Source organism: Lithobates pipiens, unplaced genomic scaffold (assembly GCF_037356315.1).
Source record: "Lithobates pipiens isolate NorthernLeopardFrog02 unplaced genomic scaffold, aLitPip1_a1.2 Scaffold_22, whole genome shotgun sequence".
Taxonomy (NCBI): Eukaryota; Metazoa; Chordata; class Amphibia; order Anura; family Ranidae; genus Lithobates; species Lithobates pipiens.
Genome location: NW_027507784.1, coordinates 20,198,426 through 21,312,155, shown reverse-complemented (window position 1 = coordinate 21,312,155; position 1,113,730 = coordinate 20,198,426). Strand labels below are relative to the sequence as shown.

Genomic DNA, 1,113,730 nt, shown 5'->3' with positions numbered 1-1,113,730 from the left:
AATAGTGGACTGAGATTTGTGGTAGAAACTTGAGAATGTTAGACTTTCTCTTAAGGATCAGAACAGAGTCCTTGTACGAGCATTTATTGGACTGAGCTGTTCAGGACACCGCACGCAATGTCCCCTTTGAACAAAATTGACTCTAGTACATTTATTTTTAGAAAAACGTTATAAGCTCCTGATGAAGCGTTGTAGAGAACGCGTAACATGTAGAGCATCTCTGAGCTGAGTCATCTATGATACACTGTTTTTGTAAATTGTATTTTCTGTATTGATGGTTCCTTTTTTTAATGTCCCCATGTTGTATGCATATGGGAATATATGTAAAATGTGATGTACCTATATTATACTAGACAATGTAACTACTATGCTCTGAGACATTGAACATTTGTTTGTTTTTAGAAATAAAATATTGTTTAAAATTATTCTTTTTTATCTATATTTATGCCTAAAAAGTCCATCACTATCAACATTAGCTGTTGTGTTTTCTAGTAAATATAAATATCGGGACGTGGCATGTTTATTTTGCAATGTATCCTCAGGACCACCCTGTGGTAGATACACATCAGATCTAAAAGTCAGCAGCTACAGTATTTGATTTATATATATATATATATATATATATATATATATATATATATATGTTGGCCGCTATTTGCATCTTTATGGATTCATTTGATAAAGGTTGCTGGCTTAGACATACTATTTTTTTCTGCTTATTTTAGCAGTGTGACTACTGTGGTTGAGCAAAGTTCCGGTCCGTGATTAGCCCCCTTGGTTTTGTTTTCTTTTGGGGCTTCAGCTGGTTGGAATGCAGTTAATTTCTGCCATTAGATTGACGTCCCGCCTATATAATGCACTTTAATGCACATCTAGCCACGCCCCTGAAACAATAAAAATTTGAAAAGTATTCAAAAACAATTTGAATTTCATCCGATTTTTTTTCTTTTCATTATTTCGAATCTGGATCATGTGAGTGCAATATTCTCATGTTTTACTAATAAAGCTATAATAAGGATTACTGCACCATGAGGTTTATTCCTTTATATTCCACGTGATGATTACTTACGGTGTAATTGCTGGGATGGAATGTGGAGACCAGGATACCTGTATCCATCCTGCTGTACCTGATTGATCATGGTTGATCAAGAGCAAGGGGTCGCATCTTATTCAATGCTCATTTGACCCCCTGTGATAAGGGGCTAAAAAGGAGGGTAAGAGGCAGTGTGTTTGGGTGCCGGTGGTGGTTTTCATCTCCTATTCACTCATCAAACATACCCCATGAACTGTGCGGTCTTTATTAACCCTTGAGGACCGAAAGGCCTTTGGACATTTATTCTGAGAGCTGCACCTATCCTTTGTACAGTATTTGTAGCTGCTGACTTTTAACCACTTGTGGATCTCCCACCGTAGATATACTGCGACAGGGCAGCCGCTCTGCACTAGACATGTGCAGAACGAAAAAATTTGTTTCCATTCGTTATTTACATAAAACTAATTTAACGAAAAACAAATTTATTGTTTAATTTGTTTTCGGAAGTCATTTTGTTCATTTTCGAATCAAATTCAAAAAGTTTTAAAGCTTGAATAGTTTTCCAATTTCCAAAAAGAATAAAATAGAAAATATTGGAATAGAATATAACATTTTTTGTTTTATTTTTTCTATTCTATTCCTTTATTTTCTATTCTATTTTCAAAAAGATTTCAAATTTGAAAACTATTCATATTCAAAAACGATCTGAATTTGAATTTCGTCCGAATTTTTTTTTTTTCCGTTATTTTGGATTTTTTTAAATGTGGTACTTTTAATTTGGAACGAAATGAACCGCACATGTCTACTCTGCATCAGATCATGTACCTAGTACCCGCTCCGGGGTAGGGGACACGTGTGTATCTATGGCCCAGCAGTGGTTTAATTCAATCTAGCACCGATCAGTCTTCAGGTCCAGGCCAATGATTTTTGGCCTGGATCTGCTGATCAGTTCTGATTCTATTTTCAAATTTGAAAATCAAAATTTCAAATTTTGAAATCTTTTCGGAAATAGAATAAAACATTTTTTGTTTTATTTTTTTCTATTCTATTCCTTTATTTTCTATTCTATTTTCGAAAAGTTTTCAAAAAACTATTCGTATTCAAAAACGATCTGAATTTGAATTTCGTCCAAATTTTTTTTCCCGTTATTTTGCATTTGTTTAAATGTGGTACTTTTAATTCGGAACAAAATGAACCGCATATGTCTACTCTGCATCAGATCATGTACCTAGTACGTGAGCCACGCTCCGGGGTAGGGGACACGTGTGTATACATGGCCCAGCGGTGGTTTGATTCGATCTAGCACCGATCAGTCTTCAGGTCCAGGCCAATGATTTTTGGCCTGGATCTGCTGATCAGTTCTGATGAATCACAGAGCAGCATGTGCCTGTGTTTACAGAACACAGTCACAGGAAATGATGAGCTCTTCTCTGGTGGAGCCCTTTTCGGGTTTCAGAGAGAGAAGAGACAACAGCTACTGTGAGTAAAAGCACTACACTGGCACAAGATCACACAGTTAGGCACATTTAACCCCCTGATCGCCCCCAAGTAACCCTTTTACTCCCTGTCACAGTGCCATTAGTACAATATACAGATTATTTTTTTGATCACTGTATAAGTGTCACTGGTGATGCCAGATAGTGTTATTGTCAATTCCAGTTAGTGTAAGTTTGCCCACCACATATTCCTTAATAAATTGTAACCCCCTGATTGCCCCCCCAGTTAACCCTTTCACTGCCCTGTCATGATGTCATTAGGTACTAGTATAGTACCGATATCTATCTTTGATCAATTTAGAAGTATATTAGCATCCCCAACAGTATATTGTTTCCAAAAATGCAGCGTTAGCATATCAGCCCCAGCACCTGTGTTTAGCCCCCCCCCCCCCCCCCCAAAAAAAAGTGCAGTGTCAATAGATCACTGTCACTTCCTATACACAGTATACAAAACCGCAGAATTCACAGAGTCAGGCCTGTAGCGGTTCAAACAGTCCCTGACAGCTAGATGCTTTTTTGCTTGAGTCGCACTAGGTACCTGTAAATTTAGTGGCTAAAATGTCCAAAGAAAGGTATACCAGTGAAGAGACCTACACGTTACTGAGCATGACAGATGAGAGCGCAGGGGAAGCCACACTTTTCTTTTGTTATTTAATACATACAATTACACAACCTTAAAGTGGTTGTAAACCCTTACAAACCACTTTGACCTACAGGTAAGCCTAGATTAAGGCTTACCTGTAGGTCCAAGCAATATCTCCTAAACCTATATGGTTTAGGAGATATTTGCCCGAAAACGGGCACCGCTGTCTACGGCGCATGCGCCGCAGACAGCGGTGCGCAGGCGCACTGAGCGCGGTATTCTCCGTGACAGAGCTGCCGCGCGTGTCGGCTCCCGTGCGCATGCGCGGGAGTGACGTCATCGCGGCTTCGCCGAATGACAGCGGCGGAGCTGCGATGACCCCACCAACAAGATGGATGCGGCGGACTACAGGGGACAGCGGCGACTTCGCTGGCTCCTGTGTCAGGTAAGTGACACATAATGGGCTACGATGCGATGCGATGCATAGTAGTCCATTATGCTTTGCAGGGAATGAAAGAGGAAGTAAACTCATCCAGGTTTACTTCCTCTTTAAGTTACTTCCCTTTTCTTTCTTGACCACAATTCCTTTGGCATAGCGCCTGAAATACATTCCCTTTTCTTTTTCTTTTTTTTAAATTTATAATATTCTTAACCAGTTGCCGACCGCCGCACGACGATGTACGTCGACAGCATGGCACGGGCAGGCATATGGGCGTACATGTACGTCCCTGCCTTCCCCCGGGTCGGGGGCCCGATCGGGCCCCCGCCCGGTGCCTGCGGCGGTCGGTATTCGTTCGGGACCGATCCGGGATGAGGAGGCGGCCATTCATTCATGGCCACCCCCTCGCGATCGCTCCCGACGAATGAAAAGGCAGAGTGAAATCACTTCCTCTCCTGTAATGTAAACACAGGAGAGGAAATTATGTAATCTCTCCTCGTGTCGGTCTTTTTCGTTCCGGCACGGAGGAGAGAAGATCGGTGAGTTGCACCAACACACTACACTAACAGTAGAACACGCCAGGCACACTTTTCACCCCCCAATCACCCCTGCCCCCCCCAGTCACAGTGACACCAAGTGCATTTTTATTTTTTTTTTTGCATTGGTGTCATTTGTGACTGTAATAACTGTTAGGGCAGTTAGGGTTAGCCCCCTTTAGCTCTAGGGTGCCCCCCTAACCCCCCCAATAAAGGTTTAACCCCGTGATCACCCCCCGTCGCCAGTGTCACTAATAAGCGATTTTTTTCTGATCGCTGTATTAGTGTCACAGGTGACGCTAGTTAGGCAGGTAAGTATTTGGGTTCGCCGCAGCTTTTTATAGCGTCAGGGACCCCCATATACTACCGCATAGCCCCCTGATTGCCCCCCAGTTAACCCTTTCACCAGTGATCACCATATAACTGTTACAGGTGACGCTGGTTGGTTAGTTATTTTTTTTTTTGTTTCAGGGCACCTGCCATTTATTACCTAATAAAGGTTTAACCCCCTGATCACCCGGCGGGTGATATAAGTTTGAGGGTCAGATAAGGTCTGCGTCGCCCCAGCGTCAGGTTAGTGCCAGTACCGCTAACACCAACGCGCAAAGCATACACCTCCCTTAGTAATATAGTATCTGATCAGATATATATTAGCGTTGCCTGCATTTTAGCTTTCCCAAAACACATTGTTAGCGGGATCAGCCCAGATACCTGCTAGCACCTGCGTTTAGCCCCTCCGCCAAGCCCAGCCCAGCCCACCCAAATGCAGTATCGATCGATCACTGTCACTTACAAAACACAACACACATAACTGCAGCGTTCGCAGAGTCAGGCTTGATCCCTGCGATCGCTAACAGTTTTTTTTGTAGCGTTTTGAAACAGTCGCTGACAGGCTAGGTGCTTTTTTACCTGTGAGTCTCACTAGTGTACCCCTAAATTTAGAGCCCAAAATGGCAAAGCGAAGGTACACTAGTGAAGAGGCCTACACGTTTCTGAGCATGACAGATAGTGAAGAGGACGTCACTCATCTGTCAGATTCAGGCTCAGAATACGATCCTGTAGAGGACAGCGGCTCCATGACAGATAGCTCTGACGACGGAGATGAGGCCGCTGCTAAGAACAGGTGTGCCCAATCCCGTATGTATTCTGTTGTTGAGGTGCAGGAACCGCAGGTCACTCGTATGGAGCAGAGACGTACTAGAGCCGCTCATCCTTCTGGTGAACTGGCAAGCACCAGCGGCCTAGTACACCCTGGACCTACATCCAGCACTGCAGTAACACGTGGTGACGTGGCGAGTCCCATAAGTGCAGTTCAAGCTGGCGAGGTGGCAAGCACAAGTAGTGTCCCGCTGCCACCAAGAAGAAGACAAAGACAGGCCCGTCGTACCCATAGTGCCCTTCCTGCAGAATTCGCCAATCCTATTTGGGTGCCCACCACTTCTGCAGAACCCGTACTTCCCCCATTCACTGGCCAACCTGGCATTAACGTGGAAACAGTTGATTTTACGACACTTGACTTTTACTCACTGTTTTTCACCGAAGATCTCTTTAGATCTATTGTGGACCAAACCAATTTGGACGCTGGTCAACACATCGCCACTATTCCCCAGTCCGCCCTTGCCAGACAATGGAAACCAGTTACGGTTTCCGAATTTAAAATCTTTCTGGGCCTCTCCCTCAACATGGGCATAACCAAAAAGAGTGAGTTGCGGTCATATTGGTCCACTGACCCAATTCACCATATGCGCGTGTTCTCTGCTTCCATGTCCAGGGCACGATACGAGATGATTTTGCGGTTCATGCACTTCAGCGACAATGAACTCTGTCGTCCTCGTGGAGACCCTGAATACGATTGGCTCTACAAAATTCGGCCCCTCATAAACCACTTCAACCAACGTTTTGCAGCCTTGTTTACTCCCGATCAAGTTGTCTGCGTTGATGAGTCCCTGATTAAATTTTCTGGTCGCTTGTCATTCAAACAATACGTCCCCAACAAGCGTTCCAGATACGGGGTCAAGATGTATAAGCTCTGTGACAGGGCCACAGGCTATACATGTAGTTTCATGGTTTATGAGGGTAAAGATAGTCACGTAGAGCCGGAGAACTGCCCTGACTACATAGGAAGCGCTGGCAAGATAGTGTGGGACTTGGTGTCACCCTTATTCGGAAAGGGGTACCACTTGTACGTGGATAATTATTACACAAGCGTGCCACTGTTTAGTCACTTGTTTGATCAGCAGATTGGAGCATGTGGCACCGTGCGACCTAATCGCCGGGGCTTTCCCCAGCGGCTTGTAGAGTCCCGTCTTAGGCTGGGGGAGAGAGCCTGCTTGCGCAGTAATAATTTGCTCGCTATGAAGTGGAGGGATAATAAGAATGTTTTCGTTCTTACCTCCCTTCATGCAGACACGACGGTCCAAATTCCTACGGCGACTGGTGTTGTGGAGAAACCCCTCTGTGTCCACAAATATAACCTTAACATGGGAGGGGTGGACCTCAATGACCAGTTGTTGGTGCCGTATCTAGTTGCCCGTAAGTCCAGACGCTGGTACAAAAAAGTGTCTGTTTATTTATTCCAATTGGCTATACTGAATGCTTATGTACTACACAAAGCTTCAGGACGGACTGGATCCTTCCTCAAATTCCAGGAGGATATCGTCAGAGCCCTTCTGTATCCAGGCGGTGCTCCACCTCACCTTCCCCTACCAGATGCAGTAAGCCGGCTGCATGAGAGGCATTATTCTTATGTCATCCCGAGTACCCCTACCCAACGAGCCCCCCAAAGAAAATGTCGTGTCTGCAGAAAGCGTGGATTTAGGCGTGACACCCGTTCTTATTGTCCCCGCTGTCCTGACAATCCTGGTCTTTGTCAGGGTGAGTGTTTTGAACGCTACCATTCACTAGTTGAGTATTAGCGCAGGGTACAGCATTGCACAGGCTAGGCACACGTTCACAGGGTCTCCCAAGATGCCATCGCATTTTGAGAGACCGCTGGAACCGTTACAACAGAAAAAGTGTTAAAAAAAAAAAAAAAAAAGTAAAAAAAAAAAAAAAAAAAAATATATAAAATAAAAAAAAAAAAAATAGTTGTCGTTTTATTGTTCTCTCTCTCTCTCTCTATTCTCTCTCTATTGTTCTGCTCCTTTGTACTGTATTCTATTCTGCAATGTTTTATTGTTAACCATTTTTTGTTTTCAGGTACGCCATTCAGCTGTAGCGTGGATTTATTTATCTTGACAGCAACAGCGTTTGCTCTCACGATATGTAAAGCCACGACTCCAGCGCTGTCGGAGGTGATTTCACCACCACAGTTAAAAAAGAGCATATATGCCAAAGCATGGGGGCATAAGGGGTGGAGGATCGATTTTGCTCCTAATGCCGCGTACATACAGTCAAAATTCCGACGGAGGACTTGCCCGTGGAAAAGTTTGAATGTATGTACGCGGCATAACTTTTTTGCGGGAGGATGCCCCCATGCTTCGGCATATATATATTTTAGGCACAGATTGTGTTAAATGTGTTATTTTTTGCGATTTTTTTTTTGTATTTGCTTTGCAGGTATGGTAAGTCCTACTGTTATACTGTAATGTTACTTTGTTTTATTGTTAACCATCATTTGCTTAGCAGGTACGCCATTCTGCTGCAGAGCGGATTTATTTATCTTGACAGCAACAGCGTTTGCTCCCACGATACGTAAAGCCGTGATTTCACCACCACAGTTAAAAAAGAGCATATATGCCAAAGCATGGGGGCATACGGGGTGGAGGAGCGATCTGCTCCTACCTTTTGCGGGAGGATGCCCCCATGCTTCGGCATATATAAATGGTGCATGTATGCCCACCATTAGAAAGTGGGTAGATGAAGGGTGGTATCTAATGGTGGGCATACCCACCGATCAATATTTTTTTTTTGTTCAGCCCACAGGCTGCATGAAAAAAAAAAATACAATATATGCCCAACCAGTTCCAGCAACATACTGGTATGTTGCGGGACTTTGAGTGCTTATACCAGAATGATGCCTGCAGGTTTAGGTATCATCTTGGTATCATTCTTTTCAGCCAGCGGTCGGCTTTTATGTAAAAGCAATCCTAGCGGCTAATTAGCCTCTAGACTACTTTTACAAGCAGTGGGAGGGAATGTCCCCCCCCCCCCCCGCACCATCTTCCATGGTTTTATCAGGCTCTCCTGTCCCAACAGGGAACCTGAGAATGCAGCCGGTGGTTCCGCCAGCTGACCATAGAGCTGATCAGAGACCAGAATGGCTCCAATCATCTCTATGGCCTAAGACACCGGAAGCTACGAGCATTTCATGACTTAGATTTTGCGGGATGTAAACAGCGCCATTGGGAAATTGGGAAAGCATTTTATCACACCGATCTTGGTGTGGTCAGATGCTTTGAGGACAGAGGAGAGATCTAGGGTCTGATAGACCCTAATTTTTTTTAAAAAGAGTACCTGTCACTACCTATTGCAATCATAGGGGATATTTACATTCCCTGAGATAACAATAAAAATCATAAAAAAATATATATAAATGAAAGGAACAGTTTAAAAAAAAAATAAAAAAGCAAAATAAATAATAAAAAAAAATAAAATAAAAAAAAACACCCCTGTCCCCCCCTGCTAAGGCGCAACGCGGAACGCAAGCGTTGGTCTGGTGGCATATGTAAACAGCAATTGCACCATGCATGTGAGGTATCACCACGAAGGTCAGATCGAGGGTACTAATTTTAGCAGTAGACCTCCTCCGTAAATCTAAAGTGGTCACCTGTAAAGGCATTTAAAGGCTTTTAAAAATGTACGTAGTTTGTCGCCACTGCACGTTTCTGCGCAATTTTAAAGCATGTCGTGTTTGGTATCCATGTACTCGGCCTAAGATCATATTTTTTATTTCATCAAACATTTGGGCAATATAGTGATTTTTAGTGCATTAAAATAAAAAAAAGTGTGTTTTTTCCACCAAAAAATGCGTTTGAAAAATCGCTGCGCAAATACCGTGTGAAAAAAAAAATGAAACACCCACCATTTTAATCGGTAGGGCTTTTACTTTAAAAAAACACTTCATGTTTGGGGGTTCAAAGTAATTTTCTTGCAAAAAAAAATATTTTTTCATGTAAACAAAAAGTGTCAGAAAGGGCTTTTTCTTCAAGTGGTTAGAAGAGTGGGTGATGTGTGACATAAGCTTCTAAATGTTGTGCATAAAATGCCAGGACAGTTCAAAACCCCCCCAAATGACCCCATTTTAGAAAGTAGACACCCCAAGCTATTTGCTGAGAGGCAGGTCGAGTCCATGGAATATTTTATATTTTGACAAAAGTTGTGGAAAAAATACATTATTATTATTTTTTTTTTTTTTTTGCACAAAGTTGTCATTAAATGATATATTGCTCAAACATGCCATGGTTATATGTAAAATTACACCCCAAAATACATTCTGTTGCTTCTCCTGAGTACGGGGATACCACAAGTGTGAGACCTTTTGGGAGCCTAACCGCGTACGGTACCCCAAAATCCAAGCACCACCTTCAGGATTTCTAAGGGTGTAAATTTTAGATTTCATTCCTCACTGCCTATCACAGTTTCGGAGGCCATGGAATGCCCAGATAGCACAAAATCCCCCCAAGTGACCCCATTTTGGAAAGGAGACACCCCAAGCTATTTGCCGAGAGGTATGGTTAGTATTTTGCAGACCTTCATTTTTGTCACAAAGTTTTGAAAATTGAAAAAAAGAAAAAAAATATACATTATTTTTTTTTTTCTTCATTTTCAAAAACAAATGAGAGCTGCAAAATACTCACCATGCCTCTCGGCAAATAGCTTGGGGTGTCTACTTTCCAAAATGGGGTAATTTTGGGGGGTTTTGTGCTATTTTGGCATTTTATGGCCTTCAAAACTGTGATAGGTAGTGAGGTGTAAAATCAAAAATTTACACCCTTAGAAATCCTGAAGGCGGTTCTTGGTTTTCGGGGCCCCGTACGCGACTAGGCTCCCAAAAAGTCCCACACATGTGGTATCCCCGTACTCAGGAGAAGCAGCAGAATTTATTTTGGGGTGTCATTTCACATATACCCCTGGCATGTGTGAGCAATATATCATTTAGTGACAACTTTGTGAAAAAAATAAATAAATAAATAAAAGTTTGTAATTTTCCCGCAACTTGTGGCAAAATATAAAATATTCCATGGACTCAACATGCCTCTCAGCAAATAGCTTGGGGTGTCTACTTTCTAAAATGGGGTCATTTGTGGGGGTTTTGTGCCATCTTGGCATTTTATGGCCTTCAAAACTGTAATAGGTAGTGAGGGGTGAAATCAAAAATGTACGCCCTTAGAAAGCCTGAAGGCGGTTCTTGGCTTTCGGGGCCCCGTACGCACCTAGGCTCCCAAAAAATCCCACACATGTGGTATCCCCGTACTCAGGAGAAGCAGCAGAATTTATTTTGGGGTGTCATTTTACATATTCCTACGGCGACTGGTGTTGTGGAGAAACCCCTCTGTGTCCACAAATATAACCTTAACAGGGGAGGGGTGGACCTCAATGACCAGTTGTTGGCGCCGTATCTAGTTGCCCGTAAGTCCAGACGCTGGTACAAAAAAGTGTCTGTTTATTTATTCCAATTGGCTATACTGAATGCTTATGTACTACACAAAGCTTCAGGACGGACTGGATCCTTCCTCAAATTCCAGGAGGATATCGTCAGAGCCCTTCTGTATCCAGGCGGTGCTCCACCTCACCTTCCCCTACCAGATGCAGTAAGCCGGCTGCATGAGAGGCATTATTCTTATGTCATCCCGAGTACCCCTACCCAACGAGCCCCCCAAAGAAAATGTCGTGTCTGCAGAAAGCGTGGATTTAGGCGTGACACCCGTTCTTATTGTCCCCGCTGTCCTGACCAGCCTGGTCTTTGTCAGGGTGAGTGTTTTGAACGCTACCATTCACTAGTTGAGTATTAGCGCAGGGTACAGCATTGCACAGGCTAGGCACACGTTCACAGGGTCTCCCAAGATGCCATCGCATTTTGAGAGACCCAAACCGCTGGAACCGTTACAACAGAAAAAGTGTTAAAAAAAAAAAAAAAGTAAAAAAAAAAAAAAAAAAATATAAAATAAAAAAACCAAAAATAGTTGTCGTTTTATTGTTCTCTCTCTCTCTCTCTCTCTATTCTCTCTCTATTGTTCTGCTCCTTTGTACTGTATTCTATTCTGCAATGTTTTATTGTTAACCATTTTTTGTTTTCAGGTACGCCATTCAGCTGTAGCGTGGATTTATTTATCTTGACAGCAACAGCGTTTGCTCTCACGATATGTAAAGCCACGACTCCAGCGCTGTCGGAGGTGATTTCACCACCACAGTTAAAAAAGAGCATATATGCCGAAGCATGGGGGCATAAGGGGTGGAGGAGCGATTTTGCTCCTAATGCCGCGTACATACAGTCAAAATTCCGACGGAGGGCTTGCCCGTGGAAAAGTTTGAATGTATGTACGCGGCATAACTTTTTTGCGGGAGGATGCCCCCATGCTTCGGCATATATATATTTTAGGCACAGATTGTGTTAAATGTGTTATTTTTTGCGATTTTTTTTGTATTTGCTTTGCAGGTATGGTAAGTCCTACTGTTATACTGTAATGTTACTTTGTTTTATTGTTAACCATCATTTGCTTAGCAGGTACGCCATTCTGCTGCAGAGCGGATTTATTTATCTTGACAGCAACAGCGTTTGCTCCCACGATACGTAAAGCCGTGATTTCACCACCACAGTTAAAAAAGAGCATATATGCCAAAGCATGGGGGCATACGGGGTGGAGGAGCGATCTGCTCCTACCTTTTGCGGGAGGATGCCCCCATGCTTCGGCATATATAAATGGTGCATGTATGCCCACCATTAGAAAGTGGGTGGATGAAGGGTGGTATCTAATGGTGGGCATACCCACCGATCAATATTTTTTTTTCGTTCAGCCCACAGGCTGCATGAAAAAAAAAATACAATATATGCCCAACCAGTTCCAGCAACATACTGGTATGTTGCGGGACTTTGAGTGCTTATACCAGAATGATGCCTGCAGGTTTAGGTATCATCTTGGTATCATTCTTTTCAGCCAGCGGTCGGCTTTTATGTAAAAGCAATCCTAGCGGCTAATTAGCCTCTAGACTACTTTTACAAGCAGTGGGAGGGAATGTCCCCCCCCCCCCCGCACCATCTTCCATGGGTTTCTCAGGCTCTCCTGTCCCAACAGGGAACCTGAGAATGCAGCCGGTGGTTCCGCCAGCTGACCATAGAGCTGATCAGAGACCAGAATGGCTCCAATCATCTCTATGGCCTAAGACACCGGAAGCTACGAGCATTTCATGACTTAGATTTTGCGGGATGTAAACAGCGCCATTGGGAAAGCATTTTATCACACCGATCTTGGTGTGGTCAGATGCTTTGAGGACAGAGGAGAGATCTAGGGTCTGATAGACCCTAATTTTTTTTAAAAAGAGTACCTGTCACTACCTATTGCAATCATAGGGGATATTTACATTCCCTGAGATAACAATAAAAATCATAAAAAAATATATATAAATGAAAGGAACAGTTTAAAAAATAAATAAAAAAGCAAAATAAATAATAAAAAAAAATAAAATAAAAAAAAACACCCCTGTCCCCCCCTGCTAAGGCGCAACGCAGAAAGCAAGCGTTGGTCTGGTGGCATATGTAAACAGCAATTGCACCATGCATGTGAGGTATCACCACGAAGGTCAGATCGAGGGTACTAATTTTAGCAGTAGACCTCCTCCGTAAATCTAAAGTGGTCACCTGTAAAGGCATTTAAAGGCTTTTAAAAATGTACGTAGTTTGTCGCCACTGCACGTTTCTGCGCAATTTTAAAGCATGTCGTGTTTGGTATCCATGTACTCGGCCTAAGATCATATTTTTTATTTCATCAAACATTTGGGCAATATAGTGATTTTTAGTGCATTAAAATAAAAAAAAGTGTGTTTTTTCCACCAAAAAATGCGTTTGAAAAATCGCTGCGCAAATACTGTGTGAAAAAAAAAATGAAACACCCACCATTTTAATCGGTAGGGCTTTTACTTTAAAAAAACACTTCATGTTTGGGGGTTCAAAGTAATTTTCTTGCAAAAAAAAATATTTTTTCATGTAAACAAAAAGTGTCAGAAAGGGCTTTTTCTTCAAGTGGTTAGAAGAGTGGGTGATGTGTGACATAAGCTTCTAAATGTTGTGCATAAAATGCCAGGACAGTTCAAAACCCCCCCAAATGACCCCATTTTAGAAAGTAGACACCCCAAGCTATTTGCTGAGAGGCATGTCGAGTCCATGGAATATTTTATATTTTGACAAAAGTTGTGGAAAAAATACATTATTATTATTTTTTTTTTTTTTTTTTTTGCACAAAGTTGTCATTAAATGATATATTGCTCAAACATGCCATGGTTATATGTAAAATTACACCCTAAAATACATTCTGTTGCTTCTCCTGAGTACGGGGATACCACAAGTGTGAGACCTTTTGGGAGCCTAACCGCGTACGGTACCCCAAAATCCAAGCACCACCTTCAGGATTTCTAAGGGTGTAAATTTTAGATTTCATTCCTCACTGCCTATCACAGTTTCGGAGGCCATGGAATGCCCAGATAGCACAAAATCCCCCCAAGTGACCCCATTTTGGAAAGGAGACACCCCAAGCTATTTGCCGAGAGGTATGGTTAGTATTTTGCAGACCTTCATTTTTGTCACAAAGTTTTAAAAATTGAAAAAAAGAAAAAAAATATACATTATTTTTTTTTTCTTCATTTTCAAAAACAAATGAGAGCTGCAAAATACTCACCATGCCTCTCGGCAAATAGCTTGGGGTGTCTACTTTCCAAAATGGGGTAATTTTGGGGGGTTTTGTGCTATTTTGGCATTTTATGGCCTTCAAAACTGTGATAGGTAGTGAGGTGTAAAATCAAACATTTACACCCTTAGAAATCCTGAAGGCGGTTCTTGGTTTTCGGGGCCCCGTACGTGACTAGGCTCCCAAAAAGTCCCACACATGTGGTATCCCCATACTCAGGAGAAGCAGCAGAATTTATTTTGGGGTGTCATTTCACATATGTCCCTGGCATGTGTGAGCAATATATCATTTAGTGACAACTTTGTGAAAAAAAAAAATAAAAAAAATAAAAGTTTGTAATTTTCCCGCAACTTGTGGCAAAATATAAAATATTCCATGGACTCAACATGCCTCTCAGCAAATAGCTTGGGGTGTCTACTTTCTAAAATGGGGTCATTTGTGGGGGTTTTGTGCCATCTTGGCATTTTATGGCCTTCAAAACTGTAATAGGTAGTGAGGCGTGAAATCAAAAATGTACGCCCTTAGAAAGCCTGAAGGCGGTTCTTGGCTTTCGGGGCCCCGTACGCGGCTAGGCTCCCAAAAAGTCCCACATATGTGGTATCCCCGTACTCAGGAGAAGCAGCAGGTGGCTAAAAAAAGAAAAAAAATTTTTTGTCATTATTCAATCGCTTGCGGCAAAAAAATAAAATATTCAATGGGCTCAACATGCCTCTTATCAATTTCCTTAGGGTGTCTACTTTCCAAAATGGGGTCATTTGGGGGGGTTTTGTACTGCCCTGCCATTTTAGCACCTCAAGAAATGTCGTAAACTAAAAGCTGCGTAAATTCCAGAAAATGTACCTTAGTTTGTAGATGTGACAACTTTTGCGCAAACCAATAAATATACAGTTAGACTTTTTTTTTACCAAAGACATGTGGCTGAATACATTTTGGCCTAAATGTATGACTAAAATTGAGTTTATTGGATTTTTCTAAGAACAAAAAGTAGAAAATATCATTTTTTTTCAAAATTTGCGGTCTTTTTACGTTTATATCGCAAAAAATAAAAATCGCAGAGTCAGTCAAATACCTTTAAAAGAAAGCTCTATTTGTGGGAAGAAAAGGACGCAAATTTCGTTTGGGTACAACATTGCATGAATGCGCAATTACCAGTTAAAGCAGCACAGTGCCAAAGTGTAAAAAGACCTCTGGTCATTTACCAGCAAAATGGTCCGGTCTGAAAGTGGTTAAACTTGTGTTAACCAAAAAGGTAAAAATCTAAAATTTTAAAATCTCCAAGCATTGTTAAACAGCTTAAACACAATTAAAAACCATTTGCATGAATAACCATCCCCTTGTTTTGTAACGGGTACTTGTGCAATGCCAAGTTCCCATTTGTTTAATTTCAATATCAACAATTGGGCTCATCGGAACAATTACTTATACATTACATATAACTCCACCATAGGCTCTTCTACAAAATCTACAATGCAATTTTTTTAACACTTCATGTCAATTACATCAATCCGAAATATAGTACACATGTTGATATTGAAAAATACCTTCCAAACATTCAACAATGTAAGGATAGGCAATGGCACAATTAAAAACATTCCTTAACCACTTCCCGACCAGCGCACGACGTTGTACGTCGACAGAATGGCACGGGCAGGCATATTGGCGTACATGTACGTCCAATCTTCAATGCCGTCCTGCCATCTGGAGCGTGCCGCGGCGGCGCGCTCCCGCGCTGGTCGGGACACCCGTGAGTCCGGTCGCGGGACCCGCGGACTCGATCGCCGTGAGCATACCCACGATCGTCTCACGGGATGGCTGAATGGAGGAAATGCCATGTAAGCAGCATTTCTCCATTCTGCCTAGCAACTAGTGACGCTGATCTCTGCTCCATGTGATTGGAGCAGAGATCAGTGTTCACTAAATGAAAGCCCAACCCCCCCACAGTTAGTAACACACCCCTAGGAACACTTAACCCCTACACTGCCACCCACTGGTTAACCCCTTCACTGCCAGTGTCATTTACACAGGAATCAGTGCATTTATATAGCAGTGATTACTGTAGAAATGACAATGGTCCCAAAAATTTGTCAAAAATGTCCGATGGGTCCCCCACAATGTCGCAGTCACAATAAAAATCGCTGATCGCCGTCATTACTAGTAAAAAAAAAATAATAAAAAATTATTAATAAAAATGCTATAAAACTATCCCTATTTTGTAAACGCTATAACTTTTGCGCAAACCAATCAAAAATCGCTTATTGCGATTTTTTTTTACCAAAAATATGTAGAAGAATACGTATCGGCCTAAACTGAGGGAAAAAAATTTTTTTTAAAATATTTTTGGGGGATATTTATTATAACAAAAAGTAAAAAATAATGCGTTTTTTTCAAAATTGTCGCTCTATTTTTGTTTATAGCGCAAAAAATTAAAACCGCAGGGGTGATCAAATACCACCAAAAGAAAGCTCTATTTGTGGGGAAAAAAGGACGTCAATTTTGTTTGGGAGCCACGTCGCACGACCGCGCAATTGTCAGTTAAAGCGACGCAATGCCGAATCGCAAAAAGTGGTCTGGTCTTTGACCAGCAAAATGGTACGGTCTGCAAATGGTTAAAGTGATTTAAAGGATGAAGTGAAGCCAACCAAACAAAATGATACCACATCCCAAGTATTCAATATAAACAAGGAAAGCAGGGGGAGAGGTGACTAGCCTCAACGGGACTTTTAACGGTATCAAACATTACATATGAAAAAAATCGCATAGCAATCAAAAATTTTAAAAACGAATTTTCTTAGAAATTTATTATACAAAAACATAACAGATTTTGCTAAAACAGCACCATAAATACAGATATACATCCATACAATACGTAGAGATCTGGAAGAATCATTTGTGAATGTGAACTCAGTCAATGTAGTATGATGCTCGACATGTTTCACTCGTAAGCGAGTTTCTTCAGGAGCTTAGAGTATCATTGACAAGAATAGTACTGCATGGATAAACACATAGACAAACAAAGATTAAATAGTGAAAATTCCATTATTCACAATGAGCTTTAAAGAAAAGCAAAACAAATCAATATGATTGCTACATACAGCCTTGCCATAAACAAAATTCAAATAAATGGGTATTTAGGGAACAAAACATTTGGGTCATTCAGAATCATGGGGGCTGAAAGATCAGATACTTACCAAATATATATTTACACAATAGATCAAAATAATCCCGTATTGCAAAAAATGGAGAGGCTCAGTGAAAGATAAAGGGATGGGGAAACCATCCGGACCATATATGCTTGCAGGGAGGTGCTTCAAAATAGCAGTTTAAATATATGCTATAAAAAGAGGAAAACAAAAATCCCGCTTTGATTAAAAGGCCATAATATTGCTCTCCTGAATCGCATCAAATTATGCGACTCTGGAGAGAAATTTATATTTACTGCATAGATTTTTAACTTGGATACTCTCTCTGGATGGATTTCACCTCAAAAATTATTCCCGTCGGGAGGATGGACCATTTCATTCTGTTTTATGTCGATTTTACACAATGGCCCAACTTTTTTGCAATTGGGGTTGGACTTGGCTGTAGCAGGAGACAGTTTGTTGGTGAAGGGCAGTAGAGCCGTACAATAAGAGCCGGTTCACACAGGGGCGACTCAGATCCGATTCCAGGTCGCCCCTAGTCGCCTCAGGTCAGACATGTAAAAATCAATGTAAGTGAATGAGAGCCGTCTTAATGCACGCTACTGAAGTCGCTCCGACTTCAGAAAAGGTTCCTGTACTACTTCAATCCGACTTGTAGGCGACTGGTACCCGTTGATTTCAATGGAGGTTGCCTCCAAGTCAGATCTCAGTCTATACAGAGGCGACTCGGACTGAATTATCAGCTCTCAAGAGGGAACTCCACGCCAAATTTATGAAAAAAATTTGGCGTGGGTTCCACCTCTGAGAGCATACCAGGCCCTTAGGTCTGGTATGGATTCTAAGGGGAACCCCGTACGCCGAAAAAATGGTGTGGGGGTCCCCCCCAGATCCATACCAGACCCTTATCCGAGCACGCTACCCGGCCGGCCAGGAAAGGGGGTGGGGACGAACGAGCGCTCCCCCCCCCTCCTGAGCCGTACCAGGCCGCGTGCCATCAACATGGGGGGTGCCGCACGCCCCCCCCACCCCAAAGCACCTTGTCCCCATGTTGATGAGGACAAGGGCCTCTTCCCGACAACCCTGGCCGTTGGTTGTCGGGGTCTGCAGGCGGGGAGCTTATCGGAATCTGGGAGCCCCCTTTAATAAGGGGGCCCCCGGATACCAGCCCCCCACCCTATGTGAATGAGTATGGGGTACAATGTACCCCTACCCATTCACCTGTAAAAAAAAGTGAAAAAAAACCACAACACACAAGGGTTAAAATAGTTTATTGCACAGCTCCGGGGGTCTTCTGTCCATCTTCGGGGGTCTTCTCGCCGGACTCCTCCACTATGTTCTGCTAGCTCTTTTGCTAGCGGAGGAGCCCGGCTTTCCTTTTCGCCGCCGCCCTCTTCTTCCGACTTCGGGGGTCTTGTCCCCCTCTTCGGTTCTTCTTGCTGGGCCACCGCGCCTTCTTCTAGCTCTTTTACAGGCACTGTCTTCTGTCGCCACCATCGCCGCTGTCTTCTGTTCTTCTCTTCAGATGTTGCCTCGTCGCTGCCTGTCCCTATATAAGTCGCCGCGCGCCGTGTCCCGGCCATTGTGAGCGGAGGCAGCGACGAGGCAACATCCGAAGAGAAGAAGAGAAGAACAGAAGACAGCGGCGACAGAAGACCGGGCCACCGCCTGTAAAAGAGCTAGAAGAAGGAGCGGAGGCCCGGCAATACAAAAGGTAGAGGAGGGTCCGGCTCGTAGAGCTTACATTCTAAAGGGAGGGGGTGGTGGTACAAAAGGTAATAGCTGCAGAGAATGATTTGTTGGGGTTTATTTTACACCCACAACATGCTACTCTGTGTGAGAACTGCATAGCGGATTTCTCTATTTTTTTATAGGACAAAAAAAAAATAACATGCATTTTCTTTTCTTCAGGTAAATATGGAAATACAAATGTGTATTTTTTATTGTCATTTTTATCCTGCAGGTGGCGATCTTATACTGTTGTGTACAAAGCTCAGTAATCAGAAATTAGCGCACAAATAAATGAGTAAATGAGTCAGAATAATGACTGTTAATAAAAAATGTTATTACATTTCTGTAAAAAAGAAATGTATTACCATTAGACATTTGTTTAGTTCCAAATTAGTTTTTTTTTTTTTTTTTTAAGAATTTCAACAAATTTGTTAATTCGGAAATATTCCAATTAACGAAAACCTTTTTAACACATTTTGAATTTGAATATTTTAAAATACGTCAATTCAAAAATTCGGTCATTTGGAAATTTGGAAATTCTAAAACCTGAAAATTCAAAAAAATAACTAACTAATAATAACTTAACTATTACTAACTAATAAATTATAGGTATTGAAATTTCTTTTCAAATTTGGCTTTTAGTGAAGGTAAAGTTAAGAATTATCAAAAATAACAAATACCATATCTAAACGAATGGAACTTAAGGGATGAATAATAATAAATAACAATAATAATAATAATGTTTTATTATTATTTTTATTTATTATTAATTAGTTCCATTCCATTCATTTAGATGCGGCATTCGTTATTTCAGATAATTTGTAAATTCGGATAAATTCATATTTGTTACTACAATTACTGCCTGAAAACAGGACCATAGCTGCTGCTCTATGCTGTTTTTTTATTATGTATTTATGTATTTGTTTTATTTAAAAATTGTATGTGACACTCCAAATTCTGCAGAAGATGTTTCAGAGATGCAAATACTGTTTAGTTTTGTTTAGAAGGGTCCTTCCCGTACACTGAAGAATTTTATCATTGGACTTACAGTATTGGGGAACTACTAACACCCAAAACCCAATTATTTGCAGCTGTCTGGCAGGAAATACAGTCAATGCTTGTTAAAGCAGGGACCCTTCTGTCCTCAAAAAATAAAAACCGCAGAGGTGATCGAATACCACCAAAAGAAAGCTCTATTTATGGGAATATAACATACTAAGAGTATCGCCTCTGATCTATATCATTATAATACCATACAGAGTACCATCATCCAGAAGTTGTAATTTTAAAGGAGGAAGCTTGAATGGAAATACCGGGTAGGCGCTCACACCAACCCCATACGTAGTTCCATTCAGCCATATAATGAATTGGACTATACCGGTACTTGGTAATGGACAAAAACGAAAGAAATTTAAAATCAATATAATTTTAATAAAGATATAAAACAAAACAATAATAGAATATCACTTGAAAAGTACAATAATATGCACATCACAGTTAGAGTATTCCTGACGGATTCTCCACAGGAAACATTCAAACATAAAGGTGCACAAAATTTCCTCGACTAGTTTCGCAGGAACAGGCCCGCTTCTTCAGGAGGATATCTATATAAAAATATCGTAAACATTAAACAATACATACATAAAGAAACAACTGAGCAAATTAATTATCATAAAATTATTAGTTTCACATAAATAAATTCCTTATGTATTTAGAAAGGAGATCAGCTCACCCCAATTCAAGGAACAGGCTGCAGGCAGGGAGATCAATAAAGTCCCCCCACGGCGAACATGGGGGATTGGTAAAAGCCAGGCTCTAGTAGATAAGGTTATACTAAATTACAAAATTAAATAATGAGTTTACCTTTATATAAAGGAAAAAAAAGGGGGAACATTTTTTTTTACCAATACCCCATGTTCACCGTGGGGGGACTTTGTGGATCTCCCTGCCTGCAGCCTGTTCCTTGAATTGGGGTGAGCTGATCTCCTTTCTAAATACATAAGGAATTTATTTATGTGAAACGAATAATTTTATGATAATTAATTTGCTCAGTTGTTTCTTTATGTATGTATTATTTAATGTTTACGATATTTTTATATAGGTATCCTCCTGAAGAAGCGGGCCTGTTCCCCGCGAAACTAGTCGAGGAAATTTTGTGCACCTTTTATGTTTGAATGTTTCCTTTGGAGAATCCGTCAGGAATACTCTAACTGTGATGTGCATATTATTGTACTTTTCAAGTGATATTCTATTATTGTTTTGTTTTATATCTTTATTAAAATTATATTGATTTTAAATTTCATTCGTTTTTGTCCATTATCAAGTACCGGTATAGTCCAATTCATTATATGGCTGAATGGAACTACGTATGGGGTCGGGGTGGGCGACTACCCGGTATTTCCATTCAAGCTTCCTCCTTTAAAATTCTATTTATGGGAAAAAAAAGGACATCGATTTTATTTGGGTAAAGCGTCGCATGACAGTTAAAATGGCACAAAAAATGGCCTGGTCATGAAGGGGGTAAAACCTTCGGGAGCACAAGTGGTTAACAAGCAAACTCAGACAACAAGAAAAACCAAAAGTTTACAAAGTGGTATCTGTGGTAAGGGAGCCGTTATCGCTTTTTATCCTGTGAATGGAGGCCAAGATTAGATATGAAAACCTTAAAACAAATAGAATTCAGCTCTATAAGAATAATAAGCGTATTACATTCAAATTATAATTTGTCTTCGGAATAAAACTAAATAAAATAATCTAAAAATGTATCTAAAATTTATCTAAACTCAATCAGCAAAATCTCATATAGTCTAAAACAAAGTAATGGCATTTCAAATGTCATTTAAAAAAAAAAGATTTTTTAACCCTGCAGCTTTCATTAAAATAAAACAAGGAAAGGAAATAGATATGGCGCTATACCGATAATACCAATTACGAACCTCTGTGTGAGGACTCTATTGTATGTAATTCTCAGTATGCTGGCAAATTAGGTATTGACATAAATGTGCTATCATACACCCTATGCTTTGTTAGTGAGCATCACATAGGTGGGAACACATGTAATTCTCAGCGTGCTGGTTAATTTAGCACAAAAACACGTATTACATATATTTCTCAGCGTGCTGGTTAATAAAACCCAAAAACACAAAAAAATCACAAAATAAAAATCAAAAAATCAAAACCACAAAACCTTGTGACCATAATATAGAATACTTATCTCTATATCATAACAGTGTATGGTTATTAATAAGGTGCAAGTGCAAATAAATCCATATGTGCCTTAAAGGTAAAAATATACTATAAGATAATGAAAATAAAAAGAAAAATAAGGAAAAGAAGAAAATGGACTGGATATAATAACTGGTGAAAATAACCGTGAATGTGATATTAATATTTTAAAATTGGTGCTCAAAAGTAATGTTAAAAAGTGAATGTCACAGTGGTAGCACAATCTAATAGTTAATCCAATTGTAATACAATAGTGCTATATAAGATGAAAGAATTTTTTTTTACAGTAAACATGGAAATACCATAAAACTTAAATACAATAAAATACCATAAAAATTGAATAAAAATTGGAAAAAATAAGAAAAAATAAAATAAAATAAAAATAAAAAATGTGCAAAAATGCAGGTGAATTGTGGACACTAAACGTAGTGAAACAAGTCTCTAGTAAGTGACGGAATCTTCCATAAGTGAAGGGGGGAGGTGATGGTTTCCAGTTGTGTTCCTCGCGTTCGGTGGCTACTTATATGTTATATTATTATGCTCTCACCGGAAAAAAGACCCCATCCAGGGTGGATCAACCTTCACAATATCAGCTATTGTGTCGCTCTCTGGCTTCCTTCAGATGTGAAAATTAGGGATCCCTCGTTCCTCCGTGAGTGCAGTGTGCCACGTTATATAAGGTAAAGAAGAGGCACATCCATAGTGTGATACCATTTAAAACATTGCTTTTATTCCAAGAAATAGATTAAAACTACTTACAAACAAAATGTTTAAAATTGCGGTAGTGCATGTAGCTTTAAAAGTCCCGCTTTTTTATCTCCGCCTGAGCTCGAGGTGTACGTTGCCTGGCCACGCCCTACGTGTTTCGTCACACGGACGTCATCTGGAGCGGCCATTTTCGTACACCTTTCGTGCTTTATAGGGTGTATTGTGTCTATCGCGCATGCGCGGTCAATCGGCGCCATTTTAAGTGAGGGAATGCCCTCATAATCTTATACTGCGTGACAGACAACACACAATAAAGAATTGGGACTGCGCAGTAGAACTTTTATCTAGCATAATTTAACAAGGAGAATAAAATGCTGGTAAACAAATGTGAAATTCCTAGCGAGTGTGAGGGCGTCTATACTGAAATACTTAGTGAGGAGGTTGATTGTATTAAAATGAATGTGGGTGCTGGCTACTTGAACATTAACTCTCTTTTGTCTTGCAGGGACATGGAAGACGTTATATATAAAATGTATATTACGCTGATTCATTACTAGAATGAGTGAGGAATAGTAAATTTAAATATTAGAATTAAGAAAAGATTAAATTTAAAATAAAAATAAAAATACAAATGAAAATTGGATAATGATAGAATGAGACCGAGGCAGGAAGGGATTATAAAAATGTATAAGATATAGGATATGCAAGGTATAAAAATATGTAAAAACTATATATAGAAATATATATAAAAAAATATATAGAAATATATATATATAAAATGGGAGAAAATAGGACCCTATCCAGTGATCAATATGTGGGGGAGTATATGGTAATGTGGGAGAATATAAAAAATGACAATGTGAGAGAATATAAAAAAACACAATTAGGTATATACATGTATGTATATATATACATGTATATGTGAAGAATCTTCTTATGATATATGCAAACAAAACCTATAATGAATGAGTTTCCGTTTCTATCCTAAAAATTGCCTCCGAGGGGTTTATTTTTATTTATATTTAAATAACGTTCGACCCTATTCTTTACAATAAATAACGTTCGACCCTATTCTCAAACTTCTGACTCAACTATTAGTTGGAGTGGGGTTCACAATTAATGTCATCTTAGCAGTATTATATGATATTAGCTTTCGTTTTTATTCCCATGGGGGAGAGATATATAATTATTACATGATAAAAGTATAAAAATATAAAAATATAGAAAAATAGTTATTTGTACAAAAAATAGTTATTTGTACAAAAAATGTAGAGGATCATGTGGTTACTCTAATGGCTATCTCTGTAAACATCAGTGTGACAGGTGGAGAAGTCAGAACGTCAGAGTATCAAAAAATCGATGTAAAATCGATTTAAAACTTTAAAACTTTATGCCTATGAATGTCGGTAAGGAGATAAGGGTAGGGAGAATGGTTATCATGTCTGTGTTGGGTGGCATAAACTTAATTGTATAAATGTATGATTTTTTGATTAATTGAATGTATTACATTCGACCTGGATTGTGCTAAAATTAAAAATCTGTTTAAATATGTTAATAGCAGTTAAAAATTAGTTAAAAAGCAATTGAGGTCCAGGTCTATGTTCATTCCTGCAGGATGTAACGTTTCAAGGTTAAAAATCCACTTCGTTTCATTCTGTGAAATTTTAATAGTCATATCTTCTCCTCGCCAATGTCCTTTAATTTTGTCGATGGCATAAAAAGTCATTAGTTTAGGGTCTTGGTTATGAAAGTCTCTGAAATGTCGCGAGACACTGTTTGTCATATCCTTTTTTAATATTTTTAATATGTTACCTAATCCTCTCATGTAGTTCTCGTGTCGTCCTTCCTACATACTGTTTGTGACAGGGGCACTCTATGACATATGTCACATGAGTGCTTTTGCAGGAAATTAGCTCTTTTATCGAGAATTCTCTTCCGTTAGTGGTGGAGGTAAATTTAGTGGTTTTCCTGTGGGTCTGTTTGCTTCTGCGGCAAGGAAGGCATTGACTGCATTTAAAGAACCCTTTTAGATGTTTACTGATCTTGATGTTACGTGGAGGATCGATTGTATTTTTGACAAGTTTACTTCTCAGGTTGGGGGCTCTTTTATAAATGAAAGCTGGGTTATTAGGTAGAATTTGTTTTAGCACGTCATCAGTTTTTAAAATGGGCCAATGTTTCTTTATGATCCTTTCTATTTCTTTATGCTGTCTGTTGAAGCCCGTGAGGAAGGCAGTCTCTACGTTTTTGTTTTTCTTAGCAGTTGTTTTATTTTCTATTAGTTTTTTCCTCTCCATTTTATTAACGGTTTCTTTGAGGGCCCTAAGATAGGACTCTTTGTACCCCTTATGTATGAATCCTCTGATGATAATTTCAGCTTGTATGTCAAAATCCTCTTTCCTGATACAATTTCTGTATACTCTTAGGAGTTGTCCCTTGGGTATGTTGCCGATCCATCTAGGGTGGTGGCAACTGGAAGTGGGTATGTAGCCATTTCGGTCTGTGGCTTTGAAAAAGGTTCTTGTGCCCAGGTGTCCTTCCGTTTTAAAAATTTGTAGATCTAAGTAGTCTATGCTATGGTCGTCCCATTTGCCTGTAAACGTAATCCCATAAATATTGTGATTTATTTCTTCTAAAAAGGACTTTAATTCCGTCTGGGATCCTCCCCAAATGATTAAAATGTCATCTATGTATCTTTTATACATTTTGAGATTCCTTCTAGATGTTCCGTAAATCTGTTCTTCCTCCCAGTGGTCCAAGAAAAGGTTTGCCACGCTGGGTGCATATTTTGCACCCATAGCTACTCCCTTTGTTTGTACATAGTATTTCCCTTTGTACCAGAAGTGGTTATGGCTCATCGCCAGATCCAGTCCCTCCAATATATAGTCTATTTGCTCTTGTTTTAATTCTGATTTGTTATGGAGGGCCCACTCCACTGCATTTAGGCCGTCTTTCTGTCTGATGTTAGTGTATAGAGAGTTAACATCGATTGTGACTAATAAATCCTGGTCTTCTACTTTGACATTTTCCAATTCTTTTAGTAGTTGCCTGCTGTCCCTTAAGTAGGATTTCCCTTTTGTTACTAACGGTTGTAAGTATCCGTCTACATAGGCTCCCAATCTTGAAAATACGGAATCTATTCCGCTTACTATGGGTCTTCCTGGGGGTTGTGTTTGGCTCTTGTGGATTTTTTTGTGGAACGTAATAGATGACTGGAGTTTTTGGTGCGTTAGGTGTTAGATACCTTGCCTCCTTTTTGTTAAGGATCCCTTTGGATAGGCCCTTTTGGGTGTATTTATTGAGTTTTTTATTATACTCTTCTTTTGGATTCTTCTTTAGTTGTTTATAGGTGTCAGGGATGTTGAGGAGGTTGGCCATCTCCTGTTCGTAATCTGTCTTGTTGAGTATGACTAGTCCGCCTCCCTTGTCCGCCGGTCTAATGACTATGTCTTTATTCTTCTCTAATTGTTTGATGTGCTTCCAGATCCCCTTCTTCTTGGAAGGTTTAATTGTCAATGCCCTGATGTCTCTTTCCACCATTTTTTTAAAAACCTTAATACCTTCATTCTGTGGTTGATTCGGATTAAAAATAGAATTATTTCTCAGTTCTGAATGCTTAAAACTTGATTCTTCCTCTATCTTCCCTGCGTTTTTAGTATTGGCAAAGAATTTTTTAATGTTTAATTTTCTGACAAATTTTTGTACATCAATAAAAGTTTCAAATTTGTCCAGATCTTTGTCTGGAGCAAATTTTAAACCTAGGTCCAGTATTTTAGTTCCTCCTCATTGAAGGTTACCCTACTCAAGTTGTAAATACCTTCTCCTAGTATTCTCGCCTTCTTTTTCTTGACGCCTCCTCTCTTTCCCCTCTTGCGTTTTCTTCTGCCCATCTTGGGGGCCTGTACTCCCTCCTTTGGTTCTCTTGGTAATCCTGGTATTCTATGTGTTCCCCTCTCGTGTTCCCTGGGCCTGACCACCTGGGGTTCCATCCGTTTCTTCTGAATTGACCTTGATGTTGACTTCTCGTTGGGTACCGAAACGGTCTCCATCCTCCTCTTGGTCCAAATGGAGGGTTCCCTGGAGGCCTGTATCCTTGACCTCTGTATAAAAAATCCCTTTGGTACCTGCCGTGGGATGGGGTGGTTTGGGGGTATCTTCTAAGGGGGGAGTACCTATTCTGATGTCTTGGGATACTGTGTGGGTCCGGTTCTCGTTGTAGTGGTCCCCTAGGGGTGTCCCATTCTCTTCTGTTCTGGTATCTGCTGTTACTTATTTCCGGCCTTCTATGGTTCGGTGTGTGTGGTGCCATAATTCTTTCTGTCCTGTTAGGTGTAGGAGTGGGTTGTTGCCATATTTCTTCTGTTCCGTTTGGTTGGTCTTCCTCTGAATCATCACCCATGGATATGTTATTATCCTCTTCTATATAGGTGGTGTCCATTTGCCACTTGTAGATTTGTTGATTTTTATAGTCTAGTACATCCCTCCGAAACTTCTTCTGTTTTTTTTTTGTTGGATATCTCTGTCATACTTTCTAATCATTTCTTGTAGGTTTTTTTCTTTCTCTTTATATTACATAGTTACATAGTTAGTCAGGTCGAAAAAAGACACAAGTCCATCTAGTTCAACCTTAAAAACAAATAAATAAAATAAAAAATAATCGTACAATCCAGATACCCAATTTTATGCCCACAATTGATCCAGAGGAAGGCGAAAAAAAAACCCAGCAGAGCATGCTCCAATTTGCTACAGCAGGGGAAAAACAATTCCTTCCTGATCCCCCAATAGGCGATCGGATTTTCCCTGGATCAATTTTACCTATGTTAGTACCTAGTTATATTATGTACCATCAGGAAAGTATCCAAGCCTTTCTTAAAGCAATCTACTGAACTGGCCAGAACCACCTCTGGCGGGAGTCTATTCCACATTTTCACTGCTCTAACTGTGAAGAAACCTTTCCGTACTTGAAGCTGAAATCTCTTTTCCTCTAGACGTAAAGAGTGCCCCCGTGTCCTCTGGGTTGACCGTACAGAGAACAACTCAACACCAAGTTCACTATATGGACCCCTAATATATTTGAACATGTTAATCATATCCCCCTTAATCTCCTCTTCTCAAGAGTGAATAAATTTAGTTCCTCTAATCTCTCCTCATAGCTGAGTTCCTCCATGCCTCTTATCAGTTTGGTTGCCCTTCTCTGCACTTTCTCCAGTTCCCGATATCCTTTTTGAGAACTGGTGCCCAAAACTGAACGGCATATTCCAGATGAGGTCTTACTAATGATTTGAACAGGGGCAAAATTATATCTCTTTCTCTGGAGTCCTTACCTCTCTTAATACAAGAAAGGACTTTGCTCGCTTTGCAAACAGCAGCTTGGCATTGCATGTTGTTATTGAGCTTATGATCTACCAAAACCCCCAGATCCTTCTCCACTATGGATTCCCCCAGTTGTACTCCCCCTAGCATGTATGATGCATGCATATTCTTAGGCCCCAAGTGCATAACTTTACATTTATCAACATTAAACCTCATCTGCCACATAGTCGCCCAATTAGACAGTGTATTGAGGTCGGCTTGTAAATTGGAGACATCCTGTAAGGACGTTATTCCACTGCATATCTTGGTGTCATCTGCAAAGACAGAAATATTACTTTTGATGCCAGACCCAATATCATTCATAAAGATGTTAAAAAGTAAGGGTCCCAACACTGAACCTTGGGGTACACCACTGATAACCTTAGACCATTCAGAGTAAGAGTCATTAACCACGACTCTTTGAATTCTGTCTTCTAGCCAATTTTCTATCCATTTACAAACTGATATTTCCAAACCTGTAGACTTTACCTTACACATGAGCCGTGTGTGCGGAACTGTATCGAATGCTTTTGCAAAATCCAAATATACCACGTCCACCGCCACCCCTCTGTCCAAGGTTTTACTTACCTCCTCATAAAAAGAAATCAGATTTGTCTGACAACTTCTGTCTTTCATGAATCCATGCTGTCTGTTGCTTAAAGTGTTTTTGTTCAGCAAGAACTCGTCAATGTGGTCTTTTATTAAACGCTCCAGTATCTTCCCAGCTATAGAAGTTAAGCTAACAGGTCTATAGTTACTTGGTAAAGACTTTGATCCCTTTTTAAATATAGGCACCACGTTCGCCCTGCGCCAATCCAGTGGGACTATTCCCGTCATTAATGAGTCCCTAAAAATTAGATACAATGGCTCTGAAATTACAGAGCTCAATTCTTTTAGGATCCGTGGGTGGATGCCATCAGGGCCAGGTGCTTTATCCACCTTTATTCTATTTATTCTAGGTGCTTTATTCACCTTTAAGTATTTCTGGACCATATCACTTTTGAGCCATTGTGGATCATTTGGGGCTGTGTCACTATCACCCCCATTATGGACATGCGCTCCCCCATGCTCCTTTGTGTACACAGAGCTGAAGAAAGTGTTTAATAAATTAGCCTTCTCTTTGTCCCCAGTCACCAACTCTAGATTGTTTTGTAAAGGGCCTACATGCTCAGACTTGACCTTTTTACTATTAATATATTTGAAGAATTTTTTGGGGTTTGTCCTACTATCTTTTGCAATCTGTCGTTCGTTTTGAATTTTTGCATCCTTGATTTCCTTTTTACATATTCTGTTAATTTCTTTGTAACATTTAAATGACACTAGTGATCCTTCATTTTTATATTTTTTAAAAGCTCTTCTCTTACAGTTTATAGCTTTTTTAACTTTGGCCGTGAGCCACATAGGTTTTGTTTTTAGCCTTTTAAACTTATTGCCCATGGGAATATACTTTGCAGTGAGGTCCCAAACAGTCTTTTTGAAGAATTCCCATTTCTGTTCTGTGCCCATTGAAGCGAATATTCTCTCCCAGTCTAAGTCCTGGAGAGCAGCCCTCATCCTTGGAAAATTTGCTCTCTTGAAGTTAAGTGTTTTTATCTTTCCTGTATGTATTTCTTGTTTAGCGCTAACATCAAAGGAAATGATGTTATGATCACTGCTACCCAGGTGTTCCTTTATCTGGACATTAGTAATAAGCTCTGCATGGTTTGAGATTACCAGGTCCAACAGAGCTTCATTCCTAGTTGGGGCCTCAATAAACTGGACCATAAAATTGTCCTGTAATAGGTTTATCATTTTTTGCCCTTTAACTGTCCCAGCAGTGCCATTACTCCAGTCAATTTCTGGGTAGTTAAAATCCCCCATTATTATCACTGTCCCAGCCCTTGCAGCCCTTTCCATCTGTGCAAGGAGCTGAGTCTCCACCTCCTCATTCACATTGGGTGGTCTATAACAAACTCCAATGATTAACTTTGAACTACACCCATCTAAATGCAGTTCCACCCATAATGCTTCGGACTCATCACACTCTCCATCCACCAGGTCCTCTTTCACACTTGCTTTGAGATCACTTCTCACATAGAGACAGACCCCGCCACCTTTCCTTTTTACCCTGTCTCTCCGAAAGAGTGCATAGCCAGGAATATTAATAGCCCAGTCATGTGAGGATTGAAGCCAAGTTTCAGCAATACCGATTACATCATAGCTCTCCTCATGCACCACAGCTTCCAACTCACCTATTTTGCTTGGCAGACTTCTGGCATTGGTGTACAAACACTTTAATGCATTATTACATTTTGCTCTGGTGTTTTTCATATTATTTATAGTAGTACAAATTGCACTATAGTTTTCAATGGCTGTTTGCAACATGGGAAATTTCTTGTCACCTGCCATATCCCACCCCCCATCTATCCCCATTCCATCCTCCATTAATGTCTGACCCCTAACTGACCTGTCTGCCCAATGTACTTCTTGTTCACCCTCCCCCCTCAAACCCAGTTTAAATACTCCTCCAGCCTTCCCATAAACCTCTTCCCCAGCACAGCAGACCCCCTTCCATTCAAGTGCAAACCATCATTAGCATATAGGTTGCACCCCAATGAAAAGTCAGCCCAGTGCTCTAGAAACCCAAATCCCTCCTCCCTACACCAGGTCTTTAGCCATGCATTCAGCTCTCTAATCACCCCCTGCCTTTCCTGTGTTGCGCATGGCACAGGCAATATTTCAGAGAATATCACCTTGGAGGTCCTTCCCTTCAACTTGCAGCCTAGTTCTCTAAATTGATTCTTAAGGAGCCTCCACCTTCCATGTATACGGTCATTGGTTCCAACGTGGACCAAGACTGCTGGGTCATACCCAGCCCCTCCCAGTAATTTATCCACCCGGTCCACCACATGCCGAACCCTAGCACCAGGGAGACAGCAAACTATTCGGTTGAGGCGATCCTGGCGACAAATTATTCTATCAGTCCTTCTGATTATAGAATCCCCTATAACCACCAACTGTCTAGGCCTATCTGCACTCCCCTCACCTCCTCTACTAGATGGGCTGCTCTCCCGGCTGTTAGGGGGAGCAGTGACATCTAGGGCTGCCATCTCTGTGTTTGCCACCTCCACATTTTCACCCAACTCTGCAAATTTGTTTTGATGCACAAACACAGGACTGGCCTTCCTTTTCTGCGAGCCCCTTCCACTCCCTCTAACTACATTAACCCATCTTCCTATGTGATAATCCTGACTTGCCCCTCCACCCTCCACATCAACCCTACTGACCACCTGCTCAGCGAGCAGAGGACCCCTTTCAAGGTTGTCCTTTCCGCCCAGTGTTGCAACTTGCTCCTCCAGATCTCTAATGCGAGCTTCCAGAAGGGCAACCTGCTCACATCTGTCAGAGCGGTATGCATCCTGGAGCTCTTGCACCAGTTTTGCATACATGTGGCACACTGTGCACTGAGCAAAATCTTCAACCCTGCTAGCACTCATTTCCCAGTTACAATACAATTACTTAAATAAGTTTAAGATGTTACTTACAGGTTAGAGACTCCTGTCTTAACTCCTGTTTTCAACTCCTGGTTATTAACTCTCCACTTTAGTTCAAAATTCCACTTGAGATCACAAAATCCACATGCAAACCACCAACGGTTGTGTGTAGTGGTGAGACAAACTGCCCTGGTTTAAGTTCCAGCAAGGTTTGGTGAACCTAAAAGAAGTAGGGATGTGGTATCCAAACCACATTGAAGTTCATAGGAGCCAATTCTATCAAATGAATATGACCATTTTCTGGGATAAAAGGCAAGGGGGAGCAATGACTTTTTAAAGCACTGACATGCAAATGAAAAAAAGAGTTTTAAATTGTTGGCAAATGACATCTCTCTCCTGGCTTCTTTTTCTAAAATAAATAACAACGCACAGACCCCAAACATCCCCCACAACAAATAGAGCACCTTGAAGGGTCTGTTATGTATTTTTGGGGACCTTTGGAGGGATCTGTGTGCTGTGTTTTTTTTTTTTTAAGCCAAGAATAAAGTTTTATTTACTGACTTTTTTTGCTGACAAGAATAGAAAACAAATTGTGCAGACTTCCCCCCTAAAATGCATGTGTGAGGTCCCCATAAATTTCCATATAAGAACCCATAATCTGAACATGCAGTCTGGCAGGCCAGTAAATGGGGGATGATCATGTGCCCCCCCTCTCTTAACCCTACAAGGCCACAGGCTCTCAACTTTTGGGGGTTGCCTTGTCAGGAGGGGACCTACCCTGGCAAAGAGAGTTGTTCCCATGTTGATGAGAACATGGGCCTCTGCCCTAAACAAACCTAAGTGGTGGTTGTGGGCAGGCCCAGACTGGGAGAAAAAAAACAGGTCTGGGCATTTCAGACCAAGCATCCATTACCTCCAGGGACTGGGGGGCGGAAACTAGACACCCACAGAGCCGGTCCCCTGCACTGAAACACAAACCCCACCAACTGTTGCTCCCCCCAAATAAAACATTGGCAGACCCCCCTATTGCTCTCCCCCCACCCCAACTACCACCCCCTCCCACCATTGACAGAACCCCACCCCCAACCACTGCCCCCGCTTACAAACCTTCACCACTAAACTACCAACCCCAAACCTCCACTGACAGATCCCCAAGCCTCCCAAATACCACCCTCTCCCTCCAATGACAGACCCCCAAACCCCCCCCACCCAATCTTCATGCTATAGCCACTGTTAATAATGATGACTCGTGCCTGTGTCCCCATTTGGATGTTAAGGTGCCTGAGCTTGTGTCATGCCTGTGTCCCTGCCAACAATTTAACATGTAAAGAGTTAACTGAGTTTAGTTACCTCTTAGGGTGCTGCTCTGTGCTTGGCATGTTTTGCCATAATCCGGGGCATACGCAGTTGCTGCAGAGGCTACAGATGGAGGAGACACAGGCATGGCTTCACAGCTTGAGGCAAGCAGAGACTGCAGCCCGCATCAGCCCCGTCCAGACCGCAGCCACCACCCACCTCCGGCCCTGCTCACCAACAGGCTGTTCCTGCCAGGACATTCAGCCCCAGCTCACCGGTCAAATGCCCAGTGTGGCCTATGGCCAGTCCGGGCTTTTATACCACATTGGTGCTCGGGAGAGTGTGGGTAGGTGCAGTGTGATGCGGCGTGCAGAAAACATCAGTTTTTCAGATGCAAAAATAGAAATGTATTGTAACAAAAGTACAACACACAACAGGTCATGCGGGGAGGCAACCTGACTGGGAACAGTGGTGTGACAGAATATGGTAATCTCAGGAAAGCCCACAGTATCTGTCTCAAGGAGCAGAATTCAGGGCCTGGCCAATGAAGGAAGGATGTCATGTTCCTGCATCTTTCTCAGATGCTAAACGCTGTCTCTGACAGATGGGTATCTTGTCCCTATAATACCACATGCAAAATGCATTCCAAACCCTGGAGATAGGCTCTGCCTGACCCAAGATGGCCACCAAAGTCACATGGGGTGCCAGCATTGAATTGACTGTTGTCCCTTATTGATCAAGGAAACCTTAGAGAAACTAGGTTCCTCTTGACTTCCTCCTCCACATGCATGGTCGCTGCGGATGAGCGCCACCTACAGTGGAGAAAATAAACTGCACCTGCCTTCAAACAAGATGTAAGGGGCAATGGTTATAGACCCTACTAGACAAAAACCTGGTACTGAGGAGGGGTATATATATATATATAGAGTAGGAAATGGTGATATTTTCTCTATAGTACACCACTTTGCCCACTGGGCATTCTGTTGGGGGCATCTTGCATTGACTCTTTCCTAGTTGCCTATATAATGTTTCCTCCATCCTAATATGGTTTCATGTCCCTCACAGGTGTGTCACTTTATTGTAGGGACTCTGTAGGTCTCACCTTTTCTTTGTTCTCTATCCTTTGTAGTTAGATGACCTTGCTGATGGTGTACTGATGGCAAACAATGAGATGTAGCTCTGTCACAATGTCACAATGGTGTGAAGTAAAGACTGTGAGTATTACAGAATATCTGGAGCCTATTTGGTTGTCTATCCCTCCTCCTGGGTCATACTTTTCATTCTACAGGGCTTGCCATGTATTTTGAGGAAATGGATTAAAATGTGAGGAAAATAATCCAGGCTATTTATGTTGGTTACCTTTGTAAATGTTTCTGCTTCTTGCAGGGAGCCAAGGTGAGAAATATTGTTTAAAAACTTAAATTCTTTGCAGAATTTTTTACTAGAATATGTTGCATGTGTCTTAGAAGAACTTCTCTGAATATTTCCATGTGAACGTGTTCGCCTCAGACATTTCAGCACTCAGTGGTTTCCTGTTTATAGATGAACCCTTCCTCTTTGAGGTTGCTGCTGATCATCAGGTACAAAACACATGAAAACTAATTGTCTTACTTATCTGTAGCTTATAATTGGAAAGCCAATGTAAGTCTCAGAACAAACACATTGAGATGGATTTACATAAAGGAGCAGAGACTGAGATAAAGTAATGTTGACTTTTAGGCTGAGTGCACACATGCTGCAGGCCCGGGCTCACAGCAGGGGGTTCAACGTGTCCCTATTCACAAATTCAGGTGCGAATCAGTTCCAAATGTCTGCCTGAATTAACACCTGGATTGGAACAAAAGACACACAGGACCCTTTCCAAATGGACTGCACACTGGTGGCAGCCAAAAGTGATGCATTAAGAAAATCCAAAAACATCAACGGAAATAAATGGCTCTGCTGCATCTGTGTTCGTGAATCAAGAGAACCATTCATTGCTATTACATGCAGAGGTTATAGTTGAGCAGCACACTTTCCAAAACATTTTGGAAGCATTCAAAAAATGGTGGCACATTGGTTGGGAGAACAGGGTGGAACTGGCAGACAGAGAAGGAAGGGTTTTAGGGACTTTCAGGAAATCATGGCCTGATAAGGTCACACATTTCCATCCCTAGGGATTTTAAATTAAATAATGGCCTAGTAAGGTCATATATTTCCATCCCAATCTAAGTAATGGGGAGGGATTTTCATCCCAAAAGGGGTGGGACTTTCCTTGAAGCACGTGGCAGCAAAAGAGCAATTGGGTGATTATAAGGGAATTTTAGTCACATGATACAATAGCATACAAGTTATAACCACAAAATATGTGTAATCATACATAAGATACACAAGTGGGTAATAAAATCTATACATTGTATATGCAAATATATGTACATAAATATATACATTGTATACAATATACATTGTAATGTTAATATCAATAGTGAAATGATAAACAAGGTAGTAACAAAAAAATAGAACAACGGTCTCTCAAGATGAGACCTCAATAAAAATTCCATAGTTCACCACAATCAGAGTTGGATACAAACATAATTGAATGATATTGCCTGCAGGACCTAAGGCCTCACTAAGCCTGTAAAGATGAATAATTGGTAATATTGTAAGAGATCTGAATCAGGAGAATATACGAACACGGCAAATGGTGGCTCTACACGTTTCATGGCTTCCATGCCACTCGTCAGGAGCGAGCACGTGTGGTATCTGTATCTTGAAGGACATAAATATAGGCAAAGACAAGATGGGCAAGGACGGATATAACTAGGGGTAGGGTCTAGAAATCCCCACAGCTAATATATATACTCTCTAGGGTTCTATATAATGATGGTGTGGTGGCGGGACACCTCAAGCCATCCAGGGTACCCCCAACCGGGAGCCCCACAGAGACAAGATGGGCACCAAACGAGGCAGGCACGGGAGCTGAGGCATATCTGTGGGAGAAGTGGAACGTGAATCATCCGGATGTAATTGCAGTGCGGGGAAAGTGAAAGTGAAGGGCTGAAAGCCGGTGCTATTGAATGGATGAGTGAAAGACGAGGCATCAAAACAAGTTGCCACTAGTGGGAGGTGAAGAGTGAAGAAAAAGCAGTAACCCCACAAAGAGTAAGTGGGGTACTGGGGAGTGAGAGTAAGGCCCATGCAGAAAGGGCCAATAGGAGGGAGTGAGCGGACAACACATGAGGTTGCCAATGGTGACAAGTGAAGGGGAAACAAGAACCACTTAAAACTATGGAAAAGAACAAAAATCAAAAAGGCAGTGAAAAGGGTGAAGAGTATTACCTGACAAAATTTAAATTCCAAAGGGAAGGAAAGAAATGAGACCCCGAGTGCTATGGTGTCCAGTATGTGAAAGGCCTCGAGTGCCCAGGCCACCCAGAGAGACGCTCATATAACGCCAATGCGGGACTGCCCACCAACGTCACGCCGTGTGGCGAGGGGGAGGAGCGTTGCAAGTATGGCCGGAGATATACGACCAAACAGCACACTGTTGCCTCCCCCCCAGCCCATGAGCATGGAAACAAACACCAGTGCGTAACGCCGCCATCAAGGAGACACCACACACATAGCGTAGGTGCGTGACATCGACGTGCAATAGCGGGAAGGAGGTGGGAGGAGACCTGCAAGGCGCATCATAGCTCCCGGATGGGGAGAAAAGTGCCAGATGGCAAAGCAGCCCCACCAATTAATCTCCACCAACAACAGAACAGCCAATTAAGTAAATCTACTTCAAATGATAATTGATGTATAAAAAGTGATAAAATAAATAGGGAGATATTAAATAATGGATAATAATCAAACAAATATACTAATAAAAAAATAAATAAAAACAGGGGAGGTTACACAATAGGTCATAGGAGCAGGAGAAATAATCAAATTAAGCTAATAGAGCAACGACACGTGCCACCATCCCTAATGTCAGCTAGTTGCAGTGCTGAAACCCTTGAAAGCTGTGACCGAACAGATATGCCAGGAGACCTCCATCATATCTGAAATCAATGCATTTTTGTCATATAAGGTGCCACTGCCTGGTGGATATTTGCGTGAAATTATGTAACTTCAAAAGAGGTGTAAGGAAGAACTAAGCAGGCGGCTAAAAGACCTAACTGACTCTTGCCCAGAGGTAGTGCTTGCTACCCTGTGTGATCCCAGAATAAAGGGCAAGATGGCGCTCAGATCCAATTCACTGACATTCTGGCGAGATCAATTACTTGACAAGGTGAGAGAAAAAAACAACAAAATGAGGAAGCTTTTGCAAAGAAAAGAGGATGATGAAGAAGTTTGAGGGTTCCACATCAGTGTCACAATACAAAAGTAGGAGCAGTGAGAATATCAGCACACCTCAGTCCACTATAGGAGCTTCTTGTTGGGCAGAGGCAATGGACTGCTTAGTGGGTCCCAGCAGCCAACCCCCACCCAAGAAAATCAGTGGTGTGCTTGAAATAGTTAGGTGTGTGTAGTGGTGAGACAAACTGCCCTGGGTTCAGTTCCAGCAAGGTTTAGTGAACCTAAAAGAAGTAGGGATGTGCACTGTGGGTTTTTTTTAAGCTAACAATAACGTTTTATTTGCTGACTTTTTTTTCTACAAGAATGGAAAAAAAATTGACTTCCCCAAAAATGCATGTGTGAGGTCCCTGTAAAATTCCATATCAGAACCCATAATCTGAGCATGCAGTCTGGCAGGCCAGTAATGCCGCATACACACGATCAGACTATCCGGCGGACTTAGTACGGTGGACCTAGTTCGGCGGAACACCCGCCAGGCTTTGCAGCCGAGGTCCGCCGGACTTTCCGAACGACGGACCTGCCCACACATGACCGGACTTTTCCGGCGGACAAACTAGCGGTGGCCCGGTCTTCTGTCACCGTTGCCTTCTCTTCTTCTCTTCTTCTTCCTTGAGATGTTGACTCAACGCTCTCTCCGACCGCAATGACAGGGACGTTTTGTGCGGCGACTTATATAGGGGAAAGGGGCGGGGTCACCGGGTGATGTCCCCACCTCTTTTGATGTCACAGTCCCAGCAGCCTCCAGGGCTGTGACATCATAACGGGCGGGGACATCACCAGGTGACCCCACCCCTTGTCCCTATATAAACCCCCCTCACCCGATCTTCATGCTACAGCCACTGTTAAGAATGATGACTCATGACTGTGTCCCCACTCGGATGCCAAGGTGCCTGAGCTTGTGTCATGCCTGTGTCCCTGCCGACCATTTAGCATGTAAGGAGTTAACTGAGTTCAGTTACCTCTTTGGGTGCAGCTCCGTGCTTGACTTGTTTTGTCTGAATCCGGCATACACAGTTGCTGCAGAGGATACAGATGGAGGAGACACAGGCATGGCTTCACAGCTTGAGGCAGCCCGATCAGCCCCATCCAGACTGCAGCCGCCACCTACCTCTGGTCACGTGGCCTGCTCACCAACAGACTGCTCCTGCCAGGACATTCAGCCCCAGCTTACCGGTCAAATGTCCAGTGTGCCCTATGGCCAGTCAGGGCCCCATGGCTTTTATGCCACGTTGGTGCTCGGAAGAGTGTGAGTTCGTGCAACGTGGTGCGGCGGGCAGAAAACATCAGTTTTTCAGATGCAAGTCCAGATGCAAAAACAGGAAATGTATTGTAACAAGAGTTCCGCAATACACAACAGGTCATGCGGGGAGGCAACCCAACTGGGAACATTCACAAAATGTAACAGCGGTGTGACAGAATATGGTAATCTCAGGGAAGCAGTCAGCATCTGTCTCAAGGAGTAGAATTCAGGGCCTGGCCAATGAAGGAAGGATGTCATGTTCCTGCATCTTTCTCAGATGCTAAACGCTGTCTCTGACAGATGGGTATCTTGTCCCCATAATACCACATGCAAAATGCATTCCAAACCCTGGATATAGGCTCTGCCTGACCCAAGATGGCCACCAAAGTCACATGGGGTGCCAGCATTGAATTGACTGTTGTCCCTTATTGATCAAGGAAACCTTAGAGAAACTAGGTTCCTCTTGACTTCCTCCTCCACATGCATGGTCGCTGCGGATGAGCGCCACCTACAGTGGAGAAAATAAACTGCACCTGCCTTCAAACAAGATGTAAGGGGCAATGGTTATAGACCCTACTAGACAAAAACCTGGTACTGAGGAGGGGTATATATATATAGAGAGTAGGAAATGGTGATATTTTCTCTATAGTACACCACTTTGCCCACTGGGCATTCTGTTGGGGGCATCTTGCATTGACTCTTTCCTAGTTGCCTATATAATGTTTCCTCCATCCTAATATGGTTTCATGTCCCTCACAGGTGTGTCACTTTATTGTAGGGACTCTGTAGGTCTCACCTTTTCTTTGTTCTCTATCCTTTGTAGTTAGATGACCTTGCTGATGGTGTACTGATGGCAAACAATGAGATGTAGCTCTGTCACAATGGTGTGAAGTAAAGACTGTGAGTATTACAGAATATCTGGAGCCTATTTGGTTGTCTATCCCTCCTCCTGGGTCATACTTTTCATTCTACAGGGCTTGCCATGTATTTTGAGGAAATGGATTAAAATGTGAGGAAAATAATCCAGGCTGTTTATGTTGGTTACCTTTGTAAATGTTTCTGCTTCTTGCAGGGAGCCAAGGTGAGAAATATTGTTTAAAAACTTAAATTCGGGGGCGTGGCTTGCCGCGAGCGAAGATGGCAGCATAACTCCTGAGCTCCTTTACACCACAGCTCACCATCAGCCCTGAGAGAACGAAATACCCCTTCACTACCACTTCGGATGATGGGTACTGCATCCAGGGGCTCTTCTACCTCCAGATCGAGATCCCCGAGGGAGCATTCCAGCCGAGGAACGTGGAATATCGCTGATCTGTTTAGATCACAGAGAACAAACATGGCGACGAGCACCTCAGCTCCCTCACGAGATGGGATATTACTGACCCCCAACCCTTCTCCTCCCTCAACTGCTGCAGCCCAGCCGGACTCTTTGCAATCTCCAAGTCTGCTAGACCTACGCACGGTAGCAGCTGATATTAAGGACACGCTTTTTGCTGCCATAACGGATCTTAATCATGAGATACAAGCCATTGCGGGAAGGGTGCAGGAAGTGGAGAAAACTACCGCCGTCCATCAAGCGGCAATCTCCACGATGCACCGCTCCATAGATACCCATACCGCCCAACTGCGGGACGTCCAGCGGCACGTCGAGGACCTGGACAACAGGGGTCGGAGGCACAATCTTCGGGTGAGAGGCCTCCCCGAAAGTGTGGACATCGATCACCTCACCCCAGTGGTTACTGCCCTCTTTAACGAGCTCCTTGATCAACCCAGCCATTCATCCATAGCGATGGAGCGCATCCATCGTGCTCTCCGACCCCGCGGCCGCGACACAGACCCACCCAGAGACGTAGTTTGCTGTCTCTGTGACTTTAAAACCAAAGAAATGATCCTGAAGCAGGCCAGACTGAAGCAAACTCTACAATATGAGGGTCAACGCATCTCTATCTACCAAGACCTCTCAGCCATTACACTTCGTAATAGGAGAGACTTGCGCCCCCTCTTAGAGGTGTTAAAAAATAATGGCATCCCCTAACGTTGGCGATTCCCATTTGGGCTTTCGGCCACCCATCAAGGACGATCGGCCATCCTGAGGGTTCCCGAGGAGCTGAAAGCCTTCTGCCGCACTTTGGACATACCCCTGGTGTCACTCCCCGACTGGTACGTGGAATTCAAAGGATCTTCGTCCCGCTCCGATTACAGATCTGCCGACCGGATGGACACCCAGCCGTCGCCGTACCGGAGACGTTGCTCTCCATCGATCCGACGAATCTCTCTGGAATCATACGATCTCCATCATCTGCGCAGTCCCACTGCTGCGCCAACATCCCGCAGAGCACGCCGTGACCGTTGAAGAAATGGCACTGTTGAAACCACCGGCCGGATCCTCCCTGTAATTGGAATTCAGCTTACATCTCAGTAATTCTTTCCTTTCCCCCTTATCCTCACCACTTGCCCGGCCTTATCCCTAGTGCCTTCTTCAGAACTTTCTATGGCAACCATTTAGTTTCCTAGTAGACCACCAGTTTAAGTTACCCTTCACTGCTTACTCTGTTGAGGAACTCCCAATCGTTTAAGCGGATGGACTCAGCATTTATCAGCAGCGGTGACTCACCGACCCCGCAGTTTCATACCACTAGGCAACGTCTTTCACCCAGTGTCATAATGTTCCAGGTATGTTCCACAACCTAATAGCTCAATACCTATTGTCTTCTCCCTAACCTACCCCTCTTCTAGTCTGAGCCTCCCTATTTTAGCATGATCTCTGGGACAATGCCTCCCTCACCTGCTGCACACAAAGTTTTCCTCACTGACTCACAAGCAACGATGCAGTGTGTTCAAGAAGCTTAACCGTGCCACACAGCACGACTTCAATAAGCATACTTAGATTACGTGCTCTCTTTCTCATTAGTTTGTTTACTTATTTTATTGTTTTAACCTCGTTAATGAGATATCATATAATTGTTAGAACGCTCATCACGCCAGACCTGTCGACGTTTGTTCCTTTTATTATGTTAAGGGCGAGGGGATGTGATCTCTCACATCGATCTGACAAAACCATACCCAAACCTATGGCCTAGCCTAGATATCAACATCAATAATTCTCTTGGCCCTCTCACCAGCACTTACTGGAGAGAGCCTTTCTATTTAACATGAGCCGTCATGGCTTCGATGAGAAAATCCCATCCTCCTCTCGCCCTCGGTTATCTCTCAACATGATATGTTTCTCTGTTATTAATTTAGCTTACTGGTCTGTTCCTCCTGTTCATGATTTACAAAGTAATGCTTGTAGACATCTATGTTACGCAAATGTTACCTGAAAGCGCCTACCCTATAAGGTCTCTTCGCCCTTACACATTTTATACAGGGAAATCACGTACACTATCAGTACTACAGATAGGCACCTCCCCCAACGATAGTGTATAAACACTTCTGCCCACGATCTTTTACATGCGAACTGTAAAATGGTGAACCATTGGTAATACATCGGCAAACTCTCTATAGTCACAATTTAAAGCTGTTGGTGTGATGGTTTTCACACTTTGAATCTTTGTCTTTCGACAATCACCTCCTCACTAGTGGCTTGTAGGACTGTCCGGTGCTTTCGTGCGGGACATACACTACAGGCCTCTACCACACTCCGGCCTACACCCCCTTATTACTGACGCAGGTGAGCGGGCTCTTACCTGCTGCCGGATTACCGTTTACTCATCCCCTTTTTTTTTGTTGCTTACTTTCTCTCTTCCCCTTATCCCCGGACATATCTACATTCACATTCTAATCTCGACATCATGACCACCACTGGGGATGCAACCAATCTAGTCCATCTCAAAATCATATCCTTGAACGCTAAGGGTTTAAATATCCCGGAAAAACGTTCACAACTCTTATTAGCCATGCAAAAAAGTGGAGCAGACATACTATTCTTACAAGAACAGGGGCGGATCCAGAGTCTAATCTCGGGAGGGGCACTGCTATAAAATATGTTTTTTGGGGGGCAATTTATATGGGAAATGGCTGGTATTGGCGCTTCAATCATTACGGCACCATGGTTGTTATGGTGTCAGGATGATTGAAGCGCATTATTTCTATTAATACATTGTAATATAAAATTAAATGGTTCAACTCACCATAATGCAGAATCAGTGGGAGCCCTGAGGATGTCACTTGCCATGTCGCCTGCCACCAAATGTGGATTGTCACTTGTCACCAAATGCGGATTGTTACTTGCCACGTCACCTGCCACACATTGCGGATTGTCACTTGCCACGTAGCCTGCCACACATTGCAGATTGCCACTTGCCACGTCACCTGCCACACATTGCGGATTGTGACTTGCCACGTCACCTGCCACACATTGCGGATTGTCACTTGCCACGTCGCCTGCCACCAGATGCGGATTGCCACGTAGCCTGCCACACATTGCGGATTGCCACTTGCCACGTCACCTGCCACACATTGGGGATTGTCACTTGCCACGTCACCTGCCACACATTGCGGATTGTCACTTGCCACGTTGCCTGCCACACATTGCGGATTGCCACTTGCCACGTCACCTGCCACACATTGCGGATTGTCACTTGCCACGTTGCCTGCCACACATTGCGGATTGCCACTTGCCACGTAGCCTGCCACACATTGCGGATTGTCACTTGCCACGTCACCTACCACACATTGCGGATTGCCACTTGCCACGTAGTCTGCCACACATTGTGGATTGCCACTTGCCACGTAGTCTGCCACACATTGCGGATTGTCACTTGCCACGTCACCTGCCACACATTGCGGATTGTCACTTGCCACGTCACCTGCCACACATTGCGGATTGTCACTTGCCACGTCACCTGCCACACATTGCGGATTGTCACTTGCCACGTCACCTGCCACACATTGCGGATTGCCACTTGCCACGTAGTCTGCCACACATTGCGGATTGCCACTTGCCACGTAGCCTGCCACACATTGCGGATTGTCACCTACTGGTGGTCTTTTGTTGGGTCCCAGAGTGAAGATAGGCAGCAGAGAGATGATGCAATCTCTCTGCTGCCCACAGCTTCCTACACAGTGAGGGCGGAACTGGAGGGATGCAGGGCAGTGAGAGATGATGTCATCTCCCTGCTCCCCTGCCTGCTGGCTTCCTGATTGGCCAGCAGCCCTCCTAAGCCGCCCAGCTGCCCCCCCCCCTCACCCGTCCACTCAGCGCGGGGAACCCGCGGAACCGGCCGCAGGTACCCGCGGAACCGGCCGCGATTGGACCCGCGGAACCGGCCCGCGGGTACCCGCGGAACCGGCCGCGATTGGACCCGCGGAACCGGCCCGCGATTGGACCCGCGGAACCGGCCCGCGGGTACCTATGCTGCCCTTCGATCGATAAAAACTCAGATGCAAACTCTGCTTTTACATGATGCTTGGAGAACCCTCTACCCAGACACAAAGGACTTTACCTTCTACTCGGCACCACATGGAAAATATTCCAGAATTGATTTCCTCTTTATCTCCCAAGAAGCTTTACCTTATCTTACCCACGCATCCATCAACCCTATGTTTCTTTCTGACCACAATCCGGTTTCAATCACACTATCCATCCCATCTTCCACCCCGCGCGCCCACTCCTGGAAACTAGATCAATCCTTGTTAACTGACCCGATTATAGCTGCAGAAGTGGAGCAAACATTGAAACATTACTTCTTAGATAACAAAGCCACAGATACCTCCCCCCTCATTCACTGGGACGCACACAAATGTGTAGTAAGAGGAACCCTCATAGCAGCGGCAGCAAAAAAGAGAAAAGAGTATAAAAAACACTTGAATGATTTGGCCACTAAAATTAGACGTCTAGAACGTGCACATAGTCTAAAGAGCACCACTACACTGCTTGCCACCCTTATCCAATCCAGGAAAGAAATGTTAGAATTACTGGGAAAACAGACCAAGCGCAAATATATACTCTCTCAGAAAACGTTTTATGAATATGGTAATAAATCTGGAAGAATACTAGCAAAAGCCCTTCAATCCAAGAAAGCATCAATAACTATTCACAATATCTCTGATCCAACAGGCAAAAAATTATCAACAACACCCGATATCGCCACACAATTTGTACAATATTATTCAAATTTATACAACCTTACCTCATCATCTGATACACCGACAATCCCTAACCAGCGGCGGGAACAACTTATATCCGACTTTCTAAATAAATATAGCCCAACCCCTATCTCCACTTCCGCATGCCAGATGCTCGACACTCCACTGACCTCAGAAGAAGCTCGAATGGCTCTTAAAGCCATGCACGCAGGTAAAAGTCCGGGCCCTGATGGACTGCCCGTCGGATACTATAGAACGTATGAACAAATTTTATTACCCCACTTTCTATCCTCCTTTAACACATGTGCATCCCCGTGCTCTGCCCCGCGAGATATGTTATCCGCACATATAGCCGTAATCCCAAAACCAAACAAAGATGCCACACAGGTTACCAACTATAGACCTATCTCGCTCCTAAATGTTGACCTTAAATGGTACGCTAAAATTTTATCTAACAGACTTTTGCCTCTGCTCCCTGACCTTATACATCCTGATCAGGTGGGCTTCACACCTGGCAGGGAGGCGAGAGACAACACTCTCAAAGCTCTTAATATCCACCATTGGCTATCTTCCCAAAAACAAGCTGGATTCTTTCTTTCCCTGGACGCGGAGAAGGCATTCGACAGGGTGGCCTGGGATTATATGTCAGCGACTTTAAAAGCTCTTGGTCTGCCTAATAGAATGCTGAATTATATCCATTTGCTATACTCAGGACCAACGGCGAGAGTGAAAGTCAATGGCCACCTGTCAAATGCCTTCTCTATCTCCAATGGCACACGTCAAGGGTGCCCGTTATCCCCGATAATTTTTATCCTTACTCTTGAGCCATTATTAAGACAAATTAGAGAAAACCCAGACATTAAAGGTGTGGATATAGGCAAAAGAACGTTTAAAACAGCTGCATTTGCGGACAACATTCTTTTATTCCTGACAGAACCCCTAACATCTATCCCTAACTTACTCAAATTATTCAACCAATTCCATATCATATCTAACCTACAAATTAACTTTAAAAAATCCCTTGCACTAAATATCTCGCTGACCGAAAAAGTGTGCGCCCAATGCCAAGCGAACTTCCCCTTCAAATGGAGTCCTTAGTTTACCCTACTTAGGTATCCAACTCCCAAGATCCCTAGCTAATTTATATGATCTCAACTTCCTACCGTTACTACGCACCATGTCCACTGACCTTCAGAGGTGGTCAAAAGGCATATTCTTCTGGTTTGGCAGAGCAGCCATCATAAAAATGAATATTTAACCACAAATTTTATATCTCCTCCAAACTATACCTATCTCACTTCCCCAATCTTTCTTTGCTTCCTTCCGAAAACTCTGCTCGACTTTTGTCTGGGGTTCCAAGAGACCCAGACTGAGTTATTCAAGACTTGTTGCACCAAAATCACAGGGAGGTATTGGTTTGCCAGACATCCATAGGTACTACTTAGCGTGTCACCTTGCCAGAATAATCGATTGGAACGTCCACTTCAACACGAAAGATTGGGTTCAACTTGAATCATCCCTTGATCAGATCCCGGTGGCTCAAACACCATGGTTACTCCCCATACATGTCCCTCGTAGCTATTCTTCCCACCCGTTGATTGCCACGTCACTCAATGCATTTCGATACGCTTGCAAAATCAGATCTCCTCAGTTACGGGCCCACTAACACCACTAAAACTCAACCCAGCTTTCCCACCGGGTTTGCACCCCTCTTTTCTCAAGGGATTGTGGCCTCATCCCAGAGTCCTGTCTAAAGACTTCTATGACCATAATCATCTTCTATCCTATACAAACCTGTCGAGAAAAATGCTCAAAAGTGGGTTTTCCCCATGGACATACAATCAGATACAACATTTTCTGACCTCCAAGCTCTAGCTGGAGTTCGAACCTTAACCTCCTTTGAACAAACATGTACACTGGTCGAACCACAAAGACACCTCATCTCCTTTTCGTATAATCTACTATTTCCACAACAGACCAGTAATGAATACTGGTCTACCAAAGCCTGGAATAGAGACCTGCCATCACCCTTAAATCCCAAGGATTGGGAAGGTTCTTATTCTGTCATACATAAAGGCTCCCGAAATGTCTGTGTTCAGGAGAACGCATTTAAATTGCTCTCCAGGTGGTACAATACACCTCTAAAATTGCATCATATCTTCCCGTCTGTCTCCCCGCAATGTTGGAGATGTCAAGCCAGTCTTGGCACTCTAGAACACATTTGGTGGTCATGCCCCATCGTCCAGCCATTTTGGCAAGAAGTCCATAGAATCACCCAAAAATTTTCCACCCGCCCACTACAGTTTTCCCCTGCTCAACTTCTTTTTCATGTCTCCACTCAATCTAAAAAAGCCTACATGGGATCCCTAACCATGCATATGCTCATGGCAGCGAATATGTGTATCCCAGCCAATTGGAAATCCAAACATCCCCCTTCATTACTGGAATGGTTCAACCGTATTAACAAAACAGCTGAGATGGAGAACCTGATACATCAGGCCAATGACACCCCTTCTACCTTCACATGCATATGGTCGAGTTGGTTGCTTTTCAGTACATCCCCAGACTATCTTTCACTGATCCCCTAAATCGCTAAATATGTCTGTGATCTGCGAAAATGACTGGCTGGACCAGTTCCCTTTCCTTTAACAAATATCCCTTAGTGCATTACGCACTAGTTCTTTACACTGGAGATTATCACTTCATGTACATCTCTGAACTTACATACGCATAACATTACCACACCAACATACTATCGACAAAAACTGCATTTACCTACTAAGAGGTAATGACTCTGTATTTGATTTCGCTCTTTTCAAATGAGCACAGTGCCTGTTCTGATCACTTAACATCTTCTAAATCGCAGTAGGGCACTGTACTTACGACTATACCAATATACCTGTCAGATAACCTCACCTTATACCATTATACGCTTACAAATGTTTACTTTTCAGTTCTTCTCATGTTAACTGTTGCATTTACTTTTCGAGACATTGTAACGTTTCTTTGCTCTGTACCCGAACGATTGACTTTAATGTTTATGTTATGCACAAAACTTCAATACAATGTCTTTAAACTTAAAAACTTAAATTCTTTGCAGAATTTTTTACTAGAATATGTTGCATGTGTCTTAGAAGAACTGCTCTGAATATTTCCATGTGAACGTGTTCACCTCAGACATTTCAGCACTCAGTGGTTTCCTGTTTATAGATGAACCCTTCCTCTTTGAGGTTGCTGCTGATCATCAGGTACAAAACACATGAAAACGAATTGTCTTACTTATCTGTAGCTTATAATTGGAAAGCCAATGTAAGTCTCAGAACAAACACATTGAGATGGATTTACATAAGGGAGCAGAGACTGAGATAAAGTAATGTTGACTTTTAGGCTGAGTGCACACATGCTGCAGGCCCGGGCTCACAGCAGGGGGTTCAACGTGTCCCTATTCACAAATTCAGGTGCGAATCAGTTCCAAATGTCTGCCTGAATTAACACCTGGATTGGAACAAAAGACACACAGGACCCTTTCCAAATGGACTGCACACTGGTGGCAGCCAAAAGTGATGCATTAAGAAAATCCAAAAACATCAACGGAAATAAATGGCTCTGCTGCATCTGTGTTCGTGAATCAAGAGAACCATTCATTGCTATTATATGCAGAGGTTATAGTTGAGCAGCACACTTTCCAAAACATTTTGGAAGCATTCAAAAAATGGTGGCACATTGGTTGGGAGAACAGGGTGGAACTGGCAGACAGAGAAGGAAGGGTTTTAGGGACTTTCAGGAAATCATGGCCTGATAAGGTCACACATTTCCATCCCTAGCGATTTTAAATTAAATAATGGCCTAGTAAGGTCATATATTTCCATCCCAATCTAAGTAATGGGGAGGGATTTTCATCCCAAAAGGGGTGGGACTTTACATGAAGCACGTGGCAGCAAAAGAGCAATTGGGTGATCATAAGGGAATTTTAGTCACATGGTACAATAGCATACAAGTTATAACCACAAAATATGTGTAATCATACATAAGATACACAAGTGGGTAATAAAATCTATACATTGTATATGCAAATATATGTACATAAATATATACATTGTATACAATATACATTGTAATGTTAATATCAATAGTGAAATGATAAACAAGGTAGTAACAAAAAAATAGAACAACGGTCTCTCAAGATGAGACCTCAATAAAAATTCCATAGTTCACCACAATCAGAGTTGGATACAAACATAATTGAATGATATTGCCTGCAGGACCTAAGGCCTCACTAAGCCTGTAAAGATGAATAATTGGTAATATTGTAAGAGATCTGAATCAGGAGAATATATGAACAAATGGTGGCTCTACACGTTTCATGGCTTCCATGCCACTCGTCAGGAGCGAGCACGTGTGGTATCTGTATCTTGAAGGACATAAATATAGGCAAAGACAAGATGGGCAAGGACGGATATAACTAGGGGTAGGGTCTAGAAATCCCCACAGCTAATATATATACTCTCTAGGGTTCTATATAATGATGGTGTGGTGGCGGGACACCTCAAGCCATCCAGGGTACCCCCAACCGGGAGCCCCACAGAGACAAGATGGGCACCAAACGAGGCAGGCACGGGAGCTGAGGCGTATCTGTGGGAGAAGTGGAACGTGAATCATCCGGATGCAATTGCAGTGCGGGGAAAGTGAAAGTGAAGGGCTGAAAGCCGGTGCTATTGAATGGATGAGTGAAAGACGAGGCATCAAAACAAGTTGCCACTAGTGGGAGGTGAAGAGTGAAGAAAAAGCAGTAACCCCACAAAGAGTAAGTGGGGTACTGGGGAGTGAGAGTAAGGGACATGGAGCCCATGCAGAAAGGGCCAATAGGAGGGAGTGAGCGGACAACACATGAGGTTGCCAATGGTGACAAGTGAAGGGGAAACAAGAACCACTTAAAACTATGGAAAAGAACAAAAATCAAAAAGGCAGTGAAAAGGGTGAAGAGTATTACCTGACAAAATTTTAATTCCAAAGGGAAGGAAAGAAATGAGATCCCGAGTGCTATGGTGTCCAGTATGTGAAAGGCCTCGAGTGCCCAGGCCACCCAGAGAGACGCTCATATAACGCCAATGCGGGACTGCCCACCAACGTCACGCCGTGTGGCGAGGGGGAGGAGCGTTGCAAGTATGGCCGGAGATATACGACCAAACAGCACACTGTTGCCTCCCCCCCAGCCCATGAGCATGGAAACAAACACCAGTGCGTAACGCCGCCATCAAGGAGACACCACACACATAGCGTAGGTGCGTGACATCGACGTGCAATAGCGGGAAGGAGGTGGGAGGAGACCTGCAAGGCGCATCACAGCTCCCGGATGGGGAGAAAAGTGCCAGATGGCAAAGCAGCCCCACCAATTAATCTCCACCAACAACAGAACAGCCAATTAAGTAAATCTACTTCAAATGATAATTGATGTATAAAAAGTGATAAAATAAATAGGGAGATATTAAATAATGGATAATAATCAAACAAATATACTAATAAAAAAATAAATAAAAACAGGGGAGGTTACACAATAGGTCATAGGAGCAGGAGAAATAATCAAATTAAGCTAATAGAGCAACGACACGTGCCACCATCCCTAATGTCAGCTAGTTGCAGTGCTGAAACCCTTGAAAGCTGTGACCGAACAGATATGCCAGGAGACCTCCATCATATCTGAAATCAATGCATTTTTGTCATATAAGGTGCCACTGCCTGGTGGATATTTTCGTGAAATTATGTAACTTCAAAAGAGGTGTAAGGAAGAACTAAGCAGGCGGCTAAAAGACCTAACTGACTCTTGCCCAGAGGTAGTGCTGGCTACCCTGTGCGATCCCAGAATAAAGGGCAAGATGGCGCTCAGATCCAATTCACTGACATTCTGGCGAGATCAATTATTTGACAAGGTGAGAGAAAAAAACAACAAAATGAGGAAGCTTTTGCAAAGAAAAGAGGATGATGAAGAAGTTTGAGGGTTCCACATCAGTGTCACAATACAAAAGTAGGAGCAGTGAGAATATCAGCACACCTCAGTCCACTATAGGAGCTTCTTGTTGGGCAGAGGCTATGGACTGCTTAGTGGGTCCCAGCAGCCAACCCCCACCCAAGAAAATCAGTGGTGTGCTTGAAATAGTTAGGTGTGTGTAGTGGTGAGACAAACTGCCCTGGGTTCAGTTCCAGCAAGGTTTAGTGAACCTAAAAGAAGTAGGGATGTGCGCTGTGGGTTTTTTTTAAGCTAACAATAACGTTTTTTTTTTTTTAAAGAAAATTTTATTAAAGTTTATATCAATACATGTGAAAAACGATAAATACAAACAGATTTCTTCTGCGTTAAACAAAATATCAAGTATTGATAATACAGCGAAGCTAGAACTTCAATCAAGGAAGTTAAACGAACATATAGACCACATAAGTTCAAATTATTATATCATCGCCAGCAAAAGCAAGAGTAAAATGTACATCTCGGACCCGATGAAATTAGGTGGGCCCGAAAGTCAGGCTTTAATCCCAGGGCTATCTCCTATCGGAATAGTAGATTTTGTGTATATACCATTTTCTATATAGAATGCGGATTCAAGGAGAAAACAATCATACAAATTCTCAGATACCAATCAGAAGACCCTTGAATCCTGTGTCTATTAAGTTAAGGGGAAAGTGTTATCTGTGTCACATATAGAAACATAAGACAGAAGTCGCCCAGTTTAGATTGAGTTGGGTCTTACGTTGCAACGAAAATCAACAAGAGATTCGGGGTCTTACCAAGGAAGCTGGCTGGGGAGGATCATGAACGTGCATAAAGAGGGAATCATATGTTCAGAAGAGTGGGATCAGAAGGAGGAGAGTGGGGAGAATAGGAAAGGATAGTTAGGGAATGTAGAGAGAGTGGGGAAAAAATAGCATATATAGAAGAAATAAAGGCAAAGTTAGAGGGTTTGCCTCCCGGGATTGCTTCAATTCGCCAATTGCTCCTAAGAGGGGAGTTGTGTTTCTAACGATTTCAAAAGAAGGTAGAGCAGCCTTCGTGTCTATTGTACTTGCAGTTATCAAGGACGACTAGTCAAGAGAGTAGTGTAGGCTGGTGTGGTTTTAAAGTGGATCCAACAGGCCCATTTCGAACTGAATTTTGAAGGAGTATCACGCGCAATGTGGATCAATTCTTCCATCCTTGCCGAGTGATCAAGTCTGCAAAACCATTCTTTGATGGTGGGTACCTGGGTGGATTTCCATTTGGTCGGGATACATTGTTTGGCTGCATTTATCATAAACATTTATGGTAAGTGTTATGAGATCCGGAAGAGACATGCAATAAACACTGAGCTGGGGAAGGTTCGATGTTGTATGTAGTGACCTGGGTAGTTATGTCGCAAACTTCTTTCCAGAAAGGGACCAACAAGGGGCATGACCACCAAATATGGAGAAATGTGCCCGTGTCTGAGAGACATCTCCAGCATCTATTGTGTGAATTCGGGAATAATTTGTTTAGTTTCGCTGTTGTATGATACCACCTAGTTTGGACTTTGTAATTATTCTCTTGTGAACTAACGTTTAATGTGCCCTTATGTGTGGTTAAGAAAATGTTCCTCCATTGTTCGTCAGTCAAGGAGAGGTTTAGGTCCTCTTCCCAACGGTTGTAAGCGACGTAATCCCTAAGGCTTAAATGGTCAAAGAGCAGTGCATGCGTCAGAGCTATCAGGTGTCTTTGTGGGGACTGTTGGGAACATAATTTTTCAAAGGGGGTTTGTGTACGGGAACAGTCACGATTTTTATTCAGTGAGCGGAGGAAATGGGAGATTTGGATATACGGCCATTGGGGGATGGGGGGCATCTCCAATTTATCTGTAATATCTGATATAGATAGTAGTTCATCTCCGGAAAAAAAGTTGCCTGCTCTAGTTTGGGTTGGTGTCCAGTCTGGGCTCAGAAAGTGGGTGGATAAATCTGGGGGAAAGTCTGGGTTTAGTTTGAATGTCGTTAACGGGCCGGGAATAGATGAAATCTGCGATCGCTTGCAAATTAGTTGAAAATAATGTAGAGTCGGGCCTATTAACGGATGACCCTTCATAGTCAATGGGATTTTGTTCGGGTTGAACCATGGAGTGGAGCCTAGGGGTGCATGTGAGAAGGATGATTCTATGGAGACCCAATTTTTTGAGGTAGCATGTATATTCCAATCAGCAATTCGGGACATGTGAACCGCGTAGCAGTAGTTAAGTATGTCAGGTAGGCCTATGCCACCTAGAGCTTTTGGGCGTGTTAGAAATTTGAAGCTAATCCTAGGTCTTCGGTCATTCCAGAGAAATCTGGAGCAAACAGATTTATATGTTTTGAAAAATGTTGAAGGGAGTCGAATAGGAACTGCCTGTAAGATATAAAGAAGTCTCGGAAGAGCGTTCATCTTGAGAATGGCCGCCCTGCCGAACCAGGAAAAAACCGGCCTATTCCATCGTTGAAGGTCCAGGATTAGCTTGTTCAATAAGGGTAAATGGTTCTTGGAATATAAATCCACTAGCTTGTGGGGAATTTGAATACCAAGGTATGTTATGTGGTCGGTTCTCCATTTGAAAGGAAAGTTACTCTCGCATTGTTGTACCGTGTCCTGCGTTAAGGAAATGTTGAGTGCGTACGACTTCGTGAAATTAATTTTGAGATTAGATATAGATTGGAATGACTGGAACTCGGCTAGGAGATTCGGGAGGGTAGTTATAGGTTCAGATAAAAAAAGTAGGATATCGTCCGCGAAGGCGGCATACTTAAATTCTTTAAAGCTGGTGTTTATCCCTTTGATGTTTGGGTTGTTTTTTAGCTGTTCAAGAAAAGGTTCTAGAGTTAATATAAAAAGGACGGGGGACAGCGGGCATCCTTGTCGCGTGCCGTTGCGTATGTGAAAGGCGTCTGACAGAGTGCCATTAACTTTTACTCTAGCTGTTGGGTTAGAGTATAATGCTAGGATAAAATTCAACATGTTAGGGCCCATACCCAATGCGCGGAGCACAGCTTCCATGTATTCCCATGACACTCTGTCAAACGCCTTTTCTGCATCTAGGGACAGGAAAAACCCCTTTTGGCCCGAATGAGTGATGAGGTGATGTAGATTAAGGGCCTTGAGTGTATTGTCTCTAGCTTCGTGTCCCGGGACGAAACCCACTTGGTCGTTTGAGATGAGATCTGGGATCAGGGGGAGCAATCTATTCGCCAAAATCTTTGAGAAAATCTTTAGGTCCACGTTCAGTAACGAGATTGGCCTATAGTTCCCTGTATTAGTGGGGTCCTTGTCTGGTTTCGGGATTACTGCAATGTGGGCTTCCAGAAGCCCAGTGGGGAGTGATCCAGTGGAAGCAATCGAATTAAAAGCTTTAAGAAAAGGATTTTGTAGGCTGTCCGTAAATGTTTTATAATAGGCCGCCGTGAGGCCGTCCGGGCCTGGGCTTTTTGCAGGCTTTAGTTGTTTCACCGCTTGTTTCCATTCCGAAATGGCGATAGGGGCGTCTAAAGTGTCTACGATAGTTGGGCAAATCTTTTTTAGAGACGGATTGTCAAGGAGAGAACGCAATTTATCGGTTATCAGTCGGGAGGGGAGGTTGTCAGGTTTGGTACTGTCAAGGTTGTATAAAGATTTGTAGTAATTTTCAAATTCTCGTGCAATTTCTTGATTTTTCGTAATAGGTTTACCCTTCGGGGAGTGAAGTAAGTGAATTGTGTGTTTTGCTTTCCTTGTGTGGAGGGCCTGGGCTAAGAGATGTCCCGATTTATTTCCGAATTCATAAAAAAGTTTTTTCGTGAGAATAAACTTTCGTTTCATTCTGAGCTCTAAGTCTTCCCTGATGAGAGAGCGCACCTCCAAAAGTTCTGAGAGCGTATTTTGCGCTAGAGTGCGTTTGTGTGTGGCTTCTAAAGATTTAAGTCTGAAGAATAGGGTCGCTAGATTAGCTGCTTTCCTCTTCCTAATTGCTGAAGCTATAGCGATAATCTTCCCCCTAACCACACTTTTGTGAGCTTCCCATTGTGTTAAATGGGAAACATCAGGCGTGTCATTTTCTCTAAAATAATTCGTCAGGCATTCCCTAATGTCTGATGTGTTAATCTGTTCAGACAAAATGCTTGCGTCTAGTCTCCAGATATATTTGCCGGATCTCTCGTCAGGGAAAACAAGCGTTGCTGAGACCGGATGGTGGTCAGAGCAGGTCATAGGTTCAATTGTGGCTGAGTATAAGAAGTCCAGAGTTTCTTGTTGAACAAAGATACCATCTATGCGCGAATACTTATTGTGCGGTGCAGAGTAAAAAGTATAGTCTCTTTCTTGGGGGAAAAGCGTCCTCCAGGTGTCATGAAGTAAGAGAGTTTGGAGACTTTTTCTTATCTGTTTAATGGCCCTGTAAGGGAGATGGGAAGTACCTGAGGAGGTATCTAGGATTGGTTCCAGAGGCACGTTTAGATCACCACCAAAAATTAAAAGACCTTCATGAAAGGAGGATAATCGATTGATTGTCTCCCGAAAGAATTTGACTTGAGACGTGTTTGGGCTATAAACGTTTGCTAGGGTTATGGATTTACCATTGATGGTCCCTTTCAGGAAGAGGAATCTACCTTCTGTGTCTGCGATAGTGTCCACAATTTGGATCGTTATATTTTTAGAGAACAGAATGGAAACCCCTTTAGTCTTGGAGGAGGGTGAGGTTGCGTGGAAGCAATGGGGATATGCCTGGTTTTGTAATTTGGGTATGGAATCCTGTCGGAAGTGCGTTTCCTGTAAAAAAATAATATCAGCCTTCATAGCTTTCATGTTCGTCAGTACTTGGGAACGTTTTTCTGGGGAGTTCAGGCCTTTTGTATTCATTGAAATTATTTTAAGGGAGCTATTTTTGTTAGGAGAGTGCGGAGAGGGCATGATGATCGGGGTGATTAGACTGGTGATAAAGTAAAGCAGATACCGCTATATAAGGGAGTCTAGGGAATCCCGGGAGGCAAAGTGTACTAAAGAGAGGCTGTAAGTGTGAGGAGGGGGGGGGGGGAAGAGAAAGAGGAAGTAAAAGAGGAGAAAAAGAAACAAAGAAAAGAAGAGGAAAGAAGAAAAAGAAGAAAATAAATAAAAGGGGGAAAAGGGGGGGTTATTAGAAAAAAAATGAAATGTTGTGAGGACTAGTAACCTAAGAGAGGAAGGGGGTATGGGTGATACCGGTTATGGGGGCGAACCAGTCGTCCCTATGAGACAATGTGCTATATACCGGGATAGTCGATCGTGACTACCTGCGTCGATCTTGTGGGGGTGGTGTGCAAAGTACCAAAATGTATTTGCTCTGGTGTCCAGTAATGGCCAAAATGCAAAGTGGATCAACTTGTGTCGGTCAAGTGACAGGAGGCGTGTGTATAAGTGAACCCTGTGCGACTATAAGCCATAGGGTTCTAGATGAGCTTTTGACGGGAAATGCATAAACATGTTAAACAAGATAGCGAACAAATCAGTAAACATAAATATGGGTCTCGTGGAATCTTGGATAACTAGGACTCCCTGTGGAATCCGGTGAAAAGTTACACACAAATTGAGAGATCCCAATAACCAAAAAAGATAAGAAAGAAACAGACCCATCTGGTGGAAACATATATGTAATCCATACGAGGACTAAAGAGGAGAAGACATTAGTGTATGCGGTAGAACAGAACATGAAATGTGATAAACAAAACATTTGGGACCTCACAGGCCAAAACAGCATTCGGCAACCCGTAGGTAAAGTAAATAAGCAACCGAAAAGTGAGTACCTGTATAATTGGATCGAAAGGACCTCATAAAACATTTTAACAATGACAGGTGTAAACCGTTATGGCTCTACTCCTTTCACCCATAACCGCTACTGACGTTAACCTATCAGAGGAAGAAGAGAAAAGCTTCTCAATGATTGTATATTAACATAGCATTACTCGATAGAAACTTCAGATATCCTATTCCCCCATTGCACTCCCCCCTGCAGGCGTATATATACCTAATATGGCAGTGGGAGGTAGTATCCGTGCCAACAGATGTATGAATCCCAGCAAATTGGGTCTAGATTTAGTTTGAAGGACTGGAGTCCTTTCGTGAGAAGCTTTCCTCTTATTAAGCTTAAAGTGTTAAATTCGAAGGAGTAGAACTGCAAACTGAGAGGTAAGGTGCGATTCATACAGCCACAAAAAAAAAAAAAAAAAAAGAAGAAAAAAAAAAAGGGGGGGGAAAGGGGGGGGGGAGGGGAGCATCGTCTTTCCCACGATTTTTAATGAGGTTCTGATAGATCAGTATTTCTAGGAGAGTGGGGACCTTCGTTTTCGGTTCCGTTTCTTTCCTGCTGGCTGAAGAGAAAAACTCAGTTCCGGCTCAACATAGTGTTCTTGTCTCCCCTTCCGTCGAGGAGGATCATAGGGGAAAAGCGATCGTCTAAACGAATTGTAAGACATGCACCTGAAGGTGTGGGATACAAGACTTCATACCTGGATTATACGAACGATCACCAGCTTACATAAACACTGTTTTGATCGTAGAAACGTTCACTTTCAACGAGTGGGAGGAAACTGTCTAAGCGTTCGGAACAAAGATTGATACCTCTGATAATAGGGAGCCGATCCGTACGCATAGGGATATAATGGCTTCGTTGTGTCATCTTCAGGGACAAATCCTCGGTTGTCGTAGGGGGAGGAAGGATAAATCAAGGAACCTTCGAGTATCCATAGAACTGCATAGTGGCTATAGTTACAACTGACAGGAGACTAAGTCAGAGCCATGTGCACAGTTATAGTAACTAAACGAAGATTAAGACTAAAACGGACTGTGAGGTCAACAACATTTTGGAGCAAAAATAATTCGTGCAAGCTTACTTATCCTGCGCTCAATTAATCCGAGCTCTACGATGGGCCGGGGAAGCTGAAGGGCTGCCGTTCCTGGGTATATCTCCTTCCCTCAAGTGTGGTTGTCGGAAAGAGGGTGCTTGAACTGGCCTGCGGCGTCTTCCAAGGCTGAAATTTCCTGCTTCCTCTAAGCCTTCCATTGAGGTGGATCTGACGGGTGCTGGAAGTCTGAAGTCGCTGTACCAGTCTGGTAAGCTTACCACTGGAATATCAATGGTGGCGCAGAAGTGCTCAATGTCTTCCGGTACCCTCAAATTCGCCGTACGGCCTTGGTGACTTACCGATAGGCAGAAGGGGAACTTCCATCTGTATTGTATCGCTCTGGCTCGTAGGACATCCAGCAGCGGCCTGAGTTCTCTTCTGCGCTGCAGCGTGATGTTGGATAAGTCCTGAAATACCTTTATCTGCACTCCTTCAAACATTACTTGGTTTCTTGATCTGGCCTTACGGAGTATCTCCTCTTTAATCGGGAACTCCACGAGGCAGCACACGATGTCACGTGGAGGGTCTGTCTCTCTGTTTCTAGGCCGCAGGGCTCTGTGCAATCTCTCAAAGATAATCGGTGTTTCTGCAGGCCTTTCCAGAATGTCATTAAAAATTGTGGTTACCGTTTGGGCAAGGTTGGCGGGTTCAACGGACTCCGGGATACCCCTCACCCTCAAATTCCGACGTCTCCCCCTGTTATCCAGGTCCTCCATAATGCGGTTGATCTCCCGCAGGTGGATGGCGTGGGATTCCGTTAATTGCTGGACCTGGCAGAGGGAGGCATCATGGCGGGCTTGTGTGATCTCCATGTCTTCCACTCTCTCAGCAATGGAATGTAGGTCATCCCTGAGGTCCGCTATTGCCGCAGCTAGGGTGGATTTAATGTCTGCCGCCACCGACCGGAGATCCTCTATGCTGATGGCTGATTGTGCGCGAGGCGTCGGATCTCCTCTATCCCTGTGCGGGCTTCTGCTGTGGGAGCGGTGTGCACGCGACGGCGCTTCCGTGGAGGCCTGAAAGTTGCCTCTAGGCCGTGTTTTAAATATCTCAGGAATTTGCCAGGCCGAGCGCGATTCCGGTTCCGCCGGTGATTGTGATCGTGCCCCCGCTGTTTTGTCCTCCTGTCTCTCCATAATTCCGCCGGTAATCACTGGTTTACAAGCTGATAGCTGAATTTGCAGGGTCAACTGGACGGGAGCTAAGGGTTCACACGTCCATCTTGGTGCGGTACCGAGCCACGCCCCCAACAATAACGTTTTATTTGCTGGCTTTTTTTTCTACAAGAATGGAAAAAAAATTGACTTCCCCAAAAATGCATGTGTGAGGTCCCTGTAAAATTCCATATCAGAACCCATAATCTGAGCATGCAGTCTGGCAGGCCAGTAATGCCACATACACACGATCAGACTATCCGGCGGACTTAGTACGGTGGACCTAGTTCGGCGGAACACCCGCCAGGCTTTGCAGCCGAGGTCCGCCGGACTTTCCGAACGACGGACCTGCCCATACATGACCGGACTTTTCCGGCGGACAAACTAGCGGTGGCCCGGTCTTCTGTCACCGTTGCCTTCTCTTCTTCTTCCTTGAGATGTTGACTCAACGCTCTCTCCGACCGCAATGACAGGGACGTTTTGTGCGGCGACTTATATAGGGGAAAGGGGCGGGGTCACCGGGTGATGTCCCCACCTCTTTTGATGTCACAGTCCCAGCAGCCTCCAGGGCTGTGACATCATAATGGGCGGGGACATCACCAGGTGACCCCACCCCTTGTCCCTATATAAACCCCCCTCACCCGATCTTCATGCTACAGCCACTGTTAAGAATGATGACTCATGACTGTGTCCCCACTCGGATGCCAAGGTGCCTGAGCTTGTGTCATGCCTGTGTCCCTGCCGACCATTTAGCATGTAAGGAGTTAACTGAGTTCAGTTACCTCTTTGGGTGCAGCTCCGTGCTTGACTTGTTTTGTCTGAATCCGGCATACACAGTTGCTGCAGAGGATACAGATGGAGAAGACACAGGCATGGCTTCACAGCTTGAGGCAGCCCGATCAGCCCCATCCAGACTGCAGCCGCCACCTACCTCTGGTCACGTGGCCTGCTCACCAACAGACTGCTCTGCATTTTGCATGTGGTATTATAGGGACAAGATACCCATCTGTCAGAGACAGCGTGTTTTTGAAAATGCACAACATTCAGCCCCAGCTTACCGGTCAAATGTCCAGTGTGCCCTATGGCCAGTCAGGGCCCCATGGCTTTTATGCCACGTTGGTGCTCGGAAGAGTGTGAGTTCGTGCAACGTGGTGCGGCGGGCAGAAAACATCAGTTTTTCAGATGCAAGTCCAGATGCAAAAACAGGAAATGTATTGTAACAAGAGTTCCGCAATACACAACAGGTCATGCGGGGAGGCAACCCAACTGGGAACATTCACAAAATGTAACAGCGGTGTGACAGAATATGGTAATCTCAGGGAGGCAGTCAGCATCTGTCTCAAGGAGTAGAATTCAGGGCCTGGCCAATGAAGGAAGGATGTCATGTTCCTGCATCTTTCTCAGATGCTAAACGCTGTCTCTGACAGATGGGTATCTTGTCCCTATAATACCACATGCAAAATGCATTCCAAACCCTGGAGATAGGCTCTGCCTGACCCAAGATGGCCACCAAAGTCACATGGGGTGCCAGCATTGAATTGACTGTTGTCCCTTATTGATCAAGGAAACCTTAGAGAAACTAGGTTCCTCTTGACTTCCTCCTCCACATGCATGGTCGCTGCGGATGAGCGCCACCTACAGTGGAGAAAATAAACTGCACCTGTCTTCAAACAAGATGTAAGGGGCAATGGTTATAGACCCTACTAGACAAAAACCTGGTACTGAGGAGGGGTATATATATAGAGAGAGTAGGAAATGGTGATATTTTCTCTATAGTACACCACTTTGCCCACTGGGCATTCTGTTGGGGGCATCTTGCATTGACTCTTTCCTAGTTGCCTATATAATGTTTCCTCCATCCTAATATGGTTTCATGTCCCTCACAGGTGTGTCACTTTATTGTAGGGACTCTGTAGGTCTCACCTTTTCTTTGTTCTCTATCCTTTGTAGTTAGATGACCTTGCTGATGGTGTACTGATGGCAAACAATGAGATGTAGCTCTGTCACAATGGTGTGAAGTAAAGACTGTGAGTATTACAGAATATCTGGAGCCTATTTGGTTGTCTATCCCTCCTCCTGGGTCATACTTTTCATTCTACAGGGCTTGCCATGTATTTTGAGGAAATGGATTAAAATGTGAGGAAAATAATCCAGGCTATTTATGTTGGTTACCTTTGTAAATGTTTCTGCTTCTTGCAGGGAGCCAAGGTGAGAAATATTGTTTAAAAACTTAAATTCGGGGGCGTGGCTTGCCGCGAGCGAAGATGGCAGCATAACTCCTGAGCTCCTTCACACCACAGCTCACCATCAGCCCTGAGAGAACGAAATACCCCTTCACTACCACTTCGGATGATGGGTACTGCATCCAGGGGCTCTTCTACCTCCAGATCGAGATCCCCGAGGGAGCATTCCAGCCGAGGAACGCGGAATATCGCTGATCTGTTTAGATCACAGAGAACAAACATGGCGACGAGCACCTCAGCTCCCTTACGAGATGGGATATTACTGACCCCCAACCCTTCTCCTCCCTCAACTGCTGCAGCCCAGCCGGACTCTTTGCAATCTCCAAGTCTGCTAGACCTACGCACGGTAGCAGCTGATATTAAGGACACGCTTTTTGCTGCCATAACGGATCTTAAACATGAGATACAAGCCATTGCGGGAAGGGTGCAGGAAGTGGAGAAAACTACCGCCGTCCATCAAGCGGCAATCTCCACGATGCACCGCTCCATAGATACCCATACCGCCCAACTGCGGGACGTCCAGCGGCATGTCGAGGACCTGGACAACAGGGGTCGGAGGCACAATCTTCGGGTGAGAGGCCTCCCCGAAAGTGTGGACATCGATCACCTCACCCCAGTGGTTACTGCCCTCTTTAACGAGCTCCTTGATCAACCCAGCCATTCATCCATAGCGATGGAGCGCATCCATCGTGCTCTCCGACCCCGTGGCCGCGACACAGACCCACCCAGAGACGTAGTTTGCTGTCTCTGTGACTTTCAAACCAAAGAAATGATCCTGAAGCAGGCCAGACTGAAGCAAACTCTACAATATGAGGGTCAACGCATCTCTATCTACCAAGACCTCTCAGCCATTACACTTCGTAATAGGAGAGACTTGCGCCCCCTCTTAGAGGTGTTAAAAAATAATGGCATCCCCTACCGTTGGCGATTCCCATTTGGGCTTTCGGCCACCCATCAAGGACGATCGGCCATCCTGAGGGTTCCTGAGGAGCTGAAAGCCTTCTGCCGCACTTTGGACATACCCCTGGTGTCACTCCCCGACTGGTACGCGGAATTCAAAGGATCTTCGTCCCGCTCCGATTACAGATCTGCCGACCGGATGGACACCCAGCCGTCGCCGTACCGGAGACGTCGCTCTCCATCGATCCGACGAATCTCTCCGGAATCCTACGATCTCCATCATCTGCGCAGTCCCACTGCTGCGCCAACATCCCGCAGAGCACGCCGTGACCGTTGAAGAAATGGCACTGTTGAAACCACCGGCCGGATCCTCCCTGTAATTGGAATTCAGCTTACATCTCAGTAATTCTTTCCTTTCCCCCTTATCCTCACCACTTGCCCGGCCTTATCCCTAGTGCCTTCTTCAGAACTTTCTATGGCAACCATTTAGTTTCCTAGTAGACCACCAGTTTAAGTTACCCTTCACTGCTTACTCTGTTGAGGAACTCCCCATCGTTTAAGCGGATGGACTCAGCATTTATCAGCAGCGGTGACTCACCGACCCCGCAGTTTCATACCACTAGGCAACGTCTTTCACCCAGTGTCATAATGTTCCAGGTATGTTCCACAACCTAATAGCTCAATACCTATTGTCTTCTCCCTAACCTACCCCTCTTCTAGTCTGAGCCTCCCTATTTTAGCATGATCTCTGGGACAATGCCTCCCTCACCTGCTGCACACAAAGTTTTCCTCACTGACTCACAAGCAACGATGCAGTGTGTTCAAGAAGCTGAACCGTGCCACACAGCACGACTTCAATAAGCATACTTAGATTACGTGCTCTCTTTCTCATTAGTTTGTTTACTTATTTTATTGTTTTAACCTCGTTAATGAGATATCATATAATTGTTAGAACGCTCATCACGCCAGACCTGTCGACGTTTGTTCCTTTTATTATGTTAAGGGCGAGGGGATGTGATCTCTCACATCGATCTGACAAAACCATACCCAAACCTATGGCCTAGCCTAGATATCAACATCAATAATTCGCTTGGCCCTCTCACCAGCACTTACTGGAGAGAGCCTTTCTATTTAACATGAGCCGTCACGGCTTCGATGAGAAAATCCCATCCTCCTCTCGCCCTCGGTTATCTCTCAACATGATATGTTTCTCTGTTATTAATTTAGCTTACTGGTCTGTTCCTCCTGTTCATGATTTACAAAGTAATGCTTGTAGACATCTATGTTACGCAAATGTTACCTGAAAGCGCCTACCCTATAAGGTCTCTTCGCCCTTACACATTTTATACAGGGAAATCACGTACACTATCAGTACTACAGATAGGCACCTCCCCCAACGATAGTGTATAAACACTTCTGCCCACGATCTTTTACATGCGAACTGTAAAATGGTGAACCATTGGTAATACATCGGCAAACTCTCTATAGTCACAATTTAAAGCTGTTGGTGTGATGGTTTTCACACTTTGAATCTTTGTCTTTCGACAATCACCTCCTCACTAGTGGCTTGTAGGACTGTCCAGTGCTTTCGTGCGGGACATACACTACAGGCCTCTACCACACTCCGGCCCCCCCTTATTACTGACGCAGGTGAGCGGGCTCTTACCTGCTGCCGGATTACCGTTTACTCATCCCCTTTTTTTTTTTTTTTGTTGCTTTCTCTCTTCCCCTTATCCCCTGACATATCTACATTCACATTCTAATCTCGACATCATGACCACCACTGGGGATGCAACCAATCTAGTCCATCTCAAAATCATATCCTTGAACGCTAAGGGTTTAAATATCCCGGAAAAACGCTCACAACTCTTATTAGCCATGCAAAAAAGTGGAGCAGACATACTATTCTTACAAGAAACACATTTCCGATCAGACAACATACCGAAACTCCAGTGCAAATACTACCCCACGGCATATCATTCCACCACCACACTAGCGAAAAAGAAAGGTGTTTCCATCCTACTAGCCCAACATTGCCCCCTCCAGATCACTGACACTCTAGCTGATGATGATGGCAGGTTTCTATTCCTTAAAGGACTCCTCCAAAACAAACCATTTACACTTGCAAACATATACGCGCCCAACACACTCCAAGTACCGTTCTTCAAGGGAATTGTGTCCAAATTGATCACGTTTCAAGAAGGCACACTTATTCTGGGAGGGGACTTTAATGTTCCTTTGAACCCTGTAATCGATACCTCTAATGGACACTCCTCCCTTACCTATGCTGCCCTTCGATCGATAAAAACTCAGATGCAAACTCTGCTTTTACATGATGCTTGGAGAACCCTCTACCCAGACACAAAGGACTTTACCTTCTACTCGGCACCACATGGAAAATATTCCAGAATTGATTTCCTCTTTATCTCCCAAGAAGCTTTACCTTATCTTACACACGCATCCATCAACCCTATGTTTCTTTCTGACCACAATCCGGTTTCAATCACACTATCCATCCCATCTTCCACCCCACGCGCCCACTCCTGGAAACTAGATCAATCCTTGTTAACTGACCCGATTATAGCTGCAGAAGTGGAGCAAACATTGAAACATTACTTCTTAGATAACAAAGCCACAGATACCTCCCCCCCTCATTCACTGGGACGCACACAAATGTGTAGTAAGAGGAACCCTCATAGCAGCGGCAGCAAAAAAGAGAAAAGAGTATAAAAAACACTTCAATGATTTGGCCACTAAAATTAGACGTCTAGAACGTGCACATAGTCTAAAGAGCACCACTACACTGCTTGCCACCCTTATCCAATCCAGGAAAGAAATGTTAGAATTACTGGGAAAACAGACCAAGCGCAAATATATACTCTCTCAGAAAACGTTTTATGAATATGGTAATAAATCTGGAAGAATACTAGCAAAAGCCCTTCAATCCAAGAAAGCATCAATAACTATTCACAATATCACTGATCCAACAGGCAAAAAATTATCAACAACACCCGATATCGCCACACAATTTGTACAATATTATTCAAATTTATACAACCTTACCTCATCATCTGATACACCGACAATCCCTAACCAGCGGTGGGAACAACTTATATCCGACTTTCTAAATAAATATAGCCCAACCCCTATCTCCACTTCTGCATGCCAGATGCTCGACACTCCACTGACCTCAGAAGAAGCCATGCACGCAGGTAAAAGTCCGGGCCCTGATGGACTGCCCGTCGGATACTATAGAACGTATGAACAAATTTTATTACCCCACTTTCTATCCTCCTTTAACACATGTGCATCCCTGTGCTCTGCCCCGCGAGATATGTTATCCGCACATATAGCCGTAATCCCAAAACCAAACAAAGATGCCACACAGGTTACCAACTACAGGCCTATCTCGCTCCTAAATGTTGTCCTTAAATGGTACGCTAAAATTTTATCTAACAGACTTTTGCCTCTGCTCCCTGACCTTATACATCCTGATCAGGTGGGCTTCACACCTGGCAGGGAGGCGAGAGACAACACTCTCAAAGCTCTTAATATCCACCATTGGCTATCTTCCCAAAAACAAGCTGGATTCTTTCTTTCCCTGGACGCGGAGAAGGCATTCGACAGGGTGGCCTGGGATTATATGTCAGCGACTTTAAAAGCTCTTGGTCTGCCTAATAGAATGCTCAATTATATCCATTTGCTATACTCAGGACCAACGGCGAGAGTGAAAGTCAATGGCCACCTGTCGAATGCCTTCTCTATCTCCAATGGCACACGTCAAGGGTGCCCGTTATCCCCGATAATTTTTATCCTTACTCTTGAGCCATTATTAAGACAAATTAGAGAAAACCCAGACATTAAAGGTGTGGATATAGGCAAAAGAACGTTTAAAACCGCTGCATTTGCGGACAACATTCTTTTATTCCTGACAGAACCCCTAACATCTATCCCTAACTTACTCAAATTATTCGACCAATTCCATATCATATCTAACCTACAAATTAACTTTAAAAAATCCCTTGCACTAAATATCTCGCTGACTGAAAAAGTGTGCGCCCAATGCCAAGCGAACTTCCCCTTCAAATGGAGTCCCGACAGTTTACCCTACTTAGGTATCCAACTCCCAAGATCCCTAGCTAATTTATATGATCTCAACTTCCTACCGTTACTACGCACCATGTCCACTGACCTTCAGAGGTGGTCAAAAGGCATATTCTCCTGGTTTGGCAGAGCAGCCATCATAAAAATGAATATTTTACCACGAATTTTATATCTCCTCCAAACTATACCTATCTCACTTCCCCAAACTTTCTTTGCTTCCTTCCGAAAACTCTGCTCGACTTTTGTCTGGGGTTCCAAGAGACCCAGACTGAGTTATTCAAGACTTGTTGCACCAAAATCACAGGGAGGTATTGGTTTGCCAGACATCCATAGGTACTACTTAGCGTATCACCTTGCCAGAATAATCGATTGGAACGTCCACTTCAACACGAAAGATTGGGTTCAACTTGAATCATCCCTTGATCAGATCCCGGTGGCTCAAACACCATGGTTACTCCCCATACATGTCCCTCATAGCTATTCTTCCCACCCGTTGATTGCCACGTCACTCAATGCATTTCGATACGCTTGCAAAACCTATCAGATCTCCTCAGTTACGGGCCCACTAACACCACTAAAACTCAACCCAGCTTTCCCACCGGGTTTGCACCCCTCTTTTCTCAAGGGATTGTGGCCTCATCCCAGAGTCCTGTCTAAAGACTTCTATGACCGTAATCATCTTCTATCCTATACAAACCTGTCGAGAAAAATGCTCAAAAGTGGGTTTTCCCCATGGACATACAATCAGATACAACATTTTCTGACCTCCAAGCCCTACACCCTAGCTGGAGTTCGAACCTTAACCTCCTTTGAACAAACATGTACACTGGTCGAACCACAAAGACACCTCATCTCCTTTTCGTATAATCTACTATTTCCACAACAGACCAGTAATGAATACTGGTCTACCAAAGCCTGGAATAGAGACCTGCCATCACCCTTAAATCCCAAGGATTGGGAAGGTTCTTATTCTGTCATACATAAAGGCTCCCGAAATGTCTGTGTTCAGGAGAACGCATTTAAATTGCTCTCCAGGTGGTACAATACACCTCTAAAATTGCATCATATCTTCCCGTCTGTCTCCCCGCAATGTTGGAGATGTCAGGCCAGTCTTGGCACTCTAGAACACATTTGGTGGTCATGCCCCATCGTCCAGCCATTTTGGCAAGAAGTCCATAGAATCACCCAAAAATTTTCCACCCGCCCACTACAGTTTTCCCCTGCTCAACTTCTTTTTCATGTCTCCACTCAATCTAAAAAAGCCTACATGGGATCCCTAACCATGCATATGCTCATGGCAGCGAATATGTGTATCCCAGCCAATTGGAAATCCAAACATCCCCCTTCATTACTGGAATGGTTCAACCGTATTAACAAAACAGCTGAGATGGAGAACCTGATACATCAGGCCAATGACACCCCTTCTACCTTCACATGCATATGGTCGAGTTGGTTGCTTTTCAGTACATCCCCAGACTATCTTTCACTGATCCCCTAAATCGCTAAATATGTCTGTGATCTGCGAAAATGACTGGCTGGACCAGTTCCCTTTCCTTTAACAAATATCCCTTAGTGCATTACGCACTAGTTCTTTACACTGGAGATTATCACTTCATGTACATCTCTGAACTTACATACGCATAACATTACCACACCAACATACTATCGACAAAAACTGCATTTACCTACTAAGAGGTAATGACTCTGTATTTGATTTCACTCTTTTCAAATGAGCACAGTGCCTGTTCTGATCACTTAACATCTTCTAAATCGCAGTAGGGCACTGTACTTACGACTATACCAATATACCTGTCAGATAACCTCACCTTATACCATTATACGCTTACAAATGTTTACTTTTCAGTTCTTCTCATGTTAACTGTTGCATTTACTTTTCGAGACATTGTAACGTTTCTTTGCTCTGTACCCTAACGATTGACTTTAATGTTTATGTTATGCACAAAACTTCAATACAATGTCTTTAAACTTAAAAACTTAAATTCTTTGCAGAATTTTTTACTAGAATATGTTGCATGTGTCTTAGAAGAACTGCTCTGAATATTTCCATGTGAACGTGTTCACCTCAGACATTTCAGCACTCAGTGGTTTCCTGTTTATAGATGAACCCTTCCTCTTTGAGGTTGCTGCTGATCATCAGGTACAAAACACATGAAAACTAATTGTCTTACTTATCTGTAGCTTATAATTGGAAAGCCAATGTAAGTCTCAGAACAAACACATTGAGATGGATTTACATAAAGGAGCAGAGACTGAGATAAAGTAATGTTGACTTTTAGGCTGAGTGCACACATGCTGCAGGCCCGGGCTCACAGCAGGGGGTTCAACGTGTCCCTATTCACAAATTCAGGTGCGAATCAGTTCCAAATGTCTGCCTGAATTAACACCTGGATTGGAACAAAAGACACACAGGACCCTTTCCAAATGGACTGCACACTGGTGGCAGCCAAAAGTGATGCATTAAGAAAATCCAAAAACATCAACGGAAATAAATGGCTCTGCTGCATCTGTGTTCGTGAATCAAGAGAACCATTCATTGCTATTATATGCAGAGGTTATAGTTGAGCAGCACACTTTCCAAAACATTTTGGAAGCATTCAAAAAATGGTGGCACATTGGTTGGGAGAACAGGGTGGAACTGGCAGACAGAGAAGGAAGGGTTTTAGGGACTTTCAGGAAATCATGGCCTGATAAGGTCACACATTTCCATCCCTAGCGATTTTAAATTAAATAATGGCCTAGTAAGGTCATATATTTCCATCCCAATCTAAGTAATGGGGAGGGATTTTCATCCCAAAAGGGGTGGGACTTTACATGAAGCACGTGGCAGCAAAAGAGCAATTGGGTGATCATAAGGGAATTTTAGTCACATGATACAATAGCATACAAGTTATAACCACAAAATATGTGTAATCATACATAAGATACACAAGTGGGTAATAAAATCTATACATTGTATATGCAAATATATGTACATAAATATATACATTGTATACAATATACATTGTAATGTTAATATCAATAGTGAAATGATAAACAAGGTAGTAACAAAAAAATAGAACAACGGTCTCTCAAGATGAGACCTCAATAAAAATTCCATAGTTCACCACAATCAGAGTTGGATACAAACATAATTGAATGATATTGCCTGCAGGACCTAAGGCCTCACTAAGCCTGTAAAGATGAATAATTGGTAATATTGTAAGAGATCTGAATCAGGAGAATATACGAACACGGCAAATGGTGGCTCTACACGTTTCATGGCTTCCATGCCACTCGTCAGGAGCGAGCACGTGTGGTATCTGTATCTTGAAGGACATAAATATAGGCAAAGACAAGATGGGCAAGGACGGATATAACTAGGGGTAGGGTCTAGAAATCCCCACAGCTAATATATATACTCTCTAGGGTTCTATATAATGATGGTGTGGTGGCGGGACACCTCAAGCCATCCAGGGTACCCCCAACCGGGAGACCCACAGAGACAAGATGGGCACCAAACGAGGCAGGCACGGGAGCTGAGGCGTATCTGTGGGAGAAGTGGAACGTGAATCATCCGGATGTAATTGCAGTGCGGGGAAAGTGAAAGTGAAGGGCTGAAAGCCGGTGCTATTGAATGGATGAGTGAAAGACGAGGCATCAAAACAAGTTGCCACTAGTGGGAGGTGAAGAGTGAAGAAAAAGCAGTAACCCCACAAAAAGTAAGTGGGGTACTGGGGAGTGAGAGTAAGGGACATGGAGCCCATGCAGAAAGGGCCAATAGGAGGGAGTGAGCGGACAACACATGAGGTTGCCAATGGTGACAAGTGAAGGGGAAACAAGAACCACTTAAAACTATGGAAAAGAACAAAAATCAAAAAGGCAGTGAAAAGGGTGAAGAGTATTACTTGACAAAATTTTAATTCCAAAGGGAAGGAAAGAAATGAGATCCCGAGTGCTATGGTGTCCAGTATGTGAAAGGCCTCGAGTGCCCAGGCCACCCAGAGAGACGCTCATATAACGCCAATGCGGGACTGCCCACCAACGTCACGCCGTGTGGCGAGGGGGAGGAGCGTTGCAAGTATGGCCGGAGATATACGACCAAACAGCACACTGTTGCCTCCCCCCCAGCCCATGAGCATGGAAACAAACACCAGTGCGTAACGCCGCCATCAAGGAGACACCACACACATAGCGTAGGTGCGTGACATCGACGTGCAATAGCGGGAAGGAGGTGGGAGGAGACCTGCAAGGCGCATCACAGCTCCCGGATGGGGAGAAAAGTGCCAGATGGCAAAGCAGCCCCACCAATTAATCTCCACCAACAACAGAACAGCCAATTAAGTAAATCTACTTCAAATGATAATTGATGTATAAAAAGTGATAAAATAAATAGGGAGATATTAAATAATGGATAATAATCAAACAAATATACTAATAAAAAAATAAATAAAAACAGGGGAGGTTACACAATAGGTCATAGGAGCAGGAGAAATAATCAAATTAAGCTAATAGAGCAACGACACGTGCCACCATCCCTAATGTCAGCTAGTTGCAGTGCTGAAACCCTTGAAAGCTGTGACCAAACAGATATGCCAGGAGACCTCCATCATATCTGAAATCAATGCATTTTTGTTATATAAGGTGCCACTGCCTGGTGGATATTTTCGTGAAATTATGTAACTTCAAAAGAGGTGTAAGGAAGAACTAAGCAGGCGGCTAAAAGACCTAACTGACTCTTGCCCAGAGGTAGTGCTGGCTACCCTGTGTGATCCCAGAATAAAGGGCAAGATGGCGCTCAGATCCAATTCACTGACATTCTGGCGAGATCAATTATTTGACAAGGTGAGAGAAAAAAACAACAAAATGAGGAAGCTTTTGCAAAGAAAAGAGGATGATGAAGAAGTTTGAGGGTTCCACATCAGTGTCACAATACAAAAGTAGGAGCAGTGAGAATATCAGCACACCTCAGTCCACTATAGGAGCTTCTTGTTGGGCAGAGGCAATGGACTGCTTAGTGGGTCCCAGCAGCCAACCCCCACCCAAGAAAATCAGTGGTGTGCTTGAAATAGTTAGGTGTGTGTAGTGGTGAGACAAACTGCCCTGGGTTCAGTTCCAGCAAGGTTTAGTGAACCTAAAAGAAGTAGGGATGTGCGCTGTGGGTTTTTTTTAAGCTAACAATAACGTTTTATTTGCTGACTTTTTTTTCTACAAGAATGGAAAAAAAATTGACTTCCCCAAAAATGCATGTGTGAGGTCCCTGTAAAATTCCATATCAGAACCCATAATCTGAGCATGCAGTCTGGCAGGCCAGTAATGCCACATACACACGATCAGACTATCCGGCGGACTTAGTACGGTGGACCTAGTTCGGCGGAACACCCGCCAGGCTTTGCAGCCGAGGTCCGCCGGACTTTCCGAACGACGGACCTGCCCACACATGACCGGACTTTTCCGGCGGACAAACTAGCGGTGGCCCGGTCTTCTGTCACCGTTGCCTTCTCTTCTTCTCTTCTTCTTCCTTGAGATGTTGACTCAACGCTCTCTCTGACCGCAATGACAGGGACATTTTGTGCGGCGACTTATATAGGGGAAAGGGGCGGGGTCACCGGGTGATGTCCCCACCTCTTATGATGTCACAGTCCCAGCAGCCTCCAGGGCTGTGACATCATAACGGGCGGGGACATCACCAGGTGACCCCACCCCTTGTCCCTATATAAACCCCCCTCACCCGATCTTCATGCTACAGCCACTGTTAAGAATGATGACTCATGACTGTGTCCCCACTCGGATGCCAAGGTGCCTGAGCTTGTGTCATGCCTGTGTCCCTGCCGACCATTTAGCATGTAAGGAGTTAACTGAGTTCAGTTACCTCTTTGGGTGCAGCTCCGTGCTTGACTTGTTTTGTCTGAATCCGGCATACACAGTTGCAGCAGAGGATACAGATGGAGGAGACACAGGCATGGCTTCACAGCTTGAGGCAGCCCGATCAGCCCCATCCAGACTGCAGCCGCCACCTACCTCTGGTCACGTGGCCTGCTCACCAACAGACTGCTCCTGCCAGGACATTCAGCCCCTTCTTACCGGTCAAATGTCCAGTGTGCCCTATGGCCAGTCAGGGCCCCATGGCTTTTATGCCACGTTGGTGCTCGGAAGAGTGTGAGTTCGTGCAGCGTGGTGCGGCGGGCAGAAAACATCAGGTTTTCAGATGCAAGTCCAGATGCAAAAACAGGAAATGTATTGTAACAAGAGTTCCGCAATACACAACAGGTCATGCGGGGAGGCAACCCAACTGGGAACATTCACAAAATGTAACAGCGGTGTGACAGAATATGGTAATCTCAGGGAAGCAGTCAGCATCTGTCTCAAGGAGTAGAATTCAGGGCCTGGCCAATGAAGGAAGGATGTCATGTTCCTGCATCTTTCTCAGATGCTAAACGCTGTCTCTGACAGATGGGTATCTTGTCCCTATAATACCACATGCAAAATGCATTCCAAACCCTGGAGATAGGCTCTGCCTGACCCAAGATGGCCACCAAAGTCACATGGGGTGCCAGAATTGAATTGACTGTTGTCCCTTATTGATCAAGGAAACCTTAGAGAAACTAGGTTCCTCTTGACTTCCTCCTCCACATGCATGGTCGCTGTGGATGAGCGCCACCTACAGTGGAGAAAATAAACTGCACCTGCCTTCAAACAAGATGTAAGCGGCAATGGTTATAGACCCTACTAGACAAAAACCTGGTACTGAGGAGGGGTATATATATATATATATAGAGTAGGAAATGGTGATATTTTCTCTATAGTACACCACTTTGCCCACTGGGCATTCTGTTGGGGGCATCTTGCATTGACTCTTTCCTAGTTGCCTATATAATGTTTCCTCCATCCTAATATGGTTTCATGTCCCTCACAGGTGTGTCACTTTATTGTAGGGACTCTGTAGGTCTCACCTTTTCTTTGTTCTCTATCCTTTGTAGTTAGATGACCTTGCTGATGGTGTACTGATGGCAAACAATGAGATGTAGCTCTGTCACAATGTCACAATGGTGTGAAGTAAAGACTGTGAGTATTACAGAATATCTGGAGCCTATTTGGTTGTCTATCCCTCCTCCTGGGTCATACTTTTCATTCTACAGGGCTTGCCATGTATTTTGAGGAAATGGATTAAAATGTGAGGAAAATAATCCAGGCTATTTATGTTGGTTACCTTTGTAAATGTTTCTGCTTCTTGCAGGGAGCCAAGGTGAGAAATATTGTTTAAAAACTTAAATTCTTTGCAGAATTTTTTACTAGAATATGTTGCATGTGTCTTAGAAGAACTGCTCTGAATATTTCCATGTGAACGTGTTCACCTCAGACATTTCAGCACTCAGTGGTTTCCTGTTTATAGATGAACCCTTCCTCTTTGAGGTTGCTGCTGATCATCAGGTACAAAACACATGAAAACTAATTGTCTTACTTATCTGTAGCTTATAATTGGAAAGCCAATGTAAGTCTCAGAACAAACACATTGAGATGGATTTACATAAAGGAGCAGAGACTGAGATAAAGTAATGTTGACTTTTAGGCTGAGTGCACACATGCTGCAGGCCCGGGCTCACAGCAGGGGGTTCAACGTGTCCCTATTCACAAATTCAGGTGCGAATCAGTTCCAAATGTCTGCCTGAATTAACACCTGGATTGGAACAAAAGACACACAGGACCCTTTCCAAATGGACTGCACACTGGTGGCAGCCAAAAGTGATGCATTAAGAAAATCCAAAAACATCAACGGAAATAAATGGCTCTGCTGCATCTGTGTTCGTGAATCAAGAGAACCATTCATTGCTATTACATGCAGAGGTTATAGTTGAGCAGCACACTTTCCAAAACATTTTGGAAGCATTCAAAAAATGGTGGCACATTGGTTGGGAGAACAGGGTGGAACTGGCAGACAGAGAAGGAAGGGTTTTAGGGACTTTCAGGAAATCATGGCCTGATAAGGTCACACATTTCCATCCCTAGGGATTTTAAATTAAATAATGGCCTAGTAAGGTCATATATTTCCATCCCAATCTAAGTAATGGGGAGGGATTTTCATCCCAAAAGGGGTGGGACTTTACATGAAGCACGTGGCAGCAAAAGAGCAATTGGGTGATCATAAGGGAATTTTAGTCACATGATACAATAGCATACAAGTTATAACCACAAAATATGTGTAATCATACATAAGATACACAAGTGGGTAATAAAATCTATACATTGTATATGCAAATATATGTACATAAATATATACATTGTATACAATATACATTGTAATGTTAATATCAATAGTGAAATGATAAACAAGGTAGTAACAAAAAAATAGAACAACGGTCTCTCAAGATGAGACCTCAATAAAAATTCCATAGTTCACCACAATCAGAGTTGGATACAAACATAATTGAATGATATTGCCTGCAGGACCTAAGGCCTCACTAAGCCTGTAAAGATGAATAATTGGTAATATTGTAAGAGATCTGAATCAGGAGAATATACGAACACGGCAAATGGTGGCTCTACACGTTTCATGGCTTCCATGCCACTCGTCAGGAGCGAGCACGTGTGGTATCTGTATCTTGAAGGACATAAATATAGGCAAAGACAAGATGGGCAAGGACGGATATAACTAGGGGTAGGGTCTAGAAATCCCCACAGCTAATATATATACTCTCTAGGGTTCTATATAATGATGGTGTGGTGGCGGGACACCTCAAGCCATCCAGGGTACCCCCAACCGGGAGCCCCACAGAGACAAGATGGGCACCAAACGAGGCAGGCACGGGAGCTGAGGCGTATCTGTGGGAGAAGTGGAACGTGAATCATCCGGATGTAATTGCAGTGCGGGGAAAGTGAAAGTGAAGGGCTGAAAGCCGGTGCTATTGAATGGATGAGTGAAAGACGAGGCATCAAAACAAGTTGCCACTAGTGGGAGGTGAAGAGTGAAGAAAAAGCAGTAACCCCACAAAGAGTAAGTGGGGTACTGGGGAGTGAGAGTAAGGGACATGGAGCCCATGCAGAAAGGGCCAATAGGAGGGAGTGAGCGGACAACACATGAGGTTGCCAATGGTGACAAGTGAAGGGGAAACAAGAACCACTTAAAACTATGGAAAAGAACAAAAATCAAAAAGGCAGTGAAAAGGGTGAAGAGTATTACCTGACAAAATTTTAATTCCAAAGGGAAGGAAAGAAATGAGATCCCGAGTGCTATGGTGTCCAGTATGTGAAAGGCCTCGAGTGCCCAGGCCACCCAGAGAGACGCTCATATAACGCCAATGCGGGACTGCCCACCAACGTCACGCCGTGTGGCGAGGGGGAGGAGCGTTGCAAGTATGGCCGGAGATATACGACCAAACAGCACACTGTTGCCTCCCCCCCAGCCCATGAGCATGGAAACAAACACCAGTGCGTAACGCCGCCATCAAGGAGACACCACAAACATAGCGTAGGTGCGTGACATCGACGTGCAATAGCGGGAAGGAGGTGGGAGGAGACCTGCAAGGCGCATCACAGCTCCCGGATGGGGAGAAAAGTGCCAGATGGCAAAGCAGCCCCACCAATTAATCTCCACCAACAACAGAACAGCCAATTAAGTAAATCTACTTCAAATGATAATTGATGTATAAAAAGTGATAAAATAAATAGGGAGATATTAAATAATGGATAATAATCAAACAAATATACTAATAAAAAAATAAATAAAAACAGGGGAGGTTACACAATAGGTCATAGGAGCAGGAGAAATAATCAAATTAAGCTAATAGAGCAACGACACGTGCCACCATCCCTAATGTCAGCTAGTTGCAATGCTGAAACCCTTGAAAGCTGTGACCGAACAGATATGCCAGGAGACCTCCATCATATCTGAAATCAATGCATTTTTGTCATATAAGGTGCCACTGCCTGGTGGATATTTTCGTGAAATTATGTAACTTCAAAAGAGGTGTAAGGAAGAACTAAGCAGGCGGCTAAAAGACCTAACTGACTCTTGCCCAGAGGTAGTGCTTGCTACCCTGTGTGATCCCAGAATAAAGGGCAAGATGGCGCTCAGATCCAATTCACTGACATTCTGGCGAGATCAATTACTTGACAAGGTGAGAGAAAAAAACAACAAAATGAGGAAGCTTTTGCAAAGAAAAGAGGATGATGAAGAAGTTTGAGGGTTCCACATCAGTGTCACAATACAAAAGTAGGAGCAGTGAGAATATCAGCACACCTCAGTCCACTATAGGAGCTTCTTGTTGGGCAGAGGCAATGGACTGCCTAGTGGGTCCCAGCAGCCAACCCCCACCCAAGAAAATCAGTGGTGTGCTTGAAATAGTTAGGTGTGTGTAGTGGTGAGACAAACTGCCCTGGGTTCAGTTCCAGCAAGGTTTAGTGAACCTAAAAGAAGTAGGGATGTGCACTGTGGGTTTTTTTTAAGCTAACAATAACGTTTTATTTGCTGACTTTTTTTTCTACAAGAATGGAAAAAAAATTGACTTCCCCAAAAATGCATGTGTGAGGTCCCTGTAAAATTCCATATCAGAACCCATAATCTGAGCATGCAGTCTGGCAGGCCAGTAATGCCGCATACACACGATCAGACTATCCGGCGGACTTAGTACGGTGGACCTAGTTCGGCGGAACACCCGCCAGGCTTTGCAGCCGAGGTCCGCCGGACTTTCAGAACGACGGACCTGCCCACACATGACCGGACTTTTCCGGCGGACAAACTAGCGGTGGCCCGGTCTTCTGTCACCGTTGCCTTCTCTTCTTCTCTTCTTCTTCCTTGAGATGTTGACTCAACGCTCTCTCCGACCGCAATGACAGGGATGTTTTGTGCGGCGACTTATATAGGGGAAAGGGGCGGGGTCACCGGGTGATGTCCCCACCTCTTTTGATGTCACAGTCCCAGCAGCCTCCAGGGCTGTGACATCATAACGGGCAGGGACATCACCAGGTGACCCCACCCCTTGTCCCTATATAAACCCCCCTCACCCGATCTTCATGCTACAGCCACTGTTAAGAATGATGACTCATGACTGTGTCCCCACTCGGATGCCAAGGTGCCTGAGCTTGTGTCATGCCTGTGTCCCTGCCGACCATTTAGCATGTAAGGAGTTAACTGAGTTCAGTTACCTCTTTGGGTACAGCTCCGTGCTTGACTTGTTTTGTCTGAATCCGGCATACACAGTTGCAGCAGAGGATACAGATGGAGGAGACACAGGCATGGCTTCACAGCTTGAGGCAGCCCGATCAGCCCCATCCAGACTGCAGCCGCCACCTACCTCTGGTCACGTGGCCTGCTCACCAACAGACTGCTCCTGCCAGGACATTCAGCCCCAGCTTACCGGTCAAATGTCCAGTGTGCCCTATGGCCAGTCAGGGCCCCATGGCTTTTATGCCACGTTGGTGCTCGGAAGAGTGTGAGTTCGTGCAGCGTGGTGCGGCGGGCAGAAAACATCCGTTTTTCAGATGCAAGTCCAGATGCAAAAACAGGAAATGTATTGTAACAAGAGTTCCGCAATACACAACAGGTCATGCGGGGAGGCAACCCAACTGGGAACATTCAGAAAATGTAACAGCGGTGTCACAGAATATGGTAATCTCAGGGAAGCAGTCAGCATCTGTCTCAAGGAGTAGAATTCAGGGCCTGGCCAATGAATGAAGGATGTCATGTTCCTGCATCTTTCTCAGATGCTAAACGCTGTCTCTGACAGATGGGTATCTTGTCCCTATAATACCACATGCAAAATGCATTCCAAACCCTGGAGATAGGCTCTGCCTGACCCAAGATGGCCACCAAAGTCACATGGGGTGCCAGCATTGAATTGACTGTTGTCCCTTATTGATCAAGGAAACCTTAGAGAAACTAGGTTCCTCTTGACTTCCTCCTCCACATGCATGGTCGCTGCGGATGAGCGCCACCTACAGTGGAGAAAATAAACTGCACCTGCCTTCAAACAAGATGTAAGGGGCAATGGTTATAGACCCTACTAGACAAAAACCTGGTACTGAGGAGGGGTATATATATATATAGAGTAGGAAATGGTGATATTTTCTCTATAGTACACCACTTTGCCCACTGGGCATTCTGTTGGGGGCATCTTGCATTGACTCTTTCCTAGTTGCCTATATAATGTCTCCTCCATCCTAATATGGTTTCATGTCCCTCACAGGTGTGTCACTTTATTGTAGGGACTCTGTAGGTCTCACCTTTTCTTTGTTCTCTATCCTTTGTAGTTAGATGACCTTGCTGATGGTGTACTGATGGCAAACAATGAGATGTAGCTCTGTCACAATGGTGTGAAGTAAAGACTGTGAGTATTACAGAATATCTGGAGCCTATTTGGTTGTCTATCCCTCCTCCTGGGTCATACTTTTCATTCTACAGGGCTTGCCATGTATTTTGAGGAAATGGATTAAAATGTGAGGAAAATAATCCAGGCTATTTATGTTGGTTACCTTTGTAAATGTTTCTGCTTCTTGCAGGGAGCCAAGGTGAGAAATATTGTTTAAAAACTTAAATTCAGGGGCGTGGCTTGCCGCGAGCGAAGATGGCAGCATAACTCCTGAGCTCCTTCACACCACAGCTCACCATCAGCCCTGAGAGAACGAAATACCCCTTCACTACCACTTCGGATGATGGGTACTGCATCCAGGGGCTCTTCTACCTCCAGATCGAGATCCCCGAGGGAGCATTCCAGCCGAGGAACGCGGAATATCGCTGATCTGTTTAGATCACAGAGAACAAACATGGCGACGAGCACCTCAGCTCCCTTACGAGATGGGATATTACTGACCCCCAACCCTTCTCCTCCCTCAACTGCTGCAGCCCAGCCGGACTCTTTGCAATCTCCAAGTCTGCTAGACCTACGCACGGTAGCAGCTGATATTAAGGACACGCTTTTTGCTGCCATAACGGATCTTAAACATGAGATACAAGCCATTGCGGGAAGGGTGCAGGAAGTGGAGAAAACTACCGCCGTCCATCAAGCGGCAATCTCCACGATGCACAGCTCCATAGATACCCATACCGCCCAACTGCGGGACGTCCAGCGGCACGTCGAGGACCTGGACAACAGGGGTCGGAGGCACAATCTTCGGGTGAGAGGCCTCCCCGAAAGTGTGGACATCGATCACCTCACCCCAGTGGTTACTGCCCTCTTTAACGAGCTCCTTGATCAACCCAGCCATTCATCCATAGCGATGGAGCGCATCCATCGTGCTCTCCGACCCCGCGGCCGCGACACAGACCCACCCAGAGACGTAGTTTGCTGTCTCTGTGACTTTCAAACCAAAGAAATGATCCTGAAGCAGGCCAGACTGAAGCAAACTCTACAATATGAGGGTCAACGCATCTCTATCTACCAAGACCTCTCAGCCATTACACTTCGTAATAGGAGAGACTTGCACCCCCTCTTAGAGGTGTTAAAAAATAATGGCATCCCCTACCGTTGGCGATTCCCATTTGGGCTTTCGGCCACCCATCAAGGACGATCGGCCATCCTGAGGGTTCCTGAGGAGCTGAAAGCCTTCTGCCGCACTTTGGACATACCCCTGGTGTCACTCCCCGACTGGTATGCGGAATTCAAAGGATCTTCGTCCCGCTCCGATTACAGATCTGCCGACCGGATGGACACCCAGCCGTCGCCGTACCGGAGACGTCGCTCTCCATCGATCCGACAAATCTCTCCGGAATCCTACGATCTCCATCATCTGCGCAGTCCAACTGCTGCGCCAACATCCCGCAGAGCACGCCGTGACCATTGAAGAAATGGCACTGTTGAAACCACCGGCCGGATCCTCCCTGTAATTGGAATTCAGCTTACATCTCAGTAATTCTTTCCTTTCCCCCTTATCCTCACCACTTGCCCGGCCTTATCCCTAGTGCCTTCTTCAGAACTTTCTATGGCAACCATTTAGTTTCCTAGTAGACCACCAGTTTAAGTTACCCTTCACTGCTTACTCTGTTGAGGAACTCCCCATCGTTTAAGCGGATGGACTCAGCATTTATCAGCAGCGGTGACTCACCGACCCCGCAGTTTCATACCACTAGGCAACGTCTTTCACCCAGTGTCATAATGTTCCAGGTATGTTCCACAACCTAATAGCTCAATACCTATTGTCTTCTCCCTAACCTACCCCTCTTCTAGTCTGAGCCTCCCTATTTTAGCATGATCTCTGGGACAATGCCTCCCTCACCTGCTGCACACAAAGTTTTCCTCACTGACTCACAAGCAACGATGCAGTGTGTTCAAGAAGCTGAACCGTGCCACACAGCACGACTTCAATAAGCATACTTAGATTACGTGCTCTCTTTCTCATTAGTTTGTTTACTTATTTTATTGTTTTAACCTCGTTAATGAGATATCATATAATTGTTAGAACGCTCATCACGCCAGACCTGTCGACGTTTGTTCCTTTTATTATGTTAAGGGCGAGGGGATGTGATCTCTCACATCGATCTGACAAAACCATACCCAAACCTATGGCCTAGCCTAGATATCAACATCAATAATTCGCTTGGCCCTCTCACCAGCACTTACTGGAGAGAGCCTTTCTATTTAACATGAGCCGTCACGGCTTCGATGAGAAAATCCCATCCTCCTCTCGCCCTCGGTTATCTCTCAACATGATATGTTTTTCTGTTATTAATTTAGCTTACTGGTCTGTTCCTCCTGTTCATGATTTACAAAGTAATGCTTGTAGACATCTATGTTACGCAAATGTTACCTGAAAGCGCCTACCCTATAAGGTCTCTTCGCCCTTACACATTTTATACAGGGAAATCACGTACACTATCAGTACTACAGATAGGCACCTCCCCCAACGATAGTGTATAAACACTTCTGCCCACGATCTTTTACATGCGAACTGTAAAATGGTGAACCATTGGTAATACATCGGCAAACTCTCTATAGTCACAATTTAAAGCTGTTGGTGTGATGGTTTTCACACTTTGAATCTTTGTCTTTCGACAATCACCTCCTCACTAGTGGCTTGTAGGACTGTCCGGTGCTTTCGTGCGGGACATACACTACAGGCCTCTACCACACTCTGGCCTACACCCCCTTATTACTGACGCAGGTGAGCGGGCTCTTACCTGCTGCCGGATTACCGTTTACTCATCCCCTTTTTTTTTTTTTTTTTTTGTTGCTTACTTTCTCTCTTCCCCTTATCCCCGGACATATCTACATTCACATTCTAATCTCGACATCATGACCACCACTGGGGATGCAACCAATCTAGTCCATCTCAAAATCATATCTTTGAACGCTAAGGGTTTAAATATCCCGGAAAAACGCTCACAACTCTTATTAGCCATGCAAAAAAGTGGAGCAGACATACTATTCTTACAAGAAACACATTTCCGATCAGACAACATACCGAAACTCCAGTGCAAATTCTACCCCACGGCATATCATTCCACCACCACACTAGCGAAAAAGAAAGGTGTTTCCATCCTACTAGCCCGACATTGCCCCCTCCAGATCACTGACACTCTAGCTGATGATGATGGCAGGTTTCTATTCCTTAAAGGACTCCTCCAAAACAAACCATTTACACTTGCAAACATATACGCGCCCAACACACTCCAAGTACCGTTCTTCAAGGGAATTGTGTCCAAATTGATCACGTTTCAAGAAGTCACACTTATTCTGGGAGGGGACTTCAATGTTCCTTTGAACCCTGTAATCGATACCTCTAATGGACACTCCTCCCTTACCTATGCTGCCCTTCGATCGATAAAAACTCAGATGCAAACTCTGCTTTTACATGATGCTTGGAGAACCCTCTACCCAGATACAAAAGACTTTACCTTCTACTCGGCACCACATGGAAAATATTCCAGAATTGATTTCCTCTTTATCTCCCAAGAAGCTTTACCTTATCCTACACACGCATCCATCAACCCTATGTTTCTTTCTGACCACAATCCGGTTTCAATCACACTATCCATCCCATCTTCCACCCCGCGCGCCCACTCCTGGAAACTAGATCAATCCTTGTTAACTGACCCGATTATAGCTGCAGAAGTGGAGCAAACATTGAAACATTACTTCTTAGATAACAAAGCCACAGATACCTCCCCCCTCATTCACTGGGACGCACACAAATGTGTAGTAAGAGGAACCCTCATAGCAGCGGCAGCAAAAAAGAGAAAAGAGTATAAAAAACACTTCAATGATTTGGCCATTAAAATTAGACGTCTAGAACGTGCACATAGTCTAAAGAGCACCACTACACTGCTTGCCACCCTTATCCAATCCAGGAAAGAAATGTTAGAATTACTGGGAAAACAGACCAAGCGCAAATATATACTCTCTCAGAAAACGTTTTATTAATATGGTAATAAATCTGGAAGAATACTAGCAAAAGCCCTTCAATCCAAGAAAGCATCAATAACTATTCACAATATCACTGATCCAACAGGCAAAAAATTATCAACAACACCCGATATCGCCACACAATTTGTACAATATTATTCAAATTTATACAACCTTACCTCATCATCTGATACACCGACAATCCCTAATCAGCGGCGGGAACAACTTATATCCGACTTTCTAAATAAATATAGCCCAACCCCTATCTCCACTTCTGCATGCCAGATGCTCGACACTCCACTGACCTCAGAAGAAGCTCGAATGGCTCTTAAAGCCATGCACGCAGGTAAAAGTCCGGGCCCTGATGGACTGCCCGTCGGATACTATAGAACGTATGAACAAATTTTATTACCCCACTTTCTATCCTCCTTTAACACATGTGCATCCCCGTGCTCTGCCCCGCGAGATATGTTATCCGCACATATAGCCGTAATCCCAAAACCAAACAAAGATGCCACACAGGTTACCAACTACAGGCCTATCTCGCTCCTAAATGTTGACCTTAAATGGTACGCTAAAATTTTATCTAACAGACTTTTGCTCTGCTCCCTGACCTTATACATCCTGATCAGGTGGGCTTCACACCTGGCAGGGAGGCGAGAGACAACACTCTCAAAGCTCTTAATATCCACCATTGGCTATCTTCCCAAAAACAAGCTGGATTCTTTCTTTCCCTGGACGCGGAGAAGGCATTCGACAGGGTGGCCTGGGATTATATGTCAGCGACTTTAAAAGCTCTTGGTCTGCCTAATAGAATGCTCAATTATATCCATTTGCTATATTCAGGACCAACGGCGAGAGTGAAAGTCAATGGCCACCTGTCGAATGCCTTCTCTATCTCCAATGGCACACGTCAAGGGTGCCCGTTATCCCCGATAATTTTTATCCTTACTCTTGAGCCATTATTAAGACAAATTAGAGAAAACCCAGACATTAAAGGTGTGGATATAGGCAAAAGAACGTTTAAAACAGCTGCATTTGCGGACGACATTCTTTTATTCCTGACAGAACCCCTAACATCTATCCCTAACTTACTCAAATTATTCGACCAATTCCATATCATATCTAACCTACAAATTAACTTTAAAAAATCCCTTGCACTAAATATCTCGCTGACCGAAAAAGTGTGCGCCCAATGCCAAGCGAACTTCCCCTTCAAATGGAGTCCCGACAGTTTACCCTACTTAGGTATCCAACTCCCAAGATCCCTAGCTAATTTATATGATCTCAACTTCCTACCGTTACTATGCACCATGTCCACTGACCTTCAGAGGTGGTCAAAAGGCATATTCTCCTGGTTTGGCAGAGCAGCCATCATAAAAATGAATATTTTACCACAAATTTTATATCTCCTCCAAACTATACCTATCTCACTTCCCCAAACTTTCTTTGCTTCCTTCCGAAAACTCTGCTCGACTTTTGTCTGGGGTTCCAAGAGACCCAGACTGAGTTATTCAAGACTTGCTGCACCAAAATCACAGGGAGGTATTGGTTTGCCAGACATCCATAGGTACTACTTAGCGTGTTACCTTGCCAGAAAAATCGATTGGAACGTCCACTTCAACACGAAAGATTGGGTTCAACTTGAATCATCCCTTGATCAGATCCCGGTGGCTCAAACACCATGGTTACTCCCCATACATGTCCCTCGTAGCTATTCTTCCCACCCGTTGATCGCCACGTCACTCAATGCATTTCGATACGCTTGCAAAACCTATCAGATCTCCTCAGTTACGGGCCCACTAACACCACTAAAACTCAACCCAGCTTTCCCACCGGGTTTGCACCCCTCTTTTCTCAAGGGATTGTGGCCTCATCCCAGAGTCCTGTCTAAAGACTTCTATGACCGTAATCATCTTCTATCCTATACAAACCTGTCGAGAAAAATGCTCAAAAGTGGGTTTTCCCCATGGACATACAATCAGATACAACATTTTCTGACCTCCAAGCCCTACACCCTAGCTGGAGTTCGAACCTTAACCTCCTTTGAACAAACATGTACACTGGTCGAACCACAAAGACACCTCATCTCCTTTTCGTATAATCTACTATTTCCACAACAGACCAGTAATGATAACTGGTCTACCAAAGCCTGGAATAGAGACCTGCCATCACCCTTAAATCCCAAGGATTGGGAAGGTTCTTATTCTGTCATACATAAAGGCTCCCGAAATGTCTGTGTTCAGGAGAACGCATTTAAATTGCTCTCCAGGTGGTACAATACACCTCTAAAATTGCATCATATCTTCCCGTCTGTCTCCCCGCAATGTTGGAGATGTCAGGCCAGTCTTGGCACTCTAGAACACATTTGGTGGTCATGCCCCATCGTCCAGCCATTTTGGCAAGAAGTCCATAGAATCACCCAAAAATTTTCCACCCGCCCACTACAGTTTTCCCCTGCTCAACTTCTTTTTCATGTCTCCACTCAATCTAAAAAAGCCTACATGGGATCCCTAACCATGCATATGCTCATGGCAGCGAATATGTGTATCCCAGCCAATTGGAAATCCAAACATCCCCCTTCATTACTGGAATGGTTCAACCGTATTAACAAAACAGCTGAGATGGAGAACCTGATACATCAGGCCAATGACACCCCTTCTACCTTCACATGCATATGGTCGAGTTGGTTGCTTTTCAGTACATCCCCAGACTATCTTTCACTGATCCCCTAAATCGCTAAATATGTCTGTGATCTGCGAAAATGACTGGCTGGACCAGTTCCCTTTCCTTTAAAAAATATCCCTTAGTGCATTACGCACTAGTTCTTTACACTGGAGATTATCACTTCATGTACATCTCTGAACTTACATACGCATAACATTATCACACCAACATACTATCGACAAAAACTGCATTTACCTACTAAGAGGTAATGACTCTGTATTTGATTTCGCTCTTTTCAAATGAGCACAGTGCCTGTTCTGATCACTTAACATCTTCTAAATCGCAGTAGGGCACTGTACTTACGACTATACCAATATACCTGTCAGATAACCTCACCTTATACCATTATACACTTACAAATGTTTACTTTTCAGTTCTTCTCATGTTAACTGTTGCATTTACTTTTCGAGACATTGTAACGTTTCTTTGCTCTGTACCCAAACGATTGACTTTAATGTTTATGTTATGCACAAAACTTCAATACAATGTCTTTAAACTTAAAAACTTAAATTCTTTGCAGAATTTTTTACTAGAATATGTTGCATGTGTCTTAGAAGAACTGCTCTGAATATTTCCATGTGAACGTGTTCACCTCAGACATTTCAGCACTCAGTGGTTTCCTGTTTATAGATGAACCCTTCCTCTTTGAGGTTGCTGCTGATCATCAGGTACAAAACACATGAAAACGAATTGTCTTACTTATCTGTAGCTTATAATTGGAAAGCCAATGTAAGTCTCAGAACAAACACATTGAGATGGATTTACATAAAGGAGCATAGACTGAGATAAAGTAATGTTGACTTTTAGGCTGAGTGCACACATGCTGCAGGCCCGGGCTCACAGCAGGGGGTTCAACGTGTCCCTATTCACAAATTCAGGTGCGAATCAGTTCCAAATGTCTGCCTGAATTAACACCTGGATTGGAACAAAAGACACACAGGACCCTTTCCAAATGGACTGCACACTGGTGGCAGCCAAAAGTGATGCATTAAGAAAATCCAAAAACATCAACGGAAATAAATGGCTCTGCTGCATCTGTGTTCGTGAATCAAGAGAACCATTCATTGCTATTACATGCAGAGGTTATAGTTGAGCAGCACACTTTCCAAAACATTTTGGAAGCATTCAAAAAATGGTGGCACATTGGTTGGGAGAACAGGGTGGAACTGGCAGACAGAGAAGGAAGGGTTTTAGGGACTTTCAGGAAATCATGGCCTGATAAGGTCACACATTTCCATCCCTAGCAATTTTAAATTAAATAATGGCCTAGTAAGGTCATATATTTCCATCCCAATCTAAGTAATGGGGAGGGATTTTCATCCCAAAAGGGGTGGGACTTTACATGAAGCACGTGGCAGCAAAAGAGCAATTGGGTGATCATAAGGGAATTTTAGTCACATGATACAATAGCATACAAGTTATAACCACAAAATATGTGTAATCATACATAAGATACACAAGTGGGTAATAAAATCTATACATTGTATATGCAAATATATGTACATAAATATATACATTGTATACAATATACATTGTAATGTTAATATCAATAGTGAAATGATAAACAAGGTAGTAACAAAAAAATAGAACAACGGTCTCTCAAGATGAGACCTCAATAAAAATTCCATAGTTCACCACAATCAGAGTTGGATACAAACATAATTGAATGATATTGCCTGCAGGACCTAAGGCCTCACTAAGCCTGTAAAGATGAATAATTGGTAATATTGTAAGAGATCTGAATCAGGAGAATATACGAACACGGCAAATGGTGGCTCTACACGTTTCATGGCTTCCATGTCACTCGTCAGGAGCGAGCACGTGTGGTATCTGTATCTTGAAGGACATAAATATAGGCAAAGACAAGATGGGCAAGGACGGATATAACTAGGGGTAGGGTCTAGAAATCCCCACAGCTAATATATATACTCTCTAGGGTTCTATATAATGATGGTGTGGTGGCGGGACACCTCAAGCCATCCAGGGTACCCCCAACCGGGAGCCCCACAGAGACAAGATGGGCACCAAACGAGGCAGGCACGGGAGCTGAGGCGTATCTGTGGGAGAAGTGGAACGTGAATCATCCGGATGTAATTGCAGTGCGGGGAAAGTGAAAGTGAAGGGCTGAAAGCCGGTGCTATTGAATGGATGAGTGAAAGACGAGGCATCAAAACAAGTTGCCACTAGTGGGAGGTGAAGAGTGAAGAAAAAGCAGTAACCCCACAAAGAGTAAGTGGGGTACTGGGGAGTGAGAGTAAGGGACATGGAGCCCATGCAGAAAGGGCCAATAGGAGGGAGTGAGCGGACAACACATGAGGTTGCCAATGGTGACAAGTGAAGGGGAAACAAGAACCACTTAAAACTATGGAAAAGAACAAAAATCAAAAAGGCAGTGAAAAGGGTGAAGAGTATTACCTGACAAAATTTTAATTCCAAAGGGAAGGAAAGAAATGAGATCCCGAGTGCTATGGTGTCCAGTATGTGAAAGGCCTCGAGTGCCCAGGCCACCCAGAGAGACGCTCATATAACGCCAATGCGGGACTGCCCACCAACGTCACGCCGTGTGGCGAGGGGGAGGAGCGTTGCAAGTATGGCCGGAGATATACGACCAAACAGCACACTGTTGCCTCCCCCCCAGCCCATGAGCATGGAAACAAACACCAGTGCGTAACGCCGCCATCAAGGAGACACCACACACATAGCGTAGGTGCGTGACATCGACGTGCAATAGCGGGAAGGAGGTGGGAGGAGACCTGCAAGGCGCATCACAGCTCCCGGATGGGGAGAAAAGTGCCAGATGGCAAAGCAGCCCCACCAATTAATCTCCACCAACAACAGAACAGCCAATTAAGTAAATCTACTTCAAATGATAATTGATGTATAAAAAGTGATAAAATAAATAGGGAGATATTAAATAATGGATAATAATCAAACAAATATACTAATAAAAAAATAAATAAAAACAGGGGAGGTTACACAATAGGTCATAGGAGCAGGAGAAATAATCAAATTAAGCTAATAGAGCAACGACACGTGCCACCATCCCTAATGTCAGCTAGTTGCAGTGCTGAAACCCTTGAAAGCTGTGACCGAACAGATATGCCAGGAGACCTCCATCATATCTGAAATCAATGCATTTTTGTCATATAAGGTGCCACTGCCTGGTGGATATTTTCGTGAAATTATGTAACTTCAAAAGAGGTGTAAGGAAGAACTAAGCAGGCGGCTAAAAGACCTAACTGACTCTTGCCCAGAGGTAGTGCTGGCTACCCTGTGTGATCCCAGAATAAAGGGCAAGATGGCGCTCAGATCCAATTCACTGACATTCTGGCGAGATCAATTATTTGACAAGGTGAGAGAAAAAAACAACAAAATGAGGAAGCTTTTGCAAAGAAAAGAGGATGATGAAGAAGTTTGAGGGTTCCACATCAGTGTCACAGTACAAAAGTAGGAGCAGTGAGAATATCAGCACACCTCAGTCCACTATAGGAGCTTCTTGTTGGGCAGAGGCAATGGACTGCTTAGTGGGTCCCAGCAGCCAACCCCCATCCAAGAAAATCAGTGGTGTGCTTGAAATAGTTAGGTGTGTGTAGTGGTGAGACAAACTGCCCTGGGTTCAGTTCCAGCAAGGTTTAGTGAACCTAAAAGAAGTAGGGATGTGTGCTGTGGGTTTTTTTTTAAGCTAACAATAACGTTTTATTTGCTGACTTTTTTTTCTACAAGAATGGAAAAAAAATTGACTTCCCCAAAAATGCATGTGTGAGGTCCCTGTAAAATTCCATATCAGAACCCATAATCTGAGCATGCAGTCTGGCAGGCCAGTAATGCCGCATACACACGATCAGACTATCCGGCGGACTTAGTACGGTGGACCTAGTTCGGCGGAACACCCGCCAGGCTTTGCAGCCGAGGTCCGCCGGACTTTCCGAACGACGGACCTGCCCACACATGACCGGACTTTTCCGGCGGACAAACTAGCGGTGGCCCGGTCTTCTGTCACCGTTGCCTTCTCTTCTTCTCTTCTTCTTCCTTGAGATGTTGACTCAACGCTCTCTCCGACCGCAATGACAGGGACGTTTTGTGCGGCGACTTATATAGGGGAAAGGGGCGGGGTCACCGGGTGATGTCCCCACCTCTTATGATGTCACAGTCCCAGCAGCCTCCAGGGCTGTGACATCATAACGGGCGGGGACATCACCAGGTGACCCCACCCCTTGTCCCTATATAAACCCCCCTCACCCGATCTTCATGCTACAGCCACTGTTAAGAATGATGACTCATGACTGTGTCCCCACTCGGATGCCAAGGTGCCTGAGCTTGTGTCATGCCTGTGTCCCTGCCGACCATTTAGCATGTAAGGAGTTAACTGAGTTCAGTTACCTCTTTGGGTGCAGCTCCGTGCTTGACTTGTTTTGTCTGAATCCGGCATACACAGTTGCTGCAGAGGATACAGATGGAGGAGACACAGGCATGGCTTCACAGCTTGAGGCAGCCCGATCAGCCCCATCCAGACTGCAGCCGCCACCTACCTCTGGTCACGTGGCCTGCTCACCAACAGACTGCTCCTGCCAGGACATTCAGCCCCAGCTTACCGGTCAAATGTCCAGTGTGCCCTATGGCCAGTCAGGGCCCCATGGCTTTTATGCCACGTTGGTGCTCGGAAGAGTGTGAGTTTGTGCAGCGTGGTGCGGCGGGCAGAAAACATCAGTTTTTCAGATGCAAGTCCAGATGCAAAAACAGGAAATGTATTGTAACAAGAGTTCCGCAATACACAACAGGTCATGCGGGGAGGCAACCCAACTGGGAACATTCACAAAATGTAACAGCGGTGTGACAGAATATGGTAATCTCAGGGAAGCAGTCAGCATCTGTCTCAAGGAGTAGAATTCAGGGCCTGGCCAATGAAGGAAGGATGTCATGTTCCTGCATCTTTCTCAGATGCTAAACGCTGTCTCTGACAGATGGGTATCTTGTCCCTATAATACCACATGCAAAATGCATTCCAAACCCTGGAGATAGGCTCTGCCTGACCCAAGATGGCCACCAAAGTCACATGGGGTGCCAGCATTGAATTGACTGTTGTCCCTTATTGATCAAGGAAACCTTAGAGAAACTAGGTTCCTCTTGACTTCCTCCTCCACATGCATGGTCGCTGCGGATGAGCGCCACCTACAGTGGAGAAAATAAACTGCACCTGCCTTCAAACAAGATGTAAGGGGCAATGGTTATAGACCCTACTAGACAAAAACCTGGTACTGAGGAGGGGTATATATATATATATATAGAGTAGGAAATGGTGATTTCTTGATCATACATCACGGGACACAGGAGCTTCATTACATAGTGGGTTATATAGGCACCTCTGGTGATTGGACACTGGTTGACCCTAATTAAAGAGAATTCCTCCCCTATATAACCCCTCCCATCTGGGAGGCACCTCAGTTTTTTCGCCAGTGTCTGGTCGATGGTCACGTAAAACTTAGCTCTATGCTGGTCCCGGTGAGGGCCGAAGGGCTACAACAAAACCGGATCCATACCTCGGGCCGATATTTGACTCCCATGATGGTATGGTACCCGGGCTTCGTCTGCCGAAGAAACGAGGTTTTGCCTGTAAGTCCTCTCCATTGGAAGACTGGGCTCTGGGACAACCAGACTTGGGGTACTGTTGACTCAGGGCACCTGTCACGTACCTGGTGGTAGGAGCCCGGAGTGCAGGGAGCGGCCTCTCGTAAGCCTCTGGCTCGAGACCCCCTGGGAGTGAGAACAGGGGTTCTGGAGGGCAGAGGGCACAAGTGCCAAGTCCGTGTAGGTGGGCCTTGGCCAGGAGCTGGCGTAGACAGCGAAGGACGAAGTCAGGTGACTCAGGAACGGCAGGAAGTCAGCAGCTGGGAGCAAGCAGGTGGGCACCAACACGAGGTGGAACGGCAGGCAGAAGCGGAGTGGTCACAAGCCGGGTCGTCAACAGGCTGGCAGCAGAGGTACCGAAGGATAAGGCAGAAGAGTAGTCAGGAGGTCCGAAGGTCAGGGCAGGCAGCAGGCAGGATAATCAGGAAAAAGCCGAAGTAGAACGGAGACAGGAACAATCAGGCAAACAGAGCAACTCTCAGGAACGCTGTAGACAGGACAGCAACGAGCCCCTAGAATGAATCACTTAAGAAGCCTTCTGGGCGCCAAAGACGGTCGCACGGCACGTCTGTTCGTGCCCACGTCAAACCGTGCAACCGACCGTGGCCCCGCGCACCCGCGTGCGCACGTCTGCAACTCTGCGCACCCGCGTGCGCCCGATCGTACCAGCTCGCACCCGCGTGCGTACGTCTGCAACTCTGCGCACCCGCGTGCGCCCGATCGTACCAGCTCGCACCCGCGTGCGTCCGTTCGCGCCAACGCGCGCCCGGGAAGACCCATCAGCGCTCAACGGACCGACATTGTGGGTAAGTCTTCCACGGGCTGCTGGGACTCGGGACCGACCATGACAGCACCCGTAAGTTTCTGGCAGAGCTTTTTACATGGCCCAGGTAGGAGGATCTTTTCGTAAGAACCCCAGATACGCCTGAAGGTTGGCTAACAATACCCGCCGTGATGGGTGAAGGCTGGAATTGGTCTGAGATCAGCAATTCCTGCGGCGGGGAACAGGTAAGGGAAGTCATCCTATATATTTTAAATATATGAATGGATTTCTTCATTGTGAGTAGTTGTATGTCTTACCTGGTTTCCACCACTAGAGGGAGTAAGAGCAGCCTGATGCATACTTACATGCCTTTCAATACAACACGCTCAGTGAAAGCCAGCTACTCACGTCTCCCTTACAGTTCCTGCCACAGTTAAGGTAAAGAGGGGTCCCATGCAGGTCCAGGGGTCCCACGTTGCTCCCTTTGGGTTCTCCTCCCCCCCCCGGATTCCACGGTCCTCGTGCACGCGCGCGGGCGCGTGCACGCGCGCCGGGCGCGCTCCCGGCCTAATGGAGGAGGGGGGGGGTGTGGTTGCCAGCTGTGCACGATTAGTGTGCGCAACGCTGTAGTGCAGGCGCCAAGCGGCAGTTTTAAAAAGCCCAGAGCGTCAGGGGACTGTAACTGGAGACACAGGAGCTGTGGGCTGTAAGCATCCGTGGGGATTGGATCCAGGCAAACCTTAAGACACCTACTCAGCATCAGGTTGTGCAGTTTAAGCATATATTGATTTATTGTGAGACTTTAAGCGCAACAGTGATTGCATTTGTACTAGTACCTCTGCTTTGTAGCTTAGTACTATGTCTCCTCGTAAGAGGGTGTCAGGGGCAGGTAATAAAAGCACTGGCAAGTCACCGCCTAGGTCCAGGGGTTCCAACAGTGCATGCAAATTACCATCCCCCTCTGCAAGACTGGAGCCTGCTTCTCAAGACGAGTCAGTGCCCCTTTCAGGCTTTGCAGCCTCTCCTAATGTCGCAGCCCCGGTCTATGTCACTGAGGACTCCCTTGGGGCTACATTGGAGGGTTTTGAAGGGAGGATCATGAATTTTATTTCTGCTTCCCTAAAAGATAGCAGGAAAAGGGGTAGATCCCCTCCCTCTGCTGAAATCCCTCTCTCAGACAGTTGTTCTGAAAATGAGGAGGGATCTCTATCTTTGGATAGGGATCATGAGCAGTCGGATGAGTCAGAGGAAGAGGAGTTAGTCCCCTCCTCCCAGGCACTCAGAAAGCAGGTGCAGTATTATACTGGATTGGTGCGTACCACGTTCAGAATGCCGGCTGCTGAAGTCGCTACATCCTCTGTCTCTTCCCTGGGAGTCAGAAAAGCCCCACAGACTGCTTGTTCCTTCCCAATTCATCCTTTAATGGGTGACTTGATGTATGAGGACTGGGGACATCCCGATAAACTGTTTACTCCTCCCAAGAGGTTTTCTATGCATTATCCTATGGAGGAAAGTTTCACCAAGAAATGGGGGGTCCCATCTGTCGATGCGGCTGTTTCTTGTGTGAATAAAAACCTAACTTGTCCTTTGGATAATGCGCAGGTATTTAAGGATCCAGTTGACAAAAGGCTGGAAACCTTGTTAAAAGCCTCCTTTTCCATGGCTGGCACTGTGGTGCAACCTACAGTCACAGCCGTGGGGTTGTGTCAGTTCCTTAAGGAACAGGTTAAACAAATGTTTGGACTCCTCCCCAGTGAGGAAGTAGAGAAATATGCAGAGATGCCTCATATCTTGTGTTTCATAATTGATGCGATTTTGGATTCTGTCCAACAAGCATCACGTTTATCCCTCATGTTGGTACACATGCGTAGGGCTCTATGGCTAAAGAATTGGGCTGCTGAGATGTCATGCAAGAAGCATTTGACTGGGTTCCTGTTTAAAGGGGAGCGTTTGTTTGGGGAAGAATTAGATAAATTCGTCCAAAATATTTCGGGAGGTAAGTCTACTCTCCTTCCAGTCAAAAAGAGTAAACGTCCTTCATTCAGGCGTACTCTTTCCCCCGAAGCATCAAGCTCTAAACAGTGGCGACGGCCTTCCCAGCCCTCCGCTGCTAGAAAGCCTCAGGGCCGAGCCCAGGGACAGAAAAAGACTTGGGGGCGAAAGCCTGCCAAGCAGACCCCCAAGACCTCCTTGTGAAGGGGCGCCCCCGCTCGGCCGAGTGGGGGGAAGGCTCCTGCAGTTTGCAGGCGCCTGGCGGGAGGAGATTCAGGACAAATGGGTGATCTCTTCAGTATCTCTGGGCTACAGGCTAGAGTTTCAGAAGATTCCACCTTCTCGTTTTCTAAGGTCAAGGATCCCCAAGGATCCGATAAAGCAGAAACCGCTATTTCTGGCCTTAGATCAGTTACTATCCCAGGGTGTGATAGCAGAGGTGAGCCCGAAAGATCAGGGTTCAGGTTTTTATTCGAATCTCTTCACCGTTCCAAAACCAAACGGAAGTGTCAGACCTATCTTGGATCTGAGAGACTTAAACAGGTTTCTACACATCCAGACCTTCCGGATGCAGTCAATACGCACTGTGGTCTCCTCCCTGCAAGGAGGAGAATTCATGGCATCAATAGATATCAAGGATGCATATCTCCATGTGCCAATATTTCCCGCACACCAGAAGTTTCTAAGGTTCGCGGTAGAGCAGCGCCATTTTCAATTTGTGGCCCTGCCGTTCGGCCTAGCTACGGCCCCCCGAGTCTTCACGAAGATTCTGGACCCTCTCTTAGCAATCCTAAGAGTTCAGGGCATAGCCGTCATGGCTTACCTAGACGACTTGCTTCTTGTAGAGAGAACTACAACGTGTCTAAGTCGCAGCGTCACCAGAACGCTAGAACATCTAGAGCGCCTAGGTTGGATTATAAACCTAGAAAAGTCGTCCTTGCAACCGACCACCAGGTTGGATTACCTGGGTCTGATTATCGACACCGCTCAGGGCAGGGTGTTCCTTCCAGGGCCAAAGGCCTTGGCCATTGGAGATCTGGTGCGCCTGATTCTGGGCAGAAGATCTTCCTCCATTCGATTATGTATGAGACTATTGGGAAAAATGGTCGCCTCATTCGAGGCCGTCCCATTCGCCCAGTTCCACTCAAGGCCTCTGCAAAGATGCATCCTTGCGATTTGGAACAGGAAGCCCCAATCCTTGGATCTTCCTATGCGTTTATCCCCTCGGGCACGCAAAAGTCTTGTCTGGTGGTTACAAACCAGGAATTTGCTGAAAGGCAAAACTTTTCTTCCCCTCTCATGGAAGATTGTCACAACGGATGCCAGCCTGACAGGCTGGGGAGCCGTATTCGAGGGAACATGCTCGCAGGGAAAATGGTCTGCGACCGAAAGTCTGCTGCCCATAAATATCTTGGAGATTCGGGCAGTTTACAGGGCACTCATAGAGTGGTGTCACAGACTGCGAGGTTTCCCAGTTCGGATTCAGTCCGACAATGCCACCGCAGTGGCTTACATCAATCACCAGGGCGGTACCAGAAGTCTGGTGGCCCAAAAGGAGGTGAATCGCATACTTGTCTGGGCAGAGGAGCATGTTCCGTGCCTCTCTGCAGTCTTCATCCCAGGAGTGGAGAATTGGCAGGCGGATTTTCTCAGCCGCCAGCAGTTGTGCCCAGGAGAATGGGCTCTGCACCCCGATGTGTTTCGAAACATATGTTACAAGTGGGGCACTCCAGACGTGGATCTGTTTGCGTCCAGATTCAACAGGAAACTGGACAACTTTGTGTCAAGGACAAGAGATGCACTTGCTCAGGGGTCAGATGCTCTGACGATTCCCTGGGATCAGTACAATCTGATCTATGCCTTCCCCCCGAGCCCGCTGCTATCGCGGTTCCTGGGAAGGGTCAAGAGGGAGTCGAAATCGGTCCTTTTAGTGGCCTCAGCTTGGCCCAGGCGACCATGGTTTGCAGAAATCATGAAGTTGGCAGTGGGCAGGCCATGGACCCTCCCAGATCTGCTCTCACAGGGTCCAATCTACCATCCTGCTTTACGCAGTCTGAATTTGACGGTCTGACTGCTGAGACCCACATTCTGAGAGACCGTGGCCTTTCGGGGCCAGTCCTTTCCACTCTGGTCAATGCCAGAAAGCCGGCCTCCAGGCGTATCTATTACAAGATCTGGAGGACATATGTTTCCTGGTGTGAACCCAGGAGATGGCATCCTAGAAGGTATGTCATTAGCAGAATCCTGGCCTTTCTCCAGTCAGGCCTAGAAATGAATTTGGCCATAAGCACCATCAAGGTGCAGATTTCGGCCCTATCGGTCTTTTTTCAAAGACCTCTTGCATCACACTCCCTAGTACGGGCTTTTATCCAAGGGGCTATGCGGATAAAACCGCCAGTCAAACCTCCGGTATGCCCATGGGATCTGAATTTGGTTCTCTCGGCCTTAGAGGCCCAACCATTTGAACCTCTGCATCTGGCTTCTTTAGCTCTCTTGACAAAGAAGCTGGTCTTCCTAGTAGCCATATCCACGGCTAGAAGGGTATCAGAATTGGCAGCTCTTTCCTGTAAAGAGCCCTATTTAATTATCCATAAGGACCGGGTGGTTATGCGTCCCAACGAGTCCTTTCTACCTAAGGTGGTTTCAGGTTTCCATCTGAATCAGGATATAATCCTACCATCCTTTTTTCCAAATCCTCAGTCCATAGAGGAAGAGTCCTTACACACTTTAGATGTGGTTAGAGCAATCAGTCTTTATCTTCGAGCAACTGCTCAGATAAGAAAAACTGACTGTTTATTTATTCTGCCAGAAGGCCCTAGAAGGGGTCAGGCAGCGTCAAAGTCCACTCTCTCAAGGTGGATCAGACAGGTTATCTCTTAGGCCTATAGCTTAAAGGGGAAGATTCCTCCTTTTCTGGTGAAAGCGCACTCTACTAATGCTGTCAGTGCTTCTTGGGCAGTGCATCACCAGGCCTCCCTGGCTCAGATCTGTAAGGCTGCGACTTGGTCATCAGTCCACACATTCACCAGATTCTATCAGGTGGATGTGAGAGGGCAAGACGATATCGCCTTCGGGCGCAGTGTACTGCAGGCTGCAGTTTAGGTCGTCAGGTCCCTGGCGGTCTATATTTATGATCTGTGTCTCCCTCCCCTCAACCTGAGCATTGCTATGGGACATCCCACTATGTAATGAAGCTCCTGTGTCCCGTGATGTATGATCAAGAAAATGGGATTTTTATATACAGCTTACCTGTAAAATCCTTTTCTTGAGAGTACATCACGGGACACAGGGCTCCCGCCCCTCTTGGGTTTTACGTGGTTCTTATTGCTTTGCTACAAAACTGAGGTGCCTCCCAGGTGGGAGGGGTTATATAGGGGAGGAATTCTCTTTAATTAGGGTCAACCAGTGTCCAATCACCAGAGGTGCCTATATAACCCACTATGTAATGAAGCTCCTGTGTCCCGTGATGTACTCTCAAGAAAAAGATTTTACAGGTAAGCTGTATATAAAAATCCCATTATTTTCTCTATAGTACACCACTTTGCCCACTGGGCATTCTGTTGGGGGCATCTTGCATTGACTCTTTCCTAGTTGCCTATATAATGTTTCCTCCATCCTAATATGGTTTCATGTCCCTCACAGGTGTGTCACTTTATTGTAGGGACTCTGTAGGTCTCACCTTTTCTTTGTTCTCTATCCTTTGTAGTTAGATGACCTTGCTGATGGTGTACTGATGGCAAACAATGAGATGTAGCTCTGTCACAATGTCACAATGGTGTGAAGTAAAGACTGTGAGTATTACAGAATATCTGGAGCCTATTTGGTTGTCTATCCCTCCTCCTGGGTCATACTTTTCATTCTACAGGGCTTGCCATGTATTTTGAGGAAATGGATTAAAATGTGAGGAAAATAATCCAGGCTATTTATGTTGGTTACCTTTGTAAATGTTTCTGCTTCTTGCAGGGAGCCAAGGTGAGAAATATTGTTTAAAAACTTAAATTCTTTGCAGAATTTTTTACTAGAATATGTTGCATGTGTCTTAGAAGAACTGCTCTGAATATTTCCATGTGAACGTGTTCACCTCAGACATTTCAGCACTCAGTGGTTTCCTGTTTATAGATGAACCCTTCCTCTTTGAGGTTGCTGCTGATCATCAGGTACAAAACACATGAAAACGAATTGTCTTACTTATCTGTAGCTTATAATTGGAAAGCCAATGTAAGTCTCAGAACAAACACATTGAGATGGATTTACATAAAGGAGCATAGACTGAGATAAAGTAATGTTGACTTTTAGGCTGAGTGCACACATGCTGCAGGCCCGGGCTCACAGCAGGGGGTTCAACGTGTCCCTATTCACAAATTCAGGTGCGAATCAGTTCCAAATGTCTGCCTGAATTAACACCTGGATTGGAACAAAAGACACACAGGACCCTTTCCAAATGGACTGCACACTGGTGGCAGCCAAAAGTGATGCATTAAGAAAATCCAAAAACATCAACGGAAATAAATGGCTCTGCTGCATCTGTGTTCGTGAATCAAGAGAACCATTCATTGCTATTACATGCAGAGGTTATAGTTGAGCAGCACACTTTCCAAAACATTTTGGAAGCATTCAAAAAATGGTGGCACATTGGTTGGGAGAACAGGGTGGAACTGGCAGACAGAGAAGGAAGGGTTTTAGGGACTTTCAGGAAATCATGGCCTGATAAGGTCACACATTTCCATCCCTAGCAATTTTAAATTAAATAATGGCCTAGTAAGGTCATATATTTCCATCCCAATCTAAGTAATGGGGAGGGATTTTCATCCCAAAAGGGGTGGGACTTTACATGAAGCACGTGGCAGCAAAAGAGCAATTGGGTGATCATAAGGGAATTTTAGTCACATGATACAATAGCATACAAGTTATAACCACAAAATATGTGTAATCATACATAAGATACACAAGTGGGTAATAAAATCTATACATTGTATATGCAAATATATGTACATAAATATATACATTGTATACAATATACATTGTAATGTTAATATCAATAGTGAAATGATAAACAAGGTAGTAACAAAAAAATAGAACAACGGTCTCTCAAGATGAGACCTCAATAAAAATTCCATAGTTCACCACAATCAGAGTTGGATACAAACATAATTGAATGATATTGCCTGCAGGACCTAAGGCCTCACTAAGCCTGTAAAGATGAATAATTGGTAATATTGTAAGAGATCTGAATCAGGAGAATATACGAACACGGCAAATGGTGGCTCTACACGTTTCATGGCTTCCATGTCACTCGTCAGGAGCGAGCACGTGTGGTATCTGTATCTTGAAGGACATAAATATAGGCAAAGACAAGATGGGCAAGGACGGATATAACTAGGGGTAGGGTCTAGAAATCCCCACAGCTAATATATATACTCTCTAGGGTTCTATATAATGATGGTGTGGTGGCGGGACACCTCAAGCCATCCAGGGTACCCCCAACCGGGAGCCCCACAGAGACAAGATGGGCACCAAACGAGGCAGGCACGGGAGCTGAGGCGTATCTGTGGGAGAAGTGGAACGTGAATCATCCGGATGTAATTGCAGTGCGGGGAAAGTGAAAGTGAAGGGCTGAAAGCCGGTGCTATTGAATGGATGAGTGAAAGACGAGGCATCAAAACAAGTTGCCACTAGTGGGAGGTGAAGAGTGAAGAAAAAGCAGTAACCCCACAAAGAGTAAGTGGGGTACTGGGGAGTGAGAGTAAGGGACATGGAGCCCATGCAGAAAGGGCCAATAGGAGGGAGTGAGCGGACAACACATGAGGTTGCCAATGGTGACAAGTGAAGGGGAAACAAGAACCACTTAAAACTATGGAAAAGAACAAAAATCAAAAAGGCAGTGAAAAGGGTGAAGAGTATTACCTGACAAAATTTTAATTCCAAAGGGAAGGAAAGAAATGAGATCCCGAGTGCTATGGTGTCCAGTATGTGAAAGGCCTCGAGTGCCCAGGCCACCCAGAGAGATGCTCATATAACGCCAATGCGGGACTGCCCACCAACGTCACGCCGTGTGGCGAGGGGGAGGAGCGTTGCAAGTATGGCCGGAGATATACGACCAAACAGCACACTGTTGCCTCCCCCCCAGCCCATGAGCATGGAAACAAACACCAGTGCATAACGCCGCCATCAAGGAGACACCACACACATAGCGTAGGTGCGTGACATCGACGTGCAATAGCGGGAAGGAGGTGGGAGGAGACCTGCAAGGCGCATCACAGCTCCTGGATGGGGAGAAAAGTGTCAGATGGCAAAGCAGCCCCACCAATTAATCTCCACCAACAACAGAACAGCCAATTAAGTAAATCTACTTCAAATGATAATTGATGTATAAAAAGTGATAAAATAAATAGGGAGATATTAAATAATGGATAATAATCAAACAAATATACTAATAAAAAAATAAATAAAAACAGGGGAGGTTACACAATAGGTCATAGGAGCAGGAGAAATAATCAAATTAAGCTAATAGAGCAACGACACGTGCCACCATCCCTAATGTCAGCTAGTTGCAGTGCTGAAACCCTTGAAAGCTGTGACCGAACAGATATGCCAGGAGACCTCCATCATATCTGAAATCAATGCATTTTTGTCATATAAGGTGCCTCTGCCTGGTGGATATTTTCGTGAAATTATGTAACTTCAAAAGAGGTGTAAGGAAGAACTAAGCAGGCGGCTAAAAGACCTAACTGACTCTTGCCCAGAGGTAGTGCTGGCTACCCTGTGTGATCCCAGAATAAAGGGCAAGATGGCGCTCAGATCCAATTCACTGACATTCTGGCGAGATCAATTATTTGACAAGGTGAGAGAAAAAAACAACAAAATGAGGAAGCTTTTGCAAAGAAAAGAGGATGATGAAGAAGTTTGAGGGTTCCACATCAGTGTCACAGTACAAAAGTAGGAGCAGTGAGAATATCAGCACACCTCAGTCCACTATAGGAGCTTCTTGTTAGGCAGAGGCAATGGACTGCTTAAGCCCCGTACACACGAGCGGACTTTTCGACATCCAAAGTCTGACGGACTGAGTCCGTCAGACTATTCGATCGTGTGTGGGCTGCAACGGACTTTAGCTTCGCTAAAATCTGACGGACTTTAGAAATGAAGCATGCTTCAAATTTTCCTGACGGAACTCCGCCGGACCGGTCCCTTCGAAAAATTCGCTCGTGTGTGTGCTACTCCGACGGACTAAAACCGACGCTAGGGCAGCTATTGGCTACTGTCTATGAACTTCCTACGTCGAATCCAGTCGTACGTCATCACGTTCGACTCCGTCGGAGTTTGGTGTGATGGTGTGTGGTCAAGTCCGTTCGGTCGAAAAGTCCGCCAGAACTCCGTCGGAACTCCGTCGGAACTCCGTCGGAACTCCGTCGGAACTCCGGCGGAACTCCGGCGGAACTCCTTTGGAGGTCTGTCAGACTTAATCCCTCTCGTGTGTACGGGGCATTAGTGGGTCCCAGCAGCCAACCCCCACCCAAGAAAATCAGTGGTGTGCTTGAAATAGTTAGGTGTGTGTAGTTGTGAGACAAACTGCCCTGGGTTCAGTTCCAGCAAGGTTTAGTGAACCTAAAAGAAGTAGGGATGTGCGCTGTGGGTTTTTTTTTAAGCTAACAATAACGTTTTATTTGCTGACTTTTTTTTCTACAAGAATGGAAAAAAAATTGACTTCCCCAAAAACGCATGTGTGAGGTCCCTGTAAAATTCCATATCAGAACCCATAATCTGAGCATGCAGTCTGGCAGGCCAGTAATGCCGCATACACACGATCAGACTATCCGGCGGACTTAGTACGGTGGACCTAGTTCGGCGGAACACCCGCCAGGCTTTGCAGCCGAGGTCCGCCGGACTTTCCGAACGACGGACCTGCCCACACATGACCGGACTTTTCCGGCGGACAAACTAGCGGTGGCCCGGTCTTCTGTCACCGTTGCCTTCTCTTCTTCTCTTCTTCTTCCTTGAGATGTTGATTCAACGCTCTCTCCGACCGCAATGACAGGGACGTTTTGTGCGGCGACTTATATAGGGGAAAGGGGCGGGGTCACCGGGTGATGTCCCCACCTCTTATGATGTCACAGTCCCAGCAGCCTCCAGGGCTGTGACATCATAACGGGCGGGGACATCACCAGGTGACCCCACCCCTTGTCCCTATATAAACCCCCCTCACCCGATCTTCATGCTACAGCCACTGTTAAGAATGATGACTCATGACTGTGTCCCCACTCGGATGCCAAGGTGCCTGAGCTTGTGTCATGCCTGTGTCCCTGCCGACCATTTAGCATGTAAGAGGTTAACTGAGTTCAGTTACCTCTTTGGGTGCAGCTCCGTGCTTTACTTGTTCTGTCTGAATCCGGCATACACAGTTGCTGCAGAGGATACAGATGGAGGAGACACAGGCATGGCTTCACAGCTTGAGGCAGCCCGATCAGCCCCATCCAGACTGCAGCCGCCATCTACCTCTGGTCACGTGGCCTGCTCACCAACAGACTGCTCCTGCCAGGACATTCAGCCCCAGCTTACCGGTCAAATGTCCAGTGTGCCCTATGGCCAGTCAGGGCCCCATGGCTTTTATGCCACGTTGGTGCTCGGAAGAGTGTGAGTTTGTGCAGCGTGGTGCGGCGGGCAGAAAACATCAGTTTTTCAGATGCAAGTCCAGATGCAAAAACAGGAAATGTATTGTAACAAGAGTTCCGCAATACACAACAGGTCATGCGGGGAGGCAACCCAACTGGGAACATTCACAAAATGTAACAGCGGTGTGACAGAATATGGTAATCTCAGGGAAGCAGTCAGCATCTGTCTCAAGGAGTAGAATTCAGGGCCTGGCCAATGAAGGAAGGATGTCATGTTCCTGCATCTTTCTCAGATGCTAAACACTGTCTCTGACAGATGGGTATCTTGTCCCTATAATACCACATGCAAAATGCATTCCAAACCCTGGAGATAGGCTCTGCCTGACCCAAGATGGCCACCAAAGTCACATGGGGTGCCAGCATTGAATTGACTGTTGTCCCTTATTGATCAAGGAAACCTTAGAGAAACTAGGTTCCTCTTGACTTCCTCCTCCACATGCATGGTCGCTGCGGATGAGCGCCACCTACAGTGGAGAAAATAAACTGCACCTGCCTTCAAACAAGATGTAAGGGGCAATGGTTATAGACCCTACTAGACAAAAACCTGGTACTGAGGAGGGGTATATATATATATATAGAGTAGGAAATGGTGATATTTTCTCTATAGTACACCACTTTGCCCACTGGGCATTCTGTTGGGGGCATCTTGCATTGACTCTTTCCTAGTTGCCTATATAATGTTTCCTCCATCCTAATATGGTTTCATGTCCCTCACAGGTGTGTCACTTTATTGTAGGGACTCTGTAGGTCTCACCTTTTCTTTGTTCTCTATCCTTTGTAGTTAGATGACCTTGCTGATGGTGTACTGATGGCAAACAATGAGATGTAGCTCTGTCACAATGGTGTGAAGTAAAGACTGTGAGTATTACAGAATATCTGGAGCCTATTTGGTTGTCTATCCCTCCTCCTGGGTCATACTTTTCATTCTACAGGGCTTGCCATGTATTTTGAGGAAATGGATTAAAATGTGAGGAAAATAATCCAGGCTATTTATGTTGGTTACCTTTGTAAATGTTTCTGCTTCTTGCAGGGAGCCAAGGTGAGAAATATTGTTTAAAAACTTAAATTCTTTGCAGAATTTTTTACTAGAATATGTTGCATGTGTCTTAGAAGAACTGCTCTGAATATTTCCATGTGAACGTGTTCACCTCAGACATTTCAGCACTCAGTGGTTTCCTGTTTATAGATGAACCCTTCCTCTTTGAGGTTGCTGCTGATCATCAGGTACAAAACACATGAAAACTAATTGTCTTACTTATCTGTAGCTTATAATTGGAAAGCCAATGTAAGTCTCAGAACAAACACATTGAGATGGATTTACATAAAGGAGCAGAGACTGAGATAAAGTAATGTTGACTTTTAGGCTGAGTGCACACATGCTGCAGGCCCGGGCTCACAGCAGGGGGTTCAACGTGTCCCTATTCACAAATTCAGGTGCGAATCAGTTCCAAATGTCTGCCTGAATTAACACCTGGATTGGAACAAAAGACACACAGGACCCTTTCCAAATGGACTGCACACTGGTGGCAGCCAAAAGTGATGCATTAAGAAAATCCAAAAACATCAACGGAAATAAATGGCTCTGCTGCATCTGTGTTCGTGAATCAAGAGAACCATTCATTGCTATTATATGCAGAGGTTATAGTCGAGCAGCACACTTTCCAAAACATTTTGGAAGCATTCAAAAAATGGTGGCACATTGGTTGGGAGAACAGGGTGGAACTGGCAGACAGAGAAGGAAGGGTTTTAGGGACTTTCAGGAAATCATGGCCTGAAAGTCATGGCCTGATAAGCAGCTCCGTGCTTGACTTGTTTTGTCTGAATCCGGCATACACAGTTGCTGCAGAGGATACAGATGGAGGAGACACAGGCATGGCTTCACAGCTTGAGGCAGCCCGATCAGCCCCATCCAGACTGCAGCCGCCACCTACCTCTGGTCACGTGGCCTGCTCACCAACAGCCTGCTCCTGCCAGGACATTCAGCCCCAGCTTACCGGTCAAATGTCCAGTGTGCCCTATGGCCAGTCAGGGCCCCATGGCTTTTATGCCACGTTGGTGCTCGGAAGAGTGTGAGTTTGTGCAGCGTGGTGCGGCGGGCAGAAAACATCAGTTTTTCAGATGCAAGTCCAGATGCAAAAACAGGAAATGTATTGTAACAAGAGTTCCGCAATACACAACAGGTCATGCGGGGAGGCAACCCAACTGGGAACATTCACAAAATTTAACAGCGGTGTGACAGAATATGGTAATCCCAGGGAAGCAGTCAGCATCTGTCTCAAGGAGTAGAATTCAGGGCCTGGCCAATGAAGGAAGGATGTCATGTTCCTGCATCTTTCTCAGATGCTAAACACTGTCTCTGACAGATGGGTATCTTGTCCCTATAATACCACATGCAAAATGCATTCCAAACCCTGGAGATAGGCCCAAGATGTCCACCAAAGACACATTGGGTGCCAGTATTGAATTGGCTGTTGTCCCTTATTGATCAAGGAAACCATAGAGAAACTAGGTTCCTCTTGTGGTGGCGATTTTGAAATATAATATTTATATTAAAGAGCTTAAAAGAAAGCCATTGTGAGGACCAATTAACTTACTATGCCCTGTTTTGGATATATATATATATGTGTAACATGTATACTAGAATATTTACTGTTCTTGGTATCTCAAACACACAAACCTTTTGGTCTGCTGTTTGTATAGTATCTACAGTGGTGTGAAAAAGTGTTTGCCCCCTTCCTCATTTCCTGTTCCTTTGCATGTTTGTCACACTTAAGTGTTTCGGAACATCAAACCAATTTAAACAATAGTCAAGGACAACACAAGTAAACACAAAATGCAATTTGTAAATGAAGGTGTTTATTATTAAAGGTGAAAAAAAATCCAAACCATCATGGCCCTGTGTGAAAAAGTGATTGCCCCCTAAACCTAATAACTGGTTGGGCCACCCTTAGCAGCAACAACTGCAACCAAGCGTTTGCGATAACGTGCAATGAGGCTTTTACAGCGTCCTGGAGGAATTTTGGCCCACTCATCTTTGCAGAATTGTCCTAATTCAGTTACATTAGAGGGTTTTCGAGCATGAACGGCCTTTTTAAGGTCATACCACAACATCTCAATAGGATTCAGGTCAGGACTTTGGCTAGGCCACTCCAAAGTCTTCATTTTGTTTTTCTTCAGCCATTCGGTGGTGGACTTGCTGGTGTGTTTAGGATCATTGTCCTGCTGCAGAACCCAAGTTCGTTTCAGCTTGAGTACACGAACAGATGGTCGGATATTCTCCTTCAGGATCTCTTGGTAGACAGCAGAATTCATAGTTCCTTTTATCACGGCAAGTCTTCCAGGTCCTGAAGCAGCAAAACAGCCCCAGACCATCACACTACAACCACCATATTTTACTGTTGGTATAATGTTCTTTTTATGAAATGCAGTGTTCCTTCTACGCCAGATATACTTGGACACACACCTTCCAAAGAGTTCCACTTTTGTCTCATCGGTCCACAACATGTTGTCCCAAAAGTCTTGGGGATCATCAAGATGTGTTGTGGAGAAATTGAGACGAGCTTTGATGTTCTTTTTGCTCAGCAGTGGTTTTCTCCTTGGAACTCTGCCATGCAGGCCATTTTTGCCCAGTCTTTTCCTGATGGTGGAGGCATGAACGCTGACCTTAACTGAGGCAAGTGAGGCCTGCAGTTCCTTGGACGTTGTTGTGGGGTCTTTTGTGACCTCTTGGATGAGTCGACGCTGCGCTCTTGGGGTAATTTTGGGCGGCCGGCCACTCCTGGGAAGGTTCACCACTGTTCCATGTCTTCGCCATTTGTGGATAATGGCTCTCACTGTGGTTCGCTGGATTCCCAAAGCTTTGGAAATGGCTTTATAACCCTTTCCAGACTGATAGATCTCAATTACTTTCTTTCTCAATTGTTCCTGAATTTCTTTGGGTCTCGGCATGATGTGTAGCTTTTAACCACTTCAATACAGGGCACTTTCGCCCCCTTCCTTCCCAGCCCAATTTTCAGCTTTCAGCGCTCTAGCGCTTTCAGTGACAATTGCGCAGTCATGCTACACTGTACCCAAATGAAGTTTTTATCATTTTGTTTGCACAAATAGAGCTTTATTTTGGTGGTATTTATTCACGACTCCGTTTTTTATTTTTTGCGATATAAGCGCAAAAAAGCGGAAATTTGGAAAAAAAACAATATTTTCTTTTTTCTATTTTAAAAGAAATCCAATAAAATCAAATTTTGTCATAAATTTAAGCAAAAATGTATTCTGCTACATGTTTTTGGTAAAAAAAATTCCGTTAAGTGTATAATAATTGGTTTGTGTGATCACGGACATATGTACGCAAATGATCATGTACATATGTGTGCAGGTGATCATGTACATATGTGTGCAGATAATCATTGGAACATGTGATTTTAGTGGGACATATGTGGGGGACATCTTTTTATTATTAGGGACATGTGTTTTTATTATTTGGGGACATGTATGTTTTGGGGACATGTGTGGGGACATTGTGTTTATACTGTGTAGTGTGTTTACTGTGTGGTGATTTGTGTGTACACTAGACTAGTGATCAGTGAGTAAAAAGCTGTAAAAAACAGCTCATACTCACTGATCATCAGCCGGCTGCAGCGATCTGCTCTCCTCTCCTCAGCGATGACTTCTGTGTGAGGAGAGGAGGAGCCGATTGCCTAGCAACCGGTTGTTTGTTTACATCACATGACGGCCGTGATTTGACACGGCCATCATGTGATCAGGAGGGCCAATCACAGAGCCCTCCTGCCGATCTGAGATGCGCCGTGTCCGGGTGACACGGGCGCATCGGGATCGCGCCGCTGTGAGGGCATGCGCGCGCGATCCCGCTACTTCTGAAGGACGTTCCTGAACGTCCTATCAGCTGTAGACGGCTCCCACCCGGCCGTATATGTGCATTGGCCGGGTGGGAAGTGGTTAAGGATCTTCTGGTGGACCTTACTGTGTCAAGCAGCTCCTATTTAAGTGATGCCTTGATTGTGAACAGGTGTGGCAATAATCAGGCCTGGGTGTGGCTAGAGAAATTGAACTCAGGTGTGGACAACCACAGTTATAGTATGTTTTAACAAGGGGGGCAATCACTTTTTCACACAGGGCCATGATGGTTTGGATTTTTTTTCACCTTTAATAATAAACACCTTCATTTACAAATTGCATTTTGTGTTTACTTGTGTTGTCCTTGACTATTGTTTAAATTGGTTTGATGTTCCGAAACACTTAAGTGTGACAAACATGCAAAGGAACAGGAAATGAGGAAGGGGGCAAACACTTTTTCACACCACTGTAGCATCTGAACAGTGTGCAATACAATACAAATCGACAATAAGACAACACAAATAACACTGATGCTCTCATTAGTAGACATGTACATTAGTTTTCGTCCGAATGCATTTTCGTCCGAATTTCAGCTATTTTCGTTTTCGTTTTGACAAACGATAACGAAAGCACAGAATCCGAAAAACGAAAGATCCGACATAAATAAATGCTTTATTTTCGTTTTCATTGTTACAACAGTTTGATATAGAATAGGAGATTCGATGTGACTCTGACAATAACAATCTGTGTCTATAGAACCTGTGGTCGAATGTGCCTAACCTTACCTCTATTAGTCCAAGATTATATAGAGAAAATATTCGACAGAGAAAAAAGATTTGACAGAGAGAAAAGATTCTGCAAGTTACTGTCCTAAAAAGTGTTTGGGGACCCGGGTCCTGCCCCAGGGGACATGTATCAATGCAAAAAAAAGTTTTAAAAACGGCCGTTTTTTCGGGAGCAGTGATTTTAATAATGAATAAAGTGAAACAATAAAAGGGTAATATTCTTTTAAATTTCGTAGGGGGGGGGGGGGGGGGTGTATTGTATGCCTGTGAAGGGGCTCATGTTTCTGGTGCTTAGAACTGTTCCTGCACGAAGTGTCATTTATGCAGGAAAAAAAGTCCTTTAAAATCACTCGCAGCTATTATGAATTGTCGGCTCTGTAATACAGAGAACACTCATTGAAAGTCATTGATAAAAATAAATAAATAAATAAAAAGAAAAGCTTGGGGGTCCCCCAAATTCAATTACCAGGCCCTTCAGGTCTGGTATGGATATTATGGGGAACCCTGCGTCAAATTTTAAAAAAAATTGACGTGGGGGTCCCCCTAAATATCCATACCAGACCCTTTATCCGAGCACGCAACCTGGCAGGCCGCAGGAAAAGAGGAGGGGAGAGAGAGAGGCCCCTCTCCCTCCTGAACCGCACCAGGCCACATGCCCTCAACATTGGGAGGATGCTTTGGGGGTCTGTGACCCCTCAAAGCACCTTGTCCCCATGTTGATGAGGACAAGGGCCTCATCCTCACAACCCTGGCCGGTGGTTGTGAGGGTCTGCGGGCGGGGGGCTTATCAGAATCTGGAAGCCCCCTTTAACAAGGGGACCCCCAGATCCCACCCCCCCTGTTTGAAATGGTAAGGGGGTACAAAAGTGTAAAAAATAGTTAAATAAGACAAACACACTTTTGATAAATTCCTTTATTAAAAAAAATAAAAATAAAAATAAAAAGATTCCAGCGGTGGTAATCCACTCTTGCTATCCAGCGGCGGACGATCATCTTTCTGGGTTCCAGCGACGCTGATCTCATCCAGCGCAGCGAATCCATCCATCTTCTGTCTCCGCTGAGGAGACACTGCAGGGATACAAAGACCGGTGTCAATCAAAGATTAAGAGACCACCCCTCTGTTGGCAATAGATAAGGCTAGAAGAATTAGTCTATGGACTGAGAAAACATAAACAGCCCCATCAGCCCTCCATAGAATAAAAATAATAATGAGAATGAAAGTGCATAAACTTAATCCCGCCCCCCCCCCCCATACAGAGAGATGTAAAGTGACTTGAAAGCCAGACCCTACCATATATAAGGGCCCATAAATATACACATCCTCCAGATGAAATATATATATATATATATATATATATATATATATATATATATATATATATATATATATATATATAATATATATATTGTGGCAGCAGGCAGGTAAAATCACCTGGTTGTATCCAGGATGGAAAATATGTATGCCCTAGATTCAGGCTTTATGCGGACTTGTACAACTAGAGGGGAGTGCTGGGAGTCCTATAGGGGAAGAGTTAATGAGCCCAGCTGAAGTAAGTGGGCTCATTAAGGCCTCTACAAAAACCCCAGCATGCTTAGGGAGATGCTCCATCCTGGAACCAGTTTTGTGTTTGTATAGACTGGGGAGTGTGACACCTGTTCTGTGCGGTGAGTTAACGCCTGTGTGGCAAACCTCTACAACAGAGACAGAGACAGGGACTGGTGCAGCACAAGGCTGTTAGACAGGGAATCTATGTGTGTAATTAGAGGTCAAGCTGACCAGGATTTATTTTCATGTTTTTTTTTGTTTGGCTATTATATTTTTTACTACATGTAGCATAAATAAACTGCACCTTTTGTTTTTTCCACCTACAACGCTGTCTGCTGTGCCTGATTTTGTGTTGTGAACCCATCCAGGGGGTCACACACACCCGCTGCCGAGCCAAACCCTCACAGTTGGTGGAGAATGCGGGCAGTTTTTTTTAAGGCCAGCATGGAGGAGATACTGAGACAGCTGGCTCTAGCAAATGCAAATCAGCAGCAAACAAATGCGGGTTTACAAAAGAGCCTTGCAGCCCAGCAGCAGACAAATGCAACTTTGCAGCAGAGTCTGGAAGCTCAGCAACAAGCCCAGCAGCAATTTGAAGCCCGCTTCATAGACCTGTTGCAGAAGCAAGAGCAGAGTTTTCAACAGCAAATAGAGACATTAATACAGCAACGTCCGCAGACCAATGAGGCAAGTGGTTACACTAATACCGCATCCTTTGGTGTGAGCTGTTTACTGACAAAAATGACTGGAGAGGATGATCCGGAGGTGTTTTTGACCACATTTGAAAGGACTGCTGAAAGGGAAAAGTGGCCTAAGGAGCAGTGGGACTGGTGGCCCCTCTGTTAACTGGGGAATCGCAGAAAGCTTATTATGACCTAGAGCCTGACCAAGCAAAAGACTATGTGGTGCTAAAAACAGAAATATTGGCACGGCTGGGTGTCACCCTGGCCGTCCGGGCACAGCGTGTGCATAATTGGACTTTTCAGGTTGGAAAACCGCCCCAGGTCTCAAATGTATGATCTCATTCACCTGAGCAGGAAGTGGCTGCAGCCAGAGACTTTGACTGCACCAAACATTGTGGAACATGTTGTTATGGATCGTTTCCTGAGAGCTCTTCCTACTGCCATCCAAAAATGGGTAAGCCATGGAGACCCAGAAAATGCAGATAAACTTGTGGATCTGGTTGAGAGGTACTTGGCTACAGAGAACCTGACCACCTCTTCCAGGGACTCACGGACTTTCCACCCTAAGACCAGATCATCCCCAGTGGCAGGTAAGATGACTCCAAGGGGTGAGGGTGGAGAGAGTGAGAGGGTGGGAGTTCTACCTAAGGTCTGGCAGAAGCAGCCCGGGAAGCCCAGGCTGCAAGAGGCAGCGAAAAAGATTATTTGCTACCGCTGCCGGCAAGAGGGACATATTGCTGCCAATTGCCCAGTTGTGGATGAGCCTATGCAATGTGACTTTATAAGGGAGAGACGTCAGTCGCTGTTTGCGACAGTTGCATGCCCTGCCATTCTGGAACCTAAGAAACATTTATGTAAAATGTGTATTAATGGTAGCAATGTTGATGTGTTGCTGGATTCAGGTAGCCTGGTAACATTGATAAAATCTGAATTAGTTACTACAGAGGTCTCTGGGAAGAACAAGGTGGCTGTTATTTGTGTGCATGGGGACACCTGAGAGTATCCTGTAACTTCAGTGTTTTTTGAGACCCCCAAAGGTAACCTCTCTCATCAGGTGGGGTTAGTGTCTCACTTACCACATTATGCTATTGTGGGAAGGGATTTTCCAAAGTTCTGGGAACTCTGGGATTGTCCTGAGCCCCCCACTGGTGCCCCTATAGACCAGGAAGATGACCAGAATTCCTCTGGGAGTGGTGAGGACTCTCCTGAAATTCCCTTGCCGGTATTGGCGGGGGAAACTCGAGAAACTGGGGAGGAGCCAACATCCTCAGTTGAAAACATGCCGTCTGTGGAGTTTTCGGATCTTGAGGTTTACAGGGAAAATTTTGCCACAGAACAGTTAAAAGACCCCACCCTAATAAAGGCACGGGAAAATGTGGTGAAAATAGATGGCGAGTTAGTGAACCCAGATAAGACTTGCACTTACCCGTACTTCACTATGGAAAGGGACCTGCTGTATCGAGTGGCTCAAAGGGCAGAAGAAACCATTGAGCAACTTGTGGTGCCCAAACCTTACAGGAAGTTGGTGTTAGAATTTGCCCATGGGCACATTCTGGGAGGTCATCTGGGGACCGAGAAAACCAGAGAGAGGGTATTGCAGAGATTCTATTGGCCTGGGGTCATGAAGGAAACAGAAAATTATTGTTCCTCCTGCCCTGTGTGTCAGAAGTCGGCACCTATGCCACATTTCCATAACCCGCTGGTACCTCTTCCTATCATTGAAGTCGCCTTTGAGAGGATCGCAATGGATTTGGTAGGTCCGATAATGAAGTCCGCTAGGGGGCATCAGTACATTTTGGTTATATTGGACTGTGCCACCCGTTATCCGGAAGCAATTCCTCTTCGAAATACCTCGGCCAAAACCATAGCCAAAGAGCTATCTCTTGTTTTTAGCCGCGTGGGTATTTGTAAGGAACTGCTTATGGACCAAGGTACACCCTTTATGTACCGGGTTATGAAAGAACTATGCAAGTTGTTCAAAGTGACACAATTGCGTACATCTGTGTATCACCCCCAAACTGATGGGCTGGTTGAAAGATTCAACAAAACCCTAAAACAAATGTTAAAGAAGGTGGTGGATAGAGATGGAAAGAATTGGGACTGTCTAATACCCTATCTGATGTTTGCCATTAGGGAGGTACCCCAATCCTCTACGGGTTTCTCCCCCTTCGAGTTGCTCTATGGGAGACACCCAAGAGGGCTGCTGGATATCGCCAAGGAAACTTGGGAAAATGAGAGTTCTCCTCACAGGAGTGTGATTGAGCATGTCGCCCTGATGCAAGATAGAATTGCACAGGTAATGCCAATCGTAAAGGAACATTTGACCCAAGCGCAGTTAGCACAGCAGAAAGTGTACAACCGTGGGGCCAAGACCCATACTTTTTCCCTGGGGGATAGGGTCTTGGTGCTAGGTGCTACGGTTGAAAGCAAATTTCTGGCCAAATGGCAAGGTCCATACGAAGTAATTGAAAAAATTAGTGAGGTGAACTAAAGGGTTAAACAGCCAGGAAGGCGAAAGCCGGAACAGATCTATCACGTCAATCTGCTGAAAGCCTGGAGGGATAGGGAATCCCTAGTCGCAGAGACTTTGTCACAAGCCCGGGCTGATTGCTTAGTTCCTGAGGTTGGAATAGCAGTCACCTTATCGAAACCCCAACAACAGGAGGTTAAAGAGTTTGTACTTCGTAACAAAGAGATTTTCTCTGAGCTGCCAGGACAAACATCTGGCGTAGAGCATGACATTAACACCCCGCCAGGAGAAAGGGTAAAACTAAAACCTTATAGAATACCAGAGGCCCGATGGGAGGCAATACGTGGGGAGGTTCAAAGGATGCTGGAATTGGGTGTGATAGAGGAGTCCCAGAGTGACTGGTCCAGTCCAATCGTACTAGTGCCCAAACCTGATGGGAGCTGGCGGTTTTGTAACGATTTTCGACAATTGAATAAAGTTAAAAAATTTGACACCTACCCCATGCCGCGTATAGATGAGTTGATTGACCGGCTGGGAACAGCCCAATATATGACAACTCTTGATCTCACCAAAGGGTACTGGCAAATTCCCCTGGCCGAGTCGGCCAAGGAGAAAACTGTGTTTGTAACCCCAGATGGGGCATTCCAATATAAGAGAATGCCGTTTGGGTTACAGAATGTACCGGCAACATTCCAGCGGAAAATGGATAAGATTCTGAGGCCCCATCAGAAATATGCTGCAGCTTACCTGGATGATGTGATTATCCATAGCACAGACTGGGTCTCACATTTGCCAAAAGTACAAGCAGTCCTAGACTCTATCCGGGAAGCTGGGTTTACGGCCAATCCAAAGAAGTGTACCATTGGACAGGAGGAGGCCAAATATCTTGGGTACACTATTGGGAGGGGGGTGATAAAACCCCAAGTCAATAAAGTCGAGGCCATACAGAGTTGGCCACGTCCCAACAGCAAGAAACAGGTACGAGCCTTTCTGGGAATCGCTGCCTATTATCGACAATTCATTCCCCATTTTGCTTCTCAGGCTGTGCCCCTCACCAACCTGACAAAAGGGAAAGAGTCTGTCATGGTTCAATGGTCCCCAGAGGCTGAAGAAGCATTTCAGTCCTTAAAACAGCCTTATGTAGCCAGCCAGTGTTGTACTCACCAGACTTCTCTAAGGACTTTGTTGTACAAACTGATGCATCAGACGTTGGGTTAGGGCAGTGTTTCTCAAATCCAGTCCTCAGGCCCCCCCAACAGGTCATGTTTTCAGGATTTCCCTCAGATGAAACGGCTGTGGTAATTGCTAAGGCAGTGAAACTGATCAAATCACCTGTGAAAAATAATGAAAAACCTGAAAACATGACCTGTTGGGGGGGCCTGAGGACTGGATTTGAGAAACACTGGGTTAGGGGCAGTGTTATCCCAGGTCTGGAACGGGGAAGAGCACTCAGTCATTTACCTCAGCAGGAAGTTGAAGTCCCATGAGGTAAATTACGCCACGATTGAGAAAGAATGTTTAGCAGTGAAGTGGGCTCTAGATTCCCTTCGGTATTATCTGCTAGGTAGGCAGTTTGACCTGGTGACTGATCACGCTCCTTTAAAGTGGATGGCTCAAAACAAGGAGGCCAATAGAAGGGTAAATAGGTGGTTCCTGGCCTTACAGGAATTTAACTTTACAGTTAAGCATCGCCCTGGTGTTAAAATGGGGAATGTGGATGCTTTGTCTCGGATACATGCATGTCTGACTGCTTGGGTTACAACCCCAAGGTTGAAACAGGGGGGGGGGGGGGGGGGGTAAGTGGCAGCACGCAGGTAAAATCACCTGGTTGTATCCAGGATGGAAAATATGTATGCCCTAGATTCAGGCTTTATGCGGACTTGTACAACTAGAGGGGAGTGCTGGGAGTCCTATAGGGGAAGAGTTAATGAGCCCAGCTGAAGTAAGTGGGCTCATTAGGACCTCTACAAAAAACCTCAGCATGCTTAGGGAGACGCTCCATCCACGGAACCAGTTTTGTGTTTGTATAGACTGGGGAGTGTGACACTTGTTCTGTGCGGTGAGTTAACGCCTGTGTGGCAAACCTCTACAACAGAGACAGGGACTGGTGCAGCACAAGGCTGCACTCATGTGCATTCGTTTTCGTCCGAATGCATTTTCGTCCGAATTTCAGCTATTTTCGTTTTCGTTTTGACAAACGATAACGAAAGCACAAAATCCGAAAAACGAAAGATCCGACATAAATAAATGCTTTATTTTCGTTTTCATTGTTACAACAGTTCGATATAGAATAGGAGATTCGACATGACTCTGACAACAATCTGTGTCTATAGAACCTGTGGTCGAATGTGCCTAACCTTACCTCTATTAGTCCAAGATTATATAGAGAAAATATTCGACAGAGAAAAAAGATTCTGCAAGTTACTGTCCTAAAAAGTGTTTGGGGACCCGGGTCCTGCCCCAGGGGACATGTATCAATGCAAAAAAAAGTTTTAAAAATGGCCGTTTTTTCGGGAGCAGTGATTTTAATAATGATTAAAGTGAAACAATAAAAGTGTAATATTCCTTTAAATTTCGTAGGGGGGGGGGTTGTCTATAGTATGCCTGTAAGGGGGCGCATGTTTCCCGTGCTTAGAACTGTCCCTGCACAAAGTGTCATTTATGCAGGAAAAAAAGTCCTTTAAAATCACTCGCAGCTATTATGAATTGTTGGCTCCGTAATACAGAGAACACTCATTGAAAGTCATTGATAAAAAAAAATAAAAATAAAAACAAAAGCGTGGGGGTCCCCCAAATTCAATTACCAGGCCCTTCAGGTCTGGTATGGATATTAAGGGGAACCCTGCCTCAAATTTAAGAAAAAAATTGACGTGGGGTTCCCCCTAAATATCCATAACCAGACCCTTCAGTTCTGGTATGGATATTAAGGGGAACCCCGCGTCAAATAAAAAAAAAAAATTGACGTGGGGTTCCCCCTAAAAATCCATACCAGACCCTTTATCCGAGCACGCAACCTGACAGGCCGCAGGAAAAGAGGGGGGGGGACGAGAGAGCGGCCCCCCTCCCTCCTGAACCGTACCAGGCCACATGCCCTCAACATTGGGAGGATGCTTTGGGGGTCTGTGACCCCTCAAAGCACCTTGTCCCCATGTTGATGAGGACAAGGGCCTCATCCCCACAACCCTGGCCGGTGGTTGTGGAGGTCTGCGGGCGGGGGGCTTATAAGAATCTGGAAGCCCCCTTTAACAAGGGGACCCCCAGATCCAGGCCCCCCCCTGTTTGAAATGGTAAGGGGGTACAAAAGTACCCCTACCATTTCACAAAGAAAGTGTAAAAAATGGTTAAATAAAACAAACACACTTTTGAAAAATTCCTTTATTAAAAATAAAAAAATAAAAAAAAGATTCCAGCGGCGGTAATCCACTCTTGCTATCCAGCGACAGGACGGTCATCTCTCCCGCGATGTCTCATCTCATCCAGCGCAGCGAATCCTCCATCCTTCTTCTGTCTCCGTGGAGGAGACACTTCAGGCATTCTGGCGGCTGACGTTTCTTATATACTGAGGGCGGGGCCACCCGTCACCTGACCCCGCCCCCCTCTGACGCAAGGGGAAACCCGGGGTTCCCTGTGACGTATGGGTGACCCCGCACCCCTCTGATGTAACACAGGCAGGTTTCCGTTACATCAGAGGGGGGCGGGGTCACCCATACGTCATGGGGAACCCCGGGTTTCCCCTTGCGTCAGAGGGGGGCGGGGTCAGGTGACGGGTGACCCCGCCCTCCGTATATAAGAAACGTCAGCCGCCGGAATGCCTGCAGTGTCTCCTCCACGGAGACAGAAGAAGGATGGATCGCTGCGCTGGATGAGATGAGCCATCGCTGGAGAGATGACCGTCCGTCGCTGGATGGATTTTTTTTTTTTTTTTTTAATAAAGAAATTTTTCAAAAGTGTGTTTGTTTTATTTAACCATTTTTTACACTTTCTTTGTGAAATGGTAGGGGTACTTTTGTACCCCCTTACCATTTCAAACAGGGGAGGGCGGGATCTGGGGGTCCCCTTGTTAAAGGGGGCTTCCAGATTCTGATAAGCCCCCCGCCCGCAGACCTCCACAACCACCGGCCAGGGTTGTGGGGATGAGGCCCTTGTCCTCATCAACATGGGGACAAGGTGCTTTGAGGGGTCACATTTTTTCTTAAATTTGAGGCAGGGTTCCCCTTAATATCCATACCAGACCTGAAGGGCCTGGAAATTGAATTTGGGGGATCCCCACGCTTTTTTTTTATTTTTTTATTTTTTTTTTATCAATGACTTTCAATGAGTGTTCTCTGTATTACGGAGCCGACAATTCATAATAGCTGCGAGTGATTTTAAAGGACTTTTTTTCCTGCATAAATGACACTTTGTGTAGGGACAGTTCTAAGCACGGGAAACATGCGCCCCTTCACAGGCATACTATAGACAACCCCCCCCCTACGAAATTTAAAGGAATATTACACTTTTATTGTTTCACTTTAATCATTATTTAAATCACTGCTCCCGAAAAAACGGCAGTTTTTAAAACTTTTTTTTGCATTGATACATGTCCCCTGGGGCAGGACCCGGGTCCCCAAACACTTTTTAGGACAGTAACTTGCAAATTAGCCTTTAAAATTAGCACTTTAGATTTTCAACGTTGGAGTTCCATAGACTTTAATAGGGTTCTAAAGTATGCTATATACTAGCTCCGTCAAATCTTCTTTATACATTCGACATACACCATAAGCCTTCAAAGACAGATTCGATCGTAATTCATGTGGATTTTCGGACGAATGCAATTTTTGAACGAAAAACGAAATAAATAAAAACGAATTTCGGGAGTAACTAAATAAATTTTTCGGACGAAAACGAAATTCCGAAACGAAATATTTTACTCTGCACATGTCTAGTTGTTAGACAGTGAATCTATGTGTGTAATTAGAGGACAAGCTGACCAGGATTTATTTTCATGTTTTTTTTTGTTTGGCTGATATATTTTTTACTGCACGTAGCATAAATAAACCGCACCTTTTGTTTTTTCCACCTACAACGCTGTCTGCTGTGCCTGATTTTGTGTTGTGAACCCATTCAGGGGGTCACACACACCCGCTGCCGAGCCAAACCCTCACAATATATATATATATATATATATATATATATATATATATATATATATATATTTGGGCAGCACAGTGGTGTATTGGTTAGTTATCTCACCTAGCAGTAAAGAGGGTCGCTGGTTTTAATCCCAACCATGACAACTACCTGCCTGGAGTTTGCATGCTCTCTCTGTGCTTGCATGGGTTTCCTCCGGGTACTCCGGTTTCCTCCCACACTCCAAAGACATGCAGGTAAATTAATTGGCTTCTGTCCAAAATTGGCCCTAGTATATGAATGGGGACCTTGGATTGTGGGCTCCTTGAGGGTAGGGATGGATGTGAGTGTGCAATGTGTAGGGATAGGGACAATTGCAGAATTGGGTTGCACTGGATGGACTGGTGTCTTTATTCAACCTTACTAACTATGAAACTATGTAACTATATATATCAACAAGTGTGGATGGTCAGTGCACTTACCACTATATTGATGTGGGGGTGTTTACTGGCAGTCTCTTCCCTTGAAAATCCCTGGGTGTGCTGATGTACTCGCTCTCTCCTCCTTGCTCCCACCGCTCTCAGGCGAGACTTCTAGACAAACCATGATGCTGTAAGGGTCTTCCTAAGCCAGCCCAAGCCCAGACTGGAGGTAAAGACCACCCAGACCTTTTCTGTTTGCATCCAGACCAAGGGGATCCCTGATAGGCCACCAACAGTCTCCTCAGCTCTCCATCTTCCACTTGACTCCCCTGCTAGTATGACTCATCCCATATTTAAGGACTGGCCAAGCCACCCTCCCGGGGCAGTAGGCCTGGGGTTTGGCCAGGTTCTCCTAAGCATGCAGATCAACCCTACTGGCCTAATAACCAATACAGTGTTGCGCTAAACAATGATGAAAATCAATGACTGTGTATAATACCATATAAATACAATATAACCGCCCCCGTTAACCCCTTCACTCCCTGTCACTGTGTCACCAATTGCAGTTCCCATATTTTTCCCTGATCACTGCATTGGTGTCATTTGTGACTGTAATCAGTGTTAGGGCAATTAGTAGTAAGCCCAGGTAGGTCTAGGGTACCCGTCTAAACCCCCCTAATAAAGGTTTACCCCCCTTTCACCCCCTGTCCCCAATGTCACTAGTAGATCTTTTTTCTGATCATCATATTAGTGTCACAGGTGACGCTAGTTAGCCAGTTAGTTGATAAGTTTCACCGTCAGGTTTTTATAGCTCCAGGTACCCCCATATATTACCTAACAAAGGTTTTAACCCCCTGATTGGCCCCTAGTTAATACTTTTACACCCCCCCATTACCAGTGATCACCAGCAGGTGACATCAGTTAGGTATTAGCATCAGTTAGAGTCGGTTCACACAGGGGTGACACGACTTCCAGGACGACTTTGTGAGGCAACTTGGAGATGACTTGAACACGACTTAGCACGACCGTGGCCAATCATAGAATGAGCTCTAAAGGGAGAACTTCACGCCAAATTTATGAAAAAATTTGGCGTGTGTTCCCCCTCTGAGAGCATACCAGGCCCTTAGATCTGGTATGGATTCTAAGGGGAACCCGCACGCCGAAAAAACGGTGTGGGGGTCCCCCCCAGATCCATACCAGACCCTTATCCGAGCACGCTACCCGGCCAGCCAGGAAAGGGGGTGGGGACGATCGAGCACCCCCTGAGCCATACCAGGCCGCGTGCCCTCAACATGGGGGGTGCCTTGGGGAGGGGGGCGCATGGCCCCCCCATCCCAAAGCACCTTGTTCCCATGTTGATGAGGACAAGGGCCTCTTAACGACAACCCTGGCCATTGGTTGTCGGGGTCTGCGGGCGGGGAGCTTTAATAAGGGGGCCCCGGATACCGGCCCCTCACCCTATGTGAATGAGTATGGGGTACAATGTACCCCTACCCATTCACCTGTAAAAAAAAGTAAAAAAAAACCACAACACACAAGGGTTAAAATAGTTTATTGCACAGCTCCGGGGGTCTTCTGTCCGTCTTCGGGGGTCTTCTCACTGGACTCCTCCGCTATCTTCTGCTAGCTCTGCTAGCGGAGGAGCCGGCTTTCATCTTCGCCGCCGCCCTCTTCTTCCGACTTCGGGGGTCTTGTCCCCCTCTTCCGTTCTTCTTGCCGGGCCACCGTGCCTTCTTCTAGCTCTTTTACAGGCAGTGGTCCGGTCTCCTGTCGCTGCTGTCACCATCTTCTGTTCTTCTGTTCTTCTCTTCAGATGTTGCCTCGTCGCTGCCTCCGCTCACAGTGGCAAGGTCGCGGCGCGCGGCGACTTATATAGGGACATCACCGGATGATGTCCCCGCCCATTATGATGTCACAGTCCCAGAGGATGCTGGCAATTTTTTTTTTACAGGTGAATGGGTAGGGGTACATTGTACCCCATACTCATTCACATAGGGTGGGGGGGCGGTATTCCGGGGGCCCCCTTATTAAAGGGGGCTCCCGGATTCCGATAAGCCCACCGCCTGCAGACCCCGACAACCAACGGCCAGGGTTGTCAGGAAGGGGCCCTTGTCCTCATCAACATGGGGACAAGGTGCTCCCCAAGGCACCCCCATGTTGAGGGCACGCGGCCTGGTATGGCTCAGGAGGGGGGCACTCGCTTGTCCCCACCCCCTTTCCTGGCCGTCCGGTAGCGTGCTCGGATAAGGGTCTGGTATGGATCTGGGGGGGACCCCCATGCCGTTTTTTTCGGAAATTTGGCGTGGAGTTCCCCCTTCAGAGCTGATAATTCAGTGAGAGTCGCCTCCGTATAGACGGAGATCCGACTTGTAGGCAACCTCCATTGAAATCAACGGGTACCAGTCACCTACAAGTCGGATTGAAGTAGTACAGGAACCTTTTCTGAAGTCGGAGCGACTTCAGTAGTGTGCATTAAGACGGCTCTCATTCACTTACATTGATTTTTACATGTTGTCCGACCTGAGGCGACTAGGGGTGACCTGAAGTCGGATCTGAGTTGCCCCTGTGTGAACCGGCTCTAAGGGTTTGTGTCAGCCCCAGGCAGCTTCAAATTAGTGCCAGTAGCGCTAAAACCCATGCACCATACAACTTCCTTAGTAGTATATATGGATGAGATATACACCCCGGTTTGGTTTGCGGCAGAAACTGCAAACATCCTTAAAGTCTACGGGACCCGAACGTGAAAAATTAAAAGTGCAAATTTTAAAGGCTAATATGCAAGTTATTGTCCTAAAAAGTGTTTGGGCACCCGAGTCCTGCCCCAGGGGACATGGATCAATGCAAAAAAAAGTTATAAAAACAGAAGTTTTTTCGAAAACACTGATTTTCATAATGCTTGCAGTGAAAAAATAAAAGTGAAATATTCCTTTAAATATCATACTGGGGGGGGGGGGGGAGTTGACTATAGTATGCATGTAAAGTGGCACATATTTCCCGTGTTTAGAGCAGTCCCTGCACAAAATTAAATTTCGAAAGGAATTTTTTTTTTCAATCAATAGTTTTTATTAAAGTTAGAATTTTTATCAAGACAAATGACAGAAATTATGACTAAATAACAGATCAGTTACAGTAGTTAGATACATAGATAATAGTATCCAAAAATAATAAAAAATATAATATAAAGAAAACCATATTAATTTTCTCAATTATAACCGGGATAATAAAGATAACAATCGGGAGGTTATTAATACATCCATTGTGGAGACAATACACAAAAGTAATATCAATATTATCTTCATATATTTATATACTGCCAATTTAAGTAATTCAAAGATGATGAACCTAAATATAATCCTGAACACCCCTATGGGTGTTAAACTGTGTTCGGGACAGTAATAGTAACCTGTCATTCAAAAGATACAAAACAAAGATTAAAATATTAGAGTGGGGTAAGTAATTTTTTAATTCAAGTTATCTAGGATCAAAGAACTCATGCAATGTTTTGGGGACTAGCCCATTTTAACCATGGCTGCCATATTTTATGAGTATGTATCTTTTTTGTGAGGCCGAAGAGCTAGAATTAATTCATAAATGTAATGAGTTTGAGTCGATTCTATCACTTCTTTTATGGAAGGAGGATCAGGATTTTTCCAGTTCCTCGTTATACTGATCCTGGCTGACAGCAAAATATGTGTAAACACATTTCTAAACTGGATAGGATATTGATCAAGATCAATGGATAATAGAGCCAGTGAGGGATTTGGAGGAATGACTGTTTTGGTAATTTCAGACATAACTTGAAAGATTTGTTCCCAATACTTCCCAAGTTTAGGGCATGTCCAAAATGTATGTAACATATCACCTTTTTTGCCGCACAATCTCCAACATTTGTCGTCAAATGTGCCGTTGAATTTAGATATTTTCACAGGAGTACGATACCAGCGTTGAGTCAATTTAATGGATACTTCCCATAATGTAGAGCAGCATGTGGCTTTATATGTGGTTTTACAAGCTTTTTCCCATTGGTCAACTGTATAGGTGTATCCTAAGTCTTCTTCCCATCTAATTAAAGGGATAGTCTTTGTAAACACATTTTTTTATTGAAGAAGATTATAGAAAAGAGAGATCCCCTTTTTTTGATGTATGGGGATCTTAAGGAAGGACCAAGCCAATTGGGGAACATTATAGGTCCATGATGGAAGGTTGGAAATGCAATTCTTAGTTCGGATGTAGAGGAATAAATCTGAATTTGGCAATTGAAATTTCTTTTGAAGTGTATGAAATGGTTTGATCACCCCATTATCAAGTAGATCAGATAGATATTTAATTCCCTTCTCTATCCATGGTGTAAATGAGGTTGTCTTCATGAAATTATGTAGAGTATTTAGCGGAATTCGGACTTTGGTAGGAAGAGGGTGTGAGGAAGTTAGATGCAGAAATCGAACCCAGGATTTAAGTGTTGCTAATATTGTTGGGGAGATGCGAGAAGGTATCTTGGCTCCAAGTGCCATGGAAGGAATCCATATTGATAGATTATTTCCTGGGATCTTATCAGTTTCCATCTTCCCCCAAATTGTAGATGGAAGAGATAGAAACCATTCCTTAGACTGTGTAAGAACCGAGGCTAAATAATAATCTTGGAAATCCACATACCCTGTTCCCCCAGCTTGACATTTCTTCACTAGAGGCGATTCAGTTCGCATTGTGCGCTATACAAGTATTTCATTCATTCATTCACTAAGTTTGAATGAGCACATCTAGATTTTTTACCCTGCCAGATGAATCTAGAAAACAGAGTCTGAAGGGATTGGAAATATTTTAACGGAATTGGAATCGGGAGAGTTCTAAAAAAGTATAAAATTTGTGGAAGGTGAAGCATTTTAAATGCTGCCAAACGTCCCATCCATGAAAATTCATGGGATGCTAGTTTAGTGAGATTTTCTTGTAATGCATTACGAAATGGAATATAATTATATTGGAACAGTGTTTTACATGAATTTGATAATTGAATACCCAAATATTTAATTGTACTTTCAGCCCATGTAAAAGGGAATTTTAATTTAAGATGTTTAGTAGTATTTTCATCTATCCCCAAGTTCAATTTACAAGATTTATTCGCATTAAGCCTGTAATAAGAAACTTTGCTGAACATATTTAGTGTTTCCTGAATTTCCCGGTAAGGATTTCACAGGATCAGTAATCATAAGAGCAACATCATCTGCAAAAAGGTTGATTTTATGTTCTTGTTCAGCAATGGTAACTCCTAGAATTTTTTTGTTGGACCTTATACTCTCAGATAGGGGTTCAATAACAAGGTTAAAAATTAGGGGGGATAAGGGGCATCCTTGTCGTGTACCATTTGTTATTGGGAATGGAGGTGATAAAGAATCCGTAGTATACACTAGAGCCGAGGGGACAGAGTACAGGGCTAATATTGCTTTGTTGATTTGACCTGTTAAGCCAAATTTAGTCAGAACTGATGACAGGTATCCCCAATGAACTCTTCAAACGCTTTTTCAGCGTCAAGCGACAGAAACAGGGATGGCGATTTGGTGAGTTCTACATGGTGTATTATATTTATCATTCTTCTAGTAGCATCCGATGCTTGTCTTCCTTTGGTGAAACCCGATTGATCTCTATGGATAAGAGAGGGTAACAAACTATCTAGTCTTTTGGCTATAAGTTTCGCATACATTTTAACATTTAAATCGAGTAAGGAAATTGGTCTAAAATTTTTAGGTGAAGATGGTTCCTTATCTGGTTTTGGAAGAGTTACAACAAGAGCATTCAGCATTTCATTGGGAAATGATGAAAAATTGGCCGCTAAATTATAAATGTCACATAATATAGGTGCTAGAGTACTTTGAAATTTTTTTAAAATATTCCCCTGTAAAGCCATCTGGACCAGGTGATTTTAAATTAGGAAGAATACAGATAGTTTGTAGAATTTCAGGGATAGTAAAGGGACAATTGAGAAATTCTAATTGTTGTGGAGAAATAGATGGAAGTTTGACACTCTCCAAAAAGGTGTCAATCTCCTCCTGAGAAGGTTGATGGGTATCGCCATCGTTCTTAATGTTATATAAATCATTATAATATGAGCTAAATGCTTCAGCTATTGAAGAAGGCTTAAGAAATTTTTCATTAGTGTGAGGATGGTAGAGGAATGGAATTTTAGTCTTAGATTGATAACCTTTAATGCGTAATGCCATTGTTTTCCCTGCTTTGTTCCCTGTTGCATAAGTGGTAGCTCTGAATTTTTTATAGGATTTCTCATGTGTCTCTAGAAGTAGGGTTCTTAATTCATTACGTAACTGGAAAATTTGTGTTTTAATGAAAGGAGAAGGATCATTTTTATTGTGTTCCTCAGCATTGACTATCTCCTTAGTAAGTTCATCCATTCTCTGAGTTCTCTTTCTTTTAACTTTGGAACCTAATTGCATAAACACCCCTCTCATAACAGCTTTATGAGCATTCTATAATATCATTGGGTCAGATATAGACGTCAAATTAATTTAAAAGAATTCAGTAAGGTGTTGTCGGAGTGTTGTGAAGTAATTTTCATTTTGGAGAATATAGTTATTAGCTCTCCATATATATGAATTTGGTTGTGATGATGTGGTTGTTATAGACATGCTAATGGGAGCATGATCTGACCACGTGGCCGTATGTATATGGGAGGATGAAATCTTGTCAAGCAGCCATTTATCTGTCAAGAATAAGTCAATTCTGGAGTAGGTATTGTGCCATGGTGACAAATATGTGTAATCACTTTCATTAGCATGTCCACATCTCCACACATCAAATAAGTCGTTCGAAGTTATGAACTTATCAAGGGGAGAAAGCATAGCGTTTGGACTTAGCAGAAGAATCCATATCATTGTTTGGAATCAAATTGAAATCTCCACATATCAGGAGGTGTCCTTTTTGAACTTTCTTCGCCTCCTCTATAGTTTTCTTTATGAAATGCATTTGCCTCATATTCGGAGCATAAATAGATACAAGGGTGTATTGAATATTTGACACGTGCAGAGTAAAATATTTCGTTTCGGAATTTTGTTTTCGTCCGAAATTCGTTTTTATTTGTTTTGTTTTTTGTTCAAAAATTGCATTCGTCCGAAAATCCACATGAATTAAGGTCGAATCTGTCTTTGAAGGCTTATGGTGTCTGTCGAATGTATAAAGAAGAGCTAGTATATAGCATACTTTAGAACCCCTGTTAAAGTCTATGTTAAAGTCTATGGGACTCCAACGTTCAAAATCTAAAGTGCTAATTTTAAAGACTAATTTGCAAGTTACTGTCCTAAAAAGTGTTTGGGGACCTGGGTCCTGTCCCAGGGGACAAGCATCAATGCAAAAAAAAGTTTTAAAAACGGACGTTTTTTCGGGAGCAGTGATTTTAATAATGATTAAAGTGAAACAATAAAAGTGTAATATTTCTTTAAATTTCGTAGGGGGGGTGTCTATAGTATGCCTGTGAAGGGGCTCATGTTTCTAGTGCTTAGAACTGTCCCTGCACAAAGTGTCATTTATGCAGGAAAAAAAGTCCTTTAAAATCACTCGCAGCTATTATGAATTGTCGGCTCCGTAATACAGAGAACACTCATTGAAAGTCATTGATAAAAAATAAATAAATAAATAAATAAATAAAAAAAGCGTGGGGGTCCCCCAAATTCAATTACCAGGCCCTTCAGGTCTGGTATGGATATTAAGGGGAACTCTGCCTCAAATTTAAGAAAAAATTTGAGCCATCGCTGGAGAGATGACCGTCCGTCGCTGGATAGCAAGAGTGGATTACCACTGCTGGAATCTTTTTTTATTTTTTTAAATTTTTTAATAAAGGAATTTTTCAAAAGTGTGTTTGTCTTATTTAACTATTTTTTACACTTTCTTTGTGAAATGGTAGGGGTACTTTTGTACCCCCTTACCATTTCAAACAGGGGGGGCGGGATCTGGGGGTCCCCTTGTTAAAGGGGGCTTCCAGATTCTGATAAGCACCCCGCCCGCAGACCTCCACAACCACCGGCCACGGTTGTGGGATTGAGGCCCTTGTCCTCATCAACATGGGGACAAGGTGCTTTGAGGGGTCACAGACCCCCAAAGCATTCTCCTAATGTTGAGGACATGTGGCCTGGTACGGTTCAGGAGGGAGGGGGGGACCTGAAGGGTCTGGTTATGGATATTTAGGGGGAACCCCACGTCAAATTTTTTCTTAAATTTGAGGCAGGGTTCCCCTTAATATCCATACCAGACCTGAAGGGCCTGGTAATTGAATTTGGGGGACCCCCACGCTTTTTTATTTATTTATTTATTTATTTTTTTTATCAATGACTTTCAATGAGTGTTCTCTGTATTACGGAGCCAACAATTCATTATAGCTGCGAGTGATTTTAAAGGACTTTTTTTCCTGCATAAATGACACTTTGTGCAGGGACAGTTCTAAGCACCAGAAACATGCGCCCCTTCACAGGCATACTCTAGACACCCCCCCCCCTACGAAATTTAAAGGAATATTACACTTTTATTGTTTCACTTTAATCATTAAAATCACTGCTCCCGAAAAAACGGCCGTTTTTAAAACTTTTTTTTGCATTGATACATGTCCCCTGGGGCAGGACCCGGGTCCCCAAACACTTTTTAGGACAGTAACTTGCAGAATCTTTTCTCTCTGTCAAATCTTTTTTCTCTGTCGAATATTTTCTCTATATAATCTTGGACTAATAGAGGTAAGGTTAGGCACATTCGACCTCAGGTTCTATAGACAGATTGTTATTGTCAGAGTCATGTCGAATCTCCTATTCTATATCAAACTGTTGTAACAATGAAAATGAAAATAAAGCATTTATTTATGTCGGATCTTTAGTTTTTCGGATTCTGTGCTTTCGTTATCGTTTGTCAAAACGAAAACGAAAATAGCTGAAATTCGGACAAAAACGAATGCACATGTCTATTGAATATTGTTAATGGTACAAATCAAAAAAATATAGCGACCTACAGGGTCAGTGATACAATTATCTCATTGAAATGTAATAGTATCTCTAATAACTATTAACACCCCTCTTTGTTTTTTGGAGAATTTTGTTTGAAAAATATGAGGAAAATGTTTATGTTGACATTTGGGAGATGCATCTTTAGCAAAATGTGTCTCTTGAACACATAATATGTCACAATTAAAGGATAAGGCAAACCTCCACATAGAGGTTCTTTTCGCTGGGTGATTCAGTCCCCTTGCATTTAGGGACAATATTTTGAAAGACATATTAACCACTTCAGCTCCGGACCAATAAACACCTTAAGGACCAGAGGTCTTTTTGCAATTTCGCACTGCGCTGCTTTAACTGGTAATTGCGCGGTCATGCAATATTGCACCCAAACGAAATTTGCGTCCTTTTCTTCCCACAAATAGAGCTTTCTTTTGATGGTATTTGATTGCCTCTGCGATTTTTTATTTTTGCGATATAAATGGAAAAAGAGCGAAAATTTTGAAAAAAAAAGATATTTTCTTCTTTTTGTTACAAGGAAAAATCGAATAAACTAAATTTTAGTCATACATTGAGGGCAAAATTTATTCAGTCACATGTCTTTAGTAAAAAAAATGTCAATAAGCGTATATTTTTTGGTTTGCGCAAAAGTTATAGCGTCTACAAACTAGAGTACATTTTCTGGAATTTACACAGCTTTTAATTTATGACTGCCGTTCTCATTTCTTGAGGTGCTAAAATGGCAGGGCAGTACAAATCCCCCCAAATGACCCCATTTTGGAAAGTAGACACCCCAAGGAAATTGCTGATGGGTATGTTGAGCCCATTGAATATTTATTTTTTTTGTCCTAAGGGATTGAATAATGACAAAAAAAAAAATGTTTTACAAAAAGTTGTCACTAAATGATATATTGCTCACACATGCCATGGTTATATGTGGAATTGCACCCCAAAATATATTCCGCTACTTCTCCCGAGTATGGGGATACCACATGTGTGGGACTTTTTGGGAGTCTAGTCGCGCACGGCACCCTGAAAACCAATCACCACCTTCAGGATTTCTAAGGGTGCAAATTTTTGATTTAACTCCTCACTACCTATCACAGTTTCGAAGGCCATAAAATGCCAAAATAGCACAAAACCCCCCAAAATGACCCTATTTTGGAAAGTAGACACCCCAAGCTATTTACTGAGAGGCATGTTGAGTCCATGGAATATTTTATATTTTGCCACAAGTTGCGGGAATATTACAAACTTTTTTTTTTTTGCACCAAGTTGTCACTAAATGATATATTGCTCACACATGCTATGGGCATATGTGAAATGACACCCCAAAATACATTCTGCTGCTTCTCCTGAGTACGGGGATACCACATGTGTGGGACTTTTTGGGAGTCTAGTCGCGCACGGCACCCCGAAAACCAATCACCACCTTCAGGATTTCTAAGGGTGCAAATTTTTGATTTAACTCCTCACTACCTATCACAGTTTCGAAGGCCATAAAATGCCAAAATAGCACAAAACCCCCCCAAATGACCCCATTTTGGAAAGTAGACACCCCAAGCTATTTACTGAGAGGCATGTTGAGTCCATGGAATATTTTATATTTTGCCAAAAGTTGCGGGAATATTACAAACTTTTTTTTTTTTTGCACAAAGTTGTCACTAAATGATATATTGCTCACACATGCTATGGGCACAAGTCAAATTACACCCCAAAATAAATTCTGCTGCTTCTCCCGAGTACGGGGATACCACATGTGGGGGACTTTTTGGGAGCCTAGCCACGTACGGGACCCCGAAAACCAAGCACTGCCTTCCGGATTTGAATATAAAATGCTACCAAAAAACCTGTTAGCGATGGCAGGGATCAGGCCTGACTCTGCGATCGCTGCAGTTATGTGTTTAGTGTTTTGTAAGTGACAGTGATCGATCGATACTGCACTTGGGTGGGCTGGGCAGAGGGGCAAAACGCAGGTGCCAGCAGGTATCTGGGCTGATCCCGCTAACAATGCGTTTTTTTGGAACCCTAAACTGCTGGGGACGCTAGTATAGATCTGATCAGATCAGATATTGATCTTTTCAGATTCTATACCACTACGGGAGGTGTATGCTTTGCGTGTGGGTGTTAGCGGTACTGGCACTAACCTAGCGCTGCCTGGGGCGACGCAGACCCTGACCCTAAAACCTAATTGATATCACCCGCCGGGTGATCAGGGGGTTAAACCTTTATTGGGTAATAAATGGTGGGTGCCCTGATGCTATAAAAAACAAACTAACCAGAGTCACCCGTAACACTTATACGGTGATCAGTGGTGAAAGGGTTAACTAGGGGCAATCAGGGGGTTCAAATTTTTATTAGGTAGTATATGGGGGTCCCTGGCGCTATATAAAAACCTGACGGGGAACCTAAATAACTAACTGGCTAACCAGCGTCACCAGTGACACTTATACTGTGATCGCTGGTGAAAGGGGGTGAAAGGGTTAACTAGCAGCAATCAGGGGGTTAAAACCATTATTGGGTAGTATATCGGGGTACCTAGCGCTATAAAAACCTGGCGGTGAACCTAAAAAAATAACTAGCTACCTAGCGACACTAGCGACACTGATGCAGCGATCAGAAAAACGATCGCTTAGTGACACTGGCAAAAGGGGGTGAAAGGGTTAACTAGCGGCAATCAGGGGGTTAAAACCATTATTGGGTAGTATATCGGGGTACCTAGCGATATAAAAACCTGGCGGTGAACTTAAAAAAATAACTAGCTACCTAGCGACACATGCAGCGATCAGAAAAATGATCGCTTAGTGACACTGGCAAAAGGGGGTGAAAGGGTTAACTCTAGGGGCAATCAGGGGGTTAAATCTTTATTGGGGGGTGATAGGGGGCTACCCTGGACCTAACACTAACTGTCCTGACAGTTTTTACTGTCACAACTGACACTGAATGCATTGATCAGTAAAGAAATGATCAATGCAATCAGTGACACTGTGACTGGGGGGGAGGGGGGGCGGGGGGGGATCGGGGGGCGATCGGGGGGGGATCGGGGGGGGTTTGTGTGCCTGTGTGTACCTACATGTCAGTGTAGTGTTGGTGCACACTTACTATTAGTCTTCTCCTCGTAGTCCGGTCAAAAAGACCGCCCCGAGGAGAATGACATCACTTCCTCCTTCCTGTGTAAACAATACACAGGGGAGGAAGCTTCTCATTGGCCAGGAGCGATCCAGAGGGGGTGGCCGAAAACCAACGGCCATCCCCTCATCACGGAGCGCTCCTGGAGCGAACCGGACCGCCGTAACCAGCGGGAGGGGGTCCGATCGGACCCCCCACCCGCTGGAAGGCAATCACGTAAATCTACGTGATTGTGCCTGCCTGTGCCATTGTGTTGACGTACAATGGCAATACGGCGGTCCTGAAGTGGTTAATATATATCAAAATTAGATGTTACTATAATTCTATATATTCCTAAAAGAATATTCTCTAGTTTCTATAACACTTAAACTAAATATCTAAGTATTTGTTATATGATCAGTTCACAGTTACTATTAAATCATGCACACAACAATGTAGATTTTTTTTTTAAACCTATGAAAAAACAAGTTATTACTCTATTAGTAGTTATTTGGCAATATATATTGCAAGAGGAAAAAAATAAATAAATAAATAATATTAATTAATTTAAAAAAAAAAAAAGGAGAGAAGAAAAAAAATAAAAATAAAAGAGTAAAGAAAAAATATTTTCCAAGAGTCAGCAGTAATCCACTCAAAGGAATGCTGACCAAGATAGGGGGTGAAGTTCAAGTAGTAAGGTATTGAGCATCAAACCAGACTGTATATGTCAGTAATGCATTTAACAGGCAGGAGTAGTTCATTTGTATTTCATTCTATTTTGTTCATGTTTTTGTCCAAAATGGAACAAATTAGGTTTTTCCTTCAAGGCAGGGGTGTTATGTGGAAGATCAACTATAATACCCCATGTTTGGAGTAATTGCATGCAATCTTCAATGGTAGATATAGCAAAATGTTTCCCGTGGTAAGTGGTCAAGATAGTGGCTGGATGTCTCCATTTGTATGTGATCTTATGATTAGATAATGCCTTTGTTACAGTTTTGAGCTGTCTTCTCATTTGTAGTGTAAATTGCAAGAGATCGGCGAATAATTGTATATCTGAGTATGGTGGTGGCAGAGTAGTTAGCTCCCTCGCTTTGGAGAGAATTTGCTCTTTAGCTTGATAAAAATGAATTTGCAGAATAACATCTCTGGGAATTAATTCTTCTAGATGTTTTGGTTTGGGAATTCTTTGAATACGATCGATTGTAAGTTCAATCGGCGATAATCCGTATTTGTAGAAAATAGTGTATTTGCATAGTTACGTAAGTCCATAGGTAGAACTGACTCTGGTATTCCTCTCATTTTAATGTTTTTTCGACGTGATTGGTCCTCGAGATCTGCCAATTTCATCTTGGCCCACATGGAATCATTTTTTTGTTCTGTACATGCATCCACTATCTCATTCACTGTTTCAGTGCATTCCTCCATTTTGTTTTCAATGTATTGCAGTCTACCATCCATATGTTTCATATCAAGAGAGAATTTATGAATCATGGAGGATAGATTGGATACAATAGATGATTGTAATGACACAAGCATTTCTTTCATTGTGGTAACTAGTACTGGCTGACCTGATGTTGGGAAAGCAGCTATAGATGTCTGTAATGAGGACATAACATTATCACTATGCAGAGCTGTGTTCACAGTATCAGCTGCCTGACAAGATGAATCCAGCTTCATCCGGGATTTTGTGGGTCCCTGGGATGTTGGGGATAGATGAGAGGAACCGTTAGAATATGAGGATGATAATTCCTCATCCATTTCAGGTGGATGGCTATCAGAAAGGTTTGTGTGAGTTTTATTATTTTTCCTCACAGCTCGGGCGGCGCCATCTTGGATTTTAGTCAGCTCACCGCTCTGTTTAAATGTAAATGATGACAGCTTTTTTGGTCCCCTTTCTTGTCCTCTTTTGCGAGACATTATTGCCCCTACTGTCCCAGGAGTACTGCAGAGTATTTAGGTATGTTTTTAGAGGAAAATACCTGCCTGTTTTTTGCTGTTAAACGGCTGGCTGTGGAGAGCTCTAGGCTTAAGCAGTCATCTTCTTCAGCGCGCAAGCCACGCCCCCTATACCTACCTTTTTGATGCTCACATTTATGGATGAGTTCATCTAAGCATGTAGTGCAACGGCCTGCCTCAATACTTTCAAATGCTATCATTTTTTTAAATTTTTTGTCCTATTATTATCTTGATATGTAATAGCAGAATGTCAAAATGTGCTTCCATTTTGTTTTATTTTTGGTATTATGACACTTATTACCTGTCCGGTGGGCTGCCAATAGTGTAAGTAAGAAGGGGCTTCCCAAAGTATCACACATTATTTAGGCATTCAGCTCTCAATCAAGGGGAGAGGGTTACCTGTCCAAAACATCCCCCCCTCATTTTTTAGCAAGGGCCCATCAGATGGGGGGGATGGGGGGTGGGGGAGGGATGGGGGGTGTGATGACTCTGATAAGGGGACCTTATACTTTAGGCTTTAAATACTCAGTTCCCAAAAGGTTATAGTAATCTTGGCCATAAATGGTGGTGTCTAATCTGCTTGCAATGTTGATTTGTCAAATTACAAATTTTTAGTCTTGTTTCACTCCACAGTTTCCTTCAATGCCACAGGAATGGCTGTGGCCTCCCACTTTGCCAGTCGTTGGGACTTTCCCAATTGTGGAGATGCAATTGATGGGAAACATGTCCGCATCGTCCCACCCAACAACTCGGGGTCCTACTATTTTAACTACAAGGGGTTTAATAGTATCGTGATGTTGGCGGTGGTGTCAGCGACCTATGAGTTTTTGTATGTGGACCTAGGGCAAAATGGACGGATGTCGGATGGTGGAGTGTTCTCACGGAGGGAGTTCTACTGGCATCTCCAGAGTGGCAGTCTGGGCTTGCCACCTCCAGAGGAGAATCAGGAAGGACTCCCGTTCGTCTTCGTCGTGGATGAGGCGTTTGCCCTGGCGAACCATCTGATGCAGCCTTTCCTGATGAGGACCCTCACCCCGGACCAAAGTATTTTGTAATTTCCGCCTGTCCAGAGCCCGAAGAGTGGTGAAGAACACCTTTAGTATACTGGCTAGCCGGTTCCACCTTTTTTTAACACCTATCCACATGGCGGAATACAAACTCGATCACATTGTGCTGGCCTGCTGTGTTCTTCACAATTTTCTAAAAAGACATTCTGAAAACTATGCAGTCTCAGTTGCCCAAGAAGCAGACTTGATGGAAAATGATAACCTCATGGGCCTTGAAGCTACTCGTCCTGACTTGGCCCCCCAAAGCGCCCGTGAGGTTAGAGCCCAATACATGGACTACTTTGTGGGTAGGGGGGCCATTGATATGCCAGACAATGTCTGAGCGGCATTTTAGCAATACATTTTTCTTTGAAACTACAATATTTGTTTGCATTTACTGCTTGGCTTGGTTTTAGGTGTCTCCTAGGTAAATGTATGTTTTTTCTTGTTGTGCCTTTTTCACCAACAGTGCAAACCCAAGTTCTGAGCGAGATGAGGTGACAGTCTCTTCTTCAGATAAGCTTATTATGTTGTGGGTCTGCTACACACACACACCTTGTTTTTGGTAACTAATGTATGAAGTGCATTACTGACCAAAATCTTGCTAATTTTCAGCACCATGGCAGGAAAATGGCATGATTGTCAAAATTAACACATCACTCTGGGTGCTTTTTACTAAAGGCACTTCCACTATGCACTACAAGTGCACTGCAAAAGTACACCTGAAACTGCACTTGGAGTGCAAAGTGGAGTTACCTTTAGTAAATAACACCCATTCTCGAAGAAAACAACAATTTTACTCCAAATACATCTTTTGCACAATGAAAAAGTAAGCCACACATTGTTGACATCTTCCAAATTTGGATTTTCCAGGGGTGACACCCCATGTGTCACCCCATGTGCTATCTCCCATCATGGGGATCAATGTACATGTTTTGGGGCTGCAACCCCTTCATCTCAGCCACTTTCCACAAAACATGTACATTGATCCCCCATGATGGGAGATAGCGCATGTTTACACACTCTGTGCATCTTCCAAATTTGGATTTTCAAAAATGACAAAAGTTGTGGTTTAAAATCCAAAAAATAAAACCCTAGCTAGTCTGGGCTGTTTCACACTCTCCCCAAAACATCAATGATGTTCTTCATTTTATTTTGAACAACATTGATGTTTTGCTGTATATTTTCTAAATCCGATTGCACCCCATTATCTCCCCAATCAGGATCTGGGCACTTTCACTGGTAAAATGTGATTCTTCTTCCACATCACCTACAAAACAAAGCGAAAAAACACACCATGTATTATAAATATAGTGACATACATTGATGAGTAGTGATGGACGAACTTCCGACGGGACGTTTCGCGAACGCGGACCGCGAACGCGGCCGATAGTTCGCGAACCGGAACGTTCGCGGCGGGCCCCATTGACTTCAATGGGAGGTGAACTTCACAAACCTATAGGTCAAATTTGCAGCCACAAAATAATTATTAGCTGTGCAAACATAGTCCCACCACATGGCCAATGACATAACACATGTATGAGGTGGATCTGGGATCGACAACTACAAGCATTCTATTTTTATATGGAAAATTGTTGCGTCAATTAAGGACGGTGGAGCGCATGAAGGCAATGGAGGAGAGGGAAGGTCAGGGACCAGGGTAGGCAAAGAAGAGGGTGCAGGAGATGATCACCAGCAGCGTCACTGTCACGTACCTAGTAGTTGAGCCTGGAATGCAGGGATCGGCCCCTCGTATCCCCCTGGCTAATGAACCCCTGGAGATGAGGACAGGTATTCAAAAGTTCAGGGGGCACAAGTGCCTGGCAGATGGAGACTGGTCCAGATGAACAGCTGGGCACCGACAGCGGGTAGGTAGAGCTGGTAGGACTGATCTGTAGCAGGCAGGCACCAGTGGATGGACTGCTGGGCAGGTGGTCGTCAGGAGGCACCAGGAACCCAATGGGTAAGCAGGAACAGAAGTATCGGGTACAGGCCGGGTCAGCAGGAATCGGTCAGCAAGGTACAAGGGACGAGGCAAAGACGTGGTCAAACAAGCAGAGGTCGTAGGCAGGCAGCAACGGATCGGAGTCAAGGAACAAGCCGGATGTCAGGAACCAGGGCAACGGGTACAGATTCAGATAGCAAGATCACGGACACGCTGTAGACTGGACAGCACGGGTGGAAGGGAGCCAGTGACTAAAGAAGGCCTTAGGGCGCCAAACGGACGTACGACGGGTCAGCGCGCCCTCGCACGGAAGCGTGCTCCCGTTCGTGACCCACGTGCGCGTGCGCGCTCGTTCATGTTGACGCGAGTGCGAACGTTGGCTTTAGCGCGCGTCAAAGGAAAACGACGGGCTCTCCACGACAGGTTTCCATGGGTAAGTCTTTTGTATACGATCGGGGTGCCCGAGTGATCGTGACATTGCCCCCCCCAAGGGGCAGCCTCCGGATGCCTAACCGAGCCCACTTGTTCGGATAGGACTTCTTGAAGGCACGGATGAGTCTCTTGGCGTGGATGTTGGCTTCTGGCTCCCAGGAGTTCTCCTCAGGTCCGTACCCCTTCCACTTGACCAAGAATTGAACCTGGTTCTGTCTCTTTCTACAATCCAGAATGGCCTCCATCTCGAACTCAATCTCCCCATTGACCAACACGGGTTCCGGAGGGCTGGAGATTCTGTCAGTAAAGGGATCCATGACTGTGGGTTTGAGGAGTGACACATGGAAAACTGGATGGATTCGGAAGGATTCAGGAAGTTTGAGTTCAAACGCTACGTCGTTTAGTTTCCTCTTGATCGGAAAAGGACCTATGAACTTCGGACCCAACTTCTTAGAAGGGCAGGAGAGTTTAAGGTTCAGGGTAGACAGCCAGACCCGATCCCCAACCTTAAGATCCAGCTCCCCTCTCCTCTTTCGGTCGAAGATTTCTTTACTGTGCTCCTGTGATCTGGCCAGAGTTTCCTGTAGGAGCTTGTTGTTTTCTTCAAAGAAATTCAGGTTCTTTTGAACCGCTGGCACCGAGCACTCAGGAAGATCGCCAGACAGGAACAACGGGTGGAACCCAAAGTTTGCATAGAAAGGGGATTGCTTGGTGGCCGAGTGGATAGTATTATTGTACGCAAACTCCGCCATTGGTAAAAGAGAGGCCCAGTCGTCTTGAGAGAAGGACGAAAAACAGCGAAGGTATTGCTCCAGTGTCTGATTCGTCCTTTCGGTCTGGCCGTTGGTCTGCGGGTGGTAGGCTGAGGATAGGCAAAGGTCAATCTTCAATGTTCCGCAAAGCGCCCTCCAAAACCTTGAGGTGAACTGCACCCCCCTATCGGATGTGATGTTGGCAGGAATGCCATGAAGCCTCACAATTTCTTTCATAAAAATGTTAGCTGTCTCCGCGGCTGAAGGGGTGCCCTTCATGGGCAAGAAGTGTGCCATCTTGGTGAGTCGGTCGACTACGACGAAGATCGTGGAGTGGTTTTCGGAAGGGGGAAGTTCAACGATGAAATCCATGGAGATCATCCTCCATGGTCTGTCGGGAACGGGTAGTGGTCTTAGTAGACCCCAGGCTTTTAACTTGTCGCCCTTACTTCGGATGCAAGTGGTGCAAGCTTGTACGTAATTCTTGCAGTCGTCCTTCATCCGAGGCCACCAGAAGGTACGCCTGAGTAAGTCCAGGGTCTTGAATATCCCAAAGTGGCCAGCCAAGGGGTGGTCATGACAGGAGGCCAGAACCAGAGTCTGAGCTGTCTGGGGGACGAAAATCCTGTTCTCATACCACAGAAGGCCATCACTGGAAGATAACGGGGTACCGGATGGAGGCATAGCGCCTATGGACGCCTGTTTAAGCTGAGACATCACATCTCCCTGGAGAAGAAGGAAGTTTCCAGCAGAGAGGATGGTATCAATAGGTGGCAAGTTCTCCGGCTGGCTGAACATGCGGGATAAAGCGTCCGGTTTAGTATTTTTGGATCCGGGACGGTAGGTAATATGGAATACAAATCTTGAGAAGAAGAGTGCCCACCTGGCCTGACGAGGCTTTAGTCTCCTAGCTGTCTTCAGGTACTCCAGATTTTTGTGGTCAGTATAGACCAAGATTGGGTGGGTAGCCCCTTCCAGCAAGTAGCGCCACTCTTCAAGTGCGGACTTAATGGCTAGTAACTCACGGTCTCCGACGTCATAATTTCTTTTGGCCTCTGATAGCTTGCGAGAGAAGAAGGCGACCAGATGGAGTAAGGACTTGGGTCCCTGCCTCTGGGACAGTATTGCTCCAACTGCTATTTCTGAAGCGTCAACTTCAAGGGTATATGGTAGAGCAGGATCGGGATGTTTCAGGACCGAGGCTGAGACAAATAGATTCTTCAGGGCCTGGAAGGCCTCTTGTGCTTCAGGAGTCCAATGAAACCTGCGGTTCTGTTTGGTCAGCTCGGTAATGGGAGCGATAATAGCAGAAAACCCCTTTATGAACTTGCGGTAGAAGTTAGCAAAGCCCACAAACCGCTGGACTCCCTTTCTATCTGAAGGAGCAGGCCAATCTTGGATTGCTGAGATCTTCTGTGGATCCATCTCTACTCCCCTTACCGAGATGACCAAGCCGAGGAACTGGATGCTCTGCTGTTCAAAAATACACTTTTCGGGTTTGGCGTACAAACCGTGGAGACGGAGACGGGTCAGTACCTTCTTCACGTGTTCCCGATGAATGGCTAGGGTGGAAGAGAAAATTAAAATATCATCCAGGTAAATAATTACAAACAAATCTAGATAGTCCCTAAAAATGACGTTAACAAAGTGCTGGAAAGTGGCCGGGGCATTACACAATCCAAATGGCATCACTAAGTATTCGTAATGCCCGAAGCGGGTGCGGAAGGCAGTTTTCCACTCGTCACCTCTCCTGATACGTACGAGGTTATAGGCGCCCCGAAGATCCAACTTTGAGAAGAACTTAGCGGACCCCAGTCTTTGAAAAAGTTCAGGTACCAGCGGCGGGGGGTAACGATTTTTAATGGTGATTTTATTCAGGGCCCGATAGTCCACACATGGGCGTAGGGAGTGGTCTTTTTTTTCTACAAAGAAAATTCCAGCGCCGGGGAGGTGGAGGGCCGAATAAATCCCTTTTCTAGACTGTCATCTAGATATGACTTCAGGGCACCGAGTTCAGACTCGGAAAGAGGGAAGATCCTTCCAAAGGGAATTTCTGCCCCCGGGAGCAGTTCTATTGGGCAGTCATATGGCCTATGGGGAGGAAGGGTCTCTGCTCCCTTTTTGCTGAAGACATCTAGGAAAGCGTGATACTCCTTGGGTACTGCTTGTCGGGTTTCGTCATCGGATTCTGAACAGAGAAGAACCGAGGAGTCCCTGTCGGGGTTCCGGCAGCAATGCTGGAGGCAGTAATCCGAAGGAAATTCGATGGTTCCGGTGACCCAGTCAATCCGTGGGTTGTGTGCCTTCAACCAAGGCATACCAAGGATGATTGGAAACAGGGGAGACTGAATGACGTCCAGGCACAAGAGTTCTCGGTGAGTTCCGGCGATGACAGCGGGTAGGGGGCTAGTCTCCTGAGTCACTGGTCCTGATCCCAAGGTAGACCCGTCAGCTAGGTATACCGAGAGCCCCTTCTCTCTTGGTCTGAGGGGAATCCTATTTCTTCGGGCGAAGGACGAGTCGACGAAGCCACTGCAAGCCCCGGAATCAATAACCGCGTGGGTTTGGATAGTCCTTCCTGGGAGCTGCAAAAGGACAGGGACAGCCAGATGAGAAGGGTTGTCAGTCAACACAGATGAGGGGACAGGTGGAACAAGGAGGCACTTACGTATCTTAGCTGGGCAGGAACGAACAAAGTGCCCTGGCTCTCCGCAATACAGACAAAGGTTGTTGACCCGGCGACGTTGGCGTTCTTCTGGAGTCAGAGACGGGCGAAGTAGCCCCAGCTGCATGGGTTCCGGGGTGTCCAATGTGGATGCGGGTGGAGCAGGAGGAGTTGGGTGACTAGGCACCCGTGGTAACATCCAGATTGGACGAGTAGCTGCGGAGGAACGTTCCTGGCGGCGTTCCCTCAAGCGCCTGTCGATTTGGATGGAGGTGTCTATCAGGGCTTCTAATGTTTCGGGGATGCCCACACGAGCCAACTCATCTTTCAGGGCCTCGGAGAGCCCCAAGCGGAACTGATAACGCAGGGCCGCGTTGTTCCATTCTGTGTCCGCGCTCCATCGCCGGAATTCTGAGACATAGTCCTCCACAGGTCTACGACCTTGTTGCAGGGCACGTAGGGCTGCTTCTGCGGTTGCAGCGAGTTGGGGGTCCTCGTAGAGTCTGGACATTGCCTGAAAGAAGGTATCCACAGAGTCTAGAGATGGGTCTTTCCGCTCCAACAGACGGTGTGCCCAGGCCTGAGGTTCATCTGTCAACAAAGAGATGATGAATCCCACCTTCGTTGTTTCAAGAGAGAAGGTCCGGGGTTGCAAAGCAAAATAAAGTTCGCATGAGTTGCGGAAGGCCCTGAACTTGTTTCGGTCCCCCGTGAATCGTTCCGGGGTTGGAACCCTAGGTTCAGGTGGCAACATGACTACTGCAGGTGGGGCATGGGCCCCTGGAGCGGCTGGTGCTGAAGCAGATAGTGCCTGGACTTGTTCCTCCAGTCTTCCGTAGCCCTCCTGCAAACTCTTAACGGCTTGGGTAAGGCCGGCCAGATGATGACAGAGCTCGTCCATGGGGGAGGCTCCCTGCGCAGGCTCGGACATGGCTGTCCAGTACTGTCACGTACCTAGTAGTTGAGCCTGGAATGCAGGGATCGGCCCCTCGTATCCCCCTGGCTAATGAACCCCTGGAGATGAGGACAGGTATTCAAAAGTTCAGGGGGCACAAGTGCCTGGCAGATGGAGACTGGTCCAGATGAACAGCTGGGCACCGACAGCGGGTAGGTAGAGCTGGTAGGACTGATCTGTAGCAGGCAGACACCAGTGGATGGACTGCTGGGCAGGTGGTCGTCAGGAGGCACCAGGAACCCAATGGGTAAGCAGGAACAGAAGTATCGGGTACAGGCCGGGTCAGCAGGAATCGGTCAGCAAGGTACAAGGGACGAGGCAAAGACGTGGTCAAACAAGCAGAGGTCGTAGGCAGGCAGCAACGGATCGGAGTCAAGGAACAAGCCGGATGTCAGGAACCAGGGCAACGGGTACAGATTCAGATAGCAAGATCACGGACACGCTGTAGACTGGACAGCACGGGTGGAAGGGAGCCAGTGACTAAAGAAGGCCTTAGGGCGCCAAACGGACGTACGACGGGTCAGCGCGCCCTCGCACGGAAGCGTGCTCCCGTTCGTGACCCACGTGCGCGTGCGCGCTCGTTCGTGTTGACGCGAGTGCGAACAATGGCTTTAGCGCGCGTCAAAGGAAAACGACGGGCTCTCCACGACGGGTTTCCATGGGTAAGTCTTTTGTATATGATCGGGGTGCCCGAGTGATCATGACAGTCACATACAGCAATGACACCTGCACCGTGATAGAGTCATCTGACAACAGCACCGTGATAGAGAGCACTGACATCAGCAGCGTGACATAAAGCACTCACACCAGCACCGTGATATACAGCACTGACAGCAGCACCGTGATAGAGAGCACTGACAGCAGCAGCGTGACATAAAGCACTCACACCAGCACCGTGATATACAGCACTGACAGCAGCACCGTGATAGAGAGCACTGACATCAGCAGCGTGACATAAAGCACTCACACCAGCACCATGATATACAGCACTGACAGCAGCACTGTGACAGAGAGCACTGACATCAGCACCGTGATATACAGCACTGACACCTGCACCGTAAGCAGCCCCAGGAGGAAGTCAGCATAGCACAGGGATGGTGGGAGCCCCTCATAATGAGCATAGCACAGGGATGGTGGGAGCACCTCAAAATATGCACAGCAGAGGTACAGCTCCAGGAGGAAGTCAGCACAGCACAGGGATGGTGGGAGCCCCTCATAATGAGCATAGCACAGGGATGGTGGGAGCACCTCAAAATATGCACAGCAGAGGTACAGCCCCAGGAGGATGTCAGCACAGCACAGGGATGGTGGGAGCCCCTCATAATAAGCAGCCCCAGTAGAAATATGACACCACTCAACCTCTTCAAAGAGGAGGGTACGGGCATATATTACGGTGTGCTTTTTTTGGACAAGGAAGTGAGCCAAATTAAGAAAGAAGGTCTGTGTGCTCGTTTAAAAAAATTGTTTATAGACATATACATGGTCTACTGGTCACATGTGTTGAATTCCTCTGAGATCCATGCCTCATTCATTTTTAGAAATGTGAGGTAGTTAACACTGTCGTGAGCTAGGCGAGTACGCTTATCGGTCACGATCCCCCCTGCTGCGCTGAACGTCCTTTCAGACAGGACACTGGATGAGGGGCAAGCCAACAGTTCCATTGCAAATTGGGCAAGCTCTGGCCAGAGGTCAAGCCTGCCCACCCAGTAGTTAACCCAGTAGTTATCGGCCATTAACCCGATGTAGTCGGACACCTGACGGTCTAGGCGTTCCCTGATGCTGGATCCGGATGACACCTGTCGATGGGTTGGCTGAAAGAATGACCTCATATCCGAAGTCACCAACACATCTTCAAACCGGCCTCTTCTTGCAGGCGCTGTTGGATTGGTACCCGCAACTCCTTCTCTGGGAGCGGGAATTGCTCCTCTGCCAGCGCACGCAAAAGCAGAATGCAGCATTTCTCGAAGCAAGGCCTGGAAGTGCTGCATTCTGACAGCCCTCTGCGACGGCGGTAACATTTCCGCCATTTTGTGTTTGTACCGGGGGTCTAAGTATGTTGCCACCCAGTACTGGTCCTTGACCCTTATGCTTTTTATACGGGGGTCCCTATTGAAACAGCATGAAGGCCCCCATTTGCACTAAAGTGGAAGCGGTGTGGTGGCCTGGCTCCTGCTCATCATCCAGGATAATGTTGTCCTCTTCATTCTCCTCTCCCCATCCACGCACAACAGGGATCCCAGAAAGGTTTGAAGAATGCTCTTCTTGCTCCTCCTCATCCGCCCCGGCACCATCCTCCTCTGACTCCTCTTCAGACTCCTGTTGTTGACTTGTCTCCGATAGAGTAGCCCCCCCTGGGAATTCATCCAGCATTGCGACTTCCTCATCTTCCCGCTCCTGCTCCTACACAGCTTGATCAATGACACGACGCAATCCACGCTCCATAAAGAAAGCATAAGGTACCATGTCACTGATGGCGCCATGGCTGCGACTGACCAGTTTGGTGATCTCCTCAAATGGGCGCAGAAGTCTGCATGCGTTGCGCATGAGCAGCCACTGGCGCGGTGAAAAAAAACCCAGCTCCCCAGAACCGGTTCTGCCGCAGAGTTCATACAGGTAGACGTTAACTGCACGTTTCTGCTGGAGCAGCCTATCAAGCATATAGAAGGTTGAGTTCCATCGCGTCGGGCAATCGCAAATAAGACGTCTGACCGGCAGATTGTGTCCCTGATGAATGTCAGCAAGGCGAGCCATGGCCGTGTAAGATCTTCTGAAATTGCCCAAGATTTTCCTTGCCTGCCGTAAGATGTCCTGAACCCTGTTATATTCTTAATATCTAAATTTTAATTGGCTTTATTATACTTTATTCAGGATAATAATATTCCCATACTCCCATACTGTGTGAAAGAAGAGCTTTGAGTCAATTAATTCTGTGTTATGGCTTGCATAGCTGGAAAAGTAAATATTTAAAATCTGTCAGGATTTTGAGGAATATTGTATATTTTATATAAGTTTTTCTTAAGTGTAAATGAAAGCTTGCCTAGAATCTGAAATTCCCCCTTCCCCCTTACATCCTGTCATTAGAATGTGGAGCTGTGTTTTCCTTAGCCCCCACCTTTGGGAAGGAGGGTCTGTCTTTTTGGCGCGAAATTAGAAGCCTGGTTAATATAATGAGAAGTGCTGGGAGGAGGGGATCCGGTTGTTTTCCTGCCCTTGCCACGAGGCAGATGTACTCTTGAAAGACCAAGCAGGCAAGCTAATACATTTTCTCTTACACAGCAGACAAAGAGTTATTCCACACATGCAATAACTTTATACAAATGATTATCATTGTACTATTTTTGTAAGCATCCTTTTGTATTTAAATGTGTACAAATAAATACACATTTTTTTGAATTACGCTGACTCAGATCTAATTAAGGAAATTCGTCGCACAAGAATTGATTGATTTCAACATATACTTAAGACTTTGAAATATCGTATTATTTCATATATTACAATTGGCGAGCTACAACCAGTCAATCATAAGTCGGAAGTTTTTTTTTTTAACTTCCATCCTTTGATCAGAGGGGAAAGAATTGATGAACAGAGATTAAACTTCGCAAAGATTGAAAAAGAACATAGAAGAAAAATCGATCGATTGATTGTGAAAGACCGGAGAATTTCAGATATACAGAAGTCTTGACAGACGTGAATTTCGAGGACAGCGGAAAATTGATATTTGGTGAGTAGAAACGTAATATGGAATTTGTAGATGTTTTAGCTGATGAAAGTACATTAGAATTTAAAGGTTTATCGAAACAGGTCTCTGATGCTGTTTTATGGAAATTAATGTATGATCAATGCTTTCAGGCAAATGCTGACATTGAGAAGGATAGATTCTCATTAGTTAAAACAAAGAAAAAAGTACGTAATGTAATGAAACTTGTTAAAAGTTATAATACTATGGTGTTTGATATGCCAGGAAAACAAAGTCAAAGGGTAACTGAAAATGTATTTTTTGAACCTAGATGTTCAAGTTGTGAGATTTTTTGTACATATATTGAACATTTAGAGAATACAATATAAATTGCAGCAGAGCAGGAGAGGAAATATACTGAACAATTATTGACTGAAAAAATTGAATTGGAACATAGAATTGATGCATTATTGCAATCTCTGAAAGAAAATGAAAATCAAATAGGTTTTTTGGAAAGCTGTGTGCATGGAAATGTTTTAAATTTGCTTAAAACCCAATTACTGCAAACTGAGAGTCCTGCACATGCTCAGTGCTCAAGGATGGAGGATGGTGAACATATGACGAAGGCAGCCGTCAACGTCATATCCTGTAATGAGTCAAATGTTAATATTTCCTCAGACAATGAGAGTGGGAAGTCAGTTGACTTAAATAATACAGATAGTAGGCAGAAATGTAGATTTTCATCGCCATATGCTCAGAGGAAAGTCTATAAAAAGTTGAATAATAATAATACACAAAAGAGGTTGTATTATCCGAAAATTTTGCCCATGCGTCAAGAAGTTTATTCTGTACGTTGGCACAGTAATCTGAGGTATAGAGGTCATAATAAGCAAATTCATTTTTCTCCTAAGACCCAAAGATTGCAAACTGAAAATAGTCCATTAAGACAGGAAAGGTTTAATTATGTAGCATATAACACTCTGAAAACAGTCAGCAGTCCTTAAATTAACTGCAGATATGGTAAGAATTTTCTGGTTTATGTTTAATGGCTATGAATAAGGATTGATTTGAGTTTAAAAAGATTTGGTTTTGACGTTTGGAATATTATTGAGGACTTTGATATAATTTTAATATTTTCAAGGATAATCTATTGGATTATTATTTTTTATCAATGTGTCATTGTCATGAGTATTAAGTTTTTATTTTTGTTTTGTTCAAGCTGAACATTGAAAGGTTTGTATTCAGTCAGCATGGTACTCAATTAGCAATTGAATGAATAGACAACAAAGAGAGACAGAGAAATTGATGAGTTTGTATTTGTTGATGAAAACTGCATTGAGTATTGACAAGGAAGAGAAGAAAGGTTCACTAGTGATTTATAGTGATAGTTCATATGTTGTACGTTATCTATGTAGAGGTTTTGTGGATTCATCCAATAAGACTCTTGTGCAGAAAGAGACATTAGAAGTAGTTTTTGACCTTGCAGAGAGTAATTCTTTTGCATATGATATTGTAAAAATTCCAACACATAAAAAAGTGAGTTATCTGTAGGTAACAGAACAGCAGATTTATTGGCAAAGGAAGCAGCTTTTGCATGGAGAGTTAGTAGTCCAACCTGATATGGTATCAATTAATGTTGTGAAGAAAGTGGACACACATATTCCTTTAATTTCAGAGGAAAAAAAGATTACAACACTTTTTTTATTCTTCATAGGTTGCCACAAAGTTATTATTTGGGTCATTAGACCATAAGTTTGTGTCATGACGAAAAAGGATTATTGTGTATTTATAGTTCACAGCACCTACAGGTGGGATTCACTAATGATGATGCTTTAACTATTGTTTAGAGGTTGAATAATCATGTTTTTCTAGTTTGGGATATATCAGCAAACCTCAGTAGTGACAGAGAATGTGTAATATCAGGGAATAGAATAGAGATTTCATGTGTGGTAACATTCACAGTTTGTAGGTATTATTGTGAGGATGTATCGGATAATTAAATCTAGGATTGATAAATGTTGTTGGACAAAGGAAATATTTGGGTTGATGTTGTTCCAGTTATTTTTAATGGATGTAAGAAGCACAATTTCTGATGCTACAAAGTATTCTCCTTTTGAGTCTAATGGAGAAAGGAAAATGGCGTTTGAATTGCCTTGTGGAGTCAAAATTGGTTGAAGAAAAGATACAAAATGGTTTCTCTATAAATTTTCAGTAGAGAAAGGAAAATGGAGTTTGTGTTGCCTCGTGGAGTCATAATTGGTTAAAGAAGGTATACAAAATGGTTCCTCCTCATATTTCTAAGTTTGAAAAAGAAAATTAATTCATGATAAAAAGTGTCTTTGTTAGTTAAAAATATAAGTTTTTATATTACAATGTTTCTTGATTAAGAGATTAAGAAATAATTTGTATATATATTGATAAGGTAAAAAGGTTTGTGTATGTTTAAAATGGTTTTATACAAAGGGTTATTCATAGCAGCCCTTAGGAATTTAGAATGAGACACCCATTGTTTTAGAAAGGTGGGAGGGAAAATACTCATTCTGTAGAACTGGCATGCTCAGATGAATCTTTAGAAGTAAAATAAAGTGGGGGCTCTGGTTTTTTGTTTTAGGAGTGGACACAGACAATAATGGAGTACACACATTCCAGTGGAAGTTTCATTCCAGTACACATAAGACATATATTTATATATATCATGAAGGATTGTTATTAAATCCACGCACATATCGGATTTAATCTTCATTGTAAGAATAATCCATTTTTTGATATTTTACAATTGATATTGTTTTTTGTAACATTTTGTTATTTTGTTGTTAAACCAAAAATTATCTTTTGTATAAGATAAGCGGTCTATTAAGTAGACCAGGAAAAGAAAGGTTTATTTAAGATAAAATTAGATATTGTTGACACAAGTCTAAGACAGAAAAGATAAAAGATGATTAAATAATTGTTACATGTGAGGCCACACCCAGAGATGGTGACACGTCACAGAGTTTCAGGAGTTGAAACATGGAAAAGTAATTGGGAAAGTCCATGGACATTTTGGGATGTTCAAGGGGTACAAATACTTTCTCAGTTCAGTGAAACAAGTATGTAGAAAGAAAAATGTGGGTATAACAAATTTTATATTCCAAGATAATGATGCTGCCTTTATTTTTTCAGGAATTAAAAATAAAAATCGAACCTGAAGAAAGTGCGTATTCCAAAAGAAAAAGATGTCAGCACAACAAATTAAAAGTTTTAAAGAGAGAAAGTGTATCATCACTACAGGATGCATCTTTTCCCTAGTGACAATTTTATTTGTGATAAGATATATCAAGAACTGCTCAAGTTATGCAAAGACTAACAGGAATGAAGAATTACACAACAAAGATCATATGTTATTCAGAAATAAGAGAGATGTAGACATTGATATCAATGCAGATGAACTGAAAAATAAGAACATTGATATCATTACAAAGGACAAAAATGATAGAGTTATTGATATTAGTGCATATGATAAAAATCATAATTTTAGAGATGTTGATATTAATACAGCAGAAGATTTGTATGGATTTTTATGTATTGGAGATGGATATCTTTGTTGTTTACAATTGTATTTCATTCACAGCAATGATATTGACATCAAAGTTAAAATAGAATCCAAAACAAAGTTTGTTAAAATGCAGGGATCTTATAGACTAAATAACAAAATCGGAACTTTTGATTGTAACATATTGTTGAGGAGTTTCTGGTCTATATTTTTAAAGGGTAATGAGTCAACAATTTGGTTTGGAGATGTTACTAATAGTATGACAAGATCTGGGAAAATACTTTATCCATTAGATCAATATTTTTATCTTTTTCAAAGTTTTGTAAAAATATTAGATCCAGAACATTTAGACATCATTGGAGATGAAAAAGGAGACGTTGTAAGAACATGGGATTTTAAAGTTATAAGAAAATTTACTGAAATAAGGGTCAAAATCGATATCTTTATAGTTGATAAGATTGTGCCAGAAATTAATATTTTCCCACAATCTTTGAAAATTATGGAAGATAAAGATAATTTGCATTTGATATGTGATACAAAAATATCTTTACCTCAAAATTCATTGTTGACTTGGAAAAGGAATGATGAGTTTTTGGGTAGTTTTCTTTATAGTTCTACTGTCATAATTCATAAAGGAATTTTTGGTAGTGTGAATTGGATCAATGATACATTTGTTTATCAACAAATGAGAGTATCTTTGAATGATACTGGTATATATGAATGTTGCATATCAATAGAAAATTATCCGGTGAAATGTGCAAAGGCAAGTGTTGTTGTTATGTCTCCAAGGAAAACTCCATGTGTCAATAAGAAAAGTTTCTCTGCAAGCCCTTTTCAAATTAACCATTTCCAATCCAGAACTCTTTTGAGAGAAGGAAAGTTTGTCATTGTTTTGTGGAACTTTAATGTTTCAGAATGGAAAATTTCTACAAGGTTTCCACAATGTCAAGGACATCTGGTTAATATGGAATTGGGTATTGAGAGATGGTTTGGAATTAATAATAGAAATTATAACAGAAATAAGCGTGGTATTGTTGAAGGTATTTTAGGAGGGATTGGCACAATCGGGAGTATAACAAATAGTATGGATATTAATACTTTAAAGTCTGATCTAGAAACCGCTGGTTTAGTGGGAAGTAACGGTATTAAAATACAAAGACATTTAAATCAGATTTTAGAAAATATGGTAATTAAAACTGCTAATATAATGGGTCCATCTATTTTACATCTTCAAAATATTACTCTTGATTTGATGAGAAGTGAACAACATTCTCATATAGCCAGAGCATGCTTAGAGATTCAAACGGAATATTCCACTAATTTTAAAATAATTGTGCAAGCATTTCAGAGTGGAATAACTCCTCTTGGCATTTTACAGTATTTGCCCAAATAATATTTATATGCGATAAATCATACAGATTTATGGGTAAATAAATGGATAGGATGCAAGCAGGACATATGTTATAGTTCTTCTATGATTCCAATAGCCGGAAAAGAACAAATTTTGGTTCCAATCACTGTTTTGGGATTACCTGTCAGTAATACACAATTATTATACTATAAATTACAGTATACAGATTTTGTATTTAACAATGAAAATTCTGAATTAGAACAATTAGATTTGTCATCATGTTTACAATTCCAGTCTAAAATTATATGTTTACCTAATCAAGATAAAAGCATATTTCATTCCTGTTATCATAATCATACATTATGTTCAGCAAGAATTGAAAATAAAATTAATTCTGAATTAGTTACTCGTGTAGATAAAAAGAAGGTTTGTTTTCAAATTATGTCAGATACAGAAAGGGTTAAAACTTTTTTCTCTTCTTGTACAAATACAGAAAACCTAAATCAAGGGTTGTATTGTATAGAAGGAGATATTGTTGCAATAAGTATTAATGGGTTGAGAACAAATTTAACAAATATGTTTATAAAAAATATTAGCGCTCTACCTACACAGTATAATATTTCCCAAATAGATGAATTTCCATGGGAAAAATGGGCAAATATAATTCAAAAGGATCAAGGTTTATTAATAGCTTTGGCTAAGGAATTGCAGAATGCAGAAGTATTGTTTAAACATGAACAAGGTAATTTGCAAGAAATATCACATCAATGGTCAGAATTTTCAGGAAGTAATTGGTGGAAAAGATTTAGTAATAGTGTATCCATGTGGGGAAAAACTTCGATAACTTCAGCAGCAGGAAATATTTTATCACATCCTATTGTAATTATTTTTATTATTATCATGTTATTCCTTATATTCCAGTTATGTTTGGTGTTTAGAATGAAAAAATTATATAATCGAATTAGAAGTGATATTAAGAAAGGAGATGATTTGTTACAAAGTAAGTTAAAGAGGAAAATGCGTTTTGAAGGTATGAATCCAATTGTGCAGGACAAAGCATTTGGAGTTATTGAATCAAAGTTTGTTTGAATGTGACATGAATGATGATGGATGAATTTTTAATCTGAAAAATATGATTAGTATTCATATTTCAGAGGGGAATGTTATATTCTTAATATCTAAATTTTAATTGGCTTTATTATACTTTATTCAGGATAATAATATTCCCATACTCCCATACTGTGTGAAAGAAGAGCTTTGAGTCAATTAATTCTGTGTTATGGCGTGCATAGCTGGAAAAGTAAATATTTAAAATCTGTCAGGATTTTGAGGAATATTGTATATTTTATATAAGCTTTTCTTAAGTGTAAATGAAAGCTTGCCTAGAATCTGAAATTCACCCTTCCCCCTTACATCCTGTCATTAGAATGTGGAGCTGTGTTTTCCTTAGCCCCCACCTTTGGGAAGGAGGGTCTGTCTTTTTGGCGCGAAATTAGAAGCCTGGTTAATATAATGAGAAGTGCTGGGAGGAGGGGATCCGGTTGTTTTCCTGCCCTTGCCATGAGGCAGATGTACTCTTGAAAGACCAAGCAGGCAAGCTAATACATTTTCTCTTACACAGCAGACAAAGAGTTATTCCACACATGCAATAACTTTATACAAATGATTATCATTGTACTATTTTTGTAAGCATCCTTTTGTATTTAAATGTGTACAAATAAATACACATTTTTTTGAATTACGCTGACTCAGATCTAATTAAGGAAATTCGTCGCACAAGAATTGATTGATTTCAACATATACTTAAGACTTTGAAATATCGTATTATTTCATATATTACAAACCCCAGGGTATTTGACAAGGAATCGCTGCACGACCAAGTTTAAGACGTGTGCCATGCATGGCACGTGCGTGATTTTGCCCTGTTTCAATGCGCTAAGCAGATTGGCACCGTTGTCACACACCACTTTACCAACTGTCAAATTGAGCAGTGTTAGCCACTGATCTGCCTGTGAATGCAAATTTGAAAGGAGTGCCGGGCCAGTGTGGCTCTTGGCTTCCAGGCACAACAGACGCAGCACGGCATGGCAACGTCTCACCTGGCATGTTGAATAGGTTCTGGGGAGCTTGGGCGGCGCAGCGAAAGAGACGCTAGCAGCAGAAAAGGAGGAGTCAGCTGAGGAGGAGAGGGAGGAGGATGGAGTAGGAGGAGGAGGAGAAGAATAGTCAGGCCTGCATGCAATCCGTGGCAGTAAAACCAAATCTACACGGGTGCCACAGGTTACATGCTTGACGGCCGTCAGCAGGTTCACCCAGTGGGCAGTAAAAGTGATAAACCTTCCCTGCCCATGTTTGCTAGACCACGTGTCTGTGGTCAGATGTATCTTGGCTCCGACACTGTGTGCCAGAGATACATTCACTTGCCGCTGAACATGGCCATTTAGCTCTGGGATGCCCTTCTCTGAGAAATACTTCCTTCCTGGGACCTTCCATTGTGGTGTTCCAATGGCCACAAATTTGCGAAAGGCCTCCGAGTCCACCAGTTTATATGGCAGTAGTTGGCGGGCTATCGGTTCTGACAAGCCAGCCGTCAACCGTTGGGCAAGAGGGTTATCCGGCGTCATCATTTTTTTACGCTCGAACATTAGGCCCACGGAAGCCTGCCTTTTTGCAGAAAAACGTGAGCTTGGCGTGATGGAAGGTGGAGTGGAGGACAATTGTGAGGAGAGAGGAGAAGGAGAAGTAGAAGACGAGGCTTGACGGTGAGAGCCTGCAGTGTGGCTTTGTGTGTTCCGTTGCTCCCACTGGGCTCGGTGATGGCTGCCCATGTGCCTTCTTAAGGCGGTCGTCCCTAGGTGAGTGTTGGGTTTACCGCGACTAATGCGTTGACTGCAAAGATTGCAGATGGCAACGCTATTGTCAGCAGCGGACACGTTAAAAAAAGCCCACACTGCGGAGCCATGTGCCGGTGTCCTGGGAGCGCCAGATGTGACCGTACATGGTCGATGACTCGCTCCTGATACATTTGCAGTCTGCTTTGTCCCTCCTGTGCAATGTAAGTTATTGCTGCTTCTCCTCCCTATAGGCTGGTCCATATCTCCCTCTGAACTCCCCTCCTCTTCCTCTCTTGTGGGCACCCACGTGACATCACTAGACACGTCATCATCAACGTCACCTTCCCCACCGCTATAAGTTTGAGATCTCGGAGTAGGCAGCAACACCGGGGACCAACCTCCTCCTTGGGCTGATTTGGGTACTGTCGTCAGACTGCTGAGTAGCGGTTGTTGCTACCTCCTCTTCCTGATCCAATACCAAGAGTGGCTGCGCATCAGAAATGTCCTTTTGATATGGATCGGAAAATAATTCCTGTGACTCAAGCGGAAGGTATGTGGTGGTGGTGGTGGTGGTGTTGTTGGTGGTAGTGTCTTTGGGGGTGCACATAGCAGAGAGTAAAGAAGAGGGTGCAGATCGAGAGGATGAGGAGGGTGCAGAAGAGTAAGGCTGAGCGAGCCACTCAACCAAGTCTGGTGCATCCTTTAAAGTAATTGAACGCACCTTCTGCAACTTCCCACTTTGGCTCAAGCCTGTTGCTCCTGCCCTACTCCTACCACCCCTGCGGAAGGGCCTACCTCTTCCTCTGCCTGTCATTTTTTAAATGACCCTGTGACAAAACTCTCAGTTCCTATACCGATGAAGGACTGCTGCAGTATAGGGCAGCGGTCCGCAGTAGTGCACCTCAACCCTATGTATTGTGGACCTATACTAGTCCTTATAGAATAGCAGACTGTACCTCACTCAACCCTATGTACTATAGCACCCTACACCAGGTTATTACTAGTCCTTATAAGGACCTTTGTGGAACAATTAGGTTGTGTGTGAGTGATTAGCAGACTCACCCTAACCTCACTCAACCCTATGTACTGTAGCACCCTAGAAAGACCAAGTTACCAGTCCTGATAAAGAGCTTTGTGGAACAAGTGAGTTGTGAATGATTAGCAGGCTGCAGCAGAAGGGCAGCAGTCAAGTATAATATTCTTTCTATATTTGGAAGAAAGAATATTATACGTGTACAAGCATATTACCATACCAGTCCTGAAAAGAACCTTTGTGGAACTAATAGTGATAGCTACTGATTAAACTGACCCTCACTGCCTCACACACAGCTTCCTGCCTGTCCCTATATAAACTGACAAAACAGAGGCTACTGGAACAATAACTGGAATAGCACTTTTGTGGAGCTGATAGTAACAGCTAATGACTAAACTGCCTGTCCCTGCAGCACACACCGTCCTGTCCCTTTCTCTATACTGACAAAAGACACTCAGGCTGCTGCAACAATCACTAGCACAGCACTGCCTATCCTGAACTACACCTAACACCTATACCAGTCCTGAAAAGAACTTTTGTGTACCAAATAGCTAGCGATTTGGGTCACTGCAATCTCTCCCTGCTCCACACAGCAACCTCTCCCTATAGTGACAGAAGAAAGAATGTAAAATGGCTGCCGGATCGGGTCTATTTATAAGTTAGGGGGAATGTCCAAGTGTCCATGTGCTGTAATGTCTCAATTGGCTGTCCTGTACCCCATGATGGATGTGTCATCATAGGTCAAAGTTCTTTTACACAGTAAACACAGAAGTCCGCCGGGCAAACGGTGCCAATAGTCCGCCGAACGGGCGGACAGCGAACAGCCCAAATTCGCAGCGAAACGACCGCCCGGCGAACCGTTCGGCCATCACTAGACCTGGGTTTAGTCTGGTCTGACAGAAGATGCAGCCTGTTGTAGTACCACAGCCTGGGAACATAGATGTCATCTGCTCCTGTTCTGGGTTTCTTGGACTTCAGGACCAGACTTCTCTCCCTCAGACATGTACTCCTCAGGGCACCAAGTTTTGCATTAAAATAGTTGATGTGTGCCCTGGGGGCCAAAGGCTTCGCTAATCTCCCCAGTTTGTCCATCGCTGCATCCCTCTTTATTTGTTACTGACACCTAAATAAAGGTTTTTTTTGTTTGAAGAAATACTTGCGTATGTGTTTTACTTCAAAAAGGCCAGTTTATTTGTGAGCAGGCAGGTACATTTCAAAAATACAAAGTGAAATGAAAAACAACGGACACCAACACTAAACAACCTCCTGTAGATTAAAAAAGAAAATATCAAAAATATAATAATGTTGTTGTGGTAAGTTTACACACAAAACACACCCCAAATATGGAAAGATGAGCAAAATGACAAAAAAGGAGGTGTTTCTCAAAAAAAAAAAAAACACACAAAAAAACAAAAACGAAAAAATAAAATTGTGTAGATGTGACGAATTCCAAAATTGTATTGCTGAAGTGAGTAAAAAAGAGTCAGGAAATACGTTCGGGAGAAGTGTGTGTGACTATGAGCATCAAAAGAAGTTCGTTCTTGCAGCATTGTAAAGAACAAGAGAATGCGCTGCATGAAATAATTTTTAACACTGCAGCGTGATGAATGTGCTATATCGATTACGAGCAGTAGTTTTACCTGAACGAGCACTTCCGTGTCCGAATTTGATTGTGAGAATGCGTGGCACCTTGTCCGTCGGAGTAGGCTACACATGATCGGAGTATGTCCGATCGGAGCATTTTGTTGGAAAATATTTCCGGCAAGTTGGAAAATTTGGTCCGACGGATATTCCGACGGAAACAGTCCGATGCAGACCACACACAGTCGGAATATCCAACAAAACGCTCCGATAGGAAACATTCAGTCGGAATCTCAGATCGTGTGTACAAGGGCTTACACTTTTATTGTTTCACTTTAATCATTAAAATCACTGCTCCCGAAAAAACAGACATTTTTAAAACTTTTTTTGCATTGATCCATGTCCCCTGGGGCAGGACCCGGGTCCCCAAACATTTTTTAGGACAGTAACTTGCATATTAGCCTTTAAAATTAGCACTTTAGATTTCTCCCATAGACTTGTACAGGGTGTTCCGGCTTTTCGAATTTGCCACGAACAGCCCAAATTGTTCACTGTTCGCTGAACAGGCAATGTTCGAGTTGAACATGAGTTTGACTCGAACTCCAAGCTCATCCCTATTCAGGAGCAAAGAGAGGTTTTCACCCACCATTCGTGTATGTCTGGCTTTGCTCTTCAGGAGATTCCCTTAGATCCCTCCTGGTAGGGTGACAGCGGACAGCTCGCCTGTAATTGAAAAAAAAAAATCTTCACCAAAGAGGATAGTAGCTCCCTCTCAGTGGTGAAAGGCTTGTATAGTTAGAGTGTATAGTTAGGTTTTGACTTTGTTGTTTGTGTCTTCTTTTAGGAATGCCTGAGATGGCTGTCCATCTCCAGTGCCGGAACAGAGGAAGAGCTGTGTGAGTCAGAGTATTCCTCATGTGGGAGCAATGCTCTGGCTCCACTTGTATGAACCTAGCTGCAGGGACCTGTAGTTGGGGATCTATGCTCAAACAATGTGCAGTGTGTATATGTGACCAGAATGTACATATTATATTTTCGTACTTAATTTATTTGTGCATAGCCCTGTCCAAGTTTTCAGTCTTCCCTCATCCAACCTATTTTATGGAATGCCCTTTACTCCTGGGCCCAGGAAGTATTTTTTGAAAATTTGCATTTTTTTCCCAAGCTGAGGGCCAGCTGTAAATTGGTGGTGGTGGGTGTGGAGGGGGGGGGGGGGGGGGTGGATGTAGCACCCTCTACCATAGGCAGGTGCTAGAGGTGAAGATTTTTGTGATGGCTGTCAGGCAGGGGGCAGGCCTCCTTCTTAAGTTCAGGTTCAGCCCACTGGAAGGGAGTTTTCGGCTGGGAGACGCGAAGAATGGAGTGCTAGATTGCAGCAGGAGGCTCATCCCAATCTGGAGGGGTGCGCGCCTTGGCAGAGGAGCCCAGGAGCTGGGAGGGAGTCTCATCCGTACACGGTCATGGAAGAGGTGTCCTGGAACAGAGGGGCTGGAGAAGCAAACGCATGACCGGTTAAGTTCTTCACCATGGACCCAGGGCAGGAGAAGGTCGGTGAGTGAGCCACAGTGGATATCTGGAGGAGGCATGTCAGGGGAGCTGGGTGCAAGGCCAGAGGAGAGACTGTGGGGTTCTGTGTCAAGTGGATGTGGCCTGCAGGCATAGGATTTTTAAGTTGGGCTAGCTGGGATCAGTAGTCCACCAACTAATTTAAGCTTCTAATACCTAGGCCGCAAAGAAGGGATACTGCAGGCCCCTGGCCTATTATCAGTTCAGCAAGTCCCAGGGCCCATTTAGAATGATCCCTGGGGTAATGAGAAAATGATGGGGTGGAAAGACTAACATGTTACAGTGAAGTTTGTGCAGGAGGCGAGAAGTCCTCAGAGTAATAGTCTGCAGGAGTTGATAGCAGAGGAGGAGCAACGAGTCCATCAATTCTTCAAAAGCTCAATTCATTTAACCAATTCTTAACCATGATGGCAAAGTGTATCTGGCATCCCATATCCCCTTTCCCCAATCAAGTTATACCCCCCAATCCTCCTCTTATTTCTCTGCTGGCGCTCCTGGCTCCTCCCCTCGGCGGAGTGCCCCTATAGCAAGCTGCTTTACTCATGCCCCACCCCCCACTTCTTCCTCACTGGCTGTGGTTGACAGCAGTGGGAACCAATGGCTCCTGCTGCTGTATCTGAAAACCAATGAGAGAGAGCGAGAGAGCTGCTGCTCTCATGCACACCTCTGGATTGAGATATGGCTCAGCTAGATATTGCGGGGGGGGCTGCACACCAAGGCTTGACTCACATATATGCAAATTAGATGCATTTTGAAATTTTATCCGATTCGCATAAAATGTGAATCAGACCAGCTTTTAATGGAGCCAGTTCAAATATGTCTGGGGCGGCCGCGGCCCATTTCTAAAAAGTGTCCTGTGCAATTTGGGGTCCAGTTTAGGTGTGAATTCAAGTAAAAATTTGCACCTGAACCAGTGTACAGTTTTGTACACCGGACTCCAAACCGCAGCTGGACAAGTGTGAACCCAGCCTGAGGGGTTTTTTTTCTTGCATGCATAAAGGTAAAAAAACCTTCAGCCTTTAGAACCATTTTAATGAAGATAAAAAAAAGCACTAAAAACTCCTATGTGCTTAAACATTTTAAATCTGAACTCCAGAATACAAAGATGAATTACATATACAGGAGCTGATTTTCCTGCCAAAAGATTTGCATTTCTGTCACTCTGCTCTATCCTCTGGCGGTATCGCAGCGCTGCCCCATTTATTTCAATGGGGAGCAGCGGTGGAGGAGTTCACCACTCCAAAGAAGCTGCTGGCAGGACTTTTTCTGAAGTCCTGCCAGTGCACCGCTCCTGTGTGAAAGCCTGAGAGTGAATGGAGTAACTGTTTTAGGGAGTTTTGCAGGTGCTATTTTTAACGCTATAGCGCCTACAAAATGCTCCAGTGTGAAAGGGGTCTAAGGGCTTGGCAGCCCACTTTTATTAAAGAAAAGCAAAAGAAAGTTCAAACAATAATAATCTTCCCTTGCAGGGGGTTCCACCATCACTGTATAAACACAGACTTCAGCCCCCTGGCCTATTCACTTTCATTTAATCAAACTCCCTCCTGGAGCTTAAATGGTTAGCTCCTTGCTGCTCCGGTCGCGGGCCACATCTGCCACCTGCAGACATTCACGCTCAAACCGCCACCTGCAGACATGCACGCTCAGACCGCCTCCTGCAGACATTCACGCTCAAACCGCCACCTGCAGACATGCACGCTCAGACCGCCACCTGCAGACATGCACGCTCAGACCGCCTCCTGCAGACATGCACGCTCAGACCGCCACCTGCAGACATGCACGCTCAAACCGCCACCTGCAGACATGCACGCTCAGACCGCCACCTGCAGACATGCACGCTCAGACCGCCACCTGCAGACATGCACGCTCAGACCGCCACCTGCAGACATGCACGCTCAGACCGCCACCTGCAGATATGCACGCTCAGACCGCCTCCTGTAGACATGCACGCTCAGACCGCCTCCTGCAGACATTCACGTTCAGACCGCCACCTGCAGACATACACGCTCAGACCGCCACCTGCAGACATGCACGCTCAGACCGCCTCCTGCAGACATTCACGTTCAGACATGCACCTCATTACAAAAGAGGAAACTCCATAATTTTTGGTTCTATGGGTATAGAACGAACAATAATCGTGTAATGTGTACAGCAGTCATACGAGAAAACCTGTCAGCGGACGATTGTGCAAAATTGGAAGCTGCTAATGACCCCCGGTGAATATCAAATAAACAATACAGAATAATCACATGCATGGCGTGGCTAGAGAGGTCACACGTACATTACATCACCATGCTCCACCTTTGCTACATAAGCAGGGTGGTCGTTTGTCGTCGTACAAGCGGGGAAAATCATACGATCTATTGTACAATTTTTAGATCATGTGTACGGCCCATTATTCTGCGTACACACAATTGAATTGTCCTGTAGACTTGGTCCGGCAAACAATCCGCCAGACTTTCTAACGAACGGACTTGGCCACACACGGACACTCTGAAAGTCCATCGATTTCTAATGTGATGTCGTACAGCACGTACGACGGGACTAGAAAAAGGAAGTTCAATAGCCAGTAGCCAATAGCTTCCTTTTTGTACTTGCTTCAGAGCATGCATCATTCTTAGTCCGCCGGACTAGCATACTGACGAACTGCTGAAAGCCAAGTCCGGCGGACAAATTTTGAATCAAAACTACTTTCTAACTCCGCCGGACTTTTACGATGAAAAAGTCCGCTGAAGCCCACACACGATCGAATTGTATGGTGTACTGTGGTCCGGTGGACTTAGTCCGCCGGACAATTTGATTGTGTGTACACGGCATTAGATGCCTAGAGACCTCATGTCTCTCTCTTGTGGCGCCGTCTCCACCTGGGACCCTCCCCACCTCCTAGAGCAGCCTTTCTCAACCAGTGTACCGTCAGAGGTTCTCAGGTGTGCCGCAGGGTCAGGGGGGAGAAGGGCTGTCAGATGAGCCCGATCCTGCCAAACTATACATCGGCACTGTGAGAAGCTCCATTAGCTTTAAAAATGAAAGTAAGGTGCAGAGGAGTGTGCTGTGCTCTCTGCTTCCCCCTAGAATGCAGTACCCGGCTAAATGAGAAAACTGGAAAGGTACTGTGCTAGAAACTAATTTGTTTTAAAAAGGCTTTATACATGTGTCTGTGTGTGTGTGTGTATGTGTGTGTAAGCATGTGTCTGTGTGTGTGTGTGTATGTGCATGTGTATGTGTGTGTAAGCATGTGTCTGTGTGTGTGTTACTTTTAATCCTGACCGCCCCATTCCTGTACCATCAGAGCATTTTTGTAGGGCTTGTTTGATAGCAGCAAGGATTGCTGCTCCTTTGGAAAGCAATCCATGCAGATCACTTTTCAGAGACATTTGACAGGCGGTAAAGAGGCATTATGTCCTCCTCACCACCTGTTTTAAGCCGTAAATGCAGCATCACTACACCGCAACCATGCAATGCACACAGTTTCAGGGTAGTTGCAGTGCAGCCCCATTCACCCTCGGTATACCTCCAGTTGCAGTCACAGCATGTGTACACCCCCAGCTGCTGCCTCTGCAGATAAAGGTGGAGAAGTTGGGGGTGGTTCAAACAGCTCAACTATGTGCTTTTACTGCCCCTCTAACATGTGAACAAGCCCTTGGTTCACATCTGTGTGGCTACGTGCTCAGTGTAGGGCAGCCCATTCATTTCAATGGGTTTCTGTACCCACAAAAGTGCAGGGAAACACGCCCACAACCTCTTTTTTTTATTTTTTTATTGCATTGCAGCAAAAGCACCCCACGTTTTCCAATGTTAAAAATGAATGGTACCACTAAAGAGCAGAGCATTTGCCTGTGTGTCAGGAATGAGTGTGATTTTGTGGTGTTCTGCGACACACTATAACGTGAACTAAGCCTTGGACTGGGGTGCCTCAAGACTGAAAATACTTTTTAAGGGCACCCCGACTGGAAAAAGGTTGAGAAACACTGTCCTAGACCACACCTCCTGTCTGTAAGGCCCCTTTCACACTGGGGTGCTTTGCAGGTGCTACAGTGCTAAAAATAGCGCCTGAAAAGCGCCCTGAAAGAGCCGCTGCTGTGTCTCCATTGTGAAAGGACTTTCACACTGGAGCGGTGCGCTGGCAGGATGTTAAAAAAACTCCTGCAAGCAGCATCTTTGGAGTGGTGAAGGAGCGGTGTATACACCGCTCCCGCCCATTGAAATCAATATACCGCTGGAAAAGCTTTTCAGGCGCTTTTAACCCTTTTTCGGCCACTAGCGGGGGTTAAAACCGCCCCGCTGGTGACAAATTCTGTTTTACTGCCGACGTTGCTCCCACCCCAGTGTGAAAGGGGCCTAAGTTGGAGCTGTCTCCAAGTGTGAGCCCTGAGCTCTCTCCCTGGGATGCCTATAAACTGAGCCCACAGCTGTGCAATCAGCAAGCCTACCAAAATCAGGTGTGTATATAGCTAATCCACAGCATGACATGGGGGTCGCCTCTCCACATATCCTATCAGCATAGTCCTTCTCCTCTCCTGGTCTGCGCTATGCTGTACATGGGATTCCAAGAAGCTAATACCAAGCAAATGTAGACAAGTACAGCGGTTGCATTAATATACATTTAATATTTTTTTAATGAAATCTGAGCTGCATACATGTGTGTCATTTATGTCTGGGTTCAGCTTAAAGTGGATGTAAACCCGATTCATGGAATATGAGCTGGGTACAGATATCTGCAGTGTTTTCTTATCTCTCTTCAATGAGCCCAGTAGCTTTCTCCTGACCCGTTCCTCTGTTATCAGCCTGATAACTCCGGACAAATTCTCCGACACGTCAGATAAAAGCAGCCTGAAATCTGTGTCGGGGGAGGTTGCTATAAATTTGTAGCGCTCACCACCTTTAGGTGGGTGCTAAATAGTTTAGATAAGGTAAGTGTTAAATTTAACCAGGGCCATGCACTTTAAATGCACTTGCACTGCTGCAGAGATCACAGTGATACAGAAAAACCTTGGACTGAAAGTGCGCAGACGGGTTAGGGTGGGTTGTTCCATTGACTTTCAACACAGGGCAACAGCTTACGTGCCTAACTGGCTAGTTATGGACGCTGCTGGATGCTGTCCCTGTCAATTTCCTTTGTTTGTTCTGTTGTAAAAACGTTTTGGACTTGGAGCCAATCAGAAAGTAGTTTGGCTTGTGGACTCATGTGTAAAGGGACTGGCGTGTCTGCTATGGCTGTGTCCTGCAGGAGTCTTCCTGACTTCTTTTAAGGGGATGGCAGTCCTGACAGGATCACACATGCCGATAAAATGTTGATTTCCTAGATAGCATGTAGGATAAGATGTATGTCTTGTGTTTGTTTCAGGTACATTCGGATGGGACAGCTGTCTAATCTACACTGAAGATTACAGATGAAGACCTGGGGTAATTAAAGCATTCCTCCTCCGGGGGCAGTTTTTTTAGTTCTCCTTGTATTGGCTGTAGCTATAGGGACCTATAGTTAGGTCATTTGTATATAATGTACAGTACGGAAATTGTGATCTTGTGTAAATATTTCACTCTTGTTATTCTTTTTCGAGTTTGACTCGAACTTTGCCTGTTCACCGAACAGCAAACAATTTGGGGTGTTCGCGGTAAATTCAAAAAGCAGCGGAACACCCTATACAAGTCTATGGGAGAAATCTAAAGTGCTAATTTTAAAGGCTTGTTATGCAAGTTATTGACATAAAAAGTGTTTGGGGACCCGGATCCTGCCCCAGGGGACATGGATCAATGCAAAAAAAAACGTCAGTTTTTTCAGGAGCAGTGATTTTAATAATGCTTAAAGTGAAACAATAAAAGTGTAATATTCCTTTAAATTTCGTACCTGGGGGGTGTCTATAGTATGTCTGTGAAGGGGCGCATGTTTCCCATGCTTAGAACTGTCCCTGCACAAAGTGTCATTTCTGCAGGAAAAAAAGTCATTTAAAATCACTCGAGGCTATAATGAATTGTCAGCTCCCCGTAATACAGAGAACAATCATTGATAAAAAAAAAAAACGTGGGGTTCCCCCAAATTCAATTACCAGGCCCTTCAGGTCTGGTATGGATATTAAGGGGAACCCCGCTTCAAATAAAAAAAAAAAAAACATGAAGTGGGATTCCTCCCAAATATCCATATCAGATCCTTCAGGTCTGGTATAGATCTTAAGGGGAACTCCATGCCTAATTTTTAAAAAAAAATTGCGTGGAGTGCCCCCTAAAAATTCATACCAGACCCTTTATCTGAGCATGCAACCTGGCAGGCCGCAGGAAAAGAGGGGGGGGCACTCTCTCACCCCCTCCCCCTGAACTGTACCAGGCCACATGCCCTCAACATTGGGAGGATGCTTTGGGGGTCTGTGACATGTTGATGGGGACAAGGGCCTCATCTCCACAACCCTGGGCGGTGGTTGTGGGGGTCTGTGGGCGGGGGGCTTATCAGAATCTGGAAGCCCCCTTTAACAAGGGGACCCCCAGATCCCGCCCCCCGTTTGAAATGGTAAGGGGGCACCCCTACCATTTCACAAAGAAATTGTAAAAAATAGTTAAAAAAGACAAACACACCCTTGGGAAAAGTCCTTTATTAAAAATAAAAAAAAGATTCCTCCCCACAATAGATAACCCCCTCTGGGAAGCGCTCTCCCGAGGGGGGTTACCTTGCGGGCACGCTCCCGTGTCATACACTCTGCGTCCTTAGCCACCAAGTCTATGACTCTGCTCCGCCCCCCAGGTCATTGGATTTGATTGACAGGAGCGAAAGCCAATAGCTGCACTGCTATCAATCTATCCAATGAAGAGCCGAGAAGCCGTGTAGAGAGCGTCGCGGGGCGGGATCATGCCCACTGAAATCCGGGGCTCGGGTAAGCTAAACAGGGGGGCTGGGGGGGCCGGACACTGCAAGGTGTTTTTTCACCTTAATGCATAGGAGGCATTAAGGTGAAAAAATACGAGGGTTTACATCTCCTTTAAACAGGAAGAGAAAATTTCCTAACACAATCTGAACTTTCTAAACAGTATATAAATGTGAAGACAGCAGATATGGATGTAAAACTTATGTAGGGAGATTTGGTTCATCTCTGTGTATCATCTGAGGCTGTTCACTTCACTGGGTGTATGGAGGGATTACATCCACTTTAATGAAACTTTAATTGTTGTTTTCATTTTTTTTAATTACAGTTTTAATAAAATAATCCACACTGATCCTCCCATGAAGGACCTTATTCCTGTTATAGGGTTGTTTTGGACTGAACCAGAACCGCTCAGTACCTTTGTTTCTGTCCCCCTGGCCAAATTAATCTTCAATATAAAAGTGTGCACACTTGAAGTCAAACACTGACACAGACACAGTTCAGTATTCAGATACTTCTCTATTTTATTTCCTGAACTCCGGCTGATATACAATGAGCCGGATATCTTATTATCAAATCAAAAATCAAATAAAAGACAGCGTGTACAAACCACAAATTATACATAATCGTTATTGTGACGAAGTATAAGCTTTAGCTGGGTTATGTCTTAAAAAGGGGAAAAGCAGGCTATCTTAGCTAAATAGGGTCTTGTTTTCAGCCCCTTCTTCCTCCTGGGTGTTTTTAACTTTGCTCTTTTTAACCCTTGCAGTTTCATTCCACATGAAGGGAGAAGCTGGCAGACATCTTAAATGAGTATGATTAAGGCTGATAGCTGATAGTGAAAGATAAGCACTTATATCTATAAGAGTACAAGAAATAGGCATTTCACTTATAACACTCATGATCACATCCATTACAGGGCGACAACTTTGCCCAGTTTTGTTCCTGCACTGTCACCCGTACCCCTGGTGGTGACTTCAAGCAGTCATGCATTGTGCAATGATGAGCATCCAATGGAGAGTCAAGCGAGTCAAGCCTGGTACACACGATTGGATTTTTCTACGGACGAAGCGTAGGACTTTTGTTCGAAGTGCATTGGCCAGTGTATTACCTTAAGAAAGTTTTATTAACGCTGCTACTACGCTCACCATCTTACCAAACAGGCAAATAAGGAATCAAGTTAAAACATATGTTATTTATTATAAAGTTAATACGATACAGGTTATATCTTATACTTTAGAGTCAAAGCATTCATATGCACATCTCTTGATGTGCACGCGCTATGCGTTTTTTCTAAAATTAAAGTTGCCTAAACTGCAATTTGGTTTGGGTGTAATTATCTAAATTGGGCTTTACCATCAGTCTGACTGGACTGTGAGATGTTCAGCCTGGCCACAAGGGGCACAGTCTCTTCTGGCAGGCATGGAACTATGGTCTGGTTAGGTGCTTAAGTTACTCTCTCTTGGAGCCTGCCCAGTGAGAGGGGCGCTTTCACTGTGCTTTCTGGGAGAGGGTACTAAGATGCGGAGGTCACATGGTTCGGGGTTCCAGTCCAGTATGATGTGCTGACTACATGGTCCTGGTCCTCCTGACCAGCCCCCAGGAAGGCTATGGCCTGGGGTGCGGATCCACTTGACTTTAATGTCTTGGGGCTGACTAGCCCGAGGCAAGGAAACTAAAGGAGGATTCTGAGGTGGTTGGGTGCCGTCTCCGGTTCAGGAGAGACTCAGTGTACTTCAAACATTCCAGGGGAGGACTCTTCAGAAGAACACCACGTACGGGTTGGTTTTCTTAGCAAGAGCCTGGAAGGGCTGAAGTAACCGAGAGAATCCGGTCTTGTTGATATCGGCAAGCAGGGTGAAAGTTCCAGATCCAAGATCCTACAAATGCTCTACAGCTTAGTTTTCCTATGGGTTTTACAACAACGTCTGTGGCAGAGACATGATCTTGTACATTTCTACAACATCTGTGACAAAGACTTTGTTCCTGAGTAAGCACCAAGTTGGTTGCTAGGCCTTGTGAGAGGGACTGTCCAACCTGAGTGATCATCCAGCTGTGAATGGCTATTCTCTGGATGCAGTCAAAGTAAGCAAGTTCTTCAATTTGTTTATGACTTTGACACTAAGAAAAGTACCTGAATTTCCCTTTCCAACCCTCTGATCCCAAGTTGAAAGACTGTTCAATTGTCTGAGTTTTGCTAATAAAATCCATTCAAGTGGATCTATTGTCAGTCTCAAGTTACTGGGCTATTTACCACGGGACATCCCCTAGACGTGCAACAAGGAGAACGGAGGGTAACGGTAAGCCCAAAAATAACCAGCAGCTCCTTTGGGGGTTAGTGCTACATGTAAATCATTAAGAGTAAGCATCAATACATCACTGGATATTGTAGCGTCACTCTACATTTCGATTGGGGGATTTCCATCAATCACAAAGAGGAGCCAGGAGTTCACCGCAAGACCCTTCTGCCGCTTTTTAATTGAGCCCCAACTCCTCATGAAAATCCCTTTTCTTATATATCTAAAAAGTATCAAATTGTTCTTCTCACACATGCGCAGTGTATCCTGTTATAACACTATCATGCAGACGCATGCATAGTCAGATTCTGCACGTGGACACCTCGTGTGTTCATACACAATATGTTACTTGCAATGTATCAATATATGTTCTAGCTTATGATCATGAGTTGTCCTTCTAGTTTAAAGCGGTTGTATAGCTGCAGAAGTTTTTTTTTTTTCCTTCCTGACCTGCAAAGGAAAAGGCATAATGAGCTAGTATGCACCGCATACTAGCTCATTATGAAATACTTACCTTAGAACGAGGCCCCGACATCTGGCCTGATCCATGCCGAGGGAGCTGACATGTTCCCTCTGCGTTTCTTACGGGTATCGCGGCTCAGGCGATGTGAGTGGCCGGAGCCACGATATCGTCACTCCCGCGCATGCGCGTGGGAGATTTCTTCCCGGCAGGGTCCGGCGTCTGCCGGGCTTCCAGCCGAAAATCCCCTGTGCGCATGCGCAGCAGCATTCAGCGGCGCATTGCGAGGGTAATATCTCCTAAACCGTTCGGGTTTAGGAGATTTTTTTTTTTTACCTACAGGTAAGCCTTATTTTAGGCTTTCCTGTAGGTAAAAGTCTAAACATTTAATATACAAACACTTTAAACTATATTTCTCCACTTCTGCACAAACAAGTATGAACCTTAACCTCTATGTAACATTGAAAGACCAAAAGACTTAAAGAGGAGGGCCGGTTTTAAAAAAAAAAAATTGTAAAAGTCAGCAGCTGCAAACACTGTAGCTGCTGACTTTTAATAAGCACACTTACCTGGCAATGTCGGCCGCCCGAGGCTGACCCGTCCCTCGGTCTCGGGTCCCTGCGGCTTCACTTCCTGTTTCCTACTGCGCATGCGAGTCGCGCAGTGCTTTGTGAATGGGACGCTCTGTGTTCTGGGACACACAGTTTCCAGAACACAGCGCGACCCATTACCCAGAAGACGCCGCACGGAGGAGAGAAGAAAGAAGATCTCCGCGGAGGAGGAAGAGGCAGATTAGGATGATGTGCCTAGCAACAGGCATTTCTGGTAAGTTAAAAAAATATATAATTTTCATTTTTTTTAATGATTTTTCTCAAATTTTTAATGTATTTTTTTTTTTTTTTTGTCAGGGTGGCCCTCCACTTTAATTACCATAATACATTCATTCTATACAAACTTGTCACACTCGTATCACAGCCAGGAACTTTTTCTTGCACACAAAGAAAGAGTTGGTGTCCACCCTATATATACGAGGTGCCTTTGCAAACCCACATCCCTATAATAGTAGAAACAAAAAAAACACTCAAATATGAGTGTATAACCTTGAGCCGGTAAATGAAATCGCCATTTATTTATCAAACATTTCGTTATGATTATCAAAACATGTATTCTGAATAAGCAGATGTATTTGTTGCAAATGTTCAGGATGTATGTAACAACTGTCTTCATTGTGTCCAAATGCCATTCACACCTCCAGCTGTGAAAAGGCATTTTCCCAAAGAACCTGGAAGTGACGTCTTGGTGCGAAGTGACCATCTGTTTTTGAATGTAAATACAATTACAACTTGATTAGGCCTTCCAATGTTTTTAGGCACCCAGCCTCAGAGAGCAATTACTTCACCATGTGTACTGTATACGCTTGCTCCCCTGCCTATGGCTAAAACTATAGGCTTGAATATTAAATACATCTTTTTGAATGTGGGTCAGCAGTCAACATGTTATTGGAATCCCCTAAGTTCTGGGATTTCCCTATCAACCTCTATGGAAATTTAAATTGGGTTGCCAGCACTTATTAATAAATAAAAAAGATTTTATTTAGAATTGTATTTATTTAGCAAAAAGACACTAAAAACAAGTAACCTATGACATTAAAAAATTGGATGTATACTAGAATTATATGACATACAGGGCTCAAGTCCTGCGGGAACGTATGGGAACGGAGTTCCTGTACTTTTTCCACAACAGGAACTCAGTTTCTGTTAGCAACCGTGTCCTGCAAGACTTTGAAGTATGCGAGCTGTGTGGGAGGTGCTACACCAGCAGCTGCCAACACAGCTCCCAATAGTAAGTGCCGCACACCTGACCATTCAGGCATTGCCAGTAGGGGGCCCCATGACAGCTTCCGCTTCAATCTACCTGTCAATCACAGCTAGCTGATGGGTAGATCAGGTCTAGGTCTAGCTGACGGGTAGATCAGGTCGAGGTCTAGCTGACGGGTAGATCAGGTCTAGGTCTAGCTGACGGGTAGATCAGGTCGAGGTCTAGCTGATGGGTAGATCAGGTCTAGGTCTAGCTGACGGGTAGATCAGGTCGAGGTCTAGCTGATGGGTAGATCAGGTCTAGGTCTAGCTGACGGGTAGATCAGGTCTAGGTCTAGCTGACGGGTAGATCAGCTATTCTGCTCACAGGACATGCAGGGAGAGAGGTGAGCTGAGGGAGGAACATCAGTTTGGGGTGGTAAGCTGAACACAATACCTGGGAAATTTTAATGCCAGGAGGGAAGTTTATGTGGAAATATGTGAAGGGTTGGAATAGCAGCGAGTGTGTGTTGGAGCCCCTGCAGAGTTTGCAGCCCCCCCAAGCTAACATACATCTCCTAAGCAGGAACACATCACTATCTCCCCAACATTCTGTCCAGATAATGTGCAGTTCATTTATCACCTTTCCGTTTAACCCTGTGTTATCCAAACTCTGTTCAATGAAAAGTGTAAACTCACCACATAAACACTTTATATACAAAATAACATCCCCAATAAAGATCAGAACATGATGTTCACATTTGCATGGAAGCACAACTGAATGAATGCCGATTATTCAGAGAATTACCGTATTTATGTTTGTTGAGGATTGTTTTTTTTTTATGTACTAACAGTTAAGCTTCATACACACAATACAAAAATTGGATGAAAAATACCACTTTTGAAGCGTTCGTGCATATGAGCGTATCATTTTTATTTATTTTTTGTGGGGGAGGGGATCTTGGGTGGAAGTTCCCACACCTTTTTCCCCAGGACTTGACCTCTGATGACATATATACATGGAACAGTAGATGACCAGCTCTATTGTGAATAATCTGTACAATAAAGATAACCCAACGTTTCGAGGTATATATGAACAGTTGACCTCTTCTTCAGGGGTAATTTATGGTCAAATCATGTAGATCTGTAGTAAGAGAGAAAAAAAAAAGGCACATTCACCTGTCAGTCACATATATGAATATCTGCAAGTATAAAATAGTTTCAGTAAATGACCATGTGTACATTCCAATGTGATAGACTAACAATCATATTCCACACGGCAGCGAGTACATATGTATATAAACTACTAACCATATATATGAACAGTAAACTTCTTATATCATCCAGGGAGAAGATCGATCTGCCACAGCTCCACCGAGGTCAGAGGGCCGAAGAAATAAAAGGAAGTTCGAATATGTGGCCAAAAGCGGGTGGTTATTGGGGAGAAAAAAGTACACCCCGACCATAGACCCCACGTTCCCCTCAGTTGCTCCCCGGCCATCACATGGTATCACAAAGGGCACCACCACACGGACACGCCATGCTCCAATTGACCATCTTAGATAACTAAATTAAAAATACGTAGAAAAATATATCATATAATTGCCTCCCCAGTACAAGGGCATCTGCATCAGTATAAAGGTGATATCCAAAGAATATATAGTGACATTCAAACTGAAATGAAAAAACCTACCCTCACTGCTGATGCAAGATGTATCTGATCACAGGTCTGATCACCTTAATACTGATGCAGATGCCCTTGTACTGGGGAGGCAATTATATGATATATTTTTCTATGTATTTTTAGTTATCTAAGATGGTCAATTGGAGCATGGCGTGTCCGTGTGGTGGTGCCCTTTGTGATACCATGTGATGGCCGAGGGCCCCGGAGTAACTGAGGGGGACGTGGGGTCTATGGTTGGGGTGTATGTGGGGGGCCACATATTCGAACTTCCTTTTATTTCTTGGGCCCTCTGACCTCGGTGGAGCTGTGGCAGATCGATCTTCTCCCTGGATGTTATAAGAAGTTTACTGTTCATATATACGGTTAGTAGTTTATATACATACTGTATGTACTCGCTGGCGTGTGGAATATGATTATGTTAGTGTATCACATTGGAATGTACACATGGTCATTTACTGAAACTGTTTTATACTTACAGATATTCATATATGTGACTGACAGGTGAATGTGCCTTTTTTTTTTTCTCTTACTACAGATCTACATGATTTGACCATAAATTACCCCTGAAGAAGAGGTCAACTGTTCATATATACCTATACTATGTACAGATTATTCACAATAGAGCTGGTCATCTACTGTTCCATGTATATATGTCATATACTTCTAGTAAACATCCAATTTTTTATGTGTAATGTCATAGGTTACTTGTTTTTAGTGTCTTTTTGCTAAATAAATACAATTCTAAATAAAATCTTTTTTATTCATTAATAAGTGGTGGCAACCCAATTTAAATTCCCATAGAGGTTATACACTCATATTTCAGTGTTTTTTGTTTCTACTGTCTTGCATGCAAACGGCACACAATTGTCGGCCAACAAACACGAAACTACGTGTTGTTTCAGCTCTTTAGCACCACCCTTTGGGCAACTTCTGCTAATGTTGCGTTATGGTGATCATTGCTTCCGAGCATGCGTGTTTGTACTTTGGACTTGTGTACACACGCTCGGAAAATCCCACAACATACCGTTGTTGGTGGGAAATTTTAAAGCCTGTTATCCCACGGATAACAGACGGACGGATTTTCCACCAACAGCCTGTCATCACACAATTCCCATCGGAAAATCCGATCGTGTGTACAAGGCTTCAATGTAGACAGAAAGTGGCTGAAAGAGGACGGAGGAGATCATCAGCACAGAGATAAGAAGGAAGAGTGAAAACAAGAGCAAAAACAGGATTGTATTGAAAAAAAGGCAATTGTTTATAACATATGCAGCAAAAAGCTAATTAAATGTCATGGAGTGTCCGGGTTTACATCTACTTAAATCACTTGTGTACTGAAGCTCAAATCGGATCTGTAATATTTTTTTCATCTCTATGATGCAGTTCCGTGCGTTTTTTTTCTGCACTAAAAAATGCATGCACAGTGTTTTCCAATGGCTCTAGTTCACACCAATGCAGTCAGCCCCAGTCAGTTTCTGGACTGCACTGGTGTGAACTAGAGCCATTGGAATACATGGAAAACACTGCTCATGCATTTTTGCGGCCAGTTCACACCACAAAAATGCACTCCGGATACGTTCCGGATCAGTTTTTGCTTACAGTTCACACAACACGTAGTTCCAGCTCAGTTGCGTTTTTGATACAATTTGCTATGTTCCAGTACAATTCTGTGCAGAAAATAATGCAGCGAGCTCTACTTTTTTTTTTCTGCACCAGAAACTGACTGCACTGGTGTGAACTAGAGCCATTGGAATACATGGAGATCATTGTGCATGCATTTCTACTGCAGAAAAAAAGCGCACAAAGCTGCATCTGGTGTGATCTAGCACTGGGGAAAAAAACAAGATTACAGATAAGATTACATTTTAACTTAATGTACAATTACCGGTTTCTCTAGCCCTTTCTCTCTCTCTTTCCCTTTCTAGCTCTATAGCCCCCGCCTCCCTGATTCTCTCTATCTCTCTTTTTATTATAAATCTATGAAGAATTTTCTTTCTTGCAGTCTTCTCCTCTTTGGGGTCTCTTATGTCTTCCATGCGGAACTCCACATCCTTGACAATCTCACAGAGACATTTCAATATTGTTTCGTGTTTGTTTTGAGTCTTACGCATATTTTTTTCACTGTAATTCTCTAGTGTGAAAATGTTCTGTGTTCCCATCCTCCTGAACTTCTCCTTAATCTCTGGAAGAAGTTCACTGGTCTCATGAGTGAGGATCACCGTGGGGAAGAGGCCTGAGATAAAGAAGAGACAAGACAATTGTGAGAATGCGGTAATGATGGACAATAGACCTAGAAATAACATGATCGCCTCTATATTATCAGACAATGGGGGACATTTACAAAAGTCAAATCCACTGTGCAAACTACAAGTAAAGTCGCTGTAGATCCGAGGGGGACATGCGAGGAAAATAAAAAGCAGCATTTTACTTGCACAGCTTGCACATGATTGGATGATAAAATCAGCAGAGCTTCCCCTCATTTCAGATCTACCCCTCAGATTTACACCGACTGCACTTCCCCAAGTGCAATTTCAAGTGGACATTGCATTTGTAGTTTGCACTTGTAGTGCAAAGTGGATTTGCCTTTCGTAAATAACCCCCAATGTATGCCTACAATATCTGAGTTCCTTCAGGAGACCCTGTCACCAGACAAGACCTCTGTCATTTGTTTCGTTAATGCAAATTTTGTCTGAATTTTGTTTCTTATTTGTAGACTTGGATGTATTCCAATCTCCATATCACAATAGTAACACATCTCAATGAATCTGAAATAAATTATAATGGAAACACATTCCTTCGTATTCATTTGTTTCATTCAAATGACATCATGTGATAGTTTGGGCCTTTTGTTAATGTAACAACATAACAAATGATCCGAATTGATTTGGATCCATTCGTTTTTATTAGTGGCAGGGCCGGTGCAAGGATTTTTGACACCCTAGACGAAACCTAATTTTGCCGCCCCCCTCTGGCTCCGCCCCTGACTCCACTGACTTTGCCAGGTTAAATGGTTTAATTCAACCCTCTAACTGCTACATCTGCAAGACAGCTCGTTCATTTGAAAAACAACAGACTTACTAGCAGGATCACCAGGTGAATATAAAAAGAGAAAACCTAAAAACAAAACTAATGCAGCCACCCATCTAAGAATTGGTAAGCTGCAGTATAATACATATTTTGCTTTACTTTAATACCACTTTAACTGGAAAAAGTTAATCAAGTAATTCTGTTATACATCAATGTATAGGCAGATGATGGGAAGGAAGGAGTTAAAACAGGAGATAAACAGACTGGAGTAAAGCTACTTCCAGTGCTGGCAAGGAGAGTTAGTGAGGGGGGTCAGGGGAGAGAGAGAGAGAGAGGTCAGGGAGAGAGAGACAGGGAGTAAAAGAGAGAGGTCAGTGAGAGAGGGAGAGAAAGAGGGAGGGTCAGAGAGAGAGAGAGAAAGAGGTCAGGGAGAGAGACAGGGTCGACAGAGGTCAGGGAGAGAGAGAGAGAGAAAGGGGGGGTCAGAGAGGGAGAGAGGTTAGGGAGAGAGAGAGAGAAAGAGAAGGGGGTGTCAGAGAGAGAGAGAAGGGGGTGTCAGAGAGAGAAGGGGGTGTCAGAGAGAGAGAGAAAAAGGGGGGTCAGAGAGAGAGAGGTCAGAGAGAGAGAGAGGTCAGAGAGAGAGGGGTCAGAGAGAGGGGTCAAAGAGAGAGAGGTCAGAGAGAGAGGGGTCAGAGAGAGAGGGGTAAGAGAGAGAGAGAGAGGGTCAGGGAGAGAGACGGGGAGAGAGAGAGGGAGGTCAGAGAGAGAAGGGGGTCAGAGAGAGAGGTCAGGGAGAGAGAGACATGGGGTGACAGAGATAACAGGGAGATGGAGAAAGAGAAAAGGGGGGTCAGAGAGAGGTCAGCGAGAGAGACAGGGGGTGACAGAGGTCAGAGAGATAGAGAAAGGGGGGTCAGAGAGAGAGGGGGCATCGGAGAGAGAGAGAGAGAGAGAGGGGGCATTGGAGAGAGAGAGAGGGGGCATCGGAGAGAGAGAGAGGGCATCGGAGAGAGAGAGAGAGAGAGCTGTGTTAAACAGAAAGAGAGGGGGGTCAGAGTGAGAGGGGGTAAGAGAGAAGGGGGTGTCATAGAGAGAGAGAAAAAGGAGGGTCAGAGAGAAAAAGGGGGGTCAGAGAGAGAGAAAAAGGGGGGTCAGAGAGAGAGAGAGGTCAGAGAGAGAGAGGGGGGGTCAGAGAGAGAGAGAGGGGGGTCAGAGAGAGAGGGGGGTCAGAGAGAGAGGCAGGGGGTGACAGAGAGAGGTCAGGGAGAGAGAGACATGGGGTGACAGAGAGAACAGGGAGATAGAGAAAAGGGGGGTCAGAGAGAGAGAGAGAGAGAGAGGGGGGCATCAGAGAGAGAGAGGGGTGTTAGACAGAAAGAGAGGGGGGTCAGAGAGAGAGGGGGTAAGAGAGAAGGGGGTGTCATAGAGAGAGAGAAAAAGGGGGTCAGAGAGAGAGAGAGGGGTCAGAGAGAGAGAGAGAGAGAGAGAGAGAGAGAGGGGTGTTAGACAGAAAGAGAGGGGGGTCAGAGAGAGAGGGGGTAAGAGAGAAGGGGGTGTCAGAGAGAGAGAAAAAGGGGGGTCAGAGAGAGAGACAGAGAGAGGGGTCAGAGAGAGAGAGGGGTCAGAGAGAGAGGTCAGAGAGAGAGAGAGAGGGGGGGTCAGAGAGAGAGAGAGGGGTCAGAGAGAGAGTGGGGTCAGAGAGAGAGAGGGGTCAGAGAGAGGGGTCAGAGAGAGACATCAGAGAGAGAGAGAGAGGGGTCAGAGAGAGAGAGGGGGTCAGAGCGAGAGAGAGAGAGGGGTCAGAGAGAGAGAGAGGGGTCAGAGAGAGAGAGAGGGGTCAGAGAGAGAGAGGGGTCAGAGAGAGAGAGAGAGAGAGAGGGGGTGACAGAGAGAGGTCAGGGAGAGAGAGACATGGGGTGACAGAGATAACAGGGAGATAGAGAAAGAGAAAAGGGGGGTCAGAGAGAGGGGTCAGAGAGAGAGAGAGAGAGAGGGGTCAGAGAGAGAGAGAGAGAGAGAGGGGTCAGAGAGAGAGAGAGGGGTCAGAGAGAGAGTGGGGTCAGAGAGAGAGAGGGGTCAGAGAGAGGGGTCAGAGAGAGAGGGGTCAGAGAGAGAGAGGGGTCAGAGAGAGAGAGGGGGTCAGAGCGAGAGAGAGAGAGGGGTCAGAGAGAGAGAGAGGGGTCAGAGAGAGAGAGGGGTCAGAGAGAGAGAGGGGTCAGAGAGAGAGAGAGAGAGAGAGGGGGTGACAGAGAGAGGTCAGGGAGAGAGAGACATGGGGTGACAGAGATAACAGGGAGATAGAGAAAGAGAAAAGGGGGGTCAGAGAGAGAGGTCAGAGAGAGAGGTCAGAGAGAGAGAGAGGGGTCAGAGAGAGAGAGAGAGAGAGGGGTCAGAGAGAGAGAGAGAGAGAGAGGGGTCAGAGAGAGAGAGAGGGGTCAGAGAGAGAGAGAGGGGTCAGAGAGGGAGGGGGGTCAGAGAGGGAGACCGGGGGTGACAGAGAGAGGTCAGGGAGAGAGAGACAGGGGGTGACAGAGAGAGGTCAGGGAGAGAGAGACATGGGGTGACAGAGATAACAGGGAGATAGAGAAAGAGAAAAGGGGGGTCAGAGAGAGGTCAGGGAGAGAAACGGGGTGACAAAGGTCAGAGAGATAGAGAAAGGGGGGTCAGAGGTGTTTGTTGGACACAATGTCAGAGTGGAGAGCTGCGTGGGGGGAGGCGGGGGTTGGTGCTGCTGCTTGACACATATCAGAGTGGCTGCCTGGTGGATACTTGCAAGCTCTGTGGAAAGTGTAGGAGAGGAATAGACTAACCAGCGGCCGGGCGCCCTAGGCGATTGCCTAGTCCACCTAGTGGTAGCACCGGCCCTGATTAGTGGTGCACCGAAATGAAAATACTGGACCGAGACAGAAATCGACAGTTTTTACAAATATATTTTTTACATATATAAAATTGTATTACCGGTAGTTATAAAATTATGTGTTAAAGGACCCAGGCGCTACCTATAATAGATGAAGAGAATTTTCTATATATATATATCCTAGAAGACTGGGAAGCTCCAACTAAATATTTTAACAGGGAAGTCACTAGTGCCCTTAGCAACCACTGGTAGTAGGAGAAAAAAGGGGATAAGCAGGACAAAATACAGGCAAACCGTATAATTATAGGCTAAAGGTAAGTAGTTGTCAAAAGGTACCACTTAGCAACATTAATCCCATACTAACTAGTAATCGATTATAGCCCACTAGAATACGCTAGGTCAGCCACATAGAAGTTCTACAATACAGTGCAGGAAAAAATTCTTGGATAGTGGTACAAGCAACGTGTCTACAATGCTAACTATAGTGCACTAGAAAGGATTCAGGTGCAACCGAGATTTAAATGTGTACAAAAATGCCATAAAATTGTGGGAAGTACATATATATATCACTATATCTCACCAATATTAGCATATAGACAATATGAACAAGCTAATATGCATGTGCAAAACCACAAACCAAAAAATGGTATAAATAAATAAAAAAAAAGGTAAAAAGGTAAATGAATTATGGTTGAAAGTGCAAAAATCCAAAAATCAAGAAATGTGCAAAAAAGTGCAAAACAACATTAATCTCCAGATCCACAGATAATCACAGAGAAAGAGAATATAAAAAATAGTACCAAAATACCAATACATGTTGTACAGGACGCCGCGGCTGGGTCCTGGAAGGACGCGATATTTCCCCTCTATTTGGTTTGTGGTCTCTTTAAGGGAATAAAATTGATTAACCCACCTGTTAAGGAAGTGTCTTTAAAAACAAGACAGGAAGTGGTAGATGGGTGTGGAGGAGTGGAGAAGACATGGTGGATGGTGGATGGTGGATGGTGGATGGTGTTTGTTTTGGGTTGTTGCAGCAACAGACGTGGACAGCAGTGTCCTGTTTGGAAGGCTCCTGGCAGGGGAAGCTACCTGCCATGAAGATCAAGCTCTGTTGTGATAAAGACAGCTATTCTGGACTTTGCAAGTCGGTGAGACTACAAACCTTTTCCTTTTGTTTTTGGCTGCTGTAAAGCTATTTAAGTTTAATAAACCCTTTGTTGTGTGAAAAGCCTGTGTCCTGCGATCTACCTGGTCCCCCGAACATTACAAGTGGAGGAGAATGCGGGCAGGACAAAGTAACAGGCGTTTTTCTTGCTATTTTTATTTTTTTTGCATTGGATTTGAACTGACATTTAAAGGGACAGTACAGTGAATTTATGTCCTGGGTTAAAGCTGCACAAATGTTGAAAGCTGAAACAATGGAGGAGCTAATTAAACAGCTGTCCTTAGCTAATATACAAGCGCAGACTCGCCATGAGGAAGCTAATCAGCGCTTAGCAACCCAGCTGGAGGTACAAAAAACGCACCACAATGAGTTGGTAGCCCAGTTAGCAGCCCAGCTAGCGACCCAACAAGGGGTTATGCAGGCTCAGATGGCGGCCTTAAAAGAAGCAGTGCAGCAGCTTTCTCAGGGCCGTGAACAAGTGGCCGTTGCCCCTGGAAACCAGGTGACCATAAGGGCAAGCCATTTTCTGCAGAAATTGTCCCTGAGTGATGATGTAGAGGCGTTTCTGGCTACATTTGAGAGAACGGCAGAGAGAGAAGGGTGGCCCCAGGACCAGTGGGCCGGCTTAATTGCTCCTTTCCTAACCGGAGATCCTCAAAAAGCCTATTTTGACCTTCCACCAGAAGACGCTAAAGATTATCAAAAATTAAAGGCAGAAATACTGGCTCGGTTGGGGTGACTACGGCTGTCCGGGCCCAACGAGTGCACCAATGGAAGTATCGTCCAGATCGGCCACCGCGGTCTCAAATGCATGACCTGGTTCAACTAGTAAAAAAATGGCTGCAGCCCGAAGTGTTGTCTGGTCCCCAAATTGTGGAGCGGGTCGTGCTGGACCGATACTTAAGGTCACTGCCAGACGGCCTTCAACGGTGGGTCAGCCATGGAGACCCCAAAACGGTGAACCTCCTTGTCGAGATGGTGGAACGATATACAGTGGTGGAGGATCTGCTTGGCCCTACCAAGCGTCAAGGGCCCAGTCTGCCACGGCCTTTCCGACCAACTGCCGCCCGTCAAAAGGATGTCCCCAGGAGCCCTGGAACCAACACCCCGGAAGGCCAAGAGTCACACCAGTTACCCCCTCAGCGACCTGTTCCTGTTCGGAGAGGAGGGGATGTTCAATGTTGGCGATGTCATGCCTGGGGCCATACCCAGGCCCACTGCCCATTACAGGAAGAGCCCATGGAATGCGGGGTTCTTCGGAGGGGGTCTTTTTATGCCCATAAAGCATGTACAACGCATCTTGACCTTGTGAAGTCTAAGTGAACCACCACCCTGCACGGGCTTTGCTGGACTCTGGAAGCATGGTAACCCTGATTCACCCTAGAGTAATTGGGAAGATCGGTCCGGTAAGAAAAATTTTACGGGTTGTGTGCATTCATGGGGACACTAGAGAGTACCCTCTCATCTCAGTGTCCATCTCTACAGCATGTGGCACTGGTACTCAAGAGGTGGGGGTGGTAAAGAACTTGGTACATGACGTTATCATAGGACGAGACTGTCCGTTATTTGCAAAACTGTGGGGACAAGCAAAACTATCCGAAAGGTCCAGAGACTGGGAAGAAACTAGTCCCTCTGTTCCTGTTGTTGAGGGTAATAACCCTGAGATGCCGCATGTTCGTAATACGGACCCAGTTGATAAAAATGCTAAGGATTTGGTTAATGGTGATGAAAGTAGTGCTGACACTGTTAAGGATGTAAAAATGTGGGGTTCACAGACCTACCTGAATACTGAGGGGGGGAACCTTCCCCGCTTCAGGTAATGCTGGGGGAAGAGGATGAGGAAGTGGCCTCTACCCCTGCCTTGCCAGATTTGGGTGTTCCCCAGGGGGCATTTGGTACTGCCCAGATGCAGGACCTCACTTTGGCCAGGGCACGGGAACAGGTTGTAGTAATAAATGGGGAGCCCCAAGAGCCAGGTGCTAATGAGCGGTGGCCACATTTTTCAATAAGTAATGAATTGCTTTATCGGGTTACTAAAGTGAGAGAAAATCAGGGCACCCCGTTTATGTCGAAGGTTATGGCTGATGTATGCAAATGATTTTAGGAAGCGGGTCGCCTCATCAGGGTCATGAAACGAGAGTTGCTCGCCGTTAGGCGCTTTGATCCGCAGAATCGCCGGGAATGCCAGGGTGAATTTCATTTGACGTTGGTGGAGTTCCGTGCAGATATGCTGGAAAGCCTTTCGTTTCTTGGAGACGTCCACCGAGTAGTCAGCAAAGATTAAGATTTTGGTCCCATCAAGCTGAAGAGATCTGGATTGTCGGTACTGCTGCAAAATAGAGGTCTTGTCTGAGTAATTGAGATATTTGGCTATAATCGGGCGCGGGGATTTGCGTTCGGTGTTGAAAGCTCCCACGCGGTGTGCTCGTTCCACGGTGAACAGCCCCCCGAGACCCAGAGCCTCAGGGATGCGGCGCGAGCAAAGGTCCGACAAAGTAGATTGGGGCAGCGATTCAGGAATGCCCACAAATCGCAGGTTGCTTCTCCTGGATCTATTTTCGAGGTCGCCAAGCTTTTCCAGGATATATTTATTGGTTCTGTCCTGGGCTTGTTCCAGGGACTGCGTCTGATAGAGTTCTTCCTCCAAATTGGTGATGCGATTTTCAGCCTCATTTAACCTAGAAGCGTGTTCCCCTAGTTGGGCTTGAAATTTCTGCATGCCTGTGCTGATGGCTTTTTCCACTGAGGCGGCTATCATAGGAGAGAGGAGAGCAGCCACAGCCTGTGCCAATAGTTCAGTATTACAGTCCTGTAATGGCGGAGGTGGCAGGGATTGCTGCGTGTGAAGAGGTGCAACATGGCCAGCCAGGCATGGATGAGCAGGAGCCTGTGGGGATGATATGTCTCTTGGTGCTGTCTGGCCTGCTGTGTGATCGCCTACCTCCATACGCTGTGCTGTGTCCTCCGGTTGGGCCGCGCAGGCCGGAGCTGAGTAGGCCGAAGCCGGGGCCTCGATTTGCGGCGAGGCCTGCCGCGCGGTGGCGGCCGCATACGATCGTGGCCCGGATTTTTCCATGAACCGGTCCATCGTGGAGCCGGTGTGATGGGGGAGGCTGCCTGAAGGTTTTCAGGCGAAATCGCCGCTGTAAAGGCTGATTTTAGAGGCCGGTGTGCGGGAGCTGTGAGAGGGGACAGCTACTCCATGCGGCGCCGGAACCGGAAGTGGTAGAACGTTTTAATAAGACCCTTAAGTCTATGCTCAAGAGAGTGGTACAAAGGGATGGGAAAGACTGGGACTGCCTGTTACCAGCTCTCCTATTTGCTATCCGAGAAGTGCCCCAGGCTTCCACTGGGTTTTTGCCCTTTGAATTGGTATATGGGCGGAGACCTCGTGGATTACTGGACTTTGTTAAAGAAGAATGGGAAAGTGAACCAATTCAGCATAAGAGTGTTCTTGAATATGTCGCTCAAATGCAGGAGAGGATCCGAACTGTGATGCCGCTAGTTAAGGAACATTTACAAAAAGCCCAGGAGGCTCAACGACGGGTCTATAATAGGGCAGCCAAAATTAGGAACTTCCAAGTGGGGGATCGAGTAGCAGTGTTGATTCCCACTGTGGAAAGTAAATTCTTGGCCAGATGGCAAGGCCCTTTCGAGGTTGTAGAAAAAGTGGGAGAGGTAAATTATAGAGTCCACCAGCCAGGCAAGAGGAAACCCTTCCAGATATATCATGTAAACTTGTTAAAGCCCTGGACAGACAGGGAACCAGTGATCTCCCTGGCTAGTACAAAACTTGAGCCTCGGGTTGGGGTGGAGAGTGTCCAAGTAGCAAATACCCTGTCTAAAACCCAAAGTCAGCAGGCAAAGGAGTTCTTGCAGAGAAATAAAGAAAAATTTTCAGACTTGCCAGGGCTCACTAGTGTCATAGAGCATGATATTGTCACAGAACCAGGAGTCAAAGTTTTTGTCCGGCCCTACCGCATCCCAGAGGCTCAAAGGAAGGCCGTTTCAGAGGAAGTAAAAAAGATGTTAGACCTGGGGATTATTGAGGAATCGCAGAGTGAGTGGTCGAGCCCGATTGTGTTGGTACCGAAGCCCAACGAGACTCTGCGATTCTGCAATGATTTCCGGAAACTTAATGAAGTTTCCCGGTTTGATGCCTACCCCATGCCCTGGGTAGATGAGCTTATCGAGAGACTAGGTCCAGCCAGGTATATCACTACGTTAGACCTTACCAAAGGGTATTGGAAAATACCGTTGACTAAGGCTGCTAGAGAGAACTGCTTTTTCTACCCCAGAGGGGAGTTTTCAGTACAAAAGGATGCCTTTTGGATTGCAAACTGCTCCAGCCACGTTCCAGAGAGCAATGGATAGGATTTTACGACCTCACCGGAAGTATGCCTCAGTATACTTGGACGATATAGTCATTTTTAGCAAAGACTGGGAATCACATTTGCCCAAAGTTCAGGCAGTGCTGGACTCTCTTTGGAAGGAGGGGTTTACAATAAACCCTGAAAAATGTGCTTTAGGAATGGAGGAGGTGAAATACCTGGGTTATATCGTGGGTAGAGGGGTAGTGAAACCGCAGGTCAACAAGATAGAGGCTATACAGAATTTGCCCCGCCCCCTCACAAAAAAGCAGGTACGTGCATTCCTGGGCATGGTGGGATACTACAGGAGGTTTGCACCCAACTTTGCCACGTTGGTGGCTCTGTTGACCGATCTGACTAAGGGTCGGAAATCGGTCATGGTGGAGTGGAATGCAGACACTGAGAAGGCTTTTTTAGAGCTCAAGTCGGCGCTGTGCCAACACCCTGTCCTGGTAGCACCTAATTTTTCAAAAGAGTTTGTTGTTCAGACTGATGCTTCCGATGTAGGATTGGGAGCGGTGTTGTCACAGGTTATTCATGGCGAGGAACACCCGATAGTCTTCCTCAGCAGGAAGTTAACACCAGCAGAGAAAAACTACGCCATAATTGAACGACAGTGTCTGGCCATTAAGTGGGCTCTGGAATCCCTCAGATATTACCTTTTGGGGAGGAAGTTTAGGTTGATTTCTGACCATGCCCCTTTAACATGGCTGAGACAGGGAAAAGGGACTAATGCCAGGGTTGCCCGGTGGTTCCTGGCACTCCAGGAATTTAAATTTGTAATGGAGCATAGGCCCGGGAGACTGCATCAAGATGCAGATGCCCTCTCCCGAGTCCATTGCTTGAGCTCCACTGTTGCCTCCACCTCCTTGGCGTTGGGGCACAGGGGGGGATATGTACAGGACGCCGTGGCTGGGTCCTGGAAGGACGCTATATTTCCCCTCTATTTGGTTTGTGGTCTCCTTAAGGGAATAAAATTGATTAACCCACCTGTTAAGGAAGTGTCTTTAAAAACAAGACAGGAAGTGGTAGATGGGTGTGGAGGAGTGGAGAAGACATGGTGGATGGTGTTTATTTTGGGTTGCAGCAACTGAAGTGGACAGCAGTGTCCTGTTTGGAAGGCTCCTGGCAGGGGAAGCTACCTGCCATCAAGATCAAGCTCTGTTTTGATAAAGACAGCTATTCTGGACTTTGCAAGTCGGTGAGACTACAAACCTTTTCCTTTTGTTTTTGGCTGCTGTAAAGCTATTTAAGTTTAATAAACACTTTGTTGTGTGAAAAGCCTCTGTCCTGCGATCTACCTGGTCCCCCGAACATTACAATGTGCAAATTTTTTACCTTATCCCCATTTTCATTCATTTTTTATTATTTTATTATTTATTTTTTATCCTCTATCTATATATATATATTTTTGTGTGTACATTTTTTCAGATATAATATTATTTTTTTTTTTATTATTATAAACCCTCTGTGTTGTAATATTACCCTGGGACTGTATCTGTGATACATTTTTATGATATATACTACTCCCCATGTGGGTTTATGTTTATTCTGACTTTCTGGTCTGCTAACTAATAAAGTTCATATTTTTTAACTCAATTTTTGCGACCTGGAATTACTACACTATGAGACCTTTTCTATCTCTCTGAGGATATACTGACTTATAACCACCAGCCCATTGGAACTTCTTTGTGCACCGAGGAAGGAGAAAAGGGTGGATGTTCCCCTCTGGATATTTCTCTTTGGACTAACCAGTTTCCCTGTGGACTAACCAGTTCCTGCATCTTGAGACATACAGGCTTGCTTGCCCTTCGTGGGCATAGGGATCCGGTGAGTGGGGAGCCGAGGGGGTGAGCACAGAAGTCACCTGAACTATATGTCTGAGCATCAGTCACTTTAAAATATACCTGTCTGAAGATTTAGAGTATACACTACTACCCTGCTATATCAACTGATGTGGACTTCACTTATTATTATTTTGTAAGGACGTTTAATTTAATTTTTTTTTTTGAACGTTTACATTAAGTCATAGCACATGTATTGGTATTTTGGTACTATTTTTTTATATTCTCTTTCTCTGTGATTATCTGTGGATCTGGAGATTAATGTTTTGCACTTTTTTGCATTTTTTGCACATTTGCTGTTTTTTTGTACTTTTGTATTTTTGCACTTTCAACCATAATTCATTTACCTTTTTTTTATTTATTTATACCATTTTTTGGTTTGTGGTTTTGCACATGCATATTAGCTTGTTCATATTGTCTATATGCTAATATTGGTGAGATATAGTGATATATATATGTACTTCCCACGATTTTATGGCATTTTTGTACACATTTAAATCTCGGCTGCACCTGAATCCTTTCTAGTGCACTATAGTTAGCATTGTAGACACGTTGCTTGTACCACTATCCAAGAATTTTTTTCCTGCACTGTATTGTAGAACTTCTATGTGGCTGACCTAGCGTATTCTAGTGGGCTATAATCGATTACTAGTTAGTATGGGATTAATGTTGCTAAGTGGTACCTTTTGACAACTACTTACCTTTAGCCTATAATTATACGGTTTGCCTGTATTTTGTCCTGCTTATCCCCTTTTTTCTCCTACTACCAGTGGTTGCTAAGGGCACTAGTGACTTCCCGGTAAAATATTTAGTTGGAGCTTCCCAGTCTTCTAGGATATATATATCTAGAAAATTCTCTTCATCTATTATAGGTAGCGCCTGGGTCCTTTAACACATAATTTTATAACTGCTACAGCTCACGACCTCCTGTGTGGGATTGTGAGGTATAGGGCCAGCGGCACCTGTTTTGTTGCTTGTTTTTTGTTTGTTTTTAGTGTTTTCACGTATACTACTATAGTGCGGTTTGGTCCTCTGATCTTTTTCTAATTTCTATAAAATTGTATTATATTCAACTTTTTAATTAACTGTTTTTGAAGCACGTTTGTGTTAAAAAAAAAAAACACAGGAAAAGCTCAACAAAAATACATCCCATCACGTTCGACGTACGTCTTCACACTGGTCCTTCTGTGGCAGTGTAACGCACCTCCCCATTGAAAACATGGTAAAAATGCATCAATAAAAACGCACCCATGTTTTTCAGTGGCCATTATTGGCACCTTTTTTTTTCTATCAGCAAAACACTGATAACCCCATTTTCGGCAGATCATTTTCAGCAGCCGATATATCGGAGCACCCCTAGTTTTTATACTAGTGAGTGTAGTGTGAATATTCTAATAAGATTATTTTTTTATTGGGGGTTGAACTTGGGAGACCATTTGATTAATTTGTATATGTGTGTAGCCCAACAAAGACAGTTGAGAATATAGAAATGAATTAAACTTATTAATATAACAAATTAATAGTTATGTTTCGGATGAGAGCGGAGCAGTATTCTTTGACTCTTTTTGTATTAACTTTTATTATATAAAAAAGCACTACATATGAAATGGAAACACTGCAATAAAAACAGTAAGCCCTTGTACACACGGTCGGACATTCCGAAGGAAAATGTTCGATCGGACCGTGTTGTCAGATAATCCGACTGTGTGTGGGCTCCATCGGACTGTTTCCATGGGAATATCCGATGGACAAAGTTTTTAGAGCTGGGCTATAAATCTTTCCGACAACATGATCCGATCGGACTTTGTCCGATTATGCATAGAAAATTCAGATCGTACAAAGTGCCACGCATGCTCAGATCAAATTCCTAGACCAAAGCTATTGGCTACTAGCCTGAATGTAGTCCTGTTGCAACTAAATAACGTCATCACGTTACGTATGATCGGAATTTTCGTCAACTTTGTCTGACCGTGTGCATGCAACAAAAGTTTCGAACAAAATCCGAAGGATTTTGTTGTCGGAATGTCCGACCGTGTGTACAAGGGCTTAGGAATAAAAGTGAGATAATGGAAAATGTATATACTTACCTGACGGTGATTTTCCTTTCCTGACGCTAAAGCATGACAGCATATATGTGTGGGCAGGCTCCGCCCTCCTGCCCAATTCCCAGACCGGTTATACTATATAAATAAGTCACCTCCCACTAGGCAGCATTCTCGTAACTTATCACTGTGAAGCCCCTAGGGAGGGACCTATATGCTGTTATGCTTTAGCGTCAGGAAAGGAAAATTACCATCAGGTAAGTATATACATTTTCCTGACACCAGCATGACAGCATATATATATATGTGGGATGTAACAAGCAGCAAAAGAAACAAGGGAGGGTAATGCTGAAGGGTTTAAATCGATACTTAGGTCTATCCAACACTGAATGACCAAAATGTATTGTAGCAAAGGCCGCTGGGTCCACTTTAAAATGGGCCCAGATTGTGTTGAATGTAGACCAGGTCTCAGTTTCCATCTGATACTCTCGAGTTCTGTCCATGGACGCACAGTCCATCTGGTAAGGAGATCGATGCACTCAATTGATGGATTTGTCCTATCCATCTAAGCCTTTTGAACTACCTTGATCAGCAACAGTGCAACTGTCTTAACCCCCCTGGTGGTATTCCCGAGTCTTGCTCGGGGTGAAAACTCAGAACCAAAAGCAGTAACCCCAAGCCAGACTCCGGATCGCATCGCTGGATCCATGAAGAGCTTACTTACCTTGTCCCCTGGATCCAGCAATGTCTCCCCGCACTGTGAGCGGCTCGTCCTCCGCTCGATTCATCACATCACCGGGCTCCGTTCCCTGCGAGCGTTGTGACACACGGGGACAGAGAACGGCGCCAAATTCGAAAAGTAAAACACACAGTATACATACAGTATAATGTAATCTTACAGATTACATTGCTGTATGTAATTATTTCACATCCACTTTGTCCCTAGTGGTCTGCCCAGTGTCCTGCATGTAGTTTTATATTATAAAAACTGTTCTTTATGCCTGGAAACTGGAGATTGTCCATAGCAACCAAAACTGTCCCTTTACATCAAAAATGGTTTTAGACCAGCTAGAAAACAGCGATAATAAATTAGAATCACTCGCAGAATTGAGCGATAGTGATATGTGGGGAGGTCCGTCATCAAATACTGAAAAGTAATGACAGTGACAATTCTGCAACTGGATGTCTAATGGACTCTGGTTTGGACAGATTTAAGTGAGTTATTCCTAAGAATTGCAGGATTACAATATAAAATGTCAAATTTCCATGCAAAATAATGGTACCACTTTCAGCACCTAAAATCTGAAATAATTCCGCCAGGGAGGTTAATGGACTGTGAGCGTTTCCCTCTGATGCCACTAGGCCTAAAGAGCTAATCTTTTGACCTTTGAAGAGCCACTTTCATGAACTTCAACATCCAGTCTAGTTCCAATGTTTGTGATAATTTAGACATCCCAGTCTGGACATGCTGGAGAATGATGTCCTAACCCAGATGCAAAGATGCAGACCTTTGTAGAGTGCTGAAGGAAAGACTAGAGCTAGTCTGCCTGATAATGGTAGCAAGAAGATAGTTTATAGCTTGATGCTTTGATATCCGAGATCCTTTTTCTAGACCTATAAGGGATACGAAATACTGCTTCAGTGTTACCGGCCTTATTAAGGGAGGCCTCTCCAGATGAATGGAGACGACGTGTGAAAGGTTATGCTAAGCATCCATCTTGTTTCTGTCAGCCATCTTAATATTCACAAACTTCCATTTCACAATATGTACAGTTTGAACACCCCTTTAACTTCTCAGATAACTGTCTCAACATGAGATTCTTCTAACCCGTGTGTTCTCACACACTTATCTATAACCTTCACACTGTTTCTCAGCATCTTTTTGCTACAAAAGAAATTATGTATCTTTTCTTATATTAATTCAGCTAGCTTAGAACAAAGAACAATAGCGATTTGTCTTGACCAGCTGTAATCGTCTTGATGTCTACTGCGCATGTCTTATTCTGTATGACGTAAAATACCCTATATCATTTGCTTTGTAAAATCTCAATACAATTAGTTCTCGAAGGACGCCATGGTGTGTGTGTGAATTTATTTGTCCTTTGAGAATTGATTCCAGAGTACTCTGAATTTATACAATACATTGGATCTAAGGTCTGAGAGGTTGAAAGGATCACCCTAGACACAGGATTAACCCTAACAGAAGTGGGGGCTCGTCTCGGGATGGATGTTTATTAACCCTTAAAGGACTTGGAAAGCTACTAACGGCTCGGTAAGTGAATTCTATTCTTATTGAGTGAAATTGACTTGCCGCAGTCCAGGTGTCAGGTGTGTGACTTGGCTTCCATCCCACAGAGATTGCTGTTGGGTTATAGAACCTCTCATAAGTATACATAAGTTGACCGGTCATGACCTTGGAGGTCATATAGTGTTTTGGGGACACTTGTAAAGGTTTTGGTGACCTTAAAAGAAAAGGTTTTGGTGACCTTAAAAGAAAAGGTTTTGGTGACCTTAAAAGAATAGGTTTTGGGGACCTAGGAAAATTTACAGAGTACTCTAGAGTTTTCGTTCTGTTCGGGACAGAACTGGTGACCTATGATCAATGTATTGTGTAAACTTTGTGTATGATTGTATAACTGCTTTGCTTTAAATGTATCACGCTGATTGAATTGCGCTGAGTGTGTATATGTGAACTGCTATTTTGTTTCCAGAACCAAAAGGCATACTTGGTGAGTAGTATTCCTGGAGGTTAAAAAGTTACAATTTGGGTAAAGCTATTTTGTGAAAGGTAAACAGATTAATCTACATTGCAAAGTGAAATTCATCTGTGGTTTAAATTTGTCTGAAACAAAACAGCAGCTCCATGAGCAAGATTGTGTGTTTATTGTATGTCTGAAATACTCTTGAACTTGTTCCAAATTTATTTTGTTACAGTCTTGAAGTGATTGTAGCTGTATTAGTACAAAAAAGTATCACGGACAGTACTGATTTCTTTTTGGTAAAGGAATCTAGGTTGAGGTATTGTCTAATTGTCTGATTCACACCGTTGTCTGATTGTCTGCACCGCTAGGTGGCAGTCAAGCAAGTAAATTGTTTGGTTTTCATAGGAACACTAAATGTACGGAGCGATACCCAGTTAACCCTTCGGTGGTTCATATGGCAGGATGGACAGAAAGCCGGTTTGGGTGTTGTGCCAACTATGGATCCATTATTGATCCAGACTTTCCTGGGTAATCTCAAACCCCATTTAGTGGTCCCAGTCAAACAAATGATTACTGAATGGTCAACACTTTCTAGAACTAACTTTGGTGAAGCGCTTTCACAGAAAGATGCAGCAGGCTGTTTTGAAATACCAAAGCCGTCTCCTGCCTCACAAAATTTCCAAGGGAATAAGGGGAACTTTAGAGGCAGAGGAAATTTTAGAGGCAGATTTAGAGGCAGAAATGGAAGAGGGATGAGTCGCTCTAGAAACAATGGATGTTTCAATTGCGGTGCTGAGGATCACTGGGTAAGTCAGTGTCCTCACCCCACCCCTTCTCAGACTCCCGATTCCAGTTCTGTCCCTAACCAGACACAACAACCACAGGCATCCATCCAACAAGGTCCAACATTTCCAATCAAATGGGGAAATCAACAACAATGATGTTGCCCGGAGGGTAGTGTCCCAGCTTTTCCTTTTGTCTCAGATGATTTCACTGACAGTCCAATGGTTGCTATTTCAATAAATGGGAGACTCCTCCCCTATCTTGTTGATAGCGGGGCCACTAGGAGTACTGTTTGTGAAGATCATTTCAGAGGCAAATGGGAACCAGTGGAACCCTCTTTGGGAATTAATGGGATACTGACAAAAACATATAGGACTCCACCCCTACCAATAGAAGATGATGAAGGGTATACCATATGCACACATTCTTTCAGGATAATACCAAGGTGTCCTGTAAATTTGTTGGGAAGAGACTTGTTTGGGCCACTAGGAATCACAATTAGAACCAACTCAGAAGGAGGTCTAGACATTTCCTCAGATAAAATCACTATAGTAGCATGCAAACCAGGTTCATTGATGCTGTCACAACAAAATAGTGAAGAAGATTTTGAGGATATAGACCCCCAGGTCTGGTCTACATCAGATCTGGATGTAGGACTTATTTCATGCACACCATACAAGGCCACTCTCAAAGAAGGTGCATTTCCTATCTATCACAAACAGTATCCACTCTCTAAAGAAAAGATGGATGGCATAGTGCCAATGGTGAAAAAGTTTCTGCAGGATGGAATCCTGGAGGAAATTATTTCTCCATACAACACACCTGTTAACCCTGTAAAGAAGCCGGATGGCTCCTTCAGATTTGTACAGGACTTGAGGGCCATAAATGACCTCATAGTCCCAATAGCACCCATTGTACCTGATGTTCCATCTCTGCTGTCCTCCATTCCAGCAACAGCCAAATGTTTTACTGTGATTGATTTAAAGAATGCTTTTTTCTCTGTCCTTGTAGACAAGGAGACAAGGCCGCTCTTTGCTTTTACTGTGTCGATTGACCAACACAATCGCCAGTTTACCTGGTGTAGAATGCCCCAGGGATGTATAGACTCACCTGTGGTCTATTCTATAGTACTCCAAGCCACCCTCAGGCCTTGGACTGCCCCTCATGGTTCTGTACTGTTGCAATATGTTGATGATCTTTTGATTTGTAGTTCTTCAGAGGAGGACTGCCGAGCTGATAGCCTATCCTTATTGAAATGGTTACATACGTGTGGTCACAAAGTGTCTAAGAAAAAATTACAATGGTGTAAACAGGAGGTTGAGTACCTAGGGTTTGTGCTGTCTCCGGGAGTTAGGAAAGTCAGTCACAAAAGAATTGTTGCTATAGTGGGTCTGCCCCGCCCACTTACCAAGAAAGACCTGCTAACCTTTCTTGGAATGATTGGTTACTGCCGCCAATGGATACCTGACTGCTCTTTCTATGACAATATATTGAGACAAGCAACCCTCTCTGAAATGTCTGATATTGTAAAATGGTCTGATGAAATGTTAAATGCTTTTACCATGTTGAAAAGTGCAATGGTTACCAGCCCGAGCCTCGGCCTCCCTGATTTTAGCAAAATGTTTCACTTGTTTGCTAGGGAAAATTGCAGAACCATGGCGGGAGTACTGGCCCAGGAACATGGTGGGAGACTGCGCCCTGTAGCTTTTTTTTCAAAGGTGGTTCCAGTACAGGTGCAAGGCATGCCTGCTTGCCTCAGAGCGTTGGCTTCTTGTTCTATGGTCGCAGAGTTGGCAGCACCATTTACTTTGGGCCATAACACTACTTTATACACCTCACACAGCGTTACCACACTCCTCAAAACTTTACATACTCAGCATATGTCAGCACAAAGATTGAGTGGGTATGAAGTCATCCTCCTGTCCAATCCAAACCTGAAAATAAAAAGTTCAAACATAAACTCTGGCCCAGCTCCAATTTTGAATGCCTTATTAGGTCTTAAAGGAGAACAGGATGACTTACCACCACCTCATGACTGTACACAATCAATACATCAGGACACTTCACCTAGAGCAGATATGCTTTCAGTACCAATTCCTACTGCACAAACAGTTTTTGTTGATGGCTCTTGCAGCAGACCGAGTGATAATGTCTATCATGCAGGATATGCTGTTGTCCAACTGCCTGATACTGTCCTCGAGGCCAATCCAATACCCTATCAGTCTGCACAAGCTGCTGAATTGATAGCATTAACCCGTGCATGCCAGCTGTTTGCAGGAAAAGAGGTAAACATTTACACTGATTCCAGGTATGCTCATGGTGTGGTTTGGGACCATGGTGTGATATGGCTTCGCAGAGGATATGTGGCAGCAGATGGAAAGAGTATCTCACACTCTGACCTAGTCACAGCATTACTAGATGCAATTCAGTTGCCTTCAAAACTAGCTATCATGCACTGTAAGGCACATACAGGCCAAATGACTGATATAGCCAAAGGTAATGCACTAGCTGACAGAATAGCTAAAGAAGCTGCATCTACACAAAAGGCAAACATTCAAATGCCCATGCTGACACCTCAGCCATGTTCCCTGAAAGAGACACATTGGCTCACGGAACTACAGGCTTTTGCCACCCCTGATGATATTGCGCAATGGAACTGTGATGGGATGATACAAAAGGATCCTAAAACAGGATTAATCTTCAAAGAGGGGAAGCCGTGTATTCCTGTTGCTAGCGCCCCCCTGTTCATTGCACAATACCATGGACTGGGTCACAAGGGATGGCATGCCACATGTGAACTTCTAGATGCAGATTTTTTCATTGCAGGATTACCTAATCTAGTCAAAGCTTTTGTAAGGAGATGTGTCACTTGCATTAGGAACAATCCAACAAACCCAAAGAAATCAAAGCATGAACATCTTGAATACCCAACAACACCGTTTACCCATTTACAGATAGACTTTACACATATGCCCAAAGAAGGAAAGAAACAACAATATCTTTTGGTTATCGTGGACATAATGTCACGCTGGCCCGAAATTTTTGTCACCAACAATGAAAACGCACAAACTGTAGTGAAGATCCTCACACAGGAAATTATTCCTAGATGGGGGTGTCCATTGCAAATAAATTCAGACAATGGCCCAGCTTTCACAGCTAAAATATGCCAAGATCTTGTAAAAGTACTAAAAATAGACTGGAAATTTCACCTCCCCTACCATCCACAGAGTTCAGGAATTGTAGAAAGAATGAATAGAACAATTAAAGACAGGATAAGGAAAGCTACGGGTGGAAATTTTGGCAAGTGGAAAAAAGTTCTCCCAGCTGTATTAGCTGAAATCAGAATGACCCCTCACAGTGTGACGGGTTATTCCCCCTTTGAGGTACTCATGGGTAGGCCATTCCCCACACCGTGGGCTAATCATCCCTTGATGGTAGAGAAAGGTGATTTGGAACAAATACAGGAGGAATATGTAAAAAAACTGATTGAAACTCTTGATATTGTCGAAAGAAGAGTTGCTCGCACCTCTCCTTCTTCTTCACAGATACCAACCCACCCGTTCCAGGTCGGTGATCAAGTTGTGGTCCAAAGGCTTCAGAAAGGTCGAAAGCCGCAAGAGGTTCCATTCGGACCAGTGACCAAAGTGGTAGCCGTCACCAGGACTGCCATCCTTACAGAGGAAAGTCCTACTTGGATCTATGCCAGCAGAGTAAAGAAGGTTGATCTAAGCCCAGGAATTCAAGAAAGGCTGAAAAGAGGTGAAGCAGGTGTTTTAAGTCCTCAAAAGACAAGCACAGACATAAAGGACAGTGATGTCACTCATTTCACCACAGACTTCTGGGAAGGCCTTTTGCCTTCTGGTGATGTTTCTACTTCTGATCTTTGTCCCAGTGTGGATAATAACTAACTGTATTTTTCATCCTGAAGACTTAGGTGCCTTGAAACTCATATGTGGTAAAAGCGAAATACACACCAACCATACTGACTTTCACCTCAGAAATCGCAGTAAAAGAGATGTCTCTAATGAATTGATCAAAGAAACAAGTTTTTCTGGAAAAATGTTACTGTTAAAATTTAAATATGCTTACGCTAGAAAGTCAGGATATGAAAAATGCTGGATTTGTAGTAAGTTGCACCCAGAAACTGCTAAAATCCCACTCTTAGCTGTCCCTCTGAACCTCAAGTCATTATTGGAAAATACTCTAGTCTTAAGTATTAAGAATGTCTCGGAAGGGTACCGCAATCAGAGTATTATGTTTTACACTTTAGGAAAGACACATGAACCTGAGTGGTGTGTTCAGTTAGGCAATACATCCAACGGAATAGGTATGTGTTCCAAGTCTGTATTTAACATTTCAAAGGGTATTCCCTTCCACACCAGTAACATTATCATAGGTCATATGTGTAGTTACAAAAATCAATCCCTTAACAACACCATTAGTGAACTTACTACATACAGGAACACAACCTCTGGGATACTTGTGAGTAAACTTGTTAGTGCTGCATTTGAGGCTGGAACTGAGCCCCAACGTAGTTCTCTAAGAAGTTTTTCATTGGGAAACAATACATATGTATGCTGTGCTAAAATTTGCTACCCATGGATCCCCGCAGGAGTGAAAGGATGGTGTTATTTAGCACAGTTGGTACCAGTCATGTCAGCCCTAGGCCAGAATCAGGAACATCACATACAAGTTGCTTCAAGTCCAGTACATAGGTTAATTTATAAATACAAGAGAGAAGCCCCACCTATGTTTTCTACTTCAGATAAGTCATGGACATGGTTTCCATCCTGGACAGGATGGGGCATAACCATGATGGACAAATTAAATAACTACACTAGTTTAATAAATGATGTTATGGAAAAAAACTCCCAAGATATAGGACTACTCAATGTCGAGCTCAAAGCAATTAGAAGACAACTAGAGTTACACGAATTAGCTATTGAAAGCATGAGTGCAGCTCTGACAGGTTTATGCGAAATGACCCAAGATTATGAATGTTGTCCATGGTTTCACAATACCAGCCTGGAAATCCCAGACTACTATGATGTTATTAATCAACACCGAACACAGGTAAATGAATTAATGAAACAAGCAAGGGACATAGGTAATTATGGATGGAATTCCTTTTCTAGTTTGGGTTTAGGTGGAATGTTTTCATGGTTAAAGGACATAGTGATTATGATTATCATAGTACTATTGTTAGGATTGATAGGCTACCTGATTTTCAAGCTTATTCTACTTTGTATTAGCAAGTGTACTACACCAGACCAACCTTCTCACGCATATACACAATATCTGCAGCTTTATGTAAAAGAATATAACAAACGTAGCAAGAACCGTAGATTTCAGGAGGCTGCGGATCTGTAGAAGTCATTTCATGACTTAAAGAGGGGGTTGAAAGGTTATGCTAAGCATCCATCTTGTTTCTGTCAGCCATCTTAATATTCACAAACTTCCATTTCACAATATGTACAGTTTGAACACCCCTTTAACTTCTCAGATAACTGTCTCAACATGAGATTCTTCTAACCCGTGTGTTCTCACACACTTATCTATAACCTTCACACTGTTTCTCAGCATCTTTTTGCTACAAAAGAAATTATGTATCTTTTCTTATATTAATTCAGCTAGCTTAGAACAAAGAACAATAGCGATTTGTCTTGACCAGCTGTAATCGTCTTGATGTCTACTGCGCATGTCTTATTCTGTATGACGTAAAATACCCTATATCATTTGCTTTGTAAAATCTCAATACAATTAGTTCTCGAAGGACGCCATGGTGTGTGTGTGAATTTATTTGTCCTTTGAGAATTGATTCCAGAGTACTCTGAATTTATACAATACATTGGATCTAAGGTCTGAGAGGTTGAAAGGATCACCCTAGACACAGGATTAACCCTAACAGGGATTAACCCTAACAACGTGTCCCTCACTATTTGGAAGTTCCATGGGGAAAGAACAATCTTGACAGGGTTAACAGAATTGGTTTAACAAGGTATGTGACAGTTACTGGGTCCCTGAGTGTGAGGACTAGGGATGAGCTGAACACCCCCCGGTTCGGTTTGCACCAGAACCTGCAAACGAACCGAAAATTTGCACGAACTTTAGAACCCCATTAAAGTCTATGGGACTTGAACATTTGAAATCAAAAGTGCTAATTTTAAAGGCTAATATGCAAGTTATTGTCCTAAAAAGGGTTTGAGGACCCGGCTCCTGCCCCAGCGGACATGTATCAATGCAAAAAAAGTTTTAAAAACGGCAGTTTTTACAGGAGCACTAATTTTAATGACGCTTAAAGTGAAAAAAAAAAAAGTGAAAATCATAGTTAGACTTACTGGTAACGTTATTTCTACGAGTCTTTCAGGACAGCACCTGGAGATAACGTAGCTCCACCCACTTTCCCAGGAAACACTGCAGTCCATTTTCTTTATAGACACTTCCACCATGGCCTCAGTTGTTTTAGAGTACCTCCAGCCATGCTGAAATTTGATAAGTAGAACATAGCAATAACACCACATTCCATAATACTTTAGGGCGAGTCATCGATGCTGTCCTGAAAACCTCGTAGAAATACCGTTACCGGTAAGTCTAACTAAGGTTTTCTCACCTCGTCTTTCAGGACAGCACCTGGAGATGATAGAAGAGTACTTACTCTAGGGTGGGACCACCGGCTGTAGGACTTTTCTGCCAAAGGACTGCTCTGATGCAGAGAGCAAATCCAATCTATAATGGCGGGTGAAAGTGGAGAAGCTTGTCCATGTAGCCGTCTTGCAAATCCATCCCGGAGAAGCCCCTGCCCGCTCTGCCCAGTATGCTGCTACTGCCCTGGCTGAATGGGCCCTTACTCCTGCGGGAGGATCTACCCCTGAAGTTTTGTAGGCTTCACAGATGGCCATCCACAGCCACCTACTTATGGTGTTTTTGGAAGCCCCGTATCCCCTTCGTGGGCCAGAGAATAGTATAAACAGTGACCTTTGATTTTCTAAATTCACTTGTGATCTTTAGATAATGTAGTATGCATCTCCTTAAATCCAGGCTGTGAAAGTCCCTTTCCCTCCTGCCGGATGGAGAAGGGCAGAAGGTCAGGAGAACTATCTCCTGTGACCTGTGGAATACTGTTGAAACCTTAGGAAAAAAACCTGGGTCAGTTCTCAGCACTAACCGGTCCGGAAATATAGAACAGAAAGGCTCAATAATGGATAGGGCCTGCAAGTCACTTACCCTTCTGGCTGAAGTGACTGCTACTAAGAGTGCTAGTTTAAGCGACCAGAATTTAACTGCTGCTTCCTCTAGAGCAGTGATGGCGACCCTTGGCACTCCAGATGTTTTGAAACTACATTTCCCATGATGCTAATGCACTCTTCAGTATAGATGAGCATCATGGGAAATGTAGTTCCAAAACATCTTAAGCAACACTTAAGCAACTTGGTAACCAGTCGCGGGCCACAATGAGCGGAGCGGGCGGATGACAGATCCGTGTACACTCCGCATATGCGGAGCGGACACGGACATATCCCACTCTACTTTGTGGGCCCTCCAATCTGCCCATATGGAAGGGAACAGATCCCATTCAGTTTTTTTTTTTCCTTTTTAGGAATCGGATTGAAGGTATGCAGGTGTAAACGGACACAAGTCTGTTTATATTTGCCGCTCCATAGAGGTGAATGGAGGGTCGGATTGGTCAGACAGATCGTGTGAAAGGGGCCTAAGGCTGCTTTCACACTGATGTGCTGTGATCTACCCAGAGCAGTGCACCTCTGGCTTTTCTGTGGGTTAGCTGCACTTTGCCATAGGATTCTATTATATCCTGCAGGTGTTTGTGCACTTTCTGGAAGCGCATCAAACCCGTAGGTAATAACAGTGGTCTATGGCTCAGTGCAGTTTGAAAGCAGCCTGGTAACCATTGCAGAACAGATATGCCCATATATACACTGTGATTATTGTATTAAACATACCTTTAATAACAGTCTTCAATTCGAGTATTGCCAGTTGTTGCTGTTCCAGGCAGAGTGCATTTGGTATCACTCCGCCTGTGACAGGAGGTGGCGCTATACAGGAAGCATCGGCTTATGTGGCTCAGCTATGCAACCGATTGCTCTCTACCGCCGGCTTCATTCTCAACACTGATGCTCTGGGATACTGGGTCGGGAACCCTTGATCTGGGCTTGCCAACCAGTCATCCCAGAGCAGGTCGAGGGCCACATCAGAGGGCTCCGTGGGCCACATGTGGCCCCCGGGCCACTGGTTGGGCACCCCTGCTTTAGGTGTACTGCCATCAGTGATGCAGGATTGGATTCTGCCCAGGACATAATCTGAAGGGCTGAGGTAAGCAACGCTTTGCTCCTCGTGCCCCCCTGTCATGTTACATAGGCCACTGCCGTGGCATTGTCTGACAACACCTGAATGTGGTGACCCAGAACTTGGTCTCTGAAAGCCCATAGTCCCAGGAGAATGGCCCTCAACTCCCTCCAATTGGAGGATCTCATGGCCTCCCTGGTTGTCCATGCTCCCTGGGCCATCTGCCCGTCCAGATGGGCACTCCAACCCCAGAAGCTTGTGTCTGTTGTCAGTCTTTGTTCTATGGGAAAAGTCCAAAGTAGGCCCCTGTCCAAATTTGACCGATTCCTCCACCACCATAGTTTCCTCTGAACTTTAGGGGGGATCCTGATCAATTTCTCTAGAGGTTCTCTGTAGGACCAATTCCTGAGAATTGTCTGCTGGAGGTCCCTTGCATGGGAACGTGCCCACTTCAGCGCTGGAATTGAGGACGTGAGAAGGCCTAGAACTGACATGGTCTGATGAAGAAGCTGTAGCTTCGAAATGCATTACCATTCCTTGCCACTGTGAATAATCACACTTCCTGTTCCTGTGAAGTCACGACCAGCTGCTTCTTGTTTCCTAGAATACTAGAACTGAGGAAACAACTGAAGTTGTGAAACGCGTCTTCTGATTGGCCCACGCGTCACTTCCGGATCCCAGAGCTTGCGTTCCACGCTGGAACGCACTTCCGGTTCCGGCCATCCGACCATCCGGACGCTTAACAAAGCTGGAAACCGATGAAAACTATTAGAAATACAGAGGTGCTGCTCCAAATCAGCTTTTGGAACACAGAGGCAAGCCTATTGTCGTCCCCCCTGTCTGCTTTTATACTCCATCAGCTCTGCAAACCCCGTGGACCGGATTGAGACATGGATACATCCCTATCTAATTTACATGCCTAAATCACTCTGACCTTTGTGAGTAGCCATTTGGCCGTATGTTTTTTATTTTAATAAATACTTTATCGTTTATACTGCACTTAGTCTGGCGCACCTTCTCCCTGTTTTTTGTGCTTCTTGTTTCCTGCCTCCTGGTTCCCAGCATTCTCTGGATCCCTGTAAGATCACACCAGTGCCCCCAGGCTGCAAAGGGAAGACTTTTATGAGACTCCCGGACTGACGATTTTCACCACATACTGAACTCATCTAATTTAACCTGTGAGTTACTACTTGTTTTCATTAAATATATGATTTATACTGCACTCAGTCTGGCACCCCTCTGTTCCCATTTCTACACAGAGCTCATCGCTTCACTCTAAGGGAGCTGCCTCCAGGTGCTAATCATACAAGATCTCGGATCATTTATGGACATTATGTTTTAAACAAATGTTTTAATATCATGTGTGCTTATTCACACACATTTTATGTATACCTATATTCCAGTTGCTATATAATTTTATGTTATCACCATATCTAGCGCCACTGTTCACCCCTGTTTTGACATGGCTGCCCTGACTGAGATTGGCAGATTTGTCCCTTTTACTGCCTTTTGTACCTTTCCTATCTTTTCTTCTGAGAGAAAAATTCTTTCCCGAATGGAACCGATGGTATACCAGCAAGAGGTCATCCAGGTATGGAACTATGGATATCCCCCTTAATCTGAGGGGTGCCAGGGCCTCTGCTATAATTTTTGTAAATATCCATGGTGAGGATGACAGGCCGAAAGGGAGGGCTCTGAATTGTAGATGTGTGATCGACTCTCCCATCTTTACCGCTAATCGGAGGTATTTCTGTGATGTCGGGGCTATGGGTACATGCAGGTACGCATACCTCAGGTCTATCAAGGCCAAAAAACAGCCTGGGGTCAAAAGGTTTTTTACTGAAAAAATGGTGTCCATCCTGAATCTTTTGTATCTGATTTGTTCAGAACTTTCAGGTTTAAAATTAAACAAAACTTCCCTGATGTCTTCCTTACCAGGAAGATGTGAGAATAGCCCCTTTGCTCTCCGGGGGGAACGGATACAATCACCCTCTGCTGGATGAGCTCCTGAAGTAGGGCTGACCTCCCTAGAGATTTTTCTATGTCCCGGGGAGCCTGGGTTACATAAAAACGACTTGGAGGGGATTGCGAAAACTCCAGTCTGTAGCCCTCTGCAATTATTTTGAGAATGAATGGACTGGAGGTCGCAGTCTTCCACTGTGGAAAAAAGGTATGTAGCCTTCCTCCCACAGCCGGAAGACTATCACTGGTTCTTTGCGGTTTGGCCAGGAGATTGGAATAACACTCCTGACTTCCCCCTTCCCCTTTGGGACCTCCAGGGTCTTCTATATCCTGTCTGCTTCTTTTCCTCGGTCTGTCGAAAATTCTTCTTGGTTTGTGGCATTACCTTCTTTTTTATTGGAAAAAAAATTCTTGTCTGCCGTTCTCTCAAGCACAGCTTCCAAGTCAGGCCCAAAAACTAAGTTCCCTTCAAAAGATAACCCACATAATTTAGCTTTTGAAGCCGTATTTCCTGCCCATGTCTTGACCCATAAGGCTCTGCGGGCTGAGTTCACCAGGGCCGCAGACCTTGCTGACATTTTAACAGATTCGGCAGAGGCATCTGCCATGTACCTTACGGCTTTCTGCAGCATAGGCAGTGTGTCTAACAGATCCTTGCGAGACGTTCCTGCTTCAATGTGCGTTTTTAATTGCTCGAGCCAATGTTCCAGATTCCTAGCCACCACAGTTGATGCCATCGCTGGTTTTAAATTAGAGTAGAATCCCATGCCTTTTTTAAAAGGGAGTCTGCTCTCTTGTCCATGGGGTCTTTCATGACACCCATGTCCTCGAAGGCCAAGTCCTGGACACCTGTGAAAAAGCTGCATCAAGCTTTGGCTTTTTATTCTAGACCTGATCAGTGTCATCCTCGAAAGGGAATCTTCTCTTAAGAGATTTAGAGAAAAAAGGGGCCCTCTCTGGGTCCTTCCATTCTCTTTTAACCATTTCAGATATAAACTTATGAACAGGGAATACCCGGTGTTTTACTTCCTCCATGCCCTGAAACATCCTGTCATGCAAGGACAGTTGAGCCTTGTCCTCCTTGATGTTTAAGGTTGTATGTATTGTCTTTAACAGATCATCTACATCTTCCAAAGACAATCTATAGCATGAATAAGAAACTTCTTTTTCTTCTTCTTCCTCTTCCTCAGAACCTGGGGAAACACTTTTCTCCTCGTCCTCTAAATCACTGTCACTTCTCGGTGCAGAGATATGTGGATGAGAACAGGATGGTGAATTGCCACCGCTGTATGATTGTGCTGCCGGATGTTTATCCAAGAAAGAATGGAAAGACTCAAATGTATCTGCTAATTCTTTCTGGAAGGAACTTACCAGTTCTCCTGATTGGGTAGCAGGTGTAGCGGGGGAGGTTTCTTTCCTAACTAGGTCTGCTATACATGTCTTGCATAACGCTTTGGCCCATGACTCTCTAAGCATATTTTTGCAAGACGGGCATTTCCTCTTAGGAGGAGGGGATGAATGTTTGATCTTTTCCTTGACTTTAGCCTGAAATACACCAGCACAAACCCCTATTAACCACTTTCAGACCGGACCATTTTGCTGGTAAATGACCAGAGGTCTTTTTACACTTTGGCACTGCGCTGCTTTAACTGGTAATTGCGCGGTCATGCAATGTTGTACCCAAACAAAATTTGCGTCCTTTTCTTCCCACAAATAGAGCTTTCTTTTGATGGTATTTGATTGCCTCTGCGATTTTTATTTTTTGCGATATAAACGTAAAAAGACCGCAAATTTTGAAAAAAAATGATATTTTCTACTTTTTGTTATTAGAAAAATCCAATAAACTCAATTTTAGTCATACATTTAGGCCAAAATGTATTCAGCCACATGTCTTTGGTAAAAAAAAAGTCAATAATTGTATATTTATTGGTTTGCGCAAAAGTTGTCACATCTACAAACTAAGGTACGTTTTCTGGAATTTACGCAGCTTTTAGTTTACGACTGCCTATCTCATTTCTTGAGGTGCTAAAATGGCAGGGCAGTACAAAACCCCCCCAAATGACCCCATTTTGGAAAGTAGACCCCCTAAGGAAATTGATAAGAGGCATGTTGAGCCCATTGAATATTTTATTTTTTTGCCTCAAGCGATTGAATAATGACAAAAAAAAAAATTTTTTTTTTTTTTACACAAAGTTGTCACTAAATGATATATTGCTCACACATGCTATGGGCGTATGTTAAATGACACCCCAAAATAAACTCTGCTGCTTCTCCTGAGTACGGGGATACCACATATGTGGGACTTTTTGGGAGCTTAGCCGCGTACGGGGCCCCGAAAACCAAGCACCGCCTTCAGGCTTTCTAAGGGCGTAAATTTTTGAGTTCACTTCTCACTACCTATTACAGTTTTGAAGGCCATAAAATGCCAAGATGGCACAAAACCCCCACAAATGACCCCATTTTAGAAAGTAGACACCCCAAGCTATTTGCTGAGAGGCATGTTGAGTTCATGGAATATTTTATATTTTGCCACAAGTTGCGGGAAAATTACAAACTTTTTTTTTTTTTTTTTTCACAAAGTTGTCACTAAATGATATATTGCTCATGCATGCCATGGGCATATGTGAAATGACACCCCAAAATAAATTCTGCTGCTTCTCCTGAGTACGAGGATACCACAAATGTGGGACTTTTTGGGAGCCTAGCCGCGTACGGGGCCCCGAAAACCAAGCACCGCCTTCAGGCTTTCTAAGGGCGTTACAGTTTTGAAGGCCATAAAATGCCAAGATGGCACAAACCCCCCCCCCCAAATGACCCCATTTTGGAAAGTAGACACCCCTAAATTTAGGGGTACACTAGTGAGACTAGGTAATAAATGGCGGGTGCCCTGAAACTATAAAAAAATAACTAACCAACCAGCGTCACCTGTAACAGTTATATGGTGATCACTGGTGAAAGGGTTAACTAGGGGGCAATCAGGGGGCTTTATGCGGTAGTATATGGGGGTCCCTGGCGCTATAAAAAGCTGCGGCGAACCTAAATACCTACCTGCCTAACTAGCGTCACCTGTGACACTAATACAGCGATCAGAAAAACGATCGCTTATTAGGCTGGGTTCACACTGGAGCGATGCGGGAACGCCACGAATCCGCAGCGGGTTCCCGCATCGCATGCCTCCCGGCGGCAGTTCACACTGCCCTATGCGAACTGCTGGGAGTGTCAGTGAAATGTTAATGACACCCCCAGATCAGTTCGCATATCGCAGTGCGATCTGCAAACTTGGATCGCATGGTGTGAACACCCATGCGATCCGATTCTGCTGCGGACCAAAAAAAGGGTCCCGTGCGAGTTTGCGGCGGGTGCGACACGAATTCAGCCATACTATCTGTACAGCTGAACTCGAATCGCACAGAGATCGGATGTGATTTGCACTGCAGTGCGGTGCGAATCACATCCGTTCTCATAAACCGCTGCAATGTGAACCCAGCCTTAGTGACACTGGCGACGGGGGGTGATCACGGGGTTAAACCTTTATTGGGGGGGTTAGGGGGGTACCTTAGAACTAAAGGGGGCTAACCCTAACTGCCCTAACAGTTATTAGTCACAAATGACACCCGCCGGGTGATCAGGGGGTTAAACCTTTATTAGGTAATAAATGGCGGGTGCCCTGAAACTATAAAAAAATAACTAACCAACCAGCGTCACCTGTAACAGTTATATGGTGATCACTGGTGAAAGGGTTAACTAGGGGGCAATCAGGGGGCTTTATGCGGTAGTATATGGGGGTCCCTGGCGCTATAAAAAGCTGCGGCGAACCTAAATACCTACCTGCCTAACTAGCGTCACCTGTGACACTAATACGGCGATCAGAAAAATGATCGCTTATTAGGCTGGGTTCACACTGGAGCGATGCGGAAACGCCGCGAATCCGCGGCGGGTTCCCGCATCGCATGCCTCCCGGCGGCAGTTCACACTGCCCTATGCGAACTGCTGGGAGTGTCAGTGAAATGTTACTGACACCCCCAGATCAGTTCGCATATCGCAGTGCGATCTGCAAACTCGGATCGCATGGTGTGAACACCCATGCGATCCGATTCTGCTGCGGGCCAAAAAAAGGGTCCCGTGCGAATTTGCGGCGGGTGCGGCGGGTGCGGCGAATGGCTGAACTCGAATCGCACAGAGATCGGATGTGATTTGCACTGCAGTGCGGTGCGAATCACATTCGTTCTCATAAACCGCTGCAATGTGAACCCAGCCTTAGTGACACTGGCGACGGGGGGTGATCACGGGGTTAAACCTTTATTGGGGGGGTTAGGGGGGTACATTAGAACTAAAGGGGGCTAACCCTAACAGTTATTACAGTCACAAATGACACCAATGCAAAAAAAAATAAAAAATGACATTGGTGTCACTGTGACTGGGGGGCAGGGGTAATTGGGGGGGTGATCGGGGGGGGTGTGAGTGTGCCTGGCATGTTCTACTGTGTGTGTAGAGTGTTGGTGCAACTCACCGATCCGCTCTCCTCCGTGTCGGAACGAAAAATACCGACACGGAGGAGAGAATACATCACTTCCTCTCCTGTGTTTACATTACAGGAGAGGAAGTGATGTCACGGGGGATTTCTATTCGTCGGGAGCGATCGCGAGGGGGTGGCCATGAATGAATGGCCGCCCCCTCGTCCCGGATCGCTCCCGGACGAAAACTGGACGAAAACCGATCGGGCCCCCGACCCGCGGGAGGCAAGGGACGTACATGTAAGCCCTTATGCCTGCCCGTGCCATTCTGCCGACGTACATCGGCGTGCGGCGGTCGGCAACTGGTTAAAGTGGTTGTATAGCCATTTTTATAACTTTTACCTAGAGGAATGCCTATGATAAGGCTTACCTGAAGGTAAACAAAAAATCTCCTAAACCTGTACAGTTTAGGAGATATTCCCCTCGCAATGCGCCACTGACTGCGGGAGTGATGATAACGCTGCTCCGGCCACTCACAGCGATGGAGCCGCTATACCCGGAAGACACGCCGAGGGAACATGTCAGCTCGCTCGGCGTGGATTGGGCCAGATGTCGGGGCCTCATTCTAAGGTAAGTATTTCATAATGAGCTAGTATGCTGTGCATACTAGCTCATTATGCCTTTTCCTTTGCAGGTCAAAAAATTCACCGGGTTTACTAACGCTTTAAATCATCACATAATAAATGATTAACAGCATTACCTAAGAGAAAAACAATAATAAGCTGCCAAGGAAAACAGAGCTAACCCTTTAGCCCCCATGCTTGTTACTGCAGCTTAACCTCAGTGACTCTTCCCCATAAGTCACCTATAAGCATATAATACACACTCTCCTTAGAACATTTTAAAGAAACTAAGAAGGAGTGGCGCAGGCTCCCTTGCTTCCCCCAGGGAAAAAATGGAGGGAGAAAACAAGACCCATAGATAAGTTACAGGGACCGTTGCCCTGCTTACCTGAGTCTGGCTGGTGTTAGTGGCTCCTGCTCCTGCCACCGCCGTCTGTTCCTCCATAGTGCCGAGGCTGTAGCAGCATCAGGCTGCTTTTATTTAGAATTTCCCGGTCCTTTCACCGCTGCGAGGACTGAAAATATAACACAGCTCGAGGCCGCCTCCTCCCCCTGCGTTCCAGCGGCTGGAACCGGAAGCCGCGTCGCGGCGCCGGAAGTCCCGCCCCCGGCTGGAGTGATGCACTTGCCACCCGGGACCCGGAAAAAAGCATGCAGGCCAGTACACAGAGGAGGTGCTGCCTACACCACTGTGCAGCATGCCATCCTCTACCAGCCCACAGCACCGGTCTAATGAGAGCGGGACCCCCTGAAGCCTGAACCCTCGCCGGGTATGAAGGGGAGCAGACACCAAGGATCCCCCACACGTCAGGGAAGATGCTGGGCTGGCCTGAGGGATCAAAGAAAAAACAGGTATGCCCCATACTGTCTCCAACTGGAGAGAGCGTAGCACACCCCTGGTTCCCTGCAGCACTTCCACCATGGTCGGAGGAAACACTACAACTGAGGCCATGGTGGAAGTGTCCGGTCTATAAAGAAAACTGACTGCAGTGTTTACTGGGAAAGTGGGTGGAGATAAGCTCTCTCCAGGTGCTGTCCTGAAAAACAAGGTGAGAAATATTCCTTTAAATATCGTGCCTGGAGGGTGTCTATAGTATGCCTGTGAAGTGACACGTGTTTCCCATGTTTTGAACAGTCCCTGCACAAAATAACACTTCTAACGGAAAAAAAGGAATTTAAAACTGCTTGCAGTTTTAATGTAATGTCTGGTTCCGGCAATATGGATGAAAATCTGTGAGAAAAATGGCATAGGTAGCCCCCCCTGCCCATTACCAGCCCCTTTGGGTCTTGTACGGATATTAAGGGGAACCCTGTACCCAAATTAAAAAAGGAAAGGTATGGGGCCTGCAGGCCATATATACTCAGAACAGCAGTATACAAACGGTGCAAACAAGACAGGGACTGTGTAGGTTTGTTGTGTTAAGAAGGGATGGCCTCGCGGTTCGTCCGGCGGTCGGTTCCGGGCGAATTTTGCATGTTCGTGATTCGCCAAACCGGCGGACTATTGGCGCTGTTCGCCTGGCAGACATATGCGTTTACAGTGTGAAAGAACTTTGACCCAGGGTGACACATCCATCATGGGGTACAGGACAGCCAATTAGACATTTCAGCACATGGACAATTGGATATTCCCCCTACCTTATAAATAGACCTGATCTGGTGGCCATTTTACATTCTGTCTTATGTCAGTGTAGGGACAGGACGCTGTGTGGAGCAGGGAGAGACTGTAGTAACACAAATCACTAGCTATTAGGTCCACAAAGGTCCTTTTAAGGACTGGTATAGGTGTACTACAGTATATAAGGTTCAGTGCACTGCTGTGCTGGTTATTGCAGCTGTCTTTTGTCAGTGTAGGGACAGGACGCTGTGTGGAGCAGGGACAGTCAGTTTAATCACTAGCTAGCAATTACTACTAGGTCCACAAAGGTCCTTTTAAGGACTGGTATAGGTGTACAGTATATAGGGTGCTGGTGCACTGCTGCTGACTGCTGCCCGATTCTGCAGCTGTCTTTTATCAGTGTATGGACTGAGGGACAGTCTGCAAATCACTAGCTACTAGGTCCACAACGGTCCTTTTAAGGATTGGTATAGGTGTACAATATATAGGGTTGTGGTGCACCGCTGTGCTGCAGATTACTGCTCGTTTCTGCAGCTGTCTTATCAGTATAGGGACTGCAGTAGTCAGTCGCAGCCATGGCGCCATTAGTGACATGGTACCTTATGCCTTCTTTATGGAGCGTGCATTGCGTTGTGTCATTGATCAAGCCGTGGAGGAGCAGGAGCAGGAAGATGAGGAAGTCGCAATGCTGGATGAATTCCCAGGGGGGTCTACTCTATCTGAGACAAGTCAACAACAGGAGTCTGAAGAGGAGTCAGAGGAGGATGGTGCCGGGGTGGATGAGGAGGAGCAAGAAGAGCATGCTTTAAACCTTTCTGGGATCCCTGTTGTGCGTGGATGCGGAGAGGAGAACGAGGAGGACGACATTATCCTGGATGATGATCAGGAGCCAGGCCACCACAACGCTTCCAGTTTAGTGAAAATGGGGGCCTTCATGCTCCAGTGTTTTAACAGGGACCCCCGCATAAAAAGCATAAGGGTCAAGGACCAGTACTGGGTGGCACCGTACTTACGTACAAACACAAAATGGTGGAAATGTTACCACTGTTACAGAGGGCTGTCAGAATGGAGCACTTCCAGGCCTTGCTTCGAGAAATGCTGCATTCTGCTTTTGCGTGCGCTGGCAGAGGAGGAATTCCCACTCCCGGAGAAAGAGTTGCGGGTACCAAACCAATAGCACCTGCAAGAAGAGGGCGGTTTGGAGATGTGTTGGTGACTTCTGATATGAGGTCATTCTTTCAGCCGACCCATCGACAAGTGTCATCCGGATCCAGCATCAGACTGAAAGGTGTTTGACTACATCGGGTTAACGGCCGATGTGGACACTCTGAGGAGTGATGAACCTCTAGACTACTGGGTGGGCAGGCTTGACCTCTGGCCAGAGCTTGCCCAATTTGCTATGGGACTGTTGGCTTGCCCCTCGTCCAGTGTCCTGTCCGAAAGGACGTTCAGCGCAGCAGGGGGGATTGTGACCGATAAGCGCACTCACCTAGCTCACGACAGTGTTGACTACCTCACATTTATAAAAATGAATGTGGCATGGATCTCAGAGGAATTCAACACATGTGACCAGTAGACAATGTATATGCATAACTCTATAAACGATTTATTTAATCGCGCACACTGAGCTTCTTTCTACCTTCCTTGTACAAAAAAAGCACACCGTACTAAATGCCTGTACCCTCCTGTTTGAAGAGGTTGAGTGGTGTCATATTTTTGGGTCCCGCAGCGAGTTGCTAGTATCAGTGCTGCTGTCAGTGCTCTCTATCTCGGTGCTGGTGTGGTGTCAGTGCTCTCTATCTCGGCGCTGGTGTCAGTGCTCTCTATCTCGGTGCTGGTGTCAGTGCTCTCTATCTCGGTGCTGGTGTGGTGTCAGTGCTCTCTATCTCGGCGCTGGTGTCAGTGCTCTCTATCTCGGTGCTGGTGTCAGTGCTCTCTCTCTATCTTGGTGCTGGTGTGGCCTCAGTGCTCTCTATCATGGTGCTGGTGTGGTGTCAGTGCTCTCTATCACGGTGCTGGTGTGGTGTCAGTGCTCTCTATCACCGTGCTGGTGTCAGTGCTCTCTATCTTGGGGCTGGCGACAGTGCTCTCTATCTCGGTGCTGGTGTCAGTGCTCTCTCTCTCTATCTCGGTGCTGGTGTGGTCTCAGTGCTCTCTATCATGGTGCTGGTGTGGTGTTAGTGCTCTCTATCACGGTGCTGGTGTGGTGTCAGTGCTCTCTATCTCGGTGCTGGTGTCAGTGCTCTCTATCACAGTGCTGGTGTCAGTGCTCTCTATCACAGTGCTGGTGTCAGTGCTCTCTATCTCGGTGCTGGTGTCAGTGCTCTTGTCAGGAACAGTGTTATTGCTTGGATCGCCTGCTGGTGTCACTCTTTCTTTCGCCATCAAAGGTTGCAGCTCTGGTGGTCACCAGCGGGTGTCTCCCAGCAAATGGACATTCTAGTGATCTAGCTGCACCTGACGTAGAATTGCTTGGAAGTATATAAGCTCGCCCTTCACTGAGGCTCATTGCTTCAGAATTCCTTCCTGCAAGCCTTGTCCCTGCCTGATCTGATCCGTTGCCAGAAACCTGTTCCTGATTTGCTTCCTGCCCTGTCCTGGACTCTGTTTCCTGTACCTGGTTCCTGAGACTTGTCCCCTGATTCCTGCCTTGGCTCCCCTTGCTTCTGCTTCCTCCACCTGGCCTCCTGTTCCCCTTGTCTCTCATCCCTGCCTTGTTATATATGTGTTCCCTTTCCATGTGTGTGTATATATAGTTAATTAGGTAGTTAGGTTAGGGTTTTTGGGTTGCTGTGTATTATTTGCATTCTTGCTTGTTCATGGTTTGCTGTGTTTGGTTTGCACGTGTCTTTATCCTTAATAAATATATATATTTTCACTTACCTTTTGAGCCGGATTCCTTTAATGCAGCCCATTGATCTGTTTACTCTGTGCTGGATGCCTCTGTTAGGCATCCCTCCCATGACAGCTCTCTATCTCGGTGCTGGTGTCGGTGCTCTCTCTCTATTTCGGTGCTGGTGCTGGTGTCAGTGCTCTCTATCTCGGTGCTGGTGTCAGTGCTCTCTATCTCGGTGCTGGTGTCAGTGCTCTCTATCACGGTGCTGGTGTCAGTGCTCTCTATCACGGTGCTGGTGTCAGTGCTCTCTATCACGGTGCTGGTGTCACTGCTCTCTATCACGGTGCTGGTGTCACTGCTCTCTATCACGGTGCTGGTGTCACTGCTCTCTATCACGGTGCTGGTGATCATCTCCTGCACCCTCTTCATAGCCTACCCTGACCTTTCCTCTCCTTCATGCGCTCTTGAGTCCTGAATTGTCAAAATTTCACAGATTAAAAAAAAAATGCTTGTAGTTGTCGATCCCAGATTCACTTCATACTTTTGTTATGTCAGTGTCCACGTGGTGGGACTATGTGTGCACAGCTAGTAATTATTTTGTGGCTGGAAATATGACCAGTAGGTTTTTAAGGTTCACCTGCCACTGAAGTCAATGAGGCCCGCCGCAAACTTTGTGGTTCGCAAACTTTTGGCCACGTTCGCGTTCACGAAATGTCCCGTTGGAAGTTCGTCCATCTCTAGTGTTAAGTAGAATCTGTTTGTAATAATTGTTTGTAAATCTGATAGACTCCCTGGCCCACTGTTTCTGAGGTAGAGGTATCCTTTAACCACTACAATACAGGGCACTTTCGCCCCCTTCCTTCCCAGCCCAATTTTCAGCTTTCATCGCTCTCACAATTTCAATGACAATTGCGCGGTCATGCTACGCTGTATCCAAATTAATTTGTTATTTTGTTTGCACAAATAGAGCTTTATTTTGGTGTTATTTATTAACGACTCTGTTTTTTATTTTTTGTGATACAAGCGAAAAAAGAGCGGAAATTTGGAAAAAAAACAATATTTTCTTCTTTCTATTTTAAAAGAAATCCAATAAAATCTAATTTTGTCATAAATTTAAGCCAAAATGTATTCTGCTACATGTCTTTGGTAAAAAAAATGTGGTATAATAATTGGTTTGTGTGATCACGGACATATGTACGCAAATGATCATGTACATATGTGTGCAGGTGATCACGGACATATGTGTACAGATAATCATTGGGACATGTGATTTTAGTGGGACATATGTGGGGGACATGTTTTTATTATTTGCGGACATGTGTGTTTTGGGGACATATGTGGGAACATTGTGTTTATACTGTGTGGTGTGTTGTGTGTTTACACTAGGCTGGTGATCAGTGAGTAAAAAGCTGTAAAAAACAGCTCATACTCACTGATCATCAGTCGGCTGCAGCGATCTGCTCTCCTCTCCTCAGCGATGACTTCTGTGTGAGGAGAGGAGGAGCCGATTGCCTAGCAACCGGCTGTTTGTTTACATCACATGACGGTCGTGATTGGACACGGCCGTCATGTGATCAGGAGGGCCAATCACAGAGCCCTCCTGCCGATCCGAGATGCGCCGTGTCCGGGTGACACGAGCGCATCGGGATTGCGCCGCTGCGCGGGCACGCGCGCGATCCCCCTCCTTCTGAAGGACGTTCAGGAACGTCCTCTCAGAAGTAGAGAGCTCCCACCCGGCCGTATATGTACATTGGCCGGGTGGGAAGTGGTTAAACACACTTGATTGATTAGTTTAGTACCTGAGTATTAGCAATGAGCTAAAAGTCTTGGGACACAATACCTGGAAGTAAGCATGAGCTCAGGTGTATTCGCATGGAACATGTGCAGAGCCCGCCAGGAAGTCGGTGCAGCACTGCGCTAATCACAGGCAGTGAGGCATTTCCCAATCTCTGCAGCATCGGGGCAATGTCTCACTGCCTGTGATTAGTGCAGCGATGCACTGACTTCATGGCGGGCTCTGCACGTGTTTCATGTGAACACATCTGAGCTCATCCCTACCTGGGAGTATTTGCTAAAAATGCCAATAGTAATCCACTTCAAGCATCAAACCACACATCTATGCAGTTTACTACAAGTAGAACACCACACATTCCTCTGCAGACCATTGCAGGGTAAGACCGCCATTCACAACTGCGAAAGACACCATTTACAACCAACCACCTAGCTAGCCACAGTGTTCATGGAGTTCAGGTCGACTAGCAGCAAACAGATCCTCTTGCATGTGTGAGTAAGGTCTAAGGCTAGGGTGCCCACTTGTCCCGAATTGCCCGGGACTGCCCCACAATTGCCATCTCTGTCCCTGGTCCTGGGCACCTTCATTTCGGGACAATAACGTGTCCCGGAATGAAATTGAGGTCACAGCCACCAGATACTAACTAGTAATTCAATTTCCCTACACTTCCGGAACTGGTTACTAGGGGCTGGCCCACCTGTCGTCTAGCAACCAGTGACATCACAAACTCTCAATCTCTCAGCGAGGCCAGGAGTGAGGCCCACACTTAGTGCTGCACTGCTGTCTCCACCTACATCAGCACCTCCTCCTTTTTCCGGCACCCAGCAGCAAGCAGCAGGGACTGGCATTATATTCACTCTCCAGGCAGTGTCTCCTCTCCACCCACCTCCTTCCTCTGCACCCATCCCCCGGCGGCATGCAGAGGGAGTGACAGCAGCAAGGACTGGTCATCTGGTGTCTGTTCTGTGTGCTGCTGCTGGATAAGATTAATGAGTGCCCAACTTCTCCTGCATCTGGTGGCAAGCTATGGGTGGCAAGTGGCACACTACATCTGGTGGCAGGCTATGGGTGGCAAGTGGCACACTGCATCTGGTAGCAGGTTATGGGTGGCAATTGGCACACTGTATCTGGTGGTAGGCTATTAGTGGCAAGTGGGCACATTTCATCTGGTGGCAGACTATGGGTCGCAAGTGGTACACTACATCTGGGGGCAAATTATGGGTGGCAAGTGGCACACTGCATATGGTGGCAGGCTACAGGTGGAAAGTGGCACACTGCATCTGGTGGCAGGCAACAGTGGCAAGTCACGCGCTGCATCTGGTGGCAGGTGGCAAGTAACAAGCTGCATCTGGGGGCAGGCGACGGTGGCCACGCTACATCTGGTGTCAAGTGACAAGCTCAGGGTTCCCACTGATTCTGCATTATGGTGAGTTGAACTATTTCATGATATTTTACAATGACCATCCTGACACCATATCTAGAATGGTGTTGGGATGCCAGCCATTCACCCGAAAAATCATTCCGCCATGGAATTCCGCGTCAACCCTGAGAATACATTGCCTCCCCTCATCTTTTTTTGAGAAGGGGGGTGTCCCTGAAGGGCAGTTTTGAAATGTGGTAACCCAATCTAAGGCCCTTCAGGCAGAAGCAATTACAGATTGATAATGACCAGGTAGGGACTAAGACCCCTTACACCACACCGCCCATAGCGTGGGTGGTAAAACGCCGCTATTTTTAGCGGTGGTTTACCGCCAGATATGCAGTGAATTTCGGCCGCTAGCGTGGTGCTTTTACCCCCCGCTAGCGGGGCAAGAAAGGGTTAAAACCTTCGGCAATACGCCGCAATATCAGCGTTTTGCCGACGGTGTTACAGCGCTGCCCCATTGATTTCAATGGGGAGCAGCAGTGGAGGAGCGGTAAACACACCGCTCCTTCACCGCTCCAAAGAAGCTGCTGGCAGGACTTTTCCCTGATGTCCTGCCAGCGCACCACTGTAGTGTGAAAGTGCTCGGGCTTTCACACTACAGACAATGGTGCAGCTTTTTTTGGGCGGATTGCAGGCGCTATTTCTAATGCTATAGCGCCTGCAAAATGCCCTGGTCTTAAAGGGGTCTTAGGAATGTCACTAAGCAGATCACTGAGCTTCACTCAGGCCACAGACTCACCTAAAAAAGGAAAGCAGTTAATAAAACGTATAGCAGTCATTAATACTGATGTGTCAGCATAATCACAGGCAAGCAGTCAGGGGTTAATAGACACCAATTAGCACTAGCATGTTAACCTACCTCAGACACCTGTACTGCAAAGGTTAATACCACAAACCAAGCATTAAGACATTAACACAAGCCTGCAGAGCCAGGGCTTGCTGAGTTAACAGGAAAGTGAGGCCCGGAATGGAAAAGGGAGAAAAGAAAAAGTAGTGCAGGGCCGGGCATGACCGTGTGTTTAGGGGAGACAATGCATGGGTTAATATGAAGAGATAAGAGGGGAGGGGACAGTGAGTAAAGTCCAAGGGGGAGTGGTAATATATGAGGAGGCGGGGCTGGGCTGGGAAACAGAAAGTTGTGGAGAAAGAAAGGAGGAGGCAGTTTTTTGCTCTGCTCCTCCAACATGGCTGAGATGTCACTCGGATGAGGGCCTTTATGGATGACCAGGTGAGCTGATCGAAGCTGGGAGGTGAGGGTTGCTGTGCATGCAGAGTTTGCGGCCTCTGGCACTCTGTTTTCACCAGGGCCCTCATCTGGGACCATGCGCCAGGCGAGGAGCCCTCTGGGGGGAACAATCAGGTCCCCCAGCAAAGAATAGCCAGCCGTCTGCCTGAGCAGGGTCTGGGAGGACTCCACGCTGCCAGCCCAGCTCGGTGGGCGGGGCTGTTATGGTGCCACTTCCCTGCCCATGAATCGCAGGACTACTACCTCCTCTGCCTGCATCGCTGTGCGGGGAGGAAGGCTCGGCGAGGGAGACCTATTAGTATGGCCGTTAGGCTGCTTATACAAAAAAAAGGTTTCTTTAAGGGGCGGAGCTCCGCGGGTGGGCGTGGCCTATACAGGCGGCGCAAGATGGCACAAGATGGCGGTGGAAGGACAAGGTTGACCTTCCAGGTCACAGTATGTGAGGGCATGTGTGGAACCGTAGCAGGGGGCGGAGTTTCGGCGGTGAGACGGGCACTACAAAAGAGGGACTCCACGGCCCCCAGGACCTCTTTGCCTGGGGGGCTGATGACACCACCAGTCCTGGTCTAGGACGACAGGTCGGAAGGCGAGCTGACAGTGTGCGAGGAGGAGCAGCCGCAGGAATGCGAGCCAGCGATGGAGGCAAGCAAGGTGGCTGTTGGGGTTCCAGTCAGCCTGGTAAGTCAAATAATGTCTAAATGTTTTTTTTTAAGTTGCATTGCAGGATTTGTAGGGGGGTTGGAAAGGGGGGTGCAATGTCGGCGGCAGTTGCTCCTCCTTGAACAGAGGTGGTGGATGCTGGCCCACAAGTGGCGGGCGGTGCACCTGCCAGTTTAGGGACAGTGGTGCAGTGGTAGGGTTGTCAGGTAATGGTAGGATGGAGATGGTAAGGATTGCAGGTGCAAAAAAAAAAAATAATAATAAAAATAATAATAAAAATAATAAAAATAAAAATAATAATAATAATAATAATGTGAGATGTACGGGTGCTTTGAGGGTCCCCTGGGAACACAATTAAATAGGGGGTCCGGGATACGATTTGAAAAGGCAAGTGTGTGGAGATCTTCTCGCTATGGCCCCCTTTAAAAAAAAAAAAATAAAAAAAAAAAAAGGGGGGGAATTTACATTTTAATTCAATCTTATTTTATTGAAATATGAGAACATGTTAGAGAAACAAGAGGGAAAAAAAAGTACATAATAATCCAACATATTTGTTTCACCGTGATACATAACCAGAAAAACAGAAAAGTCAAACTCTGCTACAATGGGGTCAGACCATCTCTATGGCAATAGAAGTTCTTGGGGATCGGTTTGTGTAGTATGATGTAAGAGCTTGTAAGCCCACAGTGTCTATTACAATGTAAAGTAAATATGAGCGCACCACTATCCTCTCACTGAGTGATGCCCACTCATTACAATTAAACTAGGGCTGTTGTTCCCATTCTGTCCACGTCTCTTCTTGGGGGGAGCACTGTATGTGCCCCCATCCAGGTCTAATGAACTGGAGGTCTTGAATTAATTAATCAGGTGTTGTTGTCCCATGTATAAGGGAGGGAAGAAAGGGGGAAGAGAGTAAAGGAAGAAGGGTCAGGACAGTAAAGAGTGTTAGGGTTAAAGAAATAGGTATTCCACCCTGGTCACACAGGTGTATTGGTAGAATCCTCTGTGGCCCATGAAATAAATTCTGAGGAATATCGAAACATAGACCACGAGGTCCAGGTCTTGGAAAATTGCTCCTCCCTACCCATTTCCTGCGACAACATTCGTTCCAAACTATTAATTCGGTCCACTTCAAGTGCCCAATCCCCCAGGGAAGGCATGTCCATCGACCGCCAATGTCTGGGCAAGACCGTTCTAGCGACTGCCAAAAAGTGGCGCAGAACGTCCTGTTTGATTGACTTAAATGGTCCCGGGAGCAGAGATAGCAGAACTAGCTCAGGAGAGGGTGTAATTGAGGTTGCCATGAGTCTGCAATACAAGTCTAAAATCTTTTGCCAGAACTTCCTCACAGGGGGGCATTCCCACCAAATGTGAAGTAAGGTTCCCCTAGATGACAAGCAACGCCAGCAAGTATCCGGAAGCGCCGAGTTCATCCGGTGCAAAGTCGAAGGGCACCTGTACCAGCGGGTCAACAGTTTAAACCCCTTTTCTTGAGAGTTGGAGGCTAGAGACATTTTATGAGTCAGTATGAAGCACTTCTGCCAGTCTATAGGTGAGATGGAGTGGCCCAGGTCTTCCTTCCATGCCTGTGTGTAAGGGGGAAGGTCAGGGTTGTAAGCCGTATGCAAAAGAGAATACATTTGAGAGACTACATGTGCAGGAGGGGTGTCCTGAAGCAGCATGTTCTCCAAGTCCATTAGGTCAGTGAGTAAATCGGGTAAAGATGGGAAGGTGCGAATGAAGGATATCACCTGTTGCCTCTGCAACCAATGCCTCGAGGTACTAGCAGATGAGTCGGAGGGAATGTCTTGAGTCAGAGAAGGGTCTGAGCGTAGGACTTGAGCAAGTCGCCTATGGTCCTCCTTACACCAAGGTCCAAAATTCACTCCCCTTAGGGCCGGTGGAAAATCCGGATTCCCAAACAAAGGAGTCATGGGTCCCTTCAGGGAAGATAGGGTCTTGGAGGAATTCATTCGGGTCCATACTTGTATGGTTTGTCGGGTGAGGTCGCTCAGGGTTTCCTCTCCTTTCAGGAATTCAGTGGGCGTCCACGGCAATGCACAAAGATCTATTGGGTTAATATGGCTCTCTATCTGCACCCACAATTTGGAGGAGGAATGATGAAACCAGTTAAGTATACGCGTGAGCACAGCTGCTCTATAGTATATGGAGGCGTCTGGAGCTCCTGCTCTGCCACGAGACTTGGGGAGCGATAAAGTCTCATAGCGTATCCGGGGACGAGCCCCTCCCCAGATGAAGGAGGAGAATAGTTGGCGGAGCTTCTTAAAAAACCAGGAGGGTATGGAAATGGGAATTGTTTGGAACAGATAGAGAAACCAAGGGAGAACGTCCATTTTTAGGGCATTCACTCTTCCTAGCCACGATAGGCATTTTTTTGCGTAATTCAAGAGATCAGTCTTGGTTCTAAGCATGAAGGGTGCATAATTCAGAGAAAATAATTGGGATCTCTCCCTGGGTATTTGGATTCCGAGGTAGCGGATGGAGGTAGCTCCAGTTTTAAATGGATACCTATCGGATACCTGGTGGAGGACCTCCTGGGACAGGGAGATGTTCAGGATTTCTGATTTAGTATGGTTCACTTTAAAATTGCTCAACTTGCCAAACCTCGTGAATTCCTGCATTATATGTGGTAATGATATGTGGGGTTGGGTTACAAACAATAGCAGGTCATCCGTGAAGAGTGCCAGTTTAGAATGAGTGGGACCTGTCGATACACCGGAGATGTTGGGGTTATTGCGTAAGGCTATTGCTAGGTGTTCCATGACAAGGACATAGAGAAGGGGGGATAGAGGACATCCCTGTGTCCCATTATGGATGGCAAATGTAGGAGACAGTGAACCATTGACCCGAATTCTGGCGGAGGGTAAGGAGTAAAGGGACATAATTCGGGAAAGCATTTTAGGACCCAGACCTATCTGTTGCAAGGACATCTGAAGCAATTTCCAATTGACCCGGTCAAATGCTTTCTCGGCATAGACCGTCAAAAGGCACAGAGGAATTTCATGGGTGCGGGCATAGTCGGTAAGAAGCAGTGTTTTCAGGGTGTTATCTCTTGCCTCGCGCCCACTAACAAAACCCACCTGGTCTAGATGTATAAGGCGGGGGAGTAGCGGTTGAATTCTAGTAGCTAATATTTTGGCATATATTTTCAGGTCCACTCCAATTAACGATGTGGGCCTATAATTTGAACACAAGGTAGGGTCTTTGTCTGGTTTTGGGATAATGGTAATGTGGGCTTCAAGCGTTTGTGGAGGAAACGCTGAGCCTTCCGATAGGGAGTTATACACCTTAGTCATAAAGGGGGTCAGTAGAGGAGCAACAGTCTTGTAGAATTTAGGGGTGAAACCGTCGGGTCCTGGGCTTTTACCGGAAGGGGTGGCAGCTATCGCCCCCATTACATTGTCTGCTGTGATTACTTGCTCTAGGTCTTCTATAGTATCACCATCTAATCTAGGGAGCTCGGTCTCCTTGCTATAGGACTGTCCGTCAGGTGCAGGGGTGCAGGATGGGCTAGAGGTGATGTTGGATGGTAGGTTGTATAGTGTTTGGTAGAAATCTCTGAATGCTTGCGAGATCATGGAGGGCTCGTTAAGCATTTCTCCAGAAGGGGCCCGAATATGGGGTATAAAAGTGGGAAGACGTGTTTGGGTGAAGGGTGCGGGCCAATGGTCTACCGCATTTGTCTCGGAATCGGTACTGATGTAGGGCCAGTCTGTCCGTATAAGTACGAGCTGAGGCCTCATACAGGTCCTTGAGTTGGGACCGGGTCAACGAGACCTCCGTCATAGTCACCTGTGTAGGGGCTATTTTATGTTGGGTCTCAAGGTCCCGAAGCTTTTGTGTTGCTGCGGTTATTGCAGCTGAACGAGTCTTTTTCAAGCGGGTCCCCTCCTGGTTGAAGATTCCTCGCAGGACAGCTTTAAGTGTCTCCCATTGTAAAGGTGGCGAGGTGGTGTCCGTGGAATGATCCGATAAGAAATTAGAGATGGTTTCTGAGACCTTGTGGGAACACTCAGGGTTTGCGAGAAGGGAATCATTCAGCCTCCATGTCCATTCCCTCACTGGTGTGGAAGGGATAGACAGTGTCAGATAAATAGGCGAGTGGTCAGACCAGACCCTGGAGTCTATTTCACATTCAGGTGACCAATCTAAGCAGCTGTGGTCAAGGAGAAAGTAGTCGATATGACTATAGGAGTGATGAACCTGCGAGAAGTGGGTATAATTACGAGTCGTAGGAAACAGTACCCGCCAGACGTCGATTAGACGGAGGTCGTACATAGCCCGTTTAAAAGCCCTCAACTTAGTAAAGGATATGGATGAGCGAGAGGTGGATGAGTCTAGGAGAGGGTCCAGAGGGGCGTTTAAATCCCCACCCATGATTAGTTTACCCTCTGCGAATTCTGACAAGATCTTCATGTATCGTAGAGCAGTCGAGATTTGGTTAGTGTTTGGTAGGTATAGGTTGGGTATAGTAAATTTGGTGCCCCATAAGGAGATCTTTACGAACACATAACTTCCCTGAGGGTCCGACAGCTGGTCTATCAGGGCAATCGGGAGCGTTTTGTGGAAAGCAATAGAAACGCCTTTAGTTTTCTGAGAGGGGTTCGTACTGTGGAACCATCTGTTAAAGTACCTATTGGAGCAGGAAGGGGTGGAGTCTGTGTGGAAATGTGTTTCCTGTAACAGTAATACGTTGACCTGTTGTTTATGCATGTGGTACAAGATTTGTCCTCTTTTGGATGCAATATTGAGGCCATTTACGTTGTACGAGCAACACTTCAGGCGAGGACGAGATAGTACTATGTGAGCCATAGTGGAATGAGGATACGAAACTCAGGGCATAGACTGAGGGGTGGGGGAGGGGGGAGGAGAATTAAAGGGAGGGATTGAAAAGGTAGCAGAAAGTATGTTAGTACAGAATCAAAGAGAAAAGAAAAAAAAAAAAAACCTAACGAAGGAGGGCACCTAGAGAAAGGAGCCTGGCAAATCTAAAGGGTCCATGAGAACGGGACACCAAGTGAAAATTCACGAAAACAGGCACTATTCGTGCCCGGCCTATTGAGGGTGAGGGGTCGAAGCGGAGAATCTGAGCCGTGGGCCCAGTAGCACGACAGGCATGTAAAACTTCACTGAGGCACATGAATAGAACAAAACATTAATACAGAGCACGCAACAGGTCCTCCATGAGGGGGGGGGGGCACCAGACCGCACGGGCAAATAGCTCCACGCCGGCCCAGTCCCCCCCCCACAGAGGAGACATCAGTCCATGAGACACCTCACGAGAAGGGAGCAAACATTTTTAACATATAGCAACCACTTACCCCAACAGAGGGCCCGGAATCTAATCGGGTAATACTTCTGAGAGCGTGGTAGGGTAAAACAATCCGGTGTACAAGAAACCGCGACTAGATACCTGCGGAAGCCCACGTGGATATTGGCATGAGACCGTGAACCCAGTCGGCCCATCTGTCGCCTCTCCCTCCATATCCAGATGGGCCTCGACCACTAAACATTCGGTAAGTAGCCCTGTACAGTGAAGTATACTAGAAACACAACCTTGACATATCGAAACAAACATTAGCAACCTGCCGTTCTATTGCCTCTCCCGAACCCCAGTCAGATCCAATACACTAACAAAGGGCAGGGAGAAGGTCCATCTCTTCAGTGTACCAGATAATTTGAGGCATTAATGTATGCAAACGACCAGCCCATCTCCCATCGTGGCATATCTAACAGGTTATATGTAGGGACAAGTAAGATGAGAGGAGGGGAGAAACGGCAAAAAAAAGGAAAACTGTCCCAAAAAGGAAAAATGCAGCCTCTCCAGGAGACAAGGGGTAGGCATGAAATCAAGATGGTGCTAATCACAGTATGGGCATGGAGATAAGTCTAAAAGGTTCCATGGGATTACTTTAGTCTTCCGGAGAGGTAGGGTGACGTGGTCCAGAATCGACAAAGTGCGATGCATACCTCGGAAGTCTTGCGGAAGAGGGTCACGTGCTTGTACCCTAGTGCGGTCGTCTGGCGGGTCAAGCCAGTTAGGTACATCAGTTGGATCTTGCTCCAAAAAATTTAAAGGCTGGAAGTTGATCCGGGTCAGAAAGGACAAACTTATGCTCGGCCCTGGTCACCTTGATACTGAAGGGGTGTCCCCAGGTGTGGGTTGCTCCAGCTTGACGTATCAGATCTAGCAGTGGGCGGACCATTCGGCGCATGTGGAGGGTGTTGCGAGAAAGGTCTGGGTATAGATGGATAGCTGAACCGTCAAAGTCCACAGGGCCCAGACGCCATGCTTTGCGCATAATTTCTTCTTTCAGGGTGAAATAGTGAACCCTGCATAGGACGTCGCGTGGGCGGTCACTGTGTTCCCTCCTGGGCCCCCCCACTCTGTGCACCCGGTCTATCTCAATAGGGGACAAGGCTTCTCTGCCCAAGACTAGGTTGAGGATGGCAGTGACAGATGGCTTCAAGTCTGTACCCGCCGTGGCCTCCGGTATGCCTTGTAGTCGTATATTATTCCTGTGGCTCCTATTCTCCCCATCTTCTATGTGCAGTTGATGTTGACGAATACGGTGCAGGTGGTCCTTGGAGGCCCGCTCAAGGGACGTAATGCGGGCTGCATGATCAGATTGAGTATCAGTTAGGGCAGAGATTGCTGTCTGATTAGTGGAGACCTGCTGTTGGATGGCCTGAAGGTCCTTGTGAAGCGAGGACTCCATTTTGACCGCCCAGGACTCAAACTCTGCTCGGAAGGCCGCTAGAAGAGTCGAGGCTTCGGATCTAGGTAAGTCTCCTGTCGTTGGAGGGGCCAAAGCTCCAGGGCCTGCAGCTGGAAGCGGGACAGTAGAAGTGCCAGATCTGGACGCTACTCTGGAAGGGTCCAAATGCTGGGTCGGGGGGTCATCGGATTCCTCGCCGCTGTCCATTGTCGGCTGAGTAGGAGGAGGAAGTTTGCTCTTCCCTGGGTTTCGTGCAGGTGCTATCTTGTCTCTGGGAGTGCGGGGATCCGACTGAGACGTGCGGAGCAGGTATCGCTGTATTGTGCCCTGTTGTAGGTCTGCTGACTCAGTAGATCGAGAGCTATGCGTGGACATGCTTTTCATGGACGTGCAATGGCTGAGGTATAGCCTGTCTGCTATGGGCGGTCACGGGCTCAGCAGGACATTTCTCAGTTAGACATAATCAATCCGTTTTTCTGTGGAGAGGAATGGGTGGAGACTCCAGATGGCCACTTATCTGTTCGGGCTGCCTTCTTATTTGGGTACCGCCGCCTGGGTGAAGCAAGATGGCCTCCTTTCTTGAGTTCTGGGGCCGTAACAGCAGCTCGTGCATTAACGGGGGGGGGGGGGCAGAACCATGAGGGTATCCCCAGCTATGGTAACAGACCGCTAGGCTAGAAATTTCAGGAGGTGAGGAAGTCCAGGGTGGGGCCCAGAAGAGATGGAGGTGTAGCAAGATGGCCGCCTCTCAGAGTCTCAGTAACCAGGGACCCGGCAGCAAATACTGTGCTACACAAGCAATGCCCCCTTAACAGACCCTGGGGGTGTCCCCAGCGATAAGGCCAGGATGTTCTTGAGGGTGGATGGGGGCGGATTGAGCCCCAGGAGGATAAAGAGGTTTCCGGGTGCATCAAGATGGCCGCTGTCACTTACCAGGACCCTTCTGGGTGAACTGCGGGCGGCTCCAGTGGACATCAGGGCCCCGGGTGTGTGCTCTAGTAGCCGGAGCTCACCCCAGGCACGTCCACCCGGGTCTCCGCTCGGCCACGCCCCCCCGGGAATTTACATTTTAAGTGTATAGGGTCAAGCAGGAAGATTAAGGGAAAAAGGATGAAGGTAAGAGGAGGTACCGATCGCTTTTGCTGAAGGCAGTCGCAATTGTCATGGGGGGGAAGAACCCGAACATGGTTCGGCATTGTTCTGTTATATGTAGGCCATTGGTAGGTGCACATGTTAAAAAGGGGGATCTGATTGGCTACGGGATGATGAGCAGTTTAGACCGTGCAGGTCGGTATGGCCGTTTCTTAATGGGGATCAAAGGATAGCGGCTTCTGTATGCGGTTTCTGTAGTAGTAGAGGCCCCCGAAGCAGTTCCTTTTGGGGGGGATATACCCCCCTCTGAACGGTCGGCTGAAAAGAAAGAGGGGTGGGTTGGCAGTGCAATGTGAGCTCCTGTCAGTTCGGTGGTTTTTGACGTTAAACACGAGTGTAAGGGGGTGGGGGACCCATCCATTGTATTGTGGCTTCATGTGAGGACAATGTACAGGTGAGCCTAGTCACACAAGGGATGACTTTTGGAAGGGGGTGAAAAGGTTGCTGCCTTTCATAAGTAGATACGGAAATGGCGAGGCTGCTTGCCTCCGGGGTTTTTAATGGGGTCTACAGTGGGGGTGGTGCCTGAGAAGGAACCAAACAAGTTTCGCCTCGTTTCCCCACTTATCTGTCAAAAAAAAAGTTCTGTCATAATCCGACGCGGTGCACTGTGTCCGATACTTCACGTACACAGCTATAAGGTGGGTTAGGTGTGACGGAAAAGGGGCGCCTATGGCAAACTAGGAATCGGTGTTCCACTTGCTTCCAGTTTATTCGGAGAGCTTTGGCAGCTGGATAGATGCTGGCAAGAGGAGTTATTTACTTGGAACGATGCCTGCCCAGGGGTTGCTCAATTTAGTGGGCCATGGTTAGATGTTTAGTTCTTTACCGGAGTGGGGTAGAGACGTGTCGGTCCCTGATTCAATCATACATGGCTTGGACATTATTTTGTGTTGGGCCGCCTTCCTCCGATGTGTGTGCGATTATACATTGCAGGTAGGTTCATTAGTGCCATTGGCTGCAAAACACAGGGGGCGACGAGGGATATTGTACTATTTTTTGTTCTGGCATTGTGATTGTTTCAGGGGTTACGGAGGGTCATCTGCCGGTGACCAAGTTGGAGGTACTATAGAAAGGGGTGTGTGAGGCCCAGGGTGGGCGTGAGGTACAGTTGAGGACTTTGCATTCGTTGCTGGGTAAGTTCAATTTCACCTGCCGGTTTTATTCCGATGAGTGGGTTTTGGCCGATGGCTGCCGTCTGCTACAGTGGGGGTTTCAGGCCCTGGCTAATTTAAACGGTTAAATGCAGAACATAGGGAGGGTTAGAAGATTTGGTACAAGTTCTTGGCCACATATAACGGAAGATAGGTGGATGCCAGGTCGATGGGAAAAGCGGTCACGAACACGGCGGGGTAAACAGGTTTGGGGGAAATTTCTCTTTCAGGGGCAATAGAGTGAGGAAATTTGGCCCCAATTTTGTTGGGTGGAAGTGGGGTGTTCATTTGAAAACGTGTGCTATTGGAATTTTTCCAGTGGTTCCGGCTATGGAGCTGGGGTAAGGGTCATGCAGGAACCTGACACGGAGTTGAATTGTGATTAGGTGGGTGTGGTTTACGTGGTCAACCACATGTCCGCATTGTCACAACTGGTCATACGGCGGCTACGCCATTTTGTGTTGCGTTAGGTGCAGTTGAACATTTTCTATATGCTATTCATCTTGCAGGCTTCGGAAACCCGGGGGGCTTACTCGTGCATCTATTTTCAGTGGGATAGGTTCAGAGAGTTAGCCGGACACAGAGGGGGGGGGGGGGTTCCCTACTCGGGCTGGATAGGGGAGATGGCATTGGAGTCACCACGGGAGGTAACGGCGGTCAGCCAGTGAGTCCACATGGGTGGCTTATGTGAAGGTATGAAAAGAAGGGTGGGTTGTTCGGTGCAGGTCAAACATGGCTGTGTGGGGGGTAAGGTTGTTGGTGGTACTGTGGTTCCAGGAACTTGGTAAACGGGGTTGGTATCTGCCATCGAGCGGAAACTGATAAAGGATAAAAAAATGATCAAAGGGTTAGAGGGGTGGAAGTGCTGCTGTTTGTATTACCAGGATTCAGGGTAATAAAAAATGAATTAAAAAAAAAAAGGATAAAATGGTTAGGGAGTTTCTAGGGTTTGGCACAGATGGCATGGGGGGCAGTTCATGTGGCACAAGGCTGGGAAGTATTGGTCGAGGTTCTAGTTCGGGTGGATGTTCTGAAAATGCCACTGGGACGCAAGGTTGGATGGTGCAGAATACGCTTCACACTCCTTCCGCATTGGGGTGGCTGTAGAAGCTGCCAGATGTGGGTTGGATGAGGCGGCGGTAAGGAGGAATGCTAGGTGGGAAGCAAAGCGATTACACACTTACCTATGCCTTCATGTGGTGGTGGCATAAATAATAATAAAAAATAAAAAAAACACAAGTGGGGGAGTAGTCTGTACATACAAGCTGTGTTGTTTGTGGTATGGGGTACATTGGTTTACTTTAAAGTTGGTGCTGCCTTTGTTTGGCATTTCTTTTCATCCAGATGGAGGACTTATACGCCTTGTCTGGATTTTCTTTGTTATCTGTATGTTTGTTGGGGGGCCAGGAGAGCAGATGCGAGATCGGTTGGCAGACAGTTGGGTAGTTAGAGGAGGGAGGCATGTGTTCACTGGCTAGGTGTATGGAGGTTGAGGTGCAGCAAGGTTATATGAGAAGTGCAACGTTAGGCGTGGCGGGATAAACCGCCGGCCGTTTGGGTTATGCATGCAAGGGGTAATGCTTTTGGGTTCGAATGATCAGGGAGCTGATCTCGGACGTTAAGTCAGATATTTTACGACTTCGTACAGTTGTCTAACACTCAGGTGGTGGGGAGGTTGTGGCACAGAATGAAAGAAAGTAGAAATTAATGTGGGCCTGTAACCGAGGGTGTTAAAATACACCTCTAGGTAGAGTGGGGATTGTTTTCTGGGCTCTGGGGCTGCAAGATGGGATCCAGCGGGCCCTGGGGGTGTGGGGGAGCCCTTAAGGGTTATGCCGCGTACACACGACCGGACTTAGGTCCGACAGACTTTCTGAATGAACGGACTTGGCCACACACAATCACACCAAAGTCCGCCGGATTCGAACGTGATGACGTACGACTGGACTAGAATAAGGAAGTTCATAGCCAGTAGCAAATAGCTGCCCTCGTGTCGGTTTTTGTCCATCGGACTAGCATACACACGAGGGGATTTCTCAGTAGGAACTGGGTCCGGCGGAGTTCTGTCGGAAAAATTTGAAACATGTTCCATTTCTAAAGTCTGTCAGACTTTTGCAAATCAAAAGTCCGCTGCAGCCCACACACGATCGAATGGTCTGCCGGAATCATTCCGTCGGACTTTTGATGTTGAAAAGTCTGGTCGTGTGTACGTGGCATAAGGTGTCATCCTTGCGGGCTGTGGCGGTGCTTTGTTGGTCTTTGACGGTGGCAGTAAACATATGTGATGGAAAGGGGTGGGGGGCTCATCTGTAGCGTGTGCCCCTCTGGTGTATTCCAGCGAAAGGTTAGCTGGAATACTGTAATGGTTGCACTGCGGGAAGGGGGTTGTCTCCGAGCTGATTATCCGCTGGAGGCTTATCATGTGGAAAAAGTCCCGCAGTGTATTGGTGGAATATGTGTTGGAGTTCGGGGGTGCCGTCAAAGACCAACAGACTGGAGTTGAACAAGTTGTTACGGAGGTGATATTTTGGTATATATTTGATATTGGAGTTATTTATATGGTGTGAATAATAAATAGGCTGCTATGGCCATTTGTACTCCAAAATTAAGGTGTGGTCTCATCGTTTTAGAAGAGTAAAAAATGGGGATGTTGGAGTACAAGTGGTATAGCAGTAAGAGGCAGGTTGGGTACCTCTGAACTACACTGGTCAAGGCTTCAGCTCGGCTCAGCACACCTACTTTATCAGTCTAAAGCCCCGTACACACTATAAGATTGTCTGCCGAGTTTTTCCTTCAGATTTACCAAAACCATGTAGTAGAAGGGCCTGCCTGATTGCATACACATTGAAACTCCTAAGGTTTGACCTCATATTATATGGTTTTGGTAAATCTGAAGGAAAAACTCAGCAGACAATCTGATAGTGTGTACAGGGCTTAAGCATGGCAGTACTGCAGACACAAATCATGAAAAAGTAACCCCTATGTATACTGTCTTAGGCTCGATTCACATCTATGCATGTTGCTTTTGAGCGTTTTTGTAGTGCTTTTTGCGGTGCTTGTTGCGTTTTTGGACACGCATTTTACCGCGATTTTGCCGCGTTTTGCGTTTTTTTTTCTTTTTTTTACACTGTGGTTGCTTAGCAATCAGCTATATACAGTGTAAAAAAAAAAAAAAAACGCAAATCGTGGAAAAATCGTGGTAGAAACGCAGTACTTGCGTTTTTGATGCGGGTCCATTGACTTCTATTACATGCAAAACGCTGCATTTTGCATGGAAAAAAAGTCCCAGACCCTTTCCAAAAACGCAGAGGCATTTAACAATATAAACCAAAACAAAGCATTGTTGGTCATCCATCCTTGGAGGCACTAAGTATCCAACTCTTTATATCTGCTTAACCATTTTACAGTCCCTGTCGCTTTGCATCCAATTTGGGGATGAACCACCTTCAGCAGATAACCATAAACTCCCAGTTAGTCATGTAACTGGCATTCACCGGGGACCCATACCTCAGATGTGTCCCAAAACTTTAATTCCATAATTTTACTTCCAAATGCCCACAGCGCAGAGTGTGAAGCCTCACACCTTTGTGTCCCGCCAACAACGAACTGCTTGCTGTATTCCCTCCTGTAAACCTAAGGACCACAGGTCCGTACCCACCTCATTAAGGTGAACTCCATCCCCACGCAGATATCTCCATGTCTCAAACTCAAGCTCTTTATGCCTGACCACAAGACCCTCATTCCTGGCGATGAACCTCCCAACCTCTCTATTGGCCTTAACTCGGGCCCTATTAATGTTAGCCACCGACCGGCAAGATGCCAGGTGGTGCGGGCCCCCATCTCCAACCATACCACTATCATGTGTGGGAAAGCCGATTGTAGCCGCAGCACATCAAATTTTATGTCCCTTATAAGGTGCCTAGTGGATCTACCCCCTGCATGTATGACCAATAGATCCGGGGCCTATCCCATATGGATATCCCGTTCACCTCTGGCACAACCCTGCTCCATAACATCCCTGGAATTACAATCCACCGGACGCTGACTTCTGCTCGTGGGAAAACCCAATTGTTGGCCATTAGACCTGACAACAGTCCTTCTTGCTCCCCAATGAACAAAAGATTGGCCCTGGATGCAAACGAGGCAAGTATGATCTGAAAGAAAAAAGTGAAACATAGCACACACCCCGATCACCATCTTATCACCACTACTACTCAACAGATCATGGAAATAAACAAAACAAAAAAAAGGGGACACCTAACCCCCACCTTCTCTTTTTTCCGTTTAATTATTTATTCATTTTTTTATTTTTAAAACCAACCAACTCCTATTAAATCAAATGGGGGAGAATGTAAATTTTGAATCTGCCAGATTTCCACCTACCAATACGCTTAACTACCACGCTGTCCAGACCCCACCGGGCAGCCTCAGTGGCTGCCCCAATCCTAAACGAATGTGATGAAAAATTACTGGCCTCGACACAGACAGCCAAAAGGCAGCACCGCAGTATCAAAATAAACTGAAACTTCGATAAAGCCAAACCATCAGAATTGATTAGAAAAGATCCAGCTACTGCCGGGCGAAGCCGTAAGTAAGCCATGACCGTCTGTACAGGGCATGTGAAAGAACCCTGTATTTGGCAAAGCTCAATGTGAGCCCTTCTGCCAGCTTGATCCGTATTTAAACAGCGGATCAAAAGTCTGACCACCCAGTGGTCGCAGCCAGACATCGTCTGCTGAAAAAGCCCCCATGTGCCACCTTGGAAGGGCTGACCATTTCCCCCACCCTGATGGGGGGAAAATAAAATGCCAATGCAAATGCCGCCCGGAATAGTAACGTTTCAAACTCCGATGAACAAACTGTAGCTTTCTGTAGAAACAAAGCATGCAAAATATCAAAAGCGATAGGGTTGTGGCAGTCCGGCCGCCGAGAGCCCCTTCTATAACCTCTCAATCCCTGTTTTACCAAAAAGTCCTTGGTAAAATTTAGGCATGCCCCGCATTTTGAACCAGAAAGCCATGCCAGACGATTTTTTTTGCATGGCTGAAATGGATATCCCTTCTGCATAAACACTTACATATAAAGTATATAAGTAACTGGCTCATCACCCCACTATCACCCCCACAGCCTGACTGCCGAGTTTAAGCCTCCCAGTCCTTCCAGACCTTAGAATAGAATGGCCATGTTGACTCACTCAAGGAGTTTCACGAAGACTGGAGGAGATTCCAATGCAACTTGCCAACCTGCCATAGATAAGGAGGACAAGGGGTTCCGTGCTGCTCTGCACCCGGTGCCAACTCCCGGAACCTGTCCAACTGATAACGGGGAAGAGCGTCAGCCACCGTATTCTCCACTCTAGGAATATGCATAGCATATAAGAAAACTTTTTGCTGTAAGCAAACCACACCTGACGAGACCCCTCCTTGATGCTGAAGGGACACGTTCCCCCAGGACCCTCCCACCTCTGGTCCCGGTCACAGGGAGAGGAGAAGACTGAAAAGAAGCATCAACATTAGGCATGGACTTACCGGGCCGACCAGGACGTGGTCCCACAGCCGTCAATCCAGAATCCACCGCAGCCAACCTCTTCCTCGCTGGACAGCTCACCTTCCGAGTAGGATGACTCTTGCAGACCGCCTGGAGATTGCACTGGCGAGGAATTGCTGGCCCTGGCAACCTGTATTCTGCATCTTTGGCCCATGGGACTGCTGTACCTGGCCGCGGCGGCATGTGGCCTCCCCCCCCCCGGAGGTGGGAGGGGCCTTGCTTCTCCTGCCTTCCACTGTGACCCTCAGATCCCGGCTGGATCCGGGTGCGTGGGTGACACCAGCTGCCCTGGTAGATGGTGCCCGGTCCCGCGTGACTCCTTCCCCGCTGAGCCACAATTGCTGGTGAAACATCCACCAGGGATGATGCCATACGCCCCCTTGTTTGTGCACAGATGGAAGCCGGGGGTAGGGATGTGCTGGCCCCACCCTCCCGAGGCATCCACCCAGCACCGTCCCAGTCTCCTGCCAATGGCGGCAGAGCCGGCGGTGTCTTAAGGTGATAGCCCAAGCCCCAGAGCCACGATGAACTGAGGGGACCCGGATGGGCTGTAGCGATCTGGCGGGCATGCCCGCCAAGCATGCTGCATCTGCGACCCGCTGGGGACCTCACTGGCCATCCCCTGCATGGCTGTTAGCTGGCTCTGCAGCCATGCCATGCCCATAGTCTCTGCCATTACCCTGAGTTGCTCAGCCATCCTGCAGGCTTCAGCCGTCATTCCACAGAGGAGAGCAGGAGCAGACACACTAGCTTTTGATATCCGAGTGTGCTGACAGGAAGTCTGTACCTCTGACCTCCTCTCTGCACTGCCTCCCACTCCCACTGCTCTGACCAATAACCTGTGAGCTCAAGTTAACTTCAGGAAATTATTTAACCCTCACTAGCCCAGCCTACAGGGTCCCATTTTCATGTAGCCCTGTGCTTTTCTTCTTATTTTTGCTACAGGCTTTTCTCCACCTGTGATTTTTTAACAAGACTGACTGAAACAATGGGAGAGCCGTGAGTTTCACATGTGTGATATCTGCTTTTAGTGGCGCAAGTTAATAGCATATACCTGCAGAGAACTTCTAAACCCATCTAACTGAACACTGTAGACTTGTGTACCATGTGGTGCCTTACCACAGCACGCCTCATGGCCACAGGAAATCCAATGATTGGTCATCTATGGAGTCACGATGAAGGAGCAATCCCTTAGAGACCAGACACCTGCAACCCCAATATCTGGAATTATATCATTTGGGGGGACGCCTCCCCCATAAACGTGTTTTACAGCCTGTAAAGCAGGGAGCTTCGACACAGAGTCTTGAACCTATGCAGGGCTTGGCCAGATGCATCCGGCAAGGCGAGGGGAAGAAAAAAGTCTTGCTTGTAATAGTAGAGTAACTGGCTGAGCAGTGAGAAAAAAAAGGAGCATGCTGCCTAGTGGGTGGAAACTCATTTATATTATTATTATAACCGGTTCTGGAATTGGACAGGAGGGCGGAGCCTGCCCACACATACATGCTGTAATGCTGGTGTCTGGAAAAGATGATTCCTACGTATTGTGTTTGGGTTGGATGGAGGGGGATCCATCAGAATCTCTGAATCATAACATAACAAATTAATCCAAAATTAATTTTGTTCAATTTGTTACTTTCAGATGCACGCAACTCAAGTCAGTATCATCCAATCAGCTCAATCCATTTCTCTTTGTGGGCTGGGCTAGCAAGGATGACTCAGAATGCATAACTAATCTTGCAAAAATACAAATTGATTCAGAACAATGAATATACAAAACTAATCTGAGTATATGGAATGAATTTTTGAAAAATCAATCATTCTAACATAACAAAAATGACAAAACCAAATGATTTACCTAAAGTGGTTGTTAAGCCACTATATCCTTTTCATACAGTCCTCTGTGTTTCCTAATGCTGTGTACCCCTGTCTCTGTTTTTTTTTTCTAAGCAAAATGCTGTCTATACCTGATTTTAGAGGCCATCTCTCTCCCCTCTCCATCTGACAGCTGCAGCAAGAGGGACCAATAAAACCATGAGCCTATACTCAATAGTGCTTGCATTTAGGAGAACAGCATCTACAACATCAGTCGGGAGGTGAGAGGCAGCTGGGCATGTGAGCGCCGAGTGGTGCTCTGAAATCAGGTATCGACGGCATTTTTTTAATAAAGCATATACACTGGGGCACACAGGATTATGGAAACAGAGAAGATTGTATAAAAACGTAAATGTTATTTTAGCTGCAGGAGGGGGGGCGGGCACTGTCACTAGCTGACAGGCAGGGAGGGAAGGGGGAAGAGCAGAGAGGAGAGCTGTGTATGACGGGACACATAAAGTGATCACGGTATCAGGGCTCAGCAGCCATGATAAACTGTGGTCAGTATACAGAGGGGAGGGTAGAACCAGGTAGGATCAGCCAGGTATTTCAGGGGATACAGGGGCCAAATGAAACTGCACAAGCACTGTGCTGTATAACATGTTTTAACCACTTAAAGACTGAAAGGATTTACCCCCTTCCTGACCAGGCCATTTTGTGCAATATGGCACCTGCGTTACTTTATCTGACAATTGTGCGGTCGTGCGACACTGTACACCATAAAATGTATGTTGTTTTTTTCCCTAACAGAGCTTTCTTTTGGCGCTATTTGATCACCTCTTTTTTTTTTTTATTCGCTATAAAACAAGAAAAGAGAAAATTAAAAAACAAAACAAATAAACAATCTATTTTTATTTGGAATTGTAAGTTCCTCAGTTGTTTTTAGAAAGTGTATAGTATCTTTAATGACAAGGGTAAGGAAAACATATAAGTATGAGTCAATGACTCCTCCATTACCGGAGACAATTGGTCTTCCAGTCGGATCAGTGGGATTTTTGTGGATCTTGGGCAGACTGTACAGTGTCGGTACTTTTGGATATTTAGTCCTGATGTATTCAAGAAGCTGTTTACTAATGACATTGTTATTAAAAGGCAAAATCTACCATCTCATAAAATTCTTGATTATATTTGTTTATTAATCTAGTTGGAATTGCTCGGTGCCAGCTCCTGTTGTCCAAGATCTTTTTGCCCCTCCCCCAACCCTCTTTCCCTAGTCCTACAAAGGGATGACTTCCCTTTGTAGGTGGGGCTTCTTCCCTGGAGGTGGGGCTTCTTCCCTGGAGGACAGGAGAGCAATGTGAGGATACCCCGGGATCATCAAGGCTTGGTGTGCTTTTTAGATGAACAGCAAATCGTCCGGCTATGGAATGCAACTCTCTCGTCAGGAAGTGGTAAACACACCCAGCTTTATTATAACAGAACAGAATGATTACACAAAATAATGTATTTATAGACAATATAATCCATAAATCTTTTTCACATAGAACAAATTACAGTGAAGAAGAACTTTAACCAAAAATGTTGAAACGTGTAGGGATATCATGTGAAATCTGCTTTTTCCATTGATTTATAATTTGAGTTCATGTGTAATTTTCCAATTGCTGATGAGTTATGTTTTTTATGTCATGGCCAGAATTGCTTTTTACAACCCCTATGTATCCATGCCTATACATTTTCTTGATATTGTGATGCAATAAATAAATATGACATTTTATGGAAATTAATTGTTACTCGTTCCTAATACAATCTTGCCGCTAAAAAAAACCCTTGAGGGATCTTCCATTCAATTTAACTAATCGTGGTGTGCAGCACCAACAACTCACATATGCGTTATCCAGTCTATATATATTTTTATTTGCTGCCCAATAAAAAAAAAAAATCGAATTTCTTCATCATGTTAAACCAATATATATTCTGCTACATATTTTTGGTTAAAAAAAATTGCAATAAGCTTATATTGATTGGTTTGCACAAAAGTTATAGCGTCTACAATATAGGGGATAGATTTATGACATTTTTATTATTATTTTTTACTAGTAATGGCGGTGATCAGTGATTTTTAGCGTGACTGAGACATTGCGGTGGACAAATCGGATACCTAACTGACATTTTTGACACTTTTTTTGGGAACCAGTGACATTACAGTGATCAGTGCTAAAAATATGCACGGTCACTGTACTAATGACACTGGCAGGGAAGGGTTTAACATTAGGGGCGATCAAAGGGTTAAATGTGTTCCCTGGGAGTGTTTACTAACTGTATGGGGGATGGGCTGCCCGGGATAACACACAGATCCGTCTTCCTGCTTAGCAGAAGGACAAGATCTCTGTGATCTCCCCTGTCAGAACGGAGATCTGCCTTTTTTACTTCGGCAGACACCCATTCTGTCTCTGCGGGGAACAATCATAGGTGGACGGCGGACAATTGCGCCCACAGAAGGCCGTGCATAGATCGACATACAGCTATGGCGATTCATGCAGCCGAGCCAGCTTATATAACTGTGGTGGCTGGTCGGCAAACGGTTAAAGGAACAGGAGCCTTTTTTTTTTTTTTTTTTAGGGTAACAAACGCTTAAACTAATCTGAAACAAAACAATTTTTTTTCCGATGTGCACATTTCTACACCACACCATTAATTTCCACAACAATCTTTCCATAAGATTATATATGCTTTGTATAAATGTTATTTACCTGTAAAAACCTCTCTTGTGTAGGTACCCAAAAGAGTGCCGCCATCTTGGATGTGATGTCAATAGCCCCAGAAGACTCAGAGCTGTCACTCAAGAAACCCCCTATAGTATTCTCCTTCACTCCTCCCCCTGTAGCTACCTAAAAGGTTATATAGGGAGGTGAAGGAAAGGGTGGAGGAGCTGGGCCAGCACAGAGAATAATTAGATGCTCCCAAAAGAGGAAGGTGCTATGGCAAAAAAGGAGGGGGTTGTGCTAGAGAATTGACTCTTTCAGGAGTGTCAATTCCTTAACAAGTTCAGAGGCACATTTGTAGAAAAAAAAAGAAAAAAAAGAAAAAATTGTTTATAGAAAGAAAAATAATGCTGCAAGCAAGCAATACTTGATTTTGAGCTTTCCCTTGCAAATATTTTTGTCATTGAAAGGGTCTTTTTCAACAATGAGGACATTTTTATACTTGCATAACGGCAATTTTCCTTTCCTGATGCAAGCATTTTCCTCATCCCTGACACAGCATGACAGCATATACGTATGGGATGTACCAACTCACCAGACGACAAGGGTGGGTACTGCTGAATTGTTTAAGTTGAGGATTAGATCTATCCCAACGACTGAGATGTATTGTAGTTAAGGCTGCTGGGTCCACAAGAATGTACCCCCAGCGTGGTTAATGTAGACCAGGTCGTACTTTACATATTAACTCTGGAGGCACTCCTTTGGAGTTCCGCCCATGGATGCCCTTATGTGATAGATTTGTAATAGCCATCTGAGCCCTTTGACTGACTTAATCCGCACCCCTACGATTGTCTTCATTGGACAGTGCTTGTCTTCTGATGGCATTAGGCCTGACGAGAATATAGTTTTGCTTCTTGAAGAAGGGCCAATTCTATGTCTCTTCTGTGACTTGATACTTGGATGTCTGAGATCCTTCTAGATCTATTTGCCCTACAGGATACCTATTCCATGTTACTGGCAATATTGAGGATGTCTTATCCTTCTGAATAGAGTGAGACAATTTGTCTCACACTATTTGGAAGACCCCATGGGGGAAAGAATAATCTACCCAGGTCTTTCGGAATTGGTTGCCAAGAAATGCAACCGTTACTGGATCCCAGAGAGTGAGGACTCGACTAAATTTCATGTATCCTTTAATGCCGTCTCTAGGCATACTTGTATACAATTCAATCCTTACAGCAAGGAACAGAGAATTTCATCCTTTAAATTCTGTAGGTTTTTCTTGTATTTAATGTACTTAAAGTCTGGAGTAGGCACTCACACTAAAAGGTGAGACCTCCACTTCTGGGTGTAGCCACCAGTGGCTAAGGCCCAATTTTTCAGCCCCTGTTTAACAGGGGCATGTAATTACAATTGTTTATGCAATACTTTGCAACAGGGCTCATTCCTGCACTCCAACTAGAATATCTGTGAGGGATTGCAGTGTCGTGACACCAGCACCAGTGCCTGAGGCCCAATTTTTCAGCCCCTGTTTAACGGGGCATGTAATTACAATTTTTGATGCAATACTTTTGTAGCGCCGGCTCCTGAAGAGCATGCGCTATGTGTTTTTGAAATTGAATGGTGCCCTCAAACCGCAGTTTGGTTTGGGTTTAATTAGTCTAAATTTTGACCTCAGTATCAGTCTGACTAGACTACAGGGTGTTCTGCCTGGTCATAGGGGGTGCTGTCACTTCTGGCAGGCATGAAAACACAGTCTGGTTGGGTGTTTTAAGGTTACTTTCTCTCGGAACCGGCCCAGTGGGAGTGTCACTCTTGCTGTTCTTTCTGGGAGAGGGTACTTAAGATGCGGATGTCACGTGGTTAGGGGGTTTCGGTCCAGAAGTATGTTCTGACTATATGGTCCTGGTCCTCCTGACCAGCCCCCAGGACTTCCATGGCCTGGGGTGCGGATCCACCCGACTTTACGCCTAGGGGCTGGTTGGCCCGAGGCGAGGAAACAAAAAAAAAGGATTCGGAGGTGGTCCGGTGCCGTCTCGGGTTGTGGAGAGGCCCAGCAACCTCTAAGTTATCCAGGGGAGGACTCTTTGGGAGAAGGCCACGCAAGGGTTGGGTTCTCAACAAGAGCCTGGTAAATCTGAAGGACCTAAGCAAATCCAATCTCGTGCGATACCGCCGGACTGCCTGCAAGATACTGGTACCACACGAGTGTCCTACAAGTTTTCAAGTTTCCTTGTTCGTGTTCCATAACAAAGTCTGTGGCAGAGACTTGTTCCTGACTCAAACACCTGTTGGCTGCTAGGCCTGATGAGAGAAGGACTATCAAACTAGGGTGAGGATCCAGCTGTGAATGGCTAGTCTCTGGATTTATTCAAAGTAAGAGTTATTTTCATACTGACTTTGACACTAAGAGTACCTGGACTTTTCACCTAAACCCTTTGATCCTATACTGAGAGACTGTTTGTTAACTACGTTTTTGCAAATAAAAATCCCTTCAAGCGGATCTGTCGTCAATCTCTATAGTTCTTGGGCCATCTACCACGGGAAACCCCTAGATGCAAATCGAGGTAAATAAGGTAACGGTAACCCCAATAAATTCAGCAGCTCCTACGGGGATCAGTGCTACACTTTGCAGCAGGGCTCATTCCTGCACTCCAACTAGAGTATCTGGGAGAGGTTGCAGTGTTGTGGCACCAGCACAAGTGCCTAAGGCCCAATTTTTCAGCCCCTGTTTAACAGGGACATGTAATTAAAATTCTTGATATATTATTTCACAGCAGGGCCCATTCCAGCGCCCACTGAGAGTAACTGTGAGGACTTACAGTGTTGTGGCACCAGCACCACCACAACCACAAAAGGCCCAATTTTTCTACCACTGTTCAACAATGGCATGTAATTATAATTCTTGATATAATAGTTCACAGCAGGGCGCTCCAGCTCCCACCAAGAGTCACTTTGAGGGCTTACAGTGTTGTGGCAACACTAAAACACATTTCTGCAAAGCATATAGGGCAGGCCCCTACTTTCAAACATCCAACTTACAAATGTCTCCTACTTGCAAACGGAAGGAGACAACAGGAAGTGAGATGAAAAAAGACGGACGACAAAACAAATTATACAGGGGTGATAACCCTTCCCTATGTTTTCCAAATAACTTAAAAATACATTTTTTGACTGGAGCTACACTTTAAAAACGTACCATTTCAAAATGGAAAAAAGATTCTACTTAACACAACAAACCTACACAGTCTCTGTCTTGTGAAAAAAAGTCAGTTTAAAAAAAAAAATTCCATTGACCCATGTCCCCTGGGGCAGGAGCTGAATCCCCAAACCCTTTTTGGGACAATAACTTGCATATTAGCCTTTTAAAATTAGCACTTTTGATTTCTAACATTCGAGTCCCATAGACTTTAATGGGGTTCTAAAGTTCGTACGAATTTTCAGCCCGTTCGAAGGTTCTGGTGCGAACCGGGTGGGGGGGGGGGGGGGGGTGTTCGGCTCATCCCTACCCACAACCAAGCTCTGAGGTAGAGTTTGCCTTTAAATAAACACAACTGTTTGATTAGGCTTGGTATGGAACCATTAGTGACTGTAGGCTGTCTCTGCCTCTGACCTGCAACTTTGTTTTGCATTTTGGCCGACACACCAGTTACCACCAGACCACTATGATTACTGTAGAAATCTCCTACTTCAATATTTCTTTATTGATTTTCAGTGCTTTAGTGCTTTAAACAAGATAAACAATTGTAAAAGCATATCGGATGTTCCGACTAGAGCAAACAGAGGCAGAGCATACAAAGTAGAGTAAAGTAATGCAAAACCAGTCCACAATGCAGACTAACTAAAAGTGAATTGGGGTTAGCTATTAGAACAATAACATAGTAATGCAATATCTCCAGTCGGGGGGGGGGGGGGGGAAGGGTATGGATAGGAGAGCACCAGTTAGAAAATATAATGGTTACACCAGAGGGGATGGTTACAAAGGAGAATACATCGGTCGCACAATAACAATAGTAAAGAATAACAAGCAGGAAATAATATTATGCAGTTACCGTACATTTCGGGTGCGTAAGCCAAATACGCCATTCAGATAGAAACTTTTTCATACTTAAGTGTTTCCGAGCTACTAGTCTTTTCATCTCGCATTGAAAGTTTAAGTCAGAAATCGTGTGTGTGAGAGAAGGAGAAGTAGTGGCTTTCCAAAGTTTAGTAATGTTCAATTTCGCTGCAAGAGGTAGGTGGATGATCACTACTCGTGTGTTTGGCGGAAATTTGTCAACGCCAAGGTGTAAAAGAGCCAATGAAGGGTCGGGAGATGTTGGGATCTGTGATTTGGTGGATATCAAAGCAAAAATTTGTTTCCAGAAGGAGCTCAAAGATTTGCAGAACCATAAGATGTGCGCTATGGTACTGGTACTTCCAAAGGACCTCCAACAGGTAGAAGGATGGTCTGGGAAAAATTTAGAGAGACGATAAGGTGTGAGATACCATCTATGGAGTGTTTTTTGATAAGACTCCCAGTGATTAGAGCAGTGGGAGGCTGTGTAAGTGAGTCTAATGCCGCGTACACACGAGCGGACTGTATGGCGTACTTAGTCCGTCGAAACACATTTCAGCGGACAATCCGCTCGTGTGTGGGCTTCAGCGGACTTTTTCAGCATGCAGTCCGCAGTACTAAGTATTTCGGTTTTTTCAAAATTTTGTCCGTCGTACTTTGGTTTCAGCGGACAATACGGTCGTCAGTATGCTAGTTCGACGGACTAAGAATGGCGCATGCCCAGAAAGGATTTACACGGCGGAAGGGTGCTTTGCTGTGTATTGGACTTGCTATTTCTAGTCCCGTTGTACGTGCTGTACACGTCATCGCGCAAGCTTTCGACGGACTGTTTGTGTATCCGTGTGTGGTCAAGTCCGTTCAGTGGAAAGTAGGACGGACTGTCCGTCGGATTGTATGACGGACTAAGTACGCCATACAGTCCGCTCGTGTGTACGCGGCATAAAGGCACGTGTCCACATGTCAGGTGTGATCGTAGTGTTTAGTTCGTCCGTCCATCTGGAGAGAGACGGTATTTGCGAATAAGGCCGATTGTCGTTCAGGATAGGGTACATTAACGAAATACCATGTTTCGGATATGTCGAGTTGGTATAAAAGTTGTGAAATTTCTCAGGAATAGTTGTTACCGTAGAAAGTTTAGCTTGGCGGAGAAGGTGTGAGATCCTAACATATGTGAAGGTTTCGGTATGGGGAAGGCCAAATTCGTTTTGGAGAGTAGTAAAGGTTTTCAGGTTGTGGTTAGCGTGGTAAAGTAGATAATTTCCGTTTCAACCAATTTCTTAAATTTAGGTTAGGTATTTGTGACATTGACGATCTGAGTGTAATTTGTAGTGTATGATACGATTGATCCAAGATTTTCATCTGGGTGACTTTCTTCCAGACTGTTAAAGAAGCCATTATGGACTGGGATTTATGTATTGAAGGAAGAGGGAAGCCTGCTGAAGTAGCGAGAAGTAATTCACGTAGGGTTTTTGGATGGAATGAGGAGGATTCTAAGATAGACCAAGCCTTATTAGGGTTTGGATGCCACCAATAGAATAGTTGGTCTAGAATGGAGGCGTAGTAATAGTTCTGAATATGAGGGAGGCTGGTCCCTCCTTTTTTATGTTGCCTGGTTAAGATCTATTGAGCACATCTAGGTGGTTTAGTGTCCCATACAAATCTGGAGAGTTGTTTTTGAATGGAGGTGAAGGAGTGGGGTATTGGTAATATTACAATCCAAAAAAGATAAAGTAGCTTGGGAAGAATTAGCATTTTAAAGGATGCGATGCGACCTAGTTTGGAGAGACCTGTTGTGCGCAGCTAATTTAATAGTTGGGGTAGCCGTCTTTGGAAGGCATGATAATTGAGGTCATAAAGTTGGGATAGGGATGGGGCTAAGTTTATTCCTAGATATGGAAGGGAGTTGTTAGACCAGGAGTAGGGGAGAGTACTCTCTAGGAGGGATTGTTGTCTATGCGGAAGATTAAGTGGAAGGATTAGGGATTTAGAGGTGTTAAGTTTGTAAAAGGAGGCAGAGCTAAATTGGCTAATGATGTTTTGGATTGCGGGCATGGAGAGTCGGGTTTGTGACCATTAAAATGACATCATCAGCAAAGAGGCTGATTTTATATTCCATGTCATTATGTATAATTCCTGAGATGTGCTTGTCCCCTCTGACCTTAGCCGCAAGGGGTTCCATTATCAGGGCAAAAATGAGAGGGGAGAGCGGACATCCTTGGCGAGTGCCATTAGAAATCATAAAGGGTTTAAAAAGAGTACCATTAGTCAGTACTCTGGCTGAAGGATTTGAGTACAGTGAGAGTATGGCCATTTGGAACCATCCTGTGATGCTGAATTTGGATAGTAACTCTCTCAGGAATCCCCAATGTACCCTGTCGAATGCCTTCTCTGCGTCTAGCGACAATAGCAGAGAAGGCGTTCGAGTTTGGGTGACTTGGTGAATCAGGTTAAGGACTCTTCTAGTGGCGTCTGGGGCTTGCCTGTCTGGCATAAAGCCAACTTGATCAGGGTGTACAAGGTCGGGAAGATAGTCTAAAAGTCTGGAAGCAATAATTTTGGCAAACAATTTTATATCTGTGTTGAGGAGAGAGATAGGTCTGTAATTAGTTGTGGAGGTGTGGTCCTTTTCTGGTTTGGGAATAGTGGTGATGGTGGAACGCAGCATATCTACCGGTAGAGAACCAGAGGTGGCAGCAGAGTTGAAGAGGTCGGTGAGATGGGGGGCAATAATGGAGGCAAATGATTTATAGAATTCATTAGTGTATCCATCTTCACCTGGAGATTTGTGAAGCGGAAGAGAGTTGATGGCTTTTAAGGTTTCATCTATGGAGAATGCACCCAATTGGAGGAACTCTCTCGACCAATTTATAGCTGGAAGATTAATAGAGGATAGGAAATTGTGGATAATTTGGTCGGTTGGGGGGAATTGGCATCATTGGACAGGTTGTAGAGAGAAGAATAATAGTCGCTAAAGGCGTTAGCGATGTCCTGAGGATTTGTCAGGAGTTTGTCGGAGGCGGGGTCCCGAAGGGAAACTATCTTACTTTTAAGGCGTTGGGCTTTGACCTGTCTGGCCAGTAGTGCTCCAGCTTTATTGCCTAAGGCGTAGTATTTGGCTTTGGTCAGTTTGAGATTGTTCTCAAATTTAGAGAGTAAAAGGGATCAGAGTTTCTGTCTCTGTTCTAGAAGCTTAGTAGCTAGTTTTTGGGAGGGGTTCTTTTTATTTTGATGTTCCAGGAGAGTAATTTGGCGGAGGACCTCGTCAACTTGCTTAGACCTCTGGTATTTAACATTACTATGTAGCTTAATTAGAATGCCACGCATGTAAGCTTTGTAGGCTGACCAAAGTATAAACTTATCAGTATCCGGTTGGTCATTGATTTGGAAATACATTTGGTTTTCAGTAGCGAGAAGCTGAATAACATTGGGGTCCGAGAGGAGAGAAGAGTCAAGTCTCCACAACCGATTAGTGTTAAGTCTGCAGTTTCCCACAGTAAGGGAGACAGGGGCGTGGTCCAACCACGTGATATTGCCAATTTCAGATTTTGTCACATCTTGCAGGGTGAGTTTATCAACAACAAAGAAGTCAATTCTGGAATAGGAAAGTTGGGATGAGGAGAAGTATGAGAAGTCTCGTTCGTTGCTGTGATGGCATCTCCAAGGGTCGTAAAGGTCATTTGTATGAAAAAAGGGGACAAGAACGGAACGTTGAGTTTTGGGCGTAGAGGTAGTGTCTAAAGTAGTTTCCCCAACAATGTCCTCCACCCATGAGGAGCCTCCCCCTTCGAATTTTGCGTGATTTTTTATTTGGACCGTATACATTTACCAGGGTGTAGGTAATTTGGTCAATATCACAGATGATAATCAGAAATCGGCCTTGTGGATCGACAATTGATTGATGTAGAGTAAATTGTATAGTGTTTCGTATGGCAGTGAGGACACCATTTTTCTTCTTCGGCCCTGAGGCTAAGAAAACCTGGTCGTAATTTTTTAGCATGAGTTTAGGAGATTTTGCAGCAGCGAAATGAGTCTCTTGCTTTAAGAGAATGTCAGCTTTTTGGTTGGTAACCTCTTTGATGAGTGCAGATCTTTTCTGAGGGGAGTTTAAGCCCCTAGCATTGATAGAGACTAGTTTGAAAGCCATTCTCAGGATTGGAGAGTAGCGTGGACGTCCGTATATAAAGATGAGTGGTAAGATATGCTGGGCTATTTACTAGTCCGGCTATACGGGTAAGGTCGATGTAAGTTGTAGTGTAAAGCTCCTGGTGCATGGTATGGATGAGGGGCAGGGATTAAAAAATGAGAGCCCAGTAATAAAAAGGGTCTGAGCTCAATGTGCAGACACTACTGCAAAAAGAAAGCGGGGTAAAGAGATCTTACGTCCACAACGTGGGACAGGGATCTCTGAACAGGCAGCCAAGTGCTGGATAGGAATGCTGCAGTTAGCTAGCCATAATGCGTTTGTAGAGAAGGGTGAAGATTACACTGGATGTCCAGCAGATGGATCTGGTGCATGGTATGGATGAGGGGTAGGGATTAAAAAATGAGAGCCCAGTAATAAAAGGGTCTGAGCTCAATGTGCAGACACTACTGCAAAAAGAAAGCGGGGTAAAGAGATCTTACGTCCACAACGTGGGACAGGGATCTCTGAACAGGCAGGCAAGTGCTGGATAGGAATGCTGCAGTTAGCTAGCCATAATGCGTTTGTAGAGAAGGGTGAAGATTACACTGGATGTCCAGCAGATGGATCTCTTCCGGTTTCCATGAGAGTTGGCATTTGGGCAGTAGGGTTCGGTGTGTCTTCTGGGATGATGTGCCATTGCCTCAGGAGAGAGAGCCCCATAGGGAGGGTGTGCACTGCATGGGTCTTGTTTTGATGTGTGATAAGAAGCTTAGTAGGGAAGCCCCATTTATAGGGTATATTATGATTCCGAAGCGCTTTAGTTATTGTCGCCAGCTGTCTGCGATTGTCCATCGTTGCTTTGGAGAGATCTGCATACAGCGCAATGTTAGTGAAAGGGTCTGGGAGATTTGTTGCTCGTTTGGCTGCGTTCAGGACTCTTTCTTTGACAGAAAAAAACTGGATGCGAGCCAATACATCCCTGGGAGTAGAGTCAGGGAGGTGGGAAGGCTTGGGGAGTCTGTGTGCTCTGTCAATTTCCAGGTCTCGGGTAGTCAGGTCAGGTAGAAGAGCCTGCATCAATGCTTGTATAAATTGTATGAGCTCAGATTGTTGAATCGATTCTGGGACATTGCGAAATTTAATATTGTTCCTTCTGGAACGATCTTCCAAATCTGTGATTTTTAGGTTGATTAATTGGAGTTCATCTTCATGGTCCGCGAAGCCATCAACCAATTCATTATGTGCAGTAAGCACGTCTCCCAATTTAGCCTCTATATGTGTGATAGCATTGTCATGTTGATTCACTACAATGGAGAGGGATGAGACTGCTGAAGATATGTCAGTATATAGTGTTTGCCTCAGTGAGAGCAGCATACTCTTCATGGTGTTTTCAGACAGTGGCTGGTATGAGGCAGGAAAGGCCTCTAACACAGAGGCTTTTTGCGGTGGGGGGAGGGAGAACAAGCTGGGAGCTGAGGGAGGCTGTAATGGTTCTTCCGTCCTGAGCCTGGACTTAGCAGGGCTGGAGGTGGTGGGAGAATTAGGAGGAGAACACTCACCCTGTGTGGTGGGCAGACGCTGGGGTCCAGAGGACAGCAGGGAACTCTGAACCTGTGAGGAAGAGGACCGCGCTGAGGATTCTCGGCCGCCGCCGCCATTTTGGCCGCTCAGCACATCAGGTGAGGGGAAATAGTCCGTCAATTTTCTGGGCAGAGATGATCCCTTTCGCCTCTTGAGCATGGCCGCTCACTGTGTGGGGACCTTCGGATGATCTGGGGATAGTTTTCCCTTCTCTATAGCCGCTCTAGAAGTCGCTGTGGCTGGGTTTCTGCAGAGCTGGAGAATCAGTCAGCCATCCGCACGAGCCAGCAAGCCACGCCCCTACTGTAGAAATCTCTTGATCTACCAGTTAACTACATAGTGGTTCAGGGCTGAAGAAGATCTGTCCCTTGTTGCAAAAGCAGGTTGACTGGTGTTGAGGGCTGGAGAGCCCACCAGGAAGTCGGTGTAGCGCTGTGGTAATCACAGGCAGTGAAACATTGCCCCGATGTGTGGCTGCAGAGATCGGGCAATGTCTCACTGCCTGTGATTAGCGCTGCGCCAACTTCCTGGCGGCTCTGCACGTGGACCATGCAAACACGCCTGAGCTCATCCCTATCTGTTACTAATGTTTTACAGGTTGAAGTCTGTGTCTGCAGTATTGCTAATGCCTGGACTGATAACAGGTGATACTGATCCCTTTCCTAATAACGCAGGGCCTGGCCCTGCAGACTGGGCTCACTGTGTATTGATGCTTGGTTGTGGTATTATCCTTGGCGGTACATGTGTCTAACGTAGGTTTAACCTGCTAGTGCTAATTTCAGATGACTACTGCTTGTTATTTTTGGGGTTAACTTTAACCTCCGTTCTCCTTGTTGCACGTCTAGGGGATGTCCCGTGGTAAATAGCCCAGTAACTTGAGACGCAATAGATCCACTTGAATGGATTTTATTTGCAAACTCAGACAATTGAACAGTCTTTCAACTTGGGATCAGAGGGTTGGAAAAGGAAGTTCAGGTACTCTTAATGTCAAAGTCCATAAACGTTAAAGAACTTGCTTACTTTGACTGCATCCAGAGAATAGCCATTCGCAGCTGGATGATCACGCAGGTTGGACAGTCCTTCTCTCACAAGGCCTAGCAGCCAACAAGGTGATTACTCAGGAACAAAGTCTTTGTCACAGACGTTTTTGCGGAACATGTAGGGAAACCAAGCTGTAGAACACTTGTAGGATACCTGGATCTTTCAGGCCGCTTGGCGATATCTGCAAGACCAGATTGCCTCGGTTACTTCAGCCCTTCCAGGCTCTTGTTAAAAAAACCAACCCGTACTTGGTCTTCTTCTAAAGAGTCCTCCCCTGGAATGCTCGAAGTACAAAGGGTCTCTCCCGAACCAGAGACGGCACCCAACCACCTCAGAATCCTCCTTTAGTTTCCCTGCCTTGGACTAGCCAGCCCAGAGGCATCAAAGTCAGGTGGATCTGCACCCAGGCCATAGCCTTCCAGGGGGCTGGTCAGGAGGACCAGGACCATGAAATCAGCACATCATACTGGATCGGAACCCCAAACCACGTGACATCCGCATCTTAAATACCCTCTCCCAGAGGGCACAGCGAGAGGGTTACTCCCACTGACCTGGCTCCGAAAGAGTAACTTAAGCACCTGACCAGACCATAGTTCCACACCTGCCACAAGACAGTGCCCCCTATGGCCAGGCTGAACATCTCACAGTCCAGTCAGACTGATACAGAAGTCAAAATAAACCAAAGCAGTTTAGGCAAAGTTTAATTTTGAAAAACGCATAGCGTGTGCTCTTCAGGAGCAGCCGCTACATATGCTTTTTGGAAATGCAAACTAAAAGCATACCTGCAGAAAATAAGTCAAGACTGTAGGGACAGGTTTGTTCAGTTAATATGAAGGGCTTCGGCCCAGCACAGCACATCTGCTATCAGCATTAGCAGTTTTGCAGACACAACCACAACCCTTCAGAAATGCAAGCTTAACCAAATACCTGCAGCAGTAACTGAATAATATGGATTTGTGCACCATGTGGTGCCTTACCACTAAGGATGAGCTCTGGCGTGTTTGCATGGTCCACGTGCAGAGCCCGCCAGGAAATCGGTGCAGAGCTGCGCTAATAACAGGCAGTGAGACATTGCCCCAATGCACGGCTGCAGAGATCGGGCAATGTCTCACTGCCTGTGATTACCGCTGCGCCGACTTCCTGGCGGGCTCTGCACATGGAGCATGCAAACACGCCTGAGCTTATGCTTAATCAGCATTAAAAAAAAAAAGAGAATTCTGCAAGCAGGGAGGAGACCTACTCTTATAGTATAACCGGTCCTGAGATAGGGCAGGGGGCAGAGCCTACCCATATGAATATGCTGTCATGCTGTGTCAGGAAAGAAAGACTGCAAGTGTGAAGGACCTCCATAAAGAGAACCCAAGTCGTGGAAGCTGTACTCCTAAAATGCAAGCACTATTGAGTAAGGATGAGCTCCGGCATGTTCGCATACTCCATGTGCAGAGCCCGCCAGGTGGCGGGCAGCAGGCATTGGGCATTAGCAGCGGGCATCAGCTCGTGTGTCCTTTCCTCCACCACGGTGGCTGTGTTTCTCCTCCCCTCCTCCTAGGCATCCTGTTCTTTCAGCCAATCGGCAGATGGGTCTCAAGACCCACTTCCTGATTGGCCGGGGGGGAGGATCAGTTTTAAAATAGCAAACATTTCTTTGCTATTGTAACACACCTGGGTGGGCTCCGTTTATATACTCTTCGCCCCAAGCCCACCCTATTTTGAAGCCTATTATTGTCTCTGGCTCTAATCAAGTGCTTTAAAAAATAAAAACAACCCCCATTGGAATCCATGCATCTGGCATCCTAAAGGGGTCGGACGCATAGATAGGGGGGGGGGCGGCCATTAATAGGGGGGATGGTGCCCATGTGCCCTTAATGAACGGGCCATCCTTGGTCCCCACCCTGCTAATTCTATGACAGGACAGCTGCCCACCTTTTGTAAGAACCCTATGCTCACGACATACCTGGTCTAAGGCCTTAATATTTGAGAATAATTTTACTGTAACTTCTGTGACAAGTCACAGGGACATACTAGCAGAATCTTTGGCGCGTAATGCCACATTCAAGGGTAGACATTCTGTAGCTGTCATTTTAGTGTGGAGTGCACATATTTTGTGCCACCTTCCCTCTACACCTCAATTCCTCTCCTTGAGAGCACCATGGAGTGGGAACCACCACCCTACGTATACTAAGTCCACAGTATTGTCTTCCATCACCTTGTCACAGGTCCTGAGGGTTAAGGGGGTCAAGGTTTCTTCATTAGTATACCTAACTCTCTCATTGTCCCTTCTATAGAACTGCCAAGCTGGGCACGCTCTCAGATGGCACACTCCTTCCCAGACTTCCACTACTACTCACATTAGAGGACTCTGTCCAGACCTCCAAGGCCTTAAGCCCCCCACTGTAGGACCTGCAGAAGAAGGTAAGGGAAGATAGGGCGACTACAGCTATTCCTCACATGTTTTGTACAACCTCGCGTGGGACTTAATTCCTGCAAAGGGCCCGTTAGTTCAGATATGCAGAAGATTAAGACCCCTTTCACACTGAGGTGGTTTTCCAGGTGTTTTAGGGCTAGAAATAGCACCCGGAAAGCCTCCCATTCATTTCAATGTGACATTTCACACTGGGGCGGTGTGCTTGCGGGACGTTAGGAAAAGTTCTGCAAGAAGCATCTTTGTGGCGTTTGGAAGCGGTGTATACACTACTCCCAAAATGCCCTGCCCATTGGAGTGAATGGCCAGCGCTTCCAAAGTGCCTGGAAAGTGCTTCGGAAGTGGCACAACACTGGCACTTTCAACCCCTTCTTCACCCGCTAGCGGGGGTTAAAAACACCCCGCTACCGACCAAAAAGTGCCGCTAAAAACAGTGGTAAAGCGCTGCTAAAATGAGCGGTAATTTACCGCTAACGCACATCGGCCCCAGTGTGAAAGGGCTCTTAATCTTAGCAGTTCTGGGGTATCTTGCTCCCATTCCTCAAACTCCTTAGCCCCTCCCACAGCTGACCTTAATATGGGCAGTCCTCTCTTCAACTGGTAAATTGACCCTGTGCACCCTAGCACCCTAGTTAATTTCCACAACTAAAATATTTTTGATGTAATTAACACTATTTTAATTGACTAAAATATGACTAAAACTAGAACAGTTCAGGTGGCTAAAATATGACTGAAACAAAAATGGCATTTTAGTCAAAAGTCTATGAAATTTGATGTCCAAATGAACACTGCACTACCACATATGAATAAGTGGGAGGTATCTACTAAGCTGCTGAAAGAAAAAAAAGAAAAATAAGAAAAAGGCTTTTCTTATTTTATTTATTTTCTTAATATTTAATGTTGATAATATATTCAGGTAATATGTGCGATGCTTTTATGTTTTTTTTATATTTTAAAGTTGCACCTCTGTTTATGAAAAAGCAATATTTCTGTTTGTTTAGGAAACTTGGTTTTATTTATAAAGAGGTTATGTATCACAACAGCTAAATCTGTTCAAACCCTAATACTATGAATAATAACATCTTATTACATTTTTACTCCAGAAGTATATCATGAGATTGGCAAGTCTAGAGAAAAGCTTAATGTGGAGTTCCACCCAAAAGTGGAAATTCCGCCTATCTGTCTCCTCCCGCCTCTGGTGACATTTGCCACATTTTGGGGGGGGGGGGGGGGCGGGTACCTGTTTTTGACAGGTACTCTGTCCCCACTTCTGTCGGACTTACCCATGGCGAGGTCCGTCAGAGGCCCCGCCCCCCTCCTCCTCCTTCCCCTGCTGCCAGGTCAGTAAGAGAGTGCAGTGCACTTCACGCATGCGCTGTAGGGACCAGTTGTGAAGCCACAAGGCTGCACTGCCGTGTTCCCTTACCACCAATGCTGGCAATAGCACCCGACAGCCATTGGAAACATGGGCTGGACTCCAGGATAGGTAAGTGTCTTTATTTTAAAAATTTAGCTGCTCCAGTATGTGTAACTGCTGACTTTAAGTTTTTGGAGGGGGGGGGGGGCTGAACACCGCTTTAAATAAATGATAAATAAATAATATGTATTATGAGCATGGTTGAAAATGACTAAACCCAATTTCAAATGAATGCTGTACCTGTTATTTCATTGGCCTTCACAAGGATCTTTTTCAGTTCAGAGAATTCTTCGTCAGACATCCGGGTTTCAGAGCTAAACAGAATGCATATTGTATAAATCAGAAATGTACATTACAACATAAAGCTACATTGTAATTATTATTATTATTGTTATTATACAGGATTTCTATAGCGCCAGCAGTTTGTGTAGTGCTTTACATTATAAGGAGGGACAGTACAATTACAATACAAGAGGATTAAAGTGGTTGTAAACCCATGGGGGAAAAAAAAAAGCAACCTGCAAGGCAAAGGCATAATGAGCTAGTATGCATAGCTCATTGTAAATATAAATATTGTAAATATCTCCTAAACCGTATAGGTTTAGGAGATATTTCTTGGACCTACAGGTAAGCCTTAATCTAGGCTTACATGTAGGTCAAAGTGGTTTGTAAGGGTTTACAACCACTTTAAGCCTCATTCATACATGTGATGAGAATATCAGATGAATAATCGTTTGTTTTTTTGCATGCTAGTCTCTCATATCCAAAATGAAGAAGGTTTGAGAGGTTATGAAAGTTACTAAATTCTCGTACGACAGAATACAACTTTGGAAATTATGTAATTTGTTGTTTTGTAATGTATTCTTTGGTTTCCGAACATACGTGATCTTGGTCTTTTTGATTTTTTGTGAATGCTGTACTGAACTTGCTGTACTTAAACAAAAATCGTTTGTTTTGGTATCATACAATTTTTGTTTTCATGTTTGTTTCTTCGGATAAATTCGGATGAATTGTCGTGATCAGCTCTTGAAAGCTGTGTAATACCTATCAGATTATCATATGATTGCTTCAAAAGCAGTATTTTTCAGCCGATTTTCTGATTGTGTGTACTAGGCAGTAGGAGGTGCCCTGCTTGCAGGGCACAACTGGCCTATCGGGATACCGGGAAATTTACCGATAGGACACCTGCCCTGGGGCCACTTTGAGCTGTGGCTGACTGCAGCGCTCCTCTCCCTCGCTCTCTCTCTCCTATGTGTCACACAGCGGGCATCTCCCTCGGTGTGTATCATGGAGCTGGCTGGGTCTATGTTCAGCTGTGCTGAAGATCCCACCTCCCCTAGACCGGCTTGTGTGATAGGCGATTTAATCCAGTGTTCCATCTATCACAAGAGCCAGTCTAGGGGGGCGGGACTTTGCTACAGCACAGCCGAATACAGACCCAGCCAGCTCCATGACATACACCACGGGAGAAGCCCGCTGTGTGTGACACATAGGAGAGAGAGAGCGAGGGAGGGGAGCGATGTATGTGATCCAGACAATGCCATGGTGAGTATGTATTGATGGGGCACAGTGAGGCTGCATTCACGGGCACAGTGAGGCTGCATTCACGGGCACAGTGAGGCTGCATTCACGGGCACAGTGAGGCTGCATTCACGGGCACAGTAAAGCAGCATGTAATAGACAGTGAGGCTGCAATCATGGGCACGGTGAGGCTGCATTCACGGGCACAGTAATGCTACATTTGATGGACACTGAGGCTGCATTTGAGGGCACAGTGCAACTGCATTCATGAGCACAGTGAGGCTGCATTCATGGGCACAGCGAGGCTGCATTCTCGGGTACAGTAAAGCTGCATTGATGGACAGTGAGGCTGCATTCATGGGCACAGTGAGGCTACATTCAGGGACACAATGAGGATGAATTCATGGGCACTCACAGGCATAGTGAGGTGGCATTCATGGGCACAATGAGGCTGCATTCATGGGCACAGTGAGGCTGCATTCATGGGCACAGTGAGGCTGCATTCATGGGCACAGTGAGGCTGCATTCATGGGGGCAGTGAGACTGCATTAATGGGCAGTGAGACTGCATTAATGGGCAGTGAGGCTGCATTAATGGGTAGTGAGGCTGCATTAATGGGTAGTGAGGCTGCATTCATGGGCAGTGAGGCTGCATTAATGGGTAGTGAGGCTGCATTCATGGGCACAGTGAGGCTGCATTCATGGGCACAGTGAGGCTACACTCATGGGCACCGTAAAGCTGCATTTAATAGACACAGTGAGGCTGCATTGATTGGCACTTCTGAGGCTGCATTGATCTCTTGTACCATGTCTGTAGACTCTGACCATCTCCTGTATCATGTCTGCAGTCTCTGACCTTCTCCTGTATCATGTCTGCCTTCTCTGACCATCTCCTGTATACTGTCTGCAGTCTCTGACCATCTCTTGTATCATGTCTTTAGTCTCTGACCATCTCCTCTATCATTTCTGCAGTCTCTCAGCATCTCTTTTATCATGTCTGCATTCTCTAACCATCTCTTGTATCATGTCTACATTCTCTGACCATCTCTTGTATCATGTCTGCTTTGTGTGACCATCTCTTGTATCATGTCTGCCATCTCTGAGCATCTCTTGTATCATGTCTGCAGTCTCTAACCATCTCTTGAACCATGTCTGCAGTCTCTGTCCATCTCTTGTACCATGTCTGCATTCTCTAACCATGTCTTGTACCATGTCTGCAGTCTGACCATCTCTTGTACCATGTCTGCATTGTCGGACCATCTCCTGTATCATTTATGCAGTCTCTCAGCATCTCTTCTATCATGTCGGAATTCTCTGACCATCTCTTGTATCATCTCTGCATTGTTTGAGCATCTCTTGTATCATGTCTGCAGTCTCTAACCATCTCATGTACCATATCTGCAGTCTCTGACCAAATCTTGCACCATGTCTGCAGTCTCTAACCATCTCTTGTACCATATTTGCGGTCTCTGACCATCTCTTGTATCATGTCTGCAATCTCTGAGCATCTCTTGTATCATGTCTGCAGTCTCTAACCATCTCTTGAACCATGTTTGCAGTCTCTGTCCATCTCTTGTACCATATCTGCAGTCTCTGACCATCTCTTCTATCATGTCGGCATTCTCTGACCATCTCTTGTATCATCTCTGCATTGTCTGAGCATCTCTTGTATCGTGTCTGCAGTCTCTAACCATCTCATGTACCATATCTGCAGTCTCTGCCCACCTCTTGTACCATGTCTGCAGTCTCTGCCCATCTCTTGTACCATGTCTGCAGTCTCTGACCATGTCTTGTACCATGTCTGCATTCTCTAACCATGTCTTGTACCATGTCTGCAGTCTCTAACCATCTCTTGTACCATATCTGCAGTCTCTGACCAAATCTTGTACCATGTCCGCAGTCTCTGCCCATCTGTTGTACCATGTCTGCAGTCTCTGACCATCTACTATATCATGTCTGCATTCTCTAACCATGTCTTGTACCATGTCTGCAGTCTCTGACCATCTCTTGTACCATGTCTGCAGTCTCTGACCATCTCTTGTATCATGTCTGCAGTCTCTGACCATCTCTTGTATCATGTCTGCAGTCTCTGACCATCTCTTGTATCATGTCTACAGTCTCTGACCATCTCTTGTATCATGTCTACAGTCTCTGACCATCTCTTGTATCATGTCTACAGTCTCTGACCATCTCTTGTATCATGTCTGCAGTCTCTGACCATCTCTTGTATCATGTCTGCATTCTCTGACCATCTCCTGTATCATGTCTGCATTCTCTAACCATGTCTTGTACCATGTCTGCAGTCTCTGACCATCTCTTGTACCATGTCTGCATTGTCTGACCATCTCTTGTATCAGGTCTGCAGTCTCTGACCATCTCTTGTATCATGTCTGCAGTCTCTCAGCATCTCCTGTATCATTTCTGCAGTCTCTCAGCATCTGTTGTATCATGTCTGCAGTCTCTAACCATCTCATGTACCATATCTGCAGTCTCTGACCAAATCTTGTACCATATCTGCAGTCTCTGACCAAATCTTGTACCATGTCTGCAGTCTCTGACCATTTCTTGTACCATTTCTTGTACCATGTCTGCAGTCTCTGCCCATCTCTTGTACCATGTCTGCAGTCTCTGACCATCTCCTATATCATGCCTGCATTCTCTAGCCGTGTCTTGTACCATGTCTGCAGTCTCTGACCATCTCTTGTATCATGTCTGCAGTCTCTGACCATCTCTTGTATCATGTCTGCAGTCTCTGACCATCTCCTGTATCATGTCTGCAATCTCTTACCATCTTTTGTATCTTGTCTGCAATCTCTGACCATCTTTTGTATCTTGTCTGCAATCTCTGACCATCTTTTGTATCATGTCTGCAGTCTCTAACCATCTCTTGTCTTATATCATGTCTTCAGTCTGAAGGAGTCTGGAGAGGAGTCAAGAGAGGGAGCTCTGCCGGGATGGGGATCATAGGAGAAGTCAGATGTATGTGGACTGTGGAGAGGAGACTATAGGAAAACCAGAGCCACCAAGCTGGAGCCAATTGACTGATCCCTGCACGGTACACCCGAGAGGAGGTCAGTGACAGCACTGCCAGGACAGTCTGAGGGGGGAGTGACACTGATGTAAGGGGGAGTGAATACTCCCCCGCCCCCTCACCAGCGTCAGAGGGGCGGGGTCAGGTGACGGGTGGCCCCGCCCTCCTAATATAAGAAACGTCAGCGCTGGGATCCCCGCAGTGTCTCCGGAGTGGAGACAGAAGACGGATGTATGGACAGCGCTGGACTGAGAAATCCCCCGTCGCTGGATATGATCATCCATCGCTGGATAGCAAGAGTGGATTAGCACCGCTGGAATCTTCTTTTTGTTTTTAATGAAGGAATTTTTCAAAAGTGTGTTTGTCTCATTTAACCATTTTTACACTTTCTTTGTGAAATGATAGGGGTACTTTTGTACCCCCTTACCATTTCAAACAGGGGGGGGGGCGGGATCTGGGGGTCCCCTTGTTAAAGGGGGCTTCCAGATTCTGATAAGCCCCCCCGCCCGCAGACCCTCACAACCACCGGCCAGGGTTGTGAGGATGAGGCCCTTGTCCTCATCAACATGGGGACAAGGTGCTTTGAGGGGTCACAGACCCCCAAAGCATCCTCCCAATGTTGAGGGCATGTGGCCTGGTACGGTTCAGGAGGGAGGGGGGGCTGCCCTCTCGTCCCCCCTCTTTTCCTGCGGCCTGCCAGGTTGCGTGCTCGGATAAAGGGTCTGGTATGGATTTTTAGGGGGACCCCCACGTCAATTTTTTTTTAAATTTGATGCGGGCTTCCCCTTAATATCCATACCAGACCTGAAGGGCCTGGTAATTGAATTTAGGGGAACCCCCACGCTTTTTTTTTTTTTTTTTTTATCAATGAATGAATGAATGGTCGGCTAATACAGAGAACACTCATTGAGTGTTCTCTGTATTAAGGGGAGCCGACAATATAGTCGCAAGTGATTTTAAAAGACTTTTTCCTGCACAAATGACACTTTGTGCAGGGACAGTTCTAAGCACGGGAAACATGCGCCCCTTCACAGGCATACTATAGATACCCCCCAGAGTACGACATTTAAAGGAATATTACACTTTTATTGTTTCACTTTAATCATTATTAAAATCACTGCTCCTGAAAAAACTGCCGTTTTTAAAACTTTTTTTTGCATTGATCCATGTCCCCTGGGGCAGGACCCGGGTCCCCAAACACTTTTTAGGACAGTAACCTGCATATTACCCTTTGATGGAGCACCAGCACAGTAGGAGATTAGCTACACCATAGGGGATGGTATATAGGAGGATAAAGAGGAAACATAAAGAGAGAGAGCTGCAATATGGAGAGAACATCATGTGGTTATAGTACATTTTGGATGTGCGAGACAGATATGCCAGTCATATAAAAACTTTTCCATTCTTAAATTTTTCTGAACAATTAGTCTTTCCATTTCACATTGAAGGTTTAGGTCAGTATGCAATAGATGGGGAAACAGTGGTTTTCCAGAGTTTAGTGATGTTCATTTTTGCCGCAAGTAATAGATGGACTATCATTACTCGTGTTTTGGGCAGGAATTTTTCTACTCCAGGGTGTAGCAATGCCAATAAGGGATTAGGGGTTTTTGGGACCTGTGATATGGTGGAGATTAAGGCAAATATTTGTTTCCAGAATGAGCTTAGGGATCTTCAAAACCATAAAATGTGTGCTATTGTACCAGTACTTCCACAAGACCTCCAGCAAGTAGGAGGCTGTCCCGGGAAGAATTTAGAGAGACGGTAGGGTGTGAGCTAGCGTTGGTGAATTGTTTTTTGGTATGATTCCCAGTGATTAGAGCAATGGGAAGCTGTGAAGGTGTGTCTAAAGGCACGTGTCCACATGTCAGGGGTGACAGTAATGTTTAGTTCTTCCGTCTATATGGAGAGAGATGGTATTTGAGAGTAGGGCCGGTTGTGCATTAGAGATTTTAGATTGGTGAAGAAAGTGGGAGATCCTCGTGTATGTAAAGGCTTCCGTGTGGGGGAGGTCATATTCAGTTTGGAGATTGGTAAAGGTTTTTAGAGTATTGTTAGTGTGGTAGAGATCTGATATATTAGTTATCTTTTGAGAAGTCCAGTTTCGTAAGTTAAATTTTTTTTGTATTTGTGATAGTAATGTTCTGAGAGGGATTTGTAATGTATGAGACGGGTGGTCTGAGATTGTCGTCTGGGTGAGTTTCTTCCAGACTGTTAAGGAGGCCGTGATTGATGGGGGCTTAGGCATTGGATTAGGAGGGAGCCTGCTGATGTGGCAAGGAGTATATCATGTAGAGTATTTGGTTGGAAGGACGATGATTCTAGGATTGACCAAGCCTTATTGGGATTCGGGTGCCACCAGTAGTATAGCTGGTCTAGGATGGAAGTGTAATAGTAGCTTTGAATATGGGGAAGGCTTACCCTTTCTTTTTTGTGATGTCTGGTTAGAATTTATTGAGCGGTGGTTTCGTTTCCCATATATATCTGGAAAGTTGTTTTTGTATGGAGGCGAAAAAGGAGTGAGGTATAGGTAAGATTACTGTACGAAATAAGTAGAGTAGCTTGGGGAGGATTAGCATTTTAAAGGATGCAATTCGTTCTAGTTTAGAAAGGCCTGTTGTGCATAGTTGATTTAATAGTTGGGGCAGTAGTTTTTGGAAGGCATGATAGTTAAGATCATAGAGTTTAGGTAGGGAGGGGGCTACATTTATCCCTAGATACGGGAGAGATTTACTCGTCCAAGAATAAGGGAGAGTACTCTCTAGGAGGGACTGTTGTCTATGTGTTAGATTAAATGGGAGGATTAGGGATTTAGAGGAATTAAGTTTGTAAAAAGAGGCAGAGCTAAATTGGTTGATGATGTCTTGGATTGCGGGCATGGATATGGTCTGGTTTGTGATCATTAGTACGACATCATCAGCAAAGAGGCTCACTTTATGTTCTATGCCGTTATGTTTGATGCCTGATACGCGCTTGTCCCCTCTAATCTTTGCCGCAAGGGGTTCCATTATTAGAGCAAAAATGAGAGGGGAGAGGGGACATCCTTGGCGGGTGCCGTTGGAAATTTCAAACGGTTTAGATCATGTTCCGTCAGTTAATACTATAGCTGAGGGGTTTGAGTAAAGTGAGAGTATGGCCGTTTGGAACCATCCTGTGATGCCAAATTTGGAAAGTACCTCTCTCACGAATCCCCAATATACCCTGTCGAATGCCTTCTCTGCATCTAGGGATAATTGCAGAGAAGGCTTTCGTGTTTGGGTGACCCGGTGAATCAAATTTATGACTCTTCTAGTTGCGTCCGGAGCTTGCTGGTCTGGCATAAAGCCGTCTTTGGTCTGGTTGTACAAGAGAGGGAAGAAATTTTTAACAATCTAGAGGCAATGACTTTAGCAAATAATTTTACGTCCGTGTTGAGAAGAGAGATGGGTCTGTAGTTAGTTGTAGAGGTAGGATCTTTCTCTGGTTTGGGAATAGTGGTGATGATTGAATGCAGCATGTCAAGCGGTAGAGAACCAGAGGTGGCAGCAGAGTTGAGGAGGTTTGTGAGGTGGGGGGTGATGATTTTGGCGATGGGGCCCCTAATACAAACAATGGGGCAATTTTTCTCCCACTAATAATGATAGGGCATTCTTTACCCACATTGACGCTGGGGCATTTTCTACTCACACTGACCACAGTCTGGCCCCCTCAAAGCCTGAAGGACAGACAACTGGCCCTTTATTCAGGAAGTTTGGAGACCCCTGATCTAAACCATTCCATTGTAGCTCTGGCTGTATGTTTAGGGTCATTGTCCTGCTGGAAGGTGAACCTCCACTCCATTCTCAAGTCTTTGGCAGATTCTAATAGGTTTTCTACTAAGATTTCCCTGTATTTGGCCCCATCAACTCTGACCAGCTTCCCTGTCCCTGCTGAAGAAATGCATCCCCACAACATGATGCTGCCACCACCATGTTTCATTGTGGGGATGGTGTGTTCAGGGTGATGTGCAGTGTTAGTTTCCCACAACAAAAAGCATTTTGCTTTTAGGCCAAAAAAGTTTTTCTCCTCTGACCAGAGCACCTTCTTCCACATGTTTACTGTGTCCCCCACATGGCTTCTCACAAACTACAAACAGGGCTTATTATGACTTTCTTTCAACAATGTCTTTCTTCTTGCTACTCCTCCATAAAGGCTAGATTTGTGGAGAGCACGACTAATAGTTGTCCTTTGGACAGATTCTCATACCTGAGCTGTGGATCTCTGCAGCTCCTCTAGAGTTACCATGGACCTCTTGGTTACTTCTCTGATGAATGCTCTCCTTGCCCGACCTGTCGGTTTAGGTGGACGGCAATGTCTTGGTAGGTTTGTCGTTGTGCCATACTCTATTTCCGGATGATGAATTGAACAGCTCTCCATGAGATGTTCAAAGCTTGGGATATTTTTTTATAACCTAACCCTGCTTTAAACTTCTCCACAGCTTTATCCCTGGCCTGTCTGGTGTGTTCACTAAGGTTATCTAACAAACCTCTGATGGCTTCACAGAACAGCTGTATTTATAATGAGATTAAATTACACACAGGTTTACTCTATTTACTAATTAGGTGACTTCTGTGTTACAATATTCTTATTTATTAAGAAAAATAAAATAGAATACTTAAGCAAGGTTATATAGATATGTTGTATAGAATAACATCAATGAGGGGCGTGGCCTGATGCGAATGGCGGTGGACGCTTAGCTGAGAGCTCCTGACACCCACAGAGCTATCCATCGCCATCCACACACCAGCGCACACAATCCGCCCTCCTAATCCACCCCAACCGGATTGCATCGTCCCGCTGCAGTGTCCCGGGCGGTTATTACAAAGAAAAAAAGCACACAGATGCCCGAGATCCGGTGCATTGATCTCCTCCGGCCACCGCCATCTTCTTTCCCCAGGGCCTCGGAGCCTCGTCGCCTAGAGAAGTAAGGGGCTTCCATCGGCCCCCTCCCATCACTTACCCTCCTGCCCGGGACCCTTCTGGTGCTGTTCCGGGCCTCCGTGACGCTCGGAGAGGCCACGGCCAGCTCCAGCCTAGTGATCCCCGGTGTTTCCTGCGGCTGTGCCCGGGAACGTGCTGCACGGCCGTTCCAGCCTACCATTGCGGCCGAGGACTGAACTATTACACTGGCCTGGTCATCCTTCTACCACCCCTTTACAGAGGCTTGTGCTGCTGGACATTGCAATACAGTTTTAAGCCTGCATAGGACTGTTACCTCCAGCTCGCTCCCACTCACTACCCTGGCCTCCACATTACAGCCTACCCCTACAGTTTTATGAGCCCACTGCTCACTCTGTAAACACCAGCTCCTACTGTATACTTATTTGCCTTGTTGGAGCAGGGGCCTGACAATCCACATCAGCCCAGGTGGTTCTAGTCTCACCAGCGAGGCTCACACCAACTTTTTGAGTCACACCAATTATTCTCAACGCTGACAGTCCCTCTGGAAGATTTTTTAATCCCTGCCCTTCTACTTGAGCCCCCCCATCAGGTCAGTACTGCACCCCAATTTGGTGGTCATACCCATCTTTACCCTTGCAGAGAAGGACAGCTTCGTCCCATGCCACATAATCGCACTGACCAACCATCTCACTGTAACCTGCTCCAATACTGTAAAGGTCTTCCTCGCCATTCTACCTTCTATCCCACATTCAAATTATCCTATCCAAAATAGCCGTCTGGGCCAGCTGTTATTATCTGGATAATCCATCAGCAATCCCAGCTAATAAGTCAGTATACCCCCTGGCAGCTATCCGGTGGGGGTCTTAATCTATCCTGACACCTTGAATCCACTCACGGATGTGACTGCATGGCTACATCTTGCCATATGCAAGATCCACCAAAATGAACTAAACTTCAATTTCTAGCCATAAGGGGGCGCATACTGGGCAAGATGCAGATCAGCCACAATATGTAATTATTTCTCCGGTCCAGTGAATATTTTAAACACTCTGCAAGGGGTTCCACCACCGCTTTAATTGCCTCCCCTGCAGATCAACATAGTGCATGCCGTCGGGCAAGAAGGCGCCCGTCGCCACTCACAACAACACTCATTGACCTCATATCCCCTGCGCAACAAAGAGCAGAAGAAAATGGCTCATAAAGGAGCTGGCACCTCAAAGGATGAGCATTCTCCTGTGTCCATGAGACCCCCTCTACAGGAAAATGCTTCCACTCAAATCAACAGTGATAACCCGGCTCAGATCACAAAAGCCGATTTAGATGCCAGCTTAACTAAGATTTATGAAAGGCTTACAGATAAAATACAATTTGAGCTTCAAAAAACAAGTACACTTACACAAGAAATAGCCACCCTCGGTGGGCGTACAGATGTACTTGAAACCAAACATGGTGAGCTATCCCTGGCTCATAATGACCTCAGGAAAGACTTTGAGCTTTTAGCTGAAAACTATTCATATCTGCAATCACAAGTGGAAGATCTTGATAACCATAATCGTAGGAACAACCTCAGGATTCACAGTATTCCAGAATCAGTCTCAGAATTAATGCTGGCGGTATCCAAATTGTTCCACATTCTCCTACCAGAAGTCCCACCATCTTCTTTTGCTTGTGATAGAATCCATAGGGCCTTGCACCACAGACCACCACCAGATAAGCCCCCACGGGATATCATATTGTGCATGAAAGACTTCATCACAACAGAGAACATATTAAGAGCATCCAAGAACATGCACAATATTGAATTAGATGGCACCAAAATTCAAAAATTTCTTGACATTTCCCAGGCCACACTAGAAAGAAGACGCAAAATGAAGGAAATAACCACGGTACTACAGTCAGCTCACATAAGATATAGATGGGGATTTCCCTTCAAACTAACAGTGCCCCAAAATGGCACCACCTATACCGTCGTCAATGTCTCAGAAGGAAAAGACCTCCTGGTGAAGTTGGGACTTTTGGACGCGGCTGCGGATGCAAGACCTCCTACTCCCCATGCCTCACCCATCTGGGCTACCCCTGCAACACGTCGAGACCAAAGAAGATGGCGACAATCCTTTAGAAATCTGGAAGCTTGATTGAGATGTCTCTATCCCTCAGTTACCCTGTTTCCCTCCCTCCTTGGATGAAACTAAAATAAGAAAAGTCTCAAACGAATTCAATTATCTTAGTATTCTATTTCCTCTATCAGACTTAAATTAAGGGGGAAGGGGAAAAAAAGGGGGTATTATAATGCTGCTAGTGTGCAAGTTAAGTTATCAGCTTAAACCAAACAAATGTTACACCCCTCAGTGGGGTTACTTGTTGATAGTTTACATCTCCTGTTTATATGAGGTTATATATTTCTTTGTTTTTCATTTTTTCTATTTTTGACACATTGCACGTCCACACCTTTTCTGAATTATAGAATCTTCGCTGAGGCTGGTCTGTTCCGTCTCAGTTAGTTTGTCCCCCTACTCACTTTGGGTTCCCAAGTTATGGTCCAGTTCGCAACACTGTTTGCACACCTGATCATCATATCTTTTTTAGGTATTGATTGTGACCCCTTTGTGAGTTTTGGACATCTTTTGTCCACTCCAAAATGTTTTTTTGTCAGGTAGTGTTTTCCACCCTGACTCCCTATCCTACAATAATTGTTATCGCAAGTTTTCTCTTAAAAAAAGGTCAACTATGATTAACTTATTCCTAGGTTCAATGTACTTAATGATGTGGTATTCTAGTGACAGTTCACTCTATATCGTAAAGTGTAACAACTTGATCTTTCTCTTGGGTCTCACAGTAACCCTAGGGCCAACCGGAATGATGAGATTGGTAAACCATATATTTTTACAAATGTGGGTTGTGGTCTGGGTCTCGTGAGCCATTTCTTTCACCCTATTATTATCACAGAGCTTTCCCCAAATCACTAAATCGTGCTTTACATACACACCAGCTAGTATATACGTGGAGATCCCATAATGTGGGCATCAAGGCCTACACATTTTATTCTCACCCACATGATAGTTACACACGGCTTGATTATATTTTCTGTACCCCTATCTTACTAGCCAACTCCTCAAAAGCAGAGATCTACCCCTGTCCCTGGTCAGACCACCATATAGTTTCCTTCCATACCTCGCATATAGGCCTTACAACTACAACTCACAATTGGTGAATAAACGACTCCCTCCTGACTGACCCATCTATTACACATGAAATCCTTTTACACCTTGAGCAATACTTTGCACTTAACATAGCCCCAGACACGCTTCCCACAACTTTATGGATGGCACATAAGGCGGTCATAAGAGGCCACATGATAAAAATGGCCTCAACCAAAAATAAAACTAAACTCGCTGATATACGATCTATTACCAAAGATCTAGATCTCTTATATCATCGAAACAACCAAAACCCTTCCAGGGATCTTTTCAATCAAATCCAAGAAAAACGTACAGCATTAGACTTATTACTTACATCAGACACTGAAAAAGCCCTTAGATGGTCTAAAGCGAGTTTCCTACTTAATAGCAACTCCTATTCGACTATGTTCGCCAGGAAATTAAATCAATCCACAAAACCCCCTCACACCTATAAACTACGTAACCCTTCAGGCAACTTGGTATCCCATCCCAAAGAAGTTATGAACATATTTTTAGACTTCTATAAAAAGCTTCTCTCCACACCTCCATCCATATCTAAACAATCTTCTCTGAACTGGCTCAATGATATTTCTCTGCCCACTTTATCTAGTCGTCAAATAGAGATGCTTAACGCTCCCTGCACAGAATTAGAAGTAAATAGAATCATAAGCTCATTAAAAACCTCTACTGCTCCAGGCCCTGATGGATATTCCTCATCGTATTATAAAAAATTTGCCTCCACATTAACCCCACACCTAACAAAACTATATAATCACGTCCTACAAGGAAATCAATTCCCATCTGAAATGCTCTAAGCAAATATGTCCCTTCTTCCCAAACCAAACAGAGATCATTCCGTCCCACAAAACTATCGCCCCATCTCAGTTATAGACAATGATCTTAAAATATTTGGTCGTATGTTAGCTGATAGACTTGCTGCAGTCATCCCCCCTCTAATTAACCCAGACCAAACAGGATTTATTCCAAACAGACAGATAACGAACATTAGATTGACCACAAACATCATTCAAGACTCTAACCTAAACTCTACTTCCACACTTCTACTCAGTCTTGATATCCACAAAGCCTTTGACAGCGTCAGCTGGTCATATTTAGATATATTACTCCCTAGATACGGCATAAACAGAGAGTTTCTTCATGACTTTAAAGCTCTATACCATAACCCACAAACGCGCATCAAACTCCCAGGTTCCAATTCTGACTTTTTCCCTTTGAGCAAGGGTACTAGACAAGGATACCCACTTTCCCCACTCCTTTTTGCCCTTGCAATAGAGCCCCTTGCCTGTGCGATCAGAAATAACACAGATATCAAAGGATACACTAAAGGGTCCAGGGAGTTTAAACTAAGCCTCTATGCTGACGACATCCTTCTCTTTCTGATGGATCCCCTCATTTCCCTACCAAATCTGAACAAAACTCTGGACATCTTTCATGACCTGACTGGCCTAAGTGTTAATTTGTCTAAATGCTCTGCCCTTCCCATTAATATCCCTCCAACCATGATCACAAAACTTAAAGACAAATTTCCATTCAACTGGTGCTCAGACTCATTTAAATACCTAGGAATCCATACTACACCCTCTTAAAAAACACTATTTCACGCTAATTACCCTTCAATATTTAATAACATCAAAAATGTAATGTAATGCATGGTCTTCATATCAAATATCATTCTCTGGCAGAATAGTGGCCATAAAAATTTTTATACTACCTAAACTTCTATTCTTTTTTAGAGCCCTTCCCCTTTCAGTATCCAAAAACACATTAGATTCTCTCCAAAGAGAAATCAACAAATTCATTTGGAAAAACAAAAAAACAAGGTTACAGTTACTCCCTAATGTTTAGACCCCAAATAAAGGGAGGTCTGAATATCCCAAATTTATGGATATACTATCTGTCAGCCAGATTTAACCAATTAGCACAATGGTATGCCTCTTCCTCCCAAATTCCCTGGCTCCTGTTCGAAGAACAATCAGTCCTCCCTTACCATCTACAAGGACTACTTAGGTCCAAGTCTATTCTGCCACAAAAAATAAGATCATTGAATATTATCGTTACACACACATTACAATTGTGGAACAGACAAAACACCAAATTGAACATGTCCTCTGAAATCCCTCCCCTAGTTTCCTTTTTAGGAGAACCTCATTTCGCCTTAGATTATCACCAATACTCATTAACTATATGGAAACAACTCAACCTAACAAATTTAAAAGCATTTATTCATAACAAAACATTCTACTCCTTTTCTGATCTTCAAATAAAATACAAACCGGCTCCTACAGAACAAGAAACGTATTGTAAGATAAAACAATTCTACCAAAAATACTACTCCCTGACTCTACGCTCTCCCCCTTCACAATTTGAGCAGATTTATATTTCCACTCCACGAGATAAAGGACTAATCTCTAAAATCTATAAATACCTGAATGAATTCAATATGCCTGAAAAATCACACCCCATGCTCCAATGGGAATCAGACCTAAATGTTTAATTCTCCCCCGAACAATGGGATACTATATTTGAAAATTTACACAAATCTACCAAAACTACTACCATTAGAGAATCTGCCACTAAACTGCTCTGTAGATGGTATCTTACCCCCTCCAAACTCAACTCTTTCTACCTTTCAACATCCCCACTCCGTTTCTTGAAACATATTTTTATTAACATGCATCATAACAGTTACACAGCGTGGATCAATAGTTGGTGTGCAGGATTACATAACTTTTTGTGACAATGTATCAAGTACTTTGTATATACAACGGGTGTCAAGACCCAAACAGTAAAGCATAGTGGGCATGAAATGATACATTCAAAAATGCACAACAGATGTGAGAACTGGAAGAATATAAGGTAATAGACACTCAAGGACGAGGTAATGAACCTTCCTAAGTTTGTGGGTCAATCCCGGATAGGGATCGTCAGCTTGCGTGATAGACAATTTTCAGTGAGGGGGACATAACAGAGGTCGGGGAAGGAAGGAAAGAGGTGTGAAAAAGAGACAAGGAGGAACAGGGATGGGGAAGTGGAGAGAGGCAGGAGGAGTAGGGCCGGCCGGCGCGCCCGGGCACAGGGGCTCATAAAGAAAAAAAGTTTCGAGTAGTATTGAACATGCTATATCAGTAGTCTGATGTATCCAAATGGACATCCACGGGCAAAAAGTGATCGGCCCATGGCTGCCAGATTTTATTGTGTTTGGGGAGACGGTCTAAGAGTTTGGCTTCAGTCCTACTGTGAATCATGGCCTGTGTTACCCTATTTTTAACGGCAGCCAGGGGTAAAGTTGGGGATTTCCAGGCGTGCGCTATGGTTTGTTTCGCTGCAGTGGTAAGCTGGAGAAAAAGTTTCAGTTGATTGCGAGTGCAACATTCGGGTGATTTATTAAGTAAAGCGAAGACAGGGTCTGGCTGTAAAGTGAGTTTAAATAAAGTGGATGCCATGTGGAACACCGCTACCCAGAGTTGCTGGGCTACCGGGCACGTCCACCAAATGTGCAGGTGGGTGCCAACAGTGTTACAGCCCCTAAAGCATAATGCTGAGTATCCTGGAACGTATTTGGCGATTCTAGCTGGAACTAGGTACCAACGCATTAATACTTTAAAATTGTCCTCAGAGGCGACAACATTTTGAGATGCGTTCTTGGTATTAGTCCAAATCTCGCTCCAGGTGTCAATGTCTAGGTCTTTAGACAGATCAGTCGACCATCTTGTTGCGTATGGTGGGAGGGACGGGGGGGGGAGATTAAGGTAGGAGTATAGTTGCGAAATGATACCTGGGGCATGTGGGTCTGAGTCGCATATTTTTTCAAAGAGTGATATGTGGTGTTGGGTCGGACTGGGCTTAGGAAGGGATTGTAAGAAATGTAATACCTGAAGGTAACGGAAGTATTCCGCACGGGGGAGGTGATACTGTTCTTGGAGTTCGTGGAAAGTTTTTGGCACTCCGCCCCTCAAGAAGTCTAGGACTCTGGTCATGCCTGCTCCGAACCAGGTTGTAAAGAGGCCTGGTTCAGTGAGAGCCGGGGGGAAGAGCGGGTTGCCAAAAATAGATAATAGTGGGGTGTGCGAAGAAATGAGTGCGGAGGATTTGCGAGTGGCGTCCCAAATTTTCAGGGAGTGCGTAGTAACTGGGTTTGTAAGGGAGCCCCTCTTGGAATGGGGCAACCAGAGTAGGTTAGAAATGGCAATGGGGTGGACATCTACAGCTTCAAGGCTAACCCACAGGGGGATTTCCGACTTAGCATGGTAAAGAGCTAGTTGAGCCACCTGAGCAGCTCTATAATACAGTAAAAAATTGGGCACCCCTAGGCCGCCCTGTGTCTTGTGGCGGAAGAGAACCGATCTAGCAATTCTCGGTCTGGTCGGTTCCCAAATATATTTAAGTGTTTTATTTTGCATGATACGATGAAAGTATGGGGGAACCGTGATAGGGAGAACTCTATACAGATAGAGTAATTTAGGTAGAAGAGACATCTTGACCGCTGTAATTCTACCCAGCCACGAGACACAAAGCGGCTGCCACGAAGCCATGATGTTCGTAAATCTCTTGAGTAAGGGAAGGTAATTTGTACGGTAGAGGGAGGACGGGTCGTTCGTCAATTGGATGCCTAGGTAAGGGATGGATGATGTGGACCATAAGAAAGGGAAATTACTTTGTAGCTGTTTAAGGTCAGCTGTTGGCAGGGACACATTGAGGGCTTTGGACTTAGTTTGATTGACTTCTAGGCCTGATATAGCAGCAAAGCTATCTAAAAGTTTACAGAGGTTTGGTAAAGTAATGTGAGGGGTCGTGACGAAAAGTAGAGCGTCGTCGGCAAACAAGCATAACTTATGTGATGTTGAGGCTAGCTCGAGACCACGTATGTCGGGATGTGCTCTAATAAGAGCCGCCAGAGGTTCTATTGCTAACGCGAATAGGATGGGGGAGAGGGGGCATCCCTGTCTCGTCCCCCTTTGAATGGGAAAGGGCGATGAGCGTGAGCCGGCATATCTAACGTAGGCTTGGGGATAGGCATACAAAGCATTTATCCAACTTAGAAAATGAGGGCCGAAACCCCAACGTTGTAAAATATAGTGAAGGTATTGCCAGGATACTGTGTCGAATGCTTTGCGTATGTCAAGCGAAAGCAAATGCATTGGGATATTTCTTGATTTTGCTATATGCTGGATGAGAATCACACGACGGATATTGTCACTAGCTTGCCTCTGGGGGATGAATCCCACTTGGTCTTTATGTATCAATCTACCTATAAGCGGGTTCAGGCGTAGAGCCAAGACCTTGGCGAGGATCTTGACGTCCACATTGAGCAAAGAGATGGGCCTAAAGTTGGACCAAATTGAGTGGTCGGAATTGGGTTTGGGGATCATGGTAATGATAGCTGTCAATGAGTCCCTGCCCAGAGACTGACCCTGAAGGATAGAATTAAAGGAATTTGTAAGAATTGGGGCCAATGTGTCGGAGAATTTTTTGTAGTAGGCTGCAGGAAGGCCGTCGGGTCCAGGGCGCTTATGGGGTTTGAGAGACTTGATGGCCGCCAGTACCTCAGTCAAAGTGATGGGGGCTTCCATTATGTCGAGATTTGTAGGGGATAGCTGGGGTAGTTGTAGAGGATGAAACAGGGCATCAGCTTGAGAGGTAGAGAAAGATGTTTTGGCTGTGTATAGCTTCGACAATTGAGTGCTAAACTCAGTAAGAATTTTAGCAGGGTTACTAGTGGGACCTCTCTGTGGTAATCGAAGTCTGATGGGCTTATATGATTTCTCGGGGTTCCTCAAACGCATCGCTAAAAAGGTATCAGGTTTGTTAGCTTTGATGTAGGCAGTATGAAAGGATCTATGGATCTGTTTGTCGGCCTCTTCAGTTAAAAGTAGGTCCAGCTCTAGTTTTGATTTCTCAAACGCCAACCTATTAGAAATGGTAGGGTCAGATTGGAAAGAGAGATAGTGTCGGTGGAGAGTGGCCTCTAATTGGCAGGATCGCTCTTGCCTGATCTTCTGGAGATGTGAGGCGACAGAGATACACGTGCCCCTAATAACCGGTTTGTGAGCTTCCCAGAGGAGAGTGGGGGAGATACCTGGGGTGGTGTTATGGGTGAGGTATTCCGTGAGGGCAACTTGGATATCTAAACAATATGATGGATTGGAAAGGAGAGTTTCGTTCATGCTCCATTCTCTGCTAACGGGAGGAGGGATAATGGAGGAAACAGCCGTGATTGTAGCGCAGTGGTCTGACCAAGTGATGGGGTAAATGCGTGAGTGGAGGAGAGTGGGAGCAGAAGTTACGGGTATAAAGATATGGTCTATTCTAGAGAAAGACTTATGGGGATTAGAATAGAAGGTATAGTTTTTCTTAAGGGGGTTACATTCTCTCCAGGTGTCTACCAGTGCTGCTTTTTGGAATTGTTTACGAAGTTTCATAGAAGGAGCAAGTTGCTCTGGGGAGTAAGGTGACCTATCCAGGTGAGGGTAAAGTACTTGGTTGGAGTCACCGCACATGAATAGGGCTCCTACTTGGTGAGTTCGGATGACCTGGAGAAGGTGGGAGAAAAAAGGGTTGGGATTCGTGTTAGGAGCGTAATAAGAAACTATTGTAACAGCTGTGTCCTGAAGTAGACCTGTGAGTATAAGGTATTGACCCTCAGGGTCTTTAATTTCGGTTCTTGGGGTGAATAGGAGGGTGTGATGAAAGGCAAGAAGGACCCCTCTGTGTTTTGTGTCTGCAGAGGCTGTAAAGACTTGGGGGTATTTAGAGTGAAAGAATTTGGGAGTAGCGTGTGTAGAGAAATGGGTTTCCTGGAGGGCCACTACGCCTGCCTTCAAGGTAAGAAAAGTGCGAAATGCCTTGACCCGTTTTTGTGGTGAGTTGAGTCCTTTAACATTTAAGGACAAGATGTTTAGGGGGGCCATCGCGTGAGGGAAGGAGTATGTTCGAGGGACCCGTCAGGGCCCGAACGCGCCGACCAGCCAAGGAGGAAGAAAGGGAGGGGAGAGGTAAAGGAGAGGTAAAGAAAAGGAGAGAGCAGGAAGAGGTTGTACAGGGGAGACGGGAGACGTGTGAGGCGGTGTGAGCAAAGGCACACCGCCCAACAAATTGGTGTTGCGGTCCGCTTGGCCTGTGGCCAGGCAAGCGGAGTGTGCATCAACAAATGGGGGGAGCAGTGACGGCTCACTGCCGCATACCCGTTAAAGTAACATTAAACAGTACGGTTTAAGAAAACAAAACTTAATAATAACAAGCTCTACCAGGTAAATGTGGTATTTCAAGTATACGTAAAAAAGATTGTAAAGAGATTCCAGTCATAATAAAAAGTAAACCGTAAAGGAACAGTACGGGGGAGGGAAAAGAAAAAAAATAAAAAAAGGGGGGGGAGGGGGGGGTTATACAATTAGCTTTACGGTATGGCTTTGGAAAAGTTATTGTAAGAATCATATGAATGGTAGAGATGTCAATACTAAAACAAACAATAAAAAAGGGAGAAAAAGAAAAAAAAAAAAAAAAGGGAAAAAGAGATAAATGGAGTACCGTAAGAATATCAGGGTTTGCAAGTCCCAGTAACCGGCGGCTCAAAAAAAGAGAGGACGCCTAAGCAAAAAGTTGGGCAAAAAAGCTGGTAAGGGCGTTTTTCAGCGGGGGACAAAAACCTTCGGGCTAGGGAAGCCTACGCTGGAGGAATGCTTCGGAGTGTCCCGCTTAGCAGAAGAGGAGCTTGGGGTAGCTTGACGATTCCGTCTTGGTGTAGCTGCGTAGGAGTAGGGAGCAGGACGAGCTGGGGTGCGGGGGAGAGATGCATCTTGAGGATCAGGTGCCACGAGGTGGAGTGATTCCAATAGGTTCTGTAAGGCCTCAGGTGACGAGCAGGTATGTTGCTGACCTTGGAAGGAGAAGTGGAGCGCAAAAGGGAAGCGCCAAGCATATTTTATCTGATGTTGCATCAATATTTGAAGCTGCGGTTTCATGGCACGTCTCTTCGCAATCGTCGAGGGTGCAAGATCAGTGGGTTGATATGTGTGGCCTTGGAATAGCAGGTCTTGCTTGTTTCGTGCGGCCGAAATCAGTTGCTCTTTCGTTCGGAAGTAGTGGAGTTTCACTATTATATCTCGAGGAGGGCCTTCGGGTTGACGACGCGTAAGCGCCCTATGAATCCGATCGAATTCAAGACGTTCGATCGGAATCGACGGGGACAGTTCCTGAAAAAGAGCGGTCGTAAAAGACTGCAGGTCGTCCACTGTCTCGGGAATGCCACGAAGACGAAGATTTGATCGTCGTGAGCGGTTTTCTGCGTCCTCCAAACGAGATAAGAGGACTGCGTTGTCATCACGGAGACTAGTTTGGTCACGGACCAGTTCTTGTATAGTGAGTTCTGTGTCGTCCGCCCTCGTCTCGAGGTCTGCTGTGCGCTGGCCTAGGTCACGGATCTCGCGGGTTAGTCTATCTGTTATTTGTTCAGATGTGGCTTTGAGGGCCTTGTGGAGCATGGTCTCCATGTGTTTCAGAAAGTCTGCTTGAGACATACCTGTCTGTGGGGTAGATTGCGGTATGCTCGTGGGTTCTGTAGGGATATCCTCCTCATCGCTGCTCTCCTGGTGCTGCGGGTTGGTAGTGAGCTGAGCCGCCGCTGAGGCCTTCGCCGCCATCTTGGAGGAAGCACGCGCCAGTGCTTCTTTGATTGGTTTCGGCTTATTTTTGCCCCGGTGGCCGGTCAGAACCATTCCGGGAGAAGCACAGGGCGATCCGCAACGTGGGTCCTCAAGAATCGAGGTGATTACCGGCTGGGTATGCGGTGCTATTGCTCGGGATAGCGGCGGTGAGAGCGGAGCTCTAACGGGATGCGTCCGTCATGGTGAGCTTCGCGCATGCGCCCCATCCCCACTCCGTTTCAGAGGCTGCCCCACACATGGGACATTGCTACACATATTCTGGGACTGCCCCCTTCTTAATAACATTTGGCACAAAGCTACGCTGATGACTGAACGCATTTCAGGTAGAAAGATCCCACTAACCCCCCAATTGTGCCTTTTATTCTTCCCTATAAAAGATATTCCATTAGTAAGTTCCAGACTAATACATACTTTATTCAGCTCTATCCACTGGACCATCGCCTCTAATTGGCGATCACCCATCATTCCATGGCCTCAGGTTCTTATTCGTATGGCTAATATCAAGCTGTCAGAGAGAATACACCACACGTTATATGACACTATGCATATTTACCAAAATAAATGGACTCTATGGGAAAGTTCACTATTGATGTAATTTCTACCTTTGTTATCTTACTCAAGCACACCTACAGACCCTTTTCTGTCAACATCGTATTGATTTCAAGTCCACTGTGTGTACTTTGCTATTTGATCTGTCACTACCTAAGTTACTATGGATTACCAAACTGTATCTTTTACTTGTACAACTCATTCTACTGTCAACTATTTGTATTTTGATCTTTTCTATAATAAAAACCGTTTGTAAACAACAACAAAAAAAAAAGAAGATTAACATCAATGAATATACAATTACATATATTGAGAATAGTTAACAACAATAAAGAAAAAAAAATAAAATAATGAGAAAATAAAAAAGGAGAAAGTGAGGAAAAAAAGAGAAGAAATGAAGAAGAGTAGAAGAAAAGGTGGGTTAAGATATGTGGAAGGTGAACCTCCACTTCATGTTATACTCCATGCTGGTGTTAAATTATTGGTGGATGTAAATTTATAATTTTAAAGAGAAATCAAAGAATTATCAATATTAAGTGTGTTGGTAAAGTCAAGCCATGGAGACCAGTAAGTTGGAATGGTTATCAAGTAGGATAGATGTTAATTTCTCATGAACCATGGTGCCCATAATTCTTTGCTTTACTGCTCTAACATCCAGAGATGGAGATCTCCAGGGTTTAACAATAGTTTGTCTTGTGGCCAAAAAGATAAAAGAGATCAATTTCCTCTCTGGTTTTCTGAAGCTCAGATGTGGTTTATTTAGTAAGGCTTCCCATGGGTCTAGATTTATGGGTTTGTTAAAAATGTTGTTAATCATAAAGTTGTGTCCACAGTTTCTGGACAATAGGGCATTCCCACCAGATGTGCAATTAGGTGACTTCTGAAGGCAATTGGTTCCACAAGATTTGTTAGGAGTATCAGAGTAAAGGGGGCTGAATACAAATGTACAGTATGCCACACTTTTCAAATATTTATTTGTTTATTTGTTCCACTTCACAATTATGTGCCACTTTGTGTTGGTCTATCACATAATACTTTTTCAAGGCACTGAATGCATATCAGAGATCTGTAAACATAATTCCTGAAATTGAGTCAAGGTCACTTCTGTGATGATGCCACATGTTATGTCATGCATGCAGTAATCACCTTTGCCCTCAGCTTCTTTAGCAAGGCAGTGGTCATCTTGGAGGTGTGTTTGGGGTGGTTATCATGTTGGAATACTGCCCTGCAGCCTGCACTGACAGGCTGACCCCCCACCCCTTCAACCTCTGCAGCAACTCTGGCAGCACTTATCCATCTGTTTCCCAAAGACAACCTCTTAATATCATGCTGAACACGTGCACTCAACTTCTTTGGTGGACCATGGCGAGGCCTATTCTGAGTTTAATCTGTCCTGTTAAACCACTGTATGGTCTTGGCCACCGTGCTGCAGCTCAGTTTCAGGGTCTTGGTAATCTTCTTACAGCCTAGGACATCTTTATGTAGAGAAACAATTCTTTTTGTTCATATCCTCAGAGAGGTCTTTGCCATGAGGTGCCATGTTGAACTTCCAGTAACCAGTGACAGTGAGAGAGATCGATAACCCCAAATGTAACACACCTGAGACCTTGTAACACTAACAAGTCCCATATCACCGGGGAGGAAAAATGTCTAATTGGGCCAAATTTGGACATTTTCACTCAGAGGTGTACTCACTTTTGTTGCCAGTGGCTTGGACATTAATGGCTGTGTGTTGAGTTATTTTGAGGGGACAACAAATGTACACTGTTATACAAGCTGTACACTCACTACTTTACATTGTAGCAAAGTTTCATTTCGTCAGTGTCACATGAAAAGATAAAATAAAATATTTCAAAAATATGAGTGGTGTACTTATTTTTGTGAGATACTGTATACTATGGGCACCTGTCTGACAGCTTGTGGCTTCACAGCTGGGTGCCCACTGTGCATGTGCGAGCTGTGCTGTGCACTTTGAATGGTCCTGCAGTCTTCTCACCTGTCACGTGTCCCAGAAGACTGCAGCAGGGAGAGAGCGGAAGGAGAACTTCCGCTGCTGATCGCCCCTCCTCCTCAAAAGCTCCATTTCAGAAACAGGAATGGGGGAGAAGGCCTTAAAAACTGAAATTCTCTTTTTGAGTGGCATTCCCCTTTAAATCAGCAAATACTCCTACATATGGTTCTAAAGGTTGGTCGATATAACTTAATGCACTCCCTGTATTAAGGTAAAAAACACCCCATTAACTATTTCCCTCCCCTCTCTAAACACCTACCTGAGCCTGTCACGATCCAGCGCTGTGCCCTGCTGCAGGCTTTTCTCCCTCTCTTCCTTTTCTCACAAGGAATCAAGTAGCAGCAGAAGCCACTGGCTCCTGATGCTGTAAATGGTGCGAAGAGTGATCGTCGGGTAGGGCAAAGCAGTGTTTTCTGTGTCCATTAAGCAAGCCCGCACATGTGCCCACATAGAAAGTGGCTTGCCATGGAGGTACACATAGAAGAGGAGGAGCCAAGAGTGTCGGCGGTGGACCCCAGAAGAAGAGAATCAGGGATGCACTGTGCGAAACCATTGCACAGAGCAGGTAAGTATAACACGTTTGTAATTTTAATAAAACATTCAAGGCTTTACAATTACTTTAGCTAAGCACTCAATAGGAGTATGTTGGCTCCCATTGCTGACCTCTCCTTCACAAAAATATTAGTGGTTGCTCTGGCATGCTGATGCTTTGGGTTCCTTATTTTTGAAGTTACTGACCAAGAAAAAGTATCATGACAAGCAGTTTGAAACTTTTTTTGATGTTTATATACTATATGCTTGTTCCAGATATGTGGTTTAGAAGCAAATATGAGCAAACTGATTCACACAAATTCTTTCGCCTGAGACGGACCATGGTCCAAACTTCCAAAATCTACTGTTAAATGCCATCAGTGTGATCAATTGGCAATGGCTTAGGAAATTCATAATTTCAGTAAAAAATACACTAAAGTAAATTTTAGAGCAGATAAACAGAATAAATTACTTATTTTTTTAAATATGAAAACGAGGTTGCACCAAGTAAATAGATACCCAACATGTCCATACTTAAAATTGTGTGCACCTGTGAAATGGTAACAAACTTGAGTACCCTATAATTTCTATAGGCAACACTTTAAAAGCTCCTGCAGGTCACCAGTTTAGCGTTACCCATGAGCTCTGGTGCTAGAATTATTGCTCTTGTTCAGGCCTGTGTGGCTGCTAGGCTGTCTGAGGGCCTATCCAGAAGCAAGAGAGCAGTGTAGGGTTGGGACTGCGGCGGTTCTGCTTGCCGGAGAACCTGTGGTGGTCAGACGTAGAAGAGAAACTGTCACCACCAAGGGACCTTCCACCTTGTCACCCGGGACCACTGTGAGTAGCTAAAGCAAGTATCGGAGCAGTATTCTCACCAACCGGGGACGGTGAAGAATTGGGGAACTACAGCAGGTGCCAAGCCAGGGACCCATCCAGTGGAGGTGACGCTTGCAGAGCAGCCTTGTGTGCCAAGCCAGGGACCAAGCAAGCCAGCAGGATGACGCTTGAGGAGTATCTGTGAGTGCCAAGCTAGGGAAGAAGGTGACGCTTGAGGAAGATACTGAGTGAGAAGATTGGAAGAACTCAAGGGATCCAGTGGCAGTGGATCAGTAAGTCTAGTGAAAGACTGGGAGCTCAGTTGAGTGAAGATCTACAAGAAGAGATTGTAAAGGAATTAAAGGAGTTTGCTGCAGCTTGTGTCAGTAACTGTTACAAAATTGTTGCCATAGGAGATAGCGGTCTAATGCCCCGTACACACGAGCGGACTTTTCGACATCCAAACTCCGACGGACTGAGTCCGTCAGACTATCCGATCGTGTGTGGGCTGCAACGGACTTTAGCTTCGCTAAAGTCTGACGGACTTTAGAAATGAAGCATGCTTCAAATTTTCCCGACGGAACTCCGTCGGACCCGGTCCCCTTCGAAAAATTCGCTCGTGTGTGTGCTACTCCGACGGACTAAAACCGACGCTAGGGCAGCTATTGGCTACTGTCTATGAACTTCCTACGTCGAATCCAGTCGTACGTCATCACGTTCGACTCCGTCGGAGTTTGGTGTGATGGTGTGTGGTCAAGTCCGTTCGGTCGAAAAGTCCGCCAGAACTCCGTCGGAACTCCGGCGGAACTCCTTTGGAGGTCTGTCAGACTTAATCCCTCTCGTGTGTACGGGGCATTACTCATGTAGATGGGGTATCTTGCTGGATGCCTTTCCCTGCATGGCTGTCTACCTTTTAGAAGTCTCAAAGTCTCCCAATTAACATTGCAACTAATAAAGGGTTCCTGGCTCTAATCCGCTCTCCCACAGTTCTGTTCAAGGAAACAATAAATCTCTTTGCATTCAAGAAGTGTCTGGCACCCATTAATCTACCTTGCATTCCATCCACCATGCCTTGTAACCCACTATACACAGAAGGGTGTCAGGTATCCCTAACTCTGGAAGTCAACTTTAGGCCTGGAGAGGCCCGGGATTTGGCTACACGAGCAAGTGGGCCTCACCCTGACTTATGCTCTAGAGACTTCATTTCTGTATTTAATATACACATAGAGTTCTTCCTTAACTTCTTTGGCGCCACGCTATATCTGAATGGTGGCTACAGTGGAGTTGCACATTTCTGGCAGGGCATCTATTGACTTCCACCCAGAACAGGGAACACCCCTGGGGTGCGTTCTGTGATTGCTGTGTCCTTCAGACACAGCTCATCCCAGATCGGGGTAAAGAGCCAATCACAATGGCTGATCACATATAAACAAATGCCGGTTATCAGCATTCCTTTCCTCAGCATTGTCACTGTCTGAGGAAAGGAAAGCTGATAACTGGCTATCCTGTGACAAAGCACATTTACATTGATCACCGGAGACACCAATCAGTGCTCACCAGTAATGCCTCATTGCCGCACATCAGCGAATAAGAAAAATTACTTGTTTGCAAAATTTTATAACAGAAATGAAGAAAAAGGTTTATTTTTTTCTACGTTTGGTCATTTTTCGTTTGTTTAGAAAAAAAAAAAAAAAAAAAAAACTAGTGGTGATTAAATACCACCAAAAAGCTTATTAGGGGTTATTTATGAATGCTGAAGAGTGCAAAATCTGGTGCAATTCTGCATAGAAGCCAATCGGATTCCAGGTTTTATTGCCAAAGCTTAATTGAACAAGATGAAGTTATAAGCTGATTGGCTACTATGCACAGCTGCCCCAGATGCTGAGTGCTCCACTTTTAGTAAATCCCCCCTCCTCTGTCTCCAGTAAATGATACAAAATTGATTTGGGTACAGTTTTGCATGACAGCGCAATTGTTATTCAAAGTCCTACAGCACTGAAAGCTAAAAGTTCACCAGCTATGACCTTATTAGGCATAGCAATGTATTCTGTCTCAGCCAGTTGAAATCTGATCTAACCTTATCTCTTACCAGTACAAAATCTTTTGTCCAGCTAGGCAATAAATGAGAACAATTTCTGCAACCAACCGGTGTTGGATGCAGGTGTGGCTGCGCCTTTAAGGGCACCTTTGAAGAAGGAAGTCTTTCACTGCCTACAATATTATAATGTATTTCAATAGATTCACAGTATGTATGTGATATTCTGTTTGGGATTTTTTCTTACTTGTAGATAAACACCGGGACAATGAAATCAGCAGAGCGATCTTCACGTTCGGAATTCAAAATGTTTGTCAGTGTGTTCTCAAAGCCGGTGTCCCATGTAACCTCAGTGTCCAGCGGTAGAACATTTCCTAGAATAAGAAGAGAAAATTAGAGGAGAGATTATTACAACATCTGGTACTGCAATTAAATAAGGCTGATTATAAATGAGCAGATGAGTCACCAAGATGAACAACAGTGAAAACGGGCCCATGCACATCTACGTTTGTGGTCCAGCATGATCTGCTGAAAACTGATGAATAGAGATTTTCACACAGGGCCTGGTATGGAATTTGGGGGGACCCCCACACAATTTTTTTTTTCTTACATTTTGGTTCCCCTTAATATTCATATCAGACCCAAAGGGCCTGTTAATGGACTGGAGGGGAGTATTACCTATATTGCCGGGACCCGACAATTCATTACAGCCCCGATCAGTTTTAAATAACTTTTTTCCTTTTAGGTATTTCATTTTGTGCAGGGACTGTTCTAAACACAGGAAAACTGCACCACTTTACATGCATCCTATAGACACCCGCCCCGCCCCCCCCCCCCCCCCCCGGTATGAAATGTAAAGGAATATTTAATTGTTATTGCTTCACTTTAAGCATTATTAAAATCACTGCTCCCGAAAAACGTTAGTTTTTAAAGCTTTTTTTTTTGCATTGATACATGTCCCCTGGGGCAGGACCCGGGTCCCCAAACACTTTTTAGGACAATAACTTGCATATTAGCCTTTAAAATTAGCACTTTTCTTTTTTCATGTTCGTGTCCTATAGACTTTAATATTGTTCGGGGGCTTTAGAATTTGCCGCGAACATTGCATAATGTTTGCTGTTCGGCAAACAGACGAACACCCGATGTTCGAGTTGAATGTAGGGGCAGAGGAGACACTGTTGGGGGGGGAGGGATTGTGATGATAAATGGATAGAGGACACTGCTTTGGGGGATGGGGAGGCACAGGACACTGCTTTCAGGGGGCAGAGGCCACTTTGTAAGGGGGTGGTAAGAGGACACTGCTATGGGGAGGTAGCGGACACTACAGGGGGGGGTAATGTGAAGGGGTGCAGAGGAAACTGCCATGTGGGGTAAACTGCTGTGGGGGGAGGGGTACAGAGAACACTGCTATGGAGGGCAGAGGACACTACAGTGGGGGGGTGATGTGAAGGGTCAGAGGACACAACATTGGGGGGTACAGAACACTACATCTAAGTCTTTTTATTGGTAGCTTTTTTTTCTAGGGGGCGCCACCTAGAACCCCCCCCCCCACCCACCATTCTCCCCTCCCTGGGGATCTTTGCTTTACTCCATGTTGTCCAGATAGATCTCAACCTCTGAAAGGTTGCCTGCCCCCACTTATCTGTATTGTATTGCCTTAGGTCTGGTATGGATTTTAACGGGAACCCCCACGCCGAAAAAATGGCATGGGGGTCCCCCCAAAGTCTATGCCAGACCCTTATCTGAGCACACAGCCCGTTCGGTCAGGAAAGGGGATAGGGACGAGCGAGCGCCCCCCTCCTGAACCATACCAGGTCACATGCCCTAAACATGGGGGGTGGGTGCTATGGGGTGGGGGGCGCCCTGCGGCCCCCCACCCCAAAGAACCCTGGCCACTGGTTGTCAGGGTATGCGGGCGGGGGCTTATCAGAATCTGGGAGCCCCCTTTAATACGTTGTACCCCTACCCATTCACCTGAAAAAAAAGTGTCAATTAAAAAAAACACACTACACAGGTTTTCAAAGTAATTTATTAGGCAGCTCCGGGGGTCTCTTTCGACTTCGGGGGTCTCTTCTGACTTCTCTGCTCTCTCTGGCCTCTTCTTCGTGCTCTCCGATTCTTCTCCTGCTGTCCGGTGTCTTCTGCTGGGTCTGCTCTGCTATCTTCTGCTCCTTTGCCTGCTTCTTTGCTAGTTCTTGCCCGGTCTTCTCCGTTGTCTTCTTCCCTTTTCTCTTAAGGGGCGGGGTCACCGGATGACATCATCCGGTGACCCCGCCCCATGAGAATATAAGTCATTGCCCACCATGCACATGGCATTACAGAGGGAGAGAGCAACGTCAACATCGGAAGAAGAGCAGAGAGAAGAAGACGATGGAGAAGACAGGTCAAGAGCTAGCAAAAGAGCGAGCAAAAGAGCAGAAGAACAAGGGGGAGAGCCGGCAAAAGACACTGGACAGTGGGAGAAGTACCGGAGAGAGCAACGAAGAGGCCAGAGAGAGCAAAGAAGACAGAAGAGACCCCCGAAGTCAGAAGAGACCCCTGGAGCTGCCTAATAAATTACTTTAAAAACCTGTATAGTGTGTTTTTTTTTATTGACACTTTTTTTTTACAGGTGAATGGGTTAGGGGTACGACGTACCCCATACTCATTCACATTGGGTAGGGGGGCTGGGATCTGAGGTCTCCCTTATTAAAGGGGACTCCCAGATTCCAATAAGCCCCCCTGCCTGCAGACCCCGACAACCAATGGCCAGGGTTGTCAGAAAGAGGCCCTTATCCTCATCAACATGGGGACAGGGTGCTTTGGGGTGGGGGGGCAGCAGGGCGCCCCCCTGTCCCAAAGCTCCCATCCCCCATGTTGAGGGCATGTGGCCTGGTACAGTTCAGCATGGGGGGATGCTCGCTCCTCCCAACCCCATTTTGGAGCATTTTTCATACCAGTGTGAACCCGACCTAAGGGCAACATTTTTTTTTTTTTGGTTTTGGATAGAGTGGAGAGAGATTAGAACCCCTGTCAGGTCTTTATTGCTGTCTGTGCCTCTATTAGGGAGATTTCACCCTCTCTATTTGTTCTGTTTACCATTATTATTCCCCGATGATGTTAGTTATGACGAAACTAGTACATAAAGAAAACATAAAAGAACAATGTCACTCAGTAAACCAATATAAATCATATAATTAAATCAAACTGATGAGTAGATAAAATAAAATAAATATAATAGATATCAGTGGCATGAAAGTCTTCATAAAAATAATGTCCAAACGCAATTTTTTATATTAAATAAATAGAAATAAAAATACTTGAAAAATATGCAGTAAGTCCAATCACTGTATACACTTTCTTGGCCGATATATTGGCGATATTGTCATTATCTGGGACGGCACTTCATCCCAGGTGGGCGATTTACTTCAATACGAATAATACGGGTCTTTCTTTTTCTGCGGTCTGGAACAAGGAAAGCCTTGCTTTCCTTGATCTTGAACTTAACCATGAAGGCAATAACATCTTCGCTCGCAATTATACCAAACCAACTGCCGGCAATTCATATTTGCATTATGATAGCTGCCATCACCCCTTGTGGGTGAACAACAGGACAGTTCTGTAGGTTAAGACAGAACCGTACCAGGGACTGCGACTATATATATCACAGAGCGTACTTCTTAAAGAAAAGTTTATTGAGAACTAATGGCCTCAATGAGGAGATTGAAATACATACCATCCTTTGATTCTGTGATATTTCCTTATGATATTATAATATTGCCATTGGTGTGCTTCAGTGCATCATTTGGGTATAATTGCCTTTTTTGGTAGATAATAATAATGTTTTACTGGTATTTCATATGATGAATTTTTATAACATTTTTATACTCACTTTTTTATTAATAAATAATATTTAATATATATTTATTTTTTATTTTTTATTATGATTTATTTATTTTTATTTCTCCCGGGGAGGAAACCTAAAGTTGTCAAACCCCCGGAAGAACCTGTTGTACGTTTTATTACAGGATTCCATAGGCACTATAAAAAAATGGAAAATGTTCTTGGAAAACACTGGAATATCTTGAAGCAGGACCCCCATCTGAGTTCCACATTGTGTGATAGACCTAAAGTCACTTACAGGAGGGCCCCTACACTCAAGAACAAGATTGCACCCAGTAAATTAAAATGTAAACGTGATATGAATCCTTTTTGTCCGATTCCACTTACAGGGATGTATAGGTGCAACAAGCCTCTTTGCAAAACCTGCTATTTCATTAATCATGGCCAAAAAAATTTCACCCACAAAGGAAGTACTTATCATTTTAATCAATTTCATAATTGCTCCAGCAATTATGATGTTTACTTTTCATTCAAAAAATATTTTATTAAAGAAACAAAAGTCAGTTACATTAACAGAGATGTCATACATTTGTCCAAATAACATAAAATGTACATAAAGATAAATCCAAGCCAGTACATACTGTAGGAGAGTCACATCCATTTTCCATTAATTAGGACAAAAAGTTTCTCAAGCGAAAATTGGGAGGTATAGTAAAAGAGTAGGTGTTAGATATTCTGAACAAACCATATCAAGATAGACCCAAGGTAGGTATTTCCCAATGATAATGTGGCTGGGTCTCTGTCACGGAGCAGATGTCAATGGTAGTTCCTACCTAGCTGAGCATTTAGATAAGTATGTTATATAACAAATCTGCTTAAATATGCAATAGAGTAGACCCGGATGCCTTGTTTTGGGCATCCAGAAAGTAATCAGTGGATTGTGATAGATCTAGAGGACAGGAGGGGGTGTAGGGGGGGTTGGGTTAGTAGATTGGGGGGGGGTCAGGGGAGTGAAAGTAAGAAAGGGGGAATCTTAAAAGAGGTAGTGGGGACGAAGAAAGTCTCCTCGGTCTCCGCTCTGCGATATGTGGGATCGGCCTGTTATCGCATCTGAAAAGTGAGGGTAGGGAGAGAGCTCTTTGTAAAATCGTCTGGTGGAAGATTGGGAGCAACATGTGATCTCCCAAACCCATCCCTTAGGTAGGGATGGGAGCACCCCATCACCCAGAGAACAGGGGTGAATACCGGGTTCGTTCCTCCGACGAGCGCTCAGAAAGCGTCACGTGGAGTCGCATATTCGCGCATCAAATCCCGATACCTGTCAGTAGTTTGGAAGTATCTCCAGCAGGCCCAAGTCTTGTAAAATTTAACTGTGGAGTCTCGAGCTATTGCAATGAGTTCCTCCATTTCTGCTATTCTGTTGACTTGCTTGAGCCACTCTGAGATTGTTGGGGGGTGAGGCGAAGCCCAATGTCTGGGAATGCACATTTTGGCTGCATTAAGCAGGGGCAGGACCAGGGTCCCCCGGTAATGAAGAGTTGGCATGTCAGAAAGATGAAACAGGCAGTGGGCTGGAGTGTAGTTGATTGTATATGTTGATATCATTTCTGTGAGTTCTTTGACCTGCACCCAAAATGGTTGTAATACGGGGCAGTCCCATAATATGTGTAGCAAAGTTCCTGGGGCTTCCGCTCATCTCCAGCATGTGATAGGGTAGGAAGGGTTATATTTGTGTAAAATTATCGGGGTTCTGTACCACCGCGTCAGGGATTTATAATTGTTTTCTTGTATGGAAACCTTCAGGGAGCCCTTATGTGCAATTGTGTATATATGTTCCCATTGATCTGCTGTCATTTCTAACTGCATTTCTCTTTCCCATGCTTTAGGGGCCTTCCCATCTTTAGGAGACATATTTGCAAATAACATGGCATATATGCTGGAAATCAAGTGTTGTTGGGGGGTTGACTGAAAGCATAGGCTTTCAAATGGGGACAATTCTCTGGAGATCGTGGCGTTTCGATTCAATGTTTGTAGGAAACGACGAATTTGGAAATAGGTCCATAGTGGGATAGGATTTTCAGTGTGGTTGCGGACTAGAGCAAGACGGTCTAGTATTAGGTCATTGTGAAAAAAATGATGTGCTAGCATGTCAGGGAGTTTCCATTGCTGTGCTAAAAACTGTGTAGACATGCCAGGGGGGAAGGCTTGGTTCATTCTAATAGGGGTAAGAGGGCCTGGGATAGATGATATCTGTATTGATTTGCAGATCTCTCTAAAAGATCGAAGGGTCGAGTCGATAAGAAGGTGGTTCTTCCATAGGGGGGATGTGAGAGTTGGTTCTATCCATGGAGATGAATGTAGTGGAACGGGGGAATATCGAATTCTCCAGATTAACCCAGTCCTTGTATCGGCCGTGTATAGCCCAGTCCACAATTCTAGAAAGTTGGCAGGCCCAATAATATTTTCTACGGTCTGGGAGGCCAATGCCTCCTTTGGATTTCGGGCGAGTCAAAACCTCATAGGCAATTCTCCGACGTTTGTGACCCCATAGGAATTTTGTTGCAATTCTTTTATAGGATAGGAAGTAGGATGGGGGGAGTTTTATAGGGATGGTTTGTAAAATATAAAGAATGCGTGGGAGGATATTCATTTTGAGTATCACCGCGCAGCCAAACCACGAGAACTGTGGTTTATTCCACCTGGTCAGATCGTCTGATACGTTTTTAAGAATGGGTAGGTAGTTTCTACTGTAAAGCTGAGAAAGGTTCGTTGTGAGATTTATTCCCAGATACTTGATCATGTCACGGCGCCATTGGAAGGGAAAATTGTTTTCACATTGTCCAACTAAGTCTGGTGGTAGGGTGATATTAAGGGCCTGGGATTTAGAAAAATTAATTTTGAGATTAGAAAGGAGTTTGAAATCTTTTAAAAGGTTAGGGATCGAAATATGGGGCTCAGTAAGAAAAAGTAAAATGTCATCGACAAATGCCGCCAGCTTATAGGTCCGGTTCGCAATGGGTATTCCTTTGATGTTTGTATTGGCTCTAATACAATTCAGGAAGGGTTCTAGGGTTAGTATAAAAAGAATGGGGGAGAGAGGGCATCCCTGTCTGGTTCCATTGGTCAGGGAGAAGGCGTCCGACAGATAGCCATTAACCCGGACCCTTGCAGTTGGGGTAGTATAGAGGGACATTATCAGGTTATACAAGCGCTCTTGAATACCTATATGTCTCAAGACTGCTGCCATGTAGTCCCAGGCCAATCTGTCGAACGCCTTCTCCGCGTCCAAGGACAAGAAAAAAACCTTTAAATTTGTTGGTGGACATCCAATGATGAATATTGATGGCCTTAATTGTGTTGTCCCTTGCCTCCCTTCCTGGGACAAACCCTACTTGGTCTGTCTTTATCAGGGACGGCAGGAAGGGAAGCAAGCGATTGGCAATAATTTTGGCAAAAAGCTTTATATGATGTTTACTGTTTGACGTGCCCATGTAAAATGCTATATGTGGGCCGTACTATTTGTCCTCTTAGGCAACACTTTGGCAAGCATCGTCGGCTCACAGAACTGGGTTGCGGATAAACATAGTGTGCCACAACACTTTTTTATGATCAGTCCACGTTGGGCCTCCGGGTATGGGTGATTGAATCCATACCCGGCAGCATCTCTGAAGCAGAGCGTTTCTCAAAACTGTGTAAACGTGAAACATTCTGGATTTTTACTTTGGACACTCTTGCCCCTAATGGCCTCAATGAGGAGATTGAAATACATACCATCCTTTGATTCTGTGATATTTCCTTATGATATTATAATATTGCCATTGGTGTGCTTCAGCGCGTCATTGGCATTTGGGTATAATTGCCTTTTTTGGTAGATAATAATGTTTTACTGATATTTCATATGATGAATTTTTATAACATTTTTATACTCACTTTTTTATTAATAAATAATATTTAATATATATTTATTTTTTATTATTATGATTTATTTATTTTTTTTTATTTATTTTTTTCATAATTCATTTTTTCTCAATTTAATCTTATTATCAATTATTTTTTTTTATTTCTTGCTTAATAATTTCTTTAAATGTATTATTAGTAGCTCATTATAACTTATTGGCATACTAACACGGTTGGTTTTGTTAAATTCTTGTGTTGTTATGAGCATATTGTTAGTTACAATGTTTATTGTAATAGTGTGTACAACTTCTTATACTTCTTGTACTATTGGCACGGCACTTTTTACACTGTACTGCTAGTGTTGTTTATATCCCTGTGGTCCAATATGCACACCGTTAGATTGTCTAATGAGTTTAGGTATTTAAGAGCTGTCTCTTTGTTCTTCTCCTATCATTACACTTGAGAAAGGAGCACGCTGGTTCCTTACGGACCCCACGCATGCTCAGAAACGTGTTGTGTTCCCCTACATCTCTGACATCACATGCCGTCTCCTCGAGCCGCTCTGCAGTCTGCCAGGCGCTTGACATACTGTATCTGGGTTCTCCCCCCAGCTTTCTTTGCACTCACGGCTGGACTGGGACAAAAATTTGGCCCTTGACTTCATCAGGACCAGCCCACTTTAATTTTGCAAACAAGCACAAAAACAGTTTATAAAACTATACGCAATTGTGCAAAAAAAAAAAAAAATAAGTAGTATAACATAAGGAGTCCTCACTAACCTCTTATTATTTCACTTATTCTGTATTTTTCTCATATCACTGCGTGAAGTTGAAGGCGAGCCATGCAGCCATTACTTTGTCACTGAAACCGGCCCACCGGGAAACTCCCTGTAGTCCCAATGGCCAGTACATGCCTGTTTTCACTCATGGACACGTTGATGACTACTGTAGCTATTCCTGTTTACTTCCAGCTTCCTGCCTGTCATATGTAAGTCACACATATCTGTTTTATCATTGATTAAAGCACCTTTTACTGAGTGGCGCTCTTCTTTTTTTTTATTTTTCTTCTTATGACAAAACTCATAGGGTGTAGTCTATGATAATTCTCACCACGCTTGTTCCTATGTGATCTGCAGACCATTTTTTACCATGGAAATTATTTTATCCTGGTCTGTTTGTACTTTTGCTACCTCAATAAACCATCACAGTTTTATGCTGTGCTGGCGTTCTTCTTCTCCTTTCTTTTATTGTACTTGGGTGCAATAAACTGAGAGAGCAGCCATCTGTGTTGATAGTTCCATCATCCTGTTTATATCCAGAGGACGGATCGTATGTATTACACTCATCCACGCTTTACTAGGCTCCTATAACGTGGAGTCTAGTCATCTCATAAGGGCACAGCCTTTATCCTTATTTCAGGGTTGAAGGTACATTTTTGGTTTCAATTGTTTATAATCACTGAGACACAAATACTTAAGAACTTTTATTTGTGTTGGAACTCCTCACGGATTTAAACATTAATACTTTAGATGTTCTCATGGACACTGTTTGGTTAATTCGCATTTTGGTTTTATCACTTGCTATTTTAGTGCTGCAATTTTGGGTTATATACAGTGGAATCTTGGATTACGAGTATAATCCATTCCAGGAGAATGCTTGTAATCCAAAGCACTTGCATATCAAAGCGAGTTTCCTCATAGAAGTCAATGGGAACAAAGTTATTCATTCCACATTGACTTCTATTGCATGAATGCCACATGTGGGCAGAGGTGGGGTGGGGGGGGGGGGCACTGGAGAGCCCCGGAACCTCTCCTGACTGATTTAACTTGACAGATAGTAACCCACGTTTAAAACGTCCGTTTTGCCACGTGTACATGCTGTGTTTAGCAGAGTTTTGCTGCATTTGTGTTTTAGAAGCATTTAAAAAAACACATATATATTTTTTTTTAAATAGCTAATGTAGCGGTGGGCTCCTGAAGAGCATGCACTATGTGTTTTTCAAAATTTAACTTTATCCAAACTACCGTTTTGTTTGGGTCTATTTGCCCAAATTTGACTTCTGTGTCAGTATGACTGGGCTGTGAGATGTTCAGCCTGGCCACAGGGGGCGCTGTCTCTTGTGGCAGGCGTGGAACTATGGTCTCATTGGGCGTTTAATTTACTCTCTCTCGGAGTCAGGTCAGTAAGAGTGGCCCTCTCGCTGTGCCCTGTGGGAGAGGGTATTTAAGATGCCAACGTCATGTGGTTCGGGGGTTCCGGTCCAGTATGATGTACTAATTACATGGTCCTGGTCCTCCTGACCAGCCCCCCAGGAAGGCTATGGCCTGATGTGGGGATCTACCTGACTTTAATGCCTCGGGGCTGGCTAGCCCAAGGCAGGGAAACTAAAGGAGGATTCTGAGGTGGTTGGGTGCTGTCTCCGGTTCGGGAGAGACCCAGTGTACTTCAAACATTCCAGGGGAGGACTCTTTAGAAGAACACCACGTACGGGTTGGTTTTCTTAACAAGAGCCTGGAAGGGCTGAAGTAACCGAGAATAAGGTCTTGTGGATATCGCCAAGCAGGCTGAAAGATCCAGGTATCCTACAAGTGTTCTACAGCTTGGTTTCCCAAGTTCTTTAACGTTTATAGACTTTGACATTGAGACAACCTGAACTTCCTTTTCCAACCCTCTGATCACAAGTAAAAAGACTGTTCAATTGTCTCAGTTTTGCAAATAAAATCCATTCAAGTGGATCTATTGTCAGTCTCAAGTTACTGGGCCATCTACCACGGGACATCCCCTAGACGTGAAACAAGGAGAAAGGAAGGTAATATTAAGCCCAAAAATAACCAGTAGCTCCTTCGGGGGTTAGTGCTACACTAAAAATTAAAAACGCCTATAAATGAAACGTGGCGCAATGTGGGTTACCGCATTTAGCCGGGTTTAGCGGCTGAAACTTTGGCGTCTGAACTAATTCTTTTGTGTTCAAAGAAAGGCCTATAATCACAACTGCCTAAAAATGACAGTAAACAAACCTGCGTACACATAGGATGACATTGGATGAGTTCAGGGGCAGTTGAAAAAAGTGTCCAACTGCCTCTGAATGTGCGTTTAGCAGCAGCATTGTACATGGGGCTTTAATTTGTAGGGATTTCCTCTCATTTGTTTGGCTATGGGGACTCCGCAATGGGACACAGATGGCAAAAATAAACCTTGCAGGGGTTATAGCCCTCCCTTAATCTATCCAATATGGAAAAAAAAACACCTTGCAGGGGTTATAGCCCTCCCTTACTTATCCAATATGAAAAAAATATATATATATTTTGCCTATAATTCTACTTTAAGTTTATGTTTTTGTTGCACTTTGTCCAAATCATGAATTCATGTTAGCAGAGGAGGATGTGCAGTGATGCAAACCCTACAATCTACAAACACACATGATAGCTTAGGATCCTCATCGAATGTAGTGCTAAATGCAGGCAAAATACATGCAAAATGCATTCAAACACGCGTCAAGTGCACATCGAGCACGCATCAAATGCATGTAAACATGCAGTCAAAAACGCAGTTATGTGCAGTTTCTGGTATGAAAGGGACACTTAAGCCCAGTTATTTCCTTGTACCTATGCATGCGTTTGATGCATGTTTTACATGCATTTGACGCACTTTTTTTTAATCTGCATTTGTCCTGTGAGGTCCATTCCTTCGTCTTTCTTTCCTTGAGCTTCTATGTGCACTGGGATGCGTTTGCAGTGGGGAAAAATGGAGCATGCTGTACTTTTCTGCACTGTCCCGGTCTCTGTGTCCCCCCTCTGTCTTCTCCTCCCAGCCAATCGGGTCTTCGGACTCCCAGCCAATAGGGTCTCAGGAGCCATTCCCTGATTGGCTGGCAGGAGAAACAGGAAGACATTTGCGAATATTAATTTTCTATTGTCACACAGTCAGCCAATTAGGGCATCAGACTCTAATCACTGCTAAAAACAAAACAAAAAGAAACCATTAAAATCCATGCCTAAGGCACCCTGCATGGAGATTAGGGGGCCGGATGCATGACCGGGGGGGCAGTGCCCATGCGCCCTCTAGGGCCACTGATATAGCATATATATTATACTGATTGGATACAAGCAAAGGCTTTTTTGGGGGGGGGTTCTGTAAGTAATGACATTATATTCTGTACTCACCAAGCTGAGTGTATATCGCTCCAGTCTCAGCCTTACTGAGTTTGACACATCCCCGGTTATCGACCAGCGTGATGGTTCCGGTCAACGCATAAGAACTCCTTTTCATTGTCTCTGGCCTTTCCTCCGCTGGAGCAACCGCTGCATAGACCTTGTAAGGACGGTCATCTATCACATACTTACAGGAGTTGATGAAGGAGGATTTGCCATGACCACTTAAGCCAAACAGCTGTAGGAGGACCCGGTTGTAGCCCTGATTACCATGTTTACAATTATCAAGGCTGAAATTTTGGATATAGCTTCTCATCTCACTGTTACTCATAGCTGAGCCTTCAGAGAGACGCTCCCTGGGTCTGACTCTACTCGGCACTGAACAGAAAGTGAAGGAGAATGAAGATTCTCTATACTGTATATATAGCCGGAAAATGAAAGTAAAAGTGACTTTGGTGTTCATAAACATCACTCGTCTTCTCAAATGTCTTTATATATTGAGGAGAGACATCCAGTCCTATCATATTCATTAAAATCAGCAGAAATTCACACGCACTTTGAATGGTTTGGGCTCTATCCACAACACAAAGCATGGCTCCCAACTGTCCCTGATTTGGAGCAATATCCCTCTGTCCCTCATTTTGGTCTGATCTATAACCACTTGACATCCCAGCAATAGTCCTATGATGTCCGCAGGAGGGATCTCCCATTCTGGGCAGGCGTCATATGACATTCTGGTCTTCCCTGCAATCTAGGGAGCGCGCATGTGCCGCTGGCGCCACACGCACGCGTCCGACGTGTAAACACACAGATGCACGTCCTGTCAGGTGAGAGGAGACCGATGGTGTGTTCCCAGTACAGAGGAATACCAATTATAATCACTCCCTGGGATACACATTTAACCCCTTCCTCACCTCACACCTTCCTGGTGTTAACCATTTCCCTGCCAGTGACATTTAGGCCGGGTTCACACTGCTGCGATGCGGGAACGCCGCGAATCCGCAGCGTTTTCCCGCATCGCATGCCTCCCGCCGGCAGTTCACACTGCCCTATGCGAACGGCTGGGAGTGTCAATGAAATGTTAATGACACCCCCAGATCAGTTCGCATATCGCAGTGCGATCTGCACACTTGCACAGGAATCGGATCGCATGGTGTGAACACCCATGCGATCCGATTCTACTGCGGACCAAAAAAAGGGTCCTGTGCGAGTTTGCTGCGGGAGCGATGCGAATTCAGCCATACTATCTGTATGGCTGAACTCGCATCGCTACGGAGATCGGATGTGATTTGCACTGCAGTGCGGTGCGAATCACATCCGGATCTCCCCCCCGCAGCAGTGTGAACCCGGCCTCATACAGTAGTCAGGAGAGGTCAGCCTCCAAAAAAGTTAAAGTACAAATATTGGCACCATCATCCCAAATTGTAGACAATTAGGAGGGGGTGGGTAGATTTGCCAGGGCTACTCCAAAAAATATATTTAACCCTTAATCACCCATTGATTAAGATCGTGGGACTATAGCGGTACCAGATATCACAAAAAACATAAAAAGAATATATAGTTTATTGAGCGATATACAAAAGTTCATATATTACAACAAAGAATAAATCAAGACAATGGTTACAAATACAATTGTGTTCAAATTCCTGGGTAATACTCCCCATAGATAAGTGGGGATATAATTGATGTTGGTGTGGATGTGACCTCGACTAGTTTCGCGGCACTTGCCGCTTCCTCGGGAGGCGTCAACCCAAAATGTCTTAGCCCTTGTACACATGGTCGGATATTCCGACAAAAATCCGTCTGATTTTTTTCTGACGGATTTTGTCCGAAACTGGTTTTACATACACACAGTCGGACGAAGTTGTCAGAAAATCCAATCGTTCAGAATGTGATGACGTTCGTTCGTTACGGCGGGACTACGTGCAGGCTAGTAGTCAATAGCTTTGGTCTCGTAATTTGATCTGTGCATGCGTGGCACTTTGTCCGATCGGAATTCTCTACAAATGATCGGACAAAGTCTTATCGGATCATGTTGTTGGAAAATTCTATAGCCAAGCTCTCAAACTTTGTCCATCGGGTATTCCGACGTAAACAGTCTGATGGAGCCCACACACTGTCGGATTATCCGACAACACGGTCAGATCGGACATTTTTCATCTGAATTTTCGACCGTATGTACAAGGGCTAAGAGAAATGCAATACAAAAGTATGATAACAGCAAAGCAATGGTTATCCATCCCCTCCTAATTTATACAGTAATCGGTGCATTTTTATAGCACTGATCGCTGTATAAATGTGAATGGTCCCAAAATAGTATCAGAAGTGTCCGATTTGTCCGCCGCAATGTCACAGTCACAATAAAAATCTCAGATCGCCGCAATTACAAGTAAAAAATAAATAAAAATGCCATAAATATATCCCCTATTTTGTAGAGGCTATAACTTTTGTGCAAACCAATCAATATACGCTGTGGTTTTTTTTTTAAAACTTGTTACTCTTCTTTTGTTTTTAGCGCAAAAAATAAAAACCGCAGTGGTGATCAAATACCACCAAAAGAAAGCTCTATTTGTGGGGGGGGGGGGGGGGGAAATTGGCCTGGGCAGGATGGGGGTGAAAATGCCCGGTATTGAAGTGGGAAGTGGATATAGTTCTATATAAAATGCTCTTTTTATCTTCCAAAAAGTATTTCCCAGTGCTAAACCTTTCATCCAATTTTTGAAATGCTGCCTTTGTAAGACTGGCCATAGCCCCCCCCCCCCCCCCGGTGATATTGAGGCCACCATAGTGTGCCCCCCCCCCCCCCCAGCGGCGGCACTGTCACCTGTCCCCCCTAGGACTGTATCATCCTGGCTCCTGGAGGGAAGGGGACCATAGCCCAAGTCCCCCCTCACATTATCCTGCCTCCTAACGGTGGCACAGCAGTCCTGGACTGTCTGGTCAGCTGAGGCCTAGTGACGGCCACCATCTTGCCACCCCCATCCTCATGTATATGTACAGCCACACTTACCCTGGGGCCCTGGGACGCTAACAAACAGCCTCCTCCAGCTGCCTATCTCCCTGCAGGACAGAGGAGATTGAGGATTTCACTGTCCTGAGCCTGGCACTGCCTAGATCCTCCAGGGCCTGAAGACAGCGGCCATCTTGGTACTCCCAGGTCTCTCCTCAGTATAGCTTCTTTCACAGTGGGGCTGCCATATTGCTACCCCCAGTCACAGTGATAAAAGACCTCCTTGAACCTCCGCTGATGTGTTGTTTTTTGCATAGCAACCTGCCATTAAGTCTGGACAACTACTACTAGAGGCTATTGTTTTTAGAGGCAGCCTTCTGGGGGTACGGCCTGGATATGGAGGAGTGAGGATATGTATCTCCTAAACCCCCATCCGCTGCTACAGTACTAGCCACACAGGGGGGAGAGATCGCTACCAGGGGGCATGTCGCAGGGACGGAGAGCACTCTCGCAGCAACCAAAAGGGGAGGGATCCCGACAGGAACAGCTGGATACTTACTTTGGCCCATCCTGCGGACCGGGACAAGCGAGCTCCAAAATGGCACAGACGCCGAAATCGGCTAAGGCAGCAAAGGTGGCACAGAAAGCAGCAACCCAGCTAAAACGACAGCAGCAACAACAGGAATCACAGATCCCCTCTCCGCAGCTGGTGAGTGACACAGCCCCACCACCCTCCCCGGGATCCTCTGCCTTGCGCGATCAAGGCCCTGACATGACGGACTTCCTGGGAGAAGGGGACATTAAGCTCCATATCTGGTCCCTCCCCACCCGGGACGACCTTGAAAGATTTGCGACTAGAGTAGAGAAAGCCTTCAAAGAGGACATAGCCCAGCTCAAGGCTGATACCAACCAACTGGGAGCCAGGGTGGAGACGGTAGAACAGAGGCTGGACGAGGTATTACCTGCTATCTCTATGCTCCAGGAGAGGTGCAGCCACCAAGACCAGAAAATTGAAGCCTTATTGTGTCAGCTAGACGACTTTGAGAACCGCAGCAGGAGGGCGAATGTCCGCATGCGCGGTTTGTCAGAAGCTACAGCTCCTAAAGATATTGTGCCCACCCTGGAAGACGTCTTTTACGGATTTTAAAGGATTCCCCTTTTACCTTCACGCATCCAAAGCAGGTAAAACTGCTACACTGCGCACCAAGGATGACCTCCTGCATTTCTTGGATGTCCTGGGCCTCGGGCCAGTTGACTTCCCGGATTGGAGGGTCCCCTAGGACCTGGCTCCCGGCTAGGCGCAGGAGCCGCGGACATGGACGCAGGGGTCCCACTTCTGCCTCTCCCGCGGATCCTGGGTCACTGCGATGCTAAACATAGACTCCCTCCCTCTGACCTGCTCTCTGCACTTTAAGGAGGAACACTGTTGCCCTCGATCGCGGGAATACACTCTACACTTTACAGAGACTCATTGCCCAGTAACATAGATAGACGGCCTGGACTTGGACTGAACTTGGCTGCATGGTACGCTGCTGTGCACCCCTCTAAAAGGGCAACTTCTCCGGACAGCGAGACTGCTAAAGAACTCCTACTGACGTTCTGAGAGGACACTGGGAGGTTGCAGTTCCAGCCCCAAACCAATAGGCCTTAATTTTTGAATACCCTGTTCCCAGGTTTATTTTGCTCCCCCTCAAGTTTCGCACTATGTTCCCCAACTTTGGTTCCTAAGATCTCTCCCGCTTACCTGCCTACTGAATAAGAGTTAGTGCGGGCGGGGGTTGTCCCCTGCACTCCTCCCTCTCATGATGGCCCGCACTACGCGCATAGGCCATACCTATTTAGGTTTTTTTTTCTATTTTTTTCTATTTTTGGAAGTAGGGACGAGCCTCGAGACCCTCTCCCATGTAGGGGATGACTCGACGCTCGGCCCCCAGATACTCCGAATTGCGATATTGTTATTATTACTGTGCTCTACGTTGAATATGTGTTATGCTCTCTTTAACCATGTTTCCTTTTTTCCTCTCTTTCTATCTCCTTCTACTGCATGCCTTCCTACAGGAATTGCCTCCGGCTCTGCCTCCTGCTCTGTGCCCATAGTCATGCTGGGAGACCCTTCTACTCCTTGGCCCACACATGGCGTCACTTAAGGTAATCTCGTACAATGTATGCGGTCTCTGCTCCCCAGGTAAACATAGCAAATTATGGTGGGAACTTAAACGTTCAGGAGCTCAGGTGGTCCTCTTGCAGGAAACACATTTCACCCTTCAATCGCAACCCAAATTAGCCACCCACATATACAACCAATGGTTCTTAAGTAGCTCACCAGCAGCAAAACCTAGAGGCACAGCTATTGCCATACACAAATCCTGCCCTTTTCAAGTCATAGAGAGTAAGGTAGACCCTCAGGGTAGACACGTCTTCTTGAAGGGGACTATAGCGGGACAGAAACTCACAGTTGCCACAATCTATGCTCCAAACTCAAATCAACTCACCTTTTTAGATCCCACCCTCGATAGTCTGACGGAATTCAGGGAAGGACCTTTAATCCTAGGGGGCGACTTTAATATCAGCCCAGACCCACAACTGGACACCTCGCGCAAACGCCCCTCCCACTCAAATGCCTTTTTAAAACACTTCCACAGATCTCTACAAACCGCCTCTTGGATAGCTGGCGAGTTCTCCACCCTTCAGATAGAGATTATAGCTACTATTCCAAAGTACATGACGTCTATACCCGCATAGATCTGATCTGTGTAGACCACTTGGCCCTGGATCTGCTGCAGGCCTCGTCTATAGAGAACATTATGATTTCTGACCATGCCCTGGTAACGGCGACATTGGTTTTACCACATTCCACCCGAAGGGCCTGGTCATGGCGCTTAAACGAATCCCTGCTGGATGATGTAGCAGTGGTCTCCGGGGTCACAGAGGTACTGTCCCACTACTTTAAGGAAAATTGCACGGAGAGGATGAGCAGAGGGATTGTTTGGGAGGGCCACAAGGCAGTGGTGAGAGGCGAATTGATTTCACAGGGATCCAGACTTAAGAAAGCCTGACAAGCAGATTTTGATAGGGTACTCCAGGCACTCCAACTGGAGGAACTTAAGCACAAACAGGACAGCAGCCCTGAGGCTCTGAGAGAACTGACGGAGTTGAGAGAGTTATTCTCTCGATTGATGGGCAGGCAGGCACGCAGGCAATTGCGATACTTAACGCATAGATACTATGAGCATGGCAATAAATGCGGCCGAATGTTGGCTCGAGCTCTAAGGAAGAAACAGGCTCTCATGCACGTACACAAGCTACGCCTCTCCTCGGAGGTCTACACAGTCAGGTCCTCCCAAATAGCCGCTGGGTTCCGGGACTACTATAACACCCTCTATAACCTGAACTCCACACAAACCCGAGAGAACCAACATGCAAGACTGAAAGATATTCAAACCTATCTGACTGCATCCGGCCTGCCCCCACTAACAGACGAGCAGTGTTCCGCGCTGGAGGCCCCTGTCACCGCCACCGAGCTCATAACTATGGTGAACTCCTTGCTTAACGGGAAGAGCCCTGGTCCAGACGGGTTCACCAAGGCCTATTATAAACTCATTCTACCCTTACTTTCCGAGCCCATGTGTAACTACTTTAACTCCATTGTGAATGGCACCGCAATCCCTAGTGAAGCCCTGTTGGCCCATATATCTGTAATTCCCAAGGAAGGGAAAGACCCTACTATGCCCCAGAGCTATAGACCCATATCCCTTCTTAATGTGGACATAAAAATACTGGCCAAGATTCTCGCGACCAGACTGAAACACCTGATCCCACTAATTGTCCACCTGGACCAAACAGGGTTTGTAACAGGTAGAGAGGCTAGGGATAACTCTATCAGAGCAATCCACTTAATTCACTGGGTGCGTGCCTCCCTCGAATCTCCCCCCTACCCGATCCTGTCTACCGATGCAGAGAAAGCCTTTGATCGGGTGGACTGGACCTACCTACGTGCTGTGCTGGAAACGTTGGGCCTACGCACACACATGCTTACCTGGATTATGGCTCTGTACTCGGACCCGAATGCCCAAGTCAAAGTGAACGGCTTCCTTTCCCCCAGCTTCCCGATCAGAAATGGCATGAGACACGGGTGCCCACTCTCGCCACTATTGTTCGCCCTGGTGCTGGAACCGTTTCTACGTACAGTCCGGGCGAACTCGGATATCAAGGGACTTACGGTGGGGCGTATGGAACATAAGCTCTCGGCTTATGCCGATGACGTACTTTTCCACCTCATGGAACCCCTGATCTCCTTGCCTAACCTGAGGAGGGAACTCCAGCGCTTCGGGACACTTTCTAACTTTAAAATTAATTATACAAAATCAGAGATATTACCTATCCAATTGACGCCTTCCCTGACTGACAGGTTGCGTACTGCCTTTCCATTTACATAGGCCAAAGCGTCCATAAAATACTTATGTATACGGCTGACAGACAGGTTTGACACCCTATTCACTAACTTCCCCTCCCTACTAAAAGCTGTGAATAAAGACTTGGCCCTATGGACTAAGACAGCCTTCACTTGAATGGGCAGACTTAATATCATCAAAATGAACATTCTCCCACGTGTGCTGTTCTCTATGCAGATGCTACCTGTGGCCCTACCTAAGACCTTCTTTGCCCAGCTATCCAGTCTAATATCAAATTTTGTTGGGAACAATAAGAGGCAGAGAATCGCAATTAGATTGTTAAGTCGCCATAGAGACTCAGGAGGCCTGGGCCTCCCTGATTCCCAAAGATACTACAGGGCAATGGTCCTCCAGAGAATACTGAACTGGCGCTTCCATACTCAATCCAAATTATGGGTCTCTCTTGAAAAATATATGGCAGGGAGAAATTTGACCTATGTGCCGTGGCTAGCATGGGAACACAGGGGTCTGTCCACCTTTACTTCCCCGCTGATGATCCAGGCCCTGAGAATCTGGGACCGACTTAATGCCAATTTGACACTGGCGCCCCCTGTGTCCCCATTGGTCCCACTGGGGGGTTACTTATGGTTCCCCCCGGGGGAACAGACTGCTTTCTTCGGCCCCTGGGCAGATGATGGAGATGCTAGTTGTGGTAAATGAATGCAGAATGGCAAACTAATGTCCCTAGAAACTCTACGAGATCGGAGGGAACTTCCCTATGGACTTCTGGCGGTATAGGCAACTCCACCATTTTTTTAAAACACAGGGAGACTCCATACGGGATATCTCCTCCCTCACACCTTTCGAACGTCTCTTCATAGTGGAAGAACCAATACTACACATGGTCTCTGAACTCTATCAACTGCTTAACTTTGCACCCCCCCACAGTGAAGCCCGCTTACATCAGAGCCTGGGAAAGGGACTTGGAGATAACTTTCACCCCTGCCCAAATATCTTGCCTCTACCAACTTACCCGGTCCAGCTCGATTGATTCCAAGATGCAAGAAATGAACTACAAGCTATTGATGCGCTGGTACTGTGTGCCGGAAGATTTAGCAAGGATATACCCATCCACGTCAGATCAATGTTGGCGGGGCCTAGGCCACAGGGGCACTTTTCTGTAGGGATGAGCTTTGTGTTCGACTCGAACATACGTTCGACACGAACATCGGCTGTGTGCACGTTCAGCGAATACTGAATGTTATGGACCGTTTGCGCCAAATTCGTGTGGCGCTCACGGCCCACAATGCACTGCTGGCTCATGATTGGCCAAACATGCACTGTGACCCCGCATGCTTGGGCAATCAAAGCGCCGGCAGTAAGGAGAGCCATGATTGGCCACAGGCAGGATGCCTGTGGCCAATCATAGCTCAGGCTGCGTAGTACACGCCCCACACTATATAAGGCCGCCAGCGCGGCGGCCTTGTGTAGTGTGTTGGCGTCTGTAGGAGTTAGTGGGTGTTCTCTGTGTACCTTCAACACAGTATACACCGTTCGTTATCGTCCGATTTTGCATTCTTGCTCTTCTGTAATTGAGCTGTTAGCAATCTGCAGGAGTTTGTGGGTGTTGTCTGCGTGCCCTGACCGCACTATACACCGTTATATCCACCTATATAGCTAGCTATATTGCTCTTCTGTAATAGAGCTTGCAGTCAGTTGTAGGAGATTGTGCCTGTTGTCTGCTTGCCCTGACCGCAGTATACACCATTATATCCACCTATATAGCTAGCTATATTGCTCTTCTGTAATAGAGCTTGCAGTCAGTTGTAGGAGATTGTGCCTGTTGTCTGCGTGCCCTGACCGCACTATACACCATTATATCCACCTATATAGCTCTTCTCTAATTGAGCCATCTGCCATCTACAGGAGTTAGTGGGTGTTGTGTGCCTCCAGCACAATATACACTACCCAATTGCTGGTTTTCCCTTCAGGCCATTACCATGTCTGGAAGGCCAACAAGGAGAGTCAAACAGGCACGAGCCGATAAAAGAGGGCAAGCAGGCTCTGTGTCTAGAGACAACAGTGCTGGTCGTGGATGCGGTGCATCGTCATCATCAGCACGTGGCCATGGGAAACGCTTGTCCTTCTTTTCGGCAGCTGGACGTGTTGAGCTGCATCATGCCGAAGACTTGGTAGAGTGGATGACCAAGCCCTCTTCATCCTCCTCATCCTCTCTCACCCAGGCTCAGGGTACTAGCAAAGCAGCTGCCAAAGCATTGTCTTCCCTCCTCTCAATGTCATCATCAGTGACTCCTTCCCTAGACCCACCACGTCCTCCTGAGGAGTCTCCTGAACTCTTTGAGCACAGTGTTGGGTACATGCTCCAGGAGGATGCCCAGTGTTTTGTAGGCTCTGATGATGATACTCAGCTAGAGGAAGGCAGTAGCGCGAGCGCAGTGAGAGGGGGTGCTCAAGAAGGACAGAAATCTGGCAGTCATGTTCCACAAGCTGCAGCATACTGCCAGGTTTGCAACAGCGATGAAGAGGGAGGGGATGATGAGGGCACTGACTCCACATCGGTGCCTGGTAGGAGAGAGGAGGAGGAGGCACATGTCCAACAAGGCAGTATGCCCTCCGGGGGCCAGCTTAGGGACAGCACTCCGACTGAATAACACCGCAGAGTTCCGCCTGTGCAGGGCGCTGCCTCTGCATGTTATTCTAAAAGTTCTTTGGTGTGGGCCTTTTTTGAGACGAGTGCATCAGATCGCACCGCTGCCAATTGCAACATATGTCTCAAGCGTATCTCGTGTGGCCAAAACATCAGCCACTTGGGCACCACAAGCTTGACCAGACATATGTTGACCTGCCATGCAGCTCGTTGGCAAGCGTACCTCAAAGATCCACACCAAAGATCAAAGCGGACCTCTCCTTGCTCCTCATCAGCTGGGATCTCCAACCCCACTAGACCTTCAGTCCTCTCTGAAACCTGCTCTGACAGGAATGAAGGTGTAGAATTAGGTGTGTCACAGTCCGATTATAGCAGACAAATTTCCCTGCCCCAACTGCTTGACCGTCGAAAGAAGTTCACTCCCAGCCCCAGCCATCCACATGCCCAGCAGTTGAATGCTAGCTTGGCTAAATTGCTAGCACTTCAACTGTTGCCTTTTCAGTTGGTAGACTCGGCCCCCTATCCGTGAGTTTGTACAATGTGCAGTTCCTCAGTGGCAGGTCCCCAAACGCCACTTTTTCTCACGGAAGGCGATTCCGGCTCTCTACCGGCATGTGGAAGGCAATGTCCTTGCCTCGCTGGACAGGGCGGTCAGCGGTAAGGTGCATATTACCACTGACTCATGGTCCAGCAGGCATGGACAGGGATGTTACCTGTCTTTCACGGCCCATTGGGTCACTCTTCTGGCAGCTGGGAAGGATGCAGGACAAGGTGCAGTAGTGTTGGAGGTTGTTCTGCCACCACGCCTCCAAAATGCTACTACTGGTTGTGACACACCTCTCTCCTCCACCCCCTCCTCTTCTTCTTCCTCCATGGCATCTTCCAGTGCTCTGTCCTCGGAACCAGCGGTGCTCCGTAGGCGTTCCAGGGGCTACGCAAGTACGCAGGCAAAACGATGCCATGCTGTGCTTGCGCTGGTTTGTTTGGGGGACAGGAGCCACACTGGGGCAGATATTTTGTCAGCTCTGCAGGGGCAGGCCGAGAGGTGGTTGACGCCAAGCCAACTTAAGTCAGGAATGGTGGTTTGTGACAATGGCACCAACCTCCTCTCCGCCCTATGACAGGGACAACTGACCCATATGCCCTGTGTGGCTCACGTCCTTAATCTGGTGGTGCAGCCGTTCTTGGGCAGGTACCCGGGCTTACAGGATGTCTTGAAGCAGGCCAGGAAAGTCTGTGTGCATTTCCGATCATTTAATGCCTGTGCTCGGCTGGCTGAGCTCCAAAAGGAGTTGAACCTGCCCAAGAACCGCCTTATATGTGACATGCCCACCGAGTGGAACTCAATGTTGGCCATGCTGCAGCGGCTGCACACGCAGCAGAGGGCCATCAATGAGTACCTGTGTGACTATGGCACCAGGACAGGGTTAGGGGAGCTCGGTTTTTTCTCACCACGCCAGTGGGGCGTGATCAGGGATGCATGCATTGTCCTGTCACCATTTGAGGAGGATGGTGAGCAGTGACAGTGCATGCATCAGTGACACTGTAACTCTTGTCCACCTCTTGGAGCATACACTGCGTGGAATAATGGACAGGGCACTTGAGGCAGAACAGAGGGAGGAAGAGGAGGACTTCCTTGCCTCTCAAGGCCCCCTTTATTCAGACAGTGTTCCTGCTGTCCCACCCATCACACAGGAAGAGGACAAGGAGGAGGAGGATGATTGTGTCAGCATGGAGGTGGAGGCTGGCACTCAGCATCAGCAGCAGCAGTCTTGTAGGGATGATTTACAGTCCCAAGAAACCCATGGACTTGTACGTGGCTGGGAGGAGGTAGCTGCGGATCATGTTGTCCTTAGTGACCCAGAGGACTCCGGACCGATTGCCTCAGCTAACCTATGCTGCATGGCCTCCCTGATCCTGCAAAGCCTGCGGAAAGATCCTCGCATTCTTTGGATCAAGGAGAGGGACCATTACTGGCTGGCCACTCTCCTTGATCCACGGTACAAGGGTAAGGTTGCCGACCTTATCGTGCCGTCGCAGAGGGAGCAGAGGATGAGACATCTCCGGGAGGCCTTGCAGAAAGGTCTGTGCAACGCGTTCCCAGAGACTGGGAGGGTACAAATTCCTGGTCCTGGACAACGTGTTGCTGAGGCATCGGTCAGAAGGAGCGGTGGAGAAGGTGACCGTCTGACCGATGCGTTCAGACAATTTTTTAGTCCGCAGCCACAAGGTATGATCGGTTCCAGCAACCATCGCCAGCGTCTACATACACATGGTGCAGGAATACCTAGGGGCAAGGTCAGACTTGGACACCTTTGCCACCGAAAATCTTCTGGCTTACTGGGTCTTGAGGATGGATCACTGGCCAGAGCTTGCACAGTATGCAATTGAGCTACTGGCCTGTCCTGCATCCAGCGTTCTTTCGGAACGCACCTTCAGTGCTGCTGATGGCTTTGTTACCGATCACAGGGTGCGCCTGTCCACTGACTCAGTTGATCGACTGACCTTCATAAAGATGAATCAGTCTTGGATCACCCACAGCTACCAAGCACCTGAAGCTGATGTAACCGAATAATTTTTTGGGGAAATATCACATCCCTTCAAGACTGCCTATGCTGATGCTGAGTGACTGTCCTGTTATGTTGACTGTCTATCCTCTTCCTCCTACGCTGATATCTTGGAAGAACATTTTTGGTTCTGGGCGATGCCACCAGCCCAATTTTTCTGCCCCTGTTTAACAGGGGCGTTTAATTACAATTTTTGATGCAATGCTTTGCAGCAGGGCTCATTCCTGCACTACAACTAGAGTATATGGGAGAGGTTGCAGTGTCGTGGCACCAGCACCAGTGCCTAAGGCCCAATTTTTCAGCCCCTGTTTAACAGGGGCATGTAATTACAATTCTTGATATAATATTTCACAGCAGGCCCCGTTCCTGTGCCCATCGAGAGTAACTGTGAGGACTTAGTGTTGTGGCACCAGCACCACCACCACAACCACCAAAGGCCCAATTTTTCTACCACTGTTCAACAATGGCATGTAATTACAATTCTTGATATATTCGTTCACAGCAGGGCGCTCCAGCGCCCACCAAGTGTCACTTTGAGGGCTTACAATGTTGTGGCAACACCAACACCTTGTTCCGCCATTTCTGCAGAGCATATAGGGCAGGCCCCTACTTTCAAACATCCAACTTACAAATGTCTCCTACTTGCAAACGGAAGGAGACAACAGCAAGTGAGATGAAAAAAGACGGATGGCAAAACAAATTATACAGGGGTGATAACCCTTCCCTATGTTTTCCAAAAAGCTTGAAAATAGATTTTTTGACTGGAGCTACACTTTAAAAATGTACCAGTTGAAAATTACAAACAGATTCTACTTAACACAACAAACCTACACAGTCCCTGTCTTGTTTGCACCGCCTGTATACTGCTGTTCTGAGTATATAGGGCCTGGGGGCACCACACCTTTCATTTTTTTAGTATGGGTACGGGGTTCCCCTTAATATCCGTACAAGACCCAAAGGGGCTGGTAATGGGCAGGGGGGGCTACCCATGCCATTTTTCTCAATGATTTTCATCCATATTGCCGGAACCAGATAATACATTAAAACCGCAAGCAGTTTTAAATGACTTTTTTTCCGTTAGATGTCCTTTTGTGCAGGGACTGTTTTAAACACGGGAAACATGTGGCACTTCACAGGCATACTATAGACACCCCCCAAGCACGATATTTAAAGGAATATATATATATATATATATATATATATATATATTCAATTTTTTTTTTTTCACTTTAATCATCATTAAAATCAGTGCTCCCAAAAAAACGTCAGATTTTAAAAACATTTTAGGCATTGACCCATGTCCCCTGGGGCAGGATCCAGGTCCCCAAAACCTTTTTAGGACAACATCTTGCATATTAGCCATTAAAATTAGCACTTTTTATTTCGAACGTTCGAGTCCCATAGACTTCAATGGGGTTCTAAAGTTCGCACAAATTTGCGGTCAGTTCGAAAGTTCTGGTGCGAACCGAACCGGGGGGGGGGGGGGTGTTTGGCTCATCCCTAACCAGCATGATCCAAGATCCCTTAGCCCACCCAGTCACTTATCAAGGCATCAGTGTAGGGTGATAAGAAGCATAAGACTCAGGGTGGGGTACACTACATTTAGTGCCAGGAGTGTCAGGAAAACCTTTCCTGCAAACATCCGAGTGGTGTGAGGGTCGGAAGAATACCTGTGCGCAGGAAAACTAATAGCGCGTTCGGGCGGTGCGCGCGGACGTTTTGACGCCAATTGGCGCCAATGACGCTATTTAAAGGGGATCTTTGCCTTGCTGTCTTGCTGCCCGATCAACAGCGCTCCTGTGTACTCTGCTACCCTGTATCCAAATCTACCTGATCCGTATTGAACTTGGCCTGTTCCTGACTTCTCTGCTTGCTGCCTGCTCCCGACCTTGGCTTCTGAACCTGACTATTCTCTTGGATCTCGTTTTGGTACCTGATCTGCTCGCCTGTGTTTGACCCGGACTGTTTAGCTACTCTGCAACCTGCCAGTTACCTGCCTACCACGGCTGGACTACAGAACACCTCCCTGTTCTCCGCTGTATCCGGCCGGTGCCTTCTGCTGTGTCCTGCATCCTGCTGCTGGACTACAGGACTCCTTCCTGTTGTCCGCTGTATCCTGCTGACACCTGCATCCCGCTGCTGGACTACAGGACTCCTCCGTGTAGTCAGCTGCATTCTGCCCACGGTATGCATTCCACCACTGGGCTACAAGGCACATCCCCGCTGTCCGTTGCTTCTGGTTGGAACCGCCTGCTGCGTCCTGCTATCTGCATCCTGTGGCTGGACTACAGGACACCTCCCTACTACCAACAGTCTCCTGCCTTCTACACCGGCCATCCAGTCAGGCGCTTGTGCTCCTTTGTGCTCCCGAGCCCCTGTCATCTCTATCTGGGCCTCCCGAGTCAGAGGTTTACGAGAGGCCGCTCTCTGCACTCTGGGCTCTGCCTTAAGGTACGTGACAGTATCGGACAGCCATGTCTGAGCCCACGCAGGGAGCTTCTGCTATGGAGGACTTATGCCGTCATCTTGCTGGACTCACCCAGGCTGTTAAGTCCCTGCAAGAGGGTTTTTCCAGATTGGAAGAGCGTGTCCGGGCCTTATCTACCACGGGCCCTACCGTGCCGGGAACTTCTTCTGCACCTTCAGTGGTTATGATGCCTCCAGAGGCTAAGGGCCCTACTCCAGAAAGGTTATTGGGAAATCGCAGCAAATATAGGGCATTCCGTAACGCCTGTGAACTTTTTTTTGCACTACAACCCAGAACTTTTTCCCTTGAGTCCACCAAGGTGGGTTTTGTCATCTCCCTCTTACTGGATGAGCCCCATGCATGGGCCCACCGCCTCTTGGAGCAAAAGGACGCATGCCTTAACAGCCTGAGCACCTTCTTCCAAGCGATGGGTCTGCTCTACGAGGATCCACAACAAGCGGCTACCGCAGAAGCAGCATTATAGTCATTCCAGCAGGGCCGTAGTGTGGCTGAGGACTACGCGTCCGAATTCAGACGCTGGAGTTCCGACACAAACTGGAACGATGCCGCCCTACGTTATTAGTTTCGCAAGGGACTCTCTGAACCATTAAAGGATGAGTTGGCCCGAGTCCGTATTCCAGCAAAGCTTGAAGACCTTATCAACCTGTCCATCCAGATAGACAGACGCCTGAGAGAACGGAGAGCAGAACGTACGACCGGTCCTTCCCACCAGTTTGGATGTTACCTTGTGTACCTAACCCTCCTGCACATCCCACTGCTGACGCTCCTGAGCCCAAGCAGCTGGGCTTACTCCGACCATCCCTCACCACGGAAGAACGACAACGCCGGCGGGCCAACAACCTGTGTCTATATTGTGGGGAGTCCGGATACTATATGAAGACTTGTCCCGCCAAGCTCCGTAAGCACTCTTCTTTGTCTACTGCTGTCTTACCTGCTGTGCTTAATAATGTTTCTCATCTGGCTATTCCCATTTCTCTTCAGCTTCCAGGAGGGAATACTCAAATCACCGCAATAATTGACTCTGGAGCATGCAGTGGGTTCATGGACTTGTCTTTTGCCCATAAATTCCGAGTTCCTCTACGACCCAGGGCGAAGGGACTGTCAGTACATCTTGCCGACGGATCAGCTATTAAATCGGGGACTATAACACAAGAGACAGTTCCTTTGACTGCCACTATTTCCGGTAACCATTGGGAACTACTCTGCCTGGACATTATCGAATCTCCCCTTTTCCCCATTATACTGGGCATGCCCTTGCTCAGGGCACACAACCCGAAAATTGACTGGTCTACTGGAAGTATTAGCTTTCCTTCTCCCTATTGCCGTCAGCACTGCCTGCAGGAAGCAATTGATGTCTCTTGATCCTTAATGTGTCTGGAGACCGATATTAAAACTCTCCAGTCTGTTCCAGAGGTTTACCACAGTTTTTATGGACATGTTCAGCAAAAAGGGGGCAGAAATGCTTCAACCCCATAGACCCTATGACTGTCCGATTGAGCTCCTCCCCGGAGCCGAGATCCCTTTTGGGAGAATTTTCCCCTTAACGGAATTGGAACTAGAGACTCTCAAGACCTACATTGATGATAATCTGAGAAAAGGGTTTATACGCCCTTCTACCTCCCCAGCAGGAGCAGGAATTTTCTTTGTAGAGAAGAAAGACCATTCCCTACGCCCTTGTGTAGACTATCGGGACTTAAATAAAATTACAGTCAAAAACCGGTACCCACTGCCTTTGGTACCCAAATTATTTCAGTGACTTGGAACAGCTGTTATTTTCACCAAACTGGATCTTCGCAGAGCCTACAATTTGGTCCATATCCGCAGCGGAGATGAATGGAAGATTGCCTTCCGCACCCGATTCGGACACTTCGAGTATCTTGTAATGCCCTTCGGGCTATGCAATGCTCCTGCTACCTTCCAGCATTTTGTGAATGACATTTTCCGAGACTATCTTGACCTGTTTATCATAGTGTATTTGGATGATATCTTGATCTTCTCCCCCTCTCTGCCTATTCACAGGGAACACGTCAGAAAAGTTCTAACTCGGCTTCGTCAACACGGCCTGTACGCGAAACCTGAGAAGTGCAAGTTTGAACGTCGCAGTTTCTGGGTCTGATTATCTCAGTAGATGGAATCAAGATGGACCCACAGAAGGTTTCCGCCATCCTGGACTGGCCAGCTCCCACAGATAAGAAAGGAATTCAGAGTTTTGTGCGGTTTGCGAATTTCTATCGCAAATTTATCAAGGGCTTCTCTACCATCATCGCCCCATCACAAGATTGACCAGACAGGGCATCAAGTTCCAGTGGTCCCCGGAAGCTCAAGCTGCTTTCACCTTCAAACATAAAGTTAAATAAGTGAATGGTTAATTACTTACATTCTATATGAAAAACCAGAGAGAGCGAAAAGGCGTCTTTATAGAGTTAAAACAGTAGTATAGCCCATATATCATAAATCAGAGGGCATGGAGGAAAAACGGAGACTCCAAAAATATATATACAAAACAAGGGAAGGAAATTGTGAATGTCGTGATTTGTGCAATAGACAAAAATTTTTTTTTTATATATAAATAATTCTAAAACAATTTATATACAAAAATCTTTAATGTGATTGGTAAGCAAGAGTTTGGTGTCATTTATTCATATGTTAGGAGTTAAATTACATTATTATTTATTTATATATGTTATTATTATCACTTTAATTCACGACGCTTTGTGGCCGCATATTACTGTACTAGTTCCGCCTACAAAAAAATAAGAAATAAAAAATGTAAATTGAATGTTTTATAGTTATAATAATTATTTAAACCACTGGGAGCGGGGGGGGGGGGGGGTTGTTCGAGAAATACACCCCCCCCCCCCCAACAGCTAAAAGTTGAGAGTGGTTTCATTACCATGTAAACCAATACACATACACATATGCATCCCATAATACTTAGCTCCCAAGGCAGACAGAAACAATAGAACAATGGCATACAGCACTTAGCAAGCACATAAACTCCACTCCACAATGGTCTGAGACGAAAGGTGGAATTTATGTTCATATAGTTCTTGAGGGATGTTGTTCAGAAATATTATGTATTGAGTCCCGTGTGGTTGTACTGGGAGTCTTTTTAGTGTAGACCAGACTGGGTTTCTCGGTCACCCTGTGTCCCTAATAGACACAGGGTAGCTTACATGTAAGCCCTTGCACACACGGTCGGACATTCCGAAGGAAAATGTCAAATCGGATCGTGTTGTCGGATAATCCGACCGCGTGTGGGCTCCATCGGACTGTTTGCATCGGAATATCCGACCAACAAAGTTTTAGAGCAGGGCTGTAAAATTTTCCGACAACATGATCCGATCGGACTCTGTCCGATCGTGTGTAAAGAATTCCGATCGGACAAAGTGCCACGCATTCTCAGATCAAATTCTTAGACCAAAGCTATTGGCTACTAGCCTGAACGTAGTCCCATCGTAATGAAATAACGTCACCACATTCTGAACGATCGCATTTTCCGACAACTTTGTCCGACCGTGTGTATGCAACAGTTTCGGACAAAATCCGTTGAACAAAATCCAGCGGATTTGGTTGTCAGAATGTCAGAACTTGATTTCCTGGTGGTGGAGCGCAGGCAGAGCGATCTCTGTGCTCCGCTGACATCACTTCTGGTGTAGGCAGTGTCATTTATCATGACGTCATCAGTTGTCAAATCATGTTGGGTTTTGTCAGTGGAATGCAGACATGATATGCGATGCGTCCTGCTCCCTTTACCCCTGACAAACGTGTTTCCCCGGGGATTGGTCTCTCAGAGGGAGACGTTATTGGATGTTAGAATTTAAAGGCATGCCAGTGTCAAGTAGCCACGCCTCTGACAAAATCCAGTTGGATGAAACATGTCAGGCGGGCTGACACTAGCACGCTGAAAGCTACGGCCGTTTGAATATGGGATGCATCTATTTTTATACTGAAATAACCCTATGAAGTTTTAACAGAGTGGAAAGGTCTGATGTTTTACTGCAACCCTGATCTGAAGTTGTTCTGAAGCTGAGGAATGGAGTTGTCATTGTAGTTTATCTACTACTTGCTGGCTTGTTTAAGCTATCTGGTAAGCAGATTTGAACTTCCATGTAGTGCGGTGTGCCTTTCTTCATACACTGAAGCTGGTGATGGGCTCATCTACTCTTCCCTCTGGAAAAAAAATATTTTATTTTAAGTGCTGCATGTGGACTTTTATATGCTTTTATTTTTGATGATCAAACAAATTAGGCTGGCTGCTTAGAAACATTATTTGGATAGCGCAGATATTTGATTGCTATTTCTGGACAATTTTATAACACAAGACCTGGGAAAGGGCATCTTTTTTTCCACCAAATGCACACACCCAGGTCTATGCCTCCTTCCTACTCTGAATCCACATAATTTCTAAGCCAGATTGCTCTTGTAAACCTATCAGGGTCATTTTTATCAGTTTCCATTAGGCGGTACACTTCCTGGTACTCCTCTGTGAGGAGCGGTTGCACCAATTCAGCCCATCTTCTTCTGGGCCACTTTTTAAACAATGCCATGTTTTCTAATTTAGCCAGGCAGTCCTCAATGTGGTCGTCTGGTAGCATCAGCTGTAAAAAGTCTCACGCACAGATTCTACCTTTGTTACCACTCAGAGCAGCGCCAACCTTTATTACTATCTCATAGGGTTCCTGTCCCTCTGTGAGACACCTGCTCTCCACGGTAGGCTCAACCTCTAGCACTTAATCCCCAGGTTTAGACTCTCTGACCCTGGCAGACCGGTTGGCAACCCCCCTTTGGATCCCCGCTAATAGTTTATGCCACGTTTAAGCACTTTGCGATTTTTGGCTACCATGTAGCAGAGAGCATGATGCACAGCAACTCAGGAAGAGCACATATCTTCCGCAGGATGCTGTGGCTCACCACTCAACAATGTGACCTGTTCCCTGGCAGGGATCAAAGGGGAGTCCTTCCACTGAGCACCAAAGAAATCACTTCGGGAACCACCAAGATATGACAAGTCAGCTATGAAAGTGGGCATAATTACTGCGCTAACCCCAAAGAAACATGGGAAAAAAGCAGCTACATTAAAATGTGACAAGCATGAAAGGATCAAAAATAGTGAATGATAACCAGTGTACACAAATATCGTAATATATGTGGAATAATACATAAAGTAACAGTAATAATGGGACAACTCGAAGTCCATCTGTGAGCAATGGTGATTAATCAAAAGTGAACCTCTAAAACAGGATTATAACGTGAAAAAAAATATGTAATAATGTCCAACATAACCAGCAGTGTAAAACAAAAGCTGAAGCGTCCAACGCCAGATGATGGAAATTCAAGAAAAGTGGAATGGAAGTGAAACTGAAGAAACATCAATGGCAAATCATCAGCAACAAAGTAAGATGTGAATGCTCTTACTGGAACAGGTAGACTCCAATGTCAGCAACACAGAGTTATACAGGCAGTGTGCTGCAAACGGCAAATGTATGTAACTCAAGATGGTTCAGACTTCTAAGATGGGATCCAGGGGAACCAAGGTTAACCTCCAAGCCAACCTCCAATCCAAACACTGTCAAAGCTGGATCATGATGGTAGGTTCCAAAGGACAGCACACCCACTCACATCTGGATGGTATGTGGAAAAATAAATTGCTGCAGTCCCCTGAGAATCCAGATCCACTGTCACCATAAGGCAGCTCATGTGTGCACACAAGAAGAACCTGGGAACCTACACTGCCTGTATGACTTTGTGTCGCTGACATTGGAGTCCACCTGTTCCGGTAAGAGCATTCACATCTCACGTTGTTGCTGATGATTTGCCATTCTTGATGTTTCTTCAATGGACAGAGTTTCACTTCAATTCCACTTTTCTTGAATTTCCATCATCTGGTGTTGGACGTTTCAGTTTTTGTTTTACACTGCTGGTTATGTTGGACATTATTGCATATTTTTTTCACATTATTTATTTATTATTTAGTGTTAGAGGTTCACTTTTGGTTAACCACCATTGCTCACAGATGGACTTTTGAGTTGTCCCATTATTACTGTAACTTTATGTATTATTTCACTTATATCACGATATTTGTGTACACTTGTTAGCGCTACATCATTCAATATATATAAGTCAGGCTCAGAACCTCTCTGCCTCCAATCCTACAAACACCTCCAGGGGATCTAGGTCAGCTCCTGCAGGTTCACACAACTGACAGATTTCTTTACTGTTTACCTCCTGCAACACAGTATTTAACACTTCACATGGGGGTCACTCCTTTTTAGGGGAGGCCCTTGAACCTTTGAACTTATGTTCACACAAGTCCCAAAATAGGGGGCAGTCTCGCCCAATTAGCAAATCATGAGGTAACCCTGGGATCCCCCCAACTCTCAGTGTAGCTGTTCCTGTGGTTGTGGACAGGGTAACATGGGCCATTGGATAGTCCTTGACAACCCCATGTACAGAGACCACTCCAATCTTTTTCCTGGGTATCAGATTTCCCCGAAACCTGTCCGATCAGCCGATGCCACATTCCATTGGCTCTTCCCACCTTGGACACTGGGCCGCCATATGACCCATTTGTTGGCTGGACTAACGGCGAACCTCATGGGTTTCCCAGTCTCCCTGCTGACTCTCAGGTGGGTTTGACCTTAGGGTGCTCCTAGTGGGAGTGTCAGGCACCCGAGCAGACAGCATGCATTCGCCGGTGCCATCTTCACGCTGGGACGCACTTCCTTAGAATGGGCCAGCTTTCTGGTAATAGAGGGACTCTCCTGGACACTTTCTGCACAACTGTAGCGCTCGACCACAACAGCCATCTCATCCAAGGACTGAGGCTCAGACTGAGCCACCCTTCGGTGCAGCTCCTTAGCAAGACTCTGCAAAAAGTGATCCAGTGCAACTCACTCTACAATCTGAGTTGTGGTCTTCACTAGTGATGGATGAACTTCCGATGGGACATTTCACGAATGCGAACCACAAACGAGGCCAAAAGTTTGCGAACCGCAAAGTTTGTGGCGGACCCCATTGACTTTAATGGCAGGCGAAACTTAAAAACCTCCAGGTGACACCAGGACCGAGATAGAGAGCACTGACACCAGCACTGTGATAGAGAGCACTGACACCAGCACCATGATAGAGAGCACTGACACCACACCAGCACCAAGATAGAGAGCACTGACACCAGTACCATGATAGAGAGCACTGAGACCACACCAGCACCGTGATAGAGAGCACAGACACCAGCACCGTGATAGAGAGCACCGACACCAGCACCGAGATAGAGAGCACCGACACCAGCACCGAGATAGAGAGCACCGACACCAGCACCGAGATAGAGAGCACCGACACCAGCACCGAGATAGAGAGCACCGACACCAGCACCGAGATAGAGAGCACCGACACCAGCACCGAGATAGAGAGCACCGACACCAGCACCGAGATAGAGAGCACTGAGACCACCCCAGCAGCGAGATAGAGAGCACTAACACCACACCAGCACCGTGATAGAGAGCACTGACATCAGCACCGTGATAGAGAGCACTGACACCAGCACCATGATAAAGAGTACTGAGACCACACCAGCACCGAGATAGAGAGCACTGACACCAGCACTGAGATAGAGAGCACTGACACCACACCAGCACCAAGATAGAGAGCACTGACACAACACCAGCACCATGATAGAGAGCACTGACACCAGCACTGAGATAGAGAGCACTGACACCAGCACTGATACCAGCACCATGATAGAGAGCACTGAGACCACACCAGCACCGAGATAGAGAGCACTGAGACCACACCAGCACCGAGATAGAGAGCACTGACACCACCCCAGCACTGAGATAGAGAGAGAGCACTGAAACCAGCACCAAGATAGAGAGCACTGACAGCAGCACTGATACCAGCAACTCGCTGCGGGACCAAAAAATATGACACCGCTCAACCTCTTCAAACAGGAGGGTACGGGCATATAGTACGGTGTGCTTTTTTTGTACAAGGAAGTGAGCCAAAAAGGTAGAAAAAATGTCCGTGTGCTCGATTAAATAAATTGTTTATAGAGTTATGCATATACATGGTCTACTGGCCACATGTGTTGAATTCCTCCGAGATCCATGCCTCATTCATTTTTATAAATGTGAGGTAGTCAACACTCGTGAGCTAGGCGAGTGCGCTTATTGGTTACGATCCCCCCTGCTGCGCTGAACATCCTTTCGAACAGGACACTGGACGAGGGGTAAACCAACAGTTCCATTGCAAATTGGGTAAGCTCTGGCCAGAGGTCAAGCCTGCCCACCCAGTAGTCCAGGGGTTCATCACTCCCCAGAGCGTCCACAGCGGCCGTTAACCTGATGTAGTTGGACACCTGTCGGTCTAGGCGTTCCCTGATGCTGGATCCGGATGAGACCTGCCGATGGGTCAGCTGAAAGAATGATCTCATATCAGAAGTGACCAACCCATCTTCAAACCGCCCTCTTCTTGCAGGCGCTGTTGGATTGGTACCCGCAACTCTCTCTCTGGGAGTGGGAATTCCTCCTCTGCCAGCGCACGCAAAAGTGGAATGCAGCATTTCTCAAAGCAAGGCCTGGAAGTGTTCCATTCTGACAGCCCTCTGTGACGGTGGTAACATTTCCGCCATTTTGTGTTTGTACCGGGGGTCTAAGGACGTTGCCACCCAGTACTGGTCCTTGACCCTTATGCTTTTTATACGGAGGTCCCTGTTAAAACACTGGAGCATGAAGGCCCCCCATTTGCACTAAACTGGAAGCGGTGTGGTGGCCTGGCTCTTGCTCATCATCCAGGATAATGTCGTCCTCCTCGTTCGCCTCTCCCCATCCACGCACAACAACAGGGATCCCAGAAAGGTTTAAAGCATGCTCTTCTTGCTCCTCCTCATCCGCCCCGGCACCATCCTCCTCTGACTCCTCTTCAGACTCCTGTTGTTGACTTGTCTCAGATAGAGTAGCCCCCCCCAGGAATTCATTCAGCATTGCGACTTTCTCATCTTCCTGCTCCTGCTCCTCAATGGCTTGATCAATGACACAACGCAATGCACGCACCATAAAGAAGGCATAAGGTAACATGTCACTGATGGCGCCATGGCTGTGACTGACCAGTTTAGTGATCTCATCAAATGGCAACAGAAGTCTGCATGCGTCGCGCATGAGCAGCCACTGGCGCGGTGAAAAAAAACAAGCTCCCCAGAACCTGTTCTGCTGCAGAGTTCGTACAGGTAGTCGTTAACTGCACGTTTCTACTGGAGCAGCCTATCAAGCATATAGAAGGTTGAGTTCCATCGCGTCGGGCAATCGCAAGTAAGATGTCTGACCGGCAGGTTTGTGTCACCACTGAATGTCAGCAAGGCAAGCCATGGCCGTGTAAGATCTTCTGAAATGGGCGGAGATTTTCCTTGCCTGCCACAAGATGTCCTGGACCCCAGGGTATTTGACAACGAATCGCTGCACGACCAAGTTTAAGACGTGTGCCATGCGTGGCACATGTATCATTTTGCCCTGTTTCAGTGCGCTAAGCAGATTGGCACCGTTGTCACACACCACTTTACCAACTGTCAAATTGAGCCGTGTTAGCCACTGATCTGCCTGTGAACGCAAAGCTGAAAGGAGTGCAGGGCCAGTATGGCTCTTGGCTTCTAGGCACAACAGACACAGCACAGCATGGCAACGTCTCACCTAGCATGTCGAATAGGTTCTGGGGATCTTGGGCGGCGCAGCGGAAGAGGAGGAGTCAGCCGAGGAGGAGAGGGAGGAGGATGGAATAGGAGGAGGAGCAGAAGAAGAGGCAGGCCTGCATGCAATCCGTGGCGGTAAAACCAAATCTACACGGGTGCCACGGGTTACATGCTTGACGGCTGTCAGAATGTTCACCCAGTGGGCAGTAAAAGTTATATACCTTCCCTGCTTGTGTTTGCTAGACCACGTGTCTGTGGTCAGATGTATCTTGGCACTGACACTGTGTGCCAGAGATGCATTCACTTGCCGCTGAACATGGCCATATAGCTCTGGGATGCCCTTCTGTGAGAAAAACTTCCTTCCTGGGACCTTCCATTGTGGTGTTCCAATGGCCACAAATTTTTGAAAAGGCCTCCGAGTCCACCAGTTTATATGGCAGTAGTTGGCGGGCTATCAGTTCTGACAAGCCAGCCGTCAACCGTTGGGCAAGAGGGTTATCCGGCGTCATCATTTCTTTACGCTCGAACATTTGGCCCACTGAAGCCTGCCTTTTTGCAGAAAAATGTGAGGACGGCATGATGGAAGGTGGAGTGGAGGACAATTGTGAGGAGAGAGGAGAAGGAGAAGTAGAAGACGAGGCTGGACAGTGGGAGCCTGGAGTGTGACTTTGTGGGTTCCATTGCTCCCACTGGGCTCAGTGATGGCAGCTCATGTGCCTTCTTAAGTCAGTCGTCCCTAGGCGATTGTTGGGCTTACAGTGACTTATGCGTTGGCTGCAAAGATTGCAGATGGCAACACTATTGTCAGCAGCGGACAAGTTCAAAAACGCCCACACTGCGGAGCCATGTGCCGGCGTCCTGGGAGCGCCAGATGTGACCGTACATAGTTGATGCCTCACTCCTGATACATTAGCAGTCTGCTTTGTCCCGCCTGTGCAATGTAAGTTATTCCTGCTTCTCCTCCCTATCTGATGGTCCATATCTCCCTCTGAACTCCCCTCCTCTTCCTCTCTTGTGGGCACCCACGTGACATCACTAGACACGTCATCATCAACGTCACCTTCCCCACTACTATAATTAGAGATCTCGGAGTAGGCAGCAACACCGGGGACCAACCTCCTCCTTGGGCTGATCTGGGTACTGTCGTCAGACTGCTGAGTGGCGGTTGTTGCTACCTCCTCTTCCTGATCCAATGCCAAGAATGGCTGCACATCGGAAATGTCTTGTGATGGATGGGAAAATAATTCCTGTGACTCAAGCGGAAGGTATATGGTGGTGGTGGTGTTGGTGGTAGTGTCTTTGAGGGTGCATACAGCAGAGAGTGAAGAGGGTGCAGATCGAGAGGATGAGGAGGGTGCAGAAGAGTAAGGCTGAGTGAGCCAATCAACCAAGTCTGGTGCTTCCTTTGACATAATCGCACGCACCTTCTGCAATTTGCCACTTTGGCTCAAGCCGGTTGCTCCTGCCCTACCCCTCCCACCCCTGCAGAAGTGCCTGCCTCTTCCTCTGCCTGTCATTTTTAAAATGACCCTGTGACAAAAGTCTCTAGAGAAGTGCAGTATGTATGTGGAAGAAGGTATATAACTCCCCGCTTCAATCTGTCGTCTTTGGGGGCCACTGGTCTATCACACCAGTTATAATACTTTTTTTTAAATTGCGTTTGTCACTCTTTGTAGTATCGCTGCAGAACCGCTCAGCAGTCACAATGCTGCTGTTAGAGTCCAGATGTGGAGCCCGACTTGTAGGAGGAGACCTCTCTTACAGCGCTGGTTCAGGAGCCGCTGAAATGGGAACAGCGGTCTCGAGAGCACAGTGGGTAGGAGGGCCTGCTGGATAGAGCCGCTGGAGCTGGTAGAAGAGCGGAGATCCCTCTGAAGGCTGAGTGGACTGCGGGTTGCTGGAAGCTGAAAAATGCAGGCAGTAGCTTCAGAGACCGAAGGTTGGAACTGGCAGCAGGCTGGAGAAGAGTCAGACGGTCCGGGTCAGAAGGTAAGCAGACTGATGGTAACGGAAGGCAGAAGAGGTGTCGGTAAGCAGGCAGAGGTCGGCAACGGAATCACAAGCAGAAGAGGTTTCGAGGTCAGGCAGGCCGGGTCGGGATTGGAGAAGGCAGAGAAGTCAAGCAAGCCGGGTCGATAACGGTAGCAGGTAATCAGGTTCAGGATCAGGTATTTAAAGGTAACCGGGTTCAGGATCAAATGTTCAGACACACGGAAGCTGAGACGAAACAGCGCCGCACCGGCGCACTTGAGAGTCCTTTAAACGCTCAGTGGCGGGAAGGAGCGCACGCACGCCACGCACGACCACGTGGACGAGCGCGCGTACGAACGCCACTCGCGAACGTGCACACTAACGCGTAAACGAACGCGCACGCGAACGCGTACGCGAACGCGCAGAAGACACACGCCGACGCCTGTGTGCACGCAGCTGTACCTGTCTATTGCTGGTAAGTTCCTGACATTGCCCCCTCCCAAGGGGCAGCCTCCGGATGCCCAACAGGTTCCTCTTTTCTGGATGGGCAGACAAGTATGCGTGAATTAACCGCCTGGCATGGATATTGCTGTTTGGTTCCCAGGAATTGTTCTCTGGCCCAAATCCCTTCCATTTGATCAGAAATTGGATGCGTCCCTGTCTTCTTCTGCAATCGAGGATGGCCTCCACCTCGTACTCCTCGTTTCCATCCACTAAGATGGGTTCTGGAGGTCTAGTTCCTCTATCAGGAAAGGGATCAGGGGTGGCAGGTCTCAGCAGTGACACATGGAACACAGGATGAATCCTAAGCGACTCAGGCAGGGTTAGCTCGTAGGAAACTTCATTAATTTTCCTCTTAACCGGAAATGGTCCCATAAATTTAGGTGCAAGTTTCCTGGAGGGACAAGCCATTTTAATGTTATTGGTAGAAAGCCATACCTGGTCGCCAGGTTGTAGGATCAGTTCCCCTCTTCTTCTCCGGTCAAAGGCTCTCTTACTGTCTGCCTGGGCCTTGGCCACTGCTTCCTGCAACACCCGGTTATTGTGGCTGAGGAAATCCACTGTCTTCTGGACCGCTGGAACTGAGGTTTCTGGAAGAAAATCAGGCAAAAAGGTTAAATGAAAGCCATAATTGGCGAAAAAAGGGGACTGACCGGTGGCCGAATGACAAGCATTATTGTAGGCAAATTCTGCCAAAGGCAGCAGGGACACCCAATCATTCTGTACGAATGATGTGAAGCACCTAATGTACTGCTCAAGAGTCTGGTTGGTCCTTTCTGTCTGCCCATTAGTTTGGGGATGATAGGCCGAGGACAGTGCCAGCTCAATTTTCAGGATCTCGCACAGGGCCCTCCAGAAGCGTGAAGTGAACTGCACTCCTCTGTCGGAGACTATATTCGCTGGAATCCTGTGTAGCCTCACAATCTCCTTAATGAACACGTGGGCAGTCTCCACGGCAGATGGGGTGCCTTTTAAGGGTGAGAAGTGGGCCATTTTGGATAGCCGGTCTACAACCACAAAAATAGTTGAACATCCCTCAGAACATGGAAGCTCGACAATAAAGTCCATACTAATCATTCTCCAGGGTCTGTCGGGTACAGGTAGGGGTTTCAGCAGTCCCCAAGCCCGGTTCCTGGGTGTCTTGTTCTGGATACAGACGGGGCAAGAGCTGATGTACTTTTCGCAAAAGTCCTTCAAATTGGGCCACCAGAACGTGCGTTGTACCAGATCAAGGGTCTTACGGACCCCAAAGTGGCCTGCCAGTGGGTGGTCATGAAGAAGGGACAGCACCTTAACTCGGACATTCTCGGGGACAAAAATTTGACTTCCCCTCCAGAACAAGCCATCTCTGGACATTAAGGTGATTCCGGGGGGTCTTGAGGAGTCAGAGGATGCTTCTCTGATCAGAGAGAGGAGGTCAGGCTGTAAAAGTAAAAAATTCCCGGCAGGTAAAATGGTGTCAGGAACAGATGAGTCCTTAGGATTGTCATACATCCGTGACAGCGCATCCGGTTTCACGTTCTTCGATCCGGGTCGGTACGTGATGTGAAAGGAGAAACGTGAAAAGAACAGGGCCCAGCGGGCTTGTCGGGGTCTCAGTCGCTTGGCAGACCGTAGATATTCTAGGTTCTTGTGGTCTGTGTATATTAGTACCGGGTGAGCAGCGCCCTCCAATAGGTATCTCCACTCCTCCAAGGCGGCCTTGATGGCGAGCAACTCTCGGTCGCCTACGTCGTAATTCTTCTCCGCGGAAGAGAGTTTCCTGGAGAAGAACCCCACGGGATGCATTAGGTCCTTGTTGCCTTGACGTTGGGAGATGACCGCTCCTACGGCCACTTCAGAGGCGTCTACCTCGAGGATGAAGGGTAGAGACGGGTCCGGATGGCTGAGAATTGGGGCGGACGTGAAGAGTTTTTTAAGTCTTTCGAAAGCACTCTGGGCCTCCTGAGTCCAGCAGAAGCGGAAGTTTTGTCTGGTCAGTTGCGTGATGGGCGCAATTATAGCTGAAAAGTCTCTTATGAACTTTCTATAAAAGTTCGCAAAACCAATGAAGCGTTGTACACCCTTCTTATCCAGAGGCGCTGGCCAATCTAGTACAGCAGACACCTTTTGGGGATCCATCCTGATACCCGTTGGAGAGATCACTAGTCCCAGGAATCGGATGCTCTGTAACTCAAATTCGCATTTCTCAGCCTTTGCGTAGAGTCGGTGCTGGCGAAGGCGGTCCAGGACTTTACGGACGTGTTCTCGATGCTGATCAAGAGAGTTGGAAAATATTAAAATGTCGTCCAGGTAGACAATCACGAACACGTCGAGGAAATCCTTAAACACGTCATTGATTAGGTGTTGAAATGTGGCCGGGGCGTTGCAGAGCCCAAAGGGCATCACTAAATATTCATAATGACCGAATCGGGTCCGGAAGGCTGTTTTCCATTCATGCCCGGCCTGGATGCGAACTAGGTTATACGCCCCCCTTAGATCCAACTTGGTGAATATCTTAGCGGATCTCAGTCTCTGAAAGAGTTCGGGTATCAAGGGTAAGGGGTAGCGGTTCTTAACCGTAATCTTGTTTAAGTCTCTATAGTCCACACATGGACGGAGGGACTGATCTTTTTTAGTGACAAAAAAGATTCCAGCTCCTGCTGGGGAAGTTGAAGGACGGATGAACCCCTTCTCTAGGTTCTCGTCCAAGTAGGTCTTCAGTGCCCCCTGCTCCTTTTCTGATAAAGGGAATATGCGTCCGAAAGGAATCTCGGCCCCAGGGAGGAGTTCGATCGGACAATCATAGGGACGATGAGGAGGCAGAGTGTCTGCTCCCTTTTTACTGAACACATCAATAAAGTCATGATAGTGCTTGGGCACAGTCTGCAGTAGGTCTTGATCAGAGTCTATACATAAAAGGGTGGCGGAAGGCTTGGTGGAATCTGTTAGGCAGTGTTTCAAGCAATAGGAAGATGGGAATGTGACTTCTCTGGTAACCCAATTGATGTAGGGGTTGTGGGCCTGGAGCCAGGGTATGCCCAGAATGATTGGAAACATTGGAGAGGAGATGACATCCAACGTCAGGAATTCCTTGTGTTGAGAGGAGATAATGACAGGTAGAGGGAGAGTCTCTTGAGTTACCTTTCCAGAACTGATGCTAGACCCATCGGCCAGAAAAACTGAGAGTTCATGAGCCTTGCCTCGTAACGGGATGCCCTGTCGGCCCGCAAAGGTGGAGTCTATGAAGCAGCGGCATGCCCCGGAGTCAATGATAGCGTTGACTGTCACCGTCCTTCCTTGGAGCTGTAGTGAGAGAGGAACAGCAAGGTGGGTTGAATTGGCAGTCAATGCAGAGAGACTGGTAGAAGCAGAAGGTAGGCACTTACTTGTCTTGACAGGGCAATTAGAGACATAGTGACCCGAACCACCGCAGTAGAGGCAGAGATTCTGCTGCCGGCGACGTGCACGCTCTTCTGGAAGCAAAGCGGGGCGCAGTAGTCCTAATTGCATGGGCTCGGAGGTGTCAGGAGCCGTGCAGGGCGGAATAGGGCTGGACGGAGATACATAGCGAGAAGCAGGCATTGGGGCTCTCGCTGTCATCCAGACTGGACGGACTTGCTGAGCGGAGCGCTCTGATCTTCGCTCCCTGAGACGGCGATCAATCTGGATTGCCAAGGAGATCAGGGCCTCCAGGGTTTCTGGTATACCGACTCGAGCCAGTTCGTCCTTAAGTCCTTCAGATAACCCCATGCGAAATTGATGCCTTAAAGCCGCATCATTCCATTCCGTGTCTGCGCTCCAGCGTCGAAAGTCCGAGACATAATCCTCAGCCGGTCTGCGGCCCTGCTGGAGCGCAACCAGAGCAGATTCAGCCGTGGCAGTCTTTTGGGGGTCCTCGTAAAGCTGAGCCATGGCCTCAAAGAAGGATTGCAGAGAGAAGGTTGCGAGTGAATCTCCTTCAAGTAAACGGTGGGCCCAGGTCTGCGGTTCTCCTTGTAGGAGGGAGATTACAAATCCTACCTTCGTGGCTTCCAGGGAGAAAGTCCGTGGTTGTAGGGCAAAATAGAGTTGACAAGCGCTCCGAAAAGCCCGAAATTTGGTTCGATCCCCAGAAAACCTTTCCGGAATGGGTACCCTTGGTTCAGGTGGAAGCATGACAACGGATGGTGAGGCGACGGGCTGTGCCGATAAGGAGGCAGGAGCAGAGGCCATGTGACCAGTATCTGTAAGGTCCTGGACCTGTCCTTCAAGCCTGGCGTAGCTATCTTGAAGCGATTTTACCGCTTGGGTAAGGGCCGACAGGTGCGTGCAGATCTCCTTCATGGGAGAGGTCTCTCCTGCGGGCTCAGTCATGGCTGTTTCGTACTGTTAGAGTCCAGATGTGGAGCCCGACTTGTAGGAGGAGACCTCTCTTACAGCGCTGGTTCAGGAGCCGCTGAAATGGGAACAGCGGTCTCGAGAGCACAGTGGGTAGGAGGGCCTGCTGGATAGAGCCGCTGGAGCTGGTAGAAGAGCGGAGATCCCTCTGAAGGCTGAGTGGACTGCGGGTTGCTGGAAGCTGAAAAATGCAGGCAGTAGCTTCAGAGACCGAAGGTTGGAACTGGCAGCAGGCTGGAGAAGAGTCAGACGGTCCGGGTCAGAAGGTAAGCAGACTGATGGTAACGGAAGGCAGAAGAGGTGTCGGTAAGCAGGCAGAGGTCGGCAACGGAATCACAAGCAGAAGAGGTTTCGAGGTCAGGCAGGCCGGGTCGGGATTGGAGAAGGCAGAGAAGTCAAGCAAGCCGGGTCGATAACGGTAGCAGGTAATCAGGTTCAGGATCAGGTATTCAAAGGTAACCGGGTTCAGGATCAAATGTTCAGACACACGGAAGCTGAGACGAAACAGCGCCGCACCGGCGCACTTGAGAGTCCTTTAAACGCTCAGTGGCGGGAAGGAGCGCACGCACGCCACGCACGACCACGTGGACGAGCGCGCGTACGAACGCCACTCGCGAACGTGCACACTAACGCGTAAACGAACGCGCACGCGAACGCGCAGAAGACACACGCCGACGCCTGTGTGCACGCAGCTGTACCTGTCTATTGCTGGTAAGTTCCTGACAGCTGCACAGTGGAAATGCACTATACTATGCTTTCTATATGTGCAAGTAATTTATACGTGTATTACACCCCTATATACTACACACCAAATAGTAGACCTATACCAGTCCTTAAAAGGACCTTTGTGGACCTAATAGTAGCTAGCTAGTAGGTCCACAAAGGTCCCTGCTCCAAAAACAAACTGTCCCTCCCTACACTGAGAAACGACAACTGCAGAATCGGTCAGCAGCTCAGCAGTGCAGTGCACTATATATGCTTTCTATATTTGAAAGAAATTATATTATACGTGTACAACCCTATATATTGTACACCTATAAAAGGACCTTTGTGGACCTAGTAGCTAGTGATTTGCAGATTCTCCCTGCTCCAAACACCAAACTGTCCCTCAGTCCCTACCAGGGCCGGGGCAAGGGGTGGGCAGGAGGGGTGGCTGCCCCTGGTGCAATAGTTTATAGCAGGGGTAGGGGCCACACTGACCCTAACCCTAAGGTCAAGGGGGGTGTAATTTAGCTTCTTTTCCCTGGGCGCTGGATCACCTTGTCCCAGCACTGGTCCCTACACTGATAAAAGACAGCTGCAGAATCGGTCAGCACTCAGCTCAGCAGTCAAGTATAATATGCTTTCTATATTTGAAAGAAAGTATATTATACGTTTACAACCCTATATACTGTACACCTATACCAGTCCTTAAAAGGACCTTTGTGGACCTAATAGTAATAGCTAGTGATTAAACTGACTGTCCCTGCTCCACACAGCATCCTGTCCCTACACTGACAAAAGACAGCTGCAGAATCGGTCAGCAGTGCACTCAGCAATCAGCAACAGTGCACCAGAACCCTATATACTGTACACCTATACCAGTCCTTAAAAGGACCTTTGTGGACCTAGTAGCTAGTGATTTGCAGACTGTCCCTCAGTCCCTACACTGATAAAAGACAGCTGCAGAATCGGTCAGCACTCAGCTCAGCAGTCAAGTATAATAGGCTTTCTAAATTTGAAAGAAAGCATATTATACGTGTACAACCCTATATACTGTACACCTATACCAGTCCTTAAAAGGACCTTTGTGGACCTAGTTGCTAGTGATTTGCAGACTGTCCCTACACTAATAAAGGACAGCTGCAGAATCGGTCAGCACTCAGCTCAGCAGTCAAGTATAATAGGCTTTCTATATTTGAAAGAAAGTATATTATACGTGTACACCCCTATATACTGTACACCTATACCAGTCCTTTAAAGGACTTTTGTGGACCTAATAGTAATAGCTAGTGATTAAACTGACTGTCCCTGCTCCACACAGTGTCCTGTCCCTACACTGACAAAAGACAGAATGAAAAATGGCTGCCAGATCAGGTCTATTTATAAGGTAGGGGGAATGTCCAATTGTCCATGTGCTGAAATGTCTCAATTGGCTGTCCTGTATAGTGATGGCCGAACGGTTCGCCCGGCGGTCGTTTAGCGGCGAATTTCGGTCGTTCGCGGTCCGCTCGTTCGCACGCCTTTTGCCGTCGTTCGCCCCGGCGGACGTGTTTAATGTGTAAAAGAACTTTGACCTATGATGACACATCCATCATGGGGTACAGGACAGCCAATTGAGACATGACAGCACATGGACACTTGGACATTCCCCCTAACCTATAAATACACCCGATCCATTGGCCATTTTACATTCTTTCTTCTGTCACTATAGGGAAAGGTTGCTGTGTGGAGTAGGGAGAGATAAACCACTAGCTATTTGGTACACAAAAGTTCTTTTCAGGACTGGTATAGGTGTTAGGTGTATATAGGTTTGCTGTGCTACTGATTCTTGCAGCAGCCTGAGTGTCTTTTGTCAGTTTAGAGAAAGGGAAAGGACAGTGTGTGCTACAGGGCCAGCCAGATTAGTCGTCATCATCATCATCATCATCATCATTAGCTGTTACTATCAGGTCCACAAAAGAGCTATTCCAGTAACCACTAATCGTTCCAGTCTACTCTTTTTTGCCACTTTGTATAGGGACAGGAAGGAAGCAGTGTTGTCAGGCAGTGAGGGTCAGTTTAAACAGTAGCTGTTACTATTAGTTCCACAAAGGTTCTTTTCAGGACTGGTATCAGTGGTATGGTAATAGGCTTGTACACGTATAATATTCTTTCTTCCAAATATAGAAAGAATATTATACTTGACTGCTGCCCTTCTGCTGCAGTCTGCTAATCATTCTCAACTCACTTGTTCCACAAAGCTCTTTATCAGGACTGGTAACTTGGTCTGTCTAGGGTGCTACAGTACATAGGGTTGAGTACGGTACAGTCTGCTGTTCTGTAAGGACCGCTATCGGTTCACAATAGATAGGGTTGAGGTGCACTACTGCTGACTGCTGCCCTATACTGCAGCAGTCCTTCATTGGTATAGGGACTGAAGTACAGTCTGATAATCACTAACACACAACCTGCTTGGTCCACAAAGTTCCTATAAGGACTGGTAACTTGGTCTAGGGTGCTACAGTACATAGGGTTGAGTGCGGTACAGTCTGCTGTTCTGTAAGGACCGCTATCGGTCCACAATAGATAGGGTTGAGGTGCACCACTGCTGACCGCTGCCCTATACTGCAGCAGTCCTTCATTGGTATAGGGACTGAAGTACAGTCTGATAATCACTAACACACAACCTGCTTGGTCCACAAAGTTCCTATAAGGACTGGTAACTTGGTCTAGGGTGCTACAGTACATAGGGTTGAGTGCGGTACAGTATGCTGTTCTGTAAGGACCGCTATCGGTCCACAATAGATAGGGTTGAGGTGCACTACTGCTGACTGCTGCCCTATACTGCAGCAGTCCTTCATTGGTATAGGGACTGACGTACAGTCTGATAATCACTAACACACAACCTGCTTGGTCCACAAAGTTCCTATAAGGACTGGTAACTTGGTCTAGGGTGCTACAGTACATAGGGTTGAGTGCGGTACAGTCTGCTGTTCTGTAAGGACCGCTATCGGTCCACAATAGATAGGGTTGAGGTGCACCACTGCTGACCGCTGCCCTATACTGCAGCAGTCCTTCATTGGTATAGGGACTGAAGTACAGTCTGATAATCACTAACACACAACCTGCTTGGTCCACAAAGTTCCTATAAGGACTGGTAACTTGGTCTAGGGTGCTACAGTACATAGGGTTGAGTGCGGTACAGTCTGCTGTTCTGTAAGGACCGCTATCGGTCCACAATAGATAGGGTTGAGGTGCACTACTGCTGACTGCTGCCCTATACTGCAGCAGTCCTTCATTGGTATAGGGACTGACGTACAGTCTGATAATCACTAACACACAACCTGCTTGGTCCACAAAGTTCCTATAAGGACTGGTAACTTGGTCTAGGGTGCTACAGTACATAGGGTTGAGTGCGGTACAGTCTGCTGTTCTGTAAGGACCGCTATCGGTCCACAATAGATAGGGTTGAGGTGCACTACTGCTGACCGCTGCCCTATACTGCAGCAGTTGGCTCACTTCCTTGTCCCAAAAAAGCACACCGTACTATATGCCCCTACCCTCCTCTTTGAAGAGGTTGAGCGGTGTCATATTTCTACTGGGGCTGCTTATGAGGGGATCACACCATCCCTGTGCTGTGCTGATTTTCACCTGGGGGTTCTTATTATGAGGGGATCACACCATCCCTGTGCTGTGCTGACTTCCTCCTGGGGCTGCTTACGGTGCTGCTGTCAGTGCTGTATATCACGGTGCTGGTGTGAGTGCTTAATGTCACGCTTCTGATGTCAGTGCTCTCTGTCACAGTGCTGCTGTCAGTGCTGTAAATCACGGTGCTGATGTCAGTGCTGTATGTCACGCTTCTGATGTCAGTGCTGTATGTCACGCTTCTGATGTCAGTGCTGTATGTCACGGTGTTGCTGTCAGATGCCTCTATCACGGTGCATGTGTAATTGCTGTATGTCACGCTGCTGATGTCAGTGCTCTCTATCACGGTGCTGCTGTCAGATCACTCTATCACGTTGCAGGTGTCATTGCTGTATGTCACGCTGCTGGTGATCATCTCCTGCACCCTCTTCTCTGCCTACCCTGGTCCCTGACCTTCCCTCTCCTCCATTGCCTTCATGCGCTCCACAGTCCTGAATTGTCAGAACAATTTTCCATATAAAAAAAAGAATGCTTGTAGTTATTAATCCCAAATTCACTTCATACATGTATCATGTCATTGGCCATGTGGTGGGACTACGTTTGCCCAGCTAATAATTATCCCGTGGCTGCAAATTCGACCTGAAGGTTTGAAACGTTCGCCTCCCATTGAAGTCAATGGGGCCCGCCGCGAACATTCGGTTTTGCGAACGGTTGGCCCCGTTCGCGTTTGCGAAACGTCCCGTCGGAAGTTCGTCCATCACTAGTCCTGTATCCCATGATGGATGTGTCATCATGAGTCAAAGTTCATTCACAATGTAAACGCATATGTCCGCCGCGCGAACAGCGCCAGAAGTCCGCCGATTTGGCGAATCGTGAACAAGCAAAATTTGCCGTGAACCGCAAGGACATCCCTAGTCTTCACCTCTGGTTTCAGCCAATCCTGGAACAGGTGCATTAGATCATAGAGTTTCGCACGGGCAGGCTTAGTTCTATCATAGCGCCAGAAATAAACACGGTTTGCCCTTAAAGCCACAGTCACTCCCAGCCTGGCTAGGATTTCTGCCTTAAGCAGTTTATAGTCCCATGCAGATTCAGAGGCCAAATCACAATAGGCCTGTTGAGTAGGGATGAGCCGAACACCCCCCCCCCCCGGTTCGGTTCGCACCAGAACTTTCGAACTGACCCCAAATTCGAATGAACTTTAGAACCCCATTGAAGTCTATGGGACTCGAACGTTCGAAATTAAAAGTGCTAATTTTAACGGCTAATATGCAAGATACTGTCCTAAAAAGGGTTTGGGGACCTAGCTCCTGCCCCAGGGTACATGGGTCAACGCAAAAAAAAGGTTTAAAAACGGCCGTTTTGGCGGGAGCACTAATTTTAATGACGATTAAAGTGGAAAAAAAAAAGTGAAATATTCCTTTAAATAGGGTGCCTGGGGGGTGTCTGTAGTATGCCTGTGAAGTGCCACGTGTTTCCCGTGTTTAGAACAGTCCCTGCACAAAATGACATTAAACGGAAATAACATCATTTAAAACTGCTTGCGGTTTTAATGTTATATCTGGTTCCTGCAATATGGTTGAAAATCATTGAGAAAAATGGCATGGGTAGCCCTCCCTGCCCATTACCAGCCCCTTTGGGTCTTGTACGCATATTAAGGGGAACCCAGTACCCATATTAAAAAAAGGAAATGCGTGTGGCCCCCAGGCCCTATATACTCAGAACAGCAGTATACAGGCGGTGCAAACAAGACAGGGACTGTGTAGGTTTGTTGTGTTATGTTGAATCTGTTTGTAATTTTCAACTGGTACATTTTTAAAGTGTAGCTCCAGTCAAAAAAACAATTTTTAAGCTTTTTGGAAAACATAGGGAAGGGTTATCACCCTTGTATAATTTGTTTTGTCGTCCATCTTTTTTCATCTCACTTGCTGTTGTCTCCTTCCGTTTGCAAGTAGGAGATGTTTGTAAGTTGGATGTTTGAAAGTAGGGGCCTGCCCTATATGCTCTGCAGAAATGGCGGAACAAGGTGTTGGTTTTGCCACAACATTGTAAGCCCTCAAAGTGACTCTTGGTGGGCACTGGAGCGCCCTGCTGTGAACGATTATATCAAGAATTGTAATTACATGCCATTGTTGAACAGTGGTAGAAAAATTGACCTTTGGTGGTTGTGGTGCTGGTGCCACAACACTATAAGTCCTCACAGTTACTCTGGGTGGGCACAGGAAGGGGCCCTCCTGTGAAATATTATATCAAGAATTGTAATTACATGTCCCTGTTAAACAGGGGCAGAAAAATTGGGCCTTAGGCACTGGTGCTGGTGCCACGACTCTGCAACCTCTCCCATATACTGTAGTTTTATTGCAGGAATTAGCCCTGCTGCAAAGCATTGCATCAAAAATTGTAATTAAACGCCCCTGTTAAACAGGGGCAGAAAAATTGGGCTGATGGCATCACCCAGAACCAGAAATGTTCTTCCAACATATCATCAGAGGAGGAAGAGGATAGACAATCAACATAACAGGACAGTCACTCAGCATCAGCATAGGCAGTCTTGAAGGGATGTGATATTTCAAAAAAAAATTATTCGGTTACATCAGCTTCAGGTGCTTGGTAGCTGTGGGTGATCCAAGACTGATTCATCTTGATGAAGGTCAGTCGATCAACTGATTCGGTAGACAGCCGCACCCTGTGATCGGTAACAAAGCCACCAGCAGCACTGAAGGTGCGTTCCGAAAGAACGCTGGATGCAGGACAGGCCAGTAGCTCAATTGCAAACTGTGCAAGCTCTGGCCAGTGATCCATCCTCAAGACCCAGTAAGCCAGAGGATTTTCGGTGGGAAAGGTGTCCAAGTCTGACCTTGCCCCTAGGTATTCCTGCACCATGTAAATCAGACGCTGGCGATGGGTGCTGGAACCGATCATACCTTGGGGCTGCGGACTAAAAAATTGTCTGAAAGCATCAGTCAGACGGCCACCTTCTCCACCCCTCCTTCTAACCGATGCCTCAGCAACACGTTGTCCAGGACCAGGAGTTTGTAACCTCCCCGTCTCTGGGAACGCATTGCACAGACCTTTCTGCAAGGCCTCCCGGAGATGTCTCATCCTCTGCTCCCTCTGCGATGGCAAGATAAGGTCGGCAACCTTACCCTTGTACCGAGGATCAAGGAGAGTGGCCAGCCAGTAATGGTCCCTCTCCTTGATCCGAAGAATACGAGGATCCTTCCGCAGGCTTTGCAGGATCAGGGAGGCCATGCAGCATAGGTTAGCTGAGGCATTCGATCCGGAGTCCTCTGGGTCACTAAGGACAACATGATCCGCAGCTACCTCCTCCCAGCCACGTACAAGTCCACGTGTTTCTTGGGACTGTAAATCATCGCTACAAGACTGCTGCTGCTGCTGCTGATGCTGAGTGCCAGCCTCCACCTCCATGCTGACACAATCATCCTCCTCCTCCTCTTCCTCCTCCTCATCCTCTTCCTGTGTGATGGGTGGCACAGCAGGAACACTGTCTGGATAAAGGGGGCCTTGAGAGGCAAGGAAGTCCTCCTCTTCCTGCCTCTGTTCTGCCTCAAGTGCCCTGTCCATTATTCCACGCAGCGTATGCTCCAAGAGGTGGACAAGAGGTACAGTGTCACTGATGCATGCACTGTCACTGCTCACCATCCTTGTGGCCTCCTCAAACGGTGACAGGACAGTGCATGCATCCCTGATCATGCCCCACTGGCGTGGTGAGTAAAAACCGAGCTCCCCTGACCCTGTCCTGGTGCCGTAGTCGCACAGGTACTCATTGATGGCCCTCTGCTGCGTGTGCAGCCGCTGCAGCATGGCCAATGTTGAGTTCCACCTGGTGGGCATGTCACATATAAGGCGGTTCTTGGGCAGGTTCAACTCCTTTTGGAGCTCAGCCAGCCGAGCACAGGCATTAAATGATCGGCGGAAATGCACACAGACTTTCCTGGCCTGCTTCAGGACATCCTGTAAGCCGGGGTACCTGCCCAAGAACCGCTGCACCACCAGGTTAAGGACGTGAGCTACACAGGGCACATGGGTCAGTTGTCCCTGTCGGGGGACGGAGAGGAGGTTGGTGCCATTGCCGCAAACCACCATTCCTGGCTTAAGGTGGCGTGGCGTCAACCACCTCTTGGCCTGCCCCTGCAGAGCTGACAAAACATCCGCCCCAGTGTGGCTCCTGTCCCCCAAACAAACCAGCGCAAGCACGGCATGGCATGGCATCGTTTTGCCTGCGTACTTGCGTAGCCCCTGGAACGCCTACGGAGCACCGCTGGTTCTGAGGACAGGGCACTGGAAGAGGCCATGGAGGAAGAAGAAGAGGAGGGGGTGGAGGAGAGAGGTGTGTCACAACCAATAGTAGCATTTTGGAGGCGTGGTGGCGGAACAACCTCCAACACTACTGCACCTTGTCCTGCATCCTTCCCAGCTGCCAGAAGAGTGACCCAATGGGCCGTGAAAGACAGGTAACGTCCCTGTCCATGCCTGCTGGACCATGAGTCAGCGGTAATATGCACCTTACCGCTGACCGCCCTGTCCAGCGAGGCAAGGACATTGCCTTCCACATGCCGGTAGAGAGCCGGAATCGCCTTTCGTGAGAAAAAGTGGCGTTTGGGGACCTGCCACTGAGGAACCGCACATTGTACAAACTCACGGAAGGGGGCCCAGTCTACCAACTGAAAAGGCAGCAGTTGAAGTGCTAGCAATTTAGCCAAGCTAGCATTCAACCGCTGGGCATGTGGATGGCTGGGAGTGAACTTCTTTCGCCGGTCCAGCAGCTGGGGCAGGGACATTTGCCTGCTATAATCGGACATGGGTGTACTGCTAGCAGAGTGCGCAGAAACACTTGGCTGTGACACACCTAATTCTACACCTTCATTCCTCTCAGAGCAGGTTTCAGAGAGGACTGAAGGTCTAGTGGGGTTGGAGATGCCAGCTGATGAGGAGCAAGGAGAGGGCCGCTTTGTTCTTTGGTGTGGGTCTTTGAGGTACGCTTGCCAACGAGCTGCATGGCAGGTCAACATATGTCTGGTCAAGCATGTGGTGCCCAAGCGGCTGATGTTTTGGCCACGCGAGATACGCTTGAGACATATGTTGCAAATAGCAGCGGTGCGATCTGATGCACTCGTCTCAAAAAAGGCCCACACCAAAGAACTTTTAGAATAACGTGCAGAGGCAGCGCCCTGCACAGGCGGAGCTCTGCGGTGTGATTCAGTCGGTGTGCTGCCCCTAAGCTGGCCCCCGGAGGGCATCCTGCCTCGTTGGACATGTGCCTCCTCCTCCTCCTCCTCTCTCCTATCAGGCACCCACGTGGAGTCAGTGCCCTCATCATCCCCTCCTTCTTCATCGCTGTAGCAAACCTGGCAGTATGCTGCAGCTTGTGGAACATGACTGCCAGATTGCCGTCCTTCTTGAGCATCCCCTCTTTCTGCATTCACGCTACTGCCTTCCTCTAGCTGAGTGTCATCATCAGAGGCTACAAAACACTGGGCATCCTCCTGGAGCATGTACCCAACACTGTGCTCAAAGAGTTCAGGAGACTCCTCAGGAGGACGTGGTGGGTCTAGGGAAGGAGTCACTGATGATGACATTGAGAGGAGGGAAGACGATGCGTTGGCAGCTGCTTTGCTAGTACCCTGAGACTGGGTGAGAGAGAGGATGAGGAGGATGAAGAGGGCTTGCTCATCCACTCTACCAAGTCGTTGGCATGTTGCGGCTAAACATGTCCAGCTGCCGAAAAGAAGGACAAGCGTGTCCCATGGCCACGGGCTGATGACAATGCACCGCGTCCATGACCAGCACTGTTGTCTCTAGACACAGATCCTGCTTGCCCTCTTTTATCGGCTCGCACCTGTCTGCCTCTCCTTGCTGGCCTTCCAGACATGGTAATGGCCTGAAGGGAGTTGGGTAAAAAAGCAGTTGGGTAGTGTATATTGTGCTAGAGGCACACAACACCCACTAACTCCTGCAGGTGCCTTTATTATAGAACACCAGAGATAAAGGGGTATATACAGATGTATACTGTGCTGTGCTGGAGGCACACACAACTTCCAATAACTCCTGCAGATGGCAAGTGGGCTCAAATAGAGAAGTGCTATGTAGGTGGATATAGCGGTGTGTACTGGGTACAGAGCACGCAGACAGCACGCACAAGCTCCTAACACTACTGACTGCAAGCTCTATTATAAAAGATAGATCACTAGCTATATAGGTGAGGTGAATATAGCGGTGTATACTGCGGTCAGGGCACGCAGACAACAACCACTACATAACAGCAAGATCGAAAATTGGCCGAAAACGATCGGTGTGTACTGTGTTGAAGGTACACAGAACACCCACTGCTTCAGACGCCAACACACTACACAAGGCCGTTGCGCTGGCGGCCTTATATAGTGTGGGGCGTGCACTACACAGCCTGAGCTATGATTGGCCACAGGCATCCTGCCTGTGGCCAATCATGGCTCTCCTCGCTGCTGGCGCTGCGATTGGCCAAGCATGCGGGGTCACAGTGCATGCTTGGCCAATCATGAGCCAGCAATGCACTGCGCCATCGCAGTGCATTGTGGGCCGTGAGCGCCACGCGAATTTGGCGCGAACGGACCAAAACGTTCGGACTTCGCCTAACGGGCGAACAGCCGATGTTCGAGTCGAACGTATGTTCGACTCGAACACGAAGCTCATCCCTACGGTTGAGGATCTGAAGTCAGGAAAGGAGCCAGCACATCCACCCAGCCTTTCTCAGGGAGATCTTACCTTGTTGCAATCAGTTCATACATTGCCATATAAGCTTCCACATTACCTGTGGCTGTCATATTTTTCATAGTCCGCTGCACTGCCTTCTGGGGTCACTCTTTACAATGGGATTACCTTTTATCATTTCAGTCTGCTGGGTCAAAGCCTTTTGCAGTCCTGCTAGCTGTTTAACCAGTAATCGGTTTGTTTGCTGTTGCACAGCGACTGCCTGGATATTAGTCATTGCTAATTGTTTAATTAGCTCATCCTTGGCTTAATGTGAAGATTTCACAGCCTATGCAGCTTTCACCCAGGACATGGGATTGGCCTGTACCCCTCAAATTGCCTGCATTCTCCACCAATTTGTAAGGGATCAGGGGGTGACAAGCCGGCTCAGACAGTTCAGTCAACTTAAAAGGCTTTATTCAGCAAAGAGCAACAGAAAATTGACAAGATTTGCCTTTATAGGCAGTTCAAACAACACAAAAACTCTTCTTAGCAGTATAAGACTGGATAACTGGGGTAAAATGAAATGCTAAGTCCAGTGTAGTTGTTCTGGAAGTCTGGTTAGTGCAGACCAGACTGGACTTCTTGATCACTCTAATAGACACAGGGTAACTTACACATAAGAGAGGTCGACGGAGCTGAAAAATGGGTTTCCAGAGCTCTGTAAGGTAAGTTGGGTTCCACAAGCCCCCTGCCCAAAGTGACTCCCGTCACAGTGTCATACTCCTGGCCTGAGACCCAGTCACGACTTCACTGCCTTAGGCCTTAATATTTGAAAATAACTTTACTGTAACTTCTGTGACATATCACAGTGACATACCAGCAGAATCTGGTGTGCAATGACACATACAAGGGTCGACATTCTGTAGCTGTCATTTCAGTGCGGAGCACAAGTGCACATGTTTTAAGCCATCATCCCTCTACAACTCAATTCCTCTGCTTGGGAGCATCACAAAGTTTTGACCATCCTCCTATGTATACTAGGTCCACAGCATTAGCTTCCATCACCTTGTCACAGGACCCACACCTTAGGGTCAGGGGGATCAAGGTATCTTCATTAGTAAAATTATCTCTCTCTCTCATTGTCCCTTCTATAGAACTGCCTAGCCAGGCACACTCCCAGATAGCACACCCCTTCTCAGATTTCCCCTACTACTCACATTAGAGGATTCTGCCCAGACCTCCAAGGCCTTAAGCACCTCACTGCAGGACCTGCAGAAGAAGGTAAGGGAAGATAGGGCAACTACAGCTATCCCTACCATGTACTGTGCTTCCTTGTCTGAGACTTCATTCCTGCAAAGGTCCCTTTAGTTCAGATCTGCAGGACACTACATCTTAGCAACTTTGGGGTATCTTGCTCTCATGACCCATACTCCTTAGCCCCTCCCACTGCTGACCTTTATATGGGCACTCACTACACCCATGACATCACTAAAGGAGGGACTTTCCTCAAAGGGGAGCTAACACTCAATTATAACTTCCTCCTTCCCAAACTATAATGGAAATGGAGCCACCTAGTAGCAGGCAAACTAACTGCACCTGCCAATACACATCCACAAGCAAAATAAAGGGACATTCATCTTATTTGTGAGTAGGGCTACTTTGACTGATTTTCTTTTGCAGTCCTGCCTGCTGTATTTAAATCCAACCTTCTACTAAAAATATTTGTATTAATAATTATTTTTTAAATAAAGAAACGCGTCAGTCCCTGTGCACCCCAGCAGTGTTAATTTCATCAACGGAAATATTTTAACAAAATTAACACGACTAAAACTAAAACAATTCATATGACTAAAATTTGAAATTTTATGTAAAAATTAACACTGCGCTACCACATAAGAATAAGTAGAGGGCATCTACTAAGCTCCTGAAAGAAAGAAAAATTAAGAAAAAGTTTTTTTTTCTTTAATATTTGTTAATATAGTATATTCTTAATATGTGCAATGGCATTACAGCCAATAGAGGTTACAGGTTTTTTGTTATATTTAAAAGTTGTACTCGTGTCAAAAAGCTATTTTTTTTTTGTTTTATTACAAACTTACTTTAAGATGATATATATATATATTATATATATGTGCATGGTCAACACTTAAAACCAGAAATAATAACATTAGATTTTCACTCCAAAAGTATATAATGAGTTTGGAAATTCTACAGAAATTTTTAAATAATGCATTAAAATTTAACTAAACCCATTGGATTTTAGTCTACCAAAATATGACTAAAATTAAAAAGCAATTCTAAAGGCAAAAGATTATGACTGAAGCTAAATTTGATGTCAAAAATGACATGACTAAAATTAAAAAGCAATTTTAAGGCAAAAGATTATGACTGAAGCTAAATTTGATGTCAAAATTAATACTGTACCCCAGTGCACATCCTGAAGGCAAGGACAGAAAGAATAAGCTTCCTGACATTAACCCATAATGCACATGCATTTGCAACAGAAAGAAACATACAATGCAGCACGCCCTTTCCACCATAAAAGCATTTGTTAACCTAAAAAAAAAAAAAAAAAAAAATTGGATGTGGTTCCCTTCAAGCATGAATAACAGCACAGTACTTGTGCTGTGTCATTTGGCCCCTTATATCACCTAAAATACCTGCCTGATCCTGCCAGTTTCTCCCCTCTCCTATGTAAAGTGACCACGGTATATCAGGGCTTCTGAGTCCTCACACTGTGCCTCCATCATCCGCAGCCCTGCTCTGTCCTCTCTCCCCCTCCTCTCTGCTCTCCTCCCTCCCTACCTGTCAGCTCTGTCCACTCCATGATCCTCCCCTCCTGGTGATCTCATAATACAACCACCTTTGAACAATCCCCTCTGCTATATTAAACAATGCCCCCAGTATATTTGTTTTTTTTTTTAGGGAAAATAAAAACACTTTGTACCTTATCTCAGAGTGCTGATCGGCGCTCACATGACCCACCGCCTCTGTCCTCCTCTCCTCTCTCCTCCTGGAGCTGTCAGCCCGAGATAGGAGAGAGGCAGCAAGTCATGTGAGCGCTAATAAGTAACAAAGCGGCTTTTTTTCTAGAAAAAAAACAAATACACTGGGAGCATTGTTTAATATAGCAGAGGGGATTGTTCAAAGGTGGTTGCATGGATTAACAACCACTTTAAATTTCTTCAGGAAGCTCTGGTGAATTCATCTAAGGCCCCTTTCACATGGGGTGGATCAGTAATGATCCGCACCGTGATGATCCGCTCGCTCAGCGGGGATCGCTCCGTTGTCCCCGCTGACCCGGCGGCGGACAGGGCGGTCTCCGCACAATGTGCAGGGACCGCCCTGTCAGATCTCCGCTCTCCTCTATGGGGGATCGGATGAGCACGGACCGTCTGTCCGTGTTCATCCGATCCGCTCTGCAGACGGATAGAAAAATAGGATTTTCCTCTGGCTGCAAAATCGGACCATAGCGGAGGCGGACAATAGCGGGTGTCTGCGGATGTTCATCCGCAGACACCCGCTATCCCATAGGGATGCATGTATGTCCGTATTTCATCCGCAATCGGATGGATGAAATACGGACATACTGTCCGCATGTGTGAAAGGGGCCTAACAATGGAAGTAGGATGTAACACCTTATATCCACCAATTTGCTTTAATTTGTATTTTTGTCCCCGGTAAACATTCTCTTTAAAGATTGCTAAAGATGGTAAAAGATAAGGGTGCAGTTGAATGATGGGCAGAGCATAATGTGCCTCAAACTCATAGGTTTACAAGTTCAGTCCTAATAATAACAAGTTAAAGTGGTTTCAATGGCTGAAGGTTTTATTTTTTTACCTTACTGCATTTTATGCAGTAAGGTAAAAAAAAACTTCTGCATGCAGCTTCACCCACAGCCCCCCACAGCTTACCTGAGCCAATCTCAACCCAGCAATGTGCACAAGTGATGAATCTCTCTCTACTTTCTAGCCCCTCATTGGCTCAGGTACAGCAGCAGGAGACATTGGCTCCCACTGCTCTCAATTAGAGCCAGTGAGGAGGGAGTGCCTTATGGACAGACATAGGCAGCTCAGGAGTGAGCACAGATAAGTGCCCCATAGTAAGCGGCATGCTATGGTGGGCACTTGGCGGGGGGGGGGCAAGGAGTGATAGCGGGGACCCCAGAAGAGGAGGATTGGGGCTGCTCTGTGCAAAACCACTGCACAGAGCAGGTAAGTATAACATGAATACAACTTTGGAAGTTATGTAATGTGTTGCATTGTAATGTTCTCTTTCCTTTCAAAACATGCGTGATCTTGGTCTTCCGATTTTTTTTCAGAAGAATACTGTACTGATTAAACAAAAATCGTTTGCTTTGGTATTGTACAGGAAAAATTTTTGTGTTAGTCCTTTCGGATAATTTTAGATAACCTGTCATGATCGGCTGTTGAAAGCTGTGTACTAGCAACCAGATTAGGTAGAGGTAGAGGTATTTTTCACCGGATTTTCTAAACGTGTGTACTAGGCATTAGGAGGGGCCCTGCTTGTGGAGCTTACAATCTAAAAAGGGAGGGGTAAGCGGTATGCAAGGTAATAGCTACAAAAGAGGGGCTGATGGAGATGGTTAACGTATAGTTTTTAGGTGGGGGTGGGGTAGGCTTCCCTGAATAGATTTATTTTTCAGCGATCGCCTAAAGGCAGAAAGGGTAGGAGATAATTGCACATACTGGAGTAGAGGGTTCCAGAGGATGGGAGAGACTCTGGAGAAGTTCTTGAGGTGGGCATGGGAGAAGGAAACAAGGGAGCTAGAGAGAAGGAGGTCTTTGGAGTAGTGGAGAGGATGCTTTGAGTGGTATGTCAAGATGAGGTTGGTGATGTAGCTGGAGCAGAGTTGCGAATGGCTTTGTGCGTTGTGGTTAGTATTTAGAATTTTACATGTTGGGCTAGTGGAAGGCCGTGGAGGAATTGGCAGACAGGAGTGGCAGCCACAGATTGGTTAGTAAGGTGTAAGGCATTCATGATAGACTGAAGGGGGGATAGTCTGTGTAGGGCCAATAAGAAGAAAGCTACAGTAGTCAAAACAGGAGATAACCAGGAAGTGAATACATTGTGTTTGATTTACTAAAGGCAAATCCACTACAAGTGCACTTGGAAGTAAAGTCGCTGTAGATCTGAGGGGGGCATGCAAGGAAAATAAAAAAAAAACAGCATTTTTTCTTGCACATGATTGGATGATAAAATCAGCAGAGCTATCCCTCAGATCTACAGCGACTGCACCTTTTTAACTAACACAACAGAACAATGGGGTTGATTTACTAAAGGCAAATCCACTTTGCACTGCAAGTGCACTTGGAAGTGCAGTTTGCTGTAGATCTGGGGGGGAAGCTCTGCTGATTTTATCAACCAATCATGTGCAAGCAAAAATGCTGTTTTTTTTATTTTCCTTGCATGTGCCCGTCATATCTACAGCGACTGCACTTGCAGTGCAAAGTAGATTTGCCTTTAGTAAATCAACCCCATTGCTCTGTTGTGTTGTTAGTAAAAAAGTGGTGAATTTTGGAAATGTTACAGAGATTAAGGTGACAAGATCTAGCCAGTGACTGGATGTGACATCTGAAGGAGAGGTCCGAGTCTAGAATTCATACATATAGATGTTCAGCGCTAAACAATTTTAAAACTCAAATACAGCATTCAAAATAAAATAAAAAAACAGTCAAACCTAAAGTGCACAGATAGTTACCATGACAACAAAATGTAAGTGACAAGTGTCCAAACATATATGACAGTCCTTCAAAAGTCCATATATGTGTACCTGTGTTAAATTCAATGCTAAAGATTAGGGATGGCCTTGCAGTTCGCCCGGCGGTCGGTTCCCGGCGAACTGTGCTTGTTCGCGTTTCACCAAACCGGCGGACTTCTGGCGCTGTTCGCGCAGCGGACATATGCGTTTACATTGTGAAAGAACTTTGACCCATGACACATCCATCATGGGGTACAAGACAGCCAATTGAGACATTTCAGCACATGCACAATTGGACATTCCCCCTACCTCATAAATAGACCTGATCTGGCGGCCATTTTACATTCTGTCTTTTGCCAGTGTAGGGACAGGACGCTGTGTGGAGCAGGGACAGTCAGTTTAATCACTAGCTATTACTATTAGGTCCACAAAAGTCCTTTTAAAGGACTGGCATAGGTGTACAATATATAACGTTCTGGTGCACTGCTGCTGACTGCTGTGCTGCTGATTGCTGAGTGCACTGCTGTCCCATTCTGCAGCTGACTTTTGTCAGTGTAGAGACTGAGGAACAGTTTGGTGTTTGGAGCAGGGACAGTCTGCAAATCACTAGCTACTAGGTCCACAAAGGTCCTTTTAAGGACTGGTATAGGTGTACAGTATATAGGGTTGTACACGTATAATATACTTTCTTTCAGATATAGAAACCCTATTATACTTGACTGCTGAGCTGAGTGCTGACCGATTCTGCAGCTGTCTTTTATCAGTGTAGGGACTGAGGGACAGTCTGCAAATCACTAGCTACTAGGTCCACAAAGGTCCTTTTAAGGACTGGTATAGGTGTACTATTTGGTGTGCGGTATATAGGGGTGTAATACACGTATAAAATACTTGCACATATAGAAAGCATAGTATAGTGCATTTCCACTGTGCAGAATTGTGACTGCTGAGCGGTTCTGCAGCGATACTACAAAGAGTGACAAACGCAATAAAAAAAAAATATATATATTATAACTGGTGTGATAGACCAGTGGCCCCCAAAAACGACAGATTGAAGCGGTGTGTTATATACCGTCTTCCACATACATACTGCACTTCTCTAGAGACTTGTCACAGGGTCATTTAAAAAATGACAGGCAGAGGAAGAGGCAGGCCCTTCTGCAGGGGTGGTAGGTGTAGGGCAGGAGCAACAGACTTGAGCCAAAGTGGCAAATTGCAGAAGGTGCGTGCAATTATGTCAAAGGACGCACCAGACTTGGTTGAGTGGCTCACTCAGCCTTACTCTTCTGCACCCTCCTCATCCTCTCAATCTGCACCCACTTCACTCTGCTGTGTGCACCCCCAAAGACACTACCACCAACACCACCACCACCACCATATACCTTCCGCTTCAGTCATAGGAATTATTTTCTGATCCATCACAAGACATTTCCGATACACAGCCATTCTTGGCATTGGATCACGAAGAGGAGGTAGCAACAACCGCCACTCAGCAGTCTGACGACAGTACCCAGATCAGCCCAAGGAGGTTGGTCCCCGCTGTTGCTGCCTACTCCGAGATCTCTAATTATAGCGGTGGGGAAGGTGACAGATGATGATGTGTCTAGTGATGTCACGTGGGTGCCCACAAGAGAGGAAGAGGAGGGGAGTTCAGAGGGAGATATGAACCAGCAGATAGGGAGGAGAAGCAGGAATAACTTGCATTGCACAGGAGGGACAAAGCAGACTGCAAATGTATCAGGAGCAAGTCATCGACCATGTACGGTCACATCTGGCGCTCCCAGGACACCGGCACATGGCTCCGCAGTGTGGGCTTTTTTTAACGTGTCCGCTGCTGACAATAGCGTTGCCATCTGCAATTTTTGCAGTCAACGCATAAGTAGCGGTAAGCCCAACACTCACCTAGGGACGACCGCCTTAAGAAGGCACATGAGCAGCCATCACCAAGCCCAGTGGGAGAAATGGAACCCACAAAGCCACACTCCAGGCTCTCACCATCCAGCCTCGTCTTCTAATTCTTCTCCTCTCTCCTCACAATTGTCCTCCACTCCACCTTCCATCATGTTGTCCTCACGTTTTTCTGCAAAAAGGCAGGCTTCCGTGGGCCAAATGTTCGAGCATAAAAAAAATGATGACGCCGAATAACCCTCTTGCCGAACGATTGACGGCTGGCTTGTCAGAACTGATAGCCCGCCAACTACTGCCATGTAAACTGGTGGACTCGGAGGCCTTTCAAAAAATTTGTGGCCATTGGAACACCACAATGGAAGGTCCCAGGAAGGAAGTATTTGTCACAGAAAGGCATCCCAGAGCTATATGGCCATGTTCAGCGACAAGTGAATGTATCTCTGGCACACAGTGTCGGTGCCAAGATACATCTGACCACAGACACGTGGTCTAGCAAACATGGGCAGGGAATGTATATAACTTTTACTGCCCACTGGGTGAACCTTCTGACGGCCGTCAAGCATGTAACCCGTGGCACCCGTGTAGATTTGGTTTTACCGCCACGGGATGCATGCAGACCTGCCTCTTCTTCTCCTCCTCCTACTCCATCCCCCTCCCTCTCCTCCTCGGCTGACTCCTCCTTTTCCGCTGTTAGCGTCTCTGTGCCGCCCAAGATCCCCAGAACCTATTCGATATGCCATGTGAGACGTTGTCATGCCGTGCTGCGTCTGTTGTGCCTGGAAGCCAAGAGCCACACTGGCCCGGCACTCCTTTCAGCTTTGTGTTCACAGGCAGATCAGTGGCTAAGACTGCTCAATTTGACAGTTGGTAAAGTGGTGTGTGACAACGGTGCCAATCTGCTTAGCGCATTGAAACGGGGCAAAATGACACACGTGCCATGCATGGCACACGTCTTAAACTTGGTCATGCAGCGATTCATTGTCAAATACCCTGGGGTTCAGGACATCTTGTGGCAGGCAAGGAAAATCTCGGCCCATTTCAGAAGATCTTACATGGCTCGTCTTGCTGATACATTCAGCGGCGACACAATCTGCCGGTCAGACGTCTTATTTGCGATTGCCCAATGCGATGGAACTCAACCTTCTATATGCTTGATTAGGGATGAGCCGAACACCCCCCCTGTTCGGTTCGCACCAGAACCTGCGAACAGACCTAAACTTCGTGTGAACTTTAGAACCCTATTAAAGTCTATGGGACTCGAACGTTCACAATCTAAAGTGCTCATTTTAAAGGATAATATGAAAGTTACTGTCCTAAAAAGTGTTTGGGGACCCGGGTCCTGCCCCAGGGGACATGGATCAATGCAAAATAAAGTTTTAAAAACGGCCGTTTTTTCAGGAGCAGTGATTTTAATAATGATTAAAGTGAAACAATAAAAGTGTAATATTCCTTTAAATTTCGTAGCTGGGGGGGGGTATGTATAGTATGCCTGTGAAGGGGCGCATGTTTCTGGTGCTTAGAACTGTCGCTGCACAAAGTGTCATTTGTGCAGGAAAAAAAGTCTTTTAAAATCACTTGCGGCTAAATTGTCGGCTCCCCGTAATACAGAGAACACTCAATGAGTGTTCTCTGTATTAGCCGACAATTCATTCATTCATTCATTGATAAAAGAGAAAAAAAAAAAAAAAAAAGCATGGGGGTTCCCCTAAATTCAATTACCAGGCCCTTCAGGTCTGACATGGATATTAAGGGGAACCCCGTGTCAAATTTAAAAAAAAAATTGACGTGGAGGTCCCCCTAAAAATCCATACCAGACCCTTTATCTGAGCACGCAACCTGGCAGGCCGCAGGAGAAGAGGGGGGGGGACGAGAGAGCGGCCCCCCCTCCCTCCTGAATCGTACCAGGTCACATACCCTCAACATTGGGAGGATGCTTTGGGGGTCTGTGACCCCTCAAAGCACCTTGTCCCCATGTTGATGAGGACAAGGGCCTCATCCTCACAACCCTGGCCGGTGGTTGTGAGGGTCTGCGGGCGGGGGGCTTATCAGAATCTGGAAGCCCCCTTTAACAAGGGGACCCCCAGATCCCACCCCCCCCTGTTTGAAATGGTAAGGGGGTACAAAAGTACCCCTACCATTTCACAAAGAAAGTGTCAAAATGGTTAAATAAGACAAACACACTTTTGAAAAATTCCTTTATTAAAAAAAAAAAAAAAAAAAAAAAAAAAAAAAGATTCCAGCGGTGCTAATCCACTCTTGCTATCCAGCGACGAATCTCCGGGGTCCAGCGATGGATGATCATATCTAGCGACGGGGGATCTCTCAGTCCAGCGCTGTCCATACATCCTCCTTCTGTCTCCTTTGCGGAGACACTGCGGAGATCCCAGCGCTGACGTTTCTTATATTAGGAGGGTGGGGCCACTCGTCCCCTGACCCCGCCCCCTCTGACGCTGGTGAAGGGAGCCAGGGGTTCCCCAGTGACGTATGGGTGACCCCGCCCCCTCTGATGTAACGGAAACCTGCGTTACATCAGAGGGGGCAGGGTCACCCACACGTCACTGGGGAACCCCTGGCTTCCCTCTCCAGCGTCAGAGGGGGCGGGGTCAGGTGACGGGTGGCCCCGCCCTCCTAATATAAGAAACGTCAGCGATGGGATCTCCGCAGTCTCCGCAGTGGAGACAGAAGAAGGATGTATGGACAGCGCTGGACTGAGAGATCCCCCGACGCTGGAATGATCATCCATCGCTGGACCCCAGAGAGACGTCGCTGGATAGCAAGAGTGGATTAGCACCGCTGGAATCTTTTTTTTATTTTTAATAAAGGAATTTTTCAAAAGTGTGTTTGTCTTATTTAACCATTTTGACACTTTCTTTGTGAAATGGTAGGGGTACACCCTTACCATTTCAAACGGGGGGGCGGGATCTGGGGGTCCCCTTGTTAAACGGGGCTTCCAGATTCTGATAAGCCCCCCGCCCGCAGACCCTCACAACCACCAGCCAGGGTTGTGAGGCTGAGGCCCTTGTCCTCATCAACATGGGGACAAGGTGCTTTGAGGGGTCACAGACCCCCAAAGCATCCTCCCAATGTTGAGGGTATGTGGCCTGGTACGGTTCAGGAGGGAGGGGGGGCGCTCTCTCGTCCCCCCCTCTTTTCCTGCGGCCTGCCAGGTTGCGTGCTCGGATAAAGGGTCTGGTATGGATTTTTAGGGGGACCCCCACGTCAATTTTTTTTTTAATTTGATGCGAGGTTCCCCTTAATATCCATATCAGACCTGAAGGGCCTGGTAATTGAATTTAGGGGAACCCCCACGCTTTTTTTTTTTTTGTTAATCAATGAATTGTCGGCTAATACAGAGAACACTCATTGAGTGTTCTCTGTATTACGGGGAGCCGACAATTTAGCCGCTAAGTGATTTTAAAAGACTTTTTTTCCTGCACAAATGACACTTTGTGCAGGGACAGTTCTAAGCACCAGAAACATGTGCCCCTTCACAGGCATACTATAGATACCCCCCAGCTACGAAATTTAAAGGAATATTACACTTTTATTGTTTCACTTTAATCATTATTAAAATCACTGCTCCTGAAAAAACGGCCGTTTTTAAAACTTTTTTTTGCTTTGATCTATGTCCCCTGGGGCAGTACCCGGGTCCCCAAACAGTTTTTAGGACAGTAACCTGCATATTACCCTTTAAAATGAGCACTTTAGATTTCTCCCATAGACTTGTATAGGGTGTTCCGGCTTTTCAAATTTGCTGCGAACAGCCCAAATTGTTCACTGTTCGCTGAACAGGCGAACAGGCAATGTTCGAGTCGAACATGAGTTCGACTCGAACTCGAAGCTCATCCCTATGCTTGATAGGCTGCTCCAGCAGAAACGTGCAGTTAACGTCTACCTGTACGAAATCTGAGGCAGAACAGGTTCTGGGGAGCTTGTTTATTTTTCACCGTGCTAGTGGCTGCTCATGCACGACGCATGCAGACTTCTGCAGCCATTTGATGTGATCACCAAACTGGTCAGTTGCAGCCATGCCACCATTAGTGACATGGTACCTTATGCCTTCTTTATGGAGCGTGCATTGCGTTGTGTCATTGATCAAGCCGTGGAGGAGCAGGAGCAGGAAGATGAGAAAGTCGCAATGCTGGATGAATTCCCAGGGGGGGCTACTCTATCTGAGACAAGTCAACAACAGGAGTCTGAAGAGGAGTCAGAGGAGGGGGAGAGGGTAACGAGGAGGACGACATTATCCTGGATGATGAGCAGGAGCCAGGCCACCACACCTCTTCCAGTTTAGTGTAAATGGGGGCCTTCATGCTCCAGTGTTTTAACAGGGACCCCTGTATAAGAAGCATAAAGGTCAAGGACCAGTACTGGGTGGCAACGTACTTAGACCCCCGGTACAAACACAAAATGGCGGAAATGTTACCACCATTACAGAGGCCTGTCAGAATGGAGCACTTCCAGGCCTTGCTTAGGGAAATGCTGAATTCTGCTTTTCCGTGTGCTGGCAGAGGAATTCCTACTCCCATAGAAAGAGTTGCGTGTACCAATCCAACAGCGCCTGCAAGAAGAGGGCGGTTTGAAGATGGGTTGGTCACTTCTGATATGAGATCATTCTTTCAGCTGACCCATCGGCAGGTCTCATCCGGATCCAGCATCAGGGAACGCCTAGACCGACAGGTGTCCGACTACATCAGGTTAACGGCCCCGGTGGACGCTCTGGGGAGTGATGAACCCCTGGACTACTGGGTGGGCAGGCTTGACCTCTGGCCAGAGCTTACCCAATTTGCAATGGAACTGTTGGTTTACCCCTCGTCCAGTGTCCTGTCCGAAAGGATGTTCAGCGCAGCAGGGGGGATCGTAACCAATAAGCGCACTCGCCTAGCTCACGAGTGTTGACTACCTCACATTTATAAAAATGAATGAGGCATGGATCTCAGAGGAATTCAACACATGTGACCAGTAGACCATGTATATGCATAACTCTATAAACGATTTATATGATCTAGCACACGGACCTTTTTTCTACCTTTGGCTCACTTTCTTGTACAAAAAAAGCACACCGTACTATATCCCCGTACCGTCCTGCTTGAAGAGGTTGAGCGGTGTCATATTTTTGGGTCCCGCAGCGAGTTTCTGGTATCAGTGCTGGTGTCGGTGCTCTCTATCACGGTGCTGGTGTCGGTGCTCTCACGGTGCTGGTGTCAGTGCTCTCTATCATGGTGCTGGTGTCAGTGCTCCCTATCACCGTGCTGGTGTGCTGTCAGTGCTCTTTATCACCGTGCTGGTGTGCTGTCAGTGCTCTCTATCACCGTGCTGGTGTGCTGTCAGTGCTCTCTATCACCGTGCTGGTGTGCTGTCAGTGCTCTCTATCACCGTGCTGGTGTCAGTGCTCTCTCTCTCTATCTCGGTGCTGGTGTGGTCTCAGTGCTCTCTATCACGGTGCTGGTGTCAGTGCTCTCTATCACGAGGCTGGTGTCAGTGCTCTCTATCACGAGGCTGGTGTCAGTGCTCTCTATCACTAGGCTGGTGTCAGTGCTCTCTATCACTAGGCTGGTGTCAGTGCTCTCTATCACTAGGCTGGTGTCAGTGCTCTCTATCATGGTGCTGGTGTCAGTGCTCTCTATCACCATGCTGGTGTCAGTGTTCTCTATCACTGTGCTGGTGTCAGTGCTCTCTATCACCGTGCTGTGTGCTGTCAGTGCTCTCTATCACCGTGCTGGTGTGCTGTCAGTGCTCTCTATCACCGTGCTGGTGGCAATCTCGGTGCTGGTGTCAGTGCTCTCTCTATCTCGGTGCTGGTGTGGTCTCAGTGCTCTCTATCACGAGGCTGGTGTCAGTGCTCTCCATCACGAGGCTGGTGTCAGTGCTCTCCATCACGAGGCTGGTGTCAGTGCTCTCCATCACGAGGCTGGTGTCAGTGCTCTCCATCACGAGGCTGGTGTCAGTGCTCTCCATCACGAGGCTGGTGTCAGTGCTCTCCATCACGAGGCTGGTGTCAGTGCTCTCCATCACGGTGCTGGTGTCAGTGCTCTCCATCACGGTGCTGGTGTCAGTGCTCTCCATCACGGTGCTGGTGTCAGTGCTCTCCATCACGGTGCTGGTGTCAGTGCTCTCCATCACGGTGCTGGTGTCAGTGCTCTCCATCACGGTGCTGGTGTCAGTGCTCTCCATCACGGTGCTGGTGCCTGTGCTCAGTCTCTATCGCGGTGCTGGTTTCAGACAGTGAGGGAGATAGCAGCAGAGAAGCCAATCAGCAGGACAGTGCCAGCAACATGGCTGAGGATCAGCACTGGACTGGCACCTCCGGACCACCGCAGTGGAGCCCTGCATAGGTGGGGGTAAGGGCCGGGCAGAGGGAGGGGCTCAAGCACAGGTTGGCACACTGGCACAGGACTGCGCTGCCCTGACTGTGGCACTGATCATGTCCTGCACCCCCTTCTTAGCCTGGCCTGACCCTGCCTCTCCTCCATGGCCTTCATGCGCTCCTGAATTGTCAAAATTTCACAGATAAAAAAAAAAAAAAAAAAAAAGGAATGCTTGTCGTGGTTGATCCCAGATTCACTTAATACTTTTGTTATGTCGGTGTCCATGTGGTGGGACTATGTGTGCACAGCTAGTAAGTATTTTGTGGCTGAAAATATGACCTGGAGGTTTTTAAGGTTCGTCTGCCATTAAAGTCAATGGGGCCTGAACTTTTGGCCATGTTCGAGGTTCGCATTTGCAAAATGTCCCGTCGGAAGTTCGTCCATCACTAGCGATCAGTGCTATAAAAATGCACTTGTTACTGTATAAAATGACACTGGTAGGGAAATGGTTAACACTAGGGGGCGAGGAAGGCGTTAAATGTGTATCCTAGGGAGTGATTCTAACTGTAGTTGGAGGGGACTCACAAGGGGAGGAGACCGATCGGTGTTCCCCTGTACTGGGAACACACCATCGGTCTCCTTTCCTCTGACAGGACGTGGATCTGTGTGTTTACCAGTGTTGGTCATCTTACTTTAAAAAAGTAATTAGTTAAGTTACAAATTACTTCTCCCAAAAAGTAAATTGCGTTAGTAAGTCGGTTACTACATTGGAAAAGTAAGTAGTTACTCAGAAAAGTAACTGACTTTTTTTTAAATATTCTATAGACGGGACTAGTGAAGGAAGTCAATGTCTCCACCTCTATCGGCAAGATTGACACCTCGCGAGCCCAGTCGCCTGGTATAGATTTAAAGGGGAACCCCTATCTCAAAAAACCGACGTGGGGGTCCCCCTAAAGTTCATACCAGACCCTTATCCGAGCACGCAGCCTGTCCGGTCAGGAAAGGGGGTGGGGACAAGCGAGCGCCCCCCCCCCCTCCTGAACCATACCAGGCCACGTGCCCTCAACATAAGAGGTTCTTTGGGGAAGGGGGGGCCTGGGGAAGGGGGGCCCCACCCCAAAGCACCGTGTCCCCATGCCAAAGCACCTTGTCCCCATGTTGATGAGGACAAGGGCCTCTTCCCGACAACCCTGGGCATTGGTTGTCAGGGTCTGTGGGCAGGGGGCTTATCAGAATCCGGGAGCCCCCTTTAATAAGGGGACCCCCAGATTCGGGCCCCTTACCCTATGTGAATGAGTATGGGGTACGATGTACCCCTACCCATTCACCGGGGGAAAAATGTGCTGTCTAATAAAGTACTTTAAAAACCTTTGTAGTCTTTTTTTTTATTAACACTTTTTTCCCCCAGGTGAATGGGTAGGGCTGCATTGTACCCCATACTCATTCACTTAAGGTAGGGGGCCGGAATCTGGGGGCCCCCTTATTAAGGGATTCTGATAAGCCCTCTGCCTGCAGACCCCGACAACCAACAGCCAGGGTTGTCAGGAAGATGCCCTTGTACTCATCAACATGGGGACAAGGTGCTTTGGGGTGGGGGGGCGCAGGGCCCTCCTTCCCCAAAGCACCCCCCCCATGTTGAGGGCACACGGTCTGGTATGGTTCAGGAGGGGGGGGGGGGGCTTTCGCTCGTCCCCACCCCCTTTCCTGACCGGCCGGGCTGCGTGCTCAGATAAGTGTCTGGTATGGACTTTGGGGGGACCCCCCATGCAGTTTTTTTGGCATAGGGGTTCCCCTTTAAATCCATAGCAGGCGATGGGCTCGTGAGCTGTCAATCTCGCCGATGGAGGCAGCGACATTCACTTCCTTCGCTAGTCCCGTCTACCTGGAGTCACGTTCAAAATTAACGGAATTTACTCCGTGTGGGCAAGTCCGTTCTTTTCAAAAGTCCGGCGGACTAGCACACAGACGGGCGGATCGTCTGCCAGACTGCTGAGCTGACTTCATTTTTCAATGTCCGCCCCACCTCCCTACATTCTCTCTCTCTGGATAGGTGGGGCGAGATGGGGCAGTCCAGACAGAATGCAATTGCGGTAACGCCGCCCAAGTAATGGGAACGGCGTTACTATGTGGGGAAAAGTAATCAGTTAGATTACTCCTTACCCTCTAAAGTAACTGCCTTAAGTTATTTTAACTGAGTTACTTACATCGCTGGTGTTTACACACACAGATCCACGTCCTTGGCTGTGTTGCCAGAAATCGCGGTGACCTAGCAGAAATAAATCGTGGCTGCTGGGCACGTGCACTGGCTCCCGAGTGATGCGTTTGGTGCTGGAGGAATGCGCATGCCCCCTAGACGGCAGGGAAGCCCAGGATGTCATATGACGCCTGCCCAGAATGGGAGATCCCTCCTGCGGACGTCATAGGACTATTGCTGGGATGGTCAAGTGGTTATAGATCAGACCAAAATGAGGGACAGAGGGATATTGCTCCAAATCAGGGACAGTTGGGAGCCATGCTTTGTGTTGTGGATAAAGCCCAAACCATTCAAAGTGCGTGTGAATTTCTGCTGATTTTAATGAATATGATAGGACTGGATGTCTCTCCTCAATATATAAAGACAATTGAGAAGACGAGTGATGTTTATGAACACCAAAGTCACTTTTACTTTCATTTTCCGGCTATATATACAGTATAGAGAATCTTCATTCTCCTTCACTTTCTGTTCAGTGCCGAGTAGAGTCAGACCCAGGGAGCGTCTCTCTGAAGGCTCAGCTATGAGTAACAGTGAGATGAGAAGCTATATCCAAAATTTCAGCCTTGATGATTGTAAACATGGTAATCAGGGCTACAACAGAGTCCTCCTACAGCTGTTTGGCTTAAGTGGTCATGGCAAATCCTCCTTCATCAACTCCTGTAAGTATGTGATAGATGACCGTCCTTACAAGGTCTACGCAGCGGTTGCTCCAGCGGAGGAAAAGCCAGAGACAATGATAAGGAGTTCTTATGCGTTGACCGGAACCATCACGCTGGTCGATAACCGGGGATGTGTCAAACTCAGTAAGGCTGAGACTGGAGAGATATACACTCAGCTTGGTGAGTACAGAATATAATGTCATTACTTACAGAACCCCCCCCCCCCCCCCCAAAAAAAGCCTTTGCTTGTATCCAATCAGTATAATATATATGCTATATCAGTGGCCCTAGAGGGCGCATGGGCACTGCCCCCTCCCGGTCATGCGTCCGGCCCCCTAATCTCCATGCAGGGTGCCGTAGGCATGGATTTTAATGGTTTATTTTTGTTTTGTTTTTAGCAGTGATTAGAGTCTGATGCCCTAATTGGCTGACTGTATGACAATAGAAAATTAATATTCACAAATGTCTTCCTGTTTCTCCTCCCAGCCAATCAGGAAACGGCTCCTGAGACCCTTTTGGCTGGGAGTCTGAATACCCGATTGGCCGGGAGGAGAAGACAGAGGGGGGGACACAGAGACTGGGACAATGCAGAAAAGTACAGCATGCTCCATTTTTCCCCACTGCAAATGTGAAAAAACGCACTGCAACGCATCCCAGAAGCCCAAGGAAAGATAGACGAAGGAATGGACCTCACAGGACAAATGCAGATATAAAAAAAAAACAAAAAAAAAACAAAAAAAAAAACACGTGCGTCAACTGCATGTAAAACACGCATCAAACGCATGCATAGGTACAAGGAAAAAACGGGGCTTAAGGGCCCCTTTCATATCAGAAACTGCACATAACTTCATTTTTGACTACATGTTTACATGCATTTGATGCGTGCTCGATGTGCACTCGACGTGTGTTTGAATGCATTTTGCATGTATTTTGCCTGCATTTAATACTGCATTCGATGAGGATCCTACGCTATCATGTGTGTTTGTAGATTGTAGGGTTTGCATCACTGCACATCCTCCTCTGCTAACATGAATTCATGATTTGGACAAAGTGCAACAAAAAACATAAACTTAAAGAGGAAGTAAACCCTGATGAGTTTACTTCCTCTTTGTCTCCCTGCAAAGGCAAAGCATAATGGACTACTATGCATCGCATAGTAGTCCATTATGTGTCACTTACCTGACACAGGAGCCAGCGATGTCACCGCTGTCCCCTATAGTCCAGCGCATCCATCTTCTCGTGGGTCTCGTTGCTCCGCCGCTGTCATTCGGCGAAGCCGCAATGGCGTCACTCCCACGCATGCGCACGGGAGACGCCACTTGCGGCATATCTCTGTTGACAGTGGCGCGCACAGTGCGCCTGCGCGGCGCTGTCTATGACGCATGCGCCGTAGACAGTGGTGCCTATCTTTCGGCAAATATCTCCTAAACCGTGTAGGTTTAGGAGATATTTCTTGGACCTACAGGTGAGCCCTAATCTAGGCTTACGTGTAGGTCAAAGTTGGTTGTAAGGGTTTACAACCACTTTAAAGTAGAATTATAGGCAATTTTTTTTATATATATTGGATAGAGTAAGGGAGGGCTTTAAACCCTGCAAGGTGTGTTTTTTTTGTCATATTGGATAGATTAACCACTTCAGCCCTGGACCATTTTGCTGGCCAAAGACCAGACCACATTTTGCGATTCGGCACTGCGTCGCTTTAACTGACAATTGCGCGGTCATGCGACGTGGCTCCCAAACAAAATTTACGTCTTTTTTTTCCCACAGAGCTTTCTTTTGGTGGTATTTGATCACCCCTGCGTTTTTTATTTTTTGCGCTATAAACAAAAATAGAGCAACAATTTTGAAAAAAAAACGCATTATTTTTTACTTTTTGTTATAATAAATATCCCCCAACAATATATAAAAAAAACATTTTTTTCCCCTCAGTTTAGGCCGATACGTATTCTTCTACATATTTTTGAAAAAAAAAAATAAAATAAAATAAAAATCGCAATAAGCGATTGATTGGTTTGCGCAAAAGTTATAGCGTTTACAAAGTGGGGGATAGTTTTATGACATTTTTATTAATAATTATTTTTTTTTTTTTTACTAGTAATGGCGGCAATCAGCGATTTTTATTGTCACTGCGACATTATGGCGGACACATCAGACATTTTTGACACATTTTTGGGACCAGTCATTTATACAGCAATCACTGCTATATAAATGCAGCGATTCCTGTGTAAATGACACGCAGTGAAGGGGTTAACCAGTGGGTGGCAGTGTAGGGGTTAGGTGTTCCTAGGGGCGTGTTACTAACTGTTGGGGGCTGGGCTTTCATTTAGTGAACACTGATCTCTGCTCCAATCACTTGGAGCAGAGATCAGCGTCACTAGTTGCTAGGCAGAACGGGGAGATGCTATTTACAACGGCATCTCTCCGTTCAGCCGCCCCGTGAGACGATCACGGGTATGCCTGCGGCGATCGAGTCCATGGACCCGCGACCGGACTCACGGCGGTCCCGACCAGCACGTGATGGCAGGGCGGCATTAAAGATTGGACGTACCTGTACGCCAATATGCCTGCCCGTGCCATTCTGCCGACGTAAATCAGTGTGCGCTGTTCGGGAACTGGTTAAGGAAGGCTATAACCACTGCAAGGTTTATTTTTGCCATCTGTGTCCCATTGCGGAGTCCCCATAGCCAAACAAGCGAGAGGAAATCCCTGCAAATTAAAGCCCCATGTACAATGCTGCTGCTAAACGGACATTCAGAGGCAGTTGGACACAACTGCCCCTGAACTCATCCAATGTCATCTTATATGGACGCAGGTTTGTTTAGTCGTTTTTAGGCAGTTCCGATTATAGGCCTTTCTTTGAAGGCAAAAAAATTAGTTCAGACGCCAAAGTTTCAGCCGCTAAACGTGGCTAAATCTGGTAACTTGCATTTAGCCGCGTTTCGTTTATAGGCGTTTTTTCATTTTTAGTGTAGCACTAACCCCCGAAGGAGCTTCTGGTTATTTTTTGGCTTACCGCTACCTTCTGTTCTCCTTGTTGCACGGCTAGGGGATGTCCCATGGTAGATGGCCCAGTAACTTGAGACTGACAGTAGATCCACTTGAATGGATTTTAATTGCAACTTAAACCGTTGAACAGTCTTTAACTTGGGATCAGAGGGTTGGAAAGAAGTTCAGGTACTCTTAATGTCAAAGTCTATAAACGTTAGAGAACTTGCTTACTTTTACTGCATCCAGAGAATAGCCATTCACAGCTGGATGAGCACGCCGGTTGGATAGTCCCTCCCTCACAAGGCCTAGCAGCCAACAAGGTGTTTACTCAGGAACAAAGTCTTTATCACTGACGTTTTTGCAGAACATTTAGGAAAAATAAGCTGTAGAACCCTTTTGGGGAAAAATAAGCTGTAGAACCCTTTTGGGATACCTGGATCTTTCAGCCTGCTTGGTGATATCCACAAGACCGGATTCTCTCAGTTACTTCAGCCCTTCCAGGCTCTTGTTAAGAAAACAAACCCGTAAGTGGTGTTCTTCTAAAGAGTCCTCCCCTGGAATGCTTAAAGTACACTGGGTCTCTCCCAAACCGGAAACAGCACCCATCCAACTTGGAATCCTTCCTTAATTCCCTTGCCTTGGGCTAGCCAGCCCCGAGGCATTAAAGTCGAGTGGATCCGCACCCCAGGCCATAGCCTTCCTGGGGGCTGGTCAGGACGTGACGTCGGCATCTTAAATACCCTCTCCCAGAGGACACAGCGAGAGGGCCACTCCCACTGACCTGACTCCGAGTAAATTAAACGCCCAACCAGACCATAGTTCCATGCCTGCCACCAGAGATGTTAATGTTCAAATCCGTGAGGAGATCCAACACAAATAAAAGTTCTTAAGTATTTGTGTCTCAGTGATTATAAACAATTGAAACCAAAAATGTACCTTCAACCCTGAAATAAGGATAAAGGCTGTGCCCTTATGAGATGACTAGACTCCACGTTATAGGAGCCTAGTAAAGCGTGGATGTGTAATACATATGATCCGTCCTCTGGATATAAACAGGATGATGGAACTATAAACACAGATGGGTGCTCTCTCAGTTTATTACACCCAAGTACAATAAAAGAAAGGAGAAGAAGAACGCCAGCACAGCATAAAACTGTGATGGTTTATTGAGGTAGCAAAAGTACAAACAGACCAGGATAAAACAATTTCCATGGTAAAAAATGGTCTGCAGATCACATAGGAACAAGCGTGGTGAGAATTATCATAGACTACACCCTATTAGTTTTGTCATAAGAAGAAAAAAACAAATAGAACCCAGCAATGTGTAGCATCTGGCAGACTGCAGAGCGGCTCGAGGAGACGGCATGTGATGTCAGAGATGTAGGGGAACACAACACGATTCTGAGCATGCGCGGGGTCCGTAAGGAACCAGCATGCTTCTTTCTCAAGTGTAATGATAGGAGAAGAACAAAGAGACAGCTCTTAAATACCTAATCTCATTAGACAATCTAACGGTGTGCATATTGGACCACAGGGATATAAACAACACTAGCAGTACAGTGTAAAAAGTTACAACATTGCTGTGCCAATAGTAGATTATAAACATTGTAACAATATGCTCATAACAACACAGGGATTTAACATAACCAACCGTGTTAGTATGCCAATAAGTTATAATGAGCTACTAATAATACATTTAAAGAAATGAATTAAGAAAGAAATAAAAAATTGATAATAAGATTAAATTGATAAAAAATTTATTAGGAAAAAAAATAAATAAAAAAATATATATTAAATATTATTTATTAATAAAAAAGTGAGTATAAAAATGTTACAAAAATGAAATACCAGTAAAACATTATTATTATCTACCAAAAAAGGCAATTATACCCAAATGCCAATGACGCGCTGAAGCACACCAATGGCAATATTATAATATCATAAGGAAATATCACAGAATCAAAGAATAGTATGTATTTCAATCTCCTCATTGAGGCCATTAGGGGCAAAAGTGTCCAAAGTAAAAATCCAGAACGTTTTGCGTTCACAGTTTTGAGAAACACTCTGCTTCAGAGATGCCATCGGATATGGATTCAATCACCCATACCTGGAGGCAGTGGTGGCCTGTCCATAGGGGGCGCCTGGCCACTACCACCCACCGACACCCCCCCCCCGCCCGACAGTATATGAAAAAAAAAAGTTACAATTTTTTTTTTTTAATTTAACCACTTGCCGACCAGCGCACGACGATGTACGTCAACAGAATGGCACGGGCAGGCAAATGGGCGTACATGTAGGTCCCTTTAAATTTGCCGCCCTGCCTTCGGGAGCGCGCCGCCGGCGGCGTGCTCCCGCGCTGGTCGGGACCTCCGTGAGTCCGGTCGCGGGACCCGATCGCCGCGGGCATCCCCGCGATTGTCTCACGGGACGGCTGAATGGAGGAAATGCCGTGTAAACAGCATTTCTCCATTCTGCCTAGCAACTAGTGACGCTGATCTCTGCTCCATGTGATTGGAGCAGAGATCAGTGTTCACTAAATGAAAGCCCAACCCCCCCCACAGTTAGTAACACACCCCTAGGAACACTTAACCCCTACACTGCCACCCCCTGGTTAACCCTTTCACTGCCAGTGTCATTTACACAGGAATCAGTGCATTTATATAACAGTGATTCCTGTATAAATGACAATGGTCCCAAAATTGTGTCAAAAATGTCCGATGGGTCCCCCACAATGTCGCAGTCACAATAAAAATTGCTGATCGCCGCCATTACTAGTAAAAAATAATATAGCTATAAAACTATCCCTATTTTGTAAACGCTATAACTTTTGCGCAAACCAATCAATAATCGCTTATTGCGATTTTTTTTACCAAAAATACTGTATGTAGAAGAATACGTATCGGCCTAAACGGAGGGAAAATGTTTTTTTATATATTTTTGGGGGATATTTATTATAACAAAAAGTAAAAAATAATGCGTTTTTTTCAAAATTGTCGCTCTATTTTTGTTTATAGCGCAAAAAATAAAAACCGCAGGGGTGATCAAATACCACCAAAAGAAAGCTCTATTTGTGGGAAAAAAGGACGTCAATTTTGTTTGGGAGCCACGTCGCACGACCACGCAATTGTCAGTTAAAGCGACGCAGTACCGAATCACAAAAAGTGGTCTGGTCTTTGACCAGCAAAATGGTCCGGTCTGAAAGTGGTTAAACATGTCCCTTTAAAAAAAAACTGTAGGGCGCAGTGCAATATGGGAAGCACCACGTCGATGCAATCAGGAGATTGCAGACAAGGCGCTTCATTTGCCCAAAAAAAACTTGCTCTGTGGCACGGTCGAGCGGGCCACAGCTTCCGTCGCGATGGACTGGGCGGGTCGAGAGCACTGCATACACTACTGACGTCACTTAAGGAAGCTCACACAGATCACCCCCCCCCCCCGCTTCTCAACCCCCCTGGTGGTAGGACGGCACAGCACACCCCACCCCACACCCCCCGCTTATAAACATATCAACACCACTTTTTCACTAATCTTTAAATTTTCACTTTGTGTATTATTGATTGCTGCCCCTGCCCACCGCTGTATAGAGGATCAGCAAACTGAATGTCACATGCCAACAGGAAGAAATTCCCCCAGTTATCAAATTCATTCCTTTTTTTTTTGGAGGTTGGACAGCAGCACATTTCTCCCATCCCCCCCACACTTATCAAATTCATTCATTTTTTTGGGGTAGTTGGACGGCAGCACCCAAAAAAAAAAAAAAAGAGGACAGCAAGAGTGTATAATGTGCAGCCTGGTATATGATGTGCAAAGCACTGTGTATGATGTGCAGCCTGGTATATGATGTGCAGAGCACTGTGTATGATGTTCAACCTGGTATATGATGTGCAGAGCCCTTTGTATAATGTGCAGAGTCCGGTGTAGAGGGGACGTTTCGCGAACGTGGCCAAAAGTTCACGATCCGCAAAGATCGCGGTGGGCCCCATTGACTTCAATGGCAGGGGAATTTTAAAAACCTACAGGTCATATTTTCAGCCACAAAATACTTACTAGCTGTGCGCACAGTCCCACCACATGGCCACTGACATGTATGAAGTGAATCTGGGATCAACAACGACAAGCATTCTTTTTTTATCTGAAATTTTGACAATTTAGGACTCAGGAGCAAATGAAGGCAATGGAGGAGAGGAAAGGTCAGGGTAGGCTATGAAGAGGGTGCAGGAGATGATCACCAGCACTGAGATAGAGTGCACTGACCCCAGCACCGAGATAGAGAGCACCGACACCACACCAGCACTGAGATAGAGAGCACTGAAACCACACCAGCACCGAGATAGAGAGCACTGACAGCAGCACTGATACCAGCAACTCGCTGCTGGGCCCCTAAAATATGACACCGCTCAACCTCTTCAAACAGGAGGGTACGGGCATATAGTACAGTGTGCTTTTTTTTGTAAAAGGAAGTGAGCCAAAGGTAGAAAAAAGGTCAGTGTGCTAGATTATATAAATCGTTTATAGAATTATGCATATACATGGTCTACTGGTCACATGTGTTGAATTCCTCCTAGATCCATGCCTCATTAATTTTTATAAGTGTGAGGTAGTCAACACTGTCGTGAGCTAGGCGAGCTTATCGGTCACGATCCCCCCTGCTGCGCTGAACGTCCTTTCGGACCGGACACTGGACGAGGGGCAAGCCAACCGTTCCATTGCAAATTGGGCAAGCTATCAGGGAATTATTAGACCAGACTGTGTGGACTGCACAGAGGAAACCCAAAACGCATGTAGGTGAAATAACAAAAGTGTTTATTATAAATGACAAGAAAGTGAAAACAAACTACGCTACCAACCAAAAACAAGTAATATATACAATAAATGGCAAATACCAGAGTCGTCAACAAAAGCCAGGCCGAGGTCATACACCTGAGAATCAGTAGATGCCAGATGGGTAAAGAATGGGAACCAGCAGGAGAGGGAGAGGATGGATGGGCTGCAGAGCAGGGATCTTAGGTAACAGGAGACAAGAGGGACAGGTCCAGGATGGGCTCAGGATCAGGTCAGGTAGATACAGGCTCAAGGTCCAAGTTCAGGCAACAAGGTCAGGGCACATTGAGAGAGCGATACCAAGGCAAGCATGTGAGGGTTTGCCAGGTATTTATAAGACTACCAATGACTAGCCTCACGTAACAGCTGAGCGCAGAAGGTGCTGTCTGCTCCACACTGCTGGAGTACACCCGCTGGTGGACACCGGTACTACAGCCCAAGGATCCAACAGTGCCACCAGGAGGTAGGTCCTCTTATTACAGGCCCCGGGTGTTAGAAGACACCCGCTGGTGGACACTGGTACTGCAATCCAAGAGACCAACAGCGCCACCAACGGGTGGACCTATTCATGACAGTACGCCCCTCAAAGGAGCGGCCTCCGGACGCTCCAACTAGGTGTAATTGTCCAAAGTTAATGGCCTCAAACCGCACAACGGATGAGGGCACGTAAAGCTGGGTACCGGGTACTTCAAACCGGATAGCGGGCACATCAGGGCAGACAGCGGGCACATCAGGGCAGACAGCGGGCACATCAGGGCAGACAGCGGGCACATCAGGGCAGACAGCGGGCACATCAGGGCAGACAGCGGGCAGCAATCTCTGGGTCCTTAGGCCGAACAGCAAGTACTGTAAGGGCAATCTGGATCACAAGCACTGGCTCGGCAAGTCGAATAACGGGCCCTGGCTCAGCGAGCTGGACACCAGGCACTGGTCCAGCAAGTCGAATAACGGGCCCTGGCTCAGCGAGCTGGACACCAGGCACTGGTCCGGCAAGTCGAATAACGGGCCCTGGCTCAGCGAGCTGGACACCAGGCACTGGTCCGGCAAGTCGAATAACGGGCACCGACTCCGCAGACTGGGTAACGGGCACCGACTCCGCAGACTGGGTAACGGGCACCGACTCCGCAGACTGGGTAACGGGCACCGACTCCGCAGACTGGGTAACGGGCACCGACTCCGCAGACTGGGTAACGGGCACCGACTCCGCAGACTGGGTAACGGGCACCGACTCCGCAGACTGGGTAACGGGCACCGACTCCGCAGACTGGGTAACGGGCACCGACTCCGCAGACTGGGTAACGGGCACCGACTCCGCAGACTGGGTAACGGGCACCGAAACTTCAGGCTGAGACACGGGCACCGAAACTTCAGGCTGAGACACGGGCACTTCAGACTGAAACACCAATATCCAAACATCAGGCTGGGAAGCTGGCACATCACACTGGAAATCCGGCACATCAAACTGGGAGGCAGAGACATCGAACTGGAAGGCTGGCACATCAGACTGGGAAACAGAGACATCAGGCTGGCAAGCCGGCACGTCGGGCTGGGAAGCCGGCTCGTCGGGCTGGAAGGCAGGCAGCAGGACATCAGACTGGAAGGCTGGCACATTGAACTGGAAGGCAGGCAGCAGGACATCAGACTGGAAGGCTGGCACATTGGACTGGAAGGCAGGCAGCAGGACATCAGACTGGAAGGCAGGCAACAGGACATCAGACTGGAAGGCAGGCAACAGGACATCAGACTGGAAGGCAGGCAACAGGACATCAGACTGGAAGGCTGGCACGTTGGACTGGAAGGCAGGCAACAGGACATCAGACTGGAAGGCTGGCACGTTGGACTGGAAGGCAGGCAACAGGACATCAGACTGGAAGGCTGGCACGTTGGACTGGAAGGCAGGCAACAGGACATCAGACTGGAAGGCTGGCACGTTGGACTGGAAGGCAGGCAACAGGACATCAGACTGGAAGGTTGGCACTTTGGACTGGAGGGCAGGCACTGGGATGTCCAGCTGGGTAGCTGGAACTGGGACGTCCAGCTGGGTAGCTGATACTGGGACATCAGGCTTAGGTGGGCCACCGGGTACAACTGGCATGCATGCAGGCTGGACTGGGTTGGTGCGGGGTTGGGTTACTGGCAGGATTGTGCGGGTCGGAAAGAACTTTTGTTTCTTTTTTGACTTAGCCACTGCAGCTTTGTATGTAGGTGCAGGGCTGTAAGAAAAGAAAGTATCTGGGCAAAAGGAAGACCAAGGAACAGTGGCAGGAGGAGGGTTTTGTGGGATTGTTACAGGTGGCGAAGAAGAGGCAGGTAGATTGAAGGCAGGATAGGTGCTACACTTGGTGACAGGGTAGTAGCATTTGGTAGGAAGTGGAGTAAACTGTGCTGTAACTGAGGTTGCCATAGGCAATGAGGAGATAGATACTTGGGAAGGCATGTGATTACTGACAGGGCTGGAATGTTGTGGCTTGGCTAAATGCAGGAGATCTGACCATGCCTATAGCACAGGTTGAACAAACACTGATTCACACACAGCTTGACTAACTAGAGATTGCACTGAATGGATGCAATCAGACAGCAGCTGCTGTGGACAAGAGGAATAACATTCCATGAAATAGGCTGGATCATCCTCTAACAACCATACCAAAGATACAACTTGGCCAGAATTGAAGGAGGGAGAAAAATCACCACTTACTTTGGGATCACATGACAGGGCTGGCTTTGCACATAATTGGATTAAGGGCTGAACATCTTCAAATGACATGTAGCCCTGATCCACCAGGTAATGAGCTGATCTGATGGTTTCCATCAGCTGGTCACTAGACCACCTTTTTAGAAGCTGGCGACAATATTCACCATCCTCTTCTGCCAGCAGAGAATAATACGTGATTTCATTGAAATCCATATTGGCAGACTAACAGGTCAGGATGGTTCCTCAATGCAGCCACGTCTGGTCAGGGATGGCCTTGGTATACTATCAGGGAATTATTAGACCAGACTGTGTGGACTGCACAGAGGAAACCCAAAACGCATATAGGTGAAATAACAAAAGTGTTTATTATAAAATGACAAGAAAGTGAAAACAAACAGTGCACTACCAACCACAAACAACAAGCATTATATGCAATAAATGGTAAATACCAGAGTCGTCAACAAAAGCCAGGCCGAGGTCATACACTGGAGAATCAGTAGATAGGTAAGGAAGGGGAATCAGCAGGAGAAGGAGAAGGAGAGGACGGATGGGCTGCAGAGCAGGGATCTTAGGTAACAGGAGACAAGAGGGACAGGTCCAGGATGGGCTCAGGATCAGGTCAGGTCGATACAGGCTCAAGGTCCAAGTTCAGGCAACAAGATCAGGGCACATGGAGAGAGCGATACCAAGGCAAGCATGTGAGGGTTTGCTGGGTATTTATAAGACTACCAATGATTAGCCTCACGTAACAGCTGAGCGCAGAAGGTGCTGTCTGCTCCACACTGCTGGAGTACACCCGCTGGTGGGCACCGGTACTACAGCCCAAGGATCCAACAGTGCCACCAGGAGGTAGGTCCTCTTATTACAGGCCCTGGTTGTTAGAAGACACCCGCTGGTGGACACTAGTATTGCAATCCAAGAGACCAACAGCGCCACCAACGGGTGGACCTTTTCATGACACAAGCTCTGGCCAGAGGTCAAGCCTGCACACCCAGTAGTCCAGGGGTTCATCACTCCTCAGAGCGTCCACATCGGCTGTTAACCCGATGTAGTCGGACACCTGTCGGTCTAGGCATTCCCTGATGCTGGATCCAGATGAGACCTGTCGATGGGTCGGCTGAAAGAATGACTTCATATCAGAAGTAACCAACACATCTTCAAACCGCCCTCTTCTTGCAGGCGCTGTTGGATTGGTACCCGCAACTCTTTCTCTGGGAGTGGGAATCCCTCCTCTGCCAGCGCACGCAAAAGCAGAATGCAGCATTTCTAGAAGCAAGGCCTGGAACTGCTGCATTCTGACAGCTCTCTGTGACGGTGGTAACATTTCCGCCATTTTGTGTTTGTACCGGGGGTCTAAGTACATTGCCACCCAGTACTGGTCCTTGACCCTTATGCTTTTTATAAGGGGTCCCTGTTAAAACACTGGGGCATGAAGGCCCCCATTTGCACTGAACTGGAAGCGGTGAGGTGGCCTGGATCCTGCTCATCATCCAGGATAATGTCGTCCTCCTTGTTCTCCTCTCCCCATCCACACACAACAACAGGGATCCCAGAAAGGTTTAACAACTTCAGCCCCGGACCAATAAACACCCTAAGGACTAGAGGTCTTTTTACAATTTCGCATTGCGCTGCTTTAACTGGTAATTGCGCGGTCATGCAATGTTGTACCCAAACGAAATTTGCGTCCTTTTCTTCCCACAAATAGAGCTTTCTTTTGATGGTATTTGATTGCCTCTGCGATTTTTATTTTTTGCAATATAAATGGAAAAAGACCGAAAATTTTGAGGAAAAAATTATATTTTCTACTTTTTGTTATAAGAAAAATCGAATAAACTCAATTTTAGTCATACATTTAGGGCAAAATTTATTCAGCCACATGTCTTTAGTAAAAAAAAATGTCAATAAGCGTATATTTATTGACCCATGACCCATGAACCCATGTGACATCAACCGAAGACCCCGCGCCTTGTCCCCTTATAAGTCGCCGCGTGCCCGGTCCCCGTCATTGTGAGCGGAGGACTCCGCGAGGCAACATCTGAAGAAGAAGAAGAAGAAGAGAAGAAGAGACGAACGGAAGGCGGCGGCAGCGGCGGCTGCGGCGACAGAAGACCGGGCCACCGCCTGTAAAAGAGCTAGAAGAAGGCGCGTGGCCCGGCAGAAGAACCGAAGAGGGGGACAAGACCCCCGAAGTCGGAAGAAGAGGCCGGCGGCGAGGAAGAAGACCAGGCTCCTCCGCTAGCAAAAGAGCTACAAGAAGATAGGGGAGGAGTCCGGCGAGAAGACCCCCCCGAAGACGGAAGAATCACGGAGCTGTGCAATAAATTATTTTATCTTGTGTGTTGTGTTTTTTTTCTACTTTTATTTTACAGGTGAATGGGTAGGGGTACATTGTACCCCATACTCATTCACATAGGGTGGGGGGCCGGTATCCGGGGGCCCCCTTATTAAAGGGGGCTCCCGGATTCCGATAAGCCCCCCGCCCGCAGACCCCGACAACCAACGGCCAGGGTTGTCGGGAAGATGCCCTTGTCCTCATCAACATGGGGACAAGGTGCTTTGGGGTGGGGGGGCCGCGCAGCCCCCCCTTCCCCAAGGCACCCCCCATGTTGAGGGCACGCGGCCTGGTATGGCTCAGGAGGGGGGGCGCTCGCTCGCCCCTCCTTTCCTGGCCGGCCGGGTAGCATGCTCGGACAAGGGTCTGTTGTGGACTTTAGGGGGGCCCCCACGCCGATTTTTTTCGGCGTTGGGGTTCCCCTTTAAGTCCATACCAGGCGACGGGGCCAGCGACGTCTCCTTCGCGGGCCCCACCTACCTGGAGACCCGCTCGAAATGAGCGGGCTTTTCTCTGGGCGAGAAAAGTCTGTTCATTTCAAAAGTACGGCGGACTGGCATACAAACGGCCGGATTGTCCGCCGAAATGCGAGTCCGGCGGGAAGATTGGAGTGTAAAACTACATTCTAAGTACGCCGTACTTTCGGGTCAAAAAAGTATGCCGAAGGCTACACACGGGGGGATTGTTTGGCGGACTTGAGTTTGCCAGACTTTTCCACCCGCTTGTTTGATCGTGTGTACGCGGCATTAGGGTGCAAATTTTGGATTTCACTCCTCACTACCTATCACAGTTTCGAAGGCCATAAAATGCCAAAATAACACAAAACTCCCCCAAATGACCCCATTTTGGAAAGAAGACACCCCAAGAAAGTTGTGAAGAGGCATGTTGAGCCCATTGAATATTTTTTTTTTGTCCCAAGTGATTGAATAATGACACAAAAAAAAAAAAAAAAGTTTACAAAAAGTTGTCACTAAATGATATATTGCTCACACATGCCATAGTTATATGTGGAATTGCACCCCAAAATATATTCTGCTGCTTCTCCTGAATACGAGGATACCACATATGTGAGACTTTTTGGGAGTCTAGCTGCATACGGCACCCCGAAAACCAATCACTGCCTTCAGGATTTCTAAGGGTGAAAATTTTTGATTTCACTCCTCACTACCTATCACAGTTTCGAAGGCCATAAAATGCCAAAATAGCACAAAACCCCCCCAAATGACCCCATTTTTGAAAGTAGACACCCCAAGCTATTTGCTGAGAGGCATGTTGAGTCCATGGAATATTTTATATTTTGCCACAAGTTGCAGGAATTTTAATTTTTTTTTTTTTGCACAAAGTTGTCACTAAATGATATATTGCTCACACATGCTATGGGCACAAGTCAAATTACACCCCAAAATAAATTCTGCTACTTCTCCCGAGTACGGGGATACCACATGTGGGGGACTTTTTGGGAGCCTAGCCACGTACGGGACCCCGAAAACCAAGCACTGCCTTCCGGATTTAAACATAAAATGCTACCAAAAAAAACTTATGCCGCGTACACTCGAGCGGACTTTGAGGGATTAATTCCGACAGACTTCCGACGGAGTTCTGCCGGAGTTCCGCCAGAGTTCTGACGGACTTTTCGAATGAGCGGAATTGGCCACACACAATCACACCAAACTCCGATGGATTTGAACGTGATGACGTACGACTGGACTCGAATAAGGAAGTTCATAGCCAGTAGCCAATAGCTGCCCTAGCGTCGGTTTTAGTCCGTCGGAATAGCATACACACGAGCAAATTTCTTGGTAGGAACTGGGTCCGGCGGAGTTCCCTCGGAAAAATTTGAAGCATGTTCCATTTCTAAAGTCTGTCAGACTTTTGCGAATCAAAAGTCCGTTGCAGCCCACACACGATCGAATAGTCTGACGGAATCAGTCCGTCGGACTTTGGATGTTGAAAAGTCCGCTCGTGTGTACGGGGCTTTAGCGATCGCAGGGATCAGGCCTGACTCTGCGATCGCTGCAGTTATGTGTTTAGTGTTTTGTAAGTGACAGTGATCGATCGATACTGCACTTGGGTGGGCTGGGTGGAGGGGCAAAACACCGGTGCCAGCAGGTATCTGGACTGATCGCGCTAACAATGCGTTTTTTTGGAACCCTAAACTGCTGGGGATGCTAGTATAGATCTGATCAGATCAGATATTGATCTGTTCAGATTCTTTTTTTTTTCATTAAAGATAGAGTTTATTAGCAAAGTACAAAACATGTTAGAACAGAAATTGCACAGTACCACATATACAATACCGAGTAATGAAAGTACGAGAAATGTATACAAGATAAGAACATTGACTATAAAAAACATATCAATTTGTGGTCATATCAGAAGGTGTTTGGACCTAGCCGAGAAATTTAAGCTAAATCAAGCTATACAAATTCAAACACCGGCCTGACGGAGTTTCCCATTCATTGCGATCCATAGAAAAGGAGTTAAGGGCAGTTAGAGAGAAAGAAAGGAGTATGGAGAAAAAGAAAGAAAGAAAAAGGAGCAAGAGTGTAGGGGGAAGTACCACAGGGGCCTCCGCCCGCTGTAGCAAAATGACTCTAGGTATGAGATCGGGTAATCTGGCATATGGACCATCATGCGTCCAGGATAACGACCCTTCAAGCCCCCTAGTCCCCACAGGATACTCTGACCGGTCAAGTTTGTAGCTGCAACACAGTGTAAGCCTGAGAGAATCTGAACGCAAACCACGGAGACCAGGTGTTGTGATAGCGGGTCACCAGTTCGTTGGACTGTGCTGCCATGTCCTCCATTTCACAAATGTAGGACACTTTATTCAGCCAGTCCTTCAAAGTGGGAATAGTTTTAGATTTCCATAAAAGAGGAATGAGGGAATTGGCTGCATTTATCATGTGTCTTGAGAGCGAGTTTTTATACTTCCGAAAAGAAAAGTTTGAAATATGTAAAAGACAGCATGCAGCATCCAATCTGAGCCTAGTCTCCGTGATCTGTGCGATCGTCTCGATCACCTTGGACCAAAATGGTGCCAGCCTTTCACATTGCCACCAGATGTGGAGTAAAGTGCCCCTTTCAGTACCACATCTCCAGCATCTGTCAGACGTTTGTGGGTACCACTTATGAAGTTTCACTGGTGTTGCATACCAATGAGATAGTATCTTAAAAGCTGTTTCTTGCATTTGTGTGCTTAGGGAGCACCTGTGGGACAGGATACAGGATTTTTCCCACTGGTTGTCGGTGATCGCGACTCCCAGTTCCTCTGACCATCTCTCTCTGAGTCTATTGTCGTCTCGCGATCTCAAGTTTTGTATCCATGTGTAGGAGACCGAAGTAGTTCTCGGAACAGGATCACCCTTCCAGCAAACCGATTCTAGTTCCGTGAGATCTCTTGTAAAATGGACCCTGTGGTCTGCTGAATTGACAAAGCTACGTATCTGGAAATATGACCAAAGGGGCATGCGTGGAGTCCCATTGTCCGTTTTGAAAGGCATATAGTCTTTCATCTTCCCGTCAGCAAAGCAATGCATTGCCAGAAGTGGCTTCCCCAAGTCCTGTGGCCTCAAGGACTGGTTGCTAATCCCAGGCGGGAAGTCAGGATTATCAAGCAGAGGGCCTAAGGGGGTGGAAAATTTAGAATGTTTGGTAAGCTCGTGGAAAATTTTAAGTGTGGTGCCAATAAGCGGGTGTGCCATCACTTCCGTGGGATATTTAGATATGGGTATCCAGGGTGAGAAACGGAGGGGGATCACGCTCGCTTCGTTCTCAATGCTGACCCAGTCCTTAAAATGATGGTGACAGTGCCAGTCTATTATTCGAGCTACATGCGCGGCTTGATAGTAACCTTTGAAATCAGGGATACCCAGGCCTCCCCTGGCCTTAGGTCCCATCAAAAGAGTGGATTTCAGCCGTGGGGGTCTGTGCGCCCAGATGAATCTCATCTGTGAAGCATGTAGGGCTTTGAAAAAGCTTTGGGGTATTTTAATGGGTAAAGTGCGGAGTAGATATAGAACTTGCAGCAAGATTGTCATCTTGCAGATGGCTGCCCTGCCAGAACCAAGAAAAATGTTTGGTGTGCCAGTCCCGTAGCTCCCCTTCTATAGTTTTTAGGAGAGGGGGGAAGTTGCGATCAAAGATTGAAGATAAATGAGGTGTCAACCAAATTCCTAGGTATTTTATGGCAGAGTTAACCCACTTAAAGGGGCTGTTATTCTGGGTCTTAGTCAGGCAGTCCGGACTTAACGTGATATTCATGGCTTCAGATTTAGAATAATTTATTTTGAGGTTGGAAAGGAAACCATAAATGGACAATAGATCGTCGGCATATGCTGCTACTTTAAACACCCGTTGGTTGAGCTGGAAACCATGAGTAGAGTCATTCGACGTGATGTGTCTAATAAATGGCTCCAATGATATAATAAAAAGTAAGGGGGACAAGGGGCACCCTTGTCTCGTCCCGTTTCTTATGTGGACTGTGTCCAAGAACGTGCCATTTATCTTAAACTTTGCGGACGGGTTCTTGTAGAGGGCCGATATCCACGCCATCATATTGGGGCCTAGACCCGCATGTCTACACGTCTCCAACATATAGTCTCATGCTACTCGATCGAAGGCCTTCTCCGCGTCGGTCGATAGGAGAAGACCCTCGATCTTTCGCTGGCGGGCCAAATGAAGTAAGTTCAGAGATTTCGTCACATTGTCTTTGGCCTCCCTACCAGGCATAAACCCTGCCTGGTCGGGACCTATCAGGTCAGAAAGCAGGGGTCTCAGCCTGTTAGCCAAGATTTTGGCCATGATCTTCACGTCAATGTTGAGTAGGGAAATCGGCCTATAGCTTGAACAAACCAGGGGATCCCTGCCTTCTTTGGGTAACACCGTAATATACGCCGCCAGGAAATCGTCCGGGACATGATCCCGTCTGGAAGGTTCGCCCAAAGCATTTTGGAGAGGGGAGATTAATAGGTCCGTAAACGTCTTGTAGTAAATGGCCATAAGGCCGTCAGGGCCAGGGCTCTTACCAGGTTTCAAGTCTCTAATGGCCGATCGAAGCTCCGTCGCGTCTATAGGTCTTTCTAACAGGGCGATATCGTCGTCTCTAAGTGTAGGGAGATTGGCGGACTTCAGATACTCTTTTATGACTTGGGATCTGTTGGCCTGCACTTCTGACGGTTTATGTTGTGAAGGGAGGTTATAGAGATTTGTATAGTATTCATGAAAGTGTCGAGCTATGCTGGTTGCGTCCCTATCAATTCTACCTTCCCTGTTCTGGATGCCCTTGATGTTATATCGTGTCGAAAGGGTCCTCAAAGCTCTGGCCAGTATCTTACCCGTCTTGTCACCGTGTTCGTAATAAATCTTTTTTTTAAAGAAAAGAAATCTCCTAGCATTGGTGTCAAAAATTTGTTTAAGGGACTGTCTAGCTTCTAATAGGGCAGTTGCGGTGTCTATTGCAAGGGACTGTTTATGAAGGGATTCCAGAGAGCGAATTTTATCCGTTAGTCTTTTTATCTCATTATTTCTTTCCTTCTTTTTGTGTGTGCCTATTCGGATCAGTTCGCCCCTAATAAAGCACTTGTGAGCCTCCCAAATCATCATGGGGCTAACATCCGGAGCCGTATTGCGGTTAAAGAAGTCTGATAATGAAGATGTGAGATGGGAGAGCACCTCTGGGTCCATCAACAGGGAAGAGTTCAATCTCCACATATTTGTTTTGGGTGGGGGTGTAGATAAGTTCAGCGTAATGGAAATGGGAGAGTGATCCGAAATGGTTTATAACCCAATATTGGCTCCCGTTAATAGAGGAATGTCTCTGTGTTATGAAAATATAGTCTATTCTCGAGTGTCGGTTATGGGGGATGGAGAAAAAGGAATAATATATAACCCTCGGGGTGTACGTAATGACAGGTGTCAATCAGGTACAATGAGTGTAAGAGCTTCTTGAGTCTTTTAAGAACTCTATAGGTAACTATCGACTTCCCAGTAGAAGTATCTTCCGTCGGAATCAAGGGAACGTTAAAATCCCCCCCTAGGATCAAACAGCCCTTACTGAAACCCGTCAGCTTGTCAATCAATTTGTGACAAAATGTAAGCTGGGCAGTATTAGGGAAGTAAGCATTCGCTAGTGTCAGGGGAACCCCTCTACAAGACCCCTTGAGGAAAATAAACCTCCCATCCGGGTCCACCAGTTTGTCCGAGAGCTCGAAATCGGCCTCCTTGCTCACCAGGATCGAGACCCTCTTAGATTTAGAAGTCTCGTTCGTGGCGTGATGTGCTTCCACAAAAAAGGAGTCAATGAGCCTGGGCACCTTATTTGTCTGGAAGTGTGTCTCCTGAAGAAAGACAAAGCTTGGCCTACCTTTTCTGAGCTCTCACAATAGGGTAGATCGCTTCTCAGGAATGTTGAGACCTTTAACGTTGTGGGAAATGACAGTGGGCCTGCCGTCTAGATCGGTGTACGCCATTATAAAGACTCAGAGAGAGAGGGTCACCCGCACCTATAATCAAGCCTTATGTCAAACAGACCGTCATACAAATCAAATACAAATCAAATCTTAACACTCTATAGCCCCAAGTTGTGGACAGAGAAAAAAGAAAGAGAAATAAGTAGAAAAGTACGATAGAAAAAGAGTGGAGGGTATAAGTCACTCCCTCCTAGGATGGATAGTACGTCCTGGAGGATCAAAGTTAGTGTATACGGGTGGGCCCAACTGGATCCACCCGAGGCACTATTGTGGGGTCAATGTAGACACCCAACGAGAACAGCAGCACCTACTGTGCGCGACACACACAACAACCTGCACGTGTGCCCGCCCAGCCTGAGGAGGTTAAACAATCCTACAACTAAAACTGTAACAATCAAAAACGGAAAGTCAGGTCTTGGCCCAACAAAGCCTATGAGTGCTCAATTGTCCAAATTGCACTGCAGGGGAGAGAAAAGAAAAAAAAAGGAAGAAAAGAAAAGAAAAAAAAAAAAAGTAAGGAGGAACCCCATGCCCACTAGCCCTTCAGTGATCTTGGGGAGCTAAGGTGGTCTTCCATGCAGTTCCGTATAGCCGCCTAGGACAGTGAGATGCGACCTGTCACTACCCGGTAAGGGCTCCATTGCACTGTCAGGCCAGTATAGCATCAGTCAATCTTGCATAGTCCCTTATCAGCAGGAAACCCTTTGTGGGGTGGTGCTATGTACAGTAACACTGGTAGACCATTCAAAAAACACAAAACCCCAGAAATAAAAAGGGAGTAGTAAAATAAAATATGGGGGACAAAAGCGTAGGCTGAACTCAGACCAAAAAGAAAAAGAAAAAGAAAAAAGGGGTCATAAGAATCCTAAGTCATGCAGCACCAGCAAGTCAGATGGAATTCAGAAGAGAAACCATGAGCCGATGTGGGCATGCCAAGGCATGTGTTACTCAGGCCTGTCAGTCTTCCAGCAGATTCCTGGAGGAATGCGGACGGCCCCGGGGAGTGCCCGAACCCGGTGTCTCATGGCGGCCCTGTCTCATTTTCTTAGAGTGATGTTTCTCTGGAGAGGCCAGAGGCGAATGAGGCGGGCTCCGATCTTTGGGCGGTGGGTAGAATTCGTGGTACCAGTCCGGTAGATCCAGCGGTTCAAGTTGGAGCGCTCTGCAAAATTCTGGAATATCCTCAGGGGTACGCAGGATGTATTGTTTAGCCCCGTGCGTGACCGACAGGGCAAAGGGGAAGCGCCAAGCATAACGTAGCTCCTTCTCTCGCAGCTTTTCCAGGAATGGGCGCAAAGCCCTGCGAGCCGGCCATCTTTTCCTGTAGAACCAGAAAGCTGGTCTTCAGGTCCGTAATGGCGGCAGAGAATGAGGCTTTAATGTCCACCGCAAAGCCGGACATGTCCTCGTAGGTAAGGGGGTGATTAGTGCGGGTACCTCTCCTGCCAGCATCCTCCGTCGCCGACTGCGAGTCCTCGCTGAAGTCCTCCTCGGCATGCATCGGCGCCATCTTGTCTTCCTCCGCGGCCGTCAGGGCGGCCGCTTGATGTTTAAAGAGATCCGAGATGTTTCTCTCCTTGCCTGCTATCCCGGAGCGGCGGGAGCGTGTGTGCTGGGAATTCCGGTGCTGTTTGTTTATCTTTGGATGAAAAGCAGTGCAATTAGACGTGCTAGGGCCACGAATCCGACGGAGCTCCTCAGTTAGGCTGCCATCCCCGCCGCCACCAAGCCACGCCCCCTGTTCAGATTCTATACCACTACGGGAGGTGTATGCTTTGCGTGTGGGTGTTAGCGGTACTGGCACTAACCTAGCGCTGCCTGGGGCGACGCAGACCCTGACCCTAAAACCTAATTGATATCACTTGCCGGGTGATCAGGGGGTTAAACCTTTATTGGGTAATAAATGGTGGGTGCCCTGATGCTATAAAAAGCAAACTAACCAGAGTCACCCGTAACACTTATACGGTGATCACTGGTGAAAGGGTTAACTAGGGCCAATCAGGGGGTTCAAATTTTTATTAGGTAGTATATGGGGGTCCCTGGCGCTATATAAAAACCTGACGGGGAACCTAAATAACTAACTGGCTAACCAGCATCACCAGTGACACTTATACTGTGATCGCTGGTGAAAGGGTTAACTAGGGGCAATCAGGGGGTTAAAACCATTATTGGGTAGTATATGGGGGTACCTAGCGCTATAAAAACCTGGCGGTGAACCTAAAAAAATAACTAGCTACCTAGCGGCATTAGTGACACTAATGCAGTGATCAGAAAAATGGTTGCTTAGTGACACTGGCAAAAGGGGGTGAAAGGGTTAACTAGGGGCAATCAGGGGGGTAAAACCATTATTGGGTAGTATATCGGGGTACCTAGCGCTATAAAAACCTGGCGGTGAACCTAAAAAAAAAAAACTAGCTACCTAGCGACACTAGCGACACTAATGCAGCGATCAGAAAAATGATCGCTTAGTGACACTGGCAAAAGGGGGGGAAAGGGTTAACTAGGGGAAATCAGGGGGTTAAAACCATTATTGGGTAGTATATCGGGGTACCTAGCGCTATAAAAACCTGGCGGTGAACCTAAAAAAACAACTAGCTACCTAGCGACAATAGCGACACTAATGCAGCGATCAGAAAAATGATCGCTTAGTGACACTGGCAAAAGGGGGTGAAAGGGTCAACTCTAGGGGCAATCAGGGGGTTAAACCTTTATTAGGGGGTGATAGGGGGCTACCCTGGACCTAACACTAACTGCCCTGACAGTTTTTACTTTTACAACTGACACTGAATGCAGTGATCAGTAAATAAATGATCACTGCAATCAGTGACACTGTGACTGGGGGGGGGGGCGATCGGGGGGGGGGGGTTTGTGTACCTGTGTGTACCTACATGTCAGTGTAGTGTTGGTGCACACTTACTTTTTGTCTTCTCCTCGTAGTCCGGTCAAAAAGACCGCCCCGAGGAGAATGACATCACATCCTCCTTCCTGTGTATACAATACACAGTGGGAGGAAGCTTCTCATTGGCCAGGAGCAATCGAGAGGGGATGGCCAGAAACCAGCGCCATCCCCTCATCACGGATCGCTCCTGCAGCGAACCGGACCACCGTATCCAGTGGGAGGGGGTCTGATCGGACCCCCCACCCGCTGGAAGGCAGGCACGTACATGTGCCTGTGCTTGTGCCTGCCTGTGCCATTGTAATGACGTAAATTGGCAATACGGCGGTCCTTAAGTGGTTAAAGCATGCTCTTCTTGCTCCTCCTCATCCGCCCCGGCACCATCCTCCTCTGACTCCCGTCTTCAGACTCCTGTTGTTGTCTTGTCTCAGATAGAGTAGCCCCCCCCCCCCCCCGGGAATTCATCCAGCATTGCGAGTTCCTCATCTTCCTGCTCCTGCTCCTTTACGGCTTGATTAATGACACAACGCAATGCACGCTCCATAAAGAAGGCATAAGGTACCATGTCACTGATGGCGCCATGGCTGCGACTGACCAGTTTGATGATCTCATCAAACGGTCGCAGAAGTCTGCATGCGTCGTGCATGAGCAAGCCACTGGCACGGGGAAAAAAAAACAAGCTCTGCAGCAGAGTTCATACAGGTAGACGTTAACTGCAAGTTTCTGCTGGAGCAGACTATTAAGCATATAGAAGGTTGAGTTCCATCACGTCTGGCAATCGCAAATAAGACGTCTGACCGGCAGATTGTGTCGCCGCTGAATGTCAGCAAGCCATGGCCGTGTAAGATCTTCTGAAATGGGCCGAGATTTTCCTTGCCTGCCGCAAGATGTCCTGGACCCCTAGTGGAAGAGACGCTAGCAGCGGAAAAGGAGGAGTCAGCCGAGGAGGAGAGGGAGGAGGAGAAGAAGAGCCAGGGCTGCATGCAATCCATGCCGGTAAAACCAAATCTACACGGGTGCCACGGGTTACATGCCTGACGGCTGTCAGAAGTTTCACCCAGTGGGCAGTAAAAGTGATATACCTTCCCTGCCCGTGTTTGCTAGACCACGTGTCTGTGGTCAGATGTATCTTGGCACCGACACTGTGTGCCAGAGATACATTCACTTGCCGTTGAACATGGCCATATAGCTCTGGGATGCCCTTCTGTGAAAAATACTTCCTTCCTGGGACCTTCCATTGTGGTGTTCCAATGGCCACAAATTTTCGAAAGGCCTCCGAGTCCACCAGTTTATATGGCAGTAGTTGGCGGGCTATCAGTTCTGACAAGCCAGCCATCAACCGTTGGGCAAGAGGATTATCCGCCGTCATCATTTTTTTACGCTCGAACATTTGGCCCATGGAAGCCTGCCTTTTTCCAGAAAAACGTGAGGATGGCATGATGGAAGGTGGAGTGGAGGACAATTGTGAGGAGAAAGGAGAAGGAGAAGTAGAAGACGAAGCTGGACGGTGAGAGCCTGGAGTGTGGCTTTGTGTGTTCCATTACTCCCACTGGGCTCGGTGATGGCTGCTCATGTGCCTTCTTAAGGCAGTCGTCCCTAGGTGAGTGTTGGGCTTACCGCGACTTATGCGTTGACTGCAAAGATTTCAGATGGCAACACTATTGTCAGCAGCGGACACGTTAAAAAAAGCCCACACTGCGGAACCATGTGCCGGCATCCTGGGAGCACCAGATGTGACCGAACATGGTTGATGCCTCGCTCCTGATACATTTGCAGTCTGCTTTGTCCCTCCTGTTCAATGTAAGTTCTTCCTGCTTCTCCTCCCTATCTGCTGGTCCATATCTCCCTCTGAACTCCCCTCCTCTTCCTCTCTTGTGGGCACCCACGTGACATCACTAGACACGTCATCATCAACGTCACCTTCCCCACCGCTATAAGTAGAGATCTCGGAGTAGGCAGCAACACCGGGGACCAACCTCCTCCTTGGGCTGATCTGGGTACTGTCGTCAGACTGCTGAGTAGCGGTTGTTGCTACCTCCTCTTCCTGATCCAATACCAAGAGTGGCTGCGCATCAGAAATGTCTTGATATGGATCGAAAAATAATTCCTGTGACTCAAGCGGAATATATGTGGTGGTGGTGGTGGTGTTGTTGGTGGTAGTGTCTTTGGGGGTGCACATAGCAGAGAGTGAAGAAGAGGGTGACGATCGAGAGGATGAGGAGAGTGCAGAAGAGTAAGGCTGAGTGAGCCACTCAACCAAGTCTGGTGCGTCTTTTGATGTAATTGCACGCACCTTCTGCAATTTGCCACTTTGGCTCAAGCCTGTTGCTCCTGCCCTACACCTACTACCCCTGCAGAAGGGCCTGCCTCTTCCTCTGCCTGTCATTTTTTAAATAACCCTGTGAAAAAAGTCTCTAGAGAAGTGCAGTGTCAGGGAGTGATTAGACCAAACTGTGTGGACTGCACAGAGGAAACCCAAAACGCATGTGAGTGAAATAACAATGTGTTTATTATAAATAAAAGGAAAGTGAAAACAAACAGTGCACTAAAAACCACAACAACAAGTAATATATATATATATATATATATATATATATATATATATATATATATATATATATATATACAAACACAATAAATGGGAGCTACCAGAGACGTCAAAGAAAGCCAGGCCGAGGTCAAACCCCGGGGAATCAGTAGAAGGGTAAGGACGGATGGATGGGCTGCAGAACAGGGATCTAGGTAGCAGGAGACAAGAGGGACAGGTCCAGGATGGGCTCAGAATCAGGAAGGAACAGGTCAGGTAGATACAAAGTCCAGGTTCAGGTTCCGGTTCCGGTTCTGAGGTTCAGGGCACATGGAGAGAGTGATACCAAGACAAGCATGTTAGGGCTTGCCGGGTATTTATAAGACTACTGATTACCCTCACGTAACAGCTGATCGCAGCAGGTGCTGTCTGCTCCACACTGCCGGAGTACACCCGTTGGTGGGCGCTGGTACTACAGTCCAGGGATCCAATAGTGCCACCAGGAGGTAGGTCCTCTTATTACAGGCCCTGGGTGTTAGAAGACACCCGCTGGTGGACACTGGTACTGCAACCCAAGAGATCAACAGCGCCACCAACGGGTGGACCTTTTCATGACATGCAGTATGTATGTGTAAGAAGGTATATAACACCCCACTTCAATCTGTCGTTTTTGGGGGCCACTGGTCTATCACACCAGTTATAATACTTTTTTTTATTGCGTTTATCACTCTTTGTAGCATCGCTGCAGAACCGCTTAGCAGTCACAATGCTGCACATTGGAAATGCACTATATTATGCTTTCTATATGTGCAAATATTTTAAACGTGTATTACACACCTATATACTGCACACCAAATAGTACACCTATACCAGTCCTTAAAAGGACCTTTGTGGACCTAGTAGCTAGTGATTTGCAGACTGTCCCTCAGTCCCTACACTGATAAAAGACTGCTGCAGAATAGGGCAGTAATCTGCAGCACAGCCCTGCACCAGCACCCTATATATTGTACATCTATGCCAGTCCTTAAAAGGACCTTTATGGATCTAGTAGCTAGTGATTTGCAGACTGTCCCTCAGTCCCTACACTGATAAAAGACTGCTGCAGAATAGGGCAGTAATCTGCAGCACAGCCCTGCACCAGCACCCTATATATTGTACACCTATACCAGTCCTTAAAAGGACCTTTGTGGACCTAGTAGCTAGTGATTTGCAGCCTGTCCCTACACTGATAAAAGACTGCTGCAGAATAGGGCAGTAATCTGCAGCACAGCCCTGCACCAGCACCATATATATTGTACACCTATACCAGTCCTTAAAAGGACCTTTGTGGACCTAGTAGCTAGTGATTTGCAGACTGTCCCTCAGTCCCTACACTGATAAAAGACTGCTGCAGAATAGGGCAGAAATCTGCAGCACAGCCCTGCACCAGCACCCTATATATTGTACACCTATACCAGTCTTTAAAAGGACCTTTGTGGACCTAGTAGTAATAGCTAGCTAGTGATTAAACTGACTGTCCCTGCTCCACACAGTGTCCTGTCCCTACACTGACAAAAGACAGGCTGCTGCAATCACCAGCACAGCAGTGCTTAAAAGGACTTTTGTGGACCTAATAGCTAGTGATTTGTGTCACTACAGTCTCTCCCTGCTCGAAACAGTGTCTTGTCTAGTGATGGCCGAACAGTTCGCCCGGCGGTCGTTTCGCAGCGAATTTCAGCTGTTCACGGTACGCAAGTTCGGCGGACTATTGGCGCCGTTCGCCCGGCGGATTTCCGTGTTTTTACTGTGTAAAAGAACTTTGACCTGATGACACATCCATCATGGGGTACAGGACAGCCAATTGAGACATTACAGCACATGGACACTTGGACATTCCCCCTAACCTATAAATACACCCGATCCGGCGGCCATTTTACATTCTTTCTTCTGTCACTATAGGGAAAGGTTGCTGTGTGGAGCAGGGAGAGATAAATCGCTAGCTATTTGGTACACAAAAGTTCTTTTCAGGACTGGTATAGGTGTTAGGTGTATATAGGTTTGCTGTGCTACTGATTGTTGCAGCAGCCTGAGTGTCTTTTGTCAGTTTAGAGAAAGGGACAGGCCGGTGTGTGCTGCAGGGAAAGCCAGTTTAGTCATTAGCTGTTACTATCAGGTCCATAAAAGTGCTATTCCAGTAACCAGTTATTGTTCTAGCAGCCTCTGTTTTGTCAGTTTATATAGGGACAGGCAGGAAGCAGTGTGTCAGGCAGTGAGGGTCAGTTTAAACAGTAGCTGATACTATTAGTTCCACAAAGGTTCTTTTCAGGACTGGTATGGTAATAGGCTTGTACACGTATAATATTCTTTCTTCCAAATATAGAAAGAATATTATACTTGACTGCTGCCCTTCTGCTGCATTCTGCTAATCATTCACAACTCACTTGTTCCACAAAGCTCTTTATCAGGATTGGTAACTTGGTCTGTCTAGGGTGCTACAGTACATAGGGTTGAGTGAGGTATAGTCTGCTATTCTATAAGGACTGGTATCGGTCCACAATACATAGGGTTGAGGTGCACTACTGCTGACCGCTGCCCTATACTGCAGCAGTCCTTCATTGGTATAGGGACTGACGTACAGTCTGCTAATCACTCACACACAACCTACTTGGTCCACAAAAGTCCTTATAAGGACTGGTAACTTGGTCTAGGGTGCTACAGTACATAGGGTTGAGTGAGGTACAGTCTGCTATTCTATAAGGATTGTTATCGGTCCACAATACATAGGGTTGAGGTGCACTACTGCTGACCGCTGCCCTATACTGCAGCAGTCCTTCATTGGTATAGGGACTGAGAGCTTTGTCACAGGGTCATTTAAAAAATTACAGGCAGAGGAAGAGGCAGGCCCTTCCGCAGGGGTGGTAGGGGTAGGGCAGGAGCAACAGGCTTGAGCCAAAGTGGGAAGTTGCAGAAGGTGCGTTCAATTACTTTAAAGGACGCTCCAGACTTGGTTGAATGGCTCACTCAGCCTTACTCTTCTGCACCCTCCTCATCCTCTCGATCTGTACCCTCTTCTTCACTCTCTGCTATGTGCACCCTCAAAGACACTACCACCAACAACACCACCACCACCACCACATACCTTCCGCTTGAGTCACAGGAATTATTTTCCGATCCATATCAAGAGGACATTTCTGATGCGCAGCCACTCTTGGTATTGGATCAGGAAGAGGAGGTAGCAACAACCGCTACTCAGCAGTCTGACGACAGTACCCAGATCAGCCCAAGGAGGAGGTTGGTCCCCGGTGTTGCTGCCTACTCCGAGATCTCTACTTATAGCGGTGGGGAAGGTGACGTTGATGATGACGTGTCTAGTGATGTCACGTGGGTGCCCACAAGAGAGGAAGAGGAGGGGAGTTCAGAGGGAGATATGGACCAGCAGATAGGGAGGAGAAGCAGCAATAACTTACATTGCACAGGAGGGACAAAGCAGACTGCAAATGTATCAGGAGCGAGTCATCGACCATGTACGGTCACATCTGGCGCTCCCAGGACACCGGCACATGGCTCCGCAGTGTGGGCTTTTTTTAACGTGTCTGCTGCTGACAATAGCGTTGCCATCTGCAATCTTTGCAGTCAATGCATTCGTCGCGGTAAGCCCAACACTCACCTAGGGACGACCGCCTTAAGAAGGCACATGGGCAGCCATCACCGAGCCGAGTGGGAGCAATGGAACACACAAAGCCACACTGCAGGCTCTCACCATCCAGCCTCGTCTTCTACTTCTCCTTCTCCTCTCTCCTCACAATTGTCCTCCACTCCACCTTCCATCACGCCAAGCTCACATTTTTCTGCAAAAAGGCAGGCTTCCGTGGGCCTAATGTTCGAGCGTAAAAAAATGATGACGCCGGATAACCCTCTTGCCCAACGGTTGACGGCTGGCTTGTCAGAACTGATAGCCCGCCAACTACTGCCATATAAACTGGTGGACTCGGAGGCCTTTCGCAAATTTGTGGCCATTGGAACACCACAATGGAAAGTCCCAGGAAGGAAGTATTTCTCAGAGAAGGGCATCCCAGAGCTATATGGCCATGTTCAGCGGCAAGTGAATGTATCTCTGGCACACAGTGTCGGTGCCAAGATACATCTGACCACAGACACGTGGTCTAGCAAACACAGGCAGGGAAGGTATATCACTTTTACTGCCCACTGGGTGAACCTTCTGACGGCCGTCAAGCATGTAACCTGTGGCACCCGTGTAGATTGGGTTTTACCGCCACGGATTGCATGCAGACCTGACTCTTCTTCTCCTCCTCCTCCTACTCCATCCTCCTCCCTCTCCTCCTCAGCTGACTCCTCCTTTTCCGCTGCTAGCGTGTCTTCCGCTGCGCCGCCCAAGCTCCCCAGAACCTATTCGACATGCCAGGTGATACGTTACCATGCCGTGCTGCGTCTGTTGTGCCTGGAAGCCAAGAGACACACTGGCCCGGCACTCCTTTCAGCTTTGCGTTCACAGGCAGATCAGTGGCTAACACCGCTCAATTTGACAGTTGGAAAAGTGGTGTGTGACAACGGTGCCAATCTGCTTAGCGCATTGAAACAGGGCAAAATCACGCACGTGCCATGCATGGCACACGTCTTAAACTTGGTCGTGCAGCGATTCCTTGTCAAATACCCTGGGGTCCAGGACATCTTGCGGCAGGCAAGGAAAATCTCGGCCCATTTCAGAAGATCTTACACGGCCATGGCTCGTCTTGCTGAGATTAAGCGGCGACACAATCTGCCGGTCAGACGTCTTATTTGTGATTGCCCGACGCGATGGAACTCAACCTTCTATATGCTTGATAGGCTGCTCCAGCAGAAACATGCAGTTAACGTCTACCTCTATGAACTCTGCGGCAGAACCGGTTCTGGGGAGCTGGGGTTTTTTTCACGGCACCAGTGGCTGCTCATGCGCGACGCATGCAGACTTCTGCGCCCATTTGAGGAGATCACCAAACTGGTCAGTCGCAGCCATGGCGCCATCAGTGACATGTTACCTTTTGCCTTCTTTATGGAGCGTGCATTGCGTCGTGTCATTGATCAAGCTGTGGAGGAGCAGGAGCGGGAAGATGAGGAAGTCGCAATGCTGGATGAATTCCCAGGGGGGGCTACTCTATCTGAGACAAGTCAACAACAGGAGTCTGAAGAGGAGTCAGAGGAGGATGGTGCCGGGGCGGATGAGGAGGAGCAAGAAGAGCATGCTTTAAACCTTTCTGGGATCCCTGTTGTGCGTGGATAGGGAGAGGAGAATGAAGAGGACGACATTATCCTGGATGATGAGCAGGAGCCAGGCCACCACACCGCTTCCACTTTAGTGCAAATGGGGGACTTCATGCTCCAGTGTTTTAATAGGGACCCCCGTATAAAAAGCATAAGGTTCAAGGACCAGTACTGGGTGGCAACATACTTAGACCCCCGGTACAAACACAAAATGGCGGAAATGTTACCGCCGTCGCAGAGGGCTGTCAGAATGCAGCACTTCCAGGCCTTGCTTCTAGAAATGCTGCATTCTGCTTTTGCGTGCGCTGGCAGAGGAGCAATTCCCACTCCCAGAGAAGGAGTTGCGGGTACCAATCCAACAGCGCCTGCAAGAAGAGGCCGGTTTGAAGATGTGTTGGTGACTTCGGATATGAGGTCATTCTTTCAGCCGACCCATCGACAGGTGTCATCCGGATCCAGCATCAGGGAACGCCTAGACCGTCAGGTGTCCGACTACATCGGGTTAACGGCCGATGTGGACACTCTGAGGAGTGATGAACCCCTGGACTACTGGGTGGGCAGGCTTGACCTCTGGCCAGAGCTTGCCCAATTTGCAATGGAACTGTTGGCTTGCCCCTCATCCAGTGTCCTGTCCGAAAGGACGTTCAGCGCAGCAGGGGGGATCGTGACCGATAAGCGTACTCGCCTAGCTCACGACAGTGTTAACTACCTCACATTTCTAAAAATGAATGAGGCATGGATCTCGGAGGAATTCAACACATGTGACCAATAGACCATGTATATGTCTATAAACAATTTTTTTAAACGAGCACACAGACCTTCTTTCTTCATTTGGCTTACTTCCTTGTCCAAAAAAAGCACACCGTACTATATGCCCGTACCCTCCTCTTTGAAGAGGTTGAGCGGTGTCATATTTCTACTGGGGCTGCTTATTATGAGGGGCTCCCACCATCCCTGTGCTGTGCTGACATCCTCCTGGGGCTGTACCTCTGATGTGCATATTATGAGGGGCTCCCACCATCCCTGTGCTGTGCTGACTTCCTCCTGGGGCTGTACCTCTGCTGTGCATATTTTGAGGTGCTCCCACCATCCCTGTGCTATGCTCATTATGAGGGGCTCCCACTATCCCTGTGCTGTGCTGACTTCCTCCTGGGGCTGTACCTCTGCTGTGCATATTTTGAGGTGCTCCCGCCATCCCTGTGCTATGATCATTATGAGGAGCTCCCACCATCCCTGTGCTGTGCTGACTTCCTCCTGGGGCCGTACCTCTGCTGTGCATATTTTGAGGTGCTCCCACCATCCCTGTGCTATGCTCATTATGAGGGGCTCCCACCATCCCTGTGCTATGCTGACTTCCTCCTGGGGCTGCTTACGGTGCAGGTGTCAGTGCTGTATATCACGGTGCTGATGTCAGTGCTCTCTGTCACGGTGCTGCTGTCAGTGCTGTATATCACGTGCTGGTGTCAGTGCTTTATGTCACGGTGCTGATGTCAGTGCTCTCTATCACGGTGCTGCTGTCAGTGCTGTATATCACGGTGCTGGTGTGAGTGCTTTATGTCACGCTGCTGATGTCAGTGCTCTCTATCACGGTGCTGTTGTCAGATGACTCTATCACGGTGCAGGTGTCATTGCTGTATGTCACGCTGCTGATGTCAGTGCTCTCTATCACGGTGCTGCTGTCAGATGACTCTATCACGGTGCAGGTGTCATTGCTGTATGTGACGCTGCTGGTGATCATCTCCTGCACCCTCTTCTTTGCCTACCCTGGTCCCTGACCTTCCCTCTCCTCCATTGCCTTCATGCGCTCCACAGTCCTGAATTGTCAGAACAATTTCCCATATAAAAAAAGAATGCTTGTAGTTGTCGATCTCAGATTCACCTCATACATGTGTTATGTCATTGGCCATGTGGTGGGACTATGTTTGCACAGCTATTAATTATTTTGTGGCTGTAAATTTGACCTATAGGTTTGTGAAGTTCGCCTTCCATTGAAGTCAATGGGGCCCGCCGCGAACGTTCCGGTTCGCGAACTATCGGCCGCGCTCGCGGTCCGCGTTCGCGAAACGTCCCGTCGGAAGTTCGTCCATCACTAGTCTTGTCCCTACACTGACATAAGACAGAATGTAAAATGGCCGCCAGATCAGGTCTATTTATGAGGTAGGGGGAATGTGCAATCGTCCATGTGCTGAAATGTCTCAATTGGCTGTCCTGTACCCCATGATGGATGTGTCATCATGGGTCAAAGTTGTTTCACACTGTAAACACATATGTCTGCCGGGCGAACAGCGGAAATAGTCCGCTGGTTTGGCGAATCGTGAACACGCAAATTTCACTTTGAACCGGCCGCCAGGCGAACCGTTCGGCCATCTCTAGCCCTGTGTATATTGTGCAGCCTGTTATATGATGTTCAGAGACCTGTGTATGATGTGTAGAGCCCTGTGTATAATGTGCAGCCTGGTATATGATGTGCAGAGCCCTTTGTAAAATGTGCAGCCTGGTATATCATGTGGATTCTATAAGGGGTGTGGCTTATGAGAAGTGGGAGGGACCAAACGGGGAGGGGCGGGGTCTTGCGCCCCCCCATCCTAAAACGTAACCAGCCACCAATGCCCGGAGGCCCAACGTGGACTGATCATGAAACTCTAAATAGTGTCGTGGCACACTATGTTTATCGCAACCCAGTTCTGTGAGCCGACGATGCTTCCCAAAGCGTTGCCTAATGCCGCGTACACACAATCGGAATTCCGGGCAGAAAAAGACCGATGAGAGGTTTTCATCGGAAAATGCGACCGTGTGTATACTCCATCGGAATTTAGCTGTCCGAATTTCCGCCAGCCAAAAATTTATAGCATGTTCTAAATTTTCCAGACGGAAAAACTTTATATCGGTAATTCCGATCGTGTGTAAGCAATTCCGACACGCCAAAAATCACGCATGCTCAGATTCAATTACAAGACAGAAGCTATTGGCTCCTGGCTATTGAACTTCCTTTTTCTAGTCAAGTCATATGTGTTGTACGTCACCGCGTTATAAATGATCGGAATTTGATGTGACCGTGTGTAGGCAAGACAGCTTGAGCCGAATTCCATCAGAATTCCGTCGGGAAAACCATCAGAGCTTTATCCGACGAGAATTCCGATCGTGTGTACGTGGCATAAGAGGATAAATAGTACGGCCCACATATAGCATTTTACATGGGCACGTCAAACAGTAAACAACATAATCATGAAATTGATTAAAATGATAATTACTTCCTTTGTGGGTGAAAATTTTTTGGCCATGATTAATGAAATAGCAGGTTTTGCAAATGGGCTTGTTGCACCTATACATCCCTATAAGTGGAATCAGACACAAAGGGTTCATATCATGTTTACATTTTAATTTACTGGGTGCAATCTTGTTCTTGAGTGTAGGGGCCCTCCTGTAAGTGACTCTCCTGTAAGTGACTTTAGGTCTATCACACAATGTGGAACTCAGATGGAGGTCCTGCTTCAAGATATTCCAGTGTTTTCCAAGAACATTTTCCATTTTTTTATACTGCCTATGGAATCCTGTAATAAAACGTACAACTGGTTCTTCCGGGGGTTTGACAACTTTAGGTTTCCTCCCCGGGAGAAAGGTGTTATACGCCTGTTCTATTAGATGTGGGGGGTAACCTTTCTCAATAAACTTTTCTTTAAGAAGTACGCTCTGTGATATATATAGTCGCAGTCCCTGGTACGGTTCTATCTTAACCTACAGAACTGTCCTTTAGGGATGTTGTTCACCCACAATGGGTGATGGCAGCTATCATAATGCAAATATGAATTGCCGGCAGTTGGTTTGGTATAATTGCGAGTGAAGATGTTATTGCCTTCATGGTTAAGTTCAAGATCAAGGAAAGCAAGGCTTTCCTTGTTCCAGACCGCAGAAAAAGAAAGACCCGTATTATTCGTATTGAAGTAAATCGCCCACCTGGGATGAAGTGCCATCCCAGATAATGACGATATCGCCAATATATCGGCCAAGAAAGTGTATACAGTGATTGGACTTACTGCATATTTTTCAAGTATTTTTATTTCTATTTATTTAATATAAAAAATTGCGTTTGGACATTATTTTTATGAAGACTTTCATGCCACTGATATCTATTATATTTATTTTATTTTATCTACTCATCAGTTTGATTTAATTATATGATTTATATTGGTTTACTGAGTGACATTGTTCTTTTATGTTTTCTTTATGTACTAGTTTCGTCATAACTAACATCATCGGGGGAATGATAACGGTACACAGAACAAATAGAGAGGGTGAAATCTCCCTAATGCAGGCACAGACAGCAATAAAGACATGACAAGGGTTCTAATCTCTCTCCACTCTGTCCAAAACGGAAAAAAAAATGTTGCCATTAGGTCGGGTTCACACTGGTATGAAAAACCGCTCCGACATTGGGAGCTCATGTCGCATGACGTGTGAAAATCAATGTTACCTATGGGAGCCGCCTTAACTGGTCCGACACAAGTCGGTCTGACTTTGAAAATGCTCCCTGCACTACTTTGGTCTGACATTGATCCTACTTCAGCCCATTGAATATAACTGAAGTTGGATAAAAGTTGGAATGCCGCCTTGCATGATCCGACTTTGGCATGCGACTTGTGCTCTAATGATCTTGAGGGGGAACTCCACACCTAATTAAAAAAAAAAACGGCATGTGTTCCCCCATCAAGAGAGGGTCTGGCATGGATTTTAAGGGGATACCCCTAAGCCGAAAAAAAAGGGTGTGGGGTCTGTTGGAGAATAATCTGTATTCTCAGACCGTCTCTCGATTCAATTTAAGAGTTACATGTATGTTCAGGCTTCAAAAATCTATTTCTGCCTGTCATAGGATTACATGCTCCTTTTTATCACCCTTAAACCTTCCCCCTTCCTGCTTGTAATGTCTTGTATAATTGCAACCTTTATTTCAATGTGAAGCAGGAAGGAGGGAATGTCCGTTTTACAGGCAACACCCTGCCGCAGGATGTTCTATACACGAGATTCTAAACATTTCATTGTTGTGAGCTATGTTTTTCAATTTCTGCTACTGCAGCATTTTCATAGTTATATGATTATTCAGCATATTGAGGTATAATAGGGTTATATAAAACATATTTCTAAGCATTTTAAAAGTAATGAAGATAAAGCTATATTTCTATGCATATTCATAGCTGACATTTAAAGGTATAATACTTAATTTCTCTAACATCTCCCTCCTTTTATACTCATAATGTCAATAATTCAAATATCCAGGTTCTTTGTTTTACTAGGTATTATCATTTAGACAAATAAGTCTTTTGAAAGGTGTGTAAATTCATCTTCATCAGGTTCCGGGTATAGTTCAGTGTTCTGAAGTTAAAGATGTGTCAATCAGTCTTTGAAGAATTCCTCTAATACAGGGAATGCAGCAACATCCACACAGCGTAAGAACCGTGGCTGCCATGACAACAGAGATGAGCAAACTTTTTGCAAGATCACCCCACTTACCAAACCATTTTTCGAAGAGTCCTGTTAGGGGGTTCTCTACACCAGAGTTCTCAGTTAGTTCCTGGGATAACATTTGTAGGCCTTGCAAAGCCTTGATGATACTTCCATCAGGTGCAGTATTGTTTGGAATAAAAGTGCAGCAGAAGGTGCCGAACATTTTTCCCCATTCTGCCAGCAACATATCCAATGCTATACGGTTCTGCCACGCTGTCAAGGAAGTGGCATCCAATTGTGCTACTATGCCTTTGATAGCATCTCTGGTGTAATTCACAAACCTCTGCTGGTTGTAGTACATGTAGTTTATCCAGTTGACGTTCTTATTGGGCTGTACCCATAGGAAGAGTGAGGTGAGTCCTGCTGTTACTTGATTCTGCGCTTTAAATTCATCCGGAACTCCTCGTGGAACACGGTTGTCAAACGATCCTGGACACTTAAAGAGGGATTCCACCAAAAAAAAAAATATTAAAAGCCAGCAGCTATAAATACTACAGCTGCTGACTTTTAATAAATGGACACTCACCTGTCCCGCGTTCCAGCGATGCCGGCGGCCGAGGCCGATCGATCGCTCGGCTCTCGGCTGCTGCCGCCACCATTCTAGGTGAGGGAATCAGGAAGTGAAGCGAATCGGCTTCACTTCCCGGTTCCCTACTGCGCATGCGCCAGCCGCGCCGCGCAATAGGAAATCTCCGCGCTGTCTGCTGGGACCTGTGTGTGTCCCAGCAGACAGCGTGGCAGGGCAGGAAATGACAAAGACTCCCACGGGAGTCTATGCCCAGAAGTGGGTGTAAATACCTGTCTTTGACAGGTATCTCCACCCCCCTCCCCCCTGAAAGGTGTCAATTGTGACACCGGAGGGGGGGAGGGATCCGATCAGTGGAGGTTCCACTTTAGGGTGGAATCCCGCTTTAAGTCACTTAAAATAGTGTTTACCTGGTAGTCTCATCAATTTGTTAGACATAGGAACAATATAAAAGGGAAGCAACAAGCGGGTAAGGGCACAACTACCCTCCCATCTAGGTGGCAGTCTGGGTCTTAGTTGCTTGTCCCCACACAGCCACCAAACATCAGCCAGTTACCGTTTCTGTTCCTGAAGCCATTTTAGTTGGTACTTAATGTCTGTAGTTGATGTTGTAGTTACACAGTATTCAGGAGATAGAGTGCCAACCTTTGTACCATCCTTATCTTTGTTAGAGAAACAAGTAAAATTTTCTGGTAGTGCTTGTACTGAAGGGGGTACACTTTGCATTTTAGTCTTAGGGTTGCTCTTTTTCTCATTTACACATTCTGACCCAGTAATATTTTCTGAAAACAGTCTTATAATACAAGTCAAGTCTATTTCCTCTTCAGGGAGAGGAAAGGTGATTAGTTGTGGTCTTGGGTTTGTACAAAAATACAATCACTTAACCCCTTTGCTTGGGTTGTGTATCTGACCCATTCTATCCATTCATATTTGTCTCCAAATCCTGTTTCTATACTTAATTGTTCCTTGTAGGTAAAATCTGTTTTAAACAAGGAAGGACTACATTGAAACGGAGTTGGCTCTGGGGCTGGGGTGTTCTGACCAGGGGTTATAACCTAAATAGTGATTCTCCCTAGTAGGTCAGATATTGTACCATATATCTTTTTGTTGTACTGTTTAGTTTACAAAATGGGAGCCATTGTTACTGTAAATCAGAGAGGGGATTCCTTGACGTGGAATCACTTCTTTGATTAGTACTTTGACCTGTCAACAATAACCATGCAGTACTTATTCTCACATTTGTTCAATTCAATAAAATCCATGCAGATTGTGTGAAAGGGATGAGGGGGTTGTGGGAAATGACCCCTTAACAGTCTTAGGGCACCTTGTGCATGGTATCTGTTACAAATCTGACCTTTAGAGTAGTTTTGTAAACCCATATGTTGTGTACACCCTGTACCATCCCTCCTTTTGAGGTATGGGCCTGCCCATGACTCAATAACACAGCATACCTGAATAGTGATGTAGATAAGTTGGGTTTACCTTCTGTATATGTGTATATACCATTGACCAGTGTTGACCCTGTAGATAACCACTTTTGATTTTCCCCTGCCGGTGATGTTGTCTGCATTTCTGTTAACCATGTTACATCAATAGCATTTCCGTACCTAACCATTTACTTGGAGATCTGTATTGCATATGTGTTATTTTCTGTCCTTCGGCAGCTTTCTTTGCTGTCTTGTCTGCTAGTGCATCCCCTAGGGCAGTGATGGCGGACCTTGGCACTCCTGATGTTTTGGAACTACATTTCCCATGATGCTCATGCACTCTGCAGTGTAGTTGAGGATCATGGGAAATGTAGTTCCAAAACATCTGGAGTGCCAAGGTTCGCCATCACTGCCCTAGGGTAATTGTATCTGTTCCCTTTCTATGTGCTGCACATTTACAAATAGCCACTTGTGCTGGTTTTTGTACATGTTCTAGAAGGGTAAGAATGAGATCTCTATGTGTGATCGGTTTACCTGTGGATGTACTCATACCCCTATTTTTCCATTGCTTGGCAAATATGTGTATAGTAGAGAAAGCATATTGCCTGTCAATATAACTATTTTTTCCCCCTATAATTTCAGTTTGTTATGCAGAATAGGAACTGGGAAGGGGTCTAGCTTCAAAGACCTGGTCATGTGTTACTATAGCATAAGCCGTTTGATTTATCCCTCTATCGTTGTTTCTACAAGACCCATCAACAAAAAAGGAAATGTCAGCATCTAGAAAGGGAACATCAGTGAGATCCTTCCTAGGAATACCCGTTCATCGATTTGAGCTATACAATCATGTGGATCCCCATCATCAGTGTTGGCATTAGTGTAGCAGGATTCAATGTAGTACCCTTCTTGATTGTAATGTGTGGTTGTCCCAGAAGTGTAGTCATGCATGATAAATGCCTTAAGATTTTGTCTTATAGTAAGATCACTGAAATAACATGCGAGACCTTTAAGTACCAGGGGTGGAACAATACTATCAATGCAGATGACCGTATGGCCAATGAGGCTGCTACTACAGCTTGTACACAGTGGGGCAAATTAGTTAAGTAAAATGCAATTAGTTTGTGTTTGTTCCCATAAACCTGAGTGAGAACAGAAGTCATGTACCACTCTTTACAATCTACAGTCTGATAAAGGGTAATTGGGCAGGCTAAGCACAGTAGAACCCACAATGAGGTGCTTTACCTTTGTAAATACATCCTCAGCTTGCACATTCCACTGGATGGAACATATTGCAGACATTTGTGTACCATAGATGAGATCAGAAAGAGGCGCCACCTCCGTAGCATAATTAGCTACCCATGCACTACAAAAATTTACCATGCCAAGAAATGACATTTCTTTTTTTTCCCGTGGTTTGGGGGCTTGAAGGATGGCCACTTTTCGGATCTCATCCAGATGTCTGCCTTTTTGAGATATAATGTAACCCTGGTATTTCACCTTGTTTTTCAAAAGTTGTAGTTTAGTTTGCTAACCTTGTGACCTTGTTCTGTGAGGAAATGCATCAGAGCCAAGGTGTCAATTTTACATTGTCGCTCCAAAGGAGCCGCTACCAGAATATCATCCACATACAACAGAATTTGACTCCCACTGGGAAGTACAACTCGAGACAAATTATTGAACATTTCTTGTGAGAAGATAGTTGGATTTTCACAATATCTCTGGGGTAACCTGGTGTATGTGTACCCATTTTTGTTTTCCCTTGTACATAAGTAACCAGAACTGACTGTCTTAATTAGTCCTACGTCTGTCTTTCCTTTTGATCACAAGAAATTGGGGACGTCTTTTAAGGCATCCCCTTCCCCTTGGGTCAAAGGTGTCAGTCACTGTCTTTTGTCAAAACTTCAATCACACAAGTTCTGGTTGTACATTCAACAAACCCTGCTAATCTGTACCTCCGAATCCCTTGGAATTTTAGTTCTTCATCTGTTAGTTGGACCCAGTTTGTGACAAGTTCTCCTAGCTCATGCCATGATACCTCTGAGTTCTGGGTGACCAAAACATGAGGTACAGTATCCTGCCTCTATATTTGCAGAATAGGCTGTGGTAGGAGACAAGTAGCCACACTATGTCCTTCCTTATCACAGCACAGGTATCTTAAAAGCACTTCAGTATTAGTGAGACTCATTAACAGTTTCTCATAGGACTTATCGGGCCCAAAGGTCTTTTTGTAGTACACGGTGCAATAGAGGTTCGTCTGGACCTTGTACCCTTCCCTTACGGGCTCTTCAATTATTTCTGTCAGTGTTTTGGGCATCTTTAATCCCTCAGTTTGCAGTTTGCAAATCCAAGCTGTATCAGTATTGGGGCTCATTATCCAAGGCTGTGATTTGTTTTTCACACAGCCGACGGGGTTTGAGGCCCCCCTCCACTGGTACGACAGAAATATCAAGAGCATGCAACATGTCTCTACCCAACAAATTAACAGGACATTTAGTTGAAATTACAATTTTAGGGGGCGTGGCTTGACGCTGTTCCGAGATGGCTGCTTAATCCCTGAGCTCCCGTCCACGAGACCCTGCTACATTGGCAAAGGCAAGTGACAGTCTACCCTTTACCCCCAAATTGTGCCCCGTGTCCCTCCAACATGTCGGTGGCTAGACCCCGCTCACCCCCGGAGCCTGAAGCTCACCCGCACAGGCAAATTCCGGAGATCTTCCCGGCCGCGGCCTGCTAGCAGCTCCCGAGCCGCAGCCTCGCGTGAGTCACGCTCGCACAGCAGGAGCCCGCTGCGCACCAGACCTGATGCAAGCTCCCGGGAACAACCGGCGATAAGCCTAGAAGAATTGTGCAGTGTAGCAGCCGACATTAAACACACCTTATCCACTGCGATATCTGACCTGAGGGCTGACATTCATTCCATGTCGCTACGGGTGGACGAAATAGAAGCTGTGCAGACCCGCCACGATGCCTCCCTCTGCCAAGTACAACAGCTTAATGAATCCCACGCTATACACCTGAGGGACATCAACAGGCACCTGGAAGACCTCGACAACAGAGGGAGACGCCGAAACCTGAGGGTGAGAGGCATACCAGAGTCCTTAGACCCTAACCTGCTGTACCAAAGAGTTTCCCATATCTTCAATGACCTCCTGGAACGATCTCCAGATACCCCAGTGGCATTTGAGCGTATACACAGAGCCCTGCGCCCCAGAGGCCATGATACTGATCAGCCTAACTTCATAACGTTCTCAGGTGTTTGTTACATATCACACGGGTGTAGTTGTCATTGCATTACCTTCCTTGTTTGCCTTTTGTCTGTCCCACTTGTTCATGCATTATATTATGTTATTTTGATCCTTACCTACCGGAAGCTATATCTGCACACCTATATTGTACCCCACTCTAGCATTCCCCCCGAAACACAACTAGACAGGTCTACTCCATTCCACCCTTTCAACTGCCAATTTATGGTCAACCTTCCAGCACGTCCCCCTCGAGCCCTTGACCCTACCTTTTCGGGTTCCCTTGAACTATTGCTCCCATCTGCCATCCCCACCTACCTCCTCACTGGCCCCAGACCTCATGTCAGGAAAGGCTGGCTGGGGACAGTGGTCCGTCACCTGTCTGTGCGCGCCTGCGGGTTCCCGGTGCGCATGTTTGCGGTCGCCCGGTTGCGCGTGGTCGCGCGGGTGCGCGCACTTTCGCGCGCGCACGGTTACCGGCGCCAGGAGGGCTATTTAAACCCAGTTCTCCCTTCTGATCTTGCTGCTTGATCTACAGCGTTCCTGAGACTATTACCTGAATCTGATCTGTTTGTGTGTTGACCCGGCCTGACCTGCGACCTTCCCTGCCTTCTGCCTGCCTCTGACCTCCGGCTTGTCTACGACTCTGCACCTGTCTCATCCTCTGGTTCATCCGTGCTTATCCGTTATCGACCGGCTTGTTCCACGTTCCTGCCTCTGCCTGCTGCATCTGTTCCTGTACTGACTGTCTGGTTTGACCCGGCTTGCCTGACTCTTCTGTGTGCCTGCCCCTGAGTGATCTGCCTGTTCCTGTTGGTCGCCTGCTGTCTACTGGTTCCCGTCTGCTGTCACTGGGGCCTGCTTGTCCAGCTACAGTTCCTGAAGTCCGCCAGATCCATCCACCGGCTGTAGATCCTGCCAGGCACTCGTGCTACCTCTGACTCCCGTGCCTCCTGTCACCATCATCAGGGGCCGTGAGTCGGGGACGCAAGAGAGGTCTCCTTCTGCATTCTGGGCTCACCACTAGGCACGTGACACCTCATTCCTTGCCCCTAACCATCAGGTTTCGCTGACCAGCTATGGCACATTCAAATTCATTCGTCCTCTCTCTCCCCCATAGATCTTCCATCGTGGCTACTCTACTGATGATTCCTGGTCCCCCATTCATTCATTGCCTTGATCAACTGCCGATCTTCTGCTTCCTTAGGTCTCTTCGTGACGGAGATCTCCCACGTCTCGTGTGACCTCGCCCGCCACCCCCAAACAACGGACGCTGGTAGTCAGAGTTGACCCGACCGGTGCCTCTCTCGGTATTCCGAGGGGTTGACAGGTACAACCCTTCCACCGGTCCCACTCTCCTCCTAACACCCCCCCTCCCTCTCCTGTCCCCCCCTCCTCCCCTTTTTTTTCTTTTTTTTCTCTCTCTCTTTCTCTCTCTCCCCCTCCCCTAGGGCCCCCCTCCCGGAAGCTCTTTAGCTAATCTTACCTCTCTCACAATGTTACCGCCACTACAGAACTCGAAAAACTTGTCACTGCAGCTTGTCTCCCTCAATGCCAAAGGCCTAAACACTCCAGAGAAGCGCCACCAAACGCTGTCGCTAATGCGAAAACTTAAGGCGGATGTGGTCATCCTTCAAGAAACCCATTTCAGTGCTAAATCTACCCCCAAACTGTCCAACCATGCCTTCCCGGTAGAATTTCACGCTACATGTCCATCTGCTAAATGCAAAGGTGTTTCCATACTCCTCTCCAAGCACTTTGACCTTCAACTTTCGGGTACCCTAGCAGATGATGAAGGGAGATTCCTTTTCATCAAAGGAACATATAAAAGTAGAATGTTCACCTTCGCTAATATATATAGCCCCAATATTCCCAAGTACCTTTCTTCCGGAAAGTAGTGCACAAAATGCACTCTTTCATGGAAGGAATGCTGATCCTCGGTGGCGATTTTAACGCCCCCTTGGATCCCTTAATGGACACCTCCTCAGGGTCCTCCAGCCTGACATTCCGTGCCATCAAACAAATCAAGAAAAGTCTCCAGGAACTTCTACTCCACGACACATGGTGATCACTTTATCCCAAAGACAAAGATTTCACCTTTTTCTCCATCCCGCACAATAGGTATTCCCGCATTGACTACCTCATGGTTTCCCAACAGAACTTACACAACCTGACCAAGGCCTCAGTTGAACCTATGACGATCTCAGACCACCATCCCCATCACAGCCCTATTCACTTTCCCTGAAAAACTTGACCGGACCAACATCTGGAGGTTGGATGCAAGAATTCTTGCAGACGAACTCAGAGCAAACGAAATTAGGGACTGTTTAACCCGCTACTTCTTAGAAAATGATACACCAGATGTCTCCCCCCTCACTCAATGGGAGGCACATAAATGTGTTATAAGAGGAAAGATTATCTCCCTGACCGTTGCCCTCAAAAAAGAAAGAGCTGCCATGCTAACAGGACTATTTTCAAAGCTTAGGTCCCTTGAAACCCAACACAAGAGAACTCTTGCGTTGGATACTCATGATGAACTTACGAGCGTCCGCACCCAGATCCAAGATATCTTAGGATACCAGACGAGAAAGAGATTCGCCCTATCCCAAAAGCTCTTCTACAAGCATGGGAACAAGTCAGGCCACCTTCTGGCCCAAGCCCTGAGAACTAAAACAGCTAAACGAACAATTCATCGTATACACTCTCCCACGGGTTCGGTCCTTGAGACCAATACAGATATGGCCCAGGAATTTGAACGTTATTACACCTCCCTTTACAACCTCAACCTCTCGAACCCACAACCTCCAGACCCCCACAAACGACTTTGTGACATCCAGACGTATCTCTCTAAACTCCCTCTTAAGACTATCCCCTCGGACTCCCTCCAATCCCTGGAAGCCCCTATCTCTTCAGCGGAATGGTCACAAGCCGTAAAACAACTGAAACCTGGAAAGAGCCCTGGCCCCGATGGGCTAACCTCAGCATATTATAAATTATTCGCGGAGACGCTTCAAACACCCTTTCTGATGGCCTTCAATTCCACTCCCACCTTGAAATCCCTCCCCGGCGGTATTTTAGAAGCCCACATTACTGTTATACCCAAGCCAGATAAGGATCCCACACTCACTAGTAGCTATAGGCCGATCTCCCTAATAAATGTGGATGTGAAAATATTCGCAAAAATTCTCGCCAATAGATTCCTCCCGTTTCTCCCGACCCTTATATCCCCCGATCAGGTAGGTTTCGTCCCCGACGGGAGGCAAGGGATAACATCCTGAAATCCATCAATATTCACCATCTGATCACGCAATCTAAACAGAAAGGCTTCTTCCTGTCCCTGGATGCGGAGAAGGCGTTTGACAGAGTGGCCTGGGACTATATGGAAGCAGTTCTCACCACCCTAGGACTCGGCCCTCACATGACCAATATGATCATGTCCCTCTACTCCACACCGACAGCACGGGTACGAGTCAACGGCACTCTGTCAAACGCCTTCTCCATCTGAAATGGAACAAGGCAGGGATGCCCCCTCTCCCCGATCCTATTTATCCTTACGCTAGAACCTCTCCTCCAGACTCTTACCTTAAATAGTGACATCAAGGGCGTCCACACCCCACTAAAAGAGTTCAAATACGTGGCGTTTGCCGATGACATTTTAATGTATCTCACGGAACCCATCACCACCATCCCAATCGTCCTCTCAGAGTTCCAAAAATTTAAGGCTATTTCTAATCTTAAGATAAACTTCTCCAAGTCGTATGCCCTTAATATCTCCCTTCCAGAAACACTCCAGACACATTGTGAATCAAATTTCCAGATACGCTGGAAACCTGATTCTATTACTTACTTAGGCACCCAAATCCCGCGGAAGCTAAATGACCTATATATGAAAAATCATCTCCCCATCTTGCATAAATTGACGACGGACCTGGAGAGATGGAACAAACAGATTCTATCTTGGTTTGGCAGGATCGCGGTTCTCAAGATGAACATTCTACCCCGCTTATTATATATCCTCCAAACCTTACCCATACAAGTCCCCCAATCTTTTTTCGCAACCTATAACAGCATCTGCTCCAGGTTTGTATGGGGAAACCGGAAACCTAGAATCTCACTTAAGACCAAAACATCTGGGAGGCCTAGGCTTCCCAGATATACTTAACTACTACAGAGCGGTTCACCAGGATTGTGGACTGGAATGTCCAGGACCCCTGTAAAGAATGGGTTCCGTTGGAAGCATCTTTTTCATCTATACCACTCGCCTCACTACCCTGGATATGATCTGCCCACATCTCCGCTTCCGCCGCTCTACACCCCCTTCTACATCCCACTCTGAAATGCTTTCAACAAATTTGCTCCTGTACGAAAATCTCGTCGATCCCCGGGCCCCTAACTCCGATCAAGTGTAACCCAGACTTCCCACCCGGCTTGTCTCCCGACTTTTTATCGGCTCACTGGCCACAAGACAGTTTACACGCCTACCATATGTACAACAGAGGCAGACTCATCTCCGCCCCGACCCTTGCCAGCACCGTGGCTAGACCACCTATTCCCCCTTGGACTTACCTTTTAATTGCATATTATCTGCAATCTTTAAATAGAGACTCCCAATGCTCCAGATCACTATCTCCTTTTGAGAAGCTTTGCACCCAAGCTACCCCCCAGAGGCACGTAATAGCCCTCACCCACAACATGCTATGGGATGGAGAACACCCCGGATCCACTTTAGCTTGCAAACGCTGGGAAGAAGATCTCTCCCTGTCAATATCCGACGAACAATGGAGCTCCATTTTCCAGACTATCCACAGAGGCTCCTCCAATGTTAGCACTCAGGAGAATAATTATAAGGTCCAATCGAGGTGGTATCGCACCCCCTCACTTATACATAAATTCGCCCCTAATGCCACCGACATTTGCTGGAGGTGCCTCCTGGACAAGGGTATGCCACTGCATATTTGGTGGTCCTGTACCCTCCTTCAGGACTACTGGAGAGAAGTATGTAGAATCACCTCCCAAATTACCACCTATAACATTGAACCCTCACCGTCCCAATGCCTTCTCCACCTTTCGCCCTTATCTAGACTAGTCTACCATGGCTCCCTGGCGATGCATATGCTCAACGCGGCAAAACAGTGTATCCCAATTCACTGGGGGTCGCCCAGAGTCCCCTCCATTAAAGAATGGTTCATCAGAATTAACAAAACGGCCGAAATGGAAGAGCTGATTCATATTTCCAAGGACACCCTCTCGAAATTTAGCACGAAATGGGCCTGTTGGAAACACTTCCAGACCACCACAACCTACGCAGAGGCATTCAAATGAAGGCCTCAGATCCATAGATTTGCTGCTTTTACCCTACGAGGCCTAATCTACTTTCAAATTTAGATCTTTTCGTTACAAAAACCGAGAGAAGAGTAGGAACTTAAGATACATATCTACTGCTCTGCTTCGGGGGGGGTCATAGGAAAGGGGGACCCCTCCTCCCCCCTGACACGATCCCTTCATACCTCCCTCCCCCCCCTTTTTTTTTTTTCCCTTCCCCTCCCTGTTCCCTCCCCCCATCCTAGTCTGGTACCCGACCATCCCAAAACAGACGTTTCACACATGTTAGCTCTCGTAAATGCCACACTCCCCCAACAACACGTAGCCCTCCCCATCCTAGGTGGACCCCCACTGGGGTCTCCCCTGCAATGTCCCAATACACGCGCTAGCCCCTTGTTCTCACGAGGGTTGACCCACCATACTATATTATTAGCCCCTTGACCCTCCCTCCAACTGATCCTCTCGTAGACCTGGGGGTAATTTCTTTCAGAGTAATATGCTATGGACCACACCTGATAGCACGTAGTCTGCTTATCCACCGGAAGAGCACCTAGTCGGTTCCATTTCCCAAACAGACCTGGTCCTGTGAATTTCTATATGTTTCCATAAGATGTGCACTCTATTAACTTCACTGATTTTGTATTCAACCTGTTGTTGGCAATATCTGTTCGTCTGTATTTTTGAGCTTTTACCAGAATAAAATATATTTAAAAAAAAGAAATTACAATTTTACACTGAGCCTTTTTACCTGTCTGTGGATCTTCCACAGTAAGGCCTTCAGACACCGCCTCCTGGTGCATGAACCCATTTGCAGATTTTACATATACTACACCTTTTTTCTTTACTCCTGGGGGCATATCCAGCGGGTGTATCTGGGTCTTACAAGCCCAAGTATCACAAAGAAATGTTGCCCAACTACCCTTCACAACCAAGGTTATTTCTGGCATGCAAACAATTTTCAACATTACACACATCCAAAATTTCAGATTCTTTCTCATCCTTTCCTTCTGCTTCTCTCTCTGCAGACACACTTTTACCATACAGGAAATACTCCCCCCTCATAATCTTGAATGTGTTTCCCAATCTTCTGTTCTGATTCTCAACCACATACACATTATTACCTTCACCTATCATAAACACCTTCCCTTTCTTTACTTTCTTTTTTGATTGGAAGTGCCCCTCAGCATGCCTCACATACTCGATCAGTTCCTAGGGTCTGCAGATCCTATGGTTAATCATGTGTTTGGTAACAAAACTTGATACAGGTGCAAGCAGCCCCTTCAAGATTGCATTCTTTAGCTGTTGCTCATATGGGCTATCGTTCACTTGATTTTCTGGGACTTCTATTCCAGAGTGATTATTGAAAATCTCCCTCATCCTAACAATTAAATAATTCACTTTTTCCTCTTCTCCCGATATACACTGATTTATAAAGGACCAGTCAGCTTGACGTATCCATCTATTCTCTATCCTTGCTATAAGAGCATTTCTCATGTTTTTTTGAGTGCTACATCATCCTGAGGCAACACCCCTCCCTGGTTGTTTAGTCCACTCCAATCTCCAACTACATGATGCCAGTCAGGTTCCAAGACCTGTCTGGTGACCTGCTCTATTTCCCTCCCATTGAGATGATAGCTAGTGTCACGTATCTGATGTGACCAGAGCTGTGTGGACAGCAACAAAGGAACAAACGCAGATAAGGTGAAAATATATAATTTATTAAGATAAGTGAATAAATACAACCGCCTCCAATATACTATAATTTGCAACCAAACAACCACCAACAGAAACCCACAAATAGTAACAGACAAATATATACAAGTAAAGGGGAATACCAGAATCATAAACAGGGCCAGGCCAGGGTCGACAACAGGGGGTCAGCAGCTGGGGATGGAAGACAAACAGGACAAGGAGAGGATGGATGGGTCACAGGAGGGACGGATCAGGTACAAGGCTCAGGGTCCAGGGTTCAGGAAATGAACAGGTTCACAGGTTCAGGGTGCAAGGACGATGATACCAAGGCAAGGCATCAGTGTGTCTGCCGGGTACTTATACACACCTCCTGTAATTACTCAGGTGACGCCTAATTGCAGGAAATGATGTCGGCCCCACACTGCCATGAACCACCTGCTGGTGGACGCCAGTACTATTAACAGACGCCAATACTATTAACAGGGGAAGGCTCCCTAGGCAGTTCCAGACTGCCAGGAGACACCTGCTGGTGGACCACAGTACTGCACGCCAATTGTCAGACAGTGTCATCAGTGGGTGGAACCTTTCCTGACAGCTAGCAACCATTCCCATGATACCATCCCTGAATTGAGCTATGTTGACCTTGGTATTGACCTTGGCCGTAAGGGGTGTCAGTGGGGTGGCTTATCTCTGTCCCATATGGTGGTGGAGACTGCAGGTCTGCAATAGGGTATAGGGAATTGGGAGCGGGTGGTGAAGTCAGAGAGGGAGCAGCGACTGTCATAGGGGTTGGGGTGTCCTCTAAAGGGTGTGTAGGGCTGTCGGGTACATTTGGTTTGTTGCGTTTTTGTTTAGTCAATACTTGCTGAGGACGGTCATATTATTGTCCTCCTCTTTGTCTAAAAACATCTTATAATGATTTTAACCTACAATTAGCCTCCTCAAGCCATTTCTTTGCATGGGGAAGACCTCATTTCTTCTGTTTCCTTATTTTATTTTATATTTCTTTTTTTATATATATTATATATATATATATATATATATATATATATATATATATATATATATATATATATATACATACACACACACACATACATATACTGTACATACACATATATATAAATATATATAGACACACACACATACATACATATATACATAATATATATATATATACATACACACATACATACACACATACACACATGCATATGCCGGCACAATTTGTAAGCTTTCTACACTACAAAGTATTACACAACAATCCTTATTTAAAAATGCATCAAAATCATACTTTGTTTTCCATATCTTAAAGAGTTTCACATTCTCTTTGTCTGGGCTACACATATACTTTGCATTATCATTCAAACTATCAGATTTTCCATGGATCACACCCATTTTAACGTGTACACTGAGTTTTTTTGTAGGGTCTTCTCACACTGACACAATAGATGCACACAGTATCTTATCACTTTTGCAGCTGCTCACAAACTTTCTAGCTGTGACATATCACTTCTAGATTATTGATCTTGTGTCCTGCTAAAATACTGGTGTCTTCTCTTCTTACTTAATGTTTCATTCATTTGTAGGGAGCAGAACAGAATTACAAGCGAACTTATTTTCACCTGACTGTTCACTTCACTCCTTATCAAAACATTAACATTTCAGTAAACTGTAGGGAGCATGAACAGAATGACAAAAATAGGATTTTTATATACAGCTTACCTGTAAAATCCTTTTCTTGAAAGTACATTACGGGACACAGGAGCTTCATTACATAGTGGGTTATATAGGCACCTCTGGTGATTGGACACTGGTTAACTCCCAATTAAGGAGAATTCCTCCCCTATATAACTCCTCCCATATGGGAGGCACCTCAGTTGTGTAGCAAAGCAATAAGAAACCACGTAAAACCCAACGGGGCGGGAGCCCTGTGTCCCGTGATGTACTCTCAAGAAAAGGATTTTACAGGTAAGCTGTATATAAAAATCCTATTTTCTTGATCATACATCACGGGACACAGGAGCTTCATTACATAGTGAGATGTCCCAAAGCAATGCTCAGTTTGAGGGGAGGGAGACACAGATCAGAATTATAGACCGCCAAGGACCAGAGGACCCAAACTGCAACCTGCAGTACACTGCGCCCAAAGGCGATATCCTCTTGCCTCTGACATCCACCTGATAAAATCTGGTGAATGTGTGGACTGATGACCAAGTTGCAGCCTTACAGATCTGAGCCAGGGAGGCCTGGTGATGCACTGCCCAAGAAGCACTTAAAGCCCTCGTTGAGTGCGCTTTCACTTGAAAAGAAGGGATCTTCCCCCCACTATAGGCCTGAAAAATAACCTGCCTAATCCACCTTGAGAGAGTGGATTTCGATGCCGCCTGGCCCTTCCTAGGGCCTTCCGGCAAAATAAATAAGCAATCAGTTTTTCTTATCTGAGCAGTTGCCTGAAGATAGATACTGATTGCCCTTACCACATCTAAAGTGTGCAAAGATTCTTCTTCTGCGGACTGTGGGTCCGGAAAAAAGGATGGTAGGATTACATCTTGATTCAAATGGAATCCTGAAACCACCTTAGGCAGAAAGGACCTGTTGGGACGCATTACTACCCGGTCCTTATGAATAATTAGATAATGTTCCTTGCTGGAGAGAGCTGCTAGTTCTGACACTCTTCTAGCCGAGGATATGGCTATCAAGAAAACCAATTTTTTAGTCAAAAAAACTAGTGAAGCCTGATGCAAAGGTTCAAATGGTTGCCCCTGCAATGCCGAGAGAACCAAATTCAGATCCCATGGGCATACCGGAGGTCTGACTGGCGGCCTTAATCGCATAGCCCCCTGGATGAAAGCCCACATAAGGGAATGTGATGCAAGTGGCTTCTGGAAAAACACTGAGAAGGCTGAAATCTGCACCTTGATAGTGCTTACAGCCAAATTAATTTCTAGGCCTGACTGGAGGAAAGCCAAGATCCTGCTAGTGACATACTTTCTAGGATTCCATCCCATGGGTTCACACCAGGAAACATATGCCTTCCAGATTTTGTAGTAAATAAGCCTGGAGGCCGGCTTTCTGGCATTGACCAGAGTAGAAAGGACTGGCCCCGAAAGCCCACGATCTCTCAGAATGTGGGTCTCAGCAGCCAAACCGTTAAACTCAGACTGTGTAAAGCAGGATGGTAAATTGGACCCTTCAAGAGTAGATCTGGCCGGAGAGGGAGGATCCACGGCCTGCCTACTGCCAACTTCATGATCTCTGCGTACCAAGGATGCCTGGGCCAAGCCGGGGCTACCAAAAGAACCGACTTTGTTTCCCTCTTGACTCTTCCCTGGAACCGTGACAGAAGTGGGTACGGTGGGAAGGCATAAATTAGATTGTACTGATCCCAGGAAACTGTCAGAGCATCTGACCCCTGAGCAAGTGCATCTCTTGTCCTTGACACGAATTTGTCCAGCTTTCTGTTGAATCTGGACGCAAACAGATCTACGTCTGGAGTGCCCTACCTACGACATATGTTCTCAAATATGTCAGGGTGTAGAGCCCATTCTCCTGGGCACAACTGCTGGCGGCTCAGAAAGTCCGCCTGCCAATTTTCCACTCCTGGAATGAAGACTGCAGAAAGGCATGGAACATGCCTTTCTGCCCAAGCAAGTATGCGATTCACCTCTCTTTGTGCAACCAGACTCCTGGTGCCACCCTGGTGATTTATATAGGCCACTGCTGTGGCATTGTCGGACTGAACTCGAATAGGGAGACCCTGTAGTCTGTAAGACCAGTTTATGAGAGCCATATAAACTGCCCGGATCTCCAAAACATTTATGGGCAATAGCTTCTCGATCGCAGACCATTTCCCCTGCGAGCACGTCTCCTCCAACACTGCTCCCCAGCCTGTCAGGCTGGCATCTGTAGTTATAATCTTCCATGGAAGAGGAAGAAAAGTTTTGCCTTTCAGCAGATTCTTGGTCTGTAACCACCAAATGAGACTCTTGCGTGTCCCTGGGGATAGACACATAGGAAGGTCCAAGGCCTGGGGCTTCCTGTTCCAAGGATGCATCTTTGCAGAGGCCTTGAGTAAAACTGGGCGAATGGAACGGCCTCGAAGGAGGCGACCATTTTCCCTAACAGTCTCATACACAACCGAATGGGGGGAGATCTTCTGCCCAGAATTAGGCGCACCAGACCCCCTATAGCCATGGCTTTTGGCCTTGGTAAAAACACCCCGCCCTGAGCGGTGTCGATGACCATGCCCAGATACTCCAACCTGGTAGCAGGCTGTAGGGACGACTTTTCTAGGTTTATAATCCAACCTAGGCGTTTCAGGTGTTCTAGCGTTCTGGTAACACTGTGGTTCAAGAGCGCTACTGTTTACTCTATGAGAAGTAAATCGTCTAGATAAGCCATGACAGTTATACCCTGAGCTCTTAGGTTTGCCAAGAGAGGGTCTAGAATCTTTGTGAAGACTCGAGGAGCCTTAGGGAGACCAAACGGCAAGGCCACAAATTTAAAATGGCGCTGATCTACCGCGAACCTTAGATACTTTTGGTGTGCGGAAAAAATTGGCACATGAAGATATACATCCTTGATATCTATCGATGCCATAAACTCTCCCCCTTGCAGGGAGGAGACCACAGAGCGTATTGACTGCATTCGGAAAGACCGGATGCGCAAAAACAGGTTCAGATCCTTCAGATCCAGGATAGGTCTGACACCTCCATTGGCTTTGGAACGGTGAAGAGATTTGAGTAAAAGCCTGAACCCTGTTCTTTTGGGTCCACTTCCACTATCACCCCCTGGGATAGTAAGTGATCTAAGGCCAGAAATAGCTGTTTTTGCTTTACTGGAACCTTGGGGATCCTTGACCTTAGGAAGCGAGAAGGTGGAATCTCCTGAAACTCTAGCTTGTAGCCCAAAGATACCGAGGAGGTTACCCACTTGTCCCGGATCTCTTCCCGCCAGGCTTCTGCAAACTGCAGGAGCCTTCCCCCTATTCGGCCGAGTGGGGGCGCCTCTTCACAAGGAAGCTTTTGGGCTCTGCTTGCCAGGCTTTCGCCCCCAAGTCTTTTCTGCCCCTGGGCCCGGCCTTGAGCCTTTCCTGTAGAGGGAGGTTGGGAAGGTCATCGCCACTGCTTAGAGCTTGATGCTCCGGGAGAAAGAGAACGCCTAAATGATGGATGCTTGCTCTTTTTGATTGGAAGGAGAGTAGATTTACCCCCTGAAATTTTTTGGACGAATCTGTTTAATTCTTCTCCAAATAAGCGTTCCCCCTTAAACGGGAACCCAATCAAATACTTCTTACATAATAGCTCAGCTGCCCAATTTTTTAGCCATAGGGCCCTTTGCATGTGTACCAACAGGAGAGACAAACGAGATGCTTGTTGAATCCAAAATCGCATCAATCATAAAACACAGAATTTGAGGTATTTCTGCATAATTCCCCACTTCCTCACTGGGAAGGAGGTCAAGCATCTGCTTAACTTGTTCCTTGAGGAACTGACACAACCCCAGAGCTGCGACTGTAGGTTGCACTACAGCGCCAGCCATGGAAAAGGAGGCTTTCAATAGTGTTTCCAGCTTCTTATCAGTTGGATCCTTAAATACCTGAGCATTATCCAAAGGAAAGGTCAGGTTTCTATTCACACAAGAAACAGCCGCATCGACAGATGGGGCCCCCCATTTCTTGGTGAAACTTTCCTCCAGAGGATAAAGCATAGAAAACCTTTTAGGAGGAGCAAACAGTTTATCGGGATGTCCGCAATCCTCACACAACAATTTATCCATTAAGGGATGAATTGGAAAGGAAAAGGCAGTCTGTGGGGCTTTCCTGACTCCCAGGGAAGAAACAGAGGATGTGGCGACCTCAGCAGCGGGCATTCTGAATGTGGTACGCACCAACTCAGTATAATATTGAACTTGTTTTCTGAGTGCCTGGGATGAAGGGACTCTCTCCTCTTCCTCTGACTCATTCGACTGCTCTTGATCCCTGTCCCAAGATAGGGATCTCTCCTCATTGTCAGAGGTGTCATCTGAAAGAGGAATCTCAGCAGAGGGAGGGGATCTTCCCCTTTTTCTGCTATCTTTTAGGGAAGCTGAAATAAAATTCATGATTCTCCCTTCAAAACCTGTAGCCCTAAGGGAGTCCTCAGTGACATATACCGGGGCTGAGACAGTAGAAGAGGCTGCAAAACCTGACAGGGGCACTGACTCATCCTGTGAGGCTGGCTCCAGTCTTGCAGGGGGGATGGTAATCTACAGGCATTTTTAGAACCCCTAGACCTAGGCGCTGATTTACCAGTGCCCTTGTTACCTCCCCCTGAGACCCTCTTACGAGGAGACATAGTCCTAAGCTACAAAGCAGAGGTACTAGTACAAAAGTGCAATCACTGTTGTGCTCCAAGTCTCACAATAAATATATATGCTTAAACTGCACAACCGGATGCTGAGTAGGTGTCTTAGGTTTGCCTGGATCCAATCCCTTAGGATGTTTACTGCCCACAGCTCCTGTGTCTTCCACTTACAGCCCCCTGGCGCTCTGGGCTTTTTAAAATTGCCACTTGGCGCCTGCGCAGTAAAGCGCCGTGCACTCCGACGTGCACGGCTCGCAACCACACCCCCCTTCCATTAGCATGGGAGCACGCTCAGCGTGCTCGGGACCCCTAGACTACGTGGGACCCCTCCTTTTTACCTCTATTGTGGCAGAGTCTGCAGTGGAGACGTGAGTCATCTGGAAAAACCAGGCTTCACTGAGCGTGTGTATCTGAAAGGCATGTAAGTATGCATCAGGCTGCTCTTACTCCCTCTAGTGGTGGAAACTAGGTAAGACATACAACTACTCAATGAAGAAATCCATAATATATGTTTTATATAGGATTAACTTCTCTTACCTGTCCTCGCCGCAGGAATTGCTGAAAACAGACAGATTCCAGCCTTCACCCATTACGGCGGGCAGAGTTGTGCCAACCTTCAGGATTTTTTGGGTTCCTTCTCAGAGGAACCTCTTACCTGGACCTTGTAAAAGACTCTGCCAGAAACTTTCGTGCCACTATGTAAATAGTACACTAAGCCTCGTTTTCCCAGAGCCCAGTCTTCCAATAGGAGAGGACTTACAGGCAAAACCTCATTTCTTCGGATGACGAGGCCCGGGTACCATATCATCTTGGGAGTCAAAATATCGGCCCGAGATATGGATCCGGTTATCATAGCCCTTAGACCCCCTGCAGGGACCTGCACAGAGCTTTCTTCATAGCACATGTTTTACGTGACCAACCACCTTAGACACTGGCGAAAAAACTGAGGTGCCTCCCATATGGGAGGGGTTATATAGGGAAGGAATTCTCCTTAATTGGGGGTTAACCAGTGTCCAATCACCAGAGGTGCCTATATAACCCACTATGTAATGAAGCTCCTGTGTCCCGTGATGTATGATCAAGAAAGAGACTTTATTTCTCCCGACTGTTGTTCCCACACTTTATCAAAACATTAATATTTATTGATTCAAAAAGGAATTTTTATACCTTCTACAGGGTTTTACACAACATATGAGGCTGATTGAGCAGAAGGGCTCGTCAAATGTCCTCTATTTGTTACCTGGGAATCTATCAGGCCATACCTTTGTATCAACAGGGGTTCATTTTTTTGATATAGGAATATTTATGTGTCCCCCACGGGAATTTCTGCAGTTTACAAGGCTGTCAGGACCTAGGTCCTTTGTCGACAAATTTCCTTTATCTACACCCGGGTATTAGAATGGGACCATATTCCTATAACAAACGTAATTAAACTACGGACGTATCTACTTATTTTCCCTCAGCCTGGATAAAGCAAAATAGAATAGAAAGAGATAAGCATTCAATTAATCTTTATATTATATGTATGTATCAAATCCCTTAATTCATTAAATCTCTAATCACATTTAGGCCTAAAGGCATAATATAATATGTGAAAATATCTTACCTTGCCCCGAGAGGTAGTCTCTTGTGCTGGTCCGGTAAGTCGCTGCCTGGGAGGCACTAGTTCAGTGAGCCGGCCTCTGTTAACGTCAAATTTGAGACGGAGGACTTACAGTATTGCCGTATAGTCATCGGTTCACTGGGTTGTTGGCTAGTGCTTTCCAGGAATTTGGACTTCCGGCTCAAAGGACCAAAATGTTGGAGAATAATCTGTATTCTCAGACCATTTCTCGATTCAAGTTAAGACATTTATTGCATATGCAAGAGAAATGGTTACATGTACGTTCAGGCTTCAAAAATCTATTTCTGCCTGTCATAGGATTACATGCTCCTTTTTATCACCCTTAAACCTTCCCCCTTCCTGCTTGTAATGTCTTGTATAATTGCAACCTTTATTTCAATGTGAAGCAGGAAGGAGGGAATGTACGTTTTAGAGGCAACACCCTGACTCAGGATGTTCTGTACATGAGATTCTAAACATTTCATTGTTGTGAGCTATGTTTTTCAATTTCTGCTAATGTAGCATTTTCATAGTTATATGATTATTCAGCATATTGAGGTATAATAGGGTTATATAAAACATATTTCTAAGCATTTTAAACGTAATGAAGATCAAGCTATATTTCTATGTATATTCATAGCTGACATTTAAAGGTATAATACTTAATTTCTCTTAACAGGGTCCCCCCGACATCCATACCAGACCCTTATCCGAGTATGCAGCGCGGCCCGTCAGGAAATGGGGTTGGGACGAGCGAGCATCCCCCCATCCTGAACTGTATCAGGCCATATGCCCACAACATGGGGATGGGAGCTTTGGGACAGGGGGACGCCCTGCGGCCCCCCCACCCCAAAGCACTCTGTCCCCATGTTGATGAGAGCAAGGGCCTCTTCTTGACAACCCTGGTCGTTGGTTGTCGGGGTCTGCGGGCAGGGGGGCTTATCGGAATTTGGGAGCCCCCTTTAATAAGGGAGCCCTCAGATCCCAGCCCCCCCACCCTATGTGAATGAGTATGGGGTACATCATACCCCTAACCCATTCACCTGTAAAAAAGTGTCAATAAAAAAAACCACACTACATATTTTTTTTAAGTAATTTATTAGACAGCTCCGGGGGTCTCTTCTGACTTCGGGGGTCTCTTCCGGCTTCTTCGTTCTCTCCGGCCTCTTCTTCGCTCTCTCCGGTACTTCTCCCACTGTCCGGTGTCTTCTGCCGGCTCTCCTCCTTGTTCTTCTGCTCTTTTGCTCGCTCTTTTGCTAGCTCTTTAACGGTCTTCTCCGTCGTCTTCTTCTCTCTGCTCTTCTTCTGATGTTGACGACGCTCTCTCCCGCTATAATGCCAGGTGCACGGTGCGCAATTACTTATTTTCTCATGGGGCGGGGTCACCGGATGATGTCATCTGGTGACCCTGCCCCTTAAGAGAAGAGGGAAGAGGACAATGGAGAAAACCGGGCAAGAGCTAGCAAAGAAGCAATCAAAAGAGCAGAAGATAGCGGAGGAGACCCAGCAGAAGACACCGGACAGCAGGAGAAGAACCGGAGAGCGAGAAGAAGAGACCAGAGAGAGCAAAGAAGTCAGAAGAGACCCTCGAAGTCGGAAGAGACCCCCAGAGCTGCCTAATAAATTACTTTAAAAACCTGTGTAGTGTGTTTTTTTTAATTGACACTTTTTTTTCAGGTGAATGGGTAGGGGTACAATGTACCCCATACTCATTCACATAGGGTGGGGGCCGGGATCTGGGGGGCCCCTTATTAAAGGAGGCTCCCAGATTACGATAAGCCCCCTGCCCGCATACTCCGACAACCAGTGGCCAGGGTTCTTTGGGGTGGGGGGGCCACAGGATGCCCCCCGCCCCATAGCACCCACCCCCCATGTTTAGGGCATGTGACCTGGTATGTTTCAGGAGGGGGGGTGCTCGCTCGTCCCTACCCCCTTTCCTGACCGACCGGGCTGCCTGCTCAGATAAGGGTCTGGCATAGACTTTGGGGGGACCCCCACACGCCATTTTAAAATCCATACCAGACCTAAGGCAATACAATACAGATAAGTGGGGGTAGGCAACCTTTCAGAGGTTGAGATCTATCTGGACAACATGGAGTAAAGCAAAGATCCCCGGGGAGGGGAGAATGGTGGGTGGGGGGGGGTTATAGGTGGCACGCTTAAAAAAAAAAAGCTACCAATAAAAAGACTTAGATGTAGTGTTCTGTACCCCCCAATGTTATGTCCTCTGACCCTTCACATCACCCCCCCCCCCACTGTAGTGTCCTCTGCGCTCCATAGCAGTGTTCTCTGTACCCTAACCCCCACAGTAGTTTACCCCCCCAAGGCAGTGTCCTCTGCACCCCTTCACATCACCCCCCCTGTAGTGTCCGCTACCTCCCCATAGCAGTGTCCTCTTACCACCCCCTTACAAAGTGGCCTCTGCCCCCTGAAAGCAGTGTCCTCTGCCTCCCCATCCCCCAAAGCAGTGCCCTCTATCCATTTCTCATCACAATCCCTCCCCCCCTTCACTGTAGTGTCCTCTGCCCCCCCCCCCCCCAAGCAGTGTCTCCTCTGTCCCTACGTTCGACTCGAACATCGGGTGTTCGTCTGTTCGCCGAACAGCGAACATTATGTGATGTTCGTTGCAAATTCGAAAGCCCCCGAACATTGTTAAAGTCTATGGGACACGAACATGAAAAAACAAAAGTGCTAATTTTAAAGGCGTATATGCAAGTTATTGTCATAAAAAGTGTTTGGGGACCCGGGTCCTGCCCCAACGGACATGTATCGATGCAAAAAAAAAGTTTTAAAAACTAAAGTTTTTCGGGAGCAGTGATTTTAATAATGCTTAAAGTGAAACAATAACAATTAAATATTCCTTTACATTTCATACGGGGGGGGGGGGGCGGGGCAGGTGTCTATAGGATGCATGTAAAGTGGTGCAGTTTTCCTGTGTTTAGAACAGTCCCTGCACAAAATTAAATATCTAAAAGGAAAAAAGTTATTTAAAACTGATCGCAGCTGTAATGAATTGTAGGGTCCCGACAATATAGATAATACTCCCCTCCAGTCCATTACCAGGCCCTTTGGGTCTGATATGAATATTAAGGGGAACCAAAATGTAAAAAAAATAGTGTGGGGATCCCCCCAAATTCCATACCAGGCCCTGTGTGAAAATCTCTATTCATCAGTTTTCAGCAGATCATGCTGGACCACAAACGTAGATGTGCATGGGCCCGTTTTCACTGTTGTTCATCTTGGTGACTCATCTGCTCATTTATAATCAGCCTCATTTAATTGCAGTACCAGATGTTGTAATAATCTCTCCTCTAATTTTCTCTTTTTATTCTAGGAAATTTTCTACCACTGGACACTGAGGTTACATGGGACACCGGCTTTGAGAACACACTGACAAACATTTTGGAATCAGAGCATGAAGATCGCTCTGCTGATTTCATTGTCCCGGTGTTTATCTACAAGTAAGCAAAAATCCCAAACAGAATATCACATACATACTGTGAATCTATTGAAATACATTATAATATTGTAGGCAGTGGAAGACTTCCTTCTTCAAAGGTCCTCCATAACTGGGGCAGATTTCACTCAATGATTTACATTTTTTGAAGGGACTATACTTTAGGTGTATAATTGTTAAAGTCTGTCTGTTATATAAAAAAAAGGTGCCCTTAAAGGCGCAGCCACACCTGCATCCAACACCGGTTGGTTGCAGAAATTGTTCTCATTTATTGCATAGCTTGACAACAGATTTTGTACTGGTAAGAGATAAGGTTAGATCAGATTTCAACTGGCTGAGACAGAATACATTGCTATGCCTAATAAGGTCATAGCTGGTGAACTTTTAGCTTTCAATGCTGTTGCACTTTGAATAACAATTGCGCTGTCATGCAAAACTGTACCAAAATCAATTTTGTATCATTTACTGGAGACAGAGAAGGGGGGATTTACTAAAAGTGGAGCACTCAGCATCTGGGGCAGCTGTGCATAGTAGCCAATCAGCTTATAACTTCATCTTGTTCAATTAAGCTTTGGCAATAAAACCTGGAATCCGATTGGCTTCTATGCAGAATTGCACCAGATTTTGCACTCTTCAGCATTCATAAATAACCCCTAATAAGCTTTTTGGTGGTATTTAATCACCATTAGTTTTTTTTTTTTTTTTTTTGCTAAACAAACGAAAAAAGAGCAAACGTAGAAAAAAATAAACATTTTTCTTAATTTCTGTTATAAAATTTTGCAAACAAGTTATTTTTCTTATTCGCTGATATGCGGCAATGAGGCATTACTGGTGAGCACTGATTGGTGGCTCCGGTGATCAATGTAAATGTGCTTTGTCACAGGATAGCCAGTTATCAGCTTTCCTTTCCTCAGACAGTGACAACACTGAGGAAAGGAATGCTGATAACCGGCATTTGTTTATATGTGATCAGCCACTGTGATTGGCTCTTTACCCCGATCTGTGATGAGCTGTGTCTGAAGGACACAGTAATCACAGAACGCACCCCAGGGGCGTTCCCTGTTCTGGGTGGACGTCAATAGATGCCCTGCCAGAAATGTGCAACCACACTGTAGCCATCATTCAGATATAGCGTGGCCCCAAAGAAGTTAAGGATGTATATTAAATACAGAAATTGAGTCTTTAAAAGCATAAGACAGGGTGAGGCCCACTTGCTCGCATAGCCAAGTCCCGGGCCTCTCCAGGCCTAAAGGTGACCTCCAGAGTTAGGGACACCTGACACCCTTCTGTGTATAGTGGGTTACAAGGCATTGTGGGTGGAATGCAAGGTAGATTAATGGGTGCCAGACACTTCTTGAATGCAAAGAGATTTATTGTCTCTTGAACAGAACAGAACTGTGGGAGAGAGGATTAGGGCCAGGAACCCTTTATTACCGTATATACTCGAGTATAAGCCGAGAGTTTCAGCCTCTTTTTTCCCAGCAGTCAGTGTTCCGCCTATCACGGACATCCGCTCATCCTCGTACTACGGACGAGGATGAGAGGATGTCCGTGATAGGCGGAACACAGACTGCTGGGAAATTGAGTGTTCCGCCTATCACAGATGGAGGCGCGGCTTTTGAACAGAGGAATGGCCGAAGAGGCGCCGATGAATAGCGGCGATCCTGGAAGGACGGAGGCTCGGCTCGGCGCGGGACGGAGGAGGCACGGGACGGAGGAGGCACGGGACGGAGGAGGCACGAGACGGAGGAGGCACGAGACGACGGAGGCACGGGACGACGGAGGCACGGGACAGAGGCTCGGGACACAGGTAGGCTGGACACACAAGGCTGCACGAACACACACACAGGGATGGATGGACACACACACAGGGATGGATGGACACACACACAGGGATGGATGGATGGACACACACACAGGGATGGATGGATGGACACACACACAGGGATGGATGGATGGACACACACACAGGGATGGATGGATGGACACACACACACAGGGATGGATGGATGGATGGACACACACACACAGGGATGGATGGATGGACACACACACAGGGATGGATGGATGGACACACACACACAGGGATGGATGGACACACAGGGATGAACGGACACACAAGGATGGACGGACACACAGGGATGGACAGGCATGTCTCACCCTCGGCTTATACACGAGTCAATAAGTTTTCCAGTTTTTTTGGGGTAAATTGGGGGCCTCGGCTTATATTCGGGTCGGCCTATACTCGAGTATATACAGTAGTTACAATGTTAATTGGGAGACTCCGAAACTTCTAAAGGTAGACAGCCATTCAGGGAAAGGCATCCAGCAAGATACCACATCTACATGAGTAGGACCGCTATCTCCTATGGCAACAATTTTGTAACGGTTACTGACACAAGTTGCAGCAAACTCCTTTGATTCCTTTACAATCTCCTGTTGTAGATCTTCACTCAACTGAGCTCCCAGTCTTTCACTAGACTTACTGATCCACTGCCACTGGATCCCTTGAGTTCTTCCAAACTTCTCACTCAGTATCTTCCTCAAGCGTCACCCTCTTCCCTAGCTTGGCACTCACAGATACTCCTCAAGCGTCATCCTGCTGGCTTGCTTGGTCCCTGGTTTGGCACACAAGGCTGCTCTGCAAGCATCACCTCCACTGGATGGGTCCCTGGCTTGGCACCTGCTGTAGTTTCCCAATTCTTCACCGTCCCCGGTTGGTGAGAATACTGCTCCGGTACTTGCTTCAGCTACTCAGAGTGGTCCCGGGTGACAAGGTAGAAGGTCCCTTAGTGGCGACAGTTTCTCTTTTACCTGCAACCAAGACAGGTTCTCCGGCAAGCAGAACCGTCACTTCTGGTTGGACTGCAAGCCGCAGTCCCAACCCTACACTGCTCTCTTGCTTCTGGATAGGCCCTCAGACAGCCTAGCAGCCACACAGGTCCAAAAGAGAGCAATAATTCTAGCACCAGAGCTCATGGGTAACGCTAAACTGGTGACCTGCAGGAGCTTTTAAAGTGTTGCCTATAGAAATTATAGGGTACTCAAGTTTGTTACCATTTCACAGGTGCACACAATTTTAAGTATGGACATGTTGGGTATCTATTTACTTGGTGCAACCTCATTTTCATATTTAAAAAAAATAAGTAATTTATTCTGTTTATCTGCTCTAAAATTTACTTTAGTGTATTTTTTACTGAAATTATGAATTTCCTAAGCCATTGCCAATTGATCACACTGGTGGCATTTAACAGTAGATTTTGGAAGTTTGGACCATGGTCCGTCTCAGGCGAAAGAATTTGTGTGAATCAGTTTGCTCATATTTGCTTCTAAACCACATATCTGTAACAAGCATATAGTATATAAACATCAAAAAAAGTTTCAAACTGCTTATCATGATACTTTTTCTTGGTCAGTAACTTCAAAAATAAGGAACCCAAAGCATCAGCATGCCAGAGCAACCACTAATATTTTTGTGAAGGAGAGGTCAGCAATGGGAGCCAACATACTCCTATTGAGTGCTTAGCTAAAGTAATTGTAAAGCCTTGAATGTTTTATTAAAATTACAAACGTGTTATACTTACCTGCTCTGTGCAATGGTTTTGCACAGTGCATCCCTGATTCTCTTCTTCTGGGGTCCACCACCGACACTCTTGGCTCCTCCTCTTCTTTGTGTACCTCCATGGCAAGCCACTTGCTATGTGGGCACATGTGCGGGCTTGCTTAATGGACACAGAAAACACTGCTTTGCCCTACCCGACGATCACTCTTCGCACCATTTACAGCATCAGGAGCCAGTGGCTTCTGCTGCTACTTGATTCCTTGTGAGAAAAGGAAGAGGGGGAGAAAAGCCTGCAGCAGGGCACAGCGCCGGATCGTGACAGGCTCAGGTAGGTGTTTAGAGAGGGGAGGGAAAGTTAATGGGGTGTTTTTTACCTTAATACAGGGAGTGCATTAAGTTATATCGACCAACCTTTAGAACCAATTTAACATGTCCATATGCAGGAGTATTTGCTGATTTAAAGGGGAGTGCCACTCAAAAAGAGAATTTCAGTTTTTAAGGCCTTCTCCCCCATTCCTGTTTCTGAAATGGAGCTTTTGAGGAGGAGGGGCGATCAGCAGCGGAAGTTCTCCTTCCGCTCTCTCCCTGCTGCAGTCTTCTGGGACACGTGACAGGTCCCAGAAGACTGCAGGACCATTCAAAGTGCACAGCACAGCTCGCACATGCACAGTGGGCACCCAGCTGTGAAGCCACAAGCTGTCAGACAGGTGCCCATAGTATACAGTATCTCACAAAAATAAGTACACCACTCATATTTTTGAAATATTTTATTTTATCTTTTCATGTGACACAGACGAAATGAAACTTTGCTACAATGTAAAGTAGTGAGTGTACAGCTTGTATAACAGTGTACATTTGTTGTCCCCTCAAAATAACTCAACACACAGCCATTAATGTCCAAGCCACTGGCAACAAAAGTGAGTACACCTCTGAGTGAAAATGTCCAAATTTGGCCCAATTAGACATTTTTCCTCCCCGGTGATATGGGACTTGTTAGTGTTACAAGGTCTCAGGTGTGTTACATTTGGGGTTATCGATCTCTCTCACTGTCACTGGTTACTGGAAGTTCAACATGGCACCTCATGGCAAAGACCTCTCTGAGGATATGAACAAAAAGAATTGTTTCTCTACATAAAGATGTCCTAGGCTGTAAGAAGATTACCAAGACCCTGAAACTGAGCTGCAGCACGGTGGCCAAGACCATACAGTGGTTTAACAGGACAGGTTAAACTCAGAATAGGCCTCGCCATGGTCCACCAAAGAAGTTGAGTGCACGTGTTCAGCATGATATCCAGAGGTTGTCTTTGGGAAACAGATGGATAAGTGCTGCCAGAGTTGCTGCAGAGGTTGAAGGGGTGGGGGGTCAGCCTGTCAGTGCTCAGACCACACGCCGCACACTGCATCAAATTAGTCTACATAGCTATCATCTCAGAAGGAAGTCTCTATTAAATATGATGCACAAGAAAGCCCGCAAACAGTTTGCTGAAGACAAGCAAACTATCCTGTGGTCTGATGAGACCAAGATAAACTTATTTGGTTCAGATGGTGTCAAGCTAGTGTGGTGGCAACCAGGTGAGGAGGACAAAGACAAGTGTGTTTTGCCTACAGTCAAGCATGGTGGTGGGAGTGTCATGGTCTGGGGCTGCATGAGTGTTGCCGGCACTGGAGGGCTACAGATCATTGAGGGAACCATGAATGCCAACATGTATTGTGACATACTGAAGCAGAGCATGATCCCCTCCCTTCTGAGACTGGGCTGCAGGGCAGTATTCCAACATGATAATGACCCCAAACACACCTCCAAGATGACCACTGCCTTGCTAAAGAAGCTGAGGGCAAAGGTGATTACTGCATGCATGACATAACATGTGGCATCATCACAGAAGTGACCTTGACTCAATTTCAGGAATTGTGTTTACAGATCTCTGATATGCATTCAGTGCCTTGAAAAAGTATTATGTGATAGACCAACACAAAGTGACACATAATTGTGAAGTGGAACAAATAAACAAATAAATATTTGAAAAGTGTGGCATACTGTACATTTGTATTCAGCCCCCTTTACTCTGATACTCCTAACAAATCTTGTGGAACCAATTGCCTTCAGAAGTCACCTAATTGCACATCTGGTGGGAATGCCCTATTGTCCAGAAACTGTGGACACAACTTTATGATATGATTAACAACATTTTTAACAAACCCATAAATCTAGACCCATGGGAAGCCTTACTAAATAAACCACATCTGAGCTTCAGAAAACCGGAGAGGAAATTGATCTCTTTTATCTTTTTGGCCACAAGACAAACTATTGCTAAACCCTGGAGATCTCCATCTCTGGATGTTAGAGCAGTAAAGCAAAGAATTATGGGCACCATGGTTCATGAGAAATTAACATCTATCCTACTTGATAACCATTCCAACTTACTGGTCTCCATGGCTTGACTTTACCAACACACTTAATATTGATAATTCTTTGCTTTCTCTTTAAAATTATAAATTTACATCCACCAATAATATAACACCAGCATGGAGTATAACATGAAGTGGAGGTTCACCTTCCACATATCTTAACCCACCTTTTCTTCTACTCTTCTTCATTTCTTCTCTTTTTTCCTCACTTTCTCCTTTTTATTTTCTCATTATTTTTCTTTTTTTTCTTTATTGTTGTTAACTATTCTCAATATATGTAATTGTATATTCATTGATGTTATTCTTTTTTTTTGTTTGCACACGGTTTTTATTATAGAAAAGATCAAAATACAAATAGTTGACAGTAGAATGAGTTGTACAATAAAAGATACAGTTTGGTAATCCATAGTAACTTAGGTAGTGACAGATCAAATAGCAAAGTACACACAGTGGACTTGAAATAAATACGATGTTGACAGAAAAGGGTCTGTAGGTGTGCTTGAGTAAGATAAGAAAGGTAGAAATTACATCAATAGTGAACTTTCCCATAGAGTCCATTTATTTTGGTAAATATGCATAGTGTCATATAACGTGTGGTGTATTCTCTCTGACAGCTTGATATTAGCCATACGAATAAGAACCTGAGGCCATGGAACGATGGGTGATCGCCAATTAGAGGCGATGGTCCAGTGGATAGAGCTGAATAAAGTATGTATTAGTCTGGAACTTACTAATGGAATATCTTTTATAGGGAAGAATAAAAGGCACAATTGGGGGGTTAGTGGGATCTTTCTACCTGAAATGCGTTCAGTCATCAGCGTCGCCTTGTGCCAAATGTTATTAAGAAGGGGGCAGTCCCAGAATATGTGTAGCAATGTCCCATGTGTGGGGCAGCCTCTGAAACGGAGTGGGGATGTTGAAAGGTAGAAAGAGTTGAGTTTGGAGGGGGTAAGATACCATCTACAGAGCAGTTTAGTGGCAGATTCTCCAATGGTAGTAGTTTTGGTAGATTTGTGTAAATTTTCAAATATAGTATCCCATTGTTTGGGGGAGAATGAAACATTTAGGTCTGATTCCCATTGGAGCATGGGGTGTGATTTTTCAGGCATATTGAATTAATTCAGGTATTTATAGATTTTAGAGATTAGTCCTTTATCTCGTGGAGTGGAAATACAAATCTGCTCAAATTGTGAAGGGGGAGAGCGTAGAGTCAGGGAGTAGTATTTTTGGTAGAATTGTTTTATCTTACAATACGTTTCTTGTTCTGTAGGAGCCGGTTTGTATTTTATTTGAAGATCAGAAAAGGAGTAGAATGTTTTGTTATGAATAAATGCTTTTAAATTTGTTAGGTTGAGTTGTTTCCATATAGTTAATGAGTATTGGTGATAATCTAAGGCGAAATGAGGTTCTCCTAAAAAGGTAGGGGAGGGATTTCAGAGGACATGTTAAATGTGGTGTTTTGTCTGTTCCACAATTGTAATGTGTGTGTAACAATAATATTCAACGATCTTATTTTTTGTGGCAAAATAGACTTGGACCAAAGTAGTCCTTGTAGATGGTAAGGGAGGACTGATTGTTCTTCGAACAGGAGCCAGGGAATTTGGGAGGAAGAGGCATACCATTGTGCTAATTGGTTAAATCTGGCTGACAGATAGTAATAGTATATCCATAAATTTGGGATATTCAGACCTCCCTTTATTTGGGGTCTAAACATTAGGGAGTAACTGAACCTTGTTTTTTTGTTTTTCCAAATTAATTTGTTGATTTCTCTTTGGAGAGAATCTAATGTGTTTTTGGGTACTGAAAGGGGAAGGGCTCTAAAAAAGAATAGAAGTTTAGGTAGTATAAAAAATTTTATGGCCACTATTCTGCCAGAGAATGATATTTGATATGAAGACCATGTGTTCATTAAATTTTTGATGTTATTAAATATTGAAGGGTAATTAGCGTGAAATAGTGTTTTGTAAGAGGGTGTAATATGGATTCCTAGGTATTTAAATGAGTCTGAGCACCAGGTGAATGGAAATTTGTCTTTAAGTGTTGTTATCATGGTTGGAGGGTGTCAGGTACTCACCAAAGCCGAAGTGCTGAGAGCGGCTTCCCTTGCAGCTGGGTGCACAGTACCCCTGAGGGTGGAACAGTGGGTACAGGGCACGGAGAGGCACGGGTTGCCAGCAGGTGACTAGTATGCAGAAGGTCTTCTGAAGGAAGAGATGCCCGTGCAGATGATCTTGGAACTGGTAGAAGTAAATGCCTGCCAGGGGTTCTAACACCTGGAGTGAAGGCCGAGGGTCAAACACAGGTATCAGTCCGTGAGACAGAGGATATTCCAGAGGCAGGCCGATGGTCAAACACAGGTATCAGTCCGTGAGACAAAGGATATTCCAGAGGCAGGCCGAGGGTAAAACACAGGTATCAGTCCGTGAGACAAAGGATATTCCAGAGGCAGGCCGAGGGTCAAACACAGGTATCAGTCCGGGAGTCAGTAAGGCTACAAGCAGAAAGTCCGTTTAACAAGCCAGAGGTCAGATCAGGAGAGAATCAGTGTAGTCTTCAAGCAATCCGGGTCACAACAGGAAGTGGTCAAACGGGAACAGGAAACAGGAAACAGGAACACAGGTGAGCTGAGGAGACAAACCAGCAAAGACACAGAGCACATTGATGCCTTTTATAGGCGTGTCAGGCCAATCAGGTAAGGCCCATAGCCGTGTGCATAGGTGTGCACATGCGCGTACGACATTGTATCGTATCACGCATATGCGTGCGTCGTTGTGCAGCTCTTCCCCGCAGGCGCACGGGGAAGTGCCGATGTTGAAGTCTGGTGATTCTCTGACAGTGCCCCCCCCAAGGGGCAGCCTCCGGATGCCCAATCTGACTGGTAGCTTGGGGTGTCTCCGGTGAAAATCCCGTATCAGGCGAGGAGCGTGGATGTTACTGGAGGGTTCCCAAGAACTGTCTTCAGGGGGATACCCTTTCCATTTTACCAGGTATTGGGTCTGTCTTCCCCTTCTTCGACAGTCTGTTATGGCTTCCACCTCGAATTCTTCCTCACCTTCGACTTTGAGGGTGGAGGAGGTGCCACTTGTCTTCCGGTGAAAGAACTTGGAATTACTGGTTTTAATAGGGAAGCATGGAATACCGGGTGAATTTTGTACGAACCAGGTAGCGCCAGTTCAAAAGCTGCTGGGTTTACCACCCTTTTGATCTTGAAGGGGCCAATGAACTTGGGACCGAGCTTCCGTGACGGGTATGGCAATCTCAGGTTGGCAGAAGATAACCAAACCTTATCCCCGATCTTGAAACTTGGGCAACCCCTTCTTCCTCTATTGTAGTACACCTCATAGTCTCTTTGAGCCTTCTTCATGGCCTCCTGAATCTGTAGGAAATTGTCCTGAATTGACTTTACCCGTTCTTGGACTGCAGGAGCGGAGACTTCAGGGACGGAATCTGGCAGGAAAGAAGGGTGGTAGCCATAGTTCGCCCAAAATGGAGTTTGGTTGGTAGCGGAATGTACAGAGTTATTATAGGCAAATTCCGCGCAGGGCAGGAACGAAGACCAATCGTCTTGGGAGCAGGAGCAAAAGCAACGGAGGTATTGCTCTAACGTTTGATTCGTCCTTTCTGTTTGCCCGTTGCTTTGCGGGTGGTATGCGGAAGATAGAGAGGTCTTGATCTCCAGTGCCTTGCAGAGATTCTTCCAAAATTTGGAGGTGAACTGAATTCCCCTATCAGACACAATACTGGAGGGGACTTCCTTGATGAAAATACTTGCTGTAGCCGCAGCAGAGGGAGTGCCACACATGGGTAGGAATCGTGGTAAACTTGTCTGAAGATGGCAGATCCACAATAAAATCCATAGAGATCTCTCTCCAGGGACGTTCGGGAACAGGTAAGGATCTCAAAAGTCCCCATGCTTTGGTGTTAGCCCCCTTATTTCGTTGGCAGATAATACAAGACTGGACATAGTTCCTGCAATCCTTCCTCCAACCCGGCCACCAGAAGGAACGATAGATCAATTCAGCAGTCTTCTGGACCCCAAAATGTCCTGCCATCTTATGATCTGAAAGGTCTGCAAAATCCGGAGCCTTACAGAGGGAGGAATGAATATCTTGCTGTGTGCCCATAGTAAACCATGTTTCTTTTCTAGGGAGGATGCTGTAGTTTCGGAAATCTGATCAGTGGCTTGTTTAATGGCTGATTCTAGGTCTGGCTGGATGATTTGGAGGAAGTTGTGTGGAGACAGAATAGTTGCAGGTTCAGATGGTTCTTCTGCTTCTGGAAACATTCGGGAGAGTGCGTCCGCTTTTCCATTTTTGGAACCGGGGTGGTAGGTGATGTGGAAATTAAACCTGGAGAAAAAGAGGGCCCAGCGTGCTTGTCGGGGTCTGAGGCATTTGGCAGCTCTGAGGTACTCCATGTTCCTGTGGTCTGTGAAGATCATGATGGGTTGAGACGCACCCTCCAATAGATACCTCCACTCTTCCAGGGCGAATTTTATAGCGAGAAGTTCTCGGTCCCCGACATCATAATTCCTCTCTGGAGGACTGAGTTTCCGGGAGGCGAAGGCGACTGGGTGAAGGAGAGCCTTCGGGCCACTCCTTTGGGAAAGAATCGCCCCTGCTGCGGATTCGGAGGCGTCTACCTCCAATATATAAGAAAGACTTGGGTCGGGATGCCGGAGGATAGGTGCTGATGTGAAAAGTCTCTTTAGTTCATCAAAAGCTTCCTGGGCTTGCTGAGACCACTGGAATTTAACTTGCTGACGGGTTAGTTGAGTAATAGGTGAAATGATCGTGGAGAATCCCTGAATAAACCTGCGATAAAAGTTGGCAAAGCCAACAAATCGCTGAACAGATCTCTTGTCTGTGGGTGCTGGCCATTCTTGGATAGCTTTGACCTTTTGTGGGTCCATTGAGATTCCCCCTGTGGTGATGATGAACCCGAGGAATTGGATAGTGTCTCTTTCAAACTCACATTTCTCTCCTTTTAGGTAGAGCCCGTGCTCTCTGAGGATGAGGAGGACCTTCCTGACGTGTGTTCGGTGTGTTTCTAGTGAGTTGGAGAAAATCAAAATATCGTCAAGATACACAATTACAAAGTTGTCTAGATACTCACGGATAGGGATGAGCCAAACACCCCCCGGTTCGGTTCGCAACAGAACTTTCGAACGACCCCCGCGTTCGGTACGAACGTTAGAACCCCATTGAAGTCTATGGGACTCGAACGTTCGAAATGGAAAGTGCTAATTTTAACGGCTAATATGCAAGATAGTGTCCTAAAAAGGGTTTGGGGACCTGCCTCCTGCCTCAGGGGACATGGGTCACTGCAAAAAAAAGTTTTAAAAACTGCCGTTTTGGCGGGAGCACTGATTTTAATGACGATTAAAGTGAAAAAAAAAAAGTGAAATATTCCTTTAAATATGGTGCCTGGGGGGTGTCTGTAGTATGCCTGTGAAGTGCCACGTGTTTCCCGTGTTTAGAACAGTCCCTGCACAAAATGACATTAAACGGAAATAACACCATTTAAAACTGCTTGCGGTTTTAATGTTATATCTGGTTCCTGCAATATGGTTGAAAATCATTGAGAAACATGGCATGGGTAGCCCTCCCTGCCCATTACCAGCCTATTTGGGTCTTGTACGCATATTAAGGGGAACCCCGTACCCATATTAAAAAAAGGAAATGCGTGTGGCCCCCAGGCCCTATATACTCAGAACAGCAGTATACAGGCAGTGCAAACAAGACAGGGACTGTGTAGGTTTGTTGTGTTAAGTTGAATCTGTTTGTCATTTTCAACCGGTACATTTTTAAAGTGTAGCTCCAGTCAAAAAAACGATTTTTAAGCTTTTTGGAAAACATAGGGAAGGGTTATCACCCCTGTATAATTTGTTTTGTCGTCCATCTTTTTTCATCTCACTTGCTGCTGTCTCCTTGCGTTTGCAAGTAGGAGATGTTTGTAAGTTGGATGTTTGAAAGTAGGGGCCTGCCCTATATTATAGCGGTATGTACTGGGTACAGAGCACGCAGACAGCACGCACTATCTCCTAACACTACTGACTGCAAGCTCTATTATTAACCACTTGTTAGCCCAATGTTTACATAAAGTGAAAGATGAAGTTATGTTGAGTAAATAGATATCAAACATGTCACTCTTCAAAATTGCACATGCCCGTGGAATGGCGCCAAACGTCGCTACTTAAAAAATCCCCATAGGCGACGCTTTAAATTTTTTTTTACTGGTTACATGTTTTGAGTTGCAGAGGAGGTCTAGGACTAGAATTATTGCTCTCACTCTAACATTCTCGGCGATACCTCACATGTGTGGCACATGCGAGCACATGGGGACATGGGCGCTTTAATTTTTATTTTATTTTTTTATTGTTCATTTTACTTTATTTATTTTAGTTTGACATTTTTTTCCCCAAAAATATATTTTTGATCACTTTTATTCCTATTACAAGAAATGTAAACATCCCTTGTAATAGGAATATGGGGTGACAGGTCCTCTTTACAGTGAAATCTGGGGGGTCAATATGACCCCACATCTCACCTCTAGGCTGGGAAGCCTGAAATAAAAAATAAAAAAAAGATTCTGGCTTTGATCGTACTGGCGAGTTGGTAGAAGCACCAGAGGGCGATGAGGGGTGGGGGGCGTCTATGGCTGGGTATTTCAGGGTATCACCGAGTATGGCTGGGTATCTCTGAGTATGGCTGGCTATGGCAATTTATGGCAGGGTATTACAGAGTATTGGCGGGGTATTGGCTGGGTACTACAGAGTAATAGCAGGGTACTGCAGAGTATTGGGGGGTAATACAGAGTAATGGCAGGGTACTGCAGAGTAATGGCGTGTACTGCAGAGTAATGGCGGGTACTGCAGAGTATTGGGGGGTACTGCAGAGTAATGGGGGTTACTGCAGAGTAATGGGGGTTACTGCAGAGTAATGGGGGGTACTGCAGAGTAATGGCAGGGTACTGCAGAGTAATGGCAGGGTACTGCACTGCAGAGTAATGGCGGGGTACTGCAGAGTAATGGCGGTGTACTGCAGAGTAATGGCAGGGTACTGCAGAGTATGCACTGGTATTGCAGAGTATTGGCAGGGAATTGAGGGGTTAAATTCGGTGAGCAGTGATGTGGGCACTGCAGATGCAGCCCACATCGCTGCTGACACCGATCTCTTTCCCCTCCGCTGTACCGATCGGTACAGAGAGGGGAGGGAGGAACCGGCGTCATAACATGACGCCGGTTTGTTTCCAAGTGATCACTCCGTCATTTGACGGAGCAATCACGCGGTAAGCGGCCACTATGAGCGGCCGTTTACCGTGATCCGTGATGCGCCGGGTCCTGTGGACCCGGCGGTCACGGATGCTCTCGAGTGCGCGCACCTCGGGGCACGCGAGAGCAGAATTCTGGGAGGCCGTTAATTAACGGTCTCTCAGAGTTAAACAACCGCCCTGAAGCCGTTAATCGGCAATGGGCAGTTGTTAAGTGGTTAAATCTAGATCACTAGCTATATAGGTGAGGTGAATATAGTGGTGTATACTGCAGTCAGGGCACAGACAACAACCACTACACAGCAGCAAGATAGGAAATCAGCCAAAAACGATTGGTGTGTACTGTGTTGAAGGTACACAGAACACCCACTGCTTCAGATGCTAAGTAACACACTACACGAGGCCGCCTCAAAGGCGGCCTTATATAGTGTGGGGCGTGCACTACACAGCCTGAGCTATGATTGGCCACAGGCAGGATGCCTGTGGCCAATCATGGCTCTCCTCGCTGCCGGCGCTGCGATTGGCCAAGCATGCGGGGTCACAGTGCATGCTTGGCCAATCATGGGGCAGCAATGCACTGCGCCACCGCAGTGCATTGTGGTCCGCGCGCGCGTCACTCGAATTTTGACGCGAACGGCCCAAACGTTCGGAATTCGCCGAACGGACGAACAGCCAATGTTTGAGTCGAACGTACGTTCGACTCGAACACGAAGCTCATCCCTACTCACGGAATATATCGTTGACGAGGTGTTGGAATGTGGCCAGGGCATTGCAGAGCCCGAAGGGCATCACTAGGTATTCAAAGTGTCCGAATCTAGACCTGAAAGCCGTTTTCCACTCATCTCCATCGCGGATTCGGACTAAATTGTATGCTCCCCGCAGGTCTAGTTTAGTGAATACCTTAGCAGTTCTTAGGCGTTGGAAGAGTTCAGGGATGAGGGGAAGCGGATACCGGTTCTTAATAGTAATTTTATTAAGTTCCCTGTAGTCCACACAGGGCCTGAGTGAACCATCCTTTTTCTCAACGAAAAAGATGCCTGCGCTAGCTGGAGAAGAGGATGGTCGGATAAATCCTTTTTCTAGGTTTTCATCAATATAAGAGCGCAGAGCTTCCAATTCGGTTTCCGATAATGGAAAGATCCACCCGAATGGTATTTCGGAACCGGGTAGCAGATCAATCGGGCAGTCATAGGGCCGATGGGGCGGCAGAGTATCAGCTTTCTTCTTGTCAAAAATGTCCAAAAAGTCATGATAAGCTGAAGGGACATGCGGGAGATTGTCAGGACAAGTCTGTATTGTCAAGCAAGAGGTGGACTTGTGGGAGGTTGACAGGAGACAGTGCTGTGAACAGTAGGGAGAAGAAAAGCGTACTTCCTTCTTGTTCCATTTAATCAGTGGGTCGTGGGCTTGTAACCAAGGAAACCCGAGGATGATTGGAAACATCGGAGAATGGATAATGTTGAAGCGAAGAAATTTGCGATGGCCAGAATCAGTGGATGTCAAGATTGGTTCTGTTTCTTGGGTCACGGGACCAGAGCAGGGTAGGGAGCCATCAGCCAGGTGGATTTGAAGATGTTGTTTCTTAGTGCAGAGAGGGATGTGCAGTTTCCGAGCTAAAGTTAAGTCCATGAAACAACTGAAGGCTCCTGAGTCAATGATGGCTCCCAGCCGAACCTCCTCTTCTGCCACCTGTAATGAAATTGGGAGGACAAGGTGAGATTGGGTGAAACCCGAAATTTGAGAATTCACCGCAGCATGAGGTCGGCACTTACTGGGCCTTACAGGACAGCTGCGCAGGAAATGACCCGATTCACCACAGTACAGACAAAGATTGGCTTGACGCCGACGGAGTCTCTCATCAGGGGTGAGCGGAGCCCGGACTAGGCGCAGCTGCATGGGTTCACTGTCAGCAGAGGAGGAAGGGACTGGAGCAGGTATAGGCAAGGGGGGTACCCGGGGTAGCATCCACGTGGGTTTAGATGACTGAAAGCGCTCAGAGCGACGCTCCCGTAGACGTTGGTCAAGCTTGGTAGCCAACTGGACCAGGTCTTCTAAAGATGCAGGGGTATCTACACGGGCCAGTTCATCTTTTAGGGTCTCAGAGAGGCCCAGGTGAAATTGATATTTAAGGGCAGCCTCGTTCCAGTCAGTGTCCCCAGACCATTTGCAAAACTCTACAATATAGTCCTCTACTGGTCTTTTTCCCTGGGTTAGGGAGTGCAGGATGGCTTCGGCCGTAGTGGTGCGTTGAGGGTCATCATACAGTTGTGACAGGGCTACAAAAAAGGTCTCTACGGAATCTCGAAGGGAGCTCTTCTGCTCCAGGAGGTTATGGGCCCAGGACTGTGGTTCATCGGAAAGCAGGGAGATGATGAACCCCACCTTCACTGATTCAGAGTGGAAAGTCCGGGGGTGCAGGGCCAGGTACAGGAGGCATGTGTTTTTGAATGCCCTAAACTTCTTTCGGTTGCCCGAAAAACGCTCAGGAGTAGGGACCCTGGGTTCCGGAAGGGTCATGACTACTGCAGGTGTAGCACCGCCTTGAGTCTGCGAAGCGGAAGAGCTGCTGGCTGTAGAAGGTGAAGGATCCGATGGATTGGGAGAGATCGCCAGGTGATGTAGACGGCCTTCAATCTGAAAGTAGCCATCCTGGAGTCGCTGCACTGCCTGAGTTAGGGCTGCAACCTGCTGGCATAGAGCCTCAAGCGGTGAGCCAGCTCTGTCGGCTTCTGACATGGCTGGTTTGTACTGTCAGGTACTCACCAAAGCCGAAGTGCTGAGAGCGGCTTCCCTTGCAGCTGGGTGCACAGTACCCCTGAGGGTGGAACAGTGGGTACAGGGCACGGAGAGGCACGGGTTGCCAGCAGGTGACTAGTATGCAGAAGGTCTTCTGAAGGAAGAGATGCCCGTGCAGATGATCTTGGAACTGGTAGAAGTAAATGCCTGCCAGGGGTTCTAACACCTGGAGTGAAGGCCGAGGGTCAAACACAGGTATCAGTCCGTGAGACAGAGGATATTCCAGAGGCAGGCCGATGGTCAAACACAGGTATCAGTCCGTGAGACAAAGGATATTCCAGAGGCAGGCCGAGGGTTAAAACACAGGTATCAGTCCGGGAGTCAGCAAGGCTACAAGCAGAAAGTCCGTTTAACAAGCCAGGAGTCAGATCAGGAGAGAATCAGAGTGGTCTTCAAGCAATCTTTGTTTGGTTTGGGAAGAAGGGACATATTTGCTAAGAGCATTTCTGATGGGAATTGATTTCCTTGTAGGACGTGATTATATAGTTTTGTTAGGTGTGGGGTTAATGTGGAGGCAAATTTTTTATAATACGATGAGGAATATCCATCAGGGCCTGGAGCAGTAGAGGTTTTTAATGAGCTTATGATTCTATTTACTTCTAATTCTGTGCAGGGAGCGTTAGGGCCGGTTCACACTGCGAGCCGCGGCGAGGCGTCTCCGACTTCCTCGCCGCGACTTGCAGGGGGGGTCAGCGGCGACTTGCAGAGGACTTCTGCATAGAAGTCAATGCAAGTCGCCCCCGAAGTCGCCCCGAAGTAGTACAGGAACCTTTTTTCTGAGTCGGAGCGACTCGAGTCGCTCCTCTCAGAACGGTTCCATTGTACTCAATGGGGACGACTTGCGGGAGCGAGGCGAGGCGAGCCATGTCGCCTCGCCTCGCGCCGCAGTGTGAACCGGCCCTTAAGCATCTCTATTTGACGACTAGATAAAGTGGGCAGAGAAATATCATTGAGCCAGTTCAGAGAAGATTGTTTAGATATGGATGGAGGTGTGGAGAGAAGCTTTTTATAGAAGTCTAAAAATATGTTCATAACTTCTTTGGGATGGGATACCAAGTTGCCTGAAGGGTTACGTAGTTTATAGGTGTGAGGGGGTTTTGTGGATTGATTTAATTTCCTGGTGAACATAATTGAATAGGAGTTGCTATAAAGTAGGAATCTCGCTTTAGACCATCTAAGGGCTTTTTCAGTGTCTGATGTAAGTAATAAGTCTAATGCTGTGCGTTTTTCTTGGATTTGATTGAAAAGATCCCTGGAAGGGTTTTGGTTGTTTCGATGATATAAGAGATCTAGATCTTTGGTAATAGATCGTATATCAGCGAGTTTAGTTTTATTTTTGGTTGAGGCAATTTTTATCATGTGGCCTCTCATGACCGCCTTATGTGCCATCCATAAAGTTGTGGGAAGCGTGTCTGGGGCTATGTTAAGTGCACAGTATTGCTTAAGGTGTAAAAGGATTTCATGTGTAATAGATGGGTCAGTCAGGAGAAAGTCGTTTATTCGCCAATTGTGAGTTGTAGTTGTAAGGCCTATATGCGATGTGTGGAAGGAAACTATATGGTGGTCTGACCAGGGACAGGGGTAGATCTCTGCTTTTGAGGAGATGGCTTGTAAGATAGGGGTACAGAAAATATAATCAAGCTGTGTGTAACTATCATGTGGGTGAGAATAAAATGTGTAGGCCTTGATACCCACATTATGGGCTGTCCACGTATATACTAGCTGGTGTGTATGTAAAGCACGATTTAGTGATTTGGGGAAAGCTTTAGAAGATGGAACTACTGTACTTCTATCCAGAGCTGAGTGTGCAGCTAGGTTGAAATCGCCCCCTATTATTATATGTGTGGAGTGAAATCTATCCAAGGTCTCAAAGAATTTAATAAAAAAGCTTGATTTTGCATCATTAGGGGCGTACACTGAGGCTATAGTAATAACGCAGCCTTTTATTTAACCTCTCAGTATCAAATATCGGCTGTCCGGGTCTTTATAAACACTTTGGGTTTCAAAAACAACTGAGTTTTTTATAAAAATTACTACTCCTCTAGATTTAGTATTGTACGTTGAGCAATAGAATTGGCTGTAACTCTTGTCAAAAAATTTAGGATGTTTATCTGTGGCAAAATGGGTTTCCTGCAGCAGGATAATGTCAGCTCTTAATCTCTTATAGTGACGGAACGCCTTCCTCCTCTTGTGAGGAGAGTTAATGCCCTGGGCATTGCGAGATATCACCCTAAGCCCCATTGGAAAGACGGTAGGAGACTGTGATAATAATAATAGGGTGAAATAAATGGCTCACGAGACCCAGAGCACAACCCACATATGTAATGGTTACCAATCTCATCATCCCTGTTGGCCCTAGGGTTACTGTGGGACCCAAGAGAAAGATCAAGTTGTTACACTTTACGATATAGAGTGAACTGTCACTAGAATACCATATCATTAAGTACATTGAACCTAGGAATAAGTTAATCATAGTTTACCTTTTTTTAAGAGAAAACTTGCGATGACAATTATTGTAGGATAGGGAGTCAGGGTGGAAAACACTACCTGACAAAAAAAACATTTTGGAGTGGACAAAGTTGTCCAAAACTCACAAAGGGGTCCCAATCAATACCTAAAAAAGATATGATGATCAGTGTTGCGAACTGGACCATAACTTGGGCACCCAAAGTGAGTAGGGGGACAAACTAACTGAGACGGAACAGACCAGCCTCAGCGAAGATTCTATAATTCAGAAAAGGTGTGGACGTACAATGCGTCAAAAATAGAAAAAAGGAAAAACAAAGAAATATATAACCTCATATAAACAGGAGATGTAAACTATCAACAAGTAACCCCACTGAGGGGTGTAACATTTGTTTGGTTTAAGCTGATAACTTAACTTGCACACTAGCAGCATTATAATACCCTTTTTTTCCCCTTCCCCCTTTCTTTAAGTCTGATAGAGGAAATAGAATACTAAGATCATTGAATTCGTTTGAGACTTTTCTTATCTTAGTTTCATCCAAGGAGGGAGGGAAACAGGGTAACTGAGGGATAGAGACATCTCAATCAAGCTTCCAGATTTCTAAAGGATTGTCGCCATCTTCTTTGGTCTCGATGTGTTGCAGGGGTAGCCCAGATGGGTGAGGCATGGGGAGTAGGAGGTCTTGCATCGGCAGCCGTGTCCAAAAGTTCCAACTTCACCAGGAGGTCTTTTCCTTCTGAGACATTGACGACGGTATAGGTGGTGCCATTTTGGGGCACTGTTAGTTTGAAGGGAAATCCCCATCTATATCTTATGTGAGCTGACTGTAGTACCATGGTTATTTCCTTCATTTTGCGTCTTCTTTTTAGTGTGGCCTGGGAAATGTCAGGAAATATTTGAATTTTGGTGCCATCTAATTCAATATTGTGCATGTTCCTGGATGCTCTTAATATGTTCTCTTTTGTGATGAAGTCTTTAATGCACAATATGATATCCCGTGGGGGCTTATCTGGTGGTGGTCTGTGGTGCAAGGCCCTATGGATTCTATCACAAGCAAAAGAAGATGGTGGGACTTCTGGTAGGAGAATGTGGAACAATTTGGATACCGCCGGCATTAATTCTGAGGCTGATTCTGGAATACCGCGAATCCTGAGGTTGTTCCTACGATTACGGTTATCAAGATCTTCTACTTGTGATTGCAGATATGAACAGTTTTCAGCTAAAAGCTCAAAGTCTTTCCTGAGGTCATTATGAGCCAGGGATAGCTCGTCATGTTTGGTTTCAAATACATCTGTATGCCCACCGAGGGTGGCTATTTCTTGTGTAAGTGTACTTGTTGTTTTTTGAAGCTCAAATTGTATTTTATCTGCAAGCCTTTCATAAATCTTAGTTAAGCTGGCATCTAAATCGGCTTTTGTGATATGAGCCGGGTTATCACTGTTGATTTGAGTGGAAGCATTTTCCTGTAGAGGGGGTCTCGTGGACACAGGAGAATGCTCATCCTTTGAGGTGCCAGCTCTTTTATGAGCCATTTTCTTCTGCTCTTTGTTGCGCAGGGGATATGAGGTCAATGAGTGTTGTTGTGAGTGGCGACGGGGTGCCTTCTTGCCCGACGGCATGCACTATGTTGATCTGCAGGGGAGGCAATTAAAGCGGTGGTGGAACCCCTTGCAGAGTGTTTAAAATCTTCACTAGACCGGAGAAATAATCACATACTGTGGCTGATCTGCATCTTGCCCAGTATGCGCCCCCTTATGGCTAGAAATTGAAGTTTAGTTCATTTTGGTGGATCTTGCATATGGCAAGATGTAGCCATGCAGTCACATCTGTGAGTGGATTCAAGGTGTCAGGATAGATTAAGACCCCCACCGGATAGCTGCCAGGGGGTATACTGACTTATTAGCTGGGATTGCTGATGGATTATCCAGGTAATAACAGCTGGCCCAGACGGCTATTCTGGATAGGATAATTTGAATGTGGGATAGAAGGTAGAATGGCGAGGAAGACCTTTACAGTATTGGAGCAGGTTACAGTGAGATGGTTGGTCAGTGCGATTATGTGGCATGGGACGAAGCTGTCCTTCTCTGCACGGGTAAAGATGGGCATGACCACCAAATTGGGGTGCAGTATTGACCTGATGGGGGGCTCAAGTAGAAAGGCAGGGATTAAAAAATCCTCCAGAGGGACTGTCAGCGTTGAGAATAGTTGGTGCGACTCAAAAAGTTGGTGTGAGCCTTGCTGGTGAGACTAGAACCACCTGGGCAGATGTGGATTGTCAGGCCCCTGCTCCAACAAGGCAAATAAGTATACAGTAGGAGCTGGTGTTTACAGAGTGAGCAGTGGGCTCATAAAACTGTAGGGGTAGCCTGTAATGTGGAGGCCAGCGTAGTGAGCCAGTGGGAGCAAGCTGGAGGTAACAGTTCTATGCAGGCTTAAAACTGTATTGCAATGTCCAGCAGCACAAGCCTCTGTAAAGGGGTGGTAGAAGGATGGCCAGGCCGATGTAATAGTTCAGTCCTTGGCCGCAATGGTAGGCTGGAATTGCCATGGAGCGCGTTCCCGGGCACAGCCGCAGGAAACACCGGGGATCACTAGGCCGGAGCCGGCCGCGGCCGAGCATCATGGAGGCCCGGAACAGCACCAGAAGGGTCCCGGGCAGGAGGGTCCCGGGCAGGAGGGTAAGTGATGGGAGGGAACCGATGGAAGCCCCTTACCTGTCTAGGCAACAACGCTCCGGATTCTTCGGGAGGCCCTGGGAAAAGAAGATGGCGGCGGCTGGAGGAGATCAATGCGGTGGATCTCGGGCGTCTGTGTGCCTTTTTTCTTTGTAATAACCGCCTGGGACACTGCAGCGGGACGATGCAATCCAGTTGGGGTGGATTAGGAGGGCGGATTGTGTGCGCTGGTATGTGGATGGCGATGGATAGCTTCATGGGTGTCAGAAGCTCTCAGCTAAGTGTCCTCTGCAATTCGCGTCAGTCCACACCCCTCATTGATGTTATTCTATACAACATATCTATATAACCTTGCTTAAGTATTCTATTTTATTTTTCTTAATAAATAAGAATATTGTAACACAGAAGTCACCTAATTAGTAAATAGAGTAAACCTGTGTGTAATTTAATCTCATTATAAATACAGCTGTTCTGTGAAGCCATCAGAGGTTTGTTAGATAACCTTAGTGAACACACCAGACAGGCCAGGGATAAAGCTGTGGAGAAGTTTAAAGCAGGGTTAGGTTATAAAAAAAATATCCCAAGCTTTGAACATCTCATGGAGAGCTGTTCAATTCATCATCCGGAAATAGAGTATGGCACAACGACAAACCTACCAAGACATGGCCGTCCACCTAAACTGACAGGTCGGGCAAGGAGAGCATTCATCAGAAAAGTAACCAAGAGGTCCATGGTAACTCTAGAGGAGCTGCAGAGATCCACAGCTCAGGTATGAGAATCTGTCCAAAGGACAACTATTAGTCGTGCTCTCCACAAATCTAGCCTTTATGGAAGAGTAGCAAGAAAAAAGACATTGTTGAAAGAAAATTATAAGAAGCCCTGTTTGTAGTTTGTGAGAATTCATGTGGGGGACACAGCAAACATGTGGAAGAACATGTGGAAGAAGGTGCTCTGGTCAGATGAGAAAAACTTTTTTGGTCTAAAAGCAAAGTGCTTTGTGTTGCCGGAAACTAACACCGCACATCACCCTGAACACACCATCCCCACAATGAAACATGGTGGTGGCAGCATCATGTTGTGGGGATGCATTTCTTCAGCAGGGACAGGGAAGCTGGTCAGAGTTGATGGGGCCAAATACAGGGAAATCTTAGAAGAAAATCTATTAGAATCTGCCAAAGACTTGAGCATGGAGTGGAGGTTCACCTTCCAGCAGGACAATGACCCTAAACATACAGCCAGAGCTACAATGGAATGGTTTAGATCAGGGGTCTCCAAACTTCCTGAACAAAGGGCCAGTTGTCTGTCCTTCAGGCTTTGAGGGGGCCAGACTGTGGTCAGTGTGAGTAGAAAATACCCCAGCGTCAATGTGGGTAAAGAATGCCCTATCATTATTAGTGGGAGAAAAATTGCCCCATTGTTTGTATTAGGGGCCCCATCGCCAAAATCATCAACCCCCCACCTCACAGATCTCTTCAACTTTGCTGCCACCTCTGGTCCTCTACCGCTTGACATGCTGCATTCAATCATCACCGCTATTCCCAAACCAGAGAAAGATCCTACCTCTACAACTAACTACAGACTCATCCCTCTCCTCAACACAGACGTAAAATTATTTGCTAAAGTCATTGCCTCTAGATTGTTAAAAATTTCTTCCCTCTCTTGTAAAACCAGACCAAGATGGCTTTATGCCGGACCGGCAAGCTCCGGACGCAACTAGAAGAGTCATTAATTTGATTCACCAGGTCACCCAAACACGAAAGCCTTCTCTGCTATTATCCCTAGATGCAGAGAAGGCATTCGACAGGGTACATTGGGGATTCGTGAGAGAGGTACTTTCCAAATTTGGCATCACAGGATGGTTACAAACGGCCATACTCTCACTTTACTCAAACCCCTCAGCTATAGTATTAACTGACGGAACATGATCTAAACCGATTGAAATTTCCAACGGCACCCGCCAAGGATGTCCCCTCTCCCCTCTCATTTTTGCTCTAATAATGGAACCCCTTGCGGCAAAGATTAAAAGGGACAATATCAGGCATCAAACATAATGGCATAGAACATAAAATAAGCCTCTTTGGTGATGATGTCGTATTAATGATCACAAACCAGACCATATCCATGCCCGCAATCCAAGACATCATCAACCAATTTAGCTCTGCCTCTTTTTACAAACTTAATTCCTCTAAATCCCTAATCCTCCCATTTAATCTAACACATAGACAACAGTCCCTCCTAGAAAGTACTCTCCCTTATTCTTGGACGAGTAAATCTCTCCCGTATCTAGGGATAAACTTAGCCCCCTCCCTGCCTCAATTCTATGATCTTAACTATCGTGCCTTCCAAAAACTACTGCCCCAACTATTAAATCAACTATGCACAACAGGCCTTTCTAAACTAGGATGAATTGCATCCTTTAAAATGCTAATCCTCCCCAAGCTACTCTACTTATTTCGTACAGTAACCTTACCTATACCCCACTCCTTTTTCGCCCCCCTTACAAAAACAACTTTCCAGATATATATGGGAAACGAAACCACCGCTCAATAAATTCTAACCAGACATCACAAAAAAGGAAGGGTAAGCCTTCCCCATATTCAAAGCTACTATTACACTTCCATCCTAGACCAGCTATACTACTGGTGGCACCCGAATCCCGATAAGGCTTGGTCAATCCTAGAATCATCGTCCTTCCAACCAAATACTCTACATGATATACTCCTTGCCACATCAGCAGGCTCCCTCCTAATCCAATGCCTAAGCCCCCATCAATCACGGCCTCCTTAACAGTCTGGAAGAAACTCACCCAGACGACAATCTCAGACCACCCGTCTCACACATTACAAATCCCTCTCAGAACATTACTGTCACAAATACAAAACTTAAACTTACGAAACTGGACTTCTCAAAAGATAACTAATATATCAGATCTCTACCACACTAACAATACTCTAAAAACCTTTACCAATCTCCAAACTGAATATGACCTCCCCCACACAGAAGCCTTTACATACACGAGGATCTCCCACTTTCTTCACCAATCTAAAATCTCTAATGCACAACCGGCCCTACTCTCAAATACCATCTCTCTCCATATAGACGGAAGAACTAAACATTACTGTCACCCCTGACATGTGGACACGTGCCTTTAGACACACCTTCACAGCTTCCCATTGCTCTAATCACTGGGAATCATACCAAAAAACAATTCACCAACGCTAGCTCACACCCTACTGTCTCTCTAAATTCTTCCCGGGACAGCCTCCTACTTGCTGGAGGTCTTGTGGAAGTACTGGTACAATAGCACACATTTTATGGTTTTGAAGATCCCTAAGCTCATTCTGGAAACAAATATTTGCCTTAATCTCCACAATATCACAGGTCCCAAAAACCCCTAATCCCTTATTGGCATTGCTACACCTTGGAGTAGAAAAATTCCCGCCCAAAACACGAGTAATGATAGTCCATCTATTACTTGCGGCAAAAATGAACATCACTAAACTCTGGAAAACCACTGTTTTCCCATCTATTGCACACACGCTTACTGACCTAAACCTTCAATGTGAAATGGAAAGACTAATTATTCAGAAAAATTTAAGAATGGAAAAGTTTTTATATGACTGGCATATCTGGCTCGCACATCCAAAATGTACTATAACCACATGATGTTCTCTCCATATTGCAGCTCTCTCTCTTTATGTTTCCTCTTTATCCTCCTATATACCCATCCCCTATGGTGTAGCTAATCTCCTACTTTGCCTACTCCCCCCTACTCCCCCCCCCCCTCTGGAGCTATTGCATTGTTAAGTTACTATCAGGGGCGGACTGACAACTCATGGGGCCCCCGGGCAATAGGATATTATGGGGCCCCCAGGCAATTAGAGATTATGGGGCCACACAGTAGACACAAACACACACACAGTATACAATCACACAGTATACACAGACATGTTTCTCTTGGCTGAGTAGGTACTGGAGAGGTGGGGCAGCTATAATCTCAGGATTTTTAGACCAAAATGATGTCGGTAAGGGACATTTCAGAGACAGATGTAAAAAAGAAAGCACAAATTTTACATACTGTCCCTGGTTTTACTGAGGCTGGTAACCCTGATGGGGCCCCCTAGTGGCATGGGGCCCTCGGGCAGGACCCGAGTGGCCCAATGGTCAGTCCGCCCCTGGTTACTATGTTAAATAATTAAGCATGATCCACCACAAGTTAGTCCGGATTGTGGGACTATCTCTGCATTACTTAACTCTACTCTGTATGCTTTGCTCTCCCTTGCTCCAGTCGGAACATCCGGCATGCTGTTACAAATGTATATCTTGTTCACTTTACTGGAAATGAATAAAGAAATATTGAACATTAAAAAAAGAAAAATAGGGCCCCATCATTGGCATCATTGGGAGAAATAGTGCCCCTTGTTGGTATCAGGGCAAGGAATTGTGCCTCATCATTGGTGTCAATGGGAATAGGGCCCTGCAGTTGATGTCAGTGGTATGAATAATGCCCTATCATTGGTGTAGAAGAAATAGTGCCTTGTTTCAGTGGGGGGGGGGGGGGATAGGGTCTCAAGGGCCTAATAAAGGCAAGCAAAGGGCCACATCCAGCCCCCGGTCCGCAGTCCCCTGGTTTAGATAAAAGCATATTCATGTGTTAGAATGGCCCAGTCACAGTCCAGACCTAAATCCACTTCAGAATCTGTGACAAGACTTGAAAATTGCTGTTCACAGACGCTCTCCATCCAATCTGACAGAGCTTGAGATATTTTGCAAAGAAGAAGAATGGGCAGAAATGTCCTCTCTAGATGTGCAAAGCTGGTAGAGAAATCTTTAAAAAGACTTGTAATTGCAGTGAAAAGGCGGTTCTACAAAGTATTGACTCCGGGGGGCACCATACAAATGCCCCCCACACTTTTCCTATATTTATTTGTAAAACATTTTTAAAACCATTTATCATTTTTCTTCCACTTCACAATTATGTGCCACTTTGTGTTGGTCTATCACATAAAATCCCAATAAAATATATTTACATTTTTGGTTGTAACATGACAAAATGTGGAAAATGTCAAGGGGTATGAATACTTTTTCAAGGCACTGTATCTACTTTTACATGAGTGGGCTACTAATAAATTTGATGTTTTTAATTGCTGCACTATGAGGCTTTTTATTTCTATATTTCATCTGAGCTAAATATCTACCTGAGAACGGTGAAGCATTATTTATTTATTTAGGTTGCCTGGAGATTGTTTATACAGATTGCCATTTGACCACTCCTGGGAGTAAAGCCCCATGCACACGAGATGCCGGTGCAAACTCTGCTGAACACAATTTTAAAAGCTGAAACTGGCGTTTAGAAACACCCATTTTGCCGTGATTGCATGACATGTTTAGCGGCGGTTTACAGTGTTTTACCGCATTTGCGTCTAGAAGCGTTTAGTTAAGATAACATCATAAGACCCCCCCAGCTCAAAAATCAGTATTATTAACTATTTCAACCATTTTGTGAGACCAGAGTGAGTAGCAGCAGCTGTGAGAGCAGCAGTATATTTAGCGTGTCACTTGCCACGTCACCTTCCACAAGTTGGGGATTTTCCACTTGCCACATCACCTGCCACGTCACCTGCCATGTCACCTGCCACAAGTTGTGGATTTTCCACTTGCCACATCACCTGCCATGTCACCTGACACATCACTTGCCACGTCACCTGACACATCACTTGCCATGTCACCTGACACAAGTTGTGGATTGTCCACTTGCCACGTCACTTGCCACGTCACTTTCCATGTCACCTGCCACAAGTTGTGGATTGTCCATGTGTCATGTCACCTGCCACGTGACTTGCCACATCACCTGCCATGTCACTTGCCACAAGTTGTGGATTGTCCACTTGCAATGTCACCTGCCATGTCACTTTCCACAAGTTGTGGATTGTCCACCTGCCACGTCACTTGCCACGTCACCTGACACATCACTTGCCATGTCACCTGACACAAGTTGTGGATTGTCCACTTACCACGTCACTTGCCACGTCACTTGCCATGTCACCTGCCACAAGTTGTGGATTGTCCATGTGTCATGTCACCTGCCACGTGACTTGCCACATCACCTGCCATGTCACTTGCCACAAGTTGTGGATTGTCCACTTGCAATGTCACCTGCCATGTCACTTTCCACAAGTTGTGGATTGTCCACCTGCCACGTCACTTGCCACATCACCTGCCACGTCACTTGCCACATAACCTGCCACGTCACCTGCTTCAAGTTGTGGATTGTGCACTTGCCACGTCACTTGCCACCTGCCATGTCACTTGCCACGAGTTGTGGATTGTCCACTTGCAATTGCAATTGTTTTAAATATTTTTCATGGTTTTTCATCATTTGCCATCATTTTTGAGATTTCTAATGTAAAAAAATAGGGTATCTTTAAAAACGCTTATAAACTGGTACCACGTTTTTCCGTGTTTTGACATGTTTTGCGTCTGAAACGTGGAAAACGTTTGCGTCTGAACCCATTTTTTTGCTTCTGGAGAAACAAGATTAAAACACAACTGCATAGAAACAGCAAAAAACGAGACGGTGTACACGGACACATAGGATAACGTTGGATGAGTTCAGGGGCAGTTGAAAAAAGTGTCCAACTGCCTCTGAATGTGCGTTTAACAGCGTCTCGTGTGCATGAGGCCTTAAATCAATTTGGTAATAAGCTTGTGTGGCTTGTCCTTGGTTTATTGGTGAATTCTGGGTGATTTCCTCTTCCATGGAAGATTCTGTTTTATCCAAATTAATCTTTATAAGTTTTCATGTCTTTAGCACTGAATTTAACACAGATTCATACTGTATATAGAGACTTTTGAAGGACTGTTATATATGTTTTGCCACTTACATTTTGTGTTTTTTCATTTTATTTTAAATGCCATATTTGAGTTTAAAATGATTTAGCACTGCACTTCTATATGTATGAATCCAAGACTCTGACCTCTCCTTTGGATCTCACATCCAAACATTGGCTAAATCTTGCCACCTTAATCCCTGAAACATTCCCAGAACTCGCCCCTTTTTTACTAACGGCACAACAGAACAACTTATTCACTCTCTGGTTATCTCCTGTCTTTTTTCTTATTGGCCTTACACAGGCTATCCCCCCTTCAGTCTACATGAATGCCTGACACCTTACTAACCAATCTGTGGCTGCCACCCTTCTCTGCCAATTCCTCCACAGCCTTCCACTCGCCCAACAACTCTGCCCCAACTACAGCACCAACCTATCTTTATATACCACCCAAATCAACCTCTCAGCTACTTCAAAGACCTCCTGCTCTCTAGCTCTCTTGTCTCCTCCTCCCATGTCCACCTCCAGGACTTCTCCAGAGTCTCTCCTATCCTCTGGAACCCTCTACACCAGTATGTTCAGTTATCCCCCACCCTGCCTGCCTTTAGGATATCTCTGAGAACCAATCTGCTCAGAAAAGCCTGTCCCACATCCACCTAAAAACTGTACTTTGACCATCTCCATCAGCCCATCCCTCCCAGCTATTACCTTGCATACCACTTTCTCCTCCCTTTTAGATTGTAAGCTTCACAAGCAGGCAGGGCTGGACTGGGAATAAAAACCAACCTTGGAAAAAAATCATACCAGCCCCATAGCATTATTATACCAGCCCAACAGCATAATGTCATTATTTTCTTGTGCATGAAAGGGAAAACCATACATTTTAAAGTGCATTTGAAGAGTGTGTTATATATACAGAAGACAGATATGAAAGTACATAGGATTTATATATATAAAATCAGTACCCCCTTACATTGTTGTATTCACTCCCCCCTTACATCAGTGACCCCCCTCAGACTGTCCTGGCGGTGCTGTCACTGACGTCCTCTCAGGTGTACCGTGCAGGGATCAGTCAGTTGGCTCCAGCTTGGTGGCTCTTGTTTTCCTATAGTCTCCTCTCCACAGTCCACACACATCTGACTTCTCCTATGATGCCCATCCCGGCAGAGCTCCCTCTCTTGACTCCTCTCCAGACTCCCTCAGAGACTGAAGACATGATATAAGACAGGAGATGGTTAGAGACTGCAGACATGATACAAGAGATGGTCAGAGACTGCAGACATGATACAAAAGATGGTCAGAGATTGCAGACATGATACAAAAGATGGTCAGAGATTGCAGACATGATACAAAAGATGGTCAGAGATTACAGACATGATACAGGAGATGGTCAGAGAATGCAGACATGATACAAGAGATGTTAGAGAATGCAGAACATGATAAAAGAGATGGTTAAAGAATACAGACATGATACATGAGATGGTCAGAGACTGCAGACATGATACAAGAGATGGTTAGAGACTGCAGACATGGTACAAGACATGGTTAGAGAATGCAGACATGATACAGGAGATGATCAGAGACGGCAGACATGGTAAAAGAGATGGGCAGAGGCTGCAAACATGGTACAAGAGATGGTCAGAAACTGCAGACATGGTACAAGATTTGGTCAGAGACTGCAGATATGGTTAGAGACTGCAGACATGATACAAGAGATGCTAAGACAATGCAGAGATGATACAAGAGATGGTCAGAGAATGCCGACATGATAGAAGAGATGGTCAGAGACTGCAGACATGATACAAGAGATGCTGAGAGACTGCAGAAATGATACAGGAGATGGTCAGAGACTGCAGACATGATACAAGAGATGCTCAGAGACTGCAGACCTGATACAAGAGATGGTCAGACAATGCAGACATGGTACAAGAGTTGGTCAGAGACTGCAGACATAGTACAAGACATGGTTAGAGAATGCAGACATGGTACAAGACATGGTTAGAGAATGCAGACATGATACAGGAGATGGTCAGAGGCTGCAGACATGATACAAGAGATGGTCAGAGAATGCAGACATGGTACAAGACATGGTTAGAGAATGCAGACATGATACAGGAGATGGTCAGAGACTGCAGACATGGTACAAGAGATGGGCAGAGACTGCAGACATGGTACAAGAGATGGTCAGAGACTGCAGACATGGTACAAGATTTGGTCAGAGACTGCAGATATGGTACATGAGATGGTTAGAGACTGCAGACATGATACAAGAGATGCTCAGACAATGCAGAGATGATACAAGAGATGGTCAGAGAATGCCGACATGATAGAAGAGATGGTCAGAGACTGCAGACATGGTGCAAGAGATGGTCAGAGACTGCAGATATGGTACAAGAGATGGTTAGAGACTGCAGAGATGATACAAGAGATGGTCAGACAATGCAGACATGGTAAAAGAGATGGCCAGAGAATGCAGACATGATAGAAGAGATGTTCAGAGACTGCAGACATGATACAAGAGATGCGGAGAGACTGCAGAAAAGATACAGAAGATGGTCAGAGACTGCAGGCATGATACAAGAGATGCTCAGAGATGGCAGACATGATACAAGAGATGGTCAGACAATGCAGAAATGGTACAAGAGATGGTCAGAAACTGCAGACATGGTACAAGAGATGGTCAGAGACTGCAAATATGGTACAATGAATGCAACATCACTGTGCCCATGAATTCAACATCACTGTGCCCATGAATGCAGCCTCATTGTGCCCATGAATGCCACCTTACTATGCCTGTGAGTGCCCATGAATTCATCCTCATTGTGCCCCTGAATGTAGCCTCACTGTGCCCATGAATGCAGCCTCACTGTCCATCAATGCAGCTTTACTGTACCCGAGAATGCAGCCCACTGTGCTCATGAATGCAGTTGCACTGTGCCCTCAAATGCAGCCTCACTGTCCATCAAATGCAGCATTATTGTCCATCAAATGCAGCATTACTGTGCCCGTGAATGCAGCCTCACCGTGCCCATGATTGCAGCCTCACTGTCCATTACATGCTGCTTTACTGTGCCCATCAATGCAGCCTCACTGTGCCCATCAATGCAGCCTCACTGTGCCCATCAAATGCAGCTTTACTGTGCCCATGAATGCAGCCTCACTGTACCCATGAATGCAGCCTCACTGTGCCCCATCAATACATACTCACCATGGCATTGCCTGGATCACACACATCGCTCCCCTCCCTCGCTCTCTCTCGCCTATGTGTCACACACAGCGGGCTTCTCCCGTGGTGTATGTCATGGAGCTGGCTGGGTCTGTATTCGGCTGTGCTGTAGCAAAGTCTCGCCCCCCTAGACTGGCTCTTGTGATAGATGGAACACTGGATTAAATCGCCTATCACACTAGCCGGTCTCTGGGGGGTGGGACCTTACTAGAGCACAGCTGAACACAGACCCAGCCAGCTCCATGATACACACCGAGGGAGATGCCTGCTGTGTGACACATAGGAGAGAGAGAGCGAGGGAGAGGAGCACTGCAGTCAGCCACAGCTCAAAGTGGCCCCAGGGCAGGTGTCCTATCGGTAAGTTTCCCGGTAACCCAGTAGGCCAGTTGTGCTCTGCAAGCAGGGCACCTCCTAATGCCTAGTACACACAATCAGAAAATCGGCTGAAAAATACTGCTTTTGAAGCAATCATATGATAATCTGATAGTTATTACACAGCTTTCAAGAGCTGATCACGACAATTCATCCGAATTTATCCGAAGGAACAAACATGAAAACAAAAATTGTATGATACCAAAACAAACGATTTTTGTTTAAGTACAGCAAGTTCAGTACAGCATTCACAAAAAATCAAAAAGACCAAGATCACGTATGTTCAGAAACCAAAGAATACATTACAAAACAACAAATTGCATAATTTCCAAAGTTGTATTCTGTCGTACGAGAATTTTGTAACTTTCATAACCTCTCAAACCTTCTTCATTTTGGATATGAGAAGAGACTAGCATGCAAAAAAACAAACGATTATTCATCTGATATTCTCATCACAAGTATGAATGAGGCTTAAAGTGGTTGTAAACCCTTACAAACCACTTTGACCTACATGTAAGCCTAGATTAAGGCTTACCTGTAGGTCCAAGAAATATTTACAAAAAGACAGCCACCGCTGTCTACGGCGCATGCGCTGTAGACAGCGGTGCGCAGGCACACTGGGCAGCCCGCAGATCGTGGCGATATGCCGCGAGTGTTGGCTCCCGTGCGCATGCGTGGGAGTGACATCATCGCTGCTCTGGTGAATCACAGCGGCGGATCAGTGAGACACGGAAGTCACTCCGGGATCCATGGCAGCGGCAGACATGAAGACGGAGAACCGCTTTGGGGGCTTCGTTCTCGGGTAAGTTATTCATAATGAGCTAGTATGCTATGCATACTAGCTCATTATGCCTTTGCCTTGCAGGTTGCTTTTTTTTTTTTCCCCCATGGGTTTACAACCACTTTAATCCTCTTGTATTGTAATTGTACTGTTCCTCCTTATAATGTAAAGCACTACACAAACTGCTGGCGCTATAGAAATCCTGTATAATAACAATAATAATAATAATTACAATGTAGCTTTATGTTGTAATGTACATTTCTGATTTATACAATATGCATTCTGTTTAGCTCTGAAACCCGGATGTCTGACGAAGTATTCTCTGAACTGAAAGAGATCCTTGAGAAGGCCAATGAAATAACAGGTACAGCATTCATTTGAAAATGGGTTTAGTAATTTTTAACCATGCTCATAATACATATTATTTATTTATCATTTATTTAAAGCGGTGTTCAGCCCCCCCCCCCCACCCCTCCAAAAACTTAAAGTCAGCAGTTACACATACTGGAGCAGCTGAATTTTAATATTAAGACACTTACCTATCCTGGAGTCCAGCCCATTTTCCAATGGCTGTCGGGTGCTATTGCCGGAACTGGCGGTAAGGGAACACGGCAGTGCAGCCTTGTGGCTTCACAACTGGTCCCTACAGCGCATGCGTGAAGTGCACTGCACTCTCTTACTGACCTGGCAGCAGGGGAAGGAGGAGGAGGGGGGCGGGGCCTCTGACGGACCTCGCCATGGGTAAGTCCGACAGAAGTGGGGACAGAGTACCTGTCAAAAACAGGTACCCCCCCCCCCCCAATGTGGCAAATGTCACCAGAGGCGGGGGGAGACAGATAGGCGGAATTTCCACTTTTGGGTGGAACTCCACATTAAGCTTTTCTCTAGACTTGCCAATCTCATGATATACTTCTGGAGTAAAAATGTAATAAGATGTTATTATTTATAGTATTAGGGTTTGAACAGATTTAGCCGTTGTGATACATAACCTCTTTATAAATAAAACCAAGTTTCCTAAACAAACAGAAATATTGCTTTTTCATAAACAGAGGTGCAACTTTAAAATATAAAAAAAACATAAAAGCATCGCACATATTACCTGAATATATTATCAACATTAAATATTAAGAAAATAAATAAAATAAGAAAAGCCTTTTTTCTTTTTTTTCTTTCAGCAGCTTAGTAGATACCTCCCACTTATTCATATGTGGTAGTGCAGTGTTCATTTGGACATCAAATTTCATAGACTTTTGACTAAATGCCATTTTTGTTTCAGTCATATTTTAGCCATCTGAACTGTTCTAGTTTTAGTCATATTTTAGTCAACTAAAATAGTGTTAATTACATCAAAAATATTTTAGTTGTGGAAATTAACTAAGGTGCTAGGGTGCACAGGGTCAATTTACCAGTTGAAGAGAGGACTGCCCATATTAAGGTCAGCTGCGGGAGGGGCTAAGGAGTTTGAGGAATGGGAGCAAGATACCCCAGAACTGCTAAGATTAAGAGCCCTTTCACACTGGGGCCGATGTGCGTTAGCGGTAAATTACCGCTCATTTTAGCAGCGCTTTACCACTGTTTTTAGTGGCACTTTTTGGCCAGTAGCGGGGTGTTTTTAACCCCTGCTATCGGGCGAAGAAGGAGTTGAAAGTGCCAGTGTTGCGTCACTTCCGAAGCACTTTTCAGGCACTTTGGAAGCGCTGGCCATTCACTCCAATGGGCAGGGCATTTTGGGAGTAGTGTATACACCGCTCCCAAACGCCACAAAGATGCTTCTTGCAGAACTTTTCCTAACGTCCCGCAAGCACACCGCCCCAGTGTAAAATGTCACATTGAAATGAATGGGAGGCTTTCCGGGTGCTATTTCTAGCCCTAAAACACCTGGAAAACCACCTCAGTGTGAAAGGGGTCTTAATCTTCTGCATATCTGAACTAAAGGGCCCTTTGCAAGAATTAAGTCCCACGCGAGGTTGTACAAAACATGTGAGGAATAGCTGTAGTCGCCCTATCTTTCCTTACCTTCTTCTGTGGGCCCTACAGTGGGGGGCTTAAGGCTTTGGAGGTCTGGACAGAGTCCTCTAATGTGAGTAGTAGTGGAAGTCTGGGAAGGAGTGTGCCATCTGAGAGCGTGCCCAGCTTAGCAGTTCTATAGAAGGGACAATGAGAGAGTTAGGTATACTAATGAAGAAACCTTGACCCCCTTAACCCTCAGGTCCTGTGACAAGGTGATGGAAGACAATACTGTGGACTTAGTATACGTAGGGTGGTGGTTCCCACTCCATGGTGCTCTCAAGGAGAGGAATTGAGGTGTAGAGGGAAGGTGGCACAAAATATGTGCACTCCACACTAAAATGACAGCTACAGAATGTCTACCCTTGAATGTGGCATTACGCGCCAAAGATTCTGCTAGTATGTCCCTGTGATTTGTCACAGAAGTTACAGTAAAATTATTCTCAAATATTAAGGCCTTAGACCAGGTATGTCGTGAGCGTATCTCAGGCCAGGAGTATGACACAATATGGTGGAGGGTTCTTACAAAAGGTGGGCAGCTGTCCTGTCCTAGAAGAAGCAGGGTGGGGACCAGGGATGGCCCGTTCATTAAGGGCACATGGGCACCGTCCCCCCTATTCATGGCCGCCCCCCCCCCATCCATGCGCCTGGCCCCTTTAGGATGCCAGATGCATGGATTCCAATGGGGGTTGTTTTTATTTTTTGTAGCACTTGATTAGAGCCAGAGGCAATAATAGGCTTCAAAATAGGGTGGGCTTGGGGCGAAGAGTATATAAACGGAGCTCATCCTTACTCAATAGTGCTTTCATTTTAGGAGTACAGCTTCCACGACTTGGGTCCTCTTTATGAAGGTCCTTCACACTTGCAGTCTTTCTTTCCTGACACAGCATGACAGTATATACGTATAGGTAGGCTCTGCCCCCTGCCCTATCTCAGGACCGGTTATACTATAAGAGTAGGTCTCCTCCCTGCCTGCAGAATTCTGTTTTTTTTTCCTCACTGCTACAGCCGGTTATGCTACTGCTGAAAGCAGAATTTTTATTGTTCCCTCACTTTTGCCGGATGCTTCTGGCCAAACCACACAGGTTCAAGCTTCTCCTGTGTTGAAGCTCCCCACTGTACAGACAGACATGAATACCTATATGGGGGAGACCTCCCCCCCTCAGGATCCAGGAAGAAAAGGGGGTGAGGGCATCTGGTCTCTAGGGATTGATCCTTTATCATGATGCCATGGATGGACATTCATTGGACTTTCTGTTTGGACTTGAAGCATACAGGTGGTAAGGCACCACATGGTGCACAAATCCATATTATTCAGGTACTGCTGCAAGTATTTGGTTAAGCTTACATTCCTGATGCACTAATCACAAGCAGTGAGACATTGGCCGATCTCTGCAGCTGCGCATCGGGGCAATGTCTCACTGCCTGTTATTAGCTCAGCGTTGCGCCGATTTCCTGGCGGGCTCTGCACGTGGACCAATGCGAAAACAACACCAGAGCTCATCCTTAGTGGTAAGGCACCACATGGTGCACAAATTCATATTATTCAGTTACTGCTGCAGGTATTTGGTTAAGCTTGCATTTCTGAAAGGTTGTGTTTGTGTCTGCAAAACTGCTAATGCTGATAGCAAATGTGCTGTGCTGGGCCGAAGCCCTTCCTATTAAATGAACAAACCTGCCCCTACAGTCTTGACTTATTTTCTGCAGGTATGCTTTTAGTTTGCATGTCTAAAAAGCATATGTAGCGGCGGCTCCTGAAGAGCACGCACTATGTGTTTTTCAAAATTAAACTTTGCCTAAACTGCTTTGGTTTGGGTTTATTTGTCTAAATTTGACTTCTGTATCAGTCTGACTGGACTGTGAGATGTTCAGTCTGGCCATAGGGGGCACTGTCTCTTGTGGCAGGCATGGAACTATGGTCTGGTCAGGTGCTTAAGTTACTCTCTTTCAGAGGCAGGTCAGTGGGAGTGGCCCTCTCGCTGTGCCCTCTGGGAGAGGATATTTAAGATGCGGGCGTCACGTGGTTCGGGGTTCCGGTCCAGTATGATGTGCTGATTACATGGTCCTGGTCCTCCTGACCAGCCCCCAGGAAGGCTATGGCCTGGGGTGTGAATCCACCTGACTTTGATGCCTCGGGGCTGGCTAGCCCAAGGCAGAGAAACTAAAGGAGGATTCTGAGGTGGTTGGGTGCCGTCTCCGGTTCGGGAGAGACCCAGTGTACTTCAAGCATTCCAGGGCAAGTACGGGTTGGTTTTTTTAACAAGAGCCTGGAAGGGCTGAAGTAACCGAGAGAATCCGGTCTTGTGGATATCGCCAAGCAGGCTGAAAGATCCAGGTATCCTACAAGTGTTCTACAGCTTGGTTTCCCTACATGTTCCGCAACAACGACTGTGACAAAGACTTTGTTCCTGAGGAAGCACCTTGTTGGCTGCTAGGCCTTGTGAGAGAGGGACTGTCCAACCTGAGTGTTTATCCAGCTGTGATTGGCTGTTCTCTGGATGCAGTCAAAGCAAGCAAGTTCTTTAACGTTTATGGACTTTGACATTGAGAGTACCTGAACTTCCTTTTCCAACCGTTTGATCCCAAGCTGAAAGACTGTTCAATTGTCTGAGTTTGCAAATAAAATCCATTAAAGAGGATATATTGTCAGTCGCAAGTTACTGGGCCATCTACCACGGGACATCCCCTAGACGTGCAACAAGGAGAGCGGAAGGTAACGATAAGCTCAAAAATAACCAGCAGCTCCTTCGGGGGTTAGTGCTACACATATATCACACATGCAAATCTTACTGGCTGTCCTTAGTGCCACTCCTGTTACTAAGGATGAGCTCAGGCGTGTTCACATGGTCCACGGGCAGACCCCACCAGGAAGTCGACGCAGCGCTGTGCTAATCACAGGCAGTGAGACATTGCCCCGGTGTGCGGCTGACTGGTAGATCAAGAGATTTCTACAGTAATCATAGTGGTCTGGTGGTAACTGGTGTGTCGGCCAAAATGCAAAACAAAGTTGCAGGTCAGAGGCAGAGACAGCCTACAGTCACTAATGGTTCCATGCCAAGCCTAATCAAACAACTGTGTTTATTTAAAGGAAAACTTTACCTCAGAGCTTGGTTGGGGGTAGGGATGAGCCGAACACCCTCCGGTTCGGTTCGCACCAGAACCTTTGAAAAGACCGAAAATTTGTACGAACTTTACAACCCCATTAAAGTCTATGGGACTTGAACGTTGGAAATCAAAAGTGCTAATTTTAAAGGCTAATATGCAAGGTATTGTCCTAAAAAGGGTTTGGGGACTCGGCTCCTGCCCCAGGGGACATGGATCAATGGAAATGTTTTTTTTTTTAAACGGCCAATTTTTCGGGAGCACTGATTTTAATGATGCTTAAAGTGAAAAAAATTTAAATATTTCTTTAAATATGGTGCCTGGGGGGTGTCTATAGTATGTTTGTGAAGTGGCACGTGTTTCCCGTGTTTAGAACAGTCCCTGCACAAAATCAAATTTAACGGAAAAAAAGTCATTTAAAACTGCTTGCGGTTTTAATGAAATGTCTGGTTCCGGCAATATGGATGAAAATCATTGAGAAAAATGGCATGGGTAGCCCCCCCTGCCCGTTACCAGCCCCTTTGGGTCTTGTATGGATATTAAGGGGAGCCCCGTACCCAAATTAAAAAAAGGAAAGGTGTGGGGGCCCCAGGCCCTATATACTCAGAACAGCAGTATACAGGCGGTGCAAACAAGACAGGGACTGTGTAAGTTTGTTGTATTAAGTAGAATCTGTTTGTAATTTTGAACTGGTACATTTTCAAAGTGTAGCTCCAGTCAAAAAATATATTTTTAAGCTTTTTGGAAAACATAGGGAAGGGTTATCTACCCATATAATTTTTTTGGCCGTCCATCTTTTTTCATCTCACTTCCTGTTGTCTCCTTCCGTTTGCAAGTAGGAGATGTTTGCAAGTTGGATGTTTGAAAGTAAGGGCCTGCCCTATATGCTCTGCAGAAATGGGGGCCTAAGGTGTTGGTGTTGCCACAACACTGTAAGCCCTCAAAGTGACTCTTTGTGGGCGCTGGAGCACCCTGCTGTGAATTATTATATCAAGAATTATAATTACATGCCATTGTTGAACAGAGGTAGAAAAATTGGGCTTTTGGTGGTTGTGGTGGTGGTGCTGGTTGTCAGGGCTTCTCTCTCCACAGTTACCAGCTGTTCCCAATGATGCTCGTCTGACCTGCCTATTTAAATCCTTCCAGCTCACTTCTCCTCTGCCTTCGCGTTGGTCACATCACAAGGAACCATCTCCTGCAGTTTTTTTCAAGACTGGCTTGCTGACATCCCTCCTGGCTCCTTACCCTGCTTGCAGTTGCTCTCCTTGGATCCCTGACTTCAGGCCTGGCTGACTACCCGATCTGGTTAATGAACTTTGGACTGGCTGACTACACGATCTGGTTAATGAACTTTGGACTGGCTGGCTACCCGATCTGGTTACCGGATTCTGGCTATGCTTGACTACGCTTTTTCTATATACCTTTTTATTTTTATTAATAAACAAGTGTGATTTGATTGTACTTCTGTCTCAGTCTGATTCATGGTTTCTGACAGTACGCGAAGGCCATGAATTCAGAAGATACAGTCAATCCACTTGTTTTGTAATATTTTTTTCCAGATTGGATGAGCAAGATCACCGCATGGATCAGTTTGCCTTGGCGTTACAAACGCTCCTGAATTGCACGGCTCACCTTGAATCCCCCTCGGTGGCTGCTCCGGTACAACATGAGTTGCAGGCCGTCTCTGCTGCTGCGCCAGTCTCTGTGCAGGCACCCGCCTCAAGTATTACCTCTATAAGAGGTATGTCTGGTTCTGCTCTGCTTCCCCAGTGATTTGGGGGTGATCGAGTTCAATGCAGAGGGTTTCTCAATCAGGTTGAGATATACTTTGAAATGCTGCCCCAGGCGTTTCCCACGGACAGAAGCAAAGTAGGTTTCGTGATATCTTTGCTTTCTGAGAGAGCCTTAGCCTGGGCTAACCCTCAATGGGAGACGCAAAAACCTGTTGTCTTGAGTTACCCTCAGTTTGTGGCCACCTGTAAAGGGGTTTTTGACGTTTCCGCATGCTCCGCTTCTGCTGCCAAGTGCCTCATGTCCATCAAACAGAGTACGAGAACTGTTGCCGACTACATTATTGAATTCCGTACTCTGGCAGCAGAGGTTGCTTGGAACAATGAGACCCTCGTGGCTGCTTTTTCTCATGGTCTCTCGGATTCCATCAAGGATGAGATAGCAGCCCGAGATATACCCACTGAGCTGGAGAGATTGATCTCGTTTGCCATCCTCATTGACTCTAGACTCAGAGAAAAACTTTCTCTTAAGGAGCGCTTGTGGAAGCCTCCTGTACGTTTGCCTCCAAGCTTTGTAGTCCCACCCATGCCTCCCTCATCTCCAATGCCTCCTGGTACCGAGTTGGTCAGTGAAGTTGAACCCATGCACCTGGGCTTCACGCGTCTCTCTGCGGATGAGAGAGCCTTTAGGAGGAGGGAGAGATTGTGCCTTTATTGTGGCCAGGAAGGTCACTTTTTGAAGTCTTGTCCTACTGGCAATAGCCCAGGAATGTAACCTGTTCACAAAGGAACTCGCACTTCTCCAGTTTCTAATAGAGATTGCTCTCTCTTAGTTTCTGAAGCACACGACAGACATCTGTGTGGTGGCTCTCCAGGGACTTGGAAAATATGAGGATATCATCGAGATAAACCACCACACACAATTGCAACAAATCTTGGAGGACATCGTTAATAAATTCCTGGAAAACTGCCAGGGCGTTACAAAGGCCAAAAGGCATTACCAGGTATTCGTAATGGCCTGTTCTGGTATTAAATGCAGTTTTCCACTCGTCACCCTCCTTAATGCGCACAAGATTGTATGCCCCTCTCAAGTCAAGCTTTGTGAAAACCACTGTCATTGTCATTTCCACTGCTGGTTTTTCGATGGACCCAGATAAACTTTCGGCAGTCCTACAGTGGCCCCGACCCATGGGTTTACGTCCTCTTCAGTGTTTCCTGGGCTTTGCTAACTACTATCAGAAGTTTATACGTAACTTCTCGCCTCTGGTCAAGCCTCTGACTGATATGACCAGAAAGCACGGTGACCCACAGAGTTGGTCTCCGGAGTCCATTAAGGCCTTTGAGACTCTCAAGGCTGCCTTTGTTTCTGCTCCTGTGTTGGCACATCCTGATCCTATGTTGCCTTTTATCCTAGAAGTTGATGCTTCTGAGACTGGAATTGGCGCCCTTCTGTCTCAACGTCCTAACTCTGAGAGCACTATGCATCTGTGTGGCTACTTTTCCAAGAAATTGTCACCTGCTGAGTGCAATTATGAGATTGGTGACAGAGAGCTGTTGGTGATCATTTTAGCCCTGAAAGAATGGAGACATCTCCTTGAAGTTACCACTGTGCCGTTCTTATTCTTACTGACCATATAAGAATCTTACATTTTTGTCTGAGGCTAAGCAACTCTCTCCCAGAAGGGCACGATGGTCTCTTTTCTTGTAGAGCTTTAATTACATTGTCTCATTCTTAGTACTAAGAATGTAAGGGCTGATGCCTTGTTACGACAATTTTCCTCTACTTCCAAGTCGGAGTCCGTTCCGGTTCCTATGATTCCTCCTGATTGTATCTTGGCTACGGTGCGCACCAGTCTTACTTCTCCTTTGGGTGACAAAATTCTTGCTGCTCAGGTCCATGCTCCTCCTGATAAACCTTGTGACCGCTGCTTTGTCCCAGAGAGTCTCCGTACTGCAGTGCTCCAGACTTACCATTCTCCCAAGGCAGCTGGCCATCCTGGGAAGAATCAACTCATTTGGGCCATCTCCCAACAATTCTGGTGGCCTAGTCTATGGGCTGATGTTACTGCCTTCGTAGCTGCCTGTCCCCTGTGTGCTCAGAGTAAGACTCCACGACACCTTCCATTGGGCCTTCTACAACCCATACCCAATGAAGAGAGGTCCTGGACTCACCTGTCTATGGATTTCATTGTGGAATTGCCCAACTCCCAAGGCAACACTGTTATCCTTATGGTGGTTGACCAGTTCTCAAAGATGTGTCATTGTATTCCACTTAAGAAGTTGCCTACCTCTAAGGAACTGGCTTCCATTTTTGCTCGGGAGATCTTTCTCTTACATGGGCTACCCAAGGTGATTGTCTCGGACAGGGGCAGTCACTTTGTCTCCCGGTTCTGTGCACAGTTGGGAATCCAGCTTGCGTTCTCTTCTGCGTATCACCTGCAGTCTAATGGGGTCGCAGAACGAGCCAATCAGTCCTTGGAGCAATTCCTACATTGCTATATTTCTGACCATCATAACAACTGGTCTGACCTATTACCTTGGGCACAGTTTGCTCACAACAGTGCCTTGAATTCTGCCTCCCGATTGTCTCCATTTATGGCAAATTATGGTTTCCAACCTTCCATGTTGTCTGACTCGTTTGTTCCACAGAGTATTCCTGCATTCGAGGAGCATCTCCGTGGTCTTCGTTCCACTTGGGTACAAGTCCAGGAGGCTTTGTGTCATGCTAATGATAGGTACAGACTCCATGCTGACCACAGACGCCTGCCTGCGCCTTCCTACGAGGTTGGAGAAAGGGTCTGGCTGTCATCTCACAACCTCCGGCTTCGTGTTCCCTCACTGAAGTTTGCACCTCGGTTTATTGGGCCTTTCCGTATCCTTCGCAGGATTAACCCAGTAGCTTACGTGTTGGACCTTCCTCCCAAATGTGTTTCATGTCTTCTTATTGAAACCGTTGGTCTGTAACCGATTTACCACCTCGGTGCGACGTCCTCACCCTATTCAGCTTGAGAACCATGAGGAGTATGAGGTACAATCCATTGTTGACTCCCATAGGTTCCGTGGGCGCATACAGTACCTGGTGCATTGGAAGGGGTATGGTCCGGAGGAACACTCCTGGGTTTCATCCTCTGACGTACATGCCCCTGTCCTCCTCCACGAGTTATATAGACGGTTTCCCCTTAAGCCTGGTGGCCCTCCGAGGGAGAGGGGTCATTGAGGAGGGGGTACTGTCAGGGCTGGCTTAGCGCTTCCTCCTCTGGGCTGGCCGCTCAGCTGTCGGCTAATTGCCAGCTCTCTTCTCTCTCTACAGTTACCAGCTGTTCCCAATGATGCTCGTCTGACCTGCCTATTTAAAGCTTTCCAGCTCACTTCTCCTCTGCTTTCGCATTGTAGAATTGACACCTAAAAAGAAGCCATAATCTGCTGAATTGCTGAGATTTGTACTTTGTCAACTCCAGGGCTACCCGGCCCCTACTATAGAGTGTTATGGATTTTCCACCGATAAGGGATTACAGTGCTTGACACGTCTTTCCATGTGATGATGACGCTGTCTGAAGGAACACCAGCAAGAGCCTTGAGTCAATTTTACCAACCAGTCTTTCTCGTTTCACTTGAACAGATTGTGGACAAAGTTCATTTTATCTTGTTCTGATGCAGAAATAACCACTGTGTTACCTTTGAAGGCAAACAATGTGACAGAGATGGTGAAAAGACCTGGACTAAGTCAACATGGCAGCAACTTTCTCCATTTATTATGCTGTAACAAAGAGCAGAGGGGGTGGGCTTGGTCTTGGTAACCTATAACAATAGGCGCCAATGCATGCGTGTATAAATATTGAGTCATGTCATGTGAAAAAAAAAAATTAGAAATGTGCACATCGGAAAAAAAAATTGTTTTGTTTCAGATTAGTTTAAGCGTTTGTTACCCTAAAAAAAAAAAAAGGGCTCCTGTTCCTTTAACCGTTTTCCAACCAGCCGCCACAGTTATATAAGCTGGCTCGGCTGCATGAATCGCCATAGCTGTATGACGATCTATGCACGGCCTTCTGTGGGCGCAATTGTCCGCTGTCCACCCATGATTGTTCCCCGCAGAGACAGAATGGGTGTCTGCCGACGTAAATAAGGCAGATCTCCGTTCTGACAGGGGAGATCACAGAGATCTTGTCCTTCTGTTAAGCAGGAAGACAGATCTGTGTGTTATCCCAGGCAGCCCATCCCCCATACAGTTAGAAAACACTCCCAGGGAACACATTTATCCCTTTGATCGCCCCTAATGTTAAACCCTTCCCTGCCAGTGTCATTAGTACAGTGACCGTGAATATTTTTAGCACTGATCACTGTAATGTCACTGGTTCCCAAAAAAGTGTCAAAAATGTCAGTTAGGTATCCGATCTGTCCATTGCAATATCTCAGTCACGCTAAAAATCACTGATCACTGCGATTACTAGTAAAAAATAATAATAAAAATATATATAGACTGGATAACGCATATGTGAGTTGTTGGTGCTGCACACCACGATTAGTTAAATTGAATGGAAGATCCCTCAAGGGTTTTCTTTAGCAGCAAGATTGTATTAGGAACGAGTAACAATTAATTTCCATAAAATGTCATATTTATTTATTGTATCACAATATCAAGAAAATGTATAGGCATGGATACATAGGGGTTGTAAAAAGCAATTCTAGCCATGACATAAAAAACATAACTCATCAGCAATTGGAAAATTACACATGAACTCAAATTATAAATCAATGAAAAAAGCAGATTTCACATGATATCCCTACACGTTTCAACATTTTTGGTTAAAGTTCTTCTTCAGTGTAATTTGTTCTATGTGAAAAAGATTTATGGATTATATTGTCTATAAATACATAATTATTTTGTGTAATCATTCTGTTCTGTTATAATAAAGCTGGGTGTGTTTACCACTTCCTGACGAGAGAGTTGCATTCCACGAATTTCTGTTCATCTAAAAGCACACCAAGCCTTGATGATCCCGGGGTATCCTCACATTGCTCTCCTGTCCTCCAGGGAAGAAGCCCCACCTCCACACAACTTACAGGAAGTCATCCCTTTGTAGAACTAGGGAAAGAGGGTTGGGGGAGGGGCAAAAAGATCTTGGACAACAGGAGCTGGCACCGAGCAATTCTAACTAGATTAATAAATAAATATAATCAAGAATTTTACGAGATGGTAGATTTTGCCTTTTAATAACAACAATGTCATTAGTAAACAGCTTCTTAAATACATCAGGACTAAATATCCAAAAGTACCGACACTCTACAGTCTGCCCAAGATCCACAAAAATCCCACTGATCCGACTGGAAGACCAATTGTCTCTGGTAATGGAGGAGTCATTGACTCATACTTATATGTTTTCCTTACCCTTGTCATTAAAGATACTATACACTTTCTAAAAACAACTGAGCAACTTACAATTCCAAATAAAAATATATAGTTTTTTTTGTTTTTTTTTAAATAGTCTCTTTTCTTGTTTTATATCGCAAAAAAAAGAGGTGATCAAATAGCGCCAAAAGAAAGCTCTGTTAGGGAAAATACATTTTATGGTGTACATTGTCGCACCACCGCACAAATGTCAGATAAAGTAACGCAGGTGCCATATTTCACAAAATGGCCTGGTCAGGAAGGGGGTAAATCCTTTCAGTCATTAAGTAGTTAAAACATATTATACAGCACAGTGCTTGTGCTGTTTAATTTGGCCCCTGTATCCCCTGAAATACCTGGCTGATCCTACCTGGTTCTACCCTCCCCTCTGTAAACTGACCACAGTTTATCATGGCTGCTGAGCCCTGATACCGTGATCACTTTATGTGTCCCGTCATACACAGCTCTCCTCTCTGCTCTTCCCCCTTCCCTCCCTGCCTGTCAGCTAGTGACAGTGCCCGCCCCCCCTCCTGCAGCTAAAATAACATTTACGTTTTTATATAATCTTCTCATCATAATCCTGTGTGCCCCAGTGTATATGCTTTATTTTAAAAAATGCCATTGATACCTGATTTCAGAGCGCCGCTTGGCAATCACACGCCTCTCACCTCCCGACTGATGTTGTAGATGCTGTTCTTCTAAATGCAAGCAGTATTGAGTATAGGCTCATGGTTTTATTGGCCCCTCCTGCTACAGCTGTCAGATGGAGAGAGGAGAGATACGGCCGGTCATGTGAGCACCAAGCGGCACTCCAAAATCAGGTATAGACGGCATTTTGCTTAGAAAAAAACAGAGACAGGGGTACACAGCATTAGGAAACACAGAGGACTGTATGAAAAGGATATAGTGGCTTAACAACCACTTTAGGTAAATCATTTGGTTTTGTCATTTTTGTTATGTTAGAATGATTGATTTTTCAAAAATGCATTCCATATACTCAGATTTGTTTTGTATATTCATTGTTCTGAATCAACTCTTAGTTTTGCAATATTACTTATGCACTCTGAGTCATCCTTGCTAGCCCAGCCCACAAAGATAAATGGATTGAGCTGATTGGATGATACTGCCTGGAGTTGCGTGCATCTGAAAGTAACAAATTGAACAAAATAAATTTTGGATTAATTTGTTATGTTATGATTCAGAGATTCTGATGGATCCCCCTCTATTCAACCCAAACAAAATAAGTAGGAATCATCTTTTCCAGACACCAGCATTACAGCATGTATGTGTGGGCAGGCTCCGCCCTCCTGTCCAATTCCAGAACCGGTTATACTATATAAATGAGTTGCCACCCACTAGGCAGCATGCTCCTTTTTTTTTTCTCACTGCTCAGCCAGTTACTCTACTACTACAAGCAAGACTTTTTTCTTCCCCTCGCCTTGCCGGATACATCTGGCCAAGCCCTGCATAGGTTCAAGACTCTCCTGCGTCAAAGCTCCCCGCTTTACAGGCTGTAAAACATGTTTATGGGGGAAATGATATAATTCCAGATATTGGGGTTGCAGGTGTCTGGTCTCTAAGGGATTGCTCCTTCATCATGACTCCATAGATGAACAATCATTGGACTTCCTGTGGCCACGAGGCGTGCTGTGGTAAGGCACCACATGGTACACAAGTCTACAGTATTCAGTTAGATGGGTTTAGAAGTTCTCTGCAGGTATATGCTGTTAACTTGCACCACTAAAAGCAGATATCACACATGTGAAACTTACGGGCTTTCCCATTATTTCAGTCGGTCTTGTTAAAACATCACAGGTTGAGAAAAGCCCGTAGCAAAAAAAAGAAGAAATAAGCGCAGGGCTACATGAAATGGGACCCTGTAGGCTGGGCTAGTGAGGGTTAAATAATTTCCTGAAGTTAACTTGAGCTCACAGGTTATTGGTCAGAGCGGTGGGAGGGGGAGGCAGTGCAGAGAGGAGGTCAAAGGTACAGACTTCCTGTCAGCACACGCGGATTTTAAAAGCTAGTGTGTCTGCTCCTGCTCTCCTCTGTGGAACGATGGCTGAAGCCTGCAGGATGGCTGAGCAACTCAGGGTAATGGCAGAGACTATGGGCATGGCATGGCTTCAGAGCCAGCTCGCAGCCATGCAAGGGACGGCCGGTGCAGTCCCCAGCAGGTCGCAGACGCAGCGTGCTCGGCGGGCATGCCCGCCAGATTGCTACAGCCCATCCGGGTCCCCATCGTGGCTCGGGCTATCACCCTCAGACACCGCCGGCTCCGCGGGAGCCAGGGACATTGCGGTGTGGATGCCTCGGGAGGGTGGGGCCAGCACATCCCCACCCCCGGCTTCCATCTGTGCACAGACCAGGGGGCATGTGGCACCATCCCTGGTGGATGTTTCACCAGCAATGGTGGCTCAGCGGGAAAGGAGTCACGCGGGACCGGGCCCCATCTACCAGGGCAGCTGGTGTCACCCACGCACCCAGATCCAGCCAGGATACGAGGGCCACAGTGGAAGGCAGGAGAAGCAAGGCCCCTCCCACCTCCGGGGGGTGAAGAGGCCACATGCCGCCGTGGCCAGGTATAGCAGTCCCATGGGCCAAAGATGCAGAATACAGGCTGCCAGGGCCAGCAATTCCTCGCCAGTGCAATCTCCAGGCGGTCTGCAAGAGTCATGCTACTCGGAAGGTGAGCTGTCCAGCGAGGAGGAGGTCAGCTACTGTGGATTCTGGATTGACGGCTGTGGGACCAAGTCCATGCCTAATATTGATGCTTCTTTTTAGTCTTATCCTCTCCCTGTGACCGGGTCCAGAGGTGGGAGGGTCCTGGGGGAACGTGTCCCTTCAGCATCAGGGTGTGGGGTCTCGTCAGGTGTGGGGTCAGTCACCTCTCGGGAAGCCACAGCCATGCAGGACCTATTGGTGGTGCTATGGTCATTGGTGCAGCGTTTTGATGTAGGCCAGGCAGGGGCCCCATGAGTAATGGGTCAGGTACAGGGGACGGAGCAGGGGTTAGGAGCGATGGTGTCACGGGGGATTCGGTGGTTCAGGAGTCGAGCACCCCTTTCCCTGCAGTTCCTGCAAAGGAGGTTAATAAGAATTCTGAGGTGGTGCGGATGGCCGATTTGGCCAATTGTGAAGTGTAAGTCTGCTTTGAAGGCCCCCAGTTCATCTCAAAGCTGAGGTCAAGGGGGAGATCTGGAAAGGGGAGTATGTGGATATTTTCACATTGCTCCCCCTGAAAAAGTTTAACCTAGACAGGTTTAAGCTGGACAAATCAAAAAAGGAAGACAAGGAGAAGCGGCGGTAGCGGTTGATTCCGAGAACTTTTAGTAATTGGTTGTAGGCATTCGCCATTTTGGCTAGTGTCATTGGCAAAAAAGCACCGGAGAATTGCTCACCATTGTTTTACTATCTGGACTCAGTTGGCAAGGCCCAGAGGGTGTATGGGGGTATGGCTTGGCTGCGATATGACGAACAATTCCGTCAGCTTAAAGAAATACGCCCTTCCCTGAGGTGGGACCATAAGGACATCAGTTTGTGGATCAAACTTATGTCCTCTCTACAAACCACTACGCTGTTTTTTCAGGAGGGGGCCGGGAGTCCAAACACCCCTGGACATTCGGCCGCAAAAAAGTGGGGTCAGTGCTGGCAATTCAACGAGGGTTCTTGTAGTTCCGGTGCCAACTGCTGTTACAAACATAAATGCTCACACTGTGGAGGGGCTCACCCTTCGTTCCGCTGTTTTAAGGCTGGAAAATCCCATACCGGCGATACTGCAGGTAAGAGGCCACACACCGGTGAGGGCGTACAGGATGTCCCCCTTTGTAAATAAATATCCGGACCGGCAGGCGGCTCGGTTACTAAGGGAGGGTTTCGCGGAGGGTTTTGTTATTCCGTGCTCCCTTGCACAGATTCCCCCTGTAGAGGACAACCTGAGATCGGCTAAGGAACAAACAAGTGGTTTCTGAGAAGCTTGCTAACGAAGTGTCCTTGGGCCGCATGGGAGGCCCCTTTCCGCTTTCCCCTTTGGAAAATTTAGTGTTGTCACCGTTAGGTGTAGTTCCGAAGAAGGAGCCCAATAAGTTCCGTTTGATACACCACCTATCATTGTGCAGTATTGTATACTTCAATGCTGCTGTGTGTTGGGTTCGACGATACAGCAAGGGGGCCCTTATGGCCAAAATGGATATAGAAGCTGCCTTTTGCTTACTTCCTGTTCACCCACACAGTTATCATCTCCTGGGATGTAAATGGTTGGGGGCCTATTACATGTATTTCTGCCTGCATATGGGTTGTTCCATCTCCTGAATGAATGAAATACTTGTATAGCGCACAATGCGAACTGAATCGCCTCTAGGCGCTGTGGCGAGCTTTGATCATCTGCTAAAAGAGGAAGGTCTTGAGTTTTTTCCTAAAAGCCAGGTGATTTTCTTCCATGCGGATGTTGATTGGTAGAGCATTCCATAGCCTAGGCCCTTGGACAGCGAATCTCCGATCCCCCTTGGATTTATACCGGGCTTTGGGCACGAGGAGGAGGTTTTTGTTGGCTGATCGAAGACTGCGGTTTGGTGTGTAATGATTTATTTTCTCCATTAGGTATTGCGGAGCTTCTCTATGCACGCATTTGTGGGTGAGGCAAAGGGTCTTGAACGTAATCCGATTTTTTACGGTTAGCCAATGTAAGCTCCTCAGCGAAGGAGAGATTTATTCCCAGGGTTTTTTTCCTGTTATCAGCCTTGCCACCGTGTTTTGGATCAGTTGTAATCGCGCAAGTTGATATTGTGGTAATCCTATGTCCTGTGCATTCTTTGAGACTTTTGGTTCCTTTTTTGGAGTGGGTAGTATGGGATGTGGGGGTGTCAATTCTGTCATTCATTACCTGGATGACTTTCTCTGCATAGGCGCCCCATCTTCCAGGTTATGTGGAGTACTGCTGGCTATAGCGCAGCACATAGTGGAAAGCTTTGGTGTACCTCTTGCGGCTGGTAAGACGGAAGACCCCACAGAGGTGATCAAATTCCTGGGGATTGAGATTGATTCTAGGGCCATGGAATGTCGTCTGCCTGACAATAAGTTGCATGCCTTACAGGAAGAGGTTTGCTTAGTCGCAGGGAAATGCAAGATTCAACTGCGGGAACTGCAGTCTTTTTAGCTCAATTTTGCTTATGCCCATGGGCAGAGTTTTTTGTAAACGGCTGTCAGCCGCCACGGCTGGTGTCACTTCACCCAGGCATTTTATCAGACTGACTAGGGAACATAGGAATGACTTGCAGGTTTGGTGAGCATTTCTGGATGAGTTCAATGGGCGGTCCATCTTGATGGAAGGGTTGGTCAGCAACTATGATTTTGGAACTCTTTACAGATGTGGCTGGTTCTACCAGGTATGGGGCATTTTTGGGGGGTCGTTGAAGTGCGGATCGCTGGCCCAAAGAATGGAAGGAGGCAGGATACTTAAAGAATTTTGTGCTGCTGGAACTTTTTCCAGTTTTGGTTGCCTTTTGCGCTTTGGGGGAAGTCCTATGCAACAAGAAGGTACGGCTGCATTGTGACAATTTGGGGGTAGTGCAGGTTCTTAACTCGCTGTCAGGATTCTCCCCTCCATTTATACATTTGCTGCGGTACTTAGTTTTGTTTTGCTTACGGCAAAAAGTATCTATGGCAGGTTGGCAGGTTGCGTTGGAATCGCCTCTGGTCTTCGTGAAACTCCTTGAGTGAGTCAACATGGTCATTCTATTCTAAGGTCTGGAAGGACTGGGAGGCTTAAACTCGGCAGTCAGGCTGTGGGGGTGATAGTGGGGTGATGAGCCAGTTACTTATATACTTTATATGTAAGTGTTAATGCAGAAGGGATATCCATTTCAGCCATGCAAAGAAAATCGTCTGGCATGGCTTTCTGGTTCAAAATGCGGGGCATGCCTAATTTTACCAAGGACTTTTTGGTAAAACAGGGACTGAGAGGTTATAGAAGGGGCTCTCGGCGGCCGGACTGCCACAACCCTATCGCTTTTGATATTTTGCATGCTTTGTTTCTACAGACAGCTACAGTTTGTTCATCGGAGTTTGAGACGGTACTATTCTGGGCGGCATTTGTATTGGCATTTTATGGAGCCATCAGGGTGGGGGAAATGGTCAGCCCTTCCAAGGTGGCACATGGGGGCTTTTTCAGCAGACGATGTCTGGCTGCGACCACTGGGTGGTCAGACATTTGATCCGCTGTTTAAAGACGGATCAAGCTGGCAGAAGGGCTCACATTGAGTTTCGCCAAATACAGGGTTCACATGTCCTGTACAGACGGTCATGGCTGACTTACGGTTTCGCCCGGCAGTGGCTGGTTCTTTTCTGATCAATTCTGATGGTTTGGTTTTATCGAAGTTTCAGTTTATTTTGATACTGTGGCGCTGCCTTTTGGCTGTCGGTGTCGAGGCCAGTATTTTTTCATCACATTAGTTTAGGATTGGGGAAGCCACTGAGGCCACTGGGTCTGGATAGCGTGGTAGTTAAGCGTATTGGTAGGTGGAAATCTGACAGATTCAAAATTTACATTCTCCCCCATTTGATTTAATAGGAGTTGGTTGGTTTTAAAAAGAAAAAAAATTATAAATAATTAAACGGAAAAAAGAGAAGGTGGGGGTTAGGTGTAGTAGTGGTGGTAAGATGGTGATCTGTGTGTGTGTGCGCTATGTTTCACTTTTTTCTTTCAGATCATACTTGCCTCGTTTGCATCCTGGGCCATTCTTTAGTTCATTGGGGAGCAAGAAGGGCTGGTGTCAGGTCTAATGGCCAACAATTGGGTTTTCCACGAGCAGAAGTCAGCGTCCGGTGGATTGTAATTCCAGGGATGTTATGGAGCAGGGTTGTGCCAGAGGTGAACAGGATATCCATATGGGATAGGCCCCGGATCTATTGGTCATACATGCAAGGGGTAGATCCACTAGGCACCTTATAAGGGACATAAAATTTGATGTGCTGTGGCTACAATCGGCTTTCCCACACATGATAGTGGTATGGTTGGAGATGGGGGGCCGCACCACCTGGCGTCTTGCCGGTCGGTGGCTAAGATTAATAGGGCCCCAGTTAAGGCCAATAGAGAGGTTGGGAGGTTCATTGTCAGGACTGAGGGTGTGGTCAGGCATAAAGAGCTTGAGTTTGAGACATGGAGATATCTCAGTGTGGATGGAGTTCACCTTAATGAGGTGGGTACGGACCTGTGGTCCTTAGGTTTACAGGAGGGAATACAGCAAGCAGTTCGTTGTTGGCGGGACACAAAGGTGTGAGGCTTCACACTCTGCGCTGTGGGCATTTGGAAGTAAAATTATGGAATTAAAGTTTTGGGACACATCTGAGGTATGGGTCCCCGGTGAATGCCAGTTACATGATTAACTGGGAGTTTATGGTTATCTGCTGAAGGTGGTTCATCCCCAAATCAGATGCAAAGCGACAGGGACTGTAAAAGGGTTAAGCAGATATAAAGAGTTGGATACGTAGTGCCTCCAAGGATGGACAACCAACAAGTTTATGCTTTGTTTTTGTTTATATTGTTAAATGCCTCTGCGTTTTTGGAAAGGGTCGGGGCCTTTTTTCATGCAAAATGCAGCATTTTGCATTTAATAGAAGTCAATGGACCCGCATCAAAAACGCAAGTACTGCGTTTTTACCACGATTTTACCACGATTTGCATTTTGCAGTTTTTTTTTTCACTGTATATAGCTGATTGCTAAGCAACCACAGTGTAAAAAAAAGAAAAAAACGCAAAACGCGGCAAAATCACAGTAAAAACGCGTGTCCAAAAACGCGACAAGCACTACAGAAACGCTCAAAAGCAACATGCATAGATGTGAATCGAGCCTGAGACAGTATACATAGGGGTTACTTTTTCATGATTTGTGTCTGCACTGCAGTACTGCTATGCTCAGACTGACAGTAGGTGTGCTGAGCCGAGCTGAAGCCTTTCCTGTTAACTCAGCAAGCCCTGGCTCTGCAGGCTTGTATTAATGTCTTAATGCTTGGTTTGTGGTATTAACCTTTGCAGTACAGGTGTCTGAGGTAGGTTAACATGCTAGTGCTAATTGGTGTCTATTAACCCCTGACTGCTTGCCTGTGATTATGCTGACACATCAGTATTAATGACTGCTGTGCGTTTTATTAAATGCTATGCATTTTCAGGTGAGTCTGTGGCCTGAGTGAAGCTCAGTGATCTGCTTAGTGACATTCCTAAGTCCTTACCTGTTCATTATCAATCTGTAATTGCTTCTGCCTGAAAGGCCTTAGATTGGGTGACCACATTTCAAAACTGCCCTTCAGGGACACCCCCTTCTCAAAAAAAGATGAGGGGGGGCAATGTATTCTCAGGGTTAGCGCGGAATTCGATGGCGGAATGATTTTTCAGGTGAATGGCTGGCATCCCAACACCATTCTAGATATGGTGTCAGGATGGTCATTGTAAAATATCATGAAATAGTTCAACTCACTATAATGCAGAATTAGTGGGAACCCTGAGCTTGTCACTTGACACCAGATGTAGCGTGGCCACCGTCCCCTGCCCCCAGACGCAGCTTGTTACTTGCCACCTGCCACCAGATGCAGCGCGTGACTTGCCACTGTTGCCTGCCACCAGATGCAGTGTGCCACATTCCACCTATAGCCTGCCACCATATGCAGTGTGCCACTTGCCACCCATAATTTGCCACCAGATGTAGTGTACCACTTGCGACCCATAGCCTGCCACCAGATGCAATGTGCCCACTTACCACTAATAGCCTACCACCAGATACAGTGTGCCACTTGCCACCCATAACCTGCTACCAGATGCAGTGTGCCACTTGCCATCCATAGCCTGCCACCAGATGCAGTGTGCCACTTGCCACCCATAGCCTGCCACCAGATGTAGTGTGCCACTTGCCACCCATAGCCTGCCACCAGATGCAGTGTGCCACTTGCCACCCATAGCCTGCCACCAGATACAGTGTGGCACTTGCCACCCGTAGCTTGCCACCAGATGCAGTGTGCCACTTGCCACCTGTAGCTTGCCACCAGATGCAGTGTGCCACTTGCCACCCATAGCTTGCCACCAGATGCAGGAGAAGTTGGGCACTCATCAATCTTATCCAGCATCAGCACACAGAACAGACATCAGATGACCAGTCCTTGCTGCTGTCACTCCCTCTGCATGCCGCCGGGGGATGGGTGCCGAGGAAGGAGGTGGGTGGAGAGGAGACACTGCCTGGAGAGTGAATATAATGCCAGTCCCTGCTGCTTGCTGCTGGGTGCCGGAGAAGGAGGAGGTGCTGATGTGGGTGGAGACAGCAGTGCAGCACTAAGTGTGGGCCTCACTCCTGGCCTCACTGAGAGATTGAGAATCTGTGATGTCATTGGTTACTAGAAGACAGGCGGGCCAGCCCCTAGTAACCAGTTCCGGAAGTGTAGGGAAATTGAATTACTAGTTAGTAGCTGGTGGCTGTGACCTCAATTTCATTTCAGGACACTGTATTGTCCTGGAATGAAGGTGCCTGGGACCAGGGACAGAGATGGCAATTGCGGGACATTCCCGGGCAATCCGGGACACATGGGCACCCTAGCCTTAGACCTTACTCACACATGCAAGAGGGTCTGTTTGCTGCTAGTCGACCTGAACTCCTTGAACACTGTGGCTAGCTAGGTGGTTGGTTGTAAACGGTGCCTTTCACAGTTGTGAATGGCGGTCTTACCCTGCAATGGTCTGCAGAGGAATGTGTGGTGTACTACTTGTAGTAAACTGCATAGATGTGTGGTTTGCTGCTTGTAGTGGATTACTATAGGCATTTTTAGCAAATACTCCCAGGTAGGGATGAGCTCAGGTGTGTTCACATGAAACACGTGCAGAGCCCGCCATGAAGTCGGTGCATCGCTGCACTAATCACAGGCAGTGAGACATTGCCCTGACGCTGCAGAGATCGGGAAATGTCTCACTGCCTGTGATTAGTGCAGCGCTGCATCGACTTCCTGGCGGGTTCTGCACATGTTCCATGCGAATATGCCTGAGCTCATCCATACTTCCAGGTATTGTGTCCCAAGACTTTTAGCTCATCTGTGAGCCAGTAGCAATCAGCCTTTCTAGAGACCAGCCATGTTCACTAAGGTGAGGGCAGGTAAGTACATTTTTAACCTAAAAAGAGTGCACATTATGGGCATAAAGGATTGCAAATCTCTCCAGCCCTCAACACCAGCACCACTGCTCTAGAGGAGGAGAGGCAACCTGTTCCCTCAACAGGGACATGCCCTCTTTAGCCCTGAAAGAGCCTCTCTGCAATCAACTACCAGGAGGGGCAGGCTAAGGAAATCCCACTATAACAATTGTCCTGGTCTTGTGGTAGCTGGCTTGTCTGCCATATTGTGATGCCAAGCTACATGCCAGAGGCAAAAGGTGAGGCAGAGACTGCACAATGCTATAGTCGCTAATTGTCCCCATACTAAGCCTAATCAAGCAGCTGCATTTATTAAAAGGCAACATCTACCTCAGAAACAGTGGGCCAAGGATTCTCATCAAGACTATCCAGATGTGTCAGCCTTAGCTGATAGTAGCTTTCTGCTGGGAATTGGCTATGGCAAGTTTGCATATCAGAAGCGAGAAAGGGGATGTTTTACTTTGTTCAAACTGAATGTGTGGATCTCTACTCGCTAATACTCAGGTACTAAGCTAATCAATCAAGTGTGTTTAAAGGGTACCTCTACCTCAGAAACAGTGGGCCAGGGAGTCTTTATCAGATTTACAATTAATTATTACTAACAAAAAAATTACTTTTTTTTTTCATTAAAATTTTATTGATTTTTACATTTTAAAACAGGCAGGGAGATTAAACGGTAACAAGGTAACCAAAAAAAGGCAAAAACAAAACAAAAACATCTGTCCTATATAATAGAATTCATGACCATTTATCTTACTTTCGTCATACATCTTATCTTCTCTCCCCACCTCTGTCCCATATATACCCTAACCCCCCGCCCTACCTCCCCAGTAACTGTTGGTCCTTCCTCTCCTATTTATTCTACTAATGCCTGGATGTAGGTTTCAGTCTTTTTGAATGATCTCCATTTTTTCCATGTTGCCCAGTATCTGTTCATTTGGTTATTCTCCATTTTAATTAAATATTCCATGTTGTTGATATATTCAATTCTCTGTACCCATTCTCTGATAGTAGGTTTTTTAACTTTTAACCAGTTTAAAGGTATCAGAGCTTTTGCCGCATTAAGCAGAAAGGGTACCAGCGTGTTTGTTTTTGTTATAATTTTCATTTGTGGATTTCCACTTTTTTCTTCTACTCCATAGAACAAACATTTCCACGGGCAGCATGGTATTTTTTCCCCTGTTATTATTTCTATGTAGGCTAAGATCTTATGCCAATATTGCTTCATCTCTGGACATTCCCACCATATGTGGAATGCTGTTCCAGGTAATTTACACTCCCTCCAACACTGCATGGATCTATAAGGATCTATTCTATGCAGTCTATCCGGAGTCAGATGCCACCTCATCATACACTTGTAATTAACCTCCCTAGACTTTGTATCTGACACCTGCCTATATACTGTCTCCATCATCTGCCTCTCATCTATTTTAATACCCATATCCTGTTCCCATTTTACTATAGCTGGTATACTATCCCGTACCTCAGTTTCCGTGAGGAATTCATATACTCTTGACATACAATGCTTTACTTTTACTTTAGAATTAAACCGCTTTTCTATGGATGTTAAAGTATTCTCGTCTCTTATGGGTTTTGGAATTTAATTAACAAAATGTTGAATCTGTAAATACTCCAAATCTTTTAGATTTTGCCAACAGTGCTTCTTAATTATATCTTGTTTTGACATCAAGTCACCTCCACAAGTGATATCTTTTAAGTGTATATTTTTCAATTGTTTACCTAATTGTGTGCCCTTTCCTGGGATAAAAAAATCTGTGCCCTCTAGTGGAATTAATGGAGAATTGTATACCCATTTATTTCTCCGGTGTAGTGCGTCTCATATTTTTAGTGTCATTACCGTGATTTCATGAGCCTTATTACTACCTATTCTAAATTTTGACGGGATCCAGATAATTTTTTGTAATTGTGTGCCTATTAGTGATTCTTCCATTTTTACCCACCTCTTTTCAGTGTCTACATTTGCCCATTCCACCATTCTCGCCAACGTGATTGCACTATAGTATCTATAGATATCTGGCAATGCCATCCCTCCACTTTTTTTTTTCTAATTAATATATTAAAGTTTATCCTCGGTTTTTTATTTTTCCATATAAATTTTAGAAAAAGTGTTTTTATTATTTAAAAAAAACTCTTTGGAATATTAATTGGAAGCATTTGGTGTTTATAGGTGATTTTTGGTAAAACCACCATTTTCAACATGTTAATTCTGCCCATCCATGAGATTGATCCCTTTTTTATGTTCCTTAACACTGTTTTGATTTCATTTACTAATGGGATATAATTCGCTTGATATAGGTCTTGGGCCGTCTTTGTTATTTTTATACCTAGGTATGTTATTTCTTTTTTTCCCATGTAAAGGGGTACTCTTGTTGTAATAACATCTCTTCCTTGTTATCTAAACCTATGTTCAATATAACTGTTTTTATAGGGTTTATTTTAAAATTTGACAGAGCACCGTATTCTTTTATTTCTTTTATTAAGCTAGGTAAGGACAATCTCGGTTTGGTTATATATAGGAGTATGTCATCCCCGTAAACTGCCACTTTATGGTCTTCTCCCCCCATCTTAACCCCACTTATATTTATGTTATTTCGAATCTTTGCCCAGAGTGGTTCCAGGGCAATCACATATAGCAGGGGCGAAAGTGGGCAACCCTGCCTTGTCCCGTTTAGCATTTCGAAAGTGGATGACATACTCCCATTTACCCCCAATCTAGCTGTTGGTTGTGTATATAGATTATTTATCCATTTCAGCATCTTTGGGCCTAAGCCTATGTTCCCGGAGAGTTTCTATTATGAAACACCAATCTATTCTATCGAATGCCTTTTCGGCATCGATAGAGATTAATACTATTGGGGATTTATTTTCCCTATTGTTACCTATAAGAAGCAGAGTCCTCAGACTGTGGTCTCGTCCCTCCCTGCCTGGGATGAATCCTACCTGGTCCCTGTTAATTAATTCCGGCATCAGATTTTTTATTCTTGTTGCTAATACCTTCGCATATAGCTTTGTGCCGGTATTTAACAGAGCTATAGGCCGGTAATTGGAGCAGATGGATTTGTCCTTACCTGGTTTTGGTATTACTGTTATATTTGCCAATAGAGACTCTTTCCTCATAATCTCGTCTTCACCCAGACTGTTCCAATATTTACATAGATCAGGGGACCAATTGGTGTTTAAATTTCTTATAGTACCTAATTGTAAAGCCATCCGGGCCTGGACTTTTCCCATTCGGTGTTTCGTTTATTGCTTTATATATTTCTTCTGGCCTAATTGGTTCCTCTAAACTTTTAGCCATTTCTTCTGTTATTTTAGGTGAATCTGTTTCACTTAGGTATTCCTGAATTTTAGTTTTCCTAATCTCCTTTTGTGCCCCTGTCTCAGTGCTTCTTATTGAATATAAGGCTTTGTAGTATGTTTTAAAGGCCTTTGCTATCTCCGATGTTCTGAATTTCAATTCCCCATGCTCATCTTTGATCTTTTCGATATAATTTAAGGCTTTTTTTTCCGTGCTATTCTTGCCAAGTGTTTCCCCGTCTTGTTCGCCCACAGATATCTTTCTTTAGCTACGTTTTTATACACATTTCTTCATTTTTGTTCTGTCAAGTCATTTAATTGTGTAAGTATTTGGATGATCTCCTTATATATATTTTTGTCTAGATGTCTCTTATGTTTTTGTTCTAACTCATAAGTGCTTTTTTTAAGTTATCATATCTTACTTTGCTTTCTTTTTTTTTGCCGAGCCTATGCAAATTAATTTCCCTCGAATGAGGGCTTCATGAGCTTCCCATAAAGTAGCTTTAGAGACTTCTGTGGTGTCATTTATTTTAAAATATTATTCTGGGGGCGTGGCTTGGCTGCTGAGGAAGATGGTCGCTTGAGTCTCCCGCTCCCAAATACAGAGACAATTTTTCACTTTTACCGGAGGTAATTTTATCATTTTCTTAAAGGAAATATACAGGGTCATCTCCTGATACCTTATCCATCTCAAGTTTCCGATATTTTTTAATATCTACTTCCATATTTGATTGATCTTCTGCCTTTTTTTGTCCCGATCTCAATCGGTTGATATGGCTTCTTCCCAACACAGAAATTTAAGGCCGGGACATTTACAAATACGGGACAATTCGCCTATTTCACATTTGCCTCCTGCTGATAGTGATAATCCTATTTTACTTTCTCCTGATCAGCCACCAAGTCTAAATGATCTACGTTCTATTGCGACAGACATAAAAGACTCTTTATCTGCAAAAATGACAGCCGCCATATCTGACTTGCGCATTGATATTCAATCTATTGCGGGCAGGGTACATGATGTTGAGAAACTCAATGCTTCTCATTCCATTAAGATTGCAAAAGCTCAAAATGTACTTGATGCTCATTCTTTACATCTACGCGATTATAATAGACATTTAGAAGACCTTGACAATCATGGACGACGTCATAACTTGAGATTAAGAGGACTCCCTGAAACTGTGACGCAAGACCAATTGCGAGATGTCGTAACTGGTGTTTTCAACAAAATTTTGGAAAGGGAACTCTCAGAGCCGATTATTATGGACAGGATTCATCGTGCTCTTAGACCCAAAGGCAAAGACTCTGATCCACCGAGGGATGTAATATGTTACATTAATGATTATCAACTCAAGGAAAATATCTTAAGGAAAGCGAGAAACAAATCGTTACTTTCTCATGACGGTAACAGTCTACAATTATTTCAAGATCTATCTACTATTACCCTCCAACGCCGTAGAGAACTTAAACCTTTGTTGGATATCTTACGCCAGAGAGGTATTTCTTATAGATGGAAATTTCCTTTTTGTTTGTCTGCGTCATCGCAAGGCCGCACTGCGCTGCTGAAAGTACCTGAAGATCTTCCTCATTTTTGTGATGCACTTGATATTCCGCTTATTGCTGTGCCCAACTGGTATGCTGAATTTAAAATACCAAATCCTATGCCTGACGATTTTGAACCGATGGAAACACAAAATGTCCGCTTCAGGAGAAGAAGATCTCCTTCTGCTTCTTGCTCTCATACACCTGATGATACACATAAGGATTCAAGTCCTCAGATTGCACCTAGATCCAGAAGAGCTCGTAGAGATCATTGATACTGTGCACCCATTCTCAGCTCTGGTTTGTGTTGCTAATATTGTGCTAATGAGGATTTCTTCTATTTCAATACTTTGATACATTGACTCATTATATCTTTTGTCTCCCCTACTTATTCAACATTGTAACATTGTAGTTTTTAATTGAAACTGTTTTTCCTATTATTGGTTTTATATACACTAATCTTCCTCTTCATGTTCTGCTGTCGTAACGAATATTATTAACTCATTGTTTATTTATTTTTTGTTTTTGTTTCTTCTAGCTGCTTCTTAAATTTTTTACTGCTAAGGTTAAAATGAAACAATTGCTTTATTTGAAAGGATAAAAAGGTAGTCTGAGGGAGGAAAAGAGAGGAGTGCGGGGAGCGGAAAAGGAAAAAAAAAAAGAGAGAGAGAAGTATTTTAATATACGAATACTTATCTGTCTTGATTTAATTTGATTGAGATATTGGATCTCTCCCTAGAATTTTTTATTTTTTTTGCTGAAGTAATAGCTAATGTTCCATCTTCCTTACTGCAATGTGGACATTACTCAATTTCTTTTATCCTGATAATTTCATCAATTTGATTACTTTTTAAATATTTATTTATTTTTATTTATTTATAGGTACACGACTTAAATTACAATTGAATAACTTTATAGAATTGACAGAGGAAGGCTTTCAAACTTATATATTTAAAACTCTCTCCTTCTATATTTTTTAGTCTCTGTATAAAGGGTTACTGTGTATTGGTTTTTGAGACTTATTTGCTCAGTTTGATTATTGATATTATTTTTTATTTATCTTCTGCTTTTTCTTAATATCATTCCACTGCTGAATTCCGTTTACACCATTTTATTGGTGTGTTACATCTTCGAATTAGTAATTTTTTTTTTTTTTTTACTAATTAACGGTTTATCTTTTTTTATTTCTTTTATTTTTATTTTTTTTTATTTTTATTATTATTTATTTTTCATTTTTCTTATTTAATTCTTACTTTTTTATGGTTTTATTTATTTATTTATTTGTTTTACTCTTTATTTCTATGTACTATTTCATTTTAATTTCGTGGTGATAATTTATTATTGGTGATACTCTTTACCGCTGACGCATATCCACCTTCTTTTCATTGACAAACTATTTTCCTTTATAATGTCTTCTTCTTCTTCTAAGACAAAATTACCTTCTCTTAAACTCATTTCTTTAAATATAAAAAGACTTAATTTGCCAGAAAAATGTTCTCAATTACTTCATTCGATGCATAAAAGTAAAGATGATGTTATTTTTCTACAAGAAACTCATTTTAGAACAAATGCTATTCCTAAGCTTCATGATACACATTTTCCAACTTCTTTTCGTGCTACTAATAGTTTTTCAAAATCTAAAGGGGTATCTATTTTATTTGCTAAACACTGCTCTTTCCAAATCGATGATAAATGTATTGATGTTGATGGTCGTTATATATTTTTTTGAAAGGCACATTATATGGTAAACCGATTACTTTTCCAAATATATATGCTCCTAATTCTAACAAAGTATTATTCTATAAATCTACTCTTAAATTGCTTGCTGACTTTCAGAAGGGTATCCTTCTCTTAGGTGGAGACTTTAATGTTCCTCTTAATCCCTTACTTGACACGTCTACTGGAACCTCCTCAATGCCTTATGTTGCCTTGCGTGCCATTAAAATATTACTCCAAAAATTGACACTTCATGATTCCTGGCATACCCTTTATCCTACTGTTAAGGATTATACCTTTTATTCTGCTCCACATAATCGTTATTCTAGAATAGTGATGGCCGAACGGTTCGCCCGGCGGTCGTTTCGCGGCGAATTTCGGTCGTTCGCGGTCCGCACGTTCGCTCGCCTTTTCCCGTCGTTCGCCCCGGCGGACTTACGTGTTTAATGTGTAAAAGAACTTTGACCTATGATGACACGTCTGTCATGGGGTACAGGCCAGCCAATTGAGACATGACAGCACATGGACACTTGGACATTCCCCCTAACCTATAAATACACCCGATCCGGTGGCCATTTTACATTCTTTCTTCTGTCATTATAGGGAAAGGTTCCTGTGTGGAGTAGGGAGAGATAAACCACTAGCTATTTGGTACACAAAAGTTCTTTTCAGGACTGGTAGAGGTGTTAGGTGTATATAGGTTTGCTGTGCTACTGATTGTTGCAGCAGCCTGAGTGTCTTTTGTCAGTTTACAGAAAGGGAAAGGACGGTGTGTGCTACAGGGACAGCCAGATTAGTCTTTCATCATCATCATCATCATCATCATCATCATTAGCTGTTACTATCAGGTCCACAAAAGAGCTGTTCCAGTAACCACTAATCGTTCCAGTATATTCTTTTTTGCCACTTTGTATAGGGACAGAAAGGAAGCAGTGTTGTCAGGCAGTGAGGGTCAGATTAAAGACTTGCTGCTACTATTAGTTCCACAAAGGTTCTTTTCAGGACTGGTATCAGTGGTACGGTAATAGGCTTGTACACGTATAATATTCTTTCTTCCAAATATAGAAAGGATATTATACTTGACTGCTGCCCTTCTGCTGCAGTCTGCTAAACATTCACAACTCACTTGTTCCACAAAAGTTCTTATAAGGACTGGTAACTTGGTCTAGGGTGCTACAGTACATAGGGTTCAGTGCGCCAGTGCAGTACAGTCTGCTGTTCTGTAAGGACCGCTATCGGTCCACAATACATAGGTTTGAGGTGCACCACTGCTGACTGCTGCCCTATACTGCAGCAGTCCTTCATTGGTATAGGGACTGACGTACAGTCTGCTAATCACTAACACACAACCTGCTTGGTCCACAAAAGTTCTTATAAGGACTGGTAACTTGGTCTAGGGTGCTACAGTACATAGGGTTCAGTGCGCCAGTGCGGTACAGTCTGCTGTTCTGTAAGGACCGCTATCGGTCCACAATACATAGGGTTGAGGTGCACTACCTTCTTTCTTCATTTGGCTCACTTCCTTGTCCCAAAAAAGCACACCGTACTATATGCCCCTACCCTCCTCTTTGAAGAGGTTGAGCGGTGTCATATTTCTACTGGGGCTGCTTATGAGGGGATCACACCATCCCTGTGCTGTGCTGACTTCCTCCTGGGGCTGCTTACGGTGCTGCTGTCAGTGCTGCATATCACGGTGCTGGTGTGAGTGCTTAATGTCACGCTTCTGATGTCAGTGCTGTATGTCACGGTGCTGCTGTCAGTGCTGTATATCACGGTGCTGATGTCAGTGCTGTATGTCACGCTTCTGATGTCAGTGCCCTCTATCACGGTGCTGCTGTCAGTGCTGTATATCACGGTGCTGATGTCAGTGCTTAATGTCACGCTTCTGATGTCAGTACTCTCTATCACGGTGTTGCTGTCAGTGCTGTATGTCACGCTTCTGATGTCAGTGCTGTATGTCACGGTGCTGCTGTCAGTGCTGTATATCACGGTGCTGATGTCAGTACTTAATGTCACGCTTCTGATGTCAGTACTCTCTATCACAGTGTTGCTGTCAATGCTGTATGTCACGGTGCTGGTGTTAATGCTTTATGTCACGCTGCTGATGTCAGTGCCCTTTATCACGGTGCTGGTGTCAGATGACTCTATCACGGTGCAGGTGTCATTGCTGTATGTCACGCTGCTGGTGATCATCTCCTGCACCCTCTTCTTTGCCTACCCTGGTCCCTGACCTTCCCTCTCCTCCATTGCCTTCATGCGCTCCACAGTCCTGAATTGTCACAACAATTTCCCAAATAAAAAAAGAATGCTTGTAGTTATCGATCCCAAATTCACCTCATACATGTATTATGTCATTGGCCATGTGGTGGGACTATTATTTCCCTGCTAATAATTACCTAGTGGCCGCAAATTCGCCCTAAAGGTTTGAAACGTTCGCCTCCCATTGAAGTCAATGGAGCCTGCGGCGAACGTTCGGTTTCGCGAACGTTCAGCCCCGTTCGCGGTAAGCGTTCGCGAAACGTCCCGTCGGAAGTTCGTCCATCACTATTCTAGAATAGATTATATATTTATATCTCAACAAGATTTACCATTAGTAAATTCTGCATCTATAGATCCTATGTTCTTATCGGATCATCATCCAATCTCTATTTCTCTTACCTTTCCTGATATGCCAATGAGATCTAGTATTTGGGGCCTGGATCCCTCTCTTCTTACTGACAAGAAAGTCACCACTTATATTAATGAACAATTATCTAATTTTTTTTAACGATAATGCTTCCTCAGATGTGTCTGCTATGACACTGTGGGAGGCTCATAAATGTTTCATTAGGGGCTCATTAATAGCCGTTTCTATACGTCGTAAAAAAGAACGTATAGCTCTCATTAACCACTTCAGGACCGCCGTATTGCCAATGTACGTCAGCACAATGGCACAGGCAGGCACAATCACGTAGATGTACGTGATTGCCTTCCAGCGGGTGGGGGGTCCGATCGGACCCCCTCCCGTTGGATACGACGGTCCGGTTCGCTCCAGGAGCGCTCCGTGATGAGGGGATGGCCGTTGGTTTTCGGCCACCCCCTCTGGATCGCTCCTGGCCAATGAGAAGCTTCCTCCCACTGTGTATTGTTTACACAGGAAGGAGGAAGTGATGTCATTCTCCTCGGGGCGGTCTTTTTGACCGGACTACGAGGAGAAGACTAATAGTAAGTGTGCACCAACACTACACTGACATGTAGGTACACACAGGCACACAAACCTCCCCCCGATCCCCCCCCCGCCCCCCCTCCCCCCCCCAGTCACAGTGTCACTGATTGCATTGATCATTTCTTTACTGATCAATGCATTCAGTGTCAGTTGTGACAGTAAAAACTGTCAGGACAGTTAGTGTTAGGTCCAGGGTAGCCCCCTATCACCCCCCAATAAAAATTTAACCCCCTGATTGCCCCTAGAGTTAACCCTTTCACCCCCTTTTGCCAGTGTCACTAAGCGATCATTTTTCTGATCGCTGCATGTGTCGCTAGGTAGCTAGTTATTTTTTTAGGTTCACCGCCAGGTTTTTATATCGCTAGGTACCCCGATATACTACCCAATAATGTTTTTAACCCCCTGATTGCCGCTAGTTAACCCTTTCACCCCCTTTTGCCAGTGTCACTAAGCGATCATTTTTCTGATCGCTGCATGTGTCGCTAGGTAGCTAGTTATTTTTTTAGGTTCACCGCCAGGTTTTTATAGCGCTAGGTACCCCGATATACTACCCAATAATGGTTTTAACCCCCTGATTGCCGCTAGTTAACCCTTTCACCCCCTTTTGCCAGTGTCACTAAGCGATCATTTTTCTGATCGCTGCATGTGTCGCTAGGTAGCTAGTTATTTTTTTAGGTTCACTGCCAGGTTTTTATAGCGCTAGGTACCCCGATATACTACCCAATAATGGTTTTAACCCCCTGATTGCCGCTAGTTAACCCTTTCACCCCCTTTTGCCAGTGTCACTAAGCGATCATTTTTCTGATCGCTGCATCAGTGTCGCTAGTGTCGCTAGGTAGCTAGTTATTTTTTTAGGTTCACCGCCAGGTTTTTATAGCGCTAGGTACCCCAATATACTACCCAATAATGGTTTTAACCCCCTGATTGCCGCTAGTTAACCCTTTCACCCCCTTTTGCCAGTGTCACTAAGTGATCATTTTTCTGATCGCTGCATGTGTCGCTAGGTAGCTAGTTATTTTTTTAGGTTCACTGCCAGGTTTTTATAGCGCTAGGTACCCCGATATACTACCCAATAATGGTTTTAACCCCCTGATTGCCGCTAGTTAACCCTTTCACCCCCTTTTGCCAGTGTCACTAAGCGATCATTTTTCTGATCGCTGCATCAGTGTCGCTAGTGTCGCTAGGTAGCTAGTTATTTTTTTAGGTTCACCGCCAGGTTTTTATAGCGCTAGGTACCCCAATATACTACCCAATAATGGTTTTAACCCCCTGATTGCCGCTAGTTAACCCTTTCACCCCCTTTTGCCAGTGTCACTAAGCGATCATTTTTCTGATCGCTGCATGTGTCGCTAGGTAGCTAGTTATTTTTTTAGGTTCACTGCCAGGTTTTTATAGCGCTAGGTACCCCGATATACTACCCAATAATGGTTTTAACCCCCTGATTGCCGCTAGTTAACCCTTTCACCCCCTTTTGCCAGTGTCACTAAGCGATCATTTTTCTGATCGCTGCATCAGTGTCGCTAGTGTCGCTAGGTAGCTAGTTATTTTTTTAGGTTCACCGCCAGGTTTTTATAGCGCTAGGTACCCCAATATACTACCCAATAATGGTTTTAACCCCCTGATTGCCGCTAGTTAACCCTTTCACCCCCTTTTGCCAGTGTCACTAAGCGATCATTTTTCTGATCGCTGCATGTGTCGCTAGGTAGCTAGTTATTTTTTTAGGTTCACTGCCAGGTTTTTATAGCGCTAGGTACCCCGATATACTACCCAATAATGGTTTTAACCCCCTGATTGCCGCTAGTTAACCCTTTCACCCCCTTTTGCCAGTGTCACTAAGCGATCATTTTTCTGATCGCTGCATCAGTGTCGCTAGTGTCGCTAGGTAGCTAGTTATTTTTTTAGGTTCACCGCCAGGTTTTTATAGCGCTAGGTACCCCAATATACTACCCAATAATGGTTTTAACCCCCTGATTGCCGCTAGTTAACCCTTTCACCCCCTTTTGCCAGTGTCACTAAGCGATCATTTTTCTGATCGCTGCATGTGTCGCTAGGTAGCTAGTTATTTTTTTAGGTTCACTGCCAGGTTTTTATAGCGCTAGGTACCCCGATATACTACCCAATAATGGTTTTAACCCCCTGATTGCCGCTAGTTAACCCTTTCACCCCCTTTTGCCAGTGTCACTAAGCGATCATTTTTCTGATCGCTGCATCAGTGTCGCTAGTGTCGCTAGGTAGCTAGTTATTTTTTTAGGTTCACCGCCAGGTTTTTATAGCGCTAGGTACCCCGATATACTACCCAATAATGGTTTTAACCCCCTGATTGCTGCTAGTTAACCCTTTCACCCCCTTTCACCAGCGATCACAGTATAAGTGTCACTGGTGACGCTGGTTAGCCAGTTAGTTATTTAGGTTCCCCGTCAGGTTTTTATATAGCGCCAGGGACCCCCATATACTACCTAATAAAAATTTGAACCCCCTGATTGCCCCTAGTTAACCCTTTCACCACTAATCCCCGTATAAGTGTTACGGGTGACTCTGGTTAGTTTGTTTTTTATAGCATCAGGGAACCCACCATTTATTACCCAATAAAGGTTTAACCCCCTGATCACCCGGCGGGTGATATCAATTAGGTTTTAGGGTCAGGGTCTGCGTCGCCCCAGGCAGCGCTAGGTTAGTGCCAGTACCGCTAACACCCACAGGCAAAGCATACACCTCCCGTAGTGCTATAGAATCTGAACAGATCAATATCTGATCTGATCAGATCTATACTAGCGTCCCCAGCAGTTTAGGGTTCCAAAAAAACGCATTGTTAGCGGGATCAGCCCAGATACCTGCTAGCACCTGCGTTTTGCCCCTCTGCCCAGCCCACCCAAGTGCAGTATCGATCGATCACTGTCACTTACAAAACACTAAACACATAACTGCAGCGATCGCAGAGTCAAGCCTGATCCCTGCCATCGCTAACAGGTTTTTTGGTAGCATTTTATATTTAAATCCGGAAGGCAGTGCTTGGTTTTCGGGGTCCCGTACGTGGCTAGGCTCCCAAAAAGTCCCCCACATGTGGTATCCCCGTACTCGGGAGAAGCAGCAGAATTTATTTTGGGGTGTAATTTGACTTCTGCCCATAGCATGTGTGAGCAATATATCGTTTAGTGACAACTTTGTGCAAAAAAAAAAAAGTTTGTAATCTTCCTGCAACTTTTGGCAAAATATAAAATATTCCATGGACTCAACATGCCTCTCAGTAAATAGCTTTGGGTGTCTACTTTCCAAAATGGGGTCATTTGGGGGGGTTTTGTGCTATTTTGGCATTTTATGGCCTTCGAAACTGTGATAGGTAGTGAGGAGTTAAATCAAAAATTTGCACCCTTAGAAATCCTGAAGGTGGTGATTGGTTTTCGGGGTGCCGTGCGCGACTAGACTCCCAAAAAGTCCCACACATGTGGTATCCCCATACTCGGGAGAAGTAGCGGAATATATTTTGGGGTGCAATTCCACATATAACTATGGCATGTATGAGCAATATATCATTTAGTGACAACTTTTTGTAAAAATTTTTTTTTTTTTTTTTTTTTGTCATTATTCAATCCCTTAGGACAAAAAAAATAAATATTCAATGGGCTCAACATACCCATCAGCAATTTCCTTGGGGAGTCTACTTTCCAAAATGGGGTCATTTGGGGGGGATTTGTACTGCCCTGCCATTTTAGCACCTCAAGAAATGAGATCGGCAGTCATAAATTAAAAGCTGTGTAAATTCCAGAAAATGTACTCTAGTTTGTAGACGCTATAACTTTTGCGCAAACCAAAAAATATACGCTTATTGACATTTTTTTTACTAAAGACATGTGGCTGAATAAATTTTGCCCTCAATGTATGACTAAAATTTAGTTTATTCGATTTTTCTTATAACAAAAAGAAGAAAATATCTTTTTTTTTCAAAATTTTCGCTCTTTTTCCATTTATATCGCAAAAAAAAAAAATCGCAGGGGCAATCAAATACCATCAAAAGAAAGCTCTATTTGTGGGAAGAAAAGGACGCAAATTTCGTTTGGGTGCAATATTGCATGACCGCGCAATTACCAGTTAAAGCAGCGCAGTGCGAAATTGGAAAAAGACCTCTGGTCCTTAAGGTGTTTATTGGTCCGGGGCTGAAGTGGTTAATAAATTGACCTCTCGTTCACCTATTGGAAAAGACCCATAAGGCTACGCAAGCAATTTCTTCTTTAACTGAGTTAACCAAGGCAAGGGAAGATTTATTAATTGAATTACACAAACGCACCAAAAGGAACTATATTCTTTCAAATAAAATATTTTATGAATTTAGTAATAAATCTGGGAAATTGCTGGCTAATGCTCTGCGTACTAAAAGGTCCTCCACTTTAATTCATTCAATTACCACTCGTATGGGACGAAAATTAGTGACCAATGAAGATATTGCTTCTGAATTTGTTCAATATTATACTCACCTTTATAACTTGAAATCTACTGACGCTCCTATTACTGAGTCGACGCAAAATCAAATGATTTCGGACTTTCTTGAAAAATATACTTCTAATAAATTATCCACATATGAAACTGAAGCTCTAGACAAAAATATATCTTCTGATGAATTTGACTTAGCTCTTAAACAATTTAAACCTGGAAAAAGTCCTGGTCCTGATGGACTTACTACTGGATACTATAAAATATTTTGTGACACACTTCGACCATTTTTTTTACCTGCATTCAACTCTTTTGCATCTGACCATTCTCCACCTAGGGATCTTCTTAATGCACACATATCTGTGATTCCTAAACCTCATAAAGATCTTACTTTAGTTACTAAACTATAGACCAATTTCTCTTTTAACCATTTGCCGACCGCCGCACGCCGATGTACGTCGGCAGAATGGCACGGGCAGGCATAAGGACATACATGTACGTCCTTTGCCTCCCGCGGGTCGGGGGCCCGATCGGGCCCCCGCCCGGTGCCTGCGGCGGTCGGCTTTCGTTCGGGAGCGATCCCGGACGAGGGGACGGCCATTCATTCATGGCCACCCCCTCGCGATCGCTCCCGACGAATGGAAATCCCCGGTGACATCACTTCCTCTCCTGTAATGTAAACACAGGAGAGGAAGTGATGTATTCTCTCCTCCGTGTCGGTATTTTTCGTTCCGACACGGAGGAGAGCGGATCGGTGAGTTGCACCAACACACCCCACACACAGTAGAACATGCCAGGCACACTCACACCCCCCCTTTACCCCCCGATCACCCCCCCAATTACCCCTGCCCCCCCAGTCACAGTGACACCAATGTCATTTTTTTTTTTTTTTTGCATTGGTGTCATTTGTGACTGTAATAACTGTTAGGGCAGTTAGGGTTAGCCCCCTTTAGTTCTAATGTACCCCCCTAACCCCCCCAATAAAGGTTTAACCCCGTGATCACCCCCCGTCGCCAGTGTCACTAAGGCTGGGTTCACATTGCAGCGGTTTATGAGAACGAATGTGATTCGCACCGCACTGCAGTGCAAATCACATCCGATCTCTGTGCGATTCGAGTTCAGCCATTCGCCGCACCCGCCACACCCGCCGCACCCGCCGCAAATTCGCACGGGACCCTTTTTTTGGCCCGCAGCAGAATCGGATCGCATGGGTGTTCACACCATGCGATCCGAGTTTGCAGATCGCACTGCGATATGCGAACTGATCTGGGGGTGTCAGTAACATTTCACTGACACTCCCAGCAGTTCGCATAGGGCAGTGTGAACTGCCGCCGGGAGGCATGCGATGCGGGAACCCGCCGCGGATTTGCGGCGTTTCCGCATCGCTCCAGTGTGAACCCAGCCTAATAAGCGATCATTTTTCTGATCGCCGTATTAGTGTCACAGGTGACGCTAGTTAGGCAGGTAGGTATTTAGGTTCGCCGCAGCTTTTTATAGCGCTAGGGACCCCCATATACTACCGCATAAAGCCCCCTGATTGCCCCCTAGTTAACCCTTTCACCAGTGATCACCATATAACTGTTACAGGTGACGCTGGTTGGTTAGTTATTTTTTTATAGTTTCAGGGCACCCGCCATTTATTACCTAATAAAGGTTTAACCCCCTGATCACCCGGCGGGTGTCATTTGTGACTAATAACTGTTAGGGCAGTTAGGGTTAGCCCCCTTTAGTTCTAAGGTACCCCCCTAACCCCCCCAATAAAGGTTTAACCCCGTGATCACCCCCCGTCGCCAGTGTCACTAAGGCTGGGTTCACATTGCAGCGGTTTATGAGAACGGATGTGATTCGCACCGCACTGCAGTACAAATCACATCCGATCTCTGTGCGATTCGAGTTCAGCTATACAGATAGTATGGCTGAATTCGTGTCGCACCCGCCGCACCCGCCGCAAACTCGCACGGGACCCTTTTTTTGGTCCGCAGCAGAATCGGATCGCATGGGTGTTCACACCATGCGATCCAAGTTTGCAGATCGCACTGCGATATGCGAACTGATCTGGGGGTGTCATTAACATTTCACTGACACTCCCAGCAGTTCGCATAGGGCAGTGTGAACTGCCGCCGGGAGGCATGCGATGCGGGAACCCGCCGCGCATTCGTGGCGTTCCCGCATCGCTCCAGTGTGAACCCAGCCTAATAAGCGATCGTTTTTCTGATCGCTGTATTAGTGTCAAAGGTGACGCTAGTTAGGCAGGTAGGTATTTAGGTTCGCCGCAGCTTTTTATAGCGCCAGGGACCCCCATATACTACCGCATAAAGCCCCCTGATTGCCCCCTAGTTAACCCTTTCACCAGTGATCACCATATAACTGTTACAGGTGACGCTGGTTGGTTAGTTATTTTTTTATAGTTTCAGGGCACCCGCCATTTATTACCTAGTCTCACTAGTGTACCCCTAAATTTAGGGGTGTCTACTTTCTAAAATGGGGTCATTTGGGGGGGGGGGGGTTTGTGCCATCTTGGCATTTTATGGCCTTCAAAACTGTAACGCCCTTAGAAAGCCTGAAGGCGGTGCTTGGTTTTCGGGGCCCCGTACGCGGCTAGGCTCCCAAAAAGTCCCACATATGTGGTATCCCCGTACTCAGGAGAAGCAGCAGAATTTATTTTGGGGTGTCATTTCACATATGCCCATGGCATGCGTGAGCAATATATCATTTAGTGACAACTTTGTGAAAAAAAAAAAAAAAAGTTTGTAATTTTCCCGCAACTTGTGGCAAAATATAAAATATTCCATGGACTCAACATGCCTCTCAGCAAATAGCTTGGGGTGTCTACTTTCTAAAATGGGGTCATTTGTGGGGGTTTTGTGCCATCTTGGCATTTTATGGCCTTCAAAACTGTAATAGGTAGTGAGAAGTGAACTCAAAAAATTACGCCCTTAGAAAGCCTGAAGGCGGTGCTTGGTTTTCGGGGCCCCGTACGCGGCTAGGCTCCCAAAAAGTCCCACATATGTGGTATCCCCATACTCAGGAGAAGCAGCAGAATTTATTTTGGGGTGTCATTTCACATATGCCCATGGCATGCATGAGCAATATATCATTTAGTGACAACTTTGTGAAAAAAAAAAAAAAAAAAAAAAGTTTGTAATTTTCCCGCAACTTGTGGCAAAATATAAAATATTCCATGGACTCAACATGCCTCTCAGCAAATAGCTTGGGGTGTCTACTTTCTAAAATGGGGTCATTTGTGGGGGTTTTGTGCCATCTTGGCATTTTATGGCCTTCAAAACTGTAATAGGTAGTGAGGCGTGAAATCAAAAATTTACGCCCTTAGAAAGCCTGAAGGCGGTGCTTGGTTTTCGGGGCCCCATACGCGGCTAGGCTCCCAAAAAGTCCCACATATGTGGTATCCCCGTACTCAGGAGAAGCAGCAGAATTTATTTTGGGGTGTCATTTCACATACGCCCATAGCATGTGTGAGCAATATATCATTTAGTGACAACTTTGTGTAAAAAAAAAAAAAAAATTATTTTTTTGTCATTATTCAATCGCTTGAGGCAAAAAAATAAAATATTCAATGGGCTCAACATGCCTCTTATCAATTTCCTTAGGGGGTCTACTTTCCAAAATGGGGTCATTTGGGGGGGTTTTGTACTGCCCTGCCATTTTAGCACCTCAAGAAATGAGATAGGCAGTCGTAAACTAAAAGCTGCGTAAATTCCAGAAAACGTACCTTAGTTTGTAGATGTGACAACTTTTGCGCAAACCAATAAATATACAATTATTGACTTTTTTTTTACCAAAGACATGTGGCTGAATACATTTTGGCCTAAATGTATGACTAAAATTGAGTTTATTGGATTTTTCTAATAACAAAAAGTAGAAAATATCATTTTTTTTCAAAATTTGCGGTCTTTTTACGTTTATATCGCAAAAAATAAAAATCGCAGAGGCAATCAAATACCATCAAAAGAAAGCTCTATTTGTGGGAAGAAAAGGACGCAAATTTTGTTTGGGTACAACATTGCATGACCGCGCAATTACCAGTTAAAGCAGCGCAGTGCCAAAGTGTAAAAAGACCTCTGGTCATTTACCAGCAAAATGGTCCGGTCTGAAAGTGGTTAAATGTTGATCTTAAAATTTATGCTAAAATACTAGCCAATAGACTTCTACCCTTGCTTCATGATCTCATTCATTTAGATCAAGTGGGATTCATACCGGGCAGAGAAGCAAGGGATAATACAGTTAAGGCACTGAATATACACAATTGGATGACCTCTACAGATACTAATGTTTTTTTTTTATCCCTGGATGCGGAGAAGGCTTTCGATAGGGTGGCCTGGGATTTTATGACAGAAAGTCTTAGATTACTTGGCATCCCACGTCGTATATTGAACTTTATTCTTGCTTTATACTCCACTCCCACTTCCCAATTTAGGGTTAATGGTCACCTATCGAAAGCCTTCCCGATCTCTAATGGTACTCGTCAAGGTTGCCCTTTATCTCCTTTGATATTTATTCTTACTCTAGAACCTTTTTTAAACCGCATTAGGTCTAATCCCGATATTACAGGTGTCACTATTGATCAACATACTTATAAAATTGCAGCATTTGCTGATGATATTCTTTTATTTCTTACCAACCCTCACATTACTAGACATGTGCATTCGTTTTCGTCCGAATGCATTTTCGTCCGAATTTCAGCTATTTTCGTTTTCGCTTTGACAAACGATAACGAAAGCACAAAATCCGAAAAACGAAAGATCCGACATAAATAAATGCTTTATTTTCGTTTTCATTGTTACAACAGTTCGATATAGAATAGGAGATTCGACATGACTCTGACAACAATCTGTCTATAGAACCTGTGGTCGAATGTGCCTAACCTTACCTCTATTAGTCCAAGATTATATAAAGAAAATATTCGACAGAGAAAAAAGATTTGACAGAGAGAAAAGATTCTGCAAGTTACTGTCCTAAAAAGTGTTTGGGGACCCGGGTCTTGCCACCCGTCACCTGACCCCACCCCCCTCTGACGCAAGGGGAAACCCGGGGTTCCCCGTGACGTATGGGTGACCCCGCACCCCTCTGATGTAACACAGGCAGGTTTCCGTTACATCAGAGGGGGGCGGGGTCACCCATACGTCACGGGGAACCCCGGGTTTCCCCTTGCGTCAGAGGGGGGCGGGGTCAGGTGACGGGTGGCCCCGCCCACCGTATATAAGAAACGTCAGCCGCCGGAATGCCTGTAGTGTCTCCTTCACGGAGACAGAAGGATGTATATTCGCTGCGCTGGATGACATGAGACATCGCTGGAGAGATGACCGTCCGTCGCTGGATAGCAAGAGTGGATTACCGCCGCTGGAATCTTTTTTTTATTTTTTTATTTTTAATAAAGGAATTTTTCAAAAGTTTGTTTGTTTTATTTAACCATTTTTTACACTTTCTTTGTGAAATGGTAGGGGTACTTTTGTACCCCCTTACCATTTCAAACAGGGGGGGGCCGGGATCTGGGGGTCCCCTTGTTAAAGGGGGCTTCCAGATTCTGATAAGCCCCCCGCCCGCAGACCTCCACAACCACCGGCCACGGTTGTGGAGATGAGGCCCTTGTCCTCATCAACATGGGGACAAGGTGCTTTGAGGGGTCACAGACCCCCAAAGCATCCTCCCAATGTTGAGGGCATGTGGCCTGGTACGGTTCAGGAGGGAGGGGGGCCGCTCTCTCGTCCCCCCCTCTTTTCCTGCGGCCTGCCAGGTTGCGTGCTCGGATAAAGGGTCTGGTATGGATTTTTAGGGGGAACCCCACGTCAATTTTTTTTTAAATTCGACGCGGGTTTCCCCTTAATATCCATACCAGACCTGAAGGGTCTGGTTATGGATATTTAGGGGGAACCCCACGTCAAATTTTTTCTTACATTTGAGGCAGGGTTCCCCTTAATATCCATACCAGACCTGAAGGGCCTGGTAATTAAATTTGGGGGACCCCCACGCTTTTTTATTTATTTATTTTTTATCAATGACTTTCAATGAGTGTTCTCTGTATTTCGGAGCCGACAATTCATAATAGCTGCGAGTGATTTTAAAGGACTTTTTTTCCTGCATAAATGACACTTTGTGTAGGGACAGTTCTAAGCACGGGAAACATGCGCCCCTTCACAGGCATACTATAGACAACCCCCTCTACGAAATTTAAAGGAATATTACACTTTTATTGTTTCACTTTAATCATTATTAAAATCACTGCTCCCGAAAAAACGGCCGTTTTTAAAACTTTTTTTTGCATTGATACATGTCCCCTGGGGCAGGACCCGGGTCCCCAAACACTTTTTAGGACAGCAACTTGCATATTAGCCTTTAAAATTAGCACTTTAGATTTTGAACGTTGGAGTCCCATAGACTTTAATAGGGTTCTAAAGTATGCTATATATGCTAGCTCCGTCGAATCTTCTTTATACATTCGACAGACACCATAAGCCTTCAAAGACAGATTCGACCGTAATTCATGTGGATTTTCGGACGAATGCAATTTTTGAACGAAAAACGAAATAAATAAAAACGAATTTCGGGAGTAACTAAATAAATTAAGTTTTCGGACGAAAACGAAATTCCGAAACGAAATATTTTACTCTGCACATGTCTACACATTACCTTACCAAATATTCTCAAAGATTTTGAGTTGTTTAAGAAATTATCAAATCTCCAGATAAATTTTTCTAAATCAGAAGTGTTGAATATATCTTTAGATTCTAAATCGGTATCTCTATGTCAATCTAATTTTCCCTTTAAATGGAACTTCAATTCCATTACTTATTTAGGTATTCAATTACCTTCATTCCTCTCTGACTTATATTCTAAAAATTACATACCAATTTTACAAAATGTTCAAAAAGACTTGGTCTTCTGGACTTTTCTCTTGGTTTGGTAGAGCCTCCATAATTAAAATGAACATACTACCTAGATTATTGTATATTTTGCAGACCATACCTATCAAATTACCAGGAGCCTTTTTTACTTCCATCCATCGTACTTGTTCTGAATTTATCTGGGGCAAATCTAAACCTAGAATTAGCTTTGAGAGACTTAATTTACCTAAACTTAAAGGAGGCATTGGTCTTCCAAATTTCACTAAATATTACTGGGCTTGCCATTTGACGAGAATTATTGATTGGAATATTCATTTAGCTACTAAAGCTTGGGTTGTTATTGAACATGCATTCTCTAATGTGCCTCTTCGTCACTTGCCATGGACTTCTACGACTCATGTTTCATTGGAATGTAAAAACATCCTTTCATTCCTACCACCTTACAAATATTTCATAAATTGTGTGACACCTGTAATATATCTTCCGTTTCCGGTCCTCTTACGCCTATCTGTAGAAATCCTGATTTCCCTCCGGGAATGACAGTATCTTTTATGAAAGGATTTCGATCTAATGTTATTATCAGAGCTGATGAATTTTTTCGTGACAATTCTTTTATTTCCTATAAAGATCTTCATTTACTTTTTCCAGATCATTCTTTTCCATATTGGTCATATCTTCAAATTAGACATTTTTTGAATGATCCTCGCACTCGTACTTCTTATTCTAGAAAACGTACTCCCTTTGAACATTTTTGTACCAGATTGGAACCTCAAAAACATTTGATTTCTAATATGTATTCACTTTTTTTTTCCACTCACTCACCGAAATCCAATCTCGCATGTAAACATTGGGAAGATGATCTTAATATTGAATTGTCAGATGCAGAATGGGAAAATATTTATTCTTACATTCACAAAGGCTCACCAAATGTTTCTGCTCAAGAAAATAACTTCAATATTTTCTCCAGATGGTATCTTACTCCTATTTGGTTGCATAAAGTGTCTTCTTCTTTTCCTCCTAACTGTTGGAGATGTACCGATCTCAATGGTTCACTATTGCATTTATTTTGGTCTTGCCCCTTAATTCAACCTTTTTGGAAGGAGGTTCACCGTTTAATATCTTTAATTACATCATACCCTTTAGATTTTTCTCCTGCTCAAATGCTTTTACACCATTCTTCTATGCCAAAATCCACTTATCGAAAAATGTTAATCTTACATTTATTGAATGCTGCTAAAATGTGTGTCCCAAAATATTGGAAGTCTGCTGTTACTCCTTCAATTTCAGAATGGTTTCGACGTATTGATAATGTTGCTACCATGGAAGACCTCATTCATCAATCCAAGGACTCACCTGATAAATTTTTAAATATTTGGTCCTGTTGGCTAAATTTTAAGTCCTCTACTGAATATTCACGATTGTTTGTCTAACGATACTATATTTCTTGTTCTTTTCTAGACATGTGCATTCGTTTTCGTCCGAATTTCAGCTATTTTTGTTTTCGTTTTGACAAACGATAACGAAAGCACAAAATCCGAAAAACGAAAGATCCGACATAAATAAATGCTTTATTTTCGTTTTCATTGTTACAACAGTTCGATATAGAATAGGAGATTTGACATGACTCTGACAACAATCTGTGTCTATAGAACCTGTGGCCGAATGTGCCTAACCTTACCTCTAATAGTCCAAGATTATATAGAGAAAATATTCCACAGAGAAAAAAGATTTGACAGAGAGAAAAGATTCCGCAAGTTACTGTCCTAAAAAGTGTTTGGGGACCCGGGTCCTGCCCCAGGGGACATGTATCAATGCAAAAAAAAGTTTTAAAAACGTCCGTTTTTTCGGGAGCAGTGATTTTAATAATGATTAAAGTGAAACAATAAAAGTGTAATATTCCTTTAAATTTCGTAGGGGGGGTTGTCTATAGTATGCCTGTGAAGGGGCGCATGTTTCCCGTGCTTAGAACTGTCCCTGCACAAAGTGTCATTTATGCAGGAAAAAAAGTCCTTTAAAATCACTCGCAGCTATTATGAATTGTCGGCTCCCGTAATACAGAGAACACTTATTGAAAGTCATTGATAAATAAATAAATAAATAAATAAATAAAAAAGCGTGGGGGTCCCCCAAATTCAATTACCAGGCCCTTCAGGTCTGGTATGGATATTAAGGGGAACCCTGCCTCAAATTTAAGAAAAAATTTGACGTGGGGTTCCCCCTAAATATCCATAACCAGACCCTTCGGGTCTGGTATGGATATTAAGGGGAACCCCGTGTCAAATTTTAAAAAAAATTGACGTGGGGTTCCCCCTAAAAATCCATACCAGACCCTTTATCCGAGCACGCAACCTGGCAGGCCGCAGGAAAAGAGGGGGGGACGAGAGAGCGGCCCCCCTCCCTCCTGAACCGTACCAGGCCACATGCCCTCAACATTGGGAGGATGCTTTGGGGGTCGGTGACCCCTCAAAGCACCTTGTCCCCATGTTGATGAGGACAAGGGCCTCATCTCCACAACCGTGGCCGGTGGTTGTGGAGGTCTGCGGGCGGGGGGCTTATCAGAATCTGGAAGCCCCCTTTAACAAGGGGACCCCCAGATCCCGCCCCCCCCCTGTTTGAAATGGTAAGGGGGTACAAAAGTACCCCTACCATTTCACAAAGAAAGTGTAAAAAATGGTTAAATAAAACAAACAAACTTTTGAAAAATTCCTTTATTAAAAATAAAAAAATAAAAAAAAGATTCCAGCGACGGTAATCCACTCTTGCTATCCAGCGACGGACGGTCATCTCTCCAGCGATGTCTCATGTCATCCAGCGCAGCGAATATACATCCTTCTGTCTCCGTGAAGGAGACACTACAGGCATTCCGGCGGCTGACGTTTCTTATATACGGTGGGCGGGGCCACCCGTCACCTGACCCCGCCCCCCTCTGACGCAAGGGGAAACCCGGGGTTCCCCGTGACGTATGGGTGACCCCGCACCCCTCTGATGTAACACAGGCAGGTTTCCGTTACATCAGAGGGGGGCGGGGTCACCCATACGTCACGAGGAACCCCGGGTTTCCCCTTGCGTCAGAGGGGGCGGGGTCAGGTCACGGGTGGCCCCGCCCACCGTATATAAGAAACGTCAAGCCGCCGGAATGCCTGTAGTGTCTCCTTCACTGAGACAGAAGAATGATGTATATTCACTGCGCTGGATGACATGAGACATCGCTGGAGAGATGACCGTCCGTCGCTGGATAGCAAGAGTGGATTACCACCGCTGGAATCTTTTTTTTATTTTTTTATTTTTAATAAAGGAATTTTTCAAAAGTGTGTTTGTTTTATTTAACCATTTTTTACACTTTCTTTGTGAAATGGTAGGGGTACTTTTGTACCCCCTTACCATTTCAAACAGGGGGGGGGGCGGGATCTGGGGGTCCCCTTGTTAAAGGGGGCTTCCAGATTTTGATAAGCCCCCAGCCCGCAGACCTCCACAACCACCGGCCAGGGTTGTGGAGATGAGGCCCTTGTCCTCATCAACATGGGGACAAGGTGCTTTGAGGGGTCACAGACCCCCAAAGCATCCTCCCAATGTTGAGGGCATGTGGCCTGGTACGGTTCAGGAGGGAGGGGGGCCGCTCTCTCGTCCCCCCTCTTTTCCTGCGGCCTGCCAGGTTGCGTGCTCGGATAAAGGGTCTGGTATGGATTTTTAGGGGGAACCCCACGTCAATTTTTTTTTAAATTTGACGCGGGGTTCCCCTTAATATCCATACCAGACCTGAAGGGTCTGGTTATGGATATTTAGGGGGAACCCCACGTCAAATTTTTTCTTAAATTTGAGGCAGGGTTCCCCTTAATATCCATACCAGACCTGAAGGGCCTGGTAATTGAATTTGGGGGACCCCCACGCTTTTTTATTTATTTATTTATTTATTTTTTTATCAATGACTTTCAATGAGTGTTCTCTGTATTACGGAGCCGACAATTCATAATAGCTGCGAGTGATTTTAAAGGACTTTTTTTCCTGCATAAATGACACTTTGTGCAGGGACAGTTCTAAGCATGGGAAACATGCGCCCCTTCACAGGCATACTATAGACAACCCCCCCTACGAAATATAAAGGAATATTACACTTTTATTGTTTCACTTTAATCATTATTAAAATAACTGCTCCCGAAAAAACGGCCGTTTTTAAAACTTTTTTTTGCATTGACACATGTCCCCTGGGGCAGGACCCGGGTCCCCAAACACTTTTTAGGACAGTAACTTGCATATTAGCCTTTAAAATTAGCACTTTAGATTTTGAACGTTGGAGTCCCATAGACTTTAATAGGGTTCTAAAGTATGCTATATATACTAGCTCCGTCGAATCTTCTTTATACATTCGACAGACACCATAAGCCTTCAAAGACAGATTCGACCGTAATTCATGTGGATTTTCGGACGAATGCAATTTTTGAACGAAAAACGAAATAAATAAAAACGAATTTCGGGAGTAACTAAATAAATTAAGTTTTCGGACGAAAACGAAATTCCGAAACGAAATATTTTACTCTGCACATGTCTATTCTTTTCTGTCAGTGGTAAAGATGTTCCTTCTTTATTTTATATTCCCATGTTATTATTACTATTATTTTTGTTGTTTGTGATTCTATATAACTTTTAATTCACAATATATGAATTTGTATCTTCATTCCTTTCTTAAAATATTATTCTATCTCTATTTTTATATTTCTCTCAACTTCCTCATTCTCAATCAGCGCCTCGTTAAGTCGCCAGGTCCCCTTTCTAGGCTCTTTTTCACACTGCCTAATTTTAGCTATCACCGGGGCATGGTCCGATACAGTAATGTTACCTATTTGAACTTTTACTAGATTTTCCAGTGTTTTGTGATCTAGAATTATGTAGTCCAGTCTTGCATCTGTATTGTGAACCATAGAGTAATATGTATAATCCTTTTCTCCCAGATTACATGCTCTCCATGCATCCACAAGCTGTTGTGTGTGTAATTTACTTTTTAGTATTATGTGTTGTTTGATTTCTTGAGGGGGAACAACTGACGTACTGTCCATTTCGGGATTCATAGCAAAATTCAAATCCCCTGCTACAATCACATGGCCTTGTTTATGTTTCTCTATGGTATTCAGTATCCCATTTAGGTATTTTTTTGGGGCCCTTATTGGGGCAGTAGATGTTAACTAGTGTGTATTTTTGCCTTGATATATTACCATTTAGAAGTAATAACCTCCCCTCCGGATCCACCTTCATCGCTACTAATTTCCACCCAACATCATTTGCAATCCCAATAGCTACCCCCCTAGATCCCTTAATCGGGGAATCGGCGTAATACCAGGTTGCATATTTTCCTGTGTCTATCCGGATATTGGTGTCCAGGCTAGATGTGTCTCCTGTAAAAAGACAATATCCGCAAAATAGCCCTCCAACTCTTTAAAAATATTAAACCTTTTCCTTGGAGAATTCATTCCTCTCATATTATATGTTACTATCTTAAGCTCTGCCATCCGACACATCTATATTCTTTCCTATTTCCCTTACTGGACTCAGGCCAACACATTTTTCCTCCCTCCCTACTTTCCCTCCCCCCTCCCTGCCCCATCCTTTGATGTTATTTTGACCCCTTGGTCTGGGACAATTTTTCCGGAACCTCCTTGTTCCTTCTGTCCCTATGTCCTAGGGTGGAGCTCTGTTCGGCCATGTCACCATCCATCTCGCCTATTACTTGCGAGACGATTACCCAACATGCCCGGAGGATCTCGATCCCCCCCCCACTACCGCCCCATCCCCTCCCTGTCCTCTCCCCCCCTTTAAGGGGAGGAGGGAGAGAGAGGGGGAGGACGAGAGGGGAGACAGCCCAGGGGAGAAAAAAAAAAAGAAGAAAATGCACAATCCAGCCTACCGGCCACTATCACTTATCCCCCTCCTCTCTCTCATTACAGGAGAGGGGGGGGGGGGGCACCAGCATGTCATCCAGTAGGCAACGGCAGCGGAGGTGAGGGGCACAGTGAGAGAGCTCTGCGGATGGGCAGCGTAGGGAGAGCAGGGAGAGGCTACAGCGAGGACGCTGAAGCCACTATCAGGCCAGGCGTTGCGGCTGCATCACAGCCGTGTGGGGGGAACCGCTCCACATCCCTGTGTCTAGGTGTGGACACGCCCCCGAACTAGTCTCCTCCCCCTCATCAGGCTTAACAAAAGAATTACAAACAGATTCTACTTAACACTAGAGATGGACGAACTTCCGACGGGGCGATTCGCGAATGCGGCCAAAAGTTTGCGAACCGCAAAGTTTGCAGCGGAGCCCCATTGACTTTTAATGGCAGGCGAACCTTAAAAACCTACAGGTCATATTTTCAACCACAAAATACTTACTAGCTGTACACACATAGTCCCACCACATGGACACTGACATAACACATGTATGAAGTGAATCTGGGATCGACAACGACAAGCATTCTTTTTTATCTGTGAAATTTTGACAATTCAGGACTCAGGAGCGCATGAAGGCCATGGAGGAGAGGAAAGGTCAGGGTAGCCTATGAAGAGGGTGCAGGAGATATTCACCAGCACCGTGATAGAGAGCACTGACACCAGCACCGTGATAGAGAGCACTGACACCAGCACCGTGATAGAGAGCACTGACACCAGCACCGAGATAGAGAGAGAGCACTGACACCAGCACCAGCACAGAGATAGAGAGAGAGCACTGGCACCAGCACCATGATAGAGAGCACTGACACCAGCACCGAGATAGAGAGCACTGACACCAGCACCAGCACCGAGATAGAGAGCACTGACACCAGCACCGAGATAGAGAGAGAGCACTGACACCAGCACTGTGATAGAGAGCACTGACACCAGCACCGAGGTAGAGAGCACTGACACCAGCACCGAGATAGATAGCACTGACACCAGCACCGTGATAGAGAGCACTGACACCACACCAGCAACGTGATAGAGAGCACTGACACCACACCAGTACCATGATAGAGAGCACTGACAACACACCAGCGCCGAGATAGAGAGAGAGCACTGACACCAGCACCAAGATGGAGAGCACTGACACCAGCACCAAGATAGAGAGCACTGACACCAGCACCGAGATAGATAGAGAGCACTGACACCAGCACCGAGATAGAGAGCACTGACACCAGCACTGTGATAGAGAGCACTGACACCAGCACTGTGATAGAGAGCACTGACACCAGCACCGAGATAGAGAGGGAGCACTGACACCAGCACCGAGATAGAGAGAGAGAACTGACACCAGCACCATGATAGAGAGCACTGGCACCAGCACCGTGATAGAGAGCACTGACACCAGCACAGAGATAGAGAACACTGAGACCAGCACTGTGATAGAGAGCACTGACACCACACCAGAACCATGATACAGAGCACTAACACCACATCAGCACCGTGATGGAGAGCACTGAGACCACACCAGCACCGAGATAGAGAGCACTGACACCAGCACCGTGATAGAGAGCACTGAAACCACACCAGCACCGAGATAGAGAGCACTGACACCACACCAGCACCGAGATAGAGAGCACTGACACCACACCAGCACCGAGATAGAGAGCACTGACACCACACCAGCACCGAGATAGAGAGCACTGACACCACACCAGCACCGAGATAGAGAGCACTGACACCACACCAGCACCATGATAGAAAGCACTGACACCAGCACCGAAATAGAGAGCATTGACACCAGCACTGTGACAGAAAGCACTGACACTAGCACCAGCACCGAGATAGAGAGAGAGCACTGACACCAGCACCGAGATAGAGAGCACTGACACCAGCACCGAGATAGAGAGCACTGACACCAGCACTGTGATAGAGAGCACTGACACCAGCACTGTGATAGAGAGCACTGACACCAGCACTGTGATAGAGAGCACTGACACCACACCAGCACCATGATAGAGAGCACTGACACCACACCAGCACCATGATAGAGAGCACTAACACCACACCAGCACCGAGATAGAGAGCACTGACACCACACCAGCACCATGATAGAGAACACTGACACCACTCCAGCACCGAGATAGAGAGAGAGCACTGACACCACACCAGCAGCGTGGTAGAGAGCACTGAGACCACATCAGCACCGAGATAGAGAGAGAGCACTGACACCAGCACTGAGATAGAGAGCACTGACACCAGCACTGAGATAGAGAGCACTGACACCCGCACCGAGATATAGAGCACTTACACCACACCAGCACCATGATAGAGAGCACTGAGACCACACCAGCACTGAGATAGAGAGAGAGCACTGACACCAGCACCGAGATAGAGAGCACTGACACCAGCACCGAGATAGAGAGCACTGACACCCCACCAGCACTGTGATAGAGAGCACTGAGACCACACCAGCACCGAGATAGAGAGAGAGCACTGACACCAGCACCGAGATAGAGACCACTGACAGCAGCACTGATACCAGCAACTCTCTGCGGGACCCAAAAATATGACACCGCTCAACCTCTTCAAACAGGAGGGTACGGGCATTTAGTACGGTGTGCTTTTTTTGTACAAGGAAGTTAGGCAAAGGTAGAAAAAAGGTCAGTGTGCTCGATTAAACAAATCGTTTATAGAGTTATGCATATACATGGTCTACTGGTCACATGTGTTGAATTCCTCGGAGATCCATGCCTCATTCATTTTTATACATGTGAGGTAGTCAACACTGCCGTGAGCTGGGCGAGTGCGCTTATTGGTCACGATCCCCCCTGCTGCGCTGAACATCCTTTCGGACAGGACACTGGACGAGGGGCAAGCCAACAGTTCCATTGCAAATTGGGCAAGCTCTGGCCAGAGGTCAAGCCTGCCCACCCAGTAGTCCAGGGGTTCATCACTTCTCAGAGTGTCCATATCGGCCGTTAACCCGATGTAGTCAGACACCTTTCAGTCTAGGCGTTCCCTGATGCTGGATCCGGATGACACCTGTCGATGGGTCGGTTGAAAGAATGACCTCATATCAGAAGTCACCAACACATCTTCAAACCGCCCTCTTCTTGCAGGTGCTGTTGGATTGGTACTTGCAACTCTTTCTCTGGAAGTGGGAATTCCTCCTCTGCCAGCACACGCAAAAGCAGAATGCAGCATTTCTCGAAGCAAGGCCTGGAAGTGCTCCATTCTGACAGCCCTCTGTGACGGTAGTAACATTTCCGCCATTTTGTGTTTGTACCGGGGGTCTAAGTACGTTGCCACCCAGTACTGGTCCTTGACCCTTATGCTTTTTATACGGGGGTCCCTGTTAAAACACTGGAGCATGAAGACCCGCATTTGCACTGAACTGGAAGCAGTGTGGTGGCCTGGCTCCTGCTCATCATCCAGGATAATGTCGTCCTCCTCGTTCTCCTCTCCCAATCCACGCACAACAACAGGGATCCCAGAAAGGTTTAAGGCATGCTCTTCTTGCTCCTCCTTATCTGCCCCGGCACCATCCTCCTCTGACTCCTCTTCAGACTCCTGTTGTTGACTTGTCTCAGATGGAGTAGCCCCCCCCCAGGAATTCATCCAGCATTGCGACTTCCTCATCTTCCTGCTCCTCCGCGGCTTGATCAATGACACAACGCAATGCAAGCTCCATAAAGAAGGCATAAGGTACCATGTCACTGATGGCGCCATGGCTGCGACTGACCAGTTTGGTGATCTCATCAAATGGCCGCAGAAGTCTGCATGCCTCGCGCATGAGAAGCCACTGGCGCGGTGAAAAAAAAACAAGCTCCCAGAACCTGTTCTGCCACAGAGTTCGTACAGGTAGACGTTAACTGCACATTTCTGCTGGATTAGCCTATCAAGCATATAGAAGGTTGAGTTCCATCGCGTCGGGCAATCGCAAATAAGACATCTGACCGACAGATTGTGTCGCCGCTGAATGTCAGCAAGGCGAGCCATGGCCGTGTAAGATCTTCTGAAATGGGCCGAGATTTTCCTTGCCTGCCGCAAGATGTCCTGGACCCCAGGGTATTTGACAACGAATCGCTGCACGACCAAGTTTAAGATGTGTGCCATGCATGGCACGTGCATAATTTTGCCCTGTTTCAATGCGCTAAGCAGATTGGCACAGTTGTCACACACCACGTCACCAACTGTCAAATTGAGCGGTGTTAGCCACTGATCTGCCTGTGAACGCAAAGCTGAAAGGAGTGCCGGGCCAGTGTGGCTCTTGGCTTCCAGGCACAACAGACGCAGCACAGCATGGCAATGTCACCTGGCATGTCGAATAGGTTCTGGGGAGCTTGGGCGGCGCAGCAGAAGAGACTCTAGCAGCGGAAAAGGAGTCAGCCGAGGAGGAGAGGGAGGAGGATGGAGTAGGAGGAGGAGAAGAAGAGGCAGGCCTGCATGCAATCCGTGTTGGTAAAACCAAATCTACACGGGTGCCACGGGTTACATGCTTGACGGCCGTCAGAAGGTTCACCCAGTGGGCAGTAAAAGTGATATACCTTCCCTGCCCGTGTTTGCTAAACCATGTGTCTGTGGTCAGATGTATCTTGGCACCGACACTGTGTGCCAGAGATACATTCACTTGCCGGTGAACATGGCCATATAGCTCTGGGATGCCCTTCTGTGAGAAATACTTCCTGGGACCTTCCATTGTGGTGTTCCAATGGACACAAATTTTCGAAAGGCCTCCGAGTCCACCAGTTTATATGGCAGTAGTTGGCGGGCTATCAGTTCTGACAAGCCAGCCATCAACCGTTGGGTAAGAGGGTTATCCGGCGTCATAATTTTTTTTACGTCAAATATTTGGCCCACGGAAGCCTGCCTTTTTCCAGAAAAACGTGAGGACGGCATGATGGAAGGTGGAGTGGAGGACAATTGTGAGGAGAGAGGAGAAGTAGAAGACGAGGCTGGACAGTGAGAGCCTGGAGTGTGGCTTTGTGTGTTCCGTTGCTCCCACTGGGCTCGGTGATGGCAGCTCATGTGCCTTCTTAAAGCGGTCGTCCCGTAGTAGTGATGAGCCGAACACCCCCTGTTCGGTTCGCACCAGAACCTGTGAACAGACCTAAACTTTGTGTGAACTTTAGAACCCTATTAAAGTCTATGGGACTCGAACGTTCACCATCTAAAGTGCTAATTTTAAAGGCTAATATGCAAGTTACTGTCCTAAAAAGAGTTTGGGGACCTGGGTCCTGCCCCAGGGGACATGATCAATGCAAAAAAAAGTTTTAAAAACGTCCGTTTTTTCAGGAGCAGTGATTTTAATAATGATTAAAGTGAAACAATAAAAGTGTAATATTCCTTTAAATGTCATACCTGGGGGGTGTCTATAGTATGCCTGTGAAGGGGTGCATGTTTCCCGTGCTTAGATCAGATGATCATATCCAGCGACGGGGGATCTCTCAGTCCAGCGCTGTCCATACATCCATCTTCTGTCTCCACTGCGGAGACACTGCGGGGATCCCAGCGCTGACGTTTCTTATATTAGGAGGGCGGGGCCATCCATCACCTGACCCTGCCCCCTCTGACGCTGGTGAGGGAAGCAATGGGGTTCCCCAGTGACGTATGGGTGACCCCGCCCCCCTCTGATTTAACTCAGGTTTCCATTATATCAGAGGGGGCAGGGTCACCCATACGTCATTAGGGAATCCCTGGCTCCCCTCACCAGCGTCAGAGGGGGCGGGGTCAGGTGACGGGTGGCTCCGCCCTCCTAATATAAGAAATGTCAGCGCTGGGATCCCCGCAGTGTCTCTGCAGTGGAGACAGAAGACAGATGTATGGACAGCGCTGGACTGAGAGATACCCCGTCGCTGGATATGATCAGCCATCGCTGGACCCCGGAAATCCGTCGCTGGATAGCAAGAGTGGATTAGCACCGCTGGAAACTTTTTTTTATTTTTTTTATTTTTAATAAAGGAATTTTTCAAAAGTGTGTTTGTCTTATTTAACAATTTTTACACTTTCTTTGTGAAATGGTAGGGGTACTTTTTTACCCCCTTACCATTTCAAACAGGGGGGGGCAGCATCTGGGGGTCCCCTTGTTAAAGGGGGCTTCCAGATTCTGATAAGCCCCCCGCCCGCAGACCCCCACAACCACCGCTCAGGGTTGTGGGGGTGAGGCCTTTGTCCACATCAACATGGGGACAAGGTGCTTTGAGGGGTCACAGACCCCCAAAGCATCCTCCCAATGTTGAGGGCATGTGGCCTGGTACGGTTCAGGAGGGGGGGCGCTCTCTCGTCCCCCCCTCTTTTCCTGCGGCCTGCCAGGTTGCGTGCTCGGATAAAGGGTCTGGTATGGATTTTTAGGGGGACCCCACGTCATTTTTTTTTTTTTTATTTGATGTGGGGTTCCCCTTAATATCCATACCAGACCTGAAGGGCCTGGTAATTGAATTTAGGGGAACCCCAACGCTTTTTTTTTTTTTAATCAATGAATGAATGAATTGTCGGCTAATACAGAGAACACTCATTGAGTGTTCTCTGTATTACGGGAGTGACAATATAGCCGCAAGTGATTTTAAAAGACTTTTTTTCCTGCACAAATGACACTTTGTGCAGGGACAGTTCTAAGCACGGGAAACATGCGCCCCTTCACAGGCATACTATAGAAACCCCCCAGGTACGACATTTAAAGGAATATTACACTTTTATTGTTTCACTTTAATCATTATTAAAATCACTGCTCCTGAAAAAACTTTTTTTTTGCATTGATCCATGTCCCCTGGAGCAGGACCAGGGTCCCCAAACACTTTTTAGGACAGTAACTTGCATATTAGCCTTTAAAATGAGCAGTTTAGATTTCTCCCATAGACTTGTATAGGGTGTTCCAGCTTTTCGAATTTGCCGCCAACACCCCAAATTGTTCACTGTTCGCTGAACAGACGAACAGGCAATGTTCGAGTCGAACATGAGTTCGACTCGAACTCGAAGCTCATCCCTAGTCCCTAGGTGAGTGTTGGGCTTACCGCGACTTATGCGTTGACTGCAAAGATTGCAGATGGCAACACTATTGTTAGCAGCAGACACGTTAAAAAAAGCCCACACTGCGGAGCCATGTGCCGGTGTCCTGGGAGCGCCAGATGTGACCGTACATGGTTGATGCCTCGCTCCTGATACATTAGCAGTCTGCTTTGTCCCTCCTGTACAATGTAAGTTCTTCCTGCTTCTCCTCCCTATCTGCTGGTCCATATCTTCCTCTGAACTCCCCTCCTCTTCCTCTCTTGTGGGCACCCACGTGACATCACTAGACACGTCATCATCGACATCATCGACATCACCCTCCACACCGCTATAATTAGAGATCTCGGAATAGGCAGCAACACCGGGGACCAACCTCCTCCTTGATCTGGGTACTGTCATCAGTCTGCTGAGTGGAGGTTGTTGCTACCTCCTCTTCCTGATCCAATGCCAAGAGTGGCTGCGCATCGGCAATGTCTTGTGATGGATCGGAAAATAATTCCTGTGACTCAAGCGGAAGGTATATGGTGGTGGTGTTGTTGGTAGTGTCTTTGGCAGTGCACACAGCAGAGAGTGAAGAAGAGGGTGCAGATCGAGAGGATGAGGAGGGTGCAGAAGAGTAAGGCTGAGTGAGCCACTCAACCAAGTCTGGTGCTTCCTTTGACGTAATTGCACGCACCTTCTGCAATTTGCCACTTTGGCTCAAGCCGGTTGCTCCTGCCCTACCCCTACCACCCCTGCAGAAGGGCCTGCCTCTTCCTCTGCCTGTCATTTTTTAAATGACCCTGTGACAAAAGTCTCTAGAGAAGTGCAGTATGTATGTGGAAGAAGGTATATAACACCACGCTTCAATCTGTCGTTTTTGGGGGCCACTGGTCTATCACACCAGTTATAAAAAAATTTTTTATTGCTTTTGTCACTCGCCAGTATCGCTGCAGAACTGCTCAGCAGTCACAATGCTGCACAGTGGAAATGCACTATACTATGCTTTCTATATGTGCAAGTATTTTATATGTGTATTACACACCTATATACTGCACACCAAATAGTATACCTATACCAGTCCTTAAAAGGACCTTTGTGGACCTAGTAGCTAGTGATTTGCAGACTGTCCCTCAGTCCCTACACTGATAAAAGACAGCTTCAGAATTGGGCAGCAGTCAGCAGCAGTGCACCAGCACCCTATATACTGTACACCTATACCAGTCCTTCAAAAGACCTTTGTGGACCTAGTAGTAATAGCTAGCTAGTGATTAAACTGACTGTCCCTGCTCCACACAGTGTCCTGTCCCTACATTGACAAAAGACAGCTGCAATCACCAACACAGCAGTGCACTTAACCCTATATACTTTACTAACTGTACTACACCTATACCAGTCCTTAAAAGCACTTTTGTGGACCTAATAGCTAGTGATTTGTGTCACTACAGTCTCTCCCTGATCCACACAGCGTCCTGTCCCTACACTGACATAAGACAGAATGGAAAATGGCCGCCAGATCAGGTCTATTTATAAGGTAGGGGGGATGTCCAATTGTCCATGTGCTAAAATGTCTCAATTGGCTGTCCTGTACCCCATGATGGATGTGTCATCATGGGTCAAAGTTCTTTCACACTGTAAATGCATATGTCCGCCGGGCAAACAGTGCCAATAGTCCGCCGGTTTGGCAAATCGCGAACACGCAAAATTTGCCGCGAAGCGACCGCCGAGCGAACCACGAGGCCATCCCTGCTTAACACAACAAACCTATATAGTCCCTGTCTTGTTTGCACCGCTTGTATACTGCTGTTCTGAGTATATATGGCCAGCAGGCCCTCACGCCTTCCCTTTTTTAATTTGGGTATGGGGTTCCCCTTAACCACTTCAGCCCCGGACCAATAAACACCTTGAGGACCAGAGGTCTTTTTCCAATTTCGCACTGTGCTGATTTAACTGGTAATTGCGCGGTCATGCAATATTGCACCCAAACGAAATTCGCGTCCTTTTCTTCCCACAAATAGAGCTTTCATTTGATGGTATTTGATTGCCTCTGCAATTTTTATTTTTTGCGATATAAATGGGAAAAGAGCGAAAATTTTGAAAAAAAAAGATATTTTCTTCTTTTTGTTATAAGAAAAATCGGATAAACTAAATTTTAGTCATACATTGAGGGCAAAATGTATTCAGCCACATGTCTAGTAAAAAAAATGTTAATAAGCGTATATTTTTTCGTTTGCGCAAAATTTATAGCGTCTACAAACTAGAGTACATTTTCTGGAATTTACACAGCTTTTAATTTATGACTGCCTATCTCATTTCTTGAGGTGCTAAAATGGCAGGGCAGTACAAACTCCCCCCCCCCAAATGACCCCATTTTGGAAAGTAGACACCCCAAGGAAATTGCTGATGGGTATGTTGAGCCCATTGAATATTTATTTTTTTTGTCCTAAGGGATTGAATGACAAAAAAAAAAAAATTACAAAAAGTTGTCACTAAATGATATATTGCTCACACATGCCATGGTTATATGTGGAATTGCACCCCAAAATATATTCCGCTACTTCTCCCGAGTATGGGGATACCACATGTGTGGGACTTTTTGGGAGTCTAGCCGCGCACGGCACCCCGAAAACCAATCACCACCTTCAGGATTTCTAAGGGTGCAAATTTTTGATTTCACTCCTCACTACCTATCACAGATTGAAAGGCCATAAAATGCCAAAATAGCACAAAACCCCCCAAAATGACCCCATTTTGGAAAGTAAACACCCCAAGCTATTTACTGAGAGGCATGGTGAGTCCATGGAATATTTTATATTTTGCCACAAGTTGCGGGAATATTACAAACTTTTTTTTTTTGCACAAAGTTGTCACTAAATGATATATTGCTCACACATGCTATGGGCATATGTGAAATGACACCCCAAAATACATTCTGCTGCTTCTCCTGAGTACAGGGATACCACATGTGGGGGACTTTTTGGGAGCCTAGCCGCGTACGGGACCCCGTAATCCAAGCACCGCCTTCAGGATTTCTAAGGGCATAAATTTTATATTTTACTCCTCACTACCTATCACAGTTTTGAAGGCCATAAAATGCCAAGATGGCACAAACCCCCCCAAATGACCCCATTTTGGAAAGTTGACACCCCAAGCTATTTGCTGAGGGCCATGTTGAGACCATTGAATATTTTTTTTTTTGTCCCAAGGGATTGAATAATGACAAAAAATAAAAAAAAAATTTACTGAGAGGCATGTTGAGTCCATGGAATATTTTATATTTTGCCACAAGTTGCGGGAATATTACAAACTTTTTTTTTTGCACAAATTTGTCACTAAATGATATATTGCTCACACATGCTATGGGCATAAGTCAAATTACACCCCAAAATAAATTCTGCTGCTTCTCCCGAGTACGGGAGACTTTTTGGGAGCCTAGCCACGTACGGGACCCCGAAAACCAAGCACTGCCTTCCGGATTTAAATATAAAATGCTACCAAAAAAACTGTTAGCGATCGCAGGGATCAGGCCTGACTCTGCGATCGCTGCAGTTATGTGTTTAGTGTTTTGTAAGTGACAGTGATCGATCGAAACTGCACTTCGGTGGGCTGAGCAGAGGGGCAAAACGCAGGTGCTAGCAGGTATCTGGGCTGATGCGTTTTTTTGGAACCCTAAACTGCTGGGGACGCTAGTATAGATCTGATCAGATCAGATATTGATCTGTTCAGATTCTATACCACTACGGGAGGTTTATGCTTTGCATGTGGGTGTTAGCGGTACTGGCACTAACCTAGCTCTGCCTGGGGCGACGCAGACCCTGACCCTAAAACCTAATTGATATCACCCGCCAGGTGATCAGGGGGTTAAACCTTTATTGGGTAATAAATGGTGGGTGCCCTGATGCTATAAAAAGCAAACTAACCAGAGTCACCCGTAACACTTATACGGTGATCAGTGGTGAAAGGGTTAACTAGGGGCAATCAGGGGGTTCAAATTTTTATTAGGTAGTATATGGGGGTCCCTGGCGCTATATAAAAACCTGACGGGGAACCTAAATAACTAACTGGCTAACCAGCGTCACCAGTGACACTTATACTGTGATCGCTGGTGAAAGGGTTAACTAGGGGCAATCAGGGGGTTAAAACCATTATTGGGTAGTATATGGGGGTACCTAACGCTATAAAAACCTGGTGGTGAACCTAAAAAAATAACGAGCTACCTAACTACACTAGTGACACTAATGCAGCGATCAGAAAAACGATTGCTTAGTGACACTGGCAAAAGAGGGTGAAAGGGTTAACTAGGGGCAATCAGGGGGTAAAACCATTATTGGGTAGTATATCGGGGTACCTAGCGCTATAAAAACCTGGCGGTGAACCTAAAAAAAAAACTAGCTACCCAGCGACACTAGCGATACTAATGCAGCAATTAGAAAAATGATCGCTTAGTGACACTGGCAAAAGGGGGTGAAAGGGTTAACTAGGGACAATCAGGGAGTTAAAACCATTATTGGGTAGTATATCGGGGTACCTAGCGCTATAAAAACCTGGCGGTGAACCTAAAAAAATAACTAGCTACCTAGCGACACTAGCGACATTAATGCAGCGATCAGAAAAATGATCGCTTAGTGACACTGGCAAAAGGGGGTGAAAGGGTTAACTAGGTGCAATCAGGGGGTTAAAACCATTATTGGGTAGTATATCGGGGTACCTAGCGCTATAAAAACCTGGCGGTGAACCTAAACAAAAAATGAGCTACCTAGCGACACTAATGCAGCGATCAGAAAAATGATCGCTTAGTGACACTGGCAAAAGGGGGTGAAAGGGTAACTAGGGGCAATCAGGGGGTTAAAACCATTATTGGGTAGTATATCGGGGTACCTAGCGCTATAAAAACCAGGCGGTGAACCTAAAAAATTAACTAGCTACCTAGCGACACTAATGCAGCGATCAGAAAAATGATCGCTTAGTGACACTGGCAAAAAGGGGTGAAAGGGTTAACTAGGGGCAATCAGGGGGTTAAAACCATTATTGGATAGTATATCGGGGTACCTAGCGATATAAAAACCTGGCGGTGAACATAAAAAAATAACTAGCTACCTAGCGACACTAGCGACACTAATGCAGCGATCAGAAAAATTATCGCTTAGTGACACTGGCAAAAGCGGGTGAAAGGGTTAACTCTAGGGGCAATCAGGGGGTTAAACCTTTATTGGGGGGGTAGGGGGCTACCCTGGACCTAACACTAACTGCCCTGACAGTTTTTACTGTTACAACTGACACTGAATGCAGTGATCAGTAAATAAATGATCAATGCAATCAGTGACACTGTGACTGGGGGGGGGGGGATCGGGTGGCGATCGGGGGGGGGATCGGGGGGGGGGGGTTTGTGTACCTATGTGTACCTATGTGTCAGTGTAGTGTTTTGGTGCACTTACTTTTAGTCTTCTCCTCGTAGTCCGGTCAAAAAGACCGCCCCGAGGAGAATGACATCACTTCCTCCTTCCTGTGTATACAATACACAGTGGGAGGAAGCTTCTCATTGGCCAGGAGCGATCCAGAGGGGGTGGCCAGAAACCAACAGCCATCCCCTCTTTACGGATCGCTCCTGAAGCGAACCGGACCGCCGTATCCAGTGGGAGGGTGTCCGATCGGACCCCCCACCCGCTGGAAGGCTGGCACGTACATGTACGTGCTTGTGCCTGCCTGTGCCATTGCGATGACGTACAATGGCAATACGGCGGTCCTTAAGTGGTTAATATCCGTACAAGACCCAAAGGAGCTGGTAATGGGCAGGGGGGCTACCTATGCCATTTTTCTCACTGATTTTCATCCATATTGTCAGAACCAGACATTACATTAAAACTGCAAGCAGTTTTTAATTACTTTTTTTTCCGTTAGAAGTGTTATTTTGTGCAGGGACTGTTCTAAACACGGGAAACACGTGCCACTTCACAGGCATACTATAGACACCCTCCAGGCACGATATTTAAAGGAATATTTCTCACCTCTTTTTTCAGGACAGCACTTGGAGAGCTTATCTCCACCCACTTTCCCAGGAAACACTGCAGTCAGTTTTCTTTATAGACCGGACACTTCCACCATGGCCTCAGTTGTAGTGTTTCCTCCGACCATGGTGGAAGCGCTGCAGGGAACCAGAGGTGTGCTACGCTCTCTCCAGGTGGAGACAGTATGGGGCATACCTGTTGTTTTTTCTTTGATCCCTCAGGCCAGCCCAGCCTCTTCCCTGATGTGTGGGGGATCCTTGGTGTCTGCTCCCCTTTATACCCGGCGAGGGTTCAGGCTTCTGGCAGCACAACGCGGCTTCTGGTTCCAGCCGCTGGAACGCAGGGGGAGGAGGCGGCCTCGAGCTGTGTTATATTTTCGGTCCTCGCAGCGGTGAAAGGACTGGGAAATTCAAAATAAAAGCAGCTGGATGCTGCTACAGCCTCGGCACTATGGAGGAACAGACGGCGGTGGCAGGAGCAGGAGCCACTAACACCAGCCAGACTCAGGTAAGCAGGGGCAACGGTCCCTGTAACTTATCTATGGGTCTTGTTTTCTCCCTCCATTTTTTCCCTGGGGGAAGCAAGGGAGCCTGTGCCACTCTTCCTTAGTTTCTTTAAAATGTTCTAAGTAGAGTGTGTATTATATGCTTATATGGGATTTATGGGGAAGAGTCACTAAGGTTAAGCTGCAGTAACAAGCATGGGGGCTAAAGGGTTAGCTCTTTTTTCCTTGGCATCTTATTATTGTTTTTCTCTTAGGTAATGCTGTTAATCATTTATTATGTGATGATTTAAAGCGGTAGTAAACCCGGTGAATTTTTTTGACCTGCAAAGGAAAAGGCATAATGAGCTAGTATGCGGCTAGTATGTGGCCCGAGCAGCGATATTGTCACTCCCGCACATGCACATGGGAGATTTCTTTCCGGCAGGGTCCGGCGTCTGCCGGACTTTCAGCCGAGAATCCCCTGTGCAGTCAGCGGCGCATTGCGAGGGGAATATCTCCTAAACCGTACAGGTTTTGTTTTTACCTACAGGTAAGCCTTATTAGAGGTAAAAGTTATAAAAATGGCTATACAACCACTTTAATAGGGGTTTGTGCTGGTGTATTTCAGGCTAAAGTCAAGGAAAAGATCAAAAATTCCTCCCCCCCTCCTAAGAGGAAATGCCCGTCTTGCAAAAATATGCTTAGAGAGTCATGGGCCAAAGCGTTATGCAAGACATGTATAGCAGACCTAGTTAAGGAAGAAACCTCCCCCGCTACACCTGCTACCCAATCAGGAGAACTGTTAAGTTCCTTCCAGAAAGAATTAGTGGATACATTTGAGTCTTTCCATTCTTTCTTGGATAAACATCCGGCAGCACAGTCATAGGCCGCGTACACACGGGCGGACTGTTCGCCCAGCTTTGTCCGCTGAACAGTGTTTCAGTGGACAGTCCGCTCGTGTGTGGGCTTCAGCGGACAGTTTCAGCGGACTGTCTGACGAACAAAGTCTTACAGAATTTCCGTAAAACTGTTCGCTGAAACTTTGTTTCAGCGGACAGTCCGCCCGTGTGTGGGCCAGTCCGCTGTACTTTCGAAATGAGCAAACTGTTCCCGCCCGGAGAAAAGTCCGCTCATTTCGAGCGCGTGTACAGGTAGGCGGGGCCCGCGAAGGAGACGTCGCGGGCTCCGCCGCCTGGTATGAACTTAAAGGGAAAAGTCAACGCCGAAAAAAATCGGCGTGGGGGTTCCCCCAAAGTCCACAACAGACCCTTGTCCGAGCACGCTACCCGGCCGGCCAGGAAAGGGGGGCGAGCGAGCGCGCCCCCCTCCTGAGCCGTACCAGGCCGCCTGCCCTCAACATGGGGGGTGCCTTGGGGAAGGGGGGGGCGCGCGGCCCCCCCACCCCAAAGCACCTTGTCCCTATGTTGATGAGGACAAGGGCCTCTTCCCGACAACCCTGGCCGTTGGTTGTCGGGGTCTGCGGGCGGGGGGCTTATCGGAATCCTGGACCCCCCTTTAATAAGAGGGCCCCCGGATACCGGCCCCCCACCCTATGTGAATGAGTATGGGGTACAATGTACCCCTAACCATTCACCTGTAAAATAAAAGTACCCAAAAAAAAACACAACACACGAGATAAAATATTTTATTGCACAGCTCCGGGGGTCTTCCGTCTTCGGGGGTCTTCTCGCCGGACTCCTCCGCTATCTTCTTGTAGCTCTTTTGCTAGCGGAGGAGTCCGGCTTTCTTCCTCCCTGCCGCCGGCCTCTTCTCCCGACTTCTTCTGCCGGGCCACCGCGCCTTCTTATAGCTCTTTTACAGGCGGTGGCCCGGTCTTCTGTCGCCGCTGTTGCCGCCACCTTCCGTTCTTCTTCTTCTTCTTCTCCAGGAGATGTTGACACGACGCTCTCTCCGGCCGGAATGCCAGAGCCGGGCTGCGCTGCCACTTATATAGTGACAATGGGGCGGTGTCACATGGTATATGTCACATGGGTTGGTCACATGGGTTGATGTCACATGGGGACTATGACATCGTAAGGGGGCGGGGTCACCATGTGACCAACCCATGTGACATATACCATGTGACACCGCCCCATTGTCACTATATAAGTGGCAGCGCAGCCCGGCTCTGGCATTCCGGCCGGAGAGAGCATCGTGTCAACATCTCCTGGAGAAGAAGAAGAAGAAGAAGAAGAAGAACGGAAGGCGGCGGCGACAGCGGCGACAGAAGACCGGGCCACCGCCTGTAAAAGAGCTATAAGAAGGCGCGGTGGCCCGGCAGAAGAACCGAAGAGGGGGACAAGACCCCCGAAGTCGGGAGAAGAGGCCGGCGGCGGGGAGGAAGAAAGCCGGACTCCTCCGCTAGCAAAAGAGCTACAAGAAGATAGCGGAGGAGTCCGGCGAGAAGACCCCCGAAGACGGAAGACCCCCGGAGCTGTGCAATAAAATATTTTATCTCGTGTGTTGTGTTTTTTTTGGGGTACTTTTATTTTACAGGTGAATGGGTAGGGGTACATTGTACCCCATACTCATTCACATAGGGTGGGGGGCCGGTATCCGGGGGGCCCCCTTATTAAAGGGGGCTCCCGGATTCCGATAAGCCCCCCGCCCGCAGACCCCGACAACCAACGGCCAGGGTTGTCGGGAAGAGGCCCTTGTCCTCATCAACATGGGGACAAGGTGCTTTGGGGTGGGGGGGCCGCGCGGCCCCCCCTTCCCCAAGGCACCCCCCATGTTGAGGGCACGCGGCCTGGTACGGCTCAGGAGGGGGGGCGCGCTCGCTCGCCCCCCTTTCCTGGCCGGCCGGGTAGCGTGCTCGGACAAGGGTCTGTTGTGGACTTTGGGGGAACCCCCACGCCGATTTTTTTCGGCGTTGGGGTTCCCCTTTAAGTCCATTCCAGGCGGCGGAGCCCGCGACGTCTCCTTCGCGGGCCCCGCCTACCTTGACACGCGCTCGAAATGAGCGGACTGTCCTCCGCGTGTGTGGGCAAGTCCGTTCATTTCAAAAGTTGCGCGGACTTAGTACGACGAACTTAGTTTGCCATATTAGTCCGCTCAAAAAGTGCCGTGTGTGGGCAAGTTCGTTCATTCAAAAGTTTGAGCGAACTGTTTGACGAACTTAGTTTGGGCAGACAGTCCGCCCGTGTGTACGCCGCCATACAGCGGTGGCAATTCACCATCCTGTTCTCATCCACATATATGTTAGCTACGGCTTCGGCCTTGTAGACTCTGAGGAGTGACATAAGGACTTATTTCTTTCAGAGGGGCCCACTTCCACTATTTGGATTTATTCGTTAGTGACAGTGGATATGGTCATGTAACGGTATAATTAGTCTCATCCACATATCTCTGCACCGAGAAGTGACAGTGATTTAGAGGACGAGGAGAAAAGTGTTTCCCCAGGTTCTGAGGAAGAGGAAGAAGAAGAAAAATAAGTTTCTTATTCATGCTATAGATTGTCTTTGGAAGATGTAGATGATCTGTTAAAGACAATGCAGCTTTTTCACAGGTGTCCAGGACTTGGCCTTCGAGGACATGGGTGTCATGAAAGACCCCATGGACAAGAGAGCAGACTCCCTATTAAAAAAGGCATGGGATTCTACTCTAATTTAAAACCAGCGATGGCATCAACTGTGGTGGCTAGGAATCTGGAACATTGGCTCGAGCAATTAAAAACGCACATTGAAGCAGGAACGTCTCGCAAGGATCTGTTAGACACACTGCCTATGCTGCAGAAAGCCGTAAGGTACATGGCAGATGCCTCTGCCGAATCTGTTAAAATGTTAGCAAGGTCTGCGGCCCTGGTGAACTCAGCCCGCAGAGCCTTATGGGTCAAGACATGGGCAGGAAATACGGCTTCAAAAGCTAAATTATGTGGGTTATCTTTTGAAGAGAACTTCGTTTTTGGGCCTGACTTGGAAGCCGTGCTCGAGAGAAGACAAGAAAAAGGCATTTCCAATAAAAAAGAAGGTAATGCCACAAACCAAGAAGAATTTTCGTTCATTTTGACAGACCGAGGAAAAGAAGCAGACAGGATATAAAAGACCCTGGAGGTCCCAAAGAGGAAGGGGAAAGTCAGGAGTGTTATTCCAATCTCCTGGCCAAACCGCAAAGAACCAGTGATAGTCTTCCGGCTGTGGGAGTAAGGCTACAGACCTTTTTTCCACAGTGGAAGACTGCGACCTCCAGTCCATTCATCCTCAAAATAATTGCAGAGGGCTATACACTGGAGTTTTCGCAATCCCCTCCGAGTCGTTTTTATGTAACCCAGGCTCCCCGGGACATAGAAAAATCTCTAGGGAGGTCAGCCCTACTTCAGGAGCTCATCCAGCAGAGGGTAATTGTATCCGTTCCCCCTGGAGAGCAAGGGAAAGGGGCTATTCTCACATCTTCCTGGTAAGGAAGACATCAGGGAAGTTTTGTTTAATTTTAAACCTGAAAGTTCTGAACAAATCAGATACAAAAGATTCAGGATGGACACCATTTTTTCAGTAAAAAACCTTTTGACCCCAGGCTGTTTTTTGGCCTTGATAGACCTGAGGGATGTGTACCTGCATGTACCCATAGCCCCGACATCACAGAAATACCTCCGATTAGCGGTAAAGATGGGAGAGTCGATCACACATCTACAATTCAGAGCCCTCCCTTTTGGCCTGTCATCCTCACCATGGATATTTACAAAAATTATAGCAGAGGCCCTGGCACCCCTCAGATTAAGGGGGATATCCATAGTTCCATACCTGGATGACCTCTTGCTATTTGCCAGAACAAGGGAGCTACTGGAGAAAGATCTGGAAGTGACAAGGTCACATCTGGAGAAACTCGGTATACCATCAGTTACATTCGGGAAAGAATTTTTCTCTCAGAAGAAAAGATAGGAAAGGTGCAAAAGGCAGTAAAAGGAACTCAGACAAATCTGCCAATCTCAGTCAGGGCAGCCATGTCAGTTCTAGGCCTTCTCACGTCCTCAATTCCAGCACTGCAATGGGCACGTTCCCATGCAAGTGACCTACAGCAGACAATTCTTAGGAATCGGTCCTACAGAGAACCTCTAGAGAAATTGATGAGGATCCCCCCTCAAGTTCAGAGGAAACTATGGTGGTGGAGAAATCGGTCAAATTTGGACAGGAGTCTACTTTGGACTTTTCCCATAGAACAAAGACTGACAACAGACACAAGCTTCTGGGGTTGGAGTGCCCATCTGGACGGGCAGATGGCCCAGGGAGCATGGACAACCAGGGAGGCCAGGAGATCCTCCAATTGGAGGGAGCTGAGGGCCATTCTCCTGGGACTATGGGCTTTCAGATACCAAGTTCTGGGTCACCACATTCAGGTGTTGTCAGACAATGCCATGGCAGTGGACTATGTAACACGACAGGGGGGCACGAGGAGCCATTCAAATTATGTCCTGGGCAGAATCCAATCTTGCATCACTGATGGCAGTACACCTAAAGGGAGATCTAAATCAAATTGCAGATTTCCTAAGCAGGGAAAGGGTATTGGAATCAGAGTGGAGTCTGAATACAGAGGTATTCCAGAAGATAACAGAAAGATGGGCAACTCCCCAAATAGACCTGTTTGCATCCCATTCCAATACAAAGGTAGAGACTTACTTCTCCCTAAACAGATGAGACCAAGCGGAAGGACTAGATGCGCTAGCGCAACCATGGACCTTCCACTTGTGCTACGCCTTTCCCCCCTTCCAAATGATTCCATTAGTGCTAAAATAGCTGCAGGAAATCCAAGACCATGATCCTAGTAGCCCCATTTTGGCCCAAAAGGACATGGTTTTCAACTATACAAAAGATGGTGGTGGGACCCCATTGGTGTCTTCCTTTACTTTACAGAAAGACCTTCTAACCCAGGGGCCCCTTCAACATCCCAATATCGGGCACCTAAGTTTAGCTGCCTGGTTACTGAGGAGCAGATCCTAAAAAATAAAGGCCTGTCTAATAAGTTTGTTTGTACACTACTAGACAGCCGAAAGAAGGTCACTAGATCAATTTATTTTAAGACATGGAAATGTTTTAACTCCTGGTGTGTAAGTAAAGTTTTTTCACCAAGGGAAGTTTTTTCCGTGTTAGAGTTCCTACATGAGGGAATGGAAAAAGGGTTGGCAATTAGCACCCTAAAGGTGCAAGTAGCTGCCCTCTGTGTTCCCGGAGAGACAATTATCCCAGGACCCCCTTATTATTAGATTTTTTAAGGCACTGACCAGAGCTAGGCCAGTACCTCTTAAGTTTTTCCCAAAATGGGACTTATCTCTGGTATTGCAAGGTCTGACTAAAGGGCCCTTTGAGTCTCTAGAGCAGTGATGGCAAACCTTGGCACCCCAGATGTTTTGGAACTACATTTCCCATGATGCTCAACTATGCTGAAGAGTGCATTAGCATCATGGCAAATGTAGTTCCAAAACATCTGGAGTGCCAAGGGTCGCCATCACTGCTCTAGAGGAATCATCAGTTAAATTCTAGTCGCTTAAACTAGCACTCTTAGTAGCAGTCACTTCAGCCAGAAGGGTAAGTGACTTGCAGGCCCTATCCATTATTGAGCCTTTCTGTTCTATATTTCCGGACTGGGTAGTGCTGAGAACTGACCCAGGTTTTTTGCCTAAGGTTTCGACGGTATTCCACAGGTCACAGGAGATAGTTCTCCTGACCTTCTGCCCTTCTCCATCCGGCAGGAGGGAAAGGGACTTTCACAGCCTGGATGCAAGGAGATGCATACTACATTATCTAAAGATAACAAGTGAATTTAGAAAATCAAATTCACTGTTTATACTATTCTCTGGCCCACGAAGGGGATACGGGGCTTCCAAAAACACCATAAGTAGGTGGCTATGGATGGCCATCTGTGAAGCCTACAAAACTTCAGGGGTAGATCCTCCCACAGGAGTAAGGGCCCATTCAGCCAGGGCAGCAGCAGCATACTGGGCAGAGCGGGCAGGGGCTTCTCCGGGATGGATTTGCAAGGCGGCTATGTGGACAAGCTTCTCTACTTTCACCCGCCATTATAGATTGGATTTGCTCTCTGCATCAGAGCAGTCCTTTGGCAGAAAAGTCCTACAGGCGGTGGTCCCACCCTAGAGTAAGTACTCTTCTATCATCTCCAGGAGCTGTCCTGAAAGACGAGGTGAGGTAAAGTATTATGGAATGTGGTGTTATTGCTATGTTCTACTTATCTAATTTCAGCATGGCTGGAGGTACTCTAAAACAACTGAGGCCATGGTGGAAGTGTCCGGTCTATTAAGAAAACGGACTGCAGTGTTTCCTGGGAAAGTGGGTGGAGCTACGTTATCTCCAGGTGCTGTCCTGAAAGACTTGTAGAAATAACGTTACCAGTAAGTCTAACTATGGTTTTCACTTTTTTTTTTTTCACTTTAAGCGTCATTAAAATTAGTGCTCCCGAAAAAACTTCAGTTTTTAAAACTTTTTTTGCATTGATACATGTCCGCTGGGGCAGGAGCCGGGTCCTCAAACCCTTTTTAGGACAATAACTTGCATATTAGCCTTTAAAATTAGCACTTTTGATTTCAAACGTTCAAGTCCCATAGACTTTAATAGGGTTCTAAAGTTTGTGCAAATTTTCGGTTAGTTTGCAGGTTCTGGTGCAAACCGAACCGGGGGGTGTTCAGCTCATCCCTAGTCCTCACACTCGGGGACCCAGTAACTGTCACATACCTTGTTAAACCAATTCTGTTAACCCTGTCAAGATTGTTCTTTCCCCTTGGAACTTCCAAATAGTGAGGGACACGTCGTCTCCATTCATCTGGAGAGGCCTCCCTTAATAAGGCCGGTAACACTGAAGCAGTATTTCGTATCCCTTATAGGTCTAGAAAAAGGATCTCGGATATCAAAGCGTCAAGCTATAAACTATCTTCTTGCTACCATTATCAGGCAGACTAGCTCTAGTCTCTCCTTCAGCACTCTACAAAGGTCTGCATCTTTGCATCTGGGTTAGGACATCATTCTCCAGCATGTCCAGACTGGGATGTCTAAATTATCACAAACATTGAAACTAGACTGGATGTTGAAGAAGTTCATGGAAGTGGCTCTTCAAAGGTCAAAAGATTAGCTCTTTAGGCCTAGTGGCATCAGAGGGAAACGCTCACAGTCCATTAACCTCTCTGGCGGTACGATTATTTCAGATTTTAGGTGCTGAAAGCAGTACAATTATTTTGCATGGAAATTTGGCATTTTATATTGTAATCCTGTAATTCTTAGGAATAACTCACTTAAATCTGTCCAAACCAGAGTCTAGTAGACATCCCGGGTATGATAAAGTTTTAAAAATTAAATCATAAATTATAATATAATAAATAATTCTAAAATAATTATACCAAATAATAATATAATAATAATAAAATAATTCAATAATGTAATCAAATCAAAAACACTGAAATTTGCTCAGTTGCAGAATTGTCACTGTCATTACTTTTCAGTATTTGATGACGGACCTCCCCACATATCACTATCGCTCAATTCTGCGAGTGATTCTAATTTATTATCGCTGTTTTCTAGCTGGTCTAAAACCATTTTTGATGTAAAGGGACAGTTTTGGTTGCTATGGACAATCTCCAGTTTCCAGGCATGAAGAACAGTTTTTATAATATAAAACTGCATGCAGGACACTGTGCAGACCACTAGGGACAAAGGGGATGTGAAATAATTACATACAGCAATGTAATCTGTAAGATTACATTATACTGTATGTATACTGTGTGTTTTTCTTTTCGAATTTGGCGCCGATCTCCGTCCCCGTGTGTCACAACGCTCGCAGGGAACGGAGCCCGGCGATGTGATGAATCGAGTGGAGGACGAGCCGCTCACAGTGCGGGGAGACATTGCTGGATCCAGGGGACAAGGTAAGTAAGCTCTTCATGGATCCAGCGATGCGATCCGGAGTCTGGCTTGGGGTTACCACTTTTGGTTCTGAATTTTCACCGCGAGCCAGACTCGGGAATACCACCAGGGGGGTTAAGACAGTTGCACTGTTGCTGATCAAGGTAGTTCAAAAGGCTTAGATGGATAGGACAAATCCATCAATTGAGTGCATCGATCTCCTTACCAGATGGACTGTGCGTCCATGGACAGAACTCGAGAGTATCAGATGGAAACTGCGACCTGGTCTACATTCAACACAATCTGGGCCCATTTTAAAGTGGACCCAGCGGCCTTTGCTACAATACATTTTGGTCATTCAGTGTAGGATAGACCTAAGTATCGATTTAAACCCTTCAGCATTACCCTCCCTTGTTTCTTTTGCTGCTTGTTACATCCCACATATATATATATGCTGTCATGCTGGTGTCAGGAAAATGTATATACTTACCTGATGGTAATTTTCCTTTCCTGACGCTAAAGCATAACAGCATATAGGTCCCTCCCTAGGGGCTTCACAGTGATAAGTTACGAGAATGCTGCCTAGTGGGAGGTGACTTATTTATATAGTATAACCGGTCTGGGAATTGGGCAGGAGGGCGGAGCCTGCCCACACATATATGCTGTCATGCTTTAGCATCAGGAAAGGAAAATCACCGTCAGGTAAGTATATACATTTTCCATTATCTCACTTTTATTCCTAAGCCCTTGTAAACACGGTCGGACATTCCGACAACAAAATCCGTCGGATTTTGTCTGAAACTTTTGTTGCATGCACACGGTCGGACAAAGTTGACAAAAATTCCGATCGTACGTAATGTGATGACGTTATTTAGTTGCAACAGGACTACGTTCAGGCTAGTAGCCAATAGTTTTGGTGTAGGAATTTGATCGGAGCATGCGTGGCACTTTGTACGATCGGAATTTTCTATGCATAATCGGACAAAGTCCGATCAGATCATGTTGTCGGAAAGATTTATAGCCCAGCTCTAAAAACTTTGTCCATCAGATATTCCCATGGAAACAGTCCGATGGAGCCCACACACAGTCGGATTATCTGACAACATGGTCCGATCGAACATTTTCAGTCGGAACGTCGGACCGTGTGTACAAGGGCTTACTGTTTTTATTGCAGTGTTTCCATTTTATATATAGTGCTTTTTTATATAATAAAAGTTAATACAAAAAGAGTCAAAGAATACTGCTCCGCTCTCATCCAAAACATAACTATTAATTTGTTATACCACTTTCAGACCGGACCAATTTGCTGGTCAAAGACCAGACCACTTTTTGCGATTCGGCACTGCGTCGCTTTAACTGACAATTGCGCGGTCGTGCGACGTGGCTCCCAAACAAAATTGACGTCCTTTTTTTCCCACAAATAGAGCTTTCTTTTGGTGGTATTTGATCACCCCTGCGGTTTTTATTTTTTGCGCTATAAACAAAAATAGAGCGACAATTTTGAAAAAAACGCATTATTTTTTACTTTTTGTTATAATAAATATCCCCCAAAAATATATAAAAAAACATTTTTTTCCCTCAGTTTAGGCCGATACGTATTCTTCTACATATTTTTGGTAAAAAAAATCGCAATAAGCGATTATTGATTGGTTTGCGCAAAAGTTATAGCGTTTACAAAATAGGGATAGTTTTATAGCATTTTTATTAATAATTTTTTATTATTTTTTTTTTTACTAGTAATGGCGGCGATCAGCAATTTTTATTGTGACTGCGACATTGTGTGGGACCCATCGGACATTTTTGACACATTTTTGGGACCATTGTCATTTATACAGTAATCACTGCTATACAAATGCAGTGATTCCTGTGTAAATGACACTGGCAGTGAAGGGGTTAACCAGGGGGTGGCAGTGTAGGGGTTAAGTGTTCCTAGGGGTGTGTTACTAACTTTGGGGGGGTTGGGCTTTCATTTAGTGAACACTGATCTCTGCTCCAATCACATGGAGCAGAGATCAGCATCACTAGTTGCTAGGCAGAATGGAGAAATGTTGTTTACAACGGCATTTCTCCATTCGGCCGCTCCGTGAGACGATCGCGGGGATGCCCGCGGCGATCGAGTCCACAGGGCCCGCGACCGGACTCACGGGGGTCCTGACCAGCGCGGGAGCGCGCCGCCGGTGGCGCGCTTCCGATGGCAGGGCGGCAAATTTAAAGGGACGTACATGTACGCCCATTTGCCTGCCCGTGCCATTCTGTCGACGTACATCGTCGTGCGCTGGTCGGCAAGTGCTTAATAAGTTTAATTTATTTTTATATTCTCAACTGTCTTTGTTGGGCTACACACATATACAAATTAATCAAATGGTCTCCCAAGTTCAACCCCCAATACAAAAATAATCTTATTAGAATATTCACACTACACTTACTAGTATAAAAACTAGGGGTGCTCCGATATATCGGCTGCTGAAAATGATCTGCCGAAAATGGGGTTATCAGTGTTTTGCTGATAGAATAAAAGGTGCCAAAAATGGCCACTGAAAAACATGGGTGCGTTTTTATTGATGCATTTTTACCACGTTTTCAATGGGGAGGTGCGTTACACTGCCACAGAAGGACCAGTGTGAAGACGTACGTCGAACGTAATGGGATGTATTTTTGTTGAGCTTTTCCTGTGTTTTTTTTTTTTTTTTTTTTTTAACACAAACGTGCTTCAAAAACAGTTAATTAAAAAGTTGAATATAATACAATTTTATATATGTAAAAAATATATTTTTAAAAACTGCCTATTTCTGTCTCGGTCCAGTATTTTAATGTCGGTGCACCACTAATAAAAACGAATGGATCCAAATCAATTCGGATCATTTGTTATGTTGTTACATTAACAAAAGGCCCAAACTATCACATGATGTCATTTGAATGAAACAAATGAATACGAAGGAATGTGTTTCCATTATAATTTATTTCAGATTCATTGAGATGTGTTACTATTGTGATATGGAGATTGGAATACATCCAAGTCTACAAATAAGAAACAAAATTCAGACAAAATTTGCATTAACGAAACAAATGACACAGGTCTTGTCTGGTGACAGGGTCTCCTGAAGGAACTCAGATATTGTAGGCATACATAGGGGGTTATTTACGAAAGGCAAATCCACTTTGCACTACAAGTGCAAACTACAAATGCAATGTCCACTTGAAATTGCACTTGGGGAAGTGCAGTCGGTGTAAATCTGAGGGGTAGATCTGAAATGAGGGGAAGCTCTGCTGATTTTATCATTCAATCATGTGCAATCTAAAATGCTGCTTTTTATTTTCCTCCCATGTCCCCCTCGGATCTACAGCGACTTTACTTCCAAGTGCACTTGTAATAAGTTTACACAGTGGATTTGACTTTTGTAAATGTCCCCCATTGTCTGATAATATAGAGGCGATCATGTTATTTCTAGGTCTATTGTCCATCATTACCGCATTCTCACAATTGTCTTGTCTCTTCTTTATCTCAGGCATCTTCCCCACGGTGGTCCTCACTCATGAGACCAGTGAACATCTTCCAGAGATTCAGGAGAAGTTCAGGAGGATGGGAACACAGAACATTTTCACACTAGAGAATTACAGTGAACAAAATACGCATAAGATCCGCAAGAAACACGAAACAATATTGAAATGTCTCTGTGAGATTGTCAAGGATGTGGAGTTCCGCATGGAAGACATAAGAGACCCCAAAGAGGAGAAGACTGAAAGAAATACAATTCTTCATAGATTTATAATAGAGAGAGAGATGGAGAGAGAGACCGAGAAAGTCAGGGAGGCGCTGGCTAGAGAGAGAGAAAGGGCTAGAGAGAGAGAAAGGGAAAGAGAGAGAGAGAGAGAAAGGGCTAGAGAGAGAGAAAGGGAAAGAGAGAGAGAAAGGGCTAGAGAAAGGAATAATTGTACATTAAGTTAAAACGTAATCTTATCTGTAATCTTGTTTTTTTTCCCCAGTGCTAGATCACACCAGATGCAGCTTTATGCGCTTTTTTTCTGCACTAGAAATGCACACACAATGATCTCCATGTATTCCAATGGCTCTAGTTCACACCAGTGCAGTCAGTTTCCGGTGCAGAAAAAAAAAAAGTAGAGCTCGCTGCATTATTTTCTGCACAGAACTGTACTGAAACATAGCAAATTGTAGCAAAAACGCAACTGAGCTGGAACTGCGTGTTGTGTGAACTGTAAGCAAAAACTGATCCGGAACGTATCCGGAGTGCATTTTTGTGGTGTGAACTGGCCGCAAAAATGCATGCGCATTGTTTTCCATGTATTCCAATGGCTCTAGTTCACACCAGTGCAGTCCAGAAACTGACTGGGGCTGACTGCATTGGTGTGAACTAGAGCCATTGGAAAACACTGTGCATGCATTTTTTAGTGCAGAAAAAAAGCGCACGGAACTGCATCATAGAGATGAAAAAAATATTACAGATCCGATTTGAGCTTCAGTACACAAGTGATTTAAGTAGATATAAACTAGATGACATTTAATTAGCTTTTTGCTGCATATGTTATAAACAATTGCCTTTTTTTCAATACAATCCTGTTTTTGCTCTTGTTTTCACTCTTCCTTCTTATCTCTGTGCTGATGATCTCCTCCGTCCTCTTTCAGCCACTTTCTGTCTACATTGAAGCCTTGTACACACGATCGGATTTTCCGATGGGAATTGTGTGATGACAGGCTGTTGGTGGAAAATCCGTCCGTCTGTTATCCGTGGGATAACAGGCTTTAAAATTTCCCACCAACAACGGTATGTTGTGGGATTTTCCGAGCGTGTGTACACAAGTCCAAAGTACAAACACGCATGCTCGGAAGCAATGATCACCATAACGCAACATTAGCAGAAGTTGCCCAAAGGGTGGCGCTAAAGAGCTGAAACAACACGTAGTTTTGTGTTTGTTGGCCGACAATTGTGTGCCGTTTGTATGCAAGACAGTAGAAACAAAAAAACACTCAAATATGAGTGTATAACCTCTATGGGAATTTAAATTGGGTTGCCACCACTTATTAATGAATAAAAAAGATTTTATTTAGAATTGTATTTATTTAGCAAAAAGACACTAAAAACAAGTAACCTATGACATTACACATAAAAAATTGGATGTTTACTAGAAGTATATGACATATATACATGGAACAGTAGATGACCAGCTCTGTACAATAAAGATAACCCAACGTTTCGAGGTATATATGAACAGTTGACCTCTTCTTCAGGGGTAATTTATGGTCAAATCATGTAGATCTGTAGTAAGAGAAAAAAAAAGGCACATTCACCTGTCAGTCACATATATGAATATCTGTAAGTATAAAACAGTTTCAGTAAATGACCTCGGTGGAGCTGTGGCAGATCGATCTTCTCCCTGGATGTTATAAGAAGTTTAATGTTCATATATATGGTTAGTAGTTTATATACATATGTACTCGCTGCCGTGTGGAATATGGTTATGTTAGTGTATCACATTGGAATGTACACATGGTCATTTACTGAAACTGTTTTATACTTAAAGATATTCATATATGTGACCGACAGGTGAATTTTTGTGATTTTTTTTTCTCTTACTACAGATCTACATGATTTGACCATAAATTACCCCTGAAGAAGAGGTCAACTGTTCATATATACCTCGAAACGTTGGGTTATCTTTATTGTACAGATTATTCACAATAGAGCTGGTCATCTACTGTTCCATGTATATATGTCATCAGAGGTCAAGTCCTGGGGAAAAAAGTGTGGGAACTTCCACCCAAGATCCCCTCCCCCACAAAAAAACATAAAACGATACGCTCATATGCACGAATGCTTCAAAAGTGTTATTTTTCATCCAATTTTCGTATTGTGTGTATGAAGCTTAACTGTTAGTACATTAAAAAAAAAAACAATCCTCAATAAACATAAATACGGTAATTCTCTGAATAATCAGCATTCATTCTATTGTGCTTCCATGCAAATGTGACCATCATGTTCTGATCTTTATTGGGGAATGTTATTTTGTATATAGAGTGTTTATGTGGTGAGTTTACACTTTTCATTGAACAGAGTTTGGATAACACAGGGTTAAACGGAAAGGCGATAAACGAACTGCACATTATCTGGACAGAATTCTTTGGGAGATAGTGATGTGTTCCTGCTTAGGAGATGTATGTTAGCTTGGGGGGGGGCTGCAAACTCTGCAGGGGCTCCAACACACACTCGCTGCTATTCCAACCCTTCACATATTTCCACATAAACTTCCCTCCTGGCATTAAACTTTGCCAGGTATTGTGCCCAGCTTACCACCCCACACTGATGTTCCTCCCTCAGCTCACCTCTCTCCCTGCATGTCCTGTGAGCAGAATAGCTGATCTACCCATCAGCTAGACCTAGACCTGATCTACCCATCAGCTAGACCTAGACCTGATCTACCCATCAGCTAGACCTAGACCTGATCTACCCATCAGCTAGACCTAGACCTGATCTACCTGTCAGCTAGACCTAAACCTGATCTACCCATCAGCTAGACCTAGACCTGATCTACCCATCAGCTAGACCTAGACCTGATCTAGCTGTCAGCTAGACCTAGACCTAATCTACCTGTCAGCTAGCTGTGATTGATAGGCAGATCGAAGAGGAAGCGGTCATTGGGCCCCCTACTGGCAATGCCTGAATGGTCAGGTGTGCGGCACTTACTTTTGCGAGCTGTGTCGGCAACTGCTGGTGTAGCACCCGCCACACAGCTCACATACTTCAAAGTCTTGCAGGACACGGCTGCTAATGGGAACTGAGTTCCTATTGTGGAAAAAGTACAGGAACCCCATTCCCATGCGTTCCCGCAGGACTTGAGCCCTGTATGTCATATACTTCTAGTATACATGCAATTTTTTATGTGTAATGTCATAGGTTACTTGTTTTTAGTGTCTTTTTGCTAAATAAATACAATTCTAAATAAAATCTTTTTTTATTCATTAATAAGTGCTGGCAACCCAATTTAAAATCCCATTTGCAAAGGCACCTCATATATATAGGGTGGACACCAACTCTTTCTTTGTGTGCAAGACAAGTTCCTGGCTGTGATACGAGTGTGACAAGTTTGTATAGAATGAATGTATTATGGTAATTAAGTCTTTTGGTCTTTCAATGTTACATAGAGGTTATTAAGGTTCACACTTGTTTGTGCAGAAGTGGAGAAATATAGTTTAAACTCATGATCATAAGCTAGAACATATATTGATACATTGCAAGTAACATACTGTGCATGAGCACACGAGGTGTCCACGTGTAGAATCTGACTATGCATGCGTCTGCATGATAGTGTTATAACAGGATACACTGCGCATGTGTGAGAAGAACAAGTTGATACTTTTTATATATATATAAGAAAAGGGATTTTCATGAGGAGTTGGGGCTCAATTAAAAAGCGGCAGAAGGGTCTTGCGGTGAACTCCTGGCTCCTCTTCGTGATTGATGGAAGTCCCCCAATCGAAATGTAGAGTGATGCTACAATATCCGGAGATGTATTGAGGCTTACTCTTAATGATTTACATGTAGCACTAACCTCCGAAGGAGCTGCTGGTTATTTTTGGGCTTACCGTTACCCTCCGTTCTCCTTGTTGCACGTCTAGGGGATGTCCCGTGGTAGATGGCCCAGTAACTTGAGACTGACAATAGATCCACTTGAATGGATTTTATTAGCAAAACTCAGACAATTGAACAGTCTTTTTACTTGGGATCAGAGGGTTGGAAAGGGAAATTCAGGTGCTTTTCTTAGTGTCAAAGTCAAAAACACATTGAAGAACTTGCTTACTTTGACTGCATCCAGAGAATAACCATTCACAGCTGGATGATCACTCAGGTTGGACAGTCCCTCTCACAAGGCCTAGCAACCAACTTGGTGCTTACTCAGGAACAAAGTCTTTGTCACAGACGTTGTAGAAATTTACAAGATAATGTCTCTGCCACAGACGTTGTTGTAAAACCCATAGGAAAACTAAGCTGTAGAGCACTTGTAGGATACTTGGATCTTTCAGCCTGCTTGGCGATATCCACAAGACCGGATTCTCTCGGTTACTTCAGCCCTTCCAGGCTCTTGCTAACATAACCAACCCGTACGTGGTGTTCTTCTGAAGAGTCCTACCTTGGAATGTTTGAAGTACACTGAGTCTCTCCTGAACCGGAGACGGCACCTAACCACCTCAGAATCCTCCTTTAGTTTCCTTGCCTCGGGCTAGTCAGCCCCAAGACATTAAAGTCAAGTGGATCCGCACCCCAGGCCATAGCCTTCCTGGGGGGCTGGTCAGGAGGAACAGGACCATGTAGTCAGCACATCATACTGGACCGAAACCCAAAACCACATGACCTCCGCATCTTAAGTACCCTCTCCCAGAAAGCACAGCGAGAGGGCCACTCCCACTGGGCAGGCTCCAAGAGAGAGTAACTTAAGCACCTGACCAGACCATAGTTCCATGCCTGCCAGAAGAGACAGTGCCCCTTGTGGCCAGGCTGAACATCTCACAGTCCAGTCGGACTGATGCTGAAGCCCAATTTAGATAATTACACCCAAACCAAATTGCAGTTTAGGCAACTTTAATTTTAGAAAAACCGCATAGCGCGTGCACATCAAGAGATGTGCATATGAATGCTTTGACTCTAAAGTATAAGATATAACCTGTATCGTATTAACTTTATAATAAATAACATATGTTTTAACTTGAATCCTTATTTGCCTGTTTGGTAAGATAGTGCGCGTAGTAGCAGTGTTAATAACACTTTCTTAAGGTAATACACTGGCCAATGCCCTTTGGACAAAAGTCCTATGCTTCGTCCGCAGAAAAATCCGATCGTGTGTACCAGGCTTGACTCTCTCCCCATTGGATGCTCATCATTGCACAATGCATGACTGCTTGAAGTCACCACCAGGGGTACGGGTGACAGTGCAGGAACAAAACTGGGAAAAGTTGTCACCCTGTAATGGATGTGATCATGAATGTTATAAGTAAAATGCCTATTTCTTGTACTCTTATAGGTATAAGTGCTTATCTTTCACTATCAGCCTTAATCATTTAAGATGTCTGACAGCTTCTCCCTTCATGTGGAATGAAACTGCAAGGGTTAAAAAGAGCAAAGTTAAAAAGAAGATTGCGCCTGTTTTCGGAACCATGAGACTACACCCAGGAGGAAGAAGGGGCTGAAAACAAGACCCTATTTAGCTAGGATAGCCTGCTTTTCCCCTTTTTAAGACATAACCCAGCTAAAGCTTATACTTCGTCACAATAAGGAATATGTATAATTTGTGGTTTGTACGCGCTGTCTTTTATTTGATTTTTAGTTTGATAATAAGATATCCGGCTCATTGTATATCAGCCGGAGTTCAGGAAATAAAATAGAGAAGTATCTGAATACTGAACCGTGTCTGTGTCAGTGTTTGACTTCAAGTGTGCACACTTTTACATTGAAGATTAATTTGGCCAGGGGGACAGAAACAAAGGTACCGAGCGGTTCTGGTTCGGTCCAAAACAACCCTATAACAGGAATAAGGTCCTTCATGGGAGGATCAGTGTGGATTATTTTATTAAAACTGTAATTTAAAAAAATGAAAACAACAATTAAAGTTTCATTAAAGTGGATGTAATCCCTCCATACACCCAGTGAAGTGAACAGCCTCAGATGATACACAGAGATGAACCAAATCTCCCTACATAAGTTTTACGTATATCTGCTGTATTCACATTTATATACTGTTTAGAAAGTTCAGATTGTGTTAGGAAATTTTCTCTTCCTGTTTAAAGGAGATGTAAACCCTCGTGTTTTTTCACTTTAATGCCTCCTATGCATTAAGGTGAAAAAACACCTTGCAGTGTCCGGCCCCCCCAGCCCCCCTGTTTTACTTACCCGAGCCCCGGATTTCAGTGGGCATGATCCCGCCCCGTGACGCTCTCTACACGGCTTCTCAGCTCTTCATTGGATAGTTTGATAACAGTTCAGCTATTGGTTTCCGCTGCTGTCAATCAAATCCAATGACCCGGGGGGCGGAGTAGAGTCATAGACTTGGTGGCTAAGGACGCAGAGTGTATGACACGGGAGCGTGCCCGCAAGGTAACCCCCCTTCGGGAGAGCGCTTCCCAGAGGGGGTTATCTATTGTGGGGAGGAGCCGTGAGAGCCTCTGTGGGACCCCAGAAGAGAACGATCAGGGACACTGTGCAAGACAAACTGCACAGTGGAGGTAAGTATGACATGTTTATTAATTAAAAAACAAAAAAAACTGAACCTTTACAACCATTTTAACACAGGGAGTGATGTCTGGGCATGTAGCCAAGATAGCTAAAATTGCTGATTGGAGGAAAGGTGCACACCCCCCTCTCCTCATAGGCAGAGACTATCAGAGGTGTTTTGTAACAGGACCGGCTCCCTGCTAATCTATTTGTAGTGCACTACTCCCATTGGAGCTGCTGGGTGTGTTCATACCTTTCTGTTAACTGCATCCGTTCTTCCACCGCCGCACAAATGTCACAAACAGCAGACAGTCTATTAAACTTTGCAAACTTTTATTTCTTGCTTGGTGAATGTTACATTGCATTAGAGGATATGAATTGCCTCTAAATTCTGGTTCCCATTTCTGTTCCCATGTCTTTCCTATAATGAACTGACCAATGCCCCTCTGAAAGACACTGTGGTATATGGATGCTGGACGCCCCAAGCCTCACCTGCCTATCTTGACTCCTGCAATCCTCCCGGAGTCAGTTCAGGAAAAGGTTCTGACGGTTAAGCACTGCTGGGTTGGACCCCCTTTGCTTTCTCCCATCGACAGTCCATGATTACCACCAAAATTTGATCCCAGTTTACTGTGTCCTCTTAGTAGCTACTTCCCGTTCCGCATGGTCGGATACATCACAAGCTGAAATGCCCGGTCCACTCCTGCAGATTACATGATGGCGGTTATTCTGACTATCCGGCGCTGGGTTCTCGGAATCCCCAGGCCTTCAAGCCTGCTCCGTGTGGATTACATTTCTGCTGCAGACTCTTCCCATTTCTTCCAGGAGCATGTGACCCCCAGCTTATATGTGAGTCCTGCCCCTTCCAATACAATTTAATGTTTGGTCCAGGGCTCTCCATACAAACTGCCTGCACCCAAGTCCCCAGCCCACCTTCCTTCCAGAACATTTCCAATGGAAGGTAAGGGAGATCTTTCAGGGTCAGACTGCAGGTGGCCACACCCCCCCTCTACTCTGTCACTCCCCTCTCCCAAAACAGACAACCAGGCCTTAAAGTGCAAGGCCCTGGTTAAATTTACCTAACACTTACCTTATCTAAACTATTTAGCACCCACCTAAAGGTGGTGAGCGCTAAATACACCCCCTCCTGAAATCACAACTGTCCCCAGTTGTGGAAAAGGAATCCACAAGCCAGAGAACAGTCCTAACCTACCTCCTAAAACCGAGGCATCTCATATACCCTTTGTAGTGTGGTGTGTGTAGTGTAAAAGAATTAAGGATGAGCCGAACACACCCCGGTTCGCACCAGAACCTGCGAACAGACCTAAACTTCGTGTGAATTTTAGAACCCTATTAAACTTTATGGGACTCAAACGTTCAAAATCAAAAGTGCTAATTTTAAAGGCTAATATGCAAGTTTTTGTCCTAAAAAGTGTTTGGGGACCTGGGTCCTGCCCCAGGGGACATGTATCAATGCAAAAAAAAGTTTTAAAAACTGCCTTTTTTTCGGGAGCAGTGATTTTAATAATGCTTAAAGTGAAACAATAAAAGTGTAATATTTCTTTAAATGTGGTACCTGGGGGGTGTCTATAGTATGCTTGTGAAGGGGCGCATGTTTCCCGTGCTTAGAACTGTCCCTACACAAAGTGTCATTTCTGCAGGAAAAAAAAGTCATTTAAAATCACTTGTGGCTATGATGAATATTATACTTTTATTGTTTCACTTTAAGCATTATTAAAATCACTGCTCCTGAAAAAACGTCAGTTTTTAAAACTTTTTTTGCATTGATACATGTCCCCTGGGGCAGGACCCGGGTCCCCAAACACTTTTTATGACAATAACTTGCATATAAGCCTTTAAAATTAGCACTTTAGATTTCTCCCATAGACTTGTACAGGGTGTTCCGCGGCTTTTCGAATTTGCCGCGAACACCCCAAACTGTTCCCTGTTCGGTGAACAGACAATGTTCGAGTCGAACTCGAAGCTCATCCCTAATAACAAGAGTGAAATATTTACACAAGATCACAATTTCAGTACTGTACAATATATACAAATGACCTAACTATAGGTCCCTATAGCTACAGCCAATACAAGGAGAACTAAAAAACTGCCCCCGGAGGAGGAATGCTTTAATTACCCCAGGTCTTCATCTGTGATCTTCAGTGTAGATTAGACAGCCGTCCCATCCGAATGTACCTGAAACAAAACACAAGACATACATCCTATCCTACATGCTATCTAGGAAATCAACATTTTATCGGCATGTGTGATCCTGTCAGGACTGCCATCCCCTTAAAAGAAGTCAGGAAGACTCCTGCAGGACACAGCCATAGCAGACACGCAGGTCCCTTTACACATGAGTCCACAAGCCAAACTACTTTCTGATTGGCTCCAACGGGAGTCCAAAACTTTTTTACAACAGAACAAATAAAGGGAATTGACAGGGACAGCATGCAGAAGCATCCGTAACTAGCCAGTTAGGCACGTAAGCTGTTGCCCTGTGTTGAAAGTCAATGGAACAACCCACCCTAACCCGTCTGCGCACTTGCAGTCCAAGGTTTTCCTGTATCACTGTGATCTCTGCAGCAGTGCAAGTGCATTTAAAGTGTGTTATAAATGGAATATGTGAAATAAGAAATATTACGATATTTCAAAGTCTTAAGTATATGTTGAAATCAATCAATTCTTGTGAGACGAATTTCCTTAATTAGATCTGAGTCAGCGTAATTCAAAAATGTGTATTTATTTGTACACATTTAAATACAAAAGGATGCTTACAAAAATAGTACAATGTTAATCATTTGTATCTTAAAAAAGGTTCTTATAGAAGATATAAGGTTATTTCAAACCTAAAATGGCAGAATAGCCCTTTGTATGCTGGCAGCCTGTGTGCAAGACATGTGTCCTTCTGTGTGTAAAATTCAAGAGCAAGTCCTCCTCCCAACTTTACCATTATATTAACAGCTCTAATTTCGTGCCACAAAAGACAACTCCTCCTCTACAGAGGTGGGAGGGCTAAGGATAACACAGCTCCACATTCTAATGACAGGATGTAAGGGGGGAAGGGAATTTCAGATTCTATGCAAACCTCCATTTACACTTAAGAAAAGCTTATATAAAATATACACTATTCCTCAAAATCCTGACAGGTTTTAAATATTTACTTCTTCAATTATCGCAAGTCATAACATAGAAATTAATTGACTCAAAGATTCCTTTCACACATTATGAAAAATATTATATTCTGAATAAAGTATAATAAGCCAATTAAAATTTAGATATTAAGAATATAACATTCCCCTCTGAAATATGAATACCAATCATATTTTTCAGATTAAAAATTCATCCATCATCATTCATGTCACATTCAAACAAACTTTGATTCAATAACTCCAAATGTTTTGTCATGCAAAACTGAATTCATACCTTCAAAATCCATTTTCCTCTTCAATTTACTTTGTAACAAATCATCTCCTTTCTTAATATCACTTCTAATTCGATTATATAATTTTTTCATTCTAAACATTAAACATAACTGAAATATAAGGAATAACATGATAATAATAAAAATAATTACAATAGGATGTGATAAAATATTTCCTGTCGCTGAAGTTATCGAAGTTTTTCCCCACATGGATACACTATTACTAAATCTTTTCCACCAATTACTTCCTGAAAATTCTGACCATTGATGTGATATTTCTTGCAAATTACCTTGTTCATGTTTAAACAATACTTCTGCATTCTGCAATTCCTTAGCCAAAGCTATTAATAAACCTTGATCCTTTTGAATTATATTTGCCCATTTTTCCCATGGAAATTCATCTATTTGGGAAATATTATACTGTGTAGGTAGAGCACTAATATTTTCCATAAACATATTTGTTAAATTTGTTCTCAACCCATTAATACTTATTGCAACAATATCTCCTTCTATACAATACAACCCTTGATTTAGGTTTTCTGTATTTGTACAAGAAGAGAAAAAAGTTTTAACCCTTTCTGTATCTGACATAATTTGAAAACAAACCTTCTTTTTATCTACACGAGTAATTAATTCAGAATTTATTTTATTTTCAATTCTTGCTGAACATAATGTATGATTATGATAACAAGAATGAAATATGCTTTTATCTTGATTAGGTAAACATATAATTTTAGACTGAAATTGTAAACATGATGACAAATCTAATTGTTCCAATTCAGAATTTTCATTGTTAAATACAAAATCTGTATACTGTAATTTATAATATAATAATTGTGTATTACTGACAGGTAATCCCAAAACAGTGATTGGAACCAAAATTTGTTCTTTTCCGGCTATTGGAATCATAGAAGAACTATAACATATGTCCTGCTTGCATCCTATCCATTTATTTACCCATAAATCTGTATGATTTATCGCATATAAATATTCTTTGGGCAAATACTGTAAAATGCCAAGAGGAGTTATTCCACTCTGAAATGCTTGCGCAATTATTTTAAAATTAGTGGAATATTCCGTTTGAATCTCTAAACATGCTCTGGCTATATGAGAATGTTGTTCACTTCTCATCAAATCAAGAGTAATATTTTGAAGATGTAAAATAGATGGACCCATTATATTAGCAGTTTTAATTACCATATTTTCTAAAATCTGATTTAAAAGTCTTTGTATTTTAATACCATTACTTCCCACTAAACCAGCGGTTTCTAGATCAGACTTTAAAGTATTAATATCCATACTATTTGTTATACTCCCGATTGTGCCAATCCCTCCTAAAATACCTTCAATAATACCACGCTTATTTCTGTTATAATTTCTATTATTAATTCCAGACCATCTCTCAATACCCAATTCCATATTAACCAGATGTCCTTGACATTGTGGAAACCTTGTAGAAATTTTCCATTCTGAAACATTAAAGTTCCACAAAATAATGACAAATTTTCCCTCTCTCAAAAGAGTTCTGGATTGGAAATGGTTAATCTGAAAAGGGCTTGCAGAGAAACTTTTCTTATTGACACATGGAGTTTTCCTTGGAGACATAACAACAACACTTGCCTTTGCACATTTCACCGGATAATTTTCTATTGATATGCAACATTCATATATACCAGTATCATTCAAAGATACTCTCATTTGTTGATAAATAAATGTATTATTAATCCAATTCACACTACCAAAAATTCCTTTATGAATTATGATAGTAGAACTATAAAGAAAACTACCCAAAAACTCATCATTCCTTTTCCAAGTCAACAATGAATTTTGAGGTAAAGATATTTTTGTATCACATATCAAATGCAAATTATCTTTATCTTCCATAATTTTCAAAGATTGTGGGAAAATATTAATTTCTGGAACAATCTTATCAACTATAAAGATATCAATTTTGACCCTTATTTCAGTAAATTTTCTTGTAACTTTAAAAACCCATGTTCTTACAATGTCTCCTTTTTCATCTCCAATGATGTTTAAATATTTTGGATTTAATATCTTTACAAAACTTTGAAAAAGATAATAAAATTGATCAAAGGAATAAAGTATTTTCCCAGATCTTGTCATAATATTAGTAACATCTCCAGACCAAATTGTTGACTCATTACCCTTTAAAAATATAGACCAGAAACTCCTCAACAATATGTTACACTCAAAAGTTCCGGTTTTGTTATTTAGTCTATAAGATCCCTGCATTTTAACAAACTTTGTTTTGGATTCTATTTTAGCTTTGATGTCAATATCATTGCTGTGAATGAAATACAATTGTAAACAACAAAGATATCCATCACCAATACATAAAAATCCATACAAATCTTCTGTTGTATTAATATCAACATCTCTAAAATTATGATTTTTATCATATGCACTAATATCAATAACTCTATCATTTTTGTCCTTTGTAATGATATCAATGTTCTTATTTTTCAGTTCATCTGCATTGATATCCATGTCTACATCTCTCTTATTTCTGAACAACATATGATCTTTGTTGTGTAATTCTTCATTCCTGTTAGTCTTTGCATAACTTGAGCAGTTCTTGATATATCTTATCACAAATAAAATTGTCACTAGGGAAAAGATGCATCCTGTAGTGATGATACACTTTCTCTCTTTAAAACTTTTCTTTTGTTGTGCTGACATCTTCTTCTTTTGGAATACGCACTTTCTTCAGGTTCGATTTTTATTTTTAATTCCTGAAAAAATAAAGGCAGCATCATTATCTTGGAATATAAAATTTGTTATACCCACATTTTTCTTTCTACATACTTGTTTCACTGAACTAAGAAAGTATTTGTACCCCTTGAACATCCCAAAATGTCCATAGACTTTCCCAATTACTTTTCCATGTTTCAACTCCTGAAACTCTGTGACGTGTCACCATCTCTGGGTGTGTCCTCACATGTAACAATTCTTTAATCATCTTTTATCTTTTCTGTGTTAGACTTGTGTCAACAATATCTAATTTTATCTTAAATAAACCTTTCTGTTCCTGGTCTACTTAATAGACCACTTATCTTATACAAAAGATAATTTTGGTTTAACAACAAAATAACAAAATGTTACAAAAAACAATATCAATAGTAAAATATCAAAAAATAGATTATTCTGAAGATTAAATCCGATATGTGCATGGATTTAATAACAATCCTTCATGATATATATGTGTCTTGTGTGTGCTGGAGAAAAAATCTCCCTGGAATGTGTGTCCTCCAGTAATTGACTGTGTCTCCTCTCCTGTTACAAAATTCTACTCCTAAACACCAACTCCCACCTTTTTCCTTTTTAAGACTAGCTTAAAAGTTCTGCTGGGCTATATTGTTCCACAGAATGAGTATTTTCCCTCCCACCTTTCTAAAACAATGGGTGTCTCATTCTAAATTCCTAAGAGTTGCTATGAATAACCCTTTGTAAAAAAACATTTTAAATATACACAAACCTTTTTACCTTATCAATATATATATACAAATTATTTCTTATTCTCTTAATCAAGAAACATTGTAATATAAAAACTTATATTTTTAACTAACAAAAACACTTTTTATCATGAATTAACTTTCTTTTTCAAACTTAGAAATATGAGGAGGAACCATTTTGTATACATTTTCTTCAACCAATTATGACACGAGGCAATACAAACGCCATTTTACTTTTTCTTTTAAACTCAAAAGGAGAATACTTTGTAGCATCAGAAATTGTGCTTCTTACATCCATTAAAAATAACTGGAACAACATCAACCCAAATATTTCCTTTGTCCAACAACCTTTATCAATCCTAGATTTAATTATCCGATACATCCTCACAATAATACCTACAAACTGTGAATGTTATCGTACATGAAATCTCTGTTCTATTCCCTGATATTACACATCCTCTGTCACCTCTGTCACAACTGAAGTTTGCTGATATATTCCAAACTAGAAAAACGTGATTATTCAACCTCTAAACAATAATTAAAGCATCATCATTAGTGAATCCCACCTGTAGGTGTTGTGATTTATATAAAAACACGAAAATCCTTTTTTGTCATGACACAAACTTATGGTCTAATGACCCAAATAATAACTCTGTGGCACCCTATGAGGATAAAAAAGATTGTGACCTTTTTTTCCTCTGAAATTAAAGGAATCTGTGTGTCCATTTTTTCACAACATTAATAGATACCATTCCAGGTTGAATTACTAACTCTCCATGCAAAAGCTGCTTCCTTTGCCAATGAATTCTGCTGTTCTGTTACCTACAGATAACTCACTTTCATCTTTTTATGTGCTGGAATTTTTACAATAGCATATGCAAGAGGATTACTCTCTGCAAGGTCAAAAACTACTTCTAATGTCTCTTTCTGCACAAGAGTCTTATTGGATGAATCCACAAAACCTCTACATAGATAACGTACAACATATGAACTATCACTATAAATCACTAATGAACCTTTCTTCTCTTCCTTGTCAATACTATCTCAATATCTTTAAACAAACCTGTATCTATTTTGGTCTGACTCCAAAGACTTTTATGTTCTAACCGATTGTTCCAATTCGAGATTGGTTCCTGTGTGTGGCCAATTAAAATCTGAAGACATGTCAGCGACTGCTGTACAAATACTTCCAACGTTACTGTACTTTGAGGAATCTATTAACATAGATTTGGGACTAGATGAATCTTTCCATATAGTAGAATTACTTAAATCAATAATCCAATCTAATTTACTAATCACATCCATGCCTAAAATATTCTCTGTATTTTGGCAACACCATATGTCTATATTTGTTTTTAAAATTCCGGGAATTTCGAGAGTCACATCAGAAACTTTAACTGCAACTGTATTTTCTTTTCATTGAAATCAATTAAATTACATTTTGGAAAATCAATATTCACAGATAATTTGTTTTTAGTTAAACTGAGTTCAGATCCTAAATCTATTAACCATTTAGTATTCTTACCATTTCATAAACCATGTAACCATGGCCTTCCACTTTCATCTATTAAAAGTGAAGTCACATATTTTAATGTTGGAGGTGACTCAGAACCTTTTTTTCCTAAATCCTGATAACATTTCCTGTCTATTCTGAAGCTTTAGCTCCGCCTATGGCATGTATCTCATCATCTCTGTCTCTCTGAGTACCATGCTGACTGAATACAAAACTTTTCAATGTTCAGCTTGAACAAAACAAAAATAAAACTTAATACTCATGACAATGAAACATTGATAAAAAATAATAATCCAATAGATTATCCTTGAAAATATTAAAATTATATCAAAGTCCTTAATAATATTCCAAACGTCAAAACCAAATCTTTTTAAACTCAAATCAATCCTTATTCATAGCCATTAAACGTCAACCAGAAAATTCTTACCATATCTGCAGTTAATTTAAGGACTGCTGACTGTTTTCAGAGTATTATATGCTACATAATTAAACCTTTCCTGTCTCAATGGACTATTTTCAGTTTGCAATCTTTGTCTTTGGTTCTTAGAAGAAAAATGAATTTGCTTATTATGACCTCTATACCTCAGATTACTGTGCCAACGTACAGAATAAACCTCTTGACGCCTGGGCAAAATTTTCGGATAATACAACCTCTTTTGTGTATTATTATTATTCAACTTTTTATAGACTTTCCTCTGAGCATATGGCGATGAAAATCTACATTTCTGCTTACTATCAGTATTATTTAAGTCAACTGACTTCCCACTCTCATTGTCTGAGGAAATATTAACATTTGACTCATTACAGGATATGACGTTGACGGCTGCCTTCATCATATGTTCATCATCCTCAATCCTTGAGCACTGAACATGTGCAAAAACCTCAGCTTGCAGTAATTGGGTCTTAAGTATATTTAGAATATTTTCATGTTCAAATTTTTCCTGGGTCAAGAAAACAATTTGATTTTCATTTTCTTTCAGAGATTGCAATAATGCATCAATTCTATGTTCCAATTCAATTTTTTCAGTCAATAATTGTTCAGTATATTTCTTCTCCTGCTCTGCTGCAATTTCTATTGCATTCTCTAAATTTTCAATATATGTACAAAAAGTCTCACAACTTGAACAACTAGATTCAAAAAGTACATTTTCAGTTACACTTTGACTTTGTTTTCCTGGCATATCAAACACCATATCATTATAACTTTTAACAAGTTTCATTATATTACGTACTTTTTTCTTTGTTTTAACTAATGAGAATCTATCCTTCTCAATGTCAGCATTTGCCTGAAAGCATTGATCATACATTAATTTCCATAAAACAGCATCAGAGACCTGTTTCGATAAACCTTTAAATTCTAATGTACTTCCTTCAGCTAAAACAGCTACAAATTCCATAATTACGTTTCTACTCACCAAATAAAAACTCGTCAGTTTTTTTCCGCTGGAAATTCTCCGGTCTTTCACAATCAATCGATCGATTTTTCTTCTAGGTTCTTTTTCAATCTTTGCGAAGTTTAATCTCTGTTCATCACTTCCCCTCTGATCACAAGGATTGAAGTTGAAAAAAAAACTTCCGACTTATGATTGAACTGGTTGTAGCTCGCCAATTGTTATAAATGGAATATGTGAAATAAGAAATATTACGATATTTCAAAGTCTTAAGTATATGTTGAAATCAATCAATTCTTGTGAGACGAATTTCCTTAATTAGATCTGAGTCAGCGTAATTCAAAAATGTGTATTTATTTGTACACATTTAAATACAAAAGGATGCTTACAAAAATAGTACAATGTTAATCATTTGTATCTTAAAAAAGGTTCTTATAGAAGATATAAGGTTATTTCAAACCTAAAATGGCAGAATAGCCCTTTGTATGCTGGCAGCCTGTGTGCAAGACATGTGTCCTTCTGTGTGTAAAATTCAAGAGCAAGTCCTCCTCCCAACTTTACCATTATATTAACAGCTCTAATTTCGCGCCACAAAAGACAACTCCTCCTCTACAGAGGTGGGAGGGCTAAGGATAACACAGCTCCACATTCTAATGACAGGATGTAAGGGGGGAAGGGAATTTCAGATTCTATGCAAACCTCCATTTACACTTAAGAAAAGCTTATATAAAATATACACTATTCCTCAAAATCCTGACAGGTTTTAAATATTTACTTCTTCAATTATCGCAAGTCATAACATAGAAATTAATTGACTCAAAGATTCCTTTCACACATTATGAAAAATATTATATTCTGAATAAAGTATAATAAGCCAATTAAAATTTAGATATTAAGAATATAACAAAGTGCATGGCCCTGGTTAAATTTGCCTAACACTTGCTTATCTAAACTATTTAGCACCCACCTAAAGGTGGTGAGCGCTACAAATTTATAGCAACCTCCCCCGACACAGATTTCAGGCTGCTTTTATCTGACGTTTCGGAAAATTTGTCCGGCATTATCAGGAACGGGTCAGGAGAAAGCTCCGGGACTTGGCTCATTGAAGAGAGATAAGAAAAGACTGCAGATATCTGTGCCCAGCTCAAACTCCATGATGGGGTTTACATCCACTTTAAGCTGAACCCAGACATAAATGACACACATGTATGCAGCTCAGATTTCATTAAAAAAATATTAAATATATATTTGTGCAACCGCTGTACTTGTCTACATTTGCTTGGTATTAGCCTCTTGGAATCCCATGTACAGCATAGCGCAGACCAGGAGAGGAGAAGGACTATGCTGATAGGATATGTGGAGAGGCGACCCCCATCTCATGCTGTGGATTAGCTATATACACACCTGATTTTGGTAGGCTTGCTGATTGCACAGCTGTGGGCTCGGTTTATAGGCTCAGGGCTCACACTTGGAGACAGCTCCATCTTAGGCCTGATTCACACCTTTGGCAGTTTTGATGCTTTTTGCATTTTGCAGATTTGCACTACAGTCCATTCATGGTTTCCTATGGAACACGTTCTGTAGTGCAAATCTGCAAAATGCAAAAAGCACAAAAAATACATAGATGTGAATCCAGCCTTAGGCCCCTTTCACACTGGGGAGGGAGCGGCGTCGGCGGTAAAACCAAATTCGCAGGACTTCCGGTTCCGGCGCCACATGAGGAGGAGGTGATCACCCTCAGCTCCCGTGTCCCTCCTCGCAAATACTGCCCTAAATACCGCTACGGGCCTCGGGGAGAACCTATACCTTACCGGCAGTCGGGTGACCCCTCATGGATCGTTTCGTAGAGCGATCCTACGCTAAAGCAGCCTCGGCGGGGCTCCCTCCTGCAGGAGAGGCACACGCGGCCAACATGGCGTCCGCGCCGCACCTTCCTGACCAGGCCCCGCCGCCTTCGGACTCTCCGAATCCAGCGGCGCCGCCGCAGACAGACCCGGCGTCGCCTGAGGGCATAGCACATGCGGTTGTCCTCTTGCTGGGTCCCACACTCGCAGCCACCGTAGACGCGGCAGTCAACAGAGGGCTGGAGCAACTTCACCTGGAAGTACGGGCCCAGGCCCAGAGACTGCAACAGACAGAGGATCGTATCTCGGCCCTGGAAGACGAATCTGCAGGTGCGTCTGCTGCGCTAAATAGGGTCCTTCACACCCATAAAGAGATCTGGGAGAAACTGGACGATTTGGAGAATAGATCCAGGAGGAACAACCTCCGCATTATAGGTCTTCCGGAATCGGTTTCCTCGGCCCAACTCTCAGCTCTATGCGCCATAATGATTCCCGAACAACTGGGCCTCCGTACGCCGTGCACGATCGAATGATCGCATCGTATCGGTCAGCCGTCTGAAACACGCTCCAAGCCCCGGCACGTCATCGTTAAGTATCTAAACTACGCCGACAAGACGGCAATTATGCAAAAGTTTCGTAACTCACATTCGTTAGTGATCGACGGGGTCAAACTGCTCCTTTTTGCTGACTATTCCGTGGACGATATGCACAGACGCAAGGCCTTCTCCCCGGTGTGCACCGCCCTTTACAACCTTCGTGTCAAGTTCTCCTTGTCGTATCCGGCCACGCTACGCCTCCAAACTAACGAAGGGGATCAGCTCACCTTCACCACGCCGGGAGAAGCCGAACGATACGTTGAATCTCTGGGCTCTGCTATGGAACATTCAAACGAGCCTGACGCATCTTCTCCATACTCCGGGAGCAAATCGGCTGTGCCTTCTAAGTCTCACCACAGTCCCACTAACCCTCCGCACAAGCGCATCAGAGTCACACCCAAGGACGATCGTTCGGGTCACCGCTGACAAGTTCTCCGTTCCACTGACTCTGGGATGGCCATGTGGTGAGGTTTTACGTTCACTTGAGATCTCCCCCTCTTTCTATTCGATCCTTCTGGATGTCACCAACCTAGACTATGGACCCAAAGGGTTGCCGTCGGGATGCCCGGTATCCCAAAGGCAGCATTATGACGCCAGCCCTCCTTTGATTTTTGATTTTTGATTTTTTCTTTTGCTTCTAATTTTACTTTTGTTGTTTCCGCCTTTGCTTCTATAAGTAGAGGCTATGTCCACTACAGGTTGCCTTGTTGTTGCCACTTTTTACTGACACTGTTATTTGCTGAAAAGTTTTGCATATTGTATACGTGGGGATCGCAGCTTTCACCTCTGCTTCCTCACCCTCTACATATCCCCCACGAACATGGATCTTAGTTACTAGCATATATGACCTCCCTAGAGTGGGGGTCTCATGCTTCTCCCCCCAGTCTAACCCAGCCATGTACTCCTGTAGGGGTACTAGGATCTCCCGCTGCCCAGTGTATTTTTTTTTTTGTTTTAGCTTTTTATCATCTCTGTTTCCATTCATTCATGTCTCCCCTTATGGCCCCTTCACTGTCACCAGGGGAGGGGCGGGACGGGGCTGGTAGCCGAGTCTGAAAGTTGTGACTCATGTGGAAAAAAGGAAAGTTCATATATGTTAGGATGTTTCCACACACATTGTGTTTTTTATCTATGCTTAGTTATCTAGTTTTTACCATTGTACACCAGATACTGATACCTAATGTAGTTACAACACCCTTGGGGACTGAGGACTATGTATGGAGACATACGATCGCGGGGACGCTTGAGCACAGCAAGACTGTCCCAGCACTGACCACTAGCATTTCTGCCCAGCTAACTTTATTGTTACATCGACCGCTGGTGGATGTGATGTGAAAGTTATCTCGTGGAATGTCAAGGGGCTTCGATCTCCGTGTAAACGCATGGCTGTACTGAGGCACCTGAAACGCCTCCGAGCAGACATAGCCTTACTGCAGGAGACTCACCTCACGACGGAGGACTTGCAACGGCTACGTAAATTATGGGTTGGTGAGGTCTATGGCTCACCGGCTGCTGGACGCAAGGCTGGTGTTGCCATAGTAATACATAAACACCTTTCGCATGAAATAGTATCTGTTAGAGCTGACACTGAGGGACGTAAGGTGACAGTGCAGTTGCTACTTGACTCAACACCCATGGCCATCACCAATGTTTACGCCCCTAACTCACCGGGCACGCCCTTCTACCAGGAAGTAGTTCAATGGATTTTAGCCATCCCAGTAGCACATCATTTGGTTGGAGGAGACTTCAACTCAGTGATGTCCACCATAACTGACCGTTCCAAGACTGGTACCAGTAGGGGGACTCCGCTGACTTCCAATGCGCCCAAACCTACTCCATTAGCCCAAGCCCTGACATCCATATGCTACGCTGATATATGGCGACTACAACACCCGACTAGCCAAGAATATACCTTTTTCTCTCCACCGCACCAATCGTTTTCGCGCATAGATTATTTTTTTGCCTCACCCGCCTTGACGCCATCCATAAGGGATTCAGACATACTGGATGCCAGGATATCGGACCACAGTCCGGTGGTAGTGCAGTTATTGCTCACGGGAACCCTACGAGGGCCGAAGATGTGGAGGTTTCCCTCCTATCTGGCCGACAGCCCGGACTTTCAAGACATGCTTCGGACTGCGTGGACTGATTACTCGACCACCAATAGCGCACACGTCTCGGATCCTAATTTGTTTTGGGAAACGGGTAAAGCTTTCATGAGAGGCAGGATAATATCGTACACCACGCAACTGAAAAAACACAATAGAAGTCAGTATGAAGCCACTAGTAAAGTGCTTAATGCAGCTCACGAGCGCCTGGTTCTGCACCGCACGCCGGAGCATATTCAGAGCTGGACTCAAGCCAAAAGGGCATTTGACCTTTGGGCTGAGCAACAGGAGTTGTCTCAACTGGCTTACTCCAAACTGTACTTTCACAGATACGGGAACAAATCAGGCAAACTCCTTGCGAAATTATGTGTGGGACCCAGAAGACCCACTCGCATTCATTCCATGCGAGATGTAGACGGCACAGTGACCTTAGGCGCAGATAGGATCAATGCCATTATCACCGACTATTACTCTAATCTATACAAAGCTGACTCGACTAACGTGGACTTGGGACGCCTTTTTGTCCACCGTTAATTTACCGACGCTGCAAGACGAACACCTCACTGTCCTTAATGCCCCCATTACTCTTGAAGAGATCAAACATACTATCTCGTCCATGTCCACGGCCAAAGCGCCTGGTCCGGATGGCTACTCGGCGGAATTCTACAAATCCACAGTGGAATACCTACCGGATACCCTCCAGCATGTTTATGCGGGCATGTGGCAGGGTGGGCCTTATTTGCCCACGGGTTCACATGCTTACATAAAACTCATTTCAAAAAAAGGTAAAGATCCCACTATGCCTGGATCGTATCGCCCGATTTCACTCATTAATGTGGACGCAAAAATTTTATCCAAAATAATTGCCACTAGACTAGCCAAATTTCTCCCCTCACTGCTCCACCCGGCCCAATCAGGTTTTGTGTCTGGACGTTCCGCTACTCTTAATATTCGTAAAGTTCTACTGGCCCTTCACTATGCCAAAAACCACCCCACGCAAGACGTAGCAATAATTTCTTTAGACGCGGAAAAAGCTTTCGATAACGTTAGTCTACCTTGGTTGTTCAGGGTGCTGGAGCAATTTGGCTTTCAAGGCCAGTTTATGCAATTTATACAACGGATGTACTCGTCCCCCACAGCTCGACTGGTCACCCCTGATTTCATGTCAGATTCCATACCTTTATCCAAGGGAACCAGACAGGGGTGCCCACTGTCGCCACTATTGTTTAACCTAGCGATTGAACCTCTATCTAGATGGCTTAATTCGGGGGCTGGGATCAGTGGTCTACCGATAGGTCAGCACATGCTGCGATCCGCTCTTTTTGCGGACGATATCCTGTTGTTCACCACTGACCCCGCTTCCGACTTTGCCAAGCTACAAGGAATCCTTTCCACTTTTCAAGACTGCTCGGGATTTCGAGTTAATTTTGACAAGAGTGAAATATTGCCCCTGAACCCCAGAATGTCTCATAAATGAACACATCAATCCCCGTTCACTATAGCCAAACATCATATCACGTACCTAGGTATACACATAGGATGAGAACCGACCTCATTGTACGGGTTGAATTACCCCCCACTTATATCGAAAATTGTACAGGAATTAGATTTATGGACAGCCCTGCCTATTTCGCTCTTCGGGAGATGCCATTTGTTTAAAATGATATCATTTGCTAGACTGCTATATCCCATGCAGACTATACCCCTTCTGCTAAAGCACGCAGACGTCCAGAAAATATACAAGGCACTATCGGCCTTTCTGTGGTCTCGTAAGAGAGCACGTATAGCTCTACACAAACTATGCCTCCCGAAGACCGACGGCGGGGCTGGGGTGCCCAACCTTCGCTTTTATAACCTTGCATGCCTCTTGCGTCAGGGTCTGGACTGGTTATCGGGCAACTCTAGGTATTGCAATGTACGACTGGAAGGAGCTATGGCTTCCCCGTACTCATTAGCAGCAATTCTTCACTCCAAAATGCACGCATTGCCGCCTCATCTTAAATCGAACCTGCTGATCAGAGACACTGTCGTTGCCTGGAGGGAGACCCGCAAACTACTGGGCTTGCCAACCTCCATCTCGAGTCATCTTCCTATTCAGGGGAATCCCATGTTTCTACCGTCCACACTACATGCAATCTTTGAGCAGTGGAGAATAAGGGGTCTCACGTCTACCAAAGCTGTTTTTGAAACTGGTTCTCGCAAGTTTAAATCATTCACAGTCCTATCTCAGGAATTTTCGCTTCCACCGACCCATCTTTTTTACTACGGTCAGCTGATTGCTTACTTGAGCTCCCATTGCGGTCCGCAGACGGACCCTTTTCAGAAGTCTTTCATTGATACAGTAGTGGCCTCCGGGGAATATTCGATCACCAACCTTTACTCCTATCTCATCCAACATCAGACCGACAAATATCATCTCACCCCATTCCGGCAGTGGGCAACCCTTTTGCGAGATGACGATATTCCGGATAAAATATTAGATGGATACAGGCGAGTACGGAAACTTATCCTTTCTGAAACATGGCGCGAGACACAATTTAAGATGCTTCACAGAGCATATTACCCTGTATACTTAGATAAGGATAATGGTAACTTGAAAATATGTCCTTGGTGTTCTGAGCCTCACCCTACGTTGTTACATCGTCTGTGGGACTGTCCTACCATTGAAAACTACTGGACCGCAGTGACTACCTATGTTGGCTCTGTCTCTCACCAACGGATTCCGAGAGAGATCGCGCTTTGCCTTTTTGGCTATGTTCCTCAAACCGCTCTGTCGGGAGATCAGAGTTGGACCCCAGTTTCTCAATGGGCCCAACTGGCCCTCCTTGTTGCCCGCAGGACCATTATGCAAACCTGGATCTCCAAGACACCACCTTCACTACCCATGGTTCAAAAGGCCATTGAATCACTTTTCTACCTGGAGAGACTGGATACCATTACCAGGAATCCTAAACCTACCCGCCACTTTTTTGCGAGGTGGCGCAAATACATGGAGGCCACACTGCCACACTCTGACCTTCAGAGGGCCATGCAACCGTTTCGCTACACGGAATGGTATCTCCGACACAACCTAACTGGATCTCTGGGTAGACTTAAATTACTTTCATGTGGAGATCCGGCTAACTTCAAGCCTCCTTGACGACTTGGACCTTTAACTGTGCTGCTGTTTGTTTTATTTTGGTTATTTCCTACCATTCGTCTCACCCACTATAACTGATTGTCACCCAAGGGTTGCAAAGTCGAATTGCTGGAATGGTGTACTTGTATTGTTGGCTGCTTTATTATGCAGATTTATGTCTCTGTAAAGCTATCAGGCTATGTTATGTGATTTTTGTTTGTTTGTAAAACCGAATAAACATTTTTCAAAAAAAAAAAAAAAATTCGCCACCAGCAGGGCGGTTTTAACCCCCACTAGTGGCCGAAAAAGGGTTAAAAATGGCGCAAAGCTTTGCCCGTGGTATATTGATTTCAATGGGCGGGAGCGGTGTGTACACCGCTCCTTTACCCGTCCAAAGATGCTGCTTGCAGGAGTTTTTTAGCGTCCTGCCAGCGCACCGCTCCAGTGTGAAAGTCCTTTCACAATGGAGATACAGCAGCGGCTCTTTCAGGGCGCTTTTCAGGCGCTATTTTTAGCACTGTAGCGCCTGCAATGCACCCCAGTGTGAAAGGGGCCTTACAGACAGGAGGTGTGGTCTAGGACAGTGTTTCTCAACCTTTTTCCAGTCAGGGTGCCGTTAAAATGTATTTTCAGTCTTGAGGCACCCCAGTCCAAGGCTTAGTTCACATTATAATGTGTCACAGAACACGCGCAAAATCACACTCATTCCTGACACACAGGCAAATTCTCTGCTCTTTAGGGGTAACATTCATTTTTAACATTGGAATACGTGGAGTAGACATGTGCATTTAGTTTCGTCTCGAATCGAAATTCGGACAAATTTTCATTATTCGGACATTCGGATGCATCCGAATTACCGAATTACAATGTTAATAAATTCAAACGAAATTCGGATCAAATTCGAAAAATTACATTTTGCGACCCGAATTTGGGGCCACGTATCTCGGGGCCACTTGTAGATAGAGACCCCAAATTTGTTATGTAAACACAGTAGAACTAGCACTACAACATCGGAAAATTTGGGGTTTCTAGCTCCAAGTGACCCCGAGTTACGGGGCCCCAAAGTCGAGTCGCAAAATGTCAAGAACTTTTCTGCAGCAGGGAATGACATTTTACGACCCGACTTTGGGGCCACGTATCTCGGGGTCACTTATAGCTAGAAACCACAAATTTGGTATACAAACACAATAGAACTAGCACTACAAAATCACTAATTGGAGTTATTTCAACCAAATTCGAAAATATTTCTACCGGATTCAAAATGATTTCAACATGATTCGAAATTATTTCAACCGCATTTGAAAAATTTCAACCGGATTCGAAAATATTTAGCGACCCGACTTTAGGGCCATGTATCTCGGGGTCACTTAGAGCTAGAAACCCCAAATTTGGAGATATTGTAGTGCTCGGTCTACTGAGTTACGGGGCCCCAAAGTCGGGTCACAAAATGTCAAGCACTTTTCTGCAGCAGAGAATGACATTTTGCGACCCGACTTTGGGGCCACGTATCTCGGGGTCACTTATAGCTAGAAACACCAAATGCAAACACAATAGAACTAGCACTACAACATCCCCAAATTTGGGGTTTCTAGCACCAAGTGACCCCGAGATACATGGCCCTAACTTCGGGTCACTAAATATTTTCGAATCCGGTTGAAATAGTTTCAAATGCGGTTGAAATAATTTTGAATCGTGTTGAAATAATTTTGAATCCGGTAGAAACATTTTCGAATTTGGTTGGAATAACCCCAATTTGTGATTTTGTCATGCTAGTTCTACTGTGTTTGCATACAAAATTTGGGGTTCCTAGCTACAAGTGGCCCCGAGATACGTCGCTCTAAAGTCGGGTCGCAAAAGGTAATTCTCTTCTGCAGAAAAGTACTTGACATATTTTCCATATCTCGGGGTCACTTGGTGCTAGGAACCTCACAACTTGTGGCAGGTGACGTGGCAAGTGGACAATCCACAACTTGGTCATGTGGCAGGTCACGTGGCACTCGTGGAAGGTGTCATGGCAAGTAGACAATACACAACTTGTGGCAGGTGATGTAGCAAGTGGACAATACACAACTTGTGGCAGGTGACGTGGCAAGTGGACAATGACATACAGCATATGTACTTGCCTTGCGATCGACATCCGTGACTTCTTCAATCAGGCATGCTGACAAATTCATTGATGTGATAAATATAAATGAAATAAGATGTGTGTGTTTTGCACTGTACACTGCAAGTATGAGAAGTTGATGTGACAGATATATATAAGTAAGTAACCATCTTCCAAAATTTCTAATTCAAATAGAAAAGATTAGAAAAAAATATAATTTAATAGAATAAAATAGAAAGAATATACAACCATCTTCTGAAATTCAAATTTCAAATAGAATAAATTAGAATTTCGAATAGTATGAATTCAAATTTTTTAATTAATTAATTTTAAATTTGAATAGAAAAGATTATAATAAAATAGAAAATAGACTAGAAAAACAATAGAACAGAACAGAATGTATTATATTTTATTCTGTTCTGTTCTATTGTTTTTCTAGTCTATTCTTTTATATTCTATTAAAATCTTTTCTATTAAAATCAAAATCATTATATACTAAATTCGAATTTCGGAAGATGGTGGTTTTATAATATATATATATATTTCTTTCCGACATTCTAATATCGTATAGAATGAATTTGAATTTGAATAGAAAAGATTTGAATAGAAATAGAGAATAGACTAAAAAAAACAATAGAACAGAATAGAATAAAAATGCTATCTATTTCATTTTTAATTTCTTTTGCAGATTACTATTTGTTACTATTAGACTATTAGCATCTATTTCATTTTTTTGCAGATCTCCTGCAGACTATTGGTATCTATTTTGTTTTCTCACCAGATCTCCTGCAGACTATTAGCATCAGTTTCCTTTTTTAGCAGATCTCCTGTAGACTATTAACAGCCATTTCACTTCTTTTTTTTTTGCAGATCTCCTGCAGACTGTTAGAATCAATTTCATTTTTTTTGCAGATTACTATTTATTTCCATCAGATCTCCTGCAGTATATTAACATCTATTTAGTTTTTTTTTGCAGATCTCCTGCAGACTAGTAGCATCTATTTCATTTTTCTTTTCTTATTTTGCATTAGAGCAGCCATTTCCTTTATTTCAGCAGATCTCCTGCAGACTATTAGCATCTATTTCATTTATGAATGGAGGAACGGTATGAGGAAGAGACAACAAGAAAGACATCACCACTTATATCTCTATACACAGGGAAATGGCTGCTAATAGTCAGCAAAAAATAAATAGATGCTTATAGTCTGCAGATCTGATTAGAAAATTAAATAGATACTAATAGTTTGCAGGAGATCTGCAAAAAAATTATATAAATGCTAATAGTCTGCAGGAGATCTGATGGAAATAAATAGTAATCTGAAAACAAAAATGAAATAGATGCTAATAGTCTGCAGGAGATCTGCTAAACTAAGGGAAATGGCTGTTCTATTGCAAAAAATGTAAATGAAATAGATGTTAATATACTGCAGGAGATCTGATGGAAATAAATAGTGATCTGGTGAGAAAATTAAATGGCTGCTAATAGTTACACACATACACACATCTTCCGAAATTCAAATTCAGTATATAATGATTTCGATTTTAATAGAAAAGATTTTAATAGAATATAAAAGAATAGACTAGAAAAACAATAGAACAGAACCAAATATAATATATTCTATTCTGTTCTATCGTTTTTCTAGTCTATTTTCTATTTTATTATAATCTTTTCTATCCAAATTTAAAATTAATTAATTTAAAATTTTGAATTCATACTATTCGAAATTCAAATTTGTAAAGAAAGATTACCCTCGCGCCACAGTAATTATAGAAAAAGGGAAGTACACAAACAAACAAAAAAAAGATTATGGTTGCAGCAAAGCACCGACAGGGGTTCAAACCCTCCCCTGAGTGAGTAAAAAACAAATGTATGAAAGTGGTGTTGCGCTCCTTAATTAAGTATTAAGTGTATTGTGAAGTACACAATGTACAGAAATTTTTAAAAGTGAATATTCCTACAAACTATAAACACATGATTTAACATCCAAAAGGTGCATTAAATAAAGTGCATTCAAGTGCTCGGGTAGATATATAATATATCAAAAGTGCACAGATTGTAGTGATAGCAGGATCTGCAGCGTGATTAAAAAACACTTGATAATCTAATATCCAAAAGGTGCAACAAGGAAAAAAAAAAAAAAATATATATATATATATATAACAATAAAATTATAAGAAGATTAAATAAATTATGTAAAGTATATTCCACAGTCCGTATTGAATCATGCACTGAAAAAGAATAATCCACTCTGTGTGCAAATATCTGGTAATCCCGTGAATGAGAAAAATATATATAACAATAAAATTATAAAAAAATTAAATATATTATATAAAGTATATTCCACAGTCCGTATTGAATCATGCACTGAAAAGAGTCCACTCTGTGTGCAAATATCTGCTAATCCCGTGAGTGAATCGTTATTCCATAGGTGATAGCGTGCAAGGTGTCCACACACTGGTAGCAATGGCTACCTTACCTTACTGCTGTAAGGGAACAGCATATATCCTTTTGAGCAGGTGGTAGATGTAAACAACAATGGGTGCCCCCCTCTCTAGGTCCTCAGTCACAGGTAGCATATACATCCATAGGAGAAGAGAAAATGCCAATAGTGAAGTATGTAATGCAAATCCGAACTTTATTTTTTAAAAGGACACAGTCCAGGGTACTCACATTTTAGCATAAACCATAAATGCAAAAAAACTTTACACGAAGCGACAGCATCAAACGAACGAGCAGGTAGTGTGTACTACGAACGTCACTTCCGGTATCCTCCTAGTCCAATCCTACGCGTATCGTCACTTGGACATGTGACTTCATCAGGGAAATTTATTCTATTCAAATTCGAATTTCAGAAGATGGTTGTATATTCTTTCTATTTTATGCTATTAAATTATATTTTTTTCTATTCTGTTTTAATCTTTTCTATTTGAACTAGAAATTTTGGAAGATGGTTACTTACTTATATACATCTGTCACATCAACTTCTCATACTTATCATTGTCCACTTGCCACAAGTTGTGTATTGTATTTGTCCACTTGCCACGTCACCTGCCACAAGTTGTGTATTGTCCACTTGCCACGTCACCTGCCACAAGTTGTGTATTGTCCACTTGCAACGACACCTGCCACAAGTGCCACTTGACCTGCCACGAGTGCCACATGACCTGACACGAGTACCACATGGCCAAGTTGTGGATTGTCCACTTGCCACGTCACCTGCCACCAAGTGACCCCAGATATTGGCAATATGCCAAGTACTTTTCTGGGGTTTCTAGCTCAAAGTGACCCCGAGTTTTGGGGCCCCAAAGTCGGGTCGCAAAATGTCAAGCACTTTTCTGCAGCAGAGAATGACATTTTGCGACCCAACTTGGGGACACATATCTCGGGGTCACTTATAGCTAGAAACACCAAATTTGGTATGCAAACACAATAGAACTAGCACTATAACATCTCCAAATTTGGTTTAGTTTCTAGCACCAAGTGACCCCGAGATACATGGCCCTAAAGTCGGGTCGCTAAATATTTGAAATTGTTTCCAATGTGGTTAAAATAATTTCGAATCATGTTGAAATCATTTCGAATCCGGTAGAAATATTTTCAAATTTGGTTGAAATATTTTCGAATACGACTGGTTTTTCGAATTCCGAAAACGAATTTAACTAATTTAACGAATATAACTAAACAAAATTAATTAACCAGTTGCCGACCGCCGCACGACGATGTACCTCAACAGAATGGCACGGGCAGGCATATGGGCGTACATGTACGTCCCTGCCTTCCTGCGGGTGGGGGGCCCGATCGGGCCCCCCCCGGTGCCAGCGGTGGTCGGAATCCGTTCAGGAGCGATCCGGGATGAGGGAGCGGCCATTCATTCATGGCCACCCCCTCGCGATCGCTCCTGACGAATGGAATTGCAGCATGACATCACTTCCTCTCCTGTAATGTAAACACAGGCAGAGGAAGTGATGTAATCTCTCCTCTGTGTCGGTATTTTTCGTTCCGGCACCGGGGAGAGAGGATCGGTGAGTTGCACCAACACTACACTACACAGTAGAACATGCCAGGCATACTTTCACCCCCCTTCACCCCCCGATCACCCCCCAATCACCCCTGAACCCCCAGTCACAGTGACACCAATTGCATTCTTTTTTTATTATTATTGCATTGGTGTCATTTGTGACTGCAATAACTGTTAGGGCAGTTAGGGTTAGCCCCTTTAGCTCTAGGGTAGCCCCCTAACCCCCCCAATAAAGGTTTAACCCCGTGATCACCCCCCGTCGCCAGTGTCACTAAGGCTGGGTTCACATTGCAGCGGTTTATGAGAACGGATGTGATTTGCACCGCACTGCAGTGCAAATCACATCTGATCTCTGTGCGATGCGAGTTCAGCCATACAGATAGTATGGCTGAATTCGCATCGCACCCGCCGCAAGCTCACACGGGACCCTTTTTTTGGTCCGCAGCAGAATCGGATCGCATGGGTGTTCACACCATGCAATCCGATTCCTGTCCGAGTTTGCAGATCGCACTGCGATATGCGAACTGACCTAGGGGTGTCATTAACATTTCACTGACACTCCCAGCAGTCCGCATAGGGCAGTGTGAACTGCCGCCGGGAGGAATGCGATGCGGGAAAACGCCGCGGATTCGCGAATTTCCAGTGTGAACCCAGCCTAATAAGCGGTCGTTTTTTTGATCGCTGTATTAGTGTCACAGGTGACGCTAGTTAGGCAGGTAGGTATTTAGGTTCGCCGCAGCTTTTTATAGAGCCAGGGACCCCCATATACTACCGCATAAAGCCCCCTGATTGCCCCCTAGTTAACCCTTTCACCAGTGATTACCATATAACTGTTACAGGTGACACTGGTTGGTTAGTTATTTTTTATAGTTTCAGGGCACCCGCCATTTATTACCTAATAAAGGTTTAACCCCCTGATCACCCGGCGGGTGATATAAGTTTGAGGGTCAGATAAGGTCTGCGTCGCCCCAGGCAGCGTCAGGTTAGTGCGAGTACCGCTAACACCCACGTGCAAAGCATACACCTCCCTTAGTAATATAAATGCGTTTAGCCCCTCCGCCAATACCAGCCCAGCCCACCCAAGTGCAGTATCGATCGATCGATCACTGTCACTTACAAAACACAACACACATAACTGCAGCGTTCGCAGAGTCAGGCCTGATCCATGCGATCGCTAACAGTTTTTTTTTTGTAGCGTTTTGATACAGTCGCTAACAGCCTAGGTGCTTTTTTACCTGTGAGTTTCACTAGTGTACCCCTAAATTTAGGGGTGTCTACTTTCCAAAATGGGGTCATTTGGGGGGGGGGGGTTCTGCCATCTTGGCATTTTATGGCCTTCAAAACTGCGATAGGTAGTGAGGAGTGAAATCAAAAATTTACACCCTTAGAAATCCTGAAGGCGGTGCTTGGTTTTCGGGGCCCCGTAAGCGGCTCGGCTCCCAAAAAGTCCCACACATGTGGTATCCCCGTACTCAAGAGTAGCAGCAGAATTTATTTTGGGGTGTCATTTCACATATGCCCATGGCATGTGTGAGCAATATATCATTTAGTGACAACTTTGTAAAAAAAAAAAAAAGTTTGTAATATTCCTGCAACTTGTGGCAAATTATAAAATATTCCATGGACTCAACATGCCTCTCAGCAAATAGCTTGGGGTGTCTACTTTCTAAAATGGGGTCATTTGGGGGGGGGGGGGTTTGTGCCATCTTGGCATTTTATGGCCTTCAAAACTGTAATAGGTGGTGAGGAGTGAAATCAAAAATTTACGCCCTTAGAAAGCCTGAAGGCGGTTCTTGCCTTTCGGGGCCCCGTACCCGGCTAGGCTCCCAAAAAATCCCACACATGTGGTATCCCCGTACTCAGGAGAAGCAGAAGAATTTATTTTTGGGTGTCATTTCACATATGCCCATGGCATGTGTGAGCAATATATCATTTAGTGACAACTTGGTGAAAAAAAAAAAAAAAGTTCATAAAAGTTTGTAATTTTCCCGCAACTTGTGGCAAATTATAAAATATTCCATGGACTCCACATGCCTCTCAGCAAATAGCTTGGGGTGTCTACTTTCTAAAATGGGGTCATTTGTGGGAGTTTTGTGCCATCTTGGCATTTTATGGCCTTCAAAACTGTAATAGGTAGTGAGGAGTGAAATCAAAAATTTATGCCCTTAGAAAGCCTGAAGGCGGTGCTTGGTTTTCGGGGCCCCGTACGCGGCTAGACTCCCAAAAAGTCCCACACATGTGGTATCCCCGTACTCAGGAGAAGCAGCAGAATTTATTTTGGGGTGTAATTTCACATATGCCCAGAGCATTTGTGAGCAATATATCATTTAGTGACAACTTTGTGAAAAATAAATAAAGTTTGTAATTTTCCCGCAACTTGTGGCAAAATATAAAATATTCCATGGACTCAACATGCCTCTCAGCAAATAGCTTGGGGTGTCTACTTTCTAAAATGGGGTCATTTGTGGGAGTTTTGTGCCATCTTGGCATTTTATGGCCTTCAAAACTGTAATAGGTAGTGAGGAGTGAAATCAAAAATTTACGCCCTTAGAAAGCCTGAAGGCAGTGCTTGGTTTTCGGGGCCCCGTACGCGGCTAGACTCCCAAAAAGTCCCACACATGTGGTATCCCCGTACTCAGAAGAAGCAGCAGAATTTATTTTGGGGTGTAATTTCACATATGCCCAGAGCATTTGTGAGCAATATATCATTTAGTGACAACTTTGTGAAAAATAAATAAAGTTTGTAATTTTCCCGCAACTTGTGGCAAAATATAAAATATTCCATGGACTCAACATGCCTCTCAGCAAATAGCTTGGGGTGTCTACTTTCTAAAATGGGGTCATTTGGGGGTGTTTTGTGCCATCTTAGCATTTTATGGCCTTCAAAACTGTGATAGGTAGTGAGGAGTGAAATTACAATGTATGCCCTTAGAAATCCTGAAGGCGGTGCTTGGTTTTCGGGGCCCCGTACGCGGCTAGGCTTCCAAAAAGTCGACCACATGTGGTATCCCCGTACTCAGGAGAAGCAGCAGAATGTATTTTGGGGTGCAATTCCACATATAACCATGGCATGTGTGAGCAATATATCATTTAGTGACAACTTTGTGATTATTCAATCGCTTGAGGCAAAAAAATAAAATATTCAATGGGCTCAACATGTCTCTTATCAATTTCCTTAGGGTGTCTACTTTCCAAAATGGGGTAATTTGGGGGGGTTTTGTACTGCCCTGCCAATTTAGCACCTCAAGAAATGAGATAGGCAGTCGTAAACTAAAAGCTGCGTAAATTCCAGAAAACGTACCTTAGTTTGTAGATGTGACAACTTTTGCGCAAACCAATAAATATACAGTTGTCGACTTTATCGACTAAAATTGAGTTTATTGGATTTTTCTAATAACAGAAAGTAGAAAATATCATTTTTTTTCAAAATTTGCGGTCTTTTTACGTTTATATCGCAAAAAATAAAAATCACAGAGTCAGTCAAATACCTTTAAAAGAAAGCTCTATTTGTGGGAAGAAAAGGATGCAAATTTCGTTTGGGTACAACATTGCATGACCGTGCAATTACCAGTTAAAGCAGCGCAGTGCCAAATTATAAAAAGACCTCTGGTCATTGACCAGCAAAATGGTCCGGTCTGAAAGTGGTTAATTAACGAATTAAAACAAAACAAAACTAAACAATTTTTTTCCTTTTGCACATGTCTAACGTGGAGTGCTTCTGCTGCAGTGCAATAAAAAAAAAAAAAAAAAAAAGAAGAGGTTGGGGGCTTGTTTCCCTGCACTTTTGTGGGTACAGAAGCCCATTGAAATGAATGGGCTGCCCTACACGCAGCACGCAGCCACACAGAACCAAGAGCTTGTTCACATGTTAGAGGGGCGGTAAAACCACATAGTTGAGCTGTTTGAACCACCTCCAACTTCTCCACCTTTATCTGCAGAGGCAACAGCTGGGGGTGTACACATGCTGTGACTGCAACTGGAGGTATACTGAGGGTGAATGGGACTGCACTGCAACTACCCTGAAACTGTGTGCATTGCACAGTTGCGGTGTAGTGATGCTGCATTTACAAGCTTAAAACAGGTGGTGAGGAGGCATCCTAATGCCTCTTTACTGCCTGTCAAATGTCTCTGCAAAGAGATCTGCATGGATTGCTTTCCAAAGGAGCAGCAGTCCTTGCTGCTATTAAACAAGCCCTACAAAAACCATTCTGATGGTACAGGAATGGGGGGGGGTCAGGATTAAAAGTAACATACACATACAGACACATGCTTACACACACATACACATGCACATACAGACACATGCGCCTTTTTAAAACAAATCTAGCTTCTAGCACAGTACCTTTCCAGTTTCCTCATTTAGTCGGGTACTGCACTCTAGGGGGAAGCAGAGAGCACAGCACACTCCTTTGCACCTTACTTTCATTATTGAAGCCGATGGAGCTTCTCACAGTGCCGATGTATAGTTCGGCAAGAGATCGGGCTCATCTGACAGCCCTTCTCTCCCCTGACCCCGCGGCACACCTGAGAACCTCTGACGGCACACTGGTTGAGAAAAGCTGCTCTAGGAGGTGGGGAGGGTCCCAGGTGAAGACGGCGCCACAAGAGAGAGACATGAGAGTCTAGGCATCTAATGGGCCGTACACATGATCTGAAAATTGTACGACAGATCGTATGACTTTCCCCGCTTGCTGGTCGCATTGGGTAGGGAATAGTATGAAATACTCCCGAAAAAGCTTGTACGACGACAAACGACCGCCCTGCTTACGTAGCAAAGGTGGAGCATGGTGATGTAATGTACGTGTGACCTCTCTAGCCACGCCATGCATGTGATTATTCCATATTGTTTATTTGATATTCTTCCGGGGTCATTAGCAGCTTCCGATTTTGCACAATCGTCCACTGACAGGTTTTCTCGTATGACTGCTGTACACATTACACGATTATTGTTCGTTCTATACCCATAGAAAGAAAAATTATGGAGTTTCCTCTCTTGTAATTTTCCATTTGGGCGGTCAGAATCGGCTGTCGAAAGTAGTGTACACACGATCCGTAAATCGTACGATTCTTCCTCGGACAACAGTTTTCGTACGATATCCGGATCGTGTGTACGGGCCATAATGCTGCAGGTGGCCGTCTGAGCGTGCATGTCTGCAGGTGGCCGTCTGAGCGTGCATGTCTGCAGGTGGCCGTCTGAGCGTGCATGTCTGCAGGTGGCCGTCTGAGCGTGCATGTCTGCAGATGGCCATCTGAGCGTGCATGTCTGAAGATGGCCATCTGAGCGTGCATGTCTGCAGGTGGCAGATGTGGCCCGCGACCGGAGCAGCAAGGAGCTGACCATATCAGCTCCAGGAGGGAATTTGATTAAATGAAAGTGAATAGGCCAGGTGGCTGAAGTCTGTGTTTATACAGTGATGGTGGAACCCCCTGTGAGGGAAGATTATTATTGTTTAAACTTTCTTTTGCTTTTCTTTAATAAAAGTGGGCTGCCAAGCCCTTAGACCACTTTCACACTGGAGCATTTTGTAGGCGCTATAGCGTTTAAAAATAGCACCTGCAAAATGCCCCAAAACAGTTACTCCATTCACTCTCAGGCTTTCACACTGGAGCGGTGCACTGGCAGGACATCAGAAAAAGTCCTGCCAGCAGCTTCTTTGGAGTGGTGAACTCACCACTCCTCCACCGCTGCTCCCCATTGAAATCAATGGGGCAGCGCTGCGATACCGCCAGAGGACAGAGCAGCGTGACAGAAATACAAATCATTGGCAGGAAAATCAGCTCCTGTATATGTAATTCATCTTTGTATTCTGGAGTTCAGATTTAAAATGTTTAAGCACATAGGAGTTTTTAGTGCTTTTTTTATCTTCATTAAAATGGTTCTAAAGGCTGAAGGTTTTTTTTTACCTTTATGCATTCAAGGTAAAAAACCTTCAAGCTGGGTTCACACATGTCCAGCTGCGGTTTGGAGTCCGGTGTACAAAACTGTACACTGGTTCAGGTGCAAATTTTTACTTGAATTCACACCTAAACTGGACCCCAAATTGCACAGGACCCTTTTTAGAAATGGGCCGCGGCCGCCCCAGACATATTTGAACTGGCTCCATTAAAAGCTGGTCTGATTCACATTTTATGCGAATCGGATGCAATTAAAAATGCATCTAATTTGCATATATGTGAGCCAAGCCTTGGTGTGCAGCCCCCCCCCAATATCTAACTGAGCCCTATCTCAATCCAGCGGTGTGCATGAGAGCAGCAGCTCTCTCTCATTGGCTCAGATACAGCAGCAGGAGCCATTGGTTCCCACTGCTGTCAACCACAGCCAGTGAGGAAGAAGTGGGGGGTGGGGCACAAGTAAAGCAGCTTGCTATAGGGGCACTCCGCTGAGGGGAGGAGCCAGGAGCGCCAGCAGGGAAAAAAAGAGGAGGATTGGGGGGTATAACTTGGTTGGGGAAAGGGGATATGGGATGCCAGATACACTTTGCCATCATGGTTAAGAATTGGTTAAATGAATTGAGCTTTTGAAGAATTTATGGACTCGTTGCTCCTCCTCTGCTATCAACTCCTGCAGACTATTACTCTGAGGACTTCTCTCCTCCTGCACAACCTTCACTGTATCATGTTAGTCTTTCCACCCCATCATTTTCTCATTACCCCAGGGATCATTCTAAATGGTCCCTGGGACTTGCTGAACAGGCCAGGAGCCTGCAGTAACCCTTCTTGGCGGCCTAGGTATTAGAAGCTTAAATTAGTTGGTGGACTACTGATCCCAGCTAGCCCAACTTGAAAATCCTATGCCTGCAGGACACATCCACTTGACACAGAACCCCACAGTCTCTCCTTTGGCCTTGCACCCAGCTCCCCTGACATTCCTCCTCCAGATATCCACTGTGGCTCACTCACCGACCTTCTCCTGCCCTGGGTCCATGGTGAAGAACTTAACCGGACATGCGTTCACTTCTCCAGCCCCTCTGTTCCAGGACACCTCTTCCATGACCGTGTACAGATGAGACTCCCTCCCAACTCCCGGGCTCCTCTGCCAAGGCACGCACCCCTCCAGATTGGATGGGCCTCCTGCTGCGATCTAGCACTCCATTCTTCGCATCTCCCAGCGAAAACTCGGCTTTCAGTGGGCTGAACCTGAGCTTAAGAAGGAGGCCTGCCCTCTGCCTGAAAGCTATCACAAAAATCTTCACCCCTAGTACCTACCTATGGTAGAGGGTGCTACATCCACCCCCCCCCCCCCCCAACCACCACCACCAATTTACAGACAAATTTTCAAAAATACCTCCTGGGCCCAGGAGTAAAGGGCATTCCATAAAATAGGTTGGATGGGGGAGGAGAGAAAACTTGGACAGGGCTATGCACACAAAAAAAAAAAGTACAAAAATATAATATGTAAATTCTGGTCACATATACACACTGCACATTGTTTAAGCATAGATCCCTAACTACAGGTCCCTGCAGCTAGGTTCATACAAGTGGAGCCAGTGCATTGCTCCCACATGAGGAATACTCTGACTGACACAGCTCTTCATCTGTTCCGGCACTGGAGATGGACAGCTGCCCCATCTCAGGCGTTCCTAAAAGAAGACACAAACAACAAAGACAAAACCTAACTATACACTCTAACTATACAAGCCTTTCACCACTGAGAGGGGGCTACTATCCTCTCTTTGGTGAAGATTTTTCTCAAATTGCCTTTCAGGACAATCCCGGAGAGATCCACTTTCTTCTTAGGAAACACATGCCCACTTTAAAAACACCTCCTCCTCCCCCATGGCTTCAGTTATTGTGTTATTGTGTTTCCTCCATGGGGGAAGCATGTGCCTGGAACCAGGGGAAAGCTACACTCTCTTCAGGGGAGTAAAGGCTTACCTTAAGGTGGTTGTTATTTATTTGACCCCCAGCAGCATCTCCAGCGGGAGAGGTCTCCTGGAGCTTCTGGTCCCGCCATCTCACGGGAGCGAGGACCCTCAGAGTGCTGGCGTCGTGTGCCTGGTGTCCGCTGGACAAGCGCAGGGAGGGCTCTGTTGCTGGCGGAGGTCGCTGCGGGTCAGCGGCGTGGCTCCGTTTCCGGTGCCGTGTCCCGGGCGGGGGACAGCGTCGTTTACGGTGACGCGTGGGCGCTCTGAGGGGGTGTGGCGCCGTGGTTCAAGCGCCTGGACTGCAGGGACCATGGGGCGGGTCAGGTGACCGAGTGCTTCCGCTTCCGGCCAGCCCTGATGACGCGGCGGCCGGGAAAATTCAAATGGATGGCGGAACTGATTAAAAGAAGCTGTCTCACTCGGTGGAATGGAGGAGTGTAAGCCAGCTATGGCAAAGGCAGGCGCCCCTAGCACCAGTCCATTCCAGGTATGTAAGGTGCAGCGGCACCCTCTGATTTACTATTGGGCTATGCTTGTGGTTTGTCTGTTTCCCCCCTCTTGGGGGCCTGTCGCTGCAGGTCAGAGGTACCTTCGCTCTGACCCTTGCAGCTTAGTTCTGGGGTCTCATTAGTGGTCTGTTTGGTGATGGGTCTCTGCACTGGCTTGGTGTTAGCAATTGGTATTTAAAACATTTAGTGAGTTTAACCTGTATGTCGTTTCAGGAAAGGTCACTAGGGAAGGCTAAACCAAGCCAGAGAAAATGTCCTTCTTGCAAGAACCCCCTTAGAGACTCATGGCAGAAGACAATGTGCAGAGCTTGTATTAGGGAGTTGGTGGAAGAGGAAACATTCCAGCAGTATAAGGAGTTGTTTTCCTCGGTTAAAGAACTGACAAACTCCCCGAGTTCAGTCAGGTTCATCCTGGTACAAAACCCTTCCGGACAGACCGAGCCTCAGAACTTGCCACCTAGCCACAGGGCATCGTCATCCAGACAGGTGGAGACGAAGGGGGTAGTACTCTTATCTCCATCAGAGATTCTGAAGAGGAGGAAGAGGAAGAAGATAGCAGAGGCTCTCGATACAAGCTATCGCTAGAGGAGGTAGATGACATCCTTAGAGCAATCTACACAACTCTAGAAATTCAGGAGGAAAAGGTACAACTGTCAGTTCATGATAAAATGTACCAGGGGTTGGACGAAACAAAACGGAGAGTTTTTCCAGTCCACAGGGTCCTCTCAGATACGGTGAGAAAAGAGTGGAAGGACCCAGAAAAAGACCATTTTTCTCTAAGGCTCTCAAGAGAAGGTTTCCCTTTGAGGATAAAGACTCGGAGGTGTGGAACAAAAAATCCAGAGTCGATGCAGCTTTCTCGCAGGTATCTAGACGAACGGATCTAGCCTTTGAGGATATGGGGGTCCTAAAGGACCCAATGGACAAGAAAGCTGACTACATCCTCAAGAAGGCCTGGGATGCAGCGTCAGTCAGTCTGAAGCCGGCTATGGCTGCTACGGTAGTGGTCAGGAACCTGGAATGCTGGGTGGAGAAACTGAAGCGCCATATTGAAGCGGGGACGCCCCGCAAGGATCTCTTAGAGTCCTTCCCACTAATTTTGAATGCATCAAATATATGGCAGATGCATCAGCGGAGTCAAGCTGTCCGCCAGGTCTTCGGCTCTTGTGAATTCAGCCAGGAGGGCAGTTTGGCTGAAGACATGGTCTGGAGACACGGCCTCTAAGGTCAAATTGTGTGGTCTGCCCTTCTCAGGTGACTTGCTCTTCGGCCCCGATTTAGAAACAGTGCTGGATAGGACGGCTGATAAAAAGAAGGCCTTTCCAGCCAAGAAGAAGCAGGTTACCAAAAATAATTTTCGTGCTCTTCAACAGTCCCATAAAAAAGACCAGGATCACAAGAGCAGATGGGGTTCACAGAAGGGCAGAGGCAGGGGTGGATTCCTCTTTAGATCTCCCCGAGAGCAGACCTCCAAGAGCAAGTGCCAATCTCTCCCCAGTAGGGGGGGGGGACTGTCAGCTTTTTGCGAACAGTGGGACAGGCTGTCTCCAAACTTGTTTGTGAAAAGCGTAGTCGATCAGGGGTACAGGTTAGAGTTTTCAGAACCACCCCCGAGCAGGTTCTATGTGACAGCGTTGCCGAGGGATCAAGAGAAGGCCTCTGCAATGAAGCTTTTATTACAGGAGCTGATACAGCAAGAGGTTCTAATTCAAGGCCCAGTAAACCAGCGGGGCAGGGGTTTTTACTCCCATATCTTTCTGGTGAGGAAACCCTCAGGGAAGTACCGTCTAATCCTGAATTTGAAAGTTCTGAACGGGTCTATACGGTACAAGCATTTCAAGATGGATACAATTTTTTCCATCACAAAGCTGTTGACCCCAAACTGTTTCATGGCATCCCTGGATCTAAGGGATGCCTACCTTCATATGCACATTCATCAGGCGTCACAGAAGTTCCTGCGCCTGGCATTGAATTTGGGGAGTTCGGTGTGGCACCTCCAATTCAGGGCTCTGCCATTCAGACTCTCATCCTCTCCCAGAGTCTTTACAAAGATTATGGCAGAGGCTCTGGAGCCCCTGAAGTTAAAGGGGATCTCAGTTGTCCCTTATCTGGATGACCTTTTGTTTTTTGCGGATTCAAGGGAGCAGGTCTTAGTCAATCTCCAGATGTCCCAGTCTCACCTCGAGGGCCTGGGGTGGCTTCTAAATCTGATCCCCTCACAGGAGATGAAATTTCTGGGGTATACGATAAACTCGGTTCTCCAGAAAGTGTTCCTGCCGCTGGAGAAGCAGAGAAAGTTGCAGCTAGCGGTAAAGCAGATACAGAGCAACCAGGCAGTCTCGGTCAGGACAGCTATGACAGTTCTGGGTCTGCTTACGGCAGCAATCCCAGCTATTCAATGGGCCAGGTTCCATTCCAGACCCCTTCAGAGGGAGATTCTGTCAAGCTGGTCCTATCAGGATCCTCTGGAGAAGCAGTTAAGGATCTCGTCAAGGACGAAGAGGGCTCTATGGTGGTGGAGAGACCGAGCAAACCTCTCAAGGGGTCTGGTGTGGACTTTTCCCATGGACAAGCGACTGACAACAGATGCAAGTGCCTGGGGCTGGGGGGCCCACCTGGACGGTCAAACATCTCAGGGGGTCTGGTCCAAGTAGGAAGCCCAAAGATCGTCCAACTGGAGGAAGTTGAAGGTGATCTTTCTGGGTTTAGTGGCCTTTCAGCAGATTTTGAGAGGTCACCATGTCCAGGTGTTGTCAGACAACACAACAGCGGTTACCTACATAATGAAACAGAGGGGAACCAAGAGCAGGAGCTTGATGGAGTTGGCCAATTTGTTGTTAGCCTGGGCAGAGCAGAACATGGTCTCGCTATTGGCGGTGCATCTGAAGGGCTCTCAGAACTTGTTTGCGGATCTCCTAAGCAGACGGAAATTGTTAGAGGCAGAATGGAGCCTGAATCAGGAGGTGTTCCTGATGATTTCCAAGGCCTGGGGGGTTCCACAGATAGACCTTTTTGCCAGCCAGCAGAACTCAAAGGTGGACAGATTCTTTTCTCTTCACCGAGGAGATGCAGCAGTAGGGCTGGATGCGTTTGCTCACCCCTGGCACTACCAGATGTGCTATGCCTTTCCCCCTTTCCTCTAATTCCACTAGTTCTGAGGAAATTCAGAGAAGAAAGGACGGACTTAATATTAGTCACTCCTTTTTGGCCAAAAAGACCTTGGTTTGCGGAACTTTGAAACCTAGCCTTGAAGCCTCCATGGAGGTTACCACCCAGAAAAGATCTGTTATCCCAGGGGACAGTAAATCATCCAGAGGTGGAACTTCAAAAGCTAACCGTCTGGTTTCTGAGGAGGACCTCTTAAAAGTGAAAGGGCTCTCAGATAAAGTGGTAAAGACCCTGCTATCTAGCAGGAAAGCAGTCACCCAGGCAATTTACATGAAGGTCTGGAAGAAGTTCAACTCCTGGTGTAGTTCCAGAGAGCTCAAAGTCAAGAGCACGGTGTCCGTCTTGGAGTTTCTCCATGAAAGAATGGAGAAGGGTCTAGCAGCCAGCACCCTGAAGCCTTATCAGTTTTCTTTGAAAAGACTTTATCAAAAGAGACTTTAATTTCTAGATTTTTTAGGGCTCTCGCTCGAAGTAGACCGGTAGCCCTCAAAGACTTTCCCAGTTGGATTTGTCAACAGTTTTGCAGGGTCTCTCGGGAGCACCGTTTGAACCCTTACAAGAAGCCTCTTTACAGAAGGTAGTTTTGAAAACAATCTTTTTAGTGGCCATCACCTCGGCCAGGAAGATCAGTGAGCTGCAAGCCTTCGCTATTACGGAACCCTTCCTTTAGAGTCTATCTGGACAGAGTAGTGCTGAGGAAGGATCCAGCATTCCTACCGAAAGTATCCTCAGCTTTTCATCGATCGCAGGAAATAGTGTTACCTACATTCTCTACAAACCCAGCTAATGCAGGAGAGGACGTTTTCCACACATTGGATGTGAGAAGATGCTTACTGCAGTTTCTGAAGATAACTAAAGTCTTTAGAAGGTCAAACGCCCTTTTTGTGATATTTTCAGAGTCACGCAAGGGGGACAAAGCTTCTAAGAGTACGCTGGGTAGGTAGCTTAAGCTGGCTATAGCAGAAGCTTATAAAGCAAAAGGAGAAATACCTCCCTCAGGTATTGCCGCACACTCTACTAGATCCACGGCAGTTTCCTGGGCTGAAAGGGCCGGTGATACGCCTGAACAAATCTGCATGGCTGCCACTTGGTCCAGTTATTCGACATTTCTCCAGCACTACCGGTTAGATCTACTGTCTGCGGCAGATCAGGCCTTCGGCAGGAAGGTACTGCAGGCATTAGTCCCACCCTAGGGTAAGTTTCTCGGTTATACTCTCCGGGGTTGTCCAGAAAGGCAATTTGAGAAAAACTGAGTTAGACTTACCGGTGATGGTATTTCTAGGAGCCTTTCAGGACAACCGTTACTTCCCTCCCTAGATTATTCTTAGTAAATGTATTAAGTTCTACCATGGTGTTGTGCTTTCTGTGCTTTATTTTCCAGTGTCGGAAGGCCACAATAACTGAAGCCATGGGGGAAGAGGAGGTGTTTTTAAAGTTGGCATGTGTTTTCTGAGAAGAAGGTGGAGCTACACTCTCTCCGGGGTTGTCCTGAAAGGCTCTTAGAAATACCGTCACCAGTAAGTCTAACTCAGTTTTTTTTTTTTTTTCAGTTACAGATGAGATTTTTTTTTTTTTCAGTTACAGACGAGCTGTCCGCTGTCACCCTACCAGGAGGGATCTAAGGGAATCTCCTGAAGAGCACAGCCAGACATACACGAATGATTGGTGAAAACCTCTCTTTGCTCCTGAATGGAGGGGTCCTGAAGTGGCAGGCAGCAAGAGGTTTGGCAGGGACAGTACACCCTAGTATCCATGATAATTCTTCCTCCATCATGCACCCTGGGCTGCAGGCAAACACTGTCCTTGCAGAAAGTTTTCTCTTTGTAAAAACCCACACAGACCCTGCCCTGTCCTTGCAATCCTTGTGGATGCTCCTACCTGTGTGCTATACAACACAATAGTCCCTCTCACAGATAGAAAGATGGATCCGGCAAACTCCTCTGGCTATTCCCTTCTCCTTGGACAGAGACCAAGTGGCTCCTGGTAGGCCAACCCGCCTTTACAACCAGGACCTGGTCTTTGTAGATTGCATGCCCCAATTTCCATTACTCCTGAATGTCCTTGAACTGTGCCTGGCACCCTCAAAGGTTTTGGGACATGCAAATAATCACAAATCATGTCATCCTCCGAGTCTGCCCGTGAGTTCTCAATGACGTCCATGACTTGGGATGGGGTTTTCCCCTGCCAGGCAGAACACAAGCATCCTGGGCCTTCATTACCCACTGCTTGTAGGTGGGTGCTCTGGTCTGGGTAGTAGAGGGCTGACTTACGAAGGTTCTGCTGCTTGGGACTGGGAACCATACTGGGGACTGTGGCTCTTCCAGAATGAGTCTCTGTTGAGGGGAAATATCCTGTCTCCCACTCCTCCTCACTGGAGCCTTCTTCTGGTCGGAGGCCAAAGTGCTGAGAGGGCTTCACTTGTGACTAAGTGCAGAGCGCCCCCTGAAGGTGGTACAGGGAGTGTTATACTCAAAGAAGCAGGAGTTGCCAGCTGCGACAGGCTGAAATAATAAAGAGATGTCCGCTGGTAGGCAGCTGAGGAGCAGGGTAGACTGCTGGGCAGGAGTCCCTCAGGAGTGCCAGAAGGGAGAAGGGAGAAGGGAGCAGCAGGGAGAACCGGGAGCAGAGTCAGGAGGCAGGTCAGAAGTCATACACAGAGGATCAACCAGGGGTAAGCCGGGTTCATAAACAGATCAGCAGTCAGAAGCAGAGTCACTGGAACAAGCTAAGGGTCAAAGCCAGGTAATGGAGATAAGACTGGTCAAAGGCAAGCCGGGTCGGTAACGGGAAATCCAAAGATAACAGGAACAAGAACTCAGGAGTTCACAGGGAATCTGAAGATCATCCAGCAGTTAATAGTTGCTGCTGCAGGCTTTAAATAGGCCACTGGGCACCTAGAGTCTCTCACGTATTGCGTGTGCTTTGGCGTACACACATGCACACTGGAGAATATAACTTTCTGATCGTTCTTGCCCGTGTGCACATTAGCATTGGAGAATTTGTGTTTTTTAATCCGTGATTCTGCTGGCCATTGATAGAAATGCCAGTTTTTCTGCGGATTGTTCTCTGACAGTGCCCCCCCCCCCCATCCACCCAAGGGGCAGCCTCCGGATGCCCAGGCGTGCTTGCTTCTCTGGTAGTGATGGACGAACTTCCGACGGGACATTTTGCGAACGCGGACCGCGAACGCGGCCGATAGTTCGCGAACCGGAACGTTCGCGGCGGGCCCCATTGACTTCAATGGGAGGCGAACTTCGCAAACCTATAGGTCAAATTTGCAGCCACAAAATAATTATTAGCTGTGCAAACATAGTCCCACCACATGGCCAATGACATAACACATGTATGAGGTGAATCTGGGATTGACAACTACAAGCATTCTTTTTTATATGGGAAATTGTTGTGACAATTCAGGACTGTGGAGCGCATGAAGGCAATGGAGGAGAGGGAAGGTCAGGGACCAGGGTAGGCAAAGAAGAGGGTGCAGGAGATGATCACCAGCAGTGTGACATACAGCAATGACACCTGCACCGTGATAGAGTCATCTGACAGCAGCACCGTGATACAGAGCACTGACATCAGCAGCGTGATATACAGCAAAGACACCTGCACCATGATAGAGTCATCTGACAACAGCACCGTGATAGAGAGCACTGACATCAGCAGCGTGACATAAAGCACTCACACCAGCACCGTGATATACAGCACTGACAGCAGCACCGTGACAGAGAGCACTGACATCAGCACCGTGATATACAGCACTGACACCTGCACCGTAAGCAGCCCCAGGAGGAAGTCAGCATAGCACAGGGATGGTGGGAGCCCCTCATAATGAGCATAGCACAGGGATGGTGGGAGCCCCTCATAATATGTACAGCAGAGGTACAGCCCCAGGAGGAAGTCAGCACAGCACAGGGATGGTGGGACCCCCTCATAATAAGCAGCCCCAGGAGTAAGTCAGCACAGCACAGGGATGGTGGGAGCCCCTCATAATGAGCATAGCACAGGGATGGTGGGAGCACCTCAAAATATGCACAGCAGAGGTACAGCCCCAGGAGTAAGTCAGCACAGCACAGGGATGGTGGGAGCCCCTCATAATGAGCATAGCACAGGGATGGCGGGAGCACCTCAAAATATGCACAGCAGACGTACAGCCCCAGGAGGAAGTCAGCACAGCACAGGGATGGTGGGAGCCCCTCATAATAAGCAGCCCCAGTAGAAATATGACACCGCTCAACCTCTTCAAAGAGGAGGGTACAGGCATATAGTATGGTGTGCTTTTTTGGACAAGGAAATGAGCCAAATGAAGAAAGAAGGTCTGTGTGCTCGATGAAAAAAATTGTTTATAGACATATACATGGTCCACTGGTCACATGTGTTGAATTCCTCCGAGATCCATGCCTCATTCATTTTTAGAAATGTGAGGTAGTTAACACTGTCGTGAGCTAGGCGAGTACACTTATCGGTCACAATCCCCCCTGCTGCGCTGAACGCCCTTTCGGACAGGACACTGGATGAGGGACAAGCCAACAGTTCCATTGCAAATTGGGCAAGCTCTGGCCAGAGGTCAAGCCTGCCCACCCAGTAGTCCAGGGGTTCATCACTCCTCAGAGCATCCACATCGGCCGTTAACCCGATGTAGTTGGACACCTGACGGTCTAGGCGTTCCCTGATGCTGGATCCGGATGACACCTGTCGATGGGTCGGCTGAAAAAATGACCTCATATCCGAAGTCACCAACACATCTTCAAACCGGCCTCTTCTTGCAGGCGCTGTTGGATTGGTACCCGCAACTCCTTCTCTGGGAGTGTGAATTGCTCCTCTGCCAGCGCACGCAAAAGCAGAATGCAGCATTTCTCCAAGCAAGGCCCGGAAGTGCTGCATTCTGACAACCCTCTGCGACGGCGGTAACATTTCCGCCATTTTGTGTTTGTACCGGGGGTCTAAGTACGTTGCCACCCAGTACTGGTCCTTGACCCTTATGCTTTTTATACGGGGGTCCCTATTAAAACACTGGAGCATGAAGGCCCCCATTTGCACTAAAGTGGAAGCGGTGTAGTGGCCTGGCTCCTGCTCATCATCCAGGATAATGTCGACCTCTTCATTCTCCTCTCCCCATCCACGCACAACAGGGATCCCAGAAAGGTTTAAAGCATGCTCTTCTTGCACCTCCTCATCCGCCCCGGCACCATCCTCCTCTGACTCCTCTTCAGACTCCTGTTGTTGACTTGTATCAGATAGAGTAGCCCCCCCTGGGAATTCATCCAGCATTGCGACTTCCTCATCTTCCCGCTCCTGCTCCTCCACAGCTTGATCAATGACACGACGCAATGCACGCTCCATAAAGAAGGCATAAGGTACCATGTCACTGATGGCGCCATGGCTGCGACTGACCAGTTTGGTGATCTCCTCAAATGGCCACAGAAGTCTGCTTGCGTCGCGCATGAGCAGCCACTGGCGCGGTGAAAAAAAACCCAGCTCCCCAGAACCGTTTCTGCCGCAGAGTTCATACAGGTAGACGTTAACTGCACGTTTCTGCTGGAGCAGCCTATCAAGCATATAGAAGGTTGAGTTCCATCACGTCGGGCAATCGCAAATAAGACGTCTGACCGGCAGATTGTGTCGCCGCTGAATGCCAGCAAGGCGAGCCATGGCCGTGTAAGATCTTCTGAAATGGGCCGAGATTTTCCTTGCCTGCCGCAAGATGTCCTGGACCCCAGGGTATTTGACAACGAATCGCTGCACGACCAAGTTTAAGACGTGTGCCATGCATGGCACGTGCGTGATTTTGCCCTGTTTCAATGCGCTAAGCGGATTGGCACCGTTGTCACACAACACTTTACCAACTGTCAAATTGAGCGGTGTTAGCCACTGATCTGCCTGTGAACGCAAAGCTGAAAGGAGTGCCGGGCCAGTGTGGCTCTTGGCTTCCAGGCACAACAGACGCAGCACGGCATGGCAATGTCTCACCTGGCATGTGGAATAGGTTCTGGGGAGCTTGGGCGGTGCAGCGGAAGAGACGCTAGCAGCGGAAAAGGAGGAGTCAGCTGAGGAGGAGAGGGAGGAGGATGGAGTAGGAGGAGGAGAAGAAGAGTCAGGCCTGCATGCAATCCGTGGCGGTAAAACCAAATCTACACGGGTGCCACGGGTTACATGCATGACGGCCGTCAGAAGGTTCACCCAGTGGGCAGTAAAAGTGATATACCTTCCCTGCCCCTGTTTGCTAGACCACGTGTCTGTGGTCAGATGTATCTTGGCACCGACACTGTGTGCCAGAGATACATTCACTTGCCGCTGAACATGGCCATATAGCTCTGGGATGCCCTTCTCTGAGAAATACTTCCTTCCTGGGACCTTCCATTGTGGTGTTCCAATGGCCACAAATTAGCGATAGGCCTCCGAGTCCACCAGTTTATATGGCAGCAGTTGGCAGGCTATGAGTTCTGACAAGCCAGCCATCAACCATTGGGCAAGAGGGTTATCCGGCGTCATCATTTTTTTACGCTCGAACATTAGGCCCACGGAAGCCTGCCTTTTTGCAGAAAAACGTGAGCTTGGCGTGATGGAAGGTGGAGTGGAGGACAATTGTGAGGAGAGAGGAGAAGGAGAAGTAGAAGACGAGGCTGGACGGTGAGAGCCTGCAGTGTGGCTTTGTGTGTTCCGTTACTCCCACTCGGCTCGGTGATGGCAGCTCATATGCCTTCTTAAGGCGGTCGTCCCTAGGTGAGTGTTGGGCTTACCGCGACTAATGCGTTGACTGCAAAGATTGCAGATGAAAACGCTATTGTCAGCAGCGGACACGTTAAAAAAAGCCCACACTGCGGAGCCATTCCTGATCCAATACCAAGAGTGGCTGCGCATCAGAAATGTCCTCTTGATATGGATCGGAAAATAATTCCTGTGACTCAAGCGGAAGGTATGTGGTGGTGGTGGTGGTGGTGTTGTTGGTGGTAGTGTCTTTGGGGGTGCACATAGCAGAGAGTGAAGAAGAGGGTGCAGATCGAGAGGATGAGGAGGGTGCAGAAGAGTAAGGCTGAGAGAGCCATTCAACCAAGTCTGGTGCGTCCTTTAAAGTAATTGAACGCACCTTCTGCAACTTCCCACTTTGGCTCAAGCCTGTTGCTCCTGCCCTACCCCTACCACCCCTGTGGAAGGGCCTGCCTCTTCCTCTGCCTGTCATTTTTTAAATGACCCTGTGACAAAGCTCTCAGTCCCTATACCAATGAAGGACTGCTGCAGTATAGGGCAGCGGTCAGCAGTAGTGCACCTCAACCCTATGTATTGTGGACCGATACCAGTCCTTATAGAATAGCAGACTGTACCTCACTCAACCCTATGTACTGTAGCACCCTAGACCAAGTTACCAGTCCTTATAAGGACTTTTGTGGACCAAGTAGGTTGTGTGTGAGTGATTAGCAGACTGTACTGTAGCACCCTAGACAGACCAAGTTACCAGTCCTGATAAAGAGCTTTGTGGAACAAGTGAGTTGTGAATGATTAGCAGACTGCAGCAGAAGGGCAGCAGTCAAGTATAATATTCTTTCTATATTTGGAAGAAAGAATATTATACATGTACAAGCCTATTACCATACCACTGATACCAGTCCTGAAAAGAACCTTTGTGGAACTAATAGTAACAGCTACTGTTTAAACTGACCCTCACTGCCTGACACACTGCTTCCTGCCTGTCCCTATATAAACTGGCAAAACAGAAGCTGCTGGTGCTGGAACAATAACTGGTTACTGGAATAGCACTTTTGTGGACCTGATAGTAACAGCTAATGATGATGACTAATCTGGCTGTCCCTACAGCAGCACACAGCGTCCTGTCCCTTTCTCTAAACTGACAAAAGACACTCAGGCTGCTGCAACAATCAGTAGCACAGCAAACCTATATACACCTAACACCTATACCAGTCCTGAAAAGAACTTTTGTGTATCAAATAGCTAGCGATTTATCTCTCCCTGCTCCACACAGCAACCTTTCCCTATAGTGACAGAAGAAAGAATGTAAAATGGCCGCCGGATCAGGTGTATTTATAGGTTAGGGGGGAATATCCAAGTGTCCATGTGCTGTAATGTCTCAATTGGCTGTCCTGTACCCCATGATGGATGTGTCATCAGGTCAAAGTTCTTTTACACAGTAAAAACACGGAAGTCCGCCGGGCGAACGGCGCCAATAGTCCGCCGGACGGGCGGACCGCGAACAGCCGAAATTCACCGCGAAACGACCGCCAGGCGAACTGTTCGGCCATCACTATTCTCTGGATATTTTTTTAAGAATTTACACAGCAGTTTAGGGTCATGAACATCATTTGCAGGTTCCCAAGAGCCTTCCTCAGGTGAGTAACCCTTCCACTTTACTAGGTATTGGATTTGTCTAACTCTTTTTTTACAATCCAGGATGGCTTCCACCTCAAACTCTGTTTCTTCACCCACTGTGATTGGAGGTGGAGGTGGGTCTTCTCTTCCAGAAAAGCGGCCAGAAATGGCTGGCTTGAGCAGTGAAGTGTGGAAGACTGGGTGAATCTTCTAAGAGTTTGGCAGGGACAATTTGAAGGCCACAGTATTAATCTCTTTCTTGATTGCAAAGGGATCGATGAATCTTGGACCCAACTTCCTAGAGGGGCAAGACAGTTTTAGGTTCAATGTAGAGAGACATATTTTGTCCCCTACCTTCACAACTGGATTCCCTTTCTTCTTCCTATCATAATATTTTTGTAGTCCTCCTTTTGATTTCTGCATGGTTTCTTGAAGAATCTGTAAGTTTTCTTCAATAAAGTTTAATCTGTCCTGTATGGCAGGTACTGCTGCTTCCGGAATGGCATTAGGCAAGAAGGAGACTGATTGGTGGTAGCGTGTACAGATTTATTGTACGCAAATTCGGCACACGGGAGCAAGGCTACCCAGTTATCTTGGGAAAAGGTAGAGAAGCAACGGAGATACAGCTCTAGCGTCTGATTTGTCCTCTCTGTTTGGCTATTACTCTGCAGATGATAGGCAGACAACAAGCAGATTTCAATGTACAAAGCTTTGCAGAGAACCCTCCAGAACCTTGAAGTAAATTGCACTCCTCTGTCAAAGACAATTCTGTTTGGCAGGCCATGCAATCTTACAATCTCCTTGATAAAGGCGTGTACTAGATACACTCTCTGCCATGGATATAGCAGAGGCAGAAAGTGGGCCATCTTTGATCGACCACCACCAGGATAGTGGAAAAGCCTTTAGAGGGGGTTAACGCTACTATAAAATCCATGGATAACATCTTCCAAGGGCGGTCTAGGACAAGTAATGGTCTTAGCAGAAACCAAGTTTGGCCCCCTGGGGAACAAAGATCTTGTCCTTGTGCCACAGGAGTCCTTCCTGTTTCCTGAGTGCAGAATCCTCAGATTCAGAGTGTGACAGATCCAATCTCACCCTCCTATTGAGTGCTTCCGTCAGTATACCGCTTCCTAAGTCTGAATATAGATATCAGATATTCCAACCGCTCACAAGCACAAAACAAGATGACACTTGCTTAGCTGCTCAACATAGACTCCTCTATTAGAACCAAAATGCCAAGTATTTATAATACAGTAGAAGACTAAAACCTAACCTAATTAGCATGAGCTAATTATCTAATCATTAACCCAGACTAGTTATCTGTGAGATAAGACTTTTCAGGGTAAGACTTATTAGACCTAGCTCACTGACTGACTATTCAATACATATTACCATAAACATAAACACAGGGTTAATTAGCCCAACCAACAATGTGTGGAATATTCAGACTAGACTCATTTAAACAACAGACAGGTGGCTGGAGTTGATGACATTAGCATCTAACAGTTTGTGTCTCAACAGTGTGATTCAGTCTATTGCTAATATGGCAAACACATCCAGAGTCTGTGTGTCTTGGGGGGGACATGGATCTGAATCCAAGTAACACCACCTCAGGGGTCCCCAGGCATACAGCTCACAAAGAGCACCGTTCCCCCAAATGCGAGGGCCCATAATCGCAAGGCAAGAGGCTCGCATTCTGTCCCCTCCAACAGCCTCTGTCCTGGCTAGGTCTGTCACACAGAGCATTGAGCAGAGGCTTGTTCTAGAGTCAACCTTAGATCAGGCTGAATCAAAAGAAAATTCTGAGGGGACAAGATGGTGCTGGGTGAGATGAAAGTTAAATCTCAAAAAGAACAAGGCCCATCTGGCTTGCCATGGTTTTAGACATTTGGCGGATCTGAGATGCTTTAAGTTCTTATGATCTGTGAATATCGTTATGGGGTGAGCTGCGCCTTCAAGTAGATACTGCCATTTTTCTAGTGCAGCTTTTATTGCCAGAAGTTCCCGATCCCCCACATCATAATTTCTTTCCGGCTGGCTCAGCTTTCGGGAGAAAAAAGCTACTGGATGCAGTGATGCTTAAGGACCTTGGCATTGAGACAGGACAGCCCCTGTGGCGACTTCCGATTCATCGACCTCCAAAATATAGAGCAAAGCTGGATCTGGATGCTGCAGAATGGGAGCTGAGATGAACAAAGACTTTAGCTTATCGAAAGCTTCTTTGGCCTCCTGAGACCACTGGAAACGGTTATGTTGAGGGGTTGAGTAATTGGAGCAATAATGCTAGAAAAGCCTTTGATGAATCTTCGATATCTTCGATAAAAATTAGAAAAGCCCACGAACCTTTAGAAGCCTTTTTTGTCGGTAGTGGCTGACCACTCAAAAATAGCAGATACCTTCTGTGGGTCCATGGCTACCCCAGATGTGAAAATAATTAGGCCCAAGAATTGTATGGACGTCTTTTCAAATTCACACTTCTCTGCTTTTGCATAGAGTCTTGAAGGAGATATTAAATAATTAAATAACATCAAATCCTAGTTCATATAGTTAAATGTCAAACCATTGATAGTAAGTTACCGATTTGTCATTCAGACTGGATACCCCCAAAAAAGCACAGGACTGTCAATATGCAGAAGGTATGGGTAGTGGGACAAAGAGATGTCCCCGAAAGGCAATAGGAAGGGTATACACTATCAAACATTAGCTTTATTTGTATTACAAAATGTAAAAGATTGAATCCACTTGAGGTATCATAATGACCAATTTGTGGGCAAAGTTCATCCAGTGTACCCAACAAGAAAAAAAACATGCAAATATTTGTCACATAAAAGCTCCAGATACGGGGCCCCACACATACATACACATGACTCATTTCACTAAGGGAAGATAAAATTGGTGCTACTGATCAGAGTCTACACTCAGTATAGAGCACTATTCTGTATGCTCAATCAAAACAAAAAAATAACTACCATATTTATCGGCGTATAACACGCACTTTTTCCCCCTGAAATTGGGGGTGCGTGTTATGCGCCGATCCCCCGCTGTTTCTATACCCTTCTGCCGCTTTCTGCGGCTTCTTGGTATTTTTGCCTATCTTTGGCCGTTCTCAGCTATTTTCGCTCATTCTTGGCCGTTCTCGATGACTTTCGGAAAGCCATCGAGAATGGACTAGTGTGGCCGAAAATAGCAGAGAACGGCCAAAAATAGGTGAGAACGGGCGAAAATTGCCGAGAGCGGCCGATTGCGGCCGAAAATACCCTAAGGCCGCCGAGAACTGCCGAGAACTACCGAGCACCCCCGAGATAAACAGGACATCCGCACTGTATCTCGGCGGGGTTCTTTTTAAAAGGCAAACACACTAACGATGCTGCAAATGACTGGCAAGGCTGCAATAGAAGGCTGCAAATGACTGACAAGGCTGCAATGGAAGGCTGCAAATGACTGACAAGGCTGCAATGGAAGGCTGCAAATGACTGATAAGGCTGCAATGTAAGGCTGCAATTAACACTGACAAGGTTACATTCATGGGCATTTAAATGTAGTTTTTTTTCCTTAAACTTCCCTCCTAAAAGTTTTTTTTCTTTTAAATTCCCTCCTAAACTTGGGGTGCGTGTTATACGCCGATAAATACGGTACTATACTATACTATATTGCATGTCCATTGATAGAGCTTGTGCAGATATTGTGTAGAAGGATTGCGTAAACAGGTACAATTTGAACATTCAACACTATGGGTTTCAAACTGTTGCCTCAATCTGCCAGCTGATAAGTTTATTTAGAGCTGTCTGGATTCAATCTTTTACCTTTTGTAATACCAATAAAGCTAATGTTTGATAGTGTATACTGTGGGTGACCCTTCCTATTGCGAACCGCAAGGTTCGCGGCGGACCCCATTGATTTTAATGGCAGACGGGTCACGTGACTTTCCCTGATGAAGTCACGTGACCCGTGACGAACACGCGTTGGGAATACCGCTACCGGAAGTGACGCTGGTTGAGCTCAATGCTCGTTTTTACACTACTTGCCTTTTATCCTATGTTTGTGAGTACCTGATTTTACGTTTTATTTCCCAAATAAATATTGCACTAAAAATTACTACACTATGGGGCATCCTTCCTTTATGTTTTAATTCACCATATATGATACCCGGCACGAGACCACCTATGGTGAATACCCCAAAGTGACTCTTAAAGAGGCCATGTACCACATAGAGAACAAGAGAGGGACGCCAAACAGGAGTTACCGTAACAGGATCCATAAAGGGAAAAGGTCTCCAGGGATACCCAAAGATACATTCAATATATGCTGTAACCTTACAGCAGTAAGGTAAGGGGACACCCATAAAAAGATCATCTAGGACCACACGGAAAATAACGCCACCCCACTGAACTTCGTTGGATCACCTCAATTATCACTCATTACATTGATAAATACATTATTAATTGGGATAAATCCGTACTACTTCCCTTATGCCGCGTACACACGATCGAATTGTATGACGTACTTAGTCCGTTGAAACGCATTTCAACGGACAATCCGCTTGTGTGTGGGCTTCAGCGGACTTTTTCAGCGTGAAGTCCGGAGTACTAAGAAGGTCGGTTTGCACAACAATCTTTCCGTCGTACTTTGGTTTCAGCGGACAATACGTTCGTCAGTATGCTAGTCCGACGGACTAAGAATGGCGCATGCCTAGAAAGGATTTACAGGGCGGAAGCGCTCTGTCTTGTAAAACTAGTGTTCGTTTTGAAGCTAGCATATTCGTCATGCTGCTAATTTTGTGATCTTTTAATATAGCACATTCTTTTCTTCTTCATAATGCGAGAAAAGTGAAGTTGCTTTGCTGCTTATATTCACACGGAGTTATCACAAATGTCTTTATTCATCCTCATCTTATGATTAATATTCCAATTCGAGAATAAATAAAAAAATAAAAATAACAAACGAATTAAGCTGAAGTCTGAAAAGCGCGAATCGTCTCTAACCAAACTTCCACTAACGCAAAGTCAGCAGAAGGAGCCCAAAGGGTGCTTTGCTGTGTCTTGGACTTCCTATTTCTAGTCCCGTCGTACGTGCTGTACAACATCGCGCAAGCTTTCGTCTGACTGTTTGTGTATCCGTGTGTGGCCAAGTCCGTTCGGTAGAAAGTCCGCCAGATTGTCCGCCGGATTGTATGACGGACTAAGAAGTACGTCATACAATTCGATCGTGTGTACGCGGCATTAGACAATCCTAGTCTGTCCAGGTTAAAAGAGGCCCCTCAAGTTAAAATAGTGCCATCATTTAAATACTTGGGAATAATTATAAACTCTAGAATAGAAAGCTATTTAATGGATAACTTGTCACCTATTCTTAACAAATTCCAACTTGAGAGCATGGCGTGGACCAAATTGCCATTATCGGTAGTAGGCCGTGCAAATCTCATAAAAATGATCTGGACCCCTCAATTGTTATATATACTCCATAATTCACCGATCTGGATAACTTTAAAATGGTTCAAAAAAATAGAATCAATATTTCGTAGACTATTATGGAAAGGAAAAACCCAGAGAATTAAGTTATCAATTCTCCAGAGGGCAAGGGATTGGGGTGAATTAGCGGTACCACAGCCAAGACTCTACTTCATAGCCTCCCAGCTTCAGCATTTTGCAGGCTGGGGGGAAAGTAATTGGGAAGACCCCATACAGGTTTCACTGTTAAATAACAGTTTTCTATATAATCTTGTGGCTCAGTTGGAATCCGGAGCCCTGGGTAACACCTGTGGGGGTCTAACAACGACACTTATGAATAGAGTCTGGAAGGAAATGAGGAGTATAATGAAATTTGAAGGAGTTTCAAAATACTCCCCGCTTTGGGGGAATAAGCAATACAAAGAATTATATAAATTGGAGGGATTCGAAAGCTGGCTCTCTAAGGGGATTCAATATATAGAACAGATGTTTACACATAATGTTCTGCGCTCCTTTCAGGACCTGCAAGAATCCTTTCAACTGCCTTCTAGTCACTTCTATAAATATTTACAATTACGGCATGCGATTCAAACTCAGTTTAGAAGGGAAAAGATAGTGATAAAACCTACCCCACTTATAACATCATTAGCAAGGGGGGAGGAAAAAAAGGGCTTGATCTCGTCTTTATATGGTCAATTGATGAGACCATATCAGGATAAAGTTGTCAGCCCGGGTAGAACAGGCTTGGAGAGAGACATAGGGGACATCTCAGATGAAAACTGGCAAATTATCTTGAGAAGGGTACCCCTAGTATCATTATCACCGGCTCAATGCCTGACGCAACTATTTATAATATATAGGGTATATAGAACACCAGTTAAATTATTTAAGTGGGGCAGACGCGATTCTCCGGAGTGTCCTAGATGTCAAAAGTCTCCAGCTGATTTAATACACATGATGTGGAATTGTCCAAAAGGGGCTGGATATTGGCGAGAGGTGGTTAATACAATCAATACTACATGTAATACACATATTGACAGAACCCCTATGACATGTCTACTGGGATATTTTGACGAGGAAGGTTTCTTTCCCAGGGAGGTGATATTAGTTACCAGACTATTGTTTATTGCACGTAAGTTAATTGCTCTAAGGTGGATATCTTCGAATGCACCTTTAATTGAGGACTGGCGTCTTCAGGTAAATGAAAACATCTTGAAAGAACAACAAATTGGTTGCAATAGGGGAGAACACAATAACTGGAGTAAAATATGGAAACAATGGATATCGGATCCATGGGTAGCTCCACCCTCATTGGTAATGGGGGAATCTGTATTGAGTGGTTAGTATCGTTTTTTTTTCCTGTTTGAGTGGGACAGTAAAAGCGGTATTCAAAGGAAAATGGGGTAGAGAGTTATACAACGATAAAAGATGTGGGTAGAAACAATCTTCTCCTTTGTCAGCTTGTGATATATAACTCACTATGGAAACTACGCTATGGATTTATCGCCCGGAGAGTGCGTGTGTTTTATTTTTTTTTTTTTTTTGTGTTTATGTCTGTGTGTATGTTTGTAAATACTTGTGTCTAAAGGATGGTTAGGTAGTATATATGATAGTGGCAAGTAAGAATAAGAGAAAAATATAAAAAGTTGTTTTGCACGGATCAATTGAAATAAATAGGAAAACGAGAATATGATGTACTAGCGGTATAAGGAAACAAAACTGTAAAATATATACTGATACTGTAACTTGGTCTGTTATAACTTGTAATATGTCAAATAAAAAAATAAACAATAAAAAAAAAAAAAAAAAAAAAAAAAAAAAACATTGATAAACACCAGCACTTTATTTACACCTATAGTTTACTCAGACTCTATGCGATTTTTGGTTAGAAGTCCACTCAGTTTTTATGCGATTTTAGATATAATCGCTGTACGGCTTTTTTGCACCTTATGCGATTTTGTATAGTCATCACTCTATTTCACTTATTGTACTTTTACATGGACATTTGAAATGGATATCTATCCGTCTGCTTAGACAACTGTATAATTGTGTTTTCTTTACATGGACTTGTCCATAGCACTATTGCACCTTTGCCTATTTTAAACAAATTGTATCATTTTCCACCCGATATTATAGTTTTATTTTTATTTTTATTTTTTGCACGTATTTTTATCACCACAAAGTATCACTAATTTTTTTATTATTAATGTTTTATTATTATTTTATTTATGTTTATTGCTGTGTATGTCACTTTACTGACCCAAGAGACCATATGATAATTACATTATATTTTACTTTGTTATATATTTGATATATACAGATGTACTATTAGCTGCTATCTACTTACCTGCATACACACTTTTTGACTCTATATTCCATTTGCCTTGGCCACTTTTTGTTGGCTTTACTGTAATTGTATCTCTGCATGTCTAATATTACACAACTATTGTGAATCTATATATATTTTCGTACAGCGCACCTCTGTCCTTGTATCAATCTTTCTCCCCGGGTTCAGACATTTCCCCCCAGTGAGTGCAGCAGTACCCCATTCTATTAATACAATATCCTTTCCCATCTTGGCGCAGGAATACTTTCTGATTATTTCCGAGATAGAGAGAGAGCACTGACACCAGCACAGAGAGAGATAACACTGACACCAGCACTGTGATAGAGAGCACTGACACCACACCAGCACCATGATAGAGAGCACTGACACCACGCCAGCACAGAGATAGAGAGCACTGACACCAGCACTGATACCAGCAACTCGCTGCGGGACCCAAAAATATGACACCACTCAACCTCTTCAAACAGGAGGGTACGGGCATATAGTACGGTGTGCTTTTTTGTACAAGGAAGTGAGCCAAAGGTAGAAAAAAGGTCCGTGTACTAGATTATTTAAATCATTTATAGAGTTATGCATATACATGGTCTACTGGTCACATGTGTTGAATTCCTCCGAGATCCATGCCTCATTCATTTTTATAAATGTGAGGTAGTCAACACTGTCGTGAGCTAGGCGAGTACGCTTATCGGTCACGATCCCCCCTGCTGCGCTGAACGTCCTTTCGGACAGGACACTGGATGAGGGGCAAGCCAACAGTTCCTTTGCAAATTGGGCAAGCTCTGGCCAGAGGTCAAGCCTGCCCACCCAGTAGTCCAGGAGTTCATCACTCAGAGCATCCACATCGGCCGTTAACTCGATGTAGTCGGACACCTGTCGGTCTAGGCGTTCACTGATGCTGGATCAGGATGACACCTGTCGATGGGTTGGCTGAAAGAATGACCTCATATCCGAAGTCACCAACACATCTTCAAACTGGCCTCTTCTTGCAGGCACTGTTGGATTGGTACCCGCAACTCCTTCTCTGGGAGTGGGAATTCCTCTGCCAGCGCACGCAAAATCAGAATGCAGCATTTCTCTAAGCAAGGCCTGCAAGTGCTCCATTCTGACAGCCCTCTGTGATGGTGGTAACATTTCCACCATTTTGTGTTTGAACCGGGGGTCTAAGTACGTTGCCACCCAGTGCTGGTCCTTGACCTTTATGCTTTTTATACGGGGGTCCCTATTAAAACACTGGAGCATGAAGGCCCCCATTTGCACTAAACTGGAAGCGGTGTGGTGGCCTGGCTCCTGCTCATCATCCAGGATAATGTCGTCCTCTTCATTCTCCTCTCCCCATCCATGGACAACAACAGGGATCCCAGAAAGGTTTAAAGCATGCTCTTCTTGCTCCTCCTCATCTGCCCCGGCACCATCCTCCTCTGACTCCTCTTCAGACTCCTGTTGTTGTCTTGTCTCAGATAGAGTAGCCCCCCCTGGGAATTCATCCAACATATCCGCGTCTAGTGCGTTTCCCCAATTCGTCCATCAAAGAGGAGCGTGCGTATAAGAGGTCCTGCAGTGTGGATTGCGAAGTTGATTGCTTATGCGCTATTTCAAGTCTATTGATTGTGTTAATAAGTGACGCAATCAGTTCTTGGTGCTGTCTTTTTGCAATTGTGGTCATGGAGATAAGCTTCCCCCTTAAAACACATTTATGTGCCTCCCATAGTGAGATAGGTGAAATGTCTGGGGAAGCGTTTTCCTGAAAGTGTAGGTGGATTCTGGCATCTATTTGTTGTAAAGTTGCTGGGTTTTTTAGGAGGGACGGGCTCATCCTCCAAGTCTTGGTTATTTTTTTAGAATCGGGGAAAGTAAGGGTCATTGTGATAGGGTGATGGTCGGACAGGAACATTGGCTCTATCGTGGCTTATGAAAGGAGTGGGAGGTCGGTCTGGGAAAGGAATATGTAGTCTATTCTTGAGTATTTCTGGTGTGGATAAGAAAAGAAGGTGTAGTCTTTGTCTGTCGGGAATGTGGTGCACCATGTGTCATGGAGAGTCAAATTCTGTAGTTGAATTTTAATCTGTCTTAGTGCACGATAAGGAAGTGCTGAGGTACCCGTAGAGGAGTCCAGTAACGGGTTGAGTGGGACATTGAAGTCTCCCCCTAGAATTAGAATTCCTTCCCTAAATGAGGACAAGAGATCACATGTTTTTAAAAAAAGGGTTACTTGGTGTTTGTTCGGACAGTAGATATTGGCTACTGTGATTGGTTTGGTTGCATACGTGCCTTTGATTTGCTTGTATATGTGGTTTGTCAATTTGGGGATTACATCTGCGCGAAAGTGTGTTTCTTGAAACATTAAGAAGTGGGCTTTATGTTTAGACAAGGCCGAGAGAACTTGTGATCTTTTTTCTGGAAGGTTTAAGCCTTTCACATTGAGAAACAGGCATTTAAGTTTAAGCTGTTTCTGGGCGTTCAATTTTTTTCTGCATTATGCTTATCTGTAAGATCTTGGGAATGTGACCGTGTAGGAAGTTTGTTGTGCTATAAAGATTCTGTGTTCTCTAGCCGTTAGTTTTATGTACCGATAGTGGAGGAATAGGAAGAGGAGCAGCCCCGACTGTAGAGGTGGGGAAAAGGAGTGGGGGAGGGTGCGGAGGGGGGAGAAGAAGGGGGAGAAAAAGTAGGAAAGAGAGAAAGAGGGGAGGGGGGAAGGAAGGGGGGGGGGGAGTCTCAGAAACCCAACTGAATTTCTGATGTGGATTTGTACCGGAGGTGGCCTTACACATCCAACAATTTTATAGTCTGCACATGCAGCTTTTGTCTGACGAAAAAGTGAAATCGGCTGTCAAATGCACTGTACTAACGATCCGAAAATCCGCAGACAGCTCGTCTTACAAATTTTTTCTTCTGATTTTCGTATTGTGTGTACGAGGCCTTAGACTGGGATGCCATCAGTGGCGGCTGGTGCTCAAAATTTTTTTTGGGGGGGGGTGCAAACTGAAAAATGTAACTTTTAGTAATGCATCATTACTGCTAGGTAAAACTGTGCCCGTCAATTGCAGCCTCACTGTAGCCATTATGAGGGGTTCCCACCTTCCCTGCGCTGAGTTCCTGGGTCTGTGTACACCTGCTGTGCCCATTATGAGGGGTTCCCATCATCCCTGTGCGGAGTTCCTGGATCTGTACACCTGCTGTGCCCATTATGAGGCGTTCCCACCATCCCTGTGCTGAGTTATTCTTTACAAGTGTGATCTCAGATCTGGGCATTCCGCTCTAGGGGTCCAATCACTGACTGACACTCTCTCCATCCAACATTACTTTTTTCTCTTCCAAACTGTTCAGTAGCTCAGAACATTCTCTGCACTCATTTAAGGTGGCCATAGAATAGATGATTCCTTTTTAATTTCATTCCTATTACGGCCACCTTAAATGAGCAGAGAATGTATTGAGCTGCTGAACAGGTAAAAGAGATATAAAGTAATCTGGGAAGGAAAGGGTGGCAGTCAGTGATTGGAATGATCAGATCTGAGACCAGAGGCTGCAGGATGAAAGCAATGAAGATCTATGTGTAGCACAGGGGTTTGCCACCCAAGTTATCATGCTAAATAATGTGATGTTCTTTAAGTAAGAGTTTGGCTCCCTCTAGTGTACTTTTTTAATGCTCTTAAGACTTTTGTTTGGTTTCTGTAAAGCAACCTTCCAAAGCATTGTGGGAGATATAGTTTAATGAGGAAGTGACTCATGTGCTCTCTGGGAACTACTGACCCACAATGCCAAGTTCGCAGACCCACAAGGCCAAGTTATTATGCTGCATGCTGGGAGCAGTAATAAAAAGGACAGTGTGGACATTTTTCAGCCTCTTGGGATGCCATTCAATACCTGCCTGCAGTGAGGTCTGTGTGTGTTTGTCCGGGAGACTGCCGCCTGTAAGGCGCAGAGCAGAATCGACCGGCTTCTGTGGAGTTCCAGAGCACAGCCAGCTGGACCAGCGTGCAGATGGACCTGAGGACCCAATATTTATGGAGGTTTCCTGCATTCCAGCCATCATCTGACGGAGCGGTGCGGTGTGACGGTGCTGGTCTGCTGGTCCTGCAACCCGGCTGCTGGAGCCTGGGGTCTGGCTGCTGGAGCCAGGGGTCTGGCTGCTGGAGCCTGGGGTCTGGCTGCAGGAGCCTGGGGTCTGGCTGCTGGAGCTGGGCTGCTGGTCGTGGGGTCTGGCTGTTAGGGTCAAGGGTCTGGCTGCTAGGGTCTGGCTGCTGGAGCTGGGCTGCTTGTCCTGCGGGATGGCTGCTGCAGCTGGGCTGTTGGTTCTGGGGTCTGGCTGCTGGGGCCTGTGTTCTGGCTGCTGGGGCCAAGGGTCTGGCTGCTGGAGCTGGGCTGCTCATCCTGGGGTCTAGCTGCTAGGGTCTGGCTGCTGGAGCTGGGCTGCTGGTACTGGGGTCTGGCTCCTAGGGCCTGGGGTCCATCTGCTGGAGCTGGTCTGCTGGGCCTGGGTCTGGCTGCTGGAGCTGGGCTGCTGGTCCTAGGGTCTAGCTGCTAGGGTCTGGCTGCTGGAGCTGGGCTGCTGGAGCCTGGCATCTGGTTGCTGGAGCTGGTCTGCTGGAGCCTGGGGTCTGGCTGCTGGAGCCTGGGGTCTGGCTGCTGGGGCCAAGGGTCTGGCTGCTGGGGCCAAGGGTCTGGCTGCTGGAGCTGGGCTGCTGGTCCTGGGGCCAAGGGTCTGGCTGCTGGAGCTGGGCTGCTGGTACTGGGGTCTGGCTCCTAGGGCCTGGGGTCCATCTGCTGGAGCTGGGCTGCTGGGCCTGGGTCTGGCTGCTGGAGCTGGGCTGCTGGTCCTAGGGTCTAGCTGCTAGGGTCTGGCTGCTGGAGCTGGGCTGCTGGAGCCTGGCATCTGGCTGCTGGAGCTGGTCTGCTGGAGCCTGGGGTCTGGCTGCTGGAGCCTGGGGTCTGGCTGCTGGGGCCAAGGGTCTGGCTGCTGGGGCCAAGGGTCTGGCTGCTGGAGCTGGGCTGCTGATCCTGGGGCCAAGGGTCTGGCTGCTGGAGCTGGGCTACTGGAGACTGGGGTCTGGCTGCTGGAGCTGGGCTGCTGGTCCTGGGGTCTGGCTGCTGGAGCTGGGCTGCTGGTCCTAGGGTCTGCCTGCTGGAGCTGGGCTGCTGGTCCTGGGTTTTGGCTGCTGGAGCTGGGCTGCTGGTCCTGGAGTCTGGCTGCTGGTACTGGGCTGCTGGTCATGGGGTCTGGCTGCTGGAGCCAGGGGTCTGGCTGCTGGAGCTGGGCTGCTGGTCCTGGGATCAGCTGGGCTGCTGTTCCAGGGGTCTGGCTGCTGGAGCTGGGCTGCTGTTCCAGGGGTCTGGCTGCTAGAGCTGGGCTGCTGGTCCTGGGGTCTGGTTGCTGGAGCTGGGCTGCTGTTCCTGGGGTCTGGCTGCTAGAGCTGGGCGGATGGTCCTGGGGTCTGGCTGCTGGAGCTGGGCTGCTGGGGCCTGGGTTCCGGCTGCTGGGGCCCTGGTTCCAGCTGCTAGGGCCTGGGTTCCGGCCGCTGGGGCATGCATTCCGGCTTCTGGGGCCTGGGTTCTGGCTGCTGGGGCCTGGGTTCCGGCTGCTGGAGCTGGGCTGCTGGTCCTGGGATCTGGCTGCTAGAATCTGGCTGCTGGTCCTGGGGTCTGGCTACTGGAGCTGGGCTGCTGGTCCTGGGGTCTGGCTGCTGGAGCTGGACTGCTGGTCCTGGGGTCTTGCTGCTGGAGCCTGGGGTCTGGCTGCTGGAGCTGGTTTGCTGGTCCTGGGGTCTGGCTGCTGGAACCTGGGGTCTGGCTGCTGGAGCTGGTCTGCTGGTCCTGGGGTCTGGCTGCTGGGACCAAGGGTCTGGCTGCTGGGACCAAGGGTCTGGCTGCTGGTGCTGGGGTCCGGCTGCTGGGGCCAAGGGTCCGGCTGCTGGGGCCAAGGGTCCGGCTGCTGGTCCTGGGGTCTGGCTGCTGGTCCTGGGGTCTGGCTGCTGGGGCCTGGCTGCTAGAGCTGGGCTGCTGGTCCTGGGTTTCGGCTGCTAGGGTCTGGCTGCTGGAGCTGGGCTGCTGGTCCTGGGGTCTGGCTACTAGGGCCTGGGGTCCAGCTGCGGGGGTCCTGGAGTCTGGCTGCTGGGGTCTGGCTCATGGTCCTGAGGTCTGGCTGCTGGGGTTTGGCTGCTGGTCTGCTGTTCCTGCGGTCTGGCTGCTGGAGCCTGGGATCTGGCTGGTGGGGCCAAGAGTCTGGTTGCTGGAGCTGGGCTGATGGAGCCTGGGGTATGGCTGCTGGAGCCTGGGGTATGGCTGCTGGAGCCTGGGGTATGGCTGCTGGAGCCTGGGCAGGGCCGTCTTTAAGGCAGGGCAAAAGGGGCAGCTGCCCTGGGCCCTGTCATTGTTGTGGGGCCCAAAACAGCTGCATCATACTTGCCAACTATACAGGTTTAAATTCCCTTGTCCCTTGAAGTTTTATTCCTGTGCTGTGTGCTAATATCTGTGTGAAGTTCTGGTACTAATGCTGCCCAGCTCTGCCCTATTGTTGTGTGCAAGTGACTAACCTGCAGACCCTGTGTTTACATATAAATAACCAGCATTCATATGTAAATAACGGCAACAATACTAAGTAAATAGCTGCGGCTGGCGGCATTGATATGTAAATAAAGGTGGCATTCCTATGTATATCATGCTCCCCTGCTGTGAGAAGGGGATGTGCTGTAACCTCTAGTAACTAATCAGTGAGCCGTAATGTGTGCTGTAACCTCTAGCAGCTAGTCAGTAAGCAGTAATGGTATGCTGTAACTGCTGGCAATCAATTGCAATTGCTGCCTGATCTGATACAGAAAAGTGATTTTAGGTCTAGCTGCTATTTATTGTATGTCTCAGAGTAGGTGGAGAGGGAAATTGCATGGGGGGGGCCCAAGAACATTTATGCCCATGGCCCAATCTATATTAAAGACGGCCCTGAGCCTGGGGTATGGCTGATGGGGCCTGGGGTCTGGCTGATGGGGCCTGGGCTCTGGCTGATGGGGCCTGGGGTCTGGCTGATGGGGCCTGGGGTCTGGCTGATGGGGCCTGGGGTCTGGCTGCTGGGGTCTGGTGTCCGTAGGGTTGCCACCTTTTCTTCAAGCCAAACGCGAACACTTTAGCAGCACTGGCAAATATATATTTTTTGTAGTACATTAAATTTATTACCACTGTACATTCTAATGAACAGCATTTTTTTATGTTGTATACACTATACATATAGTTTTGTGATTAAATAACATTTCTGGAGGGGGCGATGGGTGCAGTATGTACAGGAGAGGAGTGTGGAGGGTATGATGGGTGCAGTATGTACAGGAGAGGAGTGTGGAGGGTATGATGGGGGCAGTATGTACAGGATAGGAGTGTGGAGGGTATGATGGGGGCAGTATGTACAGGATAGGAGTGTGGAGGGTATGATGGGTGCAGTATGTACAGGAGAGGAGTGTGGAGGGTATGATGGGTGCAGTATGTACAGGAGAGGAGTGTGGAGGGTATGATGGGGGCAGTATGTACAGGATAGGAGTGTGGAGGGTATGATGGGGGCAGTATGTACAGGATAGGAGTGTGGAGGGTATGATGGGTGCAGTATGTACAGGAGAGGAGTGTGGAGGGTATGATGGGTGCAGTTTGTACAGGAGAGGAGTGTAGAGGGTATGATGGGGGCAGTATGTACAGGAGATAAGTGTGGAGGGTATGATGGGTGCAATATGTACAGGAGAGGAGTGTGGAGCGTATGATGGGTGTAGTATATACAGGAGAGGAGTGTGGAGGGTATGATGGGTGCAAAATATACAGGAGAGGAGTGCTATGATGGGTGCAGTATGTACAGATGATGGGGAGGTAATGTATGATCATTCATATATCCTGTGTTATCCAGGCTCTGAGTCTGGACTATCAGGGGTGTAAACTCACCACATACACACAGGGTTAAGTGAATGGTCATAAATGACATCACATAATGTGGACAGAGGATGGGGGAGGTTTGTGTACATAGATAAGTGAGCTGCTTGGGAGATACTGTGATCGGACTGCAGACTCGGATTCTGCTTATCCTAAACCTTCATAAAGAAACGTTCCTGGAACTTTGCTTAGTAAAATAAAAAGTCGGCTCACCTCTTGGGCAGCCCGACAGCGGCTCCAGTGATCTCCTCCGCTTCAGATTCCCAACACACATACAAAAGCACAATGTGTGTATTTATTGAGACAAAATGATACTGCTGCTCTGACTGTCTCCACAGTGACATGTATGCTAATGAAGCTCCCCTCTGCCAGAATGGTCTGTCCGGGTTTCAGGCAGTCTGAAAACCGGGCAGATGATTCAGAACCCGGACTGTCTGGGTGAATCCCATACAGGTGGCAACCCTAGGTGTCCGGCTGCTGGGGCCAAGGGTCGGGCTGCTGGTCCTGGGGTCTGGATGCTGGGGCCAAGGGTCTGGCTGCTGGTCCTGGAGCCTGGGGACTGGCTGCAACGGAGCTGGTGAGGTATCCCAGTCATCGAATTCAGTACAGACCCCCCTCCCGCAGTATAGACCCCCCTAAGTGCAGACTCCCCACTCCATCAGCATAGACCCCCTCAGCATATACAGTGGTGTGAAAAAGTGTTTGCCCCCTTCCTCATTTCCTGTTCCTTTGCATGTTTGTCACACTTAAGTGTTTCGGAACATCAAACCAATTTAAACAATAGTCAAGGACAACACAAGTAAACACAAAATGCAATTTGTAAATGAAGGTGTTTATTATTAAAGGTGAAAAAAAATCCAAACCATCATGGCCCTGTGTGAAAAAGTGATTGCCCCCTTGTTAAAACATACTATAACTGTGGTTGTCCACACCTGAGTTCAATTTCTCTAGCCACACCCAGGCCTGATTATTGCCACACCTGTTCACAATCAAGGCATCACTTAAATAGGAGCTGCTTGACACAGTAAGGTCCACCAGAAGATCCTTAAAAGCTACACATCATGCCGAGACCCAAAGAAATTCAGGAACAATTGAGAAAGAAAGTAATTGAGATCTATCAGTCTGGAAAGGGTTATAAAGCCATTTCCAAAGCTTTGGGAATCCAGCGAACCACAGTGAGAGCCATTATCCACAAATGGCGAAGACATGGAACAGTGGTGAACCTTCCCAGGAGTGGCCGGCCGCCCAAAATTACCCCAAGAGCGCAGCGACGACTCATCCAAGAGGTCACAAAAGACCCCACAACAACGTCCAAGGAACTGCTGGCCTCACTTGCCTCAGTTAAGGTCAGCGTTCATGCCTCCACCATCAGGAAAAGACTGGGCAAAAATGGCCTGCATGGCAGAGTTCCAAGGAGAAAACCACTGCTGAGCAAAAAGAACATCAAAGCTCGTCTCAATTTCTCCACAACACATCTTGATGATCCCCGAGACTTTTGGGACAACATTCTGTGGACCGATGAGACAAAAGTGGAACTCTTTGGAAGGTGTGTGTCCAAGTATATCTGGCGTAGAAGGAACACTGCATTTCATAAAAAGAACATTATACCAACAGTAAAATATGGTGGTGGTAGTGTGATGGTCTGGGGCTGTTTTGCTGCTTCAGGACCTGGAAGACTTGCCGTGATAAAAGGAACTATGAATTCTGCTGTCTACCAAGAGATCCTGAAGGAGAATGTCCGACCATCTGTTCGTGTACTCAAGCTGAAACGAACTTGGGTTCTGCAGCAGGACAATGATCCTAAACACACCAGCAAGTCCACCACCGAATGGCTGAAGAAAAACAAAATGAAGACTTTGGAGTGGCCTAGCCAAAGTCCTAACCTGAATCCTATTGAGATGTTGTGGTATGACCTTAAAAAGGCCGTTCATGCTCGAAAACCCTCTAATGTAACTGAATTAGGACAATTCTGCAAAGATGAGTGGGCCAAAATTCCTCCAGGACGCTGTAAAAGCCTCATTGCATGTTATCGCAAACGCTTGGTTGCAGTTGTTGCTGCTAAGGGTGGCCCAACCAGTTATTAGGTTTAGGGGCAATCACTTTTTCACACAGGGCCATGATGGTTTGGATTTTTTTTCACCTTTAATAATAAACACCTTCATTTACAAATTGCATTTTGTGTTTACTTGTGTTGTCCTTGACTATTGTTTAAATTGGTTTGATGTTCCGAAACACTTAAGTGTGACAAACATGCAAAGGAACAGGAAATGAGGAAGGGGGCAAACACTTTTTCACACCACTGTACACCCCCTCGATCAGTACAGACCCCCATCCCGCAGTGCAGATCCCCCTCCCTCAGTATAGACCCCCCTAAGTGCAGACTCCCCCCCCATCAGCATAACCCCCCTCTGTGCAGACCCCCCTCTCCACTTGTGCTTATAGTCCTCCCTCCCATAGTGCCCCCAGCATTTGTCCATGTACAAATACAATACACTGTTCAGACTTCAGAACAGCGTGGGATATGCACAGCGGTGTATCCCTCCACGGACTCCCTCATCCATCCTGTGTACAGTAGTGTGGGAGGAGCTGCAGTGCAGAGGGATGGAGGGGGTGGGGAAACGTGACGGGGAGGGAGAGACACAGATCAGTGGGATGTGCGGATCGTGTGATGCCGCTGCCCACAGGTGTCACCCGGTTGCGGCCCGTACCGCTCGTCTCTTCATAACAATACCACTGCCTCCGCCCACTCCCTCCTTCCCGGCTGAATTGACCGGACGAAAAAAAAGTACCCGTACCCATGCAGCAGCCAAAGCAGACGGGGGACAGCAGTATGGGCTGTCCCCTCCCCCCCCCCCCCGCCTCAGCTCACAGCACCTTACATCCGCCTGTCCCTCAGCCACAGACAGAGCGGCTGTACTCCATTCGGCCATTCGGCCATTCGGGCTGCTCTGTCTGTGTGTGGCTGAGTGGCAGGCACAGCCGGGAGATCGCCCTGCACTCGCGGGTGTCCGGAAACCCGCAGCCAAATTCGGGAGGCTCCTGCGGCTCATGGGAGACTTGAGATGTCAGCTAATGCTAGAGGTTTTTTTTATATATATTTTTTTTTTTGAGAAATATTTTTAGTTTTTTAATAAGTAGCTTTGGGGGGTGGTGCCCCTGCACCCCTATTGACGGGCTGCCACTGGAAGCCATTAAAGTTTATATGCGTGTAAAAGCAGACGTCCCAATACTTTTGACAATATAGTGTATATTAAAATAAAAATCATGACATACTATGGAGGGGGGGAAGTGAGGGAGAGCCGGGGGAGGGGTTTAAAGCATAGCTCCCAACTGTCCCTGATTTGGAACAAAGTCCCTCTGTCCCTCTTTCCTCCTCATTTGTCCTCATTTTGGTCTGATCTATATAGTTGTATAGAAAATGCACTATTTATCTTTCAAAAAGTTTTTTTCCAGAACTAAACTTTTCATCTGATTTCTAAATTGCTACATTTGTAAAATCCAAAAAACAATATAAAGCAATAGTAGTGGTAAAAAAAAGCACTTCTACATTTAACTAATAATTTTTTTTTTTGCATAATTCTCCTTTACCAACTTTCAGACCGGATCATTTTGCTGGTAAATGACCAGAGGTCTTTTTACACTTTGGCACTGCGCTGCTTTAACTGGTAATTGCGCGGTCATGCAATGTTGTACCCAAACGAAATTTGCGTCCTTTTCTTCCCACAAATAGAGCTTTCTTTTAAAGGTATTTGACTGACTCTGCGATTTTTATTTTTTGCGATATAAACGTAAAAAGACCGCAAATTTTGAAAAAAAATGATATTTTCTACTTTTTGTTATTAGAAAAATCCAATAAACTCAATTTTAGTCATACATTTAGGCCAAAATGTATTCAGCCACATGTCTTTGGTAAAAAAAAAGTCAATAACTGTATATTTATTGGTTTGCACAAAAGTTGTCACATCTACAAACTAAGGTACGTTTTCTGGAATTTACGCAGCTTTTAGTTTACGACTGCCTATCTCATTTCTTGAGGTGCTAAAATGGCAGGGCAGTACAAAACCCCCCCCAAATGACCCCATTTTGGAAAGTAGACCCCCTAAGGAAATTGATAAGAGGCATGTTGAGCCCATTGAATATTTTATTTTTTTGCCTCAAGCGATTGAATAATGACAAAATTTTTTTTTTTTTTATTTTTTTTTTTTACCCAAAGTTGTCATTAAATGATATATTGCTCACACATGCTATGGGAATATGTGAAATGACACCCCAAAATAAATTCTGCTGCTTCTCCTGAGTACGGGGATACCACATATGTGGTACTTTTTGGGAGCCTAGCCGCGTACGGGGCCCCGAAAACCAAGCACCGCCTTCAGGCTTTCTAAGGGCGTAAATTTTTGATTTCACGCCTCACTACCTATTACAGTTTTGAAGGCCATAAAATGCCAAGATGGCACAAAACCCCCACAAATGACCCCATTTTAGAAAGTAGACACCCCAAGCTATTTGCTGAGAGGCATGTTGAGTCCATGGAATATTTTCTATTTTGCCACAAGTTGCGGGAAAATTACAAACTTTTTTTTTTTTTTTACACAAAGTTGTCACTAAATGATATATTGCTCACACATGCTATGGGCATATGTGAAATGTCACCCCAAAATAAATTCTGCTGCTTCTCCTGAGTACGGGGATACCACATATGTGGGACTTTTTGGGAGCCTAGCCGCGTACGGGGCCCCGAAAACCAAGCACCGCCATCAGGCTTTCTAAGGGCGTAAATTTTTGATTTCACTTCTCACTACCTATTACAGTTTTGAAGGCCATACAATGCCAAGATGGCACAAAACCCCCACAAATGACCCCATTTTAGAAAGTAGACACCCCAAGCTATTTGCTGAGAGGCATGTTGAGTCCATGGAATATTTTATATTTTGCCACAAGTTGCGGGAAAATTACAAACTTTTTTTTTTTTTACACAAAGTTGTCACTAAATGATATATTGCTCATGCATGCCATGGGCATATGTGAAATGACACCCCAAAATAAATTCTGCTGCTTCTCCTGAGTACGGGGATACCACATGTGTGGGACTTTTTGGGAGCCTAGCCGCGTACGGGGCCCCAAAAACCAAGCACCGCCTTCAGGCTTTCTAAGGGCGTTACAGTTTTGAAGGCCATAAAATGCCAAGATGGCACAAACCCCCCCCCCAAATGACCCCATTTTGGAAAGTAGACACCCCTAAATTTACACTAGTGAGACTAGGTAATAAATGGCGGGTGCCCTGAAACTATAAAAAAATAACTAACCAACCAGCGTCACCTGTAACAGTTATATGGTGATCACTGGTGAAAGGGTTAACTAGGGGGCAATCAGGGGGCTTTATGCGGTAGTATATGGGGGTCCCTGGCGCTATAAAAAGCTGCGGCGAACCTAAATACCTACCTGCCTAACTAGCGTCACCTGTGACACTAATACAGCGATCAGAAAAACGATCGCTTATTAGGCTGGGTTCACACTGGAGTGATGCGGGAACGCCACGAATCCGCGGCGGGTTCCCGCATCGCATGCCTCCCGGCGGCAGTTCACACTGCCCTATGCGAACTGCTAGGAGTGTCCGTGAAATGTTAATGACACCCCCAGATCAGTTGGCATATCGCAGTGCGATCTGCAAACTCGGATCGCATGGTGTGAACACCCATGCGATCCGATTCTGCTGCGGACCAAAAAAAGGGTCCCGTGCAAATTTGCGGCGGGTGCGGCGAATGGCTGAACTCGAATCGCAGAGATCGGATGTGATTTGCACTGCACTGCGGTGCGAATCACATCCGTTCTCATAAACCGCTGCAATGTGAACCCAGCCTTAGTGACACTGGCGACGGGGGGTGATCACGGGGTTAAACCTTTATTGGGGGGGTTAGGGGGGTACATTAGAACTAAAGGGGGCTAACCCTAACTGCCCTAACAGTTATTACAGTCACAAATGACACCAATGCAAAAAAAAAAAAATGCATTGGTGTCACTGTGACTGGGGGGGGCAGGGGTAATTGGGGGGGTGATAGGGGGGTAAAGGGGGGGTGTGAGTGTGCCTGGCATGTTCTACTGTGTAGTGTAGTGTTTGTGCAACTCACCGATGCTCTCTCCTCGGTGCCGGAACGAAAAATACCGACACGGAGGAGAGATTACATCACTTCCTCTCCTGTGTTTACATTACAGGAGAGGAAGTGATGCAATGCTTCACTCCCATTCGTCAGGAGCGATCGCGAGGGGGTGGCCATGAATAAATGGCCGCCCCCTCATCCCCGATCGCTCCTGCATGGATTCCGACCGCCGCTGGCACCGGGGGGGGGGGGGCCCGATCGGGAAGGCAGGGACGTACATGTACGCCCATATGCCTGCCCGTGCCATGCTGTCGACGTACATCGTCGTGCGGCGGTCGGGAAGTGGTTAAAGGGGGTGTGGCAGGGGGTGTGTCCTATGTTGCATATTTTTGGTAAAAGGTGTCTCTCATCCCCATCTCAGAATGTTGGAAGGAATGTTTGAAGTTATGGGCCACCATCAGGGGGGTACAGGCAGTACTCAAGTAAGGGGCCAGAGCGACCAAAGGGGCCTGGCTTGCCAGGGCCCACTCCCCATACAGCAGCACATGAAATAAATTGATCTGCACCGCCGCTAGTCTGCACGGTACGCGGCCACTATATAGCCTCCTTTCACTAGCACATCCCCCCCCCCCGCTGGTAGAGGAGTGGAGAGAAGCTTTACATGCAGCCCGAGACTCCAACCCCCCCAGCGGGTGATTGCGGCCAGCACTTGTTCCTCTTTCTGACCCTGCTGAGGAGGAGCCTGCTGGCTGCTGCTGGGTTGCTTTACAATGTGATTGGCTGGGACAAGGGGGCAGGGGGTGTGGTCAGCTCGTCAGCATCTATCTGCATGCACCCAGCCCTATCAGGTGCATGCAGATAAATACCAGAGAGCAGCCTGAAGGGTAAGTCACAAAAGTTTAGTGTGTGCTGCAGTGGCGGCTGGTGAAGTTTTAAGATGGGGGGCACAAGACCCTGTCCCTGCATGTTTGGCCCCTCCCACTTCTCATAAGCCACACCCCTTATATAGAATCCACATCATATATCAGGCTGCACATTATACACAGGGCTCTGTACATCATATACCAGGTTGTACATTATACACAGGGCTCTGCACATCATATACCAGGCTACACATTATACACAGGGCTCTGTACATCATATACCAGGCTACACATTATACACAGTGCTCTGCACATCATATACCAGGCTACACATTATACACAGGGCTCTGCACATCATATACCAGGCTGCAAATTATACACAGGGCTCTGCACATGCGCGCTAATGCTGTTGGGTGCACGCGGCTAATGCTGATGTGCGAGGCACCAATGGGCACACGCGGGTGAACGGTATTGTTAATATATGCACACGAGTATGTGCATGGGTGGGTGCGCGCGAACGCGCAGTATGACAAATCTTGGCACCAAAGGGGATATTTAAAGGGACCTGTCACCTTGCCTCCCTGCTGTCTGGTCTACAGAGTTCCTGAGAGACCACCCCCCCATTATTACCTTGTCTTTTACCTGATTCCTGTTACCCAACTTGCCTCTGACTACTGTCTGCTTGCTGCCTACCATCGACCCCGGTCTGGCCACAATGCATCCCCGCCCAGCACTATCCATCCATCCCTCTCCACAATGCATCCCCATCCTCGCCCAGCACCTTTCATCCATCCCTCTCCACAATGCTTCCCCATCCTCTCCCAGCACCATCCATCCATCCCTCTCCACAATGCATCCCCATCCTCGCCCAGCACCATCCATCCCTCTCCACAATGCATCCCCATCCTCGCCCAGCACCATCCATCCATCCCTCTCCACAATGCATCCCCATCCTCGCCCAGCACCATCCATCCCTCTCCACAATGCATCCCCATCCTCGCCCAGCACCATCCATCCATCCCTCTCCACAATGCATCCCCATCCTCGCCCAGCACCATCCATCCATCCATCCCTCTCCACAATGCATCCCCATCCTCGCCCAGCACCATCCATCCATCTCCAGAATGCATCCCTGCCCAGCACCACGTGTGAAAGGGGCCTAAGAGTTCAAGTAGCAAAGCAACATTTAATGGTTTACATAAGTGTTGCCTTATATAGAGCATGATTGGTTTTGCAGACAGCTTTTTCTTTCAAGGTGAAAGTGAAAGTATTTCAGATGGTTATGGCAGATGACTAGAGACAGGAACAGAACAGAGAAGGCTGCCAGGAAACTGAAACAACAGCTGAATTCTCCGAAAAATCACCTCCCAAGGATCCACAGTAGCAGCAAAATGGAGCCAGAGGAGTTAAGAAGCAACAATGCAAGACCTGCAAGAGCTGACATTGAAGCAAACTCTACAGATTATGTTACGGTAGAAGAGGGCGAGGGACTGGAGAACAAAAGGTGAGGAGATCACAGAACCTGGGGGGTGTACAACAAAACTGTGTACAATGTTGTTTGCAGATAACATAAATAATAACTATTTATTGATATAGGAGTAGTGGTGCGCTGTACAGAGAAATATGTAGATTCTCAATAGTGATGTGACTTAACAAAGTATGAAGTTAGATTCCAGCAAGGTCAGCAATGGTGGCCAAGAGAAATAGAATGTGTAGTAAAAATATGTGTGTAAAATAAGTTGATTTAGACTACTGGCACATCTATGTGGCAAGGTGAGTATGCTATGGTAATTATCATATGATCTCTTGCATCAATAAAACAGAAAACACTTTAACCACTTGCTTACTGGGCACTTAAACCCCCCTCAGTCCCAGACCAATTTTCAGCTTTCAGCGCTGATGCACTTTGAGTGACAATTACGCGGTCATACAACACTGTACCCAAATGAAATTTTTATCATTTTTTTCCCACAAATAGAGCTTTCTTTTGGTGGTATTTAGTTACAGCTCGGAGTTTTATTTTTTGCTAAACAAACAAAAAAAGATGCAAAAAAACAAAAAAACAAAAATCATGTTTTAATAGTTTGTTATAAAATTTTGCAAACGGGTCATTTTTCTCCTTCATTGAAGTGCGCTGATTAGGCGGCACTGATAGGCTGCATTGGTGGGCACTGATGGGCTGCATTGGTGGGCACTGATGGGCTGCATTGGTGGGCACTGATAGGCTGCACTGGTGGGCACTGATAGGCATAGTTAAGGCGGCACTAATAGGCACAGATAAGGCGGCACCGATGGGCACAGATAAGGCGGCACTGATGGGCAAAGATGGGCACAGATAAGATGGCACGGATGGGTGGCACGGATAAGTGGCATGGATGGGTGGCACGGATGGGCACTGATAGGTACCACAGATAGATGGGACTGATGGGCACTGATAGGTGGCACTGATAGGTGGCTCTGATAGGTGGCACTGCTGGGCACTGATGGGCGGCACTGCTGGGCACTGATGGGCGGCACTGCTGGGCACTGATGGGCGGCACTGGGGTGCAGCACCTTTGAGGCAGATTTTGGGTGGCACTGTGGGTGGCACTGCTGGGTGGCACTGTGGGTGGCACTGTGGGCACTGCTGGGTGGCACTGTGGGCACTGCTGGGTGGCACTGTGGGCACTGCTGGGTGGCACTGTGGGCACTATGGGCACTGCTGGGTGGCACTGACAGGGGGGCACTTACTTTATTTCAGGATGGCACTGCGGGTGGCAGGTGGGCACTGGCAGGGGGCAGGTGTCCGCTTGAATTGCTGGCCGTGATCGGGACTGATGTCCCGAACACGGCCGCCGGCGATCGGCTTTTTTTTTTTCTCCTCGCGCTGTCAGCGCGAGGAGGAATACTAGCCGATTACCGACTCCGTTTTATCACATGATCAGCTGTCATTGGCTGACAGCTGATCACGTGATAAGGGGTCGGGATCGACCCCTTACACGGATCGGTGATCAGGCGAGTCTCACGGACTCGCCGATCACAGAGCGCGCCGCGCGCGCCCCTCAGGGGGCGCGCAGGCCGCTCGTAACCGGGACGACGTCAATAGACGTAGTCCCGGAAATGTAGGTCCGCGCTAATGCCGTCATTTGGCAATAGCGCGGATCTGAAGTGGTTAAACAAAGAATAGAAAATAATAAAAAATAGCAGTATCATATGGTCATATATATATATATATATATATATATATATATATATATATATATATATATACGTGCAAAATGTAGCAATATCAGGTGAATAAAAATGCTAAATTATGTGACCGTAACGTAGTGCTATGAACCGAGTCTGGGTAAAAATATCAATTTTACATATCCATACAAACAATACGTCTAAAAAAACTCAGATAAATATAAATTTCAGATATAAATGTAGATCAGGGGAAGAGGTAACCAACCTCAGGGGACTTTTAAGGGTATCGATAATTACATAATATAGAAAGAACCCCATAGGGATCAGACACAATAGACCAAAGATAAAAAATCTCAGAAATGTATTACAAAGAAAACAGAAAATTGACAAAATTTGCTAAAAAACACCATGTGTAAAGACCCATCCAATGCACAATGATTTTGAAGAATCACTTTTGAGCTCAGTCAATATGATACGATGCTCGACATGTTTCACTCATAAACGAGTTTCATCAGGAGCTTTAAATATCTATGACAAATGTAATGTTGTATGGATAGACATATTAAAAAAAATTAGATACATAGTACATATAAAAGATATTACAATCAATATTTCCACGAAAAGAAAAACATATATGGGCATAGAATAAACAGGAAAGCAAACAAAATGTATATAATAATTAAGACATCTGGGTCATCAGAGATCAAAAGGATGGAAAATGTAGCTCTCACCTGCAATGGATTCAATAAAAAAATCAGACGATCAATGATAACCCAATAGGATAACACCCAAAAGGGGAAGCCTCAACAATAGATAAATGGGAAACTTCTGGAACTTAATTGCTTGCAGGGAGACTCTCTCAAGTATCAGTCTGAATTAAATAATAACTATAATGAGGAGAATAACATATTTGGAATAGTGCTGCTATAAAAATCGCAAATGTTGCGATTTCTAAGAATGTATAAACGTTAATCATAAAGAAATGTTAGAATTACCTGATAGAATCAATAATGTAGACCAAAAGGGGCAACCATGGCGAATCTATTCTTATATATTCTTTATGATTAATGTTTATACATTCTTAGAAATCGCAACATTTGCGATTTTTATAGCAGCACTATTCCAAATATGTTATTCTCCTCATTATAGTTATTATTTAATTCAGACTGATACTTGAGAGAGTCTCCCTGCAAGCAATTAAGGTCCGGACGTTTCCCATTTATCTATTGTTGAGGCTTCCCCTTTTGGGTGTTATTCTATTGGGTTATCATTGATCGTCTGATTTTTTGTTGAATCCATTGCAGGTTAGAGCTAAATTTTCCAGCCTTTTGATCTCTGACGACTCAGATGTCCCAATTATTATATACATTTTGTTTGCTTTCCTGTTTATTCTATGCCCATATATGTTTTTCTTTTCATGGACATATTGATTGTAATATCTTTTATATGTATTATGTATCTAATTTTTTTCATATGTCTATCAATACAACATTACATTTGTCATAGATATTTAAAGCTCCTGATGAAACTCATTCATGAGTGAAACATGTTGAGCATCGTATCATATTGACTGAGCTCAAAAGTGATTCTTCAAAATCATTGTGCATTGGATGAGTCTTTACACATGGTGTTTTTTAGCAAATTTTGTAAATTTTCTGTTTTCTTTGTAATACATTTCTGAGATTTTTTATCTTTGGTCTATTGTGTCTGATCCCTATGGGGTTCTTTCTATATTATGTAATTATCGATACCCTTAAAAGTCCCGTGAGGGGGGCGCATGCGTGGCATGGGATGGAGCAGCAGCTTCTGAAAAGAGCTCCTGCTCACAGAGAGCTGAAAGCCACAAAAGCCACAAAAACGGGGCTATTATCACCTGCAATCAGCTGTATTCATCTCACCCCCGATAAGTAATCACCTGTGCATGCCAAACGCCAAGAAAAAGGGAAGGAGGAGCAGCCCAAAGCAAGGAAATCTCACTCTTTACTGCCTGAGATCACAAGAGCGCATCAGGATGTCTAAAAATGGCGCTGGCACGCTGCCCTCCTCTTCATCGCCCTTCCCTGCTCAACCACAACCTCTGCCACAGCTTGAATCATCTGCCTCAGAAAACTGTGAGAACTCTCCTCTGACTAAAGCAGACTTGGATGTTAGTCTAGAAGCCATGTGCTCTAAGCTGCTAAATAAGTTTAAAAAGATTCAGAGATTCAGAAGTCCACTAACACATTATCACAGGAGATTGCAGCACTAGGGACAAGAACTGACCTGCTAGAAAACAAGCATGATGAACTGTCCATTGCTTTTAATGACTTATCTAGAGAGCATGAGTCACTTACATCTGCCTTCACACAGTTACAAGAGCATGTCGAAGATTTAGACAACAGGAATAGGAGATCCAACCTCAGGATCAGAGGGGTCCCGGAGTCCATTACAGACTTATCAGTATATGCTAACAAGCTCTTTCACTCCCTGCTGCCTGATCAAAATGTCCAAGCATTTCTGTGTGATCGCATTCACCGTGCCTTAAGAGCTAAACCCCCTAGAGACATTTTGCTTTGCATGAAAGATTTTCTGATTAAAGAGGAAATCATGAGGGTGGCCAGGGGTCTGAGAAACATAGTCCTGGACGGTGTACAACTACAGATTTACCCTGATATCGCACAAGCAACACTGGATAGACGAAGGAAAATGAAAGAAATCACCACAATGTTATCCACAGCAAGGATCAGATACCGATGGGGTTTCCCCTTTAAGCTGATCGTTCCCCACAATGGAACAACCTACATTGCTACCACTGTTCCTGAAGGTCAGGATATCCTGATTAAACTTGGGCTGATGGATGCAGGCAATCTCCCTCGCACCCCATCTTTTTCTCGCCCAGCTCCAATCTGGAACACCCCAGCAGCAAGATCAGACAGACGCAGGCTTAGACATGAAGCTGGAATCCTGAATTTCAATTAAAAACTAGACTGTCTGGATGTTCTGTTGATTCAATGATATCCTCATGCTTAATAGAGACTGACTCTTTTCTTTTTTTTTTTGCTCGGTTCAAACTTTAAGCTTATGGGGATTCCTATGGATCTCCATGTTTAGAAGGTTCCTCTACATTAAGTTTGCAGTTACCATTTCTGTTCACATATTTAGAAGGAAACAATGACATCTACAGACGAGAACTGGTATTACACCCTTTTTCCATTTTTTTTTTTTATTTCGGTCTTCATAATTTATTTTTATTTTTTTTATTTTTTATTTTTTTAATCCACTTATATATACTCTGATTACATCACACTTATCATCAGTCTCCTACAGATAGTATTGTGAAACTAATAATCCTAAATTTTATTTTTCTGAATTCTAAAAAGTCATGCTCCAGCAACTAACTATATAAGTTTAACCGTTGTATACAGAGTACCACCTGTCTTATTCTCACGTGATGAGAACGCCTTTAACCACTTCCCGACCGCCGCACGACGATGTACGTCGACAGAATGGCACGGGCAGGCATAAGAGCTTACATGTACGTCCTTGCCTGCCCGCGGGTCGGGGGCCCGATCGGGCCCCCGCCCGGTGCCTACGGCGGTGGGTATTCGTTCGGGAGCGATCCCGGACGAGGGGACGGCCATTCATTCATGGCCACCTCCTCGCGATCGCTCCCGACGAATGAAAATGCTCCGTGACATCATTTCCTCTCCTGTAATGTAAACACAGGAGAGGAAGTGATGTAATCTCTCCTCCGTGTCGGTATTTTTCGTTCCGGCACCGAGGAGAGAGCATCGGTGAGTTGCACAAGCACTACACTACACAGTAGAACATGCCAGGCACACTCACACCCCCCCTTTACCCCCCGATCACCCGCCCAATTACCCCTGCCCCCCCAGTCACAGTGACACCAATAAATTTTTTTTTTTTTTTGCATTGGTGTCATTTGTGACTGTAATAACTGTTAGGGCAGTTAGGGTTAGCCCCCTTTAGTTCTAATGTACCCCCCTAACCCCCCCAATAAAGGTTTAACCCCGTGATCACCCCCCGTCGCCAGTGTCACTAAGGCTGGGTTCACATTGCAGCGGTTTATGAGAACGGATGTGATTCGCACCGCAGTGCAGTGCAAATCACATCCGATCTCTGTGCGATTCGAGTTCAGCCATACAGATAGTATGGCTGAATTCGTATCGCACCCGCCGCACCCGCCGCAAATTCGCACGGGACCCTTTTTTTGGCCCACAGCAGAATCGGATCGCGATCCGAGTTTGCAGATCGCACTGCGATATGCGAACTGATCTGGGGGTGTCATTAACATTAGGGTCACAGGTGACGCTAGTTAGGCAGATAGGTATTTAGGTTTGCCGCAGCTTTTTATAGCGCCAGGGACCCCCATATACTACCGCATAAAGCCCCCTGATTGCCCCCTAGTTAACCCTTTCACCAGTGATCACCATATAACTGTTACAGGTGACGCTGGTTGGTTAGTTATTTTTTTATAGTTTCAGGGCACCCGCCATTTATTACCTAATAAAGGTTTAACCCCCTGATCACCCGGCAGGTGTCATTTGTGACTGTAATAACTGTTAGGGCAGTTAGGGTTAGCCCCCTTTAGTTCTAAGGTACCCCCCTAACCCCCCCAATAAAGGTTTAACCCCGTGATCACCCCCCGTCGCCAGTGTCACTAAGGCTGGGTTCACATTGCAGCGGTTTATGAGAACAGATGTGATTCGCACCGCACTGCAGTGCAAATCACATCCGATCTCTGTGCGATTCGAGTTCAGCCATACAGATAGTATGGCTGAATTCGTGTCGCACCCGCCGCAAACTCACACGGGACCCTTTTTTTGGTCCGCAGCAGAATCGGATCGCATGGGTGTTCACACCATGCGATCCGAGTTTGCAGATCGCACTGCGATATGCGAACTGATCTGGGGGTGTCATTAACATTTCACTGACACTCCCAGCAGTTCGCATAGGGCAGTGTGAACTGCCGCCGGGAGGCATGTGATGCGGGAACCCGCCGCGGATTCGTGACGTTCCCGCATCGCTCCAGTGTGAACCCAGCCTAATAAGCGATCGTTTTTCTGATCGCTGTATTAGTGTCACAGGTGACACTAGTTAGGCAGGTAGGTATTTAGGTTTGCCGCAGCTTTTTATAGCGCCAGGGACCCCCATATACTACCGCATAAAGCCCCCTGATTGCCCCCTAGTTAACCCTTTCACCAGTGATCACCATATAACTGTTACAGGTGACGCTGGTTGGTTAGTTATTTTTTTATAGTTTCAGGGCACCCGCCATTTATTACCTAGTCTCACTAGTGTACCCCTAAATTTAGGGGTGTCTACTTTCCAAAATGGGGTCATTTGGGGGGGGTTTGTGCCATCTTGGCATTTTATGGCCTTCAAAACTGTAACGCCCTTAGAAAGCCTGAAGGCGGTGCTTGGATTTCGGGGCCCCGTACGCGGCTAGGCTCCCAAAAAGTCCCACATATGTGGTATCCCCGTACTCAGGAGAAGCAGCAGAATTTATTTTGGGGTGTCATTTCACATATGCCCATGGCATGCGTGAGCAATATATCATTTAGTGACAACTTTGTGAAAAAAAATAAAAAAAAAATTAAAGTTTGTAATATTCCCGCAACTTGTGGCAAAATATAAAATATTCCATGGACTCAACATGCCTCTCAGCAAATAGCTTGGGGTGTCTACTTTCTAAAATGGGGTCATTTGTGGGGGTTTTGTGCCATCTTGGCATTTTATGGCCTTCAAAACTGTAATAGGTAGTGAGGAGTGAAATCAAAAATTTACGCCCTTAGAAAGCCTGAAGGCGGTGCTTGGTTTTCGGGGCCCCGTACGCGGCTAGGCTCCCAAAAAGTCCCACATATGTGGTATCCCCATACTCAGGAGAAGCAGCAGAATTTATTTTGGGGTGTCATTTCACATATGCCCATAGGATGTGTGAGCAATATATCATTTAGTGACAACTTTGTGTAAAAAAAAAAAAAAATTTTTTGTCATTATTCAATCGCTTGAGGCAAAAAAATAAAATATTCAATGGGCTCAACATGCCACTTATCAATTTCCTTAGGGTGTCTACTTTCCAAAATGGGGTCATTTGGGGGGGTTTTGTACTGCCCTGCCATTTTAGCACCTCAAGAAATGAGATAGGCAGTCGTAAACTAAAAGCTGCGTAAATTCCAGAAAACGTACCTTAGTTTGTAGATGTGACAACTTTTGCGCAAACCAATAAATATACAATTATTGACTTTTTTTTTACCAAAGACATGTGGCTGAATACATTTTGGCCTAAATGTATGACTAAAATTGAGTTTATTGGATTTTTCTAATAACAAAAAGTAGAAAATATCATTTTTTTTCAAAATTTGCGGTCTTTTTACGTTTATATCGCAAAAAATAAAAATCGCAGAGGCAATCAAATACCATCAAAAGAAAGCTCTATTTGTGGGAAGAAAAGGACGCAAATTTTGTTTGGGTACAACATTGCATGACCGCGCAATTACCAGTTAAAGCAGCGCAGTGCCAAATTGTAAAAAGACCTCTGGTCATTTACCAGCAAAATGGTCCGGTCTGAAAGTGGTTAAATTGCCCCTCCCTTTCTCTTTTTTTTTTCCCTAAGCCTCTATGAAGAATATTCACATGTTAGATTAAACATTGACCCTCTAGATATAACATGGGAATATTCTCATCCTCCCCATTTTTATTTACATACCACATAACTCTATGAGCTGAGAATTGATGCTCTCCCAGTTGGCTGATACATTGCTACAAACTATTCTGCTTTGCACAGGTTAAGTTTTTTTTTTTGATATAGAGAAACCAAAAAAAAAGAAAAGAAAAACATTCAATATATAAAGGGAAATAATAAAAAAAAAAAAAAAAAAAAAAAAAAAAAAAAAAAATAAAAGGTTTCATGTGGCTCTTCACCCTATGACGTCATGATTTTCCCCCACTCAGTTAGAGTGACCCCTCTCCATAGAGGGAGAACTGACTTACAACTGGGATACAAGCTTTTACACACTTTCAAATACTCAATTATATTATTATTGCAGATTATTCTGTGTCGCACTTGTAAGTCATCAAAACTGAGTTTTGGACCGTCCGGTTCTCTTTTTTTTCTCTGTCGGTTGGATCTATTTTTTTTTTCCAACCCCAAAGGTTCTTTTAACTTTCAGATAAGTTTTTTTTCATGTAAGTTATCTAATGTAAAATCATTTTATTATGGTACAATTTTTCGTTCGATTGACAATCTAGATACAACAAACACGAACTGGGCCTCACGGAAGGGTTCTTATTTCGTATACATTTTAAGCTGGCCTATAGCATATATAATCTTCCTCTATCCATACCTCAAATTTTCATATGTTACTTACTCTGTTGCTACCCCACTTTCTAATACCATCCTATGACGATCATAACAATTTCACATAATGTACAGGGATTCATTTCCCCCAATAAAAGAAAAAAAGCCTTTTTGCATTATAAAAGGTTGAATGCAAAAATTGTAATGCTGCAAGAGACACACTTTATGATTGACACTCATCCCACTTACTTCCATAAAGCATACAACCAATCCTTTTATACCACCTATAACTCAAAAACCAGAGGTGGTGCGATATTCTTTCATCATTCTTTCCCCTTAGAAGTCCATCAGGTCTATAAAGATCAGGTAAGTAGGTTTATTATTGTCAAAGGTTCGTTGGCTGGCAGAAATATTACAATTGCAAACTTATACGCTCCGAATGACGCACAAACCACTTTTTTCACACAATTTTTTAATATATTACAACAATATCACTCTCCTCACATTATTTTAGGAGGAGACTTTAATTCAGTTCCTCATCCACACCTTGACAGAAGTAAACAGAATCAACACTCCAGAACATTCTCTAAAACCACCACTTCCCATATTAATGACCTACAATTGATTGATTCTTGGAGAGCGTTGAATATAGGTGCAAGGGATTATACATTTTACTCACACCCACATGATTCATATTCCCGTTTAATTTTATTTTTTGCACCCCGATAATACTAGCCAACACACTGAATGCTGAAATACACCCATGCTCTTGGTCAGACCACCACATTATCTCCCTTAACACCAAATTTATAGGCCTTGCCCCTACTCCGTATTCATGGAGATTGAATGACTCCTTACTATCAGACCCAGCTCATCAACTAGACCTGGCTTCGGAAATGAGAGAATATTTCTCAGCCAATGTCACCCCGGATATCTCCCCCTCCACAACATGGTTAGCACATAAAGCTGTAATAAGAGGCCATTTTATTAAAAGAGCGGCACAATGTAATAGGGCTAGGTTAGAAAAAATTCACTCCCTCACCAAAGACCTTCATAATCTATATAAAGACCATAAACACACACACGTCCCTGATAATTTCAAACAAATTACAACTAAACGTAATGAATTGGACGCTCTGCTAACGTTCAAAGCAGAGAAAGCCCTCCGTTGGTCGAAAGCCAAATTCCTACTATCCAGTAATTCCTACTCTACAATGTTTGCCCGTAAACTCAATCAATCTATAAAACCTACCCATATATGCAAGCTTAAGAATAACACAAATCAGTTGGTCACACATCCTCAGGAGATACTCTCAATATTTAAAAATTTTTACTCTGATCTCCTCTCATCACCTAATCTCCCACTCCCTCCCTCCTCACTTTCCTGGCTGAATAATATCCCTCTCCCTCAATTGAACCAAAACCAAAAGGATACTCTGAATTCTCCATGTTCTGAAGAAGAGTTAATTCAAATTATTAAGTCTCTTAAAAAAAACTCAGCTCCAGGCCCTGACGGTTTTACATCGCTATATTACAAACAATATCAACAACTTCTAATTCCCCACCTCATGAAAGTATTCAATAAGATCCTAAAAGGGGAACAATTCCCAGAGGAAATGTTATTGGCCAATATGTCTCTCATCCCAAAACCTAATAAAGATCACACACTACCACAAAACTACAGACCAATCTCTGTTATAAACAACGATCTGAAGATTTTCAGTAGACTCCTGGCCAATAGACTTTCCTCAATTATCCCCACACTTATCTCCCCTTTTCAATCTGGCTTTATCCCGGGAAGACAAATTACTGATAACATCAGACTAGTCACTAACATTATACAGGATGCAAACTTACGCTCTAAACCCCTTTTAATGCTGAGCCTGGATATTAATAAGGCATTTGACAGTGTCTCCTGGAAATTTTCAGATCTTATCCTTCAAAGATATGGCTTCGATGGAGCATTTGTGCATGCTTTTCATGCACTTTATCACAACCCCTCCACGAGAATTAGAATTCCAGGTTGCAATTCAGATTTTTTCAAAATTAGTAGAGGAACACGGCAGGGATGTCCCCTTTCCCCACTATTATTCGCACTAGCGATTGAACCATTAGCTACATCTATCCTTCTTCATGACGGCATTAAGGGCTACTCCACAACACATAACTCATATAAATTAAGCATGTATGCAAACGATATGTTAATTTTCCTCTCTCAACCTCATGAAGCATTGCCCAACCTATTACAAACGCTTAATATTTTCTCATCTCTATCAGGCTTAACGGTAAACGTTTATAAATCGTTGGGTATGCCGATAAATATACCAACCTCAAACCTAGAATCCCTACGTACCTCTTTCAATTTTTCCTATTCTTTAGATTCTCTCCCCTACCTAGGTATTCACCTTACCCCTACTTTTCTGGATTTAGGGACTAAAAATTACATTCCATTGATACATAAGCTGAGAGCCACTTTAAAAATGTGGAAATCATATAACATTTCATTCCTGGGCAGGATAACAGCAATTAAAATGACACTACTCCCCAAAAGTCTATATTTATTTAGAGCGCTCCCTGTCAGACTTAATAAAGCATTGATTACGAAGTTTCAATCCGATATTAATAAATTTATTTGGTCAGACTCTCACCCGCGCCTTTCAAAATTAATTCTATATAGATCCCAAAAACAGGGAGGACTGGGCCTCCCTGATTTCTGGTTATATTACCTGTCAGCCAGATTAACCCAAATCGCCCAATGGCATATCCCGAACCCAAGGGTTCCATGGGTCGTATTCGAAAAAAAAATCAATTTTTCCATTCGCCCTTTCAAGTTTACTTTGGGGAAACAAAATTCCCAACCCAAAAATTGACTCTCTGAATCAAATTGTCTCTCAGTCTTACCAATTGTGGAAATTGTATAACCAAAAATATAATCTTATCTCCAAAACCCCACCACACGCCTCCTTTATAGGAGACCCAAAACTCCACCACTACCTTCAAGACCCTGCAGATCTTACTTGGTGGATTAATAATAACCTCACATTTCTTTATTGCTTCATTGAAGGCTCAAATTTCATTTCTTTCTCCTCCCTCAAGGCAAAACATCAAATCCCAGAAACTGAATTTAACAATTATCTTAAGATTAAACAATTTTTTATTAAACATTATCAAACCACGCATACTCAAGCTCCATCCTTCTATGAAAACCTCTGCCTTAAATCACCTACAAAACGTGGCTTTATCTCGGAAGTATACTTTAACCTTTCTAACACTACAAGCATAAATAAACTCCCATACATTATTAAATGGGAACAAGAATCAAATTTCTCGTACACTATGGTTAATTGGGATGTTTGTATTAATAATTTGCATAAATGTACAAAATCTATTGCCATTAAAGAAACGGCCTTAAAATTATTCACTAGATGGTAATGCACCCCAATTAAACTCCACTAGTGATGGACGAACTTCCGACGGGACGTTTCGCGAACGCGAAATGCGAACGGACCCAAACGTTCGCGAAACCGAACGTTCGCCGCGGGCCCCATTGACTTCAATGGGAGGCGAACTTTGCAAACCTTCATGTCGAATTTGCGGCCACGTGGTAATTATTAGGGGGTAAAACGTAGTCCCACCATCTGGACAATGACATAATACATGTATGAGGTGAATTTGGGATCGATAACTACAAGCATTTTTATTTTATTTGGGAAATTGTTCTAACAATTCAGGACTATGGAGCTAATGAAGGCAATGGAGGAGAGGGAAGGTCAGGGACCAGGGTAGGCAAAGAAGAGGGTGCAGGAGATGATCACCAGCAGCGTGACATACCGGAATGACACATGCACCGTGACATACAGCGCTCTGACAGCAGCACCGTGACATACAGCGCTCTGACAGCAGCACCGTGACATACAGCGCTGACAGCAGCACCGTGACATACAGCGCTGACAGCAGCACCGTGACATACAGCGCTGACAGCAGCACCGTGACATACAGCGCTGACAGCAGCACCGTGACATACAGCGCTGACAGCAGCACCGTGACATACAGCGCTGACAGCAGCACCGTGACATACAGCGCTGACAGCAGCACCGTGACATACAGCGCTGACAGCAGCACCGTGACATACAGCGCTGACAGCAGCACCGTGACATACAGCGCTGACAGCAGCACCGTGACATACAGCGCTGACAGCAGCACCGTGACATACAGCGCTGACAGCAGCACCGTGACATACAGCGCTGACAGCAGCACCGTGACATACAGCACTGACAGCAGCACCGTAAGCAGCCCCAGGAGGAAGTCAGCACAGCACAGGGATGGTGTGATCCCCTCATAATAAGAACCCCCAGGAGGAAGTCAGCACAGCACAGGGATAGTGTGATCCCTTCATAATAAGAACCCCCAGGAGGAAGTCAGCACAGCACAGGGATATCATAAGCAGCCCCAGTAGAAATATGACACCGCTCAACCTCTTCAAAGAGGAGGGTAGGGGCATATAGTACGGTGTGCTTTTTTGGGTCAAGGAAGTGAGCCAAATGAATTAAGAAGGTCTGTGTGCTTGATTAAAAAAATAGTTTATAGACATATACATGGTCTACTGGTCACATGTGTTGAATTCCTCCGAGATCCATGCCTCATTCATTTTTAGAAATGTGAGGTAGTTAACACTGTGGTGAGCTAGGCGAGTACGCTTATCGGTCACAATCCCCCCTGCTGCGCTGAACGTCCTTTCGGACAGGACACTGGATGAGGGGCAAGCCAACAGTTCGATTGCAAATTGGGCAAGCTCTGGCCAGAGGTCAAGCCTGCCCACCCAGTAGTCTAGGGGTTCATCACTCCTCAGAGCGTCCACATCGGCCGTTAACCCAATGTAGTCGGACACCTGACGGTCTAGGCGTTCCCTGATGCTGGATCCGGATGACACCTGTCGATGGGTCGGCTGAAAGAATGACCTCATATCCGAAGTCACCAACACATCTTCAAACCGGCCTCTTCTTGCAGGCGCTGTTGGATTGGTACCCGCAAATCCTTCTCTGGGAGTGGGAATTGCTCCTCTGCCAGCGCACGCAAAAGCAGAATGCAGCATTTCTCGAAGCAAGGCCTGGAAGTGCTGCATTCTGACAGCCCTCTGCGACGGCGGTAACATTTCCGCCATTTTGTGTTTGTACCGGGGGTCTAAGTACGTTGCCACCCAGTACTGGTCCTTGACCCTCATGCTTTTTATACGGGGGTCCCTATTAAAACACTGGAGCATGAAGGCCCCCATTTGCACTAAAGTGGAAGCGGTGTGGTGGCCTGGCTCCTGCTCATCATCCAGGATAATGTCGTCCTCTTCATTCTCCTCTCCCCATCCTCGCACAACAGGGATCCCAGAAAGGTTTAAAGCATGCTCTTCTTGCTCCTGCTCATCCGCCCCGGCACCATCCTCCTCTGACTCCTCATCAGACTCCTGTTGTTGACTTGTCTCAGATAGAGTAGCCCCCCCTGGGAATTCATCCAGCATTGCGACTTCCTCATCTTCCCGCTCCTGCTCCTCCACAGCCTGATCAATGACACGACGCAATGCACGCTCCAGAAAGAAGGCATAAGGTACCATGTCACTGATGGCGCCATGGCTGCGACTGACCAGTTTGGTGATCTCCTCAAATGGCCGAAGAAGTCTGCATGTGTCGCGCATGAGCAGCCACTGGCGCGGTGAAAAAAAACCCAGCTCCCCAGAACCGTTTCTTTCGCAGAGTTCATACAGGTAGACGTTAACTGCACGTTTCTGCTGGAGCAGCCTATCAAGCATATAGAAGGTTGAGTTCCATCGCGTCGGGCAATCGCAAATAAGACGTCTGACCGGCAGATGGTGTCGCCGCTGAATGTCAGCAAGGCGAGCCATGGCCGTGTAAGATCTTCTGAAATGGGCCGAGATTTTCCTTGCCTGCCGCAAGATGTCCTGGACCCCAGGGTATTTGACAAGGAATCGCTGCACGACCAAGTTTAAGACGTGTGCCATGCACGGCACGTGCGTGATTTTGCCCTGTTTCAATGCGCTAAGCAGATTGGCACCGTTGTCACACACCACTTTACCAACTGTCAAATTGAGCGGTGTTAGCCACTCATCTGCCTGTGAACGCAAAGCTGAAAGGAGTGCCGGGCCAGTGTGGCTCTTTGCTTCCAGGCACAACAGACGCAGCACGGCATGGCAACGTCTCACCTGGCATGTGGAATAGGTTCTGGGGAGCTTGGGCGGTGCAGTGGAAGAGACGCTAGCAGCGGAAAAGGAGGAGGCAGCTGAGGAGGAGAGGGAGGAGGATGGAGTAGGAGGAGGAGAAGAAGAGTCAGGCCTGCATGCAATCCGTGGCGGTAAAACCAAATCTACACGGGTGCCACGGGTTACATGCTTGACGGCCGTCAGAAGGTTCACCCAGTGGGCAGTAAAACTGATATACCTTCCCTGCCCGTGTTTGCTAGACCACGTGTCTGTGGTCAGATGTATCTTGGCACCGACACTGTGTGCCAGAGATACATTCACTTGCCGCTGAACATGGCCATATAGCTCTGGGATGCCCTTCTCTGAGAAATACTTCCTTCCTGGGACCTTCCATTGTGGTGTTCCAATGGCCACAAATTTGCGAAAGGCCTCCGAGTCCACCAGTTTATATGGCAGTAGTTGGCGGGCTATGAGTTCTGACAAGCCAGCCGCCAACCGTTGGGCAAGAGGGTTATCCGGCGTCATCATTTTTTTACGCTCAAACATTAGGCCCACGGAAGCCTGCCTTTTTGCAGAAAAATGTGAGCTTGGCGTGATGGAAGGTGGAGTGGAGGACAATTGTGAGGAGAGAGGAGAAGGAGAAGTAGAAGACGAGGCTGGACGGTGAGAGCCTGCAGTGTGGCTTTGTGTGTTCCGTTGCTCCCACTGGGCTCGGTGATGGCTGCTCATGTGCCTTCTTAAGGCGGTCGTCCCTAGGTGAGTATTGGGCTTACCGCGACTAACGCGTTGACTGCAAAGATTGCAGATGGCAACGCTATTGTCAGCAGCGGACACGTTAAAAAAAGCCCACACTGCGGAGCCATGTGCCGGTGTCCTGGGAGCGCCAGATGTGACCGTACATGGTCGATGACTCGCTCCTGATACATTTGCAGTCTGCTTTGTCCCTGCTGTGCAATGTAAGTCATTGCTGCTTCTCCTCCCTATCTGCTGGTCCATATCTCCCTCTGAACTCCCCTCCTCTTCCTCTCTTGTGGGCACCCACGTGACATCACTAGACACGTCATCATCAACGTCACCTTCCCCACCGCTATAAGTAGAGATCTCGGAGTAGGCAGCAACACCGGGGACCAACCTCCTCCTTGGGCTGATCTGGGTACTGGCGTCAGACTGCTGAGTAGCGCTTGTTGCTACCTCCTCTTCCTGATCCAATACCAAGAGTGGCTGCGCATCAGAAATGTCCTCTTGATATGGATCGGAAAATAATTCCAGTGACTCAAGCGGAAGGTATGTGGTGGTGGTGGTGGTGGTGGTGTTGTTGGTGGTAGTGTCTTTGGGGGTGCACATAGCAGAGAGTGAAGAAGAGGGTGCAGATCGAGAGGATGAGGAGGGTGCAGAAGAGTAAGGCTGAGCGAGCCACTCAACCAAGTCTGGTGCATCCTTTAAAGTAATTGAACGCACCTTCTGCAACTTCCCACTTTGGCTCAAGCCTGTTGCTCCTGCCCTACCCCTACCACCCCTGCGGAAGGGCCTGCCTCTTCCTCTGCCTGTCATTTTTTAAATGACCCTGTGACAAAACTCTTAGTCCCTATACCGCTGAAGGACTGCTGCAGTATAGGTGAGCGGTCAGCAGTGGTGCACGTCAACCCTATCTATTGTGGACCGATAGCGGTCCTTACAGAACAGCAGACTGTACCGCACTCAAGCCTATGTACCGTAGCACCCTATACCAAGTTACCAGTCCTTATAAGAACTTTTGTGGACCAAGCAGGTTGTGTATTAGTGTTTAGCAGACTGTACGTCAGTCCCTATACCGCTGAAGGACTGCTGCAGTATAGGGCAGCGGTCAGCAGTGGTGCACTTCAACCCTATCTATTGTGGACCGATAGCGGTCCTTACAGAACAGCAGACTGTACCGCACTCAAGCCTATGTACCGTAGCACCCTATACCAAGTTACCAGTCCTTATAAGAACTTTTGTGGAACAAGCAGGTTGTGTGTTAGTGATTAGCAGACTGTACGTCAGTCCCTATACCGCTGAAGGACTGCTGCAGTATAGGTGAGCGGTCAGCAGTGGTGCACGTCAACCCTATCTATTGTGGACCGATAGCGGTCCTTACAGAACAGCAGACTGTACCGCACTCAAGCCTATGTACCGTAGCACCCTATACCAAGTTACCAGTCCTTATAAGAACTTTTGTGGACCAAGCAGGTTGTGTATTAGTGTTTAGCAGACTGTACGTCAGTCCCTATACCGCTGAAGGACTGCTGCAGTATAGGGCAGCGGTCAGCAGTGGTGCACGTCAACCCTATCTATTGTGGACCGATAGCGGTCCTTACAGAACAGCAGACTGTACCGCACTCAAGCCTATGTACCGTAGCACCCTATACCAAGTTACCAGTCCTTATAAGAACTTTTGTGGAACAAGCAGGTTGTGTGTTAGTGATTAGCAGACTGTACGTCAGTCCCTATACCGCTGAAGGACTGCTGCAGTATAGGGCAGCGGTCAGCAGTGGTGCACGTCAACCCTATCTATTGTGGACCGATAGCGGTCCTTACAGAACAGCAGACTGTACCGCACTCAAGCCTATGTACCGTAGCACCCTATACCAAGTTACCAGTCCTTATAAGAACTTTTGTGGACCAAGCAGGTTGTGTATTAGTGTTTAGCAGACTGTACGTCAGTCCCTATACCGCTGAAGGACTGCTGCAGTATAGGGCAGCGGTCAGCAGTGGTGCACGTCAACCCTATCTATTGTGGACCGATAGCGGTCCTTACAGAACAGCAGACTGTACCGCACTCAAGCCTATGTACCGTAGCACCCTATACCAAGTTACCAGTCCTTATAAGAACTTTTGTGGAACAAGCAGGTTGTGTGTTAGTGATTAGCAGACTGTACGTCAGTCCCTATACCGCTGAAGGACTGCTGCAGTATAGGTGAGCGGTCAGCAGTGGTGCACGTCAACCCTATCTATTGTGGACCGATAGCGGTCCTTACAGAACAGCAGACTGTACCGCACTCAAGCCTATGTACCGTAGCACCCTATACCAAGTTACCAGTCCTTATAAGAACTTTTGTGGACCAAGCAGGTTGTGTATTAGTGTTTAGCAGACTGTACGTCAGTCCCTATACCGCTGAAGGACTGCTGCAGTATAGGGCAGCGGTCAGCAGTGGTGCACGTCAACCCTATCTATTGTGGACCGATAGCGGTCCTTACAGAACAGCAGACTGTACCGCACTCAAGCCTATGTACCGTAGCACCCTATACCAAGTTACCAGTCCTTATAAGAACTTTTGTGGAACAAGCAGGTTGTGTGTTAGTGATTAGCAGACTGTACGTCAGTCCCTATACCGCTGAAGGACTGCTGCAGTATAGGTGAGCGGTCAGCAGTGGTGCACGTCAACCCTATCTATTGTGGACCTATAGCGGTCCTTACAGAACAGCAGACTGTACCGCACTCAAGCCTATGTACCGTAGCACCCTATACCAAGTTACCAGTCCTTATAAGAACTTTTGTGGACCAAGCAGGTTGTGTATTAGTGTTTAGCAGACTGTACGTCAGTCCCTATACCGCTGAAGGACTGCTGCAGTATAGGGCAGCGGTCAGCAGTGGTGCACGTCAACCCTATCTATTGTGGACCGATAGCGGTCCTTACAGAACAGCAGACTGTACCGCACTCAAGCCTATGTACCGTAGCACCCTATACCAAGTTACCAGTCCTTATAAGAACTTTTGTGGAACAAGCAGGTTGTGTGTTAGTGATTAGCAGACTGTACGTCAGTCCCTATACCGCTGAAGGACTGCTGCAGTATAGGTGAGCGGTCAGCAGTGGTGCACGTCAACCCTATCTATTGTGGACCGATAGCGGTCCTTACAGAACAGCAGACTGTACCGCACTCAAGCCTATGTACCGTAGCACCCTATACCAAGTTACCAGTCCTTATAAGAACTTTTGTGGAACAAGCAGGTTGTGTGTTAGTGATTAGCAGACTGTACGTCAGTCCCTATACCGCTGAAGGACTGCTGCAGTATAGGGCAGCGGTCAGCAGTGGTGCACGTCAACCCTATCTATTGTGGACCGATAGCGGTCCTTACAGAACAGCAGACTGTACCGCACTCAAGCCTATGTACCGTAGCACCCTATACCAAGTTACCAGTCCTTATAAGAACTTTTGTGGAACAAGCAGGTTGTGTGTTAGTGATTAGCAGACTGTACGTCAGTCCCTATACCGCTGAAGGACTGCTGCAGTATAGGGCAGCGGTCAGCAGTGGTGCACGTCAACCCTATCTATTGTGGACCGATAGCGGTCCTTACAGAACAGCAGACTGTACCGCACTCAAGCCTATGTACCGTAGCACCCTATACCAAGTTACCAGTCCTTATAAGAACTTTTGTGGAACAAGTGAGTTGTGAATGTTTAGCAGACTGCAGCAGAAGGGCAGCAGTCAAGTATAATATCCTTTCTATATTTGGAAGAAAGAATATTATACATGTACAAGCCTATTACTGTACCACTGATACCAGTCCTGAAAAGAACCTTTGTGGAACTAATAATAACAGCAAGTCTTTAAAATTACCCTCACTGCCTGACAACACTGCTTCCTTCCTGTCCCTATACAAATTGGCAAAAAAAGAGAACGATTAGTGGTTACTGGAACAGCTCTTTTGTGGACCTTGATAGTAACAGCTAATGATGATGATGATGATGATGATGATGAAAGACTAATCTGGCTGTCCCTGTAGCATACACCGTCCTTTCCCTTTCTCTAAACTAACAAAAGACACTCAGGCTGCTGCAAGAATCAGCAGCACAGCAAACCTATCAACACCTAACACCTATACCAGTCCTGAAAAGAACTTTTGTGTACCAAATAGCTAGTGGTTTATCTCTCCCTACTCCACACAGGAACCTGTCCCTATCGTAACAGAAGAAAGAATGTAAAATGGCCACCGGATCGGGTGTATTTATAGGTTAGGGGGAATGTACAAGTGTCCATGTGCTGTCATGTCTCAATTGGCTGTCCTGTATCACATGATAAACGTGTCACCAAAGGTTAAAGTTCTTGTATACATTAAACACGTAAGTCCGCCGCGGCGAACGACGGAAAAAGGCGTTCGAACGTGCGGACCGCGAATGTCGGAAATTCGCCGCGAAACGACCGCCGGGCGAAACGTTCGTCCATCACTAAACTCCACACCATCTTCCCTTCCTCCTCCCCTACATGCTTTAGAGAATGCCACTCTATAGGATCTTTCTCACATATTTTCTGGGCCTGTGATAAGATCACCTATATTTGGAGGCAACTAGAAAAGTTTGCTTCCAAAATATCAGATAAAAATATAGTTTTATCATTACACAACTGCCTTCTCTTCTCCCCAATTACAGATCTCCCCACTCATAATATGAGATTAATCCATACTATATGTGTAGCAGTCCACTGGTTAACTGCATATCACTGGAAATCATCTACAATCCCACTAAGACATCTTAAGACAAGGATTTTAAACATTAACTTAATGGAAAAAATATTTCATTCTGTTCAAAACACTATGCATATATACAATAAAAAATGGGATCCCTGGTTTGAACATAGCAATGAGTTTTTCAACCCTGAATAATGTCCACATTTATATCTAGTATTGGAAACTTTAGTTGCCTACATATATAAAGTAAGTGTTACTCCCCCAAAAGAATTAAAAATATAAATACCCAAAAATATGACAGAATTCACCCCTTTTTCCTTTTTTTTTTTACTGTCAAGGAATGTTATTTATACCAAATATGATTATTATATGCTCAAATGTATATTGAACTCTCTGTGATTTGTTTTACACTACTGTACTATATATTTTGTACCACTTTTTGTACCAAATAAAAAAGTTTGTAAAAAAAAAAAGACCCGTGAGGTTGGTTACCTCTTCCCCTGTTCTACATTTGTATATTTATTAGGGATGTGGTATCGTTTGTTTTGGTGGCTCCACCTTGCTTCTGAAAATCAATTTCAGATGTCCTTAGGAAAGAGCAATAAGGTGGCGATTATAAAAAAGGAACCGTGTAGCGATTATGTCTAGGAATCACATGAAATCTGAATAAACACTAAATTTAAATCGAGTGCTGGTGATTATCGATATAAGAAGTGATAATTTTGGTGGTCCAACGAAGTTCAGTGAGGTGGCATTAATTTCCCGTGCGGTCCTAGATGATCTTTTTATGGATGTCCCCTTACCTTACTGCTGTAAGGTTACAGCATATAGTAGATGTATCTTTGGGGATCCTTGCAGACCTTTTCCTTTATGGATCCTGTTACAGTAACTCCTGCCTGGCGTCCCTCTCTTGCTCTCTATACGGTACATGGCCTCTTTAAGAGTCACTTTAGGGTACTCAACATAGGTGGTCTCGTGCCAGGTATCATATATGGTGGATCAGAACATAAAGGAAGGATGCCCCATAGTTTAGTAATTTTAGTGCAACATTTATTTTAAAAATAAAACTTAAAACCAGGTACTCACAAACATAAGATAAAAGGCAGATGGTATACAAACGAGCAGCGAGCTCGATAAGCGTCACTTCCGGTAGCGGTATTCCCGACACGTGTTCGTCACGGGTCACATGACTTCATCAGGGGAAAGACTATTGTTAGGGAAGTGACTTTATATAGGCAGTTACGTGTAATAAATAGCCGCGGGCCCCATTGACTTCAATGGGAGGCGAACGTTTCAAACCTTCAGGTCGAATTTGCAGCCACAAGATAATTATTAGCTGGGCAAACATAGTCCCACCACATGGCCAATGACATAATACATGTATGAGGTGAATTTGGGATCGATAACTACAAGCATTCTTTTTTTATATGGGAAATTGTTCTGACAATTCAGGACTGTGGAGCGCATGAAGGCAATGGAGGAGAGGGAAGGTCAGGGACCAGGGTAGGCAAAGAAGAGGGTGCAGGAGATGACCACCAGCAGCGTGACATACAGCAATGACACATGCACCGTGATAGAGGCATCTGACAACAGCACCGTGATAGAGGGCACTGACATCAGCAGCGTGACATAAAGCATTAACACCAGCACCGTGACATACAGCATTGACAGCAACACCGTGATAGAGAGCACTGACATCAGAAGCGTGACATACAGCACTGACATCAGCACCGTGATATACAGCACTGACATCAGCACCATGATATACAGCACTGACAGAAGCACCGTGATAGAGGGCACTGACATCAGAAGCGTGACATACAGCACTGACATCAGCACAGTGATATACAGCACTGACAGCAGCACCGTGATAGAGAGTACTGACATCAGAAGTGTGACATTAAGCACTGACATCAGCACCGTGACATTAAGCACTCACACCAGCACCGTGATATACAGCACTGACAGCAGCACCGTAAGCAGCCCCAGGAGTAAGTCAGCACAGCACAGGGATGGTGTGATCCCCTCATAATAAGCAGGCCCAGGAGAAACTCAGCACAGCACAGGGATGGTGTGATCCCCTCATAATTAGAACCCCCAGGTGGAAGTCAGCACAGCACAGGGATGGTGTGATCCCCTCATAATAAGCAGGCCCAGGAGAAACTCAGCACAGCACAGGGATGGTGTGATCCCCTCATAATAAGAACCCCCAGGAGGAAGTCAGCACAGCACAGGGATGGTGTGATCCCCTCATAGTAAGCAGGCCCAGGAGAAACTCAGCACAGGGATGGTGTGATCCCCTCGTAATAAGAACCCCCAGGAGGAAGTCAGCACAGCACAGGGATGGTGTGATCCCCTCATAATAAGAACCCCCAGGAGGAAGTCAGCACAGCACAGGGATATCATAAGCAGCCCCAGTAGAAATATGACACCGCTCAACCTCTTCAAAGAGGTGGGTAGGGGCATATAGTACGGTGTGCTTTTTTGGGACAAGGAAGTGAGCCAAATGAAGAAAGAAGGTCTGTGTGCTTGATTAAAAAAATAGTTTATAGACATATACATGGTCTACTGGTCACATGTGCTGAATTCCTCCGAGATCCATGCCTCATTCATTTTTAGAAATGTGAGGTAGTTAACACTGTCGTGAGCTAGGCGAGTACGCTTATCGGTCACGATCCCCCCTGCTGCGCTGAACGTCCTTTCGGACAAGACACTGGACGAGGGGCAAGCTAACAGTTCCATTGCAAATTGGGCAAGCTCTGGCCAGAGGTCAAGCCTGCCCACCCAGTAGTCCAGGGGTTCATCACTCCTCAGAGCATCCACATCGGCCGTTAACCCAATGTAGTCGGACACCTGACGGTCTAGGCGTTCCCTGATGCTGGATCCGGATGACACCTGTCGATGGGTCAGCTGAAAGAATGACCTCATATCCGAAGTCACCAACACATCTTCAAACCGGCCTCTTCTTGCAGGCGCTGTTGGATTGGTACCCGCAAATCCTTCTCTGGGAGTGGGAATTGCTACTCTGCCAGCGCACGCAAAAGCAGAATGCAGCATTTCTCGAAGCAAGGCCTGCAAGTGCTGCATTCTGACAGGCCTCTGCGACGGGGGTAACATTTCCGCCATTTTGTGTTTGTACCGGGGGTCTAAGTACGTTGCCACCCAGTACTGGTCCTTGACCCTTATGCTTTTTATACGGGGGTCTCTATTAAAACACTGGAGCATGAAGGCCCCCATTTGCACTAAAGTGGAAGCGGTGTGGTGGCCTGGCTCCTGCTCATCATCCAGGATAATGTCGTCCTCTTCATTCTCCTCTCCCCATCCACGCACAACAGGGATCCCAGAAAGGTTTAAAGCATGCTCTTCTTGCTCCTCCTCATCCGCCCCGGCACCATCCTCCTCTGACTCCTCATCAGACTCCTGTTGTTGACTTGTCTCAGATAGAGTAGCCCCCCCTGTGAATTCATCCAGCATTGCGACTTCCTCATCTTCCCGCTCCTGCTCCTCCACAGCCTGATCAATGACATGACGCAATGCACGCTCCATAAAGAAGGCATAAGTTACCATGTCACTGATGGCGCCATGGCTGCAACTGATCAGTTTCGTGATCTCCTCAAATGGCCGCAGAAGTCTGCATGTGTCGCGCATGAGCAGCCACTGGCGCGGTGAAAAAAACCCCAGCTCCCCAGAACCGTTTCTTTCGCAGAGTTCATACAGGTAGACGTTAACTGCACGTTTCTGCTGGAGCAGCCTATCAAGCATATAGAAGGTTGAGTTCCATTGCGTCGGGCAATCGCAAATAAGACGTCTGACCGGCAGATGGTGTCGCCGCTGAATGTCAGCAAGGCGAGCCATGGCCGTGTAAGATCTTCTGAAATGGGCCGAGATTTTCCTTGCCTGCCGCAAGATGTCCTGGACCCCAGGGTATTTGACAAGGAATCGCTGCACGACCAAGTTAAAGACGCGTGCCATGCATGGCACGTGCGTGATTTTACCCTGTTTCAATGCGCTAACCAGATTGGCACCGTTGTCACACACCACTTTACCAACTGTCAAATTGAGCGGTGTTAGCCACTGATCTGCCTGTGAACGCAAAGCTGAAAGGAGTGCCGGGCCAGTGTGTCTCTTGACTTCCAGGCACAACAGACGCAGCACGGCATGGCAACGCCTCACCTGGCATGTGGAATAGGTTCTGGGGAGCTTGGGCGGTGCAGCGGAAGAGACGCTAGCAGCGGAAAAGGAGGAGTCAGCTGAGGAGGAGAGGGAGGAGGATGGAGTAGGAGGAGGAGGAGAAGAAGAGTCAGGCCTGCATGCAATCCTTGGCAGTAAAACCAAATCTACACGGGTGCCACGGGTTACATGCTTGACGGCCGTCAGAAGGTTCACCCAGTGGGCAGTAAAACTGATATACCTTCCCTGCCCGTGTTTGCTAGACCACGTGTCTGTGGTCAGATGTATCTTGGCACCGACACTGTGTGCCAGAGATACACTCACTTGCCGCTGAACATGGACATATAGCTCTGGGATGCCCTTCTCTGAGAAATACTTCCTTCCTGGGACCTTCCATTGTGGTGTTCCAATGGCCACAAATTTGCGAAAGGCCTCCGAGTCCACCAGTTTATATGGCAGTAGTTGTCGGGCTATGAGTTCTGACAAGCCAGCCGTCAACCGTTGGGCAAGAGGGTTATCCGGCGTCATCATTTTTTTACGCTCGAACATTAGGCCCACGGAAGCCTGCCCTTTTGCAGAAAAACGTGAGCTTGGCGTGATGGAAGGTGGAGTGGAGGACAATTTTGAGGAGAGAGGAGAAGGAGAATAGAAGACGAGGCTGGACGGTGAGAGCCTGCAGTGTGGCTTTGTGTGTTCCGTTGCTCCCACTGGGCTCGGTGATCGCTGCTCATGTGCCTTCTTAAGGCGGTCGTCCCTTGGTGAGTGTTGGGCTTACCGCGACTAATGCGTTGACTGCAAAGATTGCAGATGGCAACGCTATTGTCAGCAGCGGACACGTTAAAAAAAGCCCACACTGCGGAGCCATGTGCCGGTGTCCTGGGAGCGCCAGATGTGACCGTACATGGTCGATGACTCGCTCCTGATACATTTGCAGTCTGCTTTGTCCCTCCTGTGCAATGTAAGTTATTCCTGCTTCTCCTCCCTATCTGCTGGTCCATATCTCTCTCTGAACTCCCCTCCTCTTCCTCTCTTGTGGGCACCCACGTGACATCACTAGACACGTCATCATCAACGTCACCTTCCCCACCCCTATAAGTAGAGATCTCGGAGTAGGCAGCAACACCGGGGACCAACCTCCTCCTTGGGCTGATCTGGGTACTGTCGTCAGACTGCTGAGTAGCGGTTGTTGCTACCTCCTCTTCCTGATCCAATACCAAGAGTGGCTGCACATCAGAAATGTCCTCTTGATATGGATCGGAAAATAATTCCTGTGACTCAAGCGGAAGGTATGTGGTGGTGGTGGTGGTGGTGGTGTTGGTGGTAGTGTCTTTGGGGGTGCACATAGCAGAGAGTGAAGAAGAGGGTGCAGATCGAGAGGATGAGGAGGGTGCAGAAGAGTAAGGCTGAGTGAGCCCCTCAACCAAGTCTGGTGCGTCCTTTAAAGTAATTGAACGCACCTTCTGCAACTTCCCACTTTGGCTCAAGGCTGTTGCTCCTGCCCTACCCCGACCACCCCTGCGGAAGGGCCTGCCTCTTCCTTTGCCTGTCATTTTTTAAATCACCCTGTGACAAAACTCTTAGTCCCTATACCGCTGAAGGACTGCTGCAGTATAGGGCAGCGGTCAGCAGTGGTGCACCTCAACCCTATCTATTGTGGACCGATAGCGGTCCTTACAGAGCAGCAGAGTGTACCACACTCAACCCTATGTACTGTAGCACCTAGACCAAGTTACCAGTCCTTATAAGAACTTTTGTGGACCAAGCAGGTTGTGTGTTAGTGATTAGCAGACTGTACTTCAGTCCCTATACCAATGAAGGACTGCTGCAGTATAGGGCAGCAGTCAGCAGTGGTGCACCTCAACCTTATCTATTGTGGACCGATAGCGGTCCTTACAGAACAGCAGACTGTACCGCACCCACCCCTTTGTACTGTAGCACCCTAGACCAAGTTACCAGTCCTTATAGGAACTTTTGTGGACCAAGCAGGTTGTGTGTTAGTGATTAGCAGACTGTAGGTCAGTCCCTATACCAATGAAGGACTGCTGCAGTATAGGGCAGCAGTCAGCAGTAGTGCACCTCAACCCTATCTATTGTGGACCGATAGCGGTCCTTACAGAACAGCAGACTGTACCGCACTCAACCCTATGTACTGTAGCACCCTAGACCAAGTTACCAGTCCTTATAGGAACTTTTGTGGACCAAGCAGGTTGTGTGTTAGTGATTAGCAGACTGTACTTCAGTCCCTATACCAATGAAGGACTGCTGCAGTATAGGGCAGCAGTCAGCAGTAGTGCACCTCAACCTTATCTATTGTGGACCGATAGCGGTCCTTACAGAACAGCAGACTGTACCGCACTCAACCCTATGTACTGTAGCACCCTAGACCAAGTTACCAGTCCTTATAGGAACTTTTGTGGACCAAGCAGGTTGTGTGTTAGTGATTAGCAGACTGTACTTCAGTCCCTATACCAATGAAGGACTGCTGCAGTATAGGGCAGCAGTCAGCAGTAGTGCACCTCAACCTTATCTATTGTGGACCGATAGCGGTCCTTACAGAACAGCAGACTGTACCTCACTCAACCCTATGTACTGTAGCACCCTAGACAGACCAAGTTACCAGTCCTGATAAAGAGCTTTGTGGAACAAGTGAGTTGTGAATGATTAGCAGACTGCAGCAGAAGGGCAGCAGTCAAGTATAATATTCTTTCTATATTTGGAAGAAAGAATATTATACGTGTACAAGCCTATTACCATACCACTGATACCAGTCCTGAAAAGAACCTTTGTGGAACTAATAGTAACAGCAAGTCTTTAAACTGACCCTCACTGCCTGACAACACTGCTTCCTTCCTGTCCCTATACAAAGTGGCAAAAAAGAGTAGACTGGAACGATTAGTGGTTACTGGAATAGCTCTTTTGTGGACCTGATAGTAACAGCTAATGATGATGATGATGATGACGACTAATCTGGCTGGCCCTGTAGCACACACCGTCCTTTCCCTTTCTTAAACTGACAAAAGACACTCAGGCTGCTGCAAGAATCAGTAGCACAGCAAACCTATATACACCTAACACCTATACCAGTCCTGAAAAGAACTTTTGTGTACCAAATAGCTAGCGATTTATCTCTCCCTACGCCACACAGCAACCTTTCCCTATAGTGACAGAAGAAAGAATGTAAAATGGCCACCGGATTGGGTGTATTTATAGGTTAGGGGGAATGTCCAAGTGTCCATGTGCTGTCATGTCTCAATTGGCTGTCCTGTACCCCATGATAGATGTGTCATCATAGGTCAAAGTTCTTTTACACATTAAACACGTAAGTCCGCCGGGGCGAACGACGGCAATAGGCGAGCGAACGAGCGGACCACGAACGACCGAAATTCGCCACGAAACGACCGCCGGGCGAACCGTTCGGCCATCACTAGCTGTTAATAAGTCGATTTCGTTTACGATTGGTCTTGGGGATGGGTTTTCCTTGTCTTTATGAATTTTAGGAAGTATGTATATAATTGGGTTTCGACATGATTCCGGTGTTAGATATTTAGCTTCTTTTTTTGTTCAGAATGTCCTTTTTTAGGCCCAGATGGACAATTTGATCAAGTGCTTTTCGGCACTTGAACATCAGGTTGCCTAACAGGCGAGTGTATGTTTCTTCATCTTGTAGGAAGGTGTTCATGCTTCTATTGTATTTCTCTTTGGAAAGGATCACTATGCCCCCTCCTTTGTCTGCTGGACATATGACTAGGTCCTTTCTTTTGGTAAGTTTCCACATTCCGCTTTTAATATATTTTGGCTCTTCCTGTTTCTTGATTTTTAGTTCCTTTAGTTCATCAAGCACAATTCTTTTAAACACCTCGATATGTCTGTTATCCTTTGTTACAGGATTGAACACTGATTGGTTCCTTAAAGTGCTGTGTACAATGTCTTCAGTAGGTCTTACCGCACTTGATTTGCTATTGATATAGGAGTAGTGGTGTGCTGTACAGAGAAATATGTAGATTCTCAATAGTGATGTGGCTTAACAAAGTATGAAGTTAGATTCCAGCAAGGTCAGCAATGGTGGCCAAGAGAAATAGAATGTGTAGTAAAAATATCTGTGTAGGGGTGCAGGAGATTAGACAGGCGATCAAAGCACTGAAACTGGGCAAGAGTCCAGGCCCTGACGGGTACACAGCGATCTACTACAAGACTTTTCTTGACCTTCTAGATGGACCTCTTCGGAGGGCCTTGAACTCCTTGCCCCAGTCTACAAAGGCGTCATCAGACTGGCTCGCGGCCTTTATAACGGTTCTACCGAAGCAAGGGAAGGACCCCTCGGAGTGTGCGAGCTACCGGCCAATCTCGCTTTTAAATCTAGATTTGAAAATCTTCGCTAAAATTCTGACGGAAAGATTAAAACCATTTGTGGCTAAATTGATAGGCCCGGAACAGGTGGGCTTTATGGGAAGCCAAGGACAATGTCATCAAGTCCTTGCTGTTGATCCACGCGGCGGAACAGGGCGATGTCGAGGGCCTTCTCCTGTCTACGGATGCGGAGAAGGTCTTCGACAGGGTGGCGTGGGACTATATGATGGCCACGTGCAGCCATGTGGGCTTGGGCCCAAACATGTTAGCTTGGATCTCGACTCTATACCGGGATCCCACGGCGCAGCTGAAAATAAATGGTACACTAACTGAGAGGGTCCGTATCACAAATGGCACGAGACAGGGGTGTCCGCTGTCCCCACTATTATTCATCTTAACTCTGGAGCCGTTTATCAGGCTGATCAATTTGGATCCCTCCATAAGCGGTTTTCGGGTGGCGGGTGGGGAGTTCAAGGTGGCAGCCTATGCAGACGATTTGCTTTTTTTTCTGACCTCTCCACACACGTCTCTCCCTAACTTGACGAAAGCTTTTAAACATTACGGATACATATCCGACCTAAAAATAAATTACACAAAATCTGAGGCCATGAACGTGACATTACCGACCCAGACGTTTATTTTGACGAAAGCCAATTCACCCTTTAGATGGGAATCCCATTCCCTGAATTACTTAGGAATTAGATTGCCTCCACGGGTTTCCCAGGCCTATGATCAAAACTTTACACCCATACTTAAGTCCACTGAACAAGACCTTACGAGATGGCACACGGGAAACTTCTCATGGTTTGGTCGTGCAGCGATCGTTAAAATGACAATTCTTCCCAGGCTTCTTTATTTGTTCCGCACACTCCCCATCAAGATCCCGAGGCGATGGTTTCATGCTCTCCGCTCATTGACCATGAAGTTCATCTGGGCACATAAAAAGCCAAGAATTAAGTACGAGTCTTTAATTAGGTAAAAGGAACATGGAGGACTGGGAATACCTGACTTTCACAACTACTATGTGGCCGCACATGTAGCGAGAATCATAGACTGGCACTGCCATGGCGACACTAAGGATTGGGTTGCGCTGGAAATGTCAATCATCTCAATACCGCTGACTTTCTCACTCTGGATCCCCTGGGCAGCATATCCAGATGGCTTGAAACGACACCCGCTAACCGGGACGACACTTAAACTGATACAGGACCTCCCCCAACAGACCGAAATTACTTCAGGCAGAGGACCCTTGACACCACTTCACGACAACCCGGACTTCCTACCGGGGTTAGGCAACCCACAGCTTAAGACCACCAATGGAGATAGACCCTTACTAGCCAAGGACTGTTACACACACAACGAGATGAAAGGTCTCCCCGAAATGAAAGGGGACTTGGGTCGGTCCAGGCTAACTTTCTGGACTTATCTCCAAGTACGGAGCTATCTCCAGAAACACGGGAAGCTAGGCACGTTCACTAGGCGCTTGACAGGCTTTGAGTTGGTGTGTCTCTCTGGTGCAAAAATTAACAAGGCTACTTCAATAGCATATGTGTGGTTGCAGGAGGCTAAACAGCCAACAGGTGACGGGCCCGGGAGGCGATGGTCGGAGGATCTACAGGTAACAATCAGTGTGAAGCAGTGGAGGAGTGCTTGTGTGTTAGCTCATAAGTGCTCAATCAGCACTAAAATTCAGGAATCGGCCTTTAAATTACTGACACAATGGTACCTGACACCCCAAAAGTTACATAAATGGAATCCGCAGGTCTCTGAAATTTGCTGGAGGTGTCAGAGAGGGTTCCTTACTGCACATCTGGTGGCACTGTCCGCTGATTATTCCCTTTTGGGATGCAGTGAGGAAGCACATCAGAGCTATAACAGGAACCACTTTGACCCTGGATGCCGCTGGCTGCTTGTTGCACATTTCCAGCTGGTCTCTGAAGAAGTACAAGCACTCCCTCACCATACACCTACTGAATGCAGCAAAGTCCCTAACTCCAGTGCACTGGAAGTCCTCCTTGGTCCCTTCCGTAAAAGATTGGCTACACAGAGTTGTAGACATTTACGAAATGGAAAATACAAGGGCTCAAGCAGATGAAAAAGTGGAGAGTTTCCTGGGAACTTGGCAACCATGGATTATCTTCAGGCACTCTGCGACATTCGCAGAGATTGTCTCAGGTTGAGGTGTGGCAATACACTGCCCTAAAGGACCGATCCACATCTCCCAAAGCTACACGGTGGCGAACCCTCTGGTTCTAGGGGTAGACCCTTACTTCCCCATTTCTGGTTTCCCCTTCCCCCCTTCATTCTTTTCACCCCTCCTTTACCTATTTGCCCGGTCTTATTTTTCTCTTTCTCTCCCCCCCAAGGCCCCTATTTTCCCCCCTTCCCAAACTTTTCTCTGCTATTCTCTGCCAACTATTCTTTCTGTAGTTCTCTTCTGAGGCTCACTGACTCTCCCAATCTATGTCAAACACAATGGAAACATGTTTTCTGGTTATATCTGCACGAGGTATTCAAATTCTGTTTGCTAACTCTATTTAATAGCACTGTTATAGTATTTTGGATTCTCACTTGAAGTGGAACTATTTGGCTAAGTTGATAGCTATTATATTTTTCTACTTTGGTGCCAGCTCCTGGTACATTGTATTATGGTTCTATAGATAATCTTTAGTGTATCTGATTGTATAACCGTGGATCACATTGTGTTTCTTGCTCCTATTGTATGATTATTGGCCTCAATAAACTCTTTAATGGAAAAAAAAAAAATATATCTGTGTAAAATAAGTTGATTTAGACTACTGGCACATCTATGTGACAAGGTGAGTATACTATGGTAATTATCATATGATCTCTAGCATCAATAAAACAGAAAACACTTTAAACAAAGAATAAAAAATAGCAGTATCATATGGTCATATATATATACGTGCAAAATGTAGCAATAATATCAGGTGAATAAAAAATGCAAAATTATGTGACAGTAAACACAAAAAGTGCAATAGTGCTATGAACCGAGTCTGGGTAAAAATATCAATTTTACATATCCAAACAATACGTTTAAAAAACTCGGATAAATACCAGATGTCCATAAGAAAGTGCAATAAGGTGCGATTATAAAAAATCGCATAAAGTGCAAAGGAACCGCCCAGCACCATCCATCCATCCCTCTCCACAATGCATCCCCATCCCCGCCCAGCACCATCCATCCCTCTTCACAATGCATCCCCATCCCCGCCTAGCACCATCCATCCATCCCTCTCCATAATGCATCCCCACCCAGCACCACCCATCCATCCCTCTCCACAATGCATCCCCGCCCAGCACCATCCATCCATCCCTCTCCACAATGCATCTCCATCCTTGCCCAGCCTATCCATCCCTCTCCACAATGCATCCCCATCCTCGTCCAGCACCTTTCATCCATCCCGCTCAACAAAGCATCCCCATCCTCGTCCAGCACCTTCCATTCATCCCTCTCCACAATGCATCCCCATCCTTACCAAGCACCATCCATCCATCTATCCCTCTGCACATTGCATCCCCATCCTCGCCCAGCACAATCCATCCCTCTCCACAATGCCTCCCCATCCCCGCCCAGGACCATCCACCCATCCATCCCTCTCCACAATGCATCCCCATCCCCGCCCAGCACCATCCACCCATCCATCCCTCTCCACAATGCATCCCCATCCCCGCCCAGCACCATCCACCCATCCATCCCTCTCCACGATGCATCCCCATCTCTCCCTCTCCACAATGCATACATTGTGGAGAGGAATGGATGGGGATACATTGTGGAGAGGGATGGATGATGCTGGACATGGATGGGAACTCGGTGGGATGATCAGTGGGCAGATTTGGTGGGACAGCCAGTGGGCGGGCCCTATGGAATTCTGGTGGTCAAACCTATCAATGGGGGGGGGGCAGGCCTAAATGTGTGTAAGGGGCCCCAACATTTCTGATGACTGCCTTGATGTCCAACCCAAAAGACTCGAGCATGCCTAGTAGTGAGTATAGCGGAGACTGATGTCTGCGAATGTTCATCTGCTGACGTCCGCTATCTCATAGGCATACATGTATGTCCGTTTTTCATCCAAAAATGGATGGATGAAAAAGGGACATATGCCTGTGTGAAAGGGGCCTTAAGCCCCATACACACTATTAGATTTTCTGTAGATTTTTGTCTTCAGATATAGAAAAACCACATAATATGAGGTCAAACCTAAACACTTATTTGTATGCAATCAGGCTGCCCCTTGCACTACATAGCTGAAGGTAAATCTAAAGGAAATAGAATATGACAATTGTATAATGTATGGCCCAGCTTTACTGCTCATACCTTCAAGTTATTTGGGAGAGAAATGATGGACAGTCTTTAGCCCAAAATAGCCAGGAAACAGAGAAGGCTGCCAGGAAACTGAAACAACAGCTGAATTCTCCGAAAAATCACCTCCCAAGGATCCACAGTAGCAGCAAAATGGATCCAGAGGAGTTAAAGTGGAGGGCCATCCTGAAAAACAAAAGTACATTAAAAATTAGAAAAAAATAAAAATGAAAAAAATTTTTTTTTTAAACTTACCAGAAATGCCTGTTGCTAGGCATATCGTCCTAATCTGCCCCTTCCTCCTCTGCAGTGATGTTCTGTCTTCTCTCCTCCGTGCGGCGTCTTCTGGGTAATGGGTCGCGCTGTGTTCTGGGAACTGTGTGTCCCAAAACACAGCGCGCCCCATTCACAAAGCGCTGCGCGACTCGCGCATGCGCAGTAGGAAACGGGCAGTGGAGCCAGTGTAGGGAGTTAAATACATAGTTAGTCAGGTTGAAAAAAGACACAAGTCCATCCAGTTCAACCAAAAAAAATAAAAAATTTTATATACACACATTTATATACATACACATACATACAATAAATATACCAGCCCATATACCCAATTCTATACCCACAGTTGATCCAGAGGAAGGCAAAAAAAACCAGCAGAGCATGATCCAATTTGCTAAAGCAGGGGAAAAAATTCCTTCCTGATCCCCCGGATCAACTTTACCTATAAATTTTAGTACCCAGTTATATTACGTACACTTAGGAAATAATCCAGGCCTTTCTTAAAGCAATCCACCGAGCTGGCCATAACCACCTCTGCAGGGAGTCTATTCCACATTTTCACAGCTCTTACTGTGAAGTAACCTTTCCGTATTTGGAGATTAAATCTCTTCTCCTCTAGACGTAAAGAGTGCCCCCTTGTCCTCTTTGTTGACTTTAAAGTGAATAACTCGACACCAAGTTCACTATATGGACCCCTTATATATTTGTACATGGTGATCATATCCCCCCTTAATCTCCTCTTATCAAGAGTGAATAAATTCAGTTCCTCTAATCTTTCCTCATAGCTGAGCTCATCCATGCCTCTTATCAGTTTGGTTGCCCTTCTCTGCACTTTCTCTAGTTCCCCGATATCCTTTTTGAGAACTGGTGCCCAAAACTGAACGGCATATTCCAGATGAGGTCTTACTAATGATTTGAACAGGGGCAAAATGATAACTCTCTCTCTAGAGTCCATACCTCTCTTAATACAAGAAAGGACTTTGCTCTCTTTGGAAACCGCAGCTTGGCATTGCATGTTATTATTGAGCTTATGATCTACCAAAACCCCCAGATCCTTCTCCACTATGGATTCCCCCAGTTGTGCTCCCCCTAGCGTGTATGATGCATGCATATTCTTAGCCCCCAAGTGCATAACCTTACATTTCTCAACATTAAACCTCATCTGCCACATAGTTGCCCAATTAGACAGAGCATTGAGGTCGGCTTGTAAATTGGTGACATCCTGTAAGGACGTTATTGCACTGCATAGCTTGGTGTCATCTGCAAAGACGGAAATGTTACTTTTGATCCCAGACCCAATATCATTTATAAAGATATTAAAAAGCAAGGGTCCCAGCACTGAACCTTGGGGTACACCACTCATAACCTTAGACCATTCAGAGTAAGAATCATTAACCACTACTCTCTGAATTCTGTCATTAAGCCAGTTTTCTATCCATCTACAAACTGATGTTTCCAAACCTGTAGACTTTACCTTACACATGAGCCGTGTGTGCGGAACTGTATCGAACGCTTTTGCAAAATCCAAATATATCACATCCACCGCCACCCCTCTGTCCAAGGTTTTACTTACCTCCTCATAAAAAGAAATCAGGTTTGTCTGACAACTTCTGTCTTTCATGAATCCATGCTGTCTGTTGCTCAAAATATTTTTTTCCTGCAAGAACTCGTCTATGTGGTCTTTTATTAATCCCTCCAGTATCTTCCCAACTATAGAAGTTGCAAGAGTTGCGATAGTCAAGGCGAGATATAACGAGGGAGTGAATGAGGAGCTTGGTGGTTTCATTTGTTAAAAAGGGCCAAATTTTAGAGATGTTACAGAGGTGAAATCTACAAACTTTTGACAACGATTGGACTTGGGGCTGAAATGACAAGTCAGAGTCTATGATTACTCCTAGTACCCTGGCGTGAGGGGAGGGACTGATGGTTGCATTGTTGATTTTGATGGAAAAGTCATGGAGGGGGGCATGTGCAGGGGGGGATATTAATAGCTCAGTTTTAGAGAGATTTAGTTTAAGGAAGTGGTGTGACATCCATGGTGAGATGTCAGTTAATAAGTTAGTAATATGAGAGGAGACTGAAGGAGTGAGGTGAGGAGTAGACAGATAGATTTGGGTGTCATCGGCGTATAAGTGGTATTGGAAGCCGTGGGCGGTTATCAAGTGACCAAGGAAGGATGTGTAAATAGAGAAGAGAAGGGGTCCAAGAACACAGCCTTGGGGGGACCCCCACAGAAAGAGGCAATAGAGAGGAGGAGACAGAGTTGTACGTGACACTGAAGGAACGCTGTGATAGATGGGCAGAGAACCAGGAAAGAGCAGAATCTCGCAGACCAAGGGAATGTAGTTTATTGAGGAGGAGCGGGTGGGCAACACTATTAGTGAGTTTTCGTAAGGCAATACAATCTGGTATCGTACAAGAAAAAAATTTGTGCTTATCCCATTGCATAATTTGTCCTGATCAGGTCTCGAAAGCTGTGTACCAATGATCAGATTATGATATCGATTGCTTTGAAAGCAGTATTTTCCATATGATTTTCAGATCGTTTGTACGAGCCTTTAGACCCCTTTCACACCAGGGCATTTTTCAGGCGCTATAGCGTTAGAAATAGCGCCTGCAATCCGCCCTAAAGAAGCTGCACCATTGTATGTAGTGTGAAAGCCCGAGGGCTTTCACACTACAGCGGTGCGCTGGCAGGACGTCATAAAAAAGTCCTGCCAGCAGCCTCTTTGGAGCGGTGAAGGAGTGGTGTGTTTACCGCTCCTCCACCGCTGCTCCCCATTGAAATCAATGGGGCAGCACTGTAATACCGCCGACAAAATGCCGCTATTGCGGCGTATTGCCAGCGGTTTTAACCCTTTCGTGGCCGCTAGCGGGGGGTAAAAGTGCCCCGCTAGCGCCCGAAATGCACCGCAAATCCGGTGGTAAGACGCTGCTAAAAATAGCGGCGTTTTACCACCGACGCAATGGGCGGTGTGGTGTGAAAGGGGTCTTAGAGTGAACATCCATAAGAACAGTAAAGTACAAACAGCTGCTTGCGTTTTCCTTGGGGCAGCACTTATTCCACAAGCAGATAGACTGTCTCTGATAGTCCAGACAACTGGCTAGAAGGGTCCCAAATGTGTTCCACAGGCAAACAGCATGAAGACTCTCTAGCCTGGAAACCTGTGTGAGTGGCTGTAGGCAAATGACCACCACAATGGAAGCTCAACTCTCTGGGGACAGTTGAAGCAGTGTCTTCTGCAATGACCAGGTCTTCACCTGAATCTGTGTGCTATTGTGTCTCCTTGACTGCCTGCATGCCAGAATAAATAGAGAAGGATCAAACTTCTGGCGACAGATATCATGCCCAGTCTTGTCTATATTCCCCTTGCACACATTCCTAGGAACAGGGCTCATTGGTAGTTGGTGCTGCAGCAACTACCAACTGGTTACTGGTCATGCCCAGTCACCTCTGTCTCATTAGGCTGGATCTCTTGGGACTGAAGAAGGGCAGGAATTGGGGATGCTTATATTCCTTTGGTGTGCCCAGAAGCCAAGAGGCTTGTGGGAACCCAAGGGATTTTGAGATTCCATTGGAATGAGGGAAAAAGAAGACCGGGCCACCGCTAGTAAAAGAGCTGGAAGAAGAAGCTGTGGCCCGGCAAGAAGAACCAAAGAGGGGGACAAGACCCCCGAAGTCGGAAGAAGAGGGCGTGAATAAAAAGAAAGCCAGGCTCCTCCGTTAGTAAAAGAGCTAGCAGAAGATAGCGGAGGAGTCCGGCGAGAAGACCCCCGGAGCTGTGCAATAAACTATTTTAACCCCTGTGTGTTTTTTTTTTTTTACATTTTTTTCACAGGTGAATGGGTAGGGGTACATTGTACCCCATACTCATTCACATAGAGTGGGGGGCCGGTATCCGGGGCCCCCTTATTAAAGGGGGCTCCCGGATTCCGATAAGCCCCCCGCCCACAGACCCCGACAACCAACGGCCAGGGTTGTCGGGAAGAGGCCCTTGTCCTCATCAACATGAGGACAAGGTGCTTTGGGGTGGGGGGGCCGCATGGCTCCCCTTTCCCCAAGGCACCCCCCATGTTGAGGGCCGGCCGGGTAGCGTGCTCGGATAGAGGATTGGTATTGATTTTGGGGGGGGCCCCACTCCGTTTTTTTCGGCGTAGGGGATTCCCTTAAAATCCCTACCGATCCTAAGGGCCTGGTATGCCTCCCAAGGGGGAACCCATACCATTTTTTTTTAATTTGGCGTGGAGTTCTCCCTTAGGATTCATACCAAACACAGTGCCTGGTATTGGCGGGAATCCAATTCGGATCCCCGCACCAGTGTGAACCCGGCCAGTGATGCTTGTCGCTTATCGGGAAAGGAAAAGAAACATTTTTGCTCGGCGCTGGCTCCCGCGACGGGGCTTGTAGGGTGTCAATCTCGCCGATAGAAGCGGCGAGATTGACACAATATTGCGGTCACTTACTGTAGCAATTCCGATGCGCAAAATTCCTACGCATGCTCGGAAATAATTTGACGCATGCTCGTAAACATTGAACTTCATTTTCTTGGCTTGGCGTAGTGTTGTATGTCACTGCGTTCTTGACGGTCGAAAGTTCCGAGAACTTTTTTGTGACCGTGTGTATGCAAGCCAGGCTTTAGCGGAATTCCGTTGGAAAAGACATCCAAGGTTTTTCCCACGGAAATTGCGATTGTGTGTACGGGACATAACAGGTTTTCTTCTAAGATTTCCATGTGTTTGGCTCCATCCATCTTCCCATCAACACTGACCAGCTTCCCTGCTGTAGAAAAGCATCCCCACAACATGATGCTGCAACCACCAGGTTTCATGGTTAGGATGGTGTGTTCAAGGTGATGTGCAGTGCTAGTTTTCTGCCATACATAGCATTTTACTTTTAGGCCACCTGAGCTGTTGATCTCTGCAGCTCCTCCAAAGTTACCATGGGCCTATTGGCTGCGTCTCTGATGAATGATCTCCTTGCCCAGTCAGTTTAGGTGGACGGCCATGTCTTGGTAGGTTTACACTTATGCCATACTCTTTCTAATTTCCGATGATGGATTGAACAGAGCTCCGTGAGTAGTGATGGCCGAATGGTTCGCCCGGCGGTCGTTTCGCGGCGAATTTCGGTCATTCGCGGTCCGCTCGTTCGGCGGACTATTGGCGTTGTTCGCCCCGGCGGACTTACGTGTTTAATGTGTAAAAGAACTTTGACCTATGATGACACATCCATCATGGGGTACAGGACAGCCAATTGAGACATGACAGCACATGGACACTTGGACATTCCCCCTAACTTATAAATACACCCTATCCGGCAGCCATTTTACATTCTTTCTTCTGTCACTATAGGGAAAGGTTGCTGTTTGGAGCAGGGACAGATAAACCATTAGCTATTTGGTACACAAAAGTTCTTTTCAGGACTGGTATAGGTGTTAGGTGTATATAGGTTTGCTGTGCTACTGATTGTTGCAGCAGCCTGAGGCTGCGTACACACGGGCGGACTGTCCGCCCAACTAAGTTCGTCAGACAGTCTGACCAACAGTCCGTTCAAAATTTGCATGAACGGACTTGACCACACACAACGAACGAACAGTCCGCTGAAAACTTGCGCGATGACGTATACGGCACGTACGACGGGACGAGAAAATCGACGTGCAATACACTGCAATGCAACCTTCGCCGTGGAAATCCTTTCTGAGCATGCGCGCAACTTAGTACGGCGAACAAGCCTACACACGAGGGGACTGTCCGCTGAAACCAAGTTTCGGCGGACAGTCTTACGGAAATTCCGAAAGACTTGGTTCAGCAGACTGTCCGCTGAAACAGTCCGCTGAAGCCCACACATGAGCGGACTGTCCGCTGAAACACTGTTCAGCGGACCAAGTTGGGCGAACAGTCCGCCCGTGTGTACGCGGCCTGAGAGTCTTTTGTCAGTTTAGAGAAAGGGACAGAGCGCTGTGTCTGCTGCTATTTTAGGGACAGCCAGATTAGTCATCATCATCATCATTAGCTGTTACTATCAGGTCCACAAAAGAGCTATTCGAGTAACCAGTAATTGTTCCAGTCTCCTCTGTTTTGCCAGTTTGTATAGGGACAGGAAGGAAGCAGTGTGTCAGGCAGTGAGGGTCAGTTTAAAGAGTTGCTGTTACTATTAGTTCCACAAAGGTTCTTTTCGGGACTGGTATCAGTGGTATGGTAATAGGCTTGTACACGTATAATATTCTTTCTTCCAAATATAGAAAGAATATTATACTTGACTGCTGCCCTTCTGCTGCAGTCTGCTAATCATTCACAACTCACTTGTTCCACAAAGCTCTTTATCAGGACTGGTAACTTGGTCTGTCTAGGGTGCTACAGTACATAGGGTTGAGTGCGGTACAGTCTGCTGTTCTGTAAGGACCGCTATCGGTCCACAATAGATAGGGTTGAGGTGCACCACTACTGACCGCTGCCCTATACTGCAGCAGTCCTTCAGCAGTATAGGGACTGACGTACAGTCTGCTAATCAGTCACACACAACCTACTTGGTCCACAAAGGTCCTTATAAGGACTGGTAACTTGGTTAAGGGTGCTACAGTACATAGGGTTGAGTGTGGTACAGTCTGCTGTTCTGTAAGGACCGCTATCGGTCCACAATACATAGGGTTGAGGTGCACCACTGCTGACCGCTGCCCTATACTGCAGCAGTCCTTCAGCAGTATAGAGACTGACGTACAGTCTGCTAATCAGTCACACACAACCTACTTGGTCCACAAAGGTCCTTATAAGGACTGGTAACTTGGTTAAGGGTGCTACAGTACATAGGGTTGAGTGCGGTACAGTCTGCTGTTCTGTAAGGACCACTATCGGTCCACAATAGATAGGGTTGAGGTGCACCACTGCTGACCGCTGCCCTATACTGCAGCAGTCCTTCAGCAGTATAGGGACTGACGTACAGTCTGCTAATCAGTCACACACAATCTACTTGGTCCACAAAGGTCCTTATAAGGACTGGTAACTTGGTTAAGGGTGCTACAGTACATAGGGTTGAGTGCGGTACAGTCTGCTGTTCTGTAAGGACCACTATCGGTCCACAATAGATAGGGTTGAGGTGCACCACTGCTGACCGCTGCCCTATACTGCAGCAGTCCTTCAGCAGTATAGGGACTGACGTACAGTCTGCTAATCAGTCACACACAACCTATTTGGTCCACAAAGGTCCTTATAAGGACTGGTAACTTGGTTAAGGGTGCTACAGTACATAGGGTTGAGTGCGGTACAGTCTGCTGTTCTGTAAGGACCGCTATCGGTCCACAATACATAGGGTAGAGGTGCACCACTGCTGACCGCTGCCCTATACTGCAGCAGTCCTTCAGCAGTATAGGGACTGACGTACAGTCTGCTTATCAGTCACACACAACCTACTTGGTCCACAAAGGTCCTTATAAGGACTGGTAACTTGGTTAAGGGTGCTACAGTACATAGGGTTGAGTGCGGTACAGTCTGCTATTCTGTAAGGACTGCTATCGGTCCACAATACATAGGGTTGAGGTGCACCATTGCTGACCGCTGCCCTATACTGCAGCAGTCCTTCAGCAGTATAGGGACTGACATACAGTCTGCTAATCAGTCACACACAACCTATTTGGTCCACAAAGGTCCTTATAAGGACTGGTAACTTGGTTAAGGGTGCTACAGTACATAGGGTTGAGTGCGGTACAGTCTGCTGTTCTGTAAGGACCGCTATCGGTCCACAATACATAGGGTAGAGGTGCACCACTGCTGACCGCTGCCCTATACTGCAGCAGTCCTTCAGCAGTATAGGGACTGACGTACAGTCTGCTTATCAGTCACACACAACCTACTTGGTCCACAAAGGTCCTTATAAGGACTGGTAACTTGGTTAAGGGTGCTACAGTACATAGGGTTGAGTGCGGTACAGTCTGCTATTCTGTAAGGACTGCTATCGGTCCACAATACATAGGGTTGAGGTGCACCATTGCTGACCGCTGCCCTATACTGCAGCAGTCCTTCAGCAGTATAGGGACTGACATACAGTCTGCTAATCAGTCACACACAACCTATTTGGTCCACAAAGGTCCTTATAAGGACTGGTAACTTGGTTAAGGGTGCTACAGTACATAGGGTTGAGTGCGGTACAGTCTGCTGTTCTGTAAGGACCGCTATCGGTCCACAATACATAGGGTAGAGGTGCACCACTGCTGACCGCTGCCCTATACTGCAGCAGTCCTTCAGCAGTATAGGGACTGACGTACAGTCTGCTAATCAGTCACACACAACCTACTTGGTCCACAAAGGTCCTTATAAGGACTGGTAACTTGGTTAAGGGTGCTACAGTACATAGGGTTGAGTGCGGTACAGTCTGCTGTTCTGTAAGGACCGCTTTCGGTCCACAATACATAGGGTTGAGGTGCACCACTGCTGACCGCTGCCCTATACTGCAGCAGTCCTTCAGCAGTATAGGGACTGACGTACAGTCTGCTAATCAGTCACACACAACCTACTTGGTCCACAAAGGTCCTTATAAGGACTGGTAACTTGGTTAAGGGTGCTACAGTACATAGGGTTGAGTGCGGTACAGTCTGCTGTTCTGTAAGGACCGCTATCGGTCCACAATACATAGGGTTGAGGTGCACCACTGCTGACCGCTGCCCTATACTGCAGCAGTCCTTCATCGGTATAGGGACTAAGAGTTTTGTCACAGGGTGATTTAAAAAATGACAGGCAGAGGAAGAGGCAGGCCCTTCCGCAGGGGTGGTAGGGGTAGGGCAGGAGCACCAGCCTTGAGCCAAAGTGGGAAGTTGCAGAAGGTGCGTTCAATTACTTTAAAGGACGCACCAGACTTGGTTGAGTGGCTCACTCAGCCTTACTTTTCTGCACCCTCCTCATCCTCTCGATCTGCACCCTCTTCTTCACTCTCTGCTATGTGCACCCCCAAAGACACTACCACCAACAACACCACCACCACCACATACCTTCCGCTTGAGTCACAGGAATTATTTTCCGATCCATATCAAGAGGACATTTCTGATGTGCAGCCACTCTTGGTATTGGATCAGGAAGAGGAGGTAGCAACAACCGCTACTCAGCAGTCTGACGACAGTACCCAGATCAGCCCAAGGAGGAGGTTGGTCCCCGGTGTTGCTGCCTACTCCGAGATCTCTACTTATAGCGGTGGGGAAGGTGACGCTGATGATGACGTGTCTAGTGATGTCACGTGGGTGCCCACAAGAGAGGAAGAGGAGGGGAGTTCAGAGGGAGATATGGACCAGCAAATAAGGAGGAGAAGCAGGACTAACTTACATTGCACAGGAGGGACAAAGCAGACTGCAAATGTATCAGGAGCGAGTCATCGACCATGTACGGTCACATCTGGCGCTCCCAGGACACGGCACATGGCTCCGCAGTGTGGGCTTTTTTTAACGTGTCCGCTGCTGACAATAGCATTGCCATCTGCAATCTTTGTGTCAGGGAAATAGCCGCAATCTCACGAGGTACGTTCGTGTTAACGCGCGTCGGCGCCTACGTAAGCGCAAAGTAGTTTCCAGACGAACGATCGACGCAACGTCTAACCGGGCGGGCATACGCGGTGATGCCACAAATACACAACGTACTCGACGTAGACATACGATCGCTCCGACGCGCTCGCGACGTGACCCGGTCATCTCGCCCATTTAAACGATCGCCTGACACTCCTGCACTGCTGGATTATCGTCAGCTCTCCTGTGAACCTGTACCCGTGCTTCCTGTTATCCGATCTCCAGTGTACCGACCCGGCTTGCTTGACCTGCTCCTGTTGTTCTCCTGGCTCTGACTCCTGGCTTGTACCCGACGTTCCTGATCTGCCTCCTGCACCTGATCCTGGCCTGTTTTGACCATTCTCTGGACTTCCGCTGCCTACTCTCGGATTTCCTAGCGCAGTTGCCCATCTAGGCTTGCTTACCCAGTACTTGGCCTCTGCTGCTGCTACCTGGCAACCTGTGCTACTGTGGGCACTGCATCCCTGTGTCAACTCCAGGGTTGTGCTGCGCTCGGCCGCAAGGGGAGCCCTCTCAGCATTTCGGCCTCACTCCTGACCGTGACAGTATAATCCAGCCATGTCAGAGGTCGACAGAGGTGACTCCCCATTGGAGGCCGTCTTACAAGAACTTATGGCCCTTACTCCAGCTATTCAGGAGCTCCGAGAGAAATATCACCGGCTGAAGGAACGCCTGCAACACCCGCTTGAACCACCCACCTTCTCTGGACAAGTTCCTGCTTCTACAATCTCAGCTGCCCCAGAACCACGAGTCCCAGCCCCGGAACGCTTCTTCGGGGACCGAAGAAAATTCAGATCCTTCAGAAACTCATGTTTCCTCCACTTCTCCCTGCAACCTCAGACCTTTTCTTCAGAAGCAACCAAGGTGGGGTTCACCATTTCATTACTGAGAGACGATCCCCAGACGTGGGCCCATGGCCTGCTGGAGCAATGCAGTCCTTACATGGATACTTTGGACCTGTTCTTTGAAGCCATGGCCCGCTTGTATGACGACCCTCTCCGGACAGCTACAGCCGAAGCAACTTTGTACGCCCTTCGCCCGGGTGGGCGACCTGCAGAGGACTATTCAGTAGAATTCCGTACCTGGAGCTCTGACTCCGGCTGGAACGAGGCAGCACTAAAATTCCAGTATCGTATGGGGTTGTCCGAAGCCCTTAAGGACGAGTTGGCCAGATTGAAGATTCCCACCACTCTTGAGGACCTCATCTTACTTGCCATCCAGCTCGACAGGCGTCTACGGGAACGTCAGTCCGAACGCTCCCGGACTACTTGCTCCATCCAGGCCCCACCTTCAGCTCATCCAGCAGTAGCCCCCGTTCTGAGGGGCATTCCCCGTCCCGCTTTAACCTCCGAAGAAAGACTCTTCCGCCGTCAGGCACACCTCTGCTTTTACTGTGGGGAATCGGGACATTTCATTAACAACTGCCCCACAAGGCCGAGTAAGCCAGTCCCAAGCACCCCATCTCATCTTCAGGTAGCAAAGTCAGCTTCTGCCCACATCACTCTTCCAGTCACATTGATGGTGGCAGGCAGCAGGATCCCTCTACAAGCAATTATTGACTCTGGAGCCTGTAGTTGCTTCCTGGACTTAACCTTGGCTAGGAGTCTGGCTCTCCCACTGAACCCCAAGGAACAGAGACTGACCGTCCGTTTGGCCGATGGCTCCTTACCTAGTTCAGGTCATGTCACCAAGGAAACTAGTCCCATCCTGACGATCACCGATTCGGGTCACCAGGAATTCCTTAAATTCGATATTCTAAGCTCCCCGATGTTCCCTGTTATCCTAGGGATCCCTTGGCTACAGGCTCACAACCCCCAGATCGACTGGCCCACAAGGGTGGTTTCCTTCACATCTGCCTACTGCCTGCAGCACTGCCTAGATTCCGTCCCCCGCAACCTGCCCAGTTGTCTGACTGTACAACCTGCACCCAGTCCGGCCTCTCACATACCTACAGTCTACCTGGAATTCAGAGATGTGTTTGACAAGAGGAAAGCCGATATCCTACCTCCACACCGCCCCTATGACTGCCCCATTGAATTGTTACCCGGGGCCCCCATTCCTTTTGGTCGGATATTTCCCCTTTCGGAGACTGAACTGGAGGCTCTGAGACAATACATCGACGAAAACCTGGCCAAAGGATTCATTCGTCCCTCTTCATCCCCTGCCGGAGCAGGTATCTTCTTTGTGGAGAAAAAAGATAAGACCCTAAGACCATGTGTGGACTATCGGGAATTAAATAATATTACCCTCAAAAACCGTTATCCTCTTCCGCTTATCCCTGAACTCCTCCAGAGGTTCCATACCTCACGTATCTTTACGAAACTTGATCTACGTGGGGCTTATAATCTTGTCCGTATCAGGGAAGGGGACGAGTGGAAGACCGCCTTCAGAACAAGATTTGGTCACTTTGAGTATTTAGTCATGCCCTTTGGACTATGTAATGCCCCGGCAACCTTTCAGCATTTCATTAATGATATCTTTCGGGAGCACCTTGACCACTTTGTTGTCGCCTACCTTGACGACATTCTGATTTTTTCAACCTCACTAGAGCTTCACAAGGTACATGTTAGGAAAGTACTATGTATTCTTAGAACTCACGGGTTATATGCCAAAGCCGAGAAGTGTGATTTTGAGAAGGAATCTATCCATTTCTTGGGACTCATTATTTCCACAGGTGGAATTGCCATGGACCCGCAGAAGGTGAAATCTATCCTGGATTGGCCCGCTCCTTCTGACAAAAAGGGTGTACAGAGGTTTATCGGGTTTGCTAACTTTTACCGAAGGTTCATACGGGGATTCTCCACCATCGTAGCCCCTATCACCTTGACCACTCGCCAGCACACCAAGTTCCACTGGTCCCCAGCAGCTCAGTCCGCCTTTGATCAGCTCAAGATCCTTTTTACCTCTGCGCCCATCCTGCAGCATCCAGATCCTGCCTTGCCCTTCGTGCTAGAAGTTGATGCCTCGGAGGTGGCCACCGGGGCGATCTTATCCCAACGCCAAGGTCCCAAAGCTTTACTGCATCCTGTAGCCTTTTTCTCTCGGAAGATGAGTCCCCCAGAGAAGAACTATGATGTAGGGGACCGGGAACTTCTAGCGATCAAAACCGCCCTTGAAGAATGGAGGTACCTCCTGGAAGGTGCCGCTCACCCTATTCTAATTTTCACGGACCATAAGAACTTGGAGTATCTCCGTACGGCCAGACGTCTGAGACCCCGACAGGCCCGGTGGGCCTTGTTCTTTTCAAGATTCAATTTTCACATCACCTACCGCCCGGGATCTAAGAACAGCAAAGCAGATGCTTTATCCAGGATGTTTCCTGATACCCCAGAAGGAGCCCCACCCAGTACAATTTTGTCTTCCCAAAATTTCCTGTTGATACAACCAGACCTAAGGTCTTCTATCGAACTGGCTACTAGGCAGTGTACGGAGACCGAAGTTTCTTCCCTGAGGAGCCAAGGAGGGCTTCTATGGCGCCAGGACAAGATTTTTGTTCCCCAGCAGGCCAGGTTACTGGTATTGAAGACCTTCCATGACCACCAACTTGCAGGCCACTTTGGAGTGCAGAAGACGACGGACCTTGTACGGCGGTCCCTATGGTGGCCTACTTTAAGGGCGGACTGTAAGGTATACGTGGATTCCTGCACCATCTGCCAGTGCAACAAGGGACCTAACACCAGACCCTGGGGTTTGTTAAGGCCACTGCCAGTCCCGGAGAAACCATGGAAAGAAATTTCCATGGATTTTATTGTGGAACTACCTCCCTCTGAAGGATTTACGGCCATCTTGGTGGTCGTGGACCGCCTGTCCAAAATGGCGCATTTCTTGCCACTAAAAGGGACCCCCTCTGCCCTAGATACGGCAAAAACTTTTATTAAAGAGATTGTCCGGTTACACGGGGTACCTGATAGCATTGTATCGGACAGAGGGGTACAATTCACCTCCAAATTTTGGAAAGAACTGTGTAAATTGCTCTCAATTAAGATATGTTTGTCATCTGCCTATCACCCACTGGTCCCCAGCAGCTCAGTCCGCCTTTGATCAGCTCAAGATCCTTTTTACCTCTGCGCCCATCCTGCAGCATCCAGATCCCGCCTTGCCCTTCGTGCTAGAAGTTGATGCCTCGGAGGTGGCCACCGGGGCGATCTTATCCCAACGCCAAGGTCCCAAAGCTTTACTGCATCCTGTAACCTTTTTCTCTCGGAAGATGAGTCCCCCAGAGAAGAACTATGATGTAGGGGACCGGGAACTTCTAGCGATCAAAACCGCCCTTGAAGAATGGAGGTACCTCCTGGAAGGTGCCGCTCACCCTATTCTAATTTTCACGGACCATAAGAACTTGGAGTATCTCCGTACGGCCAGACGTCTGAGACCCCGACAGGCCCGGTGGGCCTTGTTCTTTTCAAGATTCAATTTTCACATCACCTACCGCCCGGGATCTAAGAACAGCAAAGCAGATGCTTTATCTAGGATGTTTCCTGATACCCCAGAAGGAGCCCCACCCAGTACAATTTTGTCTTCCCAAAATTTCCTGTTGATACAACCAGACCTAAGGTCTTCTATCGAACTGGCTACTAGGCAGTGTACGGAGACCGAAGTTTCTTCCCTGAGGAGCCAAGGAGGGCTTCTATGGCGCCAGGACAAGATTTTTGTTCCCCAGCAGGCCAGGTTACTGGTATTGAAGACCTTCCATGACCACCAACTTGCAGGCCACTTTGGAGTGCGGAAGACGACGGACCTTGTACGGCGGTCCCTATGGTGGCCTACTTTAAGGGCGGACTGTAAGGTATACGTGGATTCCTGCACCATCTGCCAGCGCAACAAGGGACCTAACACCAGACCCTGGGGTTTGTTAAGGCCACTGCCAGTCCCGGAGAAACCATGGAAAGAAATTTCCATGGATTTTATTGTGGAACTACCTCCCTCTGAAGGATTTACGGCCATCTTGGTGGTCGTGGACCGCCTGTCCAAAATGGCGCATTTCTTGCCACTAAAAGGGACCCCCTCTGCCCTAGATACGGCAAAAACTTTTATTAAAGAGATTGTCCGGTTACACGGGGTACCTGATAGCATTGTATCGGACAGAGGGGTACAATTCACCTCCAAATTTTGGAAAGAACTGTGTAAATTGCTCTCAATTAAGATATGTTTGTCATCTGCCTATCACCCACAGAGTAACGGACAAACCGAAAGGACCAATCAAACTTTAGAGCAATACCTGCGATGCTTCTGCTCCTTCTCCCAGGATGATTGGGTTTCCTTGTTACCTTGTGCGGAATTTGCTTATAATAACTCAGTGCACGCCTCCACCAACCAGTCACCCTTCTGGGCAAACTACGGATTCCACCCTTCATTCCTGCCTAACACCATTCCTGAATCGTCTGTCCCGGCTGTCCAAGACCGAGTAAATCTCATTCACTCAAACTATCAAGTACTACAAGATACCATGAGGAGGGCCCAGGAGGAATACAAGAAGCAGTATGATAAGAGGAAGAGAGTCAACCCTACCTTCAAGACAGGGGATAAGGTGTGGCTTTCAGCAGCAAATCTCAAACTGCCTTGTCCTTCCCGGAAACTGGGACCTAAATTTCTGGGTCCTTTCGAGATCAAACGGGAGATTAATCCCGTAGCCTTTGAACTTGTCTTGCCTGAATCGTTTAAAATCCATCCTATATTTCATGTCTCCCTCCTTAAACCTGTTACCTTTAGTCCATTTTCAGGAAGAGAAGAAATGCCCCCGCCTCCAGTTCAGGTTGGTGAAGAAACCGAATACGAAGTTGAGTCCATCCTCGACTGTCGTCGGAGAGGTAGGACCATCCAGTTTTTAATTAAATGGAAGGGGTATTCTGCTGAGGAGAACTCGTGGGAACCTGCCGATCATGTACATGCTCCTAAACTTTTACGTAGGTTCCGCAGCCGGTATCCTGAAAAATGGGCTCGGTTGGGCATCCGGAGGCTGCCCCTTGGGGGGGGGGCACTGTCAGGGAAATAGCCGCAATCTCACGAGGTACGTTCGTGTTAACGCGCGTCGGCGCCTACGTAAGCGCAAAGTAGTTTCCAGACGAACGACCGACGCGACGTCTAACCGGGCGGGCATACGCGGTGATGCCACGAATACACAACGTACTCGACGTAGACGTACGAACGCTCCGACGCGCTCGCGACGTGACCCGGTCATCTCGCCCATTTAAACGATCGCCTGACACTCCTGCACTGCTGGATTATCGTCAGCTCTCCTGTGAACCTGTACCCGTGCTTCCTGTTATCCGATCTCCAGTGTACCGACCCGGCTTGCTTGACCTGCTCCTGTTGTTCTCCTGGCTCTGACTCCTGGCTTGTACCCGACGTTCCTGATCTGCCTCCTGCACCTGATCCTGGCCTGTTTTGACCATTCTCTGGACTTCCGCTGCCTACTCTCGGATTTCCTAGCGCAGTTGCCCATCTAGGCTTGCTTACCCAGTACTTAGCCTCTGCTGCTGCTACCTGGCAACCTGTGCTACTGTGGGCACTGCATCCCTGTGTCAACTCCAGGGTTGTGCTGCGCTCGGCCGCAAGGGGAGCCCTCTCAGCATTTCGGCCTCACTCCTGACCGTGACACTTTGCAGTCAACGCATTAGTCGCGGTAAGCCCAACACTCACCTAGGGATGACCGCCTTAAGAAGGCACATGGGCAGCCATCACCGAGCCGAGTGGGAGCAACGGAACACACAAAGCCACACTGCAGGCTCTCACCATCCAGCCTCGTCTTCTACTTCTCCTTCTCCTCTCTCCTCACAATTGTCCTCCACTCCACCTTCCATCACGCCAAGCTCACATTTTTCTGCAAAAAGGCAGGCTTCCGTGAGCCTAATGTTTGAGCGTAAAAAAATGATGACGCCGGATAACCCTCTTGCCCAACGATTGACGGCTGGCTTGTCAGAACTCATAGCCCGCCAACTACTGCCATATAAACTGGTGGACTCGGAGGCCTTTCGCAAATTTGTGGCCATTGGAACTCCACAATGGAAGGTCCCAGGAAGGAAGTATTTCTCAGAGAAGGGCATCCCAGAGCTATATGGCCATGTTCAGCGGCAAGTGAATGTATCTCTGGCACACAGTGTTGGTGCCAAGATACATCTGACCACAGACACGTGGTCTAGCAAACACGGGCAGGGAAGGTATATCACTTTTACTGCCCACTGGGTGACCCTTCTGACGGCCGTCAAGCATGTAACCCATGGCACCCGCGTAGATTTGGTTTTACCGCCATGGATTGCATGCAGGCCTGACTCTTCTTCTCCTCCTCCTCCTACTCCATCCTCCTCCCTCTCCTCCTCATCTGCCTCCTCCTTTTCCGCTGCTAGCGTCTCTTCCGCTGCACCGCCCAAGCTCCCCAGAACCTATTCGACATGCCAGGTGAGACGTTGCCATGCCGTGCTGCGTCTGTTGTGCCTGGAAGCCAAGAGCCACACTGGGCCGGCACTCCTTTCAGCTTTGCGTTCACAGGCAGATCAGTGGCTAACACCGCTCAATTTGACAGTTGGTAAAGTGGTGTGTGACAACAACGGTGCCAATCTGCTGAGCACATTGAAACAGGGCAAAATCACGCACGTGCCATGCATGGCACACGTCTTAATCTTGGTCGTGCAGCGATTCCTTGTCAAATACCCTGGGGTCCAGGACATCTTGCGGCAGGCAAGGAAAATCTCGGCCCATTTCAGAAGATCTTACACGGCCATGGCTCGCCTTGCTGACATTCAGCAGCGACACCATCTGCCGGTCAGACGTCTTATTTGCGATTGCCCGACGCGATGGAACTCAACCTTCTATATGCTTGATAGGCTGCTCCGGCAGAAACGTGCAGTTAACATCTACCTGTATGAACTCTGCGAAAGAAGCGGTTCTGGGGATCTGGGGTTTTTTTCATGGCGCCAGTGGCTGCTCATGCGCAACGCATGCAGACTTCTGCGGCCATTTGAGGAGATCACCAAACTGGGCAGTCGCAGCCATGGCGCCATTAGTGACATGGTACCTTATGCCTTCTTTATGGAGCGTGCATTGCGTCGTGTCATTGATCAAGCTGTGGAGGAGCGGGAAGATGAGGAAGTCGCAATGCTGGATGAATTCCCAGGGGGGGCTACTCTATCTGAGACAAGTCAACAACAGGAGTCTGATGAGGAGTCAGAGGAGGATGAGGAGGAGCAAGAAGAGCATGCTTTAAACCTTTCTGGGATCCCTGTTGTGCGTGAATTGGGAGAGGAGAATGAAGAGGATGACATTATCCTGGATGATGAGCAGGAGCCAGGCCACCACACCGCTTCCACTTTAGTGCAAATGGGGGCCTTCATGCTCCAGTGTTTTAATAGGGACCCCAGTATAAAAAGCATAAGGGTCAAGGACCAGTACTGGGTGGCAACGTACTTAGACACCCGGCACAAACACAAAATGGCGGAAATGTTACCGCCGTCGCAGAGGGCTTTCAGAATGTAGCACTTCCAGGCCTTGCTTCGAGAAATGCTGCATTCTGCTTTTGCGTGCGCTGGCAGAGGAGCAATTCCCACTCCCAGAGAAGGATTTGCGGGTACCAATCCAACAGCGCCTGCAAGAAGAGGTCAGTTTGAAGATGTGTTGGTGACTTCGGATATGAGGTCATTCTTTCAGCCAACCCATCGACAGGTGTCATCCGGATCCAGCATCAGGGAACGCCTAGACCGTCAGGTGTCCGACTACATTGGGTTAACGGCCGATGTGGACGCTCTGAGGAGTGATGAACCCCTGGACTACTGGGTGGGCAGGCTTGACCTCTGGCCAGAGCTTGCCCAATTTGCAATGGAACTGTTGGCTTGCCCCTCATCCAGTGTCCTGTCCGAAAGGACGTTCAGCGCAGCAGGGGGGATCGTGACCGATAAGCGTACTCGCCTAGCTCACGACAGTGTTAACTACCTCACATTTCTAAAAATGAATGAGGCATGGATCTCGGAGGAATTCAACACATGTGACCAGTAGACCATGTATATGTCAATAAACAATTTTTCTAATCAAGCACACAGACCTTCTTTCTTCATTTGGCTCACTTCCTTGTCCCAAAAAAGCACACCGTACTATATGCCCCTACCCTCCTCTTTGAAGAGGTTGAGCGGTGTCATATTTCTACTGGGGCTGCTTATGAGGGGATCACACCATCCCTGTGCTGTGCTGACTTCCTCCTGGGGGTTCTTATTATGAGGGGATCACACCATCCCTGTGCTGTGGTGACTTACTCCTGGGGGTTCTTATTATGAGGGGATCACACCATCCCTGTGCTGTGCTGACTTCCTCCTGGGGGATCTTATTATGAGGGCATCACACTATCCCTGTGCTGTGCTGATTTTCTCCTGGGCCTGCTTATTATGAGGGGATCACACCATCCCTGTGCTGTGCTGATTTTCTCCTGGGCCTGCTTATTATGAGGGGATCACACCATCCCTGTGCTGTGCTGACTTCCTCCTGGTGGTTCTTATTATGAGGGGATCACACCATCCCTGTGCTGTGCTGATTTTCTCCTTGGCCTGCTTATTATGAGGGGATCACACCATCCCTGTGCCGTGCTGATTTTCTCCTGGGCCTGCTTATTATGAGGGGATCACACCATCCCTGTGCTGTGCTGACTTCCTCCTGGGGGTTCTTATTATGAGGGGATCACACCATCCCTGTGCTGTGCTGACTTCCTCCTGGGGGTTCTTATTATGAGGGGATCACACCATCCCTGTGCTGTGCTGATTTTCTCCTGGGCCTGCTTATTATGAGGGGATCACACCATCCCTATGCTGTGCTGACTTACTCCTGGGGGTTCTTATTATGAGGGGATCACACCATCCATGTGCTGTGCTGATTTTCTCCTGGGCCTGCTTATTATGAGGGGATCACACCATCCCTGTGCTGTGCTGACTTACTCCTGGGGGTTCTTATTATGAGGGGATCCCACCATCCCTGTGCTGTGCTGATTTTCTCCTGGGCCTGCTTATTATGAGGGGATAAAACCATCCCTGTGCTGATTTTCTCCTGGGCCTGCCTATTATGAGGGGATCACACCATCCCTGTGCTGTGCTGATTTTCTCCTGGGCCTGCTTATTATGAGGGGATCACACCATCCCTGTGCTGTGCTGACTTACTCCTGGGGGTTCTTATTATGAGGGGATCACACCATCCCTGTGCTGTGCTGACTTCCTCCTGGGGGATCTTATTATGAGGGGATCACACCATCCCTGTGCTGTGCTGATTTTCACCTGGGCCTGCTTATTATGAGGGGATCACACCATCCCTGTGCGGTGCTGACTTCCTTCTGGTGGTTCTTATTATGAGGGGATCACACCATCCCTGTGCTGTGCTGATTTTCTCCTGGGCCTGCTTATTATGAGGGGATCACACCATCCCTGTGCTGTGCTGATTTTCTCCTGGGCCTGCTTATGATGAGGGGATCACACCACCCCTGTGCTTTGCTGACTTCCTCCTGGTGGTTCTTATTATGAGGGGATCACACCATCCCTGTGCTGTGCTGATTTTCTCCTGGGCCTGCTTATTATGAGGGGATCACACCATCCCTGTGCTGTGCTGACTTACTCCTGGGGGTTCTTATTATGAGGGGATCACACCATCCCTGTGCTGTGCTGACTTTCTCCTGGGGGATCTTATTATGAGGGGATCACACCATCCCTGTGCTGTGCTGATTTTCTTCTGGGCCTGCTTATTATGAGGGGATCACACCATCCCTGTGCTGTGCTGACTTCCTCCTGGTGGTTCTTATTATGAGGGGATCACACCATCCCTGTGCTGTGCTGATTTTCTCCTGGGCCTGCTTATTATGAGGGGATCACACCATCCCTGTGCCGTGCTGATTTTCTCCTGGGCCTGCTTATTATGAGGGGATCACACCATCCCTGTGCTGTGCTGACTTACTCCTGGAAGTTCTTATTATGAGGGGATCACACCATCCCTGTGCTGTGCTGACTTCCTCCTGGGGGTTCTTATTATGAGGGGATCACACCATCCCTGTGCTGTGCTGATTTTCTCCTGGGCCTGCTTATTATGAGGGGATCACACCATCCCTGTGCTGTGCTGACTTACTCCTGGGGGTTCTTATTATGAGGGGATCACACCATCCCTGTGCTGTGCTGATTTTCTCCTGGGCCTGCTTATTATGAAGGGATCACACCATCCCTGTGCTGTGCTGACTTACTCCTGGGGGTTCTTATTATGAGGGGATCACACCATCCCTGTGCTGTGCTGATTTTCTCCTGGGCCTGCTTATTATGAGGGGATCAAACCATCCCTGTGCTGATTTTCTCCTGGGCCTGCCTATTATGAGGCGATCACACCATCCCTGTGCTGTGCTGACTTCCTCCTGGGGGTTCTTATTATGAGGGGATCACACCATCCCTGTGCTGTGCTGATTTTCTCCTGGGCCTGCTTATTATGAGGGGATCACACCATCCCTGTGCTGTGCTGACTTACTCCTGGGGGTTCTTATTATGAGGGGATCACACCATCCCTGTGCTGTGCTGACTTCCTCCTGGGGGATCTTATTATGAGGGGATCACACCATCCCTGTGCTGTGCTGATTTTCACCTGGGCCTGCTTATTATGAGGGGATCACACCATCCCTGTGCTGTGCTGACTTACTCCTGGGGGTTCTTATTATGAGGGGATCACACCATCCCTGTGCTGTGCTGACTTCCTCCTGGGGGATCTTATTATGAGGGGATCACACCATCCCTGTGCTGTGCTGATTTTCTCCTGGGCCTGCTTATTATGAGGGGATCACACCATCCCTGTGCTGTGCTGACTTCCTCCTGGGGGATCTTATTATGAGGGGATCACACCATCCCTGTGCTGTGCTGATTTTCTCCTGGGCCTGCTTATTATGAGGGGATCACACCATCCCTGTGCTGTGCTGACTTCCTCCTGGTGGTTCTTATTATGAGGGGATCACACCATCCCTGTGCTGTGCTGATTTTCTCCTGGGCCTGCTTATTATGAAGGGATCACACCATCCCTGTGCTGTGATGACGTCCTTCTGGGGGTTCTTATTATGAGGGGATCACACCATCCCTGTGCTGTGCTGATTTTCTCCTGGGCCTGCTTATTATAAGGGGATCACACCATCCCTGTGCTGTGCTGACTTACTCCTGGGGGATCTTATTATGAGGGGATCACACCATCCCTGTGCTGTGCTGACTTCCTCCTGGGGATTCTTATTATGAGGGTATCAGACCATCCCTGTGTTGTGCTGACTTACTCCTGGGGGTTCTTATTATGAGGGGATCACACCATCCCTGTGCTGTGCTGACTTCCTCCTGGGGGTTCTTATTATGAGGGGATCACACCATCCCTGTGCTGTGCTGATTTTCTCCTGGGCCTGCTTATTATGAGGGGATCACACCATCCCTGTGCTGTGCTGACTTACTCCTGGGGGTTCTTATTATGAGGGATCACACCATCCCTGTGCTGTGCTGATTTTCTCCTGGGCCTGCTTATTATGAGGGGATCACACCATCCCTGTGCTGTGCTGACTTACTCCTGGGTTTCTTATTATGTTATGAGGGGATCACACCATCCCTGTGCTGTGCTGACTTCCTCCTGGGGCTGCTTACGGTGCTGCTGTCAGTGCTGTATATCACGGTGCTGGTGTGAGTGCTTAATGTCACGCTGCTGATGTCAGTGCTCTCTATCACGGTGCTGCTGTCAGTGCTGTATATCACAGTGCGGGTGTGAGTGCTTAATGTCACGCTGCTGATGTCAGTGCTCTCTATCACGGTGCTGATGTCAGTGCTGTATATCACGGTGCTGGTGTGAGTGCTTAATGTCACGTTGCTGATGTCAGTGCTCTCTATGACGGTGCTGATGTCAGTGCTGTATATCACGGTGCTGATGTCAGTGCTGTATGTCACGCTTCTGATGTCAGTGCTCTCTATCACGGTGCTGCTGTCAGTGCTGTATATCACGGTGCTGATGTCAGTGCTGTATGTCACGCTTCTGATGTCAGTGCTCTCTATCACGGTGCTGCTGTCAGTGCTGTATATCACGGTGCTGGTGTTAGTGATTTATGTCACGCTGCTGATGTCAGTGCTCTCTATCACGGTGTTGCTGTCAGTGCTGTATGTCACGGTGCTGGTGTTAATGCTTTATGTCACGCTGCTGATTTCAGTGCTCTCTATCACGGTTCTGTTGTCAGATGACTCTATAACGGTGTCATTGCTGTATGTCACGCTGCTGGTGATCATCTCCTGCACCCTCTTCTTTGCCTAATCTGGTCCCTGACCTTCCCTCTCCTCCATTGCCTTCATGCGCTCCACAGTCCTGAATTGTCAGAACAATTTCCCATATAAAAAAAGAATGCTTGTAGTTATCGATCCCAAATTTACCTCATACATGTATTATGTCATTGGCCATGTGGTGGGACTATGTTTGCCCAGCTAATAATTATTTTGTGGCTGCAAATTTGACCTAAAGGTTTGCGAAGTTCGCCTCCCATTGAAGTCAATGGGGCCCGCCGCGAACGTTCCGTTTCGCGAACTATCGGCCGCGTTCGCGCTTCGCGTTCGCGAAACGTCCCGTCGGAAGTTCGTCCATTAATACTCTCTGGGTGGTATTAGGCTTTCTGATAATTAGCAGTTCAAAGTGCCTGAGTTTCTTCACCCTTGCCCTCTGTTCCCATACGAGACTGTGTTCGTTGCAAATAAAAACCTTTCTAAAGGACTTTTATGGTGTCGGCGTCCAAAGTTGTTGGGTAATAACCCTGGGAACCCCTAGACTTGGATGTGGAAGAACCAGCCAAGCAGAGGTAACCGGTAAGCCCAAAAGTTAAGGCCGCCCTGCCAAGGGTTATGGCTGCTATATATATTAAAGTGATATTTATTTGCAGTGGAAAATAGCAAACCATAAACCCATCCAGACGTGTTTGTGTTATATGTTTTTAGTATACATGTTTATATGTGTTATGTCCCCCCGTCTGTGTTTGTTCTGACAGTGATTAAGATCTATTCAATTGCACTTTATTCCCATATGATCTTGACAGTGACCTGTTGATCCTGCCCATGAGTGCACATTAGGTAATCAATGTACTGTATATTTTTTAATAATTTTTGAATAAAAGTGTATATTATAGACAAAAAAGTCTATGTCTTTCAGAGAGCCTCATTTTTTCTGCCACTTTCTCTTAAGTGACTCTTTTTTTTTTTTATGCTAAACCATAAACACAGCACACAGTAAACATGAACTACCCCAAACAGAACAAAAAACCCCACTAACAACAGCTGTTGAACTTGAACAACTATATATATATATATATATATATATATATATATACATATACATATACATATATATATATATATATATATATATATATATATATATATATATATATATATATATATATATATATATATATATATATATATATATATATATATATATATATATATATATATATATACATACATACATAATATATTCACAGACCAAACAAGGTTGCAAGGAAGGGGGATCACGGGTGGGTACAGAGCAGAGGGAGGCAGGAGCAAGGCAGAGGGTTGCAGCCTGGATCGGGATAAGCAGCAAGGCAGGGAACAAAATAATGACACGCTGGGGGAAGGGAGGAGAAGCCTTAAGTAACCCCCCCGGAAGCTGAATACTAATTTGCCTGATTACCCCAGCCTGCTGGATCCTGGGAGACACCTGCTGGTGGACACCGGAGCTGCAGCATACAACCCAAAATAGGATAGTGCCACCAGCAGGTGAACTTAATCCTAACAGTCAGAGGAGGATCGGGTTGGCGGCAGAGAAGACAGCAAGGGCAGAGGACACCAGAGGGAGAAGATCGGAGGAAAATTTTGAATAAAGGCCTTGTCAAAACTGTCTTTTTTTTATTTACAGTACACTGGCTTTTTGGGAGGTGAATGAGTAGGGGTACAATGTACCCCATGCTCATTCACATGGGGGGCAGGATCTGGGGGTTTACCCCCATCACCATTGCAGTGCAATGTACCTACCACTTTCCTGCAGGTTTGCTGTACATTTGGGTGTTCTGCCTCCTTGACAGCAAACTCTGTTTTAAATGTATCGATTTAGCTCCAGAAGAAGTGCACATAGAGGCACGAAACTAGTGGAGCACGCTACTTGTATCTTGAAAAGCAGAAATGACACCTCCCTGAGATAGCTACTGTTACCCATCATTTGACCTATTCAGGTTGCCATATATGCTATTGTATTGGGTTAATTGCCGCACTCAGGTTTTTCTAGGCCACCTACTGTCTCTCTCCCTTCTCTCTCTATCGCCCTTATTCCTTCCTTCCCTCCCCCTCCCCCTTCCTCCTTCACTCCCTTCTCTCTCTCTCCCCCTTCACTCCCTTCTCTTTCTCTCTCCCCCTTCCTTCTTCACTCCCTTCTCTCTCTCTCTCCCCCTTCCTCCTTCACTTCCTCCTCTCTCTCTTTTTCTCCCTCATTTATTCACTTTAACACCTTCTCTCTCTCTCTCTCTCTCTCTATCCCTTCCTTTTTCACCCCCTCTCTCTCTCCCTTCCTTCTTCACTCCCCCTCTCTCTCCCTCCGTTCTTCACTCCCCTCTCTCTCTCTTTCCCTTCCTCCTTCACCCCCCCTCTCTCTCTCTTCCTTCATTCTTCACTTGCTCTCTCTCTCTTCCTTCTTCATCCCCTCTCTCTCTCTCCCTTCCTTCTTCACTCCCCTCTCTCTCTCTCTCTCCCTTCGTTCTTCACCCCCCCCTCTCTCTCTCTCTCCCCTTCCTCCTTCACACTCTCTATCCCTCATTCATTTACTTTACCACCCTTCTATCTCTCTCTCTCTTTCCCTTCCTCTTTCACTCTCTCTCTCTTGCTCTCTCCCTTTCTCAGCTCTCTCTCCCCCCTCTCTCTCACCCTTATTCCTTCACTCCCTCCCTTCCTCCTTCACTCCCTTCTCTCTCTCCCCCCTCTTCCCCTCACTCCCTTCTCTCTCTCCCCCTTCCTCCTCACTCTCTTCTCTCTTGCCCCCTTCCTCCTCACTTTCTTCTCTCTCTCCCCCTCCCTTCTCACTCTCTCTTTCCCCCACCCTTCTCACTCTCTCTCTCTCCCCCTTCCTCCTTCACTCCCTTCTCTCTCCCCCCTCCTCCTTCACTCCCTTCTCTCTCCCCCCTCCTCCTTCACTACCTTCTCTCTCTCCCCCTTCCTCCTTCACTCCCTTCTCTCTCTCCCCCCTTCCTTTTTACCCTCCCTTCTCTCTCTTCTCCTTCAATCCCTTCTCTCTCTCTCTCTCTTCCCCCTTCCTTCTTTACTCCCTTCTCTCTCTCTCCCCCCTTCCTCCTTCACTCCCTCCTCTCGCTCTCCCCCCTTCCTCCTTCACTCCCTTCTCTCACTCTCCCCCTTCCTCCTTTACTTGCTTCTCTCCCTCCCTCTCCCTTCCTCCTTCACTCCCGCCCTTCTCTCTCTCTCTCTCCCTCCCTCCCCCTTTCTCCTTCACTCTCTCTCTTATTCATTTACTTTACCGCCCTTCTATCTTTCTCCCTTTTCCACTCTCTCTCCCCCCTTATTCCTTCACTCCCTCCTTCTCTCTTTTTCCCTCCCTCCCCCCTTCCTCTCCTCCCTTTTCTTCCTCTCCTACACTCCCTCCCATCTCCCTTTCCCTCTCCCTCCTTTACTCCTTTCTCTCTCTCCCCCCTTCCTCCTTCACTCCCTTCTCTCTCTCACCTTCCTCCACTCCCTTCTCTCTTTCTCCCCCCTTCCTCCTTCATTCCCTTCTCTCTCTCTCTCTCTCTCTCTCTCTCTCTCTCTCCCCCCTTCCTCCTTCACTCCCTTCTCTCTCTCTCTCTCCCCCTTCCTCCTTCACTCCCTTCTCTCTCTCCCCCCTTCCTCCTTCACTCCCTTCTCTCTCTCCCCCCTTCCTCCTTCACTCCCTTCTCTCTCTCTCCCCCCTTCCTCCTTCACTCCCTCCTCTCGCTCTCCCCCCTTCCTCCTTCACTCCCTTCTCTCACTCTCCCCCTTCCTCCTTTACTTCCTTCTCTCCCTCCCTCTCCCTTCCTCCTTCACTCCCGCCCTTCTCTCTCTCTCTCTCCCTCCCTCCCCCTTTCTCCTTCACTCTCTCTCTCTTATTCATTTACTTTACCGCCCTTCTATCTTTCTCCCTTTTCCACTCTCTCTCCCCCCTTATTCCTTCACTCCCTCCTTCTCTCTTTTTCCCTCCCTCCCCCCTTCCTCTCCTCCCTTTCTTCCTCTCCTACACTCCCTCCCAGCTCCCTTTCCCTCTCCCTCCTTTACTCCTTTCTCTCTCTCCCCCCTTCCTCCTTCACTCCCTTCTCTCTCTCACCTTCCTCCACTCCCTTCTGTCTTTCTCCCCCCTTCCTCCTTCATTCCCTTCTCTCTCTCTCTCTCCCCCCCTTCCTCCTTCACTCCCTTCTCTCTCTCTCTCCCCCCTTCCTCCTTCACTCCCTTCTCTCTCTCCCCCCTTCCTCCTTCACTCCCTTCTCTCTCTCTCTCCCCCCTTCCTCCTTCACTCCCTTCTCTCTCTCCCCCTTCCTTCTTACCCTCCCTTCTCTCTCTCCTCCTTCAATCCCTTGTCTCTCTCTCTCTCTCCCTCCCCTTTCCTCCTTCACTCTCTCTCTCCATCATTTGTTTACTTTACCACCCTTCTCTCTCTCCCTTTCTCCACTCTCTCTCTCTTCCTCTCTCTCTCCCCCTTATTCCTTCACTCCTTCACTTCTCTCTCTCTCTCTCCCACCCTCTTCACTCCCTCTCATCTCCCTTCCTCCTTCACTCCCTTCTCTCTCCCCCCCTTCCTCCTTCACTCCCTTTTCTCTCTCTCTCCCCCCTTCCTCCTTCACTCCCTTCTCTCTCTCTCTCCCCCCTTCCTCCTTCACTCCCTTCTCTCTCTCTCTCCCCCTTTCCTCCTTCACTCCCTTCTCTCTCTCCCCCCCCTTCCTCCTTCACTCCCCCCTCTCTCTCTCTCTCCCCCTTACTCCTTCACTCCCTTCTCTCTCTCTCCCCCTTCCTCCTTCACTCCCTTCTCTCTCTCTCCCCCCTTCCTCCTTCACTTCCTTCTCTCTCTCCTTCTCCCTTCCTCCTTCACTCCTGCCCTTCTTTCTCTCTCTCTCCCTCCCCCTTCCTCCTTCACTCTCCCTCTCTCTCTCTCATTCGTTTACTTTACCGCCCTTCTATCTCTCAGTCTATCGCTCAGTCTATACAGGCACAGGGTCTGTATGTCTTTGGGGTTTTGTAGCACCTCCAGGTACGGGGCCAGTTTGTATTCTCTCTGTAATGACTGGTAAACAGTTTGTTTTTTGGAGTTTGTTATTTTGTTTCCCCATTCTCCAACATATTTTTCTTTGTAGACATTCGTTATGTTTTTTATTTGAGATTTTGTCAGGCCGCATTGTTGAGAGTTTGGAATAGACAAGGTGATGAGTTGTTGCAGGCCACATGGTTTGGACTGGTCCTTACTGTTCAGTAAGGCTTTATGGTGGTATGAGTTGAGACTGCTGTTTTGTAGGTGGTCCCAGTATGATAGCGCCCTCTTCTGTACTGCGAGAATTAAAGGAAATCTGCCCAACTCAGATCGGCAAGCACTGTTAGAGGGGATGTTTGCAGAATTCCAGATGGAATGTTTCTGTTGGGCTGGGATCCCATTTGGATTGGTCTGGGTAGGTGACAGGACCCCAAACTTCACTGCCATAAAGAAGAATTGGGGTGATGACGCTATCAAATATTCTAAGCCAGACTCTCAGTGGTGGTTTTAGGTGGTACAGCTGTCTTCTGATGGCATAGTAGGCTCTGCGTGCCTTGTCTTTTAGTGCCTCTATGGCTGGCTTGAAACTTCCTGATTTGTTCATTTCTAGGCCGAGGTATGTGTAGCTGTTAGTTTCATCAACAGTGCAATTGTTTAAATTAAAGCGAGGGCTTTGTTTGTTTTGTATTTTTCTTTTGGAACACCATGATTTTTGTTTTGCTTGAGTTGATTGGTAGTGCCCATGTGGCACTGTAACTTTCTAGCACTTCCAGGCTGTCTTGTAGGCCTTTCTCTGTTGGTGAGTAGGAGGTCATGCGCATACAGCAGGAACTTCACCTCAGTGTCGTGTAGACTCAGTCCTGGTACTGGGGAGGACTCTAGAGCTGCAGCCAGTTCATTGATGTAGATGTTGAAGAGGGTTGGACTTAGGCTGCAGCCCTGTCTGACTCCTCGGGCCTGTCGGAAATGTTCAGTTCTTTTCCCATTCACCTTTACGCTGCAGCTGTTCTTAGTGTATGAACTCTTAATAACATCATATGTTTTCCCTCCTATTCCACTCTCCAATAGTTTGAGGAACAGGCCTGGGTGCCACACTGAATCAAATGCCTTCTTAAAGTCCACAAAGCAGGCAAATATCTTTCCCTGTTTTGTATTGTGGATATGGTTCTTGATGAGGCTGTGAAGGGTGTAGATGTGATCTGTAGTGCGATGGTTTGGCATGAACCCTGCTTGACTTCTGCAGAGGACATTGTGTTGTGTGAGGAAGTTGAGGATCCGTTTGTTGAGGATGCTGTTCAATAGTTTTCCTAGTGTGCTGCTGACACATATCCCTCTGTAGTTGGCTGGATCGTACTGGTCTCCACTCTTATGGATGGGAGTTATGAGGCCTTGGTTCCATACTTTAGGGTAGTAACCAGCACTCAGGACCAGATTGAATACTTTGCATATTGCAGCGTGGACATCTGAGGAGCCATGTTTAATCATCTCTGGCAGGATTCCATACATCCCACTGGATTTTTTTGGTTTGCAGGTTTTGGATTTTCTCCCTAATTTCTTGGGGTTTAACCAATACATCTAGGGGGTTCTGGAAGTCCTTAGATTTTTCCTCCATATAATTTAGTCTTTTGATGATGTCTTTTTGTTCTACAGTTAGAGCCTCCTCTGGAATATCTTTGTAGAGGTTCTTAAAGTAGTTGAGCCAGATGTCCCCATTTTGAATGTGGAGGTTGTTTTTCTTGGGTGCTGAGCCAATATTCTTCCATATTTCCCATAAAGAGTTTTCCTGAAGTGCCTCTTCCAGCTGTTGCAGGTTTTTGGAGATGAGGTTTTGCTTTTTCTGTTTAAGGGTTTGTTTGTATTTTTTCTGCAGGGTGCCATGGGCTATCCTTAGGCCAATGCTGTTAGGGTCTCTGTGTTTGTTAGGCTCAGTTCACACAGGGGGCGACACGACTTGCCGCGCCGCGACCTGACAAGTCGCCCCCGTTCTGTACTACGGAACCGTTCTAAGAGGAGCGACTCGAGTCGCTCCGACTTAGAAAAAAGGTTCCTGTACTACTTTTAGGCGACCTCGGGCGACTTGCATTGACTTCTATACAGAAGTCGTTTGCAAGTCGCCACTGAAGTCGCGGAAGGTCGCGGCGCGGCAAGTCGTGTCGCCCCCTGTGTGAACCGAGCCTTATTGGAGACTGTCCGTAAGGTGTTCCTTAATTCTTTGTATTCTTTGTCGAACCATTTATTGGATTGTTTGTTGGATGGTTTCTTGTAGTTGGCTTTTCTCAGCTGGGCTGTTTCTGCGATAGTGTGTAGTATTTTTATGGAAGTTGTTTGTTGCCTGGTTCACACCTCGCGGGCTTATCTCATAGATGTTGTTTTGGAAGTTTTCAAGCTGTTTCCTAATGTCAGGTCTGTCAGTTACCTCTCTGTATTTTGTGGTAGACTGTTTGGACCATTTAAATAATGGTGACAGGTTGCAGAGAGAAGCCCGGTGGAGTTTTGGTGATGGTTTGCTAGAAGATTTGATGTATAGCAGTAGTTGGTTGTGGTCTGACAGGTGTGTTTGTGGGGTGACTGTAAAACCATTGATGAGTGTGGGGTGCATATCTGTGATGGCATAGTCTACTACACTGCTACCTACATGGGAGCTAAATGTGTACGTTCCTAGAGAGTCTCCCTTGGTACGGCCATTGAGGATGTAGAGGCCCAGACTGCGACACAAATTCAGCAATTTTCTTCCATTTTTGTTGGTTGTGCTGTCATAGCTGTTTCTCTATCTGTATCGACTCATGATCGTAATTTGCATGGCCTACTATGTACGTGTTGCCATCAGAGCTTGTATAGTCCTTTTCCCTTCCTGTCCTAGCATTGAGTTCTCCACAGATGAGCACTCGTCCCAGGGATTGGAAGTGGATAGCCTCACTTTGTAGAACCTCATAGGTGTCTGGTCTGAAATATGGGGACTCTGCTGGGGCAATGTATGCTGCACACAGGTAGATATCTGACTTAGAGGTAAGAATGGAGCTGCTTATTATTAGCCAGATGTGGCTCTCACCTTTTTTAATTGCACTGATGTTCCCCTGCAGCTCCTCCTTATACCAGATAAGTATTCCTCCTGAACACCGACCCTGTTTGATGTTCTTATCTTTCTGTGCGGTGACAGAGAATTCCCTATAGCCAGTAGGTACTAATAGTTCATCCTGTGCCCGGGTCCATGTTTCCAGGAGGATTTGTATGTCCGTCTCACATAGTCTTTGCTTGAAATCTGGATCATTTACTTTGGATCCGAAGGCTGATGCATTCAGACCCTGAATGTTCCAGCTACTGATTACTAGTGATGTCATTTATTGTTTGTATATTTATATACCTTGTAATGGGTAAATTTCCTGGGACAAATCGGGTTATGGGTGGTTGTCGTTGTCTTTTTTAGCTGTCACATAGTTTATTGCATAATGTGCTCAGGAGGGTTCTTATTTCTAGTGATGGACGAACGTCCGACGGGATGTTTCGCGAACGCGGACCCCGAACGCGGCCGATAGTTCGCGAACCGTAACGTTTGCGGCGGGCCCCATTGACTTCAATGGGAGGCGAACTTCGCAAACCTACAGGTCAAATTTGCAGCCACAAAATAATTACTAGCTGTGCAAACATAGTTCCACCACATGGCCAATGACATAACACATGTATGAGGTGAATCTGGGATCGACAACTACAAGCATTCTTTTTTATATGGGAAATTGTTGTGACAATTCAGGACTGTGGAGTGCATGAAGGCAATGGAGGAGAGGGAAGGTCTGGGACCAGGGTAGGCAAAGAAGAGGGTGCAGGAGATGATCACCAGCTGCGTGACATACAGCAATGACACCTGCACCGTGATAGAGTGATCTGACAATAGCACCGTGATAGAGAGCACTGACATCAGCAGCGTGACATACAGCAATGACACCTGCACCGTGATAGAGTGATCTGACAACAGCACCGTGATAGAGAGCACTGACATCAGCAGCGTGACATACAGCAATGACACCTGCACCGTGATAGAGTGATCTGACAACAGCACCGTGATAGAGAGCACTGACATCAGCAGCGTGACATAAAGCACTCACACCAGCACTGTGATATACAGCACTGACAGCAGCGTGACATAAAGCACTCACACCAGCACCGTGATATACAGCATTGACAGCAGCACCGTGACAGAGAGCACTGACATCAGCACCGTGATATACAGCACTGACACCTGCACCGTAAGCAGCCCCAGGAGGAAGTCAGCATAGCACAGGGATGGTGGGAGCCCCTCATAATGAGCATAGCACAGGGATGGTGGGAGCCCCTCATAATAAGCAGCCCCAGGAGGAAGTCAGCACAGCACAGGGATGGTGGGAGCCCCTCATAATGAGCATAGCACAGGGATGGTGGGAGCCCCTCATAATAAGCAGCCCCAGGAGGAAGTCAGCACAGCACAGGGATGGTGGGAGCCCCTCATAATGAGCATAGCACAGGGATGGTGGGAGCCCCTCATAATAAGCAGCCCCAGGTGGATGTCAGCATAGCACAGGGATGGTGGGAGCCCCTCATAATAAGCAGCCCCAGGAGTAAGTCAGCATAGCACAGGGATGGTGGGAGCCCCTCATAATGAGCATAGCACAGGGATGATGGGAGCACCTCAAAATATGCACAGCAGAGGTACAGCCCCAGGAGGAAGTCAGCACAGCACAGGGATGGTGGGAGACCCTCATAATATGCACAGCAGAGGTACAGCCCCAGGAGGATGGCAGCACAGCACAGGGATGGTGGGAGCCCCTCATAATAAGCAGCCCCAGTAGAAATATGACACCGCTCAACCTCTTCAAAGAGGAGGGTACGGGCATATAGTACAGTGTGCTTTTTTTGGACAAGGAAGTGAGCCAAATGAAGAAAGAAGGTCTCTGTGCTCGATTAAAATTTTTTTTCCATGCCTCATTCATTTTTAGAAATGTGAGGTAGTTAACACTGTCGTGAGTTAGGCGTGTACGCTTATCGGTCACGATCCCCCCTGCTGCGCTGAACATCCTTTCGGACAGGACACTGGATGAGGGGCAAGTCAACAGTTCGATTGCAAATTGGGCAAGCTCTGGCCAGAGGTCAAGCCTGCCCACCCAGTAGTTCAGGGGTTCATCACTCCTCAGAGCGTCCACATCGGCCGTTAACCCGATGTAGTCGGACACCTGACGGTCTAGGCGTTCCCTGATGCTGGATCCGGATGACACCTGTCGATGGGTCGGCTGAAAGAATGACCTCATATCCGAAGTCACCAACACATCTTCAAACCGGCCTCTTCTTGCAGGCGCTGTTGGATTGGTACCTGCAACTCCTTCTCTGGGAGTGGGAATTGCTCCTCTGCCAGCGCACGCAAAAGCAGAATGCAGCATTTCTCAAAGCAAGGCCTGGAAGTGCTGCATTCTGACAACCCTCTGTGACGGCAGTAACATTTCCGCCATTTTGTGTTTGTACCAGGGTCTAAGTATGTTGCCACCCAGTACTGGTCCTTGACCCTTATGCTTTTTATACGGGGGTCCCTATTAAAACACTGGAGCATGAAGGCCCCCATTTGCACTAAAGTGGAAGCGGTGTGGTGGCCTTCCTCCTGCTCATCATCCAGGATAATGTCGTCCTCTTCATTCTCCTCTCCCCATCCACGCACAACAGGGACCCCAGAAAGGTTTAAAGCATGCTCTTCTTGCTCCTCCTCATCCGCCCCGGCACCATCCTCCTCTGACTCCTCTTCAGACTCCTGTTGTTGACTTGTCTCAGATAGAGTAGCCCCCCCTGGGAATTCATCCAGCATTGCGACTTCCTCATCTTCCCGCTCCTGCTCCTCCACAGCTTGATCAATGACACGACGCAATGCACGCTCCATAAAGAAGGCATAAGGTACCATGTAAGACAAGTATTTGGCGCAAATCAAAGATATCAGGTTCCCACTAGAAAAAAGTCTATAAAATTACATATAGTAGTGAGTGCAGGGAATGCACTACTTTGTCAAGTCCAAAAAAAAAAGGAAAATTAAATGTTCTTTAGTTTGTGAGGAGAGGGGGGGGGGAGAGGGATGGAGAAGGGGGATGGATCCGCATGCAGGGCTGCCACCTTAAAAGTGCTGAAACTTAAGCTCCTGGATTGCTGCAGATAAAGGAGAAAAAAGAGAGAGAGGGGCGCCTCTGGTTGCAGATTTTTCAAAAGGTTTTATTTTCAGTGTAAAAACATAAAATTTTGCACTCACATTTAGTAGGCAAAAAGTAAGCATTAAACACAGGGGGTCATCTGGTATATCTGATTATGGGACATCAGCCAGTGATCCGGTCCACATCTGTCATCTTGTTGTTCCTGTTCCTCTCACATAAGGTCCACTACAGGTGTTTTTTATGAAGCAGCCGGCTTATGGTGGACACGAGATGTGCGGTCTTCAGAACGAGGCTTGGGAGACAGAGACGACCAGGGCGCAGGGCTGTGACGTCAGAGGGTATGCGACGCATTTCTTGAGCGCGCGGGTCGAAATTGTCGGTCGACTGCGCTCTTTCATCAGGCTGAATCAGAATAAAGTGAAGGGGACTCAGGATTTAAATAGGGGCAGGCTAAGGACAGTAGGCGTGGCTGGAGGCGGACTAGGAACAAGTGAAGGGGCGTGGCTACGGCCGAGTATGGGGAAGGAAACGATGAGTAATGAGGGGGGAGGGAAATGGGAGAGAGAGAGCAGCAGCGGATTGGTATAAGGAGGAAGAAAAACGTATATGGGGAAATCTTATGTACATATCGATAAAATCGTCTATGGAATAAAATTCTATGGGAGAATGAGTAAAAAAAGGGGATGGAAAAAAGATAAAAAATATAGATATAGAAAGATAAAAAAGCTTAAAAAGGCTTAAAGGGAAGGAAGTAAAAAAGAAGGTAAAAAGAGGCAAGAAGCATACATGAAGTGTGTAGATATAATTGTATTGGGGATTGGACGGGCAGGACATATGTGTGTAAGGGGATAAAAATAGTGTATGTGTATACACACATATATAAATACACATATAGATACGTACTCTTGCCCGTGTTTAAATGAAAAAAGGGGATGTATAAAATGAAAATGAGAATAAAAAACAGAAATAAAATCAAAAACGTACACCCGCACACATATGCCTACATGGACACATGTGTGTACGCACATACATGAGTGTGGGGCGCAGGGAGAGGAAAAGGAGTACGAGGGAGTAGATTACGAGAGGGGGGGGGGGGGGGGAAAGGAGAAAAAAGGGGGGGAGGAAAAAGGAAAAAAAGGGGGGGGGCCTGGGGGGGGGGAGGGAAAAAAAGGGGGGGAGGGAGGGTGGACGGGGGGGAGGGATAGGAAGTATTACACTAATACAACATCATAAGAATTATTTTCTAAATATGCATGGGTACATATACAAGCCAATATCAATACATGATTCTTTGCAAGGAGAAAAGAGAATATAATCGCTTGAGAAATGCAGTAATGGTAAAACAGTATGCATAATAATATATTTGCCATAAATATCGGAAACTAGAGCGAGCGGATAGATTGAGAGGATATTTATATCGGTGAGGGGATGTTTTTTTGTAGAGTCATGTTGTGTGATAAGGACGGCACCATGGATGAGGGGTGTCTGGTATGGGGCAGTTCGAGCTCTGCGACAGATAACAGGTGGGTTATAAGGTAGTGGTAGATCAAAGAATGGTGGCAATTTCGATACACTCGTTGATTCCCCCTGGGGAGAGTGCGTCGAGAGTATAGATCCAGAAAGTTTCGCGAGAGCATAATTTTTTTAAACCTTTCTGCTGGAGGGAGATGGTTGGGGATCTGCTCGATAACCCAGACCTTGAGGCCTGATGCGGACCCCTTATGAGAGAGGGCGAAGTGTCTGGGCACGCTATGGGGGTCTGTGCCTCCTTCTATTAATCTACAATGCTCACCGAAACGTTGTCTGAGTGTCCTAATGGTTCTCCCTACATATATGAGACCACAGGGACAACTCAGACCATATATTACGAAATCGGATGAGCAGTTATAAAATTCTTTTAGTTCATAGGTTTTGCCCTTGGTGGTAAATTCTTTTTGTCCGTGATTGACAAATTTACATGTTTTACAAAGTGCTTTGTGGCATTGGTACATCCCAGTTAGGGGTATCAGTTGGAGGGTTTTGGGAAAATTGGATTGAGTTTTTAATTTACTGGGTGCGATTTTGTTTCTCAAGTTTGGGGCCCTATGGTAAGTGACAGATGGTAGGGCTGGGAGTTCAGTTTTCAGGTGGGGGTCCTGCTGTAGGATACTCCAGTGTTTTTTTAAAATTCTTTCCATAGTTTTATGTTCATTATGAAAGGTGGTGATGAATCTACTAGAGAAATTCTGTGGGGAGCGGTCTGTTTTTGTCGCAGTTTTTTCTGAGAGGCACTGTTTGAAAGCGTTTTCTATAAGAGGTGCCGGATAGTTTTTTTCTTTAAATTTAGTTTTCAAGGTGTTACTGGATTCGATATAGTCAATTTGTTTGGTGCAGTTTTGCCTTAGGCGCCAAAATTGTCCCTTTGGGATATTTTTAATCCATTTTGGGTAGTGACAGCTATTAAAGTGAAGGTAGGAGTTGCCTGCGGTTGGTTTCGTATAATTTTTTGAGATAATAGCATGACCTTCGTGTCCCAGTTCTAGGTCTAAAAATGCTATGGTCTCGGAGTTGGTATTAGACGTAAAGGATAGGCCATAGGGGTTATTGTTGCAATGTTGAACAAAGGGGGGGATTGAGTCAGCTGCTCCATCCCAGATGAGGATAAGATCATCTATGTATCCCATCTACTGTCTACTATATATCCACTACGTCTAATACCAACTCCGAGACCATAGCATTTTTAGACCTAGAACTGGGACACGAAGGTCATGCTATTATCTCAAAAAATTATACGAAACCAACCGCAGGCAACTCCTACCTTCACTTTAATAGCTGTCACTACCCAAAATGGATTAAAAATATCCCAAAGGGACAATTTTGGCGCCTAAGGCAAAACTGCACCAAACAAATTGACTATATCGAATCCAGTAACACCTTGAAAACTAAATTTAAAGAAAAAAACTATCCGGCACCTCTTATAGAAAACGCTTTCAAACAGTGCCTCTCAGAAAAAACTGCGACAAAAACAGACCGCTCCCCACAGAATTTCTCTAGTAGATTCATCACCACCTTTCATAATGAACATAAAACTATGGAAAGAATTTTAAAAAACACTGGAGTATCCTACAGCAGGACCCCCACCTGAAAACGGAACTCCCAGCCCGACCATCTGTCACTTACCATAGGGCCCCAAACTTGAGAAACAAAATCGCACCCAGTAAATTAAAAACCCAATCCATTTTTCCCAAAACCCTCCAACTGATACCCCTAACTGGGATGTACCAATGCCACAAAGCACTTTGTAAAACATGTAAATTTGTCAATCACGGACAAAAAGAATTCACCACCAAGGGCAAAACCTATGAACTAAAAGAATTTTATAACTGCTCATCCGATTTCGTAATATATGGTCTGAGTTGTCCCTGTGGTCTCATATATGTAGGGAGAAACATTAGGACACTCAGACAACGTTTCGGTGAGCATCGTAGATTAATAGAAGGAGGCACAGACCCCCATAGCGTGCCTAGACACTTCGCCCTCTCTCATAAGGGGTCCACATCAGGCCTCAAGGTCTGGGTTATCGAGCAGATCCCCAACCATCTCCCTCCAGCAGAAAGGTTTAAAAAATTATGCTTTCGCGAAACTTTCTGGATCTATACTCTCGACGCACTCTCCCCAGGGGGAATCAACGAGTGTATCGAAATTGCCACCATCCTCTGATGTACCACTACCTTATAACCCACCTGTTATCTGTCGCAGAGCTCGAACTGCCCCATACCAGACACCCCTCATCCATGGTGCCGTCCTTATCACACAACATGATTCTACAAAAAAAATCCCCTCACCGATATAAATATCCTCTCAATCTATCCGCTCGCTCTAGTTTCCGATATTTATGGCAAATATATTATTATGCATACTGTTTTACCATTACTGCATTTCTCAAGCGATTATATTCTTTTTTCTCCTTGCAAAGAATCATGTATTGATATTGGCTTGTATATGTACCCATGCATATTTAGAAAATAATTCTTATGATGTTGTATTAGTGTAATACTTCCTATCCCTCCCCCCCCTGCCCACCCTCTTCCCCCCCCCCTTTTTTTCCCTTTTTCCTCCCCCCCCAGGCCTCCCCCTCCTCCCCCTTTTTTTCCTTCCCCCCCTTTTTTCTCCTTTTTTCCTCCCCCCCTCTCGTAATCTACTCCCTCGTACTCCTTTTCCTCTCCCCGCGCCCCACACTCATGTATGTGCGTACACACATGTGTCCATGTAGGCATATGTGTGCGGGTGTACGTTTTTGATTTTATTTCTGTTTTTTATTCTCATTTTCATTTTATACATCCGTTTTTTTCATTTAAACACGGGCAAGCGTACGTATCTATATGTGTATTTATATATGTGTGTATACACATACACTATTTTTATCCCCTTACACACATATGTCCTGCATGTCCAATCCCCAATACAATTATATCTACACACTTCATGTATGCTTCTTGCCTCTTTTTACCTTCTTTTTTACTTCCTTCCCTTTAAGCCTTTTTAAGCTTTTTTATCTTTCTATATCTATATTTTTTATCTTTTTTCCATCCCCTTTTTTTACTCATTCTCCCATAGAATTTTATTCCATAGACGATTTTATCGATATGTACATAAGATTTCCCCATATACGTTTTTCTTCCTCCTTATACCAAGCCGCTGCTGCTCTCTCTCTCCCATTTCCCTCCCCCCTCATTACTCATCGTTTCCTTCCCCATACTCGGCCGTAGCCACGCCCCTTCACTTGTTCCTAGTCCGCCTCCAGCCACGCCTACTGTCCTTAGCCTGCCCCTATTTAAATCCTGAGTCCCCTTCACTTTATTCTGATTCAGCCTGATGAAAGAGCGCAGTCGACCGACAATCTCGACCCACGCGCTCAAGAAATGCGTCGCATACCCTCTGACGTCACAGCCCCGCACCCTGGTCGTCTCTGTCTCCCAAGCCTCGTTCTGAAGACCGCACATCTCGTGTCCACCATAAGCCGGCTGCTTCATAAAAAACACCTGTAGTGGACCTTATGTGAGAGGAACAGGAACAACAAGATGACAGATGTGGACCGGATCACTGGCTGACGTCCCATAATCAGATATACCAGATGACCCCCTGTGTTTAATGCTTACTTTTTGCCTACTAAATGTGAGTGCAAAATTGTATGTTTTTACACTGAAAATAAAACCTTTTGAAAAATCTGCACCCAGAGGCGCCCCTCTCTCTCTTTTTTCTCCTTTATCATAAGGTACCATGTCACTGATGGCGCCATGGCTGCGACTGACCAGTTTGGTGATCTCCTCAAATGGGCGCAGAAGTCTGCATGAGTCGCGCATGAGCAGCCACTGGCGCGGTGAAAAAAACCCCAGCTCCCCAGAACCGGTTCTGCCCCAGAGTTCATACAGGTAGACGTTAACTGCACGTTTCTGCTGGAGCAGCCTATCAAGCATATAGAAGGTTGAGTTCCATCGCGTCGGGCAATCGCAAATAAGACATCTGACCGGCAGATTGTGTCGCCGCTGAATGTCAGCAAGGCGAGCCATGGCCGTGTAAGATCTTCTGAAATGGGCTGAGATTTTCCTTGCCTGCCGCAAGATGTCCTGGACCCCAGGGTATTTGACAACGAATCGCTGCGCGACCAAGTTTAAGACGTGTGCCATGCATGGCACGTGCGTCATTTTGCCCTGTTTCAATGCACTAAGCAGATTGGCACCGTTGTCACACACCACTTTACCAACTGTCAAATTGAGCGGTGTTAGCCACTGATCTGCCTGTGAAAGCAAAGCTGAAAGGAGTGCCGGGCCAGTGTGGCTCTTGGCTTCCAGGCACAACAGACGCAGCACGGCATGGCAATGTCTCACCTGGCATGTCGAATAGGTTCTGGGGAGCTTGAGACGCTAGCAGCGGAAAAGGAGGAGTCAGCTGAGGAGGAGATGGAAGAGGATGGAGTAGGAGGAGGAGGAGAAGAAGAGTCAGGCCTGCATGCAATCCGTGGCGGTTAAACCAAATCTACACGGGTGCCACGGGTTACATGCTTGACGGCCGTCAGAAGGTTCACCCAGTGGGCAGTAAAAGTATACCTTCCCTGCCCGTGTTTGCTAGACCACGTGTCTGTGGTCAGATGTATCTTGGCACCGACACTGTGTGCCAGAGATACATTCACTTGCCACTGAACATGGCCATATAGCTCTGGGATGCCCTTCTGTGAGAAATACTTCCTTCCTGGGACCTTCCATTTTGGTGTTCCAATGGCCACAAATTTGCAAAAGGCCTCCGAGTCCACCAGTTTATATGGCAGTAGTTGGCGGGCTATCAGTTCTGACAAGCCAGCCGTCAACCGTTGGGCAAGAGGGTTATCCGGCGTCATCATTTATTTACGCTCGAACATTAGGCCCACGGAAGCCTGCCTTTTTGCAGAAAAACGTGAGCTTGGCGTGATGGAAGGTGGAGTGGAGGACAATTGTGAGGAGAGAGGAGAAGGAGAAGTAAGGACTGCAAAGATTGCAGATGGCAACACTATTGTCAGCAGCGGACACGTTAAAAAAAGCCCACACTGCGGAGCCATGTGCCGGTGTCCTGGGAGCGCCAGATGTGACCGTACATGGTCGATGACTCGCTCCTGATACATTTGCAGTCTGCTTTGTCCCTCCTTTGCAATGTAAGTTATTCCTGCTTCTCCTCCCTATCTGCTGGTCCATATCTCCCTCTGAACTCCCCTCCTCTTCCTCTCTTGTGGGCACCCACGTGACATCACTAGACACGTCATCATCGACGTCACCTTCCCCACCGCTATAAGTAGAGATCTCGGAGTAGGCAGCAACACCGGGGACCAACCTCCTCCTTGGGCTGATCTGGGTACTGTCGTCAGACTGCTGAGTAGCGGTTGTTGCTACCTCCTCTTCCTGATCCAATAACAAGAGTGGCTGCGCATCAGAAATGTCTTGATATGGATTGGAAAATAAATCCTTTGACTCAAGCGGAAGGTATGTAGTGGTGGTGGTGTTGTTGGTGGTGATAGTGTCTTTGGGGGTGCACATAGCAGAGAGTGAAGAAGAAGGTGCAGATCGAGAGGATGAGGAGGGTGCAGAAGAGTAAGGCTGAGTGAGCCACTCAACCAAGTCTGGTGCGTCCTTTAAAGTAATTGAACGCACCTTCTGCAACTTCCCACTTTGGCTCAAGCCTGTTGCTCCTGCCCTAACCCTACCACCCCTGCGGAAGGGCCTGCCTCTTCCTCTGCTTGTCATTTTTTAAATGACCCTGTGACAAAACTCTCAGTCCCTATACCGATGAAGGACTGCTGCAGTATAGGGCAGCGGTCAGCAGTAGTGCACCTCAACCCTATGTATTGTGGACCTATACCAGTCCTTATAGAATAGCAGACTGTACCTCACTCAACCCTATGTACTATAGCACCCTAGACAGACCAAGTTACCAGTCCATGCCGTGCTTCGTCTGTTGTGCCTGGAAGCCAAGAGCCACACTGGCCCGGCACTCCTTTCAGCTTTGCGTTCACAGGCAGATCAGTGGCTAACACCGCTCAATTTGACAGTTGGTAACGTGGTGTGTGACAACGGTGCCAATCTGCTTAGCGCATTGAAACAGGGCAAAATCACGCACGTGCCATGCATGGCACACGTCTTAAACTTGGTCGTGCAGCAATTTGTTGTCAAATACCCTGGGGTCCAGGACATCTTGCGGCAGGCAAGGAAAATCTCGGCCCATTTCAGAAGATCTTACACGGCCGTGGCTTGCCTTGCTGACATTCAGTGGCGACACAATCTGCCGGTCAGACGTCTTATTTGCGATTGCCCGACGCGATGGAACTCAACCTTCTATATGCTTGATAGGCTGTTCCAGCAGAAACGTGCAGTTAACGTCTACCTGTATGAACTCTGCGGCAGAACAGGTTCTGGGGAGCTGGGGTTTTTTTCACCGCGCCAGTGGCTGCTCAGACTTCTGCTCCCATTTGAGGAGATCACCAAACTGGTCAGTCGCAGCCATGGCGCCATCAGTGACATGGTACCTTATGCCTTCTTTATGGAGCTGTCATGGTCAATCTGTTGTCCCGATCGTACATGGGAAACCTGCCCGCAGAATCCCCTTGCGGAGAACTCATCGGTATCCTTGGGCGCGCGTTAGCGCGAACGAACGCACGCGAGTGCACGTAGATACGAACGGGCGCACGCGGGTGCGCGGGGTCACGAACGGGAGCACGGTTACCCGCAAGGGCACGCGGACTCGCCGTGCGACCATTCTTGGCGCCCAAAGGGCTACTTAAGGAACCAGCTCCTGTCCCTTCTTGCTGTCCTGTCTACAGCGTTCCGGTGATTCCTGCTATCTGTTTCTGTCGTTCCTGATTACCATTACCTGGCCTGTTCCCGACTTCGTTTGATTGCTGCCTGCCACTGACCTCCTGCCTGTCTGACTACGTCTCCGTCTCCTCCCGTGTACTTCTGCTGCCCGCCTGATACCGACCCAGCTTGTTCCCGACCTTGTCTTCTGCAACCTGTTGCTCCAGCCTGTCTGCCAGTGCCTGCTGTAACCCGCTGACTGCCACCTGCTGCTCCAGCCTGTCTGCCAGTGCCTGCTGTAACCCGCTGACTGCCACCTGCTGCTCCAGCCTGTCTGCCAGTGCCTGCTGTAACCCGCTGACTGCCACCTGCTGCTCCAGCCTGACCACCAGTGCCAGCTGTCCCAGTCATCCACCTGTGCCTACGGTGTGACCGCATCCCCAGCTGCTATTGGGTATCTACCCTCCAGGGCCTCCGAGGATCTTTTGCTGCTACAGGTCCGACCTACTACGTCCCGGCTTGGCACTTGTGCCCTCCGAACTCTTGAATCCCTGTCTCCACTTCCAGGGGCTCTCGAGCCGGAGGCTTATGAGGAGCCGCTCCCTGCATTCTGGGCTCTCCTACCAGGTACGTGACAGGAGCGTGCATTGCGTTGTGTCATTGATCAAGCTGTGGAGGAGCAAGAGCGGGAAGATGAGGAAGTCGCAATGCTGGATGAATTCCCAGGGGGGGCTACTCTATCTGAGACAAGTGAACAACAGGAGTCTGAAGAGGAGTCAGAGGAGGATGGTGCCGGAGCGGATGAGGAGGAGCAAGAAGAGCATGCTTTAAACCTTTCTGGGATCCCTGTTGTGCGTGGATGGGGAGAGGAGAATGAAGAGGACGACATTATCCTGGATGATGAGCAGGAGCCAGGCCACCACACCGCTTCCACTTTAGTGCAAATGGGGGCCTTCATGCTCCAGTGTTTTAATAGGGACCCCCTTATAAAAAGCATAAGGGTCGGGGGGAGTGGCGACCAAGCTCCAAGATGGAGGCTTGAATACGGAGCTCCGTTCGTCCCCCAGAGAGATCCCGCCGCATCAGCGTTCACCGGCCGAAATCCAGCCTCCGATCCTCTGGAACGTTCGGTGGAACGGTAGGGGTATGTAACGACGGAGGAAAAACACACTCCAGCCACAGAAAATGGCTCAGTTCTTCGCGGCGAAACCACAAGATGGCGGCGGACAGCGCCCTCACGATGCAGAACCACAGGCCACACACACAACAATACGAAGGGAGGAGGTCCCTTCACGTCCAAGGGACATGCAGACCTTCGTAGTGGCTCATCCTCAGGCACACCAAGCCCCACGACCAGGAGTCCAGCCAAATCAAAGCCCAGACTGCTCTCCCCTGACAGGCAGCAAGAAATGGAGGTAAGCACTGCCACAAGTGCACAGGCCGCACAGGCCTCACACACACAGGCCCCTGATCCTATAGCGGACTTTCCCGCAACTGACCAACTGATTTCAGACACTGTACTGAAGGAAATGTTGATTTCACTTCGGTCAGCTCCTCACAGCGACATGGTGCAAGGCATCAATCAGTGTCACAGAGAAGTGCAGGCCATGGGAGTCAGGGTGGACAGAGTTGAGAGCAAGATGGAAGATTTTTCAACCACATACAATGTAATGGTGGATGCACATTCAGCACAGGGAGAAGACATAGCTTGGTTAAAAGATAAGGTCGCAGACCTTGAAGACCGCAGCAGACGTAACAATATTAAACTGCGGGGCATACCCGAATCGGTCCCTGCACAGCAACTTTTACAATTCGCACAAACGCTATTTTCCTCCCTGCTACCTAACCTGACTACACAAGACCTCATAGTGGACCGCATACACAGGATCCCTAAACCCTCCTTTTTACCAGAGGGTACCCCTAGAGACACTCTCCTGTGGATCCATTTTTACCACGTTAAGGAACAAATTTTTCAAGCTGCATGTAACCCTGAAAATATACCTCCTCAGTATGCTGACTTGATCATCCTTCCAGATCTCTCAAGACATACCCTGCAGAGAAGGCGCAATCTGGCCACCATTACTAAAGCTTTGAGGAAGCACAAGAGTCCACATGAGTGGAAATACCCAGCCACACTTGTCATCACACACAATGGAGTCACGAAATCCATCAACACCCTGGAGGAGGGCATAACAACCCTAACGCAATGGGGGATACTGCATGACCCACACCCCGCTTCAACTTCTCCACCACATCCTCCTTCATTCAGGGGGGAATGGCAGTTGGTTATGCATAGGCGCCAAAACAAACATCAGGCCGGGAGCAGCTCTTAACTACCCAATGACTTTCATATCATATATCTCTGAATGAGGGAGTCATCTACTAGTCTCCGATCACCCTGTTACTCAGTTCAGCAGACATGTCTGCACGCGGATCAGTTGTAAGATCCTTTTTTATTCTACAACAGTTGCTTGTTTTTACCTCCTATTTTTGTTTTTGTTTTTTCCCTTTCTTCCTTCCTCCTGGACACGATGGACCATACGCCTGGAACGTGAATACCCATGTGGATACATTGCCAGCACCCTTTCCTGCCTTGACAGGATGCAGCAACAGTGAGTACCCTACATCTGTCGCATTACAAACTTTTCCCGCACCACTTCAATGACCATTAAGTGTTTATCCCTTAATGTCCGTGGACTGAACCACCCTGCCAAACGCTTTTCCCTATGGCGGGAGGCTCACACCCAGAAAGCGGACATTCTCCTCATTCAAGAGACTCACTTCCAACTAACGAAAACACCGATCTGCACACACAAGGATTTCCCGCACATTTTCTTAGCATGTACCCCTGACAAAAAAACAGGGGGGGTCATGATAGCCATAAAGAACACAGTGTCCTTTCTCCTTAAGGAATTGTTCATTGATGCTAAAGGTAGATTTATAATACTAACAGGTGACTTTGATTCCCAGCCCCTCACACTAGTGACACTGTACGCCCCCAATCTTCACCAACTGAGATTTCTCAGGCGAGTACTCAAAAAAGCCGAATCTATGCTTTATGGTAACCTCCTCATTGCAGGGAACTTTAATCTCATTGCGGATCATAACTTGGATACGACGGCTACTCATCAAGGCAGATCATCACCTCTATCTATTCTTTTACACACAAAGGACCTTTTCGATGTCTGGAGATGTCATCATGCTATGGAACGGGACTATACTTTTTTTTCAACAAGACACTGCACTTATTTACGTATCAATATGTTCTTGACTGACAAATGGCTTTTGCAGAAGGTCCGGTCCACTACGATACATGATATCTCATGGTCAGACCATGCTGCAATTTCACTGTCTCTTGATTCACATGGTGCCGCCTCCTCACCACCTATCTGGCGTTGCAACATTAGGCTCCTTCAGGAACCAAAGCTTGCACCACTTATCTCTCAGCATCTCAGGGATTTTTTCCACAACAATTCTACCCCGGGTATTGACCCATTTCTCCTCTAGAACACTCACAAAGCCTTCATTCGTGGCATTCTCATACAATTAGGGGCCAGAGAGAAGAAAAAATATAATGCCCTACTTCAGGGTATTCTGAAGGACATACACTCACTAGACACACGCAACAAGGCCTCCCCTTCACCCACTACCGCGGCTACACTCACGGACCTTCGGAGTACATTAAAGGACCTCCTTACTCAAAAATTTGATAGGCACCTACGCAAGTTACGCATGCGCCAATCGAGCCGGGAAATACCTAGCCCATAGAATCAAAGCGGCACGTACCCGTTCTAAAATCGCTTACTTACTTCATCCACTCACCCACCATAAAATTGTGAATCCCCAAGATATAGCGGATCACTTCGCGGAGTATTACGGGGCCCTCTACAATCTACACAACGACATGCACACTCCCCAACCGACTATACAAGGCATTCAAACCTTCGTGCAAAATATTAATCTCCCTTCCTTATCAGCAGATCATATCACCTACCTTAATGCTCCGTTCACACTCCAGGAGCTACAAAAAATAATTTGTTCGATGCCCAGTGGTAAATCCCCAGGCCCGGATGGCTTCGGGAATGAATATTATAAAATCTTCCGAGACTCACTATCCCCACACCTTCTGGAAGTTTTCACTAAAGCTCAACTGACCTCTTCCTTCCCCCATGAGATGCTGAGAGCTCATATAGTGACTTTACCGAAACCGGGTAAAGATCCTACTGCTCCTTCCAACTTTCGGCCGATCTCTCTCCTAAATTCTGACACAAAAATTTACGCGAAACTACTAGCCAACAGGCTGATGACAGTCATACCACACCTTATATCTAAAGACCAGATGGGCTTTGTGAGGGGGCAGCAAACCTCAGATGCCACCAGGCGCATTGTTATTGTTATTCACCATGCAAGATCATCGCGAACCCCTTCTCTGTTTCTATCTATGGACGCAGAGAAGGCGATCGATAGAGTACACTGGACGTATATGAGGGCTGTGTTACATAAATTTGGTTTCCAAGGACCAATACTTAATGCCATCTTGGCACTTTATTCCTGCCCATCGGCACAGGTGTACACGGCGGGCCTGTTATCCAAATCTTTTACCATAACCAATGGCACTCGCCAGGGGTGCCCTCTTTCCCCTACCATATTCAACCTAATCATAGAACCGTTAGCAGAATCTATACGGGCGAATGATCTCATCAAAGGCTTCTCATTTAATAAATCCAAACATGTCATAAACTTGTTTGCTGATGACATCATACTATTACTGACAGACCCTATACGTTCCCTCCCTCAAGCCCACAAACTTTTATCGGACTTTGGAGATGTATCCTACTATAAAGTTAACCACACCAAATCATTGATCTTGGATCTAGGAGTCCACCCAACTGCTAAAATGCTCTAGCAAACTACCCTCCCTTACTCCTGGTCTAAAACAGGTATCACTTATTTAGGTCTGACATTGACGGGTACAATATCCACTTTAGCTGAAAAGAATTTTATACCATTATTAACAAACATAGATCGACAACTTGCGGACATTGGGAAGAAAGAGCTATCTTGGTTAGGCAGAATTGCAGCCTATAAAATGTCCATACTACCACAGATACTATACATATTTCGCTCCTTGCCAATTCCAATACCCCTTCAGTACATTAATGCGTTTTCAAAAAGTATGTGGAAATTCTCGTGGGGGGGTAAAAGGGCTAGATGTCCTCATCGGGTTCTTCTGCCCCATAAGTCGTTTGGGGGAGCTGGTTATGTAGACCTCAAAGATTACATGTGGGCCACCAGACTTGATCAACTCAAACATTGGTTTCGCTCTGTAGAAAGCCCACTGTGGGTGACCATAGAAACTTCTATGCTCCCCGTAGATGACCCCTCAGACTTCCTACTCAGCGATACATGGGATCCCTGGGTCACTAGTCATATGTCCCCGACCATACAAGTGTCACTACAAGCGTGGCGTTATCTCCTTAAATACAAGAGCGCGGAAGCGACTGAGCTACAATATGACTTACCTATAGAACTCTTACACGCCAAACTCCCGTCACTGCAGACGTCGCGCCTCAAGGCGAAAAACGTATGCTATATACAGGACCTATTCCAGGACACAGTGCCTAAATCAGTAAATCACATTATGTCAGAATTTGACTTATCACACTCAATGTGGTTCTCATGCACTTGCGCCCATCATTTTTTAAAATCACGCCCGACACCTACCATCTCACTGCCCACCAAAGCCTGGGATTTCTACTCAAAATCAAATACCAAAGGCATCTCACTGTTTTATAACACTTTCCAAGACAAACAACGGTTTCACAAACAGTCTGCCCTTAATAAATGGGAAAAGGATTTAGCAACCACCTTCACCGAAGAACAATGGCTCTCTGCCTTCAAAACTATCCAAAAGTCATCTCACTGCGTTAGTCACTGGGAAATGAACCTGACAATCTTACATAGATGGCATTATACTCCTTACAGGCTGTCTATCATGTTCCCGTCCTCCTCACCTCTATGCTGGCGTAACTGTGGTCAAATTGGGAACTAGTGATGGACAAACTTCCGACGGGACGTTTCGCGAACGCGAAACACGAACAGGACCAAACGTTCGCGAAACCGATCGTTCGCCGCGGGCTCCATTGACTTCAATGGGAGGCGAACGTTTCAAACATTCATGTCGAATTTGCAGCCACGTGGTAATTATTAGAACGGAGAACGTAGTCTCACCACCTGGACAATGACATAATACATGTATGAGGTGAATTTGGGATCGATAACTACAAGCATTCTTTTTTTATTTGGGAAATTGTTCTGACAATTCAGGACTATGGAGCTAATGAAGGCAATGGAGGAGAGGGAAGGTCAGGGACCAGGGTAGGCAAAGAAGAGGGTGCAGGAGATGATCACCAGCAGCGTGACATACCGGAATGACACATGCACCGTGATAGAGGCATCTGACAGCAGCACCGTAATACAGAGCACTGACATCAGCAGCGTGACATAAAGCATTAACACCAGCACCGTGACATACAGCATTGACAGCAACACCGTGATAGAGTACTGACATCAGAAGCGTGACATTAAGCACTGACATCAGAAGCGTGACATACAGCACTGACAGCAGCACCGTGACATACAGCACTGACAGCAGCACCGTGACATACAGCGCTGACAGCAGCACTGTGACATACAGCACTGACAGCAGCACCGTGACATACAGCACTGACAGCAGCACCGTGACATACAGCACTGACATCAGAAGCGTGACATACAGCACTGACAGCAGCACCGTGACATACAGCACTGACAGCAGCACCGTGATATACAGCACTGACAGCAGCACCGTGATAGAGGGCACTGACATCAGAAGCGTGACATTAAGCACTGACATCAGCACCGTGATATACAGCACTGACAGCAGCACCGTAAGCAGCCCCAGTAGGAAGTCAGCACAGCACAGGGATGGTGTGATCCCCTCATAATAAGAACCCCCAGGAGGAAGTCAGCACAGCACAGGGATAGTGTGATCCCCTCATAATAAGAACCCCCAGGAGGAAGTCAGCACAGCACAGGGATATCATAAGCAGCCCCAGTAGAAATATGACACCGCTCAACCTCTTCAAAGAGGAGGGTAGGGGCATATAGTACGGTGTGCTTTTTTGGGACAAGGAAGTGAGCCAAATGAATTAAGAAGGTCTGTGTACTTGATTAAAAAAATTGTTTATAGACATATACATGGTCTACTGGTCACATGTGTTGAATTCCTCCGAGATCCATGCCTCATTCATTTTTAGAAATGTGAGGTAGTTAACACTGTCGTGAGCTAGGCGAGTACGCTTATCGGTCACAATCCCCCCTGCTGCGCTGAACGTCCTTTCGGACAGGACACTGGATGAGGGGCAAGCCAACAGTTCGATTGCAAATTGGGCAAGCTCTGGCCAGAGGTCAAGCCTGCCGACCCAGTAGTCCAGGGGTTCATCACTCCTCAGAGCGTCCACATCGGCCGTTAACCCAATGTAGTCGGACACCTGACGGTCTAGGCGTTCCCTGATGCTGGATCCGGATGACACCTGTCGATGGGTCGGCTGAAAGAATGACCTCATATCCGAAGTCACCAACACATCTTCAAACCGGCCTCTTCTTGCAGGCGCTGTTGGATTGGTACCCGCAAATCCTTCTCTGGGAGTGGGAATTGCTCCTCTGCCAGCGCACGCAAAAGCAGAATGCAGCATTTCTCGAAGCAAGGCCTGGAAGTGCTCCATTCTGACAGCCCTCTGCGACGGCGGTAACATTTCCGCCATTTTGTGTTTGTACCGGGGATCTAAGTACGTTGCCACCCAGTACTGGTCCTTGACCCTCATGCTTTTTATACGGGGGTCCCTATTAAAACACTGGAGCATGAAGGCCCCCATTTGCACTAAAGTGGAAGCGGTGTGGTGGCCTGGCTCCTGCTCATCATCCAGGATAATGTCGTCCTCTTCATTCTCCTCTCCCCATCCTCGCACAACAGGGATCCCAGAAAGGTTTAAAGCATGCTCTTCTTGCTCCTGCTCATCCGCCCCGGAACCATCCTCCTCTGACTCCTCATCAGACTCCTGTTGTTGACTTGTCTCAGATAGAGTAGCCCCCCCTGGGAATTCATCCAGCATTGCGACTTCCTCATCTTCCCGCTCCTGCTCCTCCACAGCCTGATCAATGACACGACGCAATGCACGCTCCATAAAGAAGGCATAAGGTACCATGTCACTGATGGCGCCATGGCTGCGACTGACCAGTTTGGTGATCTCCTCAAATGGCCGCAGAAGTCTGCATGCGTCGCGCATGAGCAGCCACTGGCGCGGTGAAAAAAACCCCAGCTCCCCAGAACCGTTTCTTTCGCAGAGTTCATACAGGTAGACGTTAACTGCACGTTTCTGCTGGAGCAGCCTATCAAGCATATAGAAGGTTGAGTTCCATCACGTCGGGCAATCGCAAATAAGACGTCTGACCGGCAGATGGTGTCGCCGCTGAATGTCAGCAAGGCGAGCCATGGCCGTGTAAGATCTTCTGAAATGGGCCGAGATTTTCCTTGCCTGACGCAAGATGTCCTGGACCCCAGGGTATTTGACAAGGAATCGCTGCACGACCAAGTTTAAGACGTGTGCCATGCACGGCACGTGCGTGATTTTGCCCTGTTTCAATGCGCTAAGCAGATTGGCACCGTTGTCACACACCACTTTACCAACTGTCAAATTGAGCGGTGTTAGCCACTCATCTGCCTGTGAATGCAAAGCTGAAAGGAGTGCCGGGCCAGTGTGGCTCTTTGCTTCCAGGCACAACAGACGCAGCACGGCATGGCAACGTCTCACCTGGCATGTGGAATAGGTTCTGGGGAGCTTGGGCGGTGCAGCAGAAGAGACGCTAGCAGCGGAAAAGGAGGAGGCAGCTGAGGAGGAGAGGGAGGAGGATGGAGTAGGAGGAGGAGGAGAAGAAGAGTCAGGCCTGCATGCAATCCGTGGCGGTAAAACCAAATCTACACGGGTGCCACGGGTTACATGCTTGACGGCCGTCAGAAGGTTCACCCAGTGGGCAGTAAAACTGATATACCTTCCCTGCCCGTGTTTGCTAGACCATGTGTCTGTGGTCAGATGTATCTTGGCACCGACACTGTGTGCCAGAGATACATTCACTTGCCGCTGAACATGGCCATAAAGCTCTGGGATGCCCTTCTCTGAGAAATACTTCCTTCCTGGGACCTTCCATTGTGGTGTTCCAATGGCCACAAATTTGCGAAAGGCCTCCGAGTCCACCAGTTTATATGGCAGTAGTTGGCGGGCTATGAGTTCTGACAAGCCAGCCGTCAACCGTTGGGCAAGAGGGTTATCCGGCGTCATTATTTTTTTACGCTCAAACATTAGGCCCACGGAAGCCTGCCTTTTTGCAGAAAAACGTGAGCTTGGCGTGATGGAAGGTGGAGTGGAGGACAATTGTGAGGAGAGAGCGCCAGATGTGACCGTACATGGTCGATGACTCGCTCCTGATACATTTGCAGTCTGCTTTGTCCCTGCTGTGCAATGTAAGTTATTGCTGCTTCTCCTCCCTATCTGCTGGTCCATATCTCCCTCTGAACTCCCCTCCTCTTCCTCTCTTGTGGGCACCCACGTGACATCACTAGACACGTCATCATCAACGTCACCTTCCCCACCGCTATAAGTAGAGATCTCGGAGTAGGCAGCAACACCGGGGACCAACCTCCTCCTTGGGCTGATCTGGGTACTGTCGTCAGACTGCTGAGTAGCGGTTGTTGCTACCTCCTCTTCCTGATCCAATACCAAGAGTGGCTGCGCATCAGAAATGTCCTCTTGATATGGATCGGAAAATAATTCCTGTGACTCAAGCGGAAGGTATGTGGTGGTGGTGGTGGTGGTGTTGTTGGTGGTAGTGTCTTTGGGGGTGCACCTAGCAGAGAGTGAAGAAGAGGGTTCAGATCGAGAGGATGAGGAGGGTGCAGAAGAGTAAGGCTGAGTGAGCCACTCAACCAAGTCTGGTGCGTCCTTTAAAGTAATCGAACGCACCTTCTGCAACTTCCCACTTTGGCTCAAGGCTGTTGCTCCTGCCCTACCCCTACCACCCCTGCGGAAGGGCCTGCCTCTTCCTCTGCCTGTCATTTTTTAAATCACCCTGTGATTTGAGGTCGTGTACCCAGTGGTGTACCTCAACCCTATGTATTGTGGACCGATAGCGGTCCTTACAGAACAGCAGTCTGTACCGCACTCAACCCTATGTACTGTAGCACCCTTAACCAAGTTACCAGTCCTTATAATGACCTTTGTGGACCAAGTAGGTTGTGTGTGACTGATTAGCAGACTGTACGTCAGTCCCTATACCGCTGAAGGACTGCTGCAGTATAGGGCAGCGGTCAGCAGTGGTGCACCTCAACCCTATCTATTGTGGACCGATAGCGGTCCTTACAGAACAGCAGACTGTACCGCACTCAAGCCTATGTACCGTAGCACCCTATACCAAGTTACCAGTCCTTATAAGTACTTTTGTGGACCAAGCAGGTTGTGTATTAGTGTTTAGCAGACTGTACGTCAGTCCCTATACCGCTGAAGGACTGCTGCAGTATAGGGCAGCGGTCAGCAGTGGTGCACGTCAACCCTATCTATTGTGGACCGATAGCGGTCCTTACAGAACAGCAGACTGTACCGCACTCAAGCCTATGTACCGTAGCACCCTATACCAAGTTACCAGTCCTTATAAAAACTTTTGTGGACCAAGCAGGTTGTGTATTAGTGTTTAGCAGACTGTACGTCAGTCCCTATACCGCTGAAGGACTGCTGCAGTATAGGGCAGCGGTCAGCAGTGGTGCACGTCAACCCTATCTATTGTGGACCGATAGCGGTCCTTACAGAACAGCAGACTGTACCGCACTCAAGCCTATGTACCGTAGCACCCTATACCAAGTTACCAGTCCTTATAAAAACTTTTGTGGACCAAGCAGGTTGTGTATTAGTGTTTAGCAGACTGTACGTCAGTCCCTATACCGCTGAAGGACTGCTGCAGTATAGGGCAGCGGTCAGCAGTGGTGCACGTCAACCCTATCTATTGTGGACCGATAGCGGTCCTTACAGAACAGCAGACTGTACCGCACTCAAGCCTATGTACCGTAGCACCCTATACCAAGTTACCAGTCCTTATAAGAACTTTTGTGGACCAAGCAGGTTGTGTATTAGTGTTTAGCAGACTGTACGTCAGTCCCTATACCGCTGAAGGACTGCTGCAGTATAGGGCAGCGGTCAGCAGTGGTGCACGTCAACCCTATCTATTGTGGACCGATAGCGGTCCTTACAGAACAGCAGACTGTACCGCACTCAAGCCTATGTACCGTAGCACCCTAGACAGACCAAGTTACCAGTCCTGATAAAGAGCTTTGTGGAACAAGTGAGTTGTGAATGTTTAGCAGACTGCAGCAGAAGGGCAGCAGTCAAGTATAATATTCTTTCTATATTTGGAAGAAAGAATATTATACGTGTACAAGCCTATTACCATACCACTGATACCAGTCCTGAAAAGAACCTTTGTGGAACTAATAGTAACAGCAAGTCTTTAAAATTACCCTCACTGCCTGACAACACTGCTTCCTTGCTGTCCCTATACAAAGTGGCAAAAAATAGTAGACTAGAATGATTATTGGTTATGAAACAGCTCTTTTGTGGACCTGATAGTAACAGCTAATGATGAAAGACTAATCTTGCTGTCCCTGTAGCACACAGCATCCTGTCCCTTTCTCTAAACTAACAAAAGACACTCAGGCTGCTGCAAGAATCAGTAGCACAGCAAACCTATATACACCTAACACCTATACCAGTCCTGAAAAGAACTTTTGTGTACCAAATAGCTAGTGGTTTATCTCTCCCTACTCCACACAGGAACCTTTCCCTATTGTAACAGAAGAAAGAATGTAAAATGGCCACCGGATCAGGTGTATTTATAGGTTAGGGGGAATGTCCAAGTGTCCATGTGCTGTCATGTCTCAATTGGCTGTCCTGTACCACATGATAAACGTGTCACCAAAGGTTAAAGTTCTTTTACACATTAAACACGTAAGTCCTCCGGGGCGAACGATGGTAAAAGGCGTGCGAACGTGCGGACCGCGAACGTCCGAAATTCGCCGCGAAACGACCGCCGGGCGAAACGTTCGTCCATCACTATTGGGAACCTGGTACACGTTTTGTTGGACTGCAGGTGCCTGAGAAGCCTATGGAACAAGACATTCCAAACAATCTCAGATCTAACAGGTATTCTAACTCACCCGAACCCTAATTTAGCCATCTTACACATTGGCATAGACACGTTTCCATGTGGCGATAGGGCCATGGTAACACACATCCTCCTGGCAACATGTAACCTGATTCTTCGTAATTGGAAGAATGCTCTAGCCCTTAACTTCTCTGAGGTGATTGCTATTGTGAATAGAAACCACTCCTTTGAAAGATAGTTGGCACTTAATTCTTTTTCATGTAAAACCTTTGATAGTGATTGGAAATTATGGACCACTAGCTTTAAACCTAGTTAATGGTATTATCTTCTTGCATTGTCTATATTGCAGATCTTCCATCTCCGGGTCTTTCCATGCTTTACTGTGTCCAATAGGGATGAGCCGAACACCCCCCGGTTCGGTTTGCACCAGAACTTTCGAACGGACCCCAAATTCGTACGAACTTTAGAACCCCATTGAAGTCTATGGGACTCGAACGTTCGAAATTAAAAGTGCTAATTTTAACGGCTAATATGCAAGATACTGTCCTAAAAAGGGTTTGGGGACCTGGCTCCTGCCCCAGGGGACATGGGTCAATGCCTAAAATGTTTTTAAAAATGGCCGTTTTGGCGGGAGCACTGATTTTAATGACGATTAAAGTGAAAAAAAAGTGAAATATTCCTTTAAATATGGTGCCTGGGGGGTGTCTGTAGTATGCCTGTGAAGTGCCACGTGCTTCCCGTGTTTAGAACAGTCCCTGCACAAAATGACATTAAACGGAAATAACATCATTTAAAACTGCTTGCGGTTTTAATGTTATATCTGGTTCCTGCAATATGGTTGAAAATCATTGAGAAAAATGGCATGGGTAGCCCTCCCTGCCCATTACCAGCCCCTTTGGGTCTTGTACGCATATTAAGGGGAACCCAGTACCCATATTAAAAAAAGGAAATGCGTGTGGCCCCCAGGCCCTATATACTCAGAACAGCAGTACACAGGCAGTGCAAACAAGACAGGGACTGTGTAGGTTTGTTGTGTTAAGTTGAATCTGTTTGTAATTTTCAACTGGTACATTTTTAAAGTGTAGCTCCAGTCAAAAAAACTATTTTTAAGCTTTTTGGAAAACATAGGGAAGGGTTATCACCCCTGTATAATTTGTTTTGTCGTCCATCTTTTTTCATCTCACTTGCTGTTGTCTCCTTCCGTTTGCAAGTAGGAGATGTTTGTAAGTTGGATGTTTGAAAGTAGGGGCCTGCCCTACATGCTCTGCAGAAATGGCGGAACAAGGTGTTGGTTTTGCCACAACATTGTAAGCCCTCAAAGTGACTCTTGGTGGGTGCTGGAGCGCCCTGCTGTGAACGATTATATCAAGAATTGTAATGACATGCCTTTGTTAGAAAAATTGACCTTTGGTGGTTGTGGTGCTGGTGCCACAACACTATAAGTCCTCACAGTTACTCTGGGTGGGCACAGGAACGGGCCCTCCTGTGAAATATTATATCAAGAATTGTAATTACTAGTCCCTGTTAAACAGGGGCAGAAAAATTGGGCCTTAGGCACTGGTGCCATCACACTCCAACCTCTGCCATATACTCTAGTTTTATTGCAGGAATTAGCCCTGCTGCAAAGCATTGCATCAAAAATTGTAATTAAACGCCCCTGTTAAACAGGGGCAGAAAAATTGGGCTGCTGGCATCACCCAGAACCAGAAATGTTCTTCCAACATATCAGCGGAGGAGGAAGAGGATAGACAATCAACATAACAGGACAGTCACTCAGCATCAGCATAGGCAGTCTTGAAGGAATGTGATATTTCAAAAAAAATTATTCGGTTACATCAGCTTCAGGTGCTTGGTAGCTGTTGGTGATCCAAGACTGATTCAACTTGATGAAGGTCAGTCGATCAACTGATTCGGTGGAGAGGCGCACCCTGTGATCGGTAACAAAGCCACCAGCAGCACTGAAGGTGCGTTCCGAAAGAACGCTGGATGCAGGACAGGCCAGTAGCTCAATTGCATACTGTGCAAGCTCTGGCCAGTGATCCATCCTCAAGACCCAGTAAGCCAGAGGATTTTTGGTGGGAAAGGTGTCCAAGTCTGACCTTGCCCCTAGGTATTCCTGCACCATGTAAATCAGACGCTGGCGATGGTTGCTGGAACCGATCATACCTTGGGGCTGCGGACTAAAAAATTGTCTGAAAGCATCAGTCAGACGGCCACCTTCTCCACCGCTCCTTCTGACCGATGCCTCAGCAACACGTTGTCCAGGACCAGGAGTTTGTAACCTCCCAGTCTCTGGGAACGCGTTGCACAGACCTTTCTGCAAGGCCTCCCGGAGATGTCTCATCCTCTGCTCCCTCGTCGATGGCAAGATAAGGTCGGCAACCTTACCCTTGTACCGTGGATCAAGGAGAGTGGCCAGCCAGTAATGGTCCCTCTCCTTGATCCGAAGAATACGAGGATCCTTCTGCAGGCTTTGCAGGATCAGGGAGGCCATGCAGCGTAGGTTAGCTGAGGCATTCGGTCCGGAGTCCTCTGGGTCACTAAGGGCAACATGATCCGCAGCTACCTCCTCCCAGCCACGTACAAGTCCACGTGTTTCTTGGGACTGTAAATCATCCCTACAAGACTGCTGCTGCTGATGCTGAGTGCCAGCCTCCACCTCCATGCTGACACAATCATCCTCCTCCTCTTCCTCCTCCTCATCCTCTTCCTGTGTGATGGGTGGCACAGCAGGAACACTGTCTGGATAAAGGGGACCTTGAGAGGCAAGGAAGTCCTCCTCTTCCTGCCTCTGTTCTGCCTCAAGTGCCCTGTCCATTATTCCACGCAGCGTATGCTCCAAGAGGTGGACAAGAGGTACAGTGTCACTGATGCATGCACTGTCACTGCTCACCCTCCTTGTGGCCTCCTCAAACGGTGCCAGGACAGTGCATGCATCCCTGATCATGCCCCACTGGTGTGGTGAGAAAAAACCGAGCTCCCCTGACCCTGTCCTGGTGCCGTAGTCACACAGGTACTCATTGATGGCCCTCTGCTGCGTGTGCAGCCGCTGCAGCATGGCCAATGTTGAGTTCCACCTGGTGGGCATGTCACATGAAAGGCGGTTCCTGGGCAGGTTCAACTCCTTTTGGAGCTCTGCCAGCCGAGCACAGGCATTAAATGATCGGCGGAAATGCACACAGACTTTCCTGGCCTGCTTCAGGACATCCTGTAAGCCGGGGTACCTGCCCAAGAACCGCTGCACCACCAGGTTAAGGACATGAGCTACACAGGGCACATGGGTCAGTTGTCCCTGTCGGAGGGCGGAGAGGAGGTTGGTGCCATTGTCACAAACCACCATTCCTGGCTTAAGCTGGCGTGGCGTCAACCACCTCTCGGCCTGCCCCTGCAGAGCTGACAAAACATCCGCCCCAGTGTGGCTCCTGTCCCCCAAACAAACCAGCGCAAGCACGGCATGGCATCGTTTTGCCTGCGTACTTGCGTAGCCCCTGGAACTCCTACAGAGCACCGCTGGTTCTGAGCACAGAGCACTGGAAGAGGCCATGGAGGAAGAAGAAGAGGAGGGGGTGGAGGAGAGAGGTGTGTCACAACCAATAGTAGCATTTTGGAGGCGTGGTGGCGGAACAACCTCCAACACTACTGCACCTTGTCCTGCATCCTTCCCAGCTGCCAGAAGAGTGACCCAATGGGCCGTGAAAAGACAGGTAACGTCCCTGTGCATGCCTGCTGGACCATGAGTCAGCGTTAATATGCACCTTACCGCTGACCGCCCTGTCCAGCGAGGCAAGAACATTGCCTTCCACATGCCGGTAGAGAGCTGAAATCGCCTTCCGTGAGAAAAAGTGGCGTTTGGGGACCTGCCACTGAGGAACCGCACATTGTACAAACTCACGGAAGGGGGCCGAGTCTACCAACTGAAAAGGCAGCAGTTGAAGTGCTAGGAATTTAGCCAAGCTAGCATTCAACCGCTGGGCATGTGGATGGCTGGGAGTGAACTTCTTTCGCCGGTCCAGCAGCTGGGGCAGGGACATTTGCCTGCTATAATCGGATGTGGGTGTACTGCTAGCAGAGTGCCCGGAAGCACTTGGCTGTGACACACCTAATTCTACACCTTCATTCCTATCAGAGCAGGTTTCAGAGAGGACTGAAGGTCTAGTGGGGTTGGAGATGCCAGCTGATGAGGAGCAAGGAGAGGTCCGCTTTGTTCTTTGGTGTGGGTCTTTGAGGTACGCTTGCTAACGAGCTGCATGGCAGGTCAACATATGTCTGGTCAAGCATGTGGTGCCCAATCGGCTGATGTTTTGGCCACGCGAGATATGCTTGAGATATATGTTGCAAATAGCAGCGGTGCGATCTGATGCACTCGTTTCAAAAAAGGCCCACACCAAAGAACTTTTAGAATAACGCGCAGAGGCAGCGCCCTGCACAGGCGGAGCTCTGCGGTGTGATTCAGTCGGTGTGCTGCCCCTAAGCTGGCCCCCGGAGGGCATCCTGCCTCGTTGGACATGTGCCTCCTCCTTCTCCTCCTCCTCTCTCCTACCAGGCACCCACGTGGAGTCAGTGCCCTCATCATCCCCTCCCTCTTCATCGCTGTAGCAAACCTGGCAATATTCTGCAGCTTGTGGAACATGGCTGCCAGATTGCTGTCCTTCTTGAGCATCCCCTCTCTCTGCATTCACGCTACTGCCTTCCTCTAGCTGAGTGTCATCATCAGAGCCTACAAAACACTGGGCATCCTCCTGGAGCATGTACCCAACACTGTGCTCAAAGAGTTCAGGAGACTCCTCAGGAGGACATGGTGGGTCTAGGGAAGGAGTCACTGATGATGACATTGAGAGGAGGGAAGACGATGCGTTGGCAGCTGCTTTGCTAGTACCCTGAGACTGGGTGAGAGAGGATGAGGAGGATGAAGAGGGCTTGGTCATCCACTCTACCAAGTCATTGGCATGTTGCGGTTCAACATATCCAGCTGCCGAAAAGAAGGACAAGCGTGTCCCATGGCCACGTGCTGATGACAATGCACCGCGTCCACGACCAGCACTGTTGTCTCTAGACACAGAGCCTGCTTGCCCTCTTTTATCGGCTTGCGGCTGTCTGCCTCTCCTTGCTGGCCTTCCAGACATGGTAATGGCCTGAAGGGAGTTGGGTAAAACAGCAGTTGGGTAGTGTATATTGTGCTGGAGGCACACAACACCCACTAACTCCTGCAGATGCCTTTATTATAGAACACCAGAGATAAAGGGGTATACTGTAATGGAGTCACACAACACCCACTAAGCCCTGCAGATGGCTCTATTAGAGAACAGCAATAAAGGGTAGATACAGGTGTATATTGTGCTGGAGGCACAAAACACCCACTAACTACTTCAGATGCCTTTATTATAGAACACCAGAGATAAAGGGGTATATACAGATGTATACTGTGCAGGAGGTACATACAACTTCCAATAACTCCTGCAGATGGCAGATGGCTCAAATAGAGAAGAGCTATGTAGGTGGATATAGCGGTGTGTACTGGGTACAGAGCACACAGACAGCACGCACAAGCTCCTAACACTGACTGCAAGCTCTATTATAAAAGATAGATCACTAGGTATATAGGTGAGGTGAATATAGCGGTGTATACTGCGGTCAGGGCACGCAGACAACAACCACTACAGAAGAGCAAGATCGAAAATCGTCCGATAACGATCGGTGTGTACTGTGTTGAAGGTACACAGAACACCCACTAACTGCTTCAGACGCCAACACACTACACAAGGCCGCCACGCTGGCGGCCTTATATAGTGTGGGGCATGTACTACACAGCCTGAGCTATGATTGGCCACAGGCATCCTGCCTGTGGCCAATCATGACTCTCCTCGCTGCTGGCGCTGTGATTGGCCAAGCATGTGGGGTCACAGTGCATGCTTGGCCAATCATGAGCCAGCAATGCACTGCGATGACGCAGTGCATTGTGGGCCGTGAGCGCCACACGAATTTGCCGCGAACGGCCCATAATGTTCAGAATTCGCCGAACGGGCGAACAGCCGATGTTCGAGTGGAACGTATGTTAGACTCGAACACGAAGCTCACCCCTATTCACAACCTACTAGTTCCACAAAGGTCCTTATAAGGACTGGTAAGGTATAGGGTAGTACAGTACATAGGGTTGAGTGAGGTACAGTCTGCTATTCCTTAAGGACTGGTATAGGTACACAATATATAGGGTTGAGGTGCACTACTGCTGACTGCTGCCCTATTCTGCAGCAGTCCTTTATGAGTATAGGGACTGAGGTACAGTCTGCTAATCACAACCTACTAGCTGCACAAAGGTCCTTATAAGGACTGGTAAGGTATAGTGTACTACAGTATATAGGGTTGAGTGAGGTACAGTCTGCTAATCCTTAAGGACTGGTATATCACGCTGCTGATGTCAGTGCTCTTTATCACGGTGCTGGTGTCAGATCACTCTATCACGGTGTAGGTGTCATTGCTGTATGTCACGCTGCTGGTGATCATCTCCTGCACCCTCTTCTTTGCCTACCCTGACCTTCCCTCTCCTCCATTGCCTTCATGCGCTCCACAGTCCTGTATTGTTATAATTTCACATATAAAAAAAGAATGCTTGTAGTTGTCGATCCCAGATTCACCTCATACGTGTGTTATGTCATTGGCCATGTTGTGGGACTATGTGTGCACAGCTAGTAATTATTTTGTGGCTGCAAATTTGACCTGTAGGTTTGCGAAGTTCGCCTCCCATTGAAGTCAATGGGGCCCGCCGCGAACGTTATGGTTCGCGAACTATCGGCGAAACGTCCGTCGGAAGTTCGTCCATCACTATCTGTCATGTTCAGTACTGGTGAAGTCAGCAAATAGAGTCTCTGGATTTTGCTTAAGAAGTTCTTTTTTCATGGCTTTCTTTGTTTGTTTGTTCTTTTCACCCTCTGAGTAAATAATCTCCAAGACATCAGACCCCCTGCTTACTTTGGCTTGTGTAATGGGGTCTGTGTTTGGGGCATTTGCTTTCTGCTGTTCCATTTTGAAGTTTGTGTAAAAATATTTTTTATATGTTTCTGTGTTTGCTGTTATAGTAAGATGGTCCTACCTTGTGTCGCTGCTTGATTCCTTCAGCCCTGGATGCTCTCTGATGTTGAGTACTTGTCCGCTAGATGGTCTTGCTTTTTTTGCTGTTTTTGCACCTTTTATCTTTAAACTCCTCTTTTTTGTTGTATTATTTCTTCTTGTTTGTCTCTGTCTTGTGTGTAGTCTCAATTTTCCTGTTTTTTTCTTTAAATTTTTCCCATTACAAGGTATAAAGTGATGAAGTTTCAGGAGCTCATTTTTAGTGCTGCTGCTTCTCTCTCTCTCTCTGTCTCTCCCCCTTCCTCCTTCACACTCTCTATCCCTCATTCATTTACTTTACTGCCCTTCTATCCCTCTCTCTCCTTTCCTCTTTCAATCTCTCTCACTCTCTCCCTTTCTCAGCTCTCTCTCCCCCTCTCTCTCGCCCATATTGCTTCACTCCTTCGCTTCTCTCTCTCTCTCCCCCTTCCTCTCCTCCACTCCCTCCCATTTCCCTTTCCCCCTTCCTCCTTTACTCCCTTCTCTCTCTCCCCCACTTCCACCTCACTCCCTTCTCTCTCTCCCCCCTTCCGCCTTTACCCCCTCTCTCTCTCCCCCTCCTTCCTCCTTCACTCCATTCTCTATCTCCCCCCCCCTCCTCCTTCACTCCATTCTATCTCTCTCTCTCTCTCTCTCTCTCCCCCATTCCTCCTTCACTCCCTTCTCTCTCCTCCTTCAATCCCTCCCTTCTCTCTCTCTCTCTCTTTCCCTTCCTCTCCACTCCCTCCCATCTCCCTTTCCCCCTTCCTCCTTCACTCCCCTCTCTCTTCCCCCCTTCCTCCTTCACTCCCTTCTCTCTCCCCCCTCCTCCTTCACTCCTTTCTCATTCCCCTTTCACTCCCTTCTCTCTCTCTCCCCCTTCCTCCTTCAAAATCTCTATCCCTCATTCATTTACTTTACCACCCTTCTATCACTCTCTCTCCCTTCCTCTTTCTCTCTCTCTCTCTCTCTCTCTCTCACTCTCTCCCTTTCTTAGCTCTTTCTCCCCCTCTCTCTCGCCCATATTGCTTCACTCCCTCTCTTCTCTCTCTCTCTCTCTCTCCCCCTTCCCTCTCCTCCACTCCCTCCCATCTCCCTTCCCCCCTTCCTCCTTCACTCCCTTCTCTCTCTCTCCCCCTTCCTCCTTCACTCCCTTCTCTCTGTCTCTCCCCCACTTCCACCTTCACTCCCTTCTCTCTCTCTCTCTCCCCCACTTCCACCTCACTCTCTTCTCTCTCTCCCCCCTTCCTCCTTCACTCCCTTCTCTCTCTCTCCCCCACTTCCACCTCACTCTCTTCTCTCTCCCCCCCTTCCTCCTTCACTCCATTCTCTCTCTCTCTCCCCCCCTTCCTCCTTCACTCCATTCTATCTCTCTCTCTCCCCCTTCCTCCTTCACTCCCTTCTCTCTCTGTCTCTCCCCCTTCCTCCTTCAATCCCTCCCGTCTCTCTCTCTCTCCTTTCCTCTCCACTCCCTCCCTTCTCTCCCCCTTCCTCCTTCACTTCCTTCTCTCCTCCCCCCTTCCTCCTTCACTACCTTCTCTCTCTCTCTCTCTTCCCCCCTTCCTCCTTCACTCCCTTCTCTCTCTCCCCTTCCTCCACTCCCTTCTCTCTCCCCCCTCCTCCTTCACTCCCTTCTTTTCCCCTTCACTCCCTTCTCTCTCTCCTCTCCCTTCTCCCTTCACTCCATTCTCTCTATGTTTCCCCCTTCCTCCACTCCCTTCTCTCTCTCTTTCTCCCTCACCCCTCCTCCTCCCTCCCCTTCTCTCTCTCCCCCTTCCTCCTTCACTCCCTCTCTCTCTCTCCCCCCTTCCCCCTTCACTTCCTTCTCTCCCTCTCCCCCCTTCCCCCTTCACTTCCTTCTCTCCCTCCCTCCCCCTTTCTTCCTTCACTCTCTCCTCATTTGTTTACTTTACCGCCTATCTATCTCTCCTCCCCTTTCTCCACTCTCCTCCCTCTCTTCCCCCTTATTCCTTCACTCCCTCCCTTCTCTCTCCCTCCCTTCCTCTCCTCCACTCCCATCTCCCGTTCCTCCTTCACTCCCTTCTCTCTCTCTCCCCCCTTCCTCCTTCACTCCCTTCTCTCTCTCTCTCTCTCTCCCCCCTTCCTCCTTCACTCCCTCCCATCTCCCTTTCCCCCTTCCTCATTCACTCTATTTTCTCTCTCCCCTCCTTCACTCCCTTCTCTCTCCCTCTTCCTTCTTCATTCCCTTCTCTCTCTCCTCCTTCCATCCCTCCCTTCTCTCTCTCTCCTTCCTCCTTCACTCTCCATAATTTTGTTTACTTTACCACCCTTCTATCTCTCTCTCTCTCTCCCCCTTATTCCTTCTCTCTCTCTTCCTCTCCACTCCCATCTCCCTTCCCCCCTTCCATCTTCACTCCCTTCTCTGTCTCCCCCCTTCCTCCTTCCTCCCTTCTCTCTCCCCCTTCCTCCTTCACTCCCTTCTCTCTATCCCTCTCTCCCCCCTTCCTCCTCCACTTCTCTCTCTCCCCCTTCTCCTCCACTTCTCTCTCTCTCTCCCCCTCTCCCTTTCTCCTTCATGCCACCTCTCTCTCTCTCCCTCCCCTCCCCCTTTCTCTCTCCCTCTCACTCTCTCTCTCTCTCTCTCCCTTCACTCCTCCCTCTCTCCCTTCCTAACTCCTTCACCCCTCCCTTCCTTCTTCACCCCCCTCTCTCTCCCCTTTCTCTCTCCCTTCACCCCCCTCTCTCTCCCTTCCTTTTTCACCCCCTCTCCCTTCCTTCTTCACCCCCCTCTCTCTCTCCCCCCTCTCTCTCTCTTCCTTCTTCACTCTCTCTCTCTTCCTTCTTCACCCCCCTCTCCCCCTTCCTTCTTCTCTCCCCTTCTCTCTCTCCCCCTTCTTCACTCCCTTCTCTCTCTACCCCCTTCCTTCTTCACTCCCTTCTCTCTCTCCCCCCTTCCTTCTTCTCTCCCTTCTCTCTCTCCCCCTTCTTCACTCCCTTCTCTCTCTACCCCCTTCCTTCTTCACTCCCTTCTCTCTCTCCCCCCTTCCTTCTTCTCTCCCTTCTCTCTCTCCCCCTTCTTCACTCCCTTCTCTCTCTACCCCCTTCCTTCTTCACTCCCTTCTCTCTCTCCTCCTTCAATCCCTGCCTTCTCTCTCTCCATCATTTTGTTTACTTTACCACCCTTCTATCTCTCTCTCTCTTCCTCTCCACTCCCATCTCCCTTTCCCCCTTCCTCCTTCACTCCCTTCTCTCTCTCTCTCTTTCTCCTTCACCCCCCTCTCTCTCTCTATCCCTCCCTTCCTTCACTCCCCCCTCTATCTGCCTTCCTTCACTCTCCCATCTCTCTCCCTTCTTTCCTCCTTCACCCCCTCTCTTCCTTCTTCACCCCTCTCTCTCTCTCTCCCTTCACTCACCCTCTCTCCCTTCCTCCTTCACTCCCCCTCTCTCTCTCCCTTCCTTTTTCACCCCCTCCCCCTTCCTTCTTCAACCCCTCTTCTCCCCCTCTCTCTCTCCCCCCTCCCCCCTCTCTCTCTCTCTCTTCCTTCACCCCCCCCTCTCTCCCTTCCTTCTTCACTCCCCCTCTCTCTCTCCCTTCCTTCTTCACTCCCCCTCTCTCTCTCCCTTCCTTCTTCACTCCCCCCTCTCTCTCCGTCTCCCTTCCTTCTTCACTCCCCCCTCTCTCTCTCTCTCCCCCTTTCTTGTTCACTCCCTCCCTCCATCTCTCTCTTTCCCTATTCACTCCCCCCTCTCTCTCTCTCTCTCTCTCTCTCTCTCCCTATTCACTCCCCCCTCTCTCCATTCTATCCTCTCCCTTGTCCCCCTCCTTTTTCTTTCCATTGAAGGTCCTGTGAGTGGAGAAACAAAAAAAAAAAAGTACTTTTTGTTTTTTTCTGCTTTCAGACATGAATGGAGTGAAGGGGATTCTGAGAAGAAAACTGTGATTGTCTTCAGCGATCCCAACACTATCCCTCCATGGCAGGACACTATCCCTGTGCTTATATCACACCGCTCTCCAGAGGAATTTATACGGGTATCTGCAGACTACAATTTCTCATCCATCATCTTGTGGCACTCGGTAAAGTCAGAGATCAGTCTCTTCCATCTAGAGCGCTACCTGAGGATCTTCTGTGAGAAATTCGGTGAGACCGTCTGTATCTATTCCCAAGATGTCTTCTTCTCTTTCAGGAAAACGTAACATATTTAAAATGAAAACAGTAAAGTCGTCTCTTGTAGCCCAATCTCTAGATTGTAGTGTGATATGCTCCTTATATCTTTTCAAAAATAACCCACATTTTATTTCTTGCCTTAAAATAAAAAAACGTCTGATTAGATGGAAGTAGCAGGTGTGCCGGTTCATGCTAGATGTAATAGATTTCAAAGGAATGACCATTTAAAGTGGATTTAATTTATGAAATCTGACCTAGGCACATATATCTCTAGTGTTTACTTATCTCTCTCCAATGTTCTGAGTCCTGTGTGTTTCTTCTGTTCCATTCCTCTGTTATCTGCCTGACAACTTCTGACAAGTTCTCTGACACAGGAGATAAAAGCAGCCTGGAATTTGTGTCGGGGAGGGAACTTAGAGACAGATAAGCAGAGAGCTTGTCTATTCAGATTGCAGCTCTGCATGTTTTTTCCTTTTGCTGCCTGTGGAGGGCGGGGGGGTCCTTTCCTCCAATAAGCTCTTACACAGTGTATGCCCAGACTCCACACCTACTGCTAAAAGAGGAAAAAAAAAGATTTGTATGTTACATGATCTAAAGAATGTAGAAAGTTGAAGACAGCAGATATACAGGTACAGCTTACCGTATGTAGGAAGATTTGTGTAACATGTGAGGCTGTTCCCTTCACTGGGTGTATGGAGGGTTTATACAGTAACCACTTTAAATGTAGAATCTCATTTGCTGGCAGACCCTGGCAATATCAACCATAGGAAGGAGAGGAGTGAAATTTGAAATTTCACTGAAAAAAAACTTTAATTTCTCCCACTGAGCATTTTTCTTACTGTGTTTTTTTTTTTTTTTTTTTTTTTTTTTTTTTTGGGGGGGTCTATTTAGGTGTGTCACTCATTTCATTTAGCTGTCTATTATTATTATTATTATTATTATTTTTTTTTTTTTTTTTTTTACAAGTTTCACACAATTTTCACCTAAGGGTCATATATTTTTCTAATGGGATTAACCACTTAAAGGGGTTGTAAAGGTTTGTTTTTTTTATTTTCTAAATAGGTTCCTTTAAGCTAGTGCATTGTTGGTTCACTTACCTTTTCCTTCAATTTCCCTTCTAAATGTTTTTTTTCTTTGTTTTCTTTGTCTGAATTTCTCCCTTCCTGTTCCTCCTCAGTAAGCTGTTCTGGCTGACTGAACACCGCTCGGATGATGGTGTGAAGTTCACTGAGGAGAAACAGGAAGTGAGAAATTCAGACAAAGAAAAAAAAAACATTTAGAAGGGAAATGGAAGGAAAAGGTAAGTGAACCAACAATGCACTAGCTTTAAGGAACTTATTTAGAAAATAAAAAAGGAAGCTTTACAACCCCTTTAAAGAGGAAGTAAACCCTGATTAGTTTACTTCCTCTTTCATTCCCTGCAAAGGCAAAGCATAATGGACTACAATGCATCGCATAGTAGTCCATTATGTGTCACTTACCTGACACAGGAGCCAGCGAAGTCACGGGAGCCGACACGTGCGGCAGCTCCGTTCTTGGAAATGCCGCGCTCAGTGCGCCTGCGCGCCGCTGTCTATGGCGCATGCGCCGTAGACAGCGGTGGCTGTCTTCGGGCAAATATCTCCTAAACCGTATAGGTTTAGGAGATATTTCTTGGACCTACAGGTAAGCCTTAATCTAGGCTTACCTGTAGGTCAAAGTGTGTTGTAAGGGTTTACAACCACTTTAAGCCCTGGAGCATTTGGATGGCCAAAGACGAGAGCACTTTTTGCGATTCGGCACTGCGTCGCTTAAACTAACAATTGCTCGATCGTGCGACGTGGCTCCCAAAAATGTCCTTTTTTTTCCTCACAAATAGAGCTTTCTTTTGGTGGTATTTGATCACCTCTGCGGTTTTTATTTTTTGCGCTAAAAACAAAAAAAGAGTGACAATTTTGAAAAAAAAAGCATTATTTTTTTACTTTTTGCTATAATAAATATCCCCAAAAAATATCTAAAAAAAACTTTTTTTTCCCTCAGTTTAGGCCGATACGTATTCTTCTACATATTTTTGGTAAAAAAAACCAAAAAAAAACCTCAATAAGCGTATAACCACTTCAGCCCCGGACCAATTGTCAGCTTAAGGACCAGAGGTCTTTTTACAATTTCGCACTGCACTGCTTTAACTGGTAATTGCGCGGTCATGCAATGTTGTACCCAAACGAAATTTGCGTCCTTTTCTTCCCACAAATAGAGCTTTCTTTTGATGGTATTTGATTGCCTCTGCGATTTTTATTTTTTGCGATATAAATGGAAAAAGTCAGAAAATTTCGAGAAAAAAAGATATTTTCTACTTTTTGTTATAAGAAAAATCGAATAATCTAAATTTTAGTCATACATTGAGGGCAAAATTTATTCAGCCACATGTCTTTAGTAAAAAAAAATGTCAATAAGCGTATATTTATTGGTTTACGCAAAAGTTATAGCGTCTACAAACTAGAGTACATTTTCTGGAATTTACACAGCTTTTAATTTATGACTGCCTATCTCAATTTTTGAGGTGCTAAAATGGCAGGGCAGTACAAACCCCCCCAAATGACCTCATTTTGGAAAGTAGACACCCCAAGGAAATTGCTGATGGGTATGTTGAGCCCATTGAATATTTATTTTTTTTGTCCCAAGGGATTGAATAATGACAAAAAAAAAAGATTTTAAAAAAAGTTGTCACTAAATGATATATTGCTCACACATGCCATGGTTATATGTGGAATTGCACCCCAAAATATATTCTGCTGCTTCTCCTGAGTACGGGGATACCACATGTGTGGGACTTTTTGGGAGTCTAGCCGCGTACGGGACCCCGAAAACCAATCACTGCCTTCAGGATTTCTAAGGGTGAAAATTTTTGACTTCACTCCTCACTACCTATCACAGTTTCGAAGGCCATAAAATGCCAAAATAGCACAAAACCCCCCAAATGACCCCATTTTGTAAAGTAGACACCCCAAGCTATTTGCTGAGAGGCATGTTGAGTCCATGGAATATTTTATATTTTGCCACAAGTTGCGGGAATATTATAAACTTTTTTTTTTTTGCTCAAAGTTGTCACTAAATGATATATTGCTCACACATGCTATAGGCATAAGTGAAATTACACCCAAAATACATTCTGCTGCTTCTCCTGAGTACGGGGATGCCACATGTGTGGGATTTTTTGGGAGCTTAGCCGCGTACGGGACCCCGAAAACCAAGCACTGCCTTCAGGATTTCTAAGGGCATTCATTTTTTATTTTACTCCTCAATACCTATCACTACCTATCACAGTTTTGAAGGCCATAAAATGCCAAGATGGCATTTTCTTTTTGTCCCAAGGGATTGTATAATGACAAAAAATAAAAATAATTATTTTTTTACAAAAAGTTGTCACTCAATTATATATTGCTCACACATGCCATGGTTATATGTGGAATTGCACCACAAAATAAATTTTGCTGCTTCTCCTGAGTACAGGGATACCACATGTGTGGGACTTTTTGGGAGCCTAGCTGCGTAGGGGCCCCCAAAAACCAATTGCCGCCTTCAGGATTTCTAAGGGTGAAAATTTTTGATTTCACTCCTCACTACCTATCACAGTTTCCAAGGCCATAAAATGCTAAAATAGCACAAACCCCCCCAGCTATTTGCTGAGAGTCATGTTGGCTGAACGAAAAAAAAGAGATTGATCAGTGGGTATGCCCACCATTAGAATACCTCCCTTCATCCCTTCATCCACCCACTTCTAATGATGGGCATACATGCACCATTTATATATGCTGAAGCATGGGGGCATCCTCCCACAAAAAAGTTATGCACACGCATACACACGGTCGAACTTTTCTACGGGCAAGCCCTCCATCGGAATTTTCGACCGCATGTACGCAGCATTAGGAGCAAAATCGCTCCTCCGCCCCTGCTGCCCCCATGCTTCGGCATATATGCTCTTTTTTTTTTAACTGTAGTGGTGAAATCACCTCCTACAGCGTTGGAGTCACGGCTTTATGTATCGTGGGAGCAAATGCTGTTGCTGTCAAGATAAATAAATCCGCACTACAACTGAATGGCGTACCTGCTAAGAAAATTATGGTTAACTTTAAAACAAAGTAACATTACAGTATAACAGTAAAACCTTACCATACCATACATGCAAAGCAAATGCCCAAAAAAAAACTGTAAAAAATAAAACATTTTTTAACACAACTTGTGCCTAAAATATATATATGCCGAAGCATGGGGGCATCCTCCCGCAAAAAAGTTATGCCGCGTACACACGGTCAAACTTTTCCACGGGCAAGCCCTCCGTCGGAATTTCGACCGTATGTACTAGGAGCAAAATCACTCCTCCTCCCCTGCTGCCCCCATGCTTCGGCATATATGATCTTTTTTTTTTTTTTTTTAACTGTGGTGGTGGAGTCACGGTTTTATGTATCGTGGGAGCAAACGCTATTGCTGTCAAGATAAATAAATCCGCGCTGCAGCTGAATGGCGTACCTGAAAACAAAAAAAATTTACTTTCCAAAGATATCTTTGGAAAGTCCATAGGAGCCGGATACTGGTTGGAAAGGTTGGAGCCTGGCTGCATGATCTATCTTGGGAAACAGTGTTGATACATCAAGCCAATATACTATGCGAGATACCCCTGTAGGGGTTATTGGAGCTGCACTGCAAAGCCAGGTAGAAGACTTCTGTGTGGATGTGCATGAACCAAAGCTCCCAACTGTCCCTGATTTTGAGCAATGAGACCTGTGTGGAAACTATAGAAATAGAAAACATCAACCGTAGGGGCCAGTACTTACCTGCCAGGAAAGGGGATATAATCCCTGGATCTTTCTATTTGGTTGTTCTGCTGTTTACCTTACAGCAGTAAGGTAAGGGGCCACTTCACTTGATGTGCCGTGAAAACACTGAAAATAAGGATTAGACAAGTTTTCTGGCGACCCTCTGGAGAAGCACTGAATTAATCACTGGTCACTTTATTCACCCCAAGTTCACATATAGACTCTATTCAATGAGCTACTTTGTTTCTTTTTGTTTGTTTGTTTTTTTCATTTTGTTGATTTTGCACGGTGTGCGCCTCTGCTTGGAATTTTACACAGCTTTCTGATTGAATTACTTTAGAGATGTTTTGTATGCACAAGACACTTTGATATTTATTGCTGCTAAGCACTGGACACTTTATATTCACTTATCTGATTATTCACGACTGTATTTGTCTGAGGCACTTTATGTAGTTGGAATTATTTTGTATACACTGTGCAATATATAATTGTTTAATTTAGGGTATATTATACCCACTTAATAGGCAGAAATTGCATCTTTGTTAGCACAACTTTTAATATATATTTTTGTTATAAGAGATTATAGTATAGTTTAATTCTATGAGGTAGCGCAACACCATTTGTTTGATTTTATATACAGATATTATTTGGGGGGTAGGGTTATACCCCTGCAGGTGGCCTGCTGCAACCTATTTTTAGGGATAGCGTATGCTCTTGATGATAGCGCAGGGATACTTTTACCATATTTCTAGCCTGTGAAATGCTGTACCCTACGCTAATACTTCACTAGTGAATGGTAGCGTTCAAAACATTCACCAAGGCACAGACCAGGATTGCCAGGACAGCGTGGACAATAACAACGGGTGTCACACCTATATCCGTGCTTGGTACAGACACAACATCTTCTTTGGGGGGCTCGTTGGGTAGGGGTACTCGGGAGGGCATAAGGATAATGCCTCTCATGCACCCGGCTTACTGCATTTGGTTGGGAATGGTGAGGTGCAGAACCGTCTGGATACAGAAGGTCTGTGACAATCTCTCTCTGGAATAAAAGAAAGGATAAAGTCCCACCGGAAGCTTTGTATAGCACATAAGCATTCAGCAAAGCCAATTGAAATAAGTAAACAGACACTTTTTTGTACCAGCGTCTGGCCTTATGGGCAACTAGATACGGCGCCAACAACTGGTCATTGAGGTCCACCCCTCCCATATTTTTGTTATATTCGTGGACACAGAGGGGTTTCTCCACAATACCAGTCGCCGTATGAATTTGGACCGTCGTGTCTGCATGAAGGGAGGTAAGAACGAAAACATTCTTATTATCCCTCCACTTCACAGCGAGAAAATTATTACAGCAATAGCAGGCTCTCTCCCCCAGCCTAAGACGGGACTCTACAAGCCGCTGGGGAAAGCCCCGGCGATTAGGTCGCACGGTGCCACATACTCCAATCTGATGATCAAATAAATGACTAAACAGTGGCACGCTCGTGTAATAATTGTCCACGTACAAGTGGTACCCCTTTCCAAATAAGGGTGACACCGAGTTCCACACTATCTCGCCAGCGCTCCCTATGTAATCTGGGCAGTTCTCCGGCTCTACGTAACTATCTTTACCCTCATAAACCATACAGCTCCATGCATAGCCTGTGGCCCTGTCACAGAACTTATAGAGCTTGACCCCGTATCTGGTACGCTTGTTGAGAATGTATTTTTTGAATGACAAGCGACCAGAAAACTTAATCAGGGACTCATCAACGCAGACAACTTGATGGGGAGTAAACAAGTCTGCAAAACGTTGGTTGAAGTGGTTTATGAGGGGCCGAATTTTGTAGAGCCGATCGTATTCAGGGTCTCCACGATGACGACAAAGTTCATTGTCACTGAAGTACATGAACCGCAAAATCTGCTCGTATCGTTTCCTGGACATGGAGTTAGAGAACACGGGCATGTGGTCAGTCGGATGCGTGGACCAATATGCCTGCAACGTCATGAATTTATGTGTGCCCATGTTGAGGGAAAGGCCCAGAAAGGTCTTAAATTCGTAAACCGTAACTGGTTTCCAATCTCTGGCAAGGGAAGGCAACTGGGGATTAGCAGCGATGTGTTGACCAGCATATAAATTAGTTTAGTCCACTATAGATCTATAGAGATCTTCCGTGAAATACGGCGAATAAAAATCAAGTGGCGTAAAATCAGCTGTATCCACCTGAATACCAGGTTGGGAAGTGAATGGGGGAAGTACGGGTGCTGCAGAAGTGGTGGGCACCCAATCAGGAATGGCAAATTCTGCAGGAAGGGCACTATGGGAACGACGGGCCTGCCTTTGTCTTCTTCTTGGTGGCAGAGGGACACTACTTGTGCTTGCCAGCTCGCCAGCTTGAACTGCACTTATGGGACTCGCCACGTCACCACGTGATACTGCAGTGCTGGATGTACGTCCAGGGTGTACTAGGCCGCTGGTGCTTGCCAGTTCACCAGAAGAATGAGCGGCGCTAGTACTGGCTCTCTGCTCCATACGAGGGACCTGAGATTCTTGCACCTCAACAACATCAGAAGATCGGGGTCCGGTACACCTGACGTTAGCAGGGACCTCATCTTCGTCGTCAGAGCTATCTGACATGGAGGCGCTGTCCTCTACAGGATCGTATTCTGAGCCTGAATCTGACAGATCAGTGCCTTCCTCTTCACTATCTGTCATGGTCAGAAACGTGTAGGCCTCTTCACTAGTGTACCTTCGCTTTGCCATTTTGGGCTCTAAATTTAGGGGTACACTAGTGAGACTCACAGGTAAAAAAGCATTGATATCACCCGCCGGGTGATCAAGGGGTTAAACCTTTATTGGGTAATAAATGGCGGGTGCCCTGATGCTATAAAAAGCGAACTACCTAACCAGCGTCACCCGTAACACTTATACAGTGATCACTGGTGAAAGGGTTAACTAGGGGCAATCAGGGGGTTAAAACCTTTATTAGGTAGTATATGGGGGTACCTGACGCTATATAAAAACCTGGCGGGGAACCTAAATAACTAAATAACTATGACTGGGGTGAAAAGTGTGCCTATGTGTACCTATGTGTCAGTGAACTGTTGGTGCACTTACTTGGATGTCTTTTCTCCTCGCCGTCCAGTCAAAAAGACCGCCACGAGGGGAGTGACATCACTTACTCCCTGCCTGTGTTTATACTACACAGGCGGGGGAAGCTTCTCATTCGCCAGGAGCGATCGAGAGGGGATGGCCAGAAACCAATGGCCATCCCCTCATCCCGGATCGCTCCTGAAGCGAAACGGACCGCCGCAGCCAGCGGGTGGGGGTCCGATCGGACCTATCTATCTATCTATCTATCTATATATGGCCTTGCCCCTGAGCAGTGGAGCCAGATGTAAGATTGCCATCCATGCTGACCTTAGCTCTAGGATGTTGGAAATCATCCCTTCTGCATTGAATCGCCACCTCCCTTGCACTAGCTGGTTTTGGAAGTGTGCCCCCCATCCTAGCTGACTTGCATCCGAAGTAAGGACTGACCATGAGATGGGTCCCAGAGAACAGTGAGCCAGAAGGTTGGGTGGTCTTGTCCACCACCAGAGACTGGACTTCATTGACAAGGTGATGACTATTAATTGCCTCAGGTGCTTCCTTCTCCACTGCGCCAGAAAGCCCGACTGGAAGCCTCGCAGATGCCACCTGGCTCACTTCACCATTGGTATACAGGATGAAAGGGACCCTTGGAGGCTCAGACAACCTGATGCTGGCATGGAGCGGTTCCCTAACGCCTGCTTCACCTTCTGGGTCAATATCGGGATCTTTTCTGGTGGGAGTGACACAGCTTTCTCTGGGGTGTTGAATAAAGCTCCCAGGTATGTCATTTTCTGGGTAGGTGTCAATTGACTCTTTGCATAGTTGATAAGCCACCCGAATATGGTCAAAGTGTTCAGGACTAGCTGCACCTGCACTTCCCGAGTTTCTCTGTGTTGATACAGGATTAGTGTGTCATCCAGGTAGTGCAGGACCCTGACCCCTTTTCCCAGAGGGGAGCTAGGATGGCCACAAAAACTTTTGTGAAAGTCCTGGGAGCTGATGAGATTCCAAATGGGAGACATTGGAACTGGAGGCGCAAATTGCCCACTTTGAAACGGAGAAAAGCCTGAAAGTGATGGTGGATGGGGATGTGGAGGTATGCATCCTGAAGATCTATAGAGACCATCCAATACCCTGGCTGTACTGACAGAATTACTGTATTCAGGGATTCCATCTTGAAATGCTCTACCCGTATGTAACAGTTTAGCCTCTTTAGGTCCAGAATAGGCCTCCAACCTCCTGATTTCTTGGGAACTAAAAAGATTGGGGAATAGAACCCTAAGTGAACTTCCGAGCCGGGAACTGGCCGAACCGCTTGTTGGTGAAGGAGTAATTGGATATATTGAAAGAGAACTTGTCCCTTTTCTCCAGAGGTCGGAATCTTGGTGGGTTGGAAAGAAAAAGGTAGAGGACGGCTTTTGAATCTCAAGTAATGTCCTTGCTGGACCATGGAGACTGCCCATGGATCCGTGCAACTTTCCACCCAAACATGGCAAAAGACCTGAGTCTTGCTCCTACCTGACCGGTTTGGGTGGGTAAGGAGTCAAAAAGACTTCTGGCTCTCAACCGTTGAAGCTGAAACCTTAGGCTTTTCCAACTTAAGGAAAGTGGCTTGTAAGCCCTTCCAACCTCTTTGTATTCCTTCCTGGGACAGTATGATCTGGCATCCCTAGATCTTTGCTGGGTGGCTGGTCATGAAGTGAACCTTCATTTCCTATTCCTATCCTGAGGGATAAGGCCACTTTTGCTGCCTGTGACTCGGGTAATGGCTGTATCCATCTTTTCGCCGAACAGGGCTTTACCATCGTATGGGATGCGACACCATGACTGCTTTGAAGATGGGTCCGCCGACCATGGCTTTAGCCATAATGCTCTTCTGGCTGTGATAGAGTAAAGCATAGTCCTGGAGGAGCACCTCAGGATATCGATGGCCGCTTCTGCCATAAAATCAGAGGCCATTTTTAATTCATCCAGAGCTTTGATAATTTCGTTTGGATCCAGGCCTCGTCTGAGGGCCATCTCGATATTGTCCGCCCATACTTTTGTAGCCCTGGAGACCGAAGACAGTACCACTGCTGGCTTTCAGGCTCCCCCTGCCACCTGATAAACATTTTTAAGATCTGAGTCGATCCTGTGATCCAGGGGGTCCCGGAAAGAGACTGCATCTTCTAAAGGCAGCGTTGTGTTCCTGGCTAATCACATGACTGAAGCGTCCACAGTTGGTACGGAGTCAAAGAGCTGGGCGTCTGCCTCTACCAGCGGGTAAAGCTTGAGAAACCGGTTGTAGGCGACGGGTCTCTTGTCCACTCCTCCGTCACCACTTCCTTAATTTCATCCATTAGAGGGAAATTGCAACCTTTCTGGTCAGGTGAGGAAAGTATTTTTTAGTTTTGGACGGAGGCTCCGGGTTTTCTTTCCACTGAATTGCATCCTTAACTGCGGTAATAAATGGATTCACTAAGGCAAAATCAAATGCTGATGAACTTTCCTCAGCTGTACCTGATTCGTTCTCTGAGTTGGCCTCCGAACTGGGTTGGTGAGAGGGCCCCTCCCCCACTCTTTCTTCCACAGGTGGGACTAATTGATCTTGAGACAGGGCGAATTCCCGGATGGAGTCTTTGATTAAATCTTTAATTGAATCCATGGATCCCTGCTTATCCGCTGTGGCTTCCAAGAGGCACTGACTGCATGACAATTTATCCAGCAGAGCTTGCTTCCCACAGACCCAGCAGGCCTTCTTCCCTAGATGTGCTGACCTGCCCTGGGAATTATGCCTGCTTGAGACATGTTGGGGTGATCTCCGACTGCTGCGGGAAGCATGCGCAGAAGATGAGTGCGAATTTCCAGAGCTTCTGCGACCTCTTGACCTATCGGCAGAATCTCTGTGATAAGATCTGCGAGATGATTCTCGGTACGGGCTGTGGAAATAAAAGAACAACGAGATATTTCCAAATGCCCCAAGAAAGCTCTTTTTTTTTTTAGACTTACCTAAATGTTGCAGCCCTTACCTAGTGGGATGTTGAGGATCTTTTTTATTATGCTGCATGATGATTTCAGGGGCAGCTTGGCCAGGGTCCATCTAGAGAGAGAAGGTGGATAAGACACTCAGAGATACCTTCCCACTGACAGCCTGGCTAAAATGATACTTCAGGCTGTTTAAATAGGAAATTTCAGCTTGGGGGTACCAAGATGGCCGCTGCCTGGCTTCAACAGGCTACTGGGCATGCTCCGAGTGATCCGCTGTAGCCCAGCCCCCCCTGGAGGAAGCAGGAAGAGCACTGTGATGTCTGATGGCCATCCCAAGGAGCCAGCCACGAGGAGGAAAAAAGCAGCATATTGTCCTCGCTGATTAGAAATATGTATCTTGTGCTAAAGGCTCCCCCGCTGGGGGAATTCTGTTATAGGCAGCCGGGAGACTGAGGAGAAGACATGCTCCTGGATCTCTCTGCCCCAAAAAGATCCACAGAAAAACGGGCTCCCATACTTATCTGGTGCATTTAGCAACCCAATTAATGAGACTCCATCCTGCAGGAGAGCTTGAACCTGCAATGGTCGCACCATATGACGGTGAGGTAGGGCTGGACTGTGATCCTGCAGGGATGAGGACAGGAAAAAGAATACCTGAGGGAGAAGTAACACTTTTTTTTATAGAGTCACGTGGTCCTGCGGATTGATCGAGGGTGGAACCATCAACCATTGGTATGCTGCCATGGAGGCACCAGGAAAATTGTATATACACATCTTTGGTTCATTAAAAAGGGATAACCACTCCACTCGAATTGCTTGTGCACTTGGATTGCTTATGCAAGACATATCCGTCCTCAAATTAACAGCAATCATTGCTCAATATGTATACACTGTTTATTTATAAAAGGTTAAAAAAAGAGACTACAAACTCACATTTTTTTGTGCCCATAAGCCAGCACCAAGCTTATCCAGCAGTTTAAATGGATGAAGGTGACGCCGTGTATCTCCTATGCCGTCACGCGGTGCGAGCCTCGTTTTCGCCCTGCAAGAAGTGAGGTAGTGACATAGTATTTTTTCCCTTTCTCTACGCGTTTCGCAAAACCAATTGCGTCATTGAGAAGCATGTTTAACCACTTCAATACTGGGCATCCCCCCCCCCTCCTGCCCAGACCAATTTTCAGTTTTCAGTGCTGTAACATTTTGTCATTTATCATTTTTCCCCCCAACAAATAGAGATTTCTTTTGGTGGTATTGGATCACCTCTGCGGTTTTTATTTTTTGCTCTATAAACAAAAGAAGAGTGACAAAAACACACAATTTTTTTACATTTTGCTATAAGAAATAACCGAATAAAAAAAAAAAAAAGTTTTCCTCAGTTTAGGCTGATACGTATTCTTCTACATATTTTTGGTAAAAAAAAATGCAATACGCGTATATTGATTGGTTTAAACAAAAGTTATAGCATCTACAAAATAGGGGATAGATTCATGGCATTTTTATTATTATTATTATTATTATTATTATTATTATTATTATTATTATTTTACTAGCAATGGTGGCGATCTGCGATTTTTATAATGACTGACATTATGGCGGACATATCGTACACTTTTGACACTATTCTGGGACCATTCACAAATATACAATGATCAGTGCTATAAAAATGCACTGATTACTGTATAAATTTCACTGGCAGAGAAGTAGTTAACACTAGGGTGTGATCAAGGGGTTAAATGTGTTACCTAGGGAGTGATTATAACTCTGGGGGAAGGGGACTGACTAGGGGAGGAGACCAATCGGTGTTCCTATATACTAGGAATACTTCATAACGAAGATATTTACCAGCACACCATGGATCGACACAAAATAGCGTCCAAACGGATAGTTTATTGCATGATCACAACACAAGGAGAGTGCAACATTTCGGGATCACTCAGGACCCTTTCGTCAAGCATGTGATGATATATAGATATACAGATCCTATATACTAGGTACACACGATCAGTCTCATCTGATGAGACTGATAAGATTTTTTTTTTTTAACTCTTTTTATACTTGATCTGTTTGTGAGTGATTCGTTATTAATAAAATATATATATATTTTTTTATTATACTCTCGCCCATCTTGCCTACAAAGTCTGACCCAGAGTCTTTTGACTCTTCATTTTTTCACAAACTCGATCCTATATGGATGTGGATTTAGGAGTGTTGTTCTCTATTTTTTGCGCATTACATGCTCCTCCTGTATGATTTGTTAGCTAAAAAAAAAGTTAGGAGCCGTTTTTTTTGATTCCTAGAGTCAAAGCAAATGTGTCAAGCCCTGATGTACAGAATCGTAGTTGGCAACAATCACATTTCCTTTGAAGCAACATGATATTTTGTGTGAATTTATTTTAAGAGTTGGAATCTGGTCAACTGAGAGGCCTCGAGTATGCAAACATTAAAGAAATATCACCTGACCTTAACATTTCTCTGTTTCTTCCTCTGTCATTGTTAGGTCATGAGAAAGTATGCGTGGTGATCACTGACCTGGAGGATACAAAGACTGCAAAGGAGGTAGAAAAGGAGTGGAGTAAGGGTAATTATGCACGCTGCCAACTACGGATCTTAATACAAGCTGAACGGGATGGAAGAAACAGCCCATTGAGGATAGAGATACCCGATAAGATAAATGCTCTGAGTGATATTCTGCAAAATGCCAAAGGTAACTTAACAGTTATGACCTTATTACATGAAATATTCACTCAGGCACCCAACTTTACTCATAAAGAGTTCTATGTCTGGACAGATATTTTTAACAGTATTGTCTCCATTTACCACTGAGATTTATAATGTAATTAATGTGTATAAAGCTGTAGCACACCCGTAGATGTTGGCTTTGATCCTACCTGAATGAAGTTAGTACATGGTCTAACCAAATGTTAGCACGGTGGTATTGCTTACTTGATCTGAGTTAGTGCCCCTCATGCCAGAAGCCAAGTTACTTCACTGGGGCATCACACCTGAAGGATAGCGGCTTTATACTTACAAGTGACACCTGTCCCGGAACTGACTAAAGAGACATGGCCCAAAGAAATGTAGAAACTGACCCCCCCCCCCCCCCCCCATGTAGTAAAAAAAAAGTAAAAAAAAAAATTATATATATTATATATATATATATATTTTTTTTTTTTTTTTATTTCCCTCCCTATGTGCACTGGTATCCTGGCGCCGGACGCAGTGCAATATGGGAAGCGCCATGTCTATGCAGTCACAAGATTGCAGACGAGGCGCTTTAATTTGCCCAAAAAAAATGCTCTGTGGCGCTACCGATCGCACCACAGCTTCCGGCGCGATGGACTGTCCGAGCGATTGCATACAATTGCACTTTGTCACATGGGCAGTGCTTCCAACGTCACTCAAGGAAGTGACGTTGGCACGGCACTGCTCTGTTCTCTGTCCCGCCTGAGAGGATCAGGTAAGGCTGCCACATGGCTGCTTACAACTTCAATCTGCATTATTTATTCAGCGCCGCCGCCGGTACCCCCTCCACATCCACAGGGTTACTATTGGTGGTCGGCACTCGGCAACATACCCCAACCTCACCCCCCTGCTAAACAAAATTAAAAAAAAAGTGTTATTATCGGTGGTCGGCAGCATACCTCCTGAAGTAACCGATCAATACCAACTATTATTATTATCAGTTATGTATTACTTTGTCTAGTCCCTATAGATTAGTTAGTCTATCTATACTCTGAGCACATGCTATCGTTAATATCTCAATACTATACCAATTAGCAATGAAACCAAATACACGGTCTAATATCAATCAAATCTCATTTATTTCCCAAGGAAATAAGAAAGCTTGCATAAAGTATCAATAGAAGTTACAAGAGTACATAGCATACAATCAGAATACAATACAAGCAATACTTAGCAGGGCCTCGTGGCTGTCCTCATGGTGGAATGAGAGACAGCTCTCTTTGATGAATCCCTTTTTGATAAACACACCTCAGCCACACCACATCCCATTGCCCACCCCCCCTTTGCCTGTGGACGAATCAGTGTCTCTGGGGTGTCTCCTCCCCCAGGCTAAATATCTCTGACAGTCCTGCCATACTTGGCCTCTGGGGGGCAGTGTTTGCCCATGAATTGCAACTGCTCCGACTGGGTTCTCATCTTGTGATTCGATCTCGGACGCCCTTCCCGCTCATTAGGCCCCCTTTTTGTCCTCACAAACAGACCAGAGCCATCATTGTCCTAAATCTATTTGAAGCTCCGTGCACACCAGGTGGGCTGAATAGAACTCCTTCTGCTATGCAGATTGTGTTTGGTGCTTGGTTTTACAGATATTTAGAAACTTTAGATGTATCATGTTCAATTCCAACATTTCCACTTTGTGCCTAAAAGGCGCTTACCACTCTTCTTCAAACACGGCTCCTATTGAACAGACCATAACCGTCTTAACGCGTGTCGCTCCCCAACCTGTGTCTCTGAACCAGTACCTGTGGCACAGTCCTTAGCTTGTGCAACGTGTGGTTGTTTTTAACGTGCGCTCCAGAGACATCCCCCACATGGAACAGTACACAATTGTCTTACCGCGCTGTGCTTTCAACATGTGCAGACACAGGTCCTATGGAGCAGTCTATAATTGTTTTACCATGTGATGCTTCCCAACACGTGCCGCTTTGCCACTGAGTGACACATCACCACCATTCTTCAGCGACAGCTTCCATGTCACCATTCTGTATCTTCGGTATCTTCAGGACGGCAGTACAGGCAAGGGGGGTCCATTCATTCACCATTTACCAGCACACATTCAGAGTAACATATCACCCAGATTTCAGACCCAGAGTCACGAGGAGGGCCTTTCGCCCATGTTTTTAACCTAAAACACACCTTTATCACACTACACCATGACATAAATCAACCAATTACCCTAATATACATATATACATAGGACCCCTCAAATTGCGTATCCTGCTCCCCACCTCCTTTACGTCTTTGCCATAACTACAGGTTGGGATTAGGCAGGCTTGCTCACGATGGCCTTCCCTACCGCAATTTTGGCACATCAGTGTTATTCCAGGGCTCTGAGCTGGCAGCAAAGCCTCTACCATATATGCAGAGACCTTACCGTCAATTCGTCCCTCCACTTGCATAGATAAATGCGAGACCTTCCTATATAAATGTCTGGTCCAACAACACATACCAACTTGAACCAATGACAAAACTGCAGCAATAATGAGTAATACCACAACGGGATGTATCAAATAATTCAAAATGCTGTTGGCCTTATTGGAATGTCCGAAGATTACCTCCCACCAAGACCCACCCACGTCATTGTCTAATTGATGCACTACCTCCTTTATTTCATTCTGATTATGGTATATGGCTATAGTAGCATTAGCTCTCTCTTGCTGCAGCATCCTCATGAGGCTCTCATCTTTATCCCAATCTGCTAACCATTCCTGTATCTTTCTTCCCATACCAAGGTTCAGGGCTCTCAGATTAACAGGGCGGTTCTGGTTGATATCCACAGACAGGTTGGCCATATGCGGTACCACATAATTCCATTCCTGTGTCTGGATCTCAGAGACACCGCCAAGGGTACACCATGCTCCCCTTGCCATTGTCAGGTTCACCGAACACCCTATTTCCATGACTAATGTTACATTAGTATCCTTTAGGACAAAGAAGCAAACTCTCCCATGTCCCAAATAATACACTGGTATTCCCTTCCCGGCAATGTTCTCCCCATCCAGCACACAGAGTGACGCGTCCTCCCAACATTTCTCATTCACCACCATGTATTGGCCTGGCATACAAAGGACATCATGGTCATGCCTCCGACAGAGGGAAATATCAACCTGCCTCCAGCTCCCATCCTCTCTGATCACATGTGGGTAAGTTAGCTTCAGATGCAATAAAGTAGAATCCCCAGTCAGTAAGCCCACTGATATCACCGAATACACAGATTGAGTCTGCACTTCTGTATATGGGATCAATGAAAAAGCGTAAGCTTTAAAAAAAAAAGAAAAGGGTTATTAATAATAACCCTTTTTTTTTTTTAAATCTTGTATAAGGGGGGGTATGCTGCCAACCACCGATAATAACCCCTTTTTTTAAAAACTCTTGTTTAGCGTGGGGGGAAGGGGGTGGGGGTTAATTCTGCCGACTACCGATAACAACCCTTTTTTTTTATCTTGTTTGGGGGGGGGGGGGGTATGCTGCCGACCACCGGTAATAACTTATTATCGGTATTTGGCAGCATACCATACTCCACCCCCCCCAAACAAGATTTATAAAAAAGGGTTATTATCGGTCGGCAGCATACCAATCAGCCCCCTCCCCCTCCCCGGCTCAACAAGATTAAAACGATATATGCTTTTTTAGTTTACAACCCCCCCAATGCAGATATGTGCAATTTACAGGTTGTAGATATGTGCGATTTTCAGGTTGTAGATGTGAGATTTACAGGTTGTAGATATGTGCAATTTACAGAATGCAGATATGTGTGATTTACAGAATGCAGATATGTGCGATTTGCAGATATGTGCAATTTACAGAATGCAGATATATGCGATTTGCAGATATGTGCGATTTACAGAATGCAGATATGTGCGATTTACAGGTTGTAGATATGTGCAATTTACAGAATGCAGATATGTGCAATTTGCAGATATGTGCGATTTACAGGTTGTAGATATGTGCAATTTACAGAATGCAGATATGTGCAATTTACAGAATGCAGATATGTGCGATTTGCAGATATGTGCGATTTACAGAATGCAGATATGTGCAATTTACAGAATGCAGATATGTGCGATTTACAGAATGCAGTTATGTGCGATTTACAGAATGCAGATATGTGCAATTTACAGGCTGCTGTATGCAGTTATGTGCAATTTACAGGTTGCAGAAAAGGTGTCTGATGTGGTTATACACAAAATAGGCATGATTCATCTGCTTTAGTAGAGCCCTGTGTATAATGTGCAGCCTGGTATATGATGTGCAGAGCTCAGTGTATAATGTGCAGCCTGGTATATGATGTTGATTCGATGGGGGTGGCTTGTGAGAAGTGGGAGGGGCCAACCCTGAAGGGGTGAGGTCTTACGCCTCCCCATCCTAAAACTTCACCAGCCGCCACTGTCCGCCACAGACTTGAGTGTAACTGAGGGACATAGACAAATTTAAAGAGCTATCACATGGTACCCGTATCTCTCAGCCGGTCCAGCGATACTGTATGAGTGTAGATTCATGAAGTTTCTTTCAACTGAGCTACAAGGCTCCTTCAGACCTTGCGCATGGCCTTCTCCTGAAGAGTCCTCCCCTGGATGCTTCTCCAGTTGCTGGGCCTCTCCTTAGATGAGACGGCACCGGTCACCCTTGAATCATTAGGCCTCGATATCCATTCAGGCCTGTCCCTGCAGTTGCTTCACCTCGGGCTATCCAGCCCCGAGACTTGGAATTGCATGGATCCGCACCCCAGGCCAGGAGGGCCATGGGGGACTGGTCAGGAGGACCAGAACCAAACAGACAGAAAATATCTTCTGGAACGGAAACCCCAAAGCACACGATGTCAGTACCTTAAATAACTCCTCCCAGAATGCACAGCAGGAGAACATTCCCACTGAGCTGGTTCCGAGAGAATGTGGCATTCAATACACCCAGCTAAACTGCGTTCTCACACTTGCTGGTGGTGACAGCAACACCTGCGGTTAAGGAGAACCCAGTGCAATCCAGCTAGACTGGTACTGAAACCATAATTTAGTAAAATTAGTCCTAAAACCCAACTGTGGTTTCAGGAATATTAACTTTCAAAAACATATAGCGCATGCTCGTCAGGAGCCAGCGCTACACACACATTACTCAATACATTATTTGTTAAGTCTGAAGGAATGAAGAGAAGCTGCAGTATACTTTGTGAAGGCCTCACACACCGCGATCCAGACCCCAGGAGGGTCCCGTTACGAAGCTATAGAGGGACCACGCCACTGAGAAGAGCAAACCATACATCCAGCGATTCACCCCTTGGACAAAACCTATGTCATTGGCCACCGCCATCTTCTCTCCCCATCTGGCTGCTACTCCTTTCCTTTATTTCATACTCTGTTAAACCACAAGGTTGACATAAAGGTTTACATTCTCCATTCCCGCTCACTGTAGGCGCATATTCTCATTCTCTCTTCCAAAGTAACATTACACTTAACCAATAGCTTCTTTTACTGAAGAAATTGCCACACAGAGCCAACATTTCAGTACAAGTTGCAAAATGATACAATTCAGGCGACCATGACATTCTCCACTTTCCTAAACCGCTTCAATACCGGGCACTTTCACCCCCTTCCTGCCCAGGCCAATTTTCAGCTTTCAGCGCTCTCACACTTTGAATGACAATTACTCAGTCAGGCAACACTGTACCCAAATAAAATGTTTTCATTTTTTTGAGACAGAGCTTTCTTTTGTTGGTATTTAATCACCACTGTTTCTTTTTTATTTTTTTGATAAAAAAGCGGAAAAAAGACAGAATATTTTGTAAATAAGTTGTTTTTCTCCTTCACTGATGTGCGCTCATGAGGCTGCACTGATGAAGAGGCACTAATATGCAGCACTGATGGGCACTGATAGGCGGCACTGATGGGCACTGATGATCAGGTACTGATGGGTGCCACTGATTGCATCATTGATGGGCACTGGTTGACATCACTGCTAGGCACTGTTAGGACTGCACTGATAATCGGAGCACTGTGCAGATCTCCCCTGTGAGGAAATGCCACTGATTGGCTCTTCTCTCCTCACACGCTGTCAGAGTGAGGAGAGGAATGCCGATAACCAGCATTTCCTTGTTTACATATGATCAGATGTGATTGGACATCAGTAAAGAGCCCAGGGACACAGGGATATGCTCAGTGGTGGTGCAAGTGTGGCGAGAGTGGGACGACATCATCCCAGAACAAGAAAGCCACCTTGCGCCCATCATTTTACTATATGAGGGGCATTTAAAGCTGAGCTAGGGCTGTGCTGTGGTATTTCCTACCTTTATCAATAAGCTTGTTTCAATAAATTAGTCGGTACAGTTAAGTTCAGAGTTCACATCAGAGTGACGCTCTTGGGTAGTCCCAAACTAGGTCAAACGAATACATTTGCGCCTATATGAGGCGCAAGGGCACCACCCCCTAATCCATGTGCCCGGCCCCTAATCTACATGTAGGGCGTCGGACGCATGGATTCCGAAGTTTTTTTGTTTTTTTTAGAAGCACATGATTACAGCCTGAGGCTCTAATTGGATTTAAAAAAGGGTGGGCTCTGGGTACAAAGCACTTCGCCCTGAGCCCACCCAGTTGTGTGGGTGACCCGGCCGACTGGGGGGGGGGTTATCTGTGGGTGCATTGTTTGCCGCCTGCCCCCCAAAAAAATACCACCAGCCGCCACTGGTTGGGACACCTGCCTTTACACACACATGAAATGCAATGACATCCCAGTCTCAGTCTTCTGGGAAGGTTGTCCACAAGGATTAGGAGTGTGTCTATGGGATTGTTTCACCATTCTTCCAGAAGAGCATTTGTGATATCAGGCACTGATGTTGGACGAGAAGGCCTGAAGCAGACCCTCTAATTCATCCCAAAGGTGTTCTATCAGGTTGAGGTCAGGACTGGTGCCTTTTCTTCAGTAGCCGTGCTGTGACTGGCGGCTCCCGTGTGCATGCGTGGGGCCGTCATTGCAGCTCTGGCCAATCATAGCGCCAGAGCCTCAAACACGAAAGTAACTCCGATGGAAGATGGTGGCTGTGTACTCAGAGTGCTGATGCCGATTCAGGGCTTCGATCTAAGGTGACCATTTCATAATGAGCTAGTATGCGATGCTTACTAGCTCATTATGCCTTTGTCTTGCAGAGTTTTATTATTTTTTATGAGGTTTACAATCTCTTTAACTACTTGTCGACCAGCCACCGTTGTTGGCTCTCCTGCGCAAATCACTGTAGCTGTACGGCGGCTTGCACAGGCGCAGTTGAGGGTGGGTAGCGCGCCACTAGCGGCGCTCGCTTTCACCCGCTGCAGGAGCGTGCAAGCAGGTTGAGTGGGCTGAAGGTGCGCCGGCGACCCGTGATTGCCTAGTACAGAGGCAGAACGGGGATCTGCCTTTGTAAACAAGGTGAATCCCCATTCTGACAGGAGACATGTCAGAGATCTTTTGTTCCCAGTGATTGGGAAGAGAGATCTCTGTCATGTCCCAGGCAGCCCACCCCCCCATAGTTAGGACACACCCGGGGAACACATTTAACCCCTTGATTGCCCCCTAGTGTTAACCCCTTCCCTGCCAGTGTCATTTTTACATTGATCAGTGTATGTTTCTAGCACTGATCAATGTAATAATGTCACTGGTCCCTAAAAAGTGTAATTTTGGATCAGATTTCCCTTCCGCAATGTTGCAGTCCCGCTAAAAATTGCAGATCGCCGCCATTACTAGTAAAATCAATAAAAAAATCAATAAAAGTCCCTAAATCTATCCCATGGTTTGTAGATGCTATAACTTTTAGGCAAACCAATCAATATACACCTATTGTGATTTATCTTTAACCAAAAATATGCAGAAGAAAATATATCGGCCTAAACTGATGAATACATTTTGAGATATATATATATATATATATATATATATATATATATATATATATATATATATATATATATATATATATATGGGATATGTATTATAGCAAAAATCTTGTGTTTATAGCACAAAAAATAAACACAGAGGTGATCAAATACCACCAAAAGAAAGCTTTATTTGTGGGAAAAAAAGGATGTCAATTTTGTTTGGGTGCAGCATCGCACGACCACGCAATTGTCAGTTAAAATGGCGCAGTGCTGAATCGTAAAACATGGCCCGGTCTTTAAGGGGGGGAATCCTTCCGGTCCTTAAAGTGGCACAAGGATTTTGAAGCTTTTTTGATTGAAGGTAAAAAAAAAAACCTTCTGTGTGCATCAGCCCCCTTAATACCTGAGCCCCCTCTCCATCCAGCGATGTCCATGACAGCCTTGCCTCTCCGGGAACTCGCACACCTGATTGGCTTTTGGTAGCAACAGCCATTGAGGGACCCGAGAAGAGGAGGATCGGCGTTGCTTTGTGAAAAAACTAACTGCACAGAGCAGGTAAGTATAACATGTTTGTTATTTTTAGAAAAAAATAAAAAAATAAATGAGACTTTAGTATAATTTTAAACTACTATGATAATAAAAGTAAATGGGGTCAATGGTATAACTGAGGATTTTGTTCTCTGGCGTTAATGTCTCATCTGTATACAGCAGTACATCAACATTGCTAAGTGTTTATTTCTGTCCCACAGATATGTCTTCTTCCAATATGACCTTCAGTAAGGTAGGACAGCAAAATTTTATTTGACGTGTTTAAGATTTATTGTGGTATTATTAGCACATGGGTTTCTTGAAAACACTTGTTATCCTGACAGGAGGAAATCTGCGTTCTAATCTCGCCTAAGCTTAATTTTTTCAGTGGCGAGTATAGCAGAGTGTAGCAGAGTGTAGCAGAGTATAGCAGAGTGTAGCAGAGTGTAGCAGAGTATAGCAGAGTGTAGCAGAGTGTAGCAGAGTATAGCAGAGTATAGCAGAGTGTAGCAGAGTATAGCAGAGTGTAGCAGAGTATAGCAGAGTGTAGCAGAGTATAGCAGAGTATAGCAGAGTGTAGCAGAGTGTAGCAGAGTGTAGCAGAGTGCAGCAGAGTGCAGCAGAGTGTAGCAGAGTGTAGCAGAGTATAGCAGAGTATAGCAGAGTGTAGCAGAGTATAGCAGAGTGTAGCAAAGTGTAGCAGAGTGTAGCAGAGTTTGGAGTTTGGGACGTTTATTTAATCTGGAAATCTGTCATAGCAAAACAGACAGGAACATTTTGGATGCAGACACAGGTTAGAAACCTTGAAAAATGATTATTTTAGTGTTTCTCTGTGGCAGAATTTCCCTCGCTTGCTGTCTGATGACACTGTTGTCAACAGAACAGAAAGTGAGGGAGAAACTTCTCTTATGGAGCCCGGCATAGCAGTGAAAACTAGACAGGGGCTTTAATTCTACTCTACACTTCTAAAAAAACAATATACAGTAAAACCTTGGTTTGAGAGTAACTTGGTTTGAGAGCGTTTTGCAAGACAAGCAACATTTTTCAATAAATTTTGCCTTGATATACAAGTAGCGTTATGTCACAACTGAGTATAAAAGAGAAGAGAGGCGCCTCTAAGTGTAGCAATATGGTTACATTTAATGAAGGTACAACATTTACCAACTCACATGGTTGATGATTAAAACAGACACATCTAAGTATGCAGACATCCGGCTTAAAGATGTCCACATAGACCATCCCCCGCACCGCCATCAATGTCGTCCCTTCCATACTGCGCTCCACAAGTGGTTCAAGCCTCGCTTTCAGATCGCTGTACTGCAGGGTAGTCCTCCCGGTCACGATTGTAGACTGACAGCAGTGAGAGCCGGCGGTGCGGAGGGCAGTCTGTGTGGACAGCTTTACCTTTACCCTGGATTTCTGCATACTTAGAGTCCATTCCCACAGGAGCAACTTTGGATCTGACTTGAAGTTGCCCCAAATCTCCCCTAGTCGCAAGACATGATAAAATCAATGTAAGTGAATGAGAGCCGTCTTAAAGCAGAGCTCCATCCGATTTTTAATCAATAGCTCCCTAATATTGTTTTTATCGATTACCGTATATACTCGAGTATAGGCCGACCCGAATATAAGCCGAGGCCCCCAATTTACCCCCAAAAAACTGGAAAACTTATTGACTCGTGTATAAGCCGAGGGTGAGACATGGCTGTCCATCCCTGTGTGTCCGTCCATCCCTGTGTGTGTGTCCGTCCATCCCTGTGTGTGTGTCCGTCCATCCATCCATCCCTGTGTGTGTGTCCGTCCATCCATCCATCCCTGTGTGTGTGTCCGTCCATCCATCCATCCCTGTGTGTGTGTCCATCCATCCATCCATCCATCCATCCATCCCTGTGTGTGTGTGTGTGTGTCCATCCATCCATCCCTGTGTGTGTGTGTCCGTGCAGCCTTGTGTGTGTGTCCAGCCTACCTGTGTCCCGAGCCTGTGTCCCGAGCCTCCGTCCCGAGCCTCCGTCCCGAGCCTCCGTCCCGAGCCGCCGTCCCGAGCCGCCGTCCCGAGCCGTCGTCCCGAGCCTCCTCTGTCCTTCCAGGATCGCCGCTCTTCTCGGCGGCCATTCTAATATTCAAAAGCCGCGCCTCCGCCTCCGCCTTCGCCTGTGATAGGCGGAACACTGAATTTCCCAGCAGCCTGTGTTCCGCCTATCACGGACATCCTCTCATCCTCGTCCGTAGTACGAGGATGAGACGATGTCCGTGATAGGCGGAACACTGACTGCTGGGAAATTCAGTGTTCCGCCTATCACAGGCGAAGGCGGAGACGGAGGCGCGGCTTTTGAATTTTAGAATGGCCGCTGTCTGTCTGCTCGATACGCTGATCGAGCAGTCAGACAGCGGTGACTCGAGTATAAGCCGAGGGGGCACTTTCAGCCTCAAAAAAGAAAATCTCGGCTTATACTCGAGTATATACGGTATATATAAATCTGACAACATTTGTTATATGTACCTTTTTTTTCTGCAGATCTTTGCCATTTCTGGGATTGCGGGTATGGGCAGGGTTGGTGCAGCTATTACGACAATTCCTTTGTGCTGCGCTGTCTCCTGGGATCCTTTTTTCTTGTTCCCAGGAGTCTGTGCGGCAGCCTGGTGCGAGTTATCGCGCGATTTAGAACCCTCAAGTGACGTCATTACGACAGTCACGTTGAGAGGACGCACCTATGTAAATATTACTGCGCATGCGCGAGATCTTAGATAGAATGGGCGTTGCATTCTGGGAGATGCACGTCACTGAATCCAGGAAGAGAATGCCTGTGGGCTTCACATGCCCGCAGGCAAGATGACAACGATGTAGGTGATTTTTCCTAGATTCTAAAAAAGCAATGGGAAAACTTCAAAAAACGGGACATGTAAGTAACAAATTTCTAAATTAATTTGTTTATAAATGTCACAAAAAAAAAAAAAAAAACATCGGAGGCAGTGGAGCCCCGCTTTAATGCTCACTACTGAAGTCGCTTCGACTTCAGAAAAGGTTCCTGTACTACTTCTATCCGACTTCTAGGCGACTTGTACCCATTGATTTCAATGGAAGTTGCCTCCAAGTCGGATCCCCGGTCTTAACTGAAGCAACTTTCCAGGAAGTAAAAATAGTTTTCTAGGCAATCCCCTCCCTCCCACAGAGCCGATTATTATGTGATTGGCCACTGGCAAAGTCCCCTGTCCTGGAGGCAACTTGCATTGTAAGTTGCCCCAAGTCGTGCTGTGATTCATACTCAAGATGTGTCCAAGTTGCCTCCCAAAGTCACGCTGGAAGTCGTGTGGCCCCTGTGTGAGTGGACTCTAAGCCCTTGTACACACGGGTCCGACATTCCGACAACAAAATCCGTCGGAAAATTGTGTTGCATACACACGGTTGGATACAGTTGTCGGAAAATCAGATCGTTCAGAACGTGATGGCATAATTCAGTTACGACGGGACTACCTTCAGGCTAGTAGCCAATAGCTTTGGTCTAGGAATTTGACCTGAGCGTGTGTGGCACTTTGTCCGATCGGAATTCTCTACAAAGGATCAGACAAAGTCAGATCGGATCATGTTGTTGGAAAATTTTTATAGCCCAGCTCTAAAACTTGGTCCGTCGGATATTCCGTTGGAAACAGTCCGATGGAGCCCACACACTGTCAGATTATCCGACAACACAGTCCGATCGGACATTTTCCATCAGAATATCCGACCGTGTGTACAAGGGCTTAGATGTGCCTCTTTTAATCATCAACCATGTGAGTTGCTAAATGTTGTACCTTCATTAAATGTAACCATATTTCTACACTTAGAGGTGCCTCTCTTCTCTTTTATACTCTGTAGTTCCTGCTGGATTTTGCTTCTAATCCCCTTGTGAAGGCTTCCGTTTGTGGAGGTGGCCAGTTTATGGATGCACATTCTATGGTTACAGAACCTGGTGACATTGCTATAATCTTTTTATATGGACTATAAACTGAAGGACCTATGAAAAAATGGTTGTGGAACAAATCATCTGAGTTTCCATTATTTCTTATTGGAAAATTTGCTTTGATATACAAGTGCTTTGGATTACAAGCATGTTTCTGTAACAAATTATGCTCACAATCCGAGGTTTTACTGTACACCTTCATTTATGTATTTATTTATTTATTTGAAGCCCAAACTGAAGATCGGGATCTTCTCCAGATCGGACCAGGAAGATTACTCCTGGCTGGTGTCCCTACTCAGATCTGACATTTTCAGTGATCTGGTGGAGGACATCAGACCATACAACATATCTAATGTTGGATTCCAGCAGTTCAAGGATAAAGTCCAGCAATGCACATTCTCCATCCTGTATCACACTATAACCAGAGGGAGAATCAACATTACCGACATGGGGATGTCATCATTGTACGACAAAGAACTGGAATATTTACATCAACGGCTCGGTAAGAAATGCACCATCTTTTATTGCCATCAAAATATGTAAATTGTTTGATGAATAACTGAACTGTGCAAAACATTTCTTTAAAGCAACACGTGAATGTGAGCTATTACATATAGAATAAATATTATTATTCAGTCATTTTTGTTAATCACGTACATTCAGAACACTACACCACCATCTAAAGTCTGCAACTTCCTGTGTCACCACTAGAAACATTGAGAGATTTAATGTCTCCCAAAAATCAAGGTCAATCATGTCTGAAAATGATGCCATTTGTATTATTAAAAAAAAAAAAAAATCTTCCAGTACTTTTTATATTTTCCAATATTTTTATGTTCCAGATAGGTGGACCCTGCATTAACCACTTAAGGACCAAGCCTTTTTCTGAGATTTGTTATTTACAGGTTAAAAACAAGTTTTATTACTAGAAAAATACTTGGAACCCCCAAACATTATACATTTTTATTTCTAACACCCTAGAGAATAAAATGGCGGTCATTGCAATATTTTACTTTGCGGTGATACGTCACATGTGTGGTTTGAACACCATTTTCATATGCGGGCGCTACTCATGTATGTGTTCGCTTCATGAGCTCGTCGATTTTTTTTTTTTATTATTATTTATTTTACCTTTTATTTTTTACACTGTTCTTTAAAAAAAAAAAAAAAAAAAAGTGTCACTTTTATTTCTATTACAAGGAATGTAAACATCCCTTGTAATAGAAAAAATCATGACAGCTCTTAAATATGAGATCTGGGGTCAAAAAGACCCCAGATCTCATATTTGAACTAAAATGCATTTAAAAAAAAAAAAGTTATATGAAAAAAAAATGTCTCTTTTAAGAGCTATGGGTGGAAGTGACGTTGCTAAGATTCCCCTGGGCGCAGAGTCTAAGGCCGCGTACACACGGGCGGACTGTTCGCTCAACTTTGTCCGCTGAACAGTGTTTCAGCGGACAGTCCGCCCGTGTGTGGGCTTTCAGCGGACAGTTTCAGCGGACAGTTTGACGAACAAAGTTTTTCGGAAATTCCGAAAAACTGTCCGCTGAAACTTGGTTTGAGCGAACAGTCCGCCCGTGTGTAGGCTACTTTCGAAATGAGCAAACTGTTCCCGCTCGGAGGAAAGTCTGCTCATTTCAAGCGCGTGTGAAGGTAGGCGGGGCCCGCAAAGGAGACGTCGCGGGCCCCGCCGCCTGGTATGGACTTAAAGGGGAACCCCAACGCTGAAAAAAATCGGCGTGGGGGTCCCCCCAAAGTCCACAACAGACCCTTGTCCGAGCACGCTACTCGGCCGGCCAGGAAAGGGGGGCGAGCGAGCGCGCCCCCCCTCCTTAGCCGTACCAGGCCGCGTGCCCTCAACATGGGGGGTGCCTTGGGGAAGGGGGGGCCGCGCGGCCCCCCCACCCCAAAGCACCTTGTCCCCATGTTGATGAGGACAAGGGCCTCTTCCCGACAACCCTGGCCGTTGGTTGTCGGGGTCTGCGGGCGGGGGGCTTATCGGAATCCGGGAGCCCCCTTTAATAAGGGGGCCCCCGGATACCGGCCCCCCACCCTATGTGAATGAGTATGGGGTACAATGTACCCCTACCCATTCACCTGTAAAATAAAAGTACCCAAAAAAAAACACAACACACGAGATAAAATATTTTATTGCACAGCTCCGGGGGTCTTCCGTCTTCGGGGGTCTTGTCCCCCTCTTTGGTTCTTCTGCCGGGCCACCGCGCCTTCTTATAGCTCTTTTGCAGGCGGTGGCCCGGTCTTCTGTCGCCGCCGCCTTCTGTTCTTCTGTCGCCGCCTGCGGTTCTTCTGCCGGGCCACCGCGCCTTCTTATAGCTCTTTTTGAGGCGGTGGCCTCAAAAAGAGCCTCAAAAATATTTTATCTCGTGTGTTGTGTTTTTTTTGGGTACTTTTATTTTACAGGTGAATGGGTAGGGGTACATTGTACCCCATACTCATTCACATAGGGTGGGGGGCCGGTATCCGCAGACCCCGACAACCAACGGCCAGGGTTGTCGGGAAGAGGCCCTTGTCCTCATCAACATGGGGACAAGGTGCTTTGGGGTGGGGGGGCCGCGCGGCCCCCCTTCCCCAAGGCACCCCCCATGTTGAGGGCACGCGGCCTGGTACGGCTCAGAAGGGGGGGGCGCGCTCGCTCGCCCCCCTTTCCTGGCCGGCCGGGTAGCGTGCTCGGACAAGGGTCTGTTGTGGACTTTGGGGGGACCCCCACGCCGATTTTTTTCGGCGTTGGGGTTCCCCTTTAAGTCCATTCCAGGCGGCGGAGCCCGCGACGTCTCCGTCGCGGGCCCCGCCTACCTTCACACGCGCTCGAAATGAGCGGACTGTTGCCTCGTGTGTGGGCTTTCAAAAGTTGCGCGGACTTAGTATGACGAACTAAGTCCGCTCAAAAAAAGTGCCGTGTGTGGGCAAGTTCCTACATTCAAAAGTTTGAGCGGACTGTTTGACGAACTTAGTTTCGGCAAACAGTCCCCGCGTGTGTACGCGGCCTAAGAGCCAGCAGGTGTTTACCAGAGCCTCTAGTGGTGAGGATGGACTGGATCCAGGTTGCTACCCCCTGGGGCTTCCAGCTCACGCCCACAGTAGGCTACAGGAGGACAGAGATAGTAGGGGAATAAGCCAAAGGTCGGGGTGACTAGCAGACAAGGATAAACATAGAACACGCCAAAGGTCAGGGTCACAACAGGCATCGATAGTCGAGAACAAGCCAAAATTGGTAACTGGAATCAGACGTAGAAGACACAGCAAGATGCACACGGAAGCTAAACACACAATGGTTGATCAGCAAGGCATTCTTGCAGTGCACAGGTTAATATTGAATTCCCTGATAGGGACGGGGGTGGAGCCATGCTTTGAGGAGAGATTATTTAAGTAGCCTGGTAAGAGTGGCTAGCCTCTAAACGTGAACACATGGAGGAGAGGTGAGCTGACAGACAAACATTACTGCATAACCATGACAGCTTAGTTCAGTCAGGAAGAACAGTGGAGAAGGTGGCCGGCTGACCGATGCCTTTAGACAATTTTTGAGTCCTCAGCGCTAAGGTCTGATTGGTTCAAGCAACCATCGCCAGTGTCTGCATTACACGGTGCAGGGATATCTAGGGACAAGAGCAGACTTGGAGACCTTTCCAACAGAGACTGGGTTACTGGGTCTTGAGGATGGACCACTGGCCAGAACTTGCTCAATATGCAATTGAGTACTGGCCTGTCCTGCATCCAGCATTCTTTCTGAATGCACATTCAGTGCTGCTGGAGGGTTTGTAACAGATCATAGAGTGCGCCTGTTCACAGACTCCCCTGATAGGCTCACATTCATAAAAATGAATCAGTCTTGGATCAGCAGCAGCTATCAAGCACCTGATGCTGATGTAACTGATTGATTTTCTATGGATGTGGGATCCCTTGAAGACTGCCTATGCTGAGTGACTATCCTATTCCTCCTCAATGTTGATGATGCTAGCTTCCAACAATATTTTTGGTTTAGGGTACCACCACCACTGCCTAAGGCCCAATTTTTCTGTCCCTGTTTAACAGGGGCATGTAATTAGAATTTCTGATCTAATATTTCACAGAAGAGCCCATTCCTGCGCCAAACAAGAGTATCTGTGAGGGGTTACAGTGCTGTGGCACCACCACCACCAAAGGCCCAATTTTTCTGCCCCTGTCCCAGCAGCAGAAAAAAAGGACAAGCGTGCCCCATGGCCATCTGCAGAAGATGCACCATGTCCATAACCAGCACTGTGGAATGTAGACACAGAGCAGGCTTGCTCTCTTTTAGTGGCCTATGAGCATCTGCCTCTCCATGGTGGCCTTTTGGACATGATGGAGATTTTGTTTTGCAACTGTTGCAACACCACACTGCACTGTATTGTGTACTGTGTACACCACCAGAATAGCAGCAACTGCACTATGGGTGCACGGTACTGTGTATACCAACAGAAGTGTAATAACAACTGTGGGTGTACTGTATTGTGTACTCCACCAGAAGTCCAATAGCAACTATGAGTGCACTGTATGTATTGTGTACTGTATACACCACCAGAAAAGTAGTAGCAACTGCACTATGGGTGCACGGTACTGTGTACACCAACAGAAGTGTAATATCAACTATGGATGTACTGTATTGTGTACACCACCAGAAGTCCAATATCAACTATGGGTGCACTGTATTGTGTAAACCACCAGAAGTCCAATATCAACTATGGGTGCACTGTATGCATGGTATACACCACCAAAAAAGTAGTAGCAACTGCACTAGGGGTGCAAGGCACTGTGTACACCTCCTTAAGTATATTAGATTGAGTACACCAGGAACGGCCTGCAGTGAGATATAACTAAACTGTATGCAGTGGATACTATGGAGTCTATCTGTATGTATTGTGAGGGGTTAGCTCGGCAGCGGATGTGTGTGACCCCCTGGATGGGTTCACAACACAAAAAAAATCAGGCACAGCAGACAGCGTTGTAGGTGGAAACAACAAAAGGTGCGGTTTATTTATGCTACATGCAGTGAAAAACATAACAGCCAAAAAATGAAACAAAAACATGAAAATAAATCCTGGTCAGCCTGACCTCTAATTACACACATAGATTCCCTGTCTAACAACTGAGTGCAGCCTTGTGCTGCACCAGTCCCTGTCTCTGTCTCTGTTGTAGAGGTTTGCCACACAGGTGTTAACTCACCGCACAGAACAGGTGTCACACTCCCCAGTCTATACAAACACAAAACTGGTTCCAGGATGGAGCATCTCCCTAAGCATGCTGGGGTTTTTTGTAGAGGTCTTAATGAGCCCACTTACTTCAGCTGGGCTCATTAACTCTTCCCCTATAGGACTCCCAGTACTCCCTTCTAATTGTACTAGTCCGCATAAAGCCTGAATCTAGGGCATACATATTTTCCATCCTGGATACAACCAGGTGATTTTACCTGCCTGCTGTCACATACCCCCCCCTCTTGTTTCAACCTTGGGGTTGTAACACAAGCAGTCAGACACGCATGTATCCGAGACAAAGCATCCACATTCCTCATTTTAACACCAGGGCGATGCTTAACTGTAAAGTTAAATTCCTGTAGGGCCAGGAACCACCTATTTACCCTTCTATTGGTCTCCTTGTTTTGAGCCATCCACTTTAAAGGAGCGTAATCAGTCACCAGGTCAAAGTACCTACCTAGCAGATAGTACCGAAGGGAATCTAGAGCCCACTTCACTGCTAAACATTCCTTCTCAATCGTGGCGTAATTTACCTCATGGGACTTCAACTTCCTGCTGAGGTAAATGACTGGGTGCTCTTCCCCGTTCCAGACCTGGGATAACACTGCTCCTAACCCGACGTCTGATGCATCAGTTTGTACTATGAAGTCCTTAGAGAAGTCTGGTGAGTACAACACTGACTGGCTACATAAGGCTGTTTTTAAGGACTGAAATGCTTCTTCAGCCTCTGGGGACCATTTAACCATGACAGACTCTTTCCCTTTTGTCAGGTTGGTGAGGGGCACAGCCTGAGAAGCAAAATGGGGAATGAATCGTCGATAATAGCCAGCGATTCCCAGAAAGGCTCGTACCTGTTTCTTGCTGTTGGGACGTGGCCAACTCTGTATGGCCTCGACTTTATTGACTTGGGGTTTTATCACCCCCCTCCCAATAGTGTACCCAAGATATTTGGCCTCCTCCTGTCCAATGGTACACTTCTTTGGATTGGCCGTAAACCCAGCTTCCCGGGTAGAGTCTAGGACTGCTTGTACTTTTGGCAAATGTGAGACCCAGTCTGTGCTATGGATAATCACATCATCCAGGTAAGCTGCAGCATATTTCTGATGGGGCCTCAGAATCTTATCCATTTTCCGCTGGAATGTTGCCGGTGCATTCTGTAACCCAAACGGTATTCTCTTATATTGGAATGCCCCATCTGGGGTTACAAACGCAGTTTTCTCCTTGGCCGACTCGGCCAGGGGAATTTGCCAATACCCTTTGGTGAGATCAAGGTGCCGACTTCTGACACACAGGGCAGGAGGAACAATAATTTTCTGTTTCCTTCATGACCCCAGGCCAATAGAATCTCTGCAATAACCTCTCTCTGGTTTTCTCGGTCCCCAAATGACCTCCCAGAATGTGCTCATGGGCCAATTCTAACACCAACTTCCTGTAAGGTTTGGGCACCACAAGTTGGTCAATGGTTTCTTCTGCCCTTTGAGCCACTCGATACAGCAGGTCCCTTTCCATAGTGAAGTACGGGTAAGTGCAAGTCTTATCTGGGTTCACTAACTCGCCATCTATTTTCACCACATTTTCCCGTGCCTTTATTAGGGTAGGGTCTTTTTAACTGTTCTGTGGCAAAATTTTCCCTGTGAACCTCAAGATCCGAAAACTCCACAGGCATGTTTTCATCTGAGGATGTTGGCTCCTCCCCAGTTTCTCGAGTTTCCCCCGCCAATACCGACAAGGGAATTTCAGGAGAGTCCTCACCACTCCCAGAGGAATTCTGGTCATCTTCCTGGTCTATAGGGGCCCATTGGGGGGCTCAGGACAATCCCAGAGTTCCCAGAACTTTGGAAAATCCCTTCCCACAATAGCATCATGTGGTAAGTGAGACACTAACCCCACCTGATGAGAGAGGTTACCTTTGGGGGTCTCAAAAAACACTGAAGTTACAGGATACTCTCGGGTGTCCCCATGCACACAAATAACAGCCACCTTGTTCTTCCCAGAGACCTCTGTAGTAACTAATTCAGCTTTTATCAATGTTACCAGGCTACCTGAATCCAGCAACACATCAACATTTCTACCATTAATACACATTTTACATAAATGTTTATCAGGTCCCCGAATGGCAGTGCATGCAACTGTCGCAAACAGCGACTGACGTCTCTCCCTTATAAAGTCACATTGCATAGGCTCATCCACAACTGGGCAATTGGCTGCAATATGTCCCTCTTGCCGGCAGCGGTAGCAAATAATCTTTTTCGCTGCCTCTTGCAGCCTGGGTTTCCCGGGATGCTCCCGCCAGACCTTAGGTAGAACTCCCACCCTCTCACTCTCTCCACCCTCACCCCTTGGAGTCATCTTACCCGCCACTGGGGATGATCTGGTCTTAGGGTGGAAAGTCCGTGAGTCCTTGGAAGAGGTGGTCAGGTTCTCTGTAGCCAAGCACCTCTCAACCAGATCCACAAGTTTATCTGCATTTTCTTGCATTTTCTGGGTCTCCATGGCTTACCCATTTTTGGATGGCAGTAGGAAGAGCTCTCAGGAAACGATCCATAACAACACGTTCCACAATGTTTGGTGCGGTCAAAGTCTCTGGCTGCAGCCACTTCCTGCTCAGGTGAATGAGATCATACATTTGAGACCTGGGGGGTTTTCCAACCTGAAAAGTCCAATTATGCACACGCTGAGCCCGGTCGGCCAGGGTGACACCCAGCCGTGCCAATATTTCTGTTTTTAGCACCACATAGTCTTTTGCTTGGTCAGGCTCTAGGTCATAATAAGCTTTCTGCGATTCCCCAGTTAACAGAGGGGCCACCAGTCCAGCCCACTGCTCCTTAGGCCACTTTTCCCTTTCAGCAGTCCTTTCAAATGTGGTCAAAAACACTTCCGGAACATCCTCTCCATTCATTTTTGTCAATAAACGGCTCACACCAAAGGATGCGGTATTAGTGTAACCACTTGCCTCATTGGTCTGCGGACGTTGCTGTATTAATGTCTCTATTTGCTGTTGAAAACTCTGCTCTTGCTTCTGCAACAGGTCTATGAAGCGGGCTTCAGATTGCTGCTGGGCTTGTTGCTGAGCTTCCAGACTCTGCTGCAAAATTGCATTTGTCTGCTGCTGGGCTGCAAGGCTCTTTTTTTTTTTTTTTTTTTTTTTCGTTTTAAAAGGTATTTATTGAAACAAAAATTATACATGGAACAGACTGCTCTCACGCAGGAGAGTCAGTAGTAAGGCACATTTTAAGGAGTAAGAAACAGTACAAAGGGGGAGGGTAGCACCTGCGAACAATATCCATGAGGTTAAAGGTTATGGGTGCAGGGCTCGTATAAACTAGGGGTGAGAGAATGATGCACATGGGATTCCGCTACTTAAGGAAAAGTCAAGGAGAGGGGGGAAGGGGTGCAGTTTAGTAATAGGAGGAATATCCAAGTTTCTTCGGGGAGCCCGGCTTCCAGACACCCCAAATGGGCTCAGACTGTGCCTGGAGCTCAAAAGCCCCCCGAACCCCCATCCCCCTAGGATTACAGTGTGCATCAAACCTGACATTGGGCAACTCGAAAGGAAGAGCGTAAACAATACAAACTAAGAGAACATTAACATAGATATTAATGCGGTCCAACTCTGGACCCCAAAAAAAGGGGGGGGAGAGTGGGATTGTCCCTACGGGCATGAAGATAGCAGTGCCATGGCAGGCAAATAGGTAGGAGCGAGTACCCTTGCTCAGGCTAGGCTCTGATCTTGTGCCATATATCCACCTCCTCCCGACGAAAGATTTTGAGGGGAGGGGCGGAGTAAAGAGGGGGAGAAAGCCAAGACAGAAGTAGAGGGGACAGAAGAGGAAGGGGGGGAAGGGGGAGGTACCTATGTCAAGGGGAGCTCCCTGGGGAAGACGGGGATCTCGCTGTGGTGCTAGTTGTCGAGATTACGTTCAGTTCTAGGTCTAGAGGAGTACCCCTACATAGCGAGCTCAAGGTTCCCAGATTTTTTTGAATTTTTTAGATTTAGCAATGATGAGACTAGAGGTCTTTTCTTGGAACATAATCCAGGAGATTTTTTGTTTACCTGCCGGGAGCGAGACCCTTGGGGACTTCCAAGACCGGGCTATGGTCATCTTGGCACTTATGAGTATGTAGCGGATCAAACATTGTTGGTATTTAGAGATTTTAGGAATTGGCTGGTTCAGGAGTGCTATAGTTGGAATTTGGGGGGCCGCAACGTCAGTGACCTTGCGGATCAAGGAGAAGATCTTGTTCCAGTAGCTTCTGACCCAAAGACACTCCCATAGGATATGGAGAAGGGAGCCCAAGTGGCCACAGCCTCGAAAGCATAGAGGTGAGGTTTAAGGGTAGAACTTAGCCAAGCGGGTCGGGACCAAATACCACCTAGTGAGGACCTTAACGTCTGCTTCAATGAGAGAGACATTAAGGATCCCTGCGAAAGGCCCTCGCAAAATAGGAGTGCCAAGTGTCCATGTCCCATTCCAGGTCGAGGTCTCGTTCCCAGCTCTGCATATAACTTGTTTTCTCCAAGGGGGTGGACAGAGCTGAGTAGATCAGGGAGATTCCCCCCTTCATGTCCATGGCCGACACACACCACTGTTCATAGGGAGTAACCCCGAGGCGATCTGAATTGGTGGGCAGAAGAGTGTGTAAGAAGTGAGCTATCTGGTGAAATCGGAACTGCTCCATGGGGGGCATGGCAAGTTGGGAGGTGCATTGCTTTAAAGTGATGGGGCCATTCATGTTAAAAAAGTGCCCAATCCTGTAGAGGCCTTTGTCCAGCCACCATTGAAAAGCTTTAATATTTAAACCGGGGGGAAGGCGGGATTATTAAATATGTGGGCTAGGGGGTGCCAGCTGGAAATAACACTATTTAGCTTATGGAGGGTGTCACAAATTGCAAAGGAATGTGAGAGGGTAGGGGACATGATCGGGGGTGTGCATTTCGGGGGGCGCCATAGAAGAAAGTCAATGGTGAAGTTGGGGATTGCCTGTCTCTCCATTTCAATCCAGTCTGGTTTGGGGCCTCTCGAGTAAATAGTGGAGATTTGGTTTAAGTGAGCAGCGTGGTAGTACCAACGGAGGTTAGGTAAGCCCAAGCCTCCTTTCCGTCTGGGTCGGAAGAGAGTGTTTTTGGGGAGTCTATGGTTGGAGTTGCCCCAAATAAATCGGTTAATGGACAATTGAAGGTTTTGGATGTGGGATTGGGGAACAAGAATTGGGAGCGAGCGGAATAGGTAAAGAATCCTAGGGAGAAGGGTCATTTTAACCGTGTTCACCCTACCGATCCATGATAGTTTGTGGAGCGACCATTGATCTAAATCCGTCTTGAGCTTCTTAAACATGGGGGGATAATTATGTTTGTAGAGTTGGTCAAATTTGGGAGTAAGGTGAACTCCTAGGTAGGGAATGGAGGATGTGCTCCAGGAGAAGGGGAAGTGTTCTGTGAGCTGGTCAACCATAGCTTGGGGGGAGGAGATATTGATGGCTAAGGATTTGGACATGTTAACCTGTAAACCTGAGGCCTGCCCGAATAGAAGAAGGAGTTGGAGGATATTGGGAGTAGATATAAGGGGGGCGGTAACAAAAAGGAGGACATCATCAGCAAATAATGCACACTTATGTACGGATTGGCCGTATTGAACTCCATGGATGTCTGGGTGATTCCTAATGGCGATCGCAAGCGATTCGACGCCTATGGCAAAGAGAAGGGGAGATAGGGGACAACCCTGTCTGGTGCCTTTAGAGATCGGGAACGGGTCAGAGAGGTGTCCCTGTAGTCTGACTTGAGCCCTGGGTTGCGAATATAGGGTCCCCAGGAGGGTCGTGAAATGAGAACCGAATCCCCAATTCTCAAGGGTGCGAAACAAAAAAGGCCAAGTAATAGATTAAAGGCTTTCTGTAAGTCAAGCGAGAGGAGGAAGCCCCCCTGTGGGGGATTCCCGTCCCACCGAGCCTGAAGCACAGATATGATGTCTACAGCTCTCCTTATCTGGTCCAGGCCCTGTCTCCCCGGGATAAAGCCTACCTGGTCTTTGTGGACATAGGACCCTATAAAGGAGCCCAATCTGTTAGAAAGAATTTTTGTCATTATTTTGAGGTCATTGTTGATTAAGGAAATGGGTCTATAGTTGCTTACTAGACTCTGGTCCTTGCCGGATTTAGGTATGACAGAGCTGTATGCAAGATTGGAAGCTGTGTCGATAGGTGATTTTTGGTCAAGGGAGTTAAAGAATCGGGTCAGAAAGGGGGAGAGGACTTCCGAGAAGGATTTATAGTAACAATTGGAAAATCCATCAGGGCCAGGGGCAGAGTTCTTTTTTAGGGACTTGATGACCTCACTAACCTCCTCCTCAGAAAAAGGGGCATCCATGAGTGATCAGTGGGCATCAGAGATTTTGGGGAGGGGAATGCTGTCGAGGAACGAGTCGATCGTTTGGTTGCTACCTGGGTTAGAGCCCGAGTAGAGGTCGGAATAGAATTTGTGGAAGGCCTCTAAAATTTGTTTGGGATTTTGGGTCAGAGTGCCAGACAGGGATCTGATTTTTGGTAGAGCCCGTATTTTGGGGAGAGTTTAGCCGCAAGATGGGGACTGAATTTATCAGAATTAAGGTAGAATCTACCCCTTACCCAGCGTAGGTGTTGTTCCGCGTTAGAGGTGAGAGCCGTATTAAGTGCAAGCCTAGCTGCATCCAGGCGTGCTAGTGAAGGGGGGAAGGGTTAGCTTTGTGGGCTTGGCTAATGGAGCGAAATTCTTTCTCAAGTTTTACGATGTCAACCTGTTTCTCTCGCTTTAGGCGTGAAGAAAGTTGTATGATTTTACCCCTCATGACCGCCCTATGAGCCTCCCATAAAGTACTAGGAGAGATATCAGCAGTGTCATTGTGGCGGAAGTAATCCTTCAGTTCGTGCTCAAGCATAGTGCAGTGGGCCGCATTAGAGAGGAGAGAGTCCCCAAGGCGCCATTGAGGGGTGCTAGCTTTATTCAAAAGACCTGAAAGCGTGATAGAAACTAGGGATTGATCAGACCAGGGGACCTCTTGTATGGTAGCCTGAGAGGCCAGTGGGATGTCCGAAGAGTGCAGGAAGATATGGTCAATGCGGGCATATGTGTTATGAGGTGCAGAAAAGTGTGTGTAGTCCCTAGTTGTAGGGTGAAGCTCCCTCCAGGCATCAATCATGCCCATTGAGTGGAGAAGTCGTGCGATAGTGAGGCTCTGTTTGGGTGGCCTTTTAAGGAGGGTTTTGTGGAGGGATGATTTGTCAGAAAGGAGGTCGAAGGCAACATCGCCCCCTAAGACCACTTTACCTTCTATATGAGCAGAGAGGGAGGTTAACATCGAGGAGAAGAAGCGAGTCTGGCCCTTGTTAGGTGCATAATATGAGATGAAGGTAAACAAAGTCCCATTTACATGGCCCTTGACTAGAAGGAATCTCCCCTCACCATCTCTGACTATCTTGGAGAGGGTGAAAGGGATGTGTTTAAAGATGAGGATGGCCACTCCTCGCTTCTTATCCTCAGCGTTAGCAAGAAAAAAGATAGGGTAATTACGATGTAGGAAGGTAGGGTTAAAGCTTTTCGGGAAGTGGGTCTCCTGTAGTAGAATAATGTCATTTTTTCTCGAGTGATAGTTATGGAAGGCTTTGCGTCTCTTCGTTGGGGAATTCAGACCCTGCGTGTTGTGTGTCGCTATCTTGAGGGATTGGAGTGTGGGGGGATCGTCAGCCATGGACATGGGGGTGGAGGAGCAAAGAAAGGCTTAAAGGTCTCACCTGATCCGGCAAAGAAGAGGTCGTTGGAGACGACAGGCGGGATCGGTGCCGGGGCCACTTGGAAGACAGATGGGGAGCTCCCCTTGGAGGTACCTGAGGAGGAAGGGAGGTGGGGGCAAAGAAAAGGAGGGAAAGCCAGAAAGGGGGGGGGGAGAGAAGAGGGTGAGGAGAGAACAAGTCCAGGAAAGAAGTTATCCTGGACTGCGTGTCAGCAGGGCTGGGCGGCCAGCACCTGCTCCGATTCCCTAAACAGAACAGGGAACGGTAAGAAGGCATCCCTGCAGTGGGATGGGGTCCTGGTGGCATCCTGAGGGAAAATAAAGAACCCTCAAGACTACAACAGGAGGAGCGGCAAAAAGTTCCGCTCTGGCCGAAAGGCATTACACATTTCAATGGAAGGGGGGGACCCCCAGGGGTCCGATCAGTAAAGGTGAACCATCAATAAATTGGGGTTAATCAGACAGTCCCAGAAAAAAAAAAAAAGGGGGGGACCAAAAAAGATCCAAAAAAAGTTCAGTAAAGCAAAGCAGGAACCGTCTGGGCATATAGATGGCTCATTCAGAGAGAGAAAAAAACGGCCTAGGCAGAGGATTGGAGCCGTTCCCAACAGGGAACGCAGGCCGAGGGATTCATCTTGGGGGGATGGAGTCATGGTGTCTCTTTGACTTTTGTTTCATCCACATCGGGGGAAGCGGGCTAGTCGGAGGGGGCCTCTTAGAGGAGCTGGAACTGGTTTCCATCTGGTCATGGTCGACATCCTGGGAGATGAGTCCAAGCTGAAGAAGTAGGCGTTCACCGTTTTGGAAATTCATGAAGTTATAGGATTTCTCCTTATACTGGAATTGCAGACGAAAAGGGAAGGCCCATCTGTATTTAATCATTTTCTGGGAAAGGACTTCCAGGAGTGGTTTGAGGGATCTCCTCTTCTGGATAGTGGCCGGAGAGATGTCAGCAAAAATCTGGATTTTATTGCCATGCAGGGATATGTCGTCTCTATTACGCGATCTCTTCATTTCCTCTTTGACCCCATAGAAATGGGGTTTGACAACAATATCCCTGGGGAGGCCATCTTGGCGAGGGGCTTGAAGGGCTCTATGCGCCCTATCCAATTCCAGTCTGTGGTCAGGAATATCAGGGATAAGTTCTTTAATCAGGGCTTTGACTGTGTCCTGCACATCTAAAGTGGATTCGGGGATGCCTCTGACATGGAAATTGTATCTTCTGCTTCTGTTTTCCAAATCCTCTAATTTAGAATGGGCAATTTCAAGTTGGTCCTGGAGTGATTGTATACACAAAGTGTTCTGGTTTGTGCGTGCATTAGTCATCAACCGCTTGCTCAATCACATCTATCCTGGCTCCTAGGCTCTGTATGTCTGCTTTAATGGATGTAGTGATCTGTGCAGCATTTTGAGCTAGACCCGCTGCCAGCATGTCAGAAAAGCTGTTCAGAAGCTGTGCCATGTCAGGGGAGTGAATAGCCTGCATGGCAGGGGCCAGTGGGGAAGCTGGGATACTGCCAGGTGTATTACTGAGGGGGGAATAAGGCATCCCGGCCTGCAGTCTGCCCAGGAGAGATTCAGAGGATGCTGGGGAGGAGAAGGGATGCTGCTAACTACTCACGGGAGGAAGAGTAGTCAGAGGAGGGTCCGTATCGATGGAGTCTGTAGCAGTGCTGCCGCGTGGGTTCAGCGCGGCCGCCATCTTGGAAGGCTCAGGGGAAACCAGGCCAAAGTTGAGATGCCGGTTAACGTCCCTCTTAGGAAGCCCCTGCGACATACGGGAGGTGTCTCTGCCATGTCCAGAGTGCGTGGGTGGTCTCGCTGTCGAAATCCGCTAACGATCGTGCGGTCTGGGTGCCTTAGACGGCCAGAGCGGAGCGGAGCTCCCGGTTAGCGTGGCGATCCAGAAGTCCCATGCATGCCAAGGTTCTTTTGTAAACCGGCATTTGTTCGCTGCTGATTTGCATTTGCCTGCTGCTGATTTGCATTTGCTAGAGCCAGCTGTCTCAGTATCTCCTCCATGCTGGCCTTAAAAAAAAACTGCCCGACTTCTCCACCAACTGTGAGGGGTTAGCTCGGCAGCGGGTGTGTGTGACCCCCTGGATGGGTTCACAACACAAAAAAAATCAGGCACAGCAGACAGCGTTGTAGGTGGAAACAACAAAAGGTGCGCTTTATTTATGCTACATGCAGTGAAAAATATAACAGCCAAAAAATGAAACAAAACATGGGGGAGTACAACTGGGGGAATCCATAGTGGAGAAGGATCTGGGGGTTTTGGTAGACCATAAGCTCAATAACAACATGCAATGCCAAGCTGCTGTTTCCAAAGCGAGCAAAGTCCTTTCTTGTATTAAGAGAGGTATGGACTCCAGAGAGAGAGATATAATTTTGCCCCTGTTCAAATCATTAGTAAGACCTCATCTGGAATATGCCGTTCAGTTTTGGGCACCAGTTCTCAAAAAGGATATCTAGGAACTGGAAAAAGTGCAGAGAAGGGCAACCAAACTGATAAGAGGCATGGAAGAACTCAGCTATGAGGAGAGATTAGAGGGACTAAATTTATTCACTCTTGAGAAGAGGAGATTAAGGGGGGATATGATCAACATGTTCAAATACATTAGGGGTCCATATAGTGAACTTGGTGTTGAGTTGTTCTCTGTACGGTCAACCCAGAGGACACGGGGGCACTCTTTACGTCTAGAGGAAAAGAGATTTCATCTTCAAGTACGGAAAGGTTTCTTCACAGTTAGAGCTGTGAAAATGTGGAATAGACTCCCGCCAGAGGTGGTTCTGGCCAGTTCAGTAGATTGCTTTAAGAAAGGCCTGGATACTTTCCTGATGGTACATAATATAACTAGGTACTAACATAGGTAAAGTTGATCCAGGGAAAATCCGATCGCCTCTTGGGGGATCAGGAAGGAATTTTTTTCCCCTGCTGTAGCAAATTGGAGCATGCTCTGCTGGGTTTTTTTCGCCTTCCTCTGGATCAATTGTGGGCATAAAATTGGGTATCTGGATTGTACGATTATTTTTTATTTTACTTATTTGTTTTTAAGGTTGAACTGGATGGACTTGTGTCTTTTTTCAACCTGACTAACTATGTAACTATGTAACTATATATATGAAAATAAATCCTGGTCAGCTTGACCTCTAATTACACACATGGATTCCCTGTCTAACAACTGAGTGCAGCCTTGTGCTGCATCAGTCCCTGTCCCTGTCTCTGTTGTAGAGGTTTGCCACACAGGCGTTAACTCACCGCACAGAACAGGTGTCACACTCCCCTGTCTATACAAACAAAAAGCTGGTTCCAGGATGGAGAATCTCCCTAAGCATGCTGGGGTTTTTTGTAGAGGTCTTAATGAGCCCACTTATTTAAGCTGGGCTCATTAACTCTTCCCCTATAGGACTCCCAGCACTCCCCTCTAGTTGTACAAGTCCGCATAAAGCCTGAATCTAGGGCATACATATTTTCCATCCTGGATACAACCAGGTGATTTTACCTGCCTGCTGTCACAGTATGTATATATATATATATATATATATATATATATATATATATATATATATATTAAATCAGGGCTCGACCCGGGCGCCAGGTCACATTTGCGACTAGAATTAGCGACCTGGTGCCTGGGGCAGCACAGCTGGGGGTATCCTGTCTCCATGGACCCCCCCGGCTTGATTGCGTCGGGCTGCGCTGCCGGCGGCCGGTAATTGAGCCCGCGGCCTTGAGGCCTTCTGCGATCCTATGGTTCATTCTGGAATCTGGCGCCCTCTTGTGGTGGCCGTTGGAATGACAACCAACAATACTAATGGAGCTTCCCCTGCCTGCCAGCCTATCTCCTTCCCTTTACTTAGAACTCCTAAACATTATATATATTTTTTATTCTAACACCCTAGAGAATAAAATGGTGGTCGTTGCAATATTGTCTGCCACACCGTATTTGCATAGCGGGCTTACAAGCGCACTTTTTTTGGGAAAAATCATTTATTTAATAAAAAAAAAATAAGACAACAGTAAAGTTAGTCCAATTTTTTTTTTTTTATATTTTGAAAGATAATGTTACGCCGAGTAAATCGATACCCAACATGTCATGCTTCAAAATTGCGCCCGCTCATAGAATGGCGACACACTTTTACCCTTTAAAATCTCCATAGGCGACGCTTAAAAAATTCTACAGGTTGCACGTTTTAAGTTACAGAGGAGGTCTAGGGATAGAATTATTGCTCTGACTCTACCGATCGCAGCGATACCACATGTGTGGTTTGAACACCGCTTTCATATATGCGTTCACTTCTGCACGCAAGCTTGGCGGGACAGGGCGCGTTTAAAAATTTTTTTTTTTTTTCTTATTTTATCATTTTTTTTTTTTTCACTGTTCTTTTAAAAAAAAATGTGTGTCACTTTTATTCCTATTACAAGGAATGTAAAAATCCCTTGTAATAGAAAAAAGCATGACAGGTCCTCTTTTATATATGAGATCTGGGGTCAGAGAGACCTCACATCTCATATTTACACTAAAATGCAATTTAAAAAAAAATTGTCATTTGAAAAAAATAAAATAAATAAAATGTCCCTCTAAGAGCTATGGGCAATGATTTGGAGACAGGTGGGGGGTTGGGGGCTATCTTCCCCTCCCTTGTCTCCATGTCAGGCCAGGGACAGGTCCAGATCGCTGTCATGGACCTGGCTCCTAACTTTTTTAGCTGGCTCCTAGATTCCAAGCAAATTTGTCAACCCCTGTATTAAATACACTGCAGCTTACTGAATCACCTGCCTGGCAGAAGTATATTAGAGTACACCAGGAACGGCTGCAGTGAGATATAGCTAAGCTGTATGCAGTGGATATGTATATGTAAAAATACACTGCAGCTAACGGAATAATCTGCCTGCCTACTAATCTAAATGACACTCTCTCTCTGTCCACGCCAGCAACACACTACACGAGGCTGACGCGCAGGCAGCCTTATTGTCAGAAACCATGAACCAGACCAAGACATAAGCACAATTAAATCACACTTGTTTATTAATAAAAAGGTAAATAGAGTAAGCGTAGTCAAAGCATAGCCGAAGTCCAGTAAGCGGATCGAGTAGTCAGCCAGGCCAGAGTTCAATAACCAGATCGGGTAATCAGCCAGGCCAGAAGTCAGGGATCCAAGTGGAGGAACAGCAAGCAGGATAAGGAGGCAGAAGGGATGTCAGCAAGCCAGTCTTTAAACAAGAACACAGGAGATGTTTTCTTATGACGTGACCAAGGTAAATGCAGAGATGAAGTGATCTGGACAGCCTTAAGTAGGCAGGTCAGACGAGCATGATCAGGAACAGCTGGGTAACTGTGGAGAGAGATGAGAGCTGGCAATTAGCCAACTGCTAAGCAGCCTGCCCAGAGAAGTAAGGGCTAAGCCAGCCCTGACACTTATATAGTGTTTGGTCAATTATGGCTCTCTTAGCTGAGGGCTCTGTGATTGGCCAAAGCATGCAGGTCATGGTGCTTGCTCTGGCCAATCATCATACAGCAATACACTGCACTCCCGCAGTGCATTATGGACCTTTACACGCCACTCGAATTTGTTGCGAACGGCCCATAATGTTCAGTTTTCAACGAACGGGTGAACAGCCAATGTTCGAGTCGAACTCATGTTCGACTCGAAAAGAAAGCTCATCCCTAGTGAGGGCCAACTTCCCCTCACTCGAATCCATATCAAGCAGGAATGAAGACCCCATCGCCTCAGCCGATATGAAGGCTCCAGTAAGCGGCGGAGGGCACGGGAGAACGCTGCCGATGACAGTGATTTTGCATCGAATCCGTTACAGAGACCACCATTATCGGAAACTGGACCGCAGACTGAAGAGATGGATACCTGGATTATGGCAGCTAGCTGCTGCAATAACAGAGATATCCCTCTTCAAACAACTGACATATGTATACAGTGGGCGGTCTGGAAGTAAGTGGTTGTATACCCATTCATAAAATTTGAACTGAGCACATATATCTGTAGTGTTTACATATCTCTCTCCAAAGCTCTAAGTGCCGTTTCTCTCTTGTGCTTTGTTCCTCTGTTATCAGCATGAGTCACTTCTGACTATTTCCCTGACACATGAGATAACTTGAGCTCAAAATTTGCGTCAGGGGAGGGAGCTTAGAGGGAGATAAGCATTGAGGATGTCTATTCAGAATACAGCTCTTCATGTTCCTATGTTTCTCTGCCTATGTGGAGGGTTGCGTGTCCCTTTCCTCCAATCACCTATCACATACTGTAAGTACAGTCTCCCCACACTCCCCTATGTACTGCTGAAAGATAAAATGGGATTTTTATGTACAGCTTACCTGTAAAATCCTTTTCTTGAGAGTACATCACGGGACACAGGAGCTTTATTACATAGTGGGTTATATAGGCACCTCTGGTGATTGGACACTGGTTAACCCCAATTAAGGAGAATTCCTCCCCTATATAACCCCTCCCATATGGGAGGCACCTCAGTTTTGTAGCAAAGCAATAAGAAACCATGTAAAACCCAAGAGGGGCGGGAGCCCTGTGTCCCATGATGTACTCTCAAGAAACTGATTTTACAGGTAAGCTGTATATAAAAATCCCATTTTCTTGATCATACATCACGGGACACAGGAGCTTCATTACATAGTGGGATGTCCCAAAGCAATGCTCAGATTGAGAGGAGGGAGACACAGATCATAATTATAGACCGCCAGGGACCGGAGGACCTAAACTGCAGCCTGCAGTACACTGCGCCCGAAGGTGATATCCTCTTGCCCCCTGACATCCACCTGATAGAATCTGGTGAATGTGTGGACTAATGACCAAGTTGCAGCCTTACAGATCTGAGCCAGGGAGGCCTGGTGATGCACTGCCCAAGAAGCACTTACAGCCCTCGTTGAGTGCGCTTTCACTTGAAAAGGAGGAATCTTCCCCTTTACATTATAGGCCTGAGAAATAACCTGTCTAATCCACCTTGTCTAATCCTTCCGGCAAAATAAATAAGCAATCAGTTTTCCTTATCTGAGCAGTTGCTTGAAGATATATACTGATTGCTCTTACCACATCCAAAGTGTGCAAAGATTCTTCTTCTGCGGACTGAGGGTCCAGAAAAAAGGATGGTAGGATTACGTCTTGATTCAAATGGAATCCCGAAACCACCTTAGGTAGAAAGGACCTGTTGGGGCGCATGACCACTCGGTCCTTATGAATAATTAGATACGGCTCTTTGCTGGAAAGAGCTGCTAGCTCTGATACTCTTCTAGCCGTGAATATGGCTATGAAGAAGACCAATTTTTTAGTCATGAGAACTAATGAAGCCAGATGCAAAGGTTCAAATGTTTGCCCCTGCAAAGCCGAGAGAACCAAATTCAGATCCCATGGGCATACCGGAGGTTTGACTGGCGGTCTCATCCGCATGACCCCCTGAATGAAAGCCCGCACCAGGGAATGCGATGCAAGTGGCTTCTGAAAAAACACTGACAGGGCCGAAATCTGCACCTTGATAGTGCTTATGGCCAAATTCATTTCTAGGCCTGACTGGAGAAAGGCTAAGATCCTGCTAATGACATACTTTCTAGGATGCCATTTCCTGAGTTCACACCAGGAAACATATGCCCTCCAGATTTTGTAATAAATAAGCCTGGAGGCCGGCATTCTGGCATTGACCAGAGTAGAAAGGACTGGCCCCGAAAGGCCACGGACTCTCAGAATGTGGGTCTCAGCAGCCAAACTGTCAAATTCAGACTGCGTAAAGCAGTATGGTAAATTGGACTCTGTGAGAGCAGATCTGGTCGGAGAGGGAGGATCCACGGCCTGCCTACTGCCAACTTCATGATCTCTGCGTACCACGGTCGCCTGGGCCAAGCCGGGGCCACCAAAAGGACCGATTTTGTCTCCCTCTTGACTCTTCCCAGGAACCGCGACAGAAGCGGGCTCGGGGGGAAGGCATAGATCAGATTGTACTGATCCCAGGGAACTGTCAGAGCATCTGAGCCCTGAGCGAGTGTATCTCTTGTCCTTGACACAAAATTGTCCAGTTTCCTGTTGAACCTGAACGCAAACAGATCTACATATGGAGTACCCCACCTGTGACATATGTTCCGAAACACGTCGGGGTGCAGAGCCCATTCTCCTGGGCACAACTACTGGCGGCTCAGAAAATCCGCCTGCCAATTTTCCACTCCTGGAATGAAGACTGCAGAAAGACAAGGGACATGCTTTTCTGCCCAGACAAGTATGCGATTCACCTCTTTTTGGGCCACCAGACTCCTGGTACCGCCCTGGTGATTGATATAAGCCACTGCTGTGGCATTGTTGGACTGAACCCGAACAGGGAGACCTCGTAGTCTGTAAGACCACTTTATGAGAGCCATATAAACTGCCCGGATCTCCAAGACATTTATGGGCAATAGCTTCTTGATCGTAGACCATTTCCCAAGCGAGCACGTCTCCTCCAACACTGCTCCCCAGCCTGTCAGGCTGGCATCTGTCGTGATAACCTTCCATGGAAGAGGAAGAAAAGTTTTGCCCTTCAGCAAATTCTTGGTTTGTAACCACCAGATGAGACTCCTGTGTGTCCCTGGGGATAGACACATAGGAAGATCCAAGGATTGGGGCTTCCTGTTCCAAGCCGCAAAGATGCATCTTTGCAGAGGCCTTGAGTGGAACTGGGCGAATGGGACGGCCTCGAAGGAGGCGACCATTTTCCCTAACAGTCTCATGCACAACCAAATGGGGGAAGATCTCCTGCCCAGAATTAGGCGCATCAGATCCCCAATGGCCAAGGCCTTTGGCCTTGGAAGAAACACCTTGCCCTGAGCGGTGTTGATGATCATACCCAGGTATTCCAACCTGGTGGCAGGCTGTAGGGACGACTTTTCTAGGTTTATAATACAACCTAGGCGTTCCCGGTGTTCTAGCGTTCTGGTGAAGCTGTGGTTCAGGAACGCTACTGTTTTCTCCATGAGAAGCAAATCGTCTAGATAAGCCATGACGGCTATACCCTGAGCTCTTAGGTTTGCCAAGAGAGGGTCCAGAATCTTTGTGAAGACTCGAGGGGCTGTAGCAAGCCCGAACGGCAAGGCCACAAATTGAAAATGGAGCAGATCTACCACGAACCTTAGAAATTTTTGGTGTGCGGGAAAAATTGGCACATGGAGATATGCATCGTTGATGTCTATTGATGCCATAAACTCTCCCCCTTGCAGGGAGGAGACCACAGTGTGGATTGACTGCATTCGGAAGGACCGGATGCGTAAAAACCAGTTCAGATCCTTCAGATCTAGGATAGGTCTGACACTTCCATTTGGCTTCGGAACGGTTAAGAGATTTGAGTAAAACCCTGAACCCTGTTCCTTTGGGTCCACTTCTACTATCACCCCCTGGGATAGTAAGTGATCTAAGGCCAGAAATAGCGGTTTTTGCTTTACTGGATCCCTGGGGATCCTTGACCTTAGAAAGCGAGAAGGTGGAATCTCCTGAAACTCTAGCCTGTAGCCCAGAGATACCGAAGAGATCACCCACTTGTCCCGGATCTCTTCTCGTCAGGCTCCTGCAAACCGCAGGAGCCTTCCCTCCACTCGGCCGAGCAGGGGCGCCCTTTCACAAGGAAGCTTTTGGGCTCTGCTTGGCAGGCTTTCGCCCCCAAGTCTTTTTCTGCCCCTAGGCTCGGCCCTGAGCCTTTCCTGTAGAGGAGGGTTGAGAAGGCCGTCGCCACTGCTTAGAGCTTGATGCTCCGGGAGAGAGAGCACGCCTGAATGAAGGACGCTTGCTCCTTTTGACTGGAAGGAGAGTAGATTTACCTCCTGAAATTTTTTGGACGAATTTGTCTAATTCTTCTCCAAACAAACGTTCCCCTTTAAACGGGAACCCAATCAAATGCTTCTTGCATGACAGCTCAGCTGCCCAATTCTTAAGCCATAGGGCCCTTCGCATGTGTACCAACATGAGGGAAAAACGTGATGCTTGTTGGACAGAATCCAAAATCGCATCAATCATAAAACACAGGATATGGGGCATCTCTGCATACTTCTCTACTTCCTCACTGGGAAGGAGCCCAAGCATCTGCTTAACCTGTTCCTTGAGGAACTGGCAAAACCCCACGGCTGCGACTGTAGGTTGCACTACAGCGCTAGTCATGGAAAAGGAGGCTTTTAATAAGGTTTCCAGCTTCTTATCAGTTGGATCTTTAAATACCTGCACATTATCCAAGGGACAAGTCAGGCTTTTATTCACACAAGAAACAGCCGCATCAACAGATGGGACCCCCCACTTCTTGGTGAAACTCTCCTCCAGAGGATAATGCATAGAAAACCTTTTAGGAGGAGCAAACAGTTTATCGGGATTTCCCCAATCCTCATACAACAATTTATCCATTAAAGGATGAATTGGGAAGGAATAGGCAGTCTGTGGGGCTTTCCTGACTCCCAGGGAAGAAACAGAGGCCGTAGCAACTTCAGCAGCAGGCATTCTGAATGTGGTACACACCAATTCAGTATAATACTGCACCTGTTTTCTGAGCGCCTGGGAGGAGGGGACTCTCTCCTCTTCCTCTGATTCATCCGACTGCTCATGATCCCTGTCCCAAGATAGGGATCTCTCCTCATTGTCAGAAGAATCATCTGAGAGAGGAATTTCAGCAGAGGGAGGGGATCTACCCCTTTTCCTGCTATCTTTCAGGGAACCAGAAATAAAATTCATTATTCTCCCTTCAAAACCCTCCAATGTAGCCCTAAGGGAGTCCTCAATAAACCGGGGCTGGGACATTAGGAGAGGCTGCAAAACCTAATAGGGGCACTGACTCGTCCTGAGAGGCTGGCTCCAGTCTTGCAGGGGGGTATGGTAACTTACAGGCACCTTTAGAACCCCTGGACCTAGGCAGTGATTTACCAGTGCCTTTGTTACCTCCCCCTGAGACCCTCTTACGAGGAGACATAGTCCAAAGCTACAAAGCAGAGGTACTAGTACAAGTGCAATCACTGTTGTGCTTAAAGTCTCACAATAAATATATATACTTAACCTGCACAACCAGATGCTGAGTAGGTGTCTAAGGTTTGCCTGGATCCAATCCCCACGGATGCTTACTGCCCACAGCTCCTGTGTCTCCACTTACAGCCCCCTGACGCTCTGGGCTTTTTAAATCTGCCGCCTGGCGCCTGTGCAGTACAGCGCCGTGCACACTGACGTGCGCGGCTCACAACCACACTCCCCCCTCCTCCATTAGGCCGGGAACGCGCCCGGCGCGCGTGCACGAGGACCGCGGGATCCAGGGGGGAAAGGAGAACTCCACCGGAGCTGCGTGGGACCCCCAGACTACGTGGGACCCCTGTGTTACCTTGTTGTGGCAGGGACTGCAGTGGAGACGTGAGACAGCTGGAGAACCAGGCTTCACTGAGCGTGTGTACTGAAAGGCATGTAAGTATGCATCAGGCTGCTCTTACTCCCTCTAGTGGTGGAAACCAGGTAAGACATACAACTACTCAAAATGAAGAAATCCATCATATAATTATATAAATAGGATTAACTTCCCTTACCTGTCCTCGCCGCAGGAATTGCTGAAACAGACAAATTCCAGCCTTCACCCATCACGGCGGGCAGTGTTAGCCAACCTTCAGGTTTATCTGGGGCTCTTTCTCGGAAGAGCCTCCTACCTGGACCATGTAAAAGACTCTGCCAGAAACTTTCGTGCGCTCTGTATAAACAGTACACCAAGTCTGGTTTTCCTAGAGCCCAGTCTTCCAATAGGAGAGGACTTACAGGCCAAACCTAATTTCTTCGGCTGACGAGGCCCGGGTATGGATCCGGTTTGTTGTAGACCTTAGGCCCCCGCAGGGACCTGCACAGAGCTAAAGTTTTACGTGACCAACCACCATAGACACTGGCGAAAAAACTGAGGTGCCTCCCATATGGGAGGGGTTATATAGGGGAGGAATTCTCCTTAATTGGGGTTAACCAGTGTCCAATCACCAGAGGTGCCTATATAACACACTATGTAATGAAGCTCCTGTGTCCCGTGATGTATGATCAAGAAAGTAAGATTTTTAACATTATCTGCTGTTCAATTCATTGGGTACATGTGAGGGTTTATGTCCACTTTAAACATCTAAAACATATCTAAAGTCAAATGCTTTCATTAGGATCATGGGCCCACCAATCTGGGCACCCTTATAAACTAATATAGTATATAACTGTTTTGAATCATGTTTGTGGACATCTGGCCATCACACCTCTCATTATATGGGGTATGGCTACCTCAACTCCATAGTCTTGAGTTGAGGTATTTCCATTGAAGGGCCTCATTAATGCTACAAAGTATAAATACAATTTAGACAATTGTGTACTTCTAACTTTGTGGCGTTGATTCAGGTGTTCAGTCTTCGTAGTCAATCCTGTTTATTCTTTGATTTTGATTTTTTTTCTAGGACGGGATAGAGTTATTGTGGTGCTTGATGATCTGAGGAACAGCAGTGATCAGGAGAAGACCCGGATCATACAGGAACAGCCCAGTATTGGCAGATTGGCAAAGAATCTATTCTTGTTCAGTAAAGAAGAGAAGGCATCAGATTATACGGGATGTCCCCCAACATTCCAGGAGAAGAGGCAATTAAATGCCATGATGTGGAATGAAGACCTGGGTGAGATAATTATGCTATTGAAGTCACACTGTGATGTCATTCTTAGAGCATTGATTGTTAAAAAAAATATATTGGTGTAACAAATAAGACACAAGGAGGATTTATTGTGATACAATTTCCAAAACAAACACATTGTCTTTTAATCAACTGATAACCAACAGAAGTAACCAATAAGTAGACATCTTTCATTGTCTTGACTGCTCTAAACAGGTGAACCCTGAAATGTGATTGCTGTAGCTTACTACATTCCACCATATACCCATATACCACTGACCTTCACACTCACTTGATAATTCTATCATTTTGTGGCTAATATTCTTTCTTAAAGAAATATATTTTTGGTGTTCATATCAAAATATTCTTACAAACATAATAATAACAGTGATCATGCAAGAAAACCAACACTGATGACATCACAGTGGTTTGCGGAAGTCCCCACCTGTGGCAACTCCTCCTGATGCATTTCACCCATATTCGGCCTAAAGCTGTAATCCTGTTTGGTGGAATAAACATCAATGGAGTAACAGCATCGGTGTGTGGGCTTTTTTCGGATAATCGTTGTGTATGTAGAGTGCAGACAGGCTCTTATGATCAAGCACCAGGTTTACCAGTGGATCTGAGAGGTGAGCGATGGATTTGAGGGGCACATGTTTTTCACATCTTATACTAATAGTATTTATAAATGTAAAAACTAATCCACCTAGTTCATATTCCAATGATCAGTGTCAGATATTAGAAATCAGCAAATTCCAGCCTATACACTAGAATCAGCCATGGCCCACTGTTGTCAACATCAGGAAACCCTTTAGGAGAAATGCCATAAAGTCTTTGCTGGAGTACATATAGTCGGGAAGTGGCTGAAAAGAGTTTGATGGTATTTGGCAACACCAAGATGTAACCAAGGGATAAAAAAAGGTACAAACAAGTACAGACTGCTGGTCTTGCATTGTTTGCAATGATTTCAAATGGCAATTGATGAATGCTGAACGGAAGTTGCTGTGAGGGACATGTAAAACTGAAGGTCATATGTTGGGGTGCAAGGGATGAGTTAAGTAAAAGTGCCTTTTAATATTACCCTAGGCAAAAATGAGAATTATTTTTTTGAATTTCCCCAGGGTTTAACTTTAAAGTCCCACAGGTACAAGTGTAAGAAAAGATTAATGAATGTCAAAATTTCGGCTCAGTAGTGAAAATTCAGCCATTTGAGCAGGTCATCATTCACACATCTTTTTTTTTGTAAATAGTTTTTATTGAAAGATTTTCACAAAAAAGTTTACAGTACAATGAAGAAACAAGCATTAGTGACTTCCCCACCACATCCCAACATTACATAGCGTATCACAAAGCGGACCGTAGGGAGAAGCATATAGCAGTTTGATGCACATACTGCATACCAAAAATAAACATAACAAAACAAGCAAAACAACAAAAGAAAAGGAAAAACTGGTAATGACTGGTCTGTCATAAGTCCGAGAGGGGAAGCCTATAAGAATAGGGATGTGGGTTGGAGCAGGTATGTGTTACATTATAGCAGGAGTGGCTAGACTCTAGGGTGAGGGAATTACAACAAGTGGGTACCCTTGTACCATGTGTCCCAAATTTGCCAATTATTATCAAACTGATTTTTTTTCCCCATCCTGAGGGCTAGGATTGATTCGTAGGAGAAATGTAAATGGGTGATCGACCAGACCTCTGAGGCATTGGGAGCTTGATCATTCTTCCAAAATCTAGCTATCAATGACCTAGCCACCGGGAGGATGTGGGAAATAACAATTCTAAAGTTAGGTGGGTATTTTTCAATACCTAAGTTGAGAATTGCCAGACCTGATTCAGGGGCGGAAAGGAAACCTATAATACCAGAAATAGCATGAAATATGGCATTCCAGAAACTTCTAAGATGTTTACATGACCAGAACATATGAATTAGGTTACCAACCTCCCCGCAGTTCCTCCAGCACAGGGGGGAGGACTCAGCAAGGCCAAATTTAGAAATCCTAAAGGGAGTAAGGTACCAGCGTAGGGCAATCTTCTGGGCTAGTTCCCAGTGCCTGACACACCTCGAGGCCCTGTAGTTAGCTTTGAATGCCTGGCACCATTGTACCTCAGAGAAAGTGCAACCTAAGTCCTCCTCCCAGCGTAGGAAGGGACGAGATTTACTGAAGGCAAGCTTTTGCTGGAGGAAGTTGTAGAATAAAGAAATTCCTTTAGGTAGGGGGGGATTAGCATTGATAAAGTGCCAAAGAGGTTTGGATACTGAAACACTGGTACTGTAACTCTACTACCCCTTAGCAAATGGGCTATTTGATAATGTTTATATACGTCAGTAGGTTTTAAATGGAAGCGTGTCCTCAGAGAATGGTATGGGATCATGGAGGGTCCCTGAAAGAGATCCTGCAACCACTGCACCCCCTTCTCGACCCACGCCTTGGTGGAAAGATCAGGAATGAAGAATTCTAAGGACTGCAGTGGAATGGGAAGAGGGACCAATTTAGAGGTCGGAGGTGTAGATCTCGCCAGGCCTGCAGAGAAGCCCTAACGGAGACAGGAAGTGGCTGGAGAGGCCAGGGTTTAATTGAGTCAGTGAGAAGGAGAAGTTTTAGGGCATACATATTTTCCATCCTGGATACAACCAGATGATTTTACCTGCCTGCTGTCACAGTATGTATATATATATATATATATATATATATATATATATATAATATATTAAATCAGGGCTCGACCCGGGCGCCAGGTCACATTTGCGACTAGAATTAGCGACCTGGTGCCTGGGGCAGCACAGCTGGGGGTATCCTGTCTCCATGGACCCCCCGGCGTGATTGCGTCGGGCTGCGCTGCCGGCGGCCGGTAATTGAGCCCGCGGCCTTGAGGCCTTCTGCGATCCTATGGTTCATTCTGGAATCTGGCGCCCTCTTGTGGTGGCCGTTGGAATGACAACCAACAATACTAATGGAGCTTCCCCTGCCTGCCAGCCTATCTCCTTCCCTTTACTTAGAACCCCTAAACATTATATATATTTTTTATTCTAACACCCTAGAGAATAAAATGGTGGTCGTTGCAATATTGTCTGCCACACCGTATTTGCATAGCGGGCTTACAAGCGCACTTTTTTTGGGAAAAATAATTTATTTAATAAAAAAAAAAAATAAGACAACAGTAAAGTTAGTCCAATTTATTTTTTTTATATTTTGAAAGATAATGTTACGCCGAGTAAATCGATACCCAACATGTCATGCTTCAAAATTGCGCCCGCTCATAGAATGGCGACACACTTTTACCCTTTAAAATCTCCATAGGCGATGCTTAAAAAATTCTACAGGTTGCACGTTTTAAGTTACAGAGGAGGTCTAGGGATAGAATTATTGCTCTGACTCTACCGATCGCAGCGATACCACATGTGTGGTTTGAACACCGCTTTCATATATGCGTTCACTTCTGCACGCAAGCTTGGCAGGACAGGGCGCGTTTAAAAAATTATTATTTTTTTTCTTATTTTAACTTTTTTTTTTTTTTTCACTGTTCTCTTAAAAAAAAAATGTGTGTCACTTTTATTCCTATTACAAGGAATGTAAAAATCCCTTGTAATAGAAAAAAGCATGACAGGTCCTCTTTTATATATGAGATCTGGGGTCAGAGAGACCTCACATCTCATGTTTACACTAAAATGCAATTTAAAAAAAAATTGTCATTTGAAAAAAATAAAATAAATAAAATGTCCCTCTAAGAGCTATGGGCAATGATTTGGAGACAGGTGGGGGGTTGGGGGCTATCTTCCCCTCCCTTGTCTCCATGTCAGGCCAGGGACAGGTCCAGATCGCTGTCACGGACCTGGCTCCTAACTTTTTTAGCTGGCTCCTAGATTCCAAGCAAATTTGTCAATCCCTGTATTAAATACACTTCAGCTTACTGAATCACCTGCCTGGCAGAAGTATATTAGAGTACACCAGGAACGGCTGCAGTGAGATATAGCTAAGCTGTATGCAGTGGATGTATATGTAAAAATACACTGCAGCTAACGGAATAATCTGCCTGCCTACTAATCTAAATGACACTCTCTCTCTGTCCACGCCAGCAACACACTACACGAGGCTGACGCGCAGGCAGCCTTATTGTCAGAAACCATGAACCAGACCAAGACATAAGCACAATTAAATCACACTTGTTTATTAATAAAAAGGTAAATAGAGTAAGCGTAGTCAAAGCATAGCCGAAGTCCAGTAAGCGGATCGAGTAGTCAGCCAGGCCAGAGTTCAATAACCAGATCGGGTAATCAGCCAGGCCAGAAGTCAGGGATCCAAGTGGAGGAACAGCAAGCAAGATAAGGAGCCAGAAGGGATGTCAGCAAGCCAGTCTTTAAACAAGAACACAGGAGATGTTTTCTTATGACGTGACCAAGGTAAATGCAGAGATGAAGTGATCTGGACAGCCTTAAGTAGGCAGGTCAGACGAGCATGATCAGGAACAGCTGGGTAACTGTGGAGAGAGATGAGAGCTGGCAATTAGCCAACTGCTAAGCAGCCTGCCCAGAGAAGTAAGGGCTAAGCCAGCCCTGACACTTATATAGTGTTTGGTCAATTATGGCTCTCTTAGCTGAGGGCTCTGTGATTGGCCAAAGCATGCAGGTCATGGTGCTTGCTCTGGCCAATCATCATACAGCAATACACTGCACTCCCGCAGTGCATTATGGACCTTTACACGCCACTCGAATTTGTTGCGAACGGCCCATAATGTTCAGTTTTCAATGAACGGGTGAACAGCCAATGTTCGAGTCAAACTCATGTTCGACTCGAAAAGAAAGCTCATCCCTAGTGAGGGCCAACTTCCCCTCACTCGAATCCATATCAAGCAGGAATGAAGACCCCATCGCCTCAGCCGATATGAAGGCTCCAGTAAGCGGCGGAGGGCACGGGAGAACGCTGCCGATGACAGTGATTTTGCATCGAATCCGTTACAGAGACCACCATTATCGGAAACCGGACCGCAGACTGAAGAGATGGATACCTGGATTATGGCAGCTAGCTGCTGCAATAACAGAGATATCCCTCTTCAAACAACTGACATATGTATACAGTGGGCGGTCTGGAAGTAAGTGGTTGTATACCCATTCATAAAATTTGAACTGAGCACATATATCTGTAGTGTTTACATATCTCTCTCCAAAGCTCTAAGTGCCGTTTCTCTCTTGTGCTTTGTTCCTCTGTTATCAGCATGAGTCACTTCTGACTATTTCCCTGACACATGAGATAACTTGAGCTCAAAATTTGCGTCAGGGGAGGGAGCTTAGAGGGAGATAAGCATTGAGGATGTCTATTCAGAATACAGCTCTTCATGTTCCTATGTTTCTCTGCCTATGTGGAGGGTTGCGTGTCCCTTTCCTCCAATCACCTATCACATACTGTAAGTACAGTCTCCCCACACTCCCCTATGTACTGCTGAAAGATAAAATGGGATTTTTATGTACAGCTTACCTGTAAAATCCTTTTCTTGAGAGTACATCACGGGACACAGGAGCTTTATTACATAGTGGGTTATATAGGCACCTCTGGTGATTGGACACTGGTTAACCCCAATTAAGGAGAATTCCTCCCCTATATAACCCCTCCCATATGGGAGGCACCTCAGTTTTGTAGCAAAGCAATAAGAAACCATGTAAAACCCAAGAGGGGCGGGAGCCCTGTGTCCCATGATGTACTCTCAAGAAACTGATTTTACAGGTAAGCTGTATATAAAAATCCCATTTTCTTGATCATACATCACGGGACACAGGAGCTTCATTACATAGTGGGATGTCCCAAAGAAATGCTCAGATTGAGAGGAGGGAGACACAGATCATAATTATAGACCGCCAGGGACCGGAGGACCTAAACTGCAGCCTGCAGTACACTGCGCCCGAAGGTGATATCCTCTTGCCCCCTGACATCCACCTGATAGAATCTGGTGAATGTGTGGACTAATGACCAAGTTGCAGCCTTACAGATCTGAGCCAGGGAGGCCTGGTGATGCACTGCCCAAGAAGCACTTACAGCCCTCGTTGAGTGCGCTTTCACTTGAAAAGGAGGAATCTTCCCCTTTACACTATAGGCCTGAGAAATAACCTGTCTAATCCACCTTGTCTAATCCTTCCGGCAAAATAAATAAGCAATCAGTTTTCCTTATCTGAGCAGTTGCTTGAAGATATATACTGATTGCTCTTACCACATCCAAAGTGTGCAAAGATTCTTCTTCTGCGGACTGAGGGTCCGGAAAAAAGGATGGTAGGATTAAGTCTTGATTCAAATGGAATCCCGAAACCACCTTAGGTAGAAAGGACCTGTTGGGGCACATGACCACTCGGTCCTTATGAATAATTAGATACGGCTCTTTGCTGGAAAGAGCTGCTAGCTCTGATACTCTTCTAGCCGTGAATATGGCTATGAAGAAGACCAATTTTTTAGTCAGGAGAACTAATGAAGCCAGATGCAAAGGTTCAAATGTTTGCCCCTGCAAAGCCGAGAGAACCAAATTCAGATCCCATGGGCATACCGGAGGTTTGACTGGCGGTCTCATCCGCATGACCCCCTGGATGAAAGCCCGCACCAGGGAATGCGATGCAAGTGGCTTCTGAAAAAACACTGACAGGGCCGAAATCTGCACCTTGATAGTGCTTATGGCCAAATTCATTTCTAGGCCTGACTGGAGAAAGGCTAAGATCCTGCTAATGACATACTTTCTAGGATGCCATTTCCTGAGTTCACACCAGGAAACATATGCCCTCCAGATTTTGTAATAAATAAGCCTGGAGGCCGGCATTCTGGCATTGACCAGAGTAGAAAGGACTGGCCCCGAAAGGCCACGGACTCTCAGAATGTGGGTCTCAGCAGCCAAACTGTCAAATTCAGACTGCGTAAAGCAGGATGGTAAATTGGACCCTGTGAGAGCAGATCTGGTCGGAGAGGGAGGATCCACGGCCTGCCTACTGCCAACTTCATGATCTCTGCGTACCACGGTCGCCTGGGCCAAGCCGGGGCCACCAAAAGGACCGATTTTGTCTCCCTCTTGACTCTTCCCAGGAACCGCGACAGAAGCGGGCTCGGGGGGAAGGCATAGATCAGATTGTACCAATCCCAGGGAACTGTCAGAGCATCTGACCCCTGAGCGAGTGTATCTCTTGTCCTTGACACAAAATTGTCCAGTTTCCTGTTGAACCTGAACACAAACAGATCTACATATGGAGTACCCCACCTGTGACATATGTTCCGAAACACGTCGGGGTGCAGAGCCCATTCTCCTGGGCACAACTACTGGCGGCTCAGAAAATCCGCCTGCCAATTTTCCACTCCTGGAATGAAGACTGCAGAAAGACAAGGAACATGCTTTTCTGCCCAGACAAGTATGCGATTCACCTCTTTTTGGGCCACCAGACTCCTGGTACCGCCCTGGTGATTGATATAAGCCACTGCTGTGGCATTGTTGGACTGAACCCGAACAGGGAGACCTCGTAGTCTGTAAGACCACTTTATGAGAGCCATATAAACTGCCCGGATCTCCAAGACATTTATGGGCAATAGCTTCTTGATCGTAGACCATTTCCCAAACGAGCACGTCTCCTCCAACACTGCTCCCCAGCCTGTCAGGCTGGCATCTGTCGTGATAATCTTCCATGGAAGAGGAAGAAAAGTTTTGCCCTTCAGCAAATTCTTGGTTTGTAACCACCAGTGGAGACTCCTGTGTGTCCCTGGGGATAGACACATAGGAAGATCCAAGGATTGGGGCTTCCTGTTCCAAGCCGCAAAGATGCATCTTTGCAGAGGCCTTGAGTGGAACTGGGCGAATGGGACAGCCTCGAAGGAGGCGACCATTTTCCCTAACAGTCTCATGCACAACCAAATGGGGGAAGATCTCCTGCCCAGAATTAGGCGCATCAGATCCCCAATGGCCAAGGCCTTTGGCCTTGGAAGAAACACCTTGCCCTGAGTGGTGTTGATGATCATACCCAGGTATTCCAACCTGGTGGCAGGCTGTAGGGACGACTTTTCTAGGTTTATAATACAACCTAGGCGTTCCAGGTGTTCTAGCGTTCTGGTGACGCTGTGCTTCAGGAACGCTACTGTTTTCTCCATGAGAAGCAAATCGTCTAGATAAGCCATGACGGCTATACCCTGAGCTCTTAGGTTTGCCAAGAGAGGGTCCAGAATCTTTGTGAAGACTCGAGGGGCTGTAGCAAGCCCGAACGGCAAGGCCACAAATTGAAAATGGAGCAGACCTACCACGAACCTTAGAAATTTTTGGTGTGCGGGAAAAATTGGCACATGGAGATATGCATCGTTGATGTCTATTGATGCCATAAACTCTCCCCCTTGCAGGGAGGAGACCACAGTGCGGATTGACTGCATTCGGAAGGACCGGATGCGTAAAAACCAGTTCAGATCCTTCAGATCTAGGATAGGTCTGACACTTCCATTTGGCTTCAGAACGGTTAAGAGATTTGAGTAAAACCCTGAACCCTGTTCCTTTGGGTCCACTTCTACTATCACCCCCTGGGATAGTAAGTGATCTAAGGCCAGAAATAGCGGTTTTTGCTTTACTGGATCCCTGGGGATCCTTGACCTTAGAAAGCGAGACGGTGGAATCTCCTGAAACTCTAGCCTGTAGCCCAGAGATACCGAAGAGATCACCCACTTGTCCCGGATCTCTTCCCGTCAGGCTCCTGCAAACCGCAGGAGCCTTCCCTCCACTCGGCCGAGCAGGGGCGCCCTTTCACAAGGAAGCTTTTGGGCTCTGCTTGGCAGGCTTTCGCCCCCAAGTCTTTTTCTGCCCCTAGGCTCGGCCCTGAGCCTTTCCTGTAGAGGAGGGTTGAGAAGGCCGTCGCCACTGCTTAGAGCTTGATGCTCCGGGAGAGAGAGCACGCCTGAATGAAGGACACTTGCTCCTTTTGACTGGAAGGAGAGTAGATTTACCTCCTGAAATTTTTTGGACGAATTTGTCTAATTCTTCTCCAAACAAACGTTCCCCTTTAAACGGGAACCCAATCAAATGCTTCTTGCATGACAGCTCAGCTGCCCAATTCTTAAGCCATAGGGCCCTTCGCATGTGTACCAACATGAGGGAAAAACGTGATGCTTGTTGGACAGAATCCAAAATCGCATCAATCATAAAACACAGGATATGAGGCATCTCTGCATACTTCTCTACTTCCTCACTGGGAAGGAGCCCAAGCATCTGCTTAACCTGTTCCTTGAGGAACTGGCACAACCCCACGGCTGCGACTGTAGGTTGCACTACAGCGCTAGTCATGGAAAAGGAGGCTTTTAATAAGGTTTCCAGCTTCTTATCAGTTGGATCTTTAAATACCTGCACATTATCCAAGGGACAAGTCAGGCTTTTATTCACACAAGAAACAGCCGCATCAACAGATGGGACCCCCCACTTCTTGGTGAAACTCTCCTCCAGAGGATAATGCATAGAAAACCTTTTAGGAGGAGCAAACAGTTTATCGGGATTTCCCCAATCCTCATACAACAATTTATCCATTAAAGGATGAATTGGGAAGGAATAGGCAGTCTGTGGGGCTTTCCTGACTCCCAGAGAAGAAACAGAGGCCGTAGCAACTTCAGCAGCAGGCATTCTGAATGTGGTATACACCAATTCAGTATAATACTGCACCTGTTTTCTGAGCGCCTGGGAGGAGGGGACTCTCTCCTCTTCCTCTGATTCATCCGACTGCTCATGATCCCTGTCCCAAGATAGGGATCTCTCCTCATTGTCAGAAGAATCATCTGAGAGAGGAATTTCAGCAGAGGGAGGGGATCTACCCCTTTTCCTGCTATCTTTCAGGGAACCAGAAATAAAATTCATTATTCTCCCTTCAAAACCCTCCAATGTAGCCCTAAGGGAGTCCTCAATAAACCGGGGCTGGGACATTAGGAGAGGCTGCAAAACCTAATAGGGGCACTGACTCGTCCTGAGAGGCTGGCTCCAGTCTTGCAGGGGGGAATGGTAACTTACAGGCACTTTAAGAACCCCTGGACCTAGGCAGTGATTTACCAGTGCCTTTGTTACCTCCCCCTGAGACCCTCTTACGAGGAGACATAGTCCAAAGCTACAAAGCAGAGGTACTAGTACAAGTGCAATCACTGTTGTGCTTAAAGTCTCACAATAAATATATATACTTAAACTGCACAACCAGATGCTGAGTAGGTGTCTAAGGTTTGCCTGGATCCAATCCCCACGGATGCTTACTGCCCACAGCTCCTGTGTCTCCACTTACAGCCCCCTGACGCTCTGGGCTTTTTAAATCTGCCGCCTGGCGCCTGTGCAGTACAGCGCCGTGCACACTGACGTGCGCGGCTCACAACCACACTCCCCCCTCCTCCATTAGGCCGGGAACGCGCCCGGCACGCGTGCACGAGGACCGCGGGATCCAGGGGGGAAAGGAGAACTCCACCGGAGCTGCGTGGGACCCCCCAGACTACGTGGGACCGCTGTGTTACCTTGTTGTGGCAGGGACTGCAGTGGAGACGTGAGACAGCTGGAGAACCAGGCTTCACTGAGCGTGTGTACTGAAAGGCATGTAAGTATGCATCAGGCTGCTCTTACTCCCTCTAGTGGTGGAAACCAGGTAAGACATACAACTACTCAAAATGAAGAAATCCATCATATAATTATATAAATAGGATTAACTTCCCTTACCTGTCCTCGCCGCAGGAATTGCTGAAACAGACAAATTCCAGCCTTCACCCATCACGGCGGGCAGTGTTAGCCAACCTTCAGGTTTATCTGGGGCTCTTTCTCGGAAGAGCCTCCTACCTGGACCATGTAAAAGACTCTGCCAGAAACTTTTGTGCGCTCTGTATAAACAGTACACCAAGTCTGGTTTTCCTAGAGCCCAGTCTTCCAATAGGAGAGGACTTACAGGCCAAACCTAATTTCTTCGGCTGACGAGGCCCGGGTATGGATCCGGTTTGTTGTAGACCTTAGGCCCCCGCAGGGACCTGCACAGAGCTAAAGTTTTACGTGACCAACCACCATAGACACTGGCGAAAAAAACTGAGGTGCCTCCCATATGGGAGGGGTTATATAGGGGAGGAATTCTCCTTAATTGGGGTTAACCAGTGTCCAATCACCAGAGGTGCCTATATAACACACTATGTAATGAAGCTCCTGTGTCCCGTGATGTATGATCAAGAAAGTAAGTTTTTTAACATTATCTGCTGTTCAATTCATTGGGTACATGTGAGGGTTTATGTCCACTTTAAACATCTAAAACATATCTAAAGTCAAATGCTTTCATTAGGATCATGGGCCCACCAATCTGGGCACCCTTATAAACTAATATAGTATATAACTGTTTTGAATCATGTTTGTGGACATCTGGCCATCACACCTCTCATTATATGGGGTATGGCTACCTCAACTTCATAGTCTTGAGTTGAGGTATTTCCATTGAAGGGCCTCATTAATGCTACAAAGTATAAATACAATTTAGACAATTGTGTACTTCTAACTTTGTGGCGTTGATTCAGGTGTTCAGTCTTCGTAGTCAATCCTGTTTATTCTTTGATTTTTATTTTTTTTCTAGGACGGGATAGAGTTATTGTGGTGCTTGATGATCTGAGGAACAGCAGTGATCAGGAGAAGACCCGGATCATACAGGAACAGCCCAGTATTGGCAGATTGGCAAAGAATCTATTCTTGTTCAGTAAAGAAGAGAAGGCATCAGATTATACGGGATGTCCCCCAACATTCCAGGAGAAGAGGCAATTAAATGCCATGATGTGGAATGAAGACCTGGGTGAGATAATTATGCCATTGAAGTCACACTGTGATGTCATTCTTAGAGCATTGATTGTTAAAAAAAATATATTGGTGTAACAAATAAGACACAAGGAGGATTTATTGTGATACAATTTCCAAAACATACACATTGTCTTTTAATCAACTGATAACCAACAGAAGTAACCAATAAGTAGACATCTTTCATTGTCTTGACTGCTCTAAACAGGTGAACCCTGAAATGTGATTGCTGTAGCTTACTACATTCCACCATATACCACTGACCTTCACACTCACTTGATAATTCTATCATTTTGTGGCTAACATTCTTTCTTAAAGAAATATATTTTTGGTGTTCATATCAAAATATTCTTACAAACATAATAATAACAGTGATCATGCAAGAAAACCAACACTGATGACATCACAGTGGTTTGCGGAAGTCCCCACCTGTGGCAACCCCTCCTGATGCATTTCACCCATATTCGGCCTAAAGCTGTAATCCTGTTTGGTGGAATAAACATCAATGGAGTAACAGCATCAGTGTGTGGGCTTTTTTCGGATAATCGTTGTGTATGTAGAGTGCAGACAGGCTCTTATGATCAAGCACCAGGTTTACCAGTGGATCTGAGAGGTGAGCGATGGATTTGAGGGGCACATGTTTTTCACATCTTATACTAATAGTATTTATAAATGTAAAAACTAATCCACCTAGTTCATATTCCAATGATCAGTGTCAGATATTAGAAATCAGCAAATTCCAGCCTATACACTAGAATCAGCCATGGCCCACTGTTGTCAACATCAGGAAACCCTTTAGGAGAAATGCCATATAGTCTTTGCTGGAGTACATATAGTCGGGAAGTGGCTGAAAAGAGTTTGATGGTATTTGGCAACACCAAGATGTAACCAAGGGATAAAAAAAGGTACAAACAAGTACAGACTGCTGGTCTTGCATTGTTTGCAATGATTTCAAATGGAAATTGATGAATGCTGAACGGAAGTTGCTGTGAGGGACATGTAAAACTGAAGGTCATATGTTGGGGTGCAATGGATGAGTTAAGTAAAAGTGCCTTTTAATATTACCCTAGGCAAAAATGAGAATTATTTTTTTGAATTTCCCCAGGGTTTAACTTTAAAGTCCCACAGGTACAAGTGTAAGAAAAGATTAATGAATGTCAAAATTTCGGCTCAGTAGTGAAAATTCAGCCATTTGAGCAGGTCATCATTCACACATCTTTTTTTTTGTAAATAGTTTTTATTGAAAGATTTTCACAAAAAAGTTTACAGTACAATGAAGAAACAAGCATTAGTGACTTCCCCACCACATCCCAACATTACATAGCGTATCACAAAGCGGACCGTAGGGAGAAGCATATAGCAGTTTGATGCACATACTGCATACCAAAAATAAACATAACAAAACAAGCAAAACAACAAAAGAAAAGGAAAAACTGGTAATGACTGGTCTGTCATAAGTCCGAGAGGGGAAGCCTATAAGAATAGGGATGTGGGTTGGAGCAGGTATGTGTTACATTATAGCAGGAGTGGCTAGACTCTAGGGTGAGGGAATTACAACAAGTGGGTACCCTTGTACCATGTGTCCCAAATTTGCCAATTATTATCAAACTGATTTTTTTTCCCCATCCTGAGGGCTAGGATTGATTCGTAGGAGAAATGTAAATGGGTGATCGACCAGACCTCTGAAGCATTGGGAGCTTGATCATTCTTCCAAAATCTAGCTATCAATGACCTAGCCACCGGGAGGATGTGGGAAATAACAATTCTAAAGTTAGGTGGGTATTTTTCAATACCTAAGTTGAGAATTGCCAGACCTGATTCAGGGGCGGAAAGGAAACCTATAATACCAGAAATAGCATGAAATATGGCATTCCAGAAACTTCTAAGATGTTTACATGACCAGAACATATGAATTACCGTATATACTCGAGTATAAGCCGAGATTTTCAGCCTCTTTTTTGAGGCTGAAAGTGCCCCCCTCGGCTTATACTCGAGTCATCGCTGTCTGCCCGCTCGATCAGCGTGTCGAGCAGACAGACAGCGGCCATTCTATAATTCAAAAGCCGCGCCTCCGGCTCCGCCTTCGCCTGTGATAGGCGGAACACTGAATTTCCCAGCAGCCTGTGTTCCGCCTATCACGGACATCGTATCATCCTCGTACTACGGACGAGGATGATACGATGTCCGTGATAGGCGGAACACAGGCTGCTGGGAAATTCAGTGTTCCGCCTATCACAGGCGAAGGCGGCGGCGCAGCTTTTGAATTTTACAATGGCCGCCGAGGCGCCGACGAAGAGGGCACGGGACGGAGGCAAGGCAAGGCACGGCACGGGACGGGACGGGACGGGACAGGACGGAGGCAAGGCACGGCGGCAAGGCACGGCACGGGACGGAGGCAAGGAGGCAAGGCACGGGACGGAGGCTCGGGACAAAGGCTCGGGACACAGGTAGGATGGACAGGCATGTCTCACCCTCGGCTTATACACGAGTCAATAAGTTTGCCAGTTTTTTTGGGGGTAAATTGGGGGCCTCGGCTTATATTCGGGTCGGCCTATACTTGAGTATATACGGTAGGTTACCAACCTCCCCGCAGTTCCTCCAGCACAGGGGGGAGGACTCAGCAAGGCCAAATTTAGAAATCCTAAAGGGAGTAAGGTACCAGCGTAGGGCAATCTTCTGGGCTAGTTCCCAGTGCCTGACACACCTCGAGGCCCTGTAGTTAGCTTTGAATGCCTGGCACCATTGTACCTCAGAGAAAGTGCAACCTAAGTCCTCCTCCCAGCTTAGGAAGGGACGAGATTTACTGAAGGCAAGCTTTTGCTGGAGGAAGTTGTAGAATAAAGAAATTCCTTTAGGTAGGGGGGGATTAGCATTGATAAAGTGCCAAAGAGGTTTGGATACTGAAACACTGGTACTGTAACTCTACTACCCCTTAGCAAATGGGCTATTTGATAATGTTTATATACGTCAGTAGGTTTTAAATGGAAGCGTGTCCTCAGAGAATGGTATGGGATCATGGAGGGTCCCTGAAAGAGATCCTGCAACCACTGCACCCCCTTCTCGACCCACGCCTTGGTGGAAAGATCAGGAATGAAGAATTCTAAGGACTGCAGTGGAATGGGAAGAGGGACCAATTTAGAGGTCGGAGGTGTAGATCTCGCCAGGCCTGCAGAGAAGCCCTAACGGAGACAGGAAGTGGCTGGAGAGGCCAGGGTTTAATTGAGTCAGTGAGAAGGAGAAGTTTTAGGTTTTGGGTGGGGGTGAGGGCTCGTTCGATGCAGCACCATTTTGGTTCCGGGGCCAAGTTAAACCAGTGGGAAATTTGTGCCAGCCGGGATGCGAGGTAATAGTCTCTTAGATCCACCAAGCCCATACCACCAGCCAACCTATGCTTCAGTAAAAGTGTTTTAGAACATCTAGGCCTTTTGGAACTCCAGATGAATTTATTCATTAAGAGAGTAAGACCGGAGAAATGCTTCCCAGAGGGGTTGACAGGTAATGCTCTAAATATGTACAAAATTTGGGGGAGCAACAACATCTTAAAGGATGCAAGACGCCCTGACCATGAGAGTTCACACTTGGCTAACCTGTTTGCTTCTACAGTGAGTGTGTCAATAAGAGGGGGAAAGTTTGCCTCTGCTAAATGGCGAGCTGACTTGGCTAACTGGATGCCCAGGTATGGGATGGTGGAGTTACTCAATTTATATGGAAATGTGGACATCAAACGCGCACGGAGAGGAGGTTTAAGGTCTGTGTCTAGAATTACCGACTTGGAAAAATTCACCTTATAATAGGAAATCAGGCTAAACTCTTGGAGTACCCGATGGGCCTGCGGCAGGGAGGAGGCTGGGGAAGTCAAGAAAAGGATGATATCATCCACAAACAGGTTAATTTTATGAGGGCCATCCTGCATGGGGATTCCTGCAATCAAGGGGTGGGAACGAATTCTTTCTGCCAGTGGTTCAATTAGGAGATTGAAAATTGTAGGGGATAGTGGGCACCCTTGCCTGGTGCCATTAGAAATGGAGAAGGGAGATGACAGCATATTAGAGGTGAAGACCTGTGCTGAGGGGGCTGAGTATAGGGCAAGAATAGCTGATAGGATCGGTCCACCAAAGCCAAACTTCCGAAGGACCCCATCCATATATCCCCAGTGAATCCGGTCGAACGCCTTCTCCGCATCCAAAGAGAGGAGCAGAGAAGGCGTTCGACGGGCCTCCGCAAACTGGAGGACTCCAATAACACGTCTGGTGGCGTCTGAGGCCTGCCGACCAGGTGTGAACCCCAACTGATCTGGGTGGATCAACTGGGGGACTAGGGGGAGGATTCTTTCAGCAAGAATCTTAGCGTATATTTTGACGTCGGTGTTTAAAAGGGATATTGGCCTAAAATTTGAGGGAGTGTTAGGTTCCTTACCCGGTTTAGGAATCGTAACCACATAGGCTCTAAGCATTTCCGGGGGAAAGGAAGCAGAGGAGAATGCTTCAGCATAAATGTCCGAGAGCACAGGGGACAGAAGGTCTGCAAACGTACGATAATAATCGTTAGTGAGGCCATCTGGCCCTGGAGATTTGCCCATGGGGAGAGATTTAATGCACTCTCCAATTTCTGCAGGCGAAATTGGTAAATTTAGAGAAGCCAATTGTTCTTCTGTAAGAGAGGGTAGATTAATACTGGATAGAAAAGATTGTATACATTCATTCGTGGGCTGGGAAGTTTCGGCATCAAGTTTCAAATTGTATAGGGAAGAGTAATAAGCAGCAAAGGCGTCCGCAATTTCTTGCGGATTGATCTTTTTCTGTTTATCTAAGGGGTGGTAGACATAAGGGATCTTGGCCTTGATCCTAGCTGCCCGCACTCTGTTGGCCAGGTATTTTCCAGCACGATTGCTGGAAGAGTAGTGTCACAACTTTAGTGAATACACATATTTGTCATACCTTGCCAACAATAGGCGGCAAAGTTCAACACGGAGCTGAGTAAGTTCATGAGCCGTGTTGAAATCCGGCGTCAACTTGTTGGAGGATTCCAAAGACTGAATATCTGCCAGAATATCGTTCAGTTTTTGGGTTCTGGCCTTTTTGTCCCTAGAGGAGATTTGGAGCATTATGCCCCTTATAAAGGCCTTATGGGCATACCAGAGGGTAGTGGGACTTTGTACGGTTCAAAAAATTCTGCCAGGTTCTTAGAGATAGTAGCAACATGCGAGGAATTTTGAAAGAGTTGGGAGTTCGCCCTCCAAACATAGGCAGAGCGCTGAGTGTGTTCCTCCACCACCTGTATGGAAACAGGCGCATGGTCTGACCAAGAAATGTCATGGATGGTGGAGGAAGACACTGCCTGTAGCAGCAACCTGTCTACTAGAATCAAATCGATCCTAGAATACGTGTTATATCTTGCAGAATAAAATGTAAAATCCTTTTCACTCGCATGTTGACACCTCCAGGCATCAAATACATCCTCAGCAGCAAGTAGTGGTTGGAGCTTCGGCAAAGGCCGACTCGCCCTGGACGTAGTATCCAGTGCGTAGTCGACCGTTACATTAAAGTCTCCACAAACCTCTAGAGAACCCCTACGACACTTATTGACTTTGCGGAAAAGCCTGTTCAGGAACCGCAGCTGATGTACATTGGGGGCATAAAGGTTAACAATGGTGTAAGGCCTATTGTTCAATACAGCAATTAATATCAAATACCTCCCGTCAGGGTCCGTAAATACTTCAGTAAGGGAGAAAGCTACTGAGTCTCTTATGGCAATAGCTACCCCTCTTTTCTTCTCGGATGCAGAGGCCAGGAATATGTGTGGGTAGTTTCTGTGTTGGAAATAGGGAGCAGCCGCATTGAGAAAGTGAGTCTCCTGGACACAGAGTATATCCCCCCCCCCAGTTTCAGTGCCTCCTTCCACAAGGAGTTCCGCTTAACTGGATGGCTGAGGCCGTGAACATTAAAGGAAACTATTTTAAGCGGCATTAAAGGCAGCAATCAGGTACAGATGTGGCAAAAGGCAATCGCATTCTTAGTGGAACCCTGGGGTTCTCGGTAATGTAGGCTTCCTGGGGTAAACGGTGTAACATAGCTGTAGGTCGGATCCAGGTGGTACCAGAACGTTCGGGCATTGACAGACCAGGATAAGACTGCAACAGTGCAGTAAGAAAAAATAGAAAAACATGAAACAAAAGATCAAAACAGAAGTTAATAAAAAAGGAGATCTCTGATGAGATCCGAAGGCACTATAAATGCCCATTTACGTGGGGGGTACAAAAGGTGAGTGCTGGAGATCCTCCAGCGACCGGGAATTTGCAATCAAACAGCGAGTTGCAGCAGATTTCTCAAGGGATCCTTGGTTTGTTTTTTTTCCGTCGTCTCCGCTGGCCCATCTGCCAGTCTCCCCGAGTCTCCAGCCGGACAGGTGGGGATGAGGCCGAGGGAGCAGCAGGTTCCTCAGGGATGATGTCAAGGGTGCGAAGCAAGTCTAGCCCTTCTTGTAATGTGGAGACCACCGAGGATTTACCTTCATGGGTAATTAGGAGCTTCAGGGGGTATCCCCAGCGGTACGGAACTCCATGGTTCCGCAATGCTTTGGTAACAGGGAGAAGAGCTTTGCGCCTCTGCAAGGTAAATTGGGAGAGGTCAGCGAACAGCTGCAGGTGGGAGAATTTTTCTGGGAGCTGGGTCTCTCTCCTGAATGCTGAAAGAAGTTGCTCCTTAGTGTGAAAGAAGTGAATCCGCATGAGAACACCCCGCGGAATATTGTCAGGCAGGTGAGAAGGCTTAGGAAGTCTGTGAATACAGTCAATAATCACATCTTGATCCGACAGAGCGGGCAGCAGGGTTTTCATGAGGTCCTGAATGTAATGGGCAAGCTGTGTGGGGAGGACGGTCTCAGGAATCCCTCTGACTTTGACATTATTGCGCCTGGACCTGTCTTCCAGGTCGGCCATCTTGGATTTAAGCCACTCAATGTCCTCAGACTGATCATTGTGTGCATCAACTAAGGTGTTGTGAGCAACCGCAAAGTCCCCCATTTTCTGTTCCACATGATCCATCCTGCTGCTCAGTACTCCCACTTCAGCTTTAAAGTTACTAACACATTGCATAAGGTCTGTGTGAAGTGAGGCACGCAGGGAGACAAGCATGTCTTTCCGGGTGGATTCAGAGACAGGCTGGTTAGTGACAGGGAACTCAGATATGCAGTCATGAAGTTCTCTAGTGCCAGCAGATGAATTCTGTTCAGCGCTCACCTGCAGTGTTTCTCCTGACAGTCTTGGCCTGGATTTCGCTGGGCTGCTGCTGATCGGCGTGGACGTCCCTGGCGACCTCCTCCCCTGTCTGTCGGTGGGTGCTGGGCTCCCCGAGGAGGCCGAGGAAGGATCAGGGGAGGAGTACATGCTGCCGCCGGCGCCATCTTGGCTGGATTCACGGACCGCCGGTGGGAATAAATCCGGCAGTTTTTTAGGCTGCCCAGAGCCTCTTCTCTTTGGCGACATCTCCGGAGTGCGAGTGGGCTCGCCGGAGTGAGTCAGTGCGGTTTCGCCGGCGCAGGGGGTCCACAATGCGGGTAATGTCCCGTCGCTGGAGCGGAGCTCTTCTCCTATGCGGCCACCCACCAGCGCGCGGTAGCCACGCCCCCATCATTCACACATCTTTATTCGCACATCATAATCAACATGTCACCTCACTCACATCATCTTCCACATGTCATCCTCCACCTGGTATCTCCCTCACATCATAATCCACATATCATCTTCTAAACATCACCATCCGCACTTCATCATCCATACGACATCTCTCACACATCATCCTTCACACATAATCTACACAATGTTTCCCTTCCATCATCATCCACACATCATATCCCACACATCACCCACACATCGTTATCCACATAGCAGTAACATCTTATTCCACACAGAATCACCCACACATCATCCTTCACGCATCATCCTCCACATGGCATTTCCCTCACATCTTCTCCCTCACAACATCTTCCACACCAGTGGCGGAATTATCAAGGTCGCAGCAGTCGCACTTGCAACTGGGCCCTGCAATTCTGCCACTACAGGGGGGCCCATGGACCCCCTCGCCCATCCATCTGCCAGTGTGAGGGGCCCACTGATAGCACTGAAGGGAGAGAAGGCAGAGATGAGACTGTGGACCGCCCCGCCCCTATCCAGATGGAATGTAGGGAGGCGAGGGTGGTCACTGAAAAAAGTAAGTCACCTGACACCAATCGAGTGAAGGGGGAGTAGCTCTCTCCTCTGCGTTTGGTGAGAGTCTCCATGAGGCAAAGGCATCCCTAGACTAGACCGTGTGACAGAATTCTGAGGATGAATCGATTGCTTGAACTAGGTAAGTGACAAATTGCCAGTGCAATCGATCCCAACCTCCACCACCTCTGCCTCTTACTAATCCCATCCCCCCTCAACACCACCGCTGCCACTCCCCCTCAACACGATCACTGTCAACCCCCCCTCAACACTACCACTGCCTCCCCCCTCAACACTACCACTGCTACCACCCCCTGAACGTCGCCACTGCCACCCCCCTCAACACCACCATTGCAACCCCTCCTCAACACCACCGCCCCTCCCCTCCTTCTCTCAACACCACCGCTGCAACCACCCCCTCTACACATTATCTCCCTCACATCATCATCCACACATGAATAAATTAAACAGAATTGGTCCCAAGACAGAACCTTGGGATACCCAACTTACCACTCCTGACCAGTCTGAGTATATGTTATTTATTACTACCCTTTGGATATGCCCCTGTAACCAGTTTTCTATCCAAGAACAAACATTATGGTCCATGCCTGCAGAAGTCAGCTTGTAGATTAACCGTTTATGGGAAACTGTATTGAATGCTTTTGCAAAATCACCACATCCACAGGCCTTCCCCTATCTAGATGGCAGCTCACTTCCCCATAGAATGTTAACACATTGGTCTGGCAAGAACAACCCTTCATAAACCCATGCTGATTACTACTAATGATACTGTTTTCATCAGCAAATTCTTGGATATAGTCTCTTATCATCCCCTGCAATAATCTACCTACTATTGATGTTAGGCTGACCGGCCTGTAGTTTCTCAGAAGATGCCAATGCCCTTCTTTGAATATTGGTACCACATTGGCTTTTCTCCAATTAGCTGGTACCATTCCTGTCAGTATTCTGTCTGTAAAGATTAGAAACAATGGTCTAGCTATAACTCGAGGACTTTCAAGTGTAAGCCATATGGTCCTGGTGATTTATTTGTGTTAAGCTTATCTAGTCTTTCCTTGACTCCGGCCTCTGTTAGCCATAAGGATATATCATGTGATGTGTTACTAACAATACTGTCGTGGTCAATACACGCCTCCTTTTCCTGTGTAAAAACTAAGGCGAAAAAAGCATTTAGCACAGTTGCCTTCTCTATTTCATCTGTAATCATCCTCCCATCATCTTTTATGTGGTCAATGTGCTCTGATTTAACTTTTTAACTGTTAACCGGTTCCCAACCAGCGCACGCCGATGTACGTCGGCAGAATGGCATGGGCAGGCATATTGGCGTACAGGTACGTCCAATCTCATCACAAGTGCGCCGCGCAATTGTCAGTTAAAGCGACGCAGTGCCGAATCGCAAAAAGTGGTCTGGTCTTTGACCAGCAAAATGGTCCGCTCTGTAAGTGGTTAATATATCTAAAGAATTCCTTGGGAATTTTTTTTTTTTCCATAAAAGATTCTTATTAGGTTTTGCACAGAACAGCTTATACAGCGAAAACATATAGCAGAAGGTATTGCCTGCGGGAGTCCAGGGCGTCAGTATGTTACATAAATAGGATGCGATCATTTAGGCTCACCGGAAATCCCGCTCAACAGCTCAAAACCAGTAGAATATAGCAATGTATCCACACAGAATAGGCGCGGGAGGGGGATTAAGTTGTTTTAAGAGAAAAGAGAGTAAGAGAGTAGAGTACAGGAAAGGTGGGAGAGAAAAGTTAGAAGAGGACAGGAGAGTTGGAAGGGAGAGAGAGCGAGGGAGGAGCAGGGAAGGGAGAGAAGAAGGAAGAAGAAAAAAAAAAAAGGGGGGGGGGTAACCAAGTATAGGTGGTATCGGGGCTTCAGGATTATAGCTCAGTATATTCCGACCACCTCGGTATATAGTTTCTCTTTTTCTTTTCTTTCTTCTCCCCCCCCCTTAATAATCATCTACATTAGACCAATTAGCGATCGTAGTTTCAAATGCCAAACGATTGGAAACGTTGCGTCGATTTAAAATAGGTCCAGCAGGACAAAGTTGTTGTAAATTTCTGGATTCATTCTTGTGGGATGTGTATTAGTTCTTCCATTTCCTCTATTTTGGAGATTCTCAAGAACCATTCACCAATTGTCGGAGTATTTGTAGTTCGCCAGTGTACTGGTATGCAGTGTCTCGCCGCATTCACCATGTGCATGGCCAGGGACTTATAATATTCTGTTTTGGTCAAACGTGTATGGTGTAGGCGGTACTGAGCTGGAGAGTATTCTAAAGTATATGTGGTGATTTGGGTGATTAGCTCGTGCACCTCTTTCCAGAAAGGCTGGAGGAAGTCACATTCCCACCATATGTGGAGTATAGTCCCCTTCGCCTTCTTAAAACTCCAGCATATATCTGGAATGGATGGGGATAATTTATGCAGAAGTGACGGGGTCCTGTACCAGCGTGTCTCAATTTTATAGCAGTTTTCCTGGGTGGCAATGTTAAGAGATCCCTTATGGACATATTCATTGATGAGAGCCCAGTCATCATCAGTGAGGGAGATCTGGAGATCAGACTCCCAAGCTAAACGTGTCTGGGGTACTAGGGGTTTCGTCCATAAGGATGTTATATACGCCCGAGATCAGGTGTCTTTGTGGAGAGGTTCGCGTGCACATGGTTTCAAACGGCGTTAATTGTCTTGTCCATGTCTCCGTTGGTGCCTGAGTGGTTAGAAAATGTCGAATTTGTCTAAACGACCAAAATGGAAAAGAGTTAGAAGGGGACAGGGCTACCATATCATCATAGGAGAGAGGGGTTCCATGGGTAAAAAATTGGTGAGCTAAGATTTCAGCATGTGGCCATTCCTGTCTAAGGAATGAAGTTGAGGTTCCCGGTGTAAAGTCGGGGTTTCCCCGTAAGGGAGTCAGGGGCCCAGGCACTGAGGAGAATGTTGCGGTTTTTGTCGCCTTTCTAAAGGCGTTAAGAGATGGGAAAATAACGGGGTGCATCACAACTTCCAAAGGCCAGAGTCGGGATGGCACCCAGGGCAGTGACCTAAGGGAGAGATGTGTAAAAGATTTTTCCAGTGCCATCCAGGCCTTTCTGGCCTCATGAATATTCCAGTCAATGAGTCGAGTAAGATGGCTTGCTAGGTAATATTTATGCAGGTCTGGTAGCCCAATGCCACCTCTAAGCTTGGGACGTGTTAGTCACGTATATTTATTGTATGGTGGTGAATTTCTCCAAAGAAATGAGGAAGCTGTCTTGTATGTTGCAAAAAAGGATACTGGGAGATTTATGGGGATGCATTGGATGAGGTATAGAATTCGTGGTAGGACTATCATTTTTAGAAGGGCTGATCGACCAAACCACAAAACATTGAGATTCCCCCAGTCCTTTAACTCTTGTTGAGCTCTTTTCAGGGCAGGCAGGAAATTGTCACTGTATAAGTTAGCCAATTTTGCTGTGAATTTTGTAAGCCTAAATAAGTGATGTCTTTCTGATTCCATAAGAAAGGGAAGAATCCCTGACAGCTTTCAACTTCTTTTTTTGGCAAGGAAACTTTAGGGCATGGGATTTCGTATATATAGTTAATCTTAAAGTGTGACAGGGTTCCGAAATGTTCTATGTCTTTCAGCAAGTTGGGTAGGGAGGTAAGAAGGGAGGTGAGGGAGAGAAGGATATCATCTGCGAAGGCAGGCACTTTGTATTCTCTATTTTGTATCAGGAGGTCTTTTATGTCTGGGTTATCTCGGTCTATTGAGGAAGGGTTCTAATACCAGGACAAAGATTAAGGGGGAAAGGGGACAACCTTGACGGGTACCATTACCTATGGTGAAGGCGTCTGATAGGTGGCCATTAACTCTACCGCTTGCACTCGGAGAAGAATATAAAGCCGAGATATGGGCTAGCATACGAGAGCAGAGGCCCAATGCCTTCAAGGTCTCATGCATGTAGTCCCAGGCCACTCTATCGAACGCCTTCTCGGCGTCTAGGGATAAAAAGAAGCCTTGGGTTTTTGAAGTTGAAAGCCAGTGATGAAGATTTAAAGCTCTAGTGGTGTTGTCCCTGGCCTCCCTTCCGGGGACGAAACCTACTTGGTCTAAAGAAATGAGATTGGGCAGGAGCAGGGCAATCTGTTAGCTAGAATTTTGGCATAGAGTTTAATATCCACGTTCAAAAGATAAATGGGTCTGTAATTTTGTACTTGTGTGTGGTCTTTTCCCTCTTTTGGTATGACCACAACATGGGCCTCTAACATGCGTCCAGCTGAGGTCTTAGGGTTCGCCATGGCGTTAAAAGCAGTTATTAGTTGTGGGGATAGTACGGGGGAATAATATTTATAATATTGCAGTGTAAACCCTTCCGGGCCTGGGCTCTTCCCAGTTTTCATTTGTTTTAATGCTGTCTGGAGTTTCTCTATAGAGAGAATCCTCAGCATGTTCACGGGGGAGAGGGTGTGGACAGTATTGAACTAAAAAGTCCCTGATGGCTTCTGACCTCCTTTCTGCTTGGCTCGGGTTCTGGGCGCTAGGTTTTAAGTTGTATAATTTTTTTGTAGTAGCTCTCAAAACATTGTGCAATATCCTTGTTTTTTTTGTTTTTTTTTTATCCCCAAAAAATTTTTATTCAAGAAAAATAACATAAATCAGTTACAATAAGAAAGATGTCATACACTTCTCCAGTTAACATAAAATGTACATAGGGAAAGATCCAAGCTAGAACATGTTGTAGGTAATTCACATCCATTTGTCGTCAGTAAAGATATACAAAGCAAAAGAAAACATATTCTCCAAACAAAAGGTAGGAAGTGCGTTCAAGGAAGATGTGTTAGACATTTTGAATCAGCCAAATCAGGATGGACCAAAGGCAGATGCATCCCAATAGTAACGTAGCTGGGGTCAATTCGTGAAGGATGTTTCGGTGGAAGTTCCTACCTAGCCAAGTCGATGGGTATTTGTGTTCTATAATAATTCTGCGAGTACATGTAGAAGGGTCGGCTTGGATATCTCAATTTAGACATCTAAGAAATAACCAGTGAATTGTGGTAGATATGAAGGACAGGAGGGGGTGTCGGGGGGGGAAGAGTCGGGTTAGTAAATTGGGGAGGAGGGGGGGGTCAGGGTCAAGGGAATGCAAATAAGGAGGGGGAAAGCTAAGAAAAGGGAAAGGGGGTGTATAATGTTTCTTCGGTCTCCACTCTGCACTACACGAGATCTGCCTATTTTTTCCTCTGAAGGGCTCGGGTAAAAAAAAAAAAAGAAGAGCTCTGTATGAAATCTAATGGTGATTCTCAGGCCCATCCCTCGAGAAGGAATGGGAGCACCCCGTCACCTGGAGAACTGGGGTAAATACCGGATCCGATCTCCTTACGGACATTCACACCGCATTACATGGAATCGCACATTCGCTCGTCAAGTTTCGACACCTGTCAGTGGTAAGGAAATGCTTCCAGCAGGCCCATGTCTTGGAGAATTTGGTTGTGGAGTCTCGAGCTATGGCGATGAGCTCCTCCATTTCCGCTATTCTATTCACTTGCTTAATCCATTCTGAGATTGTTGGGGGGTGAGGTGAGGCCCAGTGCCTGGGAATGCACATTTTGGCTGCATTAAACAGGGGCAGGATCAGGGTCCTTCGGTAGTGAAGGATTGGCATATCAGAGAGATGAAACAGACAGTGAGCTGAGGTGAAGTTAATTGGATATGTTGATATTATTTCTGTGAGTTGTCTGACCTGTGCCCAAAATGGTTGTAAAATGGGGCAGTCCCATAGTATATGAAGTAGAGTACCTGGCGCTTCCGTACATCTCCAACATGTGATAGGGTACAAAGGGTTATATTTGTGTAAAATCATCGGGGTTCTGTACCAGCGCGTCAGGGATTTGTAATTGTTCTCTTGTATGGAGACATTCAGGGAGCCCTTATGCGCTATTGTGTAAATATGTTCCCATTGATCTGCCGTTATTTCTAGCTGCATTTCTTTTTCCCATGCTTTGGGGGCCTTCCCATCTTTGGCAGATATATTTGCAAATAACATGGCATATGTGTTGGAAATCAAGTGTCGTTGGGGTGTTGACTGAGAGCATAGACTTTCAAATGGGGATAGGCCTCTGAAAACCTTGGCTTTTCGGTTTAATGTTTGTAGGAAATGACGAATTTGAAAATAGGACCAATATGGGATAGGAGCTTCAGTGTGAGTGAGAATTAGAGCGAGACGGTCTAGTATTAGATCATTGTGGAAAAAATGATGCGCTAGCATGTCGGGGTCTTGCCATTGCTGCGCTAGGAATTGTGTAGACATGCCGGGGGGGAAGGCAGGGTTCATTCTAATAGGAGTGAGAGGGCCTGGGATAGATGATATGTGTGCCGATTTGCAGATTTCTCTAAAAGATCGGAGGGTCGCGTCGATAAAAGGGTGGTTTTTCCATAGGGGAGAAATGAAAGACGATTCTATCCATGGAGATAGATGTAGTGGGACGGGGGAGGTCGAATTTTCCAGAGCAACCCAATCTTTATATCGGCCATGTACGGCCCAGTCTACAATTCTAGAGAGGTGGCAGGCCCAATAATATTTTCTAAGGTCTGGGAGACCAATGCCTCCTTTTGACTTTGGGCGAGTTAGGACCCCATAGGCAATTCTCTGACGTTTATGGCCCCACAGGAATTTCGTAGCCATTCTTTTATAGGATAGAAAGTAGGATGGGGGGAGTCTTATAGGGACGGTTTGTAGAACATAAAGAATGAGTGGGAGGATATTCATTTTGAGTATCGCCGCGTGGCCAAACCACGAAAATTGTGGTTTATTCCATCTATTCAAGTCATCAGAAACGTTTTTAAGAATGAGTAGGAAGTTTTTACTGTAAAGGTCAGAGAGGTTCGTAGTGAGATTTATTCCCAGGTACTTGATCATGTCGCGGCGCCATTGAAATGGAAAGTTATTTTCACATTGGTTAACTACGTCTGGAGATAATGTGATATTGAGGGCTTGGGACTTGGAAAATTTTATTTTAAAATTGGACAGAAGTTGGAAGCATTCAAGGTCTTTTAAAAGGATAGCCATTAACCCGAACCCTAGCAGTCGGGATAGTATAGAGGGACATTATCAGGTTAAGTAGGCGTTCTTGAATGCCTATATGTCTCAAGACTGCTGTCATGTAGTCCCAGGCCAATCTGTCGAACGCCTTCTCCGCGTCCAAGGATAGGAAAAAGCCTTTGAATTTGTTTGTGGACATCCAATGTTGAATATTGATGGCCTTAATGGTGTTATCTCTTGCCTCCCTTCCTGGGACAAAACCTACTTGGTCATTCTTTATCAGGGACGGTAGGAAGGGAAGCAAGCGATTGGCAATAATTTTGGCAAAAAGTTTTACGTCTACGTTTAGTAGGGAGATCGGCCTATAATTGGAGACTATCGCTGGATCTTTACCGTCTTTTGGTATCACGGTTACATGGGCTTCCAGAAGTCTGTGAAAGGGGCGTGTCGAAGATGAAAAGGAGTTGAAAGCTTTGAGAAAGGGGTTGGAAAGGGTATCTGTAAAGGTCTTGTAGTAAGAGGCTGTAAGCCCATCAGGGCCTGGGCTTTTTCCAGCTTTTAGTTGTTTGATTGCCAATTTGAGCTCTTCTTCAGAGATGGGATTTTCCAATTGCACAGCAGCTGCTTGGTCAATGGGCGTGGGGCAGTGTTCATTTAGAAAATTTTCCATAAGGGTGCGTCGATCGCTCTGCAGTGAGGGGTTGTTTACCTTCGTGTTAAGATTATAGAGATCTGAGTAATATGATTCAAACTGGTCAGCTATGTCTGGGGTTGTGACTTTGGGCCTCCCCTGGGGATCGTTAATGGTATGGATATTGGTCAGGGCTCTATTTTTCTGAATTGCCCTAGCTAAATATTTCCCACTTTTGTTACCAAATTCATAGAACAATTTCTGTTGGAGAATGAATTTTCGTTTCGTTTTTTTGGGCGAGTTCCGTCAGGAGAAGTTCACGGTGGTGTGTCAATTCAAGGTATGTTTGTTGGGCTTGGGTCTGTTTGTGTGCTAGTTCCAAAGTTTTAATGTTTTGAATTAGTGATGCAATTTTCGCTTGACGTATTTTTTTGCGAGCCGATTTTAGAGCAATAAATTCACCTCTCAAAACGCATTTATGCGCCTCCCACTGTGTTACTGGGGAGGTCTCTCCATTGTCATTTTCTAAGAAATAGTTGTGAATGACCTGTTTGAGGGCTAATATGTCTGCTTCTGCTGTCAGCAAAGTCGAGTCAAGGCGCCAAGTTTTAGAACAGGTGGTAAGGTCTGGGAACGTAAGTGTCATGGTAATGGGGCTGTGATCCGAAAGGAGCATAGGTTCAATGGTAGCATGGGAAAGGAGGGGGAGATCCTTCTGAGAAAGAAAGAAATAATCAATTCTTGAATGTTTGTTATGTGGGGCTGAGAAGAACGAATAATCTTTGTCAGTCGGATGTAGGGTACGCCAGGTGTCATGTATGAGCAAATTTTGAAGTTGGATTTTAATATGTCGGAGGGTTCTGTAGGGCAGTGATGTAGTACCCGACGAGTTGTCCAGCAAAGGGTAAAGAGCTACATTAAAATCTCCACCAAGAGGTGTCCGGCCGGCGGAGAAGATGGCCGCATAGCTGCGAGCTCCTGCCGCCTCACGCTATACAGCGGCTCACCGCGACCGAACGGAGGGGTTTTTCAATAGTAAACGACACTCTGGAGGCTGCGGACGTTACCGTCGATATGACGAAACGACGGAAAAACAACCGACCGCCTCAGCGCCTCACGGATTTCTATTCGGCGGCTCCTCAGAGAACCCAAGATGGCGCCGGCGCTCATCCCGGCGGAGGAAACAGACCGAACGGTGGCCCTCAGGATGGGGTGAGTCAAACACCTTCGGATGTGAGAAGTTCAGGGGAGAATTCTCCCCCTTCTACTCCAACTATGCGCAGCCCTGCTAAATCCAGACAGAGAAGGGAGGGAGATGAATTCTCAGCTGGGCTGCAGCATGTCTCCTCACAGATCTCCTCACAGAAGACACAGGCCGAACCCTCTATTGCTCTATTTCCAGCATCTGACTCTGCGATATCAGAGAGTACCATGAAAAATATGCTTTTATCTCTCAGGAGCACTTTATTCAATGATTTCTCTGACATGTTTGCAGCTGTGAATAATACTGTTCAAGCTCATTCTACACAAATTCATCATTTAGAGTCTAAAATGGCGGATCTTTACACTGCTCATAATGAACTTGTTGATGCATATACTGATCAAGAAGCTGAGTTACAACGCCTTCAATATAAATTATCTGACCTTGAAGACCGCTCAAGGAGGAATAACATCAAATTCAGAGGTATTCCTGAAACTATACCTCCGAGTGATCTCACCAATTACGTTCAACGCCTTATGAAAGCTCTAATTCCGTCTCTGACAGACATTGAATTGTGTGTAGATAGAGCGCATCGTATTCCGAAACCTAAATTTCTTCCTGACACTGCTCCTAGAGATACTCTGGCGCGTATACATTATTATCACGTGAAAGAAAGGGTAATGGGGGCGGCTAAACAAAACCCAGTGGTTCCTGATGAATTTAAAGGTATATCTTTATATACTGACATTTCACAGCAAACAGCATTAAACAGGAAGAAATTGAATCCTCTCACGAAGATTTTGCGCAACAACAACATCAATTATAGATGGGGATTTCCCACGAAGCTCCTTGTCTCCTGGAATGGTAAACTATTCCCCATACATAGTGTGGATAAAGGTATACAACTGTTTAAACAGTGGAATCTGCTCCCGCCTGATGACCATATCCCCGCTTCAAATGCTCCAGCACGCCTGACTACGGATTGGCAGTGATCTGCCTGCTGAGAAGCACATGTCCTCTCCGTTCCGATGCTACGGATAGGTAGCGTGAGGCCAGGAGGTCGACCGTTCATTAGCACCCCCTTTTGCTGTGCCCAGTGCGCTGCACTATTGGGCTATTTACCCCACACCTTTTTTTGAAGCAGCTCTTGCTGCCCATTGCCCTGTTTATACAGGTCTTTTTTACCTATGATGATCGTGCTCCCATTTTTGTTTTTTGTTCTGTGGTTCTCCCCCCTCCTTTCATTTTGGGTCACTACTTATGATCTATTTTTCACTGCAAGAACACATGGCTCCTGGTATATGTCTCTTCCAATGACTGAGGTTCTAATTAAGATGCTTCTTATCCGGTTGTACGTACTCCGCCCTTTCAAGATGGATGGCTGCCCCAACTCTGCCTGGCTTCTGATACTAAGGACACCCGACTCTCCTAAGGTCTCTCTTCCAGATTACTGGACTATCCGATTCCGCAACTTCACAGCATATACCCAAGCTTTGATATGCCCTTGACGTTTATGTCAATTAATACCAAGGGCCTCAACAGCCCATTTAAAAGGTCTGCACTGCTAAAGGAAGCTCGATCACTTAAAGCGGATGTCATATTCGCTCAGGAGACGCATTTTGCTGCACATAAGTGCCCTAAGCTATATTTCAGAAACTACTCCCAAATTTTCACCTCTAATGGTCCCAAAAAGGCATGTGGAGTCCTAATTGCTATTAAAGACTCTGTCGTGTTCCGGTCCATCCAAACCATCCAAGATCCCCTTGGACGATATCTCATTCTTATATGTGAACTCAACCAAAAAACGTTTACTTTGGTTAATTTATATGCTCCCAACATCCGACAAAAATCTTTTCTTGCTCCTCTGCTTGTCAAAATTTCAGAAGTGGTTCAAGGCACCCTCCTTTTGGGTGGAGATTTCAACGTGGCTCTTGATCCCACCTTGGACTCTTCAGCCCAGACCAGGAGAACAGGGCAATCTATTGGTCCTCTGCTTTTACAATACGAGTTGTATGATGTTTGGCGCTGTTTACATGGATCGGAGAAAGATTATACGTTTTTATCTGCAGCACATTCTTCCTACTCTCGCATAGATTTATTTTTGACTGGGAAGAATTCGCTCCAGAATGTCTTGAGCTCCAGTATTGGCACAATTTCTTGGTCGGATCATGCACCGATTGTGTTATGCTTTGATGATACATTGCGAAACACTCCTCCTCCAATTTGGAGACTGAACGCCTCTCTTCTGGGAGACAAGCTATTGTGCCAAACAATCCTTCAGGAGCATAGGAATTTCTTTGAATTTAATGATTCACCTGATATAAATAGATTCACATTGTGGAATGCTTATAAAGTATATATGAGGGGGGTGTTGATTAAGTTGGCGTCCATGGTTAAAAAAAAGAGAACGAAGCAGATTGACGATTTGCTCCACTCCATAGCCTCTAAAGAACGTGATAACAAACTTAATCCAGATCCCCAAAGGACGCAGGAGATCCTTCGAGATAGACAGCAATTGCGGTCCCTACTTCTTTATAAACAAGTAAATCACCTCAAATTTCTTAAAGCTTCCTACTACGGATTGCATAATAAAGCGGGAGCATGGTTGGCTAGAATAGTCAAGGCAAAACAGATTAAAAGAAGAATAGCCACTCTTACCCATCCACTTACCAAACAAGTTGTTACCAATCCTAAAGATATAGCCAATGTGTTTGCGGACTATTATCAAACATTATACGATCTTCGTAATGATGGGTCTACTCCTCAACCATCTCCAGAACTCATTAATGGGTTCTTACGAGACTTGAAACTACCCACCCTCTCCAAGGATCAAATTGACTCCATTTCTCAATCATTTACTACCCAAGAAATCTGTTTGGCCATCCACCAACTTCCCAACCGTAAGTCTCCTGGAGAAGATGGTTTTATAAATGAGTACTATAAACACCTTTCTACAGAAATTGCCCCACACCTACAATCAGTCTTCAATCTTGCTTCGTCCTCTGGGTTTTTTCCGAATGACATGCTTAAAGCAGTGATTGTGACGTTACCTAAACCCGACAAAGACCCCACTAGTCCAGTAAACTATAGACCTATTTCCCTTCTCAATACGGATGTAAAGCTGTATGCCAAACTTTTAGCTACTAGATTGCAATCAGTCCTTCCCTATCTAATTCATCCAGACCAAGTTGGCTTTGTACCCGGTCGTCAGGCCCCAGATGGCACTAGACGTCTTCTCAACCTAATCTCACAGGCTGGATCCTCTCGAGTGCCTTCTCTGCTTCTATCTTTGGATGCGGAGAAGGCATTCGATAGGGTCCATTGGGGTTACCTTCGGGCAGTGCTCAACGCCTTCGGTATTGCAGGGTGGTTACAAACGGCCATATTAGCTCTATACTCCAATCCTTCAGCCACGGTACTTACATCTGGGATCACCTCCAAACCAATACACATTACCAATGGGACTCGACAAGGGTGCCCCCTTTCCCCAATAATTTTTACACTTCTTATGGAACCACTTGCAGAGCATATTAGATCCCATCCTCAAATAACTGGACTGTCTATAGCTGGGAAAGAGCATAAAATCAGCTTATTCGCTGATGATGTAATGCTTATACTCTCTAACCCCTTGACATCGTTGACTGAAACTCAGCAACTGCTGCAGGATTTCAGTGCTGTATCCTATTATAAACTAAATGCCACAAAATCCCAAATTCTTGATCTTAATGTCTCAGGAGCCGTGAAATCTACTTTATCTAGCCGATTCCCTTTTAAGTGGGCCACTCACTCTATACCCTTTTTAGGTATACATTTGACTCGTCAGACCTCTCAATTGTTTAACTATAATTTTAAACCCTTTCTAGAAACATTACCTCAACAATTATCACAGCTGCATACTCAAGGTCTATCTACAACGGGGAAAATAGCGACACTTAAAATGATTATCCTCCCCAAACTTCTCTATTTATTTCGCACGTTAATCCTCCCTATACCCCGCACTTTTCTTTCCTCGGTCCAAACAACGTTTAATCAGTATATCTGGAACCGTAAACCACCCAGATGCTCTTCCACTATTCTATTAAAGCATAAGAATATTGGGGGCATGGGTGCCCCTAATGTGTTGGCGTACTACAAAGCGTGTGTCCTGGATCAACTTAAATACTGGTGGTCCCCATCCAAATACAAAACGTGGACTTCCATGGAAGTCGGTGGTAATTCTAATAGAAATCTCAAGGCAACTTTGATTGCTATTCAACTGGGTGCTCGAGTACCCCCCTCCCATGTTCCCACTATTCAGATTTCTACCACCTTATGGTCGGAGTTTCATGTTTCCTCCATATCTAATCAGCCATTATGTAAGCTATCTACCCCGCTTGAGGTTCTATATGATTTCATTCCGGACATTGATTTAAAACCTTGGATCTCCAAAGGCATTACTCTTATCAGAGATTTATATGATGCAACGTCCCTTTACAAATTTGATGATTTAATCTCCAAATTTTCTCTCCCTACCTCAGCTTATTTCTCCTATATACGAATTTACTCATTTCTAATGAAGCACCCTTTACCATTGTACCTGTCATTGCCTTCTTCACTCTATAAGTTATTCCAGGACCCTAGTAGCTCCATTAAAGGCATTTCCCTATTTTATGGTATTTATACATCCCACGACTCTTTCTCTAAAACTACTACTGTCTCCAAATGGGAGAAAGTCATGAGTAAATCATTCCCTGACAGTCACTGGAAATCAGCATTTTCTATCACTTACGCTTCTACCAGCTGCGCTAATCATTGGGAATTGTTTCAAAAAGTTGTCCACTCTTGGTATCTCACCCCCTACAGATTGAGTAAATTTTGTCAGGACCGCACGGCCTTATGTTGGAGGGATTGTGGTGAAGTAGGTACTTTGTACCACATCTTGTGGTCTTGTAAATCGGTACGATCCTTCTGGAACAAAATTTTTGTGTTGATATCTGAACTATGCGTTACCCATGTAGATCCCTCCCCTGAACTTGCTCTGCTTCACATCACAATACATGAATTTTCATCCAACCTTAGAACAGTGCTTACTCATCTTTTATTAGCGGCTAAATTGACTATCACTCGACTGTGGAACTCGGATAAATCCCCATCCTTTACTGATGCAGTAACAACTCTCAACCATCAGTGTGAGATGGAGAAACTATTAGCTATCACTGACCTTAGGATCACATCCTTTAGGACCAAATGGAAACTATGGCTCTCACACCCACGGTGTACGGTTAAAGGTTAGAGATTGATAACGTGTTTTCATTCCTTAAGACATACCATGTACTTGTACCTATTATTTAACTTTGCCCTTGATATTAGCATAAAGTGACTCCCCCTTCCCTTACTTTCCCATCAGTCCCTTTTTTCCCTCTTATTCCTTTGCAAGGGCACCATCTATCCAAGATTTTCATCTCCTGGAAGTGAAAGTCCACAACGTCTGTAGAAATTCTATGTATACCAACTTCCAATTCTCTTGGCTACTTGGTGCCGCTTGAGGTTTGCAACCCGTGTATTCTCAAGTTGCCCGCGTATCTTCCCATTTTTGTACATTTCTTGTTGTGTATGTAATTTTTCCTTATTTTGTTTTTTTTATATGTTGATATTAGCACTGTTAAATTTGTAGGGTGAGAGACCCCTTTCCTCTCAGGTACAGTGTGATCCCATTGGGGTGCCTGCGAGGGAACGGGGGGTTATCTCTTGCCTAATACATGCGCTAGTTATTTCTTTACTTACTTTTTATGCAAAGACTTGCCAATGTAAGCAACTATTTCATACTAGTGATTCATGCTATGGCAGTTATTGATTATATGACTCTGTTCTTTACGATTTCTGTTACTTTTTGAAAATTCAATAAAAAACTATTGAAATTAAAAAAAAAAAAAAAAAAAAAAAAAAATCTCCACCAAGAATGGTTATCCCAGTAGAGAATTCCATCAGGAGTTGGGAGACTCGTCTAAAGAAGGTCGCTTGTGCGGAGTTCGGGCTATAAATGTTAGCTAAAGTCATTGGTCGGCCATTGAGTTTCCCTTTCAGAAAAAGGTATCGTCCATCAGTATCTATAAGGGAATCCAGATGTTCCCAGTGAACATTTTTAGAAAACAGAATGGAGACTCCTTTTGTTTTCGCCTGTGGATTTGTAGAGTGATAGGAGATCGGAAACCGGTGATTCGTGATTTTGGGGATCTTATCAGAGCGAAAGTGCGATTCCTGCAAAAATACGATATTAGCTTTTAATTTGTGCATTTGGGCGAGAATTTGGCTGCGTTTTTCCGGTATGTTAAGCCCTTTTGCGTTCAAGGATACGATCTTCAGCGTAGTGTGTTTAGTGCTATGCCCAAGGTGAGCCATGCTCTGCAGGTGACAAGGTGCTCAAGGTATGGAATCAGGGAGCTCTCTGTGCAGGGGGTGGTACGAGTGGTCAAGAAGTGGTTCGGCTTTCCCACTGGCCGAAGAATGTCTCAGAAAATGGCAGTGTGGAGACCGAAGAAAAAGGGAAGGGGGGGGGAGGGGAAGGTGAAGGGGAGACTAGACAGAGAAGGATAGAGGAGAGGGAGAAGACCAGGAAGGGGGGGGGAAAGGAAGGAAAGGAATCGGGTTGAGGAGGGAGGTGAGGGGATAAGTAAGCAGCCGGGGAGGGAAGGGAAGGATTGGGGGTAAACTGGGCATAAGAAGAGGTAAATATACCTCCTCTTAGGCGTACAGAAGGAAACCGGTATGGTTTAGCGGGAATACTCAATAATCCCGTCGTGTGGAGGCGTGGGTTAGGCCGGTAAGGTATCAATAAGTTGTAAAGTGGGAACCACGGGTTCCCAGGGGACGATGACGGTGCTATAGGGGGTGTGCCTCCATAGGTAAACATTAGGAAGAGGATGCTGGGTTCCGCAGAGAGGGGAGGGTACTGTGGGGTAGCCTATTTCAATGCGGGTGACGATACCTTCTGCTCTGTGCATTGTTGTTTGGCACAGGCCAAGGTATATGTGAGGGTATCCGTGTGCCGTGGAGGACCGAGCGGGCTCAATAGGTAGGTCAAGCGACTAGGTGGTAGACTTAACCTTGATATTAATAGAGAAGCTTGGGATATGTATTACGGGTCTCCAGAGTGTGGGGGTGTTCAGGTATATATTTGCTTCTGGAAGCAATCCCTCAGAGTAATAGGGGGGCTGATAAACCCAAGGTAACTTGTTACCCGGAAAAAGAAAACAAGAGAGGTCAAGAGAGCCTAGACTGTACATGTGTATCAAGCGGCAGGTTAGGCATCTTGTGAAAGAGAGTAAGGGGATGGGACCTCCAGCAACAAAAAGCATGCAACATAAAACAATAACAGTAATGAATCCAACGTACCAAACATATGCAACTTGATCCACTGACAATAATTTCTAAAACATGTGTCCTGGTCTCGCTATATACTGTTTATCTAGAAAGTGGCATAGGATAATTATAATCGCCCTCAGGTCGCAATTATGGACGGTTTCAGACGGAGCGCCTGGAAAAGGGGGTTTATATTGTTTCGAAGGCACTTAGGATGTTCTCGATCTTAGGCTAGATCGGCCTAGCAGACAATAATTGGGCCACGGCAGATTTGTTCTGACGAGTAGTAGAAAAAAAGGAGTGGGGGGCCCATAAGGTTCATGGATAAGCGATGTATATATAGGGAGGAGATTCAATGGTATCTCATCTGTAACTCCGTATGAAACCGTATGTCCATGTATAAAGCGAGATGAAAATTATACCTTAAGAACATAAATAAAATAGTGTTTTTCTCGCAAAGACGTATCTATATCTCTAATGTTATATTATATATATATATATATATATTTTTTTTTTTCCCAACCAACCCCTCCCCACCTATCCTTTATCCAATTTTTATACCGTCTCTGTCTTCCATAGACCCTCCAGGATCACGGGGAAGCCGTAAGGGCGGGAGAGGGGGGCTGTGGGGGACACCACCTATAAGAGCGTAAAGGGGTGCTCTTGGAGGGTGCATTGGGGGGGGTATGTAGTCCTATAAGCTAGACCTTCATGTAAAGGAATGTTCAGCATCTGACAAGAGTCTGTATACTTGCGTGTAGAAGGCCAGATCAGTGAAGCGTGTCTGGTGGTGTGCGCGTGGACTTTTCTTGTCATCGACGGGGACGGGGACGTGGAGGCGACCTGAAAGCGGCCTAGTCTGTGGTGCAGGATCAGTTTCGGAATAGATGCGGTCGATGGGTGGGCAGCGAGCCAGGTATACCGCGGATCCGGAGGCATGACAACTGAGGTGTTGGGTTCAAGAGTTCGAAGAGGGCATGGGAGAGGTGCAATTAATCAGGTTCCCCATGGCGTGGCCTTCTGTGTACAGGAGAAGCTGTAGGGCTGGAATTCGCTACATTCCTGGGATCCCTCGCAGTGTTGCGACTCGGCGAGTTTGATCTGCGTCTTCGGATGTGGAATTCGTCCCTCACCGGGATCGCATCCATGGAAGCGGTTCTCCTGAGATGGGGCGGTTGGATGGATCTGTACCAATCTGGTAGATCAATGTGGGGAAGGCGCAGCGTCTCGCAGAATGAGCGGAGGTCTTCAGGGACTCTGAGGTGAGCCGTGCGGCCTTGGGCAGATGCGGAGAGGCAAAAAGGAAATTTCCAGCGATACTGGATACCATTTGCACGCAGCAGATCAAGGAGAGGGCGCAGATCCCGTCTGTTCTGCAGGGTGATGGGTGATAAGTCCTGGAAGATTTTAATCTCTGTGCCCTGGTATAGAAGGCTGCGACGGTCTCTCGCCCTGTGCATGATTTCTTCCTTCAATCTAAAATTGACCAGGCAACATATGACATCTCTGGGAGGGTCTGCGTCTCTTCCTCTGGGTCTAAGGGCCCTGTGTAACTGTTCACATTCAATGGGCGAGTCAGGGGGCCTGCCAAGTAGGTCATTAAATACTGCAATAGTGGCCTGGGCAAGTTGGGCCTGGTCAATAGATTCTGGCATGCCTCTTACCCTCAAGTTGTGACGTCGGCCGCGATTGTCCAAATCCTCCATATATCTGTGCAGGTCCCTGAACTGAATTGTGCTTGCTTGAGAGGAGGTTTGCAGCTGATAAATGGCATGTTCGTTACGTAAGGTGGTCTCTTCAATATCCTCCATACGCAGTGTCATAGAGTGGAGGTCTCTCCTGAGGTCAGTGATGGCTGTTGGTAGCGCAGATTTGATCTCATCAGCCACAGACCTGAGATCTCTGACGGTCAGGGGGTGATCCTCTGCTGCAGATGGAGGGGAGGGTGAGTCCTGTTGTCTGCCTGAAGGGCTCAGGCTGGATGAGCGCTGCGCTCCGGAGTAGGCCCGAGGTGAAGCCGGAGCCTCGCGTGACTGTGACCGGAACATCTCCGGTATATTGCGGGGATGCTGCGCGGCGGAGCTCCGCGGGGAGCGCGAACGGGACGGGACGAGTTCCCCTTCTGCTTTCCCATCTCAGCGGGTGAAGGAGGCTCGTATGGAAGCTAAATCGTACCCCTGGGACCCGGAGCGCGCGGATCAGACGTCCATTACGATCCGGCTCCAAGCCACGCCCCTATCCTTGTTTTTAAAAAGGAATGAGCCTTGTGAGTTTTGTATCTGGTGTATTGTGTTGGAAGGTCTAGAGGTTCTCACTACCCTGGCTAACAGTCTCCCACATTTATTGCCCTGTTCATAAAAGACTCTCTGGTGGAGGACATAGCGGCGCCTCATGCATTTTCCTAGTTCTTCCAGTAACAGGGAATGTGAGAGAGACAGTTCTTGTAGGGACCGCTGTGATTGGGATTGTTTATGTGAGGCCTCTAAGTGTTTAATTCTATCAAGTAGCTTTACTATGGTTTCCTGGCATTGTCTTTTGACTTCGCCTGCTTGTGCTATTAGTTCTCCCCGTATGACGCACTTGTGCGCCTCCCATACGGTGATTGGTGATAAGTCTGCTGTGGTATTTTCCAAAAAATACTTGCGAATTCTAGACTCTAAACGTGTAGCAAATTCAGTGTCCTTGAGCAAGGCGGAGTTCAGTCGCCAAGTTTTAGATCTTGAGATTAAGTCTGGAAAGGTCAGGGAAACCAAAATAGGGCGATGGTCTGACAGGTACATTGGGTCTATTGTTGCGTGTGTAAGGTAGGTCAGGTCAGGTTGGGAGAGGAAAAAATAATCTATGCGGGAGTATTTTTGGAATGGGTTAGAGTAAAAGGTATAGTCTTTAACCATGGGAAACAATGTCCGCCATGAGTCGTGTAGGTCTAGGCCCTGAAGCTGCAATTTAATTTGTCGGAGTGCTCGGTAGGGCAGTGCAGAAGTGCCGGATGAGGTATCTAAAACTGGGTTTAATGGGACATTGAAATCTCCTCCAAGAAGAACTATAGCCTCCCTGAAGGAGAGTAGAAGGTCCCCAATCTTTCTAAAAAAGGATACCCGGTGTTCGTTTGGGGAATAAATATTCGCTAAAGTAAGCGGTTTTGAGGCGTATTGGCCCTTAATAAAGACAAATCTGCCCTCTGGGTCTATGAGTTGGAAGGGCGGGTCTATGAGAGTCCATGAGTTGGAAGGGAGCATGTTTAGATATTAAGATGGAGGCTCCTTTAGTCTTTGCGGAAGGGTTTGTGGAATGGATAGCCGTGTGATATACGTGGTTAGTGATCTTGGGAATGGAATCCGAGCAGAAGTGGGTTTCTTGAAGGAAAATAAACTGAGCCTTCTGTTTGGTAAGGGTGGATATGACCTGTGATCGTTTTTTGGGTACATTAATATTGAGTGACACGCACTTCAATGATAGTGAGTCGTGTGGCTTCGGGTTTTTCTGCATGGTGTGAGGGCATCCAGAAGCAGAGATATGCGATGTTAGATGTGCTAGTTTTCTCTAGGCCGGTGCCTAGCCACTTGCCGCCCGCCCTATAGGCAATTGACGGCTGCAAAGTGGTTTCATAATCCTGACCGGACGTCATATGACGTGATCAGGATTATGAGCCGCTGCGCGCCCCCGGGGGCGCGCATCGCGGCGATCGTTGTTGCGGGGTGTCAGTCTGACACCCGGCAACTACGATCTCGGTAAAGAGTCTCCGTCGGAGACTCTTTACCATGTGATCAGCCGTGTCCAATCACGGCTGATCACAGTGTAAATGGGAAGAGCCGGTGATCGGCTTTCCCTCACTCGCGTCTGTCAGACGCGAGTAGAGGAGAGCCGATCGGCTGCTCCTCTGACAGGGGGGTCTGTGCTGATCGATTATCAGCACAGCCCCCCGAGGATGCCCACACTGGACCACCAGGGATGCCACCAGACCACCAGGGAAAGGTAATAAAGGTCATAATCCTCCCTAGACCACCAGGGATGCCAGTCAGCACAATGGGTGCCAATCAGTGCCCATAATGGATGCCAATCAGTGCCCACAATGGGCATCACTGATTGGCATGCATTATTGTTTGGCACTGATTGGCATCCATTACTATAGTATAACATCGATGCCGCCTATGAGTGCCCACCTGTGCCGCCTATGAGTGCCCATCTGTGCCGCCTGAGTGCCCACCTGTGCCGCCTGAGTGCCCACCTGTGCCGCCTGAGTGCCCACCTGTGCCGCCTATCCATGCCCATCTGTGCCGCCTATCCATGCCCACCTGTGCCGCCTATCCATGCCCATCCGTGCCGCCCATCCGTGCCGCCCATCCGTGCCAGCTATCAGTGCCAATTTGTGCCACCTATCAGTGTCCGTCCGTGTCGCCCATCCGTGTCGCCCATCCGTGTCGCCCATCAGTGCCACTTCATTGGTGCCACATTGGTGCCCATCAGTGCTGCCTTATCAGTGCCCATCAGTGTAGCCCCATCAGTGCCCATCAGTGAAGGAGAAAACATACTTATTTACAAAGTTTTGAAACTGAAACAAAAAAAAACCTTTTTTTTTCAAAATTTTCGGTATTTTTTTATTTGTAGCGCAAAAAATAAAAATCGTAGAGGTGATCAAATACCACCAAAAGAAAGCTCTATTTGTGGGAAAAAAATGATAAAAATTTCATTTGGGTACAGTGTAGCATGACCGCGCAATTGTCATTCAAAGTGCGACAGCGCTGAAAGCTCAAAATTGGTCTGGGCAGGAAGGTGTTTAAGTGCCCAGTATTGAAGTGGCTAGAGAGGTGGTTGCGCTGAAGGATGGGTCGGTGTGACCAGGGGCAACAAACGGGGGGGAGAGCGGGGGAGGAGGTGAGGTTACTTATCCAGGAGGGAGGAAAGAGGCAGGGGAGAGGGAGGTAAGATAGAAGGCAATTGCAACTGGGTCACCTGCGGACTGCGTGGTCCCTATGGACACCCTTACGGCGTTCCTCAATTCGTTTTTTGCCAAGATAGAGGCGGTACGTGTGAAGAAAGGTGCTAAAAAGTGGCCCCTGCCCCATCCTCTGGGGAGAGCTCTGATGCAGACTCGGGTCCTGCTGAAGCCGGTGACCCCTGCTCTGTCTTGTCAGATGACGCTGACCAGGACCGTTCGGACAGTGAGGATGAGTCCCCGTCCGGGTCCGTGCGCGACAAAGCGCTAGTTGGAGCACTTATCACAGCTGTGCATGATACCCTGAAGATTCAGGAGCCAGCGGATCCCTCTGCTGATGTACTAGTCCCTTTTGGGTCCCGCAAGCCAGCACGTTCACCTAAGGTGTTCCCGTATCTGACTTATTTTGACAAGTTCATTTACAAGGAATGGGGTCACCTGCAACTGACCTTTTTCGGTCCCCAAATACATGGCGGTGCGTTACCCCTTTGAGGAAAGCCTTCTCAAGAAATGATTGGCTTCTCAGGTCGTGTACTTCCCAGTATCCAGGTTAAATAAAGTAACCACGATCCTGGTTGAGGGGACTCCTGCATTCAAGGATCCCACGGATAGGAAGGCCGAGGCGGTGGCTCGATCCTTGTTTACGGTTGTGGGGTCAGCCGTGCGACCTGTACTGACATCCGCACTGGTGTCGCAGACACTGACTGAGTGGGCAAAAGTTTTGCACTGCGAATTGGGAGAGCAACAGGCCTCCCCTGTCTACGTGGAACTAGCAAAGCAAGGCCTTAAGTACATCTGTGACGCGGCCCTGGATACTCTCCCTCTGTTATCCAGGGCTTCAGTGTCGGCTGTGGTGCTGAGGCGCCTGATTTGGTTGAAATGCTGGTCTGCTGACCAGGCATCCAAAAAAGCCCTGGCCGATTTTCCCTTCCTTGGCGACTGGTTCTTTGGGCCCTCTTTTTCCGCTCACAAGCAGCTTTTTCGTCCGCTCGGTGCTTCGACAAAACGTCCCCAGCCCGACAGGACGTCCACGGACGGTCAAAAATGTCCCTGGAACCGCAAGCCTAACAAGCCTGCGAACAAAAGCGCTTCTGCATGAAGGTTTGCCCCCACCCATGTCTCGGGTGGGGGGTCGCCTTCGGGAGTTTGCAGCCCGGTGGGCCTCCTGGTTATCCGACCAATGGGTCTGCGACTTGATTTCCACAGGCTATAAGATAGAGTTTCTCTCTTGGCCGCCAAACAGATTCTTCCCCTCCAGCATACCCGTATCCCCGGTTCGCTGGGAGGCCCTTTTAGGGGCGGTGAGGGACTTGCTGAACCAGGGGGTGATTGTACCAGTTCCGGACTCAGAACGCTTCCAGAGATTCTACTCAAATCTGTTTGTGGTTCCCAAGAAGGAAGGGGTACGTCCGATCTTGGACTTAAAAGCCCTCAATCACTTTGTAAAAGTGCAGAGGTTCAGAATGGAATCAGTTCGCTCAGTAGTCGCTGCAATCCTTCAAGGGGACTCCCTGGCGTCCTTAGACATACCCATATGCCTTCGGCATCAAAAATTTCTGCGTTTGGCAGTCGGGGAAGCCCACTATCAATTTGTGGCTCTTCCCTTTGGCCTGGCATCAGCCCCCCGAGTCTTTACCAAAGTAATGGCTCCAGTATTGGCGTTGCTGCGACAATGCGGGATTGCGATCATGGGCTACCTGGACGATCTCCTCCTGAGAGCATCTTCCGCCTCAGAATTAGAGGAGGATGTGGCGATCACCATGCAGATCCTGAAAAAATTTGGGTGGCTGTTGAACCTAAAGAAGTCAATGATTGTGCCGACCCAGCGTCTGGAGTACCTAGGTTTGCTATTGGACTCCAGGGAAGCGAGAGTTTTTCTCCCTTCAGACATATTGCAGACTCTCAGATCTGCAGTCAAACTACTGCTGAACCGCAAGTGGTCGTCTCTCCGCTTTTGCATTCTCTGCAATATCTGAATATCTCTAGGGGTTAGCTATAAAACAATTTAGATCTATATCCAGATTTAACCCTTTGGGGGCCAAAGACCCCAATCTATATATCCAGGCAGTTTCATTTTGGGAAATAAGGGTGGTCATATTGCCTCCCCGCCAGTTATGTTTTATATAGTCTATCCCATAGAACACTAGACATGAAGGATCTCGTTGATGAAATAGGTCAAAATGGCGTGATGGGTTATGTTTCGGAAACCCCTTTCTGATGTTCTTAATGTGCTCACGTATACGCACATATAGCGGCCTAGTGGTTCTACCCACATATTTCAAATTGCAAGGACATTCAATGGCATATGTCACATGCGTACTACGACAAGTAATGAGCTCTCTGATTTTATATTCTTTGTGGTCTGTCTTTGATCTAAAGGTTTTCTTCCTACGGGGTTGGGGTTTACTAACCCTGCACGCCAGACATCTTTTACATTTATAGAATCCTTTTAGTTCATTCAGGAACTGTATAGGTTTGGGGGGGGGGGGGGTCAATCACGTTGTGTACCAGAAAATTCCGAAGTGTGGAGTTTCTTCTATATATGAAGTTGGGTCTTTTTGATAAAATGGCAGATAAAACGTTGTCTTCCTGGAGGATGGGCCAGTATTTTTTCACGATTTTCTCGATCTCATGGTGTTGTGTATTATACCCGGTGATAAATGCCAGATCTATCTTTCGTTTTTCCTTCTTAGATTTCCTTTTTAAAGTATTCCTATATGTATTTCCGACCTCTTTTTTGATATTTTAGAGTCTCATATTTGTATCCCTTTTCTACAGACTGTGTAATTAACCTATCAGCTTGAGTGGAGAAATCATCCAACGAGTCACAATTCCTTCGTAGTCTTAGGAGCTGTCCCTTAGGAATATTACTCTTCCATTTAGGATGATGACAACTAGAAATTGGTATATAACCATTTCTATCTGTTTCTTTAAAAAAAGTCTTGGTGTTAAGGACATCACCTTTTTTGAAAATCTCCAAATCTAGGAAATCTATTTTGTGTTCATTATATTTCCTGCTGAAGGTTACACGATATTTGTTATTGTCCAAATTGTTAAGGAATTCTTCGAAGGACTCTGGGGTTCCATCCCACAAGACTATGAGATCGTCTATATATCTCTGGAAGAATTTTAATTGAGATATGTTCTGAGTATGTATTCTTCTTCCCACATATTCATGAGGAGGTTGGCAACACTCGGGGCATATCGTGCACCCATTGCAACTCCTCTAGTTTGTACGTAGTAGTGGTGCCCATACCAGAAGTGGTTACATGTCATAGCCAACCTCAAGCCCTCGAAGATGTACTGGATTTGATCGTGTTTCATATCGGTATGTTCATACATGGCTTTTTTCACTGTATATTCCACTGTATCCAGTTTAGCTAGATCTGCTCTGATCTAGGCTGTTCCTGGTGTATTGTTTCTAATATACTTCAGGCAGGCAGGTAATTCAGCTAGCTGCAGTGCATTTAATATATATATATATATATATATATATATATATATATATATATATATATATATGTCAGTCTTCTTCAGTCTATCATGAATGCTGCTGCCAGACTTATCCACCTTACCAACCGCTCAGTGTCTGCTTCTCCTCTAGTTCTCTGCTTCTCCACCCTCTCCTCCAGTCCCTACACTGGCTCCCAATCACCCAGCCAATTAAATTCAAAATACTAACCACAACATACAAAGTCATTCACAACTCTGCCCTGAGCTACATCACCAATCTTGTCTCCAAATATCATCCAAATCGTCCCCTCCACTCTTCTCAAGACCTCCTACTCTCAAGCTCTCTCGTCTCCTCCTCCCATGCTCATCTCCAGGATTTCTCCAGAGCCTCTCCCATCCTCTGGAACTCGCTACCTCCACTGGTCCGGCTATCCCCTACTCTTGCTACCTTCAGGCAATCCCTAAAAAACTCTCTTCAGGGAAGCCTATCATGTCTCCAACTAATCTCCTACCACTTCCATCATCTCTTCTGAGCAGGGCCCTCTTAATCCTCTTGTATTTTATTGTATTGTAACTGTATTGTCTCCTTTTTATATTGTAAAGTGCTGCGTAAATTGCTGGCGCTATATAAATCCTGAATAATAATAATAATAATAATATACAGTCTCTTACATATATATCCACTGCATTCTAGTCTAGCCAAGCCTATATCTGACTGCAGGTCATTCCTGGTGTATGTTTTCAAATACACTTTCAGGCAGGCGATTTTGTGATCTGCAGTTCATTAACTGGTTCCCGACGGCCTCCTGTACATATATGGCGGCAGAATGGCACAGCTGGGCAAAGTAACGTACCTGTATGTTACTTTGAATTTCCCACCCTGCGCGCACCTGCCAAGAGCTCCATGGTCACGAGTCCCGCGGACTCAATCGCCGCAGGGATACCTGTGATCGTGTCACGGAGCTCAAGAATTGGGAGATGCCGATGTAAACAGCATCGCCCTATTCTGCCTAGTGACAGCACACTAATCGTCTGCTCCCTGTCATCGGGAGCAGCGGTCAGTGGGGTGTCACACACAGCCACGCCCCCATACAGTTAGAAACATGCCCCTAGGAACACTTAACCCCTACACTGCCACCTAGTGGTTAACCCCTTCACTGCCAGTGACATTTTTACAGTAATCAATGCAATTTTATAGCATTAATCGCTGTATTAATGGCAATGGTCCCAAAAATGTGTCAAAATTGTCCGATGTGTCTGCCAAAATGTCATCCATGATAAAAATCGCTGATCGCCGCCATTACTAGTAAAAAAAATTAATAAAAATGCCATAAAACTATACTCGAACCTAGGGATGAGCTTGGCGTTTGAGTCGAACATACGTTCGACTCGAACATCGGCTGTTCACATGTTCGGAGATTAACGAATGTTATGGGCTGTTCGCGCCAAATTTGTGAGGCGCTCATGGTCCACAATGCACTGCGCCATCGCAGTGCATTGCTGGCTCATGATTGGCCTAGCATGCACTGTGACCCCGCACGCTTGGCCAATCACAGCGCCGGCAGTGAGGAGAGCCATGATTGGCCACAGGCAGGATGCCTGTGGCCAATCATAGCTCAAGCTGTGTAGTACACGCCCCACACTATAAAAGGCCGCCAGCGTGGCGGCCTTGTGTAGTGTGTTGGCGTCTGTAGGAGTTAGTGGGTGTTCTCTGTGTACCTTCAACACAGTATACACCGTTCGTTATCGACCGATTTAGCGTTCTTGCTCTTCTGTAATTGAGCTTTTAGCAATCTGCAGGAGTTTGTGGGTGCTGTCTGTGTGCCCTGAGTGCAGTATACACCATTATCCACCGATTTAGCATTCTTGCTTTTCTGTAATTGAGCTTTCAGTCAGCTGTAGGAGATTGTGGGTGTTGTCTGCATGCCCTGACCGCAGTATACACCATTATCCACCTATATAGCTAGCTATATTGCTCTTCTGTAATTGAGCTTTCGGTCAGCTGTAGGAGATTGTGCGTGTTGTCTGCGTGCCCTGACCGCAGTATACACCATTATCCACCTATATAGCTAGCTATATTGCTCTTCTGTAATTGAGCTTTCAGTCAGCTGTAGGAGATTATGGGTGTTGTCTGCGTGTCCTGACCGGAGTATACACCATTATCCACCTATATTGCTAGCTATATTGCTCTTCTGTAATTGAGCTTTTAGTCAGCTGTAGGAGATTGTGGGTGTTGTCTGCGTGCCCTGACCGCAGTATACACTATTATCCACCTAATATAGCTCTTCTCTAATTGAGCCATCTGCCATCTGCAAGAGTTAGTTGGTGTTGTGTGCCTCCAGCACAGCACAGTATACACCGATATCTACCCTTTAATTCCTGTTGTTCTATAATAAAGGCATCTGCAGGAGTTAGTGGGTGTTGTGTGCCTCCAGCACAATATACACTACCCAATTGCTGGTTTTCCCATCTCCCTTCAGGCCATTACCATGTCTGGAAGGCCAACAAGGAGAGGCAGACAGGCACGAGCCGATAAAAGAGGGCAAGCAGGCTCTGTGTTTGGAGACAACAGAGCTGGTCGTGGACGTGGTAAATCGTCATCAGCACGTGGCCATGGGACACGCTTGTCCTTATTTTCAGCAGCTGGACGCGTTGAGCCACATCATGCCGATGACTTGGTAGAGTGGATGACCAAGCCCTCTTCATCCTCCTCATCCTCTCTCATCCAGGCTCAAGGTACTATCAAAGTAGTTGCCAATGCATCGTCTTCCCTCTTCTCAATGTCATCATCAGTGACTCCTTCCCTAGACCCACCACGTCCTCCTGAGGAGTCCCCTGAACTCTTTGAGCACAGTGTTGGGTACATGCTCCAGGAGGATGCCCAGTGTTTTGTAGGCTCTGATGATGATACCCAGCTAGAGGAAGGCAGTAGCGTTAGCGCAGAGAGAGGGGATGCTCAAGTAGGACAGCAATCTGGCAGTCATGTTCCACAAGCTGCAGCATACAGCCAGGTTTGTTCCAGCGATGAAGAGGGAGGGGATGATGAGGGCACTGACTCCACGTGGGTGCCTGGTAGGAGAGAGGAGGAGGAGGCACATCTCCAACGAGGCAGGATGCCCTCCGGGGGCCAGCTTAGGGGCAGCACACCGACTGAATCACACCGCAGAGCTCTGCCTGTGCAGGGCGCTGCCTCTACGTTTTATTCTAAAAGTTCTTTGGTGTGGGCCTTTTTTGAGACGAGTGCATCAGATCGCACTGCTGCTATTTTCAACATATGTCTCAAGTGTATCTCGTGTGGCCAAAACATCAGCCGCTTGGGCACCACATGCTTGACCAGACATATGTTGACCTGCCATGCAGCTCGTTGGCAAGTGTACCTCAAAGACCCACACCAAAGAACAAAGCGGACCTCTCCTTGCTCCTCATCAGCTGGGATCTCCAACCCCACTAAACCTTCAGTCCTCTCTGAAACCTGCTCTGAGAGGAATGAAGGTGTAGAATTAGGTGTGTCACAGCCAAGTGCTTTTGGGCACTCTGCTAGCAGTACACCCACGTCTGATTATAGCAGGCAAATTTCCCTGCCCCAGCTGCTGGACCGTCAAAAGAAGTTCACTCTCAGCCATCCACATGCCCAGCGGTTGAATGCTAGCTTGGCTAAATTGCTAGCACTTCAACTGCTGCCTTTTCAGTTGGCAGACTCTGCCCCCTACTGTGAGTTTGTACAATGTGTGGTTCCTCAGTGGCAGGTCCCCAAACGCCACTTTTTTTCACGGAAGGCGATTCCGGCTCTCTATCGGCATGTGGAAGGCAATATCCTTGCCTCGCTGGACAGGGCAGTCAGCAGTAAGGTGCATATTACCGCTGACTCATGGTCCAGCAGGCATGGACAGGGATGTTACCTGTCTTTCACGGCCCATTGGGTCACTCTTCTGGCAGCTGGGAAGGATGCAGGACAAGGTGCAGTAGTGTTGGAGGTTGCTCCGCCACCACGCCTCCAAAATGCTACTACTGGTTGTGACACACCTCTCTCCTCCACCCCCTCCTCTTCTTCTTCCTCCATGGCCTCTTCCAGTGCTCTGTCCTCAGAACCAGTGGTGCTCTGTAGGCGTTCAAGGGCTACGGAAGTACGCAGGCAAAACGATGCCATGCCGTGCTTGCGCTGGTTTGTTTGGGGGACAGGAGACACACTGGGGCAGATATTTTGTCAGCTCTGCAGGGGCAGGCTGAGAGGTGGTTGACGCCATGCCAGCTTAAGCCAGGATTGGTGATTTGCGACAATGGCACCGACCTCCTCTCTGCCCTCCGGCAGGCACAACTGACCCATGTGCCCTGTGTGGCTCACGTCCTTAACCTGGTCGTGCAGCGGTTCTTGGGCAGGTACCCAGGCTTACAGGATGTCCTGAAGCAGGCCAGGAAAGTCTGTGTGCATTTCCGCCGATCATTTAATGCCTGTGCTCGGCTGGCTGAGCTCCAACAGGAGTTGAACCTGCCCAAGAACCGCCTTATATGTGACATGCCCACTAGGTAGAACTCAACGTTGGACATGCTGCAGTGGCTGCACATGCAGCAGAGGGCCATCAATGAGTACCTGTGCAACTATGGCACCAGGACAGGGTCAGGGGAGCTCAGTTTTTTCTCACCACGCCAGTGGGGCATGATCAGGGATGCATGCACTGTCCTGTCACCATTTCAGGAGGCCACAAGGATGGTGAGCAGTGACAGTGCATGCATCAGTGACACTTTACCTCTTGTCCACCTGTTGGAGCATACACTGTGTGGAACAATGGACAGGGCCCTTGAGGCAGAACAGAGGCAGGAGGAGGAGGACTTCCTTGCCTCTCAAGGCCCCCTTTATCCAGACAGTGTTCCTGCTGTCCCACCCATCACACAGGATGAGGAGGAGGATGATTGTGTCAGCATGGAGGTTTAGGCTGGCACTCAGCATCAGCAGAAACAGCAGTCTTGTAGGGATGATTTACAGTCCCAAGAAACCCGTGGACTTGAACGTGGCTGGGAGAAGGTAGCTGTGGATCATGTTGTCCTTAGTGACCCAGAGGACTCTAGACCGAATGCCTCAGCTAACCTACACTGCATGGCCTCCCTGATCCTGCAAAGCCTCCTCGTATTCGGATCAAGGAGAGGGACCATTACTGGCTGGCCACTCTCCTTGATCCACGGTACAAGGGTAAGGTTGCCGACCTTATCTTGCCTTCGCAGAGGGAGCAGGGGATGAGACATCTCTGGGAGGCCTTGCAGAAAGGTCTGTGCAACGCATTCCCAGAGACTGGGAGGTTACAAACTCCTGGTCCTGGACAACGTGTTGCTGAGGCATCGGTCAGAAGGAGCGGTGGAGAAGGTGGCTGTCTGACCGATGCGTTCAGACAATTTTTTAGTCCGCAGTCCCAAGGTATGATCGGTTCCAGCAACCATCGCTAGTGTCTGATTTACATGATGCAGGAATACCTAGGGGCAAGGTCAGACTTGGACACCTTTCCCACCGAAAATCCTCTGGCTTACTGGGTCTTGAGGATGGATCACTGGCCAGAGCTTGCATAGTATGCTATTGAGCTACTGGCCTGTCCTGCATCCAGCGTTCTTTCAGGACCCACCTTCAGTGCTGCTGGTGGCTTTGTTACCGACTCGCCTGTCCACCGACTCGGTTGATCGTCTGACCTTCATAAAGATGAATCAGTCTTGGATCACCCACAGCTACCAATCACCTGAAGCTGATGTAACCGAATATTTTTTTTTTAAATATCACATCCCTTCAACACTGCCTATGCTGATGCTGAGTGACTGTCCTGTTATGTTGATTGTCTATCCTCTTCCTCCTCCGCTGATATGTTGGAAGAACATTTTTGGTTCTGGGTGATGCCACCAGCCCAATTATGCTGCCCCTGTTTAACAGTGACATTTAATTACAATTTTTGATGCAATGCTTTGCAGCAGGGCTCATTCCTGCACCATAACTAGAGTATATGGGAGAGGTTGCAGTGTCTTGGCACCAGCACCAGTGCCAGCAGCCCAATTTTTCAGGCCATTTTTAACAGGGGCGTTTAATTACAATTTTTGATGCAATGCTTTGCAGCAGGGCTCATTCCTGCACTACAACTAGAGTATATGGGAGAGGTTGCAGTGTCGTGGCACCAGCACCAGTACCTAAGGCCCAATTTTTCAGCCCCTGTTTAACAGGGGTATGTAATTACAATTCTTGATATAATATTTCACAGCAAGGCCCGTTCCTCTGCCCACCAAGAGTAACCGTATAGAGACTTATAGGCACCAGCACCACCACAACCACCAAAGGCCCAATTTTTCTACCACTGTTCAACAATGGCATGTAATTACAATTCTTGATATAATCGTTCGAAGCAGGATGCTCCAGCGCCCACCAAGAGTCACTTTGAGGTCTTACAATGTTGTGGCAACACCAACACCTTGTTCCACCATTTCTGCAGAGCATATAGGGCAGGCCCCTACTTTCAAACATCCAACTTACAAACGTCTGCTACTTGCAAACGGAAGGAGACAACAGGAAGTGAGATGAAAAAAGACGGACGGCAAAACAAATTATACAGTGGTGATAACCCTTCCCTATGTTTTCCAAAAAGCTTAAAAATAGATTTTTTTGGCTGGAGCTACACTTTAAAAATGTACCAGTTCAAAATTACAAACAGATTCTACTTAACACAACAAACCTACGCAGTCCCTGTCTTGTTTGCACCACCTGTATACTGCTGTTCTGAGTATATAGGGCCTGGGGGCCCCACATCTTTCCTTTAATATCCGTACAAGACCCAAAGGGTCTTATTGCCGGAACCAGATATTACATTAAAACTGCAAGAAGTTTTAAATGACGTTATTTCCTTTAAATGTCATTTTGTGCAGGGACTGTTCTAAACACGGGAAACACGAGGCACTTCACAGGCATAATATAGACATCCCCCAGGCACAATATTTAAAGGAATATTTCACTTTTTTTTTCACTTTAATTGTCATTAAAATCAGTGCTCCCGCAAAAACGTCAGTTTTTAAAAACATTTTAGGCATTGACCCATGTCCCCTGGGGCAGGAGCCAGGTCCCCAAACCCTTTTTAGGACAGTATCTTGCATATTAGCCATTAAAATTAGCACTTTTTATTTTGAACATTCGAGTCCCATAGATTTCAATAGGGTTCCAAAGTTCATACGAATTTGCGGTCCGTTCGAAAGTTCTGATGTGAACCGAACCGGGGGGTGTTCAGCTCATCCCTACTCTAAACTATATTTTGTAGACGCTATTACTTTTGCACAACCAAAATAATAAACGCTTATTGTGATTTTGTTTACTAAAAATATGTAGAAGAATACGTATCGGCCTAAACTGAGGGAACTTTTTTTATATATATTTTTGGGGGATATTTATTATAGCAAAAAGTAAAAAATAATACTTTTTTTCTAAATTTTCACTCTTTTGTTTGTAGCGCAAAAAATAAATTGTTTAGAAGCCACGTCACACGACCGCGCAATTGTCAGTTAAAGCGACGCAGTGCCGAATCGCAAAAAATGCTCTGGTCAGGAAGGTGGTAAATCCTTCCCGGGCTGAATTGGTTAAATATGTATATATAGAGTCTCCTACATATACAGTGGTGTGAAAAAGTGTTTGCCCCTTCCTCATTTCCTGTTCCTTTGCATGTTTGTCACACTTAAGTGTTTCGGAACATCAAACCAATTTAAACAATAGTCAAGGACAACACAAGTAAACACAAAATGCAATTTGTAAATGAAGGTGTTTATTATTAAAGGTGAAAAAAAATCCAAACCATCATGGCCCGGTGTGAAAAAGTGATTGCCCCCTAAACCTAATAACTGGTTGGGCCACCCTTAGCAGCAACAACTGCAACCAAGCGTTTGCGATAACGTGCAATGAGGCATTTACAGCGTCCTGGAGGAATTTTGGCCCACTCATCTTTGCAGAATTGTCCTAATTCAGTTACATTAGAGGGTTTTCGAACATGAGCGGCCTTTTTAAGGTCATACCACAACATCTCAATAGGATTCAGGTCAGGACTTTGGCTAGGCCACTCCAAAGTCTTCATTTTGTTTTTCTTCAGCCATTCGGTGGTGGACTTGCTGGTGTGTTTAGGATCATTGTCCTGCTGCAGAACCCAAGTTCGTTTCAGCTTGAGTACGCGAACAGATGGTCGGACATTCTCCTTCAGGATCTCTTGGTAGACAGCAGAATTCATAGTTCCTTTTATCACGGCAAGTCTTCCAGGTCCTGAAGCAGCAAAACAGCCCCAGACCATCACACTACCACCACCATATTTTACTGTTGGTATAATGTTCTTTTTATGAAATGCAGTGTTCCTTCTACGCCAGATATACTTGGACACACACCTTCCAAAGAGTTCCACTTTTGTCTCATCGGTCCACAGAATGTTGTCCCAAAAGTCTTGGGGATCATCAAGATGTGTTGTGGAGAAATTGAGACGAGCTTTGATGTTCTTTTTGCTCAGCAGTGGTTTTCTCCTTGGAACTCTGCCATGCAGGCTATTTTTGCTCAGTCTTTTCCTGATGGTGGAGGCATGAACGCTGACCTTAACTGAGGCAAGTGAGGCCTGCAGTTCCTTGGACGTTGTTGTGGGGTCTTTTGTGACCTCTTGGATGAGTCGTCGCTGCGCTCTTGGGGTAATTTTGGGCGGCCGGCCACTCCTGGGAAGGTTCACCACTGTTCCATGTCTTCGCCATTTGTGGATAATGGCTCTCACTGTGGTTCGCTGGATTCCCAAAGCTTTGGAAATGGCTTTATAACCCTTTCCAGACTGATAGATCTCAATTACTTTCTTTCTCAATTGTTCCTGAATTTCTTTGGGTCTCGGCATGATGTGTAGCTTTTAAGGATCTTCTGGTGGACCTTACTGTGTCAAGCAGCTCCTATTTAAGTGATGCCTTGATTGTGAACAGGTGTGGCAATAATCAGGCCTGGGTGTGGCTAGAGAAATTGAACTCAGGTGTGGACAACCACAGTTATAGTATGTTTTAACAAGGGGGGCAATCACTTTTTCACACAGGGCCATGATGGTTTGGATTTTTTTTCACCTTTAATAATAAACACCTTCATTTACAAATTGCATTTTGTGTTTACTTGTGTTGTCCTTGACTATTGTTTAAATTGGTTTGATGTTCCGAAACACTTAAGTGTGACAAACATGCAAAGGAACAGGAAATGAGGAAGGGGGCAAACACTTTTTCACACCACTGTATATCCACTGCATTCCAGTCTAGCCAAGCCTATATCTGACTGCAGGCCATTCCTGGTGTACGTTTTCAAATACACTTTCAGGTAGGCAGGCAGGTGATTCAGTGATCTGCAGTGTATACAATATATATACATTCTCCTACATATATATCCATTGCATTCCAGTCTAGCCAAGCCTATATCTGACTGCAGGTCATTCCTGGTGTACGTTTTCAAATACACTTTCAGACAGGCAGGTGTTTTAGTGATCTGCAGTGCATTATTTATATATATATATATATATATATATATATATATATATATATATATACACAGTCTACTACATATATACCCTCTGCATTTGGACCTGTGATTGTTGTGTGTTTTTGTTTTGGGCACATTGTTCGCATGTTGCAGTGCATTCATGTGTGTGTTTACGTGTTGTAGTGCGTTCGCCATTTCTGTAGACTTTGAGTGCTAGCCGCTATTCGTTTTAGTTCATCACATTTTGGTTCAGCACAGTTTTTTTCTTCCCCTTGCACATATTGCTTAAAGAGGAACTGCAGTCTGCTCACATAATTTGTAATAAAAACATCTTTGCTATTCATATATATACACTGCATTCCAGTCTAGCCAAGCCTATATCTGACTTCAGGCCATTCCTGGTGTACGTTTTGAAATATACTTTCAGGCAGGCAGGTGATTCAGCAATCTACAGTGCATAAAATATATATACAGTGTCCTACATATATATCCACTGCATTCCAGTCTAGCCAAGCCTATATCTGACTGCAGGCCATTCCTGGTGTACGTTTTCAAATAAACTTTCAGGTAGGTGGGCAGGTGATTCAGTGATCTGCAGTGCATTAAATATATATACAGTCTCCTACATAAATACCATTGCATTCCAGTCTAGCCATTCCTATATCTGACTGCAGGCCATTCCTGGTGTACATTTTCAAATACTCTTTCAGGTAGGCAGGCAGGTGATTCAGTGATCTGCAGTGCATTAAATATATATACAGTTGCCTACATGTATATATATCCACTGCATTCTAGTCTAGCCAAGCCTATATCTGACTGCAGGCCATTCCTGGTGTACTTTTTCTAGTAAACTTCAGGCGGTCTTTTTCTAATAACATTTTACAGCATGTCTGGAAAGCCACCAAGGAGAGACAGATGCTCGCAGGTCACTAAAAGAGGGCAAGCAGGCTCTGTGTCTAGAGCCAACAGTGCTGGCCATGGACACGGTGCATCCTCAGCAGGTGGCCGTGAGGTACACTTGACTTTTTTTCCGGCAGCTTGCTGTCTTGATCCACAATATGCAGAAGAATTGGTAGAGTGGATAACTAAGCCGTCCTCATCCTCCTCATCCTCTGTCACCCAGGCTCAGAGTAGTTTGTCTGCCAATGCAGCTGCCAAAGCGGCCTATTCCATCGGCTCAATGTCATCAGTCACTCCTTCCCTAGCCCCACAATCATGCACGGAGTCCCCCGAAATGTTTTGACCACAGTGTCGTGTACATGCTGCAGGAGGATGCACAGCGTTTTGAAGGCTCCGATGAATGGTACCCTGGTTGATTAAGGCAGTAACGTGAGCCCAGAGAGAGGGGATACCCAAGAAGGACAAGAAACTGGCAGTCATGTTCCCCCAGTTGTACTATACTGCCAGGTTTGCTCCAGTGACGAGGAGGGAGGGGATGATGAGGTCACTGACTCTATGTGGATGCCTGATAGAAGAAAGGAGGAGGAGGCACATCTCCAGCGGGCAGGATGCCCTCCAGGGGCCAGCTTAAGGGCAGCCACCCGACTGCATCACACTGCAGAACTCCACATGTGCAGGGCACTGCTGACTCCCTGCATATTTTTAAAAGTTTTTTGGTGTGGGTCTTTTTTGATACGTTGCTGTTTGCAACATATATCTGAAGTGTATCAAGTGTGGCCAAAACAGCAGCTGCTTGGGCACCACATGCTTGACCAGACATATGTCGACCTCCCATGCAGTCCATTGGCAACAGTACTTAAAAGACCCACACCAAAGAACAAGTTGGACCTCTCCTTGCTCCTCATCAGCAATGGGGACAGTGGGGGGGGGGGGCTGCATGGCGCCCCCCTTCCCCAAAGCACTCACCCCCCCATGTTGAGGGCATGGGCCTGGTACGGCTCAGGAGGGCAGGGTGCTCTCTCATCCATACCCCCTTTCCTGGCCGGCCGGCCTGCATGCTCAGATAGGGGTCTGGTATGGGTCTTGGGGGGACCCCTAAACCATTTTTTCTGCGTAGGGGGTTCCCCTTAAAATCCATACCAGACTTAAGGGCCTGGTATGCTTCTGGAGGGGAACCCATGCTGTTTTTTTTTATTTAAAATTTGAAGTGGAGTTCTCTCTCAAAATTCATACCAAATACAGTGCCTGGTATTAGCGGGAATCCAATTCGGATTCCCCACACCAGTGTGAACCCGGCCTCAATGTCAGCAATGCTTGTCGCTCATCGGGAAAGGAAAATAAACATTTTTCCTTTCCCGATGCGAGCTGGCTCGGCACTGGCTCCCGCGTCGGGGCTCGCAGGGTGTCAATATCGCTGATAAAAGCGGTGAGATTGAGGCAATACCGCGGGCACCTACTGTACCTTTCTTTCACAGTGCACTGGGTAACTCTGCTGGCAGCTGGGAAGGATGCAGGACACGGTGCAGTATTGTTGGAGCTTGTTCCACCACCACACCTCCAAAATGCTAGCAGTGGTGATTCTGTCACACCTCTCTCCTCCACCCCCTCCTCTTCTTCTTCCTCTATGGCCTCTTCCTCTGCAGATTTGTCCTCTGAACCAGCGGTGCTCCGTAGGTGTTCAAGGGGCTATGCAAGCACTCAGGCTAAAAGATTCCATGCAGTGCTTGAGTTGGTCTGCTTAGGGGACAGGAGCCACACTGGGGCAGAGATTCTGTCAGCTCTGCAGGGGCAGACTCAGAGGTGGTTAACGCCACGCCAGCTTCAGCCTGGAATGGTGGTTTGCGACAATGGCACCAACCTCCTCTCCACCCTCCAACAGGGACACTTGACCGATGTTCCCTGTTTGGTTTACATCCTTAATTTGGTGGTGCAGCGGTTCTTGTGCAGGTACCCGGTCTTACAGGATCTCCGGAGGCAGGTCAGGAAAGTCTGTGGGCATTTCCGCCGGTCATATAATGCCAGTGATCAGCTGGCTGACCTTCAAAAGGAATGCAACCTGCCCAAGAACCGCCTCATTTGTGACATGCTCACCAGGTGGAACTCAACATTGGAAATGCTGCAGCGGCTACACATGCAGCAGAGGGTTATCAATGAGTTCCTGTGTGAGTGCAGGAATACCTAGGGGCAAGATCAGACTTGGAGACCTTTCCAACCGAAAATCCGCTGGGTTACTGGGTCTTGAGGATGGGTCACTGGCCAGAGCTTGCACAATATGCTATTGAGCTACTGGCCTGTCCTGCATCCAGCGTTCTTTCTGAATGCATTCAGTGCTGCTGGAGGCTTTGTAACCGATCACAGAGTGCGCCTGTTCAGACTCAGTTGATCGGCTCACCTTCATAAAAATGAATCCGTCTTGGATCACCAGTTACCAAGCACCTGATGCTGATGTAGCCAATTCATTTTTCTATGAATGTGGGATCCCTTGAAGACTGCCTATGCAGAGTGACTATCCTGTTATGCTGAGTGACTATCCTATTCCTCCTCAATGTTCATGTTGATGGCTTGTAAGAACATTTTTGTTTCAGGGCACCAACACCAGTGCCTAAAGCCCAATTTTCTGCCTATGTTTAATAGGGGCATGTAATTAAATTTTTTGCTGTAATATTTTGCAGCTCATTCCTGTGCTCAACTAGTGTATCCGTGAGGGGTTGCAGTGTTCTGGCACCACCACCGCCTAAGGACCAATTTTTCTGCCCCTGTTTAACAGGGGCATGTAATTACAATTCTTGATATAATATTTTACAGCAGGGCCCATTCCTGTGCCCAAAAAGAGTATCTGTGAGGGCTTACAGTGTTGTGGCACCAATACCACTGCCTAAGACCCAATTTTTCTGCCCCTGTTTAACAGGCACGTGTAATTACAATTTTGTATCTAATATTTCACAGCAGGGCCCGGGCCCACCAAAAGAAACTGTGAGGGCTTACAGTGTTGTGGCACCACCACCACACCACCACCAAAGACCCAATTTTTCTGCCCCTGTTCAACATGGGCATGTAATTACAATTCTTGAGCCCGTTCCTGCGCCCACCAAGAGTTACAGTGTTCTGTTACACCCAACACCTAAGGCCCAATTTTCTGCAGAGTATATAGGGCAGGCCTTATAGTATAGAAAGGCCGTCCCCTACTTTCAAACATCCGACTTAAAAAAGACTCCTATTTACAAACGGAGGAAGACAACAAGTAGTAAGAGGAAATCTACCCCTAGGAAGGGAAATTCTCTCCTGTAAGCCCTTGTACACACGGTCGGAGATTCCGTGAGGTTCCAATGGAATGTGTCCTATCCGACCATTTTGTCAGATATTCCGACTGTGTGTGGTCTCCATCGGACTGTTTCCATCGGAATATCCGACGGACCAACTTTTCCAACTTGCCGGTAGAATTTTCCGACAAAATGCTCCGATCGGACATACTCCGATCATGTGTAGCCTACTCCAACAGAAAAAGTGCCATGCATGCTCAGATCAAATTCCTAGACCAAAGCTATTGGCTACTAGCCTGAACGTAGTCCCGTCGTAACGAAATAACATCATCACGTTATGTACAATCGGATTTTCCGACAACTTTGTCCGACCGTGTGTATGCAACAGTTTCGGACAAAATCCGTCGGACAAAATCCGTCGGACAAAATCCAACGGATTTGGTTGTCAGAATGTCCGACCGTGTGTACAAGGGCTTAGAGTTAATATGGGAAAAAGGTGTCTCCCCTGCTGCTTTATCACCAATCTTTGTTTCCCTAATAACCCCAAATTTTCAAAATCCAATTGTCATTGGGACAGAAAGTGAGGTGAAATCTTCTGAACAGGGGCACAGACAGCAAAACAAATGTTACAGGGTGATAACCCTTCCCTATGTTTTCCAAAAAGCTTAAACATAGATTACAAAATGTACCTGTTCCAAATTACAAACGGATTCAACTTAAGAACAAACCTGCAGTCCCTGTCTTGTTTGCACTGCCTGTATACTGATGTTCAGAGTATATATATGGCCTGGGGGCCGCATGCCTTTTCTTTTTTTAATTTGGGTGCGGGGTTCCCCTTAATATCCATACAAGACCCAAAGGGGCTGGTAATGGGCTGGGGGGGGGGTACCCATGCCGTTTTTCCCAATAATTTTCATCCATATTGCCGTGACCCGACATTTTATTCCTTTAGAAATTCCTTTAGAAATCTAATTTTGTGCAGGGACTGTTCTAAGCATGGGAAATATGCGCCATTTTACATGCATACTATCAACCCCCCCCCCCCCCCCCCCCAGTAAAGTTTTTGAAGGAACATTTCACTTTTATTTTTTCACTTCAAGCATTATTAAAATCAGTGCTCTCGAAAAAAACGTGTTTTTTAAAACTTTTTTTTGCATTGATACATGTCCCCTGGGGCAGGACCCAGGTCCCCAAACACTTTTTATGACAATAACTTGCATATTGGCCTTTAAAATTTGCACTTTTGATTTTTCACGTTCGGGTCCCATAGACTTTAAGGATGTTTGCATGTTCTGCCATGAACCGGGGGTGTTTAACTCATCCATATATACTACTAAGGAAGTTGTATGGTGCGTGGGTTTTAGCGCTACTGGCACTAATCTGAAGCTGCCTGGGGCTGACACAAACCCTAACTGATGCTAATACCTAACTGATGTCACCTGCCGGTGATCACTGGTGACTGGGGGGGGGGGGGGGTGAAAGTATTAACTAAGGGAAAATCAGGGGGTTAAAACCTTTGTTAGGTAATATGTGGGGGTACCTGGAGCTATAAAAACATGACGGTGAAACTTATCAACTAACTGTCTAACTAGCGTCACCTGTGACACTAATGCGATGATCAGAAAAAAGATCTACTAGTGACATTGGGGACAGGGGGTGAAAGGGGGGTAAACCTTTATTAGGGGGGTTTAGGAGGGTACCCTAGACCTACCTGGGCTTAATACTAATTGCCCTAAAACAGATTACAGTGACAAATGAGACAAATGCAGTGATCAGTGAAAAATCTGGGAACTGCAATTGGTGACACAGTGACAGGGAGTGAAGGGGTTAACTGGGGCAGTGATATTGTATTTATATAGTATTATACAAAGTCATTGATTTTCCTCATTGTTTAGCACAACACTGTATTGGTTATTAGGCCAGTAGGGTTGATCTGCATGCTTAGGAGAACCTGGCCAAACCCCAGGCCTACTACCCCGGCAGGGTGGCTTGGCCAGTCCTTAAATATGGGATGAGTCATGCTAGCAGGGGAGTCAAGTAGAAGATGGAGAGCTGAGGAGACAGCTGTTGGTGGCCTATCAGGGATCCCCTTGGTCTGGATGCAAACATAAAAGGTCTGGGGTGGTCTTTACCTCCAGCCAGAGCTTGGACTGGCTTAGGAAGACCCTTACAGCATCATGGTTTGTCTAGAAGTCTCGCCTGAGAGCAGTGAGAGCAAGGAGGAGAGAGTGAGTACATTAGCACACCCAGGGATTTTCAAGGGGAGAGACTGCCACATGTAGTGAGCCTTTCCAAAAGGATATCATTGTGCTTAAAAGGGTTGTAAACCCTCATAGTTTTTCACCTTAATACATTCTATGCATTATGGTGAAAAACCTCCTGTCATGCAGCAGCCCCCTCCAGAGCCCCTCTTTTACTTACCTGAGCCCCGTAATTCCCACGACGGTAGCGGTCACACCAGCTCTGGCCGAGAAGAGGAGGAGCCTGGAGCACCACTGAGGGACCCCAGAAGAGGAGGATTGGGACCCCTCTGTGCAAAACCAGCTGCACAGAGGAGGTAAGTATGACATGTTTGTTTTTTTTTGTTTGTTTTTTAAAAACAGAAACCTTAGTGTTCCTTTAACCCTTTTATTACCTTGCGCTGGGAGATCTTCAGAAGCAGCCAGGGGGGCTGGTAGTACCTGCAAGCAGTGGAGCTGGATCAGTTCTTACATTAGGAGAGGATACACTCCCTCATGCAGTTTGCCTCATATTTTGTGCTATTTCCAAGAGGGGCTGAGATCTCCTAGTCTGTGATGGAATTTTCCTACAAAAGACTGTGTGTGTACAGGAAGGAGAGCAGTTTGGGATCTTTTTGTACAGAGGAATGACGTTGTTCCCGTTGTTGTCCTTGATTCAAGTTGGGCATCCCATAAATCCCTTCACCCACCCAAGTTGTTACCCCTAATAAAACATCAACAAAGCCAAGGGACTGACTTCTTGTGCCTGGATGCAAGCGGAAAATGCATGTTGCTTGGCTATGCAGGAGTAGGGGAACCAGCAGACCCTGCGGGGGTTGGTGCTACAGATGCAAAACACAGGTTACTAAAATATTCTTATACTGCAGGTGCTGGAAGTAGTCTAGATCATATTGCAATTTGAATTTCAGACCTCTATATAAAAAACAAAACAAAAAAAAACAGGAGTCAATTTATTGAAGTGATTATTCACTTATCAAAAATAAGTTGTGTTTACTTTTTCAAGCAAAACTCCTTCTCATGACTGAGTATTGAAAGTGAAAATATCTTCACCTTATTAACTGTAACTGGGGATGGCCGAACTATTAGTTCGGCAGTCGGTTCGCAGCAAATTTTGCGTGTTTGCGATTCGCCCGATCGGCGGACTATTGCCGCTGTTCGCCTGGTGGACATATGTGTTTACAGTGTGAAAGAACTTTGACCCATGATGACACATCCATCATGGGGTACAGGACAGCCAATTGAGACATTTCAGCATGTGGACAATTGAACATTCCCCCTACCTTATAAATAGACCTGATCTGGCGGCCGTTTTACATTCTGTCTTATTTCAGTGTAGGGACAGGACGCTGTGTGCAGCAGGGAGAGACTAGTGACACAAATCTCTAGCTATTAGGTCCATAAAAGTCCTTTTAAGGACTGGTATAGGTGTAGTACAGTATATAGGGTTCAGTGCACCGCTGGCGATTGCAGAAGCCTGTCTTTTGTCAGTGTAGGGAGGGACAGGACGCTGTGTGCAGCAGGGATGGTCAGTTTAATCACTAGCTATTACTATTAGGTCCACAAAGGTCCTTTTAAGGACTGGTATAGGTGTACAGTATATAGGGTTGTACAAGTATAATATACTTTCTTCCAAATATAGAAAGAATATTATACTTGACTGCTGCCCTATTCTGCAGCAGTCCTTTATCAGTGTAGGGACTGAGGTGCAGTCTGCAAATCACTAGCTACTAAGTCCACAAATGTCCTTGTAAGGACTGGTATAAGTGTACAATATATAGGGTTGTGGTGCACTGCTGTTGACTGCTGCTCTATTCTGCAGCAGTCCTTTATCAGTTTAGTGACTGAAGGACAGTCTGCAAATCACTAGCTACTAGGTCCACAAAGGTCCTTGTAAGGACTGTTATAGGTGTACAGTATATAGGGTTGTAATACACGTATAATATATTTGCTTTCAAATATAGAAATAATATTATGGTGCACTGCTGTGCTGCTGAGTGCTGACAGATTCTGCAGCTGTCTTTTATCAGTGTAGGGACTGAGGGACAGTTTGGTGTTTGGAGCAGGGACAGTCTGCAAATCACTAGCTACTAGGTCCACAAAGGTCCTTGTAAGGACTGGTATAGGTGTACTATTTGGATATTTTCTTCAGGGGTGGTAAGGGTAGGGCAGGAGCAACAGACTTGAGCCAAAGTGGCAAATTGCAGAAGGTGCGTCCGATTACGTCAAAGGATGCACCAGACTTGGTTGAGTGGCTCACTCAGCCTTACTCTTCTGCACCCTCCTCATCCTCTCAATCTGCACCCTCTTCTTAACTCTCTGCTATGAGCACCCCCAAAGACACTACCACCAACACCACCACCACCATATACCTTCCGCTTGAGTCACAGGAATTATTTTCGATCCATATCAAGACATTTCTGATGCACAGCCACTCTTGGCTTTGGATCAGGAAAAGGAGGTAGCAACAACTGCTACTCAGCAGTCTGACAACAGTACCCAGATCAGCCCAAGGAGGAGGTTGGTCCCCACTGTTGCTGCCTACTCCGAGATCTCTAATTATAGAGGTGGGGAAGGTGACGTTGATGATGACCTGTGTAGTGATGCCACGTGGGTGCCCACAAGAGAGGAAGAGGAGGGGAGTTCAGAGGGAGATATGGACCAGCAGATAGGGAGGAGAAGCAGGAAGAACTTACATTGCACAGGAGGGACAAAGCAGACTGTGAATGTAGCAGGAGCGAGGCATCAACCATGTATGGTCACATCTGGTGCTCCCAGGATGCCGGCACACGGCTCCGCAGTGTGGGCTTTTTTTAACTTGTCCGCTGCTGACAATAGTGTTGCCATCTGCAATCTTTGCAGTCAACGCATAAGTCGCGGTAAGCCCAACACTCACCTAGGGATGACCGCCTTAAGAAGGCACATGAGCTGCCATCACCGAGCCCAGTGGGAGCAACGGAACACACAAAGCCACACTCCAGGCTCTAACCATCCAGCCTCGTCTTCTACTTCTCCTTCTCCTCTCTCCTCACAATTGTCCTCCACTCCACCTTCCATCATGCCAAGCTCACGTTTTTCTGCAAAAAGGCAAGCTTCCGTGGTCCAAATGTTCGAGCGTAAAAAAATGATGACGCTGGATAAGCCTTTTGTCCAACGCTTGTCAGAACTGATAGCCCGCCAACTACTGCCATATAAACTGGTGGACTCGGAATCAAAAATTTGTGGCCATTGGAACACCACAATGGAAGGTCCCAGGAAGGAAGTATTTCTCACAGAAGGGCATCCCAGAGCTATATGGCCATGTTCAGCGGCAAGTGAATGTATCTCTGGCACACAGTGTCGGTGCCAAGATACATCTGACCACAGACACGTGGTCTAGCAAACACGGGCAGGGAAGGTATATCACTTTTACTGGCCACTGGGTGAACCTTCTGACGGCCGTCAAGCATGTAACCCGTGGCACCCGTGTAGATTTGGTTTTACCGCCACGGATTGCATGCAGTCCTGGCTCTTCTTCTCCTCCTCCTACTCCATCCTCCTCCCTCTCCTCCTTGGCTGACCCCTCCTTTTGCGCTGCTAGCGTCTCTTCCGCTGCGCCGCCCAAGCTCCCCAGACCTATTCGACATGCCAGGTGAGACGTTGCCATGCCGTGCTGCGTCTGTTGTGCCTGGAAGCCAAGAGCCACACTGGCCCTGCACTCCTTTCAGCTTTGCCTTCACAGGCAGATCAGTGGCTAACACCGCTCAATTTTACAGTTGGTAAAGTGGTGTGTGACAACGGTGCCAATCTGCTTAGCGCATTGAAACGGGGCAAAATTACGCACGTGCCTTGCATAGCACACGTCTTAAACTTGGTCGTGCAGCGATTTGTTGTCAAATACCCTGGGGTCCAGGACATCTTGCGGCAGGCAAGGAAAATCTCGGCCCATTTCATAAGATCTTACATGGCCATGGTTCGCCTTGCTGACATTCAGTGGCGACACAATCTGCCGGTCAGACGTCTTATTTGCGATTGCCCGACGTGATGGAACTCAACCTTCTATATGCTTGAGAGGCTGCTCCAGCAGATAACGTCTACCTGTATGAACTCTGCGGCAGAACAGGTTCTGGGGAGCTGTTTTTTTTTCACTGTGCCAGTGGCTGCTCATGCGCGACGCATGCAGACTTCTGCGGCCATTTGATGAGATCACCAAACTGGTCAGTCGCAGCCATGGCGCCATCAGTGACATGGTACCTTATGCCTTCTTTATGGAGCATGCATTGTGTCGTGTCATTGATCAAGCTGTGGAGGAACAGGAGCGGGAAGATGAGGAAGTCGCAATGCTGGATGAATTCCTGGGGGGGGGGGGGGGGGCTATTCTATCTGAGACAAGTCAACAACAGGAGTCTGAAGAGTCAGAGGAGGATGGTGCCGGGGCGGATGAGGAGGAGCAAGAAGAGCATGCTTTAAACCTTTCTGGGATCCCTGTTGTGCGTGGATGGGGAGAGGAGAATGAGGAGGACGACATTATCCTGGATGATGAGCAGGAGCCAGGCCACCACCACCGCTTCCAGTTTAGTGCAAATGGGGGCCTTCATGCTCCAGTGTTTTAACAGGGACCCCCATATAAAAAGCATAAGGGTCAAGGACCAGTACTGGGTGGCAACGTACTTAGACCCCCGGTACAAACACAAAATTTTGGAAATTTTACCACCGTCACAGAGGGCTATCAGAATGGAGCACTTCCAGGCCTTCCTTCGAGAAATGTTGCATTCTGCTTTTGCATGCGCTGGCAGAGGAGCAATTCACACTCCCAGAAAAAGAGTTGCGGGTACCAATCCAACAGCGCCTGCAAGAAGAGGGCGGTTTGAAGATGTGTTGGTGACTTGATTATTGATACTGATACTGATATGAGTACATCATCTGACTACATCAGGTTAACGGCTGATGTGGACGCTCTGAGGAGTGATGAACCCCTGGACTACTGGGTGGGCAGGCTTGACCTCTGGCCAGAGCTTGCCCAATTTGCAATGGAACTGTTGGCTTGCCCCTCATCCAGTGTCCTGTCCGAAAGGACGTTAAGCGCAGCAGGGGGGATCGTGACCGATAAGCGCACTCGCCTAGCTCACGACAGTGTTGACTACCTCACATTTCTAAAAATGAATGAGGCATGGATCTCGGAGGAATTCAACACATGTGACCAGTAGACCCATGTATATGCATAACTTTATAAACAATTTATTTAATCTAGAACACAGACCTTTTTTCTACATTTGGCTCACTTCCTTGTACAAAAAAAGCACACCGTACTATATGCCTGTACCCTCCTGTTTGAAGAGGTTGAGCGGTGTCATATTTTTGGGTCCCACAGCAAGTTGCTGGTATCAGTGCTGCTGTCAGTGCTCTCTATCATGGTGCTGGTGTCAGTGCTCTCTATCACGGTGCTGGTGTCAGTGCTCTCTCTCTCTCTATCACGGTGCTGGTGTGGTGTCAGTGCTCTCTATCTCGGTGCTGGTGTCAGTGCTCTCTATCACGGTGCTGGTGTCAGTGCTTTCATGGTGCTGGTGTCAGTACTCTCTATAACAGTGCTGGTGACAGTGCTCTCTATCTCGGTGCTGGTGTCAGTGCCCTCTATCTTGGTGCTGGTGCCAGTGCTCTCTCTCTATCTCGGTGCTGGTGTGGTGTCAGTGCTCTCTATCACGGTGCTGGTGTCAGTGCTCTCTATCTCAGTGCTGGTATCAGTGCTCTCTATCTTGGTGCTGGTGTCAGTGCTCTCTATCACGGTGCTGGTGTCAGTGCTCTCACAGTGCTTATGTGTCAGTGCTCTCTATCTCAGTGCTGGTGTCAGTGCTCTCTATCTCTGTGCTGGTGTCAGTGCTCTCTATCACGGGGCTTGTGTCAGTGCTCTCACGGTGCTGGTGTCAGTGCTCTCACTGTGCTGGTGTCAGTGCTCTCTATCACGGTGCTGGTGTCAGTGCTCTCTATCTTGGTGCTGGTGTCAGTGCTCTCTATCTTGGTGCTGGTGTCAGTGCTCTCTATCTCGGTGCTGGTATCAGTGCTCTCTGTCTCTGTGCTGGAGTCAGTGCTCTCTGTCTCGGTGCTGGTGTCAGTGCTCTCTGTCTCGGTGCTGATGTCAGTGCTCTCTGTCTCGGTGCTGGTGTCAGTGCTCTCTGTCTCAGTGCTGGTGTCAGTGCTCAGTCTCTATCACGGTGCTGGTGTCAGTGCTCAGTCTCTATCACGGTGCTGGTGTCAGTGCCCAGTCTCTATCGCGGTGCTGGTTTCAGACAGTGAGGGAGATAGCAGCGGAGGAGCCAATCAGCAGGCAGGGCCAGCACCATTGCTGAGGATCAGCACTGGACTGGCACCGCCAGTGCTGGTGTGGTGTCAGTGCTCTCTATCACGGTGCTGGTGTCAGTGCTCTCTATCTCAGTGCTGGTATCAGTGCTCTCTATCTTGGTGCTGGTGTCAGTGCTCTCTATCACGGTTCTGGTGTCAGTGCTCTCACAGTGCTAATGTGTCAGTGCTCTCTATCTCAGTGCTGGTGTCAGTGCTCTCTATCTCTGTGCTGGTGTCAGTGCTCTCTATCTCTGTGCTGGTGTCAGTGCTCTCTATCACGGGGCTTGTGTCAGTGCTCTCATGGTGCTGGTGTCAGTGCTCTCACGGTGCTGGTGTCAGTGCTCTCTATCACGGTGCTGGTGTCAGTGCTCTCTATCACGGTGCTGGTGTCAGTGCTCTCTATCTCGGTGCTGGTGTCAGTGCTCTCTGTCTCGGTGCTGGTGTCAGTGCTCTCTGTCTCGGTGCTGGTGTCAGTGCTCAGTCTCTATCACGGTGCTGGTTTCAGACAGTGAGGGAGATAGCAGCGGAGGAGCCAATCAGCAGGCAGGGCCAGCACCAGCACTGGACTGGCACCGCTGGACCACCGCAGTGGAGCCCTGCATAGGTGAGGGTAAGAGCCGGGCAGAGGGAGGGGCTCAAGCACAGTTTGGGACACTGGCACAGGACTGCGCTGCCCTGACTGTGGCACTGATCATCTCCTGCACCCCCTTCATAGCCTGCCCTGACCTTGCCTCTCCTCCATGGCCTTCATGCGCTCCTGAATTGTCAAAATTTCACAGATAAAAAAAGAATGCTTGACGTTGTCGATCCCAGATTCACGTAATACTTTTGTTATGTCAGTGTCCATGTTGTGGGACTATGTGTGTACAGCTAGTAAGTATTTTGTGGCTGAAAATATGACCTGGAGGTTTTTAAGGTTCGCCTGCCATTAAAGTCAATGGGGTCCGCCGCGACCCGAACTTTTGGCCGCGTTCGCGAAACGAAGCAAAATATCATCTTCCAAATTCTGAGTACTATCTTTTTTTTTTTTTTTTTTTTAACTATGGCAATTATTTAAAAAAGTTAAGATCCCTATAACAATCAAAGTAGAGGAAGATATATGTAATTTTTATAACCCAGACAACTCTACACTTAAAGGGATCACTTTCTTCTAGAAGAAAATTTGTGACTCACATAACTTTAACAAAACATCTACAATGCTAAAGTGGGAACAAGAACTAAGTCGACAATACTCAGCACCTTCATGGAAATCAGCTTTACCCTGCAATGCATAGATAACTGGGAATTTTTCCAGACAATAATACATAGGTGGTACTACACCCCATATAAATGATCAAAAATATCACCCAGCAATTCAAGTAAATGCAGGAGAAACTGCAACTCCATGGGCTCCCTCATACATATACTATGGTACTGCAAATCTATTAGATCATACTGGAATCAGATCTTTAAAATAGTGTCCGAATTCACCCCACACCCTACTCCTCCTTCGGTTGAGCAAGCCCTCCTGAATCACAACATTAATAATATCCCCCACAAGAGCAGGTCTATTGTCGTTCACATAGCTCTGTCTGCTAAGCTCAATATAATGAGACACTGGGGCTCTCTTAACACCCCAAGCATATTAGATATCATAGATGTTGTTCTCTAGAACGAATGTTTGCTATGAAAAATGACTCCCTGACAATGTTTCATTCAATGTGGGACTCCTGGCTAGCACATCCTCACTCTTCTAATACATGAATATGAATTTCCCCAATATTTGTGCATCCTCATTACCAAAGATATAACACTTAAATAGTTCTATTACCCCTGACCGGATGTTCCAAATATTATACGGTTTGAGTTAACCTCTCTGGAGGTATGATTATTTCAGATTTTAGGTGCTGAATGCAGAACAATTATTTTGCATGAAAATTTTAAATTTTTATATTGCAGTCCTGTAATTCTTAGGAATAACTCACTTAAATCTGTCCAAACCAGAGTCTAGCAGACATCCCGGGTATGATAAAGTATGAAAAATGAAATCATGAATTATAATATAATAAATAACTATAAATAATTATACCAAATAATAATATAACAATAATAAAAAATATTCAATAATGTAATCAAATCAAAAAACTGAAATTTGCTCAGTTGCAGAATTGTCGCTGTCATTACTTTTTAGTGTTTGATGACGGATCTCCCCACAAATCGCTATCGCTCAATTCTGCGAGTGATTATAATTTATTATCGCTGTTTTCTAGCTGGTCTAAAACCACTTTTGATGTAAAGGGACAGTTTTGGTTGCTATGGACAATCTCCAGTTTCCAGGCATAAAGAACAGTATATATAATATAAAACTGCATGCAGGACATGGACAGACCACTAGGGACAAAGGGGATGTGAAATAATTACATACAGCAATGTCATCTGTAAGATTACATTATACTGTATGTAATGTGTGTGTTTTACTTTGTGGATTTGGTGCCGTTCTCCGTCCCCATTCGTCGCAGCGCTTGCAGGGAACGGAGATTGGCTCCGTGATAGATTGAGTGGAGGACGGCTCGCTCGTACAGCGAGGGGACATCGCTGGATCCAGGGGACAAGGTAAGTAAGCTCTTCCTGGATTCAGCGATGCGATCCTGAGTATGGCTCGGGGGTTACCGCTAATGGTACAAAATTTTCACCCCAAGCTAGACTCAGAGGGGTTAATACAATGCACAATGCATGTACCTGACTATATATGTTTTTACTTAGTGCTGTGCTCTTTTCCTATTACCTCCCCATATGTGTAAAGCGTCAGTGAAGAATGATGAACCATAAGGGTTGGCTGTGTTGTCTCCCCCTCAAGATGCAATGGGGTTTATTTACTAAAGGCAAATCCACTTTGCACTACAAGTGCACTTGGAAGTGCAGTCACTGTAAATCTGAGGGGAAGATCTGAAATAAGGGGAAGCTCTGCTTATTTTATCATCCAATCATGTACAAGCAAAAATACTGATTTTTCCTTGCATGTCCCCCTCGGATCTATAGAGACTGCACTTCAAAAGTGGATTTGCCTTTAGTAAATAAACTCCCCTGTGTTCTCAAATGGGGTGTCTGGGGTGGGAAATAATGCCCTTCACCTTCTATTAAGCTATTATAAGTACTTCCAATGTTCAAAAATGCTTGGTATTATTTATTCTGTCATCTGTAATCAAATGACTATGTACCTCTACTATGTATTGACATGTGACTTATACTGTTTTCCTCTGGGGGGGTTTTTCTGATAAAACCCAACAAAACATTGGACTATATACTTCATATCTGAGGTTTACAGTCATTTTAGAGTGGATCACCCTGACATCCAGGCAACTCCAGAATGATCCACCACAGGACGGATCCCTACAATTAAGCCCAACTATGGGTGAAACGTATCAGAGTTCCCCCGTTGAGTATCTCTCTTGTATCGCGTCCTGTACATTACATTTCTTTGCTATCTTTAGAACAATCTGGTAGGCTGCAGATCTTTTTTTGTGCAGATCTTCTTTTGTGCAGATCTTCTTTGGAGCTAGGACACTCTTCTTCTGGCACCAGCACCCAGCGGTCTGCTGAACAGACTATTTTGAAGCTTTAGAGTTTGTTTTATTCTGCAACTCCAGGATGATGATTGATGTCCACCATAGTTATCTCAGCAGAGGTTTCCTTTTATAAAGGATCTGCCAGAAATACATAATAATAATAATAATAATAATAATAATAATAATCATACCATGAACAGCTATTTTGACAATAATAATTAATTTGATTTGACCCTAACAGATTAGCAGATATAAACTACTCCATACTACTCCAAAAATTAACCTTCGAGACTAAGTGTATCGGTAAAACTGAATTGACTTGGTCGGGACGCCTAGCCTCTTTTAAAATGCTCCTGCTCCCGCAGATTCTATATGTATTTTGCACCCTCCCCATACCACTTAAAGCCATCCATCTTAAGTCGCTCAACATCCTTCTGCAGAGTTACATATGGCGTGCACAAAAACCAAGGTGCTCTAAAACTCTCCTAATTAAAAATAGGAGAGCGGGAGGTATGGGCCACATTGAGCTACAGGATTACTTTAGGGTCGAGCTTGCTCACTTAACTTAAGACTTGGTTGGATGTGCAGTCATCTTCCCCTTGGCGTGACATTGAACAATACATGTCTGCGACCAAAGACCTCCCTGCTCTTTTGTGGCTTGACCGCTGGAGGCCCTTCCCTCTACGACAACTACCTCTTACATTACAAACTTCTCTTTGGGCATGGAGGAGCCTCCCGCGGGCTGGCACACTGGAGCTGGGGGTGATAGCAGTCCCCCTGGGGATTGAGCTGCTCGCAAAGGCGATTCCTAACCTCAATCTCCGAAGCTGGCAACTCAAGGGCATCACCCTAATATCTGACTTACTTGCTGAGGGAAAGATTAAAGATTTCAAGGTACTTCAAGCTGAATACGATCTTGGGCGGAGTGAGATCTATAAATTTGGTCAAGTATCCCATTTCCTGCGTTCACCGCCAGTGCACCATATATACCTGAACCAAGATGTTTGGAAATTCTATATGGGTAAGAATGCAAAGGTAAGGGGTGTCTCTTTCTTCTATGGCCTCCTCCAGCACAAGAACGTGTTTATTAGATCCTCCCCATATTTGAAGTGGGAAGGAGACTTGGGGAAATCTTCATTGCAATACATTTTTATTGAGGTTTAACAAGAAGACATGTATATACCTACACATATATAGATGCAACAGTTCGGGTTACAGTATATAATAAGAACATAGGACATCGTACATGTAACATAAAGAAAGATACAGAAAGGATAGTACCGCGTCACGTTACTTAACCAGTTCAGTAGTCAGGGGGCCATATGTACCGCCAGTGTGTCCAGTAATTTCCCCATTATGAGGAGGAGGCTTCCCCTCTGGCACCCCTAGTGGGTACTCGCTGTGCCTAGAGAGGGAAAACCTCCACCTTCCCCTGGTTCGGCAAGCACTGTCCCACAATGCCAAGCAGTACCATCAGGCCCATAGGGCTCCAATACAGATGTCACTTATCAATGTATATTGCATGTGTATCCACTATAAAGGTGTTGTATTATAAAAAAACAATAAATTTGTTGCAGCTTGTTGTTGCTCGTCACGTAAACTGCATCAGCAATTGAGCAATACGCCGTGTAGGCAATTGAGGAAGAATGATGAATGTTCAACATAAAAGAACATTAAGGAGTAAAAGTTAAAACATAGATAAAGTTAACAAAGAAAAGATAGTACAAAGAAAATAATAAAATGATAAAATAAAAATAAAAAGAGAATAAAGAGAAGCCAGAAGTTCGGAGCCATAGCACAGTTTGCTTCATATCTTTCCACAGGTCTTGAGCATTATGAAGTAATAATCATATCAGTTTAGTATTCTTAAACCAGTCAGTCCACGGGCTCTAGCTACGATAAGTTTGCCCTGGGTTGATGCAAACATGGTTTCATACATGGCATGTGTGTCAGTAGTTATGATGATTTCTTTTAACGTTGGTACGTTATGATCTCTCCAGTGGCGCGTTAGAGCCAGTTTGGTACTCAGCATAATGTGGGATACAATCGTTCTGGTGGGTTTGGGAATCAGATCTATGTTTAGGGATAAAATGGCTAGTTCCGGATCAGCGGGGATGTGGGTCTTCGCTATTTGTGAGCATATGTGAAATACTGTGTTCCAAAGTGTTTGTATTTTAGGACATTCCCAGAGGATATGGTACAGGGTGCCGGGGTGGTTACACTGCCTCCAACAGAGTGGAGAGACACTGGGGGCAAATTTGGATATCCTATATGGAGTAAGGTACCAACGACGCAATATTTTTTGTGTCATTTCCCATAGATTGATACATTTGGTGGAAGCATAAGTTGTTCGCAGTAAGATTGGTAGAGGGTTTGGTGAGATATGAAATAATCTTCCAGGGGAGTTGTATGTCTGAAAGAGTATTCGATTGGAGAAGGTGTTTGATTTGGATATATATGTGTTTTAATAGGGACCCCCATATAAAAAGCATAAGGGTCAAGGACCAGTACTGGGTGGCAACGTACTTAGACCCCCGGTACAAACACAAAATGGCGGAAATGTTACCGCCCTCACAGAGGGCTGTCAGAATGGAGCACTTCCAGGCCTTGCTTCCAGAAATGCTGCATTCTGCTTTTGCGTGCGCTGGCAGAGGAGCAATTCCCACTCCCAGAGAAGGAGTTGCGGGTACCAATTCAACAGCGCCTGCAAGAAGAGGCCGGTTTGAAGATGTGTTGGTGACTTCTGATATGAGGTCATTCTTTCAGCCGACCCATCGACAGGTGTCATCCGGATCCAGCATCAGGGAACGACTAGACCGTCAGGTGTCCGACTACATCGGGTTAACGGCCGATGTGGACGCTCTGAGGAGTGATGAACCCCTGGACTAATGGGTGGGCAGGCTTGACCTCTGGCCAGAGCTTGCCCAATTTGCAATGGAACTGTTGGCTTGCCCCTCATCCAGCGTCAGGACGTTCAGCACAGCAGGGGGGATCGTGACCGATAAGCGTACTCGCCTAGCTCACGACAGTGTTAACTACTTCACATTTTAAAAATGAATGAGGCATGGATCTCGGAGGAATTCAACACATGTGACCAGTAGACCATGTATATGTCTATAAACGATTTTTTTAATCGAGCACACAGACCTTCTTTCTTCATTTGGCTCACTTCCTTGTCCAAAAAAAGCACACGTACTATATGCCCGTACCCTCCTGTTTGAAGAGGTTGAGCAGTGTCATATTTCTACTGGGGGTGATTATTATGAGGGGCTCCCACCATCCCTGTGCTGACTTCCTCCTGGGGCTGCTTATTATGAGGGGCTCCCACCATCCCTGTGCTGTGCTGACTTCCTCCTGGGGCTGTACCTCTGCTGTGCATATTATGAGGGGCTCCCACCATCCCTGTGCTATGCTCATTATGAGGGGCTCCCACCATCCCTGTGCTGTGCTGACTTCCTCCTGGGGCTGCTTATTATGAGGGGCTCCCACCATCCCTGGGCTATGCTGACATCCTCCTGGGGGTGCTTATTATGAGGGGCTCCCACCATCCCTGTGCTGTGCTGACTTCCTCCTGGGGCTGCTTATTATGAGGGGCTCCCACCATCCCTGTGCTATGCTGACTTCCTCCTGGGGCTGCTTATTATGAGGGGCTCCCACCATCCCTGTGCTATGCTGACATCCTCCTGGGGCTGCTTATTATGAGTGTCTCCCACCACCCCTGTGCTATGCTGACATCTTCCTGGAGCTGCTTATTATGAGGGGCTCCCACCATCCCTGTGCTGTGCTGACTTCCTCCTGGGGCTGTACCTCTGCATATTATGATGGGCTCCCACCATCCCTGTGCTATGCTCATTATGAGGGGCTCCCACCATCCCTGTGCTATGCTCATTATGAGGGGCTCCCACCATCCCTGTGCTATGCTCATTATGACTTCCTCCAGGGGCTGCTTACGGTGAAGGTGTCAGTGCTGTATATCAGGGTGCTGGTGTCAGATCACTCTATCACGGTGCAGGTTTCATTGCTGTATGTCACGCTGCTGATGTCAGTGCTGTCTATCACAGTGCTGGTGTCAGTGCTGTATATCACGGTGCTGATGTCAGTGTTTTATGTCACGCTGCTGATGTCAGTGCTCTCTATCATGGTGCTGGTGTCAGATCACTCTATCATGGCGCAGGTGTCATTGCTTTATGTCACGCTGCTGATGTCAGTGCTCTCTATCACGGTGCTGGTGTCAGCTCACTCTATCATGGTCCAGGTGTCATTGCTGTATGTCAGGCTGCTGATGTCAGTGCTGTCTATCACGGAGCTGGTGTCAGTGCTGTATATCACGGTGCAGGTGTCATTGCTGTATGTCACGCTGCTGATGTCAGTGCTGTCTATCACGGTGCTGATGTCAGTGCTGTCTATCACGGTGCTGGTGTCAGTGCTGAATGTCACGCTGCTGATGTCAGTGCTGTCTATCATGGTGCTGATGTCAGTGTTCTCTATCACGGTGCTGGTGTCAGCTCACTCTATCATGGTCCAGGTGTCATTGCTGTATGTCACGCTGCTGATGTCAGTGCTGTCTATCACGGTGCTGATGTCAGTGCTGTCTATCACGGTGCTGGTGTCAGTGCTGAATGTCACGCTGCTGATGTCAGTGCTGTCTATCACGGTGCTGGTGTCAGTGCTGTATATCACGGTGCAGGTGTCATTGCTGTATGTCACGCTGCTGATGTCAGTGCTGTCTATCACGGTGCTGGTGTCAGTGCTGTATATCACGGTACTGGTGTCAGTGCTTTATGTCACGCTGCTGATGTCAGTGCTCTCTATCATGGTGCTGGTGTCAGATCACTCTATCACGGTGCAGATGTCATTGCTTTATGTCTCGCTGCTGATGTCAGTGCTCTCTATCACGGTGCTGGTGTCAGATCACTCTATCACGGTGCTGGTGTCAGTGCTGTATATTACGGTGCTGGTGTCAGTGCTTTATGTCATGCTGCTGATGTCAGTGATCTCTATCACGGTGCTGGTGTCAGATCACGCTATCACGGTACAGGTGTCAGTGCTCTCTATCACAGTGCTGGTGTCAGATCACTCTATCACGGTGCAGGTGTCATTGCTGTATGTCACGCTGCTGATGTCAGTGCTCTCTATCATGGTGCTGGTGTCAGGTCACTCTATCACGGTGCAGGTGTCAGTGCTCTCTATCACGGTGCTGGTGTCAGATAACTCTATCACGATGCAGGTGTCATTGCTGTATTTCACGCTGCTGGTGATCATCTCCTGCACCCTCTTCTTTGCCTACCCTGACCTTCCGTCTCCTCCATTGCCTTCATGCGCTCCACAGTCCTGAATTGTCACAATTTCACATATAAAAAAAGAATGCTTGTAGTTGTCGATCCCAGATTCACCTCATACATGTGTTATGTCATTGGCCATGTGGTGGGACTATGTTTGCACAGCTAGTAATTATTTTGTGGCTGCAAATTTGACCTGTAGGTTTGCAAAGTTCGCCTCCCATTGAAGTCAATGGGGCCCGCCACGAATGTTACGGTTTGCGAACTATCGGCCGCATTCACGGTCCGCGTTCGCGAAACGTCACGTCGGAAGTTCATCCATCACTAGCCACCACTACAAAAAATGCTAAACCAGATCACTCAAGGTTAGTTCCTTGCAAATGTAACTACTTATCTAAGTTATCTATTATAACCAACAAAGAACAGTATACATGTAGCGGATGGCATTTTGGACAAAATGTAGCATTATTGAAGCAAGCTGGTAAGATGCCCAATTTTCTTACAGATGAGCAGTCAGCACATTCAAGCCAATATACCAGAAAAGAGAAGAAAATTTCAACTAAAGAACAAAGATCTAAGCCTGTCCAAACATCAGAAGCCCCCACTACAAAAAATGCTGAACCACATCACGCTCGAGGTTAGTTCCTTGCAAATGTAACTACTTATCTAATCCCTCTGATTAACCAACAAAGAACAGTATACCTTTTAGAAATGCCTCCACTGGGGTTTAGTCTGATCTGGATCCAAATAGTTTTGGCTTTGGCAGAGACGAGGGCAAAATCTTCTGTCTGGAAGGTGGGAGGATCATGGAAGTTGAAACTAGTCTGTACAGAATTGTGGTGGGTAGAATCTGGATAACTATTAAATGGTTTGACTGGTTCCCACCATCATTTTCACCCTGGCATGCATGCATATTGCTAAATACCTTAAGCACGTGAGTAGTTAAAACTTTTTAATTTTGGTTAGGGTAGGGAAGGGTTGTTCCCTGAGTCACAGTTGGAAGATGTATCCTCACCTATTTAGTAACAACTCTAACATACATTTTGAATTTCCCATCACTTCATCTGTAAAGGCCTGTACACATGATTGGACTGTTGTCAGGGGATTGTGTGACTGTTGTGTTAAAATCCGAACGTTAGTACGCTCCTTCAGACAATTGTTGTGCAACTTTCAGCCAACAAATGTTGGATGGCAGGCTAGTAAATTTTCAGGGGGCAATGATCTGTTGTCAGATTTTCATATCGTCTGTACACAAGTCTGTCATACAGAAGTTGAAAGTACAAATACGCATGCTCAGAGTCAATGCTGACCACAGAACACAGAATTAACAGAAGGTGCCCAAAGGGTAGCGCTCATGAGCTGAAATTCCTTGCAGCACGTCACTACGTTTGTGTTTGTTGCCCGACAATTGTGTACCATTAGTATGCAAGATAAGTTCCTGGCACACACCCTTTGCACAAAAGTCTGACAAACTGTTAGCCAACAATCTGATCGTGTGTACGAGGCTTTAGAGACAATAATCACCAGTACAAATGGAGAGGGTGAAATTGTCCAGCAAGGACCCAGCAAAAAAGACCAGATAGACCTGGTCTTTCCTTTAACCAGGCAGGAGTTCTTATCCACTCCATCCAAAATTAAAGGAAAAAATAACATTTGTGTTTATGCATACACTTTAAAAAGACTTAGTTGCTGAACCACTTCAACTCTCATAGCTCTATACCATAGCTTTATACTTGTTTATTTAGGGAAAATGTTGCTGTTACTTTAAATGCAAAGCAATACATTTTTTTTTTTTGTGGGGGAAAACTGTGCTTTCTTTCGGCAATATTATCTTGCAAAAATTATTTTACTTTCTATATTTCCTATAGAAAAAAAGACATAAAAATTTAACTTTTTTTTATCAGTGTTAGTAAAAATAATTGTTTTACTGTAAATAAACATAAATTATGTGACCCGAGGAATTTTCAGCGATAAGTCTGGTTATTTGGGGAAAACGTTGTCCATATTTTCTTGTAAATAATAGTACAGAAATTGATCTATAATTTGTCCTGTTTAAAATGACATTCAAATGTTTATGGTTCAAAGGTATTTGTGCATTCTCTTGTTAGGTTAACTAACAAACAAAACAATCCAACAATATAAATGGTGAAAAAAAAATCAGCAGGAAATAAAAGTAACTAAAGTCAACACTTTTTTTTTTCAGTTTTGGATGAAGTGGAGGTGGATTAGAACACCTGTTGGGATTTTTTTATTGCTATCTTATCCCCTGTTAAGGAGATTCATCCTCTCTATTTCTCCTGTTTACCATTATCATTGAAAGTGAAAGTAAAAGAAAAATCTTCCAATGGGGACACTAGTTCTGGTGAATTTGGGGTCCCCAAAGAATTCCCCTACTTTGCAGAGATTTGGTCTCTCTTCCTGTTTGGCTATGGGACAGGAAGGGAAGGGAAATCTCTGCAATGGGACACAGATGGCGGGAATTTTTTTTTTATTTTCAAACGATTTTATTATGAAAGTACAGGAAATTTGTTACAGAGAATACCAGTATCAAAAATAGCATTTATGGATACAAGGCCAATAGCAATAATGTAGTTGGTGATAAAAAGCACCCAACTTTGCATACCCAACTAACAAGAAAGTGTCATATCAAAAATGAAGGCCAGATATGGTACCGAGGTGTCTCCAAAGAGACCTCCATGAGGCATCTCCAGGAACAATTAGGAACATAGAATAACCAACATTAAAATAAACCAAAAAAGAATAGAATGCCTTCGATGCGCTAGCTCAGTAATCTTTCCAAGCCATGATGGTAGCTGTGTTTCATAGGCTCCAAAATCTTTGTTATTCCAACCCTTCCTCTAGTGTGGGAGGGGACCCTCCTTTCATAGGTTATAACCTTACTGCCTGTCGTCCATGTGGGTCATGGGTCCTCGAGCCTGGATGTAAGAAGGAGGGCCACCCACCCACTCCATTTCCCATCAAAAACGTGCATGGAATCCAAAAGAGTATAGTGAATGCGCTCCATTAGTCTAATGGATTCCATGCGGAGAATAACCTGTGACCATGGCACCAAGGGGCTCTTCCAATTCAGCACTACCGCCCACTGAATGGCGCTGAAGAGAGTATGGATCAGACTTTGTTGTGGACGGGGGACTCCTGGGACATCCGCATAGAGAACACACATCTTGTACGTAAGAGCAATAGGGGTGCCAGCGATCCTCTCGACCAATGCGGAGGTCTTTGCTCAGATATGCGCTAAGGCTTTACACTCCCAAAAGGTGTGAAGGAGCGTGCCTCTATCCCGACATCCCCTAAAACAGGAGGCCAACACCAGAGGGAACATCTTATGCAGACGGTCAGGGGAATAATACCACCTGGTATGAAGCTTAAGGGCCGATTCCTTGGTGGAAACAGAGCGAGTACATTTGTGCATATTGTCAACCATAACCTCCCAGTCTTCTACAGAATATACCTGAGCCACCTCCGCCTCCCAGCCCAACATTGCCACTGACTTAGGGGCCACCTTGTACTCATTAAGGTGTCTATATAGAGCAGAGATGGTGCCTCTATCCCTGGCTGCCTCCCCACATAACCCCTCAAATAGCGTCTTCCCAGCCCCTCGTAGTTCCTGGAACAAAGTGGAGTAGAAGTGTCTTATCTGGAGAAACTGATAGTGGGCCGACCTATCTAGATCGTGTGTTTGTTGTAAATATGCAAAGGAGCAAAAAGTAGAGTTCTGTAATAAGGAGTTTAGTCGTGTAAGGCCCCGTGCAGTCCACCTACTAAAGGATGTACCCGAACGGAAGGCTGGGGGGAACCTAGGCTCCCCTATGAAGGAAGACAGGAGGGGGACCCTGGATCTCAGTTGAAATTTCTGCCCGTATAGGGCCCAAAGATAGAGAGCCTGACCCACTATGCCATTCAGTGGGGAGATCTCCTTGTGAGAAACAGAGCTGGACCAGAGTATCCCCGGGAGGTAATATGGGGCTATTGAGACACACTCGAATCGCAACCATGGTATTGAGGATGAATCTATATGCCTCTGCGCCGTCTGTATCAGTCAAGAGGCCAAGAAATACTTCCATAGGTCTGGACACCCCAGACCACCCAAGTGCCTGGCTCTGTATAATAGCGAACGATTCAGACAGGGCTTTTTCTTTTGCCAGATAAATGAGAGTAAGAGTGCTTGGACTTCTTGTAAGGTGGAGTGGGGGACATATATTGGCAGGGAACGAAACAAAAAAAGAAGCTTTGGGAGAATGGACATTTTAACCGCTTGGATGCGCCCCAAAAAAGATATGATAGGTGGACCATTGGTTAAGAAGGGATTTGATGGAAGAGAAGGCCTGCGGGTAGTTAAGAGAATACAGCTGCTTGAGTGTAGGGGTAAGCTTAATACCTAAATATTGGAGAGAGTTAAGGTTCCACGAAAATTTGTAGGTGTCTTTAAGGGATGCTAAAAGAGGAGAGGGGAGGTGTATAGGCATGGCTGAACATTTAGCCAGATTCATCCCTAATCCAGAGGCACGGTGAAATGAGGATAGGGAGGCGAATAGATTGGGTTGGGAGATAAGGGGGTCGGATAAGAACAAAAGAACATCATCAGCGTATAAACTGATCTTAAATTCCTGGTCCCCTTTCATATAGCCCCGTATGTTAGGGTTATCTAAAATGGATCTCGTCAGGGGTTCCATGGCCAGGGCAAATAAAAGGGGAGAGAGGGGGCACCCCTGCCTCGTGCCCCGACCCAAGGGGAAATATGCAGAACTACCACCCGGGATCTTAATGCTCATGTGTGGGTGATGGTACAGGGCCCGAAAGCCATGAACAAACTCCCCCCGAAAGCCAAATTTAGCCAAGACAGCCTCCAAGTATGGCCAGAGGACGCTGTCAAAGGCCTTATTTATATCCAGGCTCAGCATCAGGACCCCCCAGGAGCCAGCATCCGCATCTTGGATAATATTAGAGGCCAAACGGATATTATCAGTAATTTGCCTCGAGGGAATAAAACACGTTTGTTCAGGTGAGACAAGGGAGGTGATGATCAAGGCTAGGCGGTCTGCTAAAATTCTCCCAAAAATGTTTAGATCGTTGTTGACAACGGAGATGGGTCTAAAATTTTGAGGTTGGGTGAGGTCTTTCCCGGGCTTGGGGATGAGTGACAGGCTAGCCAAGAGCATCTCCTCTGGGAAATGCTGCCTCCTTAAGATAAAATTGTAGAGCTTGGTCAGTTTAGGGAGTACGGAGTCCGCAAATTTCTTGTAGTAGGTCGTGGAAAAAACGTCGGGGCCTGGGCTTTTAGCAGGCTTGAGGGAGGAGATGACCGAGGCCACCACCTCCGTCGTGCAAGGGGCATTAAGAGTCTGTAGCTGTTCAGCGTATAGGCAAGGAAGCCGTAGGGGGTCTAACCAGGACTGAGGGGGGACTCGGGGAGGGGAACTTGGAGCCGCATACACCTGTTGATAGAAGGAGGTGAAAATCTGCAACACCTCCCTGGGGTGGGAGGTAAGATTACCATCCCTGTTCCTCAACTTGTATACATGAGTGGGTTGGGAATGCTGCTTGAGTTTCCTGGCAAAGGACGTAGAGGCAGAATTTCTGTTTAAAAGGAACCGTGCTTTGGCCCATCTGAGGGATTTTTCAGCGTGTTCTGTCAAAATGGTGTCTAGGGTCCTTCGTTTTGTCATTAATCTGATTTAACACGTCCTGGGAAAAGGAGTGGCTATGTTGATGGTAAAGTTTATGGAGATCTAAAATGAGCTGTCGGGCTTCAAGTGCTTTCTGTCGTTTCCTGGTCGTGGAGATCTCTATCAGGTGTCCCCTCATAACTGCCTTATGGGCCGTCCAAAGGGTAGTAGGGGTAATGTCCTCAATGTCGTTTAGTCTAAAGTATTCCGCGAGGCGTTCAGTCAACTGCTCGCGCACCACAGGGTAAGGAGGGAATCATTAATGCACCAGGACCTGTCAGCATGTGGAAGGCCTATACTAGAGAGATGGCAGGATACAATCTGATGGTCCAACCATGGGCAAACATGTATGTTAGAGGAGATGGAGTTCGCAAGTAAAATGGGCGTGCAGAATAGGTAGTCCAAACGTGAGTATGTGTCATGGGGGTGGGAGAAAAATGTGTATTCCCTGGAGCCTATGTTATGCGCCCTCCATACATCCGACTGCTGTTGGTCCTTCAGTGAGGTTAGGAGAGACCTAGGAAATGCGTTACTGGCTTGGCCATCATTTGACCTATCTAGCTTCGAATGAGCCACCAGGTTAAAATCCCCCCCCCCCCCCCCTATTAACATGTGGGAGGAGTGAAATTTTTCCAGAATTTGGAAAAAAGCTCTTGAAAAAGGTAGCCTGTGCAGAGTTAGGGGCATACACAGAGGCCAGGGTCAGGGTCTTGCCCTGAACTATAACAAACCTACTAAGCGGGTCAATATAAGACTGTTGTACCTTGAACAATACTGTGTTTTTTATAAATATGGCCGCCCCTCTGGTCCTGGACTCATAGGTCGAGTAAAAACATTGTTTGTAGGATTTGTCAAAGTAGGAAGGAGGATTATTAGTGGAGAAGTGAGTCTCCTGTAAGAGGAGGATCTCCGCCCCTAAGGACTTATAAGTCCTAAAGGCCTTCCTCCTTTTTTGTGGGGAATTAAATCCCTTTACATTGTGAGTTATAATTTTAATACCCATGAGTCAACCACTGAGAGAAATTACCAAGATGAGAGGAGCTCAGGACAAGAGGGGCGCCCACGTACAACATAAGCAATACAACTCTAGAATAAACAGCATCATGAACAGGGCAAAGAGCAGCAATACCATAGCTTACAATCACTATCAATGCAGATTTTGCAGCATGTGTAGTAATAAAAAATGGCATCAAGGCAGTATAGAAAAAAATAAAACAAGAACAGAAACCAATAGAGAACAATAAGTGAAAATTCTTTAGCAACCTGAAAAATGTGCCTAAAAGTGACACTATACAGTCTTGAGGGGTGGGTGGAGAAAGGCTCCCCTCTACCCAAAGAAAAAAAATAATCTGGACCAAATGATCCAAAACTCCAACCCCGCGAGTCCAGCAGCGTATCACTCCAGTCAAGGTTCCAGGCGATGTTACCTGCCTGAGATCTAGCATCCTGGACAGCGTAGAGTCCTGGGGGAGCCCGCCGGGCTCAACGGGTACTGAGTCAGGGGGGCAGGCCAGTGAGCGGAGCAGAGAATGGGCTTCCAAGCAGGAGACTTACTGCGTTGTCTAGCATGTCGGGAAAGACCTTGTAGAAACCAGCCGTGGGACGAACTTGTCTTCAGGTCCGGCGGTCCCTTCTGGGGGGTGGGGTGGCCCAAATGGCAGAGTGGCGTGGAGTTGATGGCAGTCTTGGTAAGGCTCCTTCCCCCTGGCAGGAGTAAGCACAGTGTAAGTCGTGCCATTATGCGGGACCTGCAACTTAAATGGGAATCCCCATCTGTAGCGAATCCTTGCAGACTGTAACACTGTAGTGACCTCTTTCATTCTTCTACGTTTATCCAACATGGTAGGAGAGATATCTGGATAGATTTGTATGGGTGTATTTTCTAGACGCAAATTCGGGGTGTTTCTCCATGCCCTCAGCACATCCTCTTTTACTAGAAAGTCCTTTAGACACAGAACTATGTCCCTTGGGGGTTTCTCTGGGGGTGGGGGGGGACGCAGGGCCCTGTGGATCCTGTTACAGGTGAAGGCCGTAAGCGGAGCTTCAGGGAGCAACATATGGAATAGCTTCTGGACCGTAGGCAAAAGATCCATCACTGATTCGGGGACCCCCCGCACCCTAAGATTGTTGCGCCTGTTCCTATTGTCCAAATCTTCGATGTGCGCCTGGAGCTGGGATACCGTTTCTGACAAAACCTTGTGGTCTTTACGAAGGTCTGAGCAGGCCAGGGAAAGTTTGTCATGCTTAGTCCATTCGGGAGCCCAGGGCCGCAATCTCCAAGGAGAGAGTATTAGTAGACTTGTGCAGCTCCGACTGAAATTTCTGTGCCAGCTTATCATACATCAGTGTAAGGCTCTCGTCAAGGTCAGCTTTAATCAGGTGTAAAGAGTACTCACTGTCCGCCAGGGAGTGTGCTGGGGAGGTCGCCTGCAGCCCGTGGAGGAGTCTGTGCCTGTTTCTTCTGGGCGCCATCTTGAGCCATCTCGTTCTATTCCCTCACCCGTAGCAGATAGGTCGTCAGGGATTTCTGAGCTGGTGTGCTACGGCGATGTTTGGGTCCCGGCATGCGCTTACTCTTCCGCCGGGGGTGCGAAGTGAAATCGGGCTGAAAATCTGTGCTGGAAGCCCCGGGGAAGTGCTTTTAGTCTCCGCGCTTCACGGAGCTCTCAACCTGTGCGTCCTATCTTGTGCGCATGCGGTCCCCGGCGGGAAATTTTTTGATGGGTTATAACCCTCCCTTAGTCCTTGTACACACGGTCGGAAAATCAGACGGAAAATGTCCGATCATACCATGTTGTCTTATAATCCGACTGTATGTGGGCTCCATCTAACTTTTTCCGTTGGAATGTCCGACCAACAAAGTTTGAGAGCTGGATATAAAATTTTCCCACAACATGATCCGATGTGCGTCAGTTCCGATCGTGTGTAGCCTAGTCCGGCGGACAAGGTGCCACGCATGCTCACAATAAATTCTGAGACGGAAGCGCTCGGTCAGGTAAAACTACCATTCGTAATCGATACAGCACATTCGTCACGCTGCAATGTTAAAAATTCTTGAATGCAGCGCATTCTCTTTTTCTTTATAATGCTACAAGAATGAAGTTGTTTTGGGGGGGGGCGTGGCCGGCAGCCGAGGAGTATGGCCGCAGAGTAGGAGAGCTCCGTCCACCGCCTGCACACCGGAGCTTATCCCGACGGACCTGGGTGACTAAACTCGGCGGAATTTAGACAGTGAGGATCGGGCAACATCACGGATCATGTCCCGCAGAAGGAAAGAAGCGAAACGCCTAAGCCGCATGACGGACTTCTATAGGAATCCCCGCACCTCGCAAACCCAAGATGGCGCCGGTAAGCAGGGGGATGAGGAGAGAGACATGTGAGCGGCAAAGTCCCTGCAGCGTACCAAGCCAGATCCCAAAACGAAACACCGCAGAGGGACACACCTCCTCACCAGCTTCAGCTACTTCCAGCCCCATTAAAGCCAAACAGCCCCACATGCAGGGAGATATGGAGGAGGGTGGGTGCAATGCCTCTTTGAACGATACCAGAGAGCTGCAGGATTCTATACTGGAATTCCCTACTAAGAATCAGCCGGTTATCGACACCACCCTGAAAGATATGCTGGTATCACTTCGTAGCACTCTGCATGCGGACATCCTTTCCCTTACTAGTCATTTTAAAGAGGAGGTCAGAGCAGTGGATAACAGGGTTACCAACATAGAACGCAAAATGAACGATTTTGCAGGTACTATTAACGAGGTAATAGATGCACATAACGAACGGGACGACGATATGCTCATCATGAAAGAAAAAATGGCCGACCTCGAAGATCGCTCGAGAAGAAATAACAAAAAAGATCCGAGGCATTCCAGAATCAGTGAAGCCCCCTGACTTACTTTCATATTTCCAAACGATCCTGCAGGAAGCGCTACCGGAAGCAACATTGACTGAACTCGCAGTGGATAGAATTCATAGGCTTCCCAAGCCCAGACATATTCCAGATCACTTACCGAGAGACACTATTGCACGGATCCACTTCTTCCAAACTAAAGAAAGATTCCTTCTGTGTATCCGCAACCCGGACACTATACCTCTGTCAGCTCAAGCCTTGTCATTCTTTCCGGACCTCTCGGCATTTACGATGCAAAGAAGACGAAATATGGCGACGATAACGAAACCCCTGCGGAATCATCGAATCCCGTACAAATGGGCATATCCAGCGAAACTCTTAGTGTCTAAGGATGGCTCCACTACGGCTATCAAGTCGGTGGAAGAGGGCATTCGACTTCTCAGAGAATGGCGAATCTTGGATAAAGAAGAGAGCGTGCCGTCTGGGACATCATCTCCTCGTGTCGAATCCCCTGCCTGGCCGAGAAATCTATCGGACTGACCACCCAGGTACTTATCTTAATCATTACCAACACTTAGAGCTCCGGTGCTCGGTGGAGACTTTTGTAGTTCTCTTTTCCCCCCAGATATATTAAGGGTTATTTCCCTACAGATGCGTTGCAATCTTTCTTTTTATTTTTTTTTTCTTTCTTTTTTTTTTTCTTTCCTATAAGCAATATTTAGCTCAATCTGTGCTGTACGTTCCCTTGTGGTTGACTGTGCTTAGATCCTTTGGGACCTCACTAGTTCAGATTGGTGTTGATGCCACTTGGCTCCAACTACTTCTATGCTTTTTCGACTAACTAAGTGCCTTACTATACACTTCAACAAATTTTTTTTTTTTTTTTCCTCTCTACTGTTATTTTTGTTGAACTTTTTGCTGAATTTTTTGTGTCCACCGCAAGTGTAAGTCGGTTTGGACTTACTTACGCTATTACTGAAACCGATTCAGGAACTTGTTCATCCTACGCTAGCCACGCCCTCAAGATGGGCTTTAGGATTTCTTCATTTAATGTCAGAGGGCTTAATAGTCCTCACAAACGAAGCCTACTGTGGAAGGAAGCCCTGAAATTACAAAGTGATATACTTTACCTTCAGGAAACCCATTTATTGGACTCTAAACACCCGCAACTTCGTAATAGACATTTTTCAACAGTTTTTCTAGCTAATGCTCAGAAAAAAACAGAAGGGAGTAGCTATACTAATACGCAACAGCTTACAATTTAAATGTCTGCAGGTTGAAATAGACACTGCGGGTAGATACATTATCCTAATAGGGGAAATCGATAATGTGGTTTATACTATTGTTAATGTGTATGTACCAAATTCTAAACAACTGTCTTTTCTGCACAAAGTAGGTAAGAAGGTGGCTTCAGTGCGCAAGGGTTATCTTGTACTCTGTGGCGACTTCAACACGATACCAAACCAAGCCCTTGATGTGTCTTCGAGGCCTCACAAATCCAGGGACAGGATTACCCTTGCGCATTTCATGACAACATATGGGTTGTACGATGTATGGAGATGCCAACATTCCTCAGAAAGGGATTATTCCTATTATTCTAGTGTGTATAATTCGTACTCAAGAATAGACCTATTTCTAGTTGACAAATTTCTGCTCCAGAAGGTTACTTGGTCTGCAATACATAATATTTCATGGTCTGACCATTAGTGATGGACGAACTTCCGACGGGACGTTTCGCGAACGCGAAACGCGAACGGACACAAACGTTCGCGAAAACGACCGTTCGCCGCGGGCTCCATTGACTTCAATGGGAGGCGAATTTCGCAAACCTTTAGGTCGAATTTGCGGCCACGGGGTAATTATTAGGGGGTAGCACGTAGTCCCACCACCTGGACAATAGCATAATACATGTATGAGGTGAATTTGGGATCGATAACTACAAGCATTTTTTTTTTATTTGGGAAATTGTTCTGACAATTCAGGACTATGGAGCTAATGAAGGCAATGGAGGAGAGGGAAGGTCAGGGACCAGGGTAGGCAAACAAGAGGGTGCAGGAGATACAGAGCACTGACAGCAGCACCGTAATACAGAGCACTGACATCAGCACCGTGACATACAGCGCTGACAGCAGCTCCGTGACATACAGCGCTGACAGCAGCTCCGTGACATACAGCGCTGACAGCAGCTCCGTGACATACAGCGCTGACAGCAGCTCCGTGACATACAGCGCTGACAGCAGCTCCGTGACATACAGCGCTGACAGCAGCACCGTGACATACAGCGCTGACAGCAGCTCCGTGACATACAGCGCTGACAGCAGCTCCGTGACATACAGCGCTGACAGCAGCTCCGTGACATACAGCACTGACAGCAGCTCCGTGACATACAGCGCTGACAGCAGCTCCGTGACATACAGCGCTGACAGCAGCACCGTGACATACAGCGCTGACAGCAGCTCCGTGACATACAGCGCTGACAGCAGCTCCGTGACATACAGCGCTGACAGCAGCTCCGTGACATACAGCGCTGACAGCAGCTCCGTGACATACAGCGCTGACAGCAGCTCCGTGACATACAGCGCTGACAGCAGCTCCGTGACATACAGCGCTGACAGCAGCTCCGTGACATACAGCGCTGACAGCAGCTCCGTGACATACAGCGCTGACAGCAGCTCCGTGACATACAGCGCTGACAGCAGCTCCGTGACATACAGCGCTGACAGCAGCTCCGTGACATACAGCGCTGACAGCAGCTCCGTGACATACAGCGCTGACAGCAGCACCGTGACATACAGCGCTGACAGCAGCTCCGTGACATACAGCGCTGACAGCAGCTCCGTGACATACAGCGCTGACAGCAGCTCCGTGACATACAGCACTGACAGCAGCTCCGTGACATACAGCGCTGACAGCAGCTCCGTGACATACAGCGCTGACAGCAGCACCGTGACATACAGCGCTGACAGCAGCTCCGTGACATACAGCGCTGACAGCAGCTCCGTGACATACAGCGCTGACAGCAGCTCCGTGACATACAGCGCTGACAGCAGCTCCGTGACATACAGCGCTGACAGCAGCTCCGTGACATACAGCGCTGACAGCAGCTCCGTGACATACAGCGCTGACAGCAGCTCCGTGACATACAGCGCTGACAGCAGCTCCGTGACATACAGCGCTGACAGCAGCTCCGTGACATACAGCGCTGACAGCAGCTCCGTGACATACAGCGCTGACAGCAGCACCGTAAGCAGCCCCAGGAGGAAGTCAGCACAGCACAGGGATGGTGTGATCCCCTCATAATAAGAACCCCCAGGAGGAAGTCAGCACAGCACAGGGATGGTGGGAGCCCCTCATAATAAGAACACCCAGGAGGAAGTCAGCACAGCACAGGGATGGTGGGAACCCCTCATAATAAGCAGCCCCAGTAGAAATATGACACCGCTCAACCTCTTCAAAGAGGAGGGTAGGGGCATATAGTACGGTGTGCTTTTTTGGGTCAGGGAAGTGAGCCAAATGAATTAAGAAGGTCTGTGTGCTTGATTCCAAAAATTGTTTATAGACATATACATGGTCTACTGATCACATGTGTTGAATTCCTCCGAGATCCATGCCTCATTCATTTTTAGAAATGTGAGGTAGTTAACACTGTGGTGAGCTAGGCGAGTACGCTTATCGGTCACAATCCCCCCTGCTGCGCTGAACGTCCTTTCGGACAGGACACTGGATGAGGGGCAAGCCAACAGTTCGATTGCAAATTGGGCAAGCTCTGGCCAGAGGTCAAGCCTGCCCACCCAGTAGTCTAGGGGTTCATCACTCCTCAGAGCGTCCACATCGGCCGTTAACCCAATGTAGTCGGACACCTGACGGTCTAGGCGTTCCCTGATGCTGGATCCGGATGACACCTGTCGATGGGTCGGCTGAAAGAATGACCTCATATCCGAAGTCACCAACACATCTTCAAACCGGCCTCTTCTTGCAGGCGCTGTTGGATTGGTACCCGCAAATCCTTCTCTGGGAGTGGGAATTGCTCCTCTGCCAGCGCACGCAAAAGCAGAATGCAGCATTTCTCGAAGCAAGGCCTGGAAGTGCTGCATTCTGACAGCCCTCTGCGACGGCGGTAACATTTCCGCCATTTTGTGTTTGTACCGGGGGTCTAAGTACGTTGCCACCCAGTACTGGTCCTTGACCCTCATGCTTTTTATACGGGGGTCCCTATTAAAACACTGGAGCATGAAGGCCCCCATTTGCACTAAAGTGGAAGCGGTGTGGTGGCCTGGCTCCTGCTCATCATCCAGGATAATGTCGTCCTCTTCATTCTCCTCTCCCCATCCTCGCACAACAGGGATCCCAGAAAGGTTTAAAGCATGCTCTTCTTGCTCCTGCTCATCCGCCCCGGCACCATCCTCCTCTGACTCCTCATCAGACTCCTGTTGTTGACTTGTCTCAGATAGAGTAGCCCCCCCTGGGAATTCATCCAGCATTGCGACTTCCTCATCTTCCCGCTCCTGCTCCTCCACAGCCTGATCAATGACACGACGCAATGCACGCTCCAGAAAGAAGGCATAAGGTACCATGTCACTGATGGCGCCATGGCTGCGACTGACCAGTTTGGTGATCTCCTCAAATGGCCGCAGAAGTCTGCATGTGTCGCGCATGAGCAGCCACTGGCGCGGTGAAAAAAAACCCAGCTCCCCAGAACCGTTTCTTTCGCAGAGTTCATACAGGTAGACGTTAACTGCACGTTTCTGCTGGAGCAGCCTATCAAGCATATAGAAGGTTGAGTTCCATCGCGTCGGGCAATCGCAAATAAGACGTCTGACCGGCAGATGGTGTCGCCGCTGAATGTCAGCAAGGCGAGCCATGGCCGTGTAAGATCTTCTGAAATGGGCCGAGATTTTCCTTGCCTGCCGCAAGATGTCCTGGACCCCAGGGTATTTGACAAGGAATCGCTGCACGACCAAGTTTAAGACGTGTGCCATGCACGGCACGTGCGTGATTTTGCCCTGTTTCAATGCGCTAAGCAGATTGGCACCGTTGTCACACACCACTTTACCAACTGTCAAATTGAGCGGTGTTAGCCACTCATCTGCCTGTGAACGCAAAGCTGAAAGGAGTGCCGGGCCAGTGTGGCTCTTTGCTTCCAGGCACAACAGACGCAGCACGGCATGGCAACGTCTCACCTGGCATGTGGAATAGGTTCTGGGGAGCTTGGGCGGTGCAGTGGAAGAGACGCTAGCAGCGGAAAAGGAGGAGGCAGCTGAGGAGGAGAGGGAGGAGGATGGAGTAGGAGGAGGAGAAGAAGAGTCAGGCCTGCATGCAATCCGTGGCGGTAAAACCAAATCTACACGGGTGCCACGGGTTACATGCTTGACGGCCGTCAGAAGGTTCACCCAGTGGGCAGTAAAACTGATATACCTTCCCTGCCCGTGTTTGCTAGACCACGTGTCTGTGGTCAGATGTATCTTGGCACCGACACTGTGTGCCAGAGATACATTCACTTGCCGCTGAACATGGCCATATAGCTCTGGGATGCCCTTCTCTGAGAAATACTTCCTTCCTGGGACCTTCCATTGTGGTGTTCCAATGGCCACAAATTTGCGAAAGGCCTCCGAGTCCACCAGTTTATATGGCAGTAGTTGGCGGGCTATGAGTTCTGACAAGCCAGCCGCCAACCGTTGGGCAAGAGGGTTATCCGGCGTCATCATTTTTTTACGCTCAAACATTAGGCCCACGGAAGCCTGCCTTTTTGCAGAAAAATGTGAGCTTGGCGTGATGGAAGGTGGAGTGGAGGACAATTGTGAGGAGAGAGGAGAAGGAGAAGTAGAAGACGAGGCTGGACGGTGAGAGCCTGCAGTGTGGCTTTGTGTGTTCCGTTGCTCCCACTGGGCTCGGTGATGGCTGCTCATGTGCCTTCTTAAGGCGGTCGTCCCTAGGTGAGTATTGGGCTTACCGCGACTAACGCGTTGACTGCAAAGATTGCAGATGGCAACGCTATTGTCAGCAGCGGACACGTTAAAAAAAGCCCACACTGCGGAGCCATGTGCCGGTGTCCTGGGAGCGCCAGATGTGACCGTACATGGTCGATGACTCGCTCCTGATACATTTGCAGTCTGCTTTGTCCCTGCTGTGCAATGTAAGTCATTGCTGCTTCTCCTCCCTATCTGCTGGTCCATATCTCCCTCTGAACTCCCCTCCTCTTCCTCTCTTGTGGGCACCCACGTGACATCACTAGACACGTCATCATCAACGTCACCTTCCCCACCGCTATAAGTAGAGTAGGCAGCAACACCGGGGACCAACCTCCTCCTTGGGCTGATCTGGGTACTGGCGTCAGACTGCTGAGTAGCGCTTGTTGCTACCTCCTCTTCCTGATCCAATACCAAGAGTGGCTGCGCATCAGAAATGTCCTCTTGATATGGATCGGAAAATAATTCCAGTGACTCAAGCGGAAGGTATGTGGTGGTGGTGGTGGTGGTCGTGTTGTTGGTGGTAGTGTCTTTGGGGGTGCACATAGCAGAGAGTGAAGAAGAGGGTGCAGATCGAGAGGATGAGGAGGGTGCAGAAGAGTAAGGCTGAGCGAGCCACTCAACCAAGTCTGGTGCATCCTTTAAAGTAATTGAACGCACCTTCTGCAACTTCCCACTTTGGCTCAAGCCTGTTGCTCCTGCCCTACCCCTACCACCCCTGCGGAAGGGCCTGCCTCTTCCTCTGCATGTCATTTTTTAAATGACCCTGTGACAAAACTCTTAGTCCCTATACCGCTGAAGGACTGCTGCAGTATAGGTGAGCGGTCAGCAGTGGTGCACGTCAACCCTATCTATTGTGGACCTATAGCGGTCCTTACAGAACAGCAGACTGTACCGCACTCAAGCCTATGTACCGTAGCACCCTATACCAAGTTACCAGTCCTTATAAGAACTTTTGTGGACCAAGCAGGTTGTGTATTAGTGTTTAGCAGACTGTACGTCAGTCCCTATACCGCTGAAGGACTGCTGCAGTATAGGGCAGCGGTCAGCAGTGGTGCACGTCAACCCTATCTATTGTGGACCGATAGCGGTCCTTACAGAACAGCAGACTGTACCGCACTCAAGCCTATGTACCGTAGCACCCTATACCAAGTTACCAGTCCTTATAAGAACTTTTGTGGACCAAGCAGGTTGTGTGTTAGTGTTTAGCAGACTGTGCGTCAGTCCCTATACCGCTGAAGGACTGCTGCAGTATAGGGCAGCGGTCAGCAGTAGTGCACGGCAACCCTATGTATTGTGGACCGATAGCGGTCCTTACAGAACAGCAGACTGTAACGCACTCAGGCCTATGTACCGTAGCACCCTATACCAAGTTACCAGTCCTTATAAGAACTTTTGTGGACCAAGCAGGTTGTGTGTTAGTGATTAGCAGACTGTACGTCAGTCCCTATACCAATGAAGGACTGCTGCAGTATAGGGCAGCGGTCAGCAGTAGTGCACGGCAACCCTATGTATTGTGGACCGATAGCGGTCCTTACAGAACAGCAGACTGTAACGCACTCAGGCCTATGTACCGTAGCACCCTATACCAAGTTACCAGTCCTTATAAAAACTTTTGTGGACCAAGCAGGTTGTGTGTTAGTGTTTAGCAGACTGTGCGTCAGTCCCTATACCGCTGAAGGACTGCTGCAGTATAGGGCAGCGGTCAGCAGTGGTGCACGTCAACCCTATCTATTGTGGACCGATAGCGGTCCTTACAGAACAGCAGACTGTACCGCACTCAAGCCTATGTACCGTAGCACCCTATACCAAGTTACCAGTCCTTATAAGAACTTTTGTGGACCAAGCAGGTTGTGTATTAGTGTTTAGCAGACTGTACGTCAGTCCCTATACCGCTGAAGGACTGCTGCAGTATAGGGCAGCGGTCAGCAGTGGTGCACGTCAACCCTATCTATTGTGGACCGATAGCGGTCCTTACAGAACAGCAGACTGTACCGCACTCAAGCCTATGTACCGTAGCACCCTATACCAAGTTACCAGTCCTTATAAGAACTTTTGTGGAACAAGCAGGTTGTGTGTTAGTGATTAGCAGACTGTACGTCAGTCCCTATACCAATGAAGGACTGCTGCAGTATAGGGCAGCGGTCAGCAGTAGTGCACGGCAACCCTATGTATTGTGGACCGATAGCGGTCCTTACAGAACAGCAGACTGTACTGCACTCAGGCCTATGTACCGTAGCACCCTATACCAAGTTACCAGTCCTTATAAGAACTTTTGTGGACCAAGCAGGTTGTGTGTTAGTGTTTAGCAGACTGTGCGTCAGTCCCTATACCGCTGAAGGACTGCTGCAGTATAGGGCAGCGGTCAGCAGTAGTGCACGGCAACCCTATGTATTGTGGACCGATAGCGGTCCTTACAGAACAGCAGACTGTAACGCACTCAGGCCTATGTACCGTAGCACCCTATACCAAGTTACCAGTCCTTATAAGAACTTTTGTGGACCAAGCAGGTTGTGTGTTAGTGATTAGCAGACTGTACGTCAGTCCCTATACCAATGAAGGACTGCTGCAGTATAGGGCAGCGGTCAGCAGTAGTGCACGGCAACCCTATGTATTGTGGACCGATAGCGGTCCTTACAGAACAGCAGACTGTAACGCACTCAGGCCTATGTACCGTAGCACCCTATACCAAGTTACCAGTCCTTATAAAAACTTTTGTGGACCAAGCAGGTTGTGTGTTAGTGTTTAGCAGACTGTGCGTCAGTCCCTATACCGCTGAAGGACTGCTGCAGTATAGGGCAGCGGTCAGCAGTGGTGCACGTCAACCCTATCTATTGTGGACCGATAGCGGTCCTTACAGAACAGCAGACTGTACCGCACTCAAGCCTATGTACCGTAGCACCCTATACCAAGTTACCAGTCCTTATAAGAACTTTTGTGGACCAAGCAGGTTGTGTATTAGTGTTTAGCAGACTGTACGTCAGTCCCTATACCGCTGAAGGACTGCTGCAGTATAGGGCAGCGGTCAGCAGTGGTGCACGTCAACCCTATCTATTGTGGACCGATAGCGGTCCTTACAGAACAGCAGACTGTACCGCACTCAAGCCTATGTACCGTAGCACCCTATACCAAGTTACCAGTCCTTATAAGAACTTTTGTGGAACAAGCAGGTTGTGTGTTAGTGATTAGCAGACTGTACGTCAGTCCCTATACCAATGAAGGACTGCTGCAGTATAGGGCAGCGGTCAGCAGTAGTGCACGGCAACCCTATGTATTGTGGACCGATAGCGGTCCTTACAGAACAGCAGACTGTAACGCACTCAGGCCTATGTACCGTAGCACCCTATACCAAGTTACCAGTCCTTATAAGAACTTTTGTGGACCAAGCAGGTTGTGTGTTAGTGATTAGCAGACTGTACGTCAGTCCCTATACCAATGAAGGACTGCTGCAGTATAGGGCAGCGGTCAGCAGTAGTGCACGGCAACCCTATGTATTGTGGACCGATAGCGGTCCTTACAGAACAGCAGACTGTACTGCACTCAGGCCTATGTACCGTAGCACCCTATACCAAGTTACCAGTCCTTATAAAAACTTTTGTGGACCAAGCAGGTTGTGTGTTAGTGTTTAGCAGACTGTGCGTCAGTCCCTATACCGCTGAAGGACTGCTGCAGTATAGGGCAGCGGTCAGCAGTAGTGCACGGCAACCCTATGTATTGTGGACCGATAGCGGTCCTTACAGAACAGCAGACTGTAACGCACTCAGGCCTATGTACCGTAGCACCCTATACCAAGTTACCAGTCCTTATAAGAACTTTTGTGGACCAAGCAGGTTGTGTGTTAGTGATTAGCAGACTGTACGTCAGTCCCTATACCAATGAAGGACTGCTGCAGTATAGGGCAGCGGTCAGCAGTAGTGCACGGCAACCCTATGTATTGTGGACCGATAGCGGTCCTTACAGAACAGCAGACTGTACCGCACCCAAGCCTATGTACCGTAGCACCCTAGACAGACCAAGTTACCAGTCCTGATAAAGAGCTTTGTGGAACAAGTGAGTTGTGAATGATTAGCAGACTGCAGCAGAAGGGCAGCAGTCAAGTATAATATTCTTTCTATATTTGGAAGAAAGAATATTATACGTGTACAAGCCTATTACCGTACCACTGATACCAGTCCTGAAAAGAACCTTTGTGGAACTAATAGTAACAGCAAGTCTTTAAAATTATCCTCACTGCCTGACACACTGCTTCCTGCCTGTCCCTATACAAATTGGCAAAAAAGAGTAGGCTGGAACGATTAGCTGGAACAGCTCTTTTGTGGACCTGATAGTAACAGCTAATGATGATGATGATGATGATGATGAAGAAAGACTAATCTGGCTGAGCTGTCCCTAAAATAGCAGCATACAGCGCTCTGTCCCTTTATCTAAACTGACAAAAGAAACTCAGGCTGCTGACCTAACACCTATACCAGTCCTGAAAAGAACTTTTGTGTACCAAATAGCTAGCGTTTTCTCTGTCCCTACTCCACACAGGATCCTTTCCCTACAGTGACAGAAGAAAGAATGTAAAATGGCCACCGGATCGGGTGTATTTATAGGTTAGGGGGAATGTCCAAGTGTCCATGAGCTGTCATGTCTCAATTGGTTGTCCTGTAACACATGATAAACGTGTCACGAAAGGTTAAAGTTCTTGTATACATTAAACACGTAAGTCCGCCGGGGCGAACGACGGAAAAAGGCGTTCGAACCCGCGGACGGCGAAAGTCGGAAATTCGCCGCGAAACGACCGCCGGGCGAACCGTTCGGCCATCACTACTGACCATGCCCCAGTTTCCGTAGTAGTGGAGGGGCGTCCGACGGAGACTAGGGCCAATAGATGGAGAAACGATACTTCCCTTTTCTCGCATCCCAAATTTAAATTGCAGATTGCCTCGGAATTACGGGAGTTTTTTATAAACAACGCCCAGTCTGTGTCGGACCCCTTCACTGTATGGAACGCCCACAAAGCGTTTATGAGAGGGGTTTTAATTAAACTCAGAAATACAGCCGTTAAGCAGAGAAATCTAAAAATCGATAGTCTCCTTTCCCAGATCGGTAAGTTAGAAGATCAAAACAAAAAGTCGCCCCAACCTGCTATTGGTTCCCAACTGGACGGTCTTAGACACGAACTAAGATTATTGCTGATATCACAACAGGACCGTATCCTAAAGAAATGGAAAGCCCGGTTCTACCACCAAGGGAATCGAGCAGGAAAACTGTTGGCTAGACAGACTAGAGAGAGAACCATTAAACAAAAAATACCGTTTATCCACCACCCAATTACAGGTGCTAAACTATCCAACCCAAAAGACATAGCCAACGCTTTTCGGGATTATTATAGTGCTTTATACAATTTAAGAGACGATAATTCCACTCCCCAACCGACCACGGACGCGATTGAACGTTTCCTTGACAAGTTGCTACTCCCACGAATAGATCAAGACCAACTAACTGCTTTGAACGAACCCATAACGCTGACTGAACTGCATAAAACAATACTAGCATTACCTTTAAATAAATCCCCAGGCCCAGACGGTTTCTCGTCGGAGTACTATAGGGCATTCTACCCCATTATTGACCGTCACCTTCTAAACACATTTGAGAAAGCAACTTCAACCAACTCTTTTCCCCGGGAAATGTTAGCCGCCACAATAATAACAATACCCAAGCCAGGGAAACCAACGGAGTCCACTCAAAACTTTAGACCGATATCCTTACTAAATGTGGATCTAAAAATTTTTGCAAAGATTTTGGCAAATAGGTTGTCCACAATTCTACCTTCTCTAATTAAAAGCGACCAGGTGGGATTCATTAAGGGTCGCCAAGCCCCTGATGCAACCAGGAAAATTATTAACTTGATTCATATGGCTGAGACCTCGAGGGATCCTTCTCTGCTTCTTACCCTAGATGCAGAGAAGGCCTTCGATAGGGTCCACTGGGGGTATCTGAGTAAGGTACTCGACAAATTTGGGTTGGAAGGGAATATATATTCAGCCATCTCGGCCCTATATACGAACCCTTCGGCAATGGTATTTACGGAGGGGATGTTTTCGGAAAGTTTTGACATCTCGAATGGAACAAGGCAAGGGTGTCCGTTGTCCCCGTTAATTTTTGCCCTTATAATGGAGCCCCTAGCAGAAACAATTCGCACACACCCAGACATCATAGGTATTCCAATTGCGAAATTTTCTTATTCAATAACACTCTTTGCAGATGATGTAATCTTATCCCTTTCCCGGCCATCCGTTTCACTGCCAGCAGTACATGATACTTTAGAACAGTTCAATAAAATTTCCTACTATAAGGTTAACGCGTCTAAGTCCAATATATTAGCTATCAACATTAAGAGAGCAACACGGAAAGATCTAGCCAATAGATATCCCTACCCGTGGACGAACCAACCGATTCCATATTTAGGCATTAAATTGATATCACCTAGTTCTGGCTTATTCAAAGTGAATTTTTTACCTTTACTTTCCTCCCTTCACCAAGAAATGACTAATCTTAAGAAATATTACCTATCCTGGATGGGTAGATTAGCGGCATACAAAATGTTGGTACTACCAAAACTTTTATATCTTTTTAGAGCTCTGCCTATCCACATTCCCCAGTCTTTTTTCACATCTGCCCAAGCACAGCTCTCCTCATTTGTGTGGCAAGACAGGAAACCCAGATGCTCTAGTACTATTTTATGTTGTAAGAAGGACTCGGGTGGTATGGGGTTCCCTATCCTGAGAGACTACTATAGGGCTTGTATACTCGATCAAATTAAGTATTGGATCCTGTCCGAACCGGACAAACAATGGGCTTCTATAGAAAATGCTTGGCTACTCTCCAACTCACTGTATTCTACATTGCTGGCTTCGTCACTTCTCAATGCAAATATCAAATCACAATATCCCATAATCAAGTTAGTGATAGAAACTTGGAGACACTTTGTTCTCAATGTGACCAGCCACCAGACTTTGACGGAGATTTCGATTCCTATCTCTTCTTTGAGCGCATGCCTGGCGGACATTGATGTGTCACTTTGGGAGCAGAAGGGTCTGACCTTGGTCTCAGGTCTGTTTCAAAATAATAAACTGATTCCCTTTAGACAGCTAGTAAACAAATACGATATTCCAAATACAGCCTATTTTACATATTTGCGAATTTCTTCTTTCCTAAAACATCATAGGAGATGCACTGTTCTCATTCCCCACCAGGCATGGTCGTTTTGGTCTGACGATATGAAACTTAAGGGGGGCATCTCCATTTTTTATGATCTCTTGCAATCTAAAAGTGTTTTTAAGAAAACACATCCTCTTCAGAAATGGGAGACGGATCTGGACACTTCATTCTCGGATGAGCAATGGAAAGTAGCTGTAAAGAGTAGCGCCCGTCACATCAGATCCATATCACATTGGGAAACATCTCAGAAACTCCTTCTTAGGTGGTACTACACTCCTTATATTACCGCGAAATTTGCAGAAAATACCTCGAACGTATGCTGGAAAGGGTGTGGGAAAGTGGGCACCTTACTACATATGGTGTGGGAATGCTCCTACATCAGGAGCTTTTGGAGAGGAGTATTTGCCCTAATCTCCAGAACTATTGGGATTATCAGTGTGGCTACACCGGAACTAGCAATATTAAACCTCCGCATAGATCAATTTCCCCCATCTCTTAGATTTATAGTGGTTCAAATCTTGACAACAGCTAGACTCTTAATAGCCAAAAAATGGAAGTCCCCCGACCCCCCAAATATTAGTGAGTTGAATAAGACAATGGATGTAACTTTTAAGTACGAACAGATCCTTTCCACATCAGAAGGGAAATCCTCTGGCTTTTACTTTAACTGGGCACCCTGGATCGGTACTAGAAACATTATATAAAGTTATGACTTAACTGTGCGTTTTCCTCATCTTTTTGTGTTTTACAGTTCTTTTCTATGAAAATAAAAATCTATTGGCTGACATTAAAAGGAGAAACTGATGTACCTGTTAAGCTAGAGAGATTGATATTGCTACATGAACATGTTGAAAATGTTCTCCCTGTATGATATACAAGTGTTATCTGTTTGTTTTGCCATCACGTTATATGGATATTTGTAATGTCTCAGCCTTTCAATAAAAAAAAAAAATATCTTAAAGAATGAAGTTGTTTTGCGGCTCATATTCACACACACTTCTCCCAAATTTCTTTATTCTTTTTGCTCATTTCAGCAATACAATTATTTTAATTCGTCAGATCTCCCCAATAATTTTGTGGTTGTTTTTTTTAATCAAGATCTCCTTTTTTGTCATTTTGCTCATCTTCGGAATTTTTTTGTTGTGTTCTGTGTGTCAACTTACCACAACACCATTATTATCTTTTTATTTTATTGTTTTCTTTTTTAATCTCTAGGAGGTTGTTTGGTGTTGGTGCCCCTGTTATTACCGTATTTATTGGCGTATAACACACACTTTCTTCCCCTTAAAAGCAGGGGAAAATCGTGGGTGTGTGTTATACGCCGATCCCCCGAAATTCTGAGCCTCTGGGCAACTTTCGGCCGCCTTCGGTTCTTCTCTGCAGCTTTTGGCCGCTTTTGGCCGTTCTCGGAAGCTTTCGGCCGCCTTCGGCTATTCTCGGCGGCCGAAAGCTTCCGAGAACGTCCGAAGGCGGCCAAAAGCTGCCGAAAAGAGCCGAAGGCGGCCGGAGGCCCGCCGAGAACTACCGCACCCCGCCGAGATACACATCCGGCTCTGTATCTCGGCGGCGGCATTTTTAAAAAATAAAATAGACACAGCTGCAATGGGGGACAAGGCTGCAATGGGGGACAAGACTGCATAAGGCTGCAATGGGGGACAAGACTGCATAAGGCTGCAATGGGGGACAAGACTACACTGGTGGACAAGGCTGCATAAGGCTGCACTGGTGGACAAGGCTGCATAAGGTTGCACTGGTGAACAAGGCTGCATAAGGCTGCAATGGTGGATAAGGCTGCAATGGTGGACAAGGCTGCATAAGACTGCAATGGTGGACAAGGCTGCAATGGTGGACAAGGCTGCAGATGACACTGATGGGCATATAAATGTAAGGTTTTTTTTTTCCTTTAAACTTCCCTCCTAAAAGTTTTTTTCCCTTAAAATTCCCTCCTAAACTTGGGGTGCGTGTTATACACCAGCACGTGTTATACGCCGATAAATACGGCAATTTGACTTTGATTTTTTTAAATGTACCTGCCTACTCACAAATAAACTGTCCTTTTTGAAGTAAAACACATACGCAAGTATTTCTTGAACCAAAAAAAAAACCTTTATTTAGGTGTCAGTAACAAATAAAGATGGAGGCAGCACTGGAGAAACTGGGGAGATTAGCGAAGCCTTTGGCCCCCAGGGCACACATCAACTATTTAAACACAAAAATCGGTGGCCTGAGGAATACATATCTGAGGGAGAGAAGTCTGGTCCTGAAGTCCAAGAAACCCAGAACAGCAGCAGATGACATCTATGTCCCCAGGCTGTGGTCATACAAGAGGCTGCATCTTCTGTCAGACCAGACTGAACCCAGGTCATCACTCTCTGGTCTTCCTTCCACGCTTCCTTCCAGGCTGTGGCTGTGGTGCTGGAGGTGTGGCAGGAGGAGGAGCATGGTCCAAATCACACAAGTATGTTGTTTGTGTGATTTGGCCCTTCAACCCCTTATTGAGTGTTTGGATAATTAGCTCCTCACACATGAGGTGTTGCCCCTCCTCCATTTGATGGAGTTTTTTACTTTTTGGTTCATCAAACACATCATTTTCAGCTCTCGACTGATGCAAATTGTTAACAAATAGAAAAGACTATCATTCTGAGCCCAGCATTTGTCATTCTTGGCCCAAATGTTTTGGCCACTACTGTCTATTGATATGTGAAACACTTTATAAAATGAGCAATTAGTGAGCAAAAATCAAGTTAACATCATTCATTTTTAAATATGTAGAACAATACTATACCTGGCTCAAGCTGGGCTCCTCCAGTTCTTCCTGTCTGGAAGGCCCAGGTTGGGCGTTGGAAGCCTTAGCAGGGGTGGAATGAAGCGTAGAAGGAAGGAAGAGTAGAGAGGGATTCCCTGACCTTAGCCTGGTCTGACAGAAAATGCATCTTCTCATAGTACCACAGCCTGGGGACATTAACGTCATCTGTTGCTGCTCCAGTTTTCCTGGACTCCTGGACCTTCTTGGGCTCCCTCAGATATGTACCCCTCGGCCAAGAATTTTATTTTATAAATACGTGATGTCTGTCCTGGTGACCACCGGCTTCACAAACTCCAGCAGTTTCTCCATCAATGCCTGGCTCTTTAATTTGTTGCTGTAGTGGGGATGTGTAGCTTGCCACAGACAGGGCAGCTCCCTGTACTTGTCAATAAACAGGGGGCGAAAGCTCTGGTCGTTAAACCCATCCATATTATTTTATCTGCAAGACACAACACAAGACAAACCCTAATGTCAGGCTAAACTCTCTTAATCTTGTCCCAATATAGGCCTCAATCTAGAAGCAGTATAGGCTAGTGATGTACCAAGTTAAAATTGTACCTTAGTTTAAATGATCGGCACGTCGGCTTCTCCATCTGCTCTCAGATCGTACGTACGACATGCACGTGTTGCGTTTTATATACAGTGCACATGCGTGAAACTCCGCCCACCCCTGACGTTCTTTCTAGTCTATTCCCCACCCCTTCTCTTTCGGCGCAGTGGGGAGAGCACATGGCGTAGACACAGCAGGTGCGCACTAAGTATATCAGTAACGAGGAAGAGGAGGACGAAGAAAGCCTGGAGCCAGAAACGTCCCAATCCCGGAGGAGAAGATTTAAGGCCTCAAATATGTCTTTTGAAGAGATGTTGGAGATGGTGGACATATTGAAGAGGAACGACTAGGATGGGAAGTATCGACCTTACCCAAACACAAATGTCAGGCCAAGATCATGACTAAAATTGTGAAGAGTCTTCAGAAGAATTTTGGGGTATGACAATCCAAGGATCAACTGAGAAAACGCTGGTCAGACCTGAAACTGAGGGAGCACGATCAGTACAGAAGGATCAAGCGAGTTCTTCAAAAAAGTAAGTAGTTGTCGTGTGTTCATATTATTATTTTTTTTTTAAGAGTAATTTTTATTAAATTTTCATAAACTCACAATATGACATTACATAAATGCAAGAAGAAAAAGAATAGAAAACGTGGATGCAACCGCTGTAAAAAAGATAAAGAACAAAAACAATAATCATATGCCTGTGAATGTCTTAAGTAAAATCACATGTATCGGCTGTTTAAACGACTTAAAAAGGAAAAGGTTCCTCAGGATTCACCAAATGAAAAGAAAAAAAAAAAAAAAAAAAAAAAAGGGGTGGGAAAGAAATGACCTATCAAGGGGGAGAAGAGAACACACTCGTTATCAATTTAAGGGATCACCGAACTGTATTCAGCAGTATGGCGAAAGTGTAACCAACAGGACCAGGTGCTGGTGTATTTTGAAGGGGTATCTTTCGATTGGTGGATCAGTTCCTCTAATTCTGCTGTCCTATTTATTCTACGGAACCAGTCTCGTAGCGACGGTGGATCTGAGGATTTCCACTTGGCAGGAATACATAAATTTGCCACCATGAGGAGGTGCATAGTTAACGAACCCATGTAGGCCCTCTTGGATCGTTTTGAAACATGTAACAATAATTGAGCAGGGGAAAAGTCGAGTGAATAAGTGGTGATCACTTGAGTAAGGCGATGCACTTCTGTCCAATATAGTTGAAGAGAAGGACAAGACCACCATATATGCTCGAGAGTTCCCAAACCAGTATGACATCTCCAACATAAGGGAGAGGTAGTAGGGAATGATCGATGTAATATAGACGGTGTTTGGTACCATCTGGATAATAACTTATACATATTTTCTTGGGCACTAACATTCAAGGAGCCCTTGTGGGCTATGGTATAAACTTTTTCCCATTCTTCGTCAGTTAAGCTAGTTTTTAGGTCTGTGTGCCATTTCTTATTGGTCCAATGGTTGGATTTAGAACTATGGGGGAAAAGTAAGTTGTATGAAAATGAAATTAAGTGTCTTTGAGGTTCGTTACTAGTACATATTTCTTCATATGGGGTCAGTTTTCTGGAACCCTCTACTTTCAGGGCGGTAGATGTGAGGAAGTGTTTGATTTGAGTGTACAACCATATGGAGAGTCGGTCAGTATTGAGTTTATGTGTGAGAGCCTGATAGGATAAGAGTTGATCGTTTTCAAAAAAGTGTTTGGAAAGGACGGAGGAATGAGGCCAGAATCCGGTTAAAAATGAGGAATGCATACCCAGGGGAAAATCAGGATTGAATTTAACCGGTGTCAAAGGACCACAAGGCGTGGAAATACGATAGTGAGTGCATGCATGGTGAAAAGTAGCAATTGTTGGAGCAATCATCGGATGGTCCAAATAGACTGTGGGAACTGATTTAGGGTGAATCCACGGGGTTTGGGTTAGAGGGATCCGGTCTAGAGACGTTTCTAGTTGGACCCAATCTTTTGTAGAATGGTGAACATTCCAATCAATGATCCTAGTAAGATGGCTAGCCAAGTAATATTTGTGTATGTCAGGTAAGCCCACACCACCATGCAATTTCGGGGCTGTGAGTCGTTCAAGGCTTAATCTGGGACGTAGAGAGTTCCAAATAAACTTCGTAAATAGTCTACGAATAGAGGTGAAAAAAGTCTGGGGGAGTTTAATCGGGATGGTCTGTAGTAAGTATAAGATTCTGGGCAAAACGTTCATTTTTATGATGGCAGCTCTCCCAAACCAAGAGAAGATTCCCTTAGACCATCTTGTAATATCATTTGTTAAATTTTGTATGAGAGGTAAAAAGTTAAGGGAGTATAGGTCAGTCAGTGATTTTGGTAGCTGTATTCCTAGATACGTCAGGCTCTTAGAACTCCAATGAAAAGGGAAATTAACTATACATTGGGATCGGAGTGTTTCAGGCAAGGATATGTTTAGCGCAGTCGACTTAGAAAAATTAATTTGGAGGTTAGAAATAGATTTAAAATAGTCTAGAATTTTCAACAAGTTAGGGATAGAAATCAAAGGGTCTGATAAGAACAAAAGGATATCATCCGCAAAGGCGGCAATCTTGAAGTCACGGCCTCTAATATCTATCCCTTTTATGTCTGGGTTGGCTCTTATTTGCCTCAGAAGTGGTTCGAGCGAAAGAACAAAAATTAACGGGGAGAGTGGGCATCCCTGGCGAGTACCATTCGTGATGGAGAAGGCATCCGATAGGTGTCCATTAACTTGTACCCTAGCCGTGGGACCAGAATAGATCGCTTGAATAAAGTTTAGCATTCTTTCAGGTAATCCGATAGCTTTTAACATGGCAAGCATATAGTCCCATGACACCCTATCGAATGCCTTCTCCGCGTCTAGAGATAAAAATAATCCCTTGTGTTGATGGGATGTTAAGTAGTGGTGTATATTGAGAGCCTTAATGGTGTTGTCTCTCGCCTCCCTCCCAGGTATGAACCCCACCTGGTCGGGATGGACGAGATTCGGAATCAAGGGGAGGAGTCTATTAGCTAAAATTTTTGCGTACCATTTAACGTCTACATTCAAGAGTGAGATAGGTCTGTAATTTTGCACTATTGTAGTGTCTTTTCCTGGTTTGGGAATAACGGCTATATGGGCCGTCAAAAGATCGCGGGGCGGGTCAATACGGGATGCGCATGTGTTAAAAGAGGAGATAAAGTGTGGGGCCAATAGGTGTGCGAAAGTTTTGTAATATCCAGCCGTGAGGCCATCGGGGCCCGGGCTCTTACCCGCTTGCATAGATTTGAGTGCTACTCCAGCTTCATCAGGTGATAAGGGCATGTCGAGCATTTGGAGAGACTCTTCGGATATCGGGGATGGACCAAACTGATTTAGGAAGTCAGAGATAACCTTTTCCCTGTTTCTTGACCAGGATGTGTCAGTAGTGGGCGGGTGGGATAGGTTGTAAAGTTTGGAATAATATTTTACAAACTCAGCAGCTATATCAGGTGTTGAATGCATTTTATTTCCCACAGTGTTATGAATGCAATGAATAGTATTTCGTGCCTTTTTTGCTTGGAGTGCTCTCGCAAGCATTTTGCTCGCTTTATTGCCGTATTCATAATAGGTTTTTTGTGAGAGAATATATCTGCGTCTTGTTTGTTTCCCTAGCAGCTCTAACATATCTTTTCTGGCTTGAGTAAGAGTAGCGAGAACAGTTGTTGCTCTAGTGAGTTTGTGTGTATTTTCCAATTGTTTAATTTTAGCGGCTAAGGCAAGGAATTGTTGCTGGGATTCCTTTTTTTTCCTAGCAGACGCTTTAATAAATAGGCCTCGTATCACACATTTGTGTGCTTCCCAATTAATAAAAGGGGAAGTATCAGTGGCAATATTGTCTAAAAAGAACTGTGCGATGCCCTGTTCAATTTCTGACGCTACAGCGGGGTCTGTTAATAGAGAGGGATTCAGTTTCCAGGAGTGTGATCTTGATTGATATGTAGGGAAGGAAAGTGTAATTGATATTGGGTTGTGATCTGAAAGAAACATAGGGTCGATGGACGCCATTTTAAGGTTGGGCAGAGCAGCTTGTGAAATAAAGAGAAAATCGATCCTGGAGTGTTTATTGTGCGGGATTGAGTAAAAGGTGTAATCTTTCGTATCTGGGTAAAGGGTACGCCAAGAATCGTGTAAAAGGAGGTTTAGTAGTTGAGATTTAATGGCTTTTAGGGCAGCGTAGGTGAGTGATGAGGTGCCCGAGGACGAATCCAGTATAGGATCTAGGGGGACATTGAAATCTCCCCCAAGCACCAGTATACCTTCCTGGAAGTCGGTCAGTTTTTGAATTACGTCTTTAATGAATGCTACTTGGTGGGTGTTTGGTGCATAAATGTTCGCAAGTGTTATGGTCATGTTTAGGTAAGTGCCTTTAAGAAATAAAAATCTGCCATTTTCATCAGCCAGGGTGTCAGTAATCGCGAATGGAGAGTTTTTCGCAAAAAGAATAGAAACCCTTTTTGTCTTTGCATTAGGCGATGTAGAGTGATAAGCAGTGGGATAATAATGATTGTGTAATTTCGGAATAGATGTGGTGCGGAAGTGTGTTTCTTGAATAAAGATAACATCAGCTTTGTGCTTGTGCATGGAGAGCAGGAGTTGCGATCGCTTTTCGGGGATGTTTAGACCCCTAGCATTCAGGGAGATGAGTTTTAGGTGTTCAAGATACGACATTTTTACCCTATTGGTCCAGTAGGTTATGTGAAACGTTAGGTATAGTAAAAAAAAAAAAAAAAAAAAAAAAAACCCCGGGGGGGGGGGGGGGGGAAGGGGGACGCAAGTGATAGAGTACCTGCTTGTATGATAAGAGGGAATGGGTAGAGAGGGGGAAGGGTTATCCGGCAACAGGTGAGTACCCGCTCACCTGTTCACTTAGGACGTGGAAAAACCGGAAGTGAATAGGGACCTGTAGAACAAATTCTGTATGCTAAAATACAGAATAGTTCTACAAGACACTGAGTGGGAGGTGATTGCCTGAGAGTAGTGATGGACGAACTTCCGACGGGACGTTTCGCGAACGCGAAACGCGAACGGACACAAACGTTCGCGAAAACGACCGTTCGCCGCGGGCTCCATTGACTTCAATGGGAGGCGAATTTCGCAAACCTTTAGGTCGAATTTGCGGCCACGGGGTAATTATTAGGGGGTAGCACGTAGTCCCACCACCTGGACAATAGCATAATACATGTATGAGGTGAATTTGGGATCGATAACTACAAGCATTTTTTTTTTATTTGGGAAATTGTTCTGACAATTCAGGACTATGGAGCTAATGAAGGCAATGGAGGAGAGGGAAGGTCAGGGACCAGGGTAGGCAAACAAGAGGGTGCAGGAGATACAGAGCACTGACAGCAGCACCGTAATACAGAGCACTGACATCAGCACCGTGACATACAGCGCTGACAGCAGCTCCGTGACATACAGCGCTGACAGCAGCTCCGTGACATACAGCGCTGACAGCAGCTCCGTGACATACAGCGCTGACAGCAGCTCCGTGACATACAGCGCTGACAGCAGCTCCGTGACATACAGCGCTGACAGCAGCACCGTGACATACAGCGCTGACAGCAGCTCCGTGACATACAGCGCTGACAGCAGCTCCGTGACATACAGCGCTGACAGCAGCTCCGTGACATACAGCACTGACAGCAGCTCCGTGACATACAGCGCTGACAGCAGCTCCGTGACATACAGCGCTGACAGCAGCACCGTGACATACAGCGCTGACAGCAGCTCCGTGACATACAGCGCTGACAGCAGCTCCGTGACATACAGCGCTGACAGCAGCTCCGTGACATACAGCGCTGACAGCAGCTCCGTGACATACAGCGCTGACAGCAGCTCCGTGACATACAGCGCTGACAGCAGCTCCGTGACATACAGCGCTGACAGCAGCTCCGTGACATACAGCGCTGACAGCAGCTCCGTGACATACAGCGCTGACAGCAGCTCCGTGACATACAGCGCTGACAGCAGCTCCGTGACATACAGCGCTGACAGCAGCTCCGTGACATACAGCGCTGACAGCAGCTCCGTGACATACAGCGCTGACAGCAGCACCGTAAGCAGCCCCAGGAGGAAGTCAGCACAGCACAGGGATGGTGTGATCCCCTCATAATAAGAACCCCCAGGAGGAAGTCAGCACAGCACAGGGATGGTGGGAGCCCCTCATAATAAGAACACCCAGGAGGAAGTCAGCACAGCACAGGGATGGTGGGAACCCCTCATAATAAGCAGCCCCAGTAGAAATATGACACCGCTCAACCTCTTCAAAGAGGAGGGTAGGGGCATATAGTACGGTGTGCTTTTTTGGGTCAGGGAAGTGAGCCAAATGAATTAAGAAGGTCTGTGTGCTTGATTCCAAAAATTGTTTATAGACATATACATGGTCTACTGATCACATGTGTTGAATTCCTCCGAGATCCATGCCTCATTCATTTTTAGAAATGTGAGGTAGTTAACACTGTGGTGAGCTAGGCGAGTACGCTTATCGGTCACAATCCCCCCTGCTGCGCTGAACGTCCTTTCGGACAGGACACTGGATGAGGGGCAAGCCAACAGTTCGATTGCAAATTGGGCAAGCTCTGGCCAGAGGTCAAGCCTGCCCACCCAGTAGTCTAGGGGTTCATCACTCCTCAGAGCGTCCACATCGGCCGTTAACCCAATGTAGTCGGACACCTGACGGTCTAGGCGTTCCCTGATGCTGGATCCGGATGACACCTGTCGATGGGTCGGCTGAAAGAATGACCTCATATCCGAAGTCACCAACACATCTTCAAACCGGCCTCTTCTTGCAGGCGCTGTTGGATTGGTACCCGCAAATCCTTCTCTGGGAGTGGGAATTGCTCCTCTGCCAGCGCACGCAAAAGCAGAATGCAGCATTTCTCGAAGCAAGGCCTGGAAGTGCTGCATTCTGACAGCCCTCTGCGACGGCGGTAACATTTCCGCCATTTTGTGTTTGTACCGGGGGTCTAAGTACGTTGCCACCCAGTACTGGTCCTTGACCCTCATGCTTTTTATACGGGGGTCCCTATTAAAACACTGGAGCATGAAGGCCCCCATTTGCACTAAAGTGGAAGCGGTGTGGTGGCCTGGCTCCTGCTCATCATCCAGGATAATGTCGTCCTCTTCATTCTCCTCTCCCCATCCTCGCACAACAGGGATCCCAGAAAGGTTTAAAGCATGCTCTTCTTGCTCCTGCTCATCCGCCCCGGCACCATCCTCCTCTGACTCCTCATCAGACTCCTGTTGTTGACTTGTCTCAGATAGAGTAGCCCCCCCTGGGAATTCATCCAGCATTGCGACTTCCTCATCTTCCCGCTCCTGCTCCTCCACAGCCTGATCAATGACACGACGCAATGCACGCTCCAGAAAGAAGGCATAAGGTACCATGTCACTGATGGCGCCATGGCTGCGACTGACCAGTTTGGTGATCTCCTCAAATGGCCGCAGAAGTCTGCATGTGTCGCGCATGAGCAGCCACTGGCGCGGTGAAAAAAAACCCAGCTCCCCAGAACCGTTTCTTTCGCAGAGTTCATACAGGTAGACGTTAACTGCACGTTTCTGCTGGAGCAGCCTATCAAGCATATAGAAGGTTGAGTTCCATCGCGTCGGGCAATCGCAAATAAGACGTCTGACCGGCAGATGGTGTCGCCGCTGAATGTCAGCAAGGCGAGCCATGGCCGTGTAAGATCTTCTGAAATGGGCCGAGATTTTCCTTGCCTGCCGCAAGATGTCCTGGACCCCAGGGTATTTGACAAGGAATCGCTGCACGACCAAGTTTAAGACGTGTGCCATGCACGGCACGTGCGTGATTTTGCCCTGTTTCAATGCGCTAAGCAGATTGGCACCGTTGTCACACACCACTTTACCAACTGTCAAATTGAGCGGTGTTAGCCACTCATCTGCCTGTGAACGCAAAGCTGAAAGGAGTGCCGGGCCAGTGTGGCTCTTTGCTTCCAGGCACAACAGACGCAGCACGGCATGGCAACGTCTCACCTGGCATGTGGAATAGGTTCTGGGGAGCTTGGGCGGTGCAGTGGAAGAGACGCTAGCAGCGGAAAAGGAGGAGGCAGCTGAGGAGGAGAGGGAGGAGGATGGAGTAGGAGGAGGAGAAGAAGAGTCAGGCCTGCATGCAATCCGTGGCGGTAAAACCAAATCTACACGGGTGCCACGGGTTACATGCTTGACGGCCGTCAGAAGGTTCACCCAGTGGGCAGTAAAACTGATATACCTTCCCTGCCCGTGTTTGCTAGACCACGTGTCTGTGGTCAGATGTATCTTGGCACCGACACTGTGTGCCAGAGATACATTCACTTGCCGCTGAACATGGCCATATAGCTCTGGGATGCCCTTCTCTGAGAAATACTTCCTTCCTGGGACCTTCCATTGTGGTGTTCCAATGGCCACAAATTTGCGAAAGGCCTCCGAGTCCACCAGTTTATATGGCAGTAGTTGGCGGGCTATGAGTTCTGACAAGCCAGCCGCCAACCGTTGGGCAAGAGGGTTATCCGGCGTCATCATTTTTTTACGCTCAAACATTAGGCCCACGGAAGCCTGCCTTTTTGCAGAAAAATGTGAGCTTGGCGTGATGGAAGGTGGAGTGGAGGACAATTGTGAGGAGAGAGGAGAAGGAGAAGTAGAAGACGAGGCTGGACGGTGAGAGCCTGCAGTGTGGCTTTGTGTGTTCCGTTGCTCCCACTGGGCTCGGTGATGGCTGCTCATGTGCCTTCTTAAGGCGGTCGTCCCTAGGTGAGTATTGGGCTTACCGCGACTAACGCGTTGACTGCAAAGATTGCAGATGGCAACGCTATTGTCAGCAGCGGACACGTTAAAAAAAGCCCACACTGCGGAGCCATGTGCCGGTGTCCTGGGAGCGCCAGATGTGACCGTACATGGTCGATGACTCGCTCCTGATACATTTGCAGTCTGCTTTGTCCCTGCTGTGCAATGTAAGTCATTGCTGCTTCTCCTCCCTATCTGCTGGTCCATATCTCCCTCTGAACTCCCCTCCTCTTCCTCTCTTGTGGGCACCCACGTGACATCACTAGACACGTCATCATCAACGTCACCTTCCCCACCGCTATAAGTAGAGTAGGCAGCAACACCGGGGACCAACCTCCTCCTTGGGCTGATCTGGGTACTGGCGTCAGACTGCTGAGTAGCGCTTGTTGCTACCTCCTCTTCCTGATCCAATACCAAGAGTGGCTGCGCATCAGAAATGTCCTCTTGATATGGATCGGAAAATAATTCCAGTGACTCAAGCGGAAGGTATGTGGTGGTGGTGGTGGTGGTCGTGTTGTTGGTGGTAGTGTCTTTGGGGGTGCACATAGCAGAGAGTGAAGAAGAGGGTGCAGATCGAGAGGATGAGGAGGGTGCAGAAGAGTAAGGCTGAGCGAGCCACTCAACCAAGTCTGGTGCATCCTTTAAAGTAATTGAACGCACCTTCTGCAACTTCCCACTTTGGCTCAAGCCTGTTGCTCCTGCCCTACCCCTACCACCCCTGCGGAAGGGCCTGCCTCTTCCTCTGCATGTCATTTTTTAAATGACCCTGTGACAAAACTCTTAGTCCCTATACCGCTGAAGGACTGCTGCAGTATAGGTGAGCGGTCAGCAGTGGTGCACGTCAACCCTATCTATTGTGGACCTATAGCGGTCCTTACAGAACAGCAGACTGTACCGCACTCAAGCCTATGTACCGTAGCACCCTATACCAAGTTACCAGTCCTTATAAGAACTTTTGTGGACCAAGCAGGTTGTGTATTAGTGTTTAGCAGACTGTACGTCAGTCCCTATACCGCTGAAGGACTGCTGCAGTATAGGGCAGCGGTCAGCAGTGGTGCACGTCAACCCTATCTATTGTGGACCGATAGCGGTCCTTACAGAACAGCAGACTGTACCGCACTCAAGCCTATGTACCGTAGCACCCTATACCAAGTTACCAGTCCTTATAAGAACTTTTGTGGACCAAGCAGGTTGTGTATTAGTGTTTAGCAGACTGTACGTCAGTCCCTATACCGCTGAAGGACTGCTGCAGTATAGGGCAGCGGTCAGCAGTGGTGCACGTCAACCCTATCTATTGTGGACCGATAGCGGTCCTTACAGAACAGCAGACTGTATCGCACTCAAGCCTATGTACCGTAGCACCCTATACCAAGTTACCAGTCCTTATAAGAACTTTTGTGGACCAAGCAGGTTGTGTATTAGTGTTTAGCAGACTGTACGTCAGTCCCTATACCGCTGAAGGACTGCTGCAGTATAGGGCAGCGGTCAGCAGTGGTGCACGTCAACCCTATCTATTGTGGACCTATAGCGGTCCTTACAGAACAGCAGACTGTACCGCACTCAAGCCTATGTACCGTAGCACCCTATACCAAGTTACCAGTCCTTATAAGAACTTTTGTGGAACAAGCAGGTTGTGTGTTAGTGATTAGCAGACTGTACGTCAGTCCCTATACCGCTGAAGGACTGCTGCAGTATAGGTGAGCGGTCAGCAGTGGTGCACGTCAACCCTATCTATTGTGGACCGATAGCGGTCCTTACAGAACAGCAGACTGTACCGCACTCAAGCCTATGTACCGTAGCACCCTATACCAAGTTACCAGTCCTTATAAGAACTTTTGTGGACCAAGCAGGTTGTGTATTAGTGTTTAGCAGACTGTACGTCAGTCCCTATACCGCTGAAGGACTGCTGCAGTATAGGGCAGCGGTCAGCAGTGGTGCACGTCAACCCTATCTATTGTGGACCGATAGCGGTCCTTACAGAACAGCAGACTGTACCGCACTCAAGCCTATGTACCGTAGCACCCTATACCAAGTTACCAGTCCTTATAAGAACTTTTGTGGAACAAGCAGGTTGTGTGTTAGTGATTAGCAGACTGTACGTCAGTCCCTATACCGCTGAAGGACTGCTGCAGTATAGGGCAGCGGTCAGCAGTGGTGCACGTCAACCCTATCTATTGTGGACCGATAGCGGTCCTTACAGAACAGCAGACTGTACCGCACTCAAGCCTATGTACCGTAGCACCCTATACCAAGTTACCAGTCCTTATAAGAACTTTTGTGGAACAAGCAGGTTGTGTGTTAGTGATTAGCAGACTGTACGTCAGTCCCTATACCGCTGAAGGACTGCTGCAGTATAGGTGAGCGGTCAGCAGTGGTGCACGTCAACCCTATCTATTGTGGACCGATAGCGGTCCTTACAGAACAGCAGACTGTACCGCACTCAAGCCTATGTACCGTAGCACCCTATACCAAGTTACCAGTCCTTATAAGAACTTTTGTGGAACAAGCAGGTTGTGTGTTAGTGATTAGCAGACTGTACGTCAGTCCCTATACCGCTGAAGGACTGCTGCAGTATAGGGCAGCGGTCAGCAGTGGTGCACGTCAACCCTATCTATTGTGGACCGATAGCGGTCCTTACAGAACAGCAGACTGTACCGCACTCAAGCCTATGTACCGTAGCACCCTATACCAAGTTACCAGTCCTTATAAGAACTTTTGTGGACCAAGCAGGTTGTGTATTAGTGTTTAGCAGACTGTACGTCAGTCCCTATACCGCTGAAGGACTGCTGCAGTATAGGGCAGCGGTCAGCAGTGGTGCACGTCAACCCTATCTATTGTGGACCGATAGCGGTCCTTACAGAACAGCAGACTGTACCGCACTCAAGCCTATGTACCGTAGCACCCTATACCAAGTTACCAGTCCTTATAAGAACTTTTGTGGAACAAGCAGGTTGTGTGTTAGTGATTAGCAGACTGTACGTCAGTCCCTATACCGCTGAAGGACTGCTGCAGTATAGGGCAGCGGTCAGCAGTGGTGCACGTCAACCCTATCTATTGTGGACCGATAGCGGTCCTTACAGAACAGCAGACTGTACCGCACTCAAGCCTATGTACCGTAGCACCCTATACCAAGTTACCAGTCCTTATAAGAACTTTTGTGGAACAAGCAGGTTGTGTGTTAGTGATTAGCAGACTGTACGTCAGTCCCTATACCGCTGAAGGACTGCTGCAGTATAGGTGAGCGGTCAGCAGTGGTGCACGTCAACCCTATCTATTGTGGACCGATAGCGGTCCTTACAGAACAGCAGACTGTACCGCACTCAAGCCTATGTACCGTAGCACCCTATACCAAGTTACCAGTCCTTATAAGAACTTTTGTGGACCAAGCAGGTTGTGTATTAGTGTTTAGCAGACTGTACGTCAGTCCCTATACCGCTGAAGGACTGCTGCAGTATAGGGCAGCGGTCAGCAGTGGTGCACGTCAACCCTATCTATTGTGGACCGATAGCGGTCCTTACAGAACAGCAGACTGTACCGCACTCAAGCCTATGTACCGTAGCACCCTATACCAAGTTACCAGTCCTTATAAGAACTTTTGTGGACCAAGCAGGTTGTGTATTAGTGTTTAGCAGACTGTACGTCAGTCCCTATACCGCTGAAGGACTGCTGCAGTATAGGGCAGCGGTCAGCAGTGGTGCACGTCAACCCTATCTATTGTGGACCGATAGCGGTCCTTACAGAACAGCAGACTGTACCGCACTCAAGCCTATGTACCGTAGCACCCTATACCAAGTTACCAGTCCTTATAAGAACTTTTGTGGAACAAGCAGGTTGTGTGTTAGTGATTAGCAGACTGTACGTCAGTCCCTATACCGCTGAAGGACTGCTGCAGTATAGGGCAGCGGTCAGCAGTGGTGCACGTCAACCCTATCTATTGTGGACCGATAGCGGTCCTTACAGAACAGCAGACTGTACCGCACTCAAGCCTATGTACCGTAGCACCCTATACCAAGTTACCAGTCCTTATAAGAACTTTTGTGGAACAAGTGAGTTGTGAATGTTTAGCAGACTGCAGCAGAAGGGCAGCAGTCAAGTATAATATCCTTTCTATATTTGGAAGAAAGAATATTATACATGTACAAGCCTATTACTGTACCACTGATACCAGTCCTGAAAAGAACCTTTGTGGAACTAATAATAACAGCAAGTCTTTAAAATTACCCTCACTGCCTGACAACACTGCTTCCTTCCTGTCCCTATACAAATTGGCAAAAAAAGAGAACGATTAGTGGTTACTGGAACAGCTCTTTTGTGGACCTTGATAGTAACAGCTAATGATGATGATGATGATGATGATGATGAAAGACTAATCTGGCTGTCCCTGTAGCATACACCGTCCTTTCCCTTTCTCTAAACTAACAAAAGACACTCAGGCTGCTGCAAGAATCAGCAGCACAGCAAACCTATCAACACCTAACACCTATACCAGTCCTGAAAAGAACTTTTGTGTACCAAATAGCTAGTGGTTTATCTCTCCCTACTCCACACAGGAACCTGTCCCTATCGTAACAGAAGAAAGAATGTAAAATGGCCACCGGATCGGGTGTATTTATAGGTTAGGGGGAATGTACAAGTGTCCATGTGCTGTCATGTCTCAATTGGCTGTCCTGTATCACATGATAAACGTGTCACCAAAGGTTAAAGTTCTTGTATACATTAAACACGTAAGTCCGCCGCGGCGAACGACGGAAAAAGGCGTTCGAACGTGCGGACCGCGAATGTCGGAAATTCGCCGCGAAACGACCGCCGGGCGAACCGTTCGGCCATCACTACCTGAGAGTAACTAACCGTGAGGGTGTGCCCATCACACCCCTAGCCTATTAAAAATTGTGGGCTTAGGACGAGGGACAGATGCTCTTATTACAGTAAGATCGGAATGGTCTATGTTAAAGCGGTTTGGTACCTAAAAATTAAACTTCATATTATTAAAATCACAAGATAGAATACTTACCTAAATGAACCCTGAAAAAAAAAAAATATTCTTTACTTACCTTTTATTTCAGATGTTTCTGCTGACTTCCTGGTTGTCCTCCCGTGGGAGTAGGCGTGGTTATCGTCCTCGCAATGGTCCCTGGGAAATTTCCCAAGAATCCATGGGGGACAATGAAATTGCGAAATCTCGTGAGATTTCGTTAGGATGCCGGTCACGTGACGAGGGCGTGTCCGAATTTGCCATTTTTAAAGTGGGCAGGCAGCTGTATCTGCCATTACCACCATTGCACACTGAGCATGTGCGAGATGGAGTGGAGCATGCTGGGAGCCGAGCGTCATCGATATACAGGAAGTAAATGCCTGTGGGCTTCAGACGCCCACACTTAAAATGGAAAATGCCAGAGCACTTTTTTAAAAGTCATCCCGAGGAAAAGAATCGTCGCACCGGGGGTCAAAAAAACGCCGGACGTGGATGCTAAGCGAAGGTAGCAGTCGCCCACCTGTAACACAGGTAAGAAAAAAAAAAAAAAAGAGCGGAATCCCGCTTTAAGTTACAATTTAATGGTAAAGGAACCTATCACTGCTATAGATAAGAGTAGGCAGTCTTGAATGCAGCAAAAAAAAATATTCAGCATTATGACCCTAGAAAAACCTATACAAACAGGTTTGCATTGAAGATATCTAGAATGATCTAATCTGTTTTAAGACTCACGCTTTACAGGTGCATTAAACAGTAACAAGAACTATAAGCAAGATAATAACTTTTTAATAACCAAAACCTTGAGGGCCGCCAGCTCTGGCAAGCCGCTCCATCTCCATCTCCATATACTTGTGTCCATTGGTATGGGATAAAAAGAAAACGGGAGGTTAGACCTTTGAGGAATATAAGTCAGTAATACCACGTGTATAGTAATGGGTGACTGTCATAGTAGTCAACAGGTCAATTAAGTTCAGTCTCGTTGTGAGCAATAGGGCTCGCGTGACACATCAAAGCCTCCCGCCCCCACTCAAAGAATAATGCCACACATAGTAAGTATTAGGACGCGTGGTAACCATTATGCAGCTTTAGAACCAATGCTGTAAAACCAACTATTTAACCAATAAATCTTCCGGAAAACTCTCCAAGCTATGTATCATAATGTCTATTGGTAGACACAGCTCTCATGTTGTTGTTACATAAATTTGCTTGGCGAATCCTATATCTTTTCGTATGGTCTGTGAAACACGTCTCATCCGATGTATCCAGAAATACAACACAGAGAGGTATGTTGAAAACAGGTTACTGCAGGAGACGACTGTTTGACCTTTTTGCAATAACTCGAGGCAGACAACTCTAATGTACACCACTGTATTTCGTTGAAGTGGACCGCAATCCTGAGTGAGATACTTGCGCTGTAGTAAGAGAGGCAGTTCTCATACAAGCATCTATCATGAGGGATACGTGGATAACGAACATACTGATAGCAAAGACAGTGCGTTGTAGCTCGAATTTCAACTTCTTATAAGAGCATGTTATTACAGGTATAAATCAGGAGAGAATAAGGGGTACATACCGAATCTCCTTGGTGTACCCTGTCTCCATAACAATGCAATTGTTCGTACTTTGCGATTCAAGGAAAAAGTGGTAAATTACTAGGGTTAAGTGAGAGAGAAACAGCAATCAATAAAAGAGAAAAAAAAAAACGGAAAAAAGGAACGTGAAGGTAACTTAGCTGTGTAAATGTGGCCAGATCATTTAGCGGTCACGGCGAGCCCTGCGGGAGGTGGGGGCAGCCGTGGGACTTCTCAGGTGTGACTGTTGGCGTTGCAAGGCCACTGGTTGAGTTGTTCTCGGCAGAGATGGCGATCGTTGTCGTCTGAAGTGGGACTGCTGGGTCTCCATCTGCTCATCCGATCGTTGATTGGTATATGCACTTGGGATGACAAAATCTGCATACCATTCTGGAAGGGACACTAACGGAATATCCAAAGTGTAGCAGAATGCCTCCAAATCTTCAGGTACTCTTAAGAGAGCTGATCTTCCTTGATGGGAGGCCGAAAGACCAAACGGGAACCTCCAACGATAAGCAATCCCTTTGCTTTTAAGAGATTCCAGTAAGGGACGGAGCGCTCGTCTATTTCTTAGTGTTATAGCCGAGAGATCCTGATAGATGGTGATGTGATGCCCGTTGGAATCAAGTTGCCGCTGAGATCTGGCTTGTTTAAGAATAGATTCTTTAAGCTGATAGTCATAAAGACAGCACACTACATCCCTCGGTGGATCCGTGTCACGACCGCGGGGTCTGAGAGCTCTATGTATTCTCTCCATAGTTATGGCAGAGTGATCAGGCTTGTCTAGCAATTCATTAAAGAGAGAAGAGACCACAGGTAGCAGTTGATCGGTATCCACACTTTCGGGGAGTCCTCTCACCCGAAGGTTACGTCTCCTGCCCCTATTGTCCAAATCCTCGACGTGCCTTTGGATGTCTCTCAATTGGGCAGTGTGAGTGTCGATGGAGCGATGCATCCTAGAGAGCGCGGTTTGCTGAATGGCGGTCTTTTTCTCCACCTCATGAACTCTTCCCGCTATGTCATGGATCTCGTTCCTGAGGTCGGTGATAGCAGCGAAAAGTGTATCTTTAATGTCCGCCGCCACAGTGCGCAGATCTTGAAGGCTCGGCTGTTGTAGAGCAGCCTGTGGGGGGTTCGATAGAGAAGAGGGTGAGGGGGACGGTGACAAGACAATCCCGTCTTGTGAGGAGGCTGTGGAGGGGGTCGCCATGTTAGCTCTCTGCGCTCTGAAGAGATCAGGGATATTCTGCGGTCCACGAGTGGAATTTTCTCTGGGGGAACGCGATCTGGAGTGAGATGATCCTCTGGATGCCGTCCCCATCATCCGAAGAGAGAAAGTGTAGTTGTCTCCTCAATAAATTCAAAGAAAAAGGCTAGGGTGTGATGGAGCTCAGGAATTAAGCTGCCATCTTCTCTCACGGCAAGCCACGCCCCGTTCATATTATTATTATTGCTTGAATACTGCTCCATGTGCTTTGATTTAATGCTGTACAGTTTAAAATGGCCACTTTCATGTTCATGTGTTCAATTGTTCGTAATAAACATTGTTTGTTAGCCCACTCCAAAAACAATGTTTTGCCAAGTATTCCAGCTTTAGAAAGTGTCAAAAATAATGTTTTCAGCTTGGAACTCTGCCAAAAAACACAATTGTACGACACTTCCAAGCAATGTTTCATATTCCTATTTCTGCCCTCAAATATCTGTGTGCTAACTATTCCTTTTTTACATTCTCATAGGGGAGAGAGGACTCGGGACGTCTGAGGACACCAGGGACCCCACCCCTCCCAAAGAAGGGGAAATACCAACACCAAAAGCAGAGGAGGAGGAGGAAGGAGAGATTGTAGAGATTGGCGAAATTGGCACCACAACAGGTGAGTGTCTGAGACCACAGCTTCTGGTAAGCTAATCAATGTATGCCTGCATATTTATAATACACAGTGTTTTTTTTTTTTTTGGTTTATTTTTAGGTGATGTGAATGTTGTGGAAGTAAAATCACATTTTACCAGTGAAAGTGCCCAGATCCTCATTGGGGAGATAATGGGGTGCAATCACAAGTTAGAGAATATCCGGAAAAACCATCAGTGATGTTCAGCAAAAAATGAACATCATTGATGTTTTAGGGAGAGTCTGAAACACCAAAAACTAGCTAGCATCAATTTTAATTTTTCAAAAACACTTTTATATTTATAGAAAAGCCAAATTTGAAAGATGCACCCAGTGTGTCAACATGTACTGGGAGATAGCACATGTTGACATTTTGCATGAGAACAGGAGAAAACTGCCCACTTTTTGATTCACAATTTGTGTACATCTTCCAAATCAAATTTGGCTTTTCCAGGGGTGACACCTCATCTGATGAAGGTAATATCAGCACCGTTTGTACATATTCATGTCTGATACTGTCTTCGCTTTTCAAAGTTGAACTTTGTAAGTTCCTGTGTTCTGCATGTTATGCTTTGATACATGCCTGTTTACACAAAAATGACAAGTTAGAAAAATGTTACCAAAAATAATGTTTTATATACACCAAATATGTTGGTTTGTTGTAAAACTCTTTTTCTAAACGCACATGTGAATGTGCTTTGAGTAAAAAGTGAAATTATCAACAATGTGTAGCTTCCTTTTTCAATGCGCAAAAGCAGTATTTGTAGTAAAGTTGTTGTTTTCTGTGACAATGGGTGTTATTTACTAAAGGCAAATCCACTTTTCACTCCAAGTGCAGTTTCAGGTGCACTTTTGCAGTGCACTTGTAGTGCATAGTGGATTTGCCTTTAGTAAATAACACCCACAGTGATTTTTAAATTTCCACAATCACGCCAATTTCATGACCCCATATATTTCTGCCATGGTGCTGAAAATTAGCAATATTTTTGTCATTAATGCACTACATACATTAACAACAAAAACAAGGTGTGTGTGTGGCAGACCCACAACATAATAAGATTATACAAGGAAGAGACAGTCCCCTCATCTCGCTGTGAAATTGGGTTTGCACTGTTGTAGAAAAGGGCCCCCAAAAAAACACAAAAAAAACCTAGGAGACGCCTAAAACAAAACCAAGCAGTAAATGAAAACAAAGATTATTGGAGTACTCCACATATCTTGTTCTGACTTCGCGGGCGCTTGGCAAGCCAGATCGACCAGCTTCAAGGCCCATCAGGTTGGCATTTTCAGTTAAGTCTGCATCAGGCCCAACTGAGGCCACATAGTTTGGTGAGTGTTTTTTCAAAAAATTGTGCAGAATGCAGCACGAAAGCAGAATATGATTGAGTTTATATTCCGTCATGTGGATTGGAGTCAAAAATAGGCGGAACTGGCTGGCCATTATCCGGAAAGTGTTCTCCACTACTCTTCTGTCTCTGGCCAGCCGCACATTAAAGATCCCCTGTAGGGATGAGCTTCGACTCGAACATTGCCTTTTTGCCTGTTCAGCGAACAGTGAACAATTTGGGCTGTTCGCAGCAAATTCGAAAAGCCGGAACACCCTATACAAGTCTATGGGAGAAATCTAAAGTGCTAATTTTAAAGGGTAATATGCAGGTTACTGTCCTAAAAAGTGTTTGGGGACCCGGGTCCGGCCCCAGGGGACATGGATCAATGCAAAAAAAGTTTTAAAAATGGCCGTTTTTTCAGGAGCAGTGATTTTAATAATGATTAAAGTGAAACAATAAAAGTGTAATATTCCTTTAAATTTCGTAGCTGGGGGGTATCTATAGTATGCCTGTGAAGGGGCGCATGTTTCTGGTGCTTAGAACTGTCCCTGCACAAAGTGTCATTTGTGCAGGAAAAAAAGTCTTTTAAAATCACTTGCGGCTAAATTGTCGACTCCCCGTAATACAGAGAACACTCAATGAGTGTTCTCTGTATTAGCCGACAATTCATTCATTCATTGCTTAAAAAAAAAAAAAAGCGTGGGGGTCCCCCTAAATATCCATACCAGACCCTTCAGGTCTGATATGGATATTAAGGGGAACCCCGCATCAAATTAAAAAAAAACAATTGATGTGGGGGTCCCCCTAAAAATTCATACCAGACCCTTTATCCGAGCACGCAACCTGGCAGGCCACAGGAAAAGGGGGGGGCGAGAGAGCGCCCCCCCCTCCCTCCTGAACCGTACCAGGCCACATACCCTCAACATTGGGAGGATGCTTTGGGGGTCTGTGACCCCTCAAAGCACCTTGTCCCCATGTTGATGAGGACAAGGGCCTCATCCTCACAACCCTGGCCGGTGGTTGTGAGGGTCTGCGGGCGGGGGGCTTATCAGAATCTGGAAGCCCCTTTAACAAGGGGACCTCCAGATCCCGGCCTTCCCCTGTTTGAAATGGTAAGGGGGTACAAAAGTACCCCTACCATTTCACAAAGAAAGTGTCAAAATCGTTAAATAAGACAAACACACTTTTGAAAAATTCCTTTATTAAAAATAAAAAAAAGATTCCAGCGGTGCTAATCCACTCTTGCTATCCAGCGACGGATCTCTGGGGTCCAGCGATGGATGATCATATCCAGCGACGGGGGATCTCTCAGTCCAGCGCTGTCCATACATCCTTCTTCTGTCTCCACTGCGGAGATCCCAGCGCTGACGTTTCTTATATTAGGCCACCCGTCACCTGATCCCGCCCCTCTGATGCTGGAGAGGGAAGCCAGGGGTTCCCCAGTGACGTGTGGGTGACCCCGCCCCCTCTGATGTAACGCAGGTTTCCGTTACATCAGAGGAGGCGGGGTCACCCATACGTCACTGGGGAACCCCTGGCTCCCTTCACCAGCGTCAGAGGGGGCGGGGTCAGGTGACAAGTGGCCCCGCCCTCCTAATATAAGAAACGTCAGTGCTGGGATCTCCGCAATGGAGACAGAAGAAGGATGTATGGACAGCGCTGGACTGAGAGATCCCCCGTCGCTGGATATGATCATCCATCGCGGGACCCCGGAGATTCGTCGATGGATAGCAAGAGTGGATTAGCACCGCTGGAATCTTTTTTTTTTTTTTTTTTTTTTTTAATAAAATAATTTTTCAAAAGTGTGTTTGTCTTATTTAACCATTTTGACACTTTCTTTGTGAAATGGTAGGGGTACTTTTGTACCCCCTTACCATTTCAAACAGGGGGGGCGAGATCTGGGGGTTACCTTGTTAAAGGGGGCTTCCAGATTCTGATAAGCCCCCCGCCCGCAGACCCTCACAACCACCGGCCAGGGTTGTGAGGATGAGGCCCTTGTCCTCATCAACATGGGGACAAGGTGCTTTGAGGGGTCACAGACCCCCAAAGCATCCTTCCAATGTTGAGGGTATGTGGCCTGGTATGGTTCAGGAGGGAGGGGGGCCGCTCTCTCGTCCCCCCCTCTTTTCCTGCGGCCTGCCAGGTTGCGTGCTCGGATAAAGGGTCTGGTATGGATTTTTAGGGGGACCCCCACGTCAATTTTTTTTAAAAATTTGATGTGGGGTTCCCCTTAATATCCATATCAGACCTGAAGGGTCTGGTTACGGATATTTAGGGGGACCCCCCACGTCAATTTTTTTTTTTAATTTGACACGGGGTTCCCCTTAATATCCATGTCAGACCTGAAGGGCCTGGTAATTGAATTTAGGGGAACCCCCACGCTTTTTTTTTTTTTTTATCAATGAATGAATGAATTGTCGGCTAATACAGAGAACACTCATTGAATGTTCTCTGTATTACGGGAGCCGACAATTTAGCCGCAAGTAATTTTAAAAGACTTTTTTTCCTGCACAAATGACACTTTGTGCAGGGACAGTTCTAAGCACCAGAAACATGCGACCCTTCACAGACATACTATAGACACCCCCCAGCTACGAAATTTAAAGGAATATTACACTTTTATTGTTTCACTTTAATCATAATTAAAATCACTACTCCTGAAAAAACTGACGTTTTTAAAACTTTTTTTTGCATTGATCCATGTCCCCTGGGGCAGGACCCGGGTCCCCAAACACTTTTTAGGACAGTAACCTGCATATTACCCTTTAAAATGAGCACTTTAGATTGTGAACGTTCAAGTCCCATAGACTTTAATAGGGTTCTAAAGTTCACACGAAGTTTAGGTCTGTTCGCAGGTTCTGGTGCGAACCGAACAGGGGGGTGTTCGGCTCATCCCTAATCCTCTGATCCGGGGTGAGGGTCCTCATCGGGAAAGGCCGCATCAGATGGTTTGCCAGAGCAAACGCCTCATCTGTGACGAAAACAAAGGGGAGTCCTTTCACATTCTTCTCTGGAGGTGGCAAGCCTAGGCTGCCACTCTGGAGACGTCAGTAGAACACCGTCTGCGAGAACACTCCACCATCCGACATCCGGCCATTTTTCCCCATGTCCACATACAGGAAGTCATATGTTGCTGACACCAACGCCAACATCATGATACTATTATATCCCTTGTAATTATAATAGTAGGACCCTGAGTTGGGGGGTGGGATGATGCGGACGTGTTTCCCATCAATTGCACCTCCACAATTGGGAAAGTTCCAACGGCTGGCAAAGTGGGAGGCCACAGTCTGCCATTTCTGTGGCATTGAAGGAAACTGTGGAGTCAAACAAGAAAAAAAAAATGTAATTTTGCACATCAACATTGCAAGCATCTTAGACGCAAACATTTTTGGTAAATGAGCATTTAAAGCCAAAAGTATAAGGTCCCCTTATCAGATTCCTCACCCCCCCCCCCATCTGATGGCTCATTGCAAAAAATTAGGTGGGGGGGTGTTTTGGACAGGTAACCCTCTTCACTTCATTGAGAGCTGAATGCATAAATAATGTGTGATACTTTGGGCAGCCCTTCCTTACTTACACTATTGGCAGCCCACCGGACAGGTAAGAAGTGTCATAATACAAAAAAATTAAAAAAATTATGAACAAATGGAAGCACATTTTTACATTCTGCTATTACCTATCAAGAGAATTATAGGAGAAAAAAAATTAAACCTTAGCATTTGAAAGTATTGAGGAAAGCCCTTGCACTACATGCTTTGGTGAATTCATCCATAAATCTGACCACAAAAGAGGTAGGTATAGTGTGTATTGGGTTTGGCAAAGTCAGCAGTTAGAGGATTGTTATCAGCTGAACTAGCAGTTGGGGGGAGGGGGGTTCCTAATGAGTTTGGCTCGCCAAAAAAAAACCCTCTGGCACTCTGCGTTAATATAAGCACACACATAACATTTGTGCACATTTTAAGGGGTGCTTAGGGGAAAGCAATACTATGGAGCTGACAAAATACATTGCTGAGTGACTAGGCTATAGGTTTATTTGCCCAGAAGAGCATGCTGAGGAAGTTAGTGAAGGCAAATATGCATGAAGGACAAAAAAAGGAACTTGAAAAGCTTCCAGCATGCATGAGGACAAAGGGGCACAGCATATCAATTACAGCATATTGCAATCATGGTAATTAGGGAATGAGGAAAGAAATACAACACATTAGCAAACATTAAATACATAGAATGTGATGTTAAAGGAGAAAACTTACCTTAATATAGTCCTTCTGCGGGACCTGAATGATGGCAGAACAGGTCTCTGGAATAATGATTCCCAGAGCCTGGGGGGGAGGTGCCTGTCGAGAACTTGAGGTCCTGAAGACTTCTCCCTGTCGCCAAGTACCGCAACGTGGCAATGAGTCTCTGCTCCGGAGTGATGGCTTGCTGCATGCAGGTATCCTGCCTGCTGATACAAGGGGACAGCAAAGCCAGCAGACAGTGAAAAACTGAGTCCGTTATCCGGAGATGATTCCTGAAATCATCAGGATTATTCTCCCGAATCTCACAAAGCAAAGGCATGTGCGAGAATTGGTTATGCTGGAGCAACCAATTATTGGTCCACAAACTCCTCCTCGCCCTGTTTATGGACTGGGCTTGTGTCAAAGCTAAAAGCCCAACACCAAGCCCCTGCACAGCACGAACTCTACGACGAGTACGTACATGAAACATGGCTTCAAAAGGGTCGGCTGGTCAGAACGGACAACAGAAAGCACAGATAAACAGCAAGGCTTGAAAGAACGAACTGAAAACCAGAAACGAGCGGACAATAAGCACTGCAAACCAAAGCGTACTATACCAAGATATAGTCCGCAATGACCAACAAATGCGAACTGACTACACGCACTGATAATCAGATATGCAACGACAAGCACAAACTGAAGAGCAGTAACAATCTGAAGCACAAATCTGAAAAGCATGAATCGTCTCTAACCAAACTTCTACTAACACGTGATAAAGACGAGATCAGCAGAAGGAGCCCAAAGGGTGCCGCACGTGGTGCTGAACTTCCCTTTTCTAGTCCCGTTATACGCGGTTTACGTCACTGCATTCTTGTCGACCGGAAATTCCGACAACTTTTCCGACTGTGTGTATGCAACACCACTTCCGGACTAAGTACGTTGGAATTTATCCGACGGATTTTGTGGTCGGAATGTCCGACCGTGTGTACAAGGGCTTACTCTATCCAATATGAAAAAAAAAATATGAAAAATTGTATCAAATACTGTAATTTTCCTTTACTGATGCCAATCCATGGCAGCATACTAGTGATAGGCTCCGCCTCTCTTCCACTCCCTCAGGACCCGTGAATAGCATAAATAGTGGTAGTTAGGCTCCACCCCATTCTTCATAATTAGCTACATACCGAAACGTACAAGGGTGGGTCCATATGCTGCGATGGATTGGCGTCAGGAAAGGAAAATGACGGTAAGTATTTGATACAATTTTCAGTTTTCCTGACAACATTGCAGCATACGAGTGATAAATAACTAGCTGACAGGGTGAGTTCTACTTGTCGAATCTATTTTTATTTAGAATTGGACAAAAGACAGAACAGTCCTTTCTCTGCAGTCCACTAATGACAAGGCACCCAGATCTACTCCATAAAGCTTGAAAAGTATGCTGGGGCGACCATCATACTTCCCTGCAGATGGATTCTATATATGCCTTCGACTGGCCAGCCCATGAGGCCGAAACCGCTCTGGCAGAGTACATATCCACTGCTGAAGGAGGTTCACCACCCCTCACCCTATATGCATGACCAAGCCTACTAGACTCCAGGAGGTAGCCTCTTTTCCCTGACAAATTCCAGCTGGAAAGGTGAAAGGTTTATTACTTGGTCTGAAAAGGGCAATTGTGAATAGGAACTTCTTTCCTGTGTGATCTTCTGGGAAGTTAGGCAATGCCCAGATGACTGTTAGATGGAGGGCTGTCGCTACCCTTAATAAAATATGATCCACAGGACACAAGTCTAGTCCTTCGAGAAAGAAAACAATATATTTTTTCTAATGGAAAAAATATACCGCGCTAAGAAAAAAACATAAATACAAATAAACTATATGTGAAACAGGCTGCAGCAATGGATGTGATATAACACCCAACAGATATGCAAAAATAGAAAACTGCGCCAACCCTATACTAATAAAAATAATAATAATGAAAAAAATAAAAATAAAAAAAATATATAATAAAAATAAATAAAAATAAAATAAAAAAATATGAAATATATTATCGAAATGTGTAGGTGATTAACACAAATGATTATAACAATAAAAACACCTTAAGTGCAAAATAAAACACAGCAATGCATAAAGAAATAGTGTCATAAACAAAAGTCCAATCATGAAAAGTTCGTATGTGAATCCGGATAAGCGTTTGTGACACCACAGTGATTCAACACAATCCAAAAGCGCATAAAGTGCCCGTCACCGTATATTAAATGCGCTTACCAGAAAATAGGCAAGTTAGGGCGTTTGTGTATATTCAATGGGTCCCATCAGAAGATATCCTCCTTTTTAGTGGGTCAACTCTTCATCTCATAATAGTGCCCTCCAGATAATAATATACTTCGTGATCCCAAATGGGGTGCTCAGTAATGCACTTAGCCCAGTTCCACTTGGACAGAGTTTCACCAAGCTCAAAGATGAGCAGTGATTTTTATATATATATATATATTTTCTGAAGCTCTCAGAGCTTGAATTTCAGACAGCCTTCTGCTTGAAGATCTTGCTATAGGTACTGATTAGTAGGTAATGTCACAAACCAAATACTGCTCTGTTGGAGCAAATGGTTGAACTGATATGAAATCCAGCAACACCGATAGATTTCACTGGGAAAGATTCTCTCACGGTGGTCAAATCCTCCTAACTGTCTTCAAACTTTGACCAAATTAAAAGATTTTTGGCCCATTTAAGCTTTGTTATTGCAATCTCAAGGAATATAGGCTAAGGCTCATGTCTAATCTGGTCTACAAGAAGAAGACAATAATAATTAATTTGATTTTATATAAATGGTTAGTCTACCTTACAAAGGTAATTTATTTAATATTTGATTAATTTAGCATCATTGGATCAAGTTAGTAAGATGTCCACTTTTCCTACAGATAAGCTGTCAGCACATTCAAGCCAATGTACCAGCACAGAGAAGAAAAATCCAATTAAAGAACAAAGATCTAAGCCTGTCCAAACATCGGAAGCCCCCACTACAAAAAATGCTGAACCACATCACGCTCAAGGTTAGTTCCTTGCAAATGTATCTACTTATCTAATCCCTCTGATTAACCAACAAAAAACAGTATACCTTTTAGCCCTTGTACACACGGTCGGAGAATCCATCGGAATGTGTCCTATCGAACCGTGTTGTCGGATAATCCGACTGTGTGTGGTATGCATCGGACTGATTCCGTCGGAATATCCGTCGGACCCAATTTTCTAACTTGTTGGAAATATTTCCCGACCAACTGGTTCGATCGGACATACTCCGATCAAGTGTAGAGAATTTTGATCGGACCAAGTGCCACGCATGCTCAGATCAAATTCCTACATCAAAGCTATTGGCTACTAGCCTGAACGTAGTCCCATCATAACGAAATTACGTCATCACGTTCTGAATGATCGTATTTTTCGACAATTTAGTCCGACCGTGTGTATGCAACAGTTTCGGACAAGATCCGACAGACAAAATCCGACGGACAAAATCCGACGGATTTGGTTGTCAAAATCTTCGACCGTGTGTACAGGGGCTTAGAAATGCCTCCACTGGGGTTTAGTCTGATCTGGATCCAAATAGTTTTGGCTTTGGCAGAGACCAGGGCAAAATCTTCTGTCTGGAAGGTGGGAGGATCATGGAAGTTGAAACTAGTCTGTACAGAAGTGTGCTGGGTAGAATCTGGATAACTATTAAATGGTTTGACTGGTTCCCACCATCATTTTCACCCTGGCATGCATGCATATTGCTAAATACCTTAAGCACGTGAGTAGTTAAAACTTTCTTTCGTTTTGGTTAGGGTAGGGAAGGGTTGTTCCCTGAATCACAGTTGGAAGATGTATCCTCACCTATTTAGTAACAACTCTAACATTTTGAATTTCCCATCACGTCATCTGTAAAGGCTCGTTCACATGATTGGATTGTTGTCAGGGGATTGTGTGATGACAGACTGCTGTGTTAAAATTCGACCGTTAGTACGCTCCTTCAGACAATTATTGTTCAACTTTCAGCCAACAAATGTTGGAAGGCAGGCTAGTAAATTTTCAGGGGGCAATGATCTGTTGTCAGATTTTCGTATCGTCTGTACACAAGTCTGTCATACAGAAGTTGAAAGTACAAATACGCATGCTCGGAGTCAATGCTGACCAAACACAGAATTAGCAGAAAATGCTCAAAGGGTAGCGCTCATGAGAAATTCCTTGTAGCACGTCACTACGTTTGTGTTTGTTGCCCGACAATTGTGTACCGTTTAGTATGCAAGATAAGTTCCTGGCACACACCCTTTGGACAAAAGTCTGACGAACTATTGGCCAACAATCCGATCATGTGTACGAGTGTCATGTATCCGGTGTGACCAGAGCTGTGTGGACAGCAACAGAGGGACAAATGCAGATAAGGTGAAAATATCTAATTTATTAAGATAAGTGAATAAACACAACCGCCTCCAATATACTATAATGCGCAACCAAACAATCACCAACAGAAACCCACAAATAGTAACAAATATATACAAGTAAAGGGGAATACCGGAATCATAAACAGGGCCAGGCCAGGGTCGAAAACAGGGGATCAGCAGCTGGGGATGGAAGAGAAACAGGACAAGGAGAGGATGGATGGGTCACAGGAGGGACGGATCAGGTACAAGGCTCAGAGTCCAGGGTTCAGGAAACGAACAGGTTCACAGGTTCACAGCACAAGGAAGATACCAAGGCAAGGCATCAGTGTGTCTGCCGGGTACTTATACACACCTCCTGCAATTACTCAGGTGACACCTAATTGCAGGAGATGATGTTGGGCCCACACTGCCAGGAACCACCCGCTGGTGGACGCCAGTACTGTGGCCCAAGGATAATATGATACTATCAACAGGGGAAGGCTCCCCAGGCAGTTCCAGACTGCCAGGAGACACCTGCTGGTGGACCACAGTACTGCACGCCAAGCGTCAGACAGTATCATCAGTGGGTGAAACCTTTCCTGACAACGGGGCTTTACAGACAATAGTCGCCAGCACAAATGGAGAGGGCAAATCTGTCCAGCAAGGACCCAGCAAAAAAGACCAGATAGACCAGGCAGGAGTTCTTATCCACTCCATCCAAAATTAAAGGAAAAAATAACATTTATGGTTATACATACACTTTAAAAAGACGTAGTTGCTGAACCACTTCAGCTCTCATAGCTTTATATCATAGTTTTATACTTGCTTATTTGGGGAAAATGTTGCTGTTACTTTAAATGGAAAGCAATACTTTTTGGGGGGAGGAAAACTAGGCTTTCTTTCGGCAATATTATCTTGCAAAAATAATTTCACTTGTTATATATCCTATAGACAAAAATGTAACTTTTTTTATAAAGTAAAAGAAAAATCTTACAATGGGGACACTCGTTCTGGTGACTTTGGGGTCCCCAAAGAATTCCCCTAATTTGCAGAGATTTTGTCTCTCTTCCTGTTTGGCTATGGGACAGGAAGTGAAGTGAAATCTCTGCAATGGGACATGGATGTCAGAAAATTCTTTAATGGGTTATAACCCTCTCTTACTTTATCCAATATGAAAAAAAAAAAAAAACGGAAAATTGTATCAAATACTTACTGTAATACTTAGCCACCATCCCTTGCAAACTACATACAAGGTTTAACTGAAGCCTGAATACTCTTTTTGTGAATGGAATCGGGACAAAACCTCCCCTGGGTCTGAGATGTATGTATTATAACAGCCCATCTGCTTCTGTGGTAAATCTGGCAATTTTGCGGGAGAGCAATGGTCCGGAGGAGGAGCAGTGAGGAATCTTTCAAAATGACTGAATGCCTGATACCTTCACCCAAGAATCTGTCCCAACTTCTGTCCAGATAGGCATAAGGCACGCCAATCTAGCTCTTACCTCACGAGTTTTGCCTATGCTCGTCCAAAGGGCTACGTGTTTTTTTCTGATCATGGGCTTTGGGAAAGGTTGCCCCTAAAGGAATGGAACCTGCTGAGAGGAGGAACATTCCTTATCCCTTTGCTTCCCAACTTGTGGGAGCAGGATGGACTTCCTCAGTCCTGGTATGGCTGTGTTAAGTTTCCTACCAACACAGAGATTTCCTGTTATAAGGAAGCTAACACCTAACTTGCCTGAGAAAACAAAAGCAGCCCATGGTTTTAAACATCGCATTTACTGTAGGTAGGAATTAAAGCAATGCCATCCAATCTCTAACGAGGATAAAAACTTGTATAGACAAATAAACAAGATTTTCTCTTCAGACTTTGCCGTTTTGAAGAAAGGGTGAATATGACTTTACCCATATAATTGGCCTGCTTGACTGCCTGGATACATAGTTCAATGGAGGGAAAACTGAAGCCAGGCAGTTCTGGGCCTTCCTCTGATGAAGAGGAGCTACTACTGTCCGCAAGCTGTCAACTCTCTAGCGTAGGGGACTAAGTGGATAAACGCCATCTGACGAGGTGCCAGGATGCTCTGCTCTTCTAGTGAAGGCAGCTAGGAGGGGTCTACCTAGCCAATATAATTGATATAAGTACAGCATATAATCTCATGCTAGCCTTTTCCATAATAATGATATTTGAGTGTTACCTGTCAACTGCAAACTCCTCTAGGCAGTCTTTACTCACCAGACTATTGGGCATAGGTATTGCGCCACAGGTGCTTGAGGACCTTTGCTGGGATGGTAACGTTGCTCTCGGAAGAGGCGATAAAACGTCATCCTTGGATCTTTCCCCTTGAATGGGAGCGGCATCTAGGGCTACGTTCTTTCAAAGAGCGTTCGCCTTCTGTGGCACTTGAACTTAGAGAGCATGAGCGTGCAGAGCTGAAAAAAATTCAAAGCAATCCGCAAAAGGAGGCACTATTTTCCTGAAACTTACCACATGATGGTCTCTCACCTTTGAATTTGAGGGTCTTTTGTATAAATGGTAACTGACTCATGGTTTGAGGACAAATAGGATTGCCAGCTGTAAAAAACAAGGATAGCTGAAAAGGAAAATAGCATCAGATTGACAGAAAGGTTTAGATATGAAAGAGAAAGGAAAACTATATATTGGTAACAAAAAAAAAAAATTAAAAAGTTTTCCTTTTTTTTTCAAACAAAAGGGAAATAAATAAATGATTGCCTATACATAAATATACATACACATATGAACATGTGCATACACACATATATACATACACAGGCTTTTTTTTTTTGTGCCTTACCTGAAACAAACCGCAGGGGGTGTTGAAGGAAAGCTTGCCTGTCCCAGGAAGCAGAGGGAAGGACTATACAGAGCCAGGTAAAAGAGGCTCTGCCTGACCAAACCTCCAGGGCAGTTTGAGCCCCTCAAATTATCCCTGGAAATTAAGAGATCTTCCCAGGGACTCTGTCCCTCATTATTAACAAGAGGGCAGCTTTTCCCAAAAGAAAAATGGCAGTCGGTACTCTCACTGGTCAGTGTGCATGTGCAGACTGGCGTTGCCTGGTGATATCATCAAGAGTGCCTCCAGCACAGAAAAACAGTCCTGGGCAGCCACTCTCACTCTAAGGGGAGGCTGGGGATACCCCTGGCAGCACGGCACAGACCCCAAAAGGATAAAGTAAGCAAAAGAGCAAACATTCAAAAAATGGGGCCAAAGAAGTCACAGAAAAGGAAAAGATCAAGGTAAAAAGGGAAAACACAGAAAATAAAAAAACAAGGGACCAAAGAGTGATATTAATGAGCTAACTGCCCCCCCCCCCAAGCCTCAGCCCACAGACAATGTCAGATTTTGTTCCTGAATAGGAAACACTGCAGGGCCCCATCAAAACCCACAGAAGGGGCTCCCAGACTGCTTTGCGCATTTTAGTGGCCCCAGTGCCGGGGCTGCATTCTGGGAGAGGCTGAACCTAGATGGATGCTGCCTAGAGGCAGAGATGGGGACATGCTTACTCTTCCCTTGTGCGTGGAGGTATGAGGAAAAAAAAGAATGGGGTGGGGCTTAACTACCCCTTTATTTATGCTATTCACTGGTCCTGAGGGAGTGGAAGAGAGGCAGAGCTACTATCACTAGTATGTGTCAGAAAAAAACGAAACAGACAGAAGTACAATCAAATCACACTTGTTTATTAATAAAAATAAAGAGGTAAATAGAAAAAAGCAAAGTCAAGCATAGCCAGAGTCCTGTAGCCAGATGGAGTAGTCAGCCAGTCCAAAGTTCATTAACCAGATCGGGTAATCAGCCGGGCCGGAAGTCAGGGATCCAAGGAGAGCAACCGCAAGCAGGATAAGAAGCCAGGTGGGATTTCAGCAAGCCAGTCTTGAAACAAACAGCAGGAGATGGTTCCTTGTGACGTGACCACACGAAGGCAAATGAAAAAGTGAGCAGGAAGGCTTTAAATAGGCAGGTCAGACGAGCATCATCGGGAACAGCTGGTAACTGTGGAAATAGAAGAGAGATGGCAATTAGCCAACAGCTGAGCGGCCAGCCCAAAGGAGGAAGGGCTAAGCCAGCCCTGACAGTACCCCCCCTCAATGACCCCTCTCCCTCAGAGGGCCACCGGGCTTGAGGGGAAACCATCTATGAACTCGCGGAGGAGGACAGGGGCATGTACGTCAGAGGATGAAACCCAGGAGCGTTCCCCCGGACCGTACCCCTTCCAATGCACCAGGTACTGTATGCGCCCACGGAACCTACGGGAGTCAACAATGGATTGTACTTCATACTCCTCATGGTTCTCAACCAGAATAGAGTGAGGACGGGGCACCGAGGTGGTAAATCGGTTACAGACCAACGGTTTCAATAAGGAGACATGAAACACATTAGAGATGCGCATACTAGGAGGAAGGTCCAACGCGTAAGCTACTGGGTTAATCCTGCGAAGAATACGGAATGGCCCAATAAACCAAGGTGCAAACTTCAGTGAGGGAACACGAAGCCAGAGGTTGCGAGATGACAGCCAGACCCAGAACGAGTCAGACAACATGGAAGGTTGGAAACCATAATTCGCCATAAATGGAGACCATTGGGAGGCAGAATTCAAGGCACTGTTGTGAGCAAATTCTGCCAAGGTAATAGGTCAGACCAGTTGTTATGATGGTCAGAAATATAGCAACGTAGGAATTGCTCCAAGGACTGATTGGCTCGTTCTGCGGCACCCATTAGACTGTGGGTGATAGGCAGAAGTGAATGCAAGCTGGATTCCCAACTGTGCACAAAAGGTTCGTCAGAACCGGGAGACAAACTGACTGCCACTATCCGAGACAATCACCTTGGGTAGCCCATGTAAGCGAAAGATCTCCTGAGCAAAAATGGAAGCCAGTTCCTTAGAGGTGGGCAACTTCTTAAGTGGAATACAATGACACATCTTTGAGAACCTGTCAACCACCATAAGGATAACAGTGTTGCCTTGGGAGTTGGGCAATTCCACAATGAAATCCATAGACAGGTGAGTCCAGGACCTCTCTCCATTGGGTATGGGTTGTAGGAGGACCACTGGAAGGTGTTGTGGAGTCTTACTCTGAGCACACATGGGACAGGCAGCTACGAAGGCAGTAAAATCAGCCCGAAGACTAGGCCACCAGAATTGTTGGGAGATGGCCCAAATGAGTTGATTCTTCCCAGGATGGCCAGCTGCCTTGGGAGAATGGTAAGTCTGGAGCACTGCAGTACGGACACTCTCTGGGACAAAGCAGCAGTCACAAGGTTTATCAGGAGGAGCATGGACCTAAGCAGCAAGAATTTTGTCACCCAAAGGGGAAGTAAGACTGGTGCGAACCGTAGCCAAGATCAGGAGGAATCATAGGAGCCAGAACCGACTTCGACTTGGAAGTGGAGGAAAATTGTCGTGACAAGGCATCAGCCCTTACATTCTTAGTACCGGGTAAGAATGAGACAATGTAATTAAAGCTCGACAAGAAAAGAGCCCATCGCGCCCTTCTGGGAGAGAGTCGCTTAGCCTCAGACAAGAATGTAAGATTCTTGTGGTCAGTAAGAATAAGAACGGGCACAGTGGTACCTTGAAGGAGAAGATGTCTCCATTCTTTCAGGGCTAAAATGATCGCCAACAGCCCTCTGTCGCTAATCTCATAATTGCACTCAGCAGGTGACAATTTCTTGGAAAAGTAGCCACACGGATGCATAGCGCTCTCAGAGTTAGGACGTTGAGAAGGGCTCCAACTCCCGTCTCAGAAGCATCAACTTCTAGGATAAAAGGCAATGTAGGATCAGGATGTGCCAACACAGGAGCAGAAACACAGGCAGCCTTGAGCGTCTCAAAGGCCTTAATGGACTCCGGAGACCAACTCTGTGGGTTACCATCCTTCCTGGTCATCTCAGTCAGAGGCTTGACCAGAGATGATGGGTCGAGGCCACTGTAGGACTGCCAACAGTTTCTCTGGGTCCATCGAAAAACCAGCAGTGGAAATGACATAGCCCAGGAATGTAACCTGTTCACAATGGAACTCGCACTTCTCCAGTTTACAATAGAGATTGTTCTCTCAGTTTCTGAAGTACACGACAGACATCTGTGTGGTGGCTCTCCAGGGACTTGGAAAATATGAGGATATCATCGAGATAAACCACCACACACAATTGCAACAAATCTCGGAGGACATCGTTAATAAATTCCTGGAAAACTGCCGGGGCGTTACAAAGGCCAAAAGGCATTGACAGGTATTCATAATGGCCTGTTCTGGTATTAAAGGCAGTTTTCCACTCGTCACCCTCCTTAATGCGCACCAGATTGTATGCCCATCTCAGGTCAAGCTTTGTGAAAAACGTTGCTCCCTTGAGGCGGTCAAATAACTCTGCAATCAATGGAATTGGGTAGGCATTCTTAATCGTGACATGATTGAGACCCCTATAATCTATACAAGGTCTCAGTTCACCGCTCTTCTTTTTCACAAAGAAGAAACCAGCACCAGCAGGAGACGAGGACTTGCAGATGAAACCTCAAGAAAGTGTGTCAGCAACTCCTCCATGGCCTTATCCTCCAAGACCGACAAAGGGTAAACCCGGCCACGAGGAGGTATGGCACCAGGTTAAAGGTCAATTGCGCAATCATAAGGCCGGTGTGGAGGCAAACTACCAGCTTGACCTTTATCAAAGACATCGCCAAAATCACGGTACTCCTCCGGGAAGGAGGGGAGTGAAGCAGTGCACAGGACCTTGGATACCTTCAGGAAGCATGTCTCACTGCATTGTGGTGACCAGGAGAGAACCTCAGCACGGAGCCAATCAAAAGAGGGGTTGTGCCTCTGTAACCAAGGATAACCAATAACCAGCGGAAATCTGAGTGAGGAAATAACTTGGAATTGGATTAATTCATGGTAAAGAGCCCCTACGGCCATGGACAATGGAACCGTCTCATGAGTCACATGGGCAGGCTGTAAAGGTCTCCCGTCAAGAGCCTCAATGGCAAGTGGAGTGTCACAGAGCTGCAGCGGAATCGAGTGCTGCGAAACAAATGCAGAATCAATGAACAGTAGTGATGGCCGAACAGTTCGCCCGGCGGTCGTTTTGCGGCAAATTTCGGCTGTTCGCGGTCCGCCAGTTTGGCGGACTATTGGCGTTGTTCGCCCGGCGGACTTCCGTGTTTTTACTGTGTAAAGGAACTTTGACCTGATGACACATCCATCATGGGGTACAGGACAGCCAATTGAGACATGACAGCACATGGACACTTGGACATTCCCCCTAACTTATAAATACACCCGATCCGGCGGCCATTTTACATTTTTTCTTCTGTCACTATAGGGAAAGGTTGCTGTTTGGAGCAGGGACAGATAAACCACTAGCTATTTGGTACACAAAAGTTCTTTTCGGGACTGGTATAGGTGTTAGGTGTATATAGGTTTGCTGTGCTACTGATTCTTGCAGCAGCCTGAGTGTCTTTTGTCAGTTTAGAGAAAGGGACAGACCGCTGTGTCTGCTGCTATTTTAGGGACAGCCAGATTAGTCATCATCATCATCATCATCATTAGCTGTTACTATCAGGTCCACAAAAGTTCTATTCGAGTGACCAGTAATTGTTCCAGTCTCCTCTGTTTTGCCAGTTTGTATAGGGACAGGAAGGAAGCAGTGTGTCAGGCAGTGAGGGTCAGTTTAAAGAGTTGCTGTTACTATTAGTTCCACAAAGGTTCTTTTCAGGACTGGTATCAGTGGTACGGTAATAGGCTTGTACATGTATAATATTCTTTCTTCCAAATATAGAAAGAATATTATACTTGACTGCTGCCCTTCTACTGCAGTCTAATCATTCACAACTCACTTGTTCCACAAAGCTCTTTATCAGGACTGGTAACTTGGTCTGTCTAGGGTGCTACAGTACATAGGGTTGAGTGAGGTACAGTCTGCCGTTCTGTAAGGACTGGTATCGGTCCACAATAGATAGGGTTGACATGCACCACTGCTGACCGCTGCCCTATACTGCAGCAGTCCTTCATTGGTATTCGGACTGACGTACAGTCTGCTATTCAGTCACACACAACCTACTTGGTCCACAAAGGTCCTTATAAGGACTGGTAACTTGGTGAAGGGTGCTACAGTACATAGGGTTGAGTGAGGTACAGTCTGCCATTCTGTGAGGCCTGGTATCGGTCCACAATAGATAGGGTTGACGTGCACCACTGCTGACCACTGCCCTATACTGCAGCAGTCCTTCATTGGTATAGGGACTGACGTACAGTCTGCTATTCAGTCACACACAACCTACTTGGTCCACAAAGGTCCTTATAAGGACTGGTAACTTGGTGAAGGGTGCTACAGTACATAGGGTTGAGTGAGGTACAGTCTGCCGTTCTGTAAAGACTGGTATCGGTCCACAATAGATAGGGTTGACGTGCACCACTGCTGACCGCTGCCCTATACTGCAGCAGTCCTTCATCGGTATAGGGACTAAGAGTTTTGTCACAGGGTGATTTAAAAAATGACAGGCAGAGGAAGAGGCAGGCCCTTCCGCAGGGGTGGTAGGGGTAGGGCAGGAGCAACAGCCTTGAGCCAAAGTGGGAAGTTGCAGAAGGTGCGTTCAATTACTTTAAAGGACGCACCAGACTTGGTTGAGTGGCTCACTCAGCCTTACTCTTCTGCACCCTCCTCATCCTCTCGATCTGCACCCTCTTCTTCACTCTCTGCTATGTGCACCCCCAAAGACACTACCACCAACAACACCACCACCACCACCACATACCTTCCGCTTGAGTCACAGGAATTATTATCCGATCCATATCAAGAGGACATTTCTGATGCACAGCCACTCTTGGTATTGGATCAGGAAGAGGAGGTAGCAACAACCGCTACTCAGCAGTCTGATGACAGTACCCAGATCAGCCCAAGGAGGAGGTTGGTCCCCGGTGTTGCTGCCTACTCCGAGATCTCTACTTATAGCGGTGGGGAAGGTGACGTTGATGATGACGTGTCTAGTGATGTCACGTGGGTGCCCACAAGAGAGGAAGAGGAGGGGAGTTCAGAGGGAGATATGGACCAGCAGATAGGGAGGAGAAGCAGGACTAACTTACATTGCACAGGAGGGACAAAGCAGACTGCAAATGTATCAGGAGCGAGTCATCGACCATGTACGGTCACATCTGGCGCTCCCAGGACACCGGCACATGGCTCCGCAGTGTGGGCTTTTTTTAACGTGTCCGCTGCTGACAATAGCGTTGCCATCTGCAATCTTTGCAGTCAACGCATTAGTCGCAGTAAGCCCAACACTCACCTAGGGACGACCGCCTTAAGAAGGCACATGGGCAGCCATCACCGAGCCGAGTGGGAGCAACGGAACACACAAAGCCACACTGCAGGCTCTCACCGTCCAGCCTCATCTTCTACTTCTCCTCTCTCCTCACAATTGTCCTCCACTCCACCTTCCATCACGCCAAGCTCACATTTTTCTGCAAAAAGGCAGGCTTCCGTGGGCCTAATGTTCGAGCGTAAAAAAATGATGACACCGGATAACCCTCTTGCCCAACGATTGACGGCTGGCTTGTCAGAACTCATAGCCCGCCAACTACTGCCATATAAACTGGTGGACTCGGAGGCCTTTTGCAAATTTGTGGCCATTAGAACTCCACAATGGAAGGTCCCAGGAAGGAAGTATTTCTCAGAGAAGGTCATCCCAGAGCTATATGACCATGTTCAGCGGCAAGTGAATGTATCTCTGGCACACAGTGTCGGTGCCAAGATACATCTGACCACAGACACGTGGTCTAGCAAACACGGGCAGGGAAGGTATATCACTTTTACTGCCCACTTCTTCTCCTCCTCCTCCTACTCCATCCTCCTCCCTCTCCTCCTCAGCTGACTCCTCCTTTTCCGCTGCTAGCGTCTCTTCCGCTGCACCGCCCAAGCTCCCTAGAACCTATTCCACATGCCAGGTGAGACGTTACCATGCCGTGCTGCGTCTGTTGTGCCTGGAAGCCAAGAGCCACCCAGGCCCGGCACTCCTTTCAGCTTTGCATTCACAGGCAGATCAGTGGCTAACACCGCTCAATTTGACAGTTGGTAAAGTGACAACGGTGCCAATCTGCTTAGCGCATTGAAACAGGGCAAAATCACGCACGTGCCATGCATAGCACACGTCTTAAACTTGGTCGGGCAGCGATTCCTTGTCAAATACCCTGGGGTCCCGGACATCTTGCGGCAGGCAAGGAAAATCTCGGCCCATTTCAGAAGATCTTACATGGCCATGGCTCGCCTTGCTGACATTCAGCGGCGACACCATCTGCCAGTCAGACGTCTTATTTGCGATTGCCCGACGTGATGGAACTCAACCTTCTATATGCTTGATAGGCTGCTCCAGCATAAACGTGCAGTTAACATCTACCTGTATGAACTCTGCGAAAGAAACGGTTCTGGGGAGCTGGGGTTTTTTTCACCGCACCAGTGGCTGCTCATGCGCGACACATGCAGACTTCTGCGGCCATTTGAGGAGATCACCAAACTGGTCAGTCGCAGCCATGGCGCCATCAGTGACATGGTACCTTATGCCTTCTTTATGGAGCGTGCATTGCGTCGTGTCATTGATCAAGCTGTGGAGGAGCAGGAGCGGGAAGATGAGGAAGTCGCAATGCTGGATGAATTCCCAGAGGGGGCTACTCTATCTGAGACAAGTCAACAACAGGAGTCTGATGAGGAGTCAGAGGAGGATGGTGCCGGGGTGGATGAGGCGGAGCAAGAAGAGCATGCTTTAAACCTTTCTGGGATCCCTGTTGTGCGTGGATGGGGAGAGGAGAATGAAGAGGACGACATTATCCTGGATGATGAGCAGGAGCCAGGCCACCACACCGCTTCCACTTTTGTGCAAATGGGGGCCTTCATGCTCCAGTGTTTTAATAGGGACCCCCGTATAAAAAGCATAAGGGTCAAGGACCAGTACTGGGTGGCAACGTACTTAGACCCCTGGTACAAACACAAAATGGCGGAAATGTTACCGCCGTCGCAGAGGGCTGTCAGAATGCAGCACTTCCAGGCCTTGCTTTGAGAAATGCTGCATTCTGCTTTTGCGAGCGCTGGCAGGGGAGCAATTCACACTCCCAGAGAAGGAGTTGCGGATACCAATCCAACAGCGCCTGCAAGAAGAGGCCAGTTTGAAGGTGTGTTGGTGACTTCGGATATGAGGTCATTCTTTCAGCCGACCCATCGACAGGTGTCATCCGGATCCAGCATCAGGGAACGCCTAGACCGTCAGGTGTCCGACTACATCGGGTTAACAGCCGATGTGGACGCTCTGAGGAGTGATGAACCCCTGGACTACTGGGTGGGCAGGCTTGACCTCTGGCCAGAGCTTGCCCAATTTGCAATCGAACTGTTGGCTTGCCCCTCATCCAGAGTCCTGTCCGAAAGGACATTCAGCGCAGCAGGGGGGATCGTGACCGATAAGCGTACTTGCCTAGCTCACGACAGTGTTAACTACCTCACATTTCTAAAAATGAATGAGGCATGGATCTCGGAGGAATTCAACACATGTGACCAGTAGACCATGTATATGTCTATAAACAATTTTTTTTAATCAAGCACACAGACCTTCTTTCTTCATTTGGCTCACTTCCTTGTCCCAAAAAAAGCACACCGTACTATATGTCCCTACCCTCCTCTTTGAAGAGGTTGAGCGGTGTCATATTTCTACTGGGGCTGCTTATGAGGGAATCACACCATCCCTGTGCTGTGCTGACTTTCTCCTGGGGGTTCTTATTATGAGGGGATCACACCATCCCTGTGCTGTGCTGACTTCCTCCTGGGGGTTCCTATTATGAGGGGATCACACCATCCCTGTCCTGTGCTGATTTACTCCTGGGCCTGCTTATTATGAGGGGATCACACCATCCCTGTCCTGTGCTGACTTACTCCTGTGGGTTCTTATTATGAGGGGATCACACCATCCCTGTGCTGTGCTGACTTTCTCCTGGGGGTTCTTATTATGAGGGGATCACACCATCCCTGTGCTGTGCTGACTTCCTCCTGGAGGTTCTTATTATGAGGGGATCACACCATCCCTGTGCTGTGCTGACTTTCTCCTGGGGCTGCTTACGGTGCATCTGTCAGTGCTGTATATCATGGTGCTGGTGTGAGTGCTTAATGTCACGCTGCTGCTGTCAGTGCTGTATATTACGGTGCTGATGTCAGTGCTTACTGTCACGCTTCTGATGGCAGTGCTCTCTATCACGCTGCTGCTGTCAGTGCTGTATATCACGGTGCTGATGTCAGTGCTTAATGTCACGCTTCTGATGTCAGTGCTCTCTATCACGGTGCTGCTGTCAGTGCTGTATATCACGGTGCTGGTGTGAGTGCTTAATGTCACGCTGCTGCTGTCAGTGCTGTATATCACGGTGCTGCTGTCAGTGCTGTACATCACGGTGCTGATGTCAGTGCTTTATGTCACGCTGCTGATGTCAGTGCTCTCTATCACGGTGCTGCTGTCAGATGACTCTATCACGGTGCAGGTGTCATTGCTGTATGTCACGCTGCTGGTGATCATCTCCTGCACCCTCTTCTTTGCCTACCCTGGTCCCTGACCTTCCATCTCCTCCATTGCCTTCATGCGCTCCACAGTCCTGAATTGTCAGAACAATTTCCCATATAAAAAAAGAATGCTTGTAGTTATCGATCCCAAATTCACCTCATACATGTATTATGTCATTGGCCATGTGGTGGGACTATGTTTGCCCAGCTAATAATTATTTTGTGGCTGCAAATTTGACCTAAAGGTTTGCGAAGTTCGCCTCCCATTGAAGTCAACTATCGGTAAAATCGGTATCGCGAAACGTCCCGTCGGAAGTTCGTCCATCACTAATGAACAGGTCTGCAGCCCCAGAGTTGATTAGAGCCTGTATCTCGATGGACTACTCAGCCCAAGAAAGGGTGACCAAAACCAGGGGCTTATCCTGCTGGATAACTGGGGACGAAACAACGCCACCTAAGGTCTGTCCATGACAGAACCTCAAGGTTCAGGCGTTCCCTGGACGGATAGGACAAGACTTCAAAAAGTGTCCTGCCTGGCCACAATAAAGTCACAATCTCTCCCTCCTCCTAAAGGCTCTCTCATCTGCAGAGAGACGCATGAAGCCCAGGTGCATGGGTTCATTTTCACTGACCAACTCGGTACCAGGAGGCATGGGAGGTGAGGGAGGCATGGGTGGGACTACAAAGCTCGGAGGCAAATGTAGAGGAGGCTTCCGCAAGCGCTCCTTAAGAGAAAGTCTCTCTCTGAGTCTGGAGTCAATGAGGATGGCAAACGAGATCAAACTCTCCAACTCAGTGGGTATATCTCGGGCTGCTATCTCATCCTTGATGGAATCCAAGAGACCATGAGAAAAAGCAGCCACGGGGGCCTCATTGTTCCACCAATCTCTGCTGCCACAGTACAGAATTCAATGGTGTAGTCGGCAACAGTTCTCGTACTCTGTTTGATGGACATGAGGCACTTGGCAGCAGAAGCGGAGCGGGCGGGAACATCAAAAACCCTTTTAAAGGAGGCCACAAACTCAGGGTAACTCAAGACAACATGTTTTTGCGTCTCCCATAGAGGGTTAGCCCAGGCCAAGGCTCTCTCAGAAAGCAAAGCTATCACAAAACCTACTTTGCTTCTGTCCGTGGGAAATGCCTGGGGCAGCATTTCGAAGTATATCTCAACCTAATTGAGAAACCCTCTGCATTTAACTGGATCGCCCCCAAATCGTTGGGGAAGCGGAGCAGAACCAGACATACCTCTTATAGAGGTAATACTCGAGGCGGGTGCCTGCACAGAGACTGGCACAGCAGCAAAGACGGTCTGCGAGGTCGTACCGGAGCAGCCACCGTGGGGGATTCCAGGTGAGCCGTGCGATTCAGGAGCGTTTGTAACACCAAGGCAAACTGATCCATGCAGTGATCTTGCTCATCCAAGCTGGAAATAATATTACCAACAAGTGGATTGACTGTATCTTCTGAATTCATGGCCTTCACGTACTGTCAGAAACCATGAAACAGACTGAGACAGAAGTACAATCAAATCACACTTGTTTATTAATAAAAATAAAGAGGTAAATAGAAAAAAGCATAGTCAAACATAACCAGAGTCCTGTAGCCAGATCGGGTAGTCAGCCTGTCCAAAGTTCATTAACCAGATCAGGTAATCAGCCAGGCCGGAAGTCTGGGATCCAAGGAGAGCAACTGCAAGCAGGATAAGAAGCCAGGAGGGATGTCAGCAAGCCAGTCTTGAAACAAACAGCTGGAGATGGTTCCTTGTGATGTGACCACACAAAGGCAAATGAAAAAGTGAGCAGGAAGGCTTTAAATAGGCAGGCCAGACAAGCATCATTGGGAACAGCTGGTAACTGTGGAAATAGAAGAGAGCTGGCAATTAGCCAACAGCTAAGCGGCCAGCCCAGAGAAGGAAGGGCTAAGCCAGCCCTGACAGTATGCTGCCATGTAGGCATCAAGAAAAAGTTTTGCCCATTGTTCTACTTTAATTAGGGCATAATAGGACTAGGGGTTTATAAAGGATTAAATAGTAATACAAATTTTGCATTAAAAAAATAGCTTGTAATGTTTCTTCAAGTAATGTTACTGTTATGCCGATCAAAGGTCCCACCTCTGATCTAAATATGAATGAAATGGTAAATACAAAGAAAAAATAAAATTATTGTATTTATTCAATAACACTTTCAGACTGTCATTTTACACAGGAGCATTTTAACAGCCTGATGTTACCAATAACATTAGTGGGAAGAGCGGAAACAGGGGCAGAGGAGCTGCATGTAGAGATACGTCCTAAACATTTTTTAAAGGTTTTCAGATGGACTGCTTATCTTCAAAATGCTCAAGTTGTTAAATAAAACTTAAAACTAAAAAGAGTAAATAAAATTCACCCCTAAACAGCACTCTTAAAATGAAAACATATCACCCAGTAATAGTGAAAATTAAAGTGATACTAAAGTCTTGTTTTATTTTTCTAGAAATAACAAACATGTTATACCTTCTCTGTGTAATGGTTTTTGCACAGAGCAGCCCGGATTCTCCTTTTCTCGGTTCCCACGCCAGCACTCCTGGCTTCTCCCTTCTACAGGGTGCACCCAAGCAGGCGTGTGTCCATTCACACACAGAGCCATGGTACAGCCCCCCTCCATCTCCTGATTGGCTCACTGGAAGTGATTGACAGCAGAAGGAGCCAATGCCATAGCTGTTGCCAAAAGCCTGGAGTGCGAGTCCCCGGAGAGCCAAGGCTCTCGTGGACATCACTGGATCGAGAGGAGGCTCAGATAAATATTGGGAGGAGGGGGGCTACTGCACATCACAAGTTTTTTTTTACCTTCATGCATAGAATGCATGAAGGTAAAAAACCTTGTGGCTTTACAACCACTTTAACAGTCTACCTCTGTAGTGATTAATCATAGTCCCAAAATCTTATTTATCCAAATGTCTCTTGCATTAATAAATCACTCTTCATGTGTTCTAATCCCGAAGTTAATCTTGATCACCAAATTACTTCCACCATAGTACATCACATGACTTCCACTCCCCATAAGACTTAACACTCAACGACTCTCTTTGCCTCTCATTTTACTGATTGGCAAAAAGCACAAAAAACAATCCTTCACAGTTGTTCCTCCTCCCAAGAGCAGTGGGCTCCACAGTAGCATTCAATATGCATTAGAACTCAATGGAAGTAATGGCATGCAGTGACCAGAATTGACATCAACACGCTGATCAGAAGTGTTTGAGCATTTGGTTGGCGACTTATGCATATTGATGGGCGCAATATGTTTTTATCTTTGTGAGTGTGTTTTTAACTGGGAGTTGAGATTGAATAAAGTGTTTTATATGGGATTGCATTATGTGGGATTCTCTTGGTCCTCCTCACTTCCTGTCAGCATGTTGACGTCACTTTCAGACGATGTGAAGGATCTTTTTCGCATTTTTTGCCGATCAGTAAAATGAGGCAATAAGTTGGTGCGTGTTGAGCCTTGTGGGGAGTGGAAGTCACGTGATGTAATGTGGTGGAAGTAATTTGGTGATAAAGACTAACTTCATGATTAGAACACGTGAAGAGTGATTTATTAGTGCAAGAAACATTTGGAAAAATACGATTTTGGGAATGTTATTAATCATTAAAGAGGTGGACTGTTCATTTTCAGTATAATCACTGGATGATATATTTTAATTTTAAGAGCACTGCTTAGGGGTGAATTTTAGTCACTCTTTTTGGTTTTAAGTGATATTATAAGCATTTATGGTAGCAGCTCTTTATACTATAACCCAGTTAATAGGCATGAGATCCTTGTAAGCACAGAGTTTTTTTTGTTTTAATGTTAAATAGAACTGGAAATAAACCTGTTCCCTGTAAATAACTTACTCTCCTGCTGCAAGGACTATCAATCAAAAGTTCAGATTCAGAGAAATAATGCCACGTACACACGACCGGTTTTCCCGTCGGAATAAACTCCAAAGGTTTTTCCCGACGGAATGCCGCTGAAACTGCCTTGCATACACACGATCACACCAAAGTCCAATCACCAAGAACGCGGTGACATACACCACATATGACGGGACAAGAAAAAGGAAGTTCAATAGCCAGTAGCCAATAGCTTCCGTCTCATACTTGCTTCAGAGCATGCATCGTTTTTGGTCCGTGAGAACAGCATACAGAAGATCGGTTTTCCCAATAGGAATTGGTTCCGTTGGAAATATTTAGAACATGTTCTATTTCTAGGTCCGTCAGAATTTAAAAAAAAAAAAAGTCAGATGAAGAGTGCACACGATCAGAATATCCGATGAAAAGATTCCGTCTGACTTTTTCTGTCGGACATTCCACTCGTGTGTACGCGGCATAAGACCTGAAGTTTCTTCAGAACCTGACACCTCTTGGACTGATATTTTTCCTGCAGACTCCAAACTCACTGCAGGAACATTGCAAATGTATAATAACATGTAAATATTTTATGTTTACTTCATTTTTCTTTTACTTATCTTTACAGGACCAGTTCTCCAGATTCCTTTACAGGTGAGAAGTGTAGTTTATGTGAAATCATGTGCCAAAAAACTTCAAATGTGCTGCAATTCATAGACATAGAACAAGCTGCACAATGCAAGGATCATTTTGCAAAGGAAACCGTATATAACCATATATAAATTGCTGCTTTAGATACATTTTGAAGTATACCTGTAGTTCAAGCATATTCTTTTGTCTATGGTATGGGATAACAGGTCCCAGGAACCTGTATTGTACAAATATTTAAATACAGTACCATCTTCAACTAAAAGTCTATGCTTGATCCTTTAGCTCCCAATTGAGTAAGTAAGCCTAAAACTTATATGGATGGATAATGAAGGGTAAATGAGGTATGAAAGGCAAGAGATGTGTGTGTGTGTGTGTGTGTGTGTGTGTGTGTGGGGGGGGGGGGGGGCAAGTCCCAGTGGTCTATAATGCTGGTAACTGCAAATCCACTTCCATTTCGTGCCAATTCTGGCATTCTTATCCTGCATGTAAAAAAAGGTTGTTGTTTTTTGCTGGAAAACTACTTAGGACCCCCAAAATTATATATATATATATATATATATATATATATATATATATATATATATATATATTTTTTTTTTTTAAGCAAAGGCCCTAGAGAATAAAATGGTGGATGTTGCATATTTTTATTTCACATGATGTTTGTGCAGCGGTTTTTCAAACACAAGTTTTTTGGAAAGAATACAATTTAATACGTTTTAATGCACAAAAACACAATATAATACCCACTTGTTTGGTAAAATATAAAAGATGATGTTACACCAAGTAAATAGATACCAAACATGTCATGCTTTAACCACTTCAGCCCCGGAAGGTTTTACCCCCTTGATGAACAGGCCATTTTTTTGCGATACAACACTGCGTTACTTTAACTGACAAGTGCGCTTTGGTGCAACGCTGTACCAAAAAAAAATGGAGGTGTTTTTTTCCCCACAAATAGAGCTTTCCTTTCGTGGTATTTGATCACCTCTGTGGTTTTTATTATTTGCACTATAAACAAAAAAAAGAGCAACTATTCTGCTACCAAAAATTTACAATACATTTTTTTAGAAAAATCTAATATATCCAATAGTGATGGCCGAACGGTTCGCCTGGCGGTCGTTTCGCGGCGAATTTCGCCTGTTCGCGGTCCGCCCGTTCGGCGGACTATTGGCGCCGTTCGCCCGGCGGACTTCCGCGTTTACTGTGTAAAAGAACTTTGACCTGATGCAGGGCCGCTGTTAGAAATCATGGGGCCCCATACAGCCTACCTGACGGGGCCCCATTGACCCCGCCCACAACCCATCCTGGCTCCGCCCATAACCCCACCCCTGCCTCCACGCTGTCAGGGCAGGAGGCAGGAGCTGGAACATTTAACATTTACAGCGCCCCACCAATCATAACTGCATCTGAATGGGAGAGATGTCAGTGTTTTGACATCTGTGCCCATTCAGTTTGTGTCTTCATACGGAGCTTTCAATCAGGTCTGCATGAAAAAGGACCTAATTGCAAAGCTTGGGTGAAAGGTTATGAAAGGAGAGTGGTTTGGGGGTGGTAAAAATGCAGCTTGGCTATGTATTTTTACTGTCCCTTCCCCCATCACATGTGTAAAAGTAGCATCTCACTATGTGCTCATGGTCATTATCATTATGATGATCAGAGCACAGCAGGTGCTGTGTGGCTCTGTCAGTGTAACATGACTGTGTGATGCTGACTTTGTTATGGCTGTGCTGAGTTATAGTCTGTAACACACAGTACAGTCATATATCAGGAAAGTCAGCACCACACAGTCATGTTACACTGACAGAGCCATACAGCACCTACTGTGCCCTGATCATCATAATGATAATAACCATGAGCACACAGAGTCTAGGGACTGCACATGCTACAATAGTGTGACCTGTCAGTGTGTGTGTGTGTGTGTGTGCAGGGGACTGCTTGCCTGTGCACCACTGCCATTGTCCAGATTACTCCTGCTGCTCTGTCTGTCTCAGCCGTCCCATTGATAAGTCCCTCAAGCTGCAGCACTTACTGGATGAAGGGAGCCGTATAACAGTAATATCCATCCGCCGGAGAGGCATACAGTGAGCAGGAGGAACTTTAGTTTGTGCAGGTATACTGAGAACAGCATGCGGCACAGCATTGTATCCCTGCACCCGAAAATAGAAAAAAAGTCCCTCTTCTGCTTTCACCTCCTGGGCCCCTCTGGTAACCTGATGGGGCCCAGGAAATGAATATATATTCCTTATATATGTTAGTAATCAAGTGGGTGCAGGTTAATATAGTTATTTCGTTTTTTTTTTTTTTTTTTAGCTAGAAGTTAAAAGCTGCTCGGGCCCCCCCTGCTGGCCGGGCCCGGTACAACAGGGCTGGTTGTACTGCCCTATCAGCGGCCCTGACCTGATGACACATCCATCATGGGGTACAGGACAGCCAATTGAGACATTACAGCACATGAACACTTGGACATTCCCCCTAACCTATAAATACACCCGATCCGGCGGCCATTTTACATTCTTTCTTCTGTCACTATAGGGAGAGGTTGCTGTGTGGAGCAGGGAGAGATTGCAGTGACCCAAATCGCTACCTATTTGGTACACAGAAGTTCTTTTCAGGACTGGTATAGGTGTTAGGTGTATATAGGTTTGCTGTGCTACTGATTGTTGCAGCAGTCTGAGTGTCTTTTGTCAGTGTAGAGAAAGGGACAGGACGGTGTGTGCTGCAGGGAGAGTCAGTTTAATCATTAGCTGTTACTATCAGGTCCACAAAAGGGCTATTCCAGTTATTGTTCCAGCAGCCTCTGTTTTGCCAGTTTATATAGGGACAGGCAGGAAGCTGTGTGTCAGGCAGTGAGGGTCAGTTTAATCAGTAGCTGTTACTATTAGTTCCACAAATGTTCTTTTCAGGACTGGTATCAGTGGTATGGTAATAGGCTTGTACACGTATAATATTCTTTCTTCCAAATATAGAAAGAATATTATACTTGGCTGCTGCCCTTCTGCTGCAGTCTGCTAATCATTCACAACTCACTTGTTCCACAAAGCTCTTTATCAGGACTGGTAACTTGGTCTGTCTAGGGTGCTACAGTACATAGGGTTGAGTGAGGTAGAGTCTGCTATTCTATAAGGACTGGTATCAGTCCACAATACATAGGGTTGAGGTGCACTACTGCTGACCGCTGCCCTTTACTGCAGCAGTCCTTCATCAGTATAGGGACTGACGTACAGTCTGCTAATCACTCACACACAACCTACTTGGTCCACAAAGCTCTTTATAAGGACTGGTAACTTGGTCTGTCTAGGGTGCTACAGTACATAGGGTTGAGTGAGGTACAGTCTGCTATTCTATAAGGACTGGTATCGGTCCACAATACAGTGGTGTGAAAAAGTGTTTGCCCCCTTCCTCATTTCCTGTTCCTTTGCATGTTTGTCACACTTAAGTGTTTCGGAACATCAAACCAATTTAAACAATAGTCAAGGACAACACAAGTAAACACAAAATGCAATTTGTAAATGAAGGTGTTTATTATTAAAGGTGAAAAAAAATCCAAACCATCATGGCCCTGTGTGAAAAAGTGATTGCCCCCTAAACCTAATAACTGGTTGGGCAGCAACAACTGCAACCAAGCGTTTGCGATAACGTGCAATGAGGCTTTTACAGCGTCCTGGAGGAATTTTGGCCCACTCATCTTTGCAGAATTGTCCTAATTCAGTTACATTAGAGGGTTTTCGAGCATGAACGGCCTTTTTAAGGTCATACCACAACATCTCAATAGGATTCAGGTCAGGACTTTGGCTAGGCCACTCCAAAGTCTTCATTTAGTTTTTCTTCAGCCATTCGGTGGTGGACTTGCTGGTGTGTTTAGGATCATTGTCCTGCTGCAGAACCCAAGTTCGTTTCAGCTTGAGTACACGAACATATGGTCGGACATTCTCCTTCAGGATCTCTTGGTAGACAGCAGAATTCATAGTTCCTTTTATCACAGCAAGTCTTCCAGGTCCTGAAGCAGCAAAACAGCCCCAGACCATCACACTACCACCACCATATTTTACTGTTGGTATAATGTTCTTTTTATGAAATGCAGTGTTCCTTCTACGCCAGATATACTTGGACACACACCTTCCAAAGAGTTCCACTTTTGTCTCATCGGTCCACAGAATGTTGTCCCAAAAGTCTTGGGGATCATCAAGATGTGTTGTGGAGAAATTGAGACGAGCTTTGATGTTCTTTTTGCTCAGCAGTGGTTTTCTCCTTGGAACTCTGCCATGCAGGCCATTTTTGCCCAGTCTTTTCCTGATGGTGGAGGCATGAACGCTGACCTTAACTGAGGCAAGTGAGGCCTGCAGTTCCTTGGACGTTGTTGTGGGGTCTTTTGTGACCTCTTGGATGAGTCGTCGCTGCGCTCTTGGGGTAATTTTGGGCGGCCGGCCACTCCCGGGAAGGTTCACCACTGTTCCATGTCTTCGCCATTTGTGGATAATGGCTCTCACTGTGGTTCGCTGGATTCCCAAAGCTTTGGAAATGGCTTTATAACCCTTTCCAGACTGATAGATCTCAATTACTTTCTTTCTCAATTGTTCCTGAATTTCTTTGGGTCTCGGCATGATGTGTAGCATTTAAGGATCTTCTGGTGGACCTTACTGTGTCAAGCAGCTCCTATTTAAGTGATGCCTTGATTGTGAACAGGTGTGGCAATAATCAGGCCTGGGTGTGGCTAGAGAAATTGAACTCAGGTGTGGACAACCACAGTTATAGTATGTTTTAACAAGGGGGGCAATCACTTTTTCACACAGGGCCATGATGGTTTGGATTTTTTTTCACCTTTAATAATAAACAACTTTATTTACAAATTGCATTTTGTGTTTACTTGTGTTGTCCTTGACTATTGTTTAAATTGGTTTGATGTTCTGAAACACTTAAGTGTGACAAACATGCAAAGGAACAGGAAATGAGGAAGGGCGCAAACACTTTTTCACACCACTGTACATAGGGTTGAGGTGCACTACTGCTGATCGCTGCCCTATACTGCAGCAGTCCTTCATCAGTATAGGGACTGACGTACAGTCTGCTAATCACTCACACACAACCTACTTGGTCCACAAAGCTCTTTATCAGGACTGGTAACTTGGTCTGTCTAGGGTGCTACAGTACATAGGGTTGAGTGAGGTACAGTCTGCTATTCTATAAGGACTGGTATCGGTCCACAATACATAGGGTTGATGTGCACTACTGCTGACCGCTGCCCTATACTGCAGCAGTCCTTCATCGGTATAGGGACTGACGTACAGTCTGCTAATCACTCACACACAACCTACTTGGTCCACAAAAGTCCTTATAAGGACTGGTAAGGTATAGGGTGCTACAGTACATAGGGTTGAGTGAGGTACAGTCTGCTATTCTATAAGGACTGGTATCGGTCCACAATACATAGGGTTGAGGTGCACTACTGCTGACCGCTGCCCTATACTGCAGCAGTCCTTCATCGGTATAGGGACTGAGGTACAGTCTGCTAATCACTCACACAAAACCTACTTGGTCCACAAAGCTCTTTATCAGGACTGGTAACTTGGTCTGTCTAGGGTGCTACAGTACATAGGGTTGAGTGAGGTACAGTCTGCTATTCTATAAGGACTGGTATCAGTCCACAATACATAGGGTTGAGGTGCACTACTGCTGACCGCTGCCCTATACTGCAGCAGTCCTTCATCGGTATAGGGACTGACGTACAGTCTGCTAATCACTCACACACAACCTACTTGGTCCACAAAAGTCCTTATAAGGACTGGTAAGGCATAGGGTGCTACAGTACATAGGGTTGAGTGAGGTACAGTCTGCTATTCTATAAGGACTGGTATCGGTCCACAATACATAGGGTTGAGGTGCACTACTGCTGACCGCTGCCCTATACTGCAGCAGTCCTTCATCGGTATAGGGACTGAAAGTTTTATCACAGGGTCATTTAAAAAATGACAGGCAGAGGAAGAGGCAGGCTCTTCCGCAGGGGTGGTAGGGGTAGGGCAGGAGCAACAGGCTTGAGCCAAAGTGGGAAGTTGCAGAAGGTGCGTTCAATTACTTTAAAGGACGCACCAGACTTGGTTGAATGGCTCGCTCAGCCTTTCTCTTCTGCACCCTCCTCATCCTCTCGATCTGCACCCTCTTCTTCACTCTCTGCTATGTGCACCCCCAAAGACACTACCAACAACACCACCACCACCACCACCACATACCTTCCGCTTGAGTCACAGGAATTATTTTCCGATCCATATCAAAAGGACATTTCTGATGCACAGCCACTCTTGGTATTGGATCAGGAAGAGGAGGTAGCAACAACCGATACTCAGCAGTCTGACGACAGTACCCAGATCAGCCCAAGGAGGAGGTTGGTCCCCGGTGTTGCTGCCTACTCCGAGATCTCTACTTATAGAGGGGGGGAAGGTGACGTCGATGATGACATGTCTAGTGATGTCACGTGGGTGCCCACAAGAGAGGAAGAGGAGGGGAGTTCAGAGGGAGATATGGACCCGCAGATAGGGAGGAGAAGCAGGAATAACTTACATTGCACAGGAGGGACAAAGCAGACTACAAATGTATCAGGAGCGAGTCATCGACCATGTACGGTCACATCTGGCACTCCCAGGACACCGGCACATAGCTCCGCAGTGTGGGCTTTTTTTAACGTGTCCGCTGCTGACAATAGCGTTGCCATATGCAATCTTTGCAGTCAACACATTAGTCGCGGTAAGCCCAACACTCACCTAGGGACGACCGCCTTAAGAAGGCACATGGGCAGCCATCACCAAGCCGAGTGGGAGCAACGGAACACACAAAGCCACACTGCAGGCTCTCACCGTCCAGCCTCGTCTTCTACTTCACCTTCTCATCTCTCCTCACAATTGTCCTCCACTCCACCTTCCATCACGCCAAGCTCACGTTTTTCTGCAAAAAGGCAGGCTTCCATGGGCCTAATGTTCGAGCGTAAAAAAATGATGACGCCGTATAACCCTCTTGCCCAACGGTTGATGGCTGGCTTGTCAGAACTCATAGCCCGCCAACTACTGCCATATAAACTGGTGGACTCGGAGGCCTTTCGCAAATTTGTGGCCATTGGAACACCACAATAGAAGGTCCCAGGAAGGAAGTATTTCTCCGAGAAGGGCATCCCAGAGCTATATGGCCATGTTCAGCGGCAAGTGAATGTATCTCTGGCACACAGTGCACACAGACCACAGACACGTGGTCTAGCAAACACGAGCAGGGAAGGTATATCACTTTTACTGCCCACTGGGTGAACCTTCTGACGGCCGTCAAGCATGTAACCCGTGGCACCCGTGTAGATTTGGTTTTACCACCACGGATTGCATGCAGGCCTGACTCTTCTTCTCCTCCTCCTCCTACTTCATCCTCCTCCCTCTCCTCCTCAGCTGACTCCTCCTTTTCCGCTGCTAGCGTCTCTTCCGCTGAGCTGCCCAAGCTCCCCAGAACCTATTCGACATGCCAGGTGAGACGTTACCATGCCGTGCTGCGTCTGTTGTGCCTGGAAGCCAAGAGCCACACTGGCCCGGCACTCCTTTCAGCTTTGCGTTCACAGGCAGATCAGTGGCTAACACCGCTCAATTTGACAGTTGGTAAAGTGGTGTGTGACAACGGTGCCAATCTGCTTAGCGCATTGAAACAGGGCAAAATTACGCACGTGCCATGCATGGCACACGTCTTAAACTTGGTCATGCAGCGATTCGTTGTCAAATACCCTGGGGTCCAGGACATCTTGCGGCAGGCAAGGAAAATCTCGGCCCATTTCAGAAGATCTTACACGGCCATTGCTCGCCTTGCTGACATTCAGCGGCGACACAATCTGCCGGTCAGACGTCTTATTTGCGATTGCCCGACGCGATGGAACTCAACCTTCTATATGCTTGATAAGCTGCTCCAGCAGAAACGTGCAGTTAACGTCTACCTGTATGAACTCTGCGGCAGAACCGGTTCTGGGGAGCTGGGGTTTTTTTCACAGCGCCAGTGGCTGCTCATACGCGACGCATGCAGACTTCTGCACCCACTTGAGGAGATCACCAAAATGGTCAGTCGCAGCCATTGCGCCATCAGTGACATGGTACCTTATGCCTTCTTTATGGAGCGTGCATTGCGTCGTGTCATTGATCAAGCTGTGGAGGAGCAGGAGCGGGAAGATGAGGAAGTCGCAATGCTGGATGAATTCCCAGGGGGGGCTACTCTATCTGAGACAAGTCAACAACAGGAGTCTGAAGAGGAGTCAGAGGAGGATGGTGCCGGGGCGGATGAGGAGGAGCAAGAAGAGCATGCTTTAAACCTTTCTGGGATCCCTATTGTGCGTGGATGGGGAGAGGAGAATGAAGAGGACAACATTATCCTGGATGATGAGCAGGAGCCAGGCCACCACACCGCTTCCAGTTTAGTGCAAATGGGGGCCTTCATGCTCCAGTGTTTTAATAGGGACCCCCGTATAAAAAGCATAGGGGTCGGGGGGCGTGGCCTAACCTCGGGACGGAATGGACGCTTGAGAACTGAGCTCCTGCCGCGATCCGGTCCTCTAGCCGTTAAGGAAGCTTATCTAAACTCTCAAATACCTCGAAGATTATGGGAACTGCCTCGAGAGCATCATCTGCCTCTCGTTCACGATCCCCGAGGCGACAGCGCGGCAGCATCAGCCAAACTCTTCCGGAGCTGTTTCGCTCACAGAGAGACAGTATGGCGTCTTCCCGCCACACTTCATCGCAGGCCCCAGCCTCCACACAACCACCCGCGCCATCCAGTGTAGCCGTTCCGGGCCAGGAGGTCTCACTTCACGCCCTCCAACAACACCCGAGTCTTATGGACTTAAGATCTGTGGCGACAGACATTAAGGAGACCCTTACTGCCGCTATAGCGGATCTCCAGCTGGATTTGCGCGCCATTGCCGACAGAGTAGTGGAAGTGGAGCACCGCACGACACACCATGAAGCGGTCCTTCGCAAGGTTACCCACAAAATAGACACTCACACGTTACAACTGAGGGACCTCCAACGTCACCAGGAAGATCTGGACAACAGAGGGAGACGGCACAATATTCGGGTACGCGGCCTCCCCGAGTCGGTGGATTCGGACCAACTGGAGACGACAGTCATGGATCTATTCAACAATCTTTTGGACAGACCGGCTCGTACGCCGGTGGCCTTCGAAAGAATACACAGAGCTCTGAGACCTAAAGGTCGCGATACAGATCCCCCACGGGATGTTGTCTGTTGCCTGGTAGACTATAGGCTGAAGGAGGAAATACTACGAAAGGCCAGAAACAGGATTCATATCTCTCTAGGGAGCGCTACGATTCACATCTATCAAGATTTGTCAGGCATTACCCTACAACATCGCAGGGACCTGCGACCACTTCTCGATGTACTACGGGCGAAAGGCATTCCATACAAGTGGAAGTTCCCGTTCGGACTAGCGGCTACCTATCGTGGCCGAACTGCCTTGCTATGAGTCCCGGAGGAACTTCCTTCTTTCTGCGACGCCCTGGAGATTCCATTGGTTGATGCCCCTAACTGGTACGCCGCTTTTCGCACTTACCGACAACCCAGCAGGGAAAGAGACCGCGCCGAGCCAATGGATACCCGCGATCTGGCCGCGCCAGACGAGAGGCTGACCATCACCGGGATCGTTCCCCAGGAGTGAGACTCTTCAGTTAAATCAAGTGCTTTTGGGTGAGATACCCCTTCTTCGGAGACTTAAGCCTTCGGCTGTTTGCCTTCACGGGCTGTCTAGTTAGTTTATGCCACTCCAGATCTGGCCTGACCCTTTCCCAGGCAGTCAGCGTCGGATTTGGAAATGGCCCCCGTAGTTTAACGGTTTAAGGTTTAGTATGGGTAGCTCTCTTAGTTAGCCACGAGTTTATGGAAAGTCATTTCAGAATGTTTCCACATGTAGTTAGAAATATGTTGATGTTAGATTCGCTACCTCCCTAAAGCTAAGACACAATTGGGTGAACTGAATTGCTGAACCCTGTCTTATCTTTGTGGCATGTCGTGGTTAAGTTGACTAAAAGGTTTATGTTGCATGATATAAGGTGGGAGGGTTGCCGTTCACACTGTCACATTCTTTATGCTTATCCTAATGCCGTGTAGATGTCCGTTCGTCTAGTTTGTGTTGATCCCAATTTTAGGGACCAATATGGGTTTTAGGTCACAGAGATAGGTGGCCTTATCCTGCTCGTCCCCCCGGGCTTGCCAGCTCAATCGAGGGACTCGCTCGGGAAGACGAGGCAGACCTACGCCTATATGTGCTCTTGCCCCTCGTGCACCTCGATGGGCTCTCTCCTCCACACCAGGCGCGGGCTCGAATCTCCTACATTAAGATTCGTAGATGGGGTCTTTGCACTAGGTGATTACTGACAATGGGGCGCTAATACGATTGATGTGTATTCTAGGATCCTCCTGTTCGTCTCTATTCCTTTGTGTATACTCTCTGTATTGGTGATAGCTTACAACTAATAGGACAATCCTCCCTGCACTGCAAGCATTTTGTACCTCCTTTCAGCTAGCTGGGCGAGATAGGCTATGTAAACTAGACAGTCTTCTCTTGAACGGAAAGGAGGTTACGCTAGCCCACTTCCTTTGACAAGGTCTTTATATGTCTTGTATCACTGGACCGGATCGCGGTCACATCTGAAATCTAACGTATCCACTCTTACCGAGAGATCTGATACAACCCCGCCACGGCTGATTGTACGGAAGTGTCCTGTTGTATACCGGACACTGTCCGTGCGATCACCGTACACTTCCCGGACGTCTTCACTCTGAGGGAGAGGCTGGTCCTCTACCCTCACGGCGAACGCCTAAGGGTTTATCCCTGTATCCCGTTATCCCTATTTACACACCTTGCACTTTCCCTCCCCTCTCCTTCCCTCCTACCTGGACACTCCTAACTTTACAACCTGCAATACGATCCTTTGTGATTCGGTACGAGGGTGACTTTGCACCATGCACAAACGACACTCTCTTATCCCAAATTCTCAGGTTAAACTGTATTCGCTTAATGTGAAAGGCCTTAACACGCCGGAAAAAAGATCGCAACTATTTCGTCTTTTACGTAAAACTAAGGCGGATATAGTGTTTCTTCAGGAAACCCATTTTAGATCTGACAAAATACCTAACTTGCGGTCCTCCCTTTATCCAACAGTGTTTCATGCTACTAACCCATCAGCAAAATCTAAGGGAGTATCGATTCTTATCTCTAAGAATTGCCCCTTTCAGGTGCAAGACTCGTTGTTGGATACGGAAGCACGCTATGTTTTTCTGAGAGGAGAATTATATTGCAAAACAATTACATTAGCCAACATTTACGCTCTCAACCAGCATCATGTCCCGTTCTTCAACTCCACAATGTTGCAACTCACCGCCTTTTATCAGGGCACTCTGGTGGTCGGAGGAGACTTCAATGCAGCTTTGACCCCCACCTTAGACTCCTCGAACGGTACCTCCTCCTTGAAATACAGTGCGCTGAGGGCTATAAAATCTCAACTGACCGTCTTGACACTTCACGATACGTGGCGAACGTTATACCCGACCGCCAGGGACTTCACTTATTATTCACCCCCTCATAACAAATATTCGAGGATCGACTACTTTTTCCTCTCTCAGGCAGACTTAGACTGTTTACTTGTTGCTTCCATTGAACCTATGGTGCTCTCCGACCATAGTCCAGTCTCGATTACCCTGTCCTTCCCGATCGGAGCAGTCAAACCATATATTTGGCGATTGGATGAGTCCTTGCTCAGCGATTCGGAAGTAGTACGTTCCATCTCTACTAGCCTAAAGAACTACTTTGCGGATAACGCCTCCACTGAAATTCATCCTATAACAAGATGGGCAGCTCATAAATGTGTGATTCGGGGAGAATTGATCTCCCTTGCGGCTAAGAGGCGGAAGGATAGGGAGGCCAGACTCGACAAATTGTCGAAGACCATCCACTCGTTAGAATTATCGCACAAACGAACACTAGCGGAAAGCACGCTCCACACATTACAACAGGCTAGATTAGATCTCCTGGAGGAACTTAACATTCCAATCAGGAGGAAGTATATCCTTATGCAACGCAACTATTACGAATTTGGCAACAAATCAGGGAAATTCTTAGCCAGAGCAATCCAAATACGAAAAGCCATGTCCACGATTCACCACATCCTAGATCCGCAAGGTCTAAAGATTACTTCCCCATCTGGCATAGTGGAACAATTTAAAAAATTCTACTCAAATCTTTACAATCTCCCTAGTCCTTCCTCGAATGACCCACAACACGACAGAATTCAAAATATGACGGAATTTCTAGCCGAGAATTGCCCGGGGATTATCTCCGACGATCTTGCCACAGACTTGGAGAAACCAATTTCGCCCGCAGAAATACTGACCGCCCTTAACCACTACAGATCCGCGCTATTGCCAAATGACGGCATTAGCGCGGACCTACATTTCCGGGACTACGTCTATTGACATTGTCCCGGATACGAGCGGCCTGCGCGCCCCCTGAGGGGCGCGTGCGGCACGCTCTGTGATCGGCGAGTCCGTGAGACTCGCCTGATCACCGATCCGTGCAAGGGGTCGATCCCGACCCCTTATCACGTGATCAGCTGTCAGCCAATGACAGCTGATCATGTGATAGAACGGAGCCGGTAATCGGCTATTATTCCTCCTCGCGCTGACAGCGCGAGGAGAGAAAAAAAAAGCCGATCACCGGCGGCCGTGATCGGGACATCAGTCCCGATCACGGCCAGCAATAAAGCTGACCACCTGCCCCCTGCCAGTGCCCACCTGCCCACCGCCGTGCCATCCTGAATAAAAGTAAGTGCCCCCCATCAGTGCCCCCCATCAGTGCCCATAGTGCCCACAGTGCCACCTACAGTGCCACCCACAATGCCACCCACAGTGCCATCCAGCAGTGCCACCAACAGTGCCACCCACAGTGCCCACAATCTGCCTCAAAGGTGCTGCGACCCAGTGCCGCCCATCAGTGCCCAGCAGTGCCGCCAATCAGTGCCCAGCAGTGCCGCCCATCAGTGCCCAGCAGTGCCACCTATCAGAGCCACCTATCAGTGCCACCTATCAGTGCCCATCAGTCCCATCTATCAGTGGTACCTATCAGTGCCCATCCGTGCCACCCATCCGTGCCACGTATCCGTGCCCATCTTTGCCCATCAGTGCCGCCTTATCTGTGCCCATCGGTGCCGCCTTATCTGTGCCTATTAGTGCCGCCTTAACTATGCCTATCAGTGCCCACCAGTGCAGCCTATCAGTGCCCACCAATGCAGCCCATCAGTGCCCACCAATGCAGCCCATCAGTGCCCACCAATGCAGCCATCAGTGCCGCCTAATCAGCGCACTTCAATGAAGGAGAAAAATGACCCGTTTGCAAAATTTTATAACAAACTATTAAAACATGATTTTTTTTGATTTTTTTTTGCATTTTTTTTGTTTGTTTAGGAAAAAATAAAACTCCGAGCTGTAACTAAATACCACCAAAAGAAAGCTCTATTTGTGGGAAAAAAATGATAAAAATTTCATTTGGGTACAGTGTTGTATGCCCGCGCAATTGTCATTCAAAGTGCATCAGCGCTGAAAGCTGAAAATTGGTCTGGGACTGAGGGGGGTTTAAGTGCCCAGTAAGCAAGTGGTTAAACAGCTAAAACCGGGTAAAAGCCCCGGCCCGGATGGCTTCCCCACATTATATTACAAAACCTTCTCGGACTTACTTATCCCGCACGTTACAGAACTATTTAATAAACTTCCTGACTCCCCGTCGCTTCACGCAGATCTCCATGAAGCACACATTACAATGATTCCGAAACCAGGGAAAGACGGCGCTTTAGTCCCTAATTATAGACCGATTTCGCTGATAAATGTAGACATGAAGCTCTATGCAAAAGTCGTTGCGAATCGCATCCTCCCCTTCTTGCCCTCCCTGGTTTCCTTGGACCAAGTAGGTTTCGTTCCGGGCCGGGAAGCGCGCGACAACACGTTGAAAGCGATCAATGTCCATAAGTGGTTATCGGCTTCCCACAGTCCGGGCTTCTTTTTGTCGTTGGACGCGGAGAAGGCGTTCGACCGAGTGGCTTGGGATTACATGCTGGCCACCCTTAGAAACATGGGTTTCAAAGAACGTATCATACAATATATTACGGCACTGTACTCTTCCCCCACAGCCAGAATTAAAGTTAATGGACATATGTCGGACGCCTTCTCCCTGTCCAACGGCACGAGGCAGGGTTGCCCACTATCCCCGATTCTGTTCATTTTAACGATTGAACCCTTGCTCCACAAACTCCGCACGAACACCAATATTAAGGGAAATCTGAATTCGGGATGAGACTTATAAAATAGCAGCATACGCGGACGATATCCTTTTATTTCTCGCAGACCCACTTATCACCTTACCCAATTTACTCAAAGACTTTGCTCAATTTAAGACAATAGCGAACCTTCAAATTAACTTCCATAAATCCAAGGCCCTCAACATCACCCTACCCGACGATGTACTGACACACTGCCAGACGAACTTCCCCTTTAGTTGGGAAAAACATACAATCACATATTTGGGAATTCAACTACCGACTAAACTAACAGACCTTTATCCCCGCAACTATTTACCTCTACTTAATTCAGTTCGGACTGATTTGCTAAATTGGAAAACACCTACTGTTTCGTGGTTTGGGAGAGCAGCGATTCTTAAAATGAACATTCTCCCACGGTTCTTATATCTCCTACAAACAATTCCAATCACCCTTCCCCCCACTTTTTTCGCGACGTTCAAAACTCTCTGCTCCCAATTCGTCTGGGCTAACAAAAAAGCTTGCATTAAATGGGAGACCCTGACTCTCCCCAAATTACGTGGGGGTCTGGGAATCCCGGATATACGCAAATATCATTGGGCATGCCAACTGACCAGAATCGTAGACTGGCACCTACACAGACGAAACAAAGCTTGGGTGGCGATTGAAGAGGCATTTGTTCAAACACCGATACATTTACTCCCTTGGACAGGCACTGCCTCACTACCGACAGCGATCTCAGCACACCCTTTGATTAGCACCACACTTAATACATGGGAAACGGTTTGCCGGCGTACCAAAATCTCCTCCACATATGGCCCGCTCACCTCCTTAGAGCACAATCCGGACTTTACCCCTGGTTTTCAAGCACCCTTTACCACTGACGACAGAACCAGAGAATACGTTCACGCAGGGTCCTTCTTCGACAACGGTAGAATGCTTACATTCCAATCTCTACTGACTAGATTCCCGGACAGAAGGATACCTTTCTTTAATTTCTTGCAAATACGACATTTTTTACTCCAGAAGTCTCCAGCTACTACGTGGTGCAGGGAACTTACCCCGTTTGAACAACTTTGCACTAAAACAACTCCACAGAGGCATCTTGTTTCTGAACTCTACACTACTTTCTTTCCTACCACAAACGACTCAGTGACATCACTACGTACAAAATGGGTGACAGACACGGGTATGGACCTTACACACGACGATTGGGAACGAATACTAATAAATATTCACAAGGGTTCTAGGAATGTATCAGTACAGGAAAATGGTTTTAAGCTCTACTCCCGATGGTATAGGACCCCTGATATCCTGCATACCTTCTACCCTTCGGTTCCTTCAGTTTGCTGGAGATGTGGTACAGCTAAAGGAACCATCCTGCACATCTGGTGGGAATGCTCAGCACTTCGTCTGTACTGGCAGACGATCCACCAACTTATCTCTACCATAACGACTTTCACACTAGATTTCACACCGGCCCAATACTTACTTCATCATACGACCTTGTCTCAGCGCCATTACAGAAAGTCAGTTATAATACACTTAGTCAATGCAGCCAGGATGTGCATTCCAGTTTATTGGAAATCAACTACGACCCCCTGTGTCAAGGATTGGCTACGTAGAGTAAACAGAATAATGGAAATGGAAGAACTCACGCATCGAATCCTTGACACATCACCCACATTCACTAACACATGGGCATGTTGGAAACACTTCCAAACAACGGAAGACTATAAGCGGTATATGGGTGATTAAAGACTTAGCCTGAAGGCCGTTCCCATTTGATGTCTTAGTGGTCACCACAGGTCATGATCGTGTCAGGCAATGTTCTTAGCATACAAACTTGTACCTACCCTCCCCTTTCCTTTTCTACCCTCCCCTCCTTCCCCCTATATAATGATGCTGGACATCATATGTTAGACTTAGTATTCTAGATACTCACGGTAGTGCAACCTAGAACTGCAGCGCCCAATTAGTGGAACTGTAGTGGTATTCTATCAACTCATTCATATCAAACTGTACGGAACACTCCGGTCGCTACCTTCTTATATCTGGTTACAGATTAAACGGAGTTAGGTGTTGAAACTTTTTTATTTCTAGAGAGAAGAAATATGCTAGAGCTTCTTAACAATTCGTAATATTGTTTTAATAGAAATCTTTACTGCTATTGAATTGGCTTGTTTGTAACAAATGCTATGTACCTGCTGTTTCTGCTGTATGTTATGATCTTCTTAATAAACAGATTTTTCAAAAAAGCATAAGGGTCAAGGACCGGTACTGGGTGGCAACGTACTTAGACCCCCGGTACAAACACAAAATGGCGGAAATGTTACCGCCGTCGCAGAGGGCTGTCAGAATGCAGCACTTCCAGGCCTTGCTTCGAGAAATGCTGCATTCTGCTTTTGCGTGCGCTGGCAGAAGAGCAATTCCCACTCCCAGAGAAGGATTTGCGGGTACCAATCCAACAGCGCCTGCAAGAAGAGGCCGGTTTGAAGATGTGTTGGTGACTTCGGATATGAGGTCATTCTTTCAGCCGACCCATCGACAGGTGTCATCCGGATCCAGCATCAGGGAATGCCTAGACCGTCAGGTGTCCGACTACATCGGGTTAACGGCCGATGTGGACGCTCTGAGGAGTGATGAACCCCTGGACTACTGGGTGGGCAGGCTTGACCTCTGGCCAGAGCTTGCCCAATTTGCAATGGAACTGTTGGCTTGCCCCTCATCCAGTGTCCTGTCCGAAGGGACGTTCAGCGCAGCAGGGGGGATCGTGACCGATAAGCGTACTCGCCTAGCTCACGACAGTGTTAACTACCTCACATTTCTAAAAATGAGTGAGGCATGGATCTCAGAGGAATTCAACACATGTGACCAGTAGACCATGTATATGTCTATAAACATTTTTTTTAATCGAGCACACAGACCTTCTTTCTTCATCATTTGGCTCACTTCCTTGTCCCAAAAAAAGCACACCGTACTATATGCCCGTACCCTCCTCTTTGAAGAGGTTGAGCGGTGTCATATTTCTACTGGGGCTGCTTATTATGAGGGGCTCCCACCATCCCTGTGCTGTGCTGACATCCTCCTGGGGCTGTACCTCTGCTGTGCATATTATGAGGGGATCCCACCATCCCTGTGCTGTGCTGACTTCCTCCTGCGGCTGTACCTCTGCTGTGCATATTTTGAGGTGCTCCCACCATCCCTGTGCTATGCTCATTATGAGGGGCTCCCACCATCCCTGTGCTGACTTCCTCCTGGGGCTGTACCTCTGCTGTGCATATTTTGAGGTGCTCCCACCATCCCTGTGCTATGCTCATTATGAGGGGCTCCCACCATCCCTGTGCTGTGCTGACTTACTCCTGGGGCTGCTTATTATGAGGGGCTCCCACCATCCCTGTGTTATGCTGACATCCTCCTGGGGCTGCTTATTATGAGGGGCTCACACCATCCCTGTGCTATGCTCATTATGAGGGGCTCCCACCATCCCTGTGCTATGCTGACTTCCTCCTGGGGCTGCTTACAGTGCAGGTGTCAGTACTGTATATCACGGTGCTGATGTCAGTGCTCTCTGTCACGGTGCTGCTGTCAGTGCTGTATATCACGGTGCTGGTGTGAGTGCTTTATGTCACGCTGCTGATGTCAGTGCTCTCTATCACGGTGCTGTTGTCAGATGACTCTATCACGGTGCAGGTGTCATTGCTGTATGTCACGCTGCTGATGTCAGTGCTCTCTATCACGGTGCTGCTGTCAGATGACTCTATCACGGTGCAGGTGTCATTGCTGTATGTCACGCTGCTGGTGATCATCTCCTGCACCCTCTTCTTTGCCTACTCTGGTCCCTGACCTTCCCTCTCCTCCATTGCCTTCATGCGCTCCACAGTCCTGAATTGTCACAACAATTTCCCATATAAAAAAAGAATGCTTGTAGTTGTCGATCCCAGATTCACCTCATACATGTGTTATGTCATTGGCCATGTGATGGGACTATGTTTGCACAGCTATTAATTATTTTGTGGCTGCAAATTTGACCTGTAGGTTTGCGAAGTTCGCCTCCCATTGAAGTCAATGGGGCCCGCCGCGAACATTCCGGTTCGCAAACTATCGGCCGCATTCGTGAAACGTCCCGTCGGAAGTTCGTCCATCACTAATATCCAATATGTATTCTGCTACATACAGTATTTTTGGTAAAATATCACAATAAGTGTATATTTATTGGTTTGTGCAAAAGTTATAGCGTCTACAAATTAGGGGGTATTTTTATGGCATTTTTATTTTTACTAGTAATGGCGGCAATCAGCGATTTTTAGCGGGGCTGCAACATTGCGGCAGACAGATCGGACATTAAGTGACACTTTTTGGTGGACCTATGACGCTAATACAGTGATCAGTTCTAAAAAAAATGCACTGTCACTGTATAAATGACACTGGCAGAGAACAGGTTAACATCAGGGCGATCAAAGGGTTAAGTGTGCTCCTAGGGAGTGATTTCTAACTGTGTGGGGAGTGGCTTAACTGGAGGAAGAGAGATCTGTGTTCCTGATTAGCTGGAACACAAGGTCTCTCTCTTCCACACTAACATAAAGGCAATCTGCCTCTCCAGTGAACGATCGGTGGGTGCCGCTGATTGGCTCCCGCTGTGTCCAATCACAGCAGGAGTGGGACATCATCAGCACGTGCATGCTCCAGACCCAGAAGACAAAACAATGTACAGGTACGTTGTTTTGCGCAGCTGGCCACCCTGTGGCAGTAAATGTGCGGTGGGCACTCCGGTAGCACTTAAAATCGCATCCGTCGGCGGAACGGTGCCAAATTAGGGCACCTAAAAATCTCCATAGGCAATGTTTAAGCCTTTACAGGTTACTACTGTAGTTCCGGGCTCCTGAAGAGCATGCACTATGTTTTTGTCAATTTAAATGTTCCTAAGACCATAGTTGGGTTTTAGGGTTAATTACAGTAAATGATGGTCTCTGTATCAGTTTGGCTGGACTGTATTGTGTTCTGCCTGGTCATAGGTGTAGGTGTCACCTCTGACAGGCATTGGAACGCAGTCTGGTTGGACGCATTGGGTACTAATCTCTCTCTCTGAGCCAACCAGTGGGTGTGTTGTCTCGCTGTGTATTCTGGGAGAGGGTACTTAAGGTACTGAAGTCACGTGGTTCTGGGTTCCGGTCCAGAAGTATGTTCTGAATCCCTGGTCCTCCTGACCAGCCCCCAGAGGCCTTAATGGCCTGGGGTGTGGATCCATCCATTTCCGAGTCTCGGGGCCTGGCTAGCCCGAGGCACAGTAACTAGAAGGAGGGTGCCAAAGGTGGTCCGGTGCCGCCTCAGTTTTGGAGAGGCCCAGCAACTGAGAACGCAACCAGGGGAGGACTCTTCAGAAGAGGGTCACACATAGGGCTGGCTGCTCGGTAAGAGCCTGGAATCTAAACTGGAAAGGACACCAAGGTGAATCCACATTCTTACGGTATCGCCGGTTTCATCCTTCAGTTACAACCAAGTCTGTGGCAGAGACTTTTCTTATTCTAAAGTTCTAAAACCAAGTCTGTGGCAGAGACTATGCTTATTTGAATCACCTGTTGGTTGCTAAGTCCACAAAAAGGGGATTTATCCGATAGCTGCAACATCCAGTTGTGAATGGCTATTCCCTGGACTGTATAGAGAGACATTCAAGTGTCAGCAGTTTCAAGAGTACCTGAGCTTTACTACCCCTACCTTCTATTCCCTACTGAGAGACTGAGTTCTGTTCAAAAGTGGATTCAAGGGTCGGTCTCTACAGTTTATTGGGCCATCAACCTCAGGTAACCCCTAGACGAGCGCGAGGTAGAGAAGGTAAAGGTAAGCCCAAAAATAACCAGCCGCTCCTTCGGGGTCAGTGCTACACTACTTTAGAGTTACACGCCAGTTCTGGTGCTAAAAGTATTGCCCTCGTATTGACGCTTGACATTTGCAGCAATAGCTCGCATGTGTGGTGTGATCACCATTTACATGCATGCAGGATCTATATGAGTGTTCACATTTGAGTGTGAGCACGGGGGAATGGGGGCCTTTAAAAAAAAATATATTATTTCAATATGTTTTATTGAATTTTTTAACACCGTCCCTTACTATTTTTTTTTTTTACCAACATGATTGCTTTTACAAGGGATAGATAACGTCCCTTGTAATCACATGGGCTGTGATAGGTTCTCTTTATGGAGAGATCTGGGGTCTACTAGACCCCAGATCTCTCCTCCGGCCTTCAATGCAGCCGATCAGACACAGATCGGTCTGATCAGCTGCTTTACCCTTAGCAGCCAGGTAAAGAGGGAAAAGAAACCGGATGTGACAAAATCCTCATTGCTGCCAATTTCTGATGTCACACAGTGGAAGGAGCAACTTTATTTTCCCCTACAGCATGCCCAGAGTCGGACACGGCTGGTCACATCCCTACCGGGTTCCCCGATCTCACAGGAGAGCCCATTAATGGCAGAGGTGGGACCCCCTTTTTACTGGCCGGCCCAACAAATTTATCATGTTCATTGCTGCAGAGATGACCGAGATATCACCCTTCCCCTCTGAGGTTGTTTATATACGTATGGCGGGCGAGAAGTGAATATTGGAATGGCCCAGGATTTTACATTGTGGTGTGCTCTCTATACTTCACAGTGATTGTATTAGAAGGGTGATCCTTTTGAGTTGTTTTGACTTTCTTTTTTTACATTTCATTCTATAAGAGAGAGTTACAGGTCATGTCTTGCAGTTGATTTGCTTGTTTGGTCTTTAATAACTGGTTTCTCCTTTTGTTACCAGATACTCAAGAAGCATGTTGTGGGATTCTTCTCCAGTTCCTCGGAGGAAAATTATAGCTGGTTGATGGCAATAGCTAATCGTCATGCTAAAAAAGTTAACACCTGTTATATTGGCAACAGCGGCTTTCATTATTTCATGCGTGATGTGCAACAATGTACATTTGGGATCCTCTATCACACCATGACCCGGGGGAGGATCAATATTACCGATGTGAAAGATGCCATCTATGACAAACACTTGGAATACATGTCTTCCCACCTTAGTATGTACAAAAGAGCAACTTCTCACATTTTCCTATGTCATGCTACCCTGTTTCTCCGAAAATAAGACCTAGCGTTATTGTCGGTGATGGCTGCAATATAAGCTCTACCCCCCAAATAAGCCCTATCCTGTCTCCCTGAAAATAAGCTATACCCTGAAAATAAGACCTAAAAAGACTTTAACTAGGGCTTATTTTGGGGGTAGGGCTTATATTGCAGCCATCACCGACAATCATGCTAGGTCTTATTTTGAGGGAAACAAGGTAGTTGTTGTAAATTTCTCATTAGAAGGTAGAACATAGTAGAAGTTTTATAAGATGAGGGTGTAGGAGTTACGTTTTGTTTCTACAGCAATGCAAGAACCACATGCCCTATGGACACAATCCAATCCATGCTGGGACATAGAACACCATCTATTGAATTACTTTTCATCTTGGATTGAGTAAGGGAAGGTTACAACCCTGTTGGTTCATTCTTTTCCATTTGTGACCCATTGGGGAGAATTACCTTCACTTCCTGTCCTATAGCCAAACAGGAAGTGAGAGGAAATCCCTTCAAAGTGAGGGAATTCCTTTGGGGACCCCCAGGTCACCAGAACTAGTGTCCCCATTAGAAGATTTCCTCTCTATTACTTTTCTGGGGACAACCCAAAATTTGGGATTTTCTTTTACTCTCACTTTCAATGGTAAACAGGAAAAATGGAGAGGGGAAATCTCCCTAATGGGGACGCAGACAGCAATAAAAACTGACAAAGGTTCTAATCCCACTGTTAAACTTTAAGCTTTAGCACCTCTTTTATTTAATTCCCTATGGGGCCAATTCTTAAACGTCTCATATACATATAAAAATCAAAATTTTTCTTTTTGCTAGAAAAATCCCCAAACATTATATATATATATATATATATATATATATATATATATATATATATATATATATATATACACAAACATATATACATACACACACACACACACACATATATATATATATATATATATATATATATATATATATATATATATATATATATATATATAATCTTTTTTTTTTTTAGCTGAGGCCCTAAGGCCCTATAGAATAAAATGATGGTTGTTTCAACTTTTTTTGTCACACGGTATTTGTGCAGTGATTTTATAAACACAATTTGCTTTGGAAAAAATATATTTTAATTAATTTTATTGGACACAAACACTATATAATACCCATTTTTTCTTTGGTAAAATATAAAAGATGATTTTACGCTGAGTAAATTGATGCCTAACATGTCAAGCCTTTACAGGTTACCAGGTATGAGCTATACAGAAGATCTAGTGCTAGAATTATTGCTCTTGTATATAATGTTGTATAATGGAGTGTAGAGGTGGGCGGGGAGTCTACTGACATCACGACTCCACCCACTGAGCCCTGGAAAACAGACCCACCCACAGAATCTGCAGTTTTTCGGGTCCCATAGCAGACAGAGGGGAGACATTTGACAGACAAGAATACATGCAGGAGGCATCTATATCCTTCTAGATAACCAATATTGCAGTAGTTTAGAAAGGATGAGAGCGGGTTTACATCCACTTTAACAAATGTAAAGTAGAGGATATTCCAATTTGGCTGTAAAAGTGAAAATACACTTTAAGGTAACAAAACTCATTCTTTACACACTACTATTGACTAATCACTATCTCGGTCAGCATCCTTGGCCAGTAAGAATGTATGGCATGCAGCCATAATGTCTGTTTTGCCAATAACAATGTCCTGAGATCTTGCCATGGCAGACTGGCTGCTAAATAATGTATGTGCATCTCTTGGTGCATGGACCTCAGGCCTGCAATTTTTTATTTTTTATTTTTTGTTAAAGAATTAACAGAACTTCCTTCTTTCCTCAGAGAAAAATGTGATTGTGGTGATCGATGATGTGGTGGACAGCAGTGATCAGGAGAAGACCCGGATCCTGGAGACTCAGCCCAGTATCAGGAGATTGGCCAGGGATCTGATCCTCATCAGTAAACAGGACAAGATGAAGGGTGGAGACTTAGTCCCCTTTCACACTGGCGGAACGTCCAGTTTCCCCTTTAAGTCTTTATTTCGGTGATGACATGTCCACTGACATCTGACCCGGTCCGATCCACCAAAAGCAGACGGATGGCCCTACGTCCAGATCCGTCGCTGGCGGATCGGATCGGGTGAGATCGGATGAAAACGGACATGCTGTCCGAGGCGGATCCGCTTGCATGGAGTCCGCCTCTGTCCACCGGCTCAGTGGAGATCAACGGAGAAATCTCCTGCTGAGCCGGTGGACAGAGGGGGACTCCATGCAAGCGGATCCGCCTCGTCTGAATGAGGCCTAAGAGCAGCCTTTCACAACCTTTTCAACACAGAGGAACCCTTGAAATAGTTCTCCGGTCTCAGGGAACCCCCTGCTAAAAATTAGAAATCAACAACTCATGATACATTAGTGTGATGGTCAGTGGGAAGAATGTTCCTTACACTTGCGGTCATTGGGAAGAATTATCTCCTTACTTATAGTTAAAAAGATCAATGGTGTCGGTGGGAACTTATCTGAGAGGCAGAAATTGCCCAATACTGAAGGAACCCCTACAACCTCTGGAGGAACCCTGGTTGAGAATCACTGCCTTAGATGATACAAAAACATGCAGACTGTCCTGAGGAGTGGAAGATGTTAAAAAAAATATTTTTGATGTTTATCTTCTCGAATATAGTGTAATGAAGTAAAAAATAATGAGTCCTATGTAAGAAATGTGTAATATTTTTAGAAAGTACCCACCACCTTTAGGGCCTGTATTCATGGGCTTTTGCTTGTGACAAAACGAATACTCTCCCTGAACATACAATGGAAATCCAACAGCAGCTTAACCCTTCGCATCTAAGGGTAAAACAAATGGTAATGCCTAAGCACAATTTTGCAACTTTGACATGTGTTAGTAAAACTGTACATATTGTCAGGACTATTGGGGTTAAAAGAATATTGAAGGCCTATGAATATCATATTATTTTCACCCCCCTATTTTTGTGAATATGAGAGAACCCATTTTAAATTGTTTTCTTTTCTCTTCTCTCTAAAGTTTGAGTTCATGCTTTTTTCAAGAGTGCCTCACAAGGAGACTGTTGTAAGCCTTGTCTATATTTTTATCCCAGGTTATAAATTAAGAGCCTCTGACACTTAACCTCCCTAACGGTGATCCCGAGTCTGGCTCGGGTTGGGATTTTACTATCATAAGCGGTAACCCCGAGCCAGACTCGGGATCTCGCTGTGTGATCAAGCCATCCTCCGCTCGATTCACACAGTGCCCGAGTGCCGCCGAGCTCCGTTCCCTGCGACGTTACGACGCACGGGAGCGGAGATTGGCGCCAAATTCAAAAAAGTAAAACACACAAAACACACACAGTACTGTAATCTTACAGATTACAGTACTATATAAAAACATTACACACCCCCTTTGTCCCTAGTGGTCTGTCCAGTGCCCTGCATGCACTTTTATATTATAAATACAGTTTTTTCTGCCTGAAATTTGGAGATTGTCCATAGCAACCAAAAAGTGTCCCTTTATGTCAAAAGTGATTTTAGACCAACTAGAAAACAGCGATAATAAATTATAATCACTTGCAGAATTGAGCGATAGCGATTTGTGGAGAAATTTGTCATCAAACACTAAATCTAATGACAGCGACAATTCTGCAAATGAGCAAATTTCAGTGTTTTTGGATTTGATTACATTATTGAATAATTTTTATTATTATTTATTATATTATAAACTTTATCATACCCGGGATGTCTGCTAGACTCTGGTTTGAACAGATTTAAGTGAGTTATTCCTAAGAATTACAGGACTACAATATAAAAACGCCAAATTTCCATGCAAAATAATTGTACCGCTTTCAGCACCTAAAACCAGAATGAATCACACCGCCAGGGAGGTTAAAGATAAGGAGATTGTCCTCTGGCAGTGTTTAGACTGATGCCGCGTATACACATGATCGGACTTTCCAGCAGACTTGGTCCAGCGGACCAGAATCCGTCGGGCAATTCGATCGTGTGTGTGGGCTCCAGCAGACTTTTCTTTCCCAAAAGTCAGACGGACCTAGAAATAAAACATGTTTCAAATCTTTCCGACGGACTCGAGTCCGGTCAAAAATCTGGTCGTCTGTGTGCTAGTCCGCAGACGAAAACCAACGCTAGGGCAGCTATTGGCTACTGGCTATGAACTTCCTTATTTGAGTCCGGTCGTACGTCATCACGTTCGAATCCGTCAGACTTTTGGAGTGATCGTGTGTGGGCAAGTCCGTTCGTTTTTGAAAGTCCGGCGGACCTCCGCTGCAAAGTCCGTCGGAAAGACTGTCGGATCAAGTCCGTCGAAGAGTCCGATCGTGTGTACGCGGCATTAGAGACTTATAATTCCAGAAGTGAGCAATGAAAGAGAGAGCTTATTCACAAATGAAACATTGTATTATTACATACAGTAGTATTGTTATTATATTGAAGTACTTATATACATAATTAAGTGAATAATTTTACATACCTTGGTTTATGTAGTTTAATAATAAAAAATTTTTCATAATATTTTCTTAATCTATTGTTTGGATATTCATAAAACCCATTAATTATTATATTATTATTATACACGATTTATATAGCGCCAACAGTTTACACAGCGCTTTACAATGTAGAGGGGTGACAGCACAATTACAGTACAATACAGAAGGTACAGGAGGGCCCGGCTTGTAGAGCTTACATTCTAAAGGGAGGGGGTGGTACAAAAGGTAATAGATGCGGGGAATGATTTGTTGGGGGGGGGGGGCTCGGGGACAGTTGTTAGGTGGGGGTGGGATCGGCTTCCCTGAATAAATGAATTTTCAGAGATCTCCTAAAGGTGGACAGGGTAGTGGCTGATTGGATAGACCGGGGCAGGGAGTTCCAGATGATAGGAGAGGCTCTGGATACCCTGTTTCCCCGAAAGTAAAACATCCTCCGAAAGTAAGACCTCCCACCAGGTTTCCCTCTCGCAGAAATATAAGGCATCCCCCAATAAGGCATCCCCCGATAATAAGACATCCCCCGATAAAAAGGCTCCTAAAGCTACCATAAGGCGTCTGACTCTTCTGGACCATAGCGGTGGGCACTGCCACGCAGCTCACTGATTGACCGCAGCTCAGCCGGAGCTGTTCAGGCAGGTAGGTGCGAGGTCTCTTTAAATCAGTGAGCTGGGGCTGGCTCTCTGAATAACGAGTGACGCCACCCGTCATCAGAGAGCCCATCCTGCCGCCAGCACAAGCTGTCACCTTCTGCCGCCTGCTGCTTGCTCTGCCCTGACGGAGTCTGGCTGACTCACAATTAGACAGTGAGTCGTCCTGGGCAGGAGTCGGGCACATTGTGTGGAATCTGGCCTCCACAGACACAGGGGTGACTGAGGTGGGGGGGGGGGATGTCTGGTGAAGATGGGGGAGGGAGAGACTAAATAATCCACTTGCACATAGGTGGGTGAAGGGGGACTCACTTAAAATGACACAGGGTGGATTTGAGGGGGGGGGATCAAAATGGCACAGGAGGATCAGAAGGGGGCAGAATCAATAAATGTGTACCCTATTCATCTTAATGGAAAAATAAGACATCCCCTGAAAATAAGACCTAGCACATCTTTGGGAGCAAAAATTAATATAAGACACAGTCTTATTTTCGGGGAAACAGGGTAAGACCTGAAGGGAGTTAGAGAGCAGGAGGTCCTGGGAGGAGCGGAGGGGACAATTTGGACCATATCTGCAGATGAGGTTGGTGATGTAGATGGGGGCGATGTTGTGGATGGCCTTGTATGTTGTGGTTAGTATTTTGAATTTTACACGGTGGGGGAGGGGAAGCCAGTAAAGGGATTGGCAGAGAGGGGCAGCAGTCACGGATCGATTAGTGAGGTGTATGAGTCTAGCAGCAGCATTCATAATAGACTGAAGGGGGAGGCGCCTGCTTAAGGGTCAGCCATCAAGGAGAGAGTTGCAGTGGTCAAGGTGGGAAATAATCAATGAGTGAACGAGTTGCTTTGTGGTGTCATTAGTCAGGAAGGGTCGAATTCTGGAGATGTTGTGGAGGTGAATCCAACAGGATTTAGCCAGTGATTGGATATGGGGGCTGAAGAAGAGGCCCCCAGGACCCCGGCATGTGTAGAGGGACCAATGGTTGTGTTGTTGATCTTAACCACTTCAATACTGGACACTTATACACCTTCCTACCTAGACCAATTTTCTGCTTTCAGCGATGTCGCACTTTGAATGACAATTGTGTGGTCATGCTACACTGTACCAAAACTAAATGTGTTTTATTTTGTTCTCACAAATAGAGCTTTCTTTTGATGGTATTTGATCACCTCTGGGATTTTTATTTTCTGCTAAACAAATAAAAAAAGACCGAAAATTTTGAAAAAAATATGTTTTTTTTTGTTTCTGTTACTAAACTTTGTAAATTAGTAAGTTTTCTCCTTCGCTGATGGGCACTGATGAGGTGGCACTGATGAGGTGGCACTGATGGGCACTGATGATGGGCACTAATATGCGGCACTGATAGGTGGCACTGATATGCAGCACTGATGGGTACACATAGGTGGCACTGATAAGTACTAAAAGGTGGCATGGATGGGCACTGATAGGCGGCATGAATGGGCACTGATAGGCGGCATGGATCGGCATGGGAGGGCACTGATAGGTGGCACTGATTTACACTAATAAATGGTACTGATGGATGTCACTCAGTGTCAAACAATAATGCCTTTCAATCAGTGATGCCCATTGTGGGCACTGATTGGCATCCATTGTGGGCAATGGCATCCCTGGAAGTCCAGTCGCTGTAAATCTGAGGGGTAGATCTGAAATGAGGGGAAGCTCTGCTGATTTTATCATCCAATCATGTGCGAGCTAAAATTCTGCTTTTTATTTTCCTTGCATGTCCTCCTCGGATCTACAGTGACTGCACTTCCAAGTGCACTTTCAGTGCAAAGTGGATTTGCCTTTCATAAATAACCTCCATTGTGTAATAAGAACTTGTAATAGAAATGTGATTATCATTTCTATTCCCATATATTTGATATTTGAAAATATATGAATTTTTGTATTATCACAAAATATATTTTGATATTATTTTACACTGAAGTTTTAGTTAATAAATATATATTTTTGGCATATCATTGTTATCACTTTTCTTCAAAATAGCACAGATAAACAAACTTGAATTACTTGATTGTATTTGTGGAAAAATGTAGAAATCTCCCGAAACATAGATTTTGCATAATTTCATAAATATAATATTATTTTAATATTTCAGTATAAACATTCTGACATATTTGGAGGCCCCAGAGAGATCTGTCAAAGTTTAAAACAAGTGATATATTTGTGCAAATAATATATATTTTGTCTTTTTTTTTTTTTAAACAGGAAAAAAAATGATTACTTTTTTTTTTTTTTTTTTTATGATATTGCCATTGTTTTTTGCAATATTGAAAAACGACTGCCACTAAAGTTATTTCCAGTGTAGCCAATCCTGATGACCATAGAGTTGGTAAAATATCAGGTGATATCGTATATCAAAGAATGGGAAATAAAAACAGATATATAAGTCAGCTATTGATAAGTGAGCTATTGATAAGTGAGCTATTGATAAGTGAGCTATTGATAAGTCAGCTATTGAAAGTCAGCTATTGATAAGTCAGCTATATTCGCTGAAAATATAGGCCTTGATAAGTCTTTGGATCTGGGCTTTGAAACAGGTTTTGGGATCTCTCTTCAAGCCTCTTTCTTATTGTATTCTTCACAAGGACCAAACTTTAAAAAGTGTCCGGGATAAAGAGTTTTATTATTATTTTATTATCTGCGTTGGATTTCACACTATGTGGAGCATATTGTTTTTGAGTGGGATATCCGTGGATATTTGAAAACGAGAGGACAGGAGAGAGTATCTAGAGGACCACCGTGTGCTGAACAGACTGCAGTCCAAAGGCCCTGGCACGGTACACAGCCATAGGCGCTTTTGACCTTTTTACAGATCTAATATATTTGGTAAGCAGACATTTTTCTTTGGTGATGGTCGCATGAGGTGTTAACAGCACATAGGATCTGGAATGTTTGGATCGCATCTATGAACTCTGATTGGAAACTTAGGAGTGTGACGCTTCTATCCTTTCCCTACCCTGGTTCTGCACCTGTCTTTCTCCCACCACATAAGACTGTGTAAGCCCTTGTACACACGGTCGGACATTCCGACGGAAAATGTCCGATCGGACCACGTTGTCGGATAATCCGACCGCGTGTGGGCTCCATCGGATTGTTTCCATCGGAATATCCGACCGACAAAGTTTTAGAGGTGAGCTTTAAAATTTTTGCCGATAACATGATCCGATCGGACGAAGTCCAATCGTTTGTATAGAATTCCGATTGGACAAAGTGACACGCATGCTCAGATCAAATTACGAGACCAAAGCTATTGGCTACTAGCCTGGACTTGGTCCCGTCGTAACGAAATCACGTCATCACGTTACGAACGATCGGATTTTCCGACAACTTCCGACGGATTTTGTTGTCAGAATGTCCGACCGTGTGTACAAGGGCTAACATTGGACGTTCGTGTTATTTTTAGCCTTTCTTTTATGAATAAGGACTCTAACATTGCACCTATTAATATATATGCTGACATGCTCATGAATATTATGCTGTTCTAAATGTTATGCATGGCTCTGTTTTTAGATGTATGCATTTATTGTGATATCAGACATGAGAGTTGCTGCTCTTTCTTGACTTATTTTTATTAATTTATTTAATTGTGTAGCACTAACCCCCGAAGGAGCTGCTGGTTATTTTTGGGCTTACCGTTACCTCCCGTTCTCCTTGTTGCACGTCTAGGGGATGTCCCGTGGTAAATGGCCCAGTAACTTGAGACTGACAATAGATCCACTGGAAAGGATTTTATTTGCAAAACTCAGACAATGAACAGTCTTTCAATTTGGGATCAGAAAGTTGGAAAGGAAGTTCAGGTACTCTTAGTGTCAAAGTCAAAAAAAATTGAAGAACTTGCTTACTTTGACGGCATCCAGAGAATAGCCATTCGCAGCTGGATGAACACTCATTTGGACAGTCCCTCTCTCACAAGGCCTAGCAGCCAACTTGGGGCTTACTCAGGAACAAGTCTCTGCCACAGACGTTGTTGTAGAACACGTAGGAAAACTAAGCTTTAGAACACTTGTAGGATACCTGGATCTTTCAGCCTGCTTGGCGATATCCACAAGACCGGATTCTCTCGATTACTTCAGCCCTTACAGGCTCTTGATAAAAAAAAACAACCCGTACGTGTTGTTCTTCTGAAGAGTCCTCCCCTGGAATGCTTGAAGTACACTGGGTCTCTCCCGAACTGGAGACGGCACCCAACCACCTCAGAATCCTCCTCTATTTTCCCTGCCTCGGGCTAGCCAGCCCCGAGACATTAAAGTTGGGTGGATCCGCACCCCAGGCCATAGCCTTCCTGGGGGCTGGTCAGGAGGACCAGGACCATGTAGTCAGCACATCATACTGGACCGGAACCCCCGAACCACGTGATGTCGAATCTTAAGTACCCTCTCCCAGAAGCACAGCGAGAGCGCCACTCCCACTGGGCAGTCTCAGAGATAGTAATTAAAGCACCTGACCAGACCATAGTTCCATGCCTGCCAGAAGAGACAGTGCCCCCTGTGGCCAGGTCAAACATTCTCACAGTCCAGTCAGACTGACGCTGAGGCCCAATTTAGATAATTATACCCAAACCAAACTGCAGTTTAGGCAACTTTAACTTTAGAAAAACCGCATAGCGCGTGCTCTTCAGGACCCTCTGCTACAATTGTTATAAGAGTGTTTTTTTTTCCCCTTACATATATTGCTGCCAGAAGAACCATGTATAGCCTATATGGCTGAAAAACCCCAGATTTTGAGAGCCATGAATTTATCCAACTGTTTTATGTTGAATCTGTTTTATTAGGTTTCAAACCTTCTTAAACCATAATAAATAAACATAGGCAAAGAATAACACAGTTCCAATGAGTGAACGAGTATTCATTAGGATCAGAAGAACTCTAAAAGGACATGTATCACACAAGCAGAATCAATTTGATATAATTTAAGGCATGGAGAAATAAGCAAAGTAATGGTGTATCGAGTAACCAGAAGTCCACTAGAAACATTGGTGTAGAAAATAGAAAAAAACAAGGCTCAACATATATGGCCTGAATATGTAGTGAAACTACCGGTAAAATTACCATAATCTTATAAAGGTAAGGGCGAGGGTGTAGAAAAGGAGGCGAAAAAAAAAGGGGGGGGGAGGAGTGAGGGGAAATAAAAGGAAAGTGGGGAGAGGGTATATCAAGCTACTCATGAGAGGGCCCAGGGGAAACAGCAGAAGCTGTATCTGATACAAAAGAATCAAAATCAGAACAGAACCGGAAGTGTAACCAAACAGTCCACATAATAATGTGGGTCTCACTTTTATCAGCATCCCACGCTACCATCTGTTCAATATGTTCGATGCTGTCCATTTCACAGGTCCAATCGGCTAGAGAGGGGACCACTGGTTGATGCCAAGATCTAGCACTAACTGAATGGGCAGTCGTCAGAAAATGGTGAAATTAAGCTCTTATTGATTTGTTTGTAGGATCCCGGTAACATAGTTAGGACCGTTAAGCGGGGTTCATTGGCATACTTGTCCCCTACAATTTTGTCATAGAGATGCAGAATCTTATTCCAAAAGGGGGTAACACGTGGGCACGTACCCCAAATGAGTGTCATGTTGCCCGGGGCCTGCAAGCATATCCAACATATGTCCGAAACGTTAGGATCAAATTTGTGTAGAATAGTGGGGCATCGATACCACCTAGAGAAATACGATAATTCCATTCTTGGGCATGAGATGAGATAAATAATTTAAAAGAAAGCGCCAGTGTTTTGCCCCATTCCATATCATCCAGGGACACATTCATTTCCCTTTCCCATTTTGAAAGGAATGGCAGTGGATTTGGATAAGAGACCTGAATCAGTATCTGATATATCAGGGATAGCGATTTCTCTGGTCTGTTTGACTGGGATAACAATGACTCAAAGGCTGAATATGGTCTATTTAAGTCATCATGGTTTGGTATTTTGTCTAGAAAGTGTGTTAATTGAGTGTGTTCAAGCCAAGCCATAGAAGGGTTGTGGCAGGAAGAGAGCATGTTAGGTAGGGGAATCAGTTTTCTTAAAATATCCCCCAAAAATATATAAAAAAACACATTTCTTCGGTAGTTTCGGCCAATATATATATTCTTCTACATATTTTTGGTCCAAAGAAATCACAATAAGCGTATATTGATTGGTTTGCACAAAAGTTATAGCGTCTACAAAATAGGGGATAGATTTATAGCATTTTTATTAATACCGTATTTATCGGCGTATAACACACACCTTTTCCCCCTTAAAATCGGGGGAAAGTCGTGGGTCCGTGTTATACGCCAATCCCCACTGTCTGTGAGGCTAAAAGACTCGGCTCAGCTCGGCTCGCAGTCCCACCCATACTGGGCGGGACTGCGAGCCGAGCCAAGCCGAATACACAGGAGAATCGGCTCAGTCTTTTTCGGCAGCGCTTGCTCCAGAAACAACAGGGAGGCGGGACTACGAGCGGAGCCGAGCAGACGGCTTGGTCTTTTTCGGCGCCGCTCGTTCTGTCTGGGCTGGGGGATATTTAAACATGGGCAAAGCTGCAAACGGCGCTGGGCGAGCTGGAAATGACACTCCGCAAGGCTGCAAACTGCAATGACACTAATCATTCTGCAATTATGGACAAGGCTGCAGATGCACACTGATAAGGCTGCATTGACGGGCATTTAAATGTACGTTTTTTTTCCCTTAAACTTCCCTCCTAAAACTTTTTTCCTTAAAATGCCCTCCTAAACTTGGGGTGCGTGTTATACGCTGGTGCGTGTTATACCCCGATAAATACGGTATATATATTTTTTATTAGTAATGGCAGCGATCTGCGATTTTTATCATTACTGTGATATTACAGCGGACACATAGGGCACTTTTTACACTATTTTGGGACCAGTGACATTTATACAGCGATCAGTGCTATAAAAATGCACTGATTACTGTGTAAATGACACGGGCAGGGAAGGGGTTAACACTAGAGGGCGATCAGGGGGTTAACTGTGTTTCCTCACTGTGTTTTAACTGTAGGGGGGATGGGCTCACTAGAACATGACAGAGATCACTGCTCCAGATGACAGGGAACAAACGATCTCTGTCATGTTGCTAGGCAGAACACAGGCATCTCCTCATTCTGCCTCTCCATGTCATGATCGCAGGCCACCGGCGGACATTGAGTCTGCAGGACCCGCGGGCACGCTAATGTGGCATGCCCACTAGCCCGCAATTTAAAGTGAATGTACAGGTATGCCCATTTGCGCAGCCGTGCCATTGTGCCGACATACATCGCTGTGCGCTGATCGGCAAGCTGTTAAAGGGTGACTCCGTTTTTGTTGAGAAAAAACATTCCCCTCTGGGTGATCAATGTACATTGCAGGGATTATAACAAACTTTGTTGCAGATTCCTATTGTAATTCTGAAGAAATCCTTGCGTGTTTCTCTGTGCCTCTGTTGTGAGTGGGTCTAATGCAGGGGTGTCCAAACTTTTTTCAAAGAGGGCCAGATTTGATGAAGTGAACATGCATGAGGACCGGCCATTTTGCCTGACATTCTTTGAACCATTAAAAGTCGATCTACGTGTGTTCGTCAGAGCACTAATACACGGCCCAACAAGAATCCTCCTGCCTTTGTGGCTGTGTGTGGTGAAGAGATGAGCGCAGGAGTGTTATTTGGATACACCGTATTTATCGGCGTATAACAGTTTAAGAGCAAAGTTTCAGGAACAAACTCAACTATTAAATGAAGAACTGTGAAGCAAAATAAGGGTCAGTGCCCATCAATACAGCCTAATCAGTGCCCATCTGCCATCTCACCATTGCCATGAATGTAGCCCCACCACTGCCATGAATGCAGCACCCCCATTGCCCTGAATGCAGCCCCATCATTGCCATGAATGCAGCCCCACCATTGCCATGAATGCAGCACCCCCATTGCCATAAATGCAGCCCCACCATTGCCATGAATGCAGCACCCCCATTGCCCTGAATGCAGCACCCCCATTGCCATGAATGCAGCACCCCCATTGCCATAAATGCAGCCCCACCATTGCCATGAATGCGGCACCCTCATTGCCATGAATGCAGCACCCTCATTGCCATGAATGCAGCCCCACCATTGCCATGAATGCAGCACCCCCATTGCCATAAATGCAGCCCCACCATTGCCATGAATGCAGCACCCCCATTGCCCTAAATGCAGCACCCTCATTGCCATGAATGCAGCACCCCCATTGCCATGAATGCAGCCCCACCATTGCCATGAATGCGGCATCCTCATTGCCATGAATGCAGCACCCTCATTGCCATGAATGCAGCCCCACCATTTCCATGAATGCAGCACCCCCATTGCCATGAATGCAACACCCCTATTGCCATGAATGCGGCACCCCCATTGCCCTGAATGCAGTACCCCCATTGCCATGAATGCAACACCCCTATTGCCATGAATGCGGCACCCTCTTTGCCATAAATGCAGCCCCACCATTGCCATGAAATCAGACCCACCACTGCCATGAATGCATAACCCCCATTGCCATGAATGTAGTACACCCATTGCCATGATTGCAACCCCACCATTGCCATAAATGCAGCACCCCCTTGCCATGAATGCAGCCCCACCATTGCAATGAATGCAGCCCCACCATTGGCATGAATGCAGCACCCCATTGCCCTGAATGCAGCACCTTCATTGCCATGAATGCAGCCCCACCATTTCCATGAATGTAGCCCCACCATTGCCATGAATTCAGCATCCCCATTGTCATAAATGTGGCACCTCCATTGCCATGAATGCAGAGGCCCCATTGCCATGAATGCAGCCCCACCATTGCCATAAAGGCAGCCTCACCATTGCCATTAATGTAGCCCCAGCACTGCCATGAATGCAGCCCCACCATTGCCATAAATGCAGCCCTATCACTACCATGAATGTAGTACCCCCATTGCCATGAATGTAGTACCCACCATTGCCATAAATGCAGCCCCTCTATTGCCATGAATGCAGCACCCCCATTGCCCTGAATGCAGCCCCACCATTGCAACGAATGCAGCCCCACCATTGCCTTGAATGCACCACCCCCACTGCCCTGAATGCAGCACCCCCATTGCCATGAATGTAGCACCCCTATTGGCATGAATGCAGCCCCCCCATTATCATAAATGCAGCACCCCCAATGCAATGAATGTAGCCCCAGCATTGCCATGAATGCAGCCCCAGCCCTGATATGAATGCAGCCCCAGCACTGATATGAATGCAGCCCCACCATTGCCATGAATGCAGCCCCACCACTGCCATGAATGCATAACCCCCACTGTCATGAATGTAGTACCCCATTGCCATGAATACAGCCCCACCATTGCATTGAATGCTGCCCCACCATTGCCATGAATGCAGCACCCCATTGCCTTGAATGCAGCACTCCCATTGCCATGAATGTAGCACCCCTATTGGCATGAATGCAGCACCCTATTGCCATGAATGCAGCCCCACCATTTCTATGAATGTAGCCCAACCATTGCCATGAATGCAGCACCCCCATTGTCATGAATGCAGCACCCCCATTGCCATGAATGCAGAGGCCCCATTTCCATGAATGCAGCCCCACCATTGCCATGAAGGCAGCCTCACCATTGCCATGAATGTAGCCCCAGCACTGCCATGAATGCAGCCCCAGCACTGCCATGAATGCAGCCCCACAATTGCCATAAATGCAGCCCCACCACTGCCATGAATGTAGTACCCCCATTGCCAAGAATGTAGTACCCCTATTGCCATGAATGTATCCCCACAATTGCCATTAATGCAGCCCCACCATTGCCATGAATGCAGCACCCCCCATTGTCATAAATGCAGCACCCCCCATTTCCATGAACGCAGCCCCACCATTGCCAAGAATGCAGCACCCCCATTGCCCTGAATGCAGCCCCACCATTGCAACAAATGCAGCCCCACCATTGCCATGAATGCACCACCCCCATTGCCCTGAATGCAGCACCCCCATTGCCATGAATGTAGCACCCCTATTGGCATGAATGCAGCACCCCAATTGCCATGTATGCAGCACCCTCATTGCCATGAATGCAGCCCCACCATTTCCATGAATGTAGCTCCAGCATTGCCATGAATGCAGCCCCAGCACTGATATGAATGCAGCCCCACCACTACCATGAATGCAGCCCCACCACTGCCATGAATGCGTAACCCCCATTGTCATGAATATATTGCCCCATTGCCATGAATACAGCCCCACCATTGCCATGAATGCAGTTCCCCCCATTTCCATGAATGCAGCCCCACCATTGCCATGAATGTAGCCCCAACATTGCCATGAATGCAGCACCCCCATTGCCATGAATGCAGACTCACCATTGCAGCCTGTTCCATGCCCATCTGCAGCCTCAGAGGGGACAGGGAGGGGAGTGAGACGAGCACCAACAGATTACATACAGGAGAAACTCCTGTTTTCTCTGTGGCCTCTTTAATACAAAGTTCCGTCTCCTATGATGGACAGAACAGTCATCCAAAGGCAGCACAGGAGATGCGACTTCCTATTACAGAGGTCGCCATGTAAACAGGAAATTCTCCTGTATGAATGGCACTCATCCCGCCCCCTTCCTGTCCCCTCTGAGGCAGCCAGAATATATATCTTTTATGGCCCCCAGTGCTCGGAGATTCATTGGGGCCCACAAAAGATATATATGTCCAAATTACCAGGCAGGCCATTCAAAAATGAAATGCGGCCTGCAATTGGCCCGCAGGCCGGACTATGCCTGGTCTAATGGGAACTGGTTTCATGATTAACTGTCAGGTGTGGAGCTACAGGGCACTAATGAGGAAATCTGCTGGGTCTGCATCACTTTAGACATGTTCCTATTGTGTGTGTCTCAAAAAATTTGCTGCAAGGGATGCCTGGAATCTGATTTGTATCTCAGGCAGACTTCTAGGAAAATTGGTGAGCCAATCACTGACAAGGAAATTTATAGATAGTCAACTCCTATCCTCATATTGATTAATGGTTCCAAATTATTGATAACTACTGCAGTAGGGAACAGACACAAAAGATACACTCCGCATCTTTCCAAATAACTGTTTTGCTTTATTATGATGCAATTGAAGGTTTTTATAGGGGCGTAACATAGGCAGACTAATTCTAATCAGGACTTGAAAGAATGCAAACATGTAATGAAAACATTATTAGTGCCGAGCGCACAGTGAGGGCAGCGTGCAATACATACAAAATAGAATACGATTATATGCAGAACCTACACATTTCCTTACAGTCTAACTCACGCCATCAAAATGACTGGCGATAATCCAGGAATTTCTGATAATCAGCTGGCTGAGGTAAGCCATTTGCTCATATTTGAGTTATCAGACTTCCTTGATCGGTAAGGCCTTTTTCGGGAATTTCAATGACTGTTCTCTGTATTACAGGGAGCCAACAATTCATTCTAGCCGTGAGTGCAGAAATGACACTTTGTGCAGGGACAGTTCTAAGCATGGGAAACATGCGCCCCTTTATAGGCATACTATACACACCCCCCAGGTACGAAATTTAAAGGGATATTACACTTTTATTGTTTCACTTTAAGCATTATTAAAATCACTGCTCCCGAAAAACTTTAGTTTTTAAAACTTTTTTTGCATTGATCCATGTTCCCTGGGGCAGGGCCCGGGTCCCCAAATACTTTTTATGACAATAACTTGCATATTAGCCTTTAAAGGCTTTAACTTGCATATTAGCCTTTAACCGGTTCCCGACCAGCGCACGCCGATGTACGTTGACAGAATGGCACGGGCAGGCATATTGGCGTACATGTACGTCAAATCTTCAATTCCGCCCTGCCATCAGGAGCGCGCCGGCGGCGGCGCGCTCCCGCACTGGTCGGGATCCCCCGTGAGTCCGGTCGTGGGCCCCGCGGACTTGATCGCCGCGGGCATACCCGCGATCGTCTCACGGGACGACTGAATGGAGGAAATGCCGTTGTAAACAGCATTTCTCCATTCTGCCTAGAAAATAGTGACGCTGATCTCTGCTCCATGTGATTGGAGCAGAGATCATTGTTCACTAAATGAAAGCCCAACCCCCCCACAGTTAGTAACACACCCCTAGGAACACTTAACCCCTACACTGCCACCCACTGGTTAACCCCTTCACTGCCAGTGTCATTTACACAGGAATCATTGCATTTCTATAGCAGTGATTACTGTATAAATGACAATGGTCCGAAAAATGTGTCAAAAATGTCCGATGTGTCCGCCGCAATGTCGCAGTCACAATAAAAATTGCTGATCGCCGCCATTACTAGTAAAAAAAAATAATAAAAAATTATTAATAAAAATGCTATAAAACTATCCCTATTTTGTAAATGCTATAACTTTTGCGCAAACAAATCAATAATCGCTCATCGACTTTTTTTACCAAAAATATGTAGAAGAATACGTATCGGCCTAAACTGAGGGAAAAAAAATGTTTTTTTATATATTTTTGGGGGGTATTTATTATAACAAAAAGTTAAAAATAATGCGTTTTTTTCAAAATTATCGCTCTATTTTTGTTTATAGCGCAAAAAATAAAAACCGCAGGGGTGATCAAATACCACCAAAAGAAAGCTCTATTTGTGGGAAAAAAAGGGTGTCAATTTTGTTTGGGAGCCACGTCGCACGACCACGCAATTGTCAGTTAAAACGACGCAGTGCCGAATCGCAAAAAGAGGTCTGGTCTTTGACCAGCAAAATGGTCCGGTCTGTAAGTGGTTAAAATTAGCACTTTTGATTTTGAACGTTCGCATCCCATAGACTTTAATAGGGTTCTAAAGTTCATGCAAATTTTAGGTCTGTTAGCAGGTTTTGGTGCGAACCGAACCGGGGGGTGTTCAGCTCATCCCTAGTAAGCAGGATGGATCAAGAGTGACAATTAACACAGAAAGAGACATTTTGATGTTAAGTTGTGGGATAAATTTGAGGTCAGGAACTACAACTAGTAAAGTCAAAACAGAGAAATAAGAATTAAAACAGAATATTTTACTGTATATGTTGTCAGAGAGGGAAGATGGGACGAGCACTATGGCTGCCTGTCTGATCATAGAAGCTAGCATATGTGAAGTATGGGATGCAAAGGATATCAGAACAAAATAAGAAAAGCAGAATTTAAGCAGGGAAATATTAAAGAGTTAAAAGAAAGTGAGAGAATGATATGCATGTGTTGTGTACAAATGGGAAAAATGTAAGCAATATTAGAAAGATATATATTTGTATGTATGTGAATGCTGGAACCTTTAGTTCTATCTTTTGTATGTGTCATGTATGGAGATGTGACCCCCTCCTTTGCACTCTCATGAAATAATGTAGCTGGGATGAGAGATCAGTGATAAGCTGGAAGGACACCATGCCAATTTCTGTTTTTTAGACAAAACATTTATAACAAAATGTGCCGGGTTAATTAATTGAATGATAGGAGAGAGGAGCGGGTCCTCGCGCATGCGCAGTTTTGTTCCCCATGTGAAGCTGTAAGGCTACACTGCAAGGGTACCTTTACCCACAATGGCAGTGACAGCACCCAACAGCTGATGGAAACATAATTTGCGGTACCGTCATTGCTGGACTCCGGGACAGGTAAGTGTCCTATTGTTAAAAGCCAGCAGCTGCAGCATGTGTAGCTGCTGGTTTTAATTTTAATTTTTTTTTTTTTGGGCGGAACACCACTTTAATTTTTTGGAGAGTTATTCCCAGTTTTATACTGAGGATGGCAATACCCATACTATGTATGAAGTTTATCACCCAGAAGGATACGCTGTATTTAGAGTCATTGGATCCTTTTCCCTCAGCTCAAGATGCAGAGCTCCATGTTTTAGCAAATCCTGTGAGCTATAAAAAGAGTATATTTATATAGATAGTCAACATATACAGAGCTTTTGGTTCCATTTGCAGGGCCAGAAGTTTGTTTTAACTTCGGCAGGTAAACCAATCAAGCATGCTAAGTTAATTTGATTGGCTGTTTTCAGCCCTTCAGGTTCTTGCTGAGGTAGCCATACTAACATTAAAACTCACACATGGAAGCAGACCAGGCGACTCTAAGGATGCTGCATTTACAGCCCCGGACACTTGCTGGGTCTGTGCAACTCACAGATTTCACCCTAGTTCTGGCCCAGGATAGGATTAATAGTTTAACTTTAAGCACTCCAGAACTAGAAGTGGTTCACAGGGGCAACTTCTTAGAAACAGGACTTTGGAAAAAGGTGATCTTTTATGTCTTCCAGACACTCTTTTCCCTCCAGCTTGACACATGGACCGTGTCATCAGTCACAAGCCATTATGGCTGCCTTAGTAAATGAGCGTGGGATAGAGCCAGGGTTCTCCACAGTTGTTTTTTTTTATAACATACCACTTCTTGTTTTACCTGTTACCAAAAGCTGAACATCCCTTCCAGAGATAACAAAAAGATATACCCAGATACCCAAGTCAGGATCTTACGAGTATGTATTTTGTTTGTATGGACAGGTTTTCTGGATGTCCAGTGGCAAATGCTGCTGCAAAGGCCACAGTAAAAAAAGTGTTATCATAAGTAGTTTGTAAGTAGAGAGTAGAATCTACAGAGAGTAACAAATGAAATCATTTTTATAGGAGAGTCCTTACTAGAAGTTTTGAGGTTTTATTTTTTACACCCCCCCTACTGTCTACAATGTAGCAGGAAAAGTAGAGTAAGAAACTAGAACACAATGGTTTGCCGGGGAGTCCGACATATGCTGGAGATGTGGGGTAGAGGTGGGTTCCTCCCTACATCTTTGGTGGGACTGTACTATTATATAACCCTTCTGGTCACAAGTGAAACTATGGACAAAACACATAACGGGATACAAAGAAGAGCTGAACACTGCCTGGTGTCTTTTACATATAAATGACTTATCCTACAGAGGTTATAAGAAATCTCTCATTAGACACTTGCTAAACGCAGCGCAATGTCTAATTCCCCTCCATTGGAACTCGCGTAGCGCCCCATCTGTTAAAGATTGGCTCACAAAAATAAACTACATATATGAAATGGAAGAAACTATTGCTATTAAGAGAGAAAATTCCTCACAGTTCCAACGGAGGTGGAAACCCTGGCTCGCCTTCATCACCTCAGAACCTTTCAGAATTCTAAATGCTTAAACAATTTATAGCCTATGACACAGATCATAGTTCTCTTTCACATTTTGATTGAGAAAAAAAAAGTTATCGGAAACCCAACATAAATAACTGATTATTGTTGATTTCACTTGCCTTACAATAGACCGCAAAATCAAACTGTACAATTAATTTGGTTTTACTAGTATCTAGATACCAAATTATCTTTATTGTCATATGTTACCGTACTCACAGATGTAAATGCTCAATAATATGGAAATACTCATTGAATATTATATGTAACAGTACGTTTCTTTTACATATGAATCTAACTGGATTTACCTTCCATTTCTCAATTTATATTTCTTTATGTATACTCTGTAACCTATTATAACATGTTCTGTTTATGTTTCAAATTTTTAATAAACTTTATTGTGAAAAAAATAAAAAAATAAACTAGAAAAATTGTGCCTGAATGTTTTATTTTTTTTATATTTTATCAAGCCCCTAAGGGGATGTTGGATTCTCTCCCTATGGGATTTGGGTTGGGAGTGTGTTACTCTCTTGCTTATATTTTGTATCAGCAGCTGAAGTCCTCCATTCGGATCTCACAGAGAATGTTGCTGATCTTTTAAGGTTTTTGACAAACTCATGTATGTGATTTCTCCCCAATTCCAGATCCTAAAAGTTTGGAAGGATCTAAAACTAAAGCCAGGTGACTTGTGGATTGTTAAGAGACATTTATATATAAGGAAATGTTTGGAGACTTAATACAGCGTCTATTTAATTTATAGTTGTGCCAAACTTGAAGGAAAAGTCCCCTGGATCCACACCAGACTCTGCAAAAATGACTAAATTAAAGACATCTCTGTGTTTGATTTGTTCCCCTCTTGCGATCACAGTCTAGTCTAATACTTTAATTGTAAGGAATATATATATATTGTGAGGGGGTTAGCTCGGCAGCGGGTGTGTGTGACCCCCTGGATAGGTTCACAACACAAAATTAGGCACAGCAGACAGCGTTGTAGGTGCAAAAAAAACAAAAGGTGCAGTTTATTTATGCTACATACAGTGAAACATATAACAGCCAAACCAAAATAAAACATGAAAATAAATCCTGGTCAGCTTGACCTCTAATTACACACTTAGATTCCCTGTCTAACAACTGAGTGCAGCCTTGTGCTGCACCAGTCCCTGTCTCTGTTGTAGAGGTTTGCCACACAGGCGTTAACTCACCGCACAGAACAGGTATCACACTCCCCAGTCTATACAACACAAAACTGGTTCCAGGATGGAGCATCTCCCTAAGCATGCTGGGGTTTTTTGTAGAGGTCTTAATGAGCCCACTTACTTCAGCTGGGCTCATTAACTCTTCCCCTCTAATTGTAAAAGTCTGCATAAAGCCTGAATCTAGGGTACACATATTTCCCATCCTGGATACAACCAGGTGACTTTACCTGCGTGCTGCCACATACCCCCCCTCTTGTTTCAACCTTGGGGTTGTAACACAAGCAGTCAGACACGCATGTATCCGAGACAAAGCATCCACATTCCCCATTTTAACACCAGGGCGATGCTTAACTGTAAAGTTAAATTCTTGTAGGGCTAGGAACCACCTATTTACCCTCCTATTGGTCTCCTTGTTCTGAGCCATCCACTTTAAAGGAGCGTGATCAGTCACCAGGTCAAAGTGCCTACCTAGCAGATAGTACCGAAGGGAATCTAGAGCCCACTTCACTGCTAAACATTCCTTCTCAATCGTGGCGTAATTTACCTCATGGGACTTCAACTTCCTGCTGAGGTAAATGACTGGGTGCTCTTCCCCGTTCCAGACCTGGGATAACACTGCTCCTAAGGCCGCGTACACACGGGCGGATTGTCTGGCCAACTAAGTTCGTCAGACAATCCGACAGACAGTCCGTCCTACTTTTGAATGAACAGACTTGACCACACACGATGAACAGACAGTCCGCTGAAAGCTTGCACGATGACGTGTACAGCACGTACGACGGGACTAGAAATACGACGTCCAATACACTGCAATGCAACCTTCGGCCGTGTAAATCCTTTCTGAGCATGCGCCATACTTAGTCCGTCCAACTTGCCTACTCACGAGCGGACTGTCCGCTGAAACCAAGTTTGGATGGACTGTATTACAGAAATTCCGAAAGACTTAGTCCGCCAGACTGTCCGCTGAAAAAGTCCGCTGAAGCCCACACACGAGCGGATTGTCCGCTGAAACACGTTTCAGCGGACTAAGTTGGACAGACAGTCCGCCCGTGTGTACGTGGCCTAACCCAACTTCTGATGCATCAGTTTGTACAACAAAGTCCTTAGAGAAGTCTGGTGAGTACAACACTGGCTGGCTACATAAGGCTGTTTTTAAGGACTGAAATGCTTCTTCAGCCTCTGGGGACCATTTAACCATAACAGACTCTTTCCCTTTTGTCAGGTTGGTGAGGGGCACAGCCTGAGAAGCAAAATGGGGAATGAATCGCCGATAATAGCCAGCGATTCCCAGAAAGGCTCGTACCTGTTTCTTGCTGTTGGGACGTGGCCAACTCTGTATGGCCTTGACTTTATTGACTTGGGGTTTTATCACCCCCCTCCCAATAGTGTACCCAAGATATTTGGCCTCCTCCTGTCCAATGGTACACTTCTTTGGATTGGCCGTAAACCCAGCTTCCCGGATAGAGTCTAGGACTGCTTGTACTTTCGGCAAATGTGAGACCCGGTCTGTGCTATGGATAATCACATTATCCAGGTAAGCTGCAGCATATTTCTGATGGGGCCTCAGAATCTTATCCATTTTCCGCTGGAATGTTGCCGGTGCATTCTGTAACCCAAACGGCATTCTCTTATATTGGAATACCCCATCTGGGGTTACAAACGCAGTTTTCTCCTTGGCCGAATCAGCCAGGGGAATTTGCCAATACCCTTTGGTGAGATCAAGAGTGGTCATATATCGGGCTGTTCCCAGCCGGTCAATCAACTCATCTATACGCGGCATGGGGTAGGTGTCAAATTTTGTAACTTTATTTAATTGTCGAAAATCGTTACAAAACCGCCAGCTCCCATCAGGTTTGGGCACTAGTACGATAGGACTGGACCAGTCACTCTGGGACTCCTCTATCACACCCAATTCCAGCATCCTTTGAACCTCCCCATGTATTGCCTCCCGTCGGGCCTCTGGTATTCTATAAGGTTTTAGTTTTACCCTTTCTCCTGGCGGGGTGATAATGTCATGCTCTACGCCAGATGTTTGTCCCGGAAGCTCCGAGAAAATCTCTTTGTTACGAAGTACAAACTCTTTAACCTTCTGTTGTTGGGGTTTGGATAAGGTGTCTGCTATTCCAACCTCAGGAACTAAGCAATCAGGCTGTGCTTGTGACAAAGTCTCTGCGACTAGGGATTCCCTATCCCTCCAGGCTTTCAGCAGATTGACGTGATAGATCTGCTCCGGCTTTCGCCTTCCTGGCTGTCTAACCCTGTAGTTCACCTCACTAATTTTTTCAATTACTTTGTATGGACCTTGCCATTTGGCCAGAAATTTGCTTTCAACCGTAGGGACTAGCACCAAGACCCTATCCCCGGGGAAAAAGTACGGGTCTTGGCCCCACGGTTGTACACTCTCTGCTGTGCTAACTGCGCTTGGGTCAAATGTTCCTTTACGATTGGCATTACCTGTGCAATTCTATCTTGCATCAGGGCGACATGCTCAATCACGCTCCTGTGAGGAGAACTCTCATTTTCCCAAGTTTCCTTGGCGATATCCAGCAGCCCTCTTGGGTGTCTCCCATAGAGCAACTCGAAGGGTGAGAAACCCGTAGAGGATTGGGGTACCTCCCTAATGGCAAACATCAGATAGGGTATTAGACAGTCCCAATTCTTTCCATCTCTATCCACCACCTTCTTTAACATTTGTTTTAGGGGTTTGTTGAATCTTTCAACCAACCCATCTGTTTGGGGGTGATACACAGATGTACGCAATTGTGTCACTTTGTACAACTTGCATAATTCTTTCATAACCCGGGACATAAAGGGTGTACCTTGGTCCCTAAGCAGTTCCTTACAAATACCCACGCGGCTGAAAACAAGAGATAGCTCTTTGGCTATGGTTTTGGCCGAGGTATTTCGAAGAGGAATTGCTTCCGGATAACGGGTGGCATAGTCCAATATAACCAAAATGTACTGATGCCCCCTAGCAGACTTCATTATCGGACCTACCAAATCTATTGCGATCCTCTCAAAGGGGACCTCAATGATAGGAAGAGGTACCAGCGGATTACGGAAATGTGGCATAGGTGCCGACTTCTGACACACAGGGCAGGAGGAACAATAATTTTCTGTTTCCTTCATGACCCCAGGCCAATAGAATCTCTGCAGTACCCTCTCTCTGGTTTTCTCGGTCCCCAGATGACCTCCCAGAATGTGCCCATGGGCCAATTCTAACACCAACTTCCTGTAAGGTTTGGGCACTACAAGTTGCTCAATGGTTTCTTCTGCCCTTTGAGCCACTCAATACAGCAGGTCCCTTTCCATAGTGAAGTAAGGATAAGTGCAAGTCTTATCTGGGTTCACTAACTCGCCATCTATTTTCACCACATTTTCCCGTGCCTTTATTAGGGTGGGGTCTTTTAACTGTTCTGTGGCAAAATTTTCCCTGTGAACCTCAAGATCCAAAAACTCCACAGACGGCATGTTTTCATCTGAGGATGTTGGCTCCTCCCCAGTTTCTCGAGTTTCCTCCGCCAATACCGACAAGGGAAATTCAGGAGAGTCCTCACCACTCCCAGAGGAATTCTGGTCATCTTCCTGGTTTATAGGGGCACCAGTGGGGGGCTCAGGACAATCACAGAGTTCCCAGAATTTTGGAAAATCCCTTCCCACAATAGCATCATGTGGTAAGTGAGACACTAACCCCACCTGATGAGAGAGGTTACCTTTGGGGGTCTCAAAAAACACTGAAGTTACAGGATACTCTCGGGTGTCCCCATGCACACAAATAACAGCCACCTTGTTCTTCCCAGAGACCTCTGTAGTAACTAATTCAGCTTTTATCAATGTTACCAGGCTACCTGAATCCAGCAACACATAAACATTTTTACCATTAATACACATTTTACATAAATGTTTCTCAGGTCCCCGAATGGCAGTGCATGCAACTGTCGCAAACAGCGACTGACGTCTCTCCCTTATAAAATCACATTGCATAGGCTCATCCACAACTGGGCAATTGGCTGCAATATGTCCCTCTTGGCGGCAGCGGTAGCAAATAATCTTTTTCGCTGCCTCTTGCAGCATGGGCTTCCTGGGCTGCTCCCGCCAGACCTTAGGTAGAACTCCCACTCTCTCACTTTCTCCACCCTCACCCCTTGGGGTCATCTTACCCGCCACTGGGGATGATCTGGGTGGAAAGTCCGTGAGTCCCTGGAAGAGGTGGTCAGGTTCTCTGTAGCCAAGTACCTCTCAACCAGATCCACAAGTTTATTTGCATTTTCTGGATCTCCATGGCTTACCCATTTTTGGATGGCAGTAGGAAGAGCTCTCAGGAAACGATCCATAACAACACGTTCCACAATGTTTGGTGCGGTCAAAATCTCTGGCTGCAGCCACTTCCTGCTCAGGTGAATGAGATCATACATTTGAGACCTGGGGGGTTTTCCAACCTGAAAAGTCCAATTATGCACACGCTGTGCCCGGACGGCCAGGGTGACACCAAGCCGTGCCAATATTTCTGTTTTTAGCACCACATAGTTTTTTGCTTGGTCAAGCTCTAGGTCATAATAAGCTTTCTGCGATTCCCCAGTTAACAGAGGGGCCACCAGTCCAGCCCACTGCTCCTTAGGCCACTTTTCCCTTTCAGCAGTCCTTTCAAATGTGGTAAAAACACCTCCGGATCATCCTCTCCAGTCATTTTTGTCAGTAAACGGCTCACACCAAAGGATGCGGTATTAGTGTAACCACTTGCCTCATTGGTCTGCGGACGTTGCTGTATTAATGTCTCTATTTGCTGTTGAAAACTCTGCTCTTGCTTCTGTAACAGGTCTATGAAGCGGGCTTCAGATCGCTGCTGGGCTTGTTGCTGAGCTTCCAGACTCTGCAGGTGAGCTTTCTGCTGAGCTTCCAGACTCTGCTGCAAAGTTGCATTTGTCTGCTGCTGGGCTGCAAGGCTCTTTTGTAAACCTGCATTTGTTTGCTGCTGATTTGCATTTGCTAGAGCCAGCTGTCTTAGTATCTCTTCCATGCTGGCCTTAAAAAAAAAACTGCCCGCATTCTCCACCAACTGTGAGGGGGTTAGCTCGGCAGCGGGTGTGTGTGACCCCCTGGATAGGTTCACAACACAAAATTAGGCACAGCAGACAGCGTTGTAGGTGCAAAAAAACAAAAGGTGCAGTTTATTTATGCTACATGCAGTGAAACATATAACAGTCAAACCAAAATAAAACATGAAAATAAATCCTGGTCAGCTTGACCTCTAATTACACACTTTGATTTCCCGTCTAACAACTGAGTGCAGCCTTGTGCTGCACCAGTCCCTGTCTCTGTTGTAGAGGTTTGCCACACAGGCGTTAACTCACTGCACAGAACAGGTATCACACTCCCTAGTCTATATAAACACAAAGCTGGTTCCAGGATGGAGCATCTCCCTAAGCATGCTGGGGTTTTTTGTAGAGGTCTTAATGAGCCCACTTACTTCACTTACTTACTTCAGCTGGGCTCATTAACTCTTCCCCTCTAATTGTAAAAGTCTGCATAAAGCCTGAATCTAGGGCACACATATTTAACATCCTGGATACAACCAGGTGACTTTACCTGCGTGCTGCCACAATATATATATATATATTTGTCTTTTGTACCTCTTCCGTAAGTCAGCATGCCAACAATTTAGCTAGAAGGTCATTCTGGCCACAGGAGTGTACAGCCAGTACTATGCAAATATGTCTTATCAATAAATTGTTTTTCACAATGAAAAGTCATTTTGTAATGAAAAAGCTGCTTAGCTATTATTTTCACCACAATGGAGTTTTTTCCTCTTTGGCCAGAACTACCTCCACCAGTGCAGGTTCCAGGTTAAAGGTGATAGCAGGTATGATTAGTGATCAAAACATTGATCAAAAGAGAGGAGACTGTAAAGGAAATGTGTAAGTTCTGTATATAATTGTATTCTATTTTGTATGTATTGTACGATGCCCTCACTGTGCACATGGCACTAATAATGTTTTCATTACATGTTTGCATTCTTTTGAGTCCTGATTAGAATTAGTCTGCCTATGTAACGCCCCTTGTTACCATAAACGTACAATTGTAATATTAATGTAATACCTACGTAATCACGTGTATAAAAAACCTTCAATTGCGTCATAAAGCAGAACAGTTATTTGGAAAGATGCGGAGTGTATCTTTTTGACTGTTCCCTACTGCAGTAGTTATTATTAATTTGGAAACACGAATCAAATATGAAGATAGGAGTTGGTTATCTATACATTTCCATGTCAGTATTTCATTGATCATTTGTATGGGGTCAAGTACCATCTGTTTAAGATTTTTTGGGAGTCATCCCAGTCTTTGATACATGAGGAGGCTTTATCATTAATCAATATAGCTTTTAGCCATTGATCCACTGAGAAGTTTAGTGAGAGAACCTTTTCCCATTCGATCATGTTCGGAGTTTTGAATTCTGTAAAAGAGGATAGAAGATTTTAGAATAAGGTAATACCATTTTTCTTTGTTTTTTTATTTTTTGTTTGGTATTGCCATATTTCTGAAGGGATACTGATGTTGTCCATAGGATCAAGGTCCTTCGGTCGAGAACAGTTGTTGAGTTTACCCATCACTTTATCTTTATAATGGGAGGGTAGATTCTTATACAGGTGATAATCGTTTAGAAATCCATTCTCCTGCTGATAGACAAATCTTACAATAATCTAATAATCTTACAGGCATTGAGGTTTTTATAAATAACACTCCACATTTAATTTTTGATAGAATATGTTTCCAAGCCATCAGTGTTGCTTTAATGCTGAGCATGTTTGGAATAATTATCTTTTTGGCTAATATAAGTTTAGCCACAGAAAGGGCAAACTTTTCATGGCGTAATGCGACTTTTCTTTCTAAAAAAAATGTGGGGGGAATGTGTATGGCGCCCCCCGGAGTCAATACTTTGTAGAACCGCCTTTCTCTGCCATTACAGCTGCAAGTCTTTTTGGGGATGTCTCTACCAGCTTTGCACATCTAGAGAGGGTCATTTTTGCCCATTCTTCTTTGAAAAATAGCTGAAAGTTCTGTCAGATATTGGATGGAGAGTGTCTGTGAACAGCAATTTTCAAGTCTTGCCACAGATTCTCAATTGGCTTTAGGTCTGGACTGGGCCATTCTAACACATGAATATGCTTTGGTCTAAACCATTCCAATGTAGCTCTGGCTGTATGTTTAGACCCATTGTCCTGCTGGAAGGTGAACCTCCACCCCAGGCACAAGTCTTTTGTAGACTCAAACAGGTTTTCTTCTAAGATTGCCCTGATTTTGGCTCCATCCATCTTGCCATCAACTCTGACCAGCTTCCCTGTCCCTGCTGAAGAAAACCATCACCACAACATGATGCTGCCAGCACCATGTTTCACTGTGGGAATTGTGTTTTCAGGGTGATGTGCAGTGTTAGTTTTTACACCACACATAGCATTTTGCTTTAAGGACATAAAATTACATTTTTGTCTCATCTAACCTTCTTCCACATATTTTCTGTGTCCCATGTCACATGGATTCTGGCTTCTGGAAAACTGCAAACGGAACTTTGTATGGCTTTCTTTCAACAACGGCTTTCTTCTTGCAACTCTTTCATAAAGGGCAGATTTGTGGAGTGCACCGCAATAATTGTCCTGTGGACAGATTCTCCCCCCTGAGTTGTGGATCTCTGCAGCTCCTCCAGAGTTTCCATGGACCTCTTGGCTCTTCTCTGATGAATGCCCTCCTTGCCCGGCCTGTCAGTTTAGGTGGATGGCCATGTCTTGGTAGGTTTGCAATTGTGCCATACTCATTCTATTTTCGGATGATGGATTGGACAGTGGCCTGTGGGATGTTCAAAGCTTGGGATATTTTTTTAATACCTATGGCTGCTTTAAACTTCTCCACAACTTTATCTCTGACCTGTCTGGTGTGTTCCTTGGCCTTCATGATGCTGTTTGTTCACCAAGGTTCAGGGCTTCACTGAACAGCTGTATTTATACTGAGATTAAATCACACACAGGCGGACTCTACATTTACTAATTAACAACCAACAAAAAGTCTGAAGGCAATGGGTTCCATTAGATTTTAGTTAAGGGTATCAGAGTAAAGGTGGCTGAATACAAATGCATGTCACACTTTTCACTTATTTGTAAAAAAAAAAATTGAAAACCATTTATCATCTTCCTTCCACTTCACAATCATTTTCCACTTTGTGTTGGTCTATCACATAAAATCCCAATAAAATACATTTACGTTTTTGGATGTAACATGACAAAATGTAGAAAATTTCAAGGGTCTAGTAAGGAAGCAAAGTAGTAATTTTGATATCTGGTATCTGCAAACAGGCAAAAAATTTGTGCGAACACCATTAAAGTCTATGGGACACGAACACGAATCATCAGAAGTGCTAATTTTAAGGGTTAATATGCAAGTTATTTTCATAAACAGTGTTTGGGGACCCGGGTCCTGCCCCAGGGGACATGTATTAATGCAAAAAAAAGTTTTAAAAATTGCAGTTTTTTTTGGGGAGCAGTGATTTTAATAATGCTTAAAGTGAAACAATAAAAGTGAAATATTCCTTTAAATTCCGTACCGGGGGGGGGGGGGGGTGTCTATAGTATGCCTGTAAAGGGGTGCCCTTTTCCCCGTGTTTAGAACAGTCCCTGCACAAAATGACATTTCTAAAGGAAAAAAAGTAATTTAAAACTACTCGCAGCTATAATGAATTTTCAGGTCTCGGCAATACAGATAAAAGTCATTGAAAAGAGGGGGCGTGGCCAGCGCATGAGCTGAATGGAAGCTCTATGAGAGAGCTCCGTGACACGAACGGGCATATTAGCGACAATTCACAGCGAATATCAGTAAAAAAGATACGAACAGATGACGGAAGAGTTCCTGAATCCGAAGGTGATGTCAAAAAAGCGGAAAGACGAACGGAAAATGAAAAAACTAACGACATTCTCCTCTCAGTCAGCGGGAGGGAGAAAAAAAGATGGCGCAGATCCTCTCACAGCTGCTGTACCAGAAACAGCCTCCTCAGGGAGAGCGCAATACGCTGACAGGCCTGATGCTGCTCTAGAAGAATCACCTCAGAAAACACATCTGGAATCTCCTCATGAGGAAGATTACCTCAGCCCTACATGTCGCAGCCCGGCTAAAACTCGTATCAAACTGGATTTCACAGGCCAGGAGGTAAGCTATAAAATACCTTATATTAGTCAAGATAACACAGTCATAACTCCTATAGCTTCACCTATAGCCGCATTCCCCACTAATAACCAGCCTATTCTGGACACCCAATTAAAAGAAATGCTATTAACTTTACATACTTCGCTTCATACGGATATTTTACAACTCACAAATCAATTCTCCAAAACAGTGAACTCCTTAGGTGAAAGAGTACACAGATTACACAGTACGCAGATTTAGAAGACCGCTCAAGGAAGAACAATCTCAAAATCAGGGGTATCCCTGAAAATATACAGCAGTCTGATCTTAAAAAATATGCCACTGACTTATTCTCCAACTTGCTGCCAGCTATACCAGCCTTAGAGCTCACAACTGATCGTATCCATCGGATTCCGAAACCGTCATTTCTCCCTCCACAGATACCACGTGATGTACTACTTAGTGTACACTTCTACCATGTTAAAGAACAAATCCTATATAAAGTGCGACATCTAGGACAACTTCCACAACCATATAATACAATCCAGATTTATTCTGACTTGTCTAAACATACTCTAGATATGAGAAGACAACTTTCCACGATTACAAAAGCTCTGCGTAATCATAAAATTGAATACCGTTGGAAACAACCATCTAAACTACTGATACAGAAGAACGACACCTACCATACAATCACTTCTGTGGAACAAGGCATTAAGTTACTTCATGCATGGGGTATTATCCCCGAACCATTTCCACCTATCGGAGCTAAGAAGAATCCGGAGAAACTTACGCCACAATGGCATTAGCTTTCATTGACTAGATCCGGTCAAATTACAATCCTATCTATAGGAAACCGATCTATCAGCTCTAAATCTTTGGAACAGCTGACCTTTGAACTAATTCCCCATTCTAATGTTGCAGTATACATTGAAATGTTTACCACTGCAAGTTAAGTTTAATGTTTGGTTATATTTTTGTTTGTGCTTTTACTTTTATTTTTTTCTTCACAGTATCCTATACACAACTCATAGCGTTCAAAGGGACAGGTATGTTGTGAACCTACAAAATTTGAATCAAAACTTTTCAGTCACTAAATTTTTGGACATTCATAGTCATTTCAGACTACAGATTGTTCACATGGAAGTAGAATTTAAAGCTATTATCAGGCTAGTATGTACTTACTTTTTCCATCTTATTAATATATTATTAATATCCTTTTATGAGTATAAAGTTAATATCTTTAAATACTAATGGTATTAACCATCCAGCAAAAAGAGCGTCGATGTGGCAAATGGCTAACACCCAGCGATGTCAAATATTGTGTATACAAGAAACCCATTTCAAAACAGGCGCTATTCCCACTTGCACCCATAAGAACTTTCCTCACATATTTACAGCATCAGGCCAACAGAAAAAAAGAGGAGTACTTATTGCCATACATCATTCACTTAATTTTCAATTGCATGAATCTATTGTAGATACCAATGGACGATACCTCATATTAATATGTACCATTGATAATACACTTACTACATTGGTAAATGTGTGTGCGCCTAATAAAAGGCAATCCCATTTTCTGAATGGCCTGATGAGAAAAATAGGTAAATGCAGAAAAGGTGCCTTAATAATTTGTGGAGACTTCAACACAATACATGAACAAGAACTAGACACTTCTAATCCCAAAACCAGAAGCAACTGTGCACTTAAATTTTTTTTGAATAAAAGCGATCTCTATGATGTATGGAGATGCCATCATCCTGGAGATCGTGAATACACATATCATTCCCTGGTACATAATACCTATACTCGTATTGATTATATTTTTACGGATAAGTGGTTATTGCAGCGGGTGAGGGAGTCTGACATTGCACCCATCACTTGGACTGATCATGCCCCAATTAGTATGACTATTCTACCTAAACACTCTCAAACGACCCATTTTCTATGGAGAACAAATGCATATCTTATCAAAATGCCTACCTATGCTACAGCTATACAAAACCAGATAACTGAATTCTTTAAATATAATGTGGGATCGGTGTCAGACTCCGCCACCCTATGGGGTGCTCATAAAGCATTTGGTAGGGGAATCCTAATGCAACTGAATGCTCAATTCAGGAAAAATAAAACAAAACTCATTGAGAAACTTACTGCTGACATTAAAACATTAGATTCCCAAAACCAATCTCACTCATCACAACAACTGAAAACTAAACTACAAATATTACGACAGGAACTCAGAACGACTTTATTGGATACATTTGAAAAACATACTAGAAAACTTAAAGCTAAATATTACCATACTAGCAACAAAGCAGGAAAAAACATGGCACTTCGGATCAAAGGCAGATATTCCAAATCAAAGATTCCATATCTATACCACCCTATTACTAGAGAAAAATTGCAAGACCCCCAAGACATAGCGAATGCATTTAGCTGTTATTATAGCTCCCTTTACAATCTTAAAGATGATTCTCAAACTCCCACACCTACCCCAAAGATAATAAGTGATTTCTTAGATACTATTAGTCTCCCATCATTAACTACTGATCAAATCTCTGATCTTAACGTCCCATTTTCAGTGGAAGAAATTGCTAGAACTATAGACTCCCTGCCCAACAATAAATCTCCGGGCCCAGACGGAATGATAGGAGAATACTATAAATTACTTCGAGATATACTGGCTCCCCACTTATGCTCACTTTTTAACGAAGCGACATCCAAATCAGAATTTCCGGCTGAGATGCTTCAGGCCTTGATCATAACACTGCCGAAACCAGGCAAAGAGCCCAATGCTCCCCAAAATTTCAGACCGATTTCATTATTGAACATTGACATCAAAATATACGCCAAAGCAATAGCGAATCGACTGATGAACTACATACCAGACCTCATTCACAAAGATCAATCTGGCTTTACTAAAGGTCGACAATCTTCAGATGCAACAAGACGTCTGATTGATATTATACACTTCACTGAGAGACATCAAACGCCTTCTCTGCTCCTTTCTTTGGATGCAGAGAAGGCGTTTGATAGGGTCCATTGGGGCTATTTACAGTCAGTGCTTTTAAAATTCGGCTTTCATGGAAATATTTTATCAGCAATTTTTGCACTGTATAAGGGCCCCTCAGCGAGAGTATACACAAATGATATGATGTCTAGGCCCTTTGGCATCTCGAATGGAACACGACAAGGTTGCCCCTTATCTCCTTTAATATTTAATTTAGCCATCGAACCTCTAGCAGAACGTATACGATCTGACACAAAACTATCTGGTATAAAAATTGGGCAAATAGATAATAAAATAAGTCTGTTCGCAGATGACATAGTGCTTATAGTGTCTGATCCTATTTCATCTCTCCCGAATCTCCAAAATATACTAACGACATTTGGAGCAGCATCATATTATAAAATCAATGAAACCAAGTCCCATATTTTAGACCTAGGATTAGATAACACAACCAGGCAGTTATTGTCTAATAAATACCCCTACCACTGGAAAGACGAGGGGATTTCTTACTTAGGAATCACTCTCACTAACAAAACAAAACAGTTATTTAAAACAAACTTTTCACCATTTAAGAAACATTTTGAAACAGATCTGACAACACTTAGTAAATTCGAATTTACATGGGCTGGTCCCCTGGCAGCTTTCAAAATGATGACCTTACCAAAATTATTATATCAACTCAGGTCCCTTCCAATATGTATCCCTAAATACTACTTTAAATCCTTACAAAGCAGTTTGTGAAAATATCTATGGAATGGCAAAAAATCCCGTTGCGCATACCATATACTAATTAAACATAGAAATATAGGTGGTGCAACCGAACCTGATCTACAGGATTATTATGACGCAACTCTTTTGACCCAATTGCAAGAATGGTTCTTGCCTACTCCTAAAACTTTATGGGGACAAATTGAGAAAGACATCACACGACAGCCTAATATGCAATTCTGGTTACTTAGTAGGAAAATAAGTCCACAATTACAGCTCAATACCCACCAACGGTGAAAGCGACGCTACACTCTTGGCAGAGAATCATCACATACAAATGGGATAAAACTCCAATAACGGTGTTAAACCCTCCTCTAACAATCATACCAACATTAATTCCTGGCATACAAATACACGACTGGAATTTGGGTCGGGATATCAAACTTGGTTCCTTCTTCGAACAGGGCTCATTAAAGTCTTTTTCTCAGTTAAGTAATGAATTACAGCTTTCGAATTCTGAGCGATCTACATATATTCAAATAGAAAAGTGTCTGCTACACAATCCACAACTCAGAGCTTCAATCTCGGTTAAAATATGGTCTTTCCTCAATAACCATGCCACCTCACAGAAAGGAGTAGCTACAATATACCCAATTCTAGGGGAAAAAAACATACCCAGCAAACTACCTTCCTTCCTTAAATGAGAACAAGATTTGGAGCAAGACTTTTCATTTAAACAATGGATGGCTTCCCTACGAAGCATATATAGGGCCACTGCATGTGTTAAACTATGGGAATTGGCACAAAAAATTGTTCAAAGACAATACCTGACTCCACATATCCTAGCAAAATTCAAGGGGAACTCGTCACCTAATTGCTGGAGAAATTGTACCCAATTGGGGACCCTATTTCATATTATGTGGGACTGCCCAAGCTTACATAACTACTGGCAGGCAATCTCCCATTTACTCACTTCCGTAACAGGTATTGTCCTTCAACTTTCACCAGAACTAGCCATTCTGAATATGAATTTACATACGATTCCCAAACAATATTGTAAAGTAGTAACACATATACTTTTAGCTGCGAGACTATCCATAACTAGAAAATGGAAAACTGACTCTCTTCCTACTATGACAGAAGTTATAGAATTAACCCAACTCCACCACTCCTACTAATTGTTATTTCCTAATGATAAATCCCTATATATTAAGGAACAACAACTATGGGAACCTTGGAGTACATGGTACAAAAATTATACTTCCACAATTTAGATAATGCTGATTATTTAATCATATAGAAGAAAGAACTCCTGTGCGTTTTAATATTTTTTGGATGGCTTTAAAAATAATTTCATAACAAAGTGACAAATATATCAAATGTCTGTTTATCTGAATTGAGCTGCGGAGTAAGAATAGATCTTTATTTTCCTTCATAAAAGATAACTACTGTGTTTGAATTTCCTTTAGGATGTTGGCCTAGGTACTCCAAGACACAGATAGATCCCTGTGAGGGGTGTCTTGGGGTCCAGAAGTGGCCATTATCCATATTGCTATTTATAAATCTTACAATAATTATATTACGGACTTTATTATACAAGTTCTAAGAGACTTACTCTTGTTCAAGTCCCTTTATGACTATGAATATTAGATACTTGGGAATACTACTTTATTCTTTATTGTGGAGTATTTGTTTCTATGCTATATTGTGCTGAGAAAACCCTGTCACTACATTATACTGTGTTATGTTACTTTTATTACTATATATTATTTTTTTTGTTTTGTAACCCTTGTTGTAACTAACTCTGCTAAAAATCTCAATAAAAACATTTGAAAAGAAAGATGAAAGCAGATATTCAACCACCAATCAATATATGTTCTCCTTTAAGGCTCCTATAGAACTATCTCTCAAAGGACCTCAAAAGAAAAAAAGACCTCCAATAGTGCAACACTGTAAAAACTTTAATCCTAAAATTTATAATCCACTCGTTAATGCACTCACATGAACACAAATGAAAGAAAGCACTTCAAAGATCACATCAAATCACTTCAATCCTCAGCAACAGCGCACTCTACTCCAAGGCATTGGTGGTCACAGTGGGTACTAGTTAGGTTGGCAGCATAAAAACTGTCTCTCACCCTTCCTTCTGCTGCTTGGTACCTCACAGCGGAGCTTACAGTTTGAATCCGGTGCCACAACCTTCTATTATTGTCCCTCTTGTTCAACACCTCCTTCCGCCTCAGTTGCAGTGCTCAGTACATCAAAGATAGTTGCCAGATAGCCACGCCCCCAACATGTTTCGTCATAGGACTTAATCATGGGATTGGCTATCTGGCTCCCTATTCCGCCTTTTATTCTAATGGCAACCATCCCATAATAATGTTGTACATCACCGCGCCTGCGCCGTCACAGGCTCCAATAAGAAACCTGAGTTCCCTATCTAACCAATCAGCACATCGTACGGACTGCTAGCGACTGCTAAACCCCTTCACCGCACGTCTCCTTCCATAGGGTCGGCGGGACGCAGAGGAACTCTCACCTATTCGGCTGCCTTCCCGTCAGCCCATCATCGCTCGGCTGCGCATGCGCAGATATCAACAGTCTTCCATTCATAGATGCTAGTAACCAAGTGTCAGTACGTCACCGCTCGGCTGCGCATGCGCGGATATCAACAGTCTCCCATTCATAGATGCTAATAAACCAGTGTCAGCACTCACTATCACTCAAATGCATGCCGCACCTACATGGGTAATTAAACTCTACATCTCCTGGGAATAACTGCACAGATGGCTACAAAAGCTGGTACAATCCTACACATGCCTTCATGACTCTATATATGCCTCTCCGCGCACATACATGTGTCTACTTCCTCTGTTACTCATGTACAGGAGCCAACAGGCTTCTTCCACTTATAGCCCTACATATATGTAGCCTCAATGTTGTAGTGTCACATTATTACAGCAAACTTCTGTGTCCCCATCTATATAAAAGCAAGGCAAAGTATCCCTGTGTCACCAATGCCTCGGCATTTACATTATCATTTATTTCTAAAAGTACATAAAAACTTTCCATAGTGGTACACCTCAACAACACAGGACTGAACTAAGCCCAATAATCAGTAAAAATAAAAATAAAATACAGTAAAATAAACTATAAATATGTGCGTTAATATATAGATGCATATATACATTATTATACGCACCCCCATACACTCTTATGTATGTGTGCACAAATATACGCATACCTCCACACACATATACATAATAAAAACATATATAAAAACTTTTTTTTTTTTTTTTTTTTTTTTAAAAAAAAAAAAAAAAAAAGGGGGGACACATTTATTCAAGAGTCATGATGCCTTTACAATTAAAAAAATAAAATAAACTAAAAAAGAATCCTATACAATAAAACCCAGTCCTAGGAATGCGTGACACTTCAACAATACATTAATATTAAGTCTTCATATTTCTTCCTGTGTTTTTCCTCACACATAAAGATTTGCTAACATTTCTTCATGTAGCAGCTATGCCCTGCCACAACTGTGCTTGGCTGAATTCAACTTGTGTAGTAACCTGTCGCTTGCCTGGCTGTCCTCTCCTGCTAAGCATTTCCTAAAGCTGTTTAAAATCTTCTTCCGCCGCCACCATATCCACTGCCACCGCTGGATCCACCTCCATAGCCACCGCCACTATAAGGTCCAGAATTCCTTGCACTGTAATTTCCACCTTTCATTGGCCCAAAGTTTGATGATGACTGGTTATTGAAGCTGCCGAAGTCACTGTAGCTGCCGCTACCGCCACCACCGCTGCTGCCACCAAAGTTGCCATTTCCACCACCAAATCCACTGCCCCCGCCACTATAGCCATCGTATCCACCACCACTTCCACCATAACCAGCTTGGCCGCCGCCTCCTCCATAACCTTGTCCACCTCCATATCCACGGTTTCCAGAGTAGGGTGGGTTGCTTCCATAACTATCATTGCCAAATCCATTGTTGTAGCCACCATCACCACCTCCATATCCACCACGTCCACTAAAACCACCACCTCCTCCCCTGCTTCCACCAAAGTTTCCTCCACGGCCACCATAGCTTTCACTGCCACCAAAACCACCTCCACCACCACCACGTCCAAAGATTCCTCCTCCTCCGCCACCACGTCCTCTTTGGCTGGAAGATGCTGTGGACATCTCTTGCCTGGACAAAGCTTTCCTTACTTCACAATTGTGGTCGTTGATGGTATGGTATTTCTGAATGACAATTTTGTCGACTGAATCATGGTCTTCAAAAGTAACAAAGGCAAAGCCCCTTTTCTTTCCATTAGCACGGTCTGTCATTATCTCAACAGCTTCTATCTTTCCATACTGTTCAAAATAGTCTCTTAAGTGAGATTCTTCTGTGTCCTCTTTTATTCCTCCAACAAAGATTTTCTTAACTGTTAGATGTGCTCCTGGTCTTTGGGAGTCCTCTCTGGAAACTGCTCGTTTAGGTTCCACCATGCGACCATCCACCCTATGTGGTCTTGCATTCATAGCAGCATCAACTTCCTCAGTGTTAGCATAAGTAACAAAGCCAAAGCCACGGGAACGCTTTGAGCCTGGATCTCTCATGACCACACAGTCGGTTAGGGCGCCCCATTGTTCAAAATGGTTTCGAAGGCTTTCGTCTGTGGTCTCGAAGCTTAAACCGCCAATGAAAAGCTTGCGGAGTTGTTCAGGTTCCTTGGGTGCCTCTGACTTATGCATGATGACAATACACGGCTGTTCCTCCGATCTAAAGACGACTACCACACCAGGCTCCCACCGCTGCGATATAAAAACTTTTTAACACTAAACTAATCTAGTTGATTCTTTTTTGCACAGATGAACAGATATTCTAATTCCACCCACTTTATAGTTACTCTAAGTGATCATCTTCCTCCCCCCAGGTCACTAATTTTCATTAATCACCCTCAAAGGATATGGATAATTCAATAGGGACACTTCTGATGTAGAACAGATATCAATACTCAACCCACTGTCCCCACTGATTATTCGATTATTCAAATGTCAAGAATTATTAATAAAGCAATTTACATCCAATTCGATGTTCATTCCCCTTGGTGCCAGACTTCTCATCAAAAAGATCCATTTCGTTTCCCTCTGGGATAGATCCCTCACCCGATTTGAACCCCTCCAAGAGGGATGAACATAATCTATACCACAAAACTGTAGGAGGCTAGGGTCTTTTGATGACATTTTTAAAATGCATTGATACACTGTGATACTGGTAACCCTTCCGGATATTAGCCAGATGTTCAGAGATCCGTATCCTCAGTAACCTCTTAGTGCGACCCACATAAAATATATTACAGGGACACCATAATAGATATACAACATACGACATATTACATGTCATAAATTCATTTATATTAAAGATTTCTCCCTCTCCATTAGTTACTGAGGTTACGCCCCTATTTAGTCGTCGAACAGTTCTACAGCAGAGGCATCTTCTGCACGCGTAGAACCCTTTCAATTCTCCGGAAATGGTCTGTCTCAACGGGGGGTTAATTATCTTTTTAACAATCTTATCCCCAATATTGGGTGCCCTTCTATAGATAAATTTGGGACGAATAGGTAATGTTGGTCCCAAATATTTATCTCTCCCCAAAATATGCCAGTGTTTAGCAAAGATCTGTTCGATCTCTCTATATTGGTAGTGGTATCCTGACAAAAATTTAAACTGATGTTGTGTGCCATCCATCCCCTTAGTGCGTCCCTGAAGGCACGTCTCCCTGGGAATATTGGCAACCTCCCCAATAGTGATATCCAAGCAAGTGCCCTCATAGCCCTTCTGCATAAACCTATTTCTCAAGACCTTGGATTGAATCACAAAGTCCTCATCAGTAGTGCAATTACGGCGGACCCTTAAAAATTGCCCTTTCAGAATATTCCTGATCCAGGAAGGGTGGTGCCCACTACTCGTGGACAGATAGCTATTACGGTCCGTGGTCTTGAAAAATACAGTTGTCTTCAAATGGCTCCCCTTCCTTTCTATGGTGAGGTCCAGAAAATTTACACTCGTAGAGCTAATGTTGAAGTCCAATCTGATATTGTTAGAATTGGAATTCAATCTCTCCAAAAACTCCCTAGCTGACTGTTCGGTCCCAACCCAAATAAAGAACAGGTCATCTATGAATCTTCGGTAAAAGATTAGCTGTTGAGGGTTATTCACAAACACAAACATATCCTCCCACTCAGCCATGAATAGGTTGGCGAGGCTCGGAGCATACTTAGCCCCCATTGCCACGCCAACACATTGGGAATAAAACATCCCACCATACCAAAAGTAGTTGTGGGCCATGCAGAACTCCAACGCATGGCCCACAAATACCTTCCAGGAATGGGAGATATCATCCCTCCTGCTCATAGCCCAATTAAGGGCCAGCAGGGCATCCTGATGTTGGATGATGGTATACAGGCTTGCCCCATCAGCCTTCACCAGATATACCTCGGCCATAGGGGGCACAGATACCTCACTCAATGCTCTTAAAAGGTCAGTAGTGTCCCTCAAATACGCTCTCGTGTTTCTTACACTAGGTTGGAGGGATTTATCCAGGTATTCGCCTAATCTAGACGTCACTGATCCTATCCCGTTCACAATAGGACATGGAGGGGAGCCACCACGTCCTTGTGAATCTTAGGTAGGGTATAAATCACTGGTATCCTACAGGATAGGAACTAAATATTTAGCTTCTTTAGTGTTCAAAACACCCTTTCCATACAATTACAACAATTAAAGCCTCCAACTGACTTTTATATTCACCCGTAGGGTCTGAGTCTAGTTTTTTGTACGTGGTAGTATCACTTAGTAGCTCCTTTATCTGGTTTTCATAAAAGGACCTATCCAGAATAACGACCCCACCCCCCTTGTCAGCTGGGCGTATAATAATTTATTTTTTATCCTCTAGGGACGTAATCCCATCTTTAAAGTGTCTCGCATTGACACCTTTCTTAAGGGGCAGTTCTTCTAGATCAGTCAATACTAGATTTTTGAATACTTCTACAAAGTGATTACTCGCAATCTGGGGGTTGAATAGGGAATGATTCTTCAATCCACTATCACTCTGAGTGACCCCTTTTCTATCTGTTGGTTGTACCCTAATGGGATGCATCAAAAAATACTTTTTGATGTTCAAAGTGTGTATATACCTATGGATATCCATATATACCTCAAATTTATTCATAACTTTTCTCGGGGCACATTTAAGACCCGTATTTAAGATATTCAGCTCATTAGTGTTTAATTGAACCCCACTCAGATTAAAAATACCATCATTTAATTGTCCCTCATTCTCTTTCTTGGATTGTTTAGACTGTTTTCGCCTTCCTGCACGGCACCCCCTCCGTCTCTTGTAGCTGGACTATTTTGTTGGGGGGGTCCATTTCTTTGACCATTGTATGTCCCTGAACCTCGCCCCCTCGGGGTCCCTCCCCCCCTTCCACCTCTCCCCCTCTGATTTAAAAAAGGTGGAGGAGGAAGGTGCTGTGATGAATATGTAGTTCCACTATATCTTCTCCCTGTGTCCTCCTGTCTCAGAGGCGTAAATCAATTATATAATGGTATAGGGATTTCCCTATTACTTTCATACCTATCCACCCCCTCTTGTATCCATCTATGGGCTACATAAGGTGCATATTGTGCTGAATATGGATATCTGTTCATCTGTGATGATTGGTATTCATAATAACTTGGTGGATATCCTTCCAGTCTTTCCACCGGTGTCACCTTTGGTGAATGGTAACCACCCTGGGGATTTGATCTCCTCTGTTGGACATTTCCATAGCCAGGGCCAGAGGCCTGGGGCATGGGTGTTTTATTATTAGTAGCATTAGTCTTCCCTTTTCCTTCTCTGATCTTATCCCCCTGTTTCTGGATTTTACTAAGTGGATCCCTGTCCCTAGGGGTCTCCTGAAAATCACTCTCAATTATGCCATTCACCAGCCACGCATACATTTTATTATTCCTGAAGTCTGCTGCATCCCTATTGTATTTCTTTACCTTCTTTTTTTGGATATCTCTATCCCATTTTTCCAACTTCTTCTTCATCATACTATTAAACTCCCTCATTTGATTAGTGTCACCCAAAGGCTCTAACTTAATCTTAATCTGTTCAATCTGTTCCTTCAACTTCGCTAGTTCTGCATGGCCCACAACTACTTTTGGTATGGTGGGATGTTTTATTCCCAATGTGTTGGCATGGCAATGGGGGCTAAGTATGCTCCGAGTTTCGCCAACCTATTCATGGCTGAGTGGGAGGATAGGTTTGTGTTTGTGAATAACCCTCAACAGCTAATCTTTTACCGAAGATTCATAGATGACCTGTTCTTTATTTGGGTTGGGACCGAACAGTCAGCTAGGGAGTTTTTGGAGAGATTGAATTCCAATTCTAACAATATCAGATTAGACTTCAACATTAGCTCTACGAGTGTAAATTTTCTGGACCTCACCATAGAAAGGAAGGGGAGCCATTTGAAGACAACTGTATTTTTTTTCAAGACCACGGACCGTAATAGCTATCTGTCCACGAGTAGTGGGCACCACCCTTCCTGGATCAGGAATATTCTGAAAGGGCAATTTTTAAGGGTCCGCCATAATTGCACTACTGATGAGGACTTTGCAATTCAATCCAAGGTCTTGAGAAATAGGTTTATGCAGAAGGGCTATGAGGGCACTTGCTTGGATATCACTATTGGGGAGGTTGCCAATATTCCCAGGGAGACGTGCCTTCAGGGACGCACTAAGAGGATGGATGGCACACAACATCAGTTTAAATTTTTGTCAGGATACCACTACCAATATAGAGAGATCGAACAGATCTTTGCTAAACACTGGCATATTTTGGGGAGAGATAAATATTTGGGACCAACGTTACCTAGTCGTCCCAAATTTATCTATAGAAGGGCACCCAATATTGGGAATAAGATTGTTAAAAAGATAATTGACCCCCCGTTGAGACAGACCATTTCCGGAGAATTGAAAGGGTTCTACGCGTGCAGAAGATGCCTCTGCTGTAGAACTGTTCGACGACTAAATAGGGGCGTAACCTCAGTAACTAATGGAGAGGGAGAAATCTTTAATATAAATGAATTTATGACATGTAATATGTCGTATGTTGTATATCTATTATGGTGTCCCTGTAATATATTTTATGTGGGTCGCACTAAGAGGTTACTGAGGATACGGATCTCTGAACATCTGGCTAATATCCGGAAGGGTTACCAGTATCACAATGTATCAATGCATTTTAAAGAATGTCATCAAAAGACCCTAGCCTCCTACAGTTTTGTGGTATAGATTATGTTCATCCCTCTTGGAGGGGTTCAAATCGGGTGAGGGATCTATCCCAGAGGGAAACGAAATGGATCTTTTTGATGAGAAGTCTGGCACCAAGGGGAATGAACATCGAATTGGATGTAAATTGCTTTATTAATAATTCTTGACATTTGAATAATCGAATAATCAGTGGGGACAGTGGGTTGAGTATTGATATCTGTTCTACATCAGAAGTGTCCCTATTGAATTATCCATATCCTTTGAGGGTGATTAATGAAAATTAGTGACCTGGGGGGAGGAAGATGATCACTTAGGGTAACTATAAAGTGGGTGGAATTAGAATATCTGTTCATCTGTGCAAAAAAGAATCAACTAGATTAGTTTAGTGTTAAAAAAGTTTTTATATATGTTTTTATTATGTATATGTGTATGGAGGTATGCGTATATTTGTGCACACATACATAAGAGTGTATGGGGGCGCGTATAATAATGTATATATGCATCTATATATTAACGCACATATTTATAGTTTATTTTACTGTATTTTATTTTTATTTTTACTGATTATTGGGCTTAGTTCAGTCCTGTGTTGTTGAGGTGTACCACTATGGAAAGTTTTTATGTACTTTTAGAAATAAATGATAATGTAAATGCCGAGGCATTGGTGACACAGGGATACTTTGCCTTGCTTTTATATAGATGGGGACACAGAAGTTTGCTGTAATAATGTTACACTACAACATTGAGGCTACATATATGTAGGGCTATAAGTGGAAGAAGCCTGTTGGCTCCTGTACACGAGTAACAGAGGAAGTAGACACGTATGTGCGCGGAGAGGCGTATATAGAGTCATGAAGGCATGTGTAGGATTGTACCAGCTTTTGTAGCCATCTGTGCAGTTATTCCCAGGGGAGGTAAAGTTTAATTACCCATGTAGGTGCGGTATGCATTTGGGTGATAGTGAGTGCTGACACTGGGTTATTAGCATCTATGAATGGGAGACTGTTGATATCCGCGCATGCGCAGCCGAGCGGTGACGTACTGACACTGGGTTACTAGCATCTATAAATGGGAGACTGTTGATATCTGTGCATGCGCAGCCGAGCGGTGACATGCTGACGGGAAGGCAGCCGAATAGGTGAGAGTTCCTCTGCGTCCCGCCGACCCTATGGAAGGAGACGTGCAGTGAAGGGGTTTGCGCAGGCGCTAGCAGTCCATACGATGTGCTGAGTGGTCAGATAGGGAACTCAGGTTTCTTATTGGAGCCTGTGCCGGCGCAGGCGCGGTGACGTACAACATTATTATGGGATGGTTGCCATTAGAATAAAGGGCGGAATAGGGAGCCAGAGTGCGCTGTTGCTGAGGATTGAAGTGATTTGATGTGATCTTTGAAGTGCTTTCTTTCATTTGTGTTCATGTGAGTGCATTAACCAGTGGATTATAAATTTTAAAATTAAAGTTTTTACAGTGTTGCACTATTGGAGAATGGAGATCTTTTTTTCTTTTGAGGTCCTTTGAGAGATAGTTCTATAGGAGCCTTAAAGGAGAACATATATTGATTGGTGGTTGAATATCTGCTTTCATCTTTCAAGAGATCTAATGCTTAATTAGCTTAGCACGAGAGTGCTCTGCAGCTGGTGAGTGCTCCAACCAGGGGGGCTCTGCAGCTGGTGAGTGCTCCAACGAAGGGGGTCACGAACACTGATGGTGTGGTGAAGGCTTTATATAATCGTTTGGACACTGATTAGATTTGCACACGGAAAAAGAATTAGGATTGGAAGATTCTTTTTCAAAGATTTTTTTCATTGATTTTTTCATTTATTTCCTATGGACTATTTCATAAATTTTTTTCTGTTTTAAAGAATATTAATATTTGTATTTACATCTCTTTGGTTTAGGATAATCACATTGAGTGTGTTATTCACAAATATTTTATAAGAAATTGTATATATTTGATTAATTGTATATGTTATATTTGGTTGTATATATACCTTTAGGAGTAACACGGAGTGATAGGTGAGAGGTATAGCTAATGAGGTAATCTTTTACACAGTACTAGCGCTACAAGGTGTTATTTATGTGGTAATTTGGATTAACAGATTTATATTCACCTTCTTGTTTATATAGTTATATATTTAAGTAGCGGCTGGAGATTTGGAGGGATTTGTGTTGGCGCGGTGATGATACGCTTATTGGGCAATTTTTGATTTGTGTATATAGTTTTTGCATATATATATATATATATATATATATATATATATATATATATATATATATATATATATATATGTTGGCCGCTATTTGCATCTTTATGGATTCATTTGATAACGGTTGCTGGCTTAGACATACAATTTTTTTTTGCTTGTTTTAGCAGTGTGACTACTGTGGCTGAGCAAAGTTCCGGTCCGTGATTAGCCCCCTTGGTTTTGTTTTCTTTTGGGGCTTCAGCTGGTTGGAATGCAGTTAATTTCTGCCATTAGGTTGACGTCCCGCCTATATAATGCACTTTAATGCACATCTAGCCACACCCCTGAAACAATTAAAATTTGAAAAGTATTCAAAAACAATTTGAATTTCATCCGATTTTTTTCTTTTCATTATTTCGAATCTGGATCATGTGAGTGCAATAGTCTCATGTTTTACTAATAAAGCTATAATAAGGATCACTGCACCATGAGGTTTATTCCTTTATATTCCATGTGATGATTACTTACGGTGTAATTTCTGGGATGGAATGTGGAGACCAGGATACCTGTATCCATCCTGCTGGACCTGATTGATCACGGTTGATCAAGAGCAAGGGGTCGCATCTAATTCAATGCTCATTTGACCCCTGTGATGAGGGTCTAAAGAGGAGGGTAAGAGGCAGTGTGTTTGGGTGCCGGTGGTGGTTTTCATCTCCTATTCACTCTTCAAACATACCTCATGAACTGTGCGGTCTTTATTAACCCTTGAGGACCGAAAGGCCTTTGGACATTGCTGCACCTATCTTTTGTACAGTATTTGTAGCTGCTGACTTTTAACCACTTGTGGATCGCCCACCGTAGATATACTGCGACAGGGCAGCCGCTCTGCACTAGACATGTGCAGAACGAAAAAATATGTTTCGATTCGTTATTTACATAAAACTAATTTAACGAAAAACTAATTTATTGTTTAATTTGTTTTTGGAAGTCATTTTGTTTATTCATTTTCAAATCAAATTCAAAAAGTTTTAAAACTTGAATAGTTTTCCAATTTCCAAAAAGAATAAAATAGAATAGAAAATATTGGAATAGAATATAAAATTTTTTGTTTTATTATCATGTTCACAGAGTCAGGCCTGTAGCGGTTCAAACAGTCCCTGACAGCTAGACAGTGGCGGAATTATAGGGGTCGCTGAGATCGCCAAGGCGACCGGGCCCCATGCTGCAGGGGGGCCTTGAGGGCCCCCCTGTATATCTGAAGGAGCGGGCGGCTGAGACCGAGCTCCCCGATCTTCAGCCGAAGTGTAATCGGCACTGTGCGGGGAGCTCGGAGCCATCACACTGCTTATAACTAAAGTGAAAGCAGTGTGTGCTCTTTGTCTCCCCCTACAGTGCAGTACCCGGCAGGAAGAGGTAAGATAAAGCACTGCCGTTTTTGAAAAGACTTTATGTGTGTGCATGTGTGTAGATGGCTAGCGGGCAGGGGGGCACACTGGGGGCATTCAAGGGCACACTAGCAGCATTTGATGGCACACTGGCAGCATTTAATGGCACAGTGGCTGCAATTGATGGCACAGTTGTAGCATTTGAGGGCACAGTGGCAGCGTTAAATGGGCACAGTGGCAACGTTTGGCACAGTGGCTGCAATTGATGGCATGGTGGCAGTATTTGAGGGCACAGTGGCAGCGTTAAATGGGCACAGTGGCAGTGTTAAATTGGCACGTGGCAGCGTTTGATGGCACGGTGGCAGCGTTTGATGGCACGGTGGCAGCGTTTGATGGCACAATGACAGCGTTTGATGGCACAGTGGCAGCGTTTGTTGGGCACAGTGGCTGCGATTGATGGCACAGTGGCTGCATTTGAGGGTACAGTGGCAGCGTTTGACGGCACAGTGGCTGCATTTGATGATTTGGTTTATAAAAATTTGTGTGCCCCCCAAAAACTTTGAGCACCAGCTGTTTAGATGTATGTATACACATTTTATGTATCTGCATTTAATCCTGCCCCCCCTTCCCATATTAGAGCTGGGCGATTTTCTAAAAAAAAAAAATTGTCATTTAAAAAAAAAAAAACTCGATTCACAACTCGAATCCAATTTTTTTTATGGACACCCCGCCAGTCCTGAGGAGCTGCGGGCAGTTTTTAGGTGAGGCCGTGGCTTCGCCCTAGTCCGCAGGTCCGGCCTCGTGGACTAGGCCGAAGCCGCGGCCTCACCTAAAAACTCCTGCCCGCATATCCTCAGGACCGGTGCGGTGTCAGCACCGATCCTGGTGAAAAAAAACTATTTGCTGAAAATTTGAATCGATTTGACCTCTCAACTCAATTCAAGATTCAAATCGATTTTTTTCCCCAGCCCTACCCCATATGTGTACAATCAGAACTGATTTTTTTTCTTGCTTGTTCAAAGTACCAGCAAAAAAATGCTATTCCTCTGAAAAGCGATCTGAGCATTTGACAGCTGGTAAAGGGGCAATATGTTGCCTCCTGACCACCTTTTTTTTTATTTTTTATTTTTTTTAATAACAAACATGTTATACTTACCTTCACTGTGCAGCTCGTTTTGCACAGAGTGGCCCCGAACCTTGTATTCTGGGGTCCCTCGGTGGCTCTCGTGGCTCCTCCTCTTATCAGACAACCCCCTAGGAGAAGCGCTCTCCCGGTGGGGGGTTACCTTGCAGGCGCCCCCGATGCCCGTGTCATTGGATTTTATTAACAGCAGTGGGAGCCAATGGCTGAGCTGCTATCAATCTATCCAATCAGGAGCCGAGAACCCCGGGCAAAGGAAGAGCGCATCTCCACCTGGTGAAGTTCCAGGGCTCAGGTAAGTAAAACGGCGGGGGCTGGGGTTCCGGTGACTGCCAGGTGTTTTTTCACCTTAATGCATAGGATGGATTAAGGTGAAAAAACATGAGGGTTTACAACCCCTTAAATGCATCATCACTATGCTGCAACTGCATGCAATGCACACAGTTGCAGGGGGATTGCAGTGCAGCCCCATTCACCTAGGGATGTACTTAAAGGGTGCCCTGACTGGAAAAAGCTTGAGAAACACCGACATAGAGGAACCCATCTCTCCATTTTCCTCCTGCAGCCGCTGAATGCCTGTGGAAGGGAGAGGTGAAGAAGCGGCGGCAAATGGAGAAATTGGTTCCTTTACATGCAGCCATCCACTTGCAACCAGGTCCTGTTGTTCCGCCACCAAACTCGGAGTAAAGGGCCCTGTCAGGGGGGCCCTTCATGGTTTCTTGCATCGGGCCCTGAAGGTTCTAGTTACGCCACTGCAGCTAGATGCTTTTTTGCTTGTGAGTCGCACTAGGTACCTGTAAATTTAGCGGCTAAAATGTCCAAAGAAAGGTATACTAGTGAAGAGACCTACACGTTACTGAGCATAATAGATGAGAGCGCAGGGGAAGCCTCACTTTTCTTTTGTTACATAATACATACAATTACACAACCTTAAGTTACTTCCCCTTTTCTTTCTTGACCACAATTCCTTTGGCATAGCGCCTGGAATACATTCCCTTTTCTTTTTTTTTTATTTATAATATTCTTAAACTTGTGTTAACCAAAAAGGTAAAAATCTAAAAATTTTAAATCCCCAAGCATTGTTAAACAGCTTAAACACAATTAAAAACCATTTGCATGAATAACCATCCCCTTGTTTTGTAACGGGTACTTGTGCAATGCCAAGTTCCCATTTCTTTAATTTCAATATCAACAACTGGGCTCATCGGAACAATTACTTAGGCTGCTTTCACACTAGGGCGGGAGCGGCGTCGGCGGTAAAGCGCCGCTATTTTTAGCGGCGCTTTACCGTCGTTTTAGCGGCGGTCTGCGGGCGCTAGCGGGGTGGTTTTAATCCCCGTTAGCAGCCGAAAAAGGGTTAAACCCGCCCGCAAAGCGCCGCTGCAGCAGCGCTTTGCCGGCGGTATTGCCGCGGTGTCCCATTGATTTCAATGGGTAGGAGCGGTATAGGAGCGGTGAATACACCGCTCCTTCACCGCTCCAAAGATGCGGCTAGCAGGACTTTTTTCACCGTCCTGCCAGCGCATCGCTCCAGTGTGAAAGCCCTCCGGCTTTCACACTGGAGGGAAAGGGGCCGTTTTTTTTCAGGCGCTAGACAGGCGCTATTTTAGCGCTGTAACGCCCGAATACCGCCCCAGTGTGAAAGGGGCCTTAAACATTACATATAACTCCACCATAGGCTCTTCTACAAAATCTACAATGCAATTTTTTTAACACTTCATGTAAATTACATCAATCCGAAATATAGTACACATGTTGATATTGAAAAATACCTTCCAAACATTCAACAATGTAAGGATAGGCAATGGCACAATTAAAAACATTCCTTAAAGTGATTTAAAGGATGAAGTGAAGCCAACCAAACAAAATGATACCACATCCCAAGTATTCAATATAAACAAGGAAAGCAGGGGGAGAGGTGACTAGCCTCAACGGGACTTGTAACGGTATCAAACATTACATATGAAAAAAATCGCATAGCAATCAATTTTTAAAAAAAAAACGAATTTTCTTAGAAATGTATTATACAAAAACATAACAGATTTTGCTAAAACAGCACCATAAATACAGATATACACCATACAATACATAGAGGTCTGGAAGAATCATTTGTCAACTCAGTCAATGTAGTATGATGCTCGACATGTTTCACTCGTAAGCGAGTTTCTTCAAGAGCTTAGGCCGCGTACACACGGGCGGACTGTTCGCCCAACTTTGTCCGTCCAACAGTTTCGGCGGACAGTCCGCTCAAACTTAGCATGGACGGACATGCCCACACACGACGAACGAACAGTTTGCTGAAACCGTGCGCGATGACGTTTCGACGCGTACGACGGATCGAAAAATTTGACGTCCAATACACTGCAATGCAACTTTCCGGCGTGTAAATCCTTTCTGAGCATGCGCGGAACTTAATTTGTCGAACAAGCCTACACACGGGCGGACTGTTCGCTCAAACAAGGTTTCAGCGGACAGTTTTTCGGAATTTCCGAAAAACCTTGTTCGTCCAACTGTCCGCTGAAACTGTCCACTGAAGCCCCACACACGAGCGGACTGTCCGCACAAACACTGTTCAGCGGACAAGGTTGGGCGAACAGTCCGCCCGTGTGTACGCGGCCTTAGAGTATCATTGACAAGAATAGTACTGCATGGATAAACACATAGACAAACAAAGATTAAATAGTGCAAATTCCATTATTCACAATGAGCTTTAAAGAAAAGCAAAACAAATCAATATGATTGCTACATACAGCATTGCCATTAGTGATGGCCGAACGGTTCGCCCGGCGGTCGTTTCGCGGCGAATTTCCGACTTTCGCCGTCCGCGGGTTCGAACGCCTTTTTCCGTCGTTCGCCCCGGCGGACTTACGTGTTTAATGTATACAAGAACTTTAACCTTTCGTGACACGTTTATCATGTGTTACAGGACAACCAATTGAGACATGACAGCTCATGGACACTTGGACATTCCCCCTAACCTATAAATACACCCGATCCGGTGGCCATTTTACATTCTTTCTTCTGTCACTGTAGGGAAAGGATCCTGTGTGGAGTAGGGACAGAGAAAACGCTAGCTATTTGGTACACAAAAGTTCTTTTCAGGACTGGTATAGGTGTTAGGTCAGCAGCCTGAGTTTCTTTTGTCAGTTTAGATAAAGGGACAGAGCGCTGTATGCTGCTATTTTAGGGACAGCTCAGCCAGATTAGTCTTTCTTCATCATCATCATCATCATCATCATTAGCTGTTACTATCAGGTCCACAAAAGAGCTGTTCCAGCTAATCGTTCCAGCCTACTCTTTTTTGCCAATTTGTATAGGGACAGGCAGGAAGCAGTGTGTCAGGCAGTGAGGATAATTTTAAAGACTTGCTGTTACTATTAGTTCCACAAAGGTTCTTTTCAGGACTGGTATCAGTGGTACGGTAATAGGCTTGTACACGTATAATATTCTTTCTTCCAAATATAGAAAGAATATTATACTTGACTGCTGCCCTTCTGCTGCAGTCTGCTAATCATTCACAACTCACTTGTTCCACAAAGCTCTTTATCAGGACTGGTAACTTGGTCTGTCTAGGGTGCTACGGTACATAGGCTTGGGTGCGGTACAGTCTGCTGTTCTGTAAGGACCGCTATCGGTCCACAATACATAGGGTTGCCGTGCACTACTGCTGACCGCTGCCCTATACTGCAGCAGTCCTTCATTGGTATAGGGACTGACGTACAGTCTGCTAATCACTAACACACAACCTGCTTGGTCCACAAAAGTTCTTATAAGGACTGGTAACTTGGTATAGGGTGCTACGGTACATAGGCCTGAGTGCGTTACAGTCTGCTGTTCTGTAAGGACCGCTATCGGTCCACAATACATAGGGTTGCCGTGCACTACTGCTGACCGCTGCCCTATACTGCAGCAGTCCTTCAGCGGTATAGGGACTGACGCACAGTCTGCTAAACACTAACACACAACCTGCTTGGTCCACAAAAGTTTTTATAAGGACTGGTAACTTGGTATAGGGTGCTACGGTACATAGGCCTGAGTGCAGTACAGTCTGCTGTTCTGTAAGGACCGCTATCGGTCCACAATACATAGGGTTGCCGTGCACTACTGCTGACCGCTGCCCTATACTGCAGCAGTCCTTCATTGGTATAGGGACTGACGTACAGTCTGCTAATCACTAACACACAACCTGCTTGGTCCACAAAAGTTCTTATAAGGACTGGTAACTTGGTATAGGGTGCTACGGTACATAGGCCTGAGTGCGTTACAGTCTGCTGTTCTGTAAGGACCGCTATCGGTCCACAATACATAGGGTTGACGTGCACCACTGCTGACCGCTGCCCTATACTGCAGCAGTCCTTCAGCGGTATAGGGACTGACGTACAGTCTGCTAAACACTAATACACAACCTGCTTGGTCCACAAAAGTTCTTATAAGGACTGGTAACTTGGTATAGGGTGCTACGGTACATAGGCTTGAGTGCGGTACAGTCTGCTGTTCTGTAAGGACCGCTATCGGTCCACAATAGATAGGGTTGACGTGCACCACTGCTGACCGCTGCCCTATACTGCAGCAGTCCTTCAGCGGTATAGGGACTGACGCACAGTCTGCTAAACACTAACACACAACCTGCTTGGTCCACAAAAGTTTTTATAAGGACTGGTAACTTGGTATAGGGTGCTACGGTACATAGGCCTGAGTGCGTTACAGTCTGCTGTTCTGTAAGGACCGCTATCGGTCCACAATACATAGGGTTGCCGTGCACTACTGCTGACCGCTGCCCTATACTGCAGCAGTCCTTCATTGGTATAGGGACTGACGTACAGTCTGCTAATCACTAACACACAACCTGCTTGGTCCACAAAAGTTCTTATAAGGACTGGTAACTTGGTATAGGGTGCTACGGTACATAGGCCTGAGTGCGTTACAGTCTGCTGTTCTGTAAGGACCGCTATCGGTCCACAATACATAGGGTTGACGTGCACCACTGCTGACCGCTGCCCTATACTGCAGCAGTCCTTCAGCGGTATAGGGACTGACGTACAGTCTGCTAAACACTAATACACAACCTGCTTGGTCCACAAAAGTTCTTATAAGGACTGGTAACTTGGTATAGGGTGCTACGGTACATAGGCTTGAGTGCGGTACAGTCTGCTGTTCTGTAAGGACCGCTATCGGTCCACAATACATAGGGTTGCCGTGCACTACTGCTGACCGCTGCCCTATACTGCAGCAGTCCTTCATTGGTATAGGGACTGACGTACAGTCTGCTAATCACTAACACACAACCTGCTTGTTCCACAAAAGTTCTTATAAGGACTGGTAACTTGGTATAGGGTGCTACGGTACATAGGCTTGAGTGCGGTACAGTCTGCTGTTCTGTAAGGACCGCTATCGGTCCACAATAGATAGGGTTGACGTGCACCACTGCTGACCGCTGCCCTATACTGCAGCAGTCCTTCAGCGGTATAGGGACTGACGTACAGTCTGCTAAACACTAATACACAACCTGCTTGGTCCACAAAAGTTCTTATAAGGACTGGTAACTTGGTATAGGGTGCTACGGTACATAGGCTTGAGTGCGGTACAGTCTGCTGTTCTGTAAGGACCGCTATCGGTCCACAATAGATAGGGTTGACGTGCACCACTGCTGACCGCTGCCCTATACTGCAGCAGTCCTTCAGCGGTATAGGGACTGACGTACAGTCTGCTAAACACTAATACACAACCTGCTTGGTCCACAAAAGTTCTTATAAGGACTGGTAACTTGGTATAGGGTGCTACGGTACATAGGCTTGAGTGCGGTACAGTCTGCTGTTCTGTAAGGACCGCTATAGGTCCACAATAGATAGGGTTGACGTGCACCACTGCTGACCGCTCACCTATACTGCAGCAGTCCTTCAGCGGTATAGGGACTAAGAGTTTTGTCACAGGGTCATTTAAAAAATGACATGCAGAGGAAGAGGCAGGCCCTTCCGCAGGGGTGGTAGGGGTAGGGCAGGAGCAACAGGCTTGAGCCAAAGTGGGAAGTTGCAGAAGGTGCGTTCAATTACTTTAAAGGATGCACCAGACTTGGTTGAGTGGCTCGCTCAGCCTTACTCTTCTGCACCCTCCTCATCCTCTCGATCTGCACCCTCTTCTTCACTCTCTGCTATGTGCACCCCCAAAGACACTACCACCAACAACACGACCACCACCACCACCACCACATACCTTCCGCTTGAGTCACTGGAATTATTTTCCGATCCATATCAAGAGGACATTTCTGATGCGCAGCCACTCTTGGTATTGGATCAGGAAGAGGAGGTAGCAACAAGCGCTACTCAGCAGTCTGACGCCAGTACCCAGATCAGCCCAAGGAGGAGGTTGGTCCCCGGTGTTGCTGCCTACTCTACTTATAGCGGTGGGGAAGGTGACGTTGATGATGACGTGTCTAGTGATGTCACGTGGGTGCCCACAAGAGAGGAAGAGGAGGGGAGTTCAGAGGGAGATATGGACCAGCAGATAGGGAGGAGAAGCAGCAATGACTTACATTGCACAGCAGGGACAAAGCAGACTGCAAATGTATCAGGAGCGAGTCATCGACCATGTACGGTCACATCTGGCGCTCCCAGGACACCGGCACATGGCTCCGCAGTGTGGGCTTTTTTTAACGTGTCCGCTGCTGACAATAGCGTTGCCATCTGCAATCTTTGCAGTCAACGCGTTAGTCGCGGTAAGCCCAATACTCACCTAGGGACGACCGCCTTAAGAAGGCACATGAGCAGCCATCACCGAGCCCAGTGGGAGCAACGGAACACACAAAGCCACACTGCAGGCTCTCACCGTCCAGCCTCGTCTTCTACTTCTCCTTCTCCTCTCTCCTCACAATTGTCCTCCACTCCACCTTCCATCACGCCAAGCTCACATTTTTCTGCAAAAAGGCAGGCTTCCGTGGGCCTAATGTTTGAGCGTAAAAAAATGATGACGCCGGATAACCCTCTTGCCCAACGGTTGGCGGCTGGCTTGTCAGAACTCATAGCCCGCCAACTACTGCCATATAAACTGGTGGACTCGGAGGCCTTTCGCAAATTTGTGGCCATTGGAACACCACAATGGAAGGTCCCAGGAAGGAAGTATTTCTCAGAGAAGGGCATCCCAGAGCTATATGGCCATGTTCAGCGGCAAGTGAATGTATCTCTGGCACACAGTGTCGGTGCCAAGATACATCTGACCACAGACACGTGGTCTAGCAAACACGGGCAGGGAAGGTATATCAGTTTTACTGCCCACTGGGTGAACCTTCTGACGGCCGTCAAGCATGTAACCCGTGGCACCCGTGTAGATTTGGTTTTACCGCCACGGATTGCATGCAGGCCTGACTCTTCTTCTCCTCCTCCTACTCCATCCTCCTCCCTCTCCTCCTCAGCTGCCTCCTCCTTTTCCGCTGCTAGCGTCTCTTCCACTGCACCGCCCAAGCTCCCCAGAACCTATTCCACATGCCAGGTGAGACGTTGCCATGCCGTGCTGCGTCTGTTGTGCCTGGAAGCAAAGAGCCACACTGGCCCGGCACTCCTTTCAGCTTTGCGTTCACAGGCAGATGAGTGGCTAACACCGCTCAATTTGACAGTTGGTAAAGTGGTGTGTGACAACGGTGCCAATCTGCTTAGCGCATTGAAACAGGGCAAAATCACGCACGTGCCGTGCATGGCACACGTCTTAAACTTGGTCGTGCAGCGATTCCTTGTCAAATACCCTGGGGTCCAGGACATCTTGCGGCAGGCAAGGAAAATCTCGGCCCATTTCAGAAGATCTTACACGGCCATGGCTCGCCTTGCTGACATTCAGCGGCGACACCATCTGCCGGTCAGACGTCTTATTTGCGATTGCCCGACGCGATGGAACTCAACCTTCTATATGCTTGATAGGCTGCTCCAGCAGAAACGTGCAGTTAACGTCTACCTGTATGAACTCTGCGAAAGAAACGGTTCTGGGGAGCTGGGTTTTTTTTCACCGCGCCAGTGGCTGCTCATGCGCGACACATGCAGACTTCTGCGGCCATTTGAGGAGATCACCAAACTGGTCAGTCGCAGCCATGGCGCCATCAGTGACATGGTACCTTATGCCTTCTTTCTGGAGCGTGCATTGCGTCGTGTCATTGATCAGGCTGTGGAGGAGCAGGAGCGGGAAGATGAGGAAGTCGCAATGCTGGATGAATTCCCAGGGGGGGCTACTCTATCTGAGACAAGTCAACAACAGGAGTCTGATGAGGAGTCAGAGGAGGATGGTGCCGGGGCGGATGAGCAGGAGCAAGAAGAGCATGCTTTAAACCTTTCTGGGATCCCTGTTGTGCGAGGATGGGGAGAGGAGAATGAAGAGGACGACATTATCCTGGATGATGAGCAGGAGCCAGGCCACCACACCGCTTCCACTTTAGTGCAAATGGGGGCCTTCATGCTCCAGTGTTTTAATAGGGACCCCCGTATAAAAAGCATGAGGGTCAAGGACCAGTACTGGGTGGCAACGTACTTAGACCCCCGGTACAAACACAAAATGGCGGAAATGTTACCGCCGTCGCAGAGGGCTGTCAGAATGCAGCACTTCCAGGCCTTGCTTCGAGAAATGCTGCATTCTGCTTTTGCGTGCGCTGGCAGAGGAGCAATTCCCACTCCCAGAGAAGGATTTGCGGGTACCAATCCAACAGCGCCTGCAAGAAGAGGCCGGTTTGAAGATGTGTTGGTGACTTCGGATATGAGGTCATTCTTTCAGCCGACCCATCGACAGGTGTCATCCGGATCCAGCATCAGGGAACGCCTAGACCGTCAGGTGTCCGACTACATTGGGTTAACGGCCGATGTGGACGCTCTGAGGAGTGATGAACCCCTAGACTACTGGGTGGGCAGGCTTGACCTCTGGCCAGAGCTTGCCCAATTTGCAATCGAACTGTTGGCTTGCCCCTCATCCAGTGTCCTGTCCGAAAGGACGTTCAGCGCAGCAGGGGGGATTGTGACCGATAAGCGTACTCGCCTAGCTCACCACAGTGTTAACTACCTCACATTTCTAAAAATGAATGAGGCATGGATCTCGGAGGAATTCAACACATGTGATCAGTAGACCATGTATATGTCTATAAACAATTTTTGGAATCAAGCACACAGACCTTCTTAATTCATTTGGCTCACTTCCCTGACCCAAAAAAGCACACCGTACTATATGCCCCTACCCTCCTCTTTGAAGAGGTTGAGCGGTGTCATATTTCTACTGGGGCTGCTTATTATGAGGGGTTCCCACCATCCCTGTGCTGTGCTGACTTCCTCCTGGGTGTTCTTATTATGAGGGGCTCCCACCATCCCTGTGCTGTGCTGACTTCCTCCTGGGGGTTCTTATTATGAGGGGATCACACCATCCCTGTGCTGTGCTGACTTCCTCCTGGGGCTGCTTACGGTGCTGCTGTCAGCGCTGTATGTCACGGAGCTGCTGTCAGCGCTGTATGTCACGGAGCTGCTGTCAGCGCTGTATGTCACGGAGCTGCTGTCAGCGCTGTATGTCACGGAGCTGCTGTCAGCGCTGTATGTCACGGAGCTGCTGTCAGCGCTGTATGTCACGGAGCTGCTGTCAGCGCTGTATGTCACGGAGCTGCTGTCAGCGCTGTATGTCACGGAGCTGCTGTCAGCGCTGTATGTCACGGAGCTGCTGTCAGCGCTGTATGTCACGGAGCTGCTGTCAGCGCTGTATGTCACGGAGCTGCTGTCAGCGCTGTATGTCACGGAGCTGCTGTCAGCGCTGTATGTCACGGAGCTGCTGTCAGCGCTGTATGTCACGGAGCTGCTGTCAGCGCTGTATGTCACGGTGCTGCTGTCAGCGCTGTATGTCACGGAGCTGCTGTCAGCGCTGTATGTCACGGAGCTGCTGTCAGCGCTGTATGTCACGGAGCTGCTGTCAGCGCTGTATGTCACGGAGCTGCTGTCAGCGCTGTATGTCACGGAGCTGCTGTCAGCGCTGTATGTCACGGAGCTGCTGTCAGCGCTGTATGTCACGGAGCTGCTGTCAGCGCTGTATGTCACGGTGCTGCTGTCAGCGCTGTATGTCACGGAGCTGCTGTCAGCGCTGTATGTCACGGAGCTGCTGTCAGTGCTGTATGTCACGGAGCTGCTGTCAGCGCTGTATGTCACGGAGCTGCTGTCAGCGCTGTATGTCACGGAGCTGCTGTCAGCGCTGTATGTCACGGTGCTGCTGTCAGCGCTGTATGTCACGGAGCTGCTGTCAGCGCTGTATGTCACGGAGCTGCTGTCAGCGCTGTATGTCACGGAGCTGCTGTCAGCGCTGTATGTCACGGAGCTGCTGTCAGCGCTGTATGTCACGGAGCTGCTGTCAGCGCTGTATGTCACGGTGCTGCTGTCAGCGCTGTATGTCACGGAGCTGCTGTCAGCGCTGTATGTCACGGAGCTGCTGTCAGTGCTGTATGTCACGGAGCTGCTGTCAGCGCTGTATGTCACGGAGCTGCTGTCAGCGCTGTATGTCACGGAGCTGCTGTCAGCGCTGTATGTCACGGTGCTGCTGTCAGCGCTGTATGTCACGGAGCTGCTGTCAGCGCTGTATGTCACGGAGCTGCTGTCAGCGCTGTATGTCACGGAGCTGCTGTCAGCGCTGTATGTCACGGAGCTGCTGTCAGCGCTGTATGTCACGGAGCTGCTGTCAGCGCTGTATGTCACGGTGCTGATGTCAGTGCTCTGTATTACGGTGCTGCTGTCAGTGCTCTGTATCTCCTGCACCCTCTTGTTTGCCTACCCTGGTCCCTGACCTTCCCTCTCCTCCATTGCCTTCATTAGCTCCATAGTCCTGAATTGTCAGAACAATTTCCCAAATAAAAAAAAAATGCTTGTAGTTATCGATCCCAAATTCACCTCATACATGTATTATGCTATTGTCCAGGTGGTGGGACTACGTGCTACCCCCTAATAATTACCCCGTGGCCGCAAATTCGACCTAAAGGTTTGCGAAATTCGCCTCCCATTGAAGTCAATGGAGCCCGCGGCGAACGGTCGTTTTCGCGAACGTTTGTGTCCGTTCGCGTTTCGCGTTCGCGAAACGTCCCGTCGGAAGTTCGTCCATCACTAATTGCCATAAACAAAATTCAAATAAATGGGTATTTAGGGAACAAAACATTTGGGTCATTCAGAATCATGGAGGCTGAAAGCCGTTCTCATATAGGGTGAAATTGACTCAGTGTTATGCTGGGGCTTATCAAATCTGGTATGCACAGAAAAGAAAGACCAAACGGCAAGCAATAGCAAAATAAAGAAGCAAAAGAAAATTAGTTTTTAAAAAAAACTTTTTTTGATTGCTATGCGATTTTTTTTTTTTTATATGTAATGTTTGATACCGTTAAAAGTCCCATTGAGGCTAGTCACCTGTCCCCCTGCTTTCCTTGTTTATATTGAATACTTGGGATGTGGTATCATTTTGTTTGGTTGGCTTCACTTTATCCTTTAAATCTTGCAAAATCAAGCGCTTATGGGATAAGTGAAACAGGTATAAATCTCTTAAAGCGGAGGTCCACCCTAAAGTGGACCTCCGCTCATCGGAACCCTCCCCCCCCTCCGGCGCCACAATTGGCACTTTTCAGGGGGGAGGGGGGTGCAGATACCTGTACAGTACAGGTATTCTGCACCCACTTCCGGGATAGCTCTCTGCGGAAAGGGGCGTAGATTACGCCCCTTTCCGCAAGTGCACGCCCCTTTCCGCAAGTACCCCGCTGCCTGCTGGGAAACACACAGATCCCAGAGGCAGCGGGGACCGTCCTTATTGCGCAGCGAGATTCGCGCATGCGCAGTAGGGAACCGGGAAATTAAGCCGAAAGGCTCCATTTCCTGATTCCCATACCCAAGATGGTGGCGGCAGCACCCGAGAGACGATCTAGAGATCGGCTTCGGGTGCCGACATCGCGGGCGCGCTGGACAGGTAAGTGTCACGATTTTAAAAGTCAGCAGCTGCAGTATTTGTAGCTGCTGGCTTTTAAAAAAAAAAAAAAAACGCGGAGTCCCGGCGGACTCCCGGTTTAATAGGTAAAAAAGTGTGGCCAATTAAGGCCGAAGCTGCAAACACTCACGCCTGCTAATTGTAAGTGTCACTACTACCCTGTTTCCCCGAAAATAAGACCTAGCGTGGTTGTCGGTGATGGCTGTAATATAAGCCCTACCCCCCAAATAAGCCCTACTCCGTTTCCCCCGAAAATAAGCCCTACCCTGAAAATAAGACCTACAATGACTTTAAAGAGGAGGGCCAGTTTAAAAAAAATAAAATAAAACTCAGCAGCTGCAAACACTGTAGCTGCTGACTTTTAATAAGCACACTTACCTGTCCAGGGCGCCCGCGATGTCGGCCGCCCGAGGCTGACCCGTCCCTCGGTCTCGGATCCCAGCGCCGCCATTTTGGCTAAGGGAAACAGGCAGTGGAGCCTTGCGGCTTCACTGCCCATTTCCTACTGCGCATGCGCGAGTCGCACAGCGCTTTGTGAATGGGGCGCGCTGTGCTCTGGGACACACAGTTCCCAGAACACAGCGTGACCCATTACCCAGAAGACGCACGGAGAAGAGAATAAAGAAGATCTCCACGGAGGAGGAAGAGGCAGATTAGGATGATGTGCCTAGCAACAGGCATTTCTGGTAAGTTTAAAAAAAAAATTCATTTTTCTCAAGTCATCTTCCAGGACGGCACACCTGAGATGAGAGGCTCCTCCCTACAGGAAACACAATCAACCGACAGCTGTTTTAAGTCCCCACCCTTCCCCTTGATCCTCAGTTTTTGATTGTGTTTCTCCCTACACAGCGAAACTGTTTGTTTTTTTCCAAATGACCCGAAGCCTGGGGCTGGTGGTCTCCCCCTGGGAGCCGGACCACAAGCTTGGGAAGCCTCTGGGTCTGGTAGGATATTCTTGTCCTTCCTGGGGGGTTCCCCTATCTTTTCCTCAGGGGGGGCAGCAGAAATTGGAAGAGCCCCCCTGAGAGCTGAAGGACCCTGGGCACAGTGTTGTACCCAGAACTTCAGGGGCCATTATCCTGTCTCCCCTCCTTACCTGTACAGGTGGCCTCAGATGGGAAGATGGGAATGAGGAATGGAAGGCATTGCACCCCCCATGTATATAGACTGACTGGTACAGTGCAGGACACACCCTGACCTGGCACCTCCCTATGGGGACAGCAGTTGGGGGGGGAGCACTTTGGCAGCTATCCTCCTTGCGTGTGGACCATAAGGATGGAAAAGCAAGCCCACTGGCTGTGGCAAAAAGAGGAAGACGACAACGGTGAGTACTTTCCTTTTGCTGTGGGAATTTAGCTGCAAAATCCCCAATTCCAGCCAGAGGGTTTCTGGGCATTTGAGATCTCACCTGGGGTCTGGATTCAAATAGCCCTTAAGCTTCTGCTAAAAAACACCAGCTGCAGCTCCCTCTTATATCAGAGAAGCTGTATGGGGTGGACAGGTGGTGCAGAGGAATGAGTGTGCCTAAACCACCTCAGATGAGAAAGAGGTAGGTAGGCCATTGCTCCCCCTTCCCCCGTGTATATACTGACTGGTGCAATGCAGAACCTGGGGTCGGGATACAAATAGCCCAGACGCCACTGCTAAAACCACCAGCCACAGCTCCCTCTTACAGCACACTGTGGTTATCACAGCAGTAGGTTGCCAGCCTCTCCCTACATGCCCAGTTGTGGTACATTAGTAGGGATGATAGCATACAGAGGGGACCTGGTAGATACAAAGTTACTTACAGGCCAGGTATACCACTGAACAGGTTATTAATTGGGCAGTGGTTGGTGGATTCAGAAGCTCCCCTGGTCAGCAGGTGCACTAGGTTACCGGCCCTATTAACCCAGCTGCTAGGAATCTGAAGTTGCTTCACGATGTTTAAAAGCTGACCTAACATTCAAGGATGGGCAGAGACCAAGCTACTGTGTGGCACAGTAGGGGTTCCCTTGTGACAGATCCTCCTTTTGGGGGTTGCTTGCTATAGTTAACTTTCATAAGCTCCAACCTCCCACTCCACCTTTACACTGTGGTTATATTATAGTGTAGGAGGTAAGATTGGCGGCACAGTGGTGTAGTGGTGTAGTGGTTAGCGTGGTGTAGTGGTTAGAGTGGTGTAGTGGTGTAGTGGTTAGCACTCTCACCTAGCAGTAAGAAGGTCACTGGTTCAAATCCCAACCATGACACTACCTGCCTGGAGTTTGCATGTTCTCCCTGTGCCTGCGTGGGTTTCCTCTGGGTATTCCAGTTTCCTCCCACAATCCAAAGACATGCAGGTAGGTTAATTGGCTTCTGTCCAAAATTGGCCCTAGTGTATGAATAGGGACCTTGGATTGTGGGCTCCTAGAGTATAGGGACCAATGTGGGTGTAGCAATGTACAGGTATAGGGAAAATTGTAGACACTTACTCAGGTTGAACTGGATGGACTGGTGTCTTTATTCAACCTAACTAACTATGAAACTATGAAGAAACTTTTTATTGATTTGGGCTACAATCCTTTTAATTGAGGATTTTCTATGCAAGAGCTACATAATTGCTTGTTTGAAGCCTTCAAATAGCTATTTACCCCCCCCCCCCCCCAGGCTAAATTGGTAACCACCTCTTCTAGAGGCTGTCTTAAATTGGTCTCTAGGGCTGGGCTCATTGAGACTTTAGTTGCTAATCAGCCCCACCTGGGTATGAGCTGGCTAGCGTTTGCTCAGTCTATGGAGGTGTTATGAGTCCAGGTGTGGAAGCCCGACTTGTAGGAGGAGACCTCTCTTACAGCGCTGGTTCAGGAGCCGCTGGAATGGGAACAGCGGTCTCGAGAGCACAGTGGGTAGGAGGGCCTGCTGGATAGGGCCGCTGGAGCTGGTAGAAGAGCGGAGATTCCTCTGAAGGCTGAGTGGACTGCAGGTTGCTGGAAGGCTGAGAAATGCAGGCAGTAGCTTCGGAAGCCGAGGATTGAACTGGCAGCAGGCTGGAGAAGAGTCAGACGGTCCGGGTCAGAAGGTAAGCAGACTGGTGGTAACGGAAGGCAGAAGAGGTGTCGGTAAACAGGCAGAGGTCGGCAACGGAATCGCAAGCAGAAGAGGTTTCGAGGTCAGGCAGGCCGGGTCGGGATTGGAGAAGGCAGAGAAGTCAAGCAAGCCGGGTCGGTAACGGTAGCAGGTAATCAGGTTCAGGATCAGGTATTCAAAGGTAATCGGGTTCAGGATCAGATATTCAGACACACGGAAGCTGAGACGAAACAGCGCCGAACCGGCGCACTTGAGGAACCTTTAAACGCTCAGTGGCGGGAAGTAGCGCACGCACGCCACTCACGACCACGCGAACGAGCGCGCGCACGAACGCCACTCACGAACGTGCACATTAACGCGCAAACGAACGCGCATGCGAACGCGTACGCGAACGCGCAGAAAACACGCGCCGACGCCTGTGTGCACGCAGCTGTACCTGTCTATTGCTGGTAAGTTCCTGACATTGCCCCCTCCCAAGGGGCAGCCTCCAGATGCCCAACAGGTTCCTCTTCTCTGGATGGGCAGACAAGTATGCGTGAATTAACCGCCTGGCATGGATATTGCTGTTCGGTTCCCAGGAATTGTTCTCCGGCCCAAACCCTTTCCATTTGATCAGAAATTGGATACGTCCCTGTCTTCTTCTGCAATCGAGGATGGCCTCCACCTCGTACTCCTCGTTTCCATCCACTAAGATGGGTTCTGGAGGTCTAGTTCCTCTATCAGGAAAGGGGTCAGGGGTGGCAGGTCTCAGCAGTGACACATGGAACACAGGGTGAATCCTAAGCGACTCAGGCAGGGTTAGCTCGTAGGAAACTTCATTAATTTTCCTCTTAACCGGAAATGGTCCCATAAATTTAGGTGCAAGTTTCCTGGAGGGACAAGCCATTTTAATGTTATTGGTAGAAAGCCATACCTGGTCGCCAGGTTGTAGGATCAGCTCCCCTCTTCTTCTCCGGTCAAAGGCTCTCTTACTGTCTGCCTGGGCCTTGGCCACTGCTTCCTGCAACACCCGATTATTGTGGCTGAGGAAGTCCACTGTCTTCTGGACCGCTGGAACTGAGGTTTCTGGAAGAAAATCAGGAAAAAAGGTTAAATGAAAGCCATAATTGGCGAAAAAAGGGGACTGACCGGTGGCCGAATGACAAGCATTATTGTAGGCAAATTCTGCCAAAGGCAGCAGGGACACCCAATCATTCTGTACGAATGATGTGAAGCACCTAATGTACTGTTCAAGAGTCTGGTTGGTCCTTTCTGTCTGCCCATTAGTTTGGGGATGATAGGCCGAGGACAGTGCCAGCTCAATTTTCAGGATCTCACACAGGGCCCTCCAGAAGCGTGAGGTGAACTGCACTCCTCTGTCGGAGACTATATTCGCTGGAATCCCGTGTAGCCTCACAATCTCCTTAATGAACACGTGGGCAGTCTCCACAGCAGATGGGGTCCCTTTTAAGGGTGAGAAGTGGGCCATTTTGGATAGCCGGTCTACAACCACAAAAATAAACATCCCTCAGAACATGGAAGCTCGACAATAAAGTCCATACTAATCATTCTCCAGGGTCTGTCGGGTACAGGTAGGGGTTTCAGCAGTCCCCAAGCCCGGTTCCTGGGTGTCTTGTTCTGGATACAGACGGGGCAAGAGCTGATGTACTTTTCGCAAATTGGGCCACCAGAACGTGCGTTGTACCAGATCAAGGGTCTTACGGACCCCAAAGTGGCCTGCCAGTGGGTGGTCATGAAGAAGGGACAACACCTTAACTCGGACATTCTTGGGGACAAAAATTTGACTTCCCTTCCAGAACAAGCCATCTCTGGACATTAAGGTGATTCCGGGGGGTCTTGAGGAGTCAGAGGATGCTTCTCTGATCAGAGAGAGGAGGTCAGGCTGTAAAAGTAAAAAATTTCCGGCAGGCAGGATGGTGTCAGGAACAGATGAGTCCTTGGGATTGTCATACATCCGTGACAGCGCATCCGGTTTCACGTTCTTCGATCCGGGCCGGTACGTGATGTGAAAGGAGAAACGTGAAAAGAACAGGGCCCAGCGGGCTTGTCGGGGTCTCAGTCGCTTGGCAGACCTTAGGTATTCTAAGTTCTTGTGGTCGGTATATATTAGTACCGGGTGAGCAGCGCCCTCCAATAGGTATCTCCACTCCTCCAAGGCGGCCTTAATGGCGAGCAACTCTCGGTCGCCTACGTCGTAATTCTTCTCTGCGGGAGAGAGTTTCCTGGAGAAGAACCCCACGGGATGCATTAGGTCCTTGTTGCCTCGACGTTGGGAGATGGCCGCTCCTACGGCCACTTCAGAGGCGTCTACCTCGAGGATGAAGGGTAGAGACGGGTCCGGATGGCTGAGAATTGGGGCGGACGTGAAAAGTTTTTTAAGTTTTTCGAAAGCACTCTGGGCCTCCTGAGTCCAGCAGAAGCGGGAGTTTTGTCTGGTCAGTTGCGTGATGGGCGCAATTATAGCTGAAAAGTCTCTTATGAACTTCCTATAAAAGTTCGCAAAACCGATGAAGCGTTGTACACCCTTCTTATCCAGAGGCGCTGGCCAATCTAGTACAGCAGACACTTTTTGGGGATCCATCCTGATGCCCGTTGGGGAGATCACTAGTCCCAGGAATCGGATGCTCTGTAACTCAAATTCGCATTTCTCAGCCTTTGCGTAGAGTCGGTGCTGACGAAGGCGGTCTAGGACCTTGCGGACATGTTCTCGATGCTGATCAAGAGAGCTGGAAAATATTAAAATGTCGTCCAGGTAGACAATCACGAACACGTCGAGAAAATCCTTGAACACGTCATTGATTAGGTGTTGAAATGTGGCCGGGGCGTTGCAGAGCCCAAAGGGCATTACTAAATATTCATAATGACCAAATCGGGTCCGGAAGGCTGTTTTCCATTCATGCCCAGCCTGGATGCGAACTAGGTTATACGCTCCCCTTAGGTCCAACTTGGTGAATATTTTAGCGAATCTCAGTCTCTGGAAGAGTTCGGGTACCAAGGGTAAGGGGTAGCGGTTCTTAACCGTAATCTTGTTTAAGTCTCTATAGTCCACACATGGACGGAGGGACTGATCTTTTTTAGTGACAAAAAAGATTCCAGCTCCCGCTGGGGAAGTTGAAGGACGGATGAACCCCTTCTCTAGGTTCTCGTCCAAGTAGATCTTCAGTGCCCCCTGCTCCTTTTCTGATAAAGGGAATATGCGTCCGAAAGGAATCTCGGCCCCAGGGAGTAGTTCGATCGGACAATCATAGGGACGATGAGGAGGTAGAGTGTCTGCTCCCTTTTTACTGAACACATCAATAAAGTCATGGTAGTGCTTGGGCACAGTCTGCAGTAGGTCTTGATCAGAGTCTACACATAAAAGGGTGACAGAAGGCTTGGTGGAATCTGTTAGGCAGTGTTTCAAGCAATAGGAAGACGGGAACGTGACTTCTCTGGTAACCCAATTGATGTAGGGGTTGTGGGCTTGGAGCCAGGGTATGCCCAGAATGATCGGGAACATTGGAGAGGAGATGACATCCAACGTCAGGAATTCCTTGTGTTGAGAGGAGATAGTGACAGGTAGAGGAAGAGTCTCTTGAATTACCTTCCCAGAACTGATGCTAGACCCATCGGCCAGAAAAACTGAGAGTTCATGAGCCTTGCCTCGTAACGGGATGCCCTGTTGGCCCGCAAAGGTGGAGTCTATGAAGCAGCTGCATGCCCCGGAGTCAATGATAGCGTTGACTGTCACCGTCCTTCCTTGGAGCTGTAGTGAGAGAGGAACAGCAAGGTGGGTTGAATTGGCAGACAATGCAGAGAGACTGGTAGAAGCAGAAGGTAGACACTTACTTGTCTTGACAGGGCAATTAAAGACATAGTGACCCGAACCACCGCAGTAGAGGCAGAGATTCTGCTGCCGGCGACGTGCACGCTCTTCTGGGAGTAAAGCGGGGCGCATTAGTCCCAATTGCATGGGCTCGGAGGTGTCAGGAGCCGTACAGGGCGGAATAGGGCTGGACGGAGGTACATAGTGAGAAGCAGGCATTGGGGCTCTCGCTGTCATCCAGACTGGACGGGCTTGCTGGGCGGAGCGCTCTGATCTTCGCTCCCTGAGACGGCGATCAATCTGGATTGCCAAGGAGATCAGGGCCTCCAGGGTTTCTGGTATACCGACTCGAGCCAGTTCGTCCTTAAGTCCTTCGGATAACCCCATGCGAAATTGATGCCTTAAAGCCGCATCATTCCATTCCGTGTCTGCGCTCCAGCGTCGAAAGTCCGTGACATAATCCTCAGCCGGTCTGCGGCCCTGCTGGAGCGCAAACAGAGCAGACTCAGCCGTGGCAGTCCTTTGGGGGTCCTCGTAAAGCTGGGCCATGGCCTCAAAGAAGGATTGCAGAGAGAAGGTTGCGACTGAATCTCCTTCAAGTAAACGGTGGGCCCAGGTCTGTGGTTCTCCTTGTAGAAGGGAGATTACAAATCCTACCTTCGTGGATTCCAGGGAGAAAGTCCGTGGTTGTAGGGCAAAATAGAGTTGACAAGCGTTCCGAAAAGCCCGAAATTTGGTTCGATCCCCAGAGAACCTTTCCGGGATGGGTAGCCTTGGTTCAGGTGGGAGCATGACAACGGATGGTGAGGCGACGGGCTGTGCTGGTGGGGAGGAAGGAGCAGGAGCCGTGTGACCAGTATCTGTAAGGTTCTGGACCTGTCCTTCAAGCCTGGCGTAGCCATCCTGGAGCGATTTTACCGCTTGGGTAAGGGCCGACAGGTGCGTGCAGATCTCCTTCATGGGAGAGGTCTCTCCTGCGGGCTCAGTCATGGCTGTTTCGTACTGTTATGAGTCCAGGTGTGGAAGCCCGACTTGTAGGAGGAGACCTCTCTTACAGCGCTGGTTCAGGAGCCGCTGGAATGGGAACAGCGGTCTCGAGAGCACAGTGGGTAGGAGGGCCTGCTGGATAGGGCCACTGGAGCTGGTAGAAGAGCGGAGATTCCTCTGAAGGCTGAGTGGACTGCAGGTTGCTGGAAGGCTGAGAAATGCAGGCAGTAGCTTCGGAAGCCGAGGATTGAACTGGCAGCAGGCTGGAGAAGAGTCAGACGGTCCGGGTCAGAAGGTAAGCAGACTGGTGGTAACGGAAGGCAGAAGAGGTGTCGGTAAACAGGCAGAGGTCGGCAACGGAATTGCAAGCAGAAGAGGTTTCGAGGTCAGGCAGGCCGGGTCGGGATTGGAGAAGGCAGAGAAGTCAAGCAAGCCGGGTCGGTTACGGTAGCAGGTAATCAGGTTCAGGATCAGGTATTCAAAGGTAATCGGGTTCAGGATCAGATATTCAGACACACGGAAGCTGAGACGAAACAGCGCCGAACCGGCGCACTTGAGGAACCTTTAAACGCTCAGTGGCGGGAAGTAGCGCACGCACGCCACTCACGACCATGCGAACGAGCGCGCGCACGAACGCCACTCACGAACGTGCACATTAACGCGCAAACGAACGCGCATGCGAACGCGTACGCGAACGCGCAGAAAACACGCGCCGACGCCTGTGTGCACGCAGCTGTACCTGTCTATTGCTGGTAAGTTCCTGACAGGAGGTAAGGTAGGACAACTACTACTAATAGTAGGGTGTCCAACCATTTTAGGATTTGTTCCTTCACTGGTGGTGAGATTTAGTATCTATAGCCCAGGCTATGCCTATGAAATAAATTGCCTGTTGGTTATTTCATAAAGGGATAGACCATGACTCCTCATTGGCTGCACACCAGTAGACCTCAGTAGTGAAGGTTTGTGCTTGCTGGGATGTTTTTGTGGCACAGCAGAAATACACATTGAGATTTGTGACATCTCTGCATATAAGGACTATATTGCTGTACATCAGAAATGTGCTGCACTGAAGCTTGTTTGCTGTCCTTTATATACTAAAGGTACTGCTTTGTTTGGCTACAGATCAGAAAAATACAACAGTGAAGGTGGTCTGTACTTTCTGGTTTTGTGCTGCACAGCAGAAATGCACATCATTGAGTCTGGTGAGGTGACATCTCTGCTCATAGTGGTTATATTGCTGCACATAAGACATACACAAGATTGAGGTCTGTCTGTGGGGCTTTGTGTCCTGTATTACTGCCTTGTTGGTTACTTATCAGAAAGGCAGCAGTGAAGTCTGATGGTCCTGATTTGCATGGCGTTGTGTTGATTCAGACAGTGCTATTAACGGCAATGGCTGCCGAGTTTAAACATGCGATTTGACATGTTGAGTCGCATGACAAATCATTTCAATATGGATGTGCTATCTCTATTCATAGTGTTTTATTGTTGCACATCAGATATATACAGCATTAAGGTCTGTGGGGTTTTGTGTCCTGTATTACTGCCTTATCAGAAAGGCAGCAGTGAAAATTGATGGTTCGAATTTGTTGGGCTACATAGCAGAAATACAAATTGAACCCCTGCCAGGTGTAGTACATATACTGCCTTTGGTAATCCGTGTAGCACCACAAAGTGGTGTTGTGCTGATTTTAGCCATGCGATTTGACATGTTGAGTCGCAAAGCCAAATCGCTTCAATATGGATGTGCTATCTCTATTCAGAATTTTTATATTGTTGCACATCAGACATATACAAGATTGAAGGTTGTCTGTCCTTTGTCTTGCATATACTGCCTTATTGGCTGCATATCAGAAAGGACACAGCAGTGAAGGTTACTTGTCTTTTTCTGATTTTGGTTTTGCTGCTCAGCTGAGAGACACATTGAGGATGGTGGCATCTCTGCTCAGTATTGGTATATTGCTACACATCAGACATACACAAAGATTGAATGTTTGTGTCCTGTATGTCCTATATTTACTGCCTTATCATTTGTATATCAGGCACAGCAGTGAGCAGTGTTTCTCATGGATCTACCTTTCTGCATCTTAGGCCGCGTACACACGGGCGGACTGTATGGCCTACTTAGTCCATCGAAACACATTTCAGCGGACAGTCCGCTCGTGTGTGGGCTTCAGCTGACTTTTTCAGCGTGCAGTCTGGCGTACTAAGTATTTCGGATTTTTCGAAATTCTGTCCGTCATACTTTGGTTTCAGCGGACAATCCGCTCGTGAGTAGGCTAGTTCGACGGACTAAGAATGGCGCATGCTCAGAAAGGATTTACATGGCGAAAGGTTGCATTGCTGTGTATTGGACTTCCTATTTCTAGTCCCGTCGTACGTGCTGTACACGTCATCGCGCAAGCTTTCGACGGACTGTTTGTGCATCCGTGTGTGGTCAAGTCCGTTCATTCGAAAGTATGACGGACTGTCCGTCGGATTGTATGACAGACTAAGTAGGCCATACAGTCCGCCCGTGTGTACGCGGCTTTAGGGATACACAGCAGGGGTTTGTTGGCTGCAATCCTCCAGGGAGTCACAGCATTGGGGACCCCTTACTTGTTCGACCTGAAAATTGCAATTTTTTTCCCTCAAAAATTAGTCCCATTGGAAGGATGGACCATTTCATTCTGTTTTATGTAGATTTTACACAATGGCCCAACTTTTTTGGAATTGGGGTTGTACTTGGCTGTAGCAGGAGACAGTTTGTTGGTGAAGGGCCGTAGAGCCGTACAATAAGAGCCGGTTCACACAGGGGCGACTCAGATCCGACTTCAGGTCACCCCTAGTCGCCTCAGGTCGGACATGTAAAAATCAATGTAAGTGAATGAGAGCCGTCTTAATGCACGCTACTGAGGTCACTCCGACTTCAGAAAAGGTTCCTGTACTACTTCAATCCGACTTGTAGGCGACTGGTACACATTGATTTCAATGAAGGTCGCCTCCAAGTCGGATCTCAGTCTATACAGAGGCGACTCGGACTGAATTATCAGCTCTCAAGAGGAAACTCCACGCCAAATTTATGAAAAAAATTAGGCGTGGGTTCCCCCTCTGAGAGCATACCAGGCCCTTAGGTCTGGTATGGATTCTAAAGGGAACCCCGTACACCGAAAAAACGGTGTGGGGGTCCCCCCAGATCCATACCAGACCCTTATCCGAGCACGCTACCCGGCCGGCCAGGAAAGGGGGTGGGGATGAGCGAGCGCGCCCCCCCCTCCTGATTGGCCACGGCAAAAGTCGCCTGGCCTGGGGCGACTTAACGTCATGTTGTAAGTCGCCCCAGGTCGTGTCTAAGTCCTGTTCAAGTCGTCTCCAAGTTGCCTCACAAAGTCTTCCTGGAAGTCGTGTCACCCCTATGTGAACCGGCTCTAATGAGTGTCTGGTGGTAACAGTGAAGCATGGTGGTGGTTCCTTGCACGTTTGGAGCTGCACTTCTGAAAATAGAGATTTGGTCAGGATCACTGGAGTCCTGCATGCTGAGAAATACAGGGAGCTACTTATCTATCATGCCATACCATCAGGGGGTGGGTGATTGGTCTCAAATGTATTCTGCAGCAGGATAACCACCCCAAACATACAGCCAATGTTATTTAGAAATATATTCCGCGTAAAGAAGAACAAGGAGTCCTGGAAGTGATGGTTTGGCCTCCACGGAGCCCTGATCTCAAAATCATGGGATCTGTCTGGAACTACACAAAGAGACAGAAGGATCTGAGGCAGCCAACATCCACAGAAGATCTGTGCTTAGCTCTCCAAGATGTTTGGACCAACCTACCTGCCAAGCTCCTTAACCACTTCCCGCATGGCTTATAGCAGAATGATGGCCAGAAAGTGGTTCAGTTACCCTGACTGGACGCCATATGGCGTCCAGCAGGATAACAAGCCAGCATGCGCCTGCAGGGGCATGCAGTGCGGCAATCAGTGGTGTGGCATGTCAGTCTGACACACCGCATCTCCGATCTTGGTAAAGAGCCTCTGACAGTGGCAATTTATTTATCAGCTTTTCCTCCACTGACACTGACAGATGCGAGTAAAGGAGAGCTCTTCTGATGGGGGGGGGGGGGCTCTGTGCTGATTGTTTATCAGTGCAGCCCCCCTGAGGATGCCCACCCAGGGCCAGCAGGGATTCCCACACAGGATCATCAGGGATGCCCACCAAGGACCACCAGGGATGCCCATCCAGGATCAACAGGGATGCCCACCCAGGACCACCAGCTATGTCAAGAATGACTAATAGGGATGGCACACAGTGACAATCAATGATGCCTGCCAGTGCCCCCTGATCAGTGCTGCCTAAAAGTGCCATCTATCAGTGCCAATAAGTGCCCACTAGTGCCACCTATCAGTGCCACTTATAAGTGGCACCTATCAGTGCCCATCAGTGCCACCTATTGGTGCCCAGTGCCACCTATCAGTGCCCATCAGTGCCGCCTATCAGTGCCCATCAGTGCTGCATATCAGTGCCTATCAGTGCTGGTTATCAATCCCCGTCAAAGCTGCATATAAGTGCCTCAACATCAGTGCCGCCTCATCAGTGCCCATCAGTGCCACCTCATCAGTGCCCATCAGCGCAGCCTCATAAGTGCCCATTAGTGAAGGAGAAAACGTACTTATTTATAACGTTTTGTAAAAGAAATAAAGAAAAACTTTTTTTTTTCAAAATGTTCAGTCTTTTTTTTATTTGTAGCATAAAAAAAACCCCAGTAGTGATCAAATACCACCACAAGAAAGCTCTATTTTGGGGAGGGATGGGGGGATAAATATGTTGATTTGGTACAGCATTGTATGACCCAGCAATTTCAAAATGCAACAGAGCTGAAAGCTGAAAAGTGGTCTGGGCAGGAAGGAGGGAAAGTGCCGTGGTATTGAGGTGGTTAAAAAACTTTGTGCAAGTGTCAGTAGAAGAACTGATGCTGGTTTGAAGGTAAGGGGGGGGGGGGGGGTCACACCAAATATTGATTTGATTTGAATTTCTCTTCTGTTCATTCACTTTACATTCTATTAATTGATAAAAATAAACTATTAACCCTTGTATTTCTGAAAACATTCTTCATTTTCAGAATTTTTTTTACACATGCCTAAAACTTTTGCTCAGAAATGTATGATGGGCACTGTGTAGACTGAATAGCAGAGTTCTCATGAATACAGGCTCCAGAGTGTCTAGATTGTAAGCTGCTTGAGGGCAGGGACTGATGTGAATGTACAATGTATATGTAAAAGTGCTGTGTGAATTTATTTGTGTGCTGGAGAAACAATATCTATTATTATTATTATCAATTTATATAGCGCCAACAGTTTACGCAGCGCTTTACAATGTATAGGGGGGACAACACAATTACAGTACAATACAAAAGGTACAGGAGGGCCCGGCTCATAAAGCTTACAATCTAAAGGGAGGGGGTGGTGGTACAAAAAGTAATAGATGGGGTTTATTTTACACCCACAACATGCTACTCTGTGTGAGAACTGCATAGCGGATTTCTATATTTTTTTTATAGGACAAAAAAAATAAAAAATAACATGCATTTTCTTTTCTTCAGGTAAATATGGAAATACAAATGTGTATTTTTTTTATTCTCATTTTCATCCTGCAGGTGGCGATCTTATACTGTTGTGTACAAAGCTCAGTAATGAAATGAGCGCACAAATAAAGGAGTAAGAATAGTGACTGTTAATAAAAAAATGTATTACATTTCTGCAAAAAAAAAAAAAAAAATTATTACCATTAGACATTTGTTTAGTTCCAAATTAGTTTTTTTAACGACTTTCAACAAATTAGTTAATTCAGAAATATTCCAATTAATGAAAACCTTTTTAACAAATTTTTCTGAATATTCGTAAATTTGAATATTTGAAAATATGTCAATTAAAAAATTCGGTAATTTGGAAATTCTAAAACCCGGAAATTCAAAAAATAACTAACTAATAATAACTTAACTATTGCTAACTAATAAATTATAGGTATTGGAATTTCCTTTCAAATTTATCTTTTAGTGAAGGTAGAGTTAAGAATTGTCAAAAATAACAAATACCATATCTAAACGAATGGAACGTAAGGGATGAATAATTATAAATAACAATAATAATAATAATAATAATAATAAAAATGTTTTATTATTATTTTTATTTATTATTAATTAGTTCCATTTCAAAATGCAGCATTCGTTATTTCGGATAATTTGTAAATTCGGATAAATTTGTATTCGTTACATTCACTAACAGCCAAATTTGAAAGGAATTTCCTTTACCTATAATTTAATAGTTAGTTATTATTAGTAAGTTAGATAGTTACTCTTTCAACATTTTGAATTTTGTTCCTTATCTTCAGGTTTTCGAATTAACGCATTATTTTTTACTTTTTGTTATAATAAATATCCCCCAAAAATATATAAAAAAAACATTTTTTTTCCTCAGTTTAGGCCGATACGTATTCTTCTACATATTTTTGGTACAAAAAAATCGCAATAAGCTATTATTGTTTGGTTTGCGCAAAAGTTATAGCGTTTACAAAATAGGGGATAGTTTTATGGCATTTTTATAAATTTTTTTTTTTTTTACTAGTAATGGCGGCGATTAGCGATTTTTTTTATTATGACTGCGACATTATGGCGGACACATTGGACATTTTTGACACATTTTTGGGACCATTGTCATTTATACAGCAATCAGTGCTATATAAATGCAGTGATTCCTGTGTAAATGACACTGGCAGTGAAGGGGTTAACCAGTGGGTGGCAGTATAGGGGTTAAGTGTTCCTAGGGATGTGTTACTAACTGTGGGGGGCTGGGGGCAGTGTTCATTTAGTGAACACGGATCTCTGCTCCAATCACATGGAGCAGAGATCAGCGTCACTAGTTGCTAGGCAGAACAGGGAGATGCTGTTTACAACGGCATCTCCTCGTTCAGCCGCCCCGTGAGACGTTCGTGGGGATGCCCGCGGCGATCGAGTCTGCGGGACCCGCGACCGGACTCACGGGGGTCCCGACCAGCACGCGAGCGTGCCGCCGCCGGCGGCGCGCTTGCAATGGCAGGGCGGCATTAAATATTGGACGTACCTGTACGCCAATATGCCTGCCCGTGCCATTCTGCCGACGTACATCGGCATGCGCCGGTCGGGAACTGGTTAAAGGGTCTATTTATAAATGTTTTCATGCAAAATGTGCACAGCTTTCATCCAAGATGTACATGTTTTTCTAATTGGAATGAATTAAAAAATGTGTGGATCTCAGGTGAGAGTTGTGAGAATACTGTGTGACAACATTTTTAAATAGACCCCTAATTGTATTTCCAGGCAAAACTTGTTTTATTACATTTTTTTGTTTCTGTTGTTTAGTTTTAGATGGAGTGGGGAAGGCTTAGAACAATGTTTCTCAACCTTTTTTTTTTTTTTTTGTCAAGTCAAGGCCCCTTTTAAAAAGTAAAAAAAAACTAAATATGTTTGGTAGTACCCTGTGAGGTGCCTCCATTCCCATTGTACATTCAAATACAGAGTTTTGCCCATTGGGACTTTAAATGAAGTGCCACACGGCCAGTAATAAAAACATAGTACCGGTTTATTGAGTATATACCAGCAATAACATTGGAAAAAAGTGTCATAATGCCAAACATTTGGCCAAAATATACAAATCCATTACATGGTTACATACGGTAATCAAATAGTCCATGGTAGTTGTGTCATAGCATCTATGGTGACCCAATGCGTTTCGTGAGTTCAGGCTCACTCTTCAGGGGTTGATGCATAGACATAATCTATAAAGTGAAAATGGTTAAAAGATATAACATACCGTTTCCCCCATATTACACCATTGGAAATCAGAGAATGAGGTTTGTAGATCTCTTCCCCATCTTTTATATGTTGACATTTTACCAAACTTAAATGAATACAAAACAAAACCCCTATCTGCAAAATCAAGCGCTTATGGGATAAGTGAAACAGGTATAAATCTCTTAATGGGTAGAAAAGTGTGGCCAATTAAGGCGAAGCTGCAAACGCTCACGCCTGCTAATTGTAAGTGTCACTACTACCCTGTTTCCCCCGAAAATAAGACCTAGTGTGATTGTCGGTGATGGCTGCAATATAAGTCCTACCCTCCAAATAAGCCCTACCCTGTTTCCACAAAAAATAAGCCCTACCCTGAAAATAAGCCCTACAAGGACTTTAACCTAGGGCTTATTTGGGGGGTAGGGCTTATATTGCAGCCATCACCGACAATCACGCTAGGTCTTATTTTGGGGGAAACAGGGTAGTAATGAACATGGAAATGTATCAGGTAGGTTGAAATGTGGGAATCAGACCAAGGGATCCACACACACAGATGCAGAATGCCGCATGCCAAAGTCCAACCTGTAGCCACCGGAGGCGTCTGACCTGGGAGCTGTCGGTAAAGGATCCATAATGGGCTGGCAGCGCAAAACAGGATAGATGGAAAATTGGGCAAACAGAACTGTCCAGCATGGCCTGCCAGGATGGTGGCTAGAAAAAATGATGGACAGTCTCGAGGCACCTCATTCTAAAATGTAAAAACTATTCTAATAGTTTTACATAGCGCAGCAACATCCACACATGTAGGACACCCAGCGTTAGAGGTGATGTATTCTTCCATGGTAATTACAACTGGTACTGACTAGTATTCTAATGTTTCTCTTTCTCCATCACTCAGCCAATGTGACCTCAATGCTGATGGAAAGGGGGATGGTGAAGGCTCAAAAAGGATACTATGGAGGCGACTGATATCTTCCTTATCAACTGATGATGCCATTGGTCAGCAACTAGCAGGTTATAATGCTTCACAATGAGAACCTGTGGCTTTGTTTAACTAAAAGGCAGGCTTCATCTATACACCGGCTTGTATACAAGTTTGGGGTAATTTTTTTGGCATTTTGCCAACGCACCCCTAAAGAAATCTCAAGGCCCCCTGGTTTGAAAAAGGCTGGCTTAGATTCACAGTCAAGTTTTATTTGCTGTCTGCTGGGAATATTCACCTCTTTATTTGTCCTGTGACTGTTGTCAGAAATAGGGATGAGCTGAGCATTTGGACCGAATATAACATTTACTGTTCAGATGAACTTTTGGGACATTCGGTGGGAACTGCTCTTCTGGACATTCCATGATGCATTGCCAAAGCCATCATTGGCCAACATCTTGCACCTGACCTTCTTCTTTTTTTTCTGCTGAATCCAAAGCGGCTCCTTTTCTCTTCGCAGGCCACAAGAATATCTCACAAGCTGCCATCATTTCCATCTCCGTTCTCCATGAGTCCGTCCCATCCATCCACCATTATCTCACCCCTCCACCTTCCACGGATTACACCTCCGCCCACTATTGTAGGCTCGCTACAATTACTGTCTGAAAACAGGACCATAGCTGCTGCTCTATGATGTTTATTTATTATGTATTTATGTATTTGTTTTATTTTAAATTTTAATGTGACACCCCAAATTCTTCAGATGTTTCAGAGATGCAAATACTGTTTAGTTTTGTTTAGTTTTGTCCTTCCTGTGCACTGAAGAGTTTTTTATCATTGGACAGTATTACAGTATTGGGGAACTACTAACACCCAAAACCCAATTATTTGCAGCTGTCTGACAGTAAATACAGTCAATGCTTGTTAAAGCAGGGACCCTCCTGTCCTCTGCAGGATTTTATCTGTAGGGTTATAGAGGTTGACATTACGAACACCCAAAGCCCAGATATGTGACAGTTGCAGATGCAATGAGTGATTATTAACCACTTCAGCCCCAGAAGATTTACCCCCTTAACCACGCCGCACACCCTGCATCTCAGATCATGATAAAAGCCTCTGTCAGAGGCTTCTTACCACGTGATCCACTGTGACCAATCACAGCTGATCACAGCGTGAACCAGGAAGTGCCGATTGGCGGCTCTCCCGGTCAGGGTGGGGGGGATCTGTGCTGATAATCGGCACATTGATTATCAGCACAGACCCCTCAGATGTTCAAATAAGCTACCAATCAGTGCCCAGCATTCCCCCAATAAACAAGCCTTGAAGTGCCCACCACTGTGTGAATCAGTGCCCACCACAGTGCCAATCAGAGCTCACCACAGTTCCAATCAGTGCCCACCACAGTGCCAATAAGTGCCCAGCAGTAACACCTGTCAGTAACACATCAGTATCTCATCATCAGTGCCACCTGTCAGTGCCAATCAGTACCACCTATCAGTGTCAATCAGTGCCGACTATCAGTGCCCATCACACCCGCTTGTCTGTGCCCATCACAGCTGCCTGTCAGTGCTCATCACAGCTGCCTGTCAGTGCCCATCAGTGCCACCTATCAGTGCCCATCAGTGCTCCATATCAGTGCCGCCCATCAGTGCTGCATATCAGTACCACTTATTGGTGCCCATCAGTGCTGCATATCAGCGCCGCCTATTAGTGCCCATCAGTTCTACATATCAGTGCCTCCTCATCAGTGCCCATCAGTGCCACCTTATTAGTGCCAACTCGTCAGTGCCACCTTATCAGTGCCAACTCATCAGTGCCCATCAGTGCCACCTCATCAGTGCCACCTTATCAGTGCCACCTTATCAGTGCCAACTCATCAGTGCCCATCAGTGCCACCTCATCAGTGCCGCCTCATCAGTGCCCATCAGTCCTGCCTCATTAGTGACCGTCAACTGTATTAGTGTCACTAGTCCCCAAAAAGTGTTACTTAATGCCAGATTTCATGAGGGGGAAATAGACTTGGCGCTATACCTTTAAAATGCAATATTAAATGGTGAAAAGCAAAATCTAAATTAGTGAAAAAAACTATAATTTATATAAATTTTCCAGTGTGCTGGTAAGTGATAAAAAACACAAACAATTCTATTTATAACAACCAATAATCTTTAGTAATTTTTTAAGGAAAACCACATATGCCTGTGTTAGTACCGTGAAAGTGCTAACCTTATTTATACGAAATAAACCATAAATGAACATACAATTACTATGTTTGGTAATAAAAAATGCAAGTGACAACCATGCAAAATCCCAAGTGAAATATTTAGCATAAAAAATCAAAAGCAATTAAAGAAAGTGTTTCTAAAAATGAATAATGTCAGATTCATAAAATATTGATTAGTGAAAATCCCACGTTTTCATAAGCAGTGTACTGAGTGCCACATCCTAAATAGCATGTGAATAATAACAGGTGAAAAATAATATAATGCACAGTGAAAAAATCTTCCGTGAGTGTCTTCAAACTGTGTCTGCAACTGCTGCTCCCAGTGCACAGTGAATACTAATGTGATTGCTCTCACCAGAGATTTTACCCCATCCGGGGTGGATCAGCCTCCACAGTATAAGCTACTGTGTTGCTCTCTGGCTTTAATCAGCTGTCGTCCTGGGAGACCCCCGTTCCTCTGTTGGTGTTACGTGCCCCGTTATATGTAACAAGGAAGAAGCATATCCATGGTATAGTATGTATGGAAAGGAGTTTTATTCGAAAAGCAAATTAAATTACTCACAAACATTTGGTGATCAATCGCATTGTTGTGGTAACAGAGTTTAAAATCCCGTCGGCAGTATTGCCGTCTGTGTAAAAGTGCACGCTGTCTAGCCACGCCCTATGCGTTTCGTCACATGGACGTCATCTGGAGCGCCCATCTACGTGCACCTTTTGCCTTATATAGGGTGCAGTGCGCCAATTCGCATGCGCGGACAATCGCCGCCATTTTTGGTGAGGGAATGCCCTCTGTCAACATTTAGTAAAGTTGTTCGCGCATGACAGGGAATTTTCTTGGCTTTTTTCTCATTGCGCCTGCGCGGTCCCTCGTCGCCATTTTGGATGAGGGAATTTTCCAATTAAATAACGAAGAGGAATTAGGCCGCGTACACACGCGCGGACTGTTCGTACGACGGGACGAATAATACGACGTCCTATACACTGCATTATAACTTTCGGCGTGTAAATCCTTTCTGAGCATGCGCGGAACTTAGTTTGACGAACAAGCCTACACACGAGCGGACTGTTCGCTGAAACAAGGTTTCAGCGGACAGTTTTTCGGAAATTCCGTAAAACCTTGTTCGCCAAACTGTCCGCTGAAACTGTCCGCTGAAAGCCCACACACGAGCGGACTGTCCGCCCAAACACTGTTCAGCGGACAAAGTTGGGCGAACAGTCCGCGCGTGTGTACGCGGCCTTAGGCACTGCTACTCTATATATGCATTTGTATCAGGGGCCGCCGGGGTTAGTAAATCTGTGTTCACAAGCCGGCGGCTTCAAAATCACATAGATTACATAGTATTACAGCAAATTATGGCAATTCCGAGAGATGAATAAAAATTAATAAACGTAAAGTGGAAAAAATAAATAAATATAAAATAGAGGAATGCATGGTAAATCCGTTCTTTATATCAGTAATAAACTTATGGGGTTAAAAAATTCCAGGAATGTTAAAACTTGGAGTCCTATGATATGAGTGAACAAAGCCTAGACTATAAAGAGGTAAAGTTTGAATTTTGTGTCAATACTTTTGTTTATAACTATATTTATTTCAAAATTTAAAATTTAAATAAAATTTTATTTTAAAACCACCAAAATTGTTTATAAAGTTTAGAAGTAGAAAATTAAATGTAAATGTGAAAGTGAAAGTAAAAATACTGTCCGACGGAGACTCTTTACCATGTGATCAGCCGTGTCCAATCACGGCTGATCACAGTGTAAATGGGAAGAGCCGGTGATCGGCTTTCCCTCACTCGCGTCTGTCAGACGTGAGTAGAGGAGAGCCGATCGGCTGCTCCTCTGACAGGGGGGTCTGTGCTGATCGATTATCAGCACAGCCCCCCCGAGGATGCCCACACTGGACCACCAGGGACGCCACCAGACCACCAGGGAAAAGGTAATAAAAATCCATAATCCTCCCTAGACCACCAGGGTGCCAGTCAGCACAATGGGTGCCAATCAGTGCCCATAATGGATGCCAATCAGTGGCCACAATGGGCATCACTGATTGGCATGCATTATTGTTTGGCACTGATTGGCATCCATTACTATAACACCGATGCCGCCTATGAGTGCCCACCTGTGCCGCCTATGAGTGCCCACCTGTGCCGCCTGAGTGCCCACCTGTGCCGCCTGAGTGCCCACCTGTTCCGCCTATGAGTGCCCACCTGTGCCGCCTATCCATGCCCACCTGTGCCGCCTATCTATGCCCAACTGTGCCGCCTATCCATGCCCACCTGTGCCGCCTATCCATGCCCACCTGTGCCGTCTATCCATGCCCATCCGTGCCGCCCATCCGTGACGCCCATCTGTGCCAGCTATCAGTGCCAATTTGTGCCACCTATCAGTGTCCGTCCGTGTCGCCCATCCGTGTCGCCCATCCGTGTCGCCCATCAGTGCCGCCTATCAGTGCCGCCTATCAGTGCCACTTCATTGGTGCCACATTGGTGCCCATCAGTGCCACCTTATCAGTGCCCATCAGTGTAGCCCCATCAGTGCCCATCAGTGAAGGAGAAAACGTACTTATTTACAAAGTTTTGAAACTGAAACAAAAAAAAACATTTTTTTTTCAAAATTTTTGGTATTTTTTTATTTGTAGCGCAAAAAATAAAAACCGTAGAGGTGATCAAATACCACCAAAAGAAAGCTCTATTTGTGGGAACAAAATGATAAAAATTTCATTTGGGTACAGTGTAGCATGACCGCGCAATTGTCATTCAAAGTGCGACAGCGCTGAAAGCTCAAAATTGGTCTGGGCAGGAAGGTGTTTAAGTGCCCTGTATTGAAGTGGTTAATGTCTTGAAGTTCTCTTATAAGTTGTCTGCTATCTTTCAAGTATGATTTACCTTCCGCCACCAAAGGTTGTAAATAACCGTCCACATAGGCCCCTAGTCTCGAAAATAAAGAGTCTATGCCGCTCACTATTGGTCTTCCTGGAGGGTAGGTTTGGTTCTTGTGGATTTTCGGAACATAGTATATTACGGGAGTCTTGGATATGTTAGGTGTCAGGTATCTCGCTTCTTTTTTTATTAAGAATACCTTTGGTTCGTCCCTTATTGACATAACTTTTCAATTTTTTGTCATATTCCTCTTTTGGATTTCTCTTCAGTTGTTTGCATGTATCTGGTATGTTGAGGAGATTTGCCATTTCCTCTTCATAATCTGTTGTGTTCAATATAACCAGTCCTCCTCCTTTGTCTGCCGGTCTGATGACAATGTCTTTCTTCTTTTCAATTTGTTTAATGGTTTTCCATATTCCCTTTCTTTTTGAGGATTTGGTTGGCAGTTCTCTTATGTCTCTTTCTACCATCTTCTTAAAAACTTTAATTCCCTCATTTTGTTGTTGGTTTGGGTTAAAAGTGGAGTTGTTCTTCAATTGAGAATGTTTAAAAAATGTCTCTTCCCTATCCCTCTTTGTGTGGTCCCTGGAGCAAAATTTTTTTTTAATATTTAATTTCCTTACAAATTTCTGTAGGTCAGTGTTTCTCAAATCCAGTCCTCAGGCCCCCCCAACAGGTCATGTTTTCAGGTTTTCCATTATTTTTCACAGGTTATTTGATCAGTTTCACTACCTTAGCAATTACCACAGCCGTTTCATCTGAGGGAAATCCTGAAAACATGACCTGTTGGGGGGGCCTGAGGACTGGATTTGAGAAACACTGCTGTAGGTCAATAAAGGCTTCAAACTTATCCAGATCTTTATCCGGTGCAAATTTTAGGCCTAAATCCAATATTTTTAGCTCTTCTTCACTGAAAGTGGCCTGGCTTAGATTGTAGATGCCTTCCCCTAGTGTTCTCGTCTTCTTTTCCTCGAGGCCTCCTCTCTTTCCTCTCTTTCGTTTTCTCTTGCCCATCTTGGAGGTTTGTATTTCCTCCTCTGATCTTCTCTATTTTCCTGATGTTCCATGTGTTCTCTTCTCACATATTCTGGTCCAGTCCATCTGGGGTTCCAACCTCCATTCCTTCTGGGCTGTCCCTGGTATTGATTCTTATTGGATACTGGAATGGTCTCCATTCCCTCCTCGGCCCATATGGGATGTTCCCTGGTGGTCTGTGTCCCTGTCCTCTGTGAAAAAAAAACCCTGTTCTGATATTGATTTCTAAATGGGGTATCACGAGGGTATTCCCTAAGGGGGGAATATCTATTCTGGTGTCTCGGAATGTTATATGGGTCTGGACCCCAATTTTGATTTCCTCTGGGAGTATCCCATTCTCCTCTTCTGTGATTTCTATTTAAACTTGCATCAGGCCTTTGGTAGGCCGGCGTATGGGGTTCTTCAGTTCTTCCAATTCTATTAGGTGTTGGAATAGGTTGCTGCCATAATCCTTCTATTCTGTTGGTTTGATCTTCTTCTGAGTCCTCACCCATGGATATGTCATTCTCCTCTTCTGTGTAAGTGGTGTCCATCTGCCACTTGTACACTTGTTGATTTTTATAATCTAGCACGTCTCTCCTAAACTTATTTTGTTTTTTCTGTTGGATGTCTTTGTTTTTTCCCTGTCATGCGCGAACAACTTTACTAAATGTTGACAGAGGGCATTCCCTCACCAAAAATGGTGGCGATTGTCCGCGCATGCAAATTGGAGCACTGCACCCTATATAAAGTTCAAAGTGGTATCTGTGGTGTGGTAAAGCATAATGGACTACTATGCATTGCATAGTAGTCCATTATGTGTCACTTACCTGACACAGGAGCCAGCGAAGTCACCGCTGTCCCCTGTAGTTCCGAGCGTCCATCTTTTTGGTGGGCCTCCGTGGGTCTCGCTGCTCCGGCGATGTGATTCACCGGAGCAGCGATGACGTCACTCCCACACATGCGCACGGAAGCCGACACTCGCAGCATATTTCCGCGATCTGCGGCTTACCCAGTGCTCCTGCGCGCCACTGTCTACGGCAGACAGCGGTTGCTGTCTTCAGGTAAATATCTCCTAAACCGTATAGGTTTAGGAGATATTTCTTGGACCTACAGGTAAGCCTTAATCTAGGCTTACCTGTAGGTCAAAGTGGTTTTTAAGGGTTTACAACCACTTTAACAGGCGATCATCTATCTGGCCCAGAACTGCAGGAGGCACTGGAACACACATCCGATAGGAAAAAGGCGTTTCCAGAGAAAAAGAGAATACCGACAGCCAGAAAGTTTTTTTCGTGGCCAAGGCAGGCAACAGGGTCCTACAGAAAAGGACAGCAGGCCGAAAAAATATTGGATAGGGCACAAAGGCAGAGGCAAAGGGGGGGGGTCCTGTTTAACCCTCCTCAACAGCCCGCAGTGACTCGTGTTCCCCGGCGAGAGGAAGATTGAGGGCCTTCTTCCCACAGTGGGCAGCAGTCACTTCGAGTCCCTTCATCCTGGACCTAGTGACCAACGGGTACAGGCTAGAATTTGCTCATCAACCACCAGAGCGGTTATTGGTCACCTTTCCTCCCCAAGATTGAGAGAAAGCGAAGGCTCTGGGTCTCCAGTTTGGAGACTTATTGGATCAAGAAGTCCTGATTCCTGTTGCCCAGACAGATCAGGGCAAGGGGTTCTATACCCATGTATTTGTCAAAAAGCTGTCAGGAAAGTTTTGACTCATCCTGAATCTCTGGACTTTAAACAATTCAATCAGGTACAAACATTTCCGTATAGCGACGGTTTTCACTATCAAAAACCTTCTCTACCCAAACTGCTTAATGGCCACGCTGGACTTAAAGGATGCCTATCTTCATATCCCTATCCATCCAGCCTTCCAAAGATTTTTGAGATTAGCAGTGAAGATGGATACAGGGACTCAACACTTTCAATTTCAAGCCCTCCCCTTCGGTCTTTCCTCAGCCCCATGCTTTTTTACAAAGGTGTTGGGGGAAGCACTGGCTTCGCTGAGGTTAAAGGCGATAACAGTTATCCCTTACTTGGACGACCTCCTAGTGATAGCAGAGTCATACCAGAAGCTGTTGGAGGATCTTCAGGCTGTACAAGACTTCCTACAATCCCTAGGCTGGTTGATAAACAGAAGTCATCCTTAACTCCAGCCCAGAAGGTGACATACCTGGGTTACGGCTTTTGCTCAGTAGACCAAAGCTTTTTTCTTCCTCAGGAGAAGATTACAAAAATGATCCAAACTATGTCATTGCAGACCAACCAGTCGGTTTCGCTGGGACAGGTTTTGAGGGCAGTGGGTCTAATGACCTCATACTTTCCCGCAGTACCATGGGCAAGACTTCATCAACGTCCATTACAACTGTTTCGAGTCCAGGTCCCTGGACTCGAGTGTCTGGCTTCCTGCCAGGGAAAAAAGAAGCCTGTGGTGATGGAGAAGCCAGCACCTAGCAGGAGGTCTCCCATGGTCCATTCCCATATCCCGAAGGATTACTATGGATGCAAGTTCCTATGTTTCGTTGGCCCACCTCAGCAATGCAGTGGCACAGGGAGAGTGGTCCTCGAGGGAGGCAAAGGCTTCGTCCAATCAAAGAGAGCTGCTTGCAGTTCAGAGAGCCTTGCAGGCTTTTCAGACGGAAATCAGAAGTCACAATCTCCAAATTCTGTCAGACAATATTGTGACAGTCGTGTATCTCAACAAGCAGGGAGGGCACGAGAAGTCAGATACTTCAATCAATTGCTCAGGAGATCTTATCATGGGCAGAAGGGAATCTAGCTTCAATTTCAGCTGTGCACCTGAGGGGGACACACAATTGTCTAGCAGATTATCTCAGCCGCTACCGGGTAGATCGAGACAACTGGTCCCTTCATCCTGAAGTCTTTTCAGATCTTACCAGCAGATGGGGATATGCCAAAGCGGATCTGTTCGCAAACCAGACCAACCGCAAGACGGAAATGTTGTTTTCCATGAACCCAGCAGACCAATCCTTGGGGATCGATGCTCTGGCAAACCCGTGGCCATACGGCCTGTGTTATGCTTTCCTGCCGATCAGACTTATTCTGGAAGTCCTCCAGAAGTTTCTTCTAGAAGAAATGGATCTCATTCTAATCGCCCCCGTTTTGGCCCAAGAGGCCATGGTTTTCCCTGCTACAGACTCTAGTTTCAGAGCCTCCGCTGAGTCTTCCGAAGAGAGAAGACTTATTGTTGCAGGGTCCAGTATCCCACCCCCAGGGGATTTCCTTAAGATTGTCGACTTGGTATCTGAAGTGCTTATCAGGGGATCTCTGACAAGGTAGTCAGGTAAACTGCAGGAATCCAGTCACCAGACCCATATATTCCAAGGTTTGGAAAAAGTTTAATTCATGGTTATCTGAGAATCAAAGATGAACTCACGATATTCCTGCAATTTTGGAATTTTTTTCAAGAGAGGGTCGACAGGGGTCTTTCTGTTAGTACCTTTAAAAGTACAGGCGGCAGCTATTAGTGTTTTCTTTCAGTTTTCTCTCCTGGAAAGTCCCACTATAGCCAGATTTTTCAAATAAATTTCGAGGCCCAGGCCAGTAGTGGTGAGAAGTTGTTCATCTTGGGACCTGTCCCTGGTGCTTCAAACTCTGGTTAAATTTCTTTTTAAGCCCCTCGAAGATATTCTGTTAAATTACTTACATTAAAAGCTGTTTTTCTTATAGCTATTACCTCAGCTCGTAGGGTAAGTGAGTTGCAGGCCCTATCAGTAAGGGAGCCTTTCCTCACGATTTTTGAGGATCGAGTTGTTTTATGAACTGATCCAGGTTTTTTGCCCAAGGTGGCCAGTACATTCCACCAATCTCAGGACATTGTACTGCCATCCATTTGTAGTTCGCCGCAAGGCGACCAAGAAAGAAAGTTTAGTTTCTTAGACGTGAGAAGTATCCTCCTCATCTATCTTGAGGTCACCAAGATCTTTAGGAAAACTGATGCCTTGTTTGTCCTCTTTTCAGGAACACACACGGGAAATAGTGCATCTAAAGCCACATTAGCCAGGTGGATAAAGAAAGCTATCTCTGAAGCTTACAAAATTAGGGAGGTTCCTCTGCCTTTTGTTACTGCGCACTCAACTAGAGCCTTATCTACGTCTTGGGCTGAGACGGCTGGTGCCTCACCAGAGCAAATTTGCAGGGTTTCCACATGATCCAGTTACTCAACCTTCATTAAACATTATTGCCTGGATCTCCTATCAGCTCAGGAGCAGGAGTTTGGTCGTAAGGTCCTTCAGGCAGTTGTCCCTCCCTAGACTGGTATGTTCTGGCTCATCGTCTCATGGGCTGTCCTGGAAGACGCTTGGAGAAAAGCTGAGTTAGACTTACCGGTAACTCCTTTTCTGAGAGTCTTTCAGGACAGCTGGATTCCCACCCGGTTTTGTCTGAAGTTATTTGTATTATGCATATTTTTTGCAGGGACATCCTACGGTTCTTGAGAAGACTGACACGGGGCCTGGAGGACTACCCTTTCATCTGGTGGGGGTAACGTGTTTCCTGTCCTGGTAGGAGGCGCCCTAGGTCTCATGGACTCTCAGAAAAGGAGTTACTGGTAAGTCTAACTCAGCTTTTTTTATGGCAACAACTCCACCTATCTATCTGTAAGCCCCACCACTTTGCTTTGACAATAACTTAGTTAACAGCTTTGACAAGTCAAAATAAATGTTGGGCACAGTGGTTGCGTTTGATGGCACAATGGTTGCGTTTGATGGCACAGTGGCTGCATTTGATGGCACAAAGGCTGAATTTGATGGGCACAGTGGTTGCGTTTGATGGCACAGTGGCTGCATTTGATGGGTATAATCGCTGCGATTGATGGGCATAGTGGCTGCTTTTAATGGACACAGTGACTGCATTTTCTGGGCACAGTGGCTGCGTTTGCTGGGCACAGTGGCTGCGTTTGATAGGCACATGACGCAACTTACACTAACTTGAGGGTGAGGGTGAGGATGAGGCTGAGGGTAAATTCCGAGGGTCAGGTGCTGGTGCAGTGCAATGCAGTCACTCACAGCAAGGCCAAGGCAGGCAGCTCTCTCTTCAGATATGCTCCGCTCACAGCCATGCTGTCTGAAGAACACTGCAGTCGGCAGAGGTGGGTGGAGCTAGTTTACTAGCCATGGAGGTCAGCATGCTATGAATGCTGGGGTGGCCACGGCGTGGTATGAATGCTGGGCTGGCCACGGCACACTGTGAATGCTGGGGCGGCCACGGCCTCTGACATCACTGGTTGCTAGCTAGATGCCAGGTGGCCAGCGATTCTAGCAACCAGTGCAGTCAACTTCAAGTCAGTCAGTGCCACAGCTTCGGTGCGACGGCGCCCCTCCTCTGCAGCAGCTTACAATGTGGAGGCTGGATGCCCCCTGTGCACCTGCCCGGGATCCGCCCTGACTGTACCCATATTACATTTTTATAATTTTCATCCCACAAATAGAGCAATCTTTTGGTGGTATTTGTTTATTTATTATTATTATTTTTTATTTATTTTTTATTTTTTTCTAAACAAATAAAAAAAGACCAATAATCTGCCTTATTTATATAGGCAGAGCTCTGTTCTGTGTCTCCCCTTGCCGCCAGTGGACATCCATTGGCCGGCACTCACTGATCAGCTTGTGCTTTGTCTAATCACTGCACAGCCGCGGTGGTGCACACACGTGCCCCCTACCCGAAAGTGGCGGATCATGTACTAGGTACGTGATCTGGCACAGAAGAGCTATGTTGTGCGATCGGCAAGTGGTTAATAAAGTTTACATTACCAGTGGTGTTTGGTGCGTAGGGAAACGCACCCTCGTCAGTCTTTAAAAAATGTTGAATACCACAAAGGAAATTTGTTTGCGCCCGCCAAGGATTCTAGCTCCACCTCTGATTCAGTTACGACCGAGTCTCCATGATCCCACAGTTCTCAAAACTTAGGGAAATCCCTACCAATTATGGCACTATGGACTAAGTGGGGTACAACTCCAACCAGATTAGTTACAGTAGCTAGATCAGTTTCAAACTTTACAATTGCTATAGGATACTTTTGGGTATCCCCATATACACAAATTACAGCAATTTTTCTAGCATGAAAATTCACAGATTCAATCATATCAGCTTTAACCAAAGTAGCCAAACTTCCAGCAAGGCCATAATAGGCTTTTTTATTTACAGCCATTTAGCACATGAGCGCCCCCATAACTGGCACTGCAGTGCATGAGAGGATACCATCTACTTCCGAAAGATAGGTCACATAGGTTCATCTGTCAATGGACAGTTTGCTACAACATATCCCAGTTCCTGGCAAAGAAAACACTTGGCATTGGCCCAGTTAGATCTTCTGACAGGAGATGATTTCCATGGTTTGGGATGCCAATCTACAGACCTGACACCAAAACTGACTACACCACAGATGTGGGCATTTTTTTTACCCCACTGACCAGAAATAGTAATGACTTTTTCCTTTCTCAGACCACGAAATGTGAACCCTTTTTTCCTGCCACTGACTAAAAATAATGAGAATTATTTTCTTCCTCTGACCAATGATGGGCATTTTTTATCTCCCACGGATCACAACTGGTGGGCATTTTTTTCTCCCATTGACCACTTTGGCTGAACATTTATTTCATCCCGCTAACCACAAACCCAAAGCATTTGTCCCCACTTGAACAGCAGTAAAGGGCAGACATAACATATGACTGCTAGGGTAGCTTCTCCTTTCGGTCAATCGGAAAACGGGTCTCAGGACCTGATTCCTGATTGGCTGAGATACAGAATCAGTCTTAGGAGGGCAGCGAAATGTGGCATTTCCTTGGGAGTCAAAATGGGACCAATGAATAAATAGCCTGTAGCATCTGAGTACTAGACATGTGCACAATGAAATATTTTGTTTCGGAATTTCGTTTTTTTTCCGGTCGAATGTTCCGCCTACAAGCTATAGTAGAATTCTAATGTTGTATGACACTAGTAATAATTATAATTATTAATTATTATTACTAGTCAACCAACATTAGAATTCTTCTATAGCTTATGGCAGAGGCGTAACTACAACCTTCAGGGCCCCGATGCAAGAAATCGTGAAGGGCCCCCCCCACCTCTGGTCCCGGGGCCCTTTATTACAGACCCACAGTGGCCCCCTTCCTGCCATCTTGGGGCCATCCCCACTGTGGCAGAACACCAGGGTCGCAAGTGCAACCTTTGTGATCCTGGTAGATCTGCCATTGTGTACCACCTGTATTTAGGTAGTGCCATAAAATGTTATTGATTTTACTGGTATGTAAGACCTGCACTGCCAGCATTTGAAAGGCTTTTAAAAAGGATGTTACTGACAGGCTCAGTGAGCGGACCCTGAGCAGATTACCCATGACAGGAGAACCAGCATATCCATTGCTGACCCCAGGGACATGACCCGCAGTGGTGCAGGAGGAGAGCTCTGACAGCAAGTGGCTCACACTAAGGGCACTGATGGAGGATGGAAGGTCAGACTGGCAGCATTGGGCTAGCAGCAATGGGGAGTGGCGGGGGCGGGGGGGGGCAAGTCGGGCAGCGGTTATCAGTACCAGCTGAGCCAATGCAAAAATTTTTGGCTATACAGGCGAAGGTGCATTTTGATTTTTGAAGCCCTGCCACCCCTCTCCCCTCCACAATGCAACCCGCCACCCTCACTTCAAATTCTAACCTCTTTCACATTACGCCTGTATTTGTGATGGGGTGCAACGTGTAGGACGTCTCTACAAATCCACCCCCACCCAATCACCCTCTCTGCAAAAATCCTCTCGCAATTTCTAGCACAGATCCTCTCCCCCAGGTCCTCCCTTCCAGTACAACCCTTTCCCACCATCCTGGGTCAAACTCCCCCAGCATGAATTCTTTCCCCCCGTGCCGGCATAAGTATTCTCCCCAGTTCTGTCACAAATCCTACTACTCAAATCTCCCTTCCCAGTACAAACCCCTCAAAACACAAATCCTCTCCACTTCTAATACAAATCCATACTTCTAAACCGTCCCGGTTTTGGTGGGACCTTCCTGTGATGCAAATTAAATCCTATGTGTCTTGACTAAAGGTCTGTTCATACCAGAATGCCTTGAGGGAAACCTGTGTTTTGGGTGCGTTTCCCACACTGCATTCAAAATGCACTGCCAAAGCGATCTGCAGCAGTTGCCATCTTACTGACTCCCCAAATGCTGGTTGCAAATGCAGTGTTTGCCTGCACCAGATTGTATGACCAGCAGTACCATGCCATCCAGTTGCAGTGCATTGTGGAAAGTAGCACATGCACAGCTCTTGGTGCAGACCAACACAATTTTAGCCTATTCAAATGAAAGGGCTGAAATCGCACAGCACCTGGAAGGCATGTGTATCGCTTAAAAATGCACAGTGCGTTCCTTTGTGATTCGGGGTGTGAACTGGCCTTGAGTCCTGGAGTGATTACCCCAAATCTCTAGCGAGGTGCCCGGGATCCCAGAAATCACGATCGTCCCCTCAATAGCAGACAGCCTCTCTTTGAAGGGGGGAGGGAGAAAGTTGTCAGAAAAGGATACTTTCAGTGATTTGGGGGGATAAGAGAATGCTGTATGTGCAAGGGGGCATTTTAGGAGCAGAGAGAACTGGTGCTGGGGGGGGGTCATATTTTTTATTTAACCCCCCTTCTAGCACAAGTTCTGTCTGCTCCTAAAGTGCCCCCTTGCACATACAGCATCCTCTTATCCCCCCAAATCACTCCAAGTATGCTTCTCACACAACTTGAACAAATCCAAGCACACTGCACATTGCTCCACTAGTGCGCAGTGCACCCATTCAGTGCACATGGCATATCCACTGCACAAATCCAGTGCGCACTGCACATTACATGGCACCCATCGAGTGCACATCACACATCACTCATTCAGTGCTCACTACATGTTGCACTATGCCTGTCACACAGCACACATCTAGTGCATGCTGCTTGTTGCACAGCAGTACCGATCCATTGCATACTGCACATTGCACTGTACCCATCTAGTGCAAACTTCACAATGCACCCAGCAAGCATCCTCCTTTGACAACTAGCTCCCTTCCCTGCCCCTCCCCCTCCCTGTGTCTCCTCCCTTGCAAGTGCCGAGCATTCAGCGTCAGTACGAACCTTAAATCAGCATGTCCCATGCTGTTGAGTGCTGTGTCCATTCTCTCACACCCCCCCCCCCTCCTGTCTGTGACAGCCAAGCCGAGGCAGAGGTGGAAGGGGGTTTTAGTCTGTGTGTGAGGCAGGACGAGGGAGAGATGCTGCTGCTATACAGAGTAATCGTAGCATGGGGGACCTGAAACTTCTCACACAAGCCGGGAGCCAGTCACTGGAGCAAATACCAGAAGTCATTACCTACGGTGTTAGAGCTCACCATCCTTGCGGTCGTTACACCAGGTGCCGGACCGGAAGTCTTTCATGCTTGTCTGGGGGCCCCTCCACAGTGGCAGAACACGTGGGCCCAGTCGCAAGTGCAACTGTTGCGACCCTGGTAGTTTCGCCACTGGCCTATGGGTGGAGCATTTGACCATAAATGTCCGCTCGTGCCGACTGCTTCGTCAAATCTTCATGTCGAATATTTTCTCTCTATGTAGAATAATCTTGGACTAATAGAGCTAAGGTTAGGTACATTCGACCACAGGTTTGATGGACACAGATCACTATTGTCAGCGTCATGTTGAATCTCCTATCTATATCGAACTGTTGTCACAATGAAAACGAAAATAAAGCATTTGTTTATGTCGGATCTTTCGGTTTTCAGATTCTGCAACCGAAAACCCAAAATTCAGATGAAAATGCATTCGGACGAAAACAAATGCACATGTCTACTGAGTACCACTTTCAAGTGCAGGAGGTTCTTTGTCTGCTTCATCTTTGTGAATCACCTGAGGTCAATCACTTCACAGGGTATATGTAAGAGTTGACAACCACTTTATTATTTTCTACTATAACGATCAAATTCTGACAGCGGTTATAATCCTATCCTACACGTTTCCAAAGTAAAGTAATTTGACTTTCACATTTTACAAACATCTTTTATTTAATGTAGTATTTTTTAGATTAGTGAGGAAACAAGAACTCAATCTGCAATCAAGAAGAAGAACAAGGTGAGGCCTTCCCCAATTCTTGGAGGCATGGATTCCACATTACTTAAACATTCTTTCTTTTCCAAGAATTTTATTGGGTTTTACCAAGAAATAAAACAACACAGAGGCTCTAATAGGCTTTGAAATAGGGTGGGCTCGAGGTAGCAGAGCATTTCGCTACGAGCCCACCCAGGTGTGCTACAATAGTGAATGAATATTCGCTATTGAAACACTGATCCTCCCCCTGGCCAATCAGGAAGCGGGTCTGAATTTCCGGGTGGCCGTAAAGGAAACCGTGAAGCCTGCTATCGGTGATGCCCGCCATAGATGGGGTAAGTGCTGTGGACCTGATGAACCGGGCACGTGCGTGGGGGGGGGGTGTATGTGTTTGCCAACCTCCCATAAACAAATTACCCTCAGCTGCCACTGGTAGAAACATTGGCCAATGCTATTTTTAGTAGATTATCCTTTTGATCCATGTAGGATGTAGGAATACTTAATAAAAACCACTTTATCAGTGAAGCTGAGATTTAGGTTGGCATGACTAGCTGCTTCAGCCCCGGAAGATTTTACCCCCTTCCTGACCAGAGCACTTTTTACGATTCGGCACTGCGTCGCTTTAACTGACAATTCCGCGGTCATGCGACATTGCACCCAAACAAAATTGACGTCCTTTTTTTTCCACAAATAGCGCTTTCTTTTGGTGGTATTTGATCCCCTCTGCAGGGTTTTTTTTTTTTTTTGCGCTATAAATAAAAAAGTTTTTGCTATAATAACCCTCAAAAATATATAAAACATTTTTTTTTCCTCAGTTTAGGCCAATATGTATTCTTCTACATATTTTTGGTAAAAAAAATTGCAATAAGAATATATTGATTGGTTTGCGCAAAAGTTATAATGTCTACAAAATAGAAGATAGTTTTATGCCATTTTTTTTTTCACTAGTAATGGCGCTGATCTGCAATTTTTATCAGGACTGCGACATTATGGCGGACACATTGGATAGTTATGACACATTTTTTGGACCATTGTTATTTATACAGTGGTCAGTGCTATAAAAATGCACTGATTACTTTAAAAATGTCACTGGCAGGGAAGGGGGTTAACACTAGGGGGCGATCAAGGGGTTAATTGTGTTCCCTAATGTGTGTTCTAACTGAAGGGGGGAGGGGACTGTGTAGGGGAGATGACAGATCGCTGTTCATACTCTGTACGCTCAGAGATCCGGAAACTGTGTATTTACACACAGAGATCCCGGTTCTCCGTTTGTCAGGCGCGATTGCGGGAGCCTGGCAGTGATTGTGACTGCCAGGCATTCGCATCGGCACCAGGGGTGAGCCCCTAGTGGCCACAGGGCGAAGAGACGTAACATAACGTTGTTCTAGTGGCTAGATAAGGTTCAGGGACTATGTGAAAGCAACTGAAGAGTAACGGAAGGGGGATTAGTGGGTAGTATACAGAGGGTAGGCAGGGGTGTGTGTGTGCAAATGTCTTCATGCTTGCAAGTGGGAGGGGTAGGGGAATGAGGGTGACACATCACTTCCGTCTCCTTATTGATCAATAATTCTTAAACATTCTGCTCCATGTTGAGATGATTGCATCATACAATTTTTGCAGAGCTGTGAATTTCCCATTTGACCACATCCTAAAGATATTCTACTGAACTCAGATCTGTTGACTGGCCTACTGTTTGTGTGCATCAGCACAACCTGAGTTCCATCAGACCATTCTACATTTTGAGGCCGTGCCTCCTGCAGCCCCATCTTTCTGTTATTGGCTGATAGGAACTCAACATGGTTTTCTGCTGTTGTAGCCCATCCACCACCAGGGGACATATTTTGTGCATTCTGAGATTCTTATAGTTATAAAGATCATCTATCGGTGTTACTGTATCCTTTCTGTCAGCTCTAACCAACCTACCCATTGACCTTTCCCATCAACAAGGTGATGGCACCAATAATCATGCTACAGTCAAAATCACATTTTCCCCCCATTTCATGTTTTCTGTGAACATCAACTCAAGCTCCTGACCTGTATCTGTAGGTTGTTACGCATTGCGTTGCTGCCATGAGATTGATTATATAGAGTAATTGCATTAACAAGTAAGTGTACAGGTGTTCCTAATAAATTATTCAGTGACTGTATTAATTAAGCACTAACTATAGAAAGAAGGTTTAAGGCCCCTTTCACACTAGCGGAGTCTGCCAGCGGGGGATCTCTCCACTGATTCCCACTGAGCAGGCAGATTACAGGTCTGTGTCCGCTCCGCTGATGCAGAGCAGACATTGACACAGACACAGCCCCCTCTCCTCTATGAGCTGTCAGATAGAAACGTGTAGCGCCGATACTCCTGATGAGTATGCGCTATGTCTGTAAATTTAGTTTTTTCCCAAAACTGTAGTTGAGTTTTGGGGTTAATTGTTCTAAATTATGCTTTGGCATCAGTTTGACTGGGCTGTATTAAGGTTCTGCCTGGTCATAGGTGGGGTTTTCAGCTGTGAGAGGCATTAGAACGCAGTCTGGTTGGACGAATTGGGTACCCATCTCTCTCTCTGAGCCAATCAGTGGGCGTGTTGTCTCGCTGTGTATTCTGGGAGAGGGTTCTTAAGGTGCTGAAGTCACGTGGTTCTGGGTTCCGGTCCAGAAGTTGTTGCTGACTCCGTGGTCCTGGTAGTCCTGACCAGCCCCTAGAGGCCCATATGGCCTGGGGTGCGAATCCATCCGTTTTCGAGCCTCGGAACTGGCTAGTTCGAGTCACAGTAACTGGAAGGAGGATTCTAAGGTGTTCCGGTGCCATTTTGGGTTTGGAGAGGTCCAGCAACTCTACATGCAACCAGGGGAGGACTCTTCAGTAAGAGTCATGCACAAGGCTGGCTGCTCGGTAAGAGCCTGGAAGCTGAGCTGCCATGGACATTTATTGAATCCACATTTCTTACGGAATTGCCGGATTGGCTACAAGATACTGGTACAGTAAGAAAAGCTCCTACCTCTATCCTTCAGTTTGCAACTAAGTTTTTCAACCAAGTCTGAGAGAGAGACTTTTATTGAAGTCAGCAGTTCCAAGCACCTGAGCTAAATTTTATCCTTATGCCCTCTATTCCCAACATAGAGACTGAGTTTGTTCAACTGTTTTATGCAAATAAAGAACCAAAAAAGTAATTCAAGTGTCTGTCTCTACAGTTACTGGACCATCAACCCTGGGAACCCCCTAGACAAGGACAACGAGTTACGAGCTGGTGGAGGTAATCGGTAAGCCCAGAAAAATTCAACAGCTCCTTCGGGGGTCAGTGCTACAAACGTATTGCCTGTCTTTTTCCATATGACTGTCATCCGATCCATCTCCGATTCATCTCTTTTTTTATCACATAGGATCAGATGTCGGTGAGCGTACACAGACACATGTGCATTGACATCCGTCTCTCCTTACAGAGCAATGGATGGTCCGTCCAGGTCTGTATGAAAAACTGGCAGGTGGACCTAATCAGGTCCACCTGTGTGAAAGCGGCCATAAACATTAGCCACTTGCTGACCGCTGCATGTAAATTTACGTCAGCAGAATGGCACGGCTGGGCAAACGGGTGTACAGGTACGTCCCTTTGAATTTACCACCGTGTGCTCCGTGCACGCCGCCCTGTCGCGAGCTCTGTGAGTAGGATCGCAGGTCCCGCGGTCTCGGACGTCTCACGGAGCTGAAGAATGGGGAGATGCCAATGTAAACAAGCATCTCCCCTTTCTGCCTAGTGACATTGTCACTGATCACAGCTCCCTGAAATCGGGGGCTATGATCAGTGGTGGGTCACTCATAGCCATGCCCCCTAACAGTTAGAATCACTTCCTAGCCAGCTAGTGGTTAATCTCTTCACTGCTTGTGTATTTTTTACAGTAATCAATGCATTTGTATAGCACTGATTGCTGTATAAATGGCAATGGTCCCAAAAATGTGTCAAAAATGTCAGATGGGTCCGCCATAATGTCGCAGTCACAATTAAAATTTCAGATCACCGCCATTACTAGTAAAAAAAAAAAAATATTAATAAAAATGCCATAAAACAAACCCCTATTTTGTAGACGCTATAAATTTTGTGCAAACCAATCAATAAACACTTAAATAAAAACCGCAGAGGTGATTAAATACCACCAGAAGAAAGCTCTATTTGTGAGAAAAAAAAGGACATCAATTTTGTTTGGGAACAGCGCCAATCGCACAATTGTCAGTTAAAACGATGCAGTACAAAATGTGCTCTGGTCTTTGGCCAGCCAAATGGTCTGAGGGTTAAGTAGTTAACACACATTGATAGCATTATTGACACTAAATTGATCTCCTTAACACACATGTGTAAAAAAAAAAAAATGTAAATCAATAAAGTACTAAAGATTTCCATTAAAATTATTGAATAATAATGTTGATTAGATAATTCAGCTAGATTATATAAGGTGATTTTGCTGCCACACATCATAGCAGACCCTTAGTCTATTATAGTTGTATGTGTGTGGACTCCATTATTCTCTTATTTTGCATTCTGTGTGACCATGTTGGGTCTTTAACTTAATAATGATGATAAAAACAACTGGATGACTGTCAGTCATTCAAACTGGAAGACTGAGGACATCCTGCGGAGAAGAGATTCTCTGTAGGGCAGCTCTTGATTGAAGGTGTTTATTGTAACCTGTTAGCTGCTGTTTTATTTTTTGCCCAGTTAGGGGTACTGTTTTTTTTTTTTTTTAGTGGTTGTAAAGGTTTTTTTTTTTTTAAATAACAAACATGTTATGCTTACCTGCTCTGTGTAATGGTTTTGCACAGAGTAGCCTCCTTCTCTCGAGCCTCTGCCAATACTCCTGCTTATTAGTGCCCTCATAGCAAGTCATTTATGGGGACACTCATGTGGGGCCATCCAGAGCCATACTGTGTGCATCTATTGACACACGCAGTGAGGCTCAGCCCTGCCCCCTACACACTCATCACTAGATTTGATTGACAGAAGCAGGAGCCAATGCCTCCCACTGTTTTCATGAGGTCCAGTAAGGGTAAAGAGAGAGGACAAAGCTGCTGATCTCATTCTCCACGGATTGAGAACAGCTTGGGTAATATATATATTTTTTTTTTTTGGGGGGGGGGGGGCTGCACGTACAAGGTTTATTACCTTAAAGTGTTACTAAACCCACAACAGTAAAAGTGTAGCATGCTTGTTATACTCACTGTGGATCTTAAGGGGTTAATCCTCTGCATTGTGTAAAAAGGCTGTTTGATCCTGTATGCACAGATCCTCCCCCTCCTGCACTGTCTATCTGGGGAAAACCAGCTAACACAGGCGGAGTAGCCGACCTGCACATGCTTGGTTGTGTCTTTTATGCTGGAGAGAACAGTTACTTGTACAGTTTATGATGTAACCGTGGTATACAGATCACCCAAAAAGGTATATAGTGGCAGGATTTTAATGTAAAAAGATTTATAAGCTGTGGGCACTGTGGGGGGGGGTGAACTATTTTCATATTACTGGGTTTAGTAACACTTCAATACAGAGAATGCATTTAGGTAAGAAAAAAACTTTAGACTTTGCAACCACTAATTACAGAAAGTTAGTTTTTTAGGGTTGGGATTAAATCAGGCTTGACAGGTCTACTGTATAATACAAGAACGTTCGTTTTTAGCGGCTTCCTGAGCTGCTAAGAGTTCTTTTCGTGCAGATTCTCTTGCTCTACGTTCAGCTTCCATCACTGCTTTCTCTTGTTCTCTATCATGAATAAATTGGAGTAAAATGTTTTTTCTCTCAATCTTCTCAGCAATAGGATCCCTTTTCTCTCCCATTCGGAACGCCACATCTTTGATGAGCTCATAAAGACCCTTCAGGATGGTCTCGTGTTTACCGCGAGTTTTCAGATTATCCTTATCAGTGTAATTCTCCAGTGAAAACATATTCTTTACCCCCATCTGCCTGAATTTTTCCTTCACATCTGGCAGATTTCTGTGGAGCTCATAAGTGATGACCACGACCGGCACGAGTCCTTAAAACAGGAAAAAAACAAAGTGTGAATTTAGTTTTTAAATACAATATTACTTACACACACGATCCTGGAAGCTCTATACAAAGGACTGTATATTCCTCTATTTTCTATTATTTCTGAGTTATATGATGAAGCTCCACTGTCTCCTGTAATGCTGTACAGAGTTACTGCCACAGTAATGCCAAAGTAGCTAATAAAATAATATCATTTAATAACTGAATATCAGAATGAGCTCAATCTCAACAAGCTTGCAATGTAAAAAGCACAAAAACTGACACTGTATATTTTAAAGTGGACGTACACTGTCCATAAACCCAATAAAGTGAACAGCCTCAGAAGATGCACAGAGATGAAACACATGTATATCTGCTGTCTTTAGCTTGCTACATTTTTTATAAAGTGCACATCGTGTTAGAGTGTGAAGTCTGGATATACACTGTGTGATAGCTGATTGGAGGAAAGCCCCCCCTCCTCTCCACATAGGCAGAGGAATGAAGGAATGAGCAGAGCTGTGCTGTGACAAGACAATCTCTCTGCTAATCTATTTATAGCACCCACCCGAGACAAATTTCAGGCTGGTTTTATCACACTTGACAGAGAACGTGTCAGAAATAGGGATGAGCTTGGTGTTCGAGTCAAATGCATGCTCGACTCGAACACTGGCTGTTTGCCCGTTCGGCGAAGCCAGAACTCTGTGGGCCGTTCGTGCCAAATTCGTGTGGCGCTCACGGCCCACAATGCACTGCGCCATCGCAGTGCATTGCTGGCTCATGATTGGCTGTGATCCCGCATGCTTGGCCAATCACAGCGCCGGCAGCGAGGAGAGCCATAATTGGCCACAGGCAGGAAGCTCAGGGGGTTTAATAAATGCCCCACACTATATAAGGCCGTCAGCGCGCGACCTTGTGTAGTGTTCTGGCATCTGCAGGAGTTAGTGGGTGTTGTGTGCATCCAGCGCAAGTATACACCTGTATCTACCCTTTATTGCTGGTGTTCTCTAAAACAGCCATCTTCAGGAATTAGTGGGTGTTTTGTGTGCCTCCAGCACAGCACAATATACACCTGTATCGACCCTTTATTGCTGGTGTTCTCTAATACAGACATCTGCAGGAGTTGGTGGGTGTTGTGTGCCTCCAGCACAGCACAGTATACACCTGTATTTACCCTTTATTACAGTTGTTTTATAATAAAGGCATCTGCAGGAGTTAGTGGGTGTTGTGTGCCTCCAGCGCAGCACAATATACACCTGCATCTACCCTTTATTGCTGGTGTTCTCTAATACAGCCATCTGCAGGAGTTAGTTGGCGTTTTCTGCCTCCAGCGCAGTATACACCTGTATCTACCTTTTATTGTTGTTCTTTGATGTTGTTCTTGCTGGTGTTCTATAATAAAGGCATCTGCATATTTTCGGCAGCTGGACGTGTTGAGCCGCATCATGCCGAAGACTTGGTAGAGTGGATGACCAAGCCCTCTTCATCCTCCTCATCCTCTCTCACCCAGGCTCAGGGTAGTAGCAAAGCAGCTGCCAACGCATCCTCTTCCCTTGTCTCAATGTCATCATCAGTGACGCCTTCCCTAGACCCACCACGTTTCCTGAGGAGTCCCCCGAACTGTTTGAGCACAGTGTTGGGTACATGCTCCAGGAGAATGCCCAGTGTTTTGTAGGCTCTGATGATACTCAGCTAGAGAAAGGCAGTAGCATGAGGGGGATGCTCAAGAAGGACAGCAATCTAGCAGTCATGTTCCACAAGCTGCAGCATACTGCCAGATTTGCTCCAGTGATGAAGAGGTAGGGGATGATGAGGGCACTGACTCCGACTGAATCACACCGCAGAGCTCTGCCTGTGCAGGGCGCTGCCTCTGTGCGTTATTCCAAAAGTTCTTTGGTGTGGGCCTTTTTTGAGACAAATGCATCACATTGCACCGCTGCATTTGCAACATATGTCTCCAGCGTATCTCTCGTGGCCAAAACATCAGCCGCATGGGCACCACATGCTTGACCAGACATATGTTGAGCTGCCATGCAGCTCGTTGGCAAGCGTACCTTAAAGACCCACACCAAAGAACAAAGCGGACCTCTCCTTGCTCCTCATCAGCTGGGATCTCCAACCCCACTAGACCTTCAGTCCTCTCTGAAACCTGCACTGAGAGGAATGAAGGTGTAGAATTAGATGTGTCACAGCCAAGTGCTTATGGGCACTCTGCTAGCAGTACCCCCATGTCCGATTGTAGCAGGCAATTTTCCCTGCCCCAACTGCTGGACCGTAGAAAGAAGTTCACTCCCAGTCATCCACATGCCCAGCGGTTGAATGCTAGCTTGGCTAAATTGCTAGTACTCCAACTGCTGTCTTTTCAGTTGGTAGACTCGGCCCCCTTCCGTGAGTTTGTGCAATGTGCGGTTCCTCCAGTGGCAGGTCCCCAAACGTCACTTTTTCTCACGGAAGGCGATTCTGGCTCTCTACCGGCACATGGAAGGCAATGTCCTTGCCTCGCTGGACAGGACGGTCAGCGGTAAGGTGCATATTACCACTGACTCATGGTCCAGCAGGCATGGACAGGGACGTTACCTGTCTTTTACGGCCCATTGGGTCACTCTTCTGGCAGCTGGGAAGGATGCAGGACAATTGATCAGTTTAAAAGTATATCAACCACAGAGTGGTGCTGTGGATACACTACATAATAGACATGCCACGTCCCGATATTTAAATTTACTATAAAAAAAACAACTATTGTTGACGTTGATGGACTTTTTAGGCATAGACATAAAAGAAAATGATAAATTCAAACAGTGTTTATTTCTAAAAACAACAAAACATCCATTGTTGTTTCTCGGAGCATGACGATTGCACTGTCTACTGCATCACAATTAACCACAATTAACCAGTTCCCAACCAGCGCACGCCGGTGTACGTTGGCAGAATGGTACGGGCAGGCAAATGGGCGTACCTGTACGTCCCTTTAAATTTGCCGCCCTGCCATCGGGAGCACGCCGCTGGCGACGCTCTCCCGTGCTGGTTGGGACCCCTGTGAGTCCGGTCGCAGGTCCCGTGGACTCGATCACCATGGGCATACCCGCGATCGTCTCACGGGGCGGCTGAATGGAGAAATGCCGCTGTAAACAGCATTTCCCCATTCTGCCTAGCAACTAGTGACGCTGATCTCTGCTCCATGTGATTGGAGCAGAGATCAGTGTTCACTAAATGAAAGCCCAGCCCCCAACAGTTAGTAACACACCCCTAGGAACACTTAACCCCTACACTGCCACCCACTGGTTAACCCCTTCACTGCCAGTGTAATTTACACAGGAATCGGTGCATTTATATAGCAGTGATCGCTGTATAAATGACAATGGTCCCAAAAATGTGTCAAAAATGTCCGATGTGTCCACCATAATGTGGCAGTCACAATAAAAATCGCAGATCGCCACCATTACTATTAAAAAATATATATTAATAAAAATGCCATAAAACAAACCCCTATTTTGTAAACACTATAACTTTTGCGCAAACCAATCAATAATCGCTTATTGCAATTTTTTTTTACCAAAAATATGTAGAAGAATACATATCGGCCTAAACTGAGGGAAAAAAATGTTTTTTATATATTTTTGGGGATATTTATTATAACAAAAAGTAAAAAATAATGCGTTTTTTTCAAAATTGTCGCTCTGTTTTTGTTTATAGCGCAAAAAATAAAAACCGCAGAGGTGAACAAATACCACCAAAAGAAATCTCTATTTGTGGGAAAAAAGGACGTAAATTTTGTTTGGGAGCCACGTCGCACGACCGCGCAATTGTCAGTTAAAGCGACGCACTGCCAAATCGCAAAAAGTGGCCTGGTCTTTGACCAGCAAAATGGTCTGGTCTGTAAGTGGTTAAACAAATGATTCATATATTCCCATTTTGTTAAAGTATATAATATAGGGATAAAATACAATAGAATGCCAGAAGTCCTTTGCAGAAACAGTGTATCATAGATGGTTCAGCTCGGAGGTGCTCTACATGTTACGCATGTTCCAAAGCCCTACATCCTGTGTCTTTCTGCTGCTCTGTTCTTCTGTTATTAGCATATTAACTTCTGACTAGGGATGAGCCGAACACCCCCTGGTTCGTTTCGCACCATGACTTTTGAACGGACCGAAAATTTGTGCGAACTATAGAACCTCATTGAAGTCTATGGGACTCGAACGTTCAAAATAAAAAGTGCTAATTTTAATGGCTAATATGTAAGATATTGTCCTAAAAACGGTTTGGGGACTAAAATGTTTTTAAAACTGCAGTTTTTTGGGAGCACTGATTTTAATGACGATTAAAGTGAAAAAAAAAGTGAAATATTCCTTTAAATATCGTGCCTAGGGGGTGTCTGTAGTATGCCTGTGAAGTGCCACGTGTTTCCCGTGTTTAGAACAGTCCCTGCACAAAATGACATTTAACGGAAAAAAGTAATTTAAAACTATGTAAGGGTTGGTAGCCTGATCCCCAACCAGATTACCAGAAATGGAGGCAGTTTGGACTATTGCGGTACAATAAGATCAGTACAATGAATAATATAACAAAGTAATAATAATGAAAGATACAGATGATTTTATTGATGCCAGAAAACAAATCATCATTTACATGTTAAAAACATAAGCACAGTACACATGTATATCATCAGTGAGTAGTCACAATATAGCTGTTGATCACAGATATCAGTTTCCTCGACTAGTTTCGCGGACTTATACCGCTTCATCGGGAGGTTATCTATGATTAGATCAAAAAAGCAAAAAAGTAATCAAAAAAATGAAAAGAATAATAATAATTAAATTTTATACAGCATCCCAATTAAGAAATCTGACTCAAAAAGGTTAAAAACGGGGAAAGAGCGACACAGCTTACCCATGCTCCAAACAGGCGTCAAGCTCATAGTGCTACCACCTAATAAATAGTTGCGGCAACTCGGGAAAGCTATATAGTGTGATGATTGGAGTCTAGGTAATGGAATAGAATAAGTAAAATAAAATAAATCAGTATACTGTCAGCTTATCAGGGTGAGACAAGTGAAGTGAATGGATAATTAGATGATGGTGAGAATAATTGTGAAATCACATAAGTGAAACAAATCGGGAGGAAGGAACAATTGCGCTTGTGTATTGGAATGTGTGAAAAAAAAAAAAAAAAGAAACCCAACAAGTCAAAAGTGATGGTGAAATAGAGAATTAGTGAAATTAGTGAAAGGTTGGGAAAGCGACATGAAGTGTGAATAAGTATGGAAAAGAGTTAATAAGGAGAAGCAGGGTATACCTGAAATTGTTGTTAATAAAGGTAGAGGGATCCCGGGAGGGGCACACCCAATAGGGGAAATGATGCCGGTGTATGACCCCAGTATGTAGTTATAAGGACCACAGGCTCAGAGTGGAGGCGTAGTAAAGCCTATCCACCCATGCCTAAGTCTCCTGTGGAGAAAGTGAATGGTAACACTATTAAATTCGATTAACAACACCAGTAGTAAAGTTGGGTGCTATATAGATCAGGTGTCTGCCTGTGATGTGCGGATCTAGATTTGAGTTCCCGGGATGGTATGCTCCAGCTAACCCTTAGTATGTGTTTCTTTCAAACCTTATATATCTCTTTCAAATCCCCAGATAGCACCCTGTATTATCAGGTATTACTACTGGTGTTGTTAATCGAATTTAATAGTGTTACCATTCACTTTCTCCACAGGAGACTTAGGCATGGGTGGATAGGCTTTACTACGCCTCCACTCTGAGCCTGTGGTCCTTATAACTACATACTGGGGTCATACACCGGCATCATTTCCCCTATTGGGTGTGCCCCTCCCGGGATCCCTCTACCTTTATTAACAACAATTTCAGGTATACCCTGCTTCTCCTTATTAACTCTTTTCCATACTTATTCACATTCACGTCGCTTTCCCAACCTTTCACTAATTTCACTAATTCTCTATTTCACCATCACTTTTGACTTGTTGGGTTTCCTTTTTTTTTCTTTTTTTCTTTTTTTTTTTTCACACATTCCAATACACAAGCGCAATTGTTCCTTCCTCCCCATTTGTTTCACTTATGTGATTTCACAATTATTCTCACCATCATCTAATTATCCATTCACTTCACTTGTCTCACCCTGATAAGCTGACAGTATACTGATTTATTTTATTTTACTTATTCTATTCCATTACCTAGACTCCAATCATCACACTATATAGCTTTCCCGAGTTGCCGCAGGGGACTATTTATTAGGTGGTAGCACTATGAGCTTGACGCCTGTTTGGAGCATGGTTAAGCTATGTCGCTCTTTCCCCGTTTTTAACCTTTTTGAGTCAGATTTCTTAATTGGGATGCTGTATAAAATGTAATTATTATTATTCTTTTCACTTTTTTGATTACTTTTTTGCTTTTTTGATCTAATCACAGATAACCTCCCGATGAAGCGGTATAAGTCCGCGAAACTAGTCGAGGAAACTGATATCTGTGATCAACAGCTATATTGTGACTACTCACTGATGATATACATGTGTACTGTGCTTATGTTTTTAACATGTAAATGATGATTTGTTTTCTGGCATCAATAAAATCATCTGTATCTTTCATTATTATTACTTTGTTATATTATTCATTGTACTGATCTTATTGTACCGCAATAGTCCAAACTGCCTCCATTTCTGGTAACCTGGTTGGGGATCAGGCTACCAACCCTTACACTATTTGATTTCTGGATGATGGTACAAACTCTATACTTTTATTTTTATTTTTTACTATTAGAGGTCACATTTAATGTCTTGTAATTTAAAACTGCTTGCGGTTTTAAAGTAATATCTGGTTCCGGCAATATGGATCAAAATCATTGAGAAAAATGCCATAGGTAGCCCCCCCTGCCCATTACCAGCCCCGTTGGGTCTTGTACAGATATTAAGGGGAACCCCGTACCCATATTAAAAAAAGGAAAGGCGTGGGGCCCCCAGGCCCTATATACTCAGAACAGGAGTATACAAGCGGGGCAAACAAGACGGGGACTGTGTAGGTTTGTTATGTTAAGTAGAATCTGTTTGTAATTTTGAACTAGTACACTTTGAAAGTGTAGCTCCAGTCAAAAAATCTAATTTTAAGCTTTTAGGAAAACATAGGGAAGGGTTACCACCCCTGTATAATTTTTTTTGCTGTCCATCTTTTTTCATCTCACTTCCTGTTGTCTCCTTCCGTTTGCAAGTAGGAGACATTTGTAAGTTGGATGTTTGAAAGCAGGGGCCTGCCCTATATGCTCTGCAGAAATGGGGGCCTAAGGTGTTGGTGTTGCCACAACACTGTAAGCCCTCAAAGTGACTCTTGGTGGGCGCTGGAGCACCCTGCTGTGAACGATTATATCAAGAATTGTAATTACATGCCATTGTTGAACAGTGGTAGAAACATTGGGCCTTTGGTGGTTGTGGTGCTGGTGCCACAACACTATAAGTCCTCACAGTTACTCTTGGTGGGCACAGGAATGGGCCCTGCTGTGAAATATTATATCAAGAATTGTAATTACATGCCCCTGTTAAACAGGGGCTGAAAAATTGGGCCTTAGGCACTGCTTCCTGATGCCACAAAACTGCAACCTCTCCCAGATACTCTAGTTGGAGTGCAGGAATGAGCCCTGCTGCAAAGCATTGCATCAAAAATTGTAATTACATGCCCTTGTTAAACAGGGGCTGAAAAATTGGGCCTTAGGCACTGGTGCTGGTGCCACGACACTGCAACCTCTCCCATATACTCTATTTGGAGTGCAGGAATGAGCCCTGCTGCAAAGCAGTGTATCAAAAATTGTAATTACAGCCCCTGTTAAACAGGGTCTGAAAAATTGGGCTGGTGGCATCACCCAGAACCAAAAATGTTCTTCCAAGATATTAACGGAGGAGGAAGAGGACAGACAGTCAACATAACAGGACAGTCACCCAGCATCAGCATAGGCAGTCTTGAAGGGATGTGATATTTAAAAAAAAATTATTCAGTTACATTAGCTTCAGGTGCTTGGTAGCTGGTGGTAATCCAAGACTGATTCATCTTTATGAAGGTCAGCCGATCAACCGAGTCGGTGGACAGGCGCACCCTATGATCAGTTACAAAGCCACCAGCAGCACTGAAGGTGCGTTCTGAAAGAACACTGGATGCAGGACAGGCCAATAGCTCAATTGCATACTGTGCAAGCTCTGGCCAGTGACCCATCCTCATGACCCAGTAAGCCAGTGTATTTTGGGTGGGAAAGGTGTCCAAGTCTGACCTTGATCCTAGGTATTCCTCCTGAACCGTGTAAATCAGACGCTGACGATGGCTGCTGGAACCGATAATACCTTGGGGCTGCGGACTAAAAAATTGTCTGAACGCATCGGTCAGATGGCCACCTTCTCCACTGCTCCTTCTGACCGAAGCCTCAGCAACACGTTGTCCAGGACCAGGAGTTTGTAACCTCCCAGTCTCTGGGAACGCGTTGCACAGACCTTTCTGCAAGGCCTCCCGTAGATGTCTCATCCTCTGCTCCCTCTGCGATGGCAAGATAAGGTCCACAACCTTACCCTTATACCGTGGATCAAGGAGAGTGGCCAGCCAGTAATGGTCCCTCATCTTGATCCGAAGAATATGAGGATCCTTCCGCAGGCTTTGCAGGATCAGGGAGGCCATGCAGCGTAGGTTAGCTGAGGCATTCGGTCCGGAGTCCTCTGGGTCACTAAGGACAACATGATCCACAGCCACCTCCTCCCAGCCACATAGAAGTCCACTGGTTTCTTGGGACTGTAAATCATCCCTACAAGACTGCTGCTGATGCTGAGTGCCAGGCTCCACCTCCATGCTGACACAATCATCCTCCTCCTCGTCCTCGTCCTGTGTGATGGGTGGGACAGCAGGAACACTGTCTGGATAAAGGGGGCCTTGAGAGGCAAGGAAGTCCTCCTCTTCCTGCCTCTGTTCTGCCTCAAGTGCCCTGTCCATTATTCCATGCAGCGTATGCTCCAACAGGTGGACAAGAGGTACAGCGTCACTGATGCATGCACTGTCACTGCTCACCATCCTTGTGGCCTCCTCAAACAGTGACAGGACAGTGCATGCATCCCTTATCCTGCCCCACTGGCATGGTGAGAAAAACACAAGCTCCCCTGACCCTGTCCTGGTGCCGTAGTCGCACAGGTACTCATTGAGCTGCAGCATGGCAAACGTTGAGTTCCACCTGGTGGGCATGTCACACATAAGGCGGTTCTTGGGCAGTTTCAACTCCTTTTGGAGCTCAGCCTGCCGAGCACTGGCATTAAATGATCAGCGGAAATGCACACAAATTTTCCTGGCCTGCCTCAGGACATCCTGTAAGCCTGGGTACCTGTGCAAGAACCGCTTCACCACCAGGTTATGAAAGTGAGCCACACAGGGCACATGGGTCAGTTGTCCCTGTCGGAGGGCGGAGAAGAGGTTGGTGCCATTGTTGCAAACCACCATTCTTGGCTTAAGCCAACGTGGCGTCAAACACCTCTCAGCCTGCCCCTGCAGAGCTGACAAAATATCTGCCCCAGTGTGGCTCCTGTCCCCAAAATAAACCAGCGCAAGCATGGCATGGCATCTTTTTGCCTGCGTACTTGCTTAGCCCCTTGAAAGCCTATGGAGCACCACTGGTTCCGAGGACAGAGCACTGGAAGAGGCCATGGAGGAAGAAGAAGAGGAGGGTGGAGGAGAGAGGTGTGTCACATCCAGTAGTAGAATTTTGGAGACATGGTGGTGGAACAACCTCCAACACTACTGCACCTTGTCCTGCATCCTTCACAGCTGCCAGAAGAGTGACCCAATGGGCCACGAACGATAGGTAACGTCCCTGTCCATGCCTGCTGGACGACGAGTCAGCGGTAATATGCGCCTTACCGCTGACCGCCCTGTCCAGCGAGGTAAGGAAATTGCCTTCCACATGCCGGTAGAGAGCCGGAATCGACTTCTGTGAGAAAAAGTGGCGTTTGGAGACCTGCCACTGAGGAACCGCACATTGCACAAACTCATGGAAGGGGGTCGAGTCTACCAACTGAAAAGGTAGCAGTTGAAGTGCTAGCAATTTAGCCAAGCTAGCATTCAACCACTGGGCATGTGGATGGCTGGGAGTGAACTTCTTTCCACGGTCCAGCAGCTGGGGCAGGGAAATTTGCCTGCTACAATCGGATGTGGGCGTACTGCTAGCAGAGTGCCCGCAAGTACTTATCTGTGACACACCTAATTCTGCACCTTCATTCCTCTCAGTGCAGGTTTCAGAGAGGACTGAAGGTCTAGTGAGGTTGGAGATAGCTAGCTGATGAGGAGCAAGGAGAGGTCCGCTTTGTTCTTTGGTGTGGGTCTTTAAAGTATGCTTGCCAATGAGCTGCATGGCAGGTCAACATATGTCTGGTCAAGCATGTGGTGCTCAAGCAGCTGATGTTTTGGCGACGCGAGATACAGTATGCTGGAGACATATGTTGTAAATAGCAGCGGTGCGATCTGATGCACTCGTCTCAAAAAAGGCCCACACCAAAGAACTTTTGGAATAACACGCCGAGGCAGCACCCTGCACAGCCGGAGCTCTGCGGTGTGATTCAGTCGGTGATCTTCCACTAAGCTGGCCCCCGGAGGGCATCCTGCCTCATTGGAGATGTGCCTTCTCCTCTCTTCTATCAGGCTCCCACGTGGAGTCAGTGACCTCATCATCCCCTACCTCTTCATCACTGGAGCAAACCTGGCAGTATGCTGCAGCTGGTGGAACATGAATGCCAGATTGTTGTCCTTCTTGAGCATCCCCTCTCTCTGTGCTCACGCTACTGCCTTCCTCTAGCTGAGTATCATCATCAGAGCCTACAAAACACTGGGCATCCTCCTGGAGCATGTACCCAACACTGTGCTCAAATAGTTCGGGTGACTCCTCAGGAGGACATGGTGGGTCTAGGGAAGGAGTCACTGATGATGACATTGAGAGGAGGGAAGATGATGCGTTGGCAGCTGCTTTGCTAGTATCCTGAGCCTGGGTGAGAGAGGATGAGTAGGATGAAGAGGGCTTTGTCATCCACTCTACCAAGTCTTCGGCATGATGCGGCTCAATATGTCCTGTTGCCGAAAATAAGGACAAGCGGGGGGGGGGCGTGGCGACCGCCGAACATGATGGCCGCAAGTGCTTAGAGCTCCGCTCGGCTGACGGGGAACCATTGAAATATCGACGCTCGGTCGCACGCCGGAATCGCCGCTTCGGCTTGACAATCCGCCGTAGAAGCGAAGGGTCCCGGGGACATGAAGAAGAAGCTCCGCGTGGCGGAGAAAATGCTTAAATTACCGGACTTTTTTCCGGCCGTCTCCTGCGGACCACAGGAAAATGGCGGCGAGAGACATAATCACAGGCCAGCCTCAAGCGCTCCAGTGCCACCTTCAGGACCGGAAGTGCTGCGGAAGGAGAAGGAGAGGAACGCGGATGTCGAACACACTATGCAAGCCACACGGAGCAGTGGCAGTTCCTCTCCATGTGATTCTCCCACAACGAGAAGCCCGGCGAAATCCAAGCCCAGGCTGGATCCAGATATCCCCGCACATCGCAATAAGTACTCGGCCCTGGACATGGAGGTGAGTGGTGCCCATGACAAGGACCCAGGCTCAAACTCCCCAGTGGATCCAATCGCCATGTTTCCAACTACAGGGCAAACGATATCGGATATTACACTCAAAGAAATGCTCATGTCGCTTAGATCATCGCTACAGTCTGATATGTTGTCGTGCCTCCAACAATGTAGAGCTGAAATCACTGAATTGGGAGGCAGGGTGCATCAAGTTGAAACACAGATGAGTGATGTTACGGTATCTTTCAATGCACTTGTTGACTCCCATATGTCCCAGCAGGACTCTATTTCTAAAATACAAGCGAAATTAGCAGACCTCGAGGACCGTTCCCGCAGGAACAATTTGAAAATAAGGGGCATACCGGAAACTGTCACGACGCAACAGCTTCAGTCCTATGCCACAGACCTATTCCATGCTGTAGCACCATCATTGTCCCCATTAGATCTGAAGATAGATAGGATACACAGAGTCCCCAAACCCTCCTTCTTGCCGCAAGAAGTCCCGAGAGATGTACTCCTGCGAATCCATTTCTTCCAGACTAAGGAACTACTTTTGGACGCCTTCCGCAAAGCGGAGAACATTCCAGAACAAGCTGCAAACTTACAAGTGCTCCCGGACCTTTCGCAATACACACTGCAACTGCGACGTAACATGGTGACAGTCACCAAAGCGCTTAGAAACCACAAAATAATGTATAAATGGAAATATCCGGCTAAATTGATCGTTTCTCATCAGGGCACCACTCACTTGATTACCTCATTGGAAGATGGCATACGCCTCATCCGCCAGTGGCAAATCCTACCGCCTGACACAAGTGAAGATCCACCTCCGCTGCACAAGACCCCACCTGGTAAAGTACACCAAGAATGGCAATTACAACAGCGCAGAAGACCCAATTGAGGCGTACCTGAATAACCCAGCATAACGCGACCTACTACGCACAGTAGGGCTCCCCGAAGGCCTAAGGTACCGTACACCGTACCGCAGCCCCCTACAGTTGGGCGGCCAGTCTGTCTGGTCCGTCTGGACTTATTTGTATGTTTTTGAAAGTTTTCCGTTTGTTTTCTTTTTGCTTTTTCTTGACATTTTGGAGATTATACTTGGCTACTATGCTTGCAGCTGTCAATTTCCCAACATCTCCGAAGACAGTTCTGGACATTACCCTGTTTCTGATTGTTTGCCTTCCTCACCGCTACTCTTGGCAGTCATCCTGGATATTGACTGTCACGAAGTTCTACCTATGCTTTGATTTTGCTCCATGCCTAACTAAACATTTATTGGAGGACATACTGACTGTTACATCTGAACCCTTTCCAACTACGAAACTATTATGCCAATTACCCACGCCCAAGGTCACCATCGACTACCTTATCGCCCCACAAATTTGAATGTCAGTTAAGATCTTGACGATCAACGCACGGGGCCTTAACCACCCGGCTAAAAGAAGATCCCTATGGAGAGAGGCTATCCAGCACAAAGCAGACATTCTAGCAGTCCAAGAGACTCACTTTAATATTGCAGCTACGCCTAGATGTTCTCACCCGAACTTCCCGCATGTGTTCCTGTCATCTGCTTCGGCGAAGAAGAGAGGAGTGATGCTCGCAGTGAGAGATACGGTGGTATTTGATCTGAAAGACTCCTTTTGCGACCCAGATGGTCGATACATTATTCTGGTTTGTACCATAAATAAGCTCCCTATCACATTATCGTGTATATATGCTCCCAACTCGCATCAACTCCAATTTGTAAAACGTGTCACCAAAAAAATATCAGAGATGCGAGTTGGGAGTATATTAATTTGTGGTGACTTCAATATGGTAGTAGATGATAATCTAGACTCTTCCTCCCGCACCACAAATCGTAACCCAAATTTTCGGGACCTTCTTATCAAAGAAGATTTGTATGATGCGTGGCGCTGTTTAAATGCAAACGATAGAATGTATACTTATTACTCTCCCCGACACAACTCATATTCCAGGTTGGATATGTTCTTAGTAGATAAGTTGCTGTTACAGAGAATATCCCACTCTGCAATTTATGATATCACGTGGTCAGACCACGCCCCAGTGCTTCTCCAGATAGAGGGTGGGAGTGCTTTTGCCGCAGCTCGCGTATGGCGTTGCAATGACTATATTATACAGGATCCTAAACTACAAAAAGATATCGCCAACCAGTTGAAAGAATTCTTTCACTTTAATACCCCCGCTGACACGAACCCCTTTACAAATTGGAATGCCCACAAGGCTTATATCCGGGGAATCCTTATCAAATTGAACACAATAGCCCACAAGGCCCGCTCGGCTAAGATTACAGAACTCACAGCCGCACTACGTAAGCTTGAAAAAGAGAACCAACTCACCCCTACAACTGCCACTGCCTCGAACCTAGCCAACACCCGCTCACAACTCAGGGAACTATTTTGCACTCAACACGACCAATATATGAACAAGCTAAAATTAAACTACTATGCTAATAACAACAAAGCAGGTAAACTTCTAGCGAATAGATTAAAACAAAGAAGATCCAAAACGGTAATCCCCCATTTGTACTACCCAGACGTATCCAAGAAAACAGAAAACCCACAGAAAATCGCTAATGCATTCGCGGACTACTACTCGTCACTATATAATTTAAGAAACGACCCCAATGTCACCCAACCTAATAGAGAGGATATAGCCAAATTTTTAGCTACTATCAATCTACCCTCACTATCAGAGTCCCAGCTTCAAACTTTGAACGACCCTTTCTCAATTCCAGAATTAGAAAAAGCCATAGAATCCCTCCCCCTTAATAAAGCTCCTGGCCCAGACGGCTTATCCAATGGATATTACAAAGCCTTTATCAAGATTTTGACCCCAAACCTCATATCATTATTCAACGAAGCCAGGAAAAAAGGTTCCTTCCCACCTGAAATGTTAAAAGCTTATGTGATCACACTACCAAAGCCAGGCAAAACCCCCGACACGCCTGCAAATTTCCGCCCCATCTCCCTTCTCAATGGAGATGTAAAAATTTACGCAAAGATGCTCGCTAACAGATTATTTGATCTTATCCCAGACCTGGTGAAGCCAGACCAGACGGGCTTCACCAAAGGCCGTCAGGCATCAGATGCCACAAGACGCCTTTTGAATATCATTGATCAAGCTGAGACCCGGGGAACGCCTTCTCTGCTCCTGTCAATGGACGCAGAGAAGGCGTTCGATAGGGTCCACTGGGGCTATATGGAAGCAGTCTTGCGGAAATTCGGTTTTCAAGGAGAATCTCTATCAGCTATTATGGCCCTTTATTCAAACCCAATAGCGCAGGTCTACACTTCAGGACTATTATCAAAGGAATTTAAAATTACGAATGGAACCCGCCAGGGGTGCCCATTATCGCCATCAATTTTTAATCTAATGATGGAGCCCTTGGCGGAGTCCATTCGTGCCCATCCCCATATATCAGGCTTTAAATTCAATAGGGTTAACCATGTCATAAGTCTCTTTGCGGATGACGTTATACTATTGCTCACCAACCCCTCTCTCTCACTCCAATTCGCCCACAACATTCTCACTGAATTTGGTAAATTATCTTACTATAAAGTAAATTTCAATAAGTCCCTAATATTAGATTTAGGCGTTCATCATCTTAATAAAACTCGTTTAAAATCTGCCTTCCCATATATGTGGGCAGAGAAATCTATTCCATACCTGGGGGTTCAGCTTGCGGCCAATACCTCACGGATAGCCGAGATTAATATTAAACTGTTAACTTCGGAAATTCGGAAATCACTGGACAATATGGCCAAAACTGAACTCTCCTGGGCGGGCAGAATTGCATCCTATAAAATGATCATTCTCCCCAAAATATTGTACGTGTTCAGAACACTTCCCATTCCATTTAAAGCCTCCTATTTCAACGAACTGAACAGATCCCTCAAGTTGTATATCTGGCAAGGGAAAAGAGCTCGCTGCTCACATGCTATTCTTACTAGGCATAAGAAAGGAGGGGGGATGGGGCTCCCGGATCTAAAAGATTATTACTGGGCTTCTCTTCTTGCACAGTCCACAAGCTGGTTCCAGGAATCTTCTCCCCCATTATGGGTGAATATAGAAGCGTTTGTCAATAAGGCGTATCCTTTAAGTTTACTACTGATAGCAGATTCCTGGAAACAGCTGTCGCTTACATCCCTGTCTCCAACCACTAAGGCCACACTTCTTGCGTGGAGGTACCTTATGTCCCAACCTAATCATGCAGATAAACTCACCACCTTAAAAATTCCACTGCAGACACTAAGTATACTCCTTCCCTATAGTCATATTCACAAATGGATAGATTTAGGAATAGAAACAGTGGAGGATCTTCTTGACAATGGCACTTTGATGCCATTTAACATTTTACAGAGTAAATATAATCTACCTACCTCTCATATTATGCTGTATAAGCAAGTCTCATCATTCTTAACTAAACATTCCATTCCGGTTATACAAATAAACACCCAAGTATGGCAGTTTCTGACGTCACAACACAGTAAACGAAGAGGCATATCTCTTATCTACAATCTATTACAATCCAAACTAGAGTTCCTCAAAACTCCAAACATACTGTCCTGGGAAAAAGATCTAGACATAACAGCCGACCCCGACCATTGGCGGGTTGCCTTGCATTACAATTATAAAGCCACACACTGCATCAATCACTGGGAACTGACCCAAAAAATCCTCACTAAATGGTACAGGACACCCTATCAATTAGCTAGAATATTCCCTACGCATTCCCAATTATGCTGGAGAAATTGTGATTCAAGCGGAACAATCCTACACATTTTCTGGCAGTGTAAAAATCTAACTAGTTTCTGGAGAAAAATATTCACGGTCTTGGCCGAAATTACCGGCATACTACAGAAACCAAACCCAGCTCTGGCCATTCTCCATTTAGGTTTACATAACTACCCTTATCAATACCGGACGGTTGTGACGCATGTTTTAACCACAGCAAAACTGATAATTGCCAGGCACTGGAAAAATATCCTCTCTCCGAATCCCTCTGAGGTAACGGCTCAAGTAAATATTAACTACCACTATGAAAGGTTATTATCGATTAGAAATAATTCTTGCTTGACTTTTGACAAAAACTGGAATTGTTGGAAAGAATGGTATGGCCGTTGATGTCCCTAAAACCTTATTGTCCACGTCATTACTAGGTAGTGGAAGCAAATTGTTCGTTTAGGAAGTCAATTATTCGTTAATCATCTTATAGGCGATCTTCCAGCTGGAATATATGTTTATTCAACCTCAAACGAGGGACCTCCTCTGGCGCAGTGTGATCCCAATTGGGGCGCTAGAGGGGTTCGGGCATGTCCCTTAGCCGTAAATTCCAGTTGGAGTGACCGCGGTACACTGTTCATTACAAACATCACATGTATGTTTCAATGATAATGTTCTCATTCGAGTTCAATATATTCTATTTTATTTCATTTTATTTTACTTTGAATGTTACAATGTATTATTCAAATGATCCTGTTCAACACTCTACTTGTAACTGTGAAATTTAATAAAAATTATATTTAAAAAAAATAAATAAGGACAAGCGTGTCCCATGACCACGTGCTGATGACGATGCACCGCATCCACAACCAGCACTGTTGTCTCTAGACACAGAGCCTGCTCCTTGTTGGCCTTCCAGACATAGTAATGGCCTGCAGGGAGATGGGAAAACCAGCAATTGGGTAATGTATATTGTGCTGGAGGCACAAAACACCCACTAACTCCTGCAGATGGCTCTATTAGAGAACAACAGCAATAAAGGGTAGATGCACGTGTATACTGCACTGGAGGCACACAACATGCACTAACTCCTGCAGATGCCTGAGAAAAGAACACACTGTCCCTGCCTATCTAGCTCTTTCCCTGCACGCCAGAACACACTACACAAGGCCCCCGCACTGGCGGCCCTATATAGTGTGAGTTGTGTACTAAACCCCCTGAGCTATAATTGCCCACAGGTATCCTGCCTGTGGCCGATTATGGCTCTCCTCGCTGCCGATGTTGTGATTGGCCAAACATGCGGGGTCACAGTGCATGCTTGGCCAATCTTGAGCCAGCAATGCACTGCAATGGTGCAGTGCATTGTGGGCCATGAGCGCAACACAAATTTGTTGCGAACGACCCACAGAGTTCTGGCTTCGCCAAACGGGTGAACAGCTGGTGTTCGAGTCAAACATGCGTTCGACTCTAACACCAAGCTCATCCCTAGTACGGGGCATTACAGTAGCAGCTAAATGAGGAAAAACAATAGGCAGAAAATTGTAATTGCTTAAGTACAAACTCTGGCAGATGTTACAAAGATGGCAAGGAATATAGGTATGTATTTATTATTGAAATTTCAAATGCAACTTGTATAAATATCTGAATGTGACCTGATTTTAATCTCTGATACTCCTTTGTACAGCAACAGTCAAACTGAAAGAGAGAGAAGGTCACCACTTGGGGTAGGTCAGATGTCCAGCACTCAAATGTACTGACAAGGATCAAGGTGACTGGAGGAATGAATAAAAGGATAAATTAATCATTATAGTCAAAGTATAGCAAGTGGTAGATGGTGCAAAGATAGAATGATCAGAAGATCAGATGACAGCGGATGGTAATGGAACCAAGGGACTCACTAAAGCAAGGACAGCAATGGCAGGCAGGCAGGCAAAGGTAATCAGAAGGCAGCTCCCAGGAGATGAAGGAATCTCTGTACAAATCCAAAAACTCAAAAACAAGGAGCGCCACTCTAAGTGCAGTAGCACGGCTTTAAGAAGGAAGCCGTGGGTGGATCTGAAATTAGCCACGTCCAGCCCTGTCCCCAGCGCTGACGTCAGGCCCAGCTGCCGATGCTCAGTGTCTCGTGGACATCTGTTCTCTTCAGTGTCCACACACGCTGTACGCTACCCGACCAGACCCTACATGGGGTGGATGTCCTTGCCTCCACACGCCGGTTTTGGCGCGACTGCCCTTCTGACCCCTGACGTTTCCGATATGCTATTTGATGTTTACTACACTGTAAGTTGCCAATTATACTAATAAATAATGGTGTTCTTGAATTAAAGGAGTTGTAAAGTCTTACGTTTTTCACTTTAATACATTCTATGCATTAAAGTGAAAAACCTTCTGTGGAGCAGCAGCCCCCCAGAGCCCCCCTTTCACTTACCTGAACCCGATCGTTCCAGCAACGAGTATGAGCCCAGCAGCTCCAGCCGCTGTTTCGGGTCCTCATTGGATAGATTGATAGCAGCAGGTACCTTTGGCTCCCGCTTCTGTCAATCAAATCCAGTGACAAGGCAGCGGGGGTGGGGCTGAGTCCTGCTGTCTGTGTCAATGGACACACGGGTGCCCCTATGGAAAGTGGCTCTCTGTGGCACCCAATAAAGAGGAGCCAGGAACGCCAACGGGGCACTCCAGAAGAGGAGGATCGGGGCCGCTCTGTGCAACACCTTTGCACAGAGGAGGTAAGTATACTATGTTTGTTATTAAAAAAACAAAAAAAAAACTATACAATCACTTTGATCATTATGTTTCTGCTTGTTTACTGCCCAGTCCCGGGCTGGGAGCAGGAGGTGACTTATTTGTGTTGCTTCACCGCAGCAGAGAAATGTCATGTCGCTGGGCAGGGCTGGAGAGAGATAACTACAGATGCATTGCAGCAGGAGCCCTATTGTTCTAGATCAGGGATCTCCAATCTATGGCCCTCCAGCTGTTGCAGAACTACACATACCATAAGGCATTGTAAAACTCTGACATTCACAGTCACGACAAGGCATGATGGGAATTGTAGTTCCTGAACAACTGGAGGGCCGTAGTTTGGAGACCCCTGCTCTAGGTGGACAGCATATGACGTCCCTCCCAGGCCACACTTCGGTGCAATCTGTCACCTGCTGTGTCCACCGGGCAGTGTACCGGCCCACTGGCATTGTGGACAATCACAGCAGATCACATGAAAATTGTAAACAATGAATTTGATTCATACCATTCATTGTGAACAATTGTGTTAATAGCTGTGATTGGTCACAGTGATCACATGGTACAGACAGGGCCAATCACAGAACACCGGTACCATGTGATTAGCTCTGGCCAATCACATCTAATCACAACAATACACACTGAATTAATCTTTCATTCAGTAAAAATGTTTGCTTATAGCAGTGAAATTGACTGATAACCTCCCCAGTGTAGTATAGTGTTACTATACCAACACTGTATTACTCTGGTCACAGTATGAAAAAAAAAAAGTATTTTAAAAGGAAAAAAAAATGAAATAAATTACATTACTTTTTTTTATTTTTTACATACTATCACCAGTTAGTGTCCCTGCTCACCACCACACCCATTATATAATGACACTGAACTGCACTGGTGACACTATGTAAACATTTTTCTACATCAGTTTAGGTCAATATGTATTCTTTTACATATTTTAAGGTAAAAAAAAAAAATTGCAATAAGCGTACAGTATATTGATTGGTTTGCACAAAGGTTATAGCGTCTACAAAATAGGGGATAGTTTTATTGCATTTTTATTATTATTTTTTTTTTCTTAATAGCAGTGATCAGCAATTTTTAGCGGGACTGCACGATTGCGGCAGACAGATCGGACACTGAGACTTTTTTGGGACCATTGACATATATACAGCGATCAGAGCTAAAAATAGCCACTGATTAGGGATGAGCTTTATGTGTGGGTCGAACATGTGTTCGACTCAACATTGGCTGTTCGTCTGTTCGCTGAATAGCGAACAGTTTGGGGCGTTTGGGGCAAATTCAAAAGCCACAGAACACCCTTTAAAAGTCTATGGGAGAAATGTAAAGTGCTAATTTTAAAGGCTTGTATGTAGTGATGGACGAACTTCCGACGGGACGTTTCGCGAACGCGAAACGCGAACGGGCACAAACGTTCGCGAAAACGACCGTTCGCCGCGGGCTCCATTGACTTCAATGGGAGGCGAATTTCGCAAACCTTTAGGTCGAATTTGCGGCCACGTGGTAATTATTAGGGGGTAGCACGTAGTCCCACCACCTGGACAATAGCATAATACATGTATGAGGTGAATTTGGGATCGATAACTACAAGCATTTTTTTTTTATTTGGGAAATTGTTCTGACAATTCAGGACTATGGAGCTAATGAAGGCAATGGAGGAGAGGGAAGGTCAGGGACCAGGGTAGGCAAACAAGAGGGTGCAGGAGATACAGAGCACTGACAGCAGCACCGTAATACAGAGCACTGACATCAGCACCGTGACATACAGCGCTGACAGCAGCTCCGTGACATACAGCGCTGACAGCAGCACCGTGACATACAGCGCTGACAGCAGCTCCGTGACATACAGCGCTGACAGCAGCTCCGTGACATACAGCGCTGACAGCAGCACCGTGACATACAGCGCTGACAGCAGCTCCGTGACATACAGCGCTGACAGCAGCTCCGTGACATACAGCGCTGACAGCAGCTCCGTGACATACAGCACTGACAGCAGCTCCGTGACATACAGCGCTGACAGCAGCTCCGTGACATACAGCGCTGACAGCAGCTCCGTGACATACAGCACTGACAGCAGCTCCGTGACATACAGCGCTGACAGCAGCTCCGTGACATACAGCGCTGACAGCAGCACCGTGACATACAGCGCTGACAGCAGCTCCGTGACATACAGCGCTGACAGCAGCTCCGTGACATACAGCGCTGACAGCAGCTCCGTGACATACAGCACTGACAGCAGCTCCGTGACATACAGCGCTGACAGCAGCTCCGTGACATACAGCGCTGACAGCAGCACCGTGACATACAGCGCTGACAGCAGCTCCGTGACATACAGCGCTGACAGCAGCTCCGTGACATACAGCGCTGACAGCAGCTCCGTGACATACAGCGCTGACAGCAGCTCCGTGACATACAGCGCTGACAGCAGCTCCGTGACATACAGCGCTGACAGCAGCTCCGTGACATACAGCGCTGACAGCAGCACCGTAAGCAGCCCCAGGAGGAAGTCAGCACAGCACAGGGATGGTGTGATCCCCTCATAATAAGAACCCCCAGGAGGAAGTCAGCACAGCACAGGGATGGTGTGATCCCCTCATAATAAGAACCCCCAGGAGGAAGTCAGCACAGCACAGGGATGGTGGGAGCCCCTCATAATAAGAACACCCAGGAGGAAGTCAGCACAGCACAGGGATGGTGGGAACCCCTCATAATAAGCAGCCCCAGTAGAAATATGACACCGCTCAACCTCTTCAAAGAGGAGGGTAGGGGCATATAGTACGGTGTGCTTTTTTGGGTCAGGGAAGTGAGCCAAATGAATTAAGAAGGTCTGTGTGCTTGATTCCAAAAATTGTTTATAGACATATACATGGTCTACTGATCACATGTGTTGAATTCCTCCGAGATCCATGCCTCATTCATTTTTAGAAATGTGAGGTAGTTAACACTGTGGTGAGCTAGGCGAGTACGCTTATCGGTCACAATCCCCCCTGCTGCGCTGAACGTCCTTTCGGACAGGACACTGGATGAGGGGCAAGCCAACAGTTCGATTGCAAATTGGGCAAGCTCTGGCCAGAGGTCAAGCCTGCCCACCCAGTAGTCTAGGGGTTCATCACTCCTCAGAGCGTCCACATCGGCCGTTAACCCAATGTAGTCGGACACCTGACGGTCTAGGCGTTCCCTGATGCTGGATCCGGATGACACCTGTCGATGGGTCGGCTGAAAGAATGACCTCATATCCGAAGTCACCAACACATCTTCAAACCGGCCTCTTCTTGCAGGCGCTGTTGGATTGGTACCCGCAAATCCTTCTCTGGGAGTGGGAATTGCTCCTCTGCCAGCGCACGCAAAAGCAGAATGCAGCATTTCTCGAAGCAAGGCCTGGAAGTGCTGCATTCTGACAGCCCTCTGCGACGGCGGTAACATTTCCGCCATTTTGTGTTTGTACCGGGGGTCTAAGTACGTTGCCACCCAGTACTGGTCCTTGACCCTCATGCTTTTTATACGGGGGTCCCTATTAAAACACTGGAGCATGAAGGCCCCCATTTGCACTAAAGTGGAAGCGGTGTGGTGGCCTGGCTCCTGCTCATCATCCAGGATAATGTCGTCCTCTTCATTCTCCTCTCCCCATCCTCGCACAACAGGGATCCCAGAAAGGTTTAAAGCATGCTCTTCTTGCTCCTGCTCATCCGCCCCGGCACCATCCTCCTCTGACTCCTCATCAGACTCCTGTTGTTGACTTGTCTCAGATAGAGTAGCCCCCCCTGGGAATTCATCCAGCATTGCGACTTCCTCATCTTCCCGCTCCTGCTCCTCCACAGCCTGATCAATGACACGACGCAATGCACGCTCCAGAAAGAAGGCATAAGGTACCATGTCACTGATGGCGCCATGGCTGCGACTGACCAGTTTGGTGATCTCCTCAAATGGCCGCAGAAGTCTGCATGTGTCGCGCATGAGCAGCCACTGGCGCGGTGAAAAAAAACCCAGCTCCCCAGAACCGTTTCTTTCGCAGAGTTCATACAGGTAGACGTTAACTGCACGTTTCTGCTGGAGCAGCCTATCAAGCATATAGAAGGTTGAGTTCCATCGCGTCGGGCAATCGCAAATAAGACGTCTGACCGGCAGATGGTGTCGCCGCTGAATGTCAGCAAGGCGAGCCATGGCCGTGTAAGATCTTCTGAAATGGGCCGAGATTTTCCTTGCCTGCCGCAAGATGTCCTGGACCCCAGGGTATTTGACAAGGAATCGCTGCACGACCAAGTTTAAGACGTGTGCCATGCACGGCACGTGCGTGATTTTGCCCTGTTTCAATGCGCTAAGCAGATTGGCACCGTTGTCACACACCACTTTACCAACTGTCAAATTGAGCGGTGTTAGCCACTCATCTGCCTGTGAACGCAAAGCTGAAAGGAGTGCCGGGCCAGTGTGGCTCTTTGCTTCCAGGCACAACAGACGCAGCACGGCATGGCAACGTCTCACCTGGCATGTGGAATAGGTTCTGGGGAGCTTGGGCGGTGCAGTGGAAGAGACGCTAGCAGCGGAAAAGGAGGAGGCAGCTGAGGAGGAGAGGGAGGAGGATGGAGTAGGAGGAGGAGAAGAAGAGTCAGGCCTGCATGCAATCCGTGGCGGTAAAACCAAATCTACACGGGTGCCACGGGTTACATGCTTGACGGCCGTCAGAAGGTTCACCCAGTGGGCAGTAAAACTGATATACCTTCCCTGCCCGTGTTTGCTAGACCACGTGTCTGTGGTCAGATGTATCTTGGCACCGACACTGTGTGCCAGAGATACATTCACTTGCCGCTGAACATGGCCATATAGCTCTGGGATGCCCTTCTCTGAGAAATACTTCCTTCCTGGGACCTTCCATTGTGGTGTTCCAATGGCCACAAATTTGCGAAAGGCCTCCGAGTCCACCAGTTTATATGGCAGTAGTTGGCGGGCTATGAGTTCTGACAAGCCAGCCGCCAACCGTTGGGCAAGAGGGTTATCCGGCGTCATCATTTTTTTACGCTCAAACATTAGGCCCACGGAAGCCTGCCTTTTTGCAGAAAAATGTGAGCTTGGCGTGATGGAAGGTGGAGTGGAGGACAATTGTGAGGAGAGAGGAGAAGGAGAAGTAGAAGACGAGGCTGGACGGTGAGAGCCTGCAGTGTGGCTTTGTGTGTTCCGTTGCTCCCACTGGGCTCGGTGATGGCTGCTCATGTGCCTTCTTAAGGCGGTCGTCCCTAGGTGAGTATTGGGCTTACCGCGACTAACGCGTTGACTGCAAAGATTGCAGATGGCAACGCTATTGTCAGCAGCGGACACGTTAAAAAAAGCCCACACTGCGGAGCCATGTGCCGGTGTCCTGGGAGCGCCAGATGTGACCGTACATGGTCGATGACTCGCTCCTGATACATTTGCAGTCTGCTTTGTCCCTGCTGTGCAATGTAAGTCATTGCTGCTTCTCCTCCCTATCTGCTGGTCCATATCTCCCTCTGAACTCCCCTCCTCTTCCTCTCTTGTGGGCACCCACGTGACATCACTAGACACGTCATCATCAACGTCACCTTCCCCACCGCTATAAGTAGAGTAGGCAGCAACACCGGGGACCAACCTCCTCCTTGGGCTGATCTGGGTACTGGCGTCAGACTGCTGAGTAGCGCTTGTTGCTGCCTCCTCTTCCTGATCCAATACCAAGAGTGGCTGCGCATCAGAAATGTCCTCTTGATATGGATCGGAAAATAATTCCAGTGACTCAAGCGGAAGGTATGTGGTGGTGGTGGTGGTGGTCGTGTTGTTGGTGGTAGTGTCTTTGGGGGTGCACATAGCAGAGAGTGAAGAAGAGGGTGCAGATCGAGAGGATGAGGAGGGTGCAGAAGAATAAGGCTGAGTGAGCCACTCAACCAAGTCTGGTGCGTCCTTTAAAGTAATTGAACGCACCTTCTGCAACTTCCCACTTTGGCTCAAGGCTGTTGCTCCTGCCCTACCCCTACCACCCCTGCGGAAGGGCCTGCCTCTTCCTCTGCCTGTCATTTTTTAAATCACCCTGTGACAAAACTCTTAGTCCCTATACCGCTGAAGGACTGCTGCAGTATAGGGCAGCGGTCAGCAGTAGTGCACGGCAACCCTATGTATTGTGGACCGATAGCGGTCCTTACAGAACAGCAGACTGTAACGCACTCAGGCCTATGTACCGTAGCACCCTATACCAAGTTACCAGTCCTTATAAGAACTTTTGTGGACCAAGCAGGTTGTGTGTTAGTGTTTAGCAGACTGTGCGTCAGTCCCTATACCGCTGAAGGACTGCTGCAGTATAGGGCAGCGGTCAGCAGTAGTGCACGGCAACCCTATGTATTGTGGACCGATAGCGGTCCTTACAGAACAGCAGACTGTAACGCACTCAGGCCTATGTACCGTAGCACCCTATACCAAGTTACCAGTCCTTATAAGAACTTTTGTGGACCAAGCAGGTTGTGTGTTAGTGATTAGCAGACTGTACGTCAGTCCCTATACCAATGAAGGACTGCTGCAGTATAGGGCAGCGGTCAGCAGTAGTGCACGGCAACCCTATGTATTGTGGACCGATAGCGGTCCTTACAGAACAGCAGACTGTAACGCACTCAGGCCTATGTACCGTAGCACCCTATACCAAGTTACCAGTCCTTATAAGAACTTTTGTGGACCAAGCAGGTTGTGTATTAGTGTTTAGCAGACTGTGCGTCAGTCCCTATACCGCTGAAGGACTGCTGCAGTATAGGGCAGCGGTCAGCAGTAGTGCACGGCAACCCTATGTATTGTGGACCGATAGCGGTCCTTACAGAACAGCAGACTGTACTGCACTCAGGCCTATGTACCGTAGCACCCTATACCAAGTTACCAGTCCTTATAAGAACTTTTGTGGACCAAGCAGGTTGTGTGTTAGTGTTTAGCAGACTGTGCGTCAGTCCCTATACCAATGAAGGACTGCTGCAGTATAGGGCAGCGGTCAGCAGTAGTGCACGGCAACCCTATGTATTGTGGACCGATAGCGGTCCTTACAGAACAGCAGACTGTAACGCACTCAGGCCTATGTACCGTAGCACCCTATACCAAGTTACCAGTCCTTATAAGAACTTTTGTGGACCAAGCAGGTTGTGTATTAGTGTTTAGCAGACTGTGCGTCAGTCCCTATACCGCTGAAGGACTGCTGCAGTATAGGGCAGCGGTCAGCAGTAGTGCACGGCAACCCTATGTATTGTGGACCGATAGCGGTCCTTACAGAACAGCAGACTGTAACGCACTCAGGCCTATGTACCGTAGCACCCTATACCAAGTTACCAGTCCTTATAAGAACTTTTGTGGACCAAGCAGGTTGTGTGTTAGTGATTAGCAGACTGTACGTCAGTCCCTATACCAATGAAGGACTGCTGCAGTATAGGGCAGCGGTCAGCAGTAGTGCACGGCAACCCTATGTATTGTGGACCGATAGCGGTCCTTACAGAACAGCAGACTGTAACGCACTCAGGCCTATGTACCGTAGCACCCTATACCAAGTTACCAGTCCTTATAAGAACTTTTGTGGACCAAGCAGGTTGTGTGTTAGTGTTTAGCAGACTGTGCGTCAGTCCCTATACCGCTGAAGGACTGCTGCAGTATAGGGCAGCGGTCAGCAGTAGTGCACGGCAACCCTATGTATTGTGGACCGATAGCGGTCCTTACAGAACAGCAGACTGTAACGCACTCAGGCCTATGTACCGTAGCACCCTATACCAAGTTACCAGTCCTTATAAGAACTTTTGTGGACCAAGCAGGTTGTGTGTTAGTGATTAGCAGACTGTACGTCAGTCCCTATACCAATGAAGGACTGCTGCAGTATAGGGCAGCGGTCAGCAGTAGTGCACGGCAACCCTATGTATTGTGGACCGATAGCGGTCCTTACAGAACAGCAGACTGTAACGCACTCAGGCCTATGTACCGTAGCACCCTATACCAAGTTACCAGTCCTTATAAGAACTTTTGTGGACCAAGCAGGTTGTGTGTTAGTGTTTAGCAGACTGTGCGTCAGTCCCTATACCGCTGAAGGACTGCTGCAGTATAGGGCAGCGGTCAGCAGTAGTGCACGGCAACCCTATGTATTGTGGACCGATAGCGGTCCTTACAGAACAGCAGACTGTAACGCACTCAGGCCTATGTACCGTAGCACCCTATACCAAGTTACCAGTCCTTATAAGAACTTTTGTGGACCAAGCAGGTTGTGTGTTAGTGATTAGCAGACTGTACGTCAGTCCCTATACCAATGAAGGACTGCTGCAGTATAGGGCAGCGGTCAGCAGTAGTGCACGGCAACCCTATGTATTGTGGACCGATAGCGGTCCTTACAGAACAGCAGACTGTAACGCACTCAGGCCTATGTACCGTAGCACCCTATACCAAGTTACCAGTCCTTATAAGAACTTTTGTGGACCAAGCAGGTTGTGTGTTAGTGTTTAGCAGACTGTGCGTCAGTCCCTATACCGCTGAAGGACTGCTGCAGTATAGGGCAGCGGTCAGCAGTAGTGCACGGCAACCCTATGTATTGTGGACCGATAGCGGTCCTTACAGAACAGCAGACTGTAACGCACTCAGGCCTATGTACCGTAGCACCCTATACCAAGTTACCAGTCCTTATAAGAACTTTTGTGGACCAAGCAGGTTGTGTGTTAGTGATTAGCAGACTGTACGTCAGTCCCTATACCAATGAAGGACTGCTGCAGTATAGGGCAGCGGTCAGCAGTAGTGCACGGCAACCCTATGTATTGTGGACCGATAGCGGTCCTTACAGAACAGCAGACTGTAACGCACTCAGGCCTATGTACCGTAGCACCCTATACCAAGTTACCAGTCCTTATAAGAACTTTTGTGGACCAAGCAGGTTGTGTATTAGTGTTTAGCAGACTGTGCGTCAGTCCCTATACCGCTGAAGGACTGCTGCAGTATAGGGCAGCGGTCAGCAGTAGTGCACGGCAACCCTATGTATTGTGGACCGATAGCGGTCCTTACAGAACAGCAGACTGTAACGCACTCAGGCCTATGTACCGTAGCACCCTATACCAAGTTACCAGTCCTTATAAGAACTTTTGTGGACCAAGCAGGTTGTGTGTTAGTGATTAGCAGACTGTACGTCAGTCCCTATACCAATGAAGGACTGCTGCAGTATAGGGCAGCGGTCAGCAGTAGTGCACGGCAACCCTATGTATTGTGGACCGATAGCGGTCCTTACAGAACAGCAGACTGTAACGCACTCAGGCCTATGTACCGTAGCACCCTATACCAAGTTACCAGTCCTTATAAGAACTTTTGTGGACCAAGCAGGTTGTGTATTAGTGTTTAGCAGACTGTGCGTCAGTCCCTATACCGCTGAAGGACTGCTGCAGTATAGGGCAGCGGTCAGCAGTAGTGCACGGCAACCCTATGTATTGTGGACCGATAGCGGTCCTTACAGAACAGCAGACTGTACCGCACCCAAGCCTATGTACCGTAGCACCCTAGACAGACCAAGTTACCAGTCCTTATAAGAACTTTTGTGGAACAAGTGAGTTGTGAATGATTAGCAGACTGCAGCAGAAGGGCAGCAGTCAAGTATAATATTCTTTCTATATTTGGAAGAAAGAATATTATACGTGTACAAGCCTATTACCGTACCACTGATACCAGTCCTGAAAAGAACCTTTGTGGAACTAATAGTAACAGCAAGTCTTTAAAATTATCCTCACTGCCTGACAACACTGCTTCCTGCCTGTCCCTATACAAATTGGCAAAAAAGAGTAGGCTGGAACGATTAGCTGGAACAGCTCTTTTGTGGACCTGATAGTAACAGCTAATGATGATGATGATGATGATGATGAAGAAAGACTAATCTGGCTGAGCTGTCCCTAAAATAGCAGCATACAGCGCTCTGTCCCTTTATCTAAACTGACAAAAGAAACTCAGGCTGCTGACCTAACACCTATACCAGTCCTGAAAAGAACTTTTGTGTACCAAATAGCTAGCGTTTTCTCTGTCCCTACTCCACACAGGATCCTTTCCCTACAGTGACAGAAGAAAGAATGTAAAATGGCCACCGGATCGGGTGTATTTATAGGTTAGGGGGAATGTCCAAGTGTCCATGAGCTGTCATGTCTCAATTGGTTGTCCTGTAACACATGATAAACGTGTCACGAAAGGTTAAAGTTCTTGTATACATTAAACACGTAAGTCCGCCGGGGCGAACGACGGAAAAAGGCGTTCGAACCCGCGGACGGCGAAAGTCGGAAATTCGCCGCGAAACGACCGCCGGGCGAACCGTTCGGCCATCACTACTTGTATGCATGGTATTGTCCTAAAAAGTGTTTGGGGACCCGGGTCCTGCCCCAGGGGACACGTATCAGTGCAAAAAAAAGTTTTAAAACAGACGTTTTTTTCGGGAGCAGTTATTTTAATAATGCTTAAAGTGAAACAATAAAAGTGAAATATTCCTTTAAATTTCGTACCTGGGGGGTGTCTATAGTATGCCTGTAAAGTGGCGCATGTTTCCCATGTTTAGAACACAAAATTAAATTTCTAATGGGGAAAAAAGTAATTCAAAACTACTCGCGGCTATAATGAATTGTCGTGTCCCGGCAATACAGATGTAGCGGGGTCTCTTTAAGAACTATAAAACTACTGTTCCCAGAACCCCGCTGGTTCCCAGGATGCTTTGAGTTATGCCCCAGAGACTTATGAGGGAGGAAATATAAGGAGGGGGAGAGGCCTAGTTCGCTCTCTTTGGACACCCCCCTCTCTTCAAGCAAGAGGGGATCTGTGCTGAACTGCTGAGGCACAAGGCCTGAAGCCTGGGCCTTGTGCTCTTTTCCAAAGAGCTCTCTGCCAGCCTAGTTGCACCTGAGAGACATTTTCTCATTCCTTGCTGCAGTACACCAGAAGGATTGAAGACTCGGAGGTCGGTGGATTCCTGTTCCTAGACGAAAAGGCAGAGAAACCGGATTTGGACTTGTCCGGGTGGTGAGAGCTGTTTAAAGACAGATGCTTTATCTTTATTATTATTCGTTTGGATTACAAAGTTGTTCTTCAAGTGCACCACCGAAAGATTGCTAGCGAATATTGTTTTACTGGACTTCCATCTAGATCAGTCAGGCCTGACTGCATAGGTAGAGAGTGCTGGGTGTTAGTTTACCCATGCGGGGAAGTAGCTGAAAAAGGGCAGCACTAGAGTTGCATAGAAATACTTTATTATGCTGACTACTCTGTTTATCTTTATCACTGGTTACTGCGGGGACCTGTTTATGTGTTGTAATCCAAATGTTTGATTCATGTTATTCCTTTTATAAAAACAATAAGTAAAGTCAGTTATATATACTTTCAAGGATTGTCTATGAGCTTGAGTTATCCACCCACGCACACTCACATATTTAGAGTATAAGTGATTTAATGTGTATTGCTAGATACTAACTGTGCCAAAGTGGGTAGTGCAGATTTCCGAGGGGTTGGCGGAGCTGTGCTCAGGACCCAAACCAAACTTGCGGCCCTCTTAAGTGAGGGTATCGCTATACAGATAAAAGTCATTGAACAAAAAACGGCATGGGATCCCTCCCAGTCCATTATCAGGCCCCTTGGGTCTGGTATGAATATTAAGAGGAACCCCAAACCAAAATTGAAGAAAAAATTGCGTGGGGGTCCCCCCAAATTCCATACCAGGCCCTTCAGGTCTGGTACGCATTAAAATGGGAACCCCACGCCAAAATTAAAAAGATAATGGCATGGGGTCCCCCAAAAATCCATACCAGACCCTTATCCAAACACGCAACCTAGCAGGCCACAGCAAAAGAGGAGGGATGAGAGAGCTCCCCCTTCCTGAACCACATGCCCTCAACATGAGGAGGATGTCCTCATGTTGATGGGGAAAAGGGCCTCATCCCCACAACCCTTGCCCATGGTTGTGATGGCCTGCGGGCATGGGACTTATCAGAATCTGGAAGCTCCCTTTAACAAGCGGACCCCCAGATCTCAGTCCCCCCCCCGTGTGAAATGGTAAAGGGTACAAGTACCCCTACCATTTCACAAAAAAAGTGTCAAAATGGTAAAAACGACAAAACACAGCTTGGGGAAAAGTCCTTTATTAAAAAAATAAAATAAAATGTCCCTCAAAGTCCATTCATCTTCTTCTCTCGCGTGCCCGGGCCGAAAAAGAAAAAGAAAACCCGAGACCAATCCGCCTCCATGGGAAGCTCCCGCTGTATGATGCTTAGTGCGGATGACAGTTCTTTTATAACTGAGGGCAGGGCCACACGGTGACGTACCTGAGTGATCCTGCCCCCCACTGACACACGGGGACTTCCCAATATCTTCCCCCTGGCTTCAGGGGGGGAGGGGACACCTGATTACGTCATCCCATGGAGGCGGATCGGTCTCTGGGTTTTTTTTTTCTGTCACGCGTGAGAGAAGAAGATGAATGGACTTTGTGGGACATTTTTGTTTTTTTATTTTTTAATAAAGGACTTGTCCCCAAGCTGTGTCCACTTGTTTTTAACATTTTGACACTTTTTTTATGAAATGGTAGGGGTACTTATACCCTTTACCATTTCACACAGGGGGGGAGGCCGGTATCTGGGGGTCCCCTTGTTAAAGGGGGCTTCCAGATTCCGATAAGCCCCCTGCCCGCAGACCCCCACAACCACTGGGCAAGGTTTGTGGGGATGAGGCCCTTATCCCCATCAACATGGGGACAACCTCCCCATGTTGAGGGCATGTGGTCTGGTACAATTCAGGAGGGGGGGCACTCCTGAAGGGTCTGGTATGGATTTTGAGGGGGACCCCTACGCCATTTAAAAAAAAAAATTGGCACAGGGTTCCTGTCAGAGAGGTTACTTGACTGGACGGATGGCTGGCCGCCCTGACTTGCGCCCGTGTGCGCCGGCGCACATTGGCGCTCGTGTTCCTGCATGCATGGCTGTGTGCGCACCTGTGGGCACTCGTGCACGTGTACTGGCTGACCCTGATGCGCATGTTGGTGCGCGAATGCGTACATGGATGCGCGTCGCCGCGCGCATTCCTGTGGGCATTGACTCGTGTGCTTCTGGGGGCGCTGGTGCATGCGCAGTTGTTCGGGCGTGCGTGGGTTTGCATGCACCTGTGCATGTTGGCACACACATGCGCAATGGCGCACACAAGTGCGCGCTGTTTGGTGCCAGCAGGCCTATTTAGTCTGGCTGAACCCATTGATCAGTGCTGCCTGATCAACAGTTCCCCGTGATCTTGTTCCCTGAACCTGAATTCCGGCCTGACTACCTATTGACTCGGCTTGCTCTTCTGACCTTCCTGAATATCCGCCTGCACCTGACCTCTGGCTCGTTTTTGACCTTGCACCTGTCTTCACCCTTGTACCTCACTGCGTTGCTGAACCCGGCCTGTAACTGGACTTACCTTACCGGCTCCTGCTCAGTATCCGCTGCCTGCATTCCTGCTCTCCACCTAGCTGTCTGAAGACCTTTTTCTTCCAGCATCAGGACTCACCTACCAGGCTCTCATACTCCTCTGCACTCCTGAGCCACCTGTCTTCTCTACCAGGGGCCTTGAGTCGGATACGTAAGGGAGACCACCCTCTGCCTAAGTGGACTCACCAGTCAGGTACGTAGGCTCTGCTAGTTCCCCGTAATATCCATACCAGACCTGAAGGGCCCAGTATGGAATTTGGGGGGACCCCCACGCAATTTTTTTTTTACATTTTGGTTCGGGGTTCCCCTTAATATTCATACCAGACCCAAAGAGCCTGGTAATGGACTTTGGGGGAATACCATGTCATTTTTCAATGACTTATATCTGTATTGCAGAGACCCGACAATAGAGATGGCCTTGCGGTTTGCCCGGCGATCGGTACACGGCAAATTTTGCGTGTTCACCATTCGCCAAACCGATGGACTTCTGGCGCTGTTCGCCTGGTGGACATATGCATTTACATTGTGAAAGAACTTTGACCCATGATGACACATCCATCATGGTGTACAGGACAGCCAATTGAGACATTTCAGCACATGGACAATTGGACATTCCCCCTACCTTATAAATAGACCTGATCTGGCGGCCATTTTACATTCTGTCTTATGTCAGTGTAGGGACAGGACGCTGTGTGGAGCAGGGAGAGACCGTAGTGACACAAATCACTAGCTATTAGGTCCACAAAAGTCCTTTTAAGGACTGGTATAGGTATACAGTATTTAGGGTTCTGGTGCACTGCTGTGCTGGTGATTGCTGAGTGCACTGCTTACTGATTCTGCAGCTGTCTTTTGTCAGTGTAGGGACAGGACGCTGTGTGGAGCAGGGACAGTCAGTTTAATCACTAGCTATTACTATTAGGTCCACAAAGGTCCTTTTAAGGACTGGTATAGGTGTACAGTATATAGGGTGCTGGTGATTGCTGAGTGCACTGCTGCCCGATTCTGCAGCTGTCTTTTATCAGTGTAGGGACTGAGGGATAGTCTGCAAATCCCTAGCTACTAGGTCCACAAAAGGCCTTTTAAGGACTGGTATAGGTGTACTATTTGGTGTGCATCATATAGGTGTGTAATACACATATAAAATACTTGCACATATAGAAAGCATAGTATAGTGCATTTCCACTGTGCAGCATTGTGACTGCTGAGTGGTTCTGCAGTGATACTACAAAGAGTGACAAAGTGGCAAATTGCAGAAGGTGCGTGCGATTACGTCAAAGGACGCACCAGACTTGGTTGAGTGGCTTACTCAGCCTTATTCTTCTGCACCCTCCTCATCCTCTCGATCTGCCCCCTCTTCACTCTCTGCTGTGTGCACCCCCAAAGACACTACCACCAACACCACCACCACCACATACCTTCCGCTTGAGTCACAGGAATTATTTTCCGATCCATATCAAGACATTGCCGATGAGCAGTCACTCTTGGCATTGGATCAGGAAGAGGAGGTAGCAACAACCGACACTCAGCAGTCTGACGACAGTACCCAGATCAGCCCAAGGAGGAGGTTGGTCCCCGGTGTTGCTGCCTACTCCGAGATCTCTTATTATAGCGGTGGGGAAGGTGACGTTGATGATGACGTGTCTAGTGATGTCACATGGGTGCCCACAAGAGAGGAAGAGGAGGAGAGTTCAGAGGGAGATATGGACCAGCAGATAGGGAGGAGAAGCAGGAATAACTTAGATTGCACAGGAGGGACAAAGCAGACTGCTAATGTATCAATAGCGAGGCATCAACCATGTACGGTCACATCTTGGCGCTGCAATCTTTGCAGTCAACGCATAAGTCGCGGTAAGCCCAACACTCACCTAGGGATGACCGACTTAAGAAGGCACATGAGCTGCCATCACCGAGCCCAGTGGGAGCAACGGAACCCACAAAGCCACACTTCAGGCTCTCACTGTCCAGCCTCGTCTTCTACTTCTCCTTCACCTCTCTCCTCACAATTGTCCTCCACTCCACCTTCCATCACGCCATCCTCACGTTTTTCTGCAAAAAGGCAGGCTTCCGTGGGCCAAATGTTCGAGCGTAAAAAAATTATGATGCCGGATAACCCTCTTGCCCAACGGTTGATGGCTGGCTAGTCAGAACTGATAGCCCACCCGCTACTGCCGTATAAACTGGTGGACTCGGAGGCCTTTCGAAAATTTGTCGCCATTGGAACACCACAATGGAAGGTCCCAGGAAGGAAGTATTTCTAACAGAAGGGCATCCCAGAGCTATATGGCCATGTTCAGTGGCAAGTGAATGTATTTCTGGCACACAGTGTCGGTGCCAAGATACATCTGACCACAGACACGTGGTCTAGCAAACATGGGCAGGGAAGGTATATCACTTTAACTGCTCACTGGGCGAACCTTCTGACGGCCATCAAGCATGTAACCAGTGGCACCTGTGTAGATTTGGTTTTACCGCCACGAATTGCATGCAGGCCTAACTCTTCTTCTCCTCCTACTCCATCCTCCTCCCTCTCCTCCTTGGCTGACTCCTCTTTTTCCGCTGCTAGTGTCTCTTCCGCTGCACCGCCCAAACTCCCCAGATCCTATTCGACATGCCAGGTGAGACGCTGCCATGCTGTGCTGCGTCTGTTGTGCCTGGAAGCCAAGAGCCACACCGGCCCTGCACTCCTTTCAGCTTTGCGTTCACAGGCAGATCAGTGGCTAACACCGCTCAATTTGACAGTTGGTAAAGTGGTGTGTTACAACATTGCCAATCTGCTTAGCGCATTGAAACAGGGCAAAATCACGCACATGCCATGCATGGCACAGTCTTAAACATGGTCATGCAGCGATTCGTTGTCAAATACCCTGGGGTCCAGGACATCTTGCAGCAGGCAAGGAAAATCTCGGCCCATTTCAGAAGATCTTACACGGCCATGGCTCGCCTTGCTGACATTCAGTGGCGAGACAATCTGCCGGTCAGACGTCTTATTTGCGATTGCCCGACGCTGTGGAACTCAACCTTCTATATGCTTGATAGACTGCTCCAGCAGAAACATGCAGTTAACGACTAACTGTACGAACTCTGTGGCAGAATAAGTTCTGGGGAGCTTGGTTTTTTCACCACGCCAGTGGCTGCTCATGCACGACGCATGCAGACTTCTCCGGCCATTTGATGAGATCACCAAACTGGTCATTCGCAGCCATGGCGCCATCAGTGACATGGTACTTTATGCCTTCTTTATGGAGCATACATTGCATCGTGTCATTGATCAAACTGTGGAGGAGCAGGAGCGGGAAGATGAGGAAGTCACAATGCTGGATAAATTCCCAGGGGGGCCTACTCTATCTGAGACAAGTCAACAACAGGAGTCTGAAGAGGAGTAAGACGAGGATGGTGCCGGGGAGGATGAGGAGGAGCAAGAAGAGCATGTTTTAAACCTTTCTGGGATCCCTGTTGTTGTGCGTGGCTGGGGAGAGGAGAACGAGGAAGATGACATTATCCTGGATGATGAGCAGGAGCCAGGCCACCACACCGCTTCCAGTTTAGTGCAAATGGGGGCCTTCATGCTCCAGTGTTTTAACAGGGACCCCGTATATAAAAAGCATGAGGTTCCAGGACCAGTACTGGGTGGCAAAGTACTTAGACCCCCAGTACAAACACAAAATGATGGAAATGTTACCACCGTCACAGAGGGCTGTCAGAATGGAGCACTTACAGACCTTGCTTCAACAACTGCTGCATTCTGCTATTGCGTGCGCTGGCAGAAGAGGAATTCCCACTCCCAGAGAAAGAGTTGCGGGTACCAATCCAACAGCGCCTGCAAGAAGAGGCCGGATTGAAGATGTGTTGGTGACTTCTGATATGAGGTCATTCTTTCAGCCGACCCATCGACAGGTCTCATCTGGATCCAGCATCAGGGAACACCTAGACCGTCAGGTGTCCGACTTCATCGGGTTAACAGCCGATGTGGATGCTCTGAGGAGTGATGAACCCCTGGACTACTGGGTGGGCAGGCTTGACCTCTGGCCAGAGCTTGCCCAATTTTCAATGGAACTGTTGGCTTGCCCCTCGTCCAGTGTCCTGTCCTAAAGGACGTTCAGCGCAGCAGGGGGGATCGTGACCGATAAGCACACTCGCCTAGCTCCCGACAGTGTTGACTACCTCACATTTATAAAAATGAATGAGGCATGGATCTCAGAGAAATTCAACACATGTGACCAGTAGACCATGTATATGCATAACTCTATAAACAATTTATTTAATCAAGCACACAGACCTTTTTTCTACCTTTGCCTCACCTTGTACAAAAAAAGCACACCGTACTATATGCCCGTACCCTCCTGTTTGAAGAGGTTGAGCGGTGTCATATTTTTGGGTCCCGCAGCGAGTTGCTGGTATCAGTGCTGCTGTCAGTGCTCTCTATCTCAATGCTGGTGTCAGTGCTCTCTCTCTATCTCGGTGCTGGTGTGGTGTCAGTGCTCTCGATCTCGGTGCTGGTGTGGTCTCAGTGCTCTCTATCTCGGTGCTGGTGTCAGTGCTTTCTATTATGGTGCTGGTGTTAGTGCTCTCTATCACAGTGCTGGTGTCAGTGCTCTCTGTCATGGTGCTGGTGTCAGTGCTCTCTATCACAGTGCTGGTGTGGTGTCAGTGCTCTCTATCTCGGTGCTGGTGTCAGTGCTCTCTATCTCGGTGCTGGTGTCAGTGCTCTCTATCACGGTGCTGGTGTGGTGTCAGTGCTCTCTATCTCGGTGCTGTTGTGGTGTCAGTGCTCTCTAACTCGGTGCTGGTGTCAGTGCTCTCTATCACGGTGCTGGTGTGGTGTCAGTGCTCTCTATCTTGGTGCTGGTGTCAGTGCTCTCTATCTCGGTGCTGGTGTCAGTGCTCTCTATCTCGGTGCTGGTGTCAGTGCTCTCTATCATGGTGCTGGTGTCAGTGCTCTCTATCATGGTGCTGGTGTCAGTGCTCTCTATCACGGTACTGGTGTGGTCTCAGTGCTCTCTATCACGGTGCTGGTGTGGTGTCAGTGCTTTCTATTTCGGTACTGGTGTCAGTGCTCTTTATCACTGTGCTGGTGTCAGTGCTCTCTATCACGGTTCGGGTGATCATCTCCTGCACCATCTTCATAGCCTGCCCTGACCTTTCCTCTCCTCCATGGCTTTTATGTGCTCCTGAATTGTCAAAATTTTTACAGATAAAAAAAGAATGCTTGTCGTTGTCGATCTCAGATTCACTTAATACTTTTGTTATGTCAGTGTCCATGTGGTGGGACTATAGGCCCGTATACACGGTCGGACTTTTTGACAACAAACATGCAAATTAGCTGTTTTGGAGCAACATCCGACTGTATGTACGCTCCATCGGACAAACTTTTTCTGTTTTCATCAGACTTTTGTTGGCTGTGCGAACGGACAAACTTTTTGACAACAGAAGTCCGATGGAGCAAAGTCCGACCGTGTGTACGCAAAAGCATCGGACTTTTGTAGAAGGTACAAACACGCATGCTCAGAACCTATGCAAACGATCAGACTACAATACAGAAGTTGACCAAAGGTGGCGCTGGAGTCATTGAACGTCCTCTTTTGAAGTGGCGTCCGTACGTTGTGACGTCACCACGTTCGTGTTTGTTGTCAAAAAGTCCGACCGTGTGTATGCAATACAAACTTGTGGACCACGACCTTTGTACAAAAGTCCACGGAAAAGTTTGTACAAGTCCGACCGTGTGCATGAGGCTTTAGTGTGCACATCTAGTAAGTATTTTGTGGCTAAAAATATGATCTGTAGGTTTTTAAGGTTCGCCTGCCATTAAAGTCAATGGGGCCCGCCGCAAACTTTGCGGTTTGTGAACTTTTGGCCGCTTTCGCGAAACGTCCCGTCGGAAGTTCGTCCATCACTAGCCGACAATTCATTGTAGCCGCAAGTAGTTTTAAATGACTTTTTTCCTTTAGAAATGTAATTTTGTGCAGGGACTGTTCTAAACATGGGAAACACATGCCACTTTACAGGCATACTATAGACACCCCCCAGGTATGAAATTTTAATTATTATTTCACTTTTATTGTTTCACTTTAATCATTATTAAAATCACTGCTCCCGAAAAAACTGCCGTTTTTAAAACTTTTTTTGCATTTACAAATGTACCCTGGGGCAGGACCCGGGTCCCCAAACACTTTTTATGATAATAACTTGCATATTAACCCTTAAAATTAGCACTTTTGATTTTTCACATTTGTGTCCCATTGACTTTAACAGTGTTTGCGTGTTCAAATGCATTTTTGCCTGCTCACATGTTCTGTTGCGAACCAAACAGGAGGGTGTTCGACTCATCCCTACCACTGATTACTATATAAATGTCACTGGCAGGGAAGGAGTTAACACTAAGGGGTGATCAAGGAGTTAAATGTGTTCCCTGGGAGGTGATAAATGTAAACAATTTATTGTTGACAATTAGTGCGCTACTATCAACCTTAATTAAATGCACAGTTCTCCTTGAAATAAATAAGTAAGTGTTATACTCCAATAACTATATAGATTAAAAACAATATATAAATATTTGCAATATGTGAATCTTGCATATATAAACAAATTATCACAAACCACATGTGTTTGTTGCAATGTGTTGCAAACAATATGGGCACTTCTTCAGAAACAAAGAAAAAACAGTCAACTTGCAATCTCTGCATAAAAAGGCCACATACACATGCCGATCAGTTTGTTTCAATAATGGTAAGAAGCGCAGGTGTCCTATTCACTCCTCAGGATTCTTTATCTTTCTCTCCTCGGTATTTAATAGTTGATACTATTGCCATAAAATGCCGATCTCAAAAAAGCATAAAGAAACAAAAGGCTCATCGTGCAACACTATATGTACCAAACTGTGTATGTAAGCTCACAATATACACTCACATATACCCAGCTTCAAACCAGCACGTGTTAAACAGTCAGGCTCGTAGGCTCAAAGCCTTGCTCCTCCTCGCTTCACCTCTGTGCTGTTCTGAACACTTGGGTGATGTCACTGGCTCCTCCTCCCGACGCGTTGCTTCACAGGCCACGTAACTTTCTCAAGGGAATCCCTTACATACACAGTTTGGTACAGATAGTGTTGCGCGATGAGCCTTTTGTGATCGGCATGTGTATGTGGTCTTTTTATGCAGAGATTGCAAGTTGAATGTTTTTTGTTTGTTTCTGAAGAAGTGCCCATATTGTTTGCAATACATTGTAACAAACACATTTGGTTTGTGATAATTTGTTTATATATGCAAGATTCATGTATTGCACATATTTATATATTTTTTTTTTGAATCTATATAGTTATAGGAGTATAGCACTTATTTATTTATTTCAAGGATAACTGTGGATTTAATTAAGGTTGATAGTAGCACATCAATTTTCAACAATTAAATGTTCACATTTATCCCTTTATTCACAATGTGAGAGCACTTTATTATTGGTTGCAGCTGTAATCATTTAGGTATCTTTTTTAAGTTATTTATTCATTGTTTGAATCATATCAATGCTTTCGTATTTATCTATTTGTTCCCTGGGAATTGTTTCTAACTGTGGGAGGAGGGGACTGACTGGAGGAGGAGAGAGATCGCTGTTCCTGATCACTAGGAACAGCAGATCTCTCTCTACTCCTCTGACAGAATGGGGATCTGTCTGTTTATATTGACAGATCCCCGTTCTGGCTCTTTGTGGAACGATCGCGGGTGGCCGTCAGACATTGCAGCCATTGGCCACGCGCATCAGCTCCTTCTTTGCTCTTAAAGTGGTTGACGTACACCTACGACGATTCGCACAGCCGTGCCAACCTGCCGTGGTATAATGGCGGCAGCTGGTCGGCAAGCAGTAAAAATTACTTGCCATGCCTCTTACTAACAACCTTCGGACTGTCTGCTTTCCAAAAAGAGGTAATTTGGGGGTTTTTTGTACTCTTCTGACATTTTTGGGCCTCAAGAAATGAGATAGACATCAGTACATCAGGATTGGTCAATTTTTTAGATATACTGTATATAACATAGTTTGTGGACTGTATAACTTTTCTGCAGACTAAATAATATACACTGATTTGGGTTATTTTCACCAAAGAAATGTAGGCGAAAACATTTTGATCTAAATTTCTGAATAAAAAATAAAAAACCCCAGTGGTAATTAAATACCACCAAATGAAAGCTCTGTTTGTGTGTACAAAATTATAAAAATGTCAAATGACTACAGTGTTGCATGACCGCGCAGTTGTCATTAAAAGTGTGACAGCGCTGAAAGCTGAGAATTGGCCTGGACAGGAAGGGGGGTAAAAGTGTCCGGTATTAGGGTGGTTTAACTGAATATTCATTATTGTGATGCATTTTTTTCATGTCATTGCTTATGTTAATAGCTTTTCTTTACAAAATACTGTAAACAAATTTCTACTTATAAAATAAAGGAAATTCTGTACCTGTAATTTTTTTGGCAGTGTCGAGTAGTTCTTTTAGTTCAGATTCCTGATTGTTCGAAATACCAGTACCAGCACTAAAAAATTAAACCATGTATTTGTCAAAATCACAACAGTAAAATACAAAAAAATGGAAGAGATTGGTGAAAAACCAACAAATAGTTGATTTGAATTAAATGTTGCAGAATATTTAATCAGTTTTGCTAAATATACAGAGAATCATACAATATAATAACAATACTTGTTTGGATTCAGAAATTTCATAAACCTAAAAGGATTCAGGAGAGGAAAAAAGCTAAATCAGCAATTCTCCTTCCTACATCATCACTAATCGATCTTTATCAAGAAACTTCATGTGCCCTCAGTTGTAAAGCCAGAATTGAATTCCTGGCCAAGAAGAGATTAAAATTGTAATTATTCCATTCCCCATTTACACTGATCAGAGTGGCATCCAACAAGGATGTTCTCTTTGACATAATTAATTTCTCTATTAATTTTTGTCAGTATCAAAACATAACACATTTACATGGTACAACCACAATAACGTCCCCATACTCATGTGCTTAATACATTCTAATAGGGATGGCCGAACGGTTCCCCCGGCGGTCGTTTTGCGGTGAATTTCGGCTGTTCGCTGTCCGCTCGATCGGCGGACTATTGGCGCCGTTCGCCCGGCGGACTTCCATGTTTACTGTGTAAAAGAACTTTGACCTATGATGACACATCCATCATGGGGTACAGGACAGCCAAGTGAGACATTACAGCACATGGACACTTGGACATTCCCCCTAACTTATAAATACACCCGATCCGGTGGCCACTTTACATTCTTTCTTCTGTCACTATAGGGAGAGGTTGCTGTGTGGAGCAGGGAGAGATTACAGTGACCCAAATCGCTAGCTATTTGGTACACAAAAGTTCTTTTCAGGACTGGTATAGGCGTTAGGTGTATATAGGTTTGCTGTGCTACTGATTGTTGCAGCAGCCTGAGTGTCTTTTGTCAGTTTAGAGAAAGGGACAGGACAGTGTGTGCTGCAGGGACAGTCAGTTTAGTCATTAGCTGTTACTATCAGCTCCACAAAAGTGCTATTCCAGTTATTGTTCCAGTAGCCTCTGTTTTGTCAGTTTATATAGGGACAGGCAGGAAGCTGTGTGTGAGGCAGTGAGGGTCAGTTTAATCAGTAGCTGTTACTATATTAGGTCCACAAAGGTTCTTTTCAGGACTGGTATCAGTGGTATGGTAATAGGCTTGTACACGTATAATATTCTTTCTTCCAAATATAGAAATAATACTATACTTGACTGCTGCCCTTCTGCTGCAGTCTGCTAATCAGTCACACACAACCTACTTGTTCCACAAAGGTCCTTATAAGGACTGGTAATAACCTGGTGTAGGGTGCTATAGTACATAGGGTTGAGTGAGGTACAGTCTGCTATTCTATAAGGACTGGTATAGGTCCACAATACATAGGGTTGAGGTGCACTACTGCTGACCGCTGCCCTATACTGCAGCAGTCCTTCATCGGTATAGGGACTGACGTACAGTACAATAGTGTTGCCATCTGCAATCTTTGCAGTCAACGCATTCGTCGCGGTAAGCCCAACACTCACCTAGGGACGACTGCCTTAAGAAGGCACATGAGCTGCCATCACCGAGCCCAGTGGAAGCAACGGAACACACAAAGCCACACTCCAGGCTCTCACCGTCCAGCCTCGTCTTTTACTTCTCCTTCTCCTCTCTCCTCACAATTGTCCTCCACTCCACCTTCCATCACGCCAAGCTCATGTTTTTCTGCAAAAAGGCAGGCTTCCGTGGGCCTAATGTTCGAGCGTAAAAAAATTATGACGCCGGATAACCCTCTTGCCCAACGGTTGATGGCTGGCTTGTCAGAACTCATAGCCCGCCAACTACTGCCATATAAACTGGTGGACTCTGAGGCCTTTCGAAAATTTGTGGCCATTGGAACACCACAATGGAAGGTCCCAGGAAGGAAGTATTTCTCAGAGAAGGGCATCCCAGAGCTATATGGCCATGTTCAGCGGCAAGTGAATGTATCTCTGGCACACAGTATCGGTGCCAAGATACATCTGACCACAGACACGTGGTCTAGCAATCACAGGCAGGGAAGGTATATCACTTTTACTGCCCACTGGGTGAACCTTCTGACGGCCGTCAAGCATGTAACCCGTGGCACCCGTGTAGATTTGGTTTTACCGCCACGGATTGCATGCAGGACTGACTCTTCTTCTCCTCCTCCTACTCCATCCTCCTCCCTCTCCTCCGCGGCTGACTCCTCCTTTTCCGCTGCTAGCGTCTCTTCCGCTGCGCAGCCCAAGCTCCCCAGAACCTATTCAACATGCCAGGTGAGACGTTGCCATACCGTGCTGCGTCTGTTGTGCCTGGAAGCCAAGAGCCACACTTGCCCGGCACTCCTTTTAGCTTTGCGTTCACAGGCAGTTAAGTGGCTAACACCGCTCAATTTGACAGTTGGTAAAGTGGTGTGTGACAACGGTGCCAATCTGCTTAGCGCATTGAATCAGGGCAAAATCACGCACGTGCCATGCATGGCACACATCTTAAACTTGGTCATGCAGCGATTCGTTGTCAAATACCCTGGGGTCCAGGACATCTTGCGGCAGGCAAGGAAAATCTCAGCCCATTTCAGAAGATCTTACACGGCCATGGCTCGCCTTGCTGACATTCAGCGGTGACACAATCTGCCGGTCAGGCGTCTTATTTGCGATTGCCCGATACGATGGAACTCAACCTTCTATATGCTCGATAGGCTGCTCCAGCAGAAACGTGCAGTTAACGTCTACCTGTATGAACTCTGCAGCAGAACAGGTTCTGGGGAGCTGGGGTTTTTTTCACCGCGCCAGTGGCTGCTCATGCGCGACACATGCAGACTTCTGCGGCCATTTGAGGAGATCACCAAACTGGTCAGTCACAGCCATGGCGCCATCAGTGACATGGTACCTTATGCCTTCTTTATGGAGCGTGCATTGCGTCGTGTCATTGATCAAGCTGTGGAGGAGCAGGAAGATGAGGAAGTCACAATGCTGGATGAATTCCCAGGGGGGGGGCTACTCTATCTGAGACAAGTCAACAACAGGAGTCTGAAGAGGAGTCAGAGGAGGATGGTGCCGGGGCGGATGAGGAGGAGCAAGAAGAGCATGCTTTAAACCTTTCTGGGATCCCTGTTGTGCGTGGATGGGGAGAGGAGAATGAAGAGGACGACATTATGCTGGATGATGAGCAGGAGCCAGGCCACCACATCTCTTCCAGTTTAGTGCAAATGGGGGCCTTCATGCTCCAGTGTTTTAACAGGGACCCCCGTATAAAAAGCATAAGGGTCAAGGACCAGTACTGGGTGGTAACGTACTTAGACCCCCGGTACAAACACAAAATGGCGGAAATGTTACCGCCGTCACAGAGGGCTGGCAGAATGGAGCAATTCCAGGCCTTGCTTCGGGAAATGCTGCATTCTGCCTTTGCGTGCGCTGGCAGAGGAGCAATTCCCACTCCCAGAGAAGGAGTTGCGGGTACCAATCCAACAGCGCCTGCAAGAAGAGGCCGGATTGAAGATGTGTTGGTGACTTCGGATATGAGGTCATTCTTTCAGCCGACCCATCGACAGGTGTCATCCGGATCCAGCATCAGGGAACGCCTAGACCATCAGGTGTCCGACTACATCGGGTTAACGGCCGATGTGGACGCTCTGAGGAGTGATGAACCCCTGGACTACTGGGTGGGCAGGCTTGACCTCTGGCCAGAGCTTGCCCAATTTGCAATCGAACTGTTGGCTTGCCCCTCATCTAGTGTCCTGTCCGAAAGGACGTTCAGCGCAGCCTAGCTCACGACAGTGTTAACTACCTCACATTTCTAAAAATGAATGAGGCATGGATCTCGGAGGAATTCAACACATGTGACCAGTAGACCATGTATATGTCTATAAACATTTTTTTTAATCGAGCACAGAGACCTTCTTTCTTCATTTGGCTCACTTCCTTGTCCAAAAAAAGCACACCGTACTATATGCCCGTACCCTCCTCTTTGAAGAGGTTGAGGGGTGTCATATTTCTACTGGGGCTGCTTATTATGAGGGGTGCCCACCATCCCTGTGCTGTGCTGACATCCTCCTGGGGCTGTACCTCTGCTGTGCATATTATGAGGGGCTCCCACCATCCCTGTGCTATGCTCATTATGAGGGGCTCCCACCATCCCTGTGCTGTGCTGACTTCCTCCTGGGGCTGCTTATTATGAGGGGCTCCCACCATCCCTGTGCTATGCTGACTTCCTCCTGGGGCTGCTTACGGTGCAGGTGTCAGTGCTGTATATCACGGTTCTGATGTCAGTACTCTCTATCATGGTGCTGCTGTCAGTGCTGTATATCACGGTGCTGGTGTTAGTGCTTTATGTCACACTGCTGATGTCAGTGCTCTCTATCTCGGTGCTGTTTTCAGATGACTCTATCACGGTGCAGGTGTCAGTGCTTTATGTCACACTGCTGATGTCAGTGCTCTCTATCATGGTGCTGCTGTCAGTGCTGTATTTCACGGTGCTGGTGTTAGTGCTTTATGTCACGCTGATGATGTCAGTGCTCTCTATCACGGTGCTGCTGTCAGTGCTGTATATCATGGTGCTGGTGTTAGTGCTTTATGTCACGCTGCTGATGTCAGTGCTCTCTATCACGGTGCTGTTGTCAGATGACTCTATCACGGTGCAGGTGTCATTGCTGTATGTCACGCTGCTGACGTCAGTGCTCTTTATCACGGTGCTGCTGTCAGTGCTGGTGTTAGTGCTTTATGTCACGCTGCTGATGTCAGTGCTCTCTATCACGGTGCTGCTGTCAGTGCTGTATATCACGGTGCTGGTGTTAGTGCTTTATGTCACGCTGCTGATGTCAGTGCTCTCTATCATGGTGCTGGTGTCAGATGACTCTATCACAGTGCAGTTGTAATTGCTGTATGTCACGCTGCTGGTGATCATCTCCTGCACCCTCTTCTTTCCCTACCCTGACCTTCCCTCTCCTCCATTGCCTCCATGCGCTCCACAGCCCTGAATTGTCACAACAATTTCCCATATAATAAAAGAATGCTTGTAGTTGTCGATCCCAGATTCACCTCATACATGTGTTATGTCATTGGCCATGTGGTGGGACTATGTTTGCACAGCTATTAATTATTTTGTGGCTGCAAATTTGACCTGTAGGTTTGCAAAGTTCGCCTCCCATTGAAGTCAATGGAGCCTGCCGCGAACGTTACGGTTCGCGAACTATCTGCCGCATTCGCGGTCCGCGTTCGCGAAATGTCCCATCGGAAGTTCGTCCATCACTACATTCTAAACTTAAAAAACAACCAAACCCCAGTCCCCCCACCCCACCTGACCACCCCCCCCCCCCCGATCCCTGTACCCTCCTTCTACCAGTCTTACTCCAAGTCACCCATTTCTTTTCCACTATTCCACCTCTCTTTTCCTCCTCTCCCATTTGTGTATCTAATTTAATTGTTCCTATTACTACACTTTTACCTTATGCTCCCATAACTTCAGCAAATCTTATTGTTAACTTATAATTAACCCATTCCCGCCATTTTTCTTCAAAAGCCTCAACACTCTCTCCATCACTGGACCTTAGATACTTTTAGCTTTTAGAAGTTTTGAATCTTGTTTATTTTATTACACCAACTCTTGACAGTGGGTCTTTTTGGTTCATGCCAATGCTTTGGTAAAACGCTTTTAGCCGCATTTAAAAACGGTGAGAGCAATGTTCTCATATATTGTTTGGTTGGCATTCTTACCTCATGGAATAAGCACCCCCACGGATCGTCTGGGGCCTCTATATTTGTTATTTATCTAATTATTTGCCTAATCTCATCCCAATATTTTTTGATTTCCGGACAGTGACACTATATATGGGACATAGTTTCCTTGCACCCTCGCCAACAATATTGCAATGTTTTATTTTGACATTTGTGTGCTTTATCAGGGGGGATATACCAACAAACCAAACATTTATTGTTTAATTCTACCATGTTACTATTAACTGACGTAGCATGAACCCGCTGCAGTATTTGTCTGATCTCAACTTCTTTCACAGATGTTCCCAATTCCATCTCCCACTTCTCGTTGTATGGCGGTATCTCCAGCCCTGTCATTTCAATAAGCACTCTATAAATCCTTGAGATCACCCTCTTCCCTCCCTTATCGGCACAGATTTTCTCTAAAGGGAGTAGGTTTGCCTCAGGCCGCGTACACACGGGCGGACTGTCTGCCCAACTAAGTTCGTCAGACAATCCGACAGACAGTTCGTCCAAACTTTCGAATGAACGAACTTGCCCACACACGGCACTTTTTGAGCGAACTGTTTCAGCGGACTAAGTCCGCCAGACAGTCCGCTCAACTTTCGAAGTGAACGGACTCGCCCACACACGCGGAGTAAAGTCCGCTCATTTCGAGCGCGTCTCCAGGTAGGCGGGGTCCGCGAGGGAGACGTCGCTGGCCCCGCCGCCTGGAATGAACTTAAAGGGGAACTCCAACGCCGAAAAAAATCGGCGTGGGGGTACCCCAAAGTCCACAACAAACCCTTATCCGAGCACGCTACCCGGCCGGCCAGGAAAGGAGGGCGAGCGAGCGCCCCCCACCTCCTGAGCCGTACCAGGCGGTGTGCCCTCAACATGGGGGGTGCCTTGGGGAAGGGGGGGCCGCGTGGCCCCCCCACCCCAAAGCACCTTGTCCCCTGTTCAGCGGACAAAGTTGGGCGAACAGTCCGCCCGTGTGTACGCGGCCTCAGATCGAATGGGCTGGGGCAATGTCTCTGTAAAGTGTTTTAGTTGGCTATACCGCCATACCTCTATCGTTTCCCACTCCTTTTTGTTTTTTAGTTCTTGGTAAGTGTATATTTTCCCATGTTCCATAATATCTTTCAGTTGTGCATTTTCCTGTGTTACTAATTTACCAAACAATGCCTCTATTCCTGGTGTAAAATATTCTGTATTTGTTAGGCCCCTTTCACACATGCTGACCGTACATTAGATCAGTTCAGTCACGTTTTTTATCATCAGTTTCATCCTTTTCATTTCAGTTTTTCATCCGTTCATCAGTTTATGTCCTTCTTCATCCATTTTTTGTCAGTTTTTCATCAGTTTTTGTCAGTTTTTATCCGTTTATGTCCGTTTTTCATCCGTTTTCCTCCGTTTTTCATCCGTTTTTCATCCGTTTTTCATCCGTTTATGTCAGTTTTTCATCAGTTTTTGTCCGTTTTTCATCCGTTTTTGTCCACTTTTTTAGAACTGTATGCAATCATTTTTTCATGAATTATGTGGATTTTCCCATGATTCCTTGTTTTCCCCAGCATGCATTGTGCTTCCCACGCTGCTTTGTGGTTTCAGCTGGCTTTGTGCTTCCTGATTCCTTGCTGTAGTGTATGTGCTTATTTAGCAATGGATTTGGACAGATTTTTTGAGCATGTGACATTATTTGTCATGCTATCTTATTTGAGGAGATAGAAACGCATGAGCAGGAACAAATCTGCAATAAGACGCAGGTACTGGACACATCCCATGCTGCTGAAGAGGCCCACTGAAGGGTTTTTTGCTCTGCACTATGCAGATCTGCGACAGTTCCCGCAAATTTTTTTTTAATTTTACGCGAATGTCTCTACCAACGTTTGAATTTTTATTAGAAAAGTTGCAACCCCGTTTGGAAAGGATGAACACGGATATGAGACGTTGTGTGCCTCCTGAGGAGCGACTTCTACTTACCCTGAGGTAAGCCAGCCAGCCTTTCTGCTTATGTCCAGCATAATGTAGGGTTCCTTTCATTATTTGTTCTACTCTTCCCAGGTTTCTGGCATCTGGAGTATCCTATACGTCCCTAAACCACTACTTTTTGTTGGGAATCTCTACAATTTCTGGAATTGTGCACGACACCTGTCAAGCAATATGGGAGGAGCTTCGGTGTACTGCAATGCCTGTTCCAGATACATCTATGTGGCAAGAAATTGCAAATGGGTTTTGGAATAAGACCCAATTCCCTAATTGTGTTGGAGCCCTGGATGGGAAACACATCCGAATTCAGATGCCACCTGGATCTGGCTCACAATATTTTAACTATAAGAAATACTTCTCCCTTGTGCTTATGGCAATCTGTGACAGTAATTATAAGTTTGTAGCTGTAGATATTGGGGCGTATGGATGTACTGCAGACTCAAGAGTGTTTACATCATCGAAAATAGGGAGAAGACTACTTGAAGGCCACTTCCATTTGCCATCAGACAAACCTCTTCCAGGAACTGTGGGGCCAGATATGCCACATGTACTTGTAGCTGATGAGGCATTTGCACTTTCTATGAATCTCCTAAGGCCTTATGCCAGGCACAATCTAACTCCCCCCAAAAAAATTTTTAACTATCGGTTGAGTCGCGCAAGGCGACTTATTGAATGTACCTTTGGCATTTTGACCAGCAAGTGGCGCATATTCCATACAACAATTCAACTGAGCCTGAAGAATGCCGAACTAGCTATACAAGCATGTTGTGTCCTCCATAACATTATACGTGAAAAAGAAGGAATTACTGTTGAGGAAGAGGACGAGATCGATTTACCTTCTGTACGGTTTACTGGACTGCGACCCAACAATTCAGTTGTTACCATGCGTGATACGTTTGCAAACTATTTCATGTCCCCAGAGGGAGAGGTTCCGTGGCAGTATCAACATGTGTAAAAACACTCACCAGGCACTTTATTGGGTATACCTTTGTTAGTACATGTTTGACCCCCTTTTGGTACCCTGCATTGTATTTGTTTTCAGTGTTTTTGTGTTTTTGTGACAGTAATTATAAGTTTGTAGCTGTAGATATTGGGGCGTATGGATGTACTGCAGACTCAAGAGTGTTTACATCATCGAAAATAGGGAGAAGACTACTTGAAGGCCACTTCCATTTGCCATCAGACAAACCTCTTCCAGGAACTGTGGGGCCAGATATGCCACATGTACTTGTAGCTGATGAGGCATTTGCACTTTCTATGAATCTCCTAAGGCCTTATGCCAGGCACAATCTAACTCCCCCCAAAAAATTTTTTAACTATCGGTTGAGTCGCGCAAGGCGACTTATTGAATGTACCTTTGGCATTTTGACCAGCAAGTGGCGCATATTCCATACAACAATTCAACTGAGCCTGAAGAATGCCGAACTAGCTATACAAGCATGTTGTGTCCTCCATAACATTATACGTGAAAAAGAAGGAATTACTGTTGAGGAAGAGGACGAGATCGATTTACCTTCTGTACGGTTTACTGGACTGCGACCCAACAATTCAGTTGTTACCATGCGTGATACGTTTGCAAACTATTTCATGTCCCCAGAGGGAGAGGTTCCGTGGCAGTATCAACATGTGTAAAAACACTCACCAGGCACTTTATTGGGTATACCTTTGTTAGTACATGTTTGACCCCCTTTTGGTACCCTGCATTGTATTTGTTTTCCCACATAAACTGGAAATGCAATAGTTTTAAGAAATAATGCATTTTCATGTTAGCAGTATAGCAGTCTTGTAACTGCTATCAGTGTATAAAGCTTGTAGTTTTCATTCTCCTAGTGCCAAGATCAATCACCATTGACCCTATGACCATCACATTCTTTTGTATCAGTTGTTTTTGTGTTATATAGAGTACAATAAACACAATAAAATATTCCATACAGTCCATTATGTTTAATAATGTCAGTGACGACAACATAGAAACGCAAAAAAAAATTCAAATCGACAACCATATTTACAAAAATATATATAACCCCAAAAAACAAAAAATTGCTGCAGTGCAAACTGGGTGGCCAACTAGAATGGTAGAGGCAACATAAAATGGGGGTTTTTTAAAGGTCTTGATAATAAGGACTGTGGGAAGTGGGATAGGGATTGGATGACTGGGGAGAACTAAGGTAAGAAGTGGCCGGGGAACTGGAGGGTGCCACTTGAGGTGGGGTTGCAAAATTTTGGGCAGTGGGGGCTGGAGCACGTTGGTGATGGGGAATAATGCCTGGGGGGTGATATGGATGGGGATAAGGATGCTGCGGAGCTTGCTCACCATATGGACGTTGGGGATGGGTAATAACTGGTGGCATGGGATCTCCAGATAGTGCAGCCCTTATGCACACACCAGTGAAATTGAAGATGGCCATGTGAACGTCCATTTTGCGTGCATTCGGAACCTTTGAAAGGTGGTGATATAGGTTCTTCACAAAGCTTGCATCTTCATTATTGGGGTCTGCAAAAGGATCGTTGCTATCTGCCCGTCTAATTGCCGTCATCTCTTGCATAAAGGACAGCATAGCTCCATCCATGTCAGGCCTATGCTGTCCGTGTCGTTTGCTTCTGGAAGCAGTAGTAACAGAACGAATCTGAGGGTTGGAACATTTATTAGTACATTTTATTCTATCAACATTTCAAAATGGGACATTTTATATAGGATACTTACAGGCACACGTTGTGGCACACGTCTTTCAAGCGTGGCTGTAGATTGTGAAGATGGCATTTCCTCAGGAGCTTGCTCCCTACCACCAACTCCAATGTCTTCCTCTGCCGCAGGCTGGGTATCCACTGCACCCCCCTCCTCTTCTGTATCAGAAATGTTGCTGGTGGTACTGTAAAATATTTGTTAATAGATGGATTACAGGTGAGTACAGTAGAGTTATTACAATACATGGATCCATGTGTGTCATTAAAGTGGACCACTTATACATACAGGTAGGTGCAAGAAATATCCCCTAAACCTACACGGTTTGGAAATATTAGCAGAAAACCCGTAGACAACGGCGCCTAAGCGTGCCGTTTCTGAAGTCGCTTGTGACATGACTGGTGGATCCCACGTGCATGACGTCATTGTGGCTAGGACCAGTCACAGTACCGAAGCCATGATACGCAGAAGTCACTCAGGGAGTGATGGCGGCAACGGAGGAGGGGAACGGGGACCACAGCGGGGGCTTCCATCACAGGTAAGTAATTCATAATGAGCTAGCATGCTTGTACTTTTCCGTACTTTTGTACTTCCTCTTTGGAGTATATCATTTTATTTACTCGGCCAAATAATTTAATATAGGGGAGAAATAATGTATTTACTTACTTTCTTAAGTTCATAACACTTCTCAAGAAGTCCAGTGAATCAAAAAAGGGGCTTTTTTTTTTGTTTATGGTCCTGCGCCGCTCCGGCTTTCTCTTGCCTCCTCCTTTAGCTCCCGTCTGTAGCGGCCTCTAAGGGATCTCCACCGTGTGATGATTTTATCACCTGTATAGGAACAGTAGACACAATGAACTGATAGAACTCCAACATGACAATTACATATAATATGAGGCCACGTGGCCTCGTGATCATGTGGCCACGTGACATGCCACATGAAATGCCACGTGACATGCCACATGAAATGCCACATGGCCACGTGACATGCCACATGGCCACATGGCCACGTGACCACCTGACATGCCACATGGCCACATGACATGCCACATGGCCACGTGACCACGTGACATGCCACATGGCCATGTGACAATGTGACATGCCACATGGCCACGTGACATGCCACATGGCCACGTGACATGCCACATGGCCACGTGACATGCCACATGGCCACATGGCCACGTGACCACGTGACATGCCACATGGCCACGTGACATGCCACATGGCCACGTGACCACGTGACATGCCATGCCATGAAATGCCATGTGTTTAACTATGCCAAGCCACAAACTGCTTACCACGTATCCAACGGTGCTTATTACTAAGCGACATCCAGTTCGGTGTGACCTCCTCAAAAATCTCCTCCCACTTCATGCTGGTGATATGGCGGTCACTGTATTCAGCACATGTTTTGTCCCATAAGCCAGGCCTGGCATGCACGAGCTGAATAAGCCTTTCATGTGAGACATCTCTGGCCATTTTTTCTCTTCTCTCCAGGCTGCTCTCCTCTCTCTCTCTCTTGGCAGGTCTCTAATCTCCTGGCAGGTCTCCTCTCTCTTGACACGTCTCTTCAAAACACACAGGTTCAGGCAGCTCTGTTTCTATACACTCTCCTCTCCTCTCTCCACTAGCAGGATGTGGTTGTACATGTAACTGACCACTACCTGGGTCAGAGGTCACCTGTACATAAATATATATTTTTTGCTCAAAAACGGATGTCCGCGGAACGGATCATCTGCAAACGACCGTTTTACGTCCGTTCCGTATTTTGGACGGAAGAGAAAATAGGGTTTTCTTCCGTTCGGAAAAACGGAGCTGAACGGAACGGACGTAAAACGTTCGTTTGCGGATGTTCGTCCGCAAACGTCCGCAATGCCATTGACATGCATTGTGCTCCGTTTTCGTCCGTAAACGGATGTAGAGAAAAACGGACGAACGGTCCGCACATGTGAAAGGGGCCTTAGTTGTATTAAAGGTGAGCTGTACTCCAACTTTTCCCTTTTGTGTAAGTTGTCCGAAATTTTTAGTGCATTACTAGTGATAATATTTGTATCTTTACTAAGCTTTCTGTATCGTGCAGGAATCCAAATTACTTACTGTAACTTAGTTTGGCAAAACTTATTGTGCTTTCCATCCTAACCCATTTCTTTTCTTTATTATCTTTTGCTCATTCTATTATTCGTGACAATACAATAGCATAATCATTTCTTACATCTGGTGCCCCCCAACCCCCTCTCAGCTTATCTTTCATTAACTGCATCAAACTTATTCGTGTTTTTTTCCTTTTCCATATAAATGTTAAAAACATTGTTTGAAGTGTTTTGAAAAAAACCTCTGGGAGTGTAATCGGGAGCATCTGCATCTTATACATAATTTTAGGCAGGATAACCATTTTAAAGATATTGATTCTCTCCCCCCCCCCCCCCAGGATATTTGTCCTGATAGGATTCTGTTCAACTCTGCTTTAATGTCATTCAATAATAGGAGAAAATGTACATGATATAATCGTTCACTAGATTTAGTTATCTTTACTCCTAGGTACTTCAGTTCTTTTTTACCCAACACAAATGAAACATTTTTTTTTTTAATGTGAGCTCTTCCCTTTTTGATGTAGTAAAATTTAAGGTTTCTGACTTGGTCGGGTTCATCTTAACCACTTGCTGCCCGCCCTATAACAAAAGCACGGCGGCATAGTGGTTTTAATATCCTGACTGGACGTCATATGGATATTAAGCCGCTGCACGCCCCCGGGGCACGCATCGCGGTGATCGTTGTTGCGGGGTGTCAATCTGACACCCCGCAACTACGATCTCGGTAAAGAGTCTCCGTCGGAGAATCTTTACCACGTGATCAACAGTGTCCAATCACGGCTGATCACAGTGTAAATAGGAAGAGCCGGTAATCGGCTTTTCCTCACTCGTGTCTGTCAGACGCGAGTAGAGGACAGCCGATAGGCTCCTCCTCTGACAGGGGGGGGTCTGTGCTGATCGATTATCAGACCACCAGGGGATGCCCAGAACCAGGTATTCCCTCCTAGACCACCAGGGATGCCAGCCAGTGCCCATAATGAAAGCCAATCAGTGCCCATAATGGATGCCAATCAGTGCCCACAATGGGCATCACTGATTGGCATGCATTATTGTTTGGCACTGATTGGCATCCATACCCACAATACTTTAAATTACAATGCTGCCTATCAGTGCCTATCCATGCCGCCTATCAGTGCCCATCCTAGCCGCCTATCAGTGCCCATCCATGCCGCCTATCAGTGCCCAACCATGCCCATCTGTGCCGCCTATCCATGCCCATCTGTGCCGCCTATCCATGCCCATTTGTGCCACCTATCCATGCCGCACATCCATGCCAATCCGTGCCACCTATCCATGACAATCCGTGCCACCTATCAGTGCCTATTTGTGCCACCTATCAGTGTCTGTGTCGCATATCAGTGCCGCCTATCAGTGCCACTTCATTGGTGCCACCTCATCGGTGCCCATCAGTGCCGTCTTATCAGTGCTCGTCACTGCAGCCCCGTCAGTGCCCGTCAGTGAAGGAGAAAACGTACTTATTTACAAAGTTTTGTAACTGAAACATGTTTTTTTTTTCAAGATTTTCGGTCTTTTTTTATTTGTTTAGCAGAAAATAAAAATCCCAGAGGTGATCAAATACCACCAAAAGAAAGCTCTATTTGTGGGAACAAAATGATAAAAATTTAGTTTGGGTACAATGTAGCATGACGGAGCAAATGTCATCCAAAGTGCGACAGCGCTGAAAGCTCAAAATTGGTCTGGGCTGGAAGGTGTATAAGTGCCCTGTATTGAAGTGGTTAAAGTTGGAAATCTCACCATACTCTTTTAAGGTTTTCATTAGGTTTGGGAGAGTTATCATGGGATGAGTTATACAAAACAATATATTGTCTGCAGAGGCCACTAGTTTATGAGTTTCCTCCCCAACTATTATCCCACCAACATCTGGGTTCTGCCTTATCCTAATTAAAAGTGGTTCCAATGCCAGTAAAAACAAGGGGGAAAGTGGGCACTCCTTCCTTGTCCCGTTAAACATTTCAAACGGTACTGGGACTGTCCCATTTACCTTAACCCTTGCTGTAGGTCTGTTGTATAATGCCATTATCCATCCGATCATTTTCACTCCTAAGCCTGTTTCCTCCCAAGTACACTGCATAAGACCCCGGTCTACCCTGTCAAAAGCTTTCTCTGCATCAATAGACAGGAGTAGTCCTGGGGCCCCGTTATCTTCCATTTTCTGTATTGCCAGCAAGGTTCTAATTCCATTGTCTCTTAACTCCCTTCCTGGAATAAAACCTACCTGGTCAAGAACTTTTGCCAATATCTTGGTGGCCAAGTTTAGGAGTTCGATTTTTTTTTTCTCCTCTCAGTTCAGAACGAGGCTTGGTTTTACTATTATGTGTATATAAACGTGATGCGTCAGCGCGTCGCTCCATACCCCAGACGACGTCATATATGACGAAACGGACGTAGGGTGGTCTCGATATGCTTGACGCTATCACGTGACTTTTGGGCGCTCGTTTTGCCGGCCGGCATTTAACGCTGATTTGACTTTTTCTGTTTGTGAGTATGTTTTTTATGACTTAATAAAAGATTTTATTTACGGATTTACGCTATGGGAGTTTCTATCTATATTCTATGAGTGATCCCACCGTGTGGAAAGATGAGATGCTGTCCTGGTGTGATGATCCTTTGAGATTCCCGATTATACATGCCTGTTTTTTTGGGAATTTGGTAAGCGCGCATTCTTTCTATCAATCAGCACAGTGGTAGTGAAGGAAATTTATGCCATACATTGAATCTACACTGAATTTTCTTTGGAGAAATATATCTAACGGACTGTCACGCTTATATTTTATACTTTTATTTATTTATTTATTTGTGTATGTTTACTGGGCACGTGTGTTTGTATCCCTAAAGGAATTGTTGTTTGCACATTTTCTCTGAGCACTTTATAAATTATTTGGGTGCATGTAATTGTCTACATATTTAGTGTATCATGCTTTTCAATGAATTTCTATTAATTTCATGAATTTATTTATGTTTATTTCAATTAATTTCTTTCTATTTATCTATCTGTTTGAATTTAATTGTTTATCCTGTGTATGAACTTATTTGCACTGGATCTTAATTGTCTATAGTGTACACACACTAGTTGTGTTTACATATCACGTTTATTATTATTATTATTACTATTCTTATTTTTTGCTTTTAATTTTATTAGATGTTAGTTGATTTTCACTAGGGTTTGGCATATGGGAGAGCGTGGTTGTAAAATTTTGTTTTACAAGTTTAGGAGTGAGATGGGTCTATAGCTGGAACATAGTGTTCCATCTTTCCCTTCTTTCAGAATGACAGCAATGATGGCTTCTAAGGCCGCGTACACACGGGCGGACTGTTCGCCCAACTTTGTCCGCTGAACAGTGTTTCAGCGGACAGTCCGCCCGTGTGTGGGCTTCAGCGGACTGTTTCAGCGGACTGTCTGACGAACAAAGTTTTTCGGAATTCCCGTTAGACAGTCCGCCGAAACTTGGTTTCAGCGAACAGTCCGCTCGTGTGTAGGCTTGTTCGACGTACTAAGTTGCGCGCATGCTCAGAAAGGATTTCCACGTCGAAAGTTGCATTGCAGTGTATTGGACGTCGAATTTTTCGATCCGTCGTACGTGACGTATACGTCATCGCGCAAGTTTTCAGCGGACTGTTCGTTCGTCGTGTGTAGTCAAGTCCGCTCATGCAAATTTTGAGCGGACTGTTTGTCAAACAGTTTGACAAACTTAGTTGGGCGAACAGTCCGCCCGTGTGTACGCGGCCTAAGGCTTCTTTACGCACGTCCCACTTTTTCCCAATCCCATTCATGTTAAAACACATTTTAGGGATTAAAATATCTCAAATTTTTTTATAATAAAGTATCATCAAGCCATCAGGTCTGGGACTTTTCCCTGTCGGTATTTCTTTTAGGGTTTTTATTATCTCTTCCTCTGTAATAGCTGGCTAAATTGGTCCTCTGATTTTATTTTCTCCTGTTTCCGCTCTACCTCTACTTTAGTACCCTGCTTCTTAATTGAGTATAAACTCCCATAGTACTCTTGGAACATCTTAGCAATTCCTGCTGTTTTATGTACTAGTTCCCCTGTATTTGTTTGTATTTTAGCAATATAATTAACTGCTTTTTGTTTGTCACTAATGCCCAGATATTTTCCTGGCTTATTCCCATATCGGTACCGTTCTCTTTTTACTATGTTATAGGTCATTTGTGTTTCTTGTTCTATTAAAGCTCTCATCTCCTCCCTCCTTCGACTAAGTTTTTTTAGGAGTTCTATATCTCTCGTATTCTTATGTAACTGTTCTAATTTATAGATTTCTCTACTCAGGGCCATTTTATTCTCCTTAGTTCTATTTTTCCTTTCTGACCATTATCAAAATACCCCTAATATGGGACTTATGGGCTTCCCATACTATGTCTTCTGACATACCCTCAGTGTTGTTTTCTCTGAAGAACTGCCCTAATTCTTTTTTTATTCGCTCTTCTATTGCTTTATCATGTAATATATCTTTGTTTAATCTCCACATATTACTCTTTTTTTGGGCCTCTTCTATCTTCAGTTGTAGTGTCATCGGCGCATGAGCAAAAAAAAGTCATTATTTCAATATTTGTACTGACAACAGCTTCTAACAGCCTATGCTTTATCAAAAAAAAAAAAATCCAATCTGGAGTACGTCGCATGGACAGGCGAGTGGAATGTATATATTATTTTAATGTGCTGTAACCTTCACACATCTACCAGTTGGTATTGGTACATTGTCTTTTTTAATCTATTCCTCCATCCCATTCCCATCTCCGGTACATGCGACGTACTGTCCTCCATAGGCTCTAACCCAAAATTAAAATCCCCCGCCATTATAGCCTATCCTTTCTTAAATTCCATAAACTCAACCATCACCCTCAATAAGAAATCAATAGGATTTTTATTTGGGCCATATATGTTTGCCAAGGAACAGTCGGCTCCATTCAATTTTCCTTTCAGAAATAGATAGCGCCTCTCAGGGTCCGTCTTTCTCTCTTCTAAGTCAAAGCTCACCCCCTGGTAAACCCTATGGCTACTCCTTTTGCCTGGCTGATGGGGGAATCCCTGTAGTACCATATGGGGTATTCTTTAGAGGATATTCTGCGATGTGACCCCAGGAAAAAATGGGTTTACTGAAGCATTACCACATCTGCTTTAAGGGTTTTTAATTCATTACTAATATTGGCCCTTCTTATGGGAGCATTCAGGCACGTATATTGTATGTAATTATATTTAAGCTAAACATCCTTACTTATTTTTGAGATTTTCCTGTGGAACTTCAACACCCAACAAAGGGAGAGCATTTTCTTTACAGTACCACAAGTGAGAGAGGGGATCAATTGCCCTTGTTCTTGTTTCATATCTTAGCTGGTAGATTCCCATTCCCACCCTCCTCCCCGCTCACCCCTTTTTTCCCACCCTCAAATCCCTCTAGAGCTCTCCGTGCCCTCCCCCCGTGCTACCAATGATAGGGAAAATGGCCTCCCTATGGTCCTTAATACCGTGGCCCCAACACATTCCTCCCGGCCCTGCGGTTATCCCTTTTGAGGTTGGACTCTTCAGATGGTCGTCAGGTAGAACTGGTACTCCCTCCGGTTTATTTTGGGGGTTCCTGTGCCCGTTCGACTCCCCCCCCCACTCGACCCTGAGAAAATAGTCTTTTCCCTTTTGATGATTAATGTTTTATAGGTTTATTTTCCTTTGGATCTCTTCTTTTTTTTTTTGTACTTTTACTACTGGTTGCCATGTCTGCTGTTCATACGTATTTTCTGTATTCTCCACTTTTTCCCACCCTCAGGGACTCTCCACTTGCTGTCCATAACCTGCACAACTCTGTTTGACAACCATATGTCATGCATCTATGTGTCTGTTCATCTGCAGCATACTTTCCCCTCCATCTGCTCCATCTGGGGAATTTGCGCTAAGCCATTATGGGTCTACAGGCTCAATGGGCTCAGCAGACTTGGCAGGCTCTGTCCGCATCTCTCTCAGCATCCCACTCTGTCAACATGCCACCTGCATTGCAATGTGTGTGCGTGCACAGTCCTCGTGCAGTCCCCGCACTCTGAACTACGGTCCGCTCTCCAATAAGCTCTCCGCTCCTGGATATCAAGACTGCCAGGCATTAGGGCTGTGCCTCTTCCTCCTCCTCCAACACACAGCCACAAAAGACGGTAATGGATCAGAGCAACTGCTCCTTCACTCTTACACTTCCTTAGCTTAGTCTGCACAGTTTGCCCAAGGGACGGGGTCCAGAAGGGGGCGGAGGACGGACAGCCTTTCCTCAGGCCGGCATGCTAGGGGAGCGTCACAGGCTCAGCGTCGGCTCTAGCTCAACATCCACATCCGGTCCCTCCCTCCGAAATCTCTGTTAGGGTTACAGCGGCAGTGAAAGTGATGATCTGATCATTTATTTTGGGCAATTCCAGCTCAAAATTACCACATGTTGCCAGTAATGTCACCTTTGTTTAACCATTTGATGCCCATGTTATAGCCAAAAGACGGCTACAGTGCGGGCCTAAATTGCCAAGAGGGCATTCATGTACATCCTCATGTGCTCGTGTTGCCCGTGCACCCCCCTGTGCAGTGTTGCCAACCTACCAGATTGAAATTTACTGACACAACACCTAAAATTTACTGGAGCAGCCAAGTTTTTACTGGCATTTTCAAAAGTTACAAAATTGTTATTATTATTATTATTACACACATTTATATAGCACTGACAGTTTACGCAGCCCTTAACAGCATTTGGGCAGACAGTACAATTACAATAAAATTCAATACAGAGGGAATCAGAGAGCCCTGCTCATTAGAGCTTACAATCTAGGAGGGAGGGTCAAGTTATACAAAAGGGTAATAGCTGTGGGGGATGAGCTAATGGACAAAATAGTGCAGTTGTTAGATGGAAGCATGAATGGCTTCTCTGAAGAGGAAAGATTTCAGGGATCGCCTAAAATTGGATACATTTGGAGACAGTCTGACAGATTGGGGTAGTGAGTTCCATAGGATGGGCGAGGCTCGGGAGAAGTCTTGGAGGCAGATATGGGAGGAGGTGATGAGGGAGCTAGAGAGCTCTTGGGAGGAACGAAGTGGGCGATTAGGTTGATATTTTGAGACTAGGCCAGTGATGTAGCTGGGGGCAGAGTTGTGGATGGCTTTGTAAGTAAGTGTTAGTATTTTGAATTTAATTTGTTGGGCAAGTGGCAGCCAATGGAGGGATTGGCAGAGAGGGGTAGCAGACACTGTGCGGTTTGTAAGGTGGATGAGTCTGGCAGCAGCATTCATGATGGACTGAAGGGGGGAGGAGTCTATTTAAAGGTGAACCAATGAGGAGGGAGTTGCAGTAGTCAAGGCGAGAGATAACCAGGGAGTGAATCAGGAGCTTTGTGGTTTCATTGGTTAGAAAGGGACATACTGTAGTTTGGAGATGTTGCAGAGGTTGAGGTGGCAAGCTTTGGAAAGTGATTGGATGTGGGGCTGAAAGGAGAGTTCAGAGTCCAGGATAACACTGAGCACCCTGACATGTGGGGGTGGGTGGATGGTTGTGCCATGACTCTTGACAGAGAAGTCAGGGGAAGAGGTGTGTGGGGGGGGAAATATTATAAGCTCGGTTTTGGACAAGTTGAGTTTGAGGAAGTGTTGTGACATCCATACAGATATGTCTGTTAGTAAGTTGGTGATGGGTGAGGAGACTGATGGAGTGAGTTGAGGGGTGGAGAGATTTGTGTGTCGTCAGCGTAGAAATGATATTGAAAGCCATGAGAGGCTATCAGCTGACCCAGAGAAGAGGTGTAGATTGAAAATAAGAGGTCCAAGAACAGAATCTTGGGGGACCCCAACGGAGAAGGGAAGAGGAGTGGAGGAAGTAAATTGTAAGTGACACTGAAGGTGCGTTGGGATAGGTGGCTCTCATCCTACCTATCCCAACGCACCTTCAGTGTCACTTACAATTTACTTCCTCAAGAAATGTCACTCCCTTGGTCTCCATGACATTTCTTGAGGAGGAGGGGGTGGTCAACGTGTCAAAGGCAGCTGAAAGGTCCAGAAGTAGGAGTACAGAATAGTGCCCGTTGGTTTTTGCAGTTAGTAGGTCATTTGTGTGTTTTAAAAGAGCAGTTTCTGTGGAGTGTTGAGGGTGTAATCCAGATTGAAGGGGATCAAGAAGGCTATTCTTAATGAGGTGGTCATTCAAATTACAGTTTTAAATGCAAATGAGAGTATTTAGGCTACAAACAAATACAATATGCAATTAGCAATATGATTTAAAGTAGATAAAAAGGCAAAAAATGTATTTCTTAATTTATTTTCAATTAAGTAAGTAGCTCAGGACCAGGACTCAGGAGGGCAAGAAATTAGAATGGGCAGCACACACATGAAATTGACTCTCACAGTGACCCTGCCAGCAGTGTGCAGCAGCACAGATGATGACACCTCACCAACATGACACGTCCCCTCCTGAGTCACAGTGACAGTCTCTCTCCATGCCAAGTGATTCCTCCAATCCACTCCAGTCTAAACAGCACTGCTCCGAGCCTGCCTTGTTCCCATACCACAGACACGCACACGAGGCTCTGGACACTTTGCCTGACTCCATTGCACAACATGCTCAGGCACCGCCTCTGCCAGAGCCACACTGTAAGAAGCACTGGGATGGTCTCAGCCAACTCCGGACCAAGCCAAGTGTCACATTCATATTTTTTACTGGCAACCTTTTACTTTTACTGACATTTACTGGCAGGAGAAAATTGCCTGTTTTTTACTGGCTGCCAGTAAAAATACTGACGGTTAGCAACACTGCCCCTGTAGTGCCCCAGTACTGCTAAGTAGTGCCCACCAGTGCCACCTATCAGTGCCCATCAGTGCTGTCAATCAGTGCCACCTATCAGTGCTGCTCATAAGTGCCACTATCAGTGCTGCATACTGTATTAGTGCCGCCTATCAGTGCCCTTCCGTGCTGTCCATCGGTGCCCATCAGTGCCGCCTTATCAGTGCCTATCAGTTCAGCCTATCAGTGCAGCCTCATCTTAAAGCTGAAAACTGACCTGGGCAGGAAGGGGTATAAGTGCATTGGTAAGCAAGTGGTTAAAAAAGTGTATAAATCTAAAACAAACATGCTCACCTAGATGGCTGCAGCTTCAATCCAATGCTGTAGCTGTCTCCTGCCAGCTCTACACTGAGAACTGAGCAATCAAAGACACTCAGTTCTAGGGTCTGCTCTGAGCGGTGGTTGTCAGGCACCACTTGCTGTTCTGCTCCACCAGTATTCACTAACATATTAAATTCCTGATAGTCAGCATAGAAACGGGATAGGAGCACAACAGGGCTGTCAGCATTTATCAGCATTACAGAAGTTTGTGGAATACAAAACTGTCAGTGTGGAATGGCATTGGTGTGTATCTTTCCCTACCGATGTTTGGCGTTGTGCACTTTGATGCCTGCCTCAGGGTGGATAGCAGGAGGTGGTGCATGGCAGGGTGGGGGTAATGTATTTCAGAGTGTTTTTTGACAAAGGAGGAACGTCCTCGTTATGGAGAGACCCCAGATCTCTCCTCTACCCTTAAAAGCAAAAGATATAAAAAAAATGTTGATCTTTTGCTTAAAAAAAAGGTTTACTTCGGTCCTAGACCAGAAGTAACATCCCCTCCTGCTGCTTGGAAAAGTGATCCAGTAGCTAATCAACCACTTGGATTGCTTTTATGAGAAACAGCATCGCCGGCTCAAAAAACAAAACAAAAAAAAAACAGCGTTATGACTGATAGCTTCAGTCATAACCCTGGTAAACCACTCAAAGTCGCAATGCATATTTATGTATTGCGGTCAGCAAGTGGCTAGAGAAAAACAACTGTAATGCCCCGTACACATGACCGGTCTTTCTGTCAGAATAAACTTAAACAACGATCTTTCAGATGAAACGGTTTTGTCTACATACGATCACACCAAAGTCCGACTGTCTAGAACGCGGTGACATACAACATGTACAACGTGACTAGAAAAAGGAAGGCCAGTAGCCAATAGCTGCCATCTCGTACTTGCTTCAGAGCATGTGTCGTTTTTGGTCCGTTGGAACAGCATACAGACAAGCAGTTTTCCTGATAGCAATTGGTTCCGTCGGATAAATATAGAACATGTTCTATTTCTAGGTCCGTCAGAATTTAGATGAGGCCCACCCACACGATTGGTATGTCCGATGAAAAGATTCTGTCTGACTTTTTCTGCCGGAAAGTCCGACTGTGTGAACGCGGCATCAGACTGTTTAAATGTTTTGGTTTGGATCAGGAATATACTGTACAGTATTTTTCTCATTTATACTGAACATACAATTGAGCCTTAACCCCCCTGACAGTATTCCCGAGTCTGACTCGGGGTGGATTTTTCATACCAAAAGCGGTATCCCCGAGTCAGACTCGGGACAGCGTCGCTGGATCCAGGAGGAGGTTTACTTACCTTCTCCCTCGGATCCAGCGTTGTCCCCCCGCCGTACGAGCGAGCCATGTCTCGCTCGATGTATCTCCGTTCCCTGCGAGCGTTGCGACGCACGGGCAAGGAGATCGGCGCCAAATTCAAAAAGTGAAACAAACAGTAAACATACAGTATAATGTGATCTTACAGATTACATTGCTGTATGTAAATATTTCACATCCCCTTTGTCCCTAGTGGTCTGCCCAGTGTCCTGCATGCAGTTTTATGTGATAAAAACTGTTCTTTATGCCTGGAAACTGGAGATTGTCCATAGCAACCAAAACTGTCACTTTACATCAAAAATGATTTTAGACCAGCTAGAAAACAGCGATAATAAATTAGAATCACTCACAGAATTGAGGGATAGCGATTTGTGGGGAGATCCGTCATCAAACACTGAAAAGTAATGACAGTGACAATTCTGCAACTCAGCAAATTTCAGTGTTTTTGATTTGATTACATTATTGAATCATTTTTATTATTGTTATATTATTATTTGGTATAATTATTTATAGTTATTTATTATATTATCATTTATGATTTCATTTTTCAAACTTTATCATACCCGGGATGTCTGCTAGACTCTGGTTTGGACAGATTTAAGAGAGTTATTCCTAAGAATTGCAGGACTACAATATAAAACGCCAAATTTTCATGCAAAATAATGGTACCGCTTTTAGCACCTAAAATCCGAAATAATCATACCGCCAGGGAGGTTAAAAAGACCCAATAAATGAATCCTGGAGGCAACATCATTGTTCCACTTTTTATTTTACTTATATCTATCCTTTAAGTTGTTCCCCAGTGGAGGACATCTGACATCAGGCTGACAGGTCCCTATACTGCATTGCAGGATGCACTGGGGCAGGTTGACATTTAGATTTTTTTAAAGATGAAAATTTGTATACAGAAGCCACTCCTGATCGGGGCACTTCCAGATCATCCTGTAGCAGGACAAGGATGAGGACCTGCACCTTTCTGAAAATGCACTGCAGCTGTGCTGCATTGATGTGAATGGACAGTTGGGCACCATAGAGAATTCCATTGTTATGCAGTGCTGCATAAATGCTAGAGAGAGCTTGTTTTCATGGGTGAGGTTAGTGTCCTAGATCTGAATGATATATATATATATATACTGTATATGCCACTTTGTACATTGAAGACAGTTAAAGTGTTACCTGTAGACAAACAGGGGCACGATAAAATCAGCAGAACGGTCCTCTCTCTCCGCATTCAGCAGCTTTTTTACAGAGGCACTAAACCCATCACGCTGCCAGATAACTTGAGTATCAAGTGGTAAAAAGTTCCCTGGAACAAGAACAGAATTGCAGAAAAGTTCTGATAAAAATGTAGTTATATAGCTTCAGCTTGACAGGTGTAGCATATTATGTGATTCTGTAGCTTAACAGGTGATGGTAATTAATCAACCACCCCACCACAAAAAGATGAAGTCTAGTGGGCTGAGCCAACTCCTAAATATCTTTATCTCTGGAGGACCCTAACATTGAGATGTCCCAACCCTAATTACAGGCTCTGTTCCTGCTCACCCTGGACATTAAGGCTCGGTTCACACTAGAACACACAGCGGCTCACAGCAGGAGTCATCGTTTCAGGTCTGATTTCTGCCCAAATTTTGAATTTGGACCTGAAACGGACTAAAAGATGCACAGGGCTCCTGTGCAATTCACTCCGGAGCCACTGCAGATATTTGTGAACTGACTCCATAGAGAGCCAGTCACAATCGCCTACTATACTAACTGGATGCAGGGGAAACCCACATTCAATTCGCATAGGTGTGAACCCAGCCTTAGGTTTTCTTGCCCACTTTTTGGTGTTCCTCAACCTAGGTAGCTGCAAGAGATTAGGATTTTGTGATCATAGACAAATTTAGGCAGACATGGCTGGAAGCTAGGCCGGTTTGTGTTGGTTTATGTGGGCTACGAGTTGCTTAGAATAGTAGCTGGTGACTCACAAACAGCACCATTAGGACTAGGAATTATCGACTAGAACAGAACAAACGAGAATGTGGGACGTTTGCGGCAAATTGGAGCACCACAGATCGCCCCACAATGCACTGCGAGATCGCAGTTTGTCGACGGCTGCTGATTGGCCAAAGCATGCACCTGACCTTTAGCCAATAACAGCACGATTTCCTGTGAGTGCAATGATTGGCCAAAGACAGGGTCTCTTTGTCCACGCCCCACACTATATAAGGCTGTTTACACATTGGCAGTATGTAGTGTGACATGGAGATTGAGACTTGAGAGAACTTCAGCTGTTAGTTAGTGGCGTGCAGGTAGTTTAAAAAAAAAAATATATATATATATATATGTATTCTTGTCTATTAAATTATATTAACATTTATACTGAAAGTCTATGGACATTTCTATGGCTTAGTGTTTGGCGCCATCTAGTGGCCAAACACTGATAGTGGACTTAAATGATTTTTTGCTTTCACAAGCATTGAACTATTTACAGGAAGTGACTGTTATTTACTCTGGAGAGTTGACCTTTTTTACCCAGGATGCCAGGTGACCTACCCATGGACACCCTCTCTGACAGTGCATGCTAGGTAGGACAAAAAAGGAGCCCCAGCGCCATCTTAGGTCTCTTGGGAATGCATGGCCTGCATGTGAGGGTTTGTGAGGAGGCCTCCTGGAGAAAGTGGCCTATTGCCCTTGCAGAGTGCAACCCTGCTCGTTTGTGTGAGTGACCTGAAGTGCCAGAGACACAGTGATCAGATTGGGAAGATCCAGAGACACTGGAACGGAGTGACGGAGCCGGCTGGCCTAGAAGCAAACTGAAAACACCGGACCAAAGTTACCATACCGAGCTTTCAATCCAGTTGGTGAGTGGGTTGCGGCCCACAGTTTATTAACTTTACACCTAGTCAGACTTATATACAGGCCTCGCTGGGATCCATAGTCCTATGGAGGAGGAGTATAGCAACTGACATTAGGCAGCCATAAGGCCTACTTACTATCGCACCTCAAGTATTGTATTATAATTGCAGAACCAGCACTAGGATCATTTTTGACTCAACTTTAATTACTTTAACCCTTGGATTACAAATTATAAGGAATTATCATTGCTAGCGAAGGCAAGGTGACCAAAAAGACTGAGTACTTTAAGTGAGATCTCACACATTAATTAATTATATTGTTTATAATTGTTATATCAAAAGTCATTGTTCTGTCATTCTTTGTTGGGATGACAGCAAAATGATTGTAACCACCTGTTTGCCAAAACTTATAGTAAAATATACTTTGGTTAAAGCGGTAGTAAACCCGCACATTTTTTTTTTTTTTTTTAACCTGCAAAGCAAAAGGCATAATGAGCTAGTATGCACCGCATACTAGCTCATTATGAAATACTTACCTTAGAACGAGGCCCCGACATCTGGCCCGATCCACGCCGAGGGAGCTGACATGCTCCCTCGGCGTTTCTTCCGTGTATCGCGGCTCCGGCGCTGTGAGTGGCCGGAGCCGCGATATCGTCACTCCCACGCTTGCGCGCGGGAGATTTCAGTCCGGCCGCTCGGCCGCTGCCGGATTTTAACGGCGAGAAACCCCTTGTGCGCATGCGCCGCTGCAGTCAGCGGCACATACCGAGGGGAATATCTCCTAAACCGTACAGGTTTAGGAGATATTTTTTTTACCTACAGGTAAGCCTTATTATAGGCTTTCCTGTAGGTAAAAGTTAAAAATGTGGGTATACAACCACTTTAAGTACCCCGTTGTGTGGAGTGTTGTTTTCCCCCAGCAGGTGGAGCCAGTGGATCCTGATGTGTCAATACATGTATATTGTGTTATATCATATTGTACTGTATTGTATTGCACCACAGCTGTGTCAAGGGGACTGAGTCAAGTTAGTGGGGTTTATTGGCAGAGTGCAGGCCCAATTCAAACCAGCAGCTCCTTCGGGGGTCAGCGATACATTATATATATATATATATATATATATATATATATATATATATTTTTTGCAGGCAGTCTAGTATAGACAGTGTAATATATATATATATATATATATATATATATATATATATATATATATATATATATATATTCATACATACACACACACATATACAGTGTAGTCAATTTACAGTATATATTACAGTGCAGGCAGTGTACAGTATATAATACAGTGAAGACTGTGTACATTATATAATACAGTGCTTGTGGTGTACAGTATATAATACAATGCAGGCGGTGTACACAATATATAATACAATGTGTACAGTATAAAATACAGTGCAGTCGTTGTACAGTATATAGTACAGTGCAGGCGGTGTACAGTATATAGTACAGTGCAGGCGGTGTACACAGTATATAATACAGTGTGAGCAGTATATAATACACTTTAGGCTGTGTACAGTATATAATACAGTGCACAACATGCAGAATTGGTGGAGTGGATAACTAAGCTGTCCTCATCCTCCTCATCCTCTGTTACTTAGGCTCATACTAGTTTGCCTTCCAACGCAGCTGCCAAAGTGGACTATTCCATGGTTTCCTTGTCCACAGTTACTCCTTCCATAGCCCAACCGTCATGCATGGAGGAGTCACCAAAATTATTCAACCACAGTGTCGGTTACATGCTGCTGGAGGATGAGCAGCAGTTTGAAGGCTCTGATGTTGGTTCCCAGGTTGAGGAAGTGAGTAAAGTGAGCCTAGAGAGAAGGGGTGCCGCAGAAGGACAATAAACTAGCAGTCTTGTTCCCCCAGCTACAGCATATTGCCAAGTTTTCTCCAGTGACGAGGAGGGAGGGGATGATGAGGTCACTGACTGTACTTGGGTGCCTGAGAGAAGAGAGGAGGAAAGTGAGGAGGAGGAGGCACAGCTCCAATGAGGCAGAATGTCCTCCAAGGGTCAGCTTAAGGGCAGCCACCATATTACATCACACCAGAGAGCTACACAGGTGCAGGGCACCTGCAGGGTGCATTGGGGGGAACCCCAAAGCACCTTGTCCCCATGTTGATGGGGACAAGAGCCTCTTCTCAACAACCCTGGCCATTGGTTGTCATGGTTGTCAGGGTTAACAAGGGGGCACCCAGATCCTGCCCACCCCATGTGAATGACTATCGGGTACATCGTACCCCTGCCCATTCAACAAAAAAAGTGTCAAAAAGTAAAAACCACAATAGACAGTTTTTGACAATTCCTTTATTTTAAAAAAAGTGTCCCACAATGTCTATCCATCTTCAATCACACTGCCCGATGGACCCAAAAATTTGAAAAAAAAATGAAAACGCTCCCCCCTTCATGGGAGGCCTCTCGGCAACTGCTGTCTCTTGGCTGTGACAGCTGTTATATGGGCAAGGGCAGGGCCAACCAGTGACATAACTGAGTGACCCAGCCCCTTCTGAGGTCATGTGACATCAGAGAGGTGGGGTCAGAGGGGGCATGAATGGCTGTGGAGAGCAATTTATCGAGACTGGGTGCTTATTGTGAAGGCAGGATGGCCTACAAAGAGCTTTTCAGTCTCCATCAGGGAGGAAGGGGGAGGTAGGAAGAGACTGCCTGACCCACATTTCTACAAGTGAGAGACTGTTGGTGTGCACAGTCCGCTTTTGAAGTGTCCACATAGACTGCTGTGGAGGTTTCAGAGGTGTGTGTTCCCTGATTTGCAGGATCAGACCAGCCTGCCACCCTGTGTACCCAATGGATGGACCTTTCCTATTGCCAGGGTGAGGCCTCCCATCAGGAACTCCAAAGAAGAACTTATTTTATGGGATACCCTTGCTACTTGGTCCAGGAGTCTTTTTTTTCAATTTTCCAGCTGGGGAACCAGCTGGATTTTGGTGGAGGGTGAGTGTAGCACCCTCTACCTAGGATTTTGGTTCTAGAGGTTAGGATTCTGTGACCATAGGCAAATTTAGGCAGGCTTGGCTGGAAGCTAGGCCTGTTTGTTTTGGTTTATGTGGGCTGGGAGTGGCTCAGAATAGCAGCTGGTGACTCACAGACAGCATTATTAGGACCTCCTACTTCTTTCTAGAATGTTTCAGTGGTTTCTAGAAAGAGAGGCTGAAGGGGAGGTGGAGCTGTCTGGGGTGTTCTAAGGATCCCCAACCAATCCCCAACTTGGATTTGCAGTCAACAGGCCTCCTTAAATATCCAGGGTCAGCCCAGCTGGGGAGGAGTTGTCGGGTGGAGGGCTGGTGAGTGACAGACACAGTTGGGAGGACTGGAGAGGCATGCCTGAGAGGACCGGGAGTGTGCAGTCTGGCATTGGTGCTGAACCAGCAGTAAGGACTGTGATGTCACGGGCAGTGGAGTTGAACAGCTGCAACCAGGAGGGCTGGCAGAACCCGAAGAGGGCTGACTGGGAGGAGTAGTCCTCCCAAAGGATAGCCATATTTCTATTTCTGCTACACTAAAGGAGCCCACGGTCCCTGTTTGCAAGGGGCGATTGCTAAGGCCTGGCTGAGCCAGTGTCAGGCCTACACATGTGGTAGCTGTGCCTGGAGTAAAGTGTTGTGCAGGAGAGAGAGAAAGAGAGTAATAGTCTGCAAGCAAGTGTCGTGCGGGAGGATACTGGAGTAACAGAGTGTACATAGCTGTCCCAATTGATTGTTAATCAATCTACCAATTGTTTATTTCACTGGGCATCCCATATATTCCTTTACCCATTCAAGTTCAAATCCCTCAATAAAAATACAAAAACAATCACATGGACTGTTCATTGTCTCCAAGGCGACTGGGAAGTGAGTGCCGGGCTATGTTGACAGGTTGGCCACATCACCTAGAAGCCCTTATGGGGGTACCGCTAAAGGTATGAAATAGATAAATAAAAGTATAATCTTAGTAGGACCTCCTTTGCTGTTTTTCAAGCATACAGATCTTCTAGGGAAGAAATCTCACCACTGGTGTTCCCAAGACTCTTTATAATCTGACAAACACTGACATATAAATTCTGGTTGATTATTCCTTTAAGGTCCCTTTCACATGGTTGTCTCTGTGCAATGGACTCCACTTGTTCAGTGAGGGGATCGCTCATTGTGCAGAGTGGACAAAGACACAGTTCCACTCTCCTCTATGGGGAAATCAGGTGGAAATGGACTGCCTGTCTGTTTTCATCTGATCCTTTTCAATCTGATCCGATCTGCCAGACAGATGGAAATTAGGACCACTATTGATCTGGATTTAAAAAAAATATATATATTTAAGAAGTATGCTGAATGAAATGCACAAACACAGCGTTAAAGTGCACCAAGATGGTAGTTATTATAGTAAAACATTTCAATAAAATGGTACAAATGTGAAGAGAGGTTAAGGGGTACAGGAGAGGGGAACCTATGAATGATGGTGCTATTGACAACATGGTAGATTACATAAACAGTAACAAGAACTTTGAATAGAGAAGGGAGTCCCAGTTTACAGGATACCTAGGGTAAGCTGTATCCAGCCTTTAAAAGGTCAGGATAGACTGTAATATTAAATGCCTGCTGTGCAGTCCGAGTGCTTCAGCCATTTATGCCAAAGCCTCTAGAAGGGCGCACATTTACCGTTTTTAACTGCGAACATCAGTTCATATGGCTAGTGTTCAGGTGTTGAAGGAACAGAGATCGATCTGGAGGCTCAGCTTGTTTTCAGGTAGCAGCTATAGTTCTTCTGGCTGCTGTGATGCCATGCACAAAGAAAGGGGTTTGTGTTGAGGCCCAAGATCTGCAGTGTAGTGGGAGTGCTGTTACAGGGTTGCCTTCCACATGGACTGTTAAAACAGAGGATATAAAGTTGAAGACATAATTCTAAAATGGCTTTATTAAGCCCCATACACACTATCAGTTTTTCTGCTGAGTTTTTCCTTCAGGTTTACCAAAACCATGTAGTGCAAGGGCCTGCCTCATTGCATACAAATTGAAAAGCCAAAGGTTTGACCTCATATTATATGGTTTTGGTAGTGTGTATGGGGCTTAACAGGGCAGTCCCACCATATATGTAGTAGTGATCCTTGTCTACCGCATTCTCTCCAGCACAGCGGTGATTGGGATGGAAAGATCATAGCTAATTTAGTGGGGTAATAGTACCATCTGTGGAGAAATTTTAGGGATGATTCCCAATGGGTGGTACATTTCGAGGATGTAGTAAGTAGTTGAGAGGCCTTTCGCCATTGGTGTATGTTGAATTGTTGTGAGAGTTTGGCTTCCCATATTTAAATAGAGGAAGTTTTTGTTTGAAGAAAGATTGTGGTTGATTATCTGGCAGAGGAATGACGTACCTTTGTTCTTTGGGGATTCTTCGGAAAAGAAAGATATTATATCTGTTGGTATGCAGTGATTTTCTTTGGAGATGTGAGGATTGATTGAGTTTAGAGAAATATGTAGAAGTCTGATTTAGACAGTCAATAAGATTGTTGCAGGTTTTGGAAGGTATGTGGTATGTTAGAGTCAATTAAGCAGCCTAGAGTTGATATACCAGCAGACATCCAATGCGAGAGTGATAGGTCTGGTGACAAAGGTTCTAGGGAGACAAGAGTAAGGGTAGTTAAGTCTGAAGATTGCGATTTCAGGAGTTGGGGGCACAGGTTCTTCCAGGTGGATAGGGCGCTGATGGTAGGTACGGAGCTGGTTGGGGCATGAAACCTAGGAGTATTGCTCCTAGTGTGCCTTGTAGCAATGATCCAAGTATTGAGTGTTCAATGGGACACCATATATGGTCCGAAGAGGAGGACCACCAGAATTTTAGTTGGACAAGAACAGTTGCTTGGTGGTAGCTTTTCAGGTTAGGAACTCCCCATTCCAGCGCTTAGTTTGGGTCTGTAGAGGATTGAGGATTTGAATCTAGGTCTCCTCCCATTCCAGATAAAATGATTAACAGTGGATTGAAGCTTTTGAACGTAAGATGATGAGAATGGGATCGGGAGAGTCCTGAAGAGGTATAATATTGTGGGGAGTAGTGACATTTTGACTACAGCAACTGTCTATAGTTCGCTAATTTCTTTCAGCGATGCGATTGCTGCATCATAATTTAACCGGTGTACGGAGGAGCTTGGTGAGGTATTGGATTGTAGAGTGGGGGGCCCGGGAGAAGCCAGGGGACACCGAGATTGTTTTTTCAAGTTTTACATTCAGTGCTATGGGTATCATATTTGATTTTGAGACATTCACTTTGTATAGTGAGACCAGACCAAAGTCTTCTAGTACTGACTGAAGGGACTTTAGGGATATTGGGGTGGGAGCAGATGGTCAGGGCGAGGGGTTCCATGACTAGGAACATTTATTTTATGATGCATTCTGAGGCTAACTGATCTGAAGCCGGGAATGCAGCTAGAGATTGTGAGTGAGGTTATCCCCGTCAGTAGCCAGTTGTTTTTTACTCACTGGCCCTTTGGATATAGGGAAGGCTGCAGGTGATGGTTCTTGGCCTTTTCTGGGAGTTTTTGTCCTCCTTTTGAGTGGCTGTAATCACAGCTGCAGCGTAGTATTGTATGCCTGGAGTGCTGTGTTGTGATGAGGGGGCAGACTCCATCTTGCTCTCCCCTCCATCTTCTGCTGTCGCCATGCTGCCGAGCCCTTGGAAGTAGTCGCAGACATCCCCAGGTGTCAGGGGGATGAAAGCTGTCGGGACCGGGTGTCTGTAGAAGAGACGCCACTGTGTAAGTCGCTGTTCCCCGCCGGAGCTCCTAGTTCAAGCAGCCATACTGCTCCGTGGCCAGGCTCCTCCCCCACCGATCTGGATTTTGCAGACAAAATTGGATCAGATGGTGGACATGTGTCTGCTGATATTCCGCTGCTCCATAGAGGAGACTTCATGGTTCGATCAGGTCTGCCAGAAATACTGACAGGTGGACCCGATCGGAAAGCCCATGTGAAAGGGGCCTTAGGCTGGTTTCCCCCCTTTTTTTTTAGGTGGACCTAATTGGACCAGCCATTGCTCTCTATGGAGCGGCGGAAGTCAGCAGGCATGTGTCTGCTGACACCCGCTGGTATCTGATCTAATCCTGTCTGCCAAAAAAAACAGATGGATGGGGTATTTATCCCCCATTCATCCAGCAGATTATATTGGATGACAGTCAGGTGGAAACAGACAGCCAGTCCGTTGTTTCCATCTGACAGCCCTATAGAGAACAGCGGACTGTGTCCGTGTCCGCTCTGCATGAAGGAACGGACATGGACCTGTTATCTGCCTGCTTAGTGGGGATCAGCAGAGAGAATCCCTACTGAGCAGGCAGATGCGCATTATGGAGAACGCCTGTGTGAAACCAGCCTTACAGTGAAGCCCACCTGCTAAGTTCCCTGTCCAGGGTTCCCAGATCTGGAGGCTACTGTGATCTTCTAACAACACAAATTTTTACTAATGGGCTTAAGGAAATGCAAAATATTGATTTTGTTTAGAAAAAAAGAAAAAAGCTATGGGCTGCCTTTTCATGCCCTGGCTTCAATACCTACAAAGCTATGATAGGTCTGAACCCCATCCTCCTCAGACTGTAAGCTCCTTGGGGGCAGGGATTGATCTGAATGTACAATATATACAGTATGTAAAGCACTGCATAAATTGTTGAGGCCATAGGTGTGTGCAGCCTATTGCATTAGGGTGTGCACCCCAGGGCTCAAGTCCTGTGGTAATGCATGGGAACGGAGTTCCTGCACTTTTTCCACAACAGGAACTCAGTTCCCATTAGCAGCCGTGTCCTGCAAGACTTTGAAGTATGTGAGCTGTGTGGCAGGTGCTACACCAGCAGTCGTCGACACAGCTCACAATAGTAAGTGCCGCACATCTGACCATTCAGGCATTGCCAGCAGGGGGCGCCATGACAGCATCCTCTTCGATCCACCTGTCAATCACAGCTAGCTGACGGTAGATCGGTTCTAGGTCTAGCTGACGGGTAGATCAGGTCTAGGTCTAGCTGACGGGTAGATCAGGTCTAGGTCTAGCTGACGGGTAGATCAGCTATGCTGCTCACGGGACATGCAGGGGGAGAGGTGAGCTGAGGGAGGAACATCAGTTTGGGGTGGTAAGCTGAGCACAATACCTGGCAAAGTTTAATGCCAGGTGGGAAGTTTATGTGGAAATATGTGAAGGGTTAGAATAGCAGCGAGTGTGTGTTGGAGCCCCTGCAGAGTTTGCAGCCCCCTCAAGCTAACATACATCTCCTAAGCAGGAGCACATCACTATCTCCCCAAGCATTCTGTCCAGATAATGTGCAGTTCATTTATGACCTTTCCATTTAACCCTGTGTTATCCAAACTCTGTTCAATGAAAAGTGTGAATTCACCACATAAACTCTCTATATACAAAATAACATTCCCCAATACAGATCAGAACATGATGTTCACATTTGCATGGAGGCACAATAGAATGAATGCTGATTATTCAGAGAATTACCAGATTTATGTTTATTGAGGATTGTTTTTTTTTTTTATGTACTTAACCTTCATACACACAATACGAAAATTGGATGAAAAATACCACTTTTGAAGCGTTCGTGCATATGAGCGTATCATATTTTTTTTGGTGGGGGAGGGTATCTTGGGTGGGAGTTCCCACACTTTTTTCCCCAGGACTTGACCCCTGGTGCACCCTAAAGCTCAAACACACATGTGGCTGTGTCTACACAGTGAAAGAAAAGTGCGTAAAAGTGCGTAAGCATTTAACCGCTGCTACACAGAGCAATAATGCTAATGTGCACTAGGTGATTATGATATGCCCAAGCACACCTGGTACATTCTGTGCATATGCCAATGGTTGGTGCTATATGCAGTATCTCACAAAAGTAAGTACACCCCTCACATTTTTGTAAATATTTTATTCTATCTTTTCATGTGACAACACTGAAGAAATGACACTTGTCTACAATGTAAAGTAGTGAGTGTACAGCTTGTATAACAGTGTAAATTTCCTGTCCCCTCAAAATAACTCAACACACAGCCATTAATGTCTAAACCACTGGCAACAAAATTGAGTACACCCTTAAGTGAAAATGTCCATATTGGGTCCAATTAGCCATTTTCTCTCCCCCGGTGTCATGTGACTTGTTAGTGTTACAAGGTCTCAGGTGTGAATGGGGAGCAGGTGTGTTACATTTGGTGTTATTGCTCTCACTCTTTCATACTGGTCACTGGAAGTTCAACATGGCACCTCATGGCAAAGAACTCTCTGAGGATCTGAAAAAAGAATTGTTGCTCTACATAAAGATGGCCCAGGCTATAAGAAGATTGTCAAGACCCTGAAACTGAGCTGCAGCATGGTGGTCAAGACCATACAGCGGTTTAACAGGACAAGTTCCACTCAGAACCTTGCCTCGCCATGGTCGACCAAAAAAGTTGAGGTCACGTGCTCAGCGTCATATCCAGAGGTTGTCTTTGGGAAATAGACGTATGAGTGCTGCCAGTATTGCTGCAGAGTAGGGATGAGCCCCGATGTTTGAGTCGAATGTAAGTTCGACTCAAACATCGGGTATTCGCCTGTTCACCGAACAGCTTATGCGGTGTTCGCTGCAAATTCGAAAGCCACGGAACACCATTAAAGTCTATGGGACATTAACATGAAAAAAAGTGCTAATTTTAAAGGCTTATATGCAAGTTATTGTCATAAAAAGTGTTTGGGGATTCTGCCCCAGGGGACATGCATCAATGCAATTTTTTTTAAAAAAACAGTCGTTTTTTTCGGGAGCACTGATTTTTTTTAATGCTTAAAGTGAAACAATAAAAATGAAATTTCTTTCATGCCTGGGGAGTGTCTATGGTATGCCTGTAAAGTGGCACAGTTTTCCCATGTTTAGAACAGTACCACAGCAAAATGACATTTCTAAAGGAAAAATTGTAATTTAAAACTGATCGCGGCTAAATGATTTGTCAGATGTAGATAAAACTCATTGAAAAAAGGGCATGTGTTCCCCATTACTAGGCCCTTTGGGTCTGGTATGAATATTAAGGGGAACCCCCAAACCAAAAAAAAATAAATTGCATGTGGGTCCCCCCAAAATCCACTCCAGGCCCTTCAGGTCTGGAATGGAAATTAAGGGGAACCCTGCATCAAATTTTTTAAAAAATGGCAAAGGGATTCCCCCCAAAATCCATACCAGACCTTTATCGGAGCATGCAACCTGGCAGGCCGGAGGAAAAGAGGGGGGGACGAGAGAGCACTCTCCTGAACCGTACCAGGCCACATGCCCTCAACATGGTTGTGGGGGTATGCGGGCGACCCCGCCACCCGTTTACATCACCGGCTGGCCTCACCCTCAGCTATATATGAACTGTCACCCAGAAGAAGTGTCAGTCGGCGGGAGCCTCCCATGGAGGCGGAACGGTTGCGGCTTTTTTTTTTTTTGGTCTGTCGGGTGGCATGAATTTACTTTGCTGGACATTTTTATTTTTTTATTTTTTAGCCACTTCCCGACCGGCGCACGCCGATGTACATCGGCAGAATGGCACGGGCAGGCATATTGGCATACAGGTACGTCCATTTGTATTTGCCACCTGCCATCGCGTGCGCACCACCGGCGGCGCGCGCGTGCCGGTTGAGACCCCCATGAGTCCGGTCGCGGGTCCCACGGACTCCATCGCCACGGGGATACCTGCGATCGCCTCACGGGGAAGGAGGATGGGGAGATGCGGTTGTAAACAGCATCTCCTTGTTCTGCCTAGCAACAAGTGACACTGATCTCTGCTCTATGTGATTGGAGCAGAGATTAGTGTTCACTAACACACAGCCCAGCCCCCCACAGTTAGTAACACACCCCTAGGAACACTTAACCCCTACACTGCCACCCACTGGTTAACCCCTTTGCTGCCAGTGTCATTTACACAGGAATCACTGCATTTATATTTAGCACTAATTGCTGTATAAATGTGTCAAAAACATCCGATGTGTCCGCCATAATATCGCAGTCACAATAAAAATCGCTGATCACCACCATTACTAGTAAAAAAAAAATTATTAATAAAAATGCTATAAAACTATCCCCTATTTTGTAAACGCTATAAATTTTGCGCAAACCAATCAATAATCGCTTATTGCATTTTTTTTTTTACCAAAAATATGTAGAAGAATACGTATCAGCCAAAACTGAGGAAAAAATTTTTTTTATATATTTTTTGGGGATATTTTATATAGCAAAAAGTAAAAAAAAATGCGTTTTTTTCAAAATTGTCGCTCTATTTTAGTTTATAGCACAAAAAATAAAAACCGTAGAGGTGATTAAATACCACCAAATGAAAGCTCTATTTGTGGGAGAAAAAGGACGCCAATTTTGTTTTGGAGCCACGTCGCATGACCGCGCAATTGTCAGTTAAAGCGACGCAGTGCCGAATCGCAAAAAGGGTTCTGGTCTTAATCCAGCAAAATGGTCGGGTCTGAAAGTGGTTAACCACTTCCCACCCGCCGTATGCAGAATGACATCTGGGAAGTGGTTGTGTTATCCTGACTGGGGGTCATATGACATCCAGCAGGACAACATGCCGGCGCACAACCGCGGGGGGGCCAGTCTGACACCCCGCATCTCCGATCATAAGAAGCCTCTATCAGAGGCTTCTTACCACGTGATCAGCTATAACCAATCACAGCTGATCACCACGAGAACCAGGAAGTGCTGGTAAACAGCATTTCTCGGTTCATGCTGACAGGGAGAGCCGATAGGCAGCTCTCCCTGTCAGAAGGGGGGTCTGTGCTGATAATCAGCAATTTGATTATCAGCACAGCCCCCTCAGATGTGCCATAACGCCTCAGATGTTCCCCCTCAGCTGTCAGTCAGTGCCCCAATTAAAACACCCCTCACAGTGCCCATCAAAGTGCCAATCAGTGCCCATATCAGTGCTAATCAGTGCCAGTCAGTGCCCATCTCAGTGCCCAGCAGTAAAACCCATCAGTACCTCAACATCAGTGCTGCCCATCAGTGCCACCTGTCAGTGCCAATCACAGCTGCCTGTCAGTGCCCATCAGTGCCGCCAGTCAGTGCCCATCAGTGCCGCCAGTCAGTGCCCATCAGTCCAGCCAGTCAGTGCCCATCAGTGCCCATCAGTGCTGTATATCAATGCCAAGTGATAATTTTTTTCCTTTTACCAAAAGAAAAACACTGCGCTATCCAAATATCAAAAAAAGCTGCTAACACACTAAAACTGATATTTTAGTAAAAAAGTGTACGAATGTTGTAAAAAAGTGTAGCGCTAAACAATTAAAACAAGCGTAGATACCAATGGAGATATGCCTTCTTGATTAAAGACTGGCCCCAACCCTGTGTACATACACAGGGTGCCATGACGAGGCCTTGCAGCTTACGCATGCGCTTGCAAATGCGGACTAACTAAACCCCAGTTTTTACCCCAGACTGTTGGACAGGTTAATCTGGTTGGTCAGAAGAATGGTTGGGGCCAGTTTTTAATCAAGAAGGCATATCTCCATTGGTATCTACGCTTATTTTGACTACCTGTAACGGATGTCGAATTCTGAAAACCTATTGTGGTTGGGAAGATTGCTTGGACGGTTGTCTGGCATTCTAGAATTTGCTAGTTCGTGTTTTTGGCATTCCAATACTGGCCAGTTCGAGTTTCCACAGATATTAGAAAGCTTGCAGGACCCTTAGAATATACATTTTTTTGGGTCATATACATCTGGTAAGCCTGCATCTGTTAAGGTGGTGGCATCATCACATGGGTGTTCGCATGTTAACCCTCTTTTGGATCGGATGGTGCATCTGAAGTGTTACTTTACACGTGGGACTTGAATATTTTCTTTGACATAAAGAGACTTTATATTTACACTTATTTTTTTCTTTTCTTTTAAATTTTTTTGATATACATGAGCACAAGGTTTTGGTATTTATCAATTTTATTTATTCACTATAGACTTCACAGAAATCTATGTGATCATACATATGGATGTTATATTGTTTTATAATTTCTACTTTTAGTATAATTGTTTAGCGCTACACTTTTTTACAACATTCCTGCATATCAGTGCCGCCTATTGGTGCCCATCAGTGTTGCATATCCGTGCCGCCTATCAGTGCCCATCAATTCTACATATCAGTGCATCCTCATCAGTTCCACCTAATCAGTGCCGCCTCATCAGTGCTTGTCAGTGAAGGAGGAAACAAAATGTTATAACCGAAACGAAGAAAAACTTTTTTTTTCAAGAATGTTGTTCTTTTTTGGTTTGTTTAGCAAAAAATAAAAACCACAGAGGTGATAAAATACCACCAAAAGAAAGCTCTGTTTGTGGAAAAAAATTAGGAAAATTTTGTTTGGGTACAGTGTAGCATGACCGCGCAATTGTCATTCAAAAAGCGACAGCACTGAAAGCTGAAAAATGTCCTGGGCAGAATTGGTTAATGAAGGACTTGTCCCAAGCTGTCTCTTGTCTTTTTTACCATTTTTGACACTTTTTTTGTGAAATGGTAGGGGTACAATGTACCCCGTTACCAATTCACATAGGGGGAGAGGCTGGGATCTGGGGGTCCCCTTGTTAGAGGGGGCTTCCAGATTCCGATAAGCCTGCCGCCCGCATACCCCCACAACCACAGGGCAAGGGTTGTGGGTATGAGGCCCTTGTTCCAATTAACATGGGGTCTAGGTGCTTTTGGGGGCTACTCCAAAGCACCCTCCACATGTTGAGGGCATGTGGCCTGGTATGGTTGCATGCTCTGATAAGGGTCTGGTATGGATTTTGTTTTTTTTTAAACTTTGGCACAGGGCTCCCCATAAACTTCATACCAGACCTGAAGGGTATAGTATGGATTTTGGGGGGACCCCCACGCACCCATGCCCTTTTTTTCAATAAGTTGCTGAGATCCAACAATTCATTATAGCCGTGATCAGTTTTAAATTACAATTTTCCTTTAGAAATGTAATTTTGTGTATGGACTGTTATAAACACGGGAAAACTGCACCATTTTACAGGCATACTATAGACATACTATCTCCTGAAAAAACGTCAGTTTAAAAAAAATGTCCCCTGGGGCAGGACTCGGGTCCCTAAACACTTTTTATGACAATAGCTTGCATATAAGCCTTTAAAATTAGCACTTTTGATTTTTCATGCTTGTGTCCCAAAGACTAACGGTGTTCGTGTGTTCTGCCAAATTTTTTGCCTGTTCGGTATGTTCTGGTGCGAACCGAACCAGGGGCATGTATGGCTCATCCCTACTGCAGAGGTTTCTACAGTGTGGATTTCAGATAGGAGGGTATTTATTTTGAATATATTGCGTTTTTTCTCTCTTGCCCCTATTTGTATGACTATGCCTCATGACTGCCTTATGTGCATTCCACAATGTATATGGGTCATGTACAGATGTGTTATTGTGGAAGAAAAATTCCTGAAGATGCAGAGAGATTGTTCTTTGGGTTTGGTGTTCTTGTAACAGCCTAACGTTACAGCGCCAGATAGTCAAAGATATTACAGCGTGATGTCATAGATTTTAGCCTCTGATATTTGTTGCAGTAGCCATTTGTCAATGATATACATATCTATGCGTGAGTATGAGCAGTGCCTATGGGAGAAGAAGGTGTAGTCTCTCTCATTTGCTTGGAGACATCTCCAAGCGTCTAATAAGTCTTCTGTGCAGTGGCAGAACTACCACCATAGCAACCCACGTGGGTGCTATGGGGCCCGCAGCCGAGAGGGGCCCATGGGGAGGATGAGAAATGCATACTGTGGGCGGGGGGGCGAGCACCGCCCGCACAGTCCCCCAGCCAGGGGAAATGAGGAGAGGAAGAGGCAAGCTGTCCATACCAGCAGAGAGCTGTAATAGCCCCACCTCTTGGCCCGGCACCTTTGATAGACAGAACACCCGTCCAATGAGGGACATGTGACGTCCTCAAGAGGTGGGGCTATGTGACGGTGAGTGGTTTTTGGATCTGGTGTTAGGTTAAAGTCACCGCATATCAGAGGTTTCCCGTATCTCATTTATTTGGCTTTATTGATGACTTTATTTTTAAATTGAAGTTGGCATGTGTTCGGAGCATAGAGTGTTACCAGTGTGTATGATTGAGAGTTTAGCACCCCTGTATCTGCCACTGTTGTCAGCATACGTCTCCTTGTGCTGAAAAGAAAGGGAGCTCTTGAAGGCTAGCATTACTTTTCCCTTTTTGGGGTTGGGAGTGCATGCCATAAAGACATGTGGGTAGTCTTTATGCGAGCATTGTGGTGTCTCATCCACTTGAAAGTGGGTTTCCTGTACAGAAAGTATATTAGCTTTCTGTTTACAGGCTTCTTTCCACAGTGAGAACCTTTTGGCATTGTGGTTTAATCCCCTAGCATTGATCGATATGCAGGTAATCATCATGTTTATTTTAGTGTATTTGCTGGGTGGATATATTGCATGGGTACTCACTGTGATCCTCGGTTCTTTGTGTGGAACATCACTGTATGGAAAGTTGTTTCTTGTCTTCTCCAATGGAGGAATAGTCATAGCTGCGGTCTGTGCTGTGTGCATTAAACAAGGAACAAAAGGAATAAAAAATAGGTAAAGTTAAGGAAAAGAAAATAAGAAATGGATCTTGTAGCGGATCCTGGTGCAGATGTAACTGCTATCTGCGTTAGAATAGTAAGAGGAGAGAAACTTGTTGTTTACTCCTGTGACCGGAGAGTCTAGGGATTTCCTGTGTTTGGTTGTGAGCTACCACCAGTGTTTTTCTTGTTTGCACATTTGTGAGATACATTTGTTGGGGACCTGGTGTGGTCTCGATGTAGATGGCTGGTGCGGTGCCTGATCTGGGAGGATATCCCAATTTCGGAGGGCTGCGATTCCCTCTTCCAGCGCGTTGATGGATATGGTGGTTCCATTATGTGTTATGGAGAGAGTTGCAGGATATTTCCATTTGTGGAGAATTTTGTGGTTCTGTAGAGCCTTGCTGATTGTCGCTAGATTGTAGCGACATTGTAGCGTGTGCCTGGAAAGATCAGGGAGGAGACGTATAATGGCATATTGTGTAGGAATGGTGTCTGGCTTTCTCAACACTTGTAGGATCTGTTCCTTCACGTGGTAGTAGTGTACCCTTAATAAAACGTTCCTTGGTGTTTCATCAGGGAGGAAGGAAGGTTTGGGGACCCTATGGATTCTGTCCACTATGAGGTCTGATGGTGTCAGCATTGGGATCAGAGTCGAGAAAAGGGTCTGGGCATACTGTAGGAGTTGATTGGGTGGGACAGATTCTGGGATACTTCTAATTTTGAGGTTGTTCCTCCTGGATCTGTCATCCAAATCTGCGACTTTGTCCTTCAGCCATGCAATTTCTTCTCCCTGAGCAGTATGTGCTTCAACTAGAACGTTGTAGGAAGATGCATATTCATCCATCTTATTTTCCATTCTGTCCACCCTGTTTCCCACAGCCTGAACTTCCCTCTGACACTTGTTAATCCCTGTGATCGGGTCTGCCTGTAGTGATGATCTTAGGGACAGCAACATCTCTTTCAGTGTCTGAGATGGGTTTGTCTGAGGTGGGGAATACAGCTATGGGATCATTGGGGAGTGCACCTGGTGAGGAATCAGCATGCTGAATCACACTTATCTCCATGCCTGTGTCAGATTGCGGTCGCGCTGGGGAGTGTTTCCTCTGCTTCGCCTTTGCCGGACTTCTAGTGGACGGGATGGATGCTCCGGAGGAGGATTCGTAATATGTGTGTGCTGTGGAGGGTGTAGAAGATTGTCCCCTGTGACTGTCGTTTATCGCGGCCTTGCGATCCTGCCTTTGCTCCAGTGCCATTTTGTTGGAGCCCGCGCGCCATTAAGAAATCCAGCTTTGTAGGCTGCTGCGGCGGATTCTTTCTACGCCTCGTCATCCCTGGCAGTGTTGGCAGGCAGAGTAGAGGTAGGATGGCCGTGGATGGAGCCAGTGGGCTCGGATGTTGACGGATTCTCTCCGGTGGTGGACGGAGCTCCTGTTTCAGGCGTCCATCTTAGAGTGCGGTCGCTATGCTCCCTCCCTACTGCAGAGGTTTAAGGAGTGGCGGGGGAGTGAGCCTGTCAGTACTCAGACCATATGCCGCACACTGCATCAAATTGGCCTGCATGTCTGTCATCCCAGAAGGAAGCCTTTTCTAAAGATGATGCACAAGAAAGCCTGCAAACAGTTTGCTGAAGACAAGCCGACTAAGGACATGGATTACTGGAACCATGTCCTGTGGTCTGATGAGACCAAGATAAACTTATTTGGTTCAGATGGTGACAAGCGTGTGTGGTGGCAACCAAGTGAGGAGGACAAAGACAAGTGTGTCTTGTCTACAGTCAGGCATGGTGGTGGGAGTGTCATAGTCTGGGACTGCATGAGTGCTGCCGGCACTGGGGAACTACAGTTCATTGAGGGAACCATGAATGCCAACATGTACTGTGACATACTGAAGATGAAGAAGAGCATGACCCCCTCCCTTCAGAGACTGGACCGCAAGGCAGTATTCCAACATGATAATGACCCCAAACACACCTCCAAGATGACCACTGCCTTGCTAAAGAAGCTGAGGGTAAAGTTGATGGACTGACCAAGTATGTCTCCAGACCTAAACCCTATTGATCATCTGTGGGGCATCCTCAAATGGAAGGTGGAGGAGCGTAAGGTCTCTAACTTCCACCATCTTCTTAATGTGATAATGAAGGAGTGGAAGAGGACTCCAGTGGCAACCTGTGAAGCTCTGGTGACCTCCATGCCCAAGAGGGTTAAGGCAGTGCTGGAAAATAATGGTGGCAGCACAAAATATTGACACTTTGGGCCCCGATTTGAAAATTTTCACTTAGGGGTGTACTCACTTTTGTTGCCAGTAGTTTAGACAATAATGGATGTGTTTTGCGTTATTTTGAGGGGACAGGAAATGTACACTGTTATACAAGCTGTACACTCACTACTTTACATTGTAGCAAAGTGTCATTTCTTCAGTGTTGTCACATGAAAAAATATAATAAAATATGTACAAAAATGTGAGGGGTGTACTTACTTTTGTGAGATACTGTATGTGGGATAAAAACTAGTATTTATTAAATAAATCAATAGTGATATACACCTGTGACAAATACCAAATTAACAACCTAATTGGTTGCCCATACAAAATATTTGAACAAAAACAATGTGCAAAACAAAAATAATGAAAATATAATTAGAAGTGATGGTGACACCCTCCACAGACAGATGTCCCAATAACCTTATACTGCTATACTGTACCTCCAAATTACTAGTGTGCTAATATGAATGCAAACAAATGTTTACAGCTAGGGATGGGCGAATGGTTCAGCCCAAGCATGAGTTTGGGCCATACATTTGTCTGTTTGGCCGTTCGCTGAACACCCAAATTTGCAGGGTATTTACCGGGTGACAAGGGCCTCTTCCCGACAACGCTGGGCTGTGGATGTCGGGGTCTGCGGGTGAGGGGGTTATTAGAATCTGGAAGCCCCACGCCCCTCTATGTGAATGGGTATCCGGTACATCATACAGCTACCCATTCACCAAAAAAAGTGTCAAAAAGTACTACACACAAGAAACAGTTTTTGACAAATCCTTTAATAAATAATAAAAAATATTACAAAAATAGTGTCCCTCAATGTAAATCCATCGTCAATCACGACACCCCGCCAGACCCTAAAAATAAAAAATAAATAAAAATGCTCACGTGACGTCAGAAAGGGGCCGTGCCACAGGGTGACATAGCCGGATGGCCCCTTGCCTATAAAAAAAACTGTCAAAGCACAGAGCGGGCAGACGGCAGGAAGCCTCCCGGGAGCCAGGGCGTTTTTTTACTCCTTTTATTTTTCGGGTCCGGTGGGTGTCATGATTGATGATGGATTTATATCGAGGGACATCTTTTTTTTTTTTTTTTACTTTTTAATAAAGGACTTGTCAAAAACAGTTTCTTATGGTTATTACTTTTTTACACTTTTTTGGTGAATAGGTAGGGGTACAGTGTTCCCCTACCCATGGTGGGGGGTGGGATCCAGAGGCCCCCTTGTTAAAGGGAGATTCCAGATAAGCCCCCCACCCGCAGACCTCGACAATCGCAGCCCAGGGTTGTCAGGAAGAGGCCCTTGTCCCCATCAACGTGGGGACAAGGTGCTTTGAGGTGGGAGGGCAGAGCCCCATCTGCCCCAAAGCACCCAACCCATGTTGAGGGCATGTGGCCTGATATGGTTCAGGAGGTTCGCTCATCCGCTCTCCTTTCCTGTCTTGCCAGGCTGCATGCTCAGATAAAGGTCTGATATGGATTTTGGAAGGGACCGCATGCTTTTTTTTTTTCGTTATTTTTTTAATAGCCGGGTGCCATCAATTGTCGTTTTACTTTTTTTTTCTTTAGAAATGTAATTTTTGCTGCAGCATGTTTTATGCATGCTACAGATGTGCCACTTCACAGGCACATTAAGGGGGGCCCCCAGGCACTATATGTAAATACATTTTTCATTTTTATTGTTGCACACCCATACTTAGTACTTTTGTGATTGAGAGGCTGATATAATCTGAGCCTCCTCAGGCTCGCAATCACTAAAGGGAGATTCCTCTGCTTGGCTATCAATAGCCTGACCAGCCATTATCACTTCTACTTTGTCAACCCAGTCTTTCTCCAATATAGGAGGAATAGGAGAAAGGGACCTGTCACACTTCCTACCACTTTGTGTGACAGAAGCGATTATTCCAGCAATCTTGCCCTCTAAACCAGCCAAAGCTGATGCCAGATCCTCTTTAGTAATAAACTCTGAGATAGAAGCATTGGTAGTAGGTACAACGCCGGATAGATGCAGCAGCTCAGATTGCCCAGTGTCATTTGGTTTTTCAGGTAAGGCTATTGCTGCAGAGTTCTGTTTAGCCTCTACAGGGGCCACTGATGGAACACATGCACCCTTTGCTGAAGCGCTCCCCCTAGGTCGCTTCCTAGAAGACATGGCTTGCTGAAGCAGTGGTAACTGGCTTTCTGACACAAATACACAAGTTCTTCAGTACCCCAATTCCCCCTTGGAAGAATCTTATACAATGAACTGTTATTCCAGCTACTGCAACATAATTTAGGCTGTGTCTGTCATAACCAATAGGAGTAATGTATCACCCAGGACAGACTGCTCTGTGTCCCTTCCGCTGGCCAGCAACTAACTGTGCTTTTAGTCTTCAAAAAAGCTTCCCTCAGCCGTGCTCGCCCCTGTGGAGGAGAACACACTGAACAGCACACCTATGCCCTCTAGTGGGCAAAAAACTTTTTTTTTTTTTCAAAAGCTTCCCCTGGCTTATGCAGCTCTGGGAAGAGAAACACAGAGCAGCAAACCCATGCGCTCTAGTGGACAAAGCAAGTATAGCAAGGAAAACATTTTTTTTTTTTAAAACATGTCAGGCTAGATACAATTGATGCAGGGGATTAAATAATAATTGGACCCTGATTTTTCACAGGGCCACTTACCACTACCGCTGCAGGACAATAGCCTAAGCCAGAAGTCCAGCCTTCACCCATCTCTGCGGGTTCTGTCACATGGATCTTCAAGGAGTGGGTACCCTTTTAGCATGAGGGTCCACTCACTTGGTCCTGTACAGCACCCTGCAGGAATACCTTAGCGCTGTGGTGTCCAGGATTCCACTACGCAGGGTCCAGCACCTGAAGGTTGCATTACAGGCAAAACCTCATTGTTGATCTTTTAATCTTCTTTACAAGGTTCGGGTACCATTTATCTTAGCATAGTAGCTTTTTGAAATGGATCCAATCTAGAAAAGCTGTCCCCTGATTTTTAAGAATCATGGAAAGCATGTAAACTCACAAAGAGCTCAACAAATGACCATCCACCATTTTAGACACTGGCAAAAAAAACTGAAATACTTCCTGTATGTGAGGGATTATATAGGGGAACACTTCCTGTTTTTGGATACTCTACTAGTGTCCATTGTGCGTAACCCAGGTAGTAATGTATATGACTGCTCTGTGTCCCATGATGTACAAGAACGAAATGTGGATTTCAATACACCGGGTGAATCCTCCACCGGTTCTATTAGCAACTCACCTTCATATGTGGACCTATATACCCATAAGTTTAAAGTGCTTTTGCCCTTTAAGTTGGGACCAACATAGGTAATGACTGTCTTCCCTTATGGGATTCACCTTAAGGCTCCATGCACACTAGTGTTTCTTTTACCAACTTAAAGACTGGAAGGTTTCACCCACTTCCTGCCCAGGTAAATTTTTGCAATACGGCACTACATTATTTTAACTGACAATTACGTGGCCGTGCAATGTTGTACCCAAACAAAATGTTGCTTTCATTTGGTGGTATTTGATCACCTCTGCGGTTTTTATTTTTTGCGCTATAAACAAAAAAGACTGACAATTTTGAAAAAAAAACAATATTTTTTACTTTTTGTTATAAAACACATCCAATAAAAAATATAATTTCTTCATCAGTTTAGGCCAATATGTATTCTGCTACATATTTTTGGTAAAAAAATTTCCAATAAGAGTATATTGATTGGTTTGCACAAAAGTTAGAGTCTACAAATGTGGGATATTTGTATGGAATTTTGTATTTTTTTTTTTACTAGTAATGGCAGCGATCAGTGAGTTTTAGCGGGACTGAAACATTGTGGTGAACAGATCGGCACCAATGACATTATTACAGTGATCAGTGCATAAAAATATGCCTGTTATTGTACTAATGACACTGGCTGGGAAAGGGTTAACATCAGAGGTAGGGATGGGCTATCTGTTCGACTTGAACATTGGCTGTTCGCCAGTTCGCTGAACAGTGAACAATTTGGGGTATTCGCAGCAAATTTGAAAAGGCTCGGAACACCCTTTAAAAGTCTATGGGAGAAATCTAAAGTACTAATTTAGTAAGTTTAATATGCAAGTTATTGTCATAAAGTTTTTGGGGACCTGGGTCCTGCCCCAGGGGACATGTATCAATGCAGAAAAAAAGTTTTAAAACGTTCGTTTTTTCGGGAGCAGTGATTTTAATAATGCTTAAAGTGAAACAATAAAAGTGTAATATTCCTTTAAATTTCGTACCTGGGGGGTGTCTATAGTATGCCTGTAAAGTGGCGCATGTTTCCCGTGTTTTTAACAGTCCGAGAGCAAAATGACATTTCTAAAGGAAAAAAAAATAATTTAAAAGTACTAGCACTAGTGCCAGCTATTAATGAATTGTCGGTCTTGACACATAAAAGTCATTGAAAAAAATAAAAATAAATGCGTGGGGGTCCCCCAAAATTCCATTACGAGGCCCTTCAGGTCTGGTATGGATATTAACCAGTTGCCGACCGCCGCACGACGATGTACGTCGACAGCATGGCACGGGCAGGCAGAAGGGCGTACATGTACGTCCCTTCCTTCCCGCGGGTCGGGGGCCCGATCGGGCCCCCGCCCGGTGCCTGCGGCGGTCGGTTTTCGTGCGGGAGCGATCCCGGACGAGGGGACGGCCATTCATTCATGGCCACCCCCTCGCGATCGCTCCCGACGAATGAAAATCCTTCGTGACATCACTTCCTCTCCTGTGAGGAGAGGAAGTGATGTATTCTCTCCTCCGTGTCGGTATTTTTCGTTCCGACACGGAGGAGAACGGATCGGTGAGTTGCACCAACACTCTACACACACAGTAGAACATGCCAGGCACACTCACACCCCCCCGATCACCCCCCCCAATTACCCCTGCCCCCCAGTCACAGTGACACCAATGTCATTTTTTTTTTTTTGCATTGGTGTCATTTGTGACTGTAATAACTGTTAGGGCAGTTAGGGTTAGCCCCCTTTAGTTCTAATGTACCCCCCTAACCCCCCCAATAAAGGTTTAACCCCGTGATCACCCCCCGTCGCCAGTGTCACTAAGGCTGGGTTCGCATTGCAGCGGTTTATGAGAACGAATGTGATTCGCACCGCACTGCAGTGCAAATCACATCCGATCTCTGTGCGATTCGAGTTCAGCCATTCGCCGCACCCGCCGCACCCGCCACACCCGCCGCACCCGCCGCAAATTCGCACGGGACCCTTTTTTTGGCCCGCAGCAGAATCGGATCGCATGGGTGTTCACACCATGCGATCCGAGTTTGCAGATCGCACTGCGATATGCAAACTGATCTGGGGGTGTCATTTCACTGACACTCCCAGCAGTTCGCATAGGGCAGTGTGAACTGCCGCCGGGAGGCATGCGATGCGGGAACCCGCCGCGCATTCGTGGCGTTCCCGCATCGCTCCAGTGTGAACCCAGCCTAATAAGCGATCATTTTTCTGATCGCCGTATTAGTGTCACAGGTGACGCTAGTTAGGCAGGTAGGTATTTAGGTTCACCGCAGCTTTTTATAGCGCCAGGGACCCCCATATACTACCGCATAAAGCCCCCTGATTGCCCCCTAGTTAACCCTTTCACCAGTGATCACCATATAACTGTTACAGGTGACGCTGGTTGGTTAGTTATTTTTTTATAGTTTCAGGGCACCCGCCATTTATTACCTAATAAAGATTTAACCCCCTGATCACCCGGCGGGTGTCATTTGTGACTAATAACTGTTAGGGCAGTTAGGGTTAGCCCCCTTTAGTTCTAAGGTACCCCCCCAATAAAGGTTTAACCCCGTGATCACCCCCCGTCGCCAGTGTCACTAAGGCTGGGTTCACATTGCAGCGGTTTATGAGAACGGATGTGATTTGCACCGCACTGCAGTGCAAATCACATCCGATCTCTGTGCGATTCGAGTTCAGCTATACAGATAGTATGGCTGAATTCGTGTCGCACCCGCCGCACCCGCCGCAAACTCGCACGGGACCCTTTTTTTGGTCCACAGCAGAATCGGATCGCATGGGTGTTCACACCATGTGATCCAAGTTTGCAGATCGCACTGCGATATGCGAACTGATCTGGGGGTGTCATTAACATTTCACTGACACTCCCAGCAGTTCGCATAGGGCAGTGTGAACTGCCGCCGGGAGGCATGCGATGCGGGAACCCGCCGCGCATTCGTGGCGTTCCCGCATCGCTCCAGTGTGAACCCAGCCTAATAAGCGATCGTTTTTCTGATCGCTGTATTAGTGTCACAGGTGACGCTAGTTAGGCAGTTAGGTATTTAGGTTCGCCGCAGCTTTTTATAGCGCCAGGGACCCCCATATACTACCGTATAAAGCCCCCTGATTGCCCCCTAGTTAACCCTTTCACCAGTGATCACCATATAACTGTTACAGGTGACGCTGGTTGGTTAGTTATTTTTTTATAGTTTCAGGGCACCCGCCATTTATTACCTAGTCTCACTAGTGTACCCCTAAATTTAGGGGTGTCTACTTTCCAAAATGGGGTCATTTGGGGGGGGTTTGTGCCATCTTGGCATTTTATGGCCTTCAAAACTGTAACGCCCTTAGAAAGCCTGAAGGCGGTGCTTGGTTTTCGGGGCCCCGTACGCGGCTAGGCTCCCAAAAAGTCCCACATATGTGGTATCCCCGTACTCAGGAGAAGCAGCAGAATTTATTTTGGGGTGTCATTTCACATATGCCCATGGCATGCGTGAGCAATATATCATTTAGTGACAACTTTGTGAAAAAAAAAAAAAAAAAAAAAAAGTTTGTAATTTTCCCGCAACTTGTGGCAAAATATAAAATATTCCATGAACTCAACATGCCTCTCAGCAAATAGCTTGGGGTGTCTACTTTCTAAAATGGGGTCATTTGTGGGGGTTTTGTGCCATCTTGGCATTTTATGGCCTTCAAAACTGTAATAGGTAGTGAGGAGTGAAGTCAAATATTTACGCCCTTAGAAAGCCTGAAGGCGGTGCTTGGTTTTCGGGGCCCCGTACGCGGCTAGACTCCCAAAAAGTCCCACATATGTGGTATCCCCGTACTCAGGAGAAGCAGCAGAATTTATTTTGGGGTGTTATTTCACATATGCCCATGGCATGCATGAGCAATATATCATTTAGTGACAACTTTGTGAAAAAAAAAAAAAAAAAAAAAAAGTTTGTAATTTTCCCGCAACTTGTGGCAAAATATAAAATATTCCATGAACTCAACATGCCTCTCAGCAAATAGCTTGGGGTGTCTACTTTCTAAAATGGGGTCATTTGTGGGGGTTTTGTGCCATCTTGGCATTTTATGGCCTTCAAAACTGTAATAGGTAGTGAGAAGTGAACTCAAAAATTTACGCCCTTAGAAAGCCTGAAGGCGGTGCTTGGTTTTCGGGGCCCCGTACGCGGCTAGGCTCCCAAAAAGTCCCACATATGTGGTATCCCCGTACTCAGGAGAAGCAGCAGAATTTATTTTGGGGTGTCATTTCACATATGCCCATAGCATGTGTGAGCAATATATCATTTAGTGACAACTTTGTGTAAAAAAAAAAAAAAATTTTTTTTTTGTCATTATTCAATCGCTTGAGGCAAAAAAATAAAATATTCAATGGGCTCAACATGCCTCTTATCAATTTCCTTAGGGGGTCTACTTTCCAAAATGGGGTCATTTGGGGGGGTTTTGTACTGCCCTGTTATTTTAGCACCTCAAGAACTGAGATAGGCAGTCGTAAACTAAAAGCTGCATAAATTCCAGAAAACGTACCTTAGTTTGTAGATGTGACAACTTTTGCGCAAACCAATAAATATACAATTATTGACTTTTTTTTTACCAAAGACATGTGGCTGAATACATTTTGGCCTAAATGTATGACTAAAATTGAGTTTATTGGATTTTTCTAATAACAAAAAGTAGAAAATATCATTTTTTTTCAAAATTTGCGGTCTTTTTACGTTTATATCGCAAAAAATAAAAATCGCAGAGGCAATCAAATACCATCAAAAGAAAGCTCTATTTGTGGGAAGAAAAGGACGCAAATTTTGTTTCGGTACAACATTGCATGACCGCGCAATTACCAGTTAAAGCAGCGCAGTGCCAAAGTGTAAAAAGACCTCTGGTCATTTACCAGCAAAATGGTCCGGTCTTAAAGTGGTTAAGGGGAACTCCAGCGCCATTTTTTATTTTTCTTTGGTGCGGGGTTCCCTCAAAAATCCACACCAGACCCTTATCCAAGCAAGCAACCTGGCAGGTCGCAGGAAAAGAGGGGGGACGAGGGAGCGCCCCCCCCTGAACCGTACCAGGCCTCATCCCCACAACCCTTACCCGATGGTTGTGGGGGTCTGCGGGCGGGGGGCTTATCGGAATCTGGAGGCCCCTTCAACAAATGGGACACCCAGATCCCAGCCCCCCCATGTGAATTGGTAAGGGGTACATTGTACCCGTACCATTTCACAAAAAACACACGAGAGACGGCTGGGGACAAGTCCTTTTATTAAAAATAAAAAAGAGATTCCAGCGATGTAATCCACCAAATCCATGCTCCTACTCCAGCGATGTAATCCAATTCTCGATCTCCATCGATGGAGTCGCTGGAGATCATCCATTGCTGGAGATCATCCATTGCTGGAGATCGAGAATTGGATTACATCGCTGGAGTAGGAGCATGGATTTATTGGATTACATCTCTGGAATCCCTTTTTTATTTTTTTTTATTTTTAATAAAGGACTTGTCCTAAGCCGTCTCTTGTGTGTTTTTTTTTTACATTTTGACACTTTCTTTTTGTGAAATGGTATGGGTACAATGTATCCCTTACCAATTCACATGGGAGGCCGGGATCTGGGTGTCCCCTTTGTTAAAGAGGCTTCCAGATTCCGATAAGAATCCCCGTCCGCAGACCCCCACAACCACCAGGCAAGGGTTGTGGGGATGAGGCCCTTGTCCCCATCAACATGGGAATTCCTCCCCATGTTGAGGGCATGTGGCCTGGTACGGTTCAGGGGGGCGCTCTCTCATCCCCCTCTTTTCCTGCGGCCTGCCAGGTTGCATGCTCGCATAAGGGTCTGGTGTGGATTTTTGGGGAACCCCACACCATTTTTTTTATTTTGGCCCAGAGTTCCCCTTAATATCCATACCAGACCCGAAGGGCCTGGTAATGGAATTTTGGGGGGCCCCCACGCATTATTATTTTTTTTCAATGACTTTCAATCACTTTTATGTATATTGTTGGGACCGACAATTCATTAATAGCGGGCACTAGTGCTAGTACTTTTAAATTACTTTTTTTTTCCTTTAGAAATGTCATTTTGTTCTAAACATGGGAAAAATGTGCCACTTTACAGGCATACTATAGACATCCAAAAAAAATGATCAAAAACAGCGCATCAAAGGGGAAGGGGGGGAAAATTGCGGAGACCAAGGGTAAAAAAAACAATTATTTAAAAGATATATTTTAGATATGTTATTAAACCTTTCCTATAGGATAGTTGGAATAAATATATTAACTACTCTTCGTTCATAAAAATAGTATTATGAAAGAAAAATAAAAAATAATAATAAAAAAAAAAAAATTTAAAATAAAAAATCTAAAAAATGAAAAATTAAAAATGAAAATGATACAATAAAGAAATAAAAATAAAAATATAAAAATATAAAAATATAAAAATAAAAAATAATAAATAAATAAAAAAATATATAAAAAAAATTTTTTTTTTATAAAAAAATGAAAATTTCTTATAAAAAATGTAGGGTAGCGGTCGTGAACGATGAGTAGCGATTATATCTGAGTAACCTATATCAAGAGGTTATACTGAGGATGTCAATGTCTTCATTGAGGCCATCAGGCGAGAGAGACCCCATAAGATATATCCAGAAGGTCTCCCTGCGACAAAGGTGGGAGAATCTTTCGTTGGCCGTTAGGGTACCCTTGGGGATAGCCTCAATTGCAAGGACCTCCATTTCTTTAAGGTTTTTATCATGACAATGGCGAAAATGGCGCGGCACGCTGTGTTGAATACAGCCCTCTTTAATCAGGCGGCGATGTTCGCCCACCCTGACACATAGGGCCCGCATAGTGCGGCCTACATAAAGGAGGCCACAGGGACAACGTAAAACATATATTACGTATTCAGTAGAACACGTGATGAATTGTTTAATCTCAAAGGTTTTTCCTTTGGGTGTAGTGATGGTGGATTGGCCGTTAGTGATGGACTGACAAGCATAACAACCTCTTTTACGACATTTAAAAATCCCACATCTATTATCAAAGTACATCCTAATATCAGGGAATATATTATTATCCTTTCTATTGGATTTTGTAAGTTTATTGGGAGCAATAATATTTTTGATTGTACGAGAGCGTATAAAAGTGATTTGAGGTCTGACCGGAAGGAGTGGTGCTAAGATCGGATCCAGCTTTAGGATATCGTAATGTTTAAGAATTATTTTAGACATATATTTATATTGTGTGTTAAAGGTAGAAATAAACCTAATTGTGGTATAGTCATTAGTAAAAAAAATTTTGGAAAGTTTTTTCGTAGGTGAATGCTTGGTTGCGTGTTCCATAAAGGCCTGTGTAACTAAATCATCTGGGTATTCTTTTTCTAAGAATTTTTTTGCCATCTGCTGGCCTTGTTGTGTATAATCTTCAGTTGAGGTACAGTTTCTGCATAACCTTTGGAACTGACCGCTAGGAATATTTTTCTTCCAAGCAGGGTGATGGCAACTCTTATAATGAAGGTAAGAGTTGCCTGCCGTGGGTTTAATATGGTTGCTAGTGGTGACACTACGCTCATTATGAGAAAGTACAAGGTCCAAAAAGACCAGATGGTTTTGGTCAATGACCGATGTGAAAGATAGACCCATAGAATTGTTGTCACAATAAGTGACGAAGGAGGAAAAAGTCTCAACTCCGCCACTCCATATGAGCAAAATGTTATCTATATAACGACCATAAAATACGATAAACTCGGCAAAAGGATTGTTTCTCCAGATTTTTTGTTCCTCCCAAAAGCCCATGGTGAGGTTCGCGTATACCGGGGCAAAACTAGCTCCCATGGCTGTACCTTGGTGCTGGAGGAAAAATTGGTCTAAAAAGGTGAAGTAGTTATGTTTCAAGCAGAACTCTATGCTCAATAATAAAAATTCAGACTGTTTGGAGTTCATGCTTTCATCAATGCTCAAAAAGTGTTGTATTGCATTCAATCCCACTTCGTGTTGTATAGAAGTATAAAGCGAGTTGACGTCTAAAGAGGCCCACATATATTCGTCAGACCATCTGTAGTTTTCCATAACCTCAATCACCTGACTGGAGTCCTTAATATAGGAAGGAAGTTGCACCACCAATGGCTGTAAGATGTGATCTATATAGGCCGAAAGGCCGCTAGTGAAACTATTAGTACTGGCCACTATTGGTCTACCCGGAGGGTTAGTAAGGGACTTGTGAACCTTGGGAAGATGATAAAAGTAATTACTTTTATCATCTTCCCAGAGACCATTCATTTGTGCGCCAACTTTACATTGTTTTGTTATACTATAGACATCCCCCAGGTGTGAAATTTTAAGGAATATTTCACTTGAATTGTTTCACTTTAAGCATTATTATAATCACGGCTCCCGAAAAATGCCAATTTTTAAAACTTTTTTTTTGCATTGATACATGTCCCCTGGGGCAGGACCCAGGTCCCCAAACACTTTTTATGACAATACCATGCATATTAACCTTTAAAATTAGCACTTTTGATTTTTCATGTTCATGTCCCATAGACTTTAACGGTGTTTGCGTGTTCCAACAAATGTTTTGCCTGTTCGCATGTTCTGTATGCAAACCGATCAAGGGGTTAAGTGGGTTTCCTGGGAGTGTTTTCTAACTGTGTGGGGGATGGACTGACTGAGACAACACAGAGATCCACGTTCCTGCTTGGCAAGAATACAAGATCTCTGTGTCCTCCCCTGTCAGAGAGGCGATCTGCCTTGTTTACATAGGCAGATCCCTATTCTGAATGATTGCGGGTGGCCAGCGGACATTGCGTCCACCGGACCCGCTGATTAGCTCCCCCTCTGGCCAATCGACACGTGTGCCCACGCGGGCTAGTGCACGAAATGATGTACAGGTATGTAGATTCACGCAGAGGTGTCACTGCCACAGCACTACTGCGGCGGGTGATTGGCTAGTAGTTAATTGAAATTATGGATAAAAAACGGTGGTAAGAGCTTTTGTAATAGTAGCATTTTAGGATTGTTTAAGGCCGGGCTCACACTTATGTGAATTTGATGCAGGTTTCCCCACATCCAATTTGCGTGTCAGGAGATTGTGCTTGGCTCTCTATGGGGCCGGTTCACACATCTCTACATTGGATCCAGTGCAAATTTACACAGGAGTCCTGTGCATCTTCTGGTCTGTTTCAGGTCTGAATTCCGCCAAAAATTTGGGCTGAAATTGGACTTGCAACAGTTAATTGAGACGCACCGGACTCTTGCTGTGAGCCGCTGCGTGCTCAAGTATGAACCCAGCCTAAGAGCATTTAAGAGTGTTAGCGTTTTATTAGCATTTTTGCAGTTACTTAAATAAAAAAAAAAGGAAATAAAAAAAATCAAATACCGCTTTTGGTAGCGTTTAGCAGCGCTCAGTAGCATTTAGGAGCATTTTAGCTGGTAAAACGCTCAAAAAACTCTACAAAAACTTTTTTTTTTTTTCCTGCTCCTAGACGCTGAAGCTTAAAAAACCCTAATAGCCTAAAGTAGTGTGCATGGACACATAGGATAATATTAATTATCTTATAGGAGCAGGAAAAAACACGTGTGCATGGAGTCTAAATGGTAGCCACGATAGCCAGCAGCACTCTTCCTGGGTCCGTTCCTTCCAGTGTGGGATGCAAAGTACCAGAGAAGCTACAATATTTGTTTTGCACACAGTTTTTGTTCATATATTTTGTATATACAACCTATTAGGTTATTATTGGGGTATTTATCACAGGTGTATGTCACTATTGATTTATTTAATAAACACCAGTTATTCCACTTTTTTTTCTTCCTTTTTTAGTATACAAATTGAACTGACCACAATAATCTGAAACTTGTTGTCAAAGATTAAAGTACATGTATTGCAAAGAATAGAATTAAATCTCCTGAACTTACCAAGCTGAGCGTATATCTCTCCGGTCTCATCCTTATTCATTTTGGCGCATCCCCGGTTATCGACCAGCGTGATGGTTTTGGTGAGTTCATATGAACTTCTTTTCATTGTCTTTCCCCCTTGACTGTTCCCAGCTGAAGCAGTAGTGGCGTAGTTCTTGTATGGACCGTCATCTATAACGTACTTACAGGAGTTGATGAAGGAGGATTTTCCATGACCCGCAAAACCAAATAGTTGCAGGAGGACCCGGTTGTAGCCCTGATTACCAAGTTTACATTTATCAAGACTAAAATTCTGGATATAGTTTCTCATATCATCACTATCCATAGCTGATCTACAGGGATCTCCTCCGTCTTATCTTTATACTCTCAAACACACCAACTGCCCAAGAAGAGGGAAGTTCTGCTTATATAATGCAGAAAATGAAAGTAAAAGGACTGATGATATCTAATTATTAACATTGCTTGCTATGCTTGTTGGCACACTTACCTCCCAACTTTTGAACTTGAGAGTGAAGGACAGTTCAGGGAGGCAGCAACCCACAGTACGCTACGCGTGCCAAGGCAAAAAGTGTGCGTGGCCAAGTTTTTAACAGTGAGAGTGGCTTAAGGGGCATCGGTAAACAAAACCCAGGCTTTCTTGATAAAATATGCTTTAACGCATATAAACTCCAGTATAATCACAAAAAATAGGATTTTTAAAACAGATTACCTGTAAAATGCTTTTCTTTGAAGTACATCACAGGACACTGAGCCATAGTAGTTACTATGTGGGTTATAGGCCACCTTCAGGTGATGGACACTGGCATGCCCTAAGATAAGAAGGGCACCTCTTATATAACCCATCCCACTGGTGGGAGTACCTCAGTTTTGTAGCAAAGCAGTACACGTGTATACCAAAGAAGGGAGGGACATCTGTGTCCTGTGATGTACTTCAAAGAAAAGCATTTTACAGGTAAGATGTTTTAAAAATCCTATTTTATTATCGTACATCATGGGACACAGCCATAGTAGTTACTATGTGGGATGTCCCATAGCAATGCCAACTGAAGGGAGGGAGACACAACAAAAGTAGGGCAATAAGAGACTAGAGGACTTATACTGCAGCCTGCAGTACACTGCCACCCAAAGGCGATATCCTCATGACCCTTAACACCGTTTTGATAGAATCTGGTAAATGTATAGACTGAAGACCAAGTTGCGGCCTTACAGATTGGAGACATGGAGGCTTGGTGCTGCACTGCCCAGGAAGCACTAACAGCCCTAGAGGAGTGCGTTTTGATTCGAGATGGAATCCACCTCTTTAAACCATAAGCTTGAGCGATTACTTGTCAAATCTATTTAGAATAGTAGATTTCAATGCTGCCTGTCCTCTTTTCAGGCAACACAAAAAAAACATAATTTTTCCAAATCTGAGCAATCGCCTTTAAGTAGATATTGACTGCTCTCACCACATCAAAAAAAGTAGTGATTTTTCTTCCAAAGAACAGGGTACTGAAAAAAAGATGGTAAAACAATATCCTGGTTTAGATAAAAACCTGATACTACCTTTGGTAAAAAGTTAGGATGAGGACGCAATACTACCTTATCCTTGTGAACAATAAAAATATGTCTCTTTACAAGAAAGAGCAGTCAATACTGATACCAGAAAAATAGTTTCCTTGTCAAAAGGACCAAGGGAATATGTCATATCGGCCCAAAAAAGGCTGTTTTGTAATGCCAACAAAACTAAATTCAAGTCCCATGAGTTCAGGGGTTACTTAACCGGAGATTCAGCTGTGTTACCCCCTGAATACATTTATGGACCAAAAAATGCGAAGCAAGTGGTCGTTAACGTAATACCAATAAGGCCGAGACCTGTCCTTAGAAAGCATTCAAGGCCAGCTTCATTTCTCACCCCATCTGCAGAAAAGTCAAGGACTCTACCTAGAGTTATTTCCTGGGGTGCAGCTCCTGGTTTCACACCAGGAGACATATGTTTCCCAGACTACATAATATATAACCAAGGAGGCCGGTAGAAAACTATCGAACCTGACAGACCACGCTTCTTCAGAGTGTGGGCCTCAATAGTCAAACCGTTAAATTTAGCATTTGTAAAGTAGGATGGAACTCCGGACCTTGCGAGAGAAGGTCTGGCCGTGAAGGTAGGGTCCATGGGTTCCCTACTGCCATCTCTATGATCTCTGCATACCAGGATTTCCTGGATGCTGCTCGGGGTCACAAGAATCAACAACTTCCCTTCCTGCTTAATTCTGTTGTGGATGCAGGCAGAATAGGGAATGCACAAATCAGTGAGAACCGAATCCACAGGAATAGCAAGGCATCCATTCTGCATGATAGTGGATCCTTTGTTCTTGACACAAAGTTGTCAATCTTTTTTGTTGATCCTGGATGTAAACAGATCTATGTCTGGGATCCCCAATCCTTGACATATTGACAGGAAGACATCGGGTGTTCTCCCACTAACACCTGCTGGCGACTCAAGTAGTCCACCTGCCAATTTTCTATTCCTAGAATGAAAACTGCCGATATGCAAAGTACATTGATTTCTGCCCAAGATAGGATAAGATTCACCTTTCTCTGGGCCGCACAACCTCTTGTGCCCCCTTGGTGATTAATATAGCCATTGCTGTGGCATAAACGGATTGAATCCTAGCAGGACGATACCTTAAACTGAACATTCGGGCCCTCAGGACCAAGTGTTCTGCCTGAATTTCTAAAATGTTTATGGGAAAAGCCATTCCTGATCTAGGCCACTTCTCCCGGACAGCTGCCTCTTCCAGGACTATCCCCCAACCTAAACAAAAAAGGGTTGTCATATGTTGTTTCTATTTCCCAGTTAACTGAAGGAAGGATTTTCCCCTTTGCAGATTTTTGGATGTTAACCATAAACTGAGGCTCCAGCACACCCAGCCTACAGCACCTGGTAATTCCAGGTGGTCTTTCATCTGGGTACTAACCAGGCCCGACCCTGCTAAGCCCCCAAGATCAGACAAGATCCAGTGCTATCGGTTTCAAACCGATAGGATACTGTTTTGCATCAGTCTAGAATGAGACTGAGCATAAGGAATGGCCTTGAATGAAGCCACCATCTTTCCTGACAACCTCACGCAAAGTTGAATATGAGAAAATGATCTTGTTTCGACTACTTAAATCAGTTCCTTTATGGTGCTGATCTTAGCCTGGGGTACGAATACCCTTTTCTGGGTGTACCTATGATGAGACCCAAGTATTTTCTTCATGTTTTAAAGAAGATTCCTACTAGTTTGAGAATCCGACTTAGATATTCCAGGTAGTCGAATGTGGTGACCATACTTTGGTATAAGCAGGGTACTGACTGGTCTAACAAGAACAGATCGACTAGGTAAACCATAATCGTTAAACCTTGAGCCCTCAATCTGGATAAAAAAGAAGCCAGAACCTTGTACTCGAGGTGTAGCAGCTAGATCGGAAAGCAGAGCTACACACTGAAAATGAAGATTTTTCCACTTTGAAAGAAAATATTACTAGTGAGCGAGCAAATAAGCATTTAGAGATATGCATCTTTTACGTTTATTGATGCCAGAAGTTCTCCTCCTTGTAGGATAGAGATAGATTGGACTGACTTCATACTAAAAAAGAGAGATTATATTCAGAAATTTAATTTTAGACCTTTGAGATCCAGAACGTCCATTTGGATTTAACCAAACCCCAACCTTTGCTCTTCCATAGGGGGCCACCATGAACGTTTTTTGCCAAAAGATGGTCCAATGCTAGAGAGAAAGATTTATTTTTTTCGGGAACCTTAGGAATATTTGATCTGAGAAAACAAGGCGACGGAAACTATTGGAACTCCATTTTGTATGTTGGAGCTATTGTGGAAGTTCCCCATTTGTCTTGACACTCCTTCTGCCAGATTCATGAGAACTGTAGAAGAATTTTCCCTGTTGAGCAAGCGGGGGCACCTCCTCATAAGGAGGCTACAGTATCTTGTAGGCTTCCTCCCCCAAGACCTCGTTTGTCCCTGATCTTAAACTTGAAGATTACCCTTTGATCCTGACGGCGAAAGCCATTGTGACAGCCTGGAGGCTGATACCCCTGGCACAGAAGTAGGAGCTTTGAAAAATACATTTACTCCTTTACTTAAATGGCAAAAGGGGCATATTTCTTTTACTAGAAATTCTTTGGATATAGTTATCCAAAATATCTCCAGATAGCTGTTTCACAGCAAAAAAGGAAAACTAGCCAGGAGCTTCTTGCATAGCGCTGGTCTCTCAATGATTATCCATTTACTGTCAGCACAGGCCAGAAGAAAAAAAGTGTTTGAGTATTGTCTGCCGGACAAGTCAAACTTACTCACAAAAGATATAGTAGCGCTAATTGCTGGTATACCCCACTTGGTGAATTTTCACTACCATAGGACAAAGTGTGCCAACTTTTTAGAAAGGAAAATAATGCTTATCTGGTTGATCTTCCAGATACAAAAAATATGTTTCCAACAAAGAATGGACAGGAAAAAGCATGCACAGCTTGAGGAGGCTTTAGCGACTCCACATATTTAGTTAAAGAGGATGTAAACCCTGATGGCTTTTACTTCCTCTTTATTTCCCTGCAAAGGTAAAGCATAATGGGCTACTATGCATTGCATATTAGTCCATTATGTGTCACTTACCTGACACTGAAGCCCACCCTGTCACCATTGTCCCCACGAGCGGGGAGCTTCCATCTTCACCCCTCTTCCTTCCAGGGCCACGAACTCTCACGACAACCAATCACAACATGACCCCTATTAGAAACGGCACAATGTGCCCTTTCTAAAGGGCGCTATAGTCATCGCTGCTCGTTCCTTTAGTAAATATTTCAAGCACGTACAGGTAAGCCTTAATATAGGTGTACAACCACTTTAAGGGTACATAAATGTGGAACGGATCATTCAGCAAGAAAATGTACCATCAATCTTACAGAGTGTCACTCTCCTGCCTTTGACACCTCAGAAGAGGAGTCATCAGCCTCACCATGGTCCCCTGAGGGAATTGTCCTCTCCTGCCCCTAGTCCTGTAGTTTGAGGGTCCGATGGAAAATGGAAGAGAACCTGTTGCATCTTGACCACACTGGGAATGCGATTAAAGTCTTTTTAAAAAAAAAACTACTATGGCTGAGGAAAAAGTGTAAAATGAATAGGGGCTGCAGTGTTTAAAACAGTTGCAAACATTTTTTGGCCCTGATGCTCACTCTGTCCAGCCATCTCCTCTCAGGGGAGGATGCCATTTGTAGAGTAGGATTTCCAGAGCTTGAGGGAGACCCTTTTAGCTCCTTTTTTGGGAATGTTTCAAAACCCCCTTCCGAACATAGCCCAATGCACAAGCAGAGGTACTACAAGAAGAAATCGCTTGAACAATAGTCAGCCACTGTCGCCGCTATTAATGCTCAGCCTGATGCAACAGTAAATGTGTCAAAAATAATTCTTGTAACACCAACCTCTTTCAAGTCCCTCCACGCTCTTGTGTCCCTCCACCAGCTTACAGCAGTAATAATGGTGCTTTAAAAAACACATACCTGCGCTGGACATTGGAGGACGCCAACGCCGTGCTAAGCTCCATCCCCTCCACCGCCCTCTCTCCCTCTCTGTTTTTAAAAAAGATTTTCCCTGCATGAGCACGGGCCACTGATCCTACAGGACCAACATGTGAGGGGAAAAAACACGGTGAGGAGAGAGCCTGGAAGCCGCTGAGTAGCGGTGTGCTGATCGTTTTTTTTTTTTTTGTGTTTTTCTCCCTCATGAAGATGGGGAGAATCATCACAGGTGGGGGGGGGGGTGTCTGAGGAAGAGAACCCCCCCCAGACTTACTGGAGGTCTGCTGCTGGCTGGAAAGAAAAAGAAGCCTTCTGCTCCACACCCAGTGTGTTCTCTTGAGGAAGCATGAGAAGGTATGTGCTCCATACAGCCCCCAGTGGTGACACATAGGCATGTCAACATTTACTAATTAAAGGAGACATTTCATAAGCAAATAAAAAAAAAAATTCTTAGAAATCTCCACTTGCCTTTCCCGCCGCAGGGTTTTTTTGTGGTAAAAACCAACAGACCCAATCTTCACCTTTCACGGTGGGTTCCATTAAATAACCTTCAGGAGCCGGGGATCCTCAGAGAAACCCACAATCCTGGACCTGTAATAGCACCACCAGTAAAACTTTATGGCCTTAATACCAAAGTATTGGATCCTGGGTTCCAGCTCTCTAAGCCCTTGTACACAGGATGCCTTTGGCCAATCATGGCTCAGGGGGACTAAGTCCATGCCCCACACTATATATATATATATATATATATATATATATATATATATATATATATATATATATATATATATATACACATATATGTACACACAGATTGTCTTGTGTGTGTGTGTATATGTATATAGTTTAGCTATATCTCACTGCAGGCCATTCCTGGTGTACTGTTTCTAATATACAGTACTTCAGGCGGTATACACAGTACCGTTCACCCCTAGAGCAGTTGCTACTACTTTTCTGGTGATGTGCACAGTACACAATACATACAGTGCACCCATGGTTGCTATTAGACTTCTGCTGGTGTACACAATACCGTGCACCCATAGAGCAGTTGCTACTACTTCTCTCTTGTTGTACACAATACAATACACCCATAGTTGTTATTACACTTCTGTTGGTGTGCACAGTACTGTGCACCCATAATGCAGTTGCTACTACTTTTCTGGTGGTGTACACAGTACACAATGCATACAGTGCACCCATAGTTGTGATTAGACTTCTGATGGTGTACACAATACTGTGTACCCATAGTGCAGTTGCTGCTACTTTTCTGGTGGTGTACACAGTACACAATACAGTGTAGTGTGGTGTTGCAAAACAAAACCCCCATCATGTCTAGAAGGCCAACAAGGAGAGGCAGACACTCACAGGCCACTAAAAGAGGGCAAGCAGGCTCTGTGTCTACAGTCCCCAGTGCTGGTCATGGACATGGTGCATCTTCTGCAGGTGGCCATGGGGCACGATTGTCCTTTTTTTTTCTGCTGCTGGGACAGGGGCAGAAAAAATGGGCCTTTGGTGGTGGCACCACAACACTGTAACCTCTCGCAGATACTCTTGATAGTCATCAGAAATCGGATCAGAAATTGTAATTACATGCCCCTGTTAAACAGGGACATAAAAATCAGGCCTTAGGCAGTAGTAGTGGTGCCCTAAACCAGAACTATTGTTGCAAAAATATTGTTGGAAGCTAGTATCATCAAGATTGAGGAGGAATAGGATAGTTACTCAGCATAGGCACATCCATAAAAAAATTTATCAGTTACATCAGCATCAGGTGCTTGATAGCTGCTGCTGATCCAAGACTGATTCATTTTGATTAATGTGAGCCTATCAAGGGAGTCTGTGGACAGGTGCACTCTATGATCCATTACAAACCCTCCAGCAGCACTGAATGTGCATTCAGAAAGAATTCAGGTGCAGGACAGGCCAGTAGATCAATTGCATCCCTCAGCAGTGGATGCTCTGTTTGAAAGGTCTCCAAGTCTGCTCTTGCCTCTAGATATTCCTGCACCATGTAATGCAGACACTGGCGATGGTTGCTTGAACCGATCAGACCTTGGCGCTGAGGACTGAAAGATTGTCTAAAGGCATCGGTCAGCCAGCCACCTTCTCCACTGCTCTTCCTCTGACTGAACAAAGCTGTCATGGTTATGCAGTAATCTTTTTCTGTCAGCTTACCTCTCCTCTATGTGTTCACCTTTAGAGGCCAACCACTCTTACCTGGTTACTTAAATAATCTCTCCTCAAAGCATGGCTCCACCCCAGCCCTTATCAGGGAACTCTATATGAACCTGTGCACTGCAAACCTGCCTTGCTGATCAACCTTTGTGTGTTCCATGTGCATCTTGCTGTGTCTTCTACATCTGATTCCAGTTACTGATCTTGGCTTGTTCTCAACTATCCCTGCCTGCTTGTGACCCTGACCTTTGGCGTGTTCTATGTTTATCCTTGTCTGGTAGTCGCCCCAACCTTTGGCTTACTCCTATACTATCTCTGTCCTCCTGTAGCCTACTGTGGGCCTGAGCTGGGAGACCCTGGGGATTGCGACCTGGAGCCATTTGCCGCCAGATTCCATCCTCACCACTAGAGGCTCTGGTGGCTCATAGACTCCGCACCCTGGGGAATCTTACACTCTAGCCCCTGTGGGATCCGAGTTGGTGTCCCCGTGGACCTGCCTTCCCTATCCACCTAGACTCCCATCTGCAGCAGACAGCCATAGGGACCACTACCTTTGTGGTGCACTCCTGACCCCAGAGGTGTGCATCTATCACCTGGCCTTAGGTGTCCTGACAGAAGCCTCAGCAACACGTTGTCCAGCACCAGGAAATTGTAACCTCACAGGGTCTGGAAATGCATTGCACAAACCTTTCTTCAAGGCCTCCTGAAGATTTTTCATCCTCTGCTCCCTCTGCAAAGGCAGGATGAGTTCTGCAATCTTACCCTTGTAACGTGGATCAAGAAGGGTTGCCAGCCAGTAATTATTCCTTCTCTTTGATACCACAAATCCTAGGGTCCTTACGCTGCATGGCCTCCCTGATTCTGCAAAGCCTGCGAAAGTTTGCAGAGGCATTCCATTCGGAGTCCTCTGGGTCACTAAGAATCACATGATCAGTAACAATCTCCTCCCAGCCATGTTAATCTCCTTAGGTTTCTGGGGACTGAAAACCATCCCTTGAAGACTGCTGCTGAGAGTTATCATCCACGTCCATGCTGACACAATCCTCCTCCTCTTCTTCTCATTGCAGGTTTTCAAGAGGACTGGAGTAGGGTTGGAGATCCCAGATAAGGAGTTTGCCTTTTTCTTTGATGTGGGTCTTTCAAGTGCCACCGTTGCCAACTGAGTTGTTGCCTTATGAGTTTATGTGAAATCTACATTAATAGCTGTAAAATATTGGAATTCTGAATATATTAAATGTATATTTAATTTATTTATATTTAATGAATATATTTAATTTAGCTTTTATCTATATTATCTTCAGAGAAATCTTGGTGCCTAGGCCTGTGTATACAAACAATGGGATCCAAACCTCATTGTTTTATACATACTCACTTCAAAGGATCCCATACTGGGATATGCAAAGAAGGGAGGCCAACCCCTAATCAATGGCTGGAAAAGAAACAAAGGCGCCACTCTAAGTGCAATAGAGCAAAGAGAGGTTTAATATCAACTGTAAACATGGTACTCTTAAAGGTACAGTCATGACAGGCATGTAGGCATTTCATACCGGACGTCTATGATGCGAATGGGATCTGTTGGCTGGATGGCTGCGATGTCTAGGAACAGGCTGCACTGATGTGTGCTGACACTTCCTGTCTCTGGAACGCACGCCTGGAGCCATGGGGATGAGGTCACTTTTGGAATGTTTAGCCAATAGGCGATGTGTTTGCGGAGCTACACTCCTTCTTCAGGCCAATGAGGCATCAGCATGTAATGAAATACACAATCTAGATGGGAGGGAAGCACACTTTTATGAGAGAGCAACCATCAGGATGGAACCTTGGTGCAGAAGGTTATTATGGGAAAGGTCTGCATTTTACTTGTAACTAAATATGTTTGCAGATGAATGATTTCAGGAATATACTCTGTATTCCAGGGATCCTCAAACTACGGCCCTCCAGCTGTTATGAAACTACAGATCCCATGAAGCATTGTAAAACTCTGACATTCACAGACATGACTAGGTATGATGGGAATTGTAGTTCCTGAACAACTGGAGGGCCGTAGTTTGAAGACCCATGGTGTATTCCTTCATGTAATTCTCTTATTTTAACCTAATATTTTCTTCCTTGGTGTAGACTATAGATAGATGGTTGTGTATCAACTACTCACCAATAAATGTTGTTATTGTGTTAAAGCTTTCACTCATGGTCAAAGAACTCTCATTTAACCCAAATCATATCTGGGAGATATTAAATCTCAAATATAGTATATGGGGAAAAAGACTGTATGGGAGGTCGTCATATGTCTGGTCAAGCATATGGTGCCCAAGCGGCTGCTGTTGTGACCACACTTGATCTGCTTCAGACATAGATTGCAAACTACAACGGTGCGATCTGCTGCACACGTGTCCAAAAAGGCCCACACCAAGGAACTTTTCAAAAGCAGCGGGGAGTAAGGAGCACCCTGCACCTGCGGAGCACTGTAGTGTGATGCAATAGGGTGGCTGCCCTTAAGCTGGCCCTAGAGGACATCCTGCCTTGTTAGAGTTGTGCCTCCTCCTCCTCCTCTATTCTATCAAGCACCCAAGTAGAGTCAGTGACCTCATCATTCCCTCCCTCCTTGTCACTGGACCAAACTTGGCAGTATGCTGCAGCTGGGGGAACATGACTTCCAGTTTCTTGTCCTTCTTGGGCACCCCCTCTCTCTAGGCTCACGTTACTCCCTTTCTCAACCTGGGAACCAACATCGGAGCCTTCAAATCACTGGCATTCCAGCAGCATGTACTTGACACTGTGTTCGAATAGTTCGGTGGACTCCTTCCGTGCATGATGGTTGGGCTACGGAAGGAGTGACCGTGGACAAGGAGCTGGTGGAATAGGTCGCTTTGGCAACTGCATAGGAAGGAAAACTACACTGAGCCTGGGTGACAGGGGATGAGGAGGATGAGGACGGCTTTTTTATCCACTCCACCAACTCATCTGCATGTTGTGGCTCAATAACAGGGGCAGCAGCAGAAAAAAAGGACAAGTGTGCCCCACGGCCACCGGCAGAGGATGCACCATGTCCATGACCACCACTGTTGACTGTAGATACGGAGCCTGCTTGCCCTCTTTTTTTTTTTTTTGTACTTTAACGGTTTTTATTGTAGTTTTACAGAATAACAATAAGTATTGAACGGTGTCATACATCAGTAGATTGAAAATCGGTTACCGATACATACTTATCAGAATACAAACAGTTGCAAACTATTTCAACAGTGAAGCACAGTATAATTGCTGGGAGGAAGGCTGAGAACGGTGTCATGCCACTCCAGACACCCCATCTGGGAACTAACTGTGTCTGGAGGCGGCAGACAACCCCTTCCCGAGTGTGCAGTATAAGTCGATGCAGGAAAAACCTAGAACTTAACTGAAAGAAGGGGAGAAATGATAATAAAAAAAAAAAAAAAAAAACAGTTACCAACATAGGTCCCTAGTTTATAGTGTCGACAGTACATCACAGTTGATTACATAAGACTTAGAACCCGATGTTGGGTGCTTCCGCACAGTTGTGTGCAGGTAATTTGAAATACAATTCTGCCAATACAGGGGGGTGCAATGGGTTACAGTAGGAGGTGCAGGAATCCTACGTATTATGTGACCGAGAAGTCATTCCAGCTCTATGCTTCTGGGATCCTTGACCCAGGATTCCCAGCTTTTGTAAAATTTTCCTGTAGTCATGTGAGCCTTGGCGAAGCTGTATTCCAATTTAAAATTATCATTTAGAATTGTGATCACTTCCTGAATGGAGGGGGGAGATGGTTTCTTCCACTTTCTAGCAAGTGCCAATCTTGCGGCTATGAGTATATGGGTGGCTACGGTTTGGGTTTTTCTGGGCCATGTGGGGACCATCAGGCCCAGGAGGAGATCAAGAGCAGATAGGTTCCTTGTCGCGGGGAAGCTGACTTGGAGCAGTTTTGTTATCTGTTACCAATAATGCGTGATGGAGGGGCATTCCCACCAAGTGTGAAGAAGAGTTCCTGGCAATCAGCAATTCCTCCAGCAAAGGTTAGATTCTGAGGGGTAAATTTTGGCAAGTCTGCTTGGAGTGAAGTACCAGTGCTGGAACAGTTTTTGTAGAGACTCCCAGTGCGATGTGCAGCGAGAGAGTTTTGAAGGCAACGACAGTGCCTGATACCATTGAGATGTTGGTGAAGCGGTTGGGGAGAGTTTGTCCCACTGTAGAATTTGAGCTTGTGTGTGTTTCTCCGCTTCCCGTGATAGTAGGCCATAAAAGAATGAAATGGCCTTGGAGTTGTTGTTCTTGACAATGAAAAATTTGCTTGCCCTCTTTTAATGGCCTGTGAGCCACTGCCTCTCCTTAGTGGCCTTCTGGATATGATGTATATTTTGTTTTGCAACACCACACTACACTGTATTGTGTACTGTGTACACCACCAGAAAAGTATTAGCAACTGCACTATGGCTGCACTGTATTGTAATTAAAATTTTTGATCTAATATTTCACAGCAAGGCCCGTTCCTGCTGTGAGGGCTTACAGTGAAACTGTGAGGGCTTACAGTGTTCTGCTACCACCAACACCTAAGGCCCAATATTCCACAGAGTGTATAGGGCAGGCCATATAGTTTATACAGTACAGGCGGTCCCCGGAGGTAGACAACAAGAAGTGCGAGACAATCTACCCCTAGGAAGGGAAATTCTCTCCTGTAAGAGTTAATATGGGAAAAAAAGGTGTCTCCACTGATGCTTTATCACCAATCCTTGTTTCCCTAATAACCCAAAATTTTCAAAATCCAATTGTCATTGGAACAGAAAGTGAGGTGAAATCTTCTAAACAGGGGCACAGACAGCAATATGTTACAGGGGTGATAACCCTGCTCTATATTATCCAAAAAGCTTAAAGCAGATTTTTGGGCTGGAGCTACACTTACAAAATGTACCTATTCCAAATTATAAACAGATTCAACTTAACAACAAACCTACAGTCCCTGTCTTGTTTGTAACCTGGGGACTGCCTATATACTGCTGCTGTTCAAAGTATATAGGGCCTGGGGGCCCAACGCCTTAATATCCATACCAGACCCAAAGGGTCTAGGCTGGGGGGGGGGGGGGGGCAACATTACATTATAGCCGCAAGCAGTTTTCAATTACTTTTTTTCCTTTAGAAATGTCATTTTGTACAGGGACTGTTCTAAACGTGGGAAAAATGTGTCACTATACAGGCATACTATACACACCCCCTAGGTATGATATTTGAAGGAATATTACACTTTTATTGTTTCATTTTAATCATTATTAAAATCACTGCTCCCGAAAAAACGGCTGTTTTAAAACCTTTTTTGCATTGATACATGTCCCCTGGGGCAGGACCCGGGTCCCCAAACACTTTTTATGACAGTAACTTGCATATTAGCCTTTAAAATTAGCACTTTAGATTTTGTCACGTTCGAATCCCATAGACCTTAATGGGGTTTGTGTGTTTGCACAAATGTTTGGTCTGTTCGCATGTTCTGCCACAAACTGAACCGGGAGGTGACATCCCTAGTTGTCAGTACAAATTGAGGTCTGAATCTCCCCAATGGGAACGCAAACAGCAATAAAAGAGAGTCTAACCCCTCTCTATTCCATCTAAAACCAAATAAAAAAAATGCCTAAAAATACAAATTAGCTCTTTAGCTGGCTGGTATATCATATTGTATCACATATTGGCTTGTTCATCATATTTATCATCCTTTTTCCTGGAACTGCAATTCCATCTATCTGAATTTGCAACTA

General features: G+C 45.8%; 3 protein-coding genes, 2 long non-coding RNA genes and 1 pseudogene across 6 annotated transcripts; 4 read left to right on the top strand and 2 right to left on the bottom strand.

Moving 5' to 3' along the window:
* Positions 1 to 169,477: 169,477 nt before the first annotated feature.
* On the bottom strand, positions 169,478 to 1,100,617 carry LOC143923384 (uncharacterized). 2 transcript variants are annotated; one of them, XM_077447006.1, is made up of 4 exons: positions 1,100,249 to 1,100,617; positions 273,217 to 273,343; positions 245,940 to 246,013; positions 169,478 to 170,476 (listed from the first exon to the last, which is right to left on the bottom strand). In XM_077447006.1, the coding sequence occupies exons 1-4, from the start codon at positions 1,100,571 to 1,100,573 to the stop codon at positions 170,109 to 170,111; spliced, it is 894 nt and encodes a 297-aa protein (XP_077303132.1). In that variant the 5' UTR covers positions 1,100,574 to 1,100,617; the 3' UTR covers positions 169,478 to 170,108. The 2 variants fall into 2 exon arrangements, with proteins under 2 accessions (XP_077303132.1, XP_077303133.1); XM_077447007.1 differs by lacking the exon at positions 1,100,249 to 1,100,617 and adding an exon at positions 284,851 to 285,233.
* LOC143923383 (uncharacterized) lies at positions 344,072 to 511,993 on the top strand. Its single transcript, XM_077447005.1, has 4 exons — positions 344,072 to 344,456; positions 403,233 to 403,359; positions 436,036 to 436,109; positions 510,929 to 511,993. The coding sequence occupies exons 1-4, from the start codon at positions 344,138 to 344,140 to the stop codon at positions 511,366 to 511,368; spliced, it is 960 nt and encodes a 319-aa protein (XP_077303131.1). The 5' UTR covers positions 344,072 to 344,137; the 3' UTR covers positions 511,369 to 511,993.
* LOC143923381 (uncharacterized) lies at positions 514,336 to 516,142 on the top strand. Its single transcript, XR_013261723.1, has 2 exons — positions 514,336 to 514,490; positions 514,581 to 516,142. It is a non-coding gene; the product is annotated as an uncharacterized LOC143923381 (long non-coding RNA).
* LOC143925169 (uncharacterized) lies at positions 585,034 to 863,828 on the top strand. Its single transcript, XM_077449782.1, has 9 exons — positions 585,034 to 585,248; positions 684,367 to 684,605; positions 697,966 to 698,172; positions 706,798 to 706,829; positions 710,743 to 711,016; positions 735,928 to 736,140; positions 747,698 to 747,910; positions 812,245 to 812,376; positions 863,513 to 863,828. Exons 1-9 carry the CDS (start codon positions 585,034 to 585,036, stop codon positions 863,647 to 863,649), a joined length of 1,662 nt encoding a protein of 553 aa, XP_077305908.1. The 3' UTR covers positions 863,650 to 863,828.
* LOC143923380 (uncharacterized) lies at positions 902,765 to 907,550 on the top strand. Its single transcript, XR_013261722.1, has 2 exons — positions 902,765 to 903,414; positions 905,293 to 907,550. It is a non-coding gene; the product is annotated as an uncharacterized LOC143923380 (long non-coding RNA).
* LOC143923379 (heterogeneous nuclear ribonucleoprotein A1 pseudogene) lies at positions 941,252 to 942,622 on the bottom strand (annotated as a pseudogene).
* Positions 1,100,618 to 1,113,730: the final 13,113 nt, after the last annotated feature.

Coding starts and splice junctions, on each gene's coding strand:
- LOC143923383 (XM_077447005.1), top strand. CDS start 344,138: ATGAGTAACAGTGAGATGAGAAGCTATATCCAAAATTTCAGCCTTGAT. Junction 344,457..403,232: donor AGAGATATACACTCAGCTTG/GTGAGTACAGAA, acceptor TTTTTATTCTAG/GAAATTTTCTACCACTGGAC. Junction 403,360..436,035: donor GTCCCGGTGTTTATCTACAA/GTAAGCAAAAAT, acceptor CATTCTGTTTAG/CTCTGAAACCCGGATGTCTG.
- LOC143925169 (XM_077449782.1), top strand. CDS start 585,034: ATGACTAGAGACAGGAACAGAACAGAGAAGGCTGCCAGGAAACTGAAA. Junction 736,141..747,697: donor GATGTGGAATGAAGACCTGG/GTGAGATAATTA, acceptor TTTTTTTTCTAG/GACGGGATAGAGTTATTGTG. Junction 812,377..863,512: donor TGAACCACATCACGCTCGAG/GTTAGTTCCTTG, acceptor CTTTTCCTACAG/ATAAGCTGTCAGCACATTCA.
- LOC143923384 (XM_077447006.1), bottom strand. CDS start 1,100,573: ATGGATAGTGATGATATGAGAAACTATATCCAGAATTTTAGTCTTGAT. Junction 273,344..1,100,248: donor AGAGATATACGCTCAGCTTG/GTAAGTTCAGGA, acceptor TTCTTATTCTAG/GAAATGTTCTACCGCTGGAC. Junction 170,477..245,939: donor GAAGGCCAATGAAATAACAG/GTACAGCATTCA, acceptor TCTTTATCTCAG/GCCTCTTCCCCACGGTGATC.